At 35.0% G+C, this 1,153,433-nt stretch overlaps 3 protein-coding genes and 1 long non-coding RNA gene across 5 annotated transcripts; 2 read left to right on the top strand and 2 right to left on the bottom strand.

The window, feature by feature from the left end:
- The first annotated feature begins 243,022 nt into the window (after positions 1 to 243,022).
- LOC149075435 (uncharacterized) lies at positions 243,023 to 243,913 on the top strand. The gene is made up of 3 exons (XR_016194130.1): positions 243,023 to 243,183; positions 243,263 to 243,324; positions 243,845 to 243,913. It is a non-coding gene; the product is annotated as an uncharacterized LOC149075435 (long non-coding RNA).
- Positions 243,914 to 294,669: 50,756 nt separating this feature from the next.
- LOC149075434 (uncharacterized) lies at positions 294,670 to 295,891 on the top strand. The gene is made up of 2 exons (XM_089245409.1): positions 294,670 to 294,858; positions 295,406 to 295,891. The coding sequence occupies exons 1-2, from the start codon at positions 294,670 to 294,672 to the stop codon at positions 295,889 to 295,891; spliced, it is 675 nt and encodes a 224-aa protein (XP_089101535.1).
- Positions 295,892 to 329,348: 33,457 nt separating this feature from the next.
- On the bottom strand, positions 329,349 to 330,035 carry LOC149075433 (uncharacterized). The gene has a single exon (XM_089245404.1). The coding sequence runs from the start codon at positions 330,033 to 330,035 to the stop codon at positions 329,349 to 329,351; it is 687 nt and encodes a 228-aa protein (XP_089101530.1).
- Positions 330,036 to 468,394: 138,359 nt separating this feature from the next.
- LOC149075432 (protein turtle-like) lies at positions 468,395 to 1,058,412 on the bottom strand. 2 transcript variants are annotated; one of them, XM_089242766.1, is made up of 15 exons: positions 1,058,070 to 1,058,412; positions 946,664 to 947,299; positions 859,126 to 859,424; positions 556,850 to 557,185; positions 541,643 to 541,753; positions 530,958 to 531,164; positions 521,057 to 521,350; positions 509,457 to 509,747; positions 497,566 to 497,853; positions 491,945 to 492,241; positions 490,556 to 490,681; positions 481,683 to 481,713; positions 477,405 to 477,508; positions 472,342 to 472,454; positions 468,395 to 469,124 (listed from the first exon to the last, which is right to left on the bottom strand). In XM_089242766.1, exons 3-15 carry the CDS (start codon positions 859,181 to 859,183, stop codon positions 468,903 to 468,905), a joined length of 2,478 nt encoding a protein of 825 aa, XP_089098892.1. In that variant the 5' UTR covers positions 859,184 to 859,424; positions 946,664 to 947,299; positions 1,058,070 to 1,058,412; the 3' UTR covers positions 468,395 to 468,902. The 2 variants fall into 2 exon arrangements, with proteins under 2 accessions (XP_089098892.1, XP_089098891.1); XM_089242765.1 differs by lacking the exons at positions 859,126 to 859,424; positions 946,664 to 947,299; positions 1,058,070 to 1,058,412 and adding an exon at positions 689,379 to 690,572.
- Between the last annotated feature and the right edge of the window lie 95,021 nt (positions 1,058,413 to 1,153,433).

The raw sequence follows: 1,153,433 nt of genomic DNA, 5'->3' as shown, positions 1-1,153,433 counted from the left end.
GAGTATGAATTTTAATTTTTTCTAATTCTTAATCACGATTTCCAATCATAAACTTTAGTTTTATATTCATTTCTAAATGAGTAAACGTTATGGATCATATAATAATTGCTGACATATCATCTATAAACGATGAAAGTGATATAACTATATCATATTCATCAATTTGACATGAATGCCCAGTTCGCCATTTTCAAAATTGAAGAGTAAAAAAAAACAGTAAAAATACAGTAAAACCTCGAAAGGTCGTCAGCTCATGTTATAGAAAAGTTATGACGACTTAAGCGGTGTGACGACATAAGCGAAGTGCCGTCAGTTTCAATGCCCAATATTGTGAAAATCGTATAAATTTAAAGTAATATAATATTTATTAGAATATGAATCAAAATTTCAATGTTAATAACATATATAGATTATCAAAAAAATACAAATCAAATTTTTTTACCTTTTTTTGAACTTTTATTACTTAAATTATTGTGGAAGAATATAATAGTGCACTTTGATTTATACTAGTAAGCTTTAAGTAAGACTAATCAGAACAGCTGTGTTAAATTAGTTAGCTTCTCTTCACAACATAACTCTACTGCACATTAATTTTAGAAATCAATGGAATCTAATAATTTTAGTGTTTTAATTCTTCATCAGTAGTTCATGATACAATTACATTTAGAGGGCGAATGGGTGGTCGTGGATGAGGTAGAGGGGGATAGTGATAGGGGTTTAATCATCGGCGATTCTATGGTTAGGGAACTTGGGAACCGAGTGTGTAGGGATTTTCGGGGTTTCGAGCGCTGTTGTCTTCCTGGGGGGAAGATTGGCAACGTTCGAGACGTTTTTCATCGCCGAAAGTTGCCCTTGCGGGTGATTCTGTGGGTGGGAACAAATCAGGTAGGAGCGAATATTAGTGAGTCTCTGTCAGAATACCGGGATTTACTATTATCCGCTAGGGAGGGGGGTTCAGATGTGGCAGTGATTCCAGTGCTGCCAAGGGGTAGTAGGGGATATAGGAGTAGGATCCACCAATTCAATATAGGCCTGAAGGACATTTGCTCCTCACTTGGGGTCACGTTCTTGGAGCTTCCCGCATTTACCGATAGGTGGCTTCGTTCGGATGGGATCCATCTAAATAAGAGAGGGGTCTGGGAGGTTTACGATAGTCTTAGGTCAGGTTTTTTACTCCCAGACCACGTAGTCGGGAATGCGGGTTAGTTAATGATAATCACAACAGTACTGACGGGGAATTACCCACCTCTGTCTTGGATGGCTTCTCGATTGACAACAAACCACCGGGCAAATTAAAATGTGTGTTAATAAATGCCAGGAGCTTGGGTAACAAGAAAGATTTTTTAGAAACTATGATTGTTGTGGAGGACTTGGATCTTATAGCCATTACAGAATCTTGGGCAAACGATGGGGATGAATCTTTCTTACACATCTCCGGATACGATACTTTTTTGAGAAATAGATCTGATAGGAAAGGGGGTGGAGTGTTGATATACGTGAAATCATGTTTGAAGGCTAGAGAGTGTAACGTGCAGAGAAGTGATATTGAAACCATATGGGTTGAACTTGAGAACAAAAGACGTCATAAGCTTATTGTTGGGGTTTGTTACAATCCACCGAATAGGGATCAAAACTATATCGCCAAAATGCATGATGAAATTTCCTACATGTGTAAGCGAAAGAGGGTTCTCATACTAGGGGATTTCAATTACCCGGGTATTGATTGGGAGAACCTTTCATCTGGAAATCAGTATGAAAGAGACTTTCTTAAGTTGGTGCTCGAAAATTTTTTGTATCAGCATGTATCAGAAGCCACTAGGGGTACTGCTATTTTGGATTTAGTTCTTACTAGTTCTGAGGATCTAGTTGAACATGTTTCGGTGGGGGAAGAGTTTTCTTCCAGTGATCATCGTATCGTCAGATTTCTCTGTAACTTTTCCTCGGGTAAGGTTGATAACAAAAGACTGGTTCCTTGTTTTCGGAGAACTAACTTTGATGTTTTGCGAAGAAGGTTAGCGGAAGTTTTCAAAGACCGGTTGGAATCAGTAGGGGTGGTAAGTCAATGGGAAGAATTTAGTACGAAGCTGTCCTCTGTTTTGCACGACGTCATACCCTTTGTTCGAAAAAAGCGTGTTTGTACATCACACCCTCTATGGTTCACGGATAGCGTGCGGAACCTTTATCTTGAAAAGAAAAGAGCATTCAGAGAGTATAAAAGTAGACGAGGTGACCTATCATTGTTTACTGATAAAAGAAGACTGTTGAAGAAAGCGATAAGGGATAGTAAAAAGCAAGTTGAATCTAGGTTGGCAGATAACATTGGCTCTGACCCAAAATCATTTTTTCGATACGTCAATAATGGATGTAAGGGGACAGTTGGCCCCCTCTCGATAGGAGGCTCAAAAGTAGAGAGCAATGTAGGCATGTGTAGTGCTTTCAATGACTTTTTCGCGTCGGTTTTTAATGGAGATAATGATATTCGATATACGGGTGTTGCATGGGGTAATAAAACGCTCAACGATATTCAAGTGGAAGACGTGGAGGTCCTAAATCTTCTAAGAAATGTATGTGCAAGCAAAGCACCAGGACCAGATGATATCTATCCCAGGGTTCTCAGGGAAGGTGCTAATGAATTGTTGGGGCCAGTCGCACAGATATACAGGAGTAGTGTTGCTGAGGGTATCGTCCCGAGAGATTGGAAACTGGCTAACGTTGTTCCGATATTTAAGAAGGGTAGTAGAGAAGTGGTGTCTAATTATCGTCCAGTGAGTTTGACGAGCTCCCTCTCGAAAATTTTGGAAATTATCATCAAAAGGCAGTTTGTGAAGTGGATAGACGAGAATAATGTATTGTCGGATAATCAGCATGGGTTCAGGAAGGGGAAGTCATGTGTAACTAACCTCCTTTGCTTCTATGATTACGTGACTAAGGCTTTGGGTAAGAGCAAAAATGTCGACGTTGTTTACCTTGATTTCCAGAAGGCATTCGATCGGGTCCAACATGGCAAACTCTTGAAGCGTTTACAGGAGATTGGAATAGGGGGCAACTTGCTGAATTGGATAGAATCGTGGTTAAGAGATAGGTCGCAACGAGTTATGGTGAACGGGGAATTCTCTGGTTGGACAGACGTCACAAGTGGAGTTCCTCAGGGAAGTGTCCTTGGCCCCATACTTTTTTCACTTTTTATCGATAAACTCGATCAGGGTATCGATGGAATTACTAGCAAATTCGCAGATGATGTGAAGCTAATGGGGGTAATCGGGAATGAAAGCGATAGGGAGTTGCTCCAGACCAACTTAAACAAGATTGCAGCATGGGCAAATGAATGGAGCATGACGTTTAGCGTAGATAAGTGCATGGTCGCTCATTTTGGTTCGAACAACCCACGGTTCTCTTACGAGTTGAATGGTGTCACTATCCTGGATGCAACTAGAGTCACCGATTTGGGAATTCTCATTGACGAGCGACTTAAGTTTTCTGAACATTGTTCAGCGGTTGTCAAAAAATCGAATAGAATGCTTGGTCTCATTTTCAAAAAGGTCTCTTCGCGTTCTCCTAAAGTCATTCTTCCTCTTTTTCGAGGCTTAGTTCGTCCTGGACTGGAGTATGCTGTAAGGTTTTGGAGACCATACCTACAGAGGGACATAGACTTGGTTGAAGGGGTGCAGAGAAGAGCTACGCGTGTCCTTATTGGCACACAGGGCTTGAGTTATGAAGAAAGACTTCATTTTTTGAATATGTTTACATTGGATGAACGCAGGTGTCGAGGAGATATGATCGAAGTGTTCAAAATTTTCAATGGGATGGATAGGATGGACCATGAACTTTTAGTACACCGCCAATCGACTGCTTTTACAAGGGGACACCAGTATCGATTGGTGAGGGACAATGCAAGGTTATGGTGTCGCAGGGAATTTTTCTCCAATAGGGTTGTTAATAAATGGAATAGCTTACCCCCGGAGGTAGTAAATTGTAACACAATTGACACGTTTAAAAAGAAATACGATAAACATGTTGGGGTAAATCGAGAAGCTATCCATTCTTAGAATAAGACAACCATAAGTATTCTTTATGGGCATTGTATAATATTTTATCATGTGTATATATTGTTTGTAATTTGTGTTAATTGCATTTTTAATTGGGTTGCTGTATTTTTGAAACATATGACAACCATATTTTTATGGGCATCTTTTTATCAGCCACCTCGTTGGGCATTTTGCCTGTTGTGGCGTTGTATTTGTATTTGTATTTGTATTTGTATAATTACAAGGTAATCTCAAACACAGGTTACACTTTTGGCTTGAGGTGGCCCTGGGCAGGGAAAAGCACACATTAAAAGACCTCAACTTTGGAAAATATATTTGGTTTTTCAACCAAGATATTTTGTTTGAATCTGAAGCCCTAAATTAGTGGGACCCATGCAGGAATCATGTCTAGCTCCAACAATTCCTAACGTTTCAGAAACTTTACTGGGCAAATGAGGTCTCAGCGTAACTTCGTTACTTAAACTGTTACGTTTTGGTACACAAGCTTTCATGACAACTTTTAAGCATATGGCAATGCTATTAACAAGCTTTTTTTTAAGGGAGCCATAAGAGTAATCTGTTCTTCTCTCTCAATTTTTTTTCATAGTGACGAGTAAACGGGAATTTAATAACCTTGTTCTCTAGAAAGCTGGACGGGCATGAAGGAAAACGACGACTTAATCGGAATGACGGCTTATTAGGGTGACGAGAAAATCAAACCGATTGATCAAATTCATACCTTTACAATATTCAAACATTTAGCACTGCTATATGACAGATACTAATACTGATATATTTATAGAAATTACTATTATGCTCATGCATATTATGATGAACGTTATTATGATATTTGACTTCTCTCCATGTTGATATGTTGTCGTATAAATATCATGCGTGAGAATATTTATTGACAGTCATCACGGTTGTTGATGCAATAACACACAGTGTACAATTCCTGAAAGACTTGAGTAAACTATAATGGTTATAAACTACAAACGTTAATGTCAGAAATTCGGATACATTTATATTATCAGTCATACCACAGAATGCGAATAATTTCAAGCAATAATGAAATATTTTCGGAAACATCATCATCATCATCATTTCGAAAATATTCATCTTACTAATTATATTGATTTTCCGTTCATATAATGATGATAAAAATGAAAGTATATTGCTATCATATCAAATTTAAAATATTACAGCCATTATGTTCCAAGCACACAATAGAGACAAATTTCCAATTCAAACTTGACAATGGAAGTACCATGAAAATAATTATTTTGATACTATTTAATTATGCATCAAATGAATACGAATTCCATTTTCTCTTTCTTTTCGGCTGGACTAAAAATACTTGTTTTGTGTGTGCAGTGAGTGATGATCATTTCGGTGAAGTAAATTCATTATTTTTCTCTCCTCGCTGTTTTATTTTATTTTTTTTCATAAGAGATAATCCATTAAATATCTCGGGTTCTGTGGCATGATGTCTTTCTTGATAAATTTCGCTTTTCTTCGCTGAGAATTTTTCCTCTCGCTTTCTTTATGCCTCGTCCGTCACGCTATGACAACGTTGCTCTTGATGATGAATGAAGCTTCCCTCCAGAAACCACGCGTATAATCCCCACCGTTCCAAGGCATTTTTAAGAGACACTTACTTAGTATGTGCGATGTTGTTAATGATACGTCAACTTATATCTCGCATCACACGGAGATTTGTTTCGTTAGAATTTCTTTTCTTCTTCCTATACATTATTATTTTATTTCTATAAATATTTTAAATTGTAATCTGCAGTACATGGGACTTTGTATCGTTAATTAGATTATTCAAATTGAATGAATTTTGCATATGATTCTAGGGTTTCTTCAGAATAAGCAGTTGAAGGTTACATCAAAAAAGATTAGCTTTAATTTTTATTTCACTTTGTTATTCGGCACGTGATGCTGTAGAAAAAAAATTTAGTCGTTAAAGCTCTTGCTCTGAAATTCTCAACCCTCGACATTTTCAATACTGAAATTGTGTGTTTTACTTGGTTGCCTATCAACGTGCGTGTCTGAAGGTACGCATGCGAATTCGCATGATCTGAAAATAACTTTCAATCGAGATTTAAGAAAATTATAAACAAAACACGATGTTACCTGACAGGACAGATGTTCACCAGTGACGCACAGTCTCACCCTTGTATCTAGAATCATCCAAAGAAGAGTGAAAAGATGCATGATGGACATAATAAGATAAAACAAAAATTTTATACTACAATAAGAATCCAAACTGAGGTATGTGGTGCCATGGAGCATATAAAATATTTTAATCTTAAATTTAATATTTTAGTTTTCCCCACGTGGACACATAAATAGCAGACATTCCAATAGGCGGGCTTAAACACAAATACAGACACAAAGGCCACAACAGGCAAATTGTCCAACGGAGTGGCTGAATGAATGAATGAATCAACGCCAGAAATATGCTACTGGACTTATCCCGTTGCGGAGATATCTTCCATCCCAGCTTCGTGGCAGAGTCTGGAACAGACCCAACGGGGTGGCTGGAAAAAAATTTCCATAAAATATGGATTCAAGTATATTTAAACAACCCAATAGAAAAAGCAATGATGGAAACCAATAATTATGATAAAATATTAATATGCTGTACATACTGCCAATAAAAAAGAATATGATTGTTCTATCTACATATGGATAGATTCTTGATATTTATCCCACTTTGTTTATCTTACTTCTTTTTAAAAATGTGAATTCACGACCCCGGAGGTAAGTTTTTCCATTCTCTCATTCACAACCCCATTAGAAAAAAAGTTTCCTGCTATACCACAACCTTTAGTTGGATGTCCCTTACCGATCGATACTGGTATCCCCTTGTAGTAGCGGTTGCCTGACAGTGTATTAATAACTCATGGTCCATTCTATCCATCCCGTTGAAAATTTTAAACACTTGAATCATATTCCCCCTCCGGCACCTACGCGTTAATTCAATATAAATATATTCAAGAAATCCAGTCTTTCTTCTTAGCTCAAGCCTTGTGTGCCAACAAGAGCACGCGTAGCTCTTCTCTGCACACCCTCAACCAAATCTATGTCTCTCTGTAAATATGGTCTCCAAAACCTAGCAACATACTCCAGTGGAGGACGGAGAAGCGGAAGAATGACTTTAGAAGAACGTGAAGTAGCCTTTTTAAGGAATGAACCAGCATTTTATTCGTTTTTTTTACCACCGCTTAACAATGTCAATGTGCAAGGTAAATTTGCGCGAACACGAAACGAGCACAATTTTGATAAAATAAATATGTTTGGGCTACACATACTCTCAGAACACACATCCCTGCATGTACCTATTCGTTGGAAGTTCCGCAGAGGAATATGAAAGAAGTACATATACGGTTAAGTAGTAGTAGATGTGATTTTCGTAACTCTGAGAAAGAATATCAGCGTATAACGAATTCCATTCACTAATAACGATACTCTAAGGAATGGCAGGGTTTTCCTTTTCCCCCTTGAATTCCGATTTATTCTCGTTGGTTTTTCGTATCTATGAGTGACATTTTTAATTTTTTCCCAAATAAATCCTTAGAATGTTTATTTAAATTCTGACATCTAAGAAAAATATTCTGCACATATTATACAATAGCAGCGTATATTATACGCATTAAAATAACACCATGTTTTATCTTAGTTTATAATCCGCGAATTATATATGCAGAATATTACGATACACATTCCTGAAGTCACTAGAAAAAGTCAACCAAAAGTAACATTTCACTGAAAAAAGAGAGTTGACGCTTCTCTCAATCATTTAAAAATAATGATGTTTTCGAACGTAACGAATTTTACAAAAGACAACATTATAATCTGACTAGAGAGGGAAACGTTTTACCGTACCTTTACTTAAATTAGAATAGTTTATCCACCCATTCAACAACAATCTTAGACGGATAAATTTGCATTATTCATGTCACTCTAATCTACGAAACATTTCTTCTTCTTACTGATAGCACATGAAGAAAAAAGTCCAGTACAAACACAGAACTCCCATGTTTGTGTAGAGTTTTTGTATTTCATGTAGTTTCGATTACACATTATTTGCATTTTGCGTATTTTATTACCGTATATACTTGTGTATAAGCCGAGTTTTTAGTGGAAAAATTCGTTCCTCAAGTGGGGGGTCGGCTTATACTCGGGTCAGTTTTTGATGAGAAAATATCGACCCCCCGCAATCAGTAGTCATTTTTGTAGCGGTGTTCGAGAAGTCATCATTTTTGGTAGAGGATATGTTCAAACCTCACAGAACCGATAATGTCGAACCCGAGGTAAAGAGATCGAAAACATCATTGCCTCTGATAACAGGTGGGTTAACGTCGATTGTACAGCCTTTAGATGTGAGCATCAACAAGCCTCTATAAGACTTAAGAATTTGTGGATCGAATGGATGAGTTCCGTTACCTTGGAGAAACCTGACATTGGCCTAGTGCCAATGGGTACATAATGCGTGGAATTCTTTCCCGCAGAAATTATCATCCAATCCTTCAAAGAGTCTTGCATCAGCAATGCGATGGACGTAACTGAAGATGATATCCTCTTTGAAAGTGACAATGGCGATGACAGCCCAGATGAGGATAAAAAAGAAGATGTTGCACCTACCTATGGTGATCTGATGGATTACGATTGGAGACTGAGAAGAAAGGGATTAAAAAGTTTGAATCATTTTCTATTGTAAATTTCCGAAAGCTATTCATTTTGCATGAAAATATAAGATTTTTTTTTCTCTAAAATGAACGGTTGGGGTCGGCTTATACACGGGTTATCAATTTACAGCTGTTTTGGTGATCCTGAAGGGGGGGAAATCGGCTTATACACTTGTATATACGGTATTTTTAACTGTATTCCGTGTTAATTTTTATTTTCACTGAAACTGTAACTGGGTTTCAACCTGTTGATTTGTGTGTGTTTTTCTTTTTTTTTAATAAATAAATATTCCAAAAGCAATACTGACTTTCTCAGTAAAATTTGCAAGATACCTCGCCCATCCTGATGTTTTGTGTTTAGGCGCACACATTTCTGAGATATTTCGCCTCCTTAAAATACTTTTATTTCGGCAGTGATGAGCCGAGATATTTGGTAATTTTGCTTATCTTAATAGCATGTGTTCCACTCTCACCAACCCCCGAAATCAACTGCCACTTGCTTGAGTCAATTTCGTTCACATTTTGATGACAGAAAGGGAGAGATGGTGTTCGAATTATATATAAATTTTCCTTTCCATATGGTACGGTATAGTTTATATACACAGGGATATGAGAGGCACGATTTTGACTTCCTATTCTTTCCTATAGGAAAAATCTACTTTTCACTTCGGGAAATCAATTTTTTCCCCTCAAATACTATGAATATTTTTATACAATTTAACTCGAGCGTTAACCATTTCAATTGTTGGTTATTCTTCTGAAATTTTATGTTCAACAACATGCAGCATTTTAAAAATCACTAAAATTTACCCATATATTGTGTCATAATTTTTTTTTAATAATTTTAATGCAACATCTTCGTGTATAAATATGTAACACCATAGTGCTGAAAGGCACACGAAGACATTTGAATTACTTGTGTTTGGAAAAATGTTTCTTATCTAACAAAAAATCTTAGTTTTGAGGAAAAAAAACATTTTAGTGGAAAACCATATCCTATATAATGCCTGCCAGCAGCTTATATTAAAATATTTTTAAAATATTTCTAGTAAAGGTAGAACAAAAACTTCAACACAGACGCAGAAAATTGTATAGTATTTGAAAACTATAAAATTCGAAAATGTGTTTTTTTTTTTTTTTTGGAAAATTTGCGTGCACCAACCCCTCCAAGTTGGGCAATAAGTGTTTGAGAGGGCTATGCCAGATGAGTCATATTAAGACTTTTGTCCTTGTTGCTATACAAATCAACTCTCATCAAGAATAAGAAAAAATCTTGAAGGCGAAACTAAAAATCTACCTGAAAAACTTCATAAGCTAATGCTTTTCATCACGATTATTTCGATACGTTTAAAGCCGAGGACACTGCAGTTTCTCATTTTGGAGATGGCTTATGTGGCACAATAATGATTTAGTAGAAAAATATTCGTCTATTGCACTATTTAGAAAATTTTGAATCGATGATCGGCAAATTGAATAGAAAAGAATAATTCCGAATTTTTGTTTCTCATGGTTGAATTGATTCCACTGGATAGATATTCTTTTACAGGCAAGAGGAAACATATCGACCTTTTTCTAGAGCTTCATACTGTATCTGGAAACGCAAACGTTGACCTCGATTCGCAATAGTTTGATCTTGTCGATATCATCTGATATTTATTTCGTATAACGTCTGAAACTTATGTTCTTCGAGATTAATGTGAGGCAGGTCGTTTTCCGCTACATTCAATTGTCAAGTTTTTTCTAGTCACGAGGCATTTTTCAATACATTTCCGATATCATATGGCTATGACGATTATAGTTCCCACCACTTCATGCGCAGGGTGAGAACTTAAATTCGTATAATCTCAAATAACTCGTGAGCCATTAATAATAGAGAAACATACTTTCAATTAGGAAAAAAAAGCTGTATTGTACCGAGGTACAAAATTTAATGTTTTACACGATTCCCCTGTCTTTCAACTTCTAATTGAAAAAAAAAATTGTTTCTTGTTTCTCCTGAGCATAGAGCAAAAAATACATTTTTCTCTAAGTGAATTATTAGTTACGAGAGAGATGTTTAAATTCAAAAATCTCTTAAAATCAGAGAAAGAACATCATATATAAAAGGACAAGCTTTCTCTAAGCTATTTTTATGCTGAATTTTTTTTCTTTCATTTTTAGTCATTTTCTAATTCAAATATCTCACCTTATAATGCATTCAAAATCATTATTCTTCTTCATCCTCAGGAGAGACAGGCCAACAATTTTTCAATTGAAAATTAGAGGACAGAACGACCGTATAAAATAACAAAAATGACTGAGTAAATGTGACGTGGTACATATAATTAAAACGAATGATATATTTCAAATAGACATGCTATTCGGATACTGTTTAAAATTGAAAGTACGTTTCTATAGCCAACGGTTTATTTGAGATATTTGGGAATGGCTTGAATGAGTCATTTGAGCCGAAATCGACTTCAGTGTTCACATAGTATACATGGACATTATATTTGAACCGTTTCTATGTTTTTACCATATTTATTTATTTATTTGAATACACACAACTACAAGAAAACAAAATACATTTGTGTAAAGAATACATAATACTAAAAGCACGAAGGAAAAAAAATCAAATACGAATAGTGTATACAAATAAAATCAGACAAAAAGATGAAAATCATTAAAAACAACTACAAAACGCACACATTATACAAATTGTAGTACACATGAAATTACAGAATAACATAACATCTGCAACACGCTTTATAGAAGTACAAAACGGGTCGACGAATTCAGATTAAGCCATTGCACAAATTACTGAGTATTAGGATGACCTATATTGGTAGAAAAATACCTCAATGCAAAAGTTTTTGATGAAAGTGTTCTATGTTGAGGTACACTAAAATTAATCTATTGTTACAGTCAACAATCGACTCTTGATCAATAATTTATGAAGAATTACCAACACAAAGAAATGAGGCTTTTGCTCTACGCTATTGATCCTAAAGAAATTTTTAAGGCGTGTGACTGACAAAGATCTACAAGAAATGTCTGAATATATATAAAATAAATATCGCAAAAATCGATTTTGAACACTTTCCATTCGATTTATCTGTTTTTCATCACAGGGTGTCGGTATAAAACTTTTTTTATTTTATTTTAATCACTACAACCCCTTGCAATATAAATGACGTGCCTGACGTCCACACACACACACGTTATTTAAATAATTTTTCTAGTTGGAAGTATACCTCTTTTCTAGGATCAATGTTTCGAAGGAATTGCGGGGCACGGTGTTAGCTATGCGGCGTGTATATATAACTTTCAAAACAGCCTTACCGTCTATGTGAAGCTATGCATTTTTATCGGGAAATTTATACAAACATTATTAAACAGTTGACACACATTATTGACACTCATCCCTGGTCTAGTGCAGTGGTTCTCAACCTTTTTTTCCCCATCTTCCCCTTTCAACCATTTCTCATTCCTGTGGCCCCCTCGTGACCATGATTAATTTCCTACCTCCCCCCCCCCCCATTTTCCCGTTAAAAGACAATTATTCAAATATTGTTTGAAGTATAAATATGTGTTTGAATTTAATTAATTTTTAATTTATGAAAATAACGAAAAAGAAAAATAAACATAATACAATACAGTAATAAAAAATACATAATAAATTATTTCCAATCGATGCAAAATTTGCGCGTGAAGACGGCATAATGTCATCAGGTTAATGTACAGGTTGAATTTTGATTTATTTACAAATTGGCTTTTCTTTGGTACATTTGAATTTGGGTAAATCCGAATTTCAAAGTAGTCAGAAATTATAATCATATTTCGAATAAGAAAATTATTGGTTTATTGATTATAATTTCGATACGTTGAGATTTACATTCATCGTGAAAATCTGATGTCTCGTTGGACGACAAGCTATCTCCAAGTGGCTTTTTGGCTCATAATGTGGCCGCTGTCTCGCAGGCGAACAAAGCAACGTGTGAGTTGGCTTACACAATATTTCACGTGACAGTCACTACTACATGTAATGTACCGAGTGCATGGGTAACAAGATGTATGGTATTTTACTGGCAAACCGCGGTCACCCTATAGAAATACTTTCAATTAGAAAAATTATTCAAATTACATGTAGTACCCAGATATGCCATTCATGTTGCAAGGGTTGTATGCATTAAAATAAAAATTTTAACTTTTTATACGTACACCGTGTGTTCAAAAACCCAATTACAAAGTTGTTGCCCTGTCTCTCCTGATGCCAACAAAATTGTTTTATCGTCATTTAACATTTTGTTTTGGTTGGTTGTCGGCAAATAATTGTTACTGTCAATCATTGTCAATAAAGTGACACTGTATATATAAATAAATACATTTCCAAACCTTATAATTATTGAAAGCACAAGCTTATGACAAATGCTCTGGTTTTTATGATCTAAAGAAGAAACATTGTTGCTAATAACTCATTAGCAACGATGTTTCATCTTTAGATCATAAAAATCAGAGCCCTACTTATAAGAAATTGGATGAACACACAAAAAATATATATATATATTGTACTTGTTGTCGTGAAACTCTCAAAATATTTGATACTTCAAGTGCTAAATTTCATCTTTCAACTACTCAGATCCTTATGCTCAGTGTTAAAATATCCTGCGAACCCCAATCACAAAAACCAATCAAATCTTTATAATCTTTTACTTAAATAGGGAAAAAATTGCGCAAAAAAATATTCTATGCATTTTGTTTGTCACTGTTTTAATAAATTTCTTCACGGCCCCCTTATCAGCTCCCCTTTTGCGATTTTTTTCTTCATGGCCCCCTAGAATATCCTCGGGGGGGGGGGGGGGGCCCGGTTGTGAACCGTTGGTCAAGTGCATTATGTTCATATTATGAAATCGGTGAAACGAACTCAAAAAATTTATGGTGCTTCTTGTATTTACTTTTCATTTACTCTCTCTTTTTTCCGTTTACTTCTACAATTATTTCCCCTCTAAAATCACTCGTTAACTCTGAGCTACTATGGAAATCCTGATTATATGTGTAAATAAGCATTCTATATTAATAGTCACTTTTTTTTCTTCAAAACTTTGTGCGAAAAAATTACAAAGAAGAAAACTTCCTATAGTTTTTCCCTATAAAAAATTGGTTTCTGTGTAGACAACATACAATAATAATATTTAAATAACACATTATTTACTTTCCTATTCATTCTTCTTGTCGCTGTACTGTACGACGCTTCTATTCACCATTTTTGTTGAGAAAATACCTCCGGGCTGTGCGTTGCCACATGTTTTTAAACTGGAGTCTTTTCTAAAACTCAAAGTTCATTTCGAATTTATTTCGATTCTTTTGCGTTAGTTGGGGTTGCGTAATTAGACTTTTAAATGAAGTTCTAGTATTTTGCATTGCCCGAAATAACCTCTGGCTCTAATTAAGATCCTCTTGAATGAAGGAAACAGAATTGGATCCCCAAAAATTTCATTCCAAGACTTTATTCAACTTACTCGTAATGAAGAGAATGTGACTTCGAATTTTCTTCAGAAATTTTGTCTCGGGGATGAATATATTTGCATGCACACACTCACGCACACATACACACTAGGTCCTTCAAAATTGCTTTACATAACACGTTCATTTCCGAAGAAATTACTGAGTGGAACATGAACGCTCGTCATTCATGCATAAATAGCAATGGAACAAATATGGGGATTTGTTAGTTGGTGAGTATTTTCTATTCAAAAATTGATAGCAGTTCGGTAACTCACTCATCTGATCCAATTATTTACGAAGAAAAGTTATCACTAGGATACGGAGTGTATAATGTTTCACAACTCCCGTAACAAACCAGAAGAAACATCGTGCATTCATATTATCTCTGACTAATAGCATAATTTTCTCTCACAACTTGGATCAGATTTTTCAGTTTTGAAATTTAGTGGAATTGAATGAAACACGACATTTTTCATGGAATAAAAATTGATTTCAAATTAAATATTTCAGCTGTTCTTTTATGCTGTTCATGCTATTTATTTGAACACTGTTTCACACGTTTAATTCTAGAGCCGTTTGTTGGTCAGAAATATGGTGTGAATATACGTCTTTTCTCTTAACAAGCAGTTGTTAAACAGTGCCATATACGACACACATTCTGCATATAAAACACTAGCTAAAACTGTTTTGTTTTATCTACGAAAGTAAATCTTCAAGTTTCTGCGGGTAATTATTCAACATGGAAAGGATATTCTGATCTAGTCTGACGTCAAGGTCCAAAATAATAATACACAATGTATTTTCAATTTCGAAATGATTACTTACATGATTGTGCATAATGAATAAATTAACGATGAACTACACTAATGAAGTGCTGTATAAATAATTTCGAAATAAAATTATTTAATTATTTTCGGGCGTTTAGCACGTATCTTCAGAATAATGAATCGAACTGAGTTTTCAAAATATGTATTTCTCATATTTTTGTGAAAAGAAAGTGGAAATATGTTATAAAAAGCGATGATACAAATATTTAATTAATTTAATAAATTAATTCGACAAAAGGCAACTTCATATACATTTATATGATAAATAATATTTAATATAAATTGCAATTTGTATAAATTATAAACAGGTTTGCAGCTTGATTTCGTAAACATTTTTTCTTTTACTATCCAACAATACAAAAATTCATACTTCTCTTTTCAATACGTGACATTTATTTATTTAAAATAAAAAAAAATCAGAGATGAAGTAGTTAGAAATATTAGCACAAAATTTAAAATAATGCACAAAATCAAATAAAGTGGTAAAAAATACACAAAACCAAATAAAAAATAAAAAATATACAAAATCAAATAAAAAATAAAAAATATACAAAATCAAATATCAAATACACAAAACACCTTACATAAAGATGGAAATTAAATGTTTTATCTTTCTGCCAAAGCCAGAAGTGTGGCCAATTCGCGGAATGGCCTGGGATCTAAAGTTCGTCTAAAGCAGGCATCTTCAACCCGTTTCTCGCTAGCACCCAGAGTGCTCGATGCTCGTGTACGATTTCATGCTCGCAAGCACTTAGATCAATATTCCAACTGTACACCCTGTACTAATTGCATTCAAGAACTGAAATCATCCTAATTTTTTATGCATTCGTATGTCAGATTCGGCGTAAGGGTGCTCTTCTTTTGATGATGGGCACTGGCAGTGCTCGCGACTAGGAAAAGGGTGAACACCTCTGTTCTAAAGTCTAAAACAAGAGATCGACGTGCTTTTGTTCTAGACTTGATGTAAGACGGTTCGTGGATGCCAAATATATTTTTTTCATCGCCAATGTGTGCTACATGGCTGTACATAGTAGCTGTGTAGGATCAGCTCCATGTGCTGAGAGACAAAAAAAAAGAAATTTGAAAGAAAAACTATTCGTATAATAATATAAAGAAAATTTTCTGTCACATTTTGGGAAAAAGTGATTACTGTGTCACGAATATGGTTTAATGGGTTGTCATAGCTAACGTTGAAAAACTATCACGAAAAAATACGCCAAGTTGGCGATTACCCGAGTCATGCCTTTTGTTAACAAACTTTATCCAGGGATCTTCTGCCACTTCGGAAATTGTCTGGCCAGGAAATTCAGACATTGACGTTAACAATTTACAAAGAAATTTGCCAATTCGCGAACAGGTCATTTTGGCGCTTTGGCAATAACATATGCTATAGAATTACAATAAAAGTATTCTGAAATCAGTAATGGATGAAGGTAAAATATTAAGATTTCAAAGAAGCTCATAAGAAGATTCAGAAAGTCTGTTCACAGTACAGTATTTACCATCAATGTAAGCATTGTGGGACTTGATGGAAAATAAACAAGTAGGATCTGGTATTCTGGCACTTCTCAACTTATATTAAAACTAACTCCATTAAGAATACATATACATTCAATGTGGTTATTCAACAATATCATGGAAAAAAGAACAATTAGTATGTTAATCCTGACGTTTTTTGTATACAAATGAGATAAAAAGTGTTGCGAAGATGAGAAATATTGATGCTAAATATGAAAATGACATTAGCGGAATTATCACATCAAAAACTCTAAAAATAAAAATACATAATTAATCAGATAAAGAATGAACAATTTTTTTTCAACTAATACGCTTCCAAAACGTAAAAATATTAATCAAAAATCATTAATATCAAAACCATTTTTTAATTTTTCTATTCATACCTCTACAAATATAAATTTCATAACCTAATATGATCCAGTTACATAAGAATACAAATCCCATTAGAAACCACATAAACATACGAAATCATTTTTTTTCATAATTTTCCGAATTAATACAATTCTAGTGCTTAACAAAGAACTTTTCTTCTTCTATTTTATATGATACTGTTAGTTTTAATGTCCAGATTACTAAATAAATTAGTTTTAATATTCATGTTACATCTCGTTACATATGTAATATACTTAAAGAAGATTATTCCAAATAAATGAAAGAAATCGGGCAAAAAATAAAAGAAAGAAAAGGAAAAGAGAAACACATGAATAAGGTAAAAGAGTTTTCCATCTAAGTCAAACCAGGATGCAATAGAGCAGAAAATTGTCCTCTCTTTCTTTGCAGAGTGGATCATTCATTTTATTCTTCGAAGTTTATGCCGTGGAAAAAAATGAGTTTTAGGGTAAAAGAGAGAAGAAAAACATCTCAAGAGAGAGGAGAGAAGATCGCGTTTTACTTTAAAGTGATAGACACACTTTTGAGTAATGAATCAAGAAGATGGAGTAAAGCCTACAAAACCCCCTTATCTTCAGTCTTATGCACTTTTTGTTGTGTTTTTCCTGATAGTGCATGTATTTAGTTTTCGGCTCATTGATTAAATAACGGAACCAAGAATTTCGTCGTTAGGTTTTTAATTGAAATTAAAAACATTTACACACACACATCATTGTTAGGCCCCTTTCACACGGAGCGGATGCGGACGCGGATGCGGGTGCGGAAGCGGGTCCGCATACCCTTTCACACGAGCACTGAAGATGCGGGTGTTTCGCCCGCATCTTTAGGTTGAAATTCGTGCATAAAAACTATTTTTTCGCAATTTTTGTAACTGTTTTTCTCCTTCACCCCTGATTCAGTGCCCATATGCAGCCTAGAGGTATTCTTTGGTGGTTTAGTCTAGAGCCACATAGAATATGGGAATAAAGATGTCTTAATTCCGATCCTCACAAGTAGTCGATGGGAGAAAATGTCTTCAAATATTTTCAAAACATTTTGAAAAAAAAAAATCCGTCTTTCCGGAAAAATATGAAAGAAAAATTCCAAAAACATCCAATGTTCGAAAAATCCAATCCAAAAACCTCCAAAACTAATATGTTCCTAAAAAAAAAAATTCAGGAGATATCAAAGAATTTGCAAGTAGAAAAAAAGGGGAGGGGTGGGAACGTTCAAAATGTCTGTGCTTAGAAATATTCACATCACAATTCTGTCTTAGGCCGGGATTACAGTATAAAAGTTTTATAAAAGTTAGTTTATAAAACTTGAAAAATGCAACCGATAGGCCGATCAGTTAAGTTCGCTCGAATGTAACAGATGTGTTTATCGGTTACATTTTTCAAGTTTTATAGTGTAATACCAGCCTTAGGCCGGGATTACACTATAGAAGTTTTGTAAAAGCTCTTTGATAAAACGTGAAAAATTCAAACAATATTATCTTATTGGTTGAATTTTTTGAATGCAAAATGTGTGTGTGTGTGTGCACCGGTTGCATTTTCTTGAATGCAACCGATGCGCCTATTGGTTGAATTTTTCAACTTTCATAAAAGTTCTTTTATAAAACTTTATAGTATAATCCCGGCCGGATCACACTATAAAAATTTTATAAGAATTAAAAAAAAAAAAGCGACTAATACATTTATCGGTTGCATTTGCTCTAATGCAACCGATAAATTTATTAGTTGCTTTTTTCAAGTTTTATAAAATAACTTTCATAAACCTTTTATAGTGAAATCCCATCCTTAGATTAGTCTCACTTCTGAAATATAAAATTTCATTTTTTAAGTTTATAGACTGAATATTGAGTAAAATAAACTTGTAGGTATCGGGGGAACCACCAAAAATATTCAAGCGCTAGGGTCTTCAAACGTCTTAATCCGGCCCTGAGTGAACACCGTACGTGGATAACGTTGTTTAATAAAATAATTTTTTTTTAAGTTTGAAAAAATTAAAAGATTAAAAATTTAAAAAAATAATAAATATTTAAAATAATATTTCAAATATTTATAATTTTTTAAATAATTTTAAAAATTTAAAAAGAAAAAAAATTAAAATTTTTAAATTAAATTTAAAAGTTATTAAAGTATGTAGTCAATTAAATATTCGTAATGAACAGAACGGCTTATAATTTTGGTCCCGTCAGTGGCCCTTGTTGGCAGGTTTTATTGTATAAAATTGTGAAATATGGACAAAAGGCAGTTGAAGTTGCTATATCTCCATCTCAGAAGGAAACGGAGGGATAGACGTATGTAGGTACATTATATTAATGAGCAGGGACCATCATATGGTGTTTTTAAGGTTATTTATGGCAAATAATTAAAAAAATTCCGTGCAAAATCACCTTCAAAAAGTAGCCAAAGATGCGGACGAATTCGCTCCGCATCCGCATCGTCTGAATAGCTCCGAATAAACCTATTGTCAAAACTTGTATGTGCGGATGCGGAGCCCGCACTTAGGTTTTGACACATGCGGACGACGTCCGGACCCGCATGAACATTTCCTAGGTGCGGAGATTTTTCGGCTCGTCTGAAAGGCGAAGTATATTCCAATTGTTAAAACTTCTTCCGGACCCGCATCCGCATCCGCTCCGTGTGAAAGGGCCCTTACATTTACATCAGTTGCGGACAAAAAAACTGAATGTACAGCTCACTTTTCCGGATCGCAAAAGAACTGGGTTCGATTCCCGGTGGAGACAAATGATTTTTTTTTCTGAGTTCATCTCGGCGTAATATCTAGGAAATATGTATTTGCTTCAAACAATTCAAACTTCGTAGAAATGTATTTAGTCTTTTGTTATTTGAGGTCTGAATAAACATTCAATTGACTGATTTAATCGCACTAAATACATTTTTATTAATCTATCCTAAATTGTTGTATGATAGTTTTTGTCACATAAGAATCAATTTATGCGCATGGATACAATTAAAATAGAAACTAGTACGCTATAACCTGAACCTTCAAGCTAAGCTAGTATACCAAAGCCATTTTTTGTATGTGTTTAGTACGCAATATGGTTTTTGCGAAGATTTATGATTGCTCATAAGAATAAAAATAAATAAACGAAAGAGGAATTAATTGATTATTATTTACTGATTAATTTTTATCCGCGCATGAACAGTAGCCCACTTCTTAACTGTATTTTTTCCTATTTTGATTCTATACCTTATTCTTTCTTATATGATTTAATTGATTTTATTGCAATGTACATGCACATATTTCTGGGTAATGTAGTTTTCGTACATATCTAATGTATGAGTCCATATTTGTTTAGCTATATTAAATGTTATTTTCTAATGTTTAACTGTATCTTATATTTTCTTCATATTTTAGCTATATTCGTATGAAACAATTCGGTTTTTTTTTTTAAAGTTTTAAACCGCACCCCACTCAGGCTCTGCGAGATTCATAAATTTTAATCATTGTCCCAGAATACAATTCACTGAAATTGTATTTTCAGTTGGCTCGGGAAAACTGCTCAATTCAGCATTGATTTGAATCTTCTCTACCGTACTCTTTAAACGGACACTTTTGGGACATTTGTATCAGACACCTGCCGGTGCATTTGTAGATTACCAACGTAGATCTTACTGACACATGTGTAGATTAGCAATGGCACGATACTGATGCATTTGTAGATGAGCACCTTACTGATTATTTTCTGGATTACCATCGACAGGTTAAGTTGGTTTTCTGTGGTTCTGAACTTCAAGGCGCGAATGCGAGCCGATCTCCCCATTGAAAAGTCTCGCCACAGAGAGCAACAGGCCTCTCTCTATATAACGGTACCACAATTCAATCATTACACTTCACTCATAGTTAAAAAAAATTGACGGCAGATGGTAGCACTACACATAACAAACATTACATAGAAACAAACTTCACAATGGGTTCACAAAAATACATGCACAGCTTCCAGCATGCTCCACGTCTTCTTCCACCACCTGCTAATATCTCTTCATTGAGATAGAGCGGCAGGCCATGATCTGATTAGAAGGATGAGGATTACTATCGGCCACGTTACTTTGCATTTATAGATGGACACTTTCTGATTATTTTGTAGATTACCATTGGTCACCTTGAATCCCCTTCAAGATCGTAATTCAAGGCCCCTCTTACAACTTCCGCAAATAGAACATTGAGAGTAGCGGAAATCTCCGTAATGTATAGTATCTGCACAAGAGATCTATGATCCAAAGATAAAGTTTATTGCTAGAGACAATTAAGAATAATCGTCGGAAACCTAAGAAACTACTGCTTGGTTATTTGCATTTCCAAATGTCATCAAAGTGGGTTCCAAGCGTATCTCCAGAGCGTATAATATATACATATGCATTTATGTACTTATCTGAGGTAAAGATCTATATTATTTCAAATTGGGGGGTAGCCAGTTCTGAAACGAAATTCTCATTCAGAAATCGCTTTCCTCTCCTCATATTACTCCTCGTGGCTTCGCCGCCTCAATTTGCATTCGACACTATTTCCTCTCCAAAGCCGGTAGTTTGGTTGATATTAGTTATCTGATAAGCAGAGGAGAGCGAATTTACAGCAAGTGGTGGTGATGAGGGAATAAAGAGCCAGAGGGTGGGTGGGTGCAATGTGTGATGATCGCGAGGTAATTTCACACAGCGAATTCAGATGGGTCATCACGATTTGTATTCGGAAGCTTGAATGCGCAATCAAAACAAGTCATCTACATGGAGACGATTTCTCTCAATATATATATATATATATGCAGACACACATTCCTTGTGTCACTCTGTCGTTCTGAATAATATTGCTGTAGTCATATGAATCCTTTCGCAGCTAATGGCGCTGATGCCTATTCTGAATCTCGAAAAGTGAAGGATATTTCTTATTAATTCTGGCTGCGAATTACTCGAAGCGATCTTGGAAAATTTAAAGAAATTATATCTTCTTGACCGAAGATATATATATTTTTTATTTAGTAGTTTATATATATATACACTGGAAAATATAACCACGCATAAAGTTATAGCAGATTATCGGCACTGATGCAGACAAACTAGTAACACTAGGTGTAGATATAGACTGATGAGATTTTGCAATATTTTCTTTCATTATGATTTCATGGATTCATAAATAGCATTTTCTCGCTTCAGTTATGAAAGTGAAAATGAAGTGTGGACCGAACACACTTGAGAGGCCGCACTTGTTTTACACCTGCCCAGTCATAAAAATTCCCGCTAACACGGTCCACATCGGAACTGGACTGACAGCGTTTTGTCGCTCGAACGAGACAGATACGCGGTCCACTCGTTCTTGTAGGTTCTGTAAACTTAATTGTGTAATAAATGTTAATTACCTATGAATTGTGAAGGAAGTGTTTGTCTTCAACCCAGCCACATTATTTCTACAATAATTAGATACTTAACATTTATTATACAATTAAATTTACAGAACCTACAAGAACGATGCGCAAGTCAATATTACGCGGACAGCGCCATCCAGTGGTGGACGCTATCGCCACAGTTGCCATAGCTAACGTGGACATAATTATCACGAAAAAATACACTATCTTGGCGATCAACCCGAATTTTGTCATCTAACTTGCACCAGGGATTCTCGGCCACTTCGCGAACTGACTGGTCGAAGTCCGAAAATCGGCCTGGTTAATTTTCAATGAAATTGGCCAACACAACAATGTTATAGCAGGTTATCGGCACTGATGCAGACAAACTAGTAACACACATCGAAACATTTTCTCACAAAAAAATTCGTCTCCTGAATGTAAAAAAAATTCGCTGCTGCCAAAAGTTCTATATAATTACAAAATCCTCATATCTCTAATCAATGTCAGTCAAATATTTACTAATGCTTAAAAGAAACAAAGAAAATCAGAGCACTTTTAGATAACAAAAGAAATAGAATAATAATTATTTACCTATTATTTCACCCACGAACGATAACAATTCCGAAAAACTGTGAGAAACATCGCGTATCGATTATGGAATTTTTATATTTTATTGTTAATTTTTTTTTCCTCCAAAGGGTAATGGCGAAAGAGTTTTCAAGGAGCAATAACATTCTCACACCTGCATTAATGCCACTGATTACATTCTTAACTCTGCCGACCTTAGTAAATTTCCCAATTTCTAAAGCCATTATTATTATTATTATGAGTAATTCTTTCATGAGGGTCATTTAACATAGAAGGAAAGTCTGGATGTCATGATCAAAAATTATCGTTAGGAAAGATCCGTAAAATGCTTTAACATTATCATTATTTTCATTACATCGAGGATATCTCTGAAATTTATTTTAATACAGAAAAGAAGGAGGAATGGGATGCATGGGACCATTCCAAGTTTATCTTTCATAATGCATGGACGAAAGAGGAAAATAAAATTGGACAAATAATTACGAAGTCATCCATTACCTAAATTGATTCCATATCTGTATTCTTCCGATCATTAGATGGTTCATGTTCGAATAAAATTAATTTTAACAGCAAACTTTTTATTTATTTATTTTGAAAATCAGGATTAGTTTGTAGTAAATAAAATTTGGAGAAAAAAAAGTGGAGAAAAAGCTATTTCTCAACATTATATATTATTCGACATTTTTGGAAAGATATAAATTTTAACAAACTTTATGGTTCAAAACGTAATGGAAATTATTTTTAGCACTTTATTTTTGTACTCTTTTATAGTTATTAGTTTCCGGTTTTGTCGTATTAATCTCATTTTATGAACATGAATTTTATTTTTTTTACTGACACCACTTCTCAAATATCAAATGCAGAACTCTGTTCTTACGTGATACTATCCCAACATGGACACTAGCATGCTAACTGCTACCATGTGATTATACGTTCTGTGAGTAATGGAGAAAAACTTTCTATTATAGAAGATGGCAGCACTTAATTTCAAAGTCAAATTTTCGTTAATAATTTCATTCATACGAAAGTTTATTAAGTTCTATTTCATATTTCTGATATTTCTCGTGAGATGCCAGTGGGCCTCATATACCTCTCGAACTTTTTTCCAGTAGCCCTTCAAAAAACAAAATTTGCAAAAATGCTAACAGAAAAAATACTTCAATGAAAAAATGCATTCCAGAATTGGTGAAAAAATTAATTTAAAACTTACTTTCAATACAAATACAAAGGCCACAACATACAAAATGCCCAACTAGGTGGCTGAAAAAAAATACCTATAAAAATATGGTTGTCGATAATGGATATCTAAACCATATAAAAAAATACGACCCCAACAATAATTTTGATAAAATATGAATATAATGCCCCTAAAAATTATGGTTGTCCCATTTAAGTATGGATAACATCTCGATTCATTAGTGTTAGAATTACTTACGACCCTCCGAAGGTAATCTATTCCATTTATTCACAACCTTATTGGAGAAAGAATTCCGAAAAGATTTCAGAACTAATGAGATAAATGATTTCAGAATTGATGAGAGAAACTATTTCATAATTATTGAAAGAAATGATTTCAGAATTGATGAAAATTCATATTTACTGACAGAACAATCTCAGAATAAAAATGAAATTATACCCAATAATAAAGACGTCAAGTGTGACTCAGAAAAAAGGTTGGTAGGCCCACCGATTGTCCAGTTGCAATTCAGATACCGCTGTATGAATTGATCGCCCCACAAGCTTCATTGAAACGTTTTCTGGTCCGATATCTGAAAGGTTGAAGACCCTTGTTGTAACTGATCGTACAAAAGAGAGATACCGATTATGCAGATCAATTTCGTTATTTTTTAAGTTACACGAATCACGACTTAGTCTTGAAATCACAGTTGGCATCGATTATTAGAATCCCGGATAATGTTATCATTCAAGTTTGATTATCATTTCCGCAAAGCACGAAAGTTATCAATAGCGAAACATGGGGGGGGGATTACCTTTGTAGTTATATCAGGACTTTTTTTTGCACATTTGGAAGCTAAAAGGTTGAACCACAGACTTATTTCATTTATATTGTCGACAAAAATTTCCATAAACCTAATCTATTCACAATGGCGGTTATAGCCTCTGTAATCCATGCACGTGTATAGCCTTCTTTTCCATTTGTTTCCTGCAGCGCATTGGTTAAAAAACTGTGGGGACCGCTTGGAGAAAGGGGCGCGTAAATGAGCTAGTAATTGAGTGGCAAAAATTTTCCAAAATTTTAAAACGTCTTAAAATAAATTTATTTTATTCTTTCGCAACATAACGCTGTTTTAGGTTTGACACATACTTATTTAACTCTTAGCTGAGATAATTATTATCCCTGTACGCACTCACTAGTCAAAAGTAAATCGCACAACTAATAAATTAAAACTCTCAAATGAAAATTGATGATCAGTGATGATGATGATGACAGTGAATGGAAAAAATAGTTATTTTATCATGTTTTGCAGGTAGTCCTGTAAAATTTCAGTTTTGACTATTGGCAAAATCATATAGTCGCAGATTCTGGGGCCCCACTAAAAGTATGCGAATTGGTGTCCCGGTTAACTGGTTGGGGTCCCTGGATTTTATTCGTTGGTAAAACGAATACAAATGAAAATTTTTCATGGCACTCGCACCGGAGGATGACCGAGAAACTTCCAAGTCGGGGGCCCCATGTTTACAGGTTTCATTTTGGGTTCCCTAGATGAATCTAATTCTTTTTTGTTGTTTAACATTGTAGAATTCGCAACAGCGGAAGATCGAGATAAATACAGTCTCGAATCCCCACTAAAAATCTGCGTATTGTACCCCGCTACTGGATGTGGGGCCCTGGATTTTAGTCGTTGTAACATTGATAAAAATGAAAAATTTTCGTGGCCCCTCAGAACGGGGGGGGGGGGGTATCCGACAAGCTTCCAGGTCAGGGCTCCATGAAAATGTTGACAGGTTCTAGTTCGAGACCACTGGATGTATCTCATTAATTTTTGTTGTTTAACATTGTAAAATTTGTAACACATCGGTAGCCCGAGATATATATAGTGTGGGGCCCCACTAAAATTCAGCGAATTTAATCTGGGGACCCCCATGGGGAAGTTTTCTGGGGGTACTCGATGAATCTCATTTGTTTTTTGATGCTTTATTATTATTTTTATTAAAATTTGCTACTTCACTAAGCTGGTGCTTTCACACGTCCCTTTCCATAGCACGCTGATGAAGTGGGACGAAACTAACAAGATATGTTGTGAAAAGAAGTGGGGAGGGGGTTGGCCGCCTAACCGCCTAACAGATAGAGTGAAGACTGATAATCCCGAACAAAAGTCTGATATGAAGCAATGTTAGCCTACAGTAGAACGAAATTTATTACAGAATTCCAGTTCACTTTTTAAGTGGGGTGTCGCGACCACTGCAGTCGATTTTTCAAACATGATTTTAGGATATATTTCAGTCACTTGCAAATCAAATGCAAAATATTTCGTGTCAATTGGTTGATCTTTTCGTTCAAAAGAAAAGTAAGAAATAATGAGTTATAATGTTAACGTATACAAGAAAAAAAACATATTTAATGCGGATTGTAGTTTATCAGCTCATCCGTAAGATAAAAAAGGTGATGCTACCACATCAAAATTTTTAAAATTTTGCAGAAATGCTCACACGATATAACTTTGTGACAAACAAAAACACCTCTGACCATTCGTATAAATTTCATTAATTTATGAATCTTGAAAAAAAAACCACTAAAATTTGAAAAAATGAGTTCAACGTTTTTTTTTAAAATACTTCCCATACTTCAATTTCCAAATAAGAGATAATTTTACTAACGTATGTTGGATAAACATTTCTGCAACATTTCCGAAATTTTGTTGTAGTAGCAACACCATTTATCTTTCTGATGAGCTCACACGCATTCAACGTGTTTTTTTCTTCGTATATTTTTACATTATATTTTATTATTTATTTATTTAATTTTTAAAGAACAAATTAACCGATTGACGCAATTTTTTTTTGCATTTAATATGCAAATGAATTATATTTTTATTGCCATGTTCGAAAAATCGACTTCAGATTATTAGTGACACCCTAAAACTGAAATTGCTAATAGGTTTTTTTTGTTTCAAATCACTGATAAATTTTCTACCTCACAGCTAATTTGTGGCATAGTGCATTATGTTCACAAACTAAGTAAAAGATCACGAATAAAGAAAGATGTTTCAAGTATGTCACGTATTCGTCGAAATAATAAACAATCGAGTATTCTATTTAATTTGTCATATTTCAACTTACAGTGAACTTATACGAATGTACTCCCGTTTTCCTTCAATTTTTTCGATCTATTTTGTACTTGATACAACGCAAAAAATGACGTCGACGAGTGTCTAACGCATTCTCGGTCATGAGGAATATCCTATCATGGCTGAATGGTTCAAAGAAAGATTGCCTTCATCGTTCTTTCTAGGAAATTCTGTTAAAGTCAGCAAAACGCTGAAATAGGGAAGGACCCATCAAAATGATAGTCGGCTGTTCTGGAAGACGCTTATGTTATAGCAAAGTCACGCCTTCCTGTAGAATGAATGAGTAACATACACGTACTGAAATAGCAGGGAAGAGCATGAGTATGTTGATAAGTATGTTTTGTTACAAGACATTATGCTCAATTCGAGCTATTGTTCCTGGTCAAACTTACGTGAAAAATAATGGTACAAATACTAAAAAAGTGAATTCATAGTATTTGAATTAATTAGGATTATAATGTTTACGGCATGCGCTGTAAACAGGTATTACATGAATGCATCGGTAAAAAGTACAAATGTATTAATTCAAGCATCAATGTATCCAACAAATTTAATTAATTAAATCCGACTTCAAATAGCATACGCAGGTTGATCCGAAAGTCAGTTAACATTTGAAAGTTTGATAATCCACATATGTAGAGGGACAAACATTAACACAAATGCTGGGCACAACTTTGGACTTTATTGAAACCTCAAAAATTTATGACAAAAATTGTCAAATGGTGTCACATCACCTGATAACAAAAGCGAGAGTTAGCATTGCAATGCTGCTATTAGTAAGGATTAATTGTAATTTTCATCCTTCCTCTTCACTTATAAGCTACTGGTAATAAATTCGCATGATCTCTATTTTACGAATCGGCAAAAAATATGGTAACCTTGGCCTAACCCAACCACACGTTAGAAAAAGAGAAGAAGGGAAAAAGGAAGAAAAAAATGAAAGGGAAACAGTATAATTGATAAGAAGATAAGAGAGTAGGTACAACGTAGATTTCTATTTTCAACCTAACCCTATATCTTATCTTACTCTCTCTTATAAGTATATGGTAAAAAAATCCGCATCACACACACACATGTGGGGAAAAATCACTAATATATAGGAGTATAGGAATATATAAACAGAGTTAGCAATAACAACTTCATAGGGTTACAACAAACTGCGGAAGTGTGATTTATTACATAAAATCTAGAAAAAAAAAATTGTGCGTGAAGGGGAACCTTGCATCATCTTGGCTGAAAAAAATTTAAATGAAGTTTAAATATTTCTTCACAAAACTAAATAAAAAATTGAAAATTTGAAATAAAAATATTTCCTTTGTTTTTAATACATTTTTGAGTATCAAAAATGCAATAACATTTTGAAAATTCCAACTAAATGAATGTTCGGGTCTGAAAAGGTTATGTTATAAAGAGTGGTTTTTATGTGCGGAAAATATCATAAAAGGTAATTTTTTCGTTAATCATCAACGTGTATCCACGAGAATTCATAGTATACGGCACTTGCTCTGAAACTTTGCTCTTGTTTTATTTCATTATCCAACTTTCAAAGAAGTCTCCAATTACCTTAGAGTAAACATTCGATGAATAAAAAGGAAGAATTCTGTATCTGTTTTATAAGAAAGAAGGAATTCGCCTGCTTTCAGTTTTCCGGGGAAGGTAAAGAAAGACAAGAAAAAGGAGCGAGTTCCAACTTCTAACTTATCGTATGGCGAACAATATGCTTGAGAGCTTCTAACTTCCGGGACTTATATTTTTTTCCAGGTCCCGGAAACATGCGTAAATACTCGGAAGAATAACGGTCAGCTAAGTACAAAGATTTTTCCTTCCTTTGATGCTACTTCATTCCCTGATATTTGTACCTTTTCTACCTTGGCTTTCCTCTTTATAGTCTTTTCTTTTCTGTCTCGGCCTTTTAACATTTTGTTTACTAAAGTTTATTTTAAAACTTGGAATCTCACGAGAACATACGGGTAGACTGAACTTCTTATCCAACTTCTAAATACTATATAAAGCTACATTTCTAGCCGAAGCAATCCTTTTGTCTATTCTTATTCGGTCCTGCGTTACGCTCGTGCGAACCAAAAGCTATTGAATCTTCTTCTATACATTAGAGATAAGATGAATTATTCTCATAAAATACCTTTAAATATATGCCTTATACTTTATACTTCATTTCACCATAGTTTCGAAAAGAGGTAAGTGAAAAAGCATAAGCTTCACAAATTAAAACGAAACAAAATGCCAAACAACTAGATTGACTCGTGCCTTATTCAGTAATATTCGGTGTATACGAGGAGCAAAATATAATGCGTAAAATGGAGTCGAAGGTAATTACAACGACCCTATCGTTCCATGGAAAACAGACGTTACGTCGAAAGGAAAACATACGACAGTCGTCATATTATTAAAGCATTTGGGACTTATTTGAATGGTTATTCTAAATTAATGGTCGCTATAACTTACCCCGACCATAATTGGAGATAAAAATCTGAAGAAAAAAAATTATATTTTAAAGAGGGTTACATATTTTGACGGAATAAAAAATTGCAGTATCGCGTCGATTATCCGAAACAATTGGGGACTGGGAGGGTTAAGTTCAGTTAACCCGACTGTTGGGTTAACTGATTTTTCGGATAACCGATCATTCACGGAAAAAAAACAGTGCAAATATAATAGGAACTATATGAAACACAAAGAAACAGTTGTATTAAACTCGAAACTGTGTATATTTTGTATCACACGTCTTACAAATAACACAGAGAACTGACTAGCCCAGTTTGACAAGTTCAAAATAGCCATTAAAAGTACATTAAGATCTACAGTTTAGGAAAAAGTCCAAAATTTGAATTTGTTGACTGGAACGCTTTCGGTTAACCGATGCTTCGGTTAAATGGAATTCGGATAATCGATGCTATACTGTATACAGTGGTTTCATTTTGTTATAATGTAAGACGTTGCAAAGATAAAAATCATTAGGTTAGAAAAATAATAATAAAATTGCGATTAGATTTCGAAGGCAGTAAAATATCCGTAAATTGTTCGTTTGTTACCGCAGTTGTAAGACTACAACGCGCAATGCGGAAGAAAAATGCTCAATAGTTTATTTTTGGTTACATGGGTATGTCGACGCCACACACACACACACACACACATTTAATATCATTTTCAACAAACTAAGCAAATGAGCAATGTTTTTTGAGAAAAAAATAACATTCAAAAGAAATACCGAGTTTAACAATATTTTTAATTCAATATATACAACTAAGAACTTTTACTTTTCTAATTCAAAACTAGACGAATATATTTTTATTTTTTTAGAACCAAAAATCCTGAAAAATAGCAAAATTCCTATTCTGAGAAATACAAGAGAGATGAAAATGAGAAAGTTCTTTAAATTGACTTCAAGGATTAATTTTTTTTTACATTCGCCCATGTCCAGCGTCTAAACCCAAAAAGAAAAAATCTATACCAGGGACGGACTTTTACATCGAGCCAAATTACATTCAAGCACGCACGTATTCCATATGCTGAATTGACGAATTAAAAGCAAGAAAACGATGAAAAACACTGAAAAGAACACAAAATAATAATAGAGCACAATAATACAAAAGTTATTTCTACGACACTTCCATCAGAAATGTCGAACTAATGCCAAACCATTCATCCGAAAGCCAGAAAAGAGGAAGCAGTTTCCAAGCAGCAGCCGCGTAGAACATGAGCACCATCCGTCGGATTCCTTTCGAAATAACAAAATTGACTATATTGCCAAGAGACACCCAACCATCAATAGCATTTCTAAAGACTAAAATCTCAAGTTTCACGATGACATGCCATTAGGATTGGAGAGATTCTTGTAAAAAAATTGCATATCAAAAGTTAATAGTTTCACCGAATTATTTTTTTCAACATTAGAATATTTCGGGATTATAAACTAATGCATCTTGATTCTAGAGCAGCAATAAATACAGTGAAACTACCAAACTTTGCTCAAGATAGTTTTCTCCAAATAAATCAAGCGTTGTATCTTGTAACAACTTACACCAATTGACTTCCTGTAAGTCTCCAAATTATGGCTTATTAACAAACTAACTTCGACCGCCAGTTTGCCGGTATATTCATGATCTAATACCAAGTATAAATCATTGCTGACAACTATAGCGTTTTAAGTACCTGCCTGATCTAAGAATAAGAAACACCAATTAATTCCGTTAGGTAAACTGAAATAATTCTTGAGGATCAACGAAATCCACGGATTTCTAGTGATTAATGGTAAGTTAATTGAAAATGAATTTCCCACGTAATTCTATTAATTCCCATCTCCCAAATAAGCAGCGGGAAGTTATTCTCTACAAATGAACATCTTCGTGGTAGGGAGCTATAAATCAGTGTAGAAATTATATTTCTGGAACTCGCACATTATTAACTGCGAGTTTTAAATAATATTGAGGATCCCGTGAGGGGTGTTTCACATTCGATTTCATAGTATTTTGGAGGAGAAAAATAATACAAATAGCGTTAAATATATAAATATTTATATTTATCAAAAAATATATATTAAATTCCGTAGTATCGATCGTAATATTCTGTGTTTGAGGATTGCGTGCATTATTCTTTGAGCTGTGCATTTCTTTTGCAAACCGTATCCATTCATACAAAAATATTACTTATTGCTCATAGCAGAATGTATCGTTTTCAAGGATTTCGAATTCAATACTTCCCCGAGAAAGTATCCGATGTTTATAAGATTGTGGTTTTATAAGCTCATATATATTTTGCATATTGCGATCTCGGGATAAATATAAACAGAAAAAAATGTTTATATGTATAGGGGATACACGTAGATATGATAGCTATATTTAGAATAAAAAATAGTACTATCATATATGGAATACAATATTTATATTGAAATGTAAATCGCTCGGTATGTCTTTTTTGTCATACATTCAAGTAAATAACTGTTGTTTTTGTATCGCAGATACATAAATTATGAACGGGCTACATAAAATTTAAAGACAAGGATTTAATAATGACATAAAACAGAGGCGTGCGCAGGAAAGGTCGCCTCCCTCTCTCGATTTTTTTCCTAGTCAATTTCTCTCCCTAGTCATTGGATTCAGTTACAAATGTTTTGTCAAATGGCTTGCATGTTGCATTGGTTGATGGCTGTCTTCATGGGGAGAACGACGCGAGTAATTCGAAACTTGTGAGCACGGGGCAAGGGGAGCCACCACTATAAATCTTTGATAATTTTTCCGACACAACACTGCCTCTTTTGAGGTAACGGAAGTAAGGGGCTTTGCATCAGTCCGGGGTTGTGAGTGGTTTTATCTATCTATCTATCTATCCCTCTCTCGAAGACCAAATATTGAAGATTTTGATCATATTTATGAAATAATTTGAGTATTGAAGAAAATGCGTGTAGATGCTATGTAATATTGATCAAATTCGGATTTTTTTTTATTTGCAGTGCGATATGATCGCTATCAAATGAAGGAAAAAATTAAATATTGAATAAATTATTAAAAAACATAGCACATAACACTCATGCTTTCGTAAGCATGAGAGCATGCTTTCGCCGCTGTGGTGGTCGAGTGGTTGTAGTGACGGACTCGCGATGCGAGGATCCAGGTTCGAACCCCACAGTGGTGGTCGGCTGAAGTTAGTTTTCTGTGGTTCCCAACTTCAAGGCGCAAATGCGAGCCGATCTCCCCGTTAAAAAGTCTCGCCACAGAGAGCAACAGTCCTACAACGATAAATAATTCAATCATAACACTTCACTCATAGTTAGAAAAACTAGTGGCAGATGGCAGCACTACACATAACAAGCATTACAGAGAAACAAAAAAAACTTCACGTCAGGTTTCACTACACGTACACGCACATTCCTGCATGTACCGATTCGTTGGGGGGTTCTACGGGGGGGGGGGTGTACATGTGTGGTGTAGTAGTAGTAGGTCGATGAACTCGATCAGGGCATCGATGGGATCACTAGCAAATTCGCAGATGATGTGAAGCTAATGGGGTTAATCGGGAATCAAAGCGATAGGGAGTTGCTCCAGACCAACTTAAACAGGATTGCAGCATGGCGAAATGAATGGAGCATCACTTTTAACGTTAATAAATGCATGGTCGCTCATTTTGGTTCGAACAGCCCACGGTTCTCTTACGAGTTGGATGGTGTCACTATCCCGGATGCAACTAGGGTCACCAATTTGGGAATTCTCATTGACGAGTGACTTAGGTTTTCTGAACATTGTTCAGCGGTGGTCAAAAAATCGAATAGAATGCTTGGTCTCATTTTCAAAAAGGTCTCTTCGCGTTCTCCTAAAATCATTCTTCCGCTTTTTCGAGGCTTAGTTTGTCCTGGACTGGAGTATGCTGTAAGGTTTTGGAGACCATACCCACAGAGGGACATAGACTTGGTTGAAGGGGTGCAGAGAAAAGCTACGTGTGTCCTTATTGGCACACGGGGCTTGAGTTATGAAGAGAGACTTCATTTTTTTAATATGTTTACATTGGATGAACGCAGGTGTCGAGGAGATATGATCGAAGTGTTCAAAATTTTCACTGGGATGGATAGGATGGACCATGGACTTTTAGTACACCGCCAATCGACTGCTTTTACAAGGGGACACCAGTATCGATTGGTGAGGGACAATGCAAGGTTATGGTGTCGCAGGGAATTTTTCTCCAATAGGGTTGTTAATAAATGGAATAGCTTACCCCCGGAGGTAGTAAATTGTAACACAATTGACACGTTTAAAAAGAAATACGATAAACATGTTGGGGTAAATCGAGAAGCTATCCATTCTTAGAATAAGACAACCATAAGTATTCTTTATGGGCATTGTATAATATTTTATCATGTGTATATATTGTTTGTAATTTGTGTTAATTGCATTTTTAATTGGGTTGCTGTATTTTTGAAATATATGACATCCATATTTTTATGGACATCTTTTTCTCAGCCACCTCGTTGGGCATTTTGCCTGTTGTGGCGTTGTATTTGTATATAAACAAAGAGCTTATGTTGTAACCTCTTCAAAAACGATTCTAAATATGTAATTGGCTGCAGTAATGGGCGATTTAAAAACCCTTTGCATGTCTACAAAGCTGCGAATTTAAGAGTTTAGCCTGTATATAACTCTAATCACATAGATGTGTCTACTAGTTACTTTTGTTTCAAACCCCCTTAGGATGAAATGCCACAAAATATGATATTGTTATATGGATGATTGCTGAAGCTACTAATCAATTTACTTTTGTTGCCTTCGTCACAAGCAGCTCTGTGTTACTTGTTATTTAATAAAATTTCAAGACACACTTACATATCTCTCTGTGAGATGTGAAGTGGAGTGTGTCCGTTCCTTCAATATCTATATATCACAAAATAAACAACGGGACATTTATTATCTTCCATGTGGTGATTGTCCGCTTAGCTACATGTGACAAACAAGAATACCCATAAAAACTAGATTAAATGAACATGCTCGCTGTGTTAAAAACCAAGAATGTGAAAAATCGACCATCGCCGCTCACTGCTAGCAAGAGGGCCGTAGATTCAAATTTCAGGAAGCGAGAGATTTTCACAAAGAGTCCACGGTCGATTACAACAACAGCTCTACTATGAAGGCACATACATCCGGGCTGTCAAAAATAAATTATTAAATGACAATAAATCAACACAACCGATCGTAGCGCCATGGCATAAATTCATTTCGAGCGAGAATTTTAAGAAAATTCGAATAGATAAATCGGATAGCTTCATTTCACCAGCAGCCAATCAGGTTGTTTTACGACATTTGACTTACGCAGACGTTTCGATCCTCCGAGCAACCGAGATCGAAAATTTTCTAATCAATCCAAGTGGGGTACTCAGTCAGCGTGATATTTTTATCCACTGAAGACGACACCCATAGCGTGCCAAAATGCATTAGGAGTTATTATTGTGTTATTTCCTGGTATTTGCCTTATATTCGTTGGTGATTGTTTGAGAAGCATGTTCATTTTGTAAAGAAGGTATATGTATAGAAAACAGTTTTCAAGAGCAACAAAAGCTTTGCAAAACATCAGCAATAAATGTAGCACGTGAACTTATTAACATTTGAATGAGTGCGGAAGCTTATTTTCGGTTATTGCGAAACGTAATATTAGATATTGAGTCGCCATGTCATTGTGTTATCTCTTCTTTTCGTTATTAGTGGAAACAGTACTGAGAAAGCCAATTCCACATTTTTCTATCCGGAAAAAAAATATAAACATCTTCTCTTCTTCTTTTAATTAATTTTTTCAACAGACTGTTATTATTTATTATTTTGTGGATCATTACAATATCAAATTACCATGTACTGTTTTGCTTAAGAAAGTGAGTGAGAGAGAGAGAGAGAGAGTCCTATTTATTTTAATGATGTTTGACATTTTTTTTAAACTTAAAGTAATAAAAATATTAATGAAAGTTTGTAGTTGGGGGATTTTTTCTTTCAGTTTTATCGGAGCATGCAGAGAAGACTAACATTTACTTCGGCTTCGTTAAAGTGGATTTGGTAATTTAAAATCATTTTGCGAAGATTCCCTCATATCATGTGAATGATATATATATCGTATGTGAATGCCTAATGAACCCCTTGGGATTGAATTTTGGAAATGTTATCTTGGTGGGTTTATCTACATTATAAATATAATTCATAACAAATTTCATATTTATAGCTTCAGCGTTATAGGCTCGGCCATGATTTGGCCTTTGAAACGCCTTACGACAGACACCATAGAGGAAATTTGTAAAGTCCCTTCGTAGCAGGTCTTTGGCTCATGAAATAAAACTGCAGACTAAATTTTATATTTATATTTTCAGTGATTTCGGATGATCGATGATTACTTTATACAACCTTTCAACTCCTCAATGCTAACAGTCTCTGCAATACAAAATACAAATGTGAACCAAGTTTCGTATATATAGCTTCAGTGGTTCCGGTTCGACGAAATAAAAAATTAATGAAACTTTTTTTAGGTGATTCCTTTAGGTGTGAAATTTCGAAAATTCCTTTTTAGTGATTCTTTGCATCGCATCATTAAATGGAACTACATACCAAATTTTAAATTTGTAGCTTCATCGGTTCCTGCTCTATGTGATTTCCCTATGAAATCTTTAACCCCCCCCCCCCTTATTACTCCTTCTTAATGAGCCTTTACGTCATGGAATAAAACATTGTCATGAATAGTCATGAGCGGAGGGGGAAGACAAATCGAAGAAAACTTTAAAACTATAATTCACAGTGGAAGATTCAGAGCTTAAGACGTTTTAATGTTGAAATATTCCAGGTATTCATAAGGGGTACATATTCAGAAATATCAGCTATTTCAGGTCACAAATAAAAAACTATTTGTTATGCATGGTAAGATTAGGGAATCGAAATTAAGAGCTCTTAGAAATTTAAATTAGCATTTCACGTACCAGATCTGGTTGTAAATATTAGTTGGTTACATCGGTGAAGCCAGAGAAGAGAAGATCCGGAGTGGTGATACTAAGAAAAGTCCCGGGGCACAGAAGACTCCAAGTACGTCATACTTCTTGAGGAAGGACCCATGGATGATGAGGTTCGGGTAGCTCGTGGTCGCACCGTTGGGACATCATCTGCTCGGAACCAGCGGACGGACCTCCTGGTTGAAGTCCTTTCTTTCCATCGTGACGCCTATGGGCTCGCCGTACAACTCAACGTGATTCAGTCCATTAGAATTGGGTGTTTACCCATTTCTATACTTTATTTCCTGCCTTTACGGTAGCTTTAAACCCGGTTTTTACATTTTTGGCTTGTAACGCATGGTTCTCTTATTACTCATTGTACATCGTCTCAATTACCAGAGCCGGGGTAAAGACAACCTCGCTCGATAGCCGATCGAACCAAGGTTTCTAGAATATATCGATATAGGATCGAACCAGAAGAAGGAAAAACTTGTATTTTCTCTTTTTCTTCCTGCCCGTTCTTCGGAACAGGTTTTTCTTTACGCCAAAACAGCCTCTTGGCGACGTTGGTTATATGATGGACTACCCCCTAAAATGATGAAATAGTTTCAAAATACCACCTAAATGCAATAAAAGATTTAATTTATTATTTTATTCTGAATGGTATGTTTTATCATGAATTAAAATACTCTCTCGTCCAGCGTATAAAGCAGGAGATAGAAATGATTTGATATATTACAGACCGATAAGTATAAATAATGGTTACAATAATAACAAATATTGCATAATAGTCTATCTGGATTTAAAGCAAGCATTTGATAACATAGACTTAAATATATTAACAATAAAATTACATAAGGCTGGAGTCAGGGGACATGTACTTGAATGGTTCAAAACTTATTATTTACATAGGCACCAAGCTGTTATTATAAATAGGGAAATTAGTGATTACCACGAATCCAAAAAAGGTGTACCCCAGGGATCAGTGTTGGGTCCCACATTATTCTTAATTTATATAAATGACTTTTGCAAAATGCACCTGAACGGACAGCTAATCTCATTTGCAGACGATACAGCATTATATATAGAAGATGACGATATAACAAATTTTTTAATGAAAACTGAAAATGACCTTAGAAATATCAATCAGTGGATGACAAAAAATAAACTTAAACTAAACATTAGTAAAACAAAATATCAATGCATAAAAACACGAAGCATTCATCATGACACTGAAATTCACGTTAAAATCCATAGCTGTCACCCACAGGAACAACATAACTGTAATTGTGAACTCTTAGAAAGAGTTTACGAGTATGAATATCTAGGAATAATCATTCAAGATGACCTAAAATGGAGTGCTCATTGCAACAAACTTGTCAAAAAACTTAGATTACACACAGTCCTGATATATAGAAGTACCTAATAGATGCAGACTTTCTAAAAGATATCTTCTGTGCTTGGGTGTTCTCTATAATAACCTATGGCTTATGTGCTTGGGGAGGTGCATACCAAACCAACATTGAAAAGCTAAGCAACATATATAATAAAATAAGAAGTATGATAATGGACACATATCATGAAAACAATAATAATATAAATAGCTATATTTTTAACATCAGACAGCTATATTTTTAACATCAGACAGCTATATTTTTAACATCAGACAGCTATATATTTACAGAATGATTAACTTCTTAACAAGAAACAACGCATAGTTACAGAGAAAAACAAATAGAACCTCGGTAAGACTTAAAAACGAATACCAAATACCAAAAACTAAAAAATATCTCTTCCAGAAAAGTTTCTCTTTCAATGCACCTAAAATAATGAATTTTTTCCAATCGGAGTACCAAACAACTAACAACACTAACAAAAAGTATGAAATATATCAATATGTAAAAACGTCTGAAATGATGAAAATTATATTTTCCTAGCATTATGAAATGTTTTGATTGCTCTATTTCATTTTCACATGTCCTGCCAATAGCATATCTAGACACTATTACATAAATTATGTCTTGCACACTGAATCACCTACAATGTATATAATTCTCGAACTTTTTGCGAAACCTTCACAATTGTGAAAATACAATCGTCTATTTTATATTTTTTTTTCCTCTGATAAATTTTATCCCATTGCTTTATGTCTTCATGCAAATAGAAAACCTAATTACATTGTAATGTACTTTGGTTCAAATTGGCGGCTAAACAAATAGAAATATTCAAAGGAAGAGAGATAAGGGGAAAAAAAAAAAAAAAAAAAAAAAAAAATATATATATATATATATATATATATATGTGTGTGTGTGTATGTGTATGTATGTATATATATGTATATATATATATGTATGTATCACTCATTGTATTACTTTTACTATTATTTTTTCTTTTTATTTCTTATTTAATTATATTTTGTCTCTTATTTTGATTGTGTAAACAGAGAAGACATAAATCTTATAGGCTTCCTGGAAGGACAATTGTCCCTTGGGGCCACACAGATGTCTTTATTGTTTGTGTGCGCGCTCAATTTCATATGTATATTTGCGTATTGTTAAATTAATAAAAAAAAAAAAAAAGTATACTTCCAGTTTTTTCAATAATAACTGAAAAAAATGTTAAATACGACTTCTAAATTTCATAACATAACATAACATAATTTATTTGTCCCCAGTCAATTACGATAATACTATACAAACTAGAATTTACAATTAATTACAAATTACATATATTACAATATTTGAAAAAAAAATGCAGAGAAAAAAAAAGTTTGAATGAACACGGTCGAACACTTAATTCATAATGTGATGAAGAAAGCTGGGACAGGGAAGACCGTCGCCGTTAAACTTTCTTTCGACAACAAGCCTCTTACTCTGATTTCAGCCTACGCCCCTCCCCATGGTGACCTGAAAGAAACACTCGCTGAAATTGCAATTATCCTCGATGCAATCAAACCGGAACAAGCACTGATCGGGTCTGATCTAAACGGGCAAAATGCGCTATGGAACTATCCGAGGCTTAACGGTAGAGGCAAAGGGATAGAGCAATTCATTGGCGGACATGATCTTTTTCTCCATCACTCAAACTCAGACCCACCGTCATATGTCCACGGCGACAAAAAAGGCTGGCCCGACCTAACTCTCACAACAAACACAGAAATAGTGCAATGTCTAAATAGAAATATAACAACAGACTTCTCAGTCAGCCTTCATAAATACATTCTGATATAACTAGGCATCTCCCAGGTATCCAGGTATCCTCTGCCCTAGGTATCTCACTCACAAGATTCAAAAGTAAATTTGGTCTCTCTAAACTTAACAAGCATCTCAGGGACATCCCCAAATTAATAACTTTAATTAATAATTGCCACACCTCGGAGGATCTCAACGCCAAAACGGAAGCGTTGGAAAACTTAATTTTCCAGGCTGGCCATAAATCTCTTAAAAAGAAAACATCCAAACTTAATATCAAAACCTCCTGGTGGACCCCTCAAGTAAATGCCGCACAAAATAAACTCAAAGCTCTACAGCTTAGAACACAAAAAGCCGCCCCAGATGAAAAACCCAGACTTTATATAATATTTAAACGTGAAAGAGCAAAATTTTATAAACTAATTCGCAAATCAAAAAGAGAAACCTTCAGAGACTTCTGTAATAAAGCTTCTAATCCTTATGGTAAACAATATAAAACAGTTAAATCCAAAAGCACCATCCCCTCCCAACTTTTCAAACTTCTTGGAGAAGATGCACAAAGAACCCACAGAAATTTTGCTAATATAATTCTGGAAAAACTCTTTTCCACACCACCTAACACGTCCTCCGCACAGAGCACGAACACTATGACATCGTCGAACTACAATGACCCTCCATTCAGTCCGGCCGAAGTGGATAGGATTATAAAACTGATCCCGACAAACAAAGCCCCCGGTCCAGATAGTATTGACGGCCCGATAATCAAGCATGTACACAAACAATACCCAACTCTTTTCCTCACGCTGTTCAACAAATGCCTCGAACTAAAAACATTCCCCCAACATCTTTAAGATAGGGCAAGTAATACTCTTTCAAAAACCAGATAAAAAACCAGATGTAATCGACTCGTATCGTCCAATTACCCTTTTGCCCGTAGGAGGTAAATGTCTTGAAAAACTTTTGACTCAAAGAGTCAACTTTCACCTGGAATCTCAAAACTATAACTCTAACCTTCAATTCGGCTTTAGGTCAGGTAATTCTATAGATGATGCCCTCAACCTAATACTCACTAAAATGAACGAATTCAAGAGCAAAGAACTGGACGTCGCCTTTATAAGCATCGATATTAAAGGAGCTTTTAACAACCTGACCTATTCCTCAATAAACCAAGAACTGTCCAAAGCTCCCCTCCCTAACAATATTAAATCAATGTTTTCGGACCTCCTAGCAAATAGATATGTCTTAATCACAACACCGGAAGGCCTGGCGGTTAGAAAACAGGATATTGGCTGTCCACAGGGTTCGTGTAGCGGACCAGCTTTATGGAAACTTGTTTCCAATCAAGCCCTAAAAATCCCCCTCCCGGAAGATGCCCATATCCAAGCCTTTGCTGATGACTTTGCCTTTGTGATAGGGTCAGTAAATGTATCACAGCTAGCGACAAAGGCAACTAAAATTCTTAACGATGTTTCGAATTGGCTTAATGAACATAACCTCAAAATCTCAACAGAAAAAACACAATTTCTCTGTTTCACAAAAAATAAATATCCCCCTAGGATCAAAATTAATGGTAAAAATATTAAATGCGTAAACAATCTCAAATATTTAGGCGTAACCATCCAAAAAGACCTCGGCTGGCAATCACACATCAATGAACGCAAACTAAAAGCGACTTGCTTCCATTTTAAACTAACTAAAATAGCAGGAAAATTCTGGGGCATCTCACAAAGCATTAGGGACACTATCTACAAGACGGTGGTCGAGAGATTCTTGGCCCATGGCGCCTCAGCTTGGTATAGGCATCCAACCAAAAAAACACAACAGGCCTTAGATAGTGCACAGAGGAAATTTCTTTTAACAATAACCGGAGCCTATGACACAACAGCTACGCTGGGACTCCAAGTGATCACAGGCAACTGCTCACTACACCTAAAGCTCCAAATGGAAGCAGTCTACACAAACGCAGTTAGGTTTAGGAAAAACATTCAACCAGAACTTCTAGACTTTGACCCCAATAACTTTGAAGCACGGGAGCATGGCTGGCACCACCATCCCTCCTGCTCAACTATACCCAATCACATTTCGATTGACGGCCACGATATAAAACTAGCAAACACCCACATATACACAGATGGCTCCAAAACCGATGAAGGCGTCGGAGCAGCCTATTGTATATACACAAACAATACAGAAAAGCAAACGTGGCAAGCAGCGCTAGATAAAAACAATAGTAACTTCCAAGCAGAATTGTTAGCGATAGAAGCAGCTGCACAATACGCAACGGGAGCAGAAGAACGAGTTTTAATAATAACTGATAGCCGCTCCTCCCTTCAAGCACTTCTAGATCCAACAAATAGAAACACAATAGTACGTGTATTGAGGCGGCGTCTATTAAATAACCCAAACATTTTCCTAAGTTGGACCAAGGCCCATGTAGGTAATCTTGGAAACGAGAGAGCAGACTCTCTAGCCAAAGCTGCAATCAACTATGACAATGAACTTGATAACCCTTTCCCACTAACGCTCCTGAAGCGACAACTTAAACAAGCAACCCTCCAGAAATGGCAGCAAATTTGGGACCAAGGAACAACAGCTAGGAAAGTGCACGAAATTGTCCCTCGAGTCACATACAACACACTAAACTGGAATAGGGAGGTGACTATCTTCATAACAGGACACGGCCCATTCCCTATATATCTACACGAACGGAAACGCCGCCGAACAGACAAATGTGCCTGCGGTATGGTGGGTACTCCTGTTCACTATGCAACAGAGTGCAAATTTACAAAACATCTACACATGTACAAATATTCCGAAAACAATAGAAAACAATGGTTCACTCAAATAATCAAAAACACAGCAGCAAGGATTACAAGCCTTGTCAGATATATACACGCCAACGAAAAACAAGAAATCTGTCCACCAGATTTATAAAATAATGTTTTAAATATTACAAAAATAAGTGGGAGAAAAAACAGAAATGGATAAAAACAACAAAAATCATATCCACACATGACTGCCACTACTAATACATGATATAGCAAGTACTAACGGGACCCGAACAAGAATTTTTATGACATTCCCGTTACAATGATGTAAATGTGATAACCACAAGTGTCCTTCATAAGCCATAAGGTTTCATAATAACCATTACACATGTAGTTTATATTATATATATATATATTCTTTTTTTTTTAATATAAATATAACCATCCAGATCGAGTCAACCAAAACACGAAGACCGAAGCTGATCCTTAGCTAAGGCTCTCTCCAGACAATCCCCCATTTAAATCAAGCCCACATTGCTCACCAAAATAGGTTTAGGGCGAGACGACTCGACCTGGCAGTTATATATATGTATATAAATGTGTGTATATGTGTGTATATGTGAGTATTTCTCTTTCCTCCATTCAAGTTGTCCACGCATTTCATGTCCACAACCGAATAAGGTGCTAAGCGAGATGCCACGGGTGCTCCCTAATTGTATATATTCCCCCACACAATACATCTATTTTGTATATTTTCATTAAATCCACCGGAGCGAGTGAACTCAACTCAATAAAACTGATGCTGGCTTCTAGTCGCAAGTTATCAAACACATTTGCTCACCAATAAGGTGTTTAGCGAGATGACTCGTTCCGATCCGAGGGATTTTTATTTCACAATTAGATTCTCATTTCTTTTTCTTTTTGTACCCTGTGTATATAATACGGCAAGTGTAAGATAGCAGATGAGATGCCATGGAGGGGGGGGGGGCGCTCAATTGCTTTTAAAACATACCTCCATCCTAATATGTGTACATTCATCTTAACTAAACCCCGAAACTTCTCCAACTCCCAATCCCATCTCGTCTGTAATCACCACAAAATTTTTTAATCGCGACAGTACCCAATTGTCCGGGGAAAATATGTTGTAAATAGTTTGTATGTTTTTTTTTGACACTAAATAAAGTGTTCCAGACTCTGCCACGAAGCTGGGCTGGAAGAGATCTCGGCAACGTGATAAGTCCAGTGGCAAAGTTCTGGCGTTCATTCATTCATGGGACAGGGAAGAGAGCAGTAGCTAAAAGCTAGTTAAATGCTCTCGACCCTATGACATCTCTGTTCTTGCGATATACACGTAAATCTCCTTATTTCTTTAGACCTGGAAGAAAGATAAAAAAAAAGTACATATATATCGGTCCAATAGGTGTAAATATATTTATTAATTAAATTAGAGAGTGAATTATGGCAACCAAAAGCTGATATAAGAGATCTTCATGCTACGGTTTTTTTTTCACTTTAATTCAATGGCAAATTTTTAATAATACAGAAGGGGGAGGAAAAAGCTAGACAAAAATTAAAATAAATAGAATATACACTTGATGTTAACTATCCACATAACCAAATCGAATTATTGTTAACACTTAAATTTACCTGCCGAATTATTTATTTCAAATCAAATCAAATCAAATTTATTCATTTCCAACATACAGAGATTTAGATTAGTTTGAAAAAAACAAAACAAAACATATTTATCATCCAGAGGCTGTGATGCCTGTACTGATGATTGAAAATTTAAATGATAATTAATGAATAATATATATAAAACATACAACATGAGCAGAAACATTAAAAAAAAAGCGAATTGGGGAGCCGTCCCCAATTCGTATCCAAAGACCACTCGGACGCAGCAAATACAAAGGCGAACTCTTCGGACGACCAGACGTAAAAATCACCCCTCCACGACTCATACGTGTGAATTCTGACCACGAGGTCCTGATGACGGCTCTCCATTGATGAGCCGAAACGCGTCGACCATTCGACCAATTGAATTTTATTTGTCTTGAAAACGTGGCAATTTTTGTATAAATTAAAACCAGGCAAAGTTTCTAATTTTTTGTGAGAATATGTGTTAGTTTTTGTAGTGATTCATACATTATAATAGCTAATCGATATTTTATCAAACCATTTAACGGAAGAATTCGCCATAGTTTAAAAAGGGGAGCGGTGTGCTCATTAAATTATTCGGCTCTTGGAATGGACGATTGACCCCATCGCAATCCCTCCCCTCCCCGGATCCGTGCCTGCCCCATTAGCTCCTACTTTCCCCTATTTGTTATTGAACATGAATGTTCCCAATTTTCTAAATTTTTGAAGCTCAAAAGAACTGATAAAATGAAGAGTACAATCCATGAGTGTGAATCAAGATGACCTAAGTTAAACTCTGACATATGATCACTTCCAGCGAAACATTCAGCATCTGTTATCTACTTGCTATTAACAGTGCCAACTTCCGCTTTGTATTCTAAATTTCCAACTGTTCCTTGTACATCTTCAGTAGAAGCTATTGAATTAGAAATTCCGCCGAGGATCTGTGTTCTGGATTGTGAACAAAGAGATTCACATGACTCGTGCAAAAAGGACTTGAGATTGAATTCATTTCTGACCAAGATATTGAAAGGGAGGTGAATCTTTGAACATAACTGCGAACTTTATTCGCTTGAGTCATGAATGAGTTTTCTCCATGTTTAAAGGAACAACGGAGCGATGATAAGAGGATTTCATTTGCAACAACCGAGCCACGTTGCGTTTTAATCAGTTCTCTTATGTGGCCATTGCATTTCATTCATTTACTGCTGATGGCGCTCGATAGAGAATTACTTAAGTGATGACGATTGCATACATCATCTCAAAATAATGGTGTCGATGACTGCAGTTTAGGAGGAAGGTCATCGGGAATAGTTGATTACGACCAAAAATTAAAGTCTTGTGTCGTCAACTTGCTTGTTGAATAATGCTATATTAGATGCTGAAACACTGAACTACAGTAGAGTCGATAATCCGAGGTGAACGGGGCTGAGATCACCTGAATTACTGGAAACTCCAAACGAAGAAATCGATATAACACGGCATTTTCTTTTTCTATTTTTTTTGGGGGGGGGGGGATTAATCAATTCATAATGCTTTGCATTTAATCACTTCAAGCCGAAGCTTCTGTCAAGAAATTTGGGTAGTCTATATTTTGCGAATCGGCGATAAATGTGGTAACCTTGTCCAAACCTAACTGCACGTTAGAAAAAGAAAGAAGGGAAAGAAAAAAAATTAAAAGGAAAATTATAAAAGACAAGTAGATAAGAAAGTGTCATTGTCTCTTTTCTCCCTCATCCTCGGCTTTCTCTTTCGCTCTTACATGTACATAGTAGAAAGATACATAATATGTAAAGGAAAAACCATTAACAGAAGTATAGAAAGAAAGGAGGGAAAGAAAAACTTCAGTTGATAGGGTTGCTATAAAGCTTGGCGATGGTAAAGAAAGAAAGAGAGGAAAGAAAAAACTTAGTTTAATTTTTTCCACCGGGGTTTGGACGAAATATTTCATCCGTGATCTTAAACGGACTAATGGGACGAGTTCATTCATGAAGCAACTATGGCTTTTTCACACTATAAATTCACTATAGAAAGAGGTAAAAGAAAGTCCATCCGCGACTTCCTCACCCGATTCATGGTTCATCTGCGGTTAATAGCTCAGTAGATATTTTTACTTCGATTTAAGAATCACTTCGAAACGTAATTAGGCACAATCAATATCTCCTACTCGTCACTACACCCTTGACAAATGCTGGTGATGCTCCTAGGAGCTGCGACGCATAATGCGAGAAACACTGATTTAGTGCAATCATCAAACAACCGAAGAAATCGGTTGATGATTACTATCTATATATAGGTTCAAACTTATTTATTAGTCATAACAAAAATAATTGTAATTTTTTCCTCCACATAATTCCTGGGTCACAACGTTTTCAGTCAGCTGTGAAGATATGCGGCATTATCACCGTTCGCGGGACAGAAACTGCTATGTATAGAGCAGGTGTTCTTAACGTATAAGCCACTACCCAAACTTGGGTCACCGAGGCTTCTGAGATGGCTTGTATTTCACTTGTGTTTCACAACTGCTTTTATCTATTTCGAAGACCAAACATTTTGCTATTAAGGCATATCTGCATCATAAGGCATCATTTTCATATTCGATATAGAATCAATTAAAATAACAGTAATCCAAATAAATTCAAAATGGCTCGCAAATTCTATCGTGTTCTTATTGTTGAGTCGCGGCTAAAAAAAATGTTGTGTAATCCCCCCTGGTATAGGTGAACTATATCGCCCGCATTTAAGGGATATTTCCGTAATTTTGGTTTTTTCTAGCTTTTCAACTTTTTGACTTATATATAACATGTCCCGTTTTTTCAACGAAGCTTACTTAAATTTTTTAATATTTGCTGAATTCGAGGATAATAATCTCGATTCTTGATTACAGTCAAATAAATGTCTATCTGAAGCAAAACTTTGCATGATTCCGCAGCCCAAAAAACTGTTTTGATTTGTGGCTAGTATAGTGGGTGATTTAAATTGTCGAAATTTTGCGCAGTCAAACCACATTGCTGGTTTTTTGTGCTGTAGTTCTGTTGGTGTGAAACCGGCTATAAAAGTTTGAATTGCATTTTTATCTGCAATGATTTGCAGTAGTATTTTCTACTTTGGCGATTTTTCAGTTATTTTAGAAAAAAAGAGCAACTCTTTGCTTATCTTTGGCAACTTTTTTGTCTATGATCGAAACTTTACTATTTTCCCTTTTCGGGATCCCAGTTTATCACATTTTTATGAAACAAATATGGTTAACCGAAGTATTTACCGTGTTATGTGTGTTTTGCTATATTTCTACTGAGAAACCGTTCACGGGACCGATGAAACCTCCCGTCAGCGGACGTTATTGGGCCCACGGGTCGGGGATATAGATTATCGCAAAGAAGGCATTTATTTATTAATTTGAGGGCTAAATATTTCTCACCGTTCACAAACCTGATTTCAAATGTTTGCGATACACATTTTTAGAATTTTGAGCCTCACTACTGATAGATATGTATACTCATTTTGAGACAAGAAAAAACATACATATATTTGTATAAATACTTTAATAGTAAAAAGTTAATCGGTTCATGATTTTGATTTTGGTGCGAGAAAAAACTGTAGTGCAGGCAAAAAATTCCATCTCGTATTAGCTTCAATATTGTCTTTCTTTTTAATAATACTAAAAAAAATAAGTAAATAAAATAGGCATCCACGTGTGCTTGAACGAACTTCAAAAATATGTAAATGATATGAATGATGAATAATGTTTTCTTTATTCCGCTTATTAGCACAACAAAGACAGATTACGATATAAGAAATAGAACGGAGGGAGCTGCGGCTCCTGAAATTCGTATCATCTTTTACCTGGGGATGAACTTCCACATTTGCATAATATTCACATTCAGGGAAAGCTGCTTTCATCTCCTTCCTTGAGTAGACTGAAACAGTAATATTTTGTATGTACGAAAGTTATAGAATTTTTCTACAGTTGGATGCGAAGAAATGTACTACCTCTCTATATATATATTCACCCATTTCTTTGTCTCTGAAAATATTTATTCACATCTGTTTGGGAGATAGGGCTGACATATTCTATTACTTTCGGGAGAAAGTTCCCATCCTCCCACACAGTAATAGTATTTATCGATCCACGTGCATTCGTTTCTCTGTTGTGCCTTTATATGAACATTGTATATACGTATATGAAGAGAGTCCTAGTGTTTTCTATTCGGCAAAGCCTCCAGGCTATGCAGCTGCTTCTTTTATTTAACCATGAGTTTTTTTTGTTTTCTTTTCCTTGTAAGAGACTGCACATAAACACTTCACACTCTGCTCGAGAATATGGAAAATCATTACCATATTTCTATTAGCTATCATCTTAGACAATGATGTTGCTTATGTTGAGTTCAACACGTTTTGTTCATAAACGCGTGAAAGCGGGATAAAGAGTGTAATTCATCACCGTAATAATTATATTCAAACCACTTCGCCCGAACATAAAACGACTAGAGGTATACAATCATTTGTTACTTCAATATTTCATTCGTTTGACGGATTGAAAAACTAATATTTCCATTTCATAAAATGAAGCTGTTAAAATTACTCTTTGTTTGAGCTACGAGTATGTTGTAACATAATAAGATATACTATATAGTACAGTCGAATTGTTCGAGTTTTTAGATAAATTGAATTCTATGAATTTCCCTTTAATCCTATATTCAATTTCATAATTGAAACTACTAAATTAATTTGATTTTTCTTGAATCAGAAATAGAACTGAAACAGTATCCAAATACGTCACCTGAACATAGTTTTTCTCTTGAAATGATTAGTTCTGAACAAACTTTAATTGTCATTGAATGTGGTTGATACTGCGGTTTTAGTATTTTTCAGCAATAGGATGATGTTTTTCGCATAATAACATTCTATTGTTCTGTCAATTATTTTTATGTAATATAAAAATTTCGTTAAAAAATGTATCATCACAAAATGCTTTAAAAATTGGAAAAACGTAAATCCCAATATGCAAATGGAAATACTCGTAGATACCATTGTTGTTTCCCGCATGACAAGCAAATAATGGAAATAAAATTATTAACAGGTGATCACGTAATATTTCTATTGACTATCTATTGTTTTTTTCCCCCGAAGATACATAAGAAATTCACTGAAATCATTCCATAAAAATCTACAGTGATGCTTTTTCAAAAGATTCGCTGGAAAGAAATTATTCTCCCTTCTTAAATGAAGCAGTTATACGTTTATTTTCCATATAGTTTGTACTTTATAAAATCATAGAATGATTAAAAATTATATACTACAAGACCAGGTAACGAAAAAAAATATATACTGTATAATAAAGTTTATTATTTAAATTCATTATATTCGTTATTTCATTCTGCTATAAGATTATATTTTAACTGCACGGTCTTTATTTATAATTAAAGTTCACTTTGAAATGACCATAAAAGGAAAACTACTGGACAAAATGTAACCAAACTTAGTAATAGTTTACATCGTTTGTGTAGGACAGGGCTACACCTGACATGGCCGGATTATAAGCCGACACTTCCCCATTTCTTGGCCACCCCGTATACCAGACATCAACCCCTGTGACTTCTGGCTATGGGGTCACCTCAAAGTCACCGTTTATGGTGATAACATAAACAATTCAGCGGAATTGAAAAATGCGATACACCGACATGTGCGTAACATGCCTAATGATATAAGATCTACTGTTGAGAACGCAGTAATGCGATTTAACTCGCTTTCAGAAAATGGTGCTTTGTAACACGTTTTAGAAACGGTAAACATCATTTTAAACCGATGTCTTATTTCGTTTAACAACATTGCATACAACGCCATTCCCCGCTGATGGTGAGTTTTTGAACTCTTTAATTATTGCCTAAAAATGAATCCCATGACCTCTTGTAAACGATTACCAAGTTTGATATTATTTTGTCCACTAGTTTCCTTTTATGGTCATTTCACACTGGAACTTAAATTATAATGAACCTGCATATTGTGATGGATCGAAAAATCTATTATATTTTAGATCAGTTGAATTTTGAATTAATCAAGTTTGACTGCACATAGTTTTCAATAGAAATAAATGAATATGCAATTTAATTTTCTTATATTAAACATAATGGATAGTTTTATAAGAGAAATCACATTAAATTATTATATATTTTATGTACTTTATTTTTGCCGGAAAAAAAAATACAACATATAATTTCTACTAAGAGAACAACTTTATTTTATCCCAAGAACGTCTTAGTAAAAGTAATAGAAGCTTAATGGACTGCTATAAGATGATGATCACATTCTTTATTTCAGATCTAAAACACACAATGAGAGAGGAGAAGAAAGAAAAAACCCGGTAGGACAAGTTCACTGATGTTTCACAATTCTCATATATATTTTTAAGATCTTTTTCCTAAATCGAAGTACAAACAAAAAAAAAGTAATGAAATATATACAATAACATAATGAGAGAATACTTTTTTCTACTTTTAGTACTTCATACTACGATTTTCTTGCTATGTATTGCTTTATAAAATATATATAAAACTGAGCATTACGGTGTTGGCAAATGATGTTTTTTTTCTAATGAACGTCCTTGGTTCTTTGCTTCTCTTTCAAAGTAAACTGAATCTACATTTTTTATAAAAAAAGCAAGATTTGTAATAAAGAAAAATTTTGATTTAATCCAAGGGGAAAAAAAACAGTTTTTATTCAAGACAAAAAAAAGGAAAAAAATAGAACGAGATTCTATAGAAAAAATACCATAGAGAAGTTTTCAATAGATAAACTGATTGATTTTCATGAGTATTGAAGACGTGCCTATCTCATACACAATGAAATGTATAGAAAGATCTAGATTTTTTTTTGTCCGTGCACATACGCGCTCGTATAACATCAAATTAAAAAGGGAAATGTTTCTATGTTTATAATTAAATTATTGATTTTGATTTCATGAGCACATGTACAAGCCTGAAATGGAATATCTGAGCAAATCTATACTGTCTCAAATATTTTTGAATAGAACACTGAAGACTTTCCGTTATCTTTAAACATAAATATCTATTTTTTTTTTGAAAAATGACATCAAACTTATTTAGAAAAATGCTGTGCCCATTTCTAGTTTGTGCCACTTAAAAATCTTTATAACTGGAAACAAATTATTCGTATTTGAAGAAAAAGAAGAACGATAGGGTCTATATAAATGTTTTTAGTTTCTAGTTTTTTTTTTTTTTGAAATGACGTCTGGAGGCCATTGAAATGAACTGTGTTGAAAGCATACATATATTTACGAATAAAAATGCAAATACAAGGCCCCAGCAGGCAAAATGCCCAACGACGTGGCTGAAAATAAAGACGTCCATAACAAATATGAATGCCATGTATTTCCAAAATACAGCAACCCAATTAAAAGTGCAATTATAAAAACTAAAACTATTATATGCATGATAAAATATAATACACAATATATAAAAATATATGTTGCAAAACATTTTTTCAACATTCCAACATACATATATAAGTTTAATACTCTGCGTTTTATAATTATTTTCGTTAGTGAAACTGCACACATTGATACGGTTTGGACAAGAAAAAAATTGGTTTTTAAGATTTCAAAATGAAAAAAAAAGTTTTTTTAAATGAATTTTCATTATCATCGTTTTAAACTTTCATTTTTGCAAACTTTGTTTTCAGAAAAAAGAAAAAAAACCCATGTAGTCGTAATATTGTCACACATCGTAACTCTCACCGAAATTACAAATATACATTGTGATTATAATTATAGTTCCAGTACTCTGAGTGGGTTTTGCTTATAAGAGATTGCTTATTCGAATACAGTTAAATTTTTGGGATATCTTAATGAGAAATGAGACCATGGGCGGGAGATTTTTGTCTGAAATGCAGAAAAAAGTTGAATTTTCGGTCACAAAGTGAAAAAGTGGTCCTTTGTTATTGCATTTTACATCTTTCCATGGTCCATACAGCGTGTATACAAAGTTTTAATGGAATATATCTGCCAGAACGGGTGCTACTATATAGATCTGAGTAATTTCAGTATACTGACACTGCTCAGATGTAGGACCGTGAGTATGATGACAGTACTCCGACAGTACTAGTGTCGATGGGGAAAAGGGAAAATTCAATGAAAAGCGCCACTTTTCACCTGGTGGTATAAAAAAAATATGGATGTCGAAATACAATTTCGTAAAAATTAACATTGCCATATTCAGTTTTACGCAATTTATAGATTGTGCAAAATACTTTCATCTCTGATTCTAGTAAGGATTGAGTCGCAAAGTTCGTCGTTCATAGTGAAAAAATTGGAGTAAACTTCGTCCGAAAAAAACCGGAAAAACCTGACACTTCATTAATGGATAAAATTGCAAAGGGTGAAATTACTGCGAAAATACAGTAGCGTCCAGTACATAGCTCATGTTAACTAGGAGCACGTCGGATCACCAAACTTCTAAGAAATTCTTTTTTTCCATCATTAGCAGAGAAAAATGCCTTAAAATGACGAAAATATGTATCGTTATATTCGAATTCGTTCCATTTTCATCGAAGTTATAAGCAAAGTTCGTTAACATTATGTTTTATGGGGATCAGTCCAAACTGCCAATTATTGACATTATAACTGAGGCGTCGTTACAACCAAGAGCGTTATAACCAAGTTTGACTGTATTTCATGCATATAAATTCACTCTAAAATATCTGATTATTAATTTTTAATGGATCTCCTTTTAATCCAAAATGCAATCCTTTAGTTATATGTATATGTTAAGGTAGCCCATGCTTTACATACAAAAAGAAGGAATTTGATTAGTTTTCGAATCACGTTTTGGAGGACATGCAATTCAAACAAATCCGAAATACAGATGCAACGCAAACATCAAAAGGTTGCGTTCGTGCTTTCCCCCCGTTCATTTGGGGTTGCAAAATGTTTCCGCAGCTTTTCTGCATTCTTTTTGTCCCCACAACTTACTTTAGTTGTTCGCTTGACATTGTCTAGTAATGCCAGACTTTAGAGACGATCATTGGATTTGACAGTACGAAATGCCTCGGGCGAAGTATTCGGTCGGAGGGGTAGCCCCAGCTTCCTCTTTATCGTGTCGGTGGATGATCATTCCATTACGTCTCCTTCTCCTCTGACAGCTAATCTAATTTCGTAGACAAAGCCGTCGTGAGTTTGTCCAAGATTTCTGTTTTCGCTTACTCAAGCTTTTACTTTTCTGGTGGTTCCCCCCCCCCCCCCTTTTGCATTGCCAAGCGGATACTCCTTCACCAAAATAGTCTACTTTGTGTTCGATGTTTTGAATACAAGAAAAATTTTTGCGATACAATGTCCTCTTAAGCTCTTTCATTGGGGGGGGGGGGGGGGGGAGACATAAAAACGATTAAGTAATTGAAGTATGTGTGGGTTTTTTTTTATATAAGGGCTTAAATGTCTGCAATATACAGCGTTTCCTATCAGTCCTAATTTGTCCTTTATCTCATCAACCATCGGTCGTATAGAGGTATGGTTCTAATTAAAATATTGCTCAAAATGTGTTCAAAATATAATAAAAATTCTCTATACCAGTTTCGGGAGTGAAAATATATTGTGCTTTAAAATAAAATAAAAAAATCTAAATTTTATACCGTCCCCCCGACCACCAACTTAGAATGTTGCTGCCCTGTCTCTCCTGAGGGCAACGTAAAACGCTTCACGTTTTTAAGTGAAAGATTCGATGAGGTATTCGAAATTTGCAGAAAAGTTGGGAAAGAGCAACATAAAAAATTCAACGGACACAGCACTGCTTTCTATAATTTCTGCTGTTCTTCGATGTTTTAATCAAAATATCTCAGCGAATATTGCAGTTAAAAACGTAGGATTTTTTCTTCCGCCAGGCTCAGAAGAGAAAGGGCAGCAACTTTCTTATTGGAAGTTGGGAGAACGTACCAAAATTAATTTTCATTTTTATTTTATGACACACTGAACTTTCACTCTCAAAACGGAATCAGAGAGAGATTTCTGAACATATTTTGCTCATTTTTCAAATTTGAACCATACCTCTACTACCAACGGTTGATAAGAGAACGGCTGAATTAGGACTTGCATGACACCCTGTATACTAATTAAAAAATATCCGCGCTCAATATTAATACAGATTATTCGCTTTGAAACAGATAAAAAACATATGGAAACATTTTCTCTTATTACAAATTCGACAAGCATGTAAAACAATTATCGCGTCGAAAGTTCTGTAAAATTACATTATTATGATATGCGATCAGTATGAGTCAAATATTTACTAATGCATAAAGAAACAAATAAAAATGCTTCTAGATAACAACGAAAATATAGTAATGGGTATTTTTTCACACAACTAATGATAAGAATTCCGAAAAATTGTGAGAAACATCGCTTGACGATTACGGACTTACAAGACACCCTGCATATAGTATAATATTATGCTTAACCCGACGGTGCTCGTTAAAATCTGATAGCGTGCCAATCCGACAGTATAATTCAAGGGTAATTTCACTATTTAAATTTCAAAAGGTAGTTTTGTAAAAGTGAGGCATTTTTCTTATCAGCGAAAAGTAACTCCATTTAAAAAAAAACAACAACTAAAATTTGAAGGAGTATTTTCACTCCTTAATGAAATTTGGGAAGGTGAAATCGGATTTTGATGCGTGAATCACGCACCTAGATGCGTACTGTCAAGCATAGTATCAGACCCTAATTTCTATTTTACTGATACTATTGAAGTACAATGAAATGAATAGAGAAGGTAAGTTGTCAATGCCAGAGCTTTTATTTTTATTTCAAAGACATACACACATAATAGGACGAAAGTACAAAGAAACGAAGTGAACGAATGATAAAAAAAACAATACGTGTAGGCTGAGCAAAACAGAAAATCAATAGAAAAATTAACACTCACTTTATATAACCTGTGAGGATTTTACAAAATCTTTCAATCGGGTTTAGATGATACTACATAAATTTGAAATTGTTTCAATCCAGCAGCATTGGTTAGGCTATATCAGTTTGTTAAGTTAGCACAGAAATATTCTAACATTCCGCGCTGTTATGCGGTATGATCGAGAGTTTTGATCAGCAGAAGTTTCATCTGCTACTGCTGTGGTCATCATTAGTAAAATTGGCAGCGGGAGAGGAGATGAAACGACCTCCTCGCGGAAAACTGAGATAAAAAGGTCTCTGGGACCCCCTGATCTATTGATGCTTCAGTCGGAGACGCAGCAGAGTCAGGATTGCCGTTTTTTGTGGAATAAGTAACGTATCGATGTTGGAATGATTTGGTGGCTTCTGATTGATAGGACGATTTTAAAGGCTTCAAATTTGTATGAGAATTTTCAAAATTCGACGATGGTGATTTTAGTATTGTCTCTCGATCTTATCTTCTGTATTACTAAGTGTCATGTTTTATCAAATGTTGACCTCCTTCCTTCCCCTCAAAACTTGCTCTGTGTTTGTTAAATATTGCTTGGCAACAAAAAATAAAAATCGTCAGTTAATCGAATCATTGTCAATTATCTAAATCTAATGATTGTCAATAATCTAAATCTAATGATTGTCAATTATATAAATCTAATGATTGTCAATTATATAAATCTAATGATTGTCAATAATCTAAATCTAATGATTGTCAATAATCTAAATCTAATGATTGTTAATAACGAATATAAAATTTCGAATCGCAGTGGATCAGCTTATCACAGTCATCCATGTTTTTACATTGTCCAGCTTCCACATATCAGTTCGATTGTCGCAATCGGTCTTCAGTACTCATAGGTCCGCCGTCGTCTAGGCCGCAAGTTGTACATCCTCACCCGACTGCTGCACTCTTGATGGAAACTACTACTACTAAACCATACATGCACCTCGTCCATAGTCCTCTGCGGAACTTCTAACGAAATGGTACATGTTGAAATGTATGTGTACGCATAATGAACCTCCTGTGAAGTTTGTTTCTGTGTAATGCTTGTTATGTGCAGTGCTGCCATCTGTAATCAATTTTTTTAAACTTTGTGTTTTTCTCAACTCATAGTGATTGAAATGTAATGAATTAATAATTATACTGTTGTATAGGCCTGTTGTTCTCAGCGGCGAGACTTTTTAACTGGGAGATCGTCTCGCGTTCACGCTGCGATGTTGGGAACCGCAAAAAAACACTTTCAGCCGACCACCACTGCGGCGACGGTGGGGTTTGATCCCGGATCCTCGCCCGTCACTATGACCACTCGACCACCATCGATGAAAACTACTGCATTACTTACTTTTTCATCGCCTTTAATGATTCGGTCCACACACACACTCACTCACACACGCAGAACGTTTTTGTCCTTCACTTTTCCTTCAAATTAGAAACAGTGCTGGGGCAGGAGAGTAAAATCCGAATATCTTTTGTATTTCTAAGACGCACACATCAACATCTTCATCACCACGATAATAAGTGGTATGAAATCGACGCCAAAGATTCTATCGCCATGGGTTGCATTATTTTTCAGGATATGTTTGCACCAGTTAGGTAGTCGCCAAGTGGACATCCAAATCCAAGCAATCCAATTAGAGGATAGAGGTGATGGTCAGGCACGACGGAATACGAGGAAAGCAACAGCTGTATCGTAGTTGTAGATTGACGGTTACGTCTTGGAATGCATTTGAAATCGGCACCCAGGAGTGCCGAAACACGTCAGACCATTTAAATTATTTTATTATTTGTCTTTAAAACATTGTTTTGACCTAGTTTTGAAATATTATATTTGATACTTCCCAACCTGAGCCAAATCATCTTCCTCCAGAAATAATGAATGAACTACGTGATTCTCGAAATATTATTCCTAAAAAAAGTTTGGCTCATACCCACAGGATGCGTCAGTGAAAAATGATTTTGGCGGCCAAAATTGTGCAAAGAAAGAAATTCTCGAAGTTTGCGCTATGCTGTATTTATCAGCGATATTGTGACACCAACTCTCAACTTCAAAACTGACGATACAGCTGAATCAAGCAAAAGAAGAAAAAAAATCACATCATTATTGTAGTCTGGTAGACCTCATACGAAACCTTTCGTATGTGATTTTTAGTGCAAGCTTACTATGATACACAGTTGATAACGGTAGTAACCGTAATACAAACGCCACAACAGGCAAATTTCCCAACGAGACGGATAAAAAGAAAGCCATAAAAATATGGATCTTAAATATATATAAAATAGCAATCCAATACAAGAATACATATTGTTACGATCTGTAGGCGATAGATGGCGCGATTTGTTCGATGGCTCTCAGAAATATAGAAATCAGTTGATACCGGTTTCGGTCTAGCGCATAGACATGCGATTGGCGGGATGTACAAAAGTGCTGATATTTTCCCGTAGCACGTAGATTCTGAAAAACCAGTAATGGACAAAAGTTGAATTGTAAGAATTCAACTTTACGAGGACAAAAATGTTTCAAATTAACATTTCGAAATTGATGAAAGGGCTTACTAGAACAACATTAGCGACAGGCGTTAAAATCACTGGCTTAAGTTATACATACCTGAGCTAAATTAGAATTTCTCTCAAAAAATTCGGATAGTACTGAGCTACTGGTCTTATTCAATTCGATACATTACAACTATTCTCGATGTTTTTTGTAAACTCAACTTTAATGTCTGTAAGTTAAATAAAATAGGCGTCTCTTCCCCCTAGGCATTACTTTTTGTTTCCGTTCTTTTTAAAATGTTCATTTAACTCCTGCTTTATATGCTGATGGAATCCCCGATGCGATAAAGGATTTAACCAGTTTCTGTCTTAATGATACTGTTTTGTTATTTGATGAGCTCATACTATCAAGACTTCCACATAATCGCTTGGAAGGAACCCTTTAGAATTTTTCAGTTTCCTCTTATACAGACTTGATAGTATCTAAACGTTTTATCAGATTCTCTTTGTTTCTGGAACGTTCTTTGGTTTCCTGACTCTCATCACGAGAACAATACCCAATATCCAGAAGAATTATATCGCTTCATCAACTTAGATTCTCAATTCCCGAAGTACTTCGAGTTGCTTTTCATCATGTTCAGCTGGATATATTGTCTTTCCGTTCACCAGAGTTTGGAAATGCATTATACAAACCGGAAGAAAGTTGGTGTTTCATACTTTATTTTAAAATTAACTCTTGTTAGAGAATTATAATAGGTTGGAAAGGCTGTAAAGTATTGAATAGTATTATCTGGATTATCTGCAGGTCCTGGTTAATTATCGGAATTGGAAAAGATACCATGGAAACATGTACGTATATACCAGGAGTTTCCAACGTAGAGTTTCTCGGAGAACCCTTGATGGTAAAAAGTCTGTTCCGCGGAACCCTTGATGCTGTTCTACGGAACTCAAAAAAGAAGAGGAAAAATTAAATATTAATCGAAAAAAAAGTATACCCGTTATTGCAAACGCAACACATCATAGTCCCGGGGCAAAATAGAAGAGGGCTTAGCCCCCAACTCTTAATCAAGTGCGTTGGGAGGGGCACAAAATTTGTCTTCCAGAGAAAAAAATTTTGAATTTCCACTGTATTATTTTCCACCAAATTATTTTCTTTCGATGCGTTTAATTTGTTTGTTTTTAACGAAGTATTCAACTTTTTTTGTAATTTGGTCGTCTTGGGGGGGGGGGCATATCTCCCTCCCTATTCCCCTGCCTACGTATCTGCTCCCAATATGCATGTTTATTGTCGTAAAACATTGTGCTAGAACAACATCAAAATGTTGCTCTATGCAATAGAGTTGATCAGTAAAATCAGTAGTAAAAAAGACATATTATGTGATAAATGTGAGTATTATAATGGATACAAAAATTATATCAGTTATGCACAATTCACCAAAATGTTACATCATGCATTAATGAGTAAAAAATAAATAAAATAATAATAATAAAAATCTTACATGCAAAAGAAGTAATAGAAAAACAAGTGTACTAGTTGAGATTATATTAATTGGTAGAATGCAAGATCAGTCATGTACATTTAACCGCAATGAAACTCTATGCAATAGAGTTGGTCAATAAATTCGATAGCAAGGTAAAAGTACAAAAATATTATAATAGATATACAAAGATTATACAGCTCAGTAGTTCAGGCCCTAACGCACCGACCATGGCACGTGCAGCACGTTTTTAGGCATGAGAAATTTTAGTCTTTGATGAGGGTTGTACTCAACCAGCTTTCTCAGATGCTCGTATACTCTGCGTTTCTCATCCTTTCAAAGTGATCCTCTGAGATATGCTGGATGTAGCTGAGGATGGTTGGAACCTTCAGATCTTTTCTAATGTCAGTCTCCCTGATGCACTTTGGAGCACACACAAGGGTTCTCAGGATTTTATTTTGTTGACTTTGCAGACGCTGCAAGTTGGTCTTTGAAACATGAGCCGATACTGGGGCGGCGTAAGCCATGATAGGTCTAACGATCGATTTAAACAATATGACTTTGTTTTTAAGAGTTACTCTCGCACTTGGGAATGTATTGTGTCACATATTTTCCATGGTTTGGATACTATTAGTTCTCACGTGATTAATTTGAGGAACGAAGGATAATGATTGGTTTAGAATGCATTCCAAATATTTCACTTCATTTACAGGTCTTATGGCTTCTCTGCCCAGGTAGATTGAAGCTCTAGTGAATTTAGTTTTAGGACCTCCGATGGCGGAGGGTACCGTAATTTTGTCGTCTGTATACAGTGGAAATTTTGCTACGCTTCACCAATTCTAGTCTAGTTTTCTTGACTACTTATTCCTCCAAATTAGCCACTTTGAACTAGAATACCATAATACCTAGACCCACTCTGAAATAGCCCGCTTAGGGGCCCCTCCCACCCAGTAAGTTGCCAAAATTGGCAACACCACCAATGCAAGCGAACACGCTGAAAAAATTGCTTTCTAAATTTATATTTACCAGAAAATGTATGAAAGTTGAGAAATTTTGAACTAATGAATCAGCCAAGTACTTAAAGAGCGTTAATTATTGGGGAAACATGCTTTAAAATTAATATATGTGACATAAAGTATAATGGCATGCAACAATAACAAAGAAAGTTTGAGCGACATCTAGTGCAAAAATTTTAAAGTGCAAGCAATAGTAAATATGGAGTGTATGAAGCGTAAAGATCCTGTTGTAGATGAATCAGAATTTTTTAAATGCCGAAAATGTTTGCGATTTACAAACCCTTTCTGTGCGTGAACAACAGAGGGGCCCCTTTAGAAAAAAATCAAATTTGAAAAAGGAGGCGTTTTTGTGTTCTGAATGTGTAAAGGAGACCAACCCAGATAGCGCTGATTCCAACACCTCTCTGGATAAAATACAGAAAATGATTCAAGTTCTTTGACAGGAAATGAGTGCTACATTTAATAGCCTACATTTAAGTCATCAAAGATCTTAAATAAAAATATGAAGAGACTAGCAAAAAGAAACCACTGGGGAAAGTAAAAGCCATAGCCTACAATTCAGAATGCATTGAATAACTTTGAAAAAAAAATAATAAAATAAAAATTCAATTTTTTTTAAATTAAAAATCATATTAAAAATTTTTAAGGACGAAACGAAGGAGATGGAAACAAGAGGAAATGAGACAACGACTTGGAAAATAAGAGCAGGAAAAATAATATTGGGACCAATGTTGTTCCCGAAACAGCTTCAGAAAGCGTTGTAGAGATTACCGGTGCTCTGACCTTTAAAGACCGGACACACCCCGGTTCCTAAAGATTATAGATGCTATAAATCATAAACAGGAGATTGGAATACAGGAAGATACACCAATAGAAAATTTGCACAGAGCACCTACTACCTAACCGTATATGTACTCGTACACATCGCTCTCCGGAATTTGACAAACAGAGTACCTACCAGAAATTCAGCCAAAAGCAAACCCATAATAGTGAGATTCGCGAATGGAGATTCAAAGACACTGTGGATACAGAAGGCAAAGGAGAACCGAGTTACAGCTGATAAAATTGATCCCAACTTCAAATCCAACAGGGTATATATAAACGAGCATCTCTCCCAGGAAAGCAAGCATCTATTTTACCTGGTTAGAGAGTTCAAAAGGACCTATGATTATAATTATGCGTTGGCAGAAGGGGGGGGGGGGATATTTCTCCGGAAAACTGAAAACACACAGTCGAATGTGGAGAATTAGAAATGGAGGAAGACCTCCAGAAGATGAACAGATATGACGAATAATGAATATATAAATTATATCGAACTGAAACGGAACGAAGGTTTTCTGAAGGATATGACTGATGTAGATAAGCTTTTTAATTAGTCTCAAGAATCTAACCAGTATATAAATTTTCTAATTTGTGAATATACAAAGTTTAAAATATAATTTCGATAATTTCCATGTATTTTTGAAATCTATGCAAGTTCAAATAGATATAATATGTCTTAGGCCGGTATTACACTACAAAAGTTTGATAAAATCACTTTTATAAAACTCAAAAAATCCAACAAATGAAGCTCATAGGTTACATTCGAGCAAATGCAACCGATAATCTTATTGGTTGAATTTTTCAAGTTTTATAAAATGACTTTGAGAAAACTTTTATAGCGTAATACCAGCCTTACAGGAATATTGGTAAAAGATGATGCACTGTTATCCAGTTATAACATTACTAACTATGCATCAGTGACTACTATTCATATTCTGATAATAGAAAACAGGTGGAGTCTATGTGTGTGTGTGTGCGCGTGTATATAAAATCTTTAGGAGTACTAAAATCTAGGGAATTCAAAACTGCCCAAAGCGTATTCATAAACTTCCCAGATCACATGATGTTGACGTGTTATCATGATGCTGTACTCAATAGATCACATTCATTCGCAATTTAATGATGAGCTTAAGATGTTTACTCAAAACACAAGACAAAATATATTGATTGTTGATGATATAAATATACTTGACAACAATAACGAAATTTCTAATTACTTGGACATTACGGCTGTTAGTAGTCTTGTGTCTTTACAGGAATCCATAATTATAGAAACTGAATTAGGAGACACGTGTATTGATCATGCTTTTTATAGAATGAAGAAAAATACTAAAAAAAACTTAATATGCTCAAAACTCAATTAACAGACCATTATCCAATATTAGGGTATAGTGATTTTCAAAATATATAAAAGGTAACACAATGATATCGAATATACTATTACCATAATTTGTTATAATAAATTTGAAAACTTTATATCATTTTAGCAAATAGTAAGCGGTGTCCCACAGGGATAGGTACTCTTTTTCATTTATGTAAATACTATACAACACTACAAATGAATGGAAATATTATAAGTTATGCAGATGACACAGTGCTTTTCATTTCGGATGATGATAACCTAAAATATAAAGCTGAAAATGATATGACAATAATTTCACAATGACTAAAATAAATTGACTCTTAATCTAAATAAAATTAAATTTATGCGTTTCCAATTATATAATAACAGAAAACCGTAGAACCAATAACAATACAATATCATGTAGGACATTGTTCACGAAATAATTGTAGCGATGAATAGAATCCGATGAAATAAACTATCTAGGAATCGTTTTCAATAAAAACCTTTAATGGAAGTCTCACGCGGTGATAATAAGTAATAAACCAAAATACATCAATACCAGGATTTACTGCTTGGAAAATATCATATCCCCTAATTTTTTTTTTCTCCGTACGACTTATTTCGTATGGATTTTACCAGTCATACAATATGGTATATCGGTATGGGGCGGTGATTATGACTCAAATATAAATATAAGAAACACTCTTAGAAAAGTTGTGAATAATATATCTGAAAAAATAAATACAATCCAAGACTGTCACAATGATTTTACAGATTTAACATCAATTAACTATCTTTACAAAATATTATTTTTTATTCAAAAAAATCCCGATTGGTTCGAAATTAAATGCCAACAGAGACAAACAAGACGACAAGGAATACAATATGCCTTACCTAAACCAAATAAAACCGTAATACAAAAACAATTCATATACATAGAACGTAAGGAATATAATAGATTGAATGACGAAATAAAATCAGAAAAATCGCTGCACAAATTTAAAAAAAACTACTAATTTAACAAAATCAACGCAACTGAATAATAATTTGCATTCATTTTTTTTCTCTTTATGAATGTAATGAGGACTGAATATTATATCTTGAATTATATATATACTATTATATATACTATTATACTATTATATATATACTATATGAATTATATATGTACATCATTGGTCTGTTGTCAAGCCCAATGTGATGAGAAAGAAATTCATCAAAAATGTAAACTGTTTTTAGATACAATAACACTAAACTCAAACCTGTGGACTAGAAAAAAAAGCAAACAAATCAACAGGTAAAAATAAATAGATTACAAAAGAGCTCATAAATATATCAAAGAAAAATTATATAAAAAAATGCAAAAATTATCCAGGCATACTTACATATGAAATGCCGCCTGGCAGTCGAGTGGTTAGGGAACTAGCTTTTCACTGTGCAGGTCTGGGTTCGAATCCCGGTTCGGGCATGGATATTTACTAACACTAACAAATTCCCTATACGGATCGGGCTGATCCCTTGGGAATACGTGAGGATCACGTTATTATTATATTTAAAAAAAACAAAAAATACAAAAACTATATGGTTAAACACTGAAAATCAAAATAAACAAACGAATATCAAAGAAATACTTTTTTTAAATGTCATAAAGACAAAAGAAAACAATGGAAATATATAAACAGCTTTGTACAAAAATAATGCAAATAAAATTCTTCCAAATCACCAAGATCCAAAAATATTAGCTAATTTATTCAACATATACTTTGTTACAAGGAACCTGGATAGAGAAGATAATGAACACGTGTGCGAATATGGCAATGACTATGTGTCAAATTCAATGGTCAGCATTGGAAATCAAAATACACATTTTAAAAAGATTAATAATTAATTTAAACGGACATCAAGTGGGTATGACAGGCTAACACCAAAAATTTGAAAACTAATATTTTACCGTACGACATTGACATTTTGAAAAACCTAATTGATGATTATTCGGTAAGTAAAAGTCATTTTTACGATGAACTTACGTTCTCCTTTGTATATTGAATCTACAGAAATGGAGATCCTAACAATATGTCCAACTACGAAGATGATCTAAAATGGAGCTCTCATTGCAACAAACTTGTGAAAAATCTCAGTCCTGATTGAAGTAACTAATATAAACAGACTTTGTTAAAGATATTTTCAATGCTTGGGCCTTTTCCATAATAACCTATGTGACTTACGTGCTTGGCGAATTGCATACCAAACTAACATTGATAAACTAAACAACATGTATAATAAAATAAGACTTATGGTGTAATAGATACATGTCACGAAAACAATAAGGCATATAGTCATGCTTTAAACATCAGACAGTTATATATTTTAATAAAAACAATGAATTGTTACAGAGAAAAACAAGTGGAACCGCGGTAAGATCCAAACACGAATATTAAATATCGAACACTAAAAACATCTCTTCCGACATTCCAACAAAGTTTCACCTTCAATGCACCTAAAATAATGAATTGTTTTTCAATCGGAGTACAAACAACTAACAACACTAACAAAAAGCATGAAATATATCAGTATGTAAAAACGTCTGAAATAATGAAAATGAATACTAGAATAGTATTATGAAAAAAGTCGATTGTTTTATTTCATTTTCATGTCTTGTTAATACTCGTAGCATATCTAGACACTACCAAATAAATTACGTCTTGCACACTGAATCAGCTACAAACACTGAATTCAATATATAGAAATTTGAACTTTTAGCGAAACCTTTGAAATTGTAAATTTACAATTTCCTGTTTTATATATTTTTGATCAATTTCATCTCATTACTGTATGTCTTCATGCAAATAGAAAAACCTAATAACATTGTAATGTGTTTTGGTTCAAATTCTCTGCTAAACGAATGGAAATATTCAAAAGAAACACACACACACGCACGCACACACTAGAATAAAAATAAAAGCGAAATGAAGATAAAAATGAAAAGGTAGTGAAAAAGTATTTTGTGAATGACAAAAAAGTGCTAGAGTGCTGTTCACTTGCACTTTTAAAAAAATATATATACAAAAAAGAATTATTTTAAGGAAAAGGGGAAAAAATGAATTTTATGAGAGTGAAATAGGACCTATTCTGTGGGTCTTAATCAGGGGGAACCCCATGCATGGTTCGGAAAGTGTAGGCGTTCCTGAAGGGTGGCTATGCCTAATTGCATCGGAAATGCCAACCATTGTTCCCCAACGCCTGCCTTCTCAAAAACATGTTGGACGAAAAAAAGACAATGAAAAGATGTTAAAAAAATACAATATTTGAAAAATTTACACACAGCTTTAGATTAAAAGCTCAAAGAAGCATGAGAAAAATATATACAAATTTAGAGAAATAAAACAATTACAGTGAAGATTTTATTCCTGTAACTTTGTATATATTTTTTTCTGATGCTTCTTTGAGCTTATAATCTGAGAAGCTCTGTATATATTTTTTCTAATATTGTATTTTTAACATCTTTGCATTGCCTTTTATTCGTCCAACAAAGGTTTTTGAGAAGGCAGACGACGGGGAACAAGGATGGATTGGCATTTTTAATGCAATTAGGCATAGCCACCCTTCAGAAACACCTACACTTTTCGAACCATGCATGGGGTTCCCCCTGATGAAGACCCACTGCATATGTTCTATTTCACTCTCATAAAATTCAATTTTTTTTCTTTTGTTCATTGTTTTCATTGCTCATTTTTTGCTTTCCAGTTCATATAATTAATTTGTTTTCTGTCTTCGTATAAAAAATTATATTTTAACATTATATATATATATATATCGTGTATATAGTCGATCCCGCTTAGAACGTTTTCCCACTTAATACGACTAATTTGTGGGAATTCAACTCAAACAATTCACATCGAGCTTTTTCCTCCCTTGAAAACAGCGCCTTTTTCACAAGTAAAAAAACGCAAATGGTGGTTATTTGTGTGCTACCGATTAACTATTACGTGAAAACTAAAGGTAGGACTTTTCTTTTATGGTCACTTGGAAGCTGGTAATTTTTTCGGCATAAAGAATCGACTGAAAGTACGTTTCTTTTTTTTCAAGGGTTAGACATAATAATTTTAATTTTTTTTTCTTTTTCTCGCACTTTGTCCAACAATAGTGTGCAGAGCATAAACTGTCCTTACCAATGATCGCACACACCAGGGTGATCGAAGTTATGCCACTGAATAGGGAGACCAACAGAAAAGAACTAGAAAAAGTTCTCACAGAAAAGGTTAATTTTTTCCCCCTTGTAGTCTTATTCAAATTTGTCACATTAGATCGATTCCAAAAAATTTACTTCCGAAAAACGAATCTTCTCATAGTGGTGCAGTCGTCTGACTGCATATAACAAAGGACTGGAACGGTGGCTGTTCTCATCCAACTCTGAATCTGTTGATACAAACGAAGACGGAAAAGAGCGAGATGCACACAAAACAAACAACTTCACGATACTGATTTTCAGACGCCAGCATCTAATGACATATGAAGGCGGCTGTTTCAGATAGGAAAAATCGGATTTCCTATCTGTAGCACGGTTCGAGTCAGAATGTCTCAGAGCAAGTTAAAAAGAAAAGTTCAAAGTGTAAGGGATTAAATATAAGTTCTCTTAAATTTGTGGATGATAACCCTTTGCTTTGGATAGTTACAACAGCAGAAAAAATTCAATTCATCTCCCAGCACATTCAACACCACCCCAAGTTCAAAGATCCATATTACATCAATATCTAAATACAATATTTATTTTTTCTATTCTTTTATTCCCTACAAGCTACATCCCGTGCACGTTTATATTTTTTTAATGGAAAAACAAAAATACATAATATATATAATTTCCATCTATTAAATCTCCATATGTACCGTAATATTTGTTAATAAATAAAAAAAACTGCATAAAAAAGCTATGGTCGGTGAAAAACTGTCTTAAGATTCTTATACACATTTCCTGCTTAAAACTTTTCCCGCTTATAACGTTTTTTTATATTTTTTCTATATATATATATATATATATATAGGGTGATTCAGAAAAGAAGGGAACTTTAGGAGGTGGTAGCACACACAAAAACAAACAAAAAATAAAATAAAATAAACTATTATTATTATTTTGTTTGTTTGCTTTTGTGTGTACTACCACCTCTCAAAGTTTCCTCCCATCTCTTCTGCATCACCCTGTATATGAATCACTTTTATTTTATTATTATTATTTTTGTTATTATTTATTCATTTATTTATTTTTCTCTCTTCCTAACACAGAAGATCTCAACCAACCTTGTAGGCTTCCTGGAAGGGTATATAAAATGTCTTTGTCTTATTCTTCAATCGATCTCCGTTTCCGAGTTATTTCATTTTAAAATCAGGGAGTCCTTTGTGAGGCACTCTGTATACAAACATGTATCAAAGCATTGGGTATTTATTGGGAAGAATTATTTCTTTTAATCAGAAATACATTTTTAGGGAACATCGTGGAGTTTCTCACAACTTATTCACTGTTGGAGAAGTAGAATTAGTAATTCTCCAAAATTGTGAAAGATCTAATTAACGTGAATATAATGAATTGAAATTTACTTGACGAAATTCCTTTTTATAAATGCTTAACTGTTCATAGAATTCGTTGTATAAATTATATGTCTAAAGCTTGTTGTTGTATTATTTAAATGGAGAATATAAAACAAGGGATTATTTAGATGCATTCATTAATTTTACATTCCATTCATTCCATACGATTAAATATTACTATGTTTGTCGGCAAATAATTTTTTACTGGAGTCTTGCTCGTGGCAATAGAACTCATATCATCTCCATCAAGAAGACGCATTGCTGATTACAAGAAGCAATAAAATTGGGCGGCAGAAATTATAATTCCAACTTTTGCAAAGTTCTAAGGAATGAAATGAAAACATTTGATTATCTATATAGGAGACGCCAAAAAAATATTCGGTATTTCCTTATAAAATTCATTAACCCTCTTGCGTGAGACATAAATACAGTAAGTAATACTCGCTCACACACACATAAAAACGTATTCGATTTTTTTCAATGGACATAAATTAGTTCCATTAGCATATTTGTATTCGAACCATTATAATCAGCATAGAAATTTAAATGGAGTTAATTTTTTACATGCCAAAATAGTTAATCAAGGGTAAATTATACAGTTCATCTGGATTTTAATGTTGTCTATAAACACATGAATCTTGATCAGCGAATTGAATCGCTTTTATTTTACCTTTAATTTTATTGCAATCCCCTCAGTTGAGTGAGCTTTTATACTGTACAGGGTGTCTTGTAAGTCATAATTCGGCCTTTACCTCATTAACCGATCGTCGTAGTGGTATGGTTCTATTATAAAAATCCTCCGAATGTGTTCGAAAATCACTCTGCACCAGTTTCGAGAAGTGGATATACAGTGCGTCATAAAGGCCGCTGTGGTGGTCGAGTGGTCAGATCGACAGACTCGCATCACTGCACCACAGTGCTGGTCGGCTGAACTTTGTTTTCTGTGGTTCCCAACGTCGAGGTGATCTCACCGTTAAAAATTCTTGCCACAGACACCAACAGGCCTACAACTAACAAATATTCAATCACTAAACTTCACTCACAATTTGAAACAGGTGACAACACAAAAAATTCACACACAGCACTATATACGCACTCAGACTGTTAGGTAGATACACTCACACTTCCTGCGCAAATCAATCGGTAATATATTGCACACGGCGATACCGGCATTGTGCTCGGTTTCAATGAATGATGAAAGAAAATGTGTTGTAAAATAAAAAAAATCGAACTTTTCATACGGTCCCCTTGTCCTGTGATTTCTAATTCGAAATTTGTTGCCCTGTCTCTTCTGAGGCAAAAAAAAAAAATGGCTTCACTTTTCCAAGTGCAATATTTACTAAGATATTTGAATTACAAAACCGGAAAAAAGTTGGGGAAGAGCAGCATACACTAATGGACACAAAACTCCTTTCCGTAATTTATGCAGTTCTTTCCCACCTATTATCCAGCTTTTTTAAATTCAAATATCTCAGTGAATATTGAACTTTGAAACGGGGAATGTTTTTTGTTTGTCTCAGGAGAGAGACAGGGCAACAACTTTCTAATCAGAAGTTAGAGGATGAGGTAAATTTATTTATTATTATTATTATTATTTATTTATATAAAGAAGTAATTTTTTTTTTATTTTATGACGCACTTCATTTTTACTCTCGATGCTGGCACAGCGTGATTCTCCAACACATTTTGAGAATTTTTCTGAACTCGAACTATACGTCTGCGATGAAAAGTTGGTACCATAAATATCGCATTAGGATTTACAGGATACCCCGCATATCTATGATCAAGTAAAGTTTTAGCAAATCCTGAAAAATGACTCCGACGAGAAATAATATCTTTCTAGACAACAACGTGCTGCACCAATATAGCCGAATTTCGTACTAAAATGACACTAAACGATGCATTTTGTAAAGTAATAAAAGTACTGAGAAAAGATATCTGTATAATGTGTTTCTTTTTAACTATTGTGGCGTTGTATTTGTATTTGTATATTCAAATATGCACGTTGACATAGAGGCTTGATTGAATCCCGGAATATTTCAAAATTCATTTCCTGTTTTTCTCAAATTGTACAAATTGTATTCGCTAACGGGAAGTGTCCATATGGGATTTCCCACTGTACACGTGTAACCTGATCATATTGTGGAATTTTAATATATTAGGTGCATGTTACATAGCTCAATTGAGAGAGGTAAGGAGTTATATTGGTTCGATGTACAATCTATGTTACTTATTATAATAATGGATAATATTATCATTCTGGCGTTGTTATACCTTTTGCAAAGAAGAGAACGGCCCGATATCATTGCGTGTGAAAAAAATTCGTTACAGTTATCGGGATTTCGGATAATATTTTCTTTTTCCCAAGCTTGATTTTTTTTTTTTGCTGAAGCTGCACGATTATGTTGGAGGCTAGAAAGTGTACTTCCCCCCTTGTTGACAAACATTTCCGTACATATATATCGTAATCAGTCCATAGTATTCGCTGTGATGGATGTACGTCTGGAGTTGCTTTTTTATAATGAAGGCAAATGTATGACGGAAAAAAAACCGTTCTTCCCCTTCAGTTCTTGATTCAGTTTCTTTCAGTTGATCAGATTACAATTTCTCTTTCCGAGAGACTTTCTCAAGGGATCTATGAAACACATTGTGTACGTTAAAAAAATATCGTATTTTGCGATAAATATCAGACACTTGCATTTTAACGCCTCACAATGGATGAATAACAAAAATGCAGAATTTTCACTGAAAGAAGAAAAAAACTCACTTTAAATGTAATTTTTAAAAAAAATTGAAGGATTGAATATTTTGCAATCATTTACGTGGGGGGGGGGACAGAGGTCCCATTTTACCCATATACATATATACATATGTATCTCGTTTGAACGAAAGGGATATGTGGTGACGGTACTTGCAAATGGGACTTTCTTGAACATGGAAATGCAAATACAAAGGCCACTACAGACGAAATTCTCAACGAGGTGGCTCAAAAAAGATGCCCATAAAAATATCGATATCGAAAACATATGTAAACTATATCAAAAATACGGCAATCCAATAAAAACAATAATAACCAATAATTATTATAAAATATAAATATATACTTCCCATAAAAAGTTATGGATGTCTCTCATCTAAGTATGAATATCATCTCAATTTATCCCAGTGCATTTATCGTATTTCTTTTTAAACGTGTCAATTGGGTTAGAATTCACCACCCACGGAGAGAGGTAAGCTATTCAGAACCCTATTAGCATAAAGCTTCCTGTGACACCACAATCTGGCCCGTTTGCATTCGCAACTGTCCGATTTGTATCTATTGGCAATTATTTGGTTTGTATCGATTAGTAATTGTCCCTTACCAATCGATACTGGTGCCCCCTTGTCGAATCAGTTGATTGGCGATATTTTAGTAGCTCATGGTCTATCCATCCCATTGAAATTTTTAAACACTTCATTCTCTCGACACCTTCATTCTTCTAATGTAAACACTTTCTTAAAATCATCAGGTCTTTCTTCAAAGCTTAAGCTCCGTGTTCCACGTAAGAGCACGCGTAGCTCTTCTCTGCAGCCTCTCAGCAAAGTCTACGTTACTCTGTAGGTAAGGAGTCTAAAAAACCTGACGACATACTCCATTCCACGACGAACTAAGCCATGAAGAGTAGAAGGACATAGATATCATCCGGTTATTTTAATCAAAAACCCAGAGTTCCTATGCGATCACATTAAGCGGCGTAGACTGTATTTGTATTTACGTTGCGGAAGATGAAAATAAATTTATCATCGAGAGAGAGAGAGAGAGAGAGAGAGAGAGAGTGAGAAAATAAAAATTCAATATCCTGTTTCTTCCACAAATTAAAAATCTTAAAGTTATTTTTTTTAGAATAAAAGATTGAATAACATTCATTTCTAGGATAAAATCTGAATTCCCATCCACAGTGCGTTGGATTTCCGAATTTTTGAATATTTCCTCTCATTTCTTTGATCTACATGCAATAGCAATCGTACGCGAGGGGGGGCTAAACCTCCAGTTTTCTATTACCCGGTTTCCTGGGTCACCTATGCATGCTTTTCAGTCAACAGCAGTCTAATTGATCCTTCCATTCTCCTTACCCAAGCACTGTATTCCCCAAGCGGATAATGAGGACATTAATCTCAATCGTGGAAGTCTACCGGTACATCTGACAGAAACACAGCTCAATTAATCAATGCATACCCCTTTTAAGAATACATGGATGGAGCCCCGATACAGTAACATGTGTTGATGTTTTGTTTCAATAGCTGCTTTGAGGAAGACATTATCCTATCCCAAGAGGAATGCATAGGCACTTGAAGAGAAAAATAATTTGCTTTTATTCCAATCCTTTTTATTCGTTATGGAATGGTCTGTCAATCCTTGATCAATATAAATACAAGGATTCTTAACATTTAAGTGAGTTCGGGCCCTTTGATTGGTTTGAAAACATATTGCGGATCACTTAAGCACTTAAGTGATTTTAAGCTGTACCGCGGATAATCTAAATGATGTGGCCCTGACCGGGGGTCACTCAATTACACCGGAACTGTGCAGCAGGTCACTTAAGTGATCTGTAAGTGTTCCGGTGCCTGCTTCAGCCATCTAGAGCTGTGTCGCGTATAACTTAACTGCGTGGACCTGCACCGTGGGCTGATTAAGGGAACTGACACTGTACCGCTGGCCACTTGAGGGATTTTTAAAAGCTCAGCGGGGTCATTCGAGTGACCCGTAACTGTGTCGTGGCTACTCAATCGATTTGTATATGCGATCTGTAAATATGTCGCAGGTCCCTTCATTGTTCTGGTAATGTGCCACTTAATTTATTTTCACAAAACTGGGTTTGAGGTTTCGAATTGCATTATGTGACTTTGCGGGTCATATTTGGACCGTGGGCCTTGGGTTTAGCATGCAGGTAGTAAGTCATATTCAAATTGCGATAATCGATTTCTTTCTTGAACAATTAATGTTCAAAAGTAATCAGTATACCACATGGAAGTTATAGTAAATGTGAAAGTACCTGGATCGTATATATATATTACACTGATTATACTTTTTTGAGTACATCAAACATAATCTAACAAATTTCGCTATTACAAGAAATTGAATCTCTGAAATACATCAAGGAATCCTGATAACGACGAGGGTTTATTACATTACTTTGATACATGGCAAAAATTCAGGACGAGTCTGGAAAATATCTGGAAGAAGCCCAATTAATCTTCATTTTCAAGATAACAAATATCCTCAGTAAATCACCAATAAAGTGAAGAATTTTACCCCACCACGAAATATTTATACATCTACATGGGAGAGACTAATGGCGAATAAATAACACAATATTCTCTTCGCGTATATTAAAAATAAATCCCTGCATGTCTATTCAAAGTCAACCAATGTTAAAATAATAAACATATCACGTTACCACCGGAGTGACCATATTTCCATCGAAATCAGAACGGGATTTCTTATGAATACATTAGGATATTAAGGAATATCTGAATCATCATCAAGCTGGTCATAATTTATCGAAAAATACGAGCGCTCAGTACTCGTCACCAAAATAATCATCAATTAACAAGAAAAATTCAAACTTGATCGTTCTTCTAAAACTCATAGATAAAACCTGCTACTAATTGAAAAAATAATTAAAAATGTACAATGTTCAACATAATAAATAAATGTGTTAGAAATTTTCGAAGACTCATACACGTCGTTTCCACGAAATTAGAACCGCCCGAAAGAGTTGATTCGAAAAATTATGACATCAGACATGGAGAGATATTACACTGCTGGCCACCGTAAATGTAACACCCTGAAGGAAGCATGCAAATAATATGAAATTTACAACATGCATTAGCGGAGGTGAGATATGCAAATGATTAGAATTTCAGCGCAGACGCACATCACGCGCGCCTGTGGCACCACTTCAAAGCGCTATTTAAGGCTTGGAGATTTCGACGATTTGAAGTACGGCAATTGTGTTTTTCTTGTGTTTTTTTCAAAAAAACGATCAATTATGCCTCGTAGAAAACAGCGATCATCTTTTGATCAAGTATCCGAGTTCGACAGAGGAAGGATAGTGGCCTACCGAGATTGTGGATTATCTTTCAGGGAAATCGGTAGTCGTGTTGGACGAAACCAAACAACTGTAATGCGGATATGTGATCGTTGGATGCAGGAGAGTACGACGGACCGACGTGTTCGATCGCATCCACCTCAGTGCACCACTTCACGTGATGACAGGCGTATTGTGCGTATGGCAGTGACGGATCGCTCAGCCACATCACGAACCATAGCACAGCACATTCAGTCTGTACCGCATCATCCACTGTCTGCGCGTACCATTCGACGCCGTTTACAGCAGAGTGGTCTGTCCGCAAGACGTCCATTGCTTCGTCTACCCTTGACGCAGAACCACAGACGTCTCCGCCGCCAATGGAGCGATGAAAGAAGGATGTGTACGGCACAATGGAATGAAATTGTCTTTACTGACGAGTCACGCTTGTCTGCAACACCACGATGGTCGGATTCGAGTCTGGAGACACCGTGGAGAGAGGATGCTGAACAGCTGCGTTATGCACCGCCACACTGGTCCTGCACCGGGTATTATGGTATGGGGCGGTATTGGATATCACTCTCGCACTCCTCTAGTACGCATTGCCGGTACTTTAAAAAGCCAGCGCTACATCTCCGAGGTGTTGGAGCCAGTTGTCCTTCCTTACCTTCAGGGCTTGCCCACAGCCATATTTCAACAGGATAATGCGCGACCACACGTGGCACGCATTGTCCAAAGGTTCTTCGTCAATCGCCAGATTGAATTGCTTCCCTGGCCAGCTCGCTCTCCGGATCTTTCGCCGATAGAAAACATGTGGTCCATGGTTGCTCAACGATTGACCCAGATTACATCCCCAGCTGCCACACCAGATCAACTTTGGCAACGCGTGGAAGCTGCTTGGTCTGCTGTACCCCAAGAACACATCCAAAGTCTCTTTGAATCAATGCCGAGGCGTGTGGCAGCGGTGATCTCCAACAATGGCAGCTACTCTGGCTACTGATTTTGGCAGGAACCACACTTCACAGAAGTCTATAAATTTAATCATTTGATGCTTGGTCAACATGTTATCTACAAAATAAATATTGTTGCGATATCTCTTGTCTTTCTTGGTGTTGCAATTTGGGTGGCCAGCAGTGTATTACATGAATATTTCAAATTTTTCTCCAACTTGCAAACTTGCAAATTTACATCAATTTGATCGTATTTGCGTTTTATGTCTTTCCTCGTTGTCCATGTCAACCTAAATCTTCGCAATACGGGTAGAAAAACGGCACATTTCTGCAAAAGCAAAATTACATGTGCGTTTGGTAGCCCATGACCTTTGTCTTAGATCATGGATTTTATGCATCAAGACATTGAATTTTTAAGTCCCTGAGATCTGGATCGGGCCTAAAAAATGAATTACGTTCGTCGGTATTTCAGAGCCGATAGGAGCTGGTTTGCAATTGATTATCTTTTTTTTTTGGCGCGACTCTACAATTCCTTGGTAAAATCAGCATCAGGTACAATAGCAAATGTCGCATCACTCGCGCCGTTCTCCACATGAAGACAGCTACCAAGTAGATGTAACGTAAATGTCATTTGACTAAAGCTGGCACGGAACCGCTTAAGTATCGATTATTTTTGATGGACGTTGCCAGATATTTGAACCAATATGCGCTTTTCATCTATGACAAAGATGAAGTCTTCAGCTGCTGGAACCAAAAAATAATGACCAATGGATCAAAATACTTCTCTGGATGGAGGTGTACGTTATGCTCTCTCTTTATGCTATCTTATATGTTTTGATTCTAGAGGTTGAAGTATATTCTAGAAGTTGTATGGAGATGAAAATTTCATTTGCCACCAAGATTTTGAGTATGTCTAAGAAGCTGTATGGATGCTGCAGCAATTCGCATGGGCAGAATCTTAATGGCAAATGAAATCCTCATCACCTTTCGTCTTCAACTTCTGGGATCAAAGGGTAAACAGCCTTGTATACACCTCCATACAGGGGGCGCGGTAGCCCAGGTCGATAATATACTCGCCTAAAGTACCACAGGATGTTTAGAGGTACCGTAGGTTCGATACCCTGTTCGTTTTTGTCAGAAAACTTTACTGACACAGGGGTACAACAAAAACGGCGACATGACCGCAGAAAAATTGCTACCGCAGGGAGTCCCCTATGGAGGGGTTAGCGCACCAACCTCTCAATGAGAATTAAAAAAACAAGCGTGCCGTTCAGAATCTGTAATGAATTGTAGGTCCGGTCTAATTAGCCATCGTGTGCAGAAAATGACCGTGGTGCGACAAAAATGATTAAATATCCTTCATACAGATAAATTCATTGTTCTCTATTTTGTGGTTTCAGCAGCTGAAGACTTTGTTTGAACATAGAAAGAGCAGATTGGATAGAGAATTCGGCAATGTCCACGAAATATCATCGATACTACAGTGATTTCATGATATATTGCTCTGGAACAGCGAGGATGGGATTCATGGTTCAGTTCCGATCTAAATCTCTGCTAGAGATTTAAAAATTCAATGTCTTGATGCATAAAATCCATGGTCAATGCCAAAGATGGCCTTAGTACAATGTACTCGTAGGATATATACCAGCACGCGTTTCCTCACTGCCCTACCAAACACAAATGTAATTTCGCGTTTGCAGAAATGTCCCGTTTTTCTACCCGTGTACAAAGATTGAATGAATATAATTCTTCATACATAACGAGGGAAAACATGAAACACGAATTCAATCAAGTTGATGTAAATTTGCATGAAAATACCCATGTAATAATCCGTTTTAAGTCAGATGTTCAATTTTTTTGAAACAACGAGGAAAACATAATTTGAAACTTTAAAAAACAATCATTCTACTTTATGCAAATGTTTTGCCACCGATATGCTCAAAAAGAACCTCTTGGAAGATGAATATGCAAATTATACAATCGTAACTTTAATTTGAGCATTCTAGCTTGAGAATTTCATGAAATCGCGTAAATTTTGGTTAGGCGTCCTAATTTTTCGAAAAAGACGTGCAGTTATAAATGTATGCACATGATTCGCATCCATAGTTATAAAGAAGATGTAATGCTTCAGCCCCGTTGTAGAAACGGGGAATATTCATTAAAACAACTACGCAGCGAATGTAAAAAAAAACATGAAAATCTATCGTAGAATACGAGACGTATGATCGTCCTTATTATCACGTCTCTCTCTATAGCCGGCAGGTCGCGAAACCTGAGGGAACACCAGCGTTTTTAATGCTGAGGTCTATTACTTTCCTGGTATGCCGGACAAAGCGAGGTTTAGTAAAGATCACAATGTGAATTCAATCAATTCAATGGATTTTTAGAATAAAGATATATTTGAAAATTTTCCTGAGTCTGTGACTCGAATTTCCCTGCATACCTGAAAATATGGGTATCTCGGCATACTAGCATCCCTTGCTGTTTCCCGACATGCCGACTAATACGGGGAATACGGTATGAAATTTCAGGGTGTGGACTGGGGGAAATCAGAATGTCAGAGATGCTTTGGTGGGGCGTGGCGTAAAACAGGTTGGGAACCACTGCCCTAGAAACATATGTGGCGATGCTGTCGGCAAGAGTGTGTAGGTGTTGGTTTCGAAGAGCATAAATCTGCCAACACCTCGTTGTGTGTGCGCGCCTTTTCTTGGCCTCTCTTCCGCTGTTTGGGAGAGAAGGCTTTGGTTTCTTGCAGAGTAGAGATGTCTTTTAACTGTGTGTCCGTGTATTCTTATTTCGTATATATGTGTTAACGTGCCGTGTGTTTCTTCTAATTAATAAACCGTATATTTAACCGTATCTAGAATTGAACAGTCTTAGTGGAGTCAAATAAAATTTAACTATGGATAAATAGTTACTTCAATTTAAATGTCATTATCACCTCCGGCAACCACATATGGTGCCCACAAACTGGTGACTCAGGACTATCGGATATTACCTTCTGAAACCACTGTTCCAGTTCAGCCTCGTACGTTACAACGAATCATGAATACCTCTCTGCAACGTGGATTTTAATTTCAGTTTCGTGGTGAGTGAATATTTCTCTCTTTCGTAGGACTATTGCCGTCTTCATTCTTTCGCTATGGCAAATCCGCAAGCAACTGCTAGTCAGACTGAACTTTCCCTTTCGGGAACCGAAGTCTCACGTGTTTCATTCCGTGCGCCTCCATTTTGGGAAGCCGACGTTGATTTATGGTTCCTTCAAGTGGAATCCCAGTTTATCACGGCAGGCATTACCGCGGATAAGACGAAGTTTCATTCGGTGATTTCCGTTCTCGACACAAAAATCTTGTCTTACGTGAGTGATTTAGTACGTAATCCTCCCACACACGATTTATATGAGACTCTAAAGAAACGTATTCTTTCTCGATTTGCTCAATCTGAAACTGCTCGCTTGAAATCTCTTTTTCATGAGTGCGAGCTAGGCGACAAAAAACCGTCCCAGCTACTTTGTGAGATGCGAAACTTGTCGAATAACACAATCAGTGATGATGTTTTGAGCACATTATGGCAGCAAAGATTACCCGTCAGTGTTCAACAAATTTTGTCGATTTGTCGGGATCCTCTTGACTCTTTAGCTCAGATAGCTGATCGCATATTAGAAGCTTCGAGTTTCAGCGCTGTCGTTTCTCAGGTGTCTCAACCTCCTCTGCCTTCTTCAGAGTTGCATGAGCTTAAAAAAGAAATTGCATCGCTCGCTACACGAGTCGAAGAGCTCTCTCGTTCTCGAAACCAATACAGAGGTCGGTCGCGAAACAATTCGAAAACTCGTGAGCGGAAAAAATCTTCAGATCGCTTCGATCGACGCAAATTGTGCTGGTATCATGCTCGATATGGTGAAAAAGCACATCGTTGCATTTCACCTTGCCAACACTCGGAAAACTAGTGGGCAATCCTGTTACAGCGGCGGCCGGAGATTGCCACTTTCAAAGTCGCTTATTCATTTGTGATAGAAAATCGAAAATTCGTTTTCTTGTTGACAGTGGTGCAGCTGTGAGCTGTTTTCCTAAATCACTTGCCACAGTTTCCAAGCCTGACGACCTTTCGTTATATGCGGCTAATGGCACTAAAATTCACACATATGGAACTAAGCATTTCGAACTTGATCTCGGACTGAGGAGAATATTCTCATTCAATTTCTTAGTGGCCGACGTCACAAGTCCTATTTTGGGTGCCGATTTCTTGGAGAGATTCGGTTTACTTGTTGATGTCAAGAATCGCCGGTTGGTTGATAATTTGACAACGCTATACTCTCTTGGTGTCGTTACCACTGGTCCTTCTCTCGGTCTAACTACAGTTTCTGGTGCCACTACATACCATAAAATTTTGACCAAGTTCCCAAATCTCACTGGTTCGGTCTTAAATTCTCAACCCAAACCACATGCCATTATCCACTTCATCGAAACATCAGGGCCTCCCGTCTTCGCAAAGGCTAGACGTCTTTCTCCTGAAAAACTTTTTGCCGTCAAGAAAGAATTTAACTTGCTTTTGAAGCAAGGCATCATTCGTCCTAGCAAAAGCCCTTGGGCTAGTCCTATCCACCTAGTCCCAAAAAAGACAGGTGGTTGGCGCATATGTGGTGATTTTCGTCGGTTGAATGCCGTAACTACTCCTGATCGTTATCCTATTCCCAATATTCAAGACTTTTCTTTCGGTCTGGCTGGAAAAAGAATATTTTCTAAACTCGATCTTGTAAAGGCATACCACCAGATTCCTGTGAAAGAAAGTGATATTCCCAAGACGGCTGTGATTACACCGCACGGTCTCTTTGAGTATGTTTTCATGACCTTTGGGCTCAGGAACGCCGCACAAACATTTCAACGATTCGTTGACAGCATCCTCTCGGATCTCGACTTCTGCTATGTTTACTTAGACGACATTCTTGTTGCGTCAGCTGATGAGAAGTCGCATGAACAAGATCTCGATGTGTTGTTCAAGAGACTAAGCGAATACGGTTTAGTTCTCAATCCTGACAAATGCCAATTTGGACTCAAAGAAATTCAGTTTTTAGGTCATCTTGTGTCAGAAAAGGGCATTTCCCCGTTGCCGGATCGTGTTACCGCACTTTTGGACTATCCATTGCCCAACACAATCGATGAGCTGCGACGTTTTCTGGCACTAATAAATTTTTATCATCGTTTCATGAAAAACGCTGCCTCTACGCAAGCATGTTTGCATGATCTAGTTAGAGGCAAACAAAAACGGGATAAAACAAAAATCGTCTGGTCTGAGGAAGCAAAATCTGCATTCGAGTCATGCAAGGAAATGATTTCCAATGCTGCTCTATTGGCTCATCCTATTTCAAGTGCGCATCTCCTTCTAGCTGTCGACGCGTCTGATTTCGCGATTGGCGGAGTTTTGAATCAAGCAGTTAATGATCAAACTCAGCCATTAGGATTCTTCTCGCGTAAGCTAACTTCAGCTGAACGCAGATACAGTGCGTACGATCGAGAATTGCTAGCGATATATTCAGCAATTAAATATTTTCGACATATGCTGGAGGGATCTGACTTCGAAATTCTCACAGACCACAAACCATTGGTCTATGCATTTTCCCAAAAAAGTGAAAAATGTTCACCTAGGCAGATTCGTCATCTAGAATTCATTAGTCAATTTTCAACCCGTATCAAGCACATTTCAGGCGATCGAAATGCAGTAGCCGATGCATTTTCAAGAATATCGGAAATTGAAATACCTCCTAGTATCGATTTCGCCGAGATGGCTCGCGCTCAGGATGAGGAAGAATTGCGATTACTTCGTGAAATGGACTCAGGTCTCGAGTTAAAACCAATGACTTTCGGTTCTCCTGAAGTCACTCTACAGTGTGATGTTTCCACTGGTTCAATTAGACCTTACGTACCGTCAACGTTTCGCCGCGCTATTTTTGATGCAGTGCACAACCTCTCCCACCCTGGTGCCAAAGCTACTACTGAAATGGTTCGCAGACGATTCATCTGGAAATTTTTAGAAAGGGACTGCAAAGAGTGGTGCAAAACTTGCATCCATTGCCAGCGATCCAAAGTTGGTCGTCACACACATTCTCCTATTGGTGCATTCGGATTACCTTCCGCAAGGTTCTCGCATGTCCATATTGACATCGTGGGTCCACTTCCACCAAGTAAAGGAAATCGCTACGTTGTGACTTGCAGTGACCGATTCACCAGATGGCCGGAAGCTATTCCTGTACCCGATCAGACTGCTGAAACTGTGGCATTCGCTTTCCTGTCGAATTGGATCTCCCGTTTTGGCGTTCCAGAACGCATTACTACGGACAGGGGTTCTCAGTTTGAATCTGAACTCTTCCGATCTCTTGCGAAGTTGCTGGGTGTGGACAGGGTGCGTACTACCGCTTACCACCCACAAAGCAATGGAGCCATCGAGAGATTCCACAGGGACTTGAAAGCTGCCATCATGTGTCACGCCACTGAAAGATGGGTTGACGTTCTTCCTACCATTCTACTCGGGATACGCTCAAGTTTCAAACCTGATTTTGGTGCTACGCCGGCGGACATGGTCTACGGAACATCTCTGAGGTTACCAGGAGACTTCTTCAAAGATTCCGGTAAGCACACCTCAAAATCTGATTATGTCACGAACTTGCGTATGACTATGTCAAAGCTTCGTCCTTCGCCTTTGTCCAATCATTCCTCAAAAAACATTTTTGTGCACAAGGACTTGGCCAGATCCACACACGTTTTTGTGAGGGTTGACACTGTAAGGCGTTCGCTACAGCAGCCTTACCAAGGACCTTATGAAGTTTTGAATAGGACTGATAAATTTTTTACTTTGCGTATCAATAATGAATCTAAGTGTATTTCTATTGATCGTTTAAAACCTGCATTTTTGTTTAATTCTCTCGAATGCAAAGAATCTAATGTTTGCAAATCATCTATATGTAATGCCCCAGCCTCGCCACAGGGCTTCGTCACGAGGTTCGGACGGAAAGTCCGTTTTGTAACACCTTATCAAGCTTAACGTCCTTCGGACTCGTGGGGGAGTACTGTGGCGATGCTGTCGGCAAGAGTGTGTAGGTGTTGGTTTCGAAGAGCATAAATCTGCCAACACCTCGTTGTGTGTGCGCGCCTTTTCTTGGCCTCTCTTCCGCTGTTTGGGAGAGAAGGCTTTGGTTTCTTGCAGAGTAGAGATGTCTTTTAACTGTGTGTCCGTGTATTCTTATTTCGTATATATGTGTTAACGTGCCGTGTGTTTCTTCTAATTAATAAACCGTATATTTAACCGTATCTAGAATTGAACAGTCTTAGTGGAGTCAAATAAAATTTAACTATGGATAAATAGTTACTTCAATTTAAATGTCATTATCACCTCCGGCAACCACATATGGTGCCCACACATACTTAAAATAGAGGAAAAAAGTATTCAAATAACGTGTAGGCTTCAAATATATATATACGTCATTCATGATGCAAGGGGCAGCAAAAACCCAATTAGGGAGTTGGTGCGCTGTCTCTTCTCAGGCCAACAAAACAATTTCACTTGCCTAAGTGCACTATACACTGTGATATTTAAATTCAAAATTTTGAAAAAAAACCAGGAAAAACAACATAAATAGAGACGCATTCATAAAAGCCAAAAACATAACCGAAATAAAAAACGGTTTTCAGGGTTTGCATCGCTAGGTCACGAAATTTTTTTTGACAGGAAAAAAACAAAAAAACGGCCGATAGGTGGTTCTGAGTTACACAAAAGATACGCAAAAACGAACAGAATGCCTCCAAATAATTTAGTACAGCATGTATGTGTTCCGCATGACCACCACAGGGTATAACGCATTGCAGGCGAGTCACAAATATAGCAACGGCAGAGTGCAGCAGGTCCACATACATGGTTTACAACGGTGAACTGGTTGTGGTTTAGGAGCGCAAGTTCTTATAACTGTCTCATTTGCATATTTCCACCGAAGTCGCTCGTACCAGCGCCACCTATCCGCTGTTTTTGAGTTTTTTTCCCCTGTCTTAAAAAAATTCCCGTGATCTAGCGAGCTAACCCTGCAAACCATTTTTTATTTCGGTTATTTTTCCGGTTTTTTATTCATTTTTAAAATTTCTACGGACTTTTTGCCCACCCTGTATCTTGTTATATTTGTTGGGAGTTGTGATAAAAAAAGTTTCTTGAAATTATTGATAAATTAGAATTCATTTAAATCATGGGTTACAATTTCATCGACCAATTATGAAGTAAATAATTACTTAATTATTTAATTATTTTAATCACTCAATTCGATCGAATAATCCCACTAGATTACTTAGATATCAGAAACAATTAATGAAATCCTGAAATTATTTGTGTAAAGAAAATACAACATACATTAAGAAACCTTTTAGCTCGACCTAATGGGTTATACACGCTTTCTATCTCTAAAAAAAAGTGAATAATTACCAATTTTTGTTGAAAACAAAGTATTTTATTATTTATTTCTTCATTAATAAAAGAAAAAACGTTTAATTCATTAGTGGGATGTTTTGATTAATTTAATATTTCTTAGGCAATGATACCTCTAAATTAATACCATTTACCATTTAAGATGTTTTTAAACAATTGAGTGCGTCTTTTGATTTTGTTTTTCCTTAAAATTAATCTCTTGTGTCAAATTGATAATGTTTGGGTTTCTTTCTTCTGTTTTCCCCCGGTTATAAATTAGAAGCAAAATGACCTTTATCTTAAGAGAAATTATAAATATATATATTTTTTGGGCAGTTTTCTGGTTTAATAGGTTTTCTCTATAATGAGTCTTGAAAAGAATTATTCAAATTTTATTTATATTCTACAAAATTTAATAAAACGCTTTAAACGGGAATTCAGAAGGACTGCAGAGTCTCTTGATAATGGACGACCATGGGACTAAAACAATTGTCCGCTAACGAAGAGTGTCCCTAATGAGGAGGTACGATATACAATTTATAACATCGTTCATACGAGTTTCACTTTTATTCAACGTTTGGTTTCGGCCTCTGATCGCATATGTTACAGTGAAAGTGATTGGCTGGTGATTATGTAAACTACCAATCGTCTCAGTAAAGAACGTTTGATTAAATTTTAATACATCCACATCTATTTTACTTGCGATTATGTATAGCCACCAAATAAAGTTGGGAAGTTTGATAAATATGGAGAAATTGTGATAACCTTTCTTCTCTTCATGAAATCAATTAAATATTTTCACCCGTACATAATGTGTGTGTACACGTATTTTGCAATAAAAATTAAATTACATTTAAATAAGTATGTAGAAGGTAAAAACATTCATAACAAAATTATCAGTCTTGTAGTGTTGGCTTTCTTCACGCGTATGAACAACCCAAAATTAGCATTACCATTTGAATTACCCATTCTGGACCATTGATGATTTATCTTATTTACCAACAGGAGCTATGAATCAAACATAATCTTAATTCAATATGATAAATTCTCTTTGAATGCGTTTTCTGATGATTTGTGGGTTTTTTTCCCCTATTTCACTTCACGAAAAACTAGATTTTTCAGTAATTTTTTTTAAATATATCTCTATGTATTTTTTGCAGTATATTTTAAACAGTTCTACGAGTGTAATGAATTAAAAAATCATGAATATGTTCAAAACGTTTCGATTTACATTGAGGAATTTTTTTTCCCGAGTATATAATCATATCCTAAATGATTCATACTATTCTAGAACTTTCAGTTCGCTTCGAAGAAAAATGCCGGAGCAGCAATCTGTGTGAAGAACATGTTGATGCAAGCAGTAGTTTCTAGTATACATTGTCTAGCTCAATTAATAAAAATATGCTAATTTTACGCGTAAAATTTACAATAGCAATTACGTTTTGCAAAATATAAATGGAATGACTTGACTTTAATTTTCTAAATTTTATACCATATCCAAACCAAACCTATGTGCGTTTTATCAAACGAACGTTTAAAAAAGAAGTACTTCCGATGGAGGGCAGTCGTCTTAGAACGGTATCACAATTTTTTTTTTTTTTTTCGCTTAGGATTACTTTATTTTCATTATTATATCATAATATAAAGCAAACAAAGCAGCCTATTTCTATAGTTAATTAAGGAGCAATACAGTAATATAAAAAATTCAAAAATACATTGATGTCTCTGAAAATTCTCTCAAAGTTGAATATGCAACTAAATCACACCTCGTCAATATTCCTCTGCGGAACTTCTAACGCACTGGTGCATTTTGGAATGTGAGTGTACGTACTATGAACCAAACGAGAAGTTTGTTTCTGTGTAATGCTTGTGGTGTGTAGTGCTACCATCTGCCACCAATATTTCGAACTATGAGTGAAGTGAAATGATTGAATGATTGAATCGATGCAGGCACGTTGCTCTCAGTGGCGACTCTTTTTAACCGGGAAGATCGGTTCGCATTTGCGCCTCGAAGACTAACTTCAGCCAACCACAACTGTAGCGACGGTGGGGTTTGAATCCAGGTCCTCGCGATGCGAATCTGTCATTATGACCACTCGACCACTACAGCAGCAAGTTGAGTATACCAAGTTTAAGTTGAATATTAATTTGTAAGTATGTATGTATGTAAGTTCTGTATGATTTAAAAAATAATTTATCCCACCTTGTAGATCCATTTTGATACGCTGTAATTCACTGATTATTATTGGAAGGACAAACTAGTTGAATTTCTTTTCAGATGCCCTTTTGTTCCGTTAGGTGTATAAAGTATGAGGAAATCACAATGAGGCTTGTATAAATATATATAGTTTCCTTTTTGAAAATTGAAATATGTTTAAGAAAATTACAAATTAAGAATTAGACGGAATGAATATTTGCTCTCATGGCAAATCAAGTAATTCATTCGCTTATTTTTAGATCAATATGTTTACGATTCACAGCCTGAAGCTTCTACGTTCAAAAATTACCCACGGGAATTTAATATAATGTAAAGAGTGAATAGCGTCAATCAAAAAGTTATACTCTTGTAGAATACATAGACTATTTCCAGACGAATCCTTAGATGTGATTTTACCTGTCCGATTTAGATTTAGCGCTAACACAAGTTGACGTGTTGGATCAGATTTTTTTTTTACTTTTTGAAAACCCAAGGAGAGATTTGTGGTCGCTTACTGAAATGATGACAAAATCAATACAAGCTGAAGGAAAAGGCTTTTCTTCTTCTTTACACCCGCTCAGCTCGGTAATCTCCTCGGAGCAGAAGTAAATCTCTACTCAGTTTTCTATCTTCCTTTTCCTCACTGCATTAGAAAGTGAAAGGCTTGAGCTAAGAAAGAAAGAAATACATTCTAGAGATCATTGGGTGATTTCGAGAAATAGGGAATCTTCTCGTATGTTTACTTGAATCCACAAGAACCCTAGTTTATAAATGGATGTATGCTTGCCGAGGGTCCTGGATAGGAAAGGGGGGGGGGGAGAAAAAGGATAAGCAACGATTCGAGAAACGACCAAAGAAGGAAATGCACTGCGTGTCCTGGGTTCGGATTCTTGTGGAGTGAAGGCTTAGCGGTGTATTATTGCCTTCATCTCCTAGTTCTTGATGCTAAGAAAGGAGATATTGGTGAGCACACATTTCTCAACTATAATATACACGGGAGGAGTATGTATACTACTCCTTGCATACATGATACTTTCAGATGTTTCGATGAGGATCGGTAACCATGCATAGAAGAATTCTACAAGCTGCTTTCAATTTTGATTGAGATTGAATTCCAATTAGGAAGGATGAAAAAGTGTAGATAAAAAATTGGAATGATTCAATTTGCATGAAAAAATAATCAGATTAATAACTAGCAATTATTGCACTGTTTCTTAGAGTTTTCTTTCTAGATTCTATTTCTTTAATTTAATAGTTTTATATTACTGCTATTACTTAACCGTATGTGTACAACGTAAACATTTATTTGACGAATTTCTAACGAATTGGTTGCATGTAAAAATGCAATATAAGTGTGTATATATGTTACTGCCAAAGATCGAAATTGGTCCGTTCGCGAATTGGCGAATTCCGTCGTAAATGGACCCGACTAATGTCCCAATTTTGGGCTTTAATCAGCCAGTTCACGAAGTGGCCACTTCGTGTGATACAAGTCCGATAACAAAAGGCATGATTCGTGGTCATCGACAATTCTGGCGTATTTCTTCACGATAATAAACTTCCACTTTGTCTATGATAGCCCATCAAACCGTAGTCTCGTGATGAGGTAATATTTTTTTCTCTTCAAAAGTTGATGGAAAAAATAATATATCAAGTTATTATACAAGTATTTTACTCTCAAATTTCTCTTTTCTCCACTCTCGCCACATGGAGCTAATCCAATATAGCTATTATATGTAGTAATGTATCTCATGTTGGCGATGAAAAAAATGAATTTGACGCCGTATAATATATATATAGCCCCCCCCCCCTAACGTATTTATAATGTGAGAATTACGTTTGTTTCGTTTTATACCGGTGATGTCATCCATGTTTTAAGCGAAAATTTCGAATGTCTTATTTTTATATTATGTAAGTAAGTATCATATTAAAGGTCTGCCCTCTCTGCATAGAGTAATCTATAATAACGATATAGAGTAATCTTATTATCGGTAATATCTATATAAAAAAAAAACATTTATTACACCTGAACACTTGTGTATCTGCAAGAATCTAGGCTATTTGTTTTGCTCCAAGAAGCAATACATCAACTGGTATAAAATTATTCTCCATACCTCTATCAAACTTATTTAAACCCTATCGACGGCTCAGGGTCGAACACAAAACCTCTTCAAAAAAAGCTACTTATTTTCACAAAATCTTTTCAAAATGACCACAGGGTCACGTGATTCTAGAATGCTTTCCCCCCAGTATGTGACAATGGGTAATTGGCATGCATGATAAGCCGTCGAGAGGGGGCTGAACCGAAGTGACAGGCTGGTAACGCCCGGTGATTGACCCTTTCTTCCCAGAAATGTACTTTCTCCTTTCATTCTCCAAAGTTTTTCTATTTTCCGAACTAAATAAAAAACACATAAAGGCGGGATATACTCAAAATTTTGAACGAAATTATTGTAGCGTGTTTATAGATGCTCAGCATTCTATGGTAAATAACTCTATCAATATAGATTAGCTTTAACAGACAATAAAATTTCCTTGCTTTCGCTTGTGAAATATTGATATGATTAACTTAGTAACGAAATGTCACAGCGTACTAAAAATAAATTACTAATCCATCCACTAGGTATTTGAAAATGTCCCAATATTTTCAAGTTGAACACTATAAATATTCTGAATCTCGAGAAGCATTCTATATATATGTCCCTCAATATTTTAATTGTATTTTTTAAATTTGCATGTGTTGAAGTATGTTCTCGCGATTTTGAGGTTCACCTAAAATGTGAATTATTTTTGAAAATCGAAAAGCTTTTTCGTAAATAATGTGCGTTGATTAAATCAGTGTTGTTGGAATTACTACTATTCGAGGCAAGGCATTGTAACAACTGATATTTGTCAGTTGATACAAATCTATTCGAGCAGAACTACAGCTACTTCCCAACCTTGGAACATCATTAAATAATTAATTTATCAAAACTTTCGGGTATAAAACTGCTTCTCAATGCTTTACTCACATTCTTTTTGAATATTCATTTCTTTTTTTCCATGATATCTTATGATCGTGGAATTAATTTCAAAAATGAGCGTAGGTTTAGTGAGATTGAATACGCATATTAGATATACAGTCATTTGCATCGGAATATAATAAAAGAATTCTCTCTGAAATATATAAATTTGGTGCATTAAATCATCTTACAAAAAAAAAAAATACATGAAAACACACAGTGACATACTGAGAAAAAGTTTAAATACACAAATACTCGAAGTAAATAAAGTCTCTGGAATTCAAAACGTGAAAGAAAGTTGTAACTAGAGCCCGGATGAAACATGCACTAAAAATAAAGTTGAATTTGCATTTTTAAAAATGTCGAATTATACCATGAAATAAAAATACCCGATCTTTTTCAAAAAATTAGAACACCCTAGAAATTTACGAGAGCAGTTCATAAAGAGCTCAAGTTGGAAAGCTCAAATTAAGGGTATGGTTGTAATTTACATTTTCATCTTTCCACCTATGTGACTTGCTGCAGCAATTAAGTAATAGCTTAGAAAGAGTCAAAATCATGATAGAAAATGCAATTTCTTTCTCCATACCATACGTCTTCAACTGGAATCAAAAGGTAGAGAGCCTAACGTTCACACCTCCATCCAGAGATGCCTTCTAATCCATTGGCCTCTATTTTTTGTTTCCACTGAAGACTTCGTTTGAAGATGAAAAACGCAGATAGTATCAAGAATTCGCCAATGTGTATCGAACCTCATCGATATTTCGATGGTTTCGTGATATCTGATGATTGTACCTGATACTAATCTTATCAAGAGATTGCGGACTCGGGATAAAATAAATAAATAAATAAAAACTGATCAATTGCAAACCGCTATCGGGGAGCCGATAGCGAAGATGGGATTTATAGCTGAGGCCCGATTCGGGTCTGTGCCGGACACTCATAAATTGAATGTCTTGATACATAAAATCCATGGCCAAGACCAAAGATGGCCACAGTACAAATACAATGTATTCGTATGATATCAGCACGCGTCCCCCCCCCCCTCACACAGTCCTAGCAAATACATGCGTAATTATGCGTTTTTCAGAAATTTCCCGTTTTTCTACCCGTATTGCGAACATTGAATGATTGTAGGTTTGCATACATAATGAGGAAAGATATGAAACACTTATTCGATCAAGTTGATGTAAATTTGCATGAAAATATTCATGTAATACAGTAATAGGTTTTAAGCCAAATGTTCTAATTTTCTCAAACAGCTTTCGGAGTGTTCCAATTTTTTGAAACAAAGAGGAAAAAATTAATTTGGTATTTTACGACGCATTTAATCTACTTTATGAAAATTTTTTGCCACCGATATGCTCAAGATATGAAAGCTCATATGATATGATCATGATAGAAAAGGAAACTCGTAAATTTCTGGGTGTTCTAATTTTTTTGGAAAAAATGTATATATGCGAAAAATTGAAACCATCGTCGAATAATCCCGAATTATGGCATCAAAAATGAAAAATGCACGCAAAATTGAAAAAAAAATTATATATGCATTTGAAAGAGATAAAAAATGAATTGGAATGTTCCAACAAATCAAAAAAAGAAGCAAAAACACTCATATTATAATGCCGAAATATAAAAATATGTGCCTTAAAAAATGCGTTAATATGCCTGCCCTAAAGGCTCAGAATATGTGGGGGGGGAAGGGGTATTGAAAAATATACGTATAATTAAAATATATATATTTATTTATTTCTATATGTATTTAAAGTGCGGAAATTTCCCTAAGAGAAAATACACCCAGGAAAAAAAAAGAAAAAATCGTCCATTTCGGAATTCAGAAATAAGTCAGAAATGACAAATGCTAAAAAAAGAAAACGCATTTATAGTGCAAAAATATGCATTTAAAAATTTCCAGAAACATGCCTCAAAATGAACAATAGTCAATGTAAAATACTTTATTTTAAAAAAAAAATCATTGAGTTATCTGATTATATCGAGCGAAAAACTGAATGAGGGGAAGTCATTTTACTCGAGAATCGAGTAATAGTTTGGTATTTTTTATTTTCGAGAAAAATGGCATGGAATCCAAGGAAATGACTGAATTCGAATTTAAAAAATAGCAGATCACATGGGCGGAGATACGGGGAGGTGGTATGGGGTGCACTGCGCCCCCCCCCCCCCCCAACGTCAAAAGTTAAGTCGACTAGTCTAATGTATATGTGTATAGATATCATCATCACCTTGCTCCCACAGCAATACTGACCGCGCCCCCCAGACTTCCAAGGTTATCTCCGCCTAAGACAGATAATCTTATCACAAGAGAGATTTCTGCACATTTTCCAGGAAGTTTACATTCCTCAACTTTTTTTGGGAATCGCGAATCTTTACAAAGAAAACTATTAGTGACATCACAAAGGAGAAAAAACACGACATTCCATCTTTGCATCAACCATTTTGTCAAAAAAAAAGGGGTTTGCCAACTTGGCTCGGCATTTATTTGATACAATACAAGTTCCTTTTCTGAGAAAAAGCGTTCGCTAGTTCTCTCCCTCTTTCATTTTGGATTTATTTTTGTTGTACCATGGTCATTTTGTGCACACTTATCTGTTGTACCTACTGTGGGTACTAGAAGAATAGCCAGTTTTAAGAAGTCCGATGAAACAGCTGTTGTATTGGCACACAATAGACAATTGAAAGTACAACAGAGATGAGATTTTTTTAAACTCAAGCACCTGTTATTTTGCTGTATTTACGAGTCTGAATTTACTGGTTCGCAAGTAAAATGACATGCACCCTGTATAAGAATATCTTAATACTAGGGGGGCTCTGCCCCCTAGTATTAAGATATAGCAGAGTATATTAAGATATAGCAGGTATATTAAGATATAGCAGGTATATTAAGATATAGCAGGTATATTAAGATATAGCAGAGCGGCAAGGGGGGCTCTGCCCCCCCCTTCCCTTCCCAACATATCTTGTTTATGTCGTCCTACTTCATCAGCGTGCTATGGAAAGGGACACGTGAAAGCATCAGCTTACTGAATTTTAAGATAATAAAGCAACAAAAAACAAATGTGATTCATCAAGTAACCCAGAAAAACTTCTCCACGAGGGTCCCCAGACTCCAATTCGCTGAATTTTAGTGAGGGACCCAGACTGGATTCATCTCGGGCTTCCGCTGTTGCAAAATTCCACGGAAAATAATTATATTCATCCATGGCCCCCAAAATTAATCCAGTCAATTTCCACATGGGGCCCCCGACCTGGAAGCTTGTCGGTCATCCCCCGCTGCGAGTGCTATGAAATATTTTCATTTGTACTCATTTTACCAACGAATAAAACCCATCGCTCCCAACAAAATACGTTTACAAAATACATTTATCTCAAGCTTCAGCTGTTGCAAGTTCCACAATGTTAAACAAAAGACAACAATGAGATTCATCCAGGGCCCCCAAAATGAAACCTATCAATTTCCACATCGGCCCCCGACAGGCTCGTCATTGGGGGGTATGTATATACATATATTCAGTACATGTCCTTTGCCCCCCCCCCCCCGGAAAAAGTTGAAATGACGGCTCTGGTCACCGACCTCGAAGCTTTTCCGACGTCCGCAGCTGCGAGTGCCACGACAAATTTTCATTTGTATTAATTTTACCAACGAATAAAACCCATCGCCCCCAACAAAATACGTCGGACCCAGAAGAGAATAAGATTCATCCTGGGCCCCCAAAATGAAACGGGGTCCCCGACTCGGAAGCTTATCGGGTATACCCCTGTGAGGGCCATGGAAAATATTCATTTGTATTCATTTTACCAACGAATAAAATCCAGCGCCCCACGCAATCACTCCGGACCGAATTCCGGACTGGAAATATCTTCAGCTTCCGCTATCGGAAATTTTTCAGTTTTAAAGCAGCAAGAAAACAATGAGGTCCATCAAGGGCCTCTGGAAATTAAACCTTTTAACTTCCCCATGAAGGTACATGTGCAATGTACCAAGGTACCAAGACCCCGTATGTTGGGAGCACCGGTGATTTATGTATATTATACAATGTCGGCATGGCCCCCACAAGGGCAGGGCTGACAGGGGCTGGAACGATTCTTATCACTTTTTGATTTTTCACACTATAAATTAACCACAGAGGGGCCCGTGAAAAAGCTGGTTTGGGGCCCGCTATCTCTCCCATCCTAGGGGTCCCTACTGTAGGAAGTGGGAGCCTCTCGGTACATACACATAAATTAGTCCCGATGGGGGGCATGCAAGAGTTAAATGAAAACTTGAACCAAAATTGTAACCGACTTCCGTAACCCAAAAACGTAACAGATTTTCGTTACATAAAATCATCACTAATTTCTGTTGCTTAGAAACAGGCCCTTTTCGAGTTTGGGATTTTATATTATAGAGTAGATAATAATAATTCAAAGCAAAAAATATCGAAAACCCTTTAGAACGTTGTTCAACGGACGGCTTTTGAAACGACGCAACGTACCAACGAGAACGACGGGGGGCAAAGCATATGCACTCAATGTGTGTGTGTGTATATATATATATACCATTTTTAGTGTATTTTCAAAAGCCGGGAGGGGCAACGCCCCCCCCCCCCCCGACCCTCCCAAATGACGGTCCTGCTCAAGAGGTTAACGAAGCCACGCTGGAGATTTTTTTTCCATGAGATGCTTCAATAATTTGGTGACAATTTCAGTAGAACATTAAATTGCCCAAGAATCATAGTACATAAAACAAATGATATATAGAACATTCGTTAAAAAATATACACGAACATACCCTAACCCAGCGGTTCTTAATTTTTTTTTTCACTCACGGAGTTCCGTGGGCTTTTCATTTTAATTGATTTATCATATTTTGTTTATTCATTTCATTTTCCTCGACCGGTCGCAGAGCCCTGGAAAATGCATACGGAGCACCAGTTGAGAACCGCTGCCCCAACCAAGCTACTAACGAGTGAATTAGCACAAATATAATTAGTAATAACTGGAGGAAGAACTAATAATTTGTTCTCTTAGCACAAGCTGTAGTTTTCTGCGTGGATGATGAATGAATTATTGGATTCGGAATAACCCTCAGAACAGTGGTTAAATTTCATAGGTTTGAATATATATTCATAGATACGAATAATAAATATTTTTGTCAAATCAATTAACAATCTCTAATTTACTGGTAAAAACTTTCCTTTTCTTTCTTTCTTTTTTTCAACTACAACGTGGGTATTTGTGCCCTTTTCAAACCAAGTAATCCTTCTTTTCTCAATAAGATATTCTTCTTTTCAAACATTGATGAGTTTGGGGAGGAGAGGACTGTATTGTTGCAGGAAGGGGCAGTTTGACGACACTGTGTACCTGTCACTAACCGTACAATGAGATGGGGGAAGGAACTGGTTCCTGGCGAACGCATTTATGAGTTCGAGCCGAAATGACGGTAGTTGTCTTCGGACTCATATATGAGTTCAGGCCGAAATGACGGTAGTTGTCTTCGAACTCATATATGAGTCTTAACCGTTTAGAAGGTTAACTATTTACCAAATAAACTCAACGGAAATATGTACTTCATTTCGAAAGTTGATAAGTTAAGTGCTGCGCGTTTTTAATCAGAAATATATTGATATCAGAAATATATATATATATATATATGTATGTGTGTGTGTGTGCGGTGTTTGTGAAAACGTTTCGCAAGTCTTACACTATCTTCATAATTTTCACATGGTCCCTTGTCTTCCTTTTACCACACACGGACATACATAAAATTATACACATTTTATACCAACATCCGCATGTCATCAGCACTGTAATCATCGATTGATTTTGCTCATGAAAAGTACATACAAACAAAAGTACAAACTCATACATTTTTGATAGAATTGTTTCTCCCATGTTTACATTGCTTTTAAATCTACTGCATGCATTAAATATTTGATATCAATATTTGTTTGCCGGTAAAAGCAAATTGAATCTCCGGCTATTTCGCTCGTCTTCGCTTAGTGTGCTTGTATTTTTCCTTAAGCAATAGTGTTATTGGAATATAAAAAACCATATACAAAACAAACAACAGTTATATATGGAAAAAAATAATTTTCTGATTTATAATTGAGTCTGTTTATGTACCCTCCACACCAGGTCAACTGTCAATCAATAATTCCTTTCGTGTTGAAAAGTTCAAGGATTACAAACTTTCTAAAATTGGGTAGTTTTCACTAAACTTTTTTAGGCAAAATCTTATTCACATTATTATCTAATTTTTTCATTGGATTTGATAGTAATGCAATCCCATCGGGACTCGAGGTTCCTGATAACAATAACAGATCAGTAACTATATCCGAAAGAAATCCAAATGCTGATGCGATGACCATACGTCCCGTTTCGTTGACGGGACGTATTAAAACGGAACTGAGTTTTTAATTTGCACATACTTGGATGCAAATTATTTAATAATGCCGTTTTCCCTTCTCATATTGTTCTAGATCAAGGTGTTTTTATTTCGGGCTAAAATCCGGCGTTTATTATTCATTGCTACGGTAGAACGCTGTTTATACAATTTCCGAGAGCCAAAACGTCTTACTAATGCATAAGTCAATGAAAATATTCAGAAAATTGAATCCCACTCCCCTACATCTCAAATACAAAATAATAAAATTTTCATGATTCAATGTGCCAATTTAATCTCTAATTCTGTTGTACAAAACTATTTAATTATACTTGAAGGGGAGAAAAATAATTTTGAACTCGTATTTCAAATTGCTTAGGGAAATGAAATTGGCAGAATATATTATCTTTTTCTTATCTGCATTATTGATGTAGCCATTCCTTTAAAGATGGTAAAAGAAAGATATAATAAAAGAAGAAGAAGAAACATTAGTTTGAAATTTGTTTGACACAGGCAGCAAACAAAGCACCACAACCAAAATTCCACTGGGAAATGAATGAAATAATTGACACTCTTGGTCTTTTATTGGCATATCCATACCTCCAAACGCTTACAATGAATTTTTTTTCCAATTTCAAAATTGCAGTTTCAACTGGGTGCGGTAATCCATGTCGATAAGATACTCACCTAAAGTACCAAAAGATATTTAAAGGTGTCCTGAGTTCGATATCCAGTTTTTCCATGTTTGAAACTCTCCTGACACAGGGGTACAACAGAAACACGACATGACCACAGAAAAAGATTGCTACCGCAGGGAGTCCCACATCTAGGGGTTAGCGCACAAACCTCTCGGTGAGTATAAAAAAAGAAAGGTTGTGTGTTATTCGGAATCGGCAATGAATTGCAGTTCCCGGTCTAATTTTCCCCTCATATGCAGAAAATGGCCGTGCTGCGACAAAAATGATCAATAATCAGGTTCCATTGATGCGCTTTTCCAGAAGAAAACATATTTTTCGTCATCTGCTGTTGACTTAAAACACCAGCTTTCGAATTTATGTATATTTTAGCAAACATGTATAGGAGTTCTTGTGAGTTAAGTCATATCGTGAGTTATTATTTTGATAAAATTTATTACAGTCGAGCTTAACTGTGGAGGAATTTGATATAACCAAATATCGTTTAATAAAATTTTAAAACCCTTTTCTGGTGGAGAAATTTCCCTAATCCTTTTTGGCTTAGATATTTGTGTGTACAAAATAAATTTGTTTGTTTCTCCTGTTTTCGTGAGACTGAAGCGTTGTATCAAATTTTCTTTCCAATGTATTTCGCAGTACTTATTTATGTTTCGAATGTAGGAACTAGAGCCCGGGCTACATGACTGGGCATATAAACATTTTGACAGAGCATATCCGGACCTTCCTGCCCATTCTATTTAAAAAATGTAATTGACAGCGGGGCAAACTCGAACCATACAAAATGATCAGCACAATGACTTTAGAGATTGGCCCGGCAATTTAATAAATAAATATTCAAGGACCAGTCAAAGATGTGACATTTGATTAGAAAAATATAAGCAGCACTTGTCGAGGAGACATTTATTTAAGAAATATAACGATCTTTAAACGTGTTGAGCAACAGAAACCTCAAACTCCAAACAAAACCATCAATCAAGCTGTTTCAACGTGTCACACCATTTCTATCGAAAGAAAAAGAAAGACGGGATATTTCTCGAAAAATGTCACGTTTGTTTTTACTTAACGTTCGTCATTTCGAGTCAGATGCGGGAATAAAGCTCAACACGACCGAGATCTCATCAGATGCCAATGACACTCTTTCTTCCTGTTCTTACTTTTTTTTTTCACCCTTACCTTTTTATAAGAAGCAATATTTTCCTGTGTTGAAAGTAATGTACTTACCGTTATCAACACATTGTTCTCACAGACCAATAAATCTTATGGCTTATGTTTATGGTCCAATTCATTTCACTTATGTTGTCTTTCATCCCTTTTGCACTCTGCCACTTACTCCTAAAGTGCCCATTCTTTTCCGCACTTAATTCTTGTTTCCGGCTAATCGAAATATATTGCTCTCTGGAATTAATGCATGCGGTTGTTATCATGGTCATTCATATACATACATTTTATGGAAGACATGAATGTAGTGTGTCTAAGCGCATTTTCAAGAAAAAAAAATGTTTCTTCTTCAATTTTATTTGTACATTTCTTTCATATCGAATTCCAATGAAGGTTTATTACAATACTCAAATAAGTTCGTTTATTGTCTCGATATTCATATCGTCTGATGAAACGCGAATCAATTTTTTTACGGGGTTGTTTGTCACGCCATCTATTAAACATCGAGTACATTAAATACAAATTAATATCATCTACGCACCCGAATAAATATTTTTGTTGTATATATATTCCTTAGGGGCGGGGATTACACTGTAAAAGTCTTATATCAATGTTATTTTTATAAAACTTGATGATTATATTCGTAATAAGCTCATTGGTTGCATTTACCAAGTTTTATACACGAATTTTTGGCAAACTTTTATAATATAATTCCGACCCTTGTAAGTTATTTAAATTTCTCTTATTTTCGAAGGACCTTTGACGTAAGGGCCTTCGAGTAAATACTTGCATTATGACACTTGGATTTTTTTTATACTTCGCCTTTTTTTTTATTATGAGCATAAAAAGAGCGAGGTGCAGTAAACTCTCGACTATCTGGCTCGCGACTATTCGTTCTCCGTACTTATCCGGCACAGTTAAAAATTAAAACATAATAATTCTGAATGATTCCAAGTTGCGAAATTCCACACACGAAAACCGGTTTGGGGGTGTTTACATTTTATGTGCTGTACTAGCCACGTCAATCCAGTTTTTGGGTGGGTTTACTAGAGGGATATTGCGTCTCGAAAGACGGAGAAGCCCTCAGTCGTCTACATAAAGGACTTTCGAAAGACTGTGAGGCTTGACTCTTTCATCTTAAGCCTACCTTTTGATATTTGTGTTATCATTTATCAATGAAGAGTGCAATAAGCTTAAACAATATTTGTGAGAATCACAAACTTACGTTTCACATTAATGTTCTACTTATTTTGAAAGCGCGCGGTATGTGTTCATATTGTATAGAGTATATGGTTTTAATTTTCCTGCCATCAAGATTGACATGAAAGAATTTATCCTAAAACCTGGAATGTGCCCAATATTTTTATTCTTGACCCATAAATTCTCTAAGAAATTTTGAAAACGTACACTATAGTACACAATAAACATTTATTAAGTACTCGCTTATAATTGGAGGTCAGAAAATATGAATATAGGAGCAGGTTTACTGGTATAAAAAGGGTGTTTTTTCTGGTAAAATGAGTGGAGGTAAGAAGTGAGTATTTATAGAATCCCAGCTTATCCGGCTTTTTTTGTCATCCGGCCCGCCTTTCCGCCACATTAAGCCCAATAGACCAGTTTCTACTGTACTGCAAATAAATTATGTTCCAACATGGGAAGTTCTGGCGTGAATATTTTATGATGGTGAGTCGAGACAACCCTATAACCTATCGCCATCAACTCATGTTTTTATACAAATACAATGTAAATACAAAGGCCACCACATGCAAACTGTCCAACGAGGTAGATACTATCTAACCATATATGCACCTCGTAAACATTCCTCAAGGGAATTTCTAACGAATTGTTATACGCAGTATAAACACTCGGGTGTGTTTATGCTAGGCCCTAACATATTTGTGCTATCAGAGTTGTGATTGTTTTGTGTTCTGCTGGTGCAGCCATTTGTCTTATAGGATTTACCATCTTCACTTCAAAATATGTAATTTCCATGCTATATAAGTATCTTGTGCAATGTCAGCAAGGTCTGTGGAAACACCTTTTTCAAGTGGGAGATCGACTCGCATTCCCGCCTCGTTGTTGTTCCAGACTCTGCCACGAAGCTGGGCTGGACGAGATCTCGGCAACGGGATAAGTAGTGACAAAGTTCAGGCATTCATTCATGGTAGGAGAAAAAAGTAGTTGGAAAAAAAACAGCCTATAAAAATTTGGATTTCAAACATCAATAAACATAATGGGTCAACAACCCATAATCGAAGCAATTTTCATGGAAAACTAAACACCATGGGGAAATATAATATATTATATTAGATTAGATATAATAAATTATTATTATTATTAGTTTTCCCGTTTTTTTTTTTTCAGAATACCTATTTGAACTTTCTTTCTTTTAAACCGAGCGCAACTCCAGTCTATTGCCATGGGCAATTTACTACTATTGAGTTGTGCTGCAAGTGTGTAAGTGTGTGTACCTAATAGTATGAGTGCGGAGATGGTGTTGTGCGTTAATTACTGCTACCATCTATACTTCAAAGTGTGAGTGAAGTGTGATGATTAACATTTGCAGCGTTGTAGTGCTGTTGCTCTCTGTGGCGAGACTTTTTCACTGAGAGATTGGCGAAAATGTCAGAAATTCAACTATTCAATTTGTAAGGCTACTAGGAAATAATGGTTTCCTTCAATCTAAGCATGGATAGCTTCTCGATTCATCGCAATATGATAGTGGCGCGTTTCTTATTTCAACAAGTAATTGTGATATAATTCACGGTGTCATAGGGTAAGCTATTCTATTTACTCGTAATCCTATTAAGGGGAAATTTCCTCCGACATCACAACCTCGATTTTTCTGTTACCAAGCTACCAAAAATAAATGGTGCCCCCTCCTCAGTCAAACAACCCGACTGACGGTGTATTAATAGATCTCGGTACCGATTTTGGTACCAAACCTGCACTATCACTAACTAAACCTACTGTGAAAAAAAAAAAAAAAAAAAAAAACAACAACAACACAGAACATTCATACAATATTCTGCAATCGTGTTGCGGATATTATGTGAATTTTGTTAAAATTTGACATGAAAATTACTTTTTTCACAGAAATTGACATGGGTGGGTCCAAAATGTATCATTGTTTTCACTATTCTGAGACACTTTCTATCCGAAAACGCTATTGAATATCCTATCCATCCCGTTTAAATTATTGAACACTTCAATCATATCCCTCGCAACCAGCGCTTTTCCAACACATTCTTCGTAAACACATTCTAAGAATCGAATCTATCTTTACGCCCAAGCACTACATATTCACTAGTGTTCAAGATTCTTTCCCATTGGACAAAAAAATGAGTGCCAAAAGTGGATAGAAAAATTTTAAATGTTACATAAAGCAGATTTTTCCTATAGGAAAGCATGGGAAGCCAAGATCGTGCACCAATCCCCGTAAGCGGGAACTTAACATTGTCTCTGCGGGAGAAATTTTTGGACCGGACGATTTATCCTTTTAACGGTTTATTCGTTTGTCTTTCGTCGAATTACGCGGGAAGGGGGGGGGGGGGGGGCGACTGCACTTTTTCTTCACCGAAACCGGTCAAATTTAGAATATGGGGACATTTAATAGCATATAGTGACTTCGATGTTTGACGTATGAAGCAAGATCAGAAAAGAAATTGGAGATACGGAACACTATACTTTAATACACGGAATCTAAAATAAGGAAATTTCAACACTGATACTGTTACATGTCAGCCTAGAGATTCAAAGGATCGATTAAAAAAGCAAGGATAATTATATAAATACCATGCTCTTATGTAAGTGCATAATATTTTATTAAAATAATTATTTGAAGCAATTAAATCATCCAATTTGTAATTATCTCAGCATTAATCTAATCTCTGTCTAGAAAATAGGGGGAACAATAGAAAAAGAAAGACAACACTTATATTAAGGGAATGATTCATCCCCCTTCGAGAGTGTCTAAGTTAGCGTCTTTAATATCCAAAGTAATTCCGTTCATTTTATTCTTTTACGATATGAATAGCGTTTAATGAATCAAAGCATCCGCTTAAGTGAGACATTTGTTAGACTAATATATTTAAATTCGCTTCCGCAACGTGTGCGCATGCTTGTTTGCGAAGGCCGTGTCTCCTAAAGTGATGTAATTAAATTTTGAAAGTTTAAGGCAATTTGCCAACCCGGCCACATCTCATTAAACTAATTTCGCGTCATCTTGAGAGTTGCTACGGCTAATTTACATAGTGATTACTGGAGAATTTCATTCTTCCAACTAAACGTTATAACTAGGATAGGTCTTTACCTGGTTCCGGCAAGTGTGCGAAAATTACGATTATTATATTAATAATAAAACCTGCATTTTAATTGTTGGATGCTCTGAACCAGTTAAAAGCGATCTTATCCGCATTTGTTTTTTGGAATTTCTAATTTCTTTTTCCCCACAAGAGCATCCTAATACGATCGTATGTGATGTGAAAAGGGGCGTAGTGTGATCTTTTCGCCTTTTATTCACTCTGTCACTGGATGACGTGCATTCAAACATGAAACTTGTGCAATATAATTAGTTTCACTATGCATTAGCTTCAGGATATTTATCATAGCTTTTTGGTGATGGGAATATATTATATTAGTATATAATCTCACAGAAAGCAGCGATTATCCGAAATTGAACCCCTTGACATCGCGGAAAGAGAAAGGTCTGCCATTGTCAGTTTGAATTAATTACGTATATACCAATGTATAATATGATTTTGATATACAAACCACTTTGGATGTGTTTGTCAAAATTTAATAAGTTTATACCTCCACAGAGTGAGGATGAACATATGTCCTTGATGAAGTACAGACATGCATAAAATGGCGTGAGATTTAATTTAAAAAATATATCTTATATCCCATATTCAACGTATGATATGCACAAAAAGACTTACGCCATTGACACAACGTGAGAAACGTATATAAACGATCTATGTACGCGCAATGATCAGTTGTGCGAGACCTGACTGTGTTGATCGGATGATACCCTTGAGTATCCTGTTACCGGCAACATCCTAGAAAAACTTCGGGTACAGCTATTTAAAGCGGATGGACGGGCATGTGGAAATCTGTCGAGATCAACATTTTCGACATCCTTCGGCTGGGGTTTACGGAGTACGTTTTTTTTTTCTTTTTTTTAAATAAAACCCACGTTATTTTATGAGTGTCTGTACTTTATCAAGGCTATACGTCCTTGTTCTTATGGTCGAGTCTAGTTTAGCTGTCGTAATTTTTCTAAAATATAGATTTTTCTAACGTTAACTGACTTTTAATATTATTCTGGTGTACATAAAATTTAATACACTAAATCATTATAGCTCATTGCTCATTCGACAGCTTAGTGTGCAAATGAAGAGCTATGGCTCTTTATTTGCATACAATATACTATTTATTTGCATACAATATACTCTTTATTTGCATGCAATATACTCTTTATTTGCATGCAATACACTCTTTATTTGCTTACAATAAGAATGCATTAATTAGTAACCGTAGAAACACGATGTGCTTGCGTCAACACCTAGTATGTTCAAAAAGGCTGTTTTAAGGTGAAATGAATATAGTCTACCTGACTTTAATATTTCGTGACATTTGAGAGAAATAGTCGATTCAATTCTTCAGATGTGAAAAAAAATATTCAAACTAGTAATGTGATAACACTATGGCCAATACCGTCCAACTTTCGACATTCTACATGCGGAAGAAGTGAAACGGCAAAAACTGACATGATCAATTGATAGATTATTAACTGAAATAAGAACGTTATTCTCGTAACTGCGTTACTCGCTCTGCGATCCTACAGCAACACCATTCGTTTCCAATTCTATTCTTTGATTCGACGAATCGAATTTGCGGATAAAAAAATCATGAGTTCCGACCATGAAAAGGTGCAGAGCAAGCAGTTTTCATAAAGTGGATAGAAAATTGTGAGGAAACGTTGCTTTTTTTCATAAAATATATATATATATTTGGAAAAATTACGTTGTCTCTAGAAAATAGAGGATTTTCGCGCTTTTCAAATGGAATATAAGAGAATATAACAGAATAATATGTTCGTCAATAGTCGAATAATAGGCGTCATTTGTTTTTTCATCACAGTGCCTTCTAAAATCTGCCATCAGGAAATCTTTCTAATCGATCGAAATGAAGAGATATTCGTTTATACAATACTTATATGAAAGTTTACCTCAATCCTGATGGAAGCTTGCTACAAACACGGGTGAGGAAAATATTCAACATATCAATATAGTCTGAAAAGGAAAAATTAGTAAGTTCTCTAACAATATGTCCTAATTGCTTGAAGGCAAAGTTTATGCACGTGCATTATTTCTAACTATCAGTATGTATACAATGAATGGATAATGAGAAAAGAGTCTTTGTCTCTATATGTTACAATCTTTATATAAAGAACAACCAATTGTAGTAGTAATAATGAACACAGAGGACAAAAAAAACTGAAAACTAGCCTGCTTTTGTCATTGATTATATTCGACAAAAAGGCCATCCCGATGACACTAGGGAAAAAAAAAACCGAAATTTTTCAGCGACTAATGTACTCATCAGTTTACTTTTCAGGAAGGTAATAAAAATAACGCCCTGAAATTCCACTAAGCTAATAGACGAGATTAATTAAGATCACGAATTTGATTTCAATCTTTTTCTTGAATGAAATTTATTTTCTTTTTTCTATGTTACTACTAACCACCACGTTACTACCAACTTCCCCCAAAACACAAATCTGTTCAAACTCTATATAATTCTACTCCTTGGAAAAGGTACTTTTTTTTCCCACCCAAAGCAAAGGAATCGAGCTCCACGTCCCATCCCCCCAACTCCTGTTACTCCAATTTGATTATGCTCAACGCACACTTCAACTTCGGATAGGAAATTAGTTTTAGGATACGCTTGTGAGTTGTAAAAGATTTCTTTTTTTTTTCTCCCCATTCTTCCTTCTCAAGAAAGAATTATATACATTTTTTTTTAAACTTCCTCCTCCAACGAATAAGTTCGCTTTTGCCGGGTTTAGAGCCACCGACTTTTACATTATCGAAAGCTTTTAAATAGAATGAAAGAGCGGGAACTAATTTAAGAAATTTCACTTCACGAATGAAATCTTCATTAAAGTTAACGTCTGAAAATTTTATGAAAAAAGAAAGTGTTGAGGAGTAAATATTATCGCAAAACTTTAATTTAAGCTGAAAAGGCCGAACCCCTGAACATTTTTAAAAGTTAGGAGTTAAGAAAGAGAGAGGAAAAAAGAAGCGTTGCCCAATGTAATTTATTGAAAAATTTATACCTACCAATTTAAATTTTTGGCCATGATATAATTACTTCGGCATCAGCAGAGTATAGGCATTAATTATTTTTACTTTTATTATATTTGACTTCCTATCACCTATGTATCAGAAAATTCACCCAGGGATGAAACATTTTTATTCTCAGCACGTTTTCTAAAGATACGATACTTATTTATTATGAAATGTTTATAACCAGTGACACTTACTTGTGTACTCTTTAAAACCCAAAAACAATTTTGTACACAACATGTATATAAACTGGGTGCAGGGCGTAGGACGTTATACTGACGAACCGTTGATCCTAGAGGCATACTTTCAATTAGAAAAAGTATTCAAATAACTTTTGGGACTCATATACGTCATTCATGTTGCAAAAGGTTGTGTATATATATATATATATATATCCCGTCTCTCCTTTGATGCCACCAAAAAAATCCCACGTTTCCATGTGCAATATTTGATTGAGATATTCGAAGTCAAAAAGTGGAAGGAAAGTGGGGAAAAACATATTTATATATATATATAAGGATAAACCAGTTTACCCGTACTTAAAACTGTTTTTACACACACTTTTCTTCCGTTTTTTGAATTCGGATATCTTAGTGAATATTGCAGTTAGAAACGTTTAACGTTTTTGTTGGCATCAGGAAAGATAGGGCGACAACATTCTCTGATTGCGTTTTTAGGCTCCGGTTGTCCAAAAAAATTTTTTTCACCATTTTCATAAGTATACAGTGTGATTCAAAACTCAACGCACGTAGGGGAGGTAGAAAACACAAAAACACAAAGGAATGTATGACCTGAAACCCCAACCTGATCAGCTAGATGATAAACGAAGATGCAGAAATGACAAGCCAATAATGGGTTGAAAAACTATTTATTTAGTGATACTTTACCCGAGGACAGGTTACATTGGAATGCATGGTGTTCTTTTTCTCCCGATAAGTTTCAACAGGAATGCCGATTTAACGTTCACTCAGGGACTGACTGTTGTCGGTCATGGCGGTGAATTGCTGGCGGTGAATTTTTCGGACACGGTTTTCCCCATCTTTTCTGAATCATCCTGTATACACACAAAAGTAGACGTTGAAAAAATCAGTAATTATCACGCTAGTATTATCTTACACACCGAGAGATTGGTAGATGGCTTGTACTGGTCAATTGGTGAAAAATAATAATAATTTGTAGGCAGATGGGGTTATATGGATTTTAGTATGAAAAAATAGTTTATGCTCAACATGTTATATTTCGTAGTTTAAGGGAATTCGAAGTTTCAGCTCACCATCTCTAATAAGATTAAGGCTTTAAATGTAGTAATATTAATATTATATCGAAGGTCCAAAATTGCGTTTGAATCGCTAGCAGGAATTTAAAAGGAAATGATTGGAACGTAGAGACAGGCCGTGCCAAATTGTGATAAATTGGTACTCATTGGATTAGGTAGACACCTGATGCGATATCTAGTTAGGATTTGTTTTAGGCGGTTTATATTATACGATTAAAAAACTATTTCTTCGATTGAGATTTCTTAAGTGATGGCATAACTTGCTCAAAACTTTCACGTATAACAGTGCTTCAGAAAAACTTGGACTTGATCGCATCATGGCCAGAAGAATGACATTTATTCTTTATGGGTACTCACTTTGGTATCAACATGATATGTGAATTTAACGAGTAAAATACTTAAATCCTTCTTGATAAGACAAAGGAATGAGAATAATTGACTCGGAAATCTTAGTTGAAAGAACTGTTCGATGTGTTTGAACACTGTTCTGCAATAAGCAAAAAACTAAAAATTTCAAGCTTAATATAAGCTTGCAAACTTTATGTACTGAATGAACGCCAGAACTTTGTTGCTGGACCTATCCCGTTGCCGAGATGTCTTGCAGCCCAGCTTCGTGGCAGAGTCCGGGACACTTTATTTTGAGGAACTTTATGTACTGCGCTGCAGTAATTTTCTCATTGTTTATTATTTTTTTCTTTTATTTCAGGTCAGTGTAAAAAGGCCTGTTGGAAATTTATAACATGTGTTTGTTATCTCGAGTTTTTCATTCTTTTCATTTCACTTACCTCGTTGAGTAATTCGTTTGTTGTGGCACTCGCATTTGTACATAACATTGGCATCTGCTCCTGCTGCTAAATAGGGCCTACGTATATTGTCGAAAATACTAGATCTTGTATCTGAATTCCTGTATGAAATTATGATTTTTTATGTGATGACGATGGATACGTTCTTTTTTTCGTTCTTTTGTCCGCTTCATCTTATAGAAAATTGCATATTAGCTTCTCCTCTCAAGTTCTATTAGTAAACAGTCTCAAAAACACCTCTCATCTCATATAAAGCTCATTTAATTAATTTAACAGAACTCATCAGACCTTCTTATAATTTTCACGAAAGGATTGCATACGTTTTACTCTTTCTCTGTGATTATTTTTCATGTTTCTTCTATGACAATATAGAAACTAGAATAACGATGTTTTAATCAACAGCTAAAAGAACACTTTGCATGGAAATAGCTTATTAATATTAAATTTGATAACTATAATTTATTAACGCTTTATTTACGCTTTATTAATTTAATTTATTAACGCTTTATTAGCGCTTTATTAATTTAACTTATTAACGCTATATTAACGCTTCCATCCAATTCTAAGAATATATACACTTTTTTTTAAGGACAGATGCGTTTTTTTTCTCTTTATTTCCATTTATTTATTTGTATTTTTATGAAATAATTTTGAATAAAAATTATAAATCAGCTGATACATTGCTCATTAATTTAATTTTTTTCCTATCATTAGGGGGTTACGATAGAACAACAACCATTCCTTCAATATGATGAGCTTCAGTTCTAGTAATTTTTCGCAAAAACGCCACAGAAAGAGAAGCCAAAGTGTTGAAAAGGTGTCGTTATATCTGAGGTTGTTGTGTTTTTATCGTCGTTTAGGCAGGATTCACAAACATAATTCGGTCTATGGGACTCCACCGGGAAGGAAAATGATTAATGTTACGGTTGTACTGTCGTTCCAACCGAGTTGACTGCCAATTATTGCGTAATGTAGATTTGTGTTGTAGCGCATTTTACTTTTTCAAAGGCTGAACCCGTCAGAATGATTAATATTTTTTAATGTCGGTAGACGACCTTTCGGTAAGCCCACACTTATATGCCAACCTTCGTCCCGCCGTGTCTGTAAACGGACATGTGGAATAGGCGTGAATATATTGAAAATATCAGGAGGGCTCAAACTCACAGTATCATCATGGATTAATGGAGGTTGTTGCTAATATTGGAGTGTGGAGGGGCTTGGGCACATAGGTCGGATTCAAGCTTACACCTCTTGCATGTGGCTAATGACTAAACCAGGTGACGTCGCATTTATACTTGCATGGTTTTCTCCAGTGTATATCATTTTTCCATTGGAGCTTTGTGGAGGTGTATTCATCATATTTTCTACTGTCTATGCCTATTGCAGGAAACTAAACTCCATTGCTTTCTAGCAATTCATTAAACGTCAATATGCGACATTGCTTTTTTAATGATATTTGTCATTTAAATCATAAATTGGCGAATAATAACAGTATTTCTTTTACTTAGACAAAGATGTGATCAGATATTTATTTGCAGCATTTTCAAGCCATTCGCTACTTAATTCGTTTTTTTTTATTGGTTGCTGCAAAGCAAAAGAATAAAATACTGCTTAACAGGGAAGTGTTTCTTCGTGTCGCATTAGTGCTCCGCTGCTTGCCTAATTTTTATTAACGATTTGTTTACGCGTCGCTAACAAGAGAGCTATCACGAATGCTTTTCGCAATACACCTGCATTATACAAGAATTACACAATAGGTGTTAGAAAGGATTAGCTGTGAAATTCTCATCTACGAACTCTATTTAGGTATAACATATTAAAGGAGATATTGTTTCGTTTTCTTATTGAAAAACGAATGCATTAAAACGGAAATGCATAAAAAAGTTGCGGAAAAATTGCGAAAGCTCAGCAAAAAATGGTATCTCAAAATTCTATCTTTCTCCACAAATCACGCTGAAAAATATATTCTGAAACAAAAAGTAATCCAGTATTAAAACCTCATTGTTTAAAAATTTTTGGCAGCAAATGGTGATGATAATAATGAAAAGTAACAATTTCCGTGTACTTTTGGGCTGCGTAAAGTAATTGCTGGAAATTCCATGGGCACATTTATGACAAAACATTCAGAATTTTAATTTTGACTTATATCAGCCGTTGTGGTTTTGCCTGAAAGGATTGTTTAGGAATCGCCCATTTATAATTTTAGTAGAAAAAATACTTCAATTTATGTACCAAATTTTTCAATTTATAGAAAATTTGTATTTTTTCTTATATCTTACAACCCCTAGAAAAAAAGTGGGGAGATCAAGATGATGAAAACGAACGTTCATCAAAATACAAGTGTATTAACTGAATGAAAGTAGATCAATAGGATAAGATTGTGTTTAAAAACCCATGAAAGAAACGTGAAAATTAGACTAACCCAGTTTCAGTTGGATTTAAATTAACGACGAGAAACAAAAATACTTTGTTGGAAAAAAAAAGTAATTATTAATGTTAAAGTATGAAAGTATCTAATGCCTAAAAATATTATCTAATATTCGAGCAAAACAATGTTCAGAAACATTTTGGTTGATAGTAAATATGCATAAGGGAAAATTCTAGAAGTCGCCGATTGTTCTTAAGTCATTCAATTAGTTCCCGCATTGGAGTGTTTCAAAATATGACTAAACCTAAAGAAATCAACATGAACGTTAATCAGAACCATGTTTAAGAAAGGAAAACATAAATGAAATGACGAGATTAATGGATAGCTAACAAAATTAAATGCATTCAAAGGCCCAAATCACTGAGAATGGTTGACGTTCTAGATGAACCAAGTTATATTCGTGTGAATTAATTAGGACTCGCATGCCCCCATGTTATTCTCATGGGTCTTACGCAAAATCCTATTTCTATAAATTTAATTATATTCGGTTCATTTACTGGTTTTTAATGGACGTTTCATTTCATTGTTTTGGTCTTCTTGTGGATTGATTACTTTTTTTTTCAGAGATTGTTTTACATGCGTAGTACAAAATAATTTTTATTTCCTACGGGCCATATATTCTTAACTCATGGCCCGTAGGCCAAATGTGTCCATCGGGGTCATCTGAAATGCCCGTAACAATTAATAAAAGTAGCACACGGTGGAGTGCCGGAACGCTTAAGTGGCCCGGTGGAACTTCTCCAGGTTACTTCAGTGGCTCGCGGCACATTTCCAGATCATTTAAGCTGTCGACGGCAATACCCAGATTTCTTAAGTGACCCGCAGCAGGTTTCCATATCACTTTAGCGTCTCGCGTCATTTTTATAGATCACTTAAGTGGCTCTTGGCACATTTAATTCCCCGCGCCACTCTTAAATTACAGACGGCACATTTCCAGATCACTCAAGTGGCCCGCTACACACTTTCAGATTACCTGCGTGACTCGTAGCACGTTATGAAGTAACTCCATTGGATAAAAATTCCAAATAACTGAATGAAATTCCGCGGCATACTTTGAAGGAACCTGAGTGGGGTTCGAGGTACATTTCTAAATAACTCAAGCGTCCCGCGAAGCATTTCAAAACCAATGAAGTGGCCCGCAGTCTCAAAAAGGTTGAGCACCCTTGGGATACGTAGAGTCACTTCCAGAGACAACTAAATCATGTGGCATTGTTTCCATATTTGAATAAAATAATAAATAAACAATTTTAGGATTAAGTCATTTTTTTATATATACGAATATATATTTGAATTTTTTTTGTTCCTTGGTTTTATTAATCAGTGTGATTTGGATGGAAATTTAAAAATTGAGCCATCAATAATCTGATCTTTCTTTTTCTTTCTAAATATGACTCGAAGTCGCTCATTCAGGTAAAATAATTCTGAAACGCTGAATGGATTGATAATCATTTTTTTCCCCCTTCTGACTTTCAATATTCGGAATTTCTAAGTGTTATTAAGAGCGCAAAGACGTCATTTCATCATTCAACGATTTCCATCGGAGTCTTAAAAGCTCACACGAAAGGAATTGGGTGCCTCGGTTATGGCACTAAGAGGATCGTTTTGATTCGGTTCATTAATCTGAATTCCATTCACTGCCTTTCCTTCTGAATAATTCATTTTCGGTGTCAATCAGTCGATTTACAGCAATCGATCATATCTTCTCTTTCTCCCGTTGGGCTGAGACGTTTAGCGATATATTTACACAGCTCTGCCATATTCATTAGATGTGTATCCATTACCTTCATTAATCACTATGACGAAAGGGAATCGGATTCCCTCTTTTCCTATTTTTCTGCCCGTAATACATGACTCCAGCCGAACTAGTTAACAGCGTGAATGCATGGAATTGTACGAAAATTAAAAAAATAATTAATTTAAGTAATGCCCTATTCGTGATTGTGACACGAATATTATTGAATGATGCGTGGTTAACCATTCAGAGACATACAAAAAATATTCATCAAGTCTGAAAAAAATGCTGAGAAACTGCGAAATATTAACTCTATACGCAATGTGTGTAAAAGTGGGTACGCAATCTCATGCATTTCAAAGGATACCAAATTTCTCCAAGCGTTTCGTGTTGTTCTTAAAGCAGGGCTCATATCAGGACAAAGAGGTACGCGATACAAGAAGTGAGACTAGAAAGAAAAAATGCATGAGGTGGAGGAAATGATGCCCACGCTTAGTAAAGGAGGAAGAGGATAAAGAAAATGGCGGGAGGGGTTTCTGAAATGTAAGGTTGTGATGGTGATGATGATCCTTCCACAGAAGCTATTTTTTTTTAAAAATAGAGAGCTTTAAAATTTAGATTATATATCTATATACTATATTTCAGAAGTGCAGTGCGTGAAGTGTAATGTCTGAATAATTGTACTGCTTGTAGGTCTGTTGCTTTCTGTGGCAAGACATTTTTGCGGGAGATCGGCTCGCATTTGCTTCTTGAAGTTGGGAACCACATAAAACCAACTTCAGCCGACCATCACTGTAGCGACGGTGGGACTCGAACCCGGATCCCCGCAATGCGAGTCCACCATAATGGCCACTCGGCCACCACATGGTTAACTTGAAATAAAGATGACAGCACCAAGCTGTCAGCGCTCAGACTGTAAGGTACACTCAGTAACACAAGTCCAGCACAACTCAATCGATTGCAAATTGCCCATGGCGATAGACCACAGTTACACTCGGTTTGAGAAAAAGAAAGACAAGAATTTAACTTGCATTTGACAATTTTTTTGGCGATAGTTTGTGATATCCAGTATTGATCCGGAGTATCCGTTTCCCATGTTCTTATGGTCAGATTCTATATTTATTGCGTTGTGTGCATTGATACTTGTCTACCGGAACACATTTGTCGGACCGCATGTGACCCGCTGGCCGTAGTTTCCCCCATCTCTATCTCAGGGAATGGAAGATTGAGAAACACTGCTTTAGATACGAAAACCATAATCATAAAACGAATAAATAAATATGATCTTCAAAATAATAATGGTTTTCTTGATAGTTTCAAACATATTTTTGGAATTTACACCATTTATTCCCATAATTTATATTTGTTATTTAAATAAATGCACTGTACGTATTTCATTTACTATACAGTCCAAAATATTTTATTTCAAATTATTCATAAATTCTGTTTATTAAAAACAAATTATGTGCATGTGTTTTTTTCAATCATATTCACTGATTTTGCTAACGAGAAAAACTTTTATTTTACATATATAATTTCTAGACGGCTGATTTTCTACTTGATAACTCAAACAATTTACGAAAAAAAGGAGCAGATTTGTTATCTTTTTCTCAGCCCCCCTCGTTGCACATTTTGCCTGTTGTGGCGTTGTATTTGTATAATTTCATCAGAAAATTATTAGATCTCCGAAAAATGTTGTAATAAAATAAGAATAAAAATTACACGTGGAAAATCAATATGTTAATCTTGTTTCTACATCAAATTTTTAATTTATCTTCGTCAAAAAAGTCTATAATTCATTTTAAATTTTTTTTTTTTTCACCAAAAAAATAGATTAAGGAAAGAAAAAATTATACATATATGATGGATTTTTTTCCCTTTATTTGTGGCTCGAAGAAAGATTATCAGCGGAAAAAAATTACTTCAAAAAAATTACCAAAAACCATATCACACTAATTGCTACTTTTTAAAAAAAAATATCGTTATCATTCAATTATTTGAGTCTTATGTATCACAATTCATGTAAAAAATCACCTTCGTAGCTTCAAAACAGTACCTATTTAAAATTATATATTATGTTTTTCTTCACTTGGTTAGTTTTCATGTAGATGAGACACTAATTAAAAAGGTATTATTAAATATTTAATGAAAATTATAACAATTTAGGGGATCGCAGAATCTTAGTTCCTTTTTTAAGAGATAGACAGATATGCGTGATTTTTTTATCAATGGTAATTTGTTTATAATAAATAGATTTTAAATATCTTTTAGATATTATATATAGATTTTTTTTTAAGTTGTCAATACAATAACAAACATATTTCAATATGGGGGGAGGCGAGAATGTTATAGTTTTTATGGTGATTTTTTTCATATTATTTTACCCTTTCACAGCAGAAATGAAAATATCATACCTTTTTGAATATGAAATGAAGATTGCCTTCTGATTTTTAGCAGGTGCAGACTAAGGGTAAAAACAAAGAGAAAATGTGTTTCATTGAGAAATCAACATTACAAAATATGTTGCCAATGCTGAATGAAATAAGAGGCTTTTAAATAGATGATTTATTTCGTCAGTGTCACTTAAATGGTCAAGTGTTGTGTTTACTCATAAGGGACCGTTCAAGTATTACGTCATCATCGTTGGGGGGGGGGGGTGTTCCGATTTGCTGACTTTTGATGACAAGGGGGAGGGAGGGTTTGGATAATGCTTACATCATCAGTCACCCTTTATGAAAATATCAGTTGGATTCAGAGGGGCTGAGCTGATGACGAAATTTTGCTGACGGGGGGGGGGGGGTTGGGAGGGGGCCTAAAATGGCCGAAAATTTGCTTACGTAATACTTGACCGCCCCTTACGTAGTGCTAAATATTTTATGAAAAATAGCAGCATATCTCAACTTTTGATACCTATGCAGATTAGTTCGTTTCAACAAGGAGATGATACATGCTTACATATCACAACTTCACCCCAAATAATGGTGTATGGTGAATCTCTTAGATCTGCAAGAACAGGCAAGATATAAATTGGATTTGGTCGAAATCCATTTAAAGGGAATATATTCTCATTTATTTCTCTGTTTCAACGGTGTTGATCAATAAAAATCTTTAACTCTCATGATTCTTCTTTCACTTTTCTTCGATCCCAAGTGGACACATTTTTCAAATGTTCAAAATTATTTTAATAAGTAATTAACAAAATTTAAAAAAATGCGATAATTAATTTTGATTACTAATTGAACTTTTTTCTAGATTTGATTACTAATTGGACTATAATAAATTTTAAGTACCAAAGATATATTTTTATTGTTAAATAACAGATATTTTAATTACTAACTTCTAGTCTATGCATACAGAAATACATTAAAACCCCTCTTTCGCAGACACTCGCGGGACAAAGAAATCGTCCGTAAAAGAGGGGTGACAGCAACCTTGGTTGTAGTGGGGGGTTCCGTTGAAACTGCAAAATACTGTATCACCAACAATTGAAATGGTTGTTTGTGTACAAATGAACAAATTCTGACAAAATAAGATGCGTTTCAAGCAGAGGGGTCTCAAATCGCGGCCACCGAAAAACTGGTAGTGAAATGCGACGTCCCAAGAAGATTAAAAAATTACCTTTTTTCCTATTGATAAAAAAAAAACTGAATAATCTTGTTATTAAAGAGTGTGAAGAATTTATCTGAAAAATCATCAATGAGAGTCGCGGCATATCTGAAATCAGCCACGTATTCGAGAAACATTCCAAGCCTTATAAAGACGGTTTCTTGGTTAAGGAATGGATGATATAAAAGCCGCAAGAAAAACGTCTGTCTTTAATATGTGCAAGTACAGGGGTTGGACAAAATAATGTGAAGACCTGTGCAAAAAACAACACTCGAGGGGTGAAAATCTATGTACCCTAGAATTTCGAAGAGCTTCTTCGAGACAAATTTCTTACCCCCCGTATTTATTTCTCCTATTCTTCTACTGCACATTGTATAATCTTTCTCGACAATGACCGGATTACTGGTAGAAAGCAAAGTATTTCAATGCCCTCTTCTCCGACCAAAGAAAGCGACAGAGTATGGAAAGAAGATTCATCTGTCTGCATACAGTAAATTACCTGTGACGCAAAGTTTTGGTTACTTATGCTGTTTGATATCACCAACTTCGCCAAATGTCCTCATCAACGACATTTTGTGTCAGCAGAAATTGGGTTAAACTTATTAATCGTTAAAGTTTTACGAATCTGAGTGTACAAAATACTCTAGAAAGAAGAGCTAGAAGATCCCTACAAAATATTCTACGACCTACTCCTGTTTTAAGCAGAATATGTGTCAAGACAAGATGACGAAAACGGGAGAAATTGTAAAGCTTAAAAATAATCCCTAAACTAATCACATTTCAGAATAGTGTGGACATTATCTATTTAAGAAGATTGCAGATAACTAGTAGCATATCTATTAGTAGAAGGCAGAATTTAAACTATAAAACATCGCACAAATATTTTATCTTTATTTGTCGCGCAATGGAACTCAATAACAGATGCATTGGTGGTAAAAAAAATGTGCCCTGGGGGAATACACGAGAATAAAAGGAGATTTTCTCTAATTCAACGCCTTGGCAATTCCGAACAAAGTACTTATAAAGATGTTTAAATTACACGCCACTTGGGGTCGGCTAACTTTTCAGTCCAAGGAGCCCCCCAAAAACCTGCCCTTCACAATAACTCAAAACATTCACTAGCCAGAAAAGTTTTTTTTTTTTGCAAATATAAACTACACTATTATTCTGTTCTTAAATTTACTAAAGAGCCGCCACGTGTACGTGCCCACAGAGCCGTAGTTCTCCACTCCCAACCTATGAATCGATAAAAAAAAAATATTTTTTTCAAAAGAATGCCGTGTTTTCAGATAAGTAAGGACTTCCCATATTCCGATAGCAGTAGGAAATCAATCAAATCACGTTGAAGCCAAATCTTTTCACCATAAGCCGTTCTAATTTCTTTTACAGAGTCCTGCCCACAGGCGAATATTTTCCTGCTGGTTTTTATACAAACAGAATGAGAGCTAAAAATGAAAATAGATGTCCAAACATGCCACAAAGCAACAGGGCAACAAACAGCACACCTATGTGAGAGCCACAACCCAAATTCTGCTATTGTTATAAGAATATAAGTATTGGGATAGTATAGGCCAGGCCAATTCTTCTTGGAATTCGCCTGTATAAAATTCCTTACTTATCTTCTCATACATCTATTGTCCACTTTGTGATAGTGAATTCTTCAAGCATCTCAACCTCTCCGTCAAGGGGATCAGAGGCTGAAAATGTTGGAGACAAGGAGTGGTGTTTATCAAAATCTATTCTAGTTCTCTTATCACTAATTTTAAGCCGGCCGAGCAGTGTTTCTCAAAGTGTGCGTTGTGTCTCCTAGGGGTGTTGCCAACCTTTTGTGAGGGGCGTCACGACGAGCTGGACATACTGATGTGTATGTGTGCCTATTTATGCTTTGAAGTGGTTCTTTATGGATGTACAATATCTATACTAAACTATTTTGAAAGCCACAGATGAACTATGAACAGGGCAAGGGAGGCACGAGCATGACCCCCACAAGGGTAGAGCTGACAGGGCACCAGCTTTGACGTCCGGGATGCGAATAAACAAATCCTACTCTGCTAGTAACATTATAGAAATTTTGTTCATCGTGATTGGCCGAAGTTAGTGACGTAATGAATACTTGGCGAAATTCAAATTTGGTGAAGTTGAGCGATGCATTTTTTCTCTCTAACGTTTTATTTTCTCACGTGGTTTCAGGCGGTTTTCCGATTTTTCTCAAATTTCATTGTTTTATTTTATTCATTTCAAAAAGGCTTTAAGTATATTATTTAATATTAATTACATTTAGAGATACGTAAATTATGCTCCAGGATGTGATGGTCATGGCCACGAGTGACAAAAGTTTAAGAACCACTGCAGCTGGGTGTGGAATATAGAATTCGAACTAAATCCACAAAAATAAAAAATAAAAACGTCTTTCAGTTTTACCGATATTTAATTACTTTTTAACGGAAACTTTTTATTTTCTTGGTGTGCGTATGTTTTGCTATAAAAACACAAACAGCTAGAAAAAATGTGAAAAGATCGAACTTCGGTAATCTTAGTTTTAGAAATCATTTGAAATTGTACGTAAGTTAATTAACAATAACGACAGTGAAGCGCAAATACAATAATATTTAGTTGTCTTTTTCGACATTGATTCCTTCAAAATTTAATGGGTCTGATGTATAGTACATCTGAATAAAATAATGTAATAAAAAAATGTCCGAAAATAAAATTTTTGTATATGACATGATTTAAGAAATTTTTGTAGTTTTTTAATTACAAAAGAAAATTAAGATTTTCTGATGTATTAAAATTAATGTTCCTTTTTCTATTGTACTACGAAAGACATTTTTCGATTATCAATCAAACCTATAGCTAGATAACAGCTCTTTTGCTAGTTTCAAAGAAAACTTTCAGTGAAAATCAGAATGTTGGTGAAATTTCAAAAAATAGTAACCACACGTATTTTTCAAAGGTCATCTGAGGTAATGTGATTGGCAATAGTCATTCTTCCATAAGTAACTGTAGTTGTAAAATGATCCTCTTTCTCCGACACGAACCCCGCGCAGAAGCCGTCAAAAAACCGTCACTGTGTCCCGCCCACGGAATAAAAGAGTGTGAAATGCCTATCCCCCCCCCCCCCACTTCGGCCGGCTCGGCCGGATATAGTAGGGAAAGAGTTAAAATCGGTCGGGAATCAAAGGGAGAGGCTCAGACGAGCTTGAATATGATTGCAACATGGGCTAACGATTTCAGTATGACCTTTAGCGTTGACAAGTGCATGGTCGCTCATTTTAGTTCGAACAACCCACGTTTCACATACGAATTGAATGGTGGTGTCATTCCAAATGCAACTAGGATCTCCGATTTAGGATTCGTCGTTCAGGAGCGTCACAGATTTCCTGAACATTGTTCAGCGGTGGTTAAAAAAGTACAGAATACTCGATTTCATTCTCAAAAAATGTCTTTTGGCGTTCTCCTAAAGCAGGGGGCTCTTAAACGTTTTCAGCCGCGACTCAAAATCAGCAATGATATCAGCTTTGCGACCCATGTGACATTGTTTCTCGAAATTGACGCAATAAGTGCATTTATAACAGGAGTCGGAGTGGATTTTTACGAATCATCTCGGAAGTTCCTGCCAAGCAAGCCCAGTTAGTGGCTCATAGCTCAGGATCCCCTAGCTGTTAGTAAGTTTTTATAACCCATCTCGGAAGCCCCTGCCAATCAAGTTTTGGTTGGACTCGTGGCTCGAGTCCCTGGCCGCTGTGGTGGTCGAGTGGTCATAGCGACGGACTATCATCGCGGGTACCCGAAACCGACCATGACCCCCGCTCTGCCCCCATAGGGGATATAAGCTGGTCACCCAGAGGGTTTGGACCATGGTGTAAGATCGATGCAACGTCCGGAGCACTAAGCACCGAAGGCACCAGCGGACAACCGGGGTCGCGCCCACCGTCGTCGCATCGGTGGTTGGCTGAAGTTGGTTTTCTGTGGTTCCCAACTTCGATGCGCAAATACGAGCCGATCCCCCCGTTAAAAAGAAGATCGCAACAGCCCTACAAATAGTACAAATATTCAGTCATCACACTCACTGCCGCTGTGGTGGTCGAGTGGTTATAGTGACGGACTCGCGATGCGAGGATCCGGGTTCGAACCCCACAGTGGCGGTCGGCTGAAGTTGGTTTTCTGTGGTTCCCAACTTCAAGGCGCAAATGCGAGCCGATCTCCCCGTTAAAAAGTCTCGCCACAGAGAGCAACAGTCTTACAACGATAAATCATTCAATCATAACACTTCACTCATAGTTTGAAAAACTGATGGCAGATGGCAGCACTACACATAACAAGCATTACACAGAAACAAAAAACTTTACGTCAGGTTGCACTACACGTACACGCACATTCCCGCATGTACCGATTCATTGGGGGTTCCGGGGGGGGCGGTCTCGGGGAAAAATGGCTAGGGGATCTATGAGGTTCTTAAGTCAGCCACCTCGTTGGGCAATTTGCCTGTTGTGGCGTTGTATTTGTACTTGTACTTCGCTTCAGAAATATATTGCAGCAGTGAAAAGTCGAAAACAACACTAAATATGCACTCAGTCTGCACACACTTACATTTCTGGAACAACCCACTTGGTAATAAATTGCCCGTGGCGATACCTGAGTTGTGCACGGTTTGAAGAAAAGAAAGAAACAAACACTTTTGCTTTCTTGACATGGCAAGAACAAATTTTACTTACATGGTAATTTGTTTTGCGAAGTTTGACCTAATTGTTCCTTTCGCCAATAAAACCAAAATTAAGTCAAATAATAAGTACATTTTACACAGGGTGCGGTAGCCCAGGTCGGTAAGACACTCGCCTATAGACCTGAGCTGTTTTCGGTTTGAAAGAAAAAGAAAGAAAGAAAGCTCGAAAGTCCCTGGCTTAGTTGATTTTTACGACTCAACTCAAGAATCCCTGGCTGTAAATGGATTTGTACGACCCTACTCGGAAGCCGCCGGCGAATCACGTTTCAATTAGGACCCCATAGCTCAGAGTCCCTGGTTGTTAGTGGATTTAGATAACGACGCATCTCGGGAACCCCGGTGACCAAAGTTTGGGTCGCGACCCATAGGTTAAGAACCCTGTACTAAAGTGATTCTTCTACTTTTCCGGGGCTTAACTCGTCCTGGATTAGAGTATGCCGTCAGATTGTGGAGATCATACTTACAAATGGACATTGACTTGATCGCGAGGTGATGCACAGAAGAACCACGCGTACTTTTGATGACACTCGGGGCTTAAGCTATGATGAGAGGCTTGATTTTTTGAAAATTTTTACATTGGAAGTGTACAGATGCCGGAGGGGAAGAAATGATTGAAGCATTTAAATTTTTCAACGGGGTGAATAAAATGCACGCTGAGTTATTACATCAACATCGTCAATCAACTCCTTCGACAACGGGACAACCATAATTTTTTATGAGCAGTGTATGTATATTTTTTCATAATCATTGGTTTTTATTGTTCTTATTGGGTTGCTTGTATTTTTAATATAGTTTAGATATACATTCAACAATCATATTTTTATGGGCATCTTTTTTTCGGCCACCTCGTTGGACATTTTGTCTGTGACCTTTGTATTTGTATTGTATTTATAATGCATAAATATAGTTTTTAGTTTGTTTTCATAATTGCATTTTTGATTGGGTTGCAGTATCTTAGAAACATATGCGATACATACTTGTTATGGGCATTTTTTTCTCAGCCACCTGGTTGAACATTTTGAATGTTGTGGCTGGGTGTATTTGTAGAATCGGGTAACTAACAGGTAAATTCTTGCTTCTTGCTGAATTATACAAATCGAAACAACTGTGCCTATAGCAATTTCTCTGTCTCCGGAAATTTATTTTTTTTCCTATCTCTATTTTCGTTTTTCAGCCATTGTTTTGTTTGAACATAGAACGTAGCTGTGTCCTCTCGACATTGAATTCATTTCCAAGATACCGAACTCCCATTTCATGTTCTTCACTGTTATTCGATGACATCAATTTTTTAACTTCGGAATATCATTTCTTGGTGATAGAGAATGCCGATTACTATACCTGGTCATTCCACAAAAAACTGACATTGGAGTATATAAACAAACTTCAAGGTAAACTTTTATTAAAAAGTAGTTGTGAAAAGTGGATCGAATATTGAAAATTTTGCTGCTATAATGAGCATAATCTGAACCAAAATTTAAACTAGTGGTGTACCCCACATAGGTTTTAGTCCGATGGAAAGGGTGCCCGTGACCTCATCTGAGGCTGACCGTTACGCAGGGAGGGGTATTTGAAGTGTAATTATTAAAATAGGCTTTCTGCTAGTATATTATTTTTATTTGGGGCCGTAAAACAGGGGTAACAGTTTTGAGAGGTTTTACTATACATTACATCATATAATCGTATTGCCATATTGCATTCCTTCTCACATTTGTGTATCCTTGAACAACTAAATTTATTTATACAGACGAAACCCTCCAACATGCGAAAAAAAAGGGAATCGGACAATTTTGGATGAAAACAATTTGAGATATGAATGAATATAATCTTATATAGTGTTGAATTAAAAGGCTGAATCAAAAGGTAATATGAACCCCTAATAAAGGCCTAAAAAGTGCAAAATTCACTTTTTAAGAATTTTGTTTGTATGTATGTTTATTTTTATACAATTTTATACAAATCGCACAAATTATTTGCACAATTTCTTTAGTCAAATCTCTTAGCTCTGTATCATGGATTATGTACCTTTCGGTAAATGTGATAAATTGGTACTTATGCATACGGACCGGCAATTATGCATAGTAACCAATCGTAAGTATGATAGACTTCCCTAAAATTATCACTATTACCGGTAGTTAATAATTCTTGATTGAAGTTTATAAGTATGATAAATATGGGAGAAATCATATAACAAGAAGAAATATCAAGAAAAGAAAATCAACAATTCATCATTTCTTCCGTATGTGATGGGTGCACTACACATATTATGCCATAAAAATCAAATTAAATGAAAATAAACGTTGTGAGTATAAAAATTTATAAATTATTATCAGTCTTTGCAATGTTAGCTTTCTTCCCGTTTATCAACGTTTTATAATCATAAAATCACGAATCTGCTCCATCGTCTTAGACTGAAGTTTGAACAACATTTGCACTAAATTTGAATCATCAATTGATGATTTATGCTATATACCAATACGACCTGGAGATTATTCATAATCGTCGGTAAATGTAATGAATCCGCAAAATTTATCCAACTTATCAAAATGTTCGGTTAACTATACCAAACAAATATATTTGATTAATTTATTTATAAAATCACATACAGGGTGTTTCCATAACTCCGTTGCCGCCTATTGCGTGAGAACCGTTGATCCAAGAGGTATATGTCCAGTTAGAGCAATTATCCAAATAACGCATGGAACTCAAATGCATCATTCATGTTGTAAGGGGTTTTATAAATTAATAAAATAAAAAGTTAACTTCTTATGCAGATACCATGTCCTCAAAAACTCGATAAGAAAGTTGTTTCCCTGTCTCTCCTGATGCCAAGAAAAAATATTAATGTTTCTTATTGCAATATTCGCTGAGATATTTGAATTCGAAAATAGGAGAAAAGTTGGGAAAAAGGACAGCATAAACTAACGGCCAACACTTCTTTCCCTCATTTATGCTTTTGTTTCCCAACTTTTCCCCGATTTTTGAATTCAAATACCGCAGTGAATATTGTACTAAGAAACATGATTTTTTTTAATTGGGTTGAAATATATGACATCCATATTTTTGTTATGGATATCTTTTTCTCAGCCACCTCGTTGAGAATTTTGCCTGTTGTGGCGTTGTATTTGTATTTGTGTTGTTTTTTTTTGTTTTTTTTTTTGGTATCTGGAAAGATAGCGCAACAATATTCTAGTAGGTTTTTAGGACGTGGTGTCCGTATAAAAAGTTACCTTTTTTATTTTAATAACTATACAAACCCCTTACATCGTGAATGACATACATATCGGAAATCTATACATTATTTGGATAATTTTTATAATTGGAAGAATGCCTCCAGCATAAGCGGCTCGTCTGTGATAGGCGGCAAGCGTAACTATGTAATCACCCTCTATAAACACCCGAAAGATTAAATAGGGACGCAACCTGATATTTATCAAAAGACGATAATGTACGAAATAGTGCATCATCAAGGTATGTCTGACTAAATGTGTACATTTTATAGAATCAATAAACGAATCAACATATTCTGGATGCGAATTTTATTCAGTATTTCAAAATCAATGCTCAAAATTTTACCTATACCTGGATAATCCACTTCTTTTAAATTTTTTCCTGTTTCGAAGTAGGCATTTCTCAAAAATACTTACACCAATCATATAAAAACAAGAAACAAATTTATTCAAAATGACAGTTTTTTTTTAAATTCCAGAATGCAAACTCAGAAAGTCTTACAAATTAAAAAGTAAAATATATATATATTATACGTATATATTCTTTTAGAAAATACTGGTGGATAAACAAAATTGGATCAAAAGCAGAGTGCAGTTACTATCGTCCAAGAATCATCCATTTCCAAGCAATCTAATTGTCATCTAGAAGGCATTTATCTTCCAAGAAAAGAAATTGATGGAAAAAAAAGAAAGGGGAGAAGAGAAAAAACACGGAATAAATTCAGCGAAGAAATGTCTTTATTTATTGGTATTTAAATGCATCGTTATAAATTTGAGAAAAAAAACTAAGAAAAGAAACAATGCTTAAAATAAATACACCCAAATAGAAATAATAAAAGAAAAAACCCATAATATTCTTGGAGAAAGTATTTTATTCTTTTGGTACAAATATTATTTTTTTTTCAAAGTTTTCTATAAAAAGATAAAAAGTTCGTGGCAAAGTGAGTGAGAATTGAATACTGCATATTTACTTCTATTTCATTTTTTTCCATATTTTTATTTAATTTTTTCGCATTTTTTTTTTCTTATATTTTCTATCCTATTACACGAAACACTTTTGAGAGTATTTCACTTTTTGAAGAAAAAAAAGAAATTTGGCGTGTGTATATTTGTATTTATATTCATAATTTTTTTTCTCCATTCTTTATTTATATGAGAATGTTTTTCTTTTTTTCCCCTATTTTTCTCTTCTTTGAATTCTTCACCCCCTTCTGTTAGATTTACGTTTTTCATCGGCGAAAAGCATAAGCTTCTAGACGAAGATTGTACTTTTCCTTCTTTTTTTTTTTTTGTTGAATTTCGCTGAAAAGATCAGGATGAAAAGGAAAAAGAAAAATCTGATCCATGTGAGAAATAGAAACGAAACTGCTGAGAAAAGTACTTTTCATCGTAGTACTTTTATAATTTTATTTTCTGTGTATCGTTATTTCACCGTGTGGAACATTATTTATAAAAGTTCACAGTTATCTTGCAGGCGATGGTGATAAATCTTCAGCTTCATTTGTCGCTCTACTTCGTATGTGATGGTTAAGTTTTCCAAGGAAAAATACATGCATCATGTGTGTTCATCATTTATTACATACTCTACTTTGTTTATTTTCACAAATGAATTTAGATACTCTATTGAAGATTTATTACTTAAATTTATATGTTACGGTAAATGTTGTAAATCCTGTTATTATGCATAACTGTCGGGCATTTTTATCAGTTCGATAAATTTCCCTAAATTAAACGTATTTTCCGTTGATTATGCCTGCTACACACAGAAGCATCATTGGTAAATTTAATAAGTACTCAAAAAAGTATCACTTTTAATGATAATTATGCATAATATCCAAACGTCACGTTGGTAACATGATAAATCATATTATACATGGCAATTCATACATGTGTTGTATGATTATATCAGGGCATGATCGTGAAAGTTGTTATCATTATATCCGAGTCCAACTATATTTATTACACGTACTAGACTCATTTGGATTTTTTTTTCTTATTTATCGAATTCGCCAATTACATTAGAGTATTCTGCACAATCACATGCAAAGGCGATAAATTTCAAGTATTTATCAAATTTACCAACGGCACTTAAGTATTCTGCATATTCCCGGTAAGTGATAAATTTGTCAAACATACCGAGATGATTGAATCGGATAATATGCATAATATCGGGTTATTTATGCGTAATAACAGATTTATTACATTTATCATTACATAAATACAGTATTTTTGTATAATATTTTTATAAAGCCAATATTGTGGTTTAAAATGGTTGATCATTTGATCATTTTTGTCACACCACCGTAATTTTCTGTACACGAGAGCTAATTAGACCGGGACCTACAATTTTTATTGCGGATTGCGAACGGCAGCCTTTTTTTTTCACTCACCAAGAGATAAGTGGGTTAACCTATCGGTATGGGATTCCCTGTGGTAGCAATCTCTTTCTGTGGTCATTTCGCCGTATCTGTTGTACCCTTGCGTCAGAAAAGTTTCTGATGAGGACTAACCGGGTATCGAACTCGCGACACCTCTAAATCGCCTTTCGTGATTCCGGCGAGTGTCTTACGGAACTGGGCTACCGCAGCCAGTGTAAAATGGACCGAGGGAAGAATCTAGATAAATTTTCAACTTGTGAGCTTCAATCAACCACCAAACGATGTGTGCGGAGTTGGTGTGTGGTGAATTAGTTATACATTTGTACAAACTTGTATAAAAAATGTAGATATTTCGTTTTGTTTTATCATTTCTAAGAAACTGAAAATCATATCTCGTGACTTAGAATACTTTTTATCAAAACAAAATCAATTTTTCATTGCAAATACAATGAATAAATAATTACAAAAACTTCTAAACTAAATACGATAAAATTAAATAACAGCATGTAGCCCTAATGCATCCAAAAATTACTAAATTATCAAACACTGAAGACTTACAAACTTTATAAGGAATCTTACTATAATCGAATACTTAATTGCAAACTCAGCAAGACACGTAAAAACGCATTTTTCTACATAAAGATAAGGAGAGATGTTCTCCATAATTTATTTGTCATTAATGTTGAACGGGGGAATATTCGGTGACAAGAGATAGAAGTGCTCCTTTTGTCTAAGTATTTTTATGAATGATCATTTTCTTGTAGACAGATAACACGTCTGAATAAAGTTGAACTCTTCTCTTCCTAGAATTTTGGAATAATGCCAATAGACCACCGCAGTGATGAAAGTGAGTTAAGGAATTCTTGAATTTTTCTGTTTTTTTTTATTTCACTTCCCCGGTGATGAAAAAACATTTTGAGAACGATCTATTCTGACGTGACGTGGGAGAGAGTTCATTTCCTTCAATTTTACTTATTTCCTACCAACATTCAGGATATCGGAATGGCGCCTAGGAAGAATCAGAAAATACTCAATGCGGTTTTCTGGTTTTTCAAGAAAAAATCCTTTGATCTCTTTTAATTGTTATGATTTCTTTAATGTATGCAATGAGTCTATTATTGAAAATTCATGCAAATAACTGCTAAATTCCAAAGCTTTACATTCAAGTAGTCTCCCACTTTTTGTGTGACATGGTAGAGAAGCTTTCTTGCGTAAAAGCATTATTAAAAATATTATTTATCTATTTGATTTATTTGAAATTTATACCACATATATTTATTGTGTATGATATCTTATGCCAGTTTTTATCTATTTTTTGCCTATCTCTAATATTTAATACATTTACAAATTTCCAAAAAAATCATATTAATAGCTAGCGTGATGATAAAATAGCATGACATCGATGAAACTGATGATTTTGAATTTAATGTAAAATTTATTTTGATTGAACCAGTATTGATTCAAATCAGTATTGAATCAGTATTGAATCAGTATTGATTCAAATCAGTATTGATTCAAATCAGTATTGAATCAGTATTGATTCAAATCAGTATTGATTCAAATCAGTATTGAATCAGTATTGAATCAGTATTGATTCAAATCAGTATTGAATCAGTATTGATTCAAATCAGTATTGAATCAGTATTGATTCAAATCAGTATTGAATCAGTATTGATTCAAATCAGTATTGAATCAGTATTGATTCAAATCAGTATTGAATCAGTATTGATTCAAATCAGTATTGAATCAGTATTGATTCAAATCAGTATTGAATAGGTATTGATTCAAATCAGTATTGAATCAGTATTGATTCAAATCAGTATTGAATCAGTATTGATTCGAAATAAAGGAAACTGTTTAGTTCACAAAATGACGAAAAAAGATTTGAGACTCATTCAAAAATACTTGGGTGATAATTTTTTTCTCAAAAAATGAATTTTAAATTTAATTTTGAATAAGATTGAGTGGGTATAAAATCTGAGATAAAACTTTCGATTGGGATACGGAGGGAAAAAATGTGACTTGTTTTTAATAATCCAACAGTGCGGAGTTTAGAACACACATCTTGTTAACGCTAAGACTCATGCAGCATGGATGAATAGCCTAATATCTATAGACCTACGTGATGAGATGGCATTATGATATTCGCGAGCATTTTTATTTTTACGACAAATACGTTAACTGCTAGTTCCAGTTAAGTATAAGGCAGAACTTTGCCTGTTGATTCCAATGTTCAGACGGCTCTATTTAGAACTTCCACAAGAAGGAAACTCACTGAACTTTTGCTTAAGATAGGCGCGGTCCCAAGGTGACTTATGTCGGAAGGAGCGATTATTGAGTTGTTTCGGTGGATCGTTCTATATTATTTTAATGGACGGATATCAATTCACACATAATTCGGCTCTTGGTAAGGTTGATCCCTCCTCCTTTGGATCTGCACCTATCCCAGAGGTCTAGATCAACCATTTAAAAAAATTATTGTTCATTATAAACTTAGTTTTTATTGAATTGAATTAGATAGGTGGAGAGGTTCCCGCTCCTGGTTTGATTCACACACGGTCCATGTATGAGACAGGGAGCCACGAGAATAAAAAAAAGAACATGGTCCATAGAGGCCAGGGATAAAAATGGTTCAGAAACACTGATGTATACAATCAGCCCTATGTAATATGAACACAATTAGCAATGCGTGCATTTCAGAAATACAATTACATGGCAATGCACATTTCACAATTTTTTGCTGAAGAAATTCGCAGCATAAAATTTACTTATTTTCAATTAATGAGTACATACCCCGTATTTTATGCAGGTTTATTCAAATTGTTTGTCTGTAGAACTAACTCTTTAACCGTGGCTTTAGACGTACACTTCCAATTCCAAAAAGTTTTCAAATTACATGCGATTTCTTTAAATGACATAATTTTTTTTAAGAATCATACATATAAAAAAGTAAGTAAATTAAATTTTTATACAGTCCCTGTGTGCTAAAAAACAAATTAATAAGTTGTTGCCCTGTCTTTAACGATGGTAAAAAAATTCATGAATGCTGTAAAATTCATGTCTGCATGTCAAAGTTGCAATATTCACTGAGATATTTGAATTTAAAAAAAAAAAGTTGGGGAAAAAACCGCATAAATGAGGGTAAAAAGCGTTTTCCGTTATATATATATATACATGATTCTTTGTTTTTTAAATAACTCTTCACTTCATTTGTCGAAATCAAATACCTCAGTAAATAATGCACTTACATTGAATTTTTTTATGTTATCAGGATAGGCTGGGCAACAACTTTCTGATTGAGGTTTTTTTTAGTACTCGGGGACTGTATAAAAAAGTTAAAATCTATGTTTTTTACATCCTAGCAAATAAACTACAAAATTGAAACAAACCGCATGCCATTTGAAAACTTATTGTAACTGAAAATATACTTCTAAACTCAACGGTTATACAGTTAGTCGGGTGCGGTAGCGCAGGTCGATAAGATACTCTCTTGAAGTACCAAAGTGTGGTTTAGAAGTGTTGCGAGTTCGATACCCGTTTCGTACTTGTCAGAAAATTTCATACCAACGAATTTCCGGGGGTACAACAGAAACGGCGGCATAACTTTAGAAATATATTGCTGCCGCATGGTGTCCCACACCGAGGGGTTAGCACACCAACCTCTTGGTTATTATTAAATAACTGCCCTTCGGAATCAGCAATAAGTTTTAGGTGTAATTAGCCCAGCCTAATTAGCCCTCGTGTGCAGAAAATGACCGCGGTGCGACAAAAATGATAAAATGATCGACAGAGCTAGTCCTATTGACAAACAATTGGAATCACCCTTTATAACAAAATAAACATTTTTTTTTCGCTTCACAATGAGTGTATATTTCACGCACGGTGTTATTACATCAATATCTAAACTTATCCGCGGGGACGTAACATGATTTATATTGTTGTATCACGAATAATTAGAACTCTGAAAAACTGTCCAATGCAAAAAGGCTTCGATATAACCAAAAGGATCGCAATCTTCTAGGGAAAAAAATGAATGTTCTTATTCAACTTTCGAAGGAAAATATAACGTGTTTCATAAATTACCTCTGGCAGTGAATTTTTTCGTCGGTCAAACTACCACATGGGCAGATCAACAAGCATTCGGATGCCCATTTATAAGAGTGTTCCGTGTACTGCAATTGGAACTCACAGGATAAGTCTCTTTACTTGTGTGTCTGCTATTTTCCCGAGAATAATCTTAGTACTTTCTTCGCAGCTCAGTGCGTTTGCGGTCATTACGGAGTACGAGAAGAGTGCATTTCCATCACCGTTAGCGAGAAGCTGCTGCATTTATTTATTTATTTTATTTTTTTATCTTATATACTTTCTTTTTGTTTTACTTGCAATTTCAAGCTAATTGCATACGGTGACTCCATAATCTAGAGCGGCAACATGCTTTCCACTAAGTGAAGTCATTAGCTCAGAGAAATATATAGTGAGCAAAGAAAAGGAAATTACTTTTAAAAAAATATATATATATATTTTTTTTGGAACTGCTCAGGTTTTCTTTCTGGCTAATGTGGTTCCGTTTTCCCTGGAGTGAATTTTCCGGTTGTCAGTCGCTCGTGACATTTCCGCGTCCGGAAGCAAACAGGTGCTAGAAAAATTAGCCCATTTTTCTGTCTCTTTTACTTTCTTTTTTTTTTTTCAGGGAAATAGAACAACCGAATATATGATTCAGGATAATATGCGAAAACAATTCACAATTCATTTTTTTTTTCATATATTAACACTTAAATCACCGCATATTATTTCCTCACGTCTTTTTTTTTTCTACTCTAAGACCGGCTATTTCCTCGTTTGGAAATGAAAAAAAAAATACTGTACATATAAGAAATTAAATTCGAGAAATCTCGTTGCCTGTCTTTTACGTCTCAGCATTGAAACACGAGAAATCTCGTGAGCGGTCATTAATGCTGATGTGTTAAGTGTTAATGTTATTCAGTGCTGACTAAATTATGAGATTTTCGTTACTAGAGTTGAAATGAAATATAACCATCAAAGTTGTAATGTATCGTTATGTATGCTATATTTTAAGTTATAATCAAAATAAAATGTTATTTTTTTACATAGACACATTTTTTTTTTTCTATTTAAATATTATTGCAGTGAGAAGTTGTGACTGTCTATTGTTTCATGACCCAGGTTTGAACAAAATCTTTAGATTTATCTGTAGGGATACGTAAATTATGTACTTACGAAATAAATATGATGAATGGGAAATTCACGAATTTTGATGAATGGGAAATTCACGAATTTTGATGAATGTATACGAAAAACTAATTTTTTATTACTATTTTTCCGGCAAATCTAGACAATTTGCATTTGAAAAAGATTTGAAAGCCAAAATTTGTCTTTATTACGCTCAGTACTAGATCATTGCGTCCTAGTATATGCTTAAAAGCCAATATTCTTGTGCATAAGCTAGATAACTTTGTTGCACGCGATTGTTTTGCAAAATATGGGTTGGTTCAGGTAGCTTTCCTTCAGTTTTTTTAAAAGTTTTAGATCATAAAATGCGAGTTTAGTTCACTTTCTCCTCTGAGTTTGTATGAAAATTGTGGAACTAATCAATAATTTGGAATGATCAAAGTGTCCATTCGGGCAAGTTTTGTGAAGTAAGTTGATAAGTCTTGTAACATTTTAAGCGCCAAAGTGAAGGTCTTTAAAAAAAATGAGGGGACATTTTGACAAATGAGAATGGTGAACTAATCTTGGGGTGATACCCCCAGAAAAATTACAGGAGGACCTTTGGATTTCTGATATGCTATGTTGGGGCATGGTCTTAAAAAGGTTTGGAAACACTGTTCTACACAGCATCGAACGCAACGAATGAAGCCTACCAGCGTATAGATATTTCGGACATCTGATATTGAAAAAATACCAACGTGATATTTGTTCCCAAGCAACAATATGCCATTTCCAAAAAAAAAGAAAAATAAATAAATACGTGACACAAGGGGAGGGGGGAGGAACGATCATGGTAACTACTCCTTGGGGTTAATCAACTGGGTTATGGCATACAGACTTCAAATGCCACCAGTATACCACGGAATATGCATAACTTCAGGAACATAAATATATTAAGGCCACGTATATATGTACATAACGCCATGCTCCGGCATGTACTAATTCGGAAGAGTAGATAAACTTATTGGCTAATAATACTCCGAAAATCACCAACGTATACGGAAAATGAAAAACTCTCAAAGCGTTTCGAAACGCTAGGGGTGTCGTCCTCACAAGACTATACCAATTGATCTGTTCGAAAAGTTTTTACTAAAAAAAATCGAATAGCCAATTATGTCGTCACAAAAGACTTACACACAGGCGCTCAGCGTTATTCTGGTCACGACGTTTGACTTTTACAGACGTATACGTTTATACAAATACAAATACAAATACAAATACAACGCCACAACAGGCAAAATGCCCAACGAGGTGGCTGATAAAAAGATGCCCATAAAAATATGGTTGTCATATGTTTCAAAAATACAGCAACCCAATTAAAAATGCAATTAACACAAATTACAAACAATATATACACATGATAAAATATTATACAATGCCCATAAAGAATACTTATGGTTGTCTTATTCTAAGAATGGATAGCTTCTCGATTTACCCCAACATGTTTATCGTATTTCTTTTTAAACGTGTCAATTGTGTTACAATTTACTACCTCCGGGGGTAAGCTATTCCATTTATTAACAACCCTATTGGAGAAAAATTCCCTGCGACACCATAACCTTGCATTGTCCCTCACCAATCGATACTGGTGTCCCCTTGTAAAAGCAGTCGATTGGCGGTGTACTAAAAGTTCATGGTCCATCCTATCCATCCCATTGAAAATTTTGAACACTTCGATCATATCTCCAGGACACCTGCGTTCATCCAATGTAAACATATTCAAAAAATGAAGTCTTTCTTCATAACTCAAGCCCTGTGTGCCAATAAGGACACGCGTAGCTCTTCTCTGCACCCCTTCAACCAAGTCTATGTCCCTCTGTAGGTATGGTCTCCAAAACCTTACAGCATACTCCAGTCCAGGACGAACTAAGCCTCGAAAAAGCGGAAGAATGACTTTAGGAGAACGCGAAGAGACCTTTTTGAAAATGAGACCAAGCATTCTATTCGATTTTTTGACAACCGCTGAACAATGTTCAGAAAACTTAAGTCGCTCGTCAATGAGAACTCCCAAATCGGTGACTCTAGTTGCATCCGGGATAGTGACACCATTCAACTCGTAAGAGAACCGTGGGTTATTCGAACCAAAATGAGCGACCATGCACTTATCTACGCTAAACGTCATGCTCCATTCATTTGCCCATGCTGCAATCTTGTTTAAGTTGGTCTGGAGCAACTCCCTATCGCTTTCATTTCCGATTACCCCCATTAGCTTCACATCATCTGCGAATTTGCTAGTAATTCCATCGATACCCTGATCGAGTTTGTCGATAAAAAGTGAAAAAAGTATGGGGCCAAGGACACTTCCCTGAGGAACTCCACTTGTGACGTCTGTCCAACCAGAGAATTCCCCGTTCACCATAACTCGTTGCGACCTATCTCTTAACCACGATTCTATCCAATTCAGCAAGTTGCCCCCTATTCCAATCTCGTGTAAACGCTTCAAGAGTTTGCCATGTTGGACCCGATCGAATGCCTTCTGGAAATCAAGGTAAACAACGTCGACATTTTTGCTCTTACCCAAAGCCTTAGTCACGTAATCATAGAAGCAAAGGAGGTTAGTTACACATGACTTCCCCTTCCTGAACCCATGCTGATTATCCGACAATACATTATTCTCGTCTATCCACTTCACAAACTGCCTTTTGATGATAATTTCCAAAATTTTCGAGAGGGAGCTCGTCAAACTCACTGGACGATAATTAGACACCACTTCTCTACTACCCTTCTTAAATATCGGAACAACGTTAGCCAGTTTCCAATCTCTCGGGACGATACCCTCAGCAACACTACTCCTGTATATCTGTGCGACTGGCCCCAACAATTCATTAGCACCTTCCCTGAGAACCCTGGGATAGATATCATCTGGTCCTGGTGCTTTGCTTGCACATACATTTCTTAGAAGATTTAGGACCTCCACGTCTTCCACTTGAATATCGTTGAGCGTTTTATTACCCCATGCAACACCCGTATATCGAATATCATTATCTCCATTAAAAACCGACGCGAAAAAGTCATTGAAAGCACTACACATGCCTACATTGCTCTCTACTTTTGAGCCTCCTATCGAGAGGGGGCCAACTGTCCCCTTACATCCATTATTGACGTATCGAAAAAATGATTTTGGGTCAGAGCCAATGTTATCTGCCAACCTAGATTCAACTTGCTTTTTACTATCCCTTATCGCTTTCTTCAACAGTCTTCTTTTATCAGTAAACAGTGATAGGTCACCTCGTCCACTTTTATACTCTCTGAATGCTCTTTTCTTTTCAAGATAAAGGTTCCGCACGCTATCCGTGAACCATAGAGGGTGTGATGTACAACACGCTTTTTTCGAACAAAGGGTATGACGTCGTGCAAAACAGAGGACAGCTTCGTACTAAATTCTTCCCATTGACTTACCACCCCTACTGATTCCAACCGGTCTTTGAAAACTTCCGCTAACCTTCTTCGCAAAACATCAAAGTTAGTTCTCCGAAAACAAGGAACCAGTCTTTTGTTATCAACCTTACCCGAGGAAAAGTTACAGTGAAATCTGACGATACGATGATCACTGGAAGAAAACTCTTCCCCCACCGAAACATGTTCAACTAGATCCTCAGAACTAGTAAGAACTAAATCCAAAATAGCAGTACCCCTAGTGGCTTCTGATACATGCTGATACAAAAAATTTTCGAGCACCAACTTAAGAAAGTCTCTTTCATACTGATTTCCAGATGAAAGGTTCTCCCAATCAATACCCGGGTAATTGAAATCCCCTAGTATGAGAACCCTCTTTCGCTTACACATGTAGGAAATTTCATCATGCATTTTGGCAATGTAGTTTTGATCCCTATTCGGTGGATTGTAACAAACCCCAACAATAAGCTTATGACGTCTTTTGTTCTCAAGTTCAACCCATATGGTTTCAATATCACTTCTCTGCACGTTACACTCTCTAGCCTTCAAACATGATTTCACGTATATCAACACTCCACCCCCTTTCCTATCAGATCTATTTCTCAAAAAAGTATCGTATCCGGAGATGTGTAAGAAAGATTCATCCCCATCGTTTGCCCAAGATTCTGTAATGGCTATAAGATCCAAGTCCTCCACAACTATCATCTTTCAACTATCATCACTATCATCAACTATCATCACTATCATCAACTATCATCATCAACTATCATCTAAGCGGTTTCTTTCCGCTTAGTAACCGAGAGTTAAGATTTGGTATACATTACAGATAATTGAAGAAAATGGTTACCATCAAAGAAGGACGCTACCAAAGATACAAATTATATAATGATTACACAATTTCAGATAGAATATAGAAATTATGTTAAAATACTGAAAAAAAAACAAGCAAGATACCTAAAGAAAAATATATTTACAATAAATTCTGTTACTGTGAAAATGATGAAAAAAATTCAATGGAATGGAAAATTATAAATAACATATAAGAAACAATTCTGGATCTGCAAAGAAATCTGTTAATAAAACTATTGAAGTAATAACGGAAGAAATGAATGATTATTTCATCAATGTAGCTGAAAATGAAATAAAAGAAAGCATTGATGATAAGGGTTTTCCTCAACAGTTTGTATATAACAAGATGAACTCTATTTTAATTGGTCATATAGAATATGGATACATAAAAAAATACAATTATGAAATTAAAATGGAATAAAGCCACTGGATACAACGGCATGAATACTAAAATGTTAAAACTTCACTTCATTTTCAGACGGTATATTTATTGATAAATTCAAATAGACTATATTGTAAAACACATATATAAATCTGGAGACATAAATGGATATAATAATTACCGCCCAATATTAAATCTTCCGATTATGTCAAAAAAATTAGAACAAGTTGTTAAATTAAAAATAACGAACTTTATTAACTCTAATTCCTACTTCGCTAAAAACCAATTTCGCTGCTTTGAAAATGAATATACAGAAACTGCAATTTCGGAACTTTACAAATATATTTATGAAAAATTTAATAAGAATATTCCAAAAGTCATCTTACTAACAGAAAACAAGCAATCAAAATACATAATCACACCAGTTCGTTTAACGACATTTTCAATTGAGGGGGGGGGGAGGGTGGCTCCCTCAAGAATCTGCATTTGGCCCCTTACTATTTTCAATTTATTTTAATGATATTCAATATATATGGCTAAATGACAATATCATAAGACGCACACAGATGATACAGCAAGAGTTGTCAATGATCAAAACCAATCAACTCTCATTACTAAAGCTGAATCGGATATTTCAATAATGCCAAACTCGTTGAAATGCAATAAACTAACTCTTAATCTGAAAAAAAAAACCGAATTAATTTATTTTTAATTATACACAACTATAAAACAGAGGACCTATCATATTCAAATGACATTCTAATGAGTACCTGCGAACAAATCTCAGAAACAGATGAATATAGTGGAATGAATAGTATAGTGGATGAATATAGTGTTGTCTGGGTATTTATTTTAAATAAGAACCTTAAATGGAAATCCCGAGCAGTAGCAATAAGTAATTAGTAGACATTTATTGACATCAGAATTCATACATCAAAAAAATATTGTCCTCCCAGTCTTTCTTCGATCTGTTTTCAAGTATATCATCATCATCATCAACAACAATTTTCAATCCACTGCTGGATGAAGGTCTCCTCTAAATTTTTTCCATTCTGCTCTGTCTGATGCTTTAGCAATCCAGTTGGCTCCAGCCATTTTCCTCATCTCATCAATCCATCTTGCTTGGGGACGCCTTCTCGGACGTTTAACACCACGGGGGTACCAATCTAGAATACTTGTGGTCCATCTGTTGTCCTGTCTTCTTGCAATATGTCCAGTCCATTTCCATTTGAAACGTTTCTTTCCATAATATCATACTTTTGTGTTGTTCCTTATCCAAGTGATTCGTTTTCTGTCTCTCCTTGTGATGCCTAGCATACATCTTTCCATGCTCCTTTGTGTTGTCTGTACCCTTTGTATAGTCTTGCTTGTGAGTGTTCATGTTTCAGCTCCATAAGTCAGCGCTGGTAGCACACACTGGTTGAAAACTTTCTTTTCAGGCATAATGGCATGTGACTCTTCAGAATTACACAGTGTTTGGGAAAAGTGCTCCATCCAATTCTGATCCATCTGTTTATTTTCAATTATAAGTATTATACATTAATGAACCCTGGACAAATCGTATGATTCCTTGAGCTAATATCGGAATGCAATATGTGTTTGTGTACCTGTGTGTTCTGCATTTGTCTTTATGTGTTAATTGAATTTTAATTTCAATTGATCTTCATATTATTCACGCACATACGACATTTGCATGATACGCCATTTCATGTAAGTGTTATTTATATTTTTTATTTTCAGATGCACTCTATGTTGACCTCAACCTACTCAACTAATTTCGACGTGTGTATGGAGACATTTCCTTCACATATAGAAGTTTTACCGACACCCACATATTTTTGTCAATTTTCTCTACATCGAAAATTGTTTCTCCGGAACGAACTTTCAATACAAGAATTTTCGAATTACTTTGACTCGACTCTATCGGCGCGCAAAACAACCCACACAGTATATTCTTTACTTTCATGAAAATTACTTGTCAAAACATGACAGGGTTGAGATCACTACGATGTAGTAGCGGCAACTTCAGATTTTTTTGAGAAATTCTTGAAAAAAAAATTGAGGATAAAAGCTGCCGTAAATTAGATAAATTTAAATAGAAAATATCTTGATAGAATTTTTTTTTCTCCAGTACAGGAATTTTTTTTTCTTCGTTATTAAAAAACAGCAAGGGTAAAAAAAAAAATGTATAATACCCGAAAAGCCTAAATGTTCCTTAGGGTATTTCTTGACAAAGTGACTGTGGTGCGACCATAATATGCAAAAACTAAATTCATGTCATGCAAAACAAGTTCACAGTATGGAACATGAATCCATCAAAATGACAAAACTTTAGCTCTCTGTCTCTATATTTTTTTTTCTGCTCTTCTTTATTTATGTGTGAGAAACGTTCTTAATACCCATGGAAATAAAACGCGTTATACGCGAATTTTATGCAGAAAAACATTCAAAATGAAAACCAAAAAAAAAAAAACTCAACTAGAGAGCTCGGCAGTCCCAGGGAGAAAGCTTTATGCATATTTTAGTAAAGAAATATGACGACAACGCTTGTTGTAATTTTGCATCAGCGACTCATTTTCTTTCACTTTTTAGGGTATATAATATCGGCCAGGGGAGAAACAAACTAAGAGCATTTTTAACATTTTTTTCATGCTCATTTATTTGTCTTGTTTTTTTTTTTTGCTTCCGTTCTTAGTCTTCTATAAGCTCCACAATAGGAGAGAACACGATTTTTATTTTTTTTATTCACGGAAACTGTCAGAAACTTCAGTTTCGTTTGTTTATTTCTCTTCGTCTCTTGTACAATTTTTTTTCCTCTCAACTTGACAGAGAGTTCCTTTTCCCTTGCCACCGGCTCTCTTAAAAATTCATTTCTGCATTTTAGGCTATCAGATATCTTGCAGCAACGGCGACTTTTGTGCACTGAATTAAATTTTCTCTGATGCGAAATTTCAAATAGCGAAAGAAGATATGAAAAATTTGAAATAATCTCTCTTCTGGGAAACGCCGCTTCCATTTTCATACGTGTAGCGTGCTGTGTATGTGTGCATATAAGAGTACATATATTTTTCCACCCTCTGCAAATTTGTCCGTTTATCATGTTAGAAATATTTTCTTGCAGGTGACTCGGAAATAAATTGGTTATGGGGCGTTTCATTCGCAGAATTTCCATCTACTCACGGAGATGTGATGACACTGAAATTTTCTAAAGTCATTATTCTTTTAGCTCAGTTTTATTTGTTTCATTCTTTTTTTTAGATTAAATATGAATTTTGTCGTTTCGATCATCGTGTGAATTTACGTAATATTATAATAAAATTCAAATCTATCACTTAATTGAATGTTTTGTATCTTTTCGCCGACTTTCTCTTTAAATATTTCCGTTATTACACACGAAACGCTTTGCTGATTACAATTTATGGAAATGCATTTTACAGACGATTTTCCGTTGGGATTACAAAAAACATGTTTTTTAATAAGGAACGTTGGGTAATATATTTTTAATCATGCTCCTAGTAACTTTGAACATTGCACACAGAGTATTTAGCAATATGTATTATATACAAACATATTTCAAATTGTATCAGAAGAAGAGCGGGGGAGACTGAAAATGTTAAATCTCATATACTATATTAGGACCCTTGGTATTGCCGTTTAACGGATTTTACTTGTATTGCTGATCCATGGCCGATGCATCGATATCTGTTTGCGCTTTTTTATACTGATATAGCCAGTAGGATCTGTTACAAGATGCCTTCAGTGAATACAATCAAAATGCATAAATTTATGTCTGAGTATTAAAATAACCTTCGATATTTGGTACATTAGCAATGCATTGTTAAAGTTGTTTAAAAGCAAGAAACGTTGTTATATTTTGCAATTCAATAGTAAAAATGTTATAAATTTTATCGGGTACGTAAAAATATTTTTGCAAAAGATATATTTTCTACGTGAGGAAAATCTCAAGGACCACTTGAGGTCATCAAGAAAACATTCATTTTGGGTGGACAAATATTTTTGTTTTTGTGGAGAAAAATTATTGTTTTATAGAAGGCAAGTTGTCGTAGGTGTGAGATACATTTATTATATAAAGAAATATCATTTGAAGTTGAGTACCCTAAAAACTTGAGAAATTTCTATTGAATAGTTATAATTGGTAATAAGTTAGTCTTAAAGTCGCAGCCCCATGTAAGCAAACCATATTGTAATGATGAATGAACCCAGGCATAATAAACACAGCGCAAGAAAGTGTGATTAATAATTTTTCGCAAATGATAAAACCTATATAAAAAAAATCTGAGTTTTTTCGTGAGGAAATCACGAGGAGAGTTCCACATTTCCAAATGGGGATTTCCATTTCATATCAACATCAACACCGAGGTTTTTCCACGAGCCCTCTCTTAGACATTGACAATTACAAGCAACTTGTTGCATGAGATTTAAGAACATTTGAGCTGGGACTTCCCTGAGGCGAAAGTGCATAAATTTCGTTTTTTCGAGGTTTAATCTTATATCCTTCCGAGCAAACCAATCGCTAATAGTTTAGAGATCTTGTTCAATCTGAGTTATCAATGTAAATTGATCGTCGCATGAATAAAGAATTACAGAATCATCGGCGTATGTAGTAATCTTACCGAAAAGTTTTAAAGTACAAAAATCATTGATGAAAATAATGAAAGGAAGTGGATCTCTGAGGAACTCCTCTACCAAGTAATAAGAACTGAATGAATTGTTAATTTTAGCATTTTGCGTTCCATTTCTTAAGTACAATCTGAGCCAAAGAAGTGGTTCACCTCTGACACAAGCATTATACAGCTTACTTAGTAAAATTTCGTGATCTACGGGGTCAAATGCCTTAGAGATATCAAGAAATAGCTACAGTTTCTTTATTTGCATCGATGATTCTGTAAGTAAATTTACAGAAGTTTAGTAAAACATATTTGGTACTGCGTCCCCAAATCCATATTGATTAGGAGCAAATAATCTGTTTTTTAATAAAAAACCAAGTCTGATTTCCATTGCGGATTCTATCAGTTTAGAAAAAATTGGTGAACTCGAAATAGGACGATAGTTACTTAAGTTATTTTTATCTCCAGATTTGAAAATGGGAATAGCAGTAGCACATTTTAATGAACAAGGAAAGCTATTATTAGTTATAGAATTATTTATAAAATTTGGAAGAAATTGAACGTTTTTAAAACTGAAAAATTTTAAAATCTTAGTATTTACCCCATCATAATCCGAAGCATTCTTTCGACAGATAAAATTTACAATACTTAGTGTTTCAGAGCCATCAAGTGGATAAAATAAAAATGAAGTTGAAGATCGGGTTAAGAGTTTTTTTTTAAATCAACAGTATTTATATCAATCAAGGTATCAGACCTGATATTATTGAAATGAAAATTATAGTCTTCAGCTAAAATTCAGTGCAGATATATTTATTTTTTGCAATAATGGTTTTTAATTTAAGATGTCGAGCAACCGATTTACATTCACATTTATAAATTTCATCAAAAGAATGGCTACGACGCTTTTCTCAAAGTTTCCCCCCCCCCCCCGAAAAATTAGTTCATAAATCCGATCATCGATCCAAGGTTTATGTATTTGAATTTTTGTTTTTTATTGAAACTAAAATTTTGCTTAATAGAATGTATAGCACATACGAAACTATTAAATTGAGTGTCTAGATTATCAGAAGAACAAAAAAATTTATAGTCCGAGAGAAAATTATAAACCGCTTTATAGTTTATTGAACGAGTTGCAGGAATGAGTGTCTCCTTGATATTTAAATTATGCGGATTAGTAAACTTCATCTTGCACACAACTGCATAATTATTTGTAACATCACTTTTGAAAATGTCAGAAAAAACATCCATATGTCTTGGAGAATAACGAGCGAATAAGTGATCAATGCATGTTACAGTATTTGCAGTTACTCTAGTTGGTTCACTATCTTAGAGAGTTCAACCCATTTTCAGAGAGATTGGTTAGATATGACTGATCCAGGAAAATATCAATATTCAGGTCACCTATTAGTATTAGATTTTCAGCAGTAATGTGCTGGATCAAACTCATGAATTCATTATCGGAATACTCGATTGTGTAAGCATGCGAACAGCTAAAATAGGGAGATTGAAATGATTACTACGTAACAATACGTATTCGGCAGTTTGCAATAAACGCATTTCAATCTTGTTCAAATTTATCCATTTCATATGAAAAACTAGTACACCTCCTGATCTAGATTGATTTCTGCAACAATAATATTTATCATATGAATGTTATACATAACATTATATCAATCCCATTGCCAAATATCCAAATTTAAGCCCAGAGTAGATGATACAAATACATTCAAGCTCCGTCGCTGTTCATGCCCTCATCGAGACGCTTTACTGATAACTATATATATACGGAAATTATTTTTTTTTGCCTCTACATTCTCTTCTTCCTTTCCACGGGGTGACGTAAAAATGTATTACATATATATAGGGTGATTCAGAAAAGATGGGAAAACTTTAAGAGGTGATAGTATTGTATGCCCATACTGAGTTGGCCTCTGATCTTGACGCGAGAAGGAAAGGTTCATTTTCCAAGGAGGGGAAACGGGGGAAAAAGGGAAGAAATAAAAATCTCGCTAAAATAGCACAAAAGACGTGAACGGAAAATACCAACCTGCTCCTTTTCCCTGTGACCTTTTTACCGAAAGAAGATAACTGAAATCACCCATCGTGACGTTTCATGGCGTAGCCAGAGGCCAACTCACGTGGGTGTACAATACACACTAATACAAACAATTGTCATCAAATAATGCATGGTCTAACACGAAACACAAACGCGCTGGCGATTTTCGAAACGGCCGCTTTGCAAACGTTAAAAAACTGCAAACTGTTGAAATTTATCGGGAGAAAAAGAACACCATGCATGCAAATGTAATCTGGAAAAGAAGAAACCTTATGCGAATCTGCGTCACAGTGAATAAAAGACGCGGTTGCCAGCCCCTGTGTGCAACCGTTCTAACAGTTGTGACGTACTGGATAATGGCGCACTTTGGTAACACTGAAAAAGCAGTTATGCATGAATGAAATGCATGTCTGTGCAATGTAAATTAAATTCTTTTCTGAACCACACTGTATAGGAGAAGGGTGCGGAAGGAAGCAATGGGAAGTCTTTTCCTATCGTCTTTCGCTTGATGTTTTAGATGTTAAATATTGAGCTATCACTTTACCACTCACGAACCCCGGTTATATATCGCCATACTGCAATTTCAAACCTGTGGTGTAGGGTGGAAACGAAGGCACCATCTGTCGGTGGTTGCTGTAGGATTAGTAGGTAAAGAACTTGTTTCTGGTGTTCTTTCCCGTATTCGAACCAGTGGACCTTGATTGTAACCTTCATATTGGAAAACGAGCATCTCAGCTTTCTCAGTATCGTATTTGAATCATTGTTCCACTCGTTCTTGTTTTTTTTTTGTGCTCAGTTGTATTCACCTTTTGTATTTGTGTTTTGTATTTCTCTTCTCTTGTCCGTCTCTGTAATTGGACAATTCTTGCCTGTTTAGATGTGAATAAATAAATATCTCTTACCAGTGCACCATTCAGGAGCAATTTAAGATACCGGTTTCAAAGATCTATCATTGGTACTGCAACAACATATCGTTTAAATTCGTAGGAATGAAAACAAAAAGAGGTTGACATATTTACAAATGCAGGTGAGTAGTGCTACAAGATATAAATATCGTTGTATCTATCCCTAATGCTGATATACTTTAGGGTATTAAGATCCAGTTTAGGGGTATTAAGATCATTTAAGTGTTTTCAAAATTTACTTTCTGTGAAGAAATTTTCTGCTAAAAGGAACTCCGTGTTGTAAAAAGTTCGGAAACCACTGATCTAAGGAATAAAACACATTTGTGAATTCTGATGAAGAAAAGAAAATCACATTCACTCTTCAATGTCAGATAAAATATGTACGAAACAAACGAGGTACTGAAAAGTTCAGCGTAAAAAAATGATTCCTCACCAGAATATTACAAACAGATATTCTCTATTTTTTTCTCTCTCTCTTTTTGCAGAATGTATGAATATGAAATTATTTCCGTTCTTGTGACAGACTTGAAAGAAAGTTTATCATCGCATTGCCTCTCTCCTGGCATTTATCAACTAAATCCCAAAGGAAATGAGATGCAGAGAAATGAGACATTGTATTTTGGGAACAAAAATATAAATGGAATAAATAACATTTTCTTTTTGAAGTCTATTTAATGGATCTTCTTCTTACTTTTTGAGATTCCATTAAGTGAAATAATACGATAGGAAATAAAATACTGCATTCTATATACAGCATCAGCGCTGATCAAATCAAATCCTCTCGACTGGGTTAATTAAGACTGAATATAAAAGATAAATAAAAAAATATAATAAATAAAAGATCCAATTATGTGACTGCATTAAACAGAGGAATCTGAATTAAACTAGAATATTTCAGTCTTCGTTATAAGGAGTTATTGCATGCAATTAGACCAGAGTTTCCCAAACTTTTTTGTGCCAACCCTTTCTTTGCATTTTTTTTTCATCTTACCCATTTTATGATTGCTCATGAGATCTAATGTAATAACCTTATAGTTTGTTGCTGATCTGTTTATGTTTTTTGGATTATACTTTATTATGGAATGGTTGAGTTATCATATGTCCTAATGCTCTCAGCAGGTATAAAGGACATTAATCCTTCGAGTAAAGTCAAGTCACTGTGCTTCGTCAATGATTCTATGTTGTCGCATACTTAGTAAATGTTAACTACCGTCTTGCTATTGATTTGAACTCAAGTTGTATCTATCATCTCATCATTATTCTTCCTGAACGGTCATCTTCGATACCTCGGCTAACGGGGATAATTCGTTCCGGAATCACATTCGTTAGCCAAAACACGATTTTTCATAGGTTCCAATCGAAAACCGTTCAATTCGTTCTGGAAACGGTCAAAAGTTATAAATAAAAATACACATACAAGACCACAGCGGTCAAAATGCCCTATAAGGGGACTGAAAAAAAAAATGTCCATAGCAAGCATGTGGATGTCACATATTTTAAAAATACAGCAACACAGCTAAAAGTGTCCTATTTATAAAACTAAAATCTACATCTTTATCATAAAATATAATATATTGCCTGTAAAAAGTATTTGTGGCTGTCTTATCTAAGTATGAATAACTTTCGGATTTTCCCCGATATGTTCATCGTATTTCTCTTTAATCAGGCCAATAGTGTTAGAATTAACTGCGCCCGGGGAGTAAGCGATTTCATTTTATTAACAAGCCTACAAGAGGAAAACTCCCTGCGACACCGTAACCTAGAATCGCCCCTTACCAATTCTCAATAGTTTCCCTTGTCGAAGCGGGTTGATTGACGATGTATTCATATCACATGGTCCATTTTCAGTGCTTCTTAGCGTTTATGAAATTTGTCTTCATGATTGTTAATAAGTGCATGGTCACTCATTTCGACTCGAACAACCCACGTTTGAATTATGAGCCGAATGATGTTATTATTCTGGTTGCCACTAGCATCACCTATCAGGATATTCATACTGACGAGCGGCTTAGGTTTTTACCTCTGTAGGTAAGGTCTCCAAACTCTTACGACATACTCCAGTCCAGGACGAAGTAAGCCCCGGATAAGTGGGAGAATCACTTTAGGAGAACGCGAAGACACCTTCTTAAGAATGAAGCCGATCATTCTGTTCGTTTTTTTTTTTTTTTTTTTTTTTTTTTTTTTTTTTTTTTTTTTTTTTTTTTTTTTACCACCGCTCAAGTGTCCAGAAAACCGAAGCCGCTCGTCATTAACAATATCCAGATCAGTGATGCTAGTAGCATCCAGAATAATAACAACCATTTCGCTCATAATTCAAACGTGTTGTTCGCGTCAAAATAAGTGACCATGCAGTTGTCAACAATTGTGAAGACAAATTTCATAAAACGCTAAGAAGCACTGTAAAAACACAAATACTTACCGAAGTCAAATTTAAAACCAACGATAAAAAACCTGAACAGCTTTTTTATTTTACAGTATATGCGCTATTCAGTCGGTTTCATAGTGAAGAAACAAGTGTGCGAAATGATGTGCTGCTATGTGATATAGTTACTTCATTTTTCTCCCGCATGAACATTCAGATGGAAAATATTAGTTTCTAGAATTTCCGTTGTGTTGCGTTTGGTAAGAGTCTTAACGCATCCACTAATACTATTCAAATCTGAAGTTTTTTTTCTTTTATAATGCATTTTCCCTTGGCTTAATCATTAACTTCACAGGAAATTGTTCAAATTCTTTCTGAAAGAGAGGTGTATGTTATAAGCGATTTCGAGGTATGCATTATATACTGCCCTTTATATTCAACATTGAGAAAGTAGAATACGAAAAAAAATTACAATAAATTGAAATAAAAGTATAAATGTAATGATAATAATAAATAGTCATCATGTAAAATATTTGGTAGAAATTTTAGTTGCAATTAAAGACAAAAAAAAAAAAAAGCAACAACAGTGTTGTGTATTTGAACAATTAAACTGTTCAAGACAAATTATCTAACCTCGTACTTCAAAGTACCATCAGGATATAGAGGGTTAATCTTGCTCGAATAACAGTTACTGAAACACATTGAATTCATTTCGGTAAGCACGCAAATTTAGCTCGGGATAAGGCTGTTTTATGTTATCGTATGCATCATCATCAACAGAAATGCCCGTTAGCCGAATTAGTATTTGTTAGCCGAGCAGAAAAACCTCGTATAAAATATTCATTGGCCGAAAAATTCGTAATCCGAGGTGTTCATCAGCTCTCTGCGGAGAGATCAGGTAGGTCCGCTTTCTCCGCAGAGAGCAGGCAGACCTACGACACGATACTCACATAACATGGAAATTCAAGCATTTCCATCTTTATTTCAGAAAATGTAAGGCAGATGGCAGCATGAACATGAAACAAGCATAACACGCGACATAAATACGTTAGGACCACGCCCATACACCCAGAACACGTATTATGGCATGTTCCAATTCGTTAGAAATTCCGTAGAGGAATGTGCGTGAAGTGCATGCACGGTAGTAGTAGTAGTAGTAGTAGCAGCAGAGGTATAAACGTATTTCACTTGAATGCTTCAATTACGTTTTTTTTTATTTCCGCGGGTCTCAGTGACCCACTGAATTACTTGCCACACACACACATGGACTCTCATTTTTTATTTATTTTCACTCACGACCCTTTAGAAAACAGCAGTGGTGATGAACCGATGCTCAGCGTTGCGCAAGCTGCATGAAACCATCACAAGTTATCGACACGGCAGGCTTTCGTGTCGTGTGATGTTTTGCACAGAACACTCGTCCCCATCCTTGTCCGTTCAGAAGTTTTCAAAAAAAATGCCCGAGCAAATGAATCCCACGGTGGGGCAGATCCTAACCTTATTGGGAAATCCCATTGATGAGCAGCTTATGTATTCTGGATATTTTTTCGCGTTGGTAAAAAAAAAACAAATAAAACTGGTTTCATTCCTAAAAAAAGGTGTCTTCGCGTTCTCCTAAAGTGATCCTTCCACTTTTCAGAGGCTCAGTTCACCCTGGATTAATACGCCGTAAGGTTTTAGAGACCATACCTGTAGAGAGACATATACTTGGTTGATGGTGCCGAGAAGAGCTGCGCGTGCTCTTGTTGAATTACAAGGCTTGAAATGTGAAGAGAGACATGATTTCTTAGATATTTATACATTGGAAGAGAGCAGGTGTCGGAAGGATATAATCGAAGTGTTTGAAGTTTTCAACGGGATTGATAGGATGTACCATTAGTAATTAATACACTGCCAATCAAGTGCTTCGACAAGGGGGGAAGCCAGAATCAATTAGTATGGAGATATTACAGGTTGTGGTGTGGCAGGGGATTTTTTTGCCAACAGGGTTGCGATGTAATGGCATAGCTTACTTCTGGATGTCGTGAATTCTACTACAATTCACACGTTTAAATATTAATTGAATATTCATATTAGGAGAAAATGGGAAGATATCCATACCTAGATGAAGGCATGCAAATTTCTTATGGCCAGTGTAACAGTGTATATTATTCTCATAGCATACAGTTCTTTTTTCTTATTTTCATGATAATTACGTTTCATTGAGTTATTGAATTCTGAATGCATTCTGACTTCCAAATTCTGGCTTCCTAACAGAGTGTTTTTTCTGTCAAACCAACACATATACTTTTTCATTGTCGTAATTTATAATTATAACAGAACGGATTTTAGTTAATTGACGCTTGTGCATCTTATTTAATTTGTCATGAAATTGATCATAGTTTTTCTATACTTTCAGGGGGGGGGGATCCCCTCCCCCCATGCGTGTTCATTTAGAATAATCGTATACAGTTATATACAGTGAAACTCCTGTTTTGCGGAAATAGGGTGGGACAAAAATATTTACTCCATAAAAGAAGGATGATCGTGAATTTTTTCTTTCAGATAAGAATTGAGCATCATTGGGCCTTAAAAGAGTTGCGACCGCATCAGCGAAGAGTAATTATTGAGAGGGTGGTACTTTCATGGTACTAGAAAAATCGTTTTATTTTTTTTCTGCTTTTATTTCTTAACTTGAAATTATGAATCATTTCCTCTTGCCATGTCCTTTTCCAACTGCATGGAATTATTTAATTTTCCTGGAACACCTAATATATGACCTCGCAGGTATATATTGTAAAATGATTACGGAATTTCGACTCTCGCTAATGTTGGCAATTCTTGTGATAGCATTGTATTAATACCGAACCTGGAAGAGAAAAGTATACAAAACCTTCGTCCGCTTGTCTTGAGAATTGCTTTTCACACCAACTATTTCCTTCATACACCGTGGTAATGCAATTTGCTACCCTGCGGGTAATTCCTGACGTTCCATCTGTGGAAATCAACCGCCGAATTCATTGGGAAGCTCTCTATCAGGGTATATGTTGACACTTGTCATTCCCCCAAGTGGATTTACGCCTCTGCGGTCATCGTACGAATTAATTATGGACGAGAGGCGGACGTTATCCATGGAATCTGTTCACCTCGCGTGTATAGAGATAATTGTGATTAGGTGCACTTCATTACTCGTGAAGTGGTTTAAGTGGTTCAGCCTGTCGGAATGACTACTAATTCCGCTACCACCGAGCTCGTAAAATTTGGTATTCGGGAAGCATCGCAGATATCACTAACATCTTCAACTCGATATAACAATTGAGGAAAAGAAGTTTTAAAAATAATTTCAGGACTTTAGCTTCTAGGAAATACAATGAACAATTATAATATACAATGCACGATATGTACAATAGAGGGATAATGGCCTATGATAAGTATGAAATTCTCTCTATAACGATAATCACCTGCAGATCTAATACAGTCTGTAAATTGCATAGTGGAACGGTATTACTCTCTGGTCCCCTAATATGAGTGTTAATATATTGCATCTACAACGATAGCCCCTTTGTGACGATTTCTCCGGTCTCCTGAGTTGTTATTTAGACGTGATAGGCATAGCTATATACATTGTGTAAACATTTCTCAAAGTAATTATTTTTGTTTGCTCACTTTTTTTTAACTTGAACCTTAATTGATGATACTAAGGTGGCAACTGAAAGGAGATAAAGTGCATAACCCCCCCCCCCCCCCAAGTCATATCCCTGCCTATCCGTGGCAGTATTCCAATATATGCCTTGGTTTATTTCGTTTTATGAGGGGAAGCTACATTAGAGCACCTGGTTACCAGGGTAATTACCTGGTTTCTGGTATTAGGACATTTTTTTTCTAATATGCGTATTACTACTTCTTAGATGTTAAATTATATCAACTGCAATCTTCACCAATAACCAGTCTTTCAATGAATCTTATATTTCATTTTTTGTGCTGTTTCCATATATTATGGAATCTTTTACTATGTTACCTACTTCACCAAACACCAACTCTGGCCATATCGCTATATTGCTATGTAACCACCCCACCTCCCAAACGGATCAGTGTCCATCAGAAAACCTCTTCAAAAACTTGCTTGTTTTGACAGAATCTCTTCAAAGAGACCAGAAATAACGTAGCTCTAAATTACTCCCCCCCCCCCCCCCCCGCGTATGTGACAATGGGTAACCGGCTTGTATGATTACCCGTCGAGAGTGGGTGCGGAATCCAACTGACAAGCTGGTAATGTGCTGTAACTGATACTTTACTTCCCAGAAATGTACTTTTAGTCTTTCTTTCTTAACAGTTTTTTTCCCAACTGAATTGAAAGCACGGTAAGGTAGTATACACTCAAAATTTTTAACGAATATATTGTAGCATATTTACAGATGTTCGACAGAACAGATTGCAATCTCTATTGCAATTAACTCTATTAACATTGACTAACTTTGAACAATAAAATTTACTTACTTTCGTTTGTGAAATATCGATATGATTAACTTGGTAACGGGAGGCCAGAATGTACTAAGAGATTACTAGTCCATTCGCCAGATATTTAAAACACCCCAATATTTTGAAATCGAAAATTCCAAATATTCTAAGTCTTCAGACTGACTTTTCAACAACTACGTGGTGATCGCGCCCTTTTCAAACCAAATTATCTTTCTTATCAATACGATATTTTTCTTTTTTAAGCATTTATAATGTTGCGGATAATTTTCCACAAGACTTCGAGATTGCAAAACAGGAAGCGGTTCGACGACCAAACACAGATTTATTTACAAAACAGCAATTTACACGTATTTACAGGCTAATCAGAGAGCTAAAAACTTTCTCTCAACGTTCAAACACGTCTGACTGAATCTCCTTGTGCCTGTCTAGCCTCTCTCAGTCTGCCATCTTGTGAGCGCCATGGTATTTATAACCCGGATAGAAACTTCGAGAGAAAGAACATTCCACAAAATTCTATTTCACAGTTTCCTAGTCGGCGGCTTCTAGATTTTTCTCTACACGCCCCGCCAGTTCTCCGCCAATCGCATGTCGCTGCGCTTAGACCGAAACCGGTATCATTGATATTTTTGAATGGAACAAATCGCGCCATCTATCGTCGAAAGTTCGTAACAATAAGTTTTTGGAAGGAAAGGACTGCATTGTCGCAGGAAGAGGTGATTTGGCGACTCTATGCACATGTCACTAACTGTACAATGACGGGGGGAAAGGAACTGTCTTCTGGTGAACAGATTTACCAGTCGTTTTAGAAGTAGTGAATGTGAGACTAATATATGTGTTGTGGCCGTTTTAAGGGTTAATTAAAATATCATGCCCTAGACAACACCTTCTATAGCAGAAAACCTCCGCGCGAAGCTTGTGACGACACTGAAGTCACCTATTTCACCTATAGTTTTTCAGTATATCCAAAATACTGCAAAAAAAGGTAAAGATTTCGCATACGTTGGACTGCTATATCCAATGGCTACAGGTAAAATGCACTACTTGTGACGTCAAAGCTTTGCGCGGAGGTTTTCCGCTATAGAAGACGTTACCCTGGCTGACTATTGTTTCGATTCTGCGAGTGAATTTTCCGTGTATCACGATTACAGTCCGATTTACAAGTGTTTTTTTTTTTTAATTTGGCAAAAAAAAAACTGCTTGAGGAGTATTCTTGAAAATTTTCAATTCATTCTGACCAGTGGTTCTTGCTTTACAGCGTTTGTTTTGATATCGCCACTTTAATTATAAAAACTGAAAAAATACTAAAATACTGAGAAAATTTGCATCACAATCTAAAAAACATGTTGTATAAAACTTATTTAGCTGATTTCTAACGATATTGGTTTTTCTAATAGAGCCAGTGAAACATTGTGATCGCGATGTATTTTCAATTTGAAGTATTTTCCATTATGTAGTCAATAAACTTTTGTAAACACATGTGAATAGATAAATAAGCATTTTCCAATTGTAATACTGTATTTCTGAGTGGAAAAACCTTGCTGAATATACTGTGCATTATATCTGCTAATATCTCGTACATTCTTATTATAATAGTTTGGCAGAGAATAAAATTTATTTCTATTTATCAAAAACCTCGATGAATTTCTTTCATACGGTTTTATCTGAACGGATTTTATCTTACCCTGAAAGTCGAAGTGAAATTAAAAATTAAAATTCAGCAGAAGAAAATTTTCAATTTAGATGTAAATTTGCTCAACGAAAAGAAGCATTTTCTAATATACTCCAGCACATATTTCCACGAAATAGGCATCTTTTTTCCCCTACCATTTCATCAACATTATATTATTTATACATAGGTATAAAACAAAATGAATAGATCGGTATAATTGGATGTCTGAAGCTCAGTTTAAATGACATGTTTATTTCCCAGTTGTTATACAATACATAAAAAGGAATAAAACGATTGTCATGTATTAATAGGGAAACAATGTGTAGGCTGAATAATGAAGTTATTTACATCCTAATATTTGATTTATAATTTATTTGAGTCTAAAGCAGTGGTGTCCAACGTTTTTTTCCCATGCCCCACCCAAGCATCTTGTAAAATTCTGATGCCCCACTTTTAAGAGACACAAATGGCTTGGGGGGGGGGGGGGACAAATACGATCGATATTTGAATAAATATGCATAAAAGTTAAACTATTTGGGAAAAAAACAACAACTTTAAATGCAATTTGAATCAGTTCCTGGGAATTTGAAATGATTTTCATGAATAAAAACTCATAATTTCGTTGGAGAGATGCTCTGCTCCCCTAAAACGTCCAATTAATTAACGTGTGTGCTTCCCCCCCCCCCCTACGAAAGTAGGTCGTACTTATGCTCTTGTCCTCCTTCCACGACGTAAAGTGAACTTCTCGCTAACGGACTCCCACGGGTCTTGTGCTAGACACTTAATTTTGTCTACTAACGAAGGGGTTTCTGCTAATGGAAAGTATGTAAAATACACTGAGGGACGTCGACCGTCGATGTAATTAAAAAAAACATACGTTATCAGGGGGGTGTCCGCTAAAGGGGAATGTTTGTTGACGATGGTTTTATCGTAGATTATTATTCGAAAAAGATCTTCTATACACACACGTGGGAGAAGCCAAAAATCGAATAAACTTTTCTAAAGCAGGTGTTTTCAACGTCTGAGACAGTGCGGGCTAAATAGGGATCCCTATATTATTAGAGAATTTTATTTATTCTGAGATTCGTAAATATCAACTTTACATTAATCTGAAAGTATTGTTTCATTAAACATGAATTTACATTAATTCTTAATTTTTTTCTTTATGACATATGAATTCTTCCTTAATTGTGAGAAACCATTTTTCTATTTAATATGAATTTTCATAAATCCTGATTGCTCCCACTATAAAATAAAATTGTCCCCCTTCTAAGTCAAATTCAAACCCCTTGAAAATTATATTGGCACCCCACAAATACAAATACAAATACAACGCCACAACAGGCAAAATGTCCAACGAGGTAGCTGATAAATTGATGACCATAAAAATATGGATGTGATTCCCACGTTAGGAATCAGGGATCTAAAGCAGCTACATTCAACCTGATGCTCACGAAACCGCTAACCACCAAAAATGCTCAATGCTCAAGCACGATTCCGTGCTCGTAAGCACTTGATCAACGCTTCAATTAATCGCACTGAAAAAATTCTATTCAAGGATTAAAATTATGCGAAATTCTATCATACATATGTTAATGTTGCCGTATGGGTGCTCTTCGTTTAATGATTGACATAAACAGTGCTCGCGATTCGAGATAGATTGAAGAGCCCTGGTCTAAAGGTTTGAATAAACGTCTGATAACTAACTTACTACAAGAATTTCAATACTTGAGTTTTCCTCTTTTACGAATATGTTTGAACGTTAATTCCATTTCTAAGAAATTACTATTCGTAAATCTTGAAGTATTCAGACATAAAGTCGATTTTTTTAAAGATATAAGTCATCACAAAAAAAATAAATGATGCGTCGGAATATTTGATGCGACTATCTTAATTTATTTCAAGAAATTAAAAGTGAAATCAATTTCGTATTTCACATAGAATGTATTTATTATATTTTAAATCTTTTGTGTGAGTACATAGAAATTATATTTTACATATTTTAATTTTGCAAAACTAGTTTCGTTCTTGAATGAAATCTCTCAAATCACTTTTCTTTCCAAATTTCAATTTCTTAGTTTCGTTCTTATTTAAAATATCAAAAAATATATTTTTTATGATGCAAATCTGATAAATTTTGTTTTTTACTTTTTCACTTACGAAAGCATATGGCGAGTACATAATATTATATCAATTAACGAGTTCAAATATTGAAAAATCCTTCTTTCAATATAGGTATGAAAACTAGGAATACTTCGTGTTATGTTGTAAACGCTTGATTTCTTAATATGCATATATGAATAAATTACGTTTGTAACATACGAGCAAGCATCATTTGCATGAAAACAAATGTTATTTCCGTGATAAAAATTTAAGTTTTCTTTAAAAAGTTTTATTCCGAATATATTTAAGTATATATTTTCTGATGAAAAGAAATGCATTTACTTTATAGGTTACCTTGAAATTACTGCTTTTATACAAACTACAAGAAATGTTACTTCTTTACATTTCACATTATTATACTCGTTTTATGTACGACATATTTATCAGAAACGCATTTAGAATTCAACTTCGTATATTATTTTATTTCCCAAAATGAGGAAATTACTAATAACAGTTCCTTTGTACCTTTATGGCTGCTAGAAATTAGTGGAAACAAGAAAAAGAGGGGATTTCTGTTTAATGTTTTTGCCATAGACGGTTTTCGTACGAAACCTAAGTAAGATTGATAAAAGATGCTCCGTAGGAGAGAAAACAGCTGAAGTCGAGCAGAGTATCTTCAATTTTCCTGTTTCTTCGCTGATAAATATATATATATATATATATATATATATATATATATATTTAGGAAGTAAAAGTTTGTTACAGAGTTGTTCAACTTTTGTTGACCCGTGTTGCTTGCTTAGCTGCAGGGTTTCTAACGCAACTTGACAGGACCTTTGTTCTCGCCTTCAGAACAAACGTAAGGATGTTTTAGTTTCAATGTCTGTTCAGAAAACAAGGCAAACACCCCTGCGGGCGTTTAGCTTTCTCACTTCCTTTGATCTTCATGACAAATTGGATTGGCCTGCTGCTGTAGAAAAACTAACATCGCCTATAACAATTTTTGTAGCTTTAATTACTGACATTCTTCGTTGATACTGGAAGTTACGCAATCCAGGTATAAAATACGAATATACAAATATTACAAATACAAGGCCACAACAGGCAGAATGATCAACGAGGCGGCTGAGTAAAAGATGCCCATAACAAGTATGCATGTCATATATCACTAAAATACAGCAAGCCAAGTAAAAATGCAATCACAAAAATTATAAACAATATATGTAGGGAGGAAGACGTCCTATCTTTCACGGTAATATAAGAGCGCCCTCTGACGATGTGTACAGAGCTGAGAGACGCAGATGTCGACGTGTACGTGGGTGAGACCAGACGTGGACTCCCACACTGACGCTTTTGTTGTATTATTTTGTTTCTTATTTAATCAAGATCAATGGATTAAACTATCTTAGTATCCCTTTTAATTGCATTAATGTGAGCATTCCCCACACACACACATATATATATATATATACAGTCAAACCTCATTAATGAGTCACTCTTGGGAGAGCAAAAATATGACTTGATAAGCGGAGTGACTCGTTAAACGGAGTAAGCCATAGCTGTGCCAATTAATGCCTGAGGATAATTGAGACTTCCAAAAAGTGATCCGGTAAGCGGAGTGACGTGTTAACCGGGTGACGCACTAACGTGGTTTGACTGTATATATATATATATATATAATGTATTTATGGTTGTCTTAATCTAAGTATTGATAGCTTCTCGATTTATACCAACATGTTTATCGTGCTTCTTTTTAAACGTCCCAATTGTGTTACAATTTACTACCTGTGGGGATAAGCTATTCCATTTATTAACAACCCTATTAGAGAAAAATTCCCTGCGAAACCATAACCTCGCATTGCCCCTTACCAATCGGTACTGGTGTCCCCTTGTAAAAGCATCCGATTGACGGTGTACTAATAGTTCTTAGTCCATTCTATCCATCCCGTTGAAAATTTTGGACACTTCGATTATATCTCCCCGACACCTGCGTTCATCCAATGTAAACATATTCCAAAAATTAAGTCTTTCTTCAAGCCCTGTGTGTCAATAAGGACACGCGTAGCTCTTCTCTGCACCCCCCTCAACCAAATCTATGTCAACCAATGTCTAATCTATGTCTAACCAACCCTCAACCAATCTGTAAGTATGGTCTCCAAATCCTTACAGCGTGCTCCACTCCATAACATAACATAACATAATTTATTTGTCCCCAGTCAATTTCAATAATACTATACAAATTAGAGTTTACAATTAAATTACATATTTTACAATATTTGACAGAGTGCAAAGAGAAAGAAAAAATGTTTGAATGGACACGGTAGAAAATAGTTAATTCATAATATGGTGAAGAAAGCTGGGACAGGGAAGAGAGCAATAGCTAAAAGCTAGTAAAATGCTTTCGACCCTATGACGGGTCTACGTCAAAACATCGCGAACAAAAACATCGCCCGTCAAAACATCGCTGTGACAAAAACATCGCGGTCAAAAACATCGCCAAATACGCCAAAACATCGCACGTAAAAACATCGCAAGTCAAAACAACGTACGTCATAACATCACACATCAAAACATCGCCTGAACATTACTCTGGAAAAAAGATCGCCTCATGAAAAAATTTTTAATTAAAAATTGTAATGGAAATCACCTCATCCCTTTCTTTTGTTCAACTGGTAACCAAAGCTGCACTAAAAGTGCATTAAACTTTCAAGCGGCTTTGGTTGTGACAAAGCCAAACTGTCATGTGTATGTCTGTGTTCGACTGTTTCCACACCTATTAGTTTTCTCTCAATCCTTCTAATTCGGCCTTTTTTTGAGTAATGGACAATGAACAGAGAGAGAGAGAGTTCTTATAAATTCTGTATTATACAAAAATATTTTTTTAACAGCTGGCTGATGCGGAGATATATTTTGGAAAGAGAGAAAATTTAACTGCTCCTGCGGGGAATCAAACCCACTTCCTTTCACTAATCGAGTGAACGCCCTAGACCAGCGGTTCTCAACTTTTTTTTGCTCATGGCCCCGTTTCAAACCATTTCTCATTCCTGTGGCTCCCTTGCGACCATGATCAATTTCCTACCCCCCCACCCCCCTCCTTCGTTTTCCCATTAAATGACAATTGTTCAAATATTGTTTGTAGCATAAATATGTGTTTGAATTTAATTTATTTTTACTTTATGAAAATTAAAACACAGTAAAGAAAATATATAATAAGTTATTTTCAATCAACGTGTAAACATTGCGCTTGAAGACGGTGTAATGTCATCAAGTTACTGTTCAGGATGAAGTTTGAATTATTTACAAATTAGTTTTTCTTGGGTAAATTTGAATTTGGGTGAATCAGAATTTTAAGCAAATCAGGAAGTATAAATAATCAGATTTCAAAAAAGAAAATTATCGGTTTATTGTGATTATAATTTCGATACGGTGAGATTTTTACATTCGTCGTGAAAATCTGATGTCTCGCTGAATGACAAGCTATCTCCAAGTGGCTTTTTGGTTCATAATGTGACCTCTCTCCCACAGGCGAACGAAGCAACGTGTGAGTCTGTTATGTGAAATACCACAATATTTCACATAACAGGCACTACTATATATAATGTACAGAGGGCATAGGTAACAAGACGTATGGTATTTTACTTTACTTTTACAAACCGCGTTCACCCTACACACACAGGAATACTTTCAATTAGAAAAATTATCCAAATAACGTGTAGTACTCACATATGAAATTCATGTTGCAAGGGAGTGTATATTTATTAAAATACAAATGTCAAGTTTTTATACGGACACGTGTGCTCAAAAACCCAATTACAATGTTGTTGCCCCGTCTCTTTTGACGCCAACAAAACCGTTTTATCCGCATTTAACGTTGTTTTTTGGTTGGTTGTCTTTAAATAAATTTTACTGTCAGTAAAGTGACACTGTATGCATATATATGTACATTCATCTCGAAACCTTATAATTATTGGTAACACAAGCTTTTATGACAAGGGCTTTGATTTTTATGACCTAAAGAAGACACGTAGTAGCTAATAATTTATCAGCAACGACGTTTCATCTTTAGGTAAAAATCAGAGCCCTACTTATGAGAAATTGGTTACACACACGCAAAAAAACTCACCTTTGCAAGAAACTCAAAGGGAATTCCTGATATTCGAATTAACCAAGTTCACCTGTACCTTTATTATTTCTGTAATAAAATCTCAGAAAAATATGCGATAGTGTATAATCTTAAGGAATAAAGCAATAATAAAATAATGAAGCGCAATTAAAAATATCCGATGTCTTTTTGAAACTCAAAGCCGCTATATATTCTCAAAGCCGATTATATGCAGGTAAATACGATATATATATATTAATTTTCGGCGATGTTTTTGTGACGGCGATATTTTTGACGTGCGATGTTTTTGTCACGGCGATGTTTTGACGGCGATGTTTTGACAGGCAATGTTTTGGTTGGCGGATGATTTGACGCGATACCCCTATGACATCTTTGCTCTTGTGATACACGTAATTTTGACCTGAAAGAAAGATAAAAAGAACGAAGTATATCGGCCAAACAGGTGCAAATATATTTATTTATTAAATTAAAAAAATAATTATGGCAACCCAAAGCTGATATAAGAGAATTTCATTCTACGCGTTTTTTTTTTTACTTTAATTCAATGGCAAATTTTTAATAATACAGAGAAAAAGCTAGACAAAAATAACAATTAAAATAAATAGCATCTACACTTGATGTTAACGATCCATATAACCAAATCGAATTATTGTTTCACTTAAATTTACCTGTCGGAATTATTTATTATTTGATATAGAAAATTTGATATCAGGATAAATTAATTTTTCATTGCGTAATATTTGTTTACATTTCATTTATTGTCTTCCCATTCATTAATTTGTTAATGTGACATTGCTATTGCAGTACTTTGCTAACCACAGTTAATGAAACAGAAGGAAAGTTGCTTTCACCAAGAAAGGAGTTTATCTGAGTTTCTGTGAAAAGTTCATAATTATTTGTATAATTAATTCAGAAGAAGGAGCCAGGAAAAAGAATTAAGTTTTTAAGAAAGACCAAGCAAGTCACTTTACAAGGGTCGTTGATAAGGGGGGGGGGGATGAAAAAAGTATGGATAAAGTAGAGTTGCTGATAAGGTCACGAATGGGAGACCCCATGCCGATTACAAAATCCGGTAATGCCCCTTCAAGAGTTTGAAACCAGAATGTATAAAGGGAGAAACATTTACAAAGATTACAAACACATTACAAAGATTGGATTAAAAAAGAAAATAGTTTTTGGCAAGAGGAGAGGGAGGGGGGTGAAGGAAAAAAAAAACCTCTTATCAGTGATAACAATGCATGAACTCCGGCATGAACCAAGCCTTGGAAAAGCGGAAGAATGACTTGAGGAGACCGCAAAGACACCTTTTGAAATTTGCAGACAAGAACTAATTGTGATTTTATTGAAGAGGAAAATGATTACTCTAGAAAGAAAAAAAATCGATGGACTATTTACATCAGAGGCTTCCATGGAATTGTATAGTCAATCTTAATCTCATAATAAAGAAAATATCTTATCCTCCACGATGGATTTCAGCGGTTGAAACTTTTTAATGTTTAAAATCTTTGACATTATTTTGACCAGTCAAAAAAGAAGATCGTGTAAGGTTGACATGTTTTGTTAGCATTTCTATTTCTTTTTTTTAGGTTGAAGAGTTAGGTTTTTTCTTTCTATAGTTTCAATCACAAACAAGGTGGTTATACATTTGGAAATAATAATACTTCATACATTTATTTCATATGCGACTTTGCGTGCTCTGTACGTTCTCTTTGAGACCCTGTATAAGCAGTACAATTAAAATTAGATTTTTTATTAATATTTTCCCGGCTTTATTTGCGCTTCATTAACAATAGGAAAAGTTATGAGCTTAAAAAAACAAACAAACCGCACTGTAGGGTTGAAGCGTTTTCTCGCTTACAATGCTTTTTCATGATGACTTTTTTGAAAAACGTTATAAGCGGGATCTACCGTATTTTGCTGCTGCTATACCGTCTTGGTTCATATCAGTTTTTCTCGACAAATTGTTTGTGTTGTTTTCTACTTCAGCACTGCATGCCTAAATTTTAGGATGCCAAAAACAACACTAGATTGATTAACAATGCTGCAACTTGATGCTTGGTCAGCCGAGGCAAGCCTGCATTTTGGTTCAAACGTGTAATCCTGAAGGGGAGTTTACAGTGTGATATTTGCACCCCCTCTGGTCTTGCGTCCGGGGCACCAGATCTGCCTGATCCCATCTAGTTTCGACCCTGCTGATCTATCAATTCTCATAATATTACATTTGAATGTAATCAATAAAATAATTATCGTAATGAGAACGGATTAACATTTTACCATGTCATATGGATCACAAATTTTAGTTGGTTTTTTTTTCAGAAATAAAACGGTCATTTACAATAACGGCCATATTTTCCCGGTCCAGTTAGTGGCCCTTATTGGAAAGTTTTACTGCATAAGGTTGTTCAATATCTTTAGAAATAATATTATTCCACAAAAGAACTTGATGCTTTACAAAAAAAAATCAGTTATCTTCACTTTAGAAGATTTCCAGATCCCGGATGCAACTAGAGGCACCGATTTGGGAATTCTCATTGACGAGCGACTTAGGTTTTCTGAACATTGTTCAGCGGTGGTCAAAACAGCGAATAGAATGCTTGGTCTCATTTTCAAAAAGGTCTCTTCGCGTTCTCCTAAAGTCATTCTTCCGCTTTTTCGAGGCTTAGTTCGTCCTGGACTGGAGTATGCTGTAAGGTTTTGGAGACCATACCCACAGAGGGACATAGACTTGATTGAAGGGGTGCAGAGAAGAGCTACGCGCGTCTTTATTGGCACACAGGGCTTGAGTTATGAAGAAAGACTTCATTTTTTGAATATGTTTACATTGGATGAACGCAGGTGTCGAGGAGATATGATCGAAGTGTTCAAAATTTTCAATGGGATGGATAGGATGGACCATGAACTTTTAGTACACCGCCAATCAACTGTTTTTACAAGGGGACACCAGTATCGATTGGTGAGGGACAATGCAAGGTTATGGTGTCGCAGGGAATTTTTCTCCAATAGGGTTGTTAATAAATGGAATAGCTTACCCCCGGAGGTAGTAAATTGTAACACAATTGACACGTTTAAAAAGAAATACGATAAACATGTTGGGGTAAATCGAGAAGCTATCCATTCTTAGAATAAGACAACCATAAGTATTCTTTATGGGCATTGTATAATATTTTATCATGTGTATATATTGCTTGTAATTTGTGTTAATTGCATTTTTAATTGGGTTGCTGTATTTTTGAAACATATGACAACCATATTTTTATGGGCATCTTTTTATCAGCCACCTCGTTGGGCATTTTGCCTGTTGTGGCGTTGTATTTGTATTTGTATTTAAACAATGTATTTCATTTCATTTTTTCCAGAGACATCACTCATGTTCACATGAAAAATTCGAACGATATATAAAGATGAAGGTTAAGCTTTTTTTCGTACTCTATAATTTAACTAATTTCGAGGAATCTTTAATAAATACAAGATGTTCAGTATACTTATCCAGATATTAAAACTATCAAATTGTGGGAGAAAAAACATAAGGAGCAGAAGAGACTGAAAGAAAAGTGGGAGCAATGTTCTTCTTCAGAGAGAATATTCTTACTTCACGCGTCACGACATTCAGCGTTAAAATAGTTTTCTGAGTGTTCTCTCTTCCACACTTTCTTATACGAAAAAAAAAAAATGTTGTTCTCTTCTCTTTTTCACTAAATGCACGCAAACCTCTTTTCTTTTCTTCGGAGAAATATGTCATACATTTTCAAGTATTTCTGTTCTTATACTTTTCCACTTGGTTTCGTGGAAAGAAATTATTTTGCTTTTTTTTGCTACCCATTCCGGTTACGATAAAAACAAGGTAAAGGAAACGCTATCGAGTGTGTAAAACTATGACAGAAAAAGAAATAATAACATATATCGTGTATTTTAAGAAATATTCAATTTACGTTTAACACAAAACGGTTGTATACGTGTAATTCATGCGTATTGGAATCTGGAAACAATTATGCAACAACATTTTTTATAGAACATTTTCCTCATGAAAGTTTTCCGAAGTCTTTCTCTCTGGGAATCACGGAACCATGCAATTAGTCAGTCCTGAATTAGAAAATAGCACGCTAATAAGAATTGTTATTACCCTAATTATCAGCTATCATACTAATTGATGAAAGCAAATTAACCATTATAAAGGGGGGGGGGAATTGGGTATTCTTGTGTCATAGAAACGGCCGCAAGATTTGACGTGAATACGTTCTTTGTGTCTTCAATGGCGTGGTAGGTACTGACATAATAGAATTAGTACCATTGGATTTTTCTTTCCAATAGCTAACAGACGATACTAGTGTCATCTATTTGTGTTGCTAATCTCTCAAGATATAGCATAATACTATTTCATGTTGAAAGTGGGCCGCGAGTCTGGTGCCCACATCGGAACAGGTTTTAAGGGGGTTGGTGCACTCAAATTTTCCAAAAACCACATTTTCCAATTTTTCAGTTTTTAAATACTATGAAATTTTCTGCGTCTAACTGATTAATGTTTTTGTTCCAGCTGTAATATATAACAGTATTTTTATATAAACTGCTGGCAGGCATTACACATGCTAATGTTTTTCACTAAAATACGTTTTTCTCGAAAAGTTTTTGTTAGATAAGGAACATTTTTTCGAAAACCGCACATTGAAATAGTAACGATCCTCCTCTTCGTGGCCGAGTAACTGAACGCGTACTCATTGATGAGTCGTCTTTCAAAACAATAATCATATTTATTTTGACTAAGGAGGATAGAGAAAAGTGCTACGCAACGAGCACATCACACCTTACACCACACTAAAGAATAAAAAAAGAGAAGAATCTCCAGGGGGGAGTGTTTTTCTTTTCTCCTCTCTGTGGCTCCCGCGCTATCTTTTTCAGGGTAGTTTTTCCCTCTTTTGCTTCTTCGTTTAGCAGCTTCCCTGACGATTCGTCCCGGAACCTTACTGAAATGTATTGAAACTTTGTGTGTTTCTCAACGCTATCGTGTTACACAGTTTAACACAACGAATCTTTTATTAAAATTTAAAAAAAAAATTATTATTTATCGCGCAAAATATGGGAAAATTTTGATGATTGTTGAAAAAGGTGCATGTTGTTCGAGTTAAATTTCGATAAAACATAACCAACAATTAAAATCCTAAAAACTCGTGTTAAAGTGTGTGTCTAACGTGTTGAGACACACACAAAGTTTCATGTCATTTGAAAGAGCGGTGTTTCAAAAAATATTCCTTATCTAACAAACAACAGTTATGAGAAAAACGTATTTTAGTGAAAAACATTAGTATGTGTAATGCCTGCCAGCAGTTTATATAAAATACTCTTATTACAGCTAGAACCATAACTTTAACACGATTAGACGCAGAAAATTTCATAGTATTTAAAAATTGAAAAATAGGAAAATGTAGTATTTTGTAATATTTGCGTGTACCAACTCCCCCTTTAATTAAACCAATGTGGAATTATTGGATTTTTTTCAACGAGATCTGCCCGCAGATATCAAATGCACTGAAATGTCCTTAATACTTTTGAGATAAGAGCGTTTGTGAATTATTTCGTTGCGTAATTTTTTTTGCGAATGCTGCTCCCAGTATAATCGAATGATTTGAAAGACGCATTCGCGTCAAAAAACGATAGGCAAATATTAGGCATAAACGACGGATTAACTATTGAGTGTTTCGATACACTGTAGTGTCTTTACAGGAAGATCCGAAAATGTAGAAGACTTTCTGAAGAAGGAAATTCGCATTTTTCTTGATTGCGTGAGTATCAGAGGAAGGAATTCATCTTCAAAAGTGAAATTCATTCGAACATTAGATATGCACATATTTTTTACTTCGTTTCCACAACTGGATCGATATACCTTTTTTTATCGAACCTAACAAACAACAAACTCGGGTTACGGAAAAATTTCGTCTCTGACATTTCGCCACTGACAATTCACCTCCGACATTTCATCCCAGAAATTCCGCCTGCCCTGACCGTATAGGTGATCAAGTGTGTGGCTGAGTGACCGTGAGACTGACCAAGTGAGTGGGTGAGTGATCGTGAGACTGACCAAGTGAGTGAGTGAGTGACCGTAAGACTGATCAAGTGAGTGGGTAGATGACTGTATGACTTAATAACAGTATGTGATCGTATGAGAGACCTAGTGAGTGTGGTCACTCATACGGTCACTTACTTGATCACGAAAATGGTTACTCAATTTATCACTCGTACAGTCACTCATACTTACTAATACGATTACTCAATCGCACGCTCATTTGGCACCTCACTCACTCATACAATCAATCGCACACTCATTTCGTCACTCACTTAGTCACATAATGAATCCACACTCATTTCGTCACATAATGAATCGCACACTCATTTCGTCACATAATGAATCGCACACTCATTTCGTCGCATAATGAATCGCACACTCATTTCGTCACTCACCCACATATATGGTCACTCACCACTGCCACTCACTCCAGTCACTTGATCAGTCACACTGTCAGTAACTTACTTGGTCACTCATACAGTCAGGGCAGGAATATCCGGGGCGAAACGTAGCGGGGGCGAAATTCCCGGATCCCATCAAATTCATAGATAACTGGTGGTAATGATAACTCTTATTGAGCTATTTTTCGCATTGCTCAAATACGTTGGGAATGAACACTTGAATGAAATATTGGTTGCGTTTATTAAATTACAAATTGGCGTTTATTCTCTAATTCAATTAATTCAATTATTAACTAAATAATTTGATAGATTTTCCTATTATTCGTAAAAATTTACTGTTTAATTTCTTTTTAATAATTATTACACATTTTTATTTTAGAAATTCCCTATATTAAAACAATTCCCATTTATGAAGATGATCTCTTATATACTCTGCATATTGTTTCAATTGAATTTATAAAAATATTTTAGTTGAATTCTTTATTGAAACCGTATTAAGAAGCACTTGCGCTTTTTTTTAGTAAATTCAAGCAATGATATTTGCATTCATTTTAGTTATTTTCTCTAGTTATTTCGTGTATCCGATAAAATATGCTATAAAAAATTCACTAATCATAATTGTTCACTGATTGCAGTGTACACAACAGATTTCCTAACAAAAGTGAAAGAATGTACAAATAGCGATTCTCTCTCCCTTCCTTTTTGTTTACCTTTCTTTACTTTGTATTTGAATAATTACTAATCATTGCTGATGATGGATTTCAATGGCTCTATGCTTTCCTTGTTCAATCTACTTGTTTCTTTATTTCAATTTGCATGCTTTCTTGGTTCGATTTGCACAAGCTTTCTTTTCTTAGTTCATTGAACATGCTTTCTCAGTTTAATTTTTATTTGACATGAATGTCGCTCTCCACTTGTTAATACAAGATATACAGAAGACTGGATGTTGTGAAGATATTTATTATTTTAGATGTTAATTTTTTAAGGAAGGAAAAAACTCATCTCTGCCTCTACCGGGTCGAGGGACCCGGGTTCGACTCCCGGTAGAGGCAGAGATGAGTTTTTTCCTTCCTTAAAAAAAAAAAAAAAAAAAAAAAAATTAACATCTAAAATAATAAATATCTTCACAACATCCAGTCTTCTGTATATCTTGTATTAATTTTTATTCTTTGTCAGTTTAATTTGTATGTTGTTTCTCCGCTTAATTTCCGAGCTTTTTCAGCTTAATTTCTACGTTTTGTATGCTTTCTTCGCACAATTTTTTTTATTCGCTCAGTTCAAAATTTCTATGATTCTTTTTTTTTCAATTCATATGATCTCTTAGTTCAATTCATATGACACGCTAGTTCATATGACTTCATATGACATTTTACTTTAATTCATATGACACGCTAGTTCATATGACTTCATATGACATTTTACTTTAATTCATATGACTTTTTACTTCAATTCATATGACTTTTTACTTCAATTCATATGAATTCTTAGTTCAATTCATATGACTTCATATGACTTTTTACTTCAATTCATATGACTTCATATGACTTTTTACTTCAATTCATATGACTTCATATGACTTTTTACGTCAATTCATAGGACTTTTTTGTGTAATCCGTGTAACTTCTTAGTTCAACTCATGACTTCTTGAGTAAAAGGTCAATTCACATGACTTCTTTTTTGAAAGTTCAATTCATATGACTTCTTTTTTGAAAGTTCAATTCAATTCATATGACTTCTTTTTCAATTCATATGACTTCTTTTTCAATTCATATGACTTCTTTTTCAATTCATATGATTTGTTTTTCAATTCATATGACTTCTTTTTCAATTCATATGATTTGTTTTTCAATTCATATGACTTTTTTTTCAATTCATATGACTTCTTTTTCAATTCATATGACTCCTTTTTTGATCAAATAGCATGACTTCTTTTTCTGTTAAAATAGCATGACTTCTTTTTCTGTTAAAATAGCATGACTTCTTTTTCTGTTCAAATAGCATGACTTCTTTTTCTGTTCAAATAGCATGACTTCTTTTTCTGTTCAAATAGCATGACTTCTTTTTCTGTTCAAATAGCATGACTTCTTTTTGTGTTCAAATAGCATGACTTCTTTTTCTGTTCAAATAGCATGACTTCTTTTTCTGTTCAAATAGCGTGACTTCTTTTTCTGTTCAAATAGCATGACTTTTTTTTGTGTTCAAATAGCATGACTTCTTTTTCTGTTCAAATAGCGTGACTTCTTTTTCTGTTCAAATAGCATGACTTCTTTTTCTGTTCAAATAGCATGACTTCTGAGTTCAGTTTCTATGAATTCTCACTCCAACTTATATGTTTTCAGTTCACTCTCTATGCTTTCTCTGCCTTGATCTATGTTATTCAAATTTAATTTTTATGTTTTTTCTTCTGTTTCTCTTTCTTTCATTTTGATTTCGTTCGAACTTAATTTCCAATTTGTCCAGCCATTCTGATTTATGACTTAATAGCTTACAAAATTAGTATTTCTAAACAGAGAAACTGAAATTTAGGTTCGCATAAGTGCGTTCAAATTCGTAAGAAACACAAGTGATACCAAAAGCTCCATTACGATACTACGTCATCGTAGTCATAATACTCTTTTTCAGATTCTTCAGATACAGTCAGTAAAAGAACGATACTACTCGAGAACTGACTGTTTATAGCGTTACAAAAACATGCATACATGTATGCATCCTGCATACTGCAGAAGTAGTCAGTACCGAAGTAGATGTGCGTTTTGAGCAAGAAAACAATATAGTAGGTGTGTGATGCAGCATATGATTGATGATCACAATACCTTTGAACGTAGAAGTTAAAATATGCATGTCCGTGTGCTGGCCAGAGCCAGATGGATCGAAAAAAAGGGTTGAGATTGAGAACGTAAAACATGGCAAAAGATCTGGCATGTTTTTTTATAATACCTTTGAGCGAACGAAATATATGCCGAGATGGATCAAGATGCTATAAAAAATGGAAGAATGTGATCCAACACATGAGAGCGCGTTATGATTGGTATTCCTTACATCGAGCTGCGGATCTTCAGGCAATGTAAGCGATTTCACATTTTGCTATATCCCCGAGACATCGTGTTTATAGAGGGTTATATGTGAATATCCATCTCACGTTCTTGACTTCCGCACTATGGAGAAAGGATGAAACGGTACTGAGAAAATAACATGAAAAAGGGACTTTCGCCATATTACCAGTATCAATCGTTAAGTGTTGAATATACAGTGTGTCCGTAAACTCTAACGTGACATTTATTTCGTCAACAGTTTGTTGTAGAGGAATGGTAACAATTAAAAAAAATGCTCAAAATGTATTCAAGGGAAAATATAATGCGCCACAAAATCAAAGATATAAATTTTTATACGGTGCCTCTTTCCTGTAACTTCCAAAGACAAAGTTGTTGCCCTGTCTCATCTGAGGCCAAAACAAAGAAATTTCCATTTCTATGTGCAATATTCGCTGAGATATTTGAATCCAAAAAGCGGAGGAATTACGGAAAGAACGAGATAAACTAACGGACAACGATTCTATCCCTCATTTATGTTGCGATTTCCCAATTTTTGTCCAATTTTTTGAATACAGATAGCTCAGTGAATATTGCACTTGAAAACGTGTAATTGTTTTTTGTTGATCTCAGGAGAGAGAGAGGGGGCAACAGCTTTCTAATTGAACTAACATGCACCAATTCGTTACAAGTTCCGCAGAGGAATATGGACGACATAAATGCGTGGTTTAGTAGTAGTAGTAGTAGTGTAATTGGTGAATTTCATAAATATGAAAAAAAAATTCAAATGAGTCCTAATATTCGTGGTGAACATAGTCGAACCCCGATTAATGATAACAAATTTTATGATCGTACTCGATATAATGATACAATACATGTATGAATTACCATGTATAGCAGTGATTCCCAACATGGGCGTTAACGCCCCCTTGAGGACGATGGAATGTTCCAGGAGGGCGGTAGAAATTACGAGTTTAACATAGGATCCTATGGGTGAGATTGCGTTGGGGGGGGGGGCGATGGGAGAAAAAAAATTCTGAAGAAGAGGGCGATGTGGGACAAAAAAGGTTGGGGAACTAAGATGTACAGTGTATCATACGGAACGATTTATCATGTTCACCAACAACGCGACGCTTTGGTATTATGCATAATCACCGGTAAAAGTGATAATTTTATTAATACTTATCAACGATGCTTGGGCACCATTCATAACTGCCGGTAAAAGTCATTAATTTAATGAAACTTAAAACAAATTTACCAACGACGCTTGGATACTACACTAATCATCGGTAAAAATGATAAATTTAGGGAAATTTATCAAACTTACCTAAATGCTCGGCCATTATGCATATAATAACCGGTATTATATGAAATTTACCGTAACACAGTTGTAAATCATGTTTTTCTTAAATACCTACTGGAGTCTTTCATATTTTTCACCTATTCTATGTTCATCTCGTATATATTCGAACTTTTACATGAACGTGTATGGTGTCATCAGAGGTTTAGCTATTCTTTCACGGATAGTTTTGCTGGAAAGGAAAAAAAAAACAAATATACGATGAATACTTGATTGTACTTGATTGCATTAACTGTACTGCATTTGTAAAATTTTTATTTAGTTGTGTGCATTGAGGGCATTACAATGCATTCATAAAAAAGTCTAAATGTGTCGACTTTACTCAATCCAAAACATCAAAAAACAGAAAAATTGCCGAAACGCCCGGAATACACCAAATGGGGATTTCACCACTTTATCCTCAACACAATAGTCAAATTTCGACACAGCTTTGATGAACGCTTGCTGAATATCATTGGGAAATTTACACAAATTTCGACTCGAAGCATGTGTTTTTCTTCCCAAAACTGTATTTTATTTTTGTATAAATTACATGGTTTCTCTCCTGCGTTAACTTGATTCAATACTTTACATGTTTCTTTTTCTCAAGGAGTTGAGGGGTGAGTACAAAGTGTGTTTCTGGATTCCACGCTTTCCCTGAATCATCTGTCAAAGGCCAAGAGGAAAAAAAAAGTTTGAGCTTTAACCACTGAAACATGGCTGTAGAGCGCAACGGTATCTCTTTGAAATACAGATAAATCGTTCGCATTTTTTTCCCTACTCTTTTTCTCTGTACTTTTGCAATACAGAGAAAAGAGTTCAATTCTCCTATTTTTATCCTGAGTGAAAGCTTTTGGGGATTTACTACTTTCTTCGACGGTTGAATGTCGTGATTCTTGCGCATTTTTTATTTTTTTGTTTCAGTTTCTACTTGTTTGACTGGATTCTACATAAAATACGGAATACACGTTTACTGTATTTTATTGACGAATTATATTTGACTTATTAATGGTACTGTACGATCGCTTTTTCCTGTCTCGTTGATTCTAAAGTTTATTAGACCATGTTTATTTGAAAGGATCGACGTCAAAATTTGGGTTTGTAGAACATTTAATTCAATGACTTAATACAAAATAATTGGACTTTTTCAAGGAAATACAATATTTTTTGGATTTTTAGGAAAGGGATTATAGCTTACCAATGATTCGCGACCGACACTTAATTCCCCGATGCTGAGTTTCGGAGATGGGTTGTTCAAATCCACTTGCAGTAAAGGATTCTCGAGCTATGGGGCATGACCCAAACTTGATTCGCAGGGATTTCCGAGACGTGTCCGGAAAATTCACCGCCAGCAATTCACCGACAACAATTCACCGCCGGAAAATTCACCGACCAACAATTCACCGCCATGCAATTCACCGCTAGGAAAATTCACCGACCAATAATTCACCGCCACCACTAGGAAAATTCACCGACCAATAATTCACCGCCACCACTAGGAAAATTCACCGCTAGGAAAATTCACCGACTAGCAATTCACCGACAACAGTTCAATGCGAGGGAGTGAGCGATTGAGTGACCGAGTGAGTGAGGGACCCAGTGAGTGACTGAGTGACCGAGTGAGTGAGTGACCCAGTGAGTGACTGAGCGAGTGACCCAGTGAGTGACTGAGTGACCCAGTGAGTGAGTGAGTGACCCAGTGAGTGACTGAGTGACCGAGTGAGTCAGTGATTGAGTGACCGAGTGAGTCAGTGACTGAGTGACCGAGTCAGTGATTGAGTGACCGAGTGAGTGAGGGACCCAGAGAGTGACTGAGTGACCGAGTGAGTCAGTGAGTGACCGAGTGAGTCAGTGAGTGACCGAGTGAGTCAGTGAGTGACCGAGTGAGTCAGTGAGTGACCGAGTGAGTCAGTGACCCAGTGAGTGACTGAGTGACCGAGTAAGTAAGTGATTGAGTGACCGAATGAGTGAGTGACCCAGTGAGTAAGTGATTGAGTGACCGAGTGAGTGAGTGACCCAGTGAGTGAGTGAGTGAGTGAGTGACTGAGTGACCGAGTAAGTAAGTGATTGAGTGACCGAGTAAGTAAGTGATTGAGTTACTGAGTGAGTGAGTGACCCAGTGAGTGACTGAGTGACCGAGTGAGTCAGTGATTGAGTGAGTGAGTGAGTGAGTGCGTGAGTGAGTGAGTGAGTGAGTGACCGAGTAAGTAAGTGATTGAGTGACCGAGTGAGTAAGTGATTGATCGAGTCAGGGATTGAGTGACCGAGTGAGTAAGTGATTGATCGAGTCAGTGATTGAGCGGGTGAGTGACCGAGTGAGTAAGTGACTGAGCGAGCGAGTAAATTGGTTAGTGAGTGAGGGAGTGAGTGAATGGTCAGTAAGTGAGTGAATGGTCAGTAAGTGAGTGAATGGTCAGTAAGTGAGTGAATGGTCAGTAAGTGAGTGAATGGTCAGTAAGTGAGTGAATGGTCAGTAAGTGAGTGAATGGTCAGTAAGTGAGTGAATGGTCAGTAAGTGAGTGAATGGTCAGTAAGTGAGTGAATGGTCAGTAAGTGAGTGAGGGAGTGAGTGAATGGTCAGTAAGTGAGTGAGGGAGTGAGTGAATGGTCAGTAAGTGAGTGAGGGAGTGAGTGAATTGGTTAGTTAGTTAGTTTTTAACCTAGTAGTGTCATAAATGATTAACAAATCCAATTGTTCCGAAAATGTATTTATGATGAAGTGTAGATTTGAAGACACTTGGCTCGGGCGTTTTCTTCGTCGTGGTGGTCGTCGTCGTCAGCCGCGCTTTGACGTCGACATTTGGAACTGCTTTCAAGGAACGCGTAACGATTTACCAACAATTCTATAGAAGGATGGCATCGAGCGTTCCAACAGCAATTATCTGCTCACCACCCAGATATATGGAAGTTCATCGGTGCCATAAAAAGAGAACAGAGTTTGAATGAAGTTCGGATGGAGCAAATTGTAAGTGGACAAAACCATCACATTGATTAGGAGAAAGAAATACCGGGACTCTGCGCAGAGATTAAAGAATTTACCCTTGACCGAATTCGCAAATTGTATGGGGTCCCAGACTGGATATACCTTGGGCTTCCACTATCGCAAGGACCCCTGGAAATGAAACCTTTTAATTTCCCCATGAAGGTATATGTGCAATCCCCCGGGTACCCCCGACCCTGTATGTTGGGAGCACTGGTGATATATGTATATTTTACTTATACATACCTCTCGGCATGACCCCCACGAGGGCAGGGCTGACAGGGGCCGGAACGTTTCTTATCGCTTTTTGATATTTTCACACTATAAATTAAGCACAGAGGGGCCCGTGAAAAAGCTGGTTTGGGGGCCCGCCATCCATTTCAGCTTAGGGGACCTGATGTAGGATGTGGGGAAACTCGGGGTACATGCACATTACTTGGTCCCGATGTGTCAAATGGGTCCCGATATATGCAAGAGTTAAATGAAAACTTGACCCCAAAATCGTAACCGACTTCCGTAACACAAAAACGTAACAGATTTCCATCACTCAAAAAACGTCACCGACTCCCGTAATAAAAAAATCGTCACTAATTTCCGTTGCATAGGAAGTATATATATATACACGTATATAGTAAATATAAAGTACATATAGATATACTAGATACGCACTAGGGCAGGATTCCTGAAAGTTCATCACGTGAAATCGCGGGTAACAGCTAGTTCAGCATAAAAAAAATCCATTGGTTACTGATGATCAGCGATGTTTTTTTATAATATCAAAGTGATAACAGGAGATGATTTTAAGCATTTTTAGGAAGTTAATTCATCGCGTATCCACTTACTTTGTTATCTTTTAATTCTGTTATTATCCCTTTTAACATTTCATTAGAAGTTTCTGAGTAAAACAGAGTTAATGGAATTTTGTTGAATATACTATCTTGTATTGGGCAACAGCAATTTGTAATTTATACAAATACAAGGCCACAACAGGCAAAATGCCCAGCGAGGTGGCTGAGAAAAAGATGCCCACAATAAATATGGATGTCATATATTTAAAAAATACAGCAACCCGAATCCGTATCATCTGAATTTCTTCTCATAAAGTCATTATTTAAACTTTCCGCCATATCTTTAGGACATGTCACTTACTCACTCAATAGATCACTCACTCACTTAGCAGCTCGCTCACTCACTCACGGACTGACTTTCTCGCCCATTGAATCAGTAACCCACTCGCTCACTGAATCACTTACTCACTCGGTCACTCAGTCGCTCACTGAATCACTTACTCACTCGGTCACTCAGTCACTCACTGGGTCACTCACTCACTCAGTAACTCAATCGCTCATTCCCTCGCTAACTGACTCGCATCGAACTGTCGTCGGTGAATTGCATGGCGGTGAATTGTTGGTCGGTGAATTTTCCTAGCGGTGAACTGCATGGCGGTGAATTGTTGGTCGGTGAATTTTCCTAGTGGTGAATTGCATGGCGGTGAATTGTTGGTCGGTGAATTTTCCTAGCGGTGAATTGCATGGCGGTGAATTGTTGGCGGTGAATTTTCCGTAAACCTTTCCGAGATGGGTCGAACAAATTCAATTACGGTCAGGGATTCGTGAGCTATCATTCACAGCCCAAAAATGATTCGCATAAGCTTTAGAGATAGACTGGCCGTACCCACTTTCAGCTAGGGATTCACTATGGGTCGCGATCCATACTTGATTCGAAAGGGCTTCCAAAATGAGTCGTACAAATCAACTCCCAGACAGGAATTCTTGAGCTATGGTTTGTGAAACAAACGTGATTCGTTCAAGTTTTAGAGACGGATTGTGCAAATCCCATCAGACAGGGATTTTTGAGCTATGGATAAGGACCAAAACTTGATTCGCAAGAGATTTCTTAGGTGGATCGTACAAATCCACATGCAGTCTTGTTATAAATACATTTACTATGGTTTAACTAATTTCGGAAAAACCCACTGTTTTTTCGGATTGCGAAGCTGATCTTGTTGTTGATTATGGGTTTCTGCTGAAGAAGGTTAGGCACCTCTGGTTTAAACTTTGTGATACTCATTATTATTTTCCAGCATTGCTTTCTGAAAATTCACCTATAAATGATGTCTGCAGCAATGAGCCTATCACTTACCTGTAGTTAGATTCGTGATTTACAGACCCGTTGGTGTAGAGTTTATAAAAACTGAACAGTACCATGAAACCAAAAAGAACTCACAAAATTGTTTTTCATGGGACAATCGACCTACCTAGGTAGATAATTTGCTGTTATTTGTTTCTTTGCTGTTCCTGAAATTAAAAAAAAAACCTTGTCTTATAAGCCAAAATAATTTAGTATATGCAGTGTACAGCATTCTATATGAAATATTGGTTATAGGAACACTGTTTAACACTCTTATGATATATTAGCATGACGTGTTCCTCTTCATGTCGCTGGTGTATTTCCTTGTCTTCAAACACTCCGTTAAAAATTCGGTATCTTTTCCTTAAGGAATGTTCTCTAATTGTATCGATCATTCTTGTACGGGTATAGAAATGGGAAATTTCGTGGCATGCAAGTCCCAGTCCTCACGCTTTAAACGCCATAAGAGGTTTGAAATTCTACATTGACTGACGTAAGAATCGGACTCTATTTATAACGTCATATTATTAAACAAGTCGGCCTCTTTTAATCGGATGACGGATATAGCCTAATCGAATACTAAAACTCACACGACAACTATAAATACATATCAACCAATATACACATAATATTTATATTGAATGAAGCATTCAGAAATTTAATAAAATATGTAAACTGTTAATTTACATTTATAGAAAATCCAGAATGGTGCCCTGTAATGTCAAAGTTATTTTCACTACTTTTAATTATTTTATTCTATTTTTGTTCTTTGTTTAGACCACAGAGGACGCTAACTGTTTGAATAAAATAAAAGAAATGAAAAAAAAATCTGCACAAACGTCATCCCTTCATGCAATGTCAAAATTAGAAAAAATTCCGCGAAAACAATTTATGGTTGTGAAACACATCGAAAGTTTTGAATGCAATAATAATAATAATAATAATATTATTATTATTAATAATAATATATTATTAATAATAATATAATATTAATAATAATATAATATTATTATTAATAAGCTCAGACATGAAGCATAACAAAAAATGTGGATGGATTTCAAGAGGGTTTGCGAAAAGAACGGAAGCTTGATCAGAAATCGAAAAAGAAAATATAATACCGTCGGTGTCGACTAATTTCTTTTGCACTAGTTTTATGCTGAAAAGTCAAAAATGCATCAATCAGCTTCGCCGTGGTTAGGCACAAAGCAAAGGAAATCGCCAACATTTTAAAAACTCTGAAAAAATAAAAGCATTAATATGATAATTAAGTGTTAATTGCATTTTTAATTGGTTTGCTGTATTTTTGAAACATATGACATCCATATTTTTACGGGCATCTTTTTTTATCAGCCACCTCGTTGGGCATTTTGCCTGTTGTGGCGTTGTATTTGTATTTGTATAATTATAATTTGAATTAGAAATTTCATTTCTATTGATTTTCTCTCTCAGCCTTGGGTAAATTTGCTTTTTGAATTTGTTATCACCTATATACATTCTAGATACACATACATCCAGCAGTACATTGAAAATGGTTGATGATGATGATGATATTCTAGATGCATTTGGCGCTGATAGTGACATATTAATATGAATATTAAATTGGATTGGAGCCTTTCTTTTAACACTTTACACGTGGAGAAACCTGGAAGAAAAACATAACGAGGAACACACTACTTTGAGAAAGACACTACCATATTCAATTAATGTAACCAGCCTTGAATAAGTCATCACTGCTATCCATTAAAATTTTGTATTCACCACGTGAGTTACTTCTTATACCATACTGATATAAGGAAAAACAAATTCCAAAGAAGTTCGTTCTCAATAAATAATGCATTTCACTCGAAGCTACGACAGAAAATAACAAAAGAAGGAACGTATTTAGAAGCGCTTTATGCAAATAAGGACTTTTTTCAACACACACTCTCACTCAACATCATTTCTTCTTTTATGACTTTTAAAAATCCAATAAGAATTATTCATGAACATTTCTATTTCATGATTAGATATTTTTTTTATAGTACTCAGTAACATTTACTCAATGAATCCATGCATGAATACATTTTTATTTTTGGTTGTCTTTTTCACGTCATTGGCATCTACGTAAAAATGAATAAATTATAAACTGAATGCAGCTACTTCTGCGGGAAATCGAACCATCCCTTGCCGGGTGAGCACCTTAGATTACTACGCTACAAAAGCAATGGAACCTGTCACCTTAGGTCCCGTGTGCGCTGAACGGGACCGTGCACGGACAGACTCAACTCGGTCGTAGCTCACAATTGCTGACACTGCCACCAGATGGCAACTCATCCAAAGAGATGATGCTACTCTCCGCCATTCATACAAAGTTACGACAGCTGATGCGACCAGACCAGCATCAAAGTTTGAGGTGCGGTTGCCCGGTCGAGAAGATACTCGCCTAAAGTACCAAAGGAAGTTTAGAGGTGCCGCGAGTTCGATACCCATTCGTCCTTTTCAGAAAACTTTCCTGACACAGGGGTACAACAAAAAAAGGTGATTGACCGCAGCAAAAAAATTGCTACCGCAGGTTAGCGCATCAACCTCTCGATGAGTATAAAAAACGAGCCTGTCATTCGGAATCGGCAATAAATTGTTGCTCCCGGTCTAATTATCCCTCGTGTGCAGAAAATGACCGTGGTGCGACAAAAATGATCAATGATCAGCATCAAAGTTTGTCCCCATTCCCAGCGCCAAAAGGCTGATTGTGGGATTAAAGACGGGCCCAGGTAGGCCTATGAAGGTAAGAAGAGAAGGAGTAAGTCAGTATATGATGTGTGTGTATGCATGTCGAGGAAAGAAGAAAAGTCAATTACGGGAATCTTAGTCGATGCTATAGAAATTTAAACCTGGTCTTTTGCAGGTTGGTAAAAATGCTACCACTTTTTCAGGTATAATGTTTCTGAAATGTAAGCTGATTTAACATGAAATACAACCTAGTGAATTCACACAAGCAATATAATGCGAGCTCTAATAATCAAAATCTATTAGTAAGTCAAAAATTCAAATATGATGGCAAGTAACGCTCTGTCATTCAAATAACACTTCAAAGCAACTGCCCCACGGTGTTTTTTTGTTTCATAAAATGAGGTTAATATGTGATTAATATGCAAGGTTAAGGTACGAGAATGTTTCACAGTACAAATCTACTCATCGCTTCCAACGATCATGTTATCCACCGTTGCCAAAATAAAAATGATAAGATAGGTGCCAGTGAGTAAATAGATGCCAAAAAATAAAATTGAATATAAAAGTTTCCAAATGCGATATATAAAATATTTACAAGAGGGTTTACAATTCCCTTTTTCCCTCTTATCTTACATTCTCCTATGGGAGATGGAAGATTTGTTTTGGTCTCCTGTACAGCTTTTCGCGAGCTGATGTTCTCGGCGTAGGAGATTCACTGTAATCGACATCTCTTATGTGTTGAAATTCTGAATTCATCATGTTTTCAAATTGATTTTTGTTGAGTTCTTTTTGATATAATTAAAAATAGGTGGAATATTGAGGTCTCTTTTTATGTTTATTCTTCTGATGTACCATGGAGCCCTCACGATTCTCCTCAAAATTTTTATTTTGTCCCCTTTGTCGCAATTTCATGTTCATTATACTAGCATATACTCATGCAAGAGAAGCATAAAGTAAGGTTAGCCGTAGGATTGACTTATATAGATACATAGATAGAACCACTCACAACCCCAGGCTTGAATATACATCCTAAGTGTTTTGCCTGTTTGACAGGATGTAGGGTGTGATTTCCAATATGTAAGTTGACATTTTATTACAGTTGGTGAACCCTGCAAATTGTCATTTTCGATGATTCAAAACTATATCTGAATTCTCACCCCAATCTGTTTCCTGTAAGATGTTTACAGCTTGATTTGGATCCCTTCTCCCACAGATAGGTAGAACCGCTCACAACCCCAGACTGATGCAAAGCACCTTACTTCCGTTACCTCAAAATAGGCAAAGTTGCGTCGCAAAAGTTAGCAAAGATTTATAGTGGTGGCTCCCCTTACCCCATGCTTGCAAGTATCGAATCACTCGCGTCGTTCTCCCCATGAAGACCTAAATCTTTGTATCGTTGTAGGACTATTGACAGACTTGAACTCTGCAGTGAGACTTTTTACAAAGACAGAGGCCACAACAGGGAACCTGCCAAACCGAGAGATCGGCTCGTATTCATGCCTGGAAGTTGGAAACCAATGCTAGTTCGCTACGTTATAAAGGCAAAACGTCTTTCTTTAGAGCTCGGGTATGATCCAATTGAGCACACGAGCTCAAGAAAAGAGGTCCGTTGCCTTTGTAGTGAAGTGGTCTAGCTTACCGTTCACAAAGAAAAAAGAAATTGATCAACTAAAAAGAAAACTGACTGATGACACAAGAACAGTATAATGCCGTGGATATCGAACGATTTAAATTGAGAATGAAATCGAACGATTTAAATTGAGGATGAAATCGATTATGAATTTTATAGCTGATTTATTATTTATTTGAATATGCGAATCAGGATTTTATATTCGAATTAAAATTTATTATGAAATATAGGATTATATGCTTGATTTCCGATTGCATATGTAGATTGTGATTTCGTACATAACTGATTTTATACATAGATTATGATTTTATAGTTCTTGTAATTGTAAAGTATGTTTTTTCATAAATAAATTTCCAGAGGCATCCACTCCATGAGGACAATGAGCCGATATTACCATATGGCGATGTGGCCAGGGTATCTTCCGGTTTGGCCGTTATAGCTCAATATTCGAGTGAGAGGAGGGGGGTTCGATTCCCTGCAGGGGCAGTTGAATTTTCTTGCCCGAATTTTTATTCGCATGAGCCAGCTGCCGAAACCTTCGTAGAAAAACATATCAATCAGCATGACTTATTTTCTGTTTTGACAACATTTACCTAATTCATATTTCTTCATGTTTGAGAATTGCATAATCATACGACATTCATATTTGAGGGTTTTTTTTAAAAAATATATTAAGAAAGGGAAGACTACAGTTAATGCATTAGTTAATTTCTGTTTCGATTGCCTTCAGAATTTTGTAGATTTTTAGTAATGCCATCAGAAATATATATATAAAGATATATATATACACACATACACATACAAACAAGAGAAATATATGTGTAATTAGTTTAGTTTATTTGGTGTATCATCAGAATGACTAAATTGAAGGTCTGCTCTTCGGAAAAATAAAATAAAATAACAGCGTTCTTTTTTCAGACAAAACAAGTAATTGCTACAACGTAATCTTGAAAAAGTAAGGTATTTTTCCTCCCATCTTATTTACACAACGATGTGTCTTCTTTTTTCTTTTATTTTTTTAAATATTGTCCATTACACAAGACCTTGAATTTTAAGGAATTTTTAAGGAAAACAAATTCCGAACGGATTGAAATTCATGAATCAGATATTTACTCGTGAGGAAAAAGTATTCCCATTGCTGATGTAAATGAGAAAAATTTATAATTCAGTCATAAATAATTTTATATGTATTATATATAATTACGTTCGAGAAATAATATATATACATATATAAAGTAATTACATATATATTACCACGTACGTTTACTTTATATATATAAGGAAACCAGTAGTTGTTCATCCTGGAGAATAAAGTTGTGTGTATAAAAATTTAAATATCAGTATCGTATTTTAAAAACTGGGTATGGGAACGAAGCACAAAGGTTTGAAGACCTCCTTTGTCAAAACATAATCAAAATAAAGAAAACGTTCATTCATTTTTTGAGATAAAGATAAACAAAATTCAGCTGAAAAGGCGTCAGGTTTCTTCAAAACCGAAAGGATTTGACGAAAAGATTTCATTTCTCATGAATTTTTATTTCTCATGGTATTTCTCATGCTCATATAACTATACATATTTTTCTTATAGTAGGATTACCCTCTGCCGATGTTAGATTTTTTTCGCCTCAATCATTGTCGTAGACAAAAACTTCCAACTGCAAAAATGTTACAAAAACGGTAAGTGTTCATATTATGATACTTTCACATAAACAAATTAATTTTTGAAAAAAAAATCACTAAATTCACCTTTTTTTATATTTTTCCCAGGGCCTCATGGTCATGTACTGTATATTTAAATATAATAAGTAGTAACATAGATAATAAATAACATAACTAATAAATAAGTAACATAACTAATAAATCAGTAACATAACTAATAAAGTATGTTCCATTGCCATGAAACGAAAAAAATGAAGAAATTTAATATCGAAATTCACAATTTTTCATTTCTTTAGTTTTTGATAGTTACAAGCCACATTTTTGAACGGTCGATGCAAATAATTTGAAGTAGAATAATTTATAATAGGTCGATTGTTTTACCATTTGATGTCACTAATTATTTTTCTTTTTTATTTACTGAAACTGAAATTAATAATCATGCAATATATTTCGTATGGAAAAATGAAGGAATAAAACAGTTACGTGTTAACAAAAAAGTAATTTATTTAATTTTGCTGTTCTATTTTTCAGAATAGTGGAATATTAGTCACAGTACTCTATGTTTTAAAATCAGAGACCTGTTTGAAACCGACATGCATCATTATTTTGTACCCAAATTCAACAATTTCCACAATTGAGGTTTTGAGTATTTCCTTAATCTCCTCTCTAAAAATTTAAAATTCAATATTTATGCCAATATCTGTCTTAAGGCGATGTAACTTATCATGTTTATATATTTCTGAAATAACAAACTTATTTTGTTTAAATAGGACTGCAAAGACGCAGCAATATAAAAAGTTAATTTTTCTTAATTTTCTTCAAAAATTAAATTGTACCGATTAATCGATTAAAAATCGATGCAATTGAAAAAAGACGTACCATATACTATGAATATTCACCTCATTTAAAACGTCTGTGCTGTTTGTAGCAATTGTCTATGACAAAAGGGTGGGAAGAAAAGGGACTTGCTACGGACTTCTTGTACACGATGAATAGGCATATACTGCCTTTTTTCAGACAAGATTGATAAATGTTGCTCGGAAAACGACGCAAATATCGTCGTGAATTTCCGATGGCTGCGATTTTAGCCGAGAAACAATCACCAAAATGAAAGACGTGGACGAAAGACTCACAGTGATTTCACATGCGTTATTAATGGGACAACCGAGGGAAGCTCCATCAATAATAATCACTTTGACGGAGTACTATCATTCAATACAAGTGAAGAAGCAGGGATGTGTACAAGATACATGTACAGCTAAGTAGAAGTAGTGATAGTAGAACTGAGGTGACTTCTAAAAAAGTCGTATTGCCGAATCTTGGTGTATTGATTTTATTACATGGATATTAAATTTTTTGCTACTAGTACGATAATTAACGCTTATTTACACATTATACCACCAATGAAATAAAACATCCTTTGATAAAACATTAAAATGACAATTATCACAGCGGGAAAAGTTGATAACGATAGTCATAATTTAATTTCGTACTTCTTTATGGTCGATTTCCAATTTTTTTTTCTTAGATAGGTAAACATATCTTCATTATGGCTTAAAAAAAGCATCAATTTTCATCATGAATTTAGCAGTATATGACCGACTTTGCATTTGAGAAAAGAAATCAACGTGATTCATTTCTTCATTTTCTCTATTTTTTTCTTTCTTTTCCCTCAATTTTTACTCTGAATTAAGACAGAGTGATGATAATGATAAGTTGGGAGAATTAAGCGGAATCGCGGAAAAAAGAATAAAGAAATAAAGTGACGTAAGAAAAAGGAGAAAATGTTGAGGAGGTGGCTCTCTTGAAATGAATGAAACCCATTTAACGCAAGAGCGGAATACGGATATTCGCGAAATTGATCTTAAGTGCTGCTTCTCCCGGGTTATCCATCAATCCTAAGTTTCATATTCAACGATGTTTCATAAGAAATTTCGGTGAGTGTCGTTGCGAAAAGGGACCGGAAAGAAATTAAAAATATTTCTCAGTTAATTTCTGGAAATTAAACAGTATTCAAGTTTTTATTTGAACCCCCGTCCGGTTTATATGAAATGCCACTTTTATTTATTTTTTTTTTATTTCAGTTTAAAACATAATAAAAACTTGTTTTTCTGTAAAATTTGAAATTTTGAAAATTTGCTTTGACGCATGCGTCGTATTTGAAAATAAATATTTTGTCTAAGGCAGGAAAAAAAAAAATTTTTAAAAATGGTATCCGTGGGGTAATAATAGAATAAGGCGTTAAAGTTGTTTATTACTGTTCCAATTGAATACTATACCTGAATGTAGAAAACTACTTCGAACTAATCAGAAACGAAATTATATAAATCTGTGACAATAAAAAATGAAAATTCCATTGTAGGAATTGGTTTTTTTTTGTAGTTGTTGATGCAGTGTGGGTGTCTATTTACAAGAGTCACAAATGCAATCTTCCTATTTTGCCCAAAACAGTCAGGTGGGCCCAGTGACCAGGGCAATTTTAGACCTGCTTCTACTATTTTACTAAATTTCCCGCTTTGAAGGAATATTCTAGCCCAACTGAGAAAATACCGTAATTTCACACAGCTATGGTCCAAAATAACAAAATTTTCTACATTAATCATCATAACTTCTGCATTCAAGCTTCCAAAAATTTTTTTTTTTTGCTGATATTGCCTGTAGAAAGATCAAGCGCATTAATGTTGAACACTTTTCTCATTCCTTATGTAGCTCAAATATGGATTTTTAAAAAATTAAATTTTGGACCATATTTGTGTTACGAAGTCCCAACTACAGTCCATCAAATATATTTTGTGTTATAAATTGCTTACGAACCATAGCTGAGAGAATGTACTACACGTATATCATATATCCATCTTTATCGTATGAAGATGAAGAAGGGTTTTCCTAAATTCGACCCCTGGGGGGGCGCAAACCACTGAAGAAATTGATGACATTGAAGAAAACCGTTAAAACCAAAATTCCACCCCTTAAGAGAAGGAGGTTCAAAGATTATATGGAACAATCACCACTGAACCGAAGTCGCAGAAGTCATACATACGATATTTAGTGAATAATATATTTTATGAAGTATATACCCACTAAGACTGGATTTCTGAAAATTCATCTCCAACGGACGTCATGAGGGGTTCAAATGTCACATAGGGGAATCATCGTCGAGTAATTTTCAGATTACTAAATCCACGCGAGTGAAGCTGCGGGTAACAGCTTGAGGTCCAAATTGTTGGACCATAGTTGAAAGCAAAGTACAATTTTCTACTATTTTTCCTATAAATATTTTTATACGCACGGAACAGTAAAAATGTTTATTAAACATATATAAGTACTAAATTACCTGTAATACAGAACATCAATAGCGTAAAACAGCTTGTAGTAACTTGTAGCTGCGAAAGTTTGCAGCTATAAGTTTCTTTCCTGAATCCATCTTCGTATCAGCTAGCTGTTAAAAACCTTCGTATGGATAACGGAGAGTAACGTCATTTTCTCGGACTTTGTCCTTAGCTGCAAATTATTGAACACATTTGTAATAAATGATAAATACTTTCGAAAACTTGCCAAACTAAATTCCTGGAAGTGCGAAGACATATTCTCCTGATGCAGCCGTGGTGATGATGATGATGATGGTGACAACCTAACGACACAGACTCTATTGCGTAGGGGACATCTTGAAGGTGTTTATTACTGTTTCACTTGGATACTGTGCCTGAAGGCGGAGGAAACCAGGTATAACCACCTCGGCATAATATCCGGAAAGCCTAAAACCTATTTATTACATTTATCTTAGCCGTGTATCTTGTGTAAAAATCATCACTCAAAATTGATTTTCTCTCATTAATTTGATTGTGATATTACCTTCTACAGTTTGCTCCAACAAAAACGCATTGATTATTTGTATTGCAAAAGCGGATAGAAAGAAGCAGATATGATTAATCGATGTTGTTAGCATATTCTCAATCGAAACAATACATAAACATAACTTAATTAATTAGAGGAGTTTTTTCATTAGTTGCAATAGCCAATCAAGAGATTCACCCTCCATACAGTTTTCTTTATGACACCGTTACCTATTTATTGGCAAAATCTTGCTTATCAAAGTTGAATGAATCTCTTACATTGAATTTTATTTCAGATTCTCTCAAATTGAGGCGATTTTATAGTGTGAAATTTCAGAGGCTCTCAAAGAATGACGCTGACAAGGTATCATCTCTTCCTAAGTGAAAAACCATAGCACTTATATTGTTGTATTTCGTAAAGAAATTACTTTTTTTTCTAAAATACCCAAAAAATTGAAAGAAAATAAATTCGTATGAGCATTTAACCTTTGAATGCTGAGTTATTTTTTTAAACTGATATTTTTCTTCATAATTAATGATACGTATAGAAAGTCTGCAAAATCATTTAAAAATCTATCTCGAATTGTACTGCTTATACAAGTCGTATGAGGCGTCGAATATCACCCATAAAATACAATTTTATTCATCCCGTTGAAACTTTCAAACACTTCAATCATATCCCTCGACACCTGCGATCTTCCGAAGTAAACATTTTAAATTTATAAAGTCTCTGCGTATTGACATGAGTCAGAGGCGATGGGGGCCCCGGTGAGGTGGGGTCCTGTGGCTTACGGGCCGGGGATGCCCACCGGGCCCGGCCATCAGAAGAGTTTTTCCTGCATGGCCCAGCCGCTCGGTAATCTTCAGACCGGGAACCGTGTCTGGTGTTAGTATTTGTAGTCCTTTGCGTGGGCCGGAGGTTCGGTGGCGCGATACGGCCGGCCTTCGGCCCGTGGTCTTCGTGGTTGGCGGGGCTTTTTGTTTCTTTTCCATCATGGCCCAGCCGTAAGGTAGCTTGCTTATATCCCACAAGGCACAGAGCGGGGCCATGTTTGGTGTTTGCATAGCTTAAATACGTGTGCCATCAAGAGCACGATTAGCTCTTCTCTGCTCGCACCTAACCGAGTCTATATCCGATTCTGTAGGTATGATCTCCAAAACCTTACGGCATTTTCCGGTCCAGAGCCGTTTTCGAGAATGAAGCCCAGTATTCTATTCAATTATTTGACCTCCGCTGAAAAATGTTCAGCCGCTCATCAATAAGAATTGTAAATCATACATTAGACAGTTCTATTCTAACACCTCACAATAGCTGAAAAACAAAAATGTGGGATTTTAGCTTAAAGAAAATAATTCCCGTTTTAGAAAAGAAAATGGAAAACGTTTGAGAACGGCGTGGACTATATTCTAATAAAAATGTCCAAAATTTCGGAAGAAATTGTTTTCTTTGAAATGTCGAAATTATAAAATTAGAAACAGTGCTGAGGTATTTTAATTGCTTTTGAGCACGATTAAGAGAATGACCGAATATTACACATATTGAGGTTTTTATGGTTCACGAGGAATGATTTAACGACTAACGAAAAAAAAATAAAGAACGCTCGAAATATCGGATGTAATTCGTGGATACCTTTAACCTAGAATGTAAATAATCGAGCAATCGATCTTCATACTTGATGATAACGAATCACCGCAAGCTTCAGGTCCACCTGATCGGAGAACAAATATAACAAATATTTCCTCTGGGAAGAATTATTTTCCATCTAGGGGGAGAAATTACATTTGCTTTCGCTTTCGAGGAAACTAATTAATTAGCATTAAGGTAAGCTCGATTAGTTTTTGAACAAAAGCAAAACATTCTTCAAAGACGGTAACACACCATCATTATCGGATACAAACGAAAAGAGTTCTTTATCGGCAACACATCAAATGGAGAACCTCCTTGTATTGATAGGTGTGGCAGTACGAATTTTTCGATTTCTCTTTTCTTCTTTCATTATAGTTATTATTACTACAAAAGCAAATTTGCATAACATGATATACGCATTCATTCCGGGGAGTATCATGATGCTTACTTAATCTGCCGAATAGAAAAAAATTCATTCTTTAATCAAGACAATTCAATACAATTTAATTATTATGAATAATATTTTAAAATCAAATTTTAAACAAATTCACGTCACTAAACGATCACCTGAAAGAATAAATTAATATTTAAATTGATTTATTTAAATGTTGGCTCAGCTAGTATTACATATGCTACACGGCTGCAAAAATTAATCATCTAATGAATATACATAAAAATACTTCATACCAAGCGATAAAACGCATATACAGTGATGTACAATGTACCTAAAGATTGATTTCCCAAGTGATAATCTACATTTAATTAATTACCTATTTATTCCTGTTTGGTGATCCATATATATAGTATATTCGCATCAAATTAAGTTGTAAATAAGAGCGAGAAAAATGAAAGCAAATAACTTGCTTGTGAAACGAGATTCTATGATTAATTATTTGAAAATTACTTTCATTGGGATAAATAAATTATTAGAATTACGCATTACAAACATATTTTTGATGGCGATGATACAGATTTAATTAATTCCCCCTATGAAGAAACAATGAAAGAAACTTGAAAAACAAGCGACATGTTTCGTTATCCACCAGTGTTTTTGCTCAGATTGTATAGAGTTATACTTAATTATATATGCAGTGATAGAAACAAAATTACATTTATTTTATTAATATCAAAAATAAAAATTAAATTATTGATAAACTTGTGCAAAAACTAAATTGCGCATTGTTTTCGAAACAGTAATACAATACAAATATTTGTAATTTACAATGTTTTTTTAATTATAACAATGTAATTGAAAATATTTTTATAAAACATTTAGCAAATTATTTCACAAAATATTTCATTCAGTATTTCAAATAAGAATGTTTCATGGAATAGTTTCATGGACATCAGCTTTGCCCAACAATATTAAGAAGTCACGAATAAGGCAAAAATAAATGAAAATACAAAAAAAAAATTAATGCAAATTTCATCTGTCGTCTTCAGAGGAAAAAATATCTAACCACTAATCACACGCTGACCGAGTATCCCACTTGTGTTGAATACCAAATCTTAACTCTCGGTTTGTTCAGCGGAAAAAGTACGTCTGCTTACTTCCAACGTCGTGGTCAGAATAAGGCGGAGAGCCTGCGTGTGATACTAACACGCAGCGGATATAATATTTTTTCCTCTGAAGACCCGATTGGTGTCGAAAAGAAAATACATTAGGATTTTTTTTTTTTTTTTGTATTTTTCGTGTATTTGCCTTATTCGTTGGTGACTTCTTAATAAGAATGTTTCACCAAATATTTTATTAAATACTTCAAAGAAGGGTATTTCACCAAATATTTTGTTAAATACTTAAAAGACGAGTATTTTACCAAATATTTTATTAAAGAGTTTGAATAAAGTAAGTTTTAACAAGTAAGAGTTTAATAAAGTAAATACATAATTTATAATTTTATATATATATATATATATGTGTGTGTGTGTGTGTGTGTGTGTGTGTTGAGTATCAACACATAGTTCCCCGTTAGTGAATAAAATTGTTGGTCCCGATGAGCATCCGTTATTAAAAGGCTTTCAATGTATGTGTAATGAGGAAGACATTTTTTTTTTGATAACGGGAATTCTAATTTCATTCTCAGAAGTTTTCCTACTTCATCCAAACACCTAATTTCATAATTAAATCACATATATATCGATATGAAAATATTTATCAATGGCTAAAATGAATTATATATGACATTTTGACGTGCATTTTTCATGTCATTTCATTTACAAGAGCTCATGACATGCGAAATAATTAATTTCGTTGAAGTGCGTTGCGAATTATTTAGAAAATTTACATTAACAGCTGTGAATGAACCAAGTTAAGTTTTTACTAATTGAAGCTGAATTAAAAATGATATCCTCAAGTAGTAAAACTCTGAAAACTCGATTGTTATATCAGAAAGAAACAAAATTTTAATGGTGCATGTGCCTCATGTAGCCCTGTCATCAATCGTTACAGAATAGAGAACCTATATCACAAAATTTCACGTTCACTCAAGGCGATGAGAATTTCATGCGAAAGCATACCGTGTCTTGTACTTCTTCTCATAAACACGCATAGCTAAAACTAAATAGAGCAATTTAAGAGAAACGTGCCAATTGCTGAAGTTCCGGTTTTCTCCATTTTTTTTCCCCCTTTCATCAGTTTCCGTTTTTCCACAGAAAATTCCACGTCTGGTTAAGGAGATGATTTTGGTCTTTCCTTTCTCCTTTACTTTCGAACTAAAATTATAAAGGGAGTTTAAACAGAATGGATACAATTGAAGAGAAAAAGGGAAAAAAATCAAATTCATCATACCGATAATCTATTCTTTGAAAATCACTGAAACTTCCGAAAAGGAAACGGATATTTCCAACTTCCTCATAACTTATTATACATTTGGATGTCTTACGTGCCACAAACTATCAAGTAAACGGGAAAAAGAGTATTTGGCTAAACGAAAACTCTTCTTAACAATCGAGTACAACTTTCTCCGAAAAATTTTCTGAGATGATGGAAAAGGGGGAATACACAAATGAAATATTTCAAAGTCGTATATTATGGTTTACCATTTTTCATTTCACGTGGCTTCACATTACATCACACGAGAAGTTTAAAATATTTTCGTAGCCTCTTTATGTAATTACACTAAATTGAAAAAAAAATGCTTATTTGATACTTATGCGTTTGTTTTTATATTTTAAGAAATTGTGTGGTATATATTTGAATTATTTTACACCAGAGGGAAAAGTAGTTTATTTTTTTAATATGAATATTACAATGGAATGAAGTTGTTTGTAATGAAATCAGGTAACATTCTTTTCTCAAAACAAATTAACTTCTATTGCAAATGAACTTCAGTCTTTTGTTTCAATTGGGAATCACAAACAAATATGTCATTCCATTCTTTTTTTTACTTCATTTCAATTTTAAATATTTTCCACCGAGTTGAAAAAATATTCAAAAGCAATATAGTTTATATTTTGAATTGCCCGTTGGTAAGAATCAACAGTGATTTGTATTGAATCTTTTCTAAAGATTTGTCAATAGATAAAGATGTACATAGCGATACAAATGCATCTTACTTGAAGTGAATACGTTTATTGGAAATGAAAAATGTTTTAATTACCTTATGAATTAAATTTTACTATATTTTCAAACCTATTCATTGTAACAACCAGTATGGAACATTTGTCTCCTTGGTTGCCAATAATATCATATAACATGTATTCACACAAACTGCAAAATAAATTTTAAATTGAAAAATATGAAAAATTGAATTCTTTAGATATCAAAATGGATGTAAGGAGGAGGGGCTTTCAATCATATTTCACTACTATAATACATAAGTTGATTGTGAAATTTTATCCCTTTATTCCGATTTCTCTTTGATTTTCATTTTTTATGCAAATCATATTTTACAAAAACATGTAAAAATGATTTTTCTCTAAAATTTCAATTTAAATAATTTTTTCATCAACTTTACCTGTGTCATTCGTCTCGATGAGTTTATATGTCACATTAGCATCTCGCACATGTAGAAGAATACTGTCACAACTCAAACAATCGCAAATTTCAGTTAAGATCACAGGAGCATAATATAGATATGAAAAATTAAATAAAGTATAGTAGGGAGAGTGGCAATATAAAATTTATAACATTACAAAATTTAAGAATTATAAGAGCTTATATTCACTTCAAAATTCAAAAAATAGTAATTAGAAAGTTGTCTTGTATCACCTGAATTGCTCTTAGATATAATAAATACAAATAAATAGATGTTTACTCAGCGATTTTAATGGTCGGAAAAATTATTTCTCACCAATTGAGAAACTAAAACTATATATTTGACGTATACAATATTCACCCATTGACAGAATCGAATTTTGAAGAGTTTTTTGTTACTGTTGTACTTAAGATTTTGTCTACGAAAGTATTACAAAAATAATGGGTGAGTTATGTACGAAAACAAAAATGATAAATTTGCTTTCGTAGGAGATATAAGATATGTTATATTTCGTATTTGAAATATAGACATTTTATTCTATAATTTGAATCTATAGGAAACTCCATAGCTGCTTCTTATTATCTTAAACTCTCGGATTTCTAAAAAGACACGCTAACATAGAGTTCTAAATCCATACATTCCAAAATCACAACCATATAATTATTACTCTGGGAATAGATTTTTTTGTTCCTGAAGATATCTAATTATGGAATTGTTTGTAAGAAATTATATACCTAATGTCTCAATTTTTATGAAGTCTAAGTTTTTCAGATGTTCAATTATTCACAACATTTAATCCTCACACACACACACAAATACTATAGCCATCGATTTTTCGGTTATTTTATTGATGCGGATCTGTTCCAGTATTTTTATCGAAAGTTATCAAGAAATACTTTTGTAAATAATTAACTTACATTATATAGCTTCCAGATTTGCTTTCTACTTTTCTTTATGCATGTTTTAATTTTGAAAGAATACGTTAAGTATTTTGTATTCCAAAACGAACGAGGCAATAAGGTTTTAAGTTTCTAAACTTCAAACCTTACCCTTTACCTAAGTTTTACCGTTTTCCTAAGTTTCTTAGATAATAAGTTTTATATATGATTTTTATGGTAATTATTAAGCAATAATTATCCCGCCTAACCGGCATAAGCAACGTTCGCCATTGCTACCAAGAAAAAAAAATCATCCAATAGTCTACATATACAAATCATCCTCACAAATGGAAGGGATTGTAAATGTCATTTTTCTCTCGTCCATATGTCATCTATAAGTCTTTAAAATACTATACTTCCATGAATTAATTTTGTAAATGTTTATTTTTTCATACAAATCTCATTCTCAGAAAAAAAGGCAGATAATTTCTAGCAATATATATAATCCCCTCTATGAAATTCACATGTTTTTTAGCGTATTACCCCCGTGTTATAAATACGTAAATCATCATCATGTTTTCTGGCATTAAAGCGGCTGTGTTTTCCTGGAACAGTATTTATCAAAGTGTGCGCTGCCAACATTTTCAGTGGTGCCGCAGCGAGCGGTAGGCATTTATTTGTTACAGTCTATTCCGGGAAGCGGCACATAACTGCTGTCATGCCAAGAAAGACACTGGTAGCAAAAGATTAAAAAGCACTGCCCTAAAAAAATGGACAATTAAGACAAATACATCTGAAGTCACTGATGTTAAGTGTTTTATTAATTGCACAAAATTCACACAATAATAATAATAATATTAAAACAATCTGGTTTCTACAGTCAACTTGTGGGGCAAAATATGACATTTACTTTTAATGATTACTCACATAAATGTAATAGTGATATGAACCGAGAGACACCCAGACACTGTCACACTAGCTGAACATATATGAATTTGGTTATGTTAGGTATAAAAAAAATTATCGGGTTACATATCAAGTAACACATTTTGAACATGGCTATACCATGATAAATTTCTTAACCTTTTCTAATAGAGGAAGATCAGAATTTTAAAAACAATTTACATATGTTCGGTCCCCAAGGTACAGACATCGGGCCGCTGTGTTTCCTCGCTACCTAAAGTCCAAATAATGGGAAATCAATGCCGCATTTTGTTGTATGCATGCGAGATAATTTCCCATTATTTTTGATGTTGTATAGAACAAATTTTTTTTCTATTTTTTTCTTACTATTTTATTCATTCTTCTATTTGATATATTTTACTTTTTTGTCATTTTTTCTTGCATTTTCTTCTTCTTTTATAACATAAGTTCACTGAGACGAAAAAAAAAAAAAAGAAACCTCGTCGATCGACAATTGGTGCATTTAAGATTCAGACAAGAACATGAAGGTAGAAGAAGGAGAAAAAAAGTAAGATGGAAAAAAAAAGTACGAGACAAAAGATACAGAGGGAAAAAAAATCCAATAATATTTTTACACTTGAAAAGTTTCCGATTCCTTTTTTCGCTTAGAAAGGAGAAAATTTTAACAATGAAAGTATATGGTGTTCCTATGCACGTTAACCTCTCCCTGATTCGTACCAGCAGCTCTGAAAAAATAAAATATATCGACTCAGAATTACGTGCATGTGAAAGAAAAGCTGAAAATTACTTCAGTTAACCTTCTTTGTTTTTTATTCCGTGTGTTCCAGAATGGTATTATTGCGAAAGAGTTTAAAAAAAAAGATTAACTGCTGTTTATCCAATACATTTACGGCAGCTTTTCTTCAATATTTTTGTGAGAAAATAACATATGGAGTTCTGAGAACTGGATATTAAACTAACATCTGAGTTAGTCTCCTGTTCAGGTTGGAAATTCTTGAATAAAACATGTAATCGTCCCAGAATGCGCTCTTCGAATGAAGACTGCAGAAAAGAAGTTCCAAGAGATGAGTCAGACCCAATAATATCGATACACAATATATACTGATGCTTTTGACCGCCATGTAACCAACCGTGCATTTGACAGGCAGATAACATTGGGTACATCCCCGACGTGTACGTGGCATTACATTTGACTTTTTTGTATTTGCGTGGAAGTGTGTATATGTTTTTCAAGATAGAATTTATTACCTAATACGATATAAAATATTATACAAAATACTGAAAGAACCCGCAATACATTGAAAAATATTATAAGTTAAGTCGTTTTGAATAACGGTGTAAGAGTTTAATACTGTATATATTATCAAGATTTATATTTTAAATGGTGATTTTCCCTGTCAGTGAATTGCATCATTAAACCTATTATACCAAGATCTTTTGTGTTTGTGTAAATTTTCTTGAAACTGGTGATGGATATTTATAATATATGAAGAAGAAAATAATAATAATTCACTATTTTTATGAATTATATTTAAAAATGTATCGGCCTTGGTACCAGTTCTGAATTTAAATTCTGTTCACTGACGATACAAATATAAACCTTTCCTCCAAAATTGAGCTCGAAAATAATATGCACTACATTACAATGCTCACCAAAATCACCAAATAAAAAATGATGTTCTTAGAGCAATTTTAATAGTTTCAGGGTATATTGAGATTCTTGTGATTCCGCGAATCTGGTTTTTATTTATTTATTATTATTATTTTTTACTTTCATTCAAAGCTGGTCTTGATCACTAATTTTATACTTTCAATTAATGTTTTGAAATTTGAGATAGAATTTGCAATTGTAAAATTGTTGAAAATTTCTTCCTTGAGATGTTTATTAACTAATACTTCGGATAATTTTTTTTTTCCGAATTTGTAACAAATGGCTGGTCCCATGTAATTCATACTTTTTGTATAAGGTATTTATATGTTTTTGGTGTTGAATAAAAGAAACTGTATCTATTTGAAGTTCTATGGTTGTTATTTATAAGAAAAATGATTCTTTTTACGATGAAAATTATTAACTTTTACACATACAGGTAGACTTGCTTCAGTTCAAGTGTTAAAACATCTGAATTAAGTAGGTTTGAATTATTAAATGTTGAAATATTGTGTTTTGTGCGAATGTACATGTTATTTAAATTTTTTATGTTGTCGTGGTAAGCACCTCCCCATACCATTATTACGTAAGTCACTCTTGAAATGATTCATGCATGGAATACTGTCTTAAGGAGTCCTGGACTTTTGATGTTTCTGAATCTATACAATACTGCTATTTGTTTCCTAATTTTACTACAAAAGGCTCAGCTCACAACTCCTTCGTATGGTAGCGGAGAGTGACGTCATCCTTGTATAAATAAGTCGCCATCTGGTGGCAGCGTCAGCAGTTGTACCTGAGTCTCTGTAGATATTCGGTGCCTCTGTAGTCTAGTGGTCTAGGGCGTTCACTCGGAAAGTGAAAGGACGTGGGTTTGATTTCCCGCAGGAACAGTTGAATTTTCTATCGTTCCAAAATATATCTTCGCAACATCCAGTTGTTAAAAACCTTCGTATGGTAGCGGGGAGTGACGTCATCCTTGCATACAAACAGTATTATGCGCAAAAAACACTATCTTACCATGCAATTTTAGACGGCATAAATCATTAATGTAGATTAGAAAAAGAGTGGGCCCGAGTATTGATCCCTGAAGTATTCCTTTTTTTATTTCAATATAATTCCTACTTTTGTTCATTATACTAACTGTATGTGTTCGCCCATAGCATTACATCTCGAACCATCGCAAAAACTCACCGCGAATTTCAATTTTTTCTAATTTATTCAACAGTAGAGATAAATCTACATTATCAAAGGCTATTTTCAAATCAATAAAAACTGATATAGAGTAACTATTGTTGTTGAAACTCTGATTTAGGTATTCTTTTACTTTTGCGATTGCCCTATCTCAGTGCTTTCCTGTTTGAAATCCACATTGATTCTCGGCAAAATAGTCTATGTGTTTCAAATAATTAATCAACTTTATTTTCATGCTTTTTCAACTAGATTTGAAAACATAGGGGGTACTGAGATTGGTGTATAGTCAGATGAAAGGTTTTTGTCACTTTTTTTAAAAATCGTGTATGCAATAGATACAAAAATGCCTTTGATTAGCGATGTATTAATCAGGTACAATAACATATTATTATGATATTTGACTACAATTTTGATAATTTTTGCTGTAATGCCATCATATCCTGTCGCTTTATGTTCATTCAGTTCGGAGATTATGTGGTGTAGATCATTATTTCCAATGCTGGTTATCATCATTGAAGATATCGATGCATTATTGTCAAAGTTTAATGAAGGTCCTACATTGGACAACTTATTATCTAAATTTTGATTTATAAAATCTACATTAAAGTTTTCAGCCATTTGTTTACAATTCTCTGTGTCTGGCAAAGTAATTTTTATTATTTGTTATTGTTTGGTTTATGAACTCCCATTGTTTACGAATATCATTATTACAATTCCAAAATGGTTTATACAAAATTACTTATTTTTCACTATTTTAATCTCTTATTTCAGAGCTTTGTCATAATTTTTATACGTATTTTATAATTTTTACATGGGGGTATTTTTCATGTTTTTTGTATAATTTTTCTTTGGTATCCGTTTTGTCTATTATGTGTTTATTTATCCAATTTTTATCATTTTTGCGCTTTATTTGTTTCCCATAGGTTTCTATTCAAAGTAATAATGCCATGAGAACGTTATTTATTGTATATATATCATTTTCTTCATATATATATTATTAATGTTTATAATTACGATACATTTCTCCAATTTTTATAATTTATTTTTATTTTGTTATCAATTTTGCCGGGGGTGTATTTATTTCAGTTTTTTTAGAGATGATCCCCTAATACTGGGAAATGATCAGTTATTTTAGTATCGTACACAATAAATTTTTGATATGTATTCATTTTTTTGTTCTATAGTAGACATATCTATACAAGTGTCTCCATCGCTGGTGATCTGATTTATTAATGGGTTCAAATCCCCTTATATACATTGTATCTTGTTTTGTCAGATAAGGCTCAAGTTTTTGAGATGAAGTGAAAATAAAATTTCAATGGTGATACCAAAAGTATCATACAAATCACACTGTTGAGGGTATGCATTATCTCAAAAACAGGAGCCAATTTGGCAAAAACAAATGCAAGATTTGAAATCGGTGCACGAGAATCATTCTAAAATCATCACTGAAATATCTTTGGCAATGATTTTACTGTATTTATTTTTATCACACACACACAGCTTCAATGTGATTTGTGTGTGCTTTTATGCATTGCCATTAAAGTTTAATTTCCTCTTATATCTCAAAAACCAGAGCCAATCTGACAAAACTAATGTAGATTCGAAATCAGCTCGCCAAAATCATCCTGAAATCACCGAAATATTTTTTAAAACACAAAGTGTTGAGCAGTGGCCTTCATCCTAAATGGCAATAAAATGTCCGCTATTATAAGATAATAATTATCGTCAAATTAATAATAAAATATCTTCAAATCTTTGACCACTTTATAGAAAGAATGTCAGCACTGAGTATTGTTCCTCTATGAAATTGTCGCAGTAAATTTCAATCCTCATCTCAAATGAAATAAACACATAAATCAGCTGAGGAAAACGGTAATCGTCAGAGTTTTATGTCATTATCTCAACTGCGTTGATATTTTCTTTTTCTCTCTTACTTTCTTGAAGCCTCTTAGCATAAATCGCCATATCATTCTAGAAGTTCCTAATGATTGCTTGAGCACGGAATATATCAGACTTTGCTTTCGTATGACAGATTCTATCAGACAGAATATACCCTGCTTAGGTACCAATACCATCTTGAATTTCTCTAGGATGCAATTGTTTGATGCACCGAACAATGCATTATTATTCGACAATAACTCCGTTATTACTTCGTAAATACACAACGCATATTTTATCTTTTTAATAATTCAAATTTGATGTTAAGAACAAAATTTAATATTTTCACCATAGTATGCGTGCTATTGATTTCTGACGACGCCAGTGAAAATAACTGTCATGGCCACCAGAGGACTTGTGCAGCATTTATGAATGATTTCTCGTTTGGCTTTGTTAGAAGTGATAGGGATGGTGGGGATGAATTTGGGGAAATTTTGTTGACAAATCTCATCATAATTTGAAATTAGATAAACATTATATATATAGTACAAAAAGAAACAGTATTTTCACATATTGAAAAAGTCAAAATCAAATTTGTAGTATATAATCGATAATGTCTTTATATATTCTTTAGAATACTATATTTCTCTTTCAAGCCGGATCAACGCACAAACAATTAAAATATAAATTCAAATATGCAAATACAATGTATGAAATTGCATTTGAAGAGTAATAATCTTCCAAATGGTGAAAATATATTTCTTTTTCGTCATGAATAAATCATGTATATTGAATTCAAAAACAACTTCGGAATGAAACAGATGTTCATTCATTTATTTGGAATAGCTTATTATGAGTAGTTTTTTGTTTGAAAACATAAATTTCTGACAGATTTTTTCCCTAATCTTTTTACGGAATAACTTATTTATCCAAACGAACAACAGGGGAAATTGCAAACAAATGGACCTGTTACTAAAAACATTTCTCGCAATTTTCCTTTTCCATTTCGTCATTCAATTTGTTGTTTTCCTCCGATACAGAAATGAAATACACGAAAAAAAAAATGAAATTGAATATATATACATACATTTTGTACCCCTTGCACTTTTTTATGCACCGTGCATAAGAGCTACAGAGAGTGTGTGGTAAGAGAAGGGTACCAGTTCAAGTACATAGGATCAATGGATATTTCGCAAAAAAGAGAAAGTTAAAAAGTGTCTAACACCCATTTAAAAACCCGAGAAGAAAAGACAGTTGTCAAAGACTGTGGACATGCTCATCTATTTCCAAGGGGAAATTCATTTTCCTTTTCAAGTGAAAACAAATTTTGTTACAATGGGTACATTCCTTAGACTTCATTTCCAAATTTTCTTTTGTGTTTTTTTTTCTTTAACCATTTTATTTTATATTATATATTTTTGTTTCTCTTCTTGAACCTCTTTCTCGCTACTTTCTTACTCCTTTTTTTCTCTCTCCTACAAGTTTCAATAGAAAACTCTGGAATAAGAAAGGCAAGAAAGGCATTTGGAACTTATTTTTTCTCTCTCTGAGAATATTCTCTTGAATGGCATCTGAAGAATATAGAGTAAAAAGAGAGAGAGAGGTTCGAAGGACACTTTAAATGTCTCCCGCTAATTCTATTATTGAAGAAGGGGAATTTGCACGGCTGTTTCTTTCTTCCGAGAGATTTTCTATTCCTTTCTGTTTCCCTTATTTTCTTTTTTCTACACTGTTTCACTCTTTTTGTCGTCTTCTCTTCATTCCCAAAACTATTTCTTTTCTACCACTATATTTTTCCTTTCACTTATACCGTCTCTCTTAGAAGTGCAGATCTTTCAAATCCATAGTCTCGTCATGGCATTGTGATTCTTCCTGTTGCATGTATTTTCGTCAATTTTCTTGAAATAAATATTAATATTTCATTTTTATTTACATCATTCAAATATATTCATTCATATTCAGTGCCGCTCGAAATGTTAAATTGTGATGACAACCTCTTGAACGAGTCTTGACAGCATGGATATTTTGACTTCAAAAAATACAATACGTTTAATACATTTCTATAAACTTTTTGAAAACTCTGATGATTGGATATGCTAATGTATGTATACAAATGAAAATTTCATGTAAATTAGCTTTCCAATAATAGTTACTGTTACTAGATATCAATGGAAAATTTAGTTCCATTATCCATGGATGCATTCAAAGTGGGTTTCCATTGAATTAATTTATTTACGAAAAAAATATCATTAACAAAAAAATAATTATAAAATAATATCTTTAAACCAAGTAAATGTTGCATGTTTGTGGAACGCTACGAAGTCGTTCATTGCCAAAGTCTTTGATGTCACTTGCATACAATCGAGATTATTCAACAACGAACTCAATTGAATTGGTTGTACGACGATAATACACGTTGGACTAAACGCTCTTGACACATTTTAAAAATTGATTAAAAAAGAAAAACAACCAATTGACAGTACAAATATGAATGTACAAATATGAAATTTTATCAGTAGTTTCATTATATGATGTAAGGACTCACAAAGAAAGGGTTTTTCGAAATTCGACCCCTAAGGGGGTCATAAGAGGATTCAATGGCTCGGCGATAACCGCTGAAGCTATAAATATGAAATTTGGTCAGTATTATGTTTTATATTGTGGCAGATGGCAGCACTACACATAACAAGCATTACAGAGAAACAACAAAAACTTCACGTCAGGTTTCACTACACGTACACGCACATTCCCGCATGTACCGATTCGTTGGGGGGTTCCGCGGGGGGGGTGTAGTAGTAGTAGGTAGGGCCTCCAAAAAATGGCTCGGGGATCCATGATGTTCTTCAGTCAGCCACCTCGTTGGGCAATTTGCCTGTTGTGGCGTTGTATTTGTATTTGTATTTGTATTATATTTCAGAGACCCACTATGAGAGGAATTCTGAAAATTCATTTCTAAAGTGGGGGGGGGGGGGATTGGTCATGAAGCCTGCAGATGTTATACGGCGGAACCATGTGAGCGAAGCCGCGGGTAACAACTGGTATTGTATAATCTTTGATTCACAGATTACATTACGTATGCCAGTTTTGCAAATATATATTTTTTAAATCGTGAAATTCAATTGTGCGAACCCTGTATTTTATGTGATTGTTAATGTGGAACGGGCTGAAAAGATTTTTGGGGTGACATTTTTTTTTTGATGACGGGGAGAAAAACTTTTTAGCGCGCGAACCGTGTAATGAACCGTGGATAGTAAGATGATAATTCATGTTTTTCTTATAAATTCTACGATATAAGAAAATATAATGAATAATCCCTGTATATGTATTACAATATTATGATAATTACATTAAAACGGATGTCTCACTGCTTCAGTGTTTGAGAATTACCGATTATGAAAAATTTAAGTGAGCAATATTTAATAAAAAAATTCAAATTCCAAAGGGATACTCCTCTCGATTGCAATTTCTGGTCACGTTGATACCCCGGAAGCCAAAAGGTTCATTTTATGGCAACTACAGTAAATACGAAAGAAGGACAAATAAAATAAATGCGTCGAATCTATGTTCTATTTGTGAGTTATAAGTTTGAATGAATTATTTATATATCCAATTGTATTTAATTTTGAAGAATGGAAACAAACATTTCCGTATTATTTCTCACTTGCGTTCGAAACAAAATATATGCATGTAATTTTGTTTTTCTTCGTTATAGGTAAACCACAATTGTACCCTTCTTGTCACACAATATTACTGGAGGTAAAACAAAAAAAAAAAAGGAAAAACACGCAAGAGAGCTAATGACATCTTAATGACAGTTTAATTCGTAGTTTCCTGGGAGTGAGAAGTATATTTTTTGTTGCCTTCATCAATATGAACGTAGGAAACAATCAACGGAATGCATTAGTGTCTCTTAAACGTTAACATGATGTCGAAATTGAAGAAGTAAATACTGTTATTACTTAATAATAGAGGGTAAGAGGAACCGGGCACGTTTTCCTGCTCAGAGGGTAAAAATTCAGACGCTTTTGTTCCTTGGAATAATTTCACTCATTCATAAAGAATTATTTTTCTCAAGCGCTTAAAAAAAATGGAAATAAAATAACGTCCTGCCGAGAAGAATTTTCTTCGTCAAGATATATATATATATATATATATATATATGAAACAGAATGGAATTTGTATGGGTTGATGACAAGATCCTTATTTAAGACGAATACACATACGAGTGCACGCTTCCAACTTCAGTAAATTAATTGAAAAAAATAAGCCTGTTTTTTTATCCTCATGTTTTTACTCAAGTGGAATTAATCGTGACGAGAAAAAAAATTAAGATTTTTTTTTATCTTGACTTGGTTTAAGATACTCAACCATTTATTTTTATAAGATATTCTCTGCGAAAAAAAAAATTATCAAATTCAACTTTTTTCATTTTTTTTTTTTTGCTAATTTTAATTCTTTGGATTCACATTAGAAAATCATTTTTTTTGCACATTCATTCAATTAGGTTGAAGAATTTCGTCAGAAATACACTCAAAAAAAACATATATCTGCATAAAAAATGGTTTATTTAAAAAAAATCGCGAATGAAAAAATTAGTTTGAATTTTTTACATTGATATTACTTTCGTTTTTTCTTCCTATTGGAGTTCATTTTTGATACTTCAGATACATGATAGCTAAATTTTTCTTAAAAAAATGCAAATATCAAGGCACTTAGGAATCCTTCGCGCGCTACTAAGGTTTAATGATTTACTCTAATTTAGGGTTACCATATTTGAAAGGAGTCTCAAAGTTTTCTGCGAAATATGATTATCTCTCTGATTGGTAAGCATTGAAATATCAAAAAATCTCGAGGAGTTACATTAGGCAAATGAAGTACACTAAATGCATGACAAAATTAATATTATAAATATTTAAAAAAATATGGGTTATAGAATAGAGACGCACGTGGTGAGTATAGGGCGTTCGTGCCCCTTCCCCAAGGCGTTCGAAAATTAAAAATATTTTTGTAAAAAAATTAAAATATCGAAAAAAATAAATTCAATTCCGATCTTAATCAATTTTTGTTAATTAATTTTTTTTAAGGTCAGTGACTCAAAATTTCTCTGGAAGAAATTTATTTCAACCCTCCCCCCCCCACCCACCCACTTCGTAAGTTCGATCCTGTGTACGCCCTGGGGCTGGACAACTCTATTGCCCGACATGCCCGGGGCATGTAAAATTCTAGACCGGACATGTATTTTTTTCGACCGCAAGTCTGACGAGGGCGTATATATAAAAAATAAACATTTCAAATTTTTAAATTTATTCATCGACGATTACGCCAATACTACACAATGCGTGAGTTCTCCCAGAAATGCACTGGCTCTCTCTGCAGCCATGATGCAATTGTGTTGTCAACGTATTTTGATCTATTTTTACAATCCCGATACTCAACACCGCGTTGTGCTCATGGTCCTTTATATACTACAACTGGACTATAAGTTCAGACATACATATTAGACGGCAAGAGATGCTTCAGTTACGAGTCGTACACACCGTTCAACTGCTTGTGTGTGACACGGAAAATCCGGTATAGAAGGAAAAACAGGTTCAGATCATTTTTGTGGGTCCATTTCCTGATTTTTTTTTAATAGGTGGTTCAGTCACTCACACTTGATCCCATGGAATTGGTTCCGAATAAAGCTTAGCAGAAAAGTTTATTTTCGGAACAAGGAATGTACAGATTTCTGATTCTGGTAATTCCTCATTTCTAACTTTCAGAATTCTCATGATTCCCAGTTTTTTGTAAATGAGATTCTCATCTGAGAGTAATGAGAGCAATAAATTCTCTGGGTGGACGTATACGTTTTTTTCTCCCATCGCCCCCAACACAATCAAACCCATAGGATCACATGTTACATCCGTAGCTTCTACCGCCCCCCTGGAACATTCTATCGCCCCCAAGGGGCGTTAACACTCACGTTGGGAATCACTGATCTAGATGCTTCACAAGATGTCTTAGAGATAACTCATTAAATAGACAAATAAGTCATTGCAAGTGGATGGCCTATTTTTTTCTCTATTAATTTTATAACACCATTTTTATAACAAGTATTGGTAATAGTCCCGTCGCCATCAATTCCTTCGTATCAAAATCTTGCTTCAAAAACTCTAGAATTAATGACTTTATATCCCTTGCTCTACTGCTTCTTGGAGTTCAAAAACAAATGAAGTACTTGCTTCAGCACCGATTGATGGACCAGCTTCAGTACTAGTAGATAAAAATGCTGACTTCAACGGTAAACTGTGTTTTGGCTCATATAGATCACTTTCCTCATAATCGTTGGATATAGATGAGTTTTCAGTAGTTGATGAACTAGTTTCCGCCCTTTCTTCTGCTTAACATGACTTCAAACGGGATACCATTTTAATTTTCCTTTGTTTTTCAATTTCTTCGTTGTTAGGACATCTACTCGACCAATGGCCATCTTGCGTGTACTTCTTTGATCTTGCAAGAAATCTCGCTCTAAATTTGTGACCTTTCTCAACTTGTCACACTTCAAAATCACATTTGTCTTCAAAATCGCATTTGCATGCCGCAATGTCGAACAATTTCTGTGCTTCGCACTGAAAAGATTTTAAGTTCAACTTGAAAGTTTGAGAATCTTTCCTTGCTTTCATATTTTTCTGAAGATTCTTGTATTTACAGTAAAAGTCTTTAATTTAAAAAAATTAGCATATCCGTCCGTGAGAAACCGTAGGAATTGAAGCAATTTCCCAAATATTTTGTATCTTTGGCACGATAATTTCAAGAATGTCTGCAATAAATGGATCTTTTCTTGATTGCTGTGCCTTCATATTGTGTTGAGTTAGCAAATAACAAAGCATAACATCGCCATAGGTGGGCGAGACCCGAGAATCCCACTCTTTAGGATTTCCTAAAATGTCACAACAATAAAAGCTTCTGGTCATCATCTTGATTGCTATACACCCTCTCAGTTAAGGGGTAAGATTGAAAATGAATACTGAAAACAAGGGAAAAACATCGACGTTACTGAATGAAACACGTGTTCGGGGGAATAGGAAAGCCTCCTCCGCTGTGTCATGTTACAGAATCCTACACGTGCGTAAAACTTCAGGGGCGAAGAGGAACCTCAAGAAGTTTGAATTTCGGGGAAAAAAATTAGGAATTACATTGCGTCACATAAAGGCATATTTTAAATTCTGTTACAATGGCAATTTCGAAATTTTTTTTTGTTAGTTCCACCCTCATACATATATTTGACATCCATGTTTGGAAGGTTAAGAAATCAAGTGGTGTAAGTCCAGATTTGGTAAATGTGTACTTTGTCACATAAAATAACCACGATTTTTGATACTAACTTAAAAAGTAACTTACACCACTAGATTTCCCAATTTCCCTCTTTTATTATGGAAATCATTTTTTTCAGCCACCTCGTTGGGCAATTTCCCTGTTGTGGCCTTTGTATTTGTATTACATGTGAAAAACACGATTGTGAACTGAAACCCTTTCCGCCCTCTCCCAAATAAAACTGCTACAATTCTTTAATTAAAGTTAGCGACCAGATTTTTATTAATGTCCCGCATGGAAAAAAAAACAAGCAATATGATTCGATAGTAGTTAATATTTTCTAAGGAATAATATTCATATCTTGAATGAAGACCCTGGGTGTGATCGGAGGACATATGTATGTTATAATTCATTGTGTGTGTGATTGAAATTGATAGATTATTTTTTATTAATGGGCTGCATGAAATATACAATACTACGTGATATTATTTTATATTTATAACTAATAATTTTAGTTTAATTATCAAATTTGCATTAAAATTTTAAAAAGTTGATATTTATATAAAGTAAAAATAATACAAAAACACCGATTTTTTACACCTAACATTTCACATTTAACTCACCTAAACATTTAAAAATTTTGAATTTTTAAAATTTACAAATATTATTGTACCTTTTACAAATAATAACTGTTAATATTTTGAAGAATATTTGATAATTTGATTAATTTTGTTGGTTATAAAATACCAATTATTGTTAATATAATGTTTTTTGTAATATAATACATTAATCAAGAACTCGTCTCTGATTTCAATCTAAGAATTATATCAGTTTCATTTGATAGGTGGCGGGATGGGTTCCAGTTCATTCATATTTCTCCACGTGTAATGCTATATATTTTGTATTAGGTATATTTAATGCGTTTTCAATATTTTCTAGAAGACATATTTTTTGCTGAGAAAATTTTATTTTTACTCGTTTGTTGGTTATGGAAAATAGTAACTTAGAAACTCACCATTTTTCCATATCGTGAAAAAGTTAACAACATATGAAAGTTATAAGTATGGGGGATGCAGTAAGTCTGAGAATGCATCCGTGTACATAGATAGAAAAAACCGCTCCCAACCCCGGCCTAATGCAAAGCACCTTACTTCTATTACCTCAAAAGAGGCAGAGTTGTGTCGGAAAAGTTAGCAAATATTTCTAGTGGTGGGTCCCCGTGCTCGCAAATTTCGAATCACTCGCGTCGTTCTCCCCATGAAGACAGCACTCGATACAACGTACAAGACATTTGACTGAATTGCACAGCTGAACCAATTGACTAGGGAGAAAAATTGCACGCTCGCCCAGTGGCCATAAGGGTGGAGACCGCAGCCTGGGATTTCGAAAGAAATGTAGAAAATACTTGTGGGCAAGAAAGAAGAAGAAGAAGAAGCTGGCATGTTGAAGTGGAAGGGGGGGGGGAGTTAAAGGCCACATTTCATGTAAGAATAAAAAATTTCTTTTCCCCGGGAGCATCTCAGTGCTCATGAATTATATTCTATTATAAACGGATAGTGTTAATAATAAATAAGGAATCATTTCGGGCTCACGGACAAGAAGCCCTGACAGACCCACCCCGTTGTGGGGGATCATGAACGGATCCAGTTTAATAGCAGCTTCCACGATAAGATCTGACCTAATGATTTATTAATACTGAAAAGTATTATACAGTCGAATCCCGTTATAACGAACTCCAAGACAGGAGAAATCACTTCGTTATAATGAAATTTCGTTGTAAAGGAATTCTAGGTTTTGGCATTGTTCCTATGTAACCTTACCTGAGGGATTAGAAAAGTGTTCGTTAAAACGAGATTTTCGCTATAACGGTATTCGTTAAAACGAGATTTTCGCTATAACGGTATTCGTTAAAACGGGATTCGACTGTATTTACCTGAGCTTATTTATCCACTCACAGCTTTCCTTTAAAATTATTTCGATGTGTAAAAATCTGTAAAGAGTGAAAACATCGTTATAATAAATCGGTCGTAAAGAATGAATCGTCGCCTCATGCCTGACGCCGGCCCTAGGCTGGAGCTTTGGCAGGTTCTTATGCCAGGATTTTTTTATGGCCTTCCTCTAATGCAGCGGTTCTCAGCCGGTACTCCGCGGAACCCATGTGGCTCCTTGTGCACTCTCCAGGGGCTCCGCGGCCACTCGAGGAAAATAAAAAAAAACAGTAAAATTAAAAATATAATAATTATAAATATTTTTAAATGGTTAAAAATAAGTCAGTAACTTTTATGAATAATTAAAAAATTGGCCCAAAGGACTCCGCCATAGAATTTTTTTACTTAAAAGGGCTCCGCGCGCGCGATTCAAAAAAAGTTGAGAACCGCTGCTCTAACGTTTCTCGATTAAATTTACCTCTTTAACAATCGTAATTCTTTCGGTACAATGATAATGGGATTCATCGTGGGCGGGGGCGCGGTAGCCCGGTCGATAAGATGCTCGCCTAAAGTACCAAAGGATGTTTAGAGGTGTCGCGAGTTCGATACCCAGTTCGTCCTTGTCAGAAAACTTTCCTGACACAGGGGTACAACAAAAAAACGGCGACTTGATCGCAGCAAAAATTGCTACCGCAGGGAGTCCCCCATCGAGGGGTTAGCGCACCAACCTCTCGATGAGTATGAAAAACAAGCCTGCCGTTCGGAATCGGCAATAAATTGTAGGTCCCGGTCTAATTAGCCCTCGTGTGCAGAAAATGACCGTGGTGCGACAAAAATGATCAATGATCAATTCATCGTGGGCTAGGATGGTGAGACATACCGGTTTCGATGGAGAGTCCTTGTTTTTGACCAATAAATGCAATGTCCCAAAAATGTATTCGGGACAGCTCTTTGTCCCGGCGTTTACTCCGCTACTCGAGCACACACAATCAAATTATTTTTCAGGAAAAAGTATTGGATATGGTGGTGATTATAGTGGAAATGGGAGGTACACTTTAATGTCCTGATAGTTTTTATGCGAAAAAATTCGCGTAAATATTTAAAGAACTCCGGAATACTTGCTGCAACCTATTGGATAAAAACAAAACTATTTGTTATAATACTTGAAATAAAATGGTTGTGTGTTGGTTGCATACCGATGTGCAGCATTAGAATAAACTATTTATTTTTACTTTCATGTTGAACACCGGCTTGAATGTTATAGGCTCAAATATCGTTTAATATTCATTTTTTTGCCGCAAAATTAAGTTTTCTGTGAACTTAGAGTAAAACATGCATTTTTTGAACGACCGATACTATGGCACATATAATTTATACTGGGATGCAGCATAGAAATAAAAAAAAGTTATCCTCTCATAACACAGGTTATTTTCATGCACATCGGTTTATAACCAACATCTGCTTAGTTTTTTAAAGATTATAACAGATAGTTTCGTTTTATTAAACCGGTGCGGTGACAGGAGGGTGCTAACGTAATGCGGTTTCTCGTATTTATTGTGGCAAAATATGAATATATGGGAATATAATCAGTCAGACGGGCAGGAGAGTGAAGTTTTCCTATTGATATATGTTTTTGTCATTTCGCAAATTATTTCTCCCATTTATGCCAGTTCGCAAGAATTTTCGTTTAATTTCAGTGGTCTGTGTGCAATAAGAAAAAGGTTGAAGCGAATATTGAGCTATTGTACTTTGTACACGGCCCACATTTTATAGCTAGAATAAATAATTTCATCCGTTGGCTTGCAATTCAACACAATAATACCCCTGAAAAACTTTTGTCACTATTTCCCCCGGTTTTCATCTGTGAATTTGCATTATGCCCAAGTTTATATCAGCATTTGTTCCGGTTTCACTGTCGCATGATCAGGCCACACTATCCTATGGGACCGGACCTGCTGAACTTCGGTCCCGTACCGGAAATCGACTATGATTCTATGAGCAAGGTGAATTGTAAACTGGTGACTTCTTTTCCGATTCCAAAACGTCGGTACATTGTGATTAGCAGTTTGACTAATTTTGGTTCTTAGTTGGTGACCACAGTCCTTTCCAATGTTTCGTATTGCTTTCAAAATTTCGATTACTCAAAAATAATTATATCAATATTTCGATATTTTATATGCAAATAAATCAATTTGTTTTCAAAACTGTTTAAATATGTAAGTCCAGTGATATTATTTTTCGAGCATGCAAAATATTGTGCGTGTTTGATTCGGGCTTCTATTTTTCTAAGTCATATGCCCGACCAGACACATAAATTATTGGAGCTCTTGTACACGTAGCTAGTATAGGAAAAAATGTTTAAACAGATATTTAGATTTCTATATTGTGTTATATCCCAATCGGATTCGATCCAAATCTTCAAGAGCGACCAAAAAAATCTGATGTAAAATGGTAAAACATCGAGTCAGGTTGGTAAAGAAGTTGAATTAAGTTTCAATATTCAGATTGGAATTTGAGTACATTTTTTGTAATTCGCTGGTGAAAGTTCTTAGAAAACTATCAGAAAAATTCAAAAATGCATTTAGTTTCTCCATCCTGTTAATAAAACGAGTGCTTAACGATCCCGTTCGGTAAAAAAAGGAAAATATTGAAAAATGTATGCAAACGAAGAAAGTTTAAGAAAACCATCTCATGATTTAAAACACTCAACTTCCACCATAGCTATGATCATGTCACTGTAAATGATTCAATCACTTTTTCATGTTTTTAAGACATTATAACTGGTGCGTATTTCTATTTTCCAAATATTAATGTAGATATCACGATAACAGGTTTTTATCGCAATAAAAGCATCTGCATCGGAATTTCGTTCTGTGAATCGATAATTATCGGCAAATATACATCATTTATGAATAGGATGTGCTTTTTCAAGTACAAATGCTCGGTCAAAATATCGCTGCACGCGGTTATCCAGAAGTGGAAATGCTAATTTAGATTAGTGAATTGGGTACTAGGAAAGGGGGAAAAAACAGAGATGGGTTTTCGGTTGCCATTAATCAGAGGAATGCATAATTAATTGAACTTCCATCAGATAAAACGGATTTTAATCGCTACCGAATAGATTACGCTACTCTGTAATGAATACCTCAATCGAATAGCAGAGATTGGAGGACGATGGATCTCCAGAATGCTTCGTTCCCTTTTTTTGCCTTGTCCTCCATCCACTTTTGCGCTTCCATCTTACCCTATCTTTTCCTTCGCTATTCTATCTTCCTTTTTATTCTTTGCTCTCAGCTTCATTAGGGTCGGATTTTTGTTGTTGGGGAGGAAGGAGGAATAATATAAAAATAAAAAGTAAAAAAATAAAACCGTAAAGAGGGCACTGATTGCTTTGGAATTAGCCGTCAGAGATACCGGACGGGCTATCGATTTCCCAATATTTGCGTTAATAGATTTAATGAACCAATAAATTCCGCTTTTAATTAGGTGCCTAATTTCCCAGAAATGCAAACATTTAATTATTGTATTTTCTGTACCTGTCCCTCTAACAAAAATGTTCTCCTAGGTAATCCCCATTTTTCTTATATATAGCTGAAATTTTCTTTCCCGCCTCTTTTTTTATTTTGCCCATTATTTATATACTATTTTTCTTAATCCAGTTTTTTGTTCGATAAATATTGAAAGCCGGTATAAAATGTGTATCGGTTTTGCCTTGTTTAAAATAACATAGAGTGTTTTTCTTCTGAATTCTTTACATATTTTTTTTTAAGGTTTAGAGAAATGTTGGATTTTCAGAGTTCACACAAATGACAATAGTTTGAACGTTTATTATCAAATACAAATACAAATACAAATACAACGCCACAACAGGCAAATTGCCCAACGAGCTGGCTGACTAAGAACATCATGGATCCCCGAGCCATTTTTTGGAGGCCCTACCTACTACTACACCACCACAATCCCCCCCCCCGCGGAACCCCCCAACGAATCGGTACATGCGGGAATGTGCGTGTAGTGAAACCTGACGTGAAGTTTTGTTGTTTCACTGTAATGCTTGTTATGTGTAGTGCTGCCATCTGCCACTAGTTTTTCTAACTATGTGTGAAGTGTTATGATTGAATGATTTATCGTTGTAGGACTGTTGCTCTCTGTGGCGAGACTTTTTAACGGGGAGATCGGCTCGCATTTGCGCCTTGAAGTTGGGAACCACAGAAAACCAACTTCAGCCGACCACCACTGTGGGGTTCGAACCCGGATCCTCGCATCGCGAGTCCGTCACTATAGAAAAGTCCGTCTATAGTCCGTCACAAGAAAAACAAGATGCATTGACGTATCTATACATTGGGTTTTTATAAAATTCATTTTGCTCTACAGTGTAAGGTTATCCCCACTGAAACCCTCACACTTTCATTGATGTGCATTGTAAATCATTTCTTTATGACAATTTTTTTGATGGATTGAAGCGACTTCATTATATAGAAAGACAACTGCCATTTTCAATCCCCCCCCCCCCGATAATGTCGATACAACTCATTGAATGTTTCTTCTCAGGTATTACGTTGCATATTATGTATGGATATTAAGTAATTCCCCTTGCCGCTATTTACTGACGAACCGTTGATTGTAAAGTCATACTTCCATTTTAAAGAAAAAAATTATCCAAATAACTTGTAGTACTCATATATATCATTCATGTTGCAATGGGTTGTATAGTTAATAAAATGAAAAAAAAAAACCTTTTTATTTGGTCACAGTGTCCTCAAAAACCCAATCAGAAAGTTGTTATTCTGTATCTCCTGCCGCTGACAAAGAATATTCTACGTTGCTATGTGAAATATTCAATGAAATATTTGGTTTCGAATACCGGAGGAAATTTGAAAAAGAACAGCAAAAACTAACACGGGCATTGCTCATCTTACACTAAATATATAATATGCTGTTCTTTCCCAACTTTCTTCCTATTTTTCAATTCTAATGTCTCTACAAATATTGCCCCTAAAAACGTGGAATGTTTTTTGATAGCCGAATAGACAGGCAATAACTTTCTTATTGGTTTTTTGAGTACAGAGTGTCTGTGTAAAAAGGTAATTTTTTATTTTATAATCTGTACAATCCTTTGCAACTTGAATTACGTATCTGATGTCTATACGTTATTTTGGTGCCTTTTTTCTAATTGGAAGTATGCCAGTAGGATCAACGGTTCGCCACTAATTTGTGGTACATGTTGTTAGCAATCCATCTTGCATAGCTTCCCGATTTGTCATTTGGTGAAAATCGTAATTCCTTTTCCACTTGCCGATTATTGGAGCAATCGCTAATCCATTTTGCATCGAAATATCGGGAAAGCGTTGTGACAACTCAAACATTTTCATAATTTCCGATATGTACGTATGATTCTATACTTCTTAAAAAAATTAAATAATTTAATTTTTCTTTTGATACAAGAACTTCTGCTGAACTTTGTCCTACTTACATCTTTTCATATTCTTGGAAATTTTCTTATTGGTCTATTGATGGTCTATCTCCGTACAAAGACTTTTGTCGACCGGCTCTTTCCGACATCATCTTTCTCTTTTCAATATGAATGATAATAGTCGGCAGCGAATAGTCAGGACAGTCAACGACGAAAATAGCGGATAAGTAAAGAAAAATCTATGCCGCGATGGATCGAAACCACTGTTGCTCACAAAGCCGTGGTAAACGCGGAAATTTACAGTTTCGTTGTTCTCCCCAAAGGGAATCACTCTGAACTATTGGAAACCACATCGTACGAAACACAAGTTGAGAAAAGTCGAAATCTATAAACTTCAGGTGGGTATTGGAAATCCTTCATCTTCATGAATCTCCCTGGTGATATAGATCGACTTCTCCAAATATTCTCTCTTTTTTGTTTTTTTTTTGTTTCGTTTTGTTTTGAAATAACGATCAAACGCATCGACAGATAGAAATATAGATAGAAGCAGCTTCGTGTTTTGTAGAAAAGTTCGCAGACAGACACTGAGGTCGCGGGTACAAGTGGGGGCAAACTGCAATGCCATTTTATGTTATTGAAAAATTCCTGCTCTTCTGCGAGACTTTATGAGTTGGAAACCCGATTGAAATGAGTTTGATGCTATTTTTTGATAATTAACTATACGATGGAGTTACTTTGTGTTTGCTCTATAAAATGGAAATATTGATCCGAATTGCTTTGATGATATAGCAATCAGTTATAGAAGTAACTTAATTAACCCTACCTTACAAATAGAAAAGGACAAATGGTTGTGTGTGTTGAAACACACGTTTTCATCGTGAATACATTAATTAGTAAAGTATTAGCGGTTTTGAATATTTCGGAATCCCAACAACTTGCTCTATCCTCTCAAATCATTTTCGATGTTTCAAAAACCAGTTATTAGTCATATCTCTCGTTAAAGAGAATTAACTCATTATACAGTCCCCGTGTGCGCAAAACCCGGTTAGAAAGTTGGTGTCGTCTTCCCTGAGGAAAACAAAAACAATTTAACGTTCCAAATGCAACATTCGGTGAGGTAAATGTGTTCAAAATTCTCTCATTATTTTTTTACAGAAATGTATTTTTGTACATTTCTAATCTCAACGTTTGCAGAAATACATGTTGCGCAAATAATTAAGGAGAACCTGTATTGTATTTTTTCCGTTGTGGTACTCACTCTGTTTTGGAATCCCTGAAGAGTAACAGATCAAATTTTATCAAGAACTATTTTAGATTATGACGAGTGCATATATTTTATTTTATTTATTTTTAAATATTTGTGTGAATAAAGTTCGAATTAATTCATCTGAATTCATTGCTGTTTCGGATGTGGAATCAAAGTGTTTTTTTTTTTTTTTAAACTGCTATGATTACCTCAACTTTCAAATACGGGGTGATTATAATTAAATTTCCCGTGTAACTCTGAGTAGTTTTTCCGAAAATTGCTTATTCGAATGCAGACAATTTTAGGATATCTAAATGAGACCATGACAGAAATTTATGAAAAATAAAGTTCAATTTTCGACAAAAGTGAAGCTTTATTATTCAATTTTCCCATGTGGCGTATCTACAAAGTTTGAATGAAATATGTCTACCGGAACGGGCGCTACATGGGTCTGAGTAGTGTCAGTATACTGACGGATGCCACATTGGTCTGAGCAGTGTTCGTATACTGAAACTTTCAGACCTATGTAGCGCCCGTTCTGGTAAACGTACTCTATTGAAGCTTGGTATACACGCTATATGTCCATGGGAAAATGTAAAATGCAATAAAAAAACTTTCTCCTGTGGTCCCATAAAGATATAATAAAAATTTGGCTGCATTCGGACAAGCAGTTTTTTCAGGAAAAACTACTCAGATACGGGAACTTTAATTATAATCTCCTTGATTTTTTTCTATAGTGCATTACACTTTTAATTTATTATCATCTTACATCATTCACGTCACTCTAATACATGTGCACAACACTTTATTCTGATACAAGTATCGTTAATTCATTATTATTCGTTTTATTGTACACACTGATTAAGATGGCTATTTTCCCTAATTATTCATTACTTTTTTATTTTATTTTACAAATTTTAATTGTTCGTGGTGAAAATAAAATAAGAAAATCGGAAGTACGTAAATACCAAACTGACTGAACAAAAAGAAGAGAAATGAAAAGATTTCACTGAAAGGTCGAGCAATGCACTAAACCTTAGTTTTTCTAAATGGTTTAAGGAAATTCATTTGTTCCAGGAAATGCTTTTAAACAAATGCATCTGTTCCGTTTTAAATATACATACGGTTTTTTTTCCTTTTTACTTCGCGGAGAAAAAAGTAAAGAAACGAGACTATATTTAATTTATCATCTCCTTTGAATGATTATCTATTCTCTTCTATGCAAATAACTTTGATTCAAAATAGGAAAAATAATGTTTTTAATTTTTCTCTCGTAATGTCATGCGTCAAGGTTAGTTGAACATTTTTCCTTTTATTTTTATTCTCTTTGCGTGTGTGTGTGGAAGTTTTACTCTTCATTGTTTAAAAAAAATCTGTTTCCAGGCTATTTAGTTTTTATTTTTACGGAATTTGTTTTTGAATATATCATAGGAATGTGAATTTCACATCAAAATGACAACTTGACAAACTGAGTTACATTAAATTCATTTCTTTCACACCCTCTCAGTGTTAAAGACATTTTTTTTCAACCTTTACACACACTTTAATCGCTAAGTTAATATTTATCGAGACAAAAATTTTAATTTTTCTGTCTCAATTAACATTGACATTTCAACAGGATTTTCTTTGGGCAAAGGGGAAAAAAACAGTTGAAACAGTGGTATCTTCATTTAAATACTGTCCACCACGTTGCCATGTTTATATATATATATATATATATATATATACGTTTTTTTCAGACATATCTGAGAAGTTTAGTTTTATTTTCTTGTCACTTAGAGTGTTTTCATTTCTGTTCGTCAATTTAAGATAATTTAAAATAATGTTATTTAATCAACTAAAACACAGACGCAAAACATTTGTGGCTAAGCTAACTTGTGTGTCCCAAAAAGCAATGATTGTTACATGTTTGTCGGTACAAATAATAACGAAAGGGGAAAAAAAGAAAACCACATACATATATTTGGGCATTTTGCCTGTCGTATATATATTGCATGTGTATGTATTTGCATTTGTATATACAGTAGAACTTCTTTAATTCGAAGTATTAAAGTATTTTATTATCGTTCACAGTCACTGGAAAAAAGTTCGAATTATCCAACTAATCTATAATGACTACAAATTGCAACTTAATCATCAACATAGAATAATGATTGTCAACTATTAAAATTTGATGAATTGCGGAACTGTTTCCCAAATTTAAATTTATAATTATAATATAACTGCTCTTAGATGTACCGAAATCAACATCACTGCAGAATTTCTTAACACCTTTACGAAAACCGTTCATGATCATCCGCTATGAAACTGGATCACAATTTTTTTTCTTAAGCAATCAAAGAAATATACTTTCATTGATTAACGTATTACAATCTGAACTTTTCGTACTCTTAATGATGACAAAAAAGATTCTGATTTTCAATCTTAAACCGTGATCTTATATGTTGAAAAGCACATAAGAATAATAACGATACATAAAGATTGTTAAATTATTAACAGCGAAAGTTAATTAAATATTTTGGTCGCTAAAAGAAGGAAAATAATTTCATTTGCTTTGGTACATGTATAATTCTTAATTCATTGGTTCCTACTTCATTATTTCTGGCTTTAAATTGATTGTCTGATGCCTCGATCTTTATTTTATTGATTTTAAAACTCAGTTACAGTGCGAATAATCAAGACTGAACACATGCATGTGTAAGCATTTATAATCATTTTCGATGTAATATCATGATTATGTTTCCAAAGTATTTCTGTTTCCTATAACATGAAACCTTTAAGGGGATAATTTAGTTAACAAGTGATTGGAAATAAATTTCTATTAACAAACAATTGGATATATCCAACTATGAATTCATCACAAACACCAGGAATTTATCCGATGGCAATGTCATTTTTCTCAGCAGCCTAGCTTCATAGTACATCAAGGAAACTTGCCTGAATATTAATGCATGCTGAGAGATGAACTTTGGAAACAAAACTTCATTTGTCCCCACCGGGAATCGATACCTCGCCTGCTTGCAATCCGGGCAAGCTCACTAAACACTATACTTCAAAACCACATTTTATCTCCCTTTTTATTACATGCACAAGAGAGTAATACGCTGAGTAGAAAGTGACCTCTCTGTTGTATATTAGTAACTTGCGCCTGAATCGCAAAGAACCAGCGTTCAATTCCCGGCGGAGACAACAATTCTTTTTCTACAAATTCATCTCGGCTTTAATATCAAGAAAGTCTATTTTTTATGTGCTACAATGCTAAGTTGCTGAGAAAAATAGCATCTCTCTATTATTGCCAACATTGAACTTTTCCGGCGGCAGACTTGTTTGTTCATCATCAATGTTGTCATCTGGGAGCTTATCGCTGAAGTTGCTGTCTCTACTCAATGCATCACCCTACTGTGCGTTTTATAATAGGAAAGAAACACAGTCGGCTCCGCATAACCTTTTAACGTATAACGGATATTCTGATACTCTACTTATGCTGATAAAATCCTCTGGCAATAAAATTTCTCGCATAGCGGCAATTGTTAATTTCCCCCACAACTTTCCCCCCGCTAAATCGAATATTGGGATTCATACGAAAACTGTGAATACCACCATGCACATAATATTTTTATTAAATGAAGCATTCAGAAATTAACTAAAATATATGAACAATTAAAATTTATGATAATTCCATATTTAGTATTACCTTGTATGTCAAAATTATCTTCAATACATTTAATTTTTTTTTAATTCTAGGTTTAGCCCATACAGTGCGCTTAGTTTTCAAAAAAATATCTGAACAAACGCTATGACTTCAAGTTTAATATTAGAACAATAGAAAGAATTTCTGTTTGTGAAACAGATTGAAAATTTTGAATGTAATAATAATAAGCTCAAATTGAAACTTCCAAAGAGAATGGATTTTCTCAAGCTCGGGTATTGAAGCATTACAAAACATGTGGATGTGTGGATGAAATGGAAAATATGAGAAAGAACAGAATCAGAAAACAAAAGAGGCAATCTAATTCCGACAGTATCGACTATATGCTGAGAAAATGCCAAAAATGCATCAATCATCTCTAGATGTATCTTTGTGGTTGATTAGTTGGTGCACTTGCCCGGTTTGCGAGGACCAAGTTCTGATTTAATTCAACATTCATGTCCAGAAACTCTCTTTCTTTGATACGATCTTGTCAATTTAAAAAGAAAAAAAAAATCCATGTACAAATATACATAAGAACGAAAATGAAATTTTCATTTTCTGAAATTCAAATTTCTAAAAAGTATAAATGTCATAATTTAGGATAGTGATGGGCAAACTACGGCCCGTCAAACGTATTCAGGTGGAAAAGTATTGATACACACAACGCATTGGATATATACGCTGACCATATTACCTTCATAAAAATATGGGAAACAGAAAACCGGAATATCAAGAATTATCGCCAAAAAATTGTCAAATGCAAATTAATTTGCTAATTATAGCCATAAAAATTTCAAAGGCAAGTCAAATACAGACTTAAAAGGGGTAAAGGACAGAGTGAAGATGTCAATTTATGGATGTCAATTACAACCATAAAAGTGTCAACTGACTCTGTCAGTATCAACCACCAGTGGCGTTGCCAACTATTGCTAATATTGCTGAAAAATCACCAATGATGTGGTGAAGGGGTAAGGAGTTCAAAAAAAAGAACAAGAAAAAAACAACAACACACAATGGATGAAATACAATGGGTGATTTACAATTCACAAAACAAAACGCATATGTTTGACGAACATATAAGATGAATATTTTTATACTTGTACTTTTTTATTTATTTAAAATACAAAGCTCCGGGTTTGAAACACAATTACAGCTTGCAGTAAAAATAAAAATTATCACAGAACAGAAAATACGACTACATGATAAAGTGCACAAAATACAAATAAAAAGTAACAAAAATTACGCAAAAAACAAAAACTCTACAACAAGTCTACAGCAAAAAGATATATATACAACGCAATCACAGCAAAAATCTTCTAAAGTCTGTAAGAGACGAATGAAAAATATCCAAATGTTGATGAAGCTCATTATGAAATTCAGAAAATCTGTTTACAGCACAGTAATTACCAACATTAGTGTTGAATGATTTGACGGCAAATAAGCAATTAGATCTTGTATTGTGGCACTAAATATTGAAACAGATTTCGTTAAGAGTGGGTATGCAATCAATTTGGTTGGTCGACAGTTTCTTGAAAAAAAATAGCGAGCAAGTACTCTTCTCTCTGCGTTTTTGTAAACTAATGACATTGAAACTGTTTCGTATATGAGAGGCAGATAGAACATTGTTATAAGGACCATGTTTTTTGAAATGTAAATAAATACCTTTGTAAATTGTTCTGAATAATTTCAAGGCTCATAATAAGGCCAGCGTGAAATGGATTTCAGATTGAAGCATATTCCAGTTTAGATCTTATGAGCGTATTAACAAGGGATATTAAAGTATTGCTATCGTTGGAATCTCTCGACAATCTTCTAATCAAGACAAGTTTTTTATATGACACAAGAACAAAGATTTCTAATGTGATCACCAAAGTTAAAATTTGTACTACAAATAACGCCCAAATCGGTCTCAGAGGTTTTTCTAAACAATAGGTTATTATTAATGGTATACGTGAAAAAGATTGGATTTTTTTTATGAGTCAATGAAAAACAAAACATATATCAATATTGAGATTAAGTCTATTAAGTAAACGCCATTCGTGAAGTAAAGACAACTCATTTTGTCGGCATACAAAATGAGTTGTTACATACAAATATATACATCAATACAATCAATACTTTTAAATATCTTCAAATCATCAGCAAAGAGTAGACAATTTTTGAAAAGTGCGGACAGAACATTGATAAAAATGATAAATACCGACGGGTCTAGGACAGATCCTTGAGGTGCACCAGAACTAGTAAAAAGTTTTGGCTTAAATTGGATTTATAAGATACATACAATACTCTATTGGATAAGTAGGAAATGAACCAATTCACTAAGTCAGAGGTAAAACCGATTTTACTAATTTTGCTAATAAGAATTCCATGATCGATATGATCAAAACATTTTGAAAAATCAGGCGTCAAGTACTGGCGTCAAGTTGTCGTTTTGTTATGCATGGTGTCGATAATACAGGCATTAAGACTCAGGAGATTAGTACCATTGACAAAACAATGTTGATTCGCGGAAATACAGGACAATTTTTTTTCCCTGTAATATCGATTCGAAGATTTTACCGAACGAAGATAAAAAAACAACAGATTTGTCAATTTTTTAGAAGATAACTTTTGCTCTCTTCCCCTCGACAGGAAAAAAAATACATATTAATTGATAAATTGAAAATAATTAGCAACGGAAAAACCAAATTTATAGCACAAGTTTTATATAAGAAGTAACACCATTCATACCGAAAAAGAAGAGCCTTTAAGTTTCTTTATACTACGAACAATATCATCTACAGAAACATTATCAATGGTAACAACATTAGAAGCATTAGGAAAAGCCATATTGGAGAAATATATATTATAATTTGATGACGTACTTGTAATGTAACTAGACTTGAAAAAATTCTGAAATACAGTTGCAATATCAGAAGTAGTCGACAAAAATATTTATTAAACTTCGTATTTAAAAGAACATTTTTGATAGTGCAGAAAGACCAAAACTTTTTAGGATCATTTTTCAGCGATGATTCAATATGAAAAATATATTGTTTATACTCTCTCATAACTGCAGGAATTAATTCTAGCTCTGAAAATTTCATATTGCATTAAGTCAAATATTCAATTAAATTTCAAATACATATTGCGGAATTTTTTCTTCAGTCTAATGCAATGTACAATATATTTACAGAACCAAGGAGGATATCTATGTTTAGATGCCAATTTGATGTTGACGTAATTGTTGAAGGCAGAGTAGATGTGAAAATAAAATATGTCAACAGCATCACCAACATTATTGCTGAAGTTTAAAAAAATTCCAATCATAATAACTGAAAACTGAGTACGCAATGATCTAAATCGCTATTTTGGAAATTATAATAACTACGACGAGAACTACTAACAGTACGTCTAATGTAAAGAATACCAGAAAAAAAGCAGATCACAGTCGGGTGATATGTTTATCTACAGACACGAGCGGTAAATCACCTTTCGTAACCTTAATTGAGAGAAAATGACTAGAAAATAGTACAAGATCAAACATTTTGTTAAAAAGATTAACCACAAAATTACGTTGCTTCAAATCAAACAAATGCATAAAATTTGAAAGATCTGAAATAGATCTAGAGTTAGTCATTAAAATTAGCGATCCAATTGATTTCAGGGAGATTAAAGTCACTCACCTCAAAAAGACCATGATATTATCACACAAATGCATTCTTTCAAATATATTTAAAAAAACCGATATAACAGTGAATGCTACAATTGGGAATAAAATAAGCAATACAAAAAAATAAAACTTTATCCGATTTAAGGAAAATCTTAATACAAATACAAATTGCCCGCATGTAACTTCATCAAGATGTATCTCGGTGAACACAAATTTAGTTTTAACTACAACCCCAGAGTACACTCCCTCCTTTATTTAAGAAGTTGGAGTACCTGTCTTTTCTAAAAACCGTATATTTTCCATCAATGAATTCACTATTCAGGATCCCATGATGAAGCCAAGTCTCAGTCATACAAATAATATCGTGACTATGAGCCGAAATAGACGACTTGATCATGGATAACTTAGTTCTGAGACCTCTAACATTTCGATAGTACACAGTGAAACTTTTACTAGTATATGCAGAGCACGATAATCAGTCGATGTTAGCGTTACTCTAATAATCTGCTGGTTAACCAAGAATTTGGTTCTGTGGAGCAATTGAAGACACATTGGCAGAATTTGCTATCTCCGCAGGCAGAATTCTAGAATGCTGTTCAGCTTCAATGTTAGTGTTGGGATGAGCATTGCCGCATGACATTTTCTGCAAAGTAGCGTTAACAGATTCATTAGAAGGTATAGCATGGGCTTCTTCATTGGAAAGATTCTGGACTCGTCTTCTTGGATAGAAGAATTTCCCTACAATTACCCCTGTAGGCCAAAAGGACGATATCGAGAGCAGGAAATCAGCATTCTTGGTTTTAATGCGGAAAGAGGCATACGCAGCGTTACTGGAGCTTAGCACCAAACATTCATAGACAACTATGTTCTACTGTATTAACGCACCTGTATGTCTTCAGCAGATGTGCTAAGAGCACAACGACCAATATAAATACTCTGAGAAGGGGGGTCGACGTGGTGGGGCTGCCGCGAATAAGCAAGACGTTGTACGAGCGCCGAAAATTTCCCCTCGAAGTGTACCAGGCCGATTCACAACCAATGGAAAACTATTCTCATTCGAGGGAGACTACATTTTTAGGCTTGAGTACATCAATAGAAGTAACCCGAGGGGATTCCTTGACAGCTTCTGATGACGTCACTATAGGCAAGCTAGCACCTTGAGTATCATGTTTGTATGACATGATAATTATAACTAAGTCATGAAAAAAGTGTTAGTAATCTTGTTTAGCGTAGATAAGTGCATGGTCGCTCATTTTGGTTCGAACAACCCACGGTTCTCTTACGAGTTGAATGGTGTCACTATCCCGGATGCAACTAGGGCCACCGATTTGGGAATTCTCATTGACGAGCGGCTTAGGTTTTCTGAACATTGTTCAGCGGCGGTGAAAAAAAGCGAATATAATGCTTGGTCTTATTTTCAAAAAGGTCTCTTCGCGTTCTTCTAAAGTCATTCTTCCGCTTTTTCGAGGTTTAGTTCGTTCTGGACTGGAGTATGCTGTAAGGTTTTGGAGACCATACCTACAGAGGGACATAGACTTGGTTGACGGGGTGCAGAGAAGAGCTACACGTGTCTTTATTGGAACACGGGGCTTGAGTTATGAAGAGAGACTTCATTTTTTGAATATGTTTACATTGGATGAACGCATATGTCGAGGAGATATGATCGAAGTGTTCAAAATTTCCAATGGGATAGATAGGATGGACCATGAACTTTTAGTACACCGCCAATCGACTGCTTTTACAAGGGGACACCAGTATCGATTTGTAAGGGACAATGCAAGGTTATGGTGTCGCAGGGGGAATTTTTCTCTAATAGGGTTGTCAATAAATGGAATAGCTTACCCCCGGAGGTAGTAAATTGTAACACAATTGACACGTTTAAAAAGAAATACGATAAACATGTTGGGGTAAATCGAGAAGCTATTCATTCTTAGAATAAGACAACCATAAGTATTCTTTATGGGCATTGTATAATATTTTATCATGTGTATATATTGTTTATAATGTTTCTAATTACATTTTTAATTGGGTTGCTTTATTTTTGAAATATATGACATCCATATTTGTTATGGGCATCTTTTTCTCAACCACCTCTTTGGACATTTTGCCTGTTGTGGCGATGTATTTGTATTTGTATTTATAAGAATCAAAATGAAATTCTTATTTTCTGAAATTCATATTTCTAAAAAATATAAATGTCATCATTTACGATAATGATGGGCAAACTACGGTTGTGTTCAAAACGTGTTCAGGTCGAAAAGTATCAATATATACAACAGATTAAATGCCTAGGCTAACCATATTACCTTTATAAAAATACGGGGAAACAGAAAACCAGGATATCAAGAATTATAGCCAAAATTTTTTCAAATTCAAGTAAAGTCGCTAATTATAGGCGAAAGTTCGAGCCTAGCCGAGTTCGTAAAATATATATATTATATATATATATATATAAGCCCTATTGAAAATAAGAGGGTAAACGGAAAATTAGAAAAAATAGAGATTGAAAAGTCCAAAATTTCGGAAATTTCTCGTAAAATGGAGGTGGGAGGTATGATCCTCTTGGGCCGTGAGCGACAGCAGTACCGCATATCTGACCCTCGGAGTGAGAAGTTTGTGTACTAGTCATTTAGGAAGTGAAAAATCAAAAACTTTATATTTACAGATGTTTGTCATATACAATCGACCTTTATGGCAAAGTGTTGTACTAGTCCCTTATTCGAAATTATTGATGTACGATTGTAACAAGTACCTATCTACATTCGCTTGTAAGCCCTCAAAAACGCCCGAGGTGAACGTTCAAAATCTGAATATCGTGACATTTATATTAGAATAGGATAGACATTTTATGGGCTATTACATCCTAAGGGGGATTCGAGCGTGTATATTTCACGATCTAATCCCAGTAATTGTTCGTTTTGGGATCTGCGGCTTGAATGATGTCTAAAGAAACTTGGATCCTCTCCGACGCAGCGATTATACATATTATGAAAAGCCATAATGTTCAAGAGGCAAATCCTCGTCTCAGGAAATGCAGTTGAGCTAATTAACACAATCGTTATGCAGTAGAAGACTTCGCCGGCGGAAGGTAATTGTGTTACGAGGCGGTCCTCAAATAGAGAAATCGCATTGCCGGACTTTATGCGACTATTTGTTCTACTCGCTGCAATGCCCGGAAAAGTCAGGCAGTGGAAGGCTTCAGGTAGGTAACTTCGAATGCCGGCGATTCCCCTAGATTTTGAATCGGCATACGTCAGGAGAATCTGAATCGAATTTAACTAGAATCGGACTTGTGAGGATTCTATTTGTTCGTACATGTAAATCGCCGAGCATTCCGCTGTTGGAGTCGGAACTGTTAATTATAATCGACAATTCAGAAAGTTCCCCCCTTGTTTGTCAAAGGCTCGCTCTTTTGCAGAAAGTACGTCCAGCTGAACGTTACAACGGAATATTAAGCTGAGATTATTATCATTTATTCGTTACTCATTTGTTTAGGTGTATATCGGCATATAACATAGTTGGACTGCTATTCATAAGTTATTCCATTCGACAAATGTTTTTGTGATTTGCAAGTACAACTAATCCGGATTTCCTCCGGCTTCTTATACGATGCATCACCGGAATCGAAAATATGCAAATATAATAATGGGATTCCTTTGCAGTTGACATAGTCATAGATCACAAATATAGAATTATACAATATAAGACTACAGTGGATGCAATGTTTCCTATAATCGTATTGTTCATTATTAGTATATTTTCACACGAATGAATTTTTATGAAAGTTGGCATATTACACAGTAAGAGCTCAAGTACATACTGGGTATCACACCGGAGAAAGTTGGGATTTCCCGAAACAAGCTGTTAGAACATCATTTTCCAGGAACACAGTGATTTACCATTCATAGCGATTGAAATGAATTTAATTTTCAATAAATAGTTAGTTGTTCGATTAACTGATAAGCTTATAAACTAATGTCAATTACAAGATAGATGGAAAATAACAGGTAATAAGTTTGTTATCAATCGTTTTGTAGATATCTGCCACACCTCTCTCTATCTCTCACTCCGGCAAATCCCAAAATAATAAACCTGACCAAATAATGAGATATTGGTTTCAAGAAGGCCTTTGTGTATTTTCACTTAAATGTACCAGTTAATAAATTGAGTAAGCGTGTTTGTGATTTTCCACTGTTTAAAGAGAAAAAAAAATGTTTATCAATAAAATTCGATCAATTACCCGTTTGCAAACACGTGATTTATGATTGCTATTCGTTAATTTTGGTTTACGAAATGCCAAACAAAATTATTATAGAATTTCACTTTTAATAAATCAAAAACGAGTAACACCGAATGGCATTAAAGGAGAGAAAATCTACCTACAATTATTCCAATACCATCTCCTTCATGCTAGAAGCACAAATGTACACATTTTCCATTTTTTTATCAGTTGTTTGGATACCTCATTTCGCTATTTCAGTTTTACCTGAAACACGAATGTGTATCCTTATTGAAACCCGTTACAAAACATTTAGGAAAATAACTTCCATAGAGTAACATGGGTTGAGTAAACGTTCAAATGCTATTTTGTTTTTTTGTCCAGCTCTTTAAAAATTTTGCCCATCACTGTATTAGAAAAATGCAAAATATTTATGCACTACATATATGCATAAGATAATTCGAAACGATAATAGCGAGTTTTCGAAATTATCGCTATGAAATGTGAAAATCTGTAAGAAAATAACATTTCTTGTTTCGTTCATGGTAAGAACTTAAGAAAATCCAGAAAAATCCTTTCGCAGAAAAGAAGTGAAATACAAATATAAAGTGCATATAAAAATACCAGAGCGATTCCTGTCGAAGAATAGCTAAAGCGTTTTCGTTCAGATACTGATGTATGCAAACACAAGATGAATTCGGTTCACAATTTCTTGCTCGTTTTTTTTTTTTTAGGCAGAGAAGTTTTTGGGGGAGGATATAGTTATAACCATAACGACGTCTTGCATTATATATATATGCGTGTATTTTTTTTTCCTTTTTAAGTAAAAGAGAGAGAGAAGTGTGGTATAGAAATAGCTTAAGCTGATTTCTGTGGCAGAATGCGGTTTGAGTTTTAAAATTCGTAGTGAAAAGTGCAGAGGAGGGATAACTCTCTTTCTCTCTCTCGCATCCTAAAACATCCAGCATTCGAAAACAGTTTGCGGATCAACGGAAAGACAAATGGAATGAATAAGTAGCCGAAGAAGCGATTTCCAGTGGATCCGTCTACTTTCCTCCCTCATTCCTCTAACCAACCATCGAACTTATACTTTTTCTCCACAGAGCTTACCAATACTAAAAAAAAAATAGTCATAGAACTGAGACAAGTTGAAGAAAAAGGAAAGAAATCCTTTGGAGAGATCGGCTATTGATTTTACCATCAAGGCAAAAGGAACGCAAAAGTGTTTTCTAGAGGTTCCTTTACGGAAGCTACAGAACTTACCTTTTCAATTCCTTTTTCCTTTATGTTTTGTTTTTTTTCTACAGTCGTTACTTTGCGATGCATCTAGTATATATGTTATATGGCCACATTGACGAGAGAGAGAAAAAGAGCTATTCGTATCATACAACGGTCAAACACGATTCAATAGATATAGTAGTTTGTGGTATAACAATGCGACAATGGAGGTGATTACCGTTAGGGAAGTTCTTCCGCCAGACATATTAAATTTCGATTTTCTTCTGAGTAACGTGTGTAATTTCCTCTCTCCTGTGATATCTTGCTGTTATAAGAATTTGTCACTACCACACAGGTGTTTTTTTTTTTATATTTGTTTTTATGCTTTTTCCGTATTCCATTCGCAAGTCTCAAAAGAAAACATTCCATGGAATGTTATCATTTCAGGGTTCTTATAAAAAAATTTTTGTTCAGTTTTTTTTTTATCATTCTACAAATTGTATTCGATTTCTGTATTACTGTATTGGATTTTTCTTTTCTAAATGCAATTGATAATGAATACTTGAAGTAGAATTAGTAAATTCCAAAATATATATGGCATATGCATGTTTTCTTGGTTTTTTTTCGGTAGCTGTTTGAAATGATAGATGCTGACATCCACTTGTTAACATAGACGCGGGCATGAATTGGGACAATTTTCTAGAGTTGCTTATATTTTTGTGTGCATAAGATGGCATCATTACTGCGCGGTACCGTATTTGGCTGCTAGTATTATCTATGCTAACTGTGCCAAGCAAATACTTGGGCGAGACTTTTTGGAAACATTTATGTACGAGACAGTAGCTTTCCGAAAGAAAATGTTATCAATGGGTAATATAATATTTGTAATACGCTCGTCTGGCAACCCCGACATTTACAATCGAGTTGATCATCCATTATTCCATATTGCGGATTGTCATCAGACTACAGTTATGCCTTGTGTGTATAAGTTTTAGTTTTAATCTAATTCTGTACTTTGTTCATTGAAAATCGTATTGTATTTTGATACTTGCTTTTCGTGCATGAGCATATAGCCGAGATCGTAGATTTATATTAAAATTGCATCATACAATAAACGTACTCTAATTGTATTATGAAGCATAGGAACATTTAATATTAAGGTGACAAACATTCAGAACAATACATTTCACGGTTCACCATTCTTTCCAGTCACACCAATAACAAAACATGGTCACTCACCACCTTTTTGATTTCTAATCCACATCTTGATCACGGATTCACCCACTCTCTTTAAAATTCTCATTGAATCACCAACCATCCTTTTAGTATATATATTCTAGAAACTCTTGCCATTAAGTGCCTTAGCGCTCTTAACTATAAATTTACTGGTGCATGTTTTTTGAGCGAGTGTATGTGATTTTGACTCTTTCAAAAAGGAACGAGAAACTTTATATTTCGGTTTCTTTGTTCTGAGTTTTACTCCTGTGATTGGTTGAGGTAGGCACCTGAGAATATTCTGACTTCACGATTCATCCAAAAAACCCTATGTTGTGGATGTGAGAATGGTGTCATATCGGTGCCAGTTCTGTTAATTAAGGTGCCACAACAAGTTATGTCTGGTATCAACAGAAATGAGTGCGTTGTGGAACTTGTTACCTTCTGATTGAGTGGTTTTTTAGAATGAATAATGTCGTGGGGGGGGGGGGGAGGGAATTCCGCTCACGACAACAAACATCTGCAGGGGGTTTATTTTTTAAGAAAATCCGTAAAACCCTTCAGATTTGATATCAGACCTCGATGAAACTCGTACGACATCTATAGGCATATAAGAATTCAAAGTAAATCGCCCAAAATCGACAGATTAAAAATAATTCAAAGAAAACTTCTAATTAACCATAACTGTTAATTAATGTTAAACTACGGGTTAAAAATATTCGAAAAGACATTTGACATCTTTAAGTTCATAGAAATTCAAAAAATTAAACACCTGCAGGTTAAAATGAATTCGAAGGAAACCGCAGATTATCTGCAAATTGGGAAAAAAATCAGAGGAAGTCTCATTAATGACTTAGATTTGATTAAACTATAGAAAATGAGAAATATTTCCTTCAAAGAACTGCAAGAGCAATCGAGATAATGAAACTTTCTTTGGAATAAAAGAAATCATTATAAATGGACTCAATTTGATAAGACAAATTTTTTTATGATTGATCTGAAGAGAAATATAATAATTGTAATAGTTGCCTATACTACATATTTTTTCAGTTGTGGTCAAAGATAATTATGTGGAGAAACATTGCTGTAGATTTAATACTATACGCGAATTATGTTAAAACATTTAAAAAAAAGTCACCAATTCAATCCTGTATACAAAGTTCAATCACTCCAAGCAGTGGTATTTCCCGAAAATAATTCATCGGAAAGAAATAGTTTTGTGATAAATCCCTCCTAACGTTCAACCTGAACCCAACGTGGAAAATTCTTGGAGATTTGCCGAGAAAGTGCGAAAGAGAAGAGAAATATTTCTTTTCTAAAAGAGAAGACTTGTTCCCAGTCGACAATCCAACTACCTTCAACGACAAAAGCGGTTTTATTCGAATGTAAGCACCTCCGTGGCTCTCTGGGGATTCCTTTCGCTTGGCTGCCTTACAATATTTGCATAACGCGACGCTTCCACTGAAACGAAAGTGAGCAATAACATCACCTAGTGCAAGAAGACGACGCAAAAGAAAATTCTCATCTATTTATTCATATCTGATTTTTCGTTTTGAGATTTCTACAACTGAGCAGAACAAATAAAATTCCTTCCATTTTAAATACTAACAAACATTCCAAGGTATACTATCATCATCAAAACTGCATGCCAACTTGACAGAACTGCAAAACAGCGTGGTAGACATGTATCCAGCATGCGGTTGATCATGTTTGAATTCGAATACCTGTGATACTCGCTATTCAAGGCAAAGAGTGGAAAAAGATTTTGACTCTTTGTCGTGAACAGCGAGAAATTCGCGTTTTATGAAGTATTTGTCTTTTATTTTTCTTAGTTACTGAAGAAGGAACTTTATATATTTCCGAAATGCGTCTTGCTGTTTACTCTTCGTATTTTGGGTTTAATGGTTCTGTTTGCATATGTATATCATCTCATCCAAAAAGTAATTTATATATATATATATATGTTACAGTAAAGGCGATAAATCTGGTTGCTATGCAAAATCGCCGATCATTTTGGTAAGATTCATAAATTCCCCTACATTTATCACTTTTACCGACGATTATGTATAGTACCCAATGACCGTCGGCAAATTCGATAAGTATTAACAAATTATCACTTTTCCTGGCGATTATGCACAATCGTCATCGTTGGTAAGCTTGATAAATCTTACTAAATGATATATATACATGATAATATTTATCGTCCTGTGTGCGTGCGTGTATCGTATCATCATTACATCGGGGTACGATCGTGAAATTTCTTGTCATTATATTGAGGTCCGAGTATATCCACCACACATACTAGAATCATTTGAATTTTTTCTTTTTACCTATTACACCAGTTCATCATGAATAATCACAGCTAAAGATAATAAATTCCATTTCAAATTTACCAACGACACTTAGTTATGTACATTCGCCAGTAAAAGTGATAAATACATAAAAATTACAAAGACGATTAGTAAGTATGCATGATAACCAGTTCATTATGCATAACCACAGATAAAGGCGATAAATTTCATGCTTTTATCAAATTTACCAACGACAATTGGTTATGTACATTCGCCCGTAAAAGTGATAAATATATGAAAATCACAAAGACGATTAGTAAGTATGCATAATAACCGATTTTTTTTAGTCACATTTACCATAACATCCACATATACATTCGAAATGAAGGTCCAGTTGTGCTTAAGATTCATAGGGTTTCACAGATTACTATAGTAATATTCGTATGAATGTATTTCAAAGTAACACTTGCATCTGTTTAAATATATAGACTATAAAAAATTATCATTTCCACAGTGATTTTTATTTTTTCATTGTTGAGTAGGCAAACCCATTGATGTTTAAATTCACTGTCCCACACAGCAGGGTTTGATTCAAGTGGGTATACGTAATACGCTATCTTTTTCACTAGGATCACTACTGCTTCTACTACTTTACCTCATAAATGTGTGTTCTGAGTACATGTTGATCTTAACGTATTGATGTTGTTGGAATTATGTTTGTTTAGTGTTCTTCTGGTGATTTCATCTTTCTCCGATATTTTGAAATGAAAATTACACTGCGATCACTGCTGCCTGATGATGCTGAAACAGAAACGAATCTGTCCCTTGCGTATTATCTCGGTGAGGGTTGGGCATGGTTCATATTGACGCTGCATTGTCTAAGTACTGTGCAAGGACAAAAACGACCGATCCATTTTACAAGAAACATCCTCATAGTTATTGATCAATTCACTTAATTTCAGGAATGCACTCATGGTCCTCATAACCAGTTTCTGTACTTGTATTTGTGAAATATTTAGTTTATTGATTCACCTCTTTTTACAACCGTTGAGTCCACCATAGATTTATATAATGATATAAAACAACAATAGTATTTTCTTGTAAAGTGCATGCTTAATTTGATACTCTTCTCATACTGGGGGGAGGGGGGGGGGGGTAAAATTGATCAGGTATATGCACAATGATTACATAATACCCCTTGTTACATTTTACCGATGAACCGTTGATTCTAGAGGCATACTTCCAATAAAAATAACTATAAAAATAGCATGTAGAACTCAGAAACGTCATTCATGTTGCAAGAACTTGTATAGTTATTAAAATGAAAAAAAGAAATAGGGTACAGGTTTAAAACCACTTTATATAATCAAAATTAGATTTTGAGAAAAACGCGTTTGAAAAAGTTTGGAGTATAATGGTTTTTCCCCATTATTACCAACAATTTATCGTGCTTTTTTTACGAATTTAAATTTATTATACCTGAAATATATAAGTGCGGATTCACTATGAAGTTTTATCATATAGAATATTGATGTTTTCTTAATTTTTCGTTGATTGATTAAAAAACCAGCGCATCAATTCAGTTTTTTTCTATAGACATCTCGGAAAAAAAAAGATTCCTTAACTAGTTTTAATGAAAAAAATTGTTGAAGTATTTGAATTGTATCACCTCTAAAAACATTAACTTTTCTAAAATTTTAAAAAAATTCAGTCGGCATTTTTAATTTATCCTCTACAAATTATATATTTATCCTCTACAATTTACAGTCTGTAAAAATGTATAAAGATGATGATACTACTTGAGAAAATCTCATAAAAAGTTTACCAAAATACACTCTTTTAATGATAGGTCTTATAAAAAAAAATGAAGATTTTTCATTTAAATCTCATGAAATAAATATAAACATTTAGTGAGACTGAAAAAAAATTAAAACGAGTTTTATTTTTGAAAGTAGTGGTATATGTTTACTAACTTTTATATGCTTTTCTCTTTCATTGATTTCATTACATTATTTTTTGTTTCTTCAAATTAAAAATCAACGTAATCACTACAACATATAAAAATCGTAATTTCATTAGCATAAGATTCACGGGTCTTTTTCTTAGAGAAATATGTATTATATTTGTGTGGTGTAAATATGGTAAATCCTGGTAATTTGTGAATTAGCGATAAATTCTGAATCTGTTTTTTTTACAACGAGAAAATGAAAACTTTTTAAATTTATATTATATTAAAGCGTTTATTTTAGTTTTTGGCGGCTTTCAATGCAAATAATTTGAATGTGCTTTATTTGCATTTAATAATTCGTAATTTTTGGGAATCTAGATGAAACACCTGGTAATATTCATCGTAGTATTCTATAAATTGAGAGATATGGCATCCCCAAGGTGTGACGAAATCCCACCGAATAATTTATATCCAATACTACTGAAAGTCAAGGAGCTAGTTATTGATTGTCACTACTGTGAGACTGTATTCAGTTTTCCCCCTCCCATGACAATTCTGTAGTGATGAATATTGTTTTTCCAGCTCTGTAGTGTGAGGAAAGATTTACCTAATTTATAGCCATATCAGCTACATTCATATTTAGCGTTCGTAAGAGGAAGTGTTGAAAGATGGACCGAAAAACATAGCAATCTTTCAGTACTTGGTGGATGATGAAAACACTGTGTAAAAAATATTCTTTATCTGACACGAGCTGCATTGATTCCCACAGTAATTTTCGTTGCTACTTTTTTTAAGTAAGGTGATTCCCACGTATTCCCAACGAATCAGCATAAAACCGTCCAGGGAATTTGTTACGAGTTAGTAGAAATCCATGTCCGAACCGGGATTCATACCAAGACCTGCACAGTTAGGGAGCTACATTTATTAGCCATTTGTCTGTTTGGAATTTAACGATGGATACCATTGTGATTTTGTAACACCGTCAACTGATCCGAAATCTAACCTGACTAATGGATCAAGGCAAATATCCACTATCTATAACCGTGGTGGGTAAACGTTTTTAAGAGCGGGCCAAAAACCAAAAAGAAGAAATTTTGGCGGGTCGGACGTATTCGGATATTGCTCTATAATTGGAATTTTTTATGCGTAAAAATGTAGAGGGGTGGGGGGGAATGTGTTGTATTCTTTGAAGACTGCTACGGTTTCATTGCAAATGAGACAAAATGAGACAATGGTTTATGCTTTACAACTGTGAAAAAATAAATAAGTATATTTTAGGCATATCATGCATATGTTCAATTATTTTGCATGTGCAAAAGTTTTGAATCAATTTCTATTTATATTCTAACAACTGTATTTTCCATACGCAAAAAAGGAAACACCTCCGTTGCATGAAATATATTTTAAACACTGAAATCGAAAATTTCCATACTTTTATTTCGAAATCTCCAGTGGGCCGGATAGAAACTCTAAGTGGGCCTCAGTTTGCCCATTACTAATCTATAACAGCATTTCTCTACCTGAATTTTATTCGTCTACTTTAAATTCGATTTAAGATTGAAATAGTTAAGCTTAAGTGTCTGCGCAGATGCACCCAAAAGGGGAATTTTCCATAGAGTTCAAAACTCTACTGACTTTAGTTAAGGGAGTAATCAATTTCATGTACTCAGTAAAATATGAGATATTATCCGGAAATACAATCATCGAACAGCTCAGGTAGATGAACTTACTTTTTGTGTAAGCCGTTCAGGAATGCGTAAACATATGTAAAAAATACTGTAATATGCCTAATACGCTTACACTTATACATCTAAGCACAAAAAGGTTATTTTACTAACGCTTTAGTCGAAACTTTAACTCAACAGAGACAGTTTTATGCAAATTAGACCTGTACATGATGGAATTCACGTCAAAACTTGCGGCTGCGTCTATAACACAGCCTACCTCAATCATTTTCTGTGATAGAAAATGCGGCACGTCCGCTATATTCTTCCAAAAAAATTTTACTTACGTTTTATTTTATATATTTTATTAATGATATTTCAATTTACCATATCAGGTATCGTTGCTTATGTGGAAGATACTATTGATCGATATAATGTGTAAGAGCAATATGAGAATGCACCCTGAGAGAAGAGTTCAATTTTTCTCATCACCTGCTGAGTGGTTGCAATCGATCAAGATACAGTGGATGTACAGACTTGGCTTTCCTTCCACATACCTTACCCCCTTTTTCCATCCTGTTTGAGAAGAATCCATTTTCTGTGTTATCTTCGAGTCCGGTAATATCCTTAGTTTCTTCATCTTGCAGGGTTTTTGCCCCGGTTCCCAACAATATTATTGGTTCTAGAATTTCTACGGAACACGAAATATACACACACACTCACTCTCACTCTTTTTCTCTATTGCTCCAGATTTATTTTCTTAGAGCCGAAGCTCTTCTTCTCGATGTAACCACTCAAACGGCTTTTCTACTTCCATATTTCTTGGGATATACCGCCCTCTTTCTGTCTCACATTATAATGCTCTTACTTTTCAATGCTTGCGTGCTTTATTGAAAGGGTCAGACTGCGGAAAGCAAAATATGAGAGCAGCTTGCATACATGAATCTGCCCTTTTATTTCCATTTTTGAGGCAGCTGTTTATATGCTTTCGCTAAGTCAAACTACTTACAACGTTTTATCCTACTCCAAGCAGTAAAAATGAAAATTTCTGGGAAAACGTTGAAAATATTTCTCTTTTTTTTCATTCGCGCATGGATATATCATATTTTTATGTTCGAAAACATCACAAAAAGTATATTACGAAGTTCGTCAAAACAAAAACACAACAGGGCAGATAAAGGCAACGGGAAACAAATAATAAAAATAAAAATAACATTCGATATTATTTGGAACATCAATCTCCTGCATCTCTGTAGTTTTTTCATGTTTTCATGACGGCAATAGTAGGATGGATTCATAGTCATTGTTGAAGGTTCGCATGTTTTAAATGCTCTCCATATAGAGTAATTCAACCTTTTTTATACAACTGATTTCTTGATTTTCATCAATTCTAAAACTATTACTTTCATTAATTCTGAATTTTCAATAATTCTGGAATTATTTCTTCCGTTAATCTAAATTTTAATAAATTCCGAAATTATTTTTCTTTTGTTAATTCTGAATTTTCATTGGTACTGAACTATTTCTTTCAATTATTTTTAATCCATCAATTATTATTTTTTCATTAGTTTTGGAAATGGTTTCTCACATTAGTTTAAAACTACCTCAATGAATTTTTGTGTTAATTCACATTTAATGGTGCGTTTAATTTTTTTTTTTTTTTTTGGATATTTCTCACAGCGTTCGAGCACATTTTGTATGTCTATTCCCCTTCCCCGCAAAATATAGATTTTGCTGGGTGGTCCACAACATTTTTTATGCCCCGAAATTGTTGAGACGCACCTGGCCCTGGCGGAATATGAAGGAAACATATGCAAGAACATTTTCACAACCTTGATGAGAAAAGAAAGTTTAAAATTATTTTTCATAGCATATAACAAAATTTTGCCGGGGAGATTTTTGTTAAAATAATGATATAAACTTGGAAAACTAATTGCGTATGACTTTCAATGCTCTATAAATGGCTCATTGTTTTGGTTTGAAGATACACTAAATAAAAAACGGTTCAAAAAATTTTTTTATATGAAAATATTTAAAGTTGGTACTTACATCAGATCACGCAACATGTTAAGCCATAAATGCTCAACCCCTGTCCTGTGGGCCAAATGTGGCCCCTCAGAATCCTTTGATGTGCCCCGTGACAAAAAAATACACTCACGTGGTCTCAAGCACATTTCAGAATCACTTGAGCGGCTAGCGACGTGCACACCTCCAGTTCATTTAAGTGCATCATTTGCGGATCAGCCTATTGAGTGGTTGGCGGCACATTTCCAGATCCCCGTGGCACGCTTACAGATCCCTTAATCTCCAACCAGCGGTCGTGGCATTTTATAGATAGTTTTGGAGGTTTCAGGCACACACATTTCTAAAGTCCGCGACATGTTTATTAAAACAATGAAGTAGCCAGCATTTCTCGAAATGTTGAGCACCCCTGTGATAAATATCCGAGATAGGCGTTTCGGCGACTGGGATTTTGTCGATGGGTGCTTTAAAATATTATCGAATACTGGCGAGGTTTAATATTGTGAATCAAGTCCCGACAGAATAAATGCCCCTAATTATTGATTTTATCTCCACTCACCATCTGCAGAGGGGATAACTTTCCAAGATTCCACGTACACACACAGAGGGAGATATGCGCGCTGTTTCGTACAATATGCTCCTACTGAGCTGAGATACACTCCTTCGAGATATTATCGGAATTTGACACAATCTGCCCCTACAGATTATTAAATTTATGATGACCATTGACTCTGAATAAAAACGAGGATATACGTGAGGTACCATTCTCCCCCACAGATTTGTTTAATTTCTATACGACTCGGTTTTTCCCTCTTTCCCTTTCTATCTTTTCGGAAATGATAGCGGTTTAGTGCGGGATTTAGATTCTATCATTTTTTGCGGGTTTGTCATACAAATCTGGTGGAGATCAATCCAAAATAAAAAAAAAAATTATGGAAAACATACGCACACACAGAGACAGACAAAAAGAACTTATATGCATGTATATATTATTTACAGAAATAATTAGAATTATTAATTTACGCTAGGATTATTATAGCCAAATTACTATTGTTAATTAATTTACTGAATATTTCGATTACACCGAACCGGCTGCGTTAAAACCTTGAAGCAAACGACACAGCTCCGTTAAGTTACCAGCCAACATAAGGCAACAACACGGGTAACACACGGAAATGTCTGATCTGAAGGAGGATGACCCGAGTTACGGCCAATTGACGCCCGAGTTACGGTCCTGACGCGGTGTGGATATGTGTGTCCAGACCTGAAGGAAGATAGAAACGCGAAGAGGATGACGATCATCATTGTGCACTGTATTTTTTTTCAAATCCGGAACATATTTATAGTGCGAACTTTCGTTCCCCATCGCAAATATATTTCAGCAATACAGCAACCCAATTAAAAATTCAATTACAAACAATATATATACATGATAAAATATTATACAATGCCCATAAAGAATACTTATAGTTGTCTTATTCTAATTCCTACAAAAAAAAAATAGAGAAAAGATTAAGAAATGTATATTTTTTGATCTTTTAGGACATAATTCTCATACAAGATTTTCATAAATGCTAAAGTCGAGGCACCTACTTCTGTTTCTAGCTTGCATCGTGCTGAATATGACGTATTTACCAAATACATAAATTACGTATTTGGCTTTATTAAATGAAGATGCTTATATTTCATTTTCGATCCTTTGGAAAGTATTTAAACATATTATTTTTAACGTATTTATATGCATGTGCATGCAAGTTAAGCTAATACTTCTCAAAATTTCTTCGTGAATTCCTGTATTCAAATCAAGCTACAACGATTGTTATTTGAACTTATAAAGATGAAGTCTGTGTGCGTGTGTGTGTATATATATAAATCACTCTATCTTCTTTTTTTCCTTTTTTTTCTGTTATGAAATTGATGTTTTTGAAATGTAATTCGAAAAGAAAGTAAATATAGATAAGCTCAGAAAAAAGGGAATAAAATATTTTGTTATGAAATCATTAAGAACTGTGTAGTATACAAATACATTAAAAATGCAATCTTGTCTCACTGTAGTTTATTCTGTGCAGAGGAATTTGCATAAATAGGTGAAGATAGATCGAATAGGTGTGCATATTCGATCAAGTAATAGTTGTTTATTCTTTAAGTCTACATGGACGAAAATGCACCGTATTGATGCTTAGTCTTTATGTATGTACACAAAATGATTGCAGGGAATTACGTAAATGTCACGTTTTCTTGGTCGTAAAGTTCGAAAATATTTCAATTCTATCTTAAACTTTCACGTGGGAAAAAATCGCAATACTTATGATATCATCATATGATTATCATATTAATAAATATTTATCCATTTTACATTACAAAGAAAACTATATTTTTTCCGTCCATTTGTTAGGGAACATTTTATTAAAAGGAGTGTTTCACGGCATAACATTTTAGTGTCATGCAATAAAGAGTTTTAAAGGGACGACACATCAAACTGAATTTTAATAATTAACATATTAAAAAAAGAACCCCACACTTATTCTACCATTTGGTAATTGTAGAGTAGTTGTGCACCCGTTATACTTCAAAATACCAACATCAACATATCAACAACGTATTTAAAGGGTGTGTTTCGGAGGCTAAAAAAATCAGTGATACTCTGTCAGTAGTGGGAATGTTAAATGTATAATTTGAAACGAAATGTGCTATCATTTATCGCTTAAGAAAATACGTGACTGAAATGGAATCTGTAGATTGAAAACTTTTTGAAGCCCGTCGAAGATCAGAAATTTGTAATTAGTCGGTTTCTGACGATACAGGTCTCTGCTTCTGCGGACAGGGATAATTTCCAGGCATGTTATAAGATTAGTAATACATAACGTGGATCTGTACGCCCTTCAAAGCCCTCAGTCTGAGAATGGTCATCAATCACTTGCGTGACAAGAGAGGTTACACCTGGTTGTTAAGATTGCTTGGGCAGTTGTCACGTAGAGATGAAGAGAGAGTGAGAGGTGGGGGCAATGGGCTCGCGTGCTTACCAACCACACATCGATAAACCGCTAACAAAGTTCCGCCGCGCAAAACAGAGACGCGATAAAAGCGTGCGATTCCAGTCGGATGGCAGAATGTGTTCTTATCCGGAACTAATCATCACAAAAATATGTTTCGCACATTGGTAGAAATGACTGAAAATTTCTCATAATGTTTTCCCCTTCTTTGGTAAGAATATTTTACAACCATTTATGTGTTATTCTAGAATATTATTTCATTTCAACACTGAGTGGCTCAAAATACACTTTGTGGATATGATTTTGTAAGTGCATCATAAAACGTGTAATGCGTGTTTTGTACTGCGTAGAAGAGAATGTACTCATTTTCCTTTCTACAGTTGCACCTCAATTAAGAAACAATTGGATTGGAAAAATGACCGCAGTTCTCTAATAATACAACAGATCCAACCACTTTACTTCTAATCGCAAAATTACAATTATGAATCAACGTCCGAATATGTTTGACGCGCCTACGTTTTTTCCTTTCGGTTTTATGGCCGGTCCTAAAAAAGTTTGCCTATCACTGATTTATATAATTCGTAATACAAATACAGGATGTGTCAAGACGGACTCCTCAACTTTGAAATGGCGTAACTTGGAAACAGTGATATATAGAAAGAGATGAAACAAGTAGTTCTTAAATGGATAAGCCCAGAACACCAAATGCGCAGGTTTGTAAAATTAGTTACGAATTTGACTAAAAGATATCCCGGTGCCATGTTCTTCGAACAATGGGTGATGTTGCCCTTCCCAAGCATGGGTCAAGTGACATTACGATGGATTAGAAATGGTCGACCTGCCTAGTAGTGTCATTGCAAAAGTAAAGGATTTAATTTAAAAATACTTTCTTGCAATGTCTCTGCCCCAATGGATGCCGTATACTTCAAAGATTAACTCTTCAAACTGATAGTGTTTGATACCTTTTGTCGTAAAACATTGATTTTTAAATAATCTCACATAAAGATGACGTAAAATAAAAAAAAAACGCCGGTGCTATCTGTTAGTTAAAATTGTAATTAATTTTGCTAACCTGTGTTGTATTTGAAATGCCATGCCTACCATCGAACGTATCACTTACCTCAGCTCTTCATCGACCACTATTTTCAAGGTATGTCATTTTAAAGGGAGCGATCCTTTCTGAAACATCCCGTGCGTGATTTCGATGCTTATGATTAAATGCGTCACACGTCATCTTGATAAGAAGTTTATTGTCATTGAACCTAATAATTAGGGCCACTAATTCGGCACTGCTATTTTATAAAAGTTCTTGCATCTTATGTGCGGTTTATTCGTCCTTCGAAATTCCCAATTGTGAAAATGGCAATTTCAGAAATATCTAGATTGTGAAAGTTTTTGTTTGTGATAGTTCGTGCTGTCTAGAAAAGATTTATTATTTCATACTATACAGGTACCAACGACAAATAAAACTCGTTTCTACAAATGTTTACTTTATTTTTAGCTCCCAAAATACTTAACTTACTTCCTCAGTTGATAAATGATTGACTTATCAAATTTAAAATCTCGGTTGTTAACTGAAAATTTAAATTATCTATTTGATATTATAATGTAATCTCTTATCTTGCATACGCTGCTAAATGCCAATTTTTTTGTCTATCAACTCCTTTCCTGTTGCCACTTATTTCTTGGTGTTATATATGTGTATGTGGATTTTTTTTCCTTTCGTTATTATTTATGCTGACAGATATGTATCGGTTATTATTTAGTGGGCTCACAAGCTTGCTTAGCCGTTGAATATAACTGTGTTTAAAAGTTTTAAATAAAGGAAATACATATCTAACTATCTAGTTTATTCTAAGTGACCCCCATTTGCGAATCATGTTGAAAAACCACGGGCAAATTGATGGGAAATCCACAGTTGGAGACGTGTTGAAACCCCACAGGCACTTGTCGCCTGTGAGGAACCCGGGTTCTCACGATGTTGAACTTTAACATATTGTGTCTTCACAGACTATGCATTCCGGTAAAGCAAGACAAATTCCAGTATCGACTTGATAAAGTCGTATCAGACTCGAACCGTTTATATACTCAGAACTCGTGTGTGTATATTCAAATCATAAATATGTAAACTTTTTCTGAAAATATTCTAGTTCTCTTTTAATAAGAGGGAAAAAAGTTCAATATTAATCTTTACAGTATGAATAAGAAGACACAATTCATGTCTTCTTCATTTCTTTCTCAGTTACTTGAGAAGAACATGTTTACACATGTACAGTATAATCAGTACATAGAAAATTTGAAATTCAAATATAAGTTTACACCATTTGTATGCTTTCAATAAAAAAAAAATGTATGAAAAAAGTCAAGTCACATTGAGGTTGAATTCAAATGTAAATGAGTGTTGTTAAAAGAAAAATTTCTTTTAAATATCTACTTCATTTATTTTCTTTTTCACGAATACAAATATAAATATATTTATCTTTGCATTGAGACTTTCACATGCTTATACAGAAAAGTATACATTTAGAAATGTTTATCTCGGGATAAAATTCTCAGTTGACTTGTTTTAGTTAGCCTTTAGTCCCAAATACGGTTGACTTTGATACTTAATCCGAAGTTATGAACTAGCTTCGGGCTAAATGTTCTCTTAGTTTTTCCCTGAAGGAAAGTTCATTAAAAGTTTGTCTGCGATAGCTATATAAATGTTTTCATTCGAATATCAACTGTTGAACATACATAAAATTCCGAGTATCTAGTTCCTCAACAAACTAGAACAAAATATTTGTCTTAGTTTTCAGCTGATGCCGTTCCACCTTGTTAGAGACGATGTATGTATGCGTTTATATATTTGATTAATACAACTTAGGAACGATTTTTAAAAAGTATTTAATTTTTTTTTAACGTATTACACATCCATATTTTTTATGGGAATCAATTTTCAGCAAACTCATTGGGCAATTGGCCTGTTGTGGTCTTTGTATTGGGGTCAACTGTATGACTGTGTCTTATAAATTAACGTGAGTTGCAGTATTTTATGGTATATAATATACTTTTCAACTATCCTATTTTATTTCCAGAAATCCATTCCATTGCTTTTGCTATGAAAAAAAAAACAAACATTGTGATGAAGCTTCAAAAATTTCAAGTAGAATTTATGTTTTTTATTTAATCACGCGATGATGTAAACTGTAATATGCAGGCTATTCATTCATAGCATTGCTCAAAAGCGGATTAATAAACCACCTGTCATAAAGGGAACACTTTAAATTTTTATAAAAAATATTCCATACGCAACATCCTAAAAGACATTCACATAAAAAACTATTTTTGAAACAATTTCACATTTAATTTTTTATACAGGTTCTGAGTCCCATATAAATGATCTATTCCGACATTATACACACACTGGCATGTTTAACAATGAAAATTATTCTCTTATACCCAAAACTGACCGAGTTACGGAAATTTTAATTTTATAAATTGTAGGCATATTCCTTATATAACCGATATAATTTCCTTGAGATTTCATTCTATGACAACATTAGGAGCTGTTTTGAGTAATTTCGAAGAATAAATTAAATTGGCCAATTTTTTAACTCTGATGTAGTTTTCTACATGTTTCCTATTTCTCATCAGAAAACATGTTTCAAGTCTAATAAGCTATATAACTTGGGAGGCTTGCTTTGGTGGTAGAAGAATGGCCAAAGTGGGATAGTGGTAAGATTTTAGACTTTCACAAATCAGGTCGGCTGATTCAATCCAGTAGATTCGCAAAGAAGAATTTTTTCTCTTTGGAACCAGGGCTGACAATCTGTGTGTAGATAGCGCACTATATATAGTATGTTACTCGATGTGTAAGACAATAAGTTATAGGAACGCATGGTACCCCACCTAGAATTGAAAGAGGAAAATGTTTTGCTACTAGTGTTCCATTTTTTTTTTAAATAGTTTCTGTGCAAAAAATTGAATTCAGACTCAATTCAATTACCCGGCGATAGTAAATTGTCGTACAACCAGAATCGGTGAAGGAAAAGAACGATTGAAGATAACACCCCGTATAATTATGTAAATCGTACTATACCGTCTGCATTACGAAGTGTCCAAAAAGAGTGGACATTATTCGGTAGAATAAGTGTGTAGTAAGGAAAATCATAATTAAAAAAAACAAAACGAATTGAGAGATGATGGTTTTGCTCCTTGAAATTCATAATTGAGGAAACTTAAAATCAGAAATTTTTATTCTTCGTGCCGTAAAAATATTGCATGTTGACATTTTCTTACATTTTTGTGCATATCGGAGGAAACCATTCACATTTAATCCCCTCACGTACAGGTTTTTGACAACGAATTCGCATGTTCTCTACTGAAAGTTATCGGCGATAAAATTAATAGCCTTGTTTGCACGTTAAAAAAAGGAAGAAGAAGGGGAAATGAAAATATATATTAGAAAGAAAGAAATATAGAAAGTGAACCGTATATAATAAAATAAGTAGATACGTGAGTACAATAGATTTCTTTTTTGCTCTTCCTCATGCATTCTTTATCCTCCTCACACATATATAGTAGGTAGATACATTACATGAGAGGAAAATCATTAACAAGCGTGTAGAAAGAACGGGTAGATGACTTCGGTTCATACGTTACAATAAAGCTTTGCGATGATAAGAAGGCAGGACAGAAGACAGAGAACTGGATTTAATTCCTTCCACCGGCATTTGAACAAAATATTTCTTTCGTGATCGTAAAGGGATAAAAAAAAATTGGCTGAGGTATTGATGATGATTAATATTCGCGTGATTTTCTCAACTATTTATGACGCGATCTCTGTATTCCTTCCAGAATGATTATTTTAATGAGTAAGAAGTTGCAAAAACCAAGTATTTTTGAACCATGTTCATCTTGTGCAAATATTTTTCTAAGCTGTTCCTGGGCAATTTCATTTCGGTTTCATAGGGAAAGGGAACACAATTTACTTATTAAAACTGTGTTTGGTTGGAAGCCGTGCAAAAATGTACATATCGCACCCAATTAAACTTTTACGTATTTTATGATAGATATGATTCGATGTGATCGTTTTCTCATACTTCAATTCAATTTTAGAATTTAACGTGTCCAATCCATCTACACGCTCGTCGTGAAACAGGCCGTAAAGTAAATCATATAAAATTCTTTATTATTTGTAGGAACATTTTAGTATTCCTTTAAATATATTTTGTTTACTTCAAGAGAAATTACTCTTTTTTTGCAAATGAAAAGCATTAGGTGTTATTTTAGAAGGTGAGAAAAGTATTTCAGCTTATCTCATGGCACACACAGTAAATAATTTTCTTATTTTTTCATAACGATGAATTCATAAAGAATATACTTTCATGATTTGTAAATAAGTCGAAGCTGCAACATTTATAAAATGCATATCTACCAAAAAAATGTTATACCAAGTAATTAAAAATCTCATCTCACATAAAAATTTACATTTGAATCAAATTCACCTATAAATTTTTGATGTAGAACAAAACACCAGCATTAATATCTGAAGCAAGAATTTAGATATTTCGGCATCTTAACATTTCGAGAATATATGTTCTTGATATTCCTTCTTCTCACTGTGCGATTTCTACTTATCTTTGGAACCGAGAAAAGGAAACGTCTTTTTTACACATTTCTGAACAAACTGCTTTCAAGAAAATTTCTGCTGAACCGACCGAAATCTACGATCAGAATGAAAGGAAAAGGGAATGTCTTTGGTTGTCACATAGCGAAGTGATAAAACTCTTCACACGGAATGTCAATAGCAGAATATTCGGATGATTTTTCAGAAACAAGCTGCGCAAATCTGGATAAAATATATTGCAGTCATGAATTTAAATGGGCGAAAAGTGTGTTTTCTCCCCGTTTTCAAACGCGCGAGTTTTATTTTTATATGTACCATAAAAATAATATTAATAACTTGTATTTGATAGCAAATGATTATATACGAAGATATTCAACAGCTAGATGACGCGAAGATGAATTCAATGAAGGAAAAAAATTCAACTGCCCTTACGGAGATCGAACCCACGTCCATGACGTCCAGATGTAACTTGCAGGCGATCACCCTAGACTACAAAGGCAACGAAGCTCAATCTTTCCTTAGAACTTGCGTGCGCTGAACGGGGCCGTACGTACACAGCCAGTGTACACGAGCTCTTCATTTTCGCATCTGCCAGCTATTAAAAATCTTCGTATGGATAGCGAAAGGTATTATCATCCTTGGATAAGTCTCCCTCTGGTTGGCAGTGTCCCAATTGTGAGCCTAATTTTGGCTGTCTATGTAAGTCCCTTTCAATGCAAACGAGCTCTAACGAAAGATGGGAAGAACTCGTTGCCTTTGTGGTCTATTGTTCTAAGGTGTTCACCCGGAGAGGATATGAGTTCGAGTCCCCGCAGGGCAGTTGAATTTTCTTTATTTCCTCAATTCATCTTCGCATCAGCCAGCTGTTGAAAACATTAGCATGAATAGCAAAGAGTGACATCATCCTTAGATGGGTAATGCACATAAATGTTCGTTTATTACCGAACTGGCTTTGTTAAAATATTAACAAATATTACGTAGAAGAACATTTACACAAATTTATTGTGCCACTTCTCTGCATTCTATTTAAAACGCATTGATATCCCACCGGACTATAACTCATTTCTATTTTCGTTGGAGTGAAAAATCCCTACTCTTCTGATTTTTTTATAAGATAATTTATTAATCAGTTCGAACACAGACACAAAACATGTCGGGGCTTGTGAGCCCACAAAACTAATAATTGATGCATGTTTCTCGGTACAAATGATAACGATAGAAAACAAAAGGAAAGAAAAATAAATACATTTTATAATACAAAGGCACATAAGTGGCAACAGGAATTTAATTAATAAACAGAAAAATCTGCATTTTGTGGCGTGTGCCAGACGAAAAAAGATTGCATTACAATGTCAAATAGGTAATTTAAATTTTCTTGTGTTGACAACCACGATTTTAAATTTATTAAGAAAGATGTACATGAAGATTCTTCAATTATTTACTGGGGAAGTGAATTAAATATTTTGGGAATAGTAAAGAAACGATTTTTGGAAACGAGTTAGTTAATTGAAGAGTGGAAATGTGTATATGGAAGTATATTTTTCCTCAGAGCGATATATGGAGATTTTCTGTATCATAAAAAGTGCAGAAAGATTTTTTGAGAAGTACGCATCGCCCCCAACGTGAAATGTGATATTCAATCTTGATTCTATTAACACAAAACAAAACTAGTTTTAAAATGGATTAGGGACATTTATTCCTGATAAAATAAAATTTCCTAATTTTTGTGATTTAACTCTCCACTAAAATACAGTCAAACCTTTCGTTTACGAACACCGGCGGGACAAAATATTTCGTCCGTAAAATAGGGATGACAGTTAAGGAGGGGTTTGAAATGCATGCATTTTATTAAACAAGGGGGATAATATTATTTTGCAGTAAAAGACGGGTTACCACATCTGAGGGGGTGTTCTTTACCCCCATATAAATAGAGAAGGAGGCCATGGTTGGCTTTTTGGCTTGATGTTCATTAAGAGGAGTTTTTTACTCTAGTTGATATGAATTGAGTCATTTTGTAACGAATATCCATAATATATAGTGTTGATCGCATTTTGTATGGCAATAAATTTCTGGAGCGATGAAAGGTAAAATATTTAAGTTATGAGTATGTGTTGGAATAGGTAACGTGCTTTTTCTTGTTTTCTCTTGCAGAAGTCCCATGGTGATATCAAGAAAGATGCGTTGTATTTGGTAGCAGATGAATATCACACCCAAGTTCAGAAGTTTCGAAAGCTGTCGTGAAACCCTTGCATTGACGGTTATGAGGCTGCTCCACGGAACTCATACAAATTTTCAAAACCCATGGAATTTTCCAATATTCCTTAGTATGAGGAGCGTCTCCAAGGTCTTCTCAACAGCACCATGGGCTATCGTGCAAAATAACATACTGGTACACCAACTCTTAATTTACATACATTTTCTTAAAAATCATTTTGCTAGATCTCATTGTCACTGTGGTCCCTTTGCAGGCTTCCGGATCGTGCTCAGATGGGTCCATGAGTTAAGCTTCTGGCTGTATCGTAAAAACCACGTAAGTTCTGTGGCTCAATAATCCCTTTACCTAGTGGATTAAATGTTTCTAAAAAAAAACATCATTTTTGCGACTAATAAATTTCGTGAAAGAAAGAGTAAAATAACGTTTATGATGTCTTATATATAAGACAGAACAATTGGAACAATGTTCTGGTTTAGAAATCAAAAAGAAATAAAACTCCGATGAAATTCTCAAAACAATAACGTGACAGTCAAGAAACAGCTAGTCCCCCCCCCCCGCCTTTTGTTCGTTTGTGTGTCAATGATACTGCATTTTTTTCTCTTGTCACATGATATTAAAATGACAAGCGCTGGTTGGACAATGATAGAATCTATGTGTTCTTTTGGGATTTGGATTTTCGAACTTTTTAGTGCGACAACTCACATACAGCAATAGTCACTTATGGAAAATTCCCTATATACTTTGCTTTTTATTTTAGAAATTCATTTTCATTTTAAAAAAAATGCAGTACAATGCCTGCCTTGAGTACTTTCCGTGAACTTCCTGTTCTTTCCAGATATTCTCAGCCCTAACCAGTGATGTCGGAAGAAAACGCCACCGAACAGACAAATGTGCCTGCGGTATGGTGGGTAATCCTGTTCACTATGCAACAGAGTGCAAATTTACAAAACATCTACACATGTACAAATATTCCGAAAACAATAGAAAACAATGGTCCACTCAAAAACAAAAACACAGCAGCAAGGATTACAAGCCTTGTCAGATATATACACGCCAACGAAAAACAAGAAATCTGTCCACCAGATTTATAAAATAATGTTTTAAATATTACAAAAATAAGTGGGAAAAAAAACAGAAATGGATAAAAACAACAAAACTCATATCTACATGACTGCCACTACTAATACATTATATAGCATGTACTAACGGGACCCGAACAAGAATTTTTATGACATTCCCGTTACAATGATGTAAATGTGATAACCACAAGTGTCCTTCATGCCGCTATTCCAGCTAGGGTGCTAGGCGGAACGACATGAATGGTTTCATAATAACCATTACACATGTAGTTTATATTATATATATATATTCTTCTTTTTTTTTCAAATATAAATATAACCATCCAGATCGAGTCAACCAAAACACCAAGACCGAAGCTGATCCTTAGCTAAGGCTCTCTCCAGACAATCCCCCATTTAAATCAAGCCCACATTGCTCACCAAAATACTGTAGGTTTAGGACGAGACGACTCGACCTGGCAGTTATATATATGTATATAAATGTGTGTATTTCTCTTTCCTCCATTCAAGTTGTCCATGCATTTCATGTCCACAACACACGTGCGTACTCATATTGTCGTATTCATGTTGCTCACCGAATAAGGTGCTAAGCGAGATGCCACGGGTGCTCCCTAATTGTATATATTCCCCCACACAATACTTCTATTTTGTATATTTTCATTAAATCCGCCGGAGCGAGTGAACTCAACCCAATAAAACTGATGCTGGCTTCTAGTCGCAAGTTATCAAACCCATTTGCTCACCAATAAGGTGTTAAGCGAGATGACTCGCTCCGATGGATATATATATATATTATTTCACAATAAGATTCTCATTTCTCTTTCTTTTTGTATCCTGTGTATATAATATGGCAAGTGTAAGATAACAGATGAGATGGCATGGAGGAGGAGGGGGGCTCTCAATTGCTTTTAAAACATACCTCCATCCTAATATGTGTACATTCATCTTAACTAAACCCCGAAACTTCTCCAACTCCTAATCCCATCTCGTCTGTAATCACAACAAAATTTGTTAATCGCGACACTACCCAAATGTGCGGGGAAAAGATGTTGTAGAAAAGTTTGTATGTTTTAATTTATTTATTTTTTTGACACGAAATAAAGTGTTCCAGACTCTGCCACGAAGCTGGGCTGGAAGAGATCTCGGCAACGGGATAAGTCCAGCGGCAAAGTTCTGGCGTTGATTCCATTCATTCATTCCATGATGTCGGAAGAGGAAACTGGAATTAATGTTCTCCGGTTGGTCCATCCAAATAAGCTGATCATTTTTTCAGACGATACTATTTCCTCATCTTTGAAAGATTTAGATTCATGGAGTTTCAGGGATTCCATGACGTTGGATTCTATAGAAACAAAAATAAGAAAACACTTTCATGTAACCCGAAGGTTTTGAGAAACACCAGTTAGAACCCATACACGTAACAAGTATTACACATAAACAAACTTCATGTTAGGTTCGCATTCCAACGTGTACCAATTCATTAGAGGTTTTTCCGAAGAATATAGGCCAAGTGCATATGTGGTTGTGTAGTAGCAGTTGGAATCTATGCACTAGTTGTTCAAAAAAATATTTTTGATTAAACTCGGTACTGTTTATCCCTGTGCTAACGAAAAGAAAAAAAAAGTGATAGGAATGCGCTTACTCCATCTAAAGTATAAACTTTTACATACCACGTGACTACCTCGAAAATAATTCTTGTTTTCCCATTGGCTACTGACATTCAGTACTTGATGACAGCCTGCTGTGGAGGTCGAGTGGTCATAGTGACGGACTCGCATCGCGCGGATCCGGACTCGAACCCCACCGTCGCCGAAGTGGTGGTCGGCTGAAGTTGGTTTCCTGTGGTTCTCAATTTCGAGGCGCAAATGCGAGTCGATCTCCCCATTGAAAAGTCTCGCCACAGAGAGCAACTGACCTACAACGATACAATTATTCAATCATTACACTTCACTCATAGCTAGAAAAAACGGGTGGCACATGACAGAATTGCACAGAAACAAACTTCACGTCAGGTTTCATTACTCGTACACGCACATTCCAACATACACCAATTCGTTAGAGGTTTCGCAGAGGAATATGGATGAAGTACATGTATGGTTTAGTAGTAGTAATACTTGATGAAAGGCGTCATGCATCTTCAAATACGTAATCAATATTTTTCTTATTCCGAAAAAGAGGATTGGGTATTGTATAAAGTATATACATCATTTTAATATAAGTCTAGATAAGACCAGCATGATGTACTGTACCAGTACATAAAACCAGTACCAGAGAAATCCCAGGAGCCAGGTCGCCATCCATGACTACTAAAGAATAGGTATTAGGACTGAAAATTTCTTTGTGCAGTTAATATATTCTAAGCTGAGAGAAGCACGAATATTGTTTGGAATTTATGTATCTACACGACATTAAAGAGGGTCACTATGCCCTGAAACAGTCAAAATAAGTACTATTTTGGATATTTTTATTTCTGGTAAAAAAAACACTTTCTGGCACCTGGATTTTTTTGCGATTTGTCCAGCCCTGATAAAACAATAGGTTTATTCAAAACTATATTTGTATACACCTAAAAGAAATTTTTTGTTTTTCATCTAAACTTATGTGGCGAAATATCCGTTTAAATCAAGGGTAATCAAGATCACGGACAGCGTGAAATCTCCCTAGGGACTCATGATTAAGAGTCCCTGTTGTACGTTGCGAAAGTTTTCACACACGTAATTAGTTCCATTATTTTATTCATGAAAAAGCAAAATGATCAGGTTATGTAAGAAAAATTGCAATAAGTTCAAGTTTGAATATATTATACAGCAGAGGTTCTTTAACTTTGGTTCCATGGACATTTTGTGTCACCCCCCGCCCCCCTCCCGGTCCTGAAACCATTCCAAGTGTCCATCGTTAAGAACCGCTGGTGGTTTAAATCGAAGTATTGCAATGTTTTGTATCCTTATAATGCTATGGATATAAATATTCTTGTTCGTGGAGCCTGAGTTATTTATACAGTGTATCACAAAAAAAAGTATCTTTCTCTGTATACAAGCTAGCAGGAATAGCTATCAAACGTTAGCTATTTTATAAGTTGAGAAACGAGAAGCAATAGGCCATTCAAACAACACGAACATAAATCTACAAAGTAGAGCGTACTGCTACATACGACATTTTTTTTTCCTATTCTATTTCTTAACACTGGCAATGCCCGATGCGTCTGATCACTGTAATTTGTACTGTTGTCAAATGTAGAAAATCTGCTTTTATAAAGAAAATTCGAATAGTGCTACTTTTTTTTCTCTTCCAGATCTAGCTTTCTCTATTGAAAGAAAAGAAAGATAAGCGTTCACAAGAAATCTTAAGAGAATGGGAAAACATATATCACGTTCATCTTATTCAGAAAAAAAAATATAAGAAATAAAAAACGAAAATGAAGGAAGAAAAAAAATATATAAAAGAAATCAGAACTAATGAGTGCAGAAAGGAAAGAAATGTTTTTGCTTCGAGAATAACAAAGGAGGCGTGAGGGTACGTTGGCCTTTCCTTATGCAACAAACAACAGCCTAACGAAACAGCGGGAAAAAAATACTAAGAAAAATAGAGGAAATAAATAGGAAGGAAAGATTAAAGAATGAAGAAAAGGATGGAAAAAAAAGAAGGAATCAAGATCAAGATGCTGGCATCTGGGTCTCATGAAAGATGCTTCCACGGCTTTGCCAGATAGGATGGAGAGAGAGAGAGACTTAAACATTGGCTCAGTATAAGAAGGATTCTTCTCCCTTCGTCTACAAAAGCGGATATAGCCTAATAAACAATTGTTGATTTCCTGTTTTCTCTGGGATTTCATTTCATTCCTTATCTTCATACGTCTTCGACGATGCATTATTAATTTTTCCACCACAACATCTTCCCTCTAAGAAAATTTTCGTCGGTGAAATGATCGTAAATAATCTTCTCCGTATCGTATCAGACGGAACACATGCCCCCCTGAAAATAAAGGCTTCAGAAGCGTACAACAACAGGATTCTGAGAATTCATTTGAAATGCGCATTTTGCAATGAATTATTTAAAGAATTTCCTCTTTTGAGATACGGTTTCTCTAAATAATAACAAAAGTCTGCAATGCTATTTGATAAATTACATTTTCTCTGTTGGGAATTTTCACATTTTTATTTCTGTTTCTTATTTTCTATTTTTAAAAATTGATAAAAACACAGGTGTAATACAATGAACGTCACCTAATGTGATCATATCTGGACTGATAACAAATAATCGTATGTTAATTATATCCATAAATTAAAAAAAACCGATTGTGAGCAAGATTACCATGTTCATTGAACGGGCCGTATGGAAACGGGACAGCTTCACTTTTCTTTCTCACTGGTTTCAAAATACATTTTTCCTTTTAATTGTTCTATTACGTGTAATTTGTAAGCTTATGATGATTTCTGCAGAATATTTCAGTTCAATTTATAGCTTTTCTAAATGAGATTGGTCTAGGCATACATTTCCTCGACTTAAACAGTAAATTACAAAAAAAAAAGGCTACACCGTAGACAAAACTTTACATAAACTGATTTATTAATGCCCGAAAAAATATCCAATGCATAGATTTAAAGTGATAAGACGAGAGACAACTGTCGTTTTTATCTCATGTAATTTACTGCGGCATCTTAATAGAAGGTACCAAAGAGGGCCCCTGGTTTAAGAAAAAATTGAAGGCTTCTGTTTATTCTGAATTTTTTTATTTTGTTAATAATCAATTTTGATGACTTCTGAATTCTTTTTTTTTTCACAAATTCTGAAAAAAGTTTCTGATTAAATACTGATTGGATTTGATCCCAAATCAGTTTAAATGATTCTGTGATTATTTATTCTGGTAACTCTTTATTTGTTTGATTTGATAATTCTGTCGTTATTCCCTTCTCAGTATATATTGGGATAATAAATAATTTCAACAATTTTTCAATTATCCATTTTTTGTAGTGAAATAATTTCTATCACAAATTAAATAATTATTCTATTCATTGATTTCATAGTTCTTTTTTTCACTAGTTCTGAAATTATTTATCGCAAAAAAATCAATAAATTATTTTTTCCGGAATTCTTTCATTAGTTCAAAAGTTATTTATTTCATAAATTTAAAAACGATTTATTTCATTTAATCAAAAATAATTTATTTCATTAAATCAAAATAATTTATTTCATTAAATCAAAATAATTTATTTCATTAAATCAAAATACTTTATTTCATTAATTCTAGATAAATTAACCATTTATGAAAAAATGATTAATTAATGATTATTATGAAACCATTTTATGAAAATGATCCGTGGGTCACGACAAAAACTATCCGAGGAGTATATGTACGGGGTCACGCGGTGAAGACCCGTAACCTAGCTGACAATACATTATAATTTTCTATATGCTGTATAGTACTCAAATAGTCAACAATGTACAACTCTTTCTGAATGCTGTAGCACGTTATGATCTGGCACATTCTTACCTGGTCCAAGTTGTTTCATATAAACAATTATCAAAAGAGTATTTATCTTTACAAAAATTGCTAGTTTTTATTCATTATAGCATTTACTATCATTGAATCATGCGATAAAATGTGAATACATGTTAGAAAATTTCTTCAAGTTTGTCATAATGAACATCCTATTAACTCTTAACTTTAAATGTTAGTTTTCGAAATTTCGGGAATTTCATTTTGTAACCGACCCACAAAGTTTTCTGGCAAAAGTTCCAAACATTCAGCGATCCATTTATTCCGAGAAATAAGTCATATTTCATCCATTCAACGAGATGTTGGAAGAAATTCGGCGGAGTGTTCAACGAGAATAAGAAACAATTTGTGGAAGGTGAAACGTTAAACAAGAATGTTCGAGAACGTATAAATTTCACTCTTTTCTTTCTGTTCGTCCACTTTTTTTCCCTTTCAACTCGGAATGAAACGGCATCGAGCATTGTAATAAATGTAGCATTTCATAGCACACAATTGTACAATGGTATTTTATGGCTTTGCGTATTGACTGAAGTTTATTTATTTATTTCTCATCTCATCGTGTAAACCGGATTTTTGTTAGATGCTTGCTTATCTCTTTTTAATGGACAAATCTTTGAAAGTTTCTCGGTACATTTGAAAACTGTTGTTGAAGTTAAATTGAATCACATAAATCTATTATCACTGTACCAAATCGCACTCAAAGAATTCAAAGATAGAATAAAAGTAAAATAAAACATTGAGGATATATATATTCATGTTTAATACCAGAAAATACTCAAGATTTAATGGAAATAATTTATGACGCAAATTTATTTCTAATCTACAATTATTAATTCAAAACATCATTGGTAGGTTTTCGTATTTTGTAATTGATTGATTTGGAAAGAGTATTTTAGGAACGATCGATGAAGCTGATGACACGTTTGGTGCTGCAATCTAATACAGACAGGTTACGGTAAACAAATACTTATTGAATAAAATGAAAGTAATTGCTAGAGGGTTTAACAAAAAGTGTTGGAAATAAATGAAAATCACAAACATCGTTATGAAATAATTTAATATATATATATATATATATTCTATAATATAAAATCACAAACAAACTCGAAAAGGGCCTGTTGCTAAGCAACCGAGTGACGGAAGTGGGTGAAATTTTTGAGTGACGGAAATCTGTTACGGAAGTCGGTTTCGATTCATATATCGATATCCACATTCATATATCGTACGTTCATATTCATATATTCATATATCGATATGATATCATATTCATATATTCATATATCGATATGATATCATATTCATATATTCATATATCGATATGATATCATATTTATATATTCATATATCGATATGATATCATATATCATATATCGATATTGGGTCGATATTCACATATCGGGACCCATTTGACCCATCGGGACCATGTTATGTGCATGTACCAAGAGGCTCCTACATCCTACAGCAGAGCCCTTAGGCTGGAATTTAGATTTCGAGCCCCCAAACCAGCTTTTCAGGGGCCCCTCTGTGATTAATTTATAGTGTGAAAAATCAAAAAGTGATAAGAATCGTTGTGGCCCCTGTCAGCCCTTCCTTTGTGGGGGGGGGAGGTCCATGCCGAGAGGTATATATATGTATAATATACACACACAATAGCAGTGCTCCCAACACAGGGTCGGGGTACCCGGGGAAGATTTCACGTATAAGTAAAAAGTTTTCATTTCCAGGGGCCCTTGATGGATCTCATTGTTTTCTTGCTGCTTTAACGTTGAAAAATTTCGATAGCGGAAGCAAAAGATATATCCAGTCTGGGGCCCCACCGAAAGTATGCGAATTGGTGTCCCGGGTAATTGGTTGGGGGTCCTGGATTTTATTCGTTGGTAAAACGAATACAAATGAAAATTTTTCATGGCACTCGCACCGGGGGATGACCAACAAGCTTCCAAGTCGGGGGGCCCCATGTTCACAGGTTTCATTTTGGGGCCCTGGACGAATCTCATTCTTTTCTGTTGTAGAATTCGCAACAGCGGAAGCCCGAGATAAAGCCAGTCTGGGGCCCCACCAAAAGTATGCGAATTGGTGTCCCGGGTAATTGGTTGGGGGCCCTGGATTTTATTCGTTGGTAAAACGAATACAAATGGAAATTTTTCATGGCACTCGCTCCGAGGGATGACCGACAAGCTTCCAAGTCGGGGGCCCTATGTTTACAGGTTTCAGTTTGGGGGCACTGGATGAATCTCATTCTTTTCTGTTGTAGAATTTGCAACAGCCGAAGCCCGAGATAAAGCCAGTTTGGGGCCCCACCAAAAGTATGCGAATTGGTGTCCCGGTTAATTGGTTGGGGGCCCTGGATTTTATTCGTTGGTAAAACGAATACAAATGGAAATTTTTCATGGCACTCGCTCCGAGGGATGACCGACAAGCTTCCAAGTCGGGGGCCCCATGTTTACAGGTTTCATTTTGGGGCCCTGGATTTTATTCGTTGGTAAAACGAATACAAATGAAAATTTTTCATGGCACTCGCATCGGGGGATGACCAACAAGCTTCCAAGTCGGGGGGCCCCATGTTCACAGGTTTGATTTTGGGGGCCCTGGATGAATCTCATTCTTTTCTGTTGTAGAATTTGCCACAGCCGAAACCCGAGATATAGCCAGTCTGGGGCCCCACTAAAAATCTGCGTATTGTGTCCCCGCTACTGGATGTGGGGCCCTGGATTTTATTCGTTGTAAAATTGATAAAAATGAAAAATTCTCACAGGGGGGGTGTCCGACAAGCTTGCAGGTCAGGGCTTCATGGAAATGTTGGCAGGTTGTAATTCGGTGCCCCTGAATGTATCTCATTGATTTTTGAGGTTTAACATTGTAAAATTTGCAACACATCGGTAGCCCAAGATATATCCAGTGTTGGGCCCCACTGAAATTCAGCGAATTGAATCTGGGGACCCCCATGGGGAAGTTTTCTGGGGATACTTGATGAATCTCATTTGTTTTTTGTTGCTTTATTATTATTTTCATTAAAATTCGCTTCTTCAGTAGGCTGGTGCTTTCACACGTCCCTTTCCCCTTTTCCATAGCACGCTGATGAAGTGGGACGAAATAAACAAGATATGTCCGGGAGAGAAGTGGGGGGGGGGGGGTTGGCCGCCAAAGGCGGGAGGGGGGCAGAGCCCCCCTAGTATATATATATATATGAATAATTATCTATACTTATATATAATAACATATCCTGACTGACTGACTGATTCATCATCGCCGAGCGAAAACCACTGAAGCTATAAATATCGTACTTGGTCGATAGTTTCATTTCATGAAGTGGACCCACTTAGAAAAAAAAGGGTTTTTCGAAATTCGAAAAATTAGGGGGGGGGTGTCCATAAGGGGGTTTGAAGGGTTATGCAAAGAAATCATGTGGATCTGAAACCTCTAGAGCAATATTTATGAAATTTGGTCAGTGCTTTTATGTCATGACGCTAAGACTCAGTAAGGAGAGGTTTTCCGAAATTTTACCGTAAAGGGGTTCAAAGGTTATACATATAAATCATGAGGAGCCGAAACCGCTCTGTAGCAATATTTATGAAATTCGGTCAGTTTCATGACATAAAGGCTCACTAAGCAGGGTTTTTAAACAAATACTAGCCCTAATAGGATGATAAGGGGGTTCAAAGTTTATACAGAAAAATCATGCCGAGACGAAAACGCTGGAGCTATCTATATTCATGAACTTTGGTCAGTAGTTTATTTCTTGACGTAAAGACTCACCAAGAGGGTTTTTTTTCGAAATTCGGCCCATAAAGTGGTCATAATGGGGGGGCCAAAGGTTATACGTGACAATAATTGCTGAGCCAAAATCGCCGAAGCTTTAAATATGATATTTGGTGAGTAGTTTTATTTTGTAATGTTAAAACTCACTAACGATGGATTCAGAGGGGTTCAAGTTCAAAAGCTATATGCGGCAATCATCTCTGAGCCCAAATGACTGGAAGCTATAAGGATGAAATTCTGTTAGTGTTATATTTTATAATATAGAGCCGGACGGGATTTCTGGAAATGCAAAACCCAAGGGAACCCCTTGGTGAGATAACATATGAGAGATTCAAATGTTATTGGAAGGAATCGTCGTCAAGCAATTTTCAGATTACCGAATCTACGCGAGCGAAGCCGCGGGTAACAGCTGGTCAACAATAGAAACAAACTTGAAGCTGTATTAGTTGTATTGCGTAAAATGGGAATTGCAGGAGTGTCTTCAATGTCACGTCTCGTAACCTTGAATATTTTTGAGCATTCGTTTTTCATCGTTAACTCGTAAAAAGCATCAAAATCAAGATTTCCACATAACCGATATCTCAGCGAACATTTGATCAATTGTTATTGGATGAACATGTTTTTTTACAACTAAGAAAGGTGAAGATATTACTGATTGATATTTTCAATATCATCTATGTATGCAAATTTAAAATTTAAATTCCCCGCAATTTATAATTAACTCCAGTAGAGATACATATAACAAAATACGTATCTATACCATGAACCACGGTAATTTTGGAAGAAGAATTGCACATTTTTGAATGGGCAAAATATATCTTATAAGATATCTTAAAAGATATAAACATTTTTTCAATGTTTTTCTCAGTTAAGTTCTTATTGTTCTGTTAATGTTTAAGAAGGACAATACATATTACTTTATACAGCTTTCCCAAGAATAAGGTAAATTAACCGGAACAAAAAAAATAACAATGATAAAGTTGAGTTTTAAGAACTTTTTTAAATGCAGTTGTTTGGAAAGATTGAAAATTATTCACTTACACAACGTTTTATTTAAACACAAAACCAGGTAAAAATTGTACAAATATTACTTAATTAGAACTAAATTAGACCAATATATTCATTTTGACTAAAAATGAAATACAATTTGTGCCCTTCGTTTAGGCACTTCCAATATTTCCCTGCCATCTGCATACTATAAACTTGGGATTAAAAGGTCAGAACAAATGAAGACGTCGCAATAAATGAAAAAGATCAGGAAAAATCGAGAAAAAAATCGTTCTAAAAATACCAAAATTTAGAGATTTATCCCCTAATGTTGTCCCGTCAAATGTAATATGTTTTCATTTTATTACGCAGAGCATTTTATTACGCACCTAATTAACATACAGAAACAAATCAAACAATAAATTAATCATTACATTATAATTTCAATAATTGCCTTTTTTTTGTTTTCATTTAACGTACGATTTTGAACAATCAAGTTTTAATATGTTTCACAATAGCATGATATGACTAAATAGAATAAACAAGTCGCCAACAATTAGAAGCGTCACTCAGATTATATTTTTGCACCTCTGCGCACTTTGGCTAATTGTTGTGAACAATTCTAGATCAAGAACGCGATGATATCATGAAAAGTCAGCCCGCCACATAATTTCAAGACCAAGGTATCCATGTGAATATAATTTAAAGATTAACTTTTCATTGCGGCCATTAGGAGACGAGAAAAAAATCTAATAAATAATAAATTTATCAAAATATTTTCAAATATTAGAAACTAATATTCCATGGTAAAGGTAAGCATGAAAATTTCAAATAGTATTGTATCTCTTAATTTTAATTTTACTGGAGTGGATCCATCATAGCCGAATTTCTTTTCACTCCTGATTTTTTGAACAACTTTTCTTCAACTTTAGACCAATCGCAATATTTATATTTATTTATTTTGTCGCACATACGCTCCATGGAAAACTCTACTTCATTTGGAACAGCAAGAAATCTTTGTGAATATTGATAAACTTTGATGTAATAATATTAAAAAATATCAGATTTAAACTCAAATTTTAAATGCACTAAATTTGGTGAGTTTGGGATGGAAAAAAATCCATTCGTTCATTCATATTAGTTCATTTCGATTCAATTGGCGTACTATTTAAAACTGCATGGTTTTTGACAGTTCCATTTTTCCACCATGAAAAGTTTGAACTAGGCTTTTATTCCTAAAATACTTATGAGGAATATGCGATTTTGCCGTAATGTGTTTAGGCCAATACGTGTATTGGTTCCGTACAGTATTTTCAGAAACATTATAATACCCGATCCATAATGTATTATATCACAGAATATTTATTCATCTTTACACCCATAAATATTTATAACAGAACTTATATGTTAACAAAATAAGATCTAATAACCTGATATCTGAAGCTGATTACCATAAATTAATTTTGCACTATTGCTTGTTATTTATTATTCATCTCACTATGACGATAAATGGATCACTCATGCTGCATCAAGTATTTTCTTGGAAGAAATATGAAAAACGAAAAGAACTTCCAAAATTCAGAAAAAAAAAATAAAACTATCTTAGAATGCGTGATTAAACTGTTGCATTATCTGCTGAACGAATAAAACATAGTATATTCTGCAGGCTACAAAAGTCTCTGAGTCATAGAACTTATTCTTCTAACTGTGCAAAAAAAAATGTTTTCATAAAATTATAATATAAATGAACATATAAGTCGTGTGTGTGCATAATTCGGTTAATACAAGCAATGAAAAATGTTAGCATGCGTTCGTAAAATATATTTAGCATTACTCATTAGATGCATGGTAGAATAAAAATGAGGAAATTAATAAAGCGATATCGCATAAATTAAAAACGAATAATGCAGTAATTAACAAATCCTCTACTACAGCGTTTCTCAACCTATCGTCGGATAAGACTTAATAAAAGCATTCACCCCGTTTATAATTAACATCCATATGGGTTCAAATAAAATTATATCTTCGCACTTAGGTTGATCATACATAATCGAGAAGAATGCAGGAAATTTCAATTCTAAATACAGGATATCACTAAATTTTACAAAAAATATTAAATTTATTACTTTAAATGTAATTCGCTAATTACTGCTAAACTTTTCTAAAGGGTATGGAAATAAAGGGCTGCTACCCACAAATCGCAGTAAACAGAAATAATATATTTTCACGAAGAAAAACATTCAACTTATCTAATGAACATATTTCATTAAGAAAAATAAAATTCGCTTAACTGCGATCTTAAATAATAATCCGTAAAATATACGGAACTTCACCAATTGTCATGAAACCTATTTTCAGAAGTAGACACAATCGTCGATCATAATAAAGGCTCCAAAAAATTGAGGACATAACGTTAAACCTGACAAATATGTGAGATGGATATTTATAATTTTTACCGTAATTATCGTAACATAATTGATATTATTAAAACATTGTGGTCTTCAATATTTCGACAAATTCAAATAAGTATCGTTGAAAAAACACGACCGAGTTTTAAAAGAATTACAAAAAAGAAAAAAGAAAGAGAAAAAATAAAATTACAAGAATGTCCTATAATTCAGGACACAAGTAGCCGGTCACATTCTTCCAGTCATTTAACTGGTCCCCGTTTACAGAAACGATAAGAAACACTGTGTTACTATTTTTTATCAGACAACAGGATTATCTACAGACGGTATTATTCCATGGTGTAATACTAATGAAATCATGTCTAACATAAATCAAATATGTACGCATCTGCATTAATTTACATATATTAAATCAGAATGTTGATGCAACATGGATAAAAGGCTAAAATAAAAACTTGATTTGTTAAACATTTGCTTCCATAAACAAATGATGTCCATAAGCACAATCTCATTTGAATTGAAACTTAAAATCCATAAACAACGCAAAGCTCATAACGCATATCGGGATTAAAATATATAAGATTCGTCGAATTCAAAGTTTTGTTTTTAAATTTAAAATTTAATATACCTGTTTGTTTTCTATCAGATACATTAATTGTTCTTTAATAAAAGAAATTTATAATTAATGTGGTAAATCAGCGTAATTAATAAAAATCTTTATCCCGTTTCCATCGAACATTTTTATTGTCTAATTAACTGTTAATTTTCTCCGTAAATAGTTTACACTACATTTACTTTTATTTATACAATTTTCATATTAAATATTCTCTAATGAATCTCATTTATTGTTTGACGATCCCTGTTATGTAGCTTATTTACCCAAGTTAATTTCTTAGTTAATTTAACTTGGGATGACCGTAAAAGAGGGAGGAGGGCTTCCCACACCCAGGTTCCAAAAATCTGAAAACAAAGAAAAATCTTATAACAAAATCCTGATCTCAATAACTTTGACGCAATAAATGGATCAAACAACAATTTTAGTTACATCAGAACTTTTAAAGAAAAAATGTCAATTTATCAGGAAATAGTAGGCATAAAGAAGAACAAAATTTTCAATGGGTCATGGTGTCGCAAACCACGTTGAAAGGGTCAAAATCGCGAAAAACGCAGGTTTCCTACGTCACTCTGGAACGACGAAGAGTGCAATAATAACTACAAAAATATTTATTTGATTTATTATTACAAGTTTTGTTGGAAGTGGCGGCCACTGGCGTCATTGCACAGTCTACAATGACGTAAAAACGATTCCCGCACGCACTCGAAGATGTTAGTGTGTATTAATAGGTATTTATAGGTATGTTTTGATGCCATCCGCAGCGCGTGATCCTACCCTTCCGCATGCGTTTTGCGACGCTGCTTACGCCAGATATAGTGAGCGAACCCACGAAAGTATTCAGCGATCAACTGACATCCACATTTCGTCTCCTGTGGATTCAGAGTGTGCATGTGTTTTTCGCGATTTTCACCCTCTCACCATGGCTTGCGACACCATGTTACATTACAATTTTCGTTCCCCTTGATGCCTACTAATCACTCTCTCAGTTTATCGTTCATTAACAGAATACCCTGTATAGACGAGAGGCAAATACCTCCAGAGTAAATATTCAAGCAAGAATGACTGCCTATCACGATATTCGTGATATTGTGGGTATATCAAACAATCTATCTTGGGTCTCAGCAGGGGGGTCTCACTACCCTTAAAGTCTCAATTCAAAAATGACTTCAAAGGAGCAATTAGGAGCTGGTTCCATAGGCAAGAAATGCTCATTTTAAAACATTTCTCTTGCTGAACATAAGATATTAAGGTTAATGGTTCACAATAAATGAATAATAAATAAGAAATCTCAGCCAAAATTCGAGATATTTGTAAATAATTAATTAAAAAGATTTTTTACAAAAGAAAAATTTTACATAACCCCCGTAAATATAAGCCCCAATGCATCTTTTGAAGTTATAAATAATATGAGACTGGGTCTTATTTTCGAGTAAACACGGGAAAAAACGAAACACAAGAAACAAAATAAATAAAATAAAGTGGCATTCGTTTCCAAGAAATGAGAGGAAAAATATATTGTCCAGCCAAATTATATTTAGAAAATATTAAGCAGAAAAAAATGACACCTCGCTTATTTTAATCATTGTGAAATAAAAACAATGTCACTTTAAATGAAAATGTTTGAATAAAAAATTACAAGCTCAAGTTTTAATCCTCTTAATCCTATCATGAATGTAAAATTCTTTCATTGGCCCTCATTTGTTTTTTTGGAAACGTGCTTTGAAAGAACTTTCTCATTTTATAACTAGCATAATGTGGCGCAAAGAATAATAACAATAAATTCTGATTTTGGAATTAACTTGGCAAAATAAGTTGAGTGAACAAATACTATGACCATTCGTTTTAATTTTTAACATTTCGGAGTCATACCAAGCGCATGTCTAAATTAAATACAAATACAAATACAACGCCACAACAGGCAAAATGCCCAACGAGGTGGCTGATAAAAAGATGCCCATAAAAATATGGATGTCATATATTTCAAAAATACATGAACCCAATTAAAAATGCAATTAACACAAATTATAAACAATATATACACATGATAAAATATTATACAATGCCCATAAAGAATACTTATGGTTGTCTTATTCTAAGAATGGATAGCTTCTCGATTTACCCCAACATGTTTATCGCATTTCTTTTTAAACGTGTCAATTGTGTTACAATTTACTACCTCCGGGGGTAAGCTATTCCATTTATTAACAACCCTATTAGAGAAAAATTCCCTGCGACACCATAACCTTGCATTGTCCCTCACCAATCGATACTGGTGTCCCCTTGTAAAAGCAGTTGATTGGCGGTGTACTAAAAGTTCATGGTCCATCCTATCCATCCCATTGAAAATTTTGAACACTTCGATCATATCTCCTCGACACCTGCGTTCATCCAATGTAAACATATTCAAAAAATGAAGTCTCTCTTCATAACTCAAGCCCTGTGTGCCAATAAGGGCATGCGTAGCTCTTCTCTGCACCCCTTCAACCAAGTCTATGTCCCTCTGTAGGTATGGTCTCCAAAAACTTACAGCATACTCCAGTCGAGGACGAACTAAGCCTCGAAAAAGCGAAAGAATAACTTTAGGAGAACGCGAAGAGACCTTTTTGAAAATGAGACCAAGCATTCTATTCGCTTTTTTGACCACCGCTGAACAATGTTCAGAAAACCTAAGTCGCTCGTCAATGAGAATTCCCAAGTCGGTGACCCTAGTTGCATCCGGGATAGTGACACCATTCAACTCGTAAGAGAACCGTGGGTTGCTCGAACCAAAATGAGCGACCATGAACTTATCAATGCTAAACGTCATGCTCCATTCATTTGCCCATGCTGCAATCCTGTTTAAGTTGGTCTGGAGCAAGTCCCTGTCGCTTTCATTCCTGTGTGTGTTACTGTGAGAAAACATTGAATTCACAAAATAGTACTAGCGCAAGGGGAATGCAGACGTTTCAGAAAAAAATTCATACCGAGAATGGAGACTCGGAAAAAACCTAAAACTGCACTGGCCACAATCTAATACTATGAAAACAATAACCCTCACAGCAGTAATCAGTGAAAAAAATTAGGTTCCTCAATACGATTTAGAGATTCTCAAAAAATAATAAATTAAAAAATACTCTCATTTAACTGTAGAAATGTTGACATGATGACCGTAAGTACTACCAGAAAATCCCATCATTATGGTTAGTTTATTCTATCATCATCATGTTGGTTCGGAATATACTACTACTACTAGTAGTAGTGCCGGGAACAACCCAGGCCGATAGCTTGGGCGATTTACTGCATGTTACATCCAAAATGGTGGGTTGAAGCGGAAACTGCGATAAATTCACCTTCCGGCCGCATAAGAGCAGCCCAACCCTGATCCCCAGGGCAGAACAGCTTCTGGGGCAACTGATCGCTCTCTCCAGTGGGCTTGAGAGAGAGCGGGGGCCCGTTAACCTTTTCTCATATTGAACGCGCGCAGCGTCCTTCGCACCATACACCATCACACTCGAGACCCGTGCAAACACTGCCCAATCGGAACCCATCCAATTCCAGAGAGCGAGATGAAGTCAAATCATTCATCCTACCAAACCCCAGCGCTCACCCTCCCCCCTTCTCTCCGACCGCAAGCAAGCCCGGAGACGAAACTCGAAGGGGCAAGTCATTCGACTTTCTTTCAAACCGAGCACAACTACGGTCTACCGCAATGGGAAATTTACAACCAATTGAGTTGGGCCAGAAGTGTGATTGTGTACCTATTAGTGTGTGTGCGTATATAGTGTATTGCTTCATTTTCCAGTGCTGCCATCTATACTTCGAATGATGGGTGAAGTGTAAAGATTGAATATTTGTATTGTAATAGGCTTTTTGCCCTCTGTGACGAGACTTTTTTAACGGGGAGATCGGTTCGCATTCGCACCTTGAAGTTGAAAAACACAGAAAATCAAATTCAGCCGACCACCACTGTGGCGCAGGTCAGATCATTCGACTGGTAAACGTCGTTATGGACAGAAATGCCCCGTTACATAGGGGTGCGACGGTAAGCTAACTTCAACGTTACCACCAACCTACGTCAGTGCTTCAGGAAACGTTCTGCTTGTAGTGACGTACAAGGAGAATCACTGCTAACCTACGTCACAACCAACGCATCTTGCCGGTTGTAGGATTGCAAAGGATTGTTTTTTCAAGGGATTTCTAAGGGAAAATTTGCAAAAACAAAAATACAGCAGCAAGGATTACAAAAAAAACAGATAAAAACAACAACAAAAAAATCATATCCTCATGACTGTAACCCGAACAAGAATTTTTATGACATTCCCGTAAAAATGATGTAAATGTGATAACCACAAGTGTCCTTCATTCAGCTCATCTAGCAGGGGTGCTGAGCGGGAGGACATGAATGGTTTTATAATTATAACTATTACATGTAGTTTGTATTTTCTATATACATTCATTTTTTTTCTTTAATAAATGTAACCAGTCAGAGCGAGGCAACCAAAACAACAACGTTCGAACGTTATTTTTTACAGAAAAAAAGAAGGAAAAACAGTCTAAATATCTTTCAGTCTCAAATATAGCTAGCGTTTTCGGGCGAGAATTCATGTCCGCCTCCCGTTCTCGGGAATTTTTTACGATTTCCCGTTCCCGAAATCCCGAAAATTCGAAGAAAATGCTGTTGCAACACAGTAATACTTTCAATAGAATATAAAAAAAAAAAAAAAAAAAAAAAACAATAGAGAATAATCATTGGAAAATGAATTAATTTTCTCCAGCATTGTTTATAAAAGAAATAGGGGAAAGAAAGATACATGGAGGGGGCTTCCACTTCCCAATTCTAAAATGGTACAAGGTAACTTGTACAGTTTTATCTGTTTTAACTGTATTATACAAGTGGGAGAATAATTTGTTCACGATTGTACTACAACTCTCTCTTAACGTTCGCAAAGAAAAGGGGTGGAGGTTAGCCAATGGTCTTTAATGGTTACAAATCAACACTGTCAAAATTTTTAATCATGACGTGATTGCGCAGAAACACAAGTCAACACCTTTGAGGTGGGGCCTAATAGTCCAGGGATGAAAATTGGGAACTTGAAGATTCAAAAACGAAATCAGGAGAAATTCTCCAGTTGTTATTTTGCTTAAAAAAACGTATGAACAATTATTTTTATCAAAGGGATGTGTAAAAATTTGTCTAGTTATGAAAATATTATAGTGGCTAACAGGGGGCCGTAAAAAGATTTTTGCAGCCGGGACACACATTATTTTGCCACCCCTACAACGTTAAAATTCGATAATCCTATAACGGTGTTCTTCGTTCCCACCTAAAACTGCCGTGCTTTAAACTTTACTGCCCGGGACAGTTGCCCCTCGCCATCCTCTAGTTACAGTCCAAGGTGGCAAGTATATGTGGAATTGAAGCTATACAAAAGATAAAATATGTATTTTTTTTTCTTTGCTTAGTCTGAATTTTTGTATTCCAGAGGTAAAGGTACCATGTGACAAAAGGGAAATTTTACTGGAGAGTCGTCCAACTTTCCTGTTTTAGGTGCAAACAAATCTTTTTTTAGTACAGTATGTCTATCTATGGAGCTCATTTCAGTTAATATATCTGTTATTTCTATACCTATTTGTAGTGTGGCGAAAGCACTGCAAATTAATAGCGTTATCCCAATATTGACGAAAATGGACATTATGCGCTTTACCTCCGGCATAGAGATTTAGAATATTTAAAATAATAAAAATAAAAATAAAATAGTAAAATAGTCATCATTTTTAATAACTAAGAAAATTAGAGGAAATTCTCTCTCAAAGTAATTTTAAATCACTAACCTTGAGAAAACATTTTAAATCAATAGAAGGTATTTGTATCAATCAAGGTATCCGACTACGTTCAAAATTATGAAACCCCCATTTTTTGTGATTCTAAAATAGGCCTTGTTTGGTTTAGATGACGCTTAGAACCGACGTCATGTCCACTTTAAAGTTGCCTTTTTACATTAAGTAACCTGTGAATGAAAAGTGTAAGGCGTTTTATGAAGACTTTTATTTCTGTCATTTTACTTGAGTCTGAAACATCATTTATAAAAATCGATTGAGTGTATCATAGCAAAATTTTAATATTACATTTTGCTATTTATTGTTAAAGATTATGAACCTAAATTTAAGGTGTACTGAATGTATTTTCGTAATTGCAGTGTTTTATATATATATATACGATATGTCAAGTGGCATTTCAAAAAATTCGCATGTACATCGATTCAGTGAAATGACACTTTTGTCAAAATTTGGGATTCGAGTTAGAGTGAAAATGTCGTGAATTTATGAGGTGCATAAATGGAATATCTTAATACTAAAAAAGTATAGAGAATAGCTGCCGCTGTGGTGGTCGAGTGGTTATAGTGACGGACTCGCGATGCGAGGATCCGGGTTCGAACCCCACAGTGGTGGTCGGCTGAAGTTGGTTTTCTGTGGTTCCCAACTTCAAGGCGCAAATGAGAGCAGATCCCCCCGTTAAAAAGTCTCGCCACAGAGAGCAACAGTCCTACAACGATAAATCATTCAATTATAACACTTCACTCATAGTTAGAAAAACTGGGGCAGATGGCAGCACTACACATAACAAGCATTACAGAGAAACAAGAAACTTCACGTCAGGTTTCACTACATGCACATTCCCGCATGTACCGATTCGTTGGGGGAAGGGGGGTGTGGCGCGGGAAGGGGGTGTTGTGTAGTAGTAGTAGGTAGGGCCTCCAAAAAATGGCTCGGGGATCCATGATGTTCTAAGTCGGCCACCTCGTTGGGCAATTTGCCTGTTGTGGCGTTGTATTTGTATTAATAACTGAGGCCAAACATAAACGTCGTATAAATGAGAAAGTATTATGAATTAGAGTCGTATAAACGGTGCTGCATTATAAATGTAAATGTGATTTCCATTCTCGGAAAATATGATTTTTCCCGTTCCCGATTCCCGAAGGCTTCAAAATGTCGGGAATTTGGAAATCCTAAATATAGTTCACATGAAGATGAATATTTGCTATTACTATTTGGGTGACACGGAACGGTTTCGGAAAATGATCTGGAGAAAAAGGGGGAAAGCAGTATCATCCGCCGCATTGCTAGCAGAATTAAATCCATTCACCTGAAACACATGTATGAAAATTTATCGTAACAAATGGTCATATAAAGTGGACGATGAAGATTCCATTCATTATATCGTGTCCGGATATCTTACATTCTTATGGTTAGGATTTCTAGCGAACTCAGTCCAAATTTCTCGGTGTCGGGCGTAACCAGCATATGGCGTAACGCATGTCTCCACGGAAAAACGTTTGCAGACATTACAACCGATTACAGAAAATTGCAGAAAATGTACTGTTTTACTATTCTACACACAGTTGAATATATCTGGGACCACCTGAAGAAAAAAGCTGTCTCATAATATAGTCCTCAAAACTCTTTAACATTAACGAGAGTGTGCCATTTAATTGACAATACTAATCATTCAAGGGTGGTGTTACTTGAAGCAGGATGTAACAAATAATATTATAATTCGAAAACGCTCAGACGTTGTAAGTATTTTATAACACTTTGTGTGTGGCCCTGGTGCCACAAATACGTGCTTTGATTTTCTGACTGTAGGCTTTTTTTTCTTCTGACTTCAGGGAGTTGAGCTCTGACTTTTAAAGGATTGTGTAAGTTTTGAGTTACAAATACAGTGCATATGAACTTTGGAGTCTTTCAGCAGGAGGACAGCATTTAAAGTTGAGCTTAGTGCCCGCAAGGGGCTTTTTAAGATGGCTTCCAAGAAAAAGTGTCGACTGGAAAAGTGTGATTTATTACATAAAATTTGGCAGTAAACTTCTGGAAAAAAAAATTGTGTGTAAAGATGAATATACTTCGCATCAACTTGGCTGAAAAAATTGAACAAAAGGCATTTATTGCTTCACAAGAAAATTAAATAAATAAATAAATGAACATTGAAAATTTGTAAAAAAAATCAAGATTTGCTGACATTTATGTTTTTAATGCACTTTTGAGAAACCAAAATGGATAAACATCTTGAAAACGCCAGAAAATAATGCTTGGGTCTGAAAGGGGTAACCTCACTAGGTCTTCCTATACCGAATTATTATCTTCATTGAGGTTTACTAATTTTATTTAAAGCCTTTTAAAATCTTAAATGTCAGCGTTGTGGTGATATTTGGTACATGAGGGTACAGATGCAGTGAAATTTTTATTCGTGATAAAATTCACATTTTGAAGTTGTTTAGAATCTCTCTTCGATGTTATTATACACACACAAACGGAACAAATAAAATACTGTAAGTAGTAGTGTACGCGGCGCTTGACCGCGATAATGCCAATGTCCGCCGCTAGATGGCGCCACCGGAAATGTTCCCGATTTTTCGTGCGTTTTTGACCGACTTCCTTTTTTAGCCGAATTTATAGCACCAGATCACCTGTCGGATATATTTTCAGGATCTCGAACCAGACTACCTGTCGACCGTATTTATTTTCAAAATGGCGGTTGGTCTTATTTATTTGGAAAAAAACTTTTTTCAATACCCTATCGGGATTCGAACCCATGACAGCCGATAAACTATTTCGTTCTCCAGGTTAGTGTGCTAACCACTGAACCAAATAGACTTGCTAGACAAAGGCCTTATGAAATAAGTATATAAAAATAATAAAACGTAGAACGTTTAAGGAAGTGTATTAAAGAACGTCGCTCCTAATTTTCATGTGCCTATGATCGACGATCGTCTACGGAGTTATTGGTGAAAAGGGCGCATATTGTGAACCATATCTACTGTTTTTCAATTATTTTCCACGAACCTTTTTTTAAATAAATTTTTAAAAATTTTCTCAAGATGGTCGATCACGTCACCCACGTTGATGACGATACTAGATGGCAACACTACCGATATTTAACTTCCGTGAAAATTATTCACTATGTCGTTATATAAAAAAATTTATGAAATGTCGTTCCGATTTTCTCTTTGGGCATGAAGCTGTATTAGAAATGAATTTAAAAGAGAAAAAAATTAAGTCGCCAAATTACGGCGAAAATGTCAATTTTGGCACCAAACTCTCTAGCTGTTTTCAAATCTCAAGTTTGAAAAGATATAGTTCGTTTATGATGATGCTAATTAACCACCAGTGTTCAAATTATGCTGCTTCGAGAAGAGCCTTTTTATAAAAAAAATATCCAAGTTAATCAAACATGATCCAAAAAAAAAACGCTCACTTTCCAAGCGTTATTATTTTTTCCCATCGTCTTTGGATCTTTAAGAGATTAGATACCAAAAATATGCGCAAAAAAAAACCACACACAAGTTTTCATTGTCAACATTTCTATATTTCCTTCCATAACGAAACGAGATTTGTAACTACACCCTTAAAAAGCTTATTCTTTAGACATCACTTCTTATACCACATAAATAAGAAAAATATTGTGTCTTCCCGCACTTTATTATTTTATTTCTATTTTAGTTTTTCATTATGTCACTTTATTCATGGCTTTTATTTTATTCACTTCAAACACTTAAAAATTTATTTATTTCACTTTATCCAACTTATTCTATATTTAATTATTCAAACTTTTATTCAAAAATTTTTAATATTTTCTTTATTTTATTATCTTTTTCATTTCGTTTATTTTTAATCATTCAAAATTTTATTTTTTAATGTTTCATCGTTATTATATTATCTATTTGATTTTATTATCTTTGTGTGAACATTTTATTTTCATTGATATTATTTTTTAAATTTAAACCTACTTTTAGTTTTTCATTATGTCACTTTATTCATGGCTTTTATTTTATTCACTTCAAACACTTAAAAATTTATTTAATTCACTTCAAACACTTAAAAATTTATTTATTTCACTTTATCCAATTATTCTCTATTTAATTATTCAAACTTATATTCGAAAATTAAATTTTTTCTTTATTTTATCTATTTGATTTTATTTTCTTAGTGTCATAATTTTATTTTCAGTGTTAGCTTATTTTTTCATTTTTAGTTTATTTTTATATTACATTCACAACCACTTAAAAATTATTTATTTCACTTGTTTTAGTTCACTTTATTTCCATTGACATATATATTTTTTTAATTCAAGCCTTTCCAACTTATTCTATATTTAATTATTCAAACTTTTATTCAAAAATTTTAATTTTTATTTATTTTATCTATTTGATTTTTATTATCTTTGTGTCAACATTTTATTTTCTTTATGTTTTTATCGTTACTATTCATCTATATATCGTTTTTTCATTATCTTTGTTATTTTATTTTTATTTACTTAAAATTGTTTATTTTGTCGTTTGAAGATTTTACATTTCTTAAATAATATATTTTTAAATTAAAATGTCATGTGAATAAATTTCACGCGTAGTTCAAAAAATGAGACAGACTACAAGTTTATACAGTTCAAATATTTATTCATATCAAGATATCGATAGCATGCTCGATAAGTTTATACATTTGTCTGGAATTTAAATTAATTCCTTTTATCGTCGGTGTGTTATTGACAAAAACACGAATGTCATAAATTGCATTACATTTCGTGAAAAAAACACCATCACCAAGAGGTTGGGAACGAGAACAGTTTCCTCTAAATTTGAAGCTGGGGTCGTCGTACACATTCAATGCAAGGCTAGATAACGTGATAATCACGGACACAACGATGATCCCGATCAAGGCTTTCCCGGTCTCTTCACGGCTAAAAAATTTTCTCTGGGCCGTCACAGCGCTATCCTCTGATACGTCTTGCATAACTCTGTACTTATCACGATCTCCACTGGAAGTGACAAATGCTAGCGGGATTTCAGCAATTAATATGCTTCATTATGAAAAATCGACGTGGTCTTTCTAGTGTTAAACTGTATTTACGTTGAATTGGGCATGAAAACCGTGTCTCTGACATGTCTCAATGAATAAAATTTTCATAACTTAAGAAAATATTCATTTCCTGGCGTTTTATGAAATATGAATGTTTCTTACATTTCTGCTGAAAAGATTTCTAATGTTTATCAATCCGGGAAGTTACTCCGGCTTACGTACTATAAAATATTATATCTGTATGTTTATTCGAGTTTTTTTTTTTTTTTTTTCATGAATTTTACGTTCCTTAGCAGACATTGTTATAACGAGAGGCATGTTTTTTCGAATAGTGATGAGAATAACAAAAGGCTAAAAATAAACTACTGTATCCGATAGGACTGGTGTCAACGAAAGAGTGGACATGACATTTTAACTTTTATTCTTTCTCGCACCAATTTTCTCAGAAGCATGTGTGTATTAAATAAAATAATAATACTTTTATAAAAAAAGGGATAAATAACATGAAAAAATGTTAAAACTCATAAAAATGATAAAAATAATCCACTAGGAATTTTTAGCCAGCAAGACTTCAAAATGAAAGTCCTTTTTTTACTGTTTCTAAATCGCATGTTATATCGTGACTTAGAACGTGACCTACGTGAGTGACACTTATTACTTTCAAAGGTCACGCTTAGAATGACCAACTGAACACATTATTCCGCCCTAACTATTCAGTGTGAATCCATTGTTTCTTTCATAAAAGTTCTCACAGTGAATGCTTTCCAAAATCAGTTTTTGGTTTCCAATCTTTAATTCCGACATATTCAATTTCTCGAGATGGACGAATTCTCAGCTGTTTTCTCTCATTCAATTTACCATCTTTTACTAATTTTAACATATTCTATTTCAAATGAAATTAAATTTATTATTTTTATATATACAGAAAAAAAAATTGAATTATGGGAAACATATATACCATCTAGAGAAAAATGTCTGTACCGACGATTAAAAAAATTACATTGTTATTAAGGGATAAATAAAATATTTATAAAATTAACAAAAAAATATAAAAAAACACAAGACAAAATTACTGATGTCAAATAAAAAATAAACACAGAAAAAACACATACAAACACAATATATAAGGGAAAATTCTTAATTTATGATGAAAAATGCAAGAGAAACAAAACAATTTTACGTTCACATAAAATTCCAAGATTTAACGAAATGAAATGATTTTTTCAGCTGTTGTCGTAAAGTACTCCGGATATCACACTCTAAAACGAAATGAGTTTTTATATATATAAGTTATTCTTCTTAGATTATTTTCACAAATTCAACAAAATGGGATACATGTCGTTCTTTTAGTTTTTCTTAGATTTCCACAGTGGTTTCAAAGGATTCAACCTAAACTTTGCGCTAGTCAACTAGTTGATTTGTTCTCCCACCCCCCAAACAAGAGCGACAATAGAAAAGGTAGTATGGATACAGATGACTGCAATATCAAAGATGGATAGACGAAACAAATACAGAGATGTTTGGTTTATGGTGTATGGATGAGATGAATAATGGTTTTTCAAAACTGAATTGTTCAAATGGATAAAGTATTCACGTAATTTTCGAATGATGTTCAATATGATGAGACTTAACAAACCTCTTTTATTATTTCAATGCATTAATTCCTTTTGACATATTTTCTTTGATTTCGTGATTTTTCCCCTTTTCAAATTACCGATTTTTGATTTAAAAAAAAGACACAGTTGTATCATTTTCATCAACTTTTTTAACAGAAAATACTTTAATTACCGTGAGCTAATAAAATATGAATTCGATTATTTTACTCTTCGTATGCTCATTCAAACTTTTCCTTGGACTCATCATTCGCGACGTTTCAAAGAATTATTTTCCGATAAAACTTGCATTTTCGATGAAAAGATTTTTCGTCGAGGTTTCTTCCTGCTATCTTTCTATTGTTTATTAACCTATTGTCGCGGAGATACTTCAGCTTTAATGTTATAAAATATTATCTCTGTATATTTCTTCGTGTTTTTTCATGAGTTTTACGAGTCTCAGCAAAATTACATCGGTACTTGATAACTCTCATATCGAATTGTTGAACATCAACGAGGTCACGAAACCCCCATACCACATTAAATACTCAATATATCTCACCCATATGAGCGTTAATGCTGAGAGTAATACTTTGATTTAGACAAAATTTATCACTTTAAATTCACTTTGAACGTATACGCCTGATAAAAAAATTTATTACCCATACCAGACTGTTGAAAAAGACGATTAGGTCAACAAAATTTGGGCGTTCACTCTTAACTTCGAGAACTTTGATGTCCTATATTACGACACAATCTTGACCAATCGATGGGTTTGTAATCCAAGAATGTCGTTCAGAACGGGTACAAATTTAGGTGAAAAGACGGCATATATCATCAATATAGTGGAAGAGAAATTACATCAAGCACAAATATTATAGAAAGGCGTTTATTCAGTAAAATAATTATACTTTAAAATAAAAGAGGTCATTGAAAATGATGAAAATGATTTAAAAAAACATTGAAAATGGTAATAAAGAAAAAATGGTAGAAAAAAATATTACAAATTTTAAAGAGGATAAATTTGAACAAAAAGTGTGTGGGAGACTGCCATGTGTCTGCCTTGTCCTTTGCAAAGGACTATCAACAAAGATGGATGCCCAGAGAATGGAAGAAGGGGTCATCGGTTGCTACAAGATCTGAGTACTATTGTGAATTATTTTCTTAGTGTCATAATTTTATTTTCAGTGTTAAACTAAAAATGAAAAAATAAGCTAACACAAAAATAAGCTAAGTACTACTGTCATTCACAATAGTACTCAGATCTTGTAGCAACCGATGACCCCTTCTTCCATTCTCTGGGCATCCATCTTTGTTGATAGTCCTTTGCAAAGGACAAGGCAGACACATGGCAGTCTCCCACACACTTTTTGTTCAAATTTATCCTCTTTAAAATTTGTAATATTTTTTTCTACCATTTTTTCTTTATTACCATTTTCAATGTTTTTTTAAATCATTTTCATCATTTTCAATGACCTCTTTTATTTTAAAGTATAATTATTTTACTGAATAAACGCCTTTCTATAATATTTGTGCTTGATGTAATTTCTCTTCCACTATATTGATGATATATGCCGTCTTTTCACCTAAATTTGTACCCGTTCTGAACGACATTCTTGGATTACAAACCCATCGATTGGTCAAGATTGTGTCGTAATATAGGACATCAAAGTTCTCGAAGTTAAGAGTGAACGCCCAAATTTTGTTGACCTAATCGTCTTTTTCAACAGTCTGGTATGGGTAATAAATTTTTTTATCAGGCGTATACGTTCAAAGTGAATTTAAAGTGATAAATTTTGTCTAAATCAAAGTATTACTCTCAGCATTAACGCTCATATGGGTGAGATATATTGAGTATTTAATGTGGTATGGGGGTTTCGTGACCTCGTTGATGTTCAACAATTCGATATGAGAGTTATCAAGTACCGATGTAATTTTGCTGAGACTCGTAAAACTCATGAAAAAACACGAAGAAATATACAGAGATAATATTTTATAACATTAAAGCTGAAGTATCTCCGCGACAATAGGTTAATAAACAATAGAAAGATAGCAGGAAGAAACCTCGACGAAAAATCTTTTCATCGAAAATGCAAGTTTTATCGGAAAATAATTCTTTGAAACGTCGCGAATGATGAGTCCAAGGAAAAGTTTGAATGAGCATACGAAGAGTAAAATAATCGAATTCATATTTTATTAGCTCACGGTAATTAAAGTATTTTCTGTTAAAAAAGTTGATGAAAATGATACAACTGTGTCTTTTTTTTAAATCAAAAATCGGTAATTTGAAAAGGGGAAAAATCACGAAATCAAAGAAAATATGTCAAAAGAAATTAATGCATTGAAATAATAAAAGAGGTTTGTTAAGTCTCATCATATTGAACATCATTCGAAAATTACGTGAATACTTTATCCATTTGAACAATTCAGTTTTGAAAAACCATTATTCATCTCATCCATACACCATAAACCAAACATCTCTGTATTTGTTTCGTCTATCCATCTTTGATATTGCAGTCATCTGTATCCATACTACCTTTTCTATTGTCGCTCTTGTTTGGGGGGTGGGAGAACAAATCAACTAGTTGACTAGCGCAAAGTTTAGGTTGAATCCTTTGAAACCACTGTGGAAATCTAAGAAAAACTAAAAGAACGACATGTATCCCATTTTGTTGAATTTGTGAAAATAATCTAAGAAGAATAACTTATATATATAAAAACTCATTTCGTTTTAGAGTGTGATATCCGGAGTACTTTACGACAACAGCTGAAAAAATCATTTCATTTCGTTAAATCTTGGAATTTTATGTGAACGTAAAATTGTTTTGTTTCTCTTGCATTTTTCATCATAAATTAAGAATTTTCCCTTATATATTGTGTTTGTATGTGTTTTTTCTGTGTTTATTTTTTATTTGACATCAGTAATTTTGTCTTGTGTTTTTTTATATTTTTTTGTTAATTTTATAAATATTTTATTTATCCCTTAATAACAATGTAATTTTTTTAATCGTCGGTACAGACATTTTTCTCTAGATGGTATATATGTTTCCCATAATTCAATTTTTTTTTCTGTATATATAAAAATAATAAATTTAATTTCATTTGAAATAGAATATGTTAAAATTAGTAAAAGATGGTAAATTGAATGAGAGAAAACAGCTGAGAATTCGTCCATCTCGAGAAATTGAATATGTCGGAATTAAAGATTGGAAACCAAAAACTGATTTTGGAAAGCATTCACTGTGAGAACTTTTATGAAAGAAACAATGGATTCACACTGAATAGTTAGGGCGGAATAATGTGTTCAGTTGGTCATTCTAAGCGTGACCTTTGAAAGTAATAAGTGTCACTCACGTAGGTCACGTTCTAAGTCACGATATAACATGCGATTTAGAAACAGTAAAAAAAGGACTTTCATTTTGAAGTCTTGCTGGCTAAAAATTCCTAGTGGATTATTTTTATCATTTTTATGAGTTTTAACATTTTTTCATGTTATTTATCCCTTTTTTTATAAAAGTATTATTATTTTATTTAATACACACATGCTTCTGAGAAAATTGGTGCGAGAAAGAATAAAAGTTAAAATGTCATGTCCACTCTTTCGTTGACACCAGTCCTATCGGATACAGTAGTTTATTTTTAGCCTTTTGTTATTCTCATCACTATTCGAAAAAACATGCCTCTCGTTATAACAATGTCTGCTAAGGAACGTAAAATTCATGAAAAAAAAAAAAAAAAAACTCGAATAAACATACAGATATAATATTTTATAGTACGTAAGCCGGAGTAACTTCCCGGATTGATAAACATTAGAAATCTTTTCAGCAGAAATGTAAGAAACATTCATATTTCATAAAACGCCAGGAAATGAATATTTTCTTAAGTTATGAAAATTTTATTCATTGAGACATGTCAGAGACACGGTTTTCATGCCCAATTCAACGTAAATACAGTTTAACACTAGAAAGACCACGTCGATTTTTCATAATGAAGCATATTAATTGCTGAAATCCCGCTAGCATTTGTCACTTCCAGTGGAGATCGTGATAAGTACAGAGTTATGCAAGACGTATCAGAGGATAGCGCTGTGACGGCCCAGAGAAAATTTTTTAGCCGTGAAGAGACCGGGAAAGCCTTGATCGGGATCATCGTTGTGTCCGTGATTATCACGTTATCTAGCCTTGCATTGAATGTGTACGACGACCCCAGCTTCAAATTTAGAGGAAACTGTTCTCGTTCCCAACCTCTTGGTGATGGTGTTTTTTTCACGAAATGTAATGCAATTTATGACATTCGTGTTTTTGTCAATAACACACCGACGATAAAAGGAATTAATTTAAATTCCAGACAAATGTATAAACTTATCGAGCATGCTATCGATATCTTGATATGAATAAATATTTGAACTGTATAAACTTGTAGTCTGTCTCATTTTTTGAACTACGCGTGAAATTTATTCACATGACATTTTAATTTAAAAATATATTATTTAAGAAATGTAAAATCTTCAAACGACAAAATAAACAATTTTAAGTAAATAAAAATAAAATAACAAAGATAATGAAAAAACGATATATAGATGAATAGTAACGATAAAAACATAAAGAAAATAAAATGTTGACACAAAGATAATAAAAATCAAATAGATAAAATAAATAAAAATTAAAATTTTTGAATAAAAGTTTGAATAATTAAATATAGAATAAGTTGGAAAGGCTTGAATTAAAAAAATATATATGTCAATGGAAATAAAGTGAACTAAAACAAGTGAAATAAATAATTTTTAAGTGGTTGTGAATGTAATATAAAAATAAACTAAAAATGAAAAAATAAGCTAACACTGAAAATAAAATTATGACACTAAGAAAATAAAATCAAATAGATAAAATAAAGAAAAAATTTAATTTTCGAATATAAGTTTGAATAATTAAATAGAGAATAATTGGATAAAGTGAAATAAATAAATTTTTAAGTGTTTGAAGTGAATTAAATAAATTTTTAAGTGTTTGAAGTGAATAAAATAAAAGCCATGAATAAAGTGACATAATGAAAAACTAAAAGTAGGTTTAAATTTAAAAAATAATATCAATGAAAATAAAATGTTCACACAAAGATAATAAAATCAAATAGATAATATAATAACGATGAAACATTAAAAAATAAAATTTTGAATGATTAAAAATAAACGAAATGAAAAAGATAATAAAATAAAGAAAATATTAAAAATTTTTGAATAAAAGTTTGAATAATTAAATATAGAATAAGTTGGATAAAGTGAAATAAATAAATTTTTAAGTGTTTGAAGTGAATAAAATAAAAGCCATGAATAAAGTGACATAATGAAAAACTAAAATAGAAATAAAATAATAAAGTGCGGGAAGACACAATATTTTTCTTATTTATGTGGTATAAGAAGTGATGTCTAAAGAATAAGCTTTTTAAGGGTGTAGTTACAAATCTCGTTTCGTTATGGAAGGAAATATAGAAATGTTGACAATGAAAACTTGTGTGTGGTTTTTTTTTGCGCATATTTTTGGTATCTAATCTCTTAAAGATCCAAAGACGATGGGAAAAAATAATAACGCTTGGAAAGTGAGCGTTTTTTTTTTGGATCATGTTTGATTAACTTGGATATTTTTTTTATAAAAAGGCTCTTCTCGAAGCAGCATAATTTGAACACTGGTGGTTAATTAGCATCATCATAAACGAACTATATCTTTTCAAACTTGAGATTTGAAAACAGCTAGAGAGTTTGGTGCCAAAATTGACATTTTCGCCGTAATTTGGCGACTTAATTTTTTTCTCTTTTAAATTCATTTCTAATACAGCTTCATGCCCAAAGAGAAAATCGGAACGACATTTCATAAATTTTTTTATATAACGACATAGTGAATAATTTTCACGGAAGTTAAATATCGGTAGTGTTGCCATCTAGTATCGTCATCAACGTGGGTGACGTGATCGACCATCTTGAGAAAATTTTTAAAAATTTATTTAAAAAAAGGTTCGTGGAAAATAATTGAAAAACAGTAGATATGGTTCACAATATGCGCCCTTTTCACCAATAACTCCGTAGACGATCGTCGATCATAGGCACATGAAAATTAGGAGCGACGTTCTTTAATACACTTCCTTAAACGTTCTACGTTTTATTATTTTTATATACTTATTTCATAAGGCCTTTGTCTAGCAAGTCTATTTGGTTCAGTGGTTAGCACACTAACCTGGAGAACGAAATAGTTTATCGGCTGTCATGGGTTCGAATCCCGATAGGGTATTGAAAAAAGTTTTTTTCCAAATAAATAAGACCAACCGCCATTTTGAAAATAAATACGGTCGACAGGTAGTCTGGTTCGAGATCCTGAAAATATATCCGACAGGTGATCTGGTGCTATAAATTCGGCTAAAAAAGGAAGTCGGTCAAAAACGCGCGAAAAATCGGGAACATTTCCGGTGGCGCCATCTAGCGGCGGACATTGGCATTATCGCGGTCAAGCGCCGCGTACACTACTACTGTAATTGTATGGGATGTTTGATTTTTATTTTACTTCATCTTACTGAGCTCTCTAATGAGCACATAATATTTACGTTTGAAGAACAAATCCACAATCGCATTGTTTATTTCATACAAATATTAGAATAAAAGGTATAACACGATCTCGAGAACTGATGCAGAAAAGTTTCCAGATGGTGAATTTCCTGTATAAACCCTTCTACTAATAAAATACATTCATCGCTACGAGGATTGGTTAAGAAAAACTAAAATATAAAGCACAAAAATAATTTGAAAAACTAGTACGAGCCATTCACAATGTTTTCATTCCACTAGACGCGAATCAAAACAAACAGTAAAATCGGGTGAATTACATTGAATTATTTTTTTTAGACAAAACTGTTCAGACTGCGAACCGTAAATTGCGTCTTTCTTCCCCATGTTGAAAAATATAATTCTATTCTTATATAGAAATGAAAGAACGTTATAATGTATATTTACTAACCCTTACTCGTTAACAAGCTAAAGTATAGCAGGCGCGTAGGTGTACATGGTTCACAAGATTTTTTTCATAATGGTATTTGTAATTGTTGATGCAGATTTGTGGACGCGTGAAAATTCCGTTTCAACTAATATTAAACGTAAATAATCATTTTCCAGCGCTATGTATTTTTCCTCCTTTCTTTCCAGCTACCTTGTTCGGCGATTTGCTCGTTGTGGTTTATAATTTTATATTTGTATTTGTATTTCTTATTTCAGTTCAAATTCACAATAATTTTGAAACACCAGTCATTCCATTTCATATACGGTATAAATTTTTCGAGATCGATGAAAAAATGGTGGAATCAAAAAAACAAGTTCAGCATCCCTTCAATATAAAATAGGGAGGAAAAATAACTACATGGAGGATAATTCAAATCAACTTCATCGGGAACATCCAAGCGTTTTATTTATTGAGATTTAGGATTTGTTATCTGTGTTCATCGAAAATTCCTCGCTAACAGAAAGATCGAATTCGATAAAATTGAGATAAAATTCGATAAAATCGAATTTGATAAACAAAGAGTATTTTAAATGACTATTTAAGAGTATTATATGACAACCATATTTTTATGGGCATCTTTTTATCAGCCACCTCGTTGGGCATTTTGCCTGTTGTGGCGTTGTATTTGTATTTGTATTTGTATTTGTATTTAAAGTATATCTGATAGTATGCTGAAACAAAAAAAAATCTTCAGACCACAATTTATCCAATCGATTACTATCTACTATCCCATCAACTATTAATTAGTTTCGTCGAGAAATAAATCCCGTCAGGAATCAAATCTTTTCGTTAAAGTAGAGATTTCCCTTTTCAACCAAAAAACAAATAATTTTTTTTCCAGTACCTTCAGACTGTCAATAAGACTGCACCGTTTTCCCTCTTTATATTTGATTTTGGAAAGTAGCATTCCCAGCCAATCATGTAAAAGCGAATTTTTTTTTTTAATTTTTATGCTGAATATAGAGAAAAAAGATCTTACCTCTAATTTATTGAAGAAAAAGATCAACAGACGAATAAAAATCGAAAAAAAAAAGTGATGTAAGAAGTCAAGAAAAAATTTTGAAATTATAACTATTTTAAAAAGACAAAAGAATATCAAAAAATATCTAAAGAATCTCTCTATTTTTTTTTTTACTTCCGTCAGTATTCATTATCAAGCTAAAAAAGTCATTACTCAATGGAGAGCCTAATCCTTGTAATCCCACCTGGAAGCAGTCGAAAAAGGAACAGATAATGGGCTGCATTTGCTCGAGTAAAGAAGAAACACAAACTGACAAAGAAAATAATTAAAAACTCGAAGAAAATGGACTAACGTGGGTATTTAGACAAAATTCTCAAACGTATATAATGGGAATAATTTGTCTATGAAGATATTGGAGGGATTATGTTTCATAATTCTTCTTCTGCAAGTTTTTTATATATTCCTCCTTTTTTTGTTTCCATTTTCATGGAAGAATCTTCAGGATATCCAATAGAATTCTTTCGAATGGTTTAAAAATTTGTTTTGCGCCAATATATAAGATTTATTAGAAGAAATTTCAAAATGCCATGGTGTATAGAGCATGGGAGTTTTGGTTTTAATATTATGCATGTGTATTAGTGAATAATTTTTGTTTATTTTTATTATTTAGCGACTCTCTTGGTGATTAATTCTTCAAAAAACTCTGAAAGTGTTTGACTTCATATTGAAATAATAAATTCATATTTTGATGTAAATGTCTTCACTTAAATCAATGCTTTTGATCCAGTTGTCCGATGACCCCTGGGGGTCCGTGAGTTCTATGTAAGTACTACGTTTGATCATTTTTCATTAACTCGCATTGCAATCAATGACACATTTTACAGTATGATATTGAAATCTATTCAATATTTATGATATGAAATTATAAATAATAATTATAAATCTCTCACATTTTGCATTTTAGTGAGGCTGGTGTCAAAATAGGGAGCTACAGGAGCATCCCGTTGCATTAAACTTCACTATAGGGGGTTCGCGTAATTAAAAAGGATGAGAAACGCTGCTTTAAATCATTATGTCAATCGTTGAGAAGACTTGACCAAAAGCGAAAAATTTCTATTTCTCTCTCTCTCTCTCTCTCTCTCTCTCTCTTGAGCAAAAAATATTATTATTTTCCTAATGATGCATTTGTTGAATACGTTTGTTAATCGTGCAGCATACAGGTGAATTGAAATTGTTTGTACATAGGACTACTCCCGCAACCGTTGGCTTTAGAAACCACTCTTTTATTAGCTTAACTTTTAGATTTGAAACAAAAATCACATAATTTCGGTGATGTGGAATCAGTATCTGTAAGTAATGCGTTTCTCGTAAAATATTTTGGACTCCTTTACGTCCTATATCAGAGGTCTTCAACCTTTTTCTAGTCATGAGCACTGTCTGTACCCATCATCAGAAGAACATCATCCTTACAGAATGATGTTCTTTCTTCATCTTTTTCTGTGGTCATGTCGCCGCATATGCTGCATCCCTGTGTCAGGAAAGTTTCTGACAAACACGCACCGGGTACCAAACTCGCGACACCTCTAAACATCCTTTGGTACTTCTGGCGAGTATCTTATCGACCTGGGCTACTGTGCCCTCATTATGATTCACAAATCCATCACAAATACTTACTTCACAAATTTTTTGTCATAGGAAGTTTTCATTCTTTCTCTCCTCTGAAATTCTCATCGTCGGTACTACTGCTTTTCACGCAGCATCTTTCCCAACTTCTGAAAAGTTAATCTTCGGTGAATCTATCTTTTTGCTATTTCTACAGCAATCATGACCGCTTGGATATTTCTACTTTGCAGAAAAAAAATTATGGGACAAATCGACACAAATACTTGACAAAAAAGCTGAGACACTTACTGACCTACATTTGCAGACAGGAATGAAAATAAAAAAATCTCGCGAATGGGGATTATAGTGTTTTAGATGCACAAATAGACTATCAGAAGAATTTCGACCCTACAAAATCAGTTGTGATGATTTAAGTAGCATTAAATGGCGAATGTATTCTAAAATGTGTGGGAGGGGTTCATTGTGACTCCCTTCCCTCTAGGTATATCTGTTCTTATCTCCGTTGCTAAGAAATATAATGAAAAAAAGATTTCGTGTACGCTAAGGAAATAATAATCCAGGAAAATTCGAAAAATTTCAAACCTTTGGTTCATTCTTACTTGAGATATGAGAGCAGAAAGAATGCACAGGGTCACACAGACATCGTGCGTCTTTCTAGTGTTAAAATAAAATTATCCCGAGCTTTTTAAGAAAGTTTCATGAAAAATCATGGAAATTACATTTTTTATTTGGTGATTGTAACTGCTTCAATATCCACAGCACTGTCATGCAAATGATTTTGTATGAAATCGGAAAAGTATTTAAGATGACACACTCTTGAAATTCAAATCCCAAGGAATTTTGTTGAGATGAGAAAATTTGACATTTTATGGGGTTCACGAAATACTGCAAATTTTGTCCAAAATCATCATGTCATTAAGAGAGTTAACAGGATTTAAGGATGGATTCCATTTGAAACGGGATCGATTTCCCCATATTCTAAGGGTTCTTATTTATTTATTCATTTATTTCTAATATCGGCGATGTCAGCGATGCACAAACGAATTTTCTCCACTGTCACCGCAATTGAGTCAAGTACCTTCATTGGTTTTTTTTAAATTTCAAATCAAACTCTTTTTTTTTAAATATCTGAATCCATCTGTTCATTCCGTTGCTTAATTAACTGTACAAAGTGGTGTTCATTGCTAATCCCATAATAATTGTCTTGTGAATACTATTATAATTTGAAAGAAAGGTCAATATTCACAAAATTCTTTCCACCCTTTTCTCTATCCACCTCCTTCCTTCTCTAGACGGCTTAACCTTTCACGTTTCATTAAACTTAATTAAACTTTCGTGAAGAAGTAATTACTCCGAAACATTTCAAAAACTTACTGAAAAATTTCCTTCGAAAATTAATCAGGTTTTTTTTTATCTTCTCTGATAGTGGCGTATTAAAGTTTGCCTGCGTTGAGGCTCTAGATATTAATTTCCTTATAGCGCGTTTCACGCAGCTGAATATCACACTTGATGGCTGTATGATATGTTGTCTTATGAAAACACAAAAAAGAAACACCATAGGATTTTTGTTAGGTCCAAACATTTTATGCGAAGATTATTGAGGAAATTTGAAACAAAAAATAAATCAAATTAACTTCCGCATTTATTGTATATTCGGGGGAAACTAAAAGTTTAAACTCAAAGAAAATAAAATGAAATCTTATATATTATGTAAAGCTCGTTCATGTGAGTTGAAAAGCGTATTCAATAATGTGAAGAACCAAAATAGAAATGATCAAAATGGTTAGATTTAGAGTATACGGCTACCCAGGCAACATTTTGGGTGCTATTAAAAATCTTCGCCTCGTTGCCTAACCGTATTTTAACCCGGTAGCGTTCGTTGTAATTCGGACTCGAGGAAACTTGAGGGGTCCATCGCAACCCTATGCTCATTTTAGTCACGTTATTAAAATACAAAGACATGTTTTTATGCAAAAGTCACAAACTTAATCGCATCCAGAGTTTTCGTTTAAATTGCGTTCTTGGTTCTCTTCAGCTGCTCCGTTAAATTGTAAAGTGGGAGACGGTGTCATGGTTGCTGAAACCGTTTCCTCACTCATTTTCTGGTTGTCTATGAGGAGTTATCTATCTACATTGTTTTTGACATCCAAAATTACTTTTCACGGGACAGTTAAGCTTCATAAAGATCAGAAATTTATCCTGAGTCAATAATATTGGCCATTTCTTAAAAATACTGTAAAACATGCATTCCAGATGCTAGACATTAATCCCTTTTTATACTCACAGAACACGTTTATTTAGGACGAAAATCGACTGTTTTTCTCAAAAGTAATATCAAGATACCAACTTAGAACTCAGCTACTGAAGGTATCAATAAGATCACGTGCTTAGGTATAAAAAACGAGTCTACAAGAAATGGAGTCTGTTGGATCTGCTGTATCCCGGACACTTCCAGGTTAGTAAGTATGTTCAAATATTCCAAAAGTTCAAGTATGTTCAAGTATTCCAGAAGTTAAAGTATGTTCAAGTATTCCAGAAGTTAAAGTATGTTCAAGTATTCCATAAGTTCAAGAATACTTTCAAGTATTCTATTTACTACGGCTATGCATTTAGTCTAAACACTTACTTCATACCTACACCAACTGTTTGGAATCTCCCATATGTTCTAATGAAGCTAGAGGAAAGAAAGAATTACTTTGATTATTTTTCCCAAAACGGTTATCCCTCATCATTAGCCGGGAATAGACGTACTGTCAGGCAAGAAGTTGATTCACAGTGTATTAATACCCCATGGTCAATCCTATCTATCCCGTTGACAACTTTAAACACTTCGATCATACCCCCCCCCCCCCGATGCTTCTGTTCCTCCTCGAATGTAAACATATTCAGTAAATCAACTCTTTTTTCATATCTGAAGCCTCGTGTGCCAACAAGAGCACTCGTCATGATATCATGGTGTCGCTTTTGATAATACTTTTCTCTCTAGTCAAAATTATTTAGTAGTATTAGTAGTAGTTAGTATTTTCAGACTACCTGAAGTAGTTTATCACGGATGTCCGTGAAATTCTTTTATTGCAAAATAATTTGATAAAAATATCTCATCCATCGCTCGAGAACGCGAAGAGACCTTTTTAAGAATTGAACCGAACATCCTATTCGCTTATTTGAACACCGTTGAACAATTCTCAGAAAACCAGAGGATTCCCAAATCGGTGACCATAGTTGCATTCGGGATAGTGACACCATTCAACTCGTAAGTGAAACGCGGGTTGTTCGAACCAAACAAAATGAGCGACGATGCAACTTATGAACTAAAGACCATGCTACATCCATTAGCCCATTCTGCAATAATGCTTAAGTTCGTCTGGATCACCTCCCTTTAGTTTTAATTCCCGACTACTCCCATTAGCTTTACGTCATCTGCGACTTTGATAATTATCCCATCGATACCCTGATCGAGTATATCCATAAAAAAATGAAAAAAAGTATGGGCCCAAGGATACTTCCTTATGGAACTACACTCTTGACACCTGTCCAATAAGAAAATTCCCCGTTCACCATAACCCGTTGCGACCTATCTATTAACCATGATTCTATCTGATTTCAACAAGTTGCCTCCAATCCCAATTTCACATACAAGCTTCAAGAGTATAACATGTAGGACCCGGTCAAATGCCTTCTGGAAATCAAGATAAATAATGACAGCGTTATTTCCATTTCCCACAGCCTTTGTCACTTGATCATAAAAGCGAAGAGGTTAGTAAATCATGACTTTCCACTTCTAAAAAAGGGTAGGCTAAATGCATGCTTATTATCATTATTAAACTTCACTTTTTCCAGCATCCCGAGAACAGACCAGACGTCGTCATTCAAAAAAAAGCTGGTGCCTCTCAAGATTCACCGCATGCCGACTAATGTGGGGGATTAATGTATCTATAACGTTGTATATCTCACTTGAACGTCGCTGAAAATGTTGAAATCTTGTCCAAAACTACACTTATATGGTTTCACTTTTTAATACTTACAAGTCTATATCATGATATAGAGTTCACTTACAAGCCTATCTCTAAACTAGCTAGGTACGACTCAATCGGAACTTCACTTAACATGTGTGCGTGGAGTATCACCAGCTTCCTATCAGCTGTGTGGTTAGCGCATATGCTTTTAGCTCGACGTACACTAGCCCATTGACGTGTAGCAGATTGAGCAGGTAAATATTGTAAATTTCGCTGTGTATATAAAGCTAACTATTCGTGATCATGGCTAATGATGTATGATATAATTAGAAAATATAATAATCAAGCTATAAAAATATTTATTGTAGCTGTTGCTCAGAGAAAATTGCGAAATCGCTTTAAATGGGATGCAGCTGTTCGCAATATATATAAGCACTTCTGGGATTTGATTGCATCAACATTACCATATTCGACCCATTCTGGTGAAACAGATGCCTGTTAATTGTCAGATCATCAACTAAAACGGCTGAGATGAGTAATGGTTAGTAAGGCGAACGATCGAACTTCCCGGAATGAATCAACGCATCGCTCTCTGAACAAATACAATCGGAGGACATAACGATTAATGACTGCTCGGTTGTCGAGAGTAGTTGAGCAGCTTTCAGCAATAATTTACGTATAAATCTCGATACTTTTGTAGATCGGCTACTTGTATTTTAGTACTTGTATGTAAATTAACTATTTCTCTACGTGGTATTTACTGCATATATCGTGATTTCTGATGTAAATTTTCCGCAACCTTATATGTGTAATTTAATAGTGATCTCTAAGGTGTGTGAAATATCGGTTTGTAATTATTTTTGTATTTCATGCACATCGCCCTAAAAAAAGTTATGGTATAGTAAGTATAGTAGACACAGCTTATTGGAATCACGGTTGTGCGTTAATATATGTTATCTTTAGGGTATTGTTATCATCTCACACAATATGGACCGCATTTATACCAAAACACAAGAAAAAACTTTGTTTATGACTAACAGGATTCCGGTTTTGTTAGCTTTTTTTCAGTCCAATTTTTCGTCGAACATTTTTTGCTAAGGTTAAACCGGGTTAATTTTTCTTTATGTTATTGCTTTAGGTTTTTATAGCAGGCCGCAACACTAATTAGGCAAGCTCACCTTCGACAGCGCTCTAATATTCGCCGCTATGTTGAAGCAGTGCCATTCATATCACTTTTAAATACAGCCGAACTTTCGTTTGTGCAAGGATTCCAGTCATGTTTTAGTGCAGGCAAGTACCAAGTTTTATAGCGGATATCATGATTAATTGATTAATTATGCAATTAATAAATGCTTTTGTTGAACTATCAGAGTTTTTGGTAAATATAGAGATAAAAAATAGTACTGGTAAAACTTAAAAAAAATGGATTACATTGTCCCAAAAAAGTTGGACAAAGTAGGGAAAAATGCCTGACCCAACACCGGTAAGTGGCAGTGGAAAAACCTACAAGTCTGGTGAGGAAAGTGAGCCACATTAGTATTATCTGGAAACGTAACCTCTCTAAATGATACGTTGGAAGAAATAAATATTGTAGTACTTACAAATTGTGTAATTTATTCATTTATAAACATTTATTAAATGCAGACTAAGAATAAATAAAGTATATTTTTATATTCATATGTGAGAGTATATATTTTTTTCGAAACCAGTGGGTTTTATCGTTTCAAGCATGTTTTACAGTGTTTCAAAATAAGAGTATTTGATGCGGGACAAAATTGCCCTAACTTATGGGCAACTTTGGCTCAAAATAAAAATAAATAAATTGCATCAATATACTATAGGATAATCCAGTTAGTCAGCCGATGTAGCTTCGGGAATAATGAAAATCTCCTAATCGCCCAGGAGAATTAGGATGTAGGATACTTATGGAACAGGTATGTGTGCCTAGACTGCGCTAAAACACCTGGGTGTTCGAACATTGGCTGACTTGGGCATTTGGACCAGGACTCAATGTGACGCAAACATCATATAGATTTTTCATTGTACGGACTTCACGACTATAACTTGTGACATTCAAACGGACGGACCGCCACCAACGGAACTTTGGTTATCGAGTCCAGACGTGCCAAGGACGCTATAATATCAATTTAGATTTCTATTCATAGGTAATGATTTATCATAATTATTCCGTTGTTTTATACTGTAATACATATATATGCATATATATATATATATATGTATGCATGCATAATATGCATATTTAATAAAACTCCGGATGCACCCATCTTTCGGGAACGCTTCGATATCTCCTTGAGATAGGAAGAGGGGTGTGTCTGGTCCTTCAATGTTCAATATACTATAGGAAGAGAAGGGATTTGTTATACAAATACAAAAGTCGCAACAGGCCCAACGAGATGACTGAAAAATAATGCTCATAAGAAATATTGATGTCAAATATCACGAAAACACCAAACATAAAAACATAAATCATGAAAATAATAATAATATGATACACCTGCCTAATATCGTGTGGGGCCTCCGCGAGCCCGCAGAAGTGCCGCAACACGACGTGGCATGAACTCGACTAATGCCTGAAGTAGTGCTGGAGGTAATTGACACCATGAATCCTACAGGGCTGTCCATAAATCCGTAGGAGTAAGAGGGGGTGGAGATCGCTTCAGAACAGCACGTTGCAAGGCATCCCAGATATGTTCAATAATGTTCATGTCTGGGGATTTAGGTAGCCAGCGGAAGTGTCTAAAATCAGAAGAGTGTTTCTGGAAACACTTCGTAGCAATTCTGGCCGTGTGAGGAGTCTCATTGTCCTGCTGAAATTGTCCAAGTCCGTCGGAATGCACAATGGACATGAATGGGTGCAGGTGATCAGACAGGATGCTTACGTACCTGCCACCTGTCAGAGTCGTATCTAGACGTATCAGGGGTCCCATATCACGCCAACTGTACACGCCTCATACCATCACTGAGCCTCCACCAGCTTGAACAGTCCCCTGTTGACGTGTAGGGTCCATGCATTCATGAGGTTGTCTCCATACCCGTACACGTCCATCAGCTCGAAGCAATTGGAACCGAGACTCGTCAGACCAGGCAACGTGTTTCCAGTCCTCAACAGTTTAATGTCGGTGTTGTCGGGCCCAGGCGAGGCGTAAAGCTTTGTGTCGTGCAGTCATACACGAATGGGCCTTCGGCTCCGAAAGCCCATATCGATGATGTTTCGTTGAATGGTTCGCACGCTGACACTTGTTGATGGCCCAGCATTGAAATCTGCAGCAATTTGCGGAAGGGTTGCACGTCTGTCACGTTTAATGATTCTCGTCAGTCCCGTTCTTGCATGATCTTTTTCCGGCCGCAGCGATGTCGTAGATTTAATTTTTTACCGGATTCCCGATATTCACGGTACACTCGTGAAATGTTCGTACGTGAAAATCCAAATTTCATCGCTACCTCGGAGATGCTATGTCCCATCTCCCGTGCGCCGACTATAACACCACGTTCAAACTCACTTAAATCTCGATAACCTGCCATTGTAGCAGCAGTAACCGATCTAGCAACTATGCCAGACGCTTGTTATGTTATATAGACGTTGCCGACCGCAGCGCCGTACTCTGATTGGTTCCATATCTCTTTATTTGCATACGCATGCCTTTACCAGTTTTTTTGGCTCTTCAGTTTAATACACTGCCGATAAAAATATGATGGTTGTCTTATTTAAGTATAGATAGCTTCTCGATTTATCGCAGTATGTGTATCGCACTTTTTTCAAACCTGCCAGTTGTGTTAGAATTTATTAACCCCGAGGTAAACTATTCCATTTATTAACAACCCTATTGGAGGAGAAACTCCCTGCGACACCACCACCCGGAATTGTACCATTGCTAAACGGTACAGGTGCCCCCCTGAAGCAGTTGATTGACGGTGTATTAATAACTCGCCAGCCTGTCCATCCCGTTGAAATTTTTTAACACTTCGATCAAGAAATCAAGTATATTTTCATATATCGACCCATTTGATTACCACGTGATTGCTATGAGTCGGAGGCGATGGGGTCCCCGGCGGTGTTGGGTCCTGTGGCTTACGGGCCGGGAAACCTGCCGGGCCTGGACATCAAGAGATTTTTTCCATTATGGCCCAGCCGCTAGGTAATCAGCTTCAGAGCGGGCCGTGTTTGGTATTAGTATTTGTAGTCCTTTGCTTGGGTCGGATGTCTGGTGGCGCAATGCCGGCCGGGGCATTTTATTTTTATCCAGCATGTCCCAGCCGTAAGGTAGCCTGCTTATATCCCACAAGTGAAAGAGCGAGGCCCATGTTTGGTTTTTGCATAGCTCAACCAAAGTCTGACTCTCTGTAGGAGTAATAGTGAAATGTGCATTTCTGGGCCGTAGAAGCTTCTATGGGCGAACCCCAACTTTTCTACGGTCTCCAAAACCTAACAACATACCCCAGTGCAGGATGAACTAAGCCTCGGAAAAGCGGAATACTTTAGAAGTTCACGAAGAATCTTTATTTTATGTTACAGTCTTCTAGAGAAAGGCTTGAACTATCTAAAAATCACTTTAACATCTGTGTTTATTGTTTTTTATTATCTAGCATAAAATTACATCAAAAGTTTTATAAGTAAAATATATGTTGAGCTATCAAAAACGATTTAGCGAATGTGGAAGCACGACAGAACGTCTCACAGCCAATTTTATGCAAAAGAAACACTCCCGTTTTTTTAAACAAATGCAGGCTTATTGCTATATAAGTAAGACCTGCATTTTTTCGGATATAGTTATCAAAGACCCCGAGTACCAATATCATCAAATTAAGTGGCGTACACTGTGTACAGAATATTTTAGATGAGAACAACCCATTCAGGGAAAACAACTAAATCGGTGTAATAATTATAGGTAGCACCAAATATGTATCAAATACAAGACTCTTTCAATAGGATGAATGATCTTACTTTGTTACAAGTAACTCCAATCAGCTAATAACATTAATCGAATTCGTTCTTTTTGTAACTAGTTAATGGAAGTATTTTCTCTTTCGTTCTTTTTTTCCTCCTTAATAATATTACTCTGGACACAGGGTAAGCAAAATAAATTGAAGGGAATACGTTTCTTTTTCTCGCAGTGTTTCACTTTGTACAGCATTCCGTCTTGCCAATCAAAGTTTCTCTTTGGTTTTTTTTTTCTCCATAGGCTTACATGTATTCCATTTTTCTACTCCTATTTCTCAGCATCTTCTTGCAGCTCCTTTAATGTGCTGTTTCTAAAGCATCAACAGTTTCGTTTTCTTGCTTTTTCTTTCTCGACCTTTCTTTTATTATTATTATTATTATTATTATTATTGTTTTTTTTTTCTGCTTTGGTTTCCATCTACTACGTTTGCCTTCAGTAGAAGGTTTCGGAAGAGCCTTCGTAGCCTTAAGCTGTTCCTTTCCTACGTATCCAGATGTTTTCTTTCGTCTCTTTGCACACACAACACTTTCCTTATATTTTTATTATTTTCCAGGTTTTCCTCAAGGAGAGAAAAAAAATAAAATAACAAAATCTGAAATAAAACAGGCCTCTCTACCCTATTCACTATGCTCAAAAGGATAAATCAAAAACAAAATGAGAAAAAAAATTTTAAAATTGCATGCAATCAATTTTGCAAAGCGAAAAAAAAAAATACTTTGTAAACAAATTCCTAAGCTAAATTTTTATTCTTGTTTCAATTTTGGTTAGAATAATTGCTTCGTATTACTTTTTCCCCGGAAACATATTATTTTTGCAACGAAATTTTCTAAACGAACCGAAAGGTGCGTGAATTAATATGCGATATTTCAAACGTGTGAGATTGAATGTATGACCTTTCAAATTTGTCTTTCCGAAAATCCGATAAAGGATTTGAAATATATTTCTTTTTCCTATATATATGCGTTGTATTTTTCACGATTATTGTGTAAAAGTTTTTGTATTGTTTTGGTATTAAATATATTGAAATAAAATAATCTCATCCATTTATCGTAAATAATGCATTTTGTTATAATAGCAGTGATTATTTCTATTAGATGATGTTTTTTTTCAGATAATGTTCATTTGGATTCCATACTTTTATTGCCAATACACCCGAATTATTAATAAATGGAATGGCCGATATAATGACCGACATTATTCAAAACGACGTTTAATTTGGTATCGATGATTTTTTTTTTGTTTAATATTACCGTGATATGCATGGAAATAAATGAATTAATCATTTTATTCGTATATTTAGTGTATGTTTCTCAGTTTGCTGGAGTGGAATGGTGTTTACGGAATGTAGGTCTTTTGTAAATGTGATAAAACAGTCATTATAATAATAATAATCATAATAATCGGTTATTATGAATAATCTCCGTAGTAATTTTGATAAATTTGTCACTTTTTCCGGCGATTATGCACAATACTTCAACACCGTTGGTAAATTAGAAAAATGCTAAAAAAATTATCACTTTCACTAGTGATTATACATAATACGCGTACCTTAAAATTTATTTCTTTCACCAGTGATTATCCATAATAACCTAATGTAATTAGTGGATTTAAATAAATATGAAAAATAAAACTATTTTTTCCGAATCCTGTTCCTGTGTGAATACTTTTGTCGATCACACACTGGACATAATATTTTTATAGATTCGACGATTAAAAATTTTGATTTTATCTGATTCCTGAAATCTAGGTTATTAATTACTGTATTTTGAAGAAAAAAAGAAAAAGAAAACAATTATGTCTTCATTTAGGTAGTCAATTTAATGAATTATATCGTTCATAATATTGCGGCCCAATCGTAGAATTTGTCAAATAGGAATTATGTAATTATATTCGATTGTAGAATCCGTTATATCGTAGCAAACTACAGGACCTATTCCGAGGATGTTCTGAAGTTCATTATATACAATTCAAATTCTGGTTCACAAGTATGGTCATCTCAATAATAAACCTTACCATCGCAAATGGGACCGATTTATCGATAGGGAATTATTATTTACCAATAGGAAATGGGGATAAGGTTGGCTGTTATGCATAATCGCCGGTAAAAAGATATATTTAAGGATTTATCGAACTTACCAAAATGGCCGGTGATTATGCATGATGACCGGATTTATCATATTTGACTCATCATAGATATTCATTTCTGTATATGATGTAAATGGTTTTTTTTACCTTTTTTTAAATAGTAATCCTTAGAAGTATTCTTTTTCCCCCTCCTTTCATTCCAAGCATTCCGGAGGAAAGCCTGCAGACACATGAAAATATGATTTCGTATTCCTGCATTTTGTGTAGGCACATATTACTTCTGTGGACGAGAGCAGATTCTGCGTATCATGTATCCGTTATGGAAAAATATGGTAATTGAGTAGAAAAAGAGCTTCGCTTCTGACACTGACTGATGAACTGCACCATATTCTGTGAATGACGAAACGTCTTCCGTTCCTTATTTCGTATGTTTGTATGCGAATTCACCTGGTCTCCTGTAATTTCTATGTGTGTGAAATTCATCAAGAATTACATTGAGTAAACACAAGGGTTATTTAATCAATCATACAGTTGGGTTAAATCGAGAAGCTATCCATACTTAGAATAAGACAACCATAATATTTTTTATGGGCATTGTATAATATTTTATCATGTGTATATATTATTTATAATTTTTGTGATTGTGTTTTTAATTGGTTTTTTTTTTCAAACCGAACACAACTAAGGTCTATCGCCATAGGCAATTTACTACCTAGAGAGTTTTAATTGGGTTGCTGTATTTTTGAAACATATGACATACATATTTGTTATGGGCGTCTTTTTCTCAGCCACCTCGTTGGGCATCTTGCCTTTTACAAATACAAATACAACGCCACAACAGGCAAAATGCCCAACGAGGTGGCAGAGAAAAAGTATTGTGGCGTTGTATTTGTATAAATACAAATAGATGAGATTTTTCACTCATACTGTGAAAATAATTTTTGCCCAAGAATCAAGTATATCTACCTGTGTCTAGCATTTGCGGTCAATATTAGGATGATTACAATTATTGAAAAATATTCATTTTAGGTGGCTTCAAACTATTCATGTTGTTGCGAATTTCTTGGTTAATAATACGTAGTTTATAATAAATTGTGTTGATTTTCACTTGTAAACGTTCTGCATTTTTTTTCACCATGTTGACCCCTTGGCAGTGTAATTTATTTCACAAAAATGTGCACCAAAAATTGAAATATTTCTTCAAATACAAACACAACGCCACAAAAGACAAAATGCCCAACGATGCGGTTGAAAAAAGATGTCCATAACAAATATTGATGGCATATATTTCTAAACTACAGCAATCCAATTAAAAATGTAATTATAGAAACTAAAATCTATATGTACATGATAAAATAGTATACAATGCCCAGAAAAAAAATATATATATATGGTTGTCTTATTCTAAGTATGGATAACTTCTCGATTTACCTCAACATGTTTGTCGTATTTCTTTTTAAATGTGTCAATTGTGTTAGAATTTTTTGCTCGCCATGGGATTAGCTATTCCATTTACTGACAAGCCTATTACAGAAAAACTCCCTGCTGCACCACAATCTATAATTTCCCATTACCAATTGATGCTGGTGTCGCCTTGTGAAAGCAGTCGATTGAAGGCGTACTGATAATTCATGGTATATCCTATCCACCCGGTTGAAAAATTTAAACTCTTCGATCATAAATCCCGACACCTGCGTTTTTATGATGTAAAATAGACAGAAAAATTGAAAGGAAAAAAAAATTCTGAAAAATTAATATTCAGAATATGAAGCGTCTTTTTATAACTCAAGCCTTGATCGCCAACAATTACATGAGCAGCGCTTCTCTGCACCTCAACCACAAATCTATGTCCATCTTTAGGTATGGTCTCCAAAATCTTCATACATATCACTCTCATACTTCAGTGCATGACGAACAGTCTCGAAAATTGGAAGCATGACTCTAGGAGATCGTAAAGAGATCTCTTTGAAAATAGAATCAAACATTCTATTTGTGTTTTTTCAACTACTGAAAAACTTTCAGAAAACCTAATATGCTCGTCAATGAAAATTCCCATATCGTGATCCTAGTTGTATCCGGGATAGTGAAATCATTCAATTCGTAAGTGAAACGTGGGTTATTCAAGCTAAAATGAACCGATCACTTGTAAACCCTAAACTTATATGAACTTATCGTGAACTACATGACCTTATCGTGCTGCAAAATTCGATCGTCGGGAGAATCTCCCATTTTCGTTTTGATTCCCAACCACCCGTATTGGTTTACCGTCATCTGCGAATTTGCTAACAACCCCATCGATACCCTGATCGAGCTCATCGATATAAAATGATAAAGTATGGGGGGCCTAGGACAATTCCTTGAGGAACACCAATTTTGACGTAGTGAAAACTGAAAACCTAGATAACTAATTTAACTAGTAGGACAATCCGTTAATGATAGTCCATAAAATGTCTTGATGAGCATGGAAAATATTTACTAAATTTTTTTTTTTTTTTTTTTTTTTTTTTTTTTTTTTTTTTTTTTTTTTTTATAATTAAAATGATATAAATGGTAAAACTCTGCATGGTAAATCAACTTACTTTAAGTACATTCACGTTTTCATCAAAAACTTTGGGAAAAAATCAGTTTCTTTGATAGAAACATATTCTCTCGATCTCGAAAGCTATATATATTATAATAACAAGCAGTCAATCTTTTCGCCATTGTGCTCCGCTTTTTTTTTAGTAATAAAAACTCATTTTTTCTGAAAGATTGGATAAGTTCAAGAGCAGGTCATGCATGAGACTTTTTTTTTTTTTAGTTAAAATTTTTGACAGCAACCGGAATTTTTTTGTCATAACTGACGAGTCCCTGAGAAAAATCAAAGATACATGAGGGAAGAAAATAAAGATTTAAAAAGACAAACGCGGTGGCTATTAGAAAAAAATTGAAAATAAAAATTTAACAAGATCATTATAAAGAGAGAGTCAAAATACTTTTCTTTCAAACTATTTTATAATGAATAGATCATGAAACTTCAGCTGAGGTTATACATTTCATTGTCAATTTCCATCTCATTTGCCTTAAAAATCGTATGAACTATTTCATTCATATATTTAAAAATGTATGATCGAGATGAGAATTGATGATAAAAATCTATCATGCTGTTCTACATATCTAAAGCATTAAAAAACGATTTTTGTTAAATGTTCGAAAAAACCCGTTTTAAACTGTGAACTAGAATTAAATCTAAAATCTTATTCCCCTTACATTATGTACAAACATATACTATATCATAAATCATAATAAATGTAAAACTAAATCTATATGAAATCATGTATTTTAAATTTCGATTTTGCATTTACCTTACACGTATGCCTTGCAGTTTTATCAATTGCGTTGAATTCATGATAAAAATTTGGAATAAAACATCATTTTAAATGTTCTTATTTGAAGATAATCGTTATTTTTATAGAAGTAATATTTATTTAAATAGGTAAATATTTATTTAAATAGGTAAATATTTATTTTGAAATAGGTAAATATTTATTTTGAAATAGGTAAATATTTATTGATAGATTATGATGCAATTATGTGGTACGTCTTCTGATGGACAAAGTATTATTACGGTTCATTAAGTGAAAACGCACAAAAATGAACACATTTAGTTCGTTTCCAACAAAATTCCGATGATTCGAAATTCAATCCATTTTAAAAAACTGCTTACCGTTAGAAGTATCTGCTTCTTTCAACCATTTAGAAATTTAAATTAAGAAATTTCGGTATTTTTTATGATTTACCTGCCGAAAAAATAATTTTCTCGGATCCATTTCAGTTGAAACACGTACGTTAGTTAAATTTTATTGAGTTGATTGGAAGCCAACCCCAGACAGTTAATTCCATTTATCTTTTAAACTTTCTGATAATTTTTAGTTATATTTTTGGTTTTATTTGACAAAATGCGATTTTCATAAGCATTGACTTCGTTATTACCAGTGTAGTGACCGATCATAAACGATGCTCTGTGACGTCATGATGTCACGTTTTCCCGTTGTAGCGTTTTTCGCCTTGCGATGGATGGTAACCTAGCAACGGATCTCCAGAGAGTTTTTCGAACGTTTTAATCAGTTGATTGTATTTCGTCATAGAGTATGGATGTCGCGTATAACTTGTCCGTGTGTGTGTAAATAAAATGTTCATGTCTTTAAGAATGAAATTTACATCTTCTCATTGCCGTCGCCTTTACTGGTGACCCGGACGTGATCCCGAACCTGCCAAGAACTTATCGCCATGGCTGAACAGCAAGAAAGCGATTTTCGAGTTCAAGCTGTCCACGCGAAACTGCCGACGTTCTCGAGGGACAAGATCAAACTTTTTTTCGTCCAGCTTGACGCTGCCTTCAAGATCAACCATGTTACTGCCGAAGGAACTAAGTATAACTACCTAGTCAACTGCCTAGATGTGGAGATCTTGTCAACGGTAAGTGACATTGTTTTCGATCCTCCCGCATCGGATCCGTTCTCGAAACTCAAGGAGAGACTCCTCACTGTGTATCCGCCGCTGTGGTGGTCGAGTGGTTATAGTGCCGGACTCGTGATGCGAGGATCCGGGTTCGAACCCCACAGTGGTGGTCGGCTGAAGTTGGTTTTCTGTGGTTTCCCAACTTCAAGGCGCAAATGCGAGCCGATCTCCCCGTTAAAAAAGTCTCGCCACAGAGAGCAACAGTCCTACAACGGTAAATCATTCAACCATAACACTTCACTCATAGTTAGTAAAACTTGGGGGCAGATGACAGCACTACACATAACAAGCATTACACAGAAACAAACTATACGTCAGGTTGCACTACACGTACACGCACATTCCCGCATTTACCGATTCGTTGGGGGGTTCCGCGGGGGGGGGGTGCATGTGGGGTGTAGCAGTAGTAGGTAGGGGCTCGGGGATCCATGATGTTCTTAAGTCAGCCACCTCGTTGGGCAATTTGCCTGTTGTGGCGTTGTATTTGTATTTGTATTTGTATAAGCATTCAGCCGCGAAAGAGGTCAAGATATTGTTAGAAGACCTATCCCTAGGTGATCAGAAGCCTAGTATGTTGCTACGTAAAATGCGCGAACTTTCGACAGGGCGAATCAGCGATGAGACTTTGCTCAAAAATTTGTGGCTTCAACGGCTACCAAAGAGTATACAAACAGCGTTAGCTGCCAGCAGCGAAGAACTGGACAAGCTAGCCGAGTTAGCTGATCGAGTAGCTGAGCTCACCGAACTCAATTACGGTCATGTAGCAGAAGCCTCGTCTTGCTCGGAAATAAGAGACCTTAAACTGCAAATCTCGGAGCTGACTAAAAGAGTTGAGCAGTTGGGCAAATATCCGAGGTATAGCCGGAACCGCTATCGAAACTCCAGTCGAGACCGACGTTATCCTGGTTCTAGGAATCGCTCGCGATATCGAGACTCCGATGAAAACCCTAAAGTGTGTTATTATCATAGCAGGTTCGGAGATAAAGCTTGATAAAGTCCCCCTGCGCTTACAACGCTCAGAATATTCAGGGAAACGGTCCAAGCCCCCCGCAGTAACGGCATGCGGTGGCGGCGATAGCAGTCTTCACCATAGCCGTTTGTTCATTATGGAAAGGAAAAGCGGCATGAAGTTTTTAATTGACTCTGGAGCTGATATATCAATTTTACCTTACAAAGGCAACGGCAAACCGACAACTTTTGAGCTTTTCGCTGCAAATAGTTCCCGTATATCTACCTACGGTTTGAAACTCCTGGAATTGGACTTGAACTTACGGCGGAATTACAAATGGCATTTCACCCTCGCTGACCTTGAGAGACCAATTATCGGATCGTATTTCCTTGCTCACTACGGACTCATCATCGATATCAAAAACAAGCGACTTATAGATCCACTCACTTCTCTCACGTGTAAAGGTTTTACTTACAATGGACCTTCGACAACGATTAAAACAATCTCAGGAAACAGTGCTATAACTGAAATTTTGAAGGAATTTCCCTAATTAACGAGACCTCGTCCGTTTTCGAGGAAAGCTTCCCATAATACCTTGCACTACATAGAAACTAAAGGTCCTCCTGTTTTCGCAAAGCCACGCAGATTGCACCCAGCACAACTCAAAATTGCCAAGACCGAATTCCAGATGATGTTGGACCAAGGTATATGTCGTCCATCGAAATCAAACTGGGCTTCCCCGTTGCACATGGTTTCAAAAGGACCGAATGAGTGGAGACCAACTGGTGATTATCGAAGTCTGAATCGAATTACTGTGCCGGATAACTACCCAGTGCCACATATACAGGACTTTGCGCAGAATCTGCATGGATGTAAAGTTTTCTCTAAAATAGATCTGGTCAAAGCATTTCATCATATTCCTGTAAATCCCGACGACATTCCCAAGACAGCAATCATAACTCCCTTTGGTTTGTTTGAATTCGTAGTCATGCCGTTCGGACTCTCAAACGCTGCACAAACGTTCCAACGCTTCATCCACGAGGTGCTACGCAATCTCGACTTCTGTTTCTCGTATCTTGAGGACGTGCTCATCGCCAGACATGACGCAGAGCAACATCACAAGCACCTTAGAGAAGTGTTTGAAAGACTCGATAAGTACGGACTGACAATGAACACATCTAAACGCGTATTCAATGCACCGGAAATTTCCTTCCTGGGATATTTGGTCAATGAACACGGCTCGAAGCCTCTTCCAGACAGAGTTCGTGCAATCCAAGAATTTCCTCTTCCAGAAAACATCAAGCAGCTTCGAAGATTTCTGGGAATTTTGAACTTTTACAGGCGATTTCTACCATCTACAGCAGCTGTGCAAGCACCACTTCATTCCTTCTTGTCCAGCACCCAGAAGAATGACAAGACATCAATTCCTTGGACTCTTGAGACCAGACAAGCATTCGAAAAATGCAAAACTCAGCTCGCTAATGCCACTCTTTTGCACCATCCTTCAGCATCATCACCATTAGGTTTACATGTGGACGCCAGTGATTTTGCTATAGGTGCCGCCTTGCATCAAGTATCTAACGATAATCAGCTACAACCACTTGCATTCTTCTCGAAGAAGCTTTCAAGCACACAAAGAAGTTATTCTGCTTACGATAGAGAATTACTTGCAGCTTATTCTGCTGTCAAGCACTTCAGGTATATGCTAGAAGCAAGACAATTCTGTATTTGTAGTGACCATAATCCGTTGGTGTATGCGTTCAGGCAGAAACCAGAAAAGTGCTCACCACGCCAGCTACGACAGTTGAACTTTATCAGCCAATTCACAACAGAAATTCTCCATATAAAAGGTGTCGACAATATTCCAGCTGATACTCTTTCTAGAATATCGACCATTTCTGTACCCACACCTTTAGATTATGTGCAACTCGCAGCTGACCAAGAGAATGACAACGATCTCAAAACCATCTTAAATTCTAGTGAATCATCTTTACAACTGAAAAAACTCAGCCTTCCTGACGCAACAGCCGAAATTTGGTGTGATGTGTCAAACGGCAAAATAAGGCCTTTTGTACCAATTTCTCAACGACGACGAGCGTTTGAATCATTGCATTGCTTATCACATCCTGGCATCCGAGCAACATCAAAACTGCTGAGCGACAGATTTGTTTGGCCTTCAATTAGATCTGACTGTCGTGAGTGGACTAGAGCATGTATTCCATGCCAACGCTCTAAAGTTCACCGACACACTCGATCCGCGCTAGCTGAATTCAAGGTACCTAACAACCGATTTCAGCATATCAATCTTGACATAGTTGGTCCATTACCATTATGCCAAGGTTCTCGGTACCTCCTAACGATGATAGACAGATTCTCCAGGTGGATCGAAGCCTCTCCAATGCCAGACCAAACTGCCGAAACAGTCGCCAAAACATTAATTGCCACTTGGTTTTCAAGATTCGGCATACCGCACAGGATCACCACCGACCAGGGCAGACAGTTCGAGAGCCAGCTTTTCCAAAGCTTGAGCAGATATCTAGGATTCCAACATCATAAAACGACTGCTTATCATCCACAAGCAAATGGGCTGATTGAGAGACAACACCGATCGCTGAAAACTGCCCTGAGATGCCGTATTCAATCGAATCCTGCTTGGGTTGATGCTCTTCCATTCGCCCTACTGGGTCTAAGAGCAGCAGTGAAAGAAGACCTGGGATGCTCTTCCGCAGAAATCCTCTACGGAACACCATTGCAGTTGCCCGGCGAGTATTTTTCGAAAACACCAGACATTATATAATCCGATTTCGTCCCTCAAATCCAAAAGCTAATGCGTTCAATGAAGCCGGTGCCTACAACAACTCACGGATACACGCCGACGTATATTCCTAGTGATCTGCAATCCGCGTCGCATGTCTTCGTACGCAACGACGCACCACATCCTGCCTTACAACCAACATATCAAGGCCCGTTTCCTGTCAAAGATCGCAGAGAAAAATTTTTCGACATTGGCATCAATGGGGCAAGCAAGAGGATCTCCATTGATCGTATGATTCCAGCTTTCCTTGGAGATAGCTTTAAGGTACCTTCAGAAGTGCCCATACAGCCATCCAGTACAGCGTTGCCAGCACAAGCAGTACCAGCAACTGTGACTCGCTCCGGTCGTCACGTCCACTTCCCCGACAGATATTCGATCACAAATTTCGTTGACACTAGGGGGGGGGGGGGAGTGTGTAGTGACCGATCATAAACGATGCTCTGTGACGTCATGATGTCCCGTTTTCCCGTTGTAGCGTTTTTCGCCTTGCGATGGATGGTAACCTAGCAACGGATCTCCAGAGAGTTTTTCGAACGTTTTAATCAGTTGATTGTATTTCGTCATAGAGTATGGATGTCGCGTATAACTTGTCCGTGTGTGTGTAAATAAAATGTTCATGTCTTTAAGAATGAAATTTACATCTTCTCATTGCCGTCGCCTTTACCAGATTTCATGGAATCCGTCCGCTGGCCAGTAACAAGGTGGACCCAGAGAAAGGAGGTGCCTCCCGCCAGGAACCAGAAAGACAAAGGAAAAAAATCGTTCTCACCCGTAATATACGGAATGCTTATTCACTGTACGATCTTTATTTTCGCTAATAAACTTTCTCTCCCGGACCCTCGCCACGCCAGAATGTGGTGTACCTGCCGTGTTTTATTATTTCACATTCGTCATTCACATTCACATTTCGCATACGTCAAAATGGGCAACAACAACGCATACTTGTTTATCACTTACTTAAGTAAGAATCACCAAAATATGAATTCCAAAAAATAACACGAGCATACCACTAACACCACACATCATGAACGAGAAATCGCTCACTCAGCCCTAGAACGATGAGAATTTCAAATAACCTAAAACGACAGATAGTTATCATTTTTGAATAGGAAAAAATCTACAAAAACTATTTTTTGCTGAACACAATTAAAGTTAAATAATTGTTAAGTAAAAATTGATTAATTTTTCTTTACTGAAACTTCTTAAAATAATATCTATTTAGTCTACGTTTGCAATAAACTGTTGTTCCTGAACCGACTTTTTTGGAATTTTTGACAAAAGACCAGTCCCGTATTTACTAACTTTAAAAAGAGGTTTAACTACGTATTACTTTTTGAGATCGTGTAATTTGTAGCTTTATTTTTACAAGGTATTAAATTGACATGGTTTGAAGTATGCATGTTACGTTTGAGAAATTTGCGAAGATTGCATGTGCGGAATGAAGAAACCGTGGATAATCGCTGAATCCTGAGGCATGTAAAACACATATACGTGAGACAGCTTTACGATGCCGGTCGCATTGTGCACTGAATGAATTCATTTTGTCGAAAACATCAAGGGCACTCATTAGTAGAGTAATAAAATTTAATTATTTCTGGCAGAAAAGTCTTTTGTCCGTAGGTACAATTTTTGTGAGCCTGGCAATCAAGACCTACGTTCTCTGTGCTTATCAACTGTAAAATGTTGTTGTTTTTTTTTTGCTCAGTCGGAAACACGACATCTGGTAAAATAATGGCTTCCGACATCATCCAGCAAGGCTCCCAAGGCTATGATCTCTGATCGAGTCCCCAGGGCGCTTCTAAAGTGAATTTATAGAGTGAAGAAAAATACACAAAAAATAATAATAATGGCCTCAGCCCCCCGGGCTAAAGCTCTGTCCATGAATCGTGAAATTGACGCATAAATATTCTCTCATATACTATACTTCAAAAATATCCCAAACATTTGTATCACGAAACTTTACTTAACTTTATTGTACGTAGGAAAAAAGCTGTTGACTTTTCATTATATATTATTGGACACATATATTAATTACTATATATGTTGTATGGATTAAATTTAATAATCAAAAAATACAACCATTATCAAAGCTGAGCTGAGCTTTGAGCTGAGTATGAATAATATTCAGAAATAGAACAAATATATCTCATTAAAATCAATATTTTCTTTCATACTCTCGTCAACATTTTTTTTTCAAAAAGAAAATAATGAACGTAATCACTAATGATTGTGCACATAATTTGGATTTGTAAAATACAAGTATACTCCATGTGTTCATGCAGTAAGTAGAGATAATGAATTTTTATTATGATAAAGCTGTTTTTTTCATCCTCTGTCTTCCCCAACTCCGAGAGAAATGTTTCCAAGATTTTGGATAAACATAATTATAATGGTACAAAAGAGAAAAAAAATCTCGCAGAAGCACTTGTTTACCATTTTTTTAGTTCTGTTGCTTTTTAATTTCCTTTAACCGCTGTCGGTAATGCGTATAATGACATTTCTTTCGCAGATTCAAACTGGCACGTCTGGGAAATAATTCACTGAGAGAAAACAGACATGAAGAATAATATTTACTTCATTAAAATGCGAAATGACGACCGTAATGAAGTCATTATAAAATTTTATTAAGCGTGGCACGAAAACTAGACTTTCAACAATTTCTTCTGATACTTTCTCGCTCGATTCGCATGTTAATATTTCATTTTTCCTTTCCCAGTAAGCATTTTTTTTAGGGTTTGTTGGAGTAGATAGCGTTTCGAGTGATAGTGACATTATGGTGCAACTTGACTATTAAAACAACTCAAATGACAGTGGAGTTTTTGTCGATTTATTTAAACGCGTGTATGTATTATTAGGGAATAGAATGTGAGTCGGACGGAGATAGAGAGAAAGAGAATAAAGGCAATAAAACCCTCCTGAAAACATTAAAAGTGGAGAACGAGGTGCGTCGTTAAGTGGAGAATCGTTGAACAAAATGCCCGCAATTTTCTTGCTTTACTGCTTTACTTGATATATCGATGTTCTAGGCGTTGGCCCATAAAACATAAACGCCACTGATGCAGAAGAAACTCTCCTGGTCATATTTATAACCGGAACATGTGGTGGCTCTCTTAAAAATTTGGATGCACGCAAGATATACGAGAGTTAAAAAAAAAAAAAAAGACAAGGGTTTAAAGGCTTCAATAGACACGCGCACTTATAGATAGAAAGTACTAAAGAAAGTAATACGCAATACCAAACTTAAAAAGAAAAACATATGGTGAAGGGAAATATTACGGAGAGAGAACAAGCAGTATCTTCAGATTTCCAAAGTATTCCTCTAAAATATATTTCGGCTGCAGGTGCTTTGCATGTGATGCTGTGCTTCGAATCCTCTTTTGTGACTGATTTTGCAACCGCAGGGTGAAAAAATTGGTTTTGATATCGAAATTCTGATATCGTAATAAAACGTAGAAAATATTGGGAAAAGCAATGGATTTAAAAATTTTATTTACCCACGAGGATGTATATTGTGTTCCTTAAAATTTTTATTTCCTCTTTTCTTTTCCTCGCTTACCTGATCTTCCTGATTAACGTATATCCTACTTACTCCGTAACCCTATTCCTTCAACTAGAGATTTTTTCTAAGTAATATAAAACATGAGATTTTGTTTTTATCTTTCAATAAAAATATTATATTAAGGATAAAATACTACCCATAAAATGAAATAATAATTTTTATGTGTAGTTATGAGATTTCAGTATATATTGTTACGAAGGATAGAATTTGAAGAGGCTGTGAACGCATGAAAGGTTTGCGTGACATGCGATTGTAAGAATAGAAGAACGAGATTCTAAATGGACTCGGACACTGGCATTCGAAGAGGGAAGACTCTTGGAAGGTTACTCTAATTTTTAGCAGGAATTATAGTTTTTGTAAATAAAGACATTTATTTGTTATGGAATCCCCATTCCTGTGAGAGTCTACGGCCCTCCTCACACGGGGAAACTAAAATCGAGCTCGAGTTGCTTCAACTTGAGAGTTGAGTTGACTAGAACGAGTTGAGTTGCCCGTTCTCCCTCACACGGCGCTACTAAAAAAATATTCAAAGCCCGGGAAACTGAGTAAAAACAGCACAGTCTATAGTTTTCCTTCTTATCTTCCGGTAGTATCTTGTTAACCGGGTTAGGAAAAATCGAAACAAATAAATAAGAAAAATAATTTCTATTATATGTGAAATTGCTAAAGAGAATTTCAGCTCACAGGTAAATACAAAATTTCATTATTTAAATTGATATCATTTTGAAACGAGAATAAAATGGTAAAAATTAGATAATTTTTTAGTATAATTTCATGTTTCATTCGGAAAAAAAATTCGCAATAAAATGTCTGTTTTTCCTCTATAAATGTGCCTTTCAGTACCTATATATGTTGGATTTAATATATTTTTATTGTTTATTAGTTAAAATATTGTCACGCAGAATTTTAAGTAGTTTCATGAGATGAAACGAATAGTACTAATAGGCAAAACTAGAGACAAACAACACAGGAATTGTTGTTTATGTTTCAGGGAATGATTTTCCCCGAATACTCCCACACACAGATGTGCGTGTACGTGACCTAGATTACAGACATTCCAAGCAAGGGGGAAAATCAGGGACCATCCCTATGGAACACGTGCTTGTTTAGGTACATGTAAAAGTAGACAGTATTTTGAAATTTTCTGCAGGTTCTTATCCAGGGCCGTCTTAAGAGCAACATGGGGGCTCCCAGCCATGTATTTTTTTCCTGAGATCCTACTTGGCAAATTCATTTGGTTATTCCTGAAATTTTTTACCAGATATAATTTTTGTGACGCTCCATCTTCTTTTGAAATCGCCCCAGTGGGGGAGTGCCCGGGTGGGCCCATGTGTTTACCACAGACCCGACATCTAGGGGGATCAGGGGGCTATTGCCCCCCCCCCCGGCTTTCAAAAATACACTATAAATAGTATATATACGTACATACAGTGAGTATATGTTCTTTGCCCCCCCCCCCCCCGAAAAAAGTTGAAATGACAGTCCTGGTTTACCATTTCATTCAGTGGCGTCAGAGCCACGGGTGCAAGCTCAAGCACCCACGGTAATTTTTGGCATGGATCCGAGCCCCCCAGAATTGATTAAGAAATTAAACTTTCCGATATAAAACTAAAGACGAGCACCCACACTTTCGAAACAATTCCGACGCCCCTGATTTCATTATAATTTCAAAATAATATCAATTTAAATAAAGAAATCGTGTATTTACCTGTGAACTGAAATTCTGAAGAAATTTCATTATATCCTTTCAACTGATAATTTATTATATATATACTCTGGATTGTTTTTCAATATGAGTCCAAACTCGCATGACGAAAATATGAAGGAATGCTAAAGGCAGTTTCTCTAGTTTCTTCAACAAAAGTTGGCGGCGACTAGCATGTCAGTCGCCAAGTGACTGAGTCGCGTTCGATATTTCGTCGCCAAGACGCTAATTTCCTCGTGTGAGGGCGTCTAGAGCGATATACGTACTGGTCTTCGGGAGACGGTTTCTCTTATCAGTTGCCGAACTTTAGTTTCCCCGTGTGTGGAGGGCCTACCGATCTTCAAGTCTTCGGCGAAGAACCAGGGAGTGATCCGCGCGACGGGACGAATCTGGTGACAGGAGGTTCGTCGAGAGACCCGCCAGCGACACGACATAATAATATTATCAAGAAGTCATCAATGAATAAGGCAAATATACGAAAAATACAAAAAAAAAGTTAATGCATTTTTCGACACACAGTATTTGCCGTCTTCAGAGTAAGAATACGTAACCACTAATCACGCTAACCAAGGATACGAATTGCGTTGAATACCAAATCCTAACTCACGGTTACTCAGTACGAAAAAGTGCGTCGGTCATTTCAAACGTCTTGGTCAGAGAACCACGTTTCTGAGAAATCAGTAAACAAACTCCCCCCCCCCCCATACATTCCAGGCAGGGAAAATTTTATTGAAAACACTACTGCATATTCATGAACCAGCATTCTTAATACAGAGTGTATGTATTTAAACTACATTTTAGCAATCTGAATTCACTTCAAACGTCGTGGTTAGAACCACGTTCCTGACCACGACGTTTGAAGGCAACAAAGTATTTTTTTTTACTGAGAAACCGAGAGTTATTATTTCATATCCAACCCAATTCGGATCCTCGGTCAGCGTGATTTGTGGTTACATATTCTTCCTATGAAGATGACATATATGATGTGTGTCGAAATGCTTTAAGAAGTTTTTTTTTGCATTTTTCGTACATTTCCTTTATCGTTGGCGAGTTCTTAATATTCTTAGGGGCAAAGTTTATCTACTATTCCATATTGAGTATATTGTGTTACGGTAAGTCCAGTTATTACATGTAACCTTAACTTTTAGGGGCAATATTTTTATATTTTATCATAATCATTGGTTTTTTATCGCTCTCAATTGGTTGGTGTATTTTCGATATAGATTAGATGCATATTCGACATCAAAATTTTCTATGGGAATCTTTTTCAGAACTTTGATGGGCATTTTGTATTTTGTGGCTTTTGTATTTGTACCATAAACCAGTTATTATGTATAATCGCTGAGCATTTTTATAAATTAATTGATTACTTTTTGATTCGCCGCTGTGGTGGTCAAGTGGTTATAGTGACGGACTCGCGATGCGAGGATCCGGGTTCGAACCCCACAGTGGTGGTCGGCTGAAGTTTGTTTTCTGTGGTTCCCAACTTCAAGGCGCAAATGCGAACCGATCTCCCCGTTAAAAAGTCTCGCCACAGAGAGCAACAGTCCTGCAACGGTAAATCATTCAACCATAACACTTCACTCATAGTTAGAAAAACTAGTGGCAGATGGCAGCACTACACATAACAAGCATTACAGAGAAACAACAAAACTTCACGTCAGATTTCACTACACGTACATTCCCGTATGTACCGATTCGTTGGGGGGTTCCGGGGGGTGTGTGCGGGGCGCATGTGTGGTGGTGTAGTAGTAGTAGGTAGGGCCTCCAAAAAATGGCTCGGGGATCCATGATGTTCTTAAGTCAGCCACCTCGTTGGGCAATTTGCCTGTTGTGGCGTTGTATTTGTATTGTATTTTTCAATGGTTCTCCAATCTTGATAATTAGAAATGAATCTGGAGCCGTGGAGAAATTTTAATTCTATTCGACAGAAACGAAATATTTCGAATTTCAAAGTTCATTGCGCGCAACTAATGAATAAAATTTCAAATTTTAAACGCAATATGTAAATTCTTAGAAATCCGTTTTTCCCCTTATAAGAATTTGAAAAATCATCAATTATACAAATATGAAAATAAACGTATATGCTTGTGAAAAAAAACCAGTTACTGTACCATTTTTTGCAGCATAAAATTACAGAGCAATGCTTATAGATCACAGGTTTTGGTTAATTAGTTTAGCACATTAATCAGAATTATTCTAATTACGTTCCACCAAAAGAAGAAAATCAGAGGACATGAAAAATGCGCACAATCTATTTCGCAAATCCACCCTTCAATACAGCACACATATTATAAAAATGATGCGTCAGTATCAATTTATTTATAGTCTAAATCCGTAACGTATGTGTTATATAAAAATGTAAGTATTTATGTTTAATGTACAATTATATATCTACTGGATCATACAAAATCACATACTGAATATACAAGATAAGTCAAATATGTAAATACGATGTATAACAATTCAACAATTCATGGATTTCCCTATTCCATTAGCTACATACAGCAAAAATATTCGATACACAAGGGAAAAACTATTTATACATATTTGACGGACTATACTATTTCAGCAGATCTAAGAATAACAGTATATTATTGATATATGGAGACAAAATAATTACTACATCAATGATAATGCTCTACTGTAATGATAATCAAGTTATCATTGGTTATGTTGATTTTACCCCAAATTACATTTGAATGCTTCCCTGACATGTTAGATAACATATATAAAAATATGAGCATAACCGAAGAATTGTGTACTCGTGGTATTTCGAGGGGAAATGCATCTGTTCATGGAAATAATCGAGTTCATAAAATATATTGAAAAATGCAATTAGCGAAGCATCTAACAACATCAGTGGTTCTCATAACTAATATATAAATCCGTCAGATAATGAGAATAATACCCGATTCAGCAGGCATTGTTCGCCCGGCGAAAGAAACACTAGATCGTTTCTGGGAATTAATTCGGTACAAGTATTCGCAAACAAAAGCGGACAGAAAGAAGACTTATTTTCAGGAAGGAAACCCGACGTTGTTATATGAAAAACGCCTCGAGGTGATTAATTTTCTTTTGTGGTAAAAACTTGCTTTTAAGCGATGGTGAAAAAGAAAACTCGAAACTCATCAAGAGTGAGAAAAATTGAAAGAAGCAAATACTGATGGGGAGGTGGAAAAACTAATCCTACTTACTCATCACATGCGAGCTTGATAAAAGGTTACTGTAGGGAGACGGACAGAAATTGTTCTGCTTCTGTGATTAAAATAATTCATGAAGATAATTAAATGATTATTTCTCTTTGCATGAATGGATATTTCAAGACATCTCTTCGGATGTTTTCTTTTATTATTATTGTTATTATTGCCATCGGAATAATTTACGTGGAAAAGAGAAGTTATGCAACCATTGCAATAATATTCTTTGAAAAAACAGGGGAGGGAATTGCATGTTATTCATTAATAAAAGAATATATATAACTGGAATTTCAAATCTAATTTATTTCCTTTAGTTGTCTTTTCGCGTATCTCGTTTATCATTACGTTAGTTATTATTCACTACTATTTCATAAAATTAATTTCAGCTTTCTGTGGTTTCTGATATGACAAAAGATAATGATAAATTATATTGTGACTTTTGGTAAATTGGTAAAATGGGCTTTTGCGTCTGTTTGCTTGAGAAAAATCACAAGATTTTAATATTTACTTGGAAAATTTCTTCTATATATTTTTTTTTCCTTCATTTTCTTTCTGGTTATATTTTATTTAAAATGTATCATATTTATTTATACATTATGCTTCGATAATATTATTCAAAACAATTAGGAGGAAAATTGCGTGTTATTTATTAATAAAAGTATAATTCGAATTTGAAATCCGTGTTATTTTATATAGTTGTCTTGCTGGGTAGTTTGTTTAGCATAACATTAATTTTCATTCATTGCGATTTCTAAAATTGATTTGAACATTCTGTGATTTCTGATATCAAAAAATATAGTGATAAATTATACTGTGTCTTTTGGTAAATTTTCTAATATGGGTTTTTGGCTTCTGCTTGCTTCAGAAATCGCCGAAATTTTCACCTTTTACCTGGATTTTTTCCCTTCATTTTTTTATATTTTACTTCTGCTTTTATTTCTTTTACTTTCGTTCACCAATACATTATGCATTAATATTATTTTGTAAAATATTATAATATTAATATTTTTGAGAACATTAAGGGGAAAATATATGTTATTCCATGGTAAAAGAAAATAATTGGATTTTCATATCTAGTTTATTCCTGTTTCGTTGTATTTTCGTATAACTTTTTCACCATAACGTAATTATTATGCATAAAATGTTCGTGAAATCAAATTCAGCTTTCTGTGGTATCCGATACGGCAAAAGATATCGATAAATTATATTATTGCGACTTAATAAATTGGCTGAAAATAATTTTGATTTTTTTTTTTTTTTTGCTTCAGAAATCACCCATATTTTCAGTTATTACCTGAAAAATTATGTTTTCTATAAAATATTATTTCCTTGTACTTTTATTCTCTAGTTCCATTAATTTTATTTGGAATGACTTTCGTATACTAATACATTACGCATCAGTAATATTCTTCTTAAAATGTGGAGAAAAAGTGCATGGTATTTTATAAATAAAATAATTAGTTTGAAAATTTGAAATCTAATTTATTTCCTTTAGATGTATTTTCTCGTATTCCGTTTATCAATACATTAATTATTATTCACTACTATCTAATAAAATTAATTTCAGCTTTCGGTGGTTTCTGGTATAGCAAAAGCTATTGAAAAAATATATCACTGTGACTTTGTAAATTATATATCTGAAATTTTCTTTTGAACTCAGAATTTCAATTTTTATCTTTTCTATAAAATACTATATATATATATATATATATATATATATATATATATATATATATATATATATATATATATATATATATATATATATATATATATATATATATATAGTTCGTTATATGATACATTAAGCATCAATAACATTCTTCGAAGAAATGTAGGAGAAAATGGATGTTACTCATTAATAAAAGAATAATTGGAATGGATGACTTTTCAAATTTGTATTATTTTATTTGGTTGTCTTTTCACGTAACTAGTATATCACAACGTTAATTATATTTCACTACTATTTGATAAAATTAATTTCAGCTTTCTGTGGTTTCTGATGTGACAAAAGATAATGATAAATTATATCATTGTGACTTTTGGTAAATTTTCTAAAATGAACTTTTGACTTCAGTTTGCTTCAGAAATCACCCCAGATTTTCAATTTTTACCTGCAGTTCCATCTTTTCTATAAAATTCAAGTTTTTGCTCGTACTTCTAGTTCTATTTCTTTTATTTAAAATGAGACTTTCGTTTACTAATACATTATGCATCAAATATATGAATGTACAATGAATAATACATTCCTATAAACGTAGAATGATCAGATAAACACACATCGGATACCGAGATGAAAATTTTTTTCTCTCTCTCAAAAAGTCAGTAACGTATATCTTATTTTTTTCCAGCTTCATCTCTTCGGAAGCCCAAAAAATTTGTCCAGAAATGCAATTCCCTGTCATCGGATGCCCCTTGAGGACGTAAGTAGAACATCAAAAAGCGGAAGAGTATTTCGGACGTGAGGAAAAGATGAAGAAGTTCTTGTGCAAGCTGGAAATTATAATCGATATATTTTCTCCCCTCCAGTGTGGTCATTTATCATAGCCTATCTAGAGCTAGCATCCTGTATATCAGGCACTAAACGCTTCTCTAGCACAGTTAATCTGCTTCTAGCTTAAGGAGCTTCATGTGTTTCTGCCAGGTATCATGCCACGTTTAAAATACTTTGAAATTAGGGAAGATACAAGCGTGGAAGAAAAATTGAAGAATTATTTTCCGTTGAGTTACCTGAAAAATGAATAGATATATTTTTTAACATCGTAAACATTTTTACACGTCTTTTGAGAGCTGGCTTTTATAAATTTCAAAACTGAAAGAAAGAGATGAAATTTTGGGAAAGAAGTAAAAAGTTGTTAAAAACAAATTTAAAGGAACACGGCTTTACAATTACTTTATCAAGTGAATCTGAAATCTCACAATCTCTCGAAAAAATATAGACACGATATTATTTAAGTAATTCAGCTTCTTATTAGATTACAATGCATATGATTTATTGATAAAATATTGCTATAAAATAATCTAAATTTATTTAATAATTCTTTTGATCAATGCGTAATTTATTCTGTAAATAAACACGTGTGTGAGTCAATATTAAATTACTTCCGACCTAATTTAATAGCTGGTGCACCAACCTCTTGATCCCCATGTAACACATTATGGTCTCCACAACAGCATGGTCATTTGCAGCTGTTTCCAATTTATCAAGGTAATGTGTGAGAAGTGAATCGAGAGTGCAAAGTGGAATCATTATTCATAACACATGTGAAAATCTGTATATTCCTTCGGATATAAATTATGATTAAATTGGTATCAGTGCAGATCATGTAATGAATCAGAGATAGTTTATTAATCATCGTTGCATTTCCTGCTTTCGGGAATTTGAAGAAAAATTTGTTAGTCGGAAATGTACATAATAATTTTTTAAAATGTTTGTAATATTCAAGTCCCGTGTTTGAGGCTGATTTGCACACTTTTTTCGGAAAACAGTAGTAATTGTTATTTCACGTGATATACGTAAGTATAGATGTTATAGTAAACGTCGAATTTAACGAAGTGAACTGGTAAATGCACTAAAATTGCAAATGAATGGTTTAAATGTGGAATTTTATTGCATTATTTAGCAAAACCAATCAGAGAAAGCCCATTGTGTGCTGCAGGTGATTGAATCAGTACGCATTTCTACAAATCTGTTATTAAGTAATATATCGCTAAAGTATGAATACTTTGAACTGAACATATGAATTAATATCATTAATGGAAACATTCACAAGCATTATTAACAATTAATCAGTCAGTAATCGTACCCTTGCCCTTATGTAGATAATCGCACAATACTTGTTTTGCATAAGATGAAATATGGAATTGAATTCAATTTATCCAATTTATAGAATATACTGATGTCATTGGTTTTGAGTACATTCAAATCCCGTTATAACGAACTCCAAGAGACCGGTGGAATCACTTCGTGATAATGACATTTCGTTATAAAGAAATTCTACATTTTTGCATTGTTCCTATGTAGATTTATTTGGGGATTAGAATAGTTTTCGTTAAAACGCTATAACGATATCGTTATAAACGGAAATTGACCTTGTAAGCAATCACGCCGGAATAAGATATAAGTTGTTATCTATATGATAAAAAAAACTACAGTCATCTTTATACTATTTGGAAAAGTCTCAGAGCAGACAGGCTTCTGCAACAGTGGTTCTCAACATTTGCAAGCCCACGGCAGGGTTGATTTCTTTTTTGTGAATGGAAAGCTCACTCATCCACACGACTAATGAGCAACAAATGGGGCAAAATGAAACAGTGAAGCATACACAGACCGGTTTGACTGATGCCAGGGTCCGGCGGGAAATGTTTTACACACAAGACATTTACAGAGCATGAAAATTCATTAACCCGTCTCTTACACTTTAAAATATAAAATGCAGATTGTAGCACCTGCATCACATGAAAATACACACAAATCGAGTTGATCGTTCAAATGACCGTTGTCAATCTACGTAAAAATTCGTACGTTTTCAGCGGAAAATTTACGAGATGCGTGTACGTAGTAGTAGTTGAGGAAACAACCCAGCTTCTGAATTAGAAATTTCCAATGTTTGTGAACAAAAGTACCTTATTTTTGGCGTACCATTTAAGCAATTCAAATCACCTGGAAGTCGAGCGATCATCGGTGTATTTAGCTAAGCAGGTCTACACCTTCCACGTGTATTCCAACCTATATTACCTTCCATTACATTCGATTTGTAAGAATTTTTCGATTTTGAAATATCAGTAATAATGCTATAACAACCAAGATTGTTTACGGGTATGTTCTTGCATTGTGTATGCTACGTGCCCAAAAACGCTGTCATTAATCGCTTAAACTAGAAGTGAGAACCTGACGAATAAGTGAACCTTTATTCAGTTTTTTTTTGGGTTCTAGGTCTCCCTGGATAAAATATTAAGCAGAGCATTGAAGTTGAAAATCAAAATAAAATGCTAAGCAGGTTTGGGATCAAATTTCGTGTGAGACGTGGCTTTGTCCATAAGTTTCTTTTTACTTGGACAGATCGAAAAATATTTTATATTCGTATATCGGAAACAGAAACAGAACCTATGAAACGTATCGTACGAAAACCATAGGTTATATTGGAAGAGATAATACGTCTCTTAGTCACAAATATTCTATTACATTCGATTTGTAAGAATTTTTCGATTTAGAAATAGCAGTAACAACGACTGTATAAAGAGGAAGCAGAATTCAAAAATAATCGGATTATTTTCTTTCGACGATAGTTTCAAAGTAAATCGGAAACGTAATCTCGTTGGTATGGAATTGTATTCATGAGTGACATCCGAATGAAACTGATACTGAAGGCTGATGATGCTTTCTGTTACAAGATTTAATTAAATGTTGGACAGAAATCATAAAAAGAAAGTTGAAAGATACATTATTTTTACGAGTTATTAAAACGTATTTATACGTATATAGACATTTTATATATAATTTACTTTATCATCGTCGTTCAAGCAGAAGTCACTAAGTTCAAGTTTGAGATTTGGCAATTTAAGTATTTGAGTCGTTATCAAAAATAGTAAAAAGGGTTTTAAAAATTTCTAACTTCTACACTAGATTTACCGATATTTAGATAACTAGTTCGTGGTTCATAACTGTTTATAACATGAAATAATTAATTAGAAGTGCTAATCAAAATTCTGTGTAGTTAGTTACACTTCTTTTTAACGAATACCGTTATAACAAAAATCTCGTTTTAACGAGGAGTTTTATAATTCCTCAAATAAGTTTACATAGGAACAACGTAAAAATCTGGAATTCTTTTATAACGAAATTTCGTTCTTACGAAGTGATTTCTCCGATCTGTTGGAGTTCGTTGTAATGGGATTCAACTGTATTTATACAGGGGTGTCGTTTCAGTCCTAATTTGGTTTTTATCTCATCAGCCATTTGTTATATGCGTAGGGCCGTAACTGGAAAGGGGGCGGCAACTGCCCCGGGTGGAAAAATTCAGGGGATGGCAGTTTTAGGGGGGAACAAAGAACATCATTACAAAATTATCGAATTTTAAAGCTGCGGGGGGAAGGGCGGCTGAATCATGTTTGCCCCTGAGAAAATCTTAGTTACGGCTCTGGTATAGGTATGGTTCTAGTTAAGAACAAAATGCTCAAAATGTAATCTGGGGGTGTACCACCTTCTGATTCTTAATAACCAATCATCCATACGTAAGAATCGGTTCGTAAGAATCACGTTAAGAATCGAGCTCCGAATGCAACCACGATGTGATTGTTAAAAGTTATTCTTAAGGTCACGTGACGATGGACAGGCCGATAAATTTCCCTTTTGGGGAATTTCGCCATTGGCCAATCAGCGCCCAGCTAAAAATTAACAACAGCTTGTTGTTGACAAGATAAGGAGGAAAAGAAATTTTAGAGCGACGCTAGCCTGAAAAAATGGCGGAGATTATTTCAGCAAATGTGAAAACGGTTTTGAAGAAATGATAAATACATAATATTTTTTTAACATGTTACAGTAAAAAACAAACATATCCATACAATCCAACAGTACTGACGGGGAATTACCCACCTCTGACTTGGATGGCTTCTCGATTGACAACACACCACCGGGCAAATTAAAATGTGTGTTAATAAATGCCAGGAGCTTGGGTAACAAGAAAGATTTTTTAGAAACTATGATAGTTGTGGAGGACTTGGATCTTATAGCCATTACAGAATCTTGGGCAAACGATGGGGATGAATCTTTCTTACACATCTCCGGATACGATACCGGGCCAGTCGCACAGATATACAGGAGTAGTGTTGCTGAGGGTATCGTCCCGAGAGATTGGAAACTGGCTAACGTTGTTCCGATATTTAAGAAGGGTAGTAGAGAATTGGTGTCTAATTATCGTCCAGTGAGTTTGACGAGCTCCCTCTCGAAAATTTTGGAAATTATCATCAAAAGGCAGTTTGTGAAGTGGATAGACGATAATAATGTATTGTCGGATAATCAGCATGGGTTCAGGAAGGGGAAGTCATGTGTAACTAACCTCCTTTGCTTCTATGATTACGTGACTAAGGCTTTGGGTAAGAGCAAAAATGTCGACGTTGTTTACCTTGATTTCCAGAAGGCATTCGATCGGGTCCAACATGGCAAACTCTTGAAGCGTTTACACGAGATTGGAATAGGGGGCAACTTGCTGAATTGGATAGAATCGTGGTTAAGAGATAGGTCGCAACGAGTTATGGTGAACGGGGAATTCTCTGGTTGGACAGACGTCACAAGTGGGGTTCCTCAGGGAAGTGTCCTTGGCCCCATACTTTTTTCACTTTTTATCGACAAACTCGATCAGGGTATCGATGGAATTACTAGCAAATTCGCAGATGATGTGAAGCTAATGGGGGTAATCGGAAATGAAAGCGATAGGGAGTTGCCCCAGACCAACTTAAACAAGATTGCAGCATGGGCAAATGAATGGAGCATGACGTTTAGCGTAGATAAGTGCATGGTCGCTCATTTTGGTTCGAACAACCCACGGTTCTCTTACGAGTTGAATGGTGTCACTATCCCGGATGCAACTAGAGTCACCGATTTGGGAATTCTCATTGACGAGCGACTTAAGTTTTCTGAACATTGTTCAGCGGTTGTCAAAAAATCGAATAGAATGCTTGGTCTCATTTTCAAAAAGGTCTCTTCGCGTTCTCCTAAAGTCATTCTTCCGCTTTTTCGAGGCTTAGTTCGTCCTGGACTGGAGTATGCTGTAAGGTTTTGGAGACCATACCTACAGAGGGACATAGACTTGGTTGAAGGGGTGCAGAGAAGAGCTACGCGTGTCCTTATTGGCACACAGGGCTTGAGTTATGAAGAAAGACTTCATTTTTTGAATATGTTTACATTGGATGAACGCAGGTGTCGAGGAGATATGATCGAAGTGTTCAAAATTTTCAATGGGATGGATAGGATGGACCATGAACTTTTAGTACACCGCCAATCGACTGCTTTTACAAGGGGACACCAGTATCGATTGGTGAGGGACAATGCAAGGTTATGGTGTCGCAGGGAATTTTTCTCCAATAGGGTTGTTAATAAATGGAATAGCTTACCCCCGGAGGTAGTAAATTGTAACACAATTGACACGTTTAAAAAGAAATACGATAAACATGTTGGGGTAAATCGAGAAGCTATCCATTCTTAGAATAAGACAACCTTAAGTATTCTTTATGGGCATTGTATAATATTTTATCATGTGTATATATTGTTTGTAATTTGTGTTAATTGCATTTTTAATTGGGTTGCTGTATTTTTGAAACATATGACAACCATATTTTTATGGGCATCTTTTTATCAGCCACCTCGTTGGGCATTTTGCCTGTTGTGGCGTTGTATTTGTACTTAATCATCCGATATGATTCGAATCAAAGATTCATCCCACGTTCACTGGGATGGATCGGCCCTGGATGGATCCATGCCACCCTCCATGAAGAGGGGCTATGCTATATATGTTATGGTGAAAGTGATGAAGAACTGCGGTTATTATATAAATAATCACCGGCCATTTCGGTAAGTTTGATAAATTTTGCTCATATACCGTGAATCTATCACATTTGTAGGTCATTATGCATAATTGTCAAACCATGGTTAATGCGATAAATGAATCATCGTTGTGTTTACATTATGTATGTAAGTGAACCTAACATTACAAGACTAATAATAATTTTTATAATATGCTTCATGTTTCTTTAAATTAATTGTCATGGCGAAATGAACGTGGTACTGTACATGTATTGCATAGCTGCTTCGTGGCCAAATAAAAATAATATATAGTGATCAGATTATTATCAGACCAATATTAAAAATGGTCATCGCTTCTGTAATGTTGGCTTTTTCACGTACACCGAAGTATGTGAAAAAAACAAACGCAGCAGCAGGTTAATAATGATTTTGAATTTATGCACAATTATATTTCGGCCGATTGAAGCTTTATCTCACATATTTTGTGGGCGAAATTCAATTTTCTCTCAAGTTTTAAACTAATAAAAAATTTCAAATCATATATGATTTGAATTTAATAATTCCATAATATGAGTTATAGTAAGTTCCCATAATATGAAAAAAATTGTGTTTACGACTCATCGATCATGATATTTATGGATTGAAAATTTGAGAATTATGCATAATCACTGGTAAATGTGATAAATGTAGCAAAATTTATCAAACTTTATTGAAATAATCCGATATTTTATCACTATTATCAACATATATGTGCTGTATATAGACTCTAACACTGTTTTCAACTCTCCCACACAACCTTCAGATAACTTTTCGATAACTTAAAAAGTCTGACGAATTCCTTATTTTGAAATAAAAATGCATTGTTAATTTTTTTTTCCATTTTTTAAAATATGAATCATAGAAAACTTCTATTAAAGAAAGAATTTAAGTTATCTCGCATAGAAGAAAAAAAATGTTTACTAAGAATCAAGCTAAGAAGTGGGTAGCCTTGGTTCTTAACTCGATTCTTAACTATGGAACAAAAACGATTCTTAGTTAAGAATGTGGTAGCAAAGTTCTCTCTCGATTCTTAACTAAAGATCAAATCCATAGTTAAGAAGCGGATTCTTATTAAGAATCAGAAGGTGGTACATCCCCAGAAGTTACTCAATCAGTTTCGAGCGAGAGAATATAGTGTATCGCAAAATAAAAAATCCACATTTTTACACAGTCCCCTTGTCCTCTAACTTCCAACTAGAAAGTCACTGCCTTGTTTCTCTTGAGGTAAAAAGAAATCCACGTTTCTAAGTGCGATTCACTGAGATATTTGAATTCAAAAATCTCAGAAATTCTTCAAAATTACAGTATACATACGGACAATGCATTTCATGTTACTTATGTTGTTTCTTTTCAATTTTCTCCGACTTTTGAATTGAAATCATCTCAGCGAATATTGTGTGGTGTGGAGCGTGGAATTTGTTTTTGATTTTGTTAATTAGGAGAAACAGGGCAACAATTTCCAATTGGTGGTGAGAGGACAGGGGGACCATATAAAATCGTAGATTTGCAATTTTAATCCCCTCACTGTACTCTCCCTCTCGAAACTAGTACCGAGCAATTTTCGTACATATTTTGAGAATTTTTTTTATATTATAACCATGCCTCTGCGACGAAGGGTAATGAGATAGGACGAATTACGTTTTACAGGACACCCTATGAATTAAAATATATAAGAAATATAAAATAAGGAAAGAAATGACATCCCAGCACATTATCTGCATTTCATGTGATTGAATCTTCAGGAAAAGTAATCTGAGCAATAATTTTCCGAAGCTAATTAATGAAACATCAGAAAAAAGGATATAACATCTACGCTATTTAATCACATTCCATATCTAAAGGGCATAAAGGGAATATGGGCAAAATGGGCATGGACTTATGGCAAATGCAAGCATGTGCATACTATTGGAAAATGAGGAGAGGGGAAAACAATTTTTTTTATTATTTATTAATTATTTTTATAAAAAAACATATGAAGAGGAAGAGCAATTTCATTTGAAATACAAGCACCTCACTTATTCAGTTCCAATTACTAAATATACTAATAACGATAATAATATATTGATGGGTTTAATAAATATAATTAGTGATATCTGAAACGTATTTTCTTTAAAAGCAAACAGCAACTGACTCGTATTTTGTTACTTGCATTGCCATTGGTCTGGTGGAATGGAATGAAATGGAGAAATTAGCTTGTTTTTTCGTACTATTACGGTAGTTCATGAAATATTTCTTCTTTAATCTGAAATGCTAGAAACATAAACTGGTTTAAAGTTCTGTGCACGAAAAACAAAACGCAAACTTAAAGAAAGAAAGCAAAAAAAAATTATAAGTAAAAACCCAGAATAAAAATTGAAATGGTATATTCTTTTTTTTCCCCTTGACTGTTATCTTTTCTACTCTAAAAGTTTCATATTTCTAAAAGATCATACATGAAAACTAAGCAAGGGGGAAAAAATAATTTTCAACTAAGTCTGAACAGGAAAACTCTTAACCTTATATTTCGAATAGAAGTAAAAAAAGAAGGAATATGTTGGCAAAAATACAGTATTTTTTTTATAAACAAAAGAAGTGGAAAGAAATTTGCCCCCTTTTTTGTTATTTTACTTTTCTTTTAACGAAGTTTTTGTTTGCTTAAAAATTCTTTGATGAAATTAAACTCGCTTCTGTTGGGGCATTTTTGAGGGCACCGCCTGCTCGAGCGTTGATTGCTGTAAAAAGTTTGAAAAGCCAAAATTACTGTTTATAAAGTTGATTAAGAAACGTGGCAAAATTAATAAAATTTTTATTTCAATAAATATATTATTTTCTTGAATTTCAGGAAAACATTTTATTTTCATTTATTAAATAGAGATATTATTTAGTTTATTTTCGGAGTATTTCTACCTATCGGAATCAACAGAGTGGTAATTCGATAATTTCCGCAATCAAGATATTAAAAATTTGAAATTTGAATAAGGTTATTATTTATTTATTTTTTATTGTTTAAGAAAACTCTTAATAGAAAATTGATTTCTGGAGTTGACTACTTTTCTGTGTTTGAAGTAATGTGCTGGAAAGCAGAATAAAAGAAAATTATGTTTGTCAAAACAATGATATCCCGTAAAGGGATCAAATATGAATATAAAGGCTTATTTGTTTTCACTTAGGACTTGATCTTTTTATTTGCTCTTACCTTTTATCTTTTCATTAATTGACAATTAATATAAAAACTCAAAGTAAGACAAAAATATTTTTCTGTTTTTCTATCTTCTAACGCAGGAGTTGTTTTCCCCTATAACCAATAGTCCGATTGGTCTCTTTGGGAAGGCCTTGAGCTTGGTATAAAAATTATAATAACCTGGCAACGTGCGTTGACACTGAGTTAAAGTTAACACGGGGGAGGCTGTGTTTCTACAAAACACTAACTTGTCTTTTGATGAGATTTTCAAAGAACAAATGAATGATTTATATTTAATTTAAGCGACACCTACATATACTTTCAACAGTTTAAAATGTTTTCTAGTCCCGCTTCACTGGTTCTGCAACATTGTGACCCCGCATCAGCGCCCTGGTCGCGTAAACTACTTCGTCACTTACTTAGTCATTGTCTTCGAGGAATTATTTATTCCCATCATTTGTGGCTGCGAAAATGGTATAAACCCAGCATTTGACCTCATATACGAGCCATTAACTTGTTTTCAGACTAAATTTTGTGGCATTTTGGAAATTATGTGCAAATGACAATGGAGCTCCAATTCATTTTCCGTACTAGAAAGATTGGTTTCTAATTGAGTTACAAAGGGAGGGAGGGGTATTCCTCTTATGAATTTTACTCACTTTTTTCAAGTTTACAAAATTAAACCTTTCTGTGGTTTTATAAATGAGACCGACCCGCTTTATATACACAGTAGAAATAACCAAGCCCTCTGTTAACACATTTTTTTTCAAGAAAAAGAAAAATTCCCGATTTTTTTGCATGTGGCATCCTCTCCCCACCCTTAACTTCTATACCAACAAACCGAGAAAAAAGGTATATTTCGACTCAAAATTCCTCTTATGGAACTGACCAAAAAATGAAGGGACTTTCCGTGGACTGCCACTATTGAGAAGTGTATGGATCATAGCACTATAGACTACGATATCTATGAGCCTATGGTTCAATGCATGATTAAAGTACGAAAATGCTTGTCTACAGGGGATAATTTTCTCTCATTTCCTACCAGTCCAGTCTAATAAAGATAACATTAAAAAAAATGCATCCATTAGAATTTTTAGATTTGATGTACGCAATTATTTTTTCACCTATGTGTATTTTTGAATTGATATTTAAATTAATTTTTCTCCTTTTGTTTCTTTTTTTAAATTTTTGAACAACTATGATTACTATGATAATTATGATGCAATCATGGTTTTGCCAATGTTTGTACTGGGCCAATGACCTATATGTATTTTTCTAACAGAAATAGTTTCCAATTATTTGTAGCATGATGTTGATAATGAATTCACCGCATAAACAGGTGGTCATAATGAATTGTTTTTCTAGTATCATTTCAAAGTTAACACGAAGCTGATGGGAAAACAAGAAAACATAATCCGCTTATAATCAAAACCTCGTTAATGTGTTGTAATAGTAGAAGTAATTTATTCGAAATGAGCCCAATGGTAACTATCATCTTCGAAAATTATCACTCGCCGATAATTTGGCTGTCTAAAGTGATTTTAAATTTCCAAAGAAAAAGCATGTTCCAGGTTCATCCCAGAAATTTCCAAAAACGGGATTCATCTCATTTTTTTTCTTGTTTTATTTTTTTTAAATCACATATTAATACACATTACTTGCAGAGAGAAACTTCACACAGATTAAAAACCTTCTCTAAGAGAGTGTCATCAAAATGTCGTTATCGTCAAAGCTGTGATCTTAGAGCCTAGGGAAGTTAGCTGAAGATGTGGGGAGGATGAGGGTTATTCTTTGGGTTACCAAAAATAAATGTTCCTTTTTCAATGCCTAAATGAGAAGGTGGGTCCCTTACTTCAAACGAGCTCTTTAATCTCGGCCATTTCACGAAGAACGATAGCACAATTGCACTCCAATATAGATTACTATTCTCAATAAGTACTTACTCGAGATTCTCTTCTTTTATTTCATAGTTTTGTAATATTCAGAGTGAGAAGAGTAATGCGTCACTCAAAGATAAGATTAAGTATATATTGATAGGTAATTGGTTCGCCAACATCTTAGCCGATTATTTTTTCTAAATCCTGTTTTTCTGCTAATGCATCCCGTAGGGGTGTACGACAACAGCGGTCAGACTGGACCCAGTGATTTTGGGGGTCTCACACTTACGATAATAATAATTTCTTTCGGAATTCGGAATTTGCATCAAATTCTAAAATTATTTTTCTTATAAACACTCAATTTACATCAACTAAAAAGGAATTATTGATTTTATGATTTTTAATTTTCATTCATTCTGGAATTCTTAATTTTCATCTAGACATAGATAAAGATCTCTCAAATTCTTCATTTTTATCTGAAAAAAAAATGTAAAATTCTGCTTTTTTATCTAGGAAAAAAAAATTCAGGACTTATTTCTAGAGAATTTTTAATACTATTTTAAAACTAGAAAAATTTTGTTTTATTTTTAAATTAGTTTCAAATACTTTGATTAGAAATTCTAATTAATTATTTCATGTTATGAACAGTTATGAACCACGAACTAGTTATCTGAACATCGGTTAATCTAATGTAGAAGTTGGAAATTTTTAAAACTATTTTTACTATTTTTCATAACGACTCAAATGTTTAAATAGCCAAATCTCAAAACTGAACTTAGTGACTTATGTTTGAACACCGACGATAGATAAAATGTGTATATACGTATAAATACGTTTTAATAAATATCTCGTAAAAATATTACTCTTCCAACTTTCTTTTTATGATTTCTGTTCTACATTTAATTAAATCTTGTAACAGGAAGCATATCATCAGGCTTCAGTTTCATTCGGATGTCACTCATGAATACAATTTCACAACAACGAGATTTATGTTTCCGATTAACTTTGGAACTATCGTCGCAAGAAAATAATCCGATTACTTTTGAATTCAGCTTCTCTTTATACAGTCGTTGTTTCTACTATTTCAAAATCGAAAAATTCTTACAAATCGAATGTAATGGAATATTTGTGACTAAGAGATGTATTATCTCTTGCAATATTACCTATGGTTTTAATACGATACGTTTCATGGGTTTTGTTTCTGTTTCTGATATACGAATAAAAGATATTTTTCGATGTGTCCAAATAAATAGAAAGTTATGGACAAATCCACGTCTCGTCCGAAATTTGATCCCAAACCTGCTCAGCATTTTATTTTGATTTTCAACTTCAATGCGTTGCTTAAAATTTTATCCATGGGGACCTAGAACCCAAAAAAAAATCTGGATAAAAGTTCACTTATTCGTCAGGTTCTCACTTCTAGTTTTAAGCGATTAATAACAGCGTTTCTGGACTCGTAGCACACATAATGCAAAGAACATACCCGTAAACAATCTTGGTTGTTGTAGCATTATTGGTTGGAATGCGCAAAATTCCTTATTATTGGAATGCGTACGAGCTATGGATTTGGTTACACGTGGAAGGTGTAGACCTGCTTAGCTAAATACACCGCTCGAATTCCAGGTGGCTTGAATTGCTTAAATGGCACGATGAAAATAAGGTCCTTTTCCTCACAAATATTGGAAATTTCTAATTCAGAAGCTGGGTTGTACCCTGAACTACTACTACGTACACGTATCTCGTAAATTTTCCGCTGAAAACGTACGGATTTTCAGGTCGATTTAGAACGATCAACTCGATTTGTGTCTATTTTCATGTGATACAGGTGCTACAATCTGTCTTTCATATTTTGAAGTGTGAGTGGCAGGTTAATGAATTTTCATGCTCTGTAAATGTCTTGTAGATAAGTTTTTCTCCACCGCCGGGCTCTGGCATCAGTCAAACCGGTCCGTGTGTGTTTCATTTTGCTCCATTTGTTGCTCATTAGTCGTGTGGATGACTGAGCTTTCCACACACAAAAAAAAGAGATGAACCCTACCGCGGGCTTCCTATGAATTCCTTCTTCCTTCTATGAATACAATTCCACACCAACTAGATTTATGTTTCCGATTAACTTTGCAACTATCGTCGAAAGAAAATAATCAGATTACTTTTGAATTCTGCTTCTTTTTATACAGTCGTTGTTACTGCTACTTCAAAATCGAAAAGATCTTGAAAATCGAATGTAATGGAATATTTGTCAGTAAGAGATGACTTGAACTACTTGAGTTTGTTTTCATGAGTGCTGGAATCATTTTCTTTCATTTAAAACTAGCTTACCCGTCGCGCGTTGCTGCGATCTCAGAAGAAAGAAAATTCAAGGAAATGGAGGAAAGGAAAAAAAAACTATGCCAGAAACCTTCGCGGGAGTGTACTCAACAACTTCCTGAAGTTTCATGGCGATCGGATGAATGTTGTAGTAATGCATGAAGGACAAACAGACAGACATACATTCGTTTTATGTATATAGTAGATTTAAAATTTTTCTCCAATTCGAACTTATCATTAATTGTTTTATCTATAATAATGTAAGACTTTTTGGATATTAATTTCCTTCTCCAATAAAATTGGCGGGACAAGGAATTATTTAGACGACTCTCACCCTGCAATTATTTTCTCAACGGGCCCCGCATATGGTAAAGGTGGACCTGCTCTAATATCGTAAATCAATGATCATATACAATTTTGAAACATACTGTATATGTGTTGTGAGTGTTAACCTTGGAATTCTTCTCACAACATTATTTTTTTTTCTCCAATTTTACACTAATTGAAAAGGTTTGCCACATACTGAGCACATGTTGTCCTTTAGAATCCATATGAACTTTACATAAAAAATGTTTACACTCTTCATGAAATGCTTCCAATAACCATAAATTTAAGAGAATCCAAATATTTTAATGAAAATTCAGTCAAATTAATCAATTTAGAGAATGCGCCGCTGTATGGTGGTGTGTGTAAATTGCTGAACTCTCATTGCGAGGATTGAGATTCGAACTGCGTTGGTGACACAGTGTTGTTCAACAGCGATTTTCTAACTTTAAGGAACGATTGTGAGCTAACCTTCCATTTTAAAAATTTTCTCCACAGAGTATAGGAGACACGATATGCACACATAAAGTGATAATTCAAGCATCTGCCATTCCCACTTCAAAGTATGGGAAACAGATTGCAGCACCAGTATAACACGAAACAAGAGCATAATTGAATTAAATTATAATACATAACATATATAACATTATAATTAAAGTTCCCGTACTATGAGTAGTCTTTAAGAAAAACTGCTTATCTGAACACAACCAATTTTTTAGGATATCTTTATGAGACCACGGGAGAGAGACATTAACAAAATAAAAAATCGTTTAATTTTTTAACACCAGGTGAAATGTACTTTTCCACCTGGTGGTAAGAAATTGGCCCATTTTTTTATTCCATAAATCTTGCTCTCATTGGGTTATTAAAATTGTGCATTGTGTGCAGCACATTAGGACATTTTCGTTCGTTGTTCGCTACGGAAGTAATGTTGCTAGGGGAGATGTTTCAGGGGATACCCAGGCGTGGTTCCGATATTCGGAAAGGTAACCGAACTTCTTTGCCTCTATGATCACGTGACTAAGACGTTGTAACAAAGCAAAGACGGCGATGTTGCTTACTTCGATTTCCAGAAGGCATTCAATCGGAGGTCCATCATGGTAAACTCTTGAAACACTTATATGAGATTGGGGGGAGGGGGGGGCGTGCGAAATTGGATAGAATCGTGGTTAAGAGATAGGTGACAAGGTCACAAGAGGTTATGGTTAATGGGAATTCTCTGATTAGACAGGTGTCGCAAGTGGGATTCCTGCGGTAAGTGTCCTTGGCCCTATATCTTTTGCACTTTTTATCGATAAAGTCGATCAAAGCATCGATGGGATTGCTAGCAAATTGGCAGATGACGTGAAACTAATGGTAGTAGTCAAGAATCAAAGCGATAGAGAGTTGCTCTAGATCCAAATTAAACAGGATTGAAGCGTGGGAAAATGAATGGAGCATTACCTTTAGTTTACAAGTGGATGGTCTGTCATTTTGATTCAAACAACTCAAGTTTCTCTTACGAGTTGAATGATAATATTATTCAGGATGCAAATAGGCTTACAGATTTGGAATTTCTCATTCACGAGTGGCTTAGGTTTTCTGAAGATTCTTAAGCGCTGGTCAAAAAATGAAATAGTCGTTTCTTTCTTTAAAAGGTCTGTTCGCGTTTTCCTAAAGTCGTTCTAGCAGTTTAGTAGCAGTAGTTAAGTAGTAGATTTTTTTTTGGAATGCAAATATAATAAAATATGACAGTTTTCAGTTCTTTTAGGGGTCATTCGAAAAATCGTTTGTATAGAGTTCACTTCTGACGTTGTTCCGCCTGTGTATGCTGCGTTCATTCTTATGGAAGTCAAGGAGTTAGATCGTATTGGATCAAATTTCTACGGAAAACACTATGTCTTGAGAACTTTCGTGTAAGTTTTGACGTAAATATATATCATGATGCACTGAAGTTACTCATGGTTCAATAAATTTCTGAATATAAAGGAATTGACGCTAATTAACTGTTGCGTCATCATTTGTATTTACTCTAAAACATTGGGTCGTGCAGGTATGGAATCTCTGGACATTTCCGATGCATTCCGAGCGAGGATGTCTTTACGATTAGATGGGAAAGAAAACATACCAAGAAATCAGTTCTGACATTCACCAAGATAAGATATTTTCTTAGGCAAATGTTATTTTTTTGCCACCATGCGCGGTTCTCCTTTTTTTATTTCTAGTGGAATGTTATCCAAACATCCTCAGCAAAATTCCTGTTTGTGTAGCATCAGAAAAATCCACAATTTTTTTTCATTCCCATCTTATAGATCGAAATTCGTGATTGACAAATAGATGTTTCTACACATACCATGGCACGTAGTCAGTTCATCTCCTACGTAATGTTCTAAAAAGTCTTATTTGTTCTAAAATCAAATCTGCACTTATTTATCTTATAGTTATGTGAGCTGGTTTTGAGACATAACTATATTATTCGAAGCAGTAGATTAAACAATAAAACAATTATTTATTTACAAATATAAACGAAGGTAAAATAATACGCGATTCGGACGAGAGAAGGGACATGTACAAAGATACGACCGGTGAATGTAAACAACAAAAGCTCTCTGGCCAGACGGCCTTGACATTGGATTTTTGTGGTGTTGCCACAAAAGCGAAAATATTGTTTTTGCAAGTGCTGGGAAGACACTACATTACTCCCCCTCTAGTGAACAGGAGAGAACGATTTGTAACGAGAAGGTGGTTTGATGAGTCTTCCAGAACGAGTCTGTCGTTGCGGTTCTGATCCATCAGTCTCTCCCGAAGTCTTTACTGTCGTGTTAAAATGAACCTTTTTCTTCGTATGAAGAGGTTGTGAAGTCTTCGGATGAGGTGCTTGATTTTTGTTAGGTTTTCCATTGACTTGAGATGAATCGAAGTTCTCTGTGAAACAGGGTTTCAACCGGTTTGTGGAAATGTTTTTTTCTTTGCCGTTTACTGAGAGAGTGTAATATTGGCCTGTCCTTTTGATGATTTTGTATGGACCTTCATACGGAGCTTGGAAGGGTTTTTTCACAGCGTCCGTACGAATGAATACACTAGGACAGGTGTTTAACGCTGAAGAGACAAAAACATGCGGTGTTGAATGCCTTGACGGTGGAGCTGGTCTAAGGTCGTTGAAATGGTCACGAAGATGTTGAATGAAATCGGAAGAAGATGGAGATGAGGTAGATGTATCGAGAAAAACCCCTGGCAATCGGATGTTCGTGCCGTAAACCATTTCAGCTGGGGTTGAGTTGAACTCTTCCCGGAATGTGGACCTTAATCCCAGGAGGACTGTAGGTAACACTCGAGTCTCGTTTTCAAAGTTCGATGCCATCTTTCGATAAAGCCGTTGCATTTTGGATTGTAAGCGGTGGTGCGCCGTCTTTGGAATCCGATTATGTGTGACAGTTCTGTAAAGAGGTGGGACTCAAATTGGGAACCTTGGTCAGTAATAATGACACCAGGAACACCAAAACGAGCGATCCATCCGCAGTATATTGCTGCCGCCACTGTGTCGGCTCGGATATCTGGAACTGGTATTGCTTCAGGCCATCTCGTGAACCTGTCAATCAAGGTTACGCAATACTGATATCCTTCTGAAGAGGGTAAGGGACCGATGATATCCAAATGTATTTCGTCGAAGCGCTTGGAAACTGGTAGATAATGTCCCACAGGTGCTCTGGTATGCTTGTGTATCTTGGACTTCTGGCATGTCAGGCAGGATTTTGCCCATGTTTTGCAATCTTTTTTGATTGAAGGCCAAACAAATTTTTTTGCAATAGTTGTGGCAGTAGCTTGGATGCCAGGATGTGAAAGTCCATGAACAGAGTTGAAAACAGTTTTTCGGAAGGACTCTGAAACATACGGTCTACTTTGTCCAGTGGAAACATCACAGTAGATTTGTAAGTTGGAACCAAAAACTGGAAATTTTTGAAGTTTGAGACTTGTGTTTGAAGAAAGTATTTTGATCAGTTCATCGCCATGTTCCTGTGCTTTAGCCATTTCAGTGTAGTCAACAGTTTGAGGCATATGAATTTCGTCGAGTCTGGACAAGGTATCAGCTACCACATTGTCTTTACCCGAGATATGTTGTATGTCTGTTGTGAACTGAAATATGAAATCCAGATGGCGTATTTGACGAGGAGAAGCATTTTCTGCTTTTTGCTGAGTAGCGAAAATGAGAGGACGATGATCAGTGTAAAGTGTGAATTTTTTGCCTTCAAGGAAGTAACGGAAATGCTTTATTGTTGAATACGTAGCGAGAAGTTCTCGGTCGTACGTGCTGTAACGAGTCTGAGTTGGAGTCAATCGTCGAGAGAAGAAGCTTAGCGGTTGCCAATCATTCTTGACTTTTTGTTGAATAACTCCTCCAACAGCCATATCGGATGCGTCGACCATTACAGCAAGTTCCGCATCTGGAGACGGATGAGCGAGAATGGTGACATCAATGAGTTGTTGCTTGGTTGACTTTGCTTGGAATGCTGCAATAGCTTCTTCAGACCACTCGATGAGAGATTTGTCATTTTTCTTGCTGCCCTTGAGGTAGTCGTTAAGAATAGCTTGAGTTTTGGCAGCACTGGGAATAAATCGCAGGTAAAAATTGATTATTCCGAGATATTTTCGTAGATCTTTTACAGTCTCTGGTCTCTTGTAGTCTTGGATGACATTGATTCGTTCGCATGTTGGACGGATACCTTCAGCAGTGATGTGATGACCAAGATTTTTGATTTCAGGTTGAGCGAACGAACATTTTTCGAGATTGATTACAAGACCAGCATCTTTGAGTCTCTCGAAAACTTGTCGTAAATGGACGTGATGCTCGTCTACACTTTTTGAAGTAATTAAGAGGTCATCAGTGTATACGAAACAGAAGTCTAAGCCTCTGAGCACACAATGGAGAAAACGTTGGAAGGTCTGGGCCGCATTTCGTAGCCGAATGTCATTCTGGTGAATTCGAATAAGCCGAATGGTGTTGTGATGGCAGTTTTTTCAATGTCCTCTGGTGCAACTGGTATGTGATGATATGCACGAACCAAGTCGATAGTGGAGAAGATCGTGCAACCGTGCAAGTTTGATGAAAAGTCTTGCAGATTTGGAATCGGGTATCGATCCGGTTGAGTGATGGCGTTGAGACCTCTGTAATCACCACATGGTCTCCAACCACCAGTCTTCTTTGGCACCAGGTGTAAAGGACTGGCCCATGAGCTCTGGGAGGGTCTGCATATGCCTTGTTGCAGCATATAGTCGAATTCCTTTTTGGCAATTTGCAACTTGTCTGGAGCCAAGCGACGTGTTTTGGCAACAACGGGCGGGCCTTTTGTAACAATGTGATGCTCGACACGATGAGGTACAGTTCTCATAACGGGTGACTCGTGAGTGAAACAGGAAAATTCAGCTAGCAGAATTCTGATGCGGTCGGCCCTGATGTCATGAGAAATAGTCGTCAATGCACAAGAAGGACCAGTGACGACTCTGCCTGATGAGCTAAGTGAAGTGACAGGATCGACAAGGCGTCGCTGTTTGATGTCTACGAGTAAGCCGAATTCTTTGAGAAAGTCCGCGCCGAGTATTGGCTTGGACACGTCTGCCACGATGAAAGTCCAGAGAAACCTTCGTCTTAAACCAAGATCGAGGTATAGACGTTCGGTGCCGAAAGTTTGAACTTTGGTACAGTTTGCAGTATACAAGGAAAACATTTTGTCTGGAAAGGGTCGTCGATTTGCAGTTACCGGTATCACGGAAACGTCCGCTCCTGTGTCGACCAAGAAATGTCTATTACAAGAGCGATCAAATAGAAAAAGACGACTGGAGACTTGGCTGGCATCACACGTCGTCATCAATGATGCCCCGGGTCGTTTCCCTGATTAGATGAGCTGACATATGCTCAGGGCTTTGTACATATCCGGGCGTCATCTCCGTAGCGCCTATGGTACCAGCAAATGTCCTTTCCGCAATGGGTCACATCTCTGCTACTGCTCCGTTGAAATCACGATCGACTGGTCGAGCGTTGTCGACTTCTAGCTCGTTTTAGTTCTTGCACCTCATTAGTTAATTTTTCAATTTGAGACGAAAGAGAGGCGAGGCATATTTCATGCGATGACTGAGACGCGTCATTTCCTGGTTTCGCAATAGTCATAATATTCGGATTCGCGTAATCACAAGTTTCGAGAATTTTATCGGCCATGTCAGCTAATTTTGACAACGATTCCGAGCTCACCGACAAGATTGCTTGCGCATGCTGTGGCAAGAGCTTCAGCCATAGAGATTTGAGAATGTCGTCGCTTACCTTGTTAGCCGCGAGGTTTCTCATCTCCCTGAGCAACTGTGATGGTCGACGATCGCCCAAATCTAAACCGGAGAGTAATTTTTTGATTTGGGTGCTCTCTGATTCGGACATTCTTGATGTGAGAGCCTCTTTCAGTGCAGCATATGGACGATCATTAGGCGGAGACATGACGATGTCACTGACCACGTTGAGTAGTCGTTGGTCCATGGCGATGACCACGATGTTGTACTTAGTTTCTTCACTGGTCACTCTTGCCGTTTTGAACTGAGCCTCCAAGTGCACGAACCACAACGCTGGCGTCTCACACCAGAAAGGGGGTGGCTTGATTGCCACGCTGTCTGTTTGCAGGCCTTGCGTGGTGGATCCATCAGTAGAATCGGTTGCCATGTCGGGCGGGTTCGAGTAAACAAGGGTCACCAATATATAGCTATGGGAGCTGGTTTTGAGACATAACTATATTATTCGAAGCAGTAGATTAAACAATAAAACAATTATTTATTTACAAATATAAACGAAGGTAAAATAATACGCGATTCGGACGAGAGCAGGGACATGTACAAAGATACGACCGGTGAATGTAAACAACAAAAGCTCTCTGGCCAGACGGCCTTGACATTGGATTTTTGTGGTGTTGCCACAAAAGCGAAAATAATGTTTTTGCAAGTGCTGGGAAGACAATACAATCTCTCAACACTAGAACCGCGGAGTTGGTCAATTTGACCCAAATTGAACTTCGTTTTCATTTATCTCAAAAACTTACACGCAGATGTTGAAAAACTTTCGTGACTTTTCATGATATCATTTGAATATTAATTCACGGAAATTTTATGACCTTCACATTTCGTGTTTCAGAGCTATAAGCACTTATACCTAGAACCGCGGTTTGGGTCATTTTGACCCAACGTAGGAAAAATCAGGTGTAGAATTTTCTTGGAAGTGGTTACCCGTTCTAAATTTTTTTGTAAATGAAGATAGTGAAGGAAAAAGGTCTTTCAAGGTCAAGGCCAATTCATTGTCGGAGTAGATTATCTTTTTTTCAATGGGGTAATGGCAAGTAGAGCTAAATATTTTTTTTTTCCTTTGTAAACTTGAATACCTGGAATTCTGACGGGTCTCAATAAAGATTTTGGGAGAGTAAAAGCTTAACTCTAGAAAAAACGTGTAGTTGAAATTTCTGTAGACGAGCGATGTCACAGAAAAAGAGTAAATTTCTGGCTTGCACCAAATATGTTTTGCACGGATTTCGAAACCTTGGGAAGTATCAGCGTCCAACGAATCTTCCTCTTTCAGAGCACATAGTGATACAACTGATCAAGCCATTTGAGAACAAAGGCAGAAATGCCTCAACCGACACTTTTTTCACTACACTGAAGCTTTCCCAAATGCTAAAAGCCAAAAAATACGAGCTTAGTAGAGACGATGAGACGAAATCGAAGAGCAATATTATCTCACGCAATAAAGATAGTGAAACTACATTTGTATGGAAAAATGATGCCACAATGACAATTTATCAAGGAAAGGACGATATAAATTTTTCATTACTCAGCATGCTTCATCTGGCAGTCGATATTGGCAGTAGTAGCCACAAAAAGCTTCCACGCACTCACACAGAAACTATTTCGCACTACAATTCAACAAAGTGTAACGATCGTAGTTGTAGCGATCAAATGCCCATAAAATATTCGGCATCATAGACGTTTTCTATAATATCCTGGATCTCACTATAAAGATATCCCTGTATTTTGTATACAGCGGTACAGAAGGCAAGAACTATTTCTCGGAAGCAGTTCGTTTAAAATATTTTTGAAGAGCTGCGTTCATCATACGTGTTGCCCTTGCGCAAAAGGAACGTGTGCTCTTGATCATGTATCTGCTCGTAACCGATCAAAATAATAATAATATTAATAAATAAAAATAAACGATCTGATGTGTCAGGTAATATAAAAATGTGAAAACAAAACTTAATTTTTGCATGGGTCGTGCAACTTCAACATGCGATGAATGTGCAAGAATAATGAAAAAAATAAATTGCTCAACTGCTCATCATAAATTACATTATCAATAAGAAATCAATACTTATTTGGCAGAATCATATTATAGACTTTTTCATGCTCCATTTGACACGCTTATTTTACATCTTTGTCATATTATGGGATTAATGAAAAACGTTTTTGGACTGAATAGAGTAAATAATGTATAATAAATCTTATTTTTACTGAATTACATATTTTTTTCTGTTAATTTTGAAGCCCATTTTATATTCACAAACAAATATAATTTTCCATTATGAATACGCAATTAAACGTCATTGAATAACAGTAGGGAGAAACCCAGAAACCGAGAAAAAATATTATATTTTCGCTATGAAACACGGTGTTTTCAAAGTTTGGGTCAATTTGACCCAGTCCACGGTTACGTGTTAAGCACCATTTATCTTCTAAACGATATTTTGAATTTACATTGTAGGATTTTCTTACCGAAAGCTCGTACGTAATGAGCCTAATAACTAAATGTAGGTTAGGACTAAAGGATCTCTAAGTGTAGCAAATATGCATGAACGGTTGTTTCAAGTAAGCAAAAATAAAATTATATTAATTTCCTCTGATTTTTGTGCATGACAAACCACAACAAGAAAACAAAAAATATAGAGGGTGGTATTAAACTCCTATGCCTGTAGTGACAAGATAAAACACATTAAAAACTTGAAAACCTATTTATATATATTGAGAAAGAAGTATAGCGAGAAGACAGACATGCTTATAAATTGGTAGTACAAGTCAAACTAAACGTATACTAAGAACGTGCAAGAAGAAACGTGTGCAGGGTGCACCATATATGCGTAATATGATGCACTACGGTATTTTCGTGAAAAATAGTTCAAACACAAATACCGAATTTAGAATGAAGCCAAATTTGTGTTCTCAAGATCAAATTCTCTATATACAGTAGCAATCGAAAGCCTTTGACAAGTGCAATACAGTAGAAACTCTCAATAATGGACACACGTGGGACCAAAACTTTTGTCCGCTAGCGGAGAGTGTCAGCTAATAGGGATGTATGATATACAACGGAACCTTGTTTACACGACTTTCACATTTATACGATGTTTGACTGTGGGTGCAATTTGTTCCTATACATTTTAATGTCAAAATGTAATTATTTCACATTTTAATATTTTAATGCTAAAATGTATATGTTGCTGTATGTGTGTGTAAAAGTGATACACTGGTGATTATGCATAATCACCAATCGTCTCAATAAAGAAATTTGATTAAATTTCACAGCATTTACCACTTTTACCGACGTTTATGCTTAATTCACAAATAAAGTTGGAAAGTCTGATAAAAAAATATGGCAAAAATTTATAACCTTTCTACTCTTTATTGAACCATGTAATTATTTTTAACTGCACATGATTCGTGTGCTACACATACTTTACAATAAAAATTAAATCAAATAAAAAGTGTTAAGAAGATAAAAACATTCATAACTATATTATCAGTCTTGTATTACAGGCTTTCTTCAAGCGTACCTACATTACCATTCTAATTCACCATCCTTGACCATAGCTATGATTAGTTATTTAAATAATTGGAGATTTATCATATTTACCAACAGAGCTCAGGATTAAACATAATCTTAGTAGAATATTATGGATTCAGAGAAGAAATTAGAGTTTGCCTGATTTCACTGTCCGCAATTGAGAGTGTCCGCTAACGGGGAGTGAAATACATTAAAGCCCTATTCCACGGGACCGAGGATCATTAAAGTGTCTGTTAAAGGAGTGTGTTCATTAAGGGAGGTTCTCCACCGTAATGCTTGTATCACCAACTCATTTGCATCCTTGCCTTGACCTTAACATATGGTAAAGCAGAGGGAAGATGCTTATCGACACCTGTAGCTAAAATTCGTTTGTTTGGGGTTAATAAGCTTCAACTGCCTTATTTTTGTTTTGGATAGGTCAAAAGTGTTTTGACAAATAGTTTCGTCAAATATTTAATACTTAATTTTTGTTTAATATGAATTTATAGTAGGATTATGAAGAAAATTTAAATTTAATGCCACTTCTAAAACAGGTAAAAAAATGTTTGGTGGATCTGTTTCGGGAAAGAGTAATTAAGGCTTTACGTCAGGTCTTAAAGTAAAGCTCCAGTGGTAATTAATTTTGGTATTTCAGAACATGTCATAATCTGTAGAACCATCTCGAAAACGTATAAAAAGTAATTGTCTTTTAATACGACCAAAGAAGACAACAGAGAGATAGAAAAATCAAAATGCAAGCAGAGATTGATTCTCGAAATGGTAACTAGGCAGAAAACCGGATGAATTTATTGCTAAACACGGTCTGAATGCGAACGTATCTCTTGTAAAACGTTGGCTGAACATCATGGGCTTGTTTGGTTGTCTTTCAAGTGAAAAAAAATCGCTATTATTTAATTACAAAGGAGATAGAGAATTATATCACAATCTCTTCCTATTGTGACAATAGACATAATCCAAGGTATAAATAGGTAATATGTAATACATATATGAGACATTAAATTAGTTATATAACGTAAGCTATATAAGGTTCTGCTATCAGTATCAGTACTCGTTATTGTTGTCTTAAAAGAACACAAAAGACAGGTTTCACTATAAAATTATTTCATAACCACATGTCTTCCTTTACGATATGACACATGCAGTTCTTAAAAATATTACAGCACGACAATGACCGTAAATATAACTCAAAAATTGTTAGAAATTACTTAATAGGCAAAAAATGAGAGTTTTACGGGTAGTAAATTCGGAGAAATAAGTTGAATATGATCAAGAATTTATGCATTCAGTTCGATAAGTGAGTCGGAGTCTGAAATTATTTAAATTTGATGTTGCTTTTTTTTGTAATTGTGCGGGAAAAGAATGGGGAAATATACCCACTCACCATAATTTAAAACTTATTGAGTCCATACCAAAACATGAAAAGTAGTTTTAAAATTTAAACTGCTTTCAAAAAAGTGTTGACTTATTCGAATTTGTTGTGGTTTCCAATGCATAATGATTTGATTATTTAGTAGGTTTTGCATTTTTTTTTTTGTTTGTGTCAAAAGACTTTTCAACCAACGAAAAGGTAAATAATCTTTTTTCTGAATTTAAAAGGTTTAGATACGCAATTGGTTTTCATAATAGTTTGTAATGAGACTCAGTGTTTATGTTCCATGGATAGATTTCATTAAAAAACTCAAATACAAATATTTCAGACACACTTATGGTTGCCAAAAGACTTTTGATTTATACCGTAGATATATGAGAAAACCATAGAGATGTATAAACTGAGAAATTGCATGAGTTCACTTTTCTATTCTTCACGCTTTGAGATGAAGTCGTGAGTCGTGTTTTAATTTATTAGGCAAAAATAATCAAATTACGAGGCATTTAATGTACTCACAACGTTCTGGTTGAAACAAAATCTCGGTGCATTTAATCTCATTAAAAATTCCTTGCTTATAAATTCAACGCCAAAAAGCGTTTGTTTTCCTTCCGTATCTTGTTACATGGATCGGATAAGCCGTTGGGTAAGCTTCGTCATTCTCAGCCAACACATCGACTCTTATCGGAGGGATAACGACAGAATTCATATAAGAGTAGAAAGGTAAATCATCTCAAATTTATACGTTCCAGAACTTAAGATAGTCTTATGTAGTAGTATGGGGAAGAAAAAACTGAGAATAAAGATCAGAAAGAATATAAAGTGAAATGCTCTCAATATATAGAGTAAAACTTTTCGGATAAGAGGATTAACAGAAAAAAGGCTCGAAGAGAGCGGTACTTTCGAAGAAAGTTCTCAACGAAAGGGATGCTCCGAATTATCTTCCTAGAAAAGCCCCTTGACGTTTGTTTCCCTGAAAAAAACGGAGAATAATAACGTGTATGGGGTCCTTAACTCATTCTTTCAAAAAGTTTCGAAGTGAATTTTTTTTTTTCTCCCTGATTCTCAAGTTGTAGAAATGTTTCTGAATCAGCACTTGTTGCCATTCAATGAACGTCAACATGACATGACCTAATGCCTCCGAGGCACATTACTTATTCAGCCAGCACAGAAACGGTGAAGCAATAAGATGTATACATATATTTATTTGGTATATGGATGTTTATTTAGCCATTTATGCCTCTTAATATATTTTGTCATTCAGTGTAACACCATGTTGACGGAAGTAGGCGGAAAACCGATACTTATGGGAAAATTAATCCGTGTCACACACGATACAGGTACTTTTGTCTATGTCAACGATTTTCCGCTGGAATTCATCGGCACTGCATGTTTTAGAATAAAATGGATGATGTGGTTGATCGTTATTCATTTCTTATGGAAACCTTATTTGAACTAAAGAGCAAAACAAAAAAACATCTGACTGAAATAGTCTTCTTAGCAATAAGATTGTTGATGAGGAGAAGACAGAGGATGCTAGTAATATGCGAATAGTGGCGATATATATAATTATATTTATGAGTGTCCAAGAATTAAAAAAAAATCTTATCTTACCCGTACTGGCACCAGAATAAAGTTAGTTTGGTGGCAGCGTCCGCAGTTGTGAGCTTGGCCCGAGTCAGGTCCGGCCGTCCATGTACGGTCCCTTTCAGTGCACGCGAACTTTAAGGAAAGATTGAGAGATTCGTTGCCTTTGTAGTCTAGTGGTCAAGGACGTTCATCCGGAAAGAGAAAGGACGCGTGTGCGATTCCCCGCAAAGGCAGTTGAATTTTCTCTCCTTCCAGAAAGTCTTATCTTTGCAACAGCCAGTTGCTAAAAACCTTTGTGTGGAAAGCGGAGAGTGACATCATCCTCTCCGATTTTGATAATCATCAAAAAAAGAAAAACAATATAAAAAATAATAACAATAATTACGTTTCATTATAGTCAACGACTGGAGGAATATAAACGTGTCGCAATTAGCGTAATTATATTTTATCTATAGCTCGAAAGTTGTATGTAATATATATATACGCACACACACATATCTATTTCCAAAATTATTTTCGATGTTGTTTATGGTAGATTGGTAATTCTTGAGCCGTTAATAGATTTATTGAGCACCTAATATAGATTTATTTATGTAGTTCGTTATAAGCCGCATATTATTGTTATTGAAAGCTTTAATAAATTGTGTGTGCATGCCGTCATAATCAGGCGTAGACTTATTCCTTGCTGAGCTAATGATATTGCATGTTTCTTTCAGAAAATTCTGTGGGGAAGAAGAAAAACGACTGCGTTGTAGGTTCAGTGTTTTTCCCACAGTTGAAACTATTGGAATTGCTGGATATATCGAAAGACGACAATTATTTGTTAGGTTGTTTTCATGTGTATCTAGAGAGTATTGTTATAGCAACTCTGCCGGTTAGTTTAATTAAGAAACACTATTGATTAATACCTGTGTTACATTTTTTAAATTGAGTTCTGAAATAAAAGGGTTTTTTTTTGTATTTAAATCATACGATTTAAGTTTCGGGCTATTATAATATAAAAACAACGATACACTTCACTGAAAGAATATTTACGGGTCTTTCTCTGGAGCTTTCTTCACGTAGAATGAATTTTTTAACATATAAAGGAAGAATAATGATTCCGAAGTATCGATATTAGGCCAAACAGAACTTTCAGAAATGGCTGAAATGGGAAAAAACACAGCAGGAAGCTACATGTTGAAAAATCAAATTTTCTGAATGAAGTCTCTTTGTATAATATTTTATGAGCAGTAAGCGCACCAAGCACATTTTATGTGACAAATAGAGTAACTACAAAAGAAAAACCGCCAAAAAGTTACTGGAAGCTAAGTGAATATTACAAATCATACTGTGTTCCTCTTACCCCGAATTTCTGCTCACTTCAGTGTAACTTACATATTTACATTTTTTTAACTATCTCAGGTATTTTAGAAAAATATGTACTATTATCTCCAGTTATCCCTAAAACATATATATTTATACATTTCAATACCCGATCATCATCTATGAGCGAAAAAAAATTATAATAATTATGTAAATGATTTTTTCTTGCCATTTTCGAAGCAATTTGCTACCATTTAGCTTTCTCAAACATACATTGAGGAAAAAGATGTATTTGTATTGCTTATGGTCCTCGTAGTATTCCTCTTGAATAATTCACTCCAAACGTTGATGCCTGGGGGGACTTTCCTCCTTGAATTCGAGTTGGGTTCAGTTTCAAAATATAGTACATCTTTTGCGGTGAAACATGAAAAATTCTCGCTTGGCTAATAATGCCGAGATGGGATACGGCTCGAGGGTGATTAATTTTGTTCGCAGCATGCCGCTCTGAAGAACGGGTTTCTGTACTTGGAACCCATCAAGAAATTTGATCAAGTATGTGGAAAAGGACATGAAGAAAGACTATCTTATGCAACCTAGAAAAATAATAATGACGATAGTAGAACACTTACCCGGGTGCTGTTCTGTGTACATGAAGATTAAAAATAAGAATCCTGCTTCGAGCGATGAGATCACCTGAAATCTTATCATGATGATAGTAATCAGTATTAAATAAATATCAGTTCCCTTTAATTAGGGAATATTGCCTCTTCCGAGTACAAAAGCTCAAGCTTAAATTTTTCAAGAGCGACAGCGTCGGTTCTTATTGCTTCAAAAACTCTTACATGGATAATTATTTTTGAGAATTACAATACTTGCTAACAGATAGAAACAGCAATGTGCAAAGAGCTTAATACATCTAAAAATAACTATAAAAATAGAAAATATATGCATAATATTTAAAATAGGAGTGCACAACCTTCGGACCACTGAAGGGGTAGAAAAGCAACAAGCCATACAACACGAAAAATACCCAAGCTGACCATCTTTACTTCATAAAAGTACGAGAAAAGGGATGCATACGGGAAATCATCAATTATCACCCAAAGGAAATTGTCTCAGACAAGTTAATAAGAGAGGAAATCAGTCACAGTGAAAAAAAGGTCGAATGCAAGTAAAGTTGTGTTCTGTATTTAAAATTGTTGAACATTTCTACCACATGAAATTGCTACCACAAGTCGCTATGTGTAAAAGTTTAATTTAATAAATAGTATATGTTTGACAAATAGATGAGATGAATATATTTATACAAATAGAAATATAAATACAAAGACTGCAACAGACAGGATGCCCGACGAGGTGGTTCAAAACATGGCCATGAAAAATATGAATGAAATATATATCTGAACTATATCCAAAAATCTTACAACCGAATAAGAGCAATACAAAACCAACAATTATGATAAAATATAAATGTACTGCCCATTATATATTATAGTTGCTGATCAAAGTACAGATATGCAAGGATGACGTCACTCTCCGCTACCATATGAAGGATTTAACAACTGGCTGTTGCGAAGATATATTTTGGAAAGAGAGAAAATTCAACTGCCCCTGCGGGGAATCGAACCCACGTCCTTTCACTTTCCGGGTTGGTAAATCCTTCCTATGGTAGCGGAGTCACGTCATCCTTGAATAAGTCGCCATCTGGTGGCAGCGTCAGCAGTTGTGAGCTTGGCCTGAGTCTGGTCCGGCCGTCCATGTACGGTCCCTTTCAGAGTATACAACCTCCAAGGAAAGATCGCGAGATTCAGTGTCTCTGCATTCTAGTGGTCTAGGGCATTCACCCGCAAAGTAAAAGGACGTGGGTTCGATTCCCCGCAGGGGCAGTTGGATTTTCTCTCTTTCCAAAATATATCTTCGCCACAGCCAGTTGTTAAATCCTTCGTAAGTATGGATAGTTTGTCGATTTATCGCAATACTTTTATCTTATTTTTCTCTTTAAACGTGTCAATTGTGTTATAATTCACTACCCCCCGGGGGTAAGCTATTCCATTAATTCATAACTCTATGACAGGAAAAACTCCTTGCGGCACTACAAATTAAAATTTTCCCGTACCATAAGCATACAAAGAATTTTCTCGAGAGGGGTTTCAGATTTTTTTCCTTCTGAGGGGGTTTTACGAGCATTAACGATGCATATGACGAGTATTATATGATCATAATAATTATGATAGACTCATAATTATCATAAAGTGGTCAATAAGTAGCGAAAATGATCTAAAATCTTGATTCCAGTCAAAGATAATGTTTCGACTAAGTCTCTTATAAGAAACGGGACAATTAATGAAACAATTGAGATAACCAAAACCATGCGAATGTCCCTAAAATGTTAATCATATGGTCACCCGATACATACAAGCTTATGGCCAGCGATAGGCAAAAGTAATGCATATCTACCTTGCGTGCTGAAGAAGTTGTGCATCTCCTGATTTAGCTCGTAAATTAATTTATATTGGCCATGTAGAAAAATATTCCTAACTGAGATGCTGACAAAACACCATGTATTCGAGAAATTTAAGAATGATATACAATTACAAACACAAGTACAATGCCACAACAGGCAAAATGCATAACAAGGTGAATAAATGACCATAACAAATATGGGTGTCTTATATTTCAATAATACAGCAACCCAATTAAAAATGCAATTACAAACAATATAGGGACATGATGAAATATTATACAAAGCCCATCAAAAATACTTATGGTTGTCCAGTTCTAAGTATGGATAACTTCTCGATTTACCCCAACATGTCTATCGTATTGCTTTTTAAACGTGCCAGTTGTGTTAGAGTTTACTACCTCCTGGGGTAAGCTATTCCATTTATTAACAACCCTATTAGAGAAAAATTCCCTGCGACACCATAGCCTTGCATTGTCCCTCACCAATCGATACTGGTGTCCCCTTGTAAAAGCAGTCAATTGGCGGTGTACTAAAAGTTCATGGTCCATCCTATCCATCCCGTTGAAAATTTTGAACACTTCGATCATATCTCCTCAACACCTGCGTTCATCCAATGCAAACATATTCAAAAAATGAAGTCTCACTTCATAACTCCAAGTGTATGTCCCTCTGTAGGTATGTTCTCCAAAACCTTACAGCACACTCCAGTCCAGGACGAACTAGGCCTCGGAAAAGCGGAAGAATGACTTTAGGAGAACGCGAAGAGACCTTTTCGAAAATGAGACCAAGCATTGTATTCGATTTTTTGACCACCGCTGAACAATGTTCGGAAAACCTGAGTCGCTCGTCAATGAGAAATCCCAAATCGGTGACCCTAGTTGCATCCGGGATAATGGCACCATTCAACTCGTAAGAGAACCGCGGGTTGCTCGAACCAAAATAAGCGACCATGCATTTATCAACGCTAAACGTCATGCTCCCTTCATTTGTCCATGCTGAAATTCTGTTTACGTTGGTCTTGAGCAACTCCCTATCGCTTTGATTTCTGATTACCCCCATTAGATTCACGTCATCTGCGAATTTACTAGCAGTCCCATTAATACCCTGATCGAATTTATCGATAAAAAGTGAAAAACGTATGTGGCCAAGGACACTTCGTTGAGGAACTCCACTTGTGACGTCTGTCCGACTGCAGAATTCACCGTTCACCAAAACTCGTTGCGACCTATCTCTTGTCTACGATTCTATCCAATTCAGCAAGTTTGCCCCCAATCCCAATCTCGTATAAAAACCCCTCAACAGTTTACAATGTTGGATACAGTCGAATACCTTCTGGAAATTAAGGTAAACAACATCTACATTTTTACCCTTATCCAAAGCCTTCGTCATGTGATCATAGAAGCAAAGGAGGTTAATCACACATGACTTTCTCTTCCTGAACCCATGCTGATTATCCGACAATACATTATTCTCGTCTATCCACTTCACAAACTGCCTTTTGATGATAATTTCCAACATTTTCAAGAGGAAGCTTGCCAAACTCACTGAACGATAATTGAACACAGCTTCTTAAATATCGGAACAACATTAGTAAGTTCCTAATCCCATGGGACAATACCCTCAGCAAAATTGTTCTTGTATATCTGTGCGACTGGTCCCAACAAATTCATTAGTACATTCCCTAAGGACCCTGGGATAGATATTGCATTTTTTAGAAGAATTGAGACCTCCACTTAAATATCTTTGAGGATATGATTACGCCATGCAACACCCGTGCATTGAATACCATTATCTCCATTGAAACCCGACGTGAAAAAGTCACTGAAAGCACTACACATGCCTACATTGCTCTCTACCCTAGACCCTCTCTACCCTAGACAGAGAGGGAGCTGACTGTCCTCTTACATACATTATTGGCGTACCTAAAAATAATTTTGTGCCAGATCCAATGTTATCTGCCAACCTAGATTCACTTCCTTAATAATATCCTTTATCGCTTTCATCAACGCTCTTTTATCAGTATGCAATGATAGGTTACCTCGTCCACTTTTATATTTGACATGAATGTCGCTCTCCACTTGTTAATACAAGATATACAGAAGACTGGATGTTGTGAAGATATTTATTACTTGAGATGTTAATTTTTTAAGGAAGGAAAAAACTCATCTCTTCGACTCCCGGTAGAGGCAGAGATGAGTTTTTTCCTTCCTTAAAAAATTAACACTTTTATATTCTTTGAATGCTCTTTTATTTTCAAGATAACGCACGCTATCCGTGAATCATAGAGGGAGCGATGTACAAACACGTTTTTTCAAACAAAGAGTATGACATCGTGCAAAACAGAGGAGAGCTTTCTACTAAATTATTACCATTGATTCACCACCCCGACTTATCCCAACCGTCTCTTTGAAAACTTCCGCTAACCTTCCTCTCAAAACATCAAAGTCAGTTCTCCGAAAACAAGGAACCAATCTTTTGTTATCAACCTTACCCAAGGAAAAGTTACAATGAAATCTGACGATACGATGATCACTAGAAGAAAACTGTTCCCCCACCGAAACATGTTCAACAAGATCCTCCGAACTAGTAAGAACTAAATCCAAAATAGCAGCTTCCCAGTGGCTTCTGATACGCGCTGATACAAAAAATTATCTAGCACCAAGTTAAGAAAGTCCCTTCCATAATTATCTCTAGCTGAAAGATTCTCCCAATCGATACCCGGGTAATTGGATACCTCTTACGCTTACACATGTGGAAAATTCCATCATGAAACTCGGCGATGTAGTTTCGATCCCTATTCGGTGGGTTGTAAGAAACCCCAACAATAAATTTATGACGTCTGTTATTTTCAGGCTCAGCCCATATAGTTTGTATATATCACTTCTCTGCACGTTATACTCTCTATCCTTCAAACATGATTTCACGTATGTCAACACTCCACCCCCTTTCCTATCAGATCTATTTCTCAAAAAAGTATCGTATCCTGAGATTTTAAGAAAGATTCAATCCCATCGTTTGCCCAAGATTCTGTAATGGTTAAAAGATCCAGGCACTCCACATATATCATAGTTTCTAAAAAATCGTTCTTATTACCCACGCTCCTGGCATTAATTAGCACACATTTTAATTTTTTCGATGATTTGGTGTCAATCGATAAGTCATCCAAGTCAGAGGTGGGTAATTCCCCGTCAACACTGTTGTTATTATGATTAACTAACCCGCATTTTCCTTTACATGGTCTGGGATTAAACAACCTGACTGATTACTGGAAGATTTCCATACAAACTGAACTCATCTTTTCATACTCAACAACGGTAGCAAAAGAGATGTTATATCAGAGGGGAATTCCATTTATTCGCAGTAGAAATATGAATTTCCTCGCTGCATTTGAAATGTTTCGGAACATTGTAATGAATTTATTGCCTTCTGTAGGTGTCCTCGAGACACCTGCATATGAAGAACATAAAAGATTCAAAAGTCCCAACTACGAAGATGCATTCTGCAACAAGCTTGCACTCCGAAAGATGAATTCTTCTTCCCGTAAACATTTATCAAATCTCATCTCTTTGCAGACAATTCATTCTCTGGAGAACTGAAAGTGTAACCTAAAAGATATAAATGGCTATATAAAAATATGCCGACGGGTGAGTAGGCAGAGTTATTGCAACCTTGTACATATGCATATTAGTCTATAAATATGAATGCATAACTAAGATGTCTTCTTAATACAGTAATTTTTCCTTCAAATTCAGAGAGTTTTTTTTATTATTATTATTATTATTCATTCTTATTATTATCTCTTATTATCTTCTTATCTTATTATTATTATCTTCTTCTTACTATTATCATTACCATACATATACAACAATATGAGAAAAGAGGGAATAAAATAAAGGGTATTAAGGGGTCAATAAAGATGATCTGTTCTGGTAAATCCTAATTAAACTACTACTAGAAATAATAAACTGAAAAGAAATTAAATTGTACAAGTTGTCCTGTAAGTCTAATACGGCCATTTTCTCATCAACCATCCATCGTAGAGGTATGGTAATAGTTTATAAAACGCTCAAAATGCTTTCAAAATTCACCCTATACTAGTTTTGAGAGTGGAAATACAGTGTGTTACGAAATAAAAAAATATAAATTTTCACACGGTCCCTCTTTTTTTCTAACTCCTGATTGAAAAGTTGTTGCTCTGTATCTCCTGAGGCGAACAGAAAAAAAAATCAAGCGCAATATTCGCAAAAAAATTTCAATTCAAAAGTCGGAGCAAAGTTATGAAACAGCAGAAAACACTCAACGGAAAACGCTCTTTCCCCTCTTTTATGTTATCCAACTATTCTTCGAATTTCAAAATCGGTGAATATCGCAGATAAAAATATAGGGTATCTTTTGTGTGTTTGTGTGTTGGACTCAGAATATACAGGGCAACAACTTTCTGAATAGAGTTAGGACAGGGAGAACGTCAAAAAATTTAGATTTTTTATTTTGTGCACACTGTATTTTCACTCTCAAAACTGGTAGAAGGCAATTTTTGTACGGCTTTTGAGCATTTTTCAAACTGAAACTGTACCTCAACGACGGACGGTTGATGAGGAAAAGGGTCGCATTAGCATTTACAGGACACCCTGTATAATATTGAATGCATGGAAATCGATGGCAACAGAGGAGTGAAAAATCCTAACAAATTCACATATTACATTAAATAAAATTTTAAATATTTGTTACGTTAGAAAAAATATTAAAGTAAGATGCAGCACGTAAATAGATTCAACTATTACGTCAAAAAATTCACATGTGTGAAACAGAGAAACATTAAAACAAATTTCCTGTACCATCAAATGTGACTATTGTTTCATACGTATTTCAAAGGATGATAAATTAATATTGTAAGTAATTTCTGGTGGTAATTATTGTAGAATTTGGGGACGAGATAGGGGTCTTTTTTTTCAATAGTGTTTTATTAATCAATGGTAGTGAATACAAATTAATTAGATTATTTGAAGAGATCTAGACATATTTAAAGATAATGAAAATTGACTTTTGAATAGGAGGAGGATGGATTTAAAGAAATATAATTGACGTAAAGTGAATTTCCCAAGACGTTGATGAAGCTGTATTGATGGTGTTGTGAAATCATTTGTGATAATTCTAACTATTCTTTTATGGATTGTAATTATAGGGAAAGGGTTTGAAAGATAGTCAGAACCTCAAGAAGGTCATTTATTAGTTGAATACCTTTTACAATAAAAGGTTATTCAATAGGTTAAAGTTTTGCCTATAAATTAAACAAGAGGGTCTCTGAAAATCTATCACATATTTGAGCTTAGCTCATCACCTTAATAACCAGTAGGACTACACGGTAGCCCGAGTGGCTTGTTGGTAAGATGGATTGAGGATATAGATATTTTCCCTAACGAACTTGAGGCGACCACCAAGAAACAACGCCTTCATTTTCAACATATCTCACTAATGTAAATAGCGATATGGCTAGAGTTAGTGAAGTAGTAGGGCTATACAGATCTGCTCATAAATTTAACCTCTAGAATTTTATGGAAAATTTGCTTTTGAATCAATAAACAGGAGTCAGTACTATATTACCATTTAATATTTATTTTCTTTGCTATTCATGTGAATTGGACTCAAAAATGCCACTAAACTAAAATTGCTCAAGAGGCACTGGAAGCGATTAGTATATTCAGACTGTTTGAAAAAGTCAAAAAAGTCAACTGGAAGAAAATACTATTGGTCTTCCTTTTCAATTTTTACCACTGTGCACAATATCGATATCATGTATCACTTTCAGATATGAGATATGTATAAAAAAAAACATTCATAAAGTTCAAAAATATTTCTAGCCCTTGTATAACCAAGTCGTTTAAAATAATTTTGGCTACAGTCAGATGCCTACAGATTATGGGCTCAAATACCATTTAATTAGTAAAGTTGAATTTTCTAGTGCAAATCAAAATTTATTGGAAATATGAAATTAAATTTTCGTGAATATTTATTATTATTCCAATAATATAATTATTTTTTAATTATAATTATAATCTAAACCCATATTTGGACAAGAATTTTGAAGGAATCAAAATAAAATTCACGAAATATTCTCCTTTGATGAAAATGCAATTTCATTTAAATTATGTCAATTGATACTGATGCAATAGTATATTTTTAGTCTTAATTTTAAGATATTAGAAGAAGCGAAATATATTTTAACATGGCCTGTGATCATTTGAAATTGCTGACTTAAATATAGGTACGATAGACAAATTTGGATTTTACTTCCAGAAGAATGTCAGTTTCGAAATTTTCGAAAACTTAACAGAAAACAAAAATTAACAGCACTTTCATAATTATATGAAGCTCCAAATAACAACAAAAGTAATATTAGATTCCTAATCTTTAGCTAAAAGAAGACAATTTGAATGCAAGAAGGCGAAATTCGCGTAGGGGAAAATTTACACACTTCTTCAAAATGCAAAAGCCAAACACTCGTTTTTAATTTTATCTCACGCATTAATGTTCTTGAATGATAGATTTAGATATTGATATGACTTTGTACACATCAAAAATATTTTATCTCAGTATTAATTTCTTGTACTCAGAAAACATGTTTCCTAGAATACCTAATACTCAACTGCAGTAAAATCTCGCTACAATGATACTCGATATAATAATAATATCTTCGTTACAAGGATCCGATAAATCCCTCTACATTGATATTTTTTCAAGTCTTTTTTGGAAATGTCTATACTTTAATGTTTAACTGCTGTCTCTAAATATAACGATGGATCCTTTACATGCGATATTTTTCTTGGTCCTCGAGTATCAATTATATCGAAGTTTCCCTGAGAATAAGAGTGGGCATAGGAAAACTCTTGCTTTTTGACATATTGCACGGTATGATAAAAAGTTAGATCAGCCCCGACTTGTGATTGCCGAATAAATTATATGACATGAAATAAAAGAAGGTAATTAAATGAATGGAGCTATCTCTAACCCATTAATGCCTATCATCCGTTTTTAGGGACGCTTTGAAAATATAGTATCAATTTATCATAAATTGATATTTTAATTTGAAAAATTGCATAGAAATATTTTTAGCCTTTACATTACAAGGGAAAGAAATAATTTAAAGAAATTAATACACAGGAAAAGAAGAAGGGAGGTAAAATAGAAAAACCTATTTCCTTTTTCAGAGGAGTTTCTAAACCGAAACAGCTTCAAAAACACGAAGATTTTGAAATTACAGTATATGTTCTTCCATCACTGTCCATTAAATCTATCTATTAGCTTTCAAGCAGGAAAACAATAAAAATATTTTTTTTAATAATTTTTCTTGTAAAGTAATCAGCATTGATTCTGCACATTTATATTGTTGTTGAAATCAATAAGACTATTTATTTATTATACATAAAACTGTGCGTTCCAACTTTAAATAATGCTATTTTAAATACTTTAATACCCAGTGACCTCATTCCTTAATGTATTTTATAATACGTTATAAAGTTCTAGTCCTCTTAACATAAATTTATGTAATTTAAGTAGGTATCAAACATATATAATGCAGTTTTGTATGATGTGTAAACACCAAGTTATTCGTTTGTTTCATTGTGGATAATTATTCATTTAGCAAATTGATAAAATCAAAATAAGTAACTCTCGATGGTATAATGAGTGATTATCGGTAAGAAAAATTCTTTTTTCTCCCTCTAATGATTTCATAAAGAGTATTTTACATCAAAAATAAAAGAATGCAAATGTTAAAAAAAATATTGTGCTTATAATATACTTTAATAAAGTATACGAATCTTTTTTTTTTTGTATTATTAAATGTTAATTCATAATGTGGAGATAGGTTCTATAAATAAATTTATACTTCGGTGAAACATGTATACAGCAGTAAACTAAGTATTCCGAGGGAATTCGAACTCCGATCATCGGAGAAAGCAGCAATTGGAACACGTTGCTGTTAATAACAAGTATCGGGTGCAAATTCACAGATACGGCATCTGATTATTATTATTATTATTGATAAACAATTTAAACAATAACAACAGATTCGGTACACGAAATTAAATTGCCCGGCTTAGCAATTTATATAGCTAAGTTATGTAAATGCAGATAACAGCAGTTAAATCCAGTTAATTTCTCTTTCCTAGCGAAGAATATTTGAATAATCGTATGTACGATAGGGTAAACAATTGTTTTAATAATTCATATTCACATTAGTACTGTTTAATTATTATAAATGACACAATACATAGTTAATGTCACAAATATATATATATTATGTCATATTTTTTTCTTTATTTTTCTCCCAGACTTGCATTTATGATTCTATAAACAAGATTTAAATACGCACGTTTCTTTTCAGTCTTAATAGATTCAGACTATTCGAACTATTTGTTGTCCAACTACTTGCCATGTTCATTAAATTTCAGAGTGTTATTTTGTTATGTGAATCTATTTTTGCATCACTTATTCATCACGCGATTTAACATCACTATATAAATTATAAAAAATCGTAATGACATTAAGATTAACTTTGAGAATACGCACTAAATAATTATGACGTATAAACCCTGGTCTTTCATAATAATACAAAACTACGTGCGAAAAAAATAGCATATTTCTCATATATAGGGTGTCCTGTGAGTCTTAATTTGGTCTTAGTAAAAATTAGATTTAGTCAATACGAAACAATGTAATTTTATCACAAAACAGAAAAAATATGTTTATTTGAACACTGTCTTAAAATACCCCGCTAGACAGCTGTTGCACTGTTTCTTCTGGGAACAAGAAAAACAAATTCTCAGTTTCCAAGTGCAATATTCGCTGAGGTATTTGAATTCAAAAAACGAGGAAAATTTGGGAACGAACAGCATAAATTAACGAACAACGCTTTTTTCACTCATTTATGTGTGTGCTGATCTTTACCAACTCTTCTCTGTTAAGAGAATTTTTTTAATGGAGGACCTACACAGAGAAGGAGGAATTTCTAAATGAAACAAATGTTCCACTTTGAGGAAATCCTCGTTTTACAAAAGCACTGATATTTTCAATCCACGAAATTCAATTATTTTTATTATTTTCAATTCGAACCCCCATTCGTGTTGCTTTCGGAATATGAATTACACAATTATCATTCTGAGGAAATAAAATTTATTCTGTTATTTCGGTCCCTAGTGATAGAAAATGCTTACTTAACATCTTCTGATAGTCCGAACTGCTCCTATTCATACACAAACTATGCCGTAAATGTATATTTACAAACACCAATGAAAATATTCAATGCGACAAAATCATACATTTTACAATCATCGCCTTCCATTAATCTATAAGATGATTTTATGTTCGAATATCATGCAAAATATATTTTACGTAAAATATTTAAAAAACAAGTATTTCGATTTAGGTGTTTCAAGAGTAATTTCCATCTCAGCCATATGCTGTATTATTTTATTGAGACATTGTAATTATATTATTCATTTGATTTATCTATCATATAGAGTACAATATGAAAAATTAAATCATTCCAAAGCTTTCCAGAGTTGAAATTATTATACATGACGATTATTCTCTAAGTGCGCACTTATATAATAGCATTGTTTCCTTATTGTTATTTTTTTTTCATTATTCCATAAAAGAAGACAAGTCGATGATTTAATGCATCTTTTCTTTTATGTATCCTAAAAATACTTTTCTTCCATTATATTCCTTTTTAAAGAATAAAAAAGAATAGAGCTCCAGCCAATATGTCATTTGGCCAACCATTACTCAACCCATTAATTGAAACGCCTAAGAAAAGGGAAAATGTAAAGTAATAAAGAGAAGAAAAAATAAGAAAAGCCTTTAAAGACTGTGAAAAGAACTTTCCGGTTCACTTTACTTCCATTAATTTGAAAATCTCGTAAAAGAAATTGCTTTCAGTTTTTCTTCCTCCTAAATAAGAAATTCTCAAAAAATTAAAATGAAATAAAAAAAAGTAATAAAAAATATTTTTTATTAACCGAACATTTGTTAAAATATATTCACCGCAAAAGCATGAAATTTCAAATAATTCTAATATTTATGAAGTGATCAATACTAATACGGATCATTTCTTCAATTATTGCTACATCGATGATGTCTCGTGATGGATTTTGAACACCTAGGCAAAAATGAAGAAATATAACTGCAATATCAATAAATAAATTGCAATTTATTCGTTGATATTCACGAAGTGCAATAATTTACTAGCATTGCTGATTGACCAGTTGGAAACCCTGAAATTTAAATTGTATATATATTTAGTTTTTTTGTTTTTTTTTTTCATTTCTATATTTTCTATTGTAAACTCTACAGGGTGATTGAAAACTCAACGTCCAAACTTTTAGGTGAGGGAGAAATCTACAATGTAGGTTCTGTTTCAAAAACGAAACAGAATCACATTGGAATGTATGACTGGAAACCCGAACCTTATCAGGTGGAGGATAAACGAAGATGTAGAAACGACAAGCTAATATAATGGGTGGAAAAACTCTAATCGTCCGATTTATCTAGACTGGATTTCTTCTTGTGGGGGACCCTGAAAGCCATGGTCTACGAGACGCCCGTTGACACCGACCTCGTCGCAAAAAACCGATGCAAAGTCTGATTTCTTGTAGAATTCGCCAAGCGAAATTTGCTTATACAGATATCATGATTTTTTCCCTCACAATTTGAATTATCCGAAACATTTAAAAAAGTTCAAATTAAAGAAGAAATTTTAACATCAAATTAGATAGAAAACACGAGAGGAAATTGCAAAACTTCAAATTATCCGAAATTTGAATTAATCATGCTCCGCTGTACATAATAACATGATATGGAAATTCAAGAAAAAACGTCTCATTAAGTGCAGATAATTTGCAGAGATAGATCAAGTTTAATTTTTAACGATATTAATCTGCTAGCCGATAAAAATGTGTGAAAAACTGATCACGTCCTAGTTATGTGTGTTATATATTATATTTATATACTTTTATAAATTTCAAGTATGCTTGATGGAATTGGTACCCTTGGGACTTTTTCGCTTCTGCTCTAATTTAAGAGCAAATCCATATTGTGATAGATTACAGATTCTTTCAGCTTATGCAGCCAGAAGCATGCCTATCTTCATTAAGTTCATCATCACACTTGATGATTTTTCATGAAGAATTTTCAGTCTTTCTATGCCGTAATTCACAAGATTTTTCCGAGAATCCAGTGGAGTAGTAAAATTAAAAATAGTTCGTCGTTAATTGTAGAATACTCGAGAAAATAGCATCGTAGTAGAATAAAATCTCGTGGTATAATTTCAAATTTTTATTAGAAGAGTCTACGTAAATATGGGCATATCTAATAATTCTTTTTCTGTCCTTTTTTTTTGTAAACATTTATTATCTCGTTACACATTTTGTAAATTTTTCTCTACCGTCATACACATGTCATGCATATACAATAGCTGATGACAGTAAATTTGATGGATGCACAGGTGCTAGTAGCTCATTCGGATATGCTCTGATCAAGACATAGATAAAGCAGAAGTACGATATACACTTGGATGTACAATGATGTCTGCACGTGAAGCCGAAATTTGTTTGTTTCAGTCGCACCACGGTCATTTTCTGCACACGAGGGCTAATTAGACCGGGACCTACAATTTGTTGCCGATTCCGTCGGTCACCGTTCAATGTCTTATTTTTGTTCTTCGATGGATCGGAAGTGTTTTGCCAACTGCATCATTCGAAGGGTGGTATGGCAAATCGTAACCCACACCTGTTCACATGCTTTCCCTATGGGTTTTGGAAAAATATTTGCCCTTCAAAAAAAGGGGCGCAATATATATTTTTATCTTGTGGCGAGATTAAGAAGTTTGATGACTACACATGCTGTAACACACAGTAAAAAAAAGTGTTATGGTACGGAAGGGTGTTATTCTGCAAAGTGGCACTATTATATGGTTATTTCAGCACGACGATTGTAGTAAGTACACGCCAATAGATGTTGAACATTAAAACGGAATAAGAGTTTGAGGTGGGGAATGACCAAATCAAAGTTACTTGAATTCTATCAAGCATCTGTGCAATGAACTCAGTGGAAAACTCGGACCCAGAAGTTAATAATTTTTTCAAGATTGTTTAATTGTTTTGATTTGTTTAATTGTACGGCTGTGTCATGGGGTGATAAAACACTCATCGATGTTCAGATGCAAGAGCGTAAGTCCAAAAACTTCTAAAAATATGTATAGTATATCTCTTAGTTCAATTTGCATATCATGTAGGTTAATGAACTTATTCGGAGTGCAAAGTACTAATATGAAGAAAAATATTCCATGCAGCTTTCATGAAGTAATGGTCTCCATGCCATTCTAATACAAAAAGAAATACAAATACCACGCCACAACAGGCAAAATGCCCAACGAGGTGGCTGAGAAAATATGGATGTCATATATTTCCAAAAAAAAATATAGCAACCCAATTAAAAATGCAATTAACAAAAATTATAATCAATATATAAACAATCAAATCATTATAGTTTTAACTAGGGGGCTCTGCCGCCTTTGGCGGCCAACCACCCCCCCCCCCTTCTCTTCACAACATATCTTGTTTATTTCGTCCCACTTCATCAGCGTGCTATGGAAAGGGATATGTGAAAGCACCGGCTTACTGAAGAAGCGAATTTTACAATAACAAAGCAACAAAAAACAAATGTGATTCATCAAGTACCCTCAGAAAACTTCCCCATGGGGGTCCCCAGACTTCAATTCGCATACTTTTAGTGGGGCCCCAAGATTGGCTTTATTTCAGGCTGCCGATGTTGCAAAGGTTACAATGTTAAAAAATAAAAATCAAAGAGATGCATCCAGGGGCCTCCGAATTGGAACCTCTAAACATTTCCATGGGCCCCCGACCTGGAGGCTTGTCAGACATCCCACCTGTGAGGAACCACGAAAATTCTTCATTTTTATCAATTTTACAACGAATAAAATCCAGGGCCCCACCTCCAGTTGAGTGATCCAATATGCAGATTTTTAGTGGGGGACCTGGACTGGATTTATCTCGGGCTTCCACTTTTGCAAATTCTACAATGTTAAGCAACAGAAAAGAATGAGAGAGATTCATGTCCCCAAAATTAAACCTGTAAACATGAGACCCCCGATATGGAAGCTTGTCGGTCATCTCCCGCTGCGAGTGTCATGAAAAATTATCATTTCTATTCATTTTACCAATCAATAAAATCCAGGGCCCCTAACCAATTACCCGGGACACCAAATCGCATACTTTTAGTGGGGCTCCGAGATTGGCTTTATTTCGGGCTACCGATGTTCGAAATTTTACAATGTTAAAAAATGAAAATCAATGCGATACATCCAGGGGCCGCCAAAATGAAACGGGGCCCCTGTCTCGGAAGATTATTGGGCATCCCCTCTTCCCTGTGAGTGTCATGGCAAATGTTTATTTTTATTCATTTTACCAACGAATAAAATCCAGGCCTCCTCAATTACCAGTAACCGAATTTGCAACTTTTATGGACCCTCCAGACTGGATATATCTTGGGCTTCCACTATTGCAAGTTTTTCAATGTTAAAGCAGCAAGAAAACAATGAGATACATCAAGGGCCCCTGGAAATGAAACCTTTCTACTTCCCCATGAAGGTTTATGTGCAATCCCCCAGGTACTCCGAACCTGAGTGTTGGGAGCGCTAGTGATTTATGTACACTGCTGGCCACCCAAATTGCAACACCAAGAAAGACAAGAGATATCGCAGCAATATTTATTTTGTAGATAACACGTTGACCAAGCATCAAATGATTAAATTTATACACTTCTGTGAAGTGTGGTTCCTGCCAAAATCAGTAGCCAGAGTAGCCGCCATTGTTGGAGATCACCGCTGCCACACGCCTCGGCATTGATTCAAAGAGACTTTGGATGTGTTCTTGGGGTACAGCAGACCAAGCAGCTTCCACGCGTTGCCAAAGTTGATCTGGTGTGGCAGCTGGGGATGTAATCTGGGTCAATCGTTGAGCAACCATGGACCACATGTTTTCTATCGGCGAAAGATCCGGAGAGCGAGCTGGCCAGGGAAGCAATTCAATCTGGCGATTGACGAAGAACCTTTGGACAATGCGTGCCACGTGTGGTCGCGCATTAGAGCGTGTGGTTATGCGTACTAGAGGAGAGCGAGAGTGATATCCAATACCGCCCATACCATAATACCCGGTGCAGGACCAGTGTGGCGGTGCATAACGCAGCTGTTCAGCATCCTCTCTCCACGGTGTCTCCAGACTCGAATCCGACCATCGTGGTGTTGCAGACAGAAGCGTGACTCGTCAGTAAAGACAATTTCATTCCATTGTGCCGTCCACATCCTTCTTTCATCGCACCATTGGCGGCGGAGACGTCTGTGGTTCAGCGTCAAGGGTAAACGAAGCAATGGACGTCTTGCGGACAGACCACTCTGCTGTAAACGGCGTCGAATGGTACGCGCAGACACTGGATGATGCGGTACAGACTGAATGTGCTGTGCTATGGTTCGTGATGTGGCTGAGCGATCCGTCACTGCCATACGCACAATACGCCTGTCATAACGTGAAGTGGTGCACTGAGGTGGATGCGATCGAACGCGTCGGTCCGTCGTACCCTCCTGCATCCAACGATCACATATCCGCATTACAGTTGTTTGGTTTCGTCCAACACGACTACCGATTTCCCTGAAAGATAATCCACAATCTCGGCAGGCCACTATCCTTCCTCTGTCGAACTCGGATACTTGATCGAAAGATGGTCGCTGTTTTCTACGAGGCATAATTGATCGTTTTTTTGAAAAAAACCACAAGAAAAACACAATTGCCGTACTTCAAATCGTCGAAATCTCCAAGCCTTAAATAGCGCTTTGAAGTGGCGCCCAGGCGCGTGTGATGTGCGTCCGCGCTGAAATTCTAATCATTTGCATATCTCAACTCCGCTAATGCATGTTGTAAATTTCATATTATTTGCATGCTTCTTTCAGGGTGTTGCATTTACGGTGACCAGCAGTGTATATTATATGTGTGTGTGTGTGTGTATATATATATATATGTACACACACACACACACACACACAAAAAGCTGGTTTGGGGGTTCGCCATCTATTCCAGCCTAGGATCCCTGCTGTAGGATGTGAGAGTTTCTACCGATGGGTCAAATGGGTCTCGATATATATATGCTAGAGTTAAACGAAAACTTGTCCGAAAATCGTAACCGATTTCCGTAACACAAAAACGTAACAGATTTTCGTCACTCAAAAAACGTCACCGACTTCCGTAACATAAAATCGTCACTAATTTCGGTTGCTTAGAAACAGGCGTTTTTCGAGTTTGTGATTTTATATTATAGAGTAGATACGAATCTTATTGGCTTTTCTTTTAAACTTATAACTTCTTTATATGTGAACTATATGAAAACCACATAAAACTGTGAAATTTCTTATATCTAATATTACAAAAATGCTTCTGCAATTTAGTTTCTGACAAAGAGTAAATTATTTCACAGAAAATTTCAAGAAAAATAAAAATTATAAATAACAAATATCGAGATTTTTTTTTTCTTTTTGAATTTATACTCTATTTTTGTTAGAGAATATGCAAATTGAAAGCTAAAATATTGGAAATCAAAGGAAGACATACTACGTTTTATTAGATACATGTAAATCCATACCAATGTTTTGCTCTTTTTGTCTGCTTGTTTTTTTTAAATTCATTATGCTCTGAGAATTTGCAACGCTATTTATTGTTTTCTGAAAAAGCTTTAACATTGGCATTCTCCATGAAAATACACAAACACGTATATCTGCGTCTTAATAAATAAATCGATTTTTTTTCAATAAAATAATTTCAGTAATAAATTACAATGATGATAGAAATGCGATAAAATGAAATGCGATATTTTAGCTTTTTAATATTTAAATTTACACAAAATATAGTATTTGAATATTTTTACGCAGAAAATATTTTTCTCAAGGAACTCAAATAGCCTTTTCCCAAAGTAAATCCGCTGCACGTAGAAAACATGTTCATAAATCAATATGTTATATTTTCATTATTAGATATGCGGAAAAATATTTCCATAACAAAGTAACGCGTAGCAGTGCACATAGATATTAATGATTACTAAAAACCAATATCCCGTTTTTACAGATAATATTTTCCCCCTTGATGAATATAATGCTAGACAAAGACGATCTCCAGCAAAACTTATTCTATGGAAAACAAAACGAAGCAAAAAAAAAATTCCTAAGAAAAGTACTTGCCTGGAAAATATTTTTGCTGAATAAGTTTTTATTTTCATTTTTTCGTTCATAAAACAGCTGTTACAAAAATTTATTTTCCTTGAGGTATGGAGTTTTTTGTTTCCTGCGTCAGCTTCAAACTTTGAGTGTTACCTGCAGAATATTAAAGAGCGAATGTTGATAGTAAGGAATTGTTCCCCATTTATATATTTTTATTTTATTTTTTATATTTCTTAAATGGTTGAAGAAAAAATAAGCTGTATGTTATCGATATTATTAGATAAATATTATACATTTTATCTAAGTAACAAAAAGCGAATAGTCGGACTATTTACTAAAGTTTCAAATTCCAAATACAATTTTCAAAGGTTTTAAAAAGATGTTTCTAATTTTGTTATTTGATAGCTTGATTATACTCATTTTGTCTTTCAGTCCGGATATTAACACGCTTTCCCAGGTTAAGATGCAGCTCCACCAGACAAGACGTGCGAGGTTAGGTATTGTCTTCTTGTGATACAAATGTATTGGCAATAGCATTTGCATATAGACAAACAGAACCCAGGATATTGTCTCTATACTTCAAAGCATTGCGTTTCACCATGGTAATACATGGTGACATGAACATGAGAGAATGGCCGAACACACCCCGCTTTCTATCCCTGACACATGAATGTCGATTTCGCCCCCTGAGGAATGTTTACGTTTCACCATGCATGCAAGCACATTACCATCTTCATGTGTGTCTCGTTCCAGCAAGTTATACGGAGGACACATAGGGTATTTATACCCAGATACGAACTGATCGAGAATCACTCTGTAACGTACTACTTGTTTCTTGAATCACGTTCAGTTTAATTATCATGACTTTAACATTCTTACATGATCTTAACATGATTTTAACAAACAAACAAAAAACCACACGCAATGCTCTAGTTGAAATATCATAAAAAATATCATTTAACCATTGATTCGTCTCAAAGTCGGTACGTATTTTTCGATTCTTCTCTTATGCTATAAAAAGGAAATGTTTTTAAATGTCTTTCGTACTTATTTCTTCAAAAGTTATCAAATATTAAGTAGAAAAAAATCTAATATTAACACGTTACATGTATGATGAAATGATGAAATAGCATTGCTTCAATGAAGTTTGAATGAAAATTGATTCGAGAAGTAAACTGTTTAGTTAATATATTTGAGGTCCACATTATATATATATATATATATATATATGTATATGTATATATGTATATATATATATATACATATATATATGTATATGTATATATGTATATGTATATATGTATATGTATACATGTATATATTTTTTTTAATTTTTAAAAGTTTGAATTCTATATTTAATTTCAAATAAGTTTGAGAATTCAAACTCATTCAAACTCACCTCATTTTATGAGTTGAAAGCAGTTTCTTTTATTTAAATCAATTTTTACGCCGTTACATGTTGTCACGATATTTTATGATGCATTCTAATTGTTTAACAAGGATTTCGAATAGTGCTGTTCAGGAGCTCATATAGAAAAACTTCCACCAGTTCTTCATTAATTATTCGGTACTCGTATATTTTTTTAATGTTTGAAAATTTGCAAAAAAAAAGAGAGTTAAAATTATTTAAAATATTTTGTTGTCGTATCTTAGAATATACAATTCTAAATATTTTTTCGAAAAGTTTGAAATCAATGAATGGTTTTATAATATTTTTAATGATACTTCTACTCTAGCATAGTTTTTTAAACATTTTGACTTTGTGTGGAACACTTTTGAGTCAACTCACTTTACCTGTATAAAGTCCAAAATGACTGACGACGACCCAGATAGTATGTTTTGCATTTGTGAAGGGTGAGAATAAAAATTAAAGATCTCATAAGAGAGTTGGAAACCTGAAAAACAAGTCTCATAGAAGGATGAGGAGAAAAAGAATAAAAAAAGAGAAAAAAGGTAAGTCAAAACTTGGACAAGTCTATTTTGAGGGAGGGGGGGGGGAAACCGGCTGTAAAAGAGTTAAATGACGAATTTTCTGAAAATTTGCGAAAATGCTTTTTTAAACTTATTTGAAAAAATGTTTTACAGAAAATTTAAAAGCATTTTATTCGTATAGATGCAATAAGTAAAAAAAAATAACCAGAGTTATGACTGACATGATATGGATAGGAGATCTCCTCCATGACATGATCGACGAGTATATATCGATGATTATAATCCTTTGATTATACTCATTTCCTCACAACTAAAGCCCGGAAGTTCTGACAAAATGCCATATAAATTCCTTTTTTTCCCTACCTATTTCCCAACATTTTCTTTTTTGGAAAAATGTTTTTTTTTTCGGTCATAAATGCCTATTTCGATATTGTTAATTCGATATTCATTAATTTTAAAATATTTTTATATGGGCCTTATTTTCTGTGGAATTTCTAAAGAATTTTTTATGTTGAAAATCTTCAACCTTAGAGTACGAATCAAGGTGCTTGATCGATTGACATCAAAATGTCAAAATGGAAGGATTTGAATGGCATGTTTCCCCGCGGACAAGCCGATTGCCCTCAGTCTTCTTTTCTTATTGTAAGTGATCTGTTGATGCGTATACCAGGGAACAAATACAGTATTTGTACTAGCGGCCTCTGCTCCAGACTTAAAATATTAGTTTTTGTATGAAGCAATATCATAGGGATATTTTTATTTTTTATGTAGTTTTTTTTTGATAAAATTAATGTTTCAAATTATTATTTCAATAAAAAATATTATAATTAAGATCAACTACGTAAAACTTTAATGCAGTCAAATATCGATTAATATATTTTTATGTTATTTTATTACGGAGAACAAATTTTTATCCCGTTTTAAGGTTTTTGATCGTAGTTAGCTCCCATATTCGCGGGGGTTACGTTCCGGGGTGACCGCTAATATGGAAATCCGCGATAACGCCGACGTATAAGGGAGTGTAAAAGAGGATGCAGCGATTGTTGGCGATATTTTCTGAAAGAACATTGTGATTTCAGTTCGCCGTTTCTTCTTCATATCATCAAGTCTGTTGGAATATGATGACAAGGCTTCCTGTACCAATTTTTCCACATGTGAAGAGCGTACCATAGAGGGATCTGTGTCATGAAAACAATCTATTGCGGATTTGAACGTGCGAAGCCCTTCCGCTATGTTACTCATGGTGGAAAAAAGTGTCTTCTACTTCTTTATCTTGATTTTCTTCATCTGGTACCCCTTCAATTTCAAGAGCAATCTGCTGTATTAATTTCTCTTTGGTCAATGCCTCTCAATTGCTATTTATTAGCTGTTAGACTTCTTCTACATCCATATCATTGAACCCTTCTCCACCCACCTGTTTCGATAACGTGTCAATGTCTTTTATAGTATCTTCAGTTGGCTCCGAAAAAATGGTTGTGTCCTTAAGCGCTCTTTGTAGCCAAAGGTTAATCAAACCCGAGGTGACTGTTTCTCTCTCTCTCTCTCTCTCTCTCTCTGGGAGCTGCCACGGCTCTAGTGGTAACAGTAATGTCATTAGCGAGCCATACTTAACATGCGCAACTCAAATTTTGCAAACAAAACACATGAATAACGATTTCTGAGTGTTGTAGAAAAAAAATTCCAATAAAGGAAAAAAAAAAACCGCGAATACGGAAAATGCGAATACGGGGAGGGGAGCGTCTTTATTTTTGAGCATGGCGAAATAAATTAGTTCTTTAGCGCCATCTATCACTTTCTATCGTTTTTTATCCGAGAAATCAATTTTTCAATAATTTTCAAAATAATTGATTATTTGATGAGTTGTGTACCTTTATGAAATAAACGTATATGCTGAAATATCTATTTTTGCCTTAATGAGCCACAACCATTAAAAGAATGGTACAGAAAAAGAACTTTATACTCATTGCAACGTACGCGCATTTCGTTGTGTTTATTTTAGGTTTTGAATGCAGGAACCAAAAATTCGGGAAAAAATGGGGAACATTTTATATTTATACACACACATACACACACACACACACACACACACACACACACACACACGCAGGGGATGTGACATTTTACTGGCGAACCGTTGATCGAAGAGCTATAATTCCAATTAGAAAAAGTTTTCAAATTACGTTTAGTACTAAGGATATGATCATGTATACAGAGTGATTGAGGAAAGATGGTAAAAACTTTAAGAGGTGATAGTACACACCAATACAAATAATTTTGATTAAAAAATGCATGGTCTAACATGAAACGCAAACGCATTAGCTCGTTTCGGTACGGTCGCTCCGCTAACCTTTAAAACGACATTCCTGTTGAAATTTATCGGTAAAAAAAGAACCATTTGCAAATCCGAGTCACAGTGAATAAAAGGCGCTGACTCGACACTAAAGTCTATCACTAAAGTGCGCCATTACTTCGTATATTACAACTGTTAGAACGGTTACACGCTGGAATAACATCACAGGGCTGGCATCCACGCCTTTTATTCACTGTGACGCAGATTTGCATACAGTTTCTTCTGCTTCCCCCGGTTACATTGCATGCATAGTGTTCTTTTTTCTCCAGATAAATTTCAACAGAAATGTCGTTTTAAGGTTTGTGGAGCGGCTATTTCGAAACGTACTAGCGCGTTTCCGTTCCATGCTAGACCATGCTCTGATGATAATTGTTTGCATTGGTGTGTACTATCACCCCTATTAAAGTTCTTTTCCACCTTTTTTGAATCATCCTGTATATAATGTATACCTACATATATGTATGTGTGTGTGTGTGTGTATATATATATATATATATATATATATTTCATGTTTCAACGGGTAGTGCACTTACTTAAAGTAAAAAATAATATTTTTCTTATGCATTCGCGGTGTGCTCCAAAGCCCCAATTAGAAAGCTATTACCCTATTTCTCCTGACACCAAAGAAAATCCCATGTCTCTAATTGCAATATTCACTGAGGTATTAAAATTCGAAGAACGGAGGAAAGTTGTTTTTAACAGCATTGAATTCGGATAAAACGGTTCTCCTCACTTTTAAGAACTCGTTTTCACGTAGAGAAACTAATACACGTGTGTTTTGCATTGAGAATGACGTATCAAGCCTTGTTTTCGATTCGACTATGTGTACTTGTTTCTTATTTGATCATTTTTGTCTCTCCACGGTCATTTTCTGCACACGAGCCACGGTAGCCCAGGTCGATAAGATACTCGCTTAATGTGCCAAAGAATGTTTACAGGTGTCGCGAGTTCATCCTTGTCAGACACTTTCCTGAGCATTATATCATATTGGTTTAATTTTCATTTAGGGTCGGCTGTGGTTAGGGTCGCCGCTGTGGTGGTCGAGTGGTTATAGTGCGGACTCGTGATGCGAGGATCCGGGTTCGAACCCCACAGTGGTGGTCGGCTGAAGTTGGTTTTCTGTGGTTCCCAACTTCAAGGCGCAAATGCGAGCCGATCTCCCCGTTAAAAAGTCTCGCCACAGAGAGCAACAGTCCTACAACGGTAAATCGTTCACCCATAACACTTCACTCATAGTTAGAAAAACTGGGGACAGCACTACACATAACAAGCATTACACAGAAACAAAAAACTTTACGTCAGGTTGCACTACACGTACACGCACATTCCCGCATGCACCGATTCGTTGGGGGTTCGTTGGGGGTTCATTGGGGGGTTCCGCGGGGGGGGGGGGTGCATTTGGGGTGTAGCAGTAGTAGGTAGGGACTCCAAAAAATTGCTCGGGAATCCATGATGTTCTTAAGTCAGCCACCTCGTTGGGCAATTTGCCTGTTGTGGCGTCGTATTTGTATTTGTATTTGTATTTGTTAGGGGCCGTTCAAGTATTACGTAAGCAAATTTTTAGCTATTTTTGACCCCCCCCTCCCATTGTCAGCAAAATTTCCTCATCAGCTCTGCCTCTCTGAATTCTAACTCATATTTTCATAAAGGGTGGTTGATGACGTAAGCATTATCCAAAGCCCCCCCCCCCCCCATCGATGATGACGTAATACTTGAACGCCCCTTAGGCCGAAAAAGAAGAATCTAAATTTTTTTATCACAAGGAAACTCTCTCGCGAACCCCACTAGTATATCAACAAGACTCTCCAGGTCATCAATACTGAGAAAATTGGGGACTAGAAAATGTTCTTTCAAATATTGAATGCATTTAGCTGACAACGAAAAAAAACCTCTGTATGAATAAACTGAATTGACCGAAGGGTTTTAGTCTCGTGTTCATAATGATTACACACATAGTTCAAATTAATGTAAAATGCTTTTTTTACTGGAATGATTATTATTATTTTATTTACATTTCATGAAATACTTTTTCGTACGAAATGTCGGATTTTTAGTATAGATTATATTTGACTCCATTCAAGAGTAAGATATTGTGGAAAAAATTTTACACGATGATTTATTTCAACTAAAAGCAATAAACAAAATTCTGTCTGGAAAATCAGAACCATAGAGATGAATGACCTTCCTACATTCCAGTCATTGAAACAGATAATTCATGATACCATTTTATTACTCTTCGAGACGATTCGATCGAATTGATTTTATGATTATTATATCCAGTTATGAAAAATCAATAGTGTCGGATGAATGACTTCCAAAATGTTAAATTATCGTTATAAGGATAAGAATTCAAAAAATAAGTAGGTAAAAACGGAATTTGTGATTTTATATTCTAATGGGTATTGTACTATTACTACATTATGTATGCTTTTTTCATCGTATGTTATCTTATACAAGAATTCTCATGCTAACATCACGTCGAAAATAAATTAGTTGCTTTTATTCCCCTGAGTTCGTTTTATCGACTATTGTATGTCTTCGCAAAATCGTAAGTGACTTACGACACACGTCACTTTGAACGAGACAGAACATCAGCCGAGGTACGCAGTCAGAAATAGTATGCGCTAAACACATGCCTATATGTATACGCCAGTTCAACTTGACTGCGCCCTGGGGAAAAGAAAAGCAGTTATAGGTCCCGGGATAAATAGTCGCTTTATTGTCTAGTGATTCTTAGTGCGCTAAATACGCAGCTTCAGACAGAACCAGACACCCCCCCCCCCCCGGAAAAGAAACAAATAAGAATAAGAGCAACTTTTATAGGCAATTTCGAAACACTACCGGCTTCCTTTTTTCCAACCCTTTTCGTTATGTCATACAATGGAATCACGTATACTAATGGGATCCATAATACCACCTGCTTGTTTTTCTCTGGTCGAAGCTTCCAATACACAAGTATCAACTGAAATATGCTTAGCGGCAATGCATGGCCATCGTATTATTTCACAGAGCATAAAATAAATTCATGTAAGTAATTTCAGCAAGTAAATATCGTATTCGTTTTGGGTTTTGGTACTTTTTAAAGAATTTGCCATTTTTACTATTCAATGCTTAAATTATTTAATATTTTTCTTTCCGAATTTATCTTCATTCTTTTAGAAATATACGAACCAGTGTTACAATTTGGAAGAGTGATTTCACTCCTCTAAAGAATTTTAAGAGATATTTCCGACGGGAATATGATAACACTGATAAAAGACGGGTATCTTTTATCAGTGAGAAATAAATATTAAAAACATTACCTAAGATTTAAAGGAGAATTTTCACTTCTCAATGCATTTTATATATATATATATATATATATATATATATATATATATATATATATATAGATATAATGTGTGTGTGTATATATATATATATACACACACACATTATATCCAAGCGATAGTTATAGATATATAAAAGAAAGTGAGATGTGTGTGCTGGTATCTCATACGATGCAAGAAACAAGGCAGGAGCTGCCTTTTTTGACAGTCCCTTGTTTCTGCACCAAATTATTTCAAAGTTTGGTCACTTGGTGCAGCTCTTTTCGCGTTGCATCAACCATTCGTTGACGTCCAGTGATGGTGATGTTAATGACGATTATTTCAAAGTACATTTTTAAGTTATGTTGTTAGCATGTTAAATTTTCATGTACATTTAAGTTATGTTGTTAACATGTCAAATGTTTATGTAAATTTTTAAGTTATGCTGTTAATATGTTGAATTTTTATGTAATTTTTAAGTCATACAGGATGATTCACAAAAGATGGAAAAAACTTTCAGAGATGATAGTACACACCAATACAAACAATAGTCATCAAAGAATGCCCGGTCTAACATAAAACGCAAACGTACTAGCGCGTTCCGAAACGACCGCTCCGCAAACGTTAAAACGGCATTCGTGTTGAAATTCATCGCGAGGAAAAGAACACCATCAACATGTACCGCTATCCGCAGCATAAGTCAGATTTTCTTTAAGTATTAGGCGAAAAAAAATCAAAACGTAGAAACCATGCCAACTAGCCCAGGTCTCCAATATATAAGTTTACACAGGATACATTCTTAAATATATATATTTTGTTTATTTTTCATGCTTTCTACAAATTTTAACTATCCTTCTGAATCGAAAAAGTATCCTTTAACATTCTGCTTCTTACAATTTTAGCATTTTCTAATCAGAATAGTAACTACATGTGGACTATCTGACGCGATCCCTTAACTTTATATAGTCAGCATTTTAATGATTTTTACTTGAATACGAATGAGAATAAGAAGAAAAAAAGTGTTCCCAGTCTTGAAACAATCTTCCGCTTTATATTGCTTACACGCAGTTTTTATCGCCACCGTTGAAGAATTCAACACTTATTCAGTCAAATATGTTTAAAATGAGAAAGAAAAGAAAAAGAAAAAAATATAAAGCTTCAAAAAAGTATTCGTTGTTCTTCAAACCCTATTTGCGAAAGATATAAACATAAAAATGATTGTCAGAACTTCTGTAAGCACACAACCATTTATACATCTTTACGAAAAGTTGGTAGCCAATAGCTCTTTTCGCCACACATAAAGATAACCATTTGCACTTAGCCATAACTTTTATGTATGTGTCTCTCTCGGTGGAAACTGGAGGAATATGTTGAATAACGTTAAGCTTTCGGAGAAACAATAAAATTCAAAACTCGTTATTGCTCCTGTTATCTGAGCATCGAGTGTATTGCGTGTTTATCACAAGGAGGTTATTCTATAAATGCTGATTTTATTTTTCTTCTCTTGTAAGATGTCATTTTTAGGAAACCGCATAAACTTCAGAGCACAATCAAAGAAGTTTTAAATTTTTCTCGAATAAAATAAAATTGTTTAATACCTGGGTGTGTTTTGAACGCATTATTTTTGCCTTTGAGAAACAAACCGATTTATTTTAAAATGCGTTCTTCTTTATCTTCAAAACGCAGTTATTTTACTGATGAGAAACTGGTGTTTTTTTTTTTAAAGTATTGCCTCGATATCATATCAAACTAACCTCGGTCAATTTATAGTTACCGTATCATATTCGTTATCTTAACGTTCAAACTCTAATTATGATGTTTTTAGGATTTTTCCTTCAGTTATCGGGAAAGAATTTCAAGAGCATCATTATTGATACGACTAGAAAAAGATTCTCCGAAGGTAATGTTGTTCAACTATGCAATTAGCTAACAAAGATATGTGTGTGTTTCAAGTACATTCTGCCCTTCGAGGAAAGAATATTTTGGAATATAAAAATTTTGATTAAATTTCAATGTATAATTTTTAAGGATCCATTGAACCATAAAATAAACAAATATTTAGCTATTTCTCGTGTACGAAACACAAATTAGATGCATATACAACACATTTTCAGTAACTTGATATACACGTAAACAGTGACTGATCTAATTTCATTAAAGTTGTAGCAGAATATGCTAAAAAACTGGACAAAACATTCGTCGAGAAGTATCTCAAGTTATCGCTCTCAATATTACTATGGGTATTGAAAATATATAAGCTCAACGACGTTATAGTATATTATATATATTCCGTTGTAGTTTTTGGAAAATTATTATGATAAACGAAGTGAAAACAATTTTCATTAAAACATAGTTATATGATCATTAATATTCTACGATGAAATATTACCACTGAATGAAAAAACTTCACCGTTTAAATTTATTAACTAATTAGAGACGTCTGAACTCTGGTAGTGACGAAATATATATTTTTAAAAGATAGCCTATCTAATTTAATTAACGGCAATTAAAAAGATATAACACAAAAATGCATATCAAGCGTATCATCAGAGACAATAATTTTTTTATCTAGAGTTTAAGAATCTAGAAAAAAATTCTCCGACTGTGTTTTGGTTAAAAATAATTTCTACAGATGTGTGCGGTCCCTGTGAGGTCGTACGGGCATCGAGCTGGACTTTCATCGTGAGCGCAATCTGTTACATAATAATGTATTTTTTTCTGTTTGTTTTAAGAAATTAAGTAGGCTACTGTAGATGTGCAAACATTGGTAATGACAAATACAACGCCACAGCAGGCAAATTGCCCAACGAGGTGGCTGACTTAAGAGCATCATGGATCCCCGAGCCATTTTTTTTTGGAGGCCCTACCTACTACTACACCACACATGCGCCCCGCCCACACACCCCCCGGAACCCCCCAACGAATCGGTACATGCGGGAATGTGCGTGTACGTGTAGTGAAACCTGACGTGAAGTTTTGTTGTTTCTCTATAATGCTTGTTATGTGTAGTGCTGCCATCTGCCACTAGTTTTTCTAACTATGAGTGAAGTGTTATGATTGAATGATTTATCGTTGTAGGACTGTTGCTCTCTGTGGCGAGACTTTTTAACGGGGCGATCGGCTCGCATTTGCGCCTTGAAGTTGGGAACCACAGAAAACCAACTTCAGCCGACCACCACTGTGGGGTTCGAACCCGGATCCTCGCATCGCGAGTCCGTCACCATAACCACTCGACCACCACAGCGGCAAAAAGTGCAATTTCCTTAAGGTGGGTGGGCGTGAGTACCCAGAACTCTTAACGATCTCTAACTCCGTATGTTACCAACCCACCACTTCAGCGCTCATATAATATATATATATATAGCATACAATGCACACAATCAAATATTTGTGTAAATTAATAGAAATAAATCAATGGTTAAATAATATTTTTAATGATATTTCTGTTAAAGAAAGTTATTTTATCATATTAAAAGGTAGGAGACCTCTTGAATAAAATATTTTTGGGATCATGAATTTTTCCCTCGGACATATCGCTGACAGAAAAGCTGCATACACAATGCAGTGCCATACATACAGGGTGTATAGCAAACACGGAGTATGACATTTTACTGACGAATCGTTGATGCAGATAACCTTCCAATTATAAAAAAAAGTTGCCAAATAACGTGTAGTAGTACTCAAAAAACGGTTGTGGTACTTAGATATGACATTCATGTATCATGGGGTTGTATAGTTATTAAAATGTAAAAAAATAACTATAACAATGTAAATACAACTTTTTATACAGTAACCGCGTGCCCCGAATGTTTTTGCCCTTCCATCCTAATGGAAAAAAAAAAAAATCCCCGTTTGTAACTGCAGTACTCAGAGATATTCGAATTCGGAAAACATGGTGGGAATTTTGGAAAAAAAAAACAACGTTGAATATGGGTAAAACGGGTTTTCCACATTTAGGGCTTTTTTTCACAAATTTCCACCGTTTTTAGATTTCGAATATATCAGTGCACTTAGAATATTGCGCTTAGAAACATGGATTTTTTTTGTGTTGGCATTACAGGAGATTGGACATCAACTTTCTAATTGGGGTTTTGAGGCACACGGGGAATGTATAAAAAGTTATTTTCTTTATTTTTCTAACTACATAACCCTTGACAACATGAATGACATATCTGAGTACTGCACGTTCTTTGGAAACTTTTTTATAACTGGAGTATCACTCTAGGATCAACGGTTCACCAGTAAAATGTCATACTCCCTGTTTTCTATGCACCCTGTATACTTGCGCACTAAAAAATTCTGATGTTTCTAATGTATTATATACGAATATTATACTCAGGAAATTATGGTTATATACTAAAATCGTTTCTGAGTACTAGTTTATGTCATTGATACAAATTTCTTGGAATAATTTATTTTTTTCTTGATATAGAATCTGGTATTTTAGTGGTTTTTTTTCATCATTATAAAAAATTCGTGGGTTAAACGTAAACATCAGAATTTCTCTCTCATACAGAAATTTACGTACCAGATACTTTTCTGCGAGACTATAAATAAATATGCAATTATTTTCAAAATGATCCGTAAGAAATATTTTATGTAATAAAACAGATGCTGTACAGACGAAAATATAAGAATGCCATTTTTCTTTTAATGTGACCACAACAACCCCTTACATAAATCGTTTAATGAAATATAGTGAAGATTCAATATTCTCTATGTTTTATTAATTATGATCCGGTTATTAATTGAATATACATGTGTGTGTGTCGTCGAAAAACGCATTCTACTTATTTGTTTTCTCAATTTTTATGGAATTTTAGTAAGTACATCTCTCTCAGTTCTATTTCAGTACAAAACCAAACCACTGGCCTGGCAGTCCAGTGGTTAGGGAGCTAGCTTCTGACTGTGCAGGTCTGGGTTCGAATTCCGGTTCGGGCATGGATTTCTACTAACGCACTAACAGATTCCCTGTGCAGATCGTAAAGATCTCTTGGGAATACGTGGTGATCTTATTAAAAAAAAAACGTCAATGTAAATATAATACGTTTTTTGTCTAGAAAGAGTTTTATCTCTTGTTGGTATAATTTTTTGAAAGATTTTGACATTTTTTGTGTTTAGAGATTTATAAAATAGCACAAAATTGAATGGAGTGAAAATAAATTTCAAGGGAAAAATATTAAAACTATATATTCATATTTGCTCTAAGCAGTTGAAATAACGTTGTATAAATGACGCTAAAATAAAGGCAAACTGTGAATTCTTTCCTTCATTAATTAACAATTTTATCTAATTAAAAAAATCATTACAATTAATTTAATTTAATTGCTGTTTCAATGAAAAATATGCTAACAGCACGCATTTACGTCAGTATTTTGTAAAAAAACAACTTGATACGCTTTTTTAAAAACTCACGAAAACCAATACGTTTTTATGAGGTTGAACCATAGAGGTTAACATTTAACTATAGGTGAATGAAATTTGGAACTGAGGTATGTACACAAGCAATTACTCAAGTACTGAAAAGCGTTCTCGTATGAAGTAATTTTAATGAAAACACGTATTCCCACATATGAAAAAAATGTTATAACATTTTTAAAATCCATATATATATATATATATATATATATGACCACGTTTTTTTCCTATTAATAGGCATATTTAATGAATGAACTTCCCACCTAAAGCCATGTTTCAATTTACAAAAACAAACATTATTTGGTTCCTTGGAATGGCAGAAAATTATTTGAACCATTTTTTCTCGCTAAAAATAGCGTTTTAATTACCTTTTTTTTTCGATTTTTCTTGAATTTTTTTTTTTTTTTTTTGTGTTAGCAAGTGGTTTTAAGATGACGTTTTTCTTTATAAACTCTTATTAAAAAAAACAGTGATCACTACACGGTAAGTTATGAAGTCCTGCATATGTTTAATAAAATATAAGAGGGTGAACTACGGAATTGAGAGGGGGAAAAACATGATCTTCATGATTAGTTAGGATTAAGATTTCCCCACTTTTGCACAATATTCTTCCTTCGTCCAATTAAATTTCCGAGCTGTGAGTTAATTAATAAAGCATCAAATATGCGATCTGCTTCAATTTTAATTTTGCACGTGCCGGTGAATTTGCATATTTACTGTGTTGTGTTACGTGGTGTAGCTATAATTTGAAACTTCCTCTCATCACTGTAAATGATACATATTAAAAATCTTAGGGGAAAATAGCATGTTCCGTATGCATCGAAATTGCATTCCGGGAATATCATCACTCGAAGTATTGCAATTGAAATAAAATTTAAGTGGTCATTGAGTGAAACACAAAGCGTTTTTCTTTTTCGATGTATGCGTTTGTTTCAAAAAACTAGAATACCACAGAAATTTAGAAGAGTAGTTCATGAAATGTTCGTGTTAGAAAGCCCAAATTAACGATGTCGTTGTATATATATAATTTTCATTTTCATCTTTTAAGATGTTCTTCTTGAGCATATGGGTGGCAAAAAATCTGCATAAAGTAGATTGAATGCGTCCAAAAAACCAAGCAACTTTTGCCGCTTGTTTTTAAAAACAATTAGAAGACCCTGAAAGTTGTTGCAAAAACTTGGAACATCTGTGACTTAGAACGGATTACTATACGAACATTTTCATGCAAATTTACTTCGATTTGATCGAATAACAGTTGCACGCCTTTTGTGGTTTATGTATGTAAACCTACGATGAAGCTCAATTTTCGCATTACAGGTTGAAGAACGAGACATTTCTTCAAACTCAAAATTGTGTGTGCATTCACTTGGAAAATATGAGAAAACACGTGCTGATATCGTACTAATGCAATGTACTGCGGCCATATTCGCCCTTGATCATGGATTTTATGCATCAATACATGCATCAAGATGAAATGCATGAATTGATAAGTATCCGGTACAGATCTGGATTATTCCATTAATTACATTGTTCCAGTTTCATTTTTAACTTGCAATCTTTCATTAGAATTAGTGTCAGGTACAATAATCTGATGTCACGAATGCGTATCGACGATACGATAGCCAAAATTATGCCTTGTCAGGATTTAATTTTTTCAACTTTAATTTTTATTGTATCTCATGAAAAATTTATATTAGATATGGGATTCATCTGTCTCATTAAAAAAATTAATAACGGCGTATTCAAACATTATTAAATTCTACAAGAAATTCATACATATCTCGAGCTAGACATGGACCTAGGCCTAGTTTGAGTGCCTGGGTGGCTCTCGGTTCCTATCACTACCTTACTAGCTTCTCAAATACATTAGAAATTGAATTAACCAGTTAATATTTATTTATACATATATTGATATTGAGGTTTGACAAAACACATGCATAACGATACGAGACTCAACAATTTAAGCTTTAATGATTTCAAATTGTAGTAAATAAGAAAAATCGCTGAAAACTAAGTTTATAAAATTTGAATGTTTAAGATAAAGATTTCTGTTAGATGTAAAATCAAATTATTAAATATTCAATGTAAAGCTTTCTTCCCATGTCAGAATACTCAAGGGACAGATTTTAACAGAATTATCATCCAATTGTGCGAAAAAGAAAAAGGTTTCTTCTACAAAAAAAACAAAACAAAAAGTGCGCAAAAAATGTTAATATCAATATATGTAATGAAAGTTCATCACTACATGAATTGAATTAAATTCACTTTATATTCAACAAATTCAATCAATTCAACGTTAAACTCGATTAAACTTGTGTATTTTTCTTTAATTTTTATAAAGTAATCAGATGCGAAATTCAATTACATCATTAATAAATAAATACAAATTCTTAAAAAAAAAAATCAAATTTCAGGGGAAAATTCATTATTAATTCATATTATGTATACAAAATATTAAAAAATGAAAAATAACTAAAATGTATCACGGATCTTTTTCTTTTGGTTCCAACGCCTTTGAGTGAAACATCATTGGACAGATGTACGATTCTCAGCTCGTACTTTCATCTCCATTAATATTTCTTTTTGCTTCGATTTCTGAACACAAAATACTCCGAAGAAATATATATATATATATAGAAAACGAAGAATAAAAAATTGATTTTACAAATTAGATTTGGGAAAACAATACATCGCAGAAGTATTTCACTTTAAAAAAAAGACTCGCTATTGATTCGTGGATACGAAAATAAAAGACAAACAGAGAAAAATAAATAAATGAAAAAAATAATAAAATAGAAATGTTTGCCGAAGTGATGCTTTTAACGAAGGTATTGTGAACTCCTGAAAATCGTTTCCCTTAAATTAAATTTTCTTTTGGAAGAAGGATAAACGTACAACTGGTGAAGCATTTCCGTTTCCTCAAGGATACCAGTGGGCGTATACCACTCGAAAAATTTTCCTTTCTAATCAATACAATAGTTAAATTTCTTCAGAAACGAAAAACCGTCTTTCTCGTTTTCAATTAAAGTAATTTTTAATTGTCAGCAATTTTTTTATGCATTTAATCACTTTCATAATAGAAATTAAAAATTTATTTACATTGATTTTAATCCCATAAAATTCAGTTGGGTTACGGATCCAAAATATTCTGGAGAAGATTGGACTTGGCAAGGCATTGGGTAAGCATTGACAATTGAATATCTTCAAGTCAGGGTAATACACAGCTTGGCAGAGTAGCGAAAGAAAATATAAATACAAAGGGTCCGCAACAGGCAGCATGCCTACAAAATTACGGATGCCAAATAAATTTAAACGGCAACCCAATGAAACCGCGTTAGTATCGCAAAACAATAATTATAAAATATGATACACTTCCCATAAAAACACATTATGGTTGTCTCATCGAAGTAAGGAAAGTTTCTCGATTTATCGCAATATGTTTAATGTGTTTATTTCTGATCGTGTCAATTGTGTTAGAATTCACGACCCCGAGGGTAAACTATTCCATTTATTAACAACCCTATTGGTGAAAAACTCCTTGCGACACCACAACCCGGAATCTGTTCTTACAAATCGATATTGGTGTCCCTATGTCGAAATAGACGATCGACGTATATAAAGAACTAATGTTCCTATCCATCCCGTTAAAAATTTTAAATACTTTAATCATATACCACCTGCTCTTTACAATCAAGTATTTTTTCATAGATCCGGCTTTGTGTGCCAACAAGAATACATGTGGCTCTTCTCTGCACCATCTCAATTAAGTCTATGTCCCTCTGCAGGTATGGTCTACAAAACCTTACGGCATACTCCAGTTCAGGACGAATTAAGCTTCGGAAAATGCGCAAGGTTGACTTTAGGAGTATGAGAAGAAACCTTTTTGAGATGGAAACCGAGTATGCTATTCGATTTTTTGATCATCGCAAATTTCTATCCTCATTTCCCAAATGCTTTTAATGCTACTATTTAACCATGAATGCACTTCGTGAACATCCCTCTGAGACATCTCTAATGAATTGATTGAACGCAGTAGCTTTGCGTATAGATGCGTAGGCCGTATTTATTCATTTTGAAGCTCAGAGTTACGCTTGTGTCAAGTTATGCTGGTACTGTTCCCTGTCTTCCAATATTTTGAAGTGAAAATAACAAAAAATGACCTTGAATTTCAAGTTATGTAAGTATCGTGTTGAAAGTCTGCCTGCTCTCTGTGGAGAGACACATTCGATGGGGAACACCGGCTCATATTTGCACCTGCAGGAAACTGACTTCAGTCGACCACTACTGTGTTGCCAACAGGGTTCAAACTAGGATCCCTTTGCAATCAAACTGAATTTTTTACAATTACTTCAAAACTAAAAGAACGATTTCAATTTTCTCATGAATGGTTTTCAGATAACTTGGGGAAATATATTCGAGACAATGCTGAAATGCGATTTATAATATTTGAAGATTTTGAATTAAATGAAAGACTAATTCTAACTCTCCAATCTGATTTGTATTTGTATTTGTATTAATTATGCTCTATGTAGGCTATTCGTAGAATTTTCTGTTCCACTATGCATAGTAATATTGGTTACTTTATTAAACGTTTATATGAGTTCATCAAATAGTATTGCTTGAGTTGATATCAGTTTTATGATTTTATTCTCACTTTTTTGACGTGAAGACGTCTTTATAATCATCTGACGGTACTGGTTACATTCGCAAAAAAGTTGGGTAACGAAATAACGCTCATACCTCCGGAAATATTCAGAACTTATCAGTGTTTTGTTATGCCCGCGGGTAGAGCTCCTCAAAACAAATCTAATGGTGTCACACTAGTTTTCATACCTCTTCCGATTCGGGCACCAAGCTCGAGGTGCCCTTCAGTATCAAATGGTGTTACGCTAGATCTCGAGGAGCTCACAATGCAAATAGGCAAAAAATTATATCATCTGGGGCTATTTTAAAAACAAATTCGATGATACCAATTTCATTATGATAGTACCTACCACGCTGAAACATCAACAACAATGGATACGCATTAAGACTATATATATATAATGGTTGTTCTTCAAGATCTACACCCATTCGGGATCGCTTCACTTTTCTTGATCTTCCAGAAAATTAACGCAAAATATTCACACTTTCTTTCAAACCGTGTAAAACTCACGTCTATCACCATTTATGGGAGATTTATTATCCAGTGAGTTGTACCCGAAGTGTCACTGTATGTGTGTACCTAACAGTCTTGAGTGCGTATGTTTGATTTTTCAGTGCTGTCATCTATATTTCAGAAGTGAAGTGAGTGATGTGCTATGGTTGAATTACATTTTTATTGTTTATGGGTCTGTTGCTCTCTGTGGCGACACTTTTTTTAAAGGGGAGATCGGCTCGCATTCGCTCCTTGAAGTTGGGAACCACAGAAAATCAACTTCAGCCGACCACCATCGTGGCGACGGTGAGGTTCGAACCCGGAACCTCGCGATGCGAGTCCGTCACTATGACCACTCGACCACCACAGCGGCAAAATATTCGCACTATAATAAATAATAATTTGTTATCTATTTGACGCGGTATGTCATATACCAGTATGATATTGAGTGTCGATGAAGGAAAAAGTACGATTTTCACTTTTCAGACTTTGTAAAGTAGGATTCGAAAACGATATCGCATTCTATTTACGAAGCAAGGGACACACTTTATAAGAATGCATACTTCATTAAATGAAGGAAATGCAATTCAAGCACCCACTGAGACTACTTAATAAGTTTCGACTATTTCCATAATTTAAATTAATTTAAACTTTGATTCCAGACTAAAAGTTTAAATTAAATTAACTGATGTTCGAGTTCACATTTGCAGGCTTATACACTTACTACATACGAAAAATCCAATGATCGAGAGCTACAACTGCAAATGGGAACGAGAATTTGAACCTGATTAAGAGTTGCACTGGGTTGCGGGAAGAGTTTTGTCCTCCTCCATTGATCAGGAAACTTCAAACAACATGAACATCTGCTATAGCCATTCACTTTCCCTGTTATTAATCTTTCCCATTGACCGGATCGCTAGTTAACGGGGGACTGAATGTGTAGTTGTGGCACCACGGCTATGGCATCATTGCGTTTTTCTTTCAAAACAAAACCTTCTTTTTCATTTAAGCAACCGCGGTAAAAAAAAGTATATGGAATAGTATACATACGTATTAGTAAAAATAGCCACAATAAGTAAATTCATTTTCATTTCAATGCTGATTACAGAGCTGAATTTTAATTCAATATTCTCTTTGAAACGAACGGCCATGATTGATGAGGGCAATCACTCTTCTTTCAGCGGCCGAACAAAAGTCCTGTTTTAAACATATTACAGAAATGGAAGCAGTGCGATAAATCATCGGTTTATTTGAAACTCTCGGCCATTAGATCATTCGCAGTTCATTCATGCGGTCATTTTTGCTGAAATATTCCGTGTTATTGGTTACCTCAAAATTAACGGAATATAATTCTTTAGTGTACGTAATTCTTAAGATGTTCGGTATATCCCATGTGACCGTTACGGAACGATCAGAATCCAATTGCGTAAAAGAATTCATCCATTATATCCATCGAGACTTATTAGAGAACTTTTAAGCTTTCGAAAACATAATTTACTCAAATCTTCGAAAATTTTCTGTACATGTATATTTGTAGGTTTTGTATTGATTTAAATGTGCAGAGTGGTCGAAAGATTCTTACCATCATATTTAAATTTAAATTTAACTAGGTATTTATTAAAAACTAGGTAAAAAAATTCATTAAAACATTGAGTTGATAAAAAATATGTTAATAAAAAGAATTATCACATAAAAGAAGTGCGGGTTGTGCCAAAAGTACCTATCAAAGGTTCATAGGTATTTTTTTTTTGTTATAATTTTTTACATAAATACAAGATGAATCAAAAAAATCAGCTAAGGCGTCCAGAACAGTGCTTCTCAACCTTTTTTTCCCGGTGACCCCCTTTGGACCATATTTTTTTTCTCGTGGCTCCCCTGAGTTTTCGACCCTCATCTAGAAGCAAGATCCTTTATACGTATTGAATTGATGTTTTAGTGAACTTTTTTCAAATAAGGTTGGCCTCCAGACCACTGGCCTAGAACTTATTCAGCTCCCCGCTAGTCCGAGTTCTATTCAGAGCCGTCTCAACATCAGGGCCCTAGGCAAAGTGATGCTATGTTAGTCCCATACTTAGCTGGAAATAAACATCCTACATATTTCCAACTTATTTCCAACTTCCAAAATTTATCGTACTATACAAAATATCATAAGGTGGGGTATTAATATGTGGTATCAACCCTATCCTTATGGACATGAGACTCCCGGGCATGACCCCTTACAAGAGTGGGACTGACAGAGCTGCAGCCCGGAGCCTGATATGGTTTTCATCATTTTTTGTTTTTCACACTATAATTTAATATAGAGGACGGCGGCCTGTGGAAAACCCCATCCTAGGGAACCTGCTGCAAAATGTAGGTGGTGAGGTCCGAGTGAGTCCATGCTCTAAGACGGAACTGGTGTTATGGGTGGTTTTTTTGGATTCTGTAAGTGTATAGTAACTAATATAAAAGTCTTATTTCTTCACACCTTCAAGCCTAAATTCTTCACACCTTCAAGCCTTATTTCTTCACACCTTCAAGCCTAAATTCTTCACACCTTCAAGCCTTATTTCTTCACACCTTCAAGCCTTATTTCTTCACACCTTCAAACCTTATTTCTTCACACCTTCAAGCCTTATTTCTTCTCAACTCTCTGCAGTCCCCCCAAACCACCTGTCATGGCCCCTTTCCCCATTTTCTTCCGTGGCCCCCTTGAAGTATCCCAATACCAATAGGGGGTGATATGGTCCCAGGTTGAGAACCACTGGTCTGGAGACCCATACTGGATGATACATTCCAAGTTTATAATGAATAATAAGGAACACAGTTGTTTATTAGTAAACAATATCAACAAACTAAAACGGAAAAGCCAAATATTAGAAAAAACACACACACATACAAATACAAATACAAATACAACGCCACAACAGGCAAATTGCCCAACGAGGTGGCTGACACCATGGATCCCCGAGCCATTTTTTATTTATTTATTTTTTTTTTTGGAGTCCCTACCTAGTACTGCTACACCACACATGCACCCCCCCCCCGCGGAACCCCCCAACGAACCCCCCACGAATCGGTACATGCGGGAATGTACGTGTAGTGCAACCTGACGTAAAGTTTGTTTCGGTGTAATGCTTGTTATGTGTAGTGCTGTCATCTGCCCCCAGTTTTTCTAACTATGAGTGAAGTGTTATGGTTGAATGATTTACCGTTGTAGGACTGTTGCTCTCTGTGGCGAGACTTTTTAACGGGGAGATCGGCTCGCATTTGCGCCTTGAAGTTGGGAACCACAGAAAACCAACTTCAGCCGACCACCACTGTGGGGTTCGAACCCGGATCCTCGCATCACGAGTCCGGCACTATAACCACTCGACCACCACAGCGGCACAGTTTTACAAAAATGCGGTGGGGGTTTAAAAAAAATCAAATGTCAAAACAAAACTTTCGCATAATTTGTAGTATTTTTGGCAACAGCAAGGAGTGGAATTATATGAAATACACATTGCATGATGATTTTCAGATAAGTACAAATAACAAAAATCAATATAATGTTGCAATGCGCAAGATCAAATAGCTTCATAATTTAACTGATTGAGGAGCATAAGGAAAATCAAAAAAAAAAAAAAATCTCTCGATGCCATTGATTGAAAAGAGATATTGCTTCATGTGACTTTTGCAAGGTAATAAGTTAGTAATATTAAGGGTATCAGGTGGTAAAGAGTTGCGAAATTTCGGGGTGAGGTAAGTAAAATGTTTCTTCAGAAGAGTTTTGTGGATAAGTGATAGAGAGTATATATTGTTCAATCTATTTGAGAAACGGGAACTGTTCAAAGGTAAAAGCAAATTGTATCGTTCAAAAATAATTATAGTAGATTTGAAGAAATAAAGTTGACGAAGAGGAAGGATTCCAAGACTGTGAAAAACTTGTTTTGAAGGAGTGAAATAGTCACTTGTGATGAGTCTTATTGCTCTTTTTTGGAGTTTCATTATTGGTGTAAGATTTGAAATGAAGTCACCACCCCAGATAGACAAACCGTATAATAGAAGGGAATGTAATAATGAGTAATAAAGTGTTAACATGAACGAGTGATCTATATATGGTTTTAGGTAATATAGTTTTTATAAATTACATAGCGAAGTTTACTTTGCAGATATTTTACATTAGTTTTCCATCTGAGGTTATGATCAATATGAATACGTAGGTATTTAATCGTGGAAACCTGTTCGAGACTCTGGCAGTTACAAGTTGAAATATTTTGGTAATTATTATTCGGAATATCAGATTATGATTGAAGTTTATATTAGCCATAGAAGAGAAGTACATAAACTTAGTTTTTGTTGCATTTATTTGTAAGTCGTTACTGATAAACAAATTACGAATTATCAATTTAAATCGCTCTTTATCAGATTTTATTAGATTTTTGAGGATTATTAAAATAAGTTCAAAATTTGTCTAACAGATAGCAGTGAATCACGAAAACTCGACAGCACATAAAATGCGCCCCAGTTAATCAGTGAATGATTAACTGTTTATTGGTCATAACGGCCGTAGACGGCTCTACAAGCAAACCGATAAAACGGCCGGATAAGGATATGGGCTCGATCTCTCAGTCACTGAGAACCAACAAATTTATGCACTGAGTCTCAGTGCATAAATTTGTTGGTTTAGAAATGACATAGCTCGTAGTTTTTTTGTATTGAAAATAGCACCATTACACTTTTGAAATATGTCGCGGTACAGCGATAGAAATAACCACCTTGTTTGTACCGCTCTTCAATAAGATACGAAAAAAACAAAGAGATGAACAATCATGCACATTATCGTAGAGGATAAAGTAAATTGATTGGCTATATGAAAAAAATTAGAAAAAAAGCCTATAATTATGGAATATCGGTGTACTTACTAAATATGCTCCCCGGACCACAGGTTGAGAAACGCTGCTGTTGGTACTTTAATATTTATAAAGGTAAAATATGTAATTTAAAATTCCAAACGCAAAAATGCAGAACGAAATAACGTATGGGTGGACTTTGCATCAAATGCGCGTCCGTTGTTTGGAAGGAGCATCAAAACACAGAACAAAGAATGGAAATAGAATTCCGGATCTTTCCTAGAAAAATCCATCTGGGCGTCTTTCAACGATTTCAGGAATGTCAAAGCGAGAGGAATTTTCATCGATAAAGTAATTAAGCGTTGGGATTTCAATGGACCATTGAGAATTTCTGGAATTCGTTCGTGGTGTATGTTATTCATCGGTTGAGAATTCGAGGAAAAAATAAATAAATAAAAAATATTCACACAGGGAGTTGGCTTTATATGTTGTGTTTTGAACATGATCAATGATTCCAACGAAACCGTACATTTTCCGTTGACATCTAGAGGAATTTAAATACAAAACAAATGTATTTCAGTGCGTATTTCGAGTGAACGAAATCTTTGGGTATCGCTGCGCGGATCAGATAAAGTAATAAATATAATTATATAACTCAAACACACAGGCCAAATGAGATAATGAAATATTATGCAATCGGTGGATAATGAAAGTTAGGTTTTTGGAAACGGCATATTCCGATTTTTGATACGTTACTTTCTTTCGTTAAGGCATAACTCTGATCTTTCTGATATATTTTAGCACTTTAATGTTCTTAAACATTTAATGGTGCGTTTACACTCAATCACAAAAACATAGAAAACATACCAATAGGGTGTTTTGTTTTTTGATGGAAATGGTTTGCTTATCGAACAGTTTTCTTCGAAGTGCTGTGACATAACAAATTCTAAAGCTAACGTTTACTTAGTAATGCTTTTCATACTGTCCGTTAAGGAAATAGTAAAATGAAAAACAAAAACATGAGTAAAAGTAAAGTTTGTTTGAAGATAATTTACTCATGGCGTGAGCGCGATTTAAAGAAAGTTATTCGTAAGCATGTTTCGCGTGAATGAATTGAGAGTGAAAAGCGAAAGCAGACTTTTTCCCTCGAATTCACTTCAATTTTCAACGCTTCATATACCGACTCCAGTCCTTTCAACACTGATTCTAAAAGTGATGAAGTCTGTTCCTGGGAGATGGAGTAGAAGAAACAAAGTATAGTTAGAATATGACGTGGCTGCAAGTGTTCAATCAGAAAGCAAAACGAAAAAAGAGCAAAATTAAATATACATCTTACTGAAATGGATTTTCTGCTTTTGTTTAACGAATTTTCTTGCATAAAAAAACAGATCTTGAATTTGATTATCGAAATAGTTTTTTGAATACTATCAAATAACGAAGATTCTCTCAATGCTCAGGACTAGGAAATATTTCAACTAAATCGAAATTTTGATTTTTTTTTATTTACCGTTTCAATAATTTCACGTTTCATCCATGCCCTTACGGATTTGCAACATCTCTGAAAGTCGAAACATTTTTGTTCATCTTTGATTCAAAAATACGTATTAAAATGTGAAATAAAAATAAACTTTTTTTAGAGACAAATATACAAAATATGTTAGAAATAAGTTAAAAAGATAATAATTTTGTATGTCGTTTCAGAAAATAAAGAATGAGCTACTCAACTCGGATTCTACATAGCGTAATCTACTTTTCACATGGCATATTGGCTGAGATATTTCCCGAAGTATGAGGCATGTTTATTTTGGTCTATTCCACAAAAGTGTGGCATCTGATGGGATTACAACTGATGGAAAAAATACCCTAACCCCCCCCCCTCCTCCTCGATTGAGAAATCGTTGCCGATACACTTTCCCAGCATCGGGATGACGTGGTCTTCATGTGTACACTTGTAATTTCTACCAACCCGAAGATTAGGTGAAAGATGTCTTTTTGATTGAAAAATGAATTTTTTTTTTCAATGTGCAAGAATTACATGGCGTGACATTCAAATTGCGTGGATTTACAAAAACTTGTCTTTCGCTACAAAAAGATTTCATTATGTGCATTAAAAACAACAATGATTTTGTGGAAAATTAGCTGAAGAAATAAATGTAGAATATATGTGAAATATAACAACTAAAATGTTAAATACAGTAAAACTTGGAATATTCTAAACTTTCTACCGTCAAAACAACAAAAATAAATGTTCAGATGCATATAATCAAAGATATGTGCTTTTGAAAGGTTCTAATGATAATACCACCACTGCCGCGCATAACTTGCATACGTTCCTCTATGGAATTTCTAACGAATCAGTTGCATGCCGGAATGTGTATGTGTGTATGTATATGCGTGGCCCTAACGGTATGTATGTTTTCAGAGTTGGGCTTCTTTCGCGTTCTCGCTAGTGATGCCCCAACTGGCTCACGTGTTTTGTAGAGAAAATTGTACAAGCTTAAATTTATATTGAATTATACTGAAGGTTCTAATGACAGGAGAGAGACTAAAATTAATTCCCAAATGCTTTGTAAACTGGTTTCGTTATAGGTATCTTCACGGTATTTTGCCGCTTATTACCTTAGACCCCTGTGCGGAGGTGAACTCGAAAAGAAAAGTAATTTGTTCTTCCACCGGGACTGGGGGGGGGGGGGGCATTTTTGAAGTTAAGAGAGGTACTAATGCCTCTACTTCAGCACCTCACGCCACAGTGCGTGAAATAAGGAATGCATGGTCGTGCCTATTGGTAGCGAATAAATCCTATACTTCAACGTGTAATTAGAAATTAACAAAATAAAGCACGCTGCCCAACTTTAACAAATCGGAATTTACCCTTAACTCTCACTTTTCCCGTTCTTTTACGAGAAACGCTGTTTCGAGCGATAAAATCTTTGAGCGGCTTTTCCAAATTCTTGAAGGTTAAAAAAAGGAGGAAATCTCGGAGGAAAGTATCGGTGTCGATGTATAACAAATTGAGTTGTAAAAGATGTCGTATAGACGAAAAGAAAACTAGGAAAAACGATAAAGGAAATTCCGGACAACATATAAGTACAATAGCGGCTCCAGAAGAAAAGGACCGGTTCCTCCGTAAGAATAAGAATACTAGAATCGCGGGTAAAGGAAAATATAACAGAAAAATAAAAAATAAAAGAAATGACATGGGAAGAGAGGAAAAAACGGACATGACGGCCATCCTATTCTGGAGATGATTGATCGGAAGGTTATCCGCATTTGCTTTCGCTTGGAACGTGATCTGAATGCTCCCGATAGTATTAGAATTAAGCTGTCTCTCCTTACATCAGCACTCTGGATTAGTTGGCATAAAGTCCCTTTGTTCGTTCACCAGACTGTGTCGATGATAACAGGAAGGAATTACCATCAACAATAACGAGAAATTAATGAATACTCATAGACTTTTTTTATTTAGCTTTGTCTATGCAATAAATCATGTAAAAATGGATTTTAAGAAAGATAAATAATTAAACTTCATTTTAAAGGGAAAATATTAGCAAAAAATTATGTTTTTTTAATAAAGGATTCCTATTCTTTCCACAACTGTTTCTATTCGTTTCACTTAAACTTTTAGGTGGCACACTAAAAATCGCTAAATCCCCTTTAAAATGTTATACAATGAAGTAGGCTATTCTGATTTTCAACAGGTACAAACTAAGGGGGAAAAACTTTTAGGGAAAACTGCTGTGTGGAGAAATTGGCTTTACAGAATACTTTAGGCTTGCCAATGCAAAAATAAGAGGTTTCTAAAAAGGCCAGATATTTCATCGATGCCACTTAATCAAAATTTATGAGTGAAAATTACTTGCAAAATATATGTGAAACATAATTTCCACCCAACAAAAATATGAAATCGCCATGTGATGCAAAATCTTGGAAATTTATACTCAGTAAAATACACTCATGTCCATAAATTAAGGATAATTCAGAATCACACGGAAATCGAAATCTAAAGTAAAAATTTCACCTGTACAATTATCACACACATCTGCAAGAATGATATGCAAATTTCAGGAAGCCACCAGATGATGCCGATAGTACGTCACAATGACGAGAGTGTAAGAGGAGGGTACATAAAGAATGGTGGGAAAGAAGTAAAATTTGTTCAAAAGAGTTCTGTAAGACGCTCAGTGCCATAAGCGAATAGTTATGACACAGAGGACGCATGTGGATGATTTTTTTACGTGGTAGATTATCGGCCGCCTGGAATGTGGGCGTACTCAGATGGAAGTATCCGAGGAACTTGGAATTGCCCAAAGTGTCATCTCTAGGCGCTGGCAACGATTCCAAGATAACGGAAATGCCAGTAGACGTTACAGTACAGGTCGCCCCCGAGTTACAACGCCGAATGAAGACCGGTATTTGGCAGTAACTGCCAAAAGAAGCAGACGGAGCACAGCATCCGACCTGTCTCGTCAGCTATCTGCAACCACGGGTACCACAGTTTCAAGGCAAACCGTGTACAGACGTTTGGGAGATTTTGGTCTATATTCTGGCCTGTCAGATTTGTTCCGCTCACGGCAACTCACTGTCGGCAGCGATTAGCCTGGAGTAGAGAACATGCAATGTGGACATCGTCACAGTGGGCTTGTGTGATGTTTTCCGACGAGTCCAGGTTTAGCTTGCAGTCTGATTCACGTCGGACTTTCATATGGAGAACGCCAGGTACCCGTTACCACCAAGACAACATCATTGAACGACACCGTTACGGTGGTGCAGCATTGCTCGTTTGGGGTGGAATTATACTGGGTTCCAGAACAGATCTGCATGTTCAAACCGGAACCATGAAAGACCAAATTTATCGGGACATGATTCTGGAACAACATGTACGTTTGTTTAGGGGTGCCATGGGCGCAGAATTTGTGTTTATGGATGACAACGCCCGTCCTCACCGAGCAAACATCGTAAACGAATGCCTTGAATCTGAGGATATAACCCGTATGGAATGGCCAGCATTCTCACCTGACTTGTATCCGATAGAGCATGTGTGGAACATGCTTGGCCGACGAGTTGCAGCCCGTCAACCACCTCCTACATGTGTACCGGAACTTCGGAGAGCATTGCTTATAATAATAATAATAATATTTATTTGCATATAGGCCATTGGCCCGTTACAAAGACCGGCAACATCATAATTACACACAAAAATACATCATAATTCAAAAAATTGTAATAAAACGAAACGAGGGTCGGGGGTTAATTAATTTTTACATATCAACTTCAGATAGAAGTAAACAGACATTGTTAAAAAAATTGTGTATATCTAATATAAAATTTCTATTCGATGAGTTAATATTTAATAATTGCAGAAATCCATTTTCATTATAATTAATAAATTCACAGTGCGGCAAAATATATCTGTTACGGTAAACATGAAAAAGGGAACAATGAAATAGGATATGTACGACACTGCCATTGAGTCCAGAACTACAAAACGCACAGATCTCTTCACAGTTATAACAAAATGTAATTTCACCATTGTCACTCAGAAAGGATAAACTAGATCTCAGTCGGAAAAAAGTACGAATGACTCTGAACGGTAAATTAAAATTAAAATATGGCTCGCGTAAAAATGAAAAAATTAAATGTTTATAATGTGGGAAATATGTTGAGTTTAAAATATGATTATAATCTTTATGATAATCGCAAGTTACAATATGATTTAAAATGAAAGGTATAGTACGTTTAATTTCGGGAATAGACAGTGACCATACATAAGCATAGCCATATTCGGATAAAATATGTTCAACTTGGGAAACCCAGTTAAATGTTGTATTGTTATTTTTCCGATTTTTAAGGGCAATAAAACATTTTTTTGTTAGCCTGTTATCGCCAAGATTCAGAATGCGTACCCATAAATTCAGAATTAATTTTATTACCGATCGTTTTAGAGTTGCTCGTCCAGTTTCGTATCGTATTATATAGCCAGGTGTGTTGGATCTCAATCGGAAAACTCTTTTTAAAAAAGTTAAATGGATTTTTTCAATTTCGTCAAGGTACCCGTGACTCCAAACACCAGAACCGTACAATAACACCGAGGAAACAAGTGAGTTAAACAATTTCAAATGAGTACCAAGGTTATTGCATTTAGTTTTAATTAACAAAGGTATTAAAGAGTTAACAGCAACTTTTGCTTTATTAATAAAAAAAGAAGCAGCTATGGAGAAAGAACCAGAAGAAGAAAAAGGCACACCCAGATAAGTATATTGTTTGGACACTTCTATTTCTTGATTTTTCCAGAACCATTTATCTGATTTGGCAATTTTGCCCCCTTTTCTAAAAATAACAACATTTGTTTTATTCAAATTAACTTCTAATTCGATACTCTCAAAGAAATTAAAAACCAAATTGATTTTTCGCTGTAAATTTTGCTTCGTATCAGCAACCAGGACCATATCATCTGCATAAAGCAGGATATGTACTTCAGTATTAGAGTCAACACATATGCCAGGAATACCCGAATTTTCCAATAACGGAATCATATCATTGATATATAGGGAGAAAAGGTTAGGGCTTAAGATCTCTCCCTGCAATACACCAGATTTTATAGGGAAACTTGATGAAATCTCCTCGTTAAAACGTACATATGCTTTTGCTTTATCATAGAAATTTTTTATAGTTAAGATGAACCCGGGACTAATTCCATAACGAGATAACTTTTCCCATAAAATGCTATAATTTACAGAATCGAACGCGCGACTGAGATCAATGAAAGCGGTATAAAGTTTACGTCTCTTTTTCGAAAACTGCAATTGGATTAAAGAATTCAAAGTGAAAACATGATCAATACAGCCAAAACCCTCCCTAAACCCTGCTTGGTAATCACTAATGATATTATTTTCACTTAACCAGAAGTTCAGTCGCTGATTTAGAATGGAGGTGAAGAGTTTGCACGTACAGCAAACTAGAGAAATTGCGCGATAATTTGATACGAGATGGACATCACCCTTTTTAAAAATGGGGTTAAGAATTAATTTTGACCATGCGTCGGGGAATGTATTGGATGACAATATTTTATTAAAAAGAATTAGTAAAAGAAGTTTAGCATTTTCTGGTAAATGAATTAAAAATTCATTTCTAACATCATCGTGTCCAGGTACTTTGTTTTGCTTGAGTTTTTTAAGATTGTAATCAAGTTCGACCATGAGAATGTCCCGATCTAAAATTGGATCTTTATAAGAAATTATGATATCTCTCGCAGGTGCACTTGAGTTTCTTGAGGGCATAAAATTGGAAAAATAAGTGTACCAATTTTCAATTGAAATGTCTGGAACGATTCTGCGATTTCTTTTAAATTTATTTATTAGGTACCAAAATTCCTTTGAATTTCTGGTATTCATTAAATTAGCATTAAAATCTAAAAAATAATTTTGTTTACTTCGTCTCAGGGTACTTTTGTAACTTTTCTTACAAGATATGTAGTTTAATCGATCAATTTCTGAATGAGAGGACCTAAATCTCTTTAAGGCCCGTTTACATAATGTCAACGCTTTTTTGCATTCATTATTGAACCATGGTTCATACAGCTTACAATTAGAGCCGTAACTTCTCACCATTCCCACGGAACGAGCAGCATTTTTTATGGCATTCTCAACAACAGAAACTGAATTATCAACCGAGAGACTTGAAAAAAATTCTGGAGAGATTGTCATTTTAGAGTTTAACTCACTACGGAAATGTTCTTTGAGAGCAGGATTCCAAATCAATTTGTTAGTGGTTAATGTGCGAGGTTTTTGTTTATTATTTTTCTGGGATGTTCGGATATTTGAATGAAAGGATGTCACCAAAGGGCTGTGGTCAGACTCAATCCAGTGAACAATTTCAAATTTATTTATAAGCTGCAATAAAGCGGGAGAGGTTGCAACATAATCAATGACACTAGATCCCTGCCCCCCAATAAAAGTAAACTGTCCAATAAAATCACTCGCTATTCTTCCATTTAGGATTGTCAATGAGCAATCGTTGCATAGATCCAAAAACAATTTTCCACGATTATTTAAATTATTATCAAGAGATTTACGGATTAATGAAAGGGAACTATGAAAAATATTATCCCCGGTATATAGATCACCTTTCAGTCCAATACGTGCATTAACATCTCCACACAAAATAACATTAAAACCTTGATCGATCAGATTGAGGATTACATTTTTTAGAGGGAAAACTAAATGATCATGATCTGTGCCAGGGGGTAAATATACACCAACAATAGCAATCGGAGACACGTTGATTTGTTTTAATTTATTAATTTTACAAACAATCCAGTTTTGCGATGAATCAAAATGTACAATATTTGCGATACCTGATTTGATTCCAAACATTATCCCACCCGAGCATCTACCAAATTTGTGTGTTCTACTTGCGTTTATTTGAAATAACTTAAAATTTTTCCAAATTATTGGTGGCAGTATATTTTTTGACATCCAGGTCTCAGTTAGAATAAAAATGTCAAAATTGGATATACGGCGGAAAACATTATGCGATTTATTTAAAAATCCATTAATATTCCAATAGAAAATATTGAATTCACTTTGGCTACACAGATTTTTTTCTTTTCCAACCATTGCATCGGAATTATCATGATTACCGTTAATTATATTATTTGAATTTAACACATAAAAATTGTCATTTTTTTTCATTTGAATTGACATTTTGATTGTTAACATTAAAGATACGGCACTGACCATCAACATTTAAATCGGCATTTCTGTTACAAATGACCAAATCAGTGTGTGCATCAACAAAATTCAAATTCGCATTTTGAGATAAAGGCAACAAATCAACACTTCGATTTGCAGGTAATAAATCGGAATCAAAATCACTCTCAACCAGATTAATAATCTGATCGCAAAAGATTACTTCATCATGTAAATTAGATCCATGATGATTAGAGATTCCAGAGTCTACGTTAAAAGTTATGTTATTTAGCAAAGACTTTGCATTATAATACACTGAAGGATTTGATTTCTTAGAATATTTGGACAATTTATTTATATGGGATTTTAATTTCACGGGCTCTCGGCCGCATTTTCAGAGCTTATTCGATAGTCTATTATTCGCTGGTAAATCACTGATTAATGTTCTCAAAAAATCATCATGACCATTGGTTGAAATTAAAGTATTCGAATCTAAATCGTACGTAAATCGCATACCTTCTATAACTAGGCAATCTTTCAGCAATCTTGTTTTCCTACCCTTAAATATGGCCACCCTCATAATTGGTTTTAGTTGCTCTCGGATTATTTTAAATACACGACAGAAATCTTCACTAATTTTTATGCGTTGCGCTGTATCACTGAAATTTTCCTCTACTGGATTACTTATTACTGATGGTTCATTAGTTCCGCTTGGACTTTTATTCACATTGGAGGCACTTGAATTCGGAACTGGATCAAACTTTGAAAATTTTACACGCTTCATTTTACGATAACTTTGAAGTACCTCATTTTTGTCAGATCTCTTAACAAATTTTGCAATAACAGGAGGATTCGTATCATTACTATGCGGGAGGACATGCACAATGTCAAATGCCACAGAAGCGGCATTCGGGATTTTCACGGCACGTAAATATTCCTTAAGTCTGTCTTCACATTCACCAGAGCTGGAGTTCTTGTCGACGTCCATTCCGTAAAAAATCAGATTATTTGAACGCGAGTATTGCTCCTGATCGACCAGTTTCCATTTGAGAGTGGAGATCTCAGACTTTAGCTCCTCGTTTTGGTCTAATAAAGAACTGTTGCTTGCTTTCAGGTTTTCAACATCTGACTTTGTTTGAGCAAAATTCTTTTCAAAAATGTCAAACTTAGATTTAAGATCATTAACGGCACTTGTATTACATAGCAGCAAATTTTTGATTTCCAAAAAATAGTTCTCGCACTCACATCTCGAAGAACGACCACCATTCGAAAGGTCAGGTGACGACAAAACCCGCGGCCTTTTGGAGGTGTAATTAGGTGCACTAGTCGGGGTACGTACCAAAGTCCTTTGAGGTTTGAAACCAAAATCCTGTAGTGACAGAGTTCTTTCATTCTCCGTCGGAGTGACAGGTCCTGGATTTCGCTCGATACCGGAACGAAAGAGTAACGCCGTAGATACTGCTGCCGCAAGCAGGTAAAGCAAAATATAAAACACACTTCCAGATTTTTCCCCTCTATGTGTCGCTTGTTGGTTCACAGATATACACATTTTCGGGATAATTGAATACTGCACATGAGAGAAATAACCAACACGGCATCTAAATTCAACTGCGGAAATCGGCATGTTGATAATGACCGATGAAAAAAATAAATAAAAAAATAATAACCAATTCAGTAGTATAAATATCTCCTTTTTTATCACTTAATATAAATGTAAATACTGGAGCAATTCAACACACGTCCGATGTCTACGGCTGGGGTGTTGCCAATCTCCTTCGGAGAGCATTGCTTGCTGAGTGGAGTGATCTTCCTTAAGATCAGATCGATAATTTGATACTCAGCATGCCTAGGCGTTGTACGGACTGTATTTCATCGCATGGGAGACATACAATGTATTAAACATCATACCAACCATGTAATAGTAAGTTTTTGTAAAGGAGATAATTTTTACAATTGCTCCAGGGAGCAAAAATCGTAGTTTTTATGAATGGTATCATACATTCACCATCGTTTTTTTTCTTTATCTTTTGTTTAATAAATGGGCTTTATGAATAAGTAACGTTTGTTTTGTTTCTGAACCTTTATTTGCCGGAGCTGGCATTATCCTTAATTTATGGATATGAGTGTATTGAAGATAAAGAGAAAATTGGCTATATGTAGAGATGCTGCTTTCTTGGAAAGAAAAATTCTTCGCTACCTTCACTGGGACACGAACCCGGTCTTTCGTATCCCGTACAAGTGCTCTACTGTTGTGAAGTCACACAATTTCCCGCCAACACACCTGCATGCCGTCGCCAAGAGGATGGTTTGTCGAAAAAGAAAACCTTTTGCCGAAGGATGAGCAGGAAAGAGAAAAAAAAGACGAGTTTTCGGTCTTCTGCTCCTTGCCTTGGTGTAGAGTGGTCGTCATGCGAGACTCGCTCTGAATGTATGGCAGAGAACGCGATGCTCTAATATATAAAATTATGGGAGTATAACTCCTCAGTAATATACCTTACTCCTACGCAATAATGTAATAAAGATCACCAAAAGGAATCGCAAGGCCGACGACTGGATGTTGTCAGATTAGCCGAGGAGACATCTATCATCCCCACCAGCATGATCCGACCACGCCATCCACCACACTGCCCGCGTCACACTTTCGGGTTAGCCGGGGGAAAAGGGGGTACTTCGGGTTGATAAGGGCATGGTCCCCCCCCCTGCTACCATCTAACTTGATTTTACTGGATCCATTTTAATTTTCTAGACCAAAAACGCCACCAGAAAATTTAAAGTATACCCTATTAAAGTCATTTGCTTAATACGCACTAATATTTTCGAATTGGCATAGATATGATGTTCACTCGGCGAAGATGCTCGATCCACCATTCAAGGTTTCCGGGTTCATTAGTGAAACTCTTGTTCAAAGTATTTTCTTGCTCAAGGAACATAATCCTTTTAATTCCACCATCTCTCTCTCACTGCAAAAAAAAAGCTTTGTGAGTAGGAAATTGTGTTAATATATAACACAATTTTTTTCCAGATTTTTCTAGTTCGCTTTTAAACCTACTTGAACGGAAAACGCCATCATTTTTCTTATATAATATATTTTAACTCATTTTTCCATTCAGAATATCAATATACAAAGTAAATAAACTAATACAAATCATACCTATATAGCACCTGTTCCGATCGAGTTGATGAAACTTGGTATATATGGGGGAAAAGAAAGATTAAATAAAACTATCAAAATAGTTAATTTTTTTACCACTAGGTGAAAACGTGGCGTGATTTTATCGCAGCTATACTTTTCCCATGGTCCAAATAACGTTTATATTACGTTTAAATGAAATACCTGCACCACAACGGGCGCTACATAGGTCGGGGTAGTGTTGGCATACTTGAGTTGAGTTTGTCAACTGAATTTTTTATTGAGTTAATTTTATAATTAATTAATTTTTTTATTAATCACTGAAAGTTTATTTATTCGAATGTACTGGCTTTAATTCGTATTACCCTGTATTTATTACAATTCCCTTCTACCTCAATTCCAACTCACCAAAAATCCCCCTTTCCAGACACCTATATTATGTCACCTTATCAGACTCTTCTCCCTCGCGTTTAATCTTTTCTTCCGTGAATGATTTTCGGGACTTACAAAAATGTTGCATCCTGAAGTTTCGGACTCTTAGGAAATTTATAGGATTTTATACATTTCGACTAACACAACTACAATCAGCCGAATTCATGTGATTCATAGAAATATATTAAACCCATTACAGTAGCAGTAGTCCAGAAGCAAACTGTATTTAATACTGTAACGTTGTAATTATTCCAGCGAAACCTATAACTAGTATCCTCGTTCCAGACCCATTAATTCCATAAACTTAATTTATCTTACTTTCTAATCGAAGTGGAATAAGGTAAATTGGCAGTCTAGACAAGACTACTCATGGTGCATTCTGTGTGTTGCAGGATTCATTTCTCATTTAATGAAATTCCTTCAGAGAGAGTTTCCCGTAAACGTTTTGAACCGAAGATTGCATTATTGAAATACCGCATAAATAATATACTAATCTCGAATATTCAATATGAACGTCGTCTATATAAAAACGAATTTAAAGATTATGTTCCAATAGAATACAAGAAGAAATTTATTGAGTTATTAAAAAGTGTAAAACTAGTATTTGGGATGAAGCTCATGTTATGATTCTTTCAGAAATATTCATGCATATCTGAATCAATGAATAGTAACACTGAATTTTAACGTAAACGGGGATTGATGTGAAATATGCCGAATTATATTTATATTGGCAGTAGGTCTACAAAGGACTATGAATAGATGAATATTTTAATATACAACAAGAATAACTGAGATTGCTAGTAACCCGCGCAAACACGCACGCACACACATTATGTTCCTCGCTCTAAAAAATTCTTTAATATTATTTAAAATATTTGTGCTAATAAATCGGTTATTATGCATAATAGCCAGTTATTATGCATACTTACTAATCGCCTAGATAAGTTTTATAAATTTATCACTTTTACTGGTAAATATGCATAATAACCAAATAAAATTGATAAATTTGATAAATACTTAGAATGTATCCCCTTTGTCTATGATTATACATAATACCCTAGTGTAATTGGCGAGTTTGATATATATGAAAACCTTCCAAACACGAGTCTAGTATGTGTGATGAATATAGTCGGATCCCGATATAATGATAACAAATTTTACGATCGCACATCGATATAATGGTACAATACAAGTATGAAGTATGTCATGTAGCGCGATTCATCATGTTTATCAAGGACGCGGTGCTTGTGTATTATTCATAATCGACCGTAAAGGTAATTGATTTATGGGATATTATCGAATTTACCAATGACGCTATGCATCGCCGGTAAAATGATTAGTTTATGAAAAATTATCAAACTCACCAAAATGTTTGGTAAGTATGCGTAATAACCGGTTATTATGCCTACTAACCGCATTTATTACAATTGGTGGCTCTGAGTGACGACGGTAGAAATACGTCACAAAGGGTGGGATACTTAGATAAAAACACAGTATTTCCTTACGTATACTTCCAGGAGTATTACGTATTAAAATCAAAGAAAAGCTTATAGCACAAATACGCAAAGAAAAAAAAATCTTATCACAAAAATTATAAACTTTGCCTGGTTTTAATTTATACAAAAATTGCCACGTTTTCAAGACAAATAAAATTCAATTGGTCGAATGGTCGACGCGTTTCGGCTCTTCAATGGAGAGCCGTCATCAGGACCTCGTGGAGGCAGTCCTGGAGGGGTGATGTTTACGTCTGGTCGTCCGAAGAGTTCGCCTTTGTATTTGCTGCGTCCGAGTGGTCTTTGGATGCGAATCGGGGAGCCATCTGTTGCAAAGTGACGAAAGTTTTGTCATGACTGAGGTTAATAAAGCCTGTCCAAGCTGACGAAATAGGTTGCGTGTATCCCTCGAGAAAATTAAATTCAGAATTGTGTGTTGTTTTTTCAAAAAAAAGCTTTTATTACGAAGCTTTTATCAAAATCAAAAGAAAATGTGAACGTTGCCAACAGTGTTGGGCAATAGCCGAACTATCCGTCTGTCGCTTCTCAACATGGTTTCGGTGTTCGAGAACTCGAATATTTAGATTTTTCCTAGTTTGGCCAATATATCCATCGCAATTCTTGCATGGAATTAAGTAGATGCCAGATTCTTTGGAGGGTGAAATAGGATCTTTCAGATGGGAAAAGGTGAGTATATTTGTTGGCTGGAATATTGTATGGAAGTCAAATTTCTTTAAGATAGAAGAGATCATGAAACTTGAAGAATCGAATGGAAGAACAACGGTATTAGAAAACTGTTTTGAGTCAGCTAGGAGCAGGTTCGTGGTGCATGTCTGGGTCATTTTTTGAGGATCTTGTCGATGATAAAAGGTGAAAAACCACGATTAGAAACGATGTCACGAAGGATGTGGAGTTCATTCTGGAGGGAGGCTGAATCACTGTAAAGTTTTAGTGCTCGGTGAACAAAAGAGGAGAATGCCGGAAGTTTCTGATTGGGAGGATGAAAGGTTGCATGAGGTGTCATGGAGATAGCGAATGGCTTACGGTACACAGATGTATGAAATTCAGTGGCTGTCTTTTTAATGAGCACGTCGAGAAAAGGCAGCATATTATTTTTTTCTATTTCATAGGTGAATTCAATATGTGGGTCAATAGAATTCATAAAATTGAATAACTCAGTGACATTAACATCAGTCTCATCAACTAAAGTGAATGTGTCATCAACATACCTGATCCAAAGTTTGAAGTGGCGGGTTTCCAAAAGTTTTGTTTCGAAAACATCCATATATCCTTCGTGACATCGCTTCTAATCGTAGTTTTTCACCTTTTATCATCGACAAGATCCTCAAAAAAATGACCGAGACATGCACCACAAACCTGCTCCCATCTGACTCAAAACAGGTTTCTAATACCGTTATTCTTCCATTCGATTCTTCAAGTTTCATGATCTCTTCTATCTTAAATAAATTTGACTTCCATACAATATTCCAGCCAACAAATATACTCACCTTTTCCCATCTGAAAGATCCTATTTCACCCTCCAAAGAATCTGGTATCTACTTCATCCCATGCAAGAATTGCGAAAATGGATATATTGGCCAAACTAGGAAAAATCTAAATATTCGAGTTCTCGAACACCGGAAGCATGTTGAGAAGGGACGGACGGATAGTGCGGCTATTGTCCAACACTGTTGGCAACGTTCACATTTTTCTTCATTTTGATAAAGCGTTTGTTTTTAAAAAAGAAACACACAATTCTGAATTGAATTTTTTCGAGCGATACTTCATCAGAACATGCCAGAATTTCCTCGTTAATGATGGAGGAAACACGCAACCTATTTCGTCATCTTGGACAGCCTTTATTAACCTCAGTCGTGACAAAACTTTCAACACTTTGCAACAGATGGCTCCCCAATTCGCATCCAAAGACCACTCGGATGCAGCAAATACAAAGACGAACTCTTCGGACGACCAGACGTAAACATCACCCCTCCATGACTGATTCGTGTGAATTCTGACCACGAGGTCCTGATGACGGCTCTTCATTGAAGAGCCGAAACGCGTCGACCATTAGACCAATTGAATTTATTTGTCTTGAAAACGTGGCAATTTTTGTATAAAAATAAAATCAACAAGAACAAGACTGGCAAATCACAAATTAGTGAAGTATGATCCACAGATTAGAACATTTAGTACAATTGCGGAAAAAAATGATATGTAATAAAAAAAATATTTTTCATAAAATGTATCTTTGTTTCATACATATTTTATAGATGGCTTGTGTGTGTATATGCAAATAGGAAAACAACACCATATTTTGCACACAAAAAAGTAGCCAACAACCTTTTCTATTCCTTAATATTACATTATTGGTGAAAGAAATTGATATATGTTAGGGTTATACGGCGACATTTTTACTGAAGGTACTGAATTAAGCATCTACGGATTACACGTAAGGAATTATGGTAAATTAAATTCTGCCGCATCGTGGACACTCATAAAAGAATCACTGGAATTACGTCCGGATACATTTTTAAAACATTATATTCTTCGTGATATTTTTATGAAAATATAATTTTTACGAAGATTCTCTTTCCAACCCCGTCTCTTGTGACGCATTTCTAACATGTATTGGAGCCAGTAATCAAAAGTCATAAGGGTTTCAAAATTTCCAGTATATTTCTTATTTATAAGATGCACTGTACGAAATTTAGAAAAAAAATACTAAAAAACAATTAGATTGCTCATCCATCCGATAAAGACCATTACTAGAGTAATGTGCATGGCAGTTGCAAACACAATTAAAAAATTGAAATTAACTTATTTATTAAGAAATATTATACTAACACAATATCACTGAATTTTTACCATCAATATTACATTTATAAATAGGAATTATACATACAAAGATTATATTATTAAAAAAATATCAGTAATATAAGTGGATTATGGGCCGTTCAAGTATTACGTATGCAAATTTTTGGCCATTTTTGACCCCCCCCCTTGTCAGCAAAAGTCAGCAAAACGCTGACCCCCTCCCCCCCCCCTGTCAGCAAAATTTCGTCACCAGCTCCGCCCCTCTGAATCCTAACTCATATTTTCATAAAGGGTGGTTGATGACGTAAGCATTATCCAAACCCCCCCCCCCTTGTCAGCAAAGTTTCGTCATCAGCTCTGCCCCTCTGAATCCAAACTCATATTTTCATAAAGGGTGGTTGATGACGTAAGCATTATCCAAACCTCCCCTCCCCCCTTGTCATCAAAAGTCAGCAAATCGGAAACCCCCTTCATCGATGATGACGTAATACTTGAACGGCCACTTATTATTTATCCAATTTACACTGGAACTACCGAGAGATCATTCTGATCGTTTTCCGAACTTTGATCACCTGTTACAGCTTCATTCTTCAAAATTTGTTAATTTTGCTCCGTTGCTTTTCCTTGTCGAAAGGAATCCTGTGGCACAATTTCTGTTTAAGTCGTTGCATTGAATTTTTTTCATAAATTTTAGAAATATCCAGGTATCATTTCAACCGCGGTTGAAAATTTCGTTGCCTAACCAGATATTTAACATACTATGTATACCACCACATTTTTGAAGTAAAATTATTCATTGTAGAATCGTCCATGTTTGATTAATACAGGGTGTTTCAGGAAGAGAGACGGACTAATTTAAAAAAAAAATGCAGAATGCATTTAAATAATCAAATTTTTATCTTACAACTACATGATGCATAAAGGTATAAATCGCGTTGCTCACGAGCGACTGGCGAGAAGTTGGGATAATCTGCTTGTCGAATCGGTGATAAATACGATACAAAATTTGATAAATTTGTTCTATCATAATGGCATGTTAGAAAAGGGAAGAAAGAAAAAGTTGGAAAAGCAAGTTAAAAAACAGAGGAAATGAGAACAGTATATTACTATACCGATTCTATTATCTGTAATACTTAATAGTAGGTGTAAAGAATATTTCTGTTTTCACCCACACCTACCTGATTTCTTTCCCCTCTTATGTACATGTATATAGTACAACCTATTCAACCGTAGAATATAACTTTTTTCTGCTCATCGCGGAGGTGAAAAGAACAATTTTTTTTTTTCTTACAGAGTTGCAACAAAGTTTTGTGGTGATGAGGAAAGAGGAAAGAAAACAGATATACTTGTATGAATATATCTCACTGGCATTTGGACGCAATATTGCGTTCTTGATCGTAAAGTGGTTAACACGTGAACATCGTCGTACACAGTTTTTCCCAGTTTTACACGTGCATGACTTCACCTAACAAATGCTGAATACAAAATTTCTATAAAGCGAAATCTCGAGATTCCCGCAATTGCCGACAGGTGGCGCTAACGTTCTTCCTTCTGCCACCGCTTCAGTGTTTGTCAAGATCCCGACTGCACAACAGAAATCGTTTTGCGTTCTAGGCTTCGCGAAGTGCGAGTCTGTAACAACTGTTCATCGTGCTTTTCGTCGACAATACTCTGGTATTGAACTTTCTACCACTCAGAGCATTAGGCGACGGTATAAAAAATTCTGAGAAACTGGTTGTCTGTATAAAGGGAAATCCCCTGGCCGTCCGCGCATGTCAGACGAAAATGTGAAGCGCATCCGACAGTTTCGCACGTAGTCCACATAAATCCACTCGCAGTGGATGCAAACCATGTTCGCAAAAGTTTGGGACGCATTTGATTACCGTATAGACATATGCCGTTCATCCCAAGGTGGACAAATTCAGAACCTTTAAGTTGGTTTGTAAAAACACTTTATGATTAGCCATGCAATATGAAATTTATCTTAAGTGTCTATGTTCAATATTTTTCGTTATATACGTATTCCAAATCGGGTGATTCTTTTTCGAACACCTCCTTTAAAAAAATCAGTTTTTTTTAAAGGAATCTCCTTTAAAATATCAGCTTAAAAGAGAGCATAACTGAAGATATTCTGTGCATGTCTTTAAATGTATATAACAAATATTTTCACATAATTAGACATTTATATGAAAAATGATGGAATGGGTTGCCTGTTGCAACAACTTGAAAACAGAAGCGACAAAATTAAGATGGCAACACCTCACGTTCATTTCTTGAGGTAATAAGATCGCTTGACTGCTCCAGCTGGGAGGGGTGACAGGGCATAGGTGACGGAACCCTGAGGATTCAGGACACTTCAGCCCTCAGGGGCGTGGTAGCCGATTTCGATAAGATGCTCGCCTAAAGTACCAAAGGATGTTTAGAGGTGTCGCGAGTTCGATACCCGGTTCGTCCTTGTAAGACAACTTGCCTCACATAGGGGTACAAGAGAAAGGGCGACATGACCTCATAAAAAGATCACTACGGCAGGGAGTCCCACATCAAGGAGATAGCCCACCAACCTCTCGGTGAGTACGAAAACAGGCTGCCGTTCGAAATCGGAAATAAATTGTAGGCCCCGGTCTAATTAGTCCTCGGGTGCAGAAAATGACCGTGGTGCGACAAAAATTATCAAATAAACACTTCGGCCCCCAAGAATTTATGTGAAGCGTTCCCTCAATAATTCATAAATATACAGAGCGATGCACGTACCCCCTCCCCCCGCGTTTATTATCAAATTCCTTATACGAAAACCCTGGCACCTGGCATCCCTAGTGAACCTTCATTGCTTTGTCTTATCGGATCCACTAAGTTTGAGTAGACGGGGTGTCACTTTTTTATGGTGACGCAACTTACATTCCAAATTTTGAAATCAGTAATACGCTATAATTATAAACTTCAAAAAAACCTAAACATAAGATTTTCTGCAGGTTTAAGGTGGGACGTCTCCCCAGAAACTTCCATACGAAAATATTTCGAGACAGGCAACCTAATCCTGTGACACTTGTTTTAATCCGAATACTGGTCAAAAAGGCCACACCGGTTGTTCGTGGGGGGGGGGGGGGAGGAAGGTAGGGAAATCCCGGTATCTCTAGTGTTAAATATATTTGCTATCTATCAATGATGATCAGCTAATTTTAATCGAACTTATGAAAATTTTATAGCTTGCCCAATTAGCGTTTTGAAACACTATTCTCTCAATTTACCATTTTTTACCAGACCTTCGTAACACACATCTTTTTATAAAGATTTCATTTTTATGCATTGGCTGTGTGACAATCCCTAAATCGTATCGCTGTGTTTTCACGTACATAAAAATAGCATCTGCACTCCCCATTAATTTTTATGTATTTCCTGAAAAAAAAAAAAAAAAAAAAAAATTCTTCAAATAAGTGCATTCTCAAAATGATAAATAGGAGAAAACATCAGAAAATTAATGTACTTTTTTCCCCCGCTATAATAAAGAGAGATTATATGTACATATGTATACACTCATATTATATTAGAGAAGGTGACACTAAAAAAGCCATTTCTTTTATACATACGTTGGCAAAACCTGTATCTAAGCTTTATAACTTTTTTTTTTCCGAAAATCCGAAGTTTATAGCGGGAAAAATAGGAAAACAGACGTTAAATTAAAAAGAAGCAGCAGGCTATTAAGTATATGATAAGCTGTTGTGAAAATTTTTCGATTTTCTTTTCAAGTTTTAAAGTAACAAAAAAAACGTTATATGATCGTTATAAAAGCATTAATGTGTAACTCATTTTTCTTTTATCATTTTACGTGACTGCTATTGAGAAAGAAAAGTCAACCACATGAGCACTTTCACGCAATTTAAAGACAGGATTAATTATTATCAAAATTTCTAAAAAAATAAATTGTTAAATTTTCATCTATTGTATGAGGAAAGGATATAACTGTGAAAAGATAAGCTCTGTCAGACAATAACTGTAATAACAGTATTAAAAAAAATTCAGAAATGAGCCGATAAAACTAAAACAAAGCACTATTAAATCTGAAAATGGTACGATTTGAAGAATGGAAGTAATATTCAAACATTCGCTATCCCCATTAATTATCTTTTAACTATTCCTATTATTGGAACTGTTTTATGAATGAAAAAGATAGAAAAAATATTCCAGAAGTTATAAATTACATACGTTCAACCATTTTTTAATTTGAACTATTATTGCAAAAAAATTAAATAGCCTTTTGCTATAATTTCGAGATACTGTTGAATTTGAATATGCAATTTTTACAATAATATAGCATGCAATTCTTGTCTTCACTCTCTCAACACAATTTGAAAAACATTTTTTAAGGTAATTTCTAAAACTTTGTGTAATTCTGCAATCGTTTATAGGGTCAAAAGTGAATAGTTAGTATACTATCGAAGAGTATGTAAACTTCGTCTAATAATTTTCCAGAAAAAGTCACCAATGAAAAGGGCAAATAAAAGGAAATTACGAAAACGCCTTATGCATTTCGACACACTATGGGTGAACTATCACGATGACCGAGGATCCCACCTGGATTGATTTGACCAAATTATAACACTGGGTTGTTCAGCGGAAAGAAAAAAAAATATACGTCGGCCCACGTCTAGAAGTACGTTATAGAACACTTAAAAGCAGGCGCTCAGCTTCATTTTGGTCACGACGTTTGACATGAACACACGTATATATTTTCTTTTAGCTGAGAAACCGAGATTTAAGATTTGATAATCAATCCAAGTGGGATCCTCTGTGATCGTGATAGTTTATCCTCTGAAGACGACACTCATAACTTGTTGAAATGCATAAGGAGTTTTCGTAATTTCCTTTTATTTATAGTTTTCGTTGGTGACTTTTTCCGGAGTTAGTTTAATTTCAGATTTGCAACATGAATTAATAACTCAAATACACTTTGTTATCAGTTACAAAAAAGAATTGAAAAACTTTTGTTTCTCAAAATGGCGTTCAGTGCTAATGTTTCTAAGAGTACTATTTGAGACCTATGTTGCGAAGAGTGCCATTTTTTAGTGTCATTGTTTCTGGCAATGGTATTTTGAAGAACGTTGTTGTTTGGCGTGACGCAATCCAATTAAACAATGGCATTATAGTCGGCCCCCGATATTCGCGGTTGTTGTATCTGCGGTCTCCTTCCCAGCTTTCTGCGAAAATACCGTTGCAGTGTTAATGCCCGTAGGGGAAAAATATATAAATTGCACGTGTTAAATAAATGTTTTAAAAGTCCCTCCTAACAGTATATGTCATTTACAGTATATGCCGCCCGACTCCACATCTACTAGCATTCAGCTGTGGGATCGATGTTATGTGGACATTTATGACTCGCTATACACATTACTCTATGATGATTTTGCAGGCGATCGAAGAAGATTCAAATGCGGGAAACGTCTTAAAGTCATGGATGAATTTGACCGATGTCATTACCGTCATTTGCCAGACCTGAATAAGCCATAAAGATGGGACCAACTCGTATTGGAAGAATTTTTCGCCACAATGTGAGCCCGAGGACATCCATTTCTACGGAGCAAACCGAAAAGATTATGGCAGATACTGTTACGTTAGCGAAGCAGGTGGAACGAGAAGGGTTCAATGATGTGAACATAGAGGGGCATAGAGGATACGGCATGGTGATCAAGATTAAGATGTGGGCGCAAGTTCTCAAGGTAACTCAAAAGTTATTTTGATTCAAAGTATGACCTATTTTTGTGGCTCTAAAAATTTGTACCGATTTATGTTTGCAACGATACTGTTGACATCCGATAAATCATACCAACATCAAATTAGAAACCTTGAAAATCTGACTTTCTTATGAGATATTAAACATTGTCTTCGCACGTGTTATCCATAAGTTATTTCGATTCAGTCTCAGCAATTTTTGCGACGCTAAAAAATCATGCCAATTTATGGGTCGTAAAAAATCATTTCTAAGAGTTAAGCAAAACAAATTTTTCAGAGTCAAACCAAACAAAGTTTAAGGAGTTTTTGTTACACAAATGTCAGTTTCAAGACTTTTTTACCTGCAGCATACAACTTGAAGATTTACAGTATCTTAACCAACAACGCAGTTTGAATAGCTGTTTCCATCTACAACAGGATTTCAAGTACCACTTTTGCTACATGCAACAAAGTTCGAGGATCCCAGTTGCTACAGTCGAGATACGCCGTTTGAAGAACCCTCGTTCTCTTATAGAACAAACATAGTTTGAAAATGGAAAAACATTTTCCAATATTATTCAGAACACACTGACTACATACATATAAAATTTCAGAAACTCACAAAAATATTTTTTTTGCATTTTTTTTTTATCCACAGCATGGTATAGTAGCTGTATTTTCTTAAGGGAATACATAAAATATTTATTTCTGTCTGGGAAATTTTATATGGATAGACAAAAGCTTTTTACAATAATATTTTCATATAATACACATACAATTATCATTATTTATTCTCTATTGGTGAAATTTTTTGACACGTTTAAAGGCCCCCCTGCTATTTTTAACATGGCAAAAAAAGTATGTAGAGATATTTTTGAAAATATTATTTATCCATTGATTTATTTCAAATTTTTACCACATATACTTGATTGTGTATGTTATCCTATGTCAGTATAAAATTCTTACATATCTTAATAACTGATTTTTTTTTTACAAAAAGTGCAATAAAAACAGCTTGATCGATCAAGATAAAATTGCATGACATCAACGAAACTGAATAAAAATTGATTCAAAATAAAGGGAACTTCAGTTCATAAAATGGCAAGAAAGATTTGAGATACATTTGTAAATACTTCAGTTATAAAAAAAATTAATTTTAAATTTAATTTTGAATAAGAGTCGATAAAAAAAGATATCGATCTTTTTCACCATTTTATGACCTTAACAGCTTCTTTATTTTGAACTACTTTTTATTCAATTTCATTGATGTCATGCAATTTTATCTTGCGTTATGCAAGCTGTTTCTAATTAATGTATTGTTTTTGAAAATTTGTAAAAAAAAAATATCTATCGGGGATATATATAAGAACTTTGTGCTGGCATAATATAGCAAATAATCAAATATATGTGGTAAAATGTTCAGCTAAATCAATATGGATAAATTATTTATATTTAAAAACCTCTTAAATTTAATTTTAGAGACTTAAGTTTAATTTTAGACTTTAAGAGACTCTTAAATTTAATTTTAGTGAAATGACAAAAAGCAAAGTAAAAAATATATCAAAAAATTCAAGAGGTTTTATGACGGTGCAAGGTAACTTTATACGAAATATTGGGAATTTTAAAATTAGTTTCACATTATATATATATATTTTTTACGAAAAAGAAAAAAAAATATATAGTATACCTGTCAATGTGGAGGGTAAAATAAAATTCAAACAAATTTTATATAAATTCACCAAAATCAAAATCAATATTTTGTAGTCACCTCTGTTGATAATCGCAGCACAATTGTGATTTTGCATGGATTCAACCCAATCAATGAGGGAGTATCACAAGAGACATAATTCCAAGCCTGTGGTATGGCGGATTTTAGATGCTCGATTGAAGGAAATTGCCTCCTACCTGCGTGTACGGATCTGCAAAGGATGCCCTCACAAGTTTTACATGCGGTTGAGGTCAGGGGAACGAGCAGGACATGAGCGAACATTGATGTTTCCTTGCTTGAACCACTGTTTTGTGTGATCTGACACATGAACTAGCACATTAGCTTGTTGGAATATGCAATCTTCGCTACAAATAACTTCTTTAAATATACCAAGTTGTTATTGTGAAAGTTCTACTTAGAATTTTTAGTTCATCTTTGAGGGCAGAAAAACTAGATAAATCTTTCCTTAGACAGAAAATATCCCACCAAACCATAACTGAATCACCACCCATTTGACGGCTCATTACTTGTGACGTTACATACCTCAAATCATGCCAATATGAATGGAAGCCGTCTGCATCAAGATTGGATTTCTTATCATCGGAGAACATAGGAATACCACTGTTGAGTCCAAGCCATGGTACGTATTGCGAGAGTCAAACGATCCTGTTTGTGTTATAAAGTTATTGGTGGTTTTTGCTTCGTTTTCATGAATTTGATGTTACTTGTAGAGCTTATAACTCTTGAAATTGTTCGCTGTGAGCATTGCAGTTGTAAGGCAGATTTTATATTAGTGGATGCCATCTTGCTTCTTGCTGCTAGAGCACAAACATTGCGCTGTGATCGGGCAGACCAGCATAGGGTACGCCCAGATTAATTTTTTACAATGCCATATATTTCCACGGTTTAAAACATTTGCGACGGCACATCGAGAGAACGGCAAATTTTATTTGCTATATACGTTTTAGAAACGCCGGTGATATGCAATAGCTAAATTTCACGAATTTCACTTTCTTGCAGCTCTGTACCCCGTGACATTTTTTCTACTGATGAGGTAAATGTAAATATAAGAAATAGGAAACATTTCTATATATTGGTTTGCTATGAAGTGAATTAAAAAATATTTGCATAAAGTAATGCAGTGCTAAAATTTTGGAAATGTAAATGTCTCATATTTCTCTGTCCTAATTTCTCTCTGGAGGTCACAAAAATATCAAAATATTTATAACGGAAGTCTATTTCTGTAATAAACTGATATCTGTTTGAACAAATGGTCCATTAAAATTTGTGAACAGGACAAATAATAAATTTTAAGGAAAGACACAGACAGTTACATATGCATATATGAGGACAATAATAATTATCAATAATTTGTAAAGTCAGAAATATAAATATATATATATATATATATATATATATATATATTAGAAGTAAGGCCGGGATTACATTAGAAAAGTTTGATAAAAGTATTATTATAAAACTTGAAAAATCAAACCAATAAGGTTATTGGTTACATTCTCGAAAATGCAGCCGATGACGTTTCGGTTATATTTTTAAAGTTTTATAAAATGACACTTACCAAACGTTTATAGTGTAATCCCGGCCTAAAAAGAAATTCCATATAAAAAGTTTCATACGAGTTAAAAGAACGGAATTCTATATGTTTAAAAGCCACATATTTCTCTGTAATCGATCATCCTTGCAATATATCTGTAAAGTAGAAAGCTGAATTTCATATCGGATCGTAAGAAATGAGCAATATTTCTTGTGAGTTTTTTCAAGTAGAGTTGCCTAATGTTTTGCATAAAATGGGCAATGAAACAGAACATGGTTCCACCATTCAAGCTTTTCACAATAAGTGCAATAATTGCAGTCAGCCCCAGGCGAAATCCTAAGAGTTCTGCCATCAAAATACAATGCATCTGTTAGGGGACGAAGCTGGAGGAAGACTCGTTTGGATCTGATATCAATGTTACAATTCAGGTATTCCTCGAGACAAGAAAAAGTTGTTTTATCTGTTCGTAGTGTGGATAGCGCTTTGAGTTTTCGATTCTAGACAAATCTTCCTGCACAGATTGAGCAAGTAATGTATTTAATGATCGAAGTCATGTGTGCCCTCAAGGTCTCAAATGTTCCATCCATAACAAAGGAATGGGAAAAGCGAATACTTGCAAATCTTCCACATATGCAATAACCAGTTACGCTTTCTATCTTTCTTGATGAAAGCTCTATTATATAGATGCAATAAGCTCTGTTGTACTAGCCTATCAAATACAAATACAACGCCACAACAGGCAAAATGCACAACGAGGTGGCTGATAAAAAGATGCCCATAAAAATATGGATGTCATATATTTCAAAAATACAGCAACCCAGTTAAAAATGCAATTAACACAAATTACAAACAATATATACACATGATAAAATATTATACAATGCCCTTAAAGAATATTTATGGTTGTCTTATTCTAAGAATGGATAGCTTCTTGATTTACCCCAACATGTTTATCGTATTTCTTTTTAAACGTGTCAATTGTGTTACAATTTACTACCTCCGGGGGTAAGCTATTCCATTTATTAACAACCCTATTAGAGAAAAATTTCCTGCGACACAATAACCTTGCATTGTCTCTCACCAATCGATACTGGTGTCCCCTTGTAAAAGCAGTCGATTGGCGGTGTACTGAAAGATCATGGTCCATCCTATCCATCCCATTGAAAATTTTGAACTCTTCGATCATATCTCCTCGACATCTGCGTTCATCCAATGTAAACATGTTGAAAAAATGAAGTCTCTCTTCATAACTCAAGCCCCCGTGTTCCAATAAGGACACGTGTAGCTCTTCTCTGCATCCCTTCAACCAAGTCTATGTCCCTCTGTAGGTATGGTCTCCAAAACCTTACAGCATACTCCAGTCCAGGACAAACTAAGCCTCGAAAAAGCGGAAGAATGACTTTAGGAGAACGCGAAGAGACCTTTTTGAAAATGAGACCAAGCATTCTATTCGATTTTTTGACCACCGCTGAACAATGTTCAGAAAACCTAAGTCGCTCGTCAATGAGAAATCCCAAATCGGTGACCCTAGTTGCATCCGGGATAGTGACACCATTCAACTCGCAAGAGAACCGTAGGTTGTTCGAACTAAAATGAGCGACTATGCACTTATCAACGCTAAACGTCATGCTCCATTAATTTGCCCATGCTGCAATCCTGTTTAAGTTGGTCTGGAGCAACTCCCCTATCGCTTTTATTCCCGATTACCCCATTAGCTTCACATCCTCTGCGAATTTGCTAGTAATCCCATCGATATCCTGACCGAGTTTATCGATAAAAAGTGAAAAAAGTATGGGGCCAAGGACACTTCCCAGAGGAACTCCACTTGTGACGTCTGTCCAACCAGAGAATTTCCCGTTCACCATAACTCGTTGCGACCTATTTCTTAACCAAGATTCTATCCAGTTCAACAAGTTGCCCCCCCCCCCCCCCAATTCCAATCTCGTGTAAACGCTTCAAGAGTTTGCCATGTTGGACCCGATCGAATGCCTTCTGGAAATCAAGGTAAACAACGTCGTCACTTTTTGCTCTTACCCAAAGCCTTAGTCACGTGATCATAGAAGCAAAGGAGGTTAGTTACACATGACTTTCCCTTCCTGAACCCATGCTGATTATCCGACAATACATTATTCTCGTCTATCCACTTCACAAACTGTCTTTTGATGATAATTTCCAAAATTTTCGAGAGGGAGCTCGTCAAACTCACTGGACGATAATTTGACACCGCTTCTCTACTACCCTTCTTAAATATCGGAACAACGTTAGCAAGTTTCCAATATCTTGGGACGATAACCTCAGTTACACTACTGCTGTATATCTGTGCGACTGGTCCCAACAATTCATTAGCACATTCTCTGAGGACCCTGGGATAGATATCATCTGGTCCTGGTGCTTTGCTTGCACATACATCTCTTAGAAGATTTAGGACCTCCACGTCTTCTACTTGAATATCGTTGAGGGTTTTATTACTCCATGCAACACCCGTATATCGAATATCATTATCTCCATTAAAAACCGACGCGAAAAAGTCATTGAAAGCACTACACATGCCTGCATTGCTCTCTACCCTAGATCCTCCTATCGAGAGGGGGCCAACTGTCCCCTTACATCCATTATTGACGTATCGAAAAAATGATTTTGGGTCAGAGCCAATGTTATCTGCCAACCTAGATTCAACTTAATTTTTACTATTCCTTATCGCTTTCTTCAACAGTCTTCTTTTATCAGTAAACAATGATAGGTCACCTCGTCCACTTTTATACTCTCTGAATGCTTTTTTCTTTTCAAGATAATGTTTCCGCACGCTATCCGTGAACCATAGAGGGTGCGATGTACAAACACGCTTTTTTCGAATAAAGGGTATGACGTCGTGCAAAACAGAGAACAGCTTCGTACTAAATTCTTCCCATTGACTTACCACCCCTACTGATTCCAACCGGTCTTTGAAAACTTCCGCTAACCTTCTTCTCAAAATATCAAAGTTAGTTCTCCGAAAACAAGGAACCAGTCTTTTGTTATCAACCTTACCCGAGGAAAAGTTACAGTGAAATCTGACGATACCATGATCACTGAAAGAAAACTCTTCCCCCACCGAAACATTTTCAACTAGATCCTCAGAACTAGTAAGAACTAAACCCAAAATAGCAGTTTCCCGAGTGGCTTCTGATACATGCTGGTACAAAAAATTTTTGAGCACCAACATAAGAAAGTCTCTTTCATACTGATTTCCAGAGGAAAGGTCCTCCCACTCAATACCTGGGTAATTGAAATCCCCTAGTATGAGAATCCTCTTTCGCTTACACATGTAGGAAATTTCATCATGCAATTTGGCGATGTAGTTTTGATCCCTATTCGGTGGATTGTAAAAAAACCCCAACAATAAGTTTATGACGTCTTTTGTTCTCAACCCATATGATTCCAATATCACTTCTCTGCACGTTACACTCTCTAGCCTTCAAACAGGATTTCACGTTTATCAACACTCCACCCCCTTTCCTATCAGATCTATTTCTCAAAAAAGTATCGTGTCCTGAGATGTGTAAGAAAGATTCATCCCCATCGTTTGCCCAAAATTCTGTAATGGCTATAAGATCCAAGCCCTCCACAACTATCATAGTTTCTAAAAAATCTTTCTTATTACCCAATTCCTATCATTACTCATATTCAGTATTCTTAAATAAATTCCCAACAACCCCTTTTTAATAAGTTCCGAAGTCTACGGTTGCCCGAATTCTGCTTTTATTATATAATCGGGCGTATATTTTGATAAAGTTAACATTTTTTCTTCACATAGAAGCAAAAGACACCTTCTACACTTTCATGATAATCAGGCGTCCAGATCTCAGAGCCATATAAGCCAAATGTGGGAGTTATTAGACTATTGAACACTTTTACAGCCGTTTAGGCTAGGGAAATTTTTCACCCTCACAAGGGCAAGTCAGGAAAATGGCACCCAGGTACATATATTCACTCACGGCATCTAGGGGTTGTCCCCTAAAATGCAATATCAAAACTATTTCTAGGAAGTCCTTGTAATTTCACTAACACTTGTAAACATGACCGATACATTTAATTAAGTTTCCATTATTGTTTAAAACCTCTCCATTTTTTGGTGGTTTTTCTTCGTGAATATTCGTGGCGTCTTATAATTACGTCTCGTACTGCTTAAGGACTAGGAGATCCCTTAATCGAAAACAAATATTTATTACGTTTCTACCCGCAAAAATAAATGTAAGTAAATATAATTGAAAATAGAGAAACATAAGATTTTACGCACATGTTCACCACATAAATCCTTGTCATATTTATTGAATGTTATATTTATTCGTTCAAATATTAGATTATAATTTATTTTCTGAAACATTTTCTTTTTCCAAACACTAATATATTTAAAAAAATAATTTATCTTCATCCTTAATCTCAAAATAATTATGTAAGGGTAAAATATGTAGATGTTTATAAAGCTTATTTTTTCATAATGAAAGGCAGGAGTTTTCAAAAATTGGGGGAAAAAATGTAATTTAAGTGAAATCCGTGCTTGTACGTAATTGAATGAGACAAGTTGCCTCAAATTATCGCCAAATAATGGAAAAAAAAATTCTGTAACAAACTGAATGATTTGAGGCTGCTTGAGATCTTGTAACTTCTTTGATTTTTGGTTTGAGAGACAGAATGATTAATTAGAGCTTTCGAAAACATCAAAATTTTCCCGGGATTGGTCCCGAAATTTGTTTAGATTTTCAGAAAGTAGAAAAACCATAATATTTAAATTAAACTTAGATTAAGAAATTCCTTTATTTCCTGCGCTGTATTTCAGAATATAAATTGAATGCTTATGAAAATAGAATAAAATATACAGGGTGTTTCAAAAAGGATCATCCGATTTAAAAAAATCATAACTATTCAGCTTCTAATCCGTTTTCATCGAATAATGTATAGGTAGAAAGGGGGAAATCTCGAGTTTCACAGGTGCCAACAGGTGGCGCTAACGCTCTTCCTTCGGCCGTCATTTGAGTGTTTGTCAAGACGGCGACTGCACAACAGAAATTGTTTTGTGTTCTAAGCTTCGCGAAGTCTGAGTACGTAACAACTGTCCCTTGTGCTTTTCATCGACAATACCTTGGTGTTGAACTTCCTACCGCTCAAAGCATTAGGCTATGGTATAAACAATTCCGAGACACGGATTGTCTGCGTAAAGGGAAATCCCAGCATGTCAGACGAAAATGCGAAGCGCATCTGACAGAGTTTCACACGCAGTCCACAGAAATTCACTCGCAGTGCCGGTAGGGAAGTTAACATTCCTGCAACATCTGTCTGGCGTGTTGTGCGGCGACGTTTGTTTTTGAAACCATACAGGATTCGGTTTCTGCAAGCTCTTAATACAGGTGACAAAGAACGATATGTGGAGTTTTGTGAATTCATCCTTCAGAATGTGTCGCAAGATGACAATTTTTTAACACGCTTAATATTTAGTGACGAGGCTACTTTTCATCTAAGTGGCAAGGTCAACCGCCACAATGTTAGTATGGAGGAGCCACATGAAATTGTACAGCATGAGAGAGCCCCGCCCAAAGTTAATGTTTTTTTGTGTCATTTCTTGAGAAAGGTGTATGGCCCCGTTTTTTAATAGAGGCCCCTGCAACGGGAATTACATATCTCGATATGCTTGAAAACTGGATTTTCTCACAGTTAGAAACCGATTCGGATGACTTCATTTTCCAGCAGGACGAGGCACCACCACACTGGAGCTTGGACGTTCGAGAATTTTTGAGCAATTGCATTCCTAAACGATGGATCGGTCGTACGAGACCCGACTATTCAGTTAAACATCACTGGCCTCCAAGATCGCCCGATCTCACACTGTGCGATTTCTTTTTGTGATGGTTTATAAAAGACTACGTTTATGTACCTCCCCTCCCAGCTACATTAGCCGAACTGAAGATATGCATAACAGTAGCGGTGGAAACAGTGGATGCAAACGTTTGGGACGAATTTGACTACCATATAGACATATGCCGTGTATATTAAAGTGAACATATCCAGCACCTTTAATTTGGTTTGTGAAAAAACTTTATGATTAGCCATGTAATATAAAATTAATCTTAAGTGTCTATGTTCAGTATTTTTCGCAACATACGCATTTCAAATCAGGTGATTCTTTTTGAACCACCCTGTATAACTACGTATGGAGTAAAAAATACGTATTATATATGTCACGTTAAATGTGATAAATCTGTAACTGTGCATAATAACCGCAAATCATGCGTAATAGCCAATCGTATCGGTAAATTTGATAAATTTACAACTATACCGGTGATTAAGCATAACACCCAAGAGCTTTTGGGAAATCTGATGAATACTAAAACACGTATCCTCTTTTACCGGCAATTATGCATAATACCAAAACGTATCTATTTAATTTGATATATACTTGAAATTTAACGTTCTAACCGATGATTTCTACCCCATAAAGAACTATCGTTGGATTTTTTTTGTAAGTTTCCCGTAAAATTTGTTACATAGAGATTCATTGTATCGAGGAGCGATTTCAGAATTAATAAAATACATTTTATAACTCCTATAATTATTATAGGAGTATTTTCGGATATGTTCGGAAGAATTCATTAGCCAGAGTTCAGAATAGTCGGTTCAGACTCTGGCTCGCAAGTACGGTCATCTACATTACAAATCTTCTTACGACACTGAGACCGATATATCACAGTCACCAATACGATTGTGTAGTAATTTTACTATATTGCGCTTAAGAGAAAATATTTCGTTTTCATTTCATGTGTAAAAGTTCTCATGTGTTTTTAGTTTGTTTTCGTCGTTGCGTGTAAATTATCTGACTTAATTTATTTAAAACATCTAAAACTCGGAAATTTACATTAATTCATGGGATGAATATAATATTATGATACCCGGGAATATCGTCGAAAAAGAACGATATCTCAATTACGAAAGTATCCTCAAGGCTCGTAATAATGCGAAGTTGGCATTAATTACAACTGCCGCTTCAGTTTAGGTTCAGCCAATTTTCTAGGATTATTCGGAATAATTTTCCAGAAATCTTTTGAGAATTTCTCCGAAACCGTTCGCGCACCATATCGCCATCCGACTAGTCTCGTTGCGCATTTAAACTCCTGTTCTATCCGTGGGAATAGTTGCTCATCAAGGTAATTAATGCACATAAAATGACAATTATGTATAAACGCTTTTCTCGTTTTAAACCTTCTTGTTGTATCTGGAAATTATACGCAGGGCTGCACGAAATTTACATTTGTCCCATCCGGAAAAGTCGTTTGCATATTTCTATATCTCAAAGATAGTGGTCTCCCTACCGATTTGAAGTGTTTCTCCGATGATTTGGAGCCCGTTTCTCTTTCGGAGAATTAATTCAGAACCATTCACATGAAGGCATTATGACACCCTAGTATTTTATTGCCAGTTTGCGAATAGTGTTATTTTCACGCACATTCGTCTACTCAAACTGTCGCAAGTATTTATCCCACCGTTCCAATAATTTAACAGTTGCATTTTGAAAGGTAAATACGAACTATGTACAAGCCACTACTAAACAAGCTAATCGGCAGAGAGTGGTGGATGCATCAGCCTCCAGCTCGACTAGCCTGGGTTGCGGAACGGACGAATTTCTGCAGCCATTTGATACGAGCTCTAAAATATCGATGTTGGCCTGATTGGGGTCATTCGAATGTAGAATGTGTTTGCGTTTGAACAAGCTATAACACAAAAAATCTTGGTGTAAAATTAGTCCGATAATTGTAATTGGTTTCTTTAGAATTTCATAAAAACATAATGACGCTGTACATGTACAAATGCAATTATAAATAATGCACCAATTAAAGGGCCACAACGAAGAAAGTGTCCAGCGAGGTGACTGGCAAGGAAAAGGTTCCTAAGGTGATCTCTAGAAATAGTTTTGAAAAAAAAAATTACCACTGATTCTACTCATTTAAAGAAAGAGAAATATTAAAAAGAACCCGGCAGAATTATTATGGGCCACTCAAAAATGTAAATATATAAAAAAATATATTAATATTTTGAAAGCCGAAAAGGAGGCCAAGAATAAATTTAAAAATTCCGCAACCATAGAGTGACGTCATTCAAACAACACATGATCAAATACAGCATTAATAGAGAAAGAGAAAAAAAGAGGGAAGCAGAGAGAAAAAAGAGAGAGAGAGACCTATATAAGAGAGCAGGGGTTTTTCCAACGTAAAAGTTTTTCGTGGAACCCTTGATGAGATAATTAGGCTGTTCTACAGAACTCGAACAAAGTTTTGTATATTTAATCGAAAAAAGTGTGTCCCTACTGCCGTAGCAACAACATTATAGCCCCCGGACAAAATGAAAAGAGCAGCACCTGTTAATTTACATATTTGTTGTCTTAAATCATTGTATCGCATATTAGCGTGGAACCTCCTATTCAACTCAGGTCCCTGCATGGCCCTCTAAACGGAGTGGGTCTGGTAGGGATCCTGCTTGGGGCGCCTGAGATGATTCTCATCACATGTGATTCCATTTTCGCTTCTCACGCTACAAATTCATATCGGGGGGGGGGGCACCGAGGATCTCAGGCTAGGTCCCTACTTTGTTATGTGGGGACCATTTGTCTCTATGCAGTGCGGGTTTAACTCAAGATTGGAATTCACGAGGTTGGAGAACTGTCAGTCCATCGGGAATCATATTTAAAAACTAGAGGTTTGATTGTAACCATCACCAGAAGAATAGCACGCGTACAAAACCTCTGACATGAGGCTTAAAAACTAAAACAATCATGATGCTAATCATTGAATCATACGGGGTCCTGCTGGATGAATATCTCGAGTTTGAAATCAAGCATCTATCCACAATGGTTTAAGTGAGCAGTATGACCTCTACAAGGGTTGGGCTGGCAGTGCTCTAGCACGGGGCCCGGAACAAACCACATTGTTTTTGTTGTTCTTTTATACTATAAATTCACTATAGAAGAGGTCCTCCCCAACAAATAAATATCTCAGTCTTGGAAGAGGGCCTAAAAAATGTTGAAAACAATTATGCAGAGAACAGTATTATATTTCCATGTGAGAAAGAAATCAATGAAATAGAACAATTTCTGTGTCACCTATCAAATAAAACTGCTACATTTCTTCCATTGAAATTATCAATCGGATATTTATTGAGCATTATTTTAGTCGTATGAAGAAAACGATGCCATGTGGTATTAGTTAATAATTCATAACTAAAAATATTAGTTAAACTATCATTAAGTTTGCTTCGAAACTTTAACAGTTGCTATTTGTGCAATTAGAAAAATTATCCAAATAACGTGTAGAACTCAGATACGCCATTCATGTTGCATGGGGTTGTATCAAAGTAAAAGAAATCAAATTTTTATACGAGCACCCTGTCCTCAAAAAAACAATTTTAGTGCCCTGTCTCTCTTGAGATGAAAAAAAATCCACGTTTCTAAGAGCAATATTAGTAAAGATGCATGCAGAATTCAAAAATCATGGGGAAGTTGGGAAAAAACCGCATAATAACTCACGGACAACGCTTCTTTCCCTCATTTATGCTGTTGTTTCAATCTGCGGATTTTTTAAAGAGACACTATCTCGTTAAAAACTGAAAATAAAGAATAACTTTGCAAGAACAGTAGCAAGAACATTTTCTTCTTTGAAAGCTCTCCAGGTTCCATGACATTTGATCATGTGGAAACCCCCAAAAGCTGTCACGAAACCCGAGTTGGAAACCCATGCTAAAGAGTGTGCAAAGAAAGTTGAAATAATTTTTCATTGATATCGACAAGAATCACGCGAGGGTATGATCAGCCAATTGTTGTCATTTTGAATCATTTTTGCGGCTTTAATAATGGCAATGGAGGGATGGAATTCTAAAAGAAGCCAAATTTTGGTTCTTTAGATCAAGTTGGTAAACAAATTTTTTTTGAAAACTAATGAAGTTTGAAAATCTGTTTTTTCTCTATATTTTTTTGGATAATTTAACGTCCGTATTAAAATTGTTCAGCTGGAGTGCATTGAGACTGTGTACCTCTCAATACCAATTATGTTTTTCAACCTATTGGATCAAAGTACCATTCAAAATCTCAATCTTTTGTCGTCATTAAAAGTATGGGAATTACAGATTGTAATACTTTAGTAAAAGATATTTCTTTGATAGTAGAACAATGATAAGCATCATTTGGGAAAGTTTCATAACGAATGATATCATGAACAGTTCCCGTAAATCAAGCTTGATTTAAAAATGGTTAATAAATTCTGTAGTAATGCTGATTCCAATGCAGCAGCTAATATAAATTATTATAATCATAAATTAATAAAATTTGGAAACAGTCTCGTAACTGATGATACAATTTTAATAAGTCATAATTATTATGTAATTTTTAATAAACAAATGTTAAAAATTAAATGTTTAATTAGTCATGATACTATGTAAATGTTTACGGTTGAAATTTGAAATTTGTAGTCATTTTACAGATCCGAAATTGCTTAATTCATTAATTGGAGTTTTGGACAATTCGAACTTTTTCCAGTGACTTTTGACTTCGAATCAACTAAGTTAGAATGTATTCAGTTTCTCCGCCATATTTTTGTATTATACCCATTTCCATACCCTTTTTTTCGCATTCGGAGAAAAATGTCTAGGTTGCATGATAAACACCGATATTGTATTTTGATACCTCAATAGGGGTTTTGAATGTTATTCCTTGTGTTCTTATAAAATTCATTGTATAATTTCACTTGATAGTCGACTCATGATGTTTGAAGTATAATACCGTCGAAAGTTTGCACGTGCAGAATGAAAAATCTCGAGTAACCTCAAAATCGTGAGCATAATACATTTATAATGTAAATGCGTGAAACAACTTTTCGATGCCGTTCGCATCAACACTGAATGCACTTTTTTGTCAAAATAACATCAGCGACACTGATTAGTACAGTAATACAATTTCAGAATTTCTGGTGCTCGATTTCAGTTTTGTGTGTGCATGGTACTGAAGATCTATATTTTTTCTCTGCTTACAACTGTAGAAATATTTTTTCTCAGTCTGCAAGTCATGATGATGTGGTAAAATAATGACTCCTCACACCATCCAGAAGTGTTGCTGGGATGAAAAATTTGGTGGTGGCCTCTATATTGAACTTATAGTGTTAAGGAACAAAAACAAAATGATAACAATCGGTTCGGCCCTTAGGGTCGAGTCCTGTGCATGATTAAAATCGGGAGAAATAAAGATTCTTTCCGTCGTGCGCAATGGTACCAGCGAAGGCAGGACAGTAAAAACACAAGAAATAATTAATATCCTCGCTACAGAGAGCAACAAGGCCACAACGGTGCAAATCCACAACCACAACACTTCACGCATAGTACGAAAAATTGATGATAGATAGCAGCACTACAAGGACCTAGCAGTACACAGTGACAAACTTCACGATAGGTTCTCAACATGTACACGCACATTTTAGCATGTACCCATTTGTTATAAATTCCTGAGAAGAATGCGGACGAGATGCATGGATGGTTTAGCAGTAGTAGTAAAAACATAGCATATAAAACACAGTAAACACAGTAAAAACGCAGGAATAAAATATCCAGATTAACGCTAAACGAATTGAATAGCCTACGACAACGAGGTTTTTCCAAAGTGTACCTTTTAATGGTACAAAAATAATACTGGGGAAAATACAAACACCATGATAGAACATCTCTGTTCCCTCAACATCAATGTTTGCCTAAGAAGAATGTCCATTGCTGGATGTCTTACAATCGTATCAGTTAAATAGCTGTGTAACGGCCATTTTTACCGGAATTTAACTGACCGTTATCATCGCGTCGGTTAGATAAAACTTCATTTTACCACTGTACTAAGAAATCCAAAACATTTATATTTTAGGAATTTAAAAGTGATACCAAGAATAATGTCAAGAAATTTCAACGACCTGTGATAAACCGCTTGAGTTTGACCGCATGTGATAGTAACTTTGTCACCGTTCTAGGATTAAAAATGAATATGTACAGCGACAAAATAACATCCCCCCCCCCGTTTGTTAGTACTGTACAAGGTTTGAAAGGATTACTTAAAAAACGGAAAATAACAGTTGTCTAATTATCATAAGCAGACCCTCTACCAAACATAGATAAAGTTCCTGTATCAGTAGAAGAAAAAAATATCCTATATAGATTGTGGATTGTTTTAATTCTTACGCAAGTAAGCAATTATACAGATAAATGCGGACACCGTCGTCTCTTTGTTCAAGGGTCTACATGATCAGACTCGTGTAGACAACCTGAGTAACAAGTATGAGGTGAATCGCTCAGTGGTCATAATCTCTCTGTTTCTCTTAATATATATACATTTTTTTTCTTTCGCCCTGTGTCTATACACATGCCGCCCATACTCATCCCGAATTTGCTGGCCGAAGCAATCCTTTTAAGTGACGCATGAAAAGGATCCAATGCATCAATTTGGACGAAGACGAATTGCGTGACCTGTTACCGAACAAAGGCGTCCAGAGCGTTACAATGAACCACGTAATCGATAAAACTACACGCATACACACTTACACGTGGCTCAGTTGTACCCCAAAGAATTTTTTTCTTTCCTTTTTTCCCGTTTAGTGGATTTTTTTTCTTATGACTGGAAGTTCATTCTAAACGAAGAAAAGTTTGTTATTCGGTGCCGCGTGAACGGAAAGTGTCTTTTCTAGTTTACCACATTCAGACCGGTCTCTCCTCTACGTCCAATTGATCACTGCGAGCCGATTCAAACAACGTTTCTTTCTATTTCCTGCTATTTATTTATTTATATTTGTAATCGTAAATTCCAAAAACATTTTATGTTTTTTGTTCCTTTCTGTTTAATTTTGGACCGTCAAGTGGCGCATTAATGCTGCTACTTATTGGAAGCATTAGGGTTCTATGGTAATGGACAGAGAGAATGATTCTTAGAAAGAATTAAGCGAGAAGATAAGTTGGAATAGGGGTTTAAAATCTGTTTGTCAAATACAGAAACCGCTGCTATTACTTATCAATGCCTTGTGCGATTTCAAAAACAGTTATCAGAGCAATGCATCATTTTTCAACTTCAATGCACGAATGCAAGCAAAATAGTCTCCCATTTGGAAAAGTCTTTTCCCAGCACGTAGGAGAACCATCAACACGAGATATGAATAAAATAAAAATTTAGGAATTTTCCATTTCATATCAAAATATTGAAAACAGATGGCCACACGAAAAACATACCTCTGAGAACATGAATACGTTAGAGCCATGCATGCCCACCCCCAATATGTTCCTGCACATAACTAATGCATTAGTAATTTCCCTGAGTAATGCTTATGAAATGAATGCACAGTTAATAAGAAGAACTGCACTGTATCTTGATATTTTTGGAGAAATTCATCGGGAAGACTGACTGTCTGGAATAAGATCGCTCTTCAAGTCCTTAACATTGAGAAAATTGGGGTTTACCTGGATGAAACACTTCGTCGACGGTAGATAAGTTAAACATATGATGTTCAGTTTCTCCCATGATCCCCAGAACTAACATTTATAAACTTGAAAATATACACATATATATATATTTTTTTTTTTTCTTGGTCAAGACTGGCAGGTGGCACTTCCAACGCATTGGAAGGAACAAATGATAAAAACAAATAAGAATTGAATTTACTCAAATTTTCAGATTGGCCTCTTTTTTTTTCCGTTGAGAAGCCCAGAGTCAAGATTTAGTAAATAACCCAAGTGGAATCCACGGTCAGCGTGATATTAATCATATTTAACCTCTGAATACGGCACCCATAGTGTCGAAATACAATAGGAATTCATGTCAGTTTTCTTTATCATTTGTTTGCTTCTGTAGTTACAGCAGGCAAAATATCATCCATTTACTTTGAAAAAAGAGAGACAAATTATAATAGAATTTAACTTAGGTGCACCATGAGGACTTATTGCACTACTTCTCCTTGGGAGAAACATAATAATCTCGGCCATGATCTATGTTTGATTTTCCTGATCTTTTTTCTTCAAATATATCTCCATTATTTTAAAGAGACAAATCAGAAGTCGATTGAACGTTTAAATGCACGTTTTATTAACGTTGAGAGGGCCTATCCAAATCTCTATGCCGTTTTTCTCCTAGAAGTTAAAAACAAACTTCAATTGACTATCACTGTGCTGGTCGCTAGCATCGAAATGACGACGCAAAGTCGATAGCCAGGCAAAAGGTGGCACCTTTTTATGTGGAAACTATAATTAATATCGGCTCTTTAGCATGGAAAACAGGATACTAAAATTTTATTTAGTCTATTTATTCGAAGCGTACAATTCACCTGAGAAGATGTCATAAATTTTTGTGTAAATAAATGTAAGTGTTCAAAGTTGCTATCATTAACTACACTATATAAAGAGTCTATTTTTTTCAAACCGAGAACAACTCAGGTCTATCGACATGGGCAATTTATTACTTAGTGAGTTGTGCCGGAAATGTAAGTGTGTATTCCTAACAGTGTAAGTGCGTATCTCACTTTGTGTCTGATTTTTCAGTGCTACCATCTATATTTCATAAGTGAAGTGAGTGAAATGTGATGATTGAATATATGTACTGTTTGTTGCAGGGAATAAAGTGTCTAGTGTACTGGCAACATCAGAGTTCTCGATGTTTCTTACTTAGCCACTATTATATTACATTACTGGTCCCCCCGATAAACATAATCTTTCAGGTTCTCTCATTTATAGAAGTCGAGAGTTATCATGTGCGAAAGTGGACTATCTCACCACAACCACTCGACGCGTGGATTTTCAGATACACAGCACGCACAATTGTGGGCGTTCAAGCTATTATTCTTCATTACACATTCATTAAAATTACTCACGCCTTTTCACCTTTAACCAAAAATCGTCTATCAATTACTGCAAAGATATTGTCGAATGAAGATTTAAAAAATACCCATCATTTGTGTACAAATACCGTGATTAACAGTCACACCCCCATTTTTAAAGAGGCTTTATTGTCCCGATCTTTTACCACTCGGTAAAAGAGTGGTTTTACTGTATCAAATGAAAAATATTGAACTCATAAAAAACAGAATAAATTGGTGTATATTCAACACAACGTGTGCGAGTGGTATTACCTTACCTTCATTGGGAAAAAAAGGCTTGTAATGAAAATTGTAACTACAAAACATTGGTAACAATGTCATCTCCATAGGTGATACATGAACTAAATAGAGTACCTAGAAAAATGAAATTGTTTGAAAGGCGCATTGCAAATAGTGATCTTACTTTGAAGCTATTGTTCCGCCTTTCCAGGAAAATTCACTTAATGGACCTCCACTGCGTCAATTAATACGACTTAGAGAAGGGGTTAAAAAGAAAAATGTCAAAACAGAATATTCTCACGGAATCATTCAAACATTCGTGGAACGTTTCTCACGTTTAAGCATTAGCTATTTATAATGTGTTTTGAACGTCATTGAGCAAGAGCCCAACCTCTCTCTCTCTCTCTCTCTCTGTATTTCTCTTGTAATGACTAAGATAAAGGCACCGCCGCCGGTGAAAAGTGCTGTTTTAACGATGCGGCGAGGACAAAATCATTGTTCGGCGTTTTCCGTGGAAACCAAAGTGCTTTAATTAAAACTAATTAAGAGATTAAAGAGTCTGGAAAACAATCAAGAAAAGGTGACATGAATTTACCGTGATAATTACCATTTTAAAGTTTCCTTCATTGGATACCTTGAAGAAAATTTTGCCGATAAACAACACCGTTTACACTAACGAAGCACACACGAAGTCGCGTTTCGTGCCTTAGAGCGGGTGTTTTCGAGATGTTAATGGTGTTGTTACGTGTTAAGTAAAGAAACATTTTTTTTAATACTTGCAGAAACGGTCATCACTGTTCCATGGGAAGGTTTAAAATGCTCACGTCCGATGCTTTTGAAACTCAGCTATCGTTTCTACAAGAAGCGAGTATAGCTTGGTATCAGGTTTCACGGGTGAAATTTCGTCTCTTTTTTTTATAACGAATTCTGGAAACATTTCTTGGAAAACTTTGAATTTAAAGTATTGATTTTTCATTGTCGCTATCGTTGACAACAAATGAGAGAGAGAGAGAACCTCGTGAATAATTCAATAACGCAGAAAACGTCTCCCCCCACCCCACAGCCTGCATAACCATATGCACATGTGAAATGTAATTCCTTGAAATTCTTTAAAGTATACGGCATCCTAAGCCTAATTATATTTTGTTTGCATTAAAAAGTTCGAATTGTATCCTGATAGAAACGAAGCATTTTCTAAAATATTCTTTTACACGATACTCGAATAAATTCATTTTCAAAGACTGTATTGGTAACAACATTGTTTTATATGAATATTTTTTAATGCCTTTCATACACCATGAGGGGCTTCATTAAAGTAACAACTAGTTATAATCTCTACGGCTCATTTATAAATGATATTATATTTTGCAAAAAACGATCAGCAGTGAAAGCAGAATCGTCTGGTGCAGTTGAACTTCCATAAAATTACACTAGAGAATAATGAAATGGGGTTTGACGTGGAAATGTACAATTCCGAATGATTTTCACCAGCACGTATATCGCTCTTGTGTATAAGATCTTACCATGTTGGCAGTTGAAAAGTGATTTATAAGCGTTATTCTAGTAATGAAGAAAAAGAGGGGAACGAATAGAACAAAGTTATCGCATGGGAAATGATCAACCTCGTTGTTGGTTGACTACTCTTGGATGTGAAAGATGCTCCTTGTGTTCAGAACAAGCGAAATGGAGAAAGAAATCGGTGGTAAATGAATTATTGTGCAATTCACTTGATTTTGTTTGTATTTGTGTTGTGTTTTCATGTATATTAATGCAGTGTGTATACAAGGTGATTCAGAAAAGATGGGGTAAAAACTTTAAGAGGTGATAGTACTCACCAATACAAACAATTGTCATCAAAGAATGTGCGGCCTAACATGAAACGCAAACCCGCTAGTGTGTTTCGAAACGGCAGTTCCGCAAACGTTAAAACGGGATTCCTGTTGAAATTTATCGGGAGGAAAAGAACACCATTCACGCAAATGTAACGTGGGGAAGAAGAAAAAAGAAGAAACCGTATGCAAATCAGCGTCACAGTGAATAAAGGTGCGGACACGGTACCACTAAAGTGCGCCATATTATCCTGTATATTACAACTTTTAGAACGGTGGCACGCTGGAATAATTTCACGGTGCTGGCAACCACGCCTTTTATTCACTGTGATGCAGATTTGCATAAGGTTTCTTCTTCTTCCCCAGGTTACATTTGCATGCATGCATGGTGTTTGCGTTTCACGTTGGACCACGCATTCTTTGATGACAATTGTTTGTATTGATGGGCACTATCACCTCTTAAAGTTTTCCCCATCTTTTCTGAATCACCCTGTATTAACATATGTACATATTGCTATAAAGTTTCTATATATTTCTATCATTTTTCTGCATGTTTCTGTTATTTTTTTTAAATATATTTTTCTTATTTTTATGTACTCATGCTGTTGTGTTGGTACAAGTAATATACTGTTATATACAGAGTGCTTAGTCGACAGGACGTATGGCATTGTACTGAAGGCAAACCGTTCATCCTAGATGTATACTTCCAATTGGAAAAAAAGTATTCAAATAACGTGCGGTACTTAGATATGCCATTCATGTTCGATGGTTTTGTGTAATTATTTTTATACGGGCATCCTATGCCCAAAAAATAAGTTGCTGTCCTCTATGATACCAACAAAAAAAAAAAAAATTCTGCATTTCTGAGTGAAATATTTTCTGCGATATTCGAATTCGAAAAAACGGAGGAAAGGGGAAAAAACAGCATTAAATGCGGGTAAATCGTTTTACTAACCATTTTTCCACCGCATATACAAAATGTGTTCCTTCACTATTCTGAGTACGAGATTTTGATTTTTCTTGCTGCAATGAATTATTATTGAATGACTTCCAAGTTGAAAAATTGCAATTACAATATCCGTTATCTTAATAATCTATATCCGTTATCTTAATAATCTTGATAACCGTTTAATCATGGAAAACGGATCGGTATCATATTACTGCGGACAGATTTGCAGGATACATAGGTATCTCTTATATTAGATTCCATGAGATAAAATACCTTTCAATAAAATTTATATATTTGTATGTCTGCCAATGCTGAACAGTATATTATTAGCTGATATCGTACGTATCAAATTTGTAAACTGCGTATGAATAAAATTTTGTTTTAAACTTCTCAAAAGCAGGTGGGAGTATTCATTGTGATACGAGAACATTTATAGTAAAACAACCATAAATAAATTCAGTACAGCGACGTCGAAAACTATCAAACAGAAATGAAAACAAATATACGAAAAACTTCACTTATGATGAAACCTCAGTTGAATGTTTCTGGCAGGTTTCCAAAGGCTAAGTTCTTGCCCGTCAATTTCTGTTTTTTTCTATCGTTGCCTCCATATTTTTATGTCGTCTCTTCTCGTACTTTTTATTTGTTTTTTCTCCCTATTGCATATGCTTTATCTCGCAAAATAAGAATTTTAAAGAAACATTCTAAACTTAAAAAGCTTTACATCAATATTCCTCTCTCTGTATAACTTGTTTTTCCTTTCTCCCTTTTATTATTATTATTATTATTATTACTATTATTCTTTCTTTTTTTTTGCTCTTAGAGACAACCATATGATAACGTTCTTGTTTCAACATTTTTCGAACATTTTAAATTCCGGAGCATACGCAATATGGATTTTTGTGAGAAATGTTTTCTTTTCATTTTCCAGTCTACGCTGTCTGAAAACATGGAGGAAACAGACTATGAAAAGAATGCAGATGACATGATTGCGCATTTGAATGAATTTTATTCTTTCTCGGAAGATATATATATATTTTACCCTGAATGTGTGTGATAAATGCGGTTATTGTATATAGTAACCGGTTATTATACATACTTACCAAACATTTTGGTAAGTTGGATAAACTTTCCTAAATTTATCACTTGTACCAGAGATTATGCATAGTGCCCAAGCGTCGTCGGTAAACATGATCAATCGTACTAAATTTATCACTTTTTTCGAGTTATAATACATAAACGCCATTTCGTATTGGTAAATATGATAAATCGATCTTATTGCGATGAGAGCCAAATGAACCTAAAAATCTAATGAGTCTAAAAGAATCTAAACGTACTAAATAGATAAAGTCTGGACCGGATATAATCAGTTCTGATTGAACGAATTTTTAAAAATATCCCCGAAGTTCTTCTATTGAGGAAAACAGTTATCCGGCATTTGACAAATTTTACGATCATACCTCGATATAACGAGTTGTAATTTTTTTTTAATTGACGGTTTTATGTGCGTATGCACCCAGACCCCTATATAACAAACTCCTATGCAACGAATTCTACATCAAGTTCTATATCAAATTCACCAATCACACTTGAGTAATATGCATGATAACCGACAAAAAGTGTAAATTTCAAGTATTTCTCAAATTAACCAAATACGCTTGGGCAGTACATACCGGGTGTCCTGTAAGCGCTAATGCAGTCTTTATCTCATTAACCGTTTGTCGTACAGGTTTAAAAGATGCTCGAAATGTATGTGTGTGTTCGAAAATTTTCCCCTGTGCCAAAATTGAGAGTGAAGATACAGTGTGCCACAAAATTAAAAAGAAATCTAAATTTTTATACGGTCAGTTTGTGTTCTAACTTCCACACAGAAAGTGGTTGTCCTGTTTTTCCCGACTCCAACAAAACAGATCCTATATGAAATATAATAAGTGTAATATTCGCTGAGATAATCAAATTCAAATATACATATCGAAGAAAAGTTGAGAAAATGTTATTTTCATGATTTTTTTTTCATAAATGAGGGAAAGAAGTTTTCTTCGATAGTTTTGTTAATTCATAATTACTCTTATTTCATAATTTTCTCACAATTTTGAATTCATATACATTAGCGAATGTTTCACTTATATAGAAACGCTGAATTTCTTCTGTTGGCATCAGGAGATACAGGGCAGCAATTTTCTTATTGGAAGTTAGAGGGCCAAGGATCGTATACAACTTTCGATTTTTTTATTTTGCGACACACTGTATTCTCACTTTTAAAACTGGCACAAGGTAGTTTTCGAGCACCCAGTGAGTGCTTTTCTTTTAAATTGAGACCATACTTCTACGAGACGGATGGTTGATGAGATAAAAAACCCACCTTGGCAGTTAAAGGACACCCTGTATAATCATCGGTAAAAGTGATAATTTATTTTATCATTTATCTAAGTAACCAAAACCACTTTGTATGGATTGTTTTGCATAATATCCGGTAAAAGTGATATTTTTTAAAGTATTTATCAAATTTTTACCAACAACGCTGGGGTATTTACGCATCTCCGCCGGTAAACGTGTTAAATTTATCAAATTTACCAAGACTATTGGCAAAAGTCATATGCATAATATATATATATATATATATATATAACCCATTTGTCACATTTACCGTTACATATACATTTATGTCAAGTGCGTGTGCATTTTTGTGTTATCTCATTTCATTACATTTTATAAAATTATATTTATTGTAGTTGAAATTCTGGCTTCTTGTCCGCAAGGCCGCAAGTTATCAAACCCATTTGCTCACCAATGAGGTGATAAGCGAGATGACTCGCTCTGATGGATATATATATATATATATATATATATATAAATTTTTTTTTTTTAAATTCACAATTAGATTCTCATTTCTTTTTCTTTTTGTATCCTGTGTACAGAATATGGCAAATGTAAGATAACAGATAATAGATAGATAGATAGAACCGCTCACAACCCCGGACTGATGCAAAGCACCTTAATTCCGTTACCTCAAAAGAGGCAGAAGATAACAGATGAGATGGCATGAGGGGGGGGGGGAAGGCTCAATTGCTTTTAAAACATACCTCCATCCTAATATGTGTACATTCATCGTAACTAAACCCCGAAACTTCTCCAACTCCTAATATCATCTCGTCTGTAATCACCACAAAATTTGTTAATCGCGACAGTACCTAATTGTCCGGGGAAAATATGTTGTAGAAAAGTTTGTATGTTTTTATTTTATTTTTTGACACAAAATAAAGTGTACCAGACTCTGCCACGAAGCTGGGCTGGAAGAGATCTCGGCAACGGGATAATTCCAGGGGCAAAGCGTTCATGTAGTTGAAATTACAAATTGGAATCGTCTCTATGAACGAATTTAATCTATATATCAATTGCCAATTTCGTTGAATGTTTACGTGGATGTATGTCTACGTGATACGCGGTATACCATGTACATACGTTGGTGAATGTTTACGCAGTGAAGTGCCTGCTGGTCATTGAAATCACTTTCATAATTTTGATTTCCTTAAGCGGCTGTTTTTTTTTTTACTCGTGAATCTAAAAGCTCAAAAATACATATATTTCAAAGAAAATTCTATGAAGTAAATATGATTTATATTAATTGTTGATATTATAATATAATTATATATAATCATATAATATATATATTATAATATTCCTTCTATGAATGTTTCTGACATGCTTTCTGAATCCTCTGACATGGTTCTGTTCCAACGCGATGTTTGCAGACCCCTTTACGGTATTTGATCGCCCTCAATGGCGACAGACTGAGGCTCTGCTTGTCTTTAAATTAGAATATCCTTTCTTTCCCCGAAGTCCCCAGGACATCAAAGGAATATAACTCCTTCCGCCACTTTTCAAATAAAACTAAAATTATCCGATTAAAACAGCTACTGGATTTTGATTAGTGTACCGCATGAAAAAGTTAATATTTTATAAGCATTAACATTACTTAAATCACCAAATTTACCTCCTTTTTTTAAACAGATGTTATTTGAAGTTTTCAGTGGTCAAAATCAAAAATAATATGAACGTCTTTTCTACGCGAGTTTGACTAATGTTAATTTATCACACACCAACTGTTAAAGCTTCGAAGTAACGTGATGATAGTTTAACTAATATATCACATGACATTGTTTTCTTCATTCGACCAAAGTAATAAATGATAGATATCCGATTGATAATTTCAATAATTACACATAAATGAGTTTTAAACAAATTCCAGACACCAAAAACTACACCAGATAATTCATAAAGTTAGATTTCCTTTCGTGCTTTTCAAGCAGTTTTTTGTAGATAAAAGCCATTTCAAAAAATAATTTTGATTGTTAAAAGCATCGGCACTGATTTTATTAAACGGAAATTTTCCATAATGTCATTGATATTCGTTTTCATCTTAGTAATTTGATTTTATAAAATGACTGATTTAATTTATCAGATCAGTGATTTTATTAGTGGCGGGTGCTATATTACATGGATATCTGTTAAAAATGTATTATTATTATTTTGATAAAATTCGAACTCCAAGAATGCGCCGTGGACATCGGTTTTCTATACTTTCCTAATTTCGAGGTGTAAATGCCAGAAGATCCCTTCTGGAAATGTTCTCACCACAGTGAGTAATTCCACGCAAAAACTGAAATAAACAGCAAATTCACAATTTAAACATACAGTCATTGAGGGAGTGGGATGCAGAGGAGTAGGGCCTCATGGCTCTCCGATGACAAACGTAAGAATATTAAAATATCGAAATAGAGCGTTCTAGTTTAGAATACAATTTTCTTCACAACTTCTGTTAATTTAAAATTTAAATTAACAATAAAAACTGATAATAAACAATAAACAGAAATACTTAAATTATTTCTTATAGTTGGGATAGTAACTCAAAATTTCTCATGGAAGAGATTCCATCTTCTCTCACCCCTATGGTGTGTCCTGCATACGAACCTGAATTAATTGTTTTTATATTTCGAAGAGCAGCAGATCAACAACATATATAAGTGATCCTAATAAAGATCTACACTCATTGTCTTGGATATTAAAGACAGATGGCAGCACCAGCAATACACGAAGTCATAATTCACTTAATAATACTACAATATAAATACGATAGGATCATACATGAACTCGGAAGACATATTCCAGTATGCACCAATTCGTCAGAAACCCCCGCAGAATGGACTTTATCAATTGAATTGCAGATATCCCGCTCTTCGAGCCGATCTATAGGTTAAAACGTCTCGCAGCAGCCCTACAATGAATGGTAAAAATATCAAATCACTACATTTCGCTTACAATTTGAAATATATTTAGATGACAGTACAAAAATATCCACGCGCATACTTATACTTCCGGCACAATTCAATCGGTAGCAAATTGACCATGGCTATAGACCGGAGTTGTGCTCGGTCTGAAAGAAAGGAAGAAAGTAATCCAGCGATTTCTGTGTGGATGATTAGTCAGGGGCATATGAGAAGTGTAGTAACATCTATGACAACGTTTTTCCTTCCCTTAGGGCTATAATGTCTTCAAGTACTAATAGCCAAGAAACAAAAGAAATCCATTCTGATTATATCCAATAAACAGTACTTTAAGTATTATTTTGTCGCTGATATTTCTATTTAAAACCATATATCAATGTTTTTCTTCTATTCCCTTATTTTAATAGAAAAAAAGAATGACGTGTTGGAATCGTTTTTGTTCGAAACACATTTACTACATCCTCTTTCATTAATCGGCTCTACGGAATACGATAAATATAGTAAATACTGTTTCTCTAAATTATAAAACATGGAATAGCTAACAGCAATATTTCAAAATATAGGGAACGAAAGAAAAATAACGACGCTATATTATCCCACGTATTCATTTCATCAACGGGATAATACTGAATACATACTTGTGTTTAGGGAATACAATTGAAAAATAAGGAAGAAGAGCAATAATTATTTCGCTTATGATTGTGCCTTGGATTGTAACGAAAATGTGTGTTTCTTACAATAAAGAGATGAAAAATGATTATTTTCCTCGTGAAATTTTAAGTCTTTCGATTCATAAATGAAGGAATTTGTTTGTATCGTCTTTATATTCGCAGCATTCTCTTAAAAAGATTCAGCATTTAGAAGTATTATTTTTCTATTTTTTTGTTTGCATTAAGAAATACTATGACTTATTATTCGACTCGCTTGAATATTTTATTCCCTCTGCTTTCTTCCCAGAATTTTCTAAATAACCTGCTCTGCATCACAATTCAAAATCGAATACTTCACTCTTAATAATTCATGGATGAGTATACAGATTCATCATATGCATGCATCATACAGATCACCGTACGTATCATATAACACTTTTTTGTTTTATTTAATAGACACTGAGCCAGCTTAATACATGTAGTCCTATTTCTTTCTTCAAATGTCATCTTTTATAATTATATAAAAATCTAGATTTTATGTAATATGGACTAAAGTAGCTTAGATAATTTAAAAACCTAATGCGCGAGTTTTTAACAACATCTTCTTGAATGCCATGATTACTGCTGGAATTTTCTCAAGGGAGAAAAAAATCTAATTTATTTTCATAAACTGTGTAGTTGTGTGAATGTAATAACATCACCTATTTGTTATCTCTTAATCCAAAAGATTCGAGTAAATCCCTTTTTCCTTGAATTTTTAACATTTAAAAATGTCTGTATATATACGTTTTTAATTCCAAAATTAGTTTAAGAGAATTTCGGATTAAGTTATACTGTGTGTGGACTTTTTTCCCGCTGGATACGTCTTTTCCCTCTCTCTCTCGTATGGACTATATAATCAGGGGGTCTGTACAGACTTTTTGTAGGGTATTCTTTTTGTGATTTTTTTTTTTTATTTCTGTAAGAGGGTGTCATTAAATTTGGGAAAAATGAGTACTTTGTGGGAAGTGAAATAATCTAGTTGATCTATCACAGAAGAAATGAAATATCAAATTCATGGATTCGTTTTTTTTTATTTTGTGAAGTCAGATCCAGAATACTGTAAAGGCTAAGTTTTTTAAAATTCGGAATTTTGTGAAGGATCTGAAAAACGGACCCAAATTTTGACAGGACAGCCCCCGGTAATTAAATTATTTTGAATGGAAACGCCCTAAACTTTATAATAAACTTATTGGACGTTCCTTTTGCGGGAAACATCGGCAATCTGAAATCTTGATCGAAAAAAACCCGTCTTAAGCGGATCTAAAACGTCACAAGTATTTATTGTGCAGGGCATAGGCGGAGATAGACTTGGAAGTCTGGGGGAGGGCACGATGATGATAATGTCAATTCATATATGCATATATACATTAGATCAGTCAACTTCACCTTTGACACTGCCCCCCCCCCCTCCCCGTATCTTCTCCCATGGTGCAGGGGTTTCCAACGTAGAGTTTCTTGCGGAACTCTTGATGGTTATATGGCTGTTCCGCGAAACCCTTGATGATAGTGAAACTGTTCCACGGAGAACTGAAATACATTTTTGAATATTTATCAAAAAAAAAAATATGCCCGTCCACAGCTGTCTCAACATATCATAGCCCCAGGGCAATATAAAAGACGGCTTAACCACCACCTCTTTATAAGGAGAATACGCAGAATGAACTGTTGGAGGGGACTATAAAAGGCTTGGGGTTGGGCACAATTGTTGTTTTCCTGAGAACTTTTGACTCTGCTCCCTTTAAAAACAATAAAAATTAACAGAAATTGGTTAAAATGGCATGTAAAATAAATTTTATTTCGATATTTTAATCTTTTTAAAGAAAGGACTGAACTTTTTTATAAATTTTTGGTTCGTTTGGGGGGGGGAGGGGTGATTATCGTATTCCGTAGACCCGATTAATGAAAGAGGATGTAGTAAATGTGTTTCGAACATAAACGATTCCAAGACGTTATTCTTTTCTTTTTTTCTATTAAAATAAGGGAATAGAAGAAAAACATTGATATATATTTTCAAATAGAAATATCAGCGACGAAATAATACTTAAAGTACTGTTTATTGGATATAATCAGGATGGATTTCTTTTGTTTCTTGGCTATTAGTACTTGAAGGCATTATAGCCATAAGGGAAGGAAAAACGTTGTCGTAGATGTTACTACACTTCTCATATGACCCTTACTAATCAGTCACACAGAAATCGCTGGATTACTTTCTTCCTTTCTTTCAGACCGAGCACAACTCCCGTCTATAGCCATGGACAATTTGCTACCGATTGAATTGTGCCAGAAGTATAAGTATGTGTACTTATAGTCCGAGAGCGTATATAGTATTGCGCGTGGACTTTTTGTGCTGTCATCTATATTTCAAATTGTAAGCGAAATGTAGTGATTGAATATTTTTACCATTCTAGAACCGCTGCGACACGTTTTAACCTGGAGATCGGCTCGAAGTTGGGAACAACAGAAAACCAACTTCAGCTGACCTCCACTGCGGCGAGTCCGTCACCCTGAGAGCGGTATAACTGCAATTCAATTGAAAAAGCCATTCTGCGGGGGTTTCTGACGAATTGGTACATACTGGAATATGTCTTCCGAGTTCATGTATGATCCTATCGTATTTATATTTTCGCAATTATGATTTCCTGTAATGCTGGTGCTGTCATCTGTCTTTAATATCCTAAGACGATGCTTGTAGATCTTTATTCGGATCACTTATTTATGTTGTTAATCTGCTGCTCTTCGAAAAATTAATTAATTAAAAAAAATTAATTCAGGTGCGTATGCAGGGCACACCATAGGGGTGAGAGAAAATGGGATTTCTTTCCCTGAGAAATTTTGAGTTACCATCCCAACTATAAAAAATAATTTAACAATTTCTGTTTATTGTTTATTATCAGTCTGTTTATTGTTAATTTAAATTTTAAATTATCAGAAGTTGAAAAAAAAATAGTATTCTAAACTAGAGCATTCTATTTTGATATTTTAATTTCCTTAAGTTTTTGATCGGGGAGCCATGAGCCTCCACCCCACGCCTCTGCACCCCCCTCCCTCCATACACTTATGGAGTAAATAAGAAATGAGTGTATGTTTAAATTGTGTATGTGTTGTTTATTTCTGTTTCCTTATCCCCCCACAGCTTACGTCTCGGCTCTTAAGGTATCGGAGTACGTTGAAAAAGTCATTTTGAAAAAAAATTACAACAAACAAATACCTTCAAAACAAGCCTTGTAGTGCTTATATGATGCTCAAAATCGAAGTTACGTCTACTTTAGTGTTGTGTTTTTAATCATGGTGGGGTCATTGGCGAACGATTCTGAGGATGCTTCCGTGTACAGTTTTTCTGCACAGAAAAAAAAAATCCATATTTCATAAGGTAGCATGACAGTTTTTTCATTCCACACAGATATCGAAATTCTGTGCTCAGAGATACAACAGGTATATGCAGATGAAAATAAAGAGAATGTACGCACTATCTGGTAAATAAAAAGGATGCTTGGTACCACCGAAAATAAAACTCAGTGACATTCAGCTCAGCATGATCTTTTAATCAGACTGGGGTTTAGTATTTTTTATAACCCATGTGTAGATGACAGCAGGGGCTCCAATGTGTAATGATATTATTTATTATTTGCTCACTCAATATGCGAGTGAAAGCGGTGGAATAGTAATAATGAACAATAATTATTTTCTAACGAAAACAGAACCACACACCTACTGTGATTCTGAGCTGAGGGTATTTATTAATTATCAAGCACTGAGTGCTGTTTCGCTCATGAGCGCGGTGGCCCAGATCGATAAGATACTCGCCTAAAGTACCAAAGGATGTTCATAGCTGTCGCGAGTTCAATATTCGGTTCGTCCTTGCCAGTACCTTTTCTGACGCGGGGGAATGACAGAAACGGTGACATGACCACAGAAGAATATTGCTATCCACAGGGAATCCTACACTCTGTTGGTTAGAGCACTAACCTCTCCGTCAGTAAAAAAAAAAAATGCTGTCGTTCGGAATGGGCCATAAATTGTAGGTCACAGTTTAATTAGCTCTCGTGTGCAGAAAATGACCGTGGCGTGACAAAAATGTTCAAAGTTTCACTCATTGTTTATTTCTGAATCGAAGAAGATTTTGCCTGATTCTTTAAGAAACTACCCCAGGGCCGTCTTAACGTGTGGATGTGTCAACTACGGTCCGCAGGGCCTTCTCGGGTGCATGGGGTCACTATGACTAGCAGGTGCTGCTTAAGCAAATGCCTCATTTATATACGCTGAAATGCGAGATATTGGCAAGGACCACATACTTTTTCAGCCCTTTCCGGAAGTGTATCCATCGTAGTCCGGCCTGAGCGCTATACAAATTTTGTCTCCTTCTTATCCAGGTTTTCTTGACTCATTTCTCCAAATTAGCTGCCTCTGGACTATAGCCCGGTTAGTTCACTCCCCGCGCTGTAAATATGCCTCTGTGTCAAAGTCACTCTTTTCAGTCGTTCACATGCTTTCACACCCTTTTGGCCACTGTTTACGCTCCTCGCTCACCTCATCCTTCTTTTGGTCCCTCATATTATCTTCGTATGTCATCCAAGTGGGCTGGATTTCTTTAAATGACAATGTCTCGTTCAAAACAAAGAAATTCTTTCCGAGCATCAGTAACAAGAAAATTTTCGTCTTTGAAAGCTTTACAGGTTCTGGGATTTTTTAGAATACCGTGTCCTTTGATCATGCAGAATCCCCGAAAAACTGTAAACATTAGGATTCCGCGGAACACCAGTTGGAAACTCGTGATCTATTGATGCGGGGACTTGAAGACTACCAACAAGAAAGACATTCCTGCCGTAAGTTGTTGTTGCTCTCTCCAGGGCCGCAACTAGATGCTTGGTCACCTGGGGCAAGCACGCATTTTGACACCCCCTTGTAATGTTGAAGGAGAGGTTTCGGAATGAAATTTGCGCCCCTCGGGTTCAGCGTCCGGGACACGAGACCCGCCTGCTCGGCTCCCTAGTTGCGGCCCTGGCGCTCTCTCCCTTTTCCCCCCTTTTCACTCGCCACCTTCACATATTCGAAATGTAACACGACGAATGTAATACTGAATTGTTAATAAATCACAAGTGGTCATGGATGTTGATTAAACAAGGTTGGCTGTTACAAAATTAGAACCCGGAGTTATTCATTTGATTTATATGGTTGCTTGATTATTTTCAATAATACACACTGTTGTCGTCGCACTAACTTGAGCGTTAGCGATCATATGCATTGTATATGATCAAAATCAATTTCCCATATATAATTGTTGGTTTAAAATTGTAGTTGGATTTGCTAATCATTTCAGAGAGCGCATTGTTTTATTCATGAGAACTATCTGAAACACGGGGAATTTTACTACGTAATAAGTTGTATTATGATCGAAATAAGTACCTAATTAATATATTAAGTTACCACCTGACGGTATAGTGAACTAGTCTCTGCATGTCTAGGTTCGAGTCCCGGTTCGGACATGGATATCTGCTAACAAATTCACTGGATAGACTACTTCACCAAATCTGGCCATATCGCTATATTGCAATTTACTGCCATTAATGAGATGGGTTGGAAATGAAGGTGTTGTCTATCGGTGGTCTCTCGCCTCAAGTTCGTTGGGGAAAATAGCCTATCTATATCCTCCCTCGAACCCAGGACCGTGACAGCAACTTTCTTGGTGGTAGACGAGCATCTTACCACCACGCCACTCGGGCGCACAAAGATCATAGAAACTAGACAGTTTCATAGGATCTCTTAGAAATACGCGTGTGTGGGGGGGGGGGGGTCGCACGTTTCTATTTAAAGAAATAATAATAAATATTACGAGTAGATGTAGAGAGAGTATTAATTAAGGAACATCCGCAATTGATGTCATTTTTTCATACTTAAACTATTTCAGGGTAATTTATTTTGAAAATCTCCAGAAATAAAAATTCCTCAGATTTATATTAGACATGTTAGAAACTAAATTTAATCACCAGAAACCTAATATTTGTAGGTTTATTGATAAAATCTTAGCTTCTCTCGACGAAAATGAGCCGATAATCTAAAATTTAAGCATTAGATAATTCACCGGAAGTATCATGTTAACGAAAGACTGTTACATCATGAGTTTATAACTAAAGCGTAAACGATATGTGTTACGGTAAATGTGATAATTCTGGTTATTATACCTACTAGAAGGTTATTATGCATAAGCATCGAGAACTTAGGTAAGTTTGATAAATTTTCCTAAATGTGTCACTCTTTCTGGCAATTATCCATAATACTCAAGCGTCGTTAGTGGATTCGATGCGTATACCTAAATTAATCAGTGTTACCGGCGTTAATGCATAGTACCAAAGCGTCGCATCGTTGGTTTTTAATGATAAATCGTACTATATGATATAGTATGCATGATAATTCATACATGTATTGTATCATTATATTGGGTTCCCACTACATCCCACATACTAAACTCATTTGCAATTTTTTTCACATGTTTATCAAAGTCATAAATTACCATAAATTACACAAGGGTATTATGCATAATCGCAGCTAACGGTGATAAATTTCAATTATAATATTTACCAACAATAATTGGTTATTATGCCTATTCCCTGGCAAAAGTGATGTTTCAGTAATTGTCAAATTTACCAACGACGCGTTTGCATTATGTATATTCATCAGTGAAAACGCTAAATTTATCAATTTTCAAAACGATTAATGAGTATGCATAATATCCGGTAATTATGAACAATAACCGATTTATCGCAGCCACCTTGGAGGCAGCCAGCCTGGACATTTTGATTGTTGTGTTCTTGCATTTGTATTTCCATTTACCGTAACGTATACATCATAAATAATTTTAACGAGTCTTTTATGGGGTTAACATACTCGTACTGTAAGTCCTATTTTGCACTATCAATCTTTCTGAACTACATGTGGAGTGTCTAGACCAGAGGTCTTCAAACTTTTTTCTAGTCGCGAGCACTGCCAGTTCCGATCATGAAAAAAAGAGCGCCCTCTAACGGTAAGTTAGACATGTGTATGTCTGAAATCAATATGATTTTAATCTTTCAATGCCATTTCTACAAGGTGTTTAATTTAGACGCTGACGCTGACCAAGTGCTCGAAAGCACGAAATCTGGCACGGGCATCGAGCACTATGGGTGCTCGCGAGCAACGAATGGAAGATGCCTGTTCTTGATGAATAATCTCATCTGATAGAGAGATATCAAAGCAGTGACATCTCCTGTTGATGAATAATTTGAACATGATGTAATTATATTACATCTACACTGCTCAAAACAATTAGGGGAGCAAGCAAAAAAGTGAAGAAAACCGTGCGAGACAGCCACGTATTGGCATACAATGGATAGTACACGCGTATCAATGCGCAATACAGAAAAAAGACGTAAAAAAATTTGGAATTAAGCTTTAATTCTTCGAAAATATTAAAAAAACATGAAAGATGATTTAGGGCAACAATTTGGTTACATGTAAACGATAAAAAAATTACTGTTTAGACATGATGCATGAATTTTAATAGGGTGTGTGGTCTCCTCGAACAGCTAAGACTGCTGCACACCTGTTTGCCATGGATGCGAAGGGGTTATCGATCAGACTTTGGGGAATAGTGTTCCACTCCTCAAGAAGTGCAATCTGCAAGTCTCGGACAGTAACAGGCGGCCTTGGTCGCGCAGCAATGCGTCGTCCGAGCATGTCCCAAACATGCTCGATTGGATTCAGGTCAGGAGAGCACGCTGGCCATTCCATACGCTGTATTGTTTCAGCTTCAAGCATGTTCTCCACCAGACGAGCTCTATGCGGTCGGGCATTATCATCCTGGAAAACAAAGGAATCTCCAATGGCTCCAGTGTAAGGGATGACATGAGGTCGCAGTATCTCGTCTGCATACCTTCGGGCCGTCAAAGTGCCATTCCGAATGATATGCAGGTCCGTACGTCCGCCTATGCTGATTCCACCCCATACCATCCAACCAGTTCGTCTGTATTGTGACCTTTCACGAACGAATGCGGGGTTATTTCGAGTGCCCCTGTCCCTCCATACCAGAACACGTCGGGTGTCACACTCCAGACTGAATCGGGACTCGTCTGTAAACAGCACTTGGCTCCAATCATGTTGCTCCCAATCTCGATGTTCAGCAGCCCATCTTCTTCGGGCCGCACGGTGGCGTGGGGTCAACGGAATTCAGACCATTGGCCTACGTGCATGGAGCCCTCCCTCATGAAGCCGATTACGTACGGTTTGGCTGGACACCCTTCGTCCTGTTGCCAAGAGCAACCGTCTTTGCAGCTGCGTAGCATTCTATGTTCTGTTTCGACGGGCTGTTAACCGTATATACCGGTCATCAGTTGCTGTAGTGGCGCGTGGCCGACCTTGCCCTGGTCGACGTCTAACATTTCCTGTTTCTTGGAATCGATTCCACAGCCTTGCAACAATACTTCTGCCGACTCCAACAGCGACCGCGACACTACGTTGTGTTTGCCCGGATTCCAGTCTGCCTATAAGACGCCATGCCATGGATTCCGGTAAATCACGTTGTTGAGACATCCTCAAGTCACCTTGTCTCAAAAAAAAAAAAAAAAACACTGCGCAATCGAATTTCACAGTTACGGCAGTAAAACAGACGTTTCTGCAACATCCCGATTTCTGCCCTTATCTCCTTTTTCAGGTTTTTGACGTCATGAACTTTGATTTGCATATGAAGTTTTCTTCCACCGTTTCCTGCTAGGCTTTAAATTATGGATGATTCATATTATGTTACTTATCGGTATACATCTTTGCGTAATTTTGTTAAAACCATGTGCTCCCTTAATTGTTTTGAGCAGTGTAGTTGTAATTATTTATGAATTTATAGCCGATATAAAACTCATTTATTCCCATATCTGCTGACAACCTATCAACAGTTTATTCATATCAGAGAAAACTCGATTAGTCATGAAACAAAAAATTTTATTTTCCATCATTTATGTTCATAGTACATTATTATAAGTGAGAAAATCGATATCCATAGAAAACGCTCATGCAAAAGTCCTATCAGATTAGTGCTACAAAAATGATTTCATCTGCATGAAATTATCTACATCTATCACATTAATTTAAAATAATCGAAATGAAATTTCTATCTTTCAATCGTGCGATTTGCATGACCTAGGGCACTTATGAATAATTATGATCCCATACGACTACCAGACATCAATAATGATTAGTATAACACTTGATTATTGACTCATCAATACTTATAATTTTGCATCATAACAATGTTGAAATGACACGTGCATCATTATCATAATATGTTTCCGTTTTTATTATTTGAGACTGCTTCAAGGATCGAAATCAACACAGGAATGAATTATTCATTTATGGAGGATAATCTCTCAGGCATTTGTACGTTCATGCCAGTAATTATTGAAAGGAAGTAAGAGAGAATCGTGAAAGAAGTAGGATATTCTCCAATGAGTATACTTGTTTGCATACACGAAACATTCTTCTAGAGAGAATAGATGTTTGTTCGAATGAAGTTACCGCGACAAACATTCATGAGATCCGCAATTGCGCTTACTAATTATAAACGACACGAGCGATCACCCAAGGAAGCATCTAGGTAGGCACTCTGGCAACGTACTCATCTCACCTCATCGGAAAGATGCATTGCAGCAGCAGCATTCTCCTCTCGTATCCATTCCTCTCAAGGATTGCAAACAGTGTCGGAATGAGAAAGCAATTTCTGCATCGACCACTGCATTGGCTCTAGACAATTGGATAACTCGGGGCCTTAACCATGTTCGTAGGTAAAACCCCTCGGGATAACCGATAGTGGATTAGGTTACTGAGAAATCTGTGGGAACGAGGCGAGGGAGAGGAATTCGTCTTACTCCTCGTGTTTTTTTTCTTTCTGCAGCTACACAAGATGAATTCTGAACGCCTCTCACAAGTACACGTGTGACTTCGTCATCATCATCGAGGGAAAAAGTAGATTGAAGACTGTTATTTTATGAGATTGATATTATCAGTCTTTGTGCAAAGCATTCTCGAGCCTAGGCACGTGGGAAACTGGTTTCTCAGTATTTATTACATTAGCTAGCTGTTACCCGCGGCTTCGCTCGCGTGGATTTTTAATCTGAAAATTACTCGGCGATGATACAACACCATACAACATTTGAAACTATCATGATCCCTTGGGGGTTGAATTCTCAGAAATCCCGTCTTAGAGTGGGTGTCTACATTATAAAATATAATACTAACCAAATTGGATACGTATAGCTTTAGTGGTTTCAGTGCGGTGTGTCATGATTGCTCCATATAACCTTTGAACCGCCTTATGACGCCCAGAGGTTGAAATCTGAAAAGTCCCTCCTTAGTGAGTCTTCATATTATAAAATATAACAACTGAATAATTTCATATTTATAGCTTCAGCGATGCTTGCTCCATATAACCTTTGAACACCGCTTAGGGGATGGATTTTGAAAAATCCCTTTTTAGTGAGCCTCTACATTACAAAATACAAGTACTGACGAAATTTCATATTTTTCACTTCAGCGGTTGGCGTGATTTTTCTATACAGGATGATAACTATGGTTTTACGATTTTGGAAGACTCGACCATTCCCTTAAAATAAAACCTATTTTTGCTTCCACTGACTGCTTTAAATACAGCTTCTTTCCTCATACCATTGGTGAGTGGAACAAACTCCCAAGCTCTATTGTTGAATCTCCCTCTATCACTAGTTTTTTATCCAACATCAAACAATATCTTTGTCATTCTCAATCGCATCCTCTTGTATAGGCCCAAGGGCCAACAATATTGTATAAATAAATAAATAAATAAATAAATAAACTATCGACCGCACAATAATTACATAATGCAGTGTGATAGCATAACCTTGTTGTTGCGTGTAATTACGTATTAGTTTAATCCATTAAATTGCAAAATTTATCACCAGATTTTGTTAGCCAAATGAGGTCTACTTGCATTTTTTTTTTTAACCAAATCAATACTTTTTGCCAAATGTGGTAATTTGTTCTCTTTCACTATCAAGTCAACATTTTTTTGGGGAAGATGCATACAGTGCGTTCTGTTTACTACGCGATCGTTTTTATACGCTGTCGTTCTAATCAGATTACATATTGATCAATGAAACAGGACAATATTTTTTGAGTTATTTTAGAATCTCATCGAAACAGTCATGTGTAATAAACTTCAAAGAAGATTGAAAAAATGGTAGCTTGACGAAGGTGACTTGAAAATACTAAAATAATAACAGCGCTTCAATCAGAAACTTTCATTCAAACTAGTCATTTTATGAATTGGCATATTCAAAATAATTAGTGGTTTCTCGGATATCTCCTATTGATTATTCATCGAGTCACATTTCCATACCGATTTCTGCATGTTCACAATGACGGTTTTTCATTTACTTTTGACTGCAATTGATTTTTATCGCGATGAAATATTAATAAATTTTTACTTTATCTTTTCACAAGAACTATTTGGACCACTTTGAAAATTTTATTCCAGCCTACATGATTCGCGCAGAACATGGTCATTTTTTTTAAATCAAGGTTTATTCAGGGGCGTATTTATTCGATTGGACTTTTTGATTTGATTGGATTCGATTGCTTTTTTGTAGCGTAAGAACCGCGTTCAAACTGCGCCAAAACAAATGACCAATCGCAAATAATTGTGCTTGTCATGTCAGGAAAGAAGGCAAGTGCCTTGGGACCCCTCTTAACAGAGACGGACTTCAGGATTTTGCCGCCCCGTTGCCCTTATATGTGTATTTCGGTTCATAATTTTTTTCCGAAAAATCACGATTACGTCCTGGTTCTCAATTTTCAAAATTTTTCATCACCATGTCTTTACTGTCTAATGCTCCAAATATGGTTTTGAGTAGAGCCTACTGTTTCATACGCACATTCATAACATAAATGAGATGCCGTAAAAATTTTAAACTGTAATCGTGATAATATTTATAACTGTGATCGATTTCATTCATTATGTTTGTTGTGTAACTCAGTTAATTGTGTTGCAGAATTTCAATCAAAAGCTGTGATGCAACATGTAAACCTTCCAGAACTTCTGAATTGGAAAAAAAATCTCATCTTAAAATTGTTGGAGATGATTTATTCATTTAAGGGGTGCCATGACCCCTGAAGTCGAATTTTCAAACATGACATTAAAAAATATTTCATTCAATCGTGAAAATGAGATGCAAAACATTTCTTGTCAATCGGGTTAATTTTTTTTTTTCAAAATAAAACTAAGAATTAAGGAATTATTTAGTATAAATGTGAACAAGAAAAAACGCTTTGAACGCGATTTTCACAAATTGCAGTTTTTGAGCTCATCCGTTTAAGATTTGAAATGACCTATATATATATATATATATACTACACCAAAAATTATGAAATTTTGCAGAAATATTTATATGACATTTTTGAGTGAGATGAATCTCGAACTTCGTTGTTTGATCATCCGTTAAAATTTTACGAATTTTAAAGTTTGAGAAAATGTATAAAGTTTCGAAAAATATTAGAAAATATTCAATATTTGTTTCAAATAATACTAGAGTTAACTTCGAAATCCGAAGTGCATTTAACTAAACATGGCGAATAAACATTTGAGCAAAATTTCAGATCATTGTGCAGTTAAAAAAAACGCCAAGTTGTACGTTTGGTGAATTTGACCGGATTTTTAAGTGACGTCATCAATTTTTAAAGCGTTATAACCAATTAATTATGGGTCATATGAAAAGATGGAAAACACTTTTCCATGTTAGTTTTTCACAAGGGATCGCGTGTGTAATTACTGGGCGGTCGATAGTTACCACCCTGTATAATGCTTCAACCCCCCCCCCCTCCCCCCAGAATCCCATAGGGGTCGAATTTCGAAAAAACCCTTTTTAACTAGTCTTAACGTCATGAAATAAAACTACTGACCAAATTTCGTGTGCTTAAGCTTCAGCGGTTTCGGCTCGGCGATCATGAATCAGTCAGTCAGACAATGAATCAGTCAAGACATGTTATTGTATACGTATAGATTGCACTTTGAATATTTAGAGTTGACGAGAGCTAAAACTCAGAAAACAATGACACTTTGGAAACTAATTCAAGAAGCAATAAGATAAAAATTTAACTCAATCAGTTTCTATATTCACCAATAGAGTGTGTTTTCTGTGTCAATTGCAATGACATGCTAATTTTTTTAGAACTCACGAACAAAGTTTTCAAGGCTCATTTCAGGGTATCTAAACATTTCCAAACTACGGAACCATTTCCATTACCGAAGAAATTATCATTGAGTATATGAGAACATGTTTCGCTAGTAAAACTTTTCATAAACAGTGTAATGACGTGAATAAAGTGAGTGTAACAGTTGGAGCCAGTCGCACAGATATTCAGGAGTAGTGTTGCTGAGGGTATCGTCCCGAGATATTGGAAACTGCTCGTTGTTCCGATATTTAAGAAGGGTAGTAGAGAAGTGGTGTCTAATTATCGTCCAGTGAGTTTGACGAGCTCCCTCTCGAAAATTTTGGAAATTATCATCAAAAGGCAGTTTGTGAAGTGGATAGACGAGAATAATGTATTGTCGGATAATCAGCATGGGTTCAGGAAGGGGAAGTCATGTGTAACTAACCTCCTTTGCTTCTATGATTACGTGACTAAGGCTTTGGGTAAGAGCAAAAATGTCGACGTTGTTTACCTTGATTTCCAGAAGGCATTCGATCGGGTCCAACATGCCAAACTCTTGAAGCGTTTACACGAGATTGGAATAGGGGGCAACTTGCTGAATTGGATAGAATCGTGGTTAAGAGATAGGTCGCAACGAGTTATGGTGAACGGGGAATTCTCTGGTTGGACAGACGTCACAAGTGGGGTTCCTCAGGGAAGTGTCCTTGGCCCCATACTTTTTTCACTTTTTATCGACAAACTCGATCAGGGTATCGATGGAATTACTAGCAAATTCGCAGATGATGTGAAGCTAATGGGGGTAATCGGGAATGAAAGCGATAGGGAGTTGCTCCAGACCAACTTAAGCAAGATTGCAGCATGGGCAAATGAATGGGGCATGACGTTTAGCGTAGATAAGTGCATGGTCGCTCATTTTGGTTCGAACAACCCATGGTTATCTTACGAGTTGAATGGTGTCACTATCCCGGATGCAACTAGAGTCACCGATTTGGGAATTCTCATTGACGAGCGACTTAAGTTTTCTGAACATTGTTCAGCGGTTGTCAAAAAAGCGAATAGAATGCTTGGTCTCATTTTCAAAAAAGTCTCTTCGCGTTCTCCTAAAGTCATTCTTCCGCTTTTTCGAGGCTTAGTTCGTCCTGGACTGGAGTATGCTGTAAGGTTTTGGAGACCATACCTACAGAGGGACATAGACTTGATTGAAGGGGTGCAGAGAAGAGCTACGCGTGTCCTTATTGGCACACAGGGCTTGAGTTATGAAGAGAGACTTCATTTTTTGAATATGTTTACATTGGATGAACGCAGGTGTCGAGGAGATATGATCGAAGTGTTCAAAATTTTCAATGGGATGGATAGGATGGACCATGAACTTTTAGTACACCGCCAATCAACTGCTTTTACAAGGGGACACCAGTATCGATTGGTGAGGGACAATGCAAGGTTATGGTGTCGCAGGGAATTTTTCTCTAATAGGGTTGTTAATAAATGGAATAGCTTACCCTCGGAGGTAGTAAATTGTAACACAATTGACACGTTTAAAAAGAAATACGATAAACATGTTGGGGTAAATCGAGAAGCTATCCATTCTTAGAATAAGACAACCATAAGTATTCTTTATGGGCATTGTATAATATTTTATCATGTGTATATATTGTTTATAATTTGTGTTAATTGCATTTTTAATGGGGTTGCTGTATTTTTGAAACATATGACATCCATATTTTTATGGGCATCTTTTTATCAGCCACCTCGTTGGGCATTTTGCCTGTTGTGGCGTTGTATTTGTATTTGTATTTGTATTTGTAATTTGATACCGAAAGCTATGGGGAGATGTTTGGTTTTTAAAAGGGCATCAAAAAATCTCCCCTACCTGCCATTAATGCATTGCAAAAGTTTCATAATTTTATGATGGGTATTTAACGCTGTAGACAGCTCAGAACAGAAAAAATTTTATTGCACAGGTCTACAAAACATACTTTTTAAAAGCTATTTTTAGTTTTGATGTAACTGATTTTGGCATTAATTTCATTGCGGAATCCAAAAATACAACCTTTTATTTTTTTATCACGTAAGGTTTCTTTTACAAAACGATTTCGGGAGAAATAACTCAAATCCAGATATTTGGAATTTTTACTTTTATTTTATCACCTCATAAGTACATACTTCACATTTATATCCTAGCTCTGTCATTATAATAATAGGCCCTAAAACACTGAAATCAATGAACACCAACATACATTGCCAAATGTATATCTTTGGCAATGGGTTACTATATTTATCCATAACACACAGTTTGAAAGTGATTTGTGGTTTGCTTATGTATTATCATTGAAATACGATTTTCACGTTATCTGAAAAAGTAGAACCAATATAGCAAAACCAATGCTAATTCACAATCATAACCTTCAAAATTCCCCCAAAATCACCGAGTTATCCTTTGGTGATGATTTAACATATTTCCTTATAACGCACAGTTTCAGTGTGGTTTTTATACAGCCTATGCATTTCTATAGAAATTTAATTTTCATTTTATCTAAAATACCAGACGTTATGGAATTTTTAATTGTTTCTCCAGTAATTAGAATCCAAAAAAACTATTTTTAAGAAAGCTTTTTCTGTGTTATTTATAGAACTGTAATAAGAAAACCGGGTTATTTACACCATGTGCAATAGATATTTAACTTAAGGCTTTCTGTTGATAACTACAGAAAAACGTACAGGGTAAGTGTGTGTTGATAAATCCACTCGACTGAATGTCTTTTAATGAACCATCCTTTATGAAGTGGGAACTTTTCAACTCCTGTACACGCATACACAACAGACAATAAGTGAAATAGTCAATGGTACATAATGTGGTTTACACTATCTTCAAATTAACCGGATATTTTAGATCATTGGGCCATTCATCATTCGGATAGTCATCAAACCGATTTCTTTCAATTGTTACACAAAGCGACAGCCATTTATTATCGAAATTAATACATATAAAGTTGTTGAATTTTAATATCATATTTCCTTCACCGTCTCTTATATACGTACCAACAACATATATCTTTTTATGACTTCCATTCATCATTAATCATTAGAATCTATTTCACAGAGTTCTCCAGAATTCGCTTGTAATGTATTCCGCTCGAACATTATGCACAATAAAATGTGAGAAGGGATACCATACATATGTAAATGAAGCAAGCTGCTACGCATCTCATCCATCAATATCTGTTTCAAACACTTTCCCGCCATCCATCGTTCATTTTAATCCTCTCTATCTGTTTTCAGCGTGTTGGAATTTGACTCGACATACATCACAATTCATTTTCAATGCTTGTTGCATAACATTGTTTCAGCGGGGCGTATTCTCATCCGGAGCATTCTGCATTATTTAAAAATAGAAATACGGGATGGGAAAAAAGAAGAAGAAAAACCTGAGACATTCTAAAATAAAATGCATAATATCTTACGATGAGAGTAGAAACGGGGAAAAATGTACGAATCCCAAAAATGTGAAAGGAAAAATGGAATGAAATATGAATAAATTGGTTCTCCGTACAGTTTTCTTATTGCTTTCTTTTAATAGAGTTGATTGAAATAAAAGTATTCGGAAGAGAATAAAAATATATAATGCGAATATTTGCATTTCATTTTTAGATATTTTTCCATTGGAAGAGATGTTAAGGAATGCAAATAATTGAGAATTCCTGAAATGTGACTCAAAGGAGCACTTTTCCGAACTGTGATACTGGGTATCTAAATAATTTGAAGTCAGTGGGTTCTGTGCAATCTGCAGCCTTATATATCCATCAATGAACTATGAAATTTTGAGAACGTTCTAACAAGTATTTTACCGCTCCTTAAGTTCTTGTCCAAATTGCACAATTTTTATACAGGGTGCATAGATAATCGGGTGTTAGGTATTTTACTGGCAAAACCTTTTACACAGGAATACTTCCAATTATAAAAATCACCCAAATAACTTGTAACACTTAGCCATGCCATGCATGTTGCAAGGGATTCTATAGTTTAATAAAGAAAAAAAAACTGTTCACACAGTCCCCGTGTGCTCCAAAACCCAATTAAAAAGTTTTTGCACTTTATCTCCTGATGGCAAAAAGAAAATAAATTCCACGTTTATATGTGGAAGTAAAAATTCGACGAATATCCATGAAGATATTCGAATTTGAGAAACGGAGAAAAGTTGGGGAAAAACAGCGTTAAATACGGGTAAAATACTTTACAAAGGTACCGGTGATAAATGTATCACATTGAAGAAGATTTTGCATATATATATATATATATATATATATATATATATATATATATATATATATATATATATATATATATATATATATATTTAAATTTAATTTCTTTTTAATAATTTTAATTTTTAATTTTTTTATTTATTTTTACTCCAATAACAGATACTCCTGTACCAGTTTGTTAAGAAAATAAAATAAAAATATAATATATATATCTATTCTATAATATAAAATCACAAACAAACTCGAAAAGGGCCTGTTGCTAAGCAACCGAGTGACGGAAGTCTGTTACGGAAGTGGGTTCGATTGATATATCGATATTCACATTCATATATCGATATGATATCATATATCGATATTGGGTCGATATTCACATATCGGGACCCATTTGACCCATCGGGACCATGTTATGTGCATGTACCAAGAGGCTCCTACATCCTACAGCAGAGCCCTTAGGCTGGAATTTAGATTTCGAGCCCCCAAACCAGCTTTTCAGGGGCCCCCCTGTGATTAATTTATAGCGTGAAAAATCAAAAAGTGAAAAGAATCGTTGTGGCCCCTGTCAGCCCTTCCTTTGTGGGGGGGGGGGGGAGGTCCATGCCGAGAGGTATATATATGTGTAATATACACACACAACAGCAGTGCTCCCAACACAGGGTCGGGGTACCCGGGGAAGATTTCACGTATAAGTAAAAAGTTTTCATTTCCAGGGGCCCGTGATGGATCTCATTGTTTTCTGTTGTAGAATTCGCAACAGCCGAAGCCCGAGATAAAGCCAGTCTGGGGCCCCACCAAAAGTATGCGAATTGGTGTCCCGGGTAATTGGTTGGGGGCCCTGGATTTTATTCGTTGGTAAAACGAATACAAATGAAAATTTTTCATGGCACTCGCTCCGGGGGATGACCGACAAGCTTCCAAGTCGGGGGCCCTATGTTTACAGGTTTCGTTTTGGGGGCCCTGGATGAATCTCATTCTTTTCTGTTGTAGAATTTGCAACAGCCGAAGCCCGAGATAAAGCCAGGCCGGGGCCCCACCAAAAGTATGCGAATTGGTGTCCCGGGTAATTTGTTGGGGGCCCTGGATTTTATTCGTTGGTAAAACGAATACAAATGAAAATTTTTCATGGCACTCGCTCCGGGGGATGACCGACAAGCTTCCAAGTCGGGGGCCCTATGTTTACAGGTTTCATTTTGGGGCCCTGGACGAATCTCATTCTTTTCTGTAGTAGAATTCGCAACAGCGGAAGACCGAGATAAAGCCAGTCTGGGGCCCCACCAAAAGTATGCGAATTGGTGTCCCGGGTAATTTGTTGGGGGCCCTGGATTTTATTCGTTGGTAAAACGAATACAAATGAAAATTTTTCATGGCACTCGCTCCGGGGGATGACCGACAAGCTTCCAAGTCGGGGGCCCTATGTTTACAGGTTTCGTTTTGGGGGCCCTGGATGAATCTCATTCTTTTCTGTTGTAGAATTTGCAACAGCCGAAGCCCGAGATAAAGCCAGTCTGGGGCCCCACCAAAAGTATGCGAATTGGTGTCCCGGGTAATTTGTTGGGGGCCCTGGATTTTATTCGTTGGTAAAACGAATACAAATGAAAATTTTTCATGGCACTCGCTCCGGGGGATGACCGACAAGCTTCCAAGTCGGGGGCCCTATGTTTACAGGTTTCATTTTGGGGCCCTGGACGAATCTCATTCTTTTCTGTAGTAGAATTCGCAACAGCGGAAGACCGAGATAAAGCCAGTCTGGGGCCCCACCAAAAGTATGCGAATTGGTGTCCCGGGTAATTTGTTGGGGGCCCTGGATTTTATTCGTTGGTAAAACGAATACAAATGAAAATTTTTCATGGCACTCGCTCCGGGGGATGACCGACAAGCTTCCAAGTCGGGGGCCCTATGTTTACAGGTTTCGTTTTGGGGGCCCTGGATGAATCTCATTCTTTTCTGTTGTAGAATTTGCAACAGCCGAAGCCCGAGATAAAGCCAGTCTGGGGCCCCACCAAAAGTATGCGAATTGGTGTCCCGGGTAATTTGTTGGGGGCCCTGGATTTTATTCGTTGGTAAAACGAATACAAATGAAAATTTTTCATGGCACTCGCTCCGGGGGATGACCGACAAGCTTCCAAGTCGGGGGCCCTATGTTTACAGGTTTCGTTTTGGGGGCCCTGGATGAATCTCATTCTTTTCTGTTGTAGAATTTGCAACAGCCGAAGCCCGAGATAAAGCCAGTCTGGGGCCCCACCAAAAGTATGCGAATTGGTGTCCCGGGTAATTTGTTGGGGGCCCTGGATTTTATTCGTTGGTAAAACGAATACAAATGAAAATTTTTCATGGCACTCGCTCCGGGGGATGACCGACAAGCTTCCAAGTCGGGGGCCCTATGTTTACAGGTTTCGTTTTGGGGGCCCTGGATGAATCTCATTCTTTTCTGTTGTAGAATTTGCAACAGCCGAAGCCCGAGATAAAGCCAGTCTGGGGCCCCACCAAAAGTATGCGAATTGGTGTCCCGGGTAATTTGTTGGGGGCCCTGGATTTTATTCGTTGGTAAAACGAATACAAATGAAAATTTTTCATGGCACTCGCTCCGGGGGATGACCGACAAGCTTCCAAGTCGGGGGCCCTATGTTTACAGGTTTCGTTTTGGGGGCCCTGGATGAATCTCATTCTTTTCTGTTGTAGAATTTGCAACAGCCGAAGCCCGAGATAAAGCCAGTCTGGGGCCCCACCAAAAGTATGCGAATTGGTGTCCCGGGTAATTGGTTGGGGGCCCTGGATTTTATTCGTTGGTAAAACGAATACAAATGAAAATTTTTCATGGCACTCGCTCCGGGGGATGACCGACAAGCTTCCAAGTCGGGGGCCCTATGTTTACAGGTTTCGTTTTGGGGGCCCTGGATGAATCTCATTCTTTTCTGTTGTAGAATTTGCAACAGCCGAAGCCCGAGATAAAGCCAGTCTGGGGCCCCACCAAAAGTATGCGAATTGGTGTCCCGGGTAATTTGTTGGGGGCCCTGGATTTTATTCGTTGGTAAAACGAATACAAATGAAAATTTTTCATGGCACTCGCACCGGGGGATGACCGACAAGCTTCCAAGTCGGGGGGCCCCATGTTTACAGGTTTGATTTTGGGGGCCCTGGATGAATCTCATTCTTTTCTGTTGTAGAATTTGCCACAGCCGAAACCCGAGATATAGCCAGTCTGGGGCCCCACTAAAAATCTGCGTATTGTGTCCCCGCTACTGTATGTGGGGCCCTGGATTTTATTCGTTGTAAAATTGATAAAAATGAAAAATTCTCACAGGGGGGTGTCCGACAAGCTTGCAGGTCAGGGCTTCATGGAAATGTTGGCAGGTTGTAATTCGGTGCCCCTGAATGTATCTCATTGATTTTTGTGGTTTAACATTGTAAAATTTGCAACACATCGGTAGCCCAAGATATATCCAGTGTGGGGCCCCACTGAAATTCAGCGAATTGAATCTGGGGACCCCCATGGGGAAGTTTTCTGGGGATACTTGATGAATCTCATTTGTTTTTTGTTGCTTTATTATTATTTTCATTAAAATTCGCTTCTTCAGTAGGCTGGTGCTTTCACACGTCCTTTTCCCCATTTCCATAGCACGCTGATGAAGTGGGACGAATTAAACAAGATATGTCCGGGAGAGAAGTGGGGGGGGGGGGTTGGCCGCCAAGGGCGGCAGGGGGGCAGAGCCCCCCTAGTATAATAATATATATATATAATATAAGACAAAGCACAGAGCAAAAAATGAAACACAAGAACAAATTAACTCTTAAAAAAAGTGATCTGAGTATAATCACTTATCTGTGATTATGCACAATACCATAGTGTAATTGGTGAATTTGATAAATATGAAAAAATTCCAAATCTAGTATGTGAATCTTGTACGTGAGATGAATATAGTCAGAATCCGATATAATGACGCAAATTGTACGTTCTTACCCCGATATAATGATACAATACATGCATGGATTACCATGTATAGTATGTCATATAGTACCATTTATAACGCTTAATGACACGAAGTTTGGGTGTTATGCATAATCGCCTGTGAAAATATTTTTAGTAGTTATTGAATTTACCAACCACTTAACACTTGGGTACAATGCATAATCACTAGTCAAAGTGATAAATTTAGTGAACTTTATAAAACTTACCAAAAATGCTCGGCGATTATGCATAATAGCCAGTTATTATTTAAAATAACTGGATTTATCATATTTACCGTAACATATGCACATCCAATATTTTCTTGTATTTTAATAGTAATTCTAGTTGCTGAAGGTGTATAAGTGAAAAATTTCAACTTTTATGACACATATATTTTTATTTCTGTGCCCTTTCTTTGAATGTAAATGCTTGCAAGAGACATTTCCAAAATGAAAAATTACACTCGATTGCAAAGTGAAAAAAAAGAAGAAAATAGTTCGAAGTATTTCATTCATATTCCTTGAATTCATTTCGAAGTTTGAAATATTTTATGCATGGACATCTGTGGATACATCGGCATGTGCATCCACTTTCCATATGTTTCTTGGATTTCAGACCGACATATTTTTTTTTTCTCTACGCAAGCATAGAAAAGAAGATTCTAAGGGATAATAAATAAAACTCTTTGGTCTAAGTTAAAAATCTAGTCGTATATCACGGGCTTGATAACAGTATTTCTGTAGAATCATATATGAACAACAACAATCCTTAAATTATAGTTTTTCTTTTTGCTTTCACGTGGATAAAAAGATACACAAAAATACGTTTCTTTGTAAGGAACAAAAGAAAACAAAACATTCTTGTATATTTGTTTTTCCTGTATTTTTTTGTGTATTGTTTCCGTAGACGATTGTAGAAAAACCCATACATTTTTATGACTCGCAATAATTTTGAGAGTTCGGCGAAAAACGGTTGAATTTTTATCTCGAGGGCTTTGACTATTCCAGTGTAGACAAAAGTACTTTTTTCCCTGCTCCTGGTTTCTTTAAAAATGTGCATCAGACTACAAAAGCAAAGAAATGTTTTTTTGCAAAGAAGAACAACCTGGAAAAAACACCGGCAACGTGGTAAAAATCTAGGACACATGAGCATGACGTAAGTTCGTGTTTCGAGATTTACTTTTGATTAATTTTTAAATTTAAGTCAGAATTGACGAAAAGATAGAGAATAGAACGTCTCTTTTGAAGTCTCAATAATGTTTATTACCTCTGTAATGCAAGGCTGCAACTAGGGGGAGCAGGCGGATCTCATACCCCGGGCGTTAGACTCGATGGGGCTCAAATTTCATTGTGAAAACTCTCCTTCAACATTACAAGGGGGTGACAAAATTCGCGCTTGCCCCGAGTGACCAAACATCTAGTGGCGGCTCTGCTGTAATGTCTGTTGCAAATACTTATTTTGGATTAACAATAGAAGGACCACGTCGGTCATTTTGACTGTTTTTGATCTTCTCGCCCAATTTTCATGATGAATCGGATAGTTTAGATAGAATGTCGAAATTTCACTACTTTTCCTCAAAAAGCTTAAATATCATGCCGCGCTTCCAAAGTACCATAAATTAAAAGAAAAAAATCGGCCGAGATAGTAACCTAGAAAGATCATCATCGGTCAGTTTGACCGGAAACATTTTAGGTACTTTCAGTTATAGTCACGAGCAGCAAATATTTTGTCGAGAATCGTCGCATCAAATTTCTACTAATATAGATATGCTCAGTTTGGCTAATTGGAAGCATCCTACATGATTGGCAATAAAAATACTAATATAGCCAAAAATGAAGTGAAGCAAATCATCGAATCTAATCTGAAAACTAGTAGAAATTTGTGCACTTGATGATTGCTTTTCTTCATTAGTACTTGCTGAAATACCGAGTAATGCTACCTCAGTAGGTATAATAAGAATAGGTTGAAAAGAAGTTTCACATAAAATTCTCATTTGCATGAGTCGCCTTTACACAAAAAAACGTTATATATTTCTTGTTTTCTAAATAAGAAAAAAAAGAAAATATCCTTTCACTACGTTCAGTGCTTTGAAACACTGAAATATGTATTCTTAAAAAATGCCAGAAACCACCGAGTTTTACAACGAAACGAAGTATAACGGTGGATCAGGTGGCCCGAAAGAATTCTGTAAGCATATCATTTATTTGGCAGTGTGCGTTTTCCACAACATTTCACGTAGCATCAAAAAACTTTGGTCGATTTGTAGAAAACAAAAAATAACACTGGGAAAGATAATTTCTTTGTAGTCCGAATTAGCTAAAAAGCTCAGAGTCTCTTATTTTTTCAGAATCAGAACATTGTTAACAGCAACAAGCGCTACTGTACTGGGAAAAACTCAGCGTTATCAGATCTCGCTACGCAATGACAAAACAAGGGATACATTTTTAATGAAAAATGTGTTTCTAATATAACGAATGTATTGAAAAGGGAATAAAATGTAATGTGCGAACATAATTGCAATTTTAATTTTTAAAATGAACAAAATTTCTCCACAGAGAGCAACAGGCCTGCAACGATACAATTATTTAATCATTACACTTTACTCTTAGTGAGAAAAAAGTGGTTGTACATGACAGCACACTACACATAACAAGCATTACACAGAAACAAACTTCACACACACGTCACGTTTCACTACACGTACACTCCAACATGTACAAATTCGTTTGAGAGAGATGAAAGCCTCAGACAATATTTCAGTTCGTTAGAGGTTCCGCAGACATGTATGGGTTAGTAGTAGTCATTATCCTCTTCAAAACCTGAGCCAAAAACGGACTATTGTTTATTTATTTATTTTTATTTTTTGGTTTTATCGTATGTCAAAATGGTCTATAAAATCAAAATAAAATGAAAAAAACGCAATTGCTTATTTAATTAATTAATTAGGTGCCCTTATATATGCATATCTCAAGTGGCCAACACATATATGTCTCCAAGGCAAAGAGGTTGGAAATGAAATTTAATTATAAAATTTATCGTATTTTGAAATTTATAAACTTTCGGTAAAAAAAATCGGATTTTTTATATTATATTGTTTACTCACACTCGTATCTACATTTAAACATTCAAAAAACTTATAAAAATCGAGATTTTATAGTAAAAATCAATCTCAGGTCATTTTGACAGGTATTAGTCCTAGGTAGACCGAAATGTCGGTCCTTGCAGTTTTAAAACATTTTTGCAGATTTTATTCATATCAAGCAGCTATGAATGCTAATATAATTCAATACATCATTATATTCTAATATTATAATGACTGCTAAGCTGTGATGTTCTAATAGGAACAGTCCTTCGTGTTCTTGCGAGATCTTCCAACTTTCAAAACCGACTAGGTGGTGAGCTATTTTAAAGCACTGCTATGAAAAATAATAATAATAATAATATGGCATAGGGAAGCACGTGCAAATTTTGAAATTTCAGGAAAGTCATATCGACAAAAAATTTTAAAAGTAAAACCGTGAATATTTCATTTTCAAACTGCCTCGTTTGTGTGTGTATATGTATTATATATTGTACTCTGGAACCAATTATTTCCTGGTTAAACAATACACACGCGAAATATTTCGATGTTAAAATTTTCTCGAACGTATAATTTGCGTTGTGATTCCCAATCTCGGATAAATGAGGGGCTCACAACCATAGTAGACTAAGTCTATTTTTATTATAAATATAATAAGTTTTTGATAGATAATTAATTCAGTTCAAGTGATGCAAAGGAATAAAATAAGTCAAAGTATAGTTAAAAATATTATTTACTATTATTATTTATTTAATAACAAATCAGTATTTTTGTTGTAAATTTATTGTCTTCCTTTAATAATGAGGAATTGGTCCACTTTGGTTGTGAATTGAAGCTTCTACGTGAAAAAATATGATGCTACAATGTTTAACTGAAGAACATTTTATTATGTTTTATTTTGTATTATGAAAAAATCTTTATTTTGAAATATTTTCATTAGGTATATTTAAACTACAAATCAATTAGAACGAATAAAAAATGTTATCATTTGTCTTAAATCAAACACTGTAGAAAATATTATCATCTTCATCAATTCCAGAGGAAGTAGCTTGGAGCCTAGTATTTGCCTCCACTGGAAGATTCTGAAATATGCATGATGTATAGGTGGAATGTATGGGAGAAGATTCATCTTATCTTTCTTTTTCGCCAAAGTGATATTTTTATGGTCTTTAATCGTTTTATGATCTTTTTTAATGCATTTTGATTTACATGAGACAAAGATAGCAACTTTCGTCCATGAACCTGCTTTTCCAAATTTATTTTTTGAAAAGGTAGTTCCTCTCATTGAGTGTTTCTTTGAACTCTAACATGAAGGGACAACCTCTCACAACTCGCAGTCATCGGATGTTTAACCAATCGAATCAAACTCCCTCAGTGTCACTGTTAGTGACAGCATCTTCCAAAGCTGTGAGCTCAGTTCAGCTCAGCCATAGCCCACTAAACAAGTAGTTGCTCAGGCCGTGGCTCAGCTGGTAAAACAAAATCATAATTTTTAACTTCTGTGAATCAAAAGTTTGGGCATCTCCTCTTTGCATTCTTAATTATTCCCTTTCAATCACCAGGAATTTGAGCTCAATTGACTGTGTTGTACTATGTCTATACTATTGACTAGTTTCAACAGTGTAAGAACATTTTTATGTTCCAGTTTTGGCCACCACATGCATCGGAATATAGCATTAGTTCCTTATATTTAGAGGCTCTCTCTCTCAGGTGTCTCACAACAATGCTAGAAATGTCTTCAGAGCCTCTCTCTTCCCCTTTCCATTTCATCCCAAACGTACATGTACCCAACATTATCATTGAAGGAATGTACCCCAAAGTTATAACATATAGATTGCGTTTATGATAAGCTACAAATGTTGGAAGCTTAGGAAAAGGAAATGCTTTTTGAAGTCGAATGTACAGCAGTGCGTTATTCGAGGTTTTATCCTCTTTATCCTTATCCGTTTTCATTTTCTGTCTAGCCTGCTGTGTTTTCCGCAAGTGGAGCTCTCGTTTATTTTCAAGACTTTTCCAGTGATTTCATTCATCTTCCTGTGAAAACAAACGCCGCCTCTGAGAAAGTAGGTGAACTATGAACTTAGCTCACTATGACAGTGAACAGAACAGACGTTGCTACACCTCCTGAGCTAACTATCACATTCTTTGTAAAAAATGGACTTTGTCTGTAATGGCTATGAACCCTACATATGATATCCTCTACCAATGTGCTCCAAGATGGAGTAGAGGTGTCGTGAGAACTCTAATATAATAATAAAGACGCTGTGATCATTAAGTGGTTGAGATCATTTACTTGAAAATCTGCCGTTTTGCATAATGGTGAAAATCAACTTTTATCTGAAGTGATGGTAGGTTGAAAAATGTTTATAGCTTTTTGTTGATTGAAAAGAAACTCTCTTCTATATCATTTCTATGTGTATTGAATATATTAGTACATATAATAGACTAAAAGTCGGTTATAACTCACAATCTCGAAGAAAATTGTCATTATGACGGAATTCTCATTGTCAGCGAATTTCAATTTTTGGATGTGCCAGGCTATAAGTTGAAAATTGATGATTTGTGCATACATTGTAGTCGTCTTTAAGATTTTTTCGTTTCCGTATTAGTGAATGAAAAGTCGTGAAATTAACATTTGGTCCCATAGGAGTTGGTTTGGTCCCATAGGATGGTCAGAACTGTAAGGTGGGGGGGGGGTGATAGAACTCGCAAAAACAAACAACTTTCATCATACTATGTGGGGTCGGAAAGCCAGTGCTGAGCTGCAAGAGGGCCACTTTCCCTGGATTGGAGGAAACGTCGCCTTTCACAGAACCCGCCATTCGGCTGCTCTCCGTCACCGATGTGACGCCTGTGTTGTAGCTCATTGGTGGTCACTCATTTTAACATTTGCTATGAAGTTTTCGATAATAAAGATTATTTACACTTCATTATTCGCCATTACTCTGTTCTCCATCCTCACCACGCCGCGCCGGCGTCCTCTCGAGGCTCGCCGATTGCTTTCCGACCCACATTCTATGGTGATAGGTGTTTGTTTTGGCGAGTTCTCTCCTTCTCACCTTACAGTTCTGACCATTGGTCACACCCTGTAGCATTTTGTATTCTCATTATGAATGGACTCGGCGAACAAATGAAATATTATATTAATGCTCAATTCCAAGCCATTATGGACTTGTTAGTATTTTTCTGGTGATCGGGAAGGTTTTTTAGTATGGTTTATTCAGCCATTCGGAAACAACATTAAATTAAATGTTTCAGTCAAATAAGACACGACAGTGATTGAGATGTCTTAGTCACTGGAAAAAGGAATCAAAGTCGAATAGGAATCATTAGATACGCAGTGTGTATAGTGGGATGGCTTAAGAATAGGAAGATAGAATAAAAAATAAGACTTTTTAAATTCCATACTTCGTCAGAAGCAAGTCAAAGTAATGCTTACCAAGAGCATGTGCGACGATAAGTTGTATTCTTCGAACTATTCAGTTCAATTATTCAAGACAAAGAAATAAAAATTGGCCTTTTGCACAAATTTGTTGAAGTTAATTGAGAAATATTCATAATTTTCCCACCAGTTGAATATATATAATCTCCCAATAAAATATAATCTAATTATTATTCTTATTTGTGCCTACACCAGCGGTTCTCAACCTTTTTTGACTCGTGGAGCCCTTTCTGGTCTATAATTTCTATGGCGGAGCCCTGTAGGTCTATTTTCTATTTATTCATCAAAGTTACTGATCTATTTATGTTGTTTAAAATACTTATAACTATTTTTTTCAAATTTACTGTTTCATTTTTACTTTCCTCGAGTCGCCGCGAAGCACCGGTTGAGGAGCGCTGGTCTACGCCATTAGCTATTTCTCAATCACTCGTTATAGTTAAGACTCTCGTTATGAACCGTACTCGTTATATCGTTTATTACTTGAGCATGCTCAGCTCAATATCAGTGTGAATAAAGTCCACGGCGCTGGATGCGATCACATCGGATCTAAGGGATTCTTGGTTAAAATAACAAAATCATATATATATATAACTATATCCCGATAAAAGTCTCATTTCCCATTTGCAAGAAGATTTTTTTTTTTCGGAAAAAAAAGGTTTTTGTAGAGAGTGAGCTTAATTTTTTTAAATGTTTGTGTACTGAACTAAAATTTCTTCACAGTGCTGAAAGAAGATAGAAGGGAAGCACACACGATCTTTTTTCTCTCTCTCCTTCTCTTATCTAACCTTGAACATGAGCTGACTCCGCCCACTGGCAGTTGGTTGATTGGAGTGGGAGGGGGAATGGAAAACTTGTTTCGCTGTAAAAACAACTTCAATGCGTTTTAAAAGACCAGATATTCGGTGTGGCTGAAATAAAGCTGATCAAGTTCGACGAGATATCTCGGGATTGCCACTGAAACGGTACCAGAATTTTTATCAACAGGGAGAAGTCAAGAACACTTTCTTGCGTCCTCGCAGCCTTATAACGGTAATTTAGAGGGGAAAAAATTATTTGGTTTAACCTTAGCTGCAGAAGAATGCGCAAAAAATCTGTCGGCTGAAAAAATAAAGATAACATTGTCCGCAGTACCGGAAACAAAAAAATTAACTTGTTCCCATGTTATAATATTGGTTCGTTCCGTTCTCTGCAAAATTGATAACAATACTAAAGTGATACAATAATATAATAGCATTATAAGTGATTGTAATAAGCGGTGTCGACCGTATAAGAGCAAAATAACCAAAATAAAAGAACAAAACTATTATATGTACAAATTATTTTTTTCTTGTAATCACGAAAAGCATTCATTAAAAAAAATTAATGTTTTGAATATTTTTTTTCATTATTTTAGTACCCACAATTTGATTCAGATATAGAAAAAGTTCTTAATTTATAACAATAGAACTTCATTTCACGGTGGTAGCTTCATAGTGTGTATGTTTTTGATAGCAACGTTGTCTCAACGATAACGTTAACGCATGCAATTAGTGGCAAACAATAGGGTGTCCGATATTAGAAACCTCATTACCGATATCTTGTCAGTGTGAGTTTTGCTCTTCATTAGAGAATGGAAATAAATGAAGCGGAATATCTCGAACGGTATCCAGCTTTATCTGACCATAAAAGCTTAAACTCTGGTGACGCCAATTCGAGCGTTACGACTTTAGCCGCGGTTGTTGGCCAGCTACAGCATTTTCGCAGGGTAAGTGAAATGGGAAAACTCACAGCTGTCGTAATTTCCTTGTTGACCGCACCGTAAACTGAAGGCAAGGTTAGCGTTAAATACTACTGCCGAATGAGTTGGCGAATTTGTCACTTTTGCAACAAACCAGACGGAAACCAAGTAAATTGGACGACGTCGAGATGGTCACCGGTAATTTCTCAAAATCGGGTGTCAGGATAGACATTTGTCTGAGATATGAAACACGTTAGCTTTTGATAAGTGTACAAATGTGGGAATAAATACTTATTTTCCAATGGTGCTGCCTATTCAATGGTCATCGACACGCGAACTCTAAATAGTGCTTGTTCCGTTTGGATTTATTGATATAGATAAAAACAAATTTGTTTGACAACCCTGGAAACATCAGTTCAGAACTTGTGTTATTCTTGTTAACGTGCTAAATAACTAGAATGTTGATAAAAGGGCAAAATATTCCCTTTTCATTATTGGATAGAAATTGCATAGTTATCTAAAGAGCACTATGTCACGTAACTATTCAATTGATATCTATGTTTCTGCTAAAACTTAAAATATGCACGAGAAGTTATGATTCTCAATAATTATGATAAATGGCTAAAATCTAATAATTAAATTATCATAGCCACATTCTTTAAAAGTGTTATATACGCACATATACTACACATATAGGGTGTCCTGTGAGTACTAGTAAGGATTTTATCTCATCAACCGTCCGTCGTAAAGGTATGATTCCAGCTTGAAAAATGCTCAACAGGCGTTCAAAAATTAACCTGTACTAGTTTTGAGAGTGAAAATACAATGTGGAACAAAAATAAAATAAAATCTAAAATTTATACGTTCCCCCCCCCGAGCTCTAACTTCCAATTAGAAAGTTGTTGCTCTATCTCTTCTGATGCCTAAAAAACTCCATGTTTAAACAATTGTGAGAAATATATACTTCGTCATTATGATTTTTTTTTCCACGTGAATACGTTTTTTAAATAATCTGGCGATACTGAGAGTATTAGCAAAAAGTTGAGTGATGAGAAATTATTTATACACCCATACACCTCAGAAAGTACCCAACACAAGCCAAACATTCAAAAGCAATGGTGAGTCAAATCCACATTGCAAAAGTTCGTTCAATGATATCACTCCGGTTTCAATACCTCTCCCCGTCTGGGGACCAAACCTGTTGCCCTGATTCGTAAAAAAATTATTTTCCGCTATATCTCATAGAGTACACAACGCAGATCAAAAGTGATGATATCGTCAGACACACATTGCCAAGACAAATCCAGAGATATCCCTTCGGTTTCAACATCTCTTCTCGTGTGGGTACCTGGCCCGTAGCCTTGTGTAAGTTGCCACCGTGAGGTTGCTCTCATGTTCCCAGGTTCATACCTGAGGGAGAATATAAATATTTTTCCTTACAAGCTTGAGGGGACCACCGATAGACAGCGCTTTCATTTCCCACCAGCGTCATTGATGGCAGTAAATTGGATTATAGCGATATGGCCAGAGTCGTTCTCTGGTGTAGTAGACCCGTGACCCTGATTCGTAAAAAATTGTTTCCCGCTATATTTCGAGGAGTTCAAAACGAAAAAAGATGGCATTGGTATGGTTTTTTCCAAAGACAAAGCTGATGATAATGACCAAAGTTTATTATTTCAGTACCTGCTACGCGATTCAAGGCAAAAAAAAAACCGTATTCACATCAAAACTTGAGGCCTTGTTTCAGGTCACAACCTACCCCAATTTTTTTATTTATTCCACATGGAAACGTTTTAGTCTTTATACAATTGTTCTTTAATTTCAGCTATCACTATTTCGCATGTCAGGAAACTAGATATTAAGCATTCGATTGACAGGAACTCTTTTGAAGGATCACAAACACTTTTCTGGCATAATAATATCTACCTAGCTAATAATGCAGCTGTTATAATCTATTATTGAAACAGTAGATTCATTAAATTTATTAGCCATTTTTCAGACTCCTTATAGCGTATCGTTTAGTCGCTTTCCCTTTTCTTCATTAATTCAAGTGGAGAAAAATAATTTATTTCTCCATTAATAAAAGCCCCAAAAAAATCCCTTTTAGTGCCTAAACTACCGGTGTCTCTTAATAACTTACACCGTAACTGATAACTTATACTTAATAACTTCTACCGAGTACAATACAAACGAAGCTATTTGATTTTGTTTTCAGCATTTTTCGCCAATGTGTGGTTCATGAATTGCGAAACGTAAATTTAAAATTTAATTCTAGGTTGTGAAAATTCTTTGATTGTCAGAATAGTTGCCAAGAAAACTTAATTACTTGACATTAATTGCGAATTAAAAAAAAAACTCTTTGAATTTATTCTGCGTACAGTCCCCTAAACTTTTGAGGAAATTAAAATGTAATTTCAAAACAGTGATAAGTTGCCAAAACATAGTGATTTCAAAATTTTGCTGCGATACAAGGCGGACGAAATTTCTTCTGGTGATCATCATTGTTATTCATTGTTATTCTCTGCAACTTTTCTTCCGGTAAAGTTGATAACAGAAGAATGGTTCCTTGTGTTCGAAGAGCACACTTCGACCTTTTAAGAGAAAGGTGAGTGGGAGATTTCAAAGATCGGTCAGAATCAGTTAGTGTAGAATGTCAACAGAAAACGTTTAGGGCGAAACTAACTTTCATTTTGCATAACGCCGTATCATTTGTTCGTAAGAAGAGAGTTTGGTTGCCCCACCCACTCTGGTTTACGCATAAAATGCGTAATCTTTATAGTGAAAAGACAAGGACATTCGGATTAACATAAAATTGGAAAAGGTGACTTATCAGCATTTACTGAAAAAAAAATGGGCATTGAATATGCTGATTTCGGAAAGTAAACGGAAGTAGGCATGCACACAGGTGACACCCAAAAAATAATTTTTCAAGTATGTCAACAATTAATGTTGTTGAATGGCACACACACACGTTTTCAACCACTTTTCACGTAAGTTTTTACTGGACAAGATGATATCCAAACTACGGATGTGCCAAGGGGTGACAAAGCCTTCAAAGATATTCTAGTGGAAGATGTGAAAATCCTAAAACTTCTAAAAAATATATGTGCAAGTAAAGAACCAGCACCAGATCCTAGGGTACTTGAGGAATGCGCTAATGGACTGTTGGAGCCAGTTGCGCAGATTCACAGAAGTATTGTTGCCAAGGGCATCGGCCCATTGGATTGGGAGCTTGCTACTGTGGTTTCGATATTTAAAAAAAAGGCAATTGGTGAAGTGGATAGACGAGAATAATGTATTGCCTGCTAATCAGCATGGGTACAGGAAGGGGGAAGTCATGTGTAACCGACCTCCTTTGCTTCTGTGATCACGTGACTAAAGCTTTGGATAAGGGTAAAAATTTACATGCTGCTTATCTTGATTTCCAGAGGGCATTTAATAGGGCAATTAGCATGGTAAACTCTTGAAGCGTTTACATGAGATTGGGTTTGAGGGGTGGGGGGCAACGCTTTGAATTTGATAGAATTATGTGTATCAGACATGGGCCACAATGGGTTACTTGTGAATATATATTTTTTATAGATTTGTTTCAATAAAAAGGAAGTCCCACAGATGTGGATTCTAATTGCATATTTTGCAACATAGGGGCAATTGAGACTTGCTCCCATATTTTACAAAGATGAGCCCTACTTATAACTCTTATAGAGCGTATTTTCTTGGACAAATCTCGACCGACGATATAGCTAGCTTGTTGTATTTATATTTCTGTCTTTCATTTATTTTATTTTACATAGTTTTTGTACTTACTAATTTTTATTTTGTGTTTTAACATATTTATATCTTGTTACCATGAATGGTCACATGTTGTTACCATATTATATTTCGTAATTATATGTCTTAATAATCTCGCAGCTCTATTGTAGTTGTCACTATATTTGTGTTGTCACGAGTCCACGCATTCGAGAAAATAAAGATTTTGATTGGTTAACATTTGTGGCAGCATGGTCTGGAAGGGATATCGTATGCTTCTATCAATTTTTGCATTTAAATTTTTATGAACTGATTATTATTTTAAATATTAGTTTCTTGGTAAGACTGCTATCTTGAAACCATTATTTTTAGCACCGAGGAAACATTTTGAACGAGTGAGTTTTTCTTGGATATAGAAAACCGTTTTTAGTATATATTTTGTTTGCGATTCTATGGTACATCGTCATCTTCCGACTGCACAGCATTACCTTAGTATCCAATCAATTGAAAAAAGAAAAAAAAATATTGCCGAAAAAAATCAGTTATTTTTAATATAGTTATTCTCAAAAATGTTATTCCAACTTATCATTTCTTTTTAATGACTCGACCACATAATTTGAGCTAATTTACCCTTATTTACTCCTGTTAGAGGTTTTTCAATATCGAAACACGCTACGATCCACACAGATTCCGAGTTATACATAGCTCACGTGAGTAGGTAATAGCTTTGGTGCACAACAGCAGTTTCAACTCCTTAATATAACCAAGTTTCATTTAGGAGTGGACCTCGAGGTTCAGCTCAACCCAACTTGTCACCGCGTAACAGTGAATGATATAGTTCTAATGCACGAAAATTCGATCGACATACGGAAGCTGTCGAATACTCTTAGAACTCATTTAGTTAAATTAGCGGACCGAACTCAGCCACTTAGCCGTTTACAACTTGGGTATTCGTACCTTTTACATGTTAGTTTCCAGGCTTATATAAGAGGCGTTCAATATTCAATAACTGAATGAATAAAGGTATCCAGTTGCTGTCAATCATCAAGACTAAATTTAACGTCGTATATATTTAATCATTTATAGCATTGTTCTCAACCTGGTTCGATATGCCCCCCTCCCCCTGTGTGTGGTCTTGGTATATTTTAGGATTTGGGAGGGCACGGGTGAAAATACGCAGATGAAAGGGGAGACCACCACAAATGACGAACTAGGTTACAGAAAATTGTGAAGAAACGAAGCTTTCAAGTGGAATATGGTGAAAAAATATGGCTTCCTCCAGAAACTAGCGGTGCTGCCCATAGGCCTAGGGCCAGCTCAACCCAATGGACCCATGTGAGCATGGCCGGGCCTCATATTCCTGATATTGATAGGGAGATTGAACTATATTATGAGATGTGGTAATTTCTATGATTTTCGAATGTAAGTCCATAAATATATATAAGCTGTATAGCTACTAAGTATGGGGTCCCAGAACATCACTTTGCTACGAGACACAGGATGTTGTGACGGCCATGCAAAACCCTCCACATGAAGAAAACTTGCTGAGCATTAGCACATGGTAAGCGTGAACCTAGGCTGATGAGTCAGGACGGTCGATTTATTTTATAGATTCGTTAGATTGCCCAGTATTTTACACAGACCTATTTTTCCCATATAATTCAGCCATAGCACACCCCTCCCCCAAGGATTAGTTTGATAGGTCCCGCCATTGGATCCAGCCCTGGGAGTCCGAGAGACGGTTCTTATTATATTTAAACTATAAATTCACTATAGAAAAGCCCGTGGAAAATCTGACATGGGGGGGGGGGGAGGGGAGACCACCCTCCAAAATCCAAGCCTAAGGTCCATTTCTCTCCTTATTGAACTTGTGGTGAACATCAATAGATTGCGCCTCAATATGCTCTGGTCAGAAACCCCCCCCCCCACCCACCCACCCTCTGTCCAAGACGAGGACAAAAATATAAGATGAATTTCCCATTGAGACAAAGATTTCCGACCCAACTCAATGGGTAGTAAATTAATAGTAGTAGTAACCTAGGGGCCCTGCTACATTAGAAGGGGGTATGGATTTTTTTTTCCTGGGAAGGAATGATCACCGACCCTGTGAATCCGTGCCTGGTCCTGGGTTCCAGAGATCGAACATATTTATAAAATATTTATTCGTTAAAAATTTCATTTTGATTACATTCGGTAAGTAGACGGGGTCTCCCTCTTTTATAAGAGGTCCCTGTATAACACAGGAGGGGAGCACGAGAAGAAAATATTGTTCAACGGTGTCCATGGGCTGGAGAAGTATGGGAAAGACCGATGTATAGTATTAGGGGGAAAGAAATAGGACACATCATTATTTGATTACTTCATTTTTTTTTTACTGAAAGTAATCTGATGTACTAAAAACTGACCTGCAGACACCGAAATTGTATTGAATGAGACATTTGTGAAGGAATGAGACGAATCCCCACGAATGCGCAGACATCGAGTATCTATCTATTAAGCCGCATCATTGTATTGGTAAATGATTAGCATCACATCGTTCAAGTACTCTTTTACCAAAAAGAGAGCTACTTAGTTCTGTCTCTCTATTTTTTGTCCCAGAGAATCATTTTTCTTTTCTCCTCGCATTTTGTTGCATTACCTTCATAAGCACAAGAAAATGAGGGCGTGAAACCACACGAGAAAATCGAATTATTTACACATGGTTTATTGAGAGCATTTCGGCGCCTACACAAAGAATATAAGCACCAGCGTGATGTATGCCATCGTCTCGGGATGTCCCATTCAGACATATATACGTCCAACGTAACCACGAATTTACCATTGATTTTGTCATCAGGGACAAATGTAAGCGGATATCTTTCTTTTTTTTTTTTTGCTTTCTCCTGAATTTTTTTTTTTGTATGATTCACGGTACACTTCGATGAAAAGCGTGTGTGACTGTTATGCGTAGTATTTCTCCGTGATATAACCGAATACATATATTCAGATGTATTCGTGACGAAGGATATATTCCATGCATTCGCTGCATCGTAAAACTGCCGATAAGACGGGACGGATACGATATGCGTTGGTCATTCAAAATCAAAAAGAGGAAGAAGACATTTCTTTTCCATCCGGCTTCACTTCTTCAAGGACACTCAGGAAATTTCGAACAAAAATATATGTATATCAGCGAATTTCGTTTGAAGGTTGTAGAATCTCTTCCGAAGGAATATCAATCCGGTGCTTTACTGACAAGATGTATATGTGACAAGATATACATATGTCATCAGGTTCCTTATTCTCAGATTACGTTCTCCAATATAATACATCTGCGTTTCTCAACCTTTCTGAAACTAACGGCCAGAAAGCCTGAAACAATTTGATGGTCCAATTATGTCCCATACTACGGGACATTAATTTCTTCATTACTCCGTTTGTTTTATACAATAAATATTGAATTTGTAATATTTACTAAGGTTATGAATGCACACCGTTTTCATAATATATAAATTACATTTTGAGTATAATGACAATAAATATTCATCTCGCGTACTTTTCAAGTTCAAGGATTTTTCCGAAATCTTTTTAGCAATTTGAATAACTGGTGATTGTATCTACGTCTAGCAACGTTTTTTATGACAATTGGCCATGTCGCCTTACTTTATACATTTAAAGATCCCAGTTTAACGTATTTTTCTCAATGCAATATGACCATTTGATCACATTTGAATATGTTTCCCCTGAAATATAGTTTATGTTTATTACGATTTCTAACAGTCCCCCCCCCCCACAGCAATTTCAACAGAAATTAGCAAATTTTATTTCAATCAGTAAATTGTATTTAAGGGAATGAATTGCATTTTCTTATAAATTTAGAGATATTTATATTTGATGCATCCTATTGCTCTAGGATCGCAAATTCCAACATTTTCCAGAATGATGTATGTCGAACCTAAGTATAAAGCTACTTGTTATTTTAACCCATATGTGGGGGGGGGGGGAGACTGACATCAATTGCAAAGGTTGAATAATTAATTTTTCATTCATTTCGAATTAAGTTTTATTAGAATCAATTTTATGTGTGCATGCAGACCGCCTCTGGTCCGCCGACCATAACTTGAGAAACACTAAGTCATGGTCTTGGCAATAATCGAAGATAATAGATGCGCGTAAAAGTAAAGGATGAGATATTCAGCTTCCTTGTGTTCTCTTATTAATATTTCCATGAGTTTTTGTTTGAGAAAAATATCTATCAAATATATTTCTACCAGTGAACTTACTGCCATCTCCACATTATTTTTTTTAATTTTGTTAAAAATTTATAGCATGATATGTGAACTAATTTATGAATATTAAATTTAAAACTAACATTGATAAGCTCTTGATTCAATATGATTGAAATCAATTAACAAAAAATATTTAACCCTCTATGGTTCAACCTCATAAGAACGTATTGATTTTTTTCCACAAAAGCGGATGTAAATTGGTGTTGTTAGCATATTTGTAATAAAAACAATGCTTCAAAATAGCAATTTTATAAATTGGAGTGGGTTTCTAATTAGTTACACAATGGTCATTCAGAAATTGAACATGCAGTTTGCCTATATTTCACTGTCATCACGAATTGTTAAAATATTGCTTAGAGAAAATTTGAATAGTTGGTATCTTGAATTTTATTTCCAATTCTCTCAATTTGGTTCGAATTTATAAATCCATAAATAAGTAAAACTTGATCGACCCTGAAAAGAGACACCTATAAGGAATGAACTGTTTCTAGATTAAAAGGTCTTTTACTCATATTTACCGCATTTTGTACTGAAATTACCCTAAAATAAGAAAGAAAGATCAGAGAAAAAGAAATTTATATAATTGGTGGTTTTATTTATTTATTTTTTTTTTTGCGTATAGGATGTTCCAGAACTCATGATGGATACGTAAGGGGGATAGTAGACCACATGTCCAGAACTCAAATCGTAAATGGCGCTTCCCAGCATCACATCGACGATGTGAATCTTGCGTCACTGTTGGAGGCCGTAGTTTTGAATAGTTGCTGTGATGTTTTTTTTTTTTATCTAGAAGTTGTTTTTCCTTAAATTCATCGAAGTTCTTTCATTATGTATCTGCCTATATTGTTTCTTATAATTACATGACGCAGCACGTGCCACTCGCTAGTGGTTACCCACTTGAGTTCCAATCGTGAGTTGTAGGTGATTTATGCTTGTCTAGTTGTAATCTCTCACCTCCCAACTTATGCACTATGAGTTTTGATACTCTGCCCGTATATTTCTCACGTATATTCAAATATACGCCAACCATAGAGGACTAAATATTATATCCTTTCAGATTAGACTGAAGCTGTCCCAAAATCGACAACTGACAAGGTCTCAAAAGTTCACTTTACTAACACATAATCCATTACAAGATTCATCGAAAGACTGGTTATGTGTGGAGATGAAGATTACAAGGAAGAAAATTCATCACTGCCCCCACGGGGACGCGAACCCCGGTCTCTCGCTTGCCGGACGAGTGCTCTACCATCTAAGCTATGGAAGCAGATAGAATATTTCAACCTTGGAGCGTATATATATGTTGAAAGGCACCGTACATGGACGGCGTCAACAATCAACTAATAGCTCGTGAATGACAAAGGCCAACCAGATAGCCATACGCATATAGAAACGTCCTCTCCACTTGTCAATAAAAGATTCATCGAAAGACTGGTTATTTGTGGAGATGAAGATTACAAGGAGGGCAGTGATGAATTTTCTTCCTTGTAATCTTCATCTCCACAAATAAACAGTCTTTCGGTGAATCTTGTATTGACAAGTGGAGAGGACGTTTCTATATGCACATAATCCATTATTTAATTGGTAACCAAAAGAAGATTTTTTTTTTTTTTTTTTTGAAATCGCGTTATATATTAATTTAAGCAATTACCTAATATATTTATTTATTCATTTCATTATTTATTTATCGCAGAAAGCCAATTGCTGAAACTGAACTCTCTTATAATTTTTTCGTTCAATTCATAAACATTTAAAATCACAATCTACTTTTTTTATTATGACAAATATAGCTTCAAATATTCAATTTGAATATTATTCTGAATGTACCAAAAATTCAATTTTTACAGATTTTTCAAATTTTTATAATTTATATATTATTGCATGGCTACAGTAGCCATGCAATAGATAAAATATCTGCAATAGATAAAATAGTCAAATTTTATGTAAAAAATATATAGAATTTTATAATATCGTCATTTCCATACACATTTACCAAAAGAAAAAAAGAAACAGAAATGCGAACTATAAGAATAAATGAATAAATGCAAGGATGAACACTTCAAAAAAGTGATTTTTTTTTATTTATTTTATATATTGCAACAAAGTTCGATCTTTGTCACATCGCCTCGTATCAAACGTCGAGCAAGCAAGTAACAAGTAACAAAAATTATACAATTTTTTTTTCATATATATATTTATATATATAATATATATACACAAGGAAGAACATTTTGTGGTTGAATTTTAGTTAGTTTTTTTATTTGTCTGAAATTTTTATGCGATTGTGCTGATGTGAAAAACGGTTTTTGTTTTCATCCTTCACTTTTTTTAAAAAAAAATTCTTTTCTTTAGGTCCACAGAAAGTGCGAAGAAAACTCTTTCATCTCATTCTTCACTTCACGTGTTTTTCCTTTTACTATTTTAAGATCACAGTTTCGACGGTGATGAGAAAACCACCGCAAATTAGATGGAATATTTTAAAATAAAATGAAAATAAACAAAGTAAATTGCTCCAACATCTTCACCTTCTTTCACCGCCATGATTTGTTTCTGAAATGACGAAACTTGTGTACTAATGTATAATATTTTGGTAATAGTACTTATATTTATATATGAATTCGATAATAACCATGAGGGGGAAAAATAATGTTTATATGTATAATATCATTAGTGTTGTAATGTATTTCAAACGGCACTTTCTCTTCTATTGCTCATGAGTGGAGTCTCACATGTGTTATTTCCTACTTCTTCTTCGTCTTCACGTTCTACTGCTATAGTCTGTAAATGAAGGTGACTATGAAGGTCTATGTTTGCGTATTCCGTCGGCGTATCTTTTCTTCTAACCGGAGGTACTCCGTGAGTATCTCTCGGTAACGATAACTCTACGTACGTTATGTCTTCTGGTGGCTGAAAATACAATCACCAAAAATCTAGTTTGAGAATTTTATAAGATTACAATGATTAAACAAAACTCAATTCAGCAATTAAAATAACAAAAGTGTATACAGTCAAACCTCGTTAATGAGTCACTCCTGGGAGAGCAAAAATATGACTTAGTAGGCGGAGTGACTCGTTAAACGGAGTAAGCCATAGCTGTGTCAATTCCTGCCTGAGGACAATTGGGACTTCCAAAAAAGTGGCCCGGTAAGCGAAATGACGTGTTAACTGGATGACGCATTAACGAGGTTTGACTGTATTTGATTACTTGAAAAAAAAAATTCAGCGAAGCAATATACTGTCGAACTTCTGGATATTCTGGATAACGTTACATTCATAGGAATAAAAAGTTTGTCCTCAACATGGAATATCCATTCATGAGTATTGAAATACGTGCATTTCAGTCCCGCTCCTCTGGATATATACAAGTGCCTTCTAACATTGAAAATTCATGGACTGGGCACACCCACATCATACCTGCGAAATATATCAAAGCATCCCCGAAGGAGGGGTGTATCCGAAAAATTTATTAATTTATGTAAAACTAACAATATCGGGATTGTATATGTATACAATGAGAAATCTGAAATGGAAATTGTAATCGCAGTTACTCGAGCGTTTAAAACGCAGAAGATACACAGAAAAATGGTCATGAAAGTCCCTATGCCGTACGCTCAAACGCCAGTGTGGTATCTTGTAGACATCCCTTGCTGCACATGTATTTCAGTTGGTTTGCCAATCCCCCTACACGTTAAAGGTTCCATTAGGAATATTTACGTAAGGGGTCTCTGGTCTTTTCAGTTGATTTGTCAATTTTGCTTACCACAGATGTTTCCTTTTTGCATTGTTTCGTGCTTACTATGTATTTTCGTTTTTTAAACCTCATATACATCAAAAAAGTGTTCTCATGTTTGGTCAGGTGGGGTTGATAGACTGATGGGCTGTGGGAGGGTGATGGTACTTTTCCAACAGATACCCTTTACGCTGGATGTCCTGTAAGGATAATTAACTATATAATGTAATAATATAATTTGTAAATAAAATAAAATAATATATAATTTTTAATAACAATTTAATTTAAACTTTTTTTTTGTTGTCTTAACTTCTTTTTTTTTATTTCAATAATTGCACAACCCCTTGTAATATGTGTGATGTATCTAAATTCTACACGTTATTTGGACATTTTTTCTAATATGAAGGAATGCCTCTAAGATTAACGGTTCACCAGTAATTTGCTACAGAAGGAAAGTAATTTGCGTTCACACCTGTATATACATATATAAAGTAATAAATATATATACTATACCTCTATTTCAAGGAAATATCCTAGCCCTATCCCTTCCAATGATTCATTAATAATATTTATACCAGTCGGTGATAAGAATCTGATTTCAAACTTTAAATATTAAAAAATGATTCGTAACTCAATTTATATTAATAAAGAAAAATATTTTAATTAATAAAATAACCTACTGCTACGGATTTGATCCGAAATAGTGTTATGTATATCCATATAATACGATTTTCTTACAAATAAATACTATACTCATATATAATTCAGTACGAATGAATCTGTAAATGCAAATCTTATTAGTCATTTAATTTAATTCAACATTTATCGTTAGAATAAGGAACTTAAAATCAAAACATAATCCAGTTAAAATTTCGCATGAATATTTATGAAACGTATTTGTATAAGCATGAAACGCATAATCCACTGGCATATAAAAATGCATCGATATACTTGAATGAAACAAGTAAGAAATATTTTTACAGCAATAGTCGTAACTTTCATTGAATTTAGATTAAGAAATATCTATTGAAATCTAAAAGTAGTTAATAAATTCAAATTATAGAAGAACTGGGAAAAATAATTTCATATATAAACCATATATATATAATTTAAATCATGACATATTATAATACCTATTAATGAAGTGAGCGCTTTGTGATGGGTATTATATTGAATTTTTTCCCTTCTATTTGACGTCAATAACCACCCTTTCAAGTCATATCGTGTATTGGAAATCTTATAAAGTCGGTTTTCGGAAAGCTGTAAATTTGTTATATTGCGATTGTTTTCAAGAATTGTGAAAAATAATGCTTTACAAATATAAGAAAATGTGGACTAAGTTTTTCGCTCATCATTTCTAAATAACAAGATACGTAACATCGAAGACTGTTATTATCAGATATTGGAAGACATAGTTTCTCCTATGAGTATACGCCTGACATTCGTGTAATTCGATTTTTCCTCTCATGAGTTTTTTTTTGTCAAGTACAATAATGCCTCAGTTTACGTTGACTTTGGTTATCGTTGGTTTCGGTTTTTGTCGATTTTTTCTGTAAAACATTTGTCTCGGTTCTCGTCATTTTCCTCGGATTTCGTCGGCGTGCTCACGTGACCTCGTTGATAATTTTTGTTCTCCTGTTCAGTGTGTGGCATTTTTTCTCGTTGTCTGAGCATCACCCCTCGCGTCTGGCCAAACAATTTCATGCGACTAAAGAAAGTTTCCAGAGCCGGCAGCCCTTTGAAGAGGAAGGCTGCAACTTGATCAATGATAATGTCTTGCCTCATTTTAACATTTCAGACAAATGCTAAAGAGGCGGAGAAACAGACCCCATTTGGACAGCTTTCTTGTACCACACTGACTTTGAAGCTGGTCCTAGTGCCAAAAGACCAAGAAGGGAAGTAACCCCAGATAGAGCCTTGATGCCTATGGCCCTTAAGGTGAGGGGAGGGGGGGGGGGGAATTCCCCTTTCAAACATCCAAACAATACTAATTGCACCCCCCCCCCCCGCCATCTTCAATACGCCAGGGAAAGTCTAGAGAAAGGTATAAAAATCTAAATCTCATTAAATATTCATTTATTCTTTACATTAGCCTTATATATTCATTTTATATTAATTTCTTATTGTTTTTAGTATTAAACACTATATTTATACTCTATAAGTTGTGTTTTTGTATTATTTTGCAGTTTTTAGAACGAATTAATTAGACTTGCATTGATTGATATGGAAATAATTACCTCGGTTATCGTCGATTGTTTTCGAATGGATTATCGACGAAACCGAAGTATCACTGTATCTTGCAATCTGAATTACAGAGAGATCTTCGAGATGGGATGTAAGAGAAATAATTTGAGTGGATAAAATATTTTTTTCGAAAATTTGATGATCACTTACCTTCCTGTACGTGGACGTCACCAGAGGTACCTCAGTTTGTTCTGTTTTCGGAGATTCCGGCCAATGCCGGCTGACGACGACGCTACTCGACGGGGAACTTTCTTTTGGGTCCTCTGCATTAAACAAATAAAAAATATATATAACTTCTTTTAAAACTTTGCTCATAGTTTTTCGTCTTTTGTAGAAATATCATGATTGTTACGAACTTCCTGCAAACCTTTTTCCTGCTGCATAAAGTCATTTCATTAGTGTATGCATTTTTAATACAGTCGAATCCCGTTGTATGGAACTCCAAGGGACCGGAAAATCACTTCGTTATAACGAAATTCCGTTACAAAGGAATTCCAGGATTTTACATTGTTCCCGTGTAAACTTATCTGGGGGATTAGAAAAGTGTTCGTTAAAACGTGATTTCCGCTATAACGATATTCGTTAAAACGGGATTCAACTGTATTGCAAAGAAGCAAAGATATTTTTTTACTTACTGTATATATTCATGTATAAGTCGAATTTCTTTTGTTGAAAATTGTGTTCCTTAAGTTGGAGTTGGAGGTCGCCTTATAAACTGGTCACTTTTTGAGGAGAGAAAATATTGGCACCTCACTTCACTAAATCATATAGCTACATGGCCTACGCGCGGATAGTTCGAAGATCCGTGACGTCATTCGATCATTGAGATGGCGTTACTAATCAGTAGAGTGATTAATGTAGCTATGTTCAAATCGCAGAACCGATGACTTTTCAGCCAAAGCCATAAACGTTGTTTGCTTGATACCCGGTGGACTAACGTCGATTTTGCAGCCTTTAGATATGAACATGCGTAAGCAAATTTAAAGATTATTTAAGAAAATTATGTACCGAATGAATTAGTTCCAAAGATACAGAAGCAACAAATGGCTGTGCCTTCAAGAAACCCGGCCTAGTGTGCGAGTGGGATGACGAGGCGTGGAATTCTTTTCCCGAAATCATCATCATATACTTAAAACAAACCTTGCATTAGTAATGCGATGGACTAGCTGAATGACTCCGCGCTGATCCAATATAGCCGGAGAAGGTAATAAAACACGGACGGAGCTGAATACGGCATCCTCTTTGGAAGTGACGACGGCGATAACACCACAGTTGAAGATGAAAACAAAAATGCCACAGCGTATTGACTTTCGATAAGTATAGAGATTGAAGAATCAGAAGAAGAAATGGATTCGAAAGTTGGAATGATTTTTCATTGTATCTTTTGTCTCATGAAAACATTCGATTCCCCCCCGCCCCTCTAAAATGCGATAATTCTTGGGTGTCGGCTTTTCGGAATTTCAATTTTCAACACACGATTTTCAATTTATTGCCGTTTTGGTGGTCCTGAAGCGAGGGGGTCGGGGTCGGCTTGTACACGAGGTGGCTTATACACGCGTATATGCGGTATATTGAACGTCCTGTTCTTTAGAAATCGATCTATAGTTTAAGAAATAAATTATACACATACGCGCGTTATTGGGATCGCCAGTAATTTATGATTTCTCTTTCTTCTCTGATTTGAAGTGCCTCGAATTTGTAAGTAATCGAAGTTATGAATTAAAAATATATTCTAAATATTTAGCAAAAGTCACCCCTGTTTTCTTACAAGCAAATTCTTGCTAGACACGCATGTATCGTAGCAGAAATGACTTTTCCGACACGAGAAAGATTTAGCGCTGTAAACAAGTTTAAGCTGGTTACAATTGTGCAGTATACTGTATTCCTTTCATTAACAAAATTGCTATTACTCTGCATAGAAAATGATGCACTCTAAAATGTCAATTCATTTCTGCGAAAACATAGTATTGTGTGGATATGGAGAACGAATTAAGAACTCTGCAATATTTTAAGACGAGATAGTTTGCTTTGAGGAATATTTAATTTTTGAACATATGAGTTTCTTTCAAGAACTAATAAAACTCGTAAATCGATTACGTTAATATCTAACATGATCGCAACAAGAATTACAATATATATCTCTGTAAAAACACATTCCTACATAGTACTAGTAATGTAAAAGTATCTGGAGCTTCTCTGCTTGATAAAAATAACTTTTTCCTCTCCCAAGTCTAAATATAGCCAACGAAGCCAATTTTGAAAATTGACTTAATTTTCATCTCGGAGGTAATTTTTTTTTATTCACGTCTTAACGTTCTCTTCTTTCCCGTTACAAGATGGTTGACTGGTCCATATCTCTTGTTAGGTGTACCTAACGTAGTACCACCCTCCTTTATGGAGCACCTTTGACCATACAAGCGTGGATTATTCCTCACTGCACAAATTGCATGCGGATACCGGGAAAATGCGAGAAATACAAATGGCACCTTATATGACCCAGTGGATATTCCAAGAAACTGGTAACGGCTGACTTGCTCCCTTGCAGTTGCATTCATAACTCTACTTATATTACATTGCAAGACACTGCGGAGTTCTGTCTGTTATTCTCGCGCGAGAAATTGGCTAGACGGAAGCCAATTTATCCGTCGGATCCGGCTGAAGAAAGACCAACAAAAAAAAGCAAGGAACACAATAATAAAACTTGGTAACGAGATGCAATTTCTCAGGATCTGGGAAAACTGCTTACGTGACGTGAGAAGGAAATATTTTGTCTTGTGAGAGTCTTATTAGATCACAACAATTTCAGTAATTCCTAATACGCATGCTGGTAATTCATTTCTTGCCAACACGGACGAAATATATTAATAATATATAATACTAGCGCTGTAATACCAGCTTTCGTACAAAAGCAAAGAGTAGTTTTAAACACCCACGGACTAATCCAGAATTCCCAGAGGTAGAGATATTACCTGGAATTTGTGATTCACGGAGTTTATGCATCGAAAAAAATTGAGAGAAATGTAAATAAACTAATAATCCTATTTTTCATTGCATTCAGATTAGTTTACACTCAGCCCGTGAAAATGAGATTGCATCACTTTTCTTTTGAAATTATAATTAATCAGTCACATATATTCCATTGAAAATAATACGAGTGATTTATTCTGGGAAGTAGAATAATAATATTATTATTATTTACGATTTGTTTTTCTGAAAGATCTGAATTTCTCCTAAGTAAATAATGAGCAAAGCAAAACTTAATCTCTGAATAATTCTGCTGTGATTAAATGTTTTAATTTCCGGCAATATTTTTAACACAAAAATATATATTTTCCGTTGTATTTTATTATCGTTCAATCGGAAAATAAAGTACTATCGACGTTTCGTTGCAAAGTAGGGACAGTAATTATTTTGTAGACTGATTAAACACAAATAGATAGAATTTTTGTTTTGTTCCTCATGTTTATAATCATTGTTATTCCTTCGTGTGAAAGGCATCTTAAATTTCCAGTGCAGTTGTATGCACGATTTTTGATTACCGAATTTTAGAAAATCACAGTTGATCATGAACTGGCTCTCATTGGAAGAGTTACTCCAATATTAAGTAGCAAATCTATAGTTTTTTCATTGCATAGCAAAAGGAATTAGTAAATTAGCATTCCTGTATAGTATCCAGGGTGATTCCATAATTCCCCTTGCTGCATTTTGCTGGCGGTTCGCAGTAGGTGATCCTAGAAGCATACTACCAATTAGGAAAAAGTATCCAAATAACCTGTAGAACCTTTTTCCGTCATTCGTGATGAAGGAGGGGTTGTGAAGTTATTAAAATTTAAAAATTAACTTTTTAAACGGACAATTCGTCCTCAAAAACCCAATCAGAAAATTGTTGATCTGTCTCTACTGAGGTCAACAAGAAAAATTGCACGTTTTTACGTGCAATATTTGCTGCAATATATTGGAAATACAATAAATAAAATGCATATACACTTGTAAACGTGGGATTTTTTATTGATCTCAGGAGAAACAGGGCACCAACTGTCTAATTTGGTTTTTGAGTACAGAGTGTGCGTATAAAAAGTTAAGCGGGTTGGTGCACGATCTTCGCTCTCTTTCCATGCTATCCTACGTGGAAAAATCCCTTCCTCAAAGGAACATTTAAAAAATTTATATTCACTTTAGGCACTAATTTTTTTGTATGAATTACTGTGCATATTTTTATACAATATAACGAGAACATTTAGGATTTTATCTCTTGGGAATTTTTTTCTCAAGTTTAAACTTCAGCAACGTACAGCTTTTTAAAAAATTTACTCCAACTTTGTGGCATAGTTTTTTATTAAATAAAATTTCATAAGAGATTATCTCTTTAAAATATGTAAAATCTAGTGTTGAGAGACACGAAAAGTTTCAAGGCATTTGAACAAGAGGTTGAAAAAATTTTCCTTATCTGACACAAAAGTTTTGAGAAAAGAACATTTTAACGGAAAACATTAGCATACATAATGCCTACTAGCAGTTTATATTAGAATATGTTAAAAAATACATCTAGAGTAGGTAGAAAAAAACTTGAACATAGTTTAGACGCAGAAAATTTTATTGTACTTAAAAATCGAAAATTCAAGAATGTGTTTTTTAGAAAATTTACGTACATTAATCCCCCTTATACTTTTTATATTTTAATAACTCCACAACCTCTTGCAACATGAATGACGTATTTGGTCTCTGCACGTTACTTGGATAGTTTTTATAATTGATAGTATGCCTGTCCTGAAGATCAACGGGAAATTATAGAATCGCCCTCTACACAGTCAAAACCCTACTTTCGCCCCCCCCCTCCATGGGGGATGACCAGTGAAAAAGGGGGTTTCCATTAGAGCCGTGGAATTTATTTTTTTCATTTTGAATTGAACGCAGTTTTAACAAGATAAATTGCAGAATAAGTGTGAAATTAGTACATACTTTTATACAAATATGCTAATTAGATTTGTACAGATTTATTGAAAATTTTATTACTTGCATAACTCATTTCATGTTAATTATTGTAGTTGCGACATTACTTGATCATAAATATTCTAGAAATCCCCGTTCTTTAATTTTAAATAAATGCCAGCTTTTAATGGTTCAGTTTGATAGATAATTAGAAACGCGTCTGTTTCTAATACTGTTTCTTAACTCTAACTGCCCAGTCTAATTCAGAAAACTCCGATAATTACCTGTATAATAGCCTCTATTTACTATATTTGCTGGTATTATATCTGGTCCCTTTTCCTCTCCGTCAGGCATGTCATCGGTATCCTTTTTTAAAGGAGTCTGTGACCTATAAATTTCAACAAATCATCAATTCAGTTTCCATATTGATTTATAATATCCGTAAAATTTAAGACTTCATTTTTTTTACGAATGAACTTCTAACATATAAACTGTTCATGAATATTCAATCGAGTTTGATAAAGTTTAAAAATTTCTTATTTTTTAATAAATTCCGTACCTTACTGCTGCAAAACTCTCTCACATACACTGTCATCGATCAAATTGACAAATATTCAACATTCCTTACGGCTGATCAATCATTTTCTAAGTATTTTGTATTTGGAGTATTTGTCAGGAGGTCAGCTTTGTATGCTTTATTTTTCTTTTTTTAAATATATATATTTCGCAATTTTCTGATAAAAGCTTTTTGAAATCATTATGAAAAAAAAAAATAAAAGTTGTATCTTCATGTGGTAATACCGAAACATGACAAACCAGGGTTATCGCTGAAACCATTAAGATAAAATGAAAGATCCCAGTCATACCGATCGATTCTTATAAAAGTAAAAAAAAAGACAAAAACGAAGAAACGAAACAATGAAAAAACAGGTACGTTTTTGTTGGTATCATTTGAAACCTGAAAGAAAAGTCAATCAGTAAATTTATTGCCAGTTCTTCGAATTTTTCATCCATGTGTACGTTTTCTGACAACTATTCCCAAAGGAAACTGTTTACCTCCTACAGACTGTTCCGTGGACAAATTCGAAAAGATTTCGCAATTGATCTCTCTCCTTGAAAAACAAGAGCTTTTTTGCGATACGAAACGTTACTTTATATATATATATACTGTATTTTGCTACTTATATTTTGTTTTACGTCGGACCATAAAAAAAGGCAGAAAATAAGGAAACAGGAAAAAAAGGAGTGCACTTTATTTTTCTCTTCATTTCTCCTCGTACGTATTTTGGGATGGCTACTCTTTACTTTACCACTCTGTTTTCTTTCGTTGTTCGGAATTTTGTTTTGTTGTTGTTTTTTTTCCTCCTTTATTCATTGCCAGTGTTTGTTTCCTATTTAAAGTGAGGCTTGTTCTTTTGTTAGTTTCTTTCTTTCCTTTATTCTTTCGTATTTCGGTTTCTGAAGAGAAACGCCAATTATGTCAGAGCACTGCTCAATGACCGCGGTGTCCGATAAATTGCTATTGAATGAGCGACGCATTAACTCCGAATGAATCTAAAAGTCCACTCCGTGTAAAACTCGGTTCCATCAATTCAGGTTTTTTTTTTTTCTTTTTCGATTGTAATTTAACTTTTCAATGGATAACAATTATTCACCAGAAAAGTAATTTGCATTTAATTTTATAAATAGTTTTCTTTAAAGATCCTTAGTATATTACAATGATATTTTTTGAATGACTAGGAATTAACCACTTTCATACCAAATCATTATTTATTAGTTCAGATTTTTATAATTTATCAAGACGCAATACTAAGACGTTTGTCAATACTGAGGTCATAGTTATGTGTGTGTGTGTGTGTGTGTGTGTGTGTGTGTGATCAAATCCGATCATTTTGTAAATCCAATAGTCTTAAATTTAGGTGATTGATTATAATGGTATCGGCGGTACACTCATAGCTCTGCGCGTGAAATTGCCGATACCATGACAGCATTCGGACTCCTTATTATTCGATGAATCTCCTATGTATTTAACTTTGAGATCTCGAAAAGTGATCTCAGTTTTATTTGACCCCTTAAAACTTTGAAAGTGTTATTTTATCCCTTCAGGCGGCACAGCAGAAATCACTGAGCCTCTTTTAATGAAGATGAATGCCATACCTTTTTAATGAAGTAAGCTTTCTCCAGGGGTATACGGAAAAGTGTTCTACTGAGAAACCCATTTGACCGAATAACGGCTCACATTCTGAGCTCCACGAACTATGACTAATCAGCTGAGTAAATTGAGTCGAGCACCAAGGCTGCTGAGGCCTTTAGTGCGTATTTCAAAGAACTTCGTTTTGCTATCCACTTAATATGTACAGACATTGCCTTCTTAATAATTTCAGAAACTTAAGTAGATAGAATGAACTACTAATACTACTACATAAAGGTACATGGAAGTAGATATTGCTTCGAGAAATTTCTATCGAATCGGCACATGTTGGAACGTGTGTAGGCACGTGTGTTGCCGATAGACATGAGGTTACAGTAGTTATATTATATCAATGGTGTTGCCCTAACCAAAAATATTCAGTATTAATAAATATATTTGATAATTATAACAATTAGAAATGAAAATAGTGGATGGGAACGTATTTTTTTATTACCAGACATTCAGAAAATAGCTTAAAATAAACGCAAAATTAACTTTCATAAACGCGCTTCAATATCCAATATTTTTTAAGCTTCGAAAATTATTTCATCATGCTTCAAAATAGAACAAAATGTACCCTTACACGCTTAAAGCCTTTCTCTAGGCATAATAGTTTGTATAAAGAAATAGATCAAATGAGATCAAAATTAAATATGATTCTTGAAAGTAAAGATTAGATTATATTTTTTATGTATATTACACTCGCTCTCTTATATGTATTTAATTTGCTGCCCCTTTGCCCTGATGGAGCGAACCACGTAAATCTTTCTAAATCACGCAATACATAAAGTAATCTAACTCGATCCCATAAAGCCCATAGATAACATGAGAAAAAATTTCGATAAACTACAGAAAAAGAGCTAACGTTCTCAGTAATACTATAAGATATATTCACGCACCGGTTATTACAAATCACAAACGAGATAAAAGAAGAGTAGATACATAATATATTTTGAGGAAAATGGTGTTCTTTTGAAGTCAACGGATTCAAAAATAGGGAGAAAAAAAAAAAGAAAGATGGGGGGAAAAACAAGAGCTAAATTTGATTAGACGGAAGAATGTTGCCAAGAATTAGATATTGAAGCTAGTAGCATTTATTTCACAGTAACGGTTTCATTCCAGGCACGAACAAGTAATTCCATATTTGGCATTCTTTCAAAGCTCCAGAGAAATTTCACTACAGAAAAAAAAAAAGAAGTGAAAATAATCTTTTCTTTCTTTCCTAAATGGCTTTATATTTTTTCTTTCTTTTTCTTCTCTCCTATCCACATGGAATAGCAGTTTTTAGAAAGTGCCAAATTTAAATAAATGTGTTCTACCTAAAAAAAAATGTATAGAAGTAGCCGATGGTTTTTACTGTATGGTTTCTTGCTGATAAGAAAACTGCGATGCGTGGGATTTCATCCAGTGCTGGTCTACACGTACTCATTACATATATATGATCTTTCTTTTATATATATATATATATATATATATATATATATATATATATAATGCATTTTATCATCCTATATAAATGCGTTTTAAGAGAAATTCTATTTCCTATCAAATGTGTTATAGAAAAATTCGTCCTGTACGAAAAATTTGACAATTATTTTCCGATGTTCTATTCTCACGCGATAACCTAATGGATTTATAGATGGTTTATTCAGTTCGGTTGCAAAAAACGACTCATTTAACTAATTTATGTCAAATGCAATTAAAATATAATTTATCAGCTTTCAGGTATAGTGCCCGTATAGTATTTAATTATTTTTTTAATATTTGCAATAAGGGCACGGTAGCCCAGGTGGATGAGATGCTTGCCTGAAGTACCAGAGAATGTTTAGAGGTATCGCGAGTTCGATAACCGTTTCGTGCTTGTCAGAAACTTTCCCGACACAGGAGTACAACAGATACATGACCAAAGGAAAAGATTGCTACCGCAGGGACTCCCACATTAAGGGGTTAGCGCACCAACCTATCGGTGAGTACAAAAAGGACGGCTGTCGTTCGGGATCGGCAATAAATTGTAGGCCCCGCTATAATTATCCCTCGTGTGCAGAAAATGACCGTGGTGCGAAAAAATGATCAAATTTGCCATATTATGAATTGAAGCAATTCATAAACCACTTTCGTGTTTAATTATATTTACTCTATTCAAATTCTACTTCAATAACATCAAACATTGATAAAAATGTATTTATTTTTTCTAGAAAAGATTATTTCAATATAAAATTCAATTTATTTAATCATTCCACGTAACAATAAATATAAAGACTTGAATGTCGGGCATAACTATCGCACGTTCTTAGTTTTTTATTGTAATCTATGACTGAAACAGAAGTGATGAAAAATTCAATAGTTTTCGTTTTAAGATTTTTGTACTTACTTGTCAGTAACACCAGTAACTCTTTGACATTCTGTAAAACAATAAAATGATACTATATGAGAGATTCCATTTGATATGACATAAATTCTACAGAAATTTTCCTTCTACAGAAGTTTTTATTTTATCATGCGTCGTCTGTTTCATGTTTTCAGGATATCTATTATTAGATTTCACGTATTCTTAGATTTTTTTTTGCAGCTGAAAATGCAGTAGAACTTCATTATAAAGGACTCCGTCATAATGGAATTCATGCAGCTCATCCATGTTTCCGCCAAAAAAAACCACATACACACACATAATATGTGTTATCGATGTTTAATCACTTGCTTGAAAGTGTTCTTTGAGCCGCGAGATAATAATTTCTTTATTATTTTCTTTAATAAAGCAGACCTATGCAGCTTTAATCTTAATATTTCTGGCTGGTGAGCGGTATGAGTCATGCAGCTTGGCCTATAACGGACAGTTACAAAAGTTGTAATAATAATAAAGGATGATTATTTTTATCTGACGAGCTAGAAATTCGTTTTAATCATTTGTGTAGTGAATACGTACACCGCTTTCCCAATGCAACCTATGTTAAAGGATGTTTTTTATTTGATATACACTAAGAGTACAATACTCTTTTTTGCTGACTATTGTACCCCTATTGTGGAATCACACCCCTACAAGACTTATTTGTTATAAACCTGAATTTCATTAAAACGGACAACCTTCAGCTCTTATTAGTTCGTTATAATGAGGTTCTACTGTGTATATCGATTTTTTAAGAGAAATAAAGGGATTGGAAAGACACATGGAGAAATAAACCAAAAACAGAATTAACCATAAGGGATAGCATTTTAGTTTCATTCACTGTGTAATACGGACTATAGACTAATTGGAAAGATACAATTGAAAAAAGTGAAATTTTTTTTTACTTCCAGGTGAAAAAGTAGCACTCTTTATCGCATCTATCTTTTTCCCTTGGTTCAAATAACATAAATTATACACCAAGTTTCAATGAAATAAGTCCACCACAATGGGCGCTGCATAGGTCAGAGTATTGTCAGTATAATTCAACTGAGACTACTCTCAGACATATGTAGCGTCCATTCTGATGGAACCAAATAATTTGATAATATCGGTTGAATTATACTGTCACTACTCCGACCTATGCAGCTTCCGTTGTGGTAGCCGTATTTCATTGAAACCTGGTATAGGTATACCTATACCTTACATACCCTATATGTAATTTGGACCATTGGAAAAAAAGATAACTGCAATAAAAAAAACAAAAACAAAATACGTTTTCACCAATTCCTCATGATCCATATGTTCCATATATATGTCACAAAAGAAGACACAGGGGTACAAAAAAAATGGCGACATGACCACAGAAAACATTTCTACCACAGGGAGTTACCCATAGAGGGGTTAGCGCACCAACCTCTCGATGAGTATAAACAACTGGCCCGCCATTCGGAATCGGCAATAAATTGTATGTCCCGGTCTAATTAGCCCTCGTGTGCAGAAAATGACCGTGGCGCGACAGAAATGATCAATGATCAATTATCAAGTTTCATAAAAATACCTCCATTAGAATGGGCGCTACATACTGCTGAGTCGTGTCTATTTATTTATAACCACCCTATTCTGTATCTAGCAAAAAATATTTTGTTAGATTTATCCACGAGCTGGATTACAGGGAACGGCAACGAAAAGTTCTTTCCCTCTAGGAACTGAGACGACCACCGATTGATCGCATCTCAATTGCCCTCGACGACACTACCGTCTGTCGGGACGGAGGCAGAAGTATAACATGACATTCTCTAGAGTAGGGGGGTGCAAATCTTTTCTGCCCGCGGACCTAATATGCGATATGTCTGCCGCTTACGGGCCAGAAAATTACACATTTGGTGGGGGGGGGGGTGATTATATGGCACTGATTTTACAGAGCATTCCGGTGATTTTGGAAGCCTCGATTTTTTTCCCTATAAAAACGTATTTTTATCAGTACCTTCTTTTATTTACAACGCTTACTTGAATTTTTAAAATCGGTAATTAATAGTATTTTCATGACATGAATATAATATGGTAATTATGATCCAATCATAATTAAGGGCCGTTCAAGTATTACGTAAGCAAATTTTTAGCCATTTTTAACCCCCCCCCCCCTTGTTAGCAAAAGTCAGCAAAACGCTGACCCCCCTCCTCCCCCTTGTCAGCAACATTTCGTCATCAGCTCTGCCCCTCTGAATCCTAACTCATATTTTCATAAAGTGTGGTTGATGACGTAAGCATTATCCAAACCCCCCTCCCCCTTGTCATCAAAAGTCAGCAAATCGGAAACCCCCTCCCCGCAACCACCATTGATGATGACGTAATACTTGAACGGCTATAATATAGCGATATACCTCACATATTTGTCAAATAATGTATGTACGCTTTTTTTTGGTTGAATTACATTTTGCACTCATTGTAAGTTGCAGTAGCCCTCTATTTTCCACCACTAGTTACGGATTAGATTTTTCAGGAGTTATGGCGATAAATGGCAGCTTAACTTGCCTTAATTTTTTTTTTTCTGTAATTTGCTTAGACAGATTTTTGGGCTATGATTCGCAACCTTACTTGTCATTGGCTATTTTTTGACCGCATTGACATTGATTGACAACAATTTGAAAGTAAAAAAAAAGGAAATTGCCGTACGGTGACGTTAGCAGTGGAAAAGAATGTCGCTATAGTAAGAAAAGTTAATGGCAGATGGAAGCACTACACGTAACAAGCATTACACAGAAACAAACTTCACGACAGCTTCGCTGCACATACACACACCATGTACCAATTCGTTAGAAGTTCCGCAGAAGAATATGGAAGATGTGCATGTCTGTGGTTCAGTAGTAGTGGAAAAGAAAAATAGGGATTGATGTTTTCTTTTTATTGTCGGAACAATAGCTTCTTATCAACTGTGAGAGATAATTGGCGAAGTTCCTTGATTGTGAAAATTAGCACTGACGCATGTATGCGACCTTTAGCGTATAAGACGTCATCTAGTTGAAATCCTGTAAATCCGCAATCTAGTTGAGGAAAAAGATTCTGTAAATTCTAATGTCTTCATTCGTAAACTCCTAAATTTTCTGCATTTTGTGATTATGCTGAATAGATGTTTCAGCTCAAGTACAATAGATAATCACAGAAAAATGTTTGCTAGTGAGTCTTCCATGGGAACGACGTTGTGTACGACGTTGGCATGATTTTCTAAGTACTGATATTCTTTGCATTTTTATCGATAACAAAGCATTGATTTTGAAATGTCCACAACACTTTAGCAATATGTAACATGTATGAATTGCTATGGGAATAACTCTGGGAATTTTTCAAAACCCACGCAATGTGAAATCATAACTTAGCTTACGAAGCAGTGAATCGTAACTTAGCTTAGACTCAAACTTGCTGATTATTAACTAAGGTTGATAAGTCACCAGTAGATGCAATTGAAGTCGAATGTTCATATTATGTTTCTTATAACACTTCTTTTTTTCTTTCTTCATGATGATAAGCATGACTAATTTCTCCTTGTTTATGAAATAATATGAAACTTTTCATCGACTCAAACGCTTCTGTTTAAGAAGGAGCTGCTATTGAAAAAGAACGTGTGGAATAGAATTTCACTCACTCCGTGCATTGATATGTTGGAGCTAATAGTATGATTATTCCCAGAAGCCGAAATTGCATAAACACATTTGCGACTGTTCTAAATTGCTTTTGAACATGTAACGGGACATCATTAGCCATCACTGCATTCTTCACGGAAAAACCATTCGCAATAATTCACTCTACCGAGTCAGCAGTAATCCGTTTTGTGCATGTGTATGCATGCTTGTGGTCATCTGTGTCCAGAGCCCTGCCGCTAAATCATTTTGCAGCCAGAAACTCGGAGAGAGACAGAATGGGCGAGAGAAAGAGAGAGAGGGAGAATCATTATTGAAAATCAACTAATTATGTGGCTTCATCTGGTGATAATTTGCACACATACACACTCGGACACATTTACACACTAGAAAGCCTCGATCATGGAGAGGCTGCCCAAAAGCTCAAAATGACATACACACACACACACACACACACACATACAACCGACCCATGCCAGATGATTGTTCGTCGCCTTCCCACCATCCCAGATATAAATTATAGCAAGTAGGGGGAGTGGAGACGATGGAGCTCCATGACGAGGTTACTACCACGCTCAGGCTGCTGACACTTTTCCATCGATCACTCTCACACACAGCGGCAGCGCAAAGCTATTTCCATGCAAGTCGCGAAAATTATGTGTGTGTGTGTGCTCGCGCTACCGCTATCCACACCACTAGGGTCATCCACCATGGACGGAGACCCTCGACACCCCCCCACCCCACTCCACCCACTCTTTTCCGTCCATTGCCATTCCCACACACTCTCCCATTCAGTAGTACAAGTCTAGCTTTGGGATATTAGGAGAATTAGTTACGTGGTCTCGTTGTTCTAGCTTTCAGTTAAAATCAGCTTTACGCAACTGTTAATTACATACATGCGCCTCTGTTTATCGGAATGTATATGTATGTGTGTGTATGTACATTCTCCAGAAACCATTTCTGACTTTCGGGAGGGAAAAGAGGGTCCGCGGCGGAGCAAAGTCAAATAATTAACGGGACTAAATATGCTGAGGGATATTTTAAAGATAAACGCGTTAACACACACACAGAATGTTGTCTCTTTACTCCGAACCATTCGTTGCCACCTCCTCCCACCACATGCGTACGTCCGTACCATCTCCCACGGATGTCTTCAACACGTACGCGCTATAGACAGTGGAAAGTTTTCCTGAGGAGAAATTTTTAGCAATTGTTTCTCACACGAGCAATTCTTGGGGAAATTTAAGCGGAGCTTCTCTCTCTCTCTCTCTCCTCGGGGAAATTTCGTGACTAAATGACTTTTCTATTTCGTACTACTGTAGCTTGTGTGGTATGTAAATGCGTAAATATATGTATACGAACATATTTACATGGATGGATGAATACTTGGTTCTACTCGTTTTGATTGGTCGTGTCGAGAGGGACAATTTCGAAAGATAGTTGAATGGGTTCTCTTTTGGATCGGAAACGTACCACATATCTGATCAGTCAGGAATATATTTGTTGCTTCCAAAGCCCGAAGTGCGGCTAATTCTCAGAATGGCTGGTCACCGCAAATTTGCCGAAGGTTTTAGCAAAAAGAAACCAAAAATGTTTGCCGAAATGATTTGGTCAATGGCCCGCCAATTCACGAAGTTGCGAGAGATCCCTGAACAAAGTTCGATGTGCTGATGTAAAACGGTCCGTTAAGTGCCAAATTTATTCTTTTTTCATCGCTAACGTGTGATACAAGGCTATATGCAGTGGTTGTGTTGGATTAGCTATATGTGACGAGAGAAAAAAAACGACAAACTTGAGAAGAAAAGCTATAAAATAGTAATACACTTTTTTTACTGTCAAATTTTGAAGGGGAAAAAAACAAATGATTACTTCATTGTGGCTACGGTTTTATGGGTTGCCATACTTAACGTAAAAATAATTTTCGCGATAAAATACGCCAACTTTGACATGGTGAAGGACACATCCCACCCCTCTAAGCGCATTAAGATACTTTCGTAAACCAGACGGCGCCATCCTATTCAGTAGAGATCTGACTGGGTGAAGCAGAAATACTTCCCGAGTGGAGAGCCAATGGGGCCAGGTTCGAGAGGTGGTGCCAACCCTCTTAATGCCCGACAAACCAGTCGCGGCCCAGGCTCTGTCCCTCCAGGGATATAAGCCTTTTACCCTTGCGGGTTGGGTCACGCTGGGGAGTCCTCTTAATGCCCGTCGTGTGGTTTTTGCTAAAGCTACAGAGCTATAGCCTTCAACCGCAGGGCTTAGTGCTACATAACGGCAGCACCAAGCTGACGCCCTACCCTACACGCAAGGGAAAAACACACAACAGTAGGATAAAACAAACGAACCTATCTCATGACTGTCCCAACTTGGAGATGAGCCCGAATCATGTATTTTGTTATCGGACATTGTCCTGGAATCTCCAGACACTTCATGACCTGGATGTCCAAAGCCCGAAATTCGGACATTCGTAGGGACAATTTGCGACAAATTGACCAATTCGTGAACTAGCCGATTTCGTGTTTCAACAATAACATATTGATATTAGTATATATATATCATTAGTACTAATATATCATTATAGAGCCTGGAAGTTCAGAAAAATATCATAAATGACTTTCTTGGCCTAACTTAACATTTTTAAAGTTTATTCATGAATTGCAGAGACCATATTCATGGGCGGAAATACGGGGGGGGGGCGTGGGGGGGGGCATTTCCCCCCATCATCAAAGGTGAAGTTGACTGATCTAACGTATATATGTATATATGAATTGGTATCATCATCATCGTGCCCCCCCCCCCAGTAATAATGAACGTGCCCCCCCCCCCCCAAACTTCAGGGTCTATTTTCGCCTATGACCATATTCTGTATAATTTAGATATTTCAAGCTTTTATAATTCAGTTATTATTAGCCATAATTTAACTGGCAAACGCAGTAAGCGCAATCAGTCATTTAGCCAATTTTCGGACTCATTATTGTAGATTTTAGCTATTTCCCCTTTTTGTCATTAATTACAGATGCCTTTTTTAATGTATTAGGGAAAAACACCAACCTAAATATACCCAAATTGAAAGACTGGGAGGATCATCGAAATGGAAGACGGTATATTTACTTTGGTGTTTTTCCCTTATATATTGTACCCAATATATATATACCCATAGGGTAATTAATTTCTATCCTGCCTTTTTTAATGCCTATTTTAATAATTTTTAGTTATTTATTTGGCCTGCCTATTTAGAAAAGTTTTACTGCCTAAACTTCTGAGCTCAAATTATCAGTCAGTTCTTTCCTTGAGAAACTTTGAAATTTGAAGATGTTCGGCGGGTATTACACTATAAAAGTTTCATGAAATTTCATTTATAAAACTGTAAAAATTCAACCATAATTTTCTCAAATGTAACCGATAACCTTATTGGTTAAATTATTCAAGTTTTATAAATTAAATTTCATGAAACTGTTATTCTGTAATCTCGGTCTCAGAGTTGCATATTGAAGTTTGAAAAACCTGATAAAAGGGAGGATACGAATAGTTCCATAAATAATCATTACACGTATTTTGGGTAAATCGAGAAGCTATCTATTCTTAGAAGAAGACAACCATGAATGCATTATGAGCATTGTATAGTATTTTATCATGTGTATATATTGTTTACAATTTTAGTTTTTAATTAGGTAGCTGTATTTTTGAAATATATGACATTCATATTGTTATGGGCATCTTTTTCTCAGCCACCTCGTTCGGCATTTTGCCTGTTGTGGCGTTGTATTTGTATTTTTATTTGTATTTATAATTTTTGCTCTTTATTCGTTTTCTATAATATGTCCAGTCAGAGTGAGTCAATTCAAACAACAGGACCGCAGATAATCTTTTGTTAAGGCTCTCTTCAGGTAATATCCCATTTGAAGTAATACAAATACAAATACAAATACAACGCCACAACAGGCAAAATGCCCAACGAGGTGGCTGATAAAAAGATGCCCATAAAAATATGGATGTCATATGTTTCAAAAATACAGCAACCCCATTAAAAATGCAATTAACACAAATTATAAACAATATATACACATGATAAAATATCATACAATGCCCATAAAGAATACTTATGGTTGTCTTATTCTAAGAATGGATAGCTTCTCGATTTACCCCAACATGTTTATCGTATTTCTTTTTAAACGTGTCAATAGTGTTACAATTTACTACCTCCGGGGGTAAGCTATTCCATTTATTAACAACCCTATTAGAGAAAAATTCCCTGCGACACCATAACCTTGCATTGTCCCTCACCAATCGATACTGGTGTCCCCTTGTAAAAGCCCTTGGGAAAGCCTGTGGGAAAAGTAATCCCACATTGTTCACCGAAATAGGTATTGAGTGAGAAGACTCAGCCCGACAGATATACACAGGGTGACTCACAGAAAACATTGCCGAACTGAAGGGGCAATCCAGGTATACGACAGCAATCCAAAATCAAATAGGTTCTGAAACACAATCGGGAGCCGCTACATGGAGTTGTTGCGTCACACGGTTTCAAAGCAATCCTGACAGCATAAATAAGTTAGAGGCCCACATATACACTCAGAACACACATTCCGACATGTACTGATACGTTAGAAATTCCACATAGATTGCATGCTTAATACCACTACTTAATTTAATGCATGCACCTCCTACACATTCCTCTGCAGAATTTCTAAAGAATCGGCACAAACCGGAATGTGTGTTATTAGTGTATGTATGGGCCTCAACGTATGTATGTTGTTAGAATTGCGACTTCATGCTTGCCGAGTTCGGGATTGCTTGAAAGTGTGCGACGCAACAACCCCTGCAGCGGCTCCGGGTGGAGTTTGGGCACCTATGTGAGTTTTTGAATTGGTATCGTATGCCTGAATTGCTTTTTCAGGTTTGGCGATGTTTTTCTGAATTGCTTTTTCAGGTTTGGCGATGTTTTTCTGAATTGCTTTTTCAGGTTTGGCGATGTTTTTCTGAATTGCTTTTTCAGGTTTGGCGATGTTTTTCTGAATTGCTTTTTCAGGTTTGGCGTTGTTTTCCTGAAAGCTGGGCTGGAAGAGATCTCTCCAACGGGATTAGTCCAATTGCAGAGTTCTTGCGTTCATAAATTCATGCCGCTCTGTGGTCATGTGGATAGAATCCATGTATTTGATCAAGAATGAGACTGTTAGGATGATAGTATTTTAAAGGAATGCAATGCGTGTATATATTTCTTACTTTTCTCTCTCCGCCGTTTCTTGACTTTCATTGTGATGATTAGAGAAATAGCGATTATCACCAGTGAAGACACAACACCGATTAGGAGACCAAGAACTGGTCGAATGATAATGATTCCTTGCATTCCTGAAATCAGTTAAAGTCACAGTTGAGAAACAAACAGCTATAGCAGCAGTTTGAATTTATCAGCAAAACTTGACATTAGAATTTTCCTTGCATTTTGGCAAGAATCATAAGAAACCAATTAAGCAATCAAAGAGGTTGCATATGGGGGGTTCTGTAAGTTCTAGTTCAGCCTCTATCTCATTTAACGTTCATCGTAGAGGTATAGTTCTTGTTCGCACTCCCCGTCCATCACCTTCTAATTAGAAAGTTGTTGTGCTGTCTCTCGTGAGGACAACAAAAATATTCGCTGAGATATTTGAATTTAAAAATCACAGAAACGGTGGGTAATAACAGCATAAATGAAGGAAAGGAGCATTGTCTGTTGGTTTATGCTGTTTTTTCCTAACTTTTGTTCTCATTTTGAATTCAAGTATGTCAGCGAATACAGTACTTAGTGTGTGGCATGTATTTTCTTTTCTTTTTTACCCCAGGTGAGGCAAGACAAAAACTTTCTACTTGGAAGTTAGAGAACATCGGGACCGTATGGAAATTTATGTTTTTGTTTTTTCACTCTATTTCACTTTTTTCACTCTCCAATTCTGTGGAACTCCAAAATCACGTTTTTGAGATAAAAGCAATTTCATTGTCATTTAAAAATCAAAAATAAAGCATACACAAATACAAATGAAAATATCATACATCAACATGTTATTTAGCCGTACAGCCCGTATGTGTGCATTTATCTCACTTCCAATTAGTTATAATTAGCAAGTCTTACTTCCAGATCAAAAATCCATTTTTTTGGCGATTTCGTGTTCTGACTAAAAACCACAGAATTTGGAACTTTGAGTGACCTTGGGAAACACGTTTTAAGTATTTTTGTTTTAATTAGAGATATGCCTCTACGACGAACGGTTGATGAGATAAATGCCGAATTAGATTAGGACTTACAGGACGGCTCTGTATAGTAATGAAGGAAATTTCATTAGACCCGATAATTCTTCAAAGACACCTACAGCAATTCAACTTGAATGACGGTAAAACGAATCGATCAGAAGTAACAAGGATCTAACATGTAAACGCTTTTATATTTCATCGGTATATACCATGAAATATAATCTATTTTAGATAAATAACGATATAATATATGGTATTATTAATTAATTGCGTGTACACTTTATCATTTTTCTTAACTGAAGACATTGTTGAAACGGCTTCAAAATAAATACCCCAACTTCCATTTTTCCAGTTTAAGACATCGAGAGCAAATTAATTTGTTTGCACCTGTTAGTTTTTCTGCTTTCTGGAGCGTCGTTGCTGTCATGAAGAGTCCCCGGCTTCGGCCTTGTCTGTTTCTAGCAAATGCCTGTAACCTCAATGCCGTGTTGCTCGGTAGTCCTTGGATCACAATTGAAGACTGAGCCGAACTAACATTTGCTTTGAGTTTCCCACTTTCAGCGTCATACACTTCGAGAACAAATATCTGAGGCAGACCACCATTATAGCCCTCTACACAGTCTACTTGAATAGAGCTTTCAGTGTGATTGGATACGGTGCAATTCTGCAGCGGCTCGGGTGGACCTATGAAAAAAACACATTAAATTTTGCATTTAAAGAAAACTGTAGATATGACATCGTATCTATCCTTCTCGACAAAGAATATGTATTTATAATCTAGGTATTTTCAGTTTTCTGCTATATTTCCAGTCCGGGATGTAATTTATAATTCATGTGCATTTTGACAGGGGTTTGCCGTAAAATTACGTGATGATCAGCATGTCGATAACATAGGATAGAAGTCATTTTGTGTCAATGACAGGTGTCGCCGTCATTGGAGAACAACACGCTAGCATCGCGTGCTAATCTGGAACCACAGGATTCCAAGTTTAAATTCAAGCAAATGCTTTCATCGGATGGAGAACGTGTCCGTCCGAAGAGCTCGAAGCTATTGGGGTTGATTTTGTAAAAGTTAGCATTTTCTAGCATTTTATTTCTTAATCGATTTTGGGAATTTGCTCAAATTATCTAGCACCGAAAATCCTCGAGTGACAATTTCTATTATCTAAGCAAATTGATTAACCACGAAAAATATATGGCTTGTTTTCAATAGACAAGACATACCTAAAGACAGTACACAAACTATATATGTATATGAATGAAAATTTACGAAATGGCACTGGCATAAGTCCGATAATATTTTGCTGGGATATATACATATATGTAGAGAGAGATATAAATTGAGTATAGCATAATTTCCTGCGTATAATCCATTCATGCAAATTTCACTTTTTTAAATTCAACAATTTTTTTTCAATTTCTTTCACTTTATATATATAGCAAAGACCGAAAAGCCTTGTAATAGGCAAAGACCGAAAAGCCTTGTAATAGGAAAAGACCAAAAAGCCTTGTAATAGGCAAAGACTAAATTAAAAAACACACCGTACTATGCACATAAATGTACATTTCGGCACTCGCGAGTACACTTCCAAGCAAAAAACAAAGGAACTTTATACACAACGAGAAACCTTTAACTTGCTGAAGTAAAGATCACTAATTAATTTATTTTCCGAGGCTACACATAGTCGAATCCTGTTTTAACGAATACCGATACAGCGTAAAAATCTCGTTTTAACGAACACTCTTTTCTAATCCCTCTACATAAGTTCACATGGGGACTATACAAAAAACTTGGAATTCCTTTATAACGAAATTTCGTTATAACGAAGTGATTTCTCCGTTCTCATGTAACGGGTTTCGACTGCAATTCGATTCTCATTTCTATTAGATACCTTTGGGGTACCTATATAAATACTTTGAAGAACAATTCGTTTTTGACACAAAATCAAAGCCCTTATTTCAATTCTTTCACAGATTTTATTTTGGGAAAGACAACGAAGCAATATTCGATTATTCAAAGCTGATCATATGACGTCACTAACAGCAGATGACATTGAACATTGAAGGACCGGACGCACCCCGCTTCCCATCTCAAGGAGATATCAAAGCGTTCCCGAAAGATGGGTGCATCCGGAATATAATATCAATTTAGATTTCGATTCTTAGATCACAATTTATCATAATTATTCCGTTGATTTATACTCCTGTAATTGGACTTGCTATTCTGTTATACAAATTTATATATATATATATATATATATATATATTTAATAACAGCAGATGATAACAAATCTGACGTCAAAAAGGGGGAATAAAATACTGAACTGAGTCAAAAAGCTCGAACATAGCAGACACTAATTTTCCTCACATTTTTCGTTGGGCATAGAATATATAAGTTTTCGCTGTTTAAGTGTAGGGAGCGCCGTTGCTCGGTAGGAGAGTTTAGTAGAGTATTTCCAATTTTTATACAATTTTTAATAACATGATAGTAGGATCGTGTCACAGGCGTGTGAATAAGACGAATGTAAAGAAATAACAGTGATAGTCAGCTTTGATTACAAAAATATCACTTGTTGTCACACAAAATTAAATAACCAATTAATAATAAACACTAAATGAGCAAGTTGTAATGGGTCGTTACATCGCCTTGACAACGGCATCCATGAGCGAGTGCCGTATGCCGGTGCTTTTGTAAATGTATTAATAGTCTATTACACGTTGTTTTCGTCGTAATTCGCTAATCTCAGGCAAAGTTATAGATTCAATTATCATCGTATAGCCCACAGCGGTATAAAACCTACACGTGTGAAAATTTCAATTCAACAATAAAGAAAGTATGAGGAACGAGGGGGGGTTGTTTGTCCCTTGTTTTCATAAAATAATTCTACCCACATCTATAAGTGTTTAAAAATAATTTTTGCAAATTAATTTTTAAATTTTTATTTACATTTCGACTTCTTAGAGTAAAATAAAAAAAGGCTGCAAGTATGAGATGGAGTATACGTATAATCTGCTCTAAGAAATCACGATGCTTTTCTATAATCTACGGATTATACGCAGAAAAATAAGGTAGAGTGGGAGTTATATTGAATTTTTTCTCGCAACACGTAATTCTCATACTTCCATTACACTATCGGATAAAAGATATAACTCTCAGCATTCCTTTAGTCTATACGCGCAGAATATGAAAATCGATAGGAAAGGCTATCATCCAAATTCCACAGTAAGGAAATGGACTAAAAATGATTCAAGAACCCGTGAAATATTGCGCATTCAGTAAACTAGAGAAAACAACAATATTCAATCGAGATATTTTCCATGACGCCTATTTTCAGAAGACTACAGAAGCATGGAATATTTCAGTTATGATTAATGTATTTCATGAAGTTGACATACCAAAAAGGAGCATAATATAAGTCATAACTCACTGCACTGGCTTAGTACAGATTGCAAAGTTCTGAGCTCCTGACAAAAATGTTGCAAACCATACACCATTCTCCCCGTTCTTCGACAAAACTCGAACGGAGAGCAGAAAAGAATCGGGCAATGAGCCAAGAACCGAGTTGTGGGAGAAGAATAGACTGTGTCAAAAAAGTTGGGGGTGCCCAAAAAGGAGAAGAATAACAGGACTCTCACTCCACCAAAGTAGAAATAGGATTGGGGACTTTCCAAAAACGATATTGCAACCATCAAATTGCTTTCTTCTTCACTTTTTTATTATCTTTTGTGAAGGTGAGAACTGCCCACAATGGAAACAAGATGGTTATGAACTGGAACAAGACGTGAATCTCCTATTTGAAAAAAAAAAAAAAAAGTACAAACATTTCACATGTATACAAGAGATTTCATAAATTTCTAATAAAACGGGACAGGGTTGGACAACCCGTCCCTTTTTTTCCCATTTACTTCTTACGATGATAACGAGCACATCGTAACAAGTGATGAATGAAGTACATTAATCTTTGTGCGAGAAGATTTGGCGATCACTGGCATCGTGACTAGTACGTACAAAGTAAGTCAGATGCTTTCTGTCCTCATGTAAAAACCATGTTTCCATGTTTCAGAAAAGCAATTGTGGATGAATTCCCACTGTAGTTTTTGTTGATTGGGCGGTGGTGTGTATGTTTTTACGTTCTCTTTCTTTAAATGACCTACTACCACAGTGGTGCGCCGACTTTTCTGTACGCGGGCCGGAAAATTTTATGATTACGGTGACCATATGACCTGCATTTTACGAAATATTTTGGACTCCCCCAACCATTTTATAATTTTTTCCCCTCTTATTTTCAATGAGCACAACTTGAACCTTTGAAATCATGAACTGTGTGAGATTAGTTTTTCATGACTTATTCATAATCATCAGAATAAAAATTCATATCATAACTGATATAATTATGGTAATGTAAACATTCTCATCTCACATATTTGTCACATATTTTCACCTATTTCGTCTTGTGGAAGCTACACACTTCCCGTCATCGATGATTTTTCTACAACTTCAGCGATAGCTTCGATTTCACATGCCTTTGACAACATTTTTGAATGTAATTGGAAAATTTTACTGGCCTTTGAAAACTTTTTGGCTATAATTAGCAACTTAACTGACATTTTTACAGTTGTTTTTTGGCGATAATCTGTGGTGTCCCGTATGAATCCCCAATTTTCTATTTCCCGTTTTATTTTTATGAAAGAAACATGTGCGTATTGATACTTTTCTATCGAAATCCCTTGGCGGGCCGTACTTTGCCCATCACTATACTACGGGATGAGTGCCGATTTGTGAATCTGGGCTATAAATGGTCTGATTCTATCTGACTAGTGCTATAATGCTATAATCTGGTGGAGTGGAAAAATGTCCATCTATCACTATGAAAGCTGCCCTCAGATTCCCGGGTTCAATCCCAGGGAAGAACGTAGACAACACAAGTTCTTTCCCTACCGAACCTGAGCTGATCACCGATAGATGCGCCTTCATGTCCGACGAAACTGGATCGGTAATAAATTAAGGTATGGAGATATGACCGGAGTTGGTGTGCAGTAACGTACTAGTTACATACCTGGTACCGTTTTGGATGCCAATGTCTAAACTTTACGACGCACTTTTGTTTTTAGAAGCAGGCGTAGAAATTATCAATTAGAATGGAAGTCAATAGATGTTCCACAGGAAAATTTTCATCAGATATCATGCGATTATAAGAAATAGAGAAAGGGAATTGAATACTCGCACATGGGCGTTCACCCAATAGTTCCCCACCAAGTAAAATACATTGCAGTGCTTTTATGATTCGACTATGCGTACTTTTTTATAACTTTATATGAAGCTGGGAAACTTTCAAATGATTTATTCAGCATAACGAAAATATTAAACATTCAAATCCATTCATTTTTAACTGAATCTTCAACCTTTGTGTGTTAGGCAAAAACCAGAATCTCATTTGCGCATACAGAAATCCAGTTGGACAGGAACAGCCTGAGAAAACTTTAGATGCATGGAAATTCAGAGTGAACTAAAATATCGTTTTCTAAATGAAATTGTGAACACACAATAATTTAAAAAAGGGAAGAGGTGTCTATAATGTCCCATGAAGCATCGATTGTGAGGGTTAAATTGTTCGATGTCAAAACCGTCGGAATATTCCAGCATTTCAAGCGAATAAATGATCCAATACTTTCTGTTGGTTTTACACGGTGTTTGGCGTTTTCTTACAAAAACATATGACTCACACTAACTTCAATTTGATTAAATCAATTACAAATGTTATTGTCATTACGTAGGTAAAATGATTAATCGGAAATTAAAATTGCTCAAAATGATTTTTATCTATTATCTACACCGTGAATGTAGCAATATCAAAAATAGTAAGTTTGTCAATTATTTATTACATGTGATGAATGTAACATATTTGTTTGGGAAAAAATATTTTACAATAATTGTAATTTATACGTCATATAATTAAAAAAGTACATTTTGTATACGAGACAAATGCAATTTGATATTATAAACGTACCGGCTGGAACGATATTGAATATGCAGGGTTCTCTCTGCCATCCTATATCGTTCGATGCCGAGCATGACAACCAGCCGTAGTCATCGTCTGTATATGGCGTATATGTTACGGTACTTTCCCTGCCGACTGTCGTAAAACTGTGAAGGTCCAAATTTCTGTCCGAGGTGTTGAAGCTCCACCGAAATTTCAAGTCGGGAGGATCAGCCTCTAGGACGCACGGCACTTTGACCGGTTCGTTTTTCCCGACGCCATAGACTTTTCTTGTATGGTGACCACATATTGGCGCAACTGTAAACAGATTTTCAGACAATATTAAATGGACTTTCACTAAATAAGATGAAAAAGTATTTGAGAAGGAAAATGTATTTTTTTTAAAATTATTAATTAAATAATACACGCGTATTTTGGACTCTGTTCATAGCTGCAGACTTTAGGTAGGACTGTGCTGCATTCCAATTGAAAAATAAAGATCATGAAGATAATTATATATATTTGCAAAAACGGTAACATAGAGATTGCAAAAGAAGTCCTTATACAGTTCCATATTGCTAAAAACAATTACTTCGACAGTAAATGAGTCCCTCTGATGGTCGGTCGCATTTGAAAGATAGAAATCTAACTCGGTAAGGAACATGATAGAAAAATAATGCAAAAAGTTGTTGAGCATTGCAAAGTTTTGAACTCGAGGAACAGTAAAACGTATGTAAATGTTCAACGGACCAGTTACATTAAGTGGGTTTAATATTTCATTTGAACTTATGGTGGGTATTACCTTAAATACTTGTGACGTATAGTTGAATGATTCTCATATATATAATTTTCGTTTCGATTAAAATTCAGCTCTCAAATTCATACGTCAAAGGATACCTCTTATCAGTGGACCATAGGTTGCGTTTTTCAATAATCTTAGGTTCATTTCACCGCAGATGCCACCACAGTGCGAAACAATGAGAGCGTGTTTGATGTCTACCTTCCACTGGTCTTTAACCCCTTTACGATCACGGACGAAATATTCCGCCCAAACGCCAGTGGAATAAATTCAAGTCTGTTCCTTGTGTATTCTTCCTCCTCCCCTTACCATCGCGAAGCTTTATTTTAACCCTATGCACCGAAGTATAGTTTATTTTTACCATACTTCTGTTAGTCGACCCCCCACATATATACAGTATAGCGCATCTTTCTTATACATACATACATGTAAGAGCCAAATATTGAGTATGTAGGGTGAGGATAAATTTATCTTACTTTTATAACTATGCAACCCCTTTGCAACATAAATGACGTATATATAGATCTGAGTTCCACAAGATATTTGAATAAGTTTTCTATTCGAAGTATGCCTCTGCGACGAATGGTTCACCAGTGAAATTCGGCGAGGGGAATTAATTAATCTCCCTGTATAGAACTTGTGAACCTCGTTTAAAAAATGCACACTATAAATGTGTATTGTTTAATATTCAGAAAAGACGCATAAATAGGGAATATTCCCATAAATTGAACGGTGCACTTAGGAAAATTCAAACTCCACAATATTGAATTTAATGAATCACCACATTTCACTATCCAGTAATGATTACGCATGACATATGTGTGTGTTCTATTTCAGTGTTTCGAGTTTCTTGAGTGGTTATCTCAAAACGAGAGCCGTCACAAAGCATCTGCCTCATATGCATACACAAGCTCGGTATAGTTTACATGTTATTTACACAGAATTTATATTCGTTGTGCTTTAGTTTCGGAAGTCCAGCTGATGGCTTCGTCTGAAGAGTATGCAGCGCAGCACAACATTTAGCAGATCCTAGCAATCGCTTTCGCATCAAGCGTCGGGATCCGGGATAATTCCTTTGTTGCTATACAACACACGAGGCGGAACTGCGGTCCCCGGCAAGCAATTTATTACTGGTCTTTCGGAAAACGTTTACCATCCGCATCAACGCGAGACATACTACTCTCGAATCTCTTTTCTCCAAAGACAACCGCACGTGCAAAATCGTTGCTTATACTTCCCCCACCCACACCCGCCTGCCACTGAGATAAGCGAGCATATTCCCCCATTACGCGACGAAGTTGTAGCCGGGCATAGCCCTGGTATCTCTGGCTATTATACGCTCAGATGCGTAGCTTCTAATACGCCCCGCCCCACTGTCTGTGATTAGAATTCATGTTTCTAAAATATTTTGCGCTCATACCATGGGGATTAAACACAGATGGAATTTTAAATCAGAAATGAGAAATTGCATGTATTTTCACGCACTTTTCACATCTTGGCCGATTTTTCCCGCATTGCACAACCATGTTTGAATAGTATATTTATTAGTATCACAATATATTAATTTCAGCGATGTTGTTACTCTTAGATCTGGAGATCTGTTAATGAATTATTTAATAAAAATCATAATTTATTATAAGTTCAGCCATCACATATTCGTAGTACTTAGATAATCTGAACATGAAAGGGAAGAAACGAGGTCGAGGCTATTTTTCAGAGAAAGTTCGAGGGAAAAGATCTGAATCTTGATATTCTGGTTTAAACATGAGGACAAATTCTGAATCGGTATATCATTTTACTGGTGAGATAAAAGCCTCGCCAGAGTAAAATGACTTGAAACTCGCAAATATACGAATGCATTAAAAAATTGTAGATTTCTCAGCAAATTACTTCAACCAATACATTCATATAAATGGCATTTAAAGACAAAACTTTTCCCTTTTTTTTTTCTGCAGTCATTAATATTTTGTCTTCCTCCCGATTTGGCACTTCTGTTATAGAAGCGGTCGCAAAGGTTGCTGAAAATGGAATTAATAGTGTTCGAGTTTATACAAGATGTGAATTTTATTATGCAAAGCAGTATTAAGGCGTGCCAGAAAAGGTTTCTCCGCAGAGAGCAAGCAGACCTTAAACACGATACTCTTATCTTACATAATATGAAAATTCAATCACTTCACTTCACTCCGGATCTTCACTCCAAAATATGGATGACAGATTGCGCTACCAGCAAAAACACGAAACATGCACAACTGTAATAATTTAGGGTTGCCAACCGTCTTCCTTTAGGAGGAGGACATGCCCTACTTTTTGATGTCATTTCAAGCATCCTCTGACGTTTCGGAAAATTCGCGTTTTTGTCCTCCTTTTCAGGTTTCCGGAAAAGGGGGGGGGGGGACACATTTTTTTTTTTTCCTTTTTTCATGGGGAAATTTTTTTTCTCCACTTGGAAACACATTTCTTCATTGATATGAGTGTTTCCCCCACACGCGTTCACCGATAGCCGTCGAAATTGCCAGAATTTTTTCTGTTTTTGCTTTTTCTCAAAGTTTTAGAGCTTGGGAAAATTATTGTAGTGGCCGGTTTTTTTTTATTGGTTGGGATAGCGCGCCATCTATTGGAGAAATGATGATAAATTACGTCACTATGAATGCGTGTGCAGACATCTTCTTTTCTCAGTCTTCGGATTCGGTAACCCTATAATAACTGAAATACGTTAAAGGCCACACACAACAAACTTTTCGGCATGTATCGATTCGTTAGGAATCCCGCAGAAGAATGTTTGTACGATGTGCATGAACGGTTAGTGCTAAGCGTATAAAATGTGAAAGATATTAATATTTTACACTTATTGGAGCTTTTCACGTGAAGAAAAACATATGCCACCGGAAAACCAGTTTCAAAACTGCGTTCACTGAAATGCAGAGCGCTACCAATTCCTGACGTGGGAATCAGAAACCGTAATGCCCGAAAGCATTTGATGATGTCTGTGGGGAAAAGGAATAAAGAACCTGTAAAACCTTTTTGCGAAGCATTCGAATAAAACTCTTCGTAATAATACGACGATGGATCTTTTGGGTCAGAAAAAGTAGAACCGTACGTAGAAAGTTTGAAATTCAATGTGGATAAAGTCCCACTCCCAGGGGGAATCCCTTTGCATATTTATTTCTCAGTGGGCTTCTTCTCGATCAACCACTGAGTTGAAACGCATTCTAACAGAAAAGGAGGAATTCTCCAACTTCCAGAGAGACACGATATATAAAATGCTTTAGCTAAAGTAATAGATGACACGGGCCACCCGAAAGACAAGTCTGTCGCAAGAACATGATTTCGATTTCAAATGCGAATAACTTGGTGGTGCCCCACGATTCCGATTTATCAAATGTCAAGTCGACGGGAAGTAAAAGATATCATCCCCTTGGCCCTGGTTGCTACAGAGTTGCCAGGAAGCCGGGAGGAAAAATCTGACAGAAATCATAGCTTATACGTTGCTTAGAACAAAAAAATGCATTAGCCGCTGTTATGTGATCACAGACTACGATACACATACAGCGCGCGATACACCCTGCGGACAAACAATTTTGCGCTGACGCGTTTATGTGAGAACTAGAATTTTCCAACTGACGTTTGATCTTCGGCTCATATATTTTGTAACGTGAAAAATGTCGGACATTTATTCTCCGGTTATAGATAAAAAGGAGCATATGTATCATATCGCAATTTTTCGGAACAATATTTCTCCTCAGTGGATAACCGCAACGTACATATTGCTGTGATCATGTGAAAATAATGGGTTTTTTTTACGACATTGCATTTTGATAGCGAAGACTATGCCATTCATTTGATTTCAATATCAATTACTGGAATATTTTTTAAAGTAGACCGAGAGTGCTCAACCTTTAGAAGAGTGCGGGCCACTTCATTGGTTTGGATATGGGTCGCAGAGCACTTAATAAAATGATCTGGGACTGGGCGGTAGGTCACTTAAGTGAGATGGAAATGTGCCGCGGACCACTTAAATGCTAAGAAACTAAAATGGTATGAAAATCACGGCTATGTCACCCGAGTGAACAGGGACAACGCCGAAGGTCAGTCACTTCAGTGATCTGGAACAACGCCGCAGGTCAGTCATTTATATGATCTAATAATGTGTAACGATCACTTATGATCTAATAATGTGTAACGAGTCACTTATGATCTAATAATGTGTAACGAGTCACTTATGATCTAATAACGTGTAACGAGTCACTTATGATCTAATAACGTGTAACGAGTCAATTATATGGTCTGATAATATGCAGGGGGTAGCTCGAGGGATCTGGAACTGTGCCAATGGTTACTCAAGTTGTCTGTTTATATGCCACCTGATGCAAAAAAAATTTACAAAACTTTTTGCAAAATTAGTTTGCGATCGCGGGCAAGATCAGATGATTCCGAGGGTCATGTTTTGCCCACGGACCTTAAGTTGAGCATCCATGCTCGACTTTCGAATACCTTGCTCGCGGGTATCAGGCCTAGTTAAAAAATAATAATAACTATACATATCCGTAATAGAGGGAATGAGGAATAATTTACTTTGCTATGGCGTTTCATGCGGGCGTATGCTACGTACAATATCTGCTGCAAATAGGGACATAAAAATACATGGATTTCTAGCACCTTTTCATTTTATTCCTGTATTTCCACATTTCTGTAATCAATGACCAGTAAAATAAGTTCAAATATATTTTTTTAAGAATATGCCTATGATTGAGGTCTATATTTTGTTTAGGGGGGGTCAGAAAATAAGAATAGGGGAGTTGATTTTGATAGAAAAACAGTGCTTTGAATGGTATGGGTAAGGTACGAAATGAGCATTTATAAAACGCCGGCCTATCAGTCAGTTTTTGTGATTTCGGCCCGCCACGTTAGACCGGATTGTTGGGAGTCTACTGCAATATTTTTCACTATATTTTTCGAATTTAAACTAACATAAATACTGCATGATACTGCGACACACGAGTATTATTCTCTCTATGATAATAATACTTTGAAAGTATATTCAAGCTTAAATATTTAAAGAGAAATTATGCTGAACTTTCTTTCAAAAGGATAAAATTTATATTTATTGTAGTAACTATTCAGGAGTTGGGAGACGGAAATTTGCAAAACACGCATTTTCGAATTTTTAAATTTTCAGATAATTGGAACTTTTTCTGCATCTAACCGCGTTTGAGTTATACCAGCGCATAAAGTATTGTATGTGAGTGTTTTGTTATAAATTTTAATGGAGGGAAGAGAGAGCATTTTTTTCGGCTAAGGTTTTTCAAGCTTTTCCTCTAAAAACTGTACTGTTTGGTCAAGTAAGAAACACTTTTTTTGTCGAAAAATTATTTGTTTAAATGTCTTAAAACTCTTCAAGTCTCTTGACACTGTCGTAAATCATTCTGTAGAGAATTTTATGACCTGAAATATGTTTAAATTTCGGTGCTTTTTGCCAAACTGTACGTTGTTGAATTTAATTTTCGAAAACAATAACCAGCGATTAAATCCTAATAGCTCTCTTTTAATTGTATGAAAATGTTGATAAATTTTAAGGAACTAAATTAGTGTTTTTCCACTGAATTACAGGTATTCCTCGCTTTACGGAATTTTTCAAAGTTGGAATTTTAAGAATTCTAACCTGCAAAATTTGGTTTGGAGTTAAACTTTAATCCTGTAAAATGGGCTTGCAAATATTGATGATATAGTTAAGACCTTTAACGAAGAAATACGTTGGATTTTATGAAGTAGTTGAGACAAATATGAGAGAAATTCTCAGACACGACTCACCAGATCAAACTGATGAACAACGTTTGGCAACATATCGACAATGTTATGCGGAATTTAATCATAAAAGCGCTTCCAGTAAAACTAGAATTTTCGCATTTGCTAGAAATATGCGGAATTCCCTGTCTTTGCTTCTAAAGATTTTATAAGGAGTCGAAAAATGCTGCACGTCAGTCGAAGTTCGACTGTTCCATTAAAAAGAGTTACCCAGCCTATTCATACCAGGCTTTTCAAGAAAAAACACACATCCAAACTCACACTAGAATCAACCAGATGTTGTGAAGATATTAAAAGTATTAATTTAACTCATTCATATTGCCTAAATTTACGGGATTTATTCATAAGGTTTTAATAATTCATTCATTAAAAAAGTTCCTTTGTTGTTGGGTTCAATTTTGTTAATCCTTCTAAAGAAAACCAACCCACTACCCTTATCATTCCCATGTTAATACCAACTCACTTTACGCGATTTTGTCTCACGTGACTATTTTGCAGAAATAATTGATCGCGTTAAGGCAGGGATGTCTGTATATGTTTTTTTTAAACCCGGTGATTTTACGTATAGGAAGGCATTGGAAACTAATATCGTGCACAAACTCTTTTCAGTGGATATTGTCACTGAAACTAAGCAAACATTGACAAAAGACAAAAACACTGCGTGACTCGAGGATTTATGTGGCACTAAAGCGCCTAATTAGACTGCATCTTAACGAGGATTTCAATTCGGATTCACGGGATTTATTTCCGTCACACGAGTAGTGTTAATTCTCTCTCCAAAGGTGTTCATCCGGTGTCTCCGTTAGAGCTACCTGATACGAAAACAGCTGAACCCTCCAAAGAATACGTAAAGCCATCAGTCAGATTAATGGTCTTAATTAAGAAAGGAACGGCTAAATAATTCGTGTAACTCGGTAGTATCTTATCTCGGGCCGCAGTAAAAATAAGAACTAATCTGCAGATTCGCTAAGGATGATAGTTACCTTGTAAGACCCAAGTTGACATTCCATTAAGAACCTCAAACAAAGTGAGTTTGTGAGAGAGTGACTCTCTTTTTCCCTCCATATTTGTTAAAAGCATCAAGGGACATAAGGAGGACTTCGTCGGTGTCCTAGTCGGATGAAGGGGTGGAGTTCATGATTTATTGCTACCTCTTGATGGCTATTTTCTGCTATGTATCCCGAGTGGTAGAGAAAGAATGCTGTTCCGCGAAGACCTTTTCCCTCGGCATGGAGCATTCCAAGAATGAAACTGCTTGCGACTCTAAAGTTCAAAACATTACCAAGTGGTTACCGTTGAACTTCGCGAACTAGGCGAATATTTCTCGAGATTGCTACTGTGTACGGCATGGTTCTGACAAACAAATTCTGCCCAGGAGCAAGTTGCGTCGTTATTTTGAAAGAAAACTCGTTGGGAAACAAGAAGGAGAGAACAAGGTCGACGGTTTTCATAACTTGTCTTACTTTGCTACAAAATAGATTGTTTTCTGTGGCTTAACGTACGTAAATAAATAAATAAAAATCACTATAGTGCTACTCCTTTTTCCAATATGTGTGTGTTTGTGAATGTCATTTTCTTGTACATATATATTCCGACATCCAAAAATATTGTTATAAAATGTTTGATGAACACTCAGAACCAATTCTTACACATTAATGGATAAGAATTGGAATGAGAATAGCAATTTAATAAGATGATGTTTGAAGATTACCCAATCTGAATAGTCAGTTTCATGAAGATTATAATTTTGTAAACAAAGATTGATGAAAGTTCCAAAAAAATATATTATTTTGATTTTTTTTTTCATGTGTTTAGTACACAACTAATAAATAACGAATAGAAGTCAATTGAGATTCATTGTGAACTTTTTATCTGCAGTGAAACTTCGATATAACAATACTCTGTGGAGAAAGAAAAAAATCGTTGTAGAGGGATTATCGTTATATGGAGAGGCAACATTTTCATCACGTGTCATCAAACTTATGTTGTTGTCATTTTCCCTAAATCAGCATCTTTAATACAATCAGAAAAAAAGTGTTTTTATGCATTTATTCGCAGCAAAAAATTGTAATACATTAGTTGAAATTAATAAAACTCAGTTGGATGCATTCTCCTTGTACGTTTGCACATCACAAGGGGCTATCACCCTATTGCACTTTGTGTCTTACACGGAAAGTAGCGCTATTGCGATAAAATAAAACTTTCTCGGCGTTTTCGGTAATCCAGTGGAGCAAATGCACCATTGTTCTTAGACGTCTTCAGAAGAACGAAAACAAGTGGCCAAGTTTAAAATAAATTCAAAATGAATTTTTTGAACAAATTATAAAAAAATACCGTTGTAGCGGTTTCTAACAATTTACTTAAAAATATCGTTATACACGGATTTATCGTAGTAAATGGTAGTGTTATGGCAAGAGAAGCTTAGCATTCGACTACAGTCAATTCTAAACAAGATTCGAGGTAAATATCGTTGTAGAGGGATTTATCGTTGTATCGAGTATCGTTGTAGAGGGATTTATCGTTGTATCGAGTATCGTTGTAGAGGGATTTATCGTTGTATCGAGTATCGTTGTAGCGAGGTTTCACTGTATCCACGTTAACGCTGAAGCATTATTATATTGTCACCAGCAATTTTGCATACCATTCGATCAGATGAACAGATTTCAAATATGAAAAATCTGAATTGGAAGTATATAGATATATGTACATACCGCGGAGAGATTTACATAGAAAAGACCGAAAAAAAAATGGAGAAGGAAACGTGTTCGGCTCGTTGATTTTGTTCCGAGAAACAATCACCATACGCCTGCATCGGACATTGAAATGCGTGTGAAATCTGCCGCCTGAAGTAATTATATAACCATCTTGAAGCCGGATGCGTTTCCAACGCGTGTGCAGAAATGAAGATCTGATTGAATCTGAATGTGAAATTTCATGGATTTTCGGAACATCAACGGTATTTGATATGTAATGTAAGGAGGAAGAGGAGGAAACGCCCCACATTCTCCGTGGTACGTGAATAGCAAGCACTATGTTATTGAGAATATCCTTAAACTACACGTGTGTGTGTGGGCGTTGTGTTCCACGTTTTTCTCTTCTTTTTTTTTCTTTTACCTCCTCAAACGTATCTGGCATGTGAGTAGAAAATCAGAAGATGATAGAAAATATAAGATGGAAAAAGCAAAACGCCGGCTCTCTCACTCACTCCTACGCAGTGATCCAACTATCAAAATCCGGCTAAATCGGTTTTCGGGCTTTATATGAATAATATTTTACACACTCATTCTATCATCATCAATATTTTGCTCATTTCCATGTACACGAACTACTCACACATGATATTTTTCTATCCATCGACATGTATGCCATTGAAACTGGAAATAGAATATGATTTTCCACTATCAGATGATCTAAAAAAAATTAATGAGCATGAATTAAAGAACTTATTTTCAAAAGGGAACATTTCTACTTCTTTTTTTCCAAAATAAACTTTTTAACAGTTTATGAATCTTTGGAATAAGCTTTGTCAGATTCAACTGAGATTATTAAAACGGGAATATATTTTTGGTGGAAATCTCAATGTAAAGTTGGAAGTTGGTCGTTTCTATAAAAAGGAAACATATATCCATTTTTTTCGTACACTTCGGAATTTTTCCATTTCTCGATTACAGACACCCAAGGGTTTGAAAACTTTGTCAGCTAATAAGGGGTGTCTGTTAATTGATAAATAGTAATATACATTAAGACAAGTCGATGTAATTCAAAATTGTGTCTCTCAGTAAAGCTATCCGCTAACGGGAGTGTCCGTTATGTGAGGTTTCACAGTACAATGATCGCGTTTCTTATGTTAATGGCAAGAGGGCAGTAAAAGTACCCTCCTGGACTAACGCAAATCTTTTTGGAATCAACATGTGACGTAAAAATTTCAATTTTTTTCTCACTTGTCACCAGCTTAAACTTTAACCAACAGGAAATTTTCACAAATTTTCTTTCAAAACCAAACATTTTCATACTTGAAATGTGGATAACTCCCTTGAGAATGTTGATCAAAAACCATAATATTTAAATAGTCTTCAACGATTCCTATACGCTACCTGTTGGGCTATTTTTACTTCGTTAAAACAAACATATTCCGGATAGAATTAGTTTTTTACATCTATTGTGAATTTAGCAAAAGTGGAAATGCCCCATTTGGAAAATTAGCGCCTCGATTGAAAAACTGTAGGTAAGGGCAAGAGCCATGTTTTATACAAGACCTCCTGCGATTATGATTATGTGACTAGATTTTCGAAAATCAGTAAATGTATCAGATATTGGATATTTGATTTTTTATATATAAAGACGCTTGATAAGCTTCATGATGAGCTTGTTAAGGGTCTTTCGAAAAAATATCTGATAAATGTGTAGGAAGATTCGAAAGCGATTCTTTAGGTTGAGAGCGAAAAAAAAATCGGACGAAAAACCGTTAAAGTCCTGGAGTATTGATGATCGATTCACATCATTGGGCATGTTATCTTGAATGGAAGATGAAAAGGTGATCGAGAGTATGAGTATTGTATTTCAATCGAGTTCACCAGTTGATTTGATTTCCTTAAGAAAGAAGAAAAAACGTTAACTTCGCTCAACATCATGCATGTTGGACATATCGCGTTTAAAATAGTTTTCTGCATACTTGAAGATCAAACCAATTTAACATGCAGTATTTTAATAATAAAAATGAGTCATATTTGAACGTTGAAGAGTGTGATCAGTGTCTACCTGACTTCATAGATTACTAAGTTGCCCCGTTTTGTGGAATGGGCCATGTCCGTGTGAAATTTTACATTATTTTGATAGCTGAGTTGAATGGTGCTATAAAAAAAGAGATACATAATATTTTTTAGTAACAAATTTTCACTCTTTTTCAGATTCAGAAATTAAATTATGTTATTGTTTTACACTTTCAGGTAATTCTCAGAGATTTATCTGTTATTGTCTTATGATTTTATTTAACTCTAAAGATAAAACGAAGCGTTTAGGACCGTTTTGGCCATAGAAATGATGGAAGATAATGACAAAGTAAATGATGAAGATATCCTCAATGACCAGGACTCGGTGTTTGAAGGTGACAGCTGGTGAAGTCAGAGGCAGATCAAACGAAGATAAGTTCGGATGCGTTTAAGCAGTTTAAAAAAAATATATATATATCAGAAAATTATTCCTTAAATGAACATTTTCTTCACAATGACTTCTCGTGTGCCGAAAATAAATTTTTACATACGCTACCGAGTGAAATTGTATTTGATGGTATTCCAAAATCATAGAATGAATGCGAACTCACATTTTATCATGAGGAAAACTTCGTTACTCGTCCCCGTTCCATCGGAATTGCTAGCCGAGCACCAATAATTGCCTCTGCTTGTTTGGTTAACATTCTGTAGCACGAGTGTCTGATTGCTTATGATGATTCCTGCCGAAGTGTTCGTCCTAAGCTCTCGACCTTCGAAAAACCAGGAAATTTCAGTCACCCAGGGATTCGCCCTGATATTGCATTCGAAGAAGACGTCGTTCCCTTCTTTGACTTCTGTGTGCCGGAATGTGCTGCCCAATTGCAGCGTGACTTGTGGGGAATCTGAAAGACGCATAAAAATGTTTTATTGTGCACCAAACTTCACAATTCCTCGACAATATTCGAAGAAAATGTGCTAAAAAAGAGGAAAAAAATATTAATTGCGTAATTTCTCGCGTATGGTAACATAAATCGTTTTTCCGCAGATAGATTCATGATTATTCAAATAAAAAAAAATAAAAATGGTTAGTTTTTTTTAAAAAGAAACAAATCAAAAATATTATATAGGAAAAGTGCAGATAGTATGGGTTACAATTTTATTTTTTATTTTTTGGATTAAGTACAATTTAAAACATGATAGAGAGATCTGAAACCTGTATCTATAGAGAGAATTTGGAATCTCGTCTTTTTTCATTGGCAAATGCATAGTATTTAAAAATAAATATCACTCTGAGATAAAAGTCATTTAAAAGAATTGTTTTTTTACGTGGTAATATGGTGTAGGGGGTTCACACAAAATGATAAATCTAATTCAAATCGTTAATACATAAGATTTAATGAGTCGATGGCAATGAGAAATGGAAATTTCATTGAGGGTTTTTGTAGTTCATGATATATGCTTACAAGATCACACATAGATGCAAAATTTTCCTTCTCTGACCTAAAAATTACATGATAGGCCCACAGAGAGCAGGATGCGCATAATTTCTAGACCTTCCCTTTTCTGCTTCCCTAAACTGTATATTTTGAAGAGATATTCCAGCCAGATATTTTTCTGGTGATGCTATAACATTCTATATTACTCGACACACCATATTTAAAATATATCGCCGCACGTAACATTTATAGAGAGAATATGGTTATCCAGGTTTTTTTTGTACTTCGTACTACTATTTAGCCGTATATATCCCTCTACGGAACAATGATCCCAAACTTTTTCCACCCGCGACGTTCTTCCCCTTAATCAACGTTTATCCATGGCTCCCCAAAGCAGTTTAAAAAAAAAAATCTCTTTGAAAATCCTTTCTGAGGCGGCCGTACTGCGGCACGTCTAACAAAAGTTTACGGCACACAGTTTGAGAGCCCTTGCTCTACGGAGAATTTCAAACTGGCAAATACTTTAATTTTCATGTTACATCCGTATCTTGTTGTGCAAGTCTGCCTGCTTTCTGCGGGTAGACTTTTTCCCACTTGGGAGATACGCTCACATTCAAATCTTGAAGTTGAAAAACCACGGAAATCCAACTTCAGCCAACTACTACTGTGCGTCAATGGGGATCGAACCTAGATTCTCACGATGGGAATCCAACACGATGCCTAGATGGTCGCTGTGCGGTCGTTCGTAATGGAAGAATTGCATGTAAGTGGGGAGGAATCGCTGGGTAAAAAAATTAGCACCGCAATAAAATGCAAGACTTGTGATGTGCATTATGGTAAGTTTCAAATTATTGGGTCCATTTTCAGTAATCGATAAACATCTTTGCCTGAGTAAATTTCAGCAAGTATAAAAACAGATATTCTCCTGTAGACGCCGTGATGATGGCGACAACCGAGCAACGCTGACTCCATAACATGACAATGGTATTTTGAAGCAACTTACTACTGTCCAATTTGCGGCCATTATTGAAGGCGCAGAAAACCCGGTATTCCATATTATCTGACTATTCCATAATCCCTGTGCGCAATTCCAATAATTACATATGCATTAATTTTTCGATATCGGCCAAAATGATTTACATTGAGCTCCTTTTCTTGTATTTTTCCGTTAGAATTTATCATCAAAACCAAAAAACTAATGAAGTTTGAGCAGCTCTTGCACCGATTTATTATTCAGCATAGATTACTAATTGAGAAAAAACGATAAATATTCTTATAAAACGAATGCAAAATAAGAATTAAAAAAAGAATATAAAAATAATAAGGAATTAATAAAAAATATAAATAGACCGGAATCTAATTATTTTCCTTTCACGGATTTCAAAAGAAATCGTTACAATATCAACATCAAAAAAATTGTTTCTCTCCAAAATATTTTTAACACTCGAAATCTATTTACAGACAAATAGGTGCTGATATAAACATTTACGACTTAAATTGGGGAAAAATTTGCATTACCTTTCGCACACTTTATCCGATTCAAATCTAATTAATCTTAGGAAAAAGAAATAAAATTATTTTAGAGAGACGTAAAACTTGTTTGAAGTAGAATATATTAGAATTTCCTTTCAAGGATTTTCCATTATTTTTTATATATTTTCGATAATATTAAATTTTAAATAACCGTTTTTTTTTTGTAATTTAATAATAATTCCTCAGTTCTTAAGAATTATTTTTTGAATCAGGTTTTTATTTAACACTACTGCCACTGTTCGGGCCTATTTGATCCGAAACGAAGTTTGCCTCGTTTATTAGATGACTTTGTCAATGATTTTTAGTGATTTTTTTCCTGTCGTAATCAGTTACTATCTCAATTTTATAAGGCTGATTTATTGTTGAGTTCTTGTATTTTTTCTTAAATTTCAATTTGTACCTTTGTTACGTTCGGGTCAAAAGACCCGAAGAAGAAAATTCCTTTCAAAGGCCCGAAAGTTCTATTTATACAATATATACCAGGGGTTCTCAAACTTTTCCCACCTGGGGCGTCCCCTTTCTGCTATTCAATCCTTATCCGCGAGTTCCGTCGGCTCCCCAGAGCTGTTTAACAAAGGACATCTTCGGAAAAACCTTTGTGAAGGTCAACGGTGCAAGGCGCCCCTGGTAAAGGTTCGAGGCTCACAGTTTGAGAACCCCTGGAATATACATTAATTTTGACGGTGATTTTTTTTTATGAATACTAGTGCATCTCTGAATTTCCTTTTCACATCACTGAAGAACGGCGGGATTTCCCTCTCGGTGGTCCGCGGAGCCCTAGGAGATAATATGATTGTACTAGCCGTTCAATGAGAAAGAGTAATGGACAGCAGGGAAAATAAGTTTATCTAGCTTTCTAGACCATGTTCTAGCTTCATGGGGGTTCCCTTTCCTTTTTTCTACACTTTTGGGACATCCTAGACCACTAATTCCATTTGAGAGTTTTTCCTCCTAAACGAAAATTTCGAAAAACAATGCCACGTCTAATAAGTGCATGGCAGAAGAAGAGGTAGTGGAAAAGCTTTCTGTTCACTCACGATTTTCTGTGAAAACGTTTCGTATAAGGCCCCTTCTACATAACTTCAAGGAATTATAGAAAATTATTCAACTGTATAGTATGGACATTATTTTATTGCAAGACATACAGAAAACTGGATGGTGTGGATATTTATTATTTGAGATGTTGATTTTTTATACGCTCTAGCGAAGGGAATCTCTCATTCCTCTGTAGCATAGTGGTGAAAGCAGTCGTTCGAGGGACCTGGGTTTGTTTCCCGGTAGAAGCAGAGATGATTTTTTTTTCCTTCCTTAAAAAATCACCATCTCAAATAATAAATATCTTTTACAACATCCAGTTTTCTGTATATCTTGCATTAACAAGTGAAGACAACATATTTTTTCACTTATTAATTTGCGCATGGTTTGCGAACTAACATGCTATTTTGATCATCAAACTGCAGTCCTAGCTAGTTTTTCCTCTCTCTCTCTCTCTCTCTCTCTCGCTCTCCATGCTATAAAATAATTATTTGTATTTACGCTCTCTCTCTCTGTTTCTAAATAGTAATTTAATCATGCGAATTGTTGCGGATGCAAAAAAAAAAAAAAAATGAAGGAATCAGATAACAAAGAATCTATCTCTGAACTTAAAGATCATGCAAGTATGAGTCAGAAAAGTAATGCTTCTAATACTTGATTTGCACAATAAAGATGAATGAATCAAGTTTTTCAGTTAGCATTTCGATACTTGCTTGGATATATCTACTTCGTGGAGAAGTAAACGACGAAACTATAACATAAAAGTTACAGATTTCAGCAAAATGTCTCTTGAAATCTTTTGCACGGTCTCCGAAGTAACTGTTTTGATGAAAATTTCATGAAATAGGTAAGGCACAGTGCACACAATGATTGTATCAACTGCAAATCCAAATTTTTGAAATGAAATGAACTTAATACACTTATGGAAGCTCTTAAACGAAGAAAAATGCTACCTTTCTTTTTTTTTTTACAATAAATAGAACCCAAGATATCGCCATCGTTCGGTTAAAAGTTGTGCGTATTGTAGAACATGCAACGTATTCATTGGACTATGAATTAGTTGCATGTAGGCCTAACACCTTCGAAATAACTAGATAAGCCTAGGGTATTGAAATATGAAAATATTTCAAAGCTCGGGTGTATCCCTGAGCCAGGACCCTGCATGGTAAATATGTGGGGTAAAAAACATATATCAGAAAATACAGTCTTGGGCCCACGGGCCTATCACCCACTCATATGTGATTAGCTGATTACCATTCATATGTGGAGGGAGGGGGGCATGGCATCTCGTTTATGCTAGTAACAGACGTCACCCCTGGAGAACGAATGAACATGACTTTATAAGTGCAGTGACGGGACAAAAACCAGTAAAATCAACATGCTATTTGAACATAAAGAATTGACCTTATAAGCGGAATGCAGTTAAAAGCGGTCGACTTTATATTGGGTTCTCATTGTATAATGTCTGTGTGTTGAAAACAAGTAATTTTTCGTTGTGAAAGCATTTCGTTATGGTCATTTTCATAATCTACATTATCTTTCTAATTGTAAATAACTAACGTAATTAAAAATTAAATTTTCATGACTTAATTACATAACGTTGGAAGTATGTGTGATTGTTTCAAAGGTTTGAAGTTATTGGTTTTTTTAATAATGAACACGCATTAAAGAGAAAACAACAAAGTCGGGTCAAACGTTACAATGACCCAAACGTTACAATCGGAGAGATTTGGAAGTTCAATAATTCACGGAATAACGTGCGTGGACGGATAAAAAATTGACATACGCTCGAAATCGCAAGAGGTCTTATTTAAAACCTTAAAAAAATTATGAAAAAAATGGCAAATAGATGGTGCTGCGCAATCTTTTCGTCTATATTTCATACATATGTAATAATTGTGATCTTTGTTAAGAGATGCAATGAAATGATAATTTTCGCTTTTGTTCTCAGATGAAAAGTCATTTGTTTGGCAATTTGTATAATTACTTAGTTTAAATTTCAATAAAAACCCATATTCATTACTTGTTATCTTTTCCTATCTCTGCACATGGATATCCAACAAGATTCTCTATCATAAAAGTGTATCTCGACCAATACGGGGCGATAACAAATGAAAAATACAGTATTTTATTCCGAGGTATTCATGTATTCATTCTCTGCCGTTGAGTGTTCGAAATTAATCCTTAGCATTTTTCAAAATGACTGTACCTAACCATCTTGATCAAAGCTGCATTAATAGTTTCCTGCGTTTCAAGCAGCTTTGATCTTGATGGAATCCCTTGGAATGAACAGCCAGTGCCTGTACTATAAGCACAGAAGCGCATGTTGAATGCTTCTCATTGATGAGAAGTTACCTTTTTGTCCCCCTCGGCCCCTCTCCCCCAAACAATCCCGTTTTCTGGCAATCCTATCTTTGCCTTAAATGTTTCTTTGTATTGTTTTTTTTTATAACATCTGTTTTCATCAACCAAACCGTAAAAGTGATGAAACCGGATTTTCTAAGCGGCATGGGGTTTTCAGTTCGTTTTTTGATCTATACCCCTACAAAATCCAGGTATCTTTCCCTACAACACGCCATCTGAAGTGATTCGGTCATTATTAGAAAAATATTGTTTTCGCTGACTCGTTCTACTCAACCAATTATACAATCAATTATGAACTTTTTACGGGAACTCAAATATTATCTATTTTAAAGAAAATAATAATTCTTGAAATCTTTTGATTCGGAAATCAACTTACTTTTGTTTTACTAACTGCAGTTTGTAAGGTGCTGTAATAACAATGTCGCAATATGAAAATAATGAATCAAAATACTAAAAAAATTAAAGCATTTCTTGAAAAAAAAATTCAAATTTAAGCAAATATTATAAAATAACAAATTAATTTAACCTGATATCAAATTCATAAATGTTACTACATAAAAGACAGTTAAATATACACTCATGTCCATAAATTGAGGATAATTCAGAATCACACGGAAATCGAAATCTTAAGTAAAAATTCCACCTGTAGAATTATCACACACACATCTGCAAGAATGATATGTAAATTTCAGGAAGCCACCAGATGATGCCGATAGTACGTCACAATGACGAGAGTGTAAGAGGGGGGTATATAAGGAATGATGGCAAAGAAGTGAAATTGTTCACAAGAGTTCTGTAAGGCGCTCAGTGCCATAAGCGAATAGTTATGACACAGGGGACGCATGTGGATGATTTTTTACGTGGTAGAATTATCGGCCGCCTGGAATGTGGGCATACTCAGATAGAAGTATCCGAGGAACTTGGAATTGCCCAAAGTGCCATCTCTAGGCTTTGGCAACGATTCCAAGATAACGGAAATGTGAGTAGACGTTACAGTACAGGTCGCCCCCCGAGTTACAACGCCGAATGAAGACCGGTATTTGGCAGTTACTGCCAAAAGAAGCAGACGGAGCACAGCATCCGACCTGTCTCGTCAGCTATCTGCAGCGATGGGTACCACAGTTTCAAGGCAAACCGTGTATAGACATTTGGGAGATATTGGTCTATATGCTCGCAGTCCTGTCAGATGTGTTCCGCTCACGGCAACTCACTGTCGGCAGCGATTAGCCTGGAGTAGAGAACATGGACATCGTCACAGTGGGCTTGTGTGATGTTTTCCGACGAGTCCAGGTTTAGCTTGCAGTCTGATTCACGTCGGACTTTCATATGGAGAACGCCAGGTATCCGTTACCACCAAGACAACATCATTGAACGGCATCGTTACGGTGGTGCAGCATTGCTCGTTTGGGATGGAATTATACTGGGTTCCAGAACAGATCTGCATGTTCAACCCGGAACCATAAAAGCCCAAATTTATCGGGACATCATTCTGGAACAACATGTACGTTTGTTTAGGGGTGCCATGGGCGCAGAAATTGTGTTTATGGATGACAACGCCCGTCCTCGCCGAGCAAACATCGTAAACGAATGCCTTGAATCTGAGGATATAACCCGTATGGAATGGCCAGCATTCTCACCTGACTTAAATCCGATAGAGCATGTGTGGGACATGCTTGGCCGACGAGTTGCAGCCCGTCAACCACCTCCTACATGTGTACCGGAACTTCGGAGAGCATTGCTTGCTGAGTGGAGTGATATTCCCCAAGATCAGATCGATAATTTGATACTCAGCATGCCTAGGTGTTGTACGGACTGTATTTCATCGCATGGGAGGAATACAATGTATTAACCATCATACCAACCATGTAATAGTAAGTTTTTGTAAAGGAGATATTTTTTACAATTGCTCCAGGGAGCAAAAATCGTAGTTTTTATGAATGGTATCATACATACACCATCGTTTTTGTTCTTTATCTTTTGTTTAATAAATGGGCTTTATGAATAAGTAACGTTTGTTTTGTTTCTGAACCTTTATTTGCCGGAGCTGTCATTATCCTTAATTTATGGACATGAGTGTAAATGGATGCAACAACTCAATTTAGTTATGCGGACAGTTAATATGAAGTGTCGATTTTACTTATTTCAAAGTTTTATTTTGATTTATTTTTTCTCTCAATTCTATATTATTAACAATTTGTCATTGAATCAACATACAGTATAAGGAAAAAATCATTAGCATAACACTATTTTATCAGATTTTGGTAGTCATCATTTCCTTTTTAGTTTAATTAATATATTTATACCTGTTGGGCCTATATACTCTGTTCCTTTTATCTTTCTTTTAGATCTAAAGAAGTGAGAAGATATGTATGTGCGTCGCTAGAGTTGAAAGATGTCAGAGGTTCGAGAGTATTTTACTAATTCTTAGCTACTGCTCTCCTCCCTGTCCCAGCTTTCTTCATCACATGAATATATATATATAACTGTTGTACTGTATATTCATTCAAATATAATTTTTTTCTCTCTTTGTATTTTCTCTTAAATATTGTAAAGTGTGATGTGTAATTTAACTGTAAACTTCAAGCTGTGTAGTTTCATCTTACCTGACTGGGGACAAATAAATTTTGTTCACAGCATGTATGTTAATTTTCATTCCTCTACGTATATTGTTTTTTAGATTATGAACGCTTCCAAAGGTTAAATGACTATTTGATATAATTCCATGCATAATTTTATCATGTTTTCAATGAATTTCTAAATTTTCCGAAAACTTTAAATTAATTTAAAAACTGTGAAATTTTGTTTCGAACTTTTTTCTTGGGTCTCATATTTTTGAGACATTGAGCATCGTCAATGATTTATTTTATGAGTTTTAAACTCATTAACCCTCCATCATAAGAAAACCTCTATCATACTGACATCAGATAAATTATAAGTATCTCCATTTAAATAAATAAATATATATATACTAGCTATAATACCCGGTGCTGCCCGGGTGTTTTCTTCAATTACCAAGAGGATTGAAAAAGTGGCAAACCATTATTAACGCATATAAACTTATGCCTTTAAAAAAAATGCTGCCAGTCATTAAAGAAATGGCAAACTATTGTAAAGAAATATACATGTCTTAAACGCATTGCTAGGGAACCACGGTAATCAAAGATTAAATTAAACATCCTGAAAGCGATTGCTTAGGCCGAGAAACCATTGTTGCCCGACAGTTTTTCGCCCATTTCGGGCATTTTCCCAACTCTGACAAACTTTTAAAGTAGCCTATCGTTCAAGTCGGGTCCCATTTGGTAGGCATATATATATATATATGCAAAATTTGGCGACGATAGATCTAAAATTGTGGATTTGTGTAACGAACATGTACACTACCATGAAAAAAGCACTACATGAAAAAATTCCTCGACTCCTCTATTAGAATTTCACCATCTAAAAAGTTTTTATGGGAAGTATTCAAACGCCACTATATGAATCCTATGGCATTCATACCACCGTTGTCAATACCCTTGTTCTATACAAACGAAAATGTCCAATCCAGTACTAAACGCGTATACAGCATAAAATATTTATTTATTTACCATCATTTCCAACAAAGTTATGAATTACTATTTTTCACATTAAGGAACTATCGTAACAAGAACGAAACGGGAAATATATGGCAAAATCGAGTAAGCTCATGCAAAATACCTTCGTTCGGAGCTCTAAATGTTTACATAAGGTCAAACTTCTATTACGTTAAAGATTGTAAAGATAAGATATAAGCATATTTAATGTTTTGTTGTGTTCGGTTCTACAAATATTAAAGAGCTCAATATGTGTAGCAAATGCGCCTGCAGCTTAAATTTTCTACAATGGCTGTTTGCAATGTTCATTAATGGGAAGTATAAAATGTTTTTTTCTAAAATGAGAACTGCATACTTTCCGTATTTCAAACTAGAATGATTTCAATACCAGTAACAACTCGTTTTTTAATTTGACGTTCAATACTTATCTCTCTCTACTAACTTTTACTTCTTCTTTTATCATTTTAATGTGAAACTCGTGAATATTTTAGCAGGAATTCGTTTCAATGATTAAAAGTTCGAAACACGATGAATTGTTTGGATTTAATGCAATAAAATGTTCATACAATTTTTTTGGAATAGTTTCAACTAATTTGCCGACTCTTTCTATCGATGAATACTTATTTTTTCCCTGAAAAATAAGCATAATGTCACAATATCGCGCTAACAATAAAAAGATAATGATCAAACCATAATTTCTAAAACATGTTTCAAAGTTTTAGAGAAGCGAATTTTTAAATATAAGTTTTAAATACGTAATGCAATGAGAGAATATTCGTTTGTTGTCCCGATATACGCATTCACGAGAGGAGAACGTGCGAGAATTTTTATCAGGAAAATGTTGATGTGATTGTGATAGCCATCACAACCTGTAGTTTATCTAAAATGGTGTGGAATATCGGGCTTTAATATTTAGTTATGAAATAGTCTAAATGGAAATAATATTATGGTCCGTGATCGCTCGTGACACTGAATTGTCTAAACTACATGAGACATTTTGTTATTCTTTAATCTTCTCTTTTCATTTACTTTTATTTAAACCTTTAACGGCGTGAATTCAATAAGCCAGTGCTTCTCAAATTTTAGGTCGCGGTTCCTAGTGGCATCGCCAACCATTGTCAGGGGTGTCGCGGGAAGCTGGATATATTAATCTCTGTGCCTATTTATGTTAAAAAAAAATTGCTCTTTTTTATGAGGAAATATGTACCAAATATTACTCTGGGGAGCAGTGACGGATTAAAGTCGGTCGAGGCCCCAGGCACAAAAGGAAATATTGGGCCACATTAAATTTAAAAAAGTGCGAGATTTGGGTTTTTCGGACCCTTACTGGGGAGCTACAGATTAATTATGAATTGGATTAGGGGGCCGCGGGTGAAGAAAGTTTGAGAATCACTGCCGTGAGCGGATGCAGTCTCTTCGAACGGGAATGGCGAATCAATGGTGAACGGGGGGGGGGCATGTTTTTCACTCCACCCTTCTACTTATGCTAATGATGCAATATTTTTTTTAGAAGAAGGGGTTGTTCGAGGCCCCACCCACTCCCCCCGTACTGCCTATGGTAAATACGAAGATTGATAATTCTTCACATGCGAAAATGCCGTCCGGGGAACCCTTTGGGTTGGTTACCAAATCTTCACTCTCGGTTGCCTAGCAGAAAAATACGTCTACTCAAGTCAAGTCGTGGTCAGAACAAAGCTGGAAACCTGCATGTGTCTAATCCTGATTGGTGGCTTGCGAAATGGGACTATTTGATTTGTCTATTTTAGTGTGATAGTGGTTATATTTCAGCTCTCAAGACGGTGCCCTTAATGTGTCGAAATGCATCAAAAATTTTGAATTTTTTCGTGTATTCACTTTGTTCAGTGGCTCTTTTTGAGAGTATATTGGGTATAAGTGCATATACTTTTTAAAACGTAATTAGATAACTTACCAGAAAGCTATGCCCTCAATCTATGAGTCATGCGAGCAACTGAACACTTCGGTCGTTGCGCATGGTCAGAGAAATCCTTGTAACACGGGTACATGTTGTTTTTCCCTCCTCTAAATCTTTAAAAAAATTACCATTCAGGTAAGCCGATGCTTTACCCCACAACTTGTAAACGGTGGAGTGCAGGATTTTTTATAATAGGAGGTCCTCTCACAACAAAGAGAAGTGGAAGGTATGCATAAGCTTATGATAGGTTGGCCGTAGTACGATCCTCACCTTAGTGTTTAAGTTTGAATAGGGTATATGCAAGGAACTTGCTTTAAATAATGGATGTATGGACTTACAATATACTTCTAGGTTCCAGCCTTCTTCGAGGGCACTGCCGGGTATCAAAGGATTGTGCGCTCTGCATGACAGGAATTTCCCGTTGTCTTCAACGGAAGGCGTGAACCTCAGGACGCTTGCCGTTTGGTCTCCCGATTGGACGTTACTTGTTGGGACTTTCATCTCCTTGTTGCCTTTCCACCATGTCACGGTAGCAGATGGTCGAGATCCGGTCGCCGTACATTTAAATTCGACTTCTTTCTCTGCGGAAAGTGGCCTTTTGATGGGCTCTATCCTAACCACCAAAGGTTTCACTGCGAAAGAGATTTTAAAACACAAAAGATTATATCTGTAAAAAAAATTTACTAATCTTTATAAAAATGGAAATCAGTGACTGATATCATATCAGTACGCTTTATAATCAATGTTTAATTAAAGATGAGAACTTCTATATAGGAAAGTAATAAATTATGGCTTTATCAAAATAAAGGACGCTGGGATTTTGGCTCTTTCCTCCATCCAAGCTCGTGTACGGATAATTTAAAGACAACTCTTTGTCATCATTATGCCAATTATTATGTCAATTTATATGCAGAGAGAAGAGGGTGTAAATATTTCTTCTTTCTTTAACGTTCTCTCCCTACTAGGGGAAAAATTCGTCATGCGGTGCTAAAACTCCCTATGCTACTCCAATAGTGCACATGTAAATGGGGCTTTACACACTCCCTTGGTCACTCATTTGATACTCGCCCAATCACTCGCTTACTCTCATAATCTCTCGTTCAACTGCTCATTCATACTAACCCATCCCCCATATTGGTCAGTCATACGCACTTCCTTCTTCGCCAGCTCATTCAGCAACTCATTCGGTCGCTCACCCGTTCACTCATTTTCTTTTCTGATTAGTCATTCAGTCACTCACTTGCTCAAGCACTCGCTCAATCGCTGGGCCGCTCACACACACTGACGACGGACAGTTTTCGGTGAATTTTTCAAGCGGTGAGCTTTTGTATCGGTGCATTTTCCGTAAATTTCCGATCTCATGAAATGAATAGTTTTCATCAACGATCTTAAGAATTGAATAGTAAGCGTATTTTTTTTGTGTCGAAGTAACAAGTGTTCGATCTTCTTTGCGAGTTCTTATATTCTTGCTACTGAAACAACATGATTAATGGTCAACAAGCACGATTCGATCCAATAACCATAGAAAGAAAATAGCTGGCGCTGCTACCGCCAAGGAACCCTCAGAGATCCTCAATTGTTCCCCCGACAAAGAGTGTCCTGGGCAATAATGATTACTTTGTCTGGGAATGTCAGGTCTGAATCTATCTAGTCTAAGTCGGACGGACCGGATCAATATTTCAATATTTATCTTTGTCCTTGGGAACGAATACTGTGTGGGTATTATAGAGAACTGCGGAATTTAATTCCAAGAAGTGCTATTCTTCACTACCCTACAAGTGTCCACCGTGTCCTCTATAAAAGATAGAATCAACCATGGCTGGATGGTGTAGATCATATTGTTAAATGGAAAAACATAAAAGAAAGAAAAAAAATGAGAAACAAATGTTTCATTTTTCTTAGCGAAGGATCCGGAGGCCACACTTGAGGATTATGGAAGTGATGAACTGCACTCGAGGGGTGATGGGGCTTGAAATATTTTCTTTTTATTCTTTCAATACTACTGGGTAAAAAGCCTTAAAAAACGGTACACCAAAAAAAAAAAAAAAAAACTTTTGTCCAGGGGGATACTCCATAGGAATGTGTTTTTTAGCATTGAACTTTAGATGTTCGAGAATTTTTATTTTCTTCTTCCACTTCTTCGATAAAACGTTATCTACTGATAGAAGACATAAAATAATAATAATAATAATAATAAAAAGACCTTAACTGCTAAAAAATGAAATATCGTCGTGTATCTTGTACAATTTGAAGTGTTTCAATGGGGTCAAAAAAACCAGTGGTTATACGAAATAGAACGAAACATTTCTTAGTAATGCTCATATTCCGACCAGTCTTCAATGGTGAATTTTACAGTATACGATGGTTGTTGAAAAACTATCTGACCATCATTTTTCGTGAGTGCCCCCATGAAGGTGGGTGGTGGTTTGGTGCACATATGTATATCTCAGTGCGCATGCTTGAATGTTTACCTGCCTGCAGGTAAACTGCCAATCGTCGGTGGCCCACACATACATGAGGAAGTGTGAGTGAGCGCCGTCGCATTTTTGTTTTTGTCCAAATGGCAGGAAAAACTAGAACAACGCTTTCGTATTAAATTTTGTGTGAAGCTTGGTGATTCCTGAGTTGAAAAATTCTGCCAGGTTAATTACTAGAGTTCATTTATTATGCTTTGAGAATGTAGGAAATAGGGCTGGACCTAACTTACATGCAATTTACATGTTCTGGGCCGGAGATATAAGAATCCCCTCCCTCCCCGAATGGGTATACATTTTTTTGTTCGGCAATACATTCACTGAGCTTGATACATAAATTTTACAAAAGCGCTGTATATTTCCAATCTTTAACGCTTCTATTTTCGGAATGACGAGAGGCACTGACTGATTCAGATCATTTTCTCGCTTATAAAAATCCCACGGTTTCCCGCTTAGTACGACTTATTTTCGTAGTCTTTTTTCCCTGTTTTCACTAATACTAATCGAAATTTCCCGTTTAAAACGTTTTCTCGGTCAATGTTTTTTCATGACTTTTTCTCGAAAACATTACAAGCCGGATTGACTGTATTATTTGTATCGAGCTTATCTCCCGGCTCGTGATTATGAACTAATTCCGAGTTGTAAATTTCTTGTAACATTTTTATTGGCATGAAATTCCTCTTTGTGTGAATTATTTCCCTATACATATTTTCGATACTTTGTTTTCTATTTCCACACCAGTTATTATAATTTACCATTCAAAAGCAGATTCAATGGACGCAGCCAATTTTTTGGAAAGTTTTCTGACCCTAAATATCACAGCTTTTAGTTACTTTTCATTTCTTTAATTTTTAATGCATATTTTAGGGATTTTGAGTGTCTGTTTGCCTGCCTATTTTGACCGTTTGTAGTGCCTAAATTTCCGAGCTCTGGTGATAAGTAATATAATCAGATGATTCTTTCTTAATCACCCCGTACACTAAAATCAGGGACCATGCACTTCGCTACATTTCTATGATTCATAAGGGAACGCTATGTACATCAAGAAACAAAAGAAATTGGATACCATTGAAAAAAACGGATATCGCGAAATAAAAATCGAAACAAGCAAAGTGCTTTGGAAACAGCAAATTTACGCCAAAAAAAAAAATGGAATATCCCGAAAAACTGGGATATATGGTGAGCTTATGTAGGGAGGGTTACCGATAAATATTTTGGTTAAAAGGAAGCGTCGGGCTTCAAAAACTTTGGGAGCCAGTGGTGTAAACCATTTACAAATACCAGGAGGTAATGTGTAACTCACTGTGTTAATTTCATACTTTTCGCAACATTTATCTATTTGGGAAATAAAGTGCAAACGAGGTCATTCGGTTTCTCTCAGATAAGCGGTGCTCGTGATTATAAAGGAAGAAATGTTGAAGATCTCAAGCTAAGAAATAGGTGCACAATTTATGAAGTTCATTTTAACGGACGATGTTAATTAGTTTTAGAGCTATACCGAGACGCTCTCGTCGACATTAAACGAACGTTTTATACCCTCGTGATTCCGTGAGAATCTATTAACTTCTCACATGATGAAAGAAGTTTCCGCCTGCATAGTTATAGGTCATTTTAATCTCTCGCTGTTACGGTACTCTACACGAATAATCCTTCTTCTGTGCCTAAGCTTTCCACCATAGTTATTCCAGATGCGAAATACCTACCCGGAATGCCGAAGAGAATTTTCTTCCAACCCATTATTATTATTTTTTCCCCTTTCTATTGTGAGTGTTTGCGAAGATATGCCACTTAATTGCTGAAATATTTTGAATAGCTTCGTGTTATATTAACTAGACTCGAAAATGTTCTCTCGCCGGCTACGAATTCGATTCTGGGTCGTTATCGCGTGTTTTGAAACTATTCCAAGGGAGTTTCACAGAGACGAAAACTCTTCATTTGGATGGAATACGTAGTTATATTCTATTTTATTGCTGCTGAGGATTTCGCAACGGAACCTTTATTGAGAATACATCGGTGCGAAGCGTAATGCAGGGAGATACGTAATGTGCTGGGAAAATTTTCGGATTGGGCAGGGTGCCCGAATCAATCATTTGTTGCAATGAATACAGTTATCTCCCATCACGGACACTCACTGTTAGCGGACACATCAAGTGAACCGACACTTTTCTGAATTACAATCAACCCTCTGTTTACGAACGTCTCTGTTTTGTCAATTCTGTTTACGAAAAACAAAAGAAATTATTCAGTCTGCGTGAAATTCGGTTGAGGAAAAAACAAAAATCAGGAAAAAAAAAATTTACTAATTGAGAGAACAATAGAGTAATATGGAAGTTTACAGAAGCGTGACGATTTTTTTCTTTGTGTTTCATCAACATACGGCTCATGAATCAGCATGTGATTTAAAGCATTGAGAATTTATCGAAGAAACATTTTTCAATTGGGCTATCTTTGACACGCAAACAAGATTCGCTGACTTCTACCGTATGAACCTGAGACAGAATGAAAAACACATATAATAAATATTTATAATAGAAAAAAAGTCATATCAATGTTAATCTTTAATAAACATTAATTGACTATAATATTTTTATTTTTTGTTTTTTTATAAATTTTAATTAAATTTATTGCATGAAAATTAATATGTTATTTGGTAGTTATTAAATTTATCACTCAAACAAATTCTACATAAAAATGAAATCACCCGCGACGACGCCATTTTTCAGCAAATAAATCCATTGTTGAAGAAAAACCAAAAACCTCTTCGATCGCTTCGGAACATTATGGTTTCCGTTTTGAAAATGCTAGAATTTTTTTCTCAAACTCAAATAACCATCATAACAGAGTTGTCCTTAGAGGCGTACGATAGATGCAGTCACACCGGGTCCCGTGCTTTGTTAGGCCCGACAGACCAGTCACGACCCAGGCTCTGTCCCTCCAGGGATATAAGCCTTTTACCCTTGCGGGTTGGGTCGCACTAGGGAGGCTTTGTTAGGCCCCGCACCAATGATAAATAAACCTAAATTATTTCTTGCATTAAATCAGAATTTTTCATCAATTCTGGAAATTTTAACCCGTAATTCTGATTTTTCATCTGTTCTCGAAGTACTCTCTTCTTTCCCTTATTTTGAATTTATCAATTCCAAAATTTTAATTAATTTCGGCAATTGTTTGTCTCATTAGTTCAAAATAACATTGAGTTTTGAGTTTCCATCAATTTTTGTGTTAATTTTCGTTTAATTGTTTGTCTAAAATTGTGTGTATGGCAATTTTTAGGCATTCCTTATTATTATGAAATAATGCCGATGCCGGTTCCCCAGTGATTATCAAGCTTTTGTCGACCGCGGTTTTCTTTCCCAATTCATGATTCATCTGCAGCTCCCCTGAATAGTAGTTTGGTAGTATTTTCCCCCATATGAAAGAACCACTTCAAAGCATAAATAGACATACAAATCAATATCTCCAGCTCCTCGCGACGTGGCCCCACCTCCCAAAAAAAAAAAAAAAAAAATCGGGACAAAACGGAGGGGGGGGGGGTCCTAAACATTTTTGGAGCCTGGAAATTTTTGAGGCCACGCTATTATCTTCACACCGAGCCCCTCGGTAAGGTGGTAAAGGAGCCCAGGTCAATTATAGTGCCCACCTATGATTTACAAGATCCATCAATACAATGGGTTGTAATACGAATAATCCTTTCTTATCAAATTATTTCGCCTCCGGAGTAAAGCCAGATCTTTTACACGGAAGAAAAGGATTTTCCACGTGTTTTCTGTTTTACTATCATCATTGCTTGGCTTTCGACACAATGACTTCGAGTTAGAGTTGAAAATGCATTGATTTAATACGATAAATTCAGGAATTTTCTTCTTCTAATAATTGGATGCTTACACATGAATAATGGTAATCCAAGAGAAGAATTGTAAATGTTTGAAATTCTTTAGAAAAGGGAGTTTTGTTTTGAATAAGATTAGTAAAGATTTAGTAAGATTAGTAAGTTAGAGATTAGTAAGATTTTTGAAAGTAGTCCCGTTTTCTCATCTAATCACAGTATAAATACGTAAATTTCTTTCCGAAAATTAATTTATTATCTTTCTGTATTATTCTGCATGAAAGAAAACAGAGGAAAATCAATATATACTGCAAAAAAATGTCCTGAAAAAAATTATGATTTCCACAAATTTTTTCCTCAACAAAGCAATTTGTATAGTAATTACATTTCGTTCAAAGCATGGCTATTTTCAGTCAATAAAGTTTTTTTTCTCATTTTCTTTTTACCTCAGCAAAAAATACAAGATTTTAAACAAAAGTTTCACAGAATTTCGAAATAATACTTCTATTTCTTTTTAAACGATGCCATCATCTATTATCTAAATTTCCAATATTATTATTTTTCTTCTCAATAAGCAAAGTGAGATAACTTTTTTTTTAACGAACTTGATGGATAAATATAGGACGTATATTGTATAATGATGTATAGTTTCCGTTCAACGTTACTATTAAGCCAAGCATGGCTTTGACGGTAATATGCATCCATAAATCATGCCTGAATTTCTTTATGTCAACAAACGAACGATTTCTATAACGAACATTTTCTATCTTTCGAAGAAAAAGAAGAAAAAATCTGTCAAGAAGTGTGTGATAAATTTTTAGAAATAAGCTATAAGATATATTTCTGAATGGCAGAAATCCCAAATATTGAAATTGAAGAGATTAGCTCAGATAATTTTCCAAAAAAAAAATACAAAAATGTAGACACTATACGGGATTACTTATAATTCGCTTCCCTAATGTTGCAGCGACATTTTTAATTTTTATTTATTCATTTTTAAGATAGACATCTTTCTTGATGTTTACGTCTCCCTGACATCCAGCTAATAGACATATTTTTCTTGAATCCATCTATCCTACTTTTTCCCCCTTCTAAATGCAAAAGATGGAATGCGATGCTCTTGGGAAATGAAAGAGATAAGAACATGTTTTGTTAAAGAAAACTAAAAAGAAAGCAAACTAAAAGACGTCTACGAAGAAATTGAGAACACAATATTTAATGATTGATATCGTTCCTCTGAAACCAAAGGAGGGAAGAGCGTTACACGGAAAAGCACTTCCCACACCCCGATATCCCATAAGAGGTCACGTCACAAAACGTGCTGTAGCTTTACTTACGAACAATGAATCGACTTGATATTCTGTAAAAATGAAAATGTATAAAGAAAAAATGCATTTGTGTATGTGTGTGTGTATATATATACTTTTAGATTAAAAGATAAAAGATTCTCCTACAGAGAAAAAAAAAGTATTGGGACAAGAATGAAACAAATTTTCATTTCTTAGTTTTTTCCTTTCTTAACCTCCCTTGAGAAATTAGAAACTTTATAGAGAACGTTGAGTATTTTTTCATACTTTGTACATAAAAAGGGCAGAATTCATTTTTTAAGTACTTTTTTTCCGTAAGAGTTCCATGGAAAAAGTGGAACAAGAACGATTTTTGTTGAATACAAATGAACATGCGTATTCCGACGTGTAGAAATGTTTTTCTTAATAAAAGATGGAAAAAAAGGAAACAAATATGTCGGGATAAATTTATACAGGAGAATATCACTTTTTCCACGTGCGAGAAGAAATACAATTTTTTTGTTTAGTTTTTAAATATTTGAAAACATGAAATATGACACGGATGAAAACCTTGTGTAAAATAAAATTTCGTTTTTTACTTCTCCAGTAAGAAACATTTAAACAATAGGGGGAAAGACATACAGTATCAATAATTATTTTTAAAAAAAACTGTTGTATAGATCGTGAATTGATCGGATGAACTTCATCCTGTAATCGTCGGATACAACATGGCAGATCAAACATTTGAAGTCACTATATTTGAATACGAAATATCCAACGAAGTGGTTGAAATAAAGATCTAAAAATGTGTAGTTTATAAAATGTCAATAATTCATGTTTAGAAAATTTTCCAATTCATTATGATTCTGAAATTAATTCCCGCACGTTTTCATCTAGGAATGTTGGCAAAATATACTCGCCTGGTAATTAACTATCTGGAGTACTTGGGAGATTTTAGACTTTCTTAACCTTCCCGTGAGATCGTAATTTCAGTAAAAGATTTAATTTCCTGCTTTTTTTGCAAATTGAATCTCAAATGTGCCTTTAAAGTAATTCAAATTATTTCTTTTAAGCTAGAAAATTTCAAATTCATGCATATTCTGAGTTTTTTTCCCCTTGAACATATTATATTCAAGGGGAAAAACTCAGAATAAAGAAAATTTAGAATGTGCATATATAGTTATGGAGTTTGATACACGTAATGAATTTTTCATACAGTAACACCTTCATTATCCAAAGTGTCCTGAAAAAATTGACCAGCTGGACGATCGGGGGATGATTTTTTCTTCTTTTTTATCAATTATTATCCTTATTACTGTTTTGTGAGATAGCGACAGGGCGTTAAATTCAAAGCATCGTGGTGACAATTCCCACATATACTTAGAACACCGTATTTTGTGCTTGAAAAAATATCCATTTCAAAATTGTCGTTTAATAATTCCGAAAAATCTACCGCGAAGCAAAGCCCCCCCCCCCAAAGAAATCAGCAGGCGCATATTGTGAATTGCCACCAACTGTTTTCGATAAGCAGTATATAAGCGTTATATATATAGGCGGTATTCATCGGCATGGTTTAAACTGTAGTCACAATTTTTGGATAAGAGATCAACATAGATTGGTTGAAAACCTAAATTTAACCACTCCGTGTCGGCCACTTATCAAAAAATTGTGACTATAGTTTAAACCACAATTTCCTAAACTTCCCTTCACCCATACAATCCTATGTTATACCAGTAGCTTCTACCGCCCCTCCCCAACGGGCGTTAACGCCCACGTTGGGAATCACTGGTTTAAACCATGTCGGTGGATACCTTCCCCTTAGCAGTTACAATTAATTTTCTACAAGTCGTATTGTTAGTTCTTCATATTACCGATAGATGACACCCACCTATAATTTGCCGCCAGGGAGAGTTGTCGTCTCTGCCTACCCCCCTGTAGTCCCGGTAAAGCGTATATGGATGTGAAACCATAGCCACAATCCTGCTTTTTTATGGTAAAATTCGTGCTCATCACATCGACTTACATAAGTAAGGACAATTTTTGTTTAGGACGGAGAAACTTTATAAAACTTCTTGTTCAGTGTTATTTTTGTTCTTCTTCGTGAGTATGGGAATTTTAAGGTACTCAGTAAAAAACGTTCAATTGACTTCAAAGAATGAAATTGCACGTAGAGGCAACTTCTTCATAATCGGTTGGTGATAATTCCGTTTCTCTGTCACAAAAGCATTAAAATAACGTCAAAAACTGTCCGAAGCACTATTCGTTCATTCAATTACTTTTATTAAAAATTAAAATATTTTCCTAAAAGAAATATTTGTCCTGTCCCGAAAATTTGCTGCCAGAAAAAAAAAATAATGACCCAAAATTTTGCTTTTTTTAACACTGATCGCTTTCCTGATATTGCTTTTTAGAAACGACTGCACCATCAGTCGTTTTCTGGACTGGCATTTTATTGTAGATTTTGTAGAATAAAAATAAAATATTTTTACATTTTTACATACGTCTGGGGGGGATTGCTTTTTGTTCTACAAAAAATACACAAAATGAGCAATAATTATTATGATTAAACGTATTGAGTATTAATAAAAAAATGATGAAAATGGTGTGATATTTATTTCAGACAGGTTATTTATTTCTAAAAGCATCAACTTACAATTCAGATCGAGGGTGACCGATGTCGATGCAGGAACTGTTATGTTGTTGTTGGAAGCTTGGCACTGAAGCACTGAAAGAAGATCCTGTCGTTTCAATTCGTCAATCTTGAGCTCGTTCCTCACGGAATTGTCACCCGTGACAAAAGTGTAAGATTCATCCATGAGCCCGTAGTCACGCCACCACGTGACAGCAGGGCGTGGCTTACCTGAAATGAAATCCATCAAGCTTAAAAAAAAATTGTGATAATATATTATTCATTTCTCAATAATATTTTAGGCATAAATAAGCTATACCTTACAATTTAGACGGAAGAATGACAACGCAATGACGAATTGGTTTTGGGATTCGTAATATTTCTCACTAATGATAACACTGAGAAGCGGATCAATCAATCAGTTATGTAGTAAGTAAGTTATAGCTTTTCGTTCAATGTTCCATCAATGTGGAATTCCACTATAACGAGTCAGATCGCATATTCCATATCGACTTCCCTTGAATAGCTTCTCATTCATTTCAACAGAGTATAACGGGACAACTAGGAGATTGTTTCTCAACACTTTCGCTGGCGTGTAAAATAACAACTTCGATAAGCAAAGAACACTTTATATTCGCGAAGGATCAAATGCTTACTTTGATTCTTGAAACTGTATTTTCGGAGCCAACAATAAGCCGTATGTACCGCTATTATTATTATGTACCAAAATGAACATAATGTACTCATTCTTATTACCCGGACTATTAAAAATCTGGTTACCCGATACAAAAGAAATACGAATTTTACTCAGAAAGTGCTTCTTATATACTCAACGATGAATATTTGCGAATTTCGAGTTTTAGTGAACTTTATTTTTCTTCTAAATACTCAATGAATAATCATAGCTGTACAATATTCTTTCACATTTTTGTACGCAAGCTAATAGCTTGTAAAAAAAAAGGAAGAACAAAAAACCTAGATAAGAGAGAAATAGTGGTTATAATATTTTATATCGACTCAATTGTGAACATAAATTCAGCTTGTAGACATTATTATTTATTAAATATCCCAAAAAAAACCATGATAGATACGAAAAGCATCTCCAAAGGAAACAAGAGAAAAGTATATCCACTCTATGAAAGATTGACTGTAAATTTCTAGGAGGATAGATATACATTTCATATATAAATAGAGAATATCTTCATATTTTCCAGAAAAAAGCTGATTTTAAGTAGGATCGTTTCTCAGTTTATGACCTACAAAGTATCATTTAAAATATATAAAAAAACATCGACTTTACTTCTGTCCACGTTGGACATCAAATTTTTATTCGAGCAATTTTTTTCTATCAAACGAACATTTTTCGACACCGGAAAAGAATATTTTTTTCCCATTTTTTTTTCTACGGGAAGACCTGCGGAAATTATGCAACTGGAAAAGCTACGAACTCCCATTTAAACTTCTCTAGCCCGATTAGGGTATACTTTATGTCTCTTCTTTGACAAAAATCGCTATGGGAGAAAAAAAAAATTATTCGAATTCTCTATATATTTTTTTTAGTTATTCTTCTGCCCTTATTCTCTTGTCTAGAAAAGGAAGAACCGAGAGAAAATTCCACATCCGTACACTTCTCTGTCCCATAGCGATAGATAGTGTTCGATCCGGACATTGAGGACTGACTATCGGAAATGATGAGAAGGAAGTGGCAATGCGACCATCATTCTCTCATGCGTTAATGCCTTTCTGACAATTACTAATGGGAGGAAAATGGTGAAAAGATTCTCTGAATTGGAAGGAGAGAGAGAGCAGAAAAAAAGATAAACCAAGATCTATACTACTATGAAAAGTTAGTTTCTTCAGATGTAGTTTTCCACGACATTTTTGTGGAATTCGATAAAAACTCTTTTCGAAGTAAATGTTTAATATACTGAACCCTACGGGAATAGTTATGCTTCTTTTCTTGGAATTTTACGAGTAAATTGAAAGTATATGAGTAAGGTATTTTTCGCCTAAAGAAATAAGTTACATTAGTGTCCGTGTATATTATGTACTATTTTGCATGTTCGTAAAAGTCAAACAAGAGAATATATACTCCTTTTTGCACAAGACCGCATAATTACTGTAGTAACTGAAAAAAAGGGAATGGTTTGATTTTTTTATGACTACACGGAATGCTTTATTTATTTATTAAATTAAACCAAGATCCACGACTTTTTCATTAGAATATTTCACATGTTTTATACAAGATTTATATAAAGAGAATTGGCAAGTCAATACAAGAATGACTTTATCCGACGCCGTGACCCGATGCGAAATAAATTTCGGGGCTCTTTAATCCTGAATTTATATATTTTGCGGGGGAGGGGAACAGACATCCAAAGAGATCCATGCATTATCACAGAATATACAGGAATGCAGAAATATATCTACTCACCAATGAAAATTGAGAATTAATGAGAGGGGAAAAATATCACAAAATTCACTAAAATTCAGAAATAATGAATGAAATAATTTCAGAATTGATTGAAATTCAAAATTTCGGGAGAAATGAATCCCAGAATTGATTGAAATTCAAAATTTTGGGAGAAATGAATCCCAGAATTGATGAAAATTCATATATAATGAGAGAAAATCCCAGAATTTAGAGAGTGAGGTGAAATTTAGAATTAATGAAAGAAATAACTCCGGAATATTGATGGAAATTTTAAAATTAAATCAGCTAAACTCAGATACCTTGTAATGCACTAACCTACTACAAAAATTTGCATTTGATATATATGTATATACATTTTTAAATTCCTATTACCGTAAGAGCAAGGTCCTTCAAACCACGGGGCCAAGTGAGACCGCACATGTCTCGTACACCTCTAATGGTGGCTCTGTGTGAATAAAGCTCATACGTTTTGAAATCCTAGCTGATGAATTCTCAGATCATTACTGATGATTTCATCAAAATAATTCAATTGCGTAATGCAGTGATTCTCAACCGGTGCTCTGCGGAGTCCTTAGGACTCCATGTGCTTTACTTTAAAAAAGCGTGTCGAAAAAGGTTGAGAACCACCGGTAGAATGGAACTGAAGCTTCTGCTATGGTATACTTACATGCAAATTATTGCACAAATGGCACAGCTATACTCATTCAAAAAAAAATTGCCGGACGAATTTGTCATAACGTATAATTCTTTTGTAGAATATTTCGTAATTTATTAGACATTTTGAGCATCGGTTAATAGAAATCACTTCGCTCCAATTAACTGAAGCATCATTGCAGTTTCACTCGTTCAAAAATAATATGTATTTTACATGTGAATCTAATGTAAATGAAAATGTTAAATCTTGTGTAAATATAAAAAAAAAATTCCAACATAATTCACAGCAATGACGTAATGAAGTAAAGACAAATAAATTTTGAACGAGATTTGATTCTGCAAACACCTTATAATTCTCTTTAAAAAGAAAAAAAAACACACACACACAACCTTCAAATTAAAACTTCACAAGACATTTTCCGATTTCCTCAAAGCCAGATAGACTGGCCATCAAATTTAATTAGGGGAGTCAAAACAACCTTATGTACAAGAAAATAAACCCTTCAAAAAACATCGCGAAAACCGCTCGAGAATTCAAGCTCTTCAAATTCGGAGTCAAGTAAACTAACTGTTTGTACGATCCGTGTGGGTACGTCGTCTCTCCATTACTATTTTTTCTCTCGTTCCTTAATTCCATCGCAGTAGCTATGGATCGATACAGTAAGGAATGTTCAAGAAGAAGAAGTCATCGTGCTCAAGCAAAATGCAAAGATCTGTGTCTCAATTAGAATTCTTATCGTAATTAGATTGACTACGGCTCGGGAATTCCCGAGAGAGGAGAAGAAGGAGCCAGACAAGATAGATAAGGTAAAGCGACAGCATAGAAAATATAACCTCAACTGGGAAAGGAAAAGATTTATAAAAGAGAGAAAATGTCTTTTGTGTGTGTGCGTTTCCTGGAAATGCTTTCCTAATTAAGAAAATCCCAAATTCCAAGGAAAAAAAAAAGTTTTTCTACCAAATAATTTTGTTTTTTCTTCGCACGGTGATCCACTTTTCGATTTTTTCCCCTTCTATTCAGAGATATTACTTTATTTTGTTCGATTTTTTTTTCTTGTTTGAATTCAATGCAGATGACTAGCTTTGTAGATTATGTTTAATGAAGTATATGAAATAAAAAATAGATCATCTTCATCATTTTCAGTTAACTTGGATGATCTTTTTTGTTCTGAATATAATTATCGAAATTCGCTTGTTTCGTCTTAATATCTTAAGACTTGAAATACATTTTTTTAATCAGTCAGAATTTTAATTAAGAAGGTATTTAGTAATGGTGAAATATTTTTTATGCATTTTTTTCAACTATTGGTTTGGTGTATTGACATTTTTTTCACTCATGTTGCTTCGATATATTGTGAATTACCTCCTAATTCTTAATCTTAAGTTTAATCTTCTCTTGTTAGTTAAAGGAAAACTAAAAAGAAATGTCCCCAGAGTATATAGTAATTATCAGATTGAGATTAAAAATTGTGCAAAAAAAGTTCAATACTGCTCAAATATTTTGAAAATATTTGTTTTAGAAAACGCAGAATTGTCCCTCGAAATTGATATTTATTTAGATATGCTCTGATATGTATATATATATATATTTATTTAATTTTATTTATTTATGTATTCTCGTTTCTTGAGAGTGCATACAGTGAAACTGATATAACGAGGTACTCTGCAGACTAAGAGAGAAATATCGTTGTAGATGGGTCATCATTATATCGAGAGGTAACATTATCACCATCAGTCTCCACCAAATTTATGCAGTTCTTGTGATCTCTTCTGAATTTGTGTTGTTATTATACCATAAGATGTATTTTAATTATTCATTCGCAACAAAAAATTCTAATTGATTAGTTGTTTAATAAAATTTATTCCGTTGTTTCATGCTGTAGATCGGTTTACTGTACATAACTTTCCTGTACTACACAGAAAGTTGCTTCACGGTAACTTCATCAACGCTTTCGGAAGGCAGATATATTGCAAAATGCCAACACCATTGCATATTGCCATAATTGCACAAATGCCATTTTTATAATCCTCAAAAAAAACTGGTGAGGAGAATAAAAATGTATGAAAGATGAATTTGAGCGAAATATTAGAAAAAAATGTTGTAGTAGTTTCAAAATTTCTTCAAAAAATATCGTAATATTAATAAAATCGTTTATCGAAGTAAAGGATATCATTGTATCGAGAGGTTTTTACATTAACCTGGCAATTAAAATTTGAAGAAGTGTCATTGTAGAGGTATGCATCGTTATATCGAATATAGTTTCAGCGAAGTTTCACTGTAGTTAAAAAATTAGTCAGCTATGAAAGCGAAAGGATGGTAATACATTAGTATACCAACAGATGCTTTACAATTTTAATGAGTAAGAAACTCGTCCTCATAAAAAACGTGTACTGGTTGGTTTACCGATCATCACCTAATGAAAGCAAATGTATAACCTGATGGCAGAAACAGCAAATTTCGATCTTTTGAACCGAACTTTTTGAATTTAAAGCATTCATTAATAAATTGATATTTTCGCGCAAACAAATATGCAATACATATCTCATGCACATATTTAGAATGCGAATCCGAAAGTCTTCCGATATTCAACTTCGAATTCAAACACATCGTACGGAATAAATCTAAGCATGAAAATTTAATAGAATGAACATTTCTCTATGAATAAAGACTAGAAGCGAGGTTGTCATATAATATTCTATTGGTAAAGATTCGTTTCGTGAATCTCATACATGTAAGAAGTAGGATCAAGATATTCTGTACACTGCGAATTCGAACAAATATAGTACAGTAGCGATCCCGGGAGTGATTTTTCGTTTGTAAAAATCGACTGTTGGGAAAAATCGGGAAAAATATTTGGAAATTGGGAAACGAAAATAGTTCACTTGGGAGATTGCAAACTTAAAAAAAAAAGAGAAGAAAGGAAAATAAAGAATTTGGTGAATGCGTTTACGAAACATCTGGAGTACGGAAGATTAGGAAACATCGCGAACGAAAGTGTTTGGATAGATAACAATAAAGCTAACTTCACGTGAGAGAGAAAAAATTATAAATAAATGATAGAAAAGAATGCAGAGAAAACTATCCTTATAAAGAAAAACATACAGAAATACCTATCGTTCTCGGCGATGATTATTTACTTAGATAGACCGTTTTGAGGAAATAAATGGTGTTCGCCAAACACGATAGTCAGAAGAAGGTCCTTCCATCACAGGTGGGACGAGATTTTATTAGGATACGGGATATTGAATGAAATGTTTTATATAGAAGTCGTCTTCACACGTGCCATTCCTCACAGTTTTTTTTTCGAGCTCATATTTTTTACTTGAAACAAAAAATTTACTCCATGGAATTAAAGAATAAGAAAAGCCTGGTTCTATTTAATATGAATTTTATAAATCTCGTATACCGGAGGTAGTATTTCATCAAGTCATTTTGTACGGTTTTTTTTTGGCTACATGATTAGTGATTGCATGATTATGATATTATAAAATCATAAGCGTACATTTATAAAATGTCTGCACATGAAACACTGTCTGGATTTTTTTTATTTCATTTGACTGCAGTATTCGAGATATCGTGATTTAGTTTGATTTGACAAGAATGCTAAAGTTTACTTTTAACTTCGCTTGTGACCCTGAGGAAACGGATGTTTTATTACATTCGGTTGAATTTATTCGGTACCACGGAGAAAGGTTTTTATGGTATAGTTGATGAGATATATAGTTTTAAATTAGTTGATGATATAGTTGTTGAAAATGTATAATAACAAATGGATTATTTATAATAATAAACGGTACCGAAGAAGAAAGAAAAATCTTTTAAAAGAAAATTTGAGAAAATATCAAACGTTTTTATGATATTAAATACTTGTTTTCGAGAAGAAAAAACCGGGAAAATAAAGAGTGGACCAATTTTGGCTAAATTTGCATTCATTCAATGGAATGTTTTAGACTTGGTATTATGTCGAATGTTGTATGGAAGGAATACACAAAACACTATCTCTGCTTTTATTATGCCGATTAGTAACTACATAATATAATAATGCATCTGCTATTGGTACCCTATTGTGTACCAATTTGTGATTAGAAAGTAATTCTATGGAAATTTTTATGCCGTTTTTTTAAAGTAACAAATAATGCACCTTACTTATGCTATCAATTTATTGATTCGAAGTTCGAACGAACTACAGAAAAATACGCATTCAGTTATATAAATTAACTAACCAGTTTCTGCTATATTTGCTATGTAAAATTTCCTGTTGCTTCTCACCTATAATTAGCTGCAGAATTTGATAGCTGTTATAGAAACTATGAGAGATTGCAATATGTAGGCGTACTTTTGGTAAATATGAAATCATGTAAACTTATTTTATTTTTACCAGAATCGATACTGAATTTTTAATCACTGAAATATATTTTTATTACCATCCTCGATTCTGGATAGAAAACGAAAGGCTTTACGGTGTTTTTTTTCTCACCGAGAATCATTCCTGTAATGGATTTTCACTCATGGACGTCCTCCAGTTCTCCTGTACTGTATGTGAATAGCGCATCTATTGTAATAGCTTCACTATAACCATAGATGTCTAGAATCTACAAATTAGTTTAAAAAATTCAATTAGGCTAATTTATTTTCTTCTGTTTCTTTGATGTATTCATAGTTGCCAATTCTTGGCAGATTTCTACCCGTAGAAAGCAGGAAGAAAAATTACAATATGTATTGTAATTCTCAAAGTTAAAAGAAAGAATTAAGAAATCAGCGTGATTGCAAACTTCCTAGTCCTTTAAGAAAATGCAGTCAGAAATTATGCATCATGTAAGAGTCAATACGTTAACGTTGATTCAAATATTTGTTAACTTCATCGTTTCCTCTGAAGTCTTCCTCCTGAAGGAATGGCTAAAACTTTATTACAAGAGAATCATAGCGAGTTCTGCGAGAAATATGCCGCCGTATAATGGAAAGTATATTTACAAGCTTAACCACCGATAGGTTAGATACATAGGGTAAAGTAAATTTATGTCTCGTTACGCAAGGGTTTAAGCGAGTAGGCTGTAAAGAGATGAGGGAAAGGATAATAATCTCTTTGTTTGGATACTGATGGCGTTCATTAGCAGCTACAACTGCATTCTTAATGATTACCGAGAAAGAAAATTATTTCCACTTCCTTCGCGCGGCTAAAATGGATGGATCGATGAATCTAGTTAATTTTTCCGGGAACGCTACTAATGTTAATTGCTGCGTTTCCGCCAGTAATATCAAATGAAGTTCCTGTAAGTTTTACATTACCGATTATTACTATGAGTAATATAATTACTACTAATAATAAGAGCCTTAAAGGGGATTTTTATTCTACTAGGTGTATCATAAATTCGTAAATAGCTTAGCAATTTGTAAAAAGTGAAGGAATTAATATATTTGAATGCGGTTTGCGAAAAAAATTATTCTTGTGAAGGGGGATTTTATATATTTTGGTACAGAAAAAGATTTGGTTCAAATTTTTGTCGGTGGAGGGGGCTGCACAGAATTCCGATAAGTGTGATTGGTCCCGGACCTTTCTTCAATATCTTTTGTGTCTGAAACGTTCGTAAAGATTGATCCAACGATTCGTGGCTGAGGTAAGAAGCAACTTCACCAGTAGTTGTTCATCCACCAATGTTAACATCACAATGGAAATATTTGGTAAATGCTTGCTGTTTTCACTAACAGGAAAATTGAGAAATGAGCTGTTAATCGTACACCTGCGTTGTATAATATTCAGATTCGCCTATTTCCAGTGATTTGTTTACGTTCAGCGTCCTCTAATGACGAAAATGTCAACAGAAATTCTTGAATATTTGAAAAAATTACAAAAATGGTAGGGGTTGGTATATTTGAATGTATATTTCCATAAAAAAGAAGGGGGGGGGGGGGGATCACAGAGAGAGATTTCTCGGGACAGAGAAAATAGTCTAGAGTTTTGTTGAGAGAGGGCGCTGCACAAAAGCAAGTCACTGTAAATATGCAAATTCTATGAAATGCAGGATGTACGATCAAAACCTTTTAGATACGATGCGCTTACATGAGATTTTCATAGTAATGTTGACATTGGTGAGAAAAGCACTATTTTTCATGTTGTTATACCTCAGCTACGAATCGCCGAAAAAAATTATGTGCTTTCGCACAGTGTCTACTATAGACAAAAATTGAAACAAGTTTTGTATCTGTACCGCAAACTCAAATTCCTAAATAACTTTTCGCAAACGGTACTCAAACATACCAATTCCTTCTGAATGCATTTATAAACTTTTAAACTATTTACAAATTTATGGCACACCGTGTACATCTGAAACATTCCAGCATGGATGTTATATAAAGTACTTTAACGGATGGAAAATGACGAATAAATAAAACTAAACAAGTTATCTTTATCACCATAATTTACCTTCAGCATATCTGGGAAAAATATAAAATATTCCGTCAATAAAAACTAATCTGTATAACTTTTGGACAGTATTAAATGAAACTATTTCTTAATAGAATCAACTCAAATATTATTATGTACATATAAAATCCATTCCTCATCATTGAATTTATAATGCAATTAATTATTTTTTATTCTTTAATTTTTATTAGAACATGCATTTACATTTTCACAGGTGCTAATCATCGGATATTTAATAACTTACATGCGTTTTATACAACCTGTTTTCTTGAAAAAAACATAAATTTTATATAGAATTTCATTTATTTTTTTTGAAATCAGATAAAACTGAGTCTTGAACAAAAATAAATTGTAATGTTGAAAATTTCCATTATTTCCATTTTCACTTTAAAGAGAAGAAAACAACAACAAATTGATAATATGTATTTGAATTCAGATGAAAGCACAAATACGCTCAGCGGATAATGTGTTAGCTGAATTTAATAAAGCTTTTCTGATAATAACAAAAATATTTTTTGTTTTTCTTTAAAGAGGAATCCGAAAACAATAAACAGTTAAATAGGTGATTGAACCGTGAAAAATTCACTCAACGTTCCGGGAAATTTTCTTCACAATCAAATTTCATTTTTCATTTTAAAGATATGATTCAGGAGGTTTATCCAGGCGTTAAAAAGCAGTGCGTGATTTTTTTACAGCTTTTATATATGCTTTGAATTCACTACCAGCTTTTTTTTTTTCACGGTTTATTCTCAATTTCTTGAGAAATTAAAATAAGCGAATCATTCGAATGCCAAAATTGAAGATCCTTTAGGAATCCGTTAAATTTTATCATTTTTACCGACTTATATATATATATATATACTGCTTTCAATTTCCATATCTTCAACGAATGTTGTTTTTAATTTTCATTTTATACTATATTAATATTATTTTTCTTCTTCGTCTTCTTTCCATGTTACTGACCAAGAGTTGATTTGACCGATGTTATATGGCACGAGGCCAAACGTGACTTGAAGATTGTATTATAAATCTTTTCTTTTATATCTTATCGTGAATATCGTGACTTATAATTCTTTTACATCTAAATGAGTGGACCCAAAATTTGATAAGTTAGAATTAGATATTTTTACGGAAAAATTCGAATTTTATGAGTTTTTTTATGTATATTATTTTTATAATTGAAAATAAGTTTGACTCACCTCCATCAGATTCGCAGAGTAGTGTTAACGGGTCACCCTCGTTGTATGGTCCAATTGTACCTTTGATTTTCTCCCCGTCTTCATCGTATATGACAGGTTCAGATGGTGGAACTGCGAAAACATATATACATATAAATAAGGTGAATATATTAAGGTCAATCGACAGTCATACGCAAAATCTGTGTATAGAGAATGTTTCGAGATTATTTGCAGACAAACAACGTAAAAACCTCGAGCTATTGTATTAAATATTTATAGAAGATCGGTTCCAAATTGGAAGCCATATGATAAAACGTCGTCTTCAACCAACGATTTCAATTTGTTTGGGGTTCATTCGAAATAATTACTGCTGAAGCAGTAATACTTCGAATGAATCAGAAAATCATATCAGAAAATATTGTGAATCGCTTCTATGCTTTGATGCTGTGAAGCTGAATACGGTAGGAATATAATGTCATCACTTTTTACTTACACTTTTCACTTCTCTCACAATGTCAAAAATTAAAAACGCAAGGCACCAGCGTACTTTTATAACTCTAAAAATATGTTTTCAAAATTCTGCTTAATTTGAATATAACAGATAGCTGTCAAATATAACCTAAATACACAGCAACCCGATATAAAAACATATGCGTATTACGGGAGAAACACTGACACGAATATATCCTGTCTTCATCTTGTTTTCGGGAATATTAATGATGTATCACATGAAAAATTAAAATGTTTTAATCTAATTATTGGACTGTTTTTCGAGTTTTCACTCGGAAAGAAAAACCGAATTTCACTTGTAACTATTTCAACAGTTCGACGATAGTGTTCGTCGATTGCTTTGGGTGCTTCCACCAATTCAAAAGTTTCCTAAAATATTCCGGTTAAAAAACAAAACATTCCTTTTATTGTGTGCGGAATTTTTTAGTGTATTTTTTAATCAAAGAGATATATCAAGTTCTTTTTATACCAAATGTGTTGTTGCAAAAAATGGGGGAGTAAACAAGTTTTGGCACTATCATCCTGAAATAAATGACTATTTTTATAGTGACAAGCCTGCGTATGACTGCTCATTCTAATCGAGTTTGCATTTCGCAAGAACTAACAAACAATTGAGGAAAAAAATATATGTAGCGTGCTTATCAAAAATCATGACCATACACGGAAAAATTTTGAAATGCAATTTTGTTTATTCTAAATATTTGCTGTTGTTAGAACGTAAATGAAAACCAAAATAGCATTTTTTTTCCCTCTAACTGAAATAAAGATCATTTAACGAAGCATCGAACCATCAAAAAACATCATTTTTTGAATCACGATAACAACAAAAAAAATAATGTTTGTTAAAATCACAAATGGAAAATAGGAAATGAAATATTGAAGAAAAAATTCAATTTACTGTTTAGGTCCCCATTAAAGAACATAGTTTGTAGGATAATTGTGAGGAATGCTCCAAAAAACAAACCTTTAGAACACATTTATACCAAACATAACGAATAGAATTATATTTTTGTTCTTTCGTAATGATAACACATGAGAGAGAGTTAGGAAAAAAAAATTGGTACAATTCCAGTATTTTTTTTTTTCCTGTCCATTATTTTACTATACTTTTGAATTTTTTTTTCTCCTCTTCCTTATTTTTGCTATCGCAACTATTTCCAGTAATCGTCAAAAATTTTTCCCTGGCCCATTTCTGACATTAGCTTGCGTTGCCTGTGTTTAGCGTGCTTGGTCTAGTGAAAGAAAGTTTATCGCAGTTTAAATGTGAGTCATTATTTTCCGGATAACATCTGTTTGGGATGTTACAAAGCGATGTACCTGAAAAACTTTTTATTCCTTGATAAGACAGTAACAAATGAATCTCCGTAGGGAGAGAAAAGAGGATGGGAAAAAATAAAAAACGAGGTGGTAGTAGAGGCTTTTGGTCCTCTGCTGCCTCCTAGAATAACCATAGCATATTTTGCGTGATAAATTCTCCTCATGCAAAAAAGAGACGCGAGAACACAATGTTCGAGATATAAATAATGACACTTTTTGGCTGAAGGGAACGCACCAGTAATAAAAGAGTCGTTTTTAGAAAAAAAAAAAAAAAACTGACGCCGTGAATATAACAGAAGCCATTGTTAAGTACGAAGTAAATGACGCCCTGCGTCCGGAATGTCCAGTTTTCATAGCCGATCTGATTGTAAGAATCTTCACGAGCCAAACACAGATGGACATTCATTCGAATGTGCTTTGGGATATAAAACATTCTATCATCCGTGGTTAGGAGACATAAAATTGGCCTATTTACGAACATACGCTTTTTACTCCGTTTATTTTGCCATTTTATCTTTCAGAAAGATTTTTATCTTTCATGTCTTATAAAAAATATACCATTTATGTTGTAGAAAAGTGGCTATAGGAGCCATAAAGGACATTGTGTAACTTTATCTATATTTCATCGTGTGTCCACAAAATTCACCGCCGTATAAATTTCCGCAAAAAAAATTCACCGACAACAGTCCCATACTAGTGAGTGAGCAAATGAACGAGTAAATTAGCACAAGGACTGAGTGAATCAGTGAATGAGCACAGGGTATACTACTTCACCAAACACCAACGCTAACCATATCGCTATATTGCAATTTACTGTCATTAATGAGTTGGGTTGGAAATGAGGGCGCCGTCTAACGGTGGACGCCTCAAGCTCGTTAGAAAAATAGCCTATCTTTATTTTTCCCCGAGTTTGAACCAGGAACCATGACAGCAACCTTCACGGTAACATTCTTGTAGACGAGAATCTTATCACCACTCCACTCGGGCACATAAACTTCAGCCGGGTTCCATAGAATGGAACCTGCAACCGTCGCCATGTGCGTCCCACGCTCTAACCACTTTACCAATTGTTGACGTACACAGGGTATGAGTGAATGAGAAATTAAGTGAGCGAATGGATGAGCGAACAATCAACTGGTTGCATGAGTGAGCGAGTGAGTGAGAAATTGGTTAAACGATCAAGTCAGTGACAAGATGAGAAAATGAGTGAGCAAGTTAGCAGATGAGCTGAAGGTTAAGTGAGAAAGTGAGCACATCTGTTGGTGAATGAGCAAGTTAATAAATGAGTCAGAGGGAGTGGAGCAAGTGAGCAAATGAACAAGAAAGTGAGCAGGTGATGAAACTATTGACTAATGAGCAATTAAGTGAGCGAGTGGATGAGCAATTAAGTGAGTCAATAATTATCTTACTCTGATAAGCGCGCTCATTCATCCATCCTACTACATCCCTAACTCACTCTGTGTTGTCACTCGTTCGCTCATTCACTAATCCACTAGCTCGCACACCCGGTCACTAACTCTGTCACTCGGTTACTCACTAACCACGTTGACACTCACTCACTAACTCAATTACTCAATAGGTCATTCAATATGCCATTCGGTCACTCACCAACTAATTTGGTCGCTCACTCGGTCATTGCTGGCTCACGTACTCACTCACATTTTAATAAAAATTAATAATTTTGAGTAAAATATAGGCATGCAGCACGAATATTTAACATTAGTGCCTCTCTTCAGACATAAAAACGCATTATGTGCCACAATATATTTTTTGGATTGCTCAGAACATGGAAGAAAACTATATTTTTCGAATAAACATTCTGCGAATAAGGATTAGAATATTTTGAATATACTCATAATTTCTGTATTATAAAAACTAGTTTATTGATAATTATATGATTTGGAATGTTTGTTTTGCGAAATGTTTCTGGAACATTGTTTCAATATTGGAGTATTAATATCGAATAGAATGTTTGCACTGAAACGAAAGATATTGCGTAGAATACAATTTTATAAGACATTAAGGGGATTAGTGCACGCAAATTTTTCAATTTTCAAATGCTATGAAATGTTCTCCGTCAAACTGCGTTCTATTTCGTTCTAGCTGTAATGAAATTATTTTGAAAATCTTTTAATACGAACAGCTGGTAGGTCATTATAGTATATGCTAATGTTTCCCACTAAAATGATCTTTTCTCGAAACTAAGTTTTTGTTAGATAAGGAACATTTTATCGAACACAACTAATTTAAATGTCTTTAAACTTTGTGTGTCTCTCAATACTATGGTGTTACATACTTTAGCACGAGGATTTTTTTATTAAAATTTGTTTAAAATAATTATGACGTAAAATATGGACAAATTTTGGTGATTTTTGAAAAAAAAATTGCATGTTGTCGAAGTTAAAATTCGAGAAAAAATAATCAACAATCAAAATCCTGAATGCTCGTGTTAAATTGTATAAAAATAATCATAGCATTTGAGAAAAAAAATTGAGTGACAAAAGTGAATATAAAATTTTTAAATGTTCCTTAAAGAAGGAAATTATTTCCATAGGAAAGCACCGGAAGACAAAATCGTGCACCAAACCCCTTAATATTATATGACTTATATGGTGTCACGTATGTATATGTGTTACGCGTTAAATGCGATAAGTTCTGTTATTATGCATAATCGCCAACAAATTTGATGTGAACACTTATTATCCATAATGCAGAAGCGTAGTTAGTAAATTGTATAAATACATACTGAAAAATATTTTTTTTACCGGTGGATAAGCATAATACTCAAGTGTCGCTGGTAGACATGATAGATCGCCTTTGTCGGTTATTATGCATAATCATCATTTCGTATTGATAAATATGATAAATTTGTCCCATTGCCGTGATTACATTTGTTATTTAGATGGCCGTACTTGCAAGCCAGGGTCTGAACAGGATATAATGAATTGTGAACGAATTTTTTCGACCAAACCTAAATAACTCCTGCAACTGTAAACTACTGGTTAACGAATCCTGAAATGGTACCTCGATATAGCGAAGACCTATTTAATAAATTCAGTTATTTAATGAATTTTTCTACAAATTTGTATTTAAGAGATTGGCACGACAAAAATAATTAAATCTTAAAATTCATTAACTAGGATTTCGCTATATCGGAATTTAACCAATAAAACATTCTACCAGAACCCATTTGGGCATTTTTTTTTTCATGTTTATCAAATTCACCGATCATACTTGAATATCACGTATAATCACCAGTAAAAGTGATATTTTTTATAGTATTTATAAAAATTACCGACATTTTGGTATTATACAGTGCACGAATTATCACTGGTAAAATTTGTCTCTTAGTATTTATTTACCAACGACGTTTTTGGATGAATAATCGCTGGTAAAAGCTATAAATTTATCAAACTTACCGAGGCTATTGGCGATTATGAATGATTACCAATTTCTCACATTTATCGTAACGCATACATGCAGGGTGTCCAATAGCTGGTATAGCTCATTTTGGGGAAAATTCAATTTAAAAAGAGTTGGTTTTTAACAACTGTCGGTTATCATGCTAGATTAACCTCTAACATACTCTTGAAAAAAGAAAGAAACATACTTTCAGTCGATTGTTTATGCCGAAAAAAAATAACCGGATTCCAAAGAGCCATAAGAGATAAGTCCCGCCTCTAGTTTACGAATAATAGTTAATCGCAAGCACACAAATAACCACCATTTTCGTTTCTTTACCAGTGAAAAAGGCGAAAAAGTACGCTGTTTTCAAAGAAGGAAAAAGCCCGATGTGAATGTTCATACGTTGTATTCCAGAAAAGTTAACGTTATCAATATAGGAAAAAAGTTAAATTCTCAAAAATTAGTCGTACTAAGCGGGATCGACTGTATATGTAAATTTCTGACCCTCCAACGACAGAAACACAGTCTAGATCGCCCGCGGACTGAAAAGGTTTTCACCTCCTTCTTTATGACATTATTCAGAAAGAAAAATCAAAGTTTCCTAATTACTTTCTCCTGCTGTGTATACTCAGAAATCGAAGGATCGGGTTTCCGTTTTGTAAAGAGACTACCTCTTCTTCCTGAAGTTGGCCATGCTGCTTTGGTGGATCATTTGCTTGGAGAGAGAGCTTCTTCTCGATCGAACTGTGCGTCTTTAATACCTAATGCTAGCTTAGGTTTCATGAATTAATCAGTAAAAGAAGGCGGACATTTCCCGGAGAGTTCATATCTCCCTGTGGACCGAGGGTACAATAAATGCGTTCGATATTGTGCGGAACTCGCGTAAAGGGTTTCCGTTCACGATGCCAAGTAAGGGAAGAAACATCAGGAAAACATAGGTAAAACCTTAAAAAACTTCCGGATTCTTTGGTTGTGTCATATCATCATTACGAAATCAGAGTGGTTCGTATTCTGTTGTGTTTATAATGGAGTTTTTTTCCCCACCCAAATGATTACAGTAATATTGCTTTTCGCAAGTTAATTTCTGTTCCATTAATAAGGCACTAGTAACTCCCTTAATCTACGTTATCTCGAAAACAACTTTCTCTTCCAAACAACAAATTATTCATTGCGATCAGCGGTGATATTTTTATAGGGGGGAAGGGAGGAAAAGAGGAAGCCTGGGCGATAAGTTCGTAGGTGCGGCAAATGTGAAGAATGAAAAGTCGAGGAAATTGCAATGGAACTTCGGTTAACAAGCTCAATTCGTTCCACCAACGTGTTCGTTATACGAACAGCTCGTGATTCGATTCAAACTTCCCCATAGGGAATAATGGAAACTCGGATAATTCATTCAACAATTCACATAATTCAATTCGGCATTCAATCAATAAGTAAACACAATGATATAGGTAACGTCATAAATGAACATTAGTACGCTAATGTTTACAAATTAACTTACTCTGAACGACGAGAGAGAGAAGGACTAACGTTTAGGGCGATTTAGAGACATTTTCTGTTTGCAAACTTATTCTGTTTTTGAGTGACTTTCAAAAAGAACCTTATCAAATATCGCTTGGTTTTGCCTAATTTTTTAGGATTTCTGGGAAATGGAAAATCGCATTGTTCGTTGGACAGATTCATTGCTCGCACACTGCTACAGCTTTATTTGGGTGGTTTTCCTACAGAGTTTTGCACAGAGATTCCCACATTCTACACATCTTTCTAATTTCTTTTTATGCCATCATAAACTCTTGCTGGTGCGTGCAAAAAAGATCCATTACTTCATCTACCGGCAACTCCTAGACATTTTTTAACCTTTAGTTCTTGAATGACATCCTGATGCATCTCCAGTCCATGGTCTTTCCCCAAGTACACGATCTCTTCGAGAAGTAGCGGCTCCTTTTCATGAGCTAGAACCTCAAAGTCACAAATAAAAATACAAAGCCACCGCATGCAAAATGTCCTCTGAGGTGGCTGAGGAAATAGATGCCCACGTTCAATAATGCAATCAGACCATAGCATCTAAGCAGAATTTGAGAAATAACTTCGAGCGCACATACTAATGTCTACAATGACACATCTATAATAGTTTTTTATCATAAAAGTATTCACACTCGCACATGTGTTAATTTTTCGAGTGAGGCACGCTTACCGGAGACTTTGGGAGAGAATATTGCCCACAATTCCATAACACATGTGTGGGCGAAAGCAAAAAACTGTCATCTCAGTTTCGATAACGTGAAAATAAATAAAGCGCGAACTTTTTGCTCGTAATGCGAATCATCGCTCGTTAACCGAGTCAAACATTTTGCTCGTTAACCAAAGTTCTACTGTATAGTAGTACTATGGGAATGCGGCAAGATTATAAATACACTTTTGTATAGAGTTCTATATACTAGGTAAGTGATCTTTCATAAAGAGTATCCAATCACGTGTGTGAGCGACAGAGTAACGTAGATAGGGTGGTATAGTGCGTGAGGGACGAAATCTGATCCATCAAAAAAATAAGCTGTAGAGTGTGAAAGCATGTTGGTGACCTATAGAGTGTACAAGCATGTGCGAAACCTACAGAGTGTACAAGCATGTGCGAAACCTACAGAGTGTACAAGCATGTGCGAAACCTACAGAGTGTACAAGCATGTGCGAAACCTACAGAGTGTACAAGCATGTGCGAAACCTACAGAGTGTACAAGCATTTGCGAAACCTACAGAGTGTACAAGCATTTGCGAAACCTACAGAGTGTACAAGCATGTGCGAAACCTACAGAGTGTACAAGCATGTGCGAAACCTACAGAGTGTACAAGCATGCAATTGCGTGTTGAAAGAGCAAAATTGTGTCTTAGAGAGCGAGAGACTAGAAGATTGTGCAACCATGTGAGTGACTAAAACATTGTTTAAGCATAGGAGTAAGCAAGAGATTGTGTAAGTATGAAAGTGATTAAAAAGTGACCTACAGAGCGAGGAATCAGATTAGTAAGCCACAAAACGGGTGACTTAGAGAGTGTGTAAGCATGGAAGTGCCATAGTGTGCCAGAGATGATAATAGTGATCTAGACAGAGTGTTGAAGCATGCGAGCCACCAAAAGATCGACATAGATACGGAGGCATATTGACGGGTGGTGCTAAGTGGGCGTTAACTCAAAGGGGCAAATCAAAACAGTGTGTATTTAAGGATATAAGACAAGAACGGAGCATAACCGACGAAATTTGTATAGCCTACAGGCGACAAAACGATAAATCCGATTCTTTTCTTTACAGCAGTTACAATACTAGGGATAGTATTTACAACAAGAATTGAAAAAAAAAATTAAACCTATTTTTTTGTAATTTACGAAGCAGATTACTATTAATGATAGCATTGCCATGTCACATAAAATACATTGAGTCTTAGAGTACATGAATTTTTTCTCTTCGTTCATTTCATCAACATCCTGAAAAATTCGAATTATTGAAATGAACTTACCATGTGAGATTATAAGAAAGTTCATAGACTATTTCACAGACGTACGCCACAGACTACTTATCAATCACTCATATCAAAAATTTACTTTTATTCGTGAATTATTTATCAAAAATTTTAATTGTTAAAAATTCAATCAATTCATATAAAATATTATTTCATTATCCATGAAATGGGTATTTTAAAATGAGTTGTTATTCTTAATTAGAAATAGGTAATTGAAAAATTAAAAGAGAACTGTTATCGTGTTGACATACGAGAGAACCTTAGTTATCATCAGTTCGTGAAAAAAAAATGTAAATCACTTCAAGCCTGTATTAAAATCAAAATCAAAGTAATCATAGACATAAAACACTTGCGTAACGCATATGTAAAGCGGAAAATTTCCAAATAATCTTAGTCTATAAATTGAAAGCAACAAAAGAGCGAGAAAAAAAAACAGAGAAATTTTAAATTCAATAAGATGAAAGTAAGATCAAACTTATCCAGCATGATGAGGTGAGAAGAGAAGAATCCGAGATATATCTTTGTGAATTTTTAGGGGGAAAAAATTGGATATTGAAACGGGAAAAAACAATAAAATACGTTGAATCTCATCTAAAAAAATATAATTTTTGTTCTCAAAGATACAAATAAAAAAGAGAAAAAGAAAATAGATTTTTACAATCACTGGATACTTGAGCCTGTTTCAATATCTTGATGAAATATCCTATCGAAGACAAAAATAAGAGGCGCATGATATATATCTCATCCAGGAAATCAATTCCCTCTCTCTCTCTCTTCCGGAATTTCCTTTCTCGCAAAAAACGAAATGCATTTGTCTTCATATACAGGTAGTGGAATTTAATAAAGATTTTCAAGGTGAAAAAAAAAAAAATAAATAAAAAAGTGATAGTAACTTACTAAGGAAATATTTCTCGAGTGAGAAGAATATGGTTATGGCACCACCTTAATCAGAAGATCATGATTAAGGTAAGGATTCTGTGATCTAATGAGTTATGGAATCTCCAAATACTATCTCGAAAGTATTCCATGTCAATGGTGAGACAAATATGTTTTTTTTTTCTAATATCATTACTATAAATTCTAAATAAAAAATTGGGTCAGTTCTTAGTGCATAGGTTTCCTGTAAATTTCTCAGCGTTGGTTAAAAAATCGAATGGGATGCTCCTTTCTATTCTTAAAGGTCTTCGCGTTCTTCCAAAGTGATTCTTTCGTTTTTCTGTAGCTTAGTTTGTCTTGGTTTGGAGTATGCGGTTAGGCTTTGGAGACCATACTTACAGAGGGACATTGACTTCATCGAGGAGGTGCAGAGAAGAGCTATGCGTGCCCTTGTTGGCACACGGGTGTTCCGCAATGAAGAGAGAGACTTCATTTTTTGAAAATGTTTACATTTGAAGAGAGAGAGCGTCGACGTCCGAGGGATGATTGAGTGTTTAAAATATTCGACGGGATGAATAAAATGGACCAGGATTTATTAATACATCATCAATCAACTGCTTCGACATAGGGACACAAGGGGCAATTGACACACAACGATTGACAAGGGGCAATTCTAGGTTGTGGTGTATAATGGAGTTCTCCTCAAATAGGGTTGCGAATAAATGGAATATCTTACCTCCGGGGATCTTGAATTCTGACCCAATTCACCGGTTAAAGAGAAGTGCGATAAGCTATCCATACTTAGTTAGATGATATCTGGTGGACAATATGTATATTCATACTTTATCATAATTATTGTATTTTTATTGCACTTCCTGGGTTGCCGTATTTTTAATATGGTTCAGATATATTTTCGACAACCATATTTTTTATGGGCACCTTTTTTCAACCACCTCATTGTGCATTCTGTCTGCTGTGGCCTTTGTATTTGTATAATAATAAAATTGACGGACTCCACGCTGGTGTCCGAAAACAAATATTAAAACCGCTACTAAACCGTACAATGCTCGTCATAACAACTCCACCGAAGAAGTTATAATTAACAAAATGCTGAGTGCGTGTCATGTGCTCTGACGTAAGTGTCAATGCTTTGAGAAATGTGTGTTATGTGCTTGAGAAAATTCGGCATCTATCTTAATTAAAATTACCCGTCAACAGTTGCTTACTGAACATCTAAAGAGTCTGGTGGTTCTATTTACTATACGTTTATCCATAAAATAAATCAGTGATGGACAAACTTTTTCAGAAGCGGGCCAAAAAACAAAAAGAATAAAAAAATTGGCAGGACGGATATGTTCGAACAATGATTAATAAACACCCTATTCCCAGCATTAGCCGGCATTTGGTAAAACTCGAGGAACAACAGCTTTTTGAATGCTGGATTCTGCTCCGAACTGGCATGCCGGGAAAAGTTTGATAAAAATCATAATCTGAGAATTTGCAGAATATCTGTGACTTTTGAATTTTCCCAGCATGTCAGAACATACGGGTATTCCCGGCATGCTGGTCTCTCTCGCTGGTTCCATGCACGTCGGCTGAAGGGGGGGGGGGGATACTGTAGTTGGAAGTTTAATGCTTAGAAATGAAGTGATGGAATGTGTTGTATATTCTGAAGACTGACGGTGAATGAGACACAGATCTGTCCTTTTTACAAGTGTGAAAAATAAATACTGCAGGTACATGAAAAAATGTATCGTGGCCCTAAATGATTTTTTTTTAACACTAGAAAGACGGAAGGGGTCTGTGTGACTCTGCGTGCAATTTCTGCTCTTATATTTCGAGAAAGAATAAACCAAAGGCTTGAAAATGCCTGGACTTAATAAAATAACGTAAATTACCATGTTTGTATGCACCAAAACTTTTTATTATATTTCTTAGCAACAGAGATACGGACGTTGCTATAGAATACCTAGAAACATGGAAGGGGGTCTCACTGACCCTCCATGTACATTTCATTGTAGAACACATTTACCGTATAGTACTTCCAACCTTGTCAAAATTATTTCGATCGTCTCTGATCATCGGGGTGCATGTGTAGCAGTAGTAGGTAGGGCTTCCAAAAAATGGCTCGGGGATCCATGATGTTCTTTAGTCAGTCACCTCGAGGCGCAATTTGCCTGTTGTGACGTTGTATTTGTATTTGTATCTAATGCGGCATAATGCCATTCTAAACCTTTTTTTTTACTTTCATTCTTATCTGTAGATGTGGGTCAGTAGGTATCTCAAATTTTGTTGTCAAGCGTTTTTGTCCGACAAATTGCGTTTACGAAAATAGGGATATCCACGTATTCATGATTGTTGAAGAAATGAGAAGAAGACACAGATTCAACAAACAGGAAATTTTTAAGAGAATGACAAACATTTCGTGAGAAAAAAACCAAAAACAGTGGTACTGAAGATGAGAATTCAGGGTATAAAGACAACTACCCATCACAAATCATTTGAAAAGCCAGCAACATTATTGATGATGGATGTGCGAATCAGAATGAAATTATACTCCGACGGTTCTTCAGCTGATGCAAAATAAGAAACTGCTGGCAACAATAAACACATACCAATATTGAAGGCACAAAAAGTACCTGGAACTACACCCAAACGTCAATTAATGTCTATGACTATCCGCAATCTCAATTATATCTCGTCTACCAGTTTCGAAGTTCGAAGAAACTACATTGCAGAGTATGGAATATTGTGGGACCTTCCTTAGGACGCCATACATTCTATAATATTTTACGAGAAACTCATTGCTTATGCAGATACTGATTGCACACCACTGGAATTACGTAAGGTGAGTTTTCCCCGATCGGAACGACAAGCTTGGTTGAAACCCTTTAAAAAGATAATCGTGCAACAGCAAAAAAATAAATACATAAATTCAAGGTCACACTCGTTGACCCTATTCAAATCCTGGAAACAATGTAACACTGCAATCCTATAGAAATATATTCCAGAGCAAATTAAAATCGCTCAGTCCCCAGTTCCCTCCCCATTGACGCAGGTGAAGACGTTGTTTTCATGGAATGCTTCAACACTGAATAACAATAAAAATAGATGAAGCAATATACGGGTTTACCCTTAATTATTACCGTTATAACTCTATTGCCTCAAAAATATTCTATCATGCTTCAAACTATAAAGATGTTCAAAAACTGTAGAGAAATGCTGAACGGTCACACAGCCCCGTCTTTCTAGTGTTAAAACACTGAAATTGAAAATCTCTACTATTTTGAAATCTGCGGCGGTCCGGATAGAACCTCTAAGTGGGCCGCATCTGGCCGCGGCCAGTAGTTTGCCCAACACTAGGAAAAATCATCAAAAAACTTGACACCAGGACATCAGCATAATCTTGCTACAATTTGGAACCATGAACTAGATTATCACACTTATATCTTCACATATCTACTAAATAAAAATTATAATTTACTTTGTCAAAAGAGTAAACAGATTCTAAAAAAAATCCATGTAAATATTTTATGTACGTATTTTATGCATATTTATTTTTCTATAAAACTTCATGTTTCTTTAATATGACAACGCTATATTAACTTATTACTGAATTAAGAATCGTTTTCATATAAGTGTATGCAATTAGTTAACCATCTAAGAAAATAACTAGATCGATTCTGATTCTAGTGTTGAGATAGATAAATAAAATAAAATAATAACATTATTAATAAAATACAACAAGAAGATGTGTATCGTCATCATCATCATCATCCACTGGCGAACCCAAAGTCCAATTTCTCCTTCACCATAAAAAGGCGGATCGCGTACAGGAAAAGACAGCCGACTATAAATAATTTACATTTTTATTAACGTTTCAACGTAAGAAAATAGGAAGAAGAGAGCAGAAACGTATCTCACAGTGTACGGTACTGCCTCTATTTCCAATCTCTTCCGCCAAGGCACGAATAAGAAAAAAAAGAAATGTATACTCGTATATATAAGAAATAAAAAGATATATTTCTTTCCAGGCGATTAGAAAGAAATTGAGAGGAGAAAACGGAAATAAAAATACACTACAAGATGCGGAAAAACTGAATTTTTTGTTTTTTTTTTGGGAAAAAATATGTATTTTTCTTTCAGAGGAGATGAATTTATTGCTGGGTTTTCCTTGTAGAAAATTTCATGAGAACATACATTAAAAAAAATGTGTACCTCATCCAGCAATTATTTTTGATATGGCGCACGTTTTCTATTAACGATTGAACAAGAGACGTAACGTACAATTATTTCTGCATTTCCATCTTTGACTTTCATAAATCATTATTGGCTTCTGCAATACATCGCGATTTTAAAGAGAAGAAATATTTCAATATTATAATGGTTTTTGTTTTTTGTTTTTTTTGCATTCAGGTGAATGACAGTGTTTATGGAAGAATGGAAGAAACTGACATTCATTTCTCATATTATAAAACTTTAAATGTTTTTATTTGGTTTTCTCTTGTTCATTTTGTGCATCTGTTTGTCATCCAAACTAAATTCGTGGGGTATTGATATAGTTTGGTGACTAGACGTCTGCTTGGAAAGATTTTTCACGGTGTCCTGAACAATTTTTAAGTCCCTGGGGAATCTGATATAGTCTTATATTATCCCGAGACAATTTAAAATGTTATATTTTAAATTTCACATTGTTCCTGACGATAATGCTCTTGTTCGTAACAAAGGAAGAATAGGAAAATATTTTATCAAAATAATGATATTGCGCTAAGCTCTAGAATGTATGTAATGATGGAAAACAGTTTTTTTTCGGATTTTGGAAACACCGAAAATAGCCACAGTAGTGGGTTCCAAGTCTTTACGTACGTTTCGACTCACAATGGGTTTCGTCTCCGGTGGAAAATCTCATATTCCATTAACGACGGCTATTCTATTGAAATAATTCTCCAGTTTATAATGGCCATCCAATATCATTAGTTATGTTCTTCCAATAGTATTAGTAATGCCATTTCATTATTATTAGTTATGCCCTTAAAATAATATTGGTTATGACCAGTTATAATCCTCTAATATAATTGGTTATGGCCAGTTATAATCCTCTAATATAATTGTTATGGCCTAGTATCATTCGCTATGATCTCCCAATATTACCGGTTATGATCTCCCAATATTAGCGGTTATGGTTTTCCAATATTATTTGTTGTGTTATTCAATATGATTGGTCACGTCCAATTATCATGGTGAAGAACTTATACAGTAATATTATTGGTTGAGGCTGGTTAGGGCGTTCCAACATTATTGCATACATTATTGCATACTGGAGTGTTTGTGAGAATTGGTAAAATTTGGCACGTATTAGTGATATTTAGCAAGTATTGGCGACATTTGGGAAGTATTGGGGGCATTGGTTAGATAAATAAGCCACATTTGTGTCTCTGATTAGTATGAAGGATACCTCGCACGTTAGTGGGCGTAAATGCTTCAATTTATTTTCGAAAACGGCTATACATTGACTGTAAGATACTAATTTGAAAGTATTTAGTGAGTGCTTGTGGGTACAGGATTTATGACTACCGGTTTATAAAATTTAATACAGAATTCTCTGACTCACCGATGACTTTGAGCGTTATGACTGTGTTGACAGTTCTGGCCTTGTGGAAGTCGACCCGACACCTGTACTCGCCAGCGTCTTCTTCCTGAACTGGATCGAGTTGTAGAAACGCTGGCCGGTTGATCATGTTGAAATAGGCACGGTGGTCTAACGTGGACACTGGCGATTGCCTCGCCTGGTCGAGGGTCCCCCTCCTTGCGTCCAGGGTATATATCGGCGACGGGGCTTCGTCCTTGTACCAGAGGATTAGCGCGACTCCGTCGTCGGCCGAAGGCGGTGATATGTCACAAGGTAGAGCCACTTTTCCTTTTACGACTGCAGTGTACAATATAGATGCTGCAAAGAGAAACATAAGGAATATAATTAGAAACCGAAAGCTCTTTATCTTGAACACATTTCAAATTCAAATAAAAAAGCAACAAAAGTTTTTACGTTGTATTATACAAGTATTTCTGCAGGTAATCAGAAGTAGGGGCGCTTGTTATACCTTGGGACATTATTTTTCAAACTTTCTTCCCAAGTCAGTTTTTACCTTGAAATTTTACAAAATTAACTTTTAGTACCTGTATTACTGCATGGAACATCGGGAAATATTTGCCTTTCTGTTCTACTATAACTACGGGATATGGATTTAACACCGGGCTAAAATGTCTACGCACAACATTGGGGGGTCTTGTATTTTTAATATAAATCATATAAAGAAATAAAAAATATGAATATAATGACGCAAAGATGATTATTAATATATAAATGTTAAGACAATAAATCCGGTTATTGTGCATAATAACAGGTTATTATGTGTAATATCCCTACTAAATCGTTTTGGTAAGATTGAAGAATTTCTCAAAAATTTATCACTTTTACCCACTATTATGCATATTAGCCGATAGTCATTGGTAAATTTAATAAATTTCCTTAAATTAATCTCTTTTACCAGGGATTATGCATAATACCCAAGCGTCGCGTCGTTGGTGAACATAATAAATCGTACTATATTATATGCTATACATGCGAATTCATACACGGATTGTATCATTATACCGGGGTACGATCGTAAAAATTTCTGTTGCACACGCATCCTATCTACTATATGTTTTGCCAAACAAATTGGACTAGGAAATGACCAAAGGTGGACAGAAGGGAAGAAATATGGGTAGCTGAAGTTTTCATAGGAAACAAGTATAGAACTGAAATTCGAAATACAAAGCGTATTTAAAAGCAAAGAAGAAGTACCAAAAATTAGTGTAAGTTGCGTATTTTTTCAAAGGTAAATTAGGAAAATTTCAAATATTATGGTCTTCCAAGGTGCGCGATGTTCCACCATTTGTAAAAAAAAATATGAATAACTCTATTGACAGCGATTGGTATGGTTGGCATATAATAACTATATGTAGTTAACTAAACTTGCAATGTTCAGAAGAAACACGGCAAAAACAAGTGCACAATGTTTTTTTTTTTTTACTAAAACGTGCATGTTTGCTCGATTTCGCTCAAGGTCACAGGCAAAGAACTGCAGCAACATTCAGTTGTGTGTGGCTATGTTTATTTTAAAACTCTCTTGCACTTCAAAAACATCAGAAAAAATTCAATATTACTAAAACTATTTCAAGTGTTTCAAAGCGTTACTATGGTCAAGGTACAACAGTTTTTCCAACGTAAAACAAAGATTAAACTATTGATAAGCAAATGAACAGGATGCCCTAGAGAAACGGAGAAGAAATACCTTAAAATTCCACGCGTGATCCATGTTCTCATTTTCACAAAAAAATAGCTTTGATATCCTTTTTAAGTGACTGAAAAAACAATGGCCACATATAGGAGAGGGGAAAGTGATAAGCATATTATATCTGTATAGCCGGGTTTAAAATATATCTATTTTTTTTTCTTTAGAGTTGACTCCTCAAGACTTATGGCAGAACGCACCGAACCGCAAAAATGAGGCTTGCTAGAATATTTTCCAAAAGCTGTCAGCGAACAAAATATTTTTGTCGTGAGGGCATGAATTTATTACCTTAGGGATTCGAGTAATGTATAGATATATATAAAAATGTGTATATATGTATTTTCATCGTAACCTTCAAGTAACGCTCTGGTTGTTAAAGATGAATTCTGTTGGAAATTTACAGGGTCCTGGTCTCTCTAGTGTTGACTTCTTGAAGAAGAGTATGTATGTGTATATATATATATATATATATATATATATATATACACCCATTCTTTTTTTGATGTGTGTGTGTGTGTGTGTGTGGGAAAAGCATCCACACGCACATACATATATAGAAGGATATACACACATGAAAATGTACAGACACAAGCGAGAAAATGGTACCGAGTGATTTTTCTGACACTTTCCTCTTCTTTTCGGCATGAAATAGGAGTTCGGCAACCAAGAAAGAGATAGCGCCTATGGGGAAAGAATGGGAAGTCTCACTGGAAATATATGAGACAAAGACTCTCGAGAACATGTCTCGAAAATCAATGCTATCCAAGGCAGAAGCATTCAATACTGAGGAGAAGAGATAGATATACGTGTATATTATACTTATCGATGTATATATATCGAGTGCTGCCCCAATATCACTGCAGATGAAAATGGGTTGTGATACGTTTCTGATAAGACGGCATACCCTCTAATACGATGGTCACTGGTGTGTATAAGATGTACTTATGTGATGAAACACGTCAAATGGATGGGGGTTCCGTATGGGGTATTACGAAGAAACAAACGAAGAATTTTCAAAAATTCCATTAAGTTCGAAAACAAATAAATCCTTGGAAATGTGTTACTGATATCTATATTTCTTCATCCATTATTCATCCAACTTTCGACTTTTCCAAGATAGAATCCAGAAGAAATTTTTTAGGTTTTAATTTTTTAACCAAATTTTGTGTTACGATATGCTGTAGGTTGCAGTCAATTATTGCCTTAGAAATCAACGTCCATTTCCCTTTTCTGTTCTTAGATCGAACATTAAAAAAACGTATTGTTTTATTTTTCGTTTTTTACCACTGCTTTTGTTTTTATCTTTTTTAAATCAAATTGTTGTGTTTTATTACTTTTTTTATGGATGTAAAATACGTGGATACTATATTGAATAGTATCACAGAATCGCCCTTGCGGGTGATTCTGTGGGTGGGAACAAATCAGGTAGGAGCGAATATTAGTGAGTCTCTGTCAGAATACCGGGATTTACTATTATCCGCTAGGGAGGGGGGTTCAGATGTGGCAGTGATTCCAGTGCTGGCAAGGGGTAGTAGGGGATATAGGAGTAGGATCCACCAATTCAATATAGGCCTGAAGGACATTTGCTCCTCACTTGGGGTCACGTTCTTGGAGCTTCCTGCATTTACCGATAGGTGGCTTCGTTCGGATGGGATCCATCTAAATAAGAGAGGGGTCTGGGAGGTTTACGATAGTCTTAGGTCAGGTTTTTTACTCCCAGACCACGTAGTCGGGAATGCGGGTTAGTTAATGATAATCACAACAGTACTGACGGGGAATTACCCACCTCTGACTTGGATGGCTTCTCGATTGACAACAAACCTTCGGGCAAATTAAAATGTGTGTTAATAAATGCCAGGAGCTTGGGTAACAAGAAAGATTTTTTAGAAACTATGATAGTTGTGGAGGACTTGGATCTTATAGCCATTACAGAATCTTGGGCAAACGATGGGGATGAATCTTTCTTACACATCTCCGGATACGATACTTTTTTGAGAAATAGATCTGATAGGAAAGGGGGTGGAGTGTTGATATACGTGAAATCATGTTTGAAGGCTAGAGAGTGTAACGTGCAGAGAAGTGATATTGAAACCATATGGGTTGAACTTGAGAACAAAAGACGTCATAAGCTTATTGTTGGGGTTTGTTACAATCCACCGAATAGGGATCAAAATTATATCGCCAAAATGCATGATGAAATTTCCTACATGTGTAAGCGAAAGAGGGTTCTCATACTAGGGGATTTCAATTACCCGGGTATTGATTGGGAGAACCTTTCATCTGGAAATCAGTATGAAAGAGACTTTCTTAAGTTGGTGCTCGAAAATTTTTTGTATCAGCATGTATCAGAAGCCACTAGGGGTACTGCTATTTTGGATTTAGTTCTTACTAGTTCTGAGGATCTAGTTGAACATGTTTCGGTGGGGGAAGAGTTTTCTTCCAGTGATCATCGTATCGTCAGATTTCACTGTAACTTTTCCTCGGGTAAGTTTGATAACAAAAGACTGGTTCCTTGTTTTCGGAGAACTAACTTTGATGTTTTGAGAAGAAGGTTAGCGGAAGTTTTCAAAGACCGGTTGGAATCAGTAGGGGTGGTAAGTCAATGGGAAGAATTTAGTACGAAGCTGTCCTCTGTTTTGCACGACGTCATACCCTTTGTTCGAAAAAAGCGTGTTTGTACATCACACCCTCTATGGTTCACGGATAGCGTGCGGAACCTTTATCTTGAAAAGAAAAGAGCATTCAGAGAGTATAAAAGTGGACGAGGTGACCTATCATTGTTTACTGATAAAAGAAGACTGTTGAAGAAAGCGATAAGGGATAGTAAAAAGCAAGTTGAATCTAGGTTGGCAGATAACATTGGCTCTGACCCAAAATCATTTTTTCGATACGTCAATAATGGATGTAAGGGGACAGTTGGCCCCCTCTCGATAGGAGGCTCAAAAGTAGAGAGCAATGTAGGCATGTGTAGTGCTTTCAATGACTTTTTCGCGTCGGTTTTTAATGGAGATAATGATATTCGATATACGGGTGTTGCATGGGGTAATAAAACGCTCAACGATATTCAAGTGGAAGACGTGGAGGTCCTAAATCTTCTAAGAAATGTATGTGCAAGCAAAGCACCAGGACCAGATGATATCTATCCCAGGGTTCTCAGGGAAGGTGCTAATGAATTGTTGGGGCCAGTCGCACAGATATACAGGAGTAGTGTTGCTGAGGGTATCGTCCCGAGAGATTGGAAACTGGCTAACGTTGTTCCGATATTTAAGAAGGGTAGTAGAGAAGTGGTGTCTAATTATCGTCCAGTGAGTTTGACGAGCTCCCTCTCGAAAATTTTGGAAATTATCATCAAAAGGCAGTTTGTGAAGTGGATAGACGAGAATAATGTATTGTCGGATAATCAGCATGGGTTCAGGAAGGGGAAGTCAGGTGTAACTAACCTCCTTTGCTTCTATGATTACGTGACTAAGGCTTTGGGTAAGAGCAAAAATGTCGACGTGGTTTACCTTGATTTCCAGAAGGCATTCGATCGGGTCCAACATGGCAAACTCTTGAAGCGTTTACACGAGATTGGAATAGGGGGCAACTTGCTGAATTGGATAGAATCGTGGTTAAGAGATAGGTCGCAACGAGTTATGGTGAACGGGGAATTCTCTGGTTGGACAGACGTCACAAGTGGAGTTCCTCAGGGAAGTGTCCTTGGCCCCATACTTTTTTCACTTTTTATCGACAAACTCGATCAGGGTATCGATGTAATTACTAGCAAATTCGCAGATGATGTGAAGCTAATGGGGGTAATCGGAAATGAAAGCGATAGGGAGTTGCTCCAGACCAACTTAAACAAGATTGCAGCATGGGCAAATGAATGGAGCATGACGTTTAGCGTAGATAAGTGCATGGTCGCTCATTTTGGTTCGAACAACCCACGGTTCTCTTACGAGTTGAATGGTGTCACTATCCCGGATGCAACTAGAGGCACCGATTTGGGAATTCTCATTGACGAGCGACTTAAGTTTTCTGAACATTGTTCAGCGGTTGTCAAAAAATCGAATAGAATGCTTGGTCTCATTTTCAAAAAGGTCTCTTCGCGTTCTCCTAAAGTCATTCTTCCGCTTTTTCGAGGCTTAGTTCGTCCTGGACTGGAGTATGCTGTAAGGTTTTGGAGACCATACCTACAGAGGGACATAGACTTGGTTGAAGGGGTGCAGAGAAGAGCTACGCGTGTCCTTATTGGCACACAGGGCTTGAGTTATGAAGAAAGACTTCATTTTTTGAATATGTTTACATTGGATGAACGCAGGTGTCGAGGAGATATGATCGAAGTGTTCAAAATTTTCAATGGGATGGATAGGATGGACCATGAACTTTTAGTACACCGCCAATCGACTGCTTTTACAAGGGGACACCAGTATCGATTGGTGAGGGACAATGCAAGGTTATGGTGTCGCAGGGAATTTTTCTCCAATAGGGTTGTTAATAAATGGAATAGCTTACCCCCGGAGGTAGTAAATTGTAACACAATTGACACGTTTAAAAAGAAATACGATAAACATGTTGGGGTAAATCGAGAAGCTATCCATTCTTAGAATAAGACAACCATAAGTATTCTTTATGGGCATTGTATAATATTTTATCATGTGTATATATTGTTTGTAATTTGTGTTAATTGCATTTTTAATTGGGTTGCTGTATTTTTGAATCATATGACAACCATATTTTTATGGGCATCTTTTTATCAGCCACCTCGTTGGGCATTTTGCCTGTTGTGGCGTTGCATTTGTATTTGTATTTGTATTTGTATTTGAATACCCAATAATTATACACGTGATTTGTTGTGAAAATCTAATATGGAAAAGTGTCTTTTTTGGGATTTGATTAATAATTACGGAGTTGCACTCTCCACGAAGAGGGTTGATTTGACAGTGAAGGAGAAAAAATTACCGCATTGTGGCAAAACAGTGTTGATTTTGGATTTTTTCCCCTTTCAAATAGACCTCATTTGGCTAACACTTTACAAGTTTGGGGATAAAATTGCAAATTTGCGGACGAAGGTAGCACGTAATAATGTCGTAACATCTTTTTGCACGAACGGAAAACGTGTCTATCGGGGAAAAAGACGATCAAAGTTGGCTTGTAATGGAATTGAGCATTTCAGTCCATTTTTAAACAGCGGCAACTTGCCACTGGGGAAAAGATTTGCTTTCGCTTTTTGTTTGGCACGTGTCTGACTGTTTCACTACTCAGACGTCACAAAAGTTCAAAACTTGCTAATTATAACTAGATAAACATTCATCCGATCTCAAAAGGGAAAAAAAAAACAACCTTTTAGCATTTTTCCATTAGTTTTGCATAAGAAATCGCGGTTGTAATTATTGGGATGTCGATACTAACCACCCTGCATATATCTTGTGCGTATGTACTTATATTTTGAATATTTTGTTTATTTTTGTAATTAGTTTCTTTTGTCAGTAGAACGCATACAATAAACAATGTTAAAATTATACATAACCTTTTTTTTCTCATGTTTTGTTGCAATTCCAGTCTTTAGAATTTGACAGCTCTGACCATAAAATATTGAACCAGAAAGCCAGATGCACTCAGTATGATATCACTTATGGGATTTATAATTCTCCATCAAAGATTACAAAGAGATCTGTCATTATGATCTCCCCAAAACATTTTATATCATTCAATGTATACCGATAATAATTTAGAGTAAAAAATTGAATTGTGTATACAGTGATGAATTATATTATATTCTGCATACTTGATACGGAATTCCGCTTTAATGAAATAATTGAAATCAGAAATCATTTAAATTCATCGGAATAACGAGAATAAAATATCAGTTTTGATGTGTGCATTTTATATCGCTCTTGAAGAATCGCATCACGAATTATCACCTATCTGTAATTTGTCGAATGGAGATTCACATATGTTAGTTCCATTCGTTTTTCTACTTTTAAATGTAAGATTAGAGAAAGTGCAATTAGATGAAATGAAATTATTTTATTTCATCTTGCAATGCTTTCAGGACTTTCAGTTGTGAAAAATGATGACAAATTATGGTCAATTAGATGAAATTGGAGGTATTAAAATAAAGCAAAATTATTCATGTATAATAATGATGATATTCCAGTCGCAAACTGCGCGCGATTGGATGTGGAGAAATAGTCTAAAAAGTATTCCCAGCTGTATTTAGTTTCATGTAATTGGAAAAAATTCTTACAGAAATTATCAATTATTATTCCCAAACTGAAGACCAATGGAAAACGGTATAATAATATTTTTTTTATTAATGTGCAAGTAAATGAGATTTCTCCACCTCACTCGTTAGATTGCAATTGATCTCACAGCTAAGGACAACTAATCCGACTTTTTTCCGATGATTCATAGACACTTTCCGTGATTCCTTTCTGAAGATTGTTCTTTATCAGAAAATGGCGATATACCTGTGATCATCGGCAAGGATTAAGATTGTTTTCTCTTCACCTCATTCTTTTTCCATAGACTCGGGTGCGGTCGCTCGTTAACGAAAATCCTGAGCTCTACGTTTTCAAGATAAAACGAATCGATATTGGGGTGCACAATTCATTTAGTCGGGAAAGCTCTACTTAAGTTTAGGAATGATATAAATAATCAATACACACACACACACACACATAGGAAAATGATTTGAAATATTAGAATGTCGAATTACAGATATGTACGATATCTGTCAGGTAAATAATTACGCGACAGTATCAGTGGATAAATTATTTCAAATAAATGCATTCATGAAAGAAAGATTTTAAAAAATGTATTTTTGTTTTGCATATTCCAATCGTTGAATTTAGATATGCAATTTTTTCAGAATACCTAATAACTTCAGTTGAAAACTTGAATGAACATGATGCCATAGTTCATGTCTAAAAACTTTCTATCTTTGAAAAATTTGCGAGTAATAATGATATTTAATATAATCAATAATATAACTAGAATCTTTTTTATTTATTAGTGTAGGTGTAATATAAAGTGTGTAATGCCTTATCTTTAAACACCCTCTATCTTTTAAATGGTTAGTTTGCAGGTGATAAAACAAACTCTCAAATGAAAAAATATCAAAACAACATGCCGGGAATTTGATGTGCTGTACATTTCAGTAGGGTAGATATATATACTGAAATACAAGATTTACTTTTTATAAGCTTCCCCTCTCTAACTTTCAGTTAGGGAGTTTTTGGGCAGTCTCTTCAAGCCGAAGAAAAAAATTCTACGTTTCTAAGTGCAATATTCACTGAAATATTGCTGATAGAATTTAACGGGGCATCTCAGAATTTCGAAGAGTTGTGATAAACTGCAACTGCAAAAACATGTTTTTTGAATTTTTCTCGAATTTGTACCCAATATATATTGTTCTTTCTCTCATTTTCAGTGATTTTGAACTCAAATATATCGACTAATATTGTACGTGAAGACATTGAAATTTTCTTCGTTAGGGTCAGAAAAGACAGAGTAATAACATTATAATCGGATAATTAAATTAGATAGCGGACAACCATATAAAAATTAAGTGTAGTATCTGGATAAATATGCGTTGTCTAGTAAATCGAATGACATACTCGAAACTGTCCCGTTATTTGGATGCATTTTATAAATAAAAAGTACGTTCCTGTCTAACGGTTAAAAATAAAAAGGGTATACGAGGATAAGACTCTATTACAAACTGTAAAATGATTGAACATATCCAGTTAACAAGTAAAACTATAAATTGATGTTTTCTAATGCAATCAATCCTGATACACACAGATAAGTGGAACTGAGTTCATTGATCCATGAATTCGATAATTTTCAACCTGATATTACATTTAATTGCAAGTAGGGAAACGTATTTTAAATATTGGTTTAAAAAATATAAGTTATCAGTTATCTCATCTAACCAGAACGATCATACAAATTTTATCCTGAATAAACTAAGGGCAGTTAAGAGTTTGAGGTTTAAAAACTAAAACCTATTATTTCTAATGACAGTTTAAGAGAAATTCTCTATGCACGGGTACTTCCGTATATAATATATGAATTAACTATCTGGAGAGGAGCGTACAAAAGTCTGTTCTACCTATCAAGCGTTTTTCTGATAATTTTCGACGGGATTTTCCTGTAGATTAACAATAATATTTTACGAGGCAATGCATCGCTAATTCATTTCACCGTATGTGAAGTGTACTTGTACAAGGTTGCTACAAAAATACCGATTGGTTATCCTAGCAGAAAAACTGCACAAAGAACTGCTATACGAACAGAAAATGTACACCATCTTATATATAAATGTGAAAGTATGTATGTGTGTATGTTTGTTCTTTATACAAATCTACAATTTTAGACCGATCGTCGCCAAATTTTGCGTATATACCGAACAACAGGACAGGGATTGAACCATAGCCTACTTTAAAATTTCATCAGAGCTAAGACAATGCCCGAAATGTGCAAAAAACCGTCTAGCAACAATGGTTCCTGTATCAAAATAATCACTTTCGAAATGTTTACTTTGGTCACCGTGGTTTCCTAAGAAATACGTTACAGACATGCACATGCCTTTACAATGGTTTGCCACTTCTTTAATGCTGCCAATATTATGCGTAACAGTTTGTGCTTTGAATGGTTTGACACCTTCTCAATCTACCCACTAATTTAAGAAAACCCGGGCTGTGCAGGGTATTACAGCTAGTATACCAATACTTTTTATTTATCTTATTTATCGCCATTGATAAATTATCATTTTGGGTAAAACAGTGTTTGTTTTTGTATCTGTATTTTTGTCTTGTTTCGTTTTGTGTTGTCTAAATAGATAAATAAATACGCTGTATATCAAACGTGTCTCTCTGGGCGGTAAGCGGCCGTGTTGACCACTTGTCTGTATATCAAAAAATAAATACTGTGTTCTATCGAATATGTGATTTCCTTTCAGAACCACTAACCATGCTATAAAAACAACGCCACGAGTTCCTGGGCATTGACACTGCTAATCTGACAAAAAAAATGGGTGTATTCCAAACGGAATGATACAGATATTTTCAAGAGTTTGTTCAAATGATATATATACGGAAATATTTCAACTTAAATAATTAAGTAGCAGACGTGATATAGGCCTATATAAATACCGGAAATTTGCATACTGTGGTGATTTGTTTTTTCGCCCATCACTTCAAAAGCAATTGCGAACAAGTCGTAATTTTCATAAAATATTCCGCATTTTTACTTGGTCAAAGAAGAAATGCAATCAATAACCCCTGACGGTAATATGGGCAGAGAGAGATATTGAACATAATTTTTTTTCTTTCATCTTCTTTCTCTCGCTTTTGAGTTTCTCTTGTTATCGCTTCTCCCATTTAATATATTCATGAGAACATCAATTTTGCCTCAGAGCTTAGCAGTCGCTTGCTCTTATCTGGTTTCCTGTGCAGCGAAGGTGAATCGTAGGCGGTGGATATCACAGTAACGAAAACTTAGTCAACATTCGGGATCAATAGTTTCCTTCATATCGACTGCAGCAAAGGGATTATCTACACCATAAGATATTTTAATTCTCCTTAAACACACAGCTCTGTACGTGAAGATAAGTCCCTACTTTAATCCCCCGGACTATCACTCTTTTCTTTTTTTTTGTTAGTTCTTTTAATTTTTACTTACCTCTTTCGATTCGACTCGATGTTTGGCGCTTGAATGCGAGGAGTGGGTACACTTATTTCTTAACATTGAAGCTTTTTCGATTTTCTTTGATTTTATAGATTTTTTTACTCGGGATTTCGTAGTAAACTTTTGATGCGTTTATAAGAACAATGTTTCGAGTGTTAAATCTTCTATTAGAGCTTAGAAAGAAAGTTAAGCATGGTGCTTATTCTTGGCCACCTGTATCAGTGATATATTTCACCGATGTTGCTTATTCACCCGGTAACTTTATTCCTAATACTCGAATTATATTAGTGCGTCAAAAAGTTCTGAGACATATTTTATTACGGAAAAATGAATACATATAGATGTTTACATACATATGTTGTTTTTTGTGGGTGGTAAACTAACATTAGTAAAATGCGCAAGACATATGTTTTTAATTGCAATCAAACTGAGATTATAATTATTACAATATGTTTTAATTTTATTTTAAAGGTGGTACCTAAGCCCCCTTTCATTTTGCCTTGGGGCTATTATGCTTTTGAGACGGTAGTAGAGACTTTTTTGGGGCGAAAATCAAATATTTTTTGATTTTCGTAGAAAAGTTTCATTGGCGCATTAAGGGTTCCGCTAAAAACCTTCCGTTGGGAACTTCTGCCTTAGAACCTCTCACTTTTTGAAGATTAAAACATTTTACACAATGGCCGCTACATTATTCCGATGAGCGTTATCGTGGGAAAAAATTATTTCACGAGAAATATTGCTGGGTTGCTTTCCGTTGATTATTCTATACGGTTCTTCTAATCCGTTGTTTTATCGCATCAACCTGACTCCTTTCCTGCTATACGAGCCTATTCCTTCGCCCAAGTGACTTCTTGTAACAGAAAGGGATGCATTAGGTTTGCATGTATATCCCTTTGTTTAATTCTGCAACAAAACAGAATATAGTATGTCATCTGTCGTAATAAATTCCCTCGACAGAGTTTCAGTTGATCAATCCGATGAGCGGTACATTATAATTGCCAAGAATGTTTAACAAAAATTCCTATTGGTATTTCATGTTGAAAGAGAATAAATTTGATCCCATTCCACAATGGTGGTCCTTTGTCATAGTATATCTATAGTCGAATTACAATTTCCAGCACGTGTATCTCCTGACATAGTGGTATTGGCAACACGTCAGTTAACACAGATGGAATCAACGTGATCTTCTACAGATTTTGCGATTGGCTTTCTATCAAAATGTTCAACACATAATGAAATTAATTTAGTATGTTATCGAATTATTGAAGGCGAAGCTTCTATTACGATTTCATGTGAGTAGATAACAGAAAAGAAGAATTTCATATAGTATGAAATGATTGAAATACAATAAGTAGATAAAACTCAATGAAGAGAAACTAGAGCAGACTGTGAATATACATGAACATTTCAAAAACTTTATAGGCTGCGCGAGTAAAACGCCTTTATATCACTGAGAAGAATTCGTTTCGATGTGATTACACTTTATAAATTGACACGATTTTTTGAGCGTCACGAAAATTGGTCAGAATTGGTCACTTTGAATAGAATTAACTTTTATCGAACATATGCGAAAACAATGTTATAAATATCTCTTTGAATAGATGAAACTGTAAAGTTTCAAGTGAAAAGAGTTTAATTCCAGGATAACATCATCGGATAGCACATCAGTATCGTAAAAATGAAGTATAGTTTTTGAGCGTTACGAGAACGTCATGAAAATTGGTCAGACTGTCGCACCTGCTAACTTTCGTGCAGCACATCGAAGGCAATGTTTAAGCCTTTATTTGGCATCGATGCTCCTACGAAACTCTTAAACATTCTATTTTTATTTGTTAGCTGTTCATGAGGTTTCTATAATTACCAGCAAAATGACGAAGGTGCCAAGCAAGAACGATTTTTGACCCTTGTATTTTGAAGGGAAATACCATGTGTGGAGGAGACATATTGCTGTACATTTTTCAAGAATGATAGAAAAGTTAGCTGGCAAACAATAAATTATATTTTTATACCATTCAAATCTAGGTAAATCATATAAATATAGTGCGTCTGCGAAGTGCAACAACCTATATATTTTTTAATTATAGACAATGTTCTGTCATATAATAGCAATCGATACCACATTTGATTTACATAGCATATAATCCTTCAAAAGTTTTCTTCTCTGGATGTTTAAATGCATGCCAATTAAAGGGTTAAATATTTCATTAAATATATAAGATTTGAAATTTCTAGTAATAAGTGTTAAATTTTTCTGTGTGAAATCATCGAAATACACAATACTGACGCAAACATGAAGTCCAAAAACTCTGACAGATCAAAAATTGGTATATCTGTGACCCCGGCCTGATATTATCTTATCTGAGGTGTCGGGATTCATCTGAGCACGATCTATGGGAATGTAGTGGAATAAAAGCCAATAAGAAACATTTGAAAAAAATAAAATATGATCCGAAATTATTTTTTTTTAATAATCACTTGCTGCATGCCAAATAAATTGTTCCGAAAACATTGAAAACGATTTAAGAGAAGATAGCGGCTTGCGAGAATTCAAAAAAAAGTTGTCAATGTCTCTCAGATTCAATGTCTCTAATGCGTTACTAATTGACGTATTCACCTTGAAAATTTTCGGCCGTGTCGAGACACACGTCCCACGTTAACTTCTTCCTGCGGAACTTTTACATGAATACTATGTAATTATCCCCAATACTATCAATTCCATTGCGTCACGATTACTATTTCACTATAAGTACAGTTTCATGATGCACATATCAGTGAGTGGGCGCAAATATTTCTTAAATACTGTACACCCGAAAAAGAAATGAATAAGCCAGGCGTTTGCGTACAAAAAAAAGAAATAAATAATAAGTAAAGAATGGGTAGAAAAAAAACCCCACCGAAGAAGCTTCTTTTTTTTTAAAGAAAAAGATCTTTTGTACGGGATGATAATAACTTTCCACAGTGATCTTAAGTGGATGATCCAAATGAAAAATCGATGGTGGAACAACTGAGTGCCTTTTAGAAGATCCACTATTTTGATGACATCCCCGGTTTCTTTGTTATTTACCTTTTTTTCTGTACATCCTCCCCTTTCTTATACTTTTCTTCAGACTTTTTTTTTTCTCTTTACTTCTTTCCTTTATACAATGCTGGTAAGCCAAACTTTTTGGAGAAAACGCAGACAGCATTTGTAATGCTCGCAGCGTTGGGAAAGTCTCGTGCTGAGCACTAAATGAGAGTTGTAAAAAATATAAAAAAAATAAAAAAAACTTCCTTCCGAAAAACCACCTACTTTACTGATTTTTTCTTTTTAGTACTGATTTTATTTAGCTTCTTATATATATAAATAGATTCTTTTTCTTTTTTACTTAGCTCCTCATTCCTCCTCTTTCTTGGAAAAAGTCAGAGTAGGAAAACATGCTTCTGATAGTTCAAAATCAAAGCAAAAAAAAAAAATTTCAAGAGGAAAAAAAAAATACTTGTTTTAACAATAATGATGATTTTTCACTGGAAGAAAATAAAAGATACCTAAGACAGGATTTTTTTTACAATTTTTTTCTTTATATTTTTGTGGTTTTCATTTTCAGTCCAGGGAATTGGTTTTATGGAAATTGGATTGGGATTTGATATGCATATTCAGAAAAGTGACGGAAAAAATGGTTGCTGTAGAAAAATATACATGCAGCCAGTGTATGTTTTTTCTCCTCTCCTTAAGAGTATTTGAAGGACGTGTTTTATATTCAAGTGGGAGAAGTAATTTGCGTTTTTTTAATGGGTACTTATTGTTTAGGAGACTGACATGTCTTGTACTTGAGACGGTTCTTTTTGTTCATCTAAAATATGGCTGAAGAAATGGCGGTTCAGAAAAAAGAATTATTGTGATAACTAAATGACGTTAATGTTGAATGAAATATTTATGTTCCTGTCTATGGTTTCATACGCTATGAGTTTTATATGAATTAATCACCACTTATGCGATGATTTACATAAGAAACTCCAGTCTTTTTATGTTTCACCTTTAGAGAGACTACCGGCAAAAACAAAAATGTATACCTTTTACTAACAATGGGGTACATTGGACCCACATTGAATAATTATACTTTTTTTAAAATTTTTTATAACAGACATGCATGAAAATGATTTAAAAAGTATAATTGCATCATATAGCAGTTGATGAGATTCATTTAATAAAACAATGGGTTGTCAAACACAAAAAATAAAAATTGCATTATGCATACATGCACTTCATATGATCCCCCTGCACCATACAAAACTCCAGTTTTTCTGAAAAAATGGGTTTATACATTTTGAGACACGTTTTGAACTTCATTTGAATAACATGTTTTGCAATATACATTGCTATTGCATGCAATGTATTTTTTTCTTGCGGCTTTTCTTTGATGGACACATTCCGCATCGAGTTTTCTTCTTAGGTGACTCGTCATCATCGCGGCTGCCTGATAAATCATCTTTGAAAGCCGCCAATTGTTTTTCAAGTGAAATAAGAAAGTTTCTTCATTTCTGGCATTTATTTTTGCTGTCTTTTTAAAACGAAAGCCAAACAATGTAGTACAAACACCATTGTGCATCTTTTAGTTTTCCTCTTTCTACTATAGCACCGAGTGATTTGATCCATGGTATCAACACCAGAATTTGTTTCGTTGTAATGCAGAATAATGCGTGGCTTTTTCTCTGGTGTTGAATTATCCACTTCAGGTTGATTGTGCATTGCGCTGAGAAGAGTGACCATTTTATTTTTCTTCGGACAGTAAGATACCACAATGGGATCTTTCTGAAACCCAAAAAGACTGTTGTTTACTGTCTTGCACTTTGCCTGCTTTTACAAAAACAATTTGAAGTCCTGTCTTATTTTTTCGGATAGTTCCGACGTACGTGAGTTACCGTTGCTTCAATTTAGGAGCTAGAGATGAGCTAGTGAAGAAATCATCGGCAGTTATATTTCTACCAACATATGTTCTTCCAGGTCAAGAACCACTCTTTCACCTTGATTGGTTTCCCTCTCTTGTTATGATCTCTTTCCAGTGTATGTCTGCATGTTGCACACATAACTTGTTACGCTAACGCAGATAACCCAGAATTTTATACAATGTTTTCCTGGTTTACCAGGTATGTAATGCCTAAAAGAACAACGCCCTTTGAATGTAACCAACTGCTCGTCCACACTTACATTACGACCAGGAATAAAGCATGAGGAAGAGTTTATATCGAGTCATCAAATACGTCTCGTATGGGGGAATAGTTTATCATTAGGGCTTCTACTGCGTCGAAGTTCAGCATCATCAAAACGTAGATTAGAGTTTATTTTTTGGAAACGATCCCTGCTCATTGTATGACAAAAAATTGGACGACCATTTTATATTTTCCACAGTTGTGCAACATTTTCGTTTCTAGATTTGAACACCCAAATTAGAACCAATACACCTATATATTTTTGCAACTCTTCAATATCAATATTTTTCCATGCACTTTGACACATCATGTTACCTTCTTTGTGGGTCCATTTGCATATTTTGCTAGGAGTTTTCTCTCGAAAAGAATGAAGAAAATGCCGATTTTTCACCATCGACTTCCCTGCTCGCATACCTGGTTGGCCCATTTTTGTATCGAACTATATTATTTGCACATGCACGTCTTTGAGAAGCTTTGTGGGGTAACAAATTCCAACTCTCCACTCCGATTTTTGAGATGAAGACGGATGAACGTCCAGAAACAGAACGGTTTGTTGCCATTTCATCATCGGAGCTGAAGTCTGAATCCTCATTGTCCCTTGCAGATGCACTTTCAGGCTGCTCAGCATCACTTTCACCACCATCATCAGTAGAGATATCATCATCACCATCAGAAAAATCGTCATATTCATCGAACAAAATTTTTCGGATTTCTTCATTGGAAAGACCGTCACGTGCCAGTATCTATAAAACGAAACAGAATTTCGTTCGAACTCACAAAAATTTGAAAAAAAAAACCCCTTGCTTTCAACAAGCACCAAACAACCAAACACAGGCTTCTTCAAGTAAGTATTTGACTCACCTCGTTAGCGCCAAATACATTTTTGTGGTTCAAGATTAGAAAATGGGGTTTGAAAGGCAGGGAGATGAACAACTGCGCCCCATCGGTAGTCTAAGGGTTAAACGAATGGCATTCTTAGGTTAAACAAAAAATAATTTGTATTTAAATTATAAGCATATACTCTGCACCGAATGATGAACATATAGCAATGAAATATGAATGAAAATTATGCCAAAATGTTTTTTTTAATCTTATCTTAAATATGTGACTGAATGCCAATTTTTTAATTTGAATTCATTAATCCCATTCTTGTTGCCATTTCTTTATTTGCTGTCAGACTCACTTACAGTGAGGTTGTGACTGCATCTGAGGCATAACGCCAGTAATTAAAAGGTAGTCGAACCCATAAATGTGTAACTGTATTTTGAGCCGGCGCATTACACAATAAAATTTTTGTAAAAGCTCTTTTATAAAACTTGAAAAATGCAACCATGCGTATCAGTTACATTCGAGTGAGTGTAACCTATAGGTTTATTGGTTGTTTTATTCAAGTTTTGTGAAAGATTTTTTATCAATCTTATATAGTGTAATCCCGGCCTTAAGTCGGGAAAAAAAATTTTTTTTTTAAAATATTAATAAAAATAATAAAAATTATTTTGTTAAAATGTAACCAATGGGCAATTTGTTACATTCGAGCAAACTTAACAAATACGCCTATTGCTTGCATTTTTCAAGTTTTATAAACGAATTTTTATCAAACTTTTATAGTGTAATGCCAGCCTTAGAGTGGTATACATTCGGCTGCACATTAACATTCTGAGGTATACAGCATTTTTCAATGTACATATACAATACCGGATTAGACATTAAAAAAAAATTGAATATGGCGGGTCATATTTAATCTAAAGGTTCTTGTTTCACAAACAGAAACAAATATTTTTCAAAGATTTATAGTCACCTTATGGATGTGAAAAGTAGATGTGAAAGTAGTGAAAAGTATGGAAGATAGAAAAGTAGGCAACTTCCCTTAAAAATATTTTAAGCCGTTCGCCTCCATCTTTATATAATAGCTCCTTCAATTTTAGTTTTTTTTTCAAAACAGGTCCCGACTTCTAGACCATCCTGCTCAAACAGCTTGGGTTACAGGACTGTACTACATATATAACGGGTCTTATAACTTTTACCACATGTAAAAATACTATTTACCCACCGATTAATTTCAGTTTTTTATACATGTTCTTGATTTTATGTGCTTATATCAAAATTTGTACATCACTAATACGTAATGCTTTGCGAATACTCAAAAAGATGCATTAATAACTGCTTGCGCGCTTGATAAAATAGCATGACATCAATGTAATTTAATAAAAATTGATTCAAAATAAAGGAAAGAATAAACTTCATGAAATGAAACAAATAATTCATGTTTCATAAACTCAATCTTTTTTGAAATTGAATTCAAAATATTATTTTTTTTATTTTAAAATTTAATTGTAAATGTGATTAAGTGAATGAAATTACAACTTTTTTTTCCCATTTCATACGAACTGAACAGGTTCCTTTACTTTCAATTGCTTTTCATTCTGTTATATTGATGTCATGCTATTTCATCATCCACGCAAGCTAATTTTAATGTTTTTTTTAAAAATGTTAAAAAAAAATAAGTGTTGGAAATGTGTGCAATTTTACACTGGCATAGGATTGCATATGCAATCGAAATATTTATAAAAAATTTAAATAAATGAGTTATTAAATAGTATTTTTAGTGACATTTCCAGTAGTTTTTTCCGTCATGTTAAAAGAAATGGGACCCCTTAAATATGTACATTGATATTTATCATATGTAATTTAAAACCAACTACTGTAATGTATAGTCTACATTTTAGAATGGATATAATCTAAGAAGCAAGCGCACGATTTGTTACGATGTTTTCTCATGCCTTTCATTTCTCGGTCTTCGAATCTTGATTAAATAAGTGCATTTAAGGGTATTACTTTGAGTATTATTACCCCTTATTTACTGTACACATCGTCTGAAACCATACAATTTTCTACGAATCAGAAGAAGGAGAAAAAAAACATTGTTTTCCACTTACTTGGAGACGTGTTTCTTTTATTTTCTTACGCAAACTCTCTAAGTGTTACTTGAATTACCATTTAGAGCATTTAAAGTAAAGCAAATAATTGTAAGAGCGAAGAATTAGAATTTGAAATTGCGTTTGCTTTTTCTATTACGCGGGATTCGCGGAAAACTAGAAGTAGAACGAACACAGAGATAGAGCAAATATCAACCAACCTCACCCGCTTACACTATTAACGACAAACGAATCCAGATCACGTAGCCGTACGGTTTCAACCTCATCCTTTTACTTCCATCCCACACACATACGTGTACATTGCCTATACGTACGTACGTTAGGAAATTTCACCAGCTCAAACAGATTTCACCACGTAAATGTTGTTTTCATGGTTCATTTAAAGATGGATTCACGTACTTAGCACCTTGCTTAACGAACCGCCTCACACAAAAATTACTATTCACGAAACACGTTCGAAAGATGGAAGAGAAAAGGGAAAATTGCGCTTAATTTTGAACCCTTGAACATCAAAGTCTGAATAACAAGGAAGCTTTCAAATTCATTGCCGAAGCTAATGCGTGAGTAATTTCTATTTTCATAAAGTTAGTGCATGCAAAGGGAAGAAGTGGAAAGACTAAAGTAATGAGGTGGTATACTGTATATAAATATTATAAACGTATAATGACTTTGAACGCATACCTTTTGAAATTCAAGTTCAATTAGTATTTTTTGCCAAAAAATTCTAATTTTAACTAATCTTATGATTTAAAAAGAAAAAAAAAACCTTATAAAATTGCGCCATCTCTACCCCTAGTGTGATTGAATATGCTACATATCATGATTCCATGTCGAAACTGGAATAAAACTGCACATTACTGCCCTTGCAATTGGATACAAATATGAGAATCTGAATTATTGTTGCCGCAGAACATGCCGAAATTCACAACGTCGTCGTATTCTTTGGGAACTGCATTGAACTTCGGATAATGTTATCATTTTTTCTCCCTTTGAAAGCTTTTTTTCGGCTTATTCTGAAGCTAAGGTTTAAATAAAATTATTTTTTCTCTGTAGGTTATCGTTATCCCGCTGTAAGGCTACCGAGGAGGCTGGAAGGTTTTCCCTCCTCCTTCCGTTGTTGACCAAAAATTTCCGTACTTAATGTCGTAATCAGTCCGTAGTATTCTCGCGGAGATCCGTGTACGTGAGGAGCTGCTTTTACAATTACAATAGTGAACGTAAATTTATGATGGAAAAAATATTTTCTTCAGTTACTGATCAGTTTCTTTCAGCTGACCAGATTGGAATTTCTTTTCAGAGAGACTTTCTCAAGGGATCTATGAAACGTATTGTGCACATTAAAAAAATATTACCGTGCTTCGTGATATACATTAAAGAGGCAGTTCCACTCTAACGCCTCAACAACTTGCTGGATAACAAAAATGCAAGATATTAGCTCATAGAAAGAGGAAGTCCCGTTTTAGAACAAAAAAAATAAAGTAACGATTGAACACATTTTGCAACCAATCATGCAGTAAATAAAAACAGAGTTGTCTCGTTTTACTAATATCCCTTTACCATACGTCTGTTCGATAAAACAAAATGCATGATCACCCTTTATATACGTTCTTGCAAACGGGACATTTATCGTATATTATTATCATTCGATTATTGTTATCAGAAATTCCGAGTTCCGTTATGATTACATTAAGTGAACTGAACTGCAATTTCATGTACAAGATTCCTTGAGAGATTGGTTATATTTGGATATGATGATTTTAGAAAGAAAATTGTTCCTCTCCAAATATAATTCTTTTGAGGAATATTGGATTAATAAGTAGAGAGGACATCTTTCTCGTATTTGTGGTGATTCACCAAATAATTTGGCGAACAGTTACCAAACAAAGTGTAAAAAATATGGTGGATTATACGCTGTCAGACACGAACTGCTGGATTCGAATGCAGCAACTTTTTTGATCAATCTGTTTTTGTGCAAATGTCAGCACATATTGCGAATGGAAAAGTAATGCTTAGATAACGAATAAATTCGTGTTTCGTTTTATTAATGGTATGTCTGATGTGTACAGAGGCATATTATTCCATTTAAAATCATATCCAATTCCTCTCGAAGACAAGTATTTACCAAGGAACGACACAACAAGAAGAATCTACTAACAATAAGTATCTCAAGATAGTGAGAGACAATGCCACTTTGTTTGGGCTTGGAAGTAAGTTCTAAACATAACTCTTTCTCTCGAGTAGGCAAAGCCACTTTACCAATAATTTTTCTCATTCAGTTTCAACCTCTAAGAACAATTACATGTTTCGGGGGGGGGGGATGCAAACTTCTACTAACATTTACAGACGAATAATGCCCGCGTGAGTTTTTCTTTGTTTTTGGAAAAGTTCCAGAAAATTCTCCTCGTGTCTGTTTGTGTTGTTTGTATGTCTTGTTTCGAGGTTCACCAAAACATAAACAATTCATTGAATTTAATCAAGATGAGTGCCGTCTAATCAGGAACACTGTAACAGGACCGGTAGACGTCTTTTTTGTGTAGTGCTCTTTATAGTGGAATGTAATACTTTTATAATTTAAAAAAAATAATGGATGATTCTTAGGAATCTCGAATTATTTTTGCTTAGCTCCTTTTTTAAAGTCTGATCCATTCCTTGAATCAAATTTCACTCCCGAAAAATCTATACGCAGTAGTTTCTCGATGTAAAAAGTTACTATAAACCCACGGAGGTCGACAGGCAGAGGCGTAAGTGGGGGGGGGGGGAGAAGAGCCCGCAACCAAATACTTAATTTATTTTTACCCTTACCGCGGCAATCCCGAGATGTATCGTCTAATTTGATCTGCTTTAAATTTCGGCGAGAAGGCGCCCCCAAGCAAGATGGATAGACTAGATCCGAAAAGTAGCGGGAGTCAACTGGAAGCCAAAAGCATCGGACGGAGCTAAATGAAAAAATTTAGACAGTGAATTGAAAATATTTGATGATGATGGCTTAGCAAAAGTGATAACATCATGTCGAAAGGATATGATAACATCATGTCGAAAGGATATGATAACATCATGTCGAAATGATATGATAACATCATGTCGAAATGATAACATCATGTCGAAATTATAACATCCTGCTCAAATGATGGCATTATGCCCAAATGATACCATTATCCATGATTCTAATGAGCGGCGTCTACTGAAATTTCTATTAGCGTTTGGGGCTTGTTTTAACCTTGTTGAAAGTTATAAAATCCCTTAATGAACTTCCAACAGATAAAAGCAGCATCAGAACTTTACTTTTTTTTAAAAGTAGGTACTATTCTACTCGTGAATATAAGAGATGTTGTTTCTTAAAGTCAATCAATCATTTAAGAATATGGATTCTTCGCCCTCCCCAACTTTAAGCTTCAATTAATTTGACGAAAGTGTTTTTGATTAATTATACTCGGTTTGTTCTTGAAAGACTTAGCAAGCCTTTATTGATGTACTGCAATAACCAGCTGACGGGGGAAAAAAACATCTTTATTTTCAGTTTTATTTTGAGAGATTGAATTTACTGCTGAATCTAATCACATCTACCGCGAGAAAAACAAGTGCCGCATGACTGGAAGTCAATTAAATAATTTTCCGTTCAGTTAGTTTCCCTCGGTTTTTCTTTTTTCCTATTTTTTTCACATTTTCATTCTCGAATCTTGAGCGAAAAACTTCATCATGGAATGATATTCTCTTGGTGTAGTTAATATCAGGGATTTTCATAAATTTAATTTAAAACAAATGGGCGAAGATTCCGATTAAAAGTGATCAGTTTCAGAAGCTCTCTAGAAAATGGTTTGAGGGCTGCAAATAGTATTCTAATAGGTATTCTTCGACACACAGAGAGAGGTTCTAATAAATATCTTTTATATATAGCCATGGGACCAACGAGGTTGGAGAGTGGTCTGCGATCTTGGTTAAGCGAGAGAGAGCAATCAAATCTCGTTGTTTTTTATACGTTGATGTATACTGGCTATGAAAAGCACTCCGCCGTGTTAATTTTAATACACAAACAGTATATGTAACATTGAAGGCTCAAGAATTCCTGCTTCAATGTAGTCCAGAGGATTATAAATCATTATGATTGCATAATTGATTGAAAATAATTTCTTCTTCGAAAATTTAACTACATACAAATATAAAACAAGATTGCATACCGATTTGGTGTCTTAACCTCTTCCCGTGCAAGGACGAGATATCTCGTACCAGAACGAAGGGAAATAATTAAAATGAGTCTATAAAAGAATAGAGGTATCCCACTCGAATAAGGTCTCACTAATTATTCAAAATACACCGCAGCACACGGAGCAGCGGCTGACTGTAAGGATAATAATTTGTTCTAGGACTGAGAACGAGGCAATCTAATATTTTTTTCAGAAAAAGTGCTCACAAGAGTTGTGAAGAACATTCACTTAAAAACGTAAAGATTTGTGACGTTTAGTGTCTTAGCGTGTCTCGGTTTTGTCAGTGTTTAATAACCCGAAAAAAATCATTCAATCCATTAAATTGAAGAAAGTTTGAGTTAAATTTGCTACTAATTAACGACACGTGTGGCTCGTAAAAGTGTGTTGTGCCCCACACACGTGTGTAAACATGGTCACAAAGTATTTATGTTTTATAGTTATGCTTCTTTCATGCTATACCTTGTATAGGTCTCTTGGACAACAATATTGCATAAATAAATACTAGTAGTGCTATCTTGCTCCATATTTTGAATTAGAAATAACGGATGCCTGAATTTTCATGTTGTGGTTAATATATGAACAAACATTCTGAAACTGTGTGGCACAACTCAGACTTATGTAACATTCTTTCTGATGGAGATATTTCATTGAAACTTGGTACATACGTTATTTGTACCATGTGTAGAAGATAAATGCTGTAAAAATTCGATTTTTCACCTTGATGTCAAACATTAACTATTTTTTTATTAGGTCCTCCTCTTCCCTATGGTGCGTGTATCCTATATACCAACTTTCATCAAAATACTTCCATCAGAATGGGCGCTACATACATCTGAACAGTGTCAGTTTATTTATAACCACCCTGTATGCACTAAATTTATTGTTGGTATTACTGTGCGTTTTTTCAGTAAATAAACACTTTCTAACGTAAATAAACACTTTTTTGTTCATATTCTTTGTTTGTTCTAATGTATGGTTTGTTTTGGACAGGTGCGCACTATTCAATATGAATAGTTTTCCTTTACGTTCGTGACTTGATATGAATTTTTATATTCAGCATCGTATCAAGGTTTTCTTTCCCAAACTACGCAACTTCATACAAATTTATACACACATCTTTAAAAAAATCATGAAATAATTTAAACAAGAAAACAATTTATTCATAACTTTGTTGCAGTAATAATATGGAACTTTCCAATGTGAAATTTTTTTTTCGAACTGCGTGCATTTATGTGCCTGGAATTTTCTTGTCTCCGATTCTATTACTGAAATTTCTATGATATACTCTCGTCTGAAAACTCGGTGGTAAGAATTCCAAGCACGATCGACAAACTACAGCAACCTGCTTCTCTTCCCCGCATATACAACACACTTAAGATTCTCTCACAAGTTGTCGCAATCTACTTATCGAACCCCGATAGTCTCTCTCGTGCGGTTGGTTGGTTAGCCGTCAGTTTTGCATTTGTGTGTGTGTGTGTGCGGTGTATACACTCGTGTGTATGGATGTATTCCTCTTTCACTCAACCCTTCTTCACCCTATTTACAAGTCAAGGGAAGAAATAGAGCGAACACGCTACATTGGATCTCCGGGATACTCATGTTGACATTAAGCACCCAATGACGGTGCGACTTGAATAGTGACAAAGATCTTTTCAGTTCACTAACTTCGGTGCTACTAAGCTAAAGCATGTACTGAATGTGTAACAAAAAAAAAAAAAAGTATATATTTTTCTTTATCGATGGAGGACTCCGTAAAAAAGCCAACCTTGCAATGGTGTTAAACATCTAAAAGACTTCATCTTTTCTTTATGTATTCTACTTTGCAGTTCCAACATCCCAGTACAAGAATTTAAAAGTGCATTTATGTAGTCCTCTTATATACAGTGTGACAAAAAGTAAGTGTATACAACGTGTTTCCCAAGTATTTTTTTATGAATGAAAATTACAAATAATTCAACAACATTCACTTGAATTTAAGGTAGTTGCCTTCTGCTGTGATACAAAGCTTCAAAGGCTTAGTAAAAATTTTAGCTTTGTGTAGCGTCTCTTCGTTAGAAAGATTATCAAATTTCTGACTCAGAGCTTTCTTCAGCAACCCACACTTTGGTAGCTCTGGGTACAAGCTCTGGTCTCTAAAATCGATCGCATGATGTAATCTATCGGATTGAAATCAGGAGAATATGGTGGCCATTCAGGGGATATGATGAAATCCGGAAAACAAGTCTTGCCCTACCGCTGGTTACTTTTTATTTTGTGAGCTGGTACTGAATATTTTTCGAAAGCTAAAAATTGTTTTTTCCAAAATTCTTGAGACCATAGAAGCACAGATTGCAAAATATTTTTCCGGTGAAAATTTTGATCGACTTTGACCCTTTTTTTCCATTAAAACAAGAAATGTCTCTCTATTGGAACTAATTCCATCCAACACGATATTGGATTGAAGGTTTTGACGTCATTGAGCAATAGCTGGCAATTTTGGATTATCTGAAGACCAGTGTCTACCGTTTTGGTGATTGTGCGCTTGCTAAATTTGCTTTATTTCCATCAGTAAGTTGTTGCCACTTTCAGAATTCGTAATCCGTCAGTCCTAGCTTGTGTTTTGCTACAGAATGCACAGATTCCCGGTTAGTACCAGTTTCACGGGTGATATTTCTCATTGAGACTCTTTTATTAAGTTTTTGATGAGCTGGAAGTTCCTAGTTTTTCTTTACAGTGACTTTTCACCCTCAACCTGGATGGTCAACTTCATGATATGGTTCCTTAAACCGATTATTTGCTCTTGAGGCAAATGGACGAGCAATACTAAGTGATTTTGCAATATCACAATTTCATTTGTCCTTCTGATACTATACAAGGATTGCGACACTGTTATTTCATATTTTTGTCACAAAAAGTAAAACGCGTAAAATATTGAATTATCGAAATCAGAAATACAAATACTAATACAAGGCCACAACAGGCAAGATGCCCAACGAGATGGTTAAGAAAAATATTCTCATAACAGGTATGGATGTCATACTAAAATACAGCAACCCAATTAAAAATGCAATGAAAAACGTATAAACGATATATACGAATGATAAAATATTATACAATGCCCATAAAATGTATTTATGGTTGTCTTATTTTAAATAGATAACTTCTCGATTTACCCAAACACGTTTATCATATTTTTTTAAACGTCTAAACTTTTAATAATATGCTCTTTAACATTACGACAGATAAGAAATTTAACCAAATTTTCACTAGTCCCATCATTGGAAAATTTGTATACACTTATTTTTGTCACCCTGTACATATGTTGATTTTTTAGTGGTGGTGGCAATTATTTATTTTCTAGGTAAATATTATACATACGAGCTTTTAAGTTTTACAAGCCTTCGATGTAGCCACCAGCACTTTGCGTACAATGCGTTTCCAGTGATGCAGAAACCTTTGGATATCGTGGCACTGCCTAATCTGTGGATTGTACGGAAAGAACGATCGGTGACATGAAGAACGTCTTCAACTGTTTGGAAGCGAATCTCACAAAGTGGTTCATTCATATTTAAAATTACGTCACAGTCGCAGAGACATTAATTCGGATAATATAGAGGTAGGCAGCACGTTCCCCAGTCCAAGCGATAGCAAAATTTCGACGCAGCTCCTGCTGTATGTGCCCTTGTATTGTCGTGCAGAATGATGGGTGGGTCGGGTCGTCGTTTTCTTCTCAGAGCTGCTTGCAGAATGTTTTGAAAAAACCAACAGTAGTACTCTACATTAACGGTATGCCTTTGGAAAAAATGACATGCTTTACCATGTCAGTCGTAGGCAAGAATCACTATAGCTTTCACATTGGTGGCGGTCTGCTCAAACTGGTGCTCTGAGCGGTGACCCGTAATGACACCACTCGGTCGATCAGCGTTTCAGCTTTGGTCCTCTTTCCCACCCTGCTAATGTTCGGTTAGGTAATGCAGATGCACTGAAAACCTCTTTCAGGTCTTGGTAACACTGTTGTATATACATTGTTACTTTTAACACATTAAATTTTTAACCAGGTCATTGGATATTAACGAAAAGATTGCGACTGTATTCCGTGTCCGGCTCGTTTATAACTGATCTGTTGCTGTTATCACTGCGCACGCGCATGGAGGGTAATATGCTCGACTAAGTCGAGTTCATATTCTTTGAGGGAGGGTAGCCATCTAACTTGCTCGTGGTGTAAACATCATGGTTTGGCCGTGTTTCATGGCATCGAGAAATCATTTTTGTCACTATTAAAAATCAACCCTGTACAGTATTAACCTCCAAAATCCTCAGATAAACGCATATTATTTATGATGCATAGTATAAGAACACTCAACGCTCGTCATTATTCCATGTTGGCAATAATATTTTATGCAATTTTACATAAACAATTATCTTACAACGGTAAAACTTCTCAGATACAAAATAAGAAATGCCGAAACCACATTTCGGGCATTAATATTAGTTGAAATTTACTCACCCTCGCAATTGAGACGACTACATAGATTTATTCGCTGACTTTTGGGCCATGCTTTTACTTTCATTCTTTTTTTTATCTCTCTCTCTTCTTTCCTCCTCATTACGCACAATCCGGTTGAAAAACCGCAACATTACACAACCTTTGCTATACAAAATCAGAGACACAACGCAAGCTCCTATGATGAATCCGTCTTTGGTAGGTCCTCCCTATTTTCACTTTCGTCTAGTGTGGCTCGCGATGAAGTACTTTGTGATAACCAAACTCAACACATGGTTGGTAAATCTCAACAAATTAATCAAGAGCAACACATAGTGCGTGCACGTAGACGTGCCTTTAGTATTCGGAGGGAAACAATTTCCTCATACATCATAAACTTGTAAACCATCGATCATTAGCATGAGCTTCAAATTACCAAGTTATCGAAAATGTACTATACTATATATCGTCCCTTTCATGCCAGAAGCATTGAATGCTCAAATTTTCACTTTTTGGGATTGCCGGCTGGTTGGATACCTTATTTCGCTTTATACTTGAACTTACATAAGACAGTCACGAACGAGATGTATAGAAATAGTAAAAACGAGTATAGAACATTTCTAACTTCTGAGATGCCTGCTTACTAGATAATCTCGCGGAGATTATTTTGACTAACATTTTTTTATAATATCATACACTTTTTTGAATTCAACTCTTAGATGTAAGAAAAAGAGTTTGAGAGATACAAATTATAGGTGATGAGGGAGTAAAATATAAATCCTGAACACGATAACATATAAATTTACAGGCCCTTTTAAAATAAACACCACATCTGAGACCTATAGATTTATTTTATGATTATTTTTCTAATTACCATTTATTCTAATGATTATTGTAATTGCATTTTGACCACGACTTTTCGACCACCAGCAAACTTAGCAAACTGCGGCACTGCTTCGACTTATGCAAGCTTTCCAGCTGGTAATACCATTTCTCTATTACTTTGGTAACTGACTTCATGTACATCCTCTCATCACAATCGTATCTTCGAAAATGCACATTGAATAACTTATTTTAGTTTTCAGCTGTTGTGCGGATATTTCAGATATGGAAGATGTTACAGCGTTTATAAGTGATCAATCATTTGAGGGACTGAAAGAAGCTTTAGATCAGTGAAGTAAAAACATTTCCTAGTTTGTAACACCGAAACAGAAATCGTTAATCTACTCAAATTAGGTGCCAAAAATCTATTTCACGGAATCATCATCACAAGTTGACTTCAGTAGAGCCGTTCAATCCTATTCTTGATTTCACTCATCAGAGTATAACACTAGGTTCAGGAGAATTCATTCCGAATACGACGACTTGGAGCCGAACGTGCGTAACGAAGAGATAAGAGAAAAGCTTTCGAAACTTTTCCACAGCAATTGCTGAACACAAAAGTTCCAAAGAGAGGGCCCCGAGGCTCTTAATGCGTCACCAGCGATAAATGTGAGATGAAACATGGTAAGGTAATTCACCAAGGCACCGATAGATCACAGCTACCATCGCCACCGCACCGCGCAGGTCCGCCGTATGCAATGTGATCGCGAAAGAATCTCAAGAAAATGTCGTTAGATTAGAATCTTTACGCGATTAAAATTACGGGATGACAAATTGGATTTATTGATTCCTCTCTCGTGTACACAAAGATCCACGGAGAAGTAATTCAAATCTCAAGAGAGCTTTGAGAAGTTTGTAGTCTAAAAAGTGAGTGGAAAAATAATTATTTTAATCATAGGATCAAAGGCTGTACATTCAAGAGAATTTCTTGAAATAACATTCATTACATAATCTCGATATCTTACGGTAAATGTGATAAGTCCAGATATTTTATGCTATTTGCCGGCACTTTTGGTAAGTTTGATAAATTTCACTTAATTACATCATACGTAATCACACACGATGGAATATGCTTCATACTCAAGCGTCGTTGGTAAACATAATATATAAATCGTACTTAATTCACCACATTTTCCGTTTATTATGCATAATCGTCATTTCGTATTGGTAAATATGGTAAATCGGTCGCATTGCGGTGATAAGCGATGACCGTATATTTAGATGACTGTACTCGTGAGTCTGAACCGGATATAAAGAACTCTTGACTAATTTTTCCAAACACTCCGAAACGACTCCTTGAATTAACTCCAACTTTATGATTTCTGAAATCGGACCTCGATATAACGTCTTTTTATTTAATAAGAATTATTTTCATACCCTGATACAGTGTAACACCCCCGATACAGTGTAACACCCCCGCCCCCTTCATCGATCCCCGTTTACTGACACTTTTCTGAAGCCCGGTCTTACAGAATAGGGCTTTAATGTATAATGTGTAATGTGATTATAATTAAAGTTTTCGCACTATGCGGAGTAGCTTCTTTCTTTTTTTTTTTCAAACCTGCTCGTCCGAATATAGACAAACTTTCAACATATCTTAATGAGACCACGGGAGAGAGATCTACGCAATAAAAACAATAGTTCAATTTTTAACCACCAGGTGAATAATTAACGATTTTTATTGAATTTTCTTCCCTCCCCCTCCCCCCCCCCGTGATCCATATAGCGTATATACCAAGTTTCATTGAAGTGTCTCCATCAGAACGGGCACTTCATATGTTTGAGTAATGTCAGTGTACTGACGGGCGCTGCATAGGTCTGATCAGTATCAATATATATATACTGAAACTACTCAGACCTATGTAGAACAAGTTCTGGTAGACTTATTCCATTTAATCTTGGTATATACGCTATGTGGACCATGGGGGGGAAAAAAGAAAATTCAATAAAAAGCATCACTTTTTCACCTGGTGGTCAAAAACTGAATGATTTTTCCTTGAATAAATCTCTCTCTTATGGTCTCATCAAGATATCCTAAAAATTTCGATGCATTCGGATGAGTAGTTTTGTGAAAAATTTCTGAGACTACACGAGAACTTTAAATACAATCATCCTGTATTTCACTCTCGATAGCGGACAGTAAAATCAGGCAAACTCTATTTTTTTTTGAAACACTAATTTATTAATTTTTGGCCATAAACCAAAAATATATAATGTCGAAGTAGGATTGTTTTATCCCAAGCTCGTGTTGGTAAATGCAATAAACCATTTAATCAGTTAATTATATAACTTAATTAACATAGCCATGGTCCAGGATGGTGAATTCGAATGGTAATGTAGGTATTTTTTGTGGATGCGTATTGTTATGAATGTTTTATTTTAATACTTATTTTTTTTTGAATTCAACTTAGTTTGTATTGTAAAATATGTGTAACACACGTATGCAACAATAAATAATTATATGGTTTAATGAATAGTAAAAAGGTTATAAATTTCGAGAGATATAGATGGCTTTTTTCTCAGCCAGAGATATCAAGGAAACAGTTATTTTCCGGATATTATGCTGAGGTGAGCTCGGAAAGAAAAGTCATCACGTCTCCGCCGGGACTCGAACCCAGGCCCTCTTGCATACCGGGCAAGCATGCTACCATCTACACCACTGGAGACACATGAATCTGCCTTCCAAATTTCACGCACTGTGTCGTGAGGTGCTGAAGTATAATATCCGGAAAATAACTGTTTCCTTGATATCTCTGGCTGAGAAAAAAGCCATCTATATCTCTCTAAACCGTCTCACCCGGGGGCCATTTCCTGAATTTAAGAGAGGCTACTAATGCCTCTACTTCAGCACCTCACGACACAGTGCGTGAAATTTGGAAGGCAGATTCATGTGTCTCCAGTGGTGTAGATGGTAGCATGCTTGCCCGGTATGCAAGAGGGTCTGGGTTCGAGTCGCGGCGGAGACGTGATGACTTTTCTTTCCGAGCTCACCTCAGCATAATATCCGGAAAATAACTGTTTCCTTGTTATAAATTTCGTTCATATTTATCATACATTTCAATTTTATTTGGGTATTATGCATAATCACCGGTAAAAGTGATAAATTTGGTGAAATTCAATCAAACTTTCTTATCGGGATTAGTGATTATACATATCTATACTGGCACATTACTTTTACCTACTTGTATGTTTTAACATGAAAATGTGCATAGGAACTGATCGAGACCGGAGCCGGAAAGTCGTATAAACAAGATTCCACTATATCTCTTGCTTCCCCATAAGCGGGCACTCCTTATTAGCGGACAAAATTTTTAGTCCCATGGGTGTCTGTTATCGAGACGTTCTACTTAATAATGAGCTTTCAGCTATTTCAGCTATTCAGCTATTATAAGAAATAGTTATAGTCTTATAGAAAAATATTAAATTTTACCTACTTGTCAAGCATGATATATATATATATATATTGGTGAATTACATTACATGATCAATTATAAGTTGCAATAGACCATCTTATTCTTTTTTTTTTTGCAATAATCAACAGTTTTCCTTTTTTTTGACAATAATTTTTGCTGTAATTACAACTTTACTTTTCCTTGACAATTTTGTTGGCTATAATCAGCATCTTTACCTCCCTTGACAATTGTTTTGGAAGTAATTAACTTCATACTTCCGTTTGACAATTCTTTTTTTGGGCTATAATATTGATAACTTTACTTATTTTCGATAAATTTTTGGCGATAATTGATACTGCTGCACCAGATTTGCACCTTGTCCATATTCTTCTGCGGAAGGATACTCTGCTCATGATATTGCATGGATCACGATTTCCCGTATTTCTATGAAAAAAACATGTTCACCTTTTCATTACTGAAACTTTTTTACCGAAACACCTTTCGCGTGGCCCTTTGGCTTACGGACAGAACGTTGTGCACAAATGTTCTGTGTACAAGCCTGTTTAACAGATATTTAAAATAAATATTTCAAGACGTCTGCTGAAATTTTGAATTCCCACATTAACTATATAGCTTGAGATATGATCCTCTCAACAAGTTCAATTGCTAAGATGTTTAAATATGAGATCATTTTCTGATGCGTGTTCTTTGCAACCGAATATTTGCATCTTTTTATACATTCTCTGAAATAGCAATATCGTAACAGACGTGGTATCCGGAATCATCGACTATAAAGCGTTAGCATGACAATATAAAACGAACATAGAGATGGTAATATCCTTTCATCTGGCGCCACGTGGTGAAACGTTGGCCCGTTGTTCTATCAACGAGCCTAATGTAATATGGGTAATAAGAAAATTTAAGGCAACTTTTATGCTTACGAATCATGAATACCACGGCGTAATTTCTCTTGTGTTCTTCTCAGAAAATCATGACTACAATCGCCTCCGTGCCCCGTTTTCCCATTTCCCCACTACAGATGCGCGGCATCCTCTACACCCTCTCCTCAAAGTTGTGGAAACGGGCGAAAGATCCGGTATTTTCCAGGAACGCGTTTCACTAACGACATACGTTTACGTAAAATGAAGCCAGTAAAGTTTGCTTCCACAAGCTTTGCCAAATGAAGGTTCGTGTTTTCTTCCGGATACATTTTCCCGGGCATTTTGGACTGACTCCAATGTACCGTTAACAGGAGCCAAAACTTTCCCTTCACTTACACATTTCGGGGAGGAACATTAGCATATTCTTCATTTAGCAGGGTTCTCCTGGTCGCCTGGAGAATACCTACGCATAATATTCCCAAAGAGATGGGTGAAAGAGGGAGCAACATTACTATGTTGAAATCTCATACGGTCGGTATTTCGAAGAGGCATATATAACAACAACCACACACACACACATACACACACAAACCGTATTTCCACCTCTTTACATATTTTCTCTACCTGGTTAGTCAATGCTTTAAAACGGGTAATGGAATTTATGATTACTACTGTGCATACATTTCTTTTGGAAATGATTCCTCTCATTATCTGCGTATGAATTACAATCTAACCATATGAGAGTGAATTTATTGCAGTTTGTTTGAAATGTTCTAGAACTGTCATCACTGCTGCATAACGCGCCCGGTTTTCTTTCAGACGTGATTCAAATTATCATAGTTTCTCTTCAGAAATGTAATTATAGAAAAACATTAAAGTGGTACAGGAAAACTATATCTATGATCACAAGGGGAAAAAATACCATAACTGTATTTTTACTGCAGAAAGTGAGGAAATTATGAAACAGCGTGTATCAGGGAATACTGAGTTTTTCTCGCCTTTTGGTACTGCTGCCAAGTGGAAAACTAATAATAAAGTACATACTTCAAACCCGCCCTGTATGCTCTTCAGTGAGTGTCATTGGATTGTCACTATATAACCACGACCGCTGCAGGATGCTATTTCTTTTTCTATACTTGAAGAAATTTTCTCAGGTGAGGTTTGAAAAGTGCTTATTAAATATTGGAAGGGTGCCTAATAATTTAACACTAAGCACAATGTATATCACAGGAGTTTTACTCTATTGTGCTGTGCACATTTTTCAGCCATGAATTTTCTCCCGTTATATGGAATGCTACATTTTTTATAGATGGCGTATAGTAATATGGAATAATATGTGTATCATCTGAGCGGGGCTAGAATATTTCTTTAAGACCAGAAGTTTAAGAATATCGGAGACGAGAGGTCTACTGAACCACACATGCACCTCGTCCATATTCTTCTGCGGAACTTCTAACGAATTGGTACATGTAGAGACACACATTATTTCCAGACAAGAGGTTTGGAAATAATGTGTTTCTCGTTCTCTGAGGGTGCACTTTGATTTTTCTTAGGCTGAGAGTGAAGATTGCATCTTTCTTCAAAGATGGCTTTTGAAGCCTTCCTTATCATAAAATATGAAAAAAAAAATATATTTTTATTTTTGATTGTCATCGGTTCATTAAATTTCTTTTTCAATCAATTTTTGTTGGTTTTCTTCACTTCGAACTTCGCTTTTCAACATTTGCTCCGACATATCATTTTTTACAAATAACTTTTACTTCTCCGATATGATAATTACTTACCAGCCCAGCAGAAATCACTAAACCTTAAAATATCATATACATGTATCTTTTGCTTTTATTTAATGAAGTAGACCACGGATTTTCAGCAGATGCAAAGTAGGGGTATAGGGAAAATAGTTCATTTAGAAATCAACCTCACAAAACATCTGGGCTCATCAATGCTAAAAAAGGAGTCTTTGGAGGAGGTGATACATCTCGTCAATGCCACTTAAAAGGTTAAAATACCATAATATTGTCAGAGAAGGGAAATAATCCCAATTCTACAAAAATACAGATTTTAAGTCTCTGCATCTTTGAAATTTTAATAAAATAACAAATTATATTCCATAATACATACATTTCCTATATATGTTATGGTAATTGTGATAAATAAGGTCATTATTCGTAATAACTGCTTATTATGCAAAATCGCTAAGAGTTCTAGTAAGTTCGATAAACTTCCCTAAATCAATCACTTGCACCGGCGATTATGCATACTTCCCAAGCGTCGTTGGTAAACATGATGAATCGTACTATACGATATGCTGCACATGACAATTCATACCTATATGATATGCTGCACATGACAATTCATACCTATATGATATGCTGCACACGACAATTCATACCTATATGATATGCTGCACATGGTAATTGATGCATTTATAATATCTTTATGTCGGGGTACGATCGTAAATTTATCATTATATCAGGGTCCGACGATATTAATCGCACATACTAGATTCATTCGGAATTTTCACCAATTCACCAATTACACAAGGGTATTATGCATAATCACAGATAAAGGCGATAACTTTCAAATATTCATCAAATTTATCAACACTTGGTTATTATGCATACTCGCCGGTTGAAAGTGATACCTAGACGATTGGTGAATATGCATGATAATTATGTATAATAAACGATTTATCACATTTAAACTAAGCTATTTATTGTTTGCAATATCATTTGATGAGCACTTCAAATTCTACGACACAAAAGAAAAATTATATATAGGACGAAAAAAACAAAATTGTGTTTTAAAAATTTAATTTGTTTGGTAGACCCTTTAATGGAAAAAGAAAATCAATGATGATCAGCCATGTGTTCCCATTATTTTTTTTTTCCCCAGCATCCAATACATTTTTTGTACCTTAAAAGCTAATCCTTGAGCTCTACGTACATATATATTTCTAGCAAACGTGGAAAGGGGGGGGGGGTTGAAAAGATGTGTGCCGGAGACTGTCATTTCTTCTTGTCGAAGATGAGTGGATAAGAGTCAGCATTTGGTCTCCATTTGCCATCTCGACCCTTCCACAGATGTTCGAGACGTACCCCTCAGCGCCTCCGACATCAGAGAAGCCAAGAAAATGAAATGTACGCTCCTCTGGATCTGGAATCATATCCCATTAGTCATTTCTAACGCGAGGAAGGCCAAAAATCTTCTCCACGGAGGAGAAGGAGACAGAAAGAAATAGATAGCTCCCGGCAAACCAAACCGATTCCAGGCAAACGTGAAGGACGCGCCACGCAAGAAGCTTTTGTGACTAACGACATGAGTCATGGAAATGAATAACCTATCATACTGCTTTTGTTGCAACCCGAATTACGAGAATTAATATGTGTCTGGTGCGATATCAGCTAATGGAAATGATTTACGCTGAATGAGTAATAACTGTGTTCAGTGCAGTTCCGACGGTTTTTCTTTTTTTGTTATTCTTTTCTATTCTCGTCTTCCTGTCCTTAGTCCAAAGTGACAAATCGTTCGTTCATTAACAAGCTGAAATTATCCCTGTTTGATACGATTCAACACGCCTTGGCTAATCAGCAAAATACACGTTACGTTTCGCCGAGTCAGCTCCTGCTTATGCAATAACGTAGATGCACTTTTGGGTAGAATTTCAAGATTAGAATCCATCACGTATCTCGAAATGAAAATCTCCTTCAGTGCAATTTCGAAATGAAAATATTAATTCTACATTTTCATAAGAATTCCATTAAATTCAGTCTTCCGCAATATAATTTACCTTTTACTGTCAAATTATACTTGGAGTTATATTTAGAGTGTATTAAGAGATGGTATGTCTTGTATGCCAATAGGGACCTCCCAAATATTTTGTTTTTTTTCACATTGTAACTCAGAATTTTTGTCAACACGGCGATGCCCTCCGGGGCGATGAGCTTATATCTCGTAAGTGACAAAGCCTGGTCTTGATCGGTCCGTTCTCTTCTCTGTTTTTTTTAATACTTCCTGTTTGCCCACCACGGCACCGCAGTGGTGGTCGGCTGAAGATGGTTTTCTGTGGTTCCGCTCTTCACGGCGCGAACGCGAAACGGGTCTACAACGATGAAAATACTCAATCATTGCACTTCATTCACAATTTGATATATCGATGGCGGTACTGAAAAATCAGACACAACATTTGACACGCACGAGGCCTTTGTTCAAGACACTGCCATGAAACTGGGTTGGTAGAGCTCCGCAACGGGGATTTGCCTAGTGGCAGAGTCCTAGCGTACATTCATTCCTTCCTTGGCATCCAACAGCATTTAACCTTCACATATCTCGCTCCATCAAAACCCTCCTATATGACAAACCTAGATTCGTTTGTAAATTTTTTAAAATGTAAGTCCTGATAAAATTTTTAACATAACCATGCTCTTTTAATTTTAATATAACCTGATAACATAACCATCCCCACAACCTGTTCGATCAAGTGTCAGTAGGCGGAGCCAGCTTTATTTTCAAAGTTTGATATCAGAAGAAGAGAGACGATGTGTTTTTTCTTTCCCTTCTGCAAATTATAGGAATTTGCGTAAAGGTTGTATAATAGAAAAATTTAGAACATTCATCTTTGTTTGGTTTGATTGATATCCTCGTTACTAGGGAGAGTGGCACTTCTCAGCTTTACGAAATCAGAAGGAAGTAGTCTTCTTGAACAAAGAATACCAATATTTCTAGTAGAGATGAGGATCCTGTTTTGCGGAATGGTCAATGATCTTCACTGTGGCAGTTATAATGCGTTTCACGGAAATTAAATAAAACTAAATAAACTAAATAAAACTAAACTAAATTTTAAAGCATCAAAATTCATATTTACTTTTGCAAAATTATTCTAAGGAGCGGAAATATACTCTTTCAAATTTTTCATTGTAAAATAAATGTATGATTTTTGAAAATATCTGTGTATAAAAGAAAGTGAGTGGGTAGAAAAGAGAAGCAATTGTGTAGGTATTCACATGCTTCCTTTCAATCTTACATGCACAACCATATATAACTAAAGTGATCATATTTAATCAGGAAAAACGCGGGAAATGTGATTACGAATACGGGAATGGCTAAATCACGATAAAAAGTATCAATTGTTGAAATACTAATTATTCGTGAATTGCTTAAAAACTTGCTTCGAACAGGGAAATAATCCTCAGCAAATCTTATATTCCACCAAAAAATGTTGAATATGAAAATATTCCGACTATTTATGTTTATAGTAAAATTTATTATATGTTATAGATTATACAAATATTGTCTTCATGTAAAATTTCTATCAAAATTTAGAAGCTTAGTTAAAAAATAAGAAAGGGATTTTAATCAAATAGCGAAAATCGTCACGTTATTTATTCGGTAAATGGTTTCTTCTTGGAAATTTTGTAAAATATGATGTTAATTCCTTTGGTTTCTTTTAATTTAGAATAGAAAACGGAATCCTATATACGTGCAAAAAAAGAAGTATATATAATGAATAATTAGCTCTGGAAACGGCTACGACAGATCTGGGCATGGTAAAGCAAAATTTTCGCCGATTTTCTTTCTTGCAACGGAATCATCAGCTGATCATGAAGCATGTCTTGCTGCTCCTGAGAAGTAATATTATCTCGATAGCGTGTGAAAGCTTCAGCATCAGCAGCAAATGAAATCGATTTAATTATTTTCAAAACTTTATACAATGTAATTCTAAATTCACGGGACAGACTCCAAGAAGTGATATAAGACTCCTAAACAATAATTTTAGGTCATAGAATGTGTGGTGGAATGGTTTGCACCATGAAAAAAAGTAGAGTTTTTAGAGAATTCTCAATAGCACTATAAGCAAATACAATTATTTTGTATGGAGAATTTGCTGCAATAAGTGAAATCAACCATTCGAGTTTGCAGGGTGTTGTAGGCATTCTCATGGTTCAACCAGGTCAACGTAAATTATACCACTAGTCATTATACCGCTTGATCATTGTTTCGCGCAGCATAACCTTGACGGCCCTTGCACCAATAAAAATTTAATTTAAATCCAATCCGAAGGTACATATCTACTCTTGAATGGTTGGTAACACATATCGCAGCAAATCCGTCAGAAAAGTATATTTACTTTTGGTTAAGTGCTCTTGTGCAATCTCTAAAAACACCTTCAACCGCCTTTACCATTGCGATTCAACTACACGTTACGTTCTATGATCAAAAATGCTTGTTTAAAGGAGTCTTATATCATCTTTTAAATTTTGTCCTATAGATATCTAATCATTCTATATAAAATGTCAAAAGAAGAGATGATACAAAGAAAATATAAGCTAATAAAATTGTTCTTAAAAAAGCGAATGTTGTTCGAAATATAAGTAGAAAACCAAAAAAAAAGAGCAGGATAATTTAAAGAGTTCTTTTTTCCCTTAAAATAAAATAATTTTCCTTCAAAGAAAATCTACACTTAAAAATTTAAGAGGAGATTCAAATTACAGTTCACAATCATTTTTTCGATAACGTTACATTCGACTCGTGTGAATATCCTCCATTCTGAAACATATTTTGAAACTACAGTCGAATCCCGTTTTAAAGAATACCGTTATAGCGAAAATCTCGTATTAACCAACACTGTTCTAGTACCGCAGAGAAGTTAACATAGGAACAATGCAAAAAACTGGAATTCCTACGAAATTTCGTTATATTGAAGTGATTTCTCCGGTTTCTTGCAATTCATTATATCGTGCGCGGGATTCAACTGTATATATATTTAAACAAAATACATATATGTATTCAAACAAAAAAAAGCAAGAACTGTAATTTACATTTAATTGTGGAAAGAGATAAAGAATACGTAAAGAAAATATATGCTCCAATTTTTGGATAACCCAAATATATATATAATTTTCCTTCAACTGAACATTTTTCATTCTCCTATCATAAACTGGCACTTGGCTTCTTGGAAACGTTTCAGAAAGTTACCATATCTGAAAAGGAAGGGCAAAATCGATAAATAAGATTTATATTTCGGATCACCTGATAGGATATACATTTTTATGTGTGAAGGGGCACCAAAGCAGAAAATTCATTCCGAGGTCCATGGAGAGCAATTCATTTATGTGATGCCCTGGAAAATTTTTCAAAAGTGGAATTGAAGTTTGATAAATATGTAACGTTACTGTAATGAAATCTGGAGAATATCGTATATTCCCTTCTATCAGATCCTCCGCACTATATTGACTCATTTGGAAAGAAAGAAAATGCAGCTTTATCTAACGAAAAATTTGAAATAGTGCTTTTTCCAAATAAACTTCATTTTTGTTAGCATTATTCATCCAAGATATGACTTAATATTGCGGGAAAAGTTCAGTTGTAGGGGATAATAATTTCTATTTTCATGAGCAGTTGTCCCTCATAAATGTAATTCTTTTTTTGAAATTTCCGAACAATTTTGAATATTCAGTAATTTAACCAAAATATTCTCATTGCGAGTATAACTTTCGCTGCAATACCGATATATATCGGTTAAAATTTTTGGAATGATTTTCTTAATCCAGTATTTTCTTATTATTTCCTTTTCGGATCCTTTAGTTTAGAGATTTCCCAATAAAAAAATTCAAGAAAAAATTTCTGGTATGTTATTTGGACTTGCCTATGTCCATAGAAACTCATTAAAAAAACTAAAATTTTATTCTTCTTTCAAAATGGTTAAATTTAAAAAACAAATAAATTTATGATATGTGCTGAAATGAATAAAGTTTTTATTTTGTAAATTAAGTTTTGAATCTAAAACTTTCAGAAAAAGAAAGTCAGGTGATTTCTTGTATGGAAAATTTTATTTCTAATTAATAAAACTGATGTTTGCTATTGGGAACATTGGGCTATAAGAAGTTAAATAAAATTTTTGTTGTCCTGAAACTATACAGTACTAAAAAATAATTCACTTATGTAATATTTAAATAATCCATTTTAATGAGAAAAAAAAAGCCGATGTTATGCGTACTAAGCGTTTCATTTTCATGAGTTTTCTGTGGTCTATCCTAAATCAAATTCACTTTTTTCAAGAAAAAAAATTAGGTAAATAATTTTGAATGTAGAGAAAAAGAACGACAATATTTTGTCGGGTCTAAATTATGGCATCAATATATCGGGTAAATAAAAATTTTGTTGTTCAAAAACTCTACTACATTATAAAAAAATAATAAATTTTCCTAAAAACTCGATTCATATATAACATTACATTATAGGTACCTGAAAATATATTGAGGCACCAGGCAAAATTAAGAATTTAAAATCTTCCCATTTCGTTGAAAATGTTAATACACTGGAGAAAAGTTTTCCGTAAATGCTATTTTCCAATGAACTTACTATACTCTTTAATAAGAAACATTCAAAAATCATTAAATTCCGTAATTTTTTCCCAATAGTAAAGATTCGAAAGAAAAAAAAAAATCAGTAAGTTGAAAAATCTGTATCGTCTAATGCTCTTCTCAGCCTTCATTCTTTACTTCTTTTAGAGAGGCAATTTACCGGATTAATCTCCTACAGAAAACCCCACGCTGCAAATGCTACACCACAACCACCCTTACAAATCAGATCTTATTTATGTGGCAGGCAAACTATTTTTAGCACATTACTCCGCGCGTAAAAATCCAGTCGTAAGCCACAAGGAAAAACCAACCGTAAATTTTTTACGGCCGCAATAAATGTTTTCTTTTCTATTTTATATCTTTATTTTATTTTTGGGGGTTTAGATGCATCTGTAAGACAATTAAACGAGTTATTTCGACCGCAAAATAAGAAAAATAATGCAATAAATCAAGTAGAACTCTAGTTACGTTGGGATCATCAAAAAAGAGTATATATGACGCGAATAATGATTGATGTGCTCCAAAATATATCTATTTATAAAATTATTTTTCATTTCTTTTTGCTCAGAAAGAATCATGCTAGCTCGACGTGATGCCAACAATAATTATTCGTCGTTTTGAAACTTTTACATTTGACCCTGTAGTGCTTTTTTTTTAAATATTTCCTACTAACATTAAAATTTTCAGAAAAGTTCAATATTATCAAAGAAACATTTTAAGTGGAAGAATATTTGAACTTTTGCAATGTCATTTTGTTTTTTTCAAATTAATTTGATAAAAAGAGAAAATGGAAAAAGGTTTGAGAAATTTTTCAAAAGGAATTTTCGTGTTGAGAATCCAAACAATTACAGGAATCGAAAGCTGTTATAAAAGCTTCAATATAAACCAGATTATTTCCCTTTTCTTAATTAAAAAAATTATTTTATTAAACTTTTTACTGACGGTTTCACCAAGCGTAAGGGGCGCGGTAGCCCGGTCGATAAGATACTCGCCTAAAGTACCAAAGGATGGTTAGAGGTGTCGCGAGGTCGATACCCGGTTCGTCCTTGTCAGAAAACTTTCCTGACACAGGGGTACAGCAAAAAACGGCAACTTTACCGCTGCAAAAAATTGCTACCGCAGGGAGTCCCCCATCGAGGGGTTAGCACACCAACCACTCGATGAGTATAAAAAACAAGCCTGCCGTTCGGAATCGGCAATAAATTGTAGATCCCGGTCTAATTAGCCCTCGTGTGCAGAAAATGACCGTGGTGCGACAAAAATGATCATATGACCAAGCATAATTTTCAAGAATCATAATCACATCGTAGCTTCCAAATTGATTATTATTCAAAATTAATGTGGAACTTGACTATCTATTGTTGAGTTTTAAAAGCAAAATCTCTACTTTAATTTTATCCCAACTACGGGAATGACGAGATACTTGCCTAACATAATACCTTTTATTTCGGTAATAACGATATCTCGTCTCCTTAAAACTCACTGATATTGGCGAGCCCAGATGCTGTGTGCTGTGTTTCTTTTTTCTTCTTTTTTTACAGTCAAACATGATTTCTACCCCTCTCCCAGCCTGTCAGATCACCATTCATTAGGTGGAATCAGCTTTTATTCAAAGTTTGATAATAGGAGAAAGATACGGCGTTGTTTTTTTTCCCTTCGTGGGGAGTACAGGCATATGCGTACAGTATAAATAATAAGATGTAGAGTATTTCTCTTCCGTGCTGTTTTTTATATTTTTATTCTTGGTATTAGGGAAAATAAGTTATCAACTGCACATCGGGAAAAAAATCGGAAAAAAAAAATGAAAACAGTCGTGACATTTTACAAAAGGTTCAATAAATTCTGTAGTAACAATTATAATGTCATCGGGGGAATTTTAAAAAAAACCACTGAAAGGGTAAAGATACAGTTTTAAGAGTATTACAACACAAATTACTTGTCAATTGCTTTTTACCACTTTCTTATTGAAAATAACCTTATTAGGCCCATTCAGGAACATCCCAAATAACGTGACTTGAAGTGATATGTTAAATTCATGGTTCGTACTTTGCTCAGTTCGGTCTCTTTCTCGATTTTTGGATCAAATTTCAATGTCCCTTTGAAATTGTATATATTTTGGAAGTGTGAGTTTCCTTGAAGATATCTCTGTAGGATCATTTCACTTTGTCGCTAGTGTCTTGTTATTTCTGCTCAAAAGACTATTATTTTTCCTTTTGGTGAAAACAGAGCAGTCAACACATATCTCACATACAACAATATGCTTAGCATTACATTTCTTTTACTGCAAAGTACAGAATTGCTCAGAATTTTCAAGATTCTACGCTCATAGTCACCTACGTCCCATAGGGATATGTACAAAATTCACCGAAAATGTAGTTGGTAATTTATTTTTGCCAATCCATTCGTACGTTGTTCGTTCCAATATATTTTACGTTGTCCAAACTGCTCTCAAATCTATTGATGTCTGTTCTATTATCTTTCATCACTTTCGTGAACTTCTACTGTGTGTTTTGGAGGATGGGATATTCACTAGTCTATTTATGTGTTCGTTGTTTACAGGAACACTGACGTGTGTTTTCATCCCATGAAAAGATACCTCCACACAATCCAATACTAACTGCAAAAAATTGTCTTTATATATTATTTTCCGCAATGCTGACTCTAGAAAACACTTCGAGTTGGAAGATTGTTTATGGTATTTTCGTGTTATGATATAAATAAACTACTTGCACAATAAATTAATCAATGATTTGTTAGTAACAAATCACCTAATTGCCATAAAGATGTGCGGTTTGCACTAAAGTACATATGGTGGCCTAATTTTTTTTTATTTTCTGATCAAACTAAAAAGTCATTTCAAATTCCACTTACTGCTGGCGCTGTAAAATGACAAAATCAACATAACGCATAGAATTCAACACAAATAGTGCATAATTAATGTTTATAACGCTTTGCGTTACATAAAATCACCATATTTCCACATGACAATGTTCCCACCTGTTTAGAAGTAGATCGAGCTAAAAACAGTGTTCATATTGAAATGTTATATAGTTTTATATTACTCACATCGTCATTAACATCAATTATGCGCTGTTTGTGTAATATTTTTAGTTCTATTCGAGTTTTTCATTTGACAATGCAACCTATGAGTGAAATATAACTTTTTTTTATTTATAAGAAAGAAAACTCTACCTGTGACTAGTATTTTAGTTAAAACTGTACCTATTTATGTCAACTGGTGTACTTGTTAATATTTTTTTAAATGTGTTCAGGACTTATCTACCCTGTATATGTGTATCCACAAATGAAGCATTTCAAACTTGATGTTTAGCGTGGAAAATTATAAAAAAATCAATCATGATATCATGTATACTTATGCCAAAATATAACCATGGTCTGCATTACATAATAATGATTGAAAAAATCCAAGAAATGACGCAGATGTGGTTTTTTTTTTGTCTGTTTTTATTTTTTTATTAGGTTGGACGAAATTATATTTCCTCAACCTAGGGGGAAACAACTACAATGGTCAGTGTGAGAAGGAAAAAAGAAAACATAGCGAGATATAACTCTTATGTCATTGAAGCTCATTTAGGAGTTCTTGTGCAGTACAATTCACCCTGCAGGACATACACCGCACAATTTCTATACGGACAAAAGAAATATATAGATTCTGAAGAAGAAATAAAGAAAGGATATGCTTGTATTCGTTGGGATAACGAGAGTCAATGGAGAAAAGATGGACAAAAAGAAAGGAAATGATTAATGTTGTTTGGTGCTCAGCAAGTTTTCTGAGCATGTACCAACAACAACATGAAAACAAAATACACAGAATCAACTGAATGGAGTTCCTGAAAAGCAAAAAAAAACAAAAAACAAACAATTACCAAGCTAAAAATTACCGGAAAAAAGATCATCGAATTCTTAATAAAATATAATTTCTTCCGTTGACAAATTCTCGACACTGACCATAAATCCATTACGAATTTTGAAACAAAAATTCCATGAAACAAAATATATCTCTGAAAACACCATCCAAATGTTTATTTATAAACAAATCCACGGTTTTAAATGACTAATGATCCTTTCTGAAAGTGAAAATCTAAATATTAACGGGCTCTTTTTTTTACATGGCCAAAAAGTCACAAAAACTATGCGCTAACACAAATATAATAAATATAAAAGAAATATTCCGCAGATTTATCTCAAAAATTTGCTATACATATTTCATCTATTCACATATTTTCAGTACGCACTCTTTCTTTGCCAACGTTCGAACATTAAGAGGAAAATGTATTGTTGAATATTAAGTCAAATTACTATTAAATTGATTCAAAGTAAATAAAACTGTTTAATTCATAAAGTGAGGCTGAATGTTGAAATTTTATCGATTTTATCTTATTTTATTATCCTTTTCAGACCTGACCATTGGTTTTTGGAATTTTCAAGATGTTTATGCATTTTTTATGCTGAAAAAAATAATTATCACATAAATCATATTGAAGCATAGAGATGTCAGCAAATCTTTACTTTTTCAATTTTCGATTTTTTTTATCATTTTTATTTTTTATTTTCGTGAAGAAATAATTCATTTCATTTAAATTTTTTTCTGCCAAGATCATACAGGATATATTCTTAATATACGATTTTTCCAGAATTTATTGGTATATTTTATGGAATGAATCACACTTTTCTAGGAGGCACGTTCCCTTGGAAGCGAAGAAACAAAAAAAACGAAAAAAAAAACCCCTGCAATTTCAACTTTAAGTACCGCACTCTGATGAGAGTTCGAGAAGTCCATAATCACAATATTTCTAACTAAAAACGTACAAAAAAAAGACCTCTACAACTAGGAAAACAACCAGCCCACATTTATGCATGCAGGGTCCGAAAGGATTGAAATTTAAATGAATAAAAAATTGTAAAAAACCTAAATATAGTATTTTTCATAAATCAAATTTTATATAAATTGATCTCAAATATTTCACTTTATTCAATGTGGACTAAACTGCTCTCCTTATATTTTAATGTAAGTTTTATTAAATCTTATTGATTATTATGCTCCTAAGATGGTTGTGGTATTGAACAATACATTTTTCCTCAATGTTCGAAAACTCAACCAAAAAAACCCATGTACAGCAAATTTGAAAATATTATTCAAACACCGATTTATTCAAGTCTTGTTTTAGTATATATATATTCTACTTTTCAGGTTTTTTATTGTGTTAAAACGTACAGGACCCTTTAAGGAATACATAACGCATAATATTTAATAGAGACAAAAACGCATTTAATTTTTATTTCATTGTAATATCTATCCCATATGTCTCAAAATTCTTCGAATATCAGGCCTATTCCGGGATGAAAATATTTTTTGTATGGATAATAAAGTATTCTGTCTACAAGTACAACATTATGACACGTGTTTCAGATTGGATATCACGGCGTTGGATTATAAACCTCCATAACGACTCGATACCCATTCCACAATTTTTTTGACGTCCGCTGTTTATGGTGTTTGGAATTGAAGAAAATAAATTGAAAAAAAAAATAAAATAAAAATAAGAAGAACCAATTCCGTTATGAACACTTTCTTGGAAAACAACAGCCGTTACGTTGCTAGAGATTCGATGATAAAGTACTTTTTTTTCTCCGTCTTTTATAACTGAAACAAACAAGCGTTAAGAGATTGTTTCTTCTTGTGAAATTTCTCTCTATATATCTTTCATATTTTTCCTTTATTTCTATTTTTCTCTCCCGAGAAGAAAAGAGAGATACAAAGGGGCTAATTTCAGAAACAATTCGTTTCATACGTTAGCTGTCTCGTACCCAGCGAAAATAAAACGTATCGCGTATTAGAAACGAATTGCGAATCTCTTTGTCTCAAACCTCGAACGGAGTTTTGCGCTTTCCGTTCGAGAAAACAAATTCATGCTTTCGAATCCAATGATAACCACTATTTCTTTCGTGAATTCCTTCCGAACAATTCAATACTGCCTATACTTTATTTTTGTGTATCGTCTCTTTTCCCATCTTGAAAGCTTTCCTTAACATTTTTTAACACTTGTATAAATTCGTTACGGATACAATTATTACGTGCATATATTTACGAATATTTTTTAATGTTATGTTTTTTATTATTAATCCATTTTCTTCCTCTTGTTATCATTCACGCCGAAGAGCGAATAAATCTGTGATCAAAACAGTAAAATCACATTTTTCCTTCCCGTAGAATGTTTTAGGATCAAAGTTGCTTGAACGAGAATTGTATACAATCACATTAATTGCAAAATGATATTGGATGGTTTTTATACGATCAGATTAATTTCAAAATTATATATGGTGGCTAGCATACACTTAGATAAATTGCGAAATCGCATTGGGTATCTTGTTACAATTGTATTTTTCCATCTCGAAATCATTGCTAAACAATTTTTTTGAAAATAAATTTTCAACTCTGTAAGGAATTGCTAATGGAATGAAATCAATATGCTTATAAACAATGCTTGAATATTATTTTTTATTATTGATTTAGTTCCTACCTCACACACATTGCCATCCATACCTAGAAACAAATGAATTCGATTTAAACGGTGATATTAGTTAGGTTACGCACTATATTATACACTAGATAATAGACTTATATTAGTTTTGATTATAGTTCCCCCCTAAAATATCAAGTTTTGTGATCAACGTTTCTTAACCAATGATTTTGCACTATGAAATTACAAATTGGTGTTGAATAGCTTGTATACAATCGAATTAATTCCAAAATAATATTTGGTAGCTTGTATCAGATCGATTGAAAAATTGTTAGGTGGCTTGTATGCTTTGTGATTAATTACAAAATTATATTGGTAGGCCTGCATACTATCATATTAATTGCAAAATTATATCCAGTGGTTTGTGCATGTACCATCCGACGAGTTCTGTTGTGGTGTGTTGGTAAGATATGGATTCAGAGATGGGAAGAGTTAAGGGTACATAGGATCAAAGAGGATAACTACAGACTTTTTTTTTGTTTTTACAAGGGGACACTAGTATCGATTGGTAAGGGACAATGTGAGGTTATGGTGTCGCAGGGAATTTTTCTCTCATAGGGTTGTTACTAAATGGAATAGCTTATCCCCGGAGGTAGTATTGGCACGTTTAAAAAGAAATACGGTAAACATGTTGGGGTAAATCGAGAAGCTATATCCATACTTAGAATAAGACAACCATAAGTGTTCTTTTTATGGGTATTGTATAATATTTCATCATGTATATATACTGTTTGTAATTTCATTTTTAATTGGGTTGCTGTATTTTTGAAATATATGACATCCATGTTTATTATGGGCATCTTTTTCTCAGCCACCTCATTCGGCATTTTGCCTGTTGTGGCGTTGTATTTGTATTTGCAGAACAATTAAGGCATGGTTTACTCATACCATCGGATTGATGACAAAAAGTATATTGGGTGGCTTTTATAAAATAAGATTAATCGAAAAATCATATTAAATAGCCTCTGTAGACTAACTATCAGATCATTTAATCTACTCAAATCAAAGTACTGGTAGTCTTGGGATATTTATTATGCATTATTTATCATTTCTTTCGTTTAGTGAATTACCGGCTGTTAATTTAATTATTCTTTGAAATAAATTGTAGGATTCTCAAAACTCACGCATTCGAATTTTTCTAATCTAATTTGAATTGTAAATACCAGAACATATAAACTATAGAAGAGAGGATCAGAAAAAATTCAATTATATTCATTTAATTAATCTCAAAGCACCGAAATGCAATACCAAAAAAAGTATTATTACATGCGAATCATTATTGCGGGTTGCTGTCTTTTAATTCATTCTATAATGCAAATAATATCCTTAGATCAATTGAATTAAGAAAAATATATGTGTATTTGAGCGTTTTTAATGAGCATGTGAATTGGTTCTTTTGAAATTGTGAAATACGGAACTATATAAACAACTAATTTCTGTTATTCCGTTCAAACAGTTCGCTCATATTATTCTTAGTTTATCTCTCCATTCGACTATAAAGAATTGAAATATTTCAGTCATACGATCACTAGATCAAAATCTACTCATCACCATAAAGGGTATCCTGTGAGTGTTAGCACGGTCTTTATCTCATCAACCGTCCGTCGTTCAGGTATAATTCCTATTTAAAAAAATATTTAACAGGCATTCAAAAGTTACCATGTGCCAGTTTTAACAGTGAAAATACAGTGTGTAACAAAATAAAAAAAAATCTAAATTTTTTTACGGTTCCTCTGTGCTATAACTTCTTGTTATAGAATGTTGTTGTTGTGCCTTTTCTGAGTCCAACAAAAGAGATCCTATGTTTTATACTGTAATATTCGCAGAGATATTCAAATTCGGGAAATAGAGGAAATTTGGGAAAGAGCAACGTTAAATGCGGGTAAAACGGTTTTTCTGCAATTAAAGCTGTACTTTCCCAAACTTCCTCCGTTTTTCAAATTCGAATATCCACTTAGAAGCGTGGAATTTTTTTGTTGGTATCAGAAGAGAGAGAGAGAGAGAGAGAGAGACAGGGCAACAACTGTCTAATCGGACGTTAGAGTACGGGGACCGTGTAAAAATTAATTATTTTTATTTTATTATACAATGTATTTTCCCTACCATTGATAATTTTTGTCGCACCACGGTCATTTTCTGCACACGAGGGTTAATTAGACTGGGACCTACAATTTATTTCCGATTCCGAACGGCAGGATTGTTTTTATACTCGTAGAGGGGTTGGTGCGCTAACCCCACGATGGGGGACACCCTGCGGTAGCAATTTTCTCCTGCGGCCTTGTCGCCGCTTTTTGTTGCACCCCTGAGTCAGGTCCTGACAAGGACGAACCGGGTATCGAACTCGCGACATCTTTGCACATCCTTTGGTACTTTAGGCGAGGCATCATCATTATACCTGGGCTACCCTATTTTCATTCTCAAATTCGTTTACCAAATTCGAATATCTCTGTGGCTATTACACTTAGAAGCGTGGAATTTTTTGTTCGTATCAGAAGAGAGAGAGACAGGGCAACAACTATCTAATCGGACGTTAGAGCACGGGAAACCGTGTAAAAATGCATTATTTTATTTTGTTATACACTTTATTTTCACTCTCAAAACTGGTACGGGTAATTTTTGAACACATGTTGAGAATTTTTTTTAAATTGGACCATACCTCTACGCGGATGGTTGATGAAATAAAGGCCGTGCTAGCACTTATAGGACACCCTGTATATCGCATGATATTTCATGAAATATGTAAGGTTTCACAGAAAGTATATGAAGTAGTTCTAATATTAATACAATTTTTCTTAACTGAGTATTTCTCGAAAAATACGCGTTTCCCATTAATGCGATTAGCCTTACACGTTGTGCTGACGGAAAGTAATAGTAATATATATTTCTTTTAGAAATTTCTCGCTGAAATAACATAAAGTAATTTGAGTTTAAAAGCATTCTTTCCCTTAGTAATAATTCAAACGCGACGACGAAAATGAGAGGAAGGAAAAGGAAACGGAAACTGAAAGGAACTTATTGAATCCGTCTTTTCCGCTTTCCGGGACAAATAATGTATATGTGCGTATGTATTTGCACAACAGATCTCCAGCTCCATGTGTAAAGAGCGATTTAATTGATATTCGATGGCGGTGCAGCAAACACATACACATAATGAACTTGTAAATTTTAATTCTGTTGCTTAAAACCCGGAGTTATTCCAGGACGCGGAAGCGGGAAAAGATGGAAAATGGCGGTGGAGGAAACCCCCCAAAATTAATTTACCAATGGATTCACGACAAATGGAAAAGGATCATTAGCGTTTTGAGGAAAATGTATGTCGTTGGTGTCGAAAACAGGGGGGCCAAGGTTTAGATCGATAGTTCAACTCTCGTGGAAAATGAAAGCCGCGAGTTTCGTTTCGAGACATTAAAAGTTTAACGACCGAAGGATCTCACCTTTTCCATCATTATCAAATGAATTAATTGAACCCCGCTGTCAGGATTTGAAGACAACATTAGATATTCACTGCCGACAAAAACGAGGTTTTGTATTGTCAATGGTGCGGATTTCGGAACCTCGACTTTCCCTTGGTGTTCGTACTACGGTATCGTATTAACCTAAATTAATGGGGATGAAAGCGGAAAATAAGTCTACGTTCGGTTCAGTTGATCCGCCATTTCTCTCTAAAATATATGCAGCAATATCCCTGAGTTACACGATAGGTGAGACTGACGATAACCGCGTAAGTCGGGTAAAATTTTCCATTGAAATACATATAAATGTCAGTAGTTTCGAACCTTCGAGGATCCAGATAATCCGATGCCATGCAATTTGGTTTTTTTTCAAAATTCCTTTTCCAAACCTCTCTGTTGTTCACCAAACACGATATTTATTTCATTTTACCCCATTTTTCTCATAGATGCTAGCAATTTCAATTCGAAGGAAGTTCTAATTAGTAGGCTAGGGTGACTGGGGTTCTCATTCTTCTCTATAATAAATTTATACTGCAAAAAAATTAATATTGCGGTACCTCTAAGGCTTGGAAACCTGTCAGCCTTTCTTAACAATTCTATGGCTCTTGTGCCAGTGGTAATAAATTCAGCTGTTAAATTAAAGTCAAAACAACAGTAGGACTCCCACTCCACCCTACCGTCCACGCAACTTGAAAATCCGCTTATTGTTACTTTTTCGGATTATCCGAGTTTTCAGTAATCCGAGGTGGTCTTGGTCCCATTCATCTCGGACTATCGAGTCTCCACTGTATTAGTTAATAAGGCCTAAATATATTTCGAAGTACACGTACCTTTTTTTCTTACTATGCCGTAGATGTGCGGTGTCACTCTACGCTATTCATATGAATTTTAACAACTGGCTGAAGCGAAGATCAAATTAGGAAAGAAATAAAATCAAACTGCCTCGTTTAAAACCAACATGTGAATGGCGGAGAGTGGCATCACATCCTAGGATAAGTCGCCATCTCGTGACAGTGTCAGCAATTATGAGTTTCGGCCTGAGTTAGGTACGTCCATTCACGATCCCGTTCAGTGGTTACGAGCTCTAAGGAAAGATCGAGATATTAGTTATCTTTGCAGTCTAGGGCACTCACCCGGGAAGTGAGAGGACGTGGGATTGATTCCCCGTAACTTTCGATAGTACCTTGGCCCATTGAAATAAATAAGCTGATTGTTTTTGGAGAAGTTGAAACAGTTCAAGAGAAGAAAACAGTTCAAGAGAAAGAAAAACAACTGAAAATGTTAAATCATGTGCATTGTCTTTACAATTGAATATTAAAATTTAAATAAAATGAAAATTTTCAACTGTGTGAACACTACCGTATTTCGACAGATAAGGTAAACTGTCTGAGTGAGGGGATAACTATGTTTTAGGAAAAGTAAAATTCATCTCATTGCGTGAACCATTGCGTGAAATCTGCAACTTTTCCCCCCTTTTTCGGAGAAGTTGAACAAAAAATGAGCCAAGTAAATCGCAAAAATCAAACCAAATAAATCGCAAAATTCATTCATAAATTCATGAATAGCTTAAAAATTCATAAACATTTAACAAGAGCTGATATATTTGAATACGATTTTCGAAAAAGTTATTCTCTAGAAAAAATATATTTTTTTTAATACAAAAAATTTGAAATTTTTGTCGATATCTGCATGAAAGTAAATTCCTTTCTGGATTTCCCTGTTGCTGACGCTCCCATAAGGTTTTCATTATGATGTCAACGCTGTTGGATAAAACACTAATGGTGAAGTTGTTTCATTTTAGCCATGATTCACCGGCTGAAGTTTGACGAATTTTTCAAAAACGTCTGTCGACAAAAATTTCAACCAATTTTTGTGTAACAAAAAATAATTCGAATTTCGTGAGAATAATTTTATACAAATACACAAATTCCTTGAATTTATATGATTTTTGTTTTGAGTTTACGAATTAGACACCTTCATACGTATGGTTGAGAAAGCGAGGGGAAAAGTTTTTCTATATAAACATGACCATCATCCCCCCCCCCTTTTTTTACGATCTCTTCAATGTGTTGTCCTACGATGTTACGATTCCATCACCATATTCAATGTTACGATTCCTTGCATATGCATTTACACGTCACTGTGGGTTATGCAATGATAATTTTTTTCCCTCAAGGTAGTGGAAATTCGTGTATGCGAATGAATACGCAAGGGGGTCCGTGTACGCATGTGGATGAGTTTAAACGGTTTTTCTAGAATCATAGAAAAAAGAGAAAACAATTCAATCAGTAATAAACGAATTCCTCAGAGACAAGATAGAAATTCTTGTCCTGGTGAAATTTCCCATGCATTATATTAATTCGATTCCTGCTATTCGCAAACGCAAGAAGCCAAATGCAATAAAAGAAAAGAAAATCCTTCTTTAAGTATTCAATTTCTTTTCGATATTCAGATTTTTCTTCCTACATTAATTTCTTTCTTTCTTCTTTTTTTGCCACCATTCAAATTTCACGGTTTGGACACGATTCAAGACTTTTTTTGCGCGTAATATCTGGCTTCGGTCCAATTCCCGTGAAAGATCAATATGATTGAATGAAATTACTGTATGAAAACAATCCGGATATTTCTGAATCCGATACTTCCGTTAACAGATTATTCTTTGTGCACATACACATGAAAAATTATTCGTAATTAGTGCTTCTTGTGCTTCACTTCCCTGGACACTTTTTTTTTTTCAACCATAAAAAACCATTAGATGTAAAAGAAAAACAGTAATACACTATATCCTGTTTTTTTTCTTCAATTTAATTTTTCCTATGGACGTTTTCTAATTCCGTTTCCTAATGATGTCTCTTATGCTCGCAAGTAATTAATTTTGATTTTAATGTATGGGCTTGTTCATCGGTGAAGGAAATTCGGAAGATTTTCAAGTCATTTGGTATCCGATACTCGCGCATCACGTGATTATTTGCTACCATTAAAAATTGTGTAAGGATTTTAATATCAAATATTTTATAAACTAAAAAGTAACTGTGATTATTATGTCATTGAATTGTCAATATAAATTGAACTCGTTTATTTTGTGGAGGAATTTTTATTTTGCGTTGAAATAAATTTAAATTAAGAAATTTCATGAACAAGACGTTTAATTTCGAACCTGTTTAAGTACGTGCGAATACCATTAACAATGTTTAAATACCAGGACTTGAAAAAAATATTACCCGACATGCTAGGGCATGTATTTTTGTCGAGTTGACGCGGGCATAAAAAATAAATATCCTCATATTTATATATCTGGAATGTGCGATGGGCTGTTTCGCAGCTGGCACCCATTTTTGTATGTGCCGATTTCGAATTCACTAAACCGTCCTGGGAGACCCACTGGGTTACCCTGATGGAATGGCCTGGAGAATCAGATGCCTGGAGAGGCCTCAAACACCTGCCCATGCAGGTGTTTGAGGCTCTGGAGTGTTATGGAAGCCTTTTTCCGCTTCAACCCACCTCCTCTGTGGTAGAAGGTAGTAAGTCATACTTTGACAGGCCTGGGTTGAAGGATGCACCATGTACCATAAAAAAATAGAAAAATTAAGCACTTGTATATGAATCAGGGATACATGGATGTGTTTGAGTCCAGGGTATCAGAACTCTTCTAGCACAGGTCACTGATGGGTTTGGAAAACATCTCGCACACAAGTTCTAAATACTACAGTAAAGCTTTCATTGGAACAAGGGATTTATCGATTCTTTTTTCTAATTACCTTCCAATGTAATTAATTTGCAATTAATTGCATTTTTAATTGGGTTGCTGTATTTTCGAAGTATATGACATCCATATTTACTATGGACATCTTTTTCTCAGTCACCTCGTTGGGCATTTTGTCTTTGTATTTATATTTGTATGTTAAATAGGAATTTCTCAAAATCATCTCAAAGCCAAGGCATATAGCTCCAAGGCTATGGTTCTTGGGCCATGCATTGAAGGTCATTGATTCAACGGATTGGTACATACCATAAAGTATACAATGAAGTATCCATACTCCTCAACGTATACGAGAATTATGACGTAAATACTCCCATATTTGTTTGTTCAATACTTTTTGAATATAAAGGGTTTTTCCTAGGTATCGTCAATGTTTAATTTACCATTGTCTCTGAAAAAAAATGTGAAAAATTTGAACTGGCAAATTGATGGAGATATATTTAATCGTGCCTTTCATTCCTTCAACGCGCTTTGAAGTAATTGAAGCATGTATTCGATTCAGATATATCAGTAGCACCCATCTATATTGGGCGGTATTGAATGCACGTTACGTCATCCATTAAAAATTGATCACCTTATTAGGGCACGGCATGTAGATCCATTCAATATGTGAATGACTATGACTACCTATCGATAAGCACTCATATGAGCACAGAAGCAGCAACGCAAGGAGGGTGGAAAAAAAAGAGTCAAAGATAAGGGAATAACCTCCCATTGAATAATGCTTTTGAGTAATACACATCTCATAATTAATGGACTCGTAAGAAGATTAGAAACAATGAATGAGAAACATGCCATTCATTAGTTTTCAGAAACAGAGTGCCGATGTCATAACGAGAAAATTGCTTGATAAATTATTCTGCACTATTTCATGCGTCTCTCTTGTACAGTGTTAGTAGGTTACGTACAAGGGTGGTTAGTCACTCAATTCCGCTCTAATTAGGTAGCCCACCCAAACCTGGCACGTTTAAACCATTTCGTTTCTCCATTCCATTAAAGGGAATGTGATTTGAAGCGATAGTGAACATTATTTCAATCTATCCAGATTACTTTTTTGACTGATACATAATTATACGATTCGGCATGTAGAAATGAATTGCAAATCCTCATCTTCATGTCTCTCATATCAAATGTAAAAAATACGATGAATTCTCAATAACTATGTAATGTTTTTCTGATGAGTTTAAGTTTTCCTGCAGTTGTTCAAAGTGTGGGTCGCGATCCCTCGTGGGGGGGGGGGGGGGGGTCACGTTAATGAACTGGGGGTGGGGGGTCGCGATTCTTCAAAATCAAAACGTCCTGATAAAAAATTCATTTTTAGTTTTCGAAACGAGTAAATATATATATATGACAAACTAAAAAAAAAAATTCCTCAACTCAGCTGAACAGCTACATACCGTTCATGAATTATATAACGCCATTTTATCAAATTCTACATGTACAAATCAATCATGAAAGTCAATAATTTTATCAATTATGAAAGTCAATAATTTTATCAATCATGAATGTTAATAATTTTATGGGTGAATTCAGAAAGGATCATCCGATTTCCAAACATTTTATACATCTTTAAAATTCAAAAATACAAAACGATAAGTAATATGTAAATGCATAGGGAAAATTTCTACATGCAACAATTATGCTCATGAACAATTAATAACGGTCGAGTGTCATTTATGAAGATCTTTTTTTGATGAAGAGAAAGTTATTGAAAATATTGGGAGGGCTCAGAAATATCGGGAACAAGAAGGGATTCAAAAATATTGCGGAGAATATACCGAATATTTGAAAAATAGGAAATACTATTTTAATTGAAAAATAGAAAATACTGTTTTTATTTAAAAATAAAAAATACTATTTTAATTGAAAAATGAACCATGAAAATGTTATTTGGGTATTCAAAATAATATAACATATAAACTAAAATTGCTTATCCTTCGAAACGACCCGATAATATTTTCGCATTGCGCCCTTCGTTTTATAATGTTGGCCCTGAGTTTGGTAACAAAGAGTTATCCACTCTGTACACCTTTCCGATGCGCATGATAAGCATTCTGTTCTAACCCGTGGCTATGTTGATGATACCGTCTCACAGGATTCAAAGCTAAAATCATGTTGATAGTTCGGAATTTTATAAAACACAAGTGAGCACGCAAAAGCAGCAATGGTATTATTAGATACTTGGCTCACGAAAAATAATTTAGATATCGAATTCTCCAAATATAATTACTTGTGGATTTCTCACAAAAAGGGAAGACCAACCATTAGAATGCGAAACAATCCAATAAGACACAATATGAATATCAGATATTTGGGAATAACGTTTGATAGAAACCTGACATGGTTCAAACACGTGAATTATCTGATCACAAAAACACAGAAAAGTTTACAAAATTTTAAAAGAATGGCTCGTCCTGCATGAAGCATTAATACAAGAATTAGAAATACGCTTTATAAAGTTGTCGCCATCCGCATTATAGCATATGGTGTTATCGCATGGTTCGGTGATCCCAAACAACAATTACGAACAAAAGTAGACTCTCTTCAAAGAAATCCCTGCTATTCATCACTGGAGCCTTTTCCATAACACCAAACAGCAAGTATTAACTAACAATCCTCCACTACATGTACTTTTGGACAACGAAGTACAGAAAGCAAATTTAAGGCTAAAGCGCGAGATTAATATAAACAATGTAACATATCTTCCTACAGATGTAGAGCATAAACATCCACCATGGACGTATCACCCGGTGAAAGATATTTTGCCGACACAGGTCTTGACCACAGATGTAGAAGAATCAACAAATCGAATTATTTTCACAGAAGGTTCAAAGACTGCGGACGGCGTAGTGGCCGCCTACATCAGTATATACAAATACAAATACAACGCCACAACAGGCAAAATGCCCAACGATGTGGCTGATAAAAAGATGCCCATAAAAATTATGGATGTCATATATTTCAAAAATACAACAAACCAATTAAAAATGTAATTAACATAAATTATAAACAATATAAACACATGATAAAATATTATACAACGCCCATAAAGAATACTTATGGTTGTCTTATTCTAAGAATGGATAGCTTCTCGATTTACCCCAACATGTTTATCGTATTTCTTTTTAAACGTGTCAATTATGTTACAATTTACTACCTCTGGGGGTGAGCTATTCCATTTATTAACAACCCTATTAGAGAAAAATTCCCTACGACACCATAACCTTACATTGTTCCTCACCAATCGATACTGGCGTCCCCTTGTAAAAGCAGTCGATCGGCGGTGTACTAAAAGTTCATGGTCCATCCTATCCATCCCATTGAAAATTTTGAACACTTCGATCATATCTCCTCGAGACCTGCGTTCATCCAGTGTAAACTTATTCAAAAAATGAAGTCTCTCTTCATAACTCAAGCCCTGTGTGCCAATAACGACACGCGTAGCTCTTCTCTTCACCCCTTCAACCAAGTATTTTCCTCCACTGTGTGCACATAACTTTGTTCGAGAGCCCTCCGAGAGGAAATGTGACACTTCTTCAAAACCATAAAATAACGGTTGAATCATAACCAATGTTAGTTTAAATTTTAGTTGAAAGTCTGCCTATTTTTTCTCTACGCCGCTCTCTGCTCCTCACAGTACTCTAATCCGCAGAAAATAAATCAATTTCAGCCGACAATAACTCTGCGGCTGACGGGGTTCGAACCTGCTTCCTCACGGTGGAATCCCAGCAGTCTGCCCACACGATAACAGAGTGGCACAATCGAATACCACAATTTTTTTTTTTTCAACCGTCATGCCATTGCATTTGATCATTCCCCTTGCCATAGCTTTCACACAGCATTTCTGAACCTAAAAATCAGTAAAATATCTGAAACAATCCGATTAAACATCAACTTGTCAGCATCTCTATCTGATTTGTATTTTAACCTATGGGAATAATGCTATTGTCTTTACCTTTCAATTAGAATTAAATTTTCAAGCTTTTCCTGTGACAATCTGCACCTTCTTTTTTAACCAGACGGTCCACAGACCATGTGTTCAGAAACACTACGGTATTCATGCTATCTTACGGTAGCGGAACAACTGCAATTAAAACCCCATTTGCCACTTTAAATAGAATTTCATCCTCACTGGAAATCACTGCCAGACTGAAAAAAAGAGACATTCCATCTCTCGGAGCTTTTATCCTCAACGTTAGGGATAAAAGCTCCGAGAATAAACGTTTTAAATAAAATTCCTTAAACTTTTCAGTTTTTCTCAGACAATTTTTCACGATACATATATTTTTTGTGATGAAATATGATCTAATTAGTACCTGTTCGCTACTTTTTTCCCCCATTGTGTGCACATAACTTTGTTCGAGAGTCGGCCGAGACGAAAACGTGGCACTTCTTCAAAGCCATAAAATAACGGTTGAAGTCGCAACCAATGTTTATCAGTTTTGTGACGTCCCAACGCTTGTCGAAGTTGAAAACTTCATAACTTCCAGTGAATATAACCTTTCGCAACATTAAAACCTGCGCTTCCGGAGTACTATTTAGAGTCTTTTCTAGTCGCATATTCTTAGTTTTATTGTTTAACAAAGTTCGTGACTGAATTTTAAGAGGTACGAAGCTCATAACATTTTATAAAGTTCCAAAAACGAAGGAACTTTTATCTTTATAGTTTTCGAAAGCGAATTGCTTCCGGGCTATTACTTGCTCAAGCTGAACTTAATCAGGACTATTACGCCACTGGGCGTCAACTGTACTTTTATGCTTCCTTTTATCTACTTGAGCGCTGTTCAATGGACATTTCGTAGCTTTCGCTTAATGCTGGATATTACCGTGAATCCTCGTCAAACAAGGATTCTTTTAAATCCCAATACCTTTTTAAACCAGGATTTATTGGTAAAAGTAAGCAAATTGTATGAGTTGGCTCATCGTATTAACATTATAATAAAACTTTATCAAAATTTTATTGGGGAATTCAAACGATGGAATTTGGTATTTGTGATATCAAATCTACAATTTCACAGGTCGCTATATCTTCTTGATCTCACATAGGATCGAAAATTATCTTGATTAGATAATAAAATACTCTACATAAACGGCAGCGTGATTTTCACGCTTTATAAACGGTGTTATTTATTTCGCTGAATTACAGAAGCATTAACAAAAAAGACTCAAATTTAGAAGTTTGTAAGTCATATATTTGATAATATTATTTTTATATAAACGTCACGATTCGTTTTTTCTTATACTGATCTATCGCTATGAAATTTGTAAGACATGTTTCTTTCGTTTTAATATTATTGAGAACGCTTAGATATTTAAAAGAAATCCCAAAATCCATTAATCAGTCATGTAGGCTATCAATTTGAATTTAAACTTATTAGTTCAATTGTGGCAATGAAAGACCCTGTTGTGGAGATTTTTATTTCATTTGTAACATAAAAGGAGCGTCATGATAGAATTCACCATGAATACAGATAGTGCAATTCATCATCTAATATTGTAAAAAATAAATAAAAATATTCTCGAAAACACTACTCAATATCGAAATCAGTTATATAAAATCATTATGCATTCGTAAAAAAATAGACAATGCTTCGAATCATATCACCATTCTTTTCTAAAGAAATTGTATGAGATAAATTACTAGTGCATCGCATTTTGTTTATGCATTCAAATTTTCTGTAACGTTACTGCTCTGTGTACATTTTAGAGTGTCTAACGTATCGTGTATCAAGTATATTAATATCTAAAACATACGGGGTGCATAGCTAACAGCACGAACCGCAAATTACTGGCGTACCGTTGATCCTAAAGTCATACTTCCAGTTAAAAAAAAGTATTCAAATAACTTGTGGACTTCAGATGCATCATTCATTATTGCAAAGGTTTATAGTTATTAAAATATAACTATTACCATTTTATATGAACTCTCTGCCCTCAAAAACCCAATTATAAAGTTGCCTCTCTTAATGCTAAAAAAGAATCCATGTTTCTAAGTGCTCTAACATTCGAGTGGTTAGTGAGGTAGCCTCTGACTGTGCAGGTCTGGTTTCGAATCACGGTTCGGGCATGGATGGCCACTAACACTAACAAATTCCCTGGACAGATCATACGAATCTCTTGGGAACATCTGAGGATGACGTTTAAAAAAATTGCTGAGATATTTGAATTCACATTACTGAGGATATGTGGGGAAAAAACAGGATAAATGAGGATAAAATGCATTTCACTCCTACATATCCTGTTTTCCAAAAGTTTTCTCCGTTTTTTTAAATTTAAATATCTAAGCAAATGCCACGCTTAGAAACATGGAATTTTTTCAGTTGGCCTCAAGACAGAGAAGGGAATAATTTTCTATTTAAGTTTTTGCGCACACACAGGAACATTTTCTGTTTTATTAACTATACAAAACATAACTATAATAAATATTGCCATATGAATTACTTATCTGAGGTCTACACGTTATTTGGATACTTTATATTAAGTATCTTTATATTAAGTACTTTATAGTAATTGGATGTATGTCTCTAGATCTAGGTTCAAAGGTTTACCAGTAAAATGTCAAGTTCGTGCTGTTAGCTGTACGTATACGTTGTACGAAAATAAAGAGTGTTTCACGAAGAGTCTCAGAAAAAATAGAAATCACACGGTGAGAGAGAGTAAACACAGTAATAGTGAAATCTGAAAATTTATTGGCCGAAAGAAATAAAATTAAATTGGGATATAGTACCTAGAACTCATAAATTCCTGATTAAAGGTAATATGCAAATTAAAATACTTCAAATTAAAATTTTATTCAGTCCAAAAATATAAAATACAGCCAGATATCAACAGCCAAAATATATACAGCCAGCCCAATTAAATGGAATCAAAACATTACAAACGATATATATACTGATAAAATAATATAAAGTACAGTACAATGCCCATAAAATGCATTTATGATTGTCTTATTCTATGTATGGGTAGCTTCTCGATTTACCCCAACTGTTTATCGCATTTCTATTTAAACGTATCAATTGTGTTGGAATTTACTACCCCCGGGAGTAACCTATTCCATTCAGTAACAACCCTATTAGAGAAAAATTCCCTGCGACACCATATCCTTGCATTGTCCCTCACCAATCGATACTGGTGTCCCCTTGTAAAAGCAGTTGATTGACGGCGAATTAATAAATCATAGCCCATCCTATCCATACAGTTGAAAATTCTGAACACTTCGATTATATCTCTCCGACATCTGCGTTCATCCAATATAAAACATATTCAAAAAATGAAGTCTCTATTCATAACTCAAGCAGCATGTGCCAACGAGGACACGCGTAACTCTTCTTTGCCCCCCCCCCCTTTCAACCAAGTCCATGTCCCTCCGTAGGTATGGTCGCCAAACCCTTACAGCATACTCCAGCCCAGGACGAACAAAGCCTTGAAAAAACGAAAGAATCACAGAAGAAGCGCGCAAGCTCTTATAACCGTCTCATTTGCATATTTCCACCGAAGTCACTCGTACCAGCCGCAACCTATTGGCTGTTTTTTGAGTTATTCTTTTTTCCGTCTTAAAAAACTTCCCGTGACTTAGCGATGCTAACCCTGCAAATCGTTTTTCATTTCGGTTGTTTTCCGGATTTTATTCATTTTTAAATGTTTCTGCGGATGTTTTGCCCACCCTGCATAACGATGTATGCATATGATAAAATAACTATCGTAATAAATACATTATAATTTGTTATTACGAATATACCAATTATCTTCAATACTTCATCTAAAGATGAGTACGTTTTTCAAGTTCAAAAAATTACGATCATGAATGCGGAAAAAATCTGTACGTGATGGACACACATTTTTTACATTCATAGTTGAATTCAGCGCCCCAAAATTAGTCACTCATGTTATAACAAGAAAGTTAAAAATTGATGATCAGTGTTGTTACTATTAGTTTACGAGAAATCTCACGGCTTAATATTTTCCTTTACGCCGATTATTTTTCATGTATTATTTTAATATTGGAATCATCCGTTGGCATACGCTCTTTTCAAAGACGTCCTGTTTATATTCTACTTCTGATTGTAGATCTGGAAAAGGGAATATTTATTTTTGTGAATTACATACGGTTTCCGGGTTGTTAGGATATTGTTTAAGGAATTCAACGTTTCGCTTGCATGCGTGGCAAAAATCAACAGAGGTTTAAACTTGCATAGGTGTCTATCAGAGAAGCACTCAGAGGTTTGCGGCAGGTGTGGTCATGCCAAGCCCCGCGTTTTGGGGAGCCTCACACGATGATAATTCGGATGGATATTCGGAATTATTATTTTCATCAAATCGGGAATTATTTCTTTCATAAATTCAGAATTTCCATTCAATCTGGAATTCTGAATTTTCATCTGTTCTGGATTTTCATCCGTTCTGCAATTCTGAATTTTAATCTAGAAAGGAATAATTATGAAATTATTCCTCTCATAAATTTTGAATTTCGATAATTCAGGAATTATAGAATTTCACCTAGAAATAATAATTACTTAATTATTTCTTTCATAATTTCTGAAATTTTATTAATTCTGGATTTACATCAATTCCGGTTTTTATGGTTCATTTCTTCTGGATTTTCATGAATTTTATTTCTTCTGGCTTTTCATGAATTTTATTTCTTCTGGCTTTTCATGAATTTTATTTCTTCTGGCTTTTCATGAATTTTATTTCTTCTGGCTTTTCATGAATTTTATTCCCTTAATGGTTTTTTTCGGTGTCGAAGAAGCCTACGCGTGTTTAAACCTGTGAAGATGTCTGCCACTGATGTGAACGAAATGTCAGAAATTGAATATTCTTGAATTGAATGTCTGGCCAAAATTACTGCCCATGGACTTGTACAATCCGGAAACCGTGTTTAACTCCGCCGGCGTGAAAGAACTAGACAACTTTTCTTTTATTTATTCGTCGTGAATGGTGCTAAGCTTTTTTTAATCAGATTTTTAATTCATTCCGGAGATAATTCATCGTGAATTCAGACAGTGAAAAACGATATTTATTTTTCTAAAAGAATTTTTTTTCTCACTTAAGATGTACTATTCATCGATCTCTAGTGTAGAATCCTCTCGAACAGAAAGAGAATATCGGAAGCCCGATTTTAAATCTTTGATGGATACGTACAAGAGAATCTTAATTACAGGTTTATTTAAGGAAATGACAGAGACGATAAATACTCTACTACTTTTGCAAACCCTCAATTTGCAGTATCGTTCGGCTCGGGACATCCACCCACTGTCACAATTAGTCATGTTTCCCGTGTAATAAATTAACCTTAACTGCTAAAACTCCACAGAGGAGAGTTACGCTAATTTCCTTATTGGGATAATCAGATCTAATTGATTTTTTGAGCGCATTCATTGGAGGAGAAAACATTGAAGGCGAGGCGAGGTGGGGGGGGGGAGAAAGAAACGTTTGGCCGGAAAAGGCATTTTTCTTAATACGCTCTTAATGGTTAAATCGATGCAAACGAATGAAAGTGGATCTCAGGCAAACGTTACAAGCATGCAATTGATAGTACTTACCCGTTCTTTAACTCGCGTGTTTAGGGATGTTGCATGTTGACAAAGAATCGAAAATTAATTACGTTGCATTCACAACAGTCCAGTGATTGCAACTGACAGACAGAGAGAGAGAGAGAGCAGGTTTTATTTATTTATATTATACAGTCGATGGTTTCAACTAACTGTATTTATAAATCGATGAGATACCATGTTTTCAATTCATTAACTTTGGAAAAAAAATGATTTCCTTGCTTCTTTCATATCAAAAAAACCATAAATTCCTGAATATCGTATTATAAATAATTGAATCAGTAAAATACAAAACCAGCTCACTTAACGTGTTTTTCAAATGTTTACGCGATAGTAAAACAGTCAATAATCTCATGCATTATATATTAGCTCGCATTGCATCCAATAAGCATCGGTTATAGTTCGTGTAATTGAAGTGAATTTTCATTTCTACTAGAAGAGGTTTTATTGCTATATATAATCTCTAATATTGAATATTTAATACGCAACCAGAGCAGTTTTGTAAATTTCGATATTTGTGAGCGTATAAACAGTTTTTTTTATTTGTAACTAGGGGTGATACGCAGAGTGCGTTTAAAACGTGACTATACCGGGTGTGTGATTGAGTGTAGATAATCGCTCCCTTCAATTAAATTGAATTGAAATTAATACAAATGTCTTTCAATTTCATATTTCAAATGTCCTGAAATAAAGATGGTCGATGCTTGAAGGGGGAGAAAAGTAAGTAAAGATAGATTAATTAATTCGCCAATCTTTTCCGTTCTTTCCTGGTGCACAAGCAACATATGATATTTCGAAGACATTTTAATGATACCTCAAACATGAGTGATGAGACACATCATTTGTTGTCAATGTACTGTGAGACATGCTCTGACAAATACCGTAAGTACTCGACTTGGAAAAAAAGTGAGGGCTGGGCTAATAAGCCAGTTCTTCTGATTCACAGGTGAACGTCGGGCCACACAATGATGAGATGACTGCTCGTAATTCCGTATAGCGTATACTGTATCAATAGTTGTGTCACACAATAACAGTACACATCCGTTTCAGTACTGTTCAGGCGGTTTCAAGAGTTCCTCAACTGATGTGATATATATATATATATATATATATAACATATGGGAATATCCAGTAGAAATCCCACATCAGCGTAAACGCACAATCACAAAATCATACTTAACATAATCAGATGAAATACGTATCAAGACAATTCAGTTTGTTTGAGGAAATAGGTACCAATCACGTAGACAGCGTTTAGTATTATGGATTGCATGAAATGGACTGGTTAATATAAAATGTTGTTACGGCTACCTATTGTATAAGACGGATAATTTAAGCGTTAAAAACTATCGGAGTTTCTAATTGCGTATTATATACCGCAGCTTTTTTTCTGAGAGGGTTTGATCAGTAATGAATATTTTAAAATTAATAGAAAAAAGAAAAGATTCAAATTTTGCCGAAAGAGACGTCAGCAAAAAGAATCAGATTTTTTTTAAATCAAAAAAAAAAAAAATTGCAAACCTCTTCCTTTTATAAAATGTCATTGTTAATAAATTTAAATTTTCATTTACAGATTATACGGAAATATTTTGTCTCAAACTAGCGAAATTAGCATCTGCAGATCACACGCCACCGTGTAATATAAGTAGAAAATTACGATCTGTTGACGCAAGAGCTGTTGAGTTAGGATACAAATGCACCGTGAAATTTTTAAACAGTTCAATTTATCTGGAATGTTAACTTGAATTTCATTTCTTCTACGTTTTTTCCATTACATGGACCATAGAGAAGATAGTTTAAAAAAAATGGAGATCGTAATAGTAAAAAAAAAACAAAAAAGGGCAATTATGGAAAAATTAGGTGGTGAAATGAGTGGAACCGCCGATTGTAAGAAGGTTTGCATGGCTTGAAAATAAAACTTAACACGTAAACATTGTTGTGCTACTTCTATAAATAACAGCAATTTTGACGAAACATGTTTTCTGGGTTTTATGCCGAGGTGAACTTGGAAATAAATGTCATATGGTCTCCGCCGGGACTCTCGAACCCAGTCCAGCTTTCTCGGAATGTAAGAAGGCTTGGGTTCGAGTCCCGGTGGAGACTAGATGACTTTTCCTTTCGACTTCACCTCGGCATAAAACCCAGAAAATATTTTTTACCTTGATATATTGGGAGGGGAAAAAAGCCGTCTATATAATCTTTACGGCAGGAAATATTTGTTTATTTCTTTCATTCAAAGTTGTTTCCTTCAAGTTATTTCTTAACGCAAATCAAATTAACTGAAAAGTTTGAATAACTAATTTAATGGAAATTAGCTATTTTTTAATATCTATTATTTATTATCATGTTTGAATCAATACTCTTAAAGATTAGTTTTTTAAATAATTTAGAGCACCTTTCTCTTTGAATTTCAGAATTATCCATTAGCGTGTTGCACGTTGCATTAAAAAAAAAAAAGGCAGTCATTTAAAAAAAAAAATCATCCTCATTTTTGCCAATTATTACTGAGAAAATGCAAATATATGAAATAAAATATTTTCACGTGAAAATATTTATCTGCAAAAATATCCCGGGCTAATTTATTTAACATAAATTGTTGTATTAAAACAAAAAAAATATGAGATAATACTTAAATAAGTAATCTTCTAAATTTTATATTTTTTTGTTTCTTCACAATAATTATCTTCCTCTGATCACGAAATTTTTATTGTAATATTTAACGATAATTTGAAACTTTTTTTTTTCTGTGGAAAATTTAAATTTTTAAATATTTATTGTTATTAAGTTTATCAAACAAAATTTATATGAAAATAGCATGGAACGATATTCAAAAACCTTTTTATTTTAAACCTATTTAATTTTTAAACTAACAGTCTATATTCATTGAAATTTGTATTTTTTCATATTTTTTTGCATTAAAGTTTATTTATTATTATTTTTTAAATTCTAAATTTAAAGTAATCGCAATTAAGGTAAGTATCTGATTACGTTTAAAACGATTTCGGGACAAAATACCGGTTTTTTTTTCATTTTTAATAAGATCCCTATTTCTTTTGATTCCAAACCAGGCATTATTTTTTTCACATGATGACATTAGTTACATTAGTTAATGTTTCATTTTTACATTCAAGTGATTTGTGAATAAAAAATTTTAACGCGTTTTACGCAGAATGCTACTTTTCGCATTTTACTTGAGTTTGAAACATGATTTATAAAAATCTATTAAGGGTTAATACGAAATTTTAATATGATATTTTGTCATGTATTGTTAAAGCCACGAATTAAAATCTAAGGTGTATTATATACATGATATGTGCATATATATGTATAAATATGTATGTTTATAAATGTACACCATATGCATTAATCAAAAATTTCACACGTAAATCAACAGATTTGGGTATAACTTGTGAGTTTACCATACAATCCTTCAAATTTTGGTTTCCGCATTATTACTAGTTTAATATACTTTGTATGTAATAGTGTTTTAAACGTAACATGAATTTTGTTTAAATTTTACATAAAATGACTGAGTTGCAAATGTAGCCCAAAGTTTGATATTGTTTTCACCATTTTTTGACACACTTTGTATCAAACAATTTTTTTAAATTTCACTCCAGTACCATTTTATAGAAAAGTTCTGAGAAGGATAGTCAGATACCTTTAGATAATGATGGAAATTTACGGCCTGCTTGGAGGTTCTATACTGCCTGCTACAGAATTCAAAATAATGCAGTTTTGAAATTTTAAATATCAGTTTTCAAATAATTAATTTAAGGGGCAGAGAGAGGAGAGTGGCATTTGGAAAATATAGTTAGAGAATTTTAGTACAGAAATTGATTAAAAATCTTCTGTCTATCCAAAAATTGGAATCTGTATGCAATAAATATGCATAAACAAATTAAAAACTAATAAACTTAACTATACTTATTTTTTGAGTTGGAAAGGAATTTGTCTCTCATTTGCAATGAAACCGTGGTAGTCTTCAAAGAGCTGGATTTTCTTCTAAGGCCGGTATTACAGAATAAAAGTTTTATAAAAGTCATTCTATAAAACTTGACACATGCAACCAATAAACTTACAGATTGCATACTCGAATGTAGTCGATATGTAAAATAATTTTTTTTTGTGTTTTTTTATAAAACAACTTTTATAGAACCTTTATAGTGCAATCCGCACTGCATTTATGCGTGCATTTATGCGACCTGAGCATAATAACTCCAATTATAGATCAATATGAATGTGTCCAAAAATGCTCGGCCTGCCAAAACGTGTTATTTATTTATTTTTTTGTTTGGCCCACTCCTAAAATAGTTTGCCCATCACTCCCTTAAGCTTAATCAAATTATTTGTTCACAGTTGATAAGATTCCCATTCATTTATTCACCTCTGAAAACACCTTCTACATAGAATATTATGCCACGATAATTCGAAACCAAGTTTGTTCACGAAATTTACGAGCCACAACTGAGAAATTAACCGTGCACTGTTGGGGAATCGCATCGAATAGAGAGCCGCGACACCGTATTCAAATTTATGACCATAGTCAATGTTTGAAGTCTAGCAAACGCCTCAACCAACGCAATTCATACGGATAAACTCGAGCAATATATAAACTAGGACTAGTTTAGTTTATGGTTTACCGTTTGCCTCAGGGAATTCAGTTACTGGAAATACACCCAAACGTGAACGGTGGTTTCTGTACTGACACCTACTCAAGTACGTGCATTTCAATTGAGTCTTAGCGTTAATGACGAAGCGTTGAATACGATGAACCATTGACACGTCTGTGGAACTATGTTTTCTTCAGAACTAATAGAACTGTAGAAATCCCCATGAACAAGAGTAAAATTGGAAAATTTCACAGGAGAAACATTTTTATAATAAATATATATTATTATTCAGCGTTAACCCCCTGCGGATGAAAGAGAATAGGAACGTCATATATCATTTTTTGACAAGCATTTGACAATACGCATTCAGCAGCAGTTAGTCTGACTGATAAATTGGCCGGAAGCCGTTGACACATATTGAGCGCAGGAGGCGCCTATTGTCACCATTGCGTGTTACAGCGTAGTCGTAGCCACCACTGCCCATACTCCACCGAATACAAAAGTTTCTCCACATAGTGTTTTTTTCTATCATTCTTTAGCATTTTTTCTCTCATCCTATGAATACAACTTATTATTTTCCGCAACAATGACATCTCTATATGTCTGTCATATTACTTCTTTTAGAATATCAATGAAATATAGGCATACGTTTCAAAACATATTACTCGAGTATAGTGTAAGACACAAAACCCCCCAGAAAACAGGGGTCTTCAAACTTTCAGACATCGTGGGCGAAATTAATACTTCCCGGGAAGCCCTCGAACCACCAACTCATACTGAGGTCCTTATAATTGTAGGAAAAATCCAAATTTAAAGGATACTTATCTAATTTACAGTGACACCTTAATAGACGGCCAACGAAGCGCCTAGTTAAATAGAAATAAAAAAAAATTAAAGGTTTTTATTTATTCGGGAATTATTTCTTTTAATAATTATAAATATTTTTTTATTAGTTCTGAAATAATTTTTTTCATCAGTTATGAGGAAGTTTCTGATAAATTACTTCTTTCAATAAATATGCAAATCATTTAAGGGAATTATTTATTTCAATAAATCTTGAAGGTATTGATTTCAATAATATTTCAGTATAACTCTTCGTGGTCTGTGGGGTATTCAAACAAATTATTTTTTTCAAATATCATCGTCTTTTAAACATTGTCTAAAAATGTGCTGCTGGTCGCAATAAAAAGTTCCGAGATCCACACGTGTTTCCCGGGCCATGCGGTGAACACTCCTGGTATAAGACGTTATGATATCGCGCTGACTGTGCGAACTACTATTTATTATAATTAAAAGCATTTCTTATGAAATTTCATCTATACAGTCATAAAATTATTTAATTATTATACACAAAATTATGCTAAGTCTTAAGGTATCAACAGCGTCCAAATACCACGCCAACTGAACTAATATTTATTATAAATAGAAGCATGGCGCACCCAAAACACATCAGGTGCCACCAAATTGATGTTGGTGTTTGGCATCTCTTCTGAATTGGCGCTGTTGGTACCATGTAGAATGCTCAATGTAACCCATTTCTGAGTGTTTTATTCCCAACAAAAGATTCTAATTGATAGGTTCATAAATAAAATTCAGTTAGTTGTTTTATCCTTGAAAGTATTTTATTTCCCGGCACTCTTGTGTACTACACAGAAAGCAGTTTCATGGGAACTACATTAACCCTTTCGGAGGATGGATAATGCAAAACACCCATGTTATTAAAAACCCTCGAAGAAAAGTTATTCGTTTTCCCCCGAAAATATCAACGTCTGACAATCACAAAACTTTTCTCTTACTTCATGTCATAAAAAATTTTATGAAATCACATCAATAAGGTTACATGAAGAAAGTAAACATCAATATAATCGATGCATGCCAACATCATATGCAATACATTAAAACATGTTAAAAATAATTTTAGTGCAGAAAGAACAAAAAAAATGTAGTGAGACCCAAACATTTTAAAGTAGTAGAAAATCAAATGTCAGAAATTAAAAAAAAATGAATTTTTTGAACTTTCGTAAACTACCCCGCTCTAAAGCTAGTAATTTACTCTACTAATTTGTTCTTCACCAACATATGCACCTCGTGAATATTATTACTTCTCTGGAGTGCACCAATAAACACTCCCTAACTACTACACTCTTATCTACTCCACACTTCTCCCGTGCATCGTGAGATATCTTTGCATGTTCTTGAAATTTCACTTCCATTCCGCTCTCCTTTTTGCAAATCTTATATATAAATGTGAAAGTATGTATGTATGTATGTATGTATGTATGTATGTATGCTCTTTATACAAATCTACAGTTTTAGGCCGATCGTCGCCAGATTTTGCATATATGCCAAACAGGACCGGGATTGAACCGTAGGCTACTTTAAAAGTTCGTCAGAGCTGGGCAAATGCCCGAAATGGGCGAAAAACTGCCGGGCAACAATGGTTTTGGGGCCTCAACAATTACTTTCGGAACGTTTACTTTGGTTACCGTGGTTCCCAACAATGCGTTTCAGACGTGTATATGCCTTTACAATGGTTTGTCACATCTTTAACGCTGCCATCATTACAGTTTATTCCTTTATAATGGTTTGGCTCTTTTCCAATACTTCCAGTAATTGAAGAAAACCCTGGAAGCGCCAGATATTTTTGCTTGCATGAATACAAACTCAATGCTTGCCTCAAATCATCAGCACTCTACTTCACCAAACACCAACTCTGGCCATATCGCTACATTGCAATTTACTGGCATTAGTGAGATGGGTTGGAAGTGAAGGTTCTGTCTATCGGTGGTCGCCTCGAGTTTGTTAGGACATCAACACTCTGGCACGAAGCTAAATAATTATCATTATCCACCAACATGCGAGTTCAACTGCAAAATGACTCAGCACTACTATCATTTTCACATCAGTTGATCAAACTTGGCAATGGAAGAATTCCCGTAGACCCAAGCACTGGACTGATAACGTTCCCAAATGGATTTTGCCAGTTATTATATATATAAACTCAGTTCAAGAACTTGCAGACAAAGTCTTCCCAAACATTCAACAAAATCACCGAAACCATGAGTGGCTTTGTGAGAGTGCGATTCTGGCACCGAAAAATGAGTGTGAACAAGATCAACGGAAAAATCCTAAAAATTATTCCGGGAGACTCCACATCTTAAAAATCGGTTGACACTGTCACAGACACAGCGCAGACAGTTCTGTATCCTGCAGAATTTCTGAACTCTTTGGATATTCCGGGTGTGCCACCACACAATTTGACCCTCAAAGTCGGAGCACCTGTAATGCTTTTAAGAAATTTGGAGACACCGAGACTCTGCAATGGCACCAGACTCTGCGTGAAGAAATTGCACTATTACATCATTGAAGCAACGATTCTAACTGGATGTGACAAAGAAAAAGACGTCTTCATTCCACGTACCCCAATTATCACTGAAGAAATGCCATTCACTTTCAAGCGATTACAGTTCCCGATTCGTTTAGCTTTTGCCATGACAATCAACAAAGCGCAAGGCCAGTCGTTAGCAATGGCAGGTATCAACTTACTTGAGTCCTGTTTTTCACACGGACACCTTTTCGTCACCTGTTCGCGTGTTGGTAATAGCAAAAATTTGTACATCTACACACCAGATGGAAAAAGAAAAAATATTGTGTATCCACAAGCGATTGCCTGAAGATTTTAATTAAAATATTTAAATATAAAAGTAATTTTCTCTTACTTGATGCAGAAATTTTTTTGATTAAGAAGTAATTAATAAGCTATACATATATACATTTTTTACGGGGCGGGCAACGTCGCCGGGTATCAGCTAGTTCTTCATAAAAAACATGTGAAATCATATCACATGAAACTTGCATAATATTTTTATCCTAATAAATGCACAGAAAAATGGAGCTATTTTATCACAACCACAAGTATAATAATAATTTAAACAATTCAAGCTCTCGGCATTTTCTCATCTAAAAAAAGGCGAAAAAATGAAAACAAAAGCTTCTACAGGGTGGGCAAAAAGTCCGTAGAAACTTTAAAAATTCATAAAAAACGGTAAAAAAACCGAAATAAAAAACGGTTTGCTGGGTTAGCATTGCTAGGTCACGGGAAGAAGACACGAAAAAACCCTAAAAAAACAGCAGATTGGCGCTGACGCACACAAGTCTAAGAACAGATAGGCAAATAACGAACAGAATCTGTCCAAATCGTTTATTACGATAGTATGTATGACCACCACAGCAGGGGATAACACATTACAGGCGAGTCACACATCCAGTAACGGCAGAGTGCAGTAGGTCCACATACATACAACGGTGAACTGATTGTAGAATAGGAGCGCGAGTTCTTTTAACCGTCTCATTTGCATATTTCCACTGAAGCCACTCGTACCAGTGCCACCTATCGGCTGTTTTTGTGTTATATTTTTCCTGTCTTAAAAAAGTTATCGTGACCTAGCGATGCTAACCCTGCAAACCGTTTTTTATTTTAGTTATTTTTCCGGTTTTTATTCATTTTTAAAATTTCTAGGGACTTTTTGCCCACCCTGTATTTAACTGCTAATGTACAATACCTGCAAAGAGAAGAACATGTGTGGTTTCAAAGATGAATTATCGAATATCCTGGTCATTCAAGATAGATATAACAAAATTAAACATACTTAGTTAGAAAATACGTATAGATAAAATAGATAGATAATTATGGACCGACTCGCATTTTTCTTTTTAAATATATTCCCATCCGTAATATTTCACTTATTCGATTAAAACTTATTTTGATTAAAACTTCCCAATATTGTTTTAATTAATTAAGTACATTTTTTAAATATAAAAACCAATTTCCAGACAGAAATCACGTAACGAAGACGAAACACATTAAATGAAATCCTCGCAATTAATAACATGAACAAAAGAAAAATTACGTAAAAAATATGTATATCTCAGAAAGCAATCAAGAACAAAAATTGATTAAATTCTGAGTTTTAACGCTAAAATCACCAGACATCCGTCTGAGATCTTAATTTAATTAACATTCTAGAAATGAATTAGGTATATACGTTCCTTTGTTGCACTGAATGTGAACACATTGGCATTATCTTGAAATCACGTTCGATTTCCTAATGCATACCGCGATTTGAAAGAGCGTCAAAGTAGTAAAAATTTGATACAAGAAAACTAGAACAATGAAGATAAATTCCCATTCATTTTTGTTTTTATGTTCAGGATAAAACCAACAAATTGCATAAGAAATCGCATTCTAATGTCCGTACAAAATAAACATATACTATATATATATATTTCCGTTATTCCATTAAATTCGACTTAACGAGAAATTCCAGTACAGAACCGATTAGTGGCGGAAAAAAACAAACAAATGCAGTGGTAGAATAAGAAGGCAAAAAATTATGAATAAGACGTAAAATGGAAAATTTATTAAAATAAATAGGAAAGGCGAGATCCATTTCCGTGGTATTGTGAAGCAATTAGGAACGAGCGGGAAGCAAAAATAAATATGAAAATAGTTGAAATGGGATTTAGACCGCAATTCATGTCCCCATTTGGTTATTAACAGAATCTCAGCTTTAAATAAATAGAAATGACACGCACACTCCTCGTAATATGATTAGATGTTTCTACCGCAGCGAATCAAAGTCTTTATTTGTTTAGTTGAATTATAAATGGATAAGTTGAATTTGTCGTTGCAAAAAAGAGTGAGAGATTATCACGGGAAATCTTTTACTTTGGGAATAATGCTATGTTGTTTTCTACCTAATTAGTAAAAGTATCACTTTCCCAGATCAAAAATTTAACTCAAGATAATTACATTTTTTGAGTTGCTAACGGTATTGTGGAATCTAATTTCAATTATTTGAATAAATTTCAGAAAATATGAATCTACTTACGCGCATGTTTTCGCACAGATTTAGCTGAACACATTTTTTTTCCAGTTGATAAGAAATAAAAACATGGTTGACATACATATCCATTTAAAAATGATTCTGCGCACTATTTCTCGGGAATTCGCAATCCAATCATATTTTCAAGTAATTGCTTCTTCATAAGAATCTTCTGCAGTTGAAAAAACCTATTAGAACGCATCATCATCGTTCAATACGAAAGGAAAGATTTCGTTCCTCATTAATAAGAAATGAGATTTAGTCTTCAGTTGGCAGAACTAATCAAATAAATATTTGGAAGACGTTGGCTCAATATCAAATCATCATTTTGGCTAGTGATATACAGGGTGATTCATAAAGAGATATACAGTTTTCAGATATTTCAAAACATTAACATGAACCACGACTGTGTTTCGGTATACCAATATACTCAGAAGGTATGTGTCACATTGAAGAAGGAAGTGACATAGGTGAAAGCGTGCACGTTTCATGTGACTAGTGTGTTCTACGAGTTCCACTTCGTATCAGGCAGTTGTCTGAAGTTTGGTATGAATAGCGAAGCGTAACAACAACGTCATATAATCGCCATCTGTTGGAAAATGCCAGCATATATAAGCTATTAAGCTGAGTTAGGTCAGCCTGTCCACTCTCCCGGATTGTGATGGGATAGAAAAGAAAGAGGGGAAAGAAATTAAGAAAAGAAGAAAAAATAAACGAAAAATAAAGAAATAAGGCAAAGAAAAATTGTCTGTTTGTTTTTTCTCAAATTATTTCCGCGATTGATTCTAATATCTCAGCGAGTGTTGCAGATTATTATTTTCTTTTCGGACTGAGAAGAGGCAGAACAACCACTTTCTTAATGGTTTTTGAGGACAGGATGTTCGTATAAAAAGTTCATCTTTTTATAGTGATAACTTTAAAGCGCCTTACAACATAAATGATGCATCTTTTACACGTTATTTGGGTATTTTTTTTTCTAATTGGAATTGTGCCTCTAGAATCAGCGGCTCACGAGGAAGATGGAGCAAGGGGAATTAAATAATCACCCTGTTAATTAAGTTTAAGAAAAAACACCGTCAAAATGAAAGGACAATTCAGACATACGATAACAATTCAAAATCGCATTGGAACATATACGTTCAAACGCCATCCAGGGCTGATAAAGGGAGTTGTTGCGACACAAATTTGTAAATACCCTGAGTTGCGTCACACACATATATATATATATATATATATATATATACCCCCATCCTATTATGTGTACATTGTACATTCATTCTTCTTAACGAAACCCCGAAACTCCCAACCCTATCTCGTCTGTAATCACCACAAAATTTGTTAATCGCGGCAGTACCCAATAGTCCAGGAAAAATATGTTGTAAAACTTTTGTAGGTTCTTTTTTTTTATTTTTTGACACAAAATAAAGTGTTCTAGACTCTGCCACGAAGCTGGGCTAGAAGAGATCTCGGCAATGGATAAGTCCAGTGGCAAAGTTCTGGCGTTCATTCATTCATGTGTTGCGTCAAAAGCTTGGTATTTTTGAGAAGGTGCGGCAGTCATACAGCGTTGATGTAATGTGTGTGTGTGTGCCAGTGCATCGGGCAACTTTGCACTTTGAGCATCTAATATAGTAGTATTGTTCCTAAATAAATTATTGTAGAAGGATTCTTCTTCGTCGTCCTTGTGTTACGTATTATTATAAATGGCGTCTGCTGCTTCCAGATTGCATTTGCGCACCTATGTTCTATAAGATTTTTGATTGTTATTGTGTATTCCTGTTTCATTTTGGCGATGTTTTTCTCTTTTTTTTAAAACACCCTGTACATGTGTGTGCATTTCATCCCTATCATATTTTATCCCATTTCTAAAATATTTGTGCCATCATTTTTCGTATTTTATATAACTGATGAATATTATACTTGGTAAGGGATGCCCCCCCCCCACACTTTTCATTTAACTTTATTTCACTGGATGTATTCTTTTTTCTAGCATTCAAACGAAATCAGAACATTCAAAGTATTTTATATCACTTCTTATTAAAACGATTTTTTTAGTAAACGAATGTTTTCGAATCGGCATGGATATGGTAAAGAGGCCAACAGCTGAACATATACACAACGTGGACAACTCGTACCAACATTCCATATTTCTATATCTCAGGTAGTTACCTACGCAGGATAATACACTTACCAGTACCAGGAAATTCTCAAAAAGCTGACAATTACTCAAGTAGACATACAATATTTATAAAGCATGCGAGTGTCATGTTTCACCTAACTTATTTTGTTTCTAGGTGAAAGAAAAATAATAAAATCCGATGTGGTACCAGATATGCGTAATTAATGAGTTAGCCTCTCAAGAACAATGTGCAGGTGGAGTTTCACACGATCATAACAAAGTATAAAAAGCGTTAAACTGAATTAATTCATGAGCTTGGCGTGGGTACCTCTCATCCATCACCGAAATATCCATTTCAAAATGCCTGTTAATGATAGTTCCCATGATCGCAAAAACTTCTGATTTTTTTTTTAATATTCCCCGTCCTTATAACGTAGAAAATAATTTTTTGTCGAGACCATGAGAACAGTTTTCTTCTTTTTGATAATAAAGTATAGTGTCATCATAAACGGAACTGAAAACAATCAACTCTGCGCGTGTGGAACTAAATCACTGGGGATAGTAACCGGCCTTGCTCAGAATTCGATAGTAGTGTGAACAAATATACACATGTGCATGCATTTAGAAGTGCAAATATGCTTCACTGATTCGCTCTGTGTACTCTTATACGCTGAGTTACACCTGAATCCGGAATTTAGAGCCGATTCTGAGCTGCTAGCAGAGATAGACCTCTCATACATCTCGAATTCAACTGAATGGTTTACAACGAGAAGCCGATCATGCTACGTTTTGAAATCGATTTTGAGCCGGATCTTAAAGTGCCACATGGGTGTGAGCATCGAATTGGAAAAAAATTCAATATAAGAGCAATGCATTTTCCATGATAATTTTCATGTCACATTAATGTATAGACGCCTCAAGCTTACAAAAATTAATATTTCCAAACATTGGAGCTTTTAGTAGCGGATAAATACATAAATAAATTTTTTAGTAACAAAATTCCTTCATGCCTGCTAGAAGGACTTTGCTGTCCTTTGAGATCACGCATTTGTTATAGCATGTGTGAATATGCGTTATATTATATATATATTTGCACTTGTAATGTTCAGGTATTTTTTCTATATCACGTATGTATGTATTTTGTCATTTGCTTATATTAAAATTAATATTAATAATTCACGCTACGAAATCTGCATAATAGAATACTAGTATACTATACAGATAACTATGTGCTGTGTGGAACAACCTAATGGAAATTATTTCCATTAAAATTTATGCTTTAACTACCAATTTTTCTTCATCGAATAAATAACAATCATTATAATTATTCCCTTTTAGTTTTCAAGCAACGATTAAATTTCAATAAATGTGGTTGGCTCTATAACGCATGTTCGTATTTTCCCAGAAGTTATGTTCAAGCTCACTTGTGAAATCAAACATTTTTGAGTTCTCAAATTTTATCGAGTCCGAGAAAAATTTCTGCAATGTGCTTCTTTATTCGAAAAATAATTTTTAGAACTTGATTTAGCTGCTATGCGGATACATAATTTCTGCTTTTGATAACCATAGAACTAACTGAGCAGAAGAAGCTAGGAAAATAAAATCAGAAAAAAGATTCATTATTTCCACATGAATCAGAAACTAAACATTTTTTCAAAATATCCCTATGCGATATGTTTGTTCAGCACAACTGAATTAGCGAGAAAATTTGAATGGATTCGCTGAAATGTAACCACAGGGTGTAAAATTTAAATCCGAAAGGATTATATTATTTTTGAAAGTTAAAAAAAGAATGGTTAATATATATATATGTGTGCAACATTGTTTCTGTGCAAATACAAATTGGAATTTCACAACAGATAGATTGCCTAAAGAGGCGGCTCTTGCGAATCGGAAAAAAGGGAATATAGTAATAATAAAGAAAAAAATGTTTTTAATATATTATTTTCACATGCAAGCAATTTCTGAAGATTGATGTAGTTATAGACAATAGGACAGGGAAAAACGATTAATTCTAGATTTAGAAAAGAATCTAAATTGATGAAAGAAATAATACTAGAATAAATGAAAGAATTTCAGTAAAAATTGATGAAAACTCAGAATTAATGAAAGAAATAATTTTTGAATTTTTGAAAAAAAAATAATTTTTGAAACAAATAATTTCAGAATAGTGAAAAAAAAATACAACTTATAAATCAATGCGATGAATAATTTCATAATTCCCGATAGAAATTATTTCACAATCGATAAAAGAATAATTGCATAACTATTAAAAGAAATGATTTTTCAAGATATATTGAGAAGGAAAGCAACTTCAGAAACACCAAAATAAATAATTAAAGAGTAATTCAAAGTTAATTAATTTAATCAGCAATTAACTATAAACCTTTTTTTCAGAATTAGTGGGAAAAAAAATTATTTCTGAACTGATCAAAAGTGATAATTTATAAAAGAAATAGTTTTGTGTAAGTCGGGGGCCCCATTTGGCCCTTCAATGGTCTGACTAAATTGAATGAGTTGGTGACCCGCGGGATTCGTGAGAAGTTTCAATTCGGGCCACCACGTCTGAAAGGTTGAAAACCACTTCAATAGAGGTTACATTATTTGAGATATTAGTTGTGTGCACATTTATAAATATTAAATTTAAAAGAAAATTCACACCATCTGAACCTAAAACTACATGATGCATTTAAGAGAATTACAGTATCTCTCGGCTAACATTCACGGTGGAGCTTACATTTTAGAGAATATTATTTCAAATACTTGCGACACTTATATTAATTATATGGCGTCTACATTGATCTGTATCTAAAAAAAAAAAACCCCACTGTACTTGCGCATTCCAAATACTTACACTTGATTATGAGCATTTAGCAAGCATTTCTAATCAAATGTTTGCGTACGGAATACAAGAAAAAAATAATTACATAGAAATTATCCTTTTTTCTCCCTGATAAGGAGTTGAGGAAACGGAACTAACGTCAAACTCACTATTGTATGCTGCCGTTCATTTTCATTCCAAAGATATGCTGGAAAATGTTTGCAGAAAATTTTGTTGGAAAAATTAAAAAAATAATAATTTTAAGGAATAAGAAATATATTTTTTACTAATAGATGGTGCACAGTGTCGTTTTTATTTTCATAACATTGACTATCTGAAGACCATGTCAGTGAAAGAACTGCAACGTAATTGCATGACATTTGCATGGGGGATAAAAAGCTGTAAACACTAACATGAAGTGCAACTTTTTGTGTAGTTTTTCGTTGATGTTGCCAACATATTTTATAGTGCATTTCCATCTGTCGGGGAAAAATTCTGAACCATTTTATTTTCATTCTTCAAAGAAAATTTATCATGAAAATAATTTTTTACTTAAAACCACCATACTCTAATTGAATTTTATATTAGCTTTAAATGCGTCGTGAAATTTTGACCGACCTTGGAAAAATATTAATAATGAGGCAATATATATATACTAATCTGAAAAAATCCATTGCAATTTGATGATCATGGCTATTAGTAATTATATCAATCTACAGAAACCATAGTAATTCGTGTTTTTATTTTTCAAATCCATTCGAGCAAATGATGCATACAAAATTAGTTCAAATTGTTCCCATTTGAATATTACGTGTTTAAGGTTTCATATATATGAAAAAAACATATTCAGGAATTAAGAATAATTGATGTCGCTTGCATCAAGTGCGATCCTTGATAGATGAATAGGACATTCATGGCACGTTTCGAAACACTAATTCTGCCTATAAATGTCAACTTCCCACAAAAAATTTGAGCTAACAAATGATGAAAGATCCTAGAAGCGAAAGAAAAATGGCTATGTACAAATATTGTCTGTCGGATCTCAAAAGATTTACCATTGGAAGCTTATAGAAAAGTAATCTCTTCAATCGAAAAGGTGAAGCTTCTGTGTGTGTGTATGTCTCAGAAGATTATAGACAATACTATATTTCGTCGTTATGTGAATGAAAGCCTTTCGTGGTGTAAAAGATCGAATGCTCATTCAATATATTTCTGTCTACATCGCAAACGTGATTCAGTGTGTTCTTTGAAGATTAATGTAGTACTGAAAGTAAATCTAGTTATGGTTAAGGGTGTTTTATTCACATTTAATAAACTATACATGAAATACCACAAACGTGCATGCGGAATTAAAAATAAAAAGGCTTATTTACTGAGAGAAATTCTATTTTCTCAGCACGAATCACTTCAAGGAAAAATGCATTCTGAATATTAATGCCGAGATAATGAACATAGGAAATAAAATATTGGTTGTCTCCACCGGGAAACACGTCTGTTGCTTCTCGCAATACGGGCAAGAGCACTATCGAATACACCACACAGACAGAGATATTGTTTCATTATAAAACGCATAATAGTGCGACATGCTGAGTGGAAGCATTTCAATTCCGCAAATACGCCCAGTAGAATACGACAGTAGAAAGTAAAATGACATCTGTCTCTACTGCCGCTCTCACACTCTACTCACTATTTAAAGAACAGATGAAAGCATTAATTTTAAATACAGTATAAGTAAGCCTACAGATTGTTAGGTACACCAACACTTTCAACACAGCTGACTTACCCCTGAACGGTAGTAAAATGTTAAATGACGGACCAGAGTTGGGTTCCAAGTCTTCCAAGTCAAAGAGTGAAAATAGAAAAATTACAGTAGGACCTGGACGGGTCCATATAACCCCGGACACTTCAGCTGATTTTTTTTCTACCCGGGACTTACCATGCTTTTCTTTAGTGAAATTCTGTTTCCGCTTTTTTTATAATTCATCGCCCATATTATTTATTTTTTTATACCACTTATTATCGTTGTCCAATGCGATTTTGGGGCTCCTGGCAAACAATGACGGCAACTGCGTGTCTCAATATTTGTGATTAGTCAGGCTGCCAGTTTTGTCGACAGAACTTTTTTTTCTTCGTTTTATTTATCCGCGCTGTACAGTTAATTTTAATGTTTTAGACCTGTTGTCTTGCACTCTCTCTTTTTTTATTTCCCTGATTATCTAAGTGAATTTCCAAATATGCCGAAAACGTCAAGTAATGTGGCAGGTACAAGCTGCAAATGGAAACATGATGAGAAAACCGGCAAAATTTTTTTTTTTTTTAGGATCTGAGCACTATATCAAATCTTTTAATAGAATAACGATATTTTTTTGCTATGGGTAACTAGTAACGGTTCGTAAATCAGAAATTATGATTTCAATTAAATTATCCGTTGCTGTATGCGGCGAAAAACGCATATACAGGTTGCATAACTGCCAACACGCACCGTATTTTACTGACGAACCGTCGGTCCTAGAGGCATACTTACAATTAGAAACAGAATCCAAATAACATGTAGACCTCGATTAAGTCATTCATATTGCAAGGGTTTGTATAGTTATTAAAATTAAAAAAAAAAAAAAACTTTTTATGCGGCACCCTGTGCTCAAAAACCCGATTAGAAAATTCGTGCCTTGTCTCTCCTGATGCTAATAAACGAATTCCACGTTTCCAAGTGAAACATTCACTCAAATATTTGAATTTAAAAGGAAAACAAAACGGTGCAAAGTTAGGAAATGAACAGGATAAATTGTGTTGTTTATTGCTTTACTAACTTTTTTGAAACGAAATATGAATCAAAATGCTCAACGGGGGGATTTCATCATTGCTTTAAATATTCACAACTTGGGAAATAATGAGATTTTTTTTCCCACAATCCAGAAGATTCCCTAATCCGGAATCACCTAGGCCCTGAGAGTCCCGATTCCATGGGTCCTACGGTAGTAGTATTAGTGCGAATGCCTTCCCCTTATCAAACTTCAACCAATTTTTTTTCAAGGACCTCAGATACAAAAGAACGACTACAATCACAAAAAATTCAGGAACTGGAAGCTATCAGAAGAAGTATAAAGAAAGTAAGATCAGTTTGTGTACAAAAAACACGCCTCAGACATACGTGTACACATTGAAGGAAAAAAACCCGTATACAACACTTTCTTTTATCAAAAAATGAATAATATTATATAATTTTTTTTAGCGGCGAGGTGTATGTTAGGGGTCATAATTACGTAGCAGTAAAATCTTATCGTAATGTTCAGAATTGAAGTTTTAAACATCCATAACAAATTATCATTTTAAAATTAATCGCCTTGTTAACTTGCGTTAGTCCACGAAAATTAATATCAATTTATTCTACTGCCATTCCTATATGCATATGATATATAAGGCACAACAAATTTAGATTAGTTAGGTGTGTGGAATGAAAATAATTTTTCTAAATACGTAGTTAGTTAAAATCACCCGACGAGATGTTTCCGGAAACGACGTGCTTCGCACATCATCTCGTGGACTCGGCACTATCCTTCACGGAATAGCGTGCAGACGTTTCTACGTGCAATAAATTTCCGAGTTCAGAATTACTGTCAAAACTCTCGACACACACAAGAATTCGTGTAATCAGAATAATCCTCGGTTATGCGAAAGGAAAAAAACAAAAATATATAAATACTACAGTGAAGAAAAGAGTTAGAAAAGGGTAATAGTAAGAAAACATATTTAGAAAAAGCGAAAGAAACATTTACATAAAGATGTTAGATTCTCGGTTGTGGGGCGAATTTGGAGGTAATGTATAACTCGAGGAGTGTGAAATTAAAAATCTGATGTTGAAGTTAACTAGAAAAAGTTAGGAAATGTTTTTTTAAACCTTCCCATCGTGCGTTTGGACTTACGTGAAGAAATATTAATCTTTAGAGAATAAGGGGAAGTAGGTAGAGATAGGGCGGAATACCCGTGTTTACTGGTGCAACTTCTAGAGTAATGAAACAAAAACAAACTTCGTTGTAAGAGTATGAGAAAAATCCACCTTTTTTCCTATTTTTCCAAAAAATATTTCTTTTTATCGTCACTGCCCCTAAAAGATATTTAATGACGTAGTTTTTAGCGCTTAATCTTTCAAAGCAATAAAAACACTAAACTTCGTTTGCCTTAACTGCATGAATCTCTAAATCCTTTTGGCAATCTCCTGTGAATTTCTCCAAAATATATATTTTTTCCCCGTATTTATTTTATTTATAAATCGCTCCCTTGTTACTAGTTTCAACACTTTCTTCTCCTTCGGCTTTCGTTTACGGTGCTTTGGAGAAAAAAAGAAGAGAAAAATTATATATATTTTGTTTCTCTTTCCACAAAAAAGAATAATTTGAAGAAAAATATTTTCTCTCTTTTAAAGGAAATTCTAGGCTCTTAAAAATTCAATCATAAACTTCAAAGTAATAACGGTTATAGCTATCAGTGAATTGGTAGGAAAATTGCTTGGTTCGCTCTCCGTCTTTATCTGACAAATAAGACCTTTGGGTATTTATTATGGAATACAAGTCTTCATTTTAATGAACTATACTTATGTTAAGAAATAAAATGGCTTGAGATTTCTGATTATGAGGTTTAGAAAATAATTGCTTTCTAAGGAATGGAAAATCACGTGAGTTTTGACCGAAATATTTCAATTAACAAACAATGCATTACCAGGCTTAGGAATAAGGATTACCATTAGATTCCTGACCATAAATGATAGGTGCTCGCGATTCGACTAGTGCATTACATTGGATTTTTGTGGTAAACATAACCGTTTTGGCACTGGTTTTCCACCCTTCATTGGAGCAGGTGGGCATGTGCAATTTTTGAGGTGGCGCTGGGCTCAAATATCTCAATTTATTATCAGGAACAGCTTCTTAATTAACTGTATTTAATAATGACGTGCTAGTCGTTCCAGTGCATCAGAAAAAGCGTGACGGGCATTGAGGTACCACTTCTTTAATTGAAGGTAAGGAAGGTTCTCTTATAGGTTACTCGCCCAAAGTACCAGATGTGTTTAGAGGAGTCGCTAGTTACATACCCGATCTATGCTTGTTAGAATCCTTCCTGATGCGGAAGTACAACAAAAACGGCAAAAACGAGACCACAGAAAACGATGGCTGTCGCAGGGAGTCCTACACTGAGAGGTTAGCGCACCTACATCTCTCGATTTAAAAAGAGTGAAATGACGACCGCTGCCGTTCGGAATTGACAATAAGTTGTGGATTCGGGTCTAAATGTGATAAAAATGATCAAAAGTTTCAATACAAGATGGAAATTCCGATTACATAAAAACCACAAATAAACTAATAAATAATATTCATAGGTTGATAATCCAAGTGCAATAGGAGTCGAATAGAATATGTATGGATATATTTTATTAAATATAACTATATGTACACGGAAAAAAAAACGTATATATATACATAATACATTGTTTTCGTGAGAAATCTCTGTTTCACAAAAGTTTCAGCTCCTTATGAGAATTTCAAAGAATGCATTTTTAAATGAAAGATGGGGTAGAAAAACAACATTGGTACTCAATTTTACGATTGCATTTGTTTCTTTCTGGCGTTCTCTGTGATGTGCTTAATCTTTTGCGACATTAAAATATTATTTGTTTTTTAAATTTTGTATCGATTAAAATCTAGATTAGGTTTTTACTTTTACGTGAATTATAGACATAGTGCCAAGATTACTGCATTTTTTAATGTCAAAAACCAGTCAAAATGACTGACTGCTACGGCCGTTCAAGTTTTATAATATAAGCGTTGCACATTGTGCTACTACAAACCTAGTCTACAATAGCTCCTAATATGTGTACATTCATCTTAACTAAACCCGAAACTTCTCCAACTCCTAATCCCATCTCGTCTGTAATCACCAAAAATTTGTTAATCGCGACAATACCCAATTGTACGGGGAAGATATGTTGTAAAAAAGTTTGTATGATTTTTTTTTTGACACAAAATAAAGTGTTCTAGACTCTGCCACGAAGCTGGGCTGGAAGAGACCTCGGTAACGGGATAAGTCCAGTGGCAAAGTTCTGGCGTTCATTCATTCAGTCTACAATAGCTAAACTGCTTAAAGAGGCGGTTGTTAGGCATTATAAAAAATAATAACGATAAATAATGATCATTAAGAATGGTTTTAATAAACATACGTAATTAAGTATATAATTATCAAAAAATATTAAACGCTCATTTTGTTACAATTTCTCTTCATATCTGGCATTAGTCTTTAATGCTTAAATTTTTGAGAACACGAATATAAATCTCTTCAGTTGTTGCGTTTTGGTCATGATGGTAATAAGGAACCTTAATTCAGAGGCAGCAGGGCGCTCGATCCTAAAAATTTCCACCACATGAATGTTTTTAATAAGTATGTTTAAATACTTATAAGTATTACAAAATAAATATGTTTTTTTCACAGGTATGCTAATTTGGATTACCATGAATGTGAGATTCACAATGGTACCTCGGTCTTCATTTAAAAAAAAAATATTTCTCTTACATAAATAAAATATTCTAATACACATTTGCATGCACTGAAAAATGATAATGAGTTATTTTCGGACGAAAATATCAGAATTGAAAAAATGTCGATCTGGAATTAACGATAACATTTAATGTCTGGAATATCGATCAAGTATTTCGTCTGAACTAAAAAATATAATTTTTTTTCTCTATTGGAAAAAAGAACTAATAATCACAGTATCTTATAATCGAAGTTCGAAATCTCTTTTAGTGAATGAATCAGAATGATTATCAAAAACCATTTTAAAAGATAACTCAGATTGATTTCATTAGAGCAGTTTTAGTGATCATTAACGACGATTAATCTGAATCCACTCAATTATTTGCAATCAATCTTAATAACGACTCATTATAGAATATGGTGGACTATTGATCAGTTTTCCCAGAATTTTTCCAAATTAATTCGGACCGTTAGAGGAAGAAATCTCTGAGTGTCATTACAATTTTTTTTTCAAAGTTTCAGAAAAATTTAATTCATTATTCCCGTAGAAAAAGATTAAACAATTATCGACATACCATACCCAGAGATATTATTGATTAAACATTTTTCATTTGGAGCAAACATTTTTTAATCACTCTTTCATAAAAACTGATTAGAAATGCAAAGAAAAATATCCATAATGACCCAACACAGACGGAATCAGATGTAAATGATATTGGTTTTTGTCAAGAGAGGGAATGATAGTTTTCATTATAATAATTAGAGACTTGAGAAAATATGTTTTTTTTCAATTTCTGTTATTGAAGAATACTCAAATATTGTTGATGTGCGATTGAACATTCTGCAAATAATAGCGCATTTATTTATTTATTTATTTGAATTCCCAAACATTTATCAATTTCTCTATATGATAATTTTGAAACCAAAAATATTTATAAAAACAGTTATCCAAGTATATATGAAATAATTGTTTTTGGAAAATTATAAAATGTCATCAAAATTTTGAAAATAGGTTCTGGATAAAAGGAAAAAGTATAACTTCTGATAATACCGTTTTGTTTTTATGTGCTACTGTAATAAAAAAGTAGAGAACCGTTTTATTGCTTTATTGGATAGAATGTTCACAATAAATGTTAACTTTTAATAAAAAAATTAATTTTTCTACAATGTATGTAACACTCCGCAGTAAATACAGATTTTTTTTTGTCCACACTTATTTGCACAGAAAAAATGCATGGGGGGAAAAAAAAGTTTTAGTTGAAATCAGCATGTACGAAACTACTTGCATGACATTGTGGCATTATTAGCAGACATCATGAATTAACAGAAACCAAATTTAATCAAGTCAATCACTGTATTTTACATAATCGGGAGAAGGTGGATAAACTGCTTTGTTGGATATTGTGTGTCGGTTTTGATGGTATATCCAGTTAAACGGGAAATTTAATTTAATTATTTTTTAGAATAAAAATACCTTTTAATAATATATGGATATGATTCCTGTGCAAAATGATTATCCGGTAGTGCCTGAATCCTGTCATTTCTTAGATTACACTGGTTCGGATTGTAAAAAAATTAGAATTAAAATAATTTTCTTTTCATTGCTCGTAAGCACTTATATTATTTTGAATATATATTTTCTCATCAATAGTAATATAGTTTACATTGGAAGAACGCTAGTGATGGGATAATATGAATGAAGTCTGTAAAACCTTCATCGGAATGAACCAGGACTTATTAATACATCGTCAATCGAGAGTATTTTGACAAGGGAACATCAGTATCGTTTGATAAGGAACAGCTCTACGGTTGTGATTTGACTGAGAATTTTTCTCTGACAGGGTTGTGAATTAGTGGAATAGTTTACCCTCAGGTGTCGTGAATTCTGTCGCAATTTAAGTCAGAATAAATACCATATTCATATTGGAATGAATTGAGAAGGTATTAGTACAATTAAAAGAAACCCATAATTTCTTATGGGCATCATATTTTCCTCATAGTTTTTAGTTTTCCCATGAAAATTATTTCATGGGAATCATGGGAATTATTTCATTTAATCAGTTAAGTTTTTTAACTGAATATTTGAATGTATTTGAAAAGCATTTTTGTTCCACACACTTTTTTGAGCAGGTTTCCGCTGTGAACTTTGTTTTTGTATTTGTGCATCTGTAGTTATAACATGTATTATTTATATTGCAGTATATATTCATTAAATAACCAAAAATGTTTTTTTTCATTATGAGGAAAACTACTTCATTAATAACTACAACTACTACAAATTAGATTCAAATTTTCCTGTAAAATACCATATGATATATTATATTTGATTCAATCGAAAAATGTTCTACAAGAAATGCATGCGCCGAGATGAAATTTATAATCTTAACTAACAATTCTCCATTATATTCATCTGTCTCTATAGTATAAGAACGTATAACTAGTATCGCCTTGTAATACGTGATATGTTTCGTTCGGGAAAACGGCAATTTAAAGTCTTAATGATCGTTGGGGAACGGAAATCGTATGTTTGTTTGAGAGAGAAAATTGCTCAGTTTAGGTTATAATTTAAAAGCGGAAAATTACCACTTTCGGAAAATACGGGGAATTTAATTTCGTCCGGCAGAACATTCTGCGAATTTCGCCTTTCCCGAAGAGAAGTTCGAATTTCTCTTCTCCCGAAGGAAATGAGTGGCGACGCTTTGCATAAGGTAGTTGAAACGAGAAGAAAGCGAAGCACGAACGAGACTCGTTGTTTAAGCAATGAGAATTCATTACATAACATCGAACTCGAAAATAAAGCCTCACAATCTATATCACTCGGCACTATTGGAGCGTGCGATTCATTAATCAAATGTATATATACAAGGGAGATTATCTTCGTCTACACACACCGGGAACAAACACAAATAGACATCTACACGATACATCTGATTATATCTGCACGTCATATTTGTAGGAACTCACGTTTTGAGTATTGCTCTCAAGGGCCCCAAAGGTATGCAGCACTTTCGTATCTTTTAGTTACATGATGATATTTACTGAAATTTATCATTTTTAAAATGTACTCTTACTGTAAAATTTTCTCACTGGAGTTATTTTCGTCATAATGCTTAGTTTTCTCTGTTTTCTTTGAAGTCGATTTATTATTCCAAAAGACATGTCAGTGCTTCTGTATTTTCAAGTAAAACATTATCATAATTAATTTGAAAAATACTATATTGTCGCCGCCCGACGTCTTGTGCTACTAATAAGGGTTCCTTGTTCTTGCTAGGATGGACTGTGCTGGAGGAAATGATCTATACTACAATTCATCGGAACTCACAGTCCATACAACAAAATTTCAATAAATCAGGCGCAATTAATAGACGATGGTAAATCAATTTTACATATTGAGTATCACGATTAAGAATCTGTCATTAATACACGGAGATACAAATGTAGTCTCTGTGAGATCTCTTTTACCCCAAAGCTTGGCTGGAAGGGATCACGCAACGGGATAAGTTCGACGGCAGAGTTCTGGCGTTCATTCATTCACATATAAATATGTTACTTAAAACTTGCTACCAACGTTTCATTCTTAAAAAGGTATCTTTGCGTTCTTCTAAAATCATTCTTCAGCTTTACCGAGGAGCTTTTCCTGGAGTATGACGTAAGGTTTTAGAGACCATACCTACAAACGGACATATACTTGGTTGGGGGAAGGGGTGCAGAGAAGAGATGCTGTTGTAGACACATACGGCTTGAGCTATGAAGAAAGACTTGATACCTTAAATATGTTTACGTACATTGGAGGAACGTGGGTGTCGGAGGGATATGATCGATTTTCAACGGGATGGATAGGATGGACCATGCGTTTTTTCATACACTGTCAATCGACTGCTTGAACAAGGTAGCACCAGTATCGTTTAGTAAGTGACAATTCAGGTTGTGATGTCGCAGGAAGTTTTTCTCTAACAGGGTTGCCAATAAATGGAATAGTATACCTCCAGGGGTCGTGAATCATAACATAATTGATATATTAAAAAAAAATTCTATAGACACATAGGCGATAAAACGAGAAGCTATCCACACTTGGATGAGACAACCACAAATATTTTTATGGGTAACTTTTTTTCAGCCACCTCGTTGGACAGGTATGCCTGTTGTGGCCTTGGTGTTGGTATTTATTAATTGTATTTAAAATGGAGTCTCCGCGTCATAGTTTTTATATATTTCGCAATTTCGCATGGCATTCACACAAACATCACCTATCATAGCCATTTCGGCTCTCATACACTAAAACAAGGAAAAAAAAGAATTTGATAACATAAATTTTCTTTCGAAAGTCTTCGTACATTGGGTCCCGGAGAACATTGTGCCCGTGAGCTCTGGATTATGAGACCACCTATCCGCAGAAGTAAAATCCCGTTATGTCATCATAGCATAGGGACTACTACTACTCAACCCTACATGCACCTGGGAAAATTCCTATGGGAAATTCAAACACGAATTGTTATATGCTGGAATATGTTGTTACAGGTATATGTGTGGACCAATGTCTGGGCCTAACGTATTTATGTTGTCAAAGTTATCCTTGTTTCGTATAAAAGTGGTGCTGCTATGTGTCTTTTATACGTTGGAGTGAGAATAAAAAATATCTGAATTTTTCATGCTTAGAGACTATTTTTTTTTGTTCATCCAGTATTATTCTGAAGGGTGAATAAATTATATATCATTATATTAAATTCGAATGATAAAAATCAATATTAGTAACATAATGCAAACAAAAATATTGAATTGACACATCAGATATCACACATCAGATTGACGATCAGTATATATTACAAATACAAATACAAATACAACGCCACAACAGGCAAATTGCCCAACGAGGTGGCTGCATCATGGATCCCCGAGCCCCTACCTACTACTGCTACACCACACTCCCCCCCGCGGAACCCCCCAACGAATCGATACATGCGGGAATGTGCGTGTACGTGTACGTATATTGTTTATAATTTGTGTTAATTGCATTTTTAATTGGGTTGCTGTATTTTTGAAATATATAGCATTCATATTTTTACGGGCATCTTTTTATCAGCCACCTCGTTGGGCATTTTGCCTGTTGTGGCGTTGTATTTGTATTTGTATTTGTATCAGACATTTAACGAGAGGATAGAACTAGTATGAACATCCTTCACGATATTGCGATAAATGTACAAATTTTTATCTTTCCTATAGTTTTAACAGTTTTAAATTTTTTTGTAGTTTCATTCCAAAAAAAACACTAATATGACAATGATTTTTTTTCATGATGTGGTTTTTCAATTATTCTCTGAAATAACAACTAATTGATCACTTCAAATCATGATGGTTTGATCAGAAATTTCGATTCCGGTAGAGTAAAATCTTTCTATTTGAAAGACAAAAAAATATCTAACAAGGAAAGGCTCTCAAGGTGACGAGTTCGAAAAGGTTTGAAAAAGTTAACACTGATTTTACTCACTTTAAAACACACAAAACTATACAAATATCCGGCGGGATTATTGTAGGTCACTCAAACAAATGTAAATATGAATATTTTGAACGCCAATAAATGCCAAGAATGAATTGAAAATCCAAAATCCTAGAGTGTACGTCATTCAAACATCACATTATCAATACAAAAATAAAGAGAAATAACTAGTTTTTAGAACAGAAAATCTGGAGGAAAGGAAGGGAAAGAAAGTCAGCAAAAAAGTGTGTGCTTTCTACAGACGTCGCCAAGAGGTGGAAGAGGCAATGACTGTGTAGCCAAGTGTTATCTCATTTTCAATAACTTTTTGCATCTTTAATAATTGCATTCCACCACTAATTTTTTCTCTTATGTGTTTCTGGATGAGACGAATGCACTTAGATGTTTTCATAGTTTTTTTGAGAACATCTTGGGACCTTCTCTTTGTGTGCGTGTGTATATATATATACGTATATACATAAGTAAGGACTTCTCACAAGAGCACATAATAATTGCAATTTAGTACTCCAATATAATAGAATTTCAGCATATGCGACTCTTGAGAAATGCATAACTGGTCTGCGGAATATTTTTAAAACCTTCATCTCTCTTCCAATCATTCACAATACATTTTTTATGGGAATTTGTCTCATAATAATATTCAGAGAAATTAAATACAAAGAAAAAAATCTGGTAATTAAAATCATTGATAAAACCACAAGAAGTTTGAAACTCCAGGGATATTTTTAATCTCCCTTCAACTTTTTTTTTTTGTTTTCAATTAAAAGACAAAATTATCTGTTACGGTTTATCGGGAACGATGTACACGTTGGCAGAATTCGAAAAAACACGGCGTCGTCTCTTCAGAAATAGAAAGGTTCTGTTCGCAACTGTTTTCAAAACCCGACCATATTTGCATATCGATTCGTAGCAGCAGCCCTGAAAGCCCTCCGGCCCCATGTAATAAATCACCAACCTTCCCCTTTAGATATTTTAATCAGGGTGTGGATTCACTAACAGATACGCAGGTGCGCTGCAGAGAGCCATGCACAGATAGATAGATAGAGAAAGAGAGAGTCAGAGGGAGAGAAAGGCAGAAAACATCATCGTTTCCTCATCAACAAAAATTAAGCGCCTATTGTCTCACTCCCGTGGTGCCCGAATTTGCGGCATGCACTTTGCGTAAGTGAAATTCTAACGCTTTTAGGTAACCATAATGCCTTCGATATTCCTACCGACCACCTACTGTACCACAGCAGGCTCTGCATAAAATATGGTTTATGATATATGAGCATCCGCTAGGGTGGTTATGGTTTAATTCAACTTTGCTCGACTCTCTCTCTCTCTCTCTCTCTCTCTACTCTATTTACAGAAGGAAATCTGATAATGGTTTGTGGTGCATGTTGTGTTTCAGAGATTTCGAGAACAAACGCGTTGCGGGAATCGCGATTATATTCGGCATTAGTGACTCGAACTAATGCTTTGTTTGAATCAGTTCTATATTTTAAATTTTAAATATTTTGTGTCATACATGATCACTTCACCTCATAAATACAGGGTGGTTACAAAAGAAACTGACACTTCTGAGAGGCATGTAGTGGCCATTCTGATGGAGGTATTTTGATGAAACTTGATATGAAAGATATGTGGACCGTGAGGAAAAGAAAGTAAAAACTATAAGTTCAATTTTTGACCACCAGTGGGTTTTCATCGCAGTTATCTTTCAGTATAATCAAATAGACATTACTCAGCTTAATTATACTGACACTATCAGGAACTATGTAGCATCCGTTGTGGTGGAAGTATTTCATTAAAACGTGGTATATATATGTTATTTAGACCATGTGAAAAAATTAACTGCGATAAAAAGTGCTACTTTCCACCTGGTGGTGAAAACTTGAACAATTTTTTTTATTGAATCTTTCTTTGGTCTAAAAAGCCTATATACCAAGTTTCATCAGAATGGGCGCTACATACGTATGTGAGTACACCCTGCATTGAACAACAAACTTTTTTCAAAATTAAAAATGACAATGCAAATTTTTTTTTGCTACTACGCAAATAGTCAAACTCGGTTATATCGACATCGAAGATTGAACGGAATTTTGTCGCTGTTACTGAGGGGTCGTTACAACCAAGGTTGACGTTTTCATTGACATTACATGATCATTCAAGAATGGCAAATACAACCAATTGCGACCAAAATAGTGTCTAAGAAGTTGTTGTTTTATTGTAATTAGGTTACCCATTTTTTATCAGAAAAAATAGAGGAAATCGAAAGCATAGATACAGGACATTGCCAGTTCTCACTAAAAGGCTGCCAATTCTCGACCAACTCACCAGTTCAATCTTATAAATAACTATTTGCAAGAAATATTGTGCTACGGCATGTCTACTGTGGTTGAAAATGTAGTTCACGGAAGAAAATTAGCATTGCCAGATAGTCTTAAAGGCATCATAGCCCCCCCCCCCTCGGGAAGAGTATTTTTTTTCCGGGTTCCCCCCCCCCCCCATGGCTAGTAATACGTTACCCAATTTACATACTCACAGTTGAAAATTTGATCAGATCTCATTTTCATGAAGTCGTATATGAACCTGATGCCATGGCCAGGTCGGACCTTACGTCAAAACGGCACTCAACACTGCAAATAAGTGAGATTTATATTTGTAGTCATAATTACCGCAATGCAATTTATAAATTATGCAGATCATCTTCATCTTCGATTTTAGAAATTGTAATGAATTAAAGAAAATTCCGTTGTGAAAAGAAAGGGGATCTTTCATAAATGCAAAAAAAGTCACGAAGAGCAAAATTTCGAAATGTTCCGTAAACGGGTCACACTATAACTCTAAGTATTGTAATTATTTTAATACGGAATAAGGACGAAATGTTTGTCGTTACATCCGAGGCCATTGCGTTTTCATTGACATTATAAGCAATGCTTGTTAATATTATTTATCCTCTATGGGAATTAGTCTGCACCACAAAATATTCACGTTATAATCGTCCAAGCTCGTTATGATCGACTTCAAGTGTATTAGTTAAGAAGAAAAGATATTTTATATTTATGCTTCCCTCCCAAACTTTTCCTTATTTGTGTGTAGCATACAAATTTATGAAGAAAGGTGTGAATAATACAAAAGAGAGATAATCTATTTTTTTAGCCGAAACAACAGAAACCGCTTTACTTTACTGCATGCGCAAATAAGATGTGATTTATTATTCATATGCGAGGCTGAGGTAATTAGATTCGCTTACCGAATAAATTGGATAAAAGTTTTAAAATGAAAGAAAAAATACACATATTTGTTTATTATGTGAAAATTTCAGATTTGGAATAAAGGAAAATCCCTCACATTTATCTGACTCTCCGTGAATTTTAAAAAATCCTAAAAATAAACATTTATTATTCAGAAATGGAAGAATTTTTGTCATTTTTCGTTGGGAATATTAACAATAATATCACACAAAGTCAAAATTTCAGCAAATAAAATGTACCTTATTTCAAAAGTTTTTTTTAAAAATATATTTCATCATTTCTTCTAAACATATAATTGGTTTTCAGTTTTAATTTGGAGGAAGGCCAAAATATATATGTACGTATTTCCGATTTTTGAATTTCTTGAAAAGTAATGAAATTTTTAATAACAGTCGAGAGAAAAGTTTTTCTCTGGGATATATTTTTTTTGAAGGAATTTCTGAAGAAATTTTTATAAATGAAATCTTGGAAAATTTTAGTACTTGTCAGACTTTCAATGTTGCATTAATGCGCATAATATAAGCAAAATATCAAATTTTATATAAATGAAATCAAATATTAGAATGTTCCAAAGTATTTTTATTGTTTTCTTAGTATGCAATCAATATTCTGAACGTAAAAAAAAAAATTGGAGTTTCCTGAGTCCTAGACACGGCCGTAATTTTTGACAGGAATACGTTTATTGCGCGTTGAATGGTTGGTAGGTACTGACATAAGGAAATTATGTCATTATTATCGGCTTTTTCTTTAAAAGCTATGAAATAAAATACCACGCTTAATATTTGTCCGTAAGGTGACGAAACACACATTGGTTTTTTCTTCTTCATATTACTGCAATAACAGACGTTTCGCTGTTTATGATTGTGGGGATTCTGGCGAAAATATAGCAAGTTAAATTTTGCAAAATTTTGTTTGTTTATGTAGAAGTACAATACTGTCACTATTTTTCTTATTCAAAATATTTTCACAATCGGAAATTTTTGCTTACAACCAACATAATAAACGCTTGGGTAAAGATTTCGTGGATACGCTGCATATATAGCTGCGATAACGCATGCTTCTCTGCCGTTTTATATTTAATATCGCATCGCATGAAACACATAATATTTGTAATTTTATAGTGTAATAGCTTACACGTCGCGTGTTGATGCGATCTCAGAACAAAGGAAATTCAAGGAAACTCGTTATTATAACATTCAATTTACATTGTGCCATTTTTATTGAAACTTATTCATTTTCATATGGAAAACATTTCAAAGTTTCATGGCGATCGAATGAATGGTGTAGTAATGCATAAAGGGCAAACAGTCATACTTTCGTTTTATATATATATATATATATATATACACAGTCAAACCTCGTTAGTGCGTCACCCGGTTAACACGTCACTCCGCTTACCGGGTCACTTTTTTAGAAGTCCCAATTGTCGTCAATCAGGAATTGACACAGCTATGGTTCACTCCGTTTAACGAGTCACTCCGCTTACTAAGTAATATTTTTGCTCTCCCAAGAGTGACTCATTAACGAGGTTTGACTGTATAGATATGTCAAGCAGTAAATGTAAAAAATCTGGTTATTATATAGAATAAACCGGTTATTATGCATAATCGCCGAACAATTTGGTGAGTTTGATAAATGTCCCTAAGTTTATTACTTTTACCTGCGATTATACATTGTACCCAAGCGTCCTCGGTGAATTCGATAAATTCCCTTAAACTAATCATCTTTACCTGTGAGCATGCATAGTACCCAAGTGTCATTGGTAAATTTAATAAGTACTAAAAAATTATCATTTTCACCAGCGATTATGCAGAATACCCAGGCATCGTGTCGACCTGATAAATCGCAACACAGTCAAAACTATCTATTGGTGCAGGCGCCAAAGGTACTTGAGTATGCAAAATACGAGAACCGCATTTCGTCAATTCATATAATCTCACAACTGCTCAAATGTTAATATTCTGGATGTTGCCGGTCCATTTTATGGTGAATGCCCCCCCCCCCCGTTTAGGTTTCAAAGAAATCCATTGAGTATCATTTCATTCAGCTAGTAATTTTAAAGATTAAGTTTTTACGACAAAAGGCAGTTTTTCCTGATGATAGAATTAATAACAGGTTGTAAAATGAAATATATAAAAATGAAAATTATCAATAAAAACCATTTATTTTAATAAAAAATAATTCAATAAGAAAGAACAAATCAAATTCAAACAGAAATATGAGAAATAAAGGCAAATAATCAATCATTTTTATTTTGGCAATCATTGTTTACACGTTTCCATATCCGAGAACAATTTAATATACTGATTTTTTGCAATTACAAGACACTGTTTCACAATTCTATGCATATTTGCAGGGACAAATCAAAGACTCCGGCAAAGGTAATTTTCTCATTTATCGTGGGCGTAAGTTACCATTTTGTGATTCATAGCCAAATAAAATGTAATCAATGAGCTCAAAGTTTGTTTAATGAGAATTTTTCCATATATATATATATATATATATATATATGTTTGTACTGTATCCCTTAAACAATGTAAATGCAAAGCAACTGATATGCATATTAATTTCATTAAATTGTTGGAATTTTTGTCGAATGACTTGAAAATATGGTTTTTTTAATAGTTCGGCTTTTACTCCATAAGTTTTACTCCAAACATTTTATTGAAATAATGTTAAATCTAGCAAACACTATATCTACTCATTTAAAATCAGACTGTAAGAAAAGTAGCATGAAATTTTTAAAGAAAGCCTCAGCGAAACTACCGAATGTAATAAACTTTTTTAATTGGATTTGATAGACAAGTGCCATGCCATCAACAATATAGATTTTTGGAGTATTTAAAGCTATAATGTCATGCTGAGAGGTCCTACCATATTCATGATTGTTTTTAATGTCAAGGGCTAGTTGTGAATTTGGAGATTTTCTGTGAAATTCATCTTTGCCAAAACTATATTTCATAGGATGCTAATATTTTCGTCTTTATTAATCCTAGATTGTGCCCATTCACTGTGTAAATTACAATCAATGTCACCTGTAGCTTCAGATTGTATTCCAAGATACGAAGAGAGAGAGTTAAGTGAACGATGTTTTTAAATGGATATAGAAGCAGCCATCTTTGTGTGTGCAGTGCTACTACGTTTTTAGTGATTCCAATGAAGCCTGCGGTCAATGGAGAAGGTCGGTTCTGCGACTGTTCTAGCGCTAAGTCGCAGCCCACCGCATTGAATTTACCTTCGGTTCGTTTGACGGACAGCATCCCTCTTTTTGTATGACCTCCGAAGGTGTTTTTAACATATCTTGTAAATAAAGCGTGACTCCGCGGATAAAACTAATGTTATTCATGAAGAAAAAGTGAGGTAACATTTGTCTAGTAATTACTGAATGGAAGTCATAATCATTACTTCTGCCAGCAATAATTGGATTCAAAAGAATTTTTACCATTTCACAGTGATTATTTAAATATTTATACATTTATTTTCAGTGCTCATCAGGTGGAAATGTTTATAAACATTCGTTAAAAAAATCATAAATCATACTTTTATGTTGGTTATATATTTGTCGATCTCAAACCTGAATGATCTTTATCTATTGCAACCTGCCTTATCTTTTGAAGGCAGACATTATAACTGATGTATTTGTTAAACATTATATTTTTACGTGCTGGGGAGACACCACATGCCCCCTGACTCATAAGCACACTGAAGGGATGAACGCGCATGCTCACAATAGGAAACGGGGTAAGGGATAAGAGGGGATTCAAATGGACCATCCCAGCTGCTGGCAACATGATTTTCTTCATTATTTCGGGTCTCGGGATTAAGAACCCGAGCATAGTTGCCGATCCTCATATTTTGCATACTCAACTTTTGACGCCTGCACTATAATAATTAAAATTTTTATGTAATTATATATGATAATATTTTGATAAATAATTTTCATTTTTATTTAATTTAATAACTTATTATTAATTTCATATCATCAGTTGAAAACTACCTATCGTCATTAAATAATCGTTTAAAATGACTATAACATGTGTTCAATGGATTTCTTTGATATTTGATAAATGGGGGGGGGGGGGCGGAGAAAAACATTGCGACCATAAAATGGATCGGCAACATCCAGAATATTAATATTTGAGTTGTTGTGAGGTTATATCAGTTGACGAAATGTGGTCCTCATATTTTGCATACTCAACTCTTTACAGCTCCCGGTCAATGTCTCGAAACTGACGAAACCGAAAAAAATTAAAAAATTCGAGATAGAGAGTTTTCGCGAAATTGAGTTTTTTAAGAAGAAAGGAAAAAACACGCCAATTTTGAAAACTTTGACTTATAAGAACTAAAAAATAGCATACTATATTTTACTGTATACCAATTTAAAAATAGTCAAGTTACACAATAAATTTTTAGTCACACCATATGCAAACATTAAAATACGTTCGAATTTTTTTTGTCGGATTCAATTTTATTTACATACCATATTTAAAATAGTCCGTAAGCGTATATAGATTGATACATATTTTTTGCTGTTAGAGAGCCTCCACAATTTCATCTATACTAGCGAGAGCTGCAAATATTTCGCACCGTATGTTCTCAGTTTGCTTCAGAAAATGACACATAGTTTTTACAGCATTAGTTCAGCATTTTTCACACTGTTGCTTTTTTTTTCCAATTCCTTTGGAGCATCTTCTGCTGTATTTTGGTAATCCGAGTCGATTATTCATTCAACAATAATTTCGGTATCAGTCAAGGTGCTGAAGTTAGTAGTAAACATTTCCACAAAATCGGAAAATGAAATTTCCAGCTTCCTTTTTTTTTTAGTAATGCTCCAATGTTTTTTTGAAATTTCATTTTCAACTTTGTTCTGAGAATCGTTGAAATTCAAGTGAACCATCAACTTCATGAGTGAGATGACTGGTTCCAAACCCGCAGCTTTCTTGAAGAAGTTTTGAATTGTCTTTTGGCTGATTTTTTTTATGCCATTCTAAAGAAGTCATTCACATGGCATCCACCCAGCACCTCCTAGAGAAACAATGCTTCTGGCTGAGGTGCTGATCCATCCCGTCAATCATAGCACCCGCCTATGATCGACGAGATCCGTCAACACAATGGGCTGTAATAGGAATAAGCCTTTCTTATCAATTTCATTCATCTCCGAAGGAAAGTCAGATTTGCGTGAAAGAGGAATTTCCGTATTTTATTTTTGTTATCAATTGGGCTAGGCATTCGAGATAGGGAGTTTTTCAAAAAATTAGTTCGAGACAGAGAGATGAAAATGCATTCATTGGCTTAGTACAGCAAATTCAAGGGTTTTTTTTTTCATTTATTTTTTCGAGATATAGAGTTTTCCGAGTGTTAGTCTTTCACAAAGAGAGGTTTGAGTGCCTATATGATATACTATACATGATAGTTCATACAAGTATCAAGTATTGTATCATATATCGAGATACGTTCGTAAAATTTGTTATCATTATATCGGGGTTCGACTACATACATCACACACATTAGACCCATTTGGAATTGTTTTCATTAATTACACTAGCGTATTGTGAATAATCACAGATCAATGCGGTAAATTTCAATTATTCATCAAATTTGCCTACGGCTTGTTATCCAAGGATGATGCCACTCTTGGCTATCTATACGAAGGTGTTCAACAGCTGGCTGATGCGAAGATGAATTAAGGAAAGAGAAAATTTAAGTGCCCTTAAGGGGAATCCAATTCACGTCCTCTCACTTGCAGGGAGTGCGCCCTGGACCAGTAGTTCTCAACCTTTGAAAACCAGCGGCCCGGTTGATTTCATTTTCGTGAGTTAAAGGCTCGGTTATACGATTAATGAGAAACAAATGAGTAAAAATGGAACAATGAACCACTCACTGCCCAGTTTGACTGATGTCGGTACTGGGCCGCTGCCCGCCGGTTGAGAAACACTGCCCTAGACCAGTGATGAGCAAAGTTTTTGAAGTGCGATCCTCCTTTTGACCGAAAAAGTTATTGGTGACCCCTACATAGGCTGACCATATTCTCCGGTTTTCTGGGATATTCGGATTTTCTGACAGTAAATGAGATGCCCGGAAAGTATCTTTCGGAACGCTTGTTTCGATTTTAACTAGCTAATATTGACGTCCATAGATATTCATTTTTTTTCAAGTCAGACACATATTTATTTCGTTTTTCGATATTACTTAGTTTCCCTTACGCAAGATGGAAGTGTAGCGATGTGTATGGCCCTTGATTTTCGTATACAGGGTGATTAAGAAAGAAGTTATGATTTCAAAATAATTCTACACTTGAAATCGAACATAAACAAAGAATTTTCAGAAAACGTAAACAAATTTTCTCCCGTATATTCACGTATTACTTATCATTCCATTCTGTGTTTTTATCTTTTTAAGAAATATACAATTTTTATATCGCGTGATTTTCTCTAAGTAACCCTGTAAAAGTACTAACTTGATGTCTTCCGCTGCATTTCAGAAGCACGAATGTACACATTTTCTATTTCTTATTAGCCGTTTGCATACCTTATTTTGCATTCTGAGTTAGAGATTTGAGAATACATATTGGGACCAAATATCACACCATGAGCCCATAAAATATTCAAGGTTACAAAATTATTATCATTCTATGAAAGTGCGACGGGAATAATCAAACACAGCCTCCGTTCTAAGTGCTGGGCGTACACATTTGAATTACTCACATGTATTTACATAATATATTTATATAAAATACGTGTTCACATAATATATGTGATACATGTTCATAAATTGGCTCTCACGTTTTTCGGAATACTCAATACGTGATATTCTCCCACAGAAATTTTTATTTCATTTTATTTTTTTGCATAAGGTCGAAAAAGTACCGTGAACGCTCCAATAAGTACCGGTATGGGGCTCAGATTTATGGCAGTATATCCTTGCCACTTTCCTATAAATAACAGCCCACGTTATTGGAATAAGTGTCTAGCCTCCACCGTGTTCTGGTCTCGTTGTGTTCGGCGAGCGTCTCTAACCCCATCATTACACGTAGGGTGGCATGAAAGCCATTCGTTGTTAGTCGTCGTCAACATCCATCGTTATCTCGGCTCATCGGCAGAGATACCGGAAGGAAACCCTATTGACCACCGCTAGGATTTCTCTTCATTGATCGCCACGGGCCGATGATCATTCTATTAGGTCAACTCTCTTCTCTTCTTTTTATTCCTTTTCTTTTCGCTTCTGTGTCTGTCTGAGATCTAATTCCTTTAGCCTGTGTTGGTACAGGAAATTCATTTTCCCGGGAGAACTTCCTAAGGGCGCAATACTAACACACACACGCATTAGCCTGTGGATCAAAATATTCGGGTAGCCACTCTTGTGAGAAGTATGAGGCGAAGAAAAAGTTTCGAGACATAATTTCTTACATGCTAGATCTTCCAAAAAAAAGACGACGAAATTGAAAATTGTAATTGTGGAAACAATTAGATATGAGAAAATTCTCTCAGGAAAAATGTATATATAATAAGAATACGGGACGAGTCTGAATAATGGATTTGATTTTAGTTGCAAAGTTTTGTAGGGAGGATGGCATGTCCAAGCTACTTCATTCCTCATGAAAATCATAAATCTGACTCGTCTATTCAAACCATGCTAGTCAGCTTTTGTTATCCCTATAGTAATGTAGTTTGAGATAGTGATCTTCAAAGAGCTGCTGAAAAGGACGTACTATTTTGATCATAAAAAGCTGAAGAAAATGATTTGTTATCTAGCACCCTATCAAAAGAGTGTCTCAGAATCTGTTATTAATTTACCGCACACCAACTCCGGTCATATCGCCGTACGGCAATTTCTAATCAGTGGAATTTGGGTGGGATATGAAAGCGCCATCTATCATTGGTCGCTCTAGGCTCGGTAGGTAACAAAAACGTATTTTTGATGTTCCTTCTCGGCATTCGAACCCATAGACCATGACGGTAAATTTCATGGTGGAAGATGAGGATTTCACCACTGCGCCACTCTGGCCTCGGGTCTGTTACTGGTCGCTTATGAATACACGATGCGGCGTTGAAAGGTCATTCTATCTGCCAAAAATAGTTCGAAACGTTCAATTCTAGTTTGCTCTGGTCTGCGACAAATAGTGCAGACCGAGGAAATTATCAAAGGCAATGCCAAAATAAGCGATACAGATCTATAAGCGACTGTAACAACCGATCACCAGTTGTAATGGAACCGGGCAGCTAAAGACGGAGAAGAATGTAATTCAAGATATACAGAAGACTGGATGTTGTGAAGATATTTATTATTTGAGATGTTAATTTTTTAAGGAAGGTAAAAACTCATCTCTGCCTCTACCTGGAGTCGAACCCGGGTCCCTCGATTGCCGGACTAGTGCTCTGACCACTAAGCTACAGAGGAGATAGAGATTTCCCTTCTCCGAGGGACCCGGGTTCGACTCCCGGTAGAGGCAGAGATGAGTTTTTTCCTTCCTTAAAAAATTAACATCTCAAATAATAAATATCTTCACAACATCCAGTCTTCTGTATATCTTGTATTAAAAAGTGGAGAGCGACATTCTTGTCATAAGAATGTAATTGGAATGAAGAAAATTCTAGATACCAATCCCATTGAGTTAATGACTTTAAGAAAGTGACTTTTAATGACTTAAAAAAATGGCATTAATAAATCATTTAATAAGTCATTTTTGAATATGCAAAAAATAAAAAGCCCTGCACTTTGAATAAAAAATGTCACTAGAGAATGATGATTCCGAGTTTTTTTTAACATGCACGCTGTAGAATTTTGTGTAATTCCTTAAAGCGAAAAAAATTGCATCCATACAAGTCAGACGCTGTGGTTAGAATGGAACATGTAAATCTGAAGCAATTTTCTCATCGGTTGCTTATGGAAATTAGTTATTATTTTTATACATCCGAGATACAAAGTCGTTGCAATCGGTGGTCTATATTTTCTCCTGTCCACCGCAGTATTTCTTCGGGCATTTTTGGTATACACTCTACTCCTTTCGTGAATGAGGAAATTACAAGTGAGGAATGTAGAATTCTATGAGATGACAAAATGTTATAAGTGTTTTAAGTTTTTTCAAAAATCCACGATGGCAAATTTGTAAACGATATTTCGCCAATATGTGATACTGTTGTTTTTTGACTTATGAGAATTTGCCTCTGTTGTTTCCTCATTAACTGAAAGAGAAAGACGAAACTTTGCCAATTTCGAAAATTTCGACGAACGGGACTCCGGAATGCAAGAAACTCAATTTTTTGGGAAAAGTGACTTACGACATTTCGCCATCTGAGCACAGATTCATAGTTATAGGCAGAAGTGAAAGATGTTAAAAACAGTAAATAGAACGAGACTAAATTATTCATATTTTTCTTTAGCAAAAAAAAAACCACCGAATTTCCACTACATTTCAACTAGAATTATTATGTCCACAGAAAATATTGCAATTGCCTCAGACTCTTGAAGACATTTACGACTAGTCATGTTTTTTTTTTTCGTTTTGCATGACTTAAATCACTCTATCTCTGTACAAAACAACTAATCGTGGCTTACTTCCTCTTCCAGACTGAAAATTCCAGTTCCTAGAACGACTGTTTATAAATCAGTCGGTATATATTCATTTCCAGTAATAACAATAACAATATATAAAACGGCAACTACGTCCCAGAGTGTCGTGAGCCATACGTACACGATGGTGTACCCCAACGGAACCAAAGAAAACTTTGTATTTTCCCAGGAAGAATGGCCAACCGGAATGATTTCTCTCACAGGATAGCAGCTATCACTTATTTGTTCTAGAGGGGTCTTGTCATAGCTAATGGTCTTCTCTGCGCGATTATCTGCCTTGGGAAACATTTATTTCTCTCTCTGTCTTCTACTTGAATTTTCGTCATTTTCTCGAAGCCGAATTCAATGGCTCATCCCTCTACTTGCTTGCCGAGCGTCACAAACATTTGTGCCTTTTTCGTCGGCACAAAGGGATTTTCTATGACTGAATGATGATCTCAGTCGCTATTATCATGGTTTGAATCCTCAACTGTCTGCTGACAACATTTTTCTCCCGATTTTTTTTTCCCGCGAGAAAAAGCAATAAATATCTTCGCACTCTACTCGGATTGAATTGTGTGTATGTGTATGCTTCTCCACATTTCTCTCCTTTTCATTTATATATATTTTTTTATCATCCTACGTGAAGTATTTCTTTTATCTCTTACACTCTTGGGTTCATTTTTCTCTGATTTTTATCTCTTGTTCGAATCATCTTTTGTCACAGAATCTTTGTTGCTGTTGCTGCCGATTTTTCCATGGAAGAATTGGATAAAGGAATATAAAAGAGAATACCGAAAAATGGATAAAAAAATATACTGGATACATAATGTTATGTGTGGAACCTGCACGGAATACACTGAGTTATCGACGAACAAGAATAACTCAGAAACTCAGACTAACACGAAACTCAGAAAGTGTTATGATGTCTGTGACACTTTTTTACGTTATGATTTTCGTGTAAATCTACTCAAATATTTAGATATTGTGGATATAAGAAGCAAGGAATGGGTTATATGTAAATTACAGTATGGAGGATTTTTGTTTCAAGTATGGAAATTCGAATCTATAAAGCATAACATGCAGAATATCTAAGAAATATATGTATATATCCATTTCTCATATATCTATGAATATTATTTATTTTTGAGGTTTTAAAGCTCTTTGAACTTTGATTGGAAATAAAGACAAAAAGGAATGTTTTTCGATTTATTTAGGAAAATATTTAATTTTGTATTACTATAACTAGACTTTTAGAACTCAGTAATCGTTTTATCAGTGGCGTAGAACCGTTCACGCCTTTATCGAATGCCGATCCTGTTTTACGACTTTGTGATTGCTTTACTTGGTTTCCTCGAAAGTCGTTGATTCTCTTCAGCTATCGAGCTAAAGTTAAGGAGATGATCGATCCCCCCATTCTAGTTGCTACTACTGTACTCTGCTTTCGCGAATCAGAAAATGTTGGAGTTTCCGAACTCAGAAAATCGTCGGCTCAGCAAAATATTTTTCACTTCAAAGACAATATCATTTTATTTTTGATTTACCTAATTTGTTGTTGTTGAAGTAACATCGAAGTCTCCCAAACTTACCTTTCAGACTTTTAAATCAAATTTTTAGGTGTAAGAAAGAAAAAACGAAAAAAAAAACATACAGATTAAATATTTGTATCTATTTATATCGGATCACAACAACTTCCATTACCATTCACCGTCCTGTCTTTATCTGTCTGTTATTATGTTTTAAAATTAAAATAATTAGAAGCAGTCACTCATATGAAAGCAAGTTAAAGGATAATCATTTTTCCTATCTCACTTTGTAATTTAGAAAACATAATTTTTCTTGTACAATTCTTCAAATTTCACATTTGTTCTCTTCAGATAAATGTACATAAAATTGTTCGTAATATTAGTTAGACACGGGCTTCTGAAGCATTTCACAAATTAGTTATAATAAAAATTTTCTATCCCCTACAAAGTGATTCAAGACAAAACCTGATTCAATTCTTGATTTTGTAGCTTTATGTAACGTCAAATGGTTCATTAACCCTTTCTAATTCCGTTTAAAGTACACCTCTCATCTACTTCTTCTTATTAAATACTGCGTTGAGAAATGATTTTTCTCACTGTGACAGTTTTGCGTCGTGCTATTATACGACTTTCTTTCTTTCAAACCAAGCGCAAATTGGTCTATTGCTATGGGCAATTTACTACCATGTTGTCTTGATCCTTTCTTCTTTAATTTATATTTTTCTTTGATTCAAAATTGGAATCCATTCACCCAGGTTCGAATAAATATTGCAGGATCAAGACAAGGGGTTTAGCAATCCATAAGATGAAAGAAAACAACACAACACTTTCATGAGCAAGTAAATCAGAGTCAAATTTTAAGGAAAAGAAGATATTTAATTTTTAACAATAGAAAATAATGGTGTAGGTAGCTACCTTTTAACAATTAAAAAGGTTATACAGATAAATACAAACATCTACCAAATGAAGGTTAGATTTTCCGAGACAAAAAAAAAAAAACAACATCGCTTTACAATGATTTAAATAAAAAAAACTTACATATTATCGTTCTGTCTATTTATGCAAACTACGGTTGAAGCTCGAAAAGGTGAGCATGGAGGTTTGTCCATAATGAAGACGGAATTTATTTTCCCGCATATTCTGCAGGTCACTGGCGGCTAGGAATCCTTCCTGTTGTTAGGAACACCTTTCCAGAGCAGGTTCGTAGGAGCACTCCTGTTGTTAAGAGCACCTCTCAGGAACAGGTTGGTAGGGGCACTCACCGACTGGCTACTATCGCTAGCTGGCTACTATCGGCCTTTTGGAAGGCGAAGCCGTCCTCTATCATAGTAATTGCTGGAATGACCATTGATCCAGACCCTCCATCCATATGATTTCTGCTCTTTCGTACAATCTTAACGATTGTACACACATTGATTAGCACATAGCGGTAGACGCACGCGATTTACTCGAGAACACAGGAGTCGTGAATACTCGAGGCACATAGTAAATTCAAATCACCAGCGAACGAACATATATAACTCGCGCAAGCTTCAATTACAAGCGAGAGCAAAAAAAACTCTCCTCCGACAGTAGCGTAGAATTCTCGAAAAACTTGATAGAAATCATCTCCCGAGACTGCCAGCGAATTTTCCCAGAGGGTATGTTAAAAAGGCCCCTTGGCGATCCAAAACTATATGAAATTGTACTGAGTACAGGTCCTGAAGGGAATTATTCGGCGTTTTAATTTACCGTTGGCGAAGAAGGGAGAGAGAGGGGGAATCGAGGTACAACAGAAAAAAGGGAAAACTTAAGGGGACCGTTAAGACCTTCGGAGAAATTCTTCTCGCCAAGGACCCTTAATCACACTCCCCTGAAAAACAAACATTACCTTATATAGCTCGATGACCATCTCTTTCACTCTCTTACAACCCTTTGTAATTCGACCCGTGTTTCTCATCTGGGGCCCCAAGGCAGCAGTACCGTGTACAACTGTATCTTAAGGCCTAAACTTTCTATAGAATAGATTTTGCTTTCCACTATTATTATTATTATATGTACCATAATATATACAATTAAATATAGGTATAATCAAATGATTAATTATGTAAGATTCCACTGTACAAATACAACATAAGGCAAAATCTATTCAATATAATAATCTTTTCTTTTCTCTACAATTAAAACTATTTTAAGATTAAGTTAATGTAATGTTATGATGAATTTTGACAATTCAACATAACAATGTGAGTTGCGCCGGAAGTGTAAATGTGTGTACCTTACAGTCTGAGTTCGTGTCTAGTGTTGCGTCTGATTTTTCAATGCTATGTATAGGGAGGGAAGTGAGTAAAGTTTGATGATTGAATATTTTTACCTTTTGTAGGCCTGTTGCTCTCCGTGGCGAGACTTCCTAACGGAGAGATCGACTCGTATTTGTGCCTCCAAATTGGGAACCACAGAAAACCAACTTCAGCCGGCCACCTATTAATTGACTGCTTCTACCGGTGGCCGTCTCAAGTTCATTCGGGGAAGTATCTTATCTATATTCTCCCTGAAATTTGAATCTAGGATCCTGACGGCAACCTTCACGGTGGTAGACGAACACCCTGTCACCACGCAAATCAGGCGCTGAATCTATTTTATGTGTCTGAAACTTACTCTGTTATTTGACTGGCATCACTGGTTGTCAGCTGAAGATTGTGAATTTTTTTGGGGGGCACTTACCACCCTCCCAAAAACTTTAGGAGAGTGGGAGCATATTAAATAAGATGAAAATTATTTTCTTGAATTATATTCTGAAACAATAATACATCTCCAAAAGAATATATATATATAGTAACGGTATACTAAAAAGTGTTGCATTTAGTCCACTAAAATTAAAAAAGAGGCTGTTCAATTAGATATAATTCAAGGGAAAAACACTGATATGATTTTCTGTTATAATAAATTCAAAAATGGAAATACAAATGTCCTCTACATGGTCAAACACTGCAGCCAGTTTGAAGATAAAAATTAAGAATCACTTTTGCAGGAGAGGTCAGGTTTCTTCCATTTTATATTTTGAATTCGCTGGTAAATGTCTTAATTAACGACAACAACTCGTTGTTTGCTGCAGAGTATGTTTCACTGTGATTCCGCCAACTGCTTTGTTTGCATTTTGTTTTTCTACCTTGACGCTTGCATTCGCTATGCTTTTCTTACTATAGCCTGACTCACAGAGAACACTGTTATAGTTTACAAAAATAAATCGCATGACTTTAAAAATTCATATTTTCAAAACTGTTGCAAGTGATATAATGAGTGACACATAAAACTAAAGGAAAACATTGAAAGTTTTCTTTTCAACATCGCTCAATAGATGGCAGTAACGTAGAACACAGCGTCTGAAATTAAAAATTGCGACAATGAGAGAAAAAAGTTTCTGTGTATTGGAATGGTGGTTGTTTTTCAATGGTTATTTCCACTACTTCTGTGCAGCGTGTATTTAGAAATTTGTAACTAAAACATAAAAACCAAAAGAATAGTTCAGCCAATTCCTGTCATTGCGTTTTACGGAAGTGCCGCCATTTAATTAAGCGATTCTGAAAAAAAAACAAAAAAAACCGCTGAATGTTTTTATTTATTTTGTGTCATCGATTTATATCCTGTGTAATAGTTTAGAAAATATAACATTTAAAAATCATGTCATTGATTATGTAATCCCTAGTTATATTACTTGAATCCATTTCTTTTACGTGCGATGTTTGAGTCTGCGCGTCTACAATAAGATCCTGTATAAGCGGTACAATGCAAAATAGATGAATGAATTAATGGTTCTTATTGCTTTCAATACGTGACATTAACTATGGAAAAATTATCAGCTCGAAAAAAAAGAACATTTAAGGTACACACACACAGTACAAATGTGAAAATACCAAATTTTTCGTCTCTTTTTTAACGTTTTTATTCCGAAAAGAATTTTTCCCGGAAATTCTTATCCATTGCTGATCATTCTCACGTGGAAAAGATTCTCACACTCGAGAAAATCATAATAATACCAAGAGGATAGTCTATATCGTTAGTCTTACATCAGGAAAAGGGAAGAAAAAAATTGTTTATCAAAGACAAGTAATCCTAAGTAAGAGAGTTTTGGATCACAAAATACTTTTCCACTTCCGTGTGTATTGTTAGTTATTTCCTTGAGGAATCCCATCTCCATTTCCTTGTTCCTGAATACTTTTTTTCTTGCTACTTCTCTGGAATATGGAATAGAAAACGGGCTACAAGACAAGCGGTGGAAAATAAGAGAAAAAAATATATATAAGCCGGTAAAAAAAAACTACTACAGTATGTGCGTGAATACAGGATTCTGGATGGAAATAGAAGGTGAGGGAGTTTGGAATGTAAACAGACAGGAATTGAATATTTCAGGTTGCGTCCGGTTCTCCTGATCATATTTTTGTTTTCTCTAGGATACGTACCAGAGGACCTTATATACTGCTTTTTCTTTACTTTTTTTCCATGTTTTCCTAACCGTGCAGCGTGAAATCTAAGTGTTCTTTGAAACGTCCCGGAACAAACTGGAAAAATATATTGAAATTGGTTTTTTTTTCCTTCGCTTCCGCTCTTTTGTTCTTTTGGATGGCTCTTGCCGCATACCTAAACATTTCTTTATGATTTTACCATTGTTTCTATTATTTATTCGGAAAGTCAGAATACGTAGAACTTCTAGAGAGACACGATATATTGCATTTATCAATCGATACTTAAGGTAAAAGATTTGAAGCAATTTATCATGGGCATATGTATGTATTATCTATTTTGTGAATTTTCTCGAGTTTTGCATTCCGAATATTTTTCGAAGAAATTTGTGCTATGAAATCTGATGTAAGGGTTACTTTTTCCCTGGAATATGAGTTACTGGCATTGGGAAAGATTAAACAAGTACGAAGTTGCATTGATAAATCTTTATAACTTCAGTGTTGATAAGTGCATGGTCACTTATTTTCGTTCAAACAACCCCCGTTTCATTTACCATTTGAATGGCAATACTATTCCAGATGTGACTTGGGTCACTGGTTTGGGAATTCTCATTGACGAGCGGCTTAGGTTTTCTGAACATTATTCAGCGGCAAAAAATCGAATAGAATTCTCGGTCTCATTCTTAAAAAGGTCTATTCGCGTTATCCTAATGTCATGCTGTATCCTGGAGTATGCTGTAAGGTTTTGGGGACCATACCTACAGAGGGACATAGACTGAATTGAGAGGGTGAGAGAAGAACCGAAAGCACTTTTGTTGGCACAAAATATTGAGATTGATTTCTTAAATATGTTTACATTGGAGGAACGAGGTGTTGGGAGGACCTGATCGAATTGTTCAAAATGGTCAACGGGAGTGATAAGATGGACCACGTGAATTATTAATACGCTGTCAAACGACTGCTTCGAGGACAATTCCAGATTGTGGTGTCGTGGGGAGTATTTTCCTAATAAGATTGTCAATAAATGGAATAGCTTATTTCCAGGGGTCAAGAATTCTAACACAATTGACACTTTCTAAAACAGCACTACGATAAATATAGTCGGATAAATCAAGAAGCTATCCATATTCAGGTAAGACAACCTGAGACTTTTTCATGGGCAGTGTCTTATATAGTATTAATTATAACTTGTTTTTTCCTTTCGTGATGTATGTTTTTATATTGGGTGGTTCTTTTGAGATTATATTTGATATCCATATTTTTTGGGGCATCTTTTTTCCAGCCACTGTTTGCTGCAAAACTGGCGTTTGTGTTTGTATTTGCATAAGTAAATGGCTTTCCTTGTACTCACAAGAAAAGAACGGATCAAATAATATACAGCACATTTGAAATTTCACATAAAAAATTCCATTCTAACGTAATTAATTTCAAAAAGATATCGGCTATAATCAAGATCAAACTGAAATCTCTGTTAAAAAGAATTGCATCTAATATTTAGAAATGAATTTTCACTAAGAGTTTAAAAAAAAAAGTATGTAATCTCCATATAAATATTGATAACTCTAATTTGGTGAATAACTTAAAATTTATTTTTGACATCATAGAAAATAAGTCGAACTGTATGAAATATTCATAAGAGAACTGAAAACAAAATGACGTTAAGAAATAATTCATAGAAAACTTACAGGTACGAAAAAATTTAGGTGCAGTCATTAAAATTACTCCAAGTAAATAAATTTATAATAGAAAATTGACGATATAATTAGAAATTCAATAAAAATTACGATCATTCAAATGAGAGACATTCTTTTAGAAATTCGATATTCCAAGGTTTTCCGAAGCGATTTTTTGTTGACTCACAGAATGGTCCCATCATCCCGAGATGATGAGCGTAGTAGGTTGCACAATCATCCTGTCATGATCCGAATATTTTCCCGTTTCATATTCTTACAATGACGTACAGATGGCGAAAACATATATTCTCTAGTTTTATTAGTATTTCTCTGTTTTCTAACAGATTTACGAGTACTATATACCCAAGTAGAACAAACGTACGTTGTTGAGCAGTGGTAAAGAGCTTTCCTACCTCTGCTAACTATTTTGTGTGGTTTGGTGATTGTGGGTTTGAATCCGGTTTCTCTGTTTATATCACACTTTTCTTTTCGATCGTGTTATCCAGTGAAACCTGTACAGCAGCTTTTGTGGTCGAGTGGTGAGTAACGGACTCGCATCACGGGGACCCGAAACCAACTATGACCCCCACTCTGACCCATGACCCCGGATTCGAACCACACTATCGCCACAGTGGTGGTCGGTTGAAGTTAGTTTCCTTTGGTTCCCAACTTCGAGGCTCCCAGTTAAAAAGTCTCATCGTAGAGAGCAACAACGGTAGGCTATTCAATCATCACACTTCATGTATGGTTAGAAAAATCGATGGCAGATGACAGCATACACATAGAAAACTGTATACAGAAAGAAACTTCACGAAAGGTTCACTACACGCACACACACACACACACATTCCAACATGTACAGATTTGTTAGAAATTTTGCAGATGAATACGGACGAGGTTCATGTCTGGTTTAGTAGTGGAACCTGTACGAAACGGAACATCTCAAGAGACTCGGAAATAATTTTCCATTTTAGACAACTTTCCGTTGTGTAAAGATGCACTAAAAACATTAATCAATGAAGGGGCAATTTTTGATTCCGTCAAAGACAGGTTTCCGTATTTTCCGTCTCATACTGCGTCCGTTTCAGATAGGTTTCACTGTATTTGCAACGTATGAGTTTGTGTGAGTGTCATCTACCTTCACAAGAGACAACTGAGAAAAAAGGTAAATTATTTTACACTGCCATTTTCAGAGAAGCATTTTTCCGACTATTCCCGCAGCCTAAGAGTTAAACTGTTTTACAGAGCAGCAGATAAGCGTTGATTGGGGGAAAGAGGCACCGCTGGTGAAAAAAGTTTGGGAACCTCTGTGTCAGAGGGCGCATGACGTAAATCAAATTAGATGTTTACGTATAATCTACACATGCATATTTCAAAAAAAAATTAAGTTACTTTCATCAAAATTTATTGGTCATAATCTAATGGAGGGATGTACAATATTTTCAGTCACAGGGCCAGATATGTGGGTTTTGTTGCCGCTCGTGGGCCAGAAACTTGTGAATATAAAGTGACCATCTTACCCGCAATTCACCGAACATCGTCAACCGTCCTAATTTTTTTATAAAAAAAAGATGTCCCATTTTTTTCCTTAATTTTCAACAAAGTTTGCGCAAGGTTTCGAAATCAAGAATTAAGAACATTTTAATGAACATAAATTACATTATGTTCCTGCTATAATTAATCATAGTCATATAATCGTGATCATTTCATGTCAAACATATAGGCCTCTACGTTTCTTCGGTGAACTATAAATATCCATTTCGGCTTGCAGCAGCCAGCCCTTTATTTGTCGTCAATGGCGATTTTCAGCAATTTTAGCGGCAGTTAACATCTTTAGTTGTCATTGACAATTTTTCGGCGATATCCCGTAGTATATATATCACGATTTTTATGAAGGGAATGTTCTTTGATGGGAATATAGTTACTCTCTGGGGTATTTATCATGCTGTGCGTGTCGACACGTTTCTAGTGGACCACCTTTCGCTGGCGGGATGAAGCCCCTTTGGCGTGTTGCATTTGCTCCACAGGCCAGAGTGTGAGCACCCTCTGATTATATTTAAAGTGTGTATGTCTTTCTACACGTACTTAATCAGTGGGTGTAAAAAATTCTGAACTATCGAAAATAAAGGAATTACCTGTAAAATATATATGTGTCAACCTGTTATTTCTTGTACATTCGTATATATCCTTATTTGTGGAAACATTTATATTCTAAGGAAACTTAGAACCACAGAATCTATGAACCACATAAATGCTGTATGCCTCCAGGGGCGGGACGGCTTACTATAATTGCATATTCTACGGAAACCGATCTCAAATGCATTCAAAATTTTCTCAATCTGCAACTAATTAAAAAAAAAGGACGTAAGTCGGGATGCCACTGAGTTAGAAAAAAATAACTGAAACCGAGTATTAACCCTTATCAGTTTTTGTTCTCACGTTAACATATTTAATAACATCAAACAATACAGTTCAAAGATACCAAACTCTGATGACTGTGTATGGGAAGAATATCAATCAATCGATTAAAGGGTAATTATTCTTGAATTAATTTGTACTTCAGACCAAACTGATAAGATTTCGAAGTGTCAAACACCAGAGTCTTGTACGAGTAATTATTTACAGTGCTTAAAATAAAACTGAATAGCTTATTTCCATCACTTCCATATAATGACCTTCGTAATCGGTCAATTTGTCGTACATTGTACTTTTTCTTGTTTCCTTCATTGTTCTTCTGATTAAAAAAAAGAAGTAACTTATCTCGAAGCGGCGTCGCAATTACGTGCTCTAATTTTGTTCGAATTTTTAGTTTCTTATATTTGTTTCCGTCCTTTATCATAACATTGTTTTTGGAACAAAATTTATGGTTTCTCTTTAATTCTCGGAAACATTTTTTTTTTTCCAAATTTTATTCTGTCTCTCAGTTTCGAAAAGCAATTTAAGCTCGACGCCAAAAACTTAAGAACTGAGATTGGAATTAACTAATTAAAAAAAGATGCGTGCGTATATTCAGTTTCGGAGAAATACCCTATTAATTTGCATGAGGATTCCTAATAGTTTTGAATTTTCTTTTTGTATCGCTCTTTTCAATTCTTCGGATTTTTAGCTTTTTTTTTTTAAATTATACGTCTGCTTTGTGTGTTAAGTTGAAACAGAAAGTAGGGTAATGTTTTCTGAAAATTCTGTTCAATATTCTTTCGTCGATCTATACAAATCATAATTTGCGTAATTTTCTAATTATAATTTTTCCCTTCTTATGCGAACTTGACTAGCATTTGCAGCAATTGCATTAAATTTTTAAGTAGTTACTGTTGTTGAACATGGTACTTTGTAGATTCAAGAATATAGCTGTTTGTCTCTATCTTTAACAGTTATTTAAATATATATATTTTTTCAAACAGGTGAGGACTTCAAGACCACTTAGAATTTCATGCAAGTGCAAATAGGAAAAAGTTAAAAATCCACAAATTCAATGAAAAGGTTTAGTAGTAACAACCCAACAGAAATAAAATCAATGAAATATTTATATATATATATATATATATGTTATATGAATATATATGAAATATATAAGAAGATGTATGAAATATATAAGAATATATATGAAATAATATATTATGAAATAATATATTATGAAATTTATATATATGCACATATATATTTGAAATATATGACCCATTCATATTTATTATGGGCATCTTTTCTCAGCCACCTCGTTGGGCATTTTGCCTCTGTTGTGGCGTTGTATTTGTATATTATTTATATTTTTTTCACCTCCATCCATTTTACTTCCGTTCTTTGAAGCACTTTACAAATAATGTGACAAGAAATTATACATAGGCTTGACATCACCTACGTCACAAAATGCGCCAATGTAAATTTTTTTTAGTAATTGAAAAAAAAAATTTTCTTTCAAATGATTCAATGAATTTGTCTATATCGTCAATGGATTTTTTTAAATGTATCTTTTTTAAATCTTGTCAGGACATGTGAACCACCCTCTAAATGTACAGGGTGATTATAAAAAAACGATCCCGACATATGGGCCCCTAACTATCATACCATTCACAGAAACTGAATGAAATTTTGGCATAAGGTATTTTGATGTATGCGCTCAAGAATGATATGGAAAACAACAGTGTCACTCTAACAGTTACGGTTACAGTGAGAAAATTTCGAAAATATCAAATGGCAACACCAAGTTTTTTGTATTGGAATGCGATCTTCATACTGAAAAACCCTAAATAGCGTTCGAACGGCAACTGTAGCATGAAAATCACCGGCCGGCGGTAGATAGGCTAAAAGTGAGGACAACCAATAAGGACAGAGAAGCAGCATAAAATAAAGCATTTTATTGTGTTTCGCAAATTTTCCACATGACCTTGTGGAGGACTAATCAGGCTGGGATCTCAGCCGAAGAAACGGTGTGACGAATGAAACGAACATTAATGCTCTGGTGCACGGCAAAGTCCTTTTTACTTTTTCCTTGCCTAGCTCCGGGGATTTTTGTGCTACAGGTGCCATTCCAACGCTATTTAGTGTTTTTCAGTATGGAGATCGCATTCCAATACAAAAAAATTGGTGTTGCCCTTTGATATATTCGAAATTTTCTCACTGTAACCGTAACTGTTAGAGTGACACTGTTGTTTTCTATATCATTCTTGAGCGCATACCTCAAAATACCTTATGCCAAAATTTCATTCAGTTTCTGTGAATGGTATGATAGTTCGGGGCCCATATGTCGGGATAGTTTTTTTTAATCATCCCGTATATTGTACATTCGAAAAAATAACATAACATCACGAATATGTACAGTAAAACCGTTCTTAACGGACACCCCTCAGATGAGGCCATCCCTCTTTTACGTCGAAATAATAATTTCCCCTCTTACAATGAAAGTACGCATTTTCAAACCTCCGATTAAAGGTCACCCCCTCTTTTACGGACGATTATTTTTGGCTGCAAAAGAGAGGGTTTTACTGTATTTTTGATTTTTTGTGCTGGCATGCCACATGAGAATAATCAGATGCCAAATTTTCAGTCAGAAATTTATAGCTGAACATTTCTACGTTTTCCTAATTTTTTTTTTTTCAAACATGCATTTGAAGCCATTCTCTTATGTAGAATATGTGAATCCTTGTTCTGAATTGTATGTAAAAAAGCGTACGAAAAAATCAGTGGTCCAGTAACTAACTGAAGAATATAAGCGATGAAGTTTATCAATCGAGTATAAAATACAATAAAACCTTTGTCTTGTGGACATCGTTGGGACAAAAAAATCATCCGTAAAAGAGGGGTGACCATTAATCAAGGATTAATCAAGGATTTTAGTAAGCACATGGAAATTATTATTTGTCCATAAAAGAGGGGTTGGCCGCATCTGAGGGCGTGACCATCAATAGTTTCTGTAATTTATATAGACATTTGAATATTTTTTGCTGATGATATAAATCCTATGAAATACCCATAAGAACTAATTTTTGAGTGATGTACAGCATATATTTTTTCGTTCTCAGCACAATCTTTCAATTCATAACACTGGGGAACAAATTTTTTATTGCATTCATACAAGCAATGGATCTTACCTAATTCGAGTTTGCTGATTTCAAATCTGGATTTAATTTTTTCCTGTAAGCTCTAGATTGTTTTCAAAATAACATTTTTAGTTTTTTTCTGAATTTGTTTTTTTTTTTGGCACTTTTTATTCAAAAATTTCCGCTTATAATTCTTGCGTTTGTGAACTTTACGAGAGAAATCCAATTTGATGCTCCAGCAGGAGACCACCATCCAAATTTTGTTCCAGCGGTCTCGGTAGCTCGCTTCCATCGCCTTGAAATCTTGACGAAAGCGTCTCCCTGTTCACCCCCCTTACAGAACCAAGATTCTTGGAGGAATTAATAAAGGGGACTAAACAGGAAATGTAGGTTTACACTCATGTTCCACCCAGCTCACGAAAAGCCAACAACATTCTAGTAATCAGAATCTCATAGTTATGCTTTTATATTATGCTTATATGCTTTTATGTTACCAAGGAAATTTTGAATGGCTGCCTTTAAAGACATCCACGCTGATTTTCCTTTCCATTCTTTTTCGTGACAAATTAAGGATCACGGTCAAGGGCACGGATTTGAGGTCTCACTTGCTTTGATCTTTCCGAAAGACAGAGCAGGAAAAAAAGAAACCATATTTTCTAATCATTCATCATCAACAATCAATGCTTTGACGAACTGTTTCATCAATCCAAGCTTGAGGTAAAGTGGAGGAAAAACGATCATCTCTCAGTTGGCAATTTGATCACTCACAATGTTTGTCATGTCTGCTTCCAGAGCTTTATGGACAGGCCACTCATTCTAAGTCCAGTGTTTGTCTCGAGCTTGGCTGCCCCACATGCAAAGAAAGCATGGAAATTTTGTGAATCCTTTCTGTTGGTCAAGTAGGGTGTTAACCATTTTCAGGTCTATACAAGTGATCCAATTATGTACAAGTAATCTGCAAGAACTAAGATGGTGTTAGTCGTTAGTTGATAGCCCGGGCCATCGACTAATCACTAACATGAACTTTGGTCATGTATCTATACAGGGTGTAAAGTTAAGTCCTTAGACTACTCTTTGTCTTTTGAACCGTTGGTTATAGAAGCGTACTTTCAATAAAAAACTAATCCAAATAACATGTCCATCTTGGACATGCCATTTATTTTACTAGGGTTGTAGATGCATCGAGATACAAAAATTAATTTTTATACGGTCCCTCGTCCTCCAACTTCTAATTAGAAAGGCGTTTTCCACGTTTGTGAAAGTGTAATATTCACTGAGATATTTTAATTGGAAAAACGGAGGAAATCTTGGAAAAAAAAAAAAATTCAAATGCGGGTAAAATGATAATTCCGCATTTTTAACACTGTTTTTCCCCAAATGTCTTCTGTTTTCGAGTATTTCAGTGAATACTCGCTTACTCAGTGAAGCACTTAGGAACGTGGATTTTTTTTTTTTTTTTTGGGATCAGAAGAGACAGGGCGACATCTTTCTAATTAAAAGTTAGAGGACAGGGGGACCGTATGTAGAAATTAAATGTTGTATCTCGATACATATACGGCCCCAAGTGAAATGCATGACATATCTGAGATGGACATATGTTATTTGAAAATACATTTTCTAGTTGAAAGCATGCTTCTATAAACAACGGTTCGAAAGATAAAGGGTAGTCTAAGGACTTGATTTCACATTCTGTATAATATCGAATTCCATAAAAACTAGAGCTTGCAGAGAAAATTGAATTTCAGATTTGAAATCAGTGATCAGAAAATAACTTAGATCAGTTAAAATATTTCATGCAACAGAGAACAAAACAAAATTGTTTCCCAGTGTAATTTGTTTAAGGAAGCATCTTTATGACAAATGCTTTTGTAAAGTATTTTTTGTCATGATTTTTGTGTTTAAATATTATTAAATAATATTATATTTTGATGAAAAAATAAATTCAAATATAAGTGGTTGCTAAAAACATATTGCGTTTTTTATTGTATTACGAAACACGAAATTAATGTAATTGCTATGAAGTAGGTTATCAAACCACATTCAAGTAATTAAATATGCATTTCCATATTCTCTGATGGGAATGTTCTTCGCTATAAAATGATGCAATGGTTTGTTCTATTTAGAATTAATAAGAATGGAAGAAAGAGCAAACATATATGTTTTTTCGTGTACGCCTTGTAATTTTAAATTTTACTTCAGTATTGTAATTTCACATTTACTGCATGGATGAATGACTGAGAACGTTTCAAATAAAAGATGCATCCAGGGCTCCTTGAACTCATGGGCCAAGGTTTAAAGGAAAGGCCAAATTCACATAAAGAAGCGCTTTTGTACAGCAATGTGGTATCGGAAATGGGAAGTGTTATCAAACAAACACGAAATGCTGAGGAAAAGGGAAAAGCTTTTTATTTATATAAATAACTACAGTAAGTACTCAAATGTGCCACAACGAACATTGATACAATCCTGGCAGCGTCTAATACAAATATACAAATACAAATACAACGCCACAACAGGAAAAATGTCCAACGAGTGGCTGAGAAAGAGACGCCCATAATAAATATGGATGTCATATACTTCAAAATACAGCAACCGAATTAAAATACAATTACAAGCAATATCTATACATGATGGAATATTATACAATGCCCATAAGAATACTTATGGTTTGTCTTGCTCTAAGTATAGATAACTTCTCGAGTAATCCCAACATGTTTCTTTTAAACGTAGAAAGTGATTGGCCTACCCTTTCGAAGGTGACAGGTTTTCACGGAATGTTGCAGCAGCGACTATTATTTGTCTTATTGGGGAAGCGTTCACGATAATCCTTCGCGCTGCTCTTCCGATATAATTCACAGTTCCCGTACGCCTGCTTTCTCAGAGAGCGTACACTGGTCCATCACGTTCGAAACGCCTTTGAAATTGATGTTGACTGCTTGCAACAGAGTTTCACATCGGCCTGCCGTCTACCAACAAAAATGTACGCCAATCATTGCATCGAGACTTCCGGGGCTTTATCACTGTTAATGACTGGACGTTTCAGCATTTAATTATATACCAAACCATTCTTTGCAGGACTTTCACGCAATGATGTAAATAAAAACCTCTTTTTTCATTTCTTTAGCATTACGTGTTTTTACGCCAATACTTTTCATTTCCGAAGCCACATTGCTATACAAAAAATTAATCTTTTTGTGTATTTTAACTTCCCTTAAATTTTGATCCGCGAGTTCAGGGAAACCCTGTCTAATGCATTAAAACTGTTAAAATATTCTCTGAGTAGAGTGTAACATCTCTCATTACCAAACAGGAATGGCTGAAGTTTGATCAGTTAATGGTAACGTAATAATTCCCAGAAATCGACGTTAATGATGACATGTGAATTAGGCTTATCCCACCAGTCATTAAAAAATCATGAATGTGAAACTCATAATGTTAAATAATGAATTTGAAACAATTGTGATAAATGGAATGATCGAGTGAGACGGCCTTTTCTCAACCCAACACATGAATGAAATATATTTTTACCGCACACCAACTCTGGTCATGTCGCCATACGGCAGGAAACTGCCGATAGGGTTGGGTGGAAAATTAAGGAGCCTCGCTCTAGGCTCGGTAGGTGAAGAACTGGTTTTCCATGTTCTTTCTTCGAATCGAACCCGTGGACTCCACCACCACCAACCTTCACGGTGGAAGACGAGCATCTTACCACTTCATCACTGATACAAAGGGGTTTTTGAATATTATGTCGAAGTGAACTCGGAGAGAAAATTCACCTGGTCTACACCAGGAACTCGGGTCGTCTTTTGCCAACCAGGCAAGTGCCTCCCATGTACATCACTGGAGGTGCGAGGACCTGGGTTCGATTCCGGGAGGAAACCAGATGACTTTTCTTTACGTGTTCACATTGGCATAATATAAGTCTAGAGATGGTCTATTTCCTTGATAGATGCGCAATTTCAAGTTGAAACGCAAATGATAAATGATCAATTTCGAACTTGAATGACAAATCATGAAAATGTATCATAAATGGCAAATCATGAAAATGTATCATAAATGGCAAATCATGAAAATGAATAGTAAATGACAAATCATGAAAATGAATAGTAGATGGCAAATCATGAAAATGAATAGTAAATGACAAATCATGAAAATGAATAGTAAATGACAAATCATGAAAATGAATAGTAAATGACAAATCATGAAAATGAATAGTAAATGACAAATCATGAAAATGAATAGTAAATGACAAATCATGAAAATGAATCTTAAAACGTATCACTTGATTTCGCGTACTATAGCATCGTTTTCCGTTCGATCGAGCTTGAAACTCAAGCTGAAGTCATTTGAAAACGGAATGAAAAACAGCGAAAGTGAATGGCAGTTTACATGTATGAGTAATCTGAAAGTATTCACGGAATTTCATGGAGTATAAAAAATCACGTTCTCTTGAATTTCCTCTAGAGTTACTCCTGCTTATTGATACTTTTCGTCAGCATCTTTTCAAATGCATATGGGGTGCACTTCATGTACAAAAAAAAAAGGGAATTTCATTTGAAATTTTAGATTGTAAGGCCTAGCTAATTTTTTTTCACCCTCATATAGCCCGGAAAACAGGAGAAGGAATCTTTACGTGATTAAAAACACAAAAAGAGGAGAGAGAAGAATAACATGAAGGGAATTCAATAAAAATGCTAATTTCTGGATGGGTAGACTGATGCTCATTTCGTATGGATAAAAAAGGAGAAATATAACAAAAATATTACTGATGGAGAGAAAGAGTAGCTCCATTCACATTACCATTTTTTCTTTCGAAAAAAAATTTTTCTAACATTAATTTGATTTAACGTGTGAAACGTTTCACAAACGTGGAAACATGAGGTATTAAATATATTCATAGAAATATAATGGATATAATCAATGAAATATAAATTTAAAATCAAAAGAGGAGATCCATCAGATGCCTTCAAAAATTATAAAAAGAAAATGTAGATATCAATCTATAAAATTCGAAGTTAAAAGTGAGAAATCTGAAATTGTTATTAATTCCAAGATAAATATCAAATTAGGATTTGTTGGAATCCGTTCATGATATAGGAGTTTATTCGTAAAATAATTCTTAAATGATAATAAGTTGTCATTCTATAAATGAAAAAAAAATATATATATATGTATTATATTATTTTTTTTAACATCAGCTCGTAAAATGATCATAGCGTATAATTCATTTCCTTAAATAATGTTTTTAAACACGTATGAGAAGACAAAAATGTATTCTCACAAAAGATCTATAATTTTTGTTGTGTAAAATTTCGAAGTTTGGGAAATTTCGTATGAAAAAAAGAAGGAATAAAAAATATTATGGGTGAATGTGGAGTGTTTCGATACAAATTGTCATTTTATCAAGGAAAAAAAAATAATATTATAAAACGTGTGAAACGTTTCTTAAATATATTCAAATACAAATACAACGCCACAACAGACAAAATGCCCAACGAGGTGACTGATAAAAAAATGCCCATAAAAATATGGTTGTCATATTTTTATGGTATTCATACCATATGGTATGTCATATGGTATGTCAATGGACAATACAATAATCAATACAACAAACAATATAATCAATGAAATACAAATTTAAAATCAAAAGAGAAGATCCATCAAACACTTTCGAAACGTATAAAAAGAATATGAACATCGATTGATAAAATTCCAAGTAAAAAGTGCGAAAAAAAGTCCCAAATACGTTGCTATTAATTTTTAAAGGTAAAATATATGAAATTACGGAGGATTTGTAGGAAATCGTTGATGATATAGGCGATTCTTTTTAAAATACTTCTTCACCAACAGGAAGAAAATTGGTTTTTTAATACCTTGTTCCAAATCGAAGTATTTCGTTTCATTAAGTTTTCAAACGCGTATGAGAAGGGATACCGATTCGTCCTTGTCAGAAAACTTTCCTGACACAGGGGTACAACAGAAACGGTGGTATGACGACAGAAAAATTGCTACCGCAGGGAGTCCCCCATCGAGGGGTTAGCGCACCAACCTCTCTATGAGTATAGAAAAAAACAAGCGTGCCGTTCGGAATCGGCAATATATTGTAGTCCCGGTCTAATTAGCCCTCGTGTGCAGAAAATGACCGTGGTGCGACAAAATGATCAATAAAAAGTATATGATTATCCATTTATAAAATTCAAAGTTAAATAATTAAGATAAAATATCAAATTGGTATTTGTTAAAAATCATTGATGAGATGATTTTCGCCTTAAAAAATAAGGAGTTTTTTCTTAAAAGAATTATTAAATAGGAATAGAATATGATCTTAGATTTTTTTAAGATCGTATTTCAGAATAACTCTTATTTGGTTTCATTAAAAAGTATTTTCCAAAGCGCATAAGAATAGTAAAATGTAATCTCGAGATCTAGGATTATTGTTCTTGATATTCTTAAAGTGTGGAAAATACATTTATGTTAGATATGATCATTTCCCTTTGTGTGAAAATATATTCTTAAAAAGTAAAATAAGCAGATAAATGTAGGAAAATCGGTATCTTTTCGCAGACATCAAACTCTATAGTTTTGTTCTTTGTGGCGAAATAGTATCTTATCGAACAACATTTCTGCATCTCAAAGATGGAAAAATAATACCCTATCCTGCAGAAATGTCATAAATTAAAAACTAATTTTTCTAAGATGATGACCCCATTCAGTAAAATAAAATTTTATCCGCATCTACCGTAAGAATAAATAAGTCAAGAATAGTATTTTACGTTAATTATCTAAAAATGCGTAGAATCAAGCATAAAAAAAATATTCATCGATTATGAATCATCTTGGATATTATTATGCCAGTAATATCGTACCTATATGAAATAAATGCATCTAGATCTTTTCGAAAATTCGTAAAATAATAATGTCTAAAGAAATAAATAACAGTAAGAGATAGGTATGTTTATATCATATTTAATCTGATATTTATGTACCGAAACAAAGTATTTCAAAGTGGAAAGCAATATCACTAATTGAAAGTAAATTATGATTGGTTGTTTCAAACTCGAATGCTTTCATCAGTAGGAAAATATGAAGGAAATGTAATCCGATAAAATACACAAAAATACAAATGTGTTTCCCTCATGAATCAAGTCGAATTGCATCCATTAATATAAAGTCCATTATCATTATTGTATTCATAAAAGCACATCGTATTCTCTTACGCAATTTCGTTTTTATATGCTTCATCTTCAACTGTAACTATTCGAACCTATTTTCCTGCATTTGATATCATGCTTTATGCCTAACTTCATAACTGCGTAATTAACGATAGAAAAGGCGCATTATCCATAAAAAAGTTATTCCAAGAAAGCTTAACATCATTAGAAACTTATGGAATGTAGGAATGAAAACAGAAAAAAGGTATATGAAGGGTTCACAACCATATTAGACCAAGTACATTTGTCTTTATTATGTACAATAAAACATTAACGTCTTTGATAGGTAATTGATTCAGTTCAAGTGATGTAAAGGAATTATATATGCCAAAGTTTAGTTAAAACTATAATTTTTTAGTGCACTGTTTTTACAAAATTTGTAAAAGCAATATTCAAATAAACCAAAACAAAGCAGACAATCTTTGGTATCCTGCTACGAATTTTATAAAAGAAATGTATGTACCCAAAAAAATTAAAAGTAATTTATTTCCAGTCGACATGAAGAAACAGGTATAATTTAGTCTTAATTAATTATTATTTGTACAATTTTTCACTCATTTTTGTGTTTCAATAAAACGTTGTAAATATAAGTGAAGGATTTTATGCCATTCCCATCACCTATATTTTAAAAAAAATGGCTTAAAACTTGATTTATTATCTTTTTGTCCAGGTTTTAATTTCATGTTTCACTTAATTGTTGAAAGCTGTATATAAATAAAATATAGTTCTACAAGATATACAGAAGACTGGATGTTGTGAAGATATTTATTATTAGAGATGTTAATTTTTTAAGGAAGGAAAAAACTCATCTCTGCCTCTACCGGGAGTCGAACCCGGGTCCCTCGATTGCCGGACGAGTGCTCTGACCACTAAGCTACAGAGGAGATAGAGACTTTCCTTCGCTAGAGCGTATATATGCCGAACGGAACCGTGCAATGGACGGTGAAACCGATCAGCTAATAGCTCATGGACGACGAGCCACCAGAGGGCTATATATATGACATGAATGTCGCTCTTCACTTGTTAATACAAGATATACAGAAGACTGGATGTTGTGAAGATATTTATTATTAGAGATGTTAATTTTTTAAGGAAGGAAAAAACTCATCTCTGCCTCTACCGGGAGTCGAACCCGGGTCCCTCGATTGCCGGACGAGTGCTCTGACCACTAAGCTACAGAGGAGATAGAGACTTTCCTTCGCTAGAGCGTATATATGCCGAACGGAACCGTGCAATGGACGGTGAAACCGATCAGCTAATAGCTCATGGACGACGAGCCACCAGAGGGCTATATATATGACATGAATGTCGCTCTTCACTTGTTAATACAAGATATACAGAAGACTGGATGTTGTGAAGATATTTATTATTAGAGATGTTAATTTTTTAAGGAAGGAAAAAACTCATCTCTGCCTCTACCGGGAGTCGAACCCGGGTCCCTCGATTGCCGGACGAGTGCTCTGACCACTAAGCTACAGAGGAGATAGAGACTTTCCTTCGCTAGAGCGTATATATGCCGAACGGAACCGTGCAATGGACGGTGAAACCGATCAGCTAATAGCTCATGGACGACGAGCCACCAGAGGGCTATATATATGACATGAATGTCGCTCTTCACTTGTTAATACAAGATATACAGAAGACTGGATGTTGTGAAGATATTTATTATTAGAGATGTTAATTTTTTAAGGAAGGAAAAAACTCATCTCTGCCTCTACCGGGAGTCGAACCCGGGTCCCTCGATAGAGGCAGAGATGAGTTTTTTCCTTCCTTAAAAAATTAACATCTCTAATAATAAATATCTTCACAACATCCAGTCTTCTGTATATCTTGTATTAACAAGTGAAGAGCGACATTCATGTCATATATATAGCCCTCTGGTGGCTCGTCGTCCATGAGCTATTAGCTGATCGGTTTCACCGTCCATTGCACGGTTCCGTTCGGCATATATACGCTCTAGCGAAGGAAAGTCTCTATCTCCTCTGTAGCTTAGTGGTCAGAGCACTCGTCCGGCAATCGAGGGACCCGGGTTCGACTCCCGGTAGAGGCAGAGATGAGTTTTTTCCTTCCTTAAAAAATTAACATCTCTAATAATAAATATCTTCACAACATCCAGTCTTCTGTATATCTTGTATTAACAAGTGAAGAGCGACATTCATGTCATATATATAGCCCTCTGGTGGCTCGTCGTCCATGAGCTATTAGCTGATCGGTTTCACCGTCCATTGCACGGTTCCGTTCGGCATATATACGCTCTAGCGAAGGAAAGTCTCTATCTCCTCTGTAGCTTAGTGGTCAGAGCACTCGTCCGGCAATCGAGGGACCCGGGTTCGACTCCCGGTAGAGGCAGAGATGAGTTTTTTCCTTCCTTAAAAAATTAACATCTCTAATAATAAATATCTTCACAACATCCAGTCTTCTGTATATCTTGTATTAACAAGTGAAGAGCGACATTCATGTCAAATATAGTTCTGTTTAAATTTGAAGGAAAAAATACCTTAGAAAAATAAACAATTTTTAAGTACAAATCAAAAGAATGTCAACTTTTTCATTAAAAAACTCGTGTAGAGTGTCTATTGGAGTAACAATCACACACAAGAGAAAAAAATCTTGTCACAAAGTTACCCTAGATATGAAAGGAAAACATAATTATGTTTTCCCTTATTATTTTATAAATAATTTTCAATAATCGGTCATGGTAAGCAAGCTGAGGGTTATTATAGCTGCAATCCCCCCTCCCCAGAAATCATGTTGTTTACGTAGAACGGATTCCGTATTCAAAAATGTGCAATTCTTGTTATGGAGTTACCCTGGTTTACGGTATTCAAAATATGTATGAACTTTAAAACGCGTTATCATGTTGAGAATAATAAATAAGCTTATTACTTAGAATGAAAATAATTCGGATACTGTCAATTATAGTTCGGAATCTTTAGTTATGAATTTATTTTTTTGAACAAATGAATTTAAACTTCTATAGAAGTTTAAAAAATTCTGCTGAAAACAGCCCATCAGATTTTAGCATGTAAGTGAATAATTAATCTTCAGCTTATAAAGAAAATTACTTTCTGACCAAATAATTTCACGAATTACATATTCAATTTTCTATAATGTGATCTATTGGATACATACTATTTCCCTTCAATCGTAACAAGGCGACAGAAATGACGATCCCCAGTACTTTGTTATAACCTAGTGCGATATGATGAGCACTAACCAATGTACACAGCTGATTTCGATATCACTTGAGAAATTCCAATGTGTTCTGAATCTCCCTTTGTAGTGGGATCAGCCGGGAATGTTGTGCCAACACACAAAAGGGAGATTGTGTCAGCGTGCCGAAATAGGAATTAATTATGCGTTAGTATCATCACGGTATCTGAAACGTGTGCTACATAAGAGTTGATACGAATCACAGGGTGGATTTTATGGTAAAGGTATCAACGGAATAACAGTTTTTACGTGTTAATTACAACTACTTAGAATTAACACTATTAAAAATATTATTTACAATGGATAGCAATGGATTTGTCATCTGTGCTAAGCGGGGGAATAAAAGTAAAGTAAAGTAAAGTATATATATATATATATATATTACGAAAATTCTTTGCATCCTTCACAAGATTATTTTGCCTATTGTTTTGAAATAAATTAAGTATCCAATCCCCTGTACTTTCTGACCCGAATATAAATCAAAGCAGGTGGGATGCTTTCATTTATTTTGCTTTTGCTCATCTGAATGGTTGATTATGATTGAATTTATGCAAATAGATGTTTCTAATTCTTCCAATTTTGATAACGAAAATTTAACCATTATTCTTTACAATTTTAATGATTACTTGACAAAACACAATTATTCTGTACAAATAATTTCCACAAAAATTACCTAGACATCAGGAAAAGAATGAAATTTAAACCAAGAGTTAACCATATAAAGCTTGATACGAACCTGATTAATAATATTCATTTGTTCATAAAAATTATTAATAGAAAAATTCCAATTAAATTTGCAGTTCTCTTTCTCAGCTAAGTATCACCTATCAAACAACAGATTTTTATTTTCGAAGAAATTCATTAGAATTTCATGAAGGTAAATTATTTTTCCCCCGAATGAATATTTCTTGAATATCGATAGAGAAAGAAACTTCTGATATTTTAAGACTACGAATTACGCATTTTTAACAAATTAATAGCAACTTTTAGGGTATTTTTACAAATTGTGATATGATATATTTTTTCCGATCCAGCACGTTTGCAGGAAACGAAACACCTGCTTCATATGAAACTTCAATCAGAAGTATATAATTTCTTTATTCAATCTCATAAAAATATTTTTCATTCTTCTCAATACACACCAATAGTTAAGAGATTCATACATACATATGTTATAAACCTCCTAAATTTTCCTTGAAAAGCCAGCAAGTTTTTCAGAGAGGAAAAACAACTTTTTGAAGCATATGTAATAGGAGATGCAAAATAGAAACCAAAAAAAAAGTAGAAGAAAGAACATATAGAGTTTTCGATCATCACATTTCGAATTCATATCTAAAAATATTAAGAAGAAAAAAAAAAAAATGGGAAAAGTAGAGAGAAAATGGCAAACACACGGTAATTACTCGAAAAGGATTCCGAACAAAAGGCGCAAACAAAATAAAAGACCAGCAGACACGGCGAAAATATCGAAAAACAATGAACTGCTAATTATTAACGCTACATTTTCCTCCTTCCTCGTTATCTTCCTCGCGAAGAATATGGCGGACGAAAAATTGCTGCACATATATTTACGGATATTTTTGCATTAGTTCAACATACCATTTATTGGATAAAAATTCGTTTTTTTATTCCTCAATTTTAACAAAAATGTTTCGTAGAGAACAATTTACTAAATTATTGGTCTAAATTTCTCAGTAAATGCATAAGTTGATGATTTTGTTTATTTCTGAAGATGAATATTTCTTTTTTATTGCTTTTATATGAATTAGACTTATTACCACATGTATATTTACGGAAATTTTTGGATTAGTTCAAGATTCTGTTTATCAAGTAAATATGAATTATTTTTCATTCACCAATTTTAACATAAATTTCATGTAGAGAATAATTTTGTATTCTTATTCCAAATTTTCCAGTAAATGTACAAACCGTCTTATTTTATTGTAAAATTTTTACTAGATTTTTTATGTGAAATAAAATTTTAAATGCATCGTGTTATGCTAATATTTATGGCGTTTTGTTGAATTCATCTCTTAGTTTCTACTTTGAAATGTTGAATTCATATCTTAGTTTCTACTTTGAAATGTTTAATTCATCTCTTAGTTTCTACTTTGAAATGTTGAATTCATATCTTAGTTTCTACTTTGAAATGTTGAATTCATCTCTTAGTTTCTACTTTGAAATGTTGAATTCATATCTTAGTTTCTACTTTGAAATGTTGAATTCATCTCTTAGTTTCTACTTTGAAATGTTGAATTCATCTCTTAGTTTCTACTTTGAAATGTTGAATTCATCTCTTAGTTTCTACTTTGAAATGTTAAATTCATCTCTTAGTTTCTACTTTGAAATGTTGAATTCATTTCTTACTACTACTTTTTTTATACATTTTTTATTGTTATGCTATTTATAAAAATAGGAAATTTATTTTTCATTTTTCATTTTAAACATATTTTGTTTTCAGAAGACAATTTTTCCTGTAGATTTGGAAATATATCTCTAAACAAAAAAAAATTATATTCGTAATTAAAACATTAATAAAAAATGGAGGAGAAAAAACTTTTTCAGGTACCTGTGGTTTTTTTACTTCCATGTTATTGTTTATTTTCCAATTTTAACAGAAATTTTAGATACAGAACAATTTGCTGTTAACATTCTAAATTCTTCAATAAATGTATTAACTGCCGTTTTTGTTTATTTCTAAAGATATATATTACTTTTTCCTATTGCTTCTATACAAATTGCAATTTTAGATCTATCGTATGTAAATGGTTATACCGGTCTTTGTTGCATTCATCTTCTTAGTTTTCATTTGATTTTTGATTTTTCATAAATGACATTGTTTTTTATAAAAATACAAAATTTATATTTCATATTTTACTCTATATTTTAACATTTTTGGAATAAAGTTCTCTGTGAAGTTGGATTGAGACCGGCAATCTCTTTGGGAAAGAGCGCAAACCATCCCAAGATGATCTCATTGGGTGGTCAGTGGTCATTGTCTGTAAAGCTGGATAACATGTCTATAAAAAGAAAACAGTTCTGTTCTTATTTGGAAAACTGTTGAAAAATGAATGAAGAAAAAAATATATTATTCACATATATGCGAATATCCATTTGAGTATATTCTTTCATACGTTTTTCGCATTAAAATTCAATTTTACTCCTCCAGATTTTGTTAAGGAGCGAAAATATGTTATATTTATGTCATTTTTTTCAATAAAGTTCTTTCTCTCATGAAAAAAAGTAACCCTATTTTCAAAACCACCTTTAAAAATTTTGGAGAGGCGTGAAATTAATCAGTTAATATATGTATATATTTTCAGATAACACTGCACGTGTGTAAAATACAACAACGCGCTTAATTGTGTAAAAATTTGGAGAAAAAATCTGCTAATGGATGAAATTTTGCGAGTTTTTTTTTTTTTAATTCAAATCAAATTTTATCAGGTTAGAACCAGGGAAAAAGGGAAAAAGAAACACACGAGAAAAAAAAAAACACGGAATTTGAAGACCCCCTACTGATTGTTACAATGATGTCACTACGTCACTACGGTATGCACAATATTTTTCAATGTAAGATAATAATTCTTATGGATTTTCTTGTGATATTTTTATTAACATTTATAACTTTCTATTTCAAGAATGACGAAAAAAAAAACAAACAAAAAAACAACGTAACTTACCCCACGGCTGTTCGTTGGTTGCTGGTGATTGTGCTCTTATACCAAGCACGGCAACCCAAAAACTCCCTAAAAGTTCACAAAACAACAAGTACACTGTCATCCTCATCACACCACTAGCGGTTTTGGATCCTAGAAAATCTGAGATCCGTAATTGCATAAACGCGAGGCAATCGATTTTGAATTTTTTTTTAAAATTAATTTCTGTAATCCTCAGCTGTCCAACACACTTCGATGAACAAAGTATTTCAAATTGTATATCAACTCAGCTTGCTTAATCCAATCTTTACGCATGTTTCAATCACTGGAAATTATTCATCGAGGCATTTTATAACGTGAGAATCAATAATCCTGTTCATTATTTTCACTCCCGTTCAATTTACAGTTGAATAAAAAAATCACTCAAATAAAATTAATCACTTGGAATAAAATCTTTATCGCAGATTGAAAAAAATTCCACAATTCCAAGTTGTTGAGAATTGATTGAATCTACGATGGTATTCATTACATATGAAATATTAATCAAATACAAAAATGTGTTTTACTGGAATATTCATTGATGGTCATTGAAATACGAAGAATGAACTGATCTATGATCGTTAGAAAGTTTTCCTCCTATGGTAATAATAACTCACTCAAGTCAGCAATCCGTTTTCGATGTAACACTCAGGAACTAGATAAGATCACAGTTTAAATAATGTTATAAGATAAAATACGTATTGAAAAATATTTCGAACGTGCTAAATCCAAAATGGGGAATCAACATCGTTACGAACGGAACTATTTTATAAATACGCATTAACAAAAAACAAAAAAAGCACCACTTTTTTTCACTTGATACAGGTTTTAACATCTGTATTTTAAAAAATGAGAAATAGCGACGATATTTTACTCTCGTGGGAAAACTTTTCTCGGCCGAGTCTCTTCTTGTGTATATAAACGGAGTTTTTTTGTGCTGAGAAATTTATACTAATATTTTTAAACTATGAATATCCGAGTATTTATAATTCGAAACACAAAAATAAGAGAGAAAAAATCCAACACGTTGTTTGTAATTTTTTTTTCCTTTTCTTCCTTGTTGTGCGTTGTATTAATTGGTCGTGATCGCCACTCGCGAAAACAGGGCTTTTTCTTCTAGTGCCGAAGTTTGTAGCGCCTGTTAGCCGCAGACAGTGTCTGCCGGATCACCGGAGCATCTTCCAGTTTGCCCCGCTCTGTCGATCGATCAGTTTTCGCCTGAGGTTTCTCTTAGGTACCACGAGGTAGCGCTGTTACAGAATCCTATATGGTGATACGTGAAATTTTCTTGCGCTAAACATTGGGTAACTTTGTCATTGAGTATGTGAAATCCAATTGTTTGCCAATTACGGGTCCTCCCACCCACAATCCTTTTCACTTTTTTTTTCTCTTCTTTATATTTATTTGCTACCATTTTCTTTTCTTCATTTTGAGATTTCTGATCGGCAACTTTTCCGATAAAAGTAAGAAAAATTTTGTGTTTGATCATCATGTAATATTTTGAAAGTTTATCGTACATGTCACACGTAACAATTATGGACGGAATTGTACAGAATATGGTGTCGATATAGATTTATTAATAAAGAAAATAAAGACAGTCAAACACGTTTATAACGACCCCGGTTATTATCTCGTAGAAAGGGGCGGGATTTGGGGGTCCGCCCCCCTATCGAAATGAAATTGGTCCCCTCTGAACGAAATGTCTGGCTACGGGCCGGGTATAGGCCTATATACATATAATAAATGCGAAGTTGTGCAAAAACAATTGATATGAACAAATTACTTAAAACGAAAACGTCTGATTGTATTTTCGAGTGAAAGAACTGCCGCAACGTTGGTAGACTGTAGTAGTAATATTTTTATGATTTGACAAAAATTGTACTTGTGCTGACATCTCCCGATATGAGTATGCGACGTTGTTTTAGCTCTTATGGTTTAGCCATAGTAGATGACATTGCTATCGCATAATATAAAATAGTACTGGGTAGATGGATAGAATGTCCTCCGTTGTTCGACAACACTCTTGGCTTTTGTTTCTGCTGCTATAAATGGCGGTCCTTGGAGATACCAACATTTCCGGGGGTCCAAGACTAAAGTGTCTGGATCGCTGCTGTACGGAATAGCGTTGAGGAAGCTTTCTAGAAACGATGATAAAAACGAACTTTCTAAAACGATGATAGCAATCACCTCAGTTATAACGACGAATTTTTTAGTCACTTTCGTTTCTGTTTCACACAATGGAGATTTCCAAAGAAATTCTCAACATTGAGGCTGATCAAATCCAGGAAATAGTATGATGTTCTATTTATGCGTTCCACAAACGTTGGTAAAAATGTTATATTATCCGTTCGACTCACTGACTTACTCACTAAAATGACCACTATTAAAAAAATTGCGGTATTTTGCCCTTCCCTACGAAGTTTCTTATGAAAATGTTCCCCTTCACTTTTTTTTGAAAACCTAATGTAAACTCAACACTACATTTACCACAGCATCATTAGTGTTGGCCGAGCAATAAAGCTCTCATCTTCTCCAAGAGAATTTTGATTATTCTGTGGTAATATTAAGAACTAGAATCGGTCACTTTGAAAGCAACGCCGTGTTTATCAGTGACGCAGTAATAGTGAAAAAGGCTCTGCCACTTACACTCTCATACAGTTACATTGTATGATAATAATTTTGTAACCTTAAATATTTTTATGAGCTGATAACGATACTTGTTCCCAGTATGTATTGTCTTCATAGTTATATTTATGTGAATTCCCAATTATATAAAAAAAATGTAAATTCCCGTAAAATTCATGGAAGTTCCCGTAGTTTTGAAAGAAATAAAAATACAGGGTGACTATGAAAAAAGTTTCCCCGCTGTAGCTATCATTAATATGTGTATCCATAATTATTTATCAACAAGAAATAGAAATTTGATAACATCTTGATGGAAAAGAAATTGGTAGAAGAAAAATCACTTTTAAAAAATTTACCGCAAATATTATGCAAAATTGTGTTTTCGCATGAAACGCTTTACAATCGCATCACCCAGGCATGATTCGATACTTGCGTGCATGGAGCAAGGGGAGGCATTGCTATAAATCTTCTCTAACTTTTTCCGACACAACCCTGCTTCTTTTGATTTAACGGAAGTAAGTTGCTTTACATCAGTCCAGGGTTATGAGCGATGCTACTTATCTATCTACGGGAACTTCCGTGTGTAAATTATAATGTATATCGTTGAATTACATGATGATAAATGCCATAAGTTTCAACGTTTTCAGGACCGTTTCTAACACACCCATGTCATAGGGCTTTATTTCCCCTAAAAATATTAGTAGAACATATCGTTCAACAAACTAGTTTATGACATCCTACGAACGGTAGTTGAGCTAATAAAAATCTTATGGATAACCACCAGCTATTAAGTATCACGTACACCTTGTAAATTCAGGCGAAAATCGCTTCTGAGAGCCGAGATGGTCATTTTAAATTAATTACGGTGTGTTTTCTATAAAATTGATTTCTATCCCATGTAAGCTCAGTTCCAAAAGAGAATAGGGAATTAATAATATAAAAAAATAATGGTAAAAGTAGCTGAAATGAAAACCAAGTGCATACCATTCAGCGTAAACGAAGCATCGCCATTCCACAGCAATTTAGTCTCTCTCTTGTGCCATTAGTGCCAATCTTCCTAATGGAGGAATGAGCTCTACGTTCTAAAAAATTGCCTGAACACTTTGCCACGGTTTGAGGGACGGGGTAATAGTCGTGTTACGTACGGCCCTTGTAACGAGAAACTACCGACTTCTTCTTTGGAGAGCGTATATTTCCGCTCGCTCTTTTTCTATTACCGCTAAGTGTCATCCTGGGAGAAACTTTATCTTACACTCTTGGAGATTTCTCTCTACCATCACGATATACACATTCAACGTTAAACATAGTAAAAGGTAACGCTCGAATGTCCCGTCACTCAGTATTCTAGAAAACAATAATCTTCCCGTACTTCTTTCACATCATTATGGGATCGGTGTTGGAATCCATTCATCCGGCATTTAATCCTCCGTAGATGAATGTACATCGCAACTGAGTTGAGAATCTAGTGATTCCAAAGAAATCATGAGATGTCATTCACTGATTAATTTCTGAAATGATTGAGTTATTCTGATTTTGTTTTACAGATGATATAAATACTGGTTTCGATAAATTAAATTATCGTCAGATAGGAATGTGGATTTCTGGGAATCAAAATTTGGAGTTAATTTGCCGCCTGGCAGTCGAGTGGTTAAAGAGCTAACCTTTGACTGTGCAAGTCTGGGTTCAAATTCCGGTTCGAGCATGGATGTCCACTGACACCTACAAATTCCCTGGACGGATCATGGTGGTCTCTTGGAAATACATGAGGATCCCGTTGTTATTATTTTTTCCCCTTCCCGTTGTAGAAAAGGTAATGTGAACCAGTTACCTTTAATGTATATGACGAGTTGGCGTCAAGTTTTTGCAGTGGCCCGTTGACAAAAAGCCTTGGAAGTTACAAAATTCATAGAAATTTTGGGGAAATAAAACCATCTCAATGAAGAAATGTATTATAGAATTGGTGCTAGACAATTGCCAGAGTCAGCGTGCTTGGATCTACTTTCATTGCCTTGATATTGATCAGCCCGTTGTGATCATGGGCTCACATATACTGGGCTCAAAACAGAATCATATTTGGCAACGGGGCTGTTCTTCTAAACACGACAATCCTGACTTCCAGCGGAATAGTATATCCTAATGGTTGTTCATGGAAGAACAGTAAAGACGTATTTTGTATAAAAACATGAAAATTTATTTTTCAGAAAAATTATATATTCATCACACATATAATTATATGTTCATTATATTATACAGTATATATAATAAATTAATGTCCGAAAGAAGTAAAAATTTTGCGATTGATTCTAAAATTGTAGAAGTTATTTATGCCGCATTTTTTACACAGAAATGTGAGAAAACTATCCATCACAAAAATGTAGGGCCTATGCTGCCACCTATGAACTAAAAAACATAATTAACGAAATGATTTTAGAATTGATGAGAAAATTTTCATGATTATTTTGGTTTTTTTTCCCTCTCGCTCCATGGGCATGTGGTTTTGGTCCATAATGTCTGAAAGGTTGATGAGTCCAATTTCTGTCAGACAGATGGCAGCACCACTACCGCGAAACAAACATAACTCCGATATACAATACTTACTAGGCATATACAAATTGTAACACGTTCCTGCGTGTGCCAATTCGTTATAAATTCCCCAGAGCAATGTGTACGAGGTGCATGTGAGGTCAAGTAATATCATGCTGTTTCTTCTACTTGACCATTTTCTTTCCGAAGAGGCTGCTGTGTCAGAATTACAAAATTTGCGCAACCTAAATGTGTATTTATTTAAGTTTTGTGCATGTATGTGTCTGATGATGACATATATCTTTTGAAGATGAAACCGGCAATGAAGGTATTTTCTCATAAGTATAATTTTATTGTTTAAGATTAGTTACTCGCTGTGGTGATATTTTTTTCAAAATAAACGCCGGCTCGCATTTGGGACTCAAACGTGAGATGCAGATTACACTACAAACCACACACGTAGCTGCTGATAATGGTCATATTTCGAACATTGATTTTGACTACGTTCGGCTTTCTAGATGGATTTTCAAAATCACATTCATCTGTTTCCTCGCATAAATACATAACTTACAATATTTGGAAAGATTAGTGATAATGTGAGAAAAACCGTGTTTTTTTGGCCCTCTGTAAATAAATCACGATAAAATATCAACATTTCCTCGGTGTATATACAGTATTTTAATTTGATGCAATATTTGTTTTTCAAACTTATGATTCATGTTTCAAAATCAAGTGAATCGTGTTAAAAATTATTTCATCGTTGCTCCATTCGAACAAAATGGTAATCCCCCGAAGAATAAAAATATAATTGTGATAATAATACCTTGTTGCTGTTCAATCTAAATTCCCTCTAAACATGATCTCTTATTTGGGGAAGCTACGAAATGCATAGTTGAATGTAATGATGTCCCGATTTATGTTATAACAATATCTTATTTGACTTTAAAATATAAATATTTTTGAGGATGTGTGTGTGCAATTACATTCGAACGTTGCGGCGTAATTCGATAGATACGGAAAATTTATTTGAGCGGCTACTTTTTTTTCACAAAAAGGATCAAAATATATCCATAAAATTCACGAATAATAATTACATTTGATAAATTCCAGGAAATAACTCAGAGAAAACCACGCACGGTTTCCTTCACAAGATAGGAAAAAAAATTAGAATTCTAATGAATATATGGACGAGAAATTCGAAGGTAAATGAATCGCCATATGCAATTTGTGATGAAAATCATCGATGAAACATTTTACTTTTTTTTTAATGAGAGCGATAGTAGTTTCCGCTGCCTAATTTCATTTTAATGGTGTTTAATCGAAATTTTCACTCTGATTTCTTATAAGCATTTTCTTTAATTATTTCTGCCTCATCGCTTCTATTTTTGTTATCGCTGTTAATAAACGAATAACGTGATTAAAAATATATCGAAATTAGTGGAATATTATTAGGTAATTAAAGTGTATCACGCAGCTGTAACATATTAGAAATTATTTCAATTGATTATACAGTCGGTAGAAATTAAAATTATCTTATTATTGTTGGAACAAAATATAATAAATACATTTTTTCCCCCTATGAATATAGCTACAATGTCTTCGTACAAAATATAAATATGGTGAAAAAGTATAATATAAAACGTATTCTACGAAAGTCGATAAAAGTAAATGAATATTTGCTTATATATAATAAATGCCTGATTATAAAAAAATGTTTTTTTTATAACAAATAACTATGCACAGTACGTATCCCTTTCAGACCCTGAAGCTACAAATTTGTGGGTTGCTTTTTCTCATTGTAATTTTTTTTTCTTTTCACCCCGCCGAGTAAACTCTGACTTTAAGGATACAACTTTTTCCTGTATACCTCCGAGAAAAATGTAATTCATTACATAAAATCCAGCAATAAAATTCTGAAAAAATTGTATGTGAAGATGAATATAATCTGCATCATCGAGGTTGAACAAAGTTTAATGAAGTGAATTAATATTTCTTCCCCAAAAAAAATTGAACATCCGAAAAAAAAAAATGTGAAAAATAAAAATTTGCTGAGAAATGACATTTTATGCATTTTGAAAATTCCAAAAATGAATGCTAGAGTCTTAATGGAATATAGCCTACTGTATGATGTGCATGATCTACTTCCGGACATTATTCCATCCCAATGTAGGTCTTGTCATTCATATGATAATAATATATATATATATATATTCAACGTTTAAAAAACAAAAATTATACGCACACATACACACACGGATTAGCAGACATCAAGAGGAACAAAAATTGCAATGGAACATGACGTCGCAAACCACGTTGAGAGGGTCAAAATCGCGAAAAACGCATGCAGGTTTCAACGTCACGCTGGAAAAACAAAAAATACAATAATAACTACAAAAATATTTATTTGATTAATTATTACAAGTGTTGTTGGAAGGTTGCAGCCGCTGACGTCATTGAAAATTCTAAAAAACAACGTAAAAACGATTTTCGGACGCGCTCGAAGATACCAGGTATGCTTTTGATATTTGCCGCAGCTACGACAATCCGCGCTATGAGATCCTCCGGTGTGTCCACAGGATATTGTTGTGGGTACATACGCTGTGCTAACCGCCCATTGTCATCTGCTCGACCGCAAATCAGATGAATATCAGCGTGTTCCTCGTTCGTGTATTCAGCCATCACGATGCTCGTTGAAACGGACAACTAACTGCTGCACGTGCTTGCTACCGCAATAGCGCTAATTTGCGTCATTCGCAGCGCGTGATATTACTCCAGTGCAAGCGTTTCTCGACACTGCTTACGTCAAATATGATGAGGCCCAGAAACCCATTCAGCGATCAACTGACATACATCTTTTGTCTCCTCTGGACTTAGATCCTGCATGCGTTTTTCGTGGTTTTCACTCGTTCAACGTGGTTTGCGACACCATGTTTTATTGCAATTTTGTTCCTCTTGATGCCCACTAATAACTAAAAAATTGTATATATATATTTATTTATCGTCGCTGTGCGGTCTTGCTGGCATCTTGCTGAACTCTCACCGTGAGGATCCAAGCTTGCACCCGTTGACGGCACAGTGGTGTTCGGCTGAATTCGGTTTTTTGCTGTTTTCAAACTTCGAAGTGTCAATATGCGAGTCTCACTCTCTCTCTCTCTCCCGTCAACACTATACTTACACAACAGGAAAATTTCGAAGTATGGAAGACAGATGCCGCACCAACAAGAACATGAACAAAGACAATTCCGCCAACATAATTACTAGGGCTCGGGTTTTTATGTCTTTGTATATATATTTTTTTATTTTTTTGCTTATTTCTATATTTTTACGTGATATAGAGCGTATTTTCACCACCGATAGACAGCGCCTTCACTTCCAACCCATCTCACTAATGACAGTAAATTGCAATATAGCGATATGGCCAGAGTTGGTGTTTGGTGAAGTAGTCCCTGAGAGCGTATTTTCAAAATTTTAAGGCACTTTTTCCATATTTCATAATTTTCCACAGAATTAAATTTTTTCCTCGTTTTATTCGAATCCCGCTTGAGACTGGTTTTTTCGGTTTCCGTCTCTGGCGAGAGCTTTAAGAGGTAACATTTTTATGCACTAAAAAATGGAACGTCATTGCTGATTGGCAAAAGATCCTGAAATTCTGGTTCTTCAACCAATGAGCAATATTGTCCCTTCAATAACACTGGTGTGTGGCTGGCTGTAAATAGATTCATCATCTTATGATGGTATCTCGTGGAAAAACTGGCAAATGGGAGGAGTTTTTTAGTGTTTGTGGGAAATTTTGACAGCTTTCATTAAATAAAAAGAATTATTTAAACTTTTTGTTTAAATTTCTGCAATGCTTTTCTAAACCTAAAGACAGTACTCGACTAGGTATTTTACCTATATATTAGCACATTAATTCTGAATTTGTGGGGCACAAAGGAAAAAAAATTTGGGGAAATTTTGGCTCGATGATTAGTTAGTAAAACGAAAAATTTTTGTTCATACACAATAAGTAATGGTTCAAAAGAGTTTAGACTACATCAACACTTCTCTATATCGTATATTAATGTTATTTGACATAAGATTGAAAAAAAAAGAAATGTTTTGCAGTCATTTTGCGTATTATAAAGGATATATTTACAGTTTCTTCAGAGCATAAATGCATTTTTTATTAAGCATTTTTTAGAAGTTTTTAGAGCATAAAAATCCTAGCCCTAATAATTACGTTACGGTTAAATACACGCACATTCCGGTATTTACAAATTCCGTAGAAATCCCACGGAGGAATGTTTACGAGGTGCATGTACGGTTAAATAGCAGTAGAAGTATGCGATAGTGAGAATGGGATCATCGCTTTGAACAAGAAAAAATAGTCTCTAGGGCAAAGGTTTCTTAACATATGATTCGAAACTCGAACTGGGGTAGCAGGGAGTTTCAAGATTTGACGTACCAATCAATTTACAATCCAGCTATAAATACCCTTCTTGCGCCACTGAATTCGATGATTTCAATAAGCATTTTTAAATTCCTAATAGATCCGTGGGTTATATGAAATAAGTCGTGTTTTTGTTTTTGTGTCATGGTTGAAAAACAGTTTTATGAACGTTAACATTAAAGACAAGACCCAGAGAACATGCGAGATGAATAAGTATTTCTTTTTCAAATTTTGAATCACTTGATATTTGAAAATAGCTGTAACTGCTATTCTGAAATTCTAACACAGTCATGATTTCCGGTGAATAAGTTGCTGAAATATATAATCTGTATCCAGGGAAATGAAAGCCGGAAAAAAACCCACGCCACTGCTTTATGTACCTCACAGAAACGTTTCACTAAAAATACAATAATTGGAATGATTTGAATGGAGATAAATGTTCTGCGTTCCTTTCGAGAATTTTGCTGATAAAACAACAGTAATTTTCTTTCAAAATGCGTCCATGTTTCCTTCATGATAGAATGATAGAATTTGTTTTTCATCATATAGGCCACGGCTTTGTACTAACCGCAAGAGTTAATAGTTAAATCTCTCTCTCTCTCTCTCTTTCTTTCAAAGCAGACACAGAAACCGCTGCTCAATTACGAACAGCTACGGCACTTTAAATATTTAGCCGTTTTGAATTTGTATTATGTAGTTGCAAATTTACACAAAGAAGTTTAAACGCTTACATTTATAAACACCATATGTATAACCCGTAATTGTATAGCTGTGCAAAGGGTCTTTTGAACGTTCATTACTGCAGCAAGCTTGAAGATAAGAATTCAGAACCGCCTTTGCACATAAGTTGAGGTCATATATATTTTCAATTTAATGCTGATTTGGTTTCAATTAACGACAAAAACAATTTGTTGCAGAGAATGAGTGGTTGTGATTCCACTGATTTGTGAATTTGTTATTCATTTTTTTTTTACCTTGAAGTTGCAAAAATTCGAATTTTTTTTCTTACTACAGTTTGAATGACAAAGACGGTAGTTATATATTTGAAAAGTAATATCATTTCTATACCTTCATTTTATGTGCGATTTTTAAGTTCAGTTTAAGGCTCTGCATAAGCAGTACAATTCGAAAGAGATATTTTTAATGATTTATCCGGCTTTCTGTAAGTGACATTAACCATGATATTATCAGTTCGAAAAACAAAAAAAAATCATGCACAATTAAGGATTAGTTTCCATGTAAAAAGTATCCTTTCTGTTTCAGGACGCAATAGAGTTGAGGTTATTATGACCTTTATATCGATCCTCTTTGTATGTTATGTTGAAAGTTTGGAATCTCTCCTTTGCCTGATACTAACACAATAAGAAACTCACGCTAAAAACAGACATCATGTTTTCTTTATAAAAATGAATCCTACGCGGTTGTTTCCTCACTGTTTACTCACAGAGTTAATTCTACTTTACTGAGTTAGGTCTACTGTATTGATTTTTATTTGAAAAACACAAAGTTTGAAAACATTTCTTCACGAATTTTTGATTAAAATCATCTCTGATATAATCTAAGATTTCATTCTGTTCTTTTATTCACGTCAAAAAATGCTGAAATGAACACGGCTTAGACATTAAATTTAATATTCAGCAACCATCTTAAATAATGGATATTAAAACCTCAAAAGATACCAAGTTAATAAATAATACAATTACCAAAAGTGGCCGTTGTTCATATCCTTCGATGAATACAAAAATATAAATTGTAGAACAACACTATAAAACATCTCATAAGTAAGAATAAATCCAGCCAGAAAATGTCTACAATCCCACATCATATACAATAAAAATCATTCACACGAAAACACTCGACTTAAATTCTTTTAAGCTGCCAATATTTCTAACAAATTTATATTTTTCAGTCACATTTACAGTTTAAATTTGCCCTTTTTTCATACAGAAGCTATTTATTTTGGAATAAAGCACTACTTTATAATATGAGTATATTGGAATTTGAATCATATTCGAATTCAAATAAGGAACATAAATCACAATATATTCCCTGAAATCAAGTACCTCCCTCTTCTTTGGATATAACTGGGAGAGAGAAAAAATAAGTAATAATAAAAATGGCATATGCGTACGAACCATGAAGAAGGGGAAGATTGCACTCACCTAAGTTTCAGCAATGACTAAATTTTTTTTCCTGCTCTCACTTTTCTTATGCGAAGCTGGAGATGATTCCTGGCGCCATACATAGAAACCGAAAATTTACATGCACACACACAAAAAAAGGCAAAAAGAGGAGCTCGTCGGTGCCTGCAAGAGAATAACTCACGCCACGAGCTCTCCTGGTGTAATGCTTTTACTTCAAAGTAACGAAAAAAAGTATGAAAAGACGTATACAGAAGAATATGAATGATGAAGAGGGGGAGATGAAGAAGATGCAGAAGATTTGAGACGATATCTACAAGATGGCGGTACCTTGAAATCTCAAGATACATGAAAATAGTACTACGGTAAAGAAACATCACTTGAAATACATTTCTACTTGTTTCCTTTAGAAGTCGTTACTTTCATTTTTTATGCATATTTTTCGCCGTTACATAACCCAAACATAGTTTCTCAATAGAAAAATATTTATCCATTAACTTTCTCCCATGAATTCTTCAAGATGCTCTATTATTATTATTATTTTTTTATTTCTGTCCAGTAAGTCGAAAGTAAATTGCGTTTTGTACGAGATAATTCGGCATCTTTTTTTCCCATCTTTTCTCCTTTCATCTTTCTCATAATACTTCAGTGTTGGTTACTTTGAATTTCACCAACAAATAAGAAGTATTAAGAAATATCCTTGCGTTGAAAAGAATAATAAAATATATTCCATATCTTTAGAGTTTTATTCAAAATCTCGAAAAGAAAAATGTATTTATAAACATTATATCTTTCGTTTTTGCTTTTATTCAAAGAGCAAAATCAATTCTCAGTTTTAAATTCCGAATTATTGCCTGGGATATTCGGTATTTACTTTTTCCTGGAGCAATTTAAAAATGTAAATGGTGTTCTAAATATCTCGTTGAGTTTCCATTACAGATAAGGTTTAGTTAGCACCTTCTTTTCCCTTTTTTTTTCTTAAGGATTTTATACTTTCTTATTGGGAGTGAGATTTCATTTTGTTTCTTGGAATATATATATATATATATTTCTCTTGAAGGAAACAGAGAGGGGCCTTATTGAATTTTCGGGTTTATCGCATCTATAGATAGCGTTGGGTCGATTCTCTCTTTAAATGACATTATCGTAAAATCATTTTTTGCTATTTCTTCTTCCTTCATCGGAGGAAGCTCCAAGTTTTATAAACTGAGTTAAAACTGAGTTGAAAAAATATTTTAGTATAATGAGACGGAAATTAGAAATTGATAGGTCTAATAAAATCGATAACGAATGTATTTTCTTTCAAGTTCCGTATCAAGTCCCGTATTGATAACATAATATACTACCTTATGTTACCAATAAATTACGTCGTTTTATATGAATCCTTAAATCATCTTCTACCGCATTTCATACGCAAAGGAATCACTATTTTATCTCTATAGAAACATATTATAGTGAACTTGATATGCATGTTAATAAATAGAATAAACTATACTTATAAATGAAATAAAAACATGAAATAGTAATAAAACTTACTGACAAATAAACCTTATAAAAATTCATACAGGGTTGGACGTATTGTATGTACATATCAGCCAATTATATTTGGCAGAAAGCATGAGCGTATGCATCGTATACCTACAGGCTTTGAAAATTTGCAAATAAGCTATTATTTTGCTATATACTAATGAGACCGAGGTATTCATAAGAGAAAGAAAAAAACCTTCGAACATAGAAACATAACTAAAATTATATTACTGACATACTTTAAAAATGTTATTTATAACAAATCACTATTTAGTGTTGAAGTCTTGCCCCCTCCTGTGCTGCACGGCTATTGATATTTTTCAGATTGGTGAACTGCTGAATTAGCAAAGTAAAGCTTCTACGAAGAACATAGTGGTTAACTGATGAGTTTGGTACTGAGGGTATATCATTTTTAAAATACAATAACTGTAATTTGCACTTTCAATTAACTGACAACTGTGTATATTTGGTTATTGGTCAATTAATGGCCTCAGAACAATTTCCATGGGGTGAAGAAAATAATTCGAAACTTTCCCAGGAATAAACGACTTTGTGCCAAATGGCGGTTTTCTTTCATTAAAATAATTAGAAATGTATATATATTAGAGAGATATAGATGGCTTTTTTCTCAGCCAGAGATATTCGGAAAATAACTGTTTCCTTGTATATATATTCATATATAATTCTTTCCATTTAATTTCGTTTATTCATTTGATTCAAGTAAAGATACACAGAAAAGAAGAGAAGTAAAAAATGAAATCTTTCAAGAGAGATATGTAGTAAAGTAAACTTCAAGCACTGAAATGTGAAACAAACAAGCAAAAAAAACAGCATTATTTTATTATTAAGATTGACAGAATCATAAAGAATCATAAACATTAAATACAGGGTTTGCACAAATGTGAATGGCACGAAATTAAACATTAACATTTTCAAAACTGTCAAACATAATATAATCTGTGATACGTAAAAATGAAGATAAACATTCAAAGTTGTTGTGTTTTTTTAACAACACTGGGTAGATGACTGCCTTCCCTTAAAACACAGTGTCTAAAATTGAAAATGGTGACAATGACAGAAAAAAATGAAAGTTTTTGTGCATTAGAATAACTTAGGTGCATTTAAAAATTTGTAACTGAAAAAAAAAAGAATAGTTGAATCAATTTCAGTCACTGCGTTCTACGGAAGTGCTGCCATTTAAGAAGCAATGTTGAAAACCTTTGTATGTTTTTCTTTATTTCTATCCATCACAGATTACATTATTTATGTATAATACTTTTGAAAACATAATTTTTTAAAATCGTGTCATTTATTTCTGTAAACCCTATATTATGAATTACACACTTTTTCTTCATCTGTGAATATATCGTTTTGTCCAATCTATAAGTTTGTAATTTAGTTTATATAGTTAATGAATAATCGATATTTTTTATGTTTCATCGAATAAAAGAAGCTTTCTTAGGGTGCTTCTGATGAATAAACGAAATTAGCCAAACTTATCAAACTGCATCGATTCCGAGTAGCGCTCACAATTTTTCTGTAAAATAAAATAAAGAAAAAAACCAATTATTTAACTTTAATTAACTAGGTACAGAGTCGAACCCTAATGTAACACTAACCCCGCTTAGCGGCACAGATTTTCAGTGATCAAATCTTCCATATAGGGATTATAACGTAACGCCAAAGTCAGTTTGATCTTGAAACATTGATGAGAGACCTTGTATATCTTGAATGATTTCTATAAAATATTGCCTTATTCTGCTTGGCATTTGCTTTTTCAAATCTCAATTTTCGGAGGCTACGAAGCTCACAATAGTGTGACTCCATTTAATTTTGTTTGAAAAAAAAAATTAAAATTTAAAGAAAAGCAATCTCTCAGAAATTGATTATGGACATTACCATTTAACATTCATGAACAACAAGGAATAACAATCGTCAACAATCGGAAAAACAAGGAATTAAAGCTATTGAAGATAGCTTTGGAAATTTTCTGCAAATGTATATTTATAGAATAGAAAAAATAATAATAAAACTCAATTTCATTTCGACAAAGTGTGATAGTTGCTTAATGGGCAGTAATTACGTTACAGAAAATTCGATGTTGTCTAAGCTTTATCATTTATGACGAGAAATAAATTAGTTGTTAATAATAAATGAATGTTCAAAACAAAATAAATAAATGTTCCAATGTTCGTAATCAATTTCTTGAAAATTTATTAATGTCTGTGTTTCTCGGACAAAAACCTAACGAAATGTTTGATTTTTGTAAGCGTCGCACGCATTCGTAAAATTTTCCTAAAAGTTATAAATCAGTAATAATGAAAGTTGAACTTCATTCTTCAAAGTTGCCGTCATTGTAGCAAAAATACGACAATTATCTAGTTAATGGTGTCCGTAGGTAAATGAGAAATTGAAAAAAATATATAATAATTCAGTTGTTATACCTTCAAACTGCTCAATTATATAACGATGGCATCAGGAATGACTACGTACCTAAAAAAAAAAGACGATAGATATTATCAAACAAATATCTGATGAATACTTACACAAGTGTGCCATAAATTCTTAAATAGTTTAAAAGTTCATGAAAATTGAAGACATAGGTATGTATTTAAACGCGGGTTTTTGCGAAAAAGTTCTCTCACAAAAGTGGTTTTTTTGCTGAAAAAAAATAAAATAAGCTTGAATTTTTGTTGATAGAGGTCACTGCACGAAAGCACTAGAAATACTTGCAAATCTGAGTCCTATCAGATTCAGGGTGTACGATAAACAGCTTATTTCAGAATTTCTATGTTGCTGGCGTTTACATAAGGTTTCCAGTGTGATGTTGAAATTGGTGGATAAAGCACTATTCGTATGGTTGTTTTAACTCAGTCATGAATCGTAGGCTGAAGATTTACGAACGTTTCGGACACAGAAGAGATTTAAGAAAGGTTCACGTCCAATCACTCCTTGCTAACAGGTTTCCCGCGCTCTCTATCGACAAATATATAACTAAATAAATATTTTTTCGCAACAAAAATATACCAATTTATTCAATTTTTGCGAACATTTGAACGGTTTTGAATTTATGGGACACTTTATAAATGAATACGTATAATAGTTTGAAAGTGAGAAAAAAAACCCCATGCATGCTAACGTGTGATATAAATCGGTTATTGTACATAAATAACCGGGTATTATGCATACTTACCATTCGTCTTGGTAAGTTTTATAAATTTAGCACTTTTGCTGGAGATTATGTATAATGGCAAAATGTTTTATTGGTAAATTTGACAAATACTTGAAATTTATCTTCTATATATGTGATTATGCATAATAACCCAATGTGATTAGGAAATTAGATAACTATGAAAAAAAATCCAAATGAATCCAGTATGGATGGTGAATATATGTCAGACTCCTGATATACAGAAAACAAATTTTACCATCGGATCCCGATATAATCATACAATACATGTGAGAATTATAACGTGCGGTGTATTATATAGTACGATTTATCATGTCTACCAGCGACGTAAAAGTGATTTTTTTTTTTAAATTATCAAATTTTCTACAGGGTGTTTTTGTCAAACTCAGAGGGTTCTTAGTAGGCATCAAGGGGAACAAAATTGCAATGGAACATGATGTCGCAAACCACGTTGAGAGGGTGAAAATCTCGAAAAACCCATGCAGGCCCTGAGTACAGAGACGAAAGGTGGATATCAGTTGATCGCTGAATGCGTTCGTGGGTTCACTCACCATATCTGACGTAAGCGGCGTCAGCTTAAATCACTCTTTTATGCGATGCCTGCGGACACACCGGAGGATCTCAAAGAGCGGATTGTCGTCGCTGCGGCAGACAGCAAAATCACACGTGGTATCTTTGAGTGCGTCCGGGAATCGTTTTGACGTCGTTGTAAACTGTGCAATGACGTCAGCGGCTTTCATTTCGAGCAACACTTGTAATAATTAATCAAATAAATCTTTTTGTAGTTTATATCGTACTTTTTGTCGTTCCAGCGTGACGTCGAAACCTGCATGCGTTTTTCGCGATTTTCACCCTCTCTACGTGGTTTGCGACTCCGTGTTCCACTGCAGTTTTTGTTCCTATTGATGTCTACCAACAACCCTCTGAGTCTGTCGGTCCAATAATAGAACAACCTGTATTTATTTTATGTAAATGGGAAATTTAATTTCCTTGGTTTTGAATATACAACTGTAGCATATGCTTTAACTTTTAGGAAATTTTCATAAAATGGTAAGATGCCTACTCTAGTGAACTGCCTTTTACTTTTGATCAGAGGCGGACAATTTTTTTTTAACCATGCCACTGTTAAGGCCGTTTACACTGCACGTGTCGCTATAGAAATCTTAGTTTAATACTATGTATCTGGCTTTTATGGCGCAGGATAGTTTTTTTTTTTAATATAGGGCCGCACCGTCCCGTAATTTTCATAAATATTGCTGTTTATATTTCCTAATCATATATTTGGATACCGTGAACATTGTAATCATATAGTTGATCAATAATAGCTCATCTTGTGTTTTCAGCTACCTCGTTGGGCATTTTGTCTCTAGTGGCCTTTGCATTTGTATTAACAGAATGCTCGGCAATAATGCATAATAACCGGATTTATCACATTTACTGTATAATATGCATCAGTAATAAATCAAACCAACGTTTAATTTAATTTAATTTGATAATTTAAATCCGATTTTTTTCTTCTATCCTTGAATTATAAACGTAGTCAGGATGAACGCGCGCGATGTAACTCTGTCAAATTCTTGTGTTCGGAATACAGCATTTCTGAAAAAGAAAGAATTTCCGTGCTGGTCAGGTGTATCTAAAGGTTAGAAAGCTACTTGGAGTTTTTATAAGATAGTGTCATGTAAAAGAGAAAGAGGTGCACCAACTTGAATGTTTGAATATTTCATTCTTGGAATTCCTACGCTTTGGAAATGCGAATTTTTTTGGAGGATCACGTATAGATAGGCAGCTCCTTGGAGCATTTTGGGAGAGAGGAGAGTTTGGCACCAGCAAGGAAAACAACTCCATCGAAATAACTCCTTTGCCGTAAGTGAAACAGGGATTCCCTCTAACGCCACTATCAATCGCTTCCGACTTAAAACGAATCTCTGGTCTCAACGGGGCTATTACAGATAAGGCTATTTCTGGAATAAAAAATAATGCTGAGAGGCCACAGTGAAACGTGATATAGAAAACTCCAGGAAAAAAAATGTGTTTGTATATATAGAATGCAATAATAAAACATCTACCAATATATATATGCTTTGCTTCTCCTGATTCCCAAGGAGGAAAAAAAATCAATTTTTCGTGTAAAAATGTGTCTATTTCTTAGAGTATTTTTGGGAAACTTTTATGTTTGTGATAATGATGGCACCGACTAAGAAATTTCCGGAAATACACAGAAGGGTATGCTGTGAAAGTTCAGAGAGAAGATTTTTCTGAAAAAGAAGATTTTTCAAACCCATAAAAAAATTGGAGAGAAATATTTTTGAATTTTAGTTCCTACTATAAAATGTTCCTGTATACCGATATAACTTACCAATATTGCACAGTGTCAGAAATGAAGAAATTCTTCAGTATCAAAATATGTATTCTTTTTCTTGATTGATTAAAACTTATGTAAAATTTCGTATAAAATTCAAGGAAAACTTTCAATATTCATATAGATGGGAAACTTCATATTTTTGGAAATAAACCTGAAATAATTTTTAGAGGTAAACATAATATTTTTACGTGAATTCAAATTATTTATTTAATTAATAAACCCTAGAAAATTAGTTATTTTTGAAGAAAAACTTTTTGAATTCAAAAATAGAGTTTATTGAAATTGAAACTTGAATTTATTGGAATTAAAACTTGAATTTAAATAATACTTTAATACATTATGTACCTGATTTACAGCCAACTCATAATCAATCATTCCTCCTAATTAATATCACGAAAAAAATTCAAATATTATTTTTGTTTATAAACTAACGGTAACTCTAAACTCTGCTTAAACATGATGAATTTGGAATAATAAACAATTATATTACATTGATGAGTGAAATTATATCTGAACGTATCTGAACTTTATTTGAATTTTGAGTTTATTGAAATCAAACTCTTGGATTTCTCAAAATTAAATTTTCGTTCTTTTATTTATCGATTGATGTATGTTATTCTTATGATGAATTCTGGTACTGTCTTGCTTTCAAAAATTAGGAACTCTCTATTCACATGGAAACAGACTAATCCATTCTCCCAATCTTTATTATAGTAATCGAGGAATTTCTAAAAATACAGAGATAAGATGCACAACAGGCAGAAAAAAATGATGAGGTAGATATTACTTGTAAAATGCTTATGCTTAAAATGTGTCAGTCACTTATTTAATATATTAACAAGATGAGCAACTTGTTAATATATTAAATGTAACTCAAACCACTGAATTCATTCTGTACAATTAATGTTATAAACTCTTGTATGTTTGCTTCATTCAAAATATGACAAGTCTAAACGTTTTTGAAGAAACCAAAAGAAAAGGACAGACGGAACATAAAACACGACTCCTGAAATAAAAGAAACTGAAAAATGAGTTGTAAGCATAAAGAAGAATGAAGAATCAAAAGGATACGAGTATAATCTTAACGTTTTTCAATTAAATTGTCGTCCACACCTGCTTCAGAAAAGTTAGAAACTTGTGTTTTCTCTTTCTTTCCATCACCTGTTCTTTTATTTTTTCTTTATTTTTTAGACCGATTCTTCTATTATCAAAAACTATGAAATTGTTTTGACCCACGTACGAAGAATTTTGATTGTATAACACAAATTCTATTTTGCCGTTTCCTCTTCAGGGAACAAAAACAGTTATAAGAGAAATGAAAAGAGAAAGGAAACGCTTACAAACGTGAACAGAATGAAACCGAGAAAATTTTCGAAAGTTGAAACTGACACCTTAATCTCTTTGCTACTCGTGTGCTAAATTTAGAAAATCCCTGTATGACACAAACTTGTCCTTTTGTTCCGGCTTATGTCATTCAGCTTTAGTATCGGAGAAAAGTAATAAGGATATCACGTTCTGTCTGTAATTGATGAAAACGTTCCAACTAGTTTAATTATCCGTGCATATCCATCTTTAGTGTACAGGTTTCTATCACTTTACGCGGGTTCACTTCATGCGATTTCACTATATCGCGATTATGATAAGTTAATTTCAGAAATTCAAAAAGAAATTCCCGTAGTTTTATTTTAATCCTCAAAACGGGCTTGCAAATTAGAGGTATGGAGTAATTAAAATGAAAAAAAGAAAATCAGTTGGATTTGTTGATCCTGATAAGGCAAACATGGAAGAAACGCTCAAAATCATCTCACTAATGAGCATTTTTTTGGTATCGAAACCATGAGTATCGGCAATGTGATCAGGATTTTAATCGAAAAAAAAAACGATCCTAATGAATGTCTAGAAATTTCATATTTGTAATATTCTGAATTATACAGCTATGCTTCTAAAGTTTTTATAAATAAACGAAGAATGCTGTTTGCTAGGTGAATCTCAGCTGTTTGCATTAAAATAGTTATCGACCTATCATATCAGGTTCTACAGAAAAGAAAATATTTACACTAAAACTATAATTGATATGAACATATTGACGGCAAAAGTAAAAATTACTGTTAAATTTTTACGTATAACCTAAATTGACGAGATTTATATATATAAGTTTGAATAATCAATTAATTTGTTTTGCTGTTGAAAGTCGGCTTCATTTTTTCATCATCCTTCTGAGGAAAACCTCTGTCTCTATCCCAAGTCAAATTTAACTCACTTTACGCGATTATTTTGTGGAACCAGCTAATCGCCTAGAGCGAGGACGGCCTGTACGAACATATGCTTGCTAGATGTAAGATACATAAATAACGTCTCCCGAAACTATTTTATCCGGCTAATCCATACCAATATTTCCAGAAACGGATCCAATAATGCATTTTTCCTCTATGATCAGTCGAAGGTTTTTCGGTGACATTCTATCCGAATTCTATCCAGATCTCGGTACCCTTTTATCCGACAGTATATGGAGACTGGTACGAAGCCAGAAAGTTTTGAAATCAAGGGGAAGAAGAGAGAGTGAAAACATGGAAAGGGGGAAGATAATTTCACAAAATTTATTTTTTCCATGTACACATATTTATTTCAATATAGTTATTTACTATAGAAAACTTTGCGATTTCTGAGTACAAAGGAAGTGAAAATATGTTTGTAGAAGGATTGCCGTTATATTGAGAGGCTGCAGTTTAACATGAAAATATAGACAGTTCCAAAGACTTGTAGAGTCGTTGTAGAGGAATTTACTTTTATATCGAGTATCATTGTGGAGACATTTATCGTTATATCGAGTATCATTGTAGAGAGATTTATCGTTATATCGAGTATCATTGTAGAGAGATTTATCGTTATATCGAGTACCGTTTTAGCGAGTTTTCATTGTATATATGCCTATTAAAATGTATCTATCTATATATATACATATTGCTTGCAAATATTGTGAGAAATATTGTTTTGAAAACTATATTATTCCATCACACACACACACATTTTATTTTTTTCCCCCCGCTTTTCTCCCAAACACGTTTTGTTTCACTCTGACATTCCTGTGTGTTGTATTTTATTTATTTTTTTTCGATGTAATGATGCTTTTTTTTTTTTGCCATATTGATTACGGCTTACGAGCGCGAACTCGTAATAAATAAATACATTTGAAATTAGTGGAGCCACCTTATCGTCTGAAGCGAGAGACGCCCGCATAGAGAAATGCATGTTACATTTAAAACGCATTAATAACGTCACGCAGAACTATTTTATCCGGCTAATCCATAACAATATTTCCAGAAACGGATCCAACAATGTATTTCTCTGAATGAATATTCTTCTCTAGGGTCATTTTTTCCCTCGAAGGTTTGGCTGTGACATTTTATCGGAATTCTATCCAGATCTGTACCCTATTATCCAACAGGATATGGGGACTTGTCCCAAGCTGAAAAATTTCAAAATCGAGGGAAAAAAAGAGAGGGAAAGTATAGAAAGAGGGAAGAAATGTGCTCTTGTCAATGCAGAATAAGAGCGACTCGGAAATCTGTTCCTTCGGTACAATAGCTTTCGATACACTATAAAGGCCCGAAACCGCTATCAACGGAAAAGCGAGGAGGAACGGGAAGAGAATGTGCCAAAAGCATTCAACTTTCTTTCATCCCAACTTATCTTAAGATTTTCCCTTCCTACCCTTAATGACCCCTGGCATTATGCAAGTTCAAAGGGGCGTAAAGGGAAACTTAAGAGGACCGAAGGGCGGGATATGCGACGGGGGTGGGGAGAGAATTTCTCAAGGAAAATCCCTTATTATTCGGTTCCTAAGAGAGAAAATTAATGGCCTGTCATGGCAGAATGTTTCAACTTAACATGCATTCATGCATAATATTTGACGCGTTCAATACTCATTAAAGGCAGAAAGCAAACGTTCCCAGTAATTTGTATATCGTTTACCCCTATCGTCGGCATTGTACTACAGGGAGAACTTTTATACCTCATAAATATATGAACATCAGTAGGAGAAAAAAATAGATTTTAATTGAATTCGTGACATTAAAAAGCCAAGTTCGGGCTCAATTCCAGCTCGTTCGAATACCAATTTATAGAGAGAGATAGTTTACCCTTGTGAGAAGATGAGCCTATTTGTATAGAACGTCATTCAGGTTTGAGATTCCTCACGTTGCTCGTTCAAGAAAAGGAGACTCTTCAATTCATGATTTCAACTACATTCTGGTAACATTCAATGAAAATATTTATTAATGACCGAATTTTAATAGAATATTCAGCGATACGGCGGAAAATATTTTATAGGAAAATAATATTTGACTTACGTCTAAAATGTTTATTAATATTTTGCTGCGAGATCATTGAACTCATCAAATTCGAAATATCTAGATCGAAAGGAAATAACGTGCATTTTACTGTGCAAAAAGAAATTTCGTGAATTCGATTGTTGACATATCTGATATAGGGGTTCCCAACTTCTAGGTGCGAATGCAAGCCGATCTTCCCCTTAAACAGTCTCGCCGCAGAGACCAACAGGCCTACAACAGTAAAATCTTTAAATATTACACATCACTCATAGTTCGAAAAATATGTGGTAGATGGCAGCACTACAACCAGCATTACACAGAAATAAGCTTCACGTTAGGTTCACAACACAGACACGCACATTCCAACATCTACCAATTCGTTAAAAGTTCCGCAGGGGGAATATGGGCGAGGTACATGTGTGGTTTAGTAGTAGTAGTAGTTCTGATATAGGGGTATTACGTCCACTCATGAAAAATAGATGACATCAAGTGAAGGGTTAATCATTCATGTGGACATGTCCTCATTTTATTGTTAATTCCAGCGTTCTCATACGTTTTTGAAATTTCTTCTTTTCCCCCTTCATTTTTTTCAGGTTACCGGAATAATTATATTTTTTTCAGTAGAAATAAAACATTCATCTGCTAGAGAGACGTGTATCTCTTCATTAGTGGGAGTTCATGCGTTTTTGTTTTGTCTCACATGGTCGAGCCTATACGAATTTTTTGACCAGGACATATGGTAGTTTATCCACATACCTTATTAAACTAGTATGGAAAGGATAGTTCGAAAACCGCTTTGGAAAAACTACAACCAAAAAGTGAAAAAGTTAATGCTGTCAGCTTTGAAAGGCTTACGCAGGATTATATCAATAGCATCATGAATAACCGGAAAAATTAGTATTCAGGGCTTTTTCCTTTCTGTTGGAAATACAAATTTGCACACTTTTTCAAAATCGATGCATCAGATCTTATTATCATCGACTTTTCCTACGCACCTGAGCCGTGCCCGGATGGCCCTGGCGTTACCTCAGCCTTGTTCCGTTCATAATGTTTGATTCTTGATAATCCGCTCCCTTTAAAAGCAACCCTTAAAATTATACTGGGCAACAAAATTTCAAAACTTTTCTGTTTCCTAGATGGAAATAGCCATTTCCTAATGAATTCAAGGTGCTGAATACGATTATGACAAGTAAAAGGCTAAATTGGCTACGGTTTTTTTTGTAATGTGCACGCATTGTTGAGAAAAAATTCATATATTTAAATATATTTACACTGCTCAACAAAAAAAACCCTTCTTGTGTTCTTTAGAAAATTTTAATGGTTTTTAGGGTGTTTTGGGGCCTGCTGATTCTGAATTAGGCATTAGTTTTGTCAGATTATCTCTAGTTTCTGAGATAAAGGGAAAATTATATTTCACTAGTAATATATATATACACTTATACATATAAAAGCAGCATATAAATCTATTGTTGAGAGCATCCATTATTCCAAAACCAGAACCGATTTGTGAAAACAATGCTAGATTCGGAGTTGGCACTTCAAAATCATCCTAAAATCACTGAAATATTTTTTGGCAGTTATTTATTACTTTTGTTTATAACGTAGAGTTTCAAGGTGATGTGTATTCTGCTCGTGCTATTACATGCCATTGAAATTTAATTTTCACTGTATCTCAAAACTAGAGCCAATCTGCAATTTTTATTGTCTGATTCTTGTTATTACCACCCGCGAATTAATAACATTCGGCTGCTTTGATTTCTGAAGCTTTTTGGCTGTAGACCAGTGTTATGTTATATACGCATTGAAAGCGGTTTTGTTTGGTTAGAAAAAAAAATGATTTGTTGGTATACTATACCAATGATGTCACTATACTATAGTGACATCATTTTTCGCAAGCTTACAAGAATGAAACTTGCATGGGTCTTCATTTTTAAGTTTCGGAATCTGGTAACCCTGGCCAGAGGTGAAAAGATAGAAAAGCTTGCTAGAATTCGCTAATTATTCTACCTGAATTTAATTATTAGCCTAAATGAATGAACAAAATGGTTGAGCCATCTATTTTTATAAATACTTTAATTTTCAATATCTTTATATCAGATATATTTTTGTCATTCCTTAGAGATTCAAATACGATAAAAATCGTAGATATTAGCATTCTAGTTGAGTAATTCAGATATATTAATGAATAAAATATATGATATTAAATGAATATTTATTTTTCTTCTTTCGGTCCTTAAAACGGAAACCGCATAATTTCTCTTCTCAACGGATCTCAAATGTGGAATTACCAGCAAAAATAATTCCGAATTCATAAAGTGACGAGCAAATAAATAACGGTTTAAAAATTAGTGTTTGCATTAATTCTCGAGAAACTTCTTCCTTTTCATTAAAGCTTAAAAAACTAGCTTTTGAGAAGAGGTGAAATTATTATTAATTCAGAGAATTTATCTTTTTTCTGATTAATACCCGTTTATTCACAAATATTAAACCAGAAGATATAAATCAAATTATATTTATTATTTTTTTACGCTAATACAAACTTATGAAAAAATAAAAAATAAATTATTTCCATTGATTTATATATTTCATATTTAATAATTAATTTATATACCTTCAAAGAAACATAAAAGATTGCTTAAGATATCTCACTGAATATTTACATGATGCAGACTAGAGTTAGAAATTTAGAAATTGCATAAATAATTTATTCATGAAAATAATTATGGGTCTGTATTTGCATTACAATCCACTGGGCTGATACAGTCGGCCCCGCATAATGGGATATCAACCATTCCGGCACACGATATCTGACTAAGCGAGGAATAATTGAATCGCTATTTCATATAGTATAGTTTGTATATTATTGGAAACTGATGAAAGATCAATACTAATAAAGTATCTCGAATAAATCAGACGTAAAAATGAAATGTGAATTATATTTGATTACAATAATCACACAATACCTACGATTTTTGCTTGTCAATAGGCAGTTAGCGTTCAAGAAAAGGACTTTCTTTACCTTATGCCTTCACTATGGTGAAGCTATCGTGCAAAAGCAACGCTACATGTACAAGAATCATAGTGGCTGTTACATCGATTAAGATAGGACATCGTGAACTAAATGTTTTTGAGAACAAGGTAGAGAGAACGCACACCTTCTGACCTCCAACACAATCCAGCAGGTTGATAATCTCAAGGGTGAAAAAATGAATCTGGTTCAACCTTAGTTTCAGAATATTCGAAAAGAAAAATCTTAGAAAAAAAAAGCATATACCGAAGTCCTGATAACTATAGACGATTCTTTCCCATGTGATGACATTGTTCCGTACTTTTCAAAAGTGATAACAATAACCGAATGATAGCATTATCCATGATTCTGATGAGCGGCGTCTACCGAACCTAGAAAATAATTCGCTATAGTTTTTCTATATTTTATACATTCTTTATCAATTAATCAGGAATAATATTTTCTTCATTAAATATCGTGCGAAAATCTTCACCGTAATATTCCGGCGTGTCTTCGGAGTGTTCCCGAATCGCTTGCCCGTCTTAATAAAATTGAACTAATTCATCAATGGAATACCGGCAGTAGTTGTTCAGAAAAACAGAATTCACTTGTTTCGCACGTTCCAGCTAATCAACTCTCCAAAGAAAAGGGTTCGGAGTCGCATTGCTCAGCATGCTCTCGTTAAAAGTGTTTCCTCTCCTGTCGTAGAGTTAATGCTGAATAAACATTTAACCAATGTCAAGTTGGTTAGGCTCTCACCTTCTTTAATGTGTCTACCCATTCTGGGGGCGATTGTAAACGGAGTTGGTTTAAAATAGACAAACGTGAGACACTAAGAAAAGTAGAAATTCGATTCGGTGAGGGTGTTTCAGCGGTAAATTTCTGGTTGAAAGTTTAATGAATGTATATTTTCTAACAAAATTAGATCTTTTTTAATGTTTATCGTGATTTAACACAATGTTAAGTATTTATTTTTCCTGAAAAAAGTTTTCGTACGAATTGAAGTTCTCGTTCTATATGTTTATACGTTTAGAATACGGTTTTCTAGTATTTTTAGGTGAGTGCAGGCCGATTCCTTGATTTGTGAACCTGTCGCAGGATAGTTAAGGGATCTGGAAATGTATCGCGGACAGCTCAAGTGCTCTGCAACTTAGCCACTGGTCACTGAAGTGATCTGTAAATATGCCGTGGGTCACATGAGTGATTTATATTTGTACCACGGGTAACTTAAGTAATATCAATATGTGCCGCAGACCACCTGAGTGAATGAGAACTGTACCACGGGTCATTTAACTGAATTCATTAATGGTCAGTCGAAGAATTGATCTGTGGTCCGCGATTTTCCACGGACCACAGAAGTGATCTGGAAATGTGTCGCGGGCCACATCAAATGAGTTCGAAGGACACATTTGGCCCACGGGTTACTTGAAAATGCTGTGAAACCGTGCCATGGGTCAATTAAGTACGCTGTGAATGTGGCACGGGTCACGTAAGTGATCTGTTTTTAAACATCCAACTTATTTCCTTTTTACAACAATTGGTTCGAAGTCACGGACCACATCAAATGAGGCCAAGGTCCACATTTGGCCCGCGAGTCAAGTCTTGAGCATATATATATACATATGGTTTATACTTTTCTTTTTTTTTTCTTTGAAACCGTGCAAAGTTTTGTTCTATCGGCAATGTGCTGCTGGTTCACTTGTGATTGTGTTGGAATATTAATTAATCATGCAGAACCTAACTCTGCATTTATGTAAGTTCCGTGTATGTCCGAGTGTGTTCAGATGATGTTATTCACCTTTCAAACACGAAAGTAACAATGAATGATATGTGCTTTGATAGCTATAAGATCTGTTACTCGCTATGACGAGATTATTTTTTGAAATGGGAGACCACCTTAAATTTCTTTATGGAAGTTAGGGAACCGCAGAAAATCAGTTTACCATCATAGTCTATAGCTTTTATAAACTTAATGGTATGATAAAATATGTAAATTTATTGTGGAAATATCTAGAATGATGTACAGATGGTGCATACATTTTAGTCTTGGATGTAACTCTTTATTGTCTTGAGCTAGCTCGTGGGTTTATGAACATTGATTCGTTAACGGATCGAAACCTATCCATCGGGCTACAAAGGTAGTTTTTTTTTTTAAATTTCGGGTACTGAAATTGAAATATCTCAGATATGACCGATTCTGAAGACACTTAAACGGGCATTTTTGATCATACATGGTGTTCAACTGCACTTCACCAAAAACGCGATGGACTTGCATATGCAACATGTGCCATCAAGCATTCGAGGGTGCATATGCACCATCGCACTGGACTATATTGGAGTTTGTTTCTTATTGGCGCACGGGCTGTCTTCACTGAAACATCGATCAAGCGGTATAATGACTTGTTGATTTACTAATGGTGAAGTGTTATTGTGCACTCTCTAAAAACACCCTCTACCGCACTTTGCTGTAGTGATTCCATCACACATTCTGTGACCAAAAATGCTAGTTTAGGAGGCATATCACCTCTTAAAGTTTGTCCCAGGAATTTGGAATCACCCTGTATATCAACGGATATCAAGAATGACTTAAAGAAATCAGACGGCGATTGCCACAAGGTGTAAGACAAGTGTATAATAGTTTGATAACTGAACAAATTTTATCTCTAATTTTAATATAGAGTAAATAATTTTTATTTCTCAGTTTCCGCATTTGATTTACTGTGTTTGAAAAAAAAAACGATAGAAGCAGGTATATAGAAGAACGTCAGAAGCACCTGTCTCTACTTCAAGAAATTCGAGAGAGAATCGTGATCTTTCCCATCTCCTTTCTACAAAGTGATCGATGTCAAGTCTCGACATCGAAAGTCCTGCTTCCGCTTTTGCAATCTTTTCTGGTGGAAGAATCAAGAAGAGAAGACGATCGTCTTTGTGGCCAAAGATCCCCATTCCCCGAAACGTGATGCGGTTTTCCTTTGACACGATCCACTCCAGCGAGCGATCGTATCTGACTGTTAATATCGAATACGCGAATAGACAGTCAACTCAATCCCGTTTCTCTTACCCTACGATTAAATGGACGTCATTCTGCATTTTCAATTTTAGTTAAACAATTTACAAAGCAATGCTATGGAAAAAAACAGGATACTCTTAAAACCTATTTTCGACTGACGTTTTGTGTGAAAAAAAAAAATTCAATTTGTTTGCATACAGATTTTTGTAAGGAATCAACATTTTTGGAAATTAAATGCTTTAAGTATTGCCATAGTATTTTTTAAGATTTGTTACAAAGAGATTTAATTTCTTATAATTTTTAAAAATGAAATTTTTGGAAATTTTTCAATTATTTTCCACTTGGAATTTTTTTCCCATGGACATAAACAGTAATTTTTTTTTTCTGTTTTATGGAAAAAAAACCCTTTTTTTCTTAATTGCTTTCTGTTACATGGTACATGAGGTTTCCCAAAATCATAATTATAATTAAACGATATAAATAATTACTAAATACTATAATAAATACTAAATAAAATACTATAATTAATAACTAAGTAAATGATTGGAATTTTCCATTAATTAATGCTAAATTAACACCATTTCTTTTAAGCTTCTCAAATGTGTTATTTAAGTAACTAGTTATCATATATAAAAGAAATCGTGCAATTTAGTCATGAATTGGAGTAGCGGTCAAAAATACTTGACATGATCATCAATAACTCTTTCTGTGAACAAGATTTTTCATTTCTTCACAGCACTGTAATTTCTCTCTCTGACGGGGTTCATTTCAAACAAGGGCAAACTCATTCCATTATTTTATTGATCTGATAATTCAGCAAATTTATTGAAAAATTTGAAGAAAATGTTGCTTCGCTTTTTTTATAATTTTATTAAATATTTTATTTGTAACAATTACTGCCATGATTTATCCATAGCAGATTTACAGTCATGATGGATTATTGATAGCGGTTTAATATGTGATGGAAGTTCTCTGCATGGATACGGTAGCAACAGCGCTAAACTCATAACTGGTTAATCATCTTACCTGATGGAGATGGATGCTCTACAGAGGATAGTGGGAATCGTATAAGTTAATCGAAACACCATTCGATGAGTGAAAGCGGGGTACATACAAGGGACTCCCCGTGCATGTTTTCGTGAAATCTATGCATCTTTTATGGAGTTATCTAGTGAACTGTGCTCGTAAATAATAGAAGGCACTCACGCTATCTAGATAGTAGTATTAGTAGCGTCTCCACTTTGAAAGAGGTATTGATCCCACAGGTTTCGTGCTTTAATAGGTATCTCGCGAATCCATGTATGTCACATTGATCCCCCCCCAGCCCTATCCCCCCCCTCGTGATGCTACTTCTGTATGTTTCACTACGTTACAAACTTAGCCTTCGACCTACCCCCTTTCCCAAACATCTTCACCACCCCACACGTATTAGGCATTAACCTGTTAATTGAGTATCTAAGCAACGTATGTGCAAATAACTGCTTGGCATGTTTGTTTAAAGACTCATCAAGACTCGAACACGACAGACTGTCAGTTCGTATCAAATATTCATGTTCGTTAAGATGGCTCTCTTTAGTCCGTATGTGTATTTCGCGTGAATCGTTCATTCTACTAAATGACCCGAGAGAAGGAGCAAAATCTGTCCGTGCTGGGCTACATATCTGTATTTAAACAACTCTGTGTTTGAGCGTGTAATGTGCAAATGTTTAGGAAATCTGTCTTTTTTTATATGTTGTTTATTCGACCATTTAAATCGACCCACAGGATTTACATTTCAACGAGAAAACAACAAATATTTTTCTAGACAGTGTGAGAATAGAATAAACAAACCATCTAACAATTCATAGAAAAATAAATATTACATGCATACACCAGTGACATTCAGAAGGACCATTAGCCTCAATGTGATAAGCGCGACTACATAGACATGGAAGCGGAACTGGCAAACTGACCACTGGAAATTCCGGAGTCATGAACATGGAATTATTTTATATCACAGGGCAATATATAATTCTTTTAATTTCTGTTAATTTGACCTAGAAAAAACAAGGGGCTTATTATTATAGCAATTGCATCGAATGCTGAAAAAATACTCTCCAGTATGTTAAGAAACCCAAGTTATCGAATTGATATCTGCTGGATGACTTAATTAAGGTCAGAGCATAAAACATATCCCACGAGTAGGCTAAAAAAAAGATGTCCATAAAAATATGACGTTAAATAAAACTAAAATATCACAACCCAAAATAAAGAGCAATTATCACGGAGGTACGGGCTAGGTGTACGACGTTGGATTCTCATGCCTCCACATGGAAGAAAACATGTCTTTCATTAACAGTTAAGGGCTTTATGTTTAATTGAATCCCTTAATTCTTTTCCTTAAATTGTGTAAACACTTTTACACAATTTGACGAAAACTTTTGTGACTTCTATTGGTACTTTCATTTTTTTTGAATATTTCTTTTAACAATACGCTTTTTTTTCCAGAAATCACCGAAATTAACCCACACCTCATGCTATAAAATTGAGTGAAATAGCTTTAATAAAAATACATTCCTGGAACAACATATGTAATCTTATGCTACCAAAAGCAAAAAGTTTCATGAGAAAGTGGGCCCCGCTTAATCGAATAACAGATAAACTGATTCCCCGCTTAAACGTATAAACCCTCCGGCACAAAAAGTCCTCTCACAAAGACAATGTTAAAGTTCCCTCACTCAGTGGATTTTATGATTAACAGTTAACTGTTAGTATATACTATACACGTACCGTACTTAATGTTTTTATTGAATGAATAAATGAAAAATATGTTGCTAAGTGAAGATTGAAAAAACAATACGCATCTCAGAGCAGGTCAAAGAGTAGGCTGGTCTCCGAGTATTCAAGTTGTGTTCAATATGTACATTTACTACTTATTTTATTTTTATTCTCTGTTGAGCCAACAGATGTCACTAATTTCCCAAATGAAAAGTAAAAATCTTAACAATTATTCATTTTAATTTAATGTAATTTCCATTTCATTTTTGATGTCTGATTTATTCGTAAAGTTTTATCAATATTGAACCTTTATCAGTTTTCAATATACAAACTATACCGATGTTGTAAAATGATTACCCACATATTCGTATATCCCGCTGGATCGGATATTGTGTGATAGAATCGTTGGCATCTGATTAAGCGGGACCGACTTTATTTGAATAAGTGGTATTTGACAAAAATATTTCGTTAATGAAAGAAGAAAAAATAAAGGAACGAGTTATGAGAAAATAGCATTTTAAACGAAGACCTTAGCATAAATATTGCTTGCCAGCATGGAATATTTATTAAAATACATTCTAAATACTCTTGGTGCAGGTAAAACGGAAATTCGAACGCAGACGTAGAAAAGATCAAAATATTTAAAATTTAGAAAAAAAACGCATGCTTTTGGAAAATTTATGCATCCCTGCATTCACCTGAAGTATTTGCAGGTAGAAAATTTATAATTTATTCTAGAAAACGTAAATATATACACAATGTGCATAAGAAAGTCCCTTTATCCCGGAATAACTCGCTCGTGAACCCTCGATCCGTCGGAGAAAATGTGTCTTAATAACGTGGAAACCTCAGATATACGTCTTTCCCATCAACACCACCCAAACTGTGCACAACCAGATTCCCAGCTTGGAATACATTACTGTACCTGTATTACCCTTAGTTTTCGAGAAAAATACGAAAGAAAAGTATGGCGTCATTTCCGGTGCAGGGGGGGGGGGGACTTTAGTGGGAACATGAACATCGGTATTTACATATCTTCACATAGGAGGATGTTCAAAATGTCCACCGCACTTATCGAAGCATGCATGCACTCGCCGTGGAATGACGTCCAGCCGTCGTTTGATCGCATTTTTCTCCAAAACTATGGGTCGTACAGGTAGAGTTCGTTGGGCATGCAGTAGAATCTGGCTGTGCAGAGTTTGGACGGTCTTAATGGGACACCCTGTACATATATATATATATATATATATTTGGTCAACCTGTCCTAAAAAACTTTACCTGTAGACCTCAGCTACGTCATTCATGTTGCAAGGTGATGTATAGTTATTAGCATAAAAGAAAATAAATTTTTATACGGACACTTTGGACTCAAAAACCCATTTTAAAGTTGTTGCCCTGTTTTTCCTGAGAAAAAAAATAGCGTTCCCAAGTGCAATATTTACTGAAATATTAGAATTCAAAATTGGAGAAAATGTGAAACAACAGCATAATCTAACGGTAAAACTCTTCTTTCCCTTATTTGTGATGTTCTTTCTGGACTCTCTTTCAATTTTTGAATTCGAATATATTTGCGATTACTTCACTTAGAAACGTGGAGAACACGTTAAAAACGATGTTTTTTTACAAAAAGAACACTATTCATTTAAAAAAAAAATTATGTATATCTTCAGTTCATAAATTTTATATAAGTTAGCCACCATTTCTCGTTGTTACATATTTAAGAGACCTGAAGGAAACTTGACTCTCGAGCATGATTTTTCAAAACGTCATGCAGAATTTTCTATCTAACAGAAAAGAATAAAGCAAAGGACAATGATAACAAATCATCGGAAAATCAAAATACGTTATCACCATGTTCCCACCTGCACTTAGAATAAAAGGTAAAAAAAATATGTTTTATCCATAATGCAATACATGAGTAACACCATCTACATAATGTGATCTTTTATATATAAAAATATTTTTTTTTCCTATCCCTCTCGCTCCTTCAGAGCCATGCATTATAACTGGGGAATACCTAGCGCTGCGGCAATAAAATGAAATTAAGAAGGATGCACGAGGAATAAACTCGTTTATGGTTTAGTCTGGTTTTATTATGCATGACTGGTACGAGAAGAAAGAAGCTGGAGCGTATTCAGGTGCATACAAGGTATAAGGAAAAGAGTGGAGAAAATACACTTCTCCTCTCGTCATCAAATTTACGTGCTTTCTCTCTGATAAACTTGGTCGATGTGCTGCTGGTGGATGCAATTTTTTTTTTCTTCTTTTCTTCGGTACTTATGTACATAGTTTTTGGTGCGTGGAGAGCACTTTTATGCACTGACTTGAGTTCTGAGAGAAATACTGAAAGCTTAGGAGTTTGCAGTTGTTCAGCAAAAAGTGCATAAAATTTTGTTATTCATTGTGAGATTTGTATTTTTCTGTCCAATTATTTTCCGTTTTATAGGAAAAATGACCAAATACAGTTTTTTTTTCCTACAAAATCCATCAGAGAAAGATTTCTCATTCAAATTTCTGCTCTATTTGCCTGTTTCTAATACATTTTTAGAGAAAGTATCAGATTTAATGATGACTATTTAATTGCGGAACATATAGGTATTTGGTAAATTTGTGTACTTCCAGTCACGCATCTGTGATATTTCCTAAACTTTGCTCTGAGTTGTCCATGTAGAGTATGCTAACACGATCCAATAGTCGTAACAAATCGTTTTTAAAATTATAAGGAAAAACAATAAACGGCTAAAACTGCTAAAAAAACTGCCCGGCATCAATAGCCTCTAATCTTCAACAACGATGTTTGTAATATGCATTTTTCTTGCCACGTTTCGGGCAACTAAAACTATCAAATACTTGATTTATCGTTTTCCAGCAAGGTTCTCTAGAGGGAGCAATTAAGTCCAAAGCATATCAAGTACCTGTGAGAAAAATAGCCATGGTAAACTATAGCGGATTTTTGTGAAGCTGGTCTGGGAAATTAAAACACCCAGACCGACACACACACAATAAAAAAATATCTCGTAATTAAATTCTATTCAAAAATGAGAAAAATTATGGAAATTTTTCTGAAAAAGCCATAACAATATGAGACATCTTAAATTCATGCATTTAAATATTTAGTCACCCGCCGATTAGTCAGCTTCGAATTTCTAAGTTAGATGGCAACTCTTCTTTCACATAACATGCATACATAACCTTAGGCGCATGAACAAAATTTTTTTTAATGTTTTCCTATATTTGGGGTCTTTCTGGTGCACTTTTAAAAACTAAAATAATTAGCCTGTCCTCATGAATGACAGCTTTAAAAATTCACAAAATAAAATTCATTCATGATAAAATTAATGTATTAGAAGCATGTTTATTCTCATTCAAATGATTTGCGTTTCTTTAACTACCTCTTATCTGTTTCTCGAGAGATCTTCTTTAGGCGAAATTCGTCTCTCACTGGAAAGGATTAATTTTCCTCAATTAACTTGCATCAGTGTAGAGGTACGTCCATAATATACTTATTCGCTTTGAACGCGGTGTACTAAATGAATGTGCCGACTGTCAGTGGGTCATCCCACGTTTGACGTCCGCCTAGTGTGCGTTGCTTGGCTAGAGATGACATATCACGTTGCAGCTTTGCACATTGCTGGGGGATTTCAGAAAACCACTCGAGAACAACACATACCATCTAAGTGACGGAAGACATCAAAATCTATGAAAGCCGAATTCATAGGTCTGTAGGACACTTGCTGCCAAGCTTTGTCAATACGAACCATACAATGTAGGGCGTTAAAATAATGAATGTTCTTTTAGGGATTTAGTCCGCTTTGAACGCTTGTAAGGCTTGCTGTTCACCGTCTTGTGTGTTCGTAAACCAAGACTAGTTGGTAAACGGAATCATTTTGTGTTATTTTTAAATCGAATTGTTCACAAACCGAGTAATTCGTAAACCGAGGGTTTACTGTATAGGTAAATAATGGTATACACTTATACGCATCTCGGACTCGTACTTCTTTTTTTCCGTTCTGATAATTCTGTTCACCGACTTATAAATGAGAGTTCACCGTATTTTCGAAAATGAAAATTAAATGAAATATAGAAACTTATTCGAAAAATCAAATTATATGATCGAATTTTTTTTCAATATAATAAATAATAATAATAACGTGATCCTCACGTATTCCCAAGGGATCAGCATGATCCGTCCAGGGAATTTGTTAGTGTTAGTAAACATCCATGCCTGAACCGGGATTCGAACCCAGACCTGCACAGTGAGAAGCTAGTTTCCTTCACTGGATAATAAATATACCAGTGATAAATTCACTGGACTCATATACGTCAGCGAGTACTGTAATAGTTTTGTTTTGCTTTGTTTGTTTGTCCCATGTGATAGTGAAGTGCTATGGAACCTTGTATTCTTTACGTGACTTACAGCTGTTAGTGGCCGTTTTATCTTTTGTAATTGCAGCAACAACTATCGCGTGTTTGAGAAACATTCTGGTCATTTTTATTGTCTTCGAAATACACAAGTGTCCTGATATATTTCCCTTTATTTTATTTCGGTTGAAAGAAGTATTAGTAAACGTCTGGGATGTTCAAATCCATCCCATTGTCTACTATTATGTGCCACTGAAAGAGTAGCTTAATGTTTTACGTTTGATTGGTCGATAGTAATATACCATTATAGAATTCAGTATTAAGAAAAAGAAATATTTTTGCATTTGAGCTGCGCTCATATTTTACAATAGAGTCTAGGGAGTGGTTCATATGAGGAAATGATTCGAAGCACGTAACAAATAGGAAATAGAATGTATATTTGAAGAAATGATGATTATGTAAAGTTATATATAAAATATGGGAATGTGTGGATTTGAGATATATGAAGGAAAAAAGATGGAATCAGAAATATTCATGGAAAATATATCTTTGGACAGGGAAACACTGAACCAAGTTATATCAGCCAAGATATCAATGTGAATAATGATGATTATTATACAATGTAACAAGTGTGCTCAGACTTTTGGTGAGTGCGAGCCACTTCATTGGCGTGAAAACGTGTCACGGGCCAATTTAGTGATTTGTAAATACCCCACGGGTAACTTAATTGATCTATAAATGTGCCGTGGGCAACTAAAGTGTTCTAGAACCATAACGTGGGTCACTCGAGTGATCTATAAACATGTCAGGTTGTACTCAAGTGATATGCGTGCAACTAAGTTCATTTTTGCAATAATTATGTTTAAGGTCGCAAACCACATCACATGAATGCGAGGGCGCGATTTGGCCCGAGGTCCAGGGTGTGAACATGTACACTGAAGTGCCAAAATTGATGGGATACCTCTTAATATTGCTGCACTTTGCTGGGTAAATGGAGGTCCCACACGATATTAAGAGTTATCCCATGACTTTCAGCACTTCAGTGTATGCAGTAGATAACAGTTTATATCCAGACATCCAGAACAAATTTTGTTTTTATCACCAGAAAAAATATTGTTGTTCAGAAATTTATGAAATAATACCATGTATAGGGATATGTGAAATATCATACTCACATGAGAATACAATTTCGTACATCGCACATTAATTTTAAGTTTCGTAGAACTTACAATACCATATGAAGATCCGACTCAAATCTTAACAGTGAATCGTAACATCGTATCTAATTATATATTTGAAGTTCAACAATTTTAATTATTCAAGATTATGTTATAATTAAATTAATATTTTAGGTATTATAAGAAAATGATAATTCGATATTCTCTCGTCTACGTGCATCATTAGTTTACGAATTCAGAAATAAATTATGTTTTTTTAAAGATAAAAGGGGGGGAAAAAAACCGGGAACTTTTGCTTTTCAGTGCTGCCATCTACTAACAAATATTGGAGTTATTTGATGGTGGAAAATTAAAACGCAATTCACTGCAATTGTCAAAATTTATAATTTATTGTGATGATCGATTCATAGATTTATAATATTATGTATAGTTATTGAATGATTGAATATTTCTTAACTTGAAGTGATATGAATAATTATGTAATTTAGTTATTTGATATAATACTCCTCCATAATATGATATTGCATGGATAAACTCTATTTTTTAGCTCTCTTTTCGATGGAGTGAAATAAATAGGGTTCTTTTCTCCTTCTGTGCTAAAATTTGGGAAGCCGATACCCTATTGACAGAACTTGACAAATTTATTTTTTCTCACAACACAGAATGACGTACACTAAAGTCTTTTCTTCTTGAAATGCCTGTCTCTACCATTTTTAATTCCACAATCAGCCTATTTGAACTGGACATGGGATGGGGGAGTACAATTTGATCCTGATCTGGTTCATGTGATTTTTCTTTTATGGTTTTGCTGTATCAACTTATTCAATCAAGGCGTAGGATGAATGGAAATGCAACATGTAGATGATGATACGAAAGAAATTAGTCATGCGATGGGGAATTTTTATCGAATTTCATAGTTGAGTGAAAGCTATAAAAGGAGTCAGTTTTTTACACCAAGAGGATAGGGATAGCGGTCGAAAACTAGAGACACCTGGGCTCTGTCACACTTGGTGATGTAAGAATATTTTCGCAGGGGACTTGTGTGCCTCTGGAAACCTAACCAATTATAATGGCTTGAACAATATATGTATATGGGGGCAGGTGCTTGGTCTATTCATGCACATCGCCAGTAAGCAAGATCGAAAAAAATTATATGATAGAGGTGAATACACAGGTTGTAAATCACATGAATCTTCATAATCGGGAATAGTACTTAGTTGTATTATATACCTATACTATAATACAAAAAAGGACGCAGGCAAAAAACGGGACAAAAAAAAAAGTCAGACTATCATACCTGGAAACAAAACCAGTGTTTCCCAAAGTAAGCGGTACAACATACCAGTGGGGAAGGGAGGGGGTTAATATCTACGTATACTATATATCATTGGTTCTTAAGGTGTGGGTCGCGACCAACAAATACGTCGCCACCAAATGTTGCATAGCTTACCCGTTTAAAATTTGAACGCAGTTTTTACAGCTCTACAATGCATTCGAATATCGCTATATAATGCTCACGGATACTATTTGTTCAAGAAAATAAGCATAGTATTGATTATACAAAAAAGAATCAAGTATCGGGTAATGCGGCAGTTAATTAATAAGATGGAATAAACACGTAAATGAAAATGTGAGAAGTATGTGCATGTTTTCTTAAATGGCTATGCTAAAGCTTAACTTCAGTTACTTTTTTGTTTTTCATTTAAACAGAGACAACAACGATTTCTCTGGCAATTATTTCTAGGAACAATCCGATACTTTCCTCTCATAATAATAACAATAATAATAATCATTTTGTAGCATTATACCGTTTTTTCTTCCGGCTTTTTGGTTATTTCTTTCCATCTAATTTCCTCTCCGGTAATCGTTCCGCTTTATTTGTGCATTTTCCTTGGAATGCCTTAATTGCCTACGCGACAAGTTCAAATTAATCAGGCCATTAATTAAATAGCGTTCCCGTTCTTACTTTTTTTATATTTAAACAAAATCCATGGTGTTAATTACTTACAGGTTATATGCATCGAATCGAAAGTAATGTCTAAAAAAACATTTTAAAATAAATGTTTCTTAAAGGTAGTCCGTGTTGTTATAGAGGGTCCGTGATGGGGAATCCTGGGACCTTAAATTTCCAAGTTTGAATCATTTTGACCCAATATAGCTTCATGTAGGCAGTCCCGTCATTTAGGAAGATCGGGGGGGGGGGTGCCCAACACCCTCCCCGGCTTTACAAAATACGCTAGAAATGGTACATATATATTTTGCATACATTGATTATATGTTGTTTGCCCCCCTCCCGTAAAAAGTTGAAATGACAGGCCTGCATTTTGACTGCGTTTTGACGGATTTGTATGAGCAAAATGAGTACTACTAGTTAAAAAATAGCATGAGGTAATCCACATGTATTAGAAATAAAAAAATATCCCTTAATATTTTACAGATGGTTAAACTTATAATCAAAACTAATACAAAAAATTTATTAGAAAAATTTATTTTCTCTTATATAAAGTGAAATGATTTTTAAATGAAAATCCAGTATTTAGGTTATATAGTAACTATTATTATTAAATAACGTATTCCGAAGAAATCTTTACGATCTGTGCAGGGAATTTTTTAGTGTGTTAGTAGACCTCCATGCCCGAACCGGGATTCAAGCCCAGACCTGCACAGTCAGAAGCTGTCAGGAGGCATTCTATCGAAATATTATCCATACACAATGTAAGTGACATAAAAATATAACGTCCATGCCTTCACATGAATTCCAATTTTTTTCATTTTAGGAAATTTTAACAAAATTGTATTATTTAAAAAAAAATCTTAAAAGAAAGAAAATATTAAAGATTTAAAACTATGGTTTAGAACTTAGAATCTTATTACGCTAAATACAATGTAGATACCTTATATGGATACATGTAACCGAGGGGTGTTTTGACTCCTCAGTTTTCAAAATGTAAATTTTTCAGAAATGATTAAAAAATATATATTTTATTTATTGAAATATAAAGGCAACAAATATATTTCGTACACCGGAAATTCTGAAAATTTTTTGCGGATTTTTATTAGAAATGTTTAGTAAAATGCATATCAAATTTAGCAATTTACAATGGGGAATATCTTTTTTAAAAAAATGATGAATTTGGAAGTTTGAAAATTTCTTTTTTTTAACTTTCAAAATTCATGCAATTCTAAAGCATGGTCAAATATGTTGATGAAATGAATTCAAGGTTTGTGAAGAATGAGAGAGAGAGAGTCCGAGTTTTATATCACTCACAGATATTGTATAAACGTTCATGAACCCGTTCATATTTCTCAAATTTAGGCTCTAGTACATAGTTTCTCAACCATTTTTAGTCCCATCGCCCCTTCTTCAGAAATTTTCTTTTCTCCCATCGCCCCCAACGCAATCTAACCCATAGGATCCTATGTTATTCTAGCTGCTTCTACCGGACCATACTATCGCCCCCCAGGAGACATTAACGCCCACGTGGGGAATCACTGGTCTAGTAGATTGTTTGCCTAAATCTTACGGATAAGCTCAAAAACGGCAATCTGAGGAAATTGCGTTCGAAGTGTTTTTTTCTTCTACACATTTACACTATACTCCATTGCTTTTCTTTCCATTTCAAAAGAAAAAAATTAACACAGTGATACGAATGAATTAATAATAAAAAGTAGGCTGCATCATATTGAAAATCGGAAACTGAAGGACCGGACGTACCCCTCTTCCCAGGCTGATTCATAACATCGCATATTTTATCTTTAAATCCCTTTGATGGGCGCAGAAATTACTAAATCCCCTTTAAATTGCCATATCTTTTTTAATGCAGTAGGCTTTCTTCCGATTTTCAGAAGGTGCTAAGTAGAGGGGATGAGAAAATGTGTTCCGTTGAGAAATCAGATTTACACGATGTCTGGGCTTGTGAGTAATAAAATAATACGTTTTATCTTGACCCGAAATATACGGCTATGCCCGTTGAAGGGTTAACTGCAACTGTTTCTCTTGTTCTTATATGCGTCTTATCATAACTTGATAATAACTGGAAGCAGTGAACAAACTACTAGTGATTCGGAAGTGAAATAAAAGCAGACTCAAGTTAAATGGGCCAACTTAGGGTCCTGACATAGAATGATTATAATTTTGCAACCATGAATATTTGTATGAACACATAATATTTTCTCCCAGTGTGTATTGTATTTATAGTAATGTTTGTGTTCATTCCCAATTATGTAAAAAGGGAAACTTATGCTATGCAAATAATATATGTGAATATATAATTCAAATGTGAATGCCCAGCACTGTGAACGGAGGGTCTGTTTGATTATTCCCGTCGCAGTGGAGGCTCTGTGTTTACATCTGTGTGTGTATATATATTGCATATTGTGTAAAAGGAAAGGGAAGCAAAACTGCTCAATACCGTGGACGGATTCTTCGTTTCCTCGTTTCCCGTCACAGTGGAGGCATTGTATATATTTTGCATGTATTGTGTATTTAGATCATTCGAATCTTATACCTCAACATGCCAATTTCATCTTCTCACATGCCCCAAAAGTCTTCTCCTCAATTCTTTTGAAATCCCAAGTTGCGGTCTCCAGCCCTTATGTGCCATTGGGCACACGTACAATTTTTCTCCCTGGTCATCGGATCCAGCTATCAATTTCAGCCAAATGTCTTTTTATGTTACATCGACTTGATATCTGTCTTCATATTGAGAACGACGCGAGTGATTTCATACTTGCGAGCACGGGAAAAGGGGGCCACCACTATAAATCTTTGCTAACTTTTCCGACACAACCCTGCCTCTCTTGAGCAGTTCTATCTACCTATGCGTCTTATATTTAGTTGCGCTCTACAACTATCACAATGGGGAATAAACCAGCAATAAAGGTGAATAACAACGAAAAGTCACGAAATCATTAATAACGATGAATTCGGGAGCTTTTTATTTTTTATTTGCCTTCATTGGTGGTTTATTCATTATTGTGAGAGTGGCCGGTCAAAGGTTCCTACTCCCCACATACTTAACAATTATGCAAAGCAACTTAATGCTCACAAACCTGATTTAAAATTAAAGTTAATGAATTTCAAATCGAAACAAATTCACTCATTTTCCCATCTTATCACATTAATTTCAGCATATGAATTCACTGATCATTCACCCCCCCCCCCAGATTTTGAAATTTATGTATTTTAATTTCAATTGACTTATGACATTGTGATATGAAACACAGATTGTGAAAATTTCGGACAATTGTGTAGTAATTTAAATTTTAAGATGAACGAATAATTGATTTGTTTCAGATTTCTTTTCTTTTTTCCACTCCTATGGCATTTTCAGCGATACAATTATTTCACCCACACTACGTAAATAAAAATGGACTCATACGCGATGAAAGGCGAATGTAGTGCTGCCATCTGTAAGCGTAAACAAAAATGAATACGATGGCTGGAGATACGATTTATAATCCGAGTGAATGGTAAAACATTAAATATTACAGAGCGGAAAGAATAGCATCACAGTTTTTGAAAAAAAGAAAAAAGGTGCGAATAATACAATAAATTTATGTAAAACGATTTATATATTTTTTGACAGCATTTATCATTTTTTTTAACCAGTTCATTTTGTATCGTGATATCTTAATTATGTCGAAAAAAATTTTCACATTCCTAAAATGTATATGTAATAAATTTATTTTAGTTACTGAATTGGATATTCGCTTAATATGATATTTGGTTAATTTCTGGGTTTATTACGTTCATGAGTATATTTGATGCATCCAAATCCATAGTATTGTAATCTAAGTCGAAAAAATAATGCCACCTTTTCCAAGATAATTATAAATAAGAAGGATTCTCGTCTGCAATTATATGAATAACAAACAAAAGTCATTTGAAATTTAGAATATTCACAACATTTTCATAACACTTGAAATTTGCTAAAGAGTCAAAAAATGCTAAATTCAAGAGTTTAAGAGAGAAAAAGTAACTAAACACATTAAATAAATGTATTTATAGGAATGTAGCAGATATATATATCTATTAAATTACAATTTAAACAATATATAATATTGATTCGATCAATGTATAATGTATATGTGCACGTATGCAAAGAACGCATCAACGTTCCAACCGCATTTTCACTTTTATATTCAGAGTAAATCGTCCACATAAGTCTTATATATTGATGTAGTCTTTTGAGTTTTATAAAATACGTCGAATTCTTCTTATGTCTTAAAATGTCTACTCCATTAAGTAGATGGAGTCGAAACTTAAGCCAGACAAGATTTTACGTCTTCGCTTCAAGAAATATAGCATGAATAATTCAATGTGAATATATCTCTTCTCTCGTTCGAATGCTTGTTTCAATAGACAAAAAAAATTGAACATACTATAAATAATATGATAGTTGAAAGGACTGTAGGCGAACTTGTGTTTTTGCAGATGTAACATTTATCCTTTATATACGAATTCATAATAAAGTGAATTTGATTACTAATCATTGGATTGAAGAAATATATTTATGAAGAGAACAATTTATTTTCTCTGATATTGAATCAGATCATTCTTATGCTCTGTCTATATATAATATTGTTATACGTTATCAAAAATGCATTCATGAAAATATCACCAAGTCAAGCCAATGTTGTGTGTGTGTGTGATACGGGTAGAAACTCACTGACCGATTACGTTCATATTTAATGTCTCCGGTGAATAAGATGAACGCGCAACAAATGAATAAATGAACTCAAAAAGAAACATAAATATAGTTGAAAAGTACGAAATCAGTTCGCGTTTTTTTTCTACTACTGGTATAAAACTTCCAGAAATAAAATTATGTGGTTCTATAAGTTTATGCAATTTTTTGGATGTCGAACAGTTTTGACAATTCATCTCATGGGACACTATATCTATAGAAAGATAGAATTCGTTGAATGAGATGCAGAAAAATGTCTATTCAGCTCATGCAGACAGATATGTTAGTTGAGGAAGACACTCCGATTGGTTTCTATCTAGAAGGCTGTTGTGAGGGATTTCTATCTATAAGGTAAAAGATCTATCTTGATCATTGAGCATTTTTAATAATGCAGCAATACTCGATGAATGAACTACTACGGCAAAATCTCTTATGCACCTTGTAAATATTTCTCTGAGGAACATGTAGCAGATTGGGGAATGCCGGAATGTGCACTGTGTGTGAAGTTTGTTTCTGAGAAGTGCCTGCTAAATGTTCCCGCAGTGCTGCCCTCTGTCTTTCGAATCTTTGGAAACGATAGACTGGATTACGAGTGAATAAAACGGCATTAATGCATTGCTTTGACTGCAATATGTAATTTTCTGTTGGTTAGGAACCAAGTCCTGTTGTGCTGCCGAAATTCTTCTCCATTTCATGAAAGTATAGAATAGCTTACCGTTTTTAATTATAACTTCTACCTCATAATAGACGTTCGAAAATAAGTATGATGTCATACGGTATTAGAGGAAAAGGAAATCAAAATGCTATTAATTATTTAGAGGACAATCTCATTTTTATGGGCTATTTTTTGTATTCTTTATTTTTCTATAAAGTTCATACTGATCTATTAGCTATTCTTTCTTGCTGTGAATAAATGCGTCAAATAAGTAAATTCCCTGTGATGCGCTAGAGACACTAGTCCGCGTTAGAAACCGGACATCCAAGTTTCTGTATTTCCCCCCGGAGTATTTTATAAGCGTCGCTTGAACAAAGTTGGCTGGTTTCCGTAGAAATCGTTTGAACGGCCCCTATTTGCCGAATCTCGATTAGGGCACTTCATCAGGCTTCCACGAATATATGTGTGTGTGTGGCCGACCTCTCTACACTGATTTTTTTTTTCAGTGCACTTTCATAAATTGTCTTCATGACTGAGCCTACAGCATTTAAAACACTATGTTGGCCGCAAATACACCTATAGTCTATCGCAGGGGTTCTTAACCTTTTTAGTTCCACGGACTCATTGTGTCAGTAGAGTGAATATCACTGACTCCCCACCCCCCCCCCCCTCCTCTCTGCGAAGCACTTTTTAACCACACAAAATATAACAAAACAAAAACTACGAAACTGTCATGCAAGGAGTATGTTTTTATTCTTCGCGATGGCTTTGAAATACACAGTAAAACTTGTTTAAGACCGGCATTGCAATATAAAGGTTTGATAAATATATTTTGCAAAACTTTTATAGTGTAACGCTGACCTGAAGCAGAATCACAAGGGGTCAGGTATATTTTCAAAGTTGGACATGTTTCCGCATTATCAAAATTTGTTTATGAATAAAAATCAGGGACGAGACAGTTCTTGCATTAAAAATTCATGAATTATCAGATGTTTCCAAAAGAACAAAAAATACGTGTGTGTGCGAGCGATAAATAAAATTAAGTCCATTTTATATGTGTATAACAAACACTTTCCGCTATACATGGTTTTTTTTGTCTTTTTCATAAACAAAATCCTTTAAAAATTCGATGACTCAAAGACCGGTTTCTGATATAGCTAATAACTTCTATGGATATTTATTTAATTTCAATTAATTTCAGAGTTGGTGGAACAGTCTTTGTTGCTAATGCATATCTATGCAAAAGAGCAATGAATGATAACAGGAGGAACTTCTTTTTTTCCTCAAAAGCAGCAAAAACAGATGCATTATCAAGCATAGCCGGAGCTCCATCAGCGCAAATGAATGAAGTTCCTCTTTCCAATCAAAATTTTGTCTGTGAAAATTTTTTTTTTATCATTTCGAAAACATCGATAACGTTTGTAGTTTCTGAAAGATGCTCACAAAATAAGAATTCTTCTTTGATGGCTCCAACATTCACATAGCGAGCAAAAACAAGAAGCTGGCAGCATTGAGAAATGTCTGTATCCAACTGCATACTGAAGTGAAATAGCGAAGCTGTTAATTCCTCGATGAAATTATAAATACACTTAATTTCGTCCAGGGTATGAAGAAATGTATTTAGTTGAATTTTTCTCACGGAAACCCTGATATGCTCTCACGGACCACCAAGAGGTCCATGGACCTTTGGTTAAGAAACCATGGTCTATCGGCATCACCTGATATTTACAGTCGACTCCGCATATTCGGATATCAACGATTCCAGCACAAAATAATCCGATATTCGATCATGTGGGGAACAATTATTTATTTATTTATACAATATTGATTGGCCGAGGCCTATACAAGAGGATGCGGAATTATATATGGCAAAAGTGTCGATTGATGGTACGAGAAAATTCGGAAATCGTAGTGCAATCTACAATATTTGATGGTAGGTTGTTCCAGTCGATAATAGTTCTTGGGAAAAAGCTAAATTTGTGACAATCTGAAGAGGCAAAGATGGGCTGTAATTTTTTGGAATGATTGAGCCTAACAGAGAAATGTGAAGGTTGGATTAGAATATTGGATGTGTCAATATTAAAAACCCAATGGAGGAGTTTGTAAAGAAAAGTTAAACGAGAGATAAGTCGAAGAGAGGAGAGCGGTTGGATATTGAGTTGTCCCTTGAGTTCCGTTATAGAGACATGTGAAGACCAACAGTTGAAAATGAAACGAGTGGACTTATTTTGGATAGATTAAATTGTCATTTCACAACGATAGCATAGTTTGTACATTAAAAACTGATGAATGATAAAGATTCTTGAATAAATCAAAAATCAAAAACGAAATGGAAATCATATTTAATTGCGATGATTAATTGCATACACACACACACACAGACATTTACTTTTCATAAGGAATATTAGCGCACTCTTTTGGCTTAATAGACAGTAAAAATAAAATGATGAATTGTACGTATTGAAGACAACTTGAATACTTGGAAGCCAGTACTTTCACATTTATTACCATTATTTTTTTAACCTTAACTTGATAACATATTTTCCATTAATTGCAAATGTTTAATTGAATAAAAACCTTATGTATATAGTGATTGATATGTAATAACAGTTAACGTATGAAGTATAATATTCCATTAAGCGAGAAACTACTATATTTACTCTATGGTAGTAATTTTGATGCCGGAGGATTTTAACCGTATAAGAAGGGAAGTATACGGTGTCCGATTTTTAGCGCGGCCAACTGTATTTATTGATTTATTGCCTCATCATTTCATGAACTATATATTTTATTAACAGCATATCATTCTCCGAGGCATGATTTCTATTGTTTTTCATTATTTTGCTTTTTTTTTTTTACTTTATTTCATAGTGTAATATGTAATTTGCTCGATCCAAAAACGATTTTACTGACCTATTTACATATCCATTGATGTTAAAGTTTTAAATAGGGATTTTTCTGTTTGACAATTCAACCATTTACCATCCCATAACCAATAAAATGATTCCCAAAACAAACTCGAAATGAAGAATTTATTACCCGAATATGGTAAGAGATTAGCTACTGTCGAATCAATTGCTAGAACACACTCTGTGGTTTATGCGCTTTTGCGAAGTCTTAACGAAATATAACTAAAAAAAAGAGTGATTATACGAATTAGATACATATGGAATCCAAAAAAAATTGCTCCATAAATTCGCGCTTTGTTTAATGAAGATGCATAAAGTTATTTATAATCAATATTTTCTCCATAAAGCAATCTGAAAAAACATTAAAACGAATTAAAAAAAAGCACCGGCTTTTGCAATTGACATTTCATGATCGTTTCGTTCAAATTAATGTTTTTTAAAAGAAATTCATTACTGCTGGAAAATTGAGAAAAACAAACGTAAACGTCGGAGAAAATTTTCTTTGAAATGAAGTATAAAAAAACGACTAAAAAAATTAAATACACCCTTTCCACATCCACAGCCGAAAAGAAACGGCGCCCCTGTCTTTAAGCCACCGGCTCCATCCATCCACTCTACTAATGCCGAGAAAGAGGTTCCTTAAAACGGCTTCCACTCAATTATTTGAAGGCTGCTATTATTGAATTCCTTTACGAATATGAATTATTGAGGCATTTGGGAGGCAGTCTAATACATCTGGCATTCACAATTTACTGAAGGAAGATTCGAGAAAGAATGACATAGGAATGAGTGAGGCAAAACGCGCATAATAATAATACGAAATGGTTTATTTGCGTTCTCTCACAGTAACTACGAAACTGAAGCCCGAGGAAAATGATATCGAAATTGAAAATCTCTGAGCTCTTTTCGTTAATTTACTCCTGCTATAAGATTAGAGCGTGTAATGAATGGCGTGGCTTTCCAGTGATAATTGCATGGGTTTTAATTGGAATGTTTTGGCCGAAAGGAAATTCAAAAGATATCGTTATCCCGTTGAGATGGGAAAACAATTCGCTCGCCAAATACAGATGACGCAATTAAATGCTAGCATTTCAAAGCGCTGACAATAAACAATTTATTTTTTTTCTTCATTTTTTCAACATCGCCATCTTATATGTTCACAGTATATTTTAATAAACAAATGCATTCAGTTTTGGAAGAGTTAATTGATTTGCTTTTCATTTCTTTTGATGCGAAGAAAATATTTGAGTGAGAACCATCAACTTGCGTAAATGAATATTTTACATGTAGTATTTTACTATCGAAATGTATCTTATACATTCCACATGAATGAAGGAACGATAGGTATTATTCGAATGAAATATTATCAAACTTAATATTTCTTATAGTATTTCATTTATGATAAATAATAATAACAAAACCAAAATACTGAAAAAAACGTTATCCTATAACCCTCGTCTTACACAAATATAATCACTAACACAAAGGCCACGACAGGCAAATTGTCCAACGGAGGAGTGCCTCAAAAAAGATGCCCGTAAAAAAATTACTAACGGATGTATGAATTTCTCTCGAAAAGTAAAATGAAATATTAAGTTATAACTAATTTAACGATATCCGATTTTTATATCTTGTAAAAGACTTGATTCAGGTGATGTAGCAATAATACAGTGATTCCAATTGTTAGAAGATATACCGGGGACATCCAGTTTTTATATAAATACTCCTCTAACAACATAGTTTATGTTGTCTGTATATCGATTATTATCGTTATGAATTTTTTGTATAATCCATAGCATATAATCGTACATTTAAGGTGACTTAATTTTAAGTCACCCCCCTAAGGTGTGGGGTATTTCGTTTCAAAACAGTGTGAATTTTACAACACATGTGTGGTTTTGATCCTAATTACTATGTAAAACAAGAAAATCAACTGAGTTATCTGAAATATTTCTATAACTTTTTGAGATATTTTATATTATGTTATCAAAATTAACTAAATTTCAGCACCTACGCCAGACACTATACACTGAAAACTACTGCATATATTTGAACAGTTTTGGTGCTGTATGGTATGTTGCTATGACTGTTATCTGTGCAAAGAACTAAAAGCTTTAAGGTACACAAAATGTTCTTTGAGATAAGGCAGATTTCGTAAAATAATAGGTAAATTTTCACAAAAATGCAATATTTTTCACTCAAACAGCTGGAAAATATTGAATCTTCAATATATGGCTAAGATTCTTGTTCATTGCACAGGTAATATTATCTGTAACACTGTTTAAAAATTTCACGCGGATGTCTTGCATAGTTTTTCAGAAATTACGTTTCGCGTGGAATGAAGTAACGAAAAAAATGAATCTTAAAAAAAAACGTGTTTGAAAATTGTCTGTTGCCTTTGAAATAATTTTTCGAGGTGTTTTAAATCATCCATAACTTTGTTTTTACTTATTGCATGCATACGAATAAAACAGTTTTGGATCCTGTGTAAAATATTATTTTTCCAAATCAATTTATAAAACCATTTTCGACAATTTTCAAAAAAATCGTCATTTGAATATAAGGAGTTGCTTTAGAAACATCTCATGTTGCTTAAGGACGTATTTTCTACCTATATCGCAACTTTTCCTCCAGAGAGGCTGAAATATAAAAACAAATATATATTTTTAAATAATTCACATAAATAGTTTTCCATAGATTATAGATTTTCTATGTATGTAAATTTGAGGGGTAGAATGGACGTGTGTAGGTCATTATTTCCTACCAAACCCTGAAGCCACGTTATAATGTAAAATTGATTTTTTAAGGTCAATGCGGTTCTAACACCCATTTTTCATACACCTATCTTCATACATGTTTCACACGTTCTACGTAATTAGCACCCATCTCCCTGTTGGGAAAAATTTAATTTTTTATATGCTGGACTGTTTCCTTTCTTTTTTTTTATTTGTTTGTTGTTTTTAAAGTTTTTTTTTTTAACTATTGATTCAATTATATTGATTCAACCAGTAGGTATTGAAATAAATAAATTACTAATGACAGATAATAATAGTTTTTTTAGTTATGCAAAAAAAAGAAAACACAAGAACAAACACAAAGGAAACCTAAATAAAAATACAAATACAACGCCACAACAGACAAAATGTCCAACGAGGTGGCTGATAAAAAGATGCCCATAAAAATATGGTTGTCATATATTTCAAAAATACAGCAACCCAATTAAAAATGCAATAAATAAAAATTATGAACAATATATACACATGATAAAATATTATACAATGCCCATAAAGAATACTTATGGTTGTCTTATTCTAAGAATGGATAGCTTCTCGATTTACCCCAACATGTTTATCGTATTTCTTTTTAAACGTGTCAATTGTGTTACAATTTACTACCTCCGGGGGTAAGCTATTCCATTTATTAACAACCCTATTAGAGAAAAATTCCCTGCGATATAACACATTTACTGCAAATTGCACCGACTCGTGGAAAAAAATAAATGCCCTATATAAATTGCTATCATTTTACTAAAACCTATATGAAATTGAATATTTTGACGCTCTCTTCAAACCAAGGAATATTTTTAACCGTACAAATGACGATCCGGAAACATCTGATTTTCTTAAAACCCTCTTATCTCAGCAATCCCCAAAATAACTTTTCTTAGAACGCTCTCATTTCGGCAATCCCGAGCCCAGCAAGAGCTGTACAGGAATCTTTGCCTGATAACATGCCTCCCCCTCCCCGTCCAGTCAATCAACTGCCATTGTAAGCTTTTGTCCAAAGTTAGGTAAAAAACCTCACCTTTTCAGAGTATGAAATATGCCTACATAATAAACGATAGAGAAGAGGAGAGGTATAGAGTATTTTTCCTCCGTGTTTTATTATTCTCGATTTCGGAGGAAAAGTATTTATCAGCGCGCGAAAATGCTTCTTGAAAACAGGGAGCAACTTCGAGAAGGTTTTGCGATTTTCACTATGGCAGTTATAATGAGAATAAGGGAAATTAAACCGCTAAAAGGATTGAGGTTTAGAATCAAAATTTTACATTTCAATCTTTTTATGTTAAATCGGCCCTTATTCTTTAGGGAACCCTGAAGCCATGGTACTAGGTAACATTATGTGTATAACGTTAGGGTGGTATTGATACTCGTCTTGCAAACAGCTCGTTTTGTACACATATTACATATTCTACCTGATTGTCATCCAATGACACAGTTATGACTGAAACGACTTTAAAAGTTTATATTTTGAAAACTACTACACATAATATAAATCCGTGACAGATAAAAATAAAGAAAAATATGTAGAGAGAGAGATAGAGAGAGTTTTTCTCCAACATCGCTCACTAGATGACAGCAGTACGCAGAACGCAGTGTCTGAAAGTAAAAACTGGTAACAATAATAGAAAAAAAGTTTTATGTATTAGAATATGCAAGGCTAGTTTCAGCTACTACTGTACAGCGTGCATTTAGAAATTTGTAAGTGATAGAAACCCCAAAAGAATGATTCAATCACTTTCAGTCACTGTGTTCCGTTGAAGTCCCGCCATCTATTGGGCGATTTTGAAGATTAAAAAAACCGCTGAACATTTTTCTTTATTTTTATGTATCACAGATTATATTACATGTGATACAGTTAGTTTCAAGAATATTCTTTTTTCTAATACTGTGTCATTCATTTGTGCAGATCCTGTGTTTTTTTTTTTTTTTTTTATTTGGGTCCTTCAGAAACAACTCCCCGTGTTCCACAGAGTATGCCACGAGGCTTACAAACGTAAGTAACAACAACAAACATATACGGTTCAAGAAACTCAAAATTTGCAATACAGCGTAATACAAAAGAAAGGAAAAATCAGATCAGTATGTACAATAACAATATACGAATGCACTTCAAAGCGCAATATTGCACCAGTGAATGCCATATGGTATCAATGCAATGAAAAAAAAAAAAAAAAAAAAAAAAAAAAAAAAAAAAAAAATTCAATACACACACATGAATAGAAAAATATACGACCACACATAAGTATATATATATATCCACACATACACATATATATACACACACCAATACATACATACAAAGATAGTGAGAAAAAAAAAAAAAAATAAATAAATAATAATAATAATAACAATAATAATAATAATAATTAGTACTTAAATGGGAATTTTGATTAATTATTCAAGAATCGAAAACAGCACTTGCAAGGAAAATGAGAATGTACACATTGTATATACAAAAAATAAAATAGAAACCAATTATTTTTTCGCAAAGATATTTTGTACATATATTTTTAGAATGCGAAGGACTTCCTTTGATTTGACCAAATCGGACAATGCAGGCGGCCAAGAAATAGACAGTTTCTTAAGTTCTTTTCTGAAATGAACCCTCTCCTTCGTTAGATTTTTGCACGACAGAAGAAGATGCATAGGATCTTCTTCATTGGTTCCACATATACACAGCGAACTACTGGCAAGTTTCATTCTCGCGAGATAACTTTGAAAATTCCCATGCCCAGTAATAAATTGGGTCAGATGGAAATTTGTGGAGAAATGGTAACACTTCCTTCTCGCCGGAATCGAAGGGAAGAATTTCTTTACCGGCCTGGCATTTTTGGAACTGACATACTCTGTGTTCCACTGATGGATTGATTTGTGTCGATACACATATTTTTTTTTTTATTTGGGTCCTTCAGAAACAACTCCCCGTGTTCCACAGAGTATACCACGAGGCTTACAAACGTAAGTAACAACAACAAACATATACGGTTCAAGAAACTCAAAATTTGCAATACAGCGTAATACAAAAGAAAGGAAAAATCAGATCAGTATGTACAATAACAATATACGAATGCACTTCAAAGCGCAATATTGCACCAGTGAATGCCATATGGTATCAATGAAAAAAAAAAAAAAAAAAAAAAATTCAATACACACACATGAATAGAAAAATATACGACCACACATAAGTATATATATATATCCACACATACACATATATATACACACACCAATACATACATACAAAGATAGTGAGAAAAAAAAAATAAATAAATAATAATAATAATAACAATAATAATAATAATAATTAGTACTTAAATGGAAATTTTGATTAATTATTCAAGAATCGAAAACAGCACTTGCAAGGAAAATGAGAATGTACACATTGTATATACAAAAAATAAAATAGAAACCAATTATTTTTTCGCAAAGATATTTTGTACATATATTTTTAGAATGCGAAGGACTTCCTTTGATTTGACCAAATCGGACAATGCAGGCGGCCAAGAAATAGACAGTTTCTTAAGTTCTTTTCTGAAATGAACCCTCTCCTTCGTTAGATTTTTGCACGACAGAAGAAGATGCATAGGATCTTCTTCATTGGTTCCACATATACACAGCGAACTACTGGCAAGTTTCATTCTCGCGAGATAACTTTGAAAATTCCCATGCCCAGTAATAAATTGGGTCAGATGGAAATTTGTGGAGAAATGGTAACACTTCCTTCTCGCCGGAATCGAAGGGAAGAATTTCTTTACCGGCCTGGCATTTTTGGAACTGACATACTCTGTGTTCCACTGATGGATTGATTTGTGTCGATACACATATTTATAGTGAGATTTTGGGACTTTCACATTTTCTATGACATTAAGAAGTGTAGCAGACCGTGCGAGATCATCTGCCCTCTCATTCCCAGTGATGCCACAGTGACTTCGAACATGTGTGAAATCGATTATATATTTTTTCTTTTTAAGATCATTTATAAGACATTGTGTCTCCACCACAAGTTTTTCTGTAGAATTTATATCTTGTAGACTTTGCAAAGAAGAGAGAGAATCTGAACATATCAGCGCGCTATTATTATCGTTTCCAACACAAAATGAAATCCACTTGGTGGCAAGATTCAAGCAGAGGAGCTCGGCTTGAAAAACAGAACAGTTATTTTCTAATCTGAATTGGCGAAACAGGAGCTCATTCTCTTGCTTATAAGCAACGTAAGCAATACACATATTTATAGTGAGATTTTGGGACTTTCACATTTTCTATGACATTAAGAAGTGTAGCAGACCGTGCGAGATCCTGTGTTTGTTGTAGAAATTTGTTGCAGCTTGAAGTGTGAATATTACTGTAAATAATGAAATATTATCAAACCTTGTTTAAAAAAAGGAAACACAAATATTTACAAGCACAAAAGAAACCTAAATATAATCGACACTTTAATTTGCATCTATTCATGCAAATGTTACATGTTACCTTGTATAAATTCGTTTCAGTTTACTAAAACTTCAAACAAAATCGAATCTTTTGACGCCCTCGTGAAACTACAGAATGGTATTAGAGTATTATTTTTAAGCTTTAAGTTCAAAATTTCACTTTTCAACTTTTTTGTGTTAACTTTTAAATCTACCTGGTAAATTTCCATGTATACACTCCCGTTTCATTCGAGAGCGTACGTGATACAAACGTGATGACTATTTCGCCCGTTTAGGAGGTTCCATCGTAAGTTTCGATAGTTGTTAACGGATACGTCACGCGATTCACCTTCGGTTTTGTGAGTTCGCTCATCAATCGCACGGAGCCTGATGAGAATTTTATTTAAATAAGACTCTCTCTGCATTTTTTTCCCCTCCGCACAGGCATTAGATATTTCCTGCGCTTAACTTTGCTTTCATTGAGAAGCTATTTTTAGTATCCTAGTTTCGATTTTCTGTTCAGTTATGTGATTACTTCTCTCTCTCTCTCTCTCTCTCTGGTATCGAGTTGATAGTTTGCTGGGCGTTGTCTGTGAGACGATTTACGTTCAATGCACAGACGCTTCATTTCACGAAACCATCGCAGTTAACGCCGATATGATGAACGTAATGAGAATCTGCTCGAAATTTTTGTGCAAAATATTCATCATCTTATAGCGCTGAGTTAAATGACTGCGGCTTAATATGCTTCCCCCCTTTTTTATTACATTGAGGGATGGGTATTTGCGAGTTTATTGATATATGATCACATAATGGTGTCGCGGAACTTGCAACGATAGGCAAATATCAGAAATTGTTGTTGGGAAGTTTAGCTACTCTCTGTTCTCTCTCTCTCCTAAAAAATATATTAACCCTTTCAGACAAGAACATAATATTCATATATAATATAATTGATATAAAAATATAAATTATAAATGTCAACAAATCTGTATTTTTTCACTTGTTGTTAAATTTTTTTTGCGAAGAAATAGTTCACTTCGTTCAAACTTTTTCAGTCGAAATGATGCAGGGTACATATATCTTCACATTAGTTTTTTCCAGATATTTATTGCTAAATTTTATGTAATAAATCATATTTTTTCCTCGGAGGAACGTTCTCCCGGCAGCCATTTTGAAAACCCCCTGAACACATTCAGTAAATTCCGTGTATTTTCGCCTTTTGAACACTTCTTCTAATTGCCTTAGTGAATTCGTATAGAATTGCTGTTTCACATTAATTGTAAATAAATAGGATGTTTTCGTAAGTAAGCAGCTGCAATCTCAGTGATTCTTTTAGAAATTTAAAACAAGATAAATGTCTAGGCTAAAAAGGTTAAGCAGATAGGAAAGAAGAAATAAATTCAGAAAAAAAAAATATATCATCGAAATTCTATCTCAGAATTTAAAAAAAAAAAACTATATAATTTCAATACAAAAAAAAAAATGTTTGAACCTCGAATAATGGTTTAAAAAAATTGTAAAAAGAAGGATTTATGGTGTTTTTATTCATTCAGAAGAGAGGAAACAAACCTCACTCTTCAAAGTATTTCTTTGAAGATTTTGTAGCATTCGCAAAATCTCTTTCGGAACATCGATCAAATGAGAAAAATCGTGTTTCTTCAAATGTTTCATTCAACGATAGGTTTCAACTTCGAAACATAAGATCCGCAGAAGGCATTAGAAAAAGAAAAGAATCAAACGTTTCTATTAAATGAAATAACATGAATGAGGTATTTATCACGGGGACCATTTTTCTTTTTATAATACCCTTTTTGTAGCTCTGAACATATCATGTTACCTCGAATGAATGAACACCATCGATACAGAATTTCTTTGATACTATAGAAATTTATTGAAAATAAATTAAGTAAATCACATGGTCTCTCTTTTCAAAGATATCCACGGAATATTTTTGTTTCCTCGGCATACCTCTCTTTAGAAAAAAATACAAAAATTTCTATTAAAAAAGAGTAACTTATCAATATAATATTTATAATTATTGAGGTATTTTTGAATACGAAGTGCTCGCGTAATACGATAGCAACATATCAAATACACTTATGAACCATTATATTAATCAAATATACGTAAAAAATGGGATTTTCGAATTAAAAATAAAATAATTTGTATTGCATGTCATCAAAGGGAATATTTTCCTGATTTTCTGATGAATTTTCAATTTCCTAATTTCAATTAATTAGAACTACCTTGGGAAAAAATTGCATGAATAGTTTATGGTAACTATGTATAAAAAAACCAATTTATGTTCGCACTTTTCGATTTACGAAATAATCAGTCTTTTAAAGCCAAAATATTAAAAAGATTTTACTTTTTTTTAATCGGATTTGATTTTTTTTCTTCGCTCTTTAAATTGAACGGGAGTGTGAACATCAATTCCTTTCCGTGTAATTTAGTTATGCGAGTCATTAAACGCCGTCACAGTGTATAATATCGATGAATTTTATATTATTTATACGGCTTTCATGCGTAACATCAATCACTAAAATAAATCGAAAACTTGATGGCTATAATAAACGCTTTGAGAGTATAATATTATTAAAGTGTTTTGTTATTTTTATCAGTATCGTATTCCAAATTTTCAAAATGTGATTCTTGTGAGTAGAAAATAAATTCAAAATGTATAAATTGTGAATGAGAAAATAATCATTATATGTTTTCGTATACAATGTATATGTTACGGTGAATGTGATAAATCGGTTGTGTCATGCACAATAATCGGTTATTTTGTTTACTTACCATTCGTTTTGGTAAGTTCGATAAATTTATCACTTTTATACAAATACAAATACAACGCCACAACAAGCAAAATGCCCAACGAGGTGGCTGATAATTATGCATAATAACTAAGTGCCACTGGTAAATTTGATAAATACTTGACATTGTGTGTAATTATGCATAACGCCTTTATGTAATTGATGAATTTGATAAATGTGAAAAAATCCGAATTAGTCTAGTATGAATATAGTCGGATCCCCGATATAATGATGCATTTTACGATCGTACCCCGATATAATGATAGAATACATGTATGAATTGGCATGTATATTATATCGTATAGTACGAATTATCGTGTTTACAAACGATGTGATGCTTTGGTATTATGCATAATCACCTGTAAAAGTCATATAATTCGTTTAGTACTTATTAAATTTACCAAAGACACTTGAGTGTATGCTGGGTACTGTACACAATCGCCAGTAAAACTGATTTATATTCAGGAAAATTTAACACTTAAGCTTACTTAAGAAGTTAAAAGAGAAATTATTCAAGTGATTTTCAGTTTATTTCGTTACGAGGTAAATGCATTGTCAGTGTTACATAAATTCAGAAATGAACAATGTTTTAGAAACTGAATTGTATCAAATGAGGTTGATTGCAATTATTAAATTGATGTTATTATGTGTTGCACTGATGTCACTGTGTATTGATATTTTTTTGTTTCGATGCGTGATGTTGCACGCTTATTTTAGTTCGTTTAATGTATTTGCGATAGGAAAAAAGTTAGATATACATTCTATTACTATAAACTCAGCTCTGTCTTTCCGAAAATATATATCATTTGACGTTTTCATAAATATAATTGGCTTTTGGCACTTACACTGATGTAGCGTACATTTTAATTTTTTGTTTCAAAAGACCACCATGTCTAAGATTTTCGCTGCGGATATTATCGCACGACATTCAAATATCAGCTAATTAAATTAGATGTCAAATATTCAGAATTAGTTGGGAATTTTTAGAAATACTTTGTAAAGAAAAATCGCAAGCCAGATATATATAAGAAAATTGTAATTACATGAGTGGAATATTTTTTTCAGAGGGATTTGTGGCACACAATTTCGCTCAACAATTTATTCCCAATATTTTGATTCTAACAAGAGTGCTTTCTTAAACATTCCTAATACGGCTTCGTACAAATTACGATACATATATGGTTTATATTAAAAATAAATAAATAAGCGAAAAAATACACAGTTTAATAAAATGCGATTTTATGGGAGCTTTTTTAAGAATTTTGCGTGAAATATTTTAATTTCATTCTGCTCAACTCGTTTTCTGTAAAAGTTTAAATGTGTGAATTATATCTGAGAGTGCCAATTTTCACTATATTTTCCCAGTTTTTTCTCTTCAGACAATAGATACCTTTTTAACATGGTGAAAAACTTTATGTAGAAATATTTTCCATTGATTTATTCTTACCACATATATTTGATTCTACATGCTGTCCTACACCATTGCAAAACTTTGCATATCACTGATACTTAATTTTCTACTAATTTTCATAAAATACACCGAAAACCGCTTGCGCGCATGACAAAATTGCATGAAATCAATGCAATTGAATAAAACATTATTCGGAACCAAGAAAACTATTCAGTTCATGAAATGGCGAAAAAGATTTGAGATCCATTGAGCAATATATATTTTTAAAATTTTAATTACTTTTTCACTTTTTAAAATTGAAAATTTGATTCTGAATAAGATTGAATCGATGAAACCTCAATCTTTTCATTCATTTTATAAACTGTAATAATTTATTGTGAATCATTTCTTATTCAATTACACCGATTTCATGAAATTTTATCATGTCCGCAAACTGTTTTTGACACATTTTGTTTTCTGAAAAATTGCCAACAATTAAGTGAATATATGTAATGGCTGGCATACATAATGAAATATATGCGGTGAAAATTTGAATCAAAGCAATGAATAAATAATGCACTTTTAATAATATTTCTGCATGAAAAGGTTTTTACCATGTTAAAAGGTGCAGGCTCTTCAAATATGCGTAGATCACTGATATTTGTCCATACTTATTTAATTTAATTCATTATTTAAATTCAAAATGGAATTTTAATTTTTTTTACCTCTAATTCCGTTTTATATTCAGTGATAGTTTTTTATAATCAATTAATTTATGTTTTTATATCATCGGAGGTATATTTCTCTCGCTCCTATCGAAATGATAGTACTTCTTATATTTATTTATTTATTTATTTATTTATTCACGTCTCAACAGGCAAGGATTTCCCAATTACAGAGATGGACGAGAGAAGAAAAATACAAATGCGCAAATACAACAAACTCAAAAAAAAAAAAATTTGGAACAATAGAAATAAATACGGAAAAGCATAATAACATGAATATTCAATACTCACACATAATTTTTAAGAATATCTCTTATAGTCGAATTGAACATATCGGGTTTCACATAGCACTGATGGCACATCTCAAAAATAGGAGACCGTTGTAAAATATTTGTTGTAAATATTTGTAAAATCTTGATTAACGTTTATTGTTAGTTTACTACGCATGTCGAAATTGATCTCATAATAACTTAGAATTCCTCGAAACTATTCTCTATTTTAACTTTTTGGAATAAAACTCGAAATGTATAGAGATTTCATTTTCTCTCACTAGGCTCTCCCTCTCTATCTCTATCTCAATTCTGTAAGAAGCCCTTGACTTTAAGAAAAAAAAAATTCCAGTAGTTTTGTAAAAGCGAACAAGCGGATCGTTGGAATATTCTAGAGAACTAAAGATAAAAACTCTTTTGTAAACCGGAAAGAAGCCGGAAAAGTCCACATCTTGTTTAAATTGAATCCTGTCCTTTCCTAAAATGTTCGCTTTCTTCTCAGTTTCAGTGACACATTATTCTTTACGTGGAACTCGGAGTTTAGAACTTTCTTTCTTCTTCACAAACGGATTCTCTTGGAACAAAAATTTGGCAACACGTCTAGTACGTACGAGTATGAATATAGTACTTCTATTTGAATAAACAACGCCTATTATGTCAAAAACTTTATGCAACTTCTCCCGTTTGTCAGAAATACCATAGAATCGGCAAATAAAAAACAGAATAGAATAGACAAGTATGAGATTTTCAGACATTTTATATAACAGTGAAATGAAAACCATCCTAACCGTTTTACTGATAATGTTTCCGCATAGTTCTAGTAATAAAAACAAAATTTTCATTCATGAAAGTATTTGATTTTATGGAAGTGTTTGAAATTTGTTTCTAAACTCAATTTAGAAACAAAAGCAAATGTTCATTTTTGCACTTGTATCTTAATTTTTAACACATATTTTCGAAGAGCACAAATCAATTTAAATTATTAATTTCAACTTTTGACGTTTCTACAAACATGGGAGAAAACATATAGGAGAAACTATTCTTATGAATTTCTTGTTGTTTTATATAGCTGACATTTGTTACAAAGCAGGCTCGTCATTTAGGGGGGCCAGGGGTGCTGCCCCCCCGGCTTTTAAAAATACACTAAAAATGATGTATATATATATATATAGAAATATATGTATACATACATTGAGTACATGTGCTTTGCCCCCCCCCCCCTCTCGTAAAAAGTTGAAATGACGGCCCTGTTACAAAGACCTCCTCTGCCTCTGATTTCCTGGAAAACGGACGTTACATTGGGAAGTCATTATATCGAACTTTTAAAAGAATTAGCTTTCTTAAGAATATTCTAATTTGCACGAAATACAAACTTGTTTTTTTCACAACTTTCGACTTTTGTATATTTGTAATTTTAAATATGCACTGTTTTAACATTTTGTTGTAATGACGGCATTTACGATGAGAATGCATAAGATTATGAAATATCAATTGTAATAATGGAATACATGCATGCATCTATTACCAAATTCTTCAGTATCAAAGATCAAATAAAAGCACAATTAGGACAAATTAAAAACACATAGAATTTGTACATTTCTTTCAGAAAAGGGGTGGAGCAGAGATGAGTTTCTGCATTATACTGCGAAGAACTGTCTTTGTAGGTTATACAAATACAAATACAACGCCACAACAGGCAAAATGCTTAACGAGGTGGCTGATAAAAAGATTCCCATAAAAATATGGATGCCATATATTTCAAAAATACAGCAACCCAATTAAAAATGCAATTAACACAAATTATAAACAATATATACACATGATAAAATATTATACAACGCTCATAAAGAATAATTAAAAGGTTGTTCATTGGATGAAAAGTAACATGGAATGAATAAAGAAATATTCAGAACGTATCGCATGGTCATCATAATCGATTGCAATAGCGTATGGCTGTTATAACCTACACTGTATGTATAAACCAGTGTTTCCCAAAGTCTGCAATATTGCTTCCTGTTGGAGCAATGAAACGGTCTAGGGATTGGTAAAAAGTACTGAATGAGTTTTAGAATCCTATATATAAGTTGGCTTGAGGTTGGGGGGGGGGCATTAGAAATGTGATTGAAGGGGACGAGCAAGGGAATAAAACGTTTGAAAAAAGTATGGTCTACAAGAAGAGGAAATAGTATGATAAAAAAAACAATGAAGAAAATCAGTCATAATCTGAATTCGGCCTGTAAAATGTCGATTCAAATCGCAATTCAGCGATTTTTCAATGATATAAACACTATTTTTCTAATAAACTTCATCAAAATTCAACCGAAATTATCTCGGATAGCGATCCTGTAAAATCAGCGAGCTTTTAATTTTCACATACGGTTCAAAATATATTTAACAAAATTACCTTTTAATTTTCGCATTTTTAAGTAAACAATTTATTTTATAAAACAATACCGTGTGAAATCTTACGTACGGAACATTTTGCAACCACCAGTTAATAACGCAATCCTCGTGAATGAGATAAGCCAAGTTTGTGCGCGATTAGTTCACGATCAAAAGTGACATCACTACGGCATTTTCCGTTTCCTAGATAGAATCAAAGTGTTTAAAGACTCAAAAATTATCCTTTATAATAGAAATGTTTTGTCTTTGGAAAGGGAAATGCGCGAGCCATTTGAGACTTCTGACATATTTTTATCAGTTTCCAGCACCGTTAGTCTGTTGGAGCAGATAACAAAAGCATTGCACATAGAAAGGGATCACGATGTTTGTAGGCACTCACAAGTATCGCTTTTGAAACAAATTTCTCGTCTGTGAAGCAGTAGCAACGAACCGAAAGATAGACATTTATCACAACTTGGGGGGAGAAATTCCGACAGAAAATGACTTCTCGTCGAACGGATAACGTTCAACAACAACTATTACTACTATTAGGACGACTACTAGATCAAACGGACTTGAGAAAATCTCGAGTCAGCTTTATTCTTGCCCCCCGTCCAACCGTTTTCTGGATTTCGTACGAGGATAATGACACGTTTGCCGTGCGATAATTACTGCTGCTTGGGGAAAAGCTTTATGTGTGGACTACGGCTGATAAAAAGAATGGTTCGGAGCACGAATCAGTAGGATATCCACCATTTAATGGGTAGCCGAGAAAGGAGATGTGCTCTATATATCTCTCAGAATAATACTTTAGTCTCTTCAGGATGTTCTGATAACACTTTGCATATATTTTCGAAATTTTTTTCCCCTCCCAAATGGCGTTTATACATATCGTGATGAATATTGACAGACTAAATTAAATATATGAAGTTATATAAATGGTTTTATATGTTCTACGTGCGTGACCGCGTTGTACTTTGACTATCATATTATATCTGCATTCCTGAAATAGTGGAGCTTTTGTACTCACACAAACGGAATCCCGCGTATGATTATCCACAGAGCAGCAAAATTTAATTTTTGCGAGAGCTTGTTTAATAAGCCCAAAAACATGATAATACGCCGATACGGTAAAATGCGGTGACATCTGGGTGCAGGTGTTGGACATTTTCGGTATCATGAATCAGCATTTTTCACTAAAAGTTGCACAGCTGAAAAGAAGTGTCCAGTTATTTGTTTTTGCCAGGATACTTGTTTTACAATTTTTTATAATCGAGAAAAAGCAATACATAAGTCGTATACCCCTGTCACCTCCACCTGAAGGCGTGACTATTCTATTGCCTTTGTATTTCGCCTCTCGAAGCGTATGTTTTCATCTGATCCCACTGGAAATAATTAGGGACAAATAAAAACAAAGTATAAATACATAAATGTTGATTTACAAATATAGATATGGGAACTATTCTTCTACGTCTACAATGTAAATCTCGCTGGTCGGAGATGCCTATTATGGTGTCAATCTCTTAAATTGATTAAAAAGTTAATCTGATCTGTGTAATTTCTATAGGGCCTAGAGCACTAACATTTTGGTATATGTTCGTGGAATCTGTATAACTTGTGTCACTGTAACGAATATGAAATATTACCTTCAAGTTACTCCGCAAATAGTAAACCATTCCACTAACAAAACAACCGATTCTTAATAATCTGATTTAATTAGATTAAATTTCATCCACAGTTGAAACAATAACTATGCTTGCCAAAGCAAACTTCTATGAAGACATCGCCCACGCTCCTCTACTGCATTTATAATGAATTGCTACATGCCGTAATGTGTGTTCTCGGTGTATGCGTGCTTCTAACGCATTTATTTTGTCAAGATTGCGCTTGTTTTGTGTTGTTGCTGCTGCTACCATCTTGCTGGTTATGAAGACTATAAGATGTAACCAATAAACACTGTAAACAGAATGCAATATTTTCATGTGACCTTAAAACACAGGTTGCGATAAAAATAGGCGGGATAATTAGGAGAAGTTTATGCATAATCTTCTATCATGGAGGCTCTTTCTAACGGTTAGACTTGGAATCAACTCGTTATTTCATTCATAATGTATAACATAAGATCATTTATTTTCACATGTCAATTACTATACATATCATAAAACTATACAAATTATAGCTTTTACAATTAAATTACATATTTTACAATATTTGAAAGAAAATACAAAGAGAAAAATAAATAAATAAATATATGAGCACGGGCGAACAGTTAATTCATAATGTGATGAAGAAAGCTGGGACAGTGATATGTGATTCGGGACAGTGATACAGATGTGATGATGTGATTCGGACAGTTACTGGGACAGTGATATAACATAATCACACCCATGTGATTATGTTTTGTTTTTGTGTTTTCCACCTCCCCTGAAAGTTTTTATGGTGAATTTTGAATCACTCTCTATAACTATAATATTACTAATTTTATACTACGAACTGGAAAAATAATGCTTTTCTCAAAGTGTCTTAATTTTTTAATATGAATTATCCACTTTAATCCACAGCGTAAACTGAGTTTTCAGTAGCGTAGATCTTTAACTCATTCCCATGTAATTAAAAGTCTAAAGGAAATAAAATTTGGTTCGATATTCTGGTTTGTTTGTTTTTCTTCTCGAAGTCAGAGTTTCAATTTATCTAAATACCCTCTACATATTCAAATGCAATCAAATAACTGGAAAACTACTTATATGATTACTGATTTAAATAATACATCTACCTAATAAGAGAATAACTTCACAGAGGGAAACGTATGCAAAGAAGTAACCGTTGGATCAAATTGGATCACATATGGTTTCACAATTCAGAGATTACAATTTTCAGCTGACTGATGAAAATTGAGCATATATGTGATGATTTTTAGGATACTTGGTAACCAAATTTAACGGATATATTACCAAAAAGGAAAAAAAAATCCGGAACCCGACGGTAATTAACAGTTCCTTGAAGAAGCTGGTAATAAATTATGTGGAAGGTTTTGTCCACTCTTTAAAAGCGGCTCTTAATTTAGACAAATTGCAGCACTTTATCCAAGCACTTAAATCCCCGGGTTGGGCTTCACACACTTGAACAGACACCCACACCCAAGCTCAAATGTTAGGAAGTACTCTATCATCTATTTTTTCTCTTTTACGTTTTTGAGAAATTGCCCTTGCTTGATTTTCTTAAGAGTAGTTGCCAGAAAAATTTAAAACTAGAGAATGCAATTCATACATTCTCGAAAACGCAGAATAAATAACGTGAAAGGATTTTGACTGACAATTGCATATTTATTTTTATTCACGATGCATCGATATAATTTTCTTATGTACAAGTTCACATCCAATCGTTATATCGAGTCAAACATAATACACTGCTGGCCACCGTAAATGCAACACCCTGAAGGAAGCATGCAAATAATATGAAATTTACAACATGCATTAGCGGAGGTGAGATATGCAAATGATTAGAATTTCACGAATGGACACGTGGCACGCATTGTCCAAAGGTTCTTCGTCAATCGCCAGATTGAATTGCTTCCCTGGCCAGCTCGCTCTCCGGATCTTTCACCGATAGAAAACATGTGGTCCATGGTTGCTCAACGATTCACCCAGATTACATCCCCAGCTGCCACACCAGATCAACTTTGGCAACGCGTGGAAGTTGCTTGGTCTGCTGTACCCCAAGAACACATCCAAAGTCTCTTTGAATCAATGCCGAGGCGTGTGGCAGCGGTGATCTCCAACAATGGCGGCTACTCTGGCTACTGATTTTGGCAGGAACCACACTTCATAGAAGTCTATAAATTTAATCATTTGATGCTTGGTCAACATGTTATCTACAAAATAAATATTGTTGCGATATCTCTTGTCTTTCTTGGTGTTGCAATTTGGGTGGCCAGCAGTGTAAATCAAAATAACAGCTCTTAATAGTAATTGATTGATGATTTTTGAACGCCGGTCTTCTATACCAGTGTTCTTCCCCCATTAGTGCAGTGGTTCCCATTGGGATTCACGGCTTTTTAATAGGAGTTTACTGCCCAATTGTAGAATAATAAAAAAATTAAGCCGAGTTGAAAACAATAATAATGTAAATAAATTACTTAAAACAAATATTGCCATTAAATTAACACGCAAAAACCACGGCTGCAACGTTGGTAGAGTTTAATAGGCATAGTGTTATGATTTGACAAAAGAAATACTGCACTGTTGATGACATCTACTGATAGGAGTTTGAAACGTTGTTTTTGTTCAGGCAGTCCTGGCATTGTTATACGTATTAGTACTAGGCGCATATCTTCCATTGTTCGAGAACATTCTCGCCGTTCTTGCGTAGATCAGTGACTCTCAACGCTGCACCGCGAGTAATTAGCCGTTTCATTTTTCCTCAATGATTTTCCATTTTTCGTGTGTTTTACCGGGCCTTCGACCCACAAAAATGAATGAGACGGCCACGGGCGTGAAAAGGTTAAAAATTAATGGTCTAGATAGCTATACGAAGATTTTTAACAACATTATGATGTGAAGATTAATTTTAAGAATGAGAGAAAATTCAATTGCCATTGCGGGGAATCGAACCAACGTTCTCTCGCTCGCCGGGCGGGGTAATTATAATCCTTACTAACAGAGGAAGCATTAGCAGCCGGTGATTGTTTTCTGCGAGCAAAAAAAAAACTAGCAAAACGTCACGAGAGGCGAAGTTTTGGGCGAAAAAGAATTTCAAAGTCTATTGAGACGAAAAATAAAAGTATTTTTTATTGAATCAGTAAATGATAGCCGTTATTATTGTCTTCTCGATACACGTTAACCGCATTTGATTAAATCAGAAACAAAAGTGGAAACATTTTTTAATAAAACAATAAATGACAGCAAAGATGAAAAAAAATGGATGGGTTCCGATATGCCAAAGGATTTCAAATCCTTCCATTTTTGTAGGATTGTATTGCGATCATCAGTGGAGGGTATGCAGCCATGATCGGTGCCAGTTTTTCACTTGTAGAATTTCCTATCCTATGGGCCCAGTCGATGTGTGCTCAAAACACTGCCCCTTTTTCGCACAAGAGTTCTTGATTTTGTCCTTACACACATCCCAGATTTCAGCGGATTGGTCACAGGGAACCCTGAGAAACACCAGATCACGACGAGAGTGGTTTTCCGAGGTCGTCGATTTTTGATTTTAACTCGATTATACTTTGATCTTTATCCAGTCCATGACAAAGCTCCTGTACTTTTGCAGCCATTTTGACGTTTTCAGGACGGAAGTCATCTCTCTCGACAAATGGGAAAGCTCTCCCGTATTCCGATGTGAATAAATTCTTAGCTCTATAAGTAGATCTCTGTCACTTTGATTCACATCATCAAAGACAGCAAGAGTAGCATCGGGTGATCAGTTATGTCTAGGACGTTTTGAAAATTTTTTCGAAGACAGATCAGCAAGTTCAGGAGTTCTTCTGTCAAGTTGGCGTTGAGTTCGAAATATTTCGTCGATCTTCATTCCCTCAGTATTTTTTACTATTTTCCACCATGCTTATATATATATATATATATATATATATATATAGATTGGCGCAATTATTGATAATAAGAATTATATATATATATATATATATAAAATTCTTATTATCAATAATTGCGCCAAATATAAATAGATGTTGTCATTATAAAGTGATGATAGCAAAAAAAAATAAGTAGGAATATATATCTGTACGTTAATGAATGTTTCACACATAGAAACGAAAAATTATTTACACTTTATAGTCATTTCGCAGGAAAAAAAGTATTAATATTGATGGTGAAAACAAATTTTAAATACAATAGTGTTAATCAAATCATAAATCCATTTCAAAAGATTTTCATTTTACGGAATTGTTATTGACAGTAATTAAAAATTACGAAATTCAACAATCGAATCAATTTTAAGTAAATTGATTTTATACCAGCTTCCGTTTGCTTATAATATACAAGCAAATTATTTTTTTTCTATTAAATATATCTCAACATAGAATTATTTTTTCTCTCTAATTTTCTGACATCATATTTCAAAAAAATGGTGACCTGACACTTTTCAAAAATAAAAGAAACATAAAAACAGATTATATTTACGTGTAAAGGAAACAAGAGAAAGAGAAAAAAATTGAAAGTAATTAGTTCTTTTCTCCTCCCCATGCATATTGCATGTATATGTTTTATTCACTTGATACTCAAGGTAGCGGAAAGATGAGGATGAAGTATACGCGTCGCGAATTACGGAGACAAGAAAGATGATATTAAAAATGCGTTTTTCCCCATGAGCTGACGCGACACAACCGGATACGCAATTGCTAACGAAATTTCCCCTTCCGGTATTCTTCAGTAATTAAAATAATGCTAAAAATAAAATAATAATAATAATAATAGTGATTGTAAACAATGTCCTTAAATTCATTCAGCAGTGGGGACCACCCCATGTAAATTAATTATTAAATTTGGGCTACAATCAAATAAATCAAGTTAGGACTATGGAACGCATCACTGTCAACACTAATCTCTCACTTTTCTTATAAAGAAATATAATAAAAAAAAAAACACAAGCTTCGGTACGTGATGTTATATCGAACCACTGGAAGCATATATATATATGTAATTATCTAGATTAACCCAGGCTCCTAGTGGTCCAATATACATTTAGAATAAAACGATGACTCATGAAAAGAAAGAATCAGTTAAATTTCAATAGCATTTAATATTTAATCAAATGATCATATGAAAAGAACGAGTTATATTTACACAAAATAAAAGTCAATTAGAAAAATCCATGTCCACGATATCAAATTCTGCATAATACATAGACAAAATACTATAGCAGTGAGTCCCGTACTATAACCATTACTCCAACGGTGGATGTTTGGATACCAGCACAAGTAAAAGTATCTATTGTTAAACGTCACCAGCAAAAATTTCACCAGGAGTGACGTAATGGTTCCTCTCTCATTCCCGCCAATCACGATGCGCTAAATTTCTACAATGTAGCAAGAAATGTAGGGATTGTTTATAACACGCGCCCTTGATGCCTGGATTACAAAGGCAAAGAATTTTAATCTTTCCTTAGAGCTCGTGTTCACTAGTGCATGGGATTTTCTACCGGTACGCAAGGGGGAGTCCAGTCCAGTCATCCGCAAGGATCATTTACCCAATTCATACAGCCCCTCCATAATTTCAGAATTTAGCTTTGACGATATACCATATCTGTATGGGCTTTGATTACTGTCTTAGCGGTTAGTCTGTCAGTCAACGAATAATCTTTTCTCATTCGCGTATTTTTTGGTAGTCCACTAATTGATGTTCTACTGTTCATTAATTTTTTACCGATCCGCAAATTATTCCTACTATTAAAATTTTATCCCATTTAATTTTTTTTTTCGGTCAGAAAATTACTTTTGTACTATTTATTTTTCTCATATCTATTCGTTTATTATTTTACGGCCCACAAATTATTTTTCCTACTTATTTTTTTTTCTGCTCTCCGCACAAACTACTTACTTCTAATATTTATTTTATGCAGATACGATTACAAAATCAGTACGATTACAAATTGGGCAGTCAAATTGCCCAATTTATCTACTATTTATTTATATTTTTCCGGTCCGCAAATTACTATATATATATACTTGTCCCAATTTCCTCATATTAATTTATTTTTCTAACGGTTCACTAGTGCATGGGATTACAATTAATTGGGATGGACTACTAATTTACAATTAAGGGGATGGAATTAATTACTGCAAAATTTCTTTATCATTTATATATACATGTATATATTTTGCTAGTAAGCAAATTACTTGTACCAATCATTTTTTCCTCCTATTTATGTATGTGTTTCTCGTTCGCAAATTACATATACTCTTTACTTCTTCTCCCATTTGTTTATCCGTATTTTTTCGGTCTGTAAATTACTTCCACTATTTATATATGTATTTTTCTGGCCCTCAAATTATTTCTCCGATTTCCATCAATCCACGAAAATGTCCAACTAATTTCAGTGGTTAAAAGTTGTGAAAAGTTTGAAAAACAACGTTGTTCTTTATACAGCTAAACTTTCACAGTCACAACTGACTGTGAAATGACTTGAAGCACTGAAAGTGTACCTCAATGCACATGAAAACTTTTCCTATTTTGCGTTACACTTTTTTTGTGGTGTGTTTGTTTTTTTTTCCTTTCCTGAGGTCTTAAGGGTGTGGTCTGTGTATTTGAAGTAGAAACTAAATACATATACGCTACATTTTGGAGAAATTGGCGCAAACGTTTATAGACGTGCGTGTTTCTTGTGCCATCTTGTGAAATAGAACGAACTTCCGTTGCGGAAGCTCTAATATTTTAGGGTCTGGAATGACCTCACGGAAACACAAGGAAAGATATTTTGTACGATAAAGATCATTGGAAAATGTTTCGTGTGCAACTATGTTCGAGATAGATCGTTGGTATCGGAGTGGAATATATATTTCCAAAAATTGTGCATTCATTCGATAGCTTTACGCAATTTTTTTTCGTTAATTGAAATTGAACAAATGCTGGTTAGACATTTCCAACCATAATAAAGTTAGAGATGGATAAAAAACGTAGATACCGAATAGAATCGATGTAAAATAAGCTGAATTATTTCGTTTAAAATATTCTTTCATGTTTAATGTTACATTACAACACATTAGTTTTTGTTGGAATTTTACTCATTCTTTACACTCCATTCATGCATTTATTTTTTTTCTATAATAAATATTTATTATATTAAACTGATACTTTATAGTACTAGCTATAAAACCCGGCCCTGTCCAGATTTTATTCATATACCAGGAGCATTGAAGAAGTGACAAATCATTACAAAGGAATAGACATTAACGCTAGAAATGCGGGTTAAGGGACTATATTTGGAAAGACGGGATGGGGTCTGTGTGACCCCTTTGTTTCTTCCGGCAATTTTTTACTTTAATCAAAGAATGGTGGGTGAAACCACTGATATTTTTATATATTTTATCATGATGTGTGTGCGCGCGCGCACGGGGATCTGTATTTTATGTATTACCGATCTGATTTCGTACTTGCATTGGTTTTAGGTTATGAATATGATCAACGAATGTGTACGCCATATTTTTTTCGTGGTTGGAAGCATCTGACGATGATCTTTTCGAAGGGTTTCAACCAAGCTTTCTGATTGAGATTTAAAAGAAAATCACATAATTTCAGTAGCGTGGAATCAGTATTTGTAAGCAATGAATTTCTCGTAAACAATTTTAGGAATCCTCGACGTCCTATTGACGAAGTAGGTCCCGTGATATTGCTTATACCTTCATCTGCAACATTTTCTTCACTACCGATAAACGGGATGTTATTGAGATCTCTGATATTTATGGAAATCAGTCGATGTGTTGGTATAGTTCTAAGTTTTCATTGGTGGCTTCAGTGGGGTTTTCATTAACTGTCTCTATTATCATTTCATTTTACATGAGCTGAAGCATTGTTGGGGATATAACTTCATTCTGATTCACGCATTCATCATCTATGCTTCACAAATGTTCTGCCTAGGGTAGTTTTCATTCTCCTATGAATTCACATCATCAGCACCACTCCTTCTGGGTTTGCCTCACGCAGTCTTTGCCAACTGCTTACAAAACTCCTCTTCAGTGAATCTGCGGGTTTTTGCCATTTCTACAGTAATCACAACCGCGGATATTTCTACATTGCAGAACAAAAACATTATCTGATAAAATGACAAAAATATTTGCCAACCGATGCGGAGACACCTGCTGTCCGACACCTACAGATAAGAATGAATGTTAAAAAAAGTCTTAGGGTTGGGGATTATACCGTATTAGATGCACAAAGAGATAATCAGAAGGATTTCGACTTTGTAAAATCAATTGTGACAATGTTGGAAGTATTACATGGCGAATGTGTTCTAAAAGATATGTGAGAGTCAGTATGACACCCCCCCCCCCCCACCTATGTCTTTATATGTTTATCCATTCTTATCTCTGTTGCTAAAAAAAGATAATGAAAAGAGCTTTGGTGACACCTGCTGATTCTTATTGATTATCAATGAGAACATGATAATTCAGGAAAAGTAAACATTTTGAAGCTTTCGATTTATTCTTACTTGAGATATGGCAGCAGAAAAAGCGCGCAGGGTCACAGTGCTCCCGTCCGTCTTTCTAGTGCTAGAGACAGGGCAAAAACTTTCTAATTTTAATGTCCAAGATACTTATAACAGTAATCCTGAACTTTTTTGATGTCTCTGTTCTTGAATTGGATTTTAAATTTGAACAGTATATATTATAACTAGAGCCCGGATTATATGCAGTAGAAAGGTAGCGAAATATGCTCTAAAAATATGAAAATATACTTGCCAAAATATGCAACTAAAATGCCAAAATATGATTTAAAAATGTCAAAATATGTACCAAAAATGAGAAAATGTTTGTTAAAATTCACCATGCGGAAAAAAAGATATATTTTAAAAATGCATATATTTTCTACTTCTTACCGCATATTCATTTACAAACAAATATCCCCTCATATCCATATACTGCATATGCAATTAACTTCTAATTAGACATTTTTACCTCTAGTTAGTTGTGGCTGCTCAGTAACAAAAGAATTCCGACTGTATTTTTTTAATTGAACAGTTTTTTATGCTATCTCCAGAAATAGCGTTACAATGAAACAGCTGGTATTTCGAATACATCACAAATGTTTCGCCACATTTCACCTGCGGAAAAAAAAACCCGATGGTATGAAAATATTATTGAGCAATATTCATCTGAACCCTCATTAAAAAAGTGGATGAGTTTAATAAACCTACAAAAATGTGCAAAAATGTTTAAACTTCTCTGATTCTATGCATTTATATTCATTAATTCGATAAAAAAGGTGAAAATATACAAATTCATCCGTGTATTTGCGTATAATCGGTGCTCTGATTTTAACGATTCTCACACACACAAACCAGCATATGTACCGAATGTGTTTAACGGGCGAGGGTATTGAAATTTATAAAGATATCATAATTCTGTATCCGTATTCCTGCGATTACGCAACAAAGTTTCACTTGCATAATGAATAATTGTGAATCATCGAAAGATAATGAGAGTTTTCCGATATCCTTAAGTAACGGATCCCGTTATATTTTACAGGACGAACAAACTGTGCTTGTGGGTAACCCACAGTAACACTTTAATCAACTGTAATAATTACTCCAAAGTTTTCAAACTGGTCCCTATCAGGCTCATAAATTTTTCGCCGCTGGAAATCGACGGGACTCGAAGCGGACAGCGTTTTCGCATATTTCTAAACCGAACGGTATCCTGTTTTGAAAAGGTAACAGCAGTAAAGGATAAGGTAATTAGAAGCCGCGTCGTGTCGATCGGTTGGGAAAAGGGCTGCTGGAATATCTCGCGGGAAGAGTTGTGGGCTCCTCTCAAAAACCAACATCAGCAAAATTCTCGAATGTCGAAGGGTGGATTCGGGAAGGGACGAGTTCGGTGCCATCGAAAGCGACGCTCGATGAATTATGGAACTGTATTCCGTGTATTGGTTCTTTTCTCTCTTCGTCGATTTTTTTTTTTGGACCACAAATCGACCGATGAAAGCCGTTTTACCTTTCGACATCTGTTACACTTATGCTAGTGTTAGGGCCATTCTTTGAAACACCAGCGGGAAAAAATAGATAGAAAGAAAATAAAAAGAGAAGAAAAAAAAACAAATTCTTCAGATTCATTTTTTCCATAGTAAAAAAAATTATTCAGCGTTTATCGTCAGCATTTTCTTTGGTGACACCACGTGTTATAGCCACTTAAGATTAAAATAAACGTAAATGCATCAAAAATCCCTTCCATGCCTTTTCTGGGGAAAAAATACATATATGCAAGTGGAAGCGTCAAAATTACCTTCATTACCGTACGAGAAAATTGAAAATTCGGTGATACCTAGCCAACAGAAACATTCAATATAATTTTGTTTTCGTTGTCTGGATTCAGCGAGACGCATCAGTTACCGAGTAATATGGGTATAGTGCAGTATTAATAACCGCATTGAGACGTTACTCATGATTTAACTCATGGATAGCACATTGCTTGAAAAAAAAATTAATATTCAATCCTCAGTCTTTCTAAAAAAAATTACGATGCAATTTCAAGGTCAGCGATGAAAGAATCCGTATTGAAATAATAACAATCCAAACTGAATTTGCCTGCAACCATCCTGTACTGACCATCACAAAAGCATGATCCTATAGAAATATTTTATTAGCATTTTGTCTCCGACAGAGTGAAGTGGGATATAAAGTGTAAAATGAAGTGGGCTGTGTATATCGGGATTATTGTTGCAGTTCTGGAATCTATAACCGTTTGTGTCCAAGACTTGCCATCTAACATCCGTATCGGAAGTGAGAAACTAACTAATCGAGGGGACAAATTTTGCGGGTGTTTAAAAATTCTATAGATGTGCAGTTCACATCATTGTCTCGAAGGTGCAAAACCGATTCCACAAAGTTGTTTGTTACCGGGTTGCAAGTTTACATTCCCAGATGTGTATCAGGTATAATAGAAGAATTTAGCGTTTCGTGATTAGCCGCAATGCAATGAACCAATACGTCACTTATAGAAAAACGCTCGACAAAATTTCATTTCGCGAAGTTGAAAGTTGTGTTTTTTTGTTAGCTTGATCTATTTAATTTTCGTGAAAATTCTATATCTGCTGTGGTGCAGTAGATAGAATAAAACACTGCGGTTTTCCAGCTTTGAGGCGGGAATGCACACACACACACAAGTTGGTCTCCCATTTGAAAATGTCTCTCGGCAGAGAGCAGACAGACATACAAACGATACATGAAATAACATGAGAATCCAAGCATTTCCATCTATACTTCAGAAAATGAAGGCAGATGGCAGCATGAAAATGAAACAAGTGCAACTCGACATCATAAGTACGTTAATGCCACACATACATTCAGAACACACACTCTCTCCGGCATGTGCCGATTCGTTAGAAATTCCGTAGAGGAATGTGTACGAGGTGGATGTTCGGTTAAGTAGTAGTAGTAGTAGATAGAGTACAAGACTTTCACGACGAAGGTCGCAGATTCAAATCCCGTGCAATTAATTCGCTTAAGTTACTTTTTCCTTCCTCACTTCCATCTTCGTTTTCTGACGATCTTTAATTTTTCTTCATCGATTTTTTTTTTAAAACATAAAAGTTCTTTCAAAACTGACAGACGGTGAACGATACCTTTTAGAGAGTTAAGTCATGCAATCTTTTAGAGTATCCTGACATAAAAATAAGTATTTTCTTTGAGGAACCACACAATTTTTCCATACTTTTTCCCCTTTTCAAACTCTTCCTTTTCCAGCTACTATGAACGTAGTCAAAGCTGACAGTTGTGGGTATAACTTTATATTTTTATAGAAACCGTAATTTACTGCAAATAACTCGCGGCTGCATAAACTTCGCAGATACGATTTCTCTACATTGAAAAAGAAAAAAAAAACTTGTTCCCCTTATAATACGTATATATAAATACCATTCACCAGTAATGGAATTTCGGGGAATGAAAGCAGTTTTTGGTCATCTTTTTCATAGAGAAAAAATGCTGATTTTCCACTAGAATTTTTTTGATTCTTTCTTTGCTTAGAAGTCATTGATATTTATCAAATTAATTATTCTCTATAATTTTTTTAAATACAATATTTCTCTTTTAAACTCTCGGCAAAAAACACAGAAAACAGACCGAAGTATCTACATTAATAAATTCAGAGATTTTTCTAACGTTTAAAACTTTATAAAAGTAAAGAATTTATTACCGCATTATTAAAAAAAATTGTTACATTCAGTTGTTCCTAAATTGTTCCAAAATTCACACACAAGTTTTAACAGTCTGACAGTATCGAAGTTAGCGAGTTATTTTCCGAACCTTGTGACGTTTTTCCATCTTCTTTATTTCTAGCAACCAATCATTACATGCTAATTCCTTTTGCAGAACTACTAATACAAGCTTTGTAATTACGCCACACCAAGTTCGTTTATACAGGACATTTTCCACACATCTAGCTAGAAAAATTAGTAAATTTACTAATCCATGCTGTTTTCATCTTTGTAATTTGGTTAGCTCTACCCGAACGATGAATAGGTAGGTCAAAGAGATTTTTTTTTGAGTTTCCACCTTTCCCCGTTCCGACCTGCAGCAAACCTTACTGAAGAGAATATTTCATTATAGAGAGATTCTCAGCTAAAGACTGCATACGATATCGCACTGACGACAATGTAAAATAAAGTGATCGGCAGTGGCCACTTCCAAAACGTACATGACAAAAAATGCAAGGCCATGTCCTAAGTAAATTTATTTTCGAATGAATACGGCAGTTACGATTTAAAAAAAATACAGCAATAAAATTTGCATAGGTATGTTTTTGGTCTTTCTAATATGTTTTCGACTAATCATTAGAGTAAATGACAAACAAAATTTTATTGTTAGGCCGTGAGCCTATTACATTTTGGTGGCATTGAATATATATTATAGATTGAAGAGTGAGTGAGACAATGCATCAATTTGAGATAGGAGGAAAGGATTGCACCGCGTTAGAGACATTCGTGATACACACATTACAAACAATACATTGAATAAAGTACGAAAAATATATTTATATATATATTTTTTTATATACATAAAAATATTTAACAAAAGCCGCATTGAATAGGAACATTAGAAAATACTTTAAATAGGAAGAAAAAAAAAATATATATATATACAAAAAGAATTATTTTAAGAAAAACGAGAAAAAATTGAATTTTATGAGAGTGAAATAGAACCTGTGCAGTGGGTCTTCATCAGGGGGAACCCCACGCATGGTTCGAAAAGTGTAGGCGTTTATGAAGGGTGGCTATGCCTAATTGCATTAAAAATAAATAAATAAATAAATATATATATATATATATATATATATATCAAAGAGTGCATAACAATATATTTACGTCTATGATTCATTCGCATACTCGCTTTCCGCGAGAATAAAACTTTTTAGACTTTGACCAGCCACAATGAAATTGAAAATTGAGTGATATTGTTTACGAGATAGTTTTAAGAGACCATTTAAATCAAAATGACTTATGAGGATAGACAGATATTTCCTTCTATATGAGCGACAGATTGAGCAATTGAAAAAAACATGGTGCCAGGTTTCGCGCTTGTTCAGATTACATATATTGCAGAAATTGTGCCGTGAAAAAGATTGATTTATGTATGGTTCTAAGTTGGAAAAAAACTCTTTTCACTGTGATATCGATTTTTGATGTCATTCAATCATCAACGAACGTATGAAATTTGACAAACTCATAATGAGGATGATTATTACTATTTTCGATAGCACTCCGATCAATTTGGAGATTTTGGTCTACATATGTTTGAAGAATCTGTGGCAGAAACTTTACAGCTGTATTGGGATCCTGAGCAAACCACACAAACCCATAGCCAGATTTTTCAAGTAACAGTTTGATGTCTGAAGCCCAGTTAAATTTTGATTCAATGATCGAGTTGCTGTATTGGGGGTAAATATGATTTCCTACTAAGTTAATAGAAATAATTTTAGCTGATAAAAAAATGAAAAGATAAGTAATTTTTAAAATGCTTATATTTGTTAATTTATTTTGATAACACTGGGTCTACCAATACATGACTTAGACGGCAGACTTTGGACAGTTTTATAATCCTGCATTTGGGTTGGAAATTTAAATTCCGTGGTATGCCAGGTTTCCGCCACAGTCAAAAAAATCGCAATCCGTGAAATCATTCCAGAAATCAAGATATTCATATTTGTTATACAATCCGGCAATATTAAAATGCAAAATATTTCCGGGGATCTTATTTTTTGAGACACTTTTGAGACTCAGATTTTTCTAAAGATATAAAATTTTGATTAGAAAATGAGTCATCATTATAATTAGAAGGATTTACATTGCAAACAGGCCGGCCATAGTTTATAAATTTGGATTCTGTACTTTAATTATGCCTGTACATTCTGGATTATATATAAAAATCTCGTTGTCTATTGTTAGTTTGTCCATCAACATTTTTGCATTCTTGCCGTTTGTGTGACCGCTTTTTTTCTTTCAACATTCAGCAGACTCCTCCTCTATCTGACGGTCGGTGAATAATCCTGGGAGACTCGACATGTCAAAGGATTCTTCTTTTGTAGGATATTATTGCGATCATCAGTGGAGGGAATGTGAGCGATGATCGGTGCCAGTTTTTCACTTGTAGAATTTCCTATCCTATGGGCCCAGTCGATGTGTGCTCAAAACACTGCCCCTTTTTCGCACAAGAGTTCTTGATTTTGTCCTTACACACATCCCAGATTTCAGCGGATTGGTCACAGGGAACCCTGAGAAACACCAGATCACGACGAGAGTGGTTTTCCGAAGTCGTCGATTTTTGATTTTAACTCGATTATACTTTGATCTTTATCCAGTCCATGACAAAGCTCCTGTACTTTTGCAGCCATTTTGACGTTTTCAGGACGGAAGTCATCTCTCTCGACAAATGGGAAAGCTCTCCCGTATTCCGATGTGAATAAATTCTTAGCTCTATAAGTAGATCTCTGTCACTTTGATTCACATCATCAAAGACAGCAAGAGTAGCATCGGGTGATCAGTTATGTCTAGGACGTTTTGAAAATTTTTTCGAAGACAGATCAGCAAGGTCAGGAGTTGTTCTGTCAAGTTGGCGTTGAGTTCGAAATATTTCGTCGATCTTCATTCCCTCAGTATTTTTTACTATTTTCCACCATGCTTATATATATATATATATATATATATAGATTGGCGCAATTATTGATAATAAGAATTATATATATATATATATATATATATATATAATTCTTATTATCAATAATTGCGCCAAATATAAATAGATGTTGTCATTATAAAGTGATGATAGCAAAAAAAAATAAGTAGGAATATATATCTGTACGTTAATGAATGTTTCACACATAGAAACGAAAAATTATTTACACTTTATAGTCATTTCGCAGGAAAAAAAGTATTAATATTGATGGTGAAAACAAATTTTAAATACAATAGTGTTAATCAAATCATAAATCCATTTCAAAAGATTTTCATTTTACGGAATTGTTATTGACAGTAATTAAAAATTACGAAATTCAACAATCGAATCAATTTTAAGTAAATTGATTTTATACTAGCTTCCGTTTGCTTATAATATACAAGTAAATTAATATGTTTATATTAAATACTTGGGCGACCCTGTCGCCTTTGGCGGCGAACCCCCCCCCCCCCTCCCACACTTCTATTCACAACATATCTTGTTTATTTCGTCCCACTTCATCAGCGTGCTATGGAAGGAGACGTGTGAAAGCACCACCTTACTGAAGAAGCGAATTTTAATAAAAATAATGATAAAGCAACAAAAAACAAATGATATTCATCAAGCACCCCCCAGAAACTGGAGCCCCAGATTTAATTCGTTGAATTTTAGTGGGGGCCCACACTGGATATATCTCGGGTTACCGATGTGTTGCAAATTTTACAATGTTAAACAACAAAAATCAATGAGATACATCCAGGGGCCCGGAATAAGAACCAATCAACATTCCCATGGAGGACTGAACTAGAAGCTTGTCGGACACACCCCTGTAAGGGGCCACGAACATTTTTCATTTTTTTTCAATTTTGCAACGAATCCAGGGCCCCCATCCAGTAGCGGGAACACAATACGCAGATTTTTAGTGGGGAATCCAGACTGGATTTATCTCGGTCTTCCGCTGTTGCAAATTGTATAATGTTAAAAAACAAAAAGAATCAGATTCATCTAGGGCCCCGAAAATGAAACCTGTAAACATGGGACCCCCGACTTGGAAGCTTGTCGGTCATCCCCCGCTGCGATTGCCGTGAAAAATTTTCATTTGTATTCGTTTTACCAACGAATAAAATCCAGGACCACCCACGCAACTATCCGTGACTGAATTTGCAAATTTTTTTGGAGCCCCCAGACTGGATATATGTCGTGCTTCCGCTATCGCAAATTTTTCAACGTTAAAGCAGCAAGAAAACAATGAGATCCATCAAGGGCCCCTGGAAATGAAAACTTTTAACTTTTCCATGAAGGTATACGTACAATCCCCCCCACGGGTACCACGACCCTGTGTGTTGGGAGCACTGTTGTTATATGTATATTATACATATACATACCTCTCGGCATGACCCCCCCCCTCCCCACAAGGGCAGGGCTGGCAGGACCAGAACGATTCTTATCCCTTTTTGATTTTTCACACTATAAATTAACCACAGAGGAGCCCTGAAAAGCTAGTTTTGGGGCTCGCCATCTAAATTCTAGCCTAAGGGTCCTGCTGTAGGATATGGGAGCCTCTCGGTACATGCACATAACATGGTCGCGATGGGTCAAATGGGTCCCAATATGTACTAGAGTTAAATGAATAGTTGACCCAAAATCGTAACCGACTTCCGTAACACAAAAACGTAACAGATTTCCGTCACTCAAAAACTTCACCCACTTCCGTCACTCGGTTGCTTAGCAGCAGGCCCTTTTCGAGTTTGTGATTTTATATTATAGAGTAGATATCTTAACATAGAATTATTATTTCTCTCTAATTTTCTGACATCATATTTCAAAAAAATGGTGACCTGACACTTTTCAAAAATAAAAGAAACATGAAAACAGATTGTATTTACGTGGAAAGGAAACAAGAAAAAGAGAAAAAAATTGAAAGTAATTAGTTTTTTTCTCTTCTCCATGCATATTGCATGTATATGTTTTATTCACTTGATACTCAAGGTAGCGGAAAGATGAGGATGAAGTATACGCGTCGCGAATTACGGAGACAAGAAATATGATATTAAAAATGCGTTTTTCCCCATGAGCTGACGCGACACAACCGGATACGCAATTGCTAACGAAATTTCCCCTTCCGGTATTCTTCAGTAATTAAAATAGTGCCAAGAAGAGAACAATAATAGTTATTATAAACTATGTCCTTAAATTCAGTCAGCAGTGGGGACTTTCCCATGTAAGTTGATTATTAATTTTGCTCTACAATCAAGGTTATCAAATTAGGGTGGGGGGGGGGACTATGGAATTCATCACTATAATCTGCCACTTTTCCTAAAAAAAAATCTAATACTCTAATAAAAAAATAAATCTAATAAGCAAATGAGAAAATTTTGTCTAATGGATAAAATATGACAATCTGATAAAAATTCTAGAAATCTCGAAGTCCAAATATTATAAGGATCTCTTAATTAAATTGTTTAAGAATCTAATTAAAATGTTTAAGAATTTAAATTAAATTGTTTAAGAATCTAATTAAAATGTTTAAGAATTTAAATTAAATTGTTTAAGAATCTAATTAAAATGTTTAAGAATTTAAATTAAATTGTTTAAGAATCTAATTAAAATGTTTAAGAATTTAAATTAAATTGTTTAAAAATCTAATGAAAGATTTTCTAAAAATCTAATGGAAAATTGTCAAAAATCTAATTAAATTGTCTGAAATGTTACAGTCCGATTTGGAATTGAATTGGATTGTCTAAAAGTCTATTCAAAATTGTCTGAAAAACTATTTAAAGTTTGTTAAAAACATAAGTACTTTGCCACAAACAAATGTTTGAAAATAACAAAATTGTCCAAAAATCGAAAAATTGTCAAAAGTCTGATAAAATTAAATTAATACACAGTTTAGATACAAGACTGCTTTCGACAGCTTAGTTAGTTTTGTTTACATTGATTTGTATGACGCAACGTTTGAATTTGCCTGACTAACTAGTGAGCATTGCACCATACAAATCAACACACGCACGTGAGAAGAACAATCACCAAGCTTGTATTTTGTCTAAAGATGTATTGTCTAGTCGTATCGAACCGGTGTGCGCCAGCTTAAAGCATATATGTCCTACATACAAATTTAGAAGATTGAAGAATCACCTCTTCTGTGGTAAAAATGTAGTAAATGGCCCCAATTTCGACAGAATGAGATTGTGTACGGTTCGGAAGAAAAGAAAAATTATTATTTTTTTACTTAAGATTGATTCATCTCTTTGCTTGTCCTGCAATTTTATTTTTTCTTTCTATCTTCCTTCAATTCATTGCCTTTGAATTTCTACATCCATCCGCTCTTTCCGAAGGCCCCGAATATCTGATTCTTCTTGTTTAATGGCCCTAATAATGTCTTGTATTTTCCCCCAAATAGTCCCTGCAGATCGGAATTCTTTCCTTATCCATCGAAAATCTTCATCTTCAATTGATTTAGATATTCTTCTCGGGAATCCCTTTTTCTTCGATATATTCCCTTACAATTTTTATTCAAGATATAAGTTGTCCTAGAGATATTTTAATGGTTCCGTAGAAGTTGATTGTAAATATAGAATTGAATATAAAACAAATATTCGCGAAAAACCCCGCGCAATAAAAATTATCTTAATCTGTGTGTGTCCTGTTTTAATTATCGGATATACTTCTCACCTCGTTTATTGTTAGCTGCGTATAGTTCAGATTATTTCTGGCAAAGGAGTGCAATCGATACAAATCATTTACTATCACCAAATAGTATCGCTTACTACATTTTCTTTCCAATTTACGATCATTTCTCTTCATTTTTTCACTTCATTAATTTCAAGAACGAAAAGTATTGTTTCCCCATTTCTCGTTTTTTTACAAAATCTCAATGACTTATACTTGTTTCAAGAAATAAAAAACGCGAATAGACACAACGTGAGCAACATCCCAAAACCAGATTACACTGATTCTGAATCACGCTATTCAAATATTTACTATTAATTTCAGCAAGATAAAAATTGTTACTATTCAAAAAAGCTTATCTCTTCTATGTCCAAAAAAATTCTGAATCTATTTTGAAATGAGTTCGGTAACTTGGCGTTCATTTATTGTTATGGTTGTTATCATTTTAAAGATTTCAAAAATTTTCTTAAGTATCTGTATTCTGATGAGACTAAGTTCATAGTTACTTAACCTGGTCAAAAGAATACATAATTGATGAATACAGTCGTCCCTCGGTATTTGCAATTTTCGTATTTGCGGTCTCTTTCAGAGTTTTTTTTTTTTGGAGAACACTGTGTTGTAATAATAATTCTGTTATAATTCTCGTATCAGAAGAAAACATAAGTTGCACGTGTCAGATAAATGTTTAAAAAATCCCTCTTAAAAGTTTTTTTTGTTGCACCTGAAAATATTTATACAATATTATTGTCTAAATGTTTCTAAAAGTGGAAAATTTGCAAGGAAAATTCGAAATATTTACAAAGGTTAGTTTCATTGCTCCGGTTTCCCATTATTACAAGATCAATGACTATATAAGAACGTAAAATTTGATCACACTTTGCTGTAGCTACTCCTACTACCACACAGGCCTGAATTCACATGTCTCTCATGTAGAAAGTGCTATTTCTTTGTGGGTGTCATAATAAAAAAACTATGAAAGTTATGTATTGCATAATTTGAATACTATAAACGTCATTATTTAAACTGCAAATTCTAAGAATTGGAAAGCAAGTTCATTATGAGAAATATAACAAAGCCTTTGAAAGTTTAATTCGGCAAAAATTTTTTCCATGAAATATGCTCAACTGTGGTATGTTTTTTTCCCATGTTGAGACAAAAAATTAGTAAAGAAAGCCTCCCCCTTGTTACTACACTCTAACAAATTACCTACTACTTCACCGATTACCAACTCTAGCCTGCTTGTGTGATCTGGAACTGTGCTACAGGTCGTGTCCGGAATATTCACCGCCAGCAATTCACCGACAACAATTCACCGCCATGCAATTCACCACTAGGAAAATTCACCGCTAGGAAATTTCACCGACCAACAATTCACCGCCATGCAATTCACCACTAGGAAAATTCACTGCCATGCAATTCACCGCTAGGAAAATTCACCGACTAACAATTCACCGACAACAGTTCGATGCGAGTCAGTTAGCGTGGGAGTAAGCGATTGAGTTACACTGAGTCAGTGAGCGAGGAATGAGTGAGTGACCTAATGAGTATGTGAGTGAGTGACCTACTGAGTATGTGAGTAAGTGACCTAGTAATTGAATGAGTGAGTGAGTTGAGTGACCTAGTAATTGAATGAGTGAGTGAGTTGAGTGACCTAGTGAGTATGTGAGTGAGTAACCTAGTGAGTATGTGAGTGAATAACCTAGTGAGTATGTGATTGAGTAACCTAATACAATACAATACAATTACAACGCCACAACAGGCAATTGCCCCTAGTGAGTATGTGAGTGAATAACCTAGTGAGTATGTGATTGAGCGAGTGACCTAGTGAGTATGTGATTGAGCGAGTGAGCTAGTGAGTAAGTGAGTGAGGGAGGGAGTGAATTAGTTAGTTTTAACCTAGTAGTGCCACAAATGATTAAAAAATCTGATTGTTCTATGTTATATTGTATATATTACAATACCGACCTAATGACATATTTATAGCTTCAGCGGTATTGGCTCGGCAATGATGAACGACCTTCAGGACATGTTATCCATCTACATCTATATACAGTATATAGATGTCGACACGCACTAATAAGACGGAATTTCTGAAAGTTCATCACCCATGGTGATCATGAGGTGTTAAAGTGGTATGGGGGGGGGGAATCATTGCTGAGTAAATCTGAGATTGCAGAATCCACACCAATGAAGTCGCTGGTAACAGCTAGTTCATCATGAAAAAATAATCCATTGCTTACTGATGATCAACAATGTTTTTTATAATATCAAATCGATAACAGGAGATGATTTTAAGCATTTCAAGGGAGTTAATTCATCGCGTATCCACTTACTTTATTATCTTTTAATTCTCTGTTATTATTCCTTTTAACGTTTCGTTAGAAGATTCCGAGTAAAATATAGAGTTAATGGAATCATCGAATATATACTTTCTTGTGCAACAGCAATTTGCAATTTCTTCCGTATCACCTTAATTTCTTCTAATAAAGTCATTATTAAAACTTTCCGCCATATCTTTAGGATCACTCACTCACTTATTCACTGGGTCACTCATCCACTCAGTAGCTCACTCATCAACTCAGTAGCTCACTCATCAACTCAGTAGCTCACTCATCAACTCAGTAGCTCACTCACGGATTCAATAGCTCGGTCCCTGACGGATTCAATAGCTCGGTCACTGACGGATTCAATAGCTCGGTCACTGACGGATTCAATAGCTCGGTCACTCACTCAGTAGCTCGCTCGCTCTATCACTCGCTCACTGACTCGGTAACTCAATCGCTCACTCTCTGTCTCACTGACTCGGTAACTCAATCGCTCACTGACTCGGTAACTCAATCGTTTACTGACTCGGTAACTCAATCGCTCACTCCTATGCTAACTGACTCGCATCGAACTGTTGTCGGTGAATTGCTAGTTGGTGAATTTTCCGGCGGTGAATTTTCCTAGCGGTGAATTGCATGGCGGTGAATTGTTGTCGGTAAATTTTCCGGTGGTGAATTTTCCGTAAACCGCCACAGGTCTCATAAGTCATCTGTAAATATGCCGCAGGTCACTTAAATGATCTGAAAATGTATTTCAGGCGACGTAAGTGGTTTAAAACTGCACCACGGAACACATAAATGAGTTGTAAATGCGCCTTTTAGTTCATTTCCACATATTAGTTCGAGGGCCACAATAGGCAAACAGGCCATGAGTTGAGTATCTATGCTTGAAATCTGCATAATCGTAATTCTTGAAAAGTTGAGTCTTGAATGCAATTTTTACAGGATATTTAATTAAGAGTTGAATGCTCGCGAGCTGCAATCTGGAATGAGCACCGAGCAATCTTAATGCTTCAGGGAGCATCCTCCCCATCCCATGATGCTCTCTCACAGCCCACTTCACCAAACGCCAAGTCTGGCCATATCGCTATATTGCAATTTACAGCCAGATGGGTTGGAATTGAAGGGAACTATCTTTCGTCGGTCACCTCAAGTTCGTTGTGGAAAATATTTTATCTACATTATCCTCTGGGTTTGGACCTGGGACCGTGACAGCATCTTACCACCACACTATTCGGGCGTTAACAAATTAGATGGAATTTAAAAGAAACGTCTCTAACATACATTATGTTGTTCTTTCCAGAAAACATCACCTTGAATCAATGATCCCTAGTCCCTCTTCTATTTGTGCCACACAAATCACTGTGAAAATGAGGTGCCTAAAAAACAGAATTTTAGGGTCTGGGCTGTTCTCTCGTATCTCCCGTATTCGCGGTCACCCTTGGAACCTAACCCCGTGAATACAGATGACTGTTTTATTTTTTGTGAATATATATGTCGCTGCCAAAGCCCGAAGTTTGACTAGAAACCAGCCGAGTTGACAAGGCCAATGTTCGAAATTCAGGATTTCACCGGGCTCTAGCCGACCCCTATATATATATATATCGATCTATATACACCCCCTATATTGATCCCTATGATTCGGGATCATCGCCACGTTGGCGTTTTTTTTGTGATGATTATGGTCATTTATAATTAGTCAAAGCTCATCATAATTATTAGACCGTCACGAGAGAGATTAGTTTTACCCTACTGTTGGGTATACATGCATGCGTACTACATTCCCTTGCATGTAGGGTGAGCTTCAGCTTAAAGCTGCGTTATGTAGCACTAAGCCCTGCGGTTAAGGCTATATACATCTGTATCTATAGCAGAAAACCACAAGACGGACATTAAGAAGGGTGACACCCCCCCCCCCGAATGAGACTTCTTTGGGATAACCCCCGTTTTGCCCTGCCAAGTATCATACTGGGCTGAAGCGCAGCGTCTGAACTGCTAGATATGATAGATGGGTTTTTGGGGTCGTCCTCCAACTGTGAACATAGAGAAACAAGGTTACGACTCCCTTATGTCCATGACCGTAGGGAGCAGCCAAAGCCTCCATTATAGTGATTATCTTTAAATTGATTCACCCAAAAAAGAAATCATATCGCGCTAACGATACAGTGATTTCCCCCGCCCCCTAAATTCGACAGAATAAAACTATGTGTCTGTTTCAGTGGTGCGCAAACTGTGGGTCGCGACCTCCCGGAGCGGGGTGGGGGTCACGTCAATGAACTTGGGGGGTCGCGAAAGATTCTCCAAAATAAGAAATTCATTTTTATTTAAAAATATGTCAAAACTAAAGAATGTCTTTATTCATCTGAGCTAATTACCATGTATCATACAATGCAATTTTATCAAATTCTACTTGTACAATAACCAATAGTATATCGGCTCCGTCATGCCAGAATCATGAATGTGCAATGCCCTTGGAAAAAAAAGGACGTGGGAAATGACGTTTGGATGTTTACTCTGCCCATGTTGCTCTATGAAAGTTATTTTCCTGAAATGTTTTGTTGCGCGTGTTTCAATTGGGATACACATTCGCATTTCAGGCACAAATCAGATAGCAAAACAAGGTATCCTGAAAGAAAAAGAAAAAAAATTCTACATTCATGCTTCTGGCATATCGGCCTAAGATATCAAGTTAGCGCCTTTACAGGGTAACTTGTAGAGAGAATCATCAGATTTCAAAATTTTATACTTCTTAAAAATAAAAAACACAGAACAGAATGATAAGTAATATGTGAAGATACGGGAGAAAATGTGTGGACGTTTTATGAGCAACTTTTATGAATGGTCGATTTCAAATGTAGAATCATTTTGAAATCAGATGATTATTTCTTGATCACCTGTATACGAAAATCATGGAACATACGCTTCCACCGCTACACTTCTATCTTACATAACGGACAGCAAGTACATAAAAAGACAAAGTAAATATTTATATATTAAAAAAAACCATATCTTTTGGAGTCAATATCGCCTAATCGCAATCGAAACAAGCGTTCCGAAAAAGGCTTTCGGGACACACGTTTACTGATGAAATGGTAATGTTGGATTTGTTTGTTGATATGTGTGAAGAAATCCACCATTAGCGGCCATTTAAATATTTTTGAATGCAGATTTTTAGCCATGTTTGACCTCCTCCCTTTCCTTGTCAGCAAAAGTCAGCAAAACACTGATTCCCCCCCCCCCGTAGCTTAGAATATTTCATATCTTCAAAAACGGTGGTAGATGACGTAAGCAACCTTCAAACCCCCCCCCCCCCTCCCCCTTTGTCATCCAAAGTCAGCAAATCCGAACCCCCCCCCCCGATGCTGACGTAATACCTGAATGACCCCTTACAAGATCGATAATAATGTTATTTGTTCTGCCAACAAGCTGCATTTGCAGGCCTTCCTATCATCCTAAGGAGCAGTTGTAACAATGAAGGACCATTTCATTTCATTTCATTCCGTGCACCGCCCAGGCTCTATCGACCATTGTCAATTTTAGCCATTGCCCGGATGAGGGGCTGGGCGATGTCGGGTGCTTTATTATGCATATAAAATATAAAATACATGAACATTGAATATAAAAACACATTATTAAAAAAAAAAAAAAAAAAAAAATGTATATTCAGATTTAAATATTTCTAATTTATTCCGATGAGCTGTTCTGATGTCCTTTCCAGCTTTATTGAGCCCGAGCCCCCTGTTCCTCTCTGTGGCCAAGCGCCAGGTCCTGGACCCATGTCTTCCCTCGTTGGCTTGTTGGCTAGCGTGAGCCCTTCGTGTCACATTGGTCCAACCAGGTGCCAGGTCCTTCAGCATGAGGGGAGGGGATTGTTCGATTATTCAAAAGCTCCTCAGCTTTTGGTTGGGTGCTTCACAGTTTAAACACTGATCATTGGGACTTTGTTTCTTGATTACTCTTTCACTGGATCATCCTATTTGAAGTCAGAGTCAGAGTCTTCCCATATTTCGACCGCTTCTTCTCTCTCCGATTGCTCTCCCTCTGTGTCGTATTCTCCGTCTTCTAATTCTTCTATTTCCTGGGAGAGTACCCTATCGACGCTGTCTTCGGCTTCTGCCCTTGCTCTCAGTCTTTCGCTCCTCCTCAGTTGTTGCGTTTCATGTGGAGTCTGGATGGTCTCATCCCTCTTGGTGTGGAGATGTTCCTGGTTGGCCTCTAGGAATTTAACCAGGTCCTTGATGGTTTCCATTGCTTTTCCATCTCTCTCCATCCTTTTGAACCATTCATGCTCCAACTGAGGGAGCGGCTTAACCAGGTGGAAATCTGAGGTCTTTTCGCACTCTGTTGCGTAATGCAATGGGCTTCCGACTCCTCCACACAGGCACTTGTCATTGTTTGAGATCCCGAAGCGGAGGAAGTGGGTGGGGAACGGCCCGTGGCCCGAGAAGAATATCGTCTTCTCTCTGCTCCAAGATCTCTCTCTCCACTGTATTTTGGGCAGGACCCTATGGATTAACTTCCCATGTGTGGCGGGGTGGTCCCAGAATTTCCGCCACTCTCCAAGGATGTGAATCTTTATTATCCTTTTTGCAGTCGCTGCTGGAATCTTCTTTTCCAGGAGGGTCGTACGGCTCAAGGTTGCTGCCTTGGCCAATCGGTCCGCCTCCTCGTTCCCTTTTTCTCCGACATGGCCACGAACCCAGTTCAATTGGATGTTTGGATTTTTTAATAGAGCCCTGCGGACGGTCCTGGCGTCCTCGTGTCTCGTGAGGGGGGTCTCTTATGGCTTCCAGGCTGGATCGGCTGTCTGTGTATACTTTGGACTGGGTCGTTGTGTTTTCCAAGCTGCTTACCGCTTCTCTTAGAGCGAAGAGCTCCGCCTGGAAAATCGTGCACCCTGTCAATATCCTCTGCTTCCACTTCTGGGTTACTACGTCATCCTCGTATCTCACGAAGGCAGCACCCGTTCCATCCTGGGTTTTAGAACCGTCTGTGAATATGGTGGTTCCTTCGTATGAGATAGGGCCCATTTCTTCCAGGGTGATGATCTGGCTCTCCTGGATGTCGGTGGCGGGGTGCATATCCCAGCCTATCCTTCTCTGCTCTAGCTCACTCCACTGGTATTGGGCCTCCCCCAGACTAATGTTCCTCTTGAGTCTTGTCACCATGGCTGCTTTGGCGACATACTCCGTCTGAAGACTCAGTGGGGGAACTCCTGCGATGGCCTGCATGGCTGCTTTTGACGTCTTGTGGTAGGCTCTTGTGAGAAGGTGCAGGAAACCTCCCTGCAGGCTGTCCAGCTGCCTCTTGAGCTTCTCTGATGGGTCCTGGTACCACGCAGCAGCTCCGTATGTTATTATCTTGATAGCCACCTGGTCGTACAATATCCTTCTGAGCTTCTGCGTTAGTCCCCATCTTGGGCCTGCCATGCTCGCCAATGTTTGAAGGTTAGCACTCGCCTTGGCTCCCTGGGTTTTTACGTGTGATATCCAGTCCAGGTCTTTGTCCAGAGTGACCCCAAGATATTTCATCGTCTTCTTCCGTGGGATCCTGGTTCCCTCCATCCTTATCTTGGGTCTCTTGATTCTTGAACTGTACCACAGGTAAGAACTTTTTTCGATTGCCGGCTCCAGATCGTTGTTGTGTAGCCAATTGGCCATCTGATCCAGAGTCCTGGTGGCCTTTCCTTCCATCTCTTTCCATTTCTCTGTGGCCATGACTATGAGTATGTCGTCCGCAAAGGCCTGGACTCGTACTCCCTCTTCCCAGGACTGTTTAAGTAGGCCGTCCACCGTGACGTTCCACATAAGGGGGCCCGAGCACGAGCCCTGCGGACTACCTCTCGTTTGGTCATGTTCCACGAGCTCACCTCCCAGCTCCATGCCCACTTTCCTGTCTCTCAGGAGATGCATCAAAGTCTGTGTTAGATCTTGTGGTGCGGGAATCTGGGCAAAGATCTTTCTCAAGTTGGTGTACCGAAGTGCATCGAATGCGCCCTTGATGTCGATGGACACCAGCGCCACGTGCTTTCCTTGTGTCCTGGCTTCCTTGATGTTGTCGACAACGTCACAGAGTGCTTCGTCCGCCGATCTTCCCATTCTAAAACCATATTGATTCTGGTGCAAGTATTGGTGTCTCTCCAAATGGTACATCACCCTCTGGACTAGGATCCTTTCCAGAATCTTTCCGGCGTGTGGGAGCAGGGTGATTGGACGATACGACTTTATGTCGTCCACTGGCTTTCCTTGCTTTAGGATCAGAATAACCTTTCCCCTCTTGAAGACCTTGGGAAATCTCCGCAGCTCCAGACACTTGTTGTAAAGAGCGGTCAGGAGCTCCGGGTGCTTGCCATTAATCGCCTTCAATATGGGCACGGTAAGCCCGTCCGGACCCGGAGCCTTCTTGTTACCTGTCCTGCTCAGCGACCGCTGTACTTCCTTCTGGGTGATGTTCGGTTCCATCGGGCCAATGGGGGGCTTTTGGTGGTTCTGGCCCCTTTCTTCCTCCTCGTCTGCTTCTCTTCCCAGCTCCGCCTCGTCAGTCGGGTACAGGGTTCTGAGTTGCCTGGCTATGGCCTCTTCCATCGTCTGGTCTTCTTCTCTCATGATGATCTGGGCCGTGTTTTCTCTTCTCTTGGCCGTCACTCTGTAGACGTTGCCGAAAGCATCCGTGGCCTTTTCACAGTACTGACGCCATCCTTCAGTCTTCGCTTTCCTGAGCATCTTTGTGTACTGTGCCTGGTGTTTCTTGAATTCGATGCACCTGGTTGTCTTGAGTTCTTCTTCTTTCGCCCTCTTCCATCGCCTGTGTCTGGCTCGCAGGTGCTTCCTCTCTGTTTCGAGTTGCTGCGTCCACCGAGGTGCCACTTTCTTGGTTGGTGGTTCTTTCCTTGCCAGAGTCTTGTCCGCCATTTCTCTGAGGCAGTCTAGGACCTTTTCAGCGGCTTCGTCGAGAGTTTCTCCGTTGTCCGCTCTCATGATCCTTCGCAGGAGCTTAGGGATCTGGGCCGCCACCCTCTTGACAAATTTTTCCAGTCTCCTGATGGACGAGCTATACCTGGGTTTTGGGGGTACAAGACCTTCCGTACGCCACTGGAAGTGGATGTATTTGTGAGAACCATGGGTGACTTCATCTCCGACATGCCATATTTCCAGTTCTCTGGTGTCCTTCCAGAACGTCTGGTCCGGCCACCCCCTCTTCTCATTGTGCTCGTAGGTCGGTACTAAATTGCCCCTGCTGGTAACTTGGAGTTGGAGCTCCATCGTCAGATTACGGATCGACCTACCTCTCTCGTCATCCTCCCTGTAATTCCAGTCTGAGTGGTGGCCGTTCAATCGGTACCGAACGGTACGAGAACTACCTCTCTGATCTCGGCAAGGGTTTCCTGGATTTCGGCTGTCGGTGAGGAGTAGCCGCTCATAATGACTACCTCCTTGCCATTGACCCTTGCTTTGATCGCTAACAATGAAGGACCGTAGTTTCCTGATGCGGTCATTCGCCGAGACCTCCTCCACAAGGGATCGAAAAGGTAAAAAATTCGTGTTGACGAGTACAGATTTGGCAAGACATGCGTTCTACCTGCAACGTTATTATTATTGTTCTCGTAAGATTAGCCTGAACATCAAAGGAAGAAGGAGTCCAATTTCTTACATGCAGAAAATGCAATTTTCGAATAGATAACTAACTGCTCACGCCATTGTTTTTATACCAACACATTTACAGAATTTTAACACGTTCCGTTTTGATTTCATAATTCTCGCATGACATTCGTGCATGTTCACGAGGTAAAAATGTTTTTCCGCAGTTAATTCTAACTCTACGAGAAATTCAAAAGTATAAAAAGATTACAATTTTCGCTCTTAATTTTCTTTTCAGGGATAGCAATTAACTGTATTGTCTTGATCGATATCTAGCAAGAAAGGTTTTTAATTAGGAGGGTTTTCTCGAGGCCGTTTGTTATGCCGAAAATCGGTTAATTTGTATTTAATTGGACTCACCTAGGATGAAGAATTCTCATTCGCTATTTAGTCAGTAACGAATACCTATATTTTTACAAGTAACAATTTCCCCGTGATTCTTTCTTTTTTCCCCTGATGAACGCATTAAACGATTTTGAAAAATTTGCATCATTAACAACGCGTTACTCTGGAACATAATTAAATCAGTGTATACACTGTACCGAGAAATATATTAGTTTAACTATCCCTTTCATTGACAATTTCTTTTAACAGGGAACCCTTATACAAAATGCGAATAAACGAGCTGGTTTTCTCTGCATCATAGATATTTCCGGAATTTTCGATTATTTTATTTTTCTTTTTTTAATTGAAAATCAGTGAAATAATAATTATGTATTTGAAAGGTGTATTTATTTATTGGTTATTATGTTTTTAGAATGTATCATAGACAATGCTCAACATGACTCAAATAGTACACAGAGTGACCAAGTGATAGCAGAACCATTTTACGTTACGAATGAATATGCATCCAAATGAGTATAACGTGGTGTAATTTGATTCCTATGCGAAAAGGTACTTTAGCTAGTGGAATTATTTTTCAAATTCAGTTTTTTATGTTTAGGGGCCATGTCGTCATCATTTAGACAAAGGAGAGGATGAATTTCTAATCAACAGGACAAACTCATTCCCTTCGGCCGATAAAGACAGATGTCAAAGAAGACCGTTGACGGCAGACCTCTTTGAATATGTTTTCAGTGGAACAACATGAGCTTGGAGAGATATGATTAGTGTATTTAATATTTTCAATAGGATTAAACTGATGGATCATGAAATATATTATAGAAAGGTCATTAAAATGCTTCGCCGGGACACCGGTTTTGGTGGATTTGGGGCAATTCCGATTTGTTGTACGGCGAGGATTTTTATTCTCCAACAGGATGGCAAAGGCATCAAATAGCTTACCATCTTATTTGTTTGATTCCACTTCGACAGACATCAGAGGAAATAAGATGAGCTGGGTGTAAGTAACCCTGTCGTTAATTCACTTTATTTATCTGAATGGTTCAACTTGGGTTTGCTGTATTTAAGCGATGGCAACCTTACTTTTATGGGGTTTTTTCAACCCTTCTTTTATTACTTACCAAACTTGTTTGTTTTTATCAATATAATGTCACTATATTGACATTTTTATAGCTTTCATAATTAATCAAACCCATTTGCTCACCAATAAGGTGTTAAGCGAGATGACTCGCTCTATATATATATATATATATATATATATATATATATATATTTTTTTTTTTTTTTTTAAATATTATTAATATATATATATTATAAATTATATCATTAATATTATTTTTTAATATTAATAAGAAAAAAATAAATAATAAGATAATAATAATAAAAATAATAAGATTCCCATTTCTTTTTCTTTTTCTATCCTCTATATATAATATGGCAAGTGTAAGATAACAGATGAGATGGCATGAGGGGGGGGGAAAGGCTCAATTGCTTCTAAAACATACCTCCATCCTAATATGTGTACATTCATCTTAACTAAACCCCGAAACTTCTCCAACTCCTAATCCCATCTCGTCTGTAATCACCACAAAATTTGTTAATCGCGACAGTACTCAATTGGCCGGGGAAAATATGTTGTAAAAGTTTGTATGTTTTTTTTTTCTTTTTTTGACACAAAATAAAGTGTTCCAGACTCTGCCACGAAGCAGGGCTGGAAGAGATCTCGGCAACGGGAAAAGTCCAGTGGCAAAGTTCTGGCAGCTTTCATAATTATTGCTCTCTCTCTCTATCCCGTTTTTTCTTTCTATTCCCTACCACCTGTGGGCTACCTGCTGTGGCTTAAAATTTTGTATTTTATTTGTAGTCAACATAGAGCCATTCACTTCAAAATTAGGCAAACCATTCGACTATATATATATATATATATATATATATATATATATATATGTGTGTGTGTGTGTGTGTGTGATTTAAACGAAGCACTATAGTCGAATGGTTTGCCTAATTTGTGGTCGAATGGTTTGCCTAAAATTCCAACTGGTATTCATTTTTTCTATATATATATATATATATATAGAAAAAATGAATACCAGTTGGAATTTTATAAGAGTGAAATAGAACCTATGCAGTGGGTAGTCATCAAAGGGAACCCCCTGCATGACTTGAAATGAGTAGGCGTTTCTGAAGGGTGGCTATGCCTGATTGCATTAAAAATGCCAACCCTTGTTCCCCGACGCCTGCCTTCTCAAAAAACATGTTGGACGAAAAAATTAAAATGAAAAAAAATATGTTAAAGATATACAACACCAGAAAAAAAATATACACAGAGCTTCATTTTATAAGCAAAATGAGTGAATAAACCGCAAGGAGAAGCTATATAAAAACATAAAACCTTATATGAGAACGAGTACAAAAGTTATAATAAAAATTTGAAAATTTATATAAAAAAGGGAAAACAAGAATACTTCCAGAGGAACTTTAACGCTTGCGAAAAGAATAACAATTGCAATGGCAATTTATTAGAAGAAATGTATCAAATAAAGATTCGAAAAATATATATATTACCAAATTTTGAATATCCAACAGAACTTGCAAATAAATGTAATCAAGAATTTATCACAAAAAATAGAAATAATGATGAGGAAAACGCAGATAATGGTGCTTGTATATAAAAAGAAGGCTCCTCATAACCATCAATAAATTCCATGTTCTACCTCAAAACTGAAAGACATATACTGAGACAAATTGTGGCAGAAATTAAATAAAATAACACAAGTGGGTACGATCGAATTACACCTAAAATGATAAAAATTATCTCTCACTACCATATAGATGTATTGAAGGATTTAGTGGATTCCTGAATAACAAATGGAGTATTTTATTCTGAACTAAAAAATTCCCTCGTACATCCCATATATGAAACTGGAGATTCCAATGATACTAACAACTATAGACCTATCTCAATTCTCCCGATTTTTTCAAAAATTTTAGAAAAGAATTGTATGAAATACCAACTACTCAATTTCCTGAATCATCAAAAATTCTTCGCAGCAAATCAGTATGGATTCCAAAAAAACAAAAATACAGAAATGGCAATTCTAAAATTAACGGCCTTGACAAACAATGGAATAAATAAAAATATATATTCGATAATAGTTTTTCTGGACCTAAAACGAGCATTTGATTATGTGGATCTAAACATTTTAACAGAGAAATTATATTCGGCCAGTATAAGAGGAAATATCTTAGAATGTTTTAAATCATACTACTACACTAGACAAGTTGTCATAACAGAGAAAAAAAATTAGCAATTTTCAAGAAGTAAAAAAAGCACCCCACAGGCCTTAGGGCCGATACTATTTTTAATTTACATAAATGAACTGAGTAAACTAAATCTAAATGGTAGCATTATATCTTTTGCAGATCAGATGACAGTTTTATATGTTGAGGATACAGAAACAGTTCAGTTAAAAAAAAACAAAGAAGGATTTAACAAAAATAAATCATTGGCTAATTAAACACAAATTAAAAATAAATGCACAAAAAACTAACTTTATGTGCACAAAAACAGGAAATATAAATGACAGTACAGAAATCCACGTAAAATTACACACTCACTGGCAACCACAAACTATGTCAGCATGTAATTGTGAAGAAATAGATAGGAATAGTTATACAAGATAATCTAAAATGGAACATACTTAGTGAAAAAATTATAAAAAAAACTCAGAATGTGTGTATTCAGGAGTCATTTATAAACTTAAATGCATAGTTGATAATAACTTCTTGAAAGATTTCTTCTATGCGTGGGTTTATTCAAATATAAATTATAGAATATGTTTCTGGGGAGGAGCATATTATGAAAACATACACAATGTAGACAATCTTTACAATAAATTAAGATAATTAATTAATGTTCCCGTAAAAACAAAAACATACAGTGCCACATATTAACACTCAGACAGAACTACATGTACAGAATTTATAAATGTGTCATCAGAAGAATGAAAAGGTTACGAAGAATGGTTAGTAAAAAATGAAAATAGAACTCGAATAGATATAAAAATATCTATCAAGTGCCTAAAAGTAACAAAACATCATTTCAAAAAAGTTTTTGTTACACCACACCAAAAATAATGAACTTCATCTGCTCTAGTAATTACAAATAGTAATAAAAATACAGATTACAATGTCTTTATTATGATCAAAAACACAGATATTAATGCAATACTTTGGAATAAATTATTGCACCAATGCATATTAATTATATATATATATATAGTAAAATACATCTAATGAAAGAAGCTGTTGCTGAGGAAGCAAATCATGTAATAAAAGTCATATAGGCCTGCTGGAAGGACTTTACAGTCCCCTGGGGCTACATAGTGTGTGTATTATATGTGTGTGTGTTTTGAGTCGTGTAACATATGTTTGTATTTCTATATTGTATTAAAGGTATATATTTGTATCCTGTAAAAAAAAATGCTGCATGGGTTATATTTTACTCATAAAATTTCATCTTTATTCATTTTTTTTTCTTCAAATAGTTACCTTTTAAGTATATATTTTTGAAGTGAGAGCAGCACTGACGCTTTTGTCATTCGAAAAACTATTTCTGCTACTTCTTCATTCTATATCTTCATATATCTTCATTTTTGTTCCTACTATATACATATACAAATACACATATGTACCAGAAACAAGTTTTCATTTGAACTTCCCTTTACCCGAATTGAATCGTACTACTCATCACTTTTGTTTATGCGTTTTCCTTTACTCCGCGGGCATGTCTCAAATCGATTACGTTTTGCGCTCGTACAACAAATACCGAACCATGAAAGACGCAACAACTTAATCGCTACATCAAATAGTCTAGCTGTTGTTATTTCTTATTATGCCTCTCATTTGAACAACGCATAAGCATTTAGACGTAGACATTAACTGCAGCATTTAAACACACCGCCTATAACAGATTGTACTTCTATCGTATTACTATGATAAAAGAAAATTTATTTAAATATCTTACACAATGTCTGCATATCGAAATGGCGAACGCCTTCCTTGTAAAAAGTTTATCATTCATCTGACGCAATTGATACGTTTCTATTCGCTGATGATTTTTTTTTCCTTCCCTTGAGAACATATATTCTTCTCTTTGCACTTTGAATTAGCATAAAGAAAGCTATTTAAATTGCAAATTATGTACTCGAACGCCAAAAACGAAACTCCAACATGGTATAGAACAAGGGTGAGAAAACCGACTGAGTTCCTTCAACGTGAATTCGATTATACTTTTACTTTAGCGAGCCTTCGTTCACGAAATCCTTCTCTTTCTCATCGTTTCGGAGTTTGTTTCCTTTAGACAAACTCGCAGCCATTCCAGTACATGTAAGAGGCTGTGAACTGTTTCTGTTTCTTTTTGTACTGGTGAAATTAAACATTGTTCACACAGATGCCACCTATTGTTCTATCTTCTCTTACAACATGGGTACAAATACTGTTATTTATTTTGTTTTGATTCCCTGTATTTATTGAATAGAGAGTAACTTGTCAAAAGAATCTCCACTAGATAGTTACCATCAGTTGTGAAAGGGTGAATATTTGTCTTTTCTGTACCATTAATATGTAAATGCACCTTGTAAAAGCACTTACTGTACAGGATCCCTTTTCCGCTTTCTAGTGGTGAACTGTTGGTTCTTGAAGTATACTTAAGAGAGAGTATGCCATACTTTTATAAGTAATCACCCTGTGTACAGGGTGTCCTGTAAGTGCTAGCACGGACTTCATCTCATCAATTGTGAGTCGTAGAAGTATGATTCCAATTTAAAAAATGCGCAACAGGCATTCAAAAATTACCACGTACCAGTTTTGAGATTGATACAGTGCATAACAAGATAAAAGATCTAAATTTTATACGGTACCCCTGTACTCTAACTCCCAATGAGAAATTTTTTGCCCTATCTCTTCTGATGCCAACAAAAAAAATCCATGTTTTTGAGTGCAATATTCAGAGATACCCGAGTTCGAAAAACGAAGGAAATTTGGGAGATAACAGCGTTAGGTGCCTCTAAAATGTTTTTCCGGCAATTTCCAGGTGAAAAAAAAGTAGAGGATTCTCTAATGTGTGCCAAACGTCCTAACTCTTTTTAACTAAGAGTAAATTGCAACTGTAAGTAAAAGTTTTGTTTACGGCAGGCATCTTAAACTTGATGCTTCCTGAAGCACTAATACTTAACAATGCTCATAAACCCCTCTGGAGAATTTCTTAAGAGTCAGTACATACCAGAATGCGTGTAATGAGTGAATGAGTGTATAGTGTTCCCTAATGTATTTATATTGTCAGAATTATGCGTATTACATGTTCCAGTGGTGCTTTCATCTGCCTTTTATATATTGAAATGAAAATGGCAAATGCCTGGATTTTCGTACTATGTAAATATCGTGTCTATGTTGCCTACCTTAAATGGAGAGACTGGCTCGCATTCGCTCCTGGATGTCGGAAACTCGCTATAGCCAACCACCACTGTGTTTGCCATGGGGGTTGAACCTGGATCCTCGTGATGTGAGTCCAGCGCGATGCCTACATGACCACACAACAGCTTCTTAATGAACTGAAAACTGGTCAATGCTTGCATCCAATTTCGGGATAACAAGGTCTTGGTGAGAGTATGGTTTAGGTGTTGCTCTTCTTTTGATTCCGAGAGTGAGAGATGATCGTTGCTGGAGCAAAAAATTGGAAAATTCTGTGGTTTAGTTCCCAGCTATTTTCTACTACTACTAAACCAGACATGCACCTCGTCCATATTCCTCTGCAGAACTTCTATCGACTCGGTACATGCTGGAATGTGAGTGTAAGTATAGTGAACCTTCCGTGAAGTTCTGTTTAATGCTTGTTAGGTGTAGTGCTGCCATCTCGATTCAGTTTTTTAAACTATGAGTTTTTCTCAACTCATAGTGAGTGAAGTGTAATGAATGAATAGTTGTAACGTTGTAGGTCTGTTGCTCTCTGCGGCGAGACTTTTTAACGGCGAGATTGGCTCGCATTCGCACCTTGGAGATTCAGCATTGCGAAATATAATCTAGGAAATGTTGTAACATTATCGCAGAAAAAAAATATAAATAAATAAATATATATATTTACGCCACAGAGAGAAAGAGAGCTTATATATATATATATATATAAAAGTTTGAAAGCCACAAAAACTAATAAATTTCTTCAACTACTCTCTACACATATACATATTTGAAAACAAAAATGGTATCAGAAATCTACCTTCTGTGGTAAAAATATATATATATATATGTAGAAATAAAATTTTTATCTCTGTGCATTCATTAAGCGGAATTTTCATATTCTCGAATACACATTTTCTCCTGGCAAAGAAACAAATGTCTTTCTCACGAGACGTAACGCCGAAAGATTCGTTTGCTCGCAAAATATGCCAATCGCAGCGGCACAAAATTTATGATCTCCGAATTTAATATTCACTCTGTATAATTAATTTATCCGTAAGTTTTAAAAGAAAGTAAGCACTTGTGGCTTCTGTTATTAACGTCTGAAATATTGGCTTTAGTTGCATGTTAGAAGTACTTATTTTCCAGAGAAGATATACCATGACACGCGCAGATAGTGAAACTTCACTCGATAAATCGATAAGGCTTTTAATTTGAATAAAAAATTTAAAAATAAACGGGTTTTTAAAGGCTAATTCTCAAATTATGTATTCTATATTATAAATTATATCCTACATTTGATCAGGGTTCATATAACAGTGTGCTTCAACCTTTTTCTACTTACGAACCGGTGAAATTAAGTGCCCGATTTTGTGGACCAGCGAGAAAAATAATTTGTGAACTGGCGGGGGGGGGGGGGGAAACAAATTATTCGAGAAAAATTTCCTAACCGGTTGAACCGTATTATATTTCCATATTTTTACTCAACTGGAATTAATTGCACAAGCAATAAACAGTGTTGAGCTGGGACTAGTGCTGCTGCTAACGCTTCGATATCTCAATGAGATGGGAAGAGGGGTGTGTTTGGTCTGCAATGCTATCACCTACCAATAAATGAAATCTGTTATCATTTTGGAAGGTGAATTGAGTTTGGGTTTAAAACCCAGCATGTAGCTTGAAAATGTGCAAAATACTGTATGCTATGGTACCAGTACACATATTACATGTCACAATGATTTTTGTGTTTGCTGCAGAATTTTACTAATGCTGTACTATTATACAAGAGAGGAAGAGGAAGAGCTTTACGCCTGGACAACTGCTGTCACCTATCAAATGAAGACAATATAATGATCGAAGAGAAATTCGTTGTCGGTTTCATGAAAATAAATAATATATGGCATTATACCGCATTTTGTTTATTTCGATGGTACATACCGGTGTGATTACCATAAGTATCTTTAGTTGAAAAATTATAACACATAGGTTTCTTTTTATTTGATAGATGACAGCTGAAGGCAATGTTTTTTGATAGAAATAGTTTTGTGTGTAGAAGGAAAATGAGCAATGACATTGCTTTAATTCTCTATTTGAAGCAATAGTTATGCGCATTTCTCGTCTACACAAACGTATCGGAACAAATAGAATTGGAACTCATTCATTAATTTTCAAGACAACGTAAGTCATCCTCCTGACGCGCTCAAATCTATTGCAGTGATCTTGACAAATGTCTTTCGATAATATAAACCGTCATTTATGCCTGTCATATTAGGTATGGACTATTACAGTCTCATCTACGGCACGCGGATGTATAAATTCAGGTGAACGTTACCGTTTTTTTTTTCGTTTTTTTAGTAAATGGACATCTGCTGATTCTTTAAAATAATTGGTATGTGTGCAACTTATTTATGCGATCCGTATAAAGCGCTGCATAAGTTTCCATTCTATTACCATGTTGGGTTTTTATTACTGATACGGTTAAACAATAAATTGGAATTTCAAAAGCATTCTTCTCACTCCCCGCGATAATGTAGCTCCCCAATCATGCAATGACAAATTTATGAATTTTTGGAGAAATGTTTTTCTCGGGCTGGCAGGAAATTCCAATGAACCGGCACCGATCTATGGTTATTATCATCTGTGGTTGAAAACTCTGAAATAGTTTTTCGAAGTAGTAGTTTCTCGTAAAACCGTAGTGTTATATTTATTTTCATTAATTACAATTTTCCATTCAAAAAAAAACCCCTGATAACTGATAAATTACAACCACATTATATCAAATGTGTACAAAAAAATATTCCAGATACTCTTGTTGGATAATACTCAGTTATGTTGTTCGAAGTGGAATCAGAAATGGCTGGTCCATATTATAGGTTTTTTTTATAACATACAGTCACAGACATGAATGATAGATACCGGACAAGAGTATGCTATAGATGTGGAAGCAATTTTTTCCTTCTCCGTCCTATTTTTTTACATAAATGTTAAAACAACGGATATAAGGGTATAATATTACTCACTGAAAAACACTGTATTCAATACTTTTTCCGAGTTCAAAATATTCCAACAAAAAATACAAACTGCACTTTATAAATTGATTCTTATTTTTTCATTAAATTAGGATCAATTGTTTATCCATTATTTAATCAATTAATTACTTACTATTAATCTTATCACTTGTTCGCACATCATATGTAGAAACGAACGATCACGCACTTGAAGAACGGGTAATAAATATCTTATATCTCTCTCCGTTCACAGATACACGAGGTATAATTAAGTTAAAGAACTGCTTTTTTTAGAATTTCAAATCCATATTTTTGAGGGGGAAACATTAGATTTTAGAAAAATATTATATAGCTTCAAAATTATTAGGAAGATATCATAAAGTATACGTATACATTCCATATGAAAAATTATTCGCATCTTAATAATTTATTACGCATGCAATTTATATGCATTGGCTGAATTTGTTTCAGTTATTATATTAATTCCTCGTTTGTATTCGCAATTTTAGATCTGAGAGAATGTTGCAAATATAAAACGAAAATTTATTTCAATGAAAAAAGTGGTGATTTACACGTTAAGAAAAGTTGACAAAAAATTGGCAAACATTCATAGAATAAACTACAGGGTGGGCAAAAAGTCCGTAGAAAGTTTAAAAATGAATAAAAATTGGAAAAATAACCGAAATAAAAAACGGTTTGCAGGGTCAGCAACGCTAGATCGCGGAAATTTTTTTGACAGAAAAAAAACAACCGATAGGTAGCGCTGGTGCGAGTGACCACGGTGGCAATATGCAAATAACACGGTTATAAGAACTTGCGCTCCCAATCCACGATCAGTTCACCGTTGTAAACCGTGTATGTGGACCTGCTCCACTCCGCCGTTGCTGGATTTGTAACTCACCTGCAATGTGTTATTTCCTGTGTGTGGTGGTGGTCATGAGGAACACATACTACTGTAATAAACGATTTGGAGGAATTCTGTTCGTTATTTGCGTATCTTTACTTTGACTTGGGTCGTCAGCGTACCTATCGGCTGTTTTTTGAGTTATTTTTTGTTTCCTGTCTTAAAAGCTGCCCGTGACCTAGCGATGCTAACCTGGAAAAGAACCGGTTATATTTCCGGTTTTTATGAATTTTTAAAGTTTCTACGGACTTTTTGCCCACCCTGTATATATTTTTCACTTTTTTTGATCGATTTCAGATAACTATAATAGTTTTGTTACACAGAGAAAATATCAGCAATGAATATTTAGTTTAATTTTTTTATCTGCTTTTTATCATTTTACTTTATATTCATTCCTCTTATCCTTTAATATAAGGTTTCTATTCAGTGAATTCTTTGTAGTAATTTATAAACTTTGTTATATAGTCTCCCCTATTACTTTAGATAAAATATTTCAAATATATCCTTAGATAAATATAAATTTCAATTTCTTGTGTGTATGTGTTATTTGCTTTCCTGGTTTTCCCCCCTTTCCTTCAGTACTTCAATCCAATCTATAAGGTGTTCCAATTTAAGAATATTATAGAAAGCAATAATATTTTAATTTTTATGTGAATGAATGGTAATATCTCGAAAATAAGGAAAATTGAAATGAAAAATTGTTATGTTCACACAGAACCAGTTGAGTGTTAAACCGTAATTATTTCATATTGAAAATATCATATTTTTCTTAAGATGATGAATGAATAAATGTTAGTAATTTTAATTTGTATTGGGATTTTATTACTGTGTGATTTCCCAGTTCTTCGAACAGAAACATTTATTTAGAGAAAAATATGTTTTTTTATTTATTTATTTTCTTTTATTTTGCACTTACGCTTCATACAACTAAAAATATTTTTGTTCTGTAACTGTTAAATAGCAACTATCTATGCAGATTATTTTGAGACTCAACTATTTTGAGAACTTGTTAAAAATCTATAACTTGACGGGAGAAACAATACAATATATTTGGTTTCAGTATATCGTTTAGTATTGTGGTGTATTTCACATTATTTCACAGTATATCGCGGTTAGTATTGTAGTATTTCACATTATTTCAAAGTGTATCGTTCAATATTGTGGTAATTTTTCCTACTTCAAGACATGAATACGAGCCGGACTCTCATTAAGAAAAAAGATCCTCCATAGAGAGGAGGCAGGCCTACAACACTATACTGGAATTGCATGAAAATTCAATCATGTAACAAATTCACTTCGAAATATGAAAGGAAGTTGGCAGAACCAGCAATAACAAGAAACAAGCACAATTCTGACATATAAATGCATTAGGACAGCACATACACTCAGAACAAGCATTCCGTCATGTCCTAATTCGTTAGAAAAAAGTTCGTCAAAGTTCAAATTTAAAGTTAAGAATGTTTAAAGTTTTATTTTAAAATTAAAAGAACTGAATGTAAAATTTTATATTAAATAATATTGAGTAAATGAAATTGCAAACTTCTGCTTAATTTCATGAATTAAACAGGTTACTTCATATTTTGAATTAATTTTTACTCAATTACGTTGATGTTATGCTTTTTTATCATGCCCGCAAGCTGTTTCTAATGTATTTTTTAATTTGCAAAACATCAAGTACTAAATATATCTAATAATTTATACTAACATAATATAGGCAATACAATCAAACATATGTGAAAATTTTTGAAATAAATCAGTAGTAGTATTTTTAATGGTATTTCTACTAGAGCATAGTTTTTTACCACGTTAAAAGGTATGAGACTCTCCCCCTTATGCTATACCGTACATGTTGAATATGCTAAGAACACGTACCATTGTTTTCTCGAAAAAAAACCTGTTTATATTCTGTCGGCAAGCCAAAATGCCTCGAACCTCCAAAAACTATCGAAATGGCAGAGAAAATGAAACCCTATTTTATCGTTCCCGAAATTTGTTTTTTTTTGGTCTCTCTCTCTCTTTTTGGAAAAGAGTTTTTCAGTAGAAAAATCTAACCCGATAACCACGGTGAATTATTTGCTGATGCCAGGAACTGTAGTTTCTTTTCGTTTAACCTCCGTGGGAGCGATTTGAATGCGCGGTTATCTGTCACTGCCAGTGACAGGAGTGCCTGGATGCTTCCCGTGTGCTGTACTGCGGTACACGCCCTTTCTACCAAAATGTCTCTTATTATACGCCTCCGTGGCGGAGCAAGGCGAAAAAATAAGGAAACGGTTGCAAAGGAAAAGAAAAGGAAAATAACAGATAGAGAGTACATAGAAGGTAGGAAAAGAAAAATGGTAAAAGGAGAAAGCAAGTGCGAGACCAGAAATGGTCAAGAAGAAGTTAGAGAAGATTTCTTTTGATAGCCAAGAACTTGGAGAAGCCATGGAGAAGTTCCTTACCTTTTCCTTTTTCTTTCTACCTTCTTCTCCATTCAGAACTATTAGTAACACTGAAGATAATCTAGCTATAATGGTATGAAATTGACAGGATGTATCCCTTCTCGCGTTCTTTCCCTCTTTCGCCTGTATGTGTAATTACCACTATTAGGAAAAAAATTGCTTAAATCCCTCTTTAGGGAGTTCTTGAGGGCAAATTGTTCTTGTGACTAACCACAGGGAATGGATGTGAGTTTCCAAGAAATTTAAGTGACCAATTTGTGTGCCTCGATGATGGCGGAAACTTTCCAATGGTGTTTTAAAAACTCCCTATTCAGTGATAATGATGCTAGTTGCAAAATTAGTTCTTTATTTATTTATATCTAGATATTTATGGCATTATAAAGAATTCTTTTGAAGCTTTATTATCATTCGCAGTCCATTTAGATTCCAAATAGACGAGTTTCTTCGTTTCAGCGATAACAAACTTTGTGATTATACTTTCTTATTTAAAATAAACATTTCTATAAATGGCGATATCAATATCATTAGCCATCAATGCGTGGAATATGATAGAGAAAAAGATAAGCCAATTTCTTTTATTCTTATTTGAATTATGTGTATACTATGTCTCAATTCTTACTGCCTAGATTCCAATCAATTTACTTTTTTTACGACTTTTTTCTGATATAGAGGCTTTTCGCAGATCTATTCGACGAACAACACTCATATTAACATTTTACACAATTACGTTGAAAAAAAAAGTCTAAAACATTTTCATGTTTGGTGAATATGAAATATACATATATTCATATCGCTTTCTCTCTCTCCATTGAATAAGCTAAGTACTATGAGGTAATCTTTCCAGAGCAGCTTTTACCCTGATAAATATATACAAAAAGGAACAGAATGAACCAAGCACAACCACGCCATGTCGATTTAAGCTCATTGCCACGGAGGGCGTGGTCATGCCGGAGAATATTCTGAGTTACAAGGACAAAAAAAATATTATGGGTCCCAATCATAGGATCTAAAGGCGTCCCAGTCATGTATAATTATTAATATATATATAATCAGATTATACTATGAGTTCGGGGGGGGGGTAAAAAAATAAATCGGTGGCCCTGGTGTGGGACCTGTAGGCCCGAGTATCGACCGAGTATCGACATGATGTGAGGTGCATGGGCGGAGATGATGGGTGGGGGAATGGGAGCCAACATTCAAAGGTGGTGTCGTCTGATCTAATGTATATGTGTATATAAGAATTGACATCATCATCATCATCATCGTGCGCACCCCCACCAATGATGATCACGCCCCTCCCCTCCAGACTTCCAAGTCTATCTCCGTCTATGGCGAGACGATATCGTGGCTTTTAACATCCATAACAGATCAAAAAATCACGCGTAAAATTAAAAATTGTAAAATTAAAAAAAATGTCATTGGTAAAATAATGAAGAGATAGCTCTAGAGAATGGGTATCCAACTGATGCCCAGCGAAAACCAGGAACCTTTAACAATCTCAGAACCCAGAAAGATTCCAAAGAAGAAAACTTTCTCGGAACTGATACTCGCAAAGCTGTCTTTACTTTGAATTTTAACGGAAGAGAGTGCTGGATAAAAACAAAACAAGGAAACTCTCTTGAATGCGAAGCAACCTGAAAAAAGTAACGTTGCTTGCTTTAAACATCGAATTTTCGAACCAGAGGGTCAAGAGGTTCACGACTGCCATTTTCCGTTTCATCAGAAAATTATGAGCTGCAGGCCCATAATATGGGGGGGGGGGGGAAGCAGTCCCTGGCTTTTGAAAATACACTAAAAATGGTATATATATATATATATACATGCATTAATTACATGTGCTTTGCCTCCCACCCCACGGGAAAAGTTGGAATGCCGGCCCTTGAGATCAGTGGCAAAAACGATGTTTTTTTAGAAATTATTATCCACCAGAAGCCAGGTTCGGAATGAGAATGCTTGAATACCAGCAGTAACATGTGATTACTTCAAAATATGAAAGAAAGATAGCAGAAACAGTAAGAATTCCAAACAGGCGCAATCTATAGGTGCATATACGGTTAAGTAACAGTAGCAGTAGCATTTATGTGCAGTTTACGAGACGCCAAGGCTCATACGAGTCCCGTTTTTGCACGTCACCGGGATCCCAGTTGAATGGGGGTCTACACGATAAGATCTGGCGCAATGATTTATAGTAATAAATATGTGAATGAAGGCCTTGCCATCATGTTCATGCCTTAACACCTCTCATGGGTAATTTTTTAAAGAATCAGCGAATCTCTTACATCGTCAATTCAGAAAAAAAAGTTTAAACAGCACTCACAATGCTTGATCAATAAATAAATTATCGAAAGCCCCGTTGAAAAGCGAAAACAGTTGCTGCTCAATGCTGATGTGTTGTAAACATATGTAAGGAACATAGCCGAACGGGCGAGCGCATGCGTTCTCATGTCCAAGTTTAGGAATTACTGGCAATCCCTCCTCTATCTCTCTCTCTCTCTCTTCAACACTTTGCCTCGGAAATGGAGTACGTAAATAACGAAAACCACCACTGGAGCACCTACTGCCATCTATAAAATATAAGAAAGACAAAATATCAGCCTGGTTGAAAAATCCTGCTGAGCTGAATAAAAATGTTTATTTTGGTTGTACCTGGGATGCATCGATTCGCCACTGTACATTATATCAAGTAATTGTGAATTTGAATGTCACATCGCACAATTCAAAATATTGTGGGGTGGAATTAGTTGGTTGTGTTAGTGCGGAGTTCCATCCCGGGAACCAAGACGATTCCTATTATTTTTGTTCACACTATAAACTCACTATAGAAAGGCTCGTGGAAAATCTGGGCTGGGAGCTCCCCGCTTTAGGATGTGGGGGCCATGAGCTTCATGGGAAGTTCGAGTGTGGCCTATGATGTTTGAAACGTTAAAGTCCTCTGAACTAGACATTCTATTGTATACCGGGTGTCCTGTAAGTGCTAATGCGACCTTTATCTTATCGACCTCAATCGTAGAGGAATGATTCTAGTTAAAAAAATGCTCAAGAAGCGTTCAAAAATACCCTGTACCAGTTTTGAGATTGAAAATACAGTGAGTTGAGTAGCAAAAACAATCTACATTTTCATACGGTCCCCTTGTCCTCTAACATCCGATTGAAACGCTTATTTCAGAAACCCGATAAAAATGCAGAATTTCAAATTTCGAGATATTCAAGAAAAACCTTCTAACTTCAATAAAAACAGATTGTTTTTTACGGAAAAGTTCCTTAACGTGGAGAACGGTTCTATGCATAAAATGGAAATGCGATATATTCATTAAGGGGTAGAGGAGAGGGGTAAAAATATATAAATTTCCACGCTCTACAAATATAGGGTTATATTTGGTTTTATTTCTACAATAAAAAAAAAATTGCAACACTGTTTTACCATTTTTATAATGCCAATAACTTCAGTCAGGGGTAAATATCAACAAGCTGACTTGTAATTAATAACATTGAATTTTATTTTGGTCAATTACGGGTATTTTGTAGAAAAAAAATAATCATATGTAATATCATCCACTATTCTGCACGGTGAGAATATCTCTTCTCTTATTTCAACTTCAGATCATGTAGAATTGCTTCCACTTTTCCAGGAAAACCATGACGGAAGTTAAAGTATTCGTACATAGATATTTAAAAAAAGGGATTCTTTTCTCCTTTCGAATAGCCCTATGACGTTTCGTCATAGTTGACAGTTTTTTTCTACGAGCATACTCATCGCTTTCGAAGACGGAAACGCATCCTGTATGTTTTTGCTTCACATTCAGTGAACATAATTATAAATTTCACTCGGAACTTCTTTGGTGACAAGTTTGAAACATTTGGCGGACCATTTGCAATGGATTTTGTAAGGGGGGGAAAAAACCATTGTGTAAGCGACATACTCTTTAAGTAAATATGTGATTTGTATATTATAATAAAGCCTGTCTATAATGATACTGTAGGGACCTAGATAAAATATTGCCATAGACAGGCTATATTTGTAGACAATTTGGTAGGACAGTTCATCATATGCAAATAAAAACTGTTAAAATTTCAGGGCAAATTCAATATTTTAATGAATATTATCGATTTTAATTTTTTTTATTTGACACCAAATGATATTGTTTTATTCATGTGACACGTTAATTGAAAACCGGTCACCAAATCCAATGGAAAAATTATATAACTTGTGTTTCATTTGATATGTGACAGAAGAGGATCCAGTTCAATGATGTGATGTTTCTTTATATGTAATATTGTGATGGAATTCTGCACATTCTTGTTATTTTTTATATTTTGTAAACGGCATATTTTTGCTAATAAAATTTTACTTTTGTCCGTTTATTGGTGACGGACAAAAGTATCTAGGAAAAGCAAACCATTTTCTTATGGTGAATAAGTTTACTAAAAAATGGGGGAGAAAAACGGCTAGAGTTTCAGAATGCTTCCGTGTGTTATCTTCTCTCAATTTAATAAAGGCACAAGCGCATCACACGTCAACACACGAGTTCACACTAAATAATTTTTCTTACGAGTACAGTATAAGTTGAACTATACTTCAATCTGTTTATACTTCTATTTTACATACGTAAATATACTTTCTTTGCTTTTAACTCGTACGTATTCAAAACCTTATACACCATTCTCAATTACGGCTTCTTTACTGCGGCCTTGCTTTTTAACGACCCACCACACCGCTATCTTTGTTCTCTCTTAGTTTCTATCTTCTGGTACTCACTCCCTCAGCAACGATCTCTGGCGGCGACTCAGTCGTTTTTCTCTGGCGGCAACACACATTCGGCAATTCTGACATTTCAATCCCCTGATTGATAACATACAATACAGACACTCAAGAACAACTTCAAAAACACGAGAATAATAGGATACGGTAATACGCGTATTTAGCAACTTTAAGGAATTTTGGTACCAAGAATAAAATTAAACACATTTGCGTTTTACATTCAACACGGACAAATAACGCTTCTAAAACTAGACAAGTTTCAATTAAATTTTCAGATAACAACACCAAATACATGACGCATATATTTCAGGTAATAATCAAAAAACAAATGATATATGTGCGTAATTGGTTGTAATCAATTTACGAGTTTCGATTTCATGTATGCAATCAAAAAAGAAAGGGTAGATACTCTTCCATTACGGCTGCTCTTCTAATGGATACCGTCTCGGTCCAAGATTAGAACGTCTTGGGAACCAAATTCTGGGTCTTGATGGGCGACTGTTCATCATCGCCCAATGTTCTTTAGGACTGCTGGCAATCGATTTCATTTTGCTCTTCTCTCTACAATAATCCACGGCTATTCGCTGTTCACGAATTTTCCTTCCAGATACGAATTCGAAGTTCTCTTCAGCTCTCTTTTCACTTTCAAACTCTAGAAACGCGTAGCGCACCTTGCCTTTTCTCATGAAGTGCTTGGGAGGAATTCTGACTTCAATGATATCACTCGAAAGTGTCCTAACCTCTCCCTCTTTTACGTTGTAATGCAAATTCTTTACAAAGATTCCTTATCGCTATCGCTTCTGAACTGATATATATTCTGCTTAATATTCTGATACAGTTGATGATGTTCCTCCAGCAAGTTGGTTTTGTTTTTGGCTAAGCATTCGTTCTACAGGGTAATTGTCTAGAAATGATCGCTGAGCGGAATTTTTATAGGCATGAAATAAATGTAACTCTTTTTTTTCAAATTTTCTGCAAGCAACATGCGGCAAATTTATGAACGACTGCCCTATTACTAAGACATAAAATTGGGTATTATCGTCGACTACTAAATGGTTGTTTTCTCTGCGTGAACATTGTCGACTTCATCTCGTCAGCTATTAAAATTCCTAACGACCTCGCAGCTGGTGTTTTCGTATTTCCGAATCCAAACACATTTTCAAATATCGGCTCTACCGTCAACCCCAATCCCTTCGCAACACTGTTTTTTATGAGGCAGATAGTGCTCCTGATATCTATCGTTGCTCTTACTTATTTTCTCTCCACTATAGCGTCTTTTAGATAGATACATCAGCGAGACAGCGCGTTCCTGTCGGCCAACAGACTCGTCATTCGCTTACATGTTTACTCTCGCACGCTCTGGTATGTCGCTTCACTGACGTCTGTTTACGTCCTCAAGTTATTAACACGATACTACTTGTTTGTGTTTTAAACAATCTCTGGCTATATGACCGTATCCCAAACATGAGAAACATTTTACCTCTCCTCTTTCGTTCTTGCCATTTCTTCTTCTGCCGAAGGAGGCATCGCTTTTCTGGAAGTTTTTGGGGGTAAATTCGATGCGGAGTGCATGTGCTCGATCGGAGAGTTTCTGAGTTCTAAGCATGTCATCAGTGTAATTTATTTCTGATTGGTATTTACTCTTGAACTCTGAACTGCTCTCGGAAAATCATTTACCTCTGGATGTGACAAAAAAGCTTATTCCTTTCCTGATTCCGTTGGGTATAATCAACCAATACCCTGTTTTACATCAATGTGATTCATAGAGTTTCCTCATCTAATTTATATTTATTAAAGATCTGATCTGACACGATCAATTCTTTCAAGCACTTGAAATCAGAAACTTGACGAAGGCTACAGTAATAATTGAATAGCGTTGCGAGTCTAGATGCTAATAGAACGTGTGTGTGTCGCTGGCCTCACATTTCGCCTTTTTTGAACTGCTCTAAAGCATGTATAATGCTTTGAACATAAAATTTGCTAATGAACATAATGGCTCGGGGATCCATGATGTTCTTAAGTCAGCCACCTCGTTGGGCAATTTGCCTGTTGTGGCGTTGTATTTGTATTGTATTGTATTGTATGTCAACGGTGTGAGCTGGAATTCTTTCAACACCATCTCTTTTATTATCTCATAATATTTCAAGTCATCCTCACCTACATAAATAAATAAATCCACGGCCCTCTCAGCTAAAATTTTAACAAGATTTCCGATTTGAAACCTTCCGGGACACACCTAGTATGGAATACTCGTTCCAGAGATTCGAGAAATATTTTTCATCATTCATGTTTTGATGGAATAAGGATCGTCGACGTCCTAACACTTTTCAACAAGCTTTCTAAAGATACCTTGTTTTCTCGTTCAATCTTACAACTATTTTCTCTTGATTCTACTCTCAAGCAAGCCAATTCGATTTCTGCTTGCATTTGCTCTAATTTTATACATTCTGTTATTATCTCCTTCTCACTCCGCCTTAATTTTTTCTTCTTCGTGTTTCCGTTCTTCAGTTCATATCCTTCGATATATCTTCGCCTAATCTTTCTGCGATATTTCGCAGATCTTCGTTTCTCGCTTCCTAACACACCGCTATCTGTAGTTTTCTCTTAGTATCTCTCTCTCTCTCTCGGTACTACCTGAGCATCGCTCTCTGGCGGCGACTCAGTCGTTTTTCGCTGGCTCTAACACCTGTGAACTTTTCACTGCGCAAAAAAAAAAAAAAAAAAAAAAAAATCCCTGCATTGTGAATGGTATGCGGCTATGGCAACGTGCGGACTCACGTCCTGAGAATCCGTGTTCGATTTCCAACGACGGCACTGTGGTGGTCGGCTGAAGTTGGTTTTCTGCAGTTTTCCAGCTTCATGACGCGAATGCGAGTAGGCAGAGAGCTGGTAGACCTTCAACATGATACTGACATAACATGAAAATTCAAGCATTTCTATCTTTACTTCAGAAAATGGAAGACAGATGGCAGCATGAACACGAAACAAGCGCAACTCGACAACATAAATACGTAAGCCCCCCCCCCCCGTGTACGTCTCTGATCCCAGAAATATGCGTTAGTATTCAGAGGGGCAGAGCTGATGACAAAATTTTGCTGACAAGGGGGGAGGGTCAGTGTTTTGCCTACTTCTGCTGACAAGGGGGGGAAGGGTCAAAAATGGCTAAAAATTTGCTTACGTAATACTTGAACAGCCCCTATCTGAAAAAAAATAGAAGAAAATACTAGAGGGGCGCATTTTTCCATGCAGGAATAAATTATTTCCTTTTCTCACGAGTATCTTGTGTGCATCTTATTTAATGTCCTAATGCTGTTTTCTGTTTTATCATGAAATACAATTCGCAAAACGATATAATATACTTTTTTGGAAATTTTTTATCCACTATGAGTGAGGACTTTTGAACTGGAGCATTTACGTGTACTTTACGGTACCCCCAGGGTCATTTTAACACACTTGTCCGTACCCGGGAACGGCACGGGAACGTCGGTTGTTTTCCACGATAAATTCTGGCACATGTGAGTTCGTGATTTGTGACAATAAATATGTAAAATAAGAGGTGGTGACACTAAGCCTCTTCTATTTTCCTTCGGATATGATGCTGTTCAGACGTCAGTAGAGACAGTTTTTTTGGATAAATATTAATAATTTGAGTTCCGCGTGGTGCAGGCTCCTTTATCAAGGGTTCCACGAGGAGGTTTTTGATGGAAAAAAAAACCCTGATCTTAGAATGACACATCTCACTCACATTTGACAAATATTAAAACCATAACAACTGGATAAATCCAGTCCGACTCATCATCCGCCATTAATGGACGTCAGAATCATCGCTACAGCCAATAGCTGTCTCTTATACCTTTCTTTTAAGAATTAGACGTCACTTTAACGTCACATTGAACAGAAAACAGTTTTTTCCACTATTAATGAGCCCGCTAGGTAAATCCGTCTTAACTAAGGCACCCATAAATAAGAGCGGACTCAACATCTTTTCAGCTGAGAAAAAGTTAATAATACCAAGCGATGTCTCAGAAATCGTAGACAAAAAGAGATGGGGGACAGCTATAGGCTATTAGCTAGAGCGATAATGACGCCATAAGTTTATTGAAAAATGGCTGATGTAATGGCTGGAAAAAAACCTATTATTTCAAAGAGCTCTAGCAAATATTAAAGTTCCGGTACTTTTCGAACGTAATAGTAAATAACTCAGTCTTTTAACCAATATATTTTTTATTGAAATCGTAAATACAGATTACGGGTAGTTGGGGAATCATCAATCTGAACGTATATACGTAATGTTCTTGCATTTAAACTCATATTGGATATCGAATTCCACTACAGCAGTGATATCAATATCAACGTATCTGCGTAGAGAAATACAACAGGGCATATATATGATGTATAACTTCACAGCAAGGCTATTGGATGTGCCGCGATGATCTGTAGCTAAACGTGTGACAGGAAGCTGATATTATCTCTCGATCCTTTGAGAGTTATATTAATCTACGTACATGGATTACCTTTGCACCACGCGTTGTATGACTGGCTAATATGCGCAACCTAATCGAGAAATGTCAATAGATTCCGCACACGATTCGTACTCTCTCTCTCTCTTGCCTTCCTTACCGTATATACTAGCATGCACATGTACTCAAACACGTATGTAATGCATCAACTTGAAGACTGGTGATTTCCGTGCGTTACCGTGCCATTCCAGCAGCCCTGGTGTATGCATGTCGATGTTTCTATGAATCGTACAGTTTCGATGCTCATTACAGTTTCAGTTTCTAACTGTGAAGAGATTGGGAAGTGTCAGATGACGTGCGTACATACTGCGAAAACCGCACGAGGATGCTATAATTAATATTGTATTGTTGGAAATTTCGGTTGAACTACATATCAGACGTACAAAGCATGCAATGATATTGATAATAACGTCCCAGATCTCCTCGGAATTGATTTATCTACATGATAGTGCAGTTTCCCTTACAATAGTTACATTAGCGTAGTGAAACCTCGACATAAAGATGCTCTTCAAGCCAGGAAAAAATACCGTTGTAGGGGGATTATCTATATGGAGAAGCAAAATTATCATCCCTTGCCATCAAATTTATGCTGTAGTTGGCATCTTTTCTGAATCGGCATTACCAGAACCACAAAAAGTGCACATTTGAGTATTCTTTCGCAGCAAAAAGTTTTAATTGATTTGTTGGTAAACAATTATTAATTATTAATTATTATTATTAATTAGTTTGATCAGCGTTTCCTAAGCATACGGTCCGCGGACTAGAGATGAAGAAGGTCCTCTTTAATGACAAATGTGGTCCGCAGAAGGCCTTGATAATTTACTTCCAAATTGCAATTGTGAAATTGTTAAATTTTTGTAATTGTGATACTAGTAATATCATTACGGGTTTTCAAATAAAAAAAGAAATTACATTTTCATATTTGACTCATCGAGAAAAATTCGGCAAATTGCAACTCTAAATACGGGATATCACTTGATATCACCAAAAAAAATTCAATTAATGACAAATTTGCTAATTATTGCAAAAATTTCTGACGTAAAGGACTGCTCAAAATCACAGTAAACAAAAATGTTTATCTCGAAAAAACCATTCGTTATGTCTTGGTGATTTTATTTCATTAATATGGGAAGCTGGGATCACGAATATGACAAAATACCGGGCATGGTCAATTGCCACCATAAACGTTGCAATAAATCGGCCAAATAAGCAATTGCTAAAATTGCAAAAAAAAATTTCAAATGCTTAGTGAATGAAAGACTACTGGAAATCACTGTGTATTAGGGAAATGCAGCCATAATTATCACAATATTTTTAATAAGCTATAAAATGTATCACCGTTCACGAGTTTAGTAAGCATTAAAAATTCAAATAACCTTTGCTGAAAAAAAAGCGGGACAATTGTATAAAATAGTTGGCACAGCCAGAAATCTGGCCGCTCGTCCCTCAGAGCAAGTACATTTGTAAGCACCACCGCATTTGTATATATTTATTTATGGCGTTATTATAATATATAAATATATATATTTTAAATTGTATTATTTTATTATATAATTATTATGTTGTATTGTTGTTTGAATACCGTTTTAATTAGTCATTTTTATGTGAATCAATAATTGTCGAATGAATCATCCGAGTTTTCCATTATTTCCCATGGGTAAGAAGTTTGAATCGATACACGAGTGATTTTTGAATAATGAACACTTTGGGGGAACGAATTAAGTTCGTCAATCGTATTTCGACAGTATAATTAAGACATTCCGACCGAAAAAAAAAGAAACATATATTAAAGTGGTTCCAAAATCTCTCAAAAAATATCGCTATAGAGAGTTTATCGCAGTAAAGTATACCGTTATATCGAGAAGGGTTTAACATTAGACTATAGGTGTTCCCAAACCAGATTTGAAAAAAAAAAATCGTTCTTGAGCAATTTATAATCATATCGACTATCGTTGTAGCGAGGTTTCACTGTGTTTATTATGAAATCAAAAAGATATATAACTTCTTTATGTCGATGGAATCATTTTTTCCGCGCAGATATCGTAGATATAACGATAAAAACTCAGCAAGTTTTGCTATTATTTCTTTTCTTGTAAAATCACTCTCATCCCGGATGAACGAGATTTTGGAGAAGGAAAAAATTATTAAGGAAATTGCTTTATATGTTTCGAAACTTCAGCGTTCGGCATCTTCACAAATTTGCATCACAAAGTGGTACGAAGCTTTTAAAAGTCTAAGAAACCATGGAAAACTTATCGCGTTCAGAGATAAAAACGATAATAGCAATAGAGGATGGACTGCATGGAGTTGAGGCGCTCATGTGAACGTAATTTATCATGCTCAAAAGAAATAGGTCATATCACGAGTTCCAAAAATAAATTGCCCGTAAACGCAGGAAGCCAAGAAAAGGATTTCGCAAATCGATTGTCAGTTCTTAATGCCCCCTTTTTTTTCGGTTCTCCACCATCAGCTCGAAATTGTGATGATATTCAATTATTAGGCTCACTTACGTAATAAGAACCTTCTTCATTGATACTTTTCTAATCTGTGGTTTGACATTTGATGCTTTATTGAAATTGCTTTCTCCGATTTCATTAGGAGGGGAAAAAATGCTTGAAGACATCTGCAGGAAAAAAAAGCAATATAATGAAGTAGCATTTATATATAGAACTGAATTATCTCAAATTTGCTGGGGGAATGATAGAAAATTCGAGATTTTAGGTTGAAAAAATTTGATATTAACATTATAAAGGTTTTTTTTTTTTTTTTTTTTTCATATGCAATCGTTTTATTCAGGCTATTCAAATAAATCACAAACAAAATTGAGATAGCATTGTAAGTTCGTGAGTTGATTTAACCGTTACAGCGGCAAAGACGAGATATCTCGTCTAAATTGATCCCGTTTATTTCAGCAATCCTGAAATATCTTGGGTACTTAGAACCCTCTCATTTCGGCGATCCCGTTCCCAGCTACTGTGTTGAAGTTGTTTTTGCTCTCAAACATGTTTTTCATCTCCTTCTTGCCAGTGTTCGAATTTGTGGAAAAAATATTCTTCTTCTAAATAGGTAACAGTTTCTAGAAAGTTTAATGATTTCCAATGCGGTACTTATAATACGGATCAGAAAAATTTTAAAAAGCAATTAAAAGGTTAAAGGTCGCATTATTATCATTTGTTGTAAAGGTACACAATGGTCAATTGCATTGGTGCGTGATCAATGCTTCAAAATTAATGTAATATGGCGTTTGAATTCCTATACAAAGAATGTGTTGCAGTAAGTGTTGAATGCACTTATTAAATGTGCAAAAATGTTTGACAAAAAAGTTGTTTGTTCATGTAGAGGGAGATCTTCCATGCACCTGAATATTCACTAAATCATTTTAAAACACCGCTTAGTTTAAAGGATGTTCCTAAACACTATGTTTAGATTCTAAGGACATCCATTTTAATTGAATTCATTTTTTATTTAAATAATATTTCTTTGCATATAAGTTTACATTATTTCAACTTATTTTTCTACTTTTTTTTCCAGTCAACTTGTTGAACCATTTTTCTTTTGTAGCTTTGAGTTTAGTACTCCTATGTGGATTCAGCGAAAGATTTCATTGGCTGAATCATATTCTGAATAACCACGTTCTACTCACTTGGATGAATCCATCACAGATCAGTGTGGTGGAATATTGTCCTGCTCAGCGGATTCTTGCCTCAGACTGAAGATGCAAACCAAACACAATGCTGAAACCTCTATTTCACGATTTCTTTTTTTTTCTGACCGAGGGCAACTCCTGTCAATCGCCATGGGCAATGGACTATCGATTGGGTTGTGCCGGAAGTGTGAGTTTGTATGTACATAACAGTCTAAGTGCGTATATAGGGCTGCGTGTGTGAATCTTTATCTCGCTAGCACATTTATATATATATATATATATATTTCTTTTTTAATGAAGTGCAATGATTGAATATTTGTACATTTGTAGGCCTGTTGCTTTCTGTGGCGAGACTTTTCAATGAAGAGATTGGCTTGCGTTCGCACCTACAGTTTGCTTTTTCCTGGTTTTGGCACCTGCTAATCTCCATTGTGGAATTTTTATTAACTTTCGGGGAGGGGGGTTAGAATGACTTTCAGGAGAAAGTATCACCGAGAAAGTGTGATTTATTGCATAAAAACTTTTTTAGCAATAAAATTCTAGGATAAACCACAGAGAGCAACAGTCCTACAACGGTAAATCATTCAACCATAACACTTCACTCATAGTTTGTAAAACTGGGGGCAGATGACAGCACTACACATAACAGGCATTACACAGATACAAACTGTACGTCAGGTTGCACTACACGTACACGCACATTCCCGCATTTACCGATTCGTTGGGGGGTTCCGCGGGGTGGGGGGTGCATGTGTGGGGTAGCAGTAGTAGGTAGGGGCTCGGGGATCCATGATGTTCTTAAGTCAGCCACCTCGTTGGGCAATTTGCCTGTTGTGGCGTTGTATTTGTATTTGTATTTGTATTTGTATGTGGAGATGAATGCATCCTGTATCACCTAGGCTGAAGAAAAAGAAAGACCTTTCAACGGAGAGATCGGCTTGCATTTGTGAGACGATTTGGGAACCACCACTATGATGGCTTTCAAACTCGGGTCCTTACTATGACCACTCAACCATCAGCAGATCTACTTCACTGTGGCAAATATTTCAGTTGTTGCGAGCATTTTCTATGTTCCGTCTAAACCAGTGCTTTTCAATCCAATTGTGGACCGGTGAATTTCACGAACCAACAAAAAATAACTAAATAAATTGGAGGAAAAAATTGAGGACTTGAGGACAAAGAAAGAATGGGTAGAGAAAATGACTGCAGATCGGCAAAAGATAGAAAAACAGGAGAAATAATTTGTGGACTAGCAAAAAAATAAATAAGTAGGAGAATTAATTAATGGTCTACCAAAAAAAAAATATATATATATATAAATAATAATAATTCGCATTTCTGCTACCGGTCCAAGAAAGAAATGAGTAAAAACCAATATAGAGATGGTACGATATATTTGATGTTATAAAGCCGCTTTATATATATGAATCGATCAAAATTTTTTGCGAACCAGCAGTTGAAGAATGCTGATCTGAACGATTAGTTTATTTTGCGATGCTAACTGAGAACTACATATTCAACAGTATAAATGATATTCTAATATATAAAATCATTTTTTTTAAGTTTCTCTTCAAAGGTGAACCTACTGTATCATAGTGAGATAAGATAAATGTTCTTACAGCACAGGTACTTGGGATGGTATTTAGCCTTTATAAGATAGTTTATGTTAAAATATTTGTATAATATATATAATGTACGTTTAATTACATAATAATATGTACGTTTAATGAAGAAGAAAAAACACTATATTTATTAATGTCACGTCTGAACATAGTACCACTGTGATACAAACTAACACACGAACTGTTCACTCGATATGTAACAAAATGATATTTACACGTAGATAACAGATCTTATAAATGTTTTTTGTTTAACTAAAGCGCCTGGAAAATAATTCAATTATGAACGAAATCTCTCGAGAACACCAGAAGCTAATATGATCACCCGAGACACCTGCCAAAACATTCTCAGCAACTAAGACTATGTAGAATCAACATAGGACGAAGATTTTGATGTTTTTTTCATGCTTGTTATCTGAAAATATAACATTTTTGCTGTAGTATTTTTCTTCCACGATGAAGAGGAAAAGAAAAGTTATTTTCATCCGATGCAGTGATAGCTCATATCCTGCATTTTATCAAACCTGCCAAACTCTATTGTTCCCAAAAATTAAAGAAAGATATATTTTTGTAAGTCTCTGACAGCGTGAAAAGCCAGATAACAAGTATAAGAAAAGAGCTGGAAGAAAAAAAAATTATTCAGGTATAGCCAAAGAATTGAGTTCTCTCAAAGCTAGAATTTTTTATAACCTTATTATTCAGCGATTCGCGAGAAGACAAAGTATCCTGTTTTTTATTTGTTCGCCTCAATTTTCATGTTATTTTTCATGCATCATTATTAGACATTTGTTTGACGTGTACTTATGTGCGGCCGTAAAAATATGAGTTCTCTCATTCATTTCATGTTATATGACAGTATATATACGGTATGGCGGTAATTCTGTGTATGTAATCCAAATAAGAACTGGTCGCATATTGTCATTAAAAAACAAACTAAAATATGTTAGTTAATGTATTTTTTTCCCAGTACAAAAAGCAATGCGTATACATATTGAAAACTTCAGTCCGTTTCAGCTCAAATTCAGTCGACCTCGCTTGAGAGGATATCAACGCTCTCAGCACATAATACCCGATCAAGTGGGGGTATTCGATTATGCGGTGAAGAATCCAATACCCGTTTAAACCTTTAGTAGGGTTTGTACATTGAAAACTGAAGAAGGATCAATATTAATAAAGCTTCTCGAAGAAATCAGACATCTTATTATTACATATACTTAAACAGCTTCAATGATGAGAGGTCAGTACCCAACCCCAAAATACAGTTGTTTTTTTTATTTTACCGGTAAATCCTAGGTTTTACAAATTCGAGTTGGTAAAAGCCCTGCAAATGTTTATGTTACGGTAAAAGCCCGAAGACTGGTAAAACCTAGGATTCCCCTCTCTTCGGGCTTTCACCGTAACATATATATTGTTTAACATATATCCACAGTTATGAGATTAACCCGCTCAATTTTTCTGACGTTTCGTCGGAAGTTCTATGGAAGAAATACAAAAACATCGTATTCTTTCGCTTGCAAAGGTGCGCGTCGATATGAAATAAGAAGATAACATTTCGAGTAGAAAATACATATTTTTTCACTCGAAATCTTCTTTTCCTATGCTTGTCTTTGCTTGAGAGTTCGTACATTAGAATAATTTCGTAGAGAGAATTGGAAACTGACTACTGTGTGCGTCATGAAATAGGAAATGCTATCGAGTACAATATGCAAAGATATGACGTTATTGATTATATTGGAAGGGCTCGAAAATATCATGAGGGATGGGTTTAGAGCATAGTTTCCCGACCTTTTTTTGTTGTCCCATCGCCCCCATCTGCAGAAATTTTTTTCTCCCATCGCCCCAACGAAATCTAACTCATAGAATCCTATGTTATACCCGTAGCTTCTACCACCCCCCCCCCCCCCCGGATAATTCCATCGTTCCCCAGGGGAAATTGACGCCCACGTTGGGAATCACTGGTTTAGAGGAAAGGCTCTAAACCCAATATTTTTTATAGGTGTTTTCGAGATGGTGACAAATATTGAATGGGCTCGGTGTCATGGACCGAATACGATAATCTGGCCTTATATAATTCGCTAGTAGTTTATTTGGCATTTATGTGTTCATTATGTTATACCCAATAATTCCTTTTTAATAAGAAATTACGCTTGGGAATAAATTTTTTATTTGATATAATCAAATGCTGCTGACGCCCGCCCCTAGAAGCCGCGTCGTTCACTTTGATAGAACATTGTCTTACAGACGGAAGTTGATGCAAAATCATTTGTAAATTCACGTAATTCATTGGATTCATTGGATTCATCATATTTGCCAATACCAGCTAAGAGAGTAAATTATACATAATTAACAAGTAAATGTGATAAATTCACAATATAATATAAACACAATTTATAAAACTATACAATTAAATATTCATTACAAAATCAAGATGAACATTTAATTATACTGATATTGGGTTTTAGTTTTAAAACCTCTTGTTTAAAAAGGAAAAATAACAAAAAAAATACAACGAAACGGCGCTTGTGTGTATTAGAACGAGGATCAAGTGAGTCATAACTAGGGGCCGCATTTACACTAAAATATAAAATTTACTTTTTTAAACGACCCCTCGTTCTCTAGCTTCCAATTTTGAAATTATCGGCCTATCTTTCTTAGGCCCAGTAATAAATTCAAGTGCAACATCGGGTAAGTATTTGATTTCAAAATGGCTGAAATTATATATACGTAAGAGAAAAACAGCATATGAACACAGTTTAGAGAAAGATTATAGTTATATTATAATATATTCTATTCTTTATATATATATATATATATATATATATATCCAACCTTCAGTGATTTTTTAACACTAATATCTCACTAATTTTTTTTTTTGTGGGTCTAGAAGTGACAATACGACTCTCTCTCTAATTGGATAGGACAAGAGGAGCATTTGAAGAATATTTCTTTGTATTTCAGTGCATATACGGCCCCTAGTAAAATAAATTACACGTATAAGATGGACAGGTTATTTGAATACTTTTTTAATTGATGCATGTTTCTGTGTCAAAATGTTTGCGAGTTATTTGAGCTGAAACGGGTCAAAGTTTACCCCTCCCGTATTGTTGTAGTATGGTGTGTCCCTATACACATAATGTTTTAAAAACGAGTTACGAAATTCTCACCTTACGGTGAATATGCCGCTGGGATGAATTAGCCGAAAATGTTTTGCAGCTAGCTACATCAATGTATGAGCTAGTGTCTTTTTTACTTGCATTTTTATTCAGGAAGTAAAAAAAAAAAAAAAAAAACCACAAACACAACTGTAAGTTTTTGAATTTTGAGAATTCAATTTTTAAATAAGTATGAAATTGTAGCTTCCTTTATATATACATATTTTAAATTAATTTTTATTCAATTACATTGTTATCATGTTATTTTATCATGCACGCAAGCTGTATTTCGTGTGTTTTTGTTTTTAAATCTATAAAACCCTTAATATTAGAGATATGTGAAATAAATTTTTTACTGGCGTAAACAGTATATGCAATCGAAAATATGTGTAAAAAGTTTCAAATGAATGGTGAAATAGCAATTTTAATGATATTTATACTAGAACAAAGTTTTCACCATGTGAAAAGTTATTAGACCTCTTATAAATTTAAACGTTCTACGTTCTACGTTCATCTGTCTCAAGATTTATTTGTGAATTGCGTGCGATGCTATCCAGCAAAAATTACATTTTTTTCTTGGTATTTAATGATAGAGGTAAGTAAAAAAGTAATTGTTAAAATTCTGCAGAATTTATTAGTCTGAACCATACACAAAAAAGTTATTGGATGGGCAGAAACTTTGAATGCGCCACTAGAGCGAAAATCTAACTGAAAGGTTATATACGACTGTTTCTACGGAAACAATTTTAGTTTTTTTTTTAATTCTTATTTTTTAAAGGTCCTTCGAAATTTGTGTTAGTTTAATTTCTATCAGTGTAAACATTTTAGGTAGAACAACGTCCCAAAAAGGCACAGGTAATTGTAATAAAAGTAAGCTTACAAATAGCTAGATAAAAATTTCAAATTAGAAGAAACTTTTTTCTGTATGCCTAGTGGTAATTACCGTTGCATCTGGTTAACACCATGAACTGTAGGGAATAATATGGTTTCCTACCACGCATAATCACATCTGATAAGTTAGATAGTATCCCCTCTTGCTCTGGCTAAAAAGCTTTTCTGATGTTCCCTAACGTCATAAGTTCGGCAAATCTGGCTCCCATTACGTCCTACATTAACACCGGTCTACAAAATCAACTAAATGCATTTATACCATTTCGCTGCTCGTAGAAAAATTTCTCACGAGAAAAAAAAAACACATTTACTTTTCGACTAACACAAGACATCCCCGTAAAAGATATTTTTCTTCTTAGCTTTCTTGGAATGACCGCGAAATATCGTAGGCCATATATGGGGGAATCCGAAGTGTACTTAACCTCCCACGGAAAAGAGACGTACGCAGGGAGGTTGATGGCAAAGAATAAATGCGTACGTAATCTTACAGCTCGGTTTTCTTGGTAAAGAAACTATCTACTCTCTCTGGCTAATCATTGTGCTTGACCAAGCAAAACCAACTAATAGAAGCATTGCCTACTGCGAATCACTTTCAGAAAAGTTTAGGGTTCTTATTTCCTTTTTTACTCATTGGTCTCTTTCTTTTGATTTCCTTCCGCACTTGGCTGACCGGTAACGCTTCTTGCGAGTGAGCCCCGTCACTAAAAACCACCAACTTACAACACATTTATCTTCCTTTCCATTTATAACATTTTCTCAAGATTCTCAAGCAAATCCAAACACAAAAACCACTCCAAATAACTGCTAGAAATTGATTAATTACTACTAGTAATTTACAATGCTTTTAATTTTTTTTTCAGAACGTTGAATAAAATGAATGACATTTACGCAAGAGATGAGCGTAATCTTTCCAGTTTCCAGGGTATATTTACAGAACCGTCAACTACTTCTTTGAGTCGATACCGTTGGAATCGGAAAAAATATCCATTGAATGTCTATCCGAATTTCTACTTTTCCCAATAATTCTGTATAATTAATTCATTAAACTTGATTACTCTCTCTTTCATTTCAAAATTACGCAAATACAGCTTACTTCATGTAAATATCTACCGTAAACACACTTTCTACACGTTGGTGCAAATTTACTGACAAAAAAAAATTCGATAGAAAATTTGTTTATTCACTTATATAATGGATGTGTCGTTATTTGCATCATGATTAAAGACAAACATGCGTTCGAATGATTTTATCAACTAAGACCATATAATTAGATTTTTTTTGCACATGAATATGAGACGGAACTATTAAAAAGTAGCCACTTATCCGATATTTCACTCACAAAAAGTTGACTGTGAGTATATAGATAAAAAGAAATCCACATAAAATATAACATGGTTTTGGACGCAGACCTGTATTTTCAGAAGCATTGTGCTCGCTACTCAACTGCGACTTGCGGCCCGCCCCAAGCGGTTCCATACAAACCGCTAAAAGTCTCCGGTAGAAAATCATCAATATATATATTTTGATATATATAACGCGATCAATGCATAGGCTCACCATATTTCACAAAATTACAGTATTTTGGGACAGTACAGTACAGTGGGATATCAACGATTATAACCAAAAAGTTGTGAAAAACAATTAATGTCAGTTACAGGCAAAAATTGTCAAATGCAAGTAAAGCTAAGAATTGTAGCAAAAAATCTTCAAGAGCAAGTGAAATTGTTAGACTTCGCTAAAAATTATCAAAGGCAAATAATTTACTGAAAAAGTATAAGTTTGACAAATACATATATGAAAGGGATAAAAAATCACTACAATTAATTATGATTGAGTATCTTCCGTTCGGCTAATGTAGCACATAAACATAGTATTTTATTAATCCCCACAAGAATAAATCACTCACTGTGAGGTCCGGCGATCTTGGAGGCCAGTGATATTTAACTGAATTTTCAGCTCCCGTACGGCCGATCGATCATTTAGGAATGCAGTTGTTCAAAAATTCTCGTACGTCCTACCTCCAGTGTGGTGGTGCCCCGTCCTGCTGGAAAATGAAGTCATTCGAATCGGTTTTTAACTGTGGGAAAAGCCAAACTCGACAAACACTGAAGTGGTGTCCAGGGAAAGAGCGTTAGCACTACCTGTCGGCAGCTGCGTGAAACTCGAGATTTCCCTCTTTCTACGTATATATTATTTGATCAAAACGGATTAAAAGCTGAATAGTCATGATTTTTTTTTTTGAATTGGGGTGATTCTTTTTGAAACACCCTGTATAATAAATTTAATACCTTTCGGGCTGTTATGGCGTGTTCCAATACGTCAAAACAGCCCGAAAGCTATGAAATTTATTATAAACTTATCCGTGAAAGCCTGTCTTCTATTTTAATACTATTTATTTTCTTTATTGGCTATATGGTTGAAAGATGGGGGTTTTTTTTCTCGTTAAAGATTTTTCAACATTTTTCGAAATTTGATAGGAAGAGATTCAAAATGTGAGTTGTAGTTCTTCACAAAATAATTCCGGCCGACCAAGAATATACATATGTTGTTTGACACTTGATCGAATCTGTTGACGTTTTTTCCGACAAATTCTCGCTACAGAATGAAATCCAAGCGCCGGATGCCAAGTACACGAGTATTTAGCATGTGGACAAACATGCTAAAACTTTTGCAAAGTGAGTTTTGCACGACACATTTCTGCAAGCAAAGGCTATAAATATGAGGTGTCAAATGTCGGTATGATTTAGATTTCTTAAAGAATCGAAAAATTCAATTTTTTTGAACACGATTGTTCGGGATTTATATATTTTTATATTATATCTCTTATATAATTTGTTTTCTCCATGTCGTACAAACAAAAAGTTTTGCCGCACCCGTGGTAAAGAACCACTATATATAAAGCTATTACTGTAGAATATCAATATTGATTCGAATTCAGTAGATACAACATGGAAACCCAGCATAAAAGTTAAGGATATTTCGTAATCTGAACTGGCTGAGGATCTATGGTGGTAATAATCATCCTATATATATACTACATAATTTAATGTTGGTAAGATGAACTTATCTACCTGTACATTCTCGCAAAAAGTTGCCACTCCAAATTCGTAAACACAATGTTCGCTACCCAGTACGAATATATTTCACACTATATATATATATATATGAAATTTTTTTCAACAATCTATTACCAATTAGTAAAAAAAACATATTTCTATGAATAAGGGGAATATTATGTTTAGGGGATGAATAAATATTAATACATGACTCATGTTATATGTCATTTATCCTCTTTACACCTTAACACAAACTGACGATTAAAAATATTTTTGGTTGATTTGTATTTACTGTATGTCAAAATGCCCTTAAATAATTTGAACTAATTAATTAACATGTTATTTAATTATCTCGAGAATAAGCCCAGAACATGCGAATGTGTGAAGACTCGTGTCCGATGCAATGTAAGAGAAGGTATTGAGCAAAACACGCGCTTGAGGTCATAATGAATATAGTGAAGTCAATATTGAAATAACAGCAGTTCACCGAAATACGAATTCGTGGAAAAACCCTTATCTCATTCAGTTATTTTCAGCAAGTTTCGAAGTTACTTCTCACTGTATTAACCGATATCTTTCGAAATTCCCATGCTTTTCACGACATTTACCTGGAATTTTCATGAGTTGCACTATATATCTGGCAATCAAATTTTAAAAAAATATATTATTTATATCTTTTGCGCGTGCGCATTTAATAATTGATTTGCAAAGAATACTTATACCTCATTGTATAATAATTTGTCACATTTTAATTTTCTTTTTCAGTATGTCACACGCATAGCGTCAATTTTTCTGTAAAATTCTTAAAAATTAGTTCAAAAATCCGCATGGTTTGAGCAAAAAACACACGATGAAAAAATTGGAATTTTTTAGGAAACATTTATATTTATATGAGTATTGAACAAAATTGGTACAATACATTGTTACAATTACAAGTCATTTCTGATACAGGGTCGATTGAAAACTTTTTCGTCTTATTTATATGATTTATTTTTTTGTCGATCTTCTTAATTCCCTCATGATTAAATTTTCACTGGAAATGGTGAGTATCAACATAAGGTATACGTACTTCATACCTATATGAGGGAAATTCCAGAGCGATTCATTCAGCTTTTTCCTAGAAACTAAAGAAAATGTGTGATCTCAGAGGCGGACACAGACTTTTGTCTACACAGTGTTCCTTTGTAAGTGCTAATGCGGCCTTTATCTAATCAACTGTTTGTCGTAGAGGTATGGTTTCAATTTAAAAATTTCTTGAAATATGTTCATAAATTTTCCTGTTCCATTTTTTAGAATCAAAGTATAGTGTGTCGCAAAATACTAAATCTAATTTTTTATACGTTCCTTGTGTCCTCTAACTGTCGATTAGAAAGTTTTTGCCCTCTCTTCTCTGAGCCCAAGGAAATAGAACCTATGTTCTCCGCTGAGATATTCGAATTCAAAAAACGAAGAAAATTTGGGGAAGGACAGCATAAATGAGGGAATAGAGCGTCGTCCGTTAGATTTTGCTGTTCTTTCATAAATTTCCCCCGATTTCTTAATCAAAATATCTAACTGAATATCACTGTTAAAAACATGTGATTTTCTTTGTTGGCGTCAGGAGATACAGGGCAACAACTTTTTGATTGGAAATTACAGGACGGAGGGGAGCAACGTATGAAATTTTCAAACGCCTTTTGAGCATTTTCAAACTAGAATCTCATATATTCGACATACGGTTGATGGGATAAAAGCTCTATTAGCACTTACAGGGCAGCCTGTATAGTGTATGTGTACCTGTGGAGGGAAGAGGGTATGAAATCGAGGCGTAAGAAATAATTCAAGAAAAATAATATTTTAATATGCAGAAGAACAATTATGTAAGTAATATATTTAGGTATGGAGAGCGAGATTAAACGTTTCTCCGTTTCCGCACTTTCAATTGAAGACGTGCCAGGAAAATCATTAACGAAATCCAGCTCCCCTTGCTCAATAGTCGTAAACTATTATATTTTAATATTTTTTTTGAGTTTGAAATATTATTTAAATTTTTTCTTTATATATGCGCTACGGGTTCCGCGCAATTTATTATTAGTTTTATTTATTTATTCATTATGTTTTTTCGTGGGCGATAATATTTGCATATCTGTGAGATACTTACGCCTCACGGTGTGGAAAATAATTTCTGGCCTTATCTCGCTTTGTATGAAAAAGCCGTTAAGCCAATTAACCACTCTAGTTTTTAATTAAGCCCCTTTTTACACTCTCATTTAGCCTTTCATTTCTCTCCTTCACACCGCTTTTTTGCGAGGGAAAAATGCTTTTTCGTCGGAAACAATTTTTATTTAATATTTCATCGTTGTATCGGAAGATGCCTCGCGTAACTGCGAATATAATTTACGACCTGGGTATCTTCTTTTTTTAACATATATATATATATTCCTAGGATATTTGTTGCAAAAAATGTACGCTCCAAAAACTTGCGTAAAAAGTTTGTTTACTCTAGCATTCACCAAATTGAATAGACGAAATTCGAATGCTCGTACTAACATCGTTCATATACGTATGATAAGATTATATTGCAGATATTCAAACAACACATAGCATCCTTATATTCCGGCAATTTAAGCCTTGCCTCAAGCAAACGTATCGAAAATAAAAAAGTATGTTCTTTCCCGTTTTCCTCATTATCAAAACGTTGTTAGAGCCTGCCTTCGTGTTGTTCAAAACTGACGAGAGAAAAATATTACATGTAAAATAGGACAAGTGTTACATGCAATATGCTATATCTATTATAACACATGGCTGAAGTTATAATCCTAGGTACAAAAGGTTCATTCGATACCAACGACTGTAAATACCATCGACGTGCCTCAAAGCAATACTACATCTTAACCGAACGTGCAGCTCGTAAACATTGCTCGGGAGGATTTGTAATCAATTGCACTTGCCGGAACGTATTGAGCGTGGATATATATATATATATAGCTTCTCGATTTACCCCAACATGTTTATCGTATTTCTTTTTGAACGTGTCAATTGTGTTACAATTTACTACCTCCGGGGGTAAGCTATTCCATTTATTAACAACCCTATCAGAGAAAAATTCCCTGCGACACCATAACCTTGCATTGTCCCTCACTAATCGATACTGGTGCCCCCTTGTAAAAGCAGTCGATTGGCGGTGTACTAAAAGTTCATGGTCCATCCTATCCATCCCATTGAAAGTTTTGAACACTTCGATCATATCTCCTCGACACCTGCGTTCATCCATGGATGGAGATACGAAGGGGGGGGGGCGATGTCAGAAGGCAATGATTCCCAGCATCAAAAAAGGGGGAGCTGCCTGATATAATGTATGTGCATATATATATATATATATGAACTGACATCATCATGCTGCCCCTCCCCCAGCAATCAGCGTGCCCCTCTGACTTTCAAGTCTATCTCCGCCTATACTTCTTTTTTATCCTTGGTCTCTTAAGTCAAGGTTGTGCTTTAATCAAGTGGGTAGGCAGCATCCCCTCTAATGTTATTTCATTAACAGTCCCTCTTTGCATCAAAATTGCGCTTCGCTCATATGCATGGCCCCAACATGGGGTGGGCTGACAAGGCTCCAGCCCAGGGGCCCGGGGTGATTTTAATCATTTTTTTTGTTTTTTCACGCTACAAATACATCATAAAGGGGCCCTGTGAAAGTAAACCCGTAAAAGGTCCCAGTCTAGGGGCCCTGCTTCAGGATGTGGGGGCCATGCTCATATGAATGGGGATTCCCTGTAATGCTTCTCTCACTCACAGGCAAGGCATGTTCCACACGAGTTTGGGCAACGAGCAAATACAAATTTTGGATGCCCCTTATATACAGTCTTCTTTGAGGCTTTCTTTTGTTTCTTTCAAACCAAGCACAACTCTGGTACCCTCTATCACCATGGGCAATTTACTGCTGACTGAGTTGTGTCCATTGATTCATTCCCAACGTTCGTCGGATTTTTTGATTCTAAAATCTCTGCGAATAATTGCACTTGAAAACATGAATGTTCTTTGTTAAAAAGTATTCAAATAACGTGTAGTACGCAGATGTATGTTCCATTCATGTTGCAAGGGTTTGTACAGTTATTTAAATATTTTGTAAATTTACTAAAGTGTTTATACGGACAGCCTGTGCTCAAAACCGGAATTAGAAAGTTGTTGCGCTTTCTCTCCTGATGCTAACAAGAAAATCCCTTTTCTAACGGAAACAGATTTTTCCCCATTTAATGCTATTTATTCTCAACTTTCTTCCGTTTTCCGAATTTGAATATCTCAGTGAATATATCTCACTTAGAAATATGGGATTTCTTTGCATCAGGAGAGACAGGACAACAATTTCCTATTGGGTTTTGAGCGTTAAAACGTTATTTGTTTTATTGTTAGAAACTATACAATCCCTTGCAAACATGTGCGTGGTGTGTATGAGAAATGTGTGATGTATATACATCTGAGATTTCTTTTACACGTGATTGGAATATTTTGTGATTAGAAGAAGTATGCAACTATATATAAGATATTCTTATATACAGGGAAACTTATTCATGTATAACGAAATTTTCATTTCCGTTAATTTGTATTGCAAGAGATATGTTTCCGGAATAATTTTCTCTATACGGAACATTTAAATAATGGGTTTTATTGAGAAAAATTACTTCGTTATATTGACGCAAGATAAGAAAAAATATATAATTGATGTTCTTGTTTTTAAATTTAAAAATATTTGAACTAAATATTTGAAAACTCATAAACGATAAAAATGTGAAATAAATAATTTGTTTTACAAATCAGGTTGAAAAAAATATCTAAAATTTTGTTCTTTGTTTATACGTTTATTATTCCGTGTAAAATTGCATTACCATTATATTTAGAATGAATTTAGAAACAATAACTAAACATATTTTCTCAGATTAAATCCGAAACACAAAGCCATGGATATGCAAAATTTTATGTAAGTGCCTAATTTTTGAACAAACTGTTTACCTATGTTTTCAAAATAAATATTTCATTTTAGAAAACGAAAAAGAAATTGGTAAAGAAACATATTAAAGAATTTTTATCGCCAACAGAAATTCTATCTGTAAAGAAAATGCCCTTCGGGGGAAAAATATTTACAAATATTAACATAGAAGAAAAAAAGAAGGTTTAAGCATGCAATTCAGAAGTTCATTTTACCGCAATTAATTCGAGCCGTTCATCTTAGAAGAAAATTTCGTGACTAGTTGCGTATCTCGCTCGTAATTGGAATTCTAAGGGAATAATTAAAATTCTATAGATACTTCTCATTTGCTAGTTTGAGTAAAGCAAAGAAGCTTGTTGTTTTCGAACATCCGTTGCATGTTGAAGAGCGCTTCTCGGCTACCGTGTAGATGATGCTTCATGCTGGAAACTGATTTCCAAACGTGGTTTAGGCTGAAAATAATTTTTCGTTTTTTTCGTCCAATACGTAATCCAGCTTCAAACAACATGCGAGGAAATTCAGTTCGGTGTTATCCACTACGTGTAAAAATTAATTGATTCTTTTTTTGGACCTCATTTTGTTTTTTGAACATTCCGTGTTCATTATTATTAGAAGAATTATTCGTTATTTAGTTTTCGGGTTTCTATGTTTATGTCGAACAGAAAAGTCTCTAAAGACATTTTCAAACATATGTAACGCATCAATGCTTGACTACCACCTCTACCAACGCGAAGTCAAGCGTAAGGTCTGCAGGTTCGATACCAGAGGTTGGAAAATGAAAGATGGTACATGCTTCTCTGTATATATACGTCGCCACTTTTTGGTTAGCTGATCATTGCCGTTGCCAGTTAATGCGAAGTACCGAGCACTGAGCTCTCGTCTTCTCCGTCTTGGTTTCTCTACTTAAGTAGAGATATTGATCAGTCAATGGCAAAATGGTTGCTTAAAAACAACCATCGAATATTTTTTTTTTCTTACATAAAACCCTTTATACATGTAATATTAGTATATTAATTTACATTTTCACCAATTTGCATAAGTTAAAACGTCTTTTACTACTTCTCTCAGATCATACTTCTATCAGATTGTTGTAGTCGTCCACCGCACGGTTCCATTCTTAGTTAGTACGACACTCAGCCAGCATCCGATAGACCCGGCTTCGAATCCTGGTACAGGCAGAGATACAATTTCCCAAAAACCAGTATCTCTCATAATCTGCAAGTTTTCAGTATATCCTTTTTAGAAAACATGAAATAATATCCTCTGGAACCACGGGATAACCACCTATAGATGGCGCCAACACAATATCTTCGTCCACAGAAAGGGGGATTGAAGAAGATTTCTCTCGGCGTTTTAATATGTGTCACCCCCGATCTGGAGGTGAAAGCTAAATATTTTCCCAGGGATTTCTAACGATATGTCGCATGTCTCAATGTTTGTATGCATGTGTATATGCGTAGGCCCTAACCTACTTATGTTGTAAGAATTATACGTGTTTTGTGTGTTGTCACCTGTCTTGACTAATAAAATTGAAACATGTGTCCGAATTTTCATGTTATGTAAGTGACGCAAGAAGTAGTTTGTTCTGTGATGAAAAAATAACTGATATAAAGTTATCCTCCTAACCTTGCACTTATTTAAAACCCTAATGCGACTTGGAAGGCAATCTCAAAGACCTCGGCCACTCGGAAGTCGAACATATTTGGATGCACCTTGAGTTCTGAATTTATATATTTTTTCGGACGAGTAGTCTTCCGAGTGGCATACATGCACTAGCAGTGTACACAAATAATCCTCACAAGAAAAAACCCAGGAGTTTAGAAATTCGATATTGTACCATAATTATTAGTGGTTGTTTTGTTTTTTTTCGTGATAATTGCTCTTATCTTTTATTCTTTTTTGAGTTACGTCGTAAGAATTTTATCTGTCGTGGCCTTTGTATCCGTATATAATTAATGATACAAGTTTAAAATAAATAAATGAATTCAGTCATTCTTCAATAAATGGTCAACAACTAAAATTAGTTTGGTGGACGCGTTGGCTCATACGTTAACCTTTTCTGCGACAATGATGAGATATCTCACGTGCTTAAAAAATATTTGCATTGACAAGTCCGGATAGTTTTGAAAGTTGATTTCTCAATGGAAAACTTTTCTTTCTTCTCCTTAGTATGTACCCTCTGAAAATTGAAAGAAAGTTTACTTCGTTAAAAAGATCCGGAATTGTGAACGGGGTTTAGTGATTTCTGCTGCGCCATTTAAAGGGTCAAATCACCACTGCTCTCTGGGATAACCAATGATAGACCAAAATATAAAGAGTTCCAAACTCTGCCACGAAACCTGGCTGGAAGAGATCTCGGCAACGTGCAAGTCTAGTGGCAAAGTTCTGGCGTTCATTCATTCATTCACATTGTAGATATCTATGCATTTTTTATTAGGCGAACCGAAGAAAAATATACGAACTTCACCATTGCTAATAATTTTTAACGTATATTTCAATCGTTCATGTCTTCCGCCGTGGGTGTGAGCACCTAAAGATAGAAACCGCAGGTTTACGTCATAAAACAAGCGAGTGGTTCACGGCAACCACACCCACGATATCTTGCAAGAACCTATGAAGGTGAAGTTTTTCTCCAGACATAACGACAATTGTTGCTGACACTAACCTTTTAGGAATGTCACTCAAATTCTTCTCCCTTGGCCAGGATCTGGTAACGATAGATATATAAATATATATAGAAGAAAAAAGAGTGAAGAAGAGAAAAAAATCAATTTTTCGTTTCACCCTTTCCTTTTTTCTCCGATTTCAGCTATTTCCTCTTCGGAACTCCTAAGAGAAAATTCACAGTCGAACAATTCCAGTTCTCCCAAATATTTTTTTTTCGTTTCCTTTCGCTTTCCTTTTTTTTTTCTTGTTTATCCCTTATATTTAGGGCTTGTCTCGAGTATTGTCCAAGTGAGAAACGATTGCAGTCGTACGAAAAACTGTTTTATGTTTTCTTTAATTGGAAAGGATATAAGAAAAATCATTCGGTGTGTTTTTTGGGATCGTTTTCCTTTTCAATTTCGAACTGCCTAATAAATCACTCTCTGGGAATAGGTTAATTTATATTTGACTAGAACGATTTTATCACGTAACATGCTGAAAGTTGCTATTTTTCCGATGATGGGGGAAAGTCAATTTTTAAGTGAAAAAATTTTGTTCTGATCATTAAAGCATATTTGTTTTAAATATTGTTTTTGTTTGTTTTTTGTTTTGATGATTAGAGTAAATTTTCTTCTAGAAATAAAATTTTATTCTGATGATTAAAATGTATATATTTTTTTAAAATCAAAACGGTTTCTTCATAGTTATCCAAATGTATGTTTTCTAGATATTTATGAAGTATTTCCGTGCACAATTGTTTTACAATCATCATCAATTGTTAAATAACGGAGATCCTGACGAATATGGTACTTTAATTTTTCATTAATTTGCTTCCAGATATTGACTAAAAGTTTCTATAAAGTTTGTAAAAGTGTTACAATTTCTCTTTTTTTTTCAAATTATGACCTCTTTTTGACAATATTACATATCGACGAAAGTGAGCATCCCGGAAATGCCTGTCAGGTGAAGCTAATTTAGTAGATTAATTAAGTAATTTAAATACACACATTATTGGTGTAAGCAAATCAAAATACGGGAATACGGGACTGATTGCAATATTAGGGCTAACATGCATATACGTATCTCCTTGCACTGCTGTTGGTTTTGGGAAACAGCGCGTTATAATTTACAAATCCTATTAGTGTTTAAAGTGATAAATTATGTTTCAAACAAAGACACCACTGTCATTTTATGAAAGTGATGCCTGAACCTGAAAAATATCTTTAAAGTAAACTGAGTCACTTTAATCAAATAAAGAAACGTTAGAATGTTTTTGAATACATTTATAAAACATATGTAGTTTGTTTTCTTTCATACAGGGTGTCCTGTAAGTGTTAATGCGGTTTTTATCTCATCATTCGTCCATCCTAGAGGTATGATCCCAGTTTAACATTTGCTCAAAAGTCGTTCAAACATTATCCTGTACCAGTTTTGAGAGTGAAAATAGTTTTTGTAACAAAATAAAAAGTATAATTTTTTGTATGCCCCCCCCCTTGTCCTCTTCCAATTAGAAAGCTGTTAACCTGTTAATTAATTCCAAGTTCTTGAGTGTATTATTCGCTGAAATATTCGAATTCAGATATTGGAAAAAAATTATGAAATAACAGCAAAAACTAACGGACAATGCTCGTTTACCTCATTTATGCGGTCTTTTCCCCGATTTTGAATTCGAATATCTACGCGGATGTTGCACTTGGAAACTTTGATTTTTTTTTTGGCCTCAGGAGTGACAAAGCAACAACCTACTAATTGGAAGTTAGAGGAAAGAGGGGGACCGTATCAAAATTTATATTTTTTAGTTTTACACGCTGTATTTTAACTCTCAAAACTAGTTCAGGAGAATTTTTGAACGCTGTTTGAGCATTTTTCAAACTGAAATTACACCTTTACGGATGATGGCATAAAGACCGCAATAACACAGTTACAGGACACCCTGTATTCACCTTTTTATTTCTCCTATTATCATAAAAATCTTGCAGATATTTAAAAATTAAGATTTTTTCAAACAGTATTCCAGATTTTTTTTTTCCGTAATATGTTCTAAAAAGATTCTTTTGAAATTCCTGTATTGTTTGAATAACAAAAGAAAAAGCTAGTTTATACTTAACTATATGGTCTTTCTATTGAATAAAAGAATGAAACATCTGAACAGCTTTCTTTAGCACTTATTTCTTTTGAACAATTATTTACGAAGAAACAATTTGTTTCTTTTCGATGAAGACCGCGTAACTTCGTTAGTCGAGGAATCCGGGGGAAAAAAGAGGATTAAGGGGAAAAAAACTTAATATACTACAAAAAAAAATTCACTTTCCATCACATTTCGGGTTCCCCCACTCCCAATATCTCAACTCATATCCTGACAAATAGGATATAGGGATGCTTGTATATATCTTTATCGCGTGGTTTAACTCCCCAAGAATGCCTAAGGCGACCTAAATCATCGAGAGAGCCCAATTTCCACGAAGGAAATTGCGGCCACAAAAATACAAGAGCCTAAAATAACAAGCTCTCTGTGCAAACGCAGCGAAAGCCTGGAAGCGGCATGTCTGAGAAAAGTCAGGGGGAAAAAAAATGCGTATGTATTAGGAGGGTGAGGTTCACTCAAGTGTAAGAATATGCATATACTAGTGTATATGGATGGATAGAAGAGAGGAGAGCGCAGAAATGTTCTGGATATAATTTTTTCTTCTTCTGGAGAATGTTGAAATATCTTGGAGTATTTTGTTGTAGTAGTTCATAACGTTCTTCCTTTTAGATATGGCAGAATTAAACAGCCAAATTTGTTTTTGTTGCAAACTTATAAGCAATAGGGTGAATGATTTTCTCTTGGATATTGAGAATCAACTCATTCACGTCTTTAGACTAATATGTGAATGATGTGAAAATATTCAACCGTTCATGAAGTGAAAATTGTGATTACGAGCAATACTGAAGTATCTTTAAAATAAAATAAATAATTCTAGATGTCTAGGCATTAAGACATTCTTTTCGGTTAATGTGTGAAATTGAAAATTATTTTACAGTTAAGTTGTGCATTAGGTTGAAACTGAACTGCGTTTATCGATATTTTCAAATTCAGTTCGCTCCTGTGTTCATGTAATATTATCAATTTTCAAGGTTTTAATTTTTAGTATTCTTCTTTGTAATTTTAATAATTACACTGCTCAGATACAAAAGAAAATCCCATGTTGTCAAAGAAAGGTTAATGGTTTTAGGGTACATTGCTACGGCTGATTTTAAATCTGGTGTTAGTTTTGCCGAACTGGCTCAAGTTTTTGAGATAAGATGTCCTCTCTCAATAATTGCATCTGTGATTGGCGATTGATGTATTTTAGAAACATATGACATCCATATTTGTTATCGGCATTCTTTTCTAACCACCTCGTTGGATATTGTATGTCCTTGTATTTGTATGTGATTTGTATAATATGCTCCCTGGACGGATCATGCTGATCCCTTGGGAATACGTGAGGATCACGTTATTACGTTATGATAAATTAATAATAGCAAATATAACACTAGCAATCAATGATTGATTGCTTGTACGTTATAATGAATTACCGCTTTATTTTGAAAACTAGATTGTCAATGTAACAAAAACAACGCCAGATTCGGAATCAACGCTCCAAATTGACTCTAAAATCACAGAAATATATTTACCAATGATTTACTGTATTTATTTGTAACGAACAGTTTCAGTATGATTTGTTTGCTGTTTATTATATCATCATTAAACTGTAATTTTCACTTGATCTCAAAAACTAGAGCCAGTATAGCAAAACCGATTCAAAATCATCCTAAAATCAGTGAAATATTTTTGAGAACAAAAATCAGTGTTGAGTGGTATTATGATACATTTGACACCTTGGTGCCACAAATGTGTGGGCTGCTTTTTTCTCACTGTAGTTTCTTTTTTCTTTTAAACTCAGGGAATTAAACCCCGACTTAAAGGATTGCGTAAGTTTTGAGATAGGAATATGATGAATATGAACGTTAGCATTACACACTTAAAAACCTATCACGCTGCACGCCTAAAGCATTGATAGTTATATGGTAAGATCAGGGGTCTAAAACACAGAGTTCATAGCTTACAAATAAAATAAATTTATTATGGGTTCATTCATATATATTCCAAATTACAACGTGTTCACTCTGTCTCTTATACAAATATAAATATAACAAATATCTGTAGCAGCTTATCATTGGAATAGAATGTGTACGAGTTTTGGTATTGATTTGACTATTGGTTGGGACTGCAGAACGTTCTGACCAAGCAAACCTAATTTGCGTTCGATACACATTAGTGTGAATAAAGTATATACGGATAAGAGCCGAGGATTCGGAAATCTTAGGAGAATCCTAGATTTTGCAAGTATGAATCATACAATAATCTTAACGTACGAATACGAATATATTTTCGGATTTTATTTATATCTCTAAGTCAATTACGTTGGAAGTACATGTAATGCTATAATTTTTTTCCTGAATGATGGCAGCAAATCTTCTTTTAAGATCAGGTTTGATACAAATTCATGATATATGATGATAGATTAAGTGGCTATCCAACCACGCAGGCAATTCATAACTTCCCGAATCATGATTTATAGAGTCGATTAAATGAAGAAATTTCATGGATAAAAATCGATATTTTTCAAGATTTTTTCTTTTAAGGAAATGGTGGTATCTAATGGCCCATCGAATGAATAATAGTTTGACGAAAAAAAATTTAGATGAATTGGCTTTTTAAAGAAATCTATGGTCTTGTAGTGACCATGGATTTGTGATGGATTGATTTTTTTTTTCATTTGCCATTTTTGGCAAATTGGACTTTACACATACAGTTTTGAGATACATTTTTATTCCAAAATATTCGTAAATTCAATCGTTAATTTTTTCAGGAAACCTCAGTTAATTTGAACAACAAAAGAGGAGTGTCTGACCATATTATCTATATTTTGTATCATAATATTTTGTACATAAGTTACAATATTTTACTTATTACACGAGTTACAACATTTTTGCATTGTTCATTGAAAACATTCAATTGATTTTTTCATTAAAAAATGTCTCACTTTTTTCCTTATTCTTAAACTTGAATTCGTTATCATGGAACGGGAATTGCGAATACAGATAATATGCAAAAATAACAAAAAAAAGCACAAAAATTTGAATATGTCACTTTACATAAAATTATTCCATTTAAGAAAAATAATCCATTGCAGATTCGCTTTGCCGTATTGCTATAGTAGTAGTTTTAGATTCATATAGAGTTTATACGCTTAATTTTCCGTTCATTGATGTATTCCTTAAGCCAGTTAGAATATCTTGGCAATATACTTTTAGTAAAAAAGTGACAGTTATTTTGATGGGAAATGATCATTATTTTAATGGATATTGATAACTATTTTGATGAAAATAGGGAATTTAATTGGTAAAAATTTACAATTAGTTTGGTGAAAGTTATGTTTCTATAGCTGCCCTGTATTACGTATCGCTATGTATTGTAATTTTTTCATTTATTAATATGGTCTCCGGATCTATAAGTAATTCTGTAAATGAAAGAATTATTATAAATATTGTTACATCAACATATTCTAGGTATCGATAAGGGCAGTTTTTATTTTGTACATTCAAAAGTACATCAGTGAATTTGTATAATGTTAAGCGTATGGGGTTCAACTTGTATATGATGTTGATGAAATCTAATCTAAGATCAATACTTAGGCGAAAGTATAATCGATTATACATAATGCAGTATACATTATCGGAAATAACTTATAGTCGTGGTATGGACTTTGCAGACACATTCATCCGTTATCTGATAGAGCATACCGTTCGTGAGGGTCATTTTTCAATCATAACGGACATGTAGACTGTAAATTTGTGAAATTCTCTTATCCAGCATTATTAATAGAGAGAGACTGGCTTATTCAATACATTAAAAATTTGTCATGCGCATGTTTTTATAAATATGTGAAGGTACCGTATCTTCAGCAATCACCTTAGTAGTCACATAGTAATTTATTTACGAGCTCATTTAAATATCATGCCGAGATGCCTGTGACCTATAAATGTTCGCACCCTCCATCCCGCTTGTCACTTAAAGTACAGAATCTATACATAATTCTCTGTAGCATAACATCTCTGAAACATGGATGTTTACGGACCTCTCAATGACTGACCGAGTTAAACCTCCGGAGGATGGAACCAGACGTCTGATCGCGATACGGGAAGTTCAATTTCCCTCGACAAACTGCTTCCCTTGCATTCAGCTATAATATATGTGGCGGCTGCTCGGTTACGGCACATATTGTTCACAATGTGCATATACTAGCCAATTTCATGATATTGGACCATGTTTACCTTCGACCTAGAAAGAGAGAGAGCGCGAAGCATAACTTTGCGCAACCTTTAACGCATATAGATAGGCAATTTTCCCTCCAACGTCGAGATCGAATGTTGGTTAATATCAATATTGACGGAATCTATCGGTTTCATCTAGCTCTGTTACTGTTCCATATAATTCCAACCTATCACTCTATATCGTAATTTTAGGAAATATCATTAAAATTTTCATTTACGATATTATTGCAAGTCATTCATTTCCTTGCAGGCATAGGAAATAATCGATTTTGGTAGCTTGTAAACGCACCAATAAGACCAATGTTATTATTAATTGGTAGAGTTTAGTTTAATATCAAGATATTCCGCAATACCCCTTTCAGACCCTTCATACACAAATGTGTGGGTTGTTTTTTCTCATTACTACTAACTACCACACACATATACCTCGCCCATATTCCTCTGCGGAACTTCTAACAGACTAACGTGAAGTTTGTTTCTGCTTAGTGCTATCTTTCTTTCTTTGAAACCCAGCACAACTCAGGGCTATCACCATCTATGGGTGATTTACTAGCCAGTGAGTTGTGCCGGAAATGTAACTGTGTATGTATCTAACAGTCTGAGTGCATATGTAGTGTTGTGTTTGATTTTTCAGTGCCACCATCTATATTTCAGAAGTGAAGTGAGTGATGTGTTATGACTGAATTACATTTGTTGCTCTGTTGCTCTTTTTAGACTTTTTAAAGGGGAGATCGGCTCGCATTCGCGTCTTGAAGTTGGGAAGCACAGTAAACTAACTTTAGCCGACCACCACTATGACGAAGATGGGGTTCGAACCCGGGACCTCGCGACACGAGTCCGTCACAATGAACACTCGACCACCACAGCGGCTTGTTTAAGCGCTGCCATATGTCATCGATTTTTCTTTGAACTATCAGTGAAGTGTAATGGTTGGATATATGTACTGTTGTGGCAAGTTGCTGTCTGTGATAAGACTTTTTAACGGGGAAGATCGACTCGCTTTAACACCTACAATTTGGGAATCTGATTTTACTCACTGTGGATATTTTTTTCGTTTGAATTCAGGGTGCTAAGCCCTAACTTAAAGGATTGTATAAGTTTTGAGTTGCAAATATGGTAAATATGATCTTTGGGGGCTTTCATTAGAGCGTAGCACTTCGGGTTGAGCTTTGGGAGGAGGGAGTTTGGAATGACTACCAGGAGAGAGTGCCTCCGGGGAAAGTGCTATTTATTGCATAAAAACATTTTTAGCAATAAAATTCTAAGAAAAAATTATATGTTGAGATGAATGGTTTTTGCATCACTTAGGCTGAAAAATAATTTGACAAATCCAATTTCCAAATTTTTTTTTTTTTTTTTTAAATTGAGAAAAAATATATTTGATGATATTTATGTTTATGTAGTTTTTTTTGGTATCATAAATGCAAAAAAATCTTGAAAATTCCCAAAAATGAATGCTCAGGTATGAAATGGGATTCAGTAGAATCTCTGGATGAGGGACGATCTTGATACAGCCATTTTGTTTCCCAACGAGGAGTATCCATTAATGGAATTAAAATACATTGAATGCGTTAATCAGATAATACGTTAATTAAACGACATTAAATACGTTAATTAGTAAAATGCATTGAAACCTATACAAGAATGACGTCACTCTCCTCTACCACATACTAAGGTTTTTTTAACAGCTGGCTGTTGCGAAGATATATTTTGGAAAGAGAGAAAATTCAACTGTCACTGCGGGGAATCGAACCCACGTCCTTTCACTTTCCGAGCGAACGCTCTAGACCACTAGACTACAGAGGAAACGAATCTCTCAATCCTTCCTTGGAGCTCGTGTTTCCTAGGAGGAAGTTTCTACGGAGCGTTTCCTGTATATATTTAAGTATTTACATATCTATACACATTTGTAAACGATTTTATTGCTTCACTGGTAAGTATATTCTGTTATAAAATCTATTCGAAAATGGGTATGTTGATAAAAGACGGCTTCTTAAGATCCAACAAATATCAGTTTCCTGCCAGCAATTTTATTTCTTTATAAAGTCAAGTGAGAACATTTTTATAGGAAAAGAATGTGTTAAACTTCTGGGGGTAAAATCTTTCACGAAACTTACGCTAACATTGTTATATGGAGAACACGCGAGTTCAAACTTAGACGTCTTCAGAGGATTCGAATAAAACAAAATATTTGGCAAGAAGACTTATCAAAGTTCGCATGTCTGAAGTAAAATAGGGGGAAAAATAATGTTCAGAGAAAAAAAAAGGTAAAGTAGGTTGCGTGTGCGGTTTACGCGAGTTTACTTAAGGAGAATTTTATACGCCATTGATCGCCACTGAATACCCCCTATAAAACCACGTTTGATTAAGTATTACTTGAATAAATATTTCATCTTATAGAAAACTGGCTGACAGATCAAATGCGGTTACGGTGTTTACCTGCGTATAATACATCGAGTACATCGAGTATTTGGCTTTGTATAATACTTAAGCCTCGCTGCTAGATGTTGTATGTTTTTTGCACGTATAGATGACAACCCTACTCAGAGTTTGTCAAAGAAAATATTCTCGAGACGTCATTTCTAGTTTAGAAATGAATTTGATGCATTTTGTTATCTTATGTGTGCGTGTGTGTGTGTGTGTGGGGGGGGGGGGTGTAGTTTTGTTTCCCACCTTATATTTTATTAACATATATTGTTGTTTCCATGCAAGTAATTCTTTTGTAATTCAATATTTATACTACAGTTTAATGTGAATGTTTAACACAATTGAATTTCGTGTCAAATCAACATATATAACTGGTGCAATTTCAACAAGATATATCAATGTGGAATGGAATCCAAAGCACATCAAGGTGTGGGCATAAACAAATTGAGATTAATGGATGGCTGTCTATGCAGGAAGAGAAATCAAAATGTTTTCTGTGAAAAGTGGTAAACCACCATTTCCATTCCTTTAAGATTCGATTCTTAACCACTAAAATGCCCTCGCCAGTTTTAAATGACGTCCTATGTAGCATGCTCAATTATTCTCCGATGATCTGAATTTGTTTTGATTAGATGATATTCTTAAAATGTTATATAAATTGTGCGTTTTTTCTCATTATTTCCTTATTCAACAAAATATTGCAGCTGACAGGTTTGTCTGCACTACACCCCCGTCCATTGTGACTCAATTCAATGTATGCAGTGTCTATGTGAGTTTGATTGCCCTCTATCTTTCACAAAAGAAAATTATATCCCGCTGTGGACTATACGATGATTTTTTCAAGAAGTAACAAAAATGATATCTTAACCAGCGTGGACTTATTGCTGGACATTTCGGTGAAATTGTCGCGTAAAAATGTTTAAGAAAAGCCCCGAAAATTCATTAATATCTACAGTAATAGGAAAAAGAAATACTGTTCATGCACAGTTTATTATGCTCAAATAATAAACAAAATATCTGTATAAAATGTAAATAAATGAAATTGTAAAATACATATTGTTTCACTTCGAAATTTCTACTTCCCTTTAGAAGATTGTCTTAGAAAAATTATTTTTAAAATAATGCGTCTATATATTAATTGCAAAAAATATTTCTGGAGCACCTTCATTGTAATACTAGTTACATAATCATACAAATCTACAATTACATTAGTTTATTAAAAATATTAACCTAGAAGTAAATAACACTCTACGATATGGATTACGAATCATTTATTGACATATTTGCTTCATACAAATATCTACGGTGAATTGAAATATTACGTAACAAAACTTCGACGTGTACTTGCGTTATATAAACATTGGCTTCAAGAATCCATTCGACTGGGAATCACGTAACATTCTAAAATCATCCAGTTGAAAGGAATATCGAGACCCGTAACGCAAACTATTACGCCATGCGATTAACGAATAGCCATTGACGAAACCAGCGGAACATTTCCATATTGCATCAAATTAAATCTATTTTGACTATAGAGAAACAGTAGAGCAGAAACAGCGATGATTGCTTCATTGCGTGCACTATTCAATTCGCAAAATGCTCTTTTACATGAAGCTCATACGAAGATTTCTCGGGATAAACAGAGTACATAGTGACAAATTATTCAAAAGATACATATCAATAAAATATCTCTTCCGAAAGAGAAGGGAAAATTGATACATTTTATAAATATTGTTTTAATATTGTTTGGGAGTTTTGTTTGCGAGAGTTTTGAATATGTATTCATTTGTATTTCGATTTCATAGTATTGCATCCCTGCATTTAGGAGTATTGCTCCCAACAGCAACATGCGTTTTTTTCTATTTGTCAAGTAAAAAGGCATTATATATTTTGAGCTCGCTTCGGCATCGATGCTTCTAAACAACTCGTGAACTTGAAGTTTCTATAATAACCAGCAGAATGGCTCAAAGGTACACATGTCTCTAATTTCTTGACAAACCAAAACAAAAACGATTTTTGACCTTTGAACTTTGGAGGGGGAATATCATGCGTGGGGGAAGGTGAGATGTGTTGTCAAATCTATGTCAATCATATAAATGCAATGTATTCTCTTAAGTGAGACATCCCATATTTTTTTAAATATTGACAATATATTTATTTTTTGTCATGCAATAGCATCCAAATATCTCATTTGCTTAATGTAACCATGGGAATTTTTATCTCTTGGATACTTGAATGCTCTCCATTTAAAGAGTTAAGCATTGATTTTGCAACCAGAGGTTTATTTACGGTGAGAAAGGCCTTTATCCTTTCCCAGGCTTTTATATTCTCGACCTTTGGTCATAGCCAAAAACTTCCAAAGGCAAAAATGAAGTAAATACGAATGAAAATCGTATATAACGACATTACTGTTGTGGTCATGAAGTTCTTTTGAAACCGTTCATATACTCCATATCTGTGAAGATTCCATTATAACGAGTTGTGGTTCTTGAGAATCAGCATATAGGCGTTCCACTGTATTCATATCATTCTACTGTTACATAAAACAAAAGTATTTTTGTACAAGTTACAAAATTCAGTATTTCTTTATGCTACCCTAATAAATATAGTAATTAATTATTATAATTAAGAAACAATTATAGTTTATTATAAGTATTAGTTAATTATAAATATGGATAGAAATGTTTTTTTTTTTTTTACTTACAGTAACACGACAAACGAAAGCGAGACGGTATCTCATTGACAGTAACATGAAAATTCAAGCATTTACCACCTTTACTACAAAATATAGGACACGAAACAAACACGACTCCGACAACATAATTTACATTAGACTAACAGCGTCAATTTAAAGTTCCGTAACTATCACCGTTAGGGCTATCCATATTCCAACACACTCACACAACGCGTTCCCGCATGTACTGATTCGTTAAAATTCCTCAGAATAATGTGCATGGAGTGCATGTTCGGTTAAATAGTAGTACCAATAATGCATTGTTTCCCAAAGTGGACAATATCGCCTCCTGGTGGGAGATGGAATGGTCCGAGGTGGGGACGATAGAAGCTACGGGCATGTCATAGGATTTTGTGGGTTCCCTTGAGTTGGGGGGGGGGGAATGAGAGAAAAAAAATTCTCTGAAAAAGAGGGCGATAGAACAGAAAGTTTGGGAAACTATGCAACAATACAACAAACAAGACAACTTCCATCGCCGTGCGCCAAAAATATTCATCGAGATATTTATTTTCAAAATTTGAAATTTTCTCGATTACTTTATTTGGCGTTTGTCAGCAATCTTTCTAATTTTCATTGTCACTGCAAAAAATATGAATCGGGATAGTTATATGTGAAGGTTGATTTTTTTTTTCTCCTCTAATATTACTCAGTGTTACTCGTTTGTTATTTACTAGTAAATGGAATTCAGTGATAAATTTGCTACATATTCGTTACGATGAAATTTAAAAAGGAAATTAATCAATGCGTGTTTGCAAACAAGTGATTAAGTGAACTTTATCAATGATTATATATATTGACTAAGAAACAGTGAAATATATTTAGTCACTCAGTATACAGGGAAACCTTGATACAACGATATTCTGTGTGGACCCATAAAAATATCGTCCAAGAGAGGTAATCGTTATATCGAGAGGTAGTCATCAGTCACCTCGAAGTTAATGATGTTGTTGGCATCGTGATTGAATTAGCGTTACTGGTAATACCATTTAATTGATTAGTTGATGGCCAAAATTAATTTAGTTGCTCAACACTACTAGTGCTGCCACATAACCGTACATGCACCTCGTATACATTTCTCTATGTAATTTCGGTTGTTCACACTATAAAATGTGTTTACCTCACACCAATTCTGTGTACCTCACAGAAAGTCGCTTCACGGCACCTTCATAAACACTTTCAGAGAGTGAATACTGTGAAATACCAATGTGTGTCACTGAACATCCTCAAAAGCACGAAAACATGCGAAGAATCTGTTGTAAAAATCAGGATGAACTACAAATAACCTGCCAAACGAAAATCGATCGGAATATGTTTTTATTGGCAAGCTACAAGTGCTGAGAGACTAGCAAATTAAAAAATGGAATTTGTCGCCAATTTTATCAATCACTAATTCCTCAAACAGTATTCTAGATACAATCAGAGAAAAATTTTCAAACACTTATCCATTACATCAGCTTTCGAATGAGCCTACAATAAATGACATCGGTGCTATAGTTTTGAAGAAATTATGGCTTTTGTTTGCAATAAATCACTGAAATCAGTGTTTTACGAAGTAGAAATTTTAGTGACATTTCAATTTTGCACTTCGCCAATCTTAATAGTGGTGGTGTCACCTGTAAAGATAGCTTTTGCAAAATCAAATTGATCAAATCAATCTAAATTCAGTAACCTTCAATTTGACGAACGCTGATTCAGTTAGGAAAATAGCGAACAAAAAACTAAATTTCTCCTGAACTAGGACACTATATCCTAAGCTGTTTCGGAAGCTGATACAATGGACAAGTTTTTGGTAAATTTTTACGGTTGTGGTTAAAAGGGTGATTGGCGTTTAAATATATTAGCCACAATTCGAATTTTAACTTCGAAACTCTTTCAGCGCTTGTAGCTCGATATTAATTCAAATATTATGATGAAAATGGTGGCACTATATAGAATTGTCTCTGCTCTTTTGAAATATATGATTATCTTGCGTGTAATTTTTCTTAGAAACTGCCAATATCTGTGTTTTTTCAGACTTGACGTATTTTTCATGATGAATAAATGAGGAATTAAATATAATTATATTTCGCATGCAGAACTGTAACTTGGATTTTTGGAGCCCGGGACAGACATGATTTTGCCATCCCCACAACTTTGAAATTCAATAATTTTATAAGGTGTTCCCACCTGAAACTGCCAACCCCTAAATTTTGCTGCCCGGAGCAGTTGCCCTCTAGTTCGGGCCCCTTATTGAGGGGCACCAGTTTCAGTTAGTCAGGGCCTTCTGTTCTGGTGAATTCTCCTATGATAAACATCTTCAAGAGAAATAATGAATAATTGGGTGGGAGTGATCGAGAAGCTATCCACATACTCTAATGACTGTGCGTTTTAGTTTTTATTTTTATCTGGTTTATTGCTATTTCTATATGACAATGGTTTTTAATTTATTTCTTCTTTTGTATTGATTTTGACATATTTTCCACCTTTTTTATCACTTTTTCAATGTATGCTTCTGGGATCAACGGTTTGCCTTTAAAATGTTTTACGCCTGTTATCTATGTATCCTGTATATATGAATATTTAATCATCACACATGTTTCTATGAAAGCAGAATTTCTAATGAATTTCCACATAACGTAATACAATTACGTTCTTGAAAATGAATTATTTATATAACGTTATGAAAATTTGTTACGAAAAAAAAACATATTTCTATGTATGTAATAATATTTTCTCTATATGGAGACCGAAAAAAACTATCCATATTATTATTCCAAATTCCATTCATATTGAAAATATAACAAAACAAATAGCATATATACCAAGAATTTACATGTATTATCATTTTAACTCAAAAAATTATTTACCCTTTTTGCCACAATAATAATGCAAATTAGAGGAAGAAATCGCTGTATGTGTCGCAATTTATTCATATGAACTGCAGTAATGAAAAGATAGAAAAATGAGAGCATTCACAAAGAAAGAGAGAGAGAGAGGAAATGAATATTCTTATGAATGCTGATAATTATCATCAATGATTCTCATTAAGAAATGATTTTTGGATGAATGTTAAAAAAATTAATAAAAATTATCATTCTCGGAATTCCCACCGCCCTCTACGAATCACCTGAGCATTATCAAGAGTCTTCATTTTTGATCGCTCATATAAAAATACATAGTAAAGCTTTGAAATTTAGATTTTTAATATCAGTTTGATAGAACTAGGATTGCCTAATATTTTTCGTGTGGGCGTTTGGGGAAGAGGGGGTGTCGGAAAATTTCACCTCCAAAATTTCGACCTGAGGTTCCGTCCCCGGCACATTTCACATGCCCTCACTGTATGAAGGCGAGCAAGTCATTGGGTGAGTGACTGTATGAGCGACCACATGTGTGGAAGAGTGACTGTAAGAGTAAATGAGTGTGAGTGAGTGACTGTATGAGTAAATGAGTGTGAGTGAGTGACTGTATCAGTAAATGAGTGTGAGTGAGTGACTGTATCAGTAAATGAGTGTGAGTGAGTGACTGTATGAGTAAATGAGTGTGAGTGAGTGACTGTATGTTTGAATAAATAGCCCTATGAATGACCAAGTGACTGGCTGTATGAGGGACCGTATGAGTGGCCAAGTGAGTGATCGTATGAGTGGCCAAGTGAGTGATCGTATGAGTAAGTAAGTGTGAGAGAGACTGTATGTTGAGTGAATGGCCGTATAAATGATCAAGTCCCTCGTTATAGAATACCATAATCTTATCTCCCCTTATCTTATCTACATCCATGTATGCGTACAATCTCCACGCTCACACACACATGTAACTATTAAAAATCCTTGAACTTCTGTACCAAGTGTAGGTGAAATAAATTTGAAATGTGACTGTATCAGTAAGTGAGTTACCGTATGAGTGATTAAGTGAGTGTGAAAAATGATCATATTAGTCACCACGTCAGTGACCGTATTAGACAATAAAATGATAGGTTATATAGATCACCGAGCTCCAAAGAGATTCGTTCTCTGTCAGCTTAGAGTAATACAAATATTGTAATGGCATAAGGCATAAACCGTTACAGAAATCATAATAGTAATAATCGAAAAATATATGTGAGAAAATGATTCTATTTCTCGATTTCAGAAGAAAGAATGCAATTTTTTTTCTTTCAAAATACAAGCATAGTAGTTTCGTAGTACAGGATGGGCAAAAAGTCCTGGTCACTTTTTGAAAATTAAAAAAAAAATCCATTATTTGACATGGAAAGATGCGATGTGCACTAAAATAATTATCATATTCTAGAATATTTTTTATACTAACAAATCACGAATATATATACAAATATAAACATACACACAGATATAAACAATGACACATAAATACAAGCACTTAGTGATCCCAAGGGACTTCAGTAAGCCCTTCCAGCAGCTCTAAAGGTGATTAGTGATCAACTCGTGTTATATGCGCTAAAAAGTGGAGAAATATGCAAATATGCACTTGGAACTGTCAGAATATGCAAATATGCACTTGGAACTGTCAGAATATGCAAATATGCACTTGGAACTGTCAGAATATGCAAATATGCACTTGGAACTGTCAGAATATGCAAATATGCACTTGGAACTGTCAGAATATGCACATGAAACTCTCAAACTATGCGCTTAAATGGCAGAATATGCAATTAAAAATGTCAAAATATGCAATGAAAACCGCAAATAATGCGGAAAAACCCCAAAATGTGCGTGAAAAGCATATCTGGAAAATTAAAAAAAAAAAAAAAAAAAAAACCAGAATATGTATAAAAACTGAGAAAATATGATTTAAAAATCATGCAGAAAAGGACATGTTTTTAAAAATGAATATTTTCTATTTCTTAGTGCATATTCATTTAAAAAATATATACCTACACACGTACAATATATACTGCATATGCAAATAACTCTTTACTTATTTTTTATTTACACGTTTTTAATTCCTTCTTTGTTGTAGCTGCTCAGTAACAAAATACCAGTGACAATACAATTTCGGCAATTTTTCTGAAAAAAATTTAACACTTTTTTACATATCTCTAGGAATAGCCTGGCCGGGATTACACTATAAAAGTTTGATAAAAGTACTTTTATAAAACTTGAAAAATACATCCAATAAACGTATCGGATACATTCGAGCGAATGTAACTATTATTATTGGAAGACTTATTGATAGTTTTTTGCAAAACGGTTGATATTTGAAAAATACAGTATTGTATTCAAACATCTCTATAAATTCACTAAATCCCACGTGCGGAAAAATAAAAATGTTATGAAAATATTCTGAGTAATATTTATTTGAAAAATTATTTTCCTAAAAGTGATTAAACTTAAATAAACCACCAAAAATATGCAATTATTCCAAAAATACTTTAATTTTATGCATTTATATGCATTAATGCTAAAAAAAGGTCAAAATATGCAAATGTACATCTGCATATGCATTTGCATATAATCCGGGCTCTAGGGCGTATATTATATATAATTACAATTGCATATGTTTCAGGCAGAAGGTTTTATAAAGCATTTTCTGTTATATTGTATTTTTGTTAATAAATTTCCGATTACAGTATACGGGAAATAGTTAAATAAATCATTGTGCGCACGTCATACGAAATTACTTATTGTCAAGATCAGCACAGTAACTTGAGTTGTTTTTTTTACGGCAAATTGAAAAAAAAGCAAAATTTCACACCTATATGGTGCTTTATTCGACATTCTGATTTCGCATAACGCTTGAAATGCAGAAACAGTGCATATAATTACCGTTTCTTTCAATCTGCGCAGCATGAAACTACCATATCTAAACATGAGCATGTTTTATAGCTCATTCTTATGACGCACCTGAGTTCTTTAATTTTTTTTAGCCTACCGCTCTCTTTAGAGATGATTTTGATTCTCTTTGCCCCCAATCCCGAAATATTTCTGTCATATTCTCTTTGTTACGTCGACTTTTTTATGATGCATCTGTGATCGTAATTCGAACCATTTTATTAATTTAAAAAATATATATATACGCCATGATAAATATTTTAGTGCAAATCACAGCTTCTTATTTCGATTGTTTGATTTTTTATTAATTCTTTTTAAATATGTCCAGAATTTTTTTGCAAGCCTCGTCTCGTATAATTACATAATGCATTTTGCTTTGCAATATTCCTTTCGACGAATCAGAAGACCCGGAGGGAAATTTTAAAATTTAGAAAAATAAAGTGGCAAATGGTGAACAAACTTAAAAAACGAACGAATGGTCAAAATGACCGCCTGGATGTGTTATAGCATAAGAATCTACGTGAGAGTAATTCTAAGACTCTTTCTCCTTATCTTCACGTGAAAACTGGAGAAAAAAATGATATGATAATGAATGTTTATTTCTCTTTTCTACACGGTGAAATAATTTTCAGAAATGGAAGAAAAAATTTTCGCTTCCATACATTGCCATATCAGTGGGTTTCTTTGCTGTAAAAACACACACATATGTACAGTCAGTTCATAAAAATTTCAACAATGGACGGCGAAGATGCGAGTAACGAGCGTTGTTCGTATATTTTCAACCAGTAGGCTTTAAAAAAAACGTTTTCCGCAGTGCAACCGGATCCGTTAATAGAACTTTACGGTCAATTGACATTTTACGATGTTAGTAGAAAGCGCGATACGTAGTACTATCCTGGGAGTATTTTTTAATGTATTTCTTGGAGCGTGGGGTCATTCCTGTGCTAACCTCGTATGACTTGCTAACATTTAACGCAATATAACTTGACGTGTTGTCTGATTTATCAGCTTCTGCTTCTCGTTCGGTGTAAGAATGAGCTGCGCTTTATTATTAATAAAAGATTCTATACAAGCATCTACGTTATAAGAGCAGAGAATCTTCATAAACGTTATCCGACGACCTTTAATGAGAGGAGAAACGATATTCGGAAATACGTGGAAATTTTTTAATGTCGCGTAAAAGTCACAAAAGACTCCACTATGAAGAAGAGATCTCTATACTTGATATTATTCTCAAGAGACTTTGTGGATTGCATGTTAACATCACCGAAATGCAGTGTAGGAAATAAACATAAATAACTGCAGTCCAATAATAGTCCGTTATAATGACAGTTCGCAATCAGAACGCCCGAGTGCCGTGATGGTAAGATGCTCGTCTACCAAAGCGAAATTTGCTGTGGTGGTACCAGGCACAAACCCGAGGGGGGATACATATACGGTATTTCCCTAATGAGCTTGAGGTGACCACCGATAGACAGCAATCCGATTGTTTTAGACAAAAAAAGTGTAAAACAATCGGAGACTATCTCACTCATGAAATTTTGGTGTAAAAAAACCCGAAAGATCTGGCAGCGAAAAACAACTAACGACAGAATAAATGATTAATGGACATATTCACCGACAGGGTTTAAACTACAATCGCAGGTTAAAGGATTAGCGATCGACACGGATTAGTTAAAATCCTCAATTTAACCAATACGTTTCGATCTTCAATCCTTTCGCCTGCGATTGCAGTTTAAACTGTGTTGGTGAATACGGCCGTAAGGCCTGTTTAACCTGTGTGTCCAGTTTTGGAAGATTCCAAGAAAGGATGGGGGAGGGGGGGGGGAAATATTTTTCCAGGGAAATAACAATGATGTCAAAACCAGGTGTCGTGCACCATCTGCTCAACCAACACACTTACAGATAAAAATTTGTGTTTTTCCACCTCCTTTATAATGATGACAAGGAGATAAGATACAGCACGTGGTTCTCCTATCTATTTGAGGTACTGTCATCCTCCGTTTGTAAACTCGATCTATTTCATGCATACTTCTTAAAGAAAGGGGAAAAGGGAACATGTTATTTTTCGAGAATTTTGGTTGTTGTTATAGCGAATGTGTATCGATTTTCATTCATAAATAACTCGGTATAAACGGATATTTTTTTTTGTATCTTTAGTATTAGCTATTGGCAATATTACTTGAGAATTACTCGTAATAGCGAGATTCTTGTTATATAAGCCGTACTCGTTATAACTATAACTTTTACTGTATTTATATTTTAAAACAAAATACACGTCGGTGTAGATATATTTTTATAAAACCTATAGCTGCATATGATGACTTTACACGAAGGGCATGGACCTTGAGGACACAAATGATTTGTTCCGTGGAACAAACATGTGAGGGCGAAGTCTTATCTCACCGTGGCGGCATTTTGGCTAGCTGTCACTTGCACGCTGACACGACAAAAGACTACGAAGAACGGAGATTCTATACCAAAGAAGAGAACTTTTCACCATTTTTAGATTTATATCTTCGAATAGAGACTATTTTTCACTGTCTCGTATCTTGAAAAATTGTGTCTGGGTTTAATAGTAAAGCCTTGCGAGAGGAATATATTTCTCTATCTGTCACTTCATATTCTAGAGTTGATAAGAATATACGAAGAAGAAACCACATATATATTTCAACCTGGCTACATATTTGCTCTACCGAAGTAATATAAATATGGGAAGTTTTGTTATTTATTGTTATTATACATGCAAATATGAATAAATTGACGTGAAATATGAGGTGTCTCACACGACTGAGTAAGAAACTAAAATTTAACCACGGTCCACGCCGCTCAAAGTGATCACAGTGGGACTGGGAGATTCTGATAACAATAACCGAATGAGAACTATATCCAAAAAGTCCCGTTTTTAATTACAGTGAATATACACCCCGTTTGATCATGCATAGTGAAACGGGACAACTCTGTTTTTCTTTCCTACATAATTGGTTGCAAAGTAATCAATCAATTTTTTAATGAATATCACGAATTACGATATTTTTTTGATGTACACACAATGCATTTCATAGATCCATTGAGAAAGTCTCTCGGGAAAAAAATTTAGAAACTTTTGGACTGAAAGAAATTGATCCAGAACTGAAATTATATTTTTGCCATACATTTTCCTTTACTATATGAAGGTCATTGCAAAAGCAGTGCCACACGCGAAAATACGGACCACAGTAAATAGTACGGACCGATTACAACAACAAGTACTGAAATGTTTGTCAACAAGTGGGGGAGGAGCGAACACCTTGCAGCCTGATAACAGCCACTTACAGGGAAAAAAACAATTTGGTTAAACCTTAGGGGCCATTCAAGTATTACTTAATCATCGATAGAGGGAGGGGTGTTTCGTATTTGCTGAGTTTTGATGGCAAGGTGGAGGGTTGACCGTGAATAATGTTTATGTCATCACTCTCCCTGTATAAAAGTAAAATATGAAATGTTCTTAATGACATCTAAAAAAACGGCGAGTTGACCACAGCAAAAAATTGCTACCGCAGGGAGTTCCCCCCATCGAGGGGTTAGCGCACCAACCTCTCGATGAGTATAAAAAAAAAACAAGCCTGCCGTTCGGAATCGGCAATAAATTGTAGGTCCCGGTCTAATTAGTCCTCGTGTGCAGAAAATGACCGTGGTGCGACAAAAATGATCAAATGATCTTAATGACATCTTACTCAGTGTGCCTGAGAACCTTTCCCCAGTTTGTGGGCATCTGCACTAACATTACGTTAAAATTTCCGTAAAATGTAAAAAACAGAAATAGATTATATCAAAAATATCAAATATTAGTGACTGTGGCTCCCTCTATTGCACTGAGAAAAATTATCCAGATATCGACAAGTGAAATTCCTGATTTCCGCAACTTTTAACGTGATAAAATAAGCCAGTACTCAAACATTTTAAATCGTTTGAAAAGAGGCCGAAGTGGCATAAATTTAGCATTTTAATCATCATTATCTCGGTGGATTTTCACCACCGAAGGTATTTTTCAGTACAAATAAGGGGAAGCCCAATGTTACCGGATAGCGTATTTGTCATTGGAAGGATGGGTATATACATTTAGCGCGCAACTAAATGTGGACATTTTGGGACATTTTTATAAAAATACCCGATTGACAACTACATTCAGAAAAAATCCCGGTTGTATTTGGTAATTGACGACGTGTATCAAAATGTTAAAAATCATGTATTTATATTTATTCATTTTTCAATTGTTGTAAAAAACAGACTTTTTTCCCTTCAGCTAAAATATCTTTTTAATATTCAAAAATTGTGAGGACTTGCGATGAAATTGTTTCATTTATATTACGAATTACGATATTTTTTAATAATATACGGTACGTCCTATTGATTCTCTTGTTGAAGTCCTCCAGTCGAAGTACTGTGGACGTAACCAGTTGAAAGAAACTTACCATGAACTGAAGAAAGGTTTTCTTTTTTTTTTACTTTGGTGGGATAAAAATATCAAAAGAAGTGCTATTCGTATATGAATCAGAGCGGCTATGACGGCCGATTAGGACATTGTGAACCGAGTATAGAAAAATTCCTGTCAAAAAGATACCCTTCTGTCCTCTTACGTAAACCTGCAAGTTGATAATGGTAGCTTATATGTAAAAGCCAGTTTGAATCAACCTTAGCTTCAAAATATGCGAAAGGAAAAAAAAATTTAACGAAAAAATTATAACATAAACCAGTCTTGATAAGTATAAACGAATTTGTTCACGTTATGTTAGTGTTCCATTTCTTACTTAATGGAAGTGATAACAATACCTAAATGATAACATTATCATTGATTCCAATAAGTGGCGTCTATAAAATATAATTCGTTATTTTTGTTTTCTTCTGTCATTCAATTCAAAAAACGGAGAAAAGTTGGGAAAAAACAGCTCTAAATGCGGAAAAACCCGTTTTCGGCGCATTTAACGTTGTTTTTTCCCCTCCCAGATTTTCTCCGTTTTGGAATTCGAATATATCGGTGAATATTGGAGGAAAGGCAACAGCTTTCTAATTTGGTTCCGTAGTCCACACGGAAGTGTATAAAAAGTTATTATTTTTTTTAATTTTAATATCCATATAACCCCTTGAAACATGAATGACACGTCTGAGTACTACATATTATTTGGAAACTTTTCTAATGGTAAGTATGTCTCTAGGCTCAATGGTACACCGGTAAAGTGCAATACGTCCTGCCCTCCCCCCCCCCCCCGTTTTAAACGTATCTTGTATACACGGTGATCCAAAACTCAACGTAAAACTTTCAGGGGATGTAGAAAACACAAAAACAAAACAGAATCACATGGCAATGTATGACCGGAAACCCCCAACCTGATCAACTGGAGGATAAACGGGGATGCACAAATGAAAAGCCAATGATGGGTACAAAAACTCTTTATTTAACGATACCTTACACGAGGGAACTTTCACAAGTGCTCAAAGTTCTTACCATCCACAGTTATGTACAATTCTTTTTGTGATACATTCCTGTGTGATTCTGTTTTGTTTTTGTGTTTTCTACCTTCGCTAAAAGTGTGTACGTTGTGATTCGATAGTGCTATTCTGTAGTGATTCCTACTTAAGATCTACCTCTATTCCCTTATCTGTGTGTGTCATATTATTATTTATATAACATTTCTGTAATTTCATACAGTGGTGTTCCGAGACTGTCACTGCACATATTCTGTAATATATATACATCCATCCCCTGTATGCTTTGCATGCTAGGAGGGTGGTGGCATGCTTTTTTTCTCCCTCCAATTTCCCCCTTTCTTTAAAGAGAATCGCCGTAAATAAATCGTTTATTTTTATAACGATTTACACGAGATGTGAGTCTGGTGAAACCATAAAAAACTGTATATAGTACACAAAACCTATTTACTTCCATTCATTTCAACAGCCATTGTGAACAATGCGTATAAATATGAAAATTGGGGAAAAAAATTATCGAACTCTTGTGTGTATTGTTGGCTTTGCCTCACAAAGCATCTTTCTGCTACGGAGACGAATTTACAGTCAAAGTACTCTTCCAAAGTACCTAACTATATAGTGAATGGCTAACGAAAGGGTTTTGTTTGTGATTTGTGTGCCTTGGCTAACGAATAACGACTATTCGGCTAACGAAAATTTTCCTTTTTCCGAAAAATTCCACCTCGGAATATTTTTACATTGTTAACCCGTCGGGTTTAATACCGATCTCGTAAGTACATAAGCAACATACCGTTCTCATTTTCCCATTGCGTTGTGTTGTGTAAATATAAAGTATAACCTAGGCAAAAGTTTAGCACAAAGTAGTCATGCACGAGATGCTGAAAATTAATTAGTTTATTTACACTGTAGTTAATTGAATTAATGATAAATGTATTTTCTATATAAACATCCTTATGTACCCCATCGCTTTTCTTTCTGAACCATTTTATGTGAAATAAAGGATAGAAGACGAATATAAAAAAAGAAAAAAAAAGAAATCAGTATTTTCATAGAGCACATGTTCTTTGAGTGCAAGATTCTTAGCATCCAACTGAACGGTATGGACATTTTATCAGCTTATCTTTTACATCTGTGTGCATCAGACACAGAAATGAGGTAACCAAATCACAAATGGATGGGGACACCTATGAACGTCACTGAGCTGTACCAACACCAGCTACAACTACAGCTATAGTAAACTAGGTCTGGCGTTCGTTATTTACACAGTGTAAAATACGAACTTCACTATCGCATCTCCCTGTAAATTCTAATTAATCCAATATTGAAGTTGTTCATTTTAGCCTTCGGTCAGTTTTTGTGTTTTAAAAACTTCCTTAAATTTTAGACAAAAAACAGCGAACGAATTAAACGATTTATGGGAAATCTCGTTTTGGCTCGCGTTTTTGTGTATGTCCCGTTGTTTGAGTATGTAGCTATAGTATTTCGTATCATATTCTTTATTTCTCTGTATCGCCACTAGATGGAATTTCTATCACTTAATTATTATCTGTTATTTTTCCAGGCTTTTTAGTAAGCTACTCGGTTGTATCGGATCCAGTCAGTCGTTCTTTTGCTCATGTCTAAATAAACCTTTTATATTATTATTTGAAACCCCGTGAGTTTTGCATTTATCGGAGCATTCGTCGATAGGCGACACATACAAACGCCATTCTGGAAGAATTATATTCAGTAGCAAAGGCACCCCATTGTATTTTTTCTTTCAATTTTTCAAACGAGGAATTGCTAGAATCGAAAAAGCAGTGAAAGAAATAACTCACCTATTAATCATTTTATTAGTTATTTTATGATATGAAAGTGAAACATATAATGTATATTGAGAATAGTATAGTTGAATTTTATTCTCCTATCACAGGCATTACACGTAAATGAAGACATCTTTAATGTTTACTTGATTGGTCAACAATGGAAATACCCTTTTTATCTTTATCACATATGCGTATTTATTACCGTAAGAAAAATACTTTCACGGATAATTTATCCGATAGAGTGCGTAAAAGCAAATATAAAGTGTGGGGAGTTTCTGTTTGTGCTCCTAAAATACCAAAACGAAAAAAAAAATCAGGAAGACGGGGAGGGAGGCGAGACCATCGATAATTTGGTATTAACATGGATGAGAGAAAAGAACGTTGATAGAAAGATTCCACTCACGAAGTGTACTACAATCGTTACTTCTCGTTTCTCGTGCATCGCAATCCGTTCGCTAATCACGTTAGGATAGTTCCTTATTCATTGGGGGAAGTTTTATCCATTTCCTATTCTTTATCAGATAGCAGCCATTTGAACAAGAGTATCAGATGGCAGCACAGAATTCCGTATTTCTAACACAAGCCGACAAAATCCTGATTTAATCGGTATTCAGTCCGTCTGTCCTCCCGAGTGGATTGAAATCTCAGAGAAAATCGAAGACATGTCTCTCTCGGTTCCTTGATTTTAAAATGATAACTTATATTAGTCCCCTTCATTTTTTTCCCCGAATTTACGATCAAAACAGTGTGAGGAGAAATAAATGTCATATTACGATTGTAAAGTTGGATATCGTTGTATTGTGTAAGTACTGAAATGATGCTGACATTTATTTAAAATTTAGTGAAATAATTTTTATGTCAACCCAAGATATGGGGGTCATGTCAAAATAACTGTAAAAATATGGCACGCAGGTTTCTGTTTTTTCCTCACATTTTCAACGGCGATCTTCATTTCTCACGGCATAATTCTAAATTGTTCCTAAATCGTGCATGGGCCAATATTATCTGAGAGTGCAGCCATTAATCGAGGATTTAACACTCATTACGTGGTATGAACATGGTTCACTTTCCCTTAATCCTCAATAATTCAGACTGATTTGTTACTGTTTTGGATATATATTGGTTTTTTTTTTCCATGAAATGCTGGTTTTCCACAATAAAACAATTTACTAACTTTTCCAAAGCAACATTTCTGTCAGAAATTCTTAATAATACTTTTTATAAAATTAATAATGATATTTGCTTGTATACGGGGAAGGTGTATTAAGTCCTCTTGCCTCAAATTACCGGTGAACCATCGTACTTTCAATTAGCCAAATTATCTAAATAACGTGTAGACCTCATATATATATCCTTCATATTACAAGGGGTTGTATAGTTATTGGAATGAAAACTATAGCTTTTATACGGACAACCTGTCCTCAAAAACCGAACTACAAAGTGGTTGCCCGGTCTCTCCTGAGGCCAACAAAAAAACAATTCCACGTTTCTAAGTGCGATTTTTCAGAAAAAAAATAACCAGCAGAAGCTAACGGGTAACACTTCGTTTATGCTGTACTTTCGAAACTTTCCCCGATGGTGGAATTCAAATATCTCGGCAAATATATCGCTTGAAAAACTTGGATTTTCTTCTATTGGGCTCAGGATAAATCTTTCTAATTGCGTTTTCCAGAACAGGGTGTCCGTACCAGTTAATTTCTATATTTAGAAAACTGTAAGTCCCCTGTACAAAAACTGTGCATTGTCTGGTTGAATGTGTACCTCTAGGACCAACGGTTCGCAAGTTATTTGCGGCGAGGGAACTTATTATTAATAGGGCTCGGATTTCTGTTTTATTATTTTTGTTATTTGCATATTATGCATTTTTTGCGTATTTCACAATTTTTACGCGATGGAGCTTATTTTGCATATTTCATAATTTTCGATAAAGAGTAATTTTTTCCTCGCTATCCCAATCCCGCTTAAGATTGGTTTTTGTAGCGCCGATTGGTAAAAAATCCTGAAACTCAGGTTTTTTAACCAATCAGCAATGACGTTGCGTTTTTGCTGCATAAACATACTAGCCCTTCAAGGACACTGGTGTGTGGCTGTAAATATTGTATAAATCATCTGAATCGGTGACTGTGATGGTAACTCATGGGTTAGATAATTTTTGTTCATACAATAAGTAACGGTTCAAAATAATTTAGACTCCATCAACACTTCTTATCAACATATTGTTTTAGAAAAACCAATATGATAACGAGATTTACCTGAACTTGAAAAAAAAATTAGAACGTATTTGCCGTTTTATAGGGCATATTTACAGTTTTTAAGAGCATAAATGCATTTTTTATATAGCATATCTTATATTTTTCAGAGCATAAAAATTCTAGCTCCAATTATTAATAACATATATTATTAATATACGCAACAATATTATCTCTTTCATATTTACGTAAGGATTTTTCTATATTTTCACTGATCACTTGAGAAATGATTTTTGACTCAGTAAAAGCCTAATAAAATGATTGAAACTAAATAAGTGCAGCAATTCAAACCCTTAAAACCCATGAAACTCCCTCAGTTTCTGTTGACCGAATGACTTTCCGATTGTGGGACCTCAGATTTGAATCACTTGAACAGGCAAAGTAAAATTATCAAGAGACTGGATATAGTCCTTTACGAAAAAGATCATAATTGAGTCAACGGTATGCAGTAAAAAAAATATCAGTCCCCAACATGGAAACTAATAGAACCCGCTGGAAAGAAAGTGAGTAGATTTTATGATGAAATGTCACTAACAGAAAAGCGCATACGTAGCAACGAGAGCCTCCAACATGATCATCCATTTAGGAACTTAAAAATGCAGTGTTAGTATTCGATATGCAATGTATGCCAAGAAGTTTCTTCCATCCATTATCCATACTCGGAAGTGATGAATCGCAAAATGACTGAATTCGTATATCTCTGCATTTTTTATGCTGAGTATCTCAATTTGCTGAGACACTTTTTTTATAAGTTTTTTCACTTCAGAATAGTGATAGCAAGATAACGGTTATATTTCAACTTTTCAAAATTGGTATGCAAGTAGTATATGCGATATATATATATATATATATATATAGATTCAATTTCTTATATGTATTTTTTTATATTGTGTTAGCTTTATCCACATCTTCTAGTTGGCAGTTCAAAAAATGGACTTTTTGAAAATCATCAAAAGGAAAGGTTATACCTCAATGTCGCACTTAAGATACGAAAAAACTAAAAGATCAAGACCAGCCATGATTCACAAAAATTAGAACTGGTTTCTTAAGAAGCTGATATTGATTTTTATTGGCTTTTCTCAGAAACTTGCTTAAATTGATGAGAAATACGAATCCTAAAGTATGAGACATACATACAGACGACTGGTGTTGCATTCGCTCATTATTGCCTACTAAAGATTTAAACTTGAGTATTAAAATGAAACCGGAATGATGCACGAATTGATTTGGCTTCAATCGATGTCAGACTTCTGACTGTACTCCGTCTAATCAGTGGGAATCGACTGAGAAATCCGCATTCACTTCACAGCTTCTCCCTGATCTTCTCGGAAATAAATAAGAAAGAGAAGAAAAAGAGGAGAGAGAAAAAAGGAGAAGAGAGAAGAACTGAGTTGTCTTGTGTGTTTGAAATCGATTTTTAAAACGGGGTCGCCAGAAAGAGATTCTCTATGAAATTAGAATGAGAAGAATCCGATGTATATTTCCTTTTTACTTTTCTGTTTCAGAAATGGATGTTCCTATGTCGGTGCCGACGGAAAAGCTTTTCTCTTTCTGAACCTTTCGGAATTGAGATTCCATTTCTTCTTTACATCATTTGAATGTTTTAGCTGCATTTGGAAGAATAAAACTTTTTATCTGTCGCTCAAATTTTGTTCCAGACATTAGTATCACGTGTCCAGACATGCAAATCCAGTACTACTACTACTAATACTCGTCGACGAACATTAATACTTCAGACAGTAATATACACTGATAAGACGTCAAAACTTAAAATCTGTATTTATTTTTCTAAATATAATAGCACCTTCATGTTTTTGGGTGTATTGTGAAATTCTGTAACTGATTAACTAGTTAGTTGGTTTTTTTTTTTTTTTTGCATCACTGGTAAACCTCTTAATTTCCTTTGCTGGATATTTTTTAGGCTAAATGCCGCCCCGTCGTAACTTAACATAGCATAATTCATTTGTTTCCAGTCTGTTATGACAAAATTGTACAAGTTGAATTTTACAATTGAATTAAACATATTTTACAATATCCAAAAGAAACTACAAAAAAGAGAGAAAAAAACAGATATTTATAATGTGAGGAAAGCTGAGACAGGGAGGAGAGTAGTTGCAAAAACTAGTGAAATTCTTTTGACAATTGAAAGTGCATGACTAGATAAATGAGTGTGAATATCGAAATAATATCCGGAAAATGTAGTTTTACCATCAGTTTATAAAAATACGCCATCATATAATTAAAACCAAAGCATACGTGCAATGAATTCATCTCGAAGCACTTTCGTACTAAAACCAACTATAAAAATCTCACCATCTAGCAAAAGTACCCGGCATTTTCCTCCATATGCTGGGAGCATAACAGAAGTGACAAACCATTTTAAAAGGCTAAACATGCCTAAAATTCATTGTTTGGGAACCACGTTAACGCAAGAAAACATTACAAAAGTCATTGTTGTTGCCCAACATTATTTTCGTCCATTTCGGGCATTTGTCCAGCTCTGGAAAACTCTTAGTCACCTGCCGTTCAAGTCGGGTCTTGTTTATAATATATACAGTATGTGGAGAAGACCGGCTAAAAATTGTAGATTTTTATAGAGAACACACACACACGCGCGCGCGCGCGCGTGCTGAAAAATCAATTTCATAATTGAAATTAGATGCTTAAATAATAACTAAATAAACATGCTATACATAAGATGTATATTGTATATTTTCCTTCATACTAAAAGCAAGAAAGTGCAATGTCTTTGGACGTGAGAAATGACGTTTGAATATTTACTCCTCCCATGAAATTGTACTCTCTCATTTTCCTAAATTATGATACACATTCTCGTTTAAGGCAAAACTTGGATAGCAAAATAAGAGATCCAACCAGCTGATAGAAAAAAAGTGAAAATTTTGCACATTCCTGCTTCTAGCATGAAAGGGGACGATATGTTATAGGTGTATATTTCAGATCGTGTGTGATTACTGGAAATGATATGTTGCCATTACCTATAAAAAAAGTTGCAAAATATTAAAAAGAAAAAAACGCGTGGTTTATGATGTTTTATGTTAAATATATAAGTATTGAACTCATTTCAGCACATGAATATTTTATGTTATTTCATAAATCCTTATGGTCCTGAAAGGTTTCACCTTTTAAGCGGCATTGACGAGATATCTCGCCTCTTTATTTAGCACTGACAAGTCCAGCTATTTTGTAAAGCTGATTTCTTAGGAAATATTTTTCACTATATCCCATAGTTTGCACCTGAAAAACTAAAGAAAAGCTACTTCATTATCGAAGATATAGTATTTTCAAGGTGGTTAGGTGGTTTCTGTTGTGCCGCTTATAGGGCCAAAGTGTTGCGCTCAGATGCATGCGATGCGCGGATAGGCTAGGAAATACGGCGGTAGCGATGATGTGGGTACAATCGATATGAGTTTTGTTATTTCGCACAGAAACATGGTAGAAAAATAATTTATGTTACTGCAAGTTTTCTAATATTTTCAATACACAGGAAAAGTATTCTTTGTGAAAATAAATTGTTATCGAACCTCAACAATTCACGAGCGCGTCCCCTTGCTGTGGGCATCATAAATGCAATGGGTAAATCGCCTACGAACACCTAAAATCCACCTTGAAGACCAGCTGGCAATATAATGGGGGCAGTTGTCTCCTATCTTTGAGGGAGAATACCGTACAAGAGTTCTACACCCTGATCACAACCGATCCGAAGGCATCGGTCGCGTTGAAAAGAGGGATTTGGTCTGGGCTCAATGTCTAACATGCGACACATCGGATATCCTCAAGTTCTTGATCCCCATCCGTCATCGCTTCCCCGCTACGTTCCCATTTAATGAGAAAATTCCCTGCTAAGTAGAGCGTGGGACAAAGAATGTTCCATCCGAGCTCGGGGGATTCCAATGGTCTAAGCTTGAAGGTATGGGGTACTTCTTTTCATACTCACATTTGCTTGTAATGTGAGAAGAGAGTAGAGGGGAGTTTTCTCTCTTTCCCTTCCATCTCCTCTTGTCTCTGGCATCAGTCAAGTTCCAGAAAAGAAAATTCTGTCGGTGAGGCTCAAATATGAGTTCGGAAATCGGGAATATATACGAAAGCTTCGGAATAAAATCGAACCTGTAAAAGTTGGTGAAATGCCCATAAAGTTCAGTCGTGTCATACAGAGAGTTTCTTGAAATGAGCTAATGACATTTAAAAAGAATTATGTGGAAAAGGGTTAGTGTTAGAAGTAGTTCTGGTAGCAAATCTTTGGGACAGGCCAGGTTAGAACTGGGGGGGGGGGTATGGGCTATTGTCAGGGCTGCAAAATTTAAGTGGTGACATATTTGAGGTGGGACGAAAAACCCCGTTATAAAAGTCAGTGGAATTTACTGTGATAGGGCAGTAAAATTATGTTTGCGCCCTCTCACGAAAATCATAGCTACGGCTACAAAATGTATTTAGGAATTTTCCCTGTCACTAGTTCAAAATTTCACTCTCAGATGGTGCCGTGACAAAAGCAAGTGTGGATGGATAAATGGAGATAACATTAAAAGTATTTCTGACATTTCTATTTTCAGTCGCAAACACATGCCACAATCGTAGAATGGAGTTTACCGAAGTTTTCTGCAAAGCGAATTTTATTGTATACAAATTTCTTCGAGTTGACTTGGAAAATAAAAATTGCACGAATTGAAATGTTATGAATGCGGTATAATACAGCATCTTCATCCAAATTTTGAACAGCGACATTGTTATCTAAATTTTTCTCCAGAAAATTGAAAACTTCAGGGGTGAATCGTTAATACCAACCATCTTACATGGGCAAGGATGCCGCAAATGATTAGTGCAACACATTATGAATGACGAAATGGTGTTTCAACCATTTTGTTTCTGTATTTCTTTCTATTCAGCAACTTCATTGGGAAATTTGTCTCTCGTGACACTTGTGTTTGTGCCCGTTCCTTATGGTGTCTAAGGTCCCTTTTCATTCCCTATGGTTGACCATATGAATATGTTTCTAAAATAATATCTTGGAAAAAGAAAAACAACTCGCCACAGAGAGTAACAGGCCTTGCAACATTGAAATTTCAGTCATTAGGATATCTATTCGTTTCCTGTTTCGTCTTTAAAAGATTGATGACGAATAGAGTTCCTTAATCCCACTACGGTTAAGTAGTGGTAGCACCCGAAGAGAAACCTGCACTGAAATCTCATAAAATGCACGTTTGGGTCTTTCAATAATTGATAATTTGACACACCTACTGATTCGTTTGTAAACTCTCAGTGAATTGGCTTTTATTGCGGTAAACCGAAGCTATGTACGGTTTGTAAAGGATGAATATATGGCGATATGATTAAAATGAGTTTGCTTCTAGAAAAGCATTAAGTAGCTATTATTTATCTTAATTTATTCACCTCCTCCCTTCCTCTACGCTTTGGATAAAAGAAACATTTCTCAGATCTCAATATTGACATCGATTTCAAATCTTGAAAATTTTGTTCTTCAACTAGTAATTCGTAAGTTTCGAATATATATATATATATATATATTGATTTTCCAAAAGAATCGCACCATAGTTTTTGTGTTATGTGAAATGGGGCCATTGATTAATTAATTATATTTAGCCTCGACCCTCTCTGTAAATTTTTTTTTTTTTCGGGAAATTAGATTTTTTTTTCGTAATGTGTGTAAAATACCATTTTCTTAGATCATTCCATATTCATGTCCAATGATGACACCGATTTAAAATCTCAAAAGTTCTCTACTCCAGTAATGTAGAAATGTCACTATTGATGAATCTTTTTCCTCATATATTTTTCATAAAACATGAATGCATTCATATGACTACACTTCATATTAGCTAAAACATGATTTCTCTTAAAAGCAATGGGAAGAAAAACCAAAAGAATTCTTCAAAGAACTATCTCTCTCTTTCTCTCGCAGAGTATCAGCAGTGGAGTACAAGTATAATATAAGGTCTCCCAAAGTTATTTGGAGGGACAGAGAGAGCAGCATTTGTGTTGTAAACTCTGAAAGTTTTCCTACGTTCATTCCATGGGAACACTGCAGGGAATAAATAGTTCTAAGAAAGAGAGAGAGAAAGAGGGAGTTCGCGTGAGAAGAAACTCTTCAAGCTCATCTAAACGAGAACACGGACGTAGAGTGGCAACAACTCAACTCAACTGCAGTTTCATCTTTTCTCTAACACCATTCCTCTCTATAATCGCTTTGCTTTTAGATTAATAAGTATATAACAAACGCATAACAAACATGTGACGTCTACAGTTGAGTCACGGTCACAAGATGATCTCATGATTCATTGCTCGGTAGACCGTCTAAACGTCATCATCATCATCGTATGCGATTAGCAAAGGGAAGCAACAACAGGAGAAAAGTTCCATTAATGGTTTCCTCTAGGAGACCTCCTCGAATGATGCCGTACGTACACGGAAATGCACTAATGACATTCAACAATGCAAAGTTACATGCTTGTTACACCGAGTACTTGCTTATTTTTGTTGAAGCCTCCCGTCGACCCCCCTTCCCCCTCTTTTAAAACTTCCTTTCAATACTTCAACTCGAAAATGGAGTTTTCATTCATGTGGTCGGGACACACATGCCCTAAATATCAAGATTAATCGTTCTCGTTTGAACAAGTCGAACATATTTTGATGTTTATAAATTATTTGTGAATTTCAAGGATTTTTACGTCGCCTCAGCGAATGTACATCAATCAAAACCGAACTATATGCGATGCGTGAATCACACTCATAGATGGTGTGAAGGACGGAGACCGAAACTAATTGAAACATAGTGAGGAAAGATATTGGTAATGTATAAGTTCTTTGATAATGACATATTTTTAATAAGCTCTAATAAGTACCATAGAAATTCAATAAAATCCATACGTTATTCAAACTAAAAGTTTTGTTGCCCATGTCTTTGGAGTCGTAGAGTAGTCACAAAGCGGGGTCCCATCTAGTTATGGCATGGAGGTCATGTTAAGTAAAAATATCTGGTTCTAGATTTTTTTCACTGTACTAGTATTTAAGTATCTAAAATCCGGTATATTCTCAGTATTTAAAATGTGTTGCGCTGTGTGTCGTGTTTATACCATGTGAGAGAGACCACCAAAGTATCGCTTCGCTTGGGAGTGTTGTAATTGCTGAGGAGGCCTTTATCAATAAATACGATTAAAATAAATCAGTAAATCATGATTCTAATCATAATTAATATTAATAATAATTTGAAACGTTATCACTGAAAAAAATACTAGGAAACACATTATATAAGCACCGGCTGTTGCTTATAGAAGCAACCTGGAGATGAAACAACGGTTCAGGAGCGTATTCATGGCGTCGTATATATATATATATATATATATGTCATAAGTGTACTATACAATAGTACGATAAAAGAGGATACAGCGGACCTTTCCAAGCCGTTAGTAGTTGAATACCGTATAATGTAGACGACATTGGTAACCGCTACATTGTTCACATATATTTTGAGTATTTTATTATTATGTGAATAATGAAATAACTATTATGAAAGAAAACGTACCTATTATTTTCCTCTGGAAAAGGAGCAGAAGGAGGATGAATTGCCGAGTAATTCCCATCCTCTTTTATTTTCAAAGTGTCATAAGGTTAAAAAAAGTACTATTTTTCACAGTACTTGCACAGCACAATCTTTCAATGAAATCCTGGAGTGAAGCTCACGGAGGAAACGAATCAGTTCACTGATAATGCTATCATAGTCTGTCAATCTTTGACATGGCAGTTTTGACCGGGAATTTCGCATTTTTTCTTTTTCTTCGCCCAATTAGCAGCGTTGTTATTCAAGAAAACCTCGCAATTTACCTGTAAAATATAAGAAAAACAAATTCCTAAATTTTTGTGGATATTAAACAATTTATTTAAAACACAAAAATAAATTATTATCGAAATATCGTATTTACTCGCGTGTAGGACGAGGTTTTCATTCAATTTTCAATGTTTCAAATACTTACGTCGTCCTATATGCACGAGCGAAGACCTAAACGGAAAAAAGTCACAAAAATACTGAGAAAAGAAAAAAAAACGAGTGAGAATTAATTTCAGAAATAATTAAATACGGGTAAATTTTATGGATTGAAAATGATAATTCGATATTCATTGGAAGTATACTTTATACATTGTTGATGAAGAAATTGTGAACAGAATCAGGGAGTAAAATAATCGAAAACTGATGAATGAAATTATCCAAAATTAATGTGATAGAAATTTTTACGGAATTAATAAAAATTCAGATTTTATGGAAAACACAATTTCAAAATTTATGAAAGTTTTCAATACTTTTGGGGCCTTCCTGTTTGATTCGGGGTCCTTGATCCAGACACAGGAATCCCGACAGTGGCGTTAGATCAGGGAGTGAAGTAGGGGTGCACAGTTTTTCGTAACACCATTCTGAGCACCCCCCAGAATTTATTCAGAACTCCTTTATACGATACGTCACTTACGTCAGCTTACATTTACATCGTCTCTCCCAAAAAATCTTATGCTATTACCCGTGAATAAACTTTGATCTCTAAAACCATACCTCGTCTTATAAGCGTAATCATCCTAGCGAGTAAATACGGTATATCGGTAACCGAACAGTAAAAAAAATTCAATTAGAGATAATTTTTCAGTTGTAGACAAATCATATTAGCATGAGGTCATGTTACTAAATTCATACCAACTTAAATACGTTCTTATTTGTCGTGTAAAATTGGAAAGACACTGTGTATATTTATAAGTATCAGAATCAAAGTTAATTGACAGAATTTTATTCCACGCACCCGACAGAATTCACTCAACTTGAATCACGCACAGTTACCTTATCCGGTCTTTCGCTATATGTAATACGAATGCTCCAATTATCACGACGATTAAAACATAAGCTCTAAACATCCCCAATAAAATATTTCTCTAGGAATTCCCAGGATCTCGGTCACATCTTCATTACACGGCTATAAAATGGCAGCGAGACTATCTGAAGCATTCAAATTTATTCTAAGGTGTTCGCCGTTCCAGACGAGAGAAACTGCGATTAAAACTGCGAGGTTTGCTAATTTCTTAATTAGACCCTCTCTTGCCCACCTCCCACCACTCGATTTCCTACCACTTACCACCCCCACCCCCTCGATCTTATGCAAACGAGCTGAAATGAGAGGGTATGGGAAAATGGGAAAAGACACAGGAAACGGGACCAAGGATTCAACAACATCCATCCAATCCACTTTCTCTCTCTTACCGCAGAAAATGCACGCACACAATGCACTCGCTCACTTTCACTTTCATAAAATGAGCGAGAGCCCCTTCACCCACCATGTTTACGACGTTTCCGTGCAGATGAGAACTGATAGTAATTTGCAGTTAAAGCCTATCAAAGTAGGAGGAGATTTTAATTATGCACACGGCCGACTCCCCTCCGAGAATTAAATTTGTCGTTTTAGACTAGGAAAAGACTCCTGGAAAATCACCGGTCATTGGCGCAACCTCATGGCCATTCGAACGGTAAAAGATAGAGAGTGGTTAGGAGACGGGGGGGGGGGGCACGGGGGCCACAGAGCTAAAACTTTCAACGTCACGAAGATCACGCTATTGATCCGGTTATAATAGACCTCCCGGCCGAGGGAAAAGGGCATTAGAGTTTTCGCGGAAATCGCAATCTGTTCGACGTGCTTTAAAAGCATCGATTGGGTGACGGGAAATCGAGGTTGGTTTTGGTACAGAACGTTTAAAGGTTAGGATAGAGGTGGTTGTGTACGAGACGGAAACTGTATGATCCCGTGGAGGGTTTCGGGAGGGTGGGGGGGACAATGTCATGCATTCCTGACGGCAGGGCATTACATATCCCGCCACGTGTTTTAGAATTCCTGGCATTGTGATCGAAGATCAACGTTTTCGCTCTTTCCTTTCCATTTTGGGATAATGGTAAGAGAAGTTGGGAGGCTGTGTGTGTGTGATGGCGGGATGATTCGCAGGAATGTCGGGACGGGGGAAAGGGAACGCATGTTACGTATTCGCGTACATTATTTTCGATTTATGGAAACGCGTCGACGTGGACTAATCGGGATCCGAGGAATGTTGGCGTCAAGGTCAGCGTTTTCTCTGGTAATGTGTGCGAAATTTTCTTTTGATGCGATCCGGCTTCCAAGTACGATATGATTCACGAATTCGTAAAGTGCATTGGTGTTCGATATTTAAATGAAAAGAAATAATTGCCGGTACGGGTGTGAGAGAAAATCCGTTGGCAATCGGAATCACATTTCCACCGGAAACCATTTACAGAAACTACAAGGTTCAAACACGCTTCTAAGAGTCCTAAAGTTTTAGACCAGCGCTCTTCAGCCGCTGGTCAGCGAATAGCAGTCTGCGAGAGATTTCCATCAACGCAATTCATATAGCAGCTATAATATCTTAGATTTAATTAATATAATGAGTCGAGCCCTTATAACTCCAAGAGACCAGAGAAGTCAGTTATAACGAAATTTCGTTACAAATGAATTTCAGATTTTTACATTGTTTCTATGTAGACTTATCTGGGGGAATTAGATAAGTTTTCGTTAAAACGAGACACTCGCTATAACGGTATTCGTTAAAATGGAATTCGACGGCATTGTGGTATATATATGCACTTGCTTCTGTTTTAGCCACCAGGGTTCTGCGAATTATTTCTCCTACTCATTTTTTGAAAGACTGAAATAATTTCACCTACTTATTTAATATTTTGCCGGAACGCAAATTATTTCTTCTATGTATTTATTACTTTTCTTATTTATTCATTTGTTTGCCTGTGTAAGCAAATTTTGTCTCTCCTTTGCTATGCTCAAATCATTTCTCCTATTATTTATTTTAAAGCATTCCTATTATTTATTTCAAAGCATTCCTAATATTTATTCCTTTTATTTATTACTTTTTATTCCTCATATCCCTATTATTTTTTTCCTATTCATATATTACTTTTCTTATTCATTCATTTGTTTGCTTGTCCTCAAACTATTTCTCCTATTTATTACTTTTTTATGGTCGGTTTCAAATTATCTCTCCTGTTTTTTTATATTTCTTGCAGACCTGCAAATCGGTTTTTTCTATTTATTTGTTTTTTCGATGGTCTGTGTGATGGCAATTACTAATATTCCCGCTGGTGTTAAAAACAGATTGAAAGTTTTAGACAGTTTTTGTCCCCTTCTAACGGCATGACTTGTTTGATTTTCCTTCGAATATGGTACTTCAATGCAAATACGTCATTGGAATAGGACATCATAACCGATTGACGTGACGTAACTGAAACAAATAAAATTTCAAGCGCTTATATTGAGTGTTTTTTATTCAAATCCGTGAAACAGGAAGTTCAGCGATGATAGTGAAAATTCCGTAAATATATGATTAAAGTAATTTGAACGGTCGCCGATAAAAAAAAAAATATGAATTAGGGAAATTAGTACTCTTACCAATTCATCCGGTGACATTTTGGTAAAAAATTCATAAAAATATCTTCATTAGAAAAGAAAAAGTCTTGTATATAATTTTGAAAAATCAGGGACGAATTCGCGTTTATTTTGGGCTGGTAGAAATGTGGCAGAAAATTGAAAATTTTAAATCACTGATTCATCTGCAAATTTTCATTCAAATATTAATGGATGAATTCCTTCGAATATAATTAAAAGACTAAAATTTTAATTTTATTTTTTTTGTCAAGGGGACAGCAAAAAATTTCCATCTTGTATCCTCCTCTTTAATATTATCATTTTTCAGATCTTACTTTATTCATTTTTCTAAATCGTATTTTTGTTATAATTTCTTGTAAAATGTTCTCAATGTCAACAAGTACACGTAGCAAAAAAACAACAACAAAAAACAAATTAATGATATAAGGGAATAGGTTTTGTATTGACCAGTGTTCAACATTTTAATTCTTGCGGGCCGGTGGAATCAAGTGAATATCCGACCCCGGTATTGAGAAATAATTTCCTACACCGTAAACCCACAATCACACAGAAAATAACGATAAGAGCACAAAATTCTTAACCTTCCCTGATTTATATATTTATATTCTATGTTATAAATTGCCTTTCAAATGATCTTATACATCCATCCACATTTTCGATTTTCAAAAAACTTCTTAAACAATAATTATTTCAAATAGTCAATATTGAAAACTACTTTTGATTTCGTCCTCAAATTCACACTCCCTTCTTTGCTACAGATTGACTTAATACTCTAACTGATGAATTTCTCATTAAAAATTCCCTTTGCTGTTGTACTATTTAAAATAATATTTTATAAACTCATGTTGATTTATAGATTTTTTTTATATAAGTAATAAAGCACCCCCTGCCCGTTGCATCATTATTGTATTTTATATATGACTTATGTATTATATCTGTGTGTGTGCGTATATTTTGATTTTTTTCATTTTATCATAATTTTTTTCCCCTCCTTAAAATTACTAAACACTGTAACTATATTTTATATTGTTAATATTGTAGTGTTTATAAATAAACTTCATTGTAACAACCAGTATGGGACCTAGGTGTCCCCTTGGAGGTTTTCATTAATCAAATGTAATATTTTTATTAACCTTATATATTAATAAATTACGATACATTTAAGAAACAGATTTGAGTTTCGACTCGTGATGAATGAATGAAGATCAGGGCTTTGCCACCATACTTATCACGTTGCCCAAATGTTGTTCAACGTCAATGTTGAAACTATTCTGTTACTTTTCAATTCCTATGTTCGATCTGTTTTGGAATACTGTAGCATAATTTGGAATCCACATTTCTTATTTAATATAGTTAAAATTGAACGTGTTCAAAACAGGTTTTTACGCTATGTATATTTTAAGAAACATCAATCATATAATCACTACTTATCAAACAAAATACTTCGCTCTTCTTACTTAATAATTTTTACCACAAGACGTATTCATTTCAGAATTGCGGCCATGTAAACCTCGCAGACCATCGTCATGTTCTAAACAGATGAATTTTACATTAGTATAATCGGATTTATCTATTATAAGGAGGAGTGTGTCAGTACAGCATTGCACATACTCAGAATTTAGTCTTCGATTTATCAATTTCATATTCATATATTTGCTTTTCTCTTTTTCACTTTATATTACAAGTTTTTATGCTTAGTTTTCTTTTCAAATTGCATTTCTGTCTTAAATGTTTATTTGTGTGTTTGTTAATTTTATATATTTTGCGATTTTTCTTTTTTTATGTATTTTATGTTTTGAAGAATTTTAATTTCCATTTCTATATCTCCATGCTTTTGTGTTTTAATTTGCAAATTTAGTCTATGCTTTTGTTTTTTCTTTGAAGTTTTGTATGTTTTTTTTTATTGTCGGGAATGTAATTTGTTTTATATCGTCATGTAACTGAGATCGTTACACACTTTGCCGTATTGCCTGTAGAGGCGGGTCGTCAGACAATATTGGGTAGGTGAATTCATTCAATTCGGTTTATTAAAACTACCGCATCGTATTAATATAAGTTTTCTTTTTGACAAAAAGGATTAAAAATGTATTATGCCATTTTTTAGAATGTGATAAAGGTGCCTATTACTTCCCACTGAGATTGTTTTAAATCCTCATATGTATAAATGTATATTCCTATCATGGCAGATTATTAAAAATAATGCAAATATTAATAGAAATACATGGCCGCATCAGCCAATATGCCCAACGAGGTTGTTGAGAAAAAGATGTCCATTACAAATATGGATGTCATATACCTCTAAAATGTAGCAATCCAGAATTAAAAACGCTATCGTAAAAGTCATATAATGCTGAATGCTTCTGATACTGGTCACGTGCTACCGATCTCTTCCAATGATATAAAGAGAAAATTCATGTTACTATGTAATGGCATTGCTACAGATACTTAGTTTAGAAAAAAAAAGTTAAAATCAATGTAAAATTACTCTCATTAAAACTTGATTATTATTCAAACCACGGAACTGAGATCTTTGACATTCAAGGTAATTAAATTCTCAGATGGTCCCTCTTAAAGATTGCAGCGTTTCGGTTAATTATTGATGTGATTTAACCATTGAATTTATCCTTTAAAAGATACCGAACAAATTGCATTTTTCATTGGCTATCGGAGCGTTGATGGGATGATAAAGGATTAAGGAAAGGGGAAGAAAGAAACGTTTCTTTGTTATTTCGTCTCTGTATCCGGGAAAGATTCCGAGTTAATTTTTAACTAATCAGCCGGAACAAAAATGATATCATCAATCATTCAAATTCTTAATAATTATCTAATTACGAGTGAAAGAGGTTCCATGGAACGGAAAAATGGTAATTAATTTCTAAGAAACTTCAATTCTCATCTGACATGGTTTCGTTGTAAGTTAAAAAAATTTACTTTGAATTTTATAATGTATAAAGTTTTCACCGATCAATGTTACGAAAGAATTGATAAATTAGAAAAATAATGAATCTGGTCTGAAATGTTCTTTTCCTTTCTTTTTCAAATTATACAAATACCAGTACAAGGTCACAACAGGCAAAATGGCCAACGAGGTGGCTGAGAAAAAGATGCTCATAACAAATATAGATGCCATATATTTATAAAGTACAGAAACCCAATTATAAATGCAATCATAAAGACTGAAGACTATGTATTATACATGCTAAAATGTAATACAATGCTCATAACAAATATAACAAATATCCATATGGTTGTCTTATCGAAGTATGGATAGCTTCTCAATAAGTATATCGTATTTCTTTTTGAACGTGTTAATTGTGTTAAAATTTTTCACCCGACATAAGCAATTTCATTTATTAAAAACCCTGTTACAGAAAACTTATCCGCCACACCATAACCTAGAGTTGTCCCTTACCAATCGATACTGTTCTCTTGTGATTTACGGTGTATTAATAATTCATGGCCTATCCTATCCATTCCATTGAAAATGTTTAGCACTTCAATCATATCTGCCCCGTCACACACACACACACCTGGACTCTTACAACATAAACATTTTCATGAAATCAAGTATTCCTTCATAACTCAAGTCCCGTGTGTCATCATGTGCCCACGTGGCTCTTCTCTGCACTCCCTCGACCAAGTCAATGTAATTCACAAATGCTAAAAACCAAAAAAAAAAAAAAAAAAATGCTGACATGAAAAAAAAAGTGGAAAAAACTAAAGTAGTTCAAGTTGAAAATTACTAAAATAAGCAAAATTGAAAAAATAATAATACTCAAAGAATAAAATTAAAAAGGAAAAGCATTTAAAAATTCTAAAAAAGTAGAAAATACTTAAATAAAAATGGAAACAGTAGAAAATCCTGAAATACAAAAAATGGTAGAATTGCAAAAGTGGAAAATACTGAAAATAAAGAACATGAAGATGCTAAAACGAAAAAATGTAGAAAATACTATAAATGAAAAAATAGCAAATAATAAAACGCAAAATATGGAAAATGTAATATATATTTATTTATTAATAAAATAGTATTTGACCGAAGCCTATACAAAAGAATGCGGCGATGAAATTTTACATACAGGGTGGGCAAAAAGTGCGTAGAAACCGAAAATAACCGAAATAAAAAATGGTTTGCTGGGTTAGCATAGCCAGGTCACGGGAACTTTTTAAAACAGGGAAAAAACCCTCAAAAACAGCCAATAGGTGCGCTGACGTCCACACGTCAAAGAAAAGATCAAATAACGAACAGAATGCCTCCAAATTGTTTATTACAGCAGTATGTGTTCCACATGTCCAACACCGCAGGAGATAAAACATTGCAGGTGAGTCACAAATCCAGCAACGGCAGACTGCAGCAGGTCCACATACACGGTTTACAATAGTGGACTGGTTCTGGATTAGGAGCGCAAGTTCTTATAACCGTCTCATTTACATATTTCCACCGAAGTCGCTCGTACCAGCGCCACCTATCGGCTCTTGTTTTTCCTGTCAAAAATTCCCGTGATCTAGCGATGCTAACCCTGCAAACCGTTTTTTATGTTGGTTATTCTTCCGGTTTTTTTCCACGGACTTTTTCCCACCATGTGGAAGACGATTGATGCTACATAGAAAATCATAAATTAAAGTACGATCTGTTGTGTCCAATGTAAGGTTGTTCAAATAAAAAACTAGGAAATAGTAAAAAATAAAAATGGATAAAATGCTATAATTAAAAAAAGAAAAAATGAGAAAAAATAGAAATTAAAAATGAAAAAAAAAGTCTGAGGTCACCTTGATATTTTTTTCAATCTTTAAGAAGTCTGATTTTTTTTCCATTTTTATCGCTTGTGATATGATATTTATTTTTCTGTGTATCAAATCACAGCTAATTCTAATAATGTGAATAAAGCCCGTTTCGATTAATTACACGGAATAAACCATATATTACATCCAAATTGAAGGCGCGGAGGCGCAATAAGATATTATCCTCTGATAATTAAGTGTATTCATCATTAAATTGTGTGTGTTCATCTATTATATTTATATCAACATTTTTTGAAAGGTAGTATGAAAATGATAACTATAAAAAAAACTACACGTAAACTATCTCGGGAAAATTGGAAAGTTGATTCTAAAACCAAGTGATTACCTGTAATTAGTATCATAATAAGAATGTTAATTAACAATTAGTTTCATAATAAGAATATTAATCAAAAAGGAGTGAAACGTGTCAACAAAGAAATAATTATATTCATACCCAGAAAAATAATTGACTGTTTTGTATCGAGTGTAAAATTCTAATGTATAGAACACATTGTTTTGTTGATTTTTGTTTCAGATATGTAGGCGTTTATGAATTTTTTGAAGAACCAATATCATAAAATAGATGTGTCTTACCGAAACGAATGATCAATAATTTCGAAATTCTCAAGGAAAAAAAATAAAAAATTTTGAAATTATCACAAATACATATGTAATTTTCTACAATGTTATTTTCGTGATGTTAGATACAAATTTCATTGAAAGATTATGATTTGAAGATTATGAGTAATAAAAACATATTTAATATCAGTCATCATCTTTTTCAAAGAGTCGGAATGAGAAAATAAATCTCGAAAAGCAATGAAGTTGATGCTTGCACAAAAAGAACACAAAAATAATCGGGCAATTCAGATATTTTTCGAATATATTAAATGCAATTTATATGGAAAAATTCGTTGCGAATCTTTTCCATACACCTGTAAGTAAAAAAGCATCTCCATCCTCATTTTTTCTGTTCTTCAACATATTTTTTTTTATTCCCTCGCAACACATTTACTTTTTCTTTTCTATCTTGGAGCACATTTCTCATACATCTACCTAATGTCAGTGATTGTTAATTTATTAAACCCATGGGATAAATCAATTTTCATCCTTATGTCAGAATGTGACGGGAGTTAGCAACGAACCTCTAAGAAAGATGAAGGCGAAATATATATATATATATATATATATATATATAAAGAAAATAATATCAGTAGTGAAATCGGGCTCCGAGATGAGAAAAAAAGAATAAGAAACGACGCTCAGAAAAATCTATCCTTCATATTTCTGGATAGAATTTTTATTTATTAAACATGGCAGTAAGAATTATTTTTTATCTCTCTCTCCCTCGCATATGTTGACATTGTAGACCTAAAAATCTTTATTTCGAATTGAAATCTTCCCAAATAGACCGTTATATCCTATAAATACTATTTCAGCCTTTATCCCGTCAACCATTCGTCGTAGACATGAGGCTATAATTGAAAAAAAAAAAAAAAAACTCAAAATGTGGTAAAAATCCTTCTTCACCACTTTTGACAATGAAACTGCAGCTGGTCATGAAAACCCCACCGTCACCACGTGGTGGTCGGCTGAAGTTGGTTTTCTGTGGATCCCAACTTCGAGGCGCGAATGCGAGCCGATCTCTTCTTTAAAAAGTCTCACCACAGAGAGCAGCAGACCTACAAACAGCACAAATTCAATCATACACATCACTCACTGCACTTCTGAAGTATAGATGGCGGCACTGAAAAATCAAACACAACTCTACATACGCATTCAGACTGTGTTATCATATCGCCCCTAGAATATGATAAACCTGAGTTGGGTTAGGTTTCAAAGAAAGAAAGTTGGCAATGAAATAAAAAAAATCTACATCTTTTTATACGGTTTCTCTATTTTCTAATATCTAATTAGGAAATTATTGCTCTGTGTTTTCTGAGGCAAAAAAAATCAATATTTCTAAATACAATATTCGCTAAGATGTTTCAATTCAATAATCAGTTAAAAGTTGGAAAAGTACAGAATGAATGAGAGAAAGAAGAATTGTCCATTAGTTTAGGTTGTTATTTCTCAACTTTTCTCTAATTTTTGAATTGAAATATTTCAACAAACATTGCACTTAGGAACACGGATTTTTTTCTCTTTTTGCCTCAGGAATGACAGAGCAACAACTTTATAATTGAAATTTAGAGCAAAAATACAAATGCAAACACAAAGGCCACAACAGAAAAATTGCCCACCGAGGTCGCTGAAAAATGATGTTCATAAAAAATATGCCAAATGTAGTCATTTTGGATTTCATGGGTAGGCAACGTGGAAATTGATTTTCACTACAGGGAGTGCCTTGATCTCACTAAAGGGAGTCCACTTCATTAAAAGGGTTGGGAAACACTGCTGTACACACTGTATAACTACATACTTTCAAAATGAACAAAACATAAACGTAGGCTAAGTTTATACAAAAATTATTTAAAAGTCTTATTTTATGTGAGCACTGATAAATGATTACACAAATGTGATAAGGTAATATTGTAATTTATTAATATATTAATATTTTTAAACTAGGTCGGATAGTCGAGAGTCTATTGAATTTATACTTCGAAAAACATGGGCCCTGTAATAATAGTTCATCTGCTACTCATTTACGCATGCACTTTTAATTTTAACGGGATAGCATAAGAAATACCGAACGACAGGATCAGAATTCATCTCTTCATGAGAAAAAGGTGTATAGCCCCTTACAACATGAGTTTTGCGTATTATTTGGATATTTTTTCTTGTCAAAAGTATGCCTCTACTATAAACGACACGCCGGTAAAATGTGGCTTATAGACTTTCCTTACTACCGTGTATTAGCTTATATAGAATATGAAGAAAAAAAAATTCAAAAGCATGAAACGAATGTGAATCATGTCCCATTTGAATACATTAGGAATGCAGTTGCGTATAAAAAATTATTTAAAGCCATTATTGGTCGATAACGAAAATTCGAAACTGCCAACCAAAATAAGTAATAGGTGAAAAATTATAATCGGAGGAAATATTTTTCCCCCTCAAATATGAAAATAAACTTGTCTTAGTGATAATATATTCAGACTTAAACTAAACAGAGAAGAAACTTTAAAAAAAAAATCTTTTTAAATTCAGCAAAAAAAAAAAAAAAATTCGAAACAGCAAAAATTGTAACAAAAAAAACAACAAAAAGTATAAAAATAACTGTGACTAGTCTAGTTCTTCTTTTAAAACAGAAAATATGTACCATGTGGGGAAACTCGATTAAAATGAATGTACTGCGAAAGAGGTAAGAGAATTCGAATAAATAAATTTAATTTCCAAAATGAAAATTCAACGTCGAGTAAAAATTCGCTTAAGAAAATATCCACTGCCTGAAGCTAATCGAAATGCTTTGTTCATACATACTTCCACGTAGCATATGTATACCTGTCAAAAGCTCATTAAAAATTCCTCTGCTCTTTTCTTTACTCTCTTCTCGTTCCTTTTTATTGTTTCTTGCATAATATCGTATTTTGTTTTTATTTTGTTGTTCTATCCGTTGTTCTTAGCGTTTCCGATATTACATACCCTAACGTATATTTTAATATTTCATTTATTTGAAGATATTCTTGCATTCGGAACTGAGCAATGTTTCTAGAGAGAATTCGAGTGTGTGTGTGTGTGTCGATTCCACTTATAGGATACGGATTTTGAGATTAATTTATGTTTGAAATCGTTGAGACTGTTTATAAGATTCATTACACTATAAAGTAATCTTTCCGTTATTATTTCCTTATGCGTTATTCTAGTACAGTTGAATTTACTTACGTAAGAAAACTTATTTATGCGTTCAATATATACATAAGATCGTTCAAATCGGATGTTAAATATTTAAAGTCATATATTTACAGAATAAAAATTGCGGTAAATCAACCGGGGTTCCCAAACTGTGCTCCGCCAAATATTTCTTGGTGCTTCGTGAAGAAATCGAAAAATAAATGAAAAATTTTCCGTACTAGGTTAAAGCAGGAGCTATCTTCTTTTGATTCAACAACAATCCTGTTCAACGCGAACAGGTTTTATATCATCAGAACCCAGTTTTATATCATACCTTGTCTTAATTAGTAATTGAAATGAGTAGGATGCGTGTGTTGTTCTGGACTCTCTTCGTTACGATACAGTTTCGAACCCCATTTGCGACACAATGGTAGTAAGATGAAGTTTGTTTTCTACGTTCTCCAAGTTCGAGACGTGAATACATATGGAAAAGCAAAGCCGTACAGTGGACGGAGCAAAACAAACGCATGGGGTAACTGAAAAATAAAATGCAGTATCAAAATACAGTGCAGATATGCGGAAAAACAAAGTAGTACAGCGGACGGTACATAAAAATAAGATAGGGCCACTGAAAAGCTTGACTACGAGAAGGCTTTGTAATCAAAAGTGTAAAAATGTCTACGTAAGTTGAAGAACATATATGTTAAATAACTCCGTCACTCGCTATCCCATGCCCTTGTGCGGCACGTCAAAGCCACCAGTGACTGTGTGGGGAAGAGCGAGTCGTCATCGTTGTTAGTAAATACTTCTGCAACTCCACGCTCTGGCAAACGTTTCTTGTGTAGTGTGGTACCGGTTGTTGTCTAGGGAGGGGGGTGGATCTGCTCTCCTGGCAAACCGAGGTTATCCTCAAGAAATCTCATATGATCCACAGAATCTTGGATGATCGTAGGTCCCTCGTATTCCCACTGTACCGTTCCTCAGTTAATTATATTCTGTTTCACCAGGTGGAATTGACTTGTGTGAGGGCAGGCAGTTGTGTAATGAAAAACGCTGCCCGCTGCCCACATAGGCATTTGTAATGGCTTGTCCTCCTTCTAAACCACTTCAGATAGGTCTGGAACGTTAAAAAAACCATAATTTTTTCTTCTGCCATATTTCACTTGTTTCAGATTAACCCTGGGTAGACCTAGGTGAATGTTCCTGCCATTAGTCTCCAGATCATCACAGAACCTCTGACACGTCGTCCACGTTCTTCCACATAAAAGTTGCAGATACCCTCAAATAAGAAATTACTCTTGGAGAAACAGCAGGTATAATTATCTGTCATTCTACTTGTTGATAAAATAACTAAAATCAGATAGAAATTGGCAGAAAGAAAAAAAGTCTCAATTCAGAAGATGGACAATTTGACTAAATAAAAAATATATACATATTTAATAAAATGCGTTTCGCTCTCCAAAAAAACGGGGCATTTTATTTAAATTCGGACGTATGGTCATCGGTTATATTAGAACCAAATGTTAGTTGTGCACAGGTCCACCGTGATTCCCTGCAAACGCTAGTGCTCCGGGATGAACTTTTCACTTAAAAGGTGATCCATGAAAAGTTTGGGAACCACACGCACACGCACTGTTCTAATTAATAAAAAAAGTTACAAACGTCACAGCTAATTATAAATCAAATCGATCAAATATATTAGAAATTTTTTAAACCGAAATTATGACCTGCGTTGAATGGTTACCACATGGATGCGAAAAACACACAAAATATCTATACTCGTTATACACAATAATTATGACTTAATGAATAACAAATAATGTTTCTATTGACGTTGTAGTTATTATGAGATGCGTTAGTTTTTATTTGTTAATAAATCTAACATAATAATAATAACATACAGGGCGTCCATAATTAAAACACGCTATTTTAAAGTAGCCTACAGGTGAAACCAGAAAATCGTGAAATTTTGTGGAGGACTTCAGAAGTGATGGGAATTTTTTTTGAGGGTGGCGGGGGGAAAGGTACTAGCACATGTTGCCACCAGAGGGCGTTTTATTAAGAAATGACGCATTTAGGCAAACATTTACAATTTTAACAATTGTTAAAACTTTTACAATTGTTACTAAAAGAAATATGTTCCGCATAATGGCCATCATTTCCAGATACCATGCAGTGTTATAATTAAAAAGCAAAAGTCCCTGGCCCCACGGACCAGTGAGTATGAAATCCTACTGGTCCGCTAAATGAAATCTGTTCTAAAGAATGATAATTCATTTTCCTAAATGCATTATCATTTAGAAGGATGATGTACTATCAAGCGGGTGCACAAAGTCATTATTGGAACTGCAGTCAAACCCTATAAAACCACCATTATCGATTATGTGGCTTATATTTTTTGAGCAATAAACATTTATCATTCGTCATTTAAAAGGCTGAAACAATATAAAACTATTGCGGATTGGTGATTCTCCTTTGCGGGAGGGGGCAAAGTTTTACGCTACTGGTCTCGCGGACCACCACAGCTTTTTCTCGGTGGTCCGATTGGTCTCGGACGGCGAACGACTAAAGGTCTGGACACACATATCCGCACCGTGCCCGACACGTGCGTCGGACGAGTGTAGGTCATCACACGGTCAAAGAATAATTCTTTGCTAAGCAATGCAGCCGTTCACACATATCCACACCGTAGCCGAGCACCGTCACCGCACCGCGTCCGCACCGTCACCAACTAGTTTATTTTATATTTTTACGGTGACGGTGCGGTCTCGGGAGAGAGAGAGCGCAGATTTCTTTTATAAAAGAGGAGAGAGCTCATTTATTTTATGTCGCTTCTCAATTTTCATCTATTGCTGAATTACTCATTCCATTTATTTCTTGATTTTAATCAATTTCTGCATTATTACTTTTATTAATTCTGAATTTTCAATAGTTCTGGAATTATTTCTTCCGTTAATTCTAAATTTTAATCTATTCCGAAATTATTTCTTTTATTAATTCTGAGTTTTCATTGGTACTGAAATAATTTCTTTCAATTATTTTTAATCCATCGATTCTAAAGTTTTCCTTAATTTCGGAAATGGTTTCTCACATTAGTTTAAAAAATTACCTCGATTAATTTTTGTGTTAATTCACATTTGTGTAGTTGGTTTTTTTTGTATGGGCGTATTTCTTAGCGTTCGTGTACATTCAGTATGCCGATTCCCTCTTCCCACAAAATATATGGAATCTTGTTAAAGGGAGGGGGTGTCCTAAACATTTTTCGTGCCCCGAAATTGTTTAGACGCAACTGGCCTCGTTTCTGTGGTACTAGCGTAATATTTAGAAAACATATGGATAAACATTTTCACAACTTTGATGGGAAAACAAAGTTTAAAATTATGTTTCACATACCATATAACGAAATTTTGCCGGGAAGATTTTCGTTAAAATAATAATGTAAACTTGGAAACTAACTGGGTTTAATTTCCGATGCTCTATAAATGAATCATTGTTTTGGTTTTAACATAAATTATATATATATAAATAGAAAACGATTCGAAAATTTTTTGGGTTTTTCTTATGGGAAAATATAGGAGACATTTTAAATTTGGTACTCACATCAGATGCAACATGTTAAGCCATAAATGCTTAACCCATGTCCTGTGCTCCAAATGCGGCCCTCGGAAGCATTTGATGTGGCTCGTGACAACCAAAAACAAAACAAACCTCTCGAGTGGTCTCAAGCACATTTCAAAATCACTTGAGCGACTAATGGCACACCTCCAGTTCACTTAAGTGGATCGTGATACATTTGCAGATTATCCTATTTGAGTGGTTAGTGGCACATTTCCAGATCTCTCGAGTGGCTCGCGGCACGCTTGCAGATCACTTAAGCGGCACGTGCCACTTCTTTTTAGATAATTTTGGAGGATCGACACTCATTTCTGGATAACTTAAGAAGCCCGCGAAATATTTCAAAACAATGAAGTGGCCCACACCTTCCAAAAAGTTGAGCACCTTTGTGCTAAATATCTGACAAAGGTGTTTCAGCGACTGGGACTTTGGCAATGAGTGCTTTAAATTACTATCGAATACTGGTGAGGCTTTATCATTGAATCAAGCCCCGGCAAACTAAACACCCCAATTGTTATTGATTTTAATATCCATTTGCCATCTGCCGAGGAACCAATTTTCAGTTTAGAAGATTCCGCGAACACACACACACAGAGTAAAAGATATGCGCGCTCTTTCGTACAATATGCTCCTACTGAGCTGAGATATACATACTTCTCCGAGGTGTTATCGGAATTTGACACCATCTGCCCCTACAGATGATTATATTTATGATGGCCGTTGACTCTGAATAAAAAAAAAACGAGTGTGTAGGTGAGAAAGAGAGGGTACCACTCTCCCCCACCGATTGTTTTAATTTCTATACGACTTTTGTTTTCTCTCTCTCCTTTTATCACTCCGTAAATAATCTCCTCTCTCCAAACTATAAACAAGAATGCATATAGTCAGACTAAGCAAATGGCCGTCTTTTTATTTTCAGCTGCATTAAATAGATCCTATCCTTTTTTGCGGGTTTGTTACATACAAAAAATCTATCGGAGATCAATCCAAAATAAAAAAATTATATACATGTATAGATTATTTACAGAAATGTTTAGAACAATTAGTTATTGTTAATTTACGCTAGGGCCAAATCACTCTTGTTAATTAATTTACTGAACATTTTGATTACACCGAACCGGCTGCGTTAAAGACTTGAAGCAATCGACACAGCTTCGTAGTCAGCATACGGCAGCGACACGGGCACCACACGGAAAGGTGTGGTCTGAAGAGGAACGAGCCGAGCCACGGCCAACTGTCGCCGGAGCTACGGTCCTGGCACGGTGCAGATATGTGTGTCCAGACCTTAAGGATTTGGAACACTGCCACGTGAAGTCGCAAGATGCCCCCCCAAAGTCAAAAATCGCATGGATTAAGGTCCGGGGATCGGGGAGGCTATAGATTAGGGAAGTGCCGGCTGATGACACGTTCTTCTGTAAAATGTGTTTTAAGAACATCCTTTACACACACTGTAATGTGTGGAGGAGCCCCGTTTTTCATAAAGATTGTGTCTGCAAGGCAATGACGTGCTTGCAGAGCCGGAACAATTTCGTTCTGTAACAGTAATGCATGTCGCTTCTCGGTGATCGAGCATGTCACTGGACGTGTAGAACGTAACTCCTCGTAGAAGTAGGAACCGGGAATAAACGATGCAGTAAATCCACACCATACCATTTTGGTGAATGCAACGGAACCTCTAAGATAGCGTGCGGATCTCCTGGTTCCCAAATTCGGCAGTTGTAAGTATTGACTCCACCATCCAAGTAAAAATGCGCTTCGTCTGTCTAGTGGATATTCCAAGGCCGTTCTGAATCGACATCAACGCGAGCGTCATAATGATGCGGGAGCAACCGCTGCACAAATGAAAGTTTGTACGGATAATATCGGAGGATATTCCGCATGTTCTTATGGACAGTTGAACGTGGCCTATCCATCGCCTGCGCTACACGTCTGACACTACCAGAGGAAATTGAAGCTCTGTGCTGTTCCACCTGAAGCGAAACCTCCTGTACTGCGTCTATAGAAACGGGTTTTCTCCCTCTTCTTCCAGGACGAACAGCCAACGATCCTATGGTTTGAAATTTCATTATCAAACTACGCAGGTTTTTAACATTCATTAGACCTTCTCGAATCCTCTTCCAAGTCCGATATTTCCGTAGAGCAGTTACTGTGGGATTGCTGTTTTGGTAAAGCAATTTGACCAACAAAGCGCGATCTCGTAAACCTATCGTCAGTATGAGCAGCAAACACATTGAGACACAAGATCTCCGCGAATGTTTCTAAGTTTTATAATAGCTGCTGCGTGACATCACATAAATTTACATGTTTCATACAGGTATTCAAAGTGGAAAGCCCTCTGGTGGCGACAAATGCAAATAATGTTTTTCCTCTGAAACGAATTCCCATCTCACCTCAGGAAGTTCTCCACAAAATTTCACTCTTTTCTCGTGACTGGTTTCGCCTGTAGACTACTTTAAAATAGGGCCTTTTAATTATGGACGTCCTGTATTTATTCCAGCCATACCACGCCATATGTATTATATCATATTCCAGCTGCCTTTGTTGCTTATACCGGGGTGTCATTATGTATTGTTTTTTAACTTAAAATCTGTTATATAATTCACTCTGCTAGTATATATATTTCTGCTTGGCTATGTGTTACTGCCAAAGTCCGAAATTGGCCAATTCGAGACGATTGGCCATTGCTATTCCGTGAATAGGCCAATTTCATTAAATATTGCCCGGTCAGTTCGCGAATTAGCTGATGATCCTTGGTCCGATAACAAAGAATGTGATTTTGGAACGTTAATTATGGCAGCCCATCAATCCACAGTCATGATGCGGTAATCATATTTTGCTCAAAATTTGCCAAAAAAAACTATATATTTATATCATAATTTTTATAGTTTTTTTTTGAAATTTCATTTTTTTTTACCTTGTCACATAGAGCTAATCTAATACAGCTATTATATATAGACGTGCATTACTCATTGGTGATTAAGAAATGGATTTGGGGTCTACTGGACCGTCTTTCATCAGCAAATGGAGCTTTTCCCAGGGATTTTACGGTTACTTTGCAAAATGGTCGGGCAAAGTCCGAGTCATTTCTGCAATTCTGATTTTGGCCAAAACTCTGCCAATTCTGGAATCGGTCAGGATTTGACAGACAGTAATATATCCAGGAATAATTAATATTAATTGCACAGAGAGTATATTGATATTGAAGTAAATCTACACGACGTATAGAAATTCTAATTTCTATTCTATTCTAATTCTAATTCTAATACAGGAAAAATATCTGACTAATGCTGGAAAGCCAAATTGTTATTTCCAGAAAAATATCTGCTGTTCCACCTAGTTCTGAACAACGCGCTTTTATCACAACGGACTTTTGAATTTTTTTTTTAATTACGGATGTTTTCGCTGTTTCAACCGAATTAAAATGAGCCAGGTATGTCCACTTTGAAACACCGTCGATTTTTCTTGGTATCGAATCTGTTTGAATAAGAGAGATTAATTCCATGGAAGAACGTTCTGATTGAAGAGAAATAAAACAGGAATGAAAAGCCAATTAGTTGAGAGAAGATAGAGAATACATCACAAGAAGCTGACGAAATAACTCTTATTCTTTCATTTGTTTTTTTTTTCCCATTGTGGCCACAAAATCCCATTCCTACCGTTCTTTGTTCTGTAGGTATTCACTTCGCAATTATAGCCCCTCCTCACGGCATGCACTCCAATGACCAAGAAAACTGCTGTTACCCTTAGAAGAAGCCTCCTTCTCTTCTCTACCGTGAAAAAGAGTGGGAATCTTTTTCCACAGAATAAAGGACACAGGATAAAGATAGGGAGGAAAAATAATATATATAAAAAACAGGAACAAAAGCTGTTAGCTGACTTTGATTGATCAATAGTCTGATGTCCCTAGCAGAAGAAAAAAATATATGAGTAAAAAGAAAAAGAATGGGCGAGGAAAACGGTTGCGATACCATTCGTTTAGGTGCAAGTATACAAGCCAGTACAGGAAAGGTAGAGATTACGATGACTCAAATCGGGCTGATTCGTCAAATTGTTGGAGACAAGGAGGATTGTACAACATATACTCTCCCAACCAATATTTGACAGCTATCGTACAGCTGTGCCGTCAAACTGAATTATAGAGAAGTATCATTACGGGGAGAAATGTGTGTGCTATCGCAAATGCGGTTGTACACGTTTCTATTATTTATACCTTTGTCACGGAAATCGAGTGTTGTCGAACGAATTGTCAAACGCGAGGATGTTTGCGAAAAGGGATTTCAAAAGCTTTTTATCATTACCATCAATGCTTTATTGGAGTTTCAAATTTAAAAACAACATCCTTATTATATCTTTTTTTTCTTTGAAAAACAAATCTCGCAAACCGATTGCGAGATACATTTTGTAAGAATATAATATTGTTTTCTGATCCCAATAAAAATTAAGTATTGTGTAAATGTTTTAATAGTATAATTTGGTATTAACCATTTTCTTCGGTTTTTCAAATTCGAGACACGAATGTGAGCTGGTGGTGTGCTGAAAGTGTCTTCGCAGATAGCGGGCAGACCTCCAACTTTGTACCTAAGTACCTAGCATGAACAATTCAAGTATTTCCTATCTTCACTTCAAAAGATTTAACACAGGTGGCAGAACCAGCAAGAACACGAAAACAAGCAAACACATACAATTCTGACATAAAACACGTTTGGGGGCAACATATAACTCAGAACACGCGTTCCGGCGCGTACCGATTCGTTAGAAATTCCGCAGAGGAATGTACGATTAAGTAGTATTTGGCTATGTGGTAGATTTTTCGAGTAATATATAAAAACATAGTTAATTTATTTAATTTAATTTTGACCTTGGTCAAATCCAAATGTGCTGAAAGTTCGTGATGAAAAATTTCAGGTATTAGTTTACCCTTTAACTGACATAGCAGAAATAACTTAAACCCCTCCCCCTCTAGAAAAAAAAACTTTTTTTTTGGGGGGGGGGGGCAGCTTTATTCCGATTTTCAGCAGGTGCAAAGTTAAGGGGATGGGAAAATGTGCTCATTTGAGAAATCAAATTTACGAATTATCTGGGCTTGTCAATGATAACATAAAGCTGTTTTTCTTGACAATATTTGCAGCAGACCTACCCATACCATAACAGGCTTCACCTGTGGTGAATCTCCACAGAAAACGCACAACCACGCCAATACTAGACATAAAGTTGCTTTGGCAACCCTGGAGCGTGAGGGAGAATCTTTTCCTTTGGGCGAGAGTCAGAGCGAGGTTAACAACCCCACTAGAAACTTGTAAAGATGTTCTTTACGAATATGTAGTTGCCAATTAATTAGCCCATCACTAATTTAATTATAATCAATAAAAGTGATTGGTTACTATTGAAATGATGAGTGTTCTATTGAGAAGGCAAGAATACCAAGGAGCTAATATATATCTTCACACCCATTGAAGGGTTTTAAAGGTGACTATGCGCTGGATATAATGACCGATATCCATTTGGTTTTTTTGGATTAAGTGCACGATGCCCATAGCTACTACTCACCGTTGGAAATGCCTTTTTTTCGAGAGAAATCGATATCGAACAAGTGTCAGTAATAAATAATATTGCCTGGGCTGTAGGGAGGCTGTTCCAGTACTCCTCAGTGAAATCTGGCGAGATGTTTTATTTTTTTCTACGATACGTGTTGATTAACGCGCTTTTATCAAAAATACGACGCAACTTGCACTCACCATACCTGGCCATTCGTTATTCATAGTAAAGTAACTACACCGACACAGTGGTTATTCATGTTGAAATGACTACCGCTGCTACTTAACCGTACATGCACTTCACACACGTTCATCTACGGATTATCTAACGAATTGATACATCTCAGAATGTGCCTGTACGTGTTGTGAATCTAACGAATTTTTAAGTTTTAAACGATTTCTGTGTAATCCTAGTTATGTGCTGCCATCTGCTATCGATTTCACTAAACATGAGTGAATGTAATGATTGAATAATTGTACTATTGTAGGTATGTTGCTCTCGGTTCGAGACTTTTTAACGGAGATATCGCGGCTCGAAGCAACATATTCATAACATATACTGCGTAAAATGTACCGTATATCAATTATTAGAATTGATGAAGGAAAATAATAGAAAAAAAATTTAATTTGAATTATAGGAAATACGTATTGCACTATTTATAGCCTATATATAAATTATGTTGATTTTTCAACTGAGAAACTAAGTTATTAGACTTCAAAACTTAAATTCTATAATACAAAAAAAGCCCTATATAACAAATACATGCATTTTTGTATTATAGAATATGGGTTAATATATGGGGTTTATGCTGATTGGGTTTCTTAGCCATGGAGACACAATGAATAAATAATCAGCCGTATACGAGACTATGAGGCTGTCTGGGTTAATATATATATATATATATATATGACAGCCTCATAGTCACGTATACGGCTGATTATTTATTCATTGTGTCTCCATGGCTAAGAAACCCAATCAGCATAAACCCCTGAACATCAGATGGTGAAGCTAAAGCTGTGAAGAGGAATAGGACGGTGAGATCTCTTGCACGGTTTCTCATCATACGCGTGATTCCAGCGCTCTGACCAGCACACTCAAGCTGATACTTTATGCACGAAACATCATCCATGTCTGATGGGACAAAACGCCACTCGTCTTTTGTATTTTGCGCATTAAATTCCTCCTGCATTTGTTGTTAATTTTCCATTGCCAACAATTAATTTTTGACTTGCATGTATTTGTTACATAGGGCTTTGTATTATACACTCATGTCCATAAATTGAGGATAATGACAGTTCCGGCAAATAAAGGTTCAGAAACAAAACAAATGTTGCTAGCCCAATTATTAAACAAAAGATAAAGAACAAAAACGATGGTGTATGTATGATAACATTCATAAAAACTACGATTTTCGCTCCCTGGAGCAATTGTAAAAAATATCTCCTTTACAAAAACTTATTATTACATGGTTGGTATGATGGTTAATACATTGTATGTCTCCCATGCGATGAAATACAGTCCGTACAACGCCTAGGCATGCTGAGTATCAAATTATCGATCTGATCTTGGGGAAGATCACTCCACTCAGCAAGCAATGCTCTCCGAAGTTCCGGTACACATGTAGGAGGTGGTTGACGGGCTGCAACTCGTCGGCCAAGCATGTCCCACACATGTTCTATCGGATTCAAGTCAGGTGAGAATGATGGCCATTACATACGGGTTATATCCTCAGATTCAAGGCATTCGTTTGCGATGTTTGCTCGGTGAGGACGGGCGTTGTCATCCATAAACACAAATTCTGCGCCCATGGCACCCCTCAACGCACTTACATGTTGTTCCAGAATGATGTCCCGATAAATTTGGGCTTTCATGGTTTCGGTTTAACATGCAGATCTGTTCTGGAACCCAGTATAATTCCACCCCAAACGAGCAAAGCTGCACCACCGTAACGGTGTCGTTCAATGATGTTGTCTTAGTGGTAACGGGTACCTGGCGTTCTCCATATGAGAGTCCGACGTGAATCAGACTGCAAGCTAAACCTGGACTCGTCGGAAAACATCACACAAGCCCCCTGTGACGATGTCCACATTGCATGTTCTCTACTCCAGGCTAATCGCTGCCGACAGTGAGTTGCCGTGAGCGGAACACATCTGACAGGCCTGCGAGCATATAGACCAATATCTCCCAAACGTCTGTACATGGTTTGCCTTGAAACTGTGGTACCCGTGGCTGCAGATAGCTGACGAGACAGGTCGGATGCTGCGTTCCGTCTGCTTCTTGTGGCAGTTACTGCCAAATACCGGTCTTCATTCGGCGTTGTAACTCGGGGGTGACCTGTACTGTAACGTCTACTGACATTTCCGTTATCTTGGAATCGTTGCCAAAGCCTAGAGATGACACTTTGGGCAATTCCAAGTTCCTCGGATACTTCCATCTGAGTACGCCCACATTCCAGGCGGCCGATAATTCTACCACGTAAAAATCATCCACATGCGTCCTCTGTGTCATACCTATTCGCTTATGGCACTGAGCGCCTTACAGGACTCTCGTGAACAATTTCACTTCTTTGCCACCATTCCTTATACATTATACCCCCTCCCCTTACACTCTCGTCATTGTGACGTACTATCGGCATCATCTGGTGGCTTCCTGAAATTTGCATATCATTCTTGCAGATGTGTGTGATAATTCTACAGGTGGAATTTTTACTTTAGATTTCGATTTCCGTGTGATTCTGAATTATCCTTCATTTATGGACATGAGTGTAGAATTTAAGTTTTGAAGTCCAATAACTTAGTTTCTCAGTCGAAAAATCAACATAATTTATTTATAGGCTATAAATAGCGCAAATACGTATTTCCTATAATTGAAAAATTAAATTCTTTTGTTATTATTTTCCTTCACCAATCCTAATAATTGATATACGGTACATTTTACGCAGTAAATTATGTCACGCTTTAGTTTGAAAGATAGAAAAAATAAAAACATGCAATACTGTCAAAATAGAATTCCTCAGTAGGAAAAGAAAAAGTATAGTAACTGAAAACAATGGAGTTTTTACTATACGAGTAGTAACGTATTGTAATATTTAGAAATTCCATAAATAATCTTAGCATGTCGATGGGGCTTGTGTATCTCGATAAAAGTGCGATTTAGTTCGGGGAGCGTACTCTTTTTTGCACTCAAAAAATGGAATCTGATATTTTTCGATTTACACATTGCATTACATTTACACTAGGGCATAACAAATTTATTTTTCAACATGCCTGGGGCATCTAAATTTCGGACGAGCATATACTTTTTTTTTCGAAAGAATAAATAAATAAACACTTTTCAGTTTTTTCATTCTTTCATTTTCTCATCGACGAGGACGCAAGTGTTTTTAGACACGTGCGTGGAATTCCATTGAAATGGTTTTTTAGCAAATATGATGCAAAGTATTTGATTATTACCATGATGACGTATTTTGATTTATTTTCACCGTCCTAATATTTAGCAGCCCGGTGCGGTCATGCCGCACACTCATATACTTTAACGGGCTCGAAATGGAATCATATACTGTTCTGAGCTGTTTCGCAATCGGAGAACCACACTTGAATCGAAATAATGTACCCTAATGGTATTCACGAAATAAGAGAAAAGACTTGCATAAACACCTGAAAATACATTTTTCAAAAAAAAATAATTAAAAACTATATTTGGCCCAATAGTGAGTTTATATACTGAAGGGATAAAAATTATACGATTGATTCTAAATTTGTAGAAAATATTTTTGCGAATTTCTCTCATACACAAAAATATTCATCGCAAAAATATGGGAATGTTCTTGCCGCATATCCTATAAAAACAAGGCTCCTGTTATAATTTTTCGAGCAAAGTTACTTGTGTGTTTCCAACTAGCATGCAGAATAAAAACGAACAAACTCTCCAAGGATATCATATTATTCTGCATAACCGGTGTAAATATATTGTGCCAAAATACCGATTTTACACCGGTAGAATTTACACCGGTATGCAGCATGAAAATAACATATATATAGTTTCATTACAAATGAATTTTATTCACAGTCACACACATTTGTTTATAAAACAAACAATTTATTATTTTATTATAGATTTATTAATTATTACAAATTTATTAATTATAACAGATAGTTTTCTTTTTGTTCCATAAATGACAGCTGGGTTCAACGCTCAACACGGATTCTGGGAATTATAAATACAATGTATTTCTATAAAATTTGGTTACTTGTATTTTATTGACAAGTGCATTCTATAAATATAATAGCAACGTGTAAACAATAAATATAAAAAGTCAGAAGGAGTTAGGAAGCTTTACCCTAAAATGCATATATACAAAATAAATTTTCTGTACGTGTGTTCTTTATACTATCTCTCTAAAATCTGTAATTTTAGATCGATCGTCACCAAATTTGCATATGTACTAAACGATACCTGGAAAGAACGATAGGCTACTTTAAAAAGTCGTCAGAGCTGGGCAAGTGTCCGAAATGAGCAAAAAGAGATGCCGCGCATTAATGGTTCTTGGTTCCTCAACAATTATTTTTGGAATGTTTACTTTGGTTACCGTAGTTCCCAAACAATGTGTTTGAGCCAAGTTTGAGAATAATATACAATGGTTTGTCACTTCTTAAATGCTCCCAGCATATTGAGAAAACCCGAGCGAGACGGGTATTATGGCTAGTATACACTAAAAACAAAAGTAACAAATAAATAGGTGTTATACGATTAATTGGTAGCCCATAAAAATATCAGAACATTTCTCAAACTTTTATTACTCTTTTATGGTATATTCTTATTTTGAAAAGAAAAAAATATATATATTGTATTTTTATTGCACTAATTTTCTGTTTAATAGCATTTCTAAATGTCAGAAATAAATAAATTACACGTTTCCATTCATGCTATGAATTAATTAAAGTGTCGTGGTACATTTTAAAAATTTTATTTTTCGTTATATACGTAGGTATAACAGGATTAGCGATTAGGAGATCTTAGACTAAAAACCTTTCAAAAGATCATTATAATTTCTTTTCATGTTACTCCTTAGAAAATAAAAAACTGCTTAAGTTTGAGATAAGAAAAATAAGTTATGATCTTTTTCTTTATGCATTTTATATAAAAGAGCATGGAATCATGGTATTTTCTACTTCACAGACGTTGTTTTACGAAGATTTTTGTATGCTTAATGATATATGAATTCCTTCGGTGCTGTTTCATTCCGTGCAACGAAGACGTTTTTAGAGTCATTAATCTTTGCGCGGTGACTAGAGTGGCAGATACTTTTGTTTCCTTTCGTGTCATAATGATGTATAGAGGAATCTCGAATATGCCTCTTGAAATAAATATACTGAAAAGGCACTTTTTTTTTCTTTAGAATTTATTTTACTCATTCATTGACTTATAGCGAAGAATGTATATTTTTTCGCATTACTTATTCTTGGTAACCAAATGATGATGATGATACTACGATCTATAAATCATGTAATTAATAAAAAAGGCTCATAAATGAAAAAACACTCTCATGAATATAGTTTCATTCTTACTACAGACTTTTCAAGGGGAATAATTTGCTTGAAATGTTTAAAACCTCTTAATTATTGTTTGGATTCGTGTCTACAAACGAGTTATATACTTAGATATCAGAGTTATATACTCTGATGTAGTTTACTCCGGATGAAAGACAAATGTGTAATTGGGAATGTATCGAAAACGTAATCTTATTATTTATTTCTATTAACTGTCGCGTTTTCGCGGACGCCGTAAATCGGAAGATAATTTATTCGGGCAGAGTGTTGTCATCTCTATCTGCTCATTTCCTTTCCAACGTTACTCAACGCTATTGGTTGGCATTACCGAGAAGTGTTCAAATCCCATTAATGATGTAAAAAAATTCTCTGTTACCTGAAAGTCCAAATCGTTTCAACAGTTTATTGATTGTCTTTAAAACAAGATTGAAGAGAGAGGAGACAATAATGTGTGCTCATGATGTGTGAATCCTCAACTCTGAGGAGCTTGAGACCCTCTCAGTTCTATGATCACTTATTTCGATTGCTCGATACTTTTTGTCCTGATGGACTCGCATCGCGAGGATCCAGGTTCTGACACCACCGACACCACAGTGTAGTCGGCTGAAGTTTTTTTTGTATGGCCCCAACTTTGAGGTGCAAATGTGAGCCGATCTTCCCAGTAAAACTTCTCGCCACAGAGAGCAGCAACACGCATACGACGGTGCAATTATCCAATCATTAAACATTACTTATAGTTAAAAATAGATAGGAGGTGACAGCACCGTAACAAGCATTACATAGAGACAAAATTCACTTTAGGCCCACAACACGTACACGAAAATTCCAACATTTACCAAGTCTTAAGAAGTTCAGCAGAGGAATATAGAAGATATGCACGTGCGATCCAGTAGTATTAGTGGTACTTCTTTCACAGCTTTCTGCTACTACGGCACTCACAAATATTCCTCTGAAGAACTTCTAGTGAATCGGAGCATGTCGGAATATGCTGTGCAAGTGTTGTGAACCGAACGTACTGTTAATTTTTGAGTAACGTCCGTTTTGTGTCCCAGAGAAGTGATGCCATCTGCCTACTTGGATAAGGTCAATACCATACTTGCCTAAAGTACAAAAGGATATTTAGCGGTGTCACAAGATCGATACTCGACTTGTGCTTCTCAAAAAATTTCCTGATGTGAAGATACAACAGAAACGGCGACAACATGAGCAAAGAAAAAAGTTACTGTCGCAAGGAGTCTCACGCCGAGGACTGAACGCAGCAACTTCTCGTTCAGTTAAAATAAATAAGCAATATGGCGAACGCTGCCGCTCTAAATCGGCAATGGTAGGTTCCTGCGTAATTTGCTCTCTTGTGTTGAAAATGACGGTGTTGTGACAAAAATTCGATCAAATAATCACCTTCTGAATTCGAAAACGAACTTGGCAGGCAATGTTTACCGTTGTATCGTGCGTGATTTCTTTTAAATGTGTAAGTCTTTCAATGGAAGACCGGCTCACATTCACGCCTTGAAATCGGGAAACAACAAAAACCCACCTTCGACCACAACGGATCAACGGGGAGCAAATCTGCACCATTATGATGTCTACAAGGCCGCACAGCAGGAACAGAAGTGTATTTACGGGGGGCTTAGCGGGGATGGCTCAGAGCGGAGAGGCGCAAAATTAAGTGGTCTAGGAAATTAGAGAAGAATGGGGAAAAAGGCGACAAAATTTCGATAATATCCAACTGGGGGCAATAATATGCGTGTACCGACGGACTTGGTCAGTGAATGACAAAATGGGTGACCCATAGATTTGGCAAGTGATAGACTGAGCTTACTGAGCGAGCGACCAGGTCAGTAAACAGCAAATGAAGAACCTAGAGAGTTTATGAGCATGCGCGTGACTGAAGGAGTGATCTGGGTGAGAAAAAGCAGGTCGATGAGGGGCTAAAAGAACGACCAATGAAGTGTGCATGCAGTCATGTGAGTAACAGAACTATAGAATGTTTGAGCATGAGCATGACCCAGAAATTGAAGGAACTGGTCAGTGAGTGCCCAAAAAGTGGCCTAGAGAGTGAGATACCAGGTTTGCGCCGAACCAAAAGAGTGACCAAGAGAGTGAGGGACGATGTCGGTCAGCGACCGGTACCGGAAAAAAAGCGACATAAACACGACTAATGGGAAAAAATGGAACTATTGGTGAATAACTCACTGATGACGGAACCTGGTATCCAGCCGAGAGATGGTGGTTGAGAAACACTGATTTAGAGTGCACAGGCATGTGAGTGACCAGAAGAGTGTACAAGTATGTGAATTATCAGAAGAGTGACTAGAGAGCAGAGGGTGAAGTGAGTGAACGAGCACATGAGTGTACAAGCATGTGACCGATCATTGTAGTGACTCAGAGACAGGTTTGTTTGGATGGGTTTGAAATTTGGTTATCGGGGGGGGGGGGGGAGGCTAAGCGTGCTGTAGTTTCGATATGCAAATTTGGAACGTGAATAGTCAAGAAAATTAAACAAGAATGGGAAAAGAGCAGTGCAATCTATGTAGCTCACAGAGGCGGCAAAACATTAAATCCGAAACCCGAGCAGGAAGCTTTGCAGACGTTGCAATGTACTTCTTGTTAGTCACAGCAACCAATCAGGACAGACTAGTACCTGGAAAAGTGGAACAGCGGCATAAGTACACGCTGCATTCATTCGTCAATCAGCTGTTCCATCGTCTTGTCATTTTAGCTGAAAAAGAATCTTTTATTTCGATATTTAATGATTTTACTTCGAGATCTATTGACAAAAGCGATCTCTACCGGTGGAGAAACATTGAGGATAAAATTGAATATGTCTCACCGGTCCTGTCGACCCAAAAAATGATTTTTTAAGTAATCTGTAGTGTTCAGAGTTATAGATGTAATCTTTTATATGTGCATGAGTTGACTTGAATTAAGTATGCAACAGGAATTTACATCAGAAGTGTTCATCTTCTTTTGGAATATATTTGTTACGGTAAATGAGATAAACCCGTTTATGCCCCCCCCCCTACCCTCAGCTAAATTCATCACTTTACAGGCAATTATGCATAATACCCAAGCATAATAGATATACTACGTGCTATGCTGTACATAATAATTCATACATGCATTGTAATACCACATCGGGGTATGATCGTAAAATATGTTATTATTACATCGGTGTCCGACTACATTCACCACACATACTAGACTAATTTGGATTTTTTTTTAGATGTTTTTCAAATTCACCAATTACACTAGGGTATTGTGCATAACTAGAGATAAAGGTAATAAATTTCAAGTACTTATCAAATTTACCAACGGCATTTGGTTATTATGCATAATCGACGGTACAAGTGATAATATATTCAGTATTTATCAAATTTACCAACGACGTTTGTGTTTTATGCATATTCGCCTAAAAAAGTTATAAATTTATTAAACTCCCCCAGACGATTGGTAAGTATGTAGTATTCATGATAATTGGTCATTATGTATAATAGCATATTTATTACATTTACTACAACATATACATTGTATGACAGATGGACAACCATATCGCGAACATCTTATACATAAGTTCCAAATTTCTAAATATCCGGTGTCATAACCTCATTTTTCCTCTTACTTCCTCCATCGCAGGACATGATCCATGTAACAGCGTCAAAAATCATTCTGGCCAGGAAAACATTCAAGAGAACTGCCTAAACGTATTATGTGTGCCAGAATGAAAACTTGCAGAATCTACAGCGATACCGTCAGTGACATAACATTTCACCGTGGTTTCATATCGATCGCCAAAGCCAGTGCTCCTTATTATGACTGAACATACTTTTATGAGGCCATTTCATCTTATCTGAAAAATTTGCAAATTGCTGACGGAAGTTATTCGACGAGAAGAGCTTTAACGACCTTCATACTTTGCTTTTTTTTATTTTACTTGTCGTTGAGAAAGTTCAACATTTAACCTGGACGAGTGTTTGCACTTTTCACACGTTGGTGCCATTCAAGGCACACACACACACCATGCGTATGAAGAGAAAAAATGTTGGCTTTTTTACCTACATCTTTATAACTTAGTATGTATGGGGCACATAATCGTATAAAATATTCATCTGAAACTTTTTTATATATCAGTTGAAGCACTTATACTCTCCTTCAGCTTTATCACTGGCCATTTCGATGGTGCTTTAAATTTTCTTTTCTTTTCATCTAAAAAATTTGCTATACAATTTTAATTTGAAACTGCGACACTATTTCCCACAATCCTTTTTCCTCACTTAATTTTTTTTCTACTGAAATGCTATTTAAATCTCCTCCCTGTAATATAGTATCGCAAATTCGAAAAGTGCAACGATTTTGTGGTCGTTTTCTATGCAGCGGAAATCGGTCACGTCATTGTGGGACGGAAATCTATGATGATTTCATACGATGGAGATTGATTTTGATTTTGGGTGAAATTTTCATTTTACTCTTGGATATATTGGGAACCGTTCGACCAATCGTGACAAAGTTATGTGTATATACCGAGATCATATATAAAGTTTGTACTTATCACTAATGCTTCTAACATACAGGGTCTAGGTCACGGGAGGATTTAGAGCTCGATGTTGAGAGGGGTCATTTCTCTACATTGCGGTTGATGAGGTGACCATACCTCCCGCATTGTCCAGTATTTTCCGGGACAATCATAGTATTCTCTTTGTCCTGAAGTTTTTGAAAAGAATGCCCGGTTTTTTTCAGTTTTCTTGAAATTGTTATTTAATCAAAAATATTGATACAAGTAATTTTCAACGGATTTATTGAATGAAATATTATCATATTCATATTTCGCTTCGGGGGTGATCACCCCGATCACCCCCCATATATGGGGGCCTGGGTACCCAGGGCCGGGACTTTAACGGATGGTCCTCATCTATTGTAAGTAAAACACTCAACTCCACTACCTTCTCTGTGCAACCACTCATCTATTGTAAGTAAAACACTCCACTCCACTACCTTCTCTGTGCAACCACATGAATAAAACAGTATTTGCAAGTAAGATATGAACCATATATTCATAGGATGGGTCCTAAAGGTTCCTATAAGCTGGCCTTTGTAGGATTATCGGGTTTTATCCATTGGAAAACAATTTTTTTTTTGCTCCGACAAGATTTACAGCTGAAGGAACTGCGATCAGTCCCGATTGAATCCATGCGAGGATGCCCTTCTTAGGGAGGTGGGGGGGGGGAGAGCACAGCTCAATTATAGGGAGTTTAATTCATTTGTTTAGTCCATGCAAATAAGTTTTATTCATGGTGAAACCATGGGGGTATTGACAGGTTTCGGTGCGTCCAGGATGAATATGACAGAATCTTGCTCCTTTAATGTCCTAAATTGGCAATACAAGAGGCCCGCGATAAATCTCATCCTGAGGTCCCACTAAATATCTGATTTTTTGGGTCCGGCTTCTGGAAGTGGGGGCCCTATATTTTATTTGTTGTACAAGGCTCCAGGTTGGGGAGCCTACAGTGCGGAAGTTGACAGATTAATTTCGGGGTTCTCGATATCTCATTGTTTCTACAAAGTGGTAAATGTCAAGAGGAGGGGTGGAGGGTTGCTGCTGGAGGTGGAGGGGGGGGAAGCCCCGTAGTACTTGTAATAGTTATGAGGCACTTTAATTATAGCTCTGTAATCGAATAGGAAGATATAAAGTAATAAATAGGGTTATTAAAGTTCAGAATACATTCTCAAAAACTATACCTCACGTTAATGATAAGCATACGGTAACGTAACAACTGATATATAGTCGACGCACGTTATTCTTGCGTTATTGCTACCGTTTCATTATAAAGACCGGAACGGTAAATCCCGAATTGTTTTCCTATTCATCCCATATTATTTTCCATACAAAATCGCGACCTAAAAAGACTATTCAATCTAATGCATAACCTGAACGCAGCTCTATCCCGCCTATTTTTTTTCACAGCAATGTAAAAAATCAGAGTTTTTTTGTTCGCAAAAATTGGGTTTGACCTCAACATTGGAGAATTCTGCACATACTTGTGGGTGCATGTGTATCATGTGTATAATCATATATCATAATTTTTTATTAGAGTTTTACTATAAATTTTCTAACCTCATGAATTTTCACTGGAGCTGCTGAACAAAATTTTAAAAAAAAATTATCCGTCGAAAAAGATAGGAGAGAATTTTCTAAAATACCCTTTTTGAACGTTCGATATAACTACCCCCAAGACAACATTCGTTTTCTATTGAACGAGTAAGGCCGTTATAACGATCCTCGGGGTTTATTTAAGCCGAGAAAAAAAAAAGAAATTATGTCTAAGGGATGGCTAAGGCAAAGGAAGCTCTCATAAAATTCTACAACTACTACTACTCAAACATAATTGCACCTCGTACACATTCCTCTGCAGAATTTCTAACGAATTCATACATGTCAGAATGTGTATTCTCAAAGTGTGTGGGGCCCCTAACATATTCCTGTGGTCAGAGCTGTGCTTGTTTCGTGTTCTAGTTGGTGCTGCCACCTGCGTACGTTATTTTTATGTGAAGATGGTAAATGCTTATGGTTTCGTGTTAAGTAAACTGGCTGAATTGGATACAATCGTGGTTCAGAGATAGGTGACAACTGGTTATGGCGAACAGGGAATTCTGTGATTGGACAAGTGTCACGAGTGGAGTTCCTCAAGGAAGTGTTTTTTGGCCCATACTTTTTCACTTTTTATCGATAAACTCATTCAGGGTATCGATTGGATTGTTGGCAAATTCGCAGATAAGGGCGAAGGTAATGGGGGATGACCGGGAATCAAAGTGACAGGGAGTTAGTTGCTCCAGACTTAAACAGGATTCCAGCATGGGCAAATAAATGGAGCATGACATTTAGCGTTGACAAGTGCATGGTCGCTAATTTCGGTTCGAACAATTTAAATTTCACTTACCAGATGAATACCGTAATAATTACGGATGCAACTAGGATCGCCGAAATAGATCCGGGTATTCTCATTGGCGAACGGCTTAGGTTTTATGAACGGTGCAGAGTGGTGGTGGTCAAAAAATCGAGTATAAATTTGGAGGTGCATTTGCGCAATATGTTCTACAGTACTGTATTTTCGAGAGCGTGGTTCTTGTTCAGCGGTGGTCAAAGGAGAATAAAATGCTCGATTTCGTTATTAAAAATATCTCTTCGCATTCTGCTAAAGCCATTGTTTCGTTTTTCCGAGGCTTAGTTCGTCCTGGACTGGAGTATGCCGTGAGTTTTGAAGTACATGCCTACAAAGGAACGTAGACTTCGTTGAGCGGGAGCAGAGAAGAGCTATGCGTACTCTTGTTCACACACAAGACTTTAGCTATGATTTCTCACATGTTTACATTGGAACAACGCAGGTGTCGGGGAGATATGACAAACGTGTTTAAATGTTTCAACGGGATGGATAGAGTGGGCCGTGTGGTATCTCCTTTACTGAAATAGGAACAGATTCCCATTTCCACTTTATTAGTTTGTCTCTAAAGAAGGGATAAGGGTCAGTTGCTGGGGAGTAAATTCTTCTGATTGTGGCTTTGGGTGACAAGAAGTAAGATTAAAAAGCAACATGAGAATCACGTGCGATGGAAGTGAAATTTCAAGATTTGCTTGACCCAAAGCTGCGGGAATAGTATGGAATGCACACACTCCTACCCACGCCATCCTAGCCTAATTTTTTTTCTTCCATACTGCGTGCATCACCCATCATACTAAGAGGGGCGTTCCAGCGGCGTCAAGGGTGGGGAAAGGTGTAGAGAAAGGTAATAATTTGTCTTTGAGTGACAAGAGTTAGTTTGTCTCCAAACTAACTCCCCACCCAACTTTATTTTCTTATACGGCCGAATCTCTAGTGACACCCCCACCACACCCTATCTGCTTCTTGGAACTCCATCACCCAATCAGTGATTCTTCGGAACCGGTTTTAAAGAAAGGGGAAATGTTCCACTTTCAGTAGCGAATTTTCTTATTCTCACAAATTTTCACTCTTCTGTTGATAAAGAAGTTCCATTTCAAAAAACTTAGATACTTTAAAAATATTTCGAAAAATCGAGTTTTTTATTTCTTAATAGGGGGTTTCAACGCTATTTTCGCCAGAATTTCAGAAAAAAAGAACTTTAAATCAAGGAATTAATTGAATCAGAATTCGTTAAATCGGTTTCTGACTGCACATGCAATGGCTGGAAAAATAACGAAATTCTTGAGAATGAGAACTGACAGATCGGAGGACACTAAGGAATACACCAAAAAACTATACTTTCCACTAACAATGTTTGACTTATAACGAGCGCGAGACTCCAAAAAGCAACTTTTCGAACAAAAATCATCTTTTCGTCTTCTTTCCTATAAAAATATATATATACTTCGAAATTCTACGAAGGAGTGAGCAAGCCATTTACTTTAAGAAAGCATTCACTGGGAAAATTCTTCGGGAGGAAAAAAAAATAACGCTGATGCCTTCAAAGTATAGGAAAATGCTTTTGAACGTTAAGATGGGTTTGGCGGTATGTCGGTGATGGAGAGAGGGAGAGAGATGAAAGAGCCGATGAACAAAACAAAAGACGAGACACGTAAGGAAAAAAAAAAGAAGAATGAGAAAAAGTGAACTTAAGGGGAGGCATCAAAATTGGAGGCTGGTGTAAAAGCGAAGTAATACAATGTTGCTTCCTTCTTGGGAAACGAGAAAGTTCGTAGTCGATTTGCGGGCTTATCGGTCTCATCTATCAATCCTTGACAACTCCTATGCCCCACTTTTCCTGCTTCATGTTGATGATATTCCTTTTTTTACTTTATCCTTGTCCCGTCTCTAGCCTGAGAAATAATTGCATGTGTTCGACCAGGTCCTAAAAAAATTGCACTACGGGATTAAGATGGACGAGACAGATGTGGGAGAAAATGTTTGGTCGGACAGTGTCCTCGATAAGACTGTACGTTTCGAAAGGATTCTTTTGCATTTTTTTATAGTGAGGAGAGCAATCAGTCGGGATAATGAATCCTGCCGCGAGAGCTTTAAAATTCGAGTTCGAAGAGGCTTTGGATATACGACCTTAATATTCATTTTTATGGTTCCTGAAAATCAGTTAATTTTTCCAAAAGTCAACTACTTATCTACAAATTTCTTTGTTTAAATTACGCTCCATCCACTACTGGAGGACGTGAATGAAATGGAGGCGGTGGCCATAAATATGACAATTTATATCTTATTCCGGCGTGAATACTTATACCGAAAACCAATGACATTGGTACGTTCTAGATTGGAAAAATTCAATTTCTAGATTCTATTATTTCTTAGATTCTATCAAAAACAAGGCAAGATTATTGTGTGATTATCTACATAAGGGCAGTGACACAATTACGGACTGATTAACTGTGGGCGATGTAATCATATCGATTATTTATGATTACTTTTTATTCCAGATTCCTTATTGTACATATGCATACGTGAAATGTCGTTTTTTTTTTTTCACATAAATAAATTCCTGATACACCCATCTTTCGGGAACGCTTCGATATATATCTGTGATGTGAAGCGTAGTGTTTCTGGTCCTTCAATAGTCCATGTTTAAATTTCGGCATTCACCTGTCCTGTTACATTGTTATAGAAGTGTGTCATGATGAGTCATGTCGAGGCCACTGAAAAATATTCCATCACATCACTTTGCTTAGCCATCGAGAATGTCTTAGTTTACATTATTTTTGACAACCAAAATGGTTTTCACCATCATATTTCGTCTTCACAAGGACAAGCAACTGGTTTTGAGCCAATCTTCATGTTTTGAAAATCACTCAGAAATATGTCTTGGGTTGCCAGACAATTTTTCCCCTCATTTTATAAAAAGGGGAATATGACCAAAATGGCACGTGCTTCGGGTAAACACAACAAATAACAATATTAAAAATCTGCTACGAAATAATGAAGAAGCTCACGTTCATAGGTTTAGAAGACGAGTCTACGCTCTTATTATTATGGTCTGTTAGGTCCGCAATGCGGTGCAGGGTGGGAGGCATAATCAAATAAATGAGGTATCGTTGGATCATTTTGAGATCCATCCGTATTTTTTTTGCATTTTAGACTCACTAAGACGTAAATTTGAGACAGTTGTTTAAATTGTGATTAAAGTAGTGCATGTTACGTTGCAGTCGATTTTCCGGATAAAATGCCGCATTCCCAAGGAGACATATTCACGTCAAAATAACATTCATTCTAACCAAGCCATCTGGGAAACCAACTTTTTATTTATGAAGCTCTCACTTTTGAATTTACAAGTATTCCGCAAATCACATCTCCTTCGTTGTTGTCAAACATTTTGAAAAAGAAACATTTTTGAGTTATTATAGGCGATCGTTTTCAATGACTTTCCCGTGCATCTCAACAAAATATGATTTCCAGGAGAGATATTCGTACAGTATATACATATATACAGTATATACATATATATACAGTATATACATATGTATACATATTCGTACAGTATATACATATTCGTATATTTGTTACGTGGGGAAAAAAACATGTTGTATGCACATATTCATTTATAGACGAATAAATAGATAATAAAATAATAATTCCTTCCTTATTTCTATAAACGTTTTCAATGGTACTGCAATTATCCACTGGAAGAGTTCACATGACGCAATTTGTGTCATAACAATTTCATCTGCATTAACTGACCTCTGTGTTTGCTGTTTCCATCGTACAATTTCTTTTAGCATGTACTATTGTACTATCCAGTTGAATTGCCGTAACACAAAATGACATTAAAATATCAATTATTAACGAAATAACGACAGAGTATAAAGTTTTAACTGTAAAAGAAAACGTAAGCCAAGTGAATCCTTCAGATACATGTCTTCACCACTTAAGATAATTTTCGGATGACGAAGTGAACATGTAAAACAAAATTACTATTTGACATGCCACGTTAAAAGCATTTCACGTCTATGTGATTATAAATAATGCGACAAAAATGTGAAATTCCCCAAACACTCTTTTTCAAGAAACTAATAGGATTACGACGAGAGTTGAATATTGAAAGAGATGATATTCCGGCGTTATCTAAAATACATTTAACAAACGTTGGACTAAAAATGTTTTTGCTTAATATCACATTATATCCGTTTTATTTAATTAATATAAATAAATAAAGATTAACGGAATCAGAGAAACCGTTTAGCTTGTTTTGGGGAGATATCCATTCCATACTCAAAACTATGGGAATACTGAACACCCGAATATTCAGAAAACTATTGAAATCACAAATTTCATGCCTTTCAGAAACTCATTCAATAAAGACATATTATTCAGAAAATATCTCCTACATTTTCTAGAGATTTCTTCTTATTGAAATGCGATTATAATTTTAAATGGCAACTATAAAGCTAATCTTTATGAAATTAAAGTTATAGAAAATATAGGAAATTGTTCAACGAGAATAATATTTAAAATATGCTCATTTTCTCTCCTCAATAGTTGTCTCTTAGTCTGTCATAGTTTTTGGTTAATATTTTATTTTGCTTTCTTTGTATATATCGCACTTAAATGTATCCGAAAACTGTCGAAATGGATGAAACATGACAATCGAAAAGAATACAGATTTCCCTTTCGCTCAAACGTATAGTATTTCAAACAAAATGCTTCTGATACAAAATACGAGAAAAAAAGAAACGTTCTTTCGTTTCCGATAACGCAAAATGTATTCTTGAATGTCTTCGAGAAAACTTGCCTAAGGCAAGATGTCAAAATGCATAACAAGAAGTTTGTTCATTCAGTTCTCTCTCAGTCAATGAAGATAAATAGACATGCATATATATTGTATATGTGTGTATATGTGTATTATACACATTGTATGCCTTACATGGGAGTGAATAATATATACTTTTCAAAAGATTTTTCTATAAATCCATGCCATGAGTCATTTCATTATATTTAAGTATACAAATATATTTTTTATTTTCAATTGACGCTGTGAGAATGTATTTTATTATTGCATTCCAAATTTACGAAAAGTATTTTGAATTGCACAATTACAAGTGATTGATCAATATTTGCTTTTGAACATGATTAACAGATGACAGTATTCTTTTACAAAATTTGTAATTTATTCATAAATATATTTTTCACTTACGAATACCCTGTAAATTCCATTTGGATCAAAGATAAAATATATATGCTATGCAGGCACTGTGTATTTCTTGGGCTATCTACAGCGGCACATGTTTTGGAAATATCTGTTTAGAGCAATGGTGCTAAACATTTAGAGTTCTGGCCGCTTCATTGATTTGAAAACGTGTCGCCACGGGTAACTTAGGTGATATGTTGATATGCCACGGGTAACTTAAGTGATCTGTTAATGTGCCACGGGTAACTGTCACTTGTCTCACGGACCAGTGAATACGAAGACCTTATGGTCGACAGACATCATGAGTGGTCCGCTAAACGAAAAATTTCTTCCGAATAATAATAATTTGTTTTCCTAAATACATTGTCATTTAGAAGAGCCATATACCACCAAGCAGGGCCGAACTTTCGCCACCTGAGGCAAACATGACTCAGGCGCCTTCACAATTTTAAAATTCGATAATTTCGTAACGGTATTCTTTGTATCCACCTAAAACTGCCATCCCCCCTAAATTTTACCGCCCGAAGCAGTTGCTTCCCCGCGTCCTCTAGTTCCGGCCCTGCCACCAAGGGGTGCAAAAAATAAATGAAAATAAACATTTCCATTTTGACCGAATAAAATATGGAATTAAAAACTTCAAAAAAATACCAATGAGTTTGAACTGAGGATAAGAAACTCCAGTATCGAAACTTTTATAAACGAAAAGTATTGAATAAGATTATTCCAAGACACAAAATTTAACGTCAGCAGGATAAATATTTTACAACCAAGCGATTATTCGATAGATTTTTGTATTTGTTATAAAGTTTATCTCTCTGTATTTGAAGACAGAGAAATGAACTGTCAATGAGATTTGTTTTTTATCTCTCTCGGATATCAAAGGACTTTGGTACCAATGTTATTTGTGTCTTCCAACAATCATCAAGTAGAGCTGGACCAGGGAATTGTGAACTATTCCTAGAGGTATTTCGTTTTCTTATTTTTATTTCACAGGAATTTTTTTTTCTTCCGAAAACGCAATAAGTTGTACAAAAGGGGGAAAAAATGTAAGAGAAAAGAATGTTTTCACGTCTCATCTAACATGTCATGCTTGTGTAATTGAAGAATTACGAAGTTTTTTTTTTTGCCTTTTGTTTTCTTTTATATCTTTGTTCTATTTTCGTATTTTCCGCAGAGAGGAAAAATTACTATGTCTTTGTTTTACGACTTTGGACGTATTTCGCTAAGTGCTTTCGTTTTCTTTTAAAAATATTAGTCTGTTTCCGAAGTTTTTCTTTATGCTGTTGACTTCTTGTGTTTCTTTTTCCCCCTTTTTCGACTTGTATCTCTCAAAATGTTTTCTTTTGCTAGCTTTGTGAAGTCATGTTGCAGCTGCTTTTGAAATAGGCGAAGAAATAAATGAATCAAAAGTAAACATGTACAAAAATATTCACATCACTTATGACAAAATATAATGTATAGAAACAAAACAGAGCAAAGAGCTTATGCTTAATGCAAAACAAGGAAGGGAAAAGAACAAATGGAATTTTTTAATGGCATCTGAATTTATTTTATATTTTTTGTTTCTACGTTTCTTATCCAGGCATGTCACTTTATCTGAATTCCCTGGGAATTAATATCCTCATATTCAAACAAGATAATTGAAGCAAACAAATAATACATTATAACTCTGTCCGTTAAAAATTCGCAGAATGTTCTTCCATGAACTGAAATTCATATTTTTAACGGATCATATTTGATTACGGGTAATTAGAAAATTCAATTAGGTTAGAAGAAGAAATTAATTAATGTACCCATATCAGATCAGTAAATTCCGTTACGTTTAGGTATACATGGACTTCACAAACTCAAATGGGAATAAAGCTTCCATTTTGCCAACTAGAGAAAATATTCGAAATTTTTCTCCTATAACATCAAAATATTTTGTTTAATCTTCTAATAAGAATATCGAATTGTTGTCGAAAATTATAAATTCCCGCTAAATAATATATTTATATGTATTTGATATGTAAATGAGAAAACTTTTCTACATAAAAGCCCATGGAAAAATTCGAAATATTTTGATAGAGTAAGTACTGTTACGAAAATTATGTTAATAATCCGTATTTATCAATTATGTCTTTTTTCGCCTGAATAGTATAAATAGTCATTATCTATGTGAAAATGAAAATTAGCGAGTTTTTCTTTAAACCTTGCCAAATTGGTGACAAACTTGACGAGTTTGGCGACAGCTCGGATTATTTTTTGACGTCATGGCGCGAAGAGAAATTTGTAGAAAGGTAAAAACAGTTATGTAGAACGCCGGACCATCGAGTTTATATTACATAATATAACATTTACATTACATAATATAAGCTCGATGCGTCAGACCTAATTTAATTTTAAAGATCCACATCTCCTTTATGATGGAGATCACTACTAGCGCGATCACACTGAATAGAAAGAAAAGGAAAGAATGGGATCTCCCGAGAAATGGTGAGGAAACCTCAACTTTTCCTTGGCTCTATAAAAGCCTCCGCCGAAGCGAAACTTGGTAGTTGTGAGAGAATGTAAGCTCTTGAGTACGTTTGAGAAGCCGTCTGTTGGGGGCTGTCTGTTTAGCGTGAACAGTGAAATCTTACGACTCCATGCTTGTGAATAGGTGTAAATAGCTGTTCTAAATAAATCTGTGTTGTCCTGAATTTTGTTTAGTGCTTTACCATCTCGAGTGCTTGCGAGAAATTTATCCGGAATTTATTGCGATAACTCTTGGAATATCCGTAATGAAATTATTTCATTTGATTTTCAGTTGTTTTTCACCACAACTTTTTTAATATATATATTTCATCGAATAAAGTAATATGAAAAAGTATTATAAAATAAAAAATTGAAGTGCTTCTAATATATATATATATATATATATACATTAATTTACTTATTTTAATAGCAAATATATAAACAACTGTTTTTTTTTCTTTTACTGTATATCTATTTTTTTTTCACAACCAAAAAAATTTGAAAAACCGAAGAAAACTAAAAACTCAGCCAGAAGAATCCTAAAAATAGTTTAGATCGATCCTCGAATGTTGGCTCAGATTGGTCTCTTGCAGGTTGAAGAAGAGATTGCGGTAAAGCAAAAGTTTTCCGGACTTCTAGCAGGAGTCGTAAGATCTGATATCTTTCAGAGATCATCTCAAGGTTAGTTGACGCAATGCTTTTTCACCCCAAATGTTTATTTTTATTTTTACAACTTGTATTTTGGACTAAAAGAAATGAAGGAAGCGATCTATACAAAAAAATAAAAATAAAAACAGTATGTCACAGAGCCAGTGCATTGTGAAAATGAACATTTATATATTTCCATCTTAAAAAACTATTTAATTTAGGGTCATTATTGCAACTATAATTTAAACTCAATCCATCTTCCCTGGTCCAGAAATTTACTCACTAATGATCGGTGCTTTTGAACTATTGTACAGTTTCCGCAAATCATAATAAGAACCGAGACAAAATTACATTTCTGACACATCATGGTACTACCAGAAAATGATTCGCATCCGAAACACTTGAACAAACATGCGGAGTGAAACGTTATCCGATGCACTACGCAAATAGCTGGGTACGACGGAATCTTCCCACACCGAAAAACTATAGATCATCTGGCTCACCTGGTGGCAATGAAGCCACAGTGAGGATATTTATCCGACACGTGAGAATGAAAGGTAATCATTATACGTCCCCTGTAAATGTAAATCAAACCTACGATGCATATAAAAATTTCGACAGACCATGCCTTTTTTTTACCACACGCTCTACCCGGGGGCACATAAAAAATGACAAAAATTCGAACACTTGTATTTTTTTCAGGGATGCGGATGCAAATGTTCGTGCAACATTCGTGAAAAATCCTCTGAAATGTTTTCTTTGGCAGATAGGATGCGAATGTGTGTAGCCAACGTATTCCGAAATACCTTCAAGGTAATAATAATCAGCATCTCGGTGCGGGCAAGGGACCTCATACACATTAAAGCATCGATTATCCGGAACAACTGTAGACTGGGGTCTTTAGATAAGTGACTTTTTGGATAACCGATCATTCGAAGAAAAAAAATTGTACCATTATTATAGGCACAATATGAAACAAAGAAACAATGGTATTAAGCGCAAAACTGTGTATACATTTTGTATCACTTTGAGGAGTATGCTATTTCTATCGTTAGGGTAAAGCACTTGCGGCCGCTAAAGGAATTTATACACGGCGCGCAAACTCGAAATTGCTGATTTGAATGCTTTCCGTTAACCGATATTTCGGTTAATCGGTATTCGTATAATCGAATACCCTACTGTACTGCAACTAGGCTCGAAATGGAAACATATCCAGAAACTGGGCTTTTCTAAAAGACGGAAAAGCGCACTTTCAAAAAAATAGTATTTGCTGATGAGTGATGAGAGACATTCACGAAAGAAGGAAAAACTTCTGGTTTGCATAATAACCAATATATATATATATATATATATATATATATTACACACACACACACACACATATATGTATTTATGGCCCTATTATACAGTATATAAAGTGTCATAAAATGATAAAAATTCTACGATTGTTTCTGAAATTGTAGAAAATATTTTTGTCGTATTTTCCTTTCACGCGAAAATAAGGTGGGGGGGGGGGGGATACCTGTCAAAAAAATGTGTGACACCGGCTGCACCTATCAAACAGAAAGGACACTCTCTACCATAATTCGCTATGTTGGCTGTTGGTTTAAACCAGTTTTACTGCATGAAAACGAACAAAATATATTATGATACCATTACTTTGTTATGATACACTATATGAACATACATGTCATGGACATATATGTTATGATACATTATTTCTTTTTATGCTGTGTATTGATGCCAATCCCTATGCAGAAAAATATCGGCCTATGTGTTTTTATGTTTGACGCTGAGTTACTTTTTGTAAACATAAAAAAAGGCAATAGCCGGAATTTCGGCAAATAAAATTTACACGAATATGAAGCATAAAAATTAAAATAAATGTATATAGTTCCACCTCATATGTCGTTCATCTTTATTCTGCGCATTAGTTTAAGAACAGCCACATTTTAAGAATTATAACAGATAGTTTTACTTTTATTCGATAGGTGACAGCTTTTATTTTACAATAGCAAAGAATAAATATGAAATATGTAGTCAAGTAAAATAAGTAACAATATTTTGCGGGCATGTAAAGCATTGATTCTGGCATCTAATATTTCAAGTTACATGTCCGACCGGGCATGCAAATTATTGGAAATTTGTCCAGTCCTAATGGACGTGCAAAACTAAACACATACGTACGCTTAATATATTTCAAATTAATCAATTACATAGAAGCAAAAGTTTAAAGCACTCTATATAGAATTATTTGGTTAAATTCAACACATTATGAGAATTTTTTCATAGTCTTTTTTTTTCAATTTTGCATTTTTCTGTTTGTTTTATCATAAATTCAATCATTTTTAGAAAATGTTGAGACCACCCTTTCACACAGTTATGTACAGCATAAGGCACCATTACGTATAGTGAAGGGTGATCGGCTATTCAGATATAGAAAATACGCCGTTGACATTTCATAATCTGTGCATTCCTAAAATGCTGATTCCACAGTTCGGCAGAAGGATAAATTCTGCGTTACATTCCGAAGGTCGTGAAATTCCTGTGTTAGTGTCGCATACCCTTCTCTTCTCCCAAATGGCTTTGGCAGCCTCCGAATACGCATTTCTTCGCATCTCGCGAAAATCCCTTTCCTTCCAGAAACTTCTTTCGTCACCATGAAGTTTTTCTTAGGTTTTATTTCCCCTTTCTATTTTTTTTTTCTTTTCGTTCCCCTTTTATCCCTGAAGGGTGATCCATCACTTTTTGGACGGAAAGAAGGTTTATATTCGTAGAAATATAGCGGAGGCTCCTGGCAGTTCATCGATTACACACAATATGCTGTTCAAAAGCAGAACACCGTGCGTTCGTCAGCTCACAATGCGAGGCTAAAAATACCTCGGAGGAGTCAATAGAGCGGCATTGCTCGATAGCACGACCTCCGTCAAACCATCTCGACCTCACAGATATCTTGTTTAGCGTTGCTACTGGGTGCGGATCATTACCGCTAGGAGTAGTTGCTTTATAACCTCTTTATGTACAGGAATATAACAGTGGCATCTCGTGTATAATCTCTTTGAAAAAAAAAACGGAATATTGGAAAGCATGCATACTTTTATTTGCAAACAAGACTTTTTGTTTGCTTGTGACTTGCTTGATGATGAATATTTGGTATTTGAATACATCATACACTTCGAATTTTTTTTTTAAATTCTCGAGATCTAGAGCATGAGTTTAAAAGAAATAAACTACTATGAATGTAAAAAATGCGGTTATAAAAAAATTGTACTTTAATTTCCTATATAAAAACTAAAAAAGTAACAGAAAAATTTTTCTTTATCGTTGGGTAAAAGTTGTTATTTCTGTGTATGTTCGGCCTGATTAATCATGGAAATTATGATTATTCTCCTCAAACATTGTTTTTGTGGTAAGGAAACGATATTTGTGAATTGCTAATCGGATGACTGGAATATTGAAAATGGCAGCAAAAGAAATTTTCGCACACATAATAATTTTAAAAACTCCAAATAAGTTTTGGAATATGTCACGCATCTGGATGCTTAACAGAAAACAAAATTTAAGTTGAAATAAATTTTTTAATTTAAAAAAATAATAATATAACGTGGTTTCTTCATTCTTTTAATTCCTATTTGTACTACATATATTCCAATTTTTTCTTATCTCCCAAAAGTAATTTCCAAGATATTTTCGATGTGCTCCTTTATATACATGCTCTGAGTCAGCAATTCTATGAGGAAGGTGCTCCTTTGGGTAAGCACCCGTACTTTCTTTGAACTTTTCTAGATGAACGTTCAAGATGCGATTTGTCATTTATATAAACAATGGAAATTTCATCTTCATATAGATGTTTCTTCGGAAACTCAAGTTTGTTTTTTGGTCCAGCAATTACCTAGGAAGCCATTAAGTATACGAAAAGACATATCCCAAGCATCTTCATCTGTCTGACTTTTTTGAGAAGTTCTTCGTGTTTAACATTTTTTAATGCAACAGCAGTATTACACATTCTTTGTAAATTCTTCCTGAAAATTTCAAAAACAGTAGGGGATAAAAATTTGTTTACCCAAAAGAAAGAGAGAAACACATTCACTAAAAATAATCCTCGATTTGGAGCATCTCTGTAATGTAAATGAGGGCACATCGAAAATAACATGGGCATTTCTTTTGGGAGCTAAAACGTGAAGATGAATGTTCATTTTTGAATGTGCAATAATGTAAATATTTTAGTATGCATATATTTGTATGAATGTGTATGTATATATTTAGTTTTTCCTTTTCTTGGACTTTTATATTATGTTTTGTGTTTTTGCATTTTTTTTCATCACTGCGATTGAGCTAGTGGCTGTTGTGTGTGAACAAATAAGTAAATAAATACGGGTATAAAGATAAAAAGTCCCATTATTTTTTTAATTAATTGTATTGTAACTTTATTTTATATGGAACGTACAGATACGGGACGTACCTGTTTAGCCCCCACCTCCTCCCCATACCGTAAATTTGTCTCTGTGTTATTATCTTTCGGTCGTTCATATATCTTTACACACTCTAGATCACTGTTTTCGTCCATTACTCACCAGATCATTCTTTTGGTAACTCACATACTTTCTCACTGTTTCGGTCACTGATATACTTGCACAATGTTAAGATCACTTCCATACTTAAATAATGGTTTGGTCACTCCAATGCTTCCACGGTCTCATTAGTCATTCAAATGTTCTGGATATTTTTTTAAATATGATGATACCTTATACAAATACAACGCCAGAACAGGCAAATTGCCCAACGAGGTGGCTGACTTAAGAACATGGATCCCCGAGCCATGTTTTGGAGGCCTTACCTACTACTGCTACACCACACATGCACCCCCCCCCCCGCGGAACCCCCAACGAATCGGTACATGCGGGAATGTGTGTGTACGTGTAGTGAAACCTGACGTGAAGTCATAGAGTGAATGTCTAAACATTAATGAACGAATCCGAATTCTACTCGCTTTCCCATTCCAATGACCGCTGTATAAAAGAGAAATGTGTATAAATGTTGACTGAGAAATGGAAAAAAACAACTTTTCACGCTGGGACACCTGCCGCCATCTATTAAATAAGAAAAAAATATTTGTCATAAAACATCCAAGTTAAATTAAGAAAGAGATTGCTGGCTGTTATACCGATGTGCTGCATGAGAATTAATAGCACATGGTATGTTACCAAATACTGATTATTACGAAAATGCTGCAAAACTGGAGTAAAATATTATGTACACCATAACACACTAGTTACCATATTTCTATGTTTGCCTCAAAATAATTTTGTGGTAAGCCTAAAAACACATAGTAACCAGCATTATATGGCCCCAGTAGCACAACGGTATAGTACAATATCTGGACCATATCGTTATATATCGAAATGTCAGAGGAATATCAGATGTCATAACTATGATATAGAACGATCTCGTCCTATTTGATGCTAATTATTTATGATATTAATTGGTCAAGTCTTTAATTTTTCAGTCGAATATGTATTTGATTCCATGTGAATAATCTCTACTTTGGAGGACAACAACTTGGGACAAGTTGACATTTTAATATAGTTTGAGATACATAGATCTTATATCATTAACATATATGATATATCAAAATATTTTCATCCGCTATAACTGGAATCTTTACTGTGTATGTTTTACATCGTAGATGTTGGTATTTTAGGAGGAGCAAGAACTTTTCCACCGTAAGTTTAATTGACACTTTATAATTGCACTTAATTTTTAATTTAGAAAAATGTTCTCTTGTTTTTTGTTGTATGTGGATGTGTTTTGCTTAAAATTACTTTTTTTTGCCTTTTATTTATTTATTTTTTTTTACCCTACTTTGACAATTTTAACTTTTTGTGTTGCGTATTTTTTTGTTCTACTAGTATAAAAATTAATAATTTTAAGTAAATAATTGATATATTACAAAATACATTAATTCGTCTTGTGTTTTTTGTATTATATATAAAATTTCTTTAATTATAACACAATTTTTTTCAATTATCTGCCTCTAGATGATAAATATATGTCTCACATTTTTGCTTTTGTAGTTTTTTTTGCATACATGAAAATGAATAAATTTGATTGGAAATACATTTAAAACCATTAAAACCACATAAAAAAAACCATTACTTGTAAATTAATGTTACAAAAGCAACTGCCAGCCAGTGCTGTTGTGGTGGGTTGGTAAGAATTCCAAAATTACGAAATGAAAAATCCGTTCAGAAACAAGTTCCAACAAGAGAGTACGGAAAATTCCAAAAAATGATTCCGTAAAATAGGTTTCAGAGAATTAACTTACTGAACTTACAGGGGAAGAAGTGCTGTTCTTCTATGGCTTGTAGGAATACGGCGAAAAATTCTAACCAGTATGGAGCTTGAAAAAGAAATAAAATTGCGTGGTAATTTTGCCGTTTGAAAATCTGTGGCTCCGAAAAGAAAGTTTTCAATTAAAGTAAAACATAAGATCATTTACAAAGTTGATGCCAGAGTAAATAATAACAATGTGGCAATAAAATACAGCATGTCTCCATCTACTCTTTCAATATTTTTGAAAAATCGGAAAAAAGTTGGAATTTCAAATTCAAAAAGCAGTTAGAGGATATAATGTCAAAAGACTGGACTTTTCCTCTCCAATTTTCAAAATGTGGATGTAGCGGTCTTTGCAGGATATTCGTTTGGGACATTTTCCAGAAACAAATGGTTTCAGATCATTAATTCTCGAAATTTTGAAAGTTACCATCCCACTAATATGAGAAAAGACTAGAATTTGCATGTGCTTTTGGATGCAAATTCTTTCAAGCATTTGCCTCGAGCATTACACGCGTTTGAGTGAGCCTGCGTATAAGAGAAATTTGTTTTTTCCTCGGATTCCAAAATGATTGTACAAGAAAAAATAAATTACGGACTATCTACCTTATAAATGTTTGGTAACTTAAACTTATCGAGAAAAAAAAAAACTCAATTCGAAATTGATTTGTGTTGCTTTGCTTATTTTTAATATTTAACTCCCTTCTTTTTGTTATTTAGAACGTAAATAAGTGATTTTTCCTCCAGAATAAAATTCCGCAAGAACGAAATTTCTTTAACGAATGATGAAATTCATGAAACCGTAAATTCCTTTATAACGAAATTTCGTAATAACGAAGTGATTTCTTCAGTCTCTTGGAATTCGTAATACCGGAATCTGGATTACGGGTGTTAAAAGTGCCTGCATAGAAACATAGTTACCGGTGTATTATATGATGCATAAAATCTACACCGAAGGGTGTCATGAAAATAAGAAATATAATTATAGTATCATACCACGTGATTTTAATTTTCAATTTGTATACCAGTTCAACAGCAACAATCAATTTTATTTCAAGAATTATAACAAGTAGTTTTATTTTTGTTCGATAGATGGCAACAGGAGTTTTCAGCTGAACGATGTTTCTAGCATGACAAGATATAATAAGTGAGAGAAAGGGCAACACATTGTGCACTAGAATGCCCGTTTTTTTATGCAATATTAGATAATCATCAGCACTGGAAAAAGCAAAAACTGACCGATTCATCGGGATCAAAATGATTGAATGAACAAATAAATATAGTGGGTTGGTTCTTTGTATTTTTGTTTTTCAAGTTCGGTGGTGATTGATCTATTTCACACCTTTGTCCTGAAGGAAAAGTGCACATTATAATGGCGTGTAATCGTTCATCGTCTAACGTATGTAATCACTTGAGATTTCCGTTTTCGTTAGAAAATTATTGTTATGGTAATCGACATCTCCATTCCGCAAAAGCTAGTTTGGACAAGGAGAAAACACTTTTTTTCCAAAGAAATTATCCCGATTTCATCAAGTCAGACAGCAGGCAGTCTAGCTTCCGTGACATGAATCATGCCTGCATTTCAGTCCAGCTTGCACTGCGTCTGGGTAAAATTAAACCAAAAATACAAAGAGAAAAAACTGCTATATCACGCACCTCGAGAGAAAAGATTTTCCTAGTATCGTGACAAGCAGTTCATCCATCTTAGTCGTCTATACGTCTGTAAGTCTTTTGAGTGATATCGATTCACAAATTATTGGGTAGAACACCGACTGTTGCTGAAAATTTAAGAAAACGTGTTGAACTGTATTTTGGTTCAAGTGGAAACTAGCATAAAAGACCGGAAAAAAAAACGAAAGAACATTAAAAAATAATCCAAGATTATTGTACGACGTGTTTTCTTCTTGTCTAGACGGACATGGTATGTTGTATTATTAGCGTTGGTGGGAAAAAGTATAAATATGTATGCCTGAAGTAAAGGACACCACGATACAAAAGGAAAATTTTACAGGACAGCCGTTTGAATTTCATTTTTTTAGTATGTTTTTCTAAGAGGCTCGCTTGTGTTATAAATTAAATATATCCGCTATTTATTGAAATACGACTCAATGTCCTATACCTATGTGTAGAGTAACGAAACTACTGCAAATTAATAACGTCATCCAATACTTACGAAAATAAATAAATAAATAAATATATATATATATATAGTGTCCTTTACTTTTAGCATACAGAAATAATAATTCTTTATGCGTACAAAAGAAATAAATAATATTTATTCATTCGCGGACAAAAAATAATAAATGGTGTTTTATTTGAGTAAAGAAATAGAGATGTAGAGATTCCAAATGGGTGTATCAAAAGAATGAGTTGGTTATTGCATCAGTGGTCGCATTGAGTTATACGTTCATACTACATGATGCCTGTTCAAACCACCGCCACTATGGAGGCTGATGTTTGATGGTTCTTTCCTGATAATTTCTCCAGAACTCCAAATTATTGATGTTATCATCATAATTATTAATTTCAAGAAACAGTTTTTTTTTCCATTCCATTCTCACGCATGAATAGGTATGTTGGTATGGATATTTTTCAAACATGTTTCACCAAAAAATCCGATTCGATCTTCTGTTTTTCGGGGTTTTTTTCTGCATACATAACTTATGTCTGCAACATCCATCTTGATTATCAGGATAATCTGACACTCGAAAATTTCCCATAACTCGCAATTCATGTCTTTAAAACCACACGTTTCTCACACCTATTCTGAATAGTTTCCCTCTAATAGTGAAAATTTATATAATAACTGGCATGTGTGAATTATCACTATCTCACACAATTGGATAAGAAACCAGCAGACGTGAAGTAATAACTACGTGATAATCAAAATTTATACAACGATATACCATCATCGAAATACCTTGCGGCGATAGTGATGGGTACCATAACTATTGCTGAAGTCAACAGGTTTCTCTGCGAACACTCTGGAACCCTTCCTGAATCATTCTAATAAGAACGGAAACTTGTAAGGTGCCGAACTTCCTGCGCCGCTGTTTGAACATTTCGGAAGCTCTACACGAAAACCAGGGTGCTTGATCAAACTCTACCGCTAATAACACGATCCAATATTCTATAGAACTATCGACTGGAACTGTGTGTTCAGATACGCGTTTCCATTTCCCATAGCCAGGCTTACATGAAACGTTACGGCAAAGATGTAATGGTATCATAACGACCCTTGTGGTGACACTGATTCATACGTTAGCTGAATACGTGTCTCGGAAGCATGGGTATAAGGAAACTTATAGGTACATATGCTGAGTCGAGCCCGTCTACCGATGATTAATGAAGTTGTGTTCAAGTAAATACGGGTCTCGCTATCATTATCACGTCATTTGGAACACGTGGAAATATCCAGCCAGTCGGAACGCTAACCGAGTCTATTACAATAATCATTTAATACTAATAATACTCTCTGTATGCGATGACGGTGGCGAAAATGATAATGCAGCATCCTGAAGGCTCATTAACCAATCGAATGTTTCTGACGTAATTTTACGTCGGAAGTTCTATGGAAAAAGTACAGACTAGCATTCTTTAGCTTGCCAAGTGTGTGCTCCGCTTTGAGATAAGAAAATAACCTTGATAATTTTTTGTGTGAGTAGATAAATCACTTATCTGTTGTGTTATATCGAGTAGTTCTTTTCCGACAAGAATATGACGTTTGATAATTATTTTTCTAATTTCTCATTTTATATTTGATGCATGTTTCATTCCATTTCGCTGGTTTAAGCATTGTGCTAGAATCAAAACGCTCAGTTCAAATAAAAAAATAAAGGAATCAAATTTGGAAGTGTTTTAGACTCATGGGTGCCGGTGCTCGGCTTGAGCTTAATGTCAAAATTCTGATTTTTTGAATAAATTTTAGTTTACATAATCGTGCGTATGCCAAAAAATACTCGAGGTGCTCGACATAGGTTCCATGCATCCATAGGTTCCACTTGGAAGTTTTACCTACGAAGTTACTTAAAAATCACTAATATGTAGGAAGTTTTAAATTCTCTCGTTTAAAAAAAATTGGCATATTGACTAAAACTACTGCCCTCCGGTCGAAAATCGCTACCTACACTATTGATGAATATTTAGTCTTACACCCCCCGATTTGCATTTACCACATTGTCTATTGTTATTGAATCTCTTAAAACTGTTTGTGCAAGCAAACCCATACCTAAAACCATATAAAAATAACCTATAATTAGAATAATCTCTCTTTTCTCAAGAAGACTGTTTCCACTTCTGGTAAATTTCTTCGTGGGAGAAAAAACACATTTCATTTGAAAAAGAAATGAGGGGAAAAACATTGTTGGGGTTGATGAATTTTCATCAGTCCGTGCTGTCAATCATTCTTTCCGATACTCATTTTTTTACGTGATTCAAAACTTGCGTTGCATTCACATTTAAATAACAGTGGACTCTCAATTACACTCACACATCCTATTTATACGACGGTTTTCTATACTTTCGGCCAAGGCTATACGAAAACAGACAATTCTATTCAATTCTTTCACAATTCTTTCTTCATTTTTACGACTTTCATATTCCAACTTATTATGAAAAGATTTTACAAAATATCTAAAAACGCAATCAAAGAAGACGCTACTGTATGCGTGACTTCATCCTTCATTTTACCAATTCGCGTGAGCGTGCGTTTCCTTATCTTTCTTTGGACTTGACAGCTGTTTAAGATTCTCTGGCTATCAGTCACATTGAGTTCTTTAGAAGGTTCTATTGTACGGAATTCTATAATCCATCATCACTCTACCCAGCGGGGCTTATCAATATTAATGAACCTGATGAACTCGCATTCAGAGGATCTAGGTTCGCACCCCGGAAGGCAGAAGGTAGTCGGCTGAAATTAGTTTTCTGTACTTTTCCAACTTCGAGGCGCAAATGCGATCTGCTCTGCTAAAATGTTTTGAAAAAGTCTCTTCGCAGAGAGCAAGCAAACTTCAAATAAAGGCATCTGCCATTGTTGCTTCATAATACGGAATGCAGGTTGCAGCACTATTATAACACGAAGTATGCATAACTCTTAAAATATAAATACGTTAGGATCGCACATATATTCTGAATACACGTTCAGGCATGTGCTAATTCGTTGAAAATATTATGAATGTTTACGAGCTGTATGCAGGGAGTAGTAGCATCGTAGTTGCAAACTAGTAGTTAAGTAGCATTAATTTTGTCTAATTGTTAATGTATGCCACTCTATTTTATTTGGGTTAGAAGTACAGTATTTGCTTATTGGGATATTATTTTATGAGATATGTTGTTCAAATGATTTATGTTACTATCGTATGCTTCCTCCTTAGCTTTGGCCGGCAATAGCCTTGCGAATTTCGCTTTCATAAATGGGCAAATGGAAAGATTTAACAATGTTACATATTAAAATCAACGAATTCAAGTTTATTGATAACTGAGTAAGGAGAGCTACGAAATATCGCGTCCAAAGCGCACAATTACAACGATGAAGACAGAAATGTTGAGGAAAATTAGAAAACATAATTTCACGATATTTGCAGAAGCTTACGAAGTGTTAGAAACAGTTAATCGTTGCTTCGAAATTTAAAAAACGTGGTTTCCAGTGGTGAATGCAACAAAAATAGTCTTCGATTTTAAATTACTTTAAGCATTTTCGAGGTTCTACAAATTTCGGTGATCTGCAAAATAACTGGCATAGTCGAAATAATCAAAGTCACTAGGAAATGTTAAACATTTCATCAAGAAAAGTTCTTATTTACGATTTTCTGCGGATGATTATGCTTCCCCCTTCCGAGAATAATAAACCGAGGTAGACAAATACGTTTTTTTTACATTATTATTTATACTATTCACATCCACTCACTCGCTGTCGCACATTTCTATACTACCCGAAAGAAATGGGAAAAATAGGTGTACTTCAAGCATGTCGTTTCTCTCTTTCTGTTATCAGAAGAAGAACAGAAGCTGACTCCGTTTGATCTGACAGATTGGGAAGGAGGGGCATGCTCTTAGGAGAAAGCAATGTTACTGAGTGTATGAGCTAGTCAATGCCGTAATAAGAGGGTATTAAGGAGGCGAGATATCTCGTAAACGCCGCTGAGAAAGTTAATAACATGTAAAAGGAATAACGTAACACAGTATGCTGTAATAACAGGGCATATGGTATGTTCATATAACTTCAGAGACGAAAAATTACTTTCTACTGCTTCGAAATATTATTTTCCTATACTTCCTAAAGCCAATACCCATTTTTCTCGATTTTCACTTATGCGCCTTCCTCTATTATGCGTCATTTTTTCCTTGCTCTAGTGCACCGAGGAATAAATGAGAAATCACGGTAATTTCAGTCAGTGATATAAATACTCTAAAATATAGTGGATATATATAAATAAATATATATACATATATATCTGTGGTGTTTGGTCAGAACATGATAACTCCAAAATCACATTTTTGAGATATAAGCAATTTCATTGTCATTAAAAAATCAAAAATAAAGCATACACACAAATACAAATGGAGATATCATACATCAGCATGTTGTTCAGCCGTACGCACAGATTTGTGCATTTATCTCACTTATAATTAGTTATATTAGCACGACTTATTACTACATCAAAAACCGTTTTTTGGAGATATCATGTTCTCACCAAACACCACAGATATATATTATATATATCCACAATATTTTAGAGTCCAAAACAGGAGTTTTATTTGAGGTAAATTATTCAACAGTTTCAATATGTTAGGTATTTAAATGAGGCTGTTCGATCATTGATTTTCCAAGTGCCTAATCCTGTTAAATGCTACCGAAGAGAAAATTTGGGACAGACTGAAAACGGCTGACACGCTTGCCGTCAAACTTCACAGCTGCTGACAGCAACGGAACACATATACGCAAAGAGAGAAAGAGAGAGAGAGATGGTAAGAGTTTGAAGAGAAAAGAACACTCTAACAGAATTCTCATTTACCGGATAAAATAAAAACACAATCCTACTCAGTTATTTCAACCAAAAGTTTCAACGACGTTCAAAATATAAAAAAAAGGAGGAGGAGGAGGAAAGAGAAGAATAAGAAATAAGAAAAGCAATTTCACTTTCGACTTGCCTATTTTCTCAGATTTACCATCTGCGATTTTATGTGTTAGTGTAGACTTCGGAATGATGGCACCATCTGTGCTCATAATCTCAAAGCAACCATTGCGCGTTCAAAGGCGAGAGGAAATTCTCATCGAAAAGAATTCACTTTATTTCTTTTCGATTTCTTTTCTCCTTCCCACTCTTTTTCTCTCTCTCTCTCTCTATACATATATACAGTATATACATACGTATATATGTATGTGTGTGTAGATATATATAAGGTAGATAGATTTCGAGTTCTTAAGCAGTTTCATAGAATTGCTATTTCTACTCCGAGGAAAATCGAGAGGGGAGAAAAAGTGTCCCAAGTGCAGCATGTTGTCATTTACCACACGCCGCTTGCCACAATTCGTCCACATAAATGGTGAGTTGTCATATATGTTATTAACTGGAAACATAATATATTCCGTACACAATTTGTCTTCTACACTTGTCACGCAGCTAAATGCAAATTTTCTCACAATCAGCATTATTGAAGAGAAATTTCTTTAGCCACAGTGTGTGAAATGGATTTGTTTCAAAGAAATTCAACATCACGAAAATTTACATGTTTTCATCTCAAGATTTTCAAGACGGGTCTCATAATAAATCGTTGCTAGGTTATAGGATGTCGTAACGGTAGAGTCTACATCTTTAATCACCAATGTATCGATGGGAGTATTTCACACTCTATGCACTGGGTAGAAAGTTCTTAGCATGATTTCGCTGCTTCAGAACGTGGAATCGTGATGACTCACTCTGAAGAGGCTAGGAACTGCAGCTTATGCCCGTGTTGTAGAATATTAGTTCGTGAGATTTTCTCAGCCTTTCAAATTCCAGTTTAACTCGTATTTGCACGATAGCTAGAGATTTCCGAATTAAAAGTCTTTATAGGTTATGCAGTGTTTTTGTGAGACTTCACACGTATATACATAATTAATATGAATACCTGATCATAGTGTTATGCATGTACATTTTATGACTGTACTATCAATGGGTTGGCTTGGTGTCTAGCGGGGTGACTTAAGTAAATGCTCTAATTTTTTATATTAGATGAACCCATAGCCACCGCGAATGAAATAGAGAGGTGATACTATTCCAGATCCACCGCAATATTGAGCCTCCAGTATTCAAAACTATGTCCAAATCTACGTATAATTACCCCATATTTATTTTCATACGTTTATAATAACCTGAGTTTTAAGATTTCATGAAACCATTGCAAAACGTTTTTCAAAGGGCATAATGGCTACGTGTTGCACACACACACACACACAGTCTTGGTAAAAGTTTTCTTTGGTAAGTGTACTTATCGTTTTGACCAGAAGATTCTGAAATAAATGGATGCTCCTGCACCACAAGAGGTGCCGTGGAAGATAAACATGTTGTTCTCCAACTCCTCCTACTACAGAAAAGTTTGATGAAGTACAAAGTAGACGCGACATCAGAGTTGGTATTTCATTTTAGTCAAATATGAGCGAAGAAAATACCCAGGTCAGATTACTGAAATTTTTGATGATGTATATCATGCAAAAAAAAAAAAAAAAAAAAAATATATATATCTATTTCTATAATATAAAATCACAAACAAACTCGAAAAGGGCCTGTTGCTAAGCAACCGAGTGACGGAAGTGGGTGAAATTTTTGAGTGACGGAAACTCTGTTACGGAAGTGGGTTCGATTCATATATCGATATTCACATTCATATATCGTACATTCATATTCATATATCGATATGATATCATATATCATATATCGATATTGGGTCGATATTCACATATCGGGACCCATTTGACCCATCGGGACCATGTTATGTGCATGTACCAAGAGGCTCCTACATCCTACAGCAGAGCCCTTAGGCTGGAATTTAGATTTCGAGCCCCCAAACCAGCTTTTCAGGGGCCCCTCTGTGATTAATTTATAGTGTGAAAAATCAAAAAGTGATAAGAATCGTTGTGGCCCCTGTCAGCCCTTCCTTTTAGGGGGGGGGGGTCCATGCCGAGAGGTATATATATGTATAATATACACACACAACAGCAGTGCTCCCAACACAGGGTCGGGGAACCTGGGGAAGATTTCACGTATAAGTAAAAAGTTTTCATTTCCAGGGGCCCTTGATGGATTTCATTGTTTTCTTGCTGCTTTAACGTTGAAAAATTTCGATAGCGGAAGCAAAAGATATATCCAGTCTGGGGCCCCACCAAAAGTATGCGAATTGGTGTCCCGGGTAATTGGTTGGGGGGTCCTGGATTTTATTCGTTGGTAAAACGAATACAAATGAAAATTTTTCATGGTACTCGCTCCGTGGGATGGCCGACAAGCTTCCAAGTCCCATGTTCACAGGTTTCATTTTGGGGCCCTGGACGAATCTCATTCTTTTCTGTTGTAGAATTCGCAACAGCGGAAGCCCGAGATAAAGCCAGTCTGGGGCCCCACCAAAAGTATGCGAATTGGTGTCCCGGGTAATTGGTTGGGGGCCCTGGATTTTATTCGTTGGTAAAACGAATACAAATGGAAATTTTTCATGGCACTCGCTCCGGGGGATGACCGACAAGCTTCCAAGTCGGGGGCCCCGCCCCATGTTTACAGGTTTCATTTTGGGGGCCCCTTGATTTTATTCGTTGGTAAAACGAATACAAATGAAAATTTTTCATGGCACTCGCTCCGGGGGATGACCGACAAGCTTCCAACTCGGGGGCCCCATGTTTACAGATTTCATTTTGGGGGCCCTGGATTTTATTCGTTGGTAAAACGAATACAAATGAAAATTTTTCATGGCACTCGCTCCGGGGGATGACCGACAAGCTTCCAAGTCGGGGGCCCCGCCCCATGTTTACAGGTTTCATTTTGGGGGCCCTGCATTTTATTCGTTGGTAAAACGAATAGAAATGAAAATTTTTCATGGCACTCGCTCCGGGGGATGACCGACAAGCTTCCAAGTCGGGGGCCCCATGTTTACAGGTTTCATTTTGGGGGCCCTGGATTTTATTCGTTGGTAAAACGAATACAAATGAAAATTTTTCATGGCACTCGCTCCGGGGGATGACCGACAAGCTTCCAAGTCGGGGGCCCCGCCCCATGTTTACAGGTTTCATTTTGGGGGCCCTGGATTTTATTCGTTGGTAAAACGAATACAAATGAAAATTTTTCATGGCACTCGCTCCGGGGGATGACCGACAAGCTTCCAAGTCGGGGGCCCCATGTTTACAGGTTTCATTTTGGGGGCCCTGGATGTTATTCGTTGGTAAAACGAATACAAATGAAAATTTTTCATGGCACTCGCGCCGGGGGATGACCGACAAGCTTCCAAGTCGGGGGCCCCATGTTTACAGGTTTCATTTTGGGGGCCCTGGATTTTATTCGTTGGTAAAACGAATACAAATGAAAATTTTTCATGGCACTCGCTCCGGGGGATGACCGACAAGCTTCCAAGTCGGGGGCCCCCATGTTTACAGGTTTCATTTTGGGGGCCCTGGATTTTATTCGTTGGTAAAACGAATACAAATGAAAATTTTTCATGGCACTCGCTCCGGGGGATGACCGACAAGCTTCCAAGTCGGGGGCCCCATGTTTACAGGTTTGATTTTGGGGGCCCTGGATGAATCTCATTCTTTTCTGTTGTAGAATTTGCCACAGCCGAAACCCGAGATATAGCCAGTCTGGGGCCCCACTAAAAATCTGCGTATTGTGTCCCCGCTACTGGATGTGGGGCCCTGGATTTTATTCGTTGTAAAATTGATAAAAATGAAAAATTCTCACAGGGGGGTGTCCGACAAGCTTGCAGGTCAGGGCTTCATGGAAATGTTGGCAGGTTGTAATTCGGTGCCCCTGAATGTATCTCATTGATTTTTGTGGTTTAACATTGTGAAATTTGCAACACATCGGTAGCCCAAGATATATCCAGTGTGGGGCCCCACTGAAATTCAGCGAATTGAATCTGGGGACCCCCATGAGGAAGTTTTCTGGGGATACTTGATGAATCTCATTTGTTTTTTGTTGCTTTATTATTATTTTCATTAAAATTCGCTTCTTCAGTAGGCTGGAGCTTTCACACGTCCCTTTCCCCTTTTCCATAGCACGCTGATGAAGTGGGACGAAATAAACAAGATGTGTCCAGGAGAGAAGTGGGGGGGAGGGGGGGTTGGCCGCCAAAGGCGGCAGGGGGGCAGAGCCCCCCTAGTATATATATATATTATGAAAAGGCGAAAGATGAGAAGTTACTGAAAAATTGTAAAAAGGAAAAATATGGATGAATGAAGAGGTCGCTCTCAAGGGGGAACCCCCCACATTGCTCCAAACTGCAAAAATTTTTCTAATGATGGTAAGCCTAATGCTCATAAAATTACCATCAGTTCCCCCGACATTTTTGCGATAAACAAGCTTTGGAAGTCAAACAGTAAAAATGAGAATACACAATTCGAATCAAAATATGAAGTAACAAATGAGTAAAGAAGATAAAAATATATACACACAGTGTGTTAAAAATTGAAAAATGAGAAAACTTGAAGAAAAACATACCAAGAGTAAGACTCTTTAAAAGCGTGCCGGCCTGAATTGACTATAAGAAAAAGGTGGGTGGAATTTTGAAGCCCAGAAAAGAAGATGGATAGCCGTTGCCACTCAAGATATTTAAAAACTCATAATATGCTTGTAAAAAATCCTTAGCACTATTACAGGTTTTTTTAATTCTTGAAAGTTGTCCAAAAATATATTTTTCAAAATTCTAATACTAATATTAGAATTGAAATTGGTCAGAAAATTGACTTTAAATTGAAATTCTTTCCTTTTGTTGAAAATACCGATAAAAGCTATGTTATTAGATAAGCATTATATGTGTGTGTGTATATATATATATATATATATATAAAATATGAATACAAAGGCAAATATCGCAAGTCAACTGAAAGACGATATTTACTATTAATCTGAGACTCTCTCTCTTTCATTGAGGAGGAGCATAAACTTCCAAAAATAATTATGTTCGACTAGGAAGATTCCACAATGTGCCCATAAAAGAATAGTTTCCAATAATCTAAATATTTTTACTATGAACAAAAGTTCCTTATTATGTTTTTCCTCTGTGTACTGAATAATTTCCAGATGGTGAGATGGAAACATACACTTCGGTATGTGAAATATTAAGGTAATAGAATAGTGCATCCAAGTCTCCTCACCTGAAGGGATGACTTGTGTATGACATTGAATTCATTTTTTCTCCATCAGAATAAGTTGCAAAACTATTATCCTTACATAAAAAACCAAAAAGAAAGACTTCTTATTTCTCTCCCCTTTTCTCCTTTCTCTCTACTGATGCAACGTTTAGTAAAACAATTCAATTTGGTGCTGGGTGGAGTGATGATGTCTACCCAGCGCGACCCAACCCGCAAGGGTAAAAGGCTTACATCCCTGGAGGGACAGAGTCTGGGCCGTGACTGGTTTGTCGGGTGGAGTGATGGCTTTACATGGAGCCTGGAGTTGCTTTTGGTTACAATTATAGCAAAAAATCCAAGTTCGAACTTGAGGTTCTCAGTAAGATTCGGTCACTACAAAACATAGGGGCTAGTCTACTAGCAAATTACCGTTATTATCCTAATCCTGATACTAATCCAATGAAACTACCCAAGTCACTTCATTTGATGGTATATTAATTCAAAATTCATTACCATCGTATTCCTTGCACGCGTTCCGAATTTATTTCAATAGTTTCACTTATATCATGCGAGATTCTGGTACTATTTTTTTTCTTCTCAAGATATGCTACAATTTGTGAGAATTATAGGTATGAGACTATTTTCTTTCAATGCAGTACAAATTTCAACATTATATTCAACCATATTTCCACATAAATTCAGTGATTCAAGTACAATTTTTTTCTGCAAAATCAAAAAAAAAAAACATAATTTTCAAACTGAAATGTTTCGGTCGAATTTCTGGATGCGGGTGAATGGAGAAATATTTTTGTGTTTTAATTCTTACATTGCATCAAGAAAATATCATTCGACAAAGTTTTTCCCCGATCAATATTTTAAAATACCATTACCAACGTAATAATGACATAAATATTGTGAAATAATCTCACTGGACTGAAAGCTCACAGCTGTGATGCATCTCGGTAAAGTCTCACAGGTTCGAATTTAAAGATTAATCACAAGACACGAACGATAACATCGACACTTATGAGGTCTCTAAACGAAAATGAAGGGACCACGACAAATTCTGTGAAAAATGAGATTTTCTTCGACAATTCTGTGGAGGAATTATGAAGTTATCAGTTCAACATCCATTATCAATTTATTTTACAATCTGCCACTTCTTGTTTTGAGCTTTACATTACGTTTTCATGAAGGACATGTTCTTCATTCGAGAGGACTTAACAACGCATTCAGATTCTGTATATTTGATGTATAGAGAAAAGATGAAGGTATTAATTTTCTCGTTATAAATCACATCCACCATCCTTCCCGTGGTAATATGTGCATTGTATATGCTGCACATTTTTGCACCGTACCTATAAACAGACATAAAATTAGTCGAAGGATCGCAAAGAAGAGGTGCACACAGTTGGTACACGGGGCTTCAGCTTTAAAGAGGCACTTGATTTTTTGAATATGTTTACATTCGAAGAGCACAAGTGTCGGGGGAATATTACTGAAGTGTTTAAAAATTTCAACGGGGTGTACAGGATGGAACATGAGTTATTTATACATCGTCAATCAACTGCTTCAATAAGGGAGACACTAGTATCGTTTAGTATGGGGAAATTCCAGGTTGTGGTGCTGTTTGTCTTCCAACATGAAGAAAGCCGCGAAGGTTCGCGGGTTAGATCAGGGGAAAGAACATAGAAAACAAGTTCTCCTACGGAGTGGGGCGAATACAGATACACGGAGCCTTCATTTACCATCGGAATACATCGGTAGAAAATTGTATTTCAATATGACCAGAGTTGTACGGTAAGGAGAAAAGTCGTGGTGTCGCAGGTGATTTTTCCCCAATGGAGTTGTAAATAAATGAAAAAGATTCATCCCCGTGGGGTCGTGAATTCTGACGCAATTGACGCGTTCAAAAAGAAATACGATAAGCATATCGGGATAAATCGAGAAATTTCCATACTTAGATGAGACAACCATAAGATTACATGGACAGTATATTCTATTTTATAACATTCATTTTTTTGTATTTGCTTCTCCATGATAATTGTTTATATTTTATGTCGTTTTATTCTATTTATATTTGACAACCATACATTTATTGGCATTTCTTTTCATCTATTTCGTTGAGCTTTTTTGCCTGTGTGTTGTGGCTTTTGTATTTACATGCATAAATATCTTTTTCTCGTCAAACACTCTCCAATCTTATATTCTCTTCTCATCATGATTGAGAGAAAAAACATTTATGAGTTGAGTAAAAAAAAGTAATTCAAATTTTTTAAGGAGTTAACCAAAGGAACTTACAATTAGGAGACAAAAAAAAAGAAAAAAAAAAGAGAGGCTTATTCACATTCTACTGTATTTCTTCCATCTGCTCTAGGACAAGATACCTTACCTGAGCATGGAAGCAGGAAAAAGCTAGTCGTAGCTAGATTTTCATGTTAGTTCGAAAGAAAAGTTATACAAATAAAAATTCCATGAAAAAACACAAATAACATAATAGACAAATTCCCAACGAGGTGGCTTAAAAATGATGCCATGAAAATCATTTTGAAAATCATTTGACATCTTTTAAAATAATATTTATATCAGTCATCAATTCGTGTTCAAGTTATTTTTTTGTGAACAAAAATATAATTCAAGATTTGTTTCATTAAATAGGCAGTTCGAAAACGCAAAAATCTTCAAAGTAAAAGAAAGGGCACTAATCTTCCAAAAATAATTCTACGTGAACGACTATTCAAAGAATTTGCGAAAGTACCGACCCTTTATTTGTCGAAATTTTCCGCTTGAAATATAATTTTCGAAATGTTTAGATCCAAACCATATACATCACAGACATAGAAATTAACTCAATGCAAATATTTCACAAACTTTTCAAAGCAGTATTCACGTATCTTCTCAGAAAAAAAAAGCGGAGAGCATCATTAACTCTAGATAACGAAAACACCATTTACATGGTACGAAAACCTTGAATCAGAATCGGTGAGGTAACTTATGAAATTTAAAATCAGCCTTTTCATACCCGTGTGTGATCGTGATCATCATCGTCGTCGTTGAGATCATAGGAAGTATTTGAAATGAAACCCATTTTGAAATTATCTCCACTAAACTGTTTGTAAAACTACCCTATCAAGCTCGCAGAAAGAGATTTTATTCACTACTGTACATTCTCGTGAAAAGGAAGTTAATTAAATTCATAATATGTACGGTGCAGGAAAATGTACACGTGTGTGTGTGTGTGTGTGCTTACTTTTTCTCATATATATACATTTCTCATCACAGAAAATCTGCAGCTTCTAAACCATTCCACTACTTTTATTTCTTCCTTCAGCAATTTCCTTGTTGTGAAGCATGTAATTTTATCTTATGAATACGTTCCCAAAAAGCGCTTCTAAGATATTCCAATATCATGGTCCTAATTGCGACACTCCCATAGAAAAGCATGATGTTCTTGTTCAATAGGAATAATTTCACGCAAAAATAGTACTTGCTTTTGAGTTTTCTACGGAAATCTTTCTAGATCTTTTAGAAGTGTTTATTCAGAGAAGGGCACATCAAATACAAAAACATGTATAACATAAATATTTGTTTGCTTTTTTCTTTTTTTGGTGGATGTTATTTTACTATATTCGCGAAATTTTAGTGCAGAAGATGATAGTTCATTTATTGCATACTCTGTATGTTTTATGAGGAAGCTGTTCTCTGCGGGAAAATAGATTCACTTTTCGGAAAGCGGCAGATCTTTGCCCGAAAATATAGTTTCAGATGGAATTTTCCTACAGTTATTTCTTCTTTTTTTATATGATAGCAATTTTATTATTTGCTGTTTGCTAGAAATGGCTTTCTCACACACAGAGTTTAGAATTGAATTTTTATGATATTGAAATATTTCGAGGTTTTGTTGTAGTTTTCCGATAAAACAAAATTGTAGAGGATCCTGAAACGCTGTGAAAATTTCAGGAACACTTGCGTTCGAGTTTATTTCAAAATGTCATTTCTAGATGAGATATTGTGGGATGTGTCAATATTAGAATCAATTCCAACTGAATGAATAATTTCGCTGTCGGTGAAAATTTTACTTTTGCTAAACAATTACGATAGCGTACGTATGTGATGTTTCACGTCAGAATAGAATATTTTTAGTAAAACAGTAGTGTCTTAGATTTCATGGGCAGCATTCAATAAAAATGCATGTAGGTTTCAGTAAAACGTGCTTCAGATATTTCCTTCATAAACAAATATCCAATATAAATACATATTAAACATATTTCCTGTTTCAGAGATTAAAATCGATGCCCTCACGCTGCATTTAGGTTACAGCTATCAGAAGTAGACCACATAGCAAATAGCAGATAGCAGACCAATGAAATATGAAGGATTGAAAATATTCTTTTAAATGACGTCCCTCATCATGACTTCGGTGACTTCAGAGAGGAATCAGGGTACTCTTCTACTGTATTTTCTAGACAAAATGTACGATACAGAACAGAAATGTAAAACTGTAAATGTGTAGCAATGAAACTGGTAAGTTTTTCATAATATATTGGTACCAGTATGATGACAGTGATGGCACCTTTCAATAAAAAAAAACTAATAAAATTTAGTTTTTCGTTATTTTAAATTGGTTAGTCTACATGAATAATAAAATAGCTAACTTAGTTTTTTCGACATGAGCTCGAAACTGGCAAATATTTGCAATGGTGAGGTTGCTTGAAATACGGCTTGAGAAAGTGAACTGAAGTGCCAGGAGTCGGCGCGAATTCCCAACGAGCAACCAACTAACTTCAAAAAAATCTCATCAATTCAGAAACGTTGTTTATTTTGCGATTTAAGAAATTAATCATCCCAAAAAGTCATCTTATTACTCATAGGTATTTAATCAGGACGTCACTTGTCTGCTGTAACTTCGGAGTTTTAAAAAATGTCATTTTTATAACCAAAATTAGTCTTTCAAAGTTTACTCTGAATTTATTTTCCGTTCTAGGTGAATTCATCCTCATTAAAATTTACTATGTTGTATATGAGGAATGCGGAGATTATAGAATACCATTTCTTTGTTATTTCAATTTCAAATATGATAGCAACATGCAATTTTTCAGTCTTTTTGAAAGAAATAAAACTCGAATATTTATCATTACAAATACATGGTAGTTGAAAATATCATGCGTTAGAAAAAAAGTATTTCAGGAAAAATTCACGGTTGTTGTTGGATTTAAAATATTTGGTTTAAAATAGAGAAATTATACACTATTTAACACTAATTAAACACTATTTAAATAACCCAGAACAACAAAAAAAATCATGTTTTTTTCAATAGTTGATGGAATTTTTTTTTTCAGTAGTTGATGGTGTCCGTCGCCGCAGAGAGCAAGATACCTACAACGTTACAACTATTCATTCATTCCACTTCACTCAATATGAGTTGAGAAAAAACTCATAGTTTAAAAAAATTATTTCAGATGACAGCACCAATTTGTTAGAAATTCCGCAGAGGAAGACGAGTCGCATGTCCGGTTCAGTAGTAGCAGTAGTAGTTGATGATGGTAGTGGTGCTGCCATAGCCCATTTACAGCAGTAGTTGATGCAATCTCCTTTGCCTTCCCCAGAACAATCCGGCCCACGGGGATCAGGACAAACATTATTTCCAGACGTCTCTTCTATCTTCCGATATTATGCATCACCTTATTGGACTAATTCTCTCTCTCTCACCGATAATACTCATAGTATTCCATGTATAGCAACACTCTATTTTTGGAAAAAATGTCAAGCTTGAAGGCCGAGTAACTCATTATCCGAATATTCTCCGACTATCCGATAATAGCCACGCTTCCCATACTCGAAAAATATAGAGTGTCAAAAGTAATTCAAACCTTATCTAAGTATATTCGAAAATTTTAGTTTTTGCCAAAATAACGGCTTAAATGATGCATCTAGGTACACACTGTTTAATTAACCAGTCCAAATTATCGCTGCAATCTTCACTGAGCCATTAATGATATAAATACGTTAATATCACCTCGGTCTTGCACTATTCATTAATATTTGTGAATGGATTATGGTCATTAAATTAGTGATTCAAACATTCGCTGCAGCATTATCGCCCACAGCAGCTATTCCATGCTGGTATGTTGCTGACACATAAAATAGGTTATGCTAAGAAAAATTTCTCAACACTTCCTTCAGTCTTTCGTAGTATAATTTGACTGTAGTGATTCATATATGCCGACGGTATATCGCCGACTGTAACTATAAATATAATAACATATTTTCCTAGCCTTTAAAATTTTATTGAATATGGTAGAATATATTTTGCGGTTCAGACATAATTGGAATAGGATATGTGCAGTTAATTTTCATGCTATATTTCATATGCATGCATGTTACGAAACTATTTTTCGAAATACATGCTTTGGGTAGAGTATAATTTAGTTTTTGGGAAAAATATCACTTCGCTTGCAATTTTTCAAGTTAATAATTCTGACCCAGTTGCGCGAGTTACGATCCTATACTTTGACGTATAATAAGAGGATTTGTATTCAAGGACTGCTTAGCATATGGTTGATGGAAGTATAGGGCTTTCTTCTCTCACGCAAGTGGCGAAGCAGAAAACTAGAGAGGGAGCATGGGTAATACGTTATTACGTTGACGGCGAACTACTTCATAGAGCTTCTGGTATGAAGGTATGTGAGAGACTTTCATGGTGGATTTAAATTTACATAAATGCGATGTCTTTAGATATGGCCTGCTTTCTATCCGGCATTTCTCGCAGGCCGTTCTAAAGAAAAGAGTTCCGAAATCATCAAGAGATGTTCCGTGATGTTCATTACGTTTTCATTGTTATTTGTTCGTAGGTTTCATCTCGAAGTACTTTTAGGTCATTAGACAAATATTTTAACGTGGTGTTCAAATTCGAATTCTGCTGATGATGTCTAAAATGTCAGTCAAGAAAACAAGGTAAAGTAAATAAGTCATAAAATTATGATACTTTCTCTGGATATATAATCTGAGGTGAACTCTGAAGGAAAAGTCGACTTGAACTCGAAAAGACACACACAGGCACCCACGTCATTATTCTTTACGGAACCTCTAAAATAAAGAGTATTTTTTAGAAAAGTAGCAACGCTCACAAGGGTTCGCACATAACCCACTGCCCATCCACCAATACATCCACCTACCCCACCTGACTAAATATGAGTAAAACACTTTCTATAACTTATATTTGTGGGTTAAAAAAACAAAAATTAAACATTTGTTACATCGCAGTCGTAGCAGATAATAAGTAAAAAAGTTCAACATCTGTAGTAAGCACAGTGCACGGCACAGTCTAAGTACATACAGTATATATGTAAACAAAGAAAATGGTTGAACATATCAATGGTATCACGATCAGGCATATCACTTTCCAATGTCATAGAAAATATAATAAAACAGTTATATCGATATTGAAAAATATCGATAATTTGCATTTTCAAAACCGAAAATTGGTCAAAATTTTGCTTAGTACTTACGACTTGTGTGCTACTGCAGTCCACGCTTGATTTTACGAACCCACAATTTACAAACTGCACGTTTTTACAAACCAGTTTCATGTCTTTCTCATTTACGAACTTTTGATTTTAGGGACATCGATACATACACTATATAAGTACAGGGTGGACAAAAAGTCCGTAGAAACTTTAAAAATGAATAAAAACCAAAAAAATAACCGAAATAAAAAATGGTTTGCAGGGTAAAACCAGGGTAAACCCGCTAGGTCACAGGAATTTTTTTAAGACAGGAAAAAACGAAATAAAAACAGCCGATAGATGACGCTGGTACAAGCGATTTCGATGAAATTATGCAAATGAGACGGTTACAAGAACTTCCGCTCAACCGGTTCACCGTTGTAAACCATGTATGGGGACCTGTTGCACTCTGTCGTTGCTGGATTTGTGACTCGCCTCCAATGTGTTATCCCCTGTGGTGGTGGTCATGTGTAAGGCCCTCCTCACACGGATAAACTAAAATCGAACCCGAGTTGCCTCAACTTACAAATACAAATACAACGCCACAACAGGCAAATTGCCCAACGAGGTGGCTGACTTAAGAACATCATGGATCCCCGAGCCATTTTTTGGAGTCCCTACCTACTACTGCTACACCACACATGCACCCCCCCCCCCGCGGAACCCCCCAACGAACCCCTAACGAATCGGTACATGCGGGAATGTGCGTGTACGTGTAGTGCAACCTGACGTAAAGTTTGTTTCGGTGTAATGCTTGTTATGTGTAGTGCTGTCATCTGCCCCCAGTTTTTCTAACTATGAGTGAAGTGTTATGGTTGAATTATTTACCGTTGTAGGACTGCTGCTCTCTGTGGCGAGACTTTTTAACGGGGAGATCGGCTCGCATTTGCGCCTTGAAGTTGGGAACCACAGAAAACCAACTTCAGCCGACCACCACTGTGGGGTTCGAACCCGGATCTTCGCATCACGAGTCCGGCACTATAACCACTCGACCACCACAGCGGCCTGCCTCAACTTGAGAGTTGAGTTGACTAGAACGAGTCGAGTTTCCCGTTTTCCCTCACACGGCGCTACTAAAAAAATATTCAAAGCCCGGGAAATTGTTTGTGTGAGTAAAAACAGCACAGTCTATAGTTTTCCTTCTTATTTTCCGGTACTATCTTGTTAACAGGGATAGGAAAAAATCGAAATTTATTTCAAAACTCCCCTGAAAGTAAGGGGAGTTTTGAAAAAAGACAAACTTTTGACAAATGAGAATGGTGAATCGAAGAAGAGTAAATTAATATGCTAAAGACTACATCAGAAAAACTATTCAAATAAAAAAATGCCTCTACGCCATAGGCGGAGATAGACTTGGAAGTCTGGTGTGGCCCGGTCATTATTACTGGGGGAGGGGGGCACGAAGATGATGATGTCAATTCATATATACATATGATCAGTCGACTCCACCTTTTACGCTGGGGGGGGGGGGCGGTGCCCCCCGTATCTCCGCCCATGCGCATGACATCCAATGCAACGAATCTAAATATCCATATGCATTTGCCACACCTTCATCATCTTTGTACACAGATTTATCATTGGAAGCTTTTTTCGAAAAAAATATATTTTAAAGATATAGCACACACCATGTTCCTGCATGCACCAATTCGTCCAAAATTTCCCTGAGGAATTTTTACGAGTCGCATGTACAGTTAAGTAGTATGGCAGTAGTAGACTTCAAATGTAAAAATTTGTCCTTCATCTTTTCAATGGCAGCTATTAATATGGTTTAAAAACATGCCACATTTAAAAAAAACAGCAGTAATGTTTTTTCTGCGAATATACGGAATATCCGATTTCAAAACTTTTTTTTTTGCGAAATTCGCGTATCTTTACCAATAGGCAATAGAAAAGTTGAGACTGTTATCCACGTGGAATGGTACTCCGGTTCTCTTGCCATCCGAGTAAGACCATTATTCTTACACTATCAAGAGACTTTGAATCCTTGCTTTGTCTCTTCTTATAGTACGCATAATGGCGTGGCACGCTGACAGAGGCTCATTCACAGCCTTCCTTAACTTCAGCAAATTACGGCTCTGCTGTTGGCGATAGTATAGAGACAGAGATGGTTTCCACTGCATATTCTTTTTTCCTTGATGTAATGGGCTGAGAAAAATCATCTCACGTTTATCTGAAACTATCGTCAGTTTATACTGGTAATACTTACTATATGTAATAATAAGAAAATATTAATATTGAGATGATTTCCCACTTTTATCTGTCACTCTTACGTAATTTCATCCATCGCAGACAACTCCGATGCCGGAATAATGGTGTCGCATTTATCCAAAATCGATAAATCATGCATATATAGAACTGGGAATACTAGTGACGCTCAAGAGGAAAATCCTTGAACTTTCGAGCACCGGAAATGCTTTCAATATTTGATAAAATATCGATGCTAATTATCGACAAATTTATTTCGCTTTCATGATAGTATTGATCATGATAATATTCTCTCACATTCAGAGGTCTTTCTTGACGGAATTTTTTCCCCTCGTATACAAAGAAAAGGGGGCAGGAATTACCCTCTTTCTTGTTAGAGATACTTGAAGTAAAGGGATGTAATCTCCTTTCCTATAATTCTTTGGTCTTCGAATCGAGACCCCCAGTGCCTCTAACGACATCTGTAAAATGGGGTTATAGTTCTGATCCATGTAAACGGGTTTTGGTGAAAATCCTTGAAGTTGTTTTTCAAACGGACCCTCTCCATTTTTCACATAAACGAAGCTTGCATGTACACTGTGCACTTTGCATGGTGTGGATAGTTAACAAATGTATGATCGTATCGTAACTTTTGATATGTGAAGTGACACGTGTTTGTCAAAACAATTGGCGTTACTCGTATGAGTCCTATGATACGCTTGGTTTTGTTTCAAATATATATGTATATATATATATATATATATATATATCGTTTATTTGAAACAATACGGACTTGACACTCAAGAGAACCAATCATGACCCCATATCTGCGGATTTCCTTGACCTTAAAAATTGCTTGTCTAATAACATAGCCTTTGTTGGGATTTTTGATAAAAGAAAAGAATTTTAAAGTTAATTTTCTTTCTAATTTCAATTCTAATATTAGTATTAGGATTGAGAAAAATATATTTTTGGACAACTATCAAGAATTAAAAAAACATGTAATAATGATTTTCTAAGAGCATTTCCTGAATTTTTAAATGTCTTGAGTGGCAACGCGGTTATCCGTCTTCCTTGTGGTGGGTTTCAAACATCACCCACGTTTTTCGACATGTTAGCTTATGCCATGTGGCTTATTAATGACATTAGCAATAAAAAGTTGAATTTTAGGTAGGTTTTGTGTTTTTATTTTTTATTTCCTATTTTCAACTTTTAAACACACTTTTGTGGAGGTGTCTATTTAATATTGTGCTACTCATGTATTTTCGTATTTTTTGGTTTTTTAATTTCTGTGTTACCTCATATTTGCTTTTTGACTTCCAAAGCTTGTTTATCGCAAAAATGTCGGGGAACTGATGATAAATTTATGCCAATTTTTGGCCTACCATCATTAGAAGCACTTTTGCTGTCTGGAGCAATAGCGGGGGTGAGGGAGGTTCCCCCTTGAGAAAGACCTCCTCGTTTTTGTTCCATTTTATTTTTGTATTTTTCGTCTTCTCATTTTCGTTCTAATTGTATAATTTCTAGTTATGTGTATACAACTGCCTTTGGCGCTATACTCTGGCTTTTGAATTGTTTCAAATTCATTTGGTTTTGAAGTCAGTTACTCTTTTATATATATATCTTTTAGAATTTAAAGAATTTTTCTTCATTAAGTGCAACCTAATCATGACATCGAGGCTCATATTCAGAGGTCTTATTTGCGATGATTAATAATGATCACGAGAACGTTTACAATAATTTTTACTAGTTTAAGGAAAATTTCGAAATGCTGACAGACTTGTAAATATTTTAAATTTCCTTCTCCGGAACAATAAATATACGAGGAAAATATGAAGGATTGAAGGAAACTTGGGAAATGATGTTAGGACAAGCAGAATTTACAGAATTGGGGAAGGGGGTGTCGATACAGATTGATCAAAGGCAAGTCTCGATAGTAGCATGAATACGTTTGATCAGCCCGTGCAATCTACCTCATCCTTTTAAGCTCTTTTACAGTGAAATATTTGAATACCTTGATGCTGTTCAATATTCAATATTGAGAGGGAAAATGACGTATTGAAGATATATTTTACAGTGTAGTTTGATGTTGTTGATCAGTTCCTTCCTTGTGATGAGACTGATTTCCTCTTCCACAGTCAGCATCTCGATATCTGAGCAACATGAAAAATTAAAGTGATACTCAGACAGGTTGTTGAAATGGATGGAAGTCATGAAAGAAAGTGTAGTCAATCTATTTTGATCTGTTTCCATTGTCCTAATGTTTAGGAGCCCGGTGCCGTCATGGACCCTCATATAGCTCAAATGCGCTATTCTGGAAAACGAAAAACGCCACCTCCGGCGGAATAGTATATCTTAACGGTATTCACGGATGAAGAGAAAAAAATCTTTAGTGCGCATAAAAATGTATTTTTCCAAATACATATATATTTATGTAATATATCTACTCTATAATATAAAATCACAAACTCGAAAAGGGCCTGTTTTTAAGCAACCGAAATTAGTGACGATTTTATGTTACAGAAATAGTGACGGAAATCTGTTTTCATTTAACTCTAGCATATATCGGAACCCATTTGGCCCTTCGGGACCATGTTATGTGCATGTACCGAGAGGCTCCCACATCCTACAGCAGGGCCCTTGGCTGGAATTTAGATGGCGAGCCCCCAAACCAGCTTTTCAGGGGCCCCTCTGTGGTTAATTTATAGTGTGAAAAATCAAAAAGTGATAAGAATCGTTCCGGCCCCTGTCAGCCCTGACATTGTGGGGAGTCATGCCGAGAGGTATGTATAATATACATATAACACCAGTGTTCCCAACACACAGGGCCCGGGAACCCGGCCGGGATTGCACGTATAAGTTAAAAGTTTTCATTTTCAAGGGCCCTTGATGGATCTCATTGTTTTCTTGCTGTTTTAACATTGAAAAATTTGCGATAGCGGAAGCAAAAGATATATCCAGTCTGGGGCCCCATAAAATTTGTGAATTCCGTCACGGGTAGTTGCGCGGGTGGGCCTGGATTTTATTCCTTGGTGAAATGAATACAAATGAAAATTGTTCATGGCGCTCGCTCCGGGGGATGACCGACAAGCTTCCAAGTCGGGGGCTCCACTAAATGTATGCGAATTGGTGTCCCGGGTAATTGGTTGGGGGCCCCTGGATTTTATTCATTGGTAAAACGAATACAAATGAAAATTTTTCATGACACTCGCACCGGGGAATGACCGACAAGCTTCCAAGTTGGGGGCTCCAAGTTTACAGGTTTAATTTTGGGGCCCTGGATTTTATTCATTGGTAAAACGAATACAAATGAAAATTTTTCATGACACTCGCACCGGGGAATGACCGACAAGCTTCCAAGTCGGGGGCCCCATGTTTACAGGTTTCATTTTGGGGGCCCTGGATGATTCTCATTCTTTTCTGTTGTAGAATTTGCAATAGCGGAAGCCCGAGATAAAGCCAGTCTGGGGCCCCACTAAATATATGCGAATTGGTGTCCCGGGTAATTGGTTGGGGGCCCTGGATTTTATTCGTTGGTAAAACGAATACAAATGAAAATTTTTCACGGCAGATGCGGGGGATGACCGACAAGCTTCCATGTCAGGGGCCCCATGAATACAGGTTTCATTTTGGGGGCCCTGGATGAATCTCATTCTTTTCTGTTGTAGAATTTGCAACAGCGGAAGCCCGAGATAAAGCCAGTCTGGGGCCCCACTAAAACTATGCGAAATAGTGTCCCGGTTAATTGGTTTGGGGCCCTGGATTTTATTCGTGGGTAAAACGAATACAAATAAAAAATTTTCATGGCAGTAGCACCGGGGGATGACCGACAAGCTTCCAAGTCGGGGCCCCATGTTTACCGGTTTCATTTTGGGAGCCCTGGATGAATCTGATTCTTTTTTTTTTTTGTTCAACATTGTACAATTTGCAACAGCGGAAGACCGAGATAAATCCAGTATGGATTCCCCACTAAAAATCTGAGTATTGGTTCTCCACTACTGGATGGGGGCCCTGGATTTCTTTCGTTGTAAAATTGATGAAAATTTAAAATTTTCGTTGACCCTCACCGGGGAGATGTCCGACAAGCCATGGAAATGTTGACAGGATTCATTTTGGGTGTCCCTTGATGAATCTCATTGATTTTTGTTGTTTAACATCGTAAAATTTGCAACACATCGGTAGGCTGAGATAATTCCTGTCAGGGGCCCCACTAAAATTCAACGAATTGAAGTCTGGGGACCCCATGGGCAAGTTTTCTGGGGGAACGTGATGAATCACATTTGATTTTTGTTTCTTTATTATTGTGACACGAAGGGCTCACACTGCCCAACAAGCCAACGAGGGAAGACGTGGTCCAGGACCTGGCCTGGACACGGCGGAGGGCTCACCCGAGACAACAAGCCAACGAGGGAAAACATGGTTCAGGACCTGGCGCTTGGCCACAGAGAGGAACAGGGGGCTCGGGCTCAATAAAGCTGGAAAGGACATCAGAAGAGCTCATCGGAATAAATTGTATATTGTATAATAGAAATATTTAAATCTGTATATACTTTTTTTTTTTAATAATGTGTTTTTATATTCAATGTTCATGTATTTTATATTTTATATGCATAATAAAGCACCCGACATCGCCCAGCCCCTCATCCGGGCAATGGCTAAAATTGACAATGGTCGACAGAGCCTGGGCGGTGCACGGAATGAAATGTGAAAATGTGCTTTATTAGTGCAAAATTCGCTTCTTCAGTAAGCTGGTGCTTTCACACGTCCCTTTGCATAGCACGCTGATGAAATTGGACGAAATAAACAAGATATGTTTTGAAGAGAAGTTTGGGGGGGGGGGGGGGGTAGCCGCCAAAGGCGGCAGGGGGGCAGAGCCCCCCTAGTATATATATAAAATTAGAGATATAATAAGGAGACGTAAGGAAAAAATGAGACTCTGACTTTTAGAGTTTTTCAAAAAAATCTGGTTTCTGTCAGTTGCTCTTATATATATATATATGTGTGTGTGTGTGTGTCCGAAAGGAATAAAAATTATGCGATTGATTCAAAAATTGTGGAAAAAATATTAGGTCGCATTTCTCGGGGGGAAATCAAAAACATGGTGTCTCTGCTGCCATCTATCAAATAAAAACGAAACTATTTCTTATAAATTTCCAATAGAGTAAATTGCTGGATTCAATCCGATATGGAGTATGGAAATGAACAAAATGCGTTATGAACAAGTGAAATTAATTTTTATGTCACAATACAAGTCAGTATGTTTTTACGTTCGCCGATGAAATTAATATAGTTTTAATTCCTATCTTAAAACATTTTCTTGTATTTATAGTGACAATATACAGGGTGGGCAAAAAGCCCATAGAAACTTTAAAACATTCATAAATGCCGGAAAAATAACCGAAATAAAAACGGTTTGCAGGGTAAGCATCGCGAAGTGACGGAAATTTTTTTAAGACAGTAAAAAATAATAAATCGAAAACATCCGATATGTGGCGCTGACGAACACAAGGCAAAGAAAAGATGAGCAAATAACTAAGAAAATGCCTCCAAATCGTTTATGACAGCAGTATGTGTTCCACATGACCGCCACTACTATAGGGGATAACACATTGGGGACGAGTCACAAATCCAGCAACGTTTTGTTTGCGTGAAAGATATGTACTTTCTACCGTCACATTCATGCAAGATCGAGCAACTAGTCACACTGCTACTCTGGTCAATGCATTCGTGATACAGACGTTCGGCGAAGACAAAATCTTTAGCAGGCGTTGCAGGTTCCTATGGCCTGAGGCGGAGGCTAAAGATTTTGTTTTCGCCAGGAATGCATTGACCAGAGTAGCAGTGTGACTAGTTGCTCTATCTTGCGGTAGAAAGTGTTGGCTGCAACCGATTTTGTGTTGTTTGAATGACGTCACTCTTGGGTTGCGGGGTTTTTAAATTAATTCTTGGCCTCTATTGTGAAGTTCAAAATAATAATATTTAATTTTTTTGAGCGACTTATAATAATTCCACCGGATTTTCTTCATATTTATGTGCATATTTAAATGAGTAGAATCTCTGGTGGTTTTTTTCAAAACTTTTTGAAGACGTCACCTCAGGCCCTTTCCTTGTAAGTTTTACACAAGTAGAAAACTTTTTTTTTCTTCAAAACTGGGCAAAGTCACCCCATTTGACGGTACTATGTAAATACGGAACATTGGAACGCCTAAAAGTGAGACACGTTTTTGCCTATAAATACCGTGAATTCTTTTATTGAGTTTTTAAACATAATTTCAATTAAATATATTTTTCCTCTAAAATGTAGGTATTAAAAATGTATCATGCCATTGAAATAATAACATGGAAATAAAAAATAACCATTCTCATTTATCTCATCCATCTACCCGTTGATGACGAGGTTCAAAAGCGTTACTTGCCGAATGATTCCGCTTTTTTCGTCGGAAGTCCCAATTGTCTCTAGCTAGCGGTTCTTCATTAATAAGCTGTCAGATCCAGTCTTCTTCAAAGACTATCTGTCACCTAACAGAACAAAGAGCGTGAACGAAAGTCAGGGAAAGTTGTAAAGTCTCCGCTCCATTCAAACACCACATCCCAACTACTTCCAAGAGCTCTCCAGATTCTCTCGAATTTCCGGCTTATTGTCTACGACCATTCAACTTTCAAAATCTTCCAAATACCACGTAAAACCCCAACAAGTACTTCAAATCCCTTCTCTTTATCTTTATCTATTATAGCGAACACGATCGTTTCTTACGTATAATCCGGTAGCTATTTTGCATGATATGTCGCATATCATAATCGACACCAACAGTGATTCTCAAGCCACTACTAATATAATATGGCTTCTAGTTATTGTCCTATTCTTTTTTCAATTTTACAATGACTGTTTCTTCTGTCATCCCGTGAACTTCAGCAATCTTGCAAATACCATCGTTGTGTCTGATTTACTGTACTAGGTGTCTGCTCGGGCGTGAGACATTTCAAGAATATCAATCGAGAATATTTGTGGTTTTACTGTTGCCCTGCATTGTAGATCCAAAGACAGCAATTAGGCCCGAACATTTGTAATTATAGCAAAATAAACAAAATAACCTGTTCAGTTGTTTGCTTGCGATTCCAGAAGTTATATGGCAACATTTCGTCAAATATATAAGCGGTATTCTAGAAGTTCGTCAGCGGAATATTTACGAAGTGCATATGCAGTTTAGTAGTATCAGCTAGGTATCCAACACATTTTCATTTCATATTTGTTTATAGAAGAAGAAGAATCCTTTGCGGATACACTTGGAGGGACCCATGTCGGTAAGAAGCGAAACCACGTACTTTCACGATCTGGTACACGTGGTTAATAATGGGCTGCTCCACTAGTACAAAATCATCCAAAAGTCTATTAATAAATGCAATAATGCTTGTAGTTCCAACGTATTTGCATGCGCTTCCCTGACTTTAAAAAATATAAAGCAGAAGGAAGATATTTATCAACACCTATAGCTTGCATTTCATTGTTTGCGGTTAGTGAGGTTTTGTTGTCTGATTTTTGTTACAGAAATAATTAATTCTCATTTAATATCAATTTATGGTAGGATTATGCAGAACACATAATGAACACTCTAAAACGTAAAGAATATTCGGTGGATATTTTTTTGAGAAAGCGTAACTAAGAAGATAAGTAAAGGGTGAAGAGTCAAGCTCAAGTTTCAAGTGATTTTGTTGTTTCAAGGTAATTTAATCGTAGCTTATTCAGTCTTTTCTAATTTCATCTAATTTTTGTTTAACAATCTCGGGAACATGTAAAAAGTGTGCTTCTTATAATACGATCAAAGAAGGCTAGATAAGATACGCTAGATACGATCAAAGAAGATAGGATAGATAGAATGACAAAAAATTTTAATAAACAAAGAGAGCCTCGGAATTTTCACTAGGCGAAAAACCCAATTCGATACACGGACTGAATATGAGTGCATCACTTTTTGAACATCGTTGACTGAACATGGACATGTATGGTTGCCTTCCAAGAAAAAAGAATAATCGTTTTACATAATTGAATTAAAGCCAGGAGTCACTCAGATCGCATCTCATTACGGCGATATTGTTCATTTCAATAACGAACATGGGTACTTCTGGAGCACATTTTATTCAATAAATATTCAAATATATAAAAAAATAAGTATAAAAAGTTACGTAAAATTGCAATGGATCAAATATTATAGCTTATATAACGATTCAACCACGTGAATTGGCTCACTGAACGTCTAAAATAGCAGAGCGTGCTGTCATGCAGAATGTTGTTATCGTTAATTTTCTAATCGCTGATTTTTTATATATTTTAAAATCATCTTCTTGAATCGTCGGAAATTATTTGATAGACAAAATCTGTCAGAAATCATCATTAATTACTTAATTACAGAAGGGCAAGTGAGGCAGATAGTTATATCGATCTTCCTATTGACAAGAGAAACCAATCCAAGGTACAAACAGGTAATATGCAGGATGCATAGCTACACACCGCAAATTACTGGGAACTGTTGACCATAGAAGCATACTTCAAATTAGATAAAAGTATCCAAACATGGTGTGAAACTCAGATTCATTCGTATTGCAAGGGGTTGTGTAGTTATTAAAGTACGAAAATTAATCTTTTATACGGACACCCATATTTAAAATAACAAAGTATAGAAAAAATTGGGGAAAAAACCGCATAAAAAGGACGAGCAAAAGCGTTTTCCGATAGTTCATACTGCTTTCATAACTTTTCTGCAATTTTAAAAATTCAAATGTTTCAGGTATTATTGCACTTTGAACGTGTAATTATTTTTTTCTCCTGAGGAGAGACAGCGCAACTTTCTAATTGTGAATTTGAACTTATCTGAGGTCTATACGTTGTTTGAATATTTTTTCTAATTGGAAGTAGGTCTCTAGGATCAACGATTAGCCAGTAATTAGAACGTGAAAGTGGGGATGCTTCTCTGCTGAAGGTGTCCTCTTTATTTTCTGAAAAAAGAAGTCACAAGAGGCAGATTTCATCGGAAAAATGAATTTCATAACCACGTCTTCCTTTAGGATGTGACGTATGCGGCTCTAACTAACTAACCTATATCCCAGCACAACAATAATCTAATGTTTAAAATCAATTCATTAGAAGCACATCAAATAACCTGGAATTTGATTAAAAAGCTCCTATTAATCAAAGTCCTACTCTAGAAAACAACTAAGGATTCATCGACATCCCTATTTCTCTATATGTGAAGAAAAGTATGGTGCATACAGGTTCCATTTAATTAGGTAATATAAATACCGTATTTTACTTTATTTGAAAAGTAAGTACAGTATTAAAATCAACTTATCCAAAATCATTCGTCCCGATCATTTAAAGAAGAAACAAACTGATACGGTCGTACATTTTAAAATGAAAACGAAAATGTTTAAGTATATTTAAAATATATTAGAACGAATAAATCCAGGACGTAAGCAATCCCGTTCCTCGCACATACACATACTCGAAGAAAAAAAAAACAATGGCTGAAAAAATTATTTGCAAATAAATGGAACGTTAAACAGCGCGTTCAACGTAGAATCGTAATTGAAGAGAAACGTTAAACAAAAAGAAGAAGAAAAATCGAAAATAAATCTCAGTTTTCGAATATAATTAGAAATTGGAAGCTTAAATTTTGAAAAAAAATAAATAGATAAATACGGAGAGACGAGAGGAAAACAATCTAAATCGGAATGCAATATAAATTAAAAAGTGAGAGATGAATTCTTTATTTTATTTTCCGAACGGAATAATTTACTATCGCAATAAAGTCTTTCTACGCTTTCTCAACGCTAGGTAACTTCGTAACTACGTAAGAGCATCGATCGATCAAGCTATCAAAATGCATGGTATGTGTATGCGTTATGGACAAAGTCCGAAGTGTGGTCACTTCGCGAATTCGCCGAGAGTTCTGGCTGAAGTGAAATGACTACTGGTTTGTTCGAGGTTTGGCCGGGAAATTCACAGATATTTATGGCCAAAGTTTGATGTACGAACGTACGACATTCAGATGGGTGCAACATCCATTTTTTTCATTGTCAAGATGTGGTATGTGGCTATATATAGGGCGCCCTTAAGTACTAATACGGTCTTTATCTTATGAACCGTTTGTCATAGACGTATGATTCAAATGTAAACAAACAAAATGCTTAAAATGTGTTAAAAACCACACTGTACCAATTAATAGAGTACAGTGTGCTATACAAAATCATGTTTTTTTACGAATTCTCTGATCTCTGCCTTCTGATGTAAAAGAAAATTTGCTGCTCCTTGATTTTTCTGAGCCAACAAAAATTTCCCATGTTTTTAACTGCAACATTCGTTGAGGTATTTGAATTCAAAATCCAGAAAAAAGTTGGATAAAGCAGCAAAAACTATAGCGCTTATATTCCAATATATGCTGTCCTTACCCAACTTTTCTCGAAATTGAATTCGAATATCTCTGCAAATATTGCAGTTAAAATATAGGAACTCCTTTGTTCAGAAAATGTATCCCCTTTTTCTCCTTTGACTCAGAAAAAACCGTGCAACTTTCTAATTTTAAGTTAGGGAACAATATACCGCATAAAAATTTAGATTTCTAGCACTTTCAAAACTACTACAGGGTAATTTTTTAATATATTTTTGAATTTTTTTAAATTAAAATTATACCTCCACGACAAACGGTTGATGAAATGAAAGCCGCACTACATTTACAGGACACCCCGAATAGTAACTGTTTCGGATAAGCCTCATGGGACGAGAGAAAAAAAGGAAAAATTTGAGAGGGTGAAGAAACTATTAAAATAATGATGTAGCCCAGCGGTGCCAAAATACTTTCAGGCGTGAACCAGCGAAAAATTATAATTAATTAGTTGATTAATAAAATTCAGTTGAATGCATTGCCCCGTAAAGTGGTTTACCGCATTGCACTATATTCTCTTACACAGAAGGTGGCAACAACAATAACTTAATTAGCACTTTTGGTGATCCTCTGGTGCAAATTACCGATGATACTATAGACATCTTTAGAAGATGGAAATCAAATGACGAAGTCAAAATTGAATTCAATATTTGTTTGAACAAAATATAAAAAATATTGTAGTTGTTACTTAAAATCTCGTTATAAAGGCTCCTCTTGATAGTAAAGAACTTCGTTGTATCAAGAGGAGTTTAACATCAACAACAGTAGACATTAACGAGAGAGGTTAACAGGAAATTAGCAAATATTGTACCATAAGTAATTCCAAACAAGATTTCAAAAAGTATCATTATAGAGGAATTTATCGTTATATAGAGTATCGTTGTAGCGAGGTTTTACAATTTTCAGACCTCGTTACGTATTTTTCCGCAAACTGGTAGCCAAAGCACGAAATTCGGGCATTGACCGGGTCACTTTATAACAAGATTGGGCAATTCGTGAACCGACCACTTTCGGGCTTTGACCATAACATATACCTTTATGTTTAGCGCGTGGAATATTATGATTTTTGTTGACTTCATTATACGTATATCATTTCACTAGGATCGATCGTTCGTTGTATATAATATCTCCAGGATATTCGCAACTGGATTTGTTTCCTTTATTTATAGGTATCGTGTTGATTGTGTGTGTGTTCTCTCGGTGCTTCTCTTCACTTTCCTATTTTCGTCTCCGTCATCTGGGGGAAAATTCATTCGAGTTTTAATGTTCTTGTTTGGGAAGAGCTAATGATTTCGAAATATGGCGTCGGTTGGCGACAATGAGCTTTTGATATCCTCGTGATTAAAACTTCCCCGCCGGTTAATTTTGACTTCACTCGGAAACTTTTATTATCTCGGAAATGGCGGTATTTGTGCAAAGGTTTGAATAACGTGTCGGCTTCCTCCCTTTATGTAGTACAGCCTCCGTGAAACTTCGGGCAGTGAGTATTTCTGGAGTTTTAAAACTGGCTGTATATTTTAAAAGAGTAGTTGTTTTGAAACTTACTTGCTTCCTATGACAGTATTTTAATTTGAATTTCTAATGGATGGTGATACGCAGCAGCTTATTTAAAGCAGTGATGAGTATGTGAAATTAGGTAAGGTGAAATTGCGTATGACTAATAACGGACGATATTTTTATGGTTGGTTCTGGTATGATGGCAATGCTATTTCATGCGGCTGTAACGGAATAAAAGAAATATGAAAATCGAGTCCAGTCGACGCTCGTTATTTTGGCCTTGCGTTATTGCGACAAGTTCATTATAACGAACAGTATGATAAGCCCAAAATGTTTCCGATTCATTCCATGTTGCTTACATCCAATAGTGCGACCCTTGAAAGACCATTCAATCAAATGCAAAGTCCCAATTAAACTATATCCCGCCTCTTATTTTCAAACAAAATCAGTGTTTTTCATTTGCCAAAATTGTTTAACCTTGACTTTCGATGTTGGGAAACTTGATTCATATAAGTGCGTGCAATTAAATACTGCAATATGTTTTTTTTATTTGTCAAACTCGATTTAATGATTTCCCATTATAACGTCCTTATCGCAGTCGTCATAGCGAGCATCGACTGTCCAATGAACTTTATCGCTGTCTTCCTTTGGAAATTTTCGCATTTTCCGTAACTTTTTATCTGTGAATTAGCATATTTGGAAATTCTTAAATATAACCAGGGTCTTTTTTTTTCACAAGAAGCATTTAAACTGGTTTTTGAGTTATTTAAACTTTTTCGAGTATTTTTTTTCTCATGTCTGTCTTAAAATACTTCTCATGACCAAGCGATGCTAACCCTGCAAACCGTTTTTTAATTCGGTTATTTTTCCGGTTTTTATTCATTTTTAATGTTTCTACGGACTTTTTTCCCACCCTGTATATAATACATTGCCCATAAACGATTATGGTTGTCTTATTATAAGTTTAGACGACTTCTCGATTGATCTCAATATGTTTATTTTAATGCGTTTTAAACAATTGTGATGAATCACAATGTTATGTTAAGCTATTCCATTTATTGACCATTTATTTAGAAACTCCCTGCGAAGCTGTTGATTGACGATGTATTAATGACTCATGGTCAATCCTATTCATCCCGTGCAAAGTATTAAGCACTTTGATCATATACCCCGACACCTGCATTCATCCAATGTAAATTTAACACTCGAAAAATTACAATATATTTCTTGTTGGACTAGCGCGTGAAAAGTGCCAAACTCAAGAACTTATTGTTACATTTTCTAATATCAATTCAAGTGTTAGAGACGAATTCCATTCGGTATAATAGAGAAATTTGTAAAATTATCAACTAATCTTTTTATATTAAATACGGTGCCATGAAGAAATTAAATTTTTTACATTTGCACATAAGAAGAGTCAGTTCTTAATCAAATCACAAATTGCAGGAAATGACCGGAACCAAATCCAGCTAGAATTTCAGCCAGGCAAAGAGGGGAATATCTCGACTTAGAACACCATCAAGCCTGTTAGTTGAATCGGGAATGGAATTTCACTTCATTACGTATGGATGCCTAGTAGACTAATCGCGTGAAGAGAGATCCTAGATCCTGTAACTTACCCTGACTCGACCATGACAAACTAACTCTAGCCTTTGCAATATAATGCGATGGAGAGCGAGAGAGACTGATGACCTAGAGAGAGGACTGCAGTGCTCTGTTAGAGATATATTATTATACCTTAGACGCATATTGAAGCAGGATGCAAGTGAATAGCCAAAGGCTGTGTGAATGAAATTTTGGTGAATTCAAATGACAGAAAAAATGTCGATTTGATTTGAATTGTTTCCATGGTAAATGGATATTAATTTCAATAGATTCTTACAAATTAACAAATTTTCTAAATGTGATAATACTGGGGAGTTACAAATAAACTGACGCTTCTCAGACGTGTGTAGTGCCCGTTTTGATGGAGATAATTTGATGTAACTTGGTAAGTAGGATATATGCGCCATGAGGAGTTGGAGACAATGCAAGATTCAATAAAAAAATTTTAAACATTTGAAAAAATGAATGCATGTTGTTTTTTTTGTTTTTTTTTTTAAATCCCAGTTATATTTTTATTCATGGCCCCAACAAAGCATATACCAAGTTTCCATGAAAATAGGTCCACCACAGCGGGTGCTACCTAGGTCAGAGTAGTTTCAGTATAGTTCAACCAATACCAACTCCGACCTACGTAGTTCCCGTTGTGTTGAATGTATTTTATTCAAACTTGCTATATACGTTATTTAGACCATAGGAAAAAGATAATTGCGATTAAAAAGCGTCACTTCTCTCAACTGGTGGTCAAATTTGAACTATTTTTTGATGAATCATTCTTTTCCCCCATGGTTTATGTACCATGTATAGAAATTTTCAAGGAAATACCTCCATCAGTATAGGAGGCATATATGTCTGAGTAGTGTCAGTTTATTTCTGATTACCCTGTATATGAAAAAAAAAACACACACACATTATTTTGAACTTTACTTATTCCAATAATATGAATAAATTGCTTATTTTTTTCCTACAGGGATCGTATTACTTCGAGCTAATAACGAATTGACCTAACGAATTAAAAAACTGATTTAAAACATTCAACTCTCTCTTCGTGAGGAAAGCCTAAATGTTAGAGGTTCATTTGAATTCAAGACATATATGACAAAGATTTTCAAGTTCCTCTTCTGCAGCATATTCTGCGCTATACGTGAAACATGAAACACATGTGCGTTCGACAATTCTTCAGTTCATTGATTAGCACCAGTAACAAAGCGTCTTCCGGTGCCTTGAGGGGGCAACGTCCAGTTCAAACTTCATCATCAATTAACTTAATAACAACCCGTTGGCAGTCAAATTTCTCATCCCTCGAATATCAATATTGATGATTCATCCAACCCACATTCTGCGCTAATGAAACTTTTCATCTAGAATGAATGGAGTGTTTGAGCCTCGTGTTTCCGAAAATAATCTATAGAAACACTCTCAAAACTACGAATTGCGTCGATTTGTGAACATCTTCAGCGAATATGACATCAAAGCATATCTTAAGGAAACATATTTCTGGATTTTATGCCGAGGTGAACTCGGAAAGAAAAGTAATTTGGTCTCAGCCGGGAACTCAAAGCCAGGCCAACCTTTGCGTTCCGGGAAAATATGCTACCATCTACACCACTGCAGACACAACCTTGCCTTCCTTATTTCCCGCACGGCAGAGTCGTGACTCCAATGGTGTAGACTAGCGGTTCTCAAACTTTTTGACTCGCGGAGCGTTTTTAAGTAAAAACATTCTATGGGCGGAGGCCCGTAAGCCAATATTTCAATTATTCATTAAAAAGAATGATTTATTTTTACTATTTAAAAATATTTATAGTTATTATTTTTTATTTTACTGTTTTTCCCCTCGAGCGGCCGCGGGGACCCTGGAGAGTGCACAAGGAGCACCTGTTGAGAACCGCTTGTGTAGACGGTAGCATAACTTCTCCAATAGCCAATGTTCTCCAATGACAACTTATTATTTAAATGGACATCGGGATGGATAGAGTGTTTATTAATATATAATATTTTACAAATTATTTACAGTGCGTATTTGTAATTTATTTTTCCTGTTTCAAGGTATTAAATTGTTCCAGCTTACTCCACAAAACTGGGCAGGAAGCAATCTCGGCCACGGCTTTCCTCCATTCATTACATTTCGACTTCAATATATGGTTTTGTGATTCATACCCCAGTAAAATAATCATCAGTACTTAAGAATGAAGTCTCAAAGAGTGGTATACTGGTATAGTGGGAATGTTGGATTATTTGCTCACCTTTCCGCTTCGAAAAAATTATGACATTCTTGAAGATTTGAAAATATGCAATTTAAAATCACAGAATTTGTGCCGCCTCGTTTGTTAAATATGCGAAATTTAGTGAAGATAAAACAAAACTTGAAAATGTTGGATTAAGAAAATAAATACATGCACACAGATAAGAAATAAAATCAAGATACTGTAGCTTCCTTGTCATCATCCTTATTAGAGAAAAAATTGTGGGGAGGGGGGGGGGATCAAGAACGATTTATGTATATATTATGGTAAATGTGAATAATCCGGTAAATATTATGCATAATCGTCGAGCATTTTGACAAGTTTGATAAATTTACCTAAATGCGGGAATTATGCTTAGTACCCAAGCATCGCGCCATTGGTAAACGTGATATGATACACATACATGATAATTCATACACGTATTGTATCGTTACATCGGGGGTGTGGCTATATTCGTCACACATAGAAGGGTACTGGATTTTGGTCATATTTATCAAATTCAACAATCACTCTAGGGTATCATGCATAATCACAGGTAAAAGCGATGAATTCCAAGTATTTATCAAATTTACCAACGGCACTTGGATATTATGAATATTCACTGGTAAAATTGAAAAATAAAATTATGAACCTTAGCAATTTATTACTTAACAATTATTTATATAACAGTATCACATATAAATTTGCCAATTTCTGTAATGGTAGTTATCTACCCAATGTCTTCAGATATTTTTTTCAAATTTCGAAATATTTATTTCCAGTCGCATTCAAAAATGTGACTCTCGCGACGAGACATAAATATTATACATAAACGGATATTATAAATTGAATGAAATCCACTCAGAATGATGAAGTTTATGCGAATGAAACTATCATTATTTATTCATCATCAAATACCGAAACTATCCTATTATATTACGGAAATAATAATACTTAGAACACAAATGCAAGAGAAAGAAAGAGTGGAAGAGTATTGCTTACCTCATGAATTATTCCGAATGCGAAAGGAATAAATAAAATAAAAACGAAGTTTTTTCTTCTCTTCCTTTTGAATATCAATATTTCCGTTTCACGTTTATTTTCGATCGTCACACGTGGTTCACATAAAAACACTTGGAACGGAACACACTCACAGAAGTAGACGCATTACCGCTTGCTTTTCTATAAAATCTACACAGCAAAGAGAAATGAGTAAAATTCATGTTTTGAAGGATTCGGAGGAAAAATAAAATTGGGTGGGGGGAGAAAAAAGAGAGATATAACACTCTTTATATAATTTTCTTTCCCACTTGCTATTGAAAGAAATTGCGAGGGAGGAGGATATAATGTATCTCGATGTCCGCTGCTATCCACTCGGATGGTGCTAAGCTAAATGTTGTTGGCTGCGAAAGAGAGTTTCTCTCGTAGTAGTACACACACGCACAAACTACTCACAACCGCGCACCACACTCTCCCACTTTCTTTTGAACAGTAAGATCGATCGTCTTTTCTGGTCGACAGATGGCGCGCCTCTTTGATGTGCTTAAAACTCCCCTTGCTCTTCGATATTATCCAGGTAGGTATTGCACTTTAAAAATTCAGTCGCCGATGTTGAGTTATCCCGCTTCCTTTTCGCACCTGTATCCAAACAAAAAAAACAAACAAAATTTTATATGTTATATATATATATATATACTTATTTTTATTATTCAGAGTTTTGACACAAATTTTGTGAACCCCAAAGATTGGAGTTTGAGACCGTTCCCTAGCGATATTTTATTCAAAACGTTTGTTTAAAATAAAGAAAATAAATTTTAAACCATGCTATATTGCAAAATCGGAGGAATGTTTGGTGGATAGAGAAATATTTCTTTATAAATTCATTTGAACGTGATTTATTTTTAAGGAGTATTAGTATCACTCCATTATATATAGAGCAATTTTTTATAAATATATTGCATCCATATTTGTTATGGACATGATTTCTAAGCTATCTTGTTGGACATTATTGCCAGTTGTGACCTTGTATTTGTATTTAAAAGAATAATAAGAAGACAAAACACTAATATCAAGCTAACATAGTGAGAATATGCCATACCATGGGTGAAAATGAATAAAAAATAGTTTTATTATATATTTTTTCTTCCAACTTATTGTTAAATTTTTTATAAAGCTTCCTGTTATTCATATATTTGATAGTATTAGAATTTTTAAATTTATTTGTCATCCATAACTTCATGGGAATTTTAGCGAGCTAACCAGTTGAGTGGTTGTCTGTTGTGGCCTTTGTTTTTGTATTTTTGAATTTGTTTTTACATGATGTGAAAGAAATAAGGTTACTACTAATAATACCAATTGGTTTAAAGTCAATATATTTTTGCTTCAAATGAGTGATACATAATTGAAAGTATATGTCTGTGTTTCTCACTTATATCTATGTATATAAGTAATTTACATAAAATTTGAAATCATAATTGAAATATGCTTTTATGTGAGATTTTGGTAGGAAAAAAAATCTGAGGAATGTTTGGTAGGAGAGAGAAATATTTTTTCGAGAAATGTATTTGAATGCGATTTATTTCAAAGGGGTATTTATATCAATCGATTCTACAATAATAAAAAAATAACTAATATAAATGTATGTGTTACTGCAAAAGCTCGAAATATCGGTCAATTTCGTTCTAAATTGACCCGGCGAATGTCTGAATTTCAGGCTTTGACCAGCCAGTTTGTGAAGTGGCTGGAGATGCCTGGCCAAAGTCTGAAAAGGAAAGGACATGATTAGGAATAGTAACTGTTTGATATATTTTTTTCGTAATAATTATGCCCACGTTATCTACGGCAACCAATCATATAGCAGTCACGATGTGGTAAATAAGTTTTTCCTGCAACATTTGACGAAAAAAAAAACTATGTATTTATATTATCATGTAAAAATATATTTTTTCTCTCCCTCAAATTCCTCTCATCAAATGGATCTAATCCAATACACCTACTATATATATAGCCATGTATCACACGTTACCAATGAAAAAAATTGATTTGGGTCCAGCTTACACATCAACACATCGAACATTGGCCAGGATTCTGATAATCGGACTTCGGTTTTAACTCTCGACCGATTCGCGAAATGTCCAGCCGTTTACCTAATTGGACACCCTTGGGGCTTCTGCAGTAACATATACACATGTGGGTAAAAACCAATAGTATAATTAATGCATATCAAATATAACTCTTCAAATTTATTTCATTTATATGATTCATTCGCATTGATATTATGCTGTAAATGAAATTATGCGTATAATAATAATCATTAATTTGTAGTGCACATTTTTTCCAATCGACGACATGACGTATAACGGATAATCAAGTTTATCTTCACCAATCCAGGAATAATACTAATGAAGAATTGGAGAATTCAAATTTAATATGAATTTCTTCGTTTCAAAATTTCGTTGATTAGATTTTCAACCTTGTATATGATTGATTCATTTTCTCCGTTTGAAGTTTATTTGCTTTCTTAATGACTTTGTTATTTTCATTCAAAACAAAAACCTCCATATTCAATCAATGAATCAAAGTACTTTTATGTAATTTAAAATAAATTACATACAATGAGTAAATATGTTTCTGTATTTTTTTTTCTTAAATCGGAAAATTACCTATAACTTCGTAATTTTTTTTTTAAATTCTTTTGCTATATTTCAGATTTTATCGGAGTTAACTCAGAAAATCCCCTGATGTGTACTTAATAAAAGATGATTGTATGTTGACCTTTCATGAACTGTAATTTATATGGTGTATTGTGATGAATAGAGATAAATATTAAATTACGTATAAAAAGTGCGAAATTACAATGCATACAAAAATTTATGGATTCACCATGGTGAATCTAGAATTTACTAGATCATCAGGTGTATATCACACATTAGAATTACCATTTCCATAAAAGTTGCTAATTTTAGATCTAAAATAGGAAGTCAGCTGAGTTCGAGCATTTCGAAATAAAAAACCCCTTTAAATTACAAATGCAAATATTATAATTGAGCAATATCTTCATCTGTGTGTGAAGTCCTAAAATGTATAAAAACATTTAAATAATACTATAATGCACCTTTTTACTCTATTTTACAAGAAAAAAAATTGCTTTCCTTTTTTTTGTGATTATTTATCAAAATTACCATGCTCCATTGGATATTTTACATTCAAATTGTTTCAGGAAAATGCTTCTACTGATTAATAAGTCCCAAAAAGTAATATATCCAGATGACATTCATGAAAATGAGAACTAATAGTTCTAAAAATGACTAGCAAGTTTGGCTATCTATTAAAATCTAAGTTGCCGAAACTTAATTGTTATAGACTATTTTTTGAAACCACAAATATGTTTCGTATATTAAAGTCATGTTCCATTTAAAGTTCCAATAACTTTACATAAATTATAAAAACATATTTTACCTCAACCTCCTATGTGCAAAACCTCTCATACATTCTTATTCTTCATATTTTTTGGAGAAGAGAAATTAATACTTTTGTATCATAAACGTGAATGAAATATCAGAAATTCAATTTCCTTCAGTTTAGCAAATAGAATAAACACAGAATTTTTAACCGAATTATTATATTAATGAAATCACACACACACACACACACAAATGTAATTACGACGGTAAAATATGAGTAAATTATTTTTTTTTGCAAAAAAAATGTGTTTATAGTGAATAATCGAAAAAAATGTATCACATAAGCCGTATTCAAATTCGAGAAATATTGGTAAATATCATGACCAAGTAGTATTTTTAAAGTAATCTTCAAGAAAACAAGTCATTAAATATGGAAGAGAAAAAGCCTGGAAAAAAAGACAAACATCTAAGAGAAAAATGATATTTGTGTAAAAAGAGGAGGAAACACAAAATTGGATAACCAGGAAAAGCCAAGAAATTTTCCCAATGTTATAAAGAAATTTATAAAGTCTTATTCTTTATCTTTTTTCCTCCCTTTCTTTTGCCCAAAATAAAATATCACGACATCAGAAAAATCTGAAGGGAAAAGTAGTTTTCTTTTGAAAATCTCGGGGAATCTTCAGATACTAACAAGAAAGAAAATGTTTTTAGATGATAAATTTTCCTCTAAAACTTATCACCTGCAGGAAACAGAAACGGGAAATGCGAGCGAGAAAAGTCATTGCGCTATCGAAGACGAAAAGCAACAAAAAATACGGGATATGTGAAAGAAAGAATCCGTTTCCAGAAACGGAGATATGTCGTATATTCGGTTCATCAAAAGCATGGCTTTGGTCATGTAATCCCCTGTATACGACGGCCAAAAAAAAAAAAAAAAATGGAGAAGTAACAACAGGGAGAAAAAAAATGTATTTTCACTCATTCGTGGCTCGAATATTTCTTGTATGTGTCAGTCAGTAATTTATTTTTTCTTAGTATGATATACAAGTATGGTATAAATTCTGTTCATTTTCTTCTCTGTAATAATATTTCCAATGCAGTCGCGATGTCAAATTACTGTAAAAAACTCATTAAGCAACGTATAACGGATCATTCTTTTTTGGTGTGATGATAAACATTCTGTGTTTTGTCTCTCAAACCGTAAGCATGAAAATTTAAACATTTCTCTCTTTCTTGGGTAATTTGTTTTTTATTTTAGAATTTCTCAATACTTTTGTTTTGAGAATGGGGAGACCGCTGTACCTACGGACATTTCGTTTTCAAATTCGAAAACAATGTGATGTGTCCTAGCAGATGTAAACTATTGATAGGCAGTTTCTTACGGGAAACTAGCTCGTGGAAGACTCAAGGTAAGAAAAGATGATATTTCTCACTCTTTTTTTGAAAGTCAATGTACAAAAAATTTCATATCATCTTTTTTCCCCCATCTCGCCTTAATTTTTTTTATGATTATTTGTTATAGCCATAACTTATTACCAAGATTTTTAAAAATTATTTTTGATTTTAAAATCATTGAAATCTTAAGCTACCTGTTGCAATCTCCCTTCAGAAAACACAATGACTTGCGTTGTACCATCAGACACAATACGTGCTTGGAGTGCAGAAATACGTTAAGTTGTTTTGTGTGAATATTAATTTATATTGCAGTGAAGCCATCAATTTGGCCGATTTTTTGCATTAATTTTTCGGGGCAAAGTTACCTCCATGATGTGCCTGGTGACTCCCCCCCCCCCACACACTGCTATTATGTTCCTATGGGGGGTGACCCATAAAAAATTAAATTATTTAAATGATATATATCTACGAACCATGAACCGAAGATAAAAAGTTTGTTTCGGCAAAAATTTTGTTTTCGGCTTTTAACCAAAGAATTAAATGAAAATTTTTAATTTCAATTTTAAACCTGCACAGTCACCCCAGTTGGCGGTATATCTTATGCATGAAAACTTTATGAATCAGTAAAATGCCTATTAACATCTTTTGTAATGGATATCTGCACTTCTATATCATCTCCATCAGGTTGTACCTACGGACAAAAATTCCATCACTTAATATTGAATTTTTAAAAATTCGATATTCAAAATTTAGATTTTAAAAAAATCGGACTTCATACACAAACGTGTCTATACTGATATTCTGACGTGTGTAAACAGTATTTTCTTTTATTTTTCACATGAATATAAATATCAAAAGCATTTTTCTCACTCTTCCATAATATAGTTCCCCAATCTTTTTGTTGCTTTTAAAATGAGAACATCGCGAAGTGGCGGTTGAAGAACACTGCTCTATTTGACAAATAGATTATGTTTGGTTCTTACTGAATATACTTTTTTAAACTTGTGCAATAATGTTGATGATGCTGTTGACATGTTTTATTCTCGCATCTACTCTGTGTTCAAAAATTATGTCACCATCAAATTTTCATCTAAACATAGATATCCTCTTTGGTTCTTCAAATATACTATACATTTTATTAGACTGAAGAAAAAATTCCGCAATAGATTTTTGAAATTTAATAACATTTTTGACTTGATGCAATATAAACTTTACAGAGCTAGAATTAAATCTGAAGTTATGAGGGAGTATAAACAATATATATTTCATACATATTGAATCATCGCTGGAAAATGACCCTAAAACTTTTGATCTTTCTGCTCTATTAAAAACGAAATGTTCCTTCAAATAATGAAATTTAATAATTTTTTGTAGACTATTTCTGATATTGCAACTGCATTTGAGTATTTTTTCAAGTCGATTTACATCACCAGTGCGTCGGAAAATGATAACTATTTCTCTAATACGGCTTTTCCCAATGTTTCTAATGTTGCTACCATTGTAATGTTTATGTGGATGATATTGTTCGCGGTATAAAGAAACTTAAATAAATACAAATACAAATACAACGCCACAACAAGCAAAATGCCGAATGAGGTGGCTGATAAAAAGATGCCCATAAAAATATGTATGCCATATATTTCAAAACTACAGCAACCCAATTAAAAATGCAATTAACACAAATCATAAACAATATATACACATGATAAAATATTATACATCGCCCATAAAGGATACTTATGGTTGTCTTATTCTAAGAATGGATAGCTTCTCGATTTACCCCAACGTATTTCTTTTTGAACGTGTCAATTGTGTTACAATTCACTACCTCCGGTGGTAAGCTATTCCATTTATTAACAACCCTATCAGAGAAAAATTCCCTGCGACACCATAGCCTTGCATTGTCCCTCACCAATCGATACTGGTGTCCCCTTGTAAAAGCAGTCGATTGGCGGTGTACTAAAAGTTCATGGTCCATCCTATCCATCCCATTGAAAATTTTGAACACTTCGATCATATCTCCTCGACACCTGCGTTCATCCAATGTAAACATATTCAAAAAATGAAGTCTCTCTTCATAACTCAAGCCCAGTGTGCCAATAAGGACACGCGTAGCTCTTCTCTGCACCACTTCAACCAAGTCTATGTCCCTCTATAGGTATGGTCTCCAAAACCTTACAGCATATTCCAGTCCAGGACGATCTAAGCCTCGGAAAAGCGGAAGAATGACTTTAGGAGAATGTGAAGAGACCTTTTTGAAAATGAGACCAAGCATTATATTCGATTTTTTGACAACCGCTGAACAATGTTCAGAAAACTTAAGTCGCTCGTCAATGAGAATTCCCAAATCGGTGACCCTAGTTGCATCCGGGATAGTGGCACCATTCCAGTCGTAAGAGAACCGTGGATTGTTCGAACCAAAATGAGCGACTATGCACTTATCAACGCTAAACGTCATGTTCCATTCATTTGCCCATGCTGCAATCCTGTTTAAGTTGGTCTGGAGCAACTCCCTATCGCTTTCATTTCCAATTACCCCCATTAGCTTCACATCATCTGCGAATTTGCTAGTAATTCCATCGATACCCTGATCGAGTTTGTCGATAAAATGTGAAAAAAGTATGGGGCCAAGGACACTTCCCTGAGGAACTCCACTTGTGACGTCTGTCCAACCAGAGAATTCCCCGTTCACCATAACTCGTTGCGACCTATCTCTTAACCACGATTCTATCCAATTCAACAAGTTGCCCCCCAATTCCAATCTCGTGTAAACGCTTCAAGAGTTTGCCATGTTGGACCCGATCGAATGCCTTCTGGAAATCAAGGTAAACAACGTCGACATTTTTGCTCTTACCCAAAGCCTTAGTCACGTGATCATAGAAGCAAAGGAGGTTAGTTACACATGACTTCCCCCTTCCTGACTCCATGCTGATTATCCGACAGTACATTATTCTCGTCTATCCACTTCGCAAACTGCCTTTTGATGATAATTTCCAAAATTTTCGAGAGGGAGCTCGTTAAACTCACTGGACGATAATTGGACACAGCTTCTCTACTACTCTTCTTAAATATCGGAACAACGTTAGCAAGTTTCCAATCCCTTGGGACGATACCCTCAGCAACACTACTCCTGTATACCTGTGCGACTGGCGACAACAATTCATTAGCACATTCTTTGAGGACCCTGGGATAGATATCATCTGGTCCTGGTGCTTTGCTTGCACTTACATTTCTTCTCTCGGTATAGATGGTGTTCCTTCTTATATAGTTAAAGCTTGTGCTGTAAATTTTGTTTTTCCGTTGCTAATTATTTTCAATTTATCAATTAGTACAAAATTTTTTCCTGCCGAGTGGAAGAGAGCAAATGTTGTTCCCATCTTCACAAAAGGTGTCAAATCTTATATTGAGAACTATAGACCTGTTGTTATTTTGTCTCCGTTCTTTGAAATCTTGGAATCGATATTAGACAAAAAATTTCCGTGAATCGACATGGTTTTGTCAATGGTACTTAATTTCCTGTCTTAAATTCCTGTGTTATCGACGCCATACATAACAAACAACAACTTGATGTCATATATACAGTCAAACCTCGTTAATGAGTCACTCTTCGGAGAGCAAAAATATGACTTAGTAAGCGGAGTGACTCGTTAAACGGAGCTGTGCTTAGCTGTGCCAATTCCTGCCTGAGTACAATCGGGACTTCCAATAAGTGACCCGGTAAGCGGAGTGACGTGTTAACCGGGTGACGCACTAATGAGGTTTGACTGCACTGATTTTTCTAAAACGTTTGATGAGATTGATCATGGAATTCTTATTAACAAAATTAGTATATCGGTTCATCTCCTACTTATTCAATAGAGTGCTTTATATTTCCTATAAATCCAATTTAAGCCAAAGTTTTGTTGCTAGTTCTGGTGTACCACAGGGATCTGTCCTAGACACGTTGTTATTTATCATTTTTATCAATGATCTATCCGCAATTTTCAAAAATTGTCTACTCTTTGCTGATGTTTTGAAAATATTTAAAAGTATTGATTGTATTGACGTATGTCTTATTTGTATGTAACAACTCATTTTGTATGCCTACAGAATGAGTTGTCTTTAGTTCAGGAAAGGTGTTCACTTAATAGACTTAATCTCAATATTGATAAATGTTCTGTTCTTTCATTCACTCACAAAAAGAATCCAATATATTTTACGTATAGCATTAATAATAGTCAATTGTTTAGAACCTCTGCGACCGATTTGGGCGTTATTTATAGTACCAATTTTAGCTTTGCGGATCACATTAGAAATCTTTATTCTGTGTCATATAAAAAGCTTGGCTTGCTTAAAAGAATGTCGAGAGACGTCAAAGATAGTAATACTTTAATACCTCTTTTTAATACGCTTATAAGATCCAAACTGGAATATGCTTCAATTATCTGGATCCCATTTCACGCTTGCCATATGAATGGAATTATTCAAAACAATTTTCTAAGGTATTTATATTTCAAAAAACATGGTCCTTATAACAATATTCTATCTGCCACTCATCTACGGAACAGTTTCAATGTTATTAGTTTACAAAAGAGTACTTGCTCGTTATATTTTTCAAGAAACTGTTGACTAACCAAATTGCATATCCATTCTTAACGAAATCTGTTTCAATATTGCGTGCCACAATACAAGATCTAATTGCTTATTTGCCGTCAAATCATTCAATACTAATATTGATAATTACTGTGCTGTAAACAGATTTTCAAAATTTTATAATGAGCTTCCTTGGCATCTGGGTATTTTTCATTGGTCTGTTACCGACTTTAGAAGATTTTTATTGTGATTGAGGTGTATATATGTTTGTGAAGAATTTTTGCATTATGTGTAATTTTTGTTACTTTTTATTTGTATTTTGTGCACTTTATCATGTAGTCGTATTTTCAATTCTGTGATAATTTTTATTTTTACTGCAAGCTGTAATTGGGTTTTAAACCCGTAGTTTTATATTTTAAATAAATAAAAAAATGCTGAAGAAACAAATAGTTTCTAATTTCACCTGAAGATATCCTATCCCGAGTCCTATCTGGAGGAAGGATGCAAGCAACAATGTAAATCACCAACTCCGACAGGGGTCATGAGAAATAGCATTTGATGGACCACCTAACATTACTAGATCTTATATCGGCTTTTGTGCATTCTGGAAGTGTTTGAATTTTTTTAATGACATTTATTATTATTTTTGTAAAGCTCCATAAAATGAGCAATACATAATTACAGCAATTTTTAAACCGATACGAAGCCTCATGTTTTTTTTTTTTTGCATCCTAAACCTCATAAATACAGTAGAGCATCGGTTATTCGAATATTCGAAACAATTGGGGATAAGGGGTTCGGATAACGTATCTTTCGGATAACCGATCATTCACGGGCAAAAATTGTACCAGTGTCACAGGAGCAATATGAAACAATGAAACAGTAATACTGAACATGATGACGTGATACAAAATATATTTTGTATCACGTCTTAAAAATAACCGTAGCCTAGTTTGAGACTCGTTTTTTGCCGGGAATTCTCTCAAACATTTTAGAAACAGCAATTTGACAGCATCACATTCTTGTTGCTCTATCCACTTCATGGCCGTCTCAAACCAGTGAAAATCTTCCTCACTGGATGGTCATTTTTTATCACCGTTGTCGTCGCTAGGGTCTTCCTTGTCGTCAAGGGGCGCCGATGACACTGGCAATGATTTCATCGTCCGTGAATACTTGATAGCCAGGGTTATCGACGTTGTATTCTTGCCAGTCGTGACTAATTTCCTGGTCGCATTCTTCAAATCCGGAAGATTCTTTCGACAGCCCAGCCAGTTCTGATACAAATTTGTGGTTTAGTGTTTAGGTGTCTTCAGGTGCAGTGATACACTCATCTGATATAAGTAGCTTACTCCATGAGAAGGAAAGCACACTAGCGACACGTGTACATAGCACACAAATTTGAATTTGCCGACTGGAATGCTTTCGGTTAAACGGTGTTTCAGTTGATCGGTATTCGGATAACCGATGCTCCACTGTAGTAAGTTTGAGTCTGGTATTGCATGCTATTTTTGCGAGAACATGTAACATGATAAAGTTCAATGCTTTGAAATTTCTTTCACAAAAACTATAATTTTCACTCTTTTTGCGATTTTTTTTCAGTTTCTGATGGTTGCAAAATGTCTGTTTCTTCAATCGGAAAATATGGAATGAAAAATCATTATATTGTGTGTATTTATAGCACATACAAGACCAGTCCCGAGTGAAACCAGATATAATTTTGTCGACATTATATTTGGAGAAAACTTGGGAGAGGAAATACAAAGGAACAAGGGCAGCATAAAGATATATATAAAGTAATAAACTTTCCTTTCAAGGAGTTTCAAACCACGAGAGAGATAAACAAGTTTTCAATCCCGATGAAAGAAGGAAGATCCCTCGTACGGATGCCATACAAAGGCCAACAAATATAGTGAGAATCAAATGGGAATCAATACCCCAATCCTACGCATGACATGCGCTTCATTCACAGCAGATATGATATATGTGAGGTAAATATTGACGCGCACTTCACAGTATTCGATAATAATCACAAAATTATAAAATATTAAACGAAATTACTCTTTTTCTGAAGAGCAACTTTGCTAATACCATGAAACGCGTGTCTACGGAATTTTTAGGAATATAAATTCATAAAAATTCCTTAGACACGTGTGTATCGGCAACACAAACGTGCACGAAAATTAAATATTTAAAAAACTAAGAATGAGGTATTTATTTTTTAATCTTATTAAATAATAATATACAGGATAATATATATATAATTGAATTTTTATATTTTTATAAAATATTTATCTTCAATTTAAATATATATTAAATTTTATACTTCTTTCGTTCTTAAAGAACTTATATTTCTTAAAGTTCATTTAAACCTTTTTTTTTTGCATCTTTGCATTTTTTGTGCATCAAAAATACCGGGTGGGCGAAACATCCTGGATACATTTTAGAAACTAGTAAAAAATCAAGCAATTGACGTTAAAAAAAGTGAAATTTGTACTAAAATACTTGTGTTTTGTTTTGATTGATTAATAAGAAATTGTTAATTGTTAAATTTCCATTAAGAAGAAATTGTTCGAAATTATAATTACTGGTGTAGTTTTACCACGGAAAGTTTGAAATGCCGTAGATGAATGTGTAAGAGATGTATGTACGGTTGTATGTAGTTGAAGGAAGTATCATGGAAAACTCGATATAACACATAGAATGGAACACAAATAGTGCATAACTCATATTTAAGACGACTATTTGCTTTACGTAAAACTGTCAAACTTCAATATGAGCACCCTTTCATTCGTTTAGATCATAGTCTCATAAACTTTTTGTTCCATCGCACCCCTCATCAGAATTTTTTTCTACTCATCACCCTCCCCCCCTCCCAAAACTCAAGTAAACCCATAGGATCTTATGTTAAATCAGTAGGTTCTATCACCCCCCTTGAACCATTCCATCACCCACCGGGGGGCGATATTGCCCACTTTGGGAAACACTGGTTTAGATGATGGACATGGGTTAGTGACAAGGACTAAAAATGGCGTTGAAATTAAAATGTGGAGGATTTTATGTAACACAAATCCGTTATAAACATTGATTATGTACTGTTCATGTTGCATTCGCTGTGTTACGTCAATTTTTTTGTGATGCTGCGCCATCTCTCAGTGAAACTCTGAACATTTTTTTATTTAATGAAAATAAAAATTCTAGTCCCTAATAAGCATTTTAGGGCAAATTACAACATTTTTTCGTCAGTTTGTTTAAAAATGTATAATTTTTGAAAATGGGCCCAGGACATCTCATTCGCCCTTGTATTTACATGACCTAGTATTTATGTTGAGCTTTTACACTCCTAAGAACACCATATCAAGTCCAATACTTTCATTAACTGTACACAACGTTATTTTCTCTTCGAGTTAAATGTTGTTGGTGTATAAGGTCAAGAATTGTCTACCTGAAACCACAGTAAAGAAAGAGCAATGAATACGTATCTGTGTGGGAGGCCATGGGAAGCCTCTGGTAAATATGATCGATCTGTTATATGTATACGCTTAAGTACAAGTAAACAGAAAGATAAAAGTATAAAAAGAAGACACTAGACTGTTGCCAGCTGTTACCCACTCACTGATCTTATTCAAGGGAATCTCTGATGTGCGTTGGGATTTTTTCCTATACTCTCTTCTCACATAATAGTTCGAGGAGATTATCTGATCTTTTTATGTGGAATAAAGATGAAGAGATCAGATTATAGTTACGGAAATTGTTAGTTATATTTATCAAATTACAATAAATATAATATTTATTTTCCCCATTGTAATATATGTACTCGATTTGCTATTTTTAAGTTGCAATTAATATGATCCTCAATCATATTTTGAAACTTTTTGTTGGGAGTGAAACTTCTTTTAACGGTCATGCCGGAGAAGCGGTGTATTGACGAAATGATAAACACCGTATTCCTTCGCATTAATTGGCATGCCGGGAAACTGGAGGAGGACCAGTCTAAGGGGCCGTGCCACAGAGTAATAATACTATAGAGTGCGCGCGAGGGGTTACAATGTGAAGCAAAGATCCGGAGTCACGTGACTCCAGTCGAAAGGCTGGTCAGGGAATCTCGCTGGCAATGTTTTCCTTATGGCTACTCGTATGACGATCTACACGCGCTGTCTTATTTTTGATTAGAATGGCCAACACTTGCGCAGCTTTCGGACGTTCTGAACGGTTTAGGAAAGGGGGACCAGTATCCTTTCACAAGGGAATACTTTTTTGCTTATTCCCCTTCTTATAAATTAAAAATTGGAATATTAAATTGACGATGCAATGGATTTCTGACGTAATCTCAGTTTTTAACGACTCCATTTTGGATTTAATTCAATTAAAGTTCCAAGTTTTTGTAAAATTCAAATGTCATGAATCATTATTAAATGTTTTAATAGAATTTTTGGCAATAAATGATTGAAATTGTGAGTTTTATGAAGTTTTAACTGAAATATACGTCTCCGCAAGATTTGGCGAGATTTGGCGAGCTAGTGAGTTCATTCGACTTTTGCTCAACTTGGAAGAAAATATGCTTTTCAGGAGGAGAAATTTATGAAAAATATTCTATTTAAATAGAATGTGAGGAAAACTCCCCCCCCCCCCAATCTAGACAATTGCATTTTTGCATAAAAGTGCATAACAACCTCTAAAAATATTAGTATTTTTACCCCTCTTCACACCTGAGATAAAACTATTACAGAAAAGAAATTTTTTTATTCATTAATTTATGTTTGTTGTATGTGAAATTGTCGCTTCAAACAAGAAAATTAATTATTCAATTGATTTTTTGAGTCAATATCTGTACTAAGACCTGAAATCATATATTGTGTACCTCAGATGTTATCTTGAAAAAGAATCATTCTAAAAACGATTTAATACCTTAAATTAAGATTAACATATGCATACTTTTGGAGCGAAGAGATTACATATGTCATATATATATATATATATATATGTGACGTGTGTAAATATTATATTATATATATGAAATATTATATCCTAAAATATTATATATATATATATATATATATATATATACACACTTTAAATTATTACATATATACTCTACATGGAATTTTAATTCTTATAATTTAGAGAAATTGATGATGAGATTCTGTAATTTTCTTGAGTAAAATCTATTTTAATCCTGAAATATTATGTAAGTGTTTACAGTTTTGTGTGATGAGGTTATAAAAGGTTTTTCAGGAATGTTAGAAATGAAACTTTTTCTTATTGTTTGAATATTATTTCATGACTGAATATGGTATGAGTGTGAATGTGTTACATTACATAACATAATATGATGCATTATAATTAATTATACATTAATTATGAGTATATAGAGTAATTGTAATGTTCTGGAAAGATATATTTTTGTTTTAATAACCCCTCGTATAAATAAATTTTCGAAATTAAAAGCGACAAAGTGAATGAAGAGAATATTTAAAAATATAAATGAATTAGGCTTTACAACATATACGTTGTTCCGTTTTCCAATATTTGTTTATTTTATAGAATTTATTTTTTCAAATCTGATACTCCCTAAATATTTCACATAAAAATGAGTGAAATTCATTGAAAAAATGAAGGAAAGTTTTCATCAACTTGATCGAATTGAGTCAAATTTCGTTACAGCAACATCCTAGCTTCTGCGAAAACGCGCCAAATGTAATAGCGCAGAACCTGTTCTTTCCCCGACAATACTGCTCATCTTTTCTTCACGTTCGACAAGTTTTATGAATAGCGTGCGCGGTCTATTTATATCTTAAGTCTATGGGCCGTGCTGCAGGACCATGGTCGAACGAACATACACATTTGCCCATGCAATAGAGACCATTCTTGTTTCTGATATTACGGTCCAAGGCCCAGTCTGTTCCAAGAGGAGGTATAGGAGGAGATATTCTAGGTCTTTCTCAGCCACCTCGTTGGGCATTTTGCCTGTTGTGGCGTTGTATTTGTATTTGTGTCAATACCTGGATTTTCCGGCATATTGGGGAAATTCGATTCGCAGATTTTCGATAATTCTCAAATATCTAGATTCGACTGATTCAAGAGTCGACTGATTTGAACCTCGTCTGTTCTCTGAATTTTGTGAATTCTTTCTGTTTTACAAAACTACATTGAGATAGAGCACCATGTATGCATTCGGCTACAGCAAATGTTAACTTATCCTCAGTATCATATGCTTAAGATCTTCGAGAGCGTGGATTAGATGAATTGAAGGGACATACAAGTACACTGTGAAATATTGTTTTTTAATCTGTGATCATGTATGTGAAAAATTGAAATAAGTGGAAAACTACATATCTGCGCTGCAAAACATGATAATATAACACAGCCGACTGTAATAAGCATAAAATGCTACAGCATGTATTTTCATTCACTGAACAGGTAGAAGAACATACATTATCTGCGTATCGTATCAAGTTGAAGATGAAAAACAACTAGAGTAAATGCTAAAATTTCCATATCGTTACCAAATTCCTGCGTAAAACGTTTCTACTATAGCGAAAAACTATTATTGTATTATCTTTTTTCCATATATTCAGAATATATATTCATCGGTCTTTTTAATGTATAATGTGAGTCTGATTGAACTTTTTAAGTAGTTTTGACATAAAAGTTTGTCGACATGCAATGTGACTAGCAGAAAAAAATAAGAAATAATAATAGAAAAGAGAAAATGGTATCATTATTTACACGAGGAAAACGAATTAAAATATATTAGGAAAAACTGTGGTTTTTCAGTACTTTCTTCCTCTCATGGTTACTGACTTCCTACGTGTGTTATACAGTTTGGTTATAAATCAACTGATTCTACTTAAGCATATGAAGCACCTATAATGATGAAGGTATTTTCATGAAACTCTCTCTCTCTCTCTCTCTCTCTCTCTCTCTTTGTACATACGGTATATGAACTACGGGGAAAAAAATTAATTTAAAAAATCAATTGTTAATCACTGGGTGAAAAAGTGACACTTTCTCTCGTAGTTTTCTTTTTACCATGGTAAAAATAACGCATATAACAAATTTTAATGAGATACGTCCACGCGCAGGAAAAGAAAACAAAAACAATTTTCTTCTACTGGGTTTCCATTGTGAAGAGTCCAGAAGGAGGAAGGTAGGGATATCAAATATTTATTTCCTCCATTTACAGACGGACGAGATATCTCGTACGTGATCATTGAGGGGTTAAATTTCAAAACTCGAACTAGAATCTAGCTAGATATAGTTTCTTTTGCTCAACACCAAAAGCACATAAAAACCTTATGCAAAATAGCATAAAGTACCTGGGAACAGGCATTTGTAACAAACTGGGAAAATTTTCATTATTTTTGTCGCACCGCGGTCATTTTCTGCACACGAGGGCTAAGTAGACCGGGACCTACAATTTATTGCCGATTCCGAACAGCAGGCTTGTTTTTTATATTCATCGCGAGGTTGGCACGCCAACCCCTCGATGGGGGTTACACATAATGTAGCTACGGCTGCTTATTGATTACAGAAAAAATTTATTAAGCTCTGGGACTGATCGATTATGTCGCTAAGAGCCGCAGATTGTATGATTTGTTTTTGTTCCATTGTCTTAATTTTGTATATTATTTATATTCATGTATTTGTGTACGTTGTTTTGTATAAGATAAGAATAACCGAGTTATACAACTCATGCTGACTAATGCATGATAATTCACGGTACATTTTATTTCAAATTTTTGAATGGATATCCAATTTCTATTTATTTTCACGCCTTTTTCATGAACGAATTTTCCGTTCCCAAAAATAAAGGTTTTACTAAATGCCAAGGATATTGGGATAGCATTAAATTAATTCCTTTTAATGAAATTCCGATGCAAAGGCGAAATGATTAACTTCTGGATCAAATTCCAATGTTAAAGCAATAAGCAACTATTACTCGAAACAAACTCCAGGACGATCTATCCTCTAATATTTAGTGATTAGATAAAGTAGTTATCTTGGCGAAGTATTCTGTCCGAGTACTTGTTGAAAAGAGTTTGAACACTTATAGTAATTAGAGACCCTCTAGTACTCGATCACGGCACGCGCTTTTGTAGTCGAGCATAATATACGGGAGTTCTGTCATTGAATAAAACTGGACGCTGGAGAATTCCGGATGGTACTGTGACGTGCCGTTGATTAGGGACGGAAGAGAACTCCGTGAAATCAATCTTCGGTTTCTCTCACTCGTTGCTAATAAAGAAGCTTGTCTCTCATACGTTCAGCAAGTGACAAACCGAGACCACACGTTGTCCTACGTATGTGTGAGAGCAGGGCTGTCGCAAACGGAAATGAAGTCCTCCCGAGAGTAATAACCGCTGTGTATCTTCTGTTCCTATTTATATACACGAATCAATAACGCCCCCTGTCTCTTTTGCGGTTGCAATCAGCGCGACGAATAGCCTTGTCCGCGACCAGATAACTGAAACTTTTTTTTTTTGTGCGCGAGTGTCCGATACATTCTCTGTGGGATTCATATCAGGAGAAGAGGTTTTTTCCCCTTCTCTTTTCGTGTCTTTTCCCTGTATAAAAGACAAAATAGCCTGAAGTACATGACTTCAAGCATGCTTTTTTGTCCCGAATAGCTTTTTTTTTGCTGTTGTTTCAAACTAAAGAGAGACGGAAAAGTATGCGAAACACTCACAACAGCCTCGCACCTGTTTCAGTAGATTACAGCAGCTAATAAAATTTCAGTTCCTATGGCAACGAGAAAATATGAACTAGGTGAAATATGGGATCGATGGAAAAAATTAAAGACTATTTACACTATCCCGTTATGTGGGGATTCTACAGTAAATATTTTTTTAATGAAAATTTCTATCCTCCTGTTTACAATTCCCGTCCATTCCCCGGGAAAGCTTCGATATCTCTCTGAGATGGGAAGCGGGGTGTGTCCGGTCCTCCAATGTTCAATGTTTACAATTAGAAATATACATTGCTTCACATCGATTATAATGCAACAATTGATTTTTTACCAAGTCTTTTAATATCAATTTTTAGAAATGTTAGAGATTATTTGTAAAACCGAAAAGGATGATTTTTTTCATGTTGAATGTATGGTGCTTGCGTTGTGATCGTGCATTTTTCCTCTGCTCTATTTATTGACAAGTCGCAGTTTTTTGAAGATGGTTAGTTCTGGGTCGAGACACTCCAAGCATTATCAGCGGCCAATAATACAGACTTTTACAATTGGAGGATGTGCAAGGTGTAACAAAACGGATGGCCAGAATGAGCTGAGTGATAGAATTTGCTAAACCAAACAACTTTCACCATACACAGTGTGGGGTCGGAAAGCAAGCGGTGGGCTATGAGAGGGCGCTTCCTCTGGAGTGATTGAAACGTCTTCGTCATCCAGCTTCTATCCGCCGCCGATGTGAGGCTTACATGTATGGTGGTCGCTCATTTGAGCAGTTGTTGTAAAGTTTTCGAAAATAAAGGTTCTTTGCCTTTTATTCGGATTTACTGTGTTCGCCATTTTCACCAAGCAGGTGCCCTCTCGTGGTTCGCCGCAAGCTTTCCGTTTATTCGCGTTAAATTTGTTAAGTGATTAAGCTATTTTAGTGGTTAAATGAATGAATAGAATTGAGTCCGTTCTATTTTTTTCTATTTAAATTAGTAGGCGTTATGAACATGCTCCAGTGGGCGTGGTGTCGTATTACCCACTGATCATTAACTAATTGATTACTTACATTGGGGCAGATTTTAGAGCACTTGACGACATAAAATTCAGTTTCGTACTTTATCACTTAACTGGTGTAAACGTGTCTTGAAGGACCACTGGAGTTGAATTGTCCTGGTCAAGAGCAAACCTTTGTGATAGCAGATATGTGAACAGACAGCGAAATCATCATGATGTTACGACGAATTCTCATTGCCTTGGCAAGTGGATTCGGTGTTTCTTTTGGTACTGTTTGAAACATTGCTGCCAATGGCTTAAAGAAAAAGTGTGACTTACTACTTTTTCTGGTAGCTCGTGCCTCATTCTTTTTTTGTTATTTGTTAAATCTCCAGAACTCACCGAACTAGTTTCATTTGTTTGTTTTGAAAGCAGGCTTTATATCAGTTATAAAAGTATTTCCTGGATGTTCAATTTCAAATCTCCATATGCGCCATTATTATCCAATTAATTATGTCATAGATTCAATTAATTATATCATAAACTAAATTAATTACTTCACAATCTCAATTAATACCCATTATTAAAGCTTCAGTATTAAAGAATAACAAAAGGGTAAATATCTATCTGGTATAGGTCCACTTTTTTTTAACTGTGTATATTATGCAAAGGAAAATTTTATATGGTTGTTTGGATTTTATGTTAAAGTGTTAATTCCCACTAGTCTTCACATCACCAATCTGAATCCGTTCAAGAACATTGTTTACTTATTAGCATTCTGTAGCGCTGGTTTTTTTTCTTGTTGCTTTATATTAAACACTGATTTGTAAATATATGCGATAGTGTATCAGATCCATAAGCATTATACTTCTTCATCAAACAGGAAAATCCACATAGATTCTCCTGTCATCACGATTTGTTGCAGAAAAAACATGTTTCTTATTTCAATATTTATTCGAATAAAGTATACCACTTTGGATATCATCGTTTAATATTTCTAACTGTAATGAATGCAAATAAATACTTTTGCACTTGAATAGCAAAACACAACAGAGAGGAAATCAGCGATGAAAATCATTTAAAACACGTGTATTTGAGATTTACAATAGAGCCACTTCTAACGGACACCTCCGGCTAACAGACATTTTTTCTGATCCCCGCTCCCGTGGAATAGGGCTTTAATATATTTTCCTCCATGTTAGCTGACAGTAAAATCAAGCAACTATAGATTATCCTGCCACTAAGAATCGGAAATAATGTATTTTTTTCTCCCCGTTTAAATCGGGAAATGCAATGTCTGGTATAAATAGTTGATAAGTTTTTCGCGGCCATCATTTAGTGAAAATTGTTTGTTCGGGTTTGAAGACCGTCGTCCGTTTGAATTAGTTCTTAACGTTTCCCCAACACTTGTGGTTGGCTTCTTCAGGAGAATTGATAAAACTGGATCAAAGTCAAGTTTTCCGGACTCTCAGGTTGTGTTTACGTACATGAATGGCTTAACATACACTATTCTTGCGTGGATCAACCGATTTTATTTGAAATCGAAACTTGAAGTGCTAAATTCAAAAGCTGTGGGCCGTTTGAACACATGGGCCTACGATTGCTCAACCGAATACATTCAAACCAGGGGTAAGGAAGGGTTCAGGTTCAGTGATATTGAGATACGATGGGCATTATAATTTTTACAATAGTATGCACAGTATAATTTTTATTTATACGAAAATAATTCCTTCCGTGAACATGCTCGTAATCCGAATCACTCGTATATCGAATCAAACTTCCTCATGAGAAACAATATAAAATTGAATGATTAGTTCCACAATTATTTATTCAGATAAAAATGACTAATAAAAACAACATTTTGAAAATAACGCAACGCAATAACAGAATAATGTACAACGCCACAAAATAATTTCTAATATTTTATCATGTGTATATATTATTTATAATTTTTGTGATTGTGTTTTTAATTGGGTATTGCCATTTCAATGAACATCTTTTTCTCAGTCACCTCGTTGGGCATTTTGACTGTTGTGGCGTTGTATTTGTATTTGTATAAGTAAACATACATTATAATAAGTTTTCGTCGTTTAGAATTTTTCCCCAAACACGGCTTCCCACATTTTGCACACACATCTCTGCATTCCATGTAAATGGAGGGGATTCCGGTTCTTTCTTCCTCCTTCTTAGACGAGATCCCGTCTATAAGCTCCTGCTTTTGCATGCAATAGAGATCAGTCGGTTTGTTTGTGGTTTATACCACACGGTGAAAAGGGAAAAGAGGCTAAATGTCCACTTAGTTGCACATGAAAAGAGGCCAACAGCCCACAGCCTAGCCCGACATTAATATTTTCTTAATTTTCTTATTTATACTTATTATTTTATTATTACTTGTTTTTGTTATTATTTTCTTTTTATCATTCATTTATTTTTTCTTGTTTTTATAATTATTATTTTCTTCTCTTTTTCTTCTATTATGATTTTCTATCTTTTCGTATTCTTCTGCTCTTGCTGTTCCCTCGCTTACCCGGCCGGACTGCTAGCTGGAGTTTTTCCGGCACGACCGCGCCCTCCGTGGTACAGAGCTTAGGGGTCATTCAAGTATTACGTCAGCATCGAGGGGGGGGGGGTTTCGGATTTCCTGACTTTTGAATTTGATGACAAGGGGGGGAGTTTGAAGATTGTTTGAAGATTTTTTTTTTACATATAATCTCGCAATACGAGTGTGGGTGAAAGTAAAGAACCATTCATTCCATTTGTGGTCATGTGAAACTAAGTGAACAAAGCGTCAAATTTTCGATCGTAAATCGAAACACTCATAAACCGAATTTCCACTGTATGTAAATTGTTCGGCTGGTACTTTCATAAATATACGGAGGAGGTCCACCAGAATATCCCTTAACCTAGGAATACATGATGCTTAGAAGAGACGGATCTGAAATAACATAATGGATATGGGATCTGATAACTTGTATACACGCATTTAAGTGAGAGAGAATTTCTGCAGCAAGAATAGTCCGAACGCAGTAAGTTGCATTATTCCTAACAATAGCAGCGTAACAGTTTCAAGATCGTCAGAGAAAGAAGTCAAGGTCGTTGAAAAATTGTTCTTGTTTATAAGTACATATGAATAGATCTATGACGAAATTAAGCGTGATCATGTTACGAGGAAAATAGTGGCATGTTTTCTTGCCATAACTCATAACAAAGAAATAATTCTTCGGATTCATTAGTCATATGTGTTTTCTTTTATTCCGATATCTTTTCATGCAGTAATATCAGCTTCCACTTCCCTTCTTATATATGGCCTGGACATGTAACTTGGAAAAATATCATTCATCTTGAACCAATGTGAGTGCTGAGACACCATTTTTGCAAACATATGACTAATGCATTATTTGGCACTTTCCTTAATCATAAAGAAAGAAATGCTGTAAGTGTCATATAACCATTCATTGATCCATATCTTGTCTATATACAGAATTTTTCGTCCAAAAATAGTACATAAATCTGCTCTTAGTGTCATTCTTTTTCATACTTCGATATTGAGTATAGCCATATTTATATTAATTACTGGGTAGTATAGTATATATTATACTGGCGTGAAAAATGGTACATGAATAATCTGTTTACTGATTTAATATGCATACTCTCCACATCTGTTAACTGATCAAACAAATATAAATCTCAAGTGAAATGAAATAAAATTGGCCGTACTCAGGTATGGCCATCAGAAGAAAAAATTCAGTAGGGTATATGGAATGATACATAACTAATGATACGTTAGTTAAAAAGCTTTTTAATGTAAGAGATTATAATTGGAAAAATAAGTAGGGGAACTAAATTTTGGAAACAAAAATACAAACACAAAATCTCTGAAGCGACGAAATGCATATTGTCCAACAAAGCTGGGAAAAAAACGAAAAAAGTGAAAAAGAAATAAATTAAGAGAAATTAATATAGTAAAAAGAAATAATATTGGAAGAAAGCCCATAAAAATATGGTAGTCATAACCTAAATAAAAATATTAAACATCATATAATCATATATACTATTTTTGGGTAGTTATGTAATAAAGAATATAACTGGCATTTTAATAAGAGTATTATTTGTAATGATTCTGAGGATTGTATGGAAATATTTTTTTCGAGATGTCCTAATAATTACGTCAGAGAAAAATAATAAAAGTAAGTATAAAAATATACTATATATATATATATATATATATATATGGTAAATAAAACGAATTAATTACTAAATTTTTAAATATTCATGCCCCCCCTCCCCCATATTTTTTTCGAATGTATCCTCAAAGAAATTACGATGGAAACGACATAAATCTATCTAGATTGCACTTGGAAGAAATTCTGAATGAATGGAAAAGATTTTATTATACAATAAAGTTTTAACTATAATATTTCTTCTGCCGTATTTTTCTTTCTTTTATGCTTCAAGCACCACTCCGCATTACATTTGAGGAGTAAGCAGTTTTAGAAATGCGTGGGAGGTGTGTGTACTTATAGAAAATCAGTAAGCTGCCGTGACCGGGAAAAGTGAAGGAGGATTTCTCTTCTCTGTGCAGGGTGATTCAGAACAAATTACATTGCAAAATGTATAGTGTTAACGCTAGTATTGAAGAGCTAGATGACACTACCATTGACCCACGTAAAGCAGCTTATCGCCATTTATATTGTCGATGACAGAAATGATGGCAGAATTCACGAATCCAGAAAAAAAGGACATGCATATCATCCGAAGATGATGTCACTATTCGTATGAAGGTTTCAACAGCTTCATGATACAAAGAAGAATTTAGGAAAGGAAATTCAATTGCCTTTGTAAGGAATCGAACCCAAGTCCTCTCAATTGCCGGGTTAGAGCGCTAGACCACTGCACAAATCCATATGCTCACCTTCGAAAATTTGATCCACATTTCATTTTCACGAGGCTCCCCGGGCAGTGACCAGGTTTGCATATGCATTAAGATGGCACTATTTCGGCCGCAGAATTACGGGAATCGTGTTCCAAATTCATTGCATTCTACGAAATGAGGAAATAAGAAACATACTTCCCTGAAATATACTCCTGACATACCTACATTAGGGTCATCACAATTTAAGAAATGTGTGAGCCCTTATGAACGAGTGATTATTCAAGGTAAGTCACATTCATGTAGTAAATATATACCCATTTTTTTTGAGTGAGTTATAGTTCTATAAGATGAAAAATCTTTATTTCGCTAAAGCATACCCCGTTGTTACCGTACCGTTATAAACAAAATATAACTGTGTTCATCTTGGAGAGGCTACGGCCTTTCCGCTGTATCTTCCAACACGCACGTGTGTGCATGACCTATATTTATATTACAGGGATTCCAGTCGAGGAAGATTATGGGGGAGAAAAGTACAAGTTGAATCCAACACGTGGTAACCCCATCGTACAACCTACAAAGGCGAATATATGAAGAAATGCTATGGAGTCGCGCTACTAATGTTTCTTCCGACTAGCACGCCAAGTCGCTAGTGACTTTGTCGCGTCGGATATTTCATCGCCAATATGTCAATATTCCCGGGTGTAGATACATAGAGCTCCACAGAAATGTACGTGTTCGATCCTGTAGCTACGGAGTTTCCTATTAGTCGTGGGATTTTAGTACCCCCGTCTGAGGATGCCCTAACATTTGCAAGGAAAAAAGTATCGTGAATATTGGAACTGGCAACTTTTTTTTGGTGTCAACTTCTTTCTTATTCCTTCATAAAGACGCACCCTTAATTCCATGGCATTTCGATTGGTTTTTGAGGATGCAGACAGCTCAGAACGCGTCTACCTCATTTACAGACACCTTGTGTAACATTTATGTTAAATTCAGAATATCTTTCTCATTTAATTTTCATGAATCGAATAATTATTTTCCATAAATAAAATTTCACGAATTCAGGTGATTAATTTTCAAAACATCGTCATATTTTCATTCATTACATGCCCTCTGTGTGTGTGTGTGTGTGTGTGAGTGTGTGTGTGTGTGTGTGGGTCCTAATATTTTACATTTTTAAATAATTCTTCGAGCTTCAGTGCTTTACACAAATAATAGTGCTACCATTTTTTTAACCACAATATTTTTTTCAATTAAATTGAATCCCACGTGCATGAAAATACACAAACATTTTTCTCAATGCATTTAATTATTCAATTTCTCATAAGGATGAAAAAATGAATCAGAATCTCTCTTAAAGAAAAGTTTAGAAATTTTGGAAGGGAAAAAAAGGACTTAAAAGCAATCATACTTGAGTGTTTTTAATAAGACAATGGGGAAACTATTTTCTACAAACATCCCGAAGGATTATTCCAGATGAAACAATAAAAGATTGATAGTATGAGTTTAAAGAATACACCCCTATACACCTATTAATTTTTTATATAATTTAATGACTGCTAGGAATTCTCTACGTGAATGTTCATCACACGAGTAAAAACTATCTCTGCCACATAGACTCTGCCATCCTATTGATAGGATCTAGACTAAGGATGCGTGATAAAACTACAAAGAAAATCCTGATAAACAAAGATACCAGCCCAAGAATATAAACAATGCTGAGAAGATAAGTACAAGAAAACTAAGCAAATCGCTTAGTCTTTTTCCATTAAGTCTTCGGTTTTGATTATCAAACCAATTGATAAATCAAAACCGGAGACTTAAATGGAAAAAAAAAACGCTTACCGAGAGAAAAAATTAAACATTTGCTGTTCTAATTCAAACTTTATATAATCAACCGTTCGTCGAAGAGGTATATAATTAACATTTAAGAAAAACACTCAAACTGTGTTCGAAAATCACACTGCACCAGTTTTGAGAATGAAAGTGTCAGAAAATAAAAAAATCTCAGTTTTTATACAGATACCCTATCTTAATAAACCCAATCTGAAAGCCGTTGCCCTGTTTTTGCTCAAGTCAACAAAAAAAATCACTTTTTTTATTGCAATATTGGACGAGATATTGGAATTAAAAAATCTGAGAAAAGGTGGGAAAGAATAGCATAACGAGCTTGCCCAGTAGTTCACGCTTTTCTTATCCACCATTTCTCTAGACATTTAGCAGTGTCCAGAACTTTGTTAATAACAATCACGAAACACTTGTGTCACGGTGGTATTTCAAATTTCAATCCTGAAAGATCCCCTCGTTAGTCATTTTCGAAGAATACCATATTATATAGAAATAATACCATGCAAAGCAGGATTTTTCATACTTGGTTTCTACTGGTTTTAGTTTAGCATTGCTATCTGTTGGACACATTTGTGTGTGTTGAAGCGTCAAGCTATACCAATCAATTACAAAACATTATAACATAATTTTACACAATATAATGCAACTAAGAATAAAAAATCAACAATATATAATTGAATCGTAAAAGCGCGTATTATGTAACGTAGAAATTGTTAAGATATTTTTAAAGTCAAATGCCATTTAGAAATCTTGATCTCGTTTCGTTTGTGGAAAAAAAAAATCATCCACATATACATCCAACTCTAATTGCTAACACCGGATTCAAAAAAAATAGGAAAAATCGAAACACTTTACTACATCTAGAAAATAAACTACGAAGGGAAGGGATTCCATTAATAGATCATGCTATTAAAGTGTCGCAGAGCATTAATCGATCCATGTTGCTATTAAGGTCATTTATTATGCATTTAATTTTAAACATATCAGGTGATTGTTATATCTCACTGGTTTAGGTAAACTAATTAAGGCAAGTAACTCGCGACATAAAAAAAGACAAAAAATAAATAAAATAAAAGCAATGACTTTAACGAATCTTTCAAAGCAGCCGTAGGGCCCCACCATCACCTCCACCAGCACAGCAGCACTTTGCCTAACCTTCCAGAAGAAATTTTCAATGACGCCGTATTAAATGTCTGCCTCTGCACGAGCTTTGTCTCGACAACTTTTAAACTTGGGGAGTTACCGAGGAAAAGAGTTTTCAGGAGGTAATCTTTTAAATTAACTGTAAATGGGGGGGAGAAGGACTATCTCTCACAAAACCCTCTTTTCTCTCTTTGTCTCTTCCCCCCCCCCTCCCCGTGTGCATGTATGTCCGCTGTCCTCTTTTGTCCCATCTTCTGTGCTGCAGGTAACATCCCATGGCTAAACTGGCATTCTTCCAGATAGAGAGGCAGAGAGATTCCCATGCTACCCTCCAACTCTTTAACTTTTATACATTGGATATCCGACCCCCCCCCCCTTTTTTTCCCGGACTATCCTCCTCATGCCGTTTAACGACGAGATAAATTAAGGTCGAAGGACTTGCTACTCCTTCGATTTCGGTGAGCGAGATGCAGCGAGTGTAGCATTGCTTTCTGTCTCTGTGTATGTGTGTGTCTCTCTCTTCTACTTCCTCTCTCTCCATTTCAATCCCGTGCAGATCTTTAGTATTTTTCTTTCAGCGGAACAGATTCGCCTTTCAGGGGGCATAAAACTCGATATTGCGTTCTCTAGCGAGAGGAATTTCAATATGATTCAAAGAAACTCCCAAAGTTTCTTTACATAAACCGCGTGTGATGTAAAACTTGAAGGAAAAGTTATCTCACGCTTTACAGATTAGCATAAGCTTTTAGAATAAGGAAAAGGTAGATTTTTCTTTTGAACAGGTCGGTGAAGATTGTTGCTTTTTACAACCTCTCTTTAAAAATCTTTTGTCTTTCCCTATTTAAGTGATTGAGAGATTTCCTTAATTTTTTGAAATGTAAACGGCACTTTGATGTCGAAAGGCGGTGAGTACCAGTGTATAATAATTCGTGTTTCGAGAAATGTTATGCGTACGAAAAAAAAGTTGCGATTTTTCTCTTGTATTTATAATGTTGCAGGCTGTAAGGTGGGAATCGATGCAAAAATATTGATTAAGGGGAAAAAGTGTATTTTTTTCCTTCAAATAGTCAAAGTTTCCAAACGATATTTTTCCCCCACTCAGCAATGTAAGAAAGTAGTTTTTTATTTAAAAATTTGATGTCTGCCATTAATAAGATAGAACTTGAAATTATACTAGTTATTGATTTTTATTTCTTTTGGATATTAATGGATAATTTTATGACACTTCAAGCTTGAAAAAAGTTTTGTTTAACTTTTAAAATGCATTACTTCAAGGAGAATCAAAAGCAAAAAATCCATTTCGATTTGTCAATTGTTTTTTTTTTTTTTAAATATGAGAGCAGAAGCAATGTATGAAAACAAAAATATTCAAAAAAATCTTTCTCGATTTTTTTGAGTTTTACGTACGACACGAAGCAGCGACTATATAAAAATTGCTGGAATTTAATAATACTTGCTAAGATATTCACTTATCCGATAAAAATGGTAAAAGAAAAATGCTTTCTTGATTTGGTAAAATTCTATCCAATGAAGTGTAAGAGTATGCGAATAATTTAAAAAAAATTGTATGACATGTGTTCATGAAACGAATGCTCGATTCAGATGTCCGATTTTTTTCCAATTTTATGATATAAAAAGTTGAAAAATTATTTAAATATTTGAATCAAACACATTTTCAGAATGCTTTCCATTGTCAGTATCTATAGAAGAGGTTCATTGAAACAATCTCTGAATATATATAAGTAATGGTAAAAATTCTTTCATCTTTTATATTTTTCCTATAATCTTCCGGAAAATATGAAACCTGTGTAAAATTTCAGAAATATACTGGATGTTTTTCCAAATATATTTCTTTAATAAATTTAAAACACAATTCGTACTCCGCAGGTTATATTAGTAATTAGCAAACCATTTGATGGATTCTATTAGATTTTATTTGCAAAAACATATAGACCTATTTTAATTGACTATTATCTAACTGTAAAAGTCACAAGACCTCTTCATAACCGTATACGTTTGCGATATAAATTCAATATTTGTCAATTATCAATTAGTAGGTAAAATTTGCCTCTAATATGAGAGTAGTAAATCATGAATACAATATGAATACTTTATACGAATTATATGATTAACGTACGTCATTCAATAATATCTTGACTCTCACTTATTCTAATAGGAGTTCAATTAGTTTTGGATTATTTTTAATATCCGTCTCAAATGTTGGCCATTGCCAAATCGTAATGGAAGACATTTTGGAATATTTCTCCTTTAAGTGCAATAGAATATAACGGTTTATTATTAGGAAAAAATTTTGAAAATATATCAATATCAGGATATTCAAGACCACTTAATGAAATCTGTTAGGAGTTGCAATTTGTTGCAAGTCTCTTAGAGTTAAATACCTAAAAGCAAGAAAATGTATAAACATAGATTTATTATAATTATATAAGATTGATGAAAAACTAATATAAACTACCCACAGTGCTGAAGGATATACGACATAAAAATTAGAAAGTTAACAATTGTAATTATGTATTGATTAAATTACGTATTAACAATGTAATACGTAATTGATATAATTACTGAAAATAATTGAAATACAATTAATGTAATTAAAATATTATCACTTCCAACGATTTCTTTACGAACATGTTTCAAAATAATAATCAATACAATTACATAGTGCTCTTTAATTACAATAATAATTACGGACTGTATTTATTCGTGATAATTGAAGCAATAATTGGAGCGAAAATGAATTTATTCAAGAATTGATTGGGGGAATAAATATTTTTATTTCGGCGATTCGATGAGAATTTATTTTTGGAATAAAGAGCAGTGATCCAAATAAAATTTAACTTCTTGACGTTTCGTGCAGACACTTTCTGTGTTGAAGTGATCAGAACGATGCTAAAGCTGAGCTATATCCAAAATATAATATAAAAAATTCAAATACATTATAATTGTTAACTCAAAGTCTGCTATCTATCTCTATAAATCGTATATCACAGCTCCAACCTCAATCCCAAGCTTCTTGGGACTGACATGGAAATCACGAGGATGCCACTTCTGTCACCGCTGAAGATGTCCACCGCAGGTGTGGACGAGAATTTTGATTTCTAAAATCGAAGTTCAATATCCCCCAAGACCTAGTCTTAACCTAGGAGTAGCTTCTCAAATCATGAATCATTTTCTCCACTGAGTTATAATAGGAAGTGGGGAGAACTATGAACGTGAGGGAAACACAGTTCCAATAAAAAAAATGCTCATATCATTATGATGCCTATCCATAAATTTTTATGAACGAATGAGAGAAGCTTATCTGTACGCCTTGAAAAAAATATGCTGAAGTATCATTATATTCTGCCGAATTAAATTCCAGAAATTATGAATGCTTCAAGCGGAAACACGGATCGTAATTTGAAGCTGTAAAACTCGATGGATTGCAATATTTGCATAAAAATATTCAGATTGACGATATAAGAGAGAGAGCACTACCCCCCTTCACCCATTTTCATAAAATTGGCAGTGAAAATTGGCATTCAAGTTCGCTTACTTGATGCACCCTGTCATTAAACTTATTCCCCAATAAAGATAATGGCAACGTATCCATTTTCCTATTTAACCTTGATCGGCTCATCATGACAAAATGAATCGGTGGCCATTGCGGTACGTTTGAGCAATCTTCATCTACTCCTTTTTTATGGTTCGACATATGAAGAAGAAAGCATTATTATTATACGGATAAATCTCGCATATTCTTGTATCAGGATTCTTTCGGCATGGACTCCCGCCATGTTAAAAAATTACTCTTTCTAACATGCCCTGTTGTTTTTGCGGAATTTCTAAATAAAACTGATTTCCATCTGTTATCATTTCAACTGACATAAATAACAACTTTCTTACATAAATATTTGATCAAACCCCACTTCCTTTCAAAACCATACATTGAACAATATTACTGATTCCATCTAAGATTTGATTCCATGATTATAAGAAGTGCCAGAAACGAAGAATAAAACAACGGAATATTACACATTATAGATCACAAAACAACGCAAACAATATCTTTTTTTTTTCTGAATAAAGAAATATACATATATTATGCAAATTCTTCCTACTCCTAAACGCCAAAATAAGAGTCTACATCATGGGTGCATAACATTTTTAATCCTCGAGCCAGGTGAATACCAGAAACTTACATTAGTATATTGCGATCATATGATCCGTATTTCACGGTTAATTCCTGTAAATTTGGCCGTCCTCTCTTTTATATAAGACTTCCCCGTGTTTCCGACGAAGATAACTAGGATTTCTATTTTTTGCTTATCAAGGATTAAGATTATTTTTTAATGTCATATGAACTATATTATGATAAGATAATCATGACTTTACAACATTAATTTTAGTCACACAAATACTTTTTTCTGTAAATTGTAATTTACATTTGAATGTATTGCCGCATACCTAAATGGCCACCCAAGGTTGAGGGTTGCCAAGACTTCAGTCCGGGGGCCCACCAAAGATTCCAATTTAAGGGGTTCCTACTGTGGGATGAGGGAACCCATGCATGCAGTGGCCCTCTATTTCCTGTCACAAATGACAGAAAATAGACTATATTATATTACTATGACATATAATATGACTACATTACTATTCTGTCAGGTCTGACGATTTTCATTAATTTCACCAATATTTATTTACCTTTGACAGTTATTTGGCAATAATTGTCAATGTTCCGAATGGATCTTGATTTCCGTATTTTAATGAGGGAAATATGATCAGTCAAGGAATAATTATGTCATGCTGTCTGCATTCAAACATTTGCGCCGGAACAGCTTTAGAGGGATGGATGTCGCTTTTTGGCGGGCGATATTTGGCCCGCGGGCCGGAGGAATATACATATATGAGGTTGCGCACCCCTGGACTTCATCGTCTATTTGAAAATAGTGAAATCATAATTTTTTGAATGAAAATTTTTAAGTGCTATATATGTGAGCATCGTTGTGCATTTCAGCGATGATGAATAAAACTATCTGCACTAAATGATAAGAATGTTTATGAAAAACTCTTTTCCTAAATGTTCTCTCGTATCATATACAATCATATACTATCTTTCAAATTGCATAATTATTTATTACTCTTTAAGGAAAGTATCACACGCGTGTATAAACACCATGACGTAAAGGATGTATGTTGAAATTTCTCAAAATCTACTGACTTAAATTCCATTTTTTTTTCATCAACACCGGCTGGGAATTACCTTTTTCTGGTCCATTTCATGAATACTTATGAAACTAATAATGCCTAGCTTCGAACATTCGAAGAAAACTTATGCACGTGTCCATAGGGTATGCGACTATTCTTTTCCTTTTTTCCAAATCTCGGTCACGTTTGGCAAGAAACCGAGAGAAAGAGAGGAATCGAGGCGCATGAAAATTGAGATTTTCTCTTATAACTTTTCGGACTGAAACACCTGGTCTCACACAAAGTGAAATAGGCCCGTCACGTCAGCGCTTTTGACTTTTTTTCTGAATCCTTATGGAGAACAAAAACAAGAAAAAAATCTCAACGATGTAACGCAGTGAACTGCGAAAGAAACATTCACGATCATTTTCGCCATTGGATGGGAAAAAAGGGTTATTCAAAAATGAGTGATCAGCAATATCTGAGACTGATCAAGAGCCGATTTCTTTCAGATAAAAAAAAAAGACAGCTGAAAGAGTATCGAATGATGAGATTTAAAAAGAGAAAAAAATAGCCACTTCGCTTACGGAATTACACTCGTACCTCAAGGTCGAAAACTGATCTTTTTGGTAACACGAATAGATTTATATGAAAAATCACTTCTTAAAGACTACTGTTACTGAACCGCACCTCTAAATATTCCTCTGAGAAATTTCTAATGATATGGTGCAAGCAAAGAAATGTCACATATGTACCTGTGTATACCTAAAATCTGACGGATCCCATTCTGAACCCCTTGAACTGGAATCTTTGGCGGGCCTCAGTCAGGATTTCCCACGGCTTCCTTCAATTAGAATCTCATAAGTTGAGGCGAGGAAAACGAAAAAAAAAAATACTAGAATAAGACTGCGGGTTCCTTAAGCATGACAGTTCCCTTCCCAATCATATAGACAGAGTCATATTAACAGCATCGTGGGCCCCGACTATGAAAGGGTATCAAAGGCTCTTCGTACATCAAGAGGCCACGCAACCGGTCCATGTCCGAGAGAGCCCATGCGCTGAGAGTAGTGGGACTCTTACATATGGGGATGATAAGCTTCTTCACAACCGGCAAACGGGATATCAGTGAGGTCTCAAATTTTTATGGAAATCATCTGATGTTTGAATGTAATTCTAGGTTGTGTGCATGTATTGTTTTTAGCAACGTTTTATTTTGCATAAGCTGAGGCACTGTTGGATGTATAATTTAATTCTGAGTCACACATCCATCATCAATGCAGTTGCGTACTTCACGAATATTTTGCCTGGGGTAGTTTTCAATCTCCTCTCAAATCTCATCATCATTAGCAACACTGCTTCTGGGTTTTCCTCATGCAATCTTCAAATTCTGAAAAATTTTCTCTTCAGTAAATATGCGCGTTTTGCCATTTCCACAGCAATTATAAGCACTGGGATATTTCTACTTTGCAGAACAAACAATTTATCTGAGAAAGTTAGAAAAATACTTGACAACAAAACTCATACACCTGCTCACCGACATCTACAAATAAAAATTATGTCTCACGAATGGGTATTACACCGTATTTGATGCACAAAGAGACTATCAGAATTTCGGTCTTAAAAAACTTTGTTAGTGACATTGCTGGTCCTTTCGCTTTTCTAGGTATATTTATTTGTATCTCCGTTTCTATGAAATATAATGAAAAAGCTGTGGTGTACAATAAGAACATGATAATCCAGGAAATGTCGGAGAATTTCTATGCTTTTAGTTAGTTCTATTTCTTGAGATGTGCGAGCAAAAAGAGCGCGCGTAGGTTTACACAGACCCAGCCCGTATTTATATTTTTATAGGAAGATGATTTTTCCTACAGAAAAGCGTGGAAAGACAAGATCGTGCACCATCCCCTACAAAGGCAGAATAATTCGTTTGATTGAATTTTGGGAATATGGGTTTATCATTATTATTTTGTCCAGTGAGTGTACAAAACGAGATCAATCAATCAATATCAATCGAATATAATTCAGTTTCGTGCGGTATCATCTTTATTTGGCACGCAGGTTTTTATTGTTACAATATCGACGGTTTTCATGTTAGTTTACAGTAAAAATACAAGGAACGGCTATCGATGAAACCAAAAGTATCATCACCATTACTTTCGCAGATTATTGTTCAACCAAGTGAAAGGCTCGGTGATTTATTCCTTCTCATCAATCTGTAAAAGTTAGTTCTGTTGAACGGACACGCAAACACTTGAGGGATAATAATTGTCTTCGCTGTACTCCAAGTGAGTAAGCGTCGTTCGCTTTGCTCGTCCACACTCTCTTACTCTACCTATTTCTCTTAAGCGATGGCGCTTCCGGCTGTGTTCCATTATCCGAGTTCCTTAATTTGCAGACTTTGTTCCCAATTTGTCAAGTGAGGAACATGGGGAAGGAGTGAGTTGATGGGGGGGGGGGAGTCGCAGAATATAGCGGGGGCAGCTACCATCCAGCCACCGAGCAAGCAACCCGTGGGGAGATGAGCGTGTCCTCTGCAGTAGTAGTTGAATACACACATCCAAACCGTTCAACGATAAGAGCTCCATTCTGATTTAACTCTCATCTGAGTATGGTGATGTTAAGTTTTGTCACCACTAGTTTATGAAAATTACTCAACGTCTCGGGATTTCTCCTGTCCAGGCGCTCTTTCCTCTTCCACAGCGTATCCGGCACCCTAGAGCCTTATATTTGCAGTGACATATTTTAACAGCTGCAGCACACTAGATTAAACAGTCAATTTCTCGAGATGAGTGAGTGGCAAACGCTTCTGCAAAAGATGGAAGGCAGGCGACGAAAGTGAGTTAATAGAACGGGTGCATCTTCATGGTAATAAGCTGTACGAATGTATATTTGTACGTATATGTATATACTTCCAACCGAATCTCAACTTTAACATTGAAAGCTTGCTAGTATTTTCTGAGGTCTTCTCAAGTATTAGCTGTGGCTCATAACTTAGCGTAGAAAGATGTCAAGTTAAAACTCTCTCGTTTAGTATTCGGGAAATTCTTGGCATATCCTAGAGGAACAGCGAGCTTCAACACCGAACATGAGAGAGAGAGAGAAAGAATCTGTGGTGCCTGACACCTTCGAGTACATCGAGTTCAAATTCTCGGGAAACTTCTCATTACAGAACAAATAGTTTAAACTGCACTTTCTATGTGTGTGTTCGTGTGTGTATACTGCCTGGCTAGCACACATATTCGACACGAGTTGTCAGGCAAATACTACAGAAAAGATTCTTCGAGGAATTAAATAGTCTTAATTTTGTGTGAAAAGTGAATAACGAGTGTAAATTACCTGTGATGGCGCGAGTTGAATGTCTATCTTTACAGTGATGGGAATAATTTTAAAGCTGGAACGAAGCAAATTCAATTGAAATTCGGGTCAACCTCGTTGAGCGAATTATCCTTTGTACTATTTGTATTAGTACATGCAGTTGGACAGTAATATTTATCTAACACAATGTTAACGAATGTATGTAACGAACTTTTGTCTTTGTGACTTTCATGTAAAACAATGAAGTGGCATAAATTCATTCATTGGCTATATGTCTATTTAGTTAAGCGCTAACCACTATAGACGACTTTCAGTGAACGTACGGTTAAAATCCCGTGAGTGCTGAATAGCTGGAATTTTATATTGGTTTGCTGTATTTTGTATATGCAGCCATATTTTTATGGACACCGTTTTTCAGCCAACTCGAAGGGGAATTTGGTTGATGTGGCCTTTGTTTTTTTAAGCTAATATGACAATTAGTCCATGGAGTTTTCCCAACATTTATCACTCGCAAAAGTTTCGCAATTTCCTGCATATACTCCGCAGATGCAAATTTGAGGGGAAAAATATTATCACAATGTCAACAGCAGTGTGTTTAAAAATATTATTTATTAACAATAAAACCTGATGGATTGAAAGAGGTCGTTTGTCATGTTTTGTAGGAAACATGTTGATTTTTCTACTCGCGCCTATGTGTCATCTATAACATTTAAAGACAATATATTTTTGCAAAATAATTTTTAAAACATTTATTTCTAGTGGCAAAATAATTAACACTAAAAAGTGCATGTAATGAAATGAAAAATAATTAACACTAAAAATTTTAGTTTCAAAAATATTTGTTTCAAATATTTAGATTTTTTCCTGATTTTTTTTCCTTATAAATTGGAACAGAAATGTTGATATCATGATTCGTTGGAATTCCAACCACTTATGAATGAAAAAAATAACCTTCAGATAAAACATAATACGCAGTAAGAACTTGAAATTTTTCAAAAACATAATCCGTGGATTATAAGCAAAAAAAAAAAAAAACTGTAGATACGTGAGAGCCTGAATTCTGATATCAGTCCAAGGTTTGCTTCAGATTTCACGTGATTCCTTTCGTCCCGTGGCCGCATAATTTGAACTTCCAAAATGATATTTAATGGTGCAAAAACAATAGCTCATTTGACTAATTTTAATAAATTTGAGCCATTTACATGTGTGAAAGCTTGGAGAGAAAGGCCCAATACTAATATAGAATGTTCCCTGTCGCAAAAAAAATAGTAGCTAGGCATTATTATCATGTTCAATATTCGCCACGGGTTTTTCATGAGCACAGTGAGCACAGAAAAATACTTTTGACCTGAAATAACATACGATCGAAGAGAAAATTACAGCCACGCATCATAAGCACTTAGATATGGTAAATCAACGCGAACAATTATATGCAATAAACAGAAACTCGTGAAAGATTGATTGCAGTAGGGAAACAAAAATTAAAAGTATTTATATGGTCCCAAATCAAAAGACCAATTAATAATTTTTAGCTCGCTCTATCACTTCAAAAAGAATTCACCACGTAAAAATAATTCATCGATATATCAATATTTAAATTCTTGTTTTTTTTAATGCTACAATAGGTAATTCTTTAAATAAATGCTGAGATTATAATAAAAGTATATTCTCTATTCATCATAATAATAATATGGTGAATAGAAAATATTTTCAATTATCATGTGATTTGAATCGCATCGAAATTTTGTCCATAGTTTTATCCAGAATATAGGGGTTCAGAACCTCCTTCCCACGAAAGGTGTTTTGATGCAAAAGTAACAAAACACATACAACACGATAAATACGAAGGTTGATCGCATTTCTTTCATAAAAATACAGGATATCACCAAAAAACATTATCAAGGAACGCAAGGTTCCCAATTACAGAAAAAAAAATTGTCAAAAGCAAGTAAAGTTTCACTTAAATCCGAAAAAAATTTCAAAGGCAATTGAAATTGTCTTTCACAGCCAAAAAAATTATCGAAGGCAAATTTCAAAGTTGTCATTAACAGCCACGTAAGACATTTTCGGCTGACATTTACAGCCGAAAAATTTGCCAAAGGTGAGTGCTGCCTATTGCTAAAATTGTCAAAAATCCCCTCACCAAAAAAAAGTATGTATTTGAGAAATATATGAGATGCGAATGCATTTATTTGACTGTAAATCAATTATAACAATCATAGTTATTGTGATATAATTCATGAAAACAATCTTAATTTTTGCTTTCAACAATTCAACTAAGCGTTGTTGAAAATAGGGACATTGAAAAATAAGTTGAAAATTATGGGAATATCCCCTAATATGCATTTATAAGGTCATATGTTCTCTCTTTATATACAAGTTTCTCTCCCGCGAGTGGTAGAAATACCGCATATCTGGCCCGCGGACCAAAAAGGTTGTCCTGCCCGGATCTGAAATAACCTTGGAAAAAAATATAAATAAATACGCTGAAAGTAATAAAAAATACTATTTTATACCACATAAAAACTTCGTTTTCCCAAATGTCACATCCGATCCAAGAAACAAAATAAAGACATTTGTGTACCAATCAATGTTGAATCAAAGTCATGTTGTATATTTTGTGAGCACATCAAATATTGAAAAAAGACGTTCGCATTCCTATTTGTATTGAGTCAAGCTGAAGAATTTCCTAGAGTGGAAAATCGGGTTGCTATCATGTTAAAGTCCAATAGTCACTGACATTCTTCCATTGCTAGAAAGACACATTCTTTCGATTTTGGAAAAGCACAGAATGCGGCCTGTATATCTTTATCACAGGGGTGGGGTGTCTGTTGAATTTATTTTAAACATTTCCTATTGCTTGACGGTGAAACTACTCTTTCTTCCCTCACAAACATCCTTCCTTTGCATATGCCATTCACATTGCGTTGGGATTCGGGGAGATTGGCGTTTAGGGATGGGAGAAGAAAAAAATCAAACATTCAAGGAGAAAATAGTCAAATGTGCTATAAAACAATGGAACATGACTCGAATGGTGAATTTTGTCGCAATATACAGTATTTCATCGCAAAAATACAATGGATTGTATTTGTTAATGCCCATTCCGAAAATATCAAAGTTTAAGCGCATAAATTACACAAAAAATGCAAATTTTAATCTTATTATGATTGGGTCAAATATTTTTATAACATCGATGAGAGTTATATGGACACAGGTCCACAAGAGACATCCACTTACTATATCAAAAGAAGTTCTGACGTATTATATTCACGATCATGGAAGAAATATTTCGTCCAAACGCCAGTGGAATAAAGACAATCCAATTTGCAGTATTTTTTACTCGCTCCTCGCCATCGTGGAGCTTTATTGTAACCCTATGAACTGAAGTTTTTCCTTTCACGTTCTTTCTTTATTTCTGTTTGTGATTTTCTTAACCGTAATGTATCTTTCTACTATATATGTACATGTAAGAGCGAAAGAACACACGCGTAGTGTGGTGGAACAAATTTATTATATACCTTCTTATCTACTTATCGATTATACTGTTTTAACTTTTCTATTACCCTACTGCTTGTCTTTCTTCTATTTTTTTTTTCTCTTCATCTTCCTTTTTCTCAAGTGTGGCTAAGGTAAAACAAGGTCACCGGATTTACGACCGATTCATCACACAGAGATCATCCAAATTTGTTGCCAAAACCTGCGCGTGAAGGGGGTTGACCACTTTCCTTACAAGGACAAAATATTTCGTCCTAGATTAGATGGAGAAAACACATTGCTGCTTTTTTTTTTTGTTTTGTTATCATCACCTGAAACGAAATTCAATTTCTTTTCCGTTTATATATCTGAATTTTTTCTCTCCTTTGCTCTCGCCTCTAACGTTAGCGATATGCGAATCATTTTTCTAAAGTGAATATCATGTGAAAATAATGGTGAAAGTATGGTTTAGAGGGTACAAAAATATGTATGTACTCATAGGGAAGGGTGGCGGATGCGGTTGGTAAATCATCACTCCGCCTATCTTTTTCCTCCCGTTATTTTCTGAAGCTGAGAAAATATCGTTTTCGGAAATCTATACGCAGATCCTTGGCGAAATTCTACTTAGCTATACATCGTTTAAATTTGTTGCCAAAAAAACAGCCAGTTGAGGGATTAAAACTGCTCAGTCTTTGTGAGAATATCCTGCCAAGAGGTTTCATTTCCATTTGAAAGGGAGATACAACAAAAATGTAAACGCCGCTAAAGAAAATACTACCCTACATACTCACTATGAGATACTCAGTTCACCAACTAAGAACATTCCAATCTATATCAACTATTTCTAAAATCAGCTCTTGTCCGCGTATGTGATTAAGGTTGGACCGTCTCCGAAGATGTTTATAAAAAAGGTTTCGAGGAAACAATCATACCATCGCTGGTGGGCGCACTGGTAGATACACTGATAAATAAATGCTTATAGCTTCAATATTCAGGCTTCTTTTTTTTTTTCACGCCGAGCACAACTCAGATCTATCGCCATGGGCAATTTACTACCTAGTGAATTGTGCCGGAAGTGTAAGTATGTGTACCTAACAGTTTGAGTGCGTATCTGGTGTTGTGTATGATTTTCTAGTGCTGCCATATCTATAACTCAGAAGTGAATTGAGTGAAGTGTAATGACTGAATATTTGTACTGTTTGTAGGACTGTTGCTCTCTGTGGCGAGACTTTTTAACGGGGAGATCGGCTCACATTTGCGCCTTGAAGTTGGGAACCACAGTAAACCAACTTCAGCCGACCACCACTATGGCGACGGTGGGGTTCGGACCCGGGGGTTCGTATATCAAGGTAACTCCTTTTCAAGGTTACTCTTTGACAGTGATAGATGATGACTTGAAACCACCCCCCCCCTTCTTCAGGTCCCAAGTTCGATCCCGGGGAAGAATATAGGTACCAAGGTATATAGGATTACATCCTTAACGAGCTTAATGTGAATACTGATATGGCGCCTTCATTTGCAACCCAACTCTTTAATTTCAGTAAAATTCGAATAGTCCTATGTTGGGCTTGGTATTTATTCCAGAACTCATCAAATGGAAGTCTGTGCTGACGCAGATGTGTCTCCATAGATGTCTCCAGCATTTTATGATAGACTCCCAGTCAAGTTTTTTATGTTCACCAATGATACTTCAGGATTCTCAGTGGATTTAATAGGTGGCAATATTATACTCTCTTCATCACACCGTATTTGCTAGGCCAATTTCTTTAATATTACCCAAATTGTGTTGCTATCGACATTTACGTACGTATATGTTTATACTGTATATTTTTATGCTTTTAAAATTTTTAAAATTTAGTGCTCTGTTCGAAGATTAAACTAATGTATTGGACCCTGGAAAGAGGGTTCATTTTGTCACCAGAGAAAATGGGAGAGGATTCTTTCTCGTAATGGAGCAAATCGTCTTTTATCGCGAAGTGGTTACCACCGTTTTCTCGATTTTATTTTAACCCCCAATACTACTGCAATGTATGCGAAAATAAGGCTGAAGATGCCAAGAAGAAGATGCAATGCCAATTAATTTTAACTGGATCTAACGACTGCTTTGTCTGTTAAAAAATTATGCAATCGTCTTACATCACATAGCGTGGCTTATCCAAGTCCATTCTTGATTTCGGTATCCTATGTAATTTCCTCGCACAAAGAGGTAAGAGAAACTGATGAAAAGTCATTCGTAGGTAGTTATGGAATGTAGGTGCTTTTTAATTAACCCTTACGTTCGTAAAATCACTAGAGTTTAGCAAAAATGATCAAATGATTGTAGTACTCCATTAAGGCATCATTTGCACATAATTTCAGTGAAAAATTAACGAGCTCGGAAAGCTTCTCATCGATAATTCATAATGGTGTCCTAGTGAATATCGAACAGTGCTTCATTATAATTCCAGAAAACCCGTACAAAACGACCAGGATCCAGCACGTCATTCCCACTGATCAGTGCAGTTGTTCTCGTGCGTGTGTGACATTCGCAGAAAAACTTCTTCACCCATTAACGAGTAGATTGATGAGTTGTGAAATGGAATCACTCACAAAAGCATAACAACGATTAAAAATAGATAATGGTATATTTCCGGGCAGGAAAAAGAAACAATAATGATCAACCCAAGAGAAAGGAAGAAATAAAGAAAAATGACATGAAACTCGGTGAACAATGACTGATAGGATGGTGAATGGTGCCTGGAAAAAAAGCAACGAGAAAAAATGTATTTCATGGGAAAAGATTAATCTCTCACGTGAGATGAAAAACATATAAAAAAATAACATAAAAATGACAATAAAAAAATATATATAAGAAGTATTTATATATATATACACACACACACATATACGCTGAACGTTTTCCAGATCCATGGCGATTACGTCCGAAAATACAGACTTAAATTAGAAACGGTAACCACCTACGGTCTCGAGAGAGTTCCGAGGTGATGACGGGACCGGGCAGTTGTTAGAAACGCTCCAGCTAGCAAATGGTTTGCGGGTTTTGCAGCGGATATGAGGCGCCCCTTGATTGCTCTTTCCTCTGCTGGCACGTTGTCAAACGAAGTGATTTAGAACGACCAGTAAGTACTGAAAACCCAGTGAAAATGGGGTTGGTTGTGCGGCAAGGAATGCCCCCCCCCCCCATATCCCCCTCTAGAACAAATTGCCGAATCGCTGGAAAGATCTTGTTTTGTATGCGTTGTACCTAGTTTGAGGGCGTTGATCATCATTCAATATCAAGTGTTCTGATTAATTATTACTCGCACAAAGAAAGTTATCGGTATAATAGAAACGTATTCATGTACCTAGTCGCGCCGGTTTTATGGTTTAAGAAATGATAATCTCGATACTTGTGTATGTACCGTCGCAATCAATTAATCTTGTTAATGTGATTTGCTGTTAGAAAAGACCCAGAAATGCTTCATATCAAATACGCCAATTCCATGTTTCGTTCTCTTTAAAGAAATCGCTAATATAATGTGTGTCGAATAATTACAGATGACGTTGTTATTATGGTAAATTATCCTTATTCAAAGACCATGGTTGAATGAATAAATGATGTCGATGTTTTTAGGATTTAACCTTGCTTTTCAAATATCGACTAAAGTACCATCTTTCTTATTAGGATCATATTCACATTACTATAAAAAATTTAATTGCGGAGAAGTTACACAATATCATAAATATTTATGATAATAAAAGTTAATGATAAGACGCATTCCAGTGGAATTCAATAATGGCAAAAGTTACCGTTGTCTGAGAAAGATTGTTGTTTAGCCACTTTAAACGTACAAGCTTTTGGCAACAAATTCGGATTATCCCTATTTAAAAAATCTGCGATAAATCATATAGCATCGTCATAAGCTCCTAAGCTAAGGGAAAAACATATATAGCACATTCAATTCCCGTTGTAACGAAGTCCAAGATACCGGAGAAATCATTTCTTTGTAACTGAATATCGCTATAAATGTATTCTAGATTTTTACATTATCCCTATGTAAACATTTCTGGGGCATTATAAGATTTTTCGTTAAAACGAGATTTCCGCTATAACTGTATTCGTAAAAACGGGAATCGCCGGTAGATAAAGTGCATAAGAGAGTTTTTTCAGAGTCCCTTTTCACCCTCACCCTACGTGTTCTCTTTCGCACTTACATGCATATAGTAGAATGTAAAAAGCTACATCATATGTGTGGAAAAAAAGCATTAACAGGAGTATAGAAATAAAGGAGGGAAAGAAAAAGCAACTTCAGAGAGTATATAGAATTACTATGAAGTTTCGCGATGATGAAGAGAGAGGAGAGAAAACACAGATAACATGGTTAAATTTATTCCAGTGACGTTTCGATGCGATGTTACGTCCGTGGTTGCAAAGGGGCTAATTGTTTTTGAGTAAAACGTTATTGAAAATTGTTTTGATATAGTCCAACTAGCTGGCATTTTCACCTCTCGTTGTCTTATGATTAGAATCCGCGAACATTATGCACATAAACACGCCACTTGTGTAAGTACGGTCGTAATCAATTAATTTTGTTATTATCATTTGCTGTTAAGAAAGACCGGAAACTGCTTCATATCAAATACGTCAATTCTGTATAACGTTACATATTTTGTTTCACAATTGTTTCATCGGTAAGAATTTATTATTCAATAGAATGTTTTGTTTAATTTCCAAAAACATAGTGATATGCATATTAAATTTCTTGTCATTGTCATCCCGGATTATATGCGTTGGAAAGTGGCCAATCATGCACCATAAACGCTGAGATACGCATTAAAAACATCGAAATATGTTCTAAAAATAAAGATAAATCTTCATTTAAATGTGCTGAGATATGCCATGAAATCAAAAATATGTGCGGAAAAAGAAAACTGATACGTCAAATAATGTCAAAGTAAAGCACAAAAATTAAAAAATATACACAAAAAGAATAAATTATGCATTTGGAAGTACTAAAAAAAGAAAAAGATCATAAAAACAGTGCAGATATGCATTTAAAAGTGCTGCAATATGCATGAAATAAAAAATATGCCTTAAAAATGGTTTCACGTAATCGCATATAATAAGTTATATGTATATTGAAAAATATTTATGTAAAAATGAAAAAAAAAAACCATACATGAAAGAAAAATGGGAATCAGAACAAAGACGCACAAAAATGAAAAAAAAAATTGCATATTAAAAGCACAGAAGTATGGCCTAACCTAAAAGAAAAGAAAATTATGTGTATTTTTAGACATTCCTAAAAACATTCATTCAAAAGTTCCTAAAATATGCCATAAAATGAATACTACTCAATGATAGAGTATTTTCTTCAAAACGTAAAAGATATTTGATTAAATCTGAAGAATGAGAAGTTAAAAATAATCTTGTAAACATTAGAGTACAATGGCATCAACTGGGGCGTATAAGGAGAACCATGGGTCCTCGCGCCGAGTGATTTTTCTGAGGCCCTAATCGACAAATTCTCGAAAAATTCAACTGCTTCTCGTTTTTCTGATGCCTCGCTTCTCTTCGCTTCGGCCAGGCCCCTGGGTCGCTCATGCGTTAAGACGGCGCTGGACATCAATAGGAAAAATGCTAAAGATATGTGCTAATTTAAAAAATTTTGTGATATGCATTTATATGATCTATAAAAAGCGCTAAAACATTCAATAGCATTATATGCATTTGCATATAATCCAGGTGACAGGTATCATTGTACAGGGGGTTTCAAAAAGAATCACACGATTTGAAATCCATATATTACGAAAATTATTGAATATAGACACTTAAGATTAGTTTTATAATTTTTTTTACATGGTTGATCATAAAGTTCTTCCACCAACCAAATTAAAGGTGCTTAATATGATGCTCACCTTGAGATGCATGGCATATGTTTATGCGGTAGTCAAATTCGTCCCAAACTTAGCGAGCATATTTGATTCCACTATTTTGCGTATCTGCAGTTCGACTAATATAGCTGGAAGGGGAGGCACATAAACGTAGCCTTTTGTAAATCTCCACAAAATCAAATTGCACACTGTGAGGTCCGGCGTTGTTGGAGGCTAGTGATGTTTAATTGAATCGTCAGGTCCCGTGCTGCCTATCCATCGTTTACGAATGCGGTTGTACAAAAATTCTCGAACGTCCAAGCTCCAGTATGGTGATGCCCTGTCCTGCTGGAAAATGAAGGCACCCGAATCGGTTTCTAACTGTGGGAAAAGCCAATCTTGGCAAACACTGAAGTGGCGACTGAAGGTAGAGCGTTAGTGCTACCTGTCGGCAACTGCGTAAAACTTGAGATATCTATCTTTCTATTTATGCATTATAAGATCAAAACAGATTAAAAGCTTCTTTTTGAAACACCCTGCCCTTCCTTTCAAACTATTTATGCTAGGGCTTTATGCCATGCAGCATCACAAAATAAAATAGCGCGTACGTATAACTCGAAAATAACCGTGAACTACAATGTATAAAGAAAATACTTGTTCAAATTTTTAATAACTAAATAATATCTTACTATTGAAAATCATCATGTGGTTAACATGCGATTGCATTAATATGTGTTTTGCATAAATTAATTTCGACGAAGAAATAGAGCATTGAAATTTGCATTCTTTAGAATCCATAATGAAGTTTGTGGGTAATATTTTCAACGTGGGTATTCACGCTCATAGGATATTTTGAATAAATGAGGCGTTTTAGTTGAGAATATATGAGTATCGTATATTAAGCTAATAAAATGATAACATACCTATGAGTAGTTTAGATATGAATATTTCAAGAATAATCAGGTAACATTAAACTCATAAATAATTCTCATATTTTTTACTTCTTTTATAAGTTCGTATTTAACTCTAATAAATAATATACTTGATATATTCAAGCGAATGCATATTCTTTCATAAAATATATTGCCTTCTAATATTATAATATCTTATAAGGTAGTAAAGAAATAGAAATATTATTTAATATTACCTTTTAGTTTTACTTATTTCTAGCTCAAAGGAATCAAATTTATGTAATAATCTATTTTAATTTAATATAAATCGGCAAATATTCAACAGCATGAAGAAAATTGTATCTGGAATGGAAAGAAATTTGTAAAAAATAATATTATCGCACATTATCAAACTCTGTTCCATTTAATTAAAAGCTTAATAGCCTAAATCCCGGGATGAAACGATAAAAAAAATCGTGTATGAATTAAAAAGATTATGTTGAGTTAATCATATTTCATTAAATTTTTATTCTTCATTTGATGTTGCGACGAACATTATTTTATCTTTACGAATTATAGTTGCTCGTCAGCATTTAACACTAGAACCACGCAGTGGGTCAATTTGAACCAAAACGAACTTCGTTTTCATTTATCTCGGAAACTTGAGTTGAGATGATAAAAAAATTTCGTGATATCATATGAATATTAATTCACGAAATTTTTATTGTCTTCATATTTCGTGTTTCAGAGCTATAAGCACTTATACCTAGAACCGCGGTTTGGGTCATTTGACCCAACGTACTATTCTATGGGAAAAAAAGGGGTGTCGAATTTTCTTGGAAGTGGTTACCCTTTTTAAAAAGTATTTCTAAATGAGCAGTTCTAGGTATACTGAAAGTGCCGTGGTTCTAGTGTTAAATGCAGAGAGGGCGACCCAAGTCCGTGACACAATTTTTAAAAAGTGGTAGAAAATCAGCCAATTGTCATTAAAAAATTCGGATTTTGCACTGAAACACTTATAATCAATTACCCCCCCCCATTAATTAAAAATAGTTTGAAACTATACACACACAGATGGAGCTGTGTGTGTATATAACGAAAAACACATGATACACCTAAAATTCGACATAAACAATATATTTCCAATGTTCATCACGATTTGCGTTACATGAAACTATTAGCACCCTCACTTCGGCTAGGCTTCTACGGTGCTTCAGGTGCAGATAAATCAGGCGGAATTATTTTCGCCAGCTTTGAGTGGCGTGTCACATCAGTATTTGTGCCAGCCTCTTGTAGCCAGTCGCCCGAGTGGCGTGGTGGTAAGGTGCTCGTCTACCACCGTGAAGGTTGCTGTCACGGGTTCGAACCCAAGGGGGGATATAGATACGATATTTTCTAAGTAACTTGAGACGACCACCGATACACAGTGCCTTCATTTCCACCAAATTGCAATATAGCGATATGGCCAGGTTTGGTGGAGTAACTTATTACATCAAGGAAACAATAATTTTCCGGATATTATGCTGAGGTGAGCTCGGAAAGAAAAGTCATCACGTTTCCGCCGGGACTCGAACCCAGTCCCGGCGGAGACGTGATGACTTTTCTTTCCGAGTTCACCTCAGCATAATATCCGGAAAATTATTGTTTCCTTGATATCTCTGGCTGAGAAAAAAGCCATCTATATCTAACTTATTATAGTCCAGTGTGTTCCAAAGTAGGTCCTTCCATTAACTAAGGGCCATGGAAGGGTCCACTGAATTCTGCGTCAATAGACTAAATTTCCCATTCCTGCTGATTCATTCAGATGAGAACGCACAAATGTCAAGAACATAAAATTTCGCTTGACAAGAAATCACTGCATCTGTCCGATAGTGTCTTCTGAATATCACACAGGCGAAAAAGATATAATGATAAAATAACTATTTTTCCTTAAGCCGTTTTCTTAAAAATAGTGTACAAGAATTGTACTATTATATTCAAGCTGTGCCATGCTTCATTTTCAACCATGTTTAGCAAGATTAACCTACAAAATTATAAAACTACTAATTTTATTTTGACCTATAAGGTGACCTAGCGTCCATGCTTTCTTCTCCATGCATGGAGATAAATTCAATACTTGCGTTTTGGTAACAAAACTGCACTCTGAACTGCAATTATTGATATGTTTTGCTCTAAAAAGCTGTCTTTACTCCTTTTCTTCTTTTACATCCCTACATAGTGTCATTTAGTACCTCACCGCTTATTTATTGCTTAATTTATGACCATATGGGACTGGCCGTCAAGCCGAAGTTTCATCAAAATTATAGAATGATGATGAAGTAAATGGGTTTGCATCACTATCATTAATCGGCGGAAACTATGTGTTCTGATCACAAATTTTGTCTCTGACCGATTGCGACCAAATTTTGCACACATTACAGTCGGCCTCGCTTAATCGTATGACAACGATTCCACCATACAATATCCGAGGAACTATTCAATTGCCAGTTTACAACGTCGGTGTAGTTTGTATACTGAAAACTGATGTAGGATCAATAATAATTCAGACTTAAAAAATGAAACGAAAATTATATTTAATTACATTGATAGCAGTACGTGCAATTTTTATTTTTTATCAGGAAAGTTAGCGCCCTCTAGAGGTTCAACAGAAAGTAAAAAATATAATAATAAAATGTATGTATTGAAAACAACTTGAATGCTTGGAAGCCAGCACTCACTCTATTTTTTTTTTTAATCTTCACTTAGTAATACATTTTCCATTTATTAGAAATGTTTAATTCAGTGAAAACCTTATGTGTATTGTGATTGATATGTGTTAACAGTTGACAAACGAAATTAAGCAGGGAAAAGTAGTTAAAAGTATCATATTAGGCGAGGAAGTTGAACATTGTCTCTGTGGGAGAACTTTTGGAGCCTGAAGATTTTATCCGTTCAAGTGTATTCGTTTAACCGTTATCCGATTGAGCGAGACCGACTCTATTATACGAGACATTCGCAGGGCTAAAGTTTTGGAGAGCTTTAAAAATGCTCAAAATGGGAAAAACTTTATCAGTGGTCTTAATGAAATATCTACTGTAATAATCATTTTTGGAATTTTTACTCTTGTTACCATGTTTTTGCAATGTGTGCAGCCAAACAATCATTTCTTTTTCAACAATGAAAAGATATGACTGTCCCTTAACAATTTTTTCTTTCTAATTTAATTTCTTCTTATTGCTCCAAATGGAAAGAAAACTCGGATTCATGGTTGTTGGTTTTTATTGCGAAATCCCTGTAATATACAAAACAAAATGGAAGAAAAATAAAGCAAAATATCTCCATAACAAAAGTTTTATGCATATACTGTCGTGCGAAAAAATCGTAAAAAACCAATTCCCGAAGTGATATAATGTCGTGAATGTAAGTAATATAGTGACATGAGAGAGAGATTGCATCGCATGCAATATTCCCTTATGGTATGACATAGAATCGAAACAATCCCGAAATGCTTACTATGTATGAAATTCGTGACAAGATGCACTTTTACAATAAACATTAACTTTAACGAGTAGAATAAGTTATTATGAATATCATGAAAACTTTCAGTTCCTAGAGGCACTCTCATTGCGTAATGTCCCTGCATCATGTTTGCTATAACCTTTAGGAAGTACTCATTAGCGCTGCTAACATTTGTAACACCCCCCTCATGTAATAAATATCATGCTTGAGTGGAGCATTCATTTTAAACTGTCATAATATGAAGTGTGATTCTCGCGACAAAGCATTCAAGTTCGTAGCCATAGGAACCCGGACCATTCAACCGACACAAAACTGAATCATATGAGCGAGAAAACATTATTTATTCACTCATTGAAAATAATAGTCTGCATGAAATGATCATGTGATACTCGTCAATTTTTGATCTGTATAAAGCATTTATCATCAAGAAGTGCTTTCGCGTGAAAGGGAGAATTTTATATTTCCGAACTCCATCTTCATAAAAAGTCAATCAAATAGACGTCACACAGGGTGGACAGAAAGTTCGTGAAACATTTCAAAAATAAATTAAAAATTGACCAATTTCTATTCAAAAAATAGCAATTCTCTGCGTATGGTCAGCGACAATGGCATAGGTGTCCACTGGCAAACTTGATAAATCAATCGTACCGAATGAATAATTACTCAGTTACTGAAATTGATTTTAGTAATGTCAATGTGGGTTCAAATAAAAAAATATAAAGGCTGCTACAAGTTACAGTAAATAAAAATTTATTTGACACATTGAAGTGACTAAATGACCATATTTCATGGATGAAAATAAGGGAAACCATAATTTTAAGTACGATCAAATACGGGATGTTTGTAATTGCGTCAAAAAACTTTGCCATAAGTCGGCAAAATCCTCCTCCCCCATTGTAGTCAAAATCGATAAAATTGAAGAAAAAATTATGAACCTGATAAATGTGTAAGATGAATTTGCATTTACAGCTACAAAAATCATAAGTTACAAAATCATGAGTTAAGAAAATGCTGTTTATTTCAGTAAATAACAAATTACATTAATCATCGTTGAAAAACTGAGACAAATGTATAAAAATATTCGGAACTGGAAATACAGGAATGTCTCGTAATACAAGACACCAGTGATCCGTCGAATTATGTAGGCATTTTACTGGTCCTTGGGTTCAGAAAAACGCTGCACTGAAACAATCATCTCACTGAATGTAATTTTTTACTTTTTTTTTTAAAAGTTGCAAATATTTCAATATTATTTACACACAAATGGCACTGTAACATGTAAAACTAGACGTAACAGATGAAACGCGTCTCCTTAATTCAAGAAAAAAAAGTAGGCAGGCTGTGTGACAGACACGGAGGCTAGTTTTAACGTGAATACGCTTCCAACAGATTGATGCAATGCAATGCATTCAATCAATCTGTTGAAAATTACCTGCATCAACGTTTTTGATGCAATAAATTCAAAAAACGGGAAATGAAAAAAAATGAAAAAAATGACTGAAAACGGGAAAAACTGGAACATTTTTTTCAAAAACGTTGGGACGGAGAAAAACAGAAAAATCGGGACTGTCCTGGAAAATACGGGGCAAATGTGAGACGTATGGTCACGTGATTCAAATTGACTAATTTTTAGCGATTTATAAAATTCCTCCCACTAATGATCTATAGATCCGCCCATGTGGTAGGTACTGACATAATGAAATTATGACATAATGAAAACAATTTGTTTTCCGCTATATCTCGAGCAGTTATTTCACAATGACACAAGTATCGTTTGTTAATTATTCCAATTATTCCAATTCCTGACAGAGATTACTGACATAATTTCATTATGTCAGTATCATCGGCTTTTTATTGGAATAATTAAAAAACTATACCTGTGTCATCTATTTTCATTGTGAAATAACTGCTCGGGATATAGCGGAAAACAAATTGTTACGAATCAGGGCAATATTATTCAACGGACCACGCGTACACATCAGACGATACCACTGTTTTGGACGTGGGTTGCGTAAATTTGAGACAGTGTAAAACAATTTGTTACCAATCAAGTTCGCGGGCCTAGTACCGAGACGGGAAGAGACATTTAAATTGGAGTGATACCAGTCGAATTGATATCATTGAGTGATTGATCATCACTTTCGTAATGTGCATCTGATGAAACTATTGCTTTTGACTTGTGTTGGGTACTTCTTGAGATATGAGCGTTTAAAGAATTTCGCCACGAAAAATTTTGCGAATGTTTCCAGTATCCTCAAATGATTTAAAAAATGCATTCGCATCAAACATTTTAGTCAAAATCCTACGCCGTCTGTTGTGGTACAAACCGCACATTTTTATATTCATTGAGTGATATTTTTATTAAATTTTAAATTGCATCATGGCCTTTTTACCCACCCTGTATTTTCAAAGACATTGGGTATCAAAAAATATGTCATAGCGTTCATTCAACCATAGACAGCAACATTTCATGAGCTACATTTTTAGAAAAATTGCACGTGTTTGGAATTTTCGTATCATGAATATGGAAGTAGATTGATGAAATGTATGTAAATTTAATTAGTATATAAGAGACGTGGAAATCTTGCAAAATCTCAGACTTCATCTCAAAAAATGGAGGATACAATTATATTTTTTTATAAAGCTTCGAAGCTTGAATTCATTTACATATTCATGTTAGAGTGTATAGGTATCAACATAGGGTATAATAAATGTAATATTTGAGGTTATTGACGTTACTAGAATTTGGAGACAGAAATCTTCCAAATTTTATGTAAATAGTTTCTGGGATTTGAAGCCTTTATAAAATAGTTGAACGTCTATTGAAATGAGATTGCATGGGTGGAAAGATGACTATTAGAGAAGGTTTCGATAATATAACGTATACTCTTGCTGCAAAAGCCAGAAAAGAAGAAAATACACACGGAAAGAATTGTTGAACGCAAGGACACCGCGTTTTTCCGAAATATAGTTTAACTTTCATATTATTTGAAACTACCACTACTGAACGGTACACGCACCTCGTACACATTCCTCTTCAGAATTTTTATCGAATCGGTACATGTCGGAAAGTGTTTTGTGCGTGTGTGTATATGAATGACCCTAAAGTATTTACGTTGTAAGCTTATGTTGCGGAGTGCTCGTTTTGTGTCTTTGCTGTTGATGCCATCTTTCTTCCATATTTCGAAGTGAAGAGGATGGATGCTTGAATCTTTTGATGTTATATAAGTATCAGGTTGAAGGACTGCCTGTTGTCCACGGAGATTTTTTTTTTTTTGAAATGGACGACCGGCTTGCATTGAAGTTGGAAAACCACAGACAACCGAACTCAGCCAACCAACAGTGTGCCACGAACGAGGTTCGAACCGGGATCTTCACGATAACAGTCCAACATGGTGCCCACACGACTCTACATTTGGTTATCGTTTGATACTGAACGCTAGAACTCTGCCGCTGAACTTATATCGTTGCCGAAATCTCTTCCAGCCCAGGTTAGTGGCAGATATGGCAGTTTCAGTTAACATTTGAAACGGTCAAACAAACAAATAATTATAGGGATATGCTTGCTAGCTTCTTAGAATAGCTCATTTTGAACAGCTGAAATGAAATTTAATTGTTTCATGATTCACTTTTTGTCAACGGCTACAAAATCACGTTTACAAAATCTTAATGCGATAAGGAAAAAAAATCATACTCCAAAGTAAATTATTATTTTTGGCCAAAAACTTCAATTTTAATACCCAGTTATGAATATTTTGAGAAATATGCTTTTTACCGAAACTTATCTTGGCAAAAAAATAAAACCAAACCTGAATAAAAACCAAATTCATGCATTTCCAATTATACAACAGAAATATAGGGAAAATAACTATGCAATATATCATTAAGGGCAATGCTCCCGTAATCATTGTAACTGCACCGAAATAACCGAATCTGGTAAAATAAAAAAAATTGAAGGATCGTTTTATATACATAAACACCAGGGTATATTTTTTGAAGTATATCATATTCCCCGAGTTTCTTTAAACGAAAAAAAATCATACAAAAACAGTTCACATACATAGCGCCTAGGGAATATAATATATTTAATGATGAAATAAAATCAGAATTATATTTACATTCATTTAAAAACTACTAATTAGCAGAATAAATGAAATATAATAAGTATTATACTTATTATTTTAGGTTTTTTTTTGTTGAGAACGATATTATACCAATAATTGGCCTGCGGTCGGTCCCGCGTATAAGTGTATGCCCATATGTATAAATTTCAATTTTTTCTCGACGGACTGTTATATAAATTTGTTTATATATTGTAATCACGTGGGTGAATAAAACATATTAATTTTATTTTGTGTTTGTGTATATTGCATTATTGTGCGTGTTGATGTGCTATAACAAGTGTTCGTGTAAATAAATTTCAATTCCTGAATTTCTTCAGGTTTAAGTAATTAGTCAAAATTAGAACCGCTCGGTATACGCTATATTTAATTCATTTTCAATTTAGATTAAAGATACCTTTACTTGAAAATATAGTAGGATTTCAAATATTCCCCTAGAATAAAAAGATTTGTTCGGTATTTCACGTTTAAGAGAAAACTATCTAGGAAAATCTAGAGAACTTATAGATACAATTCACAGAAAGATCTACGCTTCTTTCTTGCCAGGAAGAACGATTCTATTTCAAGAAGAAAAGTTATATTTTCTTCGATTACTGAGAATATGGAAAAATGACATCGAGTTTTATCGCTTTGTCTTTCTTATAGTCAACAAGTTCGTACAACAACCTCCCTCCCCTTTTTCTCCCCTTTTCCATAAAAATATCGAGATTTTCCACTTGTTCTTTCAAGCCAAAAGCATTGAAAACAATGTTTGAATTCTAAAGTTGGCATTATCGTAAGCGCAAATCTTCACAGTATTCCCGAAAGAAATATCTGAATAAATTAGTGGAAACGAAATGTCCTGCGATGTGAAATTTCATATTCAAATAAATATTGCCTCCCTTTTTCTATTTTATATTTTCTCTTCAATGGCAGTACATATTTTAAATACAAAATAACCTTTAGAGTATGTATAGAGCTAGTTTTCTTCCGGATACACCTGTAAATGTAAATATTACGTAAGTTATGTTTTATCAAACACGGATGTGTCCGGAAATTCGAACGTATGCTTTCGAATTCTAATATTTCTATTTACCAGAACTTTTTGCAAAAGCACGTATCTTTTCATCGAACTTTTTTTTTCTCCATTTGACACATGTACCCAGCTTATTTTATGCATCAATTTTTTTTCTCACAGGAATGTTTCCCCAACTAGATGAGATGCGATACCCGATACACAAACAGTATATCATTCAAAGAGAGAGCGGGAGAGAGAGAAAAGAGTTCCACCCTTAGCGAGAAAACTCATCTTTTTAGCATCACATTCGAAATCCGGTACTTTTACAGCATTTCAAGAGGGATTTTCTACTATACCCCGCTGAGGGAAAAATATACATATACACAGTTGTGTGTAGTGGAATTGAAAAGAAAAAAGGAAAATAAGCAACAGGATCGAGAGGAAAAAAAATCGGTCGGTGAAAATACGAAAGGAACACTTTTGCGTGTAACTGAGCGTAAAGAAGTTCCCCTCTTCGGAGAGTATGCATCACGCAGATGGGAAACACTTCATCAAGCCAAAGCAAGAAAAGCTTCAAAAGAATGCACGAAAAAAAAACTATCAATCCTGTAAAGAACTCTGATGTCTGAGAAAAAAAAATCTCGTTTTTAATCGAATCGTGCAACTTGAACGTCTTTCAAACACGAAACAAACGGTAATGTTTTGCTAAGTGTAGGGATATATTTTCCTGTTTTTTACTCAAACACCATTTTTCAAATTCGTGCTACAATTTCCTACCAGGAGAGGTTTCTAGTGATGTAGCTAGAACCAGATGGATTTTATTTGCTCCGAAATTTCTGGCAGTCATCACCGCTAAATTTATCCTGCAACTAAGATGTTCGCGTGTTCTTTCAATGTCAGGTATTGTTCAGAAAATATTTAGTCAATAAGTCAGCGTTTCTAAAGCCAAGGACGAGGAGAATGTCTGAAACAGTTTAACGGATCACTTTGCGTCTCGTATTATAGAGTATCCCGTTAATTTCGGTCGCTGCCATTTTTTTTATGCAATAAGTATTGAATTTGAAAGAAAATATTAACTAAGTTCATGAATACACAGCGTTTAATATACCTCGTATAACTAATGGCAATAAATAATAATCTTGTATATTCCATCATGTATATATATTGTTTGTAATTTAATTTTCAATTGGGTTGCTGTATGTTTGAAATATATGACATCTATATTTGTTATGAGCAACGTTTTCTCAGCCACCTCGTTGGTCATTTTGACTGTTGTGGCGTTGTATTTGTATTTGTAAATTTCAATGATTTTTCGAATTTTTACTGCAATTTTAACAACAATAGTGATTGTGCCTAATTCTTGCAAAGTTTTTGATGACTGGCGATGTTCCGCATTCCACATTTAATATGTAATTGCCCCAGTTTAATGTTTTTTCTGAATAAAATATCGCCATCTGATCATTTGATTTTTTAATGCGAAATAAATTTTTGCTTACTATGGTTTGTAGCAGTCATTCATTTTCTAACGAAGGAATTATACCATTACATTTTACAATAAACTGCATTTTTTGACTAAATTTAGTGATGCCCCATGGTGATTGCATCCCGTACGATTGCAGTTCTCAACATTTAAAACGATGATGTATGTTGAGTTCAAGTAAGAAGGCCTAATTTTTGTTTGAACCTATAGGGGAAACACTTAACTACAATTACAAAGCTTGAATAATTTTTCATTTAGTTAGAATTAATTTTATTAGAAATAATTTTATGACCACCTATACCACCGTCGCAGATCACTTCTGCTCTGTGGACCATATGTTGAGAAACACTGATTAAGTCTTTCACGTTAGGAGTAATTTCTTTAATGTCTAAAAAGTTCTATGGGGGAAGCTATGGAAATCGCAGATGAATTCTTCTTTCTTTGTTCAAAATCTTGAAAAAATTAGATAATATTTTGCTTACATAAATAGTGAGAAAGATTATTTAGAAGAGCAATATATGGATAATCCTTGTTTTTTCAAGGTTTGGTGTTATAATGCGTACAGTTTTTAATCCTCTGAGTCATTCACGTTGTGAGAAATTTATAAAATTCCCAAACATCCCCATAGGTAAAGTTATGAAAATTTTGCATACCGTATATACTCGTGTATAAGCCAACTCGTATGTAAGCCAACAACCCCCCTCCACTTCAGGACCATCAAAACCGCAATAAATAGAAAACCCGTGTATAAGCCGACAAAATCCGTGCATTTTAGAGAAAACAAAATTCTTATATTTTCATGCAAAATGAAAAGCTTTCGGAAATTTACAATAGAAAATGATTCAAACTTTTTAATCCGTTTCTTCTGAGTCTCCAATCGTAATCCATCAGATCATCACAGGGTGCGGCATTTTCGTTTTTATTCTCTCATCTGGGCTGTCATCGCCATTGTCACTTTCAAAGAGAATATCATCTTCAGTTCTGTCCATCGCATTGCTGATGCAACCTTTTTGAAATATCGGATGATAATTTCAATGGAAACAGAATTCTACGTCTCATATACCCTTTGGCACACTAGGCCAATGTCAGGTTTCTTCAAGGCACTACTTTATGTGGTTTCTTTATCATCGGAACTCATCCATTCGATCCACAAATTCCTCAAATAGTCTTTGAGAGGCTTGTTGATGCTCACATCTAAAGGATGTACAATCGGCGTTAGTCTGCCTGGTATCAAAGCCAATGACGTTTTCGATTTCTTTGCCTAAGCTTTGACATTATCGGTTCTGTGGGATTTGAACACATCCCATACCAATAATACCGGTTTCTTGAACACTACTACAAAAATAACTACTGATTGCGGGGGTCGATATTTTCTCATCCAAAGATGACCCGAGTATAAGCCGACCCCCCCACTTGAAGAACGAATTTTTCCACGAAAAAACTTGGCTTATATACAAGAGTATATACGGTAGTTTTTCTTGCTTTGATCCAAATCTTAAAACAACCAGAAATTATTTTTCTTGCATAAAAAAATAGTGAGAACTATTATTTGGAAGTGTAATATACAGAGTACATAGGCAATAGAGAGCATGTAACATTTTACTGGTGAACCATCGATCCTAGATACAAGCTTCCAATTAGAAAAAAAGTATCCAAATAACGGATAGCGAATACTGAGCTATGTCATTCATGTTTCAAGTGGTTGTTTAGTTATTAAAATGAAAATGTCATCTTTTTTATGGTCCCACCTGTTCATTAACTTCCAATCAGAATGTTGTTGCCCAGTCTCTCCTGATGCCAACAAAAACAATTTCACGTTTCTAAGTGCAATATTGGTTGACATATTGGTCGAATTTAGAAAGCGCGGAGTAACGTTGGTGGTAAAAACAGCGCTGAATGCGAATAAAAAACGTTTTACCGGTATTTAACGCTGTTTTTTCTCCAACTTTTCCCCGTTTTTCAAAGTGGCATATTTTAGCGAATATTGCACTCCGAAGCATGGAATTTTTGTCGTTGACATCAGGAGAAACTGGGCAACAACTTTCTAATTGAAAGTTAATAAACAGGAGGAACCATATAAAAAAAGTTTATATTTTTATTTCAATAACTATACAACTTCTTGCAACATGAATAGCATAGTACTACACGTTATTTGGATACGTTTCCTAATTGGAAGGATGCCTGTAGGGTCAATGGCTCACGAGTAAAGTATCATAAACCCTGTTGTCTATGCGCTATATATGTCGATATTAATTTTCTAAAAAATGGTCAGTTATATTGCAATCAAAATGCAGTGTCTGATTTGATAATTATTTTCGAAAAATCTCTCGTGAATATTTGTTTTTGAAGAGTTTTTTCAACAAAATATAATTGAAAATAAGAATAAAAAAAAATAATAATTGATATTGTGTTGCATGAAACATTTCAAGGTTTCACACCTATGATTCCATAATAGTCCGTTGAAAGCGTAGGGGTTAATTATATCGAAATATCGTAAATAACAGATTCTCTGTAATTACTGAAAGTCGTTTAAACTGACAGGTTTTGCTTTAAAAGATAATTGGCACGTCAACCTTTCATATTATTATGAAATTTATAATCTGCGAAACACATAGAAATTTTCTTTATAGCTGCCAAGTTTCTATTATTGTGTTCGTAAAAACGTTTATGTAGTGATATTTGCTGGCCATGCGAATATTCTTGAGCATAATAGGATTATTAAAATTTTAATTCAAGGATAATAATTTGATATACGCTGTCGGTTCATGTCTTAAATTAATTAATCAGCATTTTCAAATGATACAGAACTGACGCGTGTTCAGCTGCAACCTAACGACCGGCGTTGTTAAGACCATCGGATATAAGTTTTAAGAATTTAATACGGACATTCTCCAGATTTTAATAAATTTCTCGCCAGCTGCCTTTTCAAGTAACCATAATTATTAGAATAATTCTCGAAATTTTCTTACACCTGCCAGAAGTTTTCGAAGTGAAGATAATGAATATTATTACGAGCAGATGAGAATAGTTATACATTATATTAATGAGTTTACAATGTGTATATTCAATTTCTAATATATGTATATGCATTCCATTTGATTAGTATGCATTTAAATATGACAAATCAAATGAACAATTTTTATACAATAAGTGCAGTACAATAAATTGAAAGAAAAACGAACAGAAAGCTCTTACAATCTTTTAACATATAATACACAATAGAGTATAGCAATAATCAATGTTATGTGGGTCTGTATTTCTAACATAGTGCACGAGTATATCTCACGGCCAAAGCACGAAATCGACCATTTCTAGAATTCTGTCAATTTTGTTGTAAATTGACCCGGCTAATATTCAAGTTTCTGGCTTTGACCAGCCGGATCGCGAACTTGGAATCTGAAGGCAACCTTCACCACCGTGTAATCAAATAAAGCCAATTATCTTATACGCGGCGTCTTGCAAGTCCTAGGTCGGCCTCTATCTGATCAACCGTTCGTCGTAGAGGTATAGGTCTGATTTAATCCTTATAGCGGGAATGCTCATCAAACTTGATCTGCTTCATTTCGGTCACCATGAAATAGCTCGAATTCTTACCACGCTTGTATCTTGAATGTCGCAGTTGTAATGCGGATCAATAAAAAAAAAAGCTTAAAGTTTTAAAAAGGACTCAAAATGTGACCAGGACTTTACTCTGTACTAGTTACAAGAGCGAAAATTCAGCGGGGGAAAAATATAGATCAGATAGTTTCCCTAACACACCAACTTGAAGAGACCACCGAGACATGGCACTTTCGTTTCCAAATAAACTCGGTAACGGCAGTAAATTGCAGTATAGCGATATTGCCGGAGTTGGTGTGTGGGTGAAGTAGTCAGATAACGAATTGGCGGTAGATCACTGATCGAAGCCCAAAAAGCATGATTCGTGGTCATCGCCAAGTTGGCGTATTTTTTCGTGATAATTATTGCCACCTTACCTATACCGATACTAACGATCGCGGTCAAGATGAGGTAATTATATTTTTTAAAACTTAATTTGACAAAATAACCGAAAAAAATGTCTGGGTTTTTCCCCTCAAATTTCTTTTTTTCTGCTCTCGTCACATTGAGCTAATCAAATACGGCTACTATACAGGGTATCCTGTAAGTCGTTATTCGGGCTTTATTTCGCCAATCGTTCGTCGTATAGGTATGCTTTCAATTTTAAAAATTCTCAAAATGTGTTCAGGAAAATACAGTGTTTTACAAAGAAAAAAAGAAACTGGAATTGATAGGACAAGGGACGGTATATATATTTTTTTCATCACATGTATTTTCACTTCAGAACTGGTACAAAATGAGCCGAAATACGACTTACTGGATACCCCGTATATAGCCATGTATCACACGTTGCTGATGGAAAAAATGGATTATATAAACATATAGTTTCTTCTCTCATTTTTTTTTTAAATTGGAATAATACCTCTACGACGGAGGATTGATGAGATAAAGACCATGCTAGCACTTACAGGAAGGACACCTTGCATATAAATAGATACTTTTACAAAAATGAAAAGGCAAATAGTGTTTCTTATAGAAATTTTATCAAATGTTTGGAAATCCTTGTATAAAACATAAGATTTCAGTAACGAATGTTTTAGGAAAATTCATATTCATGAAATATAGTATCTTTGAGAAAAATAGTATATGCATTATTTTTTTTATGAATATGATTTAAAAAATTCCATATAAATTTTTGTCAGGGTTTAATTCCTGCGTAAGATGATGAAATATTTTTCCACGGAATAATTCTTTCGTACAAACTTCTCTCAAACCAAGTTTCTCTTACGAAAATAAAACTATCCTCAGTAGTATCAAAAGAAATCGTGAATTTGTTTACTTTTTTTTCAAATCTGAGAGACTACAAAAAACATTCCGATATTCGGATGTAATATCAAGGAATGTAATGTATCAGGAATTTGTGATAAGTTGTATGTAAATTCTCTCTAGAGCTGTAATTGGACAAACTGAAGCATTGTGGAAAAGGAAACGAACCCAAGAAGCATAAAATGCTATTATTAGTCAACTCAAGAGACTGTGCCCACGTAGGAAAATATCTGAGGACAATTACTGCTTTTAAAAATTCCTTTCAGGCTTTTACGGAAAAACAAACATCATAATTCATGAGCGAAACTGCAGAGAATATTTAAATTTGAAATATTTTCTATTATTTACAGAGAATGTCATTTATTTTCCCTGAGAAGTTCAACTACTATTTTCAAAACCTAAATAAAGAATGAGATCTTCATACACTTACTTATTTGCGTTTACTTATTAACAATAGAATTAGTACAACAACACATATCCTTAGGGCTGAAAGTAGTTCACCTCATTACATATTCATATTTGCATTGATGATTTGTGTCGCTACAGTCAACTAATGTAAGTCGGGTTTCAACTACTAATCTGGTTACTACTATATCCTGTAAGCCGCCAAGTATTCTTACATTACGGCTTGTTATGGCCGTTGAAACGTGAATTCGATAAAGTGAATTTAAACCACTTCAAATTAAATTTCTGTCCCTTTCAACATTAGTATTTGTTGAGAAAGTAGGAATATATATTATTCAACTATTCCATTACGGCAAATATATATTTTGTTAACAAAACGTGTAAAAGCTTTGTGACATAAATGTTATTATGGTTGAAGGATTTCGAGCGGTTTTGAACCCCGTAATAAATACATAAAATCACAAAACTAGTAATTCGTACGTATTCATTCACCAAGGGCACAAACGACCCGAAGTCTTTCCACTATAGTTATTTCATTAACGGCCGCATTCACCAACACTGTTTAAACTGCAATTGCAGATGAAAGGATTGAAGATCGAAACGGATCGGTTAAATTAAGGATTTCACTCAATTCGTGTCAATCGCTAATCCTTTAACCTGCGATTGCAGTTTAAACTCTGTTGGTGAATACGGCTATAAGTCTTTTTTCGTGGTTCTATAAATTCCCTGATCCGCATTACAATTTGCACAGTTGAAATAACCAAACCCTCTTTATGATGACATATATTTTTCAAGAAAGCGACCTCTCTCTAATTTTGTACACATGATAGTGATCTCAGTTTCCCTAACTCCTTCAACAATAAACTGGGTAAGATTACTTGTTTTTGCTATTATTTGTACTATACGCATATTTCTATATTACCCAGAGGAAAATGAAGAGGAGAATGAAGGGAATATCTGTTTCTCTCTGCGTTCTTTTGTTATCAAAATGTGAACAAAACTGATTCCGTCCACTCGTGGTTAATCTGACAGGTTTGGGAACGTGTGTTTTTTAGAAGTAAACTTACAAATTATCTTGGTGCATAATTGCCTATATGAGAAGGTTTTGAGGAGGCGCTAGATCTTGTAATTGTTGAAATACAAAGCACCAAGTTAGCAAAATACCTGGCAAAAATTTGGCAAAATGTCACTGACAAGGTTAAACAACCTGCAAACGTTATAGAATGGAGATATCCATATAATAATTATAGTTCAGTAATATTATTATTTTATCAAAATTTTTTCGGTCTTTTTTATATAAAAGAATCGTGAATTACGTAAAATTCGATTTTACTTGTAACATTGTAGAAGACTAAAGAAGATAATACACAATCAAAACAGTACGAACTCTACAATCCTTCGCACAAAGTGAACATATTATAAGCCAAAACCGATAAAATAGTCAAATTTTCGAATGTTGTTTTCTTGGCGTGGGGTGTGTTATTGTTAAGAAGCCTGATGTGGAGGCCAAGAAACAAAAAAATAGTTCTAGTTCCAATAAATAAACCGACACAAAAGTATAAGCCGTTTATTAAAAATTATGGATAATGTTGTCACTCAGGTATTGTTATCACTTTTGCAAAGTACGGGACGGACCAATAGAATAACATTGTAAAAATTCGTTTATAACTATTAGGACCACAGTTTATATTGCCTTTTTATTCATCGAAAGTTTTTCTTTTTCCATATTTCACAGCTAAGGTTGAACCATTCTCATTTTTTCCCGTTAACTTATAGTTATCAATCTGCAAGACTATCTTGGAGACCAGAAAGTGCCTTCCTTTCTTTTTTGATGGAAATTTCCGTTAACGTTCTGATCGTGTCTTAATAGATGACCCATGTAGCGCTTCTTTGGCAATACCTTTCCTATTCTGGGTAACAGATATGCAAGATATTTCCTAAAGCATGTGTCGGTTAAACAAAAGTAATTTTTTTCAGTTTATGGCCAGTTTCTTTAAGAGGATCACATTCACAATTCCACAAGACTTTCACAAGGGAATCTATATAGAATTTACCTCACATATTATAAGGGATTCGTAATTCCTAATACACATTATAATTCCATTCCAATTCCTCATAATTTCTGATTTGAAAATGGATTATAGCTTCAAGGAGGAAAAATCGTGGTTTTAAAAAGCAATTGAAAAAAAATGATCGGTTTTACATTTTGCCACCTGTAATGCTGGAAAGAAAAACGGAGTAGTGTGTTATGTTTTCATAAGTCCCGTTTAACCAAAGGGGACATACAGTCACCACTAGGGCTCGATTTCTATCTTGACATATTTTTTTTTTACTTTCTGTTGTATATTTCGTTATTTTTATGTGATAGAGCATGTTTTCAAAATTTTAAGGCGTATTTTGTATATTTTTCGATAAAAGTAAATTTTTCCCTCTCTATTTCCAATTCCACTTCAGACTGGTTTTTGCCTTTCCTGCCTCCGACGAGAGCTCTTAGGGCTATGATGGAACGTCGTTGCTGTTGTGAAAAGTCCTGAAATTCAGGTTTTTCAACGAATCAGCTATGACATTGGACTTTTAGAGCATGAAAATACTAGCCCTTCAACGACATCAGTGTGTGGCTGTAATTAGTTTAATACAAATACAAATACAATGCCCCAACAGGCAAAATGCCCAGCGAGGTGCCTCAGAAAAAGATGCTCATAATAAATATGGATATCATATATTTCAAAAATACAGCAACGCAATTAAAAGTGAAATTACAAACAGTATATATACATTGATGAAATATTATACAACGCCCATAAGAATACTTATGGTTGCCTTAATCTTAATCATCTGAATCGATGTCAGTGATGGTAAATCGTGGTAAAAATCGGCTAAAATTTGTAAGGGGGGGGAAGTAAATTTTTTTGTGTTTAAAGAGAAATTTTGAGAATTTTATTAAATAAGAAAACAACTTATTCACTTATTTTGTGCAATGCATTTCTAAAGCTGAATGCCATACTTCGCTAGGTATTTTAGCCTATACATGGAAGCACATTAATTCTGAATTTGTAGGAAAAACACTCGAAATGGAAATATTTGTGGGAAATTTTGACTGGATCAGATCAGTTAGTAAAACGAATAATTTTTGTTCATACAATAAGTAATGCTTGAAAATAATTTAGACACTGCATCAACATATGTCATCATATTTTATTTTGCTAAAAACTAATGTTATTTGAGATAGGAAGGATAAAATTGTAGGACATATTTTTCGTTTTATAAAGGCATATTTACAGTTTTTTAAGAGCATTGATTTTTTTTAAAGCATAAAAATCCTAGTTCTAGTCATCACACTTACAGCCGTGATTTTCTTCGGATATAATTATCAATCGGTTCTTGTTATCAGAAACACCGAGTCCTAATGTGATCCCATTTAGCGGCTTGCACTGTATTTTGTATTTAAAGATTCGTGTAAACTATTTTTTAGAAGTAGGAAGAAGTATCTAAAAAATTCCGAGATTAAATTGTGGCTGATCGTTTTCATGCTGCAAACTTTTAAATGGAAGTGACACATTTTTTGTTGTGATGACGTAAAAAAATAATTTCAGAAAATTCCCGAAGCCTAACTAGACACGGCTTCTTGACGGGGAACTGAAACTTTCAACATGGCATGTCTCACACGTTTCACATCACAGAGAAAAGTTTCTGTTTCGACAAGCACTTTATTACAGATCGTTCACGATGCACTTTATTTTCATTTTATTGTAAACACTTCTGGACACATGTGACAGCTTCTGTGAAATCGTTTATCGTTACTAACTGGTATCAGCACGCGATGTTGTTGTCGTATCGGTGGCACTGGATAATAGAATGTGGAAGAATGCCAAAAAGTACAAGAGGAGAACCTTGACAAGTTGTACAACCAAGAAAAAGTAATAATAAATAAAAACAAGGGAAAAAAAGTAAATGAATAAAGTGGCTTCTAGGAAACGACTTCAGTGGACGTGAGCGAAATACTCGATGGTCTTAAAGACGAGAATCCTTTTTGCGTCTTGATAACCTCACCATAATCATCACGCAATAATTCCACAAAATCACTCAAATCTATTCTGTCGGATGATTTCCAAGCGAGTGAAGGCTTTACATATAAAGTGACTACAGAACTTTATTTTTATTCTATTATTTATAAATGCTATCATGGATATAAACATTCGTTTATCTAATGAACCCTTTCATATTATAATGATTTTCATATAAACCAACTTGAAAAACGCATGGAATCATGTAAAATCAGTAAGGTGTTTGCTAACCGGTGTTTTTGTTTTTAAGTTATCAAAAGAAGAGAAATGAACACATTCAATTAAAATTATTATTAATAGATTGTTGTTTTCACGCATCTCCATCACGGATTAATCAAATCCAACAACTAATCCATTTAATGCTCGCCGGCAAAACGGGAATTTCGAACTTCGTAGAACAATGGATAGCAGTAATTTTGACCACAATGGGGGAAAAAATCAAGATAAAGTATTTTACTTCACCGAAACTTCTTAACAAATGTCTTTTCAAAGTCTCTGACTTACTTTTTGCAATAAATCCTTGTTCATGTACCAATGTTTCGAATTCTTGAAAAAAAGAGGTAATCACGGGATTTGTTACTTTAAACAGAGGTTTGACTAGGATCTTTTGAACTCTTGTAATCCATGGCTTGGCATTTCACGGACAGGGTTTGGAGTATAATACTCTTGAAAAATTTAAAAATAGTTTGCATGTATGGAATGAAAAAAAAAATCGTGAAAAGCGCCTGATCCTGAACAATGTAAAATGCATATAGGTAATACTGGATAATAGAATATGGCAGAATGCCAAAAAGTGCAAGAAGAAAACCTTGGCAAGTTGTACAACCAAAAAAAAAATAAAATAAAATAAACAATAATAATAACAATAAAATAAATAAATAAAAACAGAAAAAAAATTAAATGAATAGACTGGCTTGGAATGGTGATGACGTAAGGCAACTATTCCATGAAGATCGCATTATGCACTGATTGAATTCATTTTGTAAAATAAATCACTCATCAGTAGAGTATAATTTCATAATTTCTGGCAGAAATGTTTCTTGTCCGCGATTTAAATTTTGTGTGTGCATGCTACTCAGGACCTAGATTACCAATTACAGAAAGTATTATTTTACTCTATCGAAATCATGATATGTCGTGAAATAATGGCCCCTCGCATCATCAGCAGGGCCCCTAGAATGAGACATTCGGTGGGGGTCCGGGCGTCACTCCACAGTGAATTTATAGAGGGAAGCAACAAAAAATGATAAGAATCGTCTCTGCCCCCAGTAATGAAGATTACTGATAAAGGGCTTTTTCAGATACCTTCTCTCTTAAACGACGTTTTTCCTGGTTTTTTTTAATTTAATAGTTTTTCTATGTTGAGTATCTAATTTTTTTCAAATTGGTAGACGGGCTACGTCAAAAGATCGGGGCCACATGTGGCTCGCCGACCATGAGTTGAATAGCACTAAGGTAGAATTTAATTTTACCAGTGAACTAAGAGAGTCCTAGAACTATAATCTATGGATTTAAGAGCCTTAACAAGATACGAAAAATCATAAAATTTCAACAATCTGAGATAAACCTTTTTGGTGTAATCGCATGTCAAAGTACTATGCGTTCAAAAAGACCGTTTCCCTTGTTCTAGTAATAAACATCAGGAATAAATTCAACATGCAACTAATGCACTCATCTGAAGGTGACGGAAACATTTTAAGTGGTAGATAACCGTTTTCTTATTCCTAAGTATTACTAATCTTTGTATATTGAATGAATGAATCTCTTTATCACGCTTGTTAAAAACAGGAAAATCCACAAATTTGTTGATAATAAAAATAAATATCAATATAAATACTATACTACAATATTTTTTGTAAATATTATCAAATGCTTTGTGAACAAAATACATGACCCGTGAAGTACATTAGATATTTCATATAAATTACTGAGCGAACGAGCAAGGAACTCCATGCCCCAGGAAAAAAAGTTATTTCTTCATGGAGGACACCCACAAGTACCTTCAAAAATAATCAATATCATTTTATGTGAATGCAGAATAGAGAAAAAAAGGCAAATGAAACGGAAACATTTCTGAAAGTCGGCGAAAAAAATGGAGCACCAATTTGACGACCATTACTTTGCGACAGTCCTTCGAAGGAAATTAGCATTCCTCGGCAACGACGGATTCAGCATATCGTGATGGAGATCTCATCAGCGATACTCTTTTGCTTGCTTCAACTCGGTCCATGGAAATGGTCTCCTCTCTTTTTTCCAACGACCAATGAACCATTAGATGAAGGGAATTCATAGAGTGGAAAACACATTGAAAAGGGAATCATTCGAGTCGAGAGATTCTTCTTTTTTTTATTATTATTATTAATTTTTTATGTCGGTCTGCTGAATGCAAACGCATTTCGGAGAATATTTTTCCCCCATGTTTTGCAAAAGTTGAATTTTTTTTTACTGTTATGAGATTTTGGATCAAGTTTCGGGAACGTAACCAAAGTTCGTTAATGAAATTTTTCGACTGGAAATGGGTGGAAAATGTGAAACGAAGGTTTGTGATAGTAACAAAGTATGGTTCGTTCGTTTTATTTTCCTGCAATGCAATAGAAAAAAAACAATAATTTTATGCACGATTAAAATAATTGATACTTTTAGGGCAAATTTATTTTTCTTCCCGGACGGTATATGACTTTATCATAAATCAGACACCGCGAGGACAATCCAGCTCAATAAAGGGTATGAATTTGGTGTAACTTGCGTCGAGAACCAAATGTATAAAATGCCTCAATCCCTTTAAAATCCAGGACGAAATGTTTCACCCAAATGTCAGTGGAATAAATTCAATCACATTCTCTGTTTTTTCCTTCCTCTTTCCTCACCATCGCGCTCCGCCTCCAGTCTACAAGATACAAAATGCAACTTGACTCTCATTGGTTAAAATCTTGAAATTCAGGTTTTTAACCAATGCCCATCAAGTTGCATGCTGCATCGCTGCAGTACCGTGCCAGTGTGCACCCTGCCTAGGCGCGAAAAACGACACGTAGGGTGAGGTTGGAATCGAAATCTACTGTATACTTTCCTACTTACTGATCTTATTTTTCCTTTTCTATTTATTTTTCTTTGTTTTCTTCTATTTTTTTCCTCCCACCCCCCCCCCCCCCCCACCCATCTTCTTGCTTTTCTAATGTACGATTAGGTTAGAATAAGAAACCAGATTCATCTCATATACGGCAAATAAAAATCATAAAAATTGTTTGCCACAAGCCGTGATGGAGTAAGAACGGATGATGGAGAATCATCCGTGATAACTATGAGCAGCGCATCAACCGCAACAAAAGACAAAAGACAAACTGTCGTGAAAACAAGTAACATCGAGGTATGTCGTCCCGGTGGGTGAACGACAAAAATTTCGGCACGAAAAGTGAGTAAAAAATTCTAAACTTTTCCGTATCATTATTGTTATTTGGTGCTATACCGGTATTGAAACCTGAAAACCTGGTTAATGGGAGTTAATCTTCTTAATTTATTTAACGTTTAGTTTTTACATTTAAATTGAAAACAAAAATCAAAATACTCTCTCGAGTTTTTGCGAGCCACGATTAATATAAAGTATTTAAAAATTCAATTATACCTTGCTTAGTATTTTTTTTAATAAATAAATTTCAGCTGAGCTAATGGAAATATTGCTGAAAAAAATATGTTTTTCGAAGTTTTTAGTGTTACTTACGGCACATCAATGAAGAGAAACAAGTGACACGCTGTGCTATAAGATAATTATTTTTTTCTAAATTTTAAAACAATTTTCAATCAGAAAAGAAGGAAAACAAATGATTAAAAAAACACACCTTAATTTACAAATACAAATACAACGCCACAACAGGCAAATTGCCCAACGAGGTGGCTGACTTAAGAACATCATGGATCCAATGGAACATTTTTTGGAGGCCCTACCTACTACTGCTACACCACACATGCACCCCGCGGAACCCTCAACGAATTGGTACATGCGGGAATGTGCGTGTACGTGTAGTGAAACCTGACGTGAAGATTTTTTGTTTCTCTGTAATGCTTGTTATGTGTAGTGCTGCCATCTGCCACAGTTTTTCTAACCATGAGTGAAGTGTTATGATTGAATGATTTCTAAAAGTATCGTCTGTGCTTTTTTTCAATATATAATTATTGCTAACTTACAGTGCAATTTTTTTACATGCATTACGTTACACGTAAAAAGAGATTTTTCTGCAAGGGTTGCTCATCCGTTCCGAGATTAAGAGCCTCTTTAACCAATCTGTACCTAGTCTCATTCCCTGCTATTCCTGCATAGCCGTTGACCCAGTTGATACTGATAGCCGGGTGATTGTATATAAATGCTGGCGTATTCGCCGAGTATCTTCATGTGGAGTGCGCTAATACTAGACGTGCTTTCAGTATATATCGTCCTCTGCTGACCTTGTTTAATCGCCTATTGTAATGCAGCTAGTATGGCCGAAAAATCCACCTGGAAGATACTGTTCCCTTGACGCAACCGTCGACTCCAAACCTCTTTAACACATACATCTGCATTCATAACTGCGTATGCACAGGCCGTAGCTATCTCAGTACTTGAGCCGTCCGTGAATATGCTAACAGCTTCTCCTATTGGGTATTGTAACGGACCAGGCAGCGGAGCTTCATCCTGAAGCAAGTCCAGTACCCGCGAAATGGAAAATAGCCGCCGCACATCTGGCCAGTGGGATGAAAAAGTTGTGCACCTCCTAACAAAGATGATAACAATTGTTTTATATGGGTATGTATCTAGTGGGCAAGGTACACAAACGCATATCGACCCATCAAACGTTAGAAAAGAGGAAAAAACCTATACATTTTCTGTATTGGGTGTTCGCGTTAACTTGCAATGTGGCTGAGGATCGTCAGGAAGAGAAACGCGACGATTGCCAGCTAGTATCGAACAGTTCTCGGATTGCTAGGATTTGGGAAATGCGCGGAGAAAGATGATGGAATCCAGCATTCCTGATTAGAAAGTTCGATTTTATTGGACTCGGAAATTCTATGCGCTTTCCATCTCTCTTTTGTTTTCTGGGGTCTCTGTTCATTCAGTTGAATCGTACAAATGAATTTAATTCTTTCTATGTATACTGGATAATAAATTTCTTCCAAACGTTACAGATTATCCAAAACGCCAATTTGCTTCCTATTGAATACAGCTTCTCAATTAATACAGAAAGTCAGGAAGTTAAATAAAAAATACGTAAAAAGGCATAAGTATCACTGTTATTCCATTCAAGATGGCTCAGGATACCACGCAGGGATCTCGAACTTTTTGACCTTATGGGCCACATTTAAGTTATAGTTCACTCCACGATGGTACTAGGGTGGCCACAAAATTCGATGAAACCTATATTATGGGCACATCCTCCGTATAATAGAAATTTCTTTTAATACAAAATTGCCTCATACCTGCAGCGCCGCTGTTGCGGTCGAGTGGTCATAGTGACGGACTCGCATCGCGGCGACCTGGGTTCGAGCCCCACAGTGGTGGTCGGCTGAAGTTGGTTTTCTGTGGTTCCCAACTTCGAGGCGCAAATGCGAGCCGATCTCCCCGTTAAAAAGTCTCGCCACAGATAGCAATAGACCTACAAACAGCACAAATTCAATCATAAAACATCACTCACTTCACTTCTGAAATATAGATAGCAGCACTGAAAAATCACACACAACACTACATGTGCGCTCAGGCTGTTAGGTACACACACAGTTACACTTCCGGCACAAGCTCACTAGGTAGGGAATCGCCCATAAATGGTGATAGACCTGAGTTGTGCTCGGTTTAAAAAAAAAAGTATACTTCACCTCTTTGAAGGTACGGCATTTTCTGGTTTTCTGAAGAATGAAAATAATTATTTTTAGAATCTTTATATAAATACAAAAATATGCTTGACATAGGCGGAGATAGACCTGGAAGTCTGGGGGGGGGGGTGATGATGATAATGTCAATTTATATTTATATGCATATATACATTAGATCAGTCAACTTCACCTTTGACGCTGGAGGGAGAGTATTGCCCCCAGGCACCCGTATCTCCGCCCATGATGCTTGACAGGGAAACCAGCATATTTAACCCCTTGTTCGACCGCCCCCGGGTTGCAGCTTTGCAAGTCACCAAGTTACACTGCCCTATATATCATTGCAAAATGTTTTTCATCGAATGAAATCATTTACTTTTTCACATGTCATAGAAGTTATTTTTTGAACCGAGTGACATTTCTAGCCACATGTGCTCTACGAGCCATGCATTACATGTATCACAGTACGAATCAAGGTCTCCTAACTACATTTGTCTCTCGAGATGATATTTTTTAGCAATATGCATATTCTTTAAAGACCTGAAATATTTGCAGGACTGAAAAATGCAGTCACGTGACATAAAGGCTGATCGTCAGCGTATTTCTCGTTCAACGTATACAGCATCAGACCCTTGGGATAAAGCACAGACTGCTATGCTTATAGTATATAGATGCATATGGCTGTATATTGAGAAGAAAGCATCGGATTCACGGATTGGGTAGTTGTAAGATTCATGCTTGCAAATTAAAAGAAATATCACAGGACTGTCGAACCTACCGTAAAAAATAAACAGCAAGTTGGATGTGGGTGACAAGAAAGCGACTTAATTAATTAAATTCGGTACAAAGGCTCTCCAAGCAAAAAACTGTACTTTTGATATTCTGGGCATATAGGGAATACGTATATGTCCAGAATATGCACAGTTTTTGCATTTTTTCTTGTGCGTGGCGCCTCATTATTCATAATGATGAGCGTTATAAATTCATACATTTTGATCAATTTAGGATGCAACGCGAATTATTACACTAATCCCATCATGGGAAAATCATTGGATATCTCAAAGCTGCATTCTCTATGTTTGTATTGAAAATGGCGGCTTTTATTTTCCATAGAAATAAATATTTGATTGAGATAAGCAACATTAATTTCATACCGATTACAGTGAATTCCGGTTATAACGTTTCTCGAAAAATCCTCGTTAAAAATGTTGTAAGCGGGTTGATGGTTTAAATGGGAAGATTTCATGAGTATTAGTAACGGTTGGTCCCCTACAATTAGTCGTACTAAGCGGGAAAGTGTTCCATATAGAAACGTTATAATCGGGACACACTGATGCTGTATACGTTGAACGAGAGATACGCTGACGATCAGCCCTTATGTCACGTGACTGCATTTTTCAGTCCTGCAAATATTTCAGGTCTTTAAAGAATATGCATATTGCTAAAAAATATCATCTCGAGAGACAAATGTAGTTAGGAGACCTTGATTCGTACTGTGATACATGTAATCGATTCATATAATAGTTTTTCCCCTGTTCAAAGAAAGGGCGCTAAAACGGCTACTGGCCACGGGCGACAGAGTCAACTTCCGTTTCTTTTAGCGGCCCTGACTCAGTGACTGTTACAGGAAATAGACGTGACAGGACTGGACAAATCACGAAAATTTGTCCTATCAAAAGCCCAATGATTTCATTATTACTTTTTATTTACACTGTGTATTTACTATAGAGAAAGGCTTATTGAAAATCCTGGTTTGGGGCTTCTCCAATTGACCATGGTTACACAGGACCTCAAAATATTTTGGCCGTAAACACTGACTTTCATACACGGACTATATGTTTAATTATGACTGCCTAACGAATTCTGTGGAATTTCAAGCGTGTGTATAGGAACATATGCGTTATTGGTGATGAAATAATAAAAAAATGAATTTAATTTAATTTAATTTAATTTTTTTAACATGCCCAGATTGGCCATGTCAGCGAAAAAAATATTATATGTTCCCGGTCGCAGTTTTTACATTCCCGGGAAATAAATTTGTGCAAACCTGAAACTCTTGTTGAGAAGATTGCATTGTGCAGCGATTCATCACACGCATCGGTTATAACTTATGGTAGTGGTTGTTAAAATGTACTTAATGGCTCCCAAAGGCATCGGCAACATTTTCGTGGCCGTTACGGTGAGCTGGCGACATTGATGAGCACCGGTTTAGTGTTTTGAAAAATGGTCATATTTCTAAATTATTCTATATTCTGGAAAATTATATACACATTTTTGTCAAAAATGTGTCCCCCTTAGTGTTTAGACATTTTTTCTCGAATATGTAGGAAAATACTGGGCGAATCTTTCTGAAAGTCTGATCATATATACCCTATATTGGTACTCACCATTTCCAGAGAAAATTCAGTCACGAGTGCATTTAGGGTATAGACAGAATATTAAATAAGAAAAATAGTTTTTCATCAACCCTGTATCGGAAAATGCAGCGAATGAATTGCAACTTTGGAAAAATAATTTACCAATACTTCTTTGCATTTTGGTGAGAATAGCATGTGAATTTTTTCATAGAAATCATGATATAAGCAAAAATCATCATCCATGAGTTTCGCTTATAACATGCAGAGTTTTCAATAAAGTTTTACTAAATTTATATAGATAGATAGATATTTCCTTTATTTAAAATATTTTAAACACAGTTACAAAACATTTATGGGCTAAGCAAGCTTGTATATAAGCCCACAAAACAATAACCGATACATATCAGTCGGCATAAATGATAAAAGAAAAAGAAATACAAAAAGAAGGAAACGGGGAAAGAATCGGAAACATGACACTCTATACAAAAATGTGACAAATTATTATTATTCAATGAGACATTAGTAATTTTAGTAAATTAGTATTAATTGCGCATTCGCAAGATATATTAATTAATAATATTTTTCATAATTTGTCAGACATATAGTGCACAACTTATATGATAATTTTAGCTGAATGTCATGAAATTCAGAAAGATATACGCAACATTGTGAGATGTATGATTCGAAACGTGCTGAAAGTAACTGTATAATAAGGGATTGATTTTTCCCCACAAATTTGTACAAGATTATTTGCTGTTATTTCATATTTGACTTCAATTTGTTTATTTTGACATCACACACGTGTTATGCTAAAACACTTCATCAGAGATGATCTTCGCTCATTCGCATAATGCTGTGGGCTTATTTTCGAAATAACAAATTAATAGGAAATAATAACCAATTTGTAGAGAAAATCCCCTTATTATTTATTTACTTTCAAGAACTCGAAATTACAGCTCACAATATCACGTATATCTTTCTCAATTTTCTTGACATTTAGCTGGAATTTCCATATAATTAGCACTATGTATTTGAAATCAAATAAAATTTATATTCAATACTTACGCATCGCAATTGATAAGCAGTACTAAAGATATATGTGTATATCATTGAATAATAATTTGCAGCATTTGAAAATCTTATGCTCTGTGCCTCATGTATAGGGTCATGTTTTCTGTGAATTTCATAAAAATTCTTTGAAAACTCGGCATTTTATGAACAGGAACCATGCGATGAAAATTATAATTTTATGTAACTGGTCATATTCTGACTATGCTTAAGCAAACCTTATGTACTCTTCCATATTCTACACTATCTTATGGGGGTTATATAGAAGTGCTGTTGATCATAATCTTGAAAGTGCCAGAGGATACTATAACAATCATCACTGTAGCAGCTAGAATGGTGCAGAACCTACCTAGAATTTCGTAAAATATTCGAAATCCCACCTGTAAAAGATGTCAATATACTACTGATGGAAACATTAACATATTTCAATAGATTCAATACATGTCTTTACGCGCAAAAAATTTAATTTCTTTTTTTAACTTGCCATAACTCTCATTCTTTCTGTACGTGAAAACGGGTCTACGGCATACATTCCTATCCGATTAGTCTTCGCATACCCTCCTCCAACACCAGACGTTTGCACATGAATTGCACCGGCCATTTGCACATGGATATCGGAAGCACACTGTATCGACTAATTTATATGTTGACTATTAATCCTTTGATTTAGAAATCAATGTAAATATTGAAAGCCACGCGTTACATAAGTACATTGAGATGCAACTTCACTTCAACCCTTTTATCCTTACGAATGGTTATAATACGATATTTCCGAACATGTTCAATGACCATTTTAAAAGATTTCAATTCGTAGAAAATCTACAGAGAATTGTATCGCTTTGATCTTTCAGCATATCTATCAAATGTTTGAACACAGTCACTGACAATAGCAGCAGCTTCAGTGAACCGCCATCGAAAAAGTTATTGGGCGTCTCTTTCACTCGATGGTATTTCCTTCTTTGACTAGGCTCTTCCGTCGCTGTGAGCAATAATCCTTTATCGATGTAAAACTATTATTGATAAAACCGTTGTGCGGTTGCCGTTCTCGGGTTTGATGTGATGTGGAAGCAAGCCAAAATCCGCTAGAACTGGTACAAAACTGAGTGAGAGACGAAGCAAAAAGAAAAGAAAAGAAAGTACTTTACGGAAATGAGTGCTGGTACGTGACCGAAATACCGAACAGGAGCTCATACCACGGTCTGTCTTCGTAGCGTAAGAAAAACTTCTGACTTCATTTGGCTTGATACCGTCACGCGAACGCAATGACAAATATCACTTGGATGTTATATCTTATGCAATATGTTGCGTGCTTGTGCTCTGAGAGAGAGAGAGAGAGGAATTCTTTTCTTTTCTTTTCATTTTCTTCTACAGAACGGGATGAATAGCTCGACCTTAATAATCCGTTGTTCTACTTATTCAGATTTTTTTTTGGTTTATTGAAATCGTATTTATTCACGAACAGGAAAATGCCGTACCACAAAAGAACGTCCGGAGTATGAAACAAAAACTGACACATGAATATTTAATAAACCTATAAACAGAATATTTATTGAAGGCCGGTATAATTTAAAGGCCGATGTCTAATAAGTGGAAAGTTCTGAAAATTTATTGGCGTATCCGTTACTTTTTTGCATGGTATCGATTAATATCGAGAACGGTTACGGCGACCTCGGATATAATGTAATCTCTGCTATAGCATCGATATCAAGAAGTGTTTTCCATGGCCATGATGGGCTTTTCTTTGAAGGTCAGTGAAATGCAATGGCTCCGATATAACGGCATATTTGAAAACATGGATTCTGATACATAAAATCTAAGTTTTCACACTTTCCTCTTGTTCTGTAACTTCCAACTAAAAAGTTGTTACCATATCTCTTCTGAGTCTAACAAAAAACCCATGTTTTAAGCAGTAATATTCACTGAGATATCGAAAAATGGAGAAAAGTTGGTAAAAATCAGCATATACACACACTAAAGAAACACTCATTTATGCTGTTCTTTACCAACTTTTCTCCGGCATCAGAATTATATTGTTTCAGCCAATACTGCACTTGGAAACATGGAATATTTTTGTTGGACAAACGAGAGACACGAAAATAACCTTCTAATCGAAAGTTAAAGGACTTTGGGACCATATAAAATTATGATTTTTTGTTATTTTGTGATGCACTGTATTTTCATTCTTAAACCTGGTACAGGAGGGATTTTCACAGATTTTGAGGATTTTTTCAAATTGAAACCATACCTCTACGACAAACGGTCGATGAGATAAATGCTGAATTAGGACTTACAGGGCACCCTGTATAAAAAATGAATGCAACGGGGTTTTCATAATTATGCCTTTTTCTGAAATACCAACAAATGTCTCTCAAATAATCATTTCTGATGATCTCAGAAGCTGGTGTGAAGTGAACCATGTTGAAATTCTTTAAAATGATGTTCGGAGAAAACAATGATCGTATATTCATTTCGTACAAAAGTACTGATCGAATATTTCCCCGGGTATTGCCGATATTCATAAACTGCTTGTTTCGCGGTCACATTTTTTAATTTATGACACTTTTCATCTGCTCCGTATTTGGAATAATCAATTTCACGACAAATTTTCACTTACAGGGAAAAAAGGTGTCTTATTTATTTTTTGCGCGTATTAAACGCAAAACATTTCTAGTGTTTTTTGTTACATAATCAAACACAATTTGCTAATGGTAGAAAAATGTTTATACAATAAGAACATTTCTTGCACATCGGACACACATTAAAATCATAAGGAAAAAACAATCCCATATTCACATTTTTTCTCACAAAATCTAGCAAATGAAATACTTGTCAAAACATATCAGAATGAATTTAAGTAAAAGATGTAAGGTATTCGCAAATTTCTTAATAATTAAACAATTATTATTTCGAACATTCTACTTATTTTACTTTAATTGAAATAAATCTCTTTAATGATACCACGAATCAAATACAAATTTTTAAATTCATAAGAACCCAGCAATATTTTTTTTATGCATCCCTCATTTTTCAAGTGGAGAATGTAATTCATATCACTCGTGCGATATGAATGTTTCGAGTCCAGATTTTTTTTAATTCTTTTGATAATGTTGTGAACAATATAAAAAAGAAGGTTGGAACGATTCATGGTTTCCGTTTCGAAATTTAAGTGGGCGGATTTCCAGTTTTTCATTGAATGAAACGAACTCACGTCCCGATGTGCCTAGATTGTACTTATTTTGCCCTAGTTCCCGGCTTGTTCCCGATGAATCCGCCGACTCTATATTCATTTTTTATTCTTCACTATTTTTTTTTCTTTCATGTGCCAGTCATGAGGACTGTGGGAAGTCGGAGCACGTTCGACATGTTTCAATTGCTGCGTGAAAAATTTCCTGTATTTTTTTTCGTGAAAGAACTCCGATTTTCGAAATGAAAAAGGACAAATAAATTTATTTTTCCACGTTTTTTCCCCCTCTATTTTTAAATTTCCTATCTCACATTTCTTTCATTAAAATTCTCCTAGCATCATTCTCTACATATATGTATGAGTATTTCATTGAGAAGGCTCTTGTTAACAAGAAAAGAAAAAGGGGAAAATTGGATATTTTTCTCGTTAGCCGATCAATACGTAATATAATATAATATGTATTTTGATTTATCTGATTTTCTTTTCAAGATTTATTCGATCTCGTAGAATATCAGCTTTCACGTTCAAAAGTAAACAGACGTATAAAGTCGAACTTTTTACGAACTCCCCTTGAGTTTTCTATCTAATTTAACTAATATCTAATTTTGGATAGATAAATATTGATATTCTTTTTTCTTGAGACAGTCAAAAAACATTGACTCTGACCAGTAGTGAAACCCGGTTATACGAAGGTTTTTAACAGCTAGCTGATGCGAAGATATATTTTGGAAAGAAAAAGTTCAACTGACCCTGAGGGGAATCGAACCCCCCCCCCCCCTTTCAATTTCCGGATTACGGAATTACAGAGGCAACGAACATCTCAATCTTTCCATGTACAATCCCGTTCAGTGCACACGAGCTTCAAGGAAAGATGGAGAGATCCGTTGCCTCTGTAGTCCAGTGGTGTAGGACGTTCGCACGGAAAGTGAAAGCACGTGGGTTCGATTCCTCGCAGGGGCAGTCGAATTTTCACTTGCCAAAATATAATCTTCGCATCAGCCAGTTCTTAAAAACCTTCGTATAGCGGAGAGTAAAATACACCTCGGAAAACCCTGTTATAACGTCAGTATGTGTTTTCACCAGATTTTTGAATTCAAAATCTCAATTTTTTGAATTCAAATATCCCAGGGAATATTGCACTTCAAACTGTAGATTTTAGTTTATTGACGTCAGGAGAGAAATTATAACAACTATTCAATTAGGTTTTTGAGCACAGGGTGTCCATATAAAAAGTTAGCATTTTTATTTCAGTAACTATACAACCCCTAGGAATATGAATAGAGTATCTGATTTCCACACGTGATACAATAATTCTCAACGCACTATAACCGAATATTTTTTGAATCTTTGCAAATCACTCATTGCAATCAATCAATTGCTATCAATCATTGCAAATCACTCTCATATCCAGATTCTCGTTGAACACCGTACTCGTATTTGGATTTTTTTTTCATTATAAATATGTCTCTTGGATCAATGGTTCACTGGTAATCCGCGGTTCGGGGAATTAGCTTTGCATCCAGTATAAGATCACGTTGCAATAATAATAATTAACTTCATGGAAATAGTAATGAACGGTCGACTTGAGAACAAATTACATAATAACTTTTAGTTACATAAGATAACATGAAACAATTCTGAAATTCCTCGTGCAGTTTCTCTTGCAATTAATTAAACATTCAAATTGAAGAGAAATTCCAACAAATAATCGTTTCACAAAAGTACATTCGAATCATTTGACGAAACAAAAATTCTTCTCTCACAATTTTCTATCCACTCAAAGAAAACTGTTCTAAATGCAATAAAGACATTTATATTTTTGAAAAGACGCAATTTTTACTTTGAACAGAAAAGAAAAAATTCCAAAATAGTCATTATGTGTGACTTGAATTGGAAAATTTCATTTCCAAGAATTTCATGAGATTTGTTGCTTTATAGGGTTTCTTTTTTTCCACGATTTTTCAATTTGTAAAATTTGAAATTGGCATGCAATTTTGAATTTGTGAGAGAAAATACTGTATATATATATATTCAGATACAATTGTAGAGATTTTGAAAGTGGAAGCGTCTTCCTTTTCTTTTCTTTTCTCATTTTAAAGAGAAGAGACTGGTCTTCATCAATAAATGTGTTCCCTCTTTGAAAAGCTTCTTCTTTCTCTTTTATAAAAGAAGTTCATTTTTCCTTGACTTTGATGTTTTCGTTTTTTTTTTATAGCGAACAATGAGGCTGATATCGTTGCGAGCACTGGCGAATTCCTTTATTTTTGGTGAATAATTTTATTCTGCTCTTTTCTTTCATCCATGTAGATTCTCAATTGTGTTTCAAGCGGAGCTGAATAGAGATTTTAAACAACGAAGTTTTAATTAGCTGTGAGCTTGGAATTTTTAAGAGAGTGAGAAAGAGATTGAGAGGCATAGCAGTAAAAAGAAAGCTCACATACGCCATGTTTGCACTTACGTAAGTAAGCGTGTGTGTGTGTGTGTGTACGAGAACAGAATTTCTTTTGAATGAAAACAATTACCTTTTCTCAGTCTTATCTCGTCACAGTGAATTCAAATTAAAATTTTTGGGTGGAGGGGGATCTGAAATCTTTTTATTCAAATTTTCAGATTTTTTTTCAAGAATCATGGGATTCTTTTCATACAGGCTCGAATATTCAGAAAATTCGAGCTTGTGATGTATATGCATGTATTGAGGTTGTTATCTTTGATTTCCTCTTGAGAGTAAATTCATTATGGGGAAACTCATTGTGATTTAAAGAAAATTAAATTATTCGACATAAAAGGTTTGTGTTATTGATATCTGTGTTTTTCAAAAGGTTAATCTCATGTTATTATGTTAGTGTTGACATAAGGATGATTGAAAGTCTTTTATAGTGCTTTTTTTTTGATCCAGTGAAAATGATGATTAATTTTCAATACACGTGTATGCATATTTTTAGTTACTTACATGAGTGAATAGGTATAGCATCCGTATAGTAAAGAACAAAACGTTGAAACACGCATAAAATCTGTTCTTGAACATGTTTCAGTGCGAATTTACTCTTATAACGCGTTTTGGCATTGATGCTGAAAACGAAGTGAATCATCAGAGCTGGGTGGGAAAAGGATACAAATACAGACACAAAGACAACAACAAACAAATTACCACCAGAGCCCAGATTACCACCTCAACGAGACGGCTGAAAAATGATGCCGATAAAAAATATGGATTCAAAATATAACCATAATACAGCAACCCAATATAAAAACGTATATCACGAATGAAATAACTAATAACACCAGGCTACATGGTTTTCCTAACGTGGGAAAATTTAGCTGTTCTTAATTAATTTTTGGGTGCTGATTCCAAATCTGCCCTTACAAAATGACCATCACGTCAAGTTTTTGTAATTGCATGGTATGTAATTTTGAATAAACTTCAAAATTTACATATTTAGGTTATACGTGTGAAATGTTACTAGATAATTATATTTCTATTTGTTTCCATCTGAAATTTAGGAAACGTGGCAACACTAGTTTTATTTCTAATTACATCCGGATTCTCAGTTTTTTTAATTTAAAAAGAAACACACCTTTTATGTTTATGTACAATACTTTAGTCTAAAAATGGAGCAATGTCGCAAATGCATTTAATGCTCCTATTTTTCAGTTTTGTTGCCACCACTTCACATTAAATTGGGGCTGATCAGTGGTGTACGCAGGGGGCACGTGGAAGAATGACTTTAAGAAAAGCGAAGAGACCTTTTCAAGAATGAAACCAAGGATTCTGTTAGATTTTTCACCCATCGCTGAACATTTTTTTTTAAATATCTCAGCGAATATTGCACTTGGAAACGTAAATTTTTTGGTTGGGATCAGAAGACACAGAACAACTATGTAACTGGAAGTTTTAAAATATTTAGATTTTTTTTATTTTGTGACTCACAGTATTTTTACTCTAAAAACTACTAGAGGATGGTTGCTGAACACATTTTGAGCATTTATTAAACTGGAACCATAGCTCCACGACGAATGGTTGTTGGACTCAAGGCCGCATCTGAATGTACAGGACACCTCCCGTCTATATTGATGATAACATTTTTGGTTATCTTATACACTTTGCACTTGTTTCGTTCTGCTAGCCATACGTATCTGATGAAACACAGTGAAGTATCTGAATGCTAATTTATTGTAAAATTGTATTTTGTGGGGTTTTTTTCAGCCGATTGTAGTTGTGGAGTTTATAAATGTATTAAACTATAAAAAAAAAATTTTCCCTTTGCCGACCAGAGATAAAGTCACTTTTCCGAATTAACTTTCTTCGGTACTTCGGTACACGTAATTACGTGATTGAGGATATACTTCATCTGCTTAGAAATGCGTTTACTTGCGTTACCTACACGAGGATACCTTATACTAATGTATATTATATGCGATTGTACTATACCAAACGATTTTATTGAACTTTTTCACCCAAGACTCAAAAATTCACCCCAATTGCAAATATGAATTAAAACCAAATTAGATTATGTTTTGTTAAACAGTGGTTCAAAAAGTGTGGGTCGCGATCCTCCCCCCAGAGGGTCGAGTGAATGAACTGGTGTGGTCGCGAGAGATTCTCCCGAGTAGAAACGTTCGAATAAGAAATAAATACAGTAAAATACAAATACAAATACAAATACAACGCCACAACAGGCAAAATGCCCAACGAGGTGGCTGATAAAAAGATGCCCATAAAAATATGGTTGTCATATGTTTCAAAAATACAGCAACCCAATTAAAAATGCAATTAACACAAATTACAAACAATATATACACATGATAAAATATTATACAATGCCCATAAAGAATACTTATGGTTGTCTTATTCTAAGAATGGATAGCTTCTCGATTTACCCCAACATGTTTATCGTATTTCTTTTTAAACGTGTCAATTGTGTTACAATTTACTACCTCCGGGGGTAAGCTATTCCATTTATTAACAACCCTATTGGAGAAAAATTCCCTGCGACACCATAACCTTGCATTGTCCCTCACCAATCGATACTGGTGTCCCCTTGTAAAAGCAGTCGATTGGCGGTGTACTAAAAGTTCATGGTCCATCCTATCCACCCCATTGAAAATTTTGAACACTTCGATCATATCTCCTCGACACCTGCGTTCATCCAATGTAAACATATTCAAAAAATGAAGTCTTTCTTCATAACTCAAGCCCTGTGTGCCAATAAGGACACGCGTAGCTCTTCTCTGCACCCCTTCAACCAAGTCTATGTCCCTCTGTAGGTATGGTCTCCAAAACCTTACAGCATACTCCAGTCCAGGACGAACTAAGCCTCGAAAAAGCGGAAGAATGACTTTAGGAGAACGCGAAGAGACCTTTTTGAAGATGAGACCAAGCATTCTATTCGATTTTTTGACAACCGCTGAACAATGTTCAGAAAACTTAAGTCGCTCGTCAATGAGAATTCCCAAATCGGTGACTCTAGTTGCATCCGGGATAGTGACACCATTCAACTCGTAAGAGAACCGTGGGTTGTTCGAACCAAAATGAGCGACCATGCACTTATCTACGCTAAACGTCATGCTCCATTCATTTGCCCATGCTGCAATCTTGTTTAAGTTGGTCTGGAGCAACTCCCTATCGCTTTCATTTCCGATTACCCCCATTAGCTTCACATCATCTGCGAATTTGCTAGTAATTCCATCGATACCCTGATCGAGTTTGTCGATAAAAAGTGAAAAAAGTATGGGGCCAAGGACACTTCCCTGAGGAACTCCACTTGTGACGTCTGTCCAACCAGAGAATTCCCCGTTCACCATAACTCGTTGCGACCTATCTCTTAACCACGATTCTATCCAATTCAGCAAGTTGCCCCCTATTCCAATCTCGTGTAAACGCTTCAAGAGTTTGCCATGTTGGACCCGATCGAATGCCTTCTGGAAATCAAGGTAAACAACGTCGACATTTTTGCTCTTACCCAAAGCCTTAGTCACGTAATCATAGAAGCAAAGGAGGTTAGTTACACATGACTTCCCCTTCCTGAACCCATGCTGATTATCCGACAATACATTATTCTCGTCTATCCACTTCACAAACTGCCTTTTGATGATAATTTCCAAAATTTTCGAGAGGGAGCTCGTCAAACTCACTGGACGATAATTAGACACCACTTCTCTACTACCCTTCTTAAATATCGGAACAACGTTAGCCAGTTTCCAATCTCTCGGGACGATACCCTCAGCAACACTACTCCTGTATATCTGTGCGACTGGCCCCAACAATTCATTAGCACCTTCCCTGAGAACCCTGGGATAGATATCATCTGGTCCTGGTGCTTTGCTTGCACATACATTTCTTAGAAGATTTAGGACCTCCACGTCTTCCACTTGAATATCGTTGAGCGTTTTATTACCCCATGCAACACCCGTATATCGAATATCATTATCTCCATTAAAAACCGACGCGAAAAAGTCATTGAAAGCACTACACATGCCTACATTGCTCTCTACTTTTGAGCCTCCTATCGAGAGGGGGCCAACTGTCCCCTTACATCCATTATTGACGTAACGAAAAAATGATTTTGGGTCAGAGCCAATGTTATCTGCCAACCTAGATTCAACTTCCTTTTTACTATCCCTTATCGCTTTCTTCAACAGTCTTCTTTTATCAGTAAACAATGATAGGTCACCTCGTCCACTTTTATACTCGCTGAATGCCATTTTCTTTTCAAGATAAAGGTTCCGCACGCTATCCGTGAACCATAGAGGGTGTGATGTACAAACACGCTTTTTTCGAACAAAGGGTATGACGTCGTGCAAAACAGAGGACAGCTTCGTACTAAATTCTTCCCATTGACTTACCACCCCTACTGATTCCAACCGGTCTTTGAAAACTTCCGCTAACCTTCTTGGCAAAACATCAAAGTTAGTTCTCCGAAAACAAGGAACCAGTCTTTTGTTATCAACCTTACCCGAGGAAAAGTTACAGTGAAATCTGACGATACGATGATCACTGGAAGAAAACTCTTCCCCCACCGAAACATGTTCAACTAGATCCTCAGAACTAGTAAGAACTAAATCCAAAATAGCAGTAACCCTAGTGGCTTCTGATACATGCTGAGACAAAAAATTTTCGAGCACCAACTTAAGAAAGTCTCTTTCATACTGATTTCCAGATGAAAGGTTCTCCCAATCAATACCCGGGTAATTGAAATCCCCTAGTATGAGAACCCTCTTTCGCTTACACATGTAGGAAATTTCATCATGCATTTTGGCGATATAGTTTTGATCCCTATCCGGTGGATTGTAACAAACCCCAACAATAAGCTTATGACGTCTTTTGTTCTCAAGTTCAACCCATATGGTTTCAATATCACTTCTCTGCACGTTACACTCTCTAGCCTTCAAGCATGATTTCACGTATATCAACACTCCACCCCCTTTCCTATCAGATCTATTTCTCAAAAAAGTATCGTATCCGGAGATGTGTAAGAAAGATTCATCCCCATCGTTTGCCCAAGATTCTGTAATGGCTATAAGATCCAAGTCCTCCACAACTATCATAGTTTCTAAAAAATCTTTCTTGTTACCCAAGCTCCTGGCATTTATTAACACACATTTTAATTTGCCCGGTGGTTTGTTGTCAATCGAGAAGCCATCCAAGTCAGAGGTGGGTAATTCCCCGTCAGTACTGTTGTGATTATCATTAACTAAAACGTCGATGAACCGTCACCGTCCGAACCAGGGCTGTGACGAATAACCGAAGTCTCTTAATACATATGAACAGTGACGTGATTTCACTTCGGGCTTGGAATGGAAGTGAAAATAAATCCTTTAAAAAAGTTGATAATACATACATATTATATCGAATTTTACACCACGATCAGCCGTGGCGATATTGAAAATAGCATCCTTCATGTTATATCTCTTTCAAAATTCTTTGACAGTCATACCATCATCAGATGGAAGTAAGCCTTCGATAAAAGCTTTTCTGTACCGTCGCTTCATATTTTCAATTATGCGCTGGTCCATAGGCTGGATAAGAGGAGTTGTATCTGTTGAGAAAAAAGAGGCATGTTATTTTGCCGTCATCACTTTTGAGTTCACAAGAGGCGTGTGCTGGGGCATAGGCGTCCAGTAACAGCAGTGCTTCCTGCAGCAACTGCTTTTCAGCCGTATTAGCTCTAACTTGAGGCACGAAAACGTTGTGGAACCATTCTGAAAAAAATTGTTTGGTCCATCCAAGCACTTTTTTAAGCATAATAGTTCACAGGCAGTGCGTTCACCTTTAAATTTTTGAAAGCACATAGAGTTTTTTGGATTTACCAATCACAAGCGGGGTAATCTATGATTGCCGGTGGCATTTGTACAGACCATAGCAATGATCCAATCTTTTTGTACCTTAAAACCTGGGTCTGTTTTACCCGTTTTTTTCTTCTTTTTTTTTGTTTAGACGATGACGGATAACAGGAACTGACGGTTAAACGAGTGATCGGTAATTGAAGTTTTACTGTATTTAATTTTTGCTACGTAAATAAAAAGAATTTCTATACTCAATTGAGCTACGTACAATGTATCGTATAATGTAAATTTATGAAATTCTACTTGTAATCGATAAATCATGTAAATACTGTACTTCTACAGGGTGGCTAAGAAATAATCATCCAACTTATATCACCCAAATTTATAATTTTTGTAAACATAAAACACAAAATGATATGTAATATGCAAGTATATAAGGGAGGAAATGTGTCTATGAGCAATATTATTAATGCTCGATTTGAAGCGAAGAATCATTTTCAAATTGGATGGTTGTTCCAATGAATCACGCTGTATACCTATATAAAAATCAAGAAACATACTCCTCACTACACTTCCAATTTCATGATTAAATAGCACTGTCAATCAGATATTGATGGCGCTTTGATTTCATCACTTATTATGCAAATTGCATACGAAAATGTTTCTCGAAAAAGAAACTTTCGAGACAACGCATTTTTTTTAACGAAAACCGGGAATATCCTGGTTTTCCAGGTCGTATGGTCACTATATATGTGCGGGGAGGGGGGGATGCCAATAAATTCAGTGACGGCTCGTGGTCGGATATTGTTTTGGGGGGGGGGGGCGCAGGTTTCCGAAAATATACCGCCATGTATCGGTGGTAACATGTAGTCAAGTGCATGCAGGACCGTAACTGAGATTTTTGCCTCCCGGGACAAACATGATTTTGTCGCCCACACCAATTTAAAATTCGATAGTTTTATATAATGGTGTTCTTTGTTTTCCCCCTAAAACTCTCCACCTCTAATTTTTTCTGCCCGGGCAATCCCCCTTTTTTTGTACCCCTCCCCTAGTTCCGGCCCTGAGTACATGCACTATTTGCAATTAGTAAAGTATCGCACTGCATTCGATAATTTTTGTTTATCAAATTTTTTTTCACATTATCTGTATATCTATGCAGTCAATAATGCGCTATCAACGCAACATTAACGTAAATAATTTGCGTAATGAACCTTATCGATATCTTAACATCAATGTTCGAAATTATTATTTAGTTTCAACAGTTGCCGTCGCTAATAGTTTTTTTGCAATTTTGTGAAAACTCACTCTTCACATTCTTAATTTAAAAGATTTATTACATTTTCTAAGTTCTAAGCATACAGATATATTATTTTTTTTATACTCAAATATATTTTAATTTCAAAAATACCAAACGTAGCTGATAGGTGGCAGCATCAACAACCGCGGCGCGTTTTTTTGCACGGCCTTGTCTAACTATTTACTAGAGCAGTTTCCCACAGTGGGCAATATCGCCCCCTGGTGGGCGATGGAATTGTCCAGGGTGGCGATAAAAGCTAAGGCTATAACATAGGATGCCATGGGTACGCTTGAGTTGGGGGGCGAGAGGAGAAAAGAAATTCTAAAGAAGGGGGAGATGGAACAAAAGTTTGGGAAACCATGCAGTACGTACTAGAGCGCAGTAACTTGTGTAAACTATCCCCTTTCTCCCTTCTCTTGTGTTTCTCAGGGTATCCCGTTTGGCCTCAGGACGGAAAGCGCCTATAGAGGAAGGAACAAGTATGTCTTCATGGAAATCCCCGCCGAACCTTGACCATATGACCTTAACTTTAAGGGACACTTTTTTTTTATCAGTTGAATTTTGAAAATATTTCTTTTATAATTTAACAAATTTATATGAAAAAAAATTCAATTATATCAAGTTGGTACCAAATTCATTTGAATTATCAAATTAATGACTTGAAATTTTCAAGGGTAGATGCGCGTGTCGTCACGCCTCCTTCACGAGCCGTACCTGAATAAATTTATTGTTAAGAAGTAGTCATGGCTCAAAAAGTTCGGAGTCATTGTTGTACGGGATAGATCGCACGTGTGTGTGTGTTATGGGTGTGTGTGGAATAAATTATGTATTATATATACATATATATATATATACTAGGGGGGCTCTGCCCCCCTTTGGCGGCCAACCCCCCCCCCCCACTTCTCTCCCGGACATATCTTGTTTATTTCGTCCCACTTCATCAGCGTGCTATGGAAAAGGGGAAAGGGACGTGCGAAAGCACCAGCCTACTGAAGAAGCGAATTTTAATGAAAATAATAATAAAGCAACAAAAAACAAATGAGATTCATCAAGTATCCCCAGAAAACTTCCCCATGGGGGTCCCCAGATTCAATTCGCTGAATTTCAGTGGGGCCCCACACTGGATATATCTTGGGCTACCGATGTGTTGCAAATTTTACAATGTTAAACCACAAAAATCAATGAGATACATTCAGGGGCACCGAATTACAACCTGCCAACATTTCCATGAAGCCCTGACCTGCAAGCTTGTCGGACACCCCCCTGTGAGAATTTTTCATTTTTATCAATTTTACAACGAATAAAATCCAGGGCCCCACATCCAGTAGCGGGGACACAATACGCAGATTTTTAGTGGGGCCCCAGACTGGCTATATCTCGGGTTTCGGCTGTGGAAAATTCTACAACAGAAAAGAATGAGATTCATCCAGGGCCCCCAAAATGAAACCTGTAAACATAGGGCCCCCGACTTGGAAGCTTGTCGGTCATCCCCCGGAGCGAGTGCCATGAAAAATTTTCATTTGTATTCGTTTTACCAACGAATAAAATCCAGGGCCCCCAAAATGAAACCTGTAAACATAGGGCCCCCGACTTGGAAGCTTGTCGGTCATCCCCCGGAGTGAGTGCCATGAAAAATTTTCATTTGTATTCGTTTTACCAACGAATAAAATCCAGGGCCCCAAAAATGAAACCTGTAAACATGGGGCCCCCGACTTGGAAGCTTGTCGGTCATCCCCCGGAGCGAGTTCCATGAAAAATTTTCATTTGTATTCGTTTCACCAACGAATAAAATCCAGGGCCCCCAACCAATTACCCGGGACACCAATTCGCATACTTTTGGTGGGGCCCCCGACTTGGAAGCTTGTCGGTCATCCCCCGGAGCGAGTTCCATGAAAAATTTTCATTTGTATTTGTTTCACCAACGAATAAAATCCAGGGCCCCCAACCAATTACCCGGGACACCAATTCGCATACTTTTGGTGGGGCCCCAGACTGGCTTTATCTCGGGCTTCCGCTGTTGCGAATTCTACAACAGAAAAGAATGAGATTCGTCCAGGGCCCCAAAATGAAACCTGTAAACATGGGGCCCCTGACTTGGAAGCTTGTCGGTCATCCCCCGGTGCGAGTGCTATGAAAAATTTTCATTTGTATTCGTTTTACCAACGAATAAAATCCAGGGCCCCCAAAATGAAACCTGTAAACATAGGGCCCCCGACTTGGAAGATTGTCGGTCATCCCCCGGAGCGAGTGCCATGAAAAATTTCCATTTGTATTCGTTTTACCAACGAATAAAATCCAGGACCCCCAACCAATTACCCGGGACACCAATTCGCATACTTTTGGTGGGGCCCCAGACTGGCTTTATCTCGGGCTTCCGCTGTTGCGAATTCTACAACAGAAAAGAATGAGATTCGTCCAGGGCCCCAAAATGAAACCTGTAAACATGGGGCCCCCGACTTGGAAGCTTGTCGGTCATCCCCCGGTGCGAGTGCTATGAAAAATTTTCATTTGTATTCGTTTTACCAACGAATAAAATCCAGGGCCCCCAAAATGAAACCTGTAAACATAGGGCCCCCGACTTGGAAGATTGTCGGTCATCCCCCGGAGCGAGTGCCATGAAAAATTTCCATTTGTATTCGTTTTACCAACGAATAAAATCCAGGACCCCCAACCAATTACCCGGGACACCAATTCGCATACTTTTGGTGGGGCCCCAGACTGAATATATCTTTTGCTTCCGCTATCGAAATTTTTCAACGTTAAAGCAGCAAGAAAACAATGAGATCCATCAAGGGCCCCTGGAAATGAAAACTTTTTACTTATACGTGAAATCTTCCCCGGGTACCCCGACCCTGTGTTGGGAGCACTGCTGTTGTGTGTGTATATTATACATATATATACCTCTCGGCATGGACCCCCCCCCCCACAAAGGAAGGGCTGACAGGGGCCACAACGATTCTTATCACTTTTTGATTTTTCACACTATAAATTAATCACAGAGGGGCCCCTGAAAAGCTGGTTTGGGGGCTCGAAATCTAAATTCCAGCCTAAGGGGTCTGCTGTAGGATGTAGGAGCCTCTTGGTACATGCACATAACATGGTCCCGATGGGTCAAATGGGTCCCGATATGTGAATATCGACCCAATATCGATATATGATATATGATATCAAATCGATATATGAATATATGTCGATATACATGTTGGGGTAAATCGAGAAGCTATCCATTCTTAGAATAAGACAACCATAAGTATTCTTTATGGGCATTGTATAATATTTTATCATGTGTATATATTGTTTGTAATTTTTGTTAATTGCATTTTTAATTGGGTTGCTGTATTTTTGAAACATATGACAACCATATTTTTATGGGCATCTTTTTATCAGCCACCTCGTTGGGCATTTTGCCTGTTGTGGCGTTGTATTTGTATTTGTATTTGTATTTGTATATGAATATGAATGTACGATATATGAATGTGAATATCGATATATGAATCGAACCCACTTCCGTAACAGATTTCCGTCACTCAAAAATTTCACCCACTTCCGTCACTCGGTTGCTTAGCAACAGACCCTTTTCGAGTTTGTTTGTGATTTTATATTATAGAATAGATATATATAATATATTTGTGCTTCGAATATATTCATCATAAATGTAAAATTAATATGTAATATAAAAATGTAATATTAAAAAGGAATATAGAAATGCAATATGAATAACTGTAAAACTATCTGTAATAATAAATGAATAATGAATGCCCACAGAATATTTCTAAAATAAATATATCCATGAAAGACATATTTCATTTCAATGAATTGTAGTAGGTAATTTTCAAATGTAATTTCATCTTTTCAGTGAACATTAATCATATTCCAGATCAATTTCAATCACATTTTTATGCGATTAAAATCAAAGGAAAACTATTTTAAAGAAAACTAGAGATTGAAAAAAATCAAATGTTTAAATTTCATTTAGAGGTAAACTCAATCATCCTATTTCGAAGAGTAAATAATAGCACAATACCCACAATTAATTGAAACTTAAGAAAATTCAATTTACTTATTCAAATATCGTAATGTATCATTCATTTTTTTTGTATATTCATTTATCAATAGATTAGACCGAATATCCCATATTTTAAAAACAAATAATATTTTCACATACTTTATTAATAACTCAATAATATTTTTATTAGGACATTTCTTATAAAAGAATCGTTGAAAGTCTATTTTCATTAAAACCGGATTCCGAAAATGGGTTATTTATATTAGAATATTCATCAAAACGAAGGTTTTAAGAATTCAAAACTAAATTTAATTACCTAAATTAAATCAGCATTTCAGACCTAATACAAACATGAAATATTTAATACTTCAGAGATTTGGTTGTCTGTATATACTCGCATTTATTCTATATTTTATTTTAGAAATTACTATTGGAAAACATTAACACATATAGAAAGTCAAATAATCGAAATTTGTATGTTTGAGCAAAAAAAACCATTCACGTGAAGAGTACTGCTTGATTTGCAAATCACAAAATTTTTGTTGATATTGTTGGCGTATTATGGATAAATGATTGCTTTTTCTAGGTATAACGGGGTGATTCAAGAAGTGTTTTCCCGAAAAATAGATTTTTCACAAATGAAATTATTTTAATTGAGCAAGAATCATGAATCAACAAGAAAATGTCAATATTAAATCATTCCAGTTAGCTCTGCTTAATCTACTAAAACGAAATATAAAATACCAGATGTAACCAACGGCTTCGCTCGTGTGGATTTGGTAATCAGAGAATTATTTTACCCCATATGATATTTGGACCCCCTCTGGGGTTCAATTTTTCAAAACCTCGTCGTAGCGATTATCTGTATTATAAAATGCAATACTCACCAAATTTCATATTTATAGCTTCTTCTGTTTGGACTCGGCGATATAATTGCTCCATATAACCTTTGAAACTCCCCCTTAGATGCTTAGATGTTGAATTTTGAAATATCCCTTTTCAGTGAGTCTACAAACTTAAAAATACTAACAAATTTTTACATCTATAACTTCAGAGGTTTCGGCTCGGTGATGATGAATCAACGAATCAGTGAATCAGCCTGGATAGTTAGATAGATAGATAGATAAGTTGTACATACAGTCAACCTCCTTTTTAAGGACACCGGATATTTCTTGAAGTTTCGCCGATATGTCGTCAAAACCAAGGTTGAAGTTTCGAAGACATTTTAAATATGAAAGAATAGCAGAATCAATCAAATACAAAAATGAAGTGATCTCACTGTGACCACATTATATTGAGGAAAAAAAAGAACACAAGAAATTTTATGGGATCATATACACATGATATCGTATATTCTCGCCAAACGTTTTGCGAATATTCAGTTAAATCGCCAATTCTACCTATAAATCATGCCTATAAATACTCATTGTCTGGAAATAAACTTACAAGTCTGCGAGAAATGAAAAATAATTTTACTGCAAAAAATAGTTCTACGTCACAAATATGGGGAAATATTTGTACTTGTAATTAAATTATTATCAAAAAATTTATAGATTGCGCAAATTATCTTAATTTTTTATCTAAGTATTTGAATTTAAGCCAGCTTCGTCGAAAAACGCCACATATATCCAGGAATGTCTTGGGAAACGGGAAAACGGAAGTGACAAAAAATATGTCGTTATTCCCAGGGTCGCTACGTTTTCATCGACATTATAAACAAGGTTTCTTAACATTACTCTCTATAAAAAACTACCGGAGTCACCGAATATTGATGAGATAGCCGAGATGTTGTCGCAAACGAATTTCATTGTATATACCGTGCCATTAAAAAAATCCCCATCAGGACCATGGTTGGTTTTGGTTTTTGGCCCCATTAAAAAAATTGATAATTGATAAATTTTTAACAGCTCTGTCACACCGAAAACCATTGGCCTCATAACATTTGAATTAAATTTCACCGAGTCATTGGTCATTCAAATTCTTGACACTTGTGAGTTTATATAACTATGACTAGATATTTTTGGAACGACTTTTTTTTAGCACCTGAAAGATGGCAATAATAATCACCGATGTCACAGCGAATTTTCATCTGAAATATATCTATAGGTATAATGTTGATTTTTTTGCATGTCTGTTTGTCTGCCGGCCTGTGTGTGTGTGTGTTAAAATTACCATTTTAGGCCGAACCTGCCAAATTTTGCATATATGCAAAACAGGATTTGACTTCAACAATACGCTACATTAAAAGTTCGTCAGAGATGGGCTAAGTGCGAAATGGGCGAGAAACTGCCGCGTCAAAATGAGTCGAGAGCCTCAAGAATGACTTTTGTTTTGTTTACTTTATTTACCGTTGTTTTATAGAAATGCGTTTCGGACATGTTTATTGTAATTGCTTGTAACTTCCGCAAGCCTCCCTTGCCTCCCTTGCATGGATAAATATCGGGTAGAACTTGGTATGTTTTCTAGTTACAGAACAAATTCAGTATAGAGGCACAACTTTATCGAATGGGATTTCTTTTTATAAAGGACCATGATGTTTTTGTAATTTCTCTATATAACATGAAAGAGAGATTAATGAAGTACTACAAAAATTTCGCTGTGAGGAGTTTTCCATATTTCAGTTTATAACTTCAAAATAAACTATATAATTTTTATTTTTCCTGCAGTCTTCGCGAAACAGCCTGTATAAGAGTATGAAGTTAATTTTTGCAAATGCATTCATAGAAATGAGTAAATCTCATGAACGATCTTCGCAGCAATATTGCGCAAATGTTAGGTACATATGCAGGACAGCGCAATTAAGGTTTTATCTATTCATAAGATATGGGTTTTGTTACTCATTTTTCAAAGAAAGCCAGACTAACCCTAATTATGTTAGCACTAAATCATTCGGCCCGCCCTGTTAAACTCGTCGAGGGTAAAAATAGAGGTTGTTTGTGTAAGGTTGAAAAGCTATTTCGATAAACATCAGTTATCTTTTTGTTTTCTTCGAACTGATCTTGTTTATTTATTTATTTTTTTCGGTTTTTCTCCTGTTATTTGCACAGTTTTCGTTTTTCTTCCTAATTTTCTCTCTTCCGCCATCGTTATCTCTGCCAACACCTGCGGCAATCCGTTTTACGTCTGAAGGGGAAAAAAGATGTCCTCAAGGGTACCGGGTGTGAAAATTAGTGACAAAGAAGAACGGCCGACTACTCACACAGTAATTGTCCGTTACATGAACAATACAAAAAAAGAACTCTATGCTGAGCAAAAAAAAATCGTATCCTCTACTAAAGAACATCAGACACTGTCACTGACGTCGATAGGACCAAAACAAGAAAAAAAAATACCAATGTTTATTATTGATTTATAGATTCAGTTATAGGTCTTCGCCTATAAAGCTTTAGAAATGGGGAGTTTTTGTTCTTCTTAGAATGTAACATAGCGTCTGTAACAAGAAAGTTACCGATATTTTTTCTTATTCAGTGAGAAGAAGCAATCTCGTACTGGTATGTTTGAAATTTTTATTAGTACGAGATTTAACAAAATTTTTAAGCCTTGGATAGTGGTATGAACGGACTAACTTAGTCTAGGCTCAGCTAATAACTTCTGAAGCATATATATATAGTCATCCCTCAGTTTACGGACGTTTCAGTTTGCGAAAAATTCGGTTTACGAACACAAAACGATCTATACCTCGAAATAAGCGTATTTCAGAATCTGAGATTACAATTCTTTTTCTACAGAATTGAAGAATTGCAAATCAGTGTAAAAATCCCGCCACTAAATACTACTTATCTCATCCAGTTCATGGATCAGCAAGTCATTTCAAACTTTATGAAGCTCTGAAGAGAAGAAGTGTGTTTTAAAATTATATAATAATTTCTAATTATAAACTAATATCTAAGATACAACTAACGTTCGGTAAATTATACAAATACAAATACAATGCCACAACAGGCAAAATGCCCAACGCGGTGGCTGATAAAAAGATGCCCATAAAAATATGGATGTCATATATTTCAAAAATACAACAAACCAATTAAAAATGTAATGAACACAAATTATAAACAATATATACACATGATAAAATATTATACAACGCCCATAAAGAATACTTATGGTTGTCTTATTCTAAGAATGGATAGCTTCTCGATTTACCCCAACATGTTTATCGTATTTCTTTTTAAACGTGTCAATTGTGTTACAATTTACTTCCTCCGGGGGTAAGCTATTCCATTTATTGACAACCTTATTAGAGAAAAATTCCCTGCGACACCGTAACCTTGCATTGTCCTTCACCAATTGATACTGGTGCCCCCTTGTAAATTCTAGAAACATTTTATCATTCTACATTGCATGTTTATTACGTATTTACAAATCTTGGTACCAAGTGTCTTACAGAAACATCGATTTGGTTTGGTGTTTAGTTTGTGGCTAGATAGAGCTGCAAGTAGAGATAGTTTGAGCTCTGTGACTCCCATATAATAGATTATACATATTCACGGAACCATAATTTGCCCTAGTATCGTTTTCATTCTGTTTGCATTTCAAATCTTTCGAATTCCATGGTACTTTCTTCAGTGTTGGTTGGATGATTACTATTGGGTATGCACAGGAGCATACAAGTCTACGGAGTCCCAAGAACTAACTAATTTATTTTACGTTGATTCCTATGATGAAACATTATTTCGGTTTGCGACCAATTCGGTTTACGAACGGAAGTCGGAAACGTAAGTTCGTAAACCGAGGTTTGCTGTATGTCGTGTCGAAAACATTAGTGCACTAAGCAAACAAATTCGATACGGTAAATATAGTTGACTTCATGTTTTTTCACTTTTTTTTTTAAGTAAGAAACTTAGAATGGATCTAGTAATATGAAGTTAAATGGTATAGGACGACCGCGACACGATATCACATGAACAAAGAGGAAGACGATGAAGGTAAATGTTGTGAAAAAGTTATGAAATATAATCGATGATTCGATAAGAAATTCTTTCTTCGACCACCTAAAATATTATGTTGATGAATGTTTAACCACAGGGGTGGCCGATGTATATATATATATATATAATCGAGCAAATTCTCTCCAACAATTTGGAGAACATTCCTTTTTCTTATGTACTCTTTATTAATTATAACAGTTTTATTGAATGCGTTGCTGTTTGGATTTTCGTCTTTTGGGCCATGGCTGCTGTACGTGCCCTACGTACAGCACGGGATCGAGGGTTATGTGCCACCATCATCATTATTAATTATAAAAAAGTTCTTTAGATAATTTATTACTGATTCATCGTGTGGTGTGTGCAAGAAACGTAAAGGTTTTAACCTATCAATGGAAACACATTTAGATGAATCATTAATATATTATTTAAACACTTTATCAATTCTTGACAGTACTGGGTCAGTATATGGTCTTGGCTGCTTCAAGAGACGCATAACTACATGGACGTGCACAAACACATGCAAAGAATTTGTCAGTTCTTTGGTCGTTGAACGATTTCGCAAAGTGACAGGTCGTTTAACCCCTCGCTTGATTTTAAATGTTGCAGAAAATCAGAACGTGAAATATTTTTACTTAATGGGTGGGAAAAGTAACTAGGTAACCTTAAAGAGGCACCATATGCCACGTAGGCCGGAGTAACACCGAAATCCGGTTTAAAGCTGGAACATATTCCAAGCAAGATGGCAGGAAGTACCTACGACCGTCTTTCGGTCACATGACTCATTATAGCAGCATTCATGTCCCGATTAGATCACCGACAGCCTCGTTGCTTTGAGGATGATGTGATGTTGTGCGTATCCATTGAACACCAAGCAACCAAAAAATAGATCGGAATAGTTCGGATTCGTCAGTACACGGCACCGCGTAGCGATTGGCTTTCGACGGAGGAAGAGGTCCCAAAATGTCTAGATAAACATGAGATAATCGTGTTGATGGTAGACCGAACTCTCCAATACAGGGGATGGAACGTGAAGTCCGACCGATTGCTTTAGAATTAGGGTCGGAGAGATTGGGCACAGCATCGAAAACTTCTCTGCGAAACGTCGAAGGCACGAACGATCTTACTGCTCCAGTTGATCCATCACACAGCATGGTATGAGAAAGCTAATAGTCTCAGTCGAGATCTGAATCCAGCCAACGCAACGCCCGCAAATCATCATCGCCATGGTGGAACAGCGATGCATCGTCTGGAGCACTGAGCACCGAAAGACCGTCAGCGGGTAAGAAGACAAAAAGTTGAGGTTCATCGCGAGAACCCAGGCTCGAACTCCACCGTCGCCATGGTGGTGGTCGGCTGAAGTTGGTTTTCTGTAGTTCCCAACTTCAAGGCGCGAATGCGAGCCGATCTCCCCTTTCGAAAGTCCCGCCACAGAGAGTAACAGACCTATAAACAGCACAAATTCAATCATAACACATCACTCACTTCCCTTCTGAAATATAGATGGCTATCTGTGGAGATAGCTCTGGGCTTACTTTATGGAAATAGAGCACAAAATCTCTCAATCCAAAAACTGAGCATTAACGCGAGTTCTTGTTCGAAATTAACTTTGTTTCTTTGTTTTGTATACAGGACATAACGGCACCTCTCGCACACTCCACTGCATAATACATTTTAAATTAAAATTTGAAAATTTATTTGATCGTAATTTATCAAGATGCACATTACGAAAGTAAGACAGCGGAACATTTTTTTTTTTTGGGTGGATGAGTAAAATTTTTGTGTTCCGTAAAAACGGGACGCATATTCTTCATGCTAAAATTCGTAGAGTGGCACGCATTGAAAACAATCAAAATTGTGGCATGGTGTGGTGAAAGATTGGCCATACCGGTTAGCCATATGGCAATACTATGGAACAATATTATGCCAATGAAGTGGTGAAATTTTGAATAGTGATAAATGAGTAGATGTGGTGCACAATCCTGGTATTTCGAGACCATAAAAAAAAATTGAAAATATATCCTTGCAGAGGGATTTAGTGTTATGGAGGGTTTATCATTGTATTGTTTTGAGGCAAGGTTTCACTCTATGTAAATTTCCGAACCGAATGTGGCAGAATTACTGCATATCCCAAAGCATATACAGCATTTTATACAGCATATACAGAGTTTATACAGCATATACAGAGTTTATACAGCATTTCCTAAAGATTAAGAACGTTTCAAACCACAATATTGCATCATCCATGTCCTGCTCCATTGAAACAATTGTTTTTTTCTTGATGTTGAACGCTTAAAATAAATAAAATAGCGTTTGTGTTGGTTATGGCATCTTGACACTTTTGCAATTACTGTGCGTCCAATGGGACAATGTGTCCAAAATTTCTTGCATTTTAAGAATCTTATTTGCCACGTGGAGGATTTCCCTTTCGAGTGTGGATGTGAAATTTTTAAACTCCCATTATTCAACTCTGAAGCTTTCAACTTTTTAGTTTGGATGGGTAAACACAAATTTTCCTGTTTGTGACTTTCCTCCAAATGAAGGCATGAAACTCGTTGGTTTACGTCTCTCGTACAGTCTTCAGACACCTTCAAACTCACTTTTGCGAAAACATATATGTATTCCCATAGCAGGTCATTAGCATTTTAGAGAGCTTGGACGGAGGAGAAAAGGGGGATAAATGTGTGGATATCCGAAAACTCTTAGTATTACACACTTTTAGAGGCCGCGTTTCTTCGTAACGAGTCCCCCGACGAATTAGTCAGCCTCCTGAGATAGCATATTGAAAATCGAAAATGGTACATCTGTCGTCGTGGAGGATGTTACGCCGGGTCTGTTACGCTAGAGCTAGGTAACAGCGTACGAGAGTCAGAGACGTGAATGAGGGAGAGGGAGTGCTTTTGGTTATGATCCATGTTACGCTCGAGCATCTAAAAATCTCTGGAGGTGAGAGGAAAAGGATTTCGGAATATGAAATTTTCTCTTACTCTGACAAGTATATTTCTGAATCCAATATTTACGACGTAACGATACTCGCGACAGCTTGAATAATAATGAACGCATTGTATCGGCAGTAAAATAATAATAATAATAAAAAACGATATGGAGACAGCTAGAGACCGCCGGCTCCGAGCTATTTATTGATTAGAAAAGACCAGCGTAAGGTTCGAATATGTCGATGAGGTGCCACTTTACATACAAACGGATGATCGATATGTTAAGCTTCCGGCTGTACTAACATTTGTTCTAGAACATGTATGTGGGTAAACAATATAATATTGATAAGTTAATTAATAACATGATTCCGGGGCTTATTTAAATTATTTACAATGGAACGAGTTAACGGGCTGTAGTTTCCGTGCTAACCTTGAATAAAATATTTGTATGTAGGACCCCGTATTCTACAATTAGTATTTACCCGAGGACCAATTGGTTAACCCTAACTGGCGTGGTGGGGTCATTTTGATCACACGCATTCTTCATCTTGCCATCCCTTGAGAAAGAAATGCATCTGGATTATCGTATATATTTTTAGTACCTTCCAAGCTAGTTGTTTACATGTGTCTGACAAACATATGATGTTATTCTGCTTTTTCTTCCCCTCTATATCATTGATTTCTGTGGAGTAACCCCACCACACTACTTGCGGAAGTCTTTTTTGTCTGACGGCAGGAGTGTTCAGATTGAAATGGTGTATCGGAAGACCGTCAGTTTTCTTGGTAAGTTTCAAATTAGTCCTGCAACATCGGATATCCAATGTGAACATGAGGACGATGTTGTTAGTGGATTGTACGTAAGGTCTGTGATCATCATGCCATGGTGACCCCCCCCCCCGTCGCCACAGTGGTGGTCGGCTGAAGTTGGTTTTCTGCGGTTCCCAACTTCGAGACGCAAATGCGATCTGATCTCCCCGTTAAAAAGCATCGGCACAGAGAGCAACAGGCCTACAAACAGTACAAATATTCAGTAACTGCACAACACTCACTTCACTTCTGAGGTATAGATGGCAGCACTGAAAAATCACACACAACACTATAGATACGCACTCAGACAGTTAGGTACACGCACTTACAATTCCGTCACAACTCGCTAGGTAGTAAATTGCTTATGGCAATAGACCTGAGTTGTGCTTGGTTTGAGAGAAAGAAAAAAAACCTTCTCTGTTTATTCACCAGAATCGTGGTCTGTTTTCTTACAGGCATGAAACAATTGCAAACATTCCAAGTCCTCGAGGACTAACTAGACCGAGCCTATAACGACCTAAGTCCTATTTATAAATTACAAAACTTCTTTATCCATTTATAACTTGCCATAAGTTTAGCAATTTGTTTTCAAAGCATATCATTTGGCATCAAGAATTCCACTCGAGCATTTCAGAATCATGTTCCAGTCTTAAATACGAGTAACTAAAGTTCCAGGTCTTCATTACATAGGATTACTGACTCCCTAAAGTATTCACATCGATAAGAATCTATCTCTAAAAGTTATATTGAAGGTTAAGACGAGAATACAACCGAAGACCTTTATCTTTGCTTTTTATCACTACGTTCTTAACCAAAGGGGAATAACTTCATATTATACGGCACAAAATTTCAGATCTAATCGAGAGAGAGCAATAAAATTTTAAAATATTTTTCCTTCAATATACATTTTTTTTTTAAAAAAAAGGAAAATAAATTGATGAATAATTAAAGAAGGTTCACCGAGAGAAAAGAATAAAAAGAGGAAAAACTACATAATACATGCGTACATCAACGTCTATCATCCGCCAGAATTCCGGTAAATTTTCAAGAAAACTTCTTTATTTTCTTCGGGGAGGGGGATAAAAATGTTCCTTTGGTTTGCATTATTTAACGAGCTTAATTACGTGGTACTTAATAAAGATATTCCAGAATTTCCGGAGCCTTTTCTTGGCGCAAGAATAAAATAATAATGAAGTAGATAGAATGGACCAAGAAAAAAGAAAAGGCAAAAAGACGCATCCAGGGCTTTTAGACAACCTCTGTCATTTTTCAGTTGAGAAGCTACCACCACGACATAATTTCTATCTAACAAATAGCATCTTTAAAAAAGAATAAAGTAATATTTCACGTGAAAGAAGACTTTCTCCCAGGCTCTTAAAGGTTGGTATTTGAAAAATTTAGGCCATTCTGAGGAGGTTTTGTACGTACTGTTTGTGCCGTTTTCTATTTATCCTCGCTCCAAGTAGTTTTTCGGTTCTTTGTTTTAAAACTTAAAGTACGGTTCCCCCTCTTTTATTATTATTTTTTTTTGTGGTTAGTATTCTCTGTTACACGGTCCTTATGTTTCTTGTTTGGCTTTTTAGATACTGCTATCTCATTCAAGTTGAAAAGCATAACTTTAAACGAGTACGTTCGCCCGTGGAAGGCAGCACTTTCTTTATCGCGTTTGTTATGTATTCTTTTTTTCGTGAAAGAAAAGGAAAAAAAATGTGAATAAAGTTAAATCTTTGGTGGAACCATTTCAAGTCCGTAAACAAAGAAATACTGGACTCGACAAAAATGTGATACCGAAACGCAAAGTTCCGCTTTTTGAGCAACATACGTTATACGATGCACGGGGCATAAACAATGAACACTGGATATGAAAAAAGGGAAACAAAAGATTGATGTGCATTTCGGGAACAATGCTTCCTTTCTGTATGAATGACCGTGTTTCTTCTACGTTTCATATATATATAAGGTTTCATATTAAAATAAAATCACAATGTGTAGAGAGAGCGTTTCAAAAGCCGTTTTCAGCTTTATTTCTTTCCCTTTATATTCCACATGTTATTTATTTCAACTGTTTCAAAAGTGAAAACGGAACAAATAATCGTAACTGAAGAACCAATGATCTTAAAAATGATAGAGTTTTCCTTTAGAACCTGCGATTTTTCTCGTAAATGTATTTTTTATATATAAAAAAATGAATAGTTTTATTTCATTGAGGAAATATCCCCAATGCAATAAATATCCCCGTTTCTCTTTCTTTCTTTTCCTTTCCGAATGTTCTTATTTCACAAATTGGTGTTATTCCTTTGGTATATTTATCAATTTAAAAATACCCCATGAGCTTCCTATACATTTTTTTTATCATATATATAGTCGAGTTTTATAATTATATTTTTGTAGAATCATCTTTTCTATCATGGTTTTGTCTATTTCTTTAAGTAAACGGCATATGTTCGTGCGTACCAGAAATGAAAAGAAACCACAATAGTTTTTAAAAATTTTAGTATAAAGGTACGGACATTGTCTGCCGTACCTTCACACTAAAATTTCACACACACACAAAAGCTACCTAAGTTATGTTTCTTTCCTTCTCCAAATTGGTATTTAGGGGGGAAAACGTACCAAATCAGCAGTTTCCAATTGGGGGGGGGGGACTGCCTTTGTCCCATGGATTCTATAGCCCGATTGTGTGAAGAATTATAAAAAAAAGTAATTCTGAGTTGAAAAAAAAAATATATATATATATATGTATATATAATTCGTGGTCCTATTCTCGACCGACTCTCGAAATTACTGTGAGTGACATCCTTTGATAATTTTTGTATTGACCACTTCAAGTTCAACATAAACTAAAAAGCCACAAGCATTAAAGTCGTTTATTCATTTTCTCATTCAAACTAGATTTAATACAGCTTCATCACTCATTGAAATAATGTCTAAGTTTTTCCATTCTAACTTTTTATTTTTTCGTATCCTGTTTCTTATACAGGGATATTATCCACCACCCAATAATTGCACACGTTATTTCTTGTGAAAAACTAATGCAGAAAAGTGTTTTTCGTTTCAGGATCAGACAAATATTTAGTTAGCTATACGTTTTGAGTTTTTGTGAGGTGTCAGATTTGCAACGGCCATTTTTACGTCAAACACCCAAATGAAGTGAATTGGTCACCGAACAGAAGATTACAAAATGAGCTGAAATATTCAATCCCATTAAAAGCCAGGTTCGGCCTTCTTCTTTTACGATTAGCGCTTTCTCTCTCAATTCAGTGTGATGTTATAAACTTGTTATTACACGTTAGCTTCCCTCGCTATGTTGGAAAATTTATCGCCAGATTTGTCAAGTCTTGGTCAGAGGAGAGTTATTTCAACTATGGTTAAACCAAATCAACACTGTTTTTTTTTGATAGAATGAGATTATTTGTTATCCTTCACTCTTATGCAAAATCTTTTGAGGAAAGGCATACAGTATACTGCCTTATAGCGTTTTTCACCCTGTTGTTTCAATTAGGTCAAATATGAGTCAATAAAACATGAAGGTATTACCAAACATATACACCATTGATGATATGCTAAACTTAGAACTATCCTAATCACGTTTTCCCATTGTTGATTCAGCTCACGATTGTTCATGGAAGGTCTGTTTTGAAAAAAAAAATACCAACGAGAACTTTCATACTGTTATATTAAATCTCGCTAATGTTTGCGCAGTTTAAGCCTTTCATCAAAAGGTTTACCTAAATCCGTCAGCATAGTCACGATTTCTAGCCGGCATCATTTCATAAATGACACGTGGACTGTCAAAAAGAATTCTGTAGTTTTTCACTTACGAATATCAAAAGTTATAAGTTATCAACCTACACAAATTGCAATCAAGTTAAAGTTTTCCTGGCACGATTTATATCGTCTTTTAAATTCCGTATTGTTTCAACACCACAGAATAAATTTGATTCAATAAATGGGAAAACAAATTATAATATTTAATATAAGGCTCAGAATATGAATTTAATTACCCTTTTCACACTCGAAAGTACAATATTTCCGGCACACAATCTTGCTTAAATGTTATATCATTCCCGTTCTCGACGAGCTTGCATGGCTATTGTGTTATTACTTATCTAATAATCATCTCTGGAACAATTTTTCAACCATTCCAGCATTCCGCCAACAAATTACTCTCACAGTCCCAACGATAATCGAGTAGACATGGACGAAAGTTCTTCAAAGATATATTTGAACATTAGTGAAACTACGACATCTACATGACCGTGTGTGTATGTGTTCCTTTCACCGCAAGCAAATCCAATCTAGTAGAAAGCCAAACCGACGGGAAGAATCTTCCGGCGGATTCTACAAAAGGACATACACACGCATCCACAAAGAAACATCCTCGCTTCTTAGCAAACACTGCAAGGCGAATGAGAAACATACACCACGCACTACATTCTCCGGGCAATTCTCTTCTCTGTTATACGCTTTTGCGGGAATTTTCAATATTGCTCAAGAGGGAACTTTTCGTTTTGAGTGCAGTTTTAAGAATATACGATCGAATTTTTCCCTCGCGGTTCCTTTAACACGTATTTGCCGAGCGTAGAGAAGACGTTACGAGCAAGGACCAACCTTCGGAACAAAACTTCTCAGTAAGAAGAGACAAGGGAGGAAAAAGAATAAAATGAAGTAAGAGAATTTCTCCGTTACAAGACTTAACTCAAGTAGCAAACTCATTACGAGTGGTCAGCTGACTTTTTAAGAAGTAGGAATCCTAAAGATTAAAAAAAAAAGTTCGCCACAGTTACAGAGTTCTTCCGTTTTTGTGGGAAAGGGTGAAAGAACTTTTCCTCCCTTACCTTTTACTTCAATTAGACCAACTTTCAAGAATCGCTGCTAAAATCGTTTGTTTGCTCTCCGTGAGTAGTTTTGAAAATTAGATCTTGTGTGGGCTTCTTTCCTATTGTTCTTTTTTGCAAGCGAAGTCCTCTTTTTTCGTTACTATATTTAGTTTATTGACTATATCGTTTTTATACTTTTTTGTTAACTTTAATGATGGAGGCACAGTATAAGAGTTAAATTAATGTTTCTGCTAGAAATGATATATTTTTGATACATTTTGAATTGTATCATTATTTTTAATTGTTATTCTAGTTCGTTGTTATTGTAATTTCCTGATTAAAAAGGCGTCTACGCAGAGTTTCGAAAAAGACTTACTTTGAGATGACATGACTTCAAAACAGTTACAGGCAGAAATGAGATATTTCTAATGGAAAAGACGTAAATGTAGAATTGAAAAATACTCAGAAAAATACGTCAATTTTTTAATTGATTATAAAGTTTATTTTATGTAAGTTATGCAATGCATTTCCCTTTTTTTTTATGAACCCATTGAAGTTCTAAACGCAGAATGACAATAAAATATGTTATAATAATATATGTGAACAAGCCACAAAATATATACTTTGGGCATTACTGGTACTTTTCCTCATGTAAAATGAAAAGCATGTGCCGTCGCCTAACCGAAATAAGAAACTTTCTCAACGCGAATTTCATGTGAGACATTCTACAAGCGCAAGTCGCAACCAAAATGTCGGAATGATCCATATTTCACAACGGATTGAAAAACCCATATTTCCTCATCATTTTCATTAAATCATCAATAAATCATTCCAATGCAAATACAAAGGTCACACAGGCGAAATGCCCAAAAAAGGCGGGTGGAAAAATTATGCCATAAAAAAAATTGGTGTGAAATAAAACCAGAATTCCCAATAAAAAAGTATATATCATCAAAAATAATAATTAATAATATATAATGCACTGCGCACAAAAAAGATCATCGTTGTCATATCTAAGTATGGGTAGTTTCTCGATTTACCCCAAATATGTGTATCGTAATTCTTTTTAACCCGCGAACACGCGCGCTATAGGGAAGAACACGAGAGCGCGCAAGGGGGTGATTCACACTCCACTACTTAATTTCTTCTGAAACACGTTTTTATTTAAATTTCAGTAAATATAAACCTTAAGCAACATTTACTTAAAATGGAAGAAATTATTCGTGAATACCTGTCTTTATTTGATATGAAAACTTAACATTATTCCACACACTCCGCGCGAAGACTGACAGTATTAGCAAGTATTTTTGATGTACTTGAAGCAAGTCGTTTATGTCGTCATTTTCTCGTATACACAAATACGCAACGTTTGTTTGAAGCTTCTAGCTTTTTTTTTTTAAATGGGTCGGAAGCAGAAAAATTTGTTTTGAATCTCCCTTTCTGTTAGAGTGCAGACCCTTTTGCTATTTGGAATCTGATAAGTTGAAGGGTTAGATTTATGATGAGAGCCTTTATGATGAGAAAGAAAGACTTCTGTTCTTGAATTCATTTGGGAGTTGAAATTCATAACAAAAGCACCCTTGCATTGATTGCAGCGATGGTGAGTGATGTAAAAAGTATTATCATAGGCTATCTATTCGAAAATTTAATACGTAGAATATAGAACGCCAATTTCATCTGCAAAATCCACAGCATCGTCGCAAGATCTTTTTCACAAGATCTTGAGAAAGCTCGTAGAACATTTAACAATCTGACTGATTCATAGACTTTTCTCATCCGTAGAAACAGCTTCAAACATTTGTGTAAGTGTTTGAACTTAACCGAGAACTATTTTCGTGCAAGTAAACTTACACTAGGACGCGCAGGGGAGTGTAACACCCCAGTGAGAGCTTCTGTTCGCTTTTTTTGACCACCATTGAACAATATTCGGGAAACCTGAGGATTACCACATCGGTGATCCTATTTGCATCCGAGATAGTAACCCCGTTCAACTCTTAAGTGAAACGTGGGTTGTTCGAATGAAAATGAGTGGCCATACATTTGTGAACGCTAAGCGTCATGCTCTATTCATGCTCCAATCCTGTTTAAGTTGGTCTGGAGCAACTCCCTATCGATTTGATTCCCGACTACTCCATTAGCTTCACGTCATCTGAGAATTTCCTAACAATCTCATCGGTAACCTTACTGAGTTTCTTTACCCAGATTAGGGGGGTCGCAAGGACGCTTCCTTGAGGAACTCCACTTGCCATTCCCGTCCAATCAGAGAATTATTTTTTTTCGAACAAACAACACAATGGCCAAAACAGAGAATAAATTATGAAAGAGCACTTTCAGACCCAAAGGGAAATAAATACCCCGATCATCATAAGCCGTTGTGACGTATCTACGATTCTATCCAAATCAGCAAGTTGCCCCAAATCCAAAACTCGTGTAAAAACGCTTCAAGAGTTTACCATGTTGGACTCGATCGAATGGCTTCTGGAAATCAAGGTAAACAGCATGTGCATTTTTGCCCTTAGGGGCCGTTCAAGTATTACGTCAGCAATTTTTCAGCCATTTTTGAAACCCCATTGTCAGCAACATTTCTTCATCTCTGCCCCCCCCACCTCCTATCACATATTGCTGGGACCAGAGACTGTACGCGGGGATGGGGGCGTAGGTGGCTCTTGTCCCCTCCAAGCGATCAGAAAAGCATAGCATTTTTTTGAATGCAAAAAATATTTTTTAAATCAAAATTGCAGAAGAAAATACCTTTATATGTTATTGAAATCAATTTCTGTCAATTTCAATGCTATTGGAAGGTTAAGGACACAAAATTTATTTTCAATAAATTCATTGTGACCCACCCTCTAGGCCATATAATGATAAATCCTTGGCCCGAGGACCAAATGTGGCCTGCCCCCCTCAAACCTAAGATTTTAAAAATGAACTAAGCGGCACATTTACAGGTCGATTAGGTGAGTCATGGCACAATTCCAGAGCATTTCGGCGGGCCGTGACACATTTTCAGATCCCTTAGGTAGGCCTGTGGCACATTTTGCAGATTCCACAAGTAGGCCTGTGGCACATTCACAAATCACTTAATGACCCGCGACACAGTTCCAGAACATCAAAGCGATCCGTGGCACATTTAGAAATCCCTTGAGTGACAGTTGGCGCAGTTTTAGAGCACTTAAGTAACCCCCAGTGCGGTTCTATATCACTCACGTTATCCCCTTCACATTCCCAGATTACTTAAGTGATCCGCGACATAATTACGGATCACTTGAATGATGCGTGGCACAGTTCGAGAGTACGTAAGTGACCCAAACACATATCTAGATCACTTGAAGGATTTACGAAACATTTAGAGATCACTGAAGTGGCTCTCTAGGAGACTTATCAATGTGGAAATTGTTAGTTCAGGTGCCCACAAACCACAGTTCAGGATGGCATTAATAATATTTCATATTTTTATAAAGAGTGGTTGATGACGTAATCATCATCCAAACCCCCCCCCCCTTGTCATCAAAAGTAATCAAATCGCAAACCCCTGCCCCCATAGATGCTGACGTAATACTTGTATGACCCTTACTTAAAGCTTCGGTCACGCATAGAAACGAAGGAGGTTAGTTACACATGATTTTTCCTTTCTGAACCCATGCCGATTATCCGACAATACATTATTCACCTTTATCCACTTCACCTATTGAATATTGATAATAATTTCGAAAATTTTCGAGCGGGAGCTCGTCGAACTCACTAGACGATAATTCGACACTTCTTTTTATAATACCCTTTTGAAATATCAGAACCACATTAGCAACCTTCCAATCCCTTGGGCCCTTGGGGCGATACTCTCAGCAGTAATACTCTTGTGCAATTAGCCGCAACAATTCATTATTGGCACATTACGTAAGGACTAGGATGAGTATCATCTGGTCCTGATGTCTGCTTAGATACACATTTTTTAGAAGTATTAAGAGAGTTCTATATCCTCCACCTGAATATCATTGAGGGCTTTATCACCCCATGACACACACGCACTTTATATATCATCTTCCCTAGTAAAAACTGACGCAAAAATGTCATTGAAAGCTCTACACATGTCTATATTGTTCTCTACCCTATATCCTTCCATTGACAGAGGGGGCCAACTGTTCTTTTACGTCCATTGTTGACATACTTCAATAATGATTTTGGTTCAGTGACAATGATATCTGCCAGCCTAGATTCAACTTCTTTTTTACTGTCCCTAATCACCCTCTTCAGTACCCTTCTTTCTTTCAGGAAATATTGCAGTCACCTGTGGTCCTTTCATACTCTTTATAAATGCCCTATTCTTGTCAAGATAAAGATTACGCATATTTTCCATGAACCAGAGAGAATGCGACGAACAAACGCTCGAACAAGTGGCTTGAATTCTTCTCATTGGCATGCCGCACCAACTGATCCCAATCGGTCTTTGAAAACTCCCGCTAAAGTTTCTCTCAAAAGATCAAAGTTGATTTTTCGAAAACAAGGAACCATTCTACTGTGACAAGCTTTACTCAAAAAAATAGAGAAAACTAATGGCACGATGATCACTAGAAGAAAACTCGTCCCACACGGCAACATGTTCAACAAGTTCCTCGGAACTACTGAGAACTAAAAAAAAAATAGAAGGGCCCCTACTGACTTTTGATACCTGATGATACAAAAAAAAATTATCGAGTACCAATGTCTTCATGCAAAAAGACTTGTTTTTATTTCCAACTTCAACCAAAGCATGTTCGTACATTTGTTTTACGAAAGCGTAATGAGAAATATGGAATACCGTGAAGGACACAGCCCTTTACAGAGTGTTTCATTTTCATCGTCAGCCGCTGAGTGATTCTTAGGCAAATGATTTGGCTTTATCCTTTTTTGTTCTTTCACGCGAACGGAGAACAAACATTGCTAACTAGCAAGGAAAATCGCAAAAACCAATACTTCAATTCAAAGTCCAGTTATCGGAAGAGTCATTACGCTAATAAGCCTCAAGTCGTCAAAAATATTTGTATTCATTTTAAATGAAGATCATAAAAAAATAAAGAAACTGCCTTTCTTTGTTGCATCGATTTTTTTTATTCTGATCTTAGTATCGTTGCTGCTTAATTCATTGTTTTAAAATGTCTGAATGCTTCAGGGAATATTTGAAAGTGGAAATATGAATAAAACATCTTTTTTTCAAATACTTATTTTTAGTAACTTTTGGAGTGTAGGGATCGTGCATATTTTTAAGAAAACTCTCTGATGTTAAATTTATGTTGTAAGTTAGAAGAGAATATTTAACAGGAAAAAGGAAAATACTAATGACTCTAAAGATTGTTAAATGTTCGTGATTCATAATATAAATTATTCAAATTAAAAATAATCACTTTTTTATACAACCATAGTTGCTGAATGAAATCACATTTCCGTACAGTTATGTACTTCCAAATAACCATTAATACGCTGGTATCAATGAAACTGCAAATTCAACATTAAAATTGCTCATTACCTTCTTTTTATTATTTTTCATTACCAATATAGAATCATTCTTCAAAACTGTAGTAAACTTATTTCAATTCTGTTTGCAATATTGCATTTCGAAAAAAAATGTGACATTTTTGTTAGGAGTTGATGCAATATGTTTTTACCTTATCTATCTTTCATTCGTGAAATATTATATCTAATTGCGGATAAAGGTATCATATCAGTTGATACAGAGTTATATGTTTTTTTCGGATAAATTTCTTTAAAATAATTTAAAACTGCAAAATCAGTTTTTCTCTCTTTTGTCCCTCACTCTCATCATGAAGGGCAAATACAAATGCCGCAAAAGGCAATCTGCCCAACCGGTTGGTCAGAATGATAAACAGCACTAATTGAAAAAAGACAATATTATTTAAAGCAGGTAAAAATATTATAAATTTACGAACGGTCTGTAAAAAGGTGACTCAAAATATAAAATTTCCAAAAAGTGAGCGTTTGGTATCTTGCAGCGGACGTAGAGAAACAAAATTCTATGATAATAGTATTTAGTGGTATTTCATTGTTCCAAAAAAAAGAAAAAAAAATTTTTTGGAACAATGAAGTATCACTAATATTCTTTGGGTGAATAGAAAGTGAAAAAATAATATCATTTCAAGCTCGTATTGAATTATTTTCACCGGCAGTAGAGGTTCTTAACCGTTTGTGTTTCACTCACCCTATATACCGATAAGACGAAGGCAGAAGGACCCCCCGCCACTGAGATTAAATCCACGGACACCATTGAAGAACATCAAACACAGTAATGTGAGAAAAGGAAACAAGTTGATTGTGTTCTCATCTAAGCTCCCGGAACCCCGTGAAACTTGAAGAACGACACTTGATTAACGAACACTGACCTACCAGAATGAAAGCTCATATGACAGTTGATATGGTAGGGTAGATTTGATGATCATATATAAAATTCTTTAATATTATAGCTGAATAGCTGCAAAAAATATTATAGTAGTAATCCCTATATATTAGATAATTAAAAAACCATACCTATTAATTGACTCAATGCTCATGTGAGGGGAAAAACAATTTCTTTTCTCTCTCAATAGGATTTTTTTCTCACTTTTCGATGATAATTATCCTCATCGGAATTATCATAATATTTAGACAAGGAAAATCAATTGGCGCAAATAGGTTTTTGACAGCTCACCTACATCTAATATCATCATCAAAAACATTTATTTCAAAATTAAAAAAATAATAATTATTAATTAATTTAAATATAAATAAATATCTATATATTGATTTTCTATTTATAGAATAATATCCACATCTAATCGTAACTTGAAATAAGAAGATTTATTTTAATGAAAGGGATATCGACTCACCTTGGAAGTCGAAAAAGAGATATCCTCAATCTCATTAACTCCTTACGATATCCAGAGTTCTCACAGGCGTTCAATTAAAGTAACAATATTTCACATCCAAGGGGAAAAAAAAAACCATTTGTTTTAATTCCAATATCTAAGAATTGCGTTTATCAGGAAACGGAAATTCCTCCAGTGTCAAACGTCACAAAACGATGTATCCGTAGAAAAATAAAATAGGATAAAATGAGAGAGAAAAAGAGGAGTAAAAGGAAAAATCTTCTTCTTCTCACTACAACCTGCTTCAGCAAAGAGCACGTTTTGTTGGCACCTTAATCAATGGTGGAAAGATAGCGATGTTATCCATAGGGATGCCGCTGACCTAATAATGCTTTGAGCATCAGGATTTTAGTCTTTCCGTTCTTTTCTAAATCGATCATGAAACTTACTCGATAGATGGCGCTGACTAGATGAACTTTCGTGAGTATTTAGACCAGTTTTGGATTCGTATAAAGACTTTGAAGTGGTATTTTGGTTGAAGAGAGATACACACACACACACACACATCGGGTTTTAATCCACTCCATTGTAAAATATTTTTTGGATATTCCATGTAAAAGAGAAATACATTTTTTTTATTAATAAAACTAGATTATTCGGGAGACGCGACGCAAATTATATTTAAAAAAATATTTTTATTTTTTTTAAACTTGATCCAAAATATTACTTCAATTTCCCATTAAAACACGTGAGAATTTTTCTCTAAAATTAATTTCACTTTGGTTAGGGACATCAGGTTGTACCATAGGGAGTTTCTTCCCTAATAAAGTTGTGAATGCCTGTAATATTTTTCCTCTTGTCATGAATTCCCCGACGATGGACGAATGTAAAAAGTATTATGATAAGCATTTGGGATTAATCGAGTAACTATTAATACTTCATACAAATGAATGGTAATCACATTTTTATTTTGCCAGTATATTTTAACTTATTTTCACTTTTCTTTACTTTTTTAACATTTTTATTTTTTTTCAGCCGCAAAGTTGGGAACATTTTTTGCCGCGGCTTCAGGTTTTTTTATATTTATTTGTATACAGATTTAAATATTGAAAATGTAATTTTTGAACTATTATGTTTTAAGATTAAAAACAATCAATAATGATACTCACACAAATATGTATAATTAATCAATTGCAAATAATAAATAATGAATATATATGGGAATATAATACTATATATATATGAATATATATACTAATCAAAAAGATAAAATTAAAGATTAAGAAAAAATGTGTGTGAATGCATTCTTTAGTTTTCAATCAATAATAATTAACTGTCATTTCGAGGGTAACTATTCATCGCGGTGCTATGTTATACTTAACTAATATATATGGTACTGCGAAAGCTCGAAGTGAGGCCAATTCGAGTCATTTCTCAAAGTTCAACTTTGGCGGAAATTCAATTTTGAGAAATGATTCAAGCTTTGGCTGGACAATTCGCGAAGTGGCCGGAGATCTCTGGCCAAAGTTCGATTTGCTGTCGTAAGACGATCCCATCAGAGTCACATCCATTTTTTTCATCGCCAATCTGTGTGATCCATGGTTATATGTAGTACCTGGAATAGATTAGCTCCGCGTGACGAGAGAAAAAAAGAAGAGAAATTTGAGAAAAAAACGACAAAAATAAAAATATAAACATACAGTTTTCTCTGCCAACTTTAGAAAAAAAAAATCATTTCATCGTGACTGCGATATGATGGGTTGCCATAGCTAACGTGGTCATAATTATCACGAAAAAAAATACACAAGCTTGTGGCGATGATCTGATGCACCTATGACTTGCCTGAAAGCCTTCTTTGTTTTCTGTTGACGCACCTGGTAGTTTGCTCACGAGATCTTTGCTTTCTCACAGATAATGTTCTCAGTTACAGTATCACAAGCTAGTGGCTTTTCATTGATCCACACGAGCAGCAACTTTTCTACTTCCTCTAGCACAAAAGTATACACAACACACTGGATACGCACTCAGACTGTTAGGTACACATACTTATATTTCCGGCACAACTCATTAGGTAGTAAATTGCCCATAGCGATAGACCTGAGTTGTGTTCGGCTTGAAAAAAAAAAAAAGGTTACGATGGTACTTTTAGTTTCGTGTCGTAAACAGTCAAGCACACATGTGTGTTCATTTATCGAGTAAGGCACACTGACGGAAGGCAACTTATGGGAGAATATTACTCACAATTCCATAGTACGTGTGTGAGTGAAAGCGAAAACCATCGGCCTCAGTTGTGATAACCGGAAACGTAATAAACAAATCGAACATATTTGCTCATTAAACGAGTCAAAACTTGTTAAAAAGTTTTGATCGCTATGCGAATTGTTCGTTAACCGAACCACTCGTTAACCGGAGTTTCACTATATAACAAACATTAATAGGGCGCGGTAGGCCAGGTCGACCAGACACTAGCCTAGAGTACCAAAGGATGTTTAGAGGTGTCTCGCAAGTTCGATACCCGGTTCGTCTTTGTCAGAAACATTCCTGACACATGAGCACAACAGAAATGGCGACACGAACACAGAAAATGATTGCTACCGCAGGGTGTCCCAGTAAGTACACTGCTCAAAACAATTAGGGGAGCACATGGTTTTAACAAAATTACGCAAAGATGTATACCGATAAGTAACATAAAATGAATCATCCATAATTTAAAGCCTAGCAGGAAACGGAAGAAGAAAACTTCATATGCAAATCAAAGTTCATGACGTCAAAAACCAGAAAAAGGAGATAAGGGCAGAAATCGGGATGTTGCAGAAACGTCTGTTTTACTGCCGTAACTGTGAAATTCGATTGCGCAGTATTTTTTTTTTTTTGAGCCAAGGTGACTTGAGGATGTCTCAACAACGTGATTTATCGGAATCCATGGCATGGCGTGTTATAGGCAGACTGGAATCCGGGCAAACACAACGTAGTGTCGCGGACGCTGTTGGAGTCGCCAGAAGTGTTGTTGCAAGGCTGTGGAATCGATTCCAAGAAACAGGAAATGTTAGACGTCGCCCAGGGCAAGGTCGGCCACGCGCCACTACAGCAACTGATGACCGGTATATACGGTTAACAGCCAGTCGAAACAGAACAGAGAATGCTACGCAGCTGCAAAGACGGTTGCTCTTGGTAACAGGACGAAGGGTGTCCAGCCAAACAGTACGTAATCGGCTTCATGAGGGAGGGCTCTATTCACATAGGCCAATGGTCTGCATTCCGTTGACCCCACGCCACCGTGCGGCCCGAAGAAGATGGGCTGCTGAACATCGAGATTGGGAGCAACATGATTGGAGCCAAGTGCTGTTTACAGACGAGTCCCGATTCAGTCTGGAGTGTGACACCCGACGTTTTCTGGTATGGAGGGACAGGGGCACTCGAAATAACCCCGCATTCGTTCGTGAAAGGTCACAATACAGACGAGTTGGTTGGATGGTATGGGGAGGAATCAACATACGCGGACGTACGGACCTGCATATCATTCGGAATGGCACTTTGACGGCCCTAAGGTATGCAGACGAGATACTGCGACCTCATGTCATCCCTTACCCTGGAGCCATTGGAGATTCCTTTGTTTTCCAGGATGATAATGCTCGAACGCATAGAGCTCGTCTAGTGGAGAACGTGCTTGAAGCTGAAACAATACAGCGTATAGAATGGCCAGCGTGCTCTCCTGACCTGAATTCAAGACGACGCATTGCTGCGCGACCAAGGCCGCCTGTTACTGTCCGAGACTTGCAGATTGCACTTCTTGAGGAGTGGAACAGTATTCCCCAAAGTCTGATCGATAACCTCATCGCATCCATGGCAAACAGGTGTGCAGCAGTCATAGCTGTTCTAGGAGACCCACACGCCCTATTAAAACTCATGCATCATGTCTAAACAGTACTTTTTTTTATCGTTTACATGTAACCAAATTTTTGCCCTAAATCATATTTTCATGTTTTTTCCATATTTTCAAAGAATTAAAGCTTAATTCCAATTTTTTTTTTACGTCTTTTTTCTGTATTGCGCATTGATACGCGTGTACTATCCATTGTATGCCAATACGTGGCTGTCTCGCACGGTTTTCTTCACTTTTTTGCTTGCTCCCCTAATAGTTTTGAGCAGTGTATAAAAAAAGGCTGACGTTCAGAATAAACCGTAGATCCCAGTGATATTATCTCTCGTTGCAAAAAATGGCCATGGTGCAACAAAAATGATCAAACATTAATATACATTACAAACATTAATTAAATTACAGTACATCAATTCGAAAAATAATCTAACTGAATGCAAAATAGATTCACGCACGCACGCACGCACGCGCGAGCGTACGCAGTTACTATTTGGAAGTTGTAAGATGATTAATGGCGATTTCTTAAAAGCCACTCTCCACCATATCCAAAACGAACGTGGTCTCTTGATAGAGCTGAAATACTAAAATGGTAAAAGCTACGAACGAGAATAAAAAAATGTCCCTATCGGGAATTGGCAATTTCACAGAAGTGCCTTTTAAGAGAGATTTTCCTATAATTAAATATCTTACAAATTCTACGAAACACTTTCACTTTATTCCATTCTATATATATATTTTTTTTTTACTTAGTTGTATTTCGTTCTCAGCTACGTATATCATCGTTTATACGATTCCACGTACAACAGAATGAAAAGAAAAAAAAAAGTTATTTATTTCCGTTTTCAAAGTATCGGTTAAACCCACGTAATATTTAGGCGAAGACACTTACTTAGAAAAATTTCTCTAATGATAGAAATAAAAATTGTGGAAAAAACAACAGAACATTAATCTCTCCTGATTATCTTCGCTCCTGTTTTGATAAATAGCATTTTACCTCGGAGGATCTTTTTTTTTCTTATTTTAACCAGAGCTTGGGCAGTAAAGACGCACTTCTCAACAAATGGATGCGTATTAAGGTTAACAGATAGGATCTTCAGTTGTAAGTAAACAGTCATTATAAAGACATGTAATCTTGAGTTGTGTAGTCTGTACTTACTGATAGTCAGCTACTTTAATATCATGGGATAGCAGGAAAAAAAACTATAATATTTTGTTTTTTTTTTATAAAATTTCGCAGAACTTTGAGCTGAAAATAATCACTATTATATCCAAGGATCGGTTATCATTCAGAATGTCATTAATATCTTTAACCTCTTTGATAGAAGAGGCTAGAAGCTCTTGAAAATGATGATAATATTTTTTCCCGAATGCAAGTAATCAGGGGCTAATGACTCAGAAGTATATCTAAAATTATGTATATGTGTTTACTTTCATATAAGCAGGTAAGGAATACTTTCAACAAGATTTAAGATTTCTTTACCCTCAATATTATTGAACCTCAACCCTTGCAACAGCAATGACGATATATTTGGACAAGCAAATGCATCCTTCCGCGTTTCGTCTCGTGGATATTTTTGTGAAGATACTGATTACCTCGTGTCGATATTTGTTATCTTATCGGGAGAAAATATGAATTGACAAGCATTAAAATTTTGCTTAACCCTTACTGCGGCAATGGCAAGATATGATATCCTACAAGATTTTCATGGAGGCAGAGATGCATTTTTTTCCTAACTCATGATCATCTCTAGATATGACCGGTCTTCTGAGAATCTTGTATCAGCCACTTCACGATCAAAGACGCAATATGGGTCGAAATGCCAATAGAATAAATTCAAACTCTGTTTTCATCGTGAAGCTTTGTTGTAACCCAAGGAAAGAAAGTTATTACTTTTATCTCCGTTTATGTCCATATTCCTATTAGTTTTTTTCACATATGATGTATCCTTCTACTATATACATATAAGAGCAAAAGAGAACAGGTAGGGTGGACATGAGAGGTGGAAAGAGAAATCTGCTTCGTATTTACTCTCTTATCTGCTTATCTATTATAACTGTTTTCCTTTCATTTACTTTTCTCCTTCTTTTTCCCCCTTTCCTTCTTTTCTTTTATCAGATGTACGGATTAGGATACTGTTACCATATTTATTGCCGATTCACCAAATAGACATCATCATCAATATTTCTTGTCAATAACTTGTAAGCGAAGGGGTTAACAAGTGGAGAGAACATCTTCCTCTACATTTATGTTGCCATCTGGTGACCGTGATGTCATTTCCGAGCTGTTATTCGATTGCTGCCGCCGTCTATTGCACGGAGTCATACAACATATACAAGCTACAAGAAGGACATGCCCTACTTCCATAGCTTAGCAGTAGAGCACTCGTCCGTCATACGAGACATCCGGGTTCGGGTCCTCGTGGAGGCGGGGATGGATTTTCTTCCCTAACCCATCATCATCTTCAGATATAATTAGTCTTTTTATAATCGAGATACAATAGAAAATATTGTATTGCCAAGTGTGAAGGAGACTTCTTTTTTTCCCTCTCTCTACAAGGTATCTTGTCGAACTTGATGTTTTTCATTTAAGAAATTACGGGGATATCCCGCGTCATTAACACCTTCTTGTTTCGGCAATGCGTAGTCCATCTAGCTCTGTACGGAGGGCTTTGTTCATGAGCATGTTCATCACCTCAATCCTGCTCGATCAACTGCCAGTGGGGGTATCCAGCTATTGCTCAAAATTTAGTAACAGAAGCAGAGAGAGATTGGAAAATTTCTCCCTTTACTTCATGGCAGTATAGGGATATGTATGCAGCATAAATAGCAGAACATAACGTTCTTAAATAACTTGCAGTACTTGTAGCATATTTGCATATACAAATACAACGGCAAAACATGCAAAATGACCAACGAGATGGCCGAGAAGGAGATGCCCATAACAAATATGGATGTCATATATTTTAAAAAAATACAGCAACCCAATTAAAAATGCAATTACACACAATATATGTACATGATAAAATAAAAAAGTTGATAACTTCCCGAAGCTGGATTCAAGCGTTGGTTTCAGATTCACAATCTGATACACTATGACCTACACCAATTCAGTTGGTTCAGGTCGTATGAATGAATTAGTGTCAGAATTCTGAAACCGGACTTATCCCGTTGTCGATTCATTTATTCACCCATTTAGCTTATTTACAGGCATTTCGACTGAAAAACATGATCACAAGCTGCATCCAAACGTTATATCCATAGTACTTGAGCTTGTAAAATTCTCCCGTGTAAGCAACGTGGAGGGAAATGTAACACAGTATAATGGAGAAAGAATAGAGGAAGGGAGGTTCCTCTAAATCACTCACTCCGAGATGTAAATTGATGGCACTTTGGCGGGTAAAAGCACTTCAGAAAGACCATGTTATTGTAATTTGTCAAGGGCTCACCACCCTTAGCACTTCGATCGAATAACCACTTGAGTACCTTTCAAGGTTGTTTCACGTATTTATAGATATATATGTGCGCCTCAATTATCTTCTTATACGCGTAACCGAATCCACGCAACTGCCTGTATATTGGGGGTAATTTACTGGTTTCACAAATAAGAAGTGATATTAGCGTAATATTTTTAAGGTAGTCCTTTTATAGGATGATGCGGATAGCAGTAGTAGTAGTAGATTTTTTTTTAGATTATTTAAAAAAAATCTGCATTATACCGTATTTCTATGCGTAAGCTTCACAGTTGGGAAAAAAACAGGGAAAAATCTGTTGAACATGAGTGGCGATTACATTAAGAAATATTCCTTTTCTTCAGATTCTTTAAAAAATATTAACCATAAATTACTTGCTCCGGGACCCAATTGTGAATAGTTGAAATACGGTTTAATTAAATGGTATTTGGATACGTTGTAGGTAAATTTTAACCGTAATTTTATTTTAAACGGTATATTTTATTATCAAATAACAATATTTAGGACTTTGAATACGACACTGCAGCATTTCTCATTCGTATTATCTATATACAGAAATAATATAAAAACTATTGAAAGTGAGAAAATCAGGAATATATTTTAGAAATATGAAAACCATTCCGATCATTTTCTTCAAGTTCGGACCGCATTGGCTAATGTAATACCAAAATATTTGTTCATAGGCACTCGTCAGCGGATTTAATCATTGTATCCACGTTTGTGTTATGTATTGTAGATCCTCAAAAATACAACAGACTTTATCATTACAACACAATCAGTCGTGTCGATCTTTAGTTTCTACGCCAATTTTCAGAATTAAAATCAAACTCCAGTCACACACAAAATTTCATAGGTTGCGATTTCTAACATTGATTTCTCAAAATCTCGTTATAGCGAAAACGCGTAAGTGAGGGACGATGTTATATTATTTTCAAATTTATTCATAAATTTGAGAAAAAAATCGAATTTCATTCAGCACACTTTTTAGCTCGGATTATATAGGGGTTCTTATGGTTTTTATTAACCCCTTCCCTCTCGTTCCCGTGAAAATGACAGGCTGAGGTTTCGCCTTCTATTTTTCATGCCCGTGATATTTCCGGGCTGGAGTGTCCAAAGTAACGCACCGAAAAGATTAAAAACAAACCATTTCTTAGAAAACTGGTACTACTGTCCAGATTGTGACGTTGGACTTTGCATATCATGCTCTGAAATTTATCATACACGAAAAAATTATTGATATTTATTTGTATTATGTGTAAGTTTCATAAAAGTTTATTTTAATGTTTAAACACATTCTTTTCTTACTTACTGGAAAGCCAACATTCAGTCACAATAACACTGATTATTGGTTTTTAATGAAAATTTAAACTTTCTTGATTTCAAGCTAAAAAAATTCAAAAAATTAAAAATGACTACATATATTGTTCATACACTTAATTTTATAGAGTTTTCTTGAATAAAAAAATAAGCATTATTATTATGTTTTTTTGAAAATTATGCGATCGTTAAGGGGTTAAAAAAGTATTTAAATAAAATTATCTACAAAAAACGTCTAGACCATGCTAAGTATTTTTTAATGCAAACCGCACCATTTTATGTTAATTGGTTGATTTGTTGCCAATTTTAAAATGTATCCAAGAGTTTTCGTCCACCCTGCATTTTCCATTTTCTTCAAATTAATTTTAAAAAAACATTATCGTACATTTAGATAGCGTATCGATGGGATTGTTAGCAAATTCGCAGATGACATGAAGCTAATGGGGATAGTCGGGAATCAAAGCGATAGGGCAATGCCCCAAACAAACAAGATTGAAGAATGGGCAAATGAATGGAGCATGTCTTTCAGCGTTGACGAGTGCATGGCCGCTAATTTTGTGATATTTTTATAAGATGATTGGATGTCTCAGATTTCGGGGGATATGATTGGAGTGTTTAAAATTTTCATTTGCATGGATAAAATAGACCATGAGTATTAATTTTTTTAATTTTATCATGTGTATATATTGTTTGTAATTTGTGTTAATTGCATTTTTAATTGGGTTGCTGTATTTTTGAAACCTATGACAACCATATTTTTATGGGCATCTTTTTATCAGCCACCTCGTTGGGCATTTTGCCTGTTGTGGCGTTGTATTTGTATTTGTATTTGTATAATGCATCGTCAATCAACCGCTTCGACGAGGGGACACCAGCGTCGATTGGTAAGGGACAATTCTCGGCTGTGGTGTCGAGTGTTTCTTTAATAGGGTTGTGAATAAATGAAATTACTCCGGGGGTCGTGAATTCTAACACAATTGTGACACGTTTAAAAAGAAATGCGATAAACATATTGGGACAAATCGAGAAGCTATCCATACTAAAATGAGATGACCATATTTTTTATGGGCATAATATATATTACATATGATTATATTTTATCATAGCTATTTGTTTTTTATTGCTCTTATCGTGTTGATGTATTTATGATGTAGTTTAGTTTAGATATATATTCGATATTAGTTATGGGCATCTTTTTTCAGCCACTTCGTTGAGCACTTTGCTGTTGTAGCCTTTCGATTTGTATTTATTCATTTCAAATGTTTTGTTTTTTTCATTTCAACCTGTCAAAAGAAAAATCAGCTACAGCTAATACACAGTGTCATATTTCAATCTATAAAATGCACTGTATATACGAAGCTAGATATCGTACACGTTGAAGTATTAGGTTGCCCTCGAATTTTTTTTTCCATTTTTTACTGTATGGTGCTTTACATGGAGAAAAAAAAACCCATTATTTCTGGAAAAATACGTGACCTCTTTATCATTGTTTGAAATTTTATGTTTGCTGCTTTTTATCGATATCAAAAAGATATAACGGATCCCGTATCTACCGGTAAAACGTAAAAGAAAAAAAAAAGAAAAATAAATAAATAATAATGATAAACTTCCACACAACTACTACGTGTTAGGTTCTTGACACTACAGATTATTTGTAATAGTCACATGGAATCGTGTTAATCGAGCGTTAAAACAATTTTTTACCGACGGCTATATGCAGGTTTAATATCAAAATCAATAGCACGTCTGCCGATTCAGTCACATTAACCAGAGAGGATAGGATAGTAACAAAAAAAAGAGGCAATAAAGAAAAGGAAAATAGGAAAAGCAAAAAGGGAACAAATTGTTTTACCGTGTAGTCTACATCTGAGGAAAAATTTGTCTTACATAAAAGTTTGTTATTGACAGCCTGGGCTCGGAGAAAATTATTTGCATAACTTTCTCATCCTTTTTCTTTCTCGTTTCCTTAGGTTTACTCACCGTTTGCCTGGATGGTTTTCCTTTTTTCATCCAACGGAAACAGATGTGAATACTTTCCGATTAATGCGAAGAATTTCAACAGTCTCGAAGGAAACCGAACCTCTAATTCTTCTTTTAAGATCAAGAAAGACCATACATATATATATTGGCTATTATAATTTCAAATCGGGAAGCAATACCCGAGGGAAAATAGCCTGATCAAGAAAAGGACTATTGAAGTCTTATTGATGAGGTCAGAATAAATTTTGTGAAAGAAGAGAGGCAAATATCATTCAGTGTCATACAAATACGCAATTTTACTGATACATATGATCCTTGAAGAATTGGCTTGCGCTTCCATACAAATTCAAATTATATTTCTCTATATTTTGCTTTTATTGTAGATTCTACATCATTTAGAGCTTTCGTGTTCTTGGTATAATGGAAGTGCAGTCGATCCTCGGTATATTCACGGGGTTTATGTTCCGAGGGTCACTGCGAATAACACAAACCATGGCACATCTCGTTTAATATCTACCTTGTGTGGAAGAAATATAAATTGCATCGAGTGATTCTCTCGGCGATGTTTCGTGAAAGAACATTATGAACGTTAATGCCTGTTAGCTGTTTCTTCTCCGTATCAGTGAATTTATTCGAGTATAATGACAACGTTTCTACCAATTCTTCTGCATGTGAAGAATATGTCATTGATGGGTATACGTTTTAGAAAAAATCCACAGTCGATTTAATCTTACGAAGCCTTTGCTCTATGTTGAGCTCTTCCTTATCCACGCTATGTACTTTTTTTTCATATTTTAATTTCTTAATCTTGATCATCGTGCAATATTGTATCAGTTTCAGGAGTAGTCAGTTCAATAAATTCCTCCTCTGCGAATTTCTGTGTTTATGTTCATCAATTCTGTGATTTCTTTCTTATCTACATCATTCTACCCTTCCTTATCCACTTGCTTCGTTAACATGACAATGCCTTTCATAATTTCTTCAGCTGGCTCCGTAGAAATAATTTGTCCTCGGGTACATATTGATGCTACAAGTTCTTCCAACAAGAGTCGTTGACTACTCCCATCTTTATAGCTTCTATGGCTCCAGGAATGACACTAATGATATTGGTGAAATGCATTTAGGACTTCAAGGTATTTTTTGAATTTGCATGTTCTTCGACTGCCTGCACAATCATGATTGAGTAATTTGTGTAGCGAGCTATACATGTTCTCATTATCACTGATCAAGCAGCTGAATCACAGCTGTTAAAGTAGGAGGTATATAAAGGACATCAATGCTATGGTGTTCAGAAACATCATTATCCAGTATCCAAGAAAAACTCTGAGTAGCATGTCGTTGCTATCAAGGTGCCTTCGAGATTTTCAGAACGAATACTATTTAAACCAATCCGGGAAAAGTGTTTTCGCAGTCCAAATTGTTAATTTAATCATTCAAAATACTGGTAGATGCTATTATTTCCTTCGAGGCTCATGTCTTTGTAGATTTGAAAATAGTGATTACGGTATGCAAGGTTATATGTTGGATAACTTGAAGTACCTTTTCCACCACTTACTTTCAGAATCATTTAAAACTAGTCTTCCAGAATCATTTTTAGACGCACAGGAAAAAACGTTCAGAATGTGTTTTAAAAACGTTCAGTTGACATGTGTGATAAGAAAAAAACCAACCCCCACACACACACACACGAGCGCGCGCGTCTATGAAACCAACGAATACAAAAAAAAGACGGATCGTACTACTAGGATTGGAATATTGGAATAGTGGCAATTGTAATTGACAGTAAAGTACATATACTGTACTTTCCTTTGTCATTGAAGATGGGGATTTCATTGTCCTTTCAAATGAAGGAAAGTGGCAAGTAAAACTCTAAGGTGGCAGATCCAGATTTTAAAATGAGTATTCCAGTACGTCTCAGAGCGAAATTTAGTGATGAAATAAGTTTGCCAGGTGCATTTGGCGGAAATTATTGTTCAATAACATAAATCTAGCACTTCATGTTCTAGGCCGTTTGTTTTTAACTTATTGTAAACGGTATGGGCATGGGTTGCACCTCCCGACCCTCCCCGGTCAGACTAGACACGACCCGGACTCTGTCCCTTCCGGGATGTAAGCCTTTTATCCGTGTGGATCGCATCGTGCTGGCGAGAGTCGTGGGTGACTGGCCGTTGCACCCGCCGGTTTACCACCAGAAAGCGCCCTCTTCCGACTCCCCCGATAATCCCGACCCTCCCCTAGCAGCATACGGACATTTTACCGAATGGCAGATGCTGCAATTCCAACATGGCTGATCTGACGAGGCAAGACGGGGATGAATCTCAGAAGAATCGATGGTCGCCAGAGGGCCTTTCGAAATATGTTGTCTGTTTCTTGTTTTCCACATACGTCTTCTGTTTAGATACAGATTATAAACCTTGGAGAAATCTTGCGGGCACCATCCATCGTATTAGACTTGGTTATCCCGGGGAAATAACCAGAAGCTGCACCTTCACTTACCATCGCCTGAACATTGCAAGGGCAAATTATCAGGGGAGATACACATGGTTGACCACTGCCAATATTGGGAGATAGATATGGCTGATTTTAACTTTGGTGAAGTAACCCCAGCTGGCCCATCACAAACGGTGTGATGCAAAATGAATTGATTTTCAGTTACATCTTTTCGGTATACGGTAGAGCATTTTCGACCGTTTTCATCAACTGTATTTTCATTTATTTCATACCTCCCCCGTTATTTTATCGATTTATTTTATTGAAAAGCATTTTTATGAACGTCTTTGTATTGTCCTAAGATTGTACCGGTTGAGGTAAATCATGGCCCAACTACAGCTACAATCTCCAGTGCTTTAGAAATGAAAATGCTTTTCCGCGTGTTTGGCAAATGAAAAACATCATAACATTTCCTGTTCTCACACGGCAAAGTGTCAATGGCACGGCGCAAGAATTGCAATGCCTTAACCCTTTCAGACCCAGTGAAACAAACGTGAGGGGTTTTTTTTTTCCTTGCTGTGGATATTTTTTTTTACCTCAAGAAATTTACACTTTTGTAACTGAGTAACTTATTTATAGCTGGAGACCAACAATGGAGGAAAAAACAATGCCAACGTTTCAGCGTAGAGGGTCTGAAATAGTTAAAGTGAAACTTGAATGTTCTGTTCCTGAATCTCAATCAGAAGTCCGTGGTCTTCAGCAAGAATAGTCAACATGACTTCCTCAAGTATTGGCTCAGCTTTTGAAATTCTTTAGCAGTTCAGCTAAAGCAAATGCTGAAGTGATCGGTTGGCTTGACTGCTGAATTGAACTGAACGAATACCATGCAGTTTTCCTTTGAGAAAATTAAAGACATTTCTATCAAGACGACATCATAATGAAACAATATCATCATTTATCGTTACCATAAATGAACATTGTGTGATAATTACCAATGCAAATCAGACTTATAATCAAATACCTAGGAAATACTCTTTCCGTGTCCTGTGAGGACATTTTGGGTTTAATCATCAATAACTCTTGATTACGGTGACATTAAAGTTTGTCTCCGAATACATGCGATCAAATAAATTCTTAGTCTCCCTCTACTCATTAAAATCAATGTAATGCAATAAGATTCCAACATGATCTTAAACTTATCTACGGATATACTAAATCAGAAAACAATACCTCCGACCACTCTCATGACAATTATTCTATGTAAGTCTCAATGTATTGGAAAGCAATAGGAAACGTTGCTAATTTGTCGAAACTCTAATTAAGATTTACAATCGGAAACAGTTTCTGTTCGTTGCACACATCAAGTGTATCGACCGAACGTGCTAGGAATCGATAGAAGGTTGTTTTTGGAACAGATGAAATGATCCGTGAAGTGAGTCGGGCAGCATGCTCTACAGGTTGAGACATCCTGGAATGGATCGATAGCTGGCTTTAGCAAAGTGATATAAAAAAATGTTATTCAGCTGAAGTAAGTTTGAAACAAATATCATTTTCTCAACATAGCATAGTCGATTTACCTTTATCTACCACATTATGAAAAAATGAAATTATTATTGCTTGCATTTTTGATAAGTAATTTTAGTTCTAATTAGTTCATAACGAATGGCAAGCCTTGTACTTTGAAGTACCGTAAGTACAATACATTTACGATAAAAATAGAAATATATATATATATACCAATTAAAATATGTCGAATAATACGGTTGCATGAGTATTTCATTCATTTTACCGCAAATAAAGACATAAGTTGTTTAATGCATCCGTTATGGAGCATAAAAACGACGAGGTATACAAAAGTAAATACTTGAACCGAGGCGAAGCACCCAACAAAATTTTTGTTAATATATTAATTCTATGGTGTTTGGTCAGAACATGAAGTCCAAAATTACATTTTTGAAATATAGCATTTTTATTGTCATTTAGAAATCAGAAATAAATCATACACACGAATGCAAATGAAAATATCATACATCAGAATGTTGTTTAGTCGTACGCTCGTATTTGTGCATTTATGTCACTTCTAATTAGTTATAATTAACAAAACCTACTACTAGATCAAAAAGAAATTTTTTGGAGGTATCGTGTTCTGACCAAACACCACAGAATTATAATAAGCTGTCGTTGCAACAACTGTGCCAACAACTGTCTTGTTGGCACACACGGCTATGAAGAAAGACTTGATTCCTTGAGAATGCTGGAAGAACACAACACATTGGAGAAACGCAGAATTCAGGAGCTTTATGATCGAAGTGTTAAAACGTTTCAACGGGATGGATAGGATCAACAATGCTACCGTGAATCTACTGATTCGACAAGGAGACAACAGTATCGATTGGTAAAGAAAAATTTTAGTTTGTGGTTCTCGCAGGGAGATTTCTTTGTTACAGGGTTGTGAATAAAAGGAATAGCTTACCGCCGAGGTTCGTGAATTCAAAATATTGACACGTTTAAATAGAAACATAGTGGGATAAATCGAGAAGCAATCCATATTCAGATTAAGACAACCGCAATCTTTTTCATGGGCAGTGTATTGCAGCGTTTCTCAATCTTTCAGTATTTGCGACCCAATTTTCAATCATAACTTTCATCGCGCCCCTCCCACAAGTGCAGTACAGGGGGGCACCCCCCCCCCCCCCCCCATGAAATTTTTGGAACTTTCATATGGAATATTACATTCAAATAATTTGCTGAAAATTACTTTTATCAACTTATTTTAAACGAAAATAAAACAATCTTTCCTCTGAGAAAGTCACGAACATACTGAACAATATGGGATGTATTCTAATTATTAAATGCATTGTGCAGTACTGATAAAGTCCTATTTGAAGTGTATTATATCAGTGTAAATGCGAATTTTATTTTTTATTTTCTTATAATGCATTTTGTTTTGCTTTAATTTCAGAGTAAAATAATCATTTTTTTAAATAATACATATTTCTTTCGATATGCTAGCGCCCCCCCCCAGGAGGGCGCGCCCCACAGGTTGAGAATCGCTGGTGTATTGTATAGTATTTTTTTTTTCTTTCAGGATGTATACTTCGTATGATTCAGTGGGTCAGTGAGCGAGTGGGTTACTGATTGAATAATCGAGTAAGTCAGTCCGTGAGTGAGTGAGCGAGCTACTAAGTGAGTGAGCGATCTAGTGAGTGAGTGATCTATTGAGTGAGTAAGTGCCATATCCTAAAGGAAAAGTTTAAATAATGACTTTATGAGAAGAAATTCAGATGTTACGAATTTGGTTTGCTGTATTTTTGAAATATATGGCATCCATATTTATTGTGGGCATCTTTTTCTCAGCCACCTCGCTGGGCATTTTGCCTGTTGTGGCCTTGTATTTGTATAAATTACAAATTGCTGTTGCCCAATACAAGATAGTATATTCAAAAAAATTCCATTAACTCTGTTTTACTCAGAAACTTCTAATGAAATGTTAAAAGGGATAATAACAAAATTAAAAGATAATAAAGTAAGTGGATACGCGATGAATTAACTTCCTAAAAATGCTTAAAATCATCTCCTGTTATCACTTTGATGTTATAAAAAACATCGCTGATCATCAGTAACCAATGGATTTTTTTATGCTGAACTAGCTGTTACCCGCGATTTTATATATATATATATATATATATATATATATATATATATATATAAAATCGCGGGTAATAGCTAGTTCAGTATATATATATATATATATATATCACTGGAGCCATGACAGCTCCCAAGACACAAACAGTCACCTCGGGTTGGATTAACCTTTGGCCACAATGTGCGATACAGGTCATAACCATTTCTACAGCGTCAACTGAAGAGACTATAAAGGACATTGCCACGTTAGCGAAACAGGTGGGTGGAGAAGGGTTCAATAATATGGATATATAGAAGTCGAGCAACTAATTAATAGCGGTTCAAAGGGCTGAGGAGGAATTAATGCAGTTGACTGATCCTGAAACTGAAGCGGTATCAGATGATGAAGATCAAGATAAAGAAGTAAAAGACAAGTTGACCATGAGTAACAGCGGAAGGGCTTCGTACGTTCAAATCAGCAATAGATTGTTTCCATGGCATAGATCCCTCTATGGTACGCTCTTCACATGTAGAAAAATTGGTAGAGGAAGCCTTGCCATAGTATTCCAACATACATAATGATATAAAGAAGAAGAAACGGCAAACAGAAATCACACAATGTTCTTTCAGAAAAAATCACTGCACCCTCTTTTAAATTCCCTTATACCTTATACTCTGAGTTACTCATGCTGTTCAATAAACGAGATATACAAAAAATGCTTGTGTGGTGTAGTAGTAGTAGGTAGGGCCTCCAAAAAATGGCTCGGGGATACATGATGTTCTTAAGTCAGCCACCTCGTTGGGCAATTTGCCTGTTGTGGCGTTGTATTTGTATTTGTATTTGTAAAATATCAAAAAGGATAAGAAACGTTCCGGCCCCTGTCAGCCCTGCCCTCGTGGGGGTCATGCCGAGAGGTATGTATACGTAAAATATACATATATCACCAGTGCTCCCAACATACAGGGTCGTGGTACTCGGGAGATTGCACATATACCTTCATGGGAAATTTAAAAGGTTTCATTTCCAGGGGTCCTTGATGGAACTCATTGTTTTCTTGCTGGTTTAACATTGACAAATTTGCGATAGCGGAAGCCCAAGGTATATCCCCTCTGGGACCCCATAAAATTCGCGAATTCGGTCACGGGTAATTGCGTGAGGGGGGGGGGCTGGATTTTATTCGTTGGTAAAATGAATATTTGCAGTGGCCCTCACAGGGGGATGCCCGATTAGCTTCCGAGTCAGGGGTCCCGTTTCATTTTAGGGGCACTGGATGAATCTCATTCTTTTCTGTTGTTTAACATTGTAGAATTTTCAACAGTAGAAGCCCGAGATAAATCCAGTGTCGAAAAAAGTTTCATGGCCTTTACGGGGGAGGGGGAAATGTCCGACAAGCCTCCAGGTCGGGGCCCCATGGAAAAGTTGACAGGTTTCATTTCGGGTGTCCCTGGATGAATTTCATTGATTTTTGTTGTTTAAAATTGTAAAATTTGCAACACATCGGTAGCCCGAGATAAATCCAGTCAGGGCCCCCTCTAAAATTCAACGAATTGGAGTTTGGGGACCCCCATGGGGAAGTTTTCTGGGGTTACTTGATGAATGACATTTGTTTGTTGTTGCTTTATTATTATAAAATTCGCTTCTTCAGTAAGCTGGTGCTTTCACGTGTCCCTTTCCATAGCACGCTTATGAAGTGGGACGAAATAAACAAGATATGTTGGGAAGAGAAGTGGTGGGGGGGGGTGGTAAATATCCACCTCCACACCCTCCACCTGTGCCAATAACACATTCTTTTTTACCTTAAAATCTTTACACTTCATCATAAATACGTTTTCGGAACAATCGGATTTTTTAATCATTTGTGACACTACTAGATTAATTCACTCACTTACTGACCATCATACCGTCAAACCGAAAGATACCCAGGCCACATCGCCATATGGCAATATCGGCTCATTGTCCACACGGACTGGATACCTCTGGCAATTTATTCATAAAAAAGCATACATTACAAAATATACATTACAATCATAACAACTATAAAATCATAATCTAAGTGTAAAATCATAATCTAAGTGTAAAATCATAATCTAAGTGTAAAATCAATTGCGAGATCACAAATCTACGTATACAATCTAAAATCAAGCATATAATCCTATATATTCCATATTAAATCTTAATTCGAATATAAAGTCCTGAATCCCATATTGGAATCAATAATAAATCAGATAAAATTCATAATCGATTTCATCCTCAATTTAAATCGTTCGATTTAAATTGAGGATGAAATCGATTATGAATCGATTAATCGACTTACTGACCATTCACTCACCTCTTCACTCACTAACCAATTTACTGGCTCGCTCAATCACGGACTCGATCACTCGCTCAATCACTCAGTCGGTCACTCAGTCACTACTGAGCCACTCACTCACCCGCTGAATCACTTACTCATTCGGTCACTCAGTCACTACTGGGTCACTCACTCACTACTGAGCCACTCACTCACCCGCTGAATCACTTACTCATTCGGTCACTCAGTCACTACTGGGTCACTCACTCACCCGCTGAATCACTCACTCACCCGCTGAATCACTTACTCACTGGGTCACTCAATCACTCACTGGGTCACTCACTCGCTCAATCACTCACTCGGTCACTCAATCCCTGACTCGGTCACTCGCTCAGTCACTTACACACTCAGTCACTCGCTCAATCACTTACACACTCAGTCACTCGCTCAATCACTTACACACTCAGTCACTCGCTCAATCACTTACTCACTCGCTCAATCACTTACTCACTCGCTCAATCACTTACGCACTCGGTCACTCAAAGGGTCACTCACTCACTCAGTAACTCAATCGCTCACTCACTGGGTCACTCACTCACTCAGTAACTCAATCGCTCGCACTAAAACTGTTGTCGGTGAATTTTCCTATAATAGTGGTGAATTGCATGGCGGTGAATTGTGGGTCGGTGAATTTTCCGGACACTATTCATCATGTCCTGTCATATATCGGCATAAAGCAATTTCCACCCAATGGAGTTGAGTAGGAAATGAAGGCTCCATCTATCGGTAGTCGTCCCAGGACCAGTAGGCAAAGAACTCGATTCTGATGTTCTTTGGCCGGATTCGAACCCGTGGACCTTGACGGTAACCTTCATAGTGGAAGACGAGCATCTTACCACTGCGCACCAATCGAGCGCCATCTTCAAAAACTGTCATCTGGCAATCGTATTGCGGTCATACAGGGTGTCCTGTAAGTCATAATAAGGCTTTTATCTCCAATGTGTGTAAGAAATGCTTGAAATTTGTGTTTATAAATCTTGCAGTATCAGTTGCGAGAGTAAAAACACAGTGTGTCACAAGATAAAAAACATAAATTTATATAGAGTCCTCCAACTGCCAATAAGAAAATTGTTGCCCCGTATCTCCTGAAGCCAGCCAAGAAACTCCCATTTTTTATCTGCAATATTCGGTGAGATATTTAAATTTCAAATATTGGGGAAAACTCGAGAAAGAACATTGTAAATTAAGGAAAGAATCGTTGTCCGTTAGTTTATGCTGTCCTTCCCCCAATTGTTCTCCGCATTTTGATTCGTCTCAGCAAATATTGCACTTAGAAACATGAATTTTTTTTTTTTTTACCTGGGGGGGGACAACTTTGTCATTGGAAGTGTCAGGACAGGGGGACCGTATAAAAAATTAGGCTTTTTTATTTTGTGAAACACTGGACTTTCACTCTAATTACTGGTTCCGGGTGATTTTTGAACAAATTTCGACATTTTTTTGTTAAAATAATATTCGTATTGTACCTATACGACGAACAGTTGGCCAGATGAAGACTTGCAGGAAACACTGTATACAGACTTTATACTTCAAAGGACGAACGCGCAGCAACGTATGTAAAGGATGCTATAGGGTTAAAAAAAAGTCTTGTGCATTTAATTATCATAAGTAAATAAAGAATGAAAACAATAAAATTCCATGAATTTATTTATAATTCATAATATTTGGATGAAATACTATTATATTTTGCACCAAAAAATACTGCAGTTTTTATAACATGCGTTATACTTTCACATCTTCAGCACGAACGCCGCTTCAAGTTCTGTTATGTTTATCTGACTCTAGTTCAATATCAGTATTCAACGCATCTTTGGAAATCATTTCGAATGTAACGCTATGTTCCATTTTATCGATGGGAAAACAGGTAAAAGAAAAGGATAAATATAGATAAGAAAAACAAACTATGTTAGAGACAAACCAGACGCGTGTGTTATCGCGCTTTAAGACTATAGAAAAAAAAAAGAACTATCAAAAACATTTTTGGAATCTTGCTTCCCTACAGGGAATAGTTTTGAATTGAATTTTTAAAAATCTGGGGTAAGGGCATTTCCCGTTCACTACTGATTTCACTGCAAAGACGATACGAATTCAAATATCATTTTCGATATGAAATGGAAGTTGATCGTTTTTTGAAAATATTTTCATGTCTACATACACAATATACTTCAAAAAGTGACGTCATTGCCACATCTTTATTGAAAAGAACGACATTCTGTCAGGGATGGAAAAAAACCCAGAAAAATAATGGATATTTAATAGGTTTTTATGTAAGTTCAAATTCATATTTCTGTAACCTCTTCTAAATATATTCTATACATATGCAGAGTTATGAAAATTAAATTTCCCGAACTCGGAATACCAGGTGTGTGGAGGGCGATCTACTGATCTAACTTACACCAAATTCAAACAACAGACACATCAGAACGCGCCCATCACTCAGAAAATAAAAAGTTTATTTAATAAATAGTGAACACATCATCTGCATTGTCTCTCGTCCGAATTCGGTGTCATTTAAAGGAGTAGAATGCCTTCTGCATTCCTCTGAATTGGGAAAGTTTAATTTCGTCACCGCTGTATCGCTGAGGAAATTCATATGATATTAACATATTCCTACAGTGGTTTTGAAGAATATTCACCCCAAACCTTTTGCCTTATTTAAAATTTGAAAATAATATAATTTCAATCCAACGATATTCATCACGGTAACAAAATGTACATTATGCAAAACAAAGAAAACCCATCCAATTGATTGTTGGTCATATATACTGGTGGATACAATTATGGCTGAGTTTATTTTCAAAACACACAAATACAGCAAAATAAAAAGTAAATAACGATAATACATTAATAATAATGATGGGAATGTTTGGGATATTTTACGATAATTGAGTTTATTAAAGGATAATAATTTCATTGTGGTAAAAACCCTTTGCATTTTCAGAAATGAGGTTTTATTTCTAAGAAGCACCTTATAATAGATGAGTAATTTTTAAATGAATATAAGTTGGATAATATTAGATATACGTTTCGAATTATTGCAATGCTCCAATATTCATTCACGGTTTTCATGGAATCTTTCGACATTGGGAATTAAAATAAATAAATAATACGCCATTTGCTCGTTCATAAGAAGAAACTCGTTCTTGTGTTGGTATACATATTCCTTAACCACAGAGTAAGAATAATTTATATCTTTTATATTTATAACTTATATCCATACAAACCATAACATAGATATCTTCATCAACTTATAGGTTTTCACTTCAGACTTTCGTATTTTGAAATCGAATTTGATGGCGTCTTTTATATCTTTGTCCATATCAGATCATTCTGTATCATATAAAAGTAGTATAGCAAAAAATATCAAGAGGCTAGACAATAATTTAAAGCTCAAATACGCTACTTTTTTTATATGCATGTTGATTACTTTTGAATTTAATGAGAAACTTGAACCATATTCTTTTCTAATATTACAATATGTATATAAATGTGTAGTTGGTAATCCATACTTCGTCTTCTTATTTATTATTGTTTTTTCAATATGTTTTAAATTAGACATTTATACGTCATAAAATGCTTTGTTAATATGCAAAGCTCAGCATTTAAGCATTCAAACAGAATGTAAATATTGGGAAGTATAGAGACATGTCTACGAATGTAGTCCAAGTCTCTCAGATGATCAGCAAATGGTACGGGAAACGACACGATCAAAATTGAATTCGGTAATTTTTTTTTTACCGATAGAGTGTAACGATCATAATGTAATATGTTACGGAATAAAAAGTCGTAATATTCTTTTTCCCTTCAAAAATTCTTGCTTCGTGTTAACCCCACCCCTAACTTTAACACGCATTATATGCCAAAACTCTATTATTTGACTTTAAAAAAAAAAATAAAAACATTTTGCGATAGCACGAATGAAATATGAAAGGAAAGTCGTTTGGGTAAAAGTTTTATTGAATAAAAAATATTTATTATTAATTTATTTATTATTATTCATTAATTTTTTTTAATATTTTTTATTGAGTTTGTTATTTTTGTAGCAGTCAGTTCAAAGATTAGGAGCAACAATCAAAACTAAAAGTTCACGTGCTCAAATAGATAATTTGTGTCCCAAAAGAGAGACAATGGCAAATAATGGGTTAAAATAATCAATGTGCTAAATTTAGAAAAAAATAAAGATGAAAAAATTTGAAAATAGACGAGAAATACTAAAAAAAAGAAAGATATTAAAGAAAGAAAAGATATTAAATAAAGTTCAAGTCGTGATCTCTGAAACTCAACAGGTTCTGCTTGTATCATATTCGTTTATTCATGCTTGAATATACGAGTTTTTGTTACTCTAAATATCTTGTCAAATTCCCTCCACGCATAAATACAGATGACTCCGGATAGTGCTAGAAAACACATGACCATACAATGAACGAAATAAAATATTACAAAAAAAAAAACAAAAACGGGCGAGTAAGCCGACGTACGGGCAAAGAGAGAGAAAGTCAAGTCCATCGTTCCTTCTTTTGCAAAGTTCACGTCAAATGTAGAGAAGTTGTGGTAGGTCGATTTAGACAGCCGAGCGCAGAGAAGATATTTTGACGTGTGTGGAGCAAAGTTAAGCAGACCGTTGTTCCGTGGAAGATAAATAAAGCCCAGCAACTCTTCATCCCGGAGTGTTTACTGAAGCGAAATGGATGCAATCTTCGTTCTTTCGAAAACGTTAGACCTGTTCTCGCTTGTTTTGACATAACTCGCCCTCCAGCATCCATCCACACGAGAGACAGCCTCGAGTTCAAGAAAAATAACATCGCATTACAAAACTGTCATTTAGTTACGTTGAGCAATTCTTTTTTTTTTTTTTGGCTGCGAAAATTTGTGTTGTCAAACCCCATCCTGCTCTTCATCCTAAGGAAATACGACAATAATACAGACAGCATTAAAAAAAAAACGAAAGAAAAACTATGTCAAGTGTTTTATATGAGTATATTTTCTGTCGGTTTATTTTCCCATTATGTTGACATTTCATGCGTAAATATTATCCATAGATTCCAATCGTACATGTGATATATTAAATACAGGGTGGGCAAAAACTCCGTAGAAACTTTAAATAATGAATAAAAATATATTTAGCCAAGCACACTACGAGAAGTGAAACGTTGCATTTTAAAAATACAGATACAAAAACAAAGGCCACAACACACAACAGGCAAAATGTCCAACGAGGTGGCTGGAAAAAGATGGCCGTAGAAATATATTCATCTTACACACACACGCACGCACACAGCTTCAATTTACATCCATTTCTATGAAAATAAAATTAATTAAAAGCCTATATTTTCATAGGGTGAACCAAGCAGGGTTAACTTCGGTTAGTTGTCCAATGACCATTTTTACTAACTTTTTATTTGTGAGTTATCACAAGAACCCAGTCGCAAACCTTCGCTTCTGGAATAGTTTTTGGAATCACGTCTGTGAAGTTTTGTTATTTCGTATTTCTGGGAGCTCATCGTTAAGGTTTAAAGGACAAATTAGTGCCGAGAATTCGGGAGCTTTATCTCTTTCTTGAGTTTCGTACCACAATTAATGCAGCAAATGCAAGTAGGTACGGGATATTTTCTAATAAGATTGTTAATAAATGGAATAGCTTACCCCCCCGGAGGAAGTAAATTGTAGCACAATTCGCACGTTTAAAAATAAATACTATAAACATGTTTGGGTAAATCGAGAAGCTATCCATACTTAAAATAAGACAACCATAAGTATTCTTTATGGGCATTGTATAATACTAATATTTTATTATGTATATATTGTTTGTAATTGCATTTTTAATTGTGTTTGAAATATACGACATTCATATTTGTTACGAGAATCTTTTTCTCAGCCACTCAACGGGCATTTTGCATGTTGTGGCGTTGTATTTGTATCGTAAACCCATTGGGTTCCATATGCCTAAGCACAAGTGAAAAATGAGGAAAGTGCATTTCCCTTAATTAATTCTTTCCCTTAACAAATATTTTAACTATATAGCGAAATACACATTAAAAACTAAAAATGATGGACTTACCGAAACATGAAATATCTATGTTAGGCCAATACGCACTCTCAGAAATATTTGCAGTAGAAAGAGCACAAAAGTAGCAACATGATCACGAACTTAACTTCTCAAAAATAAAACTTTTCCAAAATAAATATCGTAGTAAATTTCTATTAAGAGCTAACATAACATAGCATAGCTTAACATAATTTATTTGTCCCCAGTCACTAAAGTAAAATTATAGTAGTTATAAAGTTTACAAATAAATTACGAATTTCACAATATTTTAAAGGAAATAAAAAGAGAGAAAAATTAGAAAAGTAGGAGAAATGATGATGATAATAATAATGTGTTAAATAGAGTACCAAGCAATATTTTTACTGAAACAGAGAAGTACTGATAAGTAGAAAAATTCGTCCAGACATCATTTACAAAAGTTTACGAAATTTTACGAATCATGTTGGGCTCCAATCCGGTGCACCAAACGTTTTGCCAGAATGAATGTAGAATTCATAATGGGAAAGTCCAGGACACATTTAAAAAATTGATAAAAAAATTATACAATTGACATAAAAAGGGCAATCCAAACATTTTCATGCCAATCGGTCAATTTTGTTGCCCATTTTTAAAATATGTCCAGGACCTTTTGTCCACCCTATACGTTCCGCACACAAGAAAGAGGTTTCCTGAATATGGGTTCAAAAACAGTGACAATATTGACAAAAAGTAAGTAATTCTGCAGAAACTTGACACAAAACGTGCCCTAGATATAATAATAATCAGCAATACATGTTGCTGCTCTCATACAAATAGAAAGCATGAAAAGTATTCGTAGATATATCAGAAAAACATTCTCATGTGCAATATCGAAAGATGCGGTAGAATGCAGAACAATAAATATAAGACGTGAAAAGAAATATATACATCTGGGTGTAAAAGCTGAAACAAAAATGCATATTATTTCCTACACAAACTTATGTTTGGAATCTCGTTGGTTTTATCATTCAAACACAACATATGCGTGAAGACCTAAAAAAATGCATACTACAAAACTGACTTTATTATCTACATCAAGAGTTGCTGAATATCTAAGTCCGAGCATGCACTTATTCTAGTAATACGAACCTGCAAAACATAACTATGTAATTACATAGGAAGAAAAAATTTCTGCATGGTGTTTACAAAGTATACATACACAAACTCCTCAAAAAATGTCTCGAATAGTTTCCAAGCGTGTTAGTTTGAGTCTTGATGTCTCATGTTATTTAGAGTGCCTCTTATGATGTTTGTTGAGTTCTAAGAAACGCGTCATATTATGTTTAAAAAAACCCCAAAAATACAAGATTTTAAATATAAAGAAGACACGTGAAATCCAAAGCTTTATCAAAAGAATATTTCTTTTTCCAAAGTATTCCTTAAGATAGCGAATTGTATGGAAAATAATGCAACGTTGAGCTATAGTTAGATATGTGAAGCATGCGTAAAGTTTTAGCCACATTTTCATATAATGGAACAGACTAAAATACTGGGTTTTTCATATCATCAAATATAATATTTTATAGTATACGCCACGCTTTTGGGAACAACAATAATATTTTCAATTAACTCTAAGTATATGAATCGCGGAAAATTGTATATTCAATAAATTTATACTTTATACTCTAAAGCGGCCAACTTTGGCGGCCAACCCCCCCCCCCACTTCTCTTCACAAGATATCTTGCTTATTTCGTCCCACTTCATAAGCGTGCTATGGAAAGGGACACGTGAAAGCACCAGCTTACTGAAGAAGCGAATTTTAATGAAAATAATAATAAAGCAACAAAAAACAAATGAGATTCACCAAGTATCCCTAGAATACTTCCCCATGGGGGTCCCCAGATTCAATTCGCTGAATTTCAGTGGGGCACCACACTGGATATATCTTGGGCTACCGATGTGTTGCAAATTTTACAATGTTAAACCACAAAAATCAATGAGATACATTCAGGGGCACCGAATTACAACCTGCCAACATTTCCATGAAGCCCTGACCTGTAAGCTTGTCGGACACCCCCCTGTGAGAATTTTTCATTTTTATCAATTTTACAACGAATAAAATCCAGGGCCCCACATCCAGTAGCGGGGACACAATACGCAGATTTTTAGTGGGGCCCCAGACTGGCTATATCTCGGGTTTCGGCTGTGGCAAATTCTACAACAGAAAAGAATGAGATTCATCCAGGGCCCCCAAAATCAAACCTGTAAACATGGGGCCCCCGACTTGGAAGCTTGTCGGTCATCCCCCGGTGCGAGTGCTATGAAAAATTTTCATTTGTATTCGTTTTACCAACAAATAAAATCCAGAGCACCCAAAATGAAACCTGTAAACATGGGCCCCGACTTGGAAGCTTGTCGGCCATCCCACGGAGCGAGTACCACGAAACATTTTCATTTGTATTCGTTTTACCAACGAATAAAATCCAGGACCCCCCAACCAATTACCCGGGACACCAATTCGCATACTTTTGGTGGGGCCCCAGACTGGATATATCTTTTGCTTCCGCTATCGAAATTTTTCAACGTTAAAGCAGCAAAAAAACAATGAGATCCATCAAGGGCCCCATCAAGGGAAATGAAAACTTTTTACTTATACGTGAAATCTTCCCCGGGTACCCCGACCCTGTGTTGGGAGCACTGCTGTTGTGTGTGTATATTATACATATATATACCTCTCGGCATGGACCTCCCCCCCCCCCCACAAAGGAAGGGCTGACAGGGGCCACAACGATTCTTATCACTTTTTGATTTTTCACACTATAAATTAATCACAGAGGGGCCCCTGAAAAGCTGGTTTGGGGGCTCGAAATCTAAATTCCAGCCTAAGGGCTCTGCTGTAGGATGTAGGAGCCTCTTGGTACATGCACATAACATGGTCCCGATGGGTCAAATGGGTCCCGATATGTGAATATCGACCCAATATCGATATATGATATATGATATCATATCGATATATGAATATATGAATATGAATGTACGATATATGAATGTGAATATCGATATATGAATATTTGACCCAAAATCGAAACCGACTTCCGTAACAGATTTCCGTCACTCAAAAATTTCACCCACTTCCGTCACTCGGTTGCTTAGCAACAGGCCCTTTTCGAGTTTGTTTGTGATTTTATATTATAGAATAGATAACATTTCGAAAACGGAAATAAAAACTCCCAGTGTAATAATAATCAAATGCGTTTAAACTATAACGACTGACTTTCGGCAGCAAAGCTACTTTGACATGAAATTATAACTAAACGGTTGATCTCAGAATCTTCAAAGTTCATAACTTTTTCTCATCTTCTTTAGACATTTAAACTCCTAGAATAGGAGTTCCCATTTTTCGCGGAAACCTTGATGGTGGCAAGACTGTTCAGCGGAACCCTTAATGATAACTAGTCTGTTCTTGTGCCGTCTCAAAAACACCATAGCTCCAGGGTAAAATGAGATCGGGCTTAGTCACCACCTCTTAATCAGGAACGTACGCAGGATCGACCTCTAGAGCAGGCACGAAAGGTTAGAGAAATTGTCTTCCGGAGAAATTTTAAGTTACCACCCTTCAAAAAGCATTAAAATTAACAGAAATTGGTTAAAATAGCATAAAAAAGGTGTAATCATTTTATTTTTTGGTCGGCTTGGGATGGGAGCATGGTCCCCCTACTCCCTCCCCTGCGTAGCGCTTTCTGCTCTTAATATGCATATTTATTGCCATAAATAATTTTGATTTGATTATAACTTACCGGAATGAGAGCTTCCAAACAAGAACTCTGAAATACGCTTTAATAGTCATGATGATAATCACTGAATCATAGGGGTTTTTATCGGTGAATATCTTCTGTGTAGGATATCAAGCATCCATCCTGAATGTGTATGTATATATATATATATATATATATATATATATATTATATTTACCCCATTATTTTTTATTTCGCACCACTGAAGATTTCAGTCTGAGAGACCTGACTCAAGGGTAGTGGGTGGGGCGTTATGAGCACTGAAATGCTCGTGGGGAAAGGAATTAGTTTATTGCTACATGAAATGTGTCCTCTAACTTTGATTTTTTCCCAGATGTGACAACGTTGTCTTTTATTTCACCTGCACTGGCCTGTTTCTCTGCGCACACAATTTCGATAGCGCTGCAGAATAACAAAATAACATGCTACCTTATACTGTACAATATAGGGAATTGTTTTCTGCTCAACAAAACAACTAAATGTAACATTCTCAACGATTTACAGACTCTAACTCAATCTATGTTTTTAAATTCATTGACCAAAAAAAATGGTGTCTTCCTTAGTTACTTTTGTCCATAAAGAACAAATGGGTAAAAATAAAATTTTATCAGCCAAAATATGCCTTTTAGTAAATAACTTTCTATACAGGGTATATTACAGTCGAATCTCGTTATAACGAAGTCCAAAAGACCGGATAAATCACTTCGCTATAATGAAATTTCGTTATAAAGGAATTCCATGTTTATGCATTGTTCCGATTTAAGCTTATCTGAGGGATTAGAAAAGTGATCGTTAAAACGAGATTTTCGCTATATCGGTATTCGCTGAAACGGGATTCCATTGTATGTTGAAAAACATTATGAAACAGGGACTATTCCTGCCACCTATCAAATGAAAAACACAACTGTTATGATTCTTTGATTGGTATCGGTGAGCAGATTTCGACTAATTTGCAGCATGGATAGAAGCGATATGATATGATATTAACAAATATTTTTTGAGCAAGCATAGTGACAAATAGAGTACTTGGGAGTATACATGGACACTCGCCTGAATTTTAACTATCATGTCGAGAGAGTGATAAAAAAAATCCTAAATTGCAATAGAAAGTCTCCGTTTTTGCTACCGAAAGACACATGTATCACTAAAGAACAAGAAAATAATGTATGAACAAATTAACAGACCTGTTCTTACACATGGTGCACCAGCTTGGGCTTTCGCTCAGAAAAGCAATGTTCACAACCTCCAGAAACATCAAAATTATATTCTCAGGAGATTCACGGGTGCTCCAAAATACACCAGACTAACCGACCTGCACGCTGATTCCATCTATATACAAATATATAAAATAACTGGCCAAACAGTACTTTGAGAACTACCCAGCTGAATAGAAATTAGCACAGCTGAGACAAAAGAATATCTTGGTTACAAATTTTAGAAAGGAATTTTAATTGTCATAGAACACGAGCAATAATTGTTAATCATACTGAAGTTATGATTTTGGAATGACTGAATTTTTTATTAATAATGTGCCACAGCATAGTTTAGATAAATATTACTATAAATAAATTACATCATTTTTTTGTAAAATACTGCAAATAATATTTTAATCACTACAGATCGATTTTGTTTCTTTTGACGTGGTAGGTTTTATGTAAATACATTTATTCACTAAATTGATTATTGCAATATTTGAAAGATATATGATATGAACGCTTTGTAAATTATAAAACCATTTGTTGTACAACACTATCAGCATAGATTTTTTAGTCTAATGTGAGAGATTGTCATCAGATGTGCAAAAGTAACATCAAATGATTCTGATTGTATCGGGGGAGGGGGGGGGGTGTATTAATGTTCTGTAAATTCTAATAGCCATTTGTAACTGTTCACAATATTTTATTTATTTATTTATTTTTTTAATATGTTTGTCAAATGCTCCAAAGTCGCACTAAATGATTCTGATGGCATTGCGGGGGTTTTCATGTATATACACACATCATCTTTCTCTGAATGTAAGTATACTGTAAAAGATGTAAACTCATGCTATAAAAGATAGGTAAATTTTGCAATTTGTGGCAGTCTTTAGTGAAATTATATTTAATACTGTAGATATTGAGAATGTTTGCAATGATCGACATTTATCTTTAAAATATATATATATATGATCTGAGAGAAGTAGTAAAAGATGTATTAACTTTTGCAAATTGTTGAAATTGATCAATATACTAATATTGTATTGTAGTAATGAAAATATTTTATGCATGAAGGGTTTTATATGATAAAAATAGTAATAATAAAAAAATCACCGATGTTTGTTTTTAAGCAACCATTTTGCCATTGACTGATCAATATCTATACCTAAGTAGAGAATCCAATACGAACGCCCCCCCCCCCAAGCAGGCATCTTGTAATTTTTAATCAAAAATCATATTCCTAATCCGGTTTTTGCTCTGCGTCTGGTGTTCGGTTGCTGTCATCCGGATAGTGTGTCGCAGCACTTGGCCCGTATGTAATAATATTTTTACTTCTGCAATACTGCTCTAATATACGTCCTGCTGCATTGTAATTATTTGAATTCCAAATTGGTGATTTAGAATTTAAATCACCGCTAAGAATTGTTGCATAATTGCAGTCAAATATATGATTTAACAGAGAGATATCAAATTGATTATTTGGTGGTTTGTATAAAACACAAATTCGGATTTTTCTAGTGCTAGTGAGGTGCAAATCCACTGCCAACGCTTCGCAATCTCGGGAATGTGGGAGGTCAACAATGTCATAATTTAAATGCCTTTTGATATATAAGGCTACTCCCCCTCCTCTTTCGTGCGTTCTATCTTTCCTTATACAATCATAATTTGCTATCTTAGCTGTATAACATGGTTTTAAAAATGTTTCGCAAATTAACATCAGATCAAAATCTTCATCTGCAACAATTTCTTTAAATTCTTGGAGATCACGAATAATACCTCTGGCGTTCCACGCCATGATCTTAAGACATTTTATTTGTTGTGAACTATTATTGAACATTGGTGAAGTTTACCGATAATAGTTTCATAGATATTTCAGTAAAGCTATCAAGAAATACTGAGTATTTTTCTTGATAAGTCTTAGCTTGTAATATGTTATTAAAACATTTTCTCATTAGACCCATTAACTCCTGTAAGGGAATGATATCTCATTATTACCGGTATTCACAATCTGGGACACCTCCCCATCTATCCTGTTGGGAGGGATCTTTGCGGTTACCTCATTATTTACACTTTCCCTACGTTCAACTGCAATAGTTGATGTGGGTATAATTTCTGGTACAGAGTATACATTATTGTTTGTTTCAGTCATGTTAAGATCTTTTGATGTCATTGTGTTTTTGTTAGTTTCTATTTTGTTATTTTCCACCTCTTCGTGAACATTTGCAGCTTTTGCATACGTCTTATGCCTTCTTGTAGGTCTATTATTTACTTCTGTTGGTTTTTGCTGTTGAGGTAATTCCTCAGCTTCAATGTCTATTTTCTCAATTTCATCGTCACTTTAACTTGTGACGGAAAACAGCCTGGGCTTTGGTGGTCTAAGTTTTTGTGACCCAGTAACTGCTTTACGACCAGATTTTTTAAGGTTCCCCGGGTACCTTTTACATCCTCGGAAACTCGCCGGATGATTACTTAAGACATAATTATTATGTTACTGTTACTGATATTACTCTACTACACACAAACATCAACTGTTGAAGTTTTGCGGTAAACCTCATAATTTAATCTATATTATTGCTCAAAAAATATTCAGTAATGTCATATCATATTCATTCTTTTCCCATGCGGCACATTAACCATAAACCAGTCATCGATTCCAATCGAAGAATCATAACATATTTGTTTTTTTGTTTCATATGTGACAGGGAGAGTTCAGTTTAATGTTTCTCAATATAATGCATCCTGTACTGTAGTTATTTTCTTAAAGACATAATTTGGTTGATAAAATTTTATCTTTACCCCTTTGAATTTGATGGGTATCGACACTATAACTAAGAGAGACACCATTTTTTTTGAATCGCGAATGAGTTCAAAAACATGACAATCAGGGTCTGCGAATGACTGAGAATGTTTCCGTGTATGTAGAGTTTTTTGCTGCGTAGAAAATAATTCCTAATATTGTGTAAAGTAGCATGCTATGTTGTCATTCTGCAGAGATAAAACAATTCTGGGCACAGAGAAAAAACAGGTCTGTGCAGATGAAATTGAAGAGAATGTGCCCACTATCTATAAAATAAAAATGATACTTGGAACAAAAAATAAATAAAAAAAATTATTCAACTCAGCAGGATTTTTTAAGCAGGCAGAGGTTCGTTGCAATATGTAACAATATTATTCACGCACTCAATATAATAGATAACGCGTTGAAGTAAGGTTACTAGACATGGGAACGGTATAAAAAGTTAATTTTAATAACTGTGTAACCCCTTGTAACATGAATGACATATCTTGGAACAGCTCGTCATTTGGGTACTTTTTCTAATTCCAAGCGCGCGTCTACGATCACCAATAAAATGTCATACTCCCTGTAAGTGCCAGCACGGCCTTTATCTCATTAACCGTCCATCGTAGATGAATGATTCCAGTTTAAAAATGCTCAACAGGCGTTCAGAAATTACCCTGTACCAGTTTTGAAAGAGAAAATAATGTGTGTAACAAAATAAAAAAAATCTAAATTTTTATACGGTACCCCTGTGCTCTAACTTCCAGTTAGGAAGTTGTTGCTCTGTCTCTTCTGATACCAACAAAAAAAAAGTTTAATTTTTCTAAGTGCAACATTCACAGGCATATTCGAAATCGAAAAGCGGAGGAAATTTGGGAAAGAACAGCGTTATAAATGCAGAAAAACAATTTTAACCGCCTTTAACCGATTCAACGCTGTTCTTTCAAAAATTTCCTCCGTTTCTCGGATTCCGATATTGCACTTAGGGACATGGGGATTTTTTGTTGGTATCAGAAGAGACAGGGAAATAACTTTCTAACTGGAAGTTAGGGCACAGGGATACCGTATCAAAATTCGAATTCCTCATTCTGTTACGCACTGCATTTTTCCTCTCAAAACTGCACAGGTTAATTTTTGAACGCCTGTTGAGCATTTTTTAATCTGGAATTATATCTCTACGACCGGCGAATGTTGAGATAAAGGTCATGCTAGCACTTACGGGACACCCAGAATATCTGGGGTCCACACATTATTTAATTTTTTTCCCTTTTTTCAATGAGAAGTATGCTACTTAGATAAAGTTTCACAAGTTATATACCAGGATGAAACCATTTTCCCCATGTACTCTATGTAAATCAAAACGCGATACGTAAAATTTCAATGGTGTTATTCTGAATTTTGTCGGGAAATCCTGAATAAATAAGTTAAAATGTTATGGCGTGGCATGGAACTAATTAAAAATAAAGATTTTAAAAGACTATTTATTGCCTTCAAATGCATTATTACTTCATACCAAAACGCCCAATTTGTTTTCTAGGTATTATCTTAAAAAAAAGAAAACAATGCTGAAATTTGAAAAAGAAATAATCAAAACATTTTCGAAAATTTTCACTAAATTGATCATCTGAAAGTAATGAGCCTCTTAGACAAATGAACAATTAATTGGTTAATAAGCTTACTCTAAATTAAGCGCATATTTCAATAGATATATGAACTCGTAAATATTTACAGACCATATCGTGTTATAAATAGAAAATTTTCATTTGCAAATGAGAAGCACTTCATGTGGAATGAATTTATGTTTTGGATGTACCTACATATTTTTGTTTGATATAATCAAAACCTCATTTAGAGAAGTCTTTCATTTCTACAGGAAGTTTTAATTAACTCTCTCTCTCTCTCTCTCATGAAAAATAATTGTAATTATGCAGTTTCATATTTTAATAAAACAATTCTAATGTGGGATTCACTGAAACTGTTGTTGTCTGTGGAACAATCATGATTTCATTTCACGTCATGTTGTACAAAAATTTAAAACTAAATGCATATTATATTTACTTTTATGCATAGTAATCGTATCAAAGTTAGGAATAGTTGGAAAATAATGATAGAAAACATACACTCGAGATAGAGGAGACAATAACGAAATTCCGCTCAAGTGGCTACAAACATGAAGCTTTTTTAAAACAAACATTTGGATGAATATTTAATTGATAATTCTGAAGAAAAAAAAAGGTTTTGCCATATTTATTTAGGAAAATGATAGATTTTTCAAATCCCCGGAATTCTATTTCCCTAAGAAACGGAAATAGTTCTTCCTTGAAGGAAACCACTCTTCATAATGACTCATTCTTAAGAACCAAGATTTTTTTAGTGGTCTAATAAACATCTCTTTTTATTCGAGACTATCAAAAGCGGTCATAATATCCATAAAAAAAAGGAAGTACACACACACACACACTATAGATTATAAGCGTATGCTCCATTTTCCCTCTATTCATATTTGTACTTTCGCCCTTTTTACTAATGGCCAACCTAATTAGCTTTATGCTCGCTGTCCGTAAATATATATAGCAAAAAGCGTGTAGTTTTGCGAGACCGTGAATCATTATGAATAACAGCGAGACATTTTCGGAAAAGGCAGTTAATTAGCTTCCAAACCAATTAGTCCCCGCTGCTTATCAACAAAAGTAATGGTACGACAAATATGCGTTTTAAGCTCATTCGGTCCTTTTAAAATCACAAGTATCTCTTTTATCAGATTTGACACAAAAGTATAAAAATGCCTTATGATCAGGGGTACAAACCATGACTGCTTATCTTCAGTATTTAGTATATCGAGTTTGCGTTTGTTTTGTATCTATTGTATGAGTTCAAACAATAGTGCTCTCCATGCCAGACAGCAAGTATTGTTTACACCAGCGTCTCTCACTTTTCTGAGTCCAAGGACCAGTAAAATGCCTGAAATAATTCGGCAGACCACTTATGTCTCTCTCCTCTATTTTTGTTTATTCCGACTTTTTATACACCTTTTGTCCCGTTTTTTCAACGATGCTGATTTGAATATGTGATATTTACTAGCGTGAGACTATAAAGAAAAAATTTTCATAAATAACCATGGCTATAAAGAGATATTCATCTCACATATTTGTCAGGTTCAAGGGATTTTTCGTTGTACTACATTTCAAGTAATCTTTCATTTCCTCCGCCAATGCCACTTTTTCATCAATTTCAACAAGGATTTATGATTTTGCCGACTTAAGGAAATTGGTGTACGATCTTGGGTTCCATACTTTCCTTTGGAATAAATCACACGAGCTGTTACGTAATCGTGTATCTAACATCATAGTGTTGAGAGGCACACACAAAGTTTCAAGATATTTGCAGAAGTGGTGTTAGTATCCTTATCTAGCAAAAAACTTTGATTTTAGAAAATAACATTTTAGTGGAAAACATGAGCATATATAATGCCTGCCAGCAATTTGTTAAAATATCTTTTCAATATTTCTAGTAGTACAGGTAGAACAAAAATGTAAACACGGTTAGACGAATAAAATTCTATGGTGTTTGACAATTGAGAAATTCGAAAATGTGTTTTTTTGGTCATTTTGAGTGCACCAACCCCTCCTTAAAGCAAAATGTTGGTGAAAATTAGGACCGTCTCATTTTTTAGCGTATTTCACATCCCATTTTCCCGTATATTTCCTCTATGGTCACCTAGTCATTTGAATGTATCTTTCGTGAAACACATTTTCGTTTATGCGATTTATAGCAGACCTTTTATTTCCTGAAATTGGTTTTCTGCGGTTTTCCAGCGTCGACACACAACACGATACTAATATAACATGAAAACTCACAAGCATTTCCATCTTTACTTCAGGAAATGAAAAACAGATGGTAGCATGAACACGAAGCAAGCGTAACTTGACAACATAAATACGTTAGCGCCACACATACACTCAGAACGCATATTCCGATATGTGTGGGATGTACGGAGTGCACAGGAATGCACGGAGGTGCATGTACGGTTAAGTAGTAGTAGTAATAGTAGCCCTTTATTTCCGCTCCTTTCAGAAATTTCAGCCGAAATTTGAAATGTTTTGTGGAAATGGACTGCACATAGTGATACCCAGTATTAAAAATCGCAAGTATACTCATTTTCTTCAATGAGGTTATGGTGAACCTAAGTACAAAGGTATAATTTTTTCATTAAACCCATAAGAATATTACTCTAATATCAGTTGTACAACAATTGAATCATTTCTCATTCAATCTCCCATGTGAACGGGGGCTTTAGAAAATCGTCGTTCACCCCTCGAAAATTTATATTTTTGGACCGTTAGCTAATCAATCGATGTCAAATAATATTTACAGAAAAAATAAAACTCGAAGCCCCGTAAAAATTTCACCCAATTGGTATTGTATGCTCATACTGAGTTGGGCTCCGGACCTTGACGCGCGAAGGGAGGGCTCATTTTCCAAGCAGGGGAAACGGGGAAAAATTGGGGGAAAAACTTCTAAAATAGCGCTAAAGACTCCAACGGAAAATACCAACCTGCTCCTTTTCCCTGCGACCTTTTTACCTAAAGAAGATAAATGAAATCGCCCACGGTGACGTTTCATGGCGTAGCCTGAGGCTAACTCAGCGTGGGTGTACAATAGGTGGGTAGCTTCTACGCAGCTTACTTTGCATTTCTACTTTGATTATTCGGAGTTGAGAAACTAATTACGCTAGTTAAAAAAATAAAATTACATTAAATGAAATACAAGAGTGTTCATATGAATATTCCAATTATGATAAATGACTTTCAGCCCAACTAACGGTATTAGCTGGAAAAATAAATAATGTATCATACTGATTAATTGAAAGTTGCGAAAACACAGATTCCATGAAATAAAATATGCTTCACGACCATGTATTCCATTAGTCTAACTAGTTTCTCATTCAGAAAAAAAAATACTGAAACAACATTAGTTATTAATCAGGAACTAATGCCGAGTAACTAGTTAATTACAGTATTAAGAAATTATTTCAAGTGCTCCTTCAGGTTATCACTATTATAGAAATTATATAGCAGTACATTTACAAACATTTATTTTTTTGGAAATTCAGTTATTTTATGCGGTGGTAATTTTTTCCGATTAATACGCATAATAGCCGACCAGTTTATTAAGTTCGATAAATTTCACTAAATTTATCACTTTTATTGGTAGATTATGCATAATACCCAAGAAAAGTTGGTAAACATGATAAATCGAAATAAATTCATCATATTTATCGGTTGTTATAGGCATAATCGGCATTTCTTACTGGTAAATATAATTACATCGGTTCTATACATTACTTTAATGACCGAATGTGTGAGTCAGAGGCTGAACCTGATATAATGAAATCATTAAATGCATTTTTCAGAACATTCTCAAATTAACTTTTATTTGAGGCTGTGGTGGTCGAGTGGTTATAGTGACGGACTCGCGATGCGAGGATCCGGGTTCGAACCCCACAGTGGTGGTCGGCTGAAGTTGGTTTTCTGTGGTTACCAACTTCAAGGCGCAAATGCGAGCCGATCTCCCCGTTAAAAAGTCTCGCCACAGAGAACAACAGTCCTACAACGGTAAATCATTCAATCATAACACTTCACTCATAGTTAGAAAAACTGGTGGCAGATGGCAGCACTACACATAACAAGCATTACAGAGAAACAAAAAACTTCACGTCAGGTTTCACTACACGTACACGCACATTCCCGCATGTACCGATTCGTTGGGGGTTCCGCGGGGGGGGGGGTGCATGTGTGGTGTAGCAGTAGTAGGTAGGGCTCGGGGATCCATGATGTTCTTAAGTCAGCCACCTCGTTGGGCAATTTGCCTGTTGTGGCGTTGTATTTGTATTTGTAAACTTTAAAATCGGAATTCGATATAGCAACCTCCTATTTAACAAAGTTACTGATCGTACCTCAACATAACGAACTTTTTTTTAACAAATTCTTTGATTTAACTAGATTTTATAAGTTTCGCCGCGTAAGCAATTAGACCCCAAATATAACGAACTCCTATATAAAAAATTCTACAGTCGGACCCCGACATACTCTTTTAGTATTTTCTTTGTCCATATTTATATGAAATTGACCATTTATACAAGGGTTATTTGCATTATCTCCAGTAGAAGCGATATATTCCAAGTGTTTATGAAATTTACCAGGTATGCTTAGTCATTATGCCTAATTCTGGTAAAATCATCAAACTTAGCGAGACGATTGGCAATTATGCCTAATAACCGGTTCTTTTCATAGTAACCGAATTATCACATTCACCGGAACATACATATTGAATGAACCCTTTACCTGAAATTGAAAGCGATGTATTGATTCAGTGTTCTATTTCGGTATCTTAGCAATGGAGCTAATAAAATTTGTGGCAATGATACTGAAGTAACTTAACTACCATCATCAGGGAAGACAGAGAGCTCAGAGGATCTTATCTTTGGAATAAATCAATCAAAATCAGCGAAATACGGAATGGCGAACGGACCGAGACGTGAATAGTCAAGTGATTCGTCAAAAGCCATTTAATGAAATGTAAAGCGCTGACAGTAAATGCCATCTTGTGTTCCCCCCGCATTATCATTGCCGTCCGTGATTTCCGGTCTAAGCACGGGATTCTCCGAGGATCAGTTGCATTCTTGCCGGAATCACGCAAACTCGCGTATAAAGCGGACGAGAGAGACAAGTAGCCGGAAACAATCCCGCTAGTTAATACCCCCTCTCTCTCTGGCCAGGAATAACTCCTGTGCTATTAAAACCTATTTTGAAATCCTTTCGCAAAGGGGTTTCCAAACTAATACCATCTAACACAACAAACTCTGTAACTGGGAATTCATTAGTTGGAATGGTTTTCCTTGAGCTAAATATACATTAGGATAAACTGATATTGAAGGACTTAAAATGATTATATACCTAATTATATGACGTCTACTGATTATTTCAATGTGTTGTTCGAGAAACGAGCTTAATAATATGAGATAAACGAATAGCCACATTATAATGAAAAACCTTCTATGGAATATGTAGAGAATGATGTTCTCTCTACTTGTTAATACAAGATTTTCTAGAGGCTGGAGATGATGCTGAAGGGATGATGATGTGATAATGATTTAGGAAGAATTCATCACTCTGACTCCACGGGGACTCGAACACCATTCTCTCGTTTGTCGGACGAGTGCTTTATCCTAACCCAGCGTTTCTTAGCCTATTGTCCGCGGACCAGAGGCGGTCCGTGATGATGGTAGAGATAGGTCCGCAGGCAGATTTCACAATTTAATTCTAACATAGTGACAAATTATCCTTAGAGTGAAATGGATATTGGTAATACTATCATGGGTTCGAATAAAAAAACCAAACCCTCATACGATGGGTGACCATACTTCATCGGAAAAAATACGGGCATTAGTGATTCTCTTAAATACCGGATGTGTATCACCAATTGCCGCAAAAAAAGCATGCAGTTCCGAATAAGATTGACAATTATTGCTGGAAGTTATTGGAATTATGGGACTATTACAAATTACTAAAAAAAATTATTTCTCAAAAAAAAAAAATACATTAAAACTTGGTGATTGCATTTCGTTCAGGAAAAATACGAAAAATTGGGATCTCGAATACGGCGGAATTCAGAACATCGCCAATTGTCACCAAAAATATTGCTATCAGTTGTCAAAATCACTTATTATTATTGTTAAAATTGCTAAAGAAATTACATATGAGAGACGAATAAAGGACTTCTGGAAATTGAAATGAATTGTAGTTGAAATGCAGTTCCGGGGAAAACAAAAATGTTGAAATAAAAGAAATCTGTGGGATGAATATTTATATTTATACTCATGGCATGGTTTCTATATTGTGAAAATTATATAGAGATACATTTATAGTTTTAGTAGAGATAACATACTAAAATCAACTATTATAATCATACCAAAAGTACAGGAATGTCCCGTAAAATATGAGTCATTTTGTCACACTACTCACAGTGCTCCGTGGAAATATCTCATGCATTTTGCTGGTGCTTGGGTAGAAAAAAGTTGAGAAACGCTGCCCTAAGGTATGGAAACCGAGTATTTCCTCCTTTTAGCGTATATACAATGTGCATAGGAAACAGGAAGTGACAGTTTGTTGGCGAACCGTTGATCCTTGAGGTATACATTCAATTGAAAAAAGTTTCCAAATAACGTTTAGTATTTAGATATGTCATTAATGTTTCCAGGGGCCATAAAGTTATTAAAAAAAATTAACTTTCTATACAGTTCCCGTGAGCTTCGGAACCAAATATAAAGTTGTTACAAGATATACAGAAGACTGGATGTTGTGAAGATATTTATTATTTGAGATGTTAATTTTTTAAGGAAGGAAAAAACTCAGCTCTGCCTCTACCGGGAGACGAACCCGGGCCCCTCGATTTTTTTTTTTCCTTCCTTAAAAAATTAACATCTCAAATAATAAATTTCTTCACAACATCCAGTCTTCTATATATCTTGTATTAACAAGTGGAGAGCGACATTCATGTCATATAAAGTTGTTGTCCTACCTTTCCTGATGCCAAGAAAGAAACTCATGTATCTAATGTGTCTAAGTGCAATATTCATTGATATATTTGGATTGAAAAAAAAACTGAGGAAATTTAAAAAAAAAAAAAAAACAGCGTTAAATGCGAGTAAAATTTTATCAATTTAATAACTTGCAACACAAATTCTTCTAAAACAAAGATATATAAATATTCTTGTAATATGCATTCATTCAAAACTTAGTTTTTGAAACAACAGAGGACGCTAATGAAAAACATTTTTCCACTGCCACATGCATCGACACATTGATCGCTTTTCCAGTTTCTCAACCAAATTGCACATAATTTTTACATATGATCACTTGAATAACGTTTGAGAAATTTCTAATTCCCTCCTCCATCACCAAAAATAATTAATTCGTGTAGTGGGTCGAAGATTTTAAACATAAAAATTATTTTGACGTTCTCAATGCTGAAAATATCCAAGTTCTACAGAATAAGGCTTCTAAACATAAAACAATATCGAAATAAGTATTTAAGGCAGGAAAAAATTTAAAAAAAAATCGTTTTTACAAAAAATTTTTGAAAATAGGCAAATAAAGCCATTTATGGCATTTTGCCTGAACTTCGTGCTCTACTTATTACAATTTTAATATTATCTCTCGCTTCTCTCACTCATACATTTCTCTCAGTTATAACACGATTTTCTGCACTCCCGGTTAAAAGACCCCGATAGTTTAGGCACTAAAAAGGATTTTTATTTTTAATACCTATTTTTATTAATGGAAAAATAAATTTTGAGACATTGTGCTATTCCTAGATAAATGTTCTTCACTTATACGCCTTTCTGACCCATAACTAGGATTTTTGCCGTCCCTACAATTTTATGCCAACTTTAAAATTCGATAATTTTGTAACAGTGTTCTTTATTCTCACCTAATACTGATGTCTCCTAAATTTTGGATACCGAGGCAGTTGCCGCCCTGTTCCTTATATTTCCAGCCCTGCTGATATGCACATTTTTTTTCTTGTTCCCTTGCACCGACGCATAAGCGAGATTTTCTAACCCGAAGAATTTTCACTGCAACTTCGTGCATTAATATATAAACGAATAATATAATTTTGTACTTCGTTCACATATGGAAATGTCTTGAAAAGTTTGTTTTTTTTCGATTTAACGACCCCTTAGCGTTAAGTCTGTTTTCCTTGGTGCGATGTGGGTGGGGTTGTTATATTCATAAATATAGTATAATATAATCGTAGATTAAGAAAAATAGAATGGATTGAACAGTAATAGGTAGAAAGAGAACGGATAGGAAAATACAAAATCCGAATTCTGGCACGGGATTATCCCCTGTAGGATCACCATCACATGGTACATTAACTACGTAGAAAATTTTTGTTGTTTATTGAATAATCAAATCAAATTTATTCATTCCACACATGCATAAAGATTTATAATTATTTTTTTGTAAAACACATTTACCATCCAGAGGCAATGATGCATGCACGGATGATTAGAAACTTACGTGGGAATTAAGGAATAGAAAACAAAAATACGACATGAACAGAAACATTAAAAAAACTCAAATATACAACATGAAAAAGACAAAATTATGAATGCCAAATAAACAACTTAATGATAATAATAAACAAAGAAAAAACATACACACACAACACAAAAAGTCAAAGTTCTTTATGTATGACGAGAGATGTAATATAAACAAAAAAAACAAATAAAAGATAACAATATACATGGGGAAAAAATCTAACTTACGCATACATAGGCAATACAAACAAGAGAAAATTTTACGAATTAAAAAAATATATATATACACAATCAATTATTTCAGAGAATGTTTTATTAAAAAATTCTTTCTACGTTTTCTTGGCCTTTCTTTTTAACATTATATAATTTATTTGTCCCTAGTCATTAAAAAAATTATACAAGTTATAAAGCTCACAATTAAATTACAAATTTTACAACATTTAAAAGAAAATATAAATAGAGAAAGTAAAGAAAATATATATATTTGCATACACACAGTAGTATAGAGTCATTTATACTATGATGGAGAAGCTGGGATAGGGAGTAGAGCAGTAGATTAATGCTGAAAAAGTGTAAATTAATTTTTTTTCAAAATAAGTTTAATTGACTGGTAAAGTATAGCTACATTATATATCAAAATAGAAATTTAAACGATTTTTTTCCTTCCAAAAACTCAAAAACACCAATGAAAACTCTTTTTCGATTTCGCAAGTAAAGATTATCTGAAATTTATTTGAAGAAATACTTATAAATACAAACTTCAATCCATTTTTATCCAAAAAAAACCTTTATTATTTATTCAAACAAATTCAGCAGAATATGATACGGACTTCTTCGCACTTTTCGCTACGTATCTGTATGTACATTATAAGAAATCAAATAAATGATTTTTTTTTTCATCCTTTCATGTTTCACTAGCATTTCCGTACGAAGCATTATAGTAAGTGAATAGTGCGTAGATATACATGTAAATATGTAATATTCGCGATTTTTTTCCACGTAGATTCCATAAGAAGATTGTTTCCTATCTCCATATGCAAATATTTTCGTTAGGAGTTCAGACTCGATAGATCGTGAAACAAATATTCATTTGAAAGGGAAAAAACATTTCTTGTTCAAATGGTTACATACAGCTATCCGAGAAGAGAGAAAAAATTACGCAGCACTAATTCAATGTGAAAGTACGAAAAAGTAAATAATTACAGCCGTGTCATGGGAAATTCTTTCAATAAAAGTGGAAATACCAGTTGACTCTAGTTATCCAGAGCTCTTTAGAGAGAGAAACAAAGGGCAGAAAAGCACCTAATTTTGGCAGAAAGCACTTTACATAACTTGGGAAACGATTTATGAAAACAAAAATTAAGGTCAAGCACAAATATCACCCTGCGTATGGAAATTTATGGTGCATAAAGACATATTCCCTAAAAACTATTGATTTTTTGTGGCATAAAATTTATCAAGGAATTGCTGGGTAACAATTTAAATCACATGTGAAGTATATCTAGTAAACACTTCGTTTCAGTCTCTACAAATTTTATCACATCGAAGACAAAGTAAACCTTCTTTCCTACTTTCATATTACAACTCGTTTTTTTTCACTCACATTTATTGTATGACCTCGCTAACTGGGGCACTGATTACATTAGTACGATTCGCCCTATTGTGCAAATACGAAAGAAAATAATTAGATCTATTACTGGTGATTACACTGAACATTTTCATCATTTAAGTATGCTTCCACTGACATATTTGTTCTTTTATAAATCTATAATTCTGCTAAAAAATCAGATTTGCCTACCATTAAATGCATCAATATCATCAGCAAACAAATTCGCCGAGTACTTCCAGTCTGTATTATCTTCTCAGGTTCAAAGTACATCTTGGGAAGATTACAGTAGTGAACATCAGATAGCTAATAGACTTGATATTTTTGACATTGGTGAAATAACTGAAAGTGATGTTATCGGCGCTATACGGCATATGAAATCTGTCAAATCCATAGGCCCAGATGGTATTCCAGCCTTCATAATCAAAGCATGTGGAAATATTTTTTCAGAACCTCTCGTAATTCTCTTTAATCTCTCCTTGCGTAAAAATGTTTTCCCATCTTCTTGGAAGCTCGCAAATGTCATTCCGATTTTCAAAAGCGGTCTAGTATCTGAAGTCACCAACTATAGACCCATTTCTATTTTATCCACCGCCTCTAAACTCTTCGAGCACATCGTATATTGCAAATTGTACAACCATATCCGTCTTGAATTATCTCCATCTCAACATGGGTTTTTGCCGAATCGGTCTACTGAAACAAATCTTGTTCATCTCACTCACGATCTTACTAAGTCAATCGACGCCAACAAGCAAACAGACGTCATTTACACGGATTTCACTAAGGCTTTCGACAAAATAAATCACCAGACACTACTTTACAAACTCCGTTCTTTCAATGTGTCCGAGAACTCTATCAATTGGTTCACCAGCTACTTAAATTTGAGAACATCCGAAGTTGTATTTCATAACGGAATTTCAACAAAGTATGTTAGTGGATCAGGTGTTCCCCAGGGTTCGAATCTTGGACCATTGCTGTTCTTAATATTTGTGAATGACCTTCCTCGATGCTTCAGTGCATCAAAGTGTCTGATGTATGCTGACGACGTGAAAATTTATCGCGAAGTTGGGAGTCTGGAAGATTGCATGGCTCTACAAAGAGACCTACAGTCTCTCCATGATTGGTGTGGGGCTAATTTCTTCCAGCTTAATGTTCGAAAATGCCACGTCATCAGCTATACAAGAAAATTGTCATCGACCGAATTCGACTACTCCATTGATGCTGTTTCGATCAGCCGTGTTTCCGTAATCAAAGACCTTGTTGTTTTCTTTGACTCCAAGCTTGCATTTACCGATCACATATATGATCTCACCAATAAATGCTTAAAACTGCTAGGATTTGTTGTGAGGAGCAGCAATAATTTCAAATCAATCACAACAATCGTGACACTTTTCAGGACTTACGTGCTCCCGAAACTAGAGTACTGCACTATTATATGGAGTCCTCACAACAATCTAGACTCACTGATTCTAGAAAGAGTTCAGAACAGATTTCTACGTTACATGTTTTACAGGCAATTTCACGTCTACATCAATGACGTAAGTACAACTGAACTGCGACGTTTTTTCCATTTCCAATCATTGGAATGCCGAAGAAGAAGAAGTTACCTTCGCTTTTTGTATAAAATTGTCAATAATATAATTGATGACTGCCACCTTCTTCAACTTGTTGATTTTTCTGTGCCAATTGGAAATAGGCCTGTTCGGCGAACTTTTCGCCTCCCTAAACCCCGAACAAATATTTTACGACGGTCCCCTATTTTTGAGATGTGCAATATATATATAATCAGTGCGATGTGAAACCCGATATGTTCAATTCAACTATAAGGGTATTTCTTAAAAGTATGTGTGAGTATTGAATATTTATGTTAATATGCTTTTTCCGTATGTATTTCCATTGGGTTTTTTTGTAGTTTGTTGTATTTGTGTTTTTGTATTTTTCTTCTCTTGTCCATCTCTGTAATTGGGCAATCCTTGCCTGTTGAGACGTAAATAAATAAATCAGCCAGGTTCAACAATACCCTGAAAATTCTTCTGATACACAAAACAGTAAAGAAAAACCATTTGACTTATCCCAAAATTTTATAACAACCTCCCAAACGACGTCCTTTACATCTCGTCCTTTGCTAAAAAAAAAAGTCTCAAGAATTACCTATTTACCATAAACAACATCGAAAACCATTGAAATCTTGGTGTATAGATATGCGTGTACACGACAATAACACACATATCTATACACCGCATATATACACGTAAGTTTCGAGCTATAGATAAAATATAAATACATTAATTGATACGTTTATATTCCTCCGGTCGTTGCCCGTAATAAAATGTTATTATTGTTATTATTATTATTATTTTATATTGTTTTACCTTTTTCTATTTGTTTCTTTCTTTTGCTAATCATGATTATACACTAAATGTTATTGCATACACCAGATTCACCGAAAAATATCAATATTTGTACAAATCATGTCTTACATGAATATACTTCAACCTATTATGCTTATATAGATATTACTCTGTTTTCTTCCCCGTTTCCCCCTTTTTTGTTTCTGTGTTTATAATTTTTTTTTTCTCGTTAGTTCTACATTTTAATTTATGTATTATGTATTATACACATAAATTATGTACTTGATTCAACTATTAAAAATGTCCACCAGTATCGACCCTATACGATCCCATGATGGATTGTTTTTGTTTGATTTATATGTTTTGTAACAATAATAATGACACTAGAATTAATATTGAAATTGATAAATAATTCAACGGCGGTGATGGCTGGCGTGGGCTAAGCGTTCCTTACGGCTCAAAAGTATTTTTCAAGATCAATAAAACTGTGAAAAATGTCGAGAGTGCAGTATGAAATTTGGAATCCAGAAATTTTGTCCTTGACATTTCGCCTGCTCTGACTGTATGCGTAGCCGAGTGAGTTACCAAGTGAGTAAATGACTGACTGTATGAGTGAGGGAGTGCGCAAGTGAGTGACTACGTGAATTAGTGAGTGTGCGTGACTGTATGGCCGAGGGAATGCCCATATGAGTGATCGAGTGTGTGACTAAATGTGTGGGCGAATGACCGTATGAGTAGCGAAGTGGGTAAGAGAGTATGGGTGAGTGAATGACCAAGTGCATGACCGTATGAGACCAAGAGAGAGAGAGAGAGAATGACTGTATTAGTGAGCAAGTTAGAGACCGTATGAGTGATCTCAATCTACAATAACTCCACTCTTCAATTGATCACTCATGCGGTCAAGCTAACGCTCATTTATCACTCATATAGTCACTCACACAGTCCGGGCAGGCAAAATGTCCAGGTCGGAATGTAATTGGTTAAATTTCCGTAGACCATGGAATTTCCCATTCTGTTGTTTGCGAGAATATCTGCGTAACTGTTTCGTTAGGATCATTTTATTTACTAATAGTTTTTGCAGCCTAATATTTAATTTTAAGGGAATTTTTATAGAACAAAGTCTTTCATTTCACAAAAGCAGTTCTCCCATGATCGAAAATGCATTAACTATAGTTAGTATAAACATACAGTCAGTCCTAGGATTAGACGAAGGGACACCGGTATCGATTGGCAGGCATAGACTTCCGAATGATGTTCCGCTGAACTGAAGGGTTCCGTGAGCTTTCTTGGGGTTCTGCGGAATCGAAAGTCACGGAACCCAGAGAGCCTGTAAGTAAGAAAAAATGCTACCAATGTTAATTTGTCATTTGTTTAATGTTAAAATCTTAACTTTTTAATATAGAATTTTTAAAGAACGCCTTAAATATCGTTTTTGTCATATTCATCATAAGAATGGCCACGTGACCCGTATTTTACGGGTGATTCCATATAAGTCGTAATTGATTTTTGAAAAGAAAATATATTCATTTAAATTATTATATCAAGTAAGTAGGAAATTTTTGGTTTAGGGGGGCAATTGCAGGTTGTGTGGTGTGGAAATGACTTCTTTCCTAGCAGGGTCGGGAATGCATTCAATACCTTACCGTATGTTGAGAGAGCTAGACGGCGTTTACGCAGCCCAAGATGTCAAGGAAACATAATTTTCTGTCTTCTATGCTGAGGTGAACTCGGAAAGAAAAGTCATTTTTAGTCCTCCGTGACTATAACCCAGGCACTCTTGCATACCAGGAAAGCGTCCCCCCCCCCTTATGCAAGAGGGGCCTGGGTTCGTGTCCCGGTAAAGACAAGATGACTTTTCTTTCTGAGTTCACCTCAATATAATATCCAGAAAAATATGTTTCTCTGTTATCATATGTTGCCATAAAATTTGCGAAATCTGTCAGATTTTAAAAGAAATACGTCATTGATAACATACTGACAACAATTTACGGAGATGAGATTGTACTTTGTTTTCTCAAAAACTTTTAGTTGTAGCTCTATAGTTTTATTAGCTTTTTGGTGATTTGCGTTGAAATAATGCGAATCCCATATTTGTTAAACAGACGGTTTTTTCTGTATTTTCATTTCATTTTATTTTTTCAATCAGTGTGTTGAAGGGTTATTTGACTGTCGCGGGTTCTGGTGTTTATTAGCCTTTATGTCGTTTCACACATTGATTTTCTTTCCAGAAGACTCTGAACATTAATAATTTAATTAGAACATTCCTGTACATACAGGGTGAATATTATCGACCGCCCAATAATTACAAATGCGATTCCTTGTGAAAAACTAGTAAAGAAAAGTGTTTTCCATTTTAAGGATCGGTCGAATATTAAGGAAGTTATAATGTTTGAAATTTTGTGAAGAGTCAGTTTTTTAACTGAAAGTTTCGCACTACACACCCAACAAAAAAAATGTTTTTCCCATAAAGCGGGTAGTCGCTAATTGAAAATGAACTGAAGTATCATTCAACCCTATTAGAAGCCAAGTGTTCAGTTATTTTCTTTCACAAGTGTCGATTTTTTCTCTTTCGTGTAGAGTGATATTTCCTTTTTTTATTAAGTATTAGCTTCATCCCCACTATACTGGCAAATTTATTAGCAGATTTGTAAAGCATTATCAAAGTAAGATTTATTGGAAATTTTTTTTCCCATAATCAACACTTTTAAACCCCAAATGTGGTCATTTTCTTTGTTCACTGTTAAGTCAAATTTATTGATGGAAAGGACAAGGGAAAAAACTAGTTCGTACAGATTTAGCTTTCTTGATTACTCTCAGGGTTTTAGCACCGCTATCAGTTAAAAAAAACACCAACGTTTTGCGAATTTAGCAGGATTCAAAAATTCCATTAATTTTCCCTGCGTTCTACTTAATTATTGGTCAAATCAAAAAAACTGCGAATACTTTTCCATATTAGGTTTTCACAAGGTATCACGTGTGCAAATATTGGAAAGTCTATAACATCTACCCCGTTGATAAAAGAATAAAATTTCTCTATATTTTCATCATTTTTCCTCAATTTCTGAGTTTTCTCCCATTCATTGCATCGAAAAATATTTCAGAGATATTCAACGAATATATAAAGTTCAGTGGATGTTTTTCCAGAGATAGAAAAACCCACTGTATGATCATCATATCTTAAATTTCTAAGAATTTTATCTTGTTTCTTTCTCGCTTTCTTCATTTGAAAGCTATCAACCAAACTGTCCAGGCCAGACCAGGGGAGATATCATACGAGTTATTCCTGTTTCCCACCTACAAAACAATTTTTTTCCCTTCCTTTCACATGAACGTCTGGAAGCAGATACTTCTTTTCCACTGATGTTTCTTTCCATAAGTATTTTTACACTTGAGTCGCATTTCCCGGTCCAAAGAAACACCTACTTCCTTTTCTATTCTATCGAAGGAATCACTGCTTTCATCGGTATCCGACATATCTGCGAGATTCGCTTCAAATGTATCACTCGTCTACTTGCATCAAATAAAAGAAAAAGAAATAACCGGATAAAACGGTAAATGGTGTGAAAAGGCGCAGCCGTGATGTTGTCGATCTTCACTCCTGTTAGACGGAAGCAAAGTGAACGGATAAAAATAAAATCGGAATCTCCGACTGCAAGGTTTTCCTGTCTCATGTTTTAAAGAGTTGCTTCAGGAAACCACTCTAAATTGTCCCTGATTGCGTTACACTGAAGAAGAGACCGATTCAATTACCTCAACTGATTTCTGAGTCTGCGCAAGAAAGATGTCCAGGGCTTTGATTACATTCCTCTTCACTCTTTTAAATTGAACGGGTAAATAAAAATAAGTTTTCCTGAACGTGATCTTTTCCGAATGATTCGGACCTTATTTGGAAGATTCGAACAGGCAACCGAAAATGCTAAGGCATTAGGAACTTAGATCCTAGATAACAACTGGATAAATAGGGAATTATCTGGGTCCATTGTCTTGGCTCGTTTTCTTGTCTCGGTTGTTGCTGTTGATGATGGTAATGATAGTCCAAAAAAGACACCTGGTCTCTCGTTTGTCTGAAACCGAAACTTGCGAATGGGAAAGTATAAGTCTTTGTGGACCCACTTTGATGGTACAATTACCGATTATTGTTCCTTTAAATGGAGGTCTCTTATCAGTAACAATTCTGATAGAAAACATAGAAAATAGTGTAAAAATTTGTGTACTATTTAACTGTTTCTTGAATGTTTTTGGTTACAGATAAAATAAATGATATGGAAACACCATGGACCACTGCTAACAATCCAATCATTATATTTTGAAGTCGGTAAAACAAATAACAATCATTGTTACAAATATAAGACCATGATAAGACCATTAACCTTATATAAACCTTTCAAGGTTTATTATAAGGCTTATTAGTTTCTTAAAACCGCATCAACGGAGGGGGGGGGGGTTGCTTCTTCTCGCTGTAGACAAATTTTTTAGCCTCAAGGAATTCAGCCCTGACTTCAAAGATTATAGGTTTTTTGTCTTTGAAGCATGGAGGTTGGACGCTAAAGAATTTCGCCACTGGAATTATCCCGTTGCTAAGATCTCTTCCAGAACAGCTTCAACTAAAACCAACAGAAAATATGTGTCATAACAATTATTGTTGTGACGCATGGGCCCACTCAGGCACAGCCCGGGGGCCTCAAGAGTAGAGGGTCCTCACAAAAATGAGAACCAGTTGGAATTTTCTAGAAACCGCTTGGTAGGACCACAGGAAAAATCAGTTGGCCCTGGGTTCCACGATGCTCTTAAGACGGCCCTGAATTGAAGTCAGGGCTGGGAAGTCCCTAAGTGGAAAAAAAATTATATCTACAGCGAGAAAAACGACCGCCAACGTATTTATTTACAATGGTCCGAAAGGGTCTTTGATGTCTTCTTATAATCTTCTAAATTCAAATAAGTAATACAAAACAAAAATGGCCACCATGTAGCAGCTTCGCTTACTTCAAAGAGCACATGTTCCGTAGAGAATTGCGAACATTTGTCATGTTCGATATTGATGTTAATGTGCAGTATATATAGAATTCGATATAGATGGGAATATGCGGTATATGCAGAATTCGATATTGATGAGACTGAGCAGCAAGGAGTACCAGGTTTTTAACACTGAAAGTACAACTACGGAACAAAATAGGACATTTCACAGGGCCGCCATTTCAACTTTTTCCCGGGGGGGGGGGGCAAAGCACATGTACTCGATGTATTTATATATATATATATATATATATACCATTTTTAGTGTATTTTCAAAAGCCGGAGGGCGTAATGGTAATGGTCCCCTGCCCCCCCCCCCTAAATGACGGGCCTGACATTTCCGAGAGACTAGTACTAAACCGTTAATTACAATTGCATGTAGAAACTATTTTCTTTCAGATACAATAATAATAGCGAAAGATAAGATATAAAAATATTTAACTACACGCACACAGTCTTACCTTTGTCCTTTATGGGTTTCATTCGGAAATACTAAATTATATTAACAATTTCCAATATATAGTTAGATGAAAAGTTACCATACTACGATGTTAATAACAATCTACGTTAAAACATGAATACGGTGATCTAATGAAACTCATAGACCAGGTTCATGAAGACAAAATGGATTGTCGCCACAGTTATATCAGGGTACGTATATTATTCAAAATTGGGTACATTTCTCACACTTGAATACATATCACAAATGCCTATTACAAAAAATGAATAATGATGCTTATTATAATATCTTTATTCCATGCGGAGTATCTTATGCGATATCATCTGTTAATAATCTATAACTAAAACTAATTAACTAAAATCAACATGAATGAATGAACGCCAGAATTTTGCCACTGGTCTTTTCCCGTTGCCAGGATCTCTTCCAGAACAGCTTCAACTAAAACCAACAGAAAATACGTGTCATAACAATTATTGCTGTGACACATATTTAATGAAGGTTTTAGTACAACGAAAACTACTGCAATTAGCTAAGGAAATATGAACATCATAGTTTAAAATATTATTAAAGATAGCAGCATAGACTACCCATCACGTACTATGCGCTATAAGGAAGCTCATGTCATCCAGGGCCATCGGTCCAGATGGTATTCCGTCTTACGTAGTCAAAGGTTGTGGTGAATTACTGGCATGTCCGTTAACAACTATATTCAATAAATCATTGAGAACAGGTTGCTTCCCTTCCTCGTAGATATTGGCAAGCATAGTTCCCATTCATAAAAAGGGCGACAAATCCAATGTAACTAACTACAGACCAGTTTCCGTTCTAAAATCGTTCGTCAAAATTCTAGAATCATTGATTTATGAAAAACTTTATAGTCACTTTGGGCCTTCATTGAGTCCGTTTCAGCACAGTTTTGTTTGCAAACGCTCAACTGTAACCAACCTTGCGAACTTTACCCATGATCTGTCGGTTGCCCTTGATAATGGGGAACAGATAGATACCATATACACACACAGATTTTGAAAAGGCTTTCGATCCAGTAGATCATCATGTACTCTTAACGAAACTACGCTCGCAACTTTGTTTGTCAAATGAATCTGTAGCTTGGTTCGCTTCCTATTTGAGTGACAGAACAATCATCGTTATAGGCTGCCATCAGGAAATCTTTGTAAACCATATACAAGCACGTCTGGTGTTCCTCAGGGGTCCAATCGTGGTCCGTTACTTTTTCTCACCTTCGTAAACGACTTACCGTTGTATCTTCAAAATAGCCGTTGCCTCATGTTCGCTGATGACCTAAAATTTCAACGATCAATTCAATCCATTGAACACTGCTTGGCTCTTCAAAATGATATATTGCATCTGAATGATTGACGTCGTGACAACAATCTGGGTCTGAATGTTTCAAAGTGCAGTGTCGTTTCATTCACGAAAATTGCATCCATTACTTTACGATTACATCGTAGATACAGCAGCTATAGTAAGAAAGAGCATGGTAATGGATTTAGGTGTAATTTCCAAGAGCGATTCGAACTCCAGTGCTCACGCGGAAAGTATTTTGTCTGAGACCAACAAGTCACTTGGCTTTCTCGTTACGTCGTCTGGGCCATTCACCTCAGTTCCAGCGACGGTACGACTGTATTACGCATATGTCTTACCCTCACTTGAGTACGGCTCAGTGATATGGGGCCACATTCCTACAGTGATGAGCGTGCGTAGTGAACGTGTACAGAAAAATTTTTGAGGTCATTATTCCGAAATACTTTTGGTTTGTTCGTTTCAGATGCACCTACTTCGGATCTTCTCTCTTTTTTGAAGATGACATCTCTCGATAGCAGACGTACAAATCGAGATCTATCATTCCTTCGCAAATTTCTTCACGGCAGAATCGATGACTATTGTCTGAAGAGCCTAATTGATATCTCCGTGGAGCGACGGGTTTATAGTTCGTGAAATGTTTTTTATTTACGTCGTGCATGCATGAACATTTTAAATGCTTCACCAATTTTGCGAGCATGTAAAAATTATAATACGGGTGAATTCCCAGATATTTTTCATAATGATTCCATGTTCCACTAGGTGCTATATGAATTTGTATATATTTTCTTGTTTTTTCACCTATTTTCGGTTTTTCATTCTTTATTTTGGATGTTTTCTCTTCCTTATATTGAATTCTCAATGTGTGCTTCCGTTGCGAATATATATTTTTGTATTATATGTTTGTTGATGACTTTATTTTTAACGTGTAAATTCGTTATTAATGTAAATTGGGATTATTATTATTATTTTGGTTTTCTATTAATTTTCATTACTTGTATTTTTCGTATTATTTATTTCCGTGTGTTTCCCATCCTGTAATTGGGCTCAGCCTGTTGAGATGTGTAAATAAATAAATAAATAAATTTCAGAGAAACTGCGGAGGGTCATCCAGTGAAATATCAGAGATCGGAACCCATATAAAAAAGGAAGCAAACAAAATTGCTCAGAAATGTCACTCGCTGTTCTACCGTGTTGAAAATCCGGATGCATTACAAGACATTTTTTATGAAGTCGAAGATGTTCTTCATTATGTTCTGTACAAAACTATACAATGAAATCGGGCCATTTCTCCTGTTAAAGTTGATTGCTGTATACGAAGTTTAAGACCTGTATACATTTCGCTTATTTTATAAGAGTATAATGTGTAGAGACACGGACAAGATTCTCAAAATACGGACGTCTAGAAATCCAATAATGATTCAGGATAATTAATCGTGAATATATCTGGTATTGTTGATTCTATTGCAATGCCTAACATTTTTATTGGATTATAATTCTATAATCCAATATAATATAATTATAATTTTGGAGATGAAATACTTTACTTAATACCAAGCTTATAACAAGCTTTACTGTAAGTTTTAATATCATTTTTATCTTTGAGTAATAAAATGCCTAGTTGGTTTTTACTTGATTTGACTTATTTGAAAAAAAATGGCAATAAAAATATCAGATCTTAGAACTAATGACCGGGAAATAAAATCGTTTCTTTTATTCACATAAATATATTTCTATAGAATTTCACAAGAAGAACAAAAATATAGAACAATTTCTCTTTTGTCTGTACTTTTCCTTTCTTTTATGTGTCCAGGAGTAACAAAAAGTATATATAGATGAAGGGAGAAAAAATGCAGAGTACAAAAAGCAGAAAAGAATGGTTGAACGAAGCTAGTTAGCATCGAAAAGAAATTAGAGAGCTGATAATTTCCGATGCAAAAGGTGTATTTGTCTTGTATCTCATTCGATTTGTTTTGCGACGAATAAAATTTACCGCTACGGTAAGCATCTCTTCTCGCGTATAATGAGTATTTCGCTTCAAGAATTATCCTCGTGAATATTTTAATCTTAAAAGCCTCGAACGAATGCACCTGCTCGCAAACGAGAATTCTTGTTTTTTGCCTTATTGATAGATTAAGGCTCCCGAGCTTTTCGTACGGAATTCAATTATAACACCATTTGGTGCAACTGAATGGGCGAAATTCCTGTCACAATTTTCGGAATATAAAATCGTTGTGTTCCGTAAGCTATATAAATGTATATATATATTTAGTATTCATGCGTTTATATGTTATCTTAGAAAATAAAGAAAACCATCGTAGTTTACACTCTAAGGACGTTATTTGTATAGAAAGCTTTTAACTCATAAATTGGAAACTTTGTTTCTATAGATGTTGGTAAAGTATTTCGAAGTATGAATTATAACTTCATTCCTTCTCATCAAAATCACTTTTTATATCATGTTATTAAGGAATTATTTATAAAAATATGTTTGAAGGATTAGAAACATTCTTCAGATGCACGTGAAATTGGAGAAAAAATATTTAGAAATAAATAATTGTCAATTTCTTTTTGAAGTCAGCTTTTATATCGTTTACCTCATATTTCAACCTAATTATCGATATTATTCCGGAAGAAATTCATGCCCGCGAATTTTAGTTCCCAAGATATAAACGGAGTACTAACTCAAAATTTCGTGTTTCTTTTTGGGTAATGAAACTAACTGAATAACAGTAATTATTTTCGAAAAATTAGAATTATAGTGATAAAGAAAGAAGACTTTTGAAGTTGATATTCACAAATTGAATAAAAATAAATCCTCTTAATCCAAACAAAGACGTGAACGTTTCAAAGGACTGAATATATTTCTGCTTAAATATGATATCAAATTAATTCGATATTTTGGTATTTTATAAGGAAGTGAACACGCATCTGAACATTATTACTTATTCTTATTTGAGCTTTTTCTTGTTACTACTCAATAAAATTTGCAACATATCTGTTGTAGACAGTAATCCGATAAGAATACTTTTTTCGGAATTTTTTTATCCACAGTCACTGTATTTGTTACATTATTAACGAATAAATACTTTTATATACATTAATGACATTTTAAGAATAAATATAGCATTGTACGTTTGAAGTAAACACGCAGGTAAAGGAAATATATTGTATGAATCTTCTATAATCCGACTCTGCCTAGCTTGAAAAAAACTTGTAGGTGAAGTTTTTATTTCTTTGGAAAATAGCTGATCATCCCTTGTTTTTTAAGAGCACTTTAATTTTGAGAGGAATATGATGAAAAATTCATATTTATTTCTTTTATTCCACAATTACGACATACATGAAAATGTTTCATTAAAAAAAATATCATATCTTTTTTTTTGTGATAATATTAAAATATAGACGTTTTTTCCGTAATTTTTCTCAAAATGTCGATCCTCTCGAAAATTACCTACACAAAATCAATATCGTAAGCATCTCATATACATGCACAAGTATTATCCGAGAGAAAACCGAGGAATTTTTGTAAACCACACACAACACTTATCTGTGTATGAGTGTATTTTACTATGCGACGGAATTCTAAAGTACGTTGCAAATATTTACCGTCATGTTTGCGGTTATCTGCTGGATTATTAACTGCCTCGAGATATCTTTATAAAATGTTCTATTCCTGTTTGCGTTGTTTTGCGTTTAATAACTGCAACCGGTATCTTCCGGTGCACAGAGTTAATTAATTTCTAGAAAGCAAGCATTCTTTATATTTCTCGTTTAATTAAGTGCTGAAAAGTAGAATAATAATGCTTGGAACACCGAATTTTCAAGGCCCTCTCGGTGACATATTTTTTTCATTTTATTAGCATATGCATTTGTTTCATTATGAAAAAGCAGATAACAATCAACAGTGAGTGATTGGATAATAAAACGTTCCCACACAAATACTGCTATATAACGATCTGCTCTCGCTATAACACATGTTTCTTGGGCTGTACAAAAAATATTTTCATTTAGGTAATTGTTAAATATAATTATGTACATAACTTATATATAGAATGTGGTTTCAACTGGAAATTTTTTCAGACACTGGTATGACGAATGGGTTACATCTGAAACTATTCTATATATGTTATGTACATAATTATATTTAGCAATTTTTACCTAAATGTTTTACTACCTACCCTCTTTCTTTTCCAATTTTTTTTCACCGTAGCATTTTTTCTTTTGTCCTGAAGGGGTTAAGCCCTGACTTAAGGAAACTTACATTCAACATGGAGAAACACTATGCTTTAATTGAAATATGACTAACAATAGTATTTTTAACCATTGATTTATTTCAAAATTTTCACATATGCTCTTAATTGTATGTGCTATTTTATGCTGGTAAAATGTTTCACAACTTGGATACTTAAGTTTTGTGAATTTTAAAAAAAATGCATAAAAAACAATTTGCGCGCAGGATAAAATACCATGACATCAATGTAATTGAATAAAAATTAATTCAATATAATCAGTTCATGAAATGGAACAAAATTTTGAAATTTCATTTACTCAATCTTATATAAAATTTAATTTTAAATTTAATTTTAAAATGTTAACTTTAAATTTTAATTTTAAATAAGTTTGAGTCAATGAAATCTTAAAATTTTGCTTTATTTCATGAATTGAGCAGTTTCCTTTATTTTGAATCAATTTTTATTCAATTACATTGATGTAATGGTATTTTATCCTGCGCGCAAACTGTTTTTAATGCTTTTTTAATTTACAAAAAATTAAGTATTCCACATGTGGGCATTTTACAGCATAAAATAGCAGTTACGATCTAGAACATGAGTGAAAAATTGAAATACATAAATTGTTGAATACTATTTTTAATGATATTCCTATTAGAGCATAGTGTCTCACATGTCAGAGGGGTATTAAGTCCCCTTAAAGGATTGTGTATCTTTTCAGCTACAAATATGGGGGTTCATATTCATCTTTCACTTTGTGACATTTTGAATGACGATTGTGAGGCATATCTATTTTTAAATTTATCAATGGCATTGGTTTTTACAACAAGTTATATTTGTTCAATATCTACGCCATTGTTTTGTGTTTCACGCAACATTGTTTTTTATCATGCTTAGTTTTACTTTCTTTCATGACAAGAACAAGCTTTACCTTTTTTGAATTGGTCATTTGTTTTGGCGCAGTTTGACGTAATTGACTTTCAAAAACAGTTATTATGAAAATTACTCGAAAAAAAACTTCCTCTCGATTTTTCTTAGACTATCAATAACTCCTTAATCACCGAAGTTTCTAATTATAAATATATGGGTGTAATTATTTCTGCCGACCTCTGTTGGAATCTCCATGTTAATTACGTCCTTCATAAGTGTCTCCAAAAACCCTTTTTTGTCTTCGTCGGAACCTCAAAAATCCCACACGTCACCTCAGACATCTTTGGTTCCAAACCTACATTCTTCCTGTACTCTCATATGCCTGTGAAATCTGGGACCCCATACGCTCTCCAATATATAGAGAAATTATAATTTATTTAAAATAAATCCGCTCGTTTCATTCTCAACTGTTGATCATCCTCTGCCTCCGTCACTGAACGCAAGCGCCAACTCAATATGCATGCAACCACTTTTTACACGTAGATATACATTATTTCTCGATTATCTTACTTTTCAAAATCCTTTTCATGGCCATCTTCATATCGACACTTCGAATTTTCCAACTCCAACTCATACTTTTCTAACTGAATGTCATACTTTTCAAAAAGAATTAACCATTCACAAAAACTGAAACCCATCTTTGCATCCACAGGCTGATTCAAAATTAGTTTCTTTCCTCGAACAATATCCGACTGGAACAACCTCCCATCAAACATTATTGATTGTCCAACAGTTTCCGATTTCCTTTGTAACATCAATCGTCTCTGTCAAAATTCACCACCACATTCCCTTGTATAGGTCTCGGCTAAGCAATATTGAATAAATGAATAAATTGATCCTTTCACCAATAAATCCAAAATCCAATCCAATCCAAAGAAATATGGGGAATATGAACTTTGGGAGCTTTCATCAGACAGTAAAGGTTTTTTTTAAGATAGCTTCCAGGAGAATGTGCTGCCGGGAAAAGTGTATTTATTACATAAAAAAAATGTAGCAATATAATTTTGGAACAAAATGTATGTGGAGTGGAATATACTTTGCATCATCTTGTCTGGAAGAAAAAATCAGTACGGAATATTTTTTTCCTTAAAAAAATGGAAAAGATTTACTGACATTTATGTTTTTATTACATTTGCCGAATACCAAAAATATAAAAACATTTCGAAATTTAAAAAATGAATGCTCGGGTCTGAAAGGGATAAACCACTTTTTGTTATTTATTTATTTATTTATTTATCATTCCAACAACAGAAATATCCAGTTACAGTTGGAGAGGGGAAAAATTATTATTTACGATCATACCACTAAGTCAGTATATATATATATATATATATTACAGGAATCACTTATCTAGACTTTTAAAAAAAGCTTTTGATTCAATTTTTCGTGACATACCATTGCAAAGGTTCCGTAGTGTTAGAATAAAGGGGAAGTAATTAATTTATTGAGAAACTTGGGGAATGAGCCAAAGCCCGTGGTGATGAAAAAGCAATTGATGTAAATTATAGTTTAATGAAAGAAGTAACTTCTGAGAATGAAGTTCATATTTAATGGAAAAAATAATCTCAGAATTAATAAAAATCTCCAAGAACATACGTTTCCCTGTTTGACTTGAAGCCTCGGGCCCTGTTTGGTCGACTCATCGAGGAAGCCACTGCGTGAATACAACTGGTTGGTCATGATTCTTCATGAAGATATTCTTTTTCCTTTTCCAGAATTTACTGAAATGCTCAAAGATTCATGGATTGGACAGATATCGTACAGCAAAGTACATCAAACAAATGCATGATCTTTACATTGTCCAATTACTCGATTTTTTTTTTTTTTTTGCGTAAAACGTTCTGACGACACCATATGAAAGATAAAGCTCAAGCCATGATTAGTCATACGAAAGTACCACGGTGCCCATGTGGCACAATATATCCCCTTCATCATTACTCTGGCGATCATTATTGCAGGTGCGCATAAATCGCTATCATGGGTATATAAATGAGTTATTACAGCCATAATTTAAATTACTGAGTCACATCTGATGGCGGATTGTGACGTGAAAATGTTACGAAAAACTAGCGACTGACATATTCTAACGAAGGAGGCGTAAAAGAAACTTATATGGTGTTAATATTTTATACCACTACTGCACATCGTGAAAACAACTCATAATTTTTCCGAAGAATTGCTAACGAATTGTGCATGTCGGAAAATGTCATGCTTGTATATATGCCCTAACATAGTAATAATGTCAGATTTATGAATTTTTATGCTTGAGAAGTACTACCATCTGTGCCCAATTACAGGAACTATGGATGGACATGGCAAATGCTTATAGCAGACAATTCCGGATTTTCTGTTAACATGCGTGTAGTTTCGATTAGCGATAAACGCGATAAATATCAATTATAGTTTTAATCTCTTTAAGATTCAACATACACACAAAATACATTTTCATGAAACCGTTGCTCAATCGCAATCCAATAAAATGTTGGTCTCATTCTACACACGGTCAGTAAAAGTCGCCATTCCTTTTTCACAAAGGTATTTTTTTAACCTTGTTTCGATGAATTTTTTTTGGTGGTCTTTTGAGAGGTCTCAAGGCGTCCCTGAGCTTCGACGAGAAATAATTAACTCATTGTTTATACATTACTATATACTGAACATCATTTGGTCCCGTGTATATATAAATTAATGAAATAATATCAATCAATTAAGAACGGGTTGATACCCATATGAGATTAGACTCGTCCAATATGTTGTCAGTGGGAAAATGCCGGCTCTACAACCGGTCTAGCTGCAGCACTGACATATTTTAACTTTAAATCTTTCATAGTATTGCATTGCGATGGATAGGCATCAAATATCTATCGTGTTGTAATCCGTTCTATATGATTAATGTACATTTTCTTTTAAAAAATATTCGTTATAAAATAAGATGAACTCGGTAGAATACTAATAATAACACAAAACGCTAATGAAGTTATCGATATTGCTCATGTATTAATTTTGAAATCTTTGTTCCTAAGGAATGATGGATGGATTAAGAAATTGATTAAAAAAAATATGTCTAATATGTAGAATGTTTTGTAAGAGATATTGTTTTCCTTTAAAATACGCTCAATCGTAAAGATTGAGTCTTGTTGCTTTTACATGTTACTACTCTCAGATACATGGACTCTTCTTCCTGACTATCAAAACCATTAGTAATTCTTTTTTAGCCATTAGGATTTTACATCAGTTATGAAACGATCTATAGCTTGATTTTATGGATACCGACCCTTCTCCTTACCTTCCTTCGACTAAAGAACAATTATCGGAGAAGCTGTAATTAATCGATTATTTGAATCAAGAGAGTTCTTTTTTATATCCTTAGTTTTTTAGGAAACAGGAAGATATATCAAAACTGGCAGCTCTAATTAGTTTTATCCTTTAAGTGATTCTAAGGAGAGAGAGAGATGAATTGTGACCATCATTAAGGTCCAAGGCCATGGGGCAGCGGTAAGTCATTGGGGAACAGGTTAGATAATTAGTGTCAGATGCCATCAGCGTCTCTACTAAAAATCCATATTTATCATAGACGATGAGTTCTTTGATATTTATTGATTAATTACTCTCTTACCGGATATTGGCGTTGACCTTAGATTGCTGTTAACCCGGCACCAATTTTTAAATGTATAATTTTGCAGTTATCCCGTGCAACCAGTTGAGTCTATCTCATTATTTGTCGGAGCTTCAAAGTGCAAGTAAAGTCTAGAAGACTTACAAATGATAAATTAATATATTTAAAGTGGTGCCCTTAACCCTTCCAGACCCTGTTGCTACAACTGTGTTGGTTACTTTTTGCCACTGAAGATTTTATTTTTTCTTTTGACAGAGAGTAAAGCCCTGACTTAGAGGATTATGGGAGACTTGCCTTGGAAATTTAGCGAATATGAACTTTGGAAGCTTTCATTACAAGGCAGCAGCTAAAGTGGAAGTTTTAGAGAGGTTTTTCAAGATGGCTTCCAGAAGAATGTGCGTGCGAGAAAAGTGTGATTTATTACATAAAATTTAGCGATACAGTTCTAGAAAAAAATTGTATATGATGAATATACTCTGGATCATCTTGGATGAAGAAATTGAAAGGAATGAACTATTTCTCTTCAAATTAGAATTTGGAGAAAAAAAATGTTTCAAAAAAGATTTGTTGAGATTTATGTTTTTAATGCATTTTTCACAATAAACAATGCAAAAATTTGAAAATTTCAAAAAGTGAATGTTCGGGTCTGAAAGGGTTGTAACTTCATATTTACAATGATTTGTAATCATTTCTTTTACAGAAGTGATAACAAATACGGTGATTGAACAAACTTTATTTCTTTTCAATTTCAGATCATGGAATCGTTTCTATGAGTTTGTGTTTCCCGTAATTCTGTTCCGGAAATTCTGAGAGGTTATGGAGCGAATGTTCTTCGGCTGATGTTATGTTTTTCCTTCATGTAAAAAAAGGAATATACTATAAATAATAAAGTAATATAAATGATTACTTTTATTTATTTCATTTTACTATTTTCATCACAATAAGCTGGTTGTTTGATGTACTAAATATTTATTATTTTTCCATCGTATGTAGCGATTATTTTTATTTCCGAAAAAAATTAAAATACATTTATTCTGCTCTTTGCGTTCTTTTCTCTATATAGCAACCTTGATTTTCCCATAAGTGGACACCATTGAAATTATAATTCAATTCAATGCTTTTACGTTAAAAGTAACCATTTTGTAGCAATATGGGGCAGTAAGAAATGTGCAGTCCAGTTTGGTATTTATTGCCCACCTGTTGTGTTTTTTTTTTCATAAAAAAGCCCCGAAAGGTGATAGATATGGCTGATGAAAAGCTACATTTTCTGTAACTAATGTTATAATTATAAAAAAAAAAATGTAGTTCTTAAAACTAGTTTAGAGAGTAGAATACAAATGCAATTTTCTACATCCACAACCAGCTTTTTGCTCAACTATGTGACTTTTCAAAAATGGCAATTCTTCTCTTTCCTGAAAGTTTTAAAAGTTTCATAAAAATATCAGAATCAAATCAGATTCAGATCAAATCACGTAGATTCTAATTGCTTGATATATGATGATGTTAAAATCTTCCAAGTAGTAAATAATTCAGATGACGCGGAGACGCTACAAAATTCTGTCAAACAACTCAGTTCATGAAGTAACACCAATAAGTTAAATCTGAATATTACCAGGTGCAAATGTTTGTCTTTCAGTAAGAAGCATAGTCCCATCCTGTATAATTACAATATTGATGGTCAAACGCTCGAAAGAGTAGAGTAAATGAAAGACTCGAGTGTCACTTTTGATAAGACTCTCAATTTCAACCAGCATATTAATAACATTGTTTCAAAAGCATCATGGAATGTCGGGTTCATAATCCGCAACAGCAATTTTTTTTTTCAAAGTACAGAAACCTTGCTGTGTTTTTACAATTCTTACGAAAGGTCAGATCTAGAATATCGTTCCATAATCTAGAATCCATACTACTTGTACAATAACATTAAAATTGAACGAACACAAAATAGGCTTTTGCGCTTTGTGTACTTCAAGAAGTTTCAAGTTTTTGATATTCGAATTCCTACAGACATACTCATATCTACTTTTCACTATGAATCACTCGAAGTCCGCCGTCAGAATGCATTGATCACATTTTTTGTTAAAATTCCGCTTTTCGACTTGTACCAGGCATTTTAGCGCAAATCAGTTTTCACTGTAATAGCATCAATCTTCGTAACCGAAATCTCTTGTATGTCCCGCCATACCGAACTAACGTGTCGAAAAATTCTCCTCTTCTCCCCTTCCTCAGGTGTGGAAGTGCTTTTTTAACTTTTTTTTTCTCCTTTTTTGTACACACATATGGTATTATTTGTATTATATCTATTTGCGTTATTATTGTGTCATTATTATTTGTATCATTCTTTGCCTTTCTGTATTGCAACGTGCTGTTTATGTTTGTTTTTTTACTTTTTTCTTCACTCCACTGTAATTGGGCATATGCCTGTTGTGTGAGTTTATATATAAATAAATAAATGAAGATTATTCCCTAGGTTTCCTCCCTTTTTCCATACTTATGTTGAAGTTCCTAATTTTTCTATAAATATCTGTAAAGGTAATATTTTACATGAATCAACTTCGTGGAATTTGAATCTATAAAAAAGAGGGTCTAATTGTGTGGCATGCTGCGCTTTGGAATGTGAACTGCAAAGGACATGGCACCGGGCTTCAGCTTAATTTCGTATTCCCCCTTCAGTTCTCCAAGCCCATCGAAAATTCGTGGGAATTCTTTTTCCGAGTTGACTTGAGTTAGGCTGTGAGCCGTCACTTCATTGAGTCGTTGAATCAATTTTAGTTGGACGCAATGTTCTCTTGACAATAGTGGACGATCGGGTCCCCTGATCACATAGACTTTTGCCGACGTAGAGGCTGACTTGCAAGTTAGCTGGCACTCGAACATTCCCTTGACGTTCAAGTTCGATGCACCTGGACTCGAAAGATTCCGCTCAGGAGGCTTGAGTTTCGGAAATCTGTTTTTATTCCGTTTGTAGATACTGTCTGGGATGACTGTCACATCTGCTCCTGAATCCAGCAGAAAGTTGACTCGGACATCTCCGACTAAGATGTCATCTTCCCAAGTCTCTTTGTGCGATGACGCGGATGATACCAACTAGCCAAGGAATGTCCTCGACGTCTTCACCCCGACTTTACGCACTGACGAAATGTTCGCAGCTACCCTTGACTTGCAAACCCTAGCGAAGTGGTTTTTCTTACCGCACTTACGGCACGTGGCGTCCTTGGCCGGGCAGGAATTCTTGTCATGAAACTTTGCTCGTCGGCACCAAAAACAAGATGAAGCTTCATTCTTACTGCGAGCCTGTCCCTGCTTTTTCTTCGTTGATTGCTCTTGTTTCTTGAACTCTGAGCCATGGCTTCCCCGTGGATTCCGGTGACCCTGGCCGGGTTCCTGGCTAGCTCTGAGCTGGTTTAACGCAGGATGTAACTCGTATTGTCTTGCCATGGTCGTAGCTTTCGGCAGCGTCAGACCTTGCTCCAGCTGAAGCTTCTTGGACAATCTTAGGTCGCTGACACCCACGACGATGCGGTCGCGAATCATCTCTTCTCGGAGAGCTTGGTACTCGCATGACTCCGCTAGCACACGGAGAGCAGAGATGAACTCCTCCACTGGTTCTCCGGAGTGTTGAACACGGTTGTTGAACTTGGCCCGATCGTATATGATATTTTTCCTGGGCAAGAAATGTCCGTCGAATGCCGCTGTAAACAAATCGTACTTCTCCTGGTCCGGTGTTGGCAAGTGAAACGAGGTGAAGATGCCCTCCGCTTGATCACCCAACAGGTGGAGAAGCGTGTTGACCTGGTCTTTCTCACCCTTCTTCGCTAGCCCTGACGCGCCGCGAAATCTTTCGAAGCGTTTCTTCCATTTTGCCATTCGGATGGCGTTGCAAATGAAAACGGTTCGGAACACGGCACTTGAAACGTCGACGACATGTTCTTAGCCTTAACCATAGACTTATGTAAAGCGACGATTTAGGCTTAGTTATTCGAACGTTAGTAATCAAGCTAAGACTTACTCAACGACGTTCGAAAAATGGATCGGTGGATCTTTGTGGATCCCGCAGCTGCCCCCATGCTTCGCTTGGCCTCCTAGACATATCACTATTTAAGTATACACCAGAGCCAACGAGAATAACTTATAATCATATTTATTTACACAGACGCCTAAACCAGAGCGTCCAACATCTCTTATGTCCAACAGTCAACAACCTTGTATCTCTTCGGCTCCATGGCGTTTTCACCCGATCCGATTATTATACATCACTTCATTTCACTTCCGACACAAGATTCACTGGAATGTACCAGATACGCTAATTGGTTGCATTTTTAAAGTTTTATGAAATAATTTTCTCTCAAACATTTATATTTCATAGTTTAATCTCGGCGTAATTAGTCACTACTTTCCTTCATTTTGAATGAGAAAATTAACAGAAATTTTGGGCATTTATTTTGAAATCCAATGAAATATTTTTGGGCATTTTTGCTAAATCGACTTCAGGGTCGTGCCACCCCATTAATTGAGGTGAAATATTTAACAGTAACAATAACATCAACCAAAAATACTTTTATTTGCCTAAACTTACGAGTAAAAAAAGGCTTAGGATTTGCTGAGTGACTCATAATGTCTGTACGGCCAGACTAATTAATCGAACGGCCTCATTCATTGTTCTTGGAGCGAAACAAAAGATAAAGTAGGAAATTGCTTCTGATGAATTTCAGACTAGTCTTGTGCCAAACCTTAGTCAGACATTTCCGGTGATCAGACTGGTGTTTTACTTTTTTTTTAGTTATTCTTTTAGGATGAGGAAGCCCGTGTAAAACATACTCTCCGTGATTCGTTTCCAGGCCATTTAGTCGCGAACTGCGAAAGAAGGAAGAAACAGATGGAAGATAGTTCATTGCTCAATGTACCAAAGATACTCGCGGTCGACAGTAAATGTTCTTTTCCCTCTTGATCTTTCCGGGTGCCCCTCATCTGATGTTCGAGGTTCCAATGAAACATATGTCATCAATTTATCACGCCTGGATAAGTTAGAAGTGTGTGTGCCTTAAAACCATTTCTTAGAAAAATGAAGTGTTCCCATCTCACATCAAGTTGGCATCCCATTTTTCTGCATTAGGTACTTCGAAAAACTTTTCCGATCATATCATTGATTAATAAAAACTCGTCATTGCTTTAAATCTATATAATGATTTCATATTGTATAGGATTAGGATTCCTATACAATATGATATTTAGCCTATATCGGTATGGAGCGGTGATTATGATTCAAATACAAACATAATAAGAAATACAGTGAAAACTCGATAAGTCGTCACTCAAATTAAGGAGAAATTACGATGGGACTAAAGTCAAGTAACGACTTAAGCGAAGTGCCGTCAGCTTTAATATGCAGTACCGTAGAAATGGTATAAATTTAAAACAATATAACAATTATCAAAACATGAATTAATATTACAATATTAACAATATTTTTAGCTTGCAAATGAGAAATCCGAAACATATTATGTATTTACCTTTTTCAGCTTTTAGTACACAACTCATCATGGTAAAATACACAGGTACAATTACTATAAATAACCAGTGTTTTTTTAAGTCAGACTATGCAGAGCAATTGCTATTATATAGTTACAGTTTATCTACAACACAATTAACGCACATCAATTTTATACACACATGACACATATAATTTAAGTGCTTTGAATCAGTTTATGAAGTAATACAGGGTCCACTTTTGATTTGCAGGGGCCCTGGGCATGAAAAAGCAGACATTAGAAGGTCTTGGGTAAAAAATATATGGTTCTTTTTAAACAAAGATATTTTGTTTGAATTTGAAATTCCAAATTAGCGTGGCCCATGCAGAAACCAAGTCTAGTTTCAACACTCTCTAACATTTCAAGAACTTTTGTCGGCAGATGAACTTGTTCAGTGTCACTTTCGTTATTTGAGCTGTTCCGTTTGGTACATAAGGCTTTTATGATCACTTTTGAACACATGTGGCAATGCTGTTATCAAGCTCTTCCTTTAAAAAAGGAGAGACATAAAAATCTATTCCTATCTATTAAACTTTCAAATAGTGACGAATTAACCGAAATTAGAAACGAGTAATCGGGGGTTCGATAATAACATTGTTATCTATGAAAACTGGATGGGATTGTTGAAAAGTGACGACTTAACCGGAATGACGACTTACCGACGTCTAACTGTACTTCCATTAAAGGCTGTGAGTAATATGTCTAAAAAAATTTATATAATCCAAGACTGTCACACCACATATTTATTACTAATAATCATTATATTTTGAAATTTTTATTTCTTATCGGGAAAAATCCCTATTTGTTTAGGTTAAATGTCAAGAGAGACAAACAAACTGACATGGAATTCAATGTGACATGCTTAAACAAAACAGTTTATATTATACACCACCTAAGTAATATAATAGATTGAATGACGAAAATAAAATCGGAAAAACCCTTACACAAATGAAAAAAAAAATAGTAATAACAAAATCGACCGAAATATGGATAAGGTTTATATGCATTAATTTCCTATACTATATGCATTATTTAGTATGTATTAATTTATTATACAGGGTGTAATGCAATTGCTAATGCGGCCTTTATCTCATCAACCGTTCGTCGTAAATTCCAATTTAAAAAATGATCAAAAAGTGTTCAAAAATTCCCCAGTATCAGTTTTGAGAGTGAAAGTACGGTGCGTCACAAAATGAAAAAAATATCTAAATTTTCATACTGTCCCCTAGTCCTCTAACGTCCAATTAGAAAGTTGTTGTCCTGTATCACCTGAATGTTTATTTGCATTATTCGCTGCGATATTTGAATTAAAAATTCGGAGAAAAGTTCCTCTCCGAACTTTTCTCCAATTTTTGAATTCAAAAATATCTCAGCGAATATTGCACTTAGAAACTTGGAATTTTTCTTGTTGGCCTCAGGAGAGACATGAAAACAACTTTCTAATTGGAAGTAAAAGGGCGGGAGAACGTATAAAACAATACGGTCAATGTCAGGAACAATATTGGATATAAATTTGTTAAATAATGATTTTATTATTTGACAAGAATTTTGAAACAATTCATTTGTAATTCAAACAATGGCTTCACTTTCACGAAATTTAAATCGCCATCAGTATAACGAGACTTTCAGAAAAAAAGTTAAATTCCTTCTTCAATATAATTTTATTAATAATTATAAAACGAAAGCATTAAAACAAAAGAAATTGCGTTACAATTTGTAAAGCGTCAATTGTAAATGTATTTCCGTCGAATGAAAATTTCAAATTATCAACGTTTTGGCACAACATGTGGAAGTCCTTTGTACCGAAAATTGAATTCGATCGAATGTCGCTTTCAAAAATAAATAATTCATGAAAGAAAATATCGTTCCCGGTCATGGATCATAAATTCTCCGTGACGTTCAGCAGGTCCATGGCCAGATTAGTGTCTCTCACTGTATATACAATACGATAAAACTGTTGAACACCCTTTGAAATATTCGACGTCAGCGACGTGCTAAAATGATCATGAACATTTGTCGTGCGCTAAATCCCCGAAGAATAACTGACATCGATGTTATGGGGGACCCTTGCATTTTGATTCCCGTCCATTGCTTTCGCGACAGACGAAGAAAAGGTCGGGAACCCAGAAATTTTGCGAACGCAAATGTAGCCTGTTCGTCTACGCCCATTCAGTGGGCAGAATAGTTCTGCAATATTGCTTGCTATTGCAATTTCCGGAATATCTCTCTCTCTCTCTCTCTCTCTATTGCGTGAGAGATTTTATGACGCCATTTGCAGATTGTGCTCGGGTCACGTGTGCAAAGAGGCCAGATTTGCGGCCATAAATCCGCGTTAAGAGGCTGGAATCACTGTATATCTCTGTTTATTGCCCCGTGGCGGTGGACGAACCATTACCGTGAAGGAGGAACGGCAATCCCGTTCATCGGTCTTTCACCCTCGGCCCATTTTATGAAGCCTTTGTGGCAAAAATATATTGAATATGAGAAGATGGACAAAGATCTTCTGGGCGTTCATAGCGTCGGTAACTGCAATAAACGTGCGTGAAGATGAAGTCCGAACATCAATCATGAAATCGGTAATAACGTTTGAACGCCATGAGATGAATATGAGTTACCCTGGAACCATTCTTTTCTTAAGTCGAGCTCCTTGAACACGATTCTACAAGCACCAATATTTATAAACAACACTATTTCTCGAGTCACGCTATACTCAACACCTTGGAATGTGATGCTTTGACCAAAGCTTCAACATTAAAAATTATCGTTGTCAGATTTCGGCAGAATAAACCCGAGGCACACATAACACTTAGGTCATTATTGAGACCAGTGAAACATGTACACTCATATACAAGCATTACATCAAAGGGTAGTATGGTTTCAAAATTTGAAGTATGGAATCAAAATGCATAAAAGAATATATAATCGTATCCCCCCCCCCCCCCATGTTAGAAACATGAATGTGCAATGTCCTTGGGAAGAAAAAAACGTGGGGAAAATCACGTTTGAATGTTTACTCTACTCATGCAGTTATGGAAGTTATTTTCCTATAAAATGTGTATTTATTAGTTTACTGAGTCGTGCCAAAATATCTCTTCAAGATGGAAATTTGAGAAAATAGAAGGATTAAAGTATAGGAACAAAATGTGCATCCTTCTGTCTGGAGCATGCACATGTGGCCTATCTTGCCATTTTTACCGTGTCCGGAAAATTCACCGCCATCTACTCACCGACAACAGTTCGATGCGAGACAGCGTGGTGAGTGATTGAGTTACTGAGTCAGTGAGAGAGGGAATGAATTACTGAGTCTTAAGCGAGTAATTCAGTCCGTGAGCTACTGAGTCCATGAGCGACCTTGTGAGTATGTGAGTGAGTGGCCTAGTCAGTAATTGAGTTGTTTTCTTGTTGTCATACTAGGTATTGTTTGTTATTACTTTGAATGTCTTTTTTTAATTTTAAACCCCGTGTTCCTTTTCACCCAACTATTACATATTACTCCCTAAGAACAATATGTTTAATGATTTTTTTTTTCTCAGACATGAAATTCATTTTTAAATATGATACCATGTCAATGCAAAGACAAGATTCGACATTTTGTAAAGCACAGGTTCATGTTTCTACCGAGTTTTAAATTCGAGTGATCAAAAAAATAAAATAAGTATTCCATTTCAAACGCACTTCCTATGTACAGGGTGTCATGTAATTGCTAGCGTGGCCTTTATCTCAACAACCGTCCGCAGTAGAGGTATGATTACAAATTTAAAAAAAATGCTCAACAGATTTTCAAAAAATACCCTGTACCAGTTTTGAGAAGGAAAATACAATGTGTAAAAAAAAAAAATTAATTTTCAGTCGGTCCCCTTGTGCTCTGAATTAAAATTAGAAAGTTGTTTCCCTATCTCTCCTGAGGCCAATACGAAAATTTTCATGCTTTTAAGTGCAATATTCGCAGAGATAGTTGAATTCGAAAAATAGAGGAAATTTGTATGAGGAAGAATGGTGTTAAATGCGGAAAACCCGTTTCACCCGTATTTAACGGTGCTCTTTCCGAAATTCCCGCCTGTTTCGAATTCAAATATCTCTGCGAATATTGCATTTAGGAACATGGGATTTTTTTATTGGCATCAGGAGATACAGCGCAGTAACGTATTAATTTGAAGTCACTAACATTCAAATAAAAACTCGTGGTCACGAAATTCTACAATAAAAATCTGCTCGGTAAACCCTGGTTGATACGGAACTCGCCTAAAGTATCAAATAATGTTTAAAGATGTTACGCGTTCGATTCGTTTTATTTGATTCGTCCTTGTCATGAACTTCCCTGACTCGGGGCACAACAGAAACAGCGAAAATATGACCACAGAAAATGATAGCTACCTCATGGAGTCCCATATCGAGGGTTTAGCGCACCAACTTCTCGGTGTGTATAAAAAATGCAAAATACAGTCAAATCCCGTTATAACGAAATAACGAACTCCAGACCGGAGAAATCACTTCGTTATAACGAAATTACATTGTAAAGGAATTCCATGTTTTTTCATTCTTCCTATGTAAACTTATCTGGAAGATTTAAAAAAAGTGTTCGTGTTAAAACGAGATTTTCGCTATAACGGTATTCGTTAAAATGGGTTTCAACTGTATATCGAATACTGTCATTCGGAATTAGCAATTAATTGTAGGTTCCGTTCTAATTAGCCCCGGTATACAGAAAATGATCATAGTGCGACAACAATAATCAAAAAGCAACAAAAAAATAGTAACCTCTTATTCTTTTGATTGCTTGCAATACCATCACCAGCATTTAAAATTGTTTGAATTATATTTTATTCCTCTCTACTTCTAAACATATTCAAACATGAGTGTATATTAAATAAAAGACACGAATCTAGATGCGAAAAAGTGACAAGTTGCATGCCTCAATAATTGCGTCCCGTAAGAGAAGCTATTTCATGGCCGTTCCGTTTATTTTAAAAATCAGCTATCACGGTAACAATTTACAGTTGATATATGGTTCTAATAAAATGTAAAAATAAGGGAGAAAAATCTGTACCAGTTTCAACACATGCAAATTACTTTAAACCGTCACCTAATGTACAAGGCGTATAGCTTCATTTATCCACAAATACCGGAGCGAAGGAAAATAAAGCGAAGTAATTTTGTAATGCTGTGTTGTGAAAAATATATTTTTAATATCTCTCTACTTCTTTCTTTAAAGGAAAGTGAAAGAAACAGGTAGGAATTCCAGAGAAGGAGAGATAGAGAGAGAAAAAGCTTTAGTGATTCACTTCGTTCTAGAGTTCGATTTCCCAGAAGACACGGCTTTTCAAGTGATAAATTGCGTCTTACAAGGGTAACCAAAACACTCACCAGCCTGTTCAGTTCCTTTATGTGGATGGGAAAAATAAACAAATAAATAAATGAAATCTTTTCTTGTTCAAAGCAGCTTTGTTTGTGGATCGATTGCTCAGTAAACCATTGCGTAGGTACTTTTTATTTATATTCTTAGTTCATATATTTATTGCTCTTTTCACACAGCATTTTATTTCATCTTGTTTTTTTTTAACATTTTTTTAAGTTCTTTCCCACTTCGGTTTAACGAGCAGAAGAAAATTGACTTGAAGTTTTATAAGCCAGACAGATAAGGCTAAAAGTACGCAATGAAGTCTCTCTGATTGATGCGTTGCCTTTTTTTTCCAGTAGCAATAAATTCATTAATCTTTTATTCCTCAAAGGTAAAGAATTCCATGAAAGTTTCAGGGTTGTAAAAAATAATATATTTAATGGACGAAGATAATGTTTCTGAGGATAAAGAGGGAAAAAATATGCGTGTATAAAAAATATATGCATTATGAGCATGGTTTCGGAAAATTTGATTAAAATCCAGATGGGAATGTAGAGAAATTTATTAAAAAATAATTATACACTTTGTATATAATGAGGCACGTTGTTCAATGTTATTCACGTTTTCGCTTTGAAAATTTAATGATAAAATTGAAAAGCATAATGATGTATGATTATCATATCCATCACGTTGCTCATAATTGGCGCAAGAGAAGAGACCTTCATGTCATAGTGAAGTTTTATTTTCTATTGCTAATTGGGAAACTACTTTATGATTTATTACTTAAAACATATAATCGAGCTAAATGACAACCAATATATGAAATTTAAAAACCAATCAATCAATCATTTTATTTCGCTTATGGAGCCAAACCCGTGCGAATGGTTGGCACAAATACAGGACATAGGTCAATATTGTATGAGCAATAAAGAACAGTTAAATATAAAAGGTTTGGTAATTTGATAGTGTCATAACAAAAAAGGTACAGATTTCGGATTTGAAGCTCGGAGAACTTTGCTATAGAAGGTAAAAAATTTTGTCGGTTAGTGTTGGATTTAAAACAGGCATTTAAATATGCAGTACGTTGTAAATTGAATAACGGGAATTTCATAAGGATATGGAATAAATCGAATATTTGATTACTAAAATTTGGGCAGTTTTTTTCCGGATCAAATATTACATATCCGTTAGAGGTGCGAAGAAATTTTCTTCCAAACAGCATTTGGAAGATCAATCGTTTCCACAAGAATTAAGCATTACAGCAAAGAAAGTTTTTCATCGTGAGATCGCCGTTAGCTCATCTGCAAGTTTGATAAATTCGAATCCCGGTTAACAGAAATATTAAATTTAAAAAAGAGAAACGATTTTTGGGGGTAAAATCCACAATATAATTGTGAAAAGTCCTTTTAAATTCAATCCTATTAAGTATTCAATTACTCAAGTTTTTCAACTTTATCCACCCAACAACCTCTTTCTAAGATAACCAGAGGTTTCCAACGTAGAGTTTATTGCGGAACTGTTTATGATAATGAAGCTGTCCTACGGAACTTTTTTTAATATTTCTCCAAAGTAAAAAAAAACCGTGTGTCCCTACTGCCGTCTCAACAGCATCACAGCCTCAGGGCAAAATAAAAGAGGACTTGGTCACCGCCTCTTAATCAGGAGAATACGTGGGATCAACCTTTGGAGTGAGTACAAAAAGCTAGAGGGCACAAAAATTTTCTTCGTGAGATATCTAGAATCACCATTCTTCGAAAAGCATTAAAATTAACAGAAATTGGTTAAATTCTATTTAAAATAAATTTTCTTTCGATGTTTAAATTTTTTTAAGGAAATATTGAAAGGAATTTTTAACCTTTTTTTTCAAATTTTTGGTTGGCTTGTGGGGGCCGGTACCCTTATGCCCCCCCCCCCCCGCTTACGTTTCCGCTCTTATTGTGTCCCCATTTATTGTGATTCCAAAACAAGCCTTGCTTTGTTTATATGATGGTCAGAACCGAAGTTACGTCAAATGACATATAAAGTACATTTTCCTTCGATACATTTCATTTTTTTCTGTATTGACCTTGTTTTACTTTTTGGTCAGCTTTGGGCCGCAAGGACCCCCGTATCCCCCATTACGTCTCTGCTTTTAATACATATATTCATTATAATAAATCAATCACATACTTTGTTACCACTTGATAATTCCTTCAACATGTTTTTAGCTTTCGCCACTAAATCATGATCCTTTTCAGCATAAACAACATCCCATAATATGTCACTCAAATATTTAAGACATTTCATAAAAAAATATTTTCTTCAAGACTACCATTTAGAAATGCAGTAATATCAAAATGATGCACATTTACATTCAGTTTTACAGCTAGAGCTATTAACAATCTGATAGAGATTTAGCGAGCAACAGGTGCAAACGTTTCGCCAAAATCTACACCAGGTTGTTGACTACAACCTTGAGCAACTAGCCTAGCTTTTCTACGATTTAAAGACCCATCAGTATTGTACTTATTTGGCAACAGAAATCTACTACCTATTATATTACAGTTCTCAGGACGATAAACTATTTTACCTATGTATTATTTTGTAAAATACACTTCAGTTCTTCAGCCAATGCATTTTCCATTCCCCTGAGTTCGAAGAAGATAGTGCTGAGTTAACGGGTACCTCGGCTGTCTGAGCTGAATCACAATCCGCTGTTTGATACTGCTTCCGAGGGCGTCCTCTTGAACCGGTATGAATAATCTTCGGTCGTCCTCTGCTATGCCTCGTTGAACTGCAGGCCAGTTATGTCAGCACTCGTATCTCTATTGGCATCTTCAGATTCTTAGCAAACACCATCATCGGGGATGACCTGGAGCAGCGGTACTTCAATTTCACGATTTTCGGATTTTGGCCGATTTTCTGGTTCGAAGTCCTCGAATCGCTCACCAGCGATGTCTGTAAAAGTCTCAAAAAACTTGACAGTTCTAGATATTTCCATTTGTTTTTCTTCAGTCAGCCAAATACGAAAATCCTTTGATTCTTCAGAGTATCCACCGAATACACTTAGTTTCGCACGAACTTCAAATTTGCCCCTACTTTTATTATTATTCCAAACATGCTTTGCAGCCGAATACTTTGAAATAGCTCACATTAGGAATTCGGCCATTCCAAATTTCAAATGGCGTCTTGTAATCAAGGGTACTTGAAAGACATCTGTTTCTGATATAGTTTGGCGTTAATATGGCTTCAGCCCAAAAAGAAGCAGGCAACTTCGATTGAATAAAAGAACATGGAGCCATGTCTAACACCGTACGATTTTTCCTCTCAGAAACTCCATTTTGCTCAGGAGTATTTTTAAGACTTAATCTCCTAGTAATTCCTTCACTCTTCAAATAATTACTGAACACTCCTCACTTAAATATTCATCACTATTTGATTGCAGCACTTTAATTTTTTACCTTTCTTTACCTTGGCTCTTTCTTTTTACCTTAATTCAAATAACACTCCGAAATTTTATGGCTTACCTTGTTACACCGGAAACACCGAAACTGCTTTCTTTTCGTGAACGATTTGTTCTTGGAACGTACCGAAAAAGTATGTACCGGAAATGCGCAGCATTTCCAGATCAATAAAGTGATCCGCTGCACACTTACACATCACTTCAGTTACACGCGACACATCTCCAGACATGACCCGCAACACTGTTCCAGATCACTCATGCAGACAGTTGTACATTTATAAATCATTAGAGATTGATCACATTAAGTGACCCGTGGTGCTGTTCCAGATCACTTAATTACGTAAATATCCTGTGACATATTTTCAAACAAGTGAAGTGCCCCGCATTCCCCTAACAATTGCTGCAGAAGAAACCAAGGCTGGGCAAAATTCTATATGTTTGGAGACTATCGCCAAAACTTTAGTATTTTTATTGATTTTAACAACTTTTAACCTTTTTTGAGCTCTTACTTATATTTCAGATTTTTCCCAATTAGATTGATTTTTAGTTTTACCAATTGTGAATTTTTCTGTATTTTTTCCCGTCTTTCTTTACATGATTTTTACATGTTTTTTCATACCTACTGTAAGGGCATTCATGACTTATAGTCTGTATGTTAATATGTAAATAAATAAAATTTACATGCCCGATTCGGGCATGTAAATAGGTCATCAGACATGTGGGTGTGAAAAAAATGTCAGGTAAAACTTTTTACATGCCTCGGGCATGTCAAGGATTATATTTGCCCAGTCCTGGTATTGCCTATCGTAAATCAATAACGTCTAACCTTCTCTAAGTCGTCCCAATAGTCGATATTGCACACTTCATGGAACAATGACCTAAACAAAATTTACTGTTCAATTTTCTACAGCCTCTATGATACCGGTTTTAAAACCGGTATTTTCTTACTGTTTTCCGTAAAAGATCGATCAGGATTACCACATATTCATCAATCGATAAAAATCTACTTTTAAACTATAAGTAACTAAAAAATCAAATTTATCTTATATGTGTATTAAAATATAATAACGTTGAAATTTAAAATGCGGCAAATTATAGAGAATGAATTGCTTTTATGATGTTTATATTACTGAAATCTATTAGACTTTTTACATTATGGCAGAAATTCAAACCAGATTTTTTCATCAGAATAGCTGCACCCACGAAGAAGCTAGAAAATGTAACGACAAATCCCATTAAAAATGAAGAAGCAAACAACAGTGTAGGCGGATTCATTTCGAAATTTTGTGATGAAATAAAAATTTTCTTTGATCTGTAGATAAAAATTAATCAAACACAGAAATGGGATGTTTTTTAAATTATTTTCCATTAGATTTATATTTTAGCTCCAGTGTGCATATTTTATCTAATTATTTTCTCACGCGCATACGTATGACACAAATAATGGAATATACTTGCAAATGAAGATAGGAACTACAAAGTTTTACGATGAGAACGTATTCATTCCCTCAGGGATAGTTGTTACTGAATTTCGATTTCCAAACAAAATATTTGCAAGTAGTAACCAAAATGTATGAATTACATATTTCCATATCTATACGTATATATTTGTGTTATCCAATGCTTAAGTAAATGACATTGAACGTCGTTCTCGAAACCAAATTGATATCAACTGAATATTTATAGAAGAAATATCAAACTTGTACATTGTGTCGGAGTTGGAGGCGAAACATTAAAGCTGTTTCAGGAAAAAAAGGAAACAGGAGCAAAATGATGGTAAACATGCCTTTTGTTTTAGGAAGCATCGTTTAACAGATATATTTTGTTATTCCGCTACGGCCATTAGTTTGTTCCTTTGTTTTATTCATTGCGGTTGCTTCCATCTTTCGTTTCTGAGCTTGAAGAACCACGAGAAACCATTTTCGTCGGATCAAGCGTCATTTGGTTTCAACCCTTCATCTCGTTATTCTCAACTGGTAATTTTATCCGCACGCATATGAACGAGTAAAATTTCTCTTCGTTCGTCTGAAGAAAAAATAAAGAGAAGATTTTCTTGAAAAATGAATTTTTTGGAGATTACAAGTCTGAAAAATTGGAAATCATTTGAAATATAGAAGAATAATGTTTTACGCCAATAAATAATACCATTTGGGAAACTGGAATAGCATCATTCAGTGATTTTTGAATTTGAAACTATATTATATTATAAATACATTATGTAATTATGTTTATACAAATACAAATACAACGCCACAACAGGCAAATTGCCCAACGAGGTGGCTGACTTAAGAACATCATGGATCCCCGAGCCCCTACCTACTACTGCTACACCACACATGCACCCCGCCCACACCCCCCCTCCGCGGAACCATCAACGAATCGGTACATGCGGGAATGTGCGTGTACGTGTAGTGAAACCTGACGTGAAGTTTTTTGTTTCTCTGTAATGCTTGTTATGTGTAGTGCTGCCATCTGCCACCAGTTTTTCTAACTACGAGTGAAGTGTTATGATTGAATGATTTATCGTTGTAGGACTGTTGCTCTCTGTGGCGAGACTTTTTAACGGGGAGATCGGCTCGCATTTGCGCCTTGAAGTTGGGAACCACAGAAAACCAACTTCAGCCGACCACCACTGTGGGGTTCGAACCCGGATCCTCGCATCGCGAGCCCGTCACTATAACCACTCGACCACCACAGCGGCGATATTTCCATCCACTTCTTCGCAAAGACTTTCGCTTAGAAAAAAATGAGTGACGGATTAAAGATATGCCATTAGGAAATACATTCGTTTTATGCAATATACAGGGTGTCAGTCATTTAAGTGCAAATTCGGCCTTTATCTCATCAACCGGTCTTGGTAAAGGTATGATTCTAATTTTTAAAAAAATTGCTCAATATGTGTTCAGAAATCACTGTATCACTTCCGGGGGAAAATATGGTGTCATAATATAAATACATCGAATTCAAAAGTTGTTGCCCTGTCTCTCCTGAGAAAAAGGGGGGAAAACCTACCAAGTCGGATAGTTGACGCTGTGGTGGTCGAGTGGTTATAGTGCCGGACTCGTGATGCGAGGATCCGGATTCGAACCCCACAGTGGTGGTCGGCTGAAGTTGGTTTTCTGTGGTTCCCAACTTCAAGGCGCAAATGCGAGCCGATCTCCCCGTTAAAAAGTCTCGCCACAGAGAGCAACAGTCCTACAACGGTAGATCATTCAACCATAACACTTCACTCATAGTTAGTAAAACTGGGGGCAGCACTACACATAACAAGCATTACACAGGAACAAACTTTACGTCAGATTGCACTACACGTACACGCACATTCCCGCATGTACCGATTCGTTGGGGGGTTCCGCGGGGGGGGGGGGGTGCATGTGTGGTGTAGCAGTAGTAGGTAGGGGCTCGGGGATCCATGATGTTCTTAAGTCAGCCACCTCGTTGGGCAATTTGCCTGTTGTGGCGTTGTATTTGTATTTGTATTTGATGAGATATTTGAATTCGAACATCGGAGAAAAGTTGGGAAAGAACAACATGAAATGTTATTCTCTGTAAGTTTATTCGGTTTTTTCCACACATTTTGCCTCGTTTTCGAATTCAAATAGCCTATCTCAACGAATATTGCACATAGAGACATGCAAATTTTTTGTTAGCCTTAGGAGAGACAGAACAATGACTGTCTAATTAGAAGTTAGAGGACGGGAGAACGTATAAAAATTTATAATGTGTATTTTTCACAATTGAAAATTGATAAAGAGTGATTTTTGGACACATTCTGAATATTTTTTAAAGTAGAATGGGGGGGTGCCTCTACGACGAACGATTGACGAGATACACGCCAAAAAATAAAGGACTTGAAGGACATCCTGTACCTACTGTGTGTCCGAAAGGCATAAAAACGCTACAGTTGTTTTGGAAGTTAAAATTTTTCAGCAAAAAAAAAAAAAAAAAAAAAAATTCAGCTGCGATACTGACACTCTTGATCATCTTTGATCATCACTCTTGATCATCATCTCTTGTGAAAAAAGAGGAAAATTTAAAATCAAAAGTTTTAAGTCCCAATCAAAAATGACGGTCATCTACATTTGTTTCTTTTTGTGGTATATTGTACTAAACGAATTTTATCCATGAAATATAGAAGAAACTTCATATGAAACTTCATTGAAAACTGAAATATAGAAGAAAACTAAAATTTCTCGAGACTTTTCAGACACGAAAGTAGCAGAAATCAAGATTTTCAATTATTGATTTCTCGGAAATTTTTGAAATGTTAGGGTTTATCTGAGTAAAATCCATATATTTCATTAATTGCCCTTTCCTTTTTTGGATTGGGTGGTATAAGGCTTTAATGTCCAATCACCACAACTTTTTTTTTCTCCTTTTTTTATACCCACAAACATATATAAAACAGTAATATCTCTTTTTTTCTTTATAAAAACAAAGGTAAAAATAAATTGGGACAAATTCTTGGAAAATGAATTCTTTGAAGATTTGTAGTAATCTGAATTGTTAGATATGGCGCTTTATCACCGTTAAATTTATTATTGATTTTTCCACAATAATTTTAATATTTTACTTCACGGTAGAAACAACATTAGAATTTGTATTCCTTTTGGACACTTATATGAAACATCCCTTACGGAGTCACCTATAAGGGTGTGCAACAATTGCGTTTCCCAGCACTCACAGAATCACTGAATTTTCATTAATTCTAAATTTTTACTGATTCTTGAATGTTTCCCTTCATTAATTCTGAATTTTAATTCCGGAATTATTTCATTCATTAATTATGAATTTTAATTCTGGAATCATTGCTTTCATCATTTCTGAATTTCCAGTGAAACTGGAATGATTTCTTTTAATTAAGTCTATAATAATTTTAATCAATTCTGTAATTAGTTAATTAAATAGTTCTGAATTTATTTCTTTTATTAATTCTGGCATAATTTCCTTTATTAATTCTGTCATAATTTCCTTCATTAATCCTGGCATAAGTTCCTTCATTAATTCTGGCATAATTTCCTTCATTAATTCTGGCATAATTTCTTTCATTAATTCTGGCATAATTTCCTTCATTAATTCTGGCATAATTTTCTTCATTGATTCTGGATTATTTATCTAAAATCTGGAATTATGGAATTATTTATTTCACTAATTCTGAATTTACATACAAATTCTGATATATTCGTATTTTTTCAATTATTTTTTCTTATTTTTAATTCCCAATCGTGAATTTTCATTGTTTCACAGACATCTTTTGTTATTGTCCTTCGATATCTATTTCATTATATCCTATCCTCTTATTAGTTTGTGGAATTATTTCATTGTTTTAAAATTTTCTTCTCTTCTGAATGTTTAACAATTCTAAATTTCCATTAGTTTTTGTGTTAATTTACATTCAAATTTAGTGTTTATATATTTTTGCATTGCTATTTTTCGGCATTCATGTAATCATTTATGAATATTTGGATGTCAATTCCCTTCTCCCTAAAATGTTAAGACTGCCCATAAATTATTCTCGCACCGGGCCCCGCGACTGGTAATGACGGCCCTGCCCGTAGTAATTTTGAATTAATCTACCGATACAGCATAATCTACATTTCAGACTGTAACTTATCCATAAAAATAACTTTCTTGAATTTATTCTGGAATAAATCATATAATCAGTTTTTTCTTCCATATTTGTTAAGGTATTTCCAAGAGAAAATCCGTTTCAGTGTGGACTGTTTGTAAACATTGAGCCGAAAAAATTTTGCCGAAAGTAACCGACAATCTACGGAATAACACGATCCATAAGGCTATTTATTGTATAACAAAGATGTTGTATGTAATTACAGTGAAAAAATTATGTTTGACAATTTTGAGAAGTCCATTTACGGAAAATAGACATTTTTCGAAAGGTCACTGTCTCCACTTTTACTCGTATCTTCACTATGACCACCGTGTACTACACACGCATTCACTAATGGTGAAAGATGTGGACGACCGTTGAAACAGGATGAAATGGCGTTTCATCTGTCCCAAGAGTCCACTATTCTCTTTTCCTACATTTTCAAAACGTACTTTCTGTCGCAAGACTTGATATTTACCGGACATCTTCGACATTGAAGCATCTTTCTTTTTCTTAGAAACGACGGTGCATTGTTGTTTGTTATAAGCTTTCTTATCATCGTGCTTTCTATTTCAGTATCGCCCATATAGCACTGATATGAAACATTCTTGTTTTGCGTTACTATGTTGAACCGTAAATCCGGATTCGGCTATCCGGGTCCAAAAAAAATCATCTCGTTCCTGAAAGAAATATTTCTTCAAAGAAAATATAATCAAAACGGATATATTGAACTACAGTATTTCAAAATACTTCTCATCATGAACTGTATCGGTGGATTTTGCGGATTTTTTTCTAGAGATATACTGTGTAAACATATATTGGGCTTATTCAGACTCAATAAGAATAAACTTAATATTGAAAAGAAGTAAAAAAACATTTTCGTACTGATAATAATTTTAGCAACTGTAAATAACTTTTAAAATATAAGTTACGTATTCAGGCATTCAACAGGAAATATACGTTGAGTTAAAATAAAATTTTAAATTAAAAAAAAGACTTTTTTCTATAATTGTTTCCACTTACACTTCTTATTCCCTTTTCTTTGTTTGTAAAAATAACTGCCAAGATACTATCGATGCTCTTTTATATGGATGCTCTAAGTCGAGAAGGTGGTGTAGGTGCTCTTTTGGATAAGCACCCGAGGTTTCTTTTAATTTTTCGAGATGAAGTCGGAGGATGTGGGTGACGGATGAAGTGTGTATTGTAATTACTAATTGCAGTAAAAAATATGAAACACGAAGATCTTCCCCAAAAAAGTCAAAGATCGATAAAGAAGCGTAGAATATGTATGCTTACATATTAACGGATTTTTAGGTAATCGCTGAACCAAAAACTACCTTGACTTGTGGAAAACAAAAATCTATACAAAAATAGAATATTCAATGTTTCCCCAAATGGCACATCATATTCTCCACGCTCATCTCGAAAAATCAAACAGAACATGGGTATTTATCCAATAGTGCAACTTCACGAAAGAATTCTTCACTTGGACCACACAAGGGTGAGAGAGAGGGCATAAAAATATCAAGGCTATTCTTTTTTTGGGAGCTGAAACGTGGAGATGAAGTTTATATGGTAAAATGGAAAAAAGCCCCATCTTTTAAAATTTAAGTGTTATTTTAAATCTAATTTTATTTTATAAAATACCCAGATACGTGACTTATATTATAAAAGTTATTTTCATTTTTTTTTTAATTATTCTCAGTGCGAATTTCATTTTTTTTTTGCATTTTCAATGTCTCACTCATCCAATGGCAAATAATAAGTTTACAAATATCGATCCCCTCACCATAACAACAACATAAACAACATTGTGACAAGCTGATGCCAAATACATCGGATGAAATTCGTGAAGATCTTGAAAAAGATAGAATAGAAAATATTTATTTTGTTGTTTATTTAAGATTATGTAATATCGACGTAGATCTTCAATCTCTGAATCCAAGGACATCAATTTCAGCCAGCTAACTCCAGTGGGTACAACGAAAATCCTATTATGGCGTCAGCTGGTGAACGCTGCGTTGTGTGATGTTGAGTTCTTGCGCCGCTATGTTTCTTTCGAGTGCGGAGAGACGAGAGTATGATGTGAGAGTAAAACCTGGTTGATGCCTCGACTGATAAGCAATTGGTCGCTGCGGAAGATGATGATAAAAACATTTACTTAATTATGTTAAACCGTTGATTGCATTTAATTCTCAGCCTATTTATAAATTTCTAATAAGTGAAGAAAAATGGCGAATATTATCATAATTATGAACCGGCATTTCTTCCGATGGTTCATACAGTTAATAAGGATGAGAGATGTTGGAAAATTTTTTCATCCAAGAAACTCGCCTCTATCGAAGAAAAACGTGATTTCGCTACACATTGTGCGGAAGAACCACTTATGCATTTGATGCTGCCAAGGAAATATGGCAGACACTTACTGACATCAGTACGGACAGGAATGGAAAAGCTCGACCATGAATATCACAGAATGAACAAAAAAACCCTGCAAGACAAACTAGTTTCTTTCATAGATGCCACTGGAGATCTCTGCTCCATGATCGCCAAGTTGAATAGAGAATAGTAATGGAAAGATTCGTAACCGTTTGCCATTGGGTGTGCAGAAGAAACTACAGAAACTTTTGTCGGCTCTTGTGAGCGAAATCGCCAAATATGATTACAAAACAAGGAGCTATACAGAGGACGTCACAGCAGAGATAGTGCAAGTGAGTGACGGTGCAAGCGACTTTTCAGCCACCACTACGAGGATAATTAACCACCCAGACAGGAACACGAAAGCATCTTACACGGACGACTTGTAATAAGCAAATAGTACTGAATCCAGTAGTGCTCTCGGGTAAGAGAGTGATATTGGACTTCCTTCCAAAAGACGAATGGTGTGTCGTATAAATCGGATGACTCCTGGCCGCGAATAGTGGAAATGGCTGTACTTCCACAGCGCAAGGCAATTTTGTGTGGCATTCTGAACGATCGACAAGCACGACGCGGGATCGACTACTAAATATCTACAAAAGAGAGCACCGGAGGAATAGTGGTTGGGTCCTCTTTTATGGAATCTAGTTCTCGATGAGCTGTTGAAAATGGAGTGGCCAGCAAACATCCAAGTCCAGGTTTCTGCCGATGATATACTTGTTATTACATCTCATCCTACGATCAAAGGATCTGCAGAGCTAGTGGAAAAGGCGCTCCAGTCCATCATAAATTGGTTATCACTCTATAGCCTTTGTCTGTCGGCGAGCAAAACGAGATTTTTTTGGATCTCAAAGAAGCGTCTCCCATCGATTTGGATAATAGGAAAGACAATAAAAACTACTACCCCCACGGAGTCTCATATCCACAAATTGAAGGATAAGGTTGTCGCTACCTTGCAGAAGATGCAACTTATGACCGGAGCAAAGTGGGGCATTAATCAAGAAATGCGCAGAATCCTCTATACGACGGTGGCAGAGCGAACTATGGCTTACGGAGCATCAATTTGGTATGCATCGCCTCCGGTACAGCTTTCAAATAGACTGAACTGAATTCAGAGAAGATACCTGCTGTAAAACTCGGGGGCTTATAGTACAATCCCGACCAATGCTCTCCAGACAATCTTGGGCCTTCCCCGTTGAGATTGAAAATGTAGTTCTTAGCTAAGTCAGCTGATCTACTCCAGCTCCAAAAGGCAGTCTCAACAACGGAAAATACATTGGAGGCTCAGGCGTATGAACGCAAAATAAAGGGTTGTTTATCCCACCCGTCTGCCGGGCTGCGGTATAGCCAAACACGTTTTGACGTACCAGAAAACGAAGGTGAGCTGCTTCAGTCATCCACACTTATATACTACACGGATGGATCAAAGTCGGAGAAAGGGACTGGAGCTGCGTATGTTAAGCCTGAAGGTAAAAACGCAATTGCCAGACGGTTGGTCAAGCTAAAGGATGATAACTCACTGTTTCAGGCTGAGCTCTTTGCCATCTACAACGCAATCTTAGATGCTTCTTTACATGAAGAAGCTCTCCTAATTTGATTATGACAGTCACTGCAGCATACAGGCGTGTCTAATCCTCAGTCAAGTCATGAAATGGCTAGGACAATAAGAAAGCTCCTCTGCAATCTACCAGAATGAGCTAGGACAATAAGAAAGCTCATCTACAATCATACCAGAATGAGCTAGGACAATAAGGAAGCTCCTCCGCAATCATACCAGAATGAACCTCTCCTGGTTAAAAGCACATATAGGGCAATGGGGTAAGGAATTGGCGGATACCACGGCGAAGAAAGCTACCGAAGGTGGAATCATTAGAGGCGATCTGCTGTTTCCCGCATCACATGCCAAAGCAATCCTATGGAAGGATCTAATGAATAAACAGCAGCAGAGTTGGGATGACAACACAGAGTCCTGTCAATCAACCTATAGCATCCTGCGACATGTAATGCCTCGGAACCATAAATGGTCGCGTGGATGATAATCTTCATAATGGCGCATGGTCCGTTTCAGGCTAACCCTCACAGGTTCAAAGCAATCCTCGGTCATAAATGTGCATGTTTAGCCATAGGCACGCCTCTTCACTACGCAACTCTATGCCCCAAGACAACGGCCTTCCACTTCGTAAGCCAGCTGAACATCTGAAAATATCATGGCTTGAGTGCATCCTGAAGCGGGAAGATTCGAAAAGTAACATACGTAGACTGTTCCGCTTTCTGGAGTAGCACCCTGAGTATATCAGAGCTAAAGCCTCAGAACCAGAACCAGATAGAGAGTCGCCCATGTCTGTTAGGAGATCTACTAGAATAAGAAGTCAACTACAACCAGACAGCGATCTCATACATCTGTTTAGACAAGAGGAAGAACTGCCAGAGTAGTCGAGAATAGTATGATCCACGCTGGCTTATCGAGAAGCTGCATACAGGGAGCAATTGCTGACAAATATATTCGAACCAAATCAAACCACATGGTGCAGCGATTAAATCAACCCCAGCAGGACATTGACAGTTTTCATTTCTGTGATAGTAACTGATTCAATGGAAATCCCTGAAGAGAAGCAGATCAAATTTCATCAAGAACTATTCTCGATTATGACGATAATATGACGATTATTATCACGATTTCGTGATTTATAACCTGTGATTTATAATTATGATTTATTTACATCAATTACTATTCTCTTCGATCTCAAATTTTATACTTGTTTACTGGTGATGTGCGTAATGGCACCTGCCCATGTATGTAATGTATCTTTCTCACGCTCAACAAATGGTTAGGTTCACCGGAGACACCCGAGTCCCCAGCGACAATGTGCTTATATCACAGAGTGTGACAGAGCCTGGGTGTCTCTCGGTTCCTATCACTATTACCACATAAACAAAGTTTGAGGTAAATAATCGTCATTTTCATGATTATTAGGGCTAAGTATAAACAGAAATCCCAAAATCCCAACTTCTTCATCTGGAGCAAAGGAAATGTGGTTTTTGTTTTTCTTTTTCTTTTTGTTACATAAGTATTATCGAACTGCTGCGGTTGATAAAAAGGAAACGGGCATGCAACATATATATAACTGACACATATATGTCCAACGCATATTTCAAAATGCAACGAAAAAGTGGAAACAAGTTACGGTTCAACTAGGTAGCTGCAAAAAAAAAAAAAAAAAGATTCACCTATTAAAATATACTATGTAATATTATAAAACCATATGAAAAAAATCATAAATATAAGCAATTAGACTATCGAATTGTGCAACAGGGATTAGTTTACTTTGATCGTGATCCGAAAAAGTGAAACACCTCTGTATTCGGAATACCTAAACACCAGAGAAAACAAACAACGATAAAGCATTTATTTGATCTCAAGCTCTTCCAACAATGGTAAATACGCATTTCAATTCTTTCATGAATATTTCAAAACCGAAAAGTACCGAAAATGTAATTTTTTTCCTTTATCATCTGAATGCATCCTGTTTTTGTCGGTTTTTGTCAAAACAAAACCTTAAACACACAAAGGCTATCTTCGTTCGTATTCCGGCATCCTTACTTTGATGTTCAAAGCATATATGGCTTTATTCAACAGCCAGTTTTACCTTTTATGTCGAAATAACATACAAAAAGAAACATTTTCATTCTACAAAGAGTACGGAGGAATATCCTCCAAACCAGTTATGGTTTTTTCCCCGTGAAGAATCACAAATTTTGGATCACGGAAAATGATGAAATTTTCTTAGGCTTTTGTTATTGATCAATGAAATTCGGCTGCATTTTTTCCCCCTAAAACGGGAGCTCTCTCGTACACAAACTTGAGAATGTGTGAACATCCATTTTTGTTCCTAAAATGTTTAATCAATTTGTGCTACTCGACAGGTTGTGTTAGAATTTGCCTTTTTATCCAATTAAAGCATTATATAAATAAAGTTACATTATATAGAGTAAATATCATATGTATAAGTATTTCCATACTTTATGTGCCGAGTGAGCATAATTTATTTTAGAGAGTTAAACGATGTCATGTTCATACAAAGTACGAGAGACTAGTTACCAAGCGGAGAGGAATATAAAGTTCGGAACGTAAATTCACATGCTTCTGCGGGAAATCGAACCACCAACCCATGCTCCTTTGCTCTTATCAAGCTACAGAGGACTGACATTTTCATCCCTCAGAGTGGGGCATATATGGACCTTGAACGGGACCGCAATGGGCAGCCTTCATCTCCGATTGGTATAAAGTCTTACGTACTTTGTATGAACAGCGGAGAGAGACATTGTGTATGTGCGTCCCTCTCTACATTGATCATTTTTGATCAAAATGATCAAAATGATCAAAAATGATCAAAAAATGATCAACCCTCTCTACATGTGACCATCTCGGGGATGTTGTTGTCAAGAGCCATAAGCTGAGATAGGAGCCCATGCGTGGTCAGCCTCACATATCATAAGTCTTAGGTAGGAAGGAAGGGAAACAAATGTCAGTCTTGTAATTTCATGGTAGTTCACTCGCCCGGCCTGGAGAGGTCGGAGGTTCGATTCCCCGCTTAGGCATATGATTTTTTTTCTTCAGAACTTCACTTCGCTTAGTATGCAGTCTTTCGCACTTTGTAAAAACTAATTTCACATTTTTAGAGCATTCAGTAGCCCCAACCAATAGTCAAATCACAGAATTTTTCTCCCGAATCAGTTCACTGTATTCAAAGAATGCGGTCAATAGATCATTCCAGCAAAAGCTAAACCTGCAGAAAGCTCTGAAAAATCTATATAATTTCAAGATCAATCTATGAAACGAATACCGTATATAACTTCTTTTGTGTAATTTTTCCGAGGTATTCGAAATGAGTGTTATGAATCATCATAAACAAATGGGAAAAGAGATTCATATTTTATCATTTATCATAAAATACCATCATTGCTGTTAGCATGAAATACAAACATCATTATGCGATTGTTTCCTTTAATATGAAGAAAAAAGACTGAAATACTGCATAAAAATCACGAAAAAATACAATTTTGACTTGCTAGAAGAGCTCACGAAGTCAGAATATGGCTAGATTTTTATCTTGGGAAACGGGCTCGAATCTTTCCATTAATAACAGCACTGTGTCGTGGGAAAGAAAATGTTACATTTTTTTTCTTCTGGCTCTTCTGCTTCAGCTTCTATGATAAAAGAAAGATAAGAAATGGTTAATCCAGAAACTCATTAGGAGTCTCTGTCCAATGAAAGACGCTCTTTTTTTGTATATGCCTATGGTAATTAATAAGAGAACGAAGTCTCACCGCAATCCACAAGAAGACAAAAGGAATCTGAACTACGTTAGAAAAAAAGCCGTTCAGAATTCTGAATATAAAATAGCTCTTTTTTTTTCTCTTTTTCATTCTTTAATAAGAATCATTGAAAAATGACATGAAGTTAATGTTGAGGGAAATTCCAAATTCACATCTTTTTAGTTAGAGAGGTAGTTACAGTTGGTTCTAATTAGAGTCATTCACATCGATATCACAGAAAAGAAAAGAAGGAAATTAAATTTGTGAACAGATATAAAGCTAAATAAAATCATAGGTCTTAGATTTCTAAGAGCTTGCGTTTGCATCCAAAGTAAATTTGAATTTGTAATGAATGAAATTAAAACATAAAAATGCTGCGAGTTTTTTTTTTTCTTCCAATAAATAACTCATTAAAATTCACATATCAGTCAGTTTTGTTACATGGAACAAAATCAAATCATTAGTTTTCAATTGCGCATGTAGTTTACTATCTCATTTATTCATCTACATGTAATAAGAAATTTTATTTTATATCTATTACATTGGTTGAAAATACATAATTGATGCAAATTAAAAAAAAATATTATTTAATTTCTGATTTTAAAGAAATCATCTTGAACCTATTTTACTTGAATTCGTTATCTCACTCTAATATTGACACTTTGAATCTAATTACAATGCAGAGTTTGCACAATCGAATGACAGAATTTAAAAAAAAAAATGTTATACATAATATAATCTGTGATACATAAAAATAAAGAAAAAACATTTAAAGTTTTTTTTTTCAAAATCGTTCAATAGATGGCAATACTTCCACGGAACGCAGTGACCGAAATTTACTGAACCATTCGCTTGTGGTTGTTATTTTCAATTACAAATCTCTAAATGCACACTGCCGAGAAGTAGCGGAATTTTTTTTTTCTTTCATTGTCACCATTTTCAATTTCAGACACTGTGTTCTGCAATCTGTTATGCAATGTTGAAAAGAAATTGAGTGTTTATCATTATTCTTTTATTTTTTTTATGCATCGCATATTATATTATGTGTAATTTTTAAATTTTTTTAAATGATTATAAAATTTATAAGTTTTTAAAATCGTGTCGTTCTTTATGCATACCCCGTACATTTTATAAAACATAGAATATATTTTTAATTCCTTTTATCAATGTTTTTCTTCAGATCCATAATATCAAAACCACAATGTTTGAAATATATTTATGGTATATGCATCATAATATGTTTTTAGCTAAATCCTGATGACGTAAAAATAACGTCAGGAGGAAAAACTTTGAGTAATTTTTATCTTATATCATAAAACCGTTTCGATATCATGCACATTTACCTTACATTTATCAGTTTTGACATAATGCATTATCACCAGTAAATATGATAAATGCAGCGAAACCTACCAAATTTTCGGAGATGATCAACGGTTGTGTATAATAACGGTGATTATGTATGATCATCGATTTATCACTTCTGCTGCGGCATACAGTACATAACATGATAATATTTAATTTCGTGAACGCGACCTCTTCTTTGAATATTTCATTTGTTTTTTTGTTTTTTTTTAATTTTAAACTATACAATGTTTACTTGAATGAAAACGTAAATTATGTGCACAGAAAGAAACAAAGTTCACTTAATACAATACATCTGTTCACGGAAAACTAATAAAGTTGGTTGTAAGGTGCATGTGCTACTACGACGTTATAACAGGCATTCTAATGGAAAATCTCCAAATCCCATCAGAGATAACTTTCACCCCCACGACAAGTACCTATAAACTCGAATTCTCAAACTCGTACCACGACGACGACGAGGCGAAGTCTAATGTGATATCTTGAGAGAATCTCCAGTTGACTCATCCAAAACTTTAATAAGGTAGTGAGAGAAGAGAAAATTCTCGCTTTCTCATTTAGCCCTTGGCGTAATGGAAGGCACATCGATGATAGGAAAAAAAAAAGGAGAAAAAGAAGTAAAAACCACGTAATATCTTGAAAGTAACTTTCTACTTTTTCTACTTCTTGCTTTATTAGATTGAAGCACGGTTTTTGGTATGAACTTGAAGGGAGAACGAAATAGAAAGATTCAGATGGAAACCATGTGATGAGAGAGAGAGAGAGAGAGAGAGAGAGAGAGGAGAGAGTGAAGCAAATACCACACTATGCCATACTAGAGAGATTTTTTAATATTTTCTTTTCCTCACCGTGAATTTTCATACTGAGTCTTCATCTCTACGTTTTCAAAAAGCATTATTATTATTATTTTATTTTTATTTTTGTATTCTACATTTGAAGTGTAGGATACTCTCACATTTGAGATTTTCGGGAATTCCAAATTAAGGGTGCATCTTATTTCCATTGCACATTTATTTATTTATTTATTTTCTTATTTTCCATGGCGTGGAAGGAACTTTATCTGACTCTGTATTCCTTACGGGAGAGATCTTAGTGGAATTTCCTACTAGTAATATTCCTCCCTCGCTGCAATTGTAAGTTACTTTCACGTGGATTTGAACACAATTCCATACGTATAAAAGGAATAAGAAAATGTGCCTATTGTGAATTATTATTTACAATTTTGCTCTCTCACTCTCTCTCTGGTATCCTTGGTATTGCCTCGAGTAAGAAATTTATTTTTCCACTTAGAAAATAAACATATCTTTTCTCTTTTTCCGAAAAATTTTACTGAAGTGTTATGAGTTTTTCTGTTTTGTGAAAAAATATATATTTTGTTTTCTTTCTTACTCAAAAATTTACTACATTCTATTTACTCGAGGGATAATGAAATTGTTCAGTCGTAAATATGAAAGAAGTTGGCAGAAACAGTGAGCGAATTAGCATGAGACATGCTGTTGAAAAAAAACTGGAATGAGTTTTTGCACGGTGGAATATTTTAAAAATTAATTTTAATCCAAAGAAAAAGGTTTTGTTTTGAATATAATTTTTTTGTGAGAGATTGTGAGAAAAATATTATTAAATTTCTGTATGAATGTAGTTTATAAATTAATTTATATATATATATATATAAATCAATATTGCATGATTATAATTCATTTTTGTCTTGTTTCGTTGACTGAATTAACGGTTTTTACCGTGAAATTTATTAGGAGGCTCATGCTTTTTAACATGGCAAAAAAAAACTCACAATCTATGCTTCAGAAGAAATATCACTAAAAATATCATTTGTCCATTGATTTATATTCCAAATTCAATTCACATATTTTCGATTGTATATGCGCATGCATTATATTGCATTATAATAATTAAAAAGAACACATGCATAATTAACTTCCATTAACATTTATCCATCCATTTTAATTGAATATACACATCCATTTAATTGAATTATTTATAAATTCATTATATAAACATTGTATTATATCAATGCAATGCTTTATAAATTTCATCAATATTTAAATTTTCGGAATCATTTTCAATAATATACAGCTCGTGCACATGATAAAATACCATGAAATCATTGCGATTCTTTATCACCAACGCAACAGAGAAAATTAATTTAAAATTAAAGAAAATATTTGAGAAAATTTGAGATTCATTCATAAATATTGCATTTATAAAAAAACAATTATTAATTTTCAAGATTTTTAATTTTGAATTCCATCGTTACTGATATTCATTCAATAATAATTTTCTGAATTTGAGTCAATTTTTATTCGTTTAAATTGTTGTCACGCAATTATATCATCCACTCAACTTGCAAAAATAATGCATTCTTTCTTATGTTTCCTAATTTGTAAAAATTAACGGTCAGAGATATGTAAAACATTGCAATAACATAGCGTAGCATCTAGGGCGAAAAATATGTGTTCCGAATTCGAAATAAATCAATGGTTAAATACTTATATTTCGACTAGAGCGTAGATTTTGTGATTTTCTGACCATGTTTAAAAGTATGAGAACCCCACCCCCTATCCTAAATATTTTTTTTCGTTCCGCTGAGTAACCGAGAAAAATAAAGATAAAGGTCAGCGTGATAATCTTATCCTCTGAAGACGACACCCATAGTGTATCGAAATGCATTAGGATTTTTTAGTATTTCTTGGTATTTGCCTTATTCGTTGACAATTTTTTGAGTATTATTAGGCAAATTCAACTATTCTTCCGCAAAGAATGTTAATTGTCACATTGTCTAACATGAAACGCAAACGCGCTAGCGCGTTTCGAAACGGCCGCTCCCCAAACGTTGAAACGCCTGAACGACTAAACATTCCTGCTGAAATTTAGCCGTTCTAACACTTGTAACATACGGGATAATGACGCACTCTAGTAACACTGAGTCCGCGCCTTTTATTCAATGTGACGCAGATTTGCATACGGTTTCTTCTTCTTTCCCAGGTTACATTTGCATGTATGGTGTTCTTTTTCTCTCGATAAATTTCAACAGGATTGCTGCTTTAACGTTTGCGGAAGGGCCGTTTCGAAACGCGCCAGTGCGTATGCGTTTCATATTACACCATGCATTCTTTGATGAAATTGTTTGTTTGTATCGGTGTGTACTATCACCTCATGAAGTTTCTATTATCTTTTCTGAATCACCCTGTATATATATTTCTGATCTAGGTAGCTTTATCTTCCGATTGATTAGACTTATAAATACATGAACATTTTGTCAGTTGTAGAGAAATTACTTATTTCAATTGGCGTCGGGGGGTAGGAAAATCGAAGCTTTAGTTTGGGATTTTCTCATTTCAGATTTTTCTTCAGAAAAATGCATAAGCCTCAATGTCTTGTATATCTGGATAATTCGTTTGTATGGATCATGCATGTTCAACCCATGGGCAGTAGGCCAAATGTGCCCCCCCCCCGAGTCATCTGATTTGGCACGGGATATCAAACCTAATTTTGTGAAAATGAATTCAGAGGGATAATTTCAGATCACTCAAGTGGCAAGTATCAATTCAAGTATCACAATTCCAGATCAGTAAATGACAAGTGGGGCACTTCCAGATCTTTGTTCCACATTACTGAAGTGGCCCGCGACACGATTTCAAGCTATATATTCAAGCTATATTTCAAGATATATATATCTCCAACAGTGGATTAAAAATAGTTGTTGTTGTTGATGATAATGATATTTATCCTTTTGATGCAAAACTCACATCTTGAAAATTCATCAGTATCACGTAATGCAGGGGGTGGTGGTTACGCCATTAAACAACCATGCACCTCCCTTTTCAGGGATGCAGAAAGAAAGAAATTATCACCATATTTCACATCCATAAAGCTCAGGCATTGCATTTTCATACAATTTTAAT

This window comes from Pholcus phalangioides, unplaced genomic scaffold (genome assembly GCF_987345545.1).
Source record: "Pholcus phalangioides strain wild (caught in Gottingen) unplaced genomic scaffold, Ppha-v1.0 ptg000015l_1, whole genome shotgun sequence".
NCBI lineage: Eukaryota > Metazoa > Arthropoda > Arachnida > Araneae > Pholcidae > Pholcus > Pholcus phalangioides.
This window is presented reverse-complemented; position numbering and strand designations above follow the sequence as displayed.

Bases quoted from the DNA above. Each gene is read 5' to 3' on its own strand.
- LOC149075434 (XM_089245409.1), top strand. From the start codon at position 294,670: ATGGCTGAACAGCAAGAAAGCGATTTTCGAGTTCAAGCTGTCCACGCG. The intron at 294,859-295,405 runs GTAAGTGACATT...TATTTGTATAAG, and splicing joins ATGTGGAGATCTTGTCAACG to CATTCAGCCGCGAAAGAGGT.
- LOC149075432 (XM_089242765.1), bottom strand. From the start codon at position 689,535: ATGCAATTACGGATCTCAGATTTTCTAGGATCCAAAACCGCTAGTGGT. The intron at 477,509-481,682 runs GTAAGTACAAAA...TGAAATTTATAG, and splicing joins GTTACTGGTGTTACTGACAA to GTCACAGACTCCTTTAAAAA. The intron at 472,455-477,404 runs GTAATTATCGGA...TGTTTAATGCAG, and splicing joins AAATAGAGGCTATTATACAG to AGGACCCAAAAGAAAGTTCC.
- LOC149075433 (XM_089245404.1), bottom strand. From the start codon at position 330,035: ATGGCAACCGATTCTACTGATGGATCCACCACGCAAGGCCTGCAAACA.